Genomic DNA, 1,153,433 nt, shown 5'->3' with positions numbered 1-1,153,433 from the left:
AGAGAGTATCATTGATCAGCTGCCTCCTGCATGCCCCACACTGGGGATCAAGCCCACAACCTGGGCATGTGCCCTGACCAGGAATTGAACCGTGACCTTCTGGTTCATAGGTCAGCACTCAACCACTGAGGCATGCCGGCGGGGCTCATAAGTTGTTTTTTTTTTAATGTAAAAAGGAACAGGGGAAACAGGAAAACAAAACTAAAAAAAAGTAATAAACAATACAAATTTTAAGTAATTTAAAGTGATAGAAACTGTGGTTGATTCTTCAAAAAGAATAAACAACAAAAAAAGGGGAAACCACCGTACAACTTTTTTCCTTTAAAGGGCAAAATTGGAAACTTGAAAGGTGTCACATCAGCTAATAGGAAGATTAGTAAATTGTTATTGAGATTATATACAACTTTGCTTTTATAGCTTGGAAACCCTAAATTAAATAGATGGTTTTAACAAAAACACAAAGAGGCAAAACTGGCACAATCAAAACTTGAAAACAAAAAGCTTTTATCGAAGAGCTCCCATAAAAGAAAAGGACATAGTTCTGACTTTTACTGGACAGTTTTTGGACAGTCAAAATCATCTAGCAGATGTTTGTAATCTTTTAAATATAGAAGAAAATATGTTTTATTTTCCTAATTTTATGAAGCAAATAATTTGGATTATAAAGCCTGGCAGACAGCACAAGAAAGAAAATTCTAGATTAATCCTACCTGTGGCAATAAATACTAAATTCATTGGCTCTTAAGAAGCAAAATATAGCAAATAATATCAAATTAAGGAAACTGTCAATAGAAGTCATTATTTGAATTTCGAATAGCAGAAAAGTCATGACACTATAAATGCATTTGAGAGATTTTGTAGCTCTTGGTAGACACTCACAAAATATAGAATAATTTTCCTTTAGCACAGTAAAGAACAATTACTCCAAATCAGAGACATTATTTAAATAAAGAAATTTTGCAACTGTTCTTAAATTATGTTCCCATTAACATTTCTATAAAATATAATTTAAGAGGAAGTATAGTAGGGCAAAGAAATCAAAGAATAAATATAAGATTTTAAAAATCACTCTTTGCAAATGGAAATTCACATTTAGAAAATTTGAGATTCATTAAAAATATTAGTTTGTAAAAAAAGTTTAAGAATGTCATAGGTATAAAATAAACTTACAAAAATAATTCTGTTAATGTCTTATTTAAAAAAAAATTAAAAAATGCTTTGAAAAAACAGAATGTATTTTTTATAAACAATGATAAAAATCAAATATTTAGTGTAAGTGAGAAGAGATCTATATATCTGGAATTACAAAACTTTTAATGGCAGAACTAAACAACAACTTGAATAAGGAAAACTCAGATCTCTTTCTGGGCTGGTAGAGTTAAGACAGCAAATATTACAGGGCCTCCTAGATTGATTTATAGATTTAATACAATACCAATTTATCTCAATAAGATATCTCATAGAAATTATACAAAGTATGTGGAAAAGATAGGGGTAAGATTATCAAGTAAACTTTTGGGGATGGAAAGTGTCTAGAGGGAGCCGGTTCTATACAATCTTAAGCCACATTATAATTAAACAAAATTCGTGCAGGGGTGGGGGGTGTCCCTCAGCCTAGCCTGCACCTTCTCCAATCTGGGACCCCTCGGGTGATATCCAACTGCTGGTTTAACCAGAAGTCAGACATCCCTTTTGCAATCCAGGACCGCTGGCTCCTAACCACTCACCTGCCTGCCTGCCTGATCGCCCCTAACCACTCTGCTTGCCAGCCTGATCGCCCCCAACTCTCCCCCCTCCCCCCGCCAGTCTAATCACCCCCTACTGCTCCCCCTGCCGTCCTGATCACCCCTAACTGCCCCCCTGCCAGCCTGCTCACCCTCAACTGCCCCCGCCCACCAGCCTGATGGCCTCTAACCTCCTCTGCCTCGGCCCCGCCACCATGGCTTTGTCCAGAAGGACATCTGGAAGGCCTCCTGGAAAGTCTCCCGGTCTAATTAGCATGTTACCCTTTTATTAGTATAGATAGCCACTAGAAACACTAGTGCCAAGTTTAGAATATATAAATAAAGTTTGAAAAATAAATGTAAACTAATATGGGTTCAAAAGAAGCACAAAAGAGAAAAATTCTAGAGATTTACATCATTCCACACAAAAATTTCAAATGGAAAGAGTGAAATATTGTAAAACTAAAATAAACTAGAAGAAAATGGAATAGTAGCATTGCCTTAGTCTCAGAGGAAAGTTCATTTCTTGGCCACTGAAGCAACAGAAGAAACTTTCAGTGGCAAATTTCATTCATTCAATAATATTTACTGAGCACCGTCTATGTGCTAGGCCCTAGGAACACAGCAGTGAAAATAATCAAGTCCCTATCTCATGGAGTGTTTTATTCCAGTGGAGGATAATAGATAATAAAATGTATCATGAGATCTGAAATGGGCTGTGATTAAAAAAAATAAAGTAACAGAATAGAGAGTGATTTAAAAAAAAAAAAGAATAGAGAGTGATTTGAGGAGGGAAGAGAGATTTTTTTATTATTATTTTATTGATTTTTTACAGAGAGGAAGGGAGAGAGACAGAGAGTTAGAAACATCAATGAGAGAGAAACATCGATCAGCTGCCTCCTGCACATCTCCCACTGGGGATATGCCCGCAACCCAGGTACATGCCCTTGACCGGAATCGAACCTGGGACCCTTCAGTCTGCAGGCCGACGCTCTATCCACTGAGCCAAACCGGTTTCGGCAGGAAAAGAGAGATTTTTATACAAGTGGTCAGGATGGCTTCTCTGATATGAGCAGGGATGGAGCTCTGAGGAAATAGAGTTCCAAGCTGACTGACTGTATAACAGTTATAAATACCTGCCAAATAAATAATTTTAAATAAATAAATACATAACACAATGGGAAAATAATCACAACAGGTAATCTATAAAGGTTGTTCCTACCATATATATAGCTAATGAGAATTTGTAAAGAATCTAATGAATAAATGTTATGAATGAAATATTGACTCTAGAAGACAAAAGTAAATCAATACTTGAAGAGGGATCAATCTCACTAATAATTTTTAAAAATACAAGTTAAGCAATTACTGGGTTTTTATTAGATGTTTCTAACACTGATGATGTCATCGTAAATGGTGGGACCTGTCTACAAGTGATTTGGCAACTCACACTAGAGACAGTTACAGCCCTTGACATAGAGGAACATGTGTCAAAGAAATAATTTTTTTAAATAACCTATTTGAACATAGTGTCTTGTAGTTAAAACTTATAAGTAATCCAAAGAACTGCAGGTATAAAAATGGCTACATAGGAAATAATATGTTAATTTAGTGAAACAGCAGGTCCCCATTAGGAAAAGCAATGGGGAAATTTCAATGAAAAGCACTGTATGACTAAAAAGAACTTACAAGCTAGAAAAGTAAAATTCCAAAAAATGTATATATAATGGTATTTTATTTTTACAATAAGGATGGTAAGAAACCAAAGAGTTTAGGCAGAGTTGGTGATTAAATAAATTGATATTTGTTGTAGTTATTAACACGTTTCTATTATACTTTTATTAGACAATGAATTATATATATAATGTAAAAATCAAACTGATGCTAGGATGCATTAATTGGAAGACATAGCAGTTAGAGACTGAATTTTGCAGTCAGACAACCCTGGTTCCCATCCTGGCTCTTCTAGTCTTACCTGCTTGCGATGTTTCCGGTCACAGTTTCTTTACTTGTAAAATGAGAATTACGCTGACCATGCTGAGTTGCTGTGGGGATTTAAAAAACTAATATTAAAAAGTCCACAATGCCAGTCACTGTGAGCAATGGTAATTGCTTCAAAAAAAAAATAGACACATTAAAATGGGGAAAGGAATGGGAGGAGGAAGTAACATAGTAAGGGAGGGGAGGGAGAAAGGGTTCAGATTGTACATTAGACTAAACAAATCTAATACAGATTTGACTTGCATTGAATATAATGCAAAGATGATTTTATACCACAGAGTACCTTCAAAGTAATGTTCCCACTACACTAGCTAATACACTGAACCTAGAGAAGAACTGGAGAAAAACACAAAATTTATGCAGTAAAAAAAAAAAAAAAAAAAAAAAAAGTTATTTAAACAGAGGAGGAAAATGCCAATAGGTGACAATTACCATCTTCAATGTATGAGAAGTCCACAGAAGGCTAAATTTAAAAAGTAAATTTAAAATGAAAATCATTTTAACTAATCACTAAGGAAAAATTTATCATACAGCAAAGTAATATAGCAGACAGCCAACCAATCAATAAAGAACAATACATTAGTACGTATCACTGATTAGATATTAATAAACAACAGAACTGGTTTTGGAGGTTGTGGTGTCTTTGTCCTTGGAAATTTGTCAAAAATAAACACTAAGACCTTTGTCCTGGCTAGACTTTAGACATTATTCTCCTGCCAGGGATCAAGACCTACTCATAATTCTTATGTAATTTTAATCTACTGCTAAATAAACAAGAGACCGCATGGTGAAGGCAAATGAATGTAGCTCTGCTCTGGGGAGTCCTTAAAGGGCAGTGCTGGAGCAGAAACAGTAAACACACCCAGTGGCTTGCAGGGCTCTAGAAGCAGAGCACTAAAAGCACGTAAAGAGCGTGGGACACAGTAGGTGCTCAGTAAATGATCGCTGTTGTCACTGATCATTCATTTCCAATAGTTTACGTAGAAGAAAGTTGGGTATTCTGTCAAAAAAAAAAACCTTACTCAACAATATCTTAACCAACTGAGAATTAAGTACTTTGTACTCAAATCTGGCTTTTTCTTGCACCTTTCTCAGCTAAGTACAGGTCAAGGGAATCAAAGGATTATGGGAATCAGAGTCATGTGCATTTAGCCCCTGGACTGTGCATTTCTAGCAACTCGAGAGCCTCTAGGTCCAAGTGCCAAGGTATTCGGGCGTCAGGGGGTGATGATTTCTGTACTTTGGGCTGTCTGCTCAAGCAAGGCACCGCTAAATACCCGGGGTTCCTACACCAGTGGCTCTCAGTGTGGGTCAGCACCATCTCCTGGGAACTTGTGAGAGATGTACATTCTCAGCCCCCCCCCCCCCCCCCTTCCTACTGGAGGAAAGACTCTGGAGTGGGCTCGGCATTCTGTGCTGCACTAGGCCTCCAAGTGGTTGCAGTGCAGGCTCACATTTGAGAACCATTGCTTTATGAAAAGCAGTTCTACATACAAAGTACAGTTTAGCAAGGGCTCCTTTCTCCTGAGGGCTTGTTCTCAGTCCCGATATCCACAACAAGGATCCCCTTTAGAGCCACAGGACAAACTATTGGCTTGAACTCTAGGGAGACTTCTTCAGGAATTGTTTCTAAATGACCAGGCGCTCTGAAGTTTGGATTCAAAAGATAAATATGTAAGTTAACTATTTAAATCATTTCAACTTCTTTCCTTGCCCTTAGATTAGCTTTTAGTGCCTTTTAATAAAGTGAATAATTAATAAACTTTATTTTTTTAAAATATATATTTTATTGATTTTTTACAGAGAGGAAGGGAGAGGGAAAGAGAGTTAGAGACATCGATGAGAGAGAAGCATCGATCAGCTGCCTCCTGCACACCCCCAACCGGGGATGTGCCTGCAACCAAGGTATATGACCTTGACTGGAATCGAACCCCGGACCCTTAAGTCCGCAGGCCGACGCTCTACCCACTGGGCCAAACCAGTCAGGGCTAAACTTTATTTTTAAGTACAGTTTTAGATTTACAGAAAAATGGATAGATGCTAGGGTCCAACCCCAGCAGGTCCAGGGGTCCCCAAAGGTGTGGACGGAGTTGGCGAAGAAGGAATGACACAGAGACAGCGTTCAGTTGATCAGCAGCCTAGCTAGGATCTCTAGCCAAGTTCTGGTCAGGATCTCCAGCGAAGTTCTGGTTAGGATCTCCAGCCAGGTTCTGCGTCCATGTTCTCTTGCTAGGTTCTCCAGCCAGGTTCTGTCCAGGTTCTCCAGCCAGGTTCAGTCACCAGGTTCTAGTCAGGTTCTCTTGCCAATTTCTGTAGTCAGGTTCAGTCCAGGATCTTTTGCCGTGTTCTCTCGCTAGGTTCTGTCTCTAGGTTCTGTCTCTAGGTTCTGAGGCCAATTTCTGTCCAGGATCTTTTGCCATGTTCTCTCCAGCGAAGTTCTTCTGTCTCTAGGTTCTGTGTAGGTTCTGTGTCTAGGTTCTGTGTCCTGTTGTCTTGTTACATCTGTATTTATACCAGTTGATTCCAATCCTATCAATCTCTATTCCAAAGGTTAGGGCGTTTCTTATCTCCATTCCAGGGAGTAAAGATTATGTAGCTTAAGCATGATTGTCCGTAGTTAAAGTGATTAATTACCCGCCTGGCACTTAGTTAAGGGGTTTTATTCCCTCCCTAACTTCAGGGGAAAATCCCTACCTGGGGAAACAACCTTTCTCAGAGAGGTGACCTTGGTTAAAACACATAGTGCCAAGAAGGTGAGCAAATATATTAAGAACAGTATGCCATATATGCCAGGTCCCTTGAAACAGCAAGGATGGACTGACTCCGGGCAGATAGAGAGCTCCATACACCCACCCCATGCCATTCTGTCACCCTCCCCCCCCCCCACCCCAGATTTCCCTATTGACACTTTGCATAGTGTGGTACATTTGTTGGAATTAAAAAATAATATTGATATGTTATCATTAACTATAGTCCCTAGCTTAGGGCTCACTCTTTGTATTGTAGAGTTCAATGGGTTTTGACACATGCATAGTGACATGTACCCACCATGACATACAGAATAGTCTCACTGCCCAAAAAATCCTTTGAGCATTAGATTGGCTCTTATTGGCTTTTTAAAGTATTAAACTTGTGAGATAAAAAATATGATGAAAAATGCTCTGCAAATCGTTGTTAGTCTCACTATTATGATCCCTATTAGAAATAGGAAACAAAATCCCTATATAAATAGTAAAAATTTATGGAATTTTAGCGATGAAAGGACTCTTGAAGGTTAGCACATCTGAAATTCTTCAAGGCCTGCCCTCCAGTCTCTTAGCTTCCTGAGTCATTTATCTGATGACTCTACAAGGGAGAAAAGTAAATACATAAAGTTTAAAACACAAAGCAAAAACAAATTTTGGTTCTAAGTAATCCTCTTAATCCCAGTTTAATCAAGCCTGGGTTCTTTTTTATTGCCAGTTTGCATCAGGAACATAATTACTTGCTGGAGCCTAATTTGAAAATGTTCATTATGAATGATAGGTGTAATATCTAAGAATAGAGTGGAATTGGCTGGTGCTTTGTTCCTGGGACATCTGTAGGATATTGCAGGATTTGTGGGATTGCATCAGGACATTGTGAGAGTGATAAATAAGAGCTACATATTTTTCATCTTCCAGACCATGGATTTCAGTGATACTTTATAACCATGCACTTTGGAACATGAAAAAAAAAAATTAAACAATGACCTTGTTCGATATTTTGTCCTCAAATTCATTACTCTTTAAAATGTAAATTTAGCAATTTCAATCTAGATGAGTGAAAGAGTATGGAGCCGTCTATAATGTCACTTTAGGTCCTTCCAAAGTGAAGGATTTACTTTATAAAGCATCTATATTCCTTTTCATACCTTGATAAAAGCGATACTGTGACTCTTCCCTTTGCTGTATGGAGGATAATGGCAGGCTTTATTTTAATTTACACCTATTTAAAGTACATTTACCTGATATTTCTCAGTCTCTTGAAAACTTTTGTCATTAAGCTTAACCTTCATTTAAAGCACCAGACCTATTTAGTTCAGGCTCTGTGAACATTTATTTGCAAACTCCTCAGAAAATTACTAGCTTAACCTTTACTTTGGAAAGATCCATTAGAATTTAAACTGGACGCATTTGCCAGAACCCTTGAAATGGATCATAATTATGTCTTTCTACTTATCTGTGAATATATTACCTAAGGGCAGTTATTTTTCTGAAACACTTTCTTTTGCTCAAACAGCAACAGTTCCAAAATATTATTGAAAATGTGACGAAGAAACAGATTTAGTGAAAATTAAGTCACATAGGTTTATGTTTTAGCATGCCAATGAGGTTAAGAAAATAAGTATTTTCATTATTGTTATTAATTTTTAAAATTAGGAGTGCAGAAAACAAACTTCTAAATCCAAAGACATTTCTGAAAGTGAAATAGTCTGAAAAACTGACAGCTTCTCTCCTATTTTATCCACTACACCATAAGAAAAATAATAACTTGTCTATGTTATTCACCTGTATTGGGGAGGAAAAAGAATTTTCCTTCTACCCTTCAAGTTCATCTGGCTAATCTAATAATCAAATGAACATGAAACAGATTAACAAGAGGAAATAATCAAATTTACTACATAGGTACATGTGGGGGTTCCCTAAGAATAGAGAACTCTAGGACAGACTGGGCAGTTCAGGTTCACATGCCATTCTAGACCAAAAGAAGGAGGGCAGGCGTCTGGGACATCAGAAGGAAAGTGGGCAATCCAGGGATGGATGAGAAAGAGCACACATCTGGTAAACAAATCTTGCCAGGACACCCAGACACAATGGGACCCAGGGGCGAGTCTAAAACCTGACTCTGCTTGGCTGCTTCCTTCCTACCACGCTTAGATCACATGCCACTAAGGTGAGCGGATTTTCCTTTGAGTAGGTTTTTCTGTCTGAATTCCTTTAGGCAGGTAAGGGGGGCGGGGCGGGGTGGTTCAAAGGTTCTTTCTGAGTCTTTTGTTTCTTAAAAATAGCCAGCTTAGAATAATCAACATATCAAAAAAGCCTATCTTGGGGGCTGGCAAGTTTCCCAGACTCTGTGGCCCCCATCAGGGCCATAGAGACTGTGCCGAAGAAGCGAGCCGAGTTGGACAACTTCTAACCCTAGGCACCCATCCTTTCTAGAATCTATCCCTAGGTCTCTATGAAAGTCTACAATTCCCAACACACCCGGCTCTTTTTGGGTGAGCCCTGAGCTTCTCTCCGTCTAAACCCCAAGTAAGTTTTCAGGGGCTGGAGAGCAAGCAGGGAAAGGATGGCCCAGCCTCACTGAGTGGCAGGTAATAAAACTAGATTCTATGTTATTAATATGGCTTTTGCAGGTGGGATAGCTTGCCTGTTAGAGAAATTTAGGTAATTTTACTTTAATATGCTTTATAATCAACAATGCCATAGATGTACCAAACACGTTTCGTTACTACCTACAAAGCATTTCAGGAATGGGCAGCTACCTCACACCCAGCAATGCTTTTCTAGATATTTGTGGTTACACTAGCAAATGTTTTGAAATGTGTTGTTTATTTTTACAGGAGCATGAGGACTGATTCAAACACTTCAGGTAAGGAACAGATTCCACTACATTTCTTTGTGATCCCTGGTATCTGGTAGTCCCCTCCGGGTCCTGGAGCAGAGTAGTTAAGAGCGAAGGAATCCAGCGAGATGTGTTGATGCATTCCCTCCTCTGCCTCTGCTCCCTTCTGAGTCCTGCGCTCAGAAACTCTTGCCCAGAGCCTTTCACGTAGGGGGCCTGGCTTCACAGTCTTCTGTGCTGGTAGGGTTCGGTTTCCCAGTTCCCCGTATCTAACTCCCTGGGCAGGAACCACTCCCAGCCTAGCTCTGCAGGCAGAACCCAAACAATAGGGCCTCTTGTCCTTGCTGATTTGAAAGGGGAGTGGTCCACAAGTACATGTCTCGGTAAATCTGAAGTCATCGCCCCCTTTTCTTCCTGCTTTCAGCTTGGGCCTCTGCTTGGCTGTCAGGTGATTCCATTTAGTGTTTTGTTTGGCAGTTTTTTCTTCACAAATTCTCATGTCTCGGGATTTTAAAATTGTAACACAAGCTTTGGACGTGGAGGTCGTCCTATAGGCACCGGTGGAGAGCTCCTCCCCGGCTTGGCTTGCTGCTGACCCACTTCTAAGTTACCGTGGGGGTGGAGCAGACCTCAGCTCCAGTCATGCGCAGAAAAGAATGTCATGGAAGGAACATAGAGGCACATTTCGCTGGACTTAAGTGGGGAGTGGGGGGTGGGGTGGGGGGAGGAATACTTCTGCTTTAAAAACCAACACTTAAAAGATATTTGTAGTCACATTTGCAAGAATCCTCCTCAAAAAAAGCAAATAATTAGAGGATAGGTGTTTATACAGGGGAATTTGTCTCTGGGCCTTCCCACCGGGCTTTGGTGTCCAAGTTCCAGATCAGCTTCACCTAATGTGGCTTCACCTATGTTACAATCCACTGTGCTGAACCTGACACCATCGCAGGGAAATGTTATCGTCGTTTATAATAAAAATGCAAAATCTCCTTTGCAGCGTCTAGAACGTTCATCTATCAATTCCTACCCCAGATTGTATTTCAAAAAGAAATCAAAGTGAATTTGTAGAAATTCCAGAGATGTCCAATCAGCAAATATTTCCTCTCATTCTCTAGGGAAGGGTCAATCTAGCAGCAGCCTTATCACTAACGCATAGTACATTAGCACATAATTAGTACATTCTCCATGTACTCTGAAGTGCTCCTTATTTAAGCCAAGGGCAGTTTAAATTAATGTAGGAAATCAATATTTTTATCTTCACCCTACATGTGACTGATTCCTTCACCTGTCTTTTGGCACAAACTCAATTTTGTTCAACTGAACAAGCATCCAGGACCTAGCTATTATATATGAAGTACTGGCAGGCTCTGGGAGAGATCAAAACGAAATAAATAACAATACGTACACATATTGATGCACAAATAACATAAATTTGTGATAGTATAGCTTTCGGAGAAAAGTGGAAGACCTACTTTTAGCTCAAGAAGGAGAGAGAGAAAATCATGAAAGACTCTATGAAGGAGGCAGTCTTTGAGTTAGAAAGGGGGAAGCAAGAATATCCTGGATATAGGGAATGGTGTGAACAAAATCAAAAGGGTGGGGTAGTGCTGGGCATGGTCAATACAGGAACAAAGAGAGGTGCAGCCAGAATGCAAGGCAGGAGCCAGCCTGTGGAGGTCCTGCACCATGCTAGGGGGTGTGGACATCACTGTTTGGTCGGAAAGGAGGAGCCATGGAAAGGCAGAAAGGACAAAATTAGTGTTATGTTTTAGGACAATTGCAACTTCTAAGAGAAGCTGGAGCCGAGTAGAGATAGGAGATCATAATAGTCCAGGTGAAGGGTGCCAAGGTTTGAACCAGGTAAGAAGCCGTGAGATAAAAAGGACATGAGTATGTAGTCAGCAAGATTTATGGACTGACTACCTGTGGGGGCAAGAGAAAAAAAAAAAACAACAAACTGAAGACAACAGCTTGGGAGGCAACACGACTAGAAAGGAGTGAGTCCGTGATACAAGCTGGGAAAGGAATTGGAAGAGTTTGGGAAAGTGAAGAAGTCAACTATCAAACCCTGAACTTAGAATCAAAAGCCCTAGCTTTGACCTCTAACTGCACTTCCTCTGTTTCATATTCAACCCCTCTGCGCCTCAGTTTTCTCAACTGTCAAATGTGTGTGCATATGGGTGGGGGAAGGAGGGGCCCTTCCCACTGTTAGGACTTTATAAGCTGATATGTTTGTGGTCCGGGTGGCCCATCTTTGTAAATATAGAGGCAGCTTAGAACAGGGCTCTGGGAATGAGGAGCAAAGCAAAGAACAGCCCCGGGCAGCAAAATTCCACTCTGAGCTTGGTAAGTCCCAAGGACAGTATAGGATGCAAGTCTGGCATGCAGGTTTCTCAAAAGTATTAATTTTTTCCCCTTTTGTTTTCTTTCATGTACTTTCTCATTCTTTCCATTTTTCTTTCCTCGATCTTCCCATTTTTCATTACTTAGGATTGTATAGTTTTTCAATTTTCCCTCTGATTAGCATTTCTTTCCCCTTTTTCACACTGCTCTGAATCACTTCCTTTCCCCCTTTCATCCCCTCTTACGCACGCTGAGCACTCTTTCCCCCAAGAAAAGCAAAGATTAGTGGAATCATAATGCCTCGTTGAATTTAGACTGAGTGTAGACTAAAATTGAGTCTGTAAATCTGACTTCTACCCTATTTCTACTCTATGTAGAAACCCGAATAATGAGTGCTCCCACTGCAGTTAAACGAACCCCTGGTCCTCTTAACCTCTCAGATTCTCACTCACCCCACTGCTGGGCAATGGCCAGCTGCAGGCATGGTTTCTAATTCATCTCTCTCAAATCTCTCAGGAGTTTGAAAGAATCACACTTTTTCTCCTTTCTCAGTAAGATTTTGGGTAAAGGGGCACTTCAAATGCATTTTTACAAAAAGGCTATGAGGCAGGGCCTAGGGCCTAGGCTAAGCTTGTCTCTCTGGATCTGGGTCCATCTCTCTTCCTTATTGACTTTCAATGTCTTATCTTCCTAGGCTTTCTTCTCCTTAACTTTGCAGAAAAAAAAAAAAAATCAGTTTATCTGTGAACCTATGGTATTTTCCAAATGTGTAAAGGAATGAGACAAAGAATAGAGATTCAAGGAAAGAAGAGAGGGGAAAATTCTTATGAAATACTGGGAGCATCCTCCCCATCCCCACTAGCCTTTCTTTTCCAATTACGAATCAAATTCCTCAGAATCCTAAATGGGCAGGGTCATTTTGTGTTGATAAAACCGAGGCTAAAGAGAGAAAGGGTGGGAGGACCCTAAAGGAAGCCTGTTTGTGAAACTTAACAACGGGCTCCACTGGAAAGAATAAAGACATTTTTGATGAGATGGCTGGCACATCATTTGAATTTAAGACCCAGAATACGTTCCCTCTCTTTCTGTGCTTTTTCTCTCTCCTGCTTGTGACTTTTTTCTTTCTTCTTCACTTCCCCTCTCTCTTCCCATCCCCACTATTTTCCTTTTTGCCCTTTGTCTCTCTCCCCTCATGTCAAAGCCTCTTCTAATTTCCTCGAACTTGTGCCTCATCTGTCTCCCCTTTTCTCAGGGGAACGGATGTGAGGAGAGGAAAGTAAAACAGAAAAAGCAAAGACCAAAGGATAAAAGACATGGAAGACAACCTAAAGGTAATTTTTTACAATTATAAATCCTTATAGATATAAAGGACAGACATGACACTTTCACAAAAAGTTGTCAAAAAATCGAATCTTTTAACATTGAACCTTATTGCTAATATTGTAGTGACAATAGAGGGGGACTGGAATGTTGAGGGTTGGTTGTGGTTTCTGCTCTAAGTCCACAGGAAAAGAGGGAGCCTCGGATAAGGCACTGGAAGGGAATTACTTGAAGCTGCTTTTATGTGATTTCTTTCATTCTCATTCTTCCTCTTCCTCTTTGCCTCCCTCATCACACTCTTTCCCAACCTGCTTTCTTAGGTTAGCCAACACAGCCAAACCCTCTCTCTCTCATAACACAGTTATACCAATATTTATAGAGCACCTAGTAGGCTGTTACATACAGTTGTGTAAACTGTACACTGCACGGTTTAGTCACATTGTGGCCTATGTGCAGTGCATCCCCTGCAGGTGGCCCAGGCTTACTATTCTAAAGTTCTCTGGGACGCTAGCTTGACAGTGAGTGAGTTACTTACGAATGAAACTTCTTCCAGCAGCCTCCCACAACATAGCTACTGTGTGTGTGTGTGTGTGTGTGTGTGTGTGTGTGTGTGTGTACCCATGCATACATGTGTACACTTAGGGGCTGAGTTTGTAGAATTGAAGAGAAGGTTGGAGAACCAGGACTGGCCTTGGCAGGAACCTCATGCGCATCTCATCAGGGCTCTGATGATAATGGAGGTGCCCACCCTTCTTTTACCCATTCTGTCATGCTGCCACTAAAGTCAGCTAGGTTAGCGCTGAGTACTTAGTTTATTCACAGAGCCCCACCCAGATGCACACCATAGGCCAGAGGTTATACACCAGAGGAAAACATTGTGGCCAAAAAATAACAAATGCCCACACACAGTAATCTCCTGGCCTTCACATACACTGCTTAGTCTGTGCCTATGCTTTTGTGGTTTTTCTGCCCAATGCATGGAATTTGTGCAAGAATAGGCTTTCCTTCCCCTGGCTGCCGGCACTGGCTTCCCTTGCGCAGCTCTGGCTTCATCCAGAAGGTCGTCCAAAAGGTCGTCCGGGAGAATGTCTGGTCTAATTAGCATATTACCCTTTTATTATTATAGATGGTAGTGGTGGACAGTGAAAGGGTGTCACTCAGGATGACATGTGCTGGTTACTACAGCCACTTAGAGAAAATCCCAAGTCCTGCTAGCTCTCAAAACAGGGTGGGACAAAAATAGGCTCACAGTTGTTCGTATGGAAAATAATACAATAATTAATAAAAATAATATAAGAATAAACTTTCTGTTTCATGTACTCACAACTGTAAACCTACTTTTGCTCCACCCTATATAGTGTACAATTTAGAGAAAGAAAATCCTTTAAAGATAACCCAATATTCTGTGATTTCATCCTTTGATTGATATATTTTATAGCAATGATATTTCAAATATTGGGGTCTTATTAAGAACTACAAATACAAAAAAGGGCAAAAAAAGATATACATACCACATTTAAATCTTGACTTCTGATTTTTAAAAAATGGCTCTCAAATATTTAAATTGTGAATTGCTTATGTATGGGCAAAGATAGACAATTTTTTAAATGGTGAAAAAAGACTTCATATTACAACTGAAGTAATGTGAAAGTTATTTGGCCCCTTATTTCAATGAGCTTGTAATACCTATGACTTATTTTAGGACTCAGTTTAGATACAAAATAATTCCATGATATATCTATAATTCTTACAGAATAAAAGCCCATACTCTTTTAATCTTGATATCTTGATTTAATAGATTCTTACATGGGTAGAAATAGCTTCAAACAAAAATTTTAAGAAATGTAGAGGTTCCTTTAACATTGCTTCAACCTATAAAAAACAAAAACTTATCAGTCCAAAGGATGTTTATTCTTATATTAAGAAGAAAAGCTGGATTATAAGCGTAATTTTACTTATTATAATCACTTACTTCATGCATATTTAGTTTTTATAAGTTTTTTATTTAACAGAAATAACTTTGTCTATTTTAGACTTTTGAATTAATTGAATTGACTCCTCTATCTTTTTTATTTCCCAGATAAATACAAACTACTAAACTAAAAAACAAGCACAGCCCAAGAAATAACAGCCAACACAAGGAAAAAAACAAAGCGGTGTCTTCCATGTGGCAGAAATAAAGGCTACCACTAACCATTAAGCACTTAAATCTATGTCAACCTCATTTCTTAAACCTTAATTACTGTGCATTATCAATTTTAAAGGAAGATAGAGGCATATACATAACTGTAAGATTTTTTATTCATAAACTCAATTTTTACCTATAGGGCTTCTTTGGGGTTATTGGAAAAGTTTGTTATTCTCTTTGGTTTTACCTTTCTCATTTGGACATTAACCCAACACTACGTTGCTGCTAACATTGGGCCTGTGGCATCCTTGAAGGAGGGGCCGTGTTCTTTCCATCTTTGTGTTCTAGCTGCGCACCTGGCCTGAGAGACAGTATTTATGGAATCGAACGCCATTTCAGAGTTTTTTATTTTTTTTAATCCCAATACTTTTAAAAATAAAGAAACTACAGGCAGTCTCCATCCAAAAATATAGTTTGAATTTTTAATAGCCACCACTTATCATTTTCAAAAAGCTGCCAGTAATCTATACTATGTTTTGCAAGCATTCTCCATCTTCACAGTAATCTGAGGATATTGCTACTTCCTTGTTTCACAGACAGATGGCCAAAGTGAAGCTTAGCAAGGTTAAGTTGCTTGTCCAAAGTCATATAGCTAAAATATATACATTCAGGAGCACGGTGGCTGCAGTATTGAGAAGATATCAGTGCAAAAGAGCCTATTAGCGTGGTAGCAGTGGGGTGGGTGAGAAGTGGTTAGATTCTGGATACGAAGGTAGAAATGAGAGGATTTCCCACTGGATTGCGTCTACAGTAGAAAGAAAGCCTCACCAATTGGAATAGTGAGGTTACCATATATTGAAATGAAGAAATCTAGATAAACATAAAAAGTTATGGCATGTTCAATTTGTAATAATCATTAGAAAATCAAATGGAGGTGTTGAGCCTAATAGTTGAATATATGATTCTGGAGTTATGACAGAGGTTTAGGCTCGAGACAAATTTAGAGTTGACAGTGTATAAACAGAATTTAAAGCAACCGAGACCAGATGCAATCACATAGGTAGTGAGTGATAAAGAACATGATGAGAACAAGTACAAAGAATTAATGTATATAGTGCCTGGCATGTTTTAAGCGCTTTACATAAATAGATTCATTTGGTCTTCACAACCACTAAAAGAGGTAGCTACTTATATTATCATCAATGTATAGGTAAGAAAATTGAACCTTGGAGAAATTAAATTAATTTCTTCTGATCAAACAGCTAGCAAGTGATAGAACTAGGATTCAAACCCTGGCAGAGAGAGGTAAAATATTAAGTGTAGCCTGAGAGACTCCAACTTTTAGCAATCAGGGAGATCAGGAAGAACCAGCAAAGACTGAGAAGGAGGGTCCAGTGTGTAGGCAGAGAAGCGAGCGTGGTCAGGAGCCCAGAGGACAAAATGGAGGAAATGCTCAACGGCATCAAATGCTCGCTGGCAGGCCAAGGAAGACAAGGACTGAACACTGACCTTTGCGTCTAACAAAGTGGCTCTAGCAGGTGACCTTGATAGAGGCTGTTTTGAAGCTGCAATGGAATTAAATCTCAATCAGAGTGAATCCAAGACTGGATAGAAGAAGCATTGGAGTTCAACTCTCTGAGCCCAGCACAGACCCAGTGAGAGGTATTCACGTGCGGATATGAATTAAAAGTGGTAGCTGAGATTTATTGCATAAACAAAAATAGAGAGTTGATTGGGCACTTAGTGAGGGAAAGATATGGGTAATTTTATTGCTCTATTTAGGAGAAAAAACCTGATATCCTTTCTCTTGGATTCAGTCTTGGTCTTTCTCTTATTAGAAAAAATTTCCAAGCTCCAAATATACCTGCCCCCTCTCTCCAAAATAGAATGTCTCCTGGACCATATTTCATTTGTCTACACATCCCCCGTCTAGCACCGGACCACCCAAGGGCACACAAACAAGTGGGATAAATGACTAACACTCTCAATAGTGAATATGCTACTCTGAAGTTATTGTTGACTACTTGCTGTTCCCACAATAAGCCCATGCTTTTCTCTGTGTTCTTCACTCATTCAAATTGATAAAAAGTGTTATCTTTGTAAAGGCATGTATGAGATCTTGGTTTTCCTATTACTATGGGTCTTTCAATAGTGGTGTCTTTTCTTTCCCTGTCCTTCTCCCTCCTCATTAGATAGCAAAGCTTCTCCTAGTATAAGACTTTACCATTTTTTGAGCCTTATTTTCATTTATTATAGTGTATTTTACGTTTATGGACTTGTCTTATCTTGTCCCTTTCCCCACCTTACTTAATTCCTCCAGGACAGGGACTGTCCCATGTTTCAGTACTTAGACATAAGAATTATTCTATATATATCTATATATCTCTATATATATATTTTATATTAATGAGTGAATATTTAAGTCAACTGAGTTGAATGATACACACCTGTATTGAATGACACTGATGCTAAACAAACCAAAGACAGTAGGACTTCCCATTCCACATGGCAACAACTATGTAATGTCCTTAGCTTAGGGACATAATCATTTTAGCTAGATTTATGAAAGGTTAAGAAGTACTCTAAAACATCAAAACGATAATAACTAAACCCACTTAAGTTAGAAAAATTCATGGTTTATTGGTTTGCTTTCTGTTTTTATGGTATTTAAAATTTTTAGATACTTGTGTAATAACGACTTGTTTCATAACTTCTCTTATATCTCAATCAGTGAGCATTCTTTTAATTTACATCATTTCTCATCATCTGTTTCATACAGTCAGAAGTAATTAGGCTACTAATTCAGTTATGAAAACTTTGGCTTTCACTAGTACATAGAGATGATAAAACCAAAGGGATAAATAGCCTTAGTTAAGGATTTCACATATAATAGGGAATGGTAGAATCTTGAAAACTGAGATTTCAGACTTGTTGCAAATGGCTGAAATGCAATATTAATATATTTTCCCTAAGCCTTTAGCATAATAAAATGGAACAACATTTTATTACATAAACGTGTAACAGAGGCTGTTGGCAAATGATGGGCTAAGCAGACGCCAAGATGAGGAAGGAGGAAAGGTATTTCCTATGGTTACTCTCCACCATACACTTGTTTTTACAGTTTGGCTTTCACTACTCACCCGAAAAACTCAGTTACAAATTTGTCAGGGTGACTCTGTGGGTGAATCTGCCTTGTGCCAAAGACGAACAGCTCTTCTGGTGGGGTTTTAAAGCACAGATTACCCATTTCATTCTATTTTGGGATGAAATTATATTTTGTTAACTCCTTATGCTATCCATGTTAGATTCCATATGCAGAGGCTACCAGAATCTTAAAGCTAGAAAAAATATCTAGTTAACCTGTTATATTATGGATGAGAACATTTAGGGAAGTAAACTTAGGAATAGTTTAGGAAATTTTCACACTCTGAAATCACAGAACTTGTTAGCATCAAAGTTAAAACTCAAATCCAATTACCTTCAATTTCACTTTTTCCTCCTCCTCCCCCGCCCTCCTCCTCCTCTTTTATTTTCTTTTTCTTTTTTTTTCACAAGGCCAAGAAATTTGGGATTCTGGGCATGGCTTTATTCACCAGAAAATAAACTTTTTATTTGCCATAGGGTCTACCCTCTTTTAAAAGGAAATACGTTGGGAAGTAAAAATAATAGCTAACGTTTGTATAGCACTTGACAAAGGAATTTCCACATATTTGGAGAACATTAGCTGCTATCTCGCACAGATAGCGATCATCTTTTTACTAGGGTGCGGCCCTGTGACCGAGGAGGCCAAGCAGCTGGGGAAGCAAGCCCAGGGAGCCGGAGAGTTCGGGTGGGTAGGGTGCTATGCACAGTTGCTTGGAGCCAGGCAATTGGAATGCACCGGCGGCGAGAGACTCCTTTTTAAAGAATTCTTTAAACAGCAGGATCCGTGGTTCTCTACTGGGGATGATTTTGGGCGCCCAGGGGATCTTGGGCAATGTCTAGTAACATATTCGATGGTCATAATGGGGTAGTGGTCTACTGGCATCGGGCAGGGAGCAGGGATGCTGCTGAACATCCTACAATGCACAGGCGCCCCCCACCCCAAAACACACACACACACACACACACACACACACACACACACACACACACAACCCCATAAAAACAAAACACACACAGAATGATGTGGCCCTAATGTCAACAGCCCTCAGGTGAGAAATCCTGAGCTAGAGAAGTGAAATTCATTGAGGAGCTAGAGGAGGCTTCTTGAATTGTTATTTCATGCATTTTAGAACTTAGAAAATAGGTCACACACACACACACACACACACACACACACACACACACACACACACACACCCGTCCCCCTCGCCCAACAGTTTCTGGGAAATTCCGGAGACCGTTTATCTGGATTTCCTTGCTCTGGATGTGAGTTGTCCCAGGTAACTCTAAACCCATTTACTCGGGTTCTGTGGAGCAGCTGTGGCCCTTGGCATTCTTCCTTTCTGGTTTGCTGAACTCGATCCCAGCTGATAGTGTTTTGGATTCGGCGGCGGCGGAGAGTTCTTCTATGGGACACTACCTGTAAGTGTGTCCTGGTTTTTGTTTTGTTGTTGGTGCTGTTTTAAACAAATGCTATATTGTGTGACGTGCTCCATAGGACAGGACGAGTGGCCTCATGGGGAATCACATTTTCTTCAGAGGCGGACAGACATCCACCTGCTCCCGACAGCGCCTCAGGGAAACCTCGCGTCCGCACACAACGTAGCCCACGGGCTCCACGCCAAAGCCATTGCCTACGCCTGCGAGCCCGGAGCTGCTCGCCTTTTATACTGCGAGGCGCGCAAATGCGCGCGACCCGCCGCTCGGAGCTGCAGAGCCGACCAATGAGCGGGCCCTCTCTCCGCGCCGGCTCGCGATTGGGCGGAGAGCGCCAGCCTCTCTGCTTAGCGGCGGGCGGGGCGCGCCCAGGAGGGACTGGGATAGGCGCGCCCGCTACGCCGGGTCCGGGAGCGCGTGCGCGGTCTCGCGGCGGCCGCGGGGGCCGGTCTCGCGCGGTCTTGAGGCGGAGTCGCTGGCGGCGGAGACGGCGGCGGCTGGCGGCGGGGCGGAGGCGGGGACTAGGAATTGTGAGGTGGGGAATCGGGAGTTTCTGGATTCTTTATCCGGTATCTTAAGTGCCGCTGGGGAGCTGTGGTTTCTGCAGGATTGAGGGGCGGCTGCGGCAGCAGGACCGGCGGCCGCAGTGGCGCAGAGGTAAGAGACGGACGGCGGCGGCTCGGTGGGGAGGTCTTCATCAACAGGTCCCCCCGGCGCGCGGCGGGGAAGGGGCGCCGGGCTCGTCCCCTCCCCCACCGCTGGGTGCTGGGTCCTGGGGGGACCCTCGGCTGCTCGGCGGGCTGCCCCACGCAGCGGGATCCGCAGCCCGTCGCCGAGGGCGTGAGCCCAACCTTTGTCCCTTGGAGGAACGCTGCCTTGCTGTACCCAGTCCCTCGGTCCAGACGGCCCGGACGAGGGACCCACCTTGGCGGGGCTGCCGCCCGGCCGGCCCGACTTGCCGGGGGCGCGGCTGGGAGTCGCCGGTCCTCTGCACCCCCGGCCCCGGCCGGGACTCCCTGTGGGCCGGGTCGGGAAATCAGCCGGGCGAACACTTTCCTTTAGAAGACGGAATGCAGTCAGCGTTCCTCCGCCTGACTCAGCTCCTGGTATTCGGCTGCTCGTTACGTTCTTCCAACAAATAAACAAACAGTTCCTTCCTTGTGACCACTTTGAAAGAAAATGCTGCTCTCGTAAATAGTTCCCGATCATTTACTAGGTGAACTTTGAAGCCTGTAAGTTGTAAGCTGCTGCATTTAATGAAAGGCGTTTTAAACAATCTTTAGCGCAAATTATATAACTTCCTAATAATAACGCACCTTGTGTTTAGTTGATTGGCATACAGTCATGTGTACGGAATTTAGGCTTCGGTCGAAAGGTGTGTTGTTTTTTGGCAGTTAGCGCTAAAATTAAAATCTGATAGCTAGGAGGATTTTACAAGTGTGCAGTGTATGTTTTGTCTCCGTACGCGTTTAGAATTGTAAGAATTTAGATATGGAAACTCTGTAGAACAAGAATTTTAAAATTTTGGTTTTACTGACAAGGTGAAAGACGTTAATATTTCAGCTTTTTTTTAAAAAAAAGTTATATCATGTCTTAATGATTGTATTCTAATTATGCTTTTGGATTATGCCAGAAGTTAATAACCTATTAAATTCTGCAATAGTAACAAATGACATGTTGGTTATTGGTGTCTTTGAAGAGTAAGTATTGGTGGTAATGAAATTGTTAAATAACATTTTTTTTGGATTACGAAGTACTGATTTTTTTTTTTTTTTACTAGATCCCTGTGGACATGGCATAAGACAAGTTTTTAAAGGCTCTTTAAACTATTGTAGCAGGCTGACACTATAAAATTATAATGTAAGGTCTTTATAGGTGAACCAGGCAAAAATACAAAAAGCAGTTCATGTTATCTTTATGTTTTTGTGTGTGTCTTTTATCCTCACCTGAGGATATTTTTTGCATTGCCTTTTTTAAAAAAAAATTTTTTTTATTAACTTCAGAAAGACAGGAAGAGGAAGAGAGAAACATCAATGATGAGAGTCATTGATTGACTGCCACCTGCCCGCCCCCTACTGGGGATCGAGCCCGCAACCTGGGCATGTGCCCTGACCAGGAATCAAACCCTGACCTCCTGGTTCATAGGTCGACACTCAACCATTGAGACACACCAGCTGGGCTCCATTGCTTTTCAGAGAGAGTGAAAGGGAGGTAGGCAGGGAAGGAGAGAGAGAGAAACATCATGTGAGAGAGACACATGCAAGTGCCCAGATGGGGAGGCGGGGGAGTGGCAGGGAGCAAACCCAAAACCCAGGTAGTGCCTTTGACTGGGAATGGAGGAATCGAACCCTCAACCCTCCCTTCAGTGCGAGGCCGCAGCTCTAACCTGCGGCCCACACCGGCGAGGGCTATCTTTATGTTTTAAAAGCAAGTGAATCTTCCCATGTGCTTGAATGATTTTTGGCTAGACAGACCTGAACTTGACAAGGTGGGCTCACTCATATTAACTTGTTTTAGAATGTTGAAATGAGAGAGAATATATGTTTTACATGAGGGTGAGCTGTTTATATGTTCTTTCTGAATTTGTGATCTTGATTAAAAAGTGCATCAAAAATATACCAAGAAATTTGGTCCATTTTATGTATCAGTATACAAAGATGTCCTATTTCTCTGATAGTTTCTGATTTCATGACGTCTGGGAAAAATAGTTTCTCTACGTAGGGGATTTAGATTATAATTTTTTATTATGTACTTAATCATAGAATTATTGAGTTGGAAATACTCTTAGTGGTTATATAGCCTTGCTTTTAATTTTCCAGGAAAAGTGAGGTTATGTAGTAAGTAGCCCATAGTCTGACTGCTAGTTAGTGACAAAGTTGGAAATAAATGCTAATTGCTTATCTCCAGATTCCAAGTATGGTGCTCTTTTCAATATAAACTATTGTTAAATAAACAAACCAATAAGTTACCCTTCTCAAAATCACATTTGTAGCCATCAGGATTGATTCTTTTCCTTATGCATTTTTCCCTTTTTTAAATAACCACTAGCCACAATTAATGCATTCCCCTACTGGAGGGTTGTTTTCAGTTTTTTAGTACTTCAAACAGTGTTCAATGAATATTATCTTTCTGCATGTCAGCTTGAGCACATGTGTGAAGATTTTCCTAGAATGTATACATATTTGTAAGTGGAATTGCTAGGCCATCGGTTGATGTGCATTTTCAATTTAACTGCAGCCAGATTATCCTCTTAAATTGCAGTAACTGCCCACACTTGGAATTGTTAGATTGGCATTGCCAGATTTTTAAAAATTTCTGCCACTCTTATTCGTGGAAAATGATGTATTTGTATCTTTCTTTCAGAAAGATTTTAACTTTGTTTTTAATTTACATGAAATGAAATTAACTCTTTTCTTTCTTTTTTTTTAAATATATATTTTATTGATCTTTTACAGAGAGGAAGGGAGAGAGATAGAGAGTTAGAAAAATCGATGAGAGAGAAACATCGATCAGCTGCCTCCTGCACATCTCCTACTGGGGATGTGCCCGCAACCCAGGTACATGCCCTTGACCGGAATCGAACCTGGGACCTCTCAGTCCACAGGCCAACGCTCTATCCACTGAGCCAAACCGGTTTTGGCTTTTCTTTCTTTTTTTAAAAAAATATATTTTATTGATTTTTTTACAGAGAGGAAGGGAGAGGAATAGAGAGTTAGAAACATCGATGAGAGAGAAACAGCGATCAGCTGCCTCCTGCACACCTCCTACTGGGGCTGTGCCCGCAACCAAGGTACATGCCCTTGACCAGAATCGAACCTGGGACCTTTCAGTCTGCAGGCCGATGCTCTATCCACTGAGCCAAACCGGTTAGGACTGAAATTAACTCTTTTCATTGTACAGTTGTTTGGGCAATTGCATAAAGCTATGCAACAACCAAAATCAAGATACAGAATAGTTTCAGCACCCCAAATTCCTTTGAGCTTCTCTTTTATAATGAGCCCTTCGTCCACCCTAAACCCCTGGTAACTAATGATGTTTGTGTTTTCTAAAATATCATATAAGTGAAATAGTTTGATTCTGGTTTCTTTTATTTAGCATAATACATTTGTGTTCACTCATGCTGTTGAGTGTATCAGCAGTTTTTCTTCGGCTTCATTGCTGAAAATAGTATTACATTTTATGAATGTACCACACTTTGTTTACCCATCCACCAGTTGAAGCACATTTGAGTTATTTTCAGGGTTTTTCTTATGTGTGTTTTTTACTGTGAACAAAACTTCTGTGAATCTTTACAAATAGATTTTTGTGTGAACATGTCTTCATTTCTCTTGGATAAGCACCTGGAAGTGGAATTGCTGGGTCAGATGATAAGTGTATGTTTAACTTTACTAAAACTGTCTGTTGTAGGCAGAATTAATGTCCCACAAGTATATCCTAATCTCTGGAACCTGTGAAAAAAATTAGGTTGCAGGTGGAATTAAAATTGCTAATCAACTGACTTTAAAATATTGAGATTATCTTGGATTATCCAGGTGGGCCTAAAGTATCACAACGGAACTTAAAGGGGAAAGAGAGAAGCAGTAGAGTCAGATAACAAGATGCAACAAGGAAAACAGAGCCAGGGAGATAGTGTTCTTGGTTTTGAGGATGGAGGAGGGGGGCCATAAGCTAAGGAATGTAGAGATCTGTAGAAACTGGAAAAAGCTAGGAAATGGATTACCTGTAGAACCCCCAGAAAAGAATGCAGCTGGTTTTATTTGTCCAGGGAGTCCTGAGTCAGACTTTTAACCTACAGAAATGTAAAATAATAAATTTGTGTTGTGTTAAGCCATTCAGTTTCTGGTAATTTATTACAGCAGCAAAGCAAACTATATGCTGTAAAACTTTTCCAAAGAGGCTGAACCAGTTTGTGTTTTCCTCAGCAATGTATGAGTGTTTGTTACTTTACATCAGGGGCCCTCAAACTACGGCCCGCGGGCAACATGCAAATACAAATATTGTATTTGTTTCCGTTTTGTTTTTTGACTTCAAAATAAGATATGTGCAGTGTGCATAGGAATTTGTTCATAGTTTTTTTTTTTAAACTATAGTCTGGCCCTCCAACGGTCTGAGGGACGGTAAACTGGCCCCTGTTTAAAAAGTTTGAGGACCCCTGCTTTACATCCTCAACAGCACTTGGTATGGTAAATCTTTTTAACTTCAGTCATTCTAGTATGTATGTATCCAGTATCTCATTGTGGTTTTTACTTGCGTTTTTTCTCATGACTAATGACAATGAGCATCTTTTCATGTATATGGTGCCCTCTGTATACAGTGGAACTTGGTTCTTGAACTTAATTCATTCTAAAAGGCTGTCAGTGATTTGTTCAAAATTTGAATCATTTTTCCCATTAGAAATAATGTAAATTGAATTAATCTGTTCCAGACCCCCAGATGATTTCCTGTTTTAGCCTTTCTCAGTTGCCTGTGATGGTTGTTTCAAGAGCACTTTCACACCCTTCCCAACATCAGCACTCTTGATGACCTCTTCATGTTTTAAAATGGTGCTAATTGTGGATTTCACCCAGCCATACTCAGTAGCCAAATCAGACATGTGAACACCTCTGTCATACTTTGCAGTTATTTCTTTTTTAAGCTCTACATTGTTCTCTCAACTTTCCTTTTCACTTTGCTGCTATCACTAACCTTAGGACCCATAGTGATTTACTGTATGTATCTATATATCTATATATCTACATATCTGTATATCTATATATAAAAACAGGTAATATGCAAATTAGCCAGGTGTCACAACCAGCTCAGGAGGAGGCTGCATCACCACCACTCAGGAGGAGCTGTACACACAGAAGGGCGGGAGGGGACTGCGTGCCGCCCCCAGCCGCAGTGGACACACACCAGGGGTGGGGGCGTGCTCCCTGTGGCTGTGGCACGGCTCAGAGCACGCCCCGGGTAGGTGACGGCAGTGGCCGGAGCGAAGCAGCCCAGGTTCTGGGTGCCGGAGGGAAGCCGGTGCTGGCAGCCAGGGGAAGGAAGGCCTATCCTTGCATGAATCTTTGTGCGCCGGGCCTCTAGTTTAATAGTAATATGCAGCAAAAACAAAATCCTGCAAAAGTATTCACAGCACAATTTCCTCAGATGTTAACAATGTGAGATTTAGTAGTAAACTGACTCATGCTTTCACATTCTCTCCTTTGCTGCCTGAGATGCGCCACTGATCATACGGGTATCAGCCTGAAAGGGTTGTCCGGTCGAGAACCAAAGTTTTGTTTGACAACCGAGCCATTTTTTCCATGAACAACTTGGTTGCAAATCAGATTGTTTGAGATGGGAGACATTTGAGAACCCAAGGTTTGACTGTATTTTCTTTGTTGAAGTGTTCAAATATTTCACTCATTTTAAAATTTGATTTTCTTACTGTCACGTTTTGAGAGTTCTGTATATTCCTTTGTTAGCTATGTGATTTGCAAGGATTTTCTCCCAGTGTGTGTCTTGTCTTTTCCATTCTCTTAACAATGTCTTTTGAATTACAGAAGTTTTAAATTTTGGTGAAGTCCAAAGTATCATTATTATTATTATTTTTTATGGATCTCACTTTTGGTGTTGTATCTACGAACTCTGCCTAACCCAGCCGTGGGCAAACTACGGCCCGCGGGCTGGATCCGGCCCGTTTGAAATGAATAAAACTAAAAAAAAAAAAGACCGTACCCTTTTATGTAATGATGTTTACTTTGAATTTATATTAGTTCACACAAACACTCCATCCATGCTTTTGTTCTGGCCCTCCGGTCCAGTTTAAGAACCCATTGTGGCCCTCGAGTCAAAAAGTTTGCCCACCCCTGGCCTAACCCAAGGTTACGAAGATTTTCTCCTATGTTTTCCTCTATAAGGTTTATATGTTACATTTAGATCTATGTTTATTTCCTGTTTTGAGTAAATTTTGTATGGAGAGAGGTTTGGGTTGACCATTTGTTGAAACGACTGTCCTGTCTCCATTGAATTGCCTTTGTCTTTTGGTAAAAAATCATTTGACTACATTTGTGTCGGTCTGTTTCTAGAGGCTTATTTTCCATTGGTCTATTTGTTTATCCTTTGACAATATCACAATGTCTTGATTATTAGAGCTTTAAAATCTTGAAATCAGGTCATGTGAATTCTCTAACTTTATTCTTTTTCAAATAAATTTTAACATTATTTTACCTTTCCATATAAATTTTAGAATCTGCTTGTCAATATCCACAAAAAAAATCTGTTAGGATTTCATTGGGTTTGTGTTTAATCTGTAGTTCAATTTGAGGACAATTGACATCTTAACAAAATTGAGATTTCCAATCTGTAAACATGGTGTTTGCTCCATTTACTTAGGTCTTTGATTTCTTTTTAAGTGCCTTTTAGTTTTCAATGTATAAATCCTGCAAATATTTTGTTAGATCTATACTTAAGTTTTCTATTTTTTGGTCCTGTTGTAAATGGTCAACATTTAAAAAGACTTAGGCCCTGACCAGTTTGGCTCAGTGGATAGAGCATCGGCCTGTGGACTGAAGGGTCCCAGGTTCGATTCCAGTCAAGGGCATGTACCTTGGTTGCGGGCACGTCCCCAGTGGGGAGTGTGCAAGAGGCAGCTGAATCGATGTTTCTCTCTCATTGATGTTTCTAACTCTCTATTACTCTCCTTCTCCCTTCCCCTCTGTAAAAAAATCAATAAAATATATTTTAAAAAAATAAAAATAAAAAGACTTAGGCTTCCAATTGATCATGACAAGATATAGAAATACAATTGTGTGTGTTTTATATTGGTTTTGTATCCTGAGTTTTTACTAAACTCATCTATTCTGTGAGGTGTTTTTGTTTTTTTAGGTTTCTTGGGATTTTCTTAGAGAGTCATGTAATCATTAGAGACATGTTTATTCTAGTCTGTATGCCTTTTCTTTTTTAAAAAAAATTCTTTATTGTTTGAAGTATTATGTAAGTCTCCCTTTTCTGCCATTGACCTCTCCCCCACCCTCCAGCACATGCCCTCACCCTGCCCTGCCTGTGTCCATTGGTTATGCTCATATGCATGCATACAAGACCTTTTGTTGATCTCTTACCCCCTCACCCCCACCTTTCCTCATATGTTACAGTCTGTTCAATGCTTCTATGACTCTGGTTCCATTTTTTGTTCATTATTTTATGTTGTTCATTATATTCCACAAATGAGGGAGATCATATGATATTTATCTTTCTCTGACTGGCTTATTTCATTTAGCATAATGCTCCCCAGTTCCATCCATGCTGTTGCAAATGGTAAGAATTCCTTCTTTTTTACAGCAGTGTAATATTCCATTGTGTAGATGTACCACAGTTTTCTAATCCTCTCATCTGATGGGCACTTAGGCTGTTTCCAAATCTTAGCTATTGTAAATTGTGCTGCTATGAACATAGCGGTGCCTGTATCCTTTCTGATTGGTGTTTCTGTTTTCTTGGGATATATTCCTAGAAGTGGTATTACTGGGTCAAATGACAGTTCCATTTTTAAATTTTTGTGGAAACTCCATACTGTTCTCCACAGTGGCTGCACCAGTCTGCATTCCCACCAGCAGTGCAAAAGGGCTCCTTTTTCTCCACAACCTCTTCAGCAATTGCCTTTTGTGGATTTGTTGTTGATAGCCATTCTGACAGGTGTGAGATGGTACCTCATTGTTGTTTTGATTTGCATCTCTCGGATGATTAGTGACTTTGAGCATGTTTTCATATGTCTCTTGGCCTTAGAAGGCCTTTTCTTTTTCTTGACAATGCACTGGCTAGGACTTCAAGTGAGATATTGAATAGGAATGGTGAAAGGTAACATTCTTGCCTTAGTCGCAGTTTTAAAGGGAAAGCATTCAGTCTTTCATCTTTAAAATGTTAGCTGTAGGTTATTTTGTAGATTCTCTAAATCAGGTTAAGGAAGTTTCCTTCTATTCTGAGGTTGCTGAATGGATGTTGAATTTTTGTCAAATGCCTTTTTTGCATCTGTTGAGGTGATCATGTAGATTTTTTGTTTAATCTGTTAATATGGTGAGTTACATTAAGTAATTTTCAAATATTGAACCAGCCTAACATGATTCTGGGAATAACTCCAGAGTTGTTTCAAACACAAATCACTTTGGATTATTTTCCTTTGACTAATATATTAAAATTTATTCTTTTTTTTTTTAATATATTTTATTGATTTTTTACAGAGAGGAAGGGAGAGAGATAGAGAGTTAGAAACATCGATGAGAGAGAAACATCGATCAGCTGCCTCCTGCACATCTCCCACTGGGGATATGCCCGCAACCCAGGTACATGCCCCTGACCGGAATCGAACCTGGGACCCTTCAGTCCGCAGGCCGACGCTCCATCCACTGAGCCAAACCGGTCTCGGCTAAAATTTATTCTTAAAAACAAAGAAGGAAACCAAATATAAGATTTTGTGAGCTAAAGTGTTCATAAAGTCAAAGGAATCAAGATATTTATTAACACTTGTATAAATTTTACATGTTGGTAGGAGTTAAGTGTTCTTGATCTGTGCTGGAGTTTGTGGACTATGCTTTTACCACCGGAGGACTCTTGTTTAAAATTAGTAATTTTAAATACTAAGTGAAGAAAGAAAATGTCATTTGTATCACTATAATCATGCAGTCCTTTTGTTGGGTTAATTTAGACAAGTTGTTTAAATGTATTTGGATAGTGAAGTATAATTTGAATGAAGGATATTTTACTTGGGATAATAATGGGAATTTAAAAAGCAACAACAACAAAAACATGCTGCTTCCTCCCATCAGAAAATCTACTATAGACCCTGAGTAATCAGATAAACGTTTGGCTCAGTAAGAGTAGAATGAATTCAGTGAATGTATTAAATTAAAAACGTGAGAAACCAAGATGGCGGCATAGGTTAACGCCGGAGATTGCTGCCCTCGAACAACCACTTCAGAGATATAACTAAAGGACAGAACAGACATCCTCCAAAACCACAGGAAGGCTGGCTGAGTGGAAATTCTACAACTAGGAGGAAAGAGAATATCATACCCAGACTCAGAGGAGGCGCAGTGCTGAAGTGAAATACTCAGATGCGGAGTGTGCGTGCGGAGCGGGCTGGCGGCGGAGGGCGCGGTTGTTGTTTTCAATCCGGAGGGAGTTTCAGAATCTGAGCTCCAGATCCGGGCGAGTCTCTGGGGACCAAGACTCAAACGGGAGAAGTGGGACTGTCTGGCTTCGGTCAGAACTCGAAGGCAGCTTTCTCTCCGAGGTTTGCAGCCATTGCTGGGACTCTGAGAGCCAGAGCCCCTGGGGAAGGAACTGAGAGCAGCCATAACTGCTCGCTCCGCTCGCCCTGTAGATCCCCGGGGACTCGCCCCGCCCAAGCCCTGCGCTGAGCCATTTGCTGGATAGCCTCAGGCAAATGCTAGATTAGCACCGCCCTAGAGATCCAGCACCGAAGCTCTCCCACTGCAGACACAGCAGACTCTCATAGCCAGTTAGCCTGGAGGTCAAATCACCCCCGGTATTGCCGACATCAATCAAGGCTTAACTACAACAAGACTGCGCACAAAGACCACTAGGGGGTGTACCAAGAAAGCATAAAAAATGCGGAGACAAAACTGTCAATGGAGGATATTGAATTCAGAACCACACTTTTAAGGTCTCTTAAGAACTGTCTAGAAGCCGCCGATAAATGTGAGATCCTCAAGAAAACTAATGAGACCCTCGATGTTATGATAAAGAACCAACTAGAAATTAAGCATACATGGACTGAAATAACGAATACTATACAGACTCCCAACAGCAGACCAGAGGAGCGCAAGAATCAAGTCAAAGATTCGAAATGCGAAGAAGCAAAAAACACCCAACCGGAAAAGCAAAATGAAAAAAGAATCCGAAAATATAAAGACAGTGTAAGGAGCCTCTGGGACAGCTTCAAGCTTACCAACATCCGAATTATAGGGGTGCCAGAAGATGAGAGAGAGCAAGATATTGAAAACCTATTTAAAGAAATAATGACAGAAAACTTCCCCCACCTGGTGAAAGAAATAGACTTACAGGTCCAGGAAGCACAGAGAACCCCAAACAAAAGGAATCCAAAGAGGACCACACCAAGACTCATCATAATTAAAATGCCAAGAGCAAAAGACAAAGAGAGAATCTTAAAAGCAGCAAGAGAAAGAAAGTCAGTTACCTACAAGGGAGTACCCATACAACTGTCAGCTGATTTCTCAACAGAAACCATGCAGGCCAGAAGGGAGTGGCAAGAAATATTCAAAGTGATGAATACCAAGAACCTACAACCAAGATTACTTTATCCAGCAAAGCTATCATTCATAGTTGAAGGTCAGATAAAGAGCTTCACAGATAAGGAAAAGCTAAAGGAGTTCATCACCACCAAACCAGTATTATATGAAATGCTGAAAGGAATCCTTTAAGAAGAGGAAGAAGAAGAAAAAGGTAAAGATACAAATTATGAACAACAAATATGCATCTATCAACAAGTGAATCTAAGAATCAAGTGAATAAATAATCTGGTGATCATAATAGGATCAGGGACATAGAAAGGGAATGGACTGACTATTTTGGGGGGGGGGGGAAAGGGGTGTGGGAGATGCGGAAAGAGACTGGACAAAAATCGTGCACCTATGGATGAGGACAGTGGGTGGGGAGTGAGGGCGGAGGGTGGGGCGGGAGCTGGGAGGAGGGGAGTTATGGGGGGGGGGGGGGAAGAGGATCAAATGTAATAATCGGAACAATAAAGATTTAATTAAAAAAAATTAAAAACGTGTGATATGAAATACAGTATGTGTAAGGAAAAGCCAGGGTCTGTTTTGTTATGAGCTGTTCCTTCATGAAAAATGTGGATGCAGCCCTAGCTGGCATGGTTCAGTGATTGGAGTGTCGGTTCCAGCACCAAAGGGTCTCAGGTTCGATTCCCACTCAAGGGCACATCCCTTGCTTGCAGGTTTGAACCCTGGCCCCAGTCAGGATGTGTGCTGGATGTTTCTCTCTCTCTCTCTTTCTCTCTCTCCCCTCCCTCATCCCTTCATCTCTCTAAAAAAATGGAAAAAATAGCCTCAGGTGAGGATTAACAGCAAGAAAAATGTGAATGCATGGTAAAAAGATGCATGCTAACTATATTTAATATTTTTGGATTGTGAGGTTTTTCCTACATTGATTCAGACTACAGAAAACAGATTAATTAAAAAGAATCTGGGTTTATTGCCCTGGCCAGATAGCTCAGTTGGTTGGAGTGTCATCCAGATATGCCGAAGTTGCAGGTTCAATCACCCGTTTTGGCACATACAAGAATCAAACAATCCATCAATAAGTGGAACAACAAATTGATGTTTTTCTCTTTCCTCTCTCTCTCAAATCAGTAAATAAAAATTTTAAAAAGAAGAAGGATTCATAATCAAGCTGATTAATTTTATCATTTTTATAAATTTGAACTTATGTGATTTAGCCATTATAAATTCAAGTAATTTGGCCTTTTGTCTCATGTAATTTTAGGTTAATATTATCCTCAAATACCCTAACCATTGAAGTTTTGAGGCCTATGAGGTTGTTGGCATTTTTGATCCTTTAAGGCAGAAGGTTTACAGCTGTTAATAAAGGGCCAGATAGTAAATATTTTAAGCTTTTCAGGCCATATCATTTATGTTGCAAGTGCTGCACTCTGCAGTTATAGTGCAAAGTGCAAACAAATGAATGTGACTATGTTCAATAAAACTTTATTTATAGTAACAGGGTGTGCTTGATTTGCTCTGTGGGCTTAGGTTGCCTAATTTTGTTTTAGGCAAAAAGTCAGCAGGAGAAATGAAGATAATTGTAGTAATGTGGTTGAAAGAGCCTTAGGTTCAGCTGAGTTGGGAAGTTACTTCTTTAGCCAAGCCTTCACTTTAGGTCAACTATAACATGTAGCCACCTCGGAAAATGATTGAAAAGGTTAAAATAAAGTAAGAAAGGCACTGAGCAAATTAGTCTGACACATAGGAGATACTTAATAAGTACTGGTATTTGCTTTCTCCCCCAACCCCTTGTGTTTTATGGCATATTGACAAATTGACTGTGAAATAATTAAGGAGATTCATTCAGATTTTTGATAATTTTTAGTATATCTAATTAGTTATTCCAAATATTCGAAATTAGAACTGTTTATATTTATAGCTGAATTGTCTTGAATTATGGTTATCTTAACAGTTTCCTTTACAATAGTCAAATTTTACATAAAAAACTGAGGGCCCTGACCAGGTAGCTCAGTTTGCTGGAGCATTGTGCAGATACACCAAGGTTGCAGGTTCAGTCCCCAGTCAGAGTATATACAAGAATGAGCCAGTGGATGTATATATAAGTGGAACAGCAAATCGATCTCTCACTCCCTTCTCTTTCTCTCTCTAAAAAAAAAAAAAAAAAAATCAATAATTTTTTTTTAAAAAAAAACCTGAGAATTTGTTTCATATATTGAATGTTTTCATTTGTCATAGAAAATATTTGATGATGACACTTAAAATGTATTAACAATACTTTGATGTGACCTAACAAGTAGGCTTTCTATATTTTGCTTGTGTGCTTCACAAGTGCGTTTAAGACTTCATTCATTTAAAATAGTAGACTGCCTTCTATGAATACACCAAAGTTAAGTGCTGTGCTAGGATTTGGTTTGCACTTAAAGAATACCCATATATGTGTAATCATTTTTGAGTAATGTTTGGGATATAAGTGAGGCTTCAGAAAGTTGTTTTTCTTTCTTTCCGAATTTCTCTTAAGCTAGAACTTGATTTGAGATTTTTTTATTTTTTTGTTACTATTTTTAAAATACATTTTTTATTGATTTCAGAGAAGAAGGGAGAGGGAGAGAGAGATAGAAACATCAGTGATGAGAGGAGACCATTCATTGGCTGCCTCCCACACACCCCGCACTGGGTCCACAACCCAGGCATTTGCCCTGAAAGGGAATCGACCATGGCCTCCTAGTTCATAGGTTGATGTTCAGCCACTGAGCCACACCAGCCTGGCTGATTTGAGATTTTTAACTCTTCTCTCCAAAAACAATCTGTACTCTTGCACAGATCAGAGGCAGGGGTTGCAATAAACTGCATTACGTTTTAATAAATATATTTTAGTAGATTATGTGATTATCAACACTTTGATTAAGCAATTTTACAGAAATTGTGTGAATCAGTTATCAGACTGAGTCAGTAATGAATAACTGTAATTGTTTGCTGAGGTAAAGTTTTTTTCATCTCTGAAATAATAGTGAAAATCAGTGGGGGGAAACAATTTTTGTTGCCCTACTTATAAACAGCTTACATATGTAGTGAGATCAAGTTCTCAGTGTTACCAGTTTCTCTCACTGACTTCTCAAACATTACTCTAAGGTGTTTTTTCACTACGTTGCCTTTAGTATACATTTTTAATTAGGCTTAAAAAGTGACATAATTTGAGCCCTAACTGGTTTGGATCAGTGGATAGAGCATCCGCCTATGGCCTGAAGGGTCCCGGGTTTGATTCCAGTCAAGGACATATGCCTGGGTTGCTGGCTCAGTCCCCAGTGGAGGGTGTTCAGGAGGCAGCCAATCAATGATTCTCTCTCATATTGATGTTTCTACCTGTCTTTTCCTTTTCCCTTTCTCTCTGAAATAAAAAATATACTTTAAAAAAAGTGACATAGTTGCAGAGTTGAGTTGCATTGCAGGTGATTTAAAATCTTATGTTCAGATAAACCATTTGTTTAATTTTACCCATGTCAATGTGCTTGTATTAATATTTTGGTTACTTTTTTCCCTTTTGTGTAATCTGTTTTGGGTCTTATATTCTTGCCCATTTATGCAAGTTTTCTTAGGATGTTCTTTCTCTACAGGTACTGTAGCATTTTCTGTAGTTGTGGTACAGCACTTATCAAATAGCATTGCAGTTGTATAGGGGTTTTGTTTGCTTGTTTACTCATCTAATTTCCATACTAAATTTTAAGTTTCTTTTTCTTGCCAGTGACTATCTAGGTTTCTGTACCAAGTGGATACTTACACTGTTGAATGAAAGTATCGTTTAGTAACCTTTTTAACTGGAGGATTTGTAATACAGTAGTTCCCTCTTATCCGCAGTTTCACTTTACATGGTTTCAGTTACCTGTGGTCAACTGTGGTTTGAAAATATTAAATGGAAAATTTCAGAAATAAACAATTCACAAGTTTTAAATCATACATCGCTCTGAGTAGTGTGATTCTCTCCCTCTCCTGCCCCCCCCATGTGAATTATTCCTTTGTCCAGTGTATTCACACTGTATATGCTACCTGCCCATTGGTCACTTAATAGTTGTATCAGATCAACTGTGCTTGTGTTCAAGCAACCCTTATTTTACTTAATAACAGCCCTAACGTGCAAGAATAATGATGCTGGCAATTCAGATATGCCAAAGAGAAGCCGTAAAGTGCTTCCTTTAAGTGAAAAGGTGAATATAGTACAGTAAGATATTTTGAAATAGACCACATTCACATAATTTTATTACAGTACTAGAGGCCCAATGCACAAAATTTGTGCAAGAGTAGGCCTTTCTTCCCCTGGCTAATGGCACCGGCTTCCCTCTGGCACCTGGGACCCGGACTTTCCTCTGGCACCCGGTACCCAGGCTTCCCTCGCAGCCCCGGCTTCGTCCGGAAAGACATCCGATCTAATTAGCATGTTACGCTTTTATTATGATATTGTTATAACTATTTTTTTTTATTATTGGTTGTCATTAATCTCTTACAATACCTAATTACTAAATTAACCTTTATCATAGGTATGTATGTATAGGGTAAAAAACCAGAATTTATAGAGTTGGGTGCTATCTGCATTTTCAGGCATCCCATCCACTGGGGATCTTAGAACATATTCCCCATGGATAAGGGGGATGTGCTGTTCAGTAATCTTTAAGATTGATCTTTTGTTCCTATATCTTGTTGCATAGTAACCCGCTTGTTCTTCTGCCTTCTAAGACTACCTGGTCAAAATCAGAATATGGCTCATACCCTCAGTCAGCACTACTACAGTACTAAAAGTTCAATGGATTCTAAACTTAGCGACATTTGTAACCTTATCAGTCTTCTTCCTTCTCAGTTTCTTGTTTCCTGTTCTGATGACACAACCCTACTTCTATTCCTGAAAATACTCTGTTAGTCTAATTTATAGATAACAATAGATATGAATATTTATTAATTTTGTTTAATGTTCTTGTTCTAATAACTATGAAATTGTTAGTTGGTATTTCTTCAACGATGAGACAAACTATTCTTTTTTATGGCCAGTTGTTGAATTGCATACCAGTGAGGTAATCATCTACTAATTTGCTGACCTTTGAAGCATAGTTTTTTCTCTAGTAAGCTATAAATCACTTAAGGTCAAAAGTTAGAATCTCTTACACGTTTTTAGAGACCTGAAACTTGTGACAAGTGGTTGACTAAAGGATTGACACCTAAGATTAAAGGGGATAGAGAAAATGTATGTGGAATAGGCATCTATAAAGCAAAGCAATAGCTATGTGAGTTTGTAATTAGGATTCTGTGAGGTTTGTCATTGTGAGTTATTAATGATGAAAAAACAGATGCAGCCAAAATTATGACAAGGCTCTGGAACTTCTATCACAGGAAGTTCTCAAAGGCAGCAGTTTTGTTACTATATTTTAAAGTGTAGGTGGTCCCTTTTGGAATTTTTCTTAAAATTAATGCCCTTATTCCTTTAGTAAACTGCTTTCCTCTTATTTTTAAATTAAAGATGCAACATAATTATATTTGTGTGGTAGAGGAAGTCCTGACTATTGAAAAATCATGATTCTAATGATAGTTTAAGTGTTTTATTTAGAAATTCTTAGTTGCATTGCTTATGAAATCGTTTAGGGTCTTAGGGATTATATACTATATATTGTTGTTAATCCTCACCTTAGGATATTTTCCCCATTGATTTTTAGAGAGTAAAGGGAGGGGGAGAAACACAGAGAAAAACAACAATGTGAGAGAGACACATCAGTTGGTTGCCTCCAGCATGTGCCCCAACAGGCCTGGGGATCAAGCCACAACCAGGTATGTGCCCTTGAACAGAATTGAACCTGAGACCCATCAGTCCATGGGCCAGACGCTCTAATCACTGAGCAAATGACTACGACAGGGCATAATATTTTGACTACTTAACTTTGTCTAAAGGTTCCAGAACTTTCTTTTTAATATTTTTTATTGATTTTAGAGAGGAAGGAAGAGGGAGAGAGAGATAGAAACATCAATGATGAGAGAGAATCATGGTTCAGCTGCCTCCTGCATGCCCCACAAAGTTTCTGTGTGTGTTTTTAAAAAATATGTTTTTATTGCACTAGCCAATTTGGCTCAGTGGATAGAGTGTCAGCCTGCGGACCAAAGGGTCGTGGGTTCGATTCCGGTCAAGGGTACTACCTTGGTTGCAGCCAATCTGGGCCCTGGTCAGGGCTCCTGCAGGAGGCAACCAGTCAATGTGTTTCTCTCACATAGATGTTTCTCTCTTTTTCTCTCTCTTCCACTCTCCCTAAAAATCAATGGAGAAATATCCTCAAGTGAGGGTTAACACACACAGAAAAATATATGTATACATATATATCTTTTTACTGATTACACAGAGAGAAAGGGGAATAGAAGTATCAATGATAGAATTGGCTGCCTCCTGCACACACCCCCTACTGGGGATCGAGCGCAACCTGGGCATGTTCCCTGACTGGGAATTGAACCATGATCCCCTGGTTCAAAGGTTGACGTTCAGCCATTGAGCCTCACAGGCTGGGCTCTGTGTTTTTATTTCTTTCCAAAGAGTAATATAATGGGGGTGGAGGGTGCGGCAATATTTTGTGAGATATCCAAATAATACAGAAGTATAAATAGAAAATAAGACCTGAGAGGTCTGTTATCCTTACTTTTCATAGATATTAAATGAAAACGTATTTTTTGTTAGTAACTTTAAACATATCTTTTATGTGTGCTGCTAAAAACATGATGATATATAAACATGATTTTGAAGCTTGCTTTTTTCACTTGCCTTAGTTCAATGTCAGTTCACACAGAGCTTCATCCTCTGTTAGCCACATTAAAAATTTTTTAATAAATAGATGAGATTCATTTTATTTTATTTTTTTTATTAAATCTGTATTGTTCAGATTATTACGGTTGTTCCTCTTTTACCCCCCCATAGCTTTCCTCCACTCGGTTCCCACCCCACCCTCTGCCCTTATCCCCCAACCCCCCCACTGTCCTCATCCATAGGTGCACGATTTTTGTCCAGTCTCTTCCCGCACCCCCACACCCCTTCCCCCCCCCCAGAATAGTCAGTCCACTCCCTTTCTATGCCCCTGATTCTATTATATTCACCAGTTTATTCTGTTCATTCGATTATTTATTCACTTGATTTTTAGATTCACTTGTTGATAGATGTGTATTTGTTGTTCATAATTTGTATCTTTACCTTTTTCTTTTTCTTCCTCTTCTTAAAGGATTCCTTTCAGCATTTCATATAATACTGGTTTGGTGGTGATGAACTCCTTTAGCTTTTCCTTATCTGTGAAGCTCTTTATCTGACCTTCAACTATGAATGATAGCTTTGCTGGATAAAGTAATCTTGGTTGTAGGTTCTTGGTATTCATCACTTTGAATATTTCTTGCCACTCCCTTCTGGCCTGCATGGTTTCTGTTGAGAAATCAGCTGACAGTCGTATGGGTACTCCCTTGTAGGTAACTGACTTTCTTTCTCTTGCTGCTTTTAAGATTCTCTCTTTGTCTTTTGCTCTTGGCATTTTAATTATGATGTGTCTTGGTGTGGTCCTCTTTGGATTCCTTTTGTTTGGGGTTCTCTGTGCTTCCTGGACTTGTAAGTCTATTTCTTTCACCATGTAGGAGAAGTTTTCTGTCATTATTTCTTCAAATAGGTTTTCAATATCTTGCCCTCTCTCTTCTTTTGGCACCCCTATAATTCGGATGTTGGTATGCTTGAAGTTGTCCCAGAGGCTCCTTACACTGTCTTTATATTTTTGGATTCTTTTTTATTTTTGCTTTTCTGGTTGAGTGTTTTTTGCTTCTTTGTATTTCAAATCTTTGACTTGATTCTTGCGATCCTCTAGTCTGCTGTTGGAACTCTGTATAATATTCTTTATTTCAATCGGTGTATGCTTAATTTCTAGTTGGTCCTTTTTCATAACCTTGAGGGTCTCACTAAATTTATCGGCGGTTTCTAGAAAATTCTTGAAAAACCTTATAACTGTGGTTTTGAACTCTATATCCAGTAGTCTGCTTTCCTCCATTTCTGTCATTTGTGAACTGTTTCTTTGTCTCTGCATTTTTAATGCTTCCCTGTGTTGGTAGAGTGGCTTTGTGTGCTAGGTGTCCTATAGGGCCCAATGGCTCAGCCCCCCCCAATTACCTGAGGTGGACACTCTTGGTGCACCCCTTTGTGGGCTTTGTGCACATTCTTGTTGTCGTTTAGCCTTGATTGTTGTAGGTATCACTGAGAGGAATTGACCTGCAGGCCAATTGGCTGTGAGAATCAGCTATGTCTACAGTGGGAGAACTTCTGTGCTGCAGAGACCCTTCTGGGGCAAGACTTGCTTTAGTGGGGCTTTGGTGCTCACTGAGTCTGCCCCCTGAGTGTGTCCCTTATGGATCTGAGGAGTTGTAATCTGGATGGTCCCACTCTGACCACTGGGTACACTGGCTCTTGGATCTCGAAGGAGGTGCTAATTTAGCCTCTGCCTGAGGCTACCCAGCAGGAGCTATGGAAAGATCTTCAGATTCCTCTTTGTTTGGGATTTGGAGGTGCCCAAATGAGGCCCAGCTGTGAAGCAATGCAAGTTGCTGTGGGGCCTTGGGCCTTCTTTTGGTTGTTCTGGGTCTCTCTGACCCAGCTGCAGTTTGTTAGGTAATTTTAGATTGCAAAGGGCCAGGCCATTCATATGCAAAAGCCTCTGTGCACAGCTTGGGTGGGGAAGGGTCTCAGGGAATCAACAGGGTGGAGCAAGCAGCTATGGCTGATCCTCAGTCCTGCCCTAAGAGGCCCCGGGTCTCAGTGTCTTGGTAATCGCTGCAAGCACCTCTGAGAGAAAGCCGACCTCGAGTTCCGACTGATGCCAGACAGTCCAGTTTCTCCCCATATGTCCCCAGAGACTCGCCTGGAACTGGAGTTCAGATCAGTCAGGAGCTTGTGTCTCCCTCCCGATTAAAAAAGACAACCGTGTCCTCAGTTGCCAGCCATTTCCACATGTGCCTCCGTACTTCTGCATTTTACTTCCGCACCTCCTCTGAGTCTCAGTGTGCTTTTCTCTGTCCTTCTAGTTGTAGAATTTCCACTCAGCCAGCCTTCCTGTGGTTCTGGGTGATGTCCGTTTTGTTTTTTAGTTATATTTTTGAAGTGGTTGTGCGAGGCAGCAATTTCTGGTATTTACCTGTGCCACCATCTTGGTTTCCTAGATGAGATTCATTTTAATAGCATGTGTTATTTAACACAGTGTATAACAGATATTATGTTCGCATGTACTAGATACAAAAAGTAGTCAATGAGATGTTTTACGTCCATTTTTTTTCATACTGAGTCTTCAAAATTCAGTGTTTTACACTGATGACACATCTCAATTAGAATGATAATTTTTCATTGGAAATATTTGATCTATATTTAGATTTTATTAAATCTACAGTGGAAAAAGTAGATAAACATACCCAAATTATTCCAAACACTGTATGGGATAAGTTTCTAAAAAAGGAATTGATAGATCAAGGTTTATTTTACATTTTTGGTAGCTATTGAAAAATTATGCTTCATAATATTGTGCTGATTTATGTAGTCAACAGTACATAATGTCTGTTTTTCTACATTGTTTCAAGCACTGGACCTGATTGATCACTCACACAGATACACAGACACCTTATTCCAAAGTAAATATTTTTATATACTTATGCTACTTTTTCTTTCTACTCTAATTGGAAGAAAAGTTTCGCTCTCACTATATTTTCTTGGAGAGTACCACAAAATGGCAGAGCCCGAAGTCAGGAGATCCTATGAGGAATTAAGACTGTGGGTAAGGATGCAAAAGAAAAACTCAAAGACTCAAAGAGGATGTGCTCTGCTCTATTACCAAGTAAATCAAGGTCTTAAAAAACAGACTTCATTTTGAGGTGCAGTGATACCATTTAGGTTTTTTTTTTTTAATATATATATTTTTTATTGATTTTTCACAGAGAGGAAGGGAGAGGGATAGAGAGTTAGAAACACTGATGAGAGAGAAACATTGATCAGCTGCCTCCTGCACACTCCCTACTGGGGATGTGCCCGCAACCAAGGTACATGCCGTTGACCGGAATAGAACCTGGGACCCTTCAGTCTGCAGGCTGACGCTCTATCCATTGAGCCAAACCGGTTAGGGTACCATTTAGTTTTTTACATTGGAGAAGTTACTTATCTTTACTAAGCTAAGTCACAAAATTGAATAAGGAGATGGTTGTGAGGATTAATGAGCTAATGCATGCCAGGTACAGTGAATGAATGAGTACATATTAATCCCTTATTAAGCAGTTGCTTAACAGAGGGGGAAAGGCAACAAAAACTTTTGGAAAAAGGAACACTGTCAATATAAATGTGTGCTTCAGGAAAGATAATTTGGCGGTATTGTGTAAAATTATTGGCTACTAGAAAGACTGTCAAGTTCATAGAAAAATCCATGAAAGAATGTGTATATGATTTAAGGTAGTGGTATGAAAAGAGAGGAAGAATCAGGGGTGTATGTATGTGAGATATTAAGGAGGGAGAGTTGATGGGAGTTGATATAATTATCAATATATTTAGGAATAATATAATTATGACTTTCAATACTTAAATTTGACCCCAGGGGATAGCTGATTTATCTGACAGGTTTTAACCCTTTGCGGTCCAATTTTATTTTTGGAATTCAAACAGTCTGGTCCAAATTAATTGACAGGATTGAATGTTGAACTATTTAATGTTCTTTTATTTTAATATATTTTTTATTGATTAAGATATTACATATGTGTCCTTCCCCTCGTTGCCCCCTACCCCCCCACCCCCCCACCCCCGCTCATGCCCTCACCCCCCCACCCCCGTTGTCCATGTCCATTGGTTAGGCCTACATGCTTGCATATAAGTCCTTTGGTTGATCTTTCCCCCTTACCCCCACCCTCCCCTACCTTCCCTCCAAGGCCCGACAGTCCAATCAATGCCTCTCCGTCTCTGGATCAGCCCTTGTTCATCAGTTTATGTTGTTCATTATATTCCACAAATGAGTGAGATCCTGTGGTATTTATCCGCTCTCCAGTTCCATCCGTGCTGTGGCAAATGGTAAGAGTTCCTTTTTCTTCTTCCTCTTCTTAAAGAATACCTTTCAGCATTTCATATAATGCTGGTTTCGTGGTGATGAACTCCTTTAGCTTTTTCTTATCTGTGAAGCTCTTTATCTGACCTTCTATTCTGAATGATAGCTTTGCTGGATAAAGTAATCTTGGTTGTAGGTTCTTGGCATTCATCACTTTGAATATTTCTTGCCAATCTCTTCTGGCCTTCATGGTTTCTGTTGAGAAATCAGCTGACAGTCGTATGGGTACTCCCTTGTAGGTAACTGACTTTCTTTCTCTTGCTGCTTTTAAGATTCTCTCTTTGTCTTTTGCTCTTGGCATTTTAATTATGATGTGTCTTGGTGTGGTCCTCTTTGGATTCCTTTTGTTTGGGGTTCTCTGCGCTTCCTGGACTTGTAAGTCTATTTCTTTCACCATGTAGGAGAAGTTTTCTGTCATTATTTCTTCAAATAGGTTTTCAATATCTTGCTCTCTCTCTTCTTCTGGCACCCCCATAATTCGGATGTTGGTATGCTTGAAGTTGTCCCAGAGGCTCCTTACACTATCTTCATATTTTTGGATTCTTTTTTCATTTTGCTTTTCCGGTTGGGTGTTTTTTGTTTCTTCGTATTTCAAATCTTTGACTTGATTGTTGGGATCCTCTTGTCTGCTGTTGGATCTCTGTATATTATTCTTTATTTTAGTCAGTGTATGCTTAATTTCTAGTTGGTTTTTTTTCATATCCTCCAGGGTCTCACTAAATTTATCGGTGGTTTCTAGAAAATTCTTGAAAAACCTTATAACCGTGGTTTTGAACTCTATATCCAGTCGTTTGCTTTCCTCCATTTCTGTCATTTGTGAACTGTTTCTTTGTCTCCGCATTTTATATGCTTCCCTGTGTTGGTAGAGTGGTTTTGTGTGCTAGGTGTCCTGTAGGGCCCAGTGGCTCAGCCTCCCCAGTTACCTGAGGTGGACACTCTTGGTGCCCGCCCTTTGTGGGCTTTGTGCACAGTCTTGTTGTAGTTATGCCTTGATTGTTGTAGGATCACTGGGAGGAATTGACCTGCAGGCCAATTGGCTGTGAGAATTAGCTGTGTCTGCAGTAGGAGAACTTCTGTGCTGCAGAGACCCTTCTGGGGCAAGACTTGCTTCAGTGGGGCTTTGGTGCTCACTGAGTCTGTGCCCTGAGTGTGTCCCTTATGGATCTGAGGAGTTGTAATCTGGATGGTCCCCCTCTGACCACTGGGTACACTGGCTCTTGGATCTAAGGTGCTAATTTAGCCTCTGCCTGAGGTTACCCAGCAGGAGGTACGAAGAGAACTGCAGATTCCCCTTCCTTTTTTGAAGTTTGGAAGTGCCCTGATGAGGCCCAGCTGTGAAGCAATGCAAGCTGTTGTGGGGCCTTGGGCCTTCTCTTGGAAGTTCTGGGTCTTTCTGGCCCAGCTGCAATTTGTTAGGTAATTTTCAGGTTGCAAAGGGCCAGGGTGGGGCGGGGTCTCAGGGAATCAAAGGGTGGAACAAGCAGCTATGGCTGATCCTCAGCCCTTCCCTAAGGGGCCGGGCGTCTCAGTGTCCCGATTGTTGCTGCAAGCACCTCTGAGGGAAAGCCGCCCTCAAGTTCAGAGTTCTGCCTGCTGCCAGACAGTCCAGTTTCTCCCCGTATGAGTCCTGGGTCCCCAGAGACTTCCCAGAACCGGAGTTCAGAGCAGTCAGGAGCTTGTGACTCCCTCCTGATTCAAAAAGACAGCCGCGTCCTCAGGTACCAGCCCCTTTCCGCACGCGCTCGAGCCTCCGTACCTTTGCACTTTACTTCCGCAGCTCCTCTGAGTCTCAGTGTGCTTTTCTCTTTTCTTCTAGTTGTAGAATTTACACTCAGCCAGCCTTCCTGTAGTTCTGGGTGATGTCTGTTTTGTCTTTTCGTTGTATTTTTGAAGTTGTTGTGGGAGGCAGCAATTTTGGTGTTTACCTATGCCGCCATCTTAGTTTCTCCCTTAATGTTCTTATTTTAAAGTTTAAACCAAAATTTCACTGGTTATATTAAGTATGTTCAATCAAAGAGTTTATTCTTTAAAACATTTCATAGTGTGGTATCTTTTGAAACTGGTCTGCCTCGACGTTGGACCGAAAAGGGTTAAGATATAAATTAATATTTTATTAAACTGTTTGTCAAGGTAGGACATGTGGCTCACTTTGGCAGCACATACCAAATATTAGAGCAATACAGAGTGGAGAATAACATTTTTAAAATGTTACCAGGAACCTGGAATGTTGGTAACTTAATTTCACTTTCCTAATGAGTAGGTAAATTCACATGCATTCTAGCATTCCTCCACAGGAGTACCTCTGCTGCTTTGCTAACTTTAGTAGTATTTAGACACCTTCAGCAATAGATGTCATGTTACCACAGTCTGGTGTTATAGTAAACTTGTAGTCTGTTAACATATAACAGTGAAATACCGTATTAACGTTCACTTTATGAAGCAAGAAGTTGAGAAAAGATGAATTCTCTCTAGTTATATTTTGAAGGTAACAGAATGATATACAGTTGACCCTTGAACATTTCGGGAGTTAGGGGTGCCGAGCCCTACCCCAGTCAAAATTCCTTGTATGACTTTTGACTCCTTATAAACTTAAGTTGTCCCTTAGTATCTACAGAAGATTGGTTCCAGGACCCCTGTGGATACCCAAATTCTCTGATGCTCACGTCCCTTACATAAAACTAGTGGCCCTGTGCAACGAAATTTGTGCACGGGGAGGGGGGCCCCTCAGCCCAGCATGCACCCTCTCCAGTTGGGGACCCCTTGGGGGATGTCCGACGGCTGGTTTAAGCCGCCAGTCAAACATCCCTCTTGCAATCTGGGACCGCTGGCTTCTAACTGCTCACCTGCCTCCCTGCCTGCCTGCTTGCCCCTAATTGCCTCTGCCTGCCTGCCTGATTGACCCTAACCCCTCTGCCTGCCTGCCTGATTATCCCTAATGACCTCTACCTGCCTGATCACCCCTAACTGCCCTCCCCTGCCAGCCTGATCTTGCCCCCAACTGCCTCTGCCTGCCTGATCACCCCTAACTGCCCTCCCTTGCCGGCCTGATCTTGCCCCCAACTGCCCTCCCCTGCCGGCCTGATCTTGCCCCCAACTGCCCTCCCCTGCCAGCCTGATCTCGCCCCCAACTGCTCTTCCCTGCCGACCTGATCTCACCCCCAACTGCCCTCCCCTGCCGTCCTGATCTCACCCTCAACTGCCCTCCCCTGCTGGCTTTATCTTGCTCCCAACTGCCCTCCCCTCTTGGCCTGGTTGGCTCCAGCTGCCCTCCCCTGCTGGCCTGATCTCGCCCCTAACTGCTCTTCCCTGCCGGCCTGATTGCCCCTAACCTTCCGCCCCCGCCAGCCTGATCTTGCCTCCAACTGCCCTCCCCTGCCGGCCTGATCATCCCTAACTGCCTCGGCCCCTACCACCATGGCTTTGTCTAGAAGGAAATTGGACGTCCAGAAGATGGCCAGTCAACCCAGTCTAATTAGCATATTACCCTTTTATTAGTATAGATAGATTATATCAGATAGGATTGCTTAAATTGGGGGGAGGAAAGCCTTTTTCAGCAGGAGGAGATGCTCTTAGCAGACAAAAATACAAAATCCCTATATCTCGACTGATAGCCAGCCATATGCACTATACTGCCAAACCGGTCATTAAAAAATTGAGCCACTTTCTTACACCTTAAACCCAACAGCTGTTGCTCTTAAAACCCCTCCTCAGCCCCCACCTTAGGTTCTGCCTTCGCAGTTCACCCAGATTAGGTTATGACTAATCAGTTTCTATGCCAGTCAGCATCCAAAGCTCCGCCTCCTAGGCAGCCATTGGCTCCTCACAGTTCACCCAGACTTGGTTCTGATTGGTCGGTTTCTATGCCAGTCAGCATCAAAAGCTCCGCCTCCTAGCCAGCCATTGGCTCCTCACAGTTCACCCAGATTTGGTTCTGATTGGTTGGTTTCTATGCTAGTCAGCATCTCCGGGCCTGATCAGAGAGGCGGGATTGATCAGCAGCCCTGACGGAGGCCCCAAAAGAAAGAGAGGCACAGCTGCTGGCCAAGCCCAGAGAGAAAGAGTGCTGATCAACAGCTGCCACAGAGGCTATGGATCAGACCCTGCTTCTCTCTCTCAGCCTGATCTGCAGCCCCCGGTGGCAGTCAATGCTGGGTCGCCATCGCAACCCAGCGCTGACTTCAGGACTGACTTCCGGTTGGTCGTTTTGGACTTTACGGATCCTGAGTTTTTATATATTAGGATAGTGTAGCTCAACACATGCAATCTGTCCTCTGCCTCCAAGGACTCCCAACTGCAGATTGAAAGCAGTACAGGTGTTTATTGAATACAATCTGCATATAATTAGAGCTTCTAAGTTCAGACTCTTATTGTTAAAGGGTCAACTATAATTATGTGATTTTTGAAAAGAGGTCTGTAGTCAGGATGGTATCATCTTACAGAGATGTAACTAACATAGCACTGTGGATCCACACAAGGGTTCACTGATCTGGGCTTTAGTTCCTGTTCTATTAACATCTAGCTCTGTGACTTAACTTGCAATACATACAATATCTTATGGAAAATGGGAATGTCTGACCTGCTTACCTTTAAGAGCAATTGTGAAGATAAACTGAGATGTGTTTTAATTTATTATTATTTATTAATTATTTAATTTATTATTTATTACAGAAAAGCTTTACAAAATATAACTTATGAATATGTAAATTACACATTTTCATTTCTAGCCTGTTCTCTTTCGTTTTTCTGTCTAGCAATTAACCTATTAATGTCCTCACTTTAAATGCAATACTTCTAAAATGGAATTTATTATCTTTCCAGTTCTTCCCATCCTCCTCCTCTCCCTCCCAGGGAAAAAACCTTATTCTCTGAATTACTATATTTTAAGGTCTATAATATCTCCAAGGTTCAATTGTCATGCTCAACATTTTAGAATTATATTTGTCTCTGGTCTCTAAATCTTGTCAAATCATTCTTTGTAGTGGCCATTGTTTGAAATTATCTTTACTGCTACTTCCTTTATCTTCCCATGCACAAAATATTAAAACATTATCTCTCTTGGCTATTCTACTTATATTTCCCTAGTCAACTCTGGATACAGTGTATAGTAAATTTAAATTTCTAAAAAGCCATTATTTGTTTTGTTTTTTTAACTCAAACCCATAGTCTCCCATTGCTTGCATGAGAAATTCAAGCAATTTAGCTTAGCATTCAGAGTCAACTGTGGTTTTATCTTCTATCTCTTACACTGGCTCTGTTCCTTAGCAAGACTATTCTTGTTCTCCAACTAGGCCATATATATTCTTCATTGTTAGCAATATACTAAAAAGCCATATTGGAAGTAATTTGATTCCATATTTAAAAATCCATATTTTAAATGTTATAGGCAGTTTGAAATGTTATAAATTACCTTTGTCCAACTGCCTTTTTAAAAACTTTACTAACCTTTTGGATTCATTTAATCTTTCATTACGAAGTTGTTGAAGGTGATAATGGGGCAGTTCAAGTAACCAACCATTTGATACTCTTTGGCTTTTAACCAATTCCTACTTTGAGTGTGTGGTCTTGAATATCTCCAAAGACCTTCAATTCTGTGTTTGATACAAGCAAATGGAGAATTTTCCCACTAAATTAAAAAACACACACACACACAATACTTTTCACTTCAGAGAATATTACTATGTGATAAATAGGGGGCTTAATTATCTTGTTTTTAAAAATGATTTCTTGTTCTCCCTATTCTTCTTTATTTTTGCAAGGTACTACTATAGCAGAGTAATATTCAGATTTGTAAAGGAAAACAGTGAGTGATGATTGATTATGCAGTCCCATTGGTTCCTAGGAATACTTACTGCCAAAGCTAAATTTTAAGCATAAAAAAGCAAGAAGAGACTATTAGATATTTGGATTTGCAAATGTGTTTTTCCTAGAATTTCATTGTTTACAAGAGAGAATGTCTATGGACAAGTGAAGGAAAATCTTAGTCAGGTACTCTTCAAAACAGCAGTTGCCAACTGGTGGTCCCTGGACCACTGGTGGTCCATGAGGTCCGAAAGGTTGGCGACGGCTGCTTCAAAACACTGAACCGAGAATCATTATAATCCATAGTTTTTCTTTCTTTTCACTTGTATTGGATAAGACTAAATAAAAATAATGGCAAGAGTGAAGAGCTTCTTTTCTGAGGTCATATAAACTTGGTATTATTCTTGGCTCTGCCGTTTATATTCATGATCTTGGGAAGCAACTTAACCTCTCCATACTTGTTTTCCACATCTGTAAACTGAGGATAACTTTGAGCAGTTGGAAGGATTGAATTTGATGATATATGTGAAATTCTTGGCCCTCTGACTGGCAAGTGTATTGCTTTTACTTCTACTACTACTAACCACTATCATCATCACTGCTTACTCAAACCAATAAGTTCAATTAAAAAATAAAATAAGAAAACAAACCATTTAAATAATCATTCTACTTTTGTTCTCTGATGAATACCTTATAAGGATGTTGAAAGAATCATTTGATATAATGGATGTAAACCCGTATACACAGGAGTGCCTATTACAACTGTTGAATGTTTATTTTGAGGTGCTCTTTGGGCAAAATCTTTGTTTCTTTAAACCTGTCTTCTCATTTGTCATTGGGAATAACAATAGTACTTAAACTTGCAGGATTGTTTGAGGATTAATTACAGTAAGTAAGGTAGCATGATGTTTAGCACACAGCATCAGTAAATATTATGACCATTAAGTATGTTTTGTCTATACATTTTTTTAGTCTTGTTTAGGCCACTCTTAATGGAACTACTACTTAATTTATCATTTTATGTGCGTGTTTTGTCTCTTGGCTAGATTGTAAGCAGTTGATGGTGGGGAATATATCATGTTCTGGAAAATATTACTAAAATTGGGCTTGCTTTCTCACTCAGGTTTCAGTATACAGTGTAAGGCAATTTATTTGCCAATAGCTTTTATTCCATTTATTCTGTTACTATTCTGTTGGTGATCAATACCTTGTTGAATTTCTGGGTTTATTGATTTCTGCCACTAAGTATTTGTGTAACCTTGGCAAGTGACTTAAATTTTCTGGATCTTCCTTTTTCATTTGTAAAATAAAAGGAATTCATTAAATCAAGATTTGTTTTGTTATTTAAACATTTAAGTTAGCAGAATATTTTTCCCCCTTAAACCTTAAAAAGAAAGCTAAAACTGTGCTTCTGCACTTATCTTTCCATCTATTGCCAACGTGATCTTGAAGTTCCTTTCTGAACATTTTGAAAACACTGGATTAGAAAATATTTAAGGATCTTTCCGCTCAGTATTTATTAATTATTTGGAAATCAATTTGAAAAAGTTGAAGCACAATAAGCAAAAATAATATTCGATTGGTTTATAAGGAAGCTTGGCTACTTGAAGTTTTGTCTTGAACATGTGAGAAAATTATTGATTATTATTAAATGAGTGAATGCCTCAATTTTGGATTAGTTGATACTCTGATGTTTGCCTTGCTTAACTCAGGGTTTCTCAATTTTGGCATTAATAACATTTTTTAATGGATACTTCTTTGTTATGGGAGGCTGTCCTGTACATGTTTAGCAGTTTCCCTGGCCTCTCCTAACTAGATGCCAGTAGCACCCCTCAACCCAGTCCTGACAATAAAAAATATGTCCAGCCCTAACAGTTTGGCTCAGTGGATAAAGCGTCGGCTTGCAGACTGAAGAGTCCCAGGTTCGATTCTGGTCAAGGGCATGTACCTTGGTTGCGGGCACATCCCCAGTAGGGGGTGTATGCAGGAAGCAGCTGATCAATGTTTCTCTCTCATAGATGTTTTTAACTCTCTATCCCTCTCCCTTCCTCTCTGTAAAAAAATCAATAAAATACATTTTTTAAAAATATGTCCAGATGTTGTCAAATTCTTCTGATGGAGTTGGGTGGAAGGAAAAGTCACCCTTGGTTGGTAACCAATGAATCCAAATGTTTAAGAAGAGTCAAGGTGATTTTGTAAATTAACCCTGTGCTAAACTTTGGTTAAATTATTATTTTAGGATATAGCTGTTTAATAAATTATAAACACAGCAGTATTTTTCCAGCTGTTTTTTCCATGTTGCCTTTTTGTTTGTTTTTATTGTTGTTTCAAGGTAGTTTTATGGCCTAGAATCATGGGGTGAGAATAGGAACTTGTGAACTAAACCTTTCCATTGCAAGTATGTTTTATATATATCCAATTTTTACCAGGAATGTTCGAAGCTCCTTAGTCTCTGAAAGTTTACATCTGAGAAAGGTGTGTTTTCTCAGCTATCCAATTGAATTGAGCATCAGGAATTATATTTTCTTTTGCTGTCTGTGAGGGCAGATAATTTATATGGCGTCGCGTAAGTTATAATGTTTGTTACCCCTATTTCCCTTTGAGATCTTTACATATTTGATTTGATTTTTTTTTTAAAGTTTTTGTCAATTAAGGAAATTTTGCTTCCATTCTTTACAAATTTATCTGGCATGGTACATTTTAAGTATAGTCAATTTTAAAGTTAATGAAGATATAAAAAATGTTTTTACATTGCACTTATTGAGTGAAACAATTTTAATTTACTTCAAATATATAATGAAGTTGCGTTGGTGGTATAGTGGTGAGCATAGCTGCCTTCCAAATATATAATGATTTTTTTATTTTAAAATCTTTAGTTCTCGCCCTAACCGGTTTGGCTCAGTGGATAGAGCGTCGGCCTGCGGACTGAAAGGTCCCAGGTTCGATTCGGTCAAGGGCATGTACCTTGGTTGCAGGCACATCCCCAGTAGGGGGTGTGCAGGAGGCAGCTGATCAATGTTTCTCTGTCATCAATGTTTCTAACTTTCTATCCCTCTCCTTTCCTCTCTGTAAAAAATCAATAAAATATATTTTTTTTAAAAAAATTTTTAGTTCTCTAATGTAAAGAGTAATTGAAAAAAATTAGTTTTTCAATCAAATCTGCACTGAGCCTACATATTTTTGTTTATATTGTTGTCACTAATAATTTCTGAGCTACTAAGTAATACTTTGCCCAACTAGCCCAAATATATTTCAGTTTTGACTTGTATTTACTTTTAGGTATAGCTAAGTTTGTTCTCTGTGAAGATGTGTATGCCATTCATTGTTGGAAACTGAAATTTATGCATTGAGTTAAGCATTTATTGAGTAAATAGGGTGATCTTATGTGATGTCATTATATGATTTCTTTTGGGAATTTTTTAAAAATTGGTTTTATTGAGATATGATTTACATGTAATAAGGTGCAATTTTAAGTGTATATCTATAATAATAAAAGTGTAATATGCTAATTAGACTGGACGACCTTCCAGGGGAAGCCAGGGTTGCAAGGGAAGCCCAGGTCCCAGGTGCCAGAGGGAAGCTGGTGCCAGCAGCTGGGGGAAGGAAGGCCTACTCTTGCACGAATTTTGTGCATCAGGCCTCTAGTTTAAAATAAACTCAGTAAGTATACTTACATTAAAATTCACTAATTTTAAGTGTTCAAGTTGATGAATTTTAAAAACAACTTTGTTGAGATATTTATATTTTGTGAAATTCACATGTTTTATGGGTGCAGTTTGTTTTAGTAATTTTATATCATTATGCAGATATCACTGAAATCTATTTTTTATTATATTACCATCACCTATAAAAAAGTCCCTCATGCTTTTATAGCCAGTTTCTGCTCCGACTCCCAGCTCCAGGAAACCACCAAACTGCTTTCTCTGACATTGCTAGTTTTGCCTTTCCTAGAAATGTCATATGAATGGAATCATGCAGTATGTACTATAGTGTCTGGCATTATGTTTTTCAGGCCATCCATGTTGTTGCATATCATCACTAGTTCATTCTTTTTTATTATTGGACTAGAGGCCCGGTGCACAAAAATTTGTGCACTCGGGGAGGAGGAGGGGTCCCTCAGCCTGGCCTGTGCCCTCTCGCAGTCTGGGACCCCTCGGGAGATAACGACCTGCTGGCTTAGGCCTGCTCCCAGGTGGCAGAGGGCAGGCCCAATCCCTAGGTGCAGCCCCTGGTCAGGCTCAGAGCAGGGCCGATTGGGGAGTTGGGGCGCTGCCCCCTGTCATGCACAGAGCAGGGCGGATTGGGAGGTTGCGATGCCACCCTCAGTTACGCTCAGGGTAGGGCCGATTGGGGGGGTGGGGCACCGCCCCCTGTCACACTCACGGCAGGGTCGATGGGGAGTTTGCAGCGCCACCCCCTGTCACGCACAGAGCAGGGCCAATCAGGGGGTTGGGGCGCTGCCCCCTGTCACACACACAGCAGGGCCGATCAGGGGGTTGAGGAGCTCCCCCCTGTCACTCACAGAGTAGGGCCAATAGGGGAGTTGGGGCACCGCCCCGTCACAGAGCAAGGCGGATCAGGGGGTTGGGGCGCCGCCTTCTATCACCCACAGAGCAGGGCCGATCAGGGGGTTGGGGCGCCGCCACTCTCACACGCAGGGCAGGGCCGATGGGGAGGTTATGGCTCTACCCTGTCACACACAGAGCAGGGCTGATCAGGGGGTTGAGGAGCTCCCCCTATCAGGCACAGAGCAGGGCTGATCAGGGGGTTGGGGCGCCTTCCCCTGACACGAACAGAGCAGGGTGGATAGGGAGGTTGTGGCCCCGCCCCCTGTCACACACACAGCCGCAGGGCGATCAGGGGGTTTGGGCGCTGCCCCCTGTCACACTGATCCCGGTGCCGGGAGGCCTCTCGGCTCCACTGATCCTGGTGCTGGGAGGCATATTACCCTTTTACTATATAGGATAGAGGCCTGGTGCACGGGTTGGGGCCAGCTGGTTTGCCCTGAAGGGTGTCCTGGATCAGGGTGGGGGTCCCCACTGGGGTGCCTGGCCAGCCTGGGTGAGGTGATGATGGCTGTTTGCAGCTGGTCACACACCCTTCAGGGTCGGGGTCCCCACTTGGGTGCCTGGCCAGCCTGGGTGAGGGGCTGAGGGCTGTTTTCAGGCTGGCAGGTGACTGAAGCTCCCAACCGCTCCTTTTCTTCTTTTTTTTTTTTCTTTTTTATTCTGGGCCAGCTTTAGCTTTGAGGCTTGGCTCCAGCTCTTAGGCCTCCACTGCTGAAAGCAGGTTTCTGGCCTTTGTTTACCTTCTGTATTTGAAACAATGTTGCGATCCTGCTGGCTGAAGCCAGATGGACTAAAGCAGGTTTCTGGGGTTTTGTTTAGCTTCTATATTTGTAACATAGTTGCTTATAGTTGCAGCTCAGAGGCCTGCAGTGGCAGGCGGGGAACGTTGGAGTCCTCCGTCATTGAAGCAAGCAAGCCTCTTGTTCACTTTAAGCTGCCTGGCTGCCGGCCGCCATCTTGGCTGGCAGTTAATTTGCATATCGCCCTGATTAGCCAATGGGAAGGGTAGCGGTCGTAAGCTAATTACCATGTTCCTCTTTTATTAGATAGGATAGTATTCTGTGTTATTAATCTGTTTACCAACTGACAGACATTTGGATTGTGCCCAATTTTAAGTTATTAATAATACTGCTTTGACTATTCCATACAAATCTTTGCGATTTTTATAAATAAAATTATGCTTTTGTTTTTCTTTTGTAGAATCTCTGGGTTATATCATGTTTTAAGAAACTGCCAAACTGACTACCATTTTACACTCTCATCAGTATTGTTTGAGCATTTTGATTTCTCTACATCCCCTCCAATGCTTAGAATTGTCAGTCTTTTTTAATTTTAGGTATTTTATTGTGTTTGTAATGGTATTTTATTCTGTTTTTTTTAAAAACAGCTTTATACAATTCATACCATACAATTCATCCATTTCAAGTGTACAGTGGCTTTAAGTATATTCAGTTACTCAGCACTCAACACAATTAAACATTTTCATCAGTCCCTTCCCCTAAAAGAACCCTGCACTCCCTAACCATAATTCCTCCACCCACAGCTTTAGGCAACTACTAATCTACTATCTGTTGCTATACATTTGCCTATTCTGGACATGTTATAAACAGAATCATACAGTATGTATGAGGTCCTTTGTGACTGGCCTCTTTCATTTCTGTTTACAAGATTCATTGATGTTGTATCATGTCTTGGTACTTTATTTCTTTTTATTGCCCAATAATATTTCATTATGGATATACAACATTTTATTCATTCACCAATCAGTTAATGAACATTTGAATTTGGATTTTTTTTCTTCACTTTGGGGCTATTATGAATTAGGCTGCTATGCACATTTTGTACAAGTTTTTTGTATGTAATTAATGTTTTCATTTATCTTAGATGTACACCTAGGAGCGGAATTTCTGGAGCATATGATTATTCTGTGTTTAGCCTTTTAAGGAATTATCATACTATTTTCCAGTGTAGCTATGCTGTTTGACATTCCCACCAGCAGTGTATGAGGGTTCCAGTTTCTCCACATCCTCATCAGCCTTATCTGTCTTTTTGTATTTAGTCATCCTAGTGGGTGTTAAGTGATTCTCTTACTTTTTAATTGAGGTATAATTGGCATGCAATATTATATTAGTTTCACGTGTACAGCGTAATGATTTACACATTGCAAAATGATCACAATAAGTCTAATTAGCATCTGTTCCAATACAATTAGAACATTTGTGTGTGCTGAGAACTTTTAAGATTTACTTTCTTACCAACTTTCAAATTTGCAATATATTATTGATTATAGTAACCATGCTATACATTATATCCCCATGACTTCTTTTGTATCTGAAAGTTTGTACCTCTTGATCCCCTTTACCCTATTTTCCTATTCCCAACACCCACTCCCCTCTGGCAACCACCAGTGTGTTATCTGTATTAGTATATGAGTGTTTGTGTTTGTGTTTGTTTGTTTGTTTTTTAAAGAGATAGAGCGAAACATCCATCAGTTGCCTCCTGTATGCCCCTTACCTGGAAACAAGCCTGTAACCCAGCCATGTGCCTGACCTTGAATCAAACTGGCATCCTTGAAGTGCATGAGACAACACACAACTAGTTGAGCCACACTGTCCATGGCTGAATATGAATTTTGTCTTATTTGTTCGTTGTTGGTGTTTTTTTCTTCTTATTGTTTTAAGATTCCACATAATAGTGAAATCATACAGTATTTGTCTTTCTCTGTCTATAAATGTGAGAGTTTATTTCTGGGCTCTTAATCTACTTCATTGATTTATATTTATCCTTATGTCACTATCTTGTTTTAATTTGCATATTTTTAAAAATTAATGATGTTGAATATCTTTCCAAATGACTATTTTTGCCACTTGTCTATCTTCTTTATTGAAGTAGTCAAATCTCGTGCCTTATTTTAAAAAATAGATTTTTAACTTACTGAGTCATAAGAGTAGTTATAGCAGACACACATACTTTTCTTTCTTTTTTTAGCTTTACCTTTCCATTTTCTTAACAGTTTCTTTAGTGGCATATTTGGGGGTGACATATTCTATTACCATTCAGTGGGTTCTAAAAGCCTGGTGGAGCCGAGGCCGGTTTGGCTCAGTGGATGGAGCGTCGGCCTGGGGACTGGGGGGGTCCCAGGTTCGATTCCGGTCAGGGGCATGTGCCTGGGTTGCGGGCGCGTCCCCAGTGGGAGATGTGCAGGAGGCAGCTGATCGATGTTTCTGACTCTCTATCTCTCTCCCTTCTTCTCTGTGGAGAATCAATAAAATATATTTAAAAAAAAAAATAAAAGCCTGGTGGAATTAATTTGGCAACTGATTGGATAATAGAGCTTAAAAAAGATAAAGATTTTGGAGACAGTGGTGTAATTAATAGTAGTAAAGAGTTTGTCAGTTTGGGATACACAAACTGACAGGATGGTTCGAGTTATGATTTGTCAACTTTATGATGATGATGCAAAAGCAATGTGCATTTAGAGGAAACCATACTTCAAATTTTAAATTTTTATTCCCCCCCGCCCCACCCCCCGGTCAGTAATATATGGGGTACTATACTCCCTCATGTTGTTGGGCAGTCCCAGTGAGCCACATGAGGGTAAATATCTGATACTCTATAATGTAGTATTAAGTGCATTTTTAACTTATCTTTTCAATTTACTGTATGTTTATCATGATGTGACTCCATTGTAAGTCGAGAAATCTGTGTATTGAAATTGAGATTCCTGTTGACATCCATATAAAAATGTACTTTCTAGTCCCTCAACCTGGACACTTATTTCTGGATCTTCTCAGAGCTCACTCACTTTGTTGGCGTTCAGGTCTCAAATATCACCGCCTGAAATAGGGCTTCCCTGGCCATCTTATCTAATGTTGCACCTTCTAAAATCACTACGTGTGTGTGTGTGTGTGTGTGTGTGTGTGTGTGTGTGTGTATAAACTAGAGGCTCGGTGCACGAATTCGTGCACTGGTAGGGTCCCTCAGCCTGGCCTGTGCCCTCTCCCAATCCGGGACCCCCTCGGGGGATATCAGAGAGCCGGTTTTGGCCCAATCCCTGCAAGCCAGGCTGAGGGACCCCACCGGTGTATGAATCCATGCGCTGGGTCTCTAGTATGCATATAAGATCTTTGGTTAATCTCTTTTCGCCCTCCCTCCTCCTCCCTTCCCTCTAAGATTCATCAGTCTGTTCCATGTTTCCATGCCTGTGGCTTCCACTCCTGTGTTGAGTGTCTGCCCCCTGGTGGTCAGTGTGTGTCATAGCTACCAGCCAGTCGGCCAGTCGCTTAGGCTTTTATATAGAGAGATATTGATGTAGGTGTTCTGGGGGTCCTGGGACTCAAGGATTCTCCACCCACTGTGGGTTCTTGGCTTTGGGCAGGAACGAATTCAAACCCAAGCCAACATAGAGTTTAAAGTGAAAGTGAGTTTATTAGTGAAGTAGTGAGAAAGAGAATGGGCTACTCTGCCAAGCAGTTCCCCCTTTAGCAAAATTTGCTTCTTTTATTGAGGTTCATTTAATAGCAGGTTAGGGTATTCAGTGAGGGGGAGGAATATTCAGGATCTTTCTGGGAAGGGGGTGGAGATTTCTCAGAAGAGTTCTATTGGCCATTTTGTGTACTTATGTGGGCTTTCTGTTTCTCATCATGGCATGGTAAGGTGTGTCGTTTAGCACATTAATGTATTACAATAGTGTATAATGAGGCTAGGGGTTATCATTAGTTGAAATTAGTCGCCATGCTGTATTGATCTGGTCTCTGCTGCTTTTACGCCATAAATCAGTAGGGGGTTTGACAGTTTCTGTAGCTTTTATCAATATCAGCTGTTCTGCCACACACCCTATCTCAATATTACCTTGTTTTACTTTCTAGCCATTTATCTGAAGTCATCTTATTGTATGTTTGCTTTTTATTATATACTAGTGGCTGAAAGGGCGAGGACTACGCCCTCCACCTTGCCCCAGGGTAAGGGCTACGCCCTCCACCTTGCCCCAGGGTAAGGGCTACGCCCTCCACCTTGCCCCAGGGTAAGGGCTACGCCCTCCACCTTGCCCCAGGGTAAGGGCTACACCCTCCACCTTGCCCCAGGGTAAGGGCTACGCCCTCCATCTTACCTTGGCCATGTGCTCAGCAAGGCTTCTTCCCGGAAGCCAGGCCTCTGCTAGCCACACCCAGGACTTCTTTAAACTAACCAATGACAATCAAGGGCCTGTGTAACAAGACACCGACTTGCGCCTGGCCAATCGGCAGGGCCCACAGTCCTTTCTCCTCCCCTTACCCCAACCCCCTATAAAACCTCTCTCCACACAGAGTTTTCCCTCTCTCAGCCACTGGGCTTACCGTTGCATTGGTGAGTGTGGTCAGGGAGCCGAACTAGTTCGAAATGAAGGACTCTTTGCTTTTGCATCGGACTGGCTGGCTCCCTGGTGGGCCCTTGGGAATCTTGAAATCTGGGCACAACAGTGGCCTGGTGCATGAAATTCGTGCAAGGAGTGGTGGGGGGGGGGGAGGTTGGGGGTTTCCCTCATCCCAGCCTGAACCCTCTCCAATCGGGGATATCCCTCTCACAATCTGGGACCGCTGGCTCCTAACCGCCCACCTGCCTGCCTGCCTAATCGCCCCTAACTGCCTCTGCCTGCCTGCCTGATCGCCCCCAACTGCTCTCCCCTGTTGGCATGATCTCACCCCCAACTGCCTCTGCCTGCCTGATCACCCCTAACTGCCCTCCCCTGCCAGCCTGAACTCACCCCCAACTGCCCTCCCCTGCCAGCCTGATCACGCCCCTAACTGCTCTCCCCTGCCGGCCTGGTTGCCCCTAACTGCCTCTGTCTGCCTGATCACCCCTAACTGCCCTCTCTTGTCGGCCTGATTTCACCTCCAACTGCCCCCCCCCCCCCACGCCAACTTGATCTCATCCCCACCTGGAGAGAAAGAGAGGCAACAGCTGTTCAACAGCTGCCATGGAGACTGCGGATCAGACCCTGCCTCTCTAAACTTATTTTACTGGTATCATAAATTATTCACAATGTGTAAAATTGATCCAGAAATTAAAACAAAGAACAAAACAAAAAACTGCATTTTTGTTTGAGCTTTAACCTAGAGGTCAAAGGTGTCATGAAAAATAATCTGCAAGCCCTATAGTTGGTGTGGCTCAGTTGGTGGGAGCACCGTTCTGTACACCAAAAGGTGTCAGGTATTTCTCTCTCACATTGATGTTTCTCTCTCTCTCTTTCTTCCTTCTTTCCTCCCTCTGCTCCTCTCTCTAAGATCAATAAAAAAAGTATGTTATTCTTTTAAATAATAATAATCTGCAAAAGGTTCTTACCCCTTTTTAAAACCTTTTAAAACAGTTATGTTTACCTCTTTCTCATCACTTATTTCAGGTAATTTACATTTATTTTAATGTATGTATAGTGGAGATTGGGAGGGGGTGCATTTTTACTAAGAAATCCTAACCATTTGCAAACAGACTTGGATATCACATTGAATTAACCTTTCCCTCCCCACCCTCTCTCTAAAAAGCACTGCAGACTTTTATACTTCATTGTCTCTTTTCTGTTTTTCAGAGTAAGAAATCTGGAGTTTTGTGAAAAACCAGAGAAGAGAAATTAAGAGAATAGTAGACAAGGCCTTTCCAATTTACATAATGTAAGTTCTTTTCACTATTCTTGGCCTGAATCTTGTGTTAGCTGAAAAAGTTGTTTCTATGGGAACTAATAGTCCAGTTCCTCAGAATCAGAGGAATGCTGATCACTTAAAATGAGAATTCCCAGCTGCAGGTCAAAGGGCATTACTTGTGGGAGAAAGGGAGGAAGGATGAATTGAAAAAAAATCTAGAATTCTGGACACTAACGTGGACGAACCATGTTTATGCATATGAAGTGCATGTTTTACATTTTTCTCTGTCTATAAATTAGAATACTGATTATATAGGAAATTGTGTTCCTGCTAACCTGTCATGTTTCCTAGCTCTCACACAAATGGTTCTGTTTCTTGTGTAGAGTTTTCAGTAGGACAATATTCCTCACTCTGTTTCACGCCCCCAATTTCAATCATTTGTATTTATTGAAGCTTATTTAGCATCTTTTAACCCCCTTTTCTTATAGCCGATTCACATAAGCAAAGCCCTTGCCCACTAGTTAAAAGCTAGCATTGAAACTGCTTTGGCCTGCCAACCTGAAAATTCATTTTCTTGCTTTTGTAAACTATGTGAAAAGTTTTGATCGATTTTTTTCTTTATTTTTCCACCACAAAGGAGTATGAGCTGGGACTCTGATGAGGATTTGAAACGTGGGCTTCTGAGACATTTAAAAAAACAATTTATTTATAATTAGAGGGTTGACAGGAGAGAAATACTCTTAGGGCCAGCAACTTGTTAACTGTATTATCTGTATAAGATGGTCTCTTATTTATATAAGGTGGTAATTCTCTAGTTCAGTCATTTACCAGCTTCTGAAATGTCAAACAAAATGTTTTTCTTCTTTCTTTTTTGGAGAAGGAAAATATAATTCCTTTGGCCTAGGACTCTTTCACTGTTTATTGATATGTATTAACTACATATATAAGCTAGGACACATCATAATGTTTTTAATTATTCTGAAAGAACTTGCTGAATCTTTCATGACCTTTGTGAGTTAACTTGTGAACATTATATTTGAAGTATTGTATGGTGAGATTATTTAACCGAGTTGGTCTGAAGAAAAACTTATTAAAGGAATAGGGATTTGTGGTAGATCTTGAAGGTAGAAGAGGAAAGGAGAAACAGTTCATATTTCTTAGTTCACAAGGTATTTAGGCAGAAAGAAAAAGATATGGGATAGGCACAAATAGAAAGCCAACTTAGAAGGCTTGTATAAGAAAGTAGTAAAAGATACAGTTAGAAAGTTTGAGTTTACCTTGTGAGTTCAAATTCTATTCTGTAGGCAATATGGAAGCTATCAGAAGTTTTGAACCAGAGTGATTTGCTCATATTCTTAAGTATTTATCTTTTACTAGATATCAGAGCTATAGAGATGAATAAGACAGATCCCTGCTGATTAGATAATTTACCTATATGATCTACAGTCATCTTGCAGTTAATGTGTCCAAAACTAAATCCATATTAACTAAGTCCATATTACCCTTTAATTGCTCACCCCTTCTATCTCGTTCTCCCTCTCTTTATTCTCAGTCTTAATGACATTGCCATTCACCTAATGATCCAAGGATAGAGGCCCTGGAGTCCCACTGTCTGGGTTCATATCCTGCAGCCTTCTGTTTGGCTCTGTGCTGGATAGTATCACAGATTCAGAGACTAGTCAGCCTGGTTTCTGACCTCCCAAGTTTGATGAGCAGACAGACAGACACTTAAAAGGAGAGCAGATAAGGATTAGATCCTAGGGCCTAGGCAGTCTGATTCTGGAGCCTGATCTTTTCAGCATTTTGTTGTCTTGGGTAACTGGGTAGATATAGTGGCATTAATTAGAATTGAGAATGGAGGAAGAGGATCAAGGAGACTTTGAGAAGATTAAAGGTAAATATGTGTTTAATCTTGGAGACATTAATTTCTAGAACCCTGTAGGATATTTTGTTAAGTAAACTAATCGGCAGGGATCTTGTCTCTCTATAAACCTAGTACCTAGCCAGAGGTAAATGCTCAATTATGTACAAATCACCCCCTCTTTTCTAAATCTTTGATGGCTTTTCTACTGCCTTGAAAATTAAGAACTTACATTTAAGACCTTTCATAAGTTGAACCCAGTCAAACTTTCTAGTCACTATCCTGCTGTACAAGCTGACTGCTTTAGTTCAGCTAGCTTTATTTGTACTTTCCCCAAACCTTTTATTTTCTTGCCTTTGGCTGATCATGGCCTCTTTCTTATTCCTCCATCCTATATCTTCAGGGCCTAGTTTAATCCTCATTCCCCATCTTCAAAACAGGCATATTTGGACTTACTTTTACAATTGTAATAAAAATTAAAATGAATGAATACTGTATAGTGGTATAGTGCTTGCAATATTATGTGGCACATAAGTGCTAAGTAAATGTTATAGTTATTGTTACTTCCTTTTTCTTCTTCTTGCCCTACTATATGAAATAGACATCAAGTTCTAATACTTCTATAACTTAAGTATTTCTTTAATATAACTTCTTCATTTCACTGTCTAAGTTCAGTACCACATTCTTATTGCCTTCAAACTGGTCTCATTGCCGCCCCCCCCCCCCCCCCAATCAATCCTCTACACTCCTACCAGAGTGATATTTCTCTAAAAGTGAATGTGATCATGCCATCCCCTGCTTTAATTCTTGTAAAATCTAATGGGGAGAAACCAATTGGGGAAGAATAATCATTCATTTTCTTTGCTGTCCATCCCAGTAGACTATGAACACTCCAAGAGAGATAACCAAAACGGAATTTTAAGTGGATTAATAACAGGTTGCAGAAATTTTTCTGAGAGTCAAAGGCTAGATCCAGGTAGATAATCATAATAATAGTGCAAGCATGAGAACTCTTACCCAGATCACCTGGCCCAGTCTTTTCTTACATGATCTAGTATAGTGAATATGGACATAGCTTACAGTTTTTAAGCTGACAGTTTTAATTTCAGATCATAATTTTTATAGACTAGCATATAAAGTAAAAAATACAGTATTATTTTGATTTTTAATATTCAGTAAATATTGTAAATCAAGAAAGAGTTTTAATTTTCTGGAGATACGTACACACCTAGGTTTTTAAAATTAAGCATGGTACTACCGCAACTCCTACACAAATTTCTGCTTGCTTGTAAATGAAAACATCAAATAAGCTGAACTTGCATTTGCATAAATTAAAATATAATAACTTAAGAATTGCCTATTGTAATTCTTACAGCTGTTATTTTAATGAAAAAGAAGGCAATCTAATGATAAATAAGGTATTTATGTGTAGACCACATGGCTATATATAAAGAAAGAAGCTAAGATTTGGATAGAAGACAGAAAAGCCTCTCGAAATTCTTGTGAAATGTAATTCTAGTGGCTCATGTGGTTTGCCTCTATTTTCCTGATTGTTGGTCTAGTGGTTTTTCCTGGTAGTTTAGGTGGGTTTATGTTAAGCAGCCTGTGACAAGATGTTTGAGAGAAGATTGACTGGCATTAGGAATGTTGTCTGAAAACAGCTTTTGCTTAGTAGGCATGTGCTCTAACAAACCTATTTACTGAAATGATGCTCAACTCCAGGAGGTAGTAGGTTTATTATTGTAAATATTTTTAAAGTCTTGAGCAAAAGAAAACTAATTAATTTGATGTGTGGGTTTTCACATATATAAACAATCTGCCTTTTTATGCCCAAGAAATGGCTTGATAAAAAGCCAGTGTCATCCAGTAAAATATTTTTCTTGTCTAAAATATGTTGAAGGAGTTTTAAAATATAAGAATCAAATTAATACTAAAAATTAATATAATTATATCTTTTTTAGTTTTAAAACTTGCTATAGTATCTCATTTAAAACTCAGAACAGTCCTGTGAATAAATATTCCAAAGGACTCTGAGGTTCTGGAGAAACTGAGTAGTCTTAGATAATATAGCTAGAGGAAGTGTCAGAGCCAGAATTAAAATTCAATTTTTTGGCCTCTGAGTCCAACGTGTTCTTATTTTCTGTATAATATGGCTTTAAATTTTTTTTTTGAATGGTAACAGGTACCATTTTCTCTGAATGAATTTTCATAAAGTACCCTAATTCTTGTGTTAATGTGACCAGTTATAAACACTGATACCCACTAGTCTTTTTCTCACTCATTGTGGTTTTATTCTATAGATGCCTTAGCTGCTCATTAAAGTTTCTTTTTCATTGGGTATCTTCATCTTATAAACTCCTAAAAGTGAATTGCCCCCCAGAATACTACCTTTACCTCAAGTGGACCACCAATATGACATGCTATATTCCAGTTTCTTTAGCAATTAACTAGGAAGTTTTTTAAATCTCGTGTATGTTAATTGAGTGTAAAGTATTGTGTTGAGACAACTTTACAAAGATGATTAAAACATCCTTATACCTTAAGCAACTTATTCTCTACTAAACTAGTACCCCAAATTTTCTTACTTTCTCATTTTGTTAAACCTTCCAATACATCATTTTTCTCAGCTGTAAAATAAACAGTATGCTTCAAATTCTTGGGAAGGAACCTTTTTGGGGGTAGCAGGGGGAACACCTTGACTTTCTCAGCAGCATCTACAAAATGAAAGGAAAGTATTTAATCTAATATGGACTTGTGGGGTATTTTCTATATTGCAAGGGATTAGAAGTGGTCTATTTAAAGTCTTTTATATTGTAATTCTTATACTTTTTTCCCTTCATCTTTCCTCTTAGATTTCCTTCATGGATACATTTTCATAGCATTATTATGTGATGTGAGAAGTCTTTTGTGGTGTGTTTTTTTGAAGTAACATGGATTTTATACTACAGAATCAAGAGATTGGCTTTATAGGAAAAAATTGATTTATAAAAAGTGGTACAGGTTTTTATAGATAACCATGACAACATCCCATATGAATGGGCATGTTACTGAGGAATCAGACGGCGAAGTAAAAAATGTTGATCTTGCATCACCAGAGGAACATCAGAAGCACCGAGAGATGGCTGTTGACTGCCCTGGAGATTTGGGCACCAGGATGATGCCTATACGTCGAAGTGCACAGTTGGAGCGTATTCGGCAACAACAGGAGGACATGAGGCGTAGGCGAGAGGAAGAAGGGAAAAAACAAGAACTTGACCTTAATTCTTCCATGAGACTTAAGAAACTAGCCCAAATGCCTCCAAAGACTGGAATAGATAACCCTATATTTGATACAGAGGAAGGAATTGTCTTAGAAAGTCCTCATTATGCTGTGAAAATATTAGGTAAGTAAAAACAGAATAATAGATGTTTTGCATTTATTTCTCTTACCTTAACATAAATGTGTATAGAAAGGAAGGAGGATATAAGAGGATGTAAATAATAGCATTTTGAAATAATCCAAGATGCTTCTTTTCTTGGTAAGGTCCTATAACCATTATTGTTTATTATTAGCCAAGTAGAGTTAAAGCATATGGCTTAAATATTTCAGTTTCTACAACATGGTTTTTAGATATAATCTTTAAATTAAAAAATTTTACATGTGGCCTAACAGTTAAAAATGCCTTAAAATTCACCTTTTGACTTTTATATCAAAATTACTCAAAAGCAATTTTCAGATTTTGAATTTCTGATTTCGTTAAGGTTTATAAAATACTAATAAAATTAATATCTGTAACTTAAAATCTATTTGATTTTAATTAATATCATATATATATAAAATGGCTCAAAATTCCCTATACTATCTATTCCCAATTTCATTCTGTGGTGTGGGGGGGAACATAACAAAAAACCAGTGCTGTGATATTTTAATAGATATAAACCAAAAACTGCTCTGTAATCAAATAAACTTGAGAACAGTTAAATAAGTTAAACACCTTATTACAGGACTTCTTAGAGTCTTTAGAATGCTAATGGGCATTATGAATCTACAGTAGAGATGTCAAATGTAAATTTCCAAACTTAGAATATTTGATTATTGAACTTTTACTGCCTTTTCTTTCTGCTCGCTCATGCACACACAAGAATGATCACCAAATTAGTGTTAGGAGTATACGTTAATTTGTGTTCTCTTAGATGCTACAGCAAACACCATTCTATGTAATATCTATAATAATCCTGTTAACAGGGCTCTGTAATTCCCATTTTAGAGATAAAGAAATTGAACCCCTGTTAAATCACCTGTTTAAGACCCCAAGCTAATAAGGGATAGAGCCAAATTTGAATTTTCCTGATCTGGATATGTAGTTGGAATATTGCCAGAGCAAAGGTTATGCGTGAAGACTGACACCATACCTGTTCTTCACTCACTGAACCAGAGATCTGGCTACCAAGAGTGGAATACCTTCCTCTAGTTTGGGCAGAGATACCTTGTGTACTAGATTTGCGCCTCACCGAGTCTCTCTATTCTCAGTCGCAAGCAGTTTCTATTACATCACATTGTCTGCTTCATTTCTTTGATGTAAATTCATTAAGGATCTACATTTCTTGACAGAAAGTAATATGCATGCTTTTCTAGTTTTTGAAGAAATCACTGGCATGTTCAGTGATAGTGAAATCTGCTAAATGCCTTCAGATGTTATAGTGAAAGCAAAAAGATTACAGATTTTTATGCTCTTTTTTTCTGAGAGTTTTGTTAACAGTTTCATTCCCAATTGCCTTTTACTGGCTCTCACCTCCCACCACCCTTTTTAAAAAAAAATTAAAATATTTTGTCTATATTCTCTATGACTTTGAAAAAGTTTACATTTTAGTATATCCAACCTAAGCCTGGAAGATTCTTTTGTTTTTCTGTTTAAATTGCTTTAAGATTAATGTTTTTGTTCATTTTGCTTTACTTAGATCAGGCATAAATGTCACATCTAATAATATTCATGTAATCTCAGTAAAGAAACAAATATAGCTTAAGCCAGATTCACACAGGGAATTTATTTATTTATTTACTAAGGGCCCAGTGCACAAATTCATGCACCTTGAAAGGAACTGTGGGCCGCAAGACTGCAGTGAGCACAAGGGTGAGCACAAGCGGCAGCTGCTGCCCTGATTGCCCCTCAGGAGCAGGGGGAGGTGGAGAAGCCCGCAGGGGTGATCAGGGCCAGCAGCCGCCACTTGCACCCACTGACGGTGCTGAATGATCAGGACAGGCACTGGGCACAGGCAGCGGGTGCGAGCAGCGACTCTGGTGCCAGCTGCGGGTGCGAGCAGGGTCGGCACTGGCAGCAGGTGCGAGCGCTGGGCAGGACCGTGGTGCATGAGAGCAAAGAATTTTCAGTAACCACCAGAGGTTTGCCCCAATGACAGCGACTGGTGCCCCACATTGGTCTGGTGCCCCCGCTCACCTGCTCCACCATCCCACTGCAGCTGATGCCCATCATGTTCCGTGCTCTGCTACCTGCTGCCAATGCCTGCCATGTTCCACGCATGCACACTCGTGGCCAGCGCACGTCATAGCGACCGGTTGTTCGGTTGCTCAGCCATTCGGTCTATGCATATTAGGATTTTATATATATAGATTTGCCCAAGCATAGAGAACTGGAGACCATTTCTCTTAAATTTTTTGCCTTTTCCTCTTTCTGTTTGTATGTTGCATTGCTAATTTATCTACAAGTATAGATTAAAGGACAGCTAGCCCAGCCAGTGTGCCAGTGTCAACCTATGAACCAGAAGGTCAAGGTTCAATTCCCAGTCAGATTCACATGCCTGGGTTGTGGGCTCGATCCCTAGTTGGGGGCGTGTAGGAGGCAGGTATATTTACTTCCAACTTGCTATCCGCATTAGTTTGTAAAAATACCTTTGTGCAGTTTTTGTACTTTAAGGATATTTTATATACTTTATTTTAAAGTAATTTGAAATGTAGCACCAGGTATCTGTAATTCCTTTTTTGAATAGGAGAATATTTAATGTGTTGAGAAATAAGTGATAGATTTAATGTTAATACACTCAACACAAATGTGTTAATTGTAGGAAACATGAAAGGTTAGCATAAGTTATCAAGTTGTTATTGTCAATCAAAGCTTCAGTGTTTGGATAGATTCAATTTTAAGTTTTCTTTTTAAAATGAAGTTTAATAGCTTTGTACCAAACATTTTTCTTCCTGTTCATAATTTGCTAACACATCATATGACAACAGAAGTACTCCCTTAAAGTTGTATGTGTCTCCCTGCCAGTATTTTGATTAATACACACATGCCAGGAGACAACTTCTCAGCCTTTTTCACAGCCAGAAACAGCAACAGCAATCTTGTTTTAAATGAGGCAAGGATGGGGCAGCTGATTTATTTCTTTCAGAGGGAGCCTTCAGTTTCTAGGTGATACATCGTCATTTATCTGTAAGTAGAGAAAATAATTCTTTTAAGAACTGAAAATGTGATTGGAAAGGTTAGGTACTTTAATTGTCTGGGTGGTGTTTTTTAATGAAAGTTTTTATAAATTTGGTACTGTGTAGTAATAAAAGTACAGGGATAGAGGAATCACTTTATTGTTTTACAAAGCAGATGCACCAGTTTACATTCCCACCAATAATTCACTTATCATAGCCATCCTAATGAGTGTAAGCTTGCCTTGAATTTTCAGACTGAGTGGGAATAATTTGCTAACAGTCTTAGGATAGTATCTGTTACAGAGTAAATTCTATGTTAAATTTGTTAAATAACTGTACAAATCACCAACGTGGTGTGTTTTTTTTTAAGTTCAGGAATGGAATTGATAGAAAATACTCAGAAAAATGAACTGAATTTTCTTGTTTAAAAAAGTACTCAGAACCTTATTGAAAATTATTGATGTGGGAACTTAACTTCAAATGAGTAATTAATATTAGTATTATCAAGTATAAAAAATTTTGATATATTTGAGAAATTTTGAACTAATTCCAAATAAATAATTAATATTATAAATTGTAAAAAATTTGATATATTAGGGAGGCTTTCCTTAAAATGGGCATGAGTTACTAAAACTTGCTTTGCCATAAATAAAATACCATTGTCTAACTCTCTTTTATAAGCAAAGTACCTTGTGAGAGAAATCCTGAGAAAAAAATAGAATGTAGGTTAGAGTGGGATGAGCTAGAGTAGGATCATTTCCACATGTCTAGATTGTGATTTCACTGTTTCGGTTTTTGTAGTCACAAATAAGTAATTTTGGACCACAGTTGTGGACAAGTAGACATAATATTTAAAGAGAATAAACTCAGAAACTGTAGACTATATGATTGTTGCATCTTTGAAAAAAGCTTGGGAAAGGCACACTCAGCTGCCCACACAGACCCATAAGCTGTTTGTTTTGTGGCTAATAAAGTGACTCCTGAAATTGGTGATTAGGGGCTTTCTAATTTATACCAAGAGAACATGCTATTAATGTGAAGAAACATTTTAAAAAGACACACCAAGGGCAAGAAAATTATGAATAAAATATTTTATAATAATAATAATAGCATGTTTCACTATTGATTAAGTGTCCACATATTATTTTTGCCAGATAGCTCTGAATATTCAAATTGTTAAGTCAAGAGTACTTCTGGCTTTGGCTGGGTGGCACAGTTGGTTGGAACGTTGTCCCGTTCATTGAAAGGTTGTGGGTTTAATCCTTGATTGGGGTGCATATAGGAAGTAACGGATCGATGTTTCTCATTCTCTCTCTCCTTTGCTCTCTCTAAAATCAATAAACATATCCTCGGGTGAGGATTTTTTTTTTTTTAAGAGAATACTCTGTATTTGACATTGTAAAATGAAATATCTTTCATGTTTCTTTCTGACAATATTTGACTTTTGATTGCCCATGGTGTATTCTGGAATATTGCTGGATTATAATGAACTTTGTAAGAGAATGGCTTTTAGCCTTAGCCGGTTTGGCTCACTAGATAGAGCATCAACCTGGGGACCAAAGGGTCCCAGGTTCAATTCCAGTCAAGGGCATGTACCTTGGTTGCACGCACATCCCCAGTAGCGGGTGTGCAGGAGGCAGCTGATCAATGCTTCTCTCTCGATGTTTCTAACACTCTATCCCTCTTCCTACCTCTCCATAAAAAATCAATAAAATATATTTTTTTTAAAAAAGAGAGAGAGAGAATGGCTTTTAAAATAAACTTTATTTAAAGCCAGCAAACAAAATTCCAGTGCCAATAAACCTTGAAATCAGCCTACTTCTGAGAATTTAATTATTCTTGCCATTAAGTGTATGCTCAACTGCTGTAGATATTTCTACACTTTATTAGTCATTCTTTGAGGGAGTTTTTTATGGAAGTGAAATAATTACACCTATTGGTATTAGGTTTAATGTTTAAAATGCTAGGACCATTTGAAAATTTTCTGATTTATTAGGATTGCTATAATTAGAGCTAACCTAAAATAAAATTTTTTAAAAATTCACTAGAATATGGATATAGTCATGTAATGTTTGTTAAATATGCATAATTTGCATAATTTCTACTGAAAAATGATTAATTGTTACACCATTGAGCCATTGACACAATACATAAAGACTTCATTCTGCCAGTGCTAGCTGATTTGGCTCAGTGGATTGAACATCGGCCTGCCGACTGAAGGGTCCTGAGTTCAGTTCCAGTCAAGGGCACATGCCCAGGTTGTGGGCTCAATTCTCAGTCGGGGGCATGGTGTGCAGGAGGCAGCCAATCAATGATTCTCTCTCATCATTGATGTTTCTCTTTCTCTCCCTTCCTCTCTGAAATCAATAAAAATATATTTTTTAAAAATATAACAAAATTAAATAAATAGTCCTACCCAGTTTGGTTCAGTGGATAGAGTGTCAGCCTGCAGATCAAAGGGTCCTGGGTTCGATTCCAGTCAAGCGCATGTACCTCGGTTGCAGGCTCCTCCCTGGCCCCGGCTCTGGTTGGGGCACGCAGGAGGCAACCAGTCAATGTGTTTCTCTCACATTGATGTTTCTCTCTGTCTTTCCCTCTCTCTTCTACTCACTCTAAAAATCAATGGAAAAATATCCTCAGGTGAGGATTACAAAAAATAAAATTAAAAAATACTTTTAAAAAATAATAAAATGTAAAATTCATCATGAGTTTTTAGTATATTCATAAGATTTTACACCTATTATCACTGTATAATTCCAGAGTGATTTCATTACCCCCAAAAGCAAATTATATCCACTAGCAATTACTTTATATTCTCCCCTCCCTAACCCTTATAACCCTAATCTACCTTCTGTCTATAGATTTCTTTATTTGAGACATTTCATATAACTGAATCACACTGTATGTGACCTTTTGTGACTGGCTTTTTTTCACGTAGCATAATGTTTTCAAGGTTCATCTGAGTGTAGCATGAACCAGTACTGCATTCCTTCTTATAGCGAGGTAATAGTCCATTGTTATGGGTAAACCACTTTTTGTTTGTTTATTCTTCTATTGATGGAACATTTGGGTTGTTTCCACCTTTTGGTTCTTGTGAATAGTACTGTTATGAATACTCGTGTATAAACTTTTGTTTGAACACCTGTTTTTAATTCTTTTGGACATATACTTAGGAGTGGAATTGCTGGATCATAGAGTAATTCTGTGTTTAACTTACTGAGGAACTGCCATATCTTCCATAGTATCTGCACTGTTTTACATTCTCACCAGCAATGTGTGAAGGTTCCATTTCTCTACATCCTTGCTATTGTTATTAGATGTCTTTTGATTTTAGCCACTAGTAATTTTTTAAAAACTAGAATAAAATAGGAAATATTAAAGCATATCATATTGCACATAAGTATTCATAAATCTTTTATTTCAAATTGGTATTTATATACTGGATTAAAAAATCAAAAATATTTTTTTAATGGATCACCAACTAAAGTTTGAGAAATATTATCCTAGTCAGACCCACTCGTTTAGTAAAAAAGCTTGGATTGGAGACTTGAAATGGGTTATCCAGTGATATATAATGAATCTAATAAGTGGTCACACCATAACTAGGACTCACGTATTCTGGCTACAAATTTGGAGCTGGTTTTTTTCCTCTCATCAAATTGGTTTCAGTTTCATCCAGAGAAAAATCATGAAGCTTTTATACCTGATTGAATTGTAGTCACGTGAATGACAGTTTTCCATTTTCATATCATATTTGGGGTAAGATTTTGCTTAACTGTTTTTGCTTATATACTTCTATTTGTTTGTAATTTGTAACCCAATTTGTTAATGAGTAATTATTGTTTAGGGTCTTTCATGAGCTTCTGCTTATTTTTAGTAAATTCATTTTTTAACCTAGTATACTAAAAATAAAAGTTCAGATATTTAATTTTATGTTCTTAAATTTAAAAAAGAAAAAAAGAAAGGCTACCCCTATTTAAGCAAATATTTCCTGAATGAAAGTTCTAATTTTGATTCTGCTATTAGATAGTGTTGGTAACTGATATAATTTCCTCATATTCAGTAATATTAATTTCTTTATCTCAATGCTCAGTTTGACTCTAAAGTTTAGATAAAAAGAAGAAATCTTAAAACTTTTTCAGAAAAAAGTCATGAAATTCGTTGAAATATAGAAATTTCTGAGCATAGGTTTAAAAGAACTTGTATTATTTAAACAACGAAATGGAAGAATCTTAATGTTAGAATAGTTCTCTAGATTGTTTTCCTGTGGGGTAAATGATGGCAATAAGTAAAACTAAGCAAAGCTAATCCAGGGTAGATGGTTATCTCCATTGTTTTGAAAAGTCTCAAGAGATGGAGATTCCTCAGCTTCTTGGGTAATTTTTTTGTTTCCCTTATAGCCAAAAATTCTCCCATATGACTTCCCAAAGTCTTAGGTGTTTGAAGGTAATATTTTCAGATAGAGCAACTCTTGGTGATTAATTTCTGTTGCCTATTTTAGTCTTCTTTCTTTTTTATTTTAGCCTGCCAGGAGGTGGCCAAAGGGAGGTGAGATAGTACAGGGGGTAGATTCATGGACTTAATGTGTATGTTTGTAGTTATCTGATTGATTAATTGTATCCCTAAGACAAATATAAGTGATTTTTCTTTAGATAATCTGTCTTCTCTTTTAACATAAATTATCAAGATTTAAGTATTGTATGAAATGTTAGAGAAGATGATGGAAACTTAAAACAATTTTTATCAATATCTAGAGCTCTAGAGCAGTGGTTCTCAACCTTTCTAATGCTGCGACCCTTTAATACAGTTCCTCATGTTGCGGTGACCCCCAACCATAAAATTATTTTCATTGCAACTTCATAACAGTAATTTTGCTACTGTTATGAATCATAATGTAAATATCTGATATACAGGATGTATTTTCATTGTTACAAATTGAACATAATTAAAGCATAGTGATTAATCACTAAAACAATATGTAATTATATATGTGTTTTCCGATGGTCTTAGGCGACCCCTGTGAAAGGGTTGTTCGACCCCAAAGGGGTCGCGACCCACAGGTTGAGAACCACTGCTCTAGGGAGTCTCTGTTCTCTTTATATCCTGTCCTTTCTTTGTTGTCTGTCTTATCTTCATTATCACTGAAGAGGTACATATTTGACAGACTGTTTTAGCTGCATCTGATTGGATTTTTTAAAATTCCCTCTGAAATTGCACAGAATATTGAAGAACTTAGGTGGCTTTTTGTTTAAGTAACATACAACCTAATTGCTGCATCAGAGTGAGACATTTCTTAAAGTATGTAGAAAATTAACTGTTACTGAATAATAGATATTTGTAAAGTGCTTTTCAAGATGTACCATATGGGAAGAAAGGTTTTTTTTAACCTACAACTAAATATTCTGACCTTTAAAATTAAGGATTTTTATATGAAACTAAAATATGAATGAGAATGTCCATATGAGAATCCTCGAGTTGATGTTGCCAACAGTTATTTTTTATGACATCATAACTAATATCAAAGAAAAGACCCTTTGTCAGAATTTCATTCAGAATTTTCAAAGAACTGAGTCAAGACAGTGAACTCATTTTATCATGATCAGTATTTTAAGACTAATGCTGTAGTTACTTGTTGCTTTCTTTGTGATCTTAAGACTTATTGGACAGAGGAGCATCATTTTTAATGTCCTTTAAATTGATAAACGCACTCATAAATTTATACTAATCTCATCTAAGGGTTTGTATTACTTGGTATTTCCTATTTTTTTCTTAAATATTCATTTGTTTAAGCTGTATATGGTTTAATCCATATCTTTTGTCAAGTTACCTATACTTAATAATTAAGTATTAAAAACTCTTCTGAATGTCTGTCTGGTAACTTACGCTATTCTGCTTATTCATTAGACTTTTTCAATGGAAACGTATTTGAATTTGAGGGATGAGAGAACTTTGGGCAGCTTTTCAGCCTAAAAATGCTATCTGGAAACCTTCCCAGTTAAATTGGTCATGAAAGCAGATATGGAATTTATCTGAAAATTGTCTGTGTAAATCATAGTTATCAAATTTTGCTGTACTACTTTGCTCCTCAGGCTAGTGCAATACTGTCAAAGGTGCTTTACAACATTTCTCAAAAAAAATACATCACCTCTATATTCACAGAAATTGCAGTTTTGGTTTCTTTTGCTGAACTTTTCTCAATATGCTACCTAGCATACCATTGTAATATTGAAGTTAAAATAAAATACTGTGAGAAAATACTTAAAGCATAAGACAGTTCCTTAAAATAGCAGAAGTAAACTGCAACAATATTATAAAAGTAGCTAATAATATTATAAAAATATATAAAATAATTAAGATATGCCTTATGTATGGAAACATGCACAAGCATAGTTAACTAGAGGAAATTTCTCCTAGTTTCACGGTAATATAACTAGAATGTGTAAGCTTTTCTAAATACTTGTTAGTGTCCATTACATGCTGCTGTATTGGGTGAAAAGACATCTCAGGACAGCTTTTCTAAAACAGATAAACCGATCACAATCAAGCCCTAGAACCTGCAAAAAATGTTTGTCTTCTATTATTCCCTTAGCATGGCAGAAAAAGCACTCCCTTAGAAATTGAAGATATGAATTCTTGATCCAAGTAACATTTTTATATATGACATCATTTTCTTCATCTGTAGAGAATTGATCTGAAGCTGAATTACCTTATGTCTCAGGTTCTGATGTCTTTCGTTTTTATGTTTTTATTTTTTTATATTTTATTGATATTTTACAGAGAGGAAGGGAGAGGGATAGAGAGTTAGAAACATTGATGAGAGAGAAACATCGATCAGCTGCCTCCTGCACACCTCCCAACTGGGGATGTGCCCGCAACCAAGGCACATGCCCCTGACCGGAATCGAACCTGGGACCCTTGAGTCCGCAGGCCGATGCTCCATCCACTGAACCAAACTGGCTAGGGCTTTATTTTTATTGGTAAAAGTTTTTGAGGATTGTATGAGGATTACATAAAATGTGTATGCATATAATATTATATTCTACATCTATGTGATTCGGGACAAATAGACATTTGTAGTTTTTCAGCAATGGTTGGTGATACTTGTAAAACTGAACTTCAGTTTCAAGTGTTTTTAACTTAGTCTGTCAACATTGATTGACATAAGTCTAGAAGCAACTCCTAAGAAAAGAGAATTTCAGTGAAAACAGTTTTTACTAATTAAAGAACAAAAACGTGAATAGAACTTAATACAGGTGAGTGAACTTCTAAAGAATAGTTAACAAGTTTAAATTGGTTTTAATGCTAACATAAAAATCTTGAACCTTAAGCCCAGTTAAATTTGTTGATATTTCTAGCATTGGCATGGTCCTTATGTTCTCCTAGACCCCATTAATATGTACTAGGCCATCAGCCTTTTTGGGATTCAGTTGTTGTCTTCTGCTTTATAGCTTTCCTATTCCTATCTTATCTTAGTCCCTGACCTGAGTGGAAAACATTTCCAGTTTGACCCTGAGATTTTTTTCTGGCTTTTAAACTATCCTAGGTGGTCTTTATGGCTTTAGTACTATTCAGTATGAAGACAATATGAAGAAATTGATGAGATTTCATCTGTTTCTGGAAACTATATTTTTTACCTCAGTTCCTATCAACATGAAAAGCCTGCTAATTTCTTAGAACTTTAAAGCTGTCATTTCTTTGGGACTAACCACAAAATGTCCCATTTTCCAATTGAGTAGTGTCTCAACTATTAACCGATCACCTGAAGTAAGATCACTGATCTCAAGTTGTATCTCCCATTAAACCATTTCTAGTTTGGTTACCCTACCTTACTTTCCCTAGTTTTTCTTGCTGGCTAATGACTACAGTATATTATTTATACTTAAAATATTCTAAATATGAATATCATATGCTATGTTTATAAGAGAAGCAAGAAGAGGGTAACAAAAGGAAGCAGTTATCAAGAAAAAATAGAGTAATTATTAAAAGCAGACACAAAAACTCAATATAGCAGTCAAAGTTATTTAGTATAGAAGAAAACAGTTTTGAATACTTTATTGAATCCCAAGTATATCATGTCTTAAAATTCTACAATAACTGATGTTAATAAAGCCTTTAAAGCAATGGTTCTTAACCAGAAAGGTATGTTTGTGCGTGTGTGCATGTGTGTGTGTGTGTCTGTGTGTGTATGATTATGTTTGAGGTAGAACTCAGGACCAACATCTCTGTAAATTTCCTTACTAATTCTCAATATCCTTGATTAAATACATTGTTCTAACATAGCAAAAATGATAAAATTATATTCAGTATGTGCTGCTTAAGACTGCAGGCATTTTATAAAATCAGTGTAATTTCAGTCATTAAGGGAAAAAAGAAACAAAGCTCTAGTAGAAAAATGGGCAAAAGCAGAAAAAGAATGCAAGAAGAAATATAGATGACTATTAACTTTGTGAAAATATATTCACCCTAATTTTTAGGCAAATAAGTATATATATTTTTCCTAACCAGATCATCAAAACTGAAAAGATTGATAATCCTGAATTTGGTTTTTATTTGTAGAAACAAACTCAAGTATAGTGCTGATAGGACTATAAATACAAATTTGGAGGGTAGATTGGCAATATGTATCAAAGTTATAAATGTTTTTATTATCTGATCAGTAATTTTATCCTAGGAATTTATTCTAAAGAATTTGGAAAACTCATTTTGCAGAACATTCATAATCTGACCTGTATGGTTAGGTCAGCATTTTTTTAAAAAGTCCGAAAGGTTACATAGTATAATTAAATGATACCAGTAGTTATAGCTGAAAAGCAGAACTGCAGATAATCCTACATAGTAAAAGGTTAATATGCAAATTGACTGAAAGGCAGAACAACTGGTTGCTATGATGAACACTAACCACCATGGGGCAGATGCTCAACACATGAGGAGTGCCGCTCAGCCAGAAGCCGAGCTCACGGCTGGCAGGCACAGCGGCAGTGGCAGGAGCCTCTCCCGCCTCTGCGGCAGCGCTAAAGATGTCCAACTGCGGGCCTAAGCCATAAGTTAGACATCCCCTGAGGGCGCCGGGACTGCAAGAGGGCACAGGCCAGACTGAGGGACCCCCATGAATGCACGATTTTCATGCACCGGGCCTCTGGTTATTTTATAATGTCAGTATGTTAGTGTCTAAGTCAGCCGTGGGCAAACTACCGCCTGCGGGCCGGATGCGGCCCGTTTGAAATGAATAAAACTAAAAAAAAAAAGACCGTACCCTTTTATGTAATGATGTTTACTTTGAATTTATATTAGTTCACACAAACACTCCATCCATGCTTTTGTTCCGGCCCTCCGGTCCAGTTCAAGAACCCATTGTGGCCCTCGAGTCAAAAAGTTTGCCCACCCCTGGTCTAAGTGGATGGCTTTAGTACACAGGAGAGATTCACAAGTTCTTTTGCCTTTAAAAATTTAAATATCCGGAGAGTTGAAGAGACACAATAAGGAGATGGTTACTTTCTGGACTGACTAAAGTTGCTTATTGATTTCAGTCAATGCTGAGATCTGAAGCTCCTGATTTTTTTCATTGCCCTGACAACCAGGCTGAGCCCCTTTAAAGATTTACTAAAAATTTAAACAGGAATCCCATTATCCACTCAGGGAAGTTGTTAGTACTCATAAGATTGTAGCCTATTTTGTTGGTTTGTAATTTTTTTTCTTTTAAGATATTTAAATATTTTACTATTTTGATCTAAACATACTTTAAGGCTATTGAATTCTTTGTACTCTGAGGAAATTCTCTATACTCTTAGGCAATTCTGTATTAAACTCTTTGAATTTCATGGAATCTGACATTCCACATTCTTTCTCCCACTCCTCCCTCCAGCTTTTTTGAAGTACTAAAGGCCTGGTGCACAAAATTTGTGCACGGGGTGGGGGGTCCCTTAGTCCGGCCTGCATGCTCTCGCAATCCGGGATCCCTCAGGGGATGTCCAACTGCCAGTTTAAAATGGCAGTCAGACATCCCTCTCGCAATCCAGGACCGCTGGCTCCTAACTGCTCACCTGCCTGCCTGCTTTATTGCCCCTAACCACTCTGCCTGCCTGCCTGATCTCCCCTAACTGCTTGCTTGCCTGCCTGATCACCCCTAACCGCCTCTGCCTGCCTTCCTGATCACCCATAACCACTTGCCTGCCTCCCTGATCGCCCCTCATCGCCTTTGTCTGACTGCCTGATCGCCCCTAACCACTCTGCCTGCCTGCCTGATTGCCCCTAACTGCTCGCCTGCCTTCCTGATCACCCCTAACCGCCTCTGCCTCGGCCCCTGCCACCGAGGCTTCATCTGGAATGACGTCCAGAAGGTCATTCAGCTGTCCAGTCGAATTAGCATATTATACTTTTATTATTATAGTCAACAAAATTTTGTATATCTAAAGTGTATAGTGTGAGAATTTGCTGTATACATTGTGAAATATTTACAGTTAATTGACACTTCTATCACCTCACAGTTTCCTTTTGTGTATGCGTGTGAAAATGCTTAAGAGCTACTCAGTAAATTTTAAGTATGCAATACAATATTGACTGTAGGCACCATGCCGTACATTAGATCTTGGAACTTATTATCATAAAGCTGATAGTTTGTACTCTTTGACCAAAATATACCAATTTCCACTATCCATATTCTGTCTACTCTTATAGATAACAAGTTATAGTTAAATTCTGATTATTTAACAAGTTTTATTTAGCACTGAGTCACAACTTCGTAGATTATTCTAATGGCAATTTGACTTTCTAATTTTCCCCCCTTTTTTGCTGCATTAAGTTAATAAAGAACATGTATTTTCTTTTATAAGGGGGAGTAAACCTGTTTTCATTGGAGAGAGGGAATATCAAGAATCAACTGGAGAATTATTCAAATCTATAAAAAATTTAACTACTTTCAGTAGTGGTATACAAGATAAATGTACAAGATTCAATGATTTTTGAAAGTCTTACATATAAAGAAAACTAACAAAAAGACTTAAAAAGATTGCGCATAAGACAAATAGTATCTACTGTGAGTTTTTCTCAGATTCATTTACAGTTTTAGTATCAGTCAAAATCGCAATAGGATTTTTCTTTTGGAACGAATAGGAAAGAGACAGTGGGAGATACCTTGAAAAAATTATTCTGTAAATTAAATAGTCAAGATATTTTGAAAAAAATAATGAGCAAGTACTTGTCCTACCAATATGAGCAAAGACTGCAGTGCTACTTTAATAAGACATTGTGGTTCTGATAGACCAGTGGACTAAAACAGACCCTAATATATGTAAGAATTTGGTAGCAACTTAAATTAGAAAAGGAAGGATTATTTAAAAAATAATAATAATAATGGTATTAGAATAAGTGTTAACCAGAAAAAAAGAAATGAAGTTAAAATTTCCCCTCAAAGCTCTATCAAAAAAATTTCAGATGGATTAAAGTTTATTATGAAATAGAAGCCACAAGAAGCTAGAAGAAATGTAGGTAAATATTGGATGACCTAGGGCAGTGGTAGGCAAACTCATTAGTCAACAGAGCCAAATATCAACAGTACGACGATTGAAATTTCTTTTGAGAGCCAAATTTTTTAAACTTAAACTATATAGGTAGGTACATTGTTATTAACCTACCTATATAGTTTAAGTACTATTGGTAGTTGGCGCCTCCCCCGTGCTGCGTCTCCCATCGCCCAACTGACCGAAACCCCCCACTTCTTCTAATGCCACTTCAAAATAGACTCGCCCAGGCCAAAAACTGACTTCTGCGCATGAGCCACGAAGTTTCAGTCGCACTATACATGCACGTCCACACGTGGTATTTTGTGGAAGAGCCACACTCAAGGGGCCAAAGAGCCACATGTGGCTTACGAGCTGTGGTTTGCCGGCCACTGACCTAGGGAAAGCAGTTTGTTTATAAGCACAGAAACAGTGAAAGAAATCATGCTGGAAAAGGTAGATCATTCTTAATACATAAGAGTTGAAAACTTCTACAGTGAAAGCAGGCAAGTGGAAAAATTAGAAAACCATTTCCAGTGAATGTGACAAAGTGTACACACAAGTGTACACATCTGCCTGTTGAGGGGCAGGGAAGAGATGACCTCTGGTTCTAAACATTTTGGGATAACTCCCAGAAAAATGCATGTACTACATATGCCCAGTAACAGGTTTGCACACACACACGTATGCCATAACTTTCAGTATAATTTTCAGAGATTCGTGGTCATAAGAGTTTTATGGATCACAAAAGAAGTACCTGGTAAATATGAATAAACTTTAACTTTCTTATTAAAGAAATTGAAGATTTTTTAAAATGGTATATTGTTGAATATTGGCAAAAATATTTCTAGTGGGATATAAATTAGTAAAATCTCCCTGAAAAGCCGTTTGGTTTTTAAAATGTCAATCTTATTTTAAAATTCTATTTCTAGAAATTATTTTAAGTAAACTTCAGAATCTCAGACAAATTTTTATGCAACAGTGATCATTATGTACTGAAGTGCTTATTTTTACTTATAGTAGCAAAAAATTGGAAGCGACCTGAATGATCAACTTTAGTATAATGGTTATTATAAATCATGATTTAGCCATGTAATAAAATATCACACAGCCATTATATATAATGTTTTTAAAGACTGGTGATTTGAAAAAACAAAATGTACTCTTAAATGAAAAAAGGAAATGTTGTAAGATGGTTAAAATAAAGGTTGTTTCTAGGTGATAGGACTATTGGTGATTTTTAATTAATTTTTCATTTCTGTATTCCTCCCCTCATTTATTTATGTAGTATGTATTAGTTTTATATTTAAAACACTTTCACAAACTTTTATTCTAATCTGTTATATAATTTTCAAGAGTATTACTTAAAATCAGTAAAATGGCAGTGATTTGACTCTCAAATATATATGCAAGTTTTCTTCTTTTTGAAAATGCAAATTGTTATGGTTCAAGAAATTTTATTTTAAATGTTGAATTAAGACAGAAAATTAATTTTTCGATTCCTTTTCCTCCTAGAAGTGGAAGACTTATTTTCTTCACTTAAACATATCCAACATACTTTGGTAGATTCTCAGAGCCAGGAGGATATTTCACTACTTTTACAACTTGTACAAAATAAAGATTTCCAGAATGCATTTAAAATACACAACGCTGTCACAGTACACATGAGCAAGGCCAGTCCTCCGTTTCCTCTTATCTCTAATGCACAAGATCTTGCACAAGAGGTATGTATTTTAAAGATATTATTGACATATATATAACAAAGTAATTGTTAGTGATAATAAGGTAGTATTATTAGAAAATACTGGTGGGAATATAAGGCTTGTTTGAATTAATTACTACTGATCACATAATAATTTATTGTGTTAGGAAATATTTTCTAAGTACATTTTATCCTGGAAAATATATATGCTTATTTCTATATTTATTGTTGTTAATTCTCACCCGAGGATATTTTCCATTAATTTTTTTAGAAAGAGTGGAATGGAGGAGGAGAGACAGAGAAACATTAATGTGAGAGGGACACATAGACTGGTTGCTTCCCATACACACCCCTGACCAGGGCCAGGGATCAAGCCTGCAACCAAGGTATATGCCTTTGACTAGAATCAAACCCAGGACCCTTCTGTCCGTGGGCTGCCACTCTATTCACTGAGCAAGTCCAGCTAGGGCTATACTTATTTCAGAGTCAGAACTCTGTTTCACTAAAGAAGAGAGTTTGTTTTGTATACAAAATTATATATTTGCATGGTAAGAGAAGTATTTTTCTATGTTACTAAAAGGGAAAGTTTTTTAATGCTTTTTGTATAATTTTTTAAAAAATATATTTTTATTGATTTCAGAGAGGAAGGGAGAGGGAGAGAGATAGAAACATTGATGATAATAGAGAATCATGATTGGCTGCCTGCTGCATGCCTCCTACTGGGGATCGAGCCCGCAACCCAGGCATGTGCCCTTGACTGGAATCGAACCCCAGACCCTTCAGTCCACAGGCAGATGCTCTATCCACTGAGCCAGACTGGCTAGGGCTTAGTATAGTTTTATTTTAAGCATTATACATCATAAACTGAGGTAAATGAATACCAATGAGATAAAAATTATATCTGATAAGCTGGTATTACAAATATTCTAGAGGCCCAGTACACGAAAATTTGTGCACTTGGGGGGTTCCTGAGCCCTCTTGCAGTCAAGGACCCCTCGGGGGATGTCCACCTGCCGGCTTACGCCCGCTCCCTGGGGGGGGGGTGGGGGGGATTAAGCCATCAGGTGGACATCCTTAGCGCTGCCGAGGAGGCAGGAGAGACTCCCGCCACTGCTGCTGCATTCGTAGCTCTCAGCTCGGCTTGTGACTGAGCAGAGCTCCCCCTGTGGAAGCGCACTAACCACCTGTGTTGAGCATCTGCACTCTGGTGGTCAGTGCGCATCATAACGACCGTTCGTTCCACTGTTAGGGTCCATTTGCATTTTACCCTTTTATTACATAGGACTAGAGGCCCATGAATTTGTGCACAGTTGGGGTCCGGCTGGCCTTGCCTCCAATCAGGGGTGGGGGGTGTTCAGGGATGGGGCCAGCTAGGGGGAGGGGCCGCGGGCCGTTGGCCGGCCAGCCCCGCACCCTGGTCAAACTCAAGGTTGAGGGGACAATTTGCATATTAGCCTTTTATGATATAGGATAACTTCTAAGATTTGTTACTTGTGCTGCATAATGACATTTCAGTCAATAACAAACCACTCATATGATAGTGGTTCCATAAGATTATAATAGAGTTGCAGCCATCCTAACACAACACATTACTCGCATGTTTGTGATGATGCTGGTGTAAATAAACCTGCACTGCCCGTCCTATAAAAGAATACCGCTGTGTTATAGTTGCCTATAGTGTTTAGTACAGTAACATGCTGTACACATTTGTAGTCTACGAGCAATTGGCTACCCCATAGCCTAGATGTGTAGTAGGCTATACCATCTAGATTTGTGTGAGTACATTCTATGATGATAGCATGATGAAATTGCCTAATGACTCACTTCTCAGAAGTTATCAAGTGGTGAATGACTGTATTTTGAAGTTGTTCCTCTATAAAACCTGTGTAGAAGTTTGAAAATAATTCAATTTTAATGTATAGTGAGAGGTCTAGTTTCCACTGCTTGTTGTGTTCAGTGTTTAATCGGTTCTGCAAACAGCTTTTAATTGAAGGTTTTACAAAGATATAAATAAGCCATCTCCAGTCTCGGTGGGGGGTGGACATTTTGACATAAAAACTAATAATTGTGGCCCAACTGGTGTGGCTCAGTGGTTGAATGTCGACCTATGAACCAGGAGGTCATGGTTAGATTCCTGGTCAGGGCACATGCCTGGGTTGTATTCCTGGGTTGCAGGCTTGATCCCCAGTAAGGGGTGTGCAGTGATTCTCATCATTGATGTTTCTAGCTCTCCCTCTTCCTTCCTTTCTCTGAAATCAATAAAATACAATTCAAATAAAAAAAAAAACACTAATAATTCTGGAAGCCCATCAAGTAAATTTATTTCATGGAATCCAGACACAAGACAGAAAAAGGAGTAGGGGAAAGGGTAGGACCTCCAGAGCTACAGACTTATAAAATAGGTTAGAAGGCACTTTGCATTATTGCAAACTAGAGGCCCGGTGCACAAAAATTTGTGCACTCGGGGGGGGGGAGGGGGGGGCACTCAGCCTGGCCTGTGCCCTCTCGCAGCCTGGGACCCCTCGGGAGATAATGCCCTGCTGGCTGAGGCCTGCTCCCAGGTGGCAGAGGGCAGGCCCAATCCCTAGGTGCAGCCCCTGGTAGGTCTCAGAGCAGGGCCGATTGGGGGGTTGGGGCACCGCCCCCTGTCACACTCAAGGCAGGGTCGATGGGGAGGTTGCGGCGCCACCCCCTGTCACGCACAGAGCAGGGCCAATCCGGGGGTTGAGGAGCTCCCCCATGTCACTCAAGAGAGTAGGGCCGATAGGGGAGTTGGGGCACCGCCCCCTGTCACACACAGAGCAGGGTGGATCAGGGGGTTGGGATGCCACCACTCTCACACTCAGGGCAAGGCCGATGGGGAGGTTATGGCTCTACCCCATCACACACAGAGCAGGGCCCGTGGGAGGGGTGGGGGTTGTGGCGCCGCCCTCTATCACCCACAGAGCAGGGCCGATCAGGGGGTTGGGGCGCCGCCACTCTCACACTCAGGGCAGGGCCGATGGGGAGGTTATGGCTCTACCCTGTCACACACAGAGCAGGGCCCGTGGCAGGGAGGGGGGATGGGGTTGGGGCGCCGCACCCTGTCACACACAGAGCAGGGCCGATCGGGGTTGGGGCGCCACACCCTGTCACACACAGAGCCGCAGGGCGATCAGAGGTTGGGGAGCTCCCCCGTATCAGGCACAGAGCAGGGCTGATCAGGAGGTTGGGGCGCCTTCCCCTGTCATGAACAGAGCAGGGCTGATAGGGAGGTTGTGGCCCCACCCCCTGTCACACACAGAGCCGCAGGGCGATCACGGGGTTTGGGCGCTGCCCCCTGTCACGCTGATCCCAGTGCCGGGAGGCCTCTGGGCTCCGCTGATCCCGGTGCTGGGAGGCATACTACCTTTTTACTATATAGGATAGAGGCCTGGTGCATGGGTGGGGCTGGCTGGTTTGCCCTGAAGGGTGTTCTGGATCAGGGTGGGGGTCCCCACTGGGGGGCCTGGCCAGCCTGGATGAGGGGATGATGGCTGTTTGCAGCTGGTCACACACCCTTCAGGGTGGGGGTCCCCACTGGGGTGCTTCGCCAGCCTGGGTGAGGGAATGATGGCTGTTTGCAGCTGGTCACACACCCTTCAGGGTTGGGGTCCCCACTGGGGTGCCTGGCCAGCCTGGGTAAGGGGCTGAGGGCTGTTTGCAGCTGGTCACACACCCTTCATGGTTGGGCTCCCCACTGGGGTGCCTGGACAGTCTGGGTGAGGGGCTGAGAGCTGTTTTCAGGCTGGCGGGTGACGGAAGCTCCCAACCGCTCCTTTTTTTCTTTCTTTTTTAAAATTCTGGGCCAGCTTTAGCTCTGATGCTCCAGCTCTTAGGCCTCCGCTGCTGAAAGTAGGTAATCGAAACAATGTATAACTCCAGCTCTGACTCCAGCTCTGAGATCCCAGCTCGCTGAAAGCTGGTTTCTGGGGTTTTTTTTTTAGCTTCTATATTTGTTAGAATGTTTCAAACTGCAGGCTCAGAGGCCGGCAAGGCAGGTGGGGAACGTTGGAGTCCTCCATCACTGAAGCAAGCAAGCCTCATGTTAGTTTCAAGCTGCCTGGCTGCCGGCCGCCATCTTGGCTGACAGTTAATTTGCATATCTCCCTGATTAGCCAATGGGAAGGTTAGCGGTCATACGCCAATTACCATGTTTCTCTTTTTATTAGATTAGATTACTTTTTTATGTGTGATAGAGATTTGGAAAAGGAATGAAAGAGGCATTGAGAATGAGAATATACATAGTATAATCTTTGGGGGAAAGTAATCCACAGAGCAAAGTTTGTACCTATATATATTTATTATAGAAGAAAAAATGGAAATAAATGAACTGAACATAACAGCTTAAGTGATTAAAGATTAAAAAATAAACTAAAGCAGAAGAAAGAAATTGAATTATTTCAGTGGAAAGAACAATAGATTGAACATTAGAAGCTGGTTTTTTGAAAATTACAAAAAAATGGAGAAACCTTTGATAAGTTAGATGAAGAAAAATATATCAGTAACATTAGGAATGAAAAAAGGAGCATGAATACAGACACAGAAGATTAAAAACTATAGCATAATACAGTTTTCTTACTAAATGTGGAAGAGCTATCAGATGGGTGGTTTTCTGAAAAAATAAAAATTGTCAAAAGTGATGTAAGGAAAGATAGCCAAAAAAAGTAGACCAGTAGCTATAGATAAAATTGAAAATCAGAAATCCACCCCCAAAAATATCTACCAGGCCCGAATGGTTTTATGTACAAGGTCTAGCAAAACATTCAGGAGCATATAATTCTAATGTTAAATAAATTTTTTTGACACATAAACATAGACTATTTTCCAATTCATTATATGTACTAGGATATAATGACCCTAGATCAGAGGTCCTCAAACTTTTTAAACAGGGGTCCAGTTCACTGTCCCTCAGACATTCCACACATGCGCACTGTGGGCCCAGGACGAGTCGGCTGCTAAGCAGGATAGGCAGCGATGGCAAAAACACCCGGCGGGCCGGATAAATGTTTTCGGCGGGCCGCAGTTTGAGGACCCCTTCCCTAGATAGTAATGACCTAGACAGTTTTATAAATCACTGTACATTGACCACACTCAACAAGTAGAGGCCAGTCCAGTTTATGAATATTAATGTAGAAACCTTAAAATATCAATAACTCATATATCAAAATACATTAAATAATACTTTAGTATGTGCTTAGTTTATATGGATTATCTCCATCTTTTGAGAACCTTTAAATGGTAGCTGTCATTCTACAGATGAGGAAACAAAGACTAAAAATTCATCATAGTCAAATGGAGTTACCCTAGGAATTTAAGAACTGCTTCACAGTGGGAAATTTTTAAATGTAATTTACCAGCATATGGTGATTGCTGCATTACTCTTACATAAATTGATCTTGTTAGTCTGTAACTCTTGAAAGTGTCATCTGTGATTTAAAATATAGTTGCATAAACATGATTAAAAACTATAAAATATCAAGATAACTTAGTTTTTCTTCCGCTGTGTAATTATTAATCTGTTTTATAGTATGTTAGGAGAAACAAGAAGAAAATAGTTCATTTGTATGCATAAATACCAAAATCCTATCTAGTGTTGTCTTTTTAAATAAAGAATGTTATTGTTAACCATGATAACAAGATTGAAAACTGCGAGAAAAAATACTTTTTTTCTAATAACTCTTTTAAGTGCCTTTCTTATAAGTAATTTTTTACGACTTTAAATTGTATCTTTTTAAAAATACATGTATAGGTGCTGGTGATATTTTCTGTACCCTAGGAAGAATTCATCTTTCTTTTTGTTCCTTAGGTACAAATTGTTTTGAAGTCAATCCACCAGAAGGAAGGACAAGAATTAACTGCTTTGCTGAATGCTCCACATATTCAGGTAGAAAATGTACAGAGCATTATGTATATGTGGTTTTTCCAACTTCCAAGTCTCTCTGAATCAGTCCCTTAGGGCTAGAAGAGACTTCAAATATTATCGATAGGCTGTTTAGTTATTTACAACTCCCACTATGAAATAATTATTGTTGGATTATATATTTTCATATTTAAAATTAACATTAGTTTTGAAACAACTTATTATTCTTTAAAAAAAATTCTTCCCTATTTTGTTTTTCCCCTCTCATAAATTTAAATTATCTATTGTTTTGGGCCTTTGAATTGACTTTGTTTTTTTGCAGTATAATAAGCACTTCAGACTTTCAGAACCTATCCCAGAGTATGCCTGTTACACCTAACATATCTTTTTATTATTACTTTTGTTGTTGTTGTTAAACCTCACCCGAGGATATTTTTCCATTGATTTTCAGGGAGAGTGGAAGAGAGAGGGAAAGACAGAAACATCGATGTGAGAGAAACACATCGATTGGTTGCCTCCTGCAGGAGCCCTGACCAGGGCCCAGGCCGGGAAGCAGCCTGCACCCAAGTTATTTGCCCTTGACCAGAATTGAACCTGGGACCTTTGGTCCACAGGCTTAGGCTCTATCCACTGAGCCAAACCGACCAGGACCCTAACACATCTTTAATTGTTATTAGCTTGAAAGATACAGGGTTGCATTTGTACCTCATTGGAAGGTTTGGAAACAAATCTGAATATATCATTAATTATAGTATTTATTTTAAAGGTTTAATAATCAGAATACTATGGATTTTTTAATGCTATGGATTTTTTTTTTGAAACAGGCACTTTTACTGGCCCATGATAAGGTTGCTGAGCAGGAAATGCAGCTAGAGCCCATTACAGTTGAGAGAGTTTATGAAAGCGTTGGCCAGTACGGAGGAGAAACTGTAAAAATAGTTCGTATAGAAAAGGCTCGAGATATTCCATTGGTAAGTATTCCATGTATCTGATCTGAGATCCTTTCTACCCAGGGATCTTTTGTATAGCAGACAGTTAAAGACCCCTTTATGTTTCTGGTAGTTTTTCTCTTTTGAGATAAAATTGTTGACATTATTTTATGTTCTTTCTCATACTCCTTTTTCAGAGAAAAATGTGTTCATCTTTCTCACCCCTAATTTGATGAAAATAGTAGCTTGTGAAATAATTGTTGAGGAACAAAGGGATAAGTAACCTGCTTTATTATTCTCCTAATTTTAAAAAAAATCTGATCTTTTAATTCAATTAAAATCTGTTGACACATAATTACTTATATATACTTCACATATACTTAGAAGTCTGTATTTATTAATGTTAATATTTGTTTTATAGTTTTTTCGGGTAAAACTTTTTTTAATCTCTTCTTTTTTTTATATATATATATATTTTATTGATTTTTTACAGAGAGGAAGGGAGAGAGATAGAGAGCTAGAAACATCGATGAGAGAGAAACATCGATCAGCTGCCTCCTGCACATCTCCCACTGGGGATGTGCCCGCAACCCAGGTACATGCCCTTGACCGGAATCGAACCTGGGACCTTTCAGTCCTCAGGCCGACGCTCTATCCACTGAGCCAAACCGGTCTCGGCATAATCTCTTCTTAGTCTGCTATTATTGCCTTAATTTTCTTTCCTTTATTTTCAAGCATTTTCTTGAATCCTGATCTCAAATTGTGTTTTGAATAGTGGGATACATAAATACAGACTGTATTTTATGGTCAGTTTATGTAACTTAGTTTTTTTTCCCCACTAGAAAAAAAAAATTTGGGGAAAATTTAGGGTAAAAATCTTAAAACTCTGTCTATTTTGAAGCTTTTTTCTGTATTTTCTATTTCCATTTTTGAATGTGTATGTTTAATTGTGTTCCTCATTTGTGTAATATTAATGTTTAATATATTTTAATGTGAATTGGATATAACTATAATATTTAACATTTGTATAGTCAACCAGAATAGTTTTAATTCCCCATCATATTTTAAATTTTAAAGAAGAACTTTTATAGATATGTCATGTTCTCGAATTACACCTAAATATAGTATAACCATTTTGAATAGCATCCAACATATAGAGAACAAGTCTTCAGGTAGTTTTTAAGCAAGTGCATTTTTCTGTTGTATGCTTCAAAAGCCTGCTTGATTTTTAAAATTTTAATGAATGCAATGTTTCTGCAGCAGAAAATGTAAGGAAAATGGTCACCTAAATAGTAACCCAATTATCTTGATTACTCTAGCTGTGTAAGTCAATTTCTTCTTCAAGATAACTGAAGGGTAGTATTATTGAATAGAAAAAAATAAGAATTAAAAAATGAAGAAATCTTTAACCAAAAAGTTGCATTTTTATTTTAAAATTGGATGTTGAATTTTTTAGGGTGCTACAGTTCGTAACGAAATGGATTCTGTCATCATTAGTCGGATAGTAAAAGGGGGTGCTGCAGAGAAAAGTGGTCTTTTACATGAAGGAGATGAAGTTCTGGAGATTAATGGCATTGAAATTCGGGGAAAAGATGTAAATGAGGTTTTTGACTTGTTGGTAAGTTGACACAGGTAGACGAATATTTGGTAGGTTCCTGAAAGTTGGATTTTTTGTTATTAGACTTCAGAATAAAACATTTTAAAGTATTTTAAAAATAATTGCTAAGAGGACTAGATAATTTCTAGCCTAATTTTCACATGATATTTTTACAATATTTATTAGTAGAGTTTTATTTTGGCATTGGTACTACTGATATTTTCTTTATTTTGAGCTTTGTTAATATCAGGTATATTTTATTTACCTCTGAAGTCACTAATATATCTCATTAATTCATTCAACATATATTTATTTAAGTGCCTACTATATAGGCCAGCTGCTAGAGAAACAGTAACAAAACAAAGCCTATGCCTTCATATTTATATTCATTTTGTTTATGATCTACAATTAATTGTTATTTTCTTAGTAATGTTAGGTAATAGCAGTGGTATACATTTACATTGTCCAATAGTTACATGTGCTAGCTATTTTAATTTAAATTAAGTAACAATTAAAATTGAGTTTCTCATTCCTAACAACTGTATTCTAGATAAGAACAGTATGTAGCTAATGGCTCTAATATTATGGTATAGATATATAATATTTATATGATCATAAAAAGTTCTATTAGAGAGTGCTTGTATAATCAAGAAGCCGTTTATAAACAGCTTTTGAGAGCAATTTCTGATCACTCATATATCCCCACAAATCAGATTTATATTCTTATTGACTTAACATCAATTCTTACAATAGAATCTCTCCTATCTGCTGATGTCTGTTGACAAATCTAGAAAACATCCTTATGTCCTTATTTTCACTGAACCCCATTTATTGCTTTGGGAGAGCAAAGTGCAAGTAATCATTGTTTTTAGCCTTTGTTTTATTGGCTGCTATCTCTGGTTTGAGCACTGCTTCCTGCTATCTCAGGACCAGAAAGTATTATTATTGTTCTATTGTCTAAACTGGAAGTATCTGAACAATAGTTAGTGGTGTACTGGGAAATAATAGTGAACCTAGCAATAAGACTATAAAATTAAAAATAGAATGGATGACAGAGACAAAGCATCTGGGAAGTGAGAATATTTGTATCACTTTTCTTATCCTAGTCACAATTACTATTTCTATTTCTACTGTATTAAAATTTATGTATATCAGAGTAGGTAACCCAGAATTATTATAGCACTTTGGTATGTCCAACCCTTCACTGGGGAATCTTCCTAAACTTACACTAAGTAGAAGATCAAAACCCAAGACTTAAACTCTAAATGCCTTTGCCCAGTGTGCCAGAATTACAGAATGCCTTATTACTGGCTAGCTCTACTATAGTGGAGTCTATGAAAGGCATAATTTGTGCTTCCTGACAAAATGGAATTCATCTTTACTGATTTTTTTTTAAGTCTCCTAGGGGTTCCAGAATAGTCCACTGTAGGGAATATTGATCATAAGATCATGAAATGATTTTCATAAATATGGATTTTAAGAATTACCTAATCTCTCTATTACAGTCTGATATGCATGGTACTTTGACATTTGTTCTGATCCCCAGTCAACAGATCAAGCCTCCTCCTGCCAAGGAAACTGTAGTAAGTGATTTTTGTTGTTCATTATTTATTGTCTGATGGCTACTGTTTACTTTTTTCTAGATTAATAAAGTTTATTTTTTAGAGTAGTTTTAGGTTCATAGCAAAATGCAGCAAAAAGTTCAGTTTCACATACTCCTTATCCACACATATGCATAATCTCCCTCACTAATATCGTCCTGTACCAGAATGATACATTTGTTACATCAATGATTTAATGGTTCCATTATTACTCAGAGTTCATCATTACACACACACACACACACATATATAGATATAGATATATAAATAAATAAATATAAAAGCCTAAGTGACCTGTCGACTGGTTGCTATGGCCGCACTGACCACCAAGGGGCAGACGCTTATTACAGGAGCTACCCCCCCCCCCCCCCCCCCCCCGTCAGTGTACTCTCACTGCCAACCTCCAGAGGCCTTCCCCGCCCTATCGGCCCCGATGTGGGGCCGGTCGGCCAACCTCCCAGGGTCTCTCCCCCTGGCCAGCCGGCCCCCCAATAGGCCTCCATCTCCAGCCAGGCCAAGAGACCCCACCTGTGCATAAATTCGTACACTGGGCCTCTAGTAGTTTATAATGATTCGCTTTGGGTGGTGTACATTCTGTGGGTTTTGACAAATGTGTAATTCCATGGATTCACTCACCATTGTATTGTATAGAAGTTTCCCTGACCTAAAAATCCTCTGCTCTGTCTATTCATCAATTCCTCTGTCCAACCATGGCAACCACTGGTCTCTATAGTTTTGCCTTTTCCAGAATGTCTTATAGTTGGAATGTTTATAGTTGGCCATTTCAGGTTGGTATTTTCATTAGTGATAAACATTAAAGTTTCCTTCATGTCTTCTTATAGCTTAACAGCTCATTTCTTTTTAGCACTGAATACTATTCTGTTGTCTAAGATATACAACAGTTTATCCATTCGCCAACTGAAAGACATCTTGGTTGCTTCCAAGTTTTTGGTTGTTATAAATATCATTGCTATAAACATCCTTGTGCAGGTTTTTCTGTAGACTTAAGTTTTCAGTTCATTAAAACTTACGCCCACACAAACACTTATGCCATAGGTGTGATTGTTTTGGATATCAGAAGTGTTACCTTAAATATTTCTTGCACTCAAATAAAAACAAGGAAATTCACTAGGTTTTATTTAGATAAATATGAAATATAATATTTTAAATGAGTAAACATAAAATGTCTTTTAGAATTTTTGTGACTTGTAACATTGAACTTTGTCTTTTTCTGTTATTATAGGTGGGTTCATTTAACTTAAATATATCAGTGTAGGGGGAAGAAGTGCTTGTACACTTGTATTTTAGAATGAGCATTGTTTAACATTTACTCAACTAGCTATATTAAAAGACAGACTTTCTTACTGTGTGATCCAACAGTTCCATTCCTAGGTATATATCCAAGAGAATTGAAAACATATATCTAACACCAACTTGTACTTGAGTGATCACAGTAGCATTATTTATAACTAGAGGCCCGGTGCACGAGATTTTCATGCACTGGGGCGTTGAGGGAGTCCCTCAGCCCAGCCTGCACCCTCTCGCAGTCCGGGAGCCATTGGGGGATGTCTGACTGACGGCTTAGGCCCGCTACTCGGGGCAGTCGGACATCCTTAGTATTGCCGCAGAGGCGGGAGAGACTCCCGCAACCGCCGCTGTGCTTGCCGGCCTTGAGCCTGGCTTCTGGCTGAGGGGCACTCCCCCTGTGGGAGCATACCCCTGGTGGTCAGTGCACATCATAGCCAGCAGTTGAGAGGTCTTAGCATATCATTAATATTATTACACTTTGATTGGTTGAACGGACGACCGGACACTTAGCATATTAGGCTTTTATTATTATACTAGAGGCCTGGTGCACAAAAATTTGTGCACTTGAGGGGGGTCCCTCAGCCCAGCCTGTGCCCTCTCGCAGTCTGGGACCCCTCAGGGGATGACCACCTGCTGGCTTAGGCCCGCTCCCCGGGGGATTGGGCCTAAGATGGCAATCAGACATCCCTCTGGCAACCCGGCAGCCCTTGGGGGAGGTCCACTTGCCAGCGGGGAGCAGGCCTAAACTGCAGTCAGACATCCGTAGTGCTGCTCAGGAGGCAGGAGAGGCTCCCACCACCACCGCTGTACTGGCAGCCATCAGCCTGGCTTGTGGCTGAGCAGAGCTCCTCCCATGTGAGAGCGTCCTGACCACCAAAGGGCAGCTCCTGCATTGAGTGTCTGCCCCCTGGTGGTCAGTGTGTGTCATAGTGACCAGTCATTCCCAGTCCTTCTGCTGTTAGGGTCAGTTTGCATATTACCCTTTTACTATATAGGATAGAGGCCTGGTGCACAGGTGGGGGCCGGCTGGTTTGCCCTGAAGGGTGTCCCAGATCAGGGTGGGGGTCCCGCTTGGGTGCCTGGCCAGCCTGGATGACGGGATGATGGCTGTTTGCAGCTGGTCACACCCCCTTCAGGGTGGGGGTCCCCACTGGGATGCCTGGCCAGTCTGGGTGAGGAGCTGAGGGCCATTTTCAGGCTGGCGGGTGACTGAAGCTCCCAAGCTCTCCTTTTTTTTTTTTTTTTTATCCTGGGATTTATTTACCTTCTATGGCTATCACTGGAGCTGAGAGCCGGCTTTAGCCCTGAGGCTCGGCTCCAACTTTGAGACCTCGGCTGCTGAAAGCAGGTATCTGGGCTTTGTTTAGCTTCTATAATTGAGACACTGTTGCAACTCCAGCTCTGAGGCCCGGCTGGCTGAAAGCAGGTTTCTGGGGATTGTCTAGCTTCTATAATTGCAACATAGTTGCTTAGAGTACAGCTCAGAGCTGGGCGGCGGCAGGCGGGGAACCTTGGCTTCCTCCATCACTGGAGCAAGCAAGCCTCCTGTTCGCTTCAGCTGCCTGGCTGTCGGCCACCATCTTGGTTGGCAGTTAATTTGCATATCGCCCTGATTAGTCAATGGGAAGCGTGTCGGAGGTACAGTTAATTACCATATTTGTCTATTATTAGATAGGATAGGATAGACAGGTAGTGGAAACAACCCAAATGTCTGCCAGTAATGAATGGAAAATGAAATGTGGGATATTATTTGGCAATTAAAAGGAATAAAATATGCTTCAACATGGATTAACCTTGATAAAATTATGGTGAGGGAATGATGCCAGTCACAAGTGCCATGTGTTGGTTCATTTATATGAATTGTCCAGAAAGGTAAATCCACAGAGACAGAAAATAGATTAATAGCTTCTTAGGTGTAGGCGTGGTGAGTTAGGAGGGAATGGGAGGTATTCTTAATCTATATGGTGTTTCTTTTGGGGCTGATAAAAATGTTCTAAAATTTTTGGTGGTTGCCCTGACTGGTTTAGCTCAGTGGATAGAGCATCGGCCTGCAGACTCAAGGGTCCCAGGTTCGATTCCGGTCAAGGGCATGTACCTTGGTTGCAGGCACATCCCCAATGGGGAGTGTGCAAGAGGCAGCTGATCGATGTTTCTAACTCTCAATCCCTCTCCCTTCCTCTCTGTAAAAAAATCAATAAAATATATTTATAAAATAAAATAAAATTTTTGGTGGTTGTACAACTCTGAATTAAACCATCCAGTTGTGTACATGGTGCCTTGTATAGTATATGAGTTATCTCAATAAAGCTATTAAAAAATTACAAACTTCAAAGTGCTGGGTTAACAAGGAAGACTGATCTATTATATCTCTTGTTACTCTTAACTTTTATAAAAGCATAGTAGTTTGAAACAGAACAAAGTTTCATTTCTTTATCAATATATCATCATCCATGTTTTTCCTTTATTTATGGAACATATTAACACATTGCGTACTGCATAGAAATCTCTAAGACATACTCCAGGGACCGCACGTTTTTGGGCAAACTGCACGTTATTTAAATCATCATAATGCACTTTAGGTGTTGTTTTTCAATAATTATAACATTTTTATTTACAAAAACAATTAAACAATTAAAGTTCCTAGTACTTTTTTAACGTATGGTACTGCGTAAAACATTTTCCTCTATGAAGAGGGACCAAACAAAATTTACATAAGTATCTAGATTCGCTCCTTTTTCCATGGGGGTGAAAAACGAGAACACTCGTGAGCAGTCCTTAACAGATGGCGTGCGAAACACGAGAAAACTCCTGAGTGGTACGAAATGTGTTAAAATTGGCATTGCATTTGCAACCTTCCTTCTGTATAAAGTTCTTTTGTAGGAGGAGAACTGAGGAAACAGTTTGTATCTGGATTCCAGTAGCCTGATTCCTTGTGCACTGTGCCTTTCCACATACCTCCTTCGAACAAGCCTTAAACTTCAAAAGTAGCTCTTCTCTTAGAGAAGACACATAGAGGAGGGTTGGAATATGACCCTACGTATATGGCTTTAAAAGGAAGGGGAGAGCCCTCGCCATTTTAGTTCAATGAATAGAGCGTCAGCTTGCAGACTGAAGGATCCTGGGTTCAATCCTGGTCAAGGGCAGCAGGTACCTCAGTTGCAAGATTGATCCTCGGCCCTGATCAGGGTACATGCAGGAGGCAACTGGTCAATGCGTCTCTCTCACACGTTGATGTTTCTCTCTCTGTCTCTCCCCCTCCCTTCCACTCTCTAAAAATCAATGGCAAAATATCCTCAGGTGAGGATTAACACACAAAAAATAATTAAAAGAAAGGAAGAGAAAGGAAAAGAAACGATGCTCTTTTAAAATATAGCATTTGAGCCTAGCCAGGTGGCTCAGTTGGTTGGAGCATTATCCTGTACACAAAAATGGTTGCGGGTTGATCCCCAGTTGGGGTGCATACAGGAGGCAACCTGTATGTTTCTCACATCAGTGTTTCTCTCTCTCCCCCTTCTCTCTCTAAAAGTCATAAACATATCCTAGAGTGAGGATTTTTAAAAAATAAATAATACAGTATTTGATATGTAGAGATCTTTTCAAAATAGAAACAATGTTGTGCAATATTTTTTCCTTCATTTCCTTCTTTTATTGTGAAGAATTCTTAATTGCAATATCTCTTGTAAAGTTTTTATAAAACATACTGGCTTAAAATGAACTATTATTAAAGCTTGCACTGAAGATTTCAAAAAAAGAAAACGGTGATAAGAAATCATTATTTGTTGTTGCTGATAATCCTCACCTAAGGATATTTTTTCCATTACTTTTCAGAAAAAGTGGGAGGGAAGGGGAAAGAGAGAAAAACTTCGATGTGAGTTGAACACATCGACCAGTTGCCTCCTGCGTGTGCCCGACCGAGGGTGAGGAATGAACCCTTTGGTGCACGAGCCGATGCTCCAACCACTGAACAGCATTGGCCAGGGCAGGAAATCATAAGTTTTGTTGGCATATGCAGAATAATTATCTATGAGATTAAGAAATTACAACCAGTTTTTGAGCATCATTATGGTACAGGTCAAGATGTAGTAAGAGCAAAGGTATCTTTCTGTAGATAAGGTACTGTAGGTGTAAAATTGTAATATGTTCACTGGCTCAACTATAATGTCACGAATGACAAAAGCAAAGTGTCAGGAGAGGTACCCCCTTATGCATCACACACAGCAGCAAGTGGCTACTTTATCATTTGCAGAGGGCACGAGTTTTGGCACTTTTGTAGTTTGTTTCCTGGGTGACTGACACATTTATCCCAGGACTCATGAATTGCTTAAGCTGTGCTGTTTCTCTCTCTCAACATTGACTTAGAAACAAGTTAGAATTCCCAGACAGGTATATAAAACTTTAGATTATATTTCACAATATAATTGAAAAAATATGGAGAGAGGAAATAGAATATTTGAGCTGAAGGCACATTTTTCATATAGTAATGCTCTAATCCAGCGATTTTCAGTGTGCCCCAAGAATTTTTAAAACCTGCAGTACCTGACTATTTAGTCAGGAACACTGACCTCTTTTCCCTTACACTGTCAAATTAGAAAATGACAACAGCCAACACAATAATAGCCTTCCAGTGTGAATGAATTAAAATTATACCTATTATTTTGTCAGATCGGCAAAAAATATATATTTTAGTGTGCCATAGATTTTAGTAATTAGTTTATGTGTGCCATGAGATGAACATAGGAGTAAATTGAAATGTAGTGGGATCACACTGCTTATTAGTGATGGAATATGCACTAGAAAATTCAGAGTACTGATTATCCAATAAATGTTAGCTATTACGATATTTACTCTGTGCCAGGCACAGTACTGATTGTTTTATATATTTTATCTCATTTAATTCTCACAGCATCCCCATGAAATATAGATATCTTTATTATTCCCATTCAACAGGCATTGAAACTAGAACTAGAACGGTCAGGTTAATTGCCCAAGCCCACTATTGGTAAGTGACTGAGTCAGGACTAGAACCCATGCCTATTCCAGAACCTATGCTCTTAACTGCTGTGTAGTGTAACAGGTAATGTCCCACAAAGCCACTAAATACTAGGTTTCTACATCACTGTTTATTTTCCATCCAACGAACTCTTAATAAAACTGGGAGCATGCCTTCATGAAGTCTTTTGATTTGTGGGGTAACGGTTGGGAGGATAGAGAAAAGTGGTTTAAGGGAAACTTAAAGGCTCAGGATAGGAGGATGCTAAAGTTACAGTGAAGGGATACAAACCATAGAATTAACCACTAGCCCAGTGGCGTTAATTTTAATTATTGAAATATATTCTTAGGAGTCCCAAATAATTATTTCCCTCACAATGAACATCTGTTGGATCTCATTTGTGTACTAGGCACTGTGCTAAGCACTGGGTATATAATAATGAACATGACAAAATAATTATAGTTTGCAGTAAGTGATAAGGTAGGAATAAGCACAGTGTGAACATTGAGAGTAAAAATAAGTGGAATCAATTACATAAGATGGTCAGGAAAGGCCTCTTGGAGAAGGCAGCGTGAAGCCAAGACCGTAGAATGAGATGAAGCCAGGCCTGTTAATTGCCAGAAGAGCTTTCAGGTAAAATATCTCAAGAACTTTGTTTTTGGAAAGCCTGTGGGCATGGAGCAAAGGAGAGTAAAAAGGCGAGGAGGGGATTCTATGAGATGAAGCTAGAGAGGTTGATAGGGCCAGATCAAGCAGGTTTCCTTGGCCATGGCAGGGAGTTTGGATTTTAAATATAGTAAATGATTTGATTTTTATTTTAAAAACAAAAAACAAAACATTTCTGGCTTCTGTGTATAAATTGGATCAGTAAAGCCAATAAGGAAGCAAGGAAACTGTTGCTGAAGTCATTATGAAGTATGATGGCGGCTTAAACTTAGATAATAGCTGTGGCAGTGGAAAAAATTAATCAGGCTGTGTTCTGGAAGTAGAAATAACAGGACCTTGTAATGAATGTGGAGGGTAAAGGAAAGAGGAGGCAAGGATGCTTGAACAACTGGGTGGATAGTGGTGCTGCTTATTGAAGGGAACTCTGGAGGGAAAACAGATTTGGGGAGAAAAATCAAGAGGTCTGTTTTATAGATTGGAGATACCTGAGGGGCACCACAGAGTTCTTGTTTTTTACAGATCAGGAAGGGAGACAAGCGGGGCGAGGGGGGCTTTATTATATTCCTTCTGCTTCTCTTAAGCCTTGAAGCCCCTTAGTACCTCAGCTTGTTAGTAACTAATGATAATGTTTTGCATACCCTTGTACATGTATGCAGTCAACAGAGAGATGAACTTTAACTGAAGAAAACAGATGAGCCTAAGAAAATACTGCCCCCAAAATACTGTTATTTAACTAAACTTCCCTCTTTCAGCTCATAATTTCTTTGCACTAATGAAAAACCATAACATTTTAATTATATTTATGCTAAGTATTTTGTGTTGCCATTTCAGCATTATTTTTTTTTACCCTTTTTATCTTTTAGATCCATGTAAAAGCTCATTTTGACTATGACCCTTCAGATGACCCATATGTCCCATGTCGAGAGTTAGGTCTCTCTTTTCAAAAAGGGGATATACTTCATGTCATCAGTCAGGAAGATCCAAACTGGTGGCAGGCCTACAGGGATGGGGATGAAGATAATCAACCTCTAGCTGGGCTTGTTCCAGGTAAGGACAATATAGTAGAAAGTACATATATAGTTAAAAGAACATTTAAAAAAACAGACCTTCACGGAGGAAACTCTTTTTCATGCCTTTTAAAAATGATGTAATTGCTTTTTCATGCAGTTGAGTTTTTATGTTGCAACTGTAGCATAAATATCTTGAATATAATTGTGACCAATTTGTTGGGCTTTAGATGAAATTATGATGTAATATAATATTTACATTTATTCTTTATGTGTGTGGATTACAGAAAGTCAAAAGTCATCTGCTTTTAAATGCAAAAGCTGGAAACAAATTTGTCTATATTTGGTCATAATTCAGGAAAGGAGGAATGAATGAGCTTCTCATACTAAGTTGAGTGGCTGGTGCTTTACCCTTGATTCTTCACAATATCAGCTGCAGGACATTCCTCAAAAATCCTGGAGTATTGGGCAGCCATCATGGTTCTCTACTCAGTGCTTCTGCCAAATATCAATTTGATATCTTCTTACCATGCCAGGCGTAGCCTATAAATATTTAGAACTGGTGTTTATTGACAGATTGATTACATTGAGTTTCTGAAAGTATATACATGAGTCAAGGAGATTTCAGTGATATCATTTGCAGGTCTTTTATAGGACAAATAAATGGACCCACCTTAGTTTGAGTTTGATAATGGTTTTCTGTTAGAAGGATTTTTTATAGGTCATAGTGTCCATCTCCTATAAATGTCTGATTCTATCTCAAAAATAGTTACGTGTGCATACTATAAAAATGTGCCATAGAAGTATCACACTGTAATGTTTTTAAACATCTTACTATGTAAATTATTAAAATTACTAGAGGCCCGGTGCACGAAATTAGTGCACGGGGAGGGGGGGGGGATGTCCTCAGCCCAGCCTGCACCCTCTCCAATCTGGGACCCCCTGTGGGATCAGGCCTAAACCGGCAGTCAGACATCCCTCTTGCAATCCAGGACCGCTGGCTCCTAACCGCTCGCCTGCCTGATTCCCCCTAACCCCTCCACCTGCCTGCCTGATCGCCCCTAACCCCTTTGCCTGTCGGCCTGATCGCCCCTACCTTGCCCCCCTGCCAGCCTAATTGCCCCTACCTTGCCCTGCCGCCCCTAACTGCCTCTGCCTTGGCCCCCAGCCTGGCCTCCCTCTGTGGGAGGCGACCTGGCCGATCAAGGGAAGGCACCGCCCCCATTACACTGCTGCTGCTGCCGCCACTGCTGGCCTGACCCTTAGCCCTTACAGCCACTGTGGCTTTGTCAGGAAGGATGTCCAGAAGACATCCACTCTAATTAGCGTATTACCCTTTATTAGTATAGATTTGGGGACCATTACAACCACGCAGAACTTAAAGAAAACACATGGCCCTGGCCGGTTTGGCTTAATGGAGAGAGCATCGGCCTGTGGACTGAAGGGTCCCACGTTTGATTCTGGTCAGGGGCACATGCCTGGGTTGCGGGCTCGATCCCCAGTAGGGGGCCTGTGGGAGGCAGCTGATCAGTGATTCTTATCATTGATGTTTCTATCTCTCTCTCCCTCTCCCTTTCTCTCTGAAATCAATAAAAAAATACTTAAAAAAAAAAAAAAAAAGAAAACACATAATCTTCACTTTGGGCTTTGTCATTTTACAATATCCTTTGTGCAGTATTTTAACTTCCCTCAACTTTCCTTTACCCTCCCTTAAAATGCAATCTATTTTGGGGAAGATGATCAGGAAAGTGATTCTAGTGGGTAGAAGTTCTTTTTGAAGGGGATGGGGTCATGAAAATATTTAAAAATTGAGCATGGTGATGGTTCTACCTCTCTGAATTTACATTAAAAAACTAGTTCATTGTACACTTTAGGTGACATGTACAGTATATGAATTATATCTCAACAAAGCTGTTCTTTTATTTCTTTTTGAATAAAGACCAGTCTTATAATCAATTACAGATGTTTTCAGAGGCCCCCAAGGATTTGCTTACCACGTCCCAAACCACAGCTGCGACTCCCAGTTGCCTCCAGTCCTGGTGGCTCTGGATGGTGTGGTTTGCAAAGGAGAAGGTGGCATGAGGCTTGTGGAATTTCTACAACTCCATTCCCGTGGTCTCATAGGGCACCAGGGCCATTTCCACTGTGCCAGCTCTCTACTTCCTTTAACATATTGGGCAAAAGAATCCTGCATGCTCTGGCCAGAAAGTGCATTCTCTCTTAGGTGGCCTGAATGCTTTTTTTTAAGGTCGTTTTATGCATTTAAAAGAATAAACAGATGTGGAAAGCTATTGTCGAATTCCTTTTACATGGTTCTTCCAGTCTCATGAGAAGTGAGATACGGCTCTAAATTCATCCCAAAGGGTATCTTTGGGCAAAAGCAACCCAGAATGGCACAACTCCTGCAGGATGACCTACACACTTTGCTGTCAGGACTCGGAGGCTTGAGGGTGAGAGAGGCGGTAGTGCCAGCACAGGACCCGGGAGAAGGTAGCACTTTCTACACTGCCCAGGCCCATGTGGACTGCAGCTGCACCCACCAAGGTGGGCAGGGTGTTTCTGCTGTTTTGTTTTGGTTTGGCCTCCATCCCATCAGCCACGGACCCATGCATGCACTGAGACTGTGAACGGTTCAGTGGTCCTACTTTTTGGTGGACAATGGATGCACTCCCACCTCCTGAAGACTTGCAGTTAGACACTGGGGGTTCCAAATCGCTCACGGGGAGAGCGCAGCCCTAGGTCCAGAACAGACTCAGGCGTCCTCGGCTAGGAGGCCTCCCCGGGCTAGGGGCCACCCGCGTTTTGAAGGCTGGCCATGCCCCCGATCATAGCGGGGATCCCCTCTGGGGCACTGCCTAGCCTGGGCTAGGGGCCACCTGCCGTTTGAAGGCTAGCCACGCCCCTGATCCAGGCGGGGGTCCCCTCATGGTGACCTTTCCTCCTGCTCCCTCAGCTCCCTAGCTTGCTGTTCGGTCATCCGTCCAGTTGTTTTGGATGTTACGGCCCCTGGCTTTTTATATATTAGGATTTTGTTCCTTATTTTTTTACTCTCTTAAAGACAAATATTCATTTTTAAATATTAATGCTCTTAAAATTTTCCTTCTAGCCATAGTTATTTGTTTCACTAGAAATGCAATCTGTGTAGCTCTGGAGATAACCTGGTTTCCTTCAATGGTTCTTATGTGTGTCAGATTCAATATTTTCACTTGTGCTTTTATGAAACACACTAGAGACCGGTGCACAAAAATTTGTGCACTTGGGAGTGGAGGGGGTCCCTCAGCCCGGCCTGTGCCCTCTCCCAGTCTGGCAGTCTGGGACCCCTCGGGAGATAACGACCTGCTGGCTTAGGCCTGCTCCCGGGTCGCAGAGGGCAGGCCCAATCCCTAGGTGCAGCCCCTGGTAGGGCTCAGAGCAGGGCCGATTGGGGAGTTGGGGCGCTGCCCCCTGTCATGCACAGAGCAGGGCGGATTGGGAGGTTGCAATGCCACCCTCAGTCACGCTCAGGGTAGGGCCGATTGGGGGGTTGGGGCACCGCCCTCTGTCACACTCAAGGCAGGGTCGATGGGGAGGTTGCAGCGCCACCCCCTGTCACGCACAGAGCAGGGCCAATCAGGGGGTTGGGGCGCTGCCCCCTGTCACGCACAGAGCAGGGCCCATCAGGGGGGTTTGGGCTCCGTACCCTGTCATGCACAGAGCAGGGCCCATCAGGGGGTTCGGGAGCTCCCCCCTGTCATGCACAGAGCAGGGCCCATCAGGGGGTTGGGGGGCTCCCCCCTGTCACGCACAGAGCAGGGCCCATCAGGGGGTTGAGGAGCTCCCCCCTGTCACTCACAGAGTAGGGCCGATAGGGGAGTTGGGGCACCGTCCCCTGTCACACACAGAGCAGGGCGGATCAGCGGTTTGGGGCGCCGCCCTCTATCACCCACAGAAGAGGGCCAATCAGGGGGTTGGGGCGCCGCCACTGTCACACTCAGGGCAGAGCTGATGGGGCGGTTATGGCTCTACCCCGTCACACACAGAGCAGGGCCCGTGGGGGGGCGGGGGGGAGTTGGGGCACCGCCACTCTATCACCCACAGAGCAGGGTCGATCAGGGGGTTGGGACTCCGCCACTCTCACACTCAGGGCAGGGCCCATGGGGAGGTTATGGCTCTACCCCGTCACACACAGAGCAGGGCCTGTGGGGGGGGGGGGGTTGGGGAGCTCCCCCCTATCAGGCACAGAGCAGGGCTGATCAGGGGGTTGGGGCGCCTTCCCCTGTCACGAACAGAGCAGGGTGGATAGGGAGGTTGTGGCCCCACCCCGTCACACACACAGCCGCAGGGCGATCAGGGGGTTTGGGCGCTGCCCCCTGTCACGCTTGTCCTGGTGCTGGGAGGCCTCATGGCTCCACTGATCCCGGTGCTGGGAGGCATATTACCCTTTTACTATATAGGGTAGAGGCCTGGTGCATGGGTGGGGCTGGCTGGTTTGCCCTGAAGGGTGTCCTGGATCAGGGTGGGGGTCCCCACTGGGGTGCCTGGCCAGCCTGGGTGAGGGGATGATGGCTGTTTGCAGCTGGTCACACACCCTTCAGGGTCGGGGTCCCCACTGGGGTGCCTGGCCAGTCTGGGTGAGGGGCTGAGGGCTGTTTTCAGGCTGGGGGTGACTGAAGCTCCCAACTGCTCCTTTTTTTCTTTTTTTATTCTGGGCCAGCTTTAGCTTGAGGCTTGGCTCCAGCTCTTAGGCCTCCGCTGCTGAAAGTAGGTTTCTGGCCTTTGCTTACAATGTTGTGAATCTGCTGGCTGAAGTCCTGTGGTATTTGTTACAGAGTTTCTTATACTGCCCGCTCAGAGGCCTGCAGCCGCAGGCGGGGAACGTTGGTTTCCTCCGTCACTGAGGCAACCAAGCCTCATGTTAGTTTCAAGCTGCCTGGCTGCCAGCCGCCATCTTGGCTGAAAGTTAATTTGCATATCTCGCTGATTAGCCAATGAAAAGGGTAGTGGTTGTACGCCAATTACCATGTTTCTCTTTTATTGGTGTAGATTGCATTCTACAGGTTGTTCCTGTAGACAGATGGGAATTGCCTATCGATGTTTAAGAATCCCTGGCATGAAATGGGAAGAATTAGATATAAAAATAAAATGTAAAAGTAGACTTCTAATACAGAATTTTTGAAGTAAAATTACTTTCAGACTTCAGAAAAAAATTCATTTGGTTTTAAAGTAGATGTCTTAAAAGAAAATGAAGGTCAAAAACCTTGAAAGCTTCCTATATTAAAAACATAATCCTTAGAGGAAAAACAATGTTTTCATTTATTTGTATCATTAGTAAAGGTAGAAATTTTAAAAATCATTAAAACGTATACATACATATATATACATAAAAAGAAAAAGAGGGAAAGAAAAGGATAAATGAAAGGGAATATGTTGGGTAGTGTCTTGGAATTAAAAAGTGATGAATGTTCACATATTATTTTGTAAAGTTCTAGAATGAATTTGCTTGATTTCCTGTAATTCTGAATGATCAGAAGTGTTGTAAGATTCAGCGTAGTACTTTCCATTTAGTAACTACTCAATGAAAGCTTTGTAAAAATTGAACTTAAATTTTCTAACACTAGTTTATGATTATCTTTTCTAATAGGTGAGATAGTCTAGTAATAAATGTCTTAGAATTGGTTGAGAGTGAGGTTGAAACGTAATACGTTAAACATTTGGAGGCTTATTTATAATCATAGCTGATATACTCTCATAGGTGGCGGAAGGAATTAGGAGGGAATATAAATGAGTAGTTACTCCTGGTGTTTTCCCTTGATTTTTTAAAAAAATACTTCTGTTCTTCTGTCTTAAATATTTTACTCTTTTTCCTTTCTGCTATTAAGGGAAAAGCTTTCAACAGCAAAGGGAAGCCATGAAGCAAACCATAGAGGAAGACAAGGAGCCAGAAAAATCAGGTTGGACATTTTTATTTGGCATTAATGAGAGATTTCTTGGGTCTTCATCTGTAAGTATGTTTAAATGTACATATCAGTTAGAACTGGCATGAAAGATATATTATGGCAAGAGTGATGTGAAAGGCAAAACTGGTTATCTTAGAACTGTAAAGAAAGGACAGGATTTAAATATTAATGATTGCTGGTCTGTAATGTGAGATTAATAGAGAATTGTAAATACTTCCCTGGAAAGTAGTTTTTCTATGAAAAATGTAATGTTTATAAATTTAAATTAACTATTTGAGTGCTTCTATTTGAAATAGGTACCTTTTTTTTGAGGAAACAAATACTACATTTATAGTTATGTTTATCATTATTCAACAGGAAAATTATGGTGTGCAAAGAAGAATAAAAAGAAAAGGAAAAAGGTTTTATATAATGCCAATAAAAATGATGGTAAGTTCCACTCTCAGAGATAGCTGAATTTATATCTGAAAAAGGCCCAATATTTAGCACTTGAAAGAAATTAAATTGATATTTTCACGTAGTTTTGTTTCTGGTCCTATTTTGCCTCTTAATGTGACACAACGGCTTAAGAAACTCATTTAACAAAAATTATTTTCTTTTAGAATCCTAGGAATAATGCAGTGTTTTGAATTTGGAGAAAAATTGATATAAAAATTAAAGTACAATGAATATATATATAGTGTTATATTGATATTTCTCTAATTTTGAGGAAATAGAATTGAAATTTCTCTAATTTTTTTCTACTCAAACTCTTTATTTGTGAAATTGATACATGCTTCTAACAAATTCTGACAATATAGCTATATTTTAAGTAAACAATATTTTGTCTATAATAACTCCTGTTACTAAGACAACTCATTCCACAGAGCCTGCTACCTACTGGCAGAGTCAGGTACATGGAGTTTTTTTGTTCTATTTTAAAGTTGATACTTCTCTTAAAATCAAAAGCTCTAATAACATGTGACTCATATTCCCAGGTGACAACACTCTGCTGTACCTGATGATGGCTGTTGCCTTTATATTGGGCACCTACTACTGTCTTAGTTTAACAGTTTCCACAACATCCAATTTTTATAAACCAAACCTGATTTCCTGCTCTCATTAACTTCTTGGTTGGTCCGTATGGGCATTAGATATTCTACCTCTGCTTTGGTTCATGTTAGAAACAAGCCAAATAATAAAGTCAAGTCAATCCTTAACTTCTTAAACAATTTGTAAGACTTATTCTCTCAGTACCTTGAAGTTTTTTTAGGCAGCATAAGTTAAATCAATGAAAAAACTGTTACAGATTGTTGAAAAACTCCATATAAAACTATATCAGAGATTCTATTTACTTTAATAAAATTTTTTTCCAAAATAAACAACCTTAACGCTTTGTTATATTTATGTAACTAAGAAGATTTATTGAATTTTTAATCGTTTACTCTATATTTGGGTAGGTGATTAAATCTGTTTTTCATGTTTTGAAGTGCACTAAAATTAATTAATTCAGCTCTAATGAAGCTATTATACTCTAGAAATTTTGCAAATCTGAAATCTACAGATTATAAACTAAGTCTGTAGATCACAGTGCTGCCACAGTCTGATTATACATGTTAGAAGAAGGAACTCTGGTTTTTCAGAGTGAAAAGTATTTTGGGAAGGGAAGGTGTCATAATTAATATTTTTATTAATAACTCATTTATAATAACTTTTATTCTAGGGAGGCTAACTATATACACTTTCAATACCTTCATCCATTTAGTTCTCACAATAAATTCCTTGAGCATACAGATTAATAAATTCAAATTCAGATATTAAAGTAACCTGCTTAAGTTCTTACAACTAAGATATGGTTGAGCTGAAATTTAAGCAAATGTAGTTCCTACTCTGTACTCTGTGCTAAGCACTGGCACAGCTAAGATGGTCCCCTGCCCCCATGGAACTTGCAGCTGGGAGGGTCTGACTACACATCTGACCTTCTTTCCCAGTCAGATGAACTGGTATGCGTGAGAAGATGGCAGGCTGCTATTGTCTACCTTTGTTCTTACCGCTTAATAGCTCTGATTTCATCTGAATTATGGGCTTTAGGAATGTTACCCCACCTATCGTAATTTATACCTCTTCTTGAATCATGACCTCAAGTATTCCAGAACAAAGTAAATATAAAAGCAGGAAGTGTGATGGCAAGTTATATAATCTCAGAAAAGTATTCCAGCTTTCTCTGATATCTCTGGTTGTAGCCACTGTTTTGAATGTTCATGCCACGTATTGTGCTCAGCATGCACATTAGGTCTGATCCTTAAACCAACCCTCTAAATAATGTGCTAGTAACATCATTTTACAAAAATGGTAGATGTTATTCTCATTAGTTTATCACCTGGTGCACTCTCCCTCCCCCATAAAAGTACTGGCTGCAAACTAGCTATTTTACATAAGCGTCAGTATTATGATATTATATTAAACATTCAGTCTGAAATAAGAGAAGCAATAAAAATTTCTAGAATGATTCATATATTGTCTGATTTATTTTCATAGTATCCTGGAAAGGCTATAATGACAGGGGAAAATACTCATGATATAATACTATCTTGATCCAAAAAGTTAAGTGTTTTTAGTAATAAATTGTGCTCTTTTCAGTTTTTTCGGAAGATCTATGAGTGTATATTAATTACATAGCAATAATTCTGTCTAAAGAGCTTAACTTTTTCTTTTTCTAAAGACTATGACAATGAAGAAATCTTAACTTATGAGGAAATGTCACTTTATCATCAGCCAGCAAATAGGAAAAGACCTATCATTTTGATTGGTCCACAGAACTGTGGCCAGAATGAATTACGTCAGAGGCTCATGAACAAAGAGAAAGATCGCTTTGCAGCTGCAGTTCCTCGTAAGTTTGGATGCATTCCCATTTTCCTGTGCTTTTCAGTTCACCTGTGCTTTAGAATCTAACTTACACAGGCAATTTTTCATTCATTTTATCAAAACATTGTTGTCCAGGAAAGAAAAATTGTTTTAACCAGATCTTCTTGAGAAATTTCAGTTTTCCTAAGAATATGGTACTGATCACTTTCTAAATGAATTTCATTTTGCATTTCTTATAATTCCTTGTTCAATATGGAATCATCTGGTTTCAACAACTGATGGAGAAGATAGAAATTTAGACAAATCTCTGAACACAGAAGTTCTGTTTTAAAATTATATGGTACCTTATATAGCACCTAAATAAACTTCAGAAAAGGTGAATAGTAGTGTTTTAAATGCAAGATGAAGTAATTTAAAGTGTAAACATAAAATATATTGTTATTAATATAACTATTAATAGCATACGAAAAACAAATTTTTGTTCATTTCTCAATCTAGAAATAAAACCAGTGTTAAATTAAACACATGGGTTCTTAACATTTCCTCAGTTCATTATTTTATAATCTGTATTATGAAATAAAACTTTTTTCTGATTAGCAAAATTACCCTACATCCTTACCATGATCAATGCCAATTATTTTTACCTGATTTTGTCTGTCTAGATACAACTCGCAATAGGCGAGACCACGAAGTAGCTGGTAGAGATTACCACTTTGTTTCTCGGCAAGCATTCGAAGCAGACATAGCAGCTGGAAAGTTCATTGAGCATGGTGAATTTGAGAAAAATCTGTATGGAACCAGCATAGATTCTGTACGGCAAGTGATCAACTCTGGGAAAATATGTCTTTTAAGTCTGCGTACACAGGTAAAGCTGTTTTGGTTTACGGTGTTGAACTTGAGGGCATTTTTTGCAAAGTAATTTAGTGGAAACTATATTTTGGTCCAAGAACCACGGGACATAATTAAGTTCTTATACAGCTTTTCTCCACTGACTCCCTATCTGAAATCAGACAGATTGCTAAATCTCGATTTCCTCAGAGTCAAATACATACATACCTACACATATACATGTACATATTTTCTAAAATTTAGTACAGTAACTTAGAGATTTGGGATTTTTAAGATTGTTCGTTGTGGAAAAGTTTTTCTAGACTAGACAGCTTCAGGCTAAAACTTAATGAATCTACTGAGTATGTCAACTCAGGAAATATAAGCAGTGGTTAATAAATAGATGTATAGGAAAGGAAATTGACTCTAAAATGGTTTCCTTGGAGTATTGTCCCATACACCAAAAGGTTATGAGTTCAGTTCCCATTCAGGGTACATACCTAGGTTGCAGGTTTGATACCTGGTCAGGGCACATACAGGAAGCAACCACTCGATGTTTAGCTCTTTCTCTCCCTTTCTCTCTTTCTCTCCCTTTCTATCTCTCTAAAAAAATCAATAAAAACATATCCTCTAATGAGGATTACAAAATAATAATAATGAAAATAAATAAAATGACTCTCTTGAAATAATAGATTTTCTTTGTTTTTTGGGGTTTTTTTAGTAGATAAAAGAGTTTAGTCTACTATTTCAATTGTAAACATTTGAGAGAAGTATAGGTGTTTTTACTAAACTCCTTCAGAATTCTTATATTGTGCCAACAGATGTACCAAAGAACATTGAGAAGTTAAACATATTGTCTTAATGTTTTTAGGTTAATAAAAGGGGGGTATGTCCCTGTAATTCCCATTTTGATGGAGTGCTTCAGTTGATGGCACACTGTCATGTGGTGGCAAAGGCGAGGTGAAAGCCACACCTCCCGCCATAGCTGGTTTGGCTCAGTGGATAGAGTTTCCGCCGTGGACCAAAGAGTTCCAGGTTTGATTCCTGTCAAGGGCACATACCTTGGTTGCAGGCTCATCCCCGGCCCAGACCCTGTTCGGGGCTTGTGAGGAAGCAACCAATCGATGTGTCTCTCTCACATGGATATTTCTCTTTCTTTCCCTCTCTCTTACACTCTCGCTAAAAATCAATGGAAAAATATCCTCAGGTGAGGATTTTTAAAAAATTTTAAAAAAAGAAAGAAAGCCACACCTCCCAATTCAGATAGTCTCCTTTTCTTGGATGTGCTTTTCCAAAGTTGTGTGTGTGCGTGTGTGCGTGCGTGCGTGTGTGTGTGTGTGTGTGAAGTTTTTCTCTCGATTTGGGCTTCCTTTAGACCCTGGCACGTTGTAAAGTGACTGCTCATTTCTACTTTCTCTAAAATGGATTTTTAATATGGTTGTTATAATCTGCATGTGATCTTAAAGCAGGGTGTTTTAACATTACATAGTTGTAATCGTTTAGTCATTCATTTTTATTTCATTATATAAAAAGAGTGAGCCAGTAGTGTGTGTTTGTGTGTGTGATTTTATAGGTACACAATATATTTTTACAGTGAATGGTAGGATCTTAAAATATTGTGAATTTTTTGTTACAAAGATGTTTGGAAACACTCATAGGTTATGTTGTTATTGCTGTTTAATGACATTATTATATTCCAAGTATATTATTGGGAAGTGGTTAAATCATGACAATTATTTTAAAGATCCAAAATATCTTTTCTTTTCAGTCATTGAAGACTCTCCGGAATTCAGACTTGAAACCATATATTATTTTTATTGCCCCCCCTTCACAAGAAAGACTTCGGGCATTGTTGGCCAAAGAGGGCAAGAATCCAAAGGTAGAGTTTTATATTGTTGTACTATTCCACTAAAAGTAAACATGAAACACTCATGGCCTATTATGTCACAGTACTTAAAAACTACATCAGCTTGAGCTTTCAAAGTGATTATTCTTTCTGCCATATCACTTTCCCCCATATTGCCATGGTTGCCTCTGGTTAGACTGTGCAGCTCTCCAAAGAAGGTGGCTTCTCTTGTTGTTCCCCACACATTCCCTATTGTACCCCAAATGTATGGTCAGATTTGGCTTTCCTTAACACTTCCTTGATCTTCACATGGATGTGTGTATTTCCAGCAGGGATTATGTGATACCTCTAACACACACAAAAAGGGATCATCATATTCTTAGGGATTGCCCACTGTTCTCCGTAGATATTCTGCATGTGTGGGGAGCCAACATTGAGTGCCTTGTTTTTCTCTTTTTTCTCATTGAAACTTTATATTCTGTTTGGCTCCTCCCTTTGATCTTCTTACATGATCTGAAATGGAAAATTTTTAAAATTATTTTAGATGCTGGACATGTTTGAGGTAGTCTATTATATACTAAATAATTCAGTGATAGTATACTGGTAATCAGAAAGCATTGGCTTTTTATTTAAATGTGTGAACTAAAAACTATCATGTGGATTACTTTGTCAAAGTAACAAATATTTACTCTTCCTTGTTTTTTTTCTGATTTTTATAATATTTGTATTTAATAGTGGAGTCACTTACTTCATTTGCTATGCCCCTAACTCTCCTTAAAAGCCATAAAAACATGTAATAATGCTCTTCCTTGAAAGTTATTCAAAGCATATAACAACACGCTTTTCCTTCAATTCTTGACTTTACTGCAGCCAGCAACCCTCCTACCTCAAGATACACTTTTTCACTCTAGGTCTACTTACACTAGTCTGTATATATGTGAAGCTAGTATTTTTCAATGTCTTAGGCCCGTGGTCAGCAAACTGCGGCTCGCGAGCCACATGCGGCTCTTTGGCCCCTTGAGTGTGGCTCTTCCTAAGCCTTAGGAGTACCCTAACTAAGTTAATAACAATGTACCTACCTATATAGTTTAAGTTTAAAAAATTTGGTGCTCAAAAGAAATTTCAATTGTTGTACTGTTGATATTTGGCTCTGTTGACTGAGTTTGCCGACCACAGTTTAGGCTATAGACATCAGGGATTTCCCCATCCTATATGAAGTAAGTGGGATCAGAGTGTCCTTAGCACTTGGGATGATACACAAGAAATATGAAACATGGTCACTTGCTATTTTTGAGGAGGATCACAACATAAAATAAGAAAAATAAGATTAATCCTCTATGAAACTTAGTGCCCAGTAACTACTTTGGTAAACAAGAAAAGGAAAGGGACGCACCTTAAGGACCAGTGAACTCCACTCTGCTTGTTCAGCCTTATTCTCTGTTTCGAGCATGCACGCTCTTTTTTAGTTAGGTTATTCTTCTTCAGCAAGGATTCAGTGTTTTACCAAAGGCCATATACCAGTCCAAAACATGGTAAGCAACTTTCTTTTGGTTAGTGTTCTCTGGCAGTGCTCTCACTGCCTACTTTATTTTGAATTAGCCATCCTAATTTGAGTGAGGTCTAGAAAGATACCAATTATACCTATTTTTAAAGCATGGACTTAATCAGTACCAACATGTTTTAATGGTATACAATATTCTTGATTTTCTAATTAGAATTTTCTAATTTTTAAAAATCAACTCTATTGAAGTTACTGTACATAAATAAAATGCATACATTTTACTTGTATAATTCAGTGAGTTTTGGCAAAACACATACCTGTGCTATTACCATGCCAATCAAGATTTAGAACATTTTCATCACTCCAAAAAATTCTCTCATGCTCCTTTTAAGTTAATACCCCTGTAATCTTCCCAAGGCAACCACTAATCTGCTTTATGTCACTATAGATTTGTTTTGTCTGTTCTTGAAGTTAATATAAATGGGACCACACAGTATGTTTAAGTTTGCATCTGGCTCTAAATCAGCATAATGTTTTGATATTGATCTATATTGCATCTAACAGTAGTTCATATCTTCTATTGCTAAGTGCTATATATACCACTAGAGGTCCGGTGCACGAAATTTGTGCAGTGTGGGGGTTGTCCCTCAGCCCAGTCTGCACCCTCGGGGGATGTCTGACTGCTCGCCTGCCTGCCTGCCTGCCTGGCCCTAACTGCTTCTGCCTGCCAGCCTGATCACCCCCTAACCAATACCCTGTCAGCCTGATCGATGCCTAACTGCTCCCCTGCCGGCCCAATGGCCCCCAACTGCCCTCCCCTGCCAGCCTGGTTGCCCCTAACTGCCCTCCCCTGCTGACCCGGTTGCCCCCAACTGCCCTCCCCTGCTGACCCGGTTGCCCCCAACTGCCCTCCCCTGCCAGCCAACATGTGGCTGTGGGCGCCGCTAACTTTGATGGTGTGGCAGTCAATTACCATATTCCCACCTTATTGGCTGTGGGTGCTGCCAACTTTGAGGGCATGGCAGTCAATTAGCATATTCCCTCCTTATTGGCTGTGGGCACCACCATCTTTGCAGCCTGCTGCTCAGTCATTTGGTCGTCCCTCACTAATGCACCTGCCGGCCTGGTCGCCCCACATAGCCTGTTCGGTCGTCCGTTCATTTGTGATGGTTGCTTAGGCTTTTATATATATAGATGATCTAAATATATTACAATTTGTCCGTTTACCAGTTAAAAATATTTGGGTGGTTTCCAATTTTTAGCTAGTGTGACCAAAGCTGCCCTAAACATTCATAGTCGTTTGGTAGACATGTTTTCATCCTCTTGAATTGCATCAGATGCTACATGCCTGTTTAACCGTATAAAAACTACCAAACTGTTTTAAAAACATTTTGCCATTTTATGCTCTCACTTTGGTTCCATTGGCTCCACCTTTTTACCAACTTTTACTATTGTATGTAGCAGTTTTTTAGTTCTAGTAGGTGTGAAGTGTTATTATACATTTTCCTGTTGACTGATGATATCATCTTTTCACATAATCGTTTAGGCATGTTCTTTTGTGAAATGCCTCAAGTCTTGTTTTTTTAATTGTTATTTTTCTTATTCTCTATATCTGTATATAAATATTTTCTCAGTCTTTGTATCTTTTTAATTTTTTTGAAGATCAGAAATGTTTAATCTTAATGAAGTACTCTTTTTTCATTTTTCTTATAGTTAACGATTTTCTTATGCTAAAAAAATTTGTCTACTCCAGGATTATGAAGATTTTATCCTTCGGTTTCTTCTAAAAACTTTCTTGTGTTAGCTTTTACTTTTAGTTCTGTGATCTATCGCAGGTTCATCTCTGTTTCAGTGTGAGGCAAGAGTGGAGATTGGCTTTTTGTTTTGTTTCTTAAATCACATGTGGCTATCCAGTTGCTGTAGAATCATTTCTTGAAGAAAAAAAAACAAACTATCCTTTTTCCCATTGAATTACATTGGCACTTTTGTAAGAAGAAAATGACCACAAATATTGGCAGGGGGGTAGGGGGGAGGATCAGGGAGGAGGGTGTCAGGGGAGATTATAAATTATTTCTGAACTCGATTCACATATTTGTGCTAATATTGCACTGAATACTGTAGCTTTATTTTAAGTCTTGGGAAACAGTCATAAAAAGGAATGAAATGATAGTATAACATAGACCATATAGTGTATGATTTCACTTTATGGAATGCCCAGAATAGACAACTCTATAGAGACCGAAAGTAGATTAGTGGTTGCCTAGGGCTGGGGGTGGTAGAAAATGGGGAGTGGCTGCTAATGGGTATAGTTTTTTGGGGGGTGGGGATGGGGAGTGATGAAAATCTTCTGAAATTGAATTGTGGTGTTGATTGCACAACTCTGTGACTATATATATCAAGAAATCTGTTACCATTTCAAAAAATCTCAGCAGGCTTTATTGTAGAAATTGAAAAGATTTTAAATTTATATGGAGCCCTGACCGGTTTGGCTCAGTGGATGGAGTGTTGGCCTGTGGACTGAGGGGTCCCAGGTTTGATCCTGGTTGGGGGAGTGTGGCTTGGTTGAGGGCACGTCCCCAGTGGGGGGTGTGCAGGAGGCAGCTGATCGATGTTTCTCTCTCATTGATGTTTCTGACTATCTCTCTCCCTTCCTCTCTGTAAAAATTCAATAAAATATGTATTTTTAAAATTATATGGAAATTAAAAGGAATGAGCGAAACCCTTTAGAAAAAGAACTAAATCAGAGTACTTTTGTCTGTTAATTTTCTTTATTTTTTGTCTGTTTTCTATTTAATTGACATGTCTTATTTTCATTATTTTGTTGTAATTTGCATTAATTTGTACTTGCTCTACTGTCTTCAGTAGATGAGTTTTAAATCTTTTCTAATATGAAGCTACAAATTTCTCTCAGCAGTTCTTTAGTGTTGTGTCCTATAGAATTTGAGGTTATATTTTTCATTATTATTTTGTTAAAATACTTTCTAATTCTCTATGTCATTTTCTTCTTTAGCCCATAGGTTGTTAGAAGTATATAATTTCCACCTGTTTGGAGATTTCAAAAAATATTTTATTGATTTATAATTCCATTGTGGTCAAAGAACATACTCTGTAAGATATCAGTCTTTCAAATTTGTTGAACCTTATTTTATGGTCCAACTTGTGTTCTGTATTGGTGTATGTTCCATGCACACTAATAAGAATATATATTCTGTATTTGTTGGATAGAGGGTGATGTATTTGTTGCCTTTTAATTTCATTTATGTTTTATTTTTATCTCCTTTGGTATTTCCAATAGTGCTTTATCACTCACAGAATAGAAGTGTTGAATAAAAACAAATCCTTACTTTTAAGTGAATGAAATTGTGCTAGCTAGGAAAGTGATGGTGTTTCTCTGGGTACAGAATGTAAAAAATCAATTGATCGTACTTTGAATCTCAGAATCTGTTCTGTTAAAAGGGGTCTTGAGAGTGGCAAACTGATAGTCTGAACTTAGTCACTTTCCCTATAGGCTAATTTTGAGGAAAAACATTTTGTTTCATTTTAGTCATGAATTATAATTTGAATAATAAGAGGAAATTAAAACAAAATAAGTGATATAAAAGCCATTTTTGGGAAAAGATTAAATAATGCCTTAATTTTGATAAAAACTAGGTAGATTGGATATTCATATGAATCTGTGTAAGATTTTAGGTTTAACATTTACATTTCAACTCCAGCACCACAAAGTTTATATTCTGTTTTGAGTTCTGGAATGTTCTTTCAATAATCTTAAGCTTTGAGTAGACATAAGTTTCAGCAAGAATGTCAGTGTGTTTGGTTACAATAGTGTAGCAGAGTCCTTGTTAGGGAACAAAGGATTCTGTGTACCACAACCAGATGCACAACATTCCAGAATGAAAATGAGAGAGCTAGCTACACAAGCCACTGCCTCAGGACAAGCCAGAGCTGTCAGACTTTTAATATGTTTTCCTGCTGTTACAGAAGTTCAACCAGCTAAATGATATAACTAGTTTTGTATTATGGGTCCAATATAGTGGGTAACTTTTATATCACACATTTGGACTTGAGTTTAGTTTTCTTTATTGACAGGGGTGGTTTGGAGGCAGTTTTCACTTTCTTGAACAATTGTGCCTGATAATCAGAGGCACACAGGCTTGCCACCTGCTTGTCTATGTGAAATAGTTGTTTCCCTTACCCAATATTTGAAAGTAGCCTGCTCTGTGTTGTTTCCCAAACTCTTCTTAGTATAGTTTTTGCATCTTAAAGACCTTTGTGTATTGAAAACAAAGTAGAAATTTAACATATTAAGCTGAGTATGTACTTAGCTACATGTGGGGGATTGGCTTCAGGGCCCCTAGTGGATACCAAAATCCGAAGATGCTCAAGTCCCCTGTATAAAATGGTGTAGAGCAATTGGCCCTCCACATACGCAGACTCCCAACCTTGGATTGAAAAGTTATACAGATACTTATTGAAAAAAATCTGCCTATAAGTAGACCTGTGCAGTTGAAACCTGTGTTGTTCAAGGGTCAGCTGTATTCAATTATTAAATCTTGGGTTGACCAGCAATATTTTCATTAAAAAAGATACCCATTCTATTGATTCTTTGCTTTTCCAATAAGATGTTTAACTTGCCTAACTCTGCAATAAGGAACAGGGGCTCTGTAAGAGCCAAGAATAGATGGTGCTGTGGGTCCTGCCACTCTTGCTCCACCCATAAGGGTTCACTCGATGTTACAGAAGATGTTCGTTTTAGGAAGAAGTTGGGATGCCCTAAAACATTTAAAAATGAATGTCTGTGGGGAACTCAAAGTAACCCGTCTTTGCTCTTGAGGTCTTGTGGGTGAGATAAGACAGCAACATATGAAAACCTAAATCACAGTATAAATAGATTATATTGCATCCCAAACGACTCACAGTGTGAGTCCTGAAGATGCCAGAAGAGCAAAGGAAGTCACTGTGGACACAAGGCTGGGAAGGAGCTCCTGAGGTGGAGTCCTGTGAGAGCAGGAAAGCAGTTTACTTGTTCCTTGGCCACCTTTGGTAAGGCGTTAACTTTACACTTTTTATCTACTCTTTACAGCCAGAAGAGTTGAGAGAAATCATTGAGAAAACTAGAGAAATGGAGCAGAACAATGGTCACTACTTTGACACGGCAATTGTGAATTCAGATCTTGATAAAGCCTATCAGGAATTACTTAGGTTAATTAACAAACTTGATACTGAACCTCAGTGGGTGCCGTCCACTTGGCTGAGGTGAAGGAAACATCCATCTGTGGCATGATTGGACTTGATCTGGCACTGTCAGTACGAAGGTAAACCTGATACTTCAGCAAGACTGTGAGGGTAAGGTGGCACGCAATGTAGCCTGTTGCTAGATCTCAAACTAGTGAGAAGAAAATCCCCATAGCTAATTTGTGCACAGCAGTGTTTATTCCCTATGGCTTTTGGTTCTTGCCTCATTTGGGGATTCTAAATGTAAGCTTTCAAAGGTTTTATCCATGTAAAAACCTTTCATTTTCACTTAAATCTTTTCTGCCTAGGCATAGTTCCATGAAAAACGTGTGTGTATATACTCAGCAGCCCATGTCTCACATAGTTACAAATATTAATGTTATTTAACAGTTAACTTAAATGACTTCATGGGAATTGGGGGGTGGGTAGGGACTGTGCTGCTGTGTACTGGGCAAGATTTTATTTAGTTAGATAACTGACTTAGTCATCAGAAATACTATCCTTAAAAATTTTTTGTGCTGAAAGTATATACGCACCAGATTTCAAGAACTCACTACAAAAAATACATTAAATAGTTTAGAGTGATTAAAATATTTTTTAAGGTGCCACTTTGGTCTGGAGCTATTCGTAGGCTTGAATTCACTTGTTTTAATTCTTGAAAAGCATTCCGTTAGAAGCACCAATTTTTAGCTCAAGCTTTGTGAATTGGACTTTACTACAGACTCTGATCTAGTTAAGCGCATGATGATCTTTTTAAAGATATGATTTTTTGAATTTTCCTTAAATTGTCACAACTGATTTGATAACCTTGCTTCCTTTCTCTGATCTGCATAGTACAACAGAATGTTTAAGTTACATTTTTATGAATGGCAGATGTTCATATAAACTGTGTTGATTATTAAAGTTTCTCATAATGAAGTTTTTTATATACATGAAAGGACATAGCACCTTTGACAGTTTTTGCATTTTTTATATAGGAGCACAGTATAATTTGATGACTGTGCTATATACAGGTAATAAACTGGAATTCTGTGATGAATATAGCTGCTGTACTGTATACTAATATTTAATAGATTGACAAATGGTTGTTAACACAACACTTGTTCAGATTGGACTAAAATTATATCTGAGGGAAATACTATGACAATTGACTTTGAGATCAGAAGGAAAGAATGACCTGAGAGTCATTTGACATTTTAAGGAAAGGAACATGGGTGGGGGTGGGGGAAGTTAAACATATATAGAGGCCTTTGTCCTAACAACATCTGTCTCTTAGGACCATAATGCAATAGCTTGTTAAATCATAAATGTTTAAACTAAGGGGATTTTCACACTGGCATGGAAAGTTGATTTGTAGTCTTTTCAAGCCTTTAGGGATGGTGTGATGTGTGACAACCAACCTCAAATGTGAATGTTGTTTTATTTTTGTGATGACTTTAGCTACATTTCCTGTTCTCAAAGCTAAACACTGGAATAATATTGAATTGTCACTTAATTTAATGTAAGCAGTTTTTAATGGGTAGTTTGTGTCATATGTATATTTGATTTTTTGTCTACATACTTTTATTTGAACAAATGTACAGTTTATACGTTGCCTTTTTCTGTTCAAATTTGCATGGTGTTGAAGTGGCTGCAGTGTGTGTCTTATGTGGAAATTCAAGATGTTCATTAGGAAGAAACATCCTGGGTTAAGAGAAGGAATTCCATACACACCATCTCTTCAGGTCTGAAACACTCCAAGTTTATAGCAGGAAATGCAAAGCTCACACTGATGTTTAGCATTGGAAGCCAAGGAATATAAGCACTTCATCTTCTCAGTCTCAGTTTTTCTCCTCGGAAATGAAAGGCAGTCAGTGGTAGACAGTGGAGTTTTGTGAGGTGCTTATCATAACTGACAACTGTTTTTAACCCTAAGAATTAAAATGTTGGCAGCTTGAATTGCGTTAGAATGAGATTTCAGGTAGTGTCCGTCAGTGGCTGTTCCATTCCCTGAGTTAATCTGCAGACCATTGATCCACATATGCCATGTGCTAGCAAGACTCAGATATGGCTTTAACAAGCAAATCCCAAACCAGAATACATGCCATCCCATAGTATGCTTTAGGAAGTCTAAAGTGACGAGATATTTTGGGGGTCAATGAAGTCTTACAGTTCTTTCCTTATCAGCAATGGTAGAGGTATAGAAACGCTTCTCCCAGTGATATGGATGTGCTGATAGTTAACACAGTCCCTAAGCAAAGTGAACACTGAGTTGTTGCTAACTTCCTTGAAGGAAAATGGAAACAACCCTTGCTGTACACCTAGCCACTGTGGCCAGTTCCATTTCCTGCCCCCTGTGGTTCTGATTGGAGACCCCAGACTGGGGGAGGTCTTAACCACTTATAGGAATGATACCAATAGCTAATAAAATGCACGTGCTAGTTCAAATAAGGAAATATCTCCCTTTAGTAAATCTTAAGTCAGAACAAACGAAAAGGAGAACAGTATTTAGACTAATCCAGATTTGCTATCAATGAAAATCTAATGTCTGGATTTTTTTCCCTTTTCTCATGGCATAAGGAATAAGTATCAATAAGGAATAATTTGAATGTAATTTTATGAATGTGTGAAAATATGAACCAGGGATTTAGCCTTAATAAGGTGACCTTTCTGACATTGTTAATCCTCCTTTGTACTCTTGTCCTGTATCTGCACTCTATTATTTTGAGATGTTATACTGCACACTGTATTGTAAAAATAAAAAGTAAAATTATATTTCAAATAAAAAAAGCCACCAAGTACTTTTTTTTTTTTGCTTTATTTATATCCTCTGCCATTTAAGGTTTCAGCATATGTAACGACCATCCTGTCTTTACATTTGTGCCAGAAGTCAGTCCATTGGAACCTCTGGGTGAAACACACACATCTTTTAACTTATTCTTCACCATAGAGGAATACTCCCTACCAGCACAGATATTAAGTTCTGTTTCCTTAATTTCTTTTTTAAAAATGAGCAACTCATTTTTAATCATTTTACTGTTTATACCACAGTCACATGCAAATTGGCACAACTGTTCCATGACAGAGAGAACAAACAGAGACCTGTCATGCAAGGTAAATTTAGGGAAGGATTTCATAGAGCTGGAGAATTACCACAGAAACACAGGATGGCTGCAGCTATGTCAGCAGCGCCAGGGGTGTGGGTGGGTAGGAATGGAGGGTGCTCCTACAGTAGCTGGCCTCCTTGTATTGGCCTGAGACCACTGGTTCCTAAGGGGAATTTCCTAATATGCTTGGTAAGCCGATCACTTGTAACCATTTATAATTGGGGTAGGGTGACACTTCTGCAGAATAAATTCTACAAGTTCCTAGGCAGGTTCTCTAAATCTCATTTGTGATCAATGGTTGGTAAATTAGGATTCTGCAAAAGTAACCCATAAATGGACATCCAGGTAAGTTTTACAACCAGTGAAATTAGACCAAAAAATAAACAACCACACGAACCAAACCTACACACTGAACTAAAATGATGTCACGTCAGGACTTCTGAAAGAACCAGAGCAGGCAAGAAGAACCAGAGCAGGCAAGATTACTCAAACAGAAGATCCTCATCCTTCTCTTCAGCCAGAAGATTGGCAGGCTCCGTCACCTCCCCAGCTACCTTCCGTTTCTCCAATTCCCTCTCAGTTTTTTCCTTGAGAATCTTTTTCTTCTCCTGTATTTTCTTTAACCTGTAAAGTAAAGGGTTTTTCTGAATGCTATTTCAGTACTAAGTAGATTTGCTTCTAGTTTTGTAACAAGGATAATAAGCACAAACTAGAACAAAACTTTATTTTAATTTCAATTTTAGTAATTTATAGCCCATTAAAAGAAGATTTGAGGTAGGATACACATATTTTAAGCTAATAACTGATTTCAAAAACTATCCCCAAGGTGAATAAACTTTGAAATCTATTTCCTGATATTGGAACAGATTTTGAGCATTTAGGCATTTATTAAAATTCTGTATCATTCCATTTGGCTCACCACAACCCTAAACATCACTGAAGGACAGAACTAAATAAACTTTGATAAGATTATAAATCCTACTCACACGCTGCTCAGAGTTAAGAGGGCCGTGTCTTCCCTGAATATGCCTGCCTTCATCTGGCTCCCACTTCGGAACCTGGAACACTGACCCTATACCCCACCTACTTAGTATTTATTGACCCTACTAGCTCTGGATGTTCATAACCAATTATACACGTGCATTTCTCTCCAAGTACTGCACCAGTTCTCTAATGGTATGGTTTACACTATTATGTGATGTCCCCTTCTGGAACATAGTCAACATGTAATACATACTGATTGATTAATCCAGTTTCTTTTTATGTGGGAGACAGACACCCCCATAAATCAGTTTCACTTTTTAAAATAACCAAGTCTATTAATAGCTCCTCTGACCAAAGCTTTTGGAGATTGCTGTTTTAGGTATGTGCAAAACTTGGCATAGATCTGTCTCACAGCCTTTGGCAATATTATTTCTTGCTTCTTACAAATCAGAGTAAAATGCAAGCTATGCTAATTCTAAAGAACAGAAGCCATCAAATTTCTCAGCAAATAGAGACACTGGAATATGGAAAACAGAAAATGATCAATAACTGCCAATTCCAACAAACCTATAGAATTCTTCTCGCTCTCTCTCATCCAGCTCTGCAATGATATAAGCAAGGGTGCGTTCAATCCTGGGAATGATGACTAGGGTTTAAAAACAATATACACGTGAGAACTTTAAACCTTTTTCTTATAATTGCCAGTGCTCATTTGTATACCAGTTATTTTTTCTAATTATAAAATCAATGTACATTTAATGCAGAAAATTTAGAAAACAAGAACATAAAAAGGAAATGCAGTATAATCCAACCACCCTAAAGTAACTATTATAAACATTTTGGTATATGCCCTTCTAGGTCTTTTCTATAGACAGATAACATTGGACCACAATATATATTTCACTGAATTTATATCCTATCTAATAATAGACAAACATGGTAATTGACCACACCTTCGCTAAGCCTCCCATTGGCTAATCAGCACGATATGCAAATTAACTGCCAACAAAGATGACGGCTAATTTGCATACCACAGGCAGGGCGGAACAGCATGAGCTGCCAGCGCGCCACCATCCAGGGCAGGCCAGCCCGCCTTGCCTTGCCGCCTGGGACCCGATCAGCGGGTCCTGGGCAGCAAGGCAGCCCCGCCCCAGAAGCCCCCAGGAGCCGGCCCCGCCTTGCCCCAGAAGCCGCCTGATATGGCAGTAACTCTGTCAGTAAGCACTCTGAAAGTCAGTGGCATAAATGCACCAATTAAAAGACAGATTAGAGGGTGAATCAAAAACAAAACCCACTTTAAATATAAAGACACATATAGATTAAAAGTAAATGAATTAAGCTGCTGCCTGTTTTGCTCAGTGGACAGAGCATTAGCCGGTGGATTGAAGGGTCCCAGGTTCGATTCCAGTCAAGGGCATGTACCTCAGTTGCTGGCTTGATCCCCAGTCCCTATCAGAGCATGTGCAGGAGGCAACCAATCAATGTGTCTCTCCCTTTCCCTTCACACTCTCTAAAATTCAATGGAAAAATATCCTTGGGTGAAGATTAACAAAAACAAAGTAAATGGATTAAGTAACATTAAAGAGATAAGAAAAATATATTCCAAATTTTGTTAGTTGTATAATGGTTATGTTTAAATTATTAACACCTAAGAAATTAGGTGAAGGGTATATATAATATGCTGTAGTATTTTATAATTTTTTTTACATGTATGAGATTATTTCAAATTAAAATATTAAAAAATTAAAAATTAATATTAATTGAAATGTATCTGCATTACATGAAAAATCTCCTAGTTGCTTCTAGCATAATTTATTAAATTGTGCTAAAATTTACAAGGGCTCAATTAAAAAATATCTTAATTCTAAATGATATAATAGAAAATATATAATAGTGCAGTTATAAGCACTTATCTGAAAATAAAAATGTAAAGAAGTGAATTTAAAGAAGGGATTAGCCAAAGAAAATATATGCACAACCCATGGACACAGACAACAGTATGGTGATGGCCAGAGTGAAGTGGGGGGCAAGAGCTGGGTAGAGGGGGCTAAAGGGGGGAAATAGGGGCATCCTATATAATAATAATAAAAGGCTAATATGCACATTGACTGAACGGTAGAATGACCGGTTGCTATGATGCGCACTGGCCACCAGGGGGCAGATGCTCAATGCAGGAGCTGCCCCCTGGTGGTCAGTGCACTTCCATATGGGGAGTGCCACTCAGCCAGAAGCTGGCTCATGGCTGGCCAGCGCAGTAGTGGTGGCAGGAGCCTCTCCCACGTCCATGGAAGCACTAAGAATGTCCAACTAACGGTTTAGACCCGATCCCTTGGGGGCCTAAGCCTTTAGTCGGACATCCCCTGAGGGCTCCCTGGCTGCCAGAGGATGTCTGACTGCAAGCTTAGGCCTGATCCCCCGGGGAGTGGGCCTAAATTGACATGTGGACATCCCCCAAGGGGTCCTGGACTGTGAATGGGCGCAGGCTGGGCTGAGGGATCCCCCCACCCCCCGTGAGTGCACAAATTTTTGTGCACTGGGCCTCTAGTCTACACTAATAGAATGTAAATTGACCATACCTTCGTGACGCCCCACAGCCAATCAGGAGTGAGTATGCAAATTAGCCCGCAAAGATGGCAGGTTAATTTGCAAACACAGGCGCCGAGCAACTGGGGGTGAGGTGGCCACTTGCACGCGCGCTGGCACCAAGCAGCCTGTGTCCCGGGGACAGGCGTCCTCGGGAGCCTTGCTGCTCTGAACCTGTAGGCCCGGAGCGGCCGGGGTCCCGGAATGCCCCCAGCCACTCCGGGGCTACACACACAGGCACGGAACGGCTGGGGATGGGGCAGGAACATCCCCGGGACCCAGGTGCTCCAAGCTGGCGTGCGCACAAGCGGCCAGGGGCAGGGTGGGAACATCCCCCAAAGCGAGCGAGCAGACAGCAGGGCCCTGCTTGCCCCTAGCCGTGGCAGTGAGGGGAAGCAGTCCCCCACAGGGCCCCCACGGAGAGCCAACACCAGGGCCTTGCTTGCCCCTGCAGCGGCAAACCAGAGAGCAGACAGCAGGGCCCTGCTTGCCCCTGGCCATGGCAGTGAGGGGAAGCAGTCCACTGCAGGGCCCCCACAGAGAGCAGACACCAGGGCTCTGCTTGCCCCTGGCCCCAGCAGCAAAGGGCAAGCAGGCCCCCACAGAGAGCAGACACCAGGGCCTCAAGCAGGCAGGTCCGCAGAGAGCAGAGAACCAGGGGGAGCAGGCCTAAGCCATCAGTAGGACATTCCCTGAGGGTTCCCAGGTTGGAGAGGGTGCAGGTTGGGCTGAGGGACCAACCCCCCCCCCCCATGCACGAATTTCATGCACCGGGCCCCTAAGGAATATATAACATTGAACAAGATTTGACTCTCCCGCACTCAAATATACAGCAATCTGTGGAAAAGTGGAGCATCCAGGCACAGAGAATGCAGTAAGCTGTGTTTTGTGTCAGTCATAAGGTTCTGTTTTACATGTAATTTGCCTGTTCTAGAATGTCAACTTGAGAGTTGGAACTATTATCTTATCCATTCTGTTTTGCTTGTAACTCCATGTACAAGGGCTGGCACTAGCAAGCAGTCAGGAAATGTGTTTTCAGTTTTTTAAAAACGAGGTAACTTTCTCTTTAACACTAATAAAGCAAAATAACTTCTTTGCTATTCAAATTTTTCTCCTTACCTTAAAATGAAAAAATGTTCCTTTAATGAAAACTGAGTTTCTTAAGCAAAAAGTATTACATTAATACTTAGCAGTCACAGTTTTGAAATAATAAAGATGGGAAATAATGCATCAAATGGGAAAATTTATTTTCAGAAATCAAGAGAATATAGGACATTGTTTCTGTAGGACACAGGCCTAAGGGAGAGGGATTTAACGTTAAATATTTGACGTGTTCAAATAATGCATCATTCACTCAGTCATTGGGAAGCACTAAAAACACTATAGCTCTTGAGAAATAGTTTCTACTCTTTATTCTAAATGTATAACCAGCAGTGAATAAAATATTCCATAATTTTGAACTCACCACTCTCGTCTAACACCCAAATTATACACCTCCTATCAAAGCACTTAATAATATTTTACAGCACCACTGACTCACTGCACTACCCACTGTGGGCGCTGTGTACCACCTGGCGGTCAGGGCCTGATCCTCGCAGTTATGCAACAACTGTAGAGGCATGCACAGCAGATGAACCGAGAGCCCCAGAGGCTTGCACTCACCATGTTCAATGGCATTTACACGCCTGTTGGTTATCTTAATAGCTTCATCCAAAGTAACAAAGGAAGTCTAAAATCAGAGGACAAATAAAATGTAAGTACAAAGTCTTCCTAATCCTGCCCTGTTCCTTTGGGGATCCACTCAGACGGCACCTGTCGAGGACATTTGGAAACCAAGACTAGTACTTTCAACAAGTTAAAACTGTGAGATTTCCACAGAGCTAACACTATCTCCATGCTATTATAACTTACTTCAGACTTACCTAAAGTTGTAAAAATGGCAAGAAGAGAGAATCAGGCACAAATGACTAGATACACATTAACTGGCCACAAAGGAAAACCTGGCTTTTCACTCATACACCGTGTTAAATCTGCATTGAAAGCTGCAGTCCTCATCTAGCAGAGTGAAACCACCACTGCACATTTTGTTAATAACACAAGATGGGACAATGGTGCAGGAGTCACTATTTCAGAAATCAAAACATCTTTGACTTGTTTCACAGAGGGCCATGAAAACAGTTTGAAGTACTGAGTTCAGGACACTCTGAGCCAAGATCTGAAACTCCCGCACTCAAATATTAGAAGCCAAACAGCGGGAGTTCTCTGCCTACCTGCAGCGAGGCGAGTTCCACCAGTAGCTCCACTGCTTTGGCATAGTTCCTCTTTAATTTAGCCAGTTGTTCCCCACCTCTGGCTAAACCAGTGAGTTCATAACCTGAAAGAACCAGTTAGACAACATTTGTAATTGTAGAATCATAATCTTCCCCTTCAAATTCCCCAAAAGAAGATGTCAGAACAGTGCCAAAATGGAAAAACAAATATACTATCTCTATTAAATGCAAACATGAAGTCCCCATCTGCCTCCCCAGACACTATCGGACATGACAGTATCCACAGGGATACTATTCTAACTACAGGAGGTGTTTAACCAACCCCCACTTCACCAGATTGCTAGAGTAACCAACGTGCTCCATTCCCTAGTAGAACACACTGCCTGATGCCCCAGTACAATGATACTCTGTTAATAGGTGACTCTCCAGAATGCTCTACTTTATCCGAACTATACTAAATATTTTATGTGGACCAATGAAAGATGAGTGCTAAAGGAAGAACACTTTTATATTTCTAAAAAAAATCTGATTACTTTGGACAGACTCAACAAAGATGTTTTAATACAAAAAAGCTGTCAAATTAGGAAATGGTGAGACAGTTATAAAAAAGAAAAATGAAAGTGGGCTATAAAATTCTAGGGAGATTCAGCATTCAGATTGCATCAGTGTCTAAGATCTTTTTCTACTTTAAAGAGACCCAAACTGGAAATTATAAACAATGTATTATGGGTATGGTTTATGCAGAAAGACAACCTAGAAGTCTAAACAGTGAATTCATATGCAAAGAAAGGCCATGGGCTTATATTTTTAAAATGTTACATGACTGTACACTTATATGTCTCGAGGTTAAAATAAAGTATTTTCAGACATGTACAATGTTTAATGACTCCCTGCCATAACACCTTTTTGATGAACTGATTACCTACTGTCCTAATCAGATAAGGCTCTAACATGGGAACCACCAAACTCAATCTAGCACCATTTTCCAGAACAAGGTTCATTTAAAGAGGAATCAGAGAACCCAGAGACACTTACTGTCAGTTCCTTCATGGTAATGTTCAAATATTGGCAAGGTAACACCTGTTAAACACAGAAAAAGTCAACAGATTGTCTGGAATTGTAACTGGTTTCAAGGAATAAAATTAGGAACCTGCCTTCCTAATGGTTCAATCCTATTCAAAAATTAAATTAGCCTGAGTAATAAGGGATCTGGTTGTTTTTTTTTCTTCAGCTCTGAGATATACTTAATATACAAAAAAAATTGCACATATTTAATATATGCATTTTGATGAGTTTAGACATATGCATACAACCATGATACCATTACAATAATCAAGGAAATAAACACCATCATCTCCAAAAGATTTTATGTGTCCTTTTCCTGTGTGTGTGTGTGTGTGTGTGTGTGTGTGTAAAACTCTTAACATCAGATCTATTCTCCTAACAAGTTTTTAAGTGCACACCACCATGTTATTCTATTGGCACTATACAGTACAGCATATCTCTGGAATGTGTTCATCTTGTATAACCCTAACTTTATATACATTAAACAACTTCCCATTTTCCCTACCCTAATTCCCTAGAAATCATCAGTTAAAATGGATTTAACATGTAAAGCCAATCAACTTGCTCTAAGTAGAAAAGATTAACTGGGATATCCAGACATCCTATATAATAAAAGCCTAATATGCTAAGTGTCCAATCGGCTGTTCAACTAATCAAAGCGTAATATGCTAATGATATGCTAAGGCCACTCAACCGCTCGCTATGACATGCACTGACCACCAGGGGGCAGACAGTCGACCAGTCGCTGTGACATGTACTGACCAACAGGGGGAGATGCTCCGACCAGTAGGTTAGCTTGCTGCTGGGGACTGAGCAAGAGAGGCCAGTAAAGCCCTGGAGCCCTCCCGCGGTCCCTCCCCTGCTGGCCAACCTCCTGCATCCCTCCCCAGCCCTGATCGTGCACCAGTGGGGTAGCCTCGGCCTGGCCTATGCCCTCTTGCAATCTGGGACCCCTCAGGGGATGTGAGAGAGCTGGTTTCAGCTCCATCCCACAGGCCAGGCCAAGGGACACCCCTTGTACATGAATTTGTGCACCAGGCCTCTAATTGCTATATAAACAGATTAATTTTAAAATGTCACCTTTTCTCCCGCATGGAATCTTAACAGTTGAAAAATTACCTGCTACATTATCTTTCTTTGCTCGAATCTTCACTTGGGCTTTATTCACATTTTGGATAACTGTGGTGCTGCAGGGGGGAAAAAGGGAGCCTTGGTTTAGTTGATTTTTTAGAGTGAAAAATAAACCTACCATTGGATACTTTCACAATTAAGTATGTTCTGATAATAGTCTTTTTCCAGAAAAGGACAAAAATCACTACTTCCACAGGAGGGCCTCAGAGAGCAAAGAATAAAAATTAGTCATAAAAAAACAACAACAAAGAATGGTTTTATAGTATTTGGATCGCTTGAGTTTTTTTAGTCAGACATGAGATTTTCATTCCGTTAATGTAATTTAGAGAAAGCTTTCTTTCCTTTTAGGTTTGCTGTTCAAAACTTGTAAGTTTGGCAAAACAAGTACAATTCCTTTTCTAGAACTTACCTAACTTCCATCTGGCTTTGTCTGACTCCTCATTTTTATTGTAAAGTGTTTTCCCTATAACCACCCTAAGGTATTCACATACCACTTACACACTATTGATTCCCTCCCTCTGCTTGGAAAAGCCAGTGCCAAGGTGTTGTCCTACCAACACCGGCAACACTTAGTCTACTGCTTCAAAGGCCTCGTGGCCCTCAGGCTGTAAGACGTGGCCCACTGGTAATGCTCCTAGACGGGTAAGAAACACTAAGAATAAGGCAGTGTGTCACTGAGTAAAGGAGACTAAAATCAGCCCTGGCCTGTCTGACTCTGATTCGAGCGTTGGCCCAAGCACCGAAGGGTCACAGGTTCTATTCCCAGTCAAGGGCACATGCCTGGGTTGCAGGTTAGATCCCCGCCCTAGTCAAGGCTTGTGCAGGAGGCAAGCATTTGATGTCTCTCTCTCACATCAATCTCTCTCTCTCTCATCGTTGTTTCTTTCTCAGTCTCTCTCGCTCTCTCACCCCCTTCTCCCTCCCTTCCTCTCTCTCCCTTCCTCACACTCTCTCTAAAGATCAATGGGAAAAATATCCTCAGTTAAGGATTAACAACAAAAATTAAGAAAAAAAACAGACTAAAATCAAAGCCCCTGAAAATAACTTCCACCTCTGCCCCTAAATAGCCATTTGACTCAGGAAGGCACTGATCTTAACTGGGAATAACTGCTTACCTGGTCTACTTCACAGGTTTATTTGGGGAATTACATAACAAGTAAATTGGCAAAACCCCTTTGTAAAGGAATACTAAACTATTTTGAATGCTTTGTAAAGCATATATTGATATGACAAAAGCCATGAAAGTCATGCCACACACACCCCTCCCCCGCCCCCCGTTTTTTTAAATATATTTTTATTGACTTCAGAGAGGAAGGGAGAGGGAGAGAGGGTCACTGATCGGCTGCCTCCTGCACACACCACACCGGGGACCGAGCACCTTTTCTAATACCAAAAAACATCAGCAAATCAACCCAAAGGCCTTCCATTAGGAGAAAAGGTTAATAGCTATGGTACATCTAGAGAAAGATTATGCAGCTAAGTGAAAAGAAGGGAAAAAATGTTTATGATACAATGTTAAATAGAAATGGACCATAAATATTAAGTATCTTGTGCCTACAACTATGTAACAGATACATGTGGGTAGTAATGAAGACAGTGATGTTAAGGGGATGGGGTTAAAAGTGTCCTTCCTTATTATTAATATAGCAATTGTCTTTAATGCTAATATTTTTAAATTTAAAATGGTATGAACATAGAGCACTGATTTTTCAAAACACCCAATTTAGTCTTCTTACCTGAAGTCCCCTGCTGTGAATTTGGCCTCAGCAAGTGAAAAGGCAGCTTCTCTCATCACTTCACCCATCAGCATTTTAGTCTGGAAAAGTATAAACCAACAGCCGATTCAACCAAGTTATTTCACCAGGAAAAATCATAATCATGTTGCTTCAATATCATCAGTATTTCATGTCAGGTATGCATGTAAATATAAACATTGATTTGATAACGATAAAAAAATAAAAATTTCCAATTTTGCTTTAACAGGTTTAGTTACAGTCACCAATCATGTTGCAAAACCATGAGTTTTTATAAATAAAACATCAAAATAAAGACATTAAGAAAGAGAAAACTGAATCTTTACTGCAGGAGTATGTTTTTGTTGAATGGGTCCATAATGATTTGCTCAAATTAATCTCTAAATTCACTACAGTGCGGTCAAATCCTAATGGCATAGTGATTCTAAAATAAATCTGGAATATTTAATGTTTGAGAATATCCAATAATTTTTTTTAATATATATTTTATTGATTTTTTCACAGAGAGGGAGAGGGATAGAGTTAGAAACATCAATGAGAGAGAAACATCTATCAGCTGCCTCCTGCACACCCCCCACCCCCCCCCCACTGGGGACGTGCCCACAACCAAGGTACATGCCCTTGCCTGGAATCGAACCCGGGACCCTTCAGTCTGCAGGCCAACGCTCCATCCACTGAGCCAAACCGCTTAGGGCTATCCAATAATTTTTAAGGGAAGTATAACTGGGACAGTGGGTACAGAGTTACTTTACCAAGTATTAAAAATGTATAACTATAAAGAAATATATCTGGTACTGGGACACTAAGTCAATGAAATGGAATAGAGTTCAGAAACAGCCCCAGGACTATAGTGGAATTTAGCAATGTAAAGAGACCACTCAACCGGTCATGCATTTACAAAATGATGAAGCTAAATCCCTACCTCCTCACATCACCCCCACACACACCAAAAGATAAAAAATAAAAAATAAATGATTCAAGGTAAAGGTTTATTTTCAAAATTATAAAATAGCCCAGCCGTTCAATTCCCAGTCAGGGCACGTGCCCAGGCTTTGGGCTCAATCCCCAGTAGGAAAAGTGCAGGAGGCAGCTGGTCAATGATTCTCATCATTGCTGTTCTATCTCCTCCTTTCCCTTCCTCTCTGAAATAAAAAAATATACTAAAATAAGATAGCAATTTTAGCACAATAGATTGGCAACAACAAAAAAATTAATACCCAACTAAGAAGAATTTAAGAAAATAGATCCTCTCACTAATCATTTAGCAGAAATGTAAATTAGTATAACAATTTGGAGAGCAATTTGAGTTATCTATCAAACAATTAAATGATTCTTGAGATTTTAGGACTTTTCCAAAAAAGTGCTAGCATACATACACATAAGGACTGAAGAGTACCCTCCCCCACAAAATGGTAAAACTACACATCCATCAATAGAGAAATGGTAAACTCTATCATCCATGCAAAGGAGTACCATTCAGCTTTTATAAAGAATGAGACCGGCCCTGGCCGGTTTGGCTCAGTGGATAGAGTGTCAGCCTGCAGACTGAAAGGTCCCAGGTTCGAATCTGGTCAAGGGCACATGCCCGGGTTGCGGGCTCAATCCCCAGTAGGGGGCGTGCAGGAGGCAGCCAATCAATGATTCTCTCTCATCATTGATGTTTCTATCTCTCTCTCCCTCTCCCTTCCTCTCTGAAATTAATAAAAATGTTTAAAAAAAAAAAAAAAAAGAATGAGACCGAACTATATGATGTAGAAAGCTGTTCATCATATTCTGCCATGGAGCGAAGGGAGGGGGAGTGGGGCAGAAAATGTTATATAAATATGTATGTATGTATGTATGTGTGTGTGTGTATACTTGCATGCGTGTTTGTTACCAAAAAATCTGTGTGTGGACATATACCCACACATGATACCATACTCTTGGTATATGCTTTACAAAAGCAATACTTTCAATATGTGCTACCAAAGAAAGAGATTGAGATATTCAGTGAGAAAGAGATTGAGAGAGAGAAGATGGAAAGGATATAAAACAGAGTCTCACAAAGAACTGGGAAATGAAAGGATATAAAACAGAGTCTCACAAAGAACTGGGAAATGAAAGAAGGATAGTTGGGGGTAGGAGAGGGGAAATGGGAAAGAACCTTCACTTTTTTATATACCATTGTATTCATACATCATTTATCCAAAAAACATTGAGTCAAATGTACTAGCTGCCAACACTGTTCTAGATATTGAAAATATATTGCTGAAAAGACAGAGTCCCCTTCTCATGGAACTTACATTCTCTAGTGGGGGTAAACTATCAAACAAATACCATGCAGTAGTACAGGGATGGCGAACCTTTTGAGCTTGGTGTGTCATCATTTTGAAAAACCCTAACTTAACTCTGGTGCGTGTCACATATAGAAATTTTTTGATATTTGCAACCATAGTAAAACAAAGATGTATATTTTTGATATGTATTTTATATATTTAAATGCCATTTAACAAAGAAAAATCAACCAAAAAAATGAGTTCGCGTGTCATCTCTGACATGCGTGTCATAGGTTCGCCATCACTGCAGTAGTATGTGCTATGATAAAAACAAGGAAACATGACAGAAGTAAATACAGTGGTCACTTCAGATTGGGTGGTCAGCGATGGCCTCTCTGGAGAGACCAGAATGCACAGAGGAGTCAGTCATAAGTAGTTCTGAGGAAAGAGCATTTCCAGCAGGAAAAAAAACAGCTAATGCAAAGACCCTAGAGGAGGATGTTCGGAAGAACAGAGCAAATGAGGTCAAAGAGGCAGGTAGGAACCAGATTAGATCAAGTGAGGCTAGAGAACAAGAGTGAGGAATTTGGATTTTATTAAATGAACCATTAAAACTAATTACTTTATAATGGTATTTTTACTTTTGAAAGAAAAATTAATTAAAATAACAAAGAAAAATTAAAATGTCAACAGCCATGCTGGATTTTCCTTAGATATTTCCAAAATAAATACTGTTCTAAGCAAAGTTCATTCTACCTCTATGATCTTCTTTAGGATCTGTCGAAATCGAAGAGTTAGGGCATCAGATTTTTTCTTCAGGAGGTTTCGACCTGTCTGTGCTCCTTTTAATCGAGCCTTCATGATGGTCTGCGCCCTATATAAACAAAGTTAAAGACACTTATTCCCATTATTTAAAAGAAAGAAAAATACCTCCCCAATACAATGTTAAAATTATGCTTTATTCTTTGATGTCAACAGAATAATATATACAACATTTGTAGCTGACAAGTTTAGTTGGTTTCTCAATACCACAGATTTCTACCCTCAAGTGCTCCATAAATGAGAAGTTTGCTTAAAACTAGAACAAGGTTTTAATCTATATCTGGCATAAATATTGTCATAATAAAGTTTATCAGGAGTGCTATTTTATGATTCCAACATAGTTTAAATACTTACTTGATTTATAAATTAAAACAGTATCTGTTTCCATTAGAAGTGCTCTATCACTAGCCAGTTAAGTGGATAGAGCATTGGCCCGCTGACTAACGTGTTATGAGTTTGATTCCGGTCAAGGGTATGTACCTCGGTTGCAGGCTCTATCCCCAGCCCTGGTTGGGGCACATGTGGAGGCAACCAATTGATGTGTCTCTCTCACATCAATGTTTCTCTCTCTCTCTCTCTCTCTGCCTCTCCTCCTCCCTTCCTAAAAATCAATGGAAAAAAAATATCCTCGAATGAGGATTAACAACAACAAAAGAGAAGTGTATTAAGGATTTTTTTTTAAATTTGTCCACTAATTTATGCACTTACCTTCAGGACCAACAATTCCACTTTGAGGAATTTATCCTACAGGTTTACTCCCACAGGTATACAATAATATGTACAAGGTTATGGATGAGTATTCCAACATTATTTGTAAGAGCAAATGGGTAGAAACAAGTTAAATGTTCCATAAATTATGGTTCATTATATAATGGAATGATATGTAGTTATAAAAAAAAAAAAAGAGGGAAATAGGTCTGCATGTGCTTCCTATATGATATTGTTTTAAATATGCAATGCAAGGAGGGATAAATATGCTTATACAGATACAGAGAATAGAAAGGATTCACAGAAACTGTAACCATTTCCTTTGGGAAATGGGGTTGACTAAAAAAAAAAAAAAAAAAAAAAAAAAATAGACTGTTCTGGCCAGTTTGGCTCAGTGGATAGAGCATCAGCCTGCAGACCGAAGGGTCCCAGGTTCCATTCCAGTCAAGGGCACATGCCTGGGTCGCAGGCTCAATCCCCACTTAGGGGGCATGAAGGAGGCAGCCGATCCATGATTCTCTCTCATCAATGATGTTTCTATCTCTCTCCCTCCCTCTCCCTTCCTCTCTGAAATCAATAAAAATATATTTTTAAAAAGTAGATTTACTTTTTATTACTATACTAGAGGCCTGGTGCACAAAATTCGTGCACGGGGGCAGGGGTCCCTCAGCCCAGCCTGCACCCTCTCAAATCCGGGACCCCTCAGGGGATGTCTGACTGCCGGTTTAGGCCCAATCATGCAGGGATCCCTGCAGATCTGGCCCAAACCAGCAGTCGGACATCCCTCTCGCTATCCAGGACCGCTGGCCCCTAACTGCTCGCCTGCCTGCCTGATCACCCCTAACCGCCTCTGCCTGCCTGGTCACCCCTAAGCACTCTGCCTGCCTGCCTGATTGCCCCTAAGCACTCTACCTGCCTGGTCGCCCTTAAGCACTCTGCCTGCCTGCCTGATCATCCCTACCCACCTCTGCCTACCTGATTGCCCCAAAGCACTCTGCCTGCCTGCCTGATTGCACACGTGTAGGGTCCCTAGGCCTGGCCGGCGATCAGGGCTGATTAGGGCCTTCCAGCTACCAGCCGGGGCATCCCTTCCCCGGCTGCGGGCCAGGACCTTCCTTAGCTCCACGCCACCCCCTGGTGGTCAGTGCATGTCATAGCGAGCGATCGAATTCCCGGTCTCCCAGTTGAATTCCCAAGGGGACATTTTGCATATTAGGTTTTTATATAGATAGATTAAATGACATATATAAGAATAGACTCCTGAGAAGTGACAAGCTACTGAAGTCTCCTTACTGCCTATTTCAATCTTTTCCCATCAGAAACCACAATACCAAAGTCAAAAAACCAACTGCAGAAACTGACATTTCTGTTCTTGCTCCCATATGCCTGATAAAATTTAATAATGGGCCGTAACTGGTTTGGCTCAGTGGATAGAGCGTCAGCCTGTGGACTGAAAGGTCCCAGGTTCGATTCCAGTCAAGGACATGTACCTTGTTTGTGGGCACATACCCAGTAGGGCGTGTGCAGGAGGCAGCTGATTGATGTTTCTCTCTCATTGATGTTTCTAACTCTCTATCCCTCTCCCTTCCTCTCTGTAAAAAATCAATAAAATATATATTTTTTTAAAATTTAATAATGGGGGGAAATGGGTAATAAGATCCAATAATAGATTATCTTAGATACTTAAAGTGATTTGTTTAAGGAGATATAATTTCATATGAATGGTGTTATAACCCAATGCAAAGTAGTATTAATGGACCTTTTGGCTAAGTTTTTAGATTGTTGAAGTCCTTTACCATAGGGCAAAGGTTATTGAGACAATTCTGCAGCTGGAAGGAACTTTAGACGTTATCCTGAAATTTAAGAAAATGAGACTTAGAAAAATGAAACAACTTGCCCACAGTCGCTCACTGAAGAAAAGGCAGAGCAGGACAAGAACCAGATTTCTGACTCCAGGGACTTGTCCGAGGCTCAACCGTAGGTCCACTGTACCCCCATTACATGGGACACTTCCTCCCCTACAGATGATCAACAGCTCTCTCTAGCTATCCGGGCTGCCTTCGCACTAGCTGAAGATTAACCAAGTCAGGCAGGTTCAGTTTCCTGCCTGAGCAGCATCTAGCTGCCCCACTGTGTATATTAAACATACTGTATTGTTTATACTAACCATCAGAATTTGGAAAGAGTTGAATCAAATGTAAGTCAAATCCTAGTACTGCAGATTCCAGCAAGTTTGATAGCAAAAAGTTGAACTGGTTGATAAAATTGAACTGACCAGGCTAACTTTAATTTCCTTCTAGGTAATGGCATCTCTGTAAAATAGACAAATTTTTACTCTTGACACTCAAAGAGTGACCTGCCCAAAGGCTTACAGCCTTGTAGGTATAACCTGGATTTGACTGATTTCTTTAGACTCCATACCTTATGCCTCTTTCAATTCCACTCTAAACTTGTTTTTCTCTCTCTGGTGCCTAAGTGGGTGTCAGCCCCATTTCATAGGGTAACATTATAAGAAGTATCTCAAAAAGAAGTCACTAGTGTATTTCCTAACCTGACTCTTTAAAAAACTTATTCTTTTACAAGTTTCAAGCTGCTCAGCCCTACTTAAAAGTGTTTGACCTTCAGATAGGATGATAACTTATTTCCAGATGAATCAAAGACATCTGACTACATGACAAAGTACCTGTGCTAAGCCTTGGGGAAAATATTTAGAGAAGCTGCTACTTCCTGCACCTGATTTTCCCCTTAAACAGCAAGCTGGATGCTCTAAAATAGCAATTTCCACCTTCACAAACCTATCATTCTTCTTCTCTAAGCTTCTTCTAAAGCTTATTTTCACCTCTTAGTATTAAATTAAGACCCCCAAAAATGTTAACATTCTGACTACTAATGTTAACACAGTCAAACATTAATTGAAGCAGTGAAAACTGATTTTACTCAGTAACCACTGACAAGAGGGGAAGGAGCTGAGGTGTGCAAAGGTGACTGCATTTTAAAAGAAGAATGAGGGAACGAGGGGAGAGGGGATTCAAGCAGAATCAGAGAAGTGAAAAATTACCAAAGGCTGGTCAGTGGAAATCCGATTGGGCCACCTGTGTCTGCTAGCTGGCAATTATGGAAGTTAGGATTCCATCCTCACAGACAGAAGCCTTATCCTTCCTGATTACATTTCAAAGAAATGATTTTCAGGTCTTTGAGAAAGACACTTCTAATTTATAGGGAGAGACATATACAGGGTGTCCCAACAAAATGTATCCATATACTTTGAACAATTATAAAGGCAGTGTTTATTAAAATACATTTCATTTTCAAAATTGAGTTATCAGTTGTTAAAATGTGTATACATTTTTTGGGACACCCTATACATCTCAATGGGAAAATGAAGGATTCATCATTGTAAGCCCTTTTCAGTAAATGCCCTAAGAAAGGGAGGTCAGGGATTACCAGCAGGTGTTGGCTAGATTAAACAGTAAATTCTTCTGGTGGCTCTGAGCTTTCCCAGGCAGACATTTTAATAGGGGCTGCTGTCATTTAGGAAACACAACCGTAGGCTGCTGGAAGCTATGCTAGAGTTTGGCCCTCTTCCCCACAACTCACTTGATTCCAAACAGCTACTAGAAAGCCAGTAGGTGAAAGTAAAAAAGTAAACAAAAAGCCAATAATTCCTTCATTTCATTAAGAGCTGTAGCCACCCAAGCAGAGACAGAAATCTAGGTTTAGGGTTTGAAAATAGCTTTTATTTAGGAGAAAAAGGTCAGGATGAAGAAAAGCAACAGAATACTTCCAAAGAGATAGGACCACAATAAAAAAAATTTTAAAAAAGACCTAAATGTCAAAGCCAAAACTGATTTTCTGCTCCTCACTGAAAAAAGAAAAGGAGGAAAAGGAAAAGGAGAAGAAGGCAAATAAAAACAATCTTTTCTTTCCACACATTGTTAGGTACATATGAGAAAACCTCAACATTTTCTTTACAGACTGGCCACTTAGGGCCATATGCTATTTCTCTTGCCAAAGACATCAGACCAAAAGAGAAAGGCTGCCCCCAACTGAGCAAATTACAAGGCATGGGTTCATTCGAGGAACATTTTTTGTAGACTATCTATCCTATAATAAAAGGGTAATTAATATGCAAATAACAGAACTACTGAATGACTGGTTGCTATGACGTGCACTGACCACCAGAGGGCAGACGCTCAGCGCAGGAGCTGCCCCCTGGTGGTCAGTGCGCTCCCACAGGGGGAGCTCCGCTCAGCCACAAACCCGGCTGAAGGCTGGTGAGAGCCTCTTCCGCCTCTGCCACAGCACAGGCCGGGCTGAGAGGACCCCCACTCACCACCCACCAGTGCACGAATGTCGTGCACCGGGCCTCTAGTGGATTAATACTTGAGAGCACAGGGTCCAGTGGGAACGTTATGCAAACAATTATTGTCCACTTTACAATGTGATGGGTATTATTACCATAAGTCTGAACAAGTTGCAATGGTCATTGGGCAAGAGGAGTGCCTCAGAAAATCGGGGCTACCTTCCCAGAGCAGGTGACATTTCATGGGATCCTGGAAAATGACTAAGGGGATACGATCTGGCGTCCATGCTGGGGCATTTCAATTCAACACCCAATTTGGCATAGAAGTCTCTTCTATATGCTTCCCACAGCAGTAAACCTCCCTTCTCAATCCATTTATCAACCCTCGTTAGCTTGCCCACCTCCCGGCTAAACCGAGCATCGATTCACAGTTACGTAATCAAGTGCAGGTTCGATAGGGAGGGTGGAATGAATGGCTCGATTAATGAATGGGGTTAGCGGACCTTCACAAAAGCCAGCAGGCCGGGCGCCTGTTCCTATGGGCAGGGATCGCTCTAACCAGCCAGGTTCACCCGGAGGAATGTGTGAGGGGGCCGGCAGGGAGCCTCGCCCTGCACCCACGAAGAAAGACCGGGAGAGCTCAGGATCCGCCCAGAAAATCAGGAACCTCGCTGCGGAGGAAACAAGAATCCCGCCAGGCGGTCCTGAACCTAATGACGGTCATTCTTTTACTTACATTCGCGAGGGAAAGATTTCAATTCGATCTTTGCCCGACATTCTGACGATGATTGTTCGGCTTCGGTTCCCGGTCGGGCAGTCGTGGTTGCCACAGACCCACCCACAGCGTCTTCTTCTACCGCAGTCAGGTGGTTGTGTCACTTGACCACCCCCTCGCGTTGCTAGGAGACCGCCGGGATTCGCATTCTTCACTTCCGCTTCCTGTTGGCACCCGGGGTGGAGTGGTGGGGGCGGGAGGACGTGAAGAAGACAAGGCCCGGATGTGGAGTCGCGCGCACCGCGAGATTGCCCCTCACTTCCGGCTCGCTTTCCAGCCCCTCCCGCTCCAGTGCCTAGGCGGCTGTGCTGGGCTCTCCAAGCTTGAAGCGAAAGAACAGGAGAGAAGAGTACACTCCTTTTCCGCTTGTCATCGGTGGTCACAGCGCCACCTCATGACTGACCGGAAGCCTTAAGAAAGGATTTATTTATTAGGGACAAGGAACCGGAGTCCTACCTCTTCCCTGCGCCTTGAAGTCTACTTATCGAAAATTAAAACTATGAGAAAGCGTAATTCTCAGGTCCTCCTGTGATCTCCGTTCGTCCCTGTTCCCGGAGGACCTGGACTCTATGGTCAGTGAGGAAGAGGGGCCTCGATTCTGTTGGCGCTTGCGCGCTGCGAGGTGCGTGCCGCATGCGCGGTGGGACTGAGCGAGGCGCACGCTGAGGGGATCGGCGGCGGCGGCTGAGGCGGAGCGAGTCTGATCTCTGCACTTACGGAGCGCGGCACCGGAGCCCACAATAGGCTTCACACGCATATCTCAGGTGACTGGCGCCCTGGGTCGGTTTCTCCACGACCTCACTCTGGTTGTGGCCAGTGCCTGGGTGGTCGAGGGAAGGAGGGTAGGCCCGGGCTAGCGCGTCCTGTCCGGGCGCGGGAAGTGTCTGGGCGCCGCCGCCGGCTCCGCTCGGTCTTCCCGTGTTCCCGAGGCGCCTCTGGGAGCGCAGGAACCTCGCGAAGGAGAGTGGGTTCGGTGCCCTTAAAGTGAGGGTGCCTTGAGGTGGGGCGCCTCGGGAGGACGCAGCGACACCCCAGCCCCAGGACGGCGAGCACTCGGCTCTTTCCGGGCTGGAGAATTCCGACCTTTTTGTTTTTCTCCTTTCGGTCCCAGGAAATACCACCTCTCGGTGGGAACCGGGCTGGACACCTCGAGGGCCCGGTGGGGTGGGTCACAGTGTTGACAAGAGCTGGGTTCTGAAAGGTCCATGAGACGGTTATTCATTCGATGGTTTATTTTTAAAAATTGCAGCTCGTGCTGCCTCAAAGCTCGAGATGAACATTTCTGTAGAAGGAATCCCTCGAAACTACAAGCTTCCTGTCGGTTTGCCGTATTTCGGCACCGATGGGAACAGAATTATGGAATTAGACGCTGTGGTCTTACAGTTAAATAGAAAGGAAAATGTAAAATAAGGGAGCATTAGGGTTAGATGCGTATTCAGCCTCAGAGGTCCCTTTTTATTATTCCCCAAACGTAAGGTACTTTAATTTTCATTAAACAAGACACGTTGTTTCCTGGGCGGGTAGGTGTGACAGAGAAATCTTAGTTTTTCTCCTGGTTGAAGTTGTTCTTTAGGGGGGAAACTTGGACGCGGTGGCTTTGAACAGTTTGGGAATGACTTCCGCCTAAATGTCCTGCCAGTTCGTCTGATGCCAAAAGATCTCAGAGATGCACAGCCATGTGTGTAGATCTGGTGCTTCCTTTTTCAGCTACAGGGAGGCCATTCAGAAGCTTTCTTTCCTGTAACACTCGAGCCTAATTAAAGTTACACAAGCGTTGCTTCTAACGCGCACCACACGTCCCCTCGGAAAGGAGTGTGGGCCTCCGTATGCATAGTTTAAGAAAGAAGCCCTTCCTACCCTTGACCAGGCAGAATTCCGGGCAATGCAGAGTATTTGAAATTAGCTGTTAGTGTGTTCTGAAAGATGGATGCTCTTTAACAAAGAACACATATGGTATTGTAGTCCTGTGACATACTGAGGTTCTGTGGGTTAAAGACACTCTATTTAATGTCCTAAGCCTTAGGACCCCCTAAGCAGGGGCCCTCAAATTTTTTAAACAGGGGACCAGTTCACTGTCCCTCAGACCGTTGGAGGGCCGGACTATAGTTTAAAAAAAAACTATGAACAAATTCCTATGCATACAGCGGTGGCAAAAACACCTGGCGGGCCGGATGTGGCCCGCGGGCTGTAGTTTGAGGACCTAAGGGTTGGTTTTAGCTTGTGCTTGTACATAGTAGGTACGACAAAATGGAAATAGTATGTTCTTTGCCTTTAGTGTCTTATATTTGTACTAGAGGCCTGGTGCACGAAATTTCATGCACTGGGGGTTGGGGGGTGTCCCTCAGCCCGGCCTGCGCCCTCGCCCTCCTTACCGCCCGCCTGCAGCGGAGGGGGAGCACACTGACCACCAGGGGGCAGCTCCTGCACTGAGCGTCTGCCCCCTGATGGTCAGTGCGCATCATAGTGGGTGTCATTCTGCTGTTCCGTCGATTTGCATATTAGGGTTTTATTATATAGGATAGCACATTACACTTTCAAATGTATTTTATCTCACTTGATAACTCTCCACAAATCTGTGAGGTACATGGCCCAGACTAGAAACTACAGTTCAGTGGGAATACATTTTCCAAGCAACCGCAGCTAGTAAGATAACAAGGATTGACACCCACATCTACAACTGTTCCCAAAGTTCACTGTGCTACTTGCCTGACTTGAGGACTTATTTGAAGTTAGTGTAATAAGGAGATATGTTCAAAATCTGCCAACCGGTATGCAGGTTCTCTGTGAATCTGAGAATCTCATGAAGAAAAGTGGGCCGAGTGACTATATAGCCTCTTCAATATACTTAAAGTAAGGATGCCTTGAGTTGGGGTGCCTCAGGAGTACACAATGACACACACCACCACCCCCTACCCCCACCCCCGACACTGAGTTTTTGCTGTTTCCAGGCTTGAGAATTCGGGCCTTTTTTTTCTTTTTTTACTGTGAATGACGTATCATTAGCAGTATTCCTTTATTTACGCTATATATTGCAGAGACTTGAACCTCCTAAAGCTGTGGAATTTATATCTTTCTTCAGGATTCTTTTACACTATTGCCTTTGTTCTTTAACCATCAAAAGCCTTGCTTTCCCAAAATTACCAGCTTTACTATTTGAAGAAACTTGATAAGTAAATGTGGTCAGCACATGTTAAAGTTCTTAAAACTATTTCACAGATCTTCATGACATTTTATTTTGATACCCAGATTAAAACTTTTTTAGCTCTCAAATTTTATTTGACAACAGTCCTGTTGTTATCGCCGCTACCCCGCGCCAAAAAAAAAAGAGCCCTGGTTAAAAATAAAATGACCCGCTCAGCTGTTTTGGTGGGTAATTCTGGCCATTGAATGTCTACTTCCCTTTATTTGCTAAATTCCTATTTTGTCACACTACAGGAGAATACATCTCTACCACTATTGTAAATGTGCTACTTTATTTTTTTGTTGTTGTTAAATGAGATAGGTTAGTACTAAAAGTTTTCACTAATCTGTAGTATGTGCTTCAGCATTGAAAATGTATATTAATGTTGCTCATAATGTTGAGAGAAAATATTGCCTGATGAATAAGCACAGACTGTGGATCCAAACCTCATAGGTTCAAATTCTGACACTATCACTTGTTAGTAGTATATGACAGAACAAGTTGCTTAACCTGTGCTTCAGTTTCTTCATCTATAAAATGAAGAGAAAGTGGTACCTCAGGGAGATGGGCAGCGGCCAGATCACATAGGACCATGTAGGTAGTGGGAAGATGTATGTAAATGGGAAGGTACATGTGGGTGCAGTTAGCACTGCAGCAGAACTCTTGGTGGCCTGTGAGCTGGATGTGAATGCCCTGTCTTTAAGATCAAGTAATGGAAGCCTTATTTCCCAATTAATAAGAAAAACAGCCCTAGCCGGTTTGGCTCAATGGATAGAGCATCGGGCTGGGGACCGAAGGGTCCTGAGTTCCATTCCGGTCAAGGGCACATGCTGAGGTTGTGGACTCGATTCCCAATGGGAGGCATACAGGAGGCAGCCAATCAATGATTCTCTTTCATCATTGGTGTTCCTCTCTCTCTCTCTCTCTCTCTCTCTCTCTCTCTCTCTCTCTCTCTTCCCCCCCCCCTTCCTCTCTGACATAAATAAAAGTATATTTTAGAAAGAAGAGAAACTATGTTAGTAAATTTTTCATAGGCATTTAGGTCCTATTATTGCCTGTCTTCTGAGCTTTCACAAGAGTAAACTGGTTAAGGTTAGCAGAAAAATATGAAAAATCATCAACTGATTAGTTTGAGAGCTTCTGTTTAAAAATATATTTCTACTCATGGTGTGATTTCAGGCTTGTGGGTCATAAAAGGAATGGTGCTGGAAGTAGGTTGGGTGGATCAAAGAGAATAGTTTTAAATACATTTAATGCTTGGAGGTTAAGAGAAACTTGAATTGTATAGTAATGAAGGTCTATAAAGCTATTCTCAAGGTTGGGTATACCTATTCAACAAAAGAGAAGAATATTTGGGAGTGATGAAAAAATTAGAAACTAGAAATTATGGTAATTGTGAATTAAATTCATTGTGTTAAGAGGAAAAAATTTGGATAGGAGGGTACATGTTAGTTAAATGTAATATATTTTGTGATTAATAAACCTAATTTTTTTCTGACATGATATTGTGATTTGGGCTATAATAAATTATAGGGAATATAATTTGACATATGGTTAGGGTTTAAGAAGATACTGCCCCTTTTATGTAGTGGGTACAGTCTTAGCAGATTTGGAGAATGAATAGGTTTAGAATTTGCTGGTAGGTTTATTGATGCTTCCCATCATTTGTTTTTCTTGAAGTGGTGGTAGTAAAATAGTATCTAACTCTTGAGGTACCTTTATCCTTAGATCTCCGAGTACTTTATAGATGGTCATTAATTTTTATGAATCCTCTGAAACTGATGGCAGAGAATCACCCAAGCCTTACAAAAATGTGGAGCAGCATAAAAATTAAAGCTTGGTTCTCAGACATCATCTGTTTTCTGATACCATTTAAGAAGTTTAAAGAAGTGAGCAGACTGACAACTTCTTGCATTGGCAAATGTGGAAAATTGACTCACATTTCTTTATTTTGACCTTAACTGAGCACTTACTTGATTCTTTTGTTTAAATTGCAGAATGCCGGGTCTGAGTTGTAGATTTTATCAACACAAATTTCCTGAAGTGGAAGATGTAGTGATGGTGAATGTAAGGTCCATTGCTGAAATGGGGGCTTACGTCAGCCTGCTGGAATATAACAATATTGAAGGCATGATTCTTCTTAGTGAGTTGTCCAGAAGGCGTATTCGTTCTATAAACAAACTCATCCGAATTGGCAGGAATGAATGTGTGGTTGTCATTAGAGTGGACAAAGAAAAAGGTAAGTGAAAAGAATATCTAAAATACAGGGTGGGGTAAAAGTAGGTTTATGGTTGTGACTATGCAACAGAATTTATACTTGTATTAACTATTGTATTATTTGCCATACAAACAACTACCCCTACATTTGCCCCACTCTGTATAACTTTCAGATTTAAAATGGTTTATTATAAAATATATTTTTTTTGTAAATTGCCTACTGCAGTGAAAAAACAAAATACCTCCTTTTATAAATTCTTGTACATACAAAGTTGTTAGAGAAGGATGCCAGTTAACCATCTAAGCAAGATCTCTTAAGTTAGTGGTTTAATTAGTACATCCCAAGGCTCATTTTTATGGGTCAAATAACTTGAATTTTATTCCCAGAGGAATTTTCCATTTAACATTTTTGGACCATGGTACATAAACAATTTATAAGTTTTAAATTGCACACCATTCTAAATAGCCTGGTGAAATCTCTAGCCATCCTGCCCAGGTATGAATCACCCCTTTGTCCAGCGTGTCCACGCTGTGTACACTACCTGCCTATTAATTACTTAGTAGCCATCTTAGTTATCAGATTGACTGTCAAGGTATTGCAGTGCTTGTATTGAAGTAACCATTATTTTACTTAATAATGGGCCCAAAATACATATAACTTTCTTTGGATATGCCAAAGAAAAGCCATTAAACGCATCCTTTAACCCCTAGAGTACCGGGGAGCGCGATTGTGCTCCTCCTATCTTTCGCCAAAAGTGTCGGGAGCGCTATCGCACTCCTCCTGCAGTGTCACTATTAGATGCTAGTAGTTCACTCTTTATGTGGGAAAAAAAATTTAAAAACCTTAACTCAAAATGCCTTGGCAATTTTAGCATAGTTCCTAGGATATTGGTTGGCACTCAAAGGGTTTTAAATAAGAAGCTATATATGTGTAGGGGGGAAATAGTATATATATATAAATACTAGGGGCCTGGTGCACGAAATTCGTGCACTGGGTGTGTGTGTGGGGGGGGGGAGTGTCCCTCAGCCCAGCCTGCCCCCTCTCACATACTGGGAGCCCTCAGGCGTTGACCCCCATCACCCTCCAATCGCAGGATCGGCCCCTTGCCTGGGCAGGGGACCCTCATTTCCCCCATCACTGGTTCTGCCCCCAGACCAGGCCTGATGCCTCGGCCAGAGGCGTAGACCCCCATCACCCTCCAATCGCCTGATCGGCCCCTTGCCCAGGCCTGATGCCTCCGCCAGAGGTGTCAGGCTTGGACAGGGAACCCCCATCTCCCCCCAATCACTGGCTCTGGCCCCCGCCCAGGCCTGAGGCCTCTGGCCCAGGAATCATGCCTGGGCAGGGGACCCCCATCTCCCTCTGATCGCTTGCTCCACCCCCCACCCAGGCCTGATGCCTCGGCCAGAGGAGTTGACCCTCATCACCCTCCGATCACCAATCACCGGATCGGCCCCTTGACCAGGCCTGAGGCCTCCGGCAGAGGTGTCAGGCCTGAGCAGGGGACCCCCAGCTCCCTGCGGTTGCAGGCTCCACCCCTGCCCAGACCTAACGCCTCTGGCTGAGGCGTCCGGCCCGGGCAGCAGGGACCCACAGCTGCAGCGGCCCCGCGATCGTGGGCTCCGCTTTAGGCCCAGGCAAGGGACCCCTAGCTCCCGGGACTGCCAGCTTCGACCGTGCCCAGCTCCCATCGCTGGCTCCACCCCTACTTCCTGCTATCACTGGCCAGGGCGGAAAAGGCACCTGATTCTCCGATCATGGCCTCAGGGCCGCCTTTGCCCTGCCCCCCAGCTCTTAGCTCCCCCCTGGGTTTCCGATCACTGTCAGTGGCAGGGGGCTTCTTCCTGCTTTCCCTTTCGCCTCCCTGCATTGTGCCTACATATGCAAATTAACCGCCATCTTGTTGGCAGTTAACTGCCAATCTTAGTTGGCAGTTAATTTGCATATAGCCCTGATTAGCCAATGAAAAGGGTATCGTCGTACGCCAATTACCATTTTTCTTTTTTATTAGATAGGATATATATATATATATATGGTTTGATATCTGCAATTTCAGGCATCCACTGGGGGTCTTGAAATGTATCCCCTGTGGATAACAGGGGACTGTTATATTCCTTAAACTTTAATAAGTCTTCATAGCACTGCCACAGAATGACCTAGAATGGTGTCTTATCTTGTATTTTGTTTTTATTATATAAAATATAACAAGATGGAATCAAATTCCCACCTGCCATCAGAAATATATTTTATTTTCATATACAGTAGACATGTAAAAATAATTTCCATAGCTGCATTGCTTGTACAGTATTCATTAAAAACAGGAAATAATAAAAATCATAGTGAAATAAATCATGGCACTTCTGATATGGAAAGATGACCAAGGTAAGATAAAAAAAAAAAAAAAGCAACGCGCAGATGATCCTATGGAGGGGATCCATTAAGGATACTGGAAGATTAGTTCCTATTGGGCAAACCAGTAAAAATAACAGCTATAAACCCTGAATAAATATTAAAAACAACTACCTAAAGACAATGGTAACAAAAGCAGACTGGAACTGAAGGAAGAAAGGAATTGCACTGGATAAGTTTTGCAGCTTTTTGTCTGAACGCATCACAGATAGCGTCAAGCGGGACCGCTAAAATTCTAGTGGAAACCTACAGTCTTAATGGCTTGAGAGCCAGAAGTGACAGTTCTGGAAAACCACGGCAGATGGGAAATAGTTATAGAGATCAGAGAAAGGAGAGATACAGGGAGAACCCCTAAATTTATATATAAGTTCTGCTCAAATCCTGGCTGACCTCTGAACTACAGGGTGGATTGCAAGCAATCTAATAGGGCATACTCTAAACAGATGTCAATTGCTTTCCACCTGGGGAGACAGCTTATAGTTCTGAATACAAACAAATTAACTGCCTACTAAAACAAAATCAGTATCCTTAAGGGGAACATAAAGGAATTCAGAGTCTGTCGCATCATTCACAATATTTAGGATACAGTTCAAAGTTGCCAAAGAGGAAAATATGACCCATATAGAAGAGAAAGCAATCAGTGGAGACTGACCTAAAAATGACCCTTATGTTGGAATTAGCAGATAAGGATTTTAAAGCAGATATTATAACTGCTCAAGGATAGTAGGAAAATATGCTTCTAATGAAGAAAATGCAGTCTCTAGAGAAATTAGAAACCCTCACACAAAAAACTAAACAAATCCTACAAATCAAAAGTGTAATATTTAAAAAATTAACTGGATAGGCTAACAGATTAAAGATGGCAGAAGGCTCTTGAAGATAGTAAAACTTGAAGAGAGTTCATTTAAAAAGAACCAGTATGACAAGCTAAGGCCTTGCAACGTACAGTCTGAGACAACCTGGAATTTCAGAACCCCTCCCGTATGGTGGACTTTAGATTCCTCTGGTCAAAGTACTAATGCCAGATTGTATAGGGGGAGTGGAGGGAAGCATACAGAAAATAGACAAATAGAGAATCTTTTGACTAGCTTTAATTTGATCATTGAAAATTATTGGTTCCTTCCAATGAGGTAATAGAGAATATACAATTACATGATAATCTAAATGCATTTCTGAAAACAAAATTTATCAGGATTTTAGTGGGGAGTAAGTCTAGGTATACAAACCAAACAACTGGCTGTGGTATGATGGCATCTGGACAGAGATAATCATTTTCAAATTTTTTTCATGCAGGTTACATTGATTTGTCAAAAAGAAGAGTTTCTCCAGAAGAAGCAATCAAATGTGAAGATAAATTCACCAAATCTAAAACTGTAAGTAGATTTTTTTAGTCAAAGTAATCCACTATTTGTGCTTAATAATCAGCAAGTCATGTTCCTGGCACAAAAACAAAACCTACATTTTCTGTAACTATATTTTCATTTCCAGTTGTGGGTTACATAGAAAAATGATATAAGATTTAATTTCAAAAGAGTATGACTGCAGTGTTTTTATCTCATGGTGTTACTATCTCAAAATATGATCTAATATTCTCAAAACTACTGAATGTTTTTAAGCTACTTTAGGAATAAATTAACTATGGGTGATCTCTTTTTATTTGGCTTGTCATAACATGTAGTTGACTTTGGTCCCTATTCTGGAATAAGGGTCACAGAGACAACTGTTCTATGTTAAGAATGAGCAAGGGTTTGTAAAATGTTTGTGAATCTAAGAAACAATGTTTTTCATTTATAGTATTGCATTTGTATTTGTTTGATCTATGTAAGAGCTCTGTGCAGTAAAAAGAAGAGATACTATCTCCCTTTTCCAGAGGAGGAAACAAACTCAGAGAGGTTAATTTCTCAGAGTCAAGATGTAATCTGAGTGTTACGGTGCTAAATTCTATTTCTACTTGTTATACCCAGTTGAGTTTATTATTATGGGAAAGCAAATATTTCTCTATGGAAAAGAATTTGTTGTATGGTGATCCTTTGTTGTTAAGCAATTATTGTAGTCACATTAACCAAAGGTTTGTTTTTATATGCTATCTAGTAAAGTATAAAAATACCTATTTTTTTAATAGATCTCTTACTCTGAATTGTTGAGCCCTTCATTTTGTTTCTAGGTTTACAGCATTCTTCGTCATGTTGCTGAGGTGTTAGAGTATACCAAGGATGAGCAACTGGAAAGCCTGTTCCAGAGGACTGCTTGGGTCTTTGATGACAAGTACAAGAGACCCGGATATGGTGCCTATGATGCATTTAAGCATGCAGTCTCGTAAGAACATCTTTTTGACTCTCCTCCTACCTTCATATCACAGCTGCAGGGTCTAGCATGCAAGTTGAGAGCTTGACATGTAATAGTAGAAATTTACATTAAAATGTTTCAGTATAAAAGGCCCATCATATGAGCCAATCCTGTATAGCCAAGCCTATGTAATTTCTTTTTTTATCGATTTGAGAGAGAGACATCGATTTGTTGTTCCACTTACATAAGCATTCATTGGTTGCTTTTTGTATATGCCCTGACTGAGGATCGAATCTACAACCTTGGCATATTGGGATGACACTCTAACCAACTGAGCTACCAGGCCAGGACTTATAATTTCTTATATTAGTTATATAGTTTCATAAACCATATGCTTTCATCTCATGCTACTCCCTTACCTATTTCCTTCTCTTGTTTTTTTATTGTCCTAGGTAACTTCAGGGCCAATGTAGATGTCTCATCTAAAACTAAAACCTCTTGTTTTTTTTCCTCACAACTCTTTAGACCTTCAGCCCATGCCACTTTAGCCAGTCTTCCATATGGCTTCACTCTGTATCTGCTATCACCAGGATTTGCTCTGCCTCTAGAACCTTTAATTCACACATTCTATATTTTTCCACAGCCCCTGTCTTTCCAGCTCCCACCTAGTCCTAGTCTGTGTCCTCTTAATTCTTATGTCAGGCTCTGATTCCAAACCTTTTTTTTCTCTCTGTCTTTTCACTCCTTGCCTTCTCTTTCTTATTCAGCATAGCTACACCATGGTCCATCATTTCAAGAACTTTCTTGCCAATATCATGAGCTTTTGCCCTGTTTTTCCTTCTTGTTACATCCAGTCTTGAATCGATGTTCCTGCCTTCTCTGCACTGTAGACCACTAGGTGCTGATAGGAAAAACCTGCAGCAGTCTTGCAGGTTGGTCCCTGCATGTTCATGGTATCAACCTCAGCTGGGCCTACACTGCTGCCCCACATTCTCCGTGCTCCTGGGTAGTTCTTCCTCTCGTTCTTCGCGTGGCTATTTTAGAGCTTCCTCGGGCACCCACTCCTTCCTTCTTCCCTCACTCTCACCTGGTGCACTCACTACCTATTTTATAAAGAAAATAGAAGCCATTGCACAGCTTCTCCTCTGTTTCTTTACACTACCTCAGCAAACTTATCTTCATCCCACCTGTCATTACTCCTTCCTGAGCTCCTGTCACACTGGAATTCCTATCCTTCCTGCTCTCAAACTAATCTTACCACCGATGCCCAGCTACTGCTCAGGGACCTTTTTCCACCTGTTATTCCGTCTCTTGTCCTCAGTCTTTCCCTTGATTGTTTTTGCTCCAGCAGCATAAAAATATGTTCTGATTTCTCCCATTTACACCAAAAAAAAACAAATTCTGTCTACTTTCTCCTGAGCAAGCACTATGTCCTCTCCTTTTAACAGCCAGACTCCAGTTCTGTCAAAATCTGCATTTCCCACTCTTTCCTAAATGTTAATGCTCCACAAGCTGAGGTTACTTTCCTAACCTTTGTGCTGCCAAGAGGCAGTGGTTCTCTCAGCCCTCAGAATGGCTGCGCGGGGCCTGGGACTGTTCGAGCCTGTGGCAAGCTGACTCATTGGTTCTCTAAATCCTTTCCGGTTTACCCCCACATGTGACTTTTTTTCCATGTCATGTTGTTGGGGAGGTGAGAATAGTAATAATTATAATCGCTAATATTTATATAATTCACACAACAACCTATGGTATAAGTTCTTTTAATCCTTATCTTGTAGATGAGGAAATGGAAGCAGAGAGTCAATAGTTTGTCCAAGTTCACACAGCATATGGTCGAGCCAGGATTTAAACCCAAGCATTCTGGCTCCATCCAGAGTTTATGCTGTTACCATTAAAGCACTGCTTTATATTTTTGTCCTTGCTGGCTTCAGTCCTGCATTCCTCAGTCATTACATTTCTTAACTTGGCTTGCTGTCATCATCTGGCCCCAGCATTCTCTCCATTACTGCTCACCTGTGGCATATATTATTCCCTTTCCCTTAACAGTCTTCTCTTGTGTCATCAGTCATGTAGTGACTACTTAGATTTAATACCAATTCTTTGCCACATGTGCTTCATATTTAAAAAAATAAAAAATAAAATGTCTTGAGATAATTGGAAATAATGGTTTACCCTTCCCAATCCATTCCTCTCACTCATCAGTGGCAACCACTATCTGAAATTAGATATTTTAAAATTTATTCAGAAAGTACACTTTTAAATTTTATTCTATCACTTTATCTTTCTGTACCTTGAATTTTTACTTATAAGGCTGCTTTTGAACAGGATTTCTCCAAATTGATAGATGTATGCCTGCTTCAAGTTAATTTCTTTTTAAAACAATACAGATTTATTTTCTTAAATTTATGGAGGTCAGAATTCTGAAGTGGGTCTCACTGTGTTAAAACCATGGTGTTGACAGGGCTGTGTTCCTTCTGGCAGCCTTAGGGGAAAATTCATTTCCACACCGTTTCCAAAATCAATATCTCTCTCTTTTTCTCTTTCATTGTCACGTCACCTCCCTCTTATACGGAACTTTGTGATTACATTGGGCCCATTCATATCATTCAGAATAATCTCTATCTCAAAATTCTTAATATACTAGTAATCATGTCTGTCAAGTCTCTTTTATTATGTAAGATAACGTATCTTTACGTTTTGGGGATTAAGACATGGATATTTTTTGGGGACTGTTAATCTGCCTACCACAGCCATAACTGATTTCTTCTGTAGCCATTGGAAACATTCTTCCTACTTTGTACCATAAAAGGGCTTTTTTTAACTTTATTTTTATTATTGACACTATTATAGATGCCCCATTTCCCTCCTTTTGCCCACCCCCACCAGTCATGTTCTATGGCTGATCCCTTCACTTCCTTTCATTTTAATTTCTCTGTAGTATTTTATTATGAGAATGTTTTGTCTGTTCTTCTATTAAGAGATACTTAGGTAAACCCACTCCTCTCCCCCCCCCTCCCTTTTTTTCAAACAATGTGTTAAAACCAAGGTGTTGACAAGGCTGTGTTCCTTCTGGCAGCCTTAGGGGCTGTGATGAGTACTGATGTATGTCTCTGTGTGTACACGTTTGGGAATTCTAAGATATATACCTAGGATAGGAATAGAGTTGTTTGCATCTTTAAATTTACTTATTTTTGCCAAAATACTCTCTAAATTGGTTCTTTATTTATATTCCCTCTAGCAATTGTATGAGCATCCCTGTTTCTCTTTATCCTCACCAACATTTGGTGTGTGTCTCAGATTTTTTTTTTTCCTTTTGCCAAACTGATGGATGTACAATAATATCTTGTCATGATTTGCATTCTCTTGGTTGTTGGTGAACTTAACACTTTTTCATGTTTATTGACCGTTTATGTTTCTTCTATGAAACATCTGTTTATCTCATTTGTCCATTTTCTGTTGCTTTGTCTTTTTTTGCTCTGTAGGCAGTATTAGTTGAATGAAAGTTTCCTCCACCCAGATTCCTTTGCCTTTCATTCCTTAACCTATGCTTTTTAAGCCTGGTGCTTGCTCATGCCATTTCTTTTTTAATATACCTTTCTTAAAATAGTTCGGCCTTTGCTTATTCGAATCCTATCATTCTTTTAGTTGTTTTATTTTTTTCATTTGTCATTTGTTCAGCAACCATATTATTAACTTAAGATCCTGGTTCCTGTCTTGTGGAACTTAGGAAGGTCAGGAAAAATTTTACTTTATCCATGAAGGCCCTTGCTGACCCACTTACTGGAAATAATTCCTAGGGGTATAGTTTTATTTTTTTAAATGTTTCCATGTTTTCTTTTCTAGTTAGATTGTAAGCTTTTTGAAGCAGGGAATGCTAATTACATAGAAGTGCTTAAGTATAGTGGGATACCAGGGAGACATTTTAAATTGCTTGCTTTAGCCCGATCTCTACAATTTTTCCTTTAATAATGTTCAATTGGATGTTTCCTATTTTTCATATATTGCTAAATGCTGCATTGTTTCATTTAATACCACAATCCAGTGAGGGGCACTGTTTTTGTCCTCATTTTACACATTTGGAAACTGAGGTATGGAAGGGCCAAAGAAACATAGTTATCAAACAGTAAAGCTAAGATTTGAACTCTAATTCTAACACTAAAGTCTATGCTCTTACACATTAATCTGCGGTATTGTGTGGTATTGCAAGTATCAGTAAAGTAACCTTGACCTTTTGTTGGTTTTTTTGTTTTGTTTTTTTAATCAGAGACCCATCTATTTTGGATAGTTTAGATTTGAATGAAGATGAACGGGAAGTACTCATTAACAATATTAATAGGCGTTTGACCCCACAGGCTGTCAAAATTCGAGCAGGTAAATGATTTTTTAAATGATGTTAAAAGGTTTATCATGTATCAAAAAGTTGTCAATGAGCCTTCCAAAGAATATGTTACTATATCAACATCTATAAATTTTTCTAAATGTGTTTTTCATGTGAAAATTTAAGAACTTAAATATTTTGCTGAAGGTACAAGTTAAACCCCCCCTTTTTTAAGGGGGTGGTTATTTTATTTTAGTGTATACTTTAAAATAGTCTTTAAAATAGTCTAACAGTACAAATATCTTCCAACGTCTCTGGATTACCACTGTTAATAGTTTGGAATATATTCTTTCATTTTTCCTGTACTCATATGCTATATAGGAATATATGCTGTTTACATTCAGATAGGACTTACTTTTGTTATTACAAAGATGAGGTCATACCATGCAAAGTTTTCTCCAACTAATTGTTCCCACTTGGTGTATCATGGTTGCCCTTCCATGTAGAGCATAGGAATCTTTTTCATTCTTTTCCATGGCTAGGTAATAGTCTATAGAGTGGTTAACTTAACCAGTCCCCTCTTAAAGAACATTTAGGTTGTGCCAATTTTTTTATTAGATAAAACACTATAAATTTAACATTCTTACACATATACACTTACCCATTCCTGTAAGCGTTCTGTAAGGCAGATTCCTAAAAGTAGAATTGCTGAGTCAAAGTATATACAATTTCTAAACTGTTCTCAACAATTTGCAATTACTGTTTCATTCAGTATTAAAACACTTCTCTCTATTCTACAAATAAGAAACTGAGGTACAGAAAAGTTGGAATTGTGATTTTTAACCCAGGCATAGCCAGAATTCAAGGTGTTTGTTAAATGTGCCTATCTTATAGTTTCATCATTCAAGAGCTTGATGTGAATGAAAGGAGATAATTTCAGATAGTTTTAATTATGAAAGTTAGTAGCTGGGATTGGTTTCTAATTGAAAGGATGATGAAAGCTTTCACAAGTGTTTGAATACTTATATATCTTCACATCTCTGATTTCTTTTATGCCTCTAAATATTTTTTTCATTGTTTTGGTATAAGCTTCTGAATTTTATAATTTTAGATATCGAAGTGGCTTGTTATGGTTATGAAGGCATCGATGCCGTAAAAGAAGCCCTGCGAGCAGGTTTGAATTGTTCTACAGAAACCATGCCCATCAAGGTGAGCAGTCAGTTTTCTCCCTCCCTGCTGAAATATCCACCTAGGCCAGTGGTCGGAAAACTCATTAGTCAACAGAGCCAAATTTTTTAAACTTAAACTATACAGGTAGGTACATTATTATTAACTTAATTAGGGTACTCCTAAGCTGGCCTTTGCTAAAAAACGTCCTCAATCTGGCTGAGGTCGACCCCTTCCAACTCTCCCATCCACACTCGTCTTGTATACTTGTTTCGCCCAGGCCGAAAACCAACTTCTGTGCATGGACCACGAAGTTTCACTCGCACTATATGTGCGCGCCCGCACGTAGTATTTTGTGGAAGAGCCACACTCAAGGGGCCAAAGAGCCGCATGTGGCTCGCGAGCCGAGGTTTGCCAACCACTGACCTAAGCCAAATCAGATTTTTTATGATCATGTTTCATAACAAGTGTTTGCTCTGAATCTTTTGTTAGCAATAAAATTAACTGAATCGTTGTTATTTAGAATCTCTTAGAAGAATTTCTTCTATTTAATTTGGAACCAAATTAGAATTTCTGTTTGTTTTAGAGACAAATTATCCATTATGCTGGCAATGGCTATAGTTAGTTTAACCTCCAAAGACACCCAGAAATCGTCATTTTTTGTATTCAGTATTGCAGATTTAATTAGATCACTGTATCAGCTTTTGCTACTTTAACAGCCTACCCCAAATTGCTAACTATAAAATTGGTAGTTAAGTTTTGAGAATTAAGATTTGTTAAGGCAGCAGATTAGTAAAACAACGTCCTGATAGTTGTGTGTTCTAGAGGTATACTCACAGGTGAATTTTTATCTTCTTCCTTAGATTAATCTCATAGCTCCTCCTCGGTATGTCATGACTACAACTACCCTGGAGAGGACAGAAGGCCTCTCTGTCCTCAATCAGGCTATGGCTGTTATAAAAGAAAAGATTGAGGAAAAGAGGGGTGTCTTCAATGTTCAAATGGAGGTAAGAGTAAGAGTGATTTTGCCTTGTTCTTAAAGGTTTTAATAAATTTAAAACTTCTAAATGACTTGCATTCTAAAATCTTAAAAAAAATAAGTACATTTACGATTACAACTCTGCTAAGCATAAAATAATTATTGACTCAGAGGATTACTAAAAGGGCTTTTTATAAGTAAATAACTATCATGGGATATTTATTGAGAACTATGGTCACCGGTGTTGTTAGGTGTCCTGTTGTCACCCGCCCAGCCAAGGGGAAAAAATAGATGATGAAAATTAGTGGTTGATTATTGTCAGAATTTAATGTAAAACACTGAAATTTGATCTCAGAATTAGAAATTAGTATAATTGCCTTTATTTCCCTCATCTCAACAGGAATAAAACCTAATTTTCTTATGTGTATATAAAAATATTTAACACATATATATACACACACGATAATAAGTCTTCTCTGCAACAGAACAGTAAATTTATTTTGAACCTAGAAGGTGCATTTTTATAGGACGTCTTTTGGGTTTGAAAGATATAGCCACTGAGATTATTTTCATATATTTTCAGTTTTAGCTTGTAAAAATAACAGAAAATAGTACTTTGTTTTAATACACACATATTTCTTGTTTCTGTACTGTTTTATACTCATAAGTTTCTTCCATTATTGAGCTAATGGAATTTATTAGTGATATGTCAGCACTCAGAAATGAATAGATATGGCATCAGGGTTGTTAAGAAAAGTGTCTTTAAGAGTTAATACGAGGCAGTGATAGTATTGAAATTCATTTTCTGTACTATTTGACTACTTCATTTTGAAATTATGCCTCTGGTTCCACAGCCCAAAGTGGTCACAGATACAGATGAAACCGAACTTGCAAGGCAGCTGGAGAGGCTTGAGAGAGAAAATGCAGAAGTGGATGGAGATGATGATGCAGAAGAAATGGAAGCCAAAGCTGAAGATTAACTTTTGGGAAACAAAGTCCAATTTAAGGAACACAAAACAGCCCTTCCTGGCTATAAACCCTAGACTTAAAAGTTTTCCAGTATTGAAAACTTCACAGCTGAATATTTTTTATTTCCAAGTATTTAAATGTTCTAACAGACCAAAACGTGAAATGTCCTAAAATGCCGGCTGTTTTCACACAGTAGTTCCATCACATTGAGCATTTTTTAAGGGAGTGACCCAATTTCACTAGAGACAGATCTCTAAGCTAAGAACAGTCAAAATTGGGCTTTCCATTTCTGATGTCCCTAGATTGACACCTGTTTGTAGTTCAGTGCCTCTGTGTAATTTAACAGGGGTACCCAAAGCAAATGGTCCCAACCTTTCTATATAAATGTATCAAGCAAACATTAAATAAATTTCTGGGATATTTAACTATAGGCTTCTTCCTTCTTGTCACCAGTTAAAACCATTATGATTACTAAGACCCTAATTCTATTCATTTTAGTCTAGACGTAGAAATATAGGGGCAGGTGTTCAAAGAATCTATACAACAAGGAGGGCTTAGGGAAAATAATTTGAACCACAGTGAAAGTTAATTCTTAAGGGGGAAAGCCTTAAAATGCAATTAAAGGATTACATTGGTTGTGTGCCTTTTACGTCTTTGAGACTGATGAAATATATGTGGGAGAATTTCACACTGGTCCTGGTTGGTGTACTAAGCTGTGTGCCTGTTTGTAATTCAAAGTGGTGTGGTTGGTTTTATTTTGTTTGTTTTTTAAGATGCTGCTGCTTTAGTTATTTTGAGTCTCATTGCCCAACTTGAGATTTTTTCCCCTCATTAAAATTTTCACTAGGTGTCATCTAGAGAGCTTCAGTTTTCTTTATAACAGAATAGGGATCTATTTGAACACAATTACCATGTTTTTCTACGTTTCCATCATTTTTATCTTTAAGAACTAGTTATTTTAAAGGTATATAAATTTAAAGGTAAATAAATTCATTCATAGAAAACACATGGTTTGAAGTTAGACCTACAATAACCAGGGTTTAGAAAGTCTTGAGTTACTTAGATCTTTGTAGATTTAATCTCCGTGTAGTTGAGGTACTAGATATATTAATTTTATTAAATTATTCTGACGAATAGCCATTTAAATACTTAGAAAATGAAACTGTATCCACCTTCGTCAATCCAGGACTAGATTCAATATTAAAGGGACTGGAAAATAGTGTTGATGAGACAGTTTGTGCCACATGTGAAGGTTGTCCCAATCCAGAGGCGGACTTCATACAGCCATCTCCGCAAGGGAGCCATGGCTGCTAGCCTGCATACCATACTGGGAATATTTAGAGGAAAATCAGGATATACTCAAAATTAGCACATAATTTTCACCTTGGTCTTTTTGAGGAGTCAATAAAGTCTGTAAAGCTCACAGCAGATGTCATCAAAATATAGCAGGTGCTCCTTAAATGTCTGCTATCGACAGGGAATTGGGTTTTTGTTTACTGGATATTTTTATACTTCAAAAACTAATGAGAAATGCTGGTAGCCTTCATGGTGAGTGAATTTATCCATGCAGGCCTTTTGTTCAGTTCCACAATAGTTGCAAATTCATGATCCTTGCCAGAGAAAAGATTGATACCTCAGTGATAGAACTAACTAAACTTAAAGCATACTTATACCTTGCTGACCTAAAAGTATCACTTTTAAAGGACACGATAACACACCCAGCTCCAGATAACTGAAACAACAGATTTTCAAAGGCAAGTGACCAGTTTATCCAAATCTTGGATCTCCACCTAAAAAACCTCTTCATTAAAATTGGACAACTTCATCTACTTCCTGTTCTGCTTTGGACTGAGGTCAAGTGGTTATCAACTCAAGATTGAACCTTAGCAATAGCTTGGTTCTTAATGCATAATTAATTGAGAATGGCTGACAACATTCAAACCATTTTTTATCTTTTAAACCAAAACAAGACAAACCAATACTTTGGATAATTCTAAGTGGGAACCTACAGAGACATGCTAAGCACTACATTGTGCTTAGCAATACAGTTATTTCTCAGCTGGTAGACTTTCAAACATTCTCGATTTAGTACTTAGACATCAAAAACATTTGAATTCAAATGGTTCGGGATTTTAAAAATTAAAATTAACATGCTAGTACCTTGATAAGAGTTGTTCCCTGATTTGCCTCAAGGTGATGGTCATCTATTTTAAATGCGTGAGGACTCTGTCCTGCGCAGTGCGGTGCAGTTGTACCAGTTTAGAGAAGAAGCCATCAAACCAAATACAGTCAAATTCAGATAAACTGTTGATATCCCAAAAGCAATAAACTAACTCCGGGGACATTAGACCTGGTAAGATGCCCAACGGGAAATGGTGCTCTAAAAGGCAATCTCTCTACAATCTAAGGAATGAAGTCAAACCTCATTCGCTTGGAATTCTGATCATCAGGTGAAGTATTATAGTTGAAATTAAGAGAACAGTTCAAACCAAGGACAAATGTTTACTTCGGGAGTATCTAGTCCCCTTAAGTGTCAGTTACAGATCTTAACCTATTCATTAAAGGAAGTCTAAGTACTTGTACTGAGCAAGAATGCTGGCAGTATCTTGTGCCAGTTTACTGTATGAACTTGAAAGCAATAAAAAAAATTTTTTAAATAATTGTATGATACAGACTTTTCACTACTGCAGGTTAACCTTCCAACAATATTTGTCTCAATGTTCACTTTAAAACCAAATATTTCATGCCTTGATTTAACTCTTTTCCTGTTTACATCTTTCTCTGTCCTTTAGAGAGCTCTGCTCTGCTTCTTTCTATATGGTATTTTCCAAGGAAAGCTATAATTTTACCCTTTTTTTTAGTATGTGTGACTAATCTCAACTGAGTCCATGCTTTTTCTGTGATGTGTAATACTTAATGCAAGCTTATTTTTCAAAGGAAAACAATATTCTATGAATGTTCAAGCAAAATTTTGCCACCATTCCACTTTGCGATGAAGCATGTCTTAGTCACAGAGATCACTTGAGGTGTCTTCATAATCACCTCGCTTACTTCCTATAGTCTCAAGCATGGAAAACATTTGAAAACTGAAACTTTGGAAGGGAATTCTAATAGCCAGAAACAAATGCCAATTTTTATTAATCCTAAAGAAGGAGTTAATAGCTATTGACAGCATTTCAGAGGCAGTGCCATGAGACTAGCTTTATTTAGTAATAAATGTGGCCAGTTAGTGTTATAAGGCAAACCTACTTTGGTGCCCAAGGAATGGCCGGCTGTGATGATTGGCGGAAGTCAACATGCTGACGCCTAATGGCTGTTCTAGCGTTTCCAGGTTGTTAACATGAAGGTGGGGAAGGAAATAGCACCGTTGCCCATTGTAATCTAGGAAACTCTTCAGTAGACTCACTCCAAAACAGTACAAAATAAAGTTACATTAACACTCATTTTCTGGGAACCCCTGTCGGTGTCATCGGGTAGGTGGGAGGAATCCTGGTCCTGGTCTCTCAGGTCCCCGTCACGTTAGCTTTTTGATAGCTTCGATCCACTCGGCCCGCTCAGCCTTGCTGCTGGCCTGGATGTAATAGTGTGTGTCGTCCTTAGTAATCACTTTGAAGAGATTTCCCTGGACGTTCCCTTTAACGCCTGGGCAGAAAAAAATCAGTGAGTAAATATCCATGTCTGCTTTCAGCTGGAAGCAGCGGAAAATCAACTGAGATACAGACAAAAACAAATAATGAAGTGTTTGTTAAGTACAAATGCACATGGTTAGGGAATCCCACCAGATGCGTGGTGCTTTCTTCTTTTCCTCCCTCCCATTCTCCTTTGCCTGTGCCTTAAGGCCTGCCAGTGGTCTGTCTGGACAATTTTTTAAACTATTTTTAATTATTTCAGAGACGGAGAGAGAGAAACATCAATGACGAGAGAGAATCATTGGTTGTCTGCCTCCTGCATGCACCCCACTGGGCCCAAAACTGGGGCACAGTTTGATGCTCAACCACTGAGCCACTCCGGCCAAGCTGTCTGGACATTCTTGGAAGCCTTCGTGGCCTCCTACCTATGCTAACCCTAGATCTACAATTTCGTTCACATCAAAGAATCTAGTATCTATACTAATAAGAGCCTAGGTGGCGTCACGCCCTCACTCGCGACATCGTAAGATGGCCACCACAAAGCTGGCTGCCACAAGATGGCCACGTGCACAGCAGAGGCGGGGCCCTGCGGCCACTCTGCGTGGTGAGGCCTGGGGGTCTCCAGCTCCGCACAGTGCAGAGGAGGCCAGTCCCAGCGTCACCGCCGCCTCACGAAGGAGGCGAGTCCCAGCGGAGGAGGCAGGTTGCGGCAGGGGAGGGCAGTTGGGGGTGATCAGGCCAGCAGGGGAGCAGTTAGGTGCTGATTTGGCCAGCAGGGGAGCGGTTAGGGTGCGATCAGGCTGGAGGCAGAAGTGGTTAGGGACAATCAGGCAGGCAGTCAAGCAAGCGGTTAGGAGCCAGCAGTCCCAGATTGTGAGACATCCCCCAAGGGTTCCCAGATTGGAGAGGGTGCAGGCCAGGCTGAGGGACCACCCCCGCCCGCTGCACAAATTTCGTGCACTGGGCCTCTAGTGTTTATATAAAGAGAAGGCACAGATTTAGGATTTGACTTTAAACTGTTTAACTTCTTTGAACCTCAATTTCCACATCCATAAAATGGGAATGATACTATCTTCCTACCCTAGCTGGTTAGTGTGACAATAGATATGAAAGTGTGTCCCACCCTAACTAGTTTGGCTCAGTGGATAGAGCGTCGGCCTGCAGACTCAAAGGTCCCAGGTTTGAGTCTGGTCAAGGGCATGTACCTTGGTTGTGGGCACATCCCCAGTGGGGAGTGTGCAGGAGACAGCTGATCGGTTTCTCTCTCATCGATGTTTCTAACTCTCTATCCCCTCCCTTCCTCTCTGTAAAAAATCAATAATATATATATATATATATATTTTAAAAGTTTAAAATAAATAAAGTGTGTCCCTCACCCTTAAACACTGTGTAAGCTAATATTATTCTTAGGTGGAAGCTTATGGACCAGTAAACAGAGAAACTGAGGGGAAAGTATTAAAGACAAGGATTATACAGCTGTATGGTTAAAACACTAAGAACACAGGCCCTTTTCTCTAATTCTGAAACTGGCTTCAAGACTCACACCATTCATGGTCTCATTGAGAAAGCCCTACTCAGCTCCCACACTCAGTCCTTCGTCGGCAGAGCATTATTGAGAGTGCAGGAGGGAGGCCCGAGATCTCAGGCCGGGGCCAACGCTGGACCTTACCGGTGGGAACGCCATTGTCCTCCAGAGCGGACACGAGTGAACCACGAAGGGAAAACCCACCCACTGGCCGGTTCTCTTCCTGCAGAGGGAAGGAGACCTATTAGGAATTGTGAATGGACAGAAGGGGAGAGCCCCGCTCTCGCCTATAACCACCCGCAGCTGTGCCGGCCAAAGAAGTCGGCGAGTCATGTATAACGGACTTGGCCTTCTTGCAGCCAACCTACAAGCACCGGTGAGGGAGTTTGGACCCTGTTTCTCACCAGCTACAGCAGGCCACAGCCCTCCCTGACCCTCGGCTCCCGCTGTGGTCTGTCAGGCCCCAGGGCCTCCTTCACATCCTGACAAGCTCAGTGAGGAGGGAACGGCCCAGGCTCCACTCTTTCAAAAAATGAATGAAATTCCTACATCTTCCAAAGTCAAGGTTGAACAGGCCGTCTGAAAAGCCATTTTTCTTCACTTTTGACTGAAATTAGATAAACTCAGCATGCAATACTAGTATTATCTGAAACTCAGAATAGCAATTCTTCAATCATTTAGAAAAAAAATAAAATTAGTAAATTATGGCTTAAATATTAAATAGTAAAAGAAAGTTTGCAAAACATTGGTGGAGACTAGAGGTTGAGGGAACAGAATCCCTGGGATCTGTGGAGAGAAAGGGGTGAAGAGCTGGGAAGCACCAGGTTGGCGTCGGCCAGCCCCTCTCCTCCCCAGCCACATGGCAAGCTTTGGGGAGACTAAAAGATGCTTTTCCTCACAAAATAATGAAGGTCCGCGGAGCAGGCAATGACGTGATGAAATCAAAGAGCAACCCTCCCTTTTTAGAGTAGCTGGGTTGTGGGAGGACAGGCATAGTGCGGCGGAAGTCATGGTGGGGATGCTGAGTTAAGGAAGGATGTGGAGCCAGCTGCCTGGGATGCTCGGGAGAGAAGAATCTGGAAGCCTCACCCGGGTACCAAGTGAGCGCACGGTACTCACTTTGGAAGGGTCGTAGTAATGCAGGAAAGCCGGCTCCTTCCTCAGAACAAAGCGCCGCACCTTCCAGTTCTTCCTCTTGTGGCCCTGCGGTCAAGAAAGGGCCAAGGCCGCTGGTGACAGCTCTGAGTCCCTCCCTCCCACTTCTTGTATCGAATGCCAAACCTCCAAGCCCGCTGGCTCCATGAGACCACTTTCTAAGAAGAGCCTGCCGGAGCCCAAGGATGACGGTGATGTGCCATGGAGGTCCCTGCTCAGGGACACTTAGCAAAAACACTGTCCCCTGTAGTTGAGTTGACAGAGCCAAACAGGGAGGGTCAGTGCTGAAGGAAAGGAGGACATTCCCCGACACCCCTTAGGACACAAGGAGGACAGGGAGGCAGCAGGTGCCACTGGACTGAGCGCTCACGAGCGAAGTTGAACCCAAGGGCACCAAGTCAAGCGTCAACTTGTTCCCCAAACAAACCTACAGCTGCATGCTCACGCATGCACACATTTACAGTAAAAACCACTTTACTGTTCTGCAGCAGAAAAGTAAGGGAGATCAATTAGGTGCTACAATCTAAATGTGTAAGATATAGACGAGCCCTAGCCAGCTTGGCTCAGTGGCTAGAGCATCGGCCTGCGGACTGAAGGGTCGCAGGTTTGATTCCAGTCAAGGGCATATGCCTGAGTTGCAGGCTCGGTTCCCAGTGGGGGGCGTGCAGGAGGCAGCCAATCAATGATTCTCTCTTATCATTCATGTTTCTCTCTCTCTCCCCCCCTCTCCTTTCCTCTCTGGTATCAATAAAAATAAAAAATAAATAAAAAAAGATATAGACGAGTGTATGACTCCCTTTGGCATCACCCCCTAGATCACAAAGCTTCCTCCAGTCTGGAACACCGAGTCCCTCCCACGCCCTCCTCGTGGCCTCCCGTCGGGCAGTTTCATAAAGTAAATAATCTGAGAGCAGATGGGGATCCTCGTGTACAAGAAACAGGTGACAGCCACAGGTGCTCTGGGTAACAACGGGAATGGTGCTGCGCAGCACACATGTCTGTGGCACAGACAGGCACGTGCACACGTGTGTGAGGTGCACACCAACACAGGGGTCGTGCAGAGGCCCGCGGACACTGCCTGCGCCGTCACACAGTCCTTCTGTTCCCGGACAGCCTTTCTGTCAGGCACAGGTAGAAATGCAGTGACATGCTGTCTCCTGCTTGACAGGGCTGCCCTCCCAAACATGGCGAGGGGTGGTGGCCATGGTCAGTTTTCAGACACTGAGATGACCCTGTAAAATTCCATCTTCAACCTCCTGAGGTGGGTTGTCCGGAAAGTGTATCAAGGGGGCGTGCAGAGTCCCACAAAAGAAGGCAGAGACCCCAGAAAGCCTCGGAGAGCAGAAGGCAGCAGATGCAACCACCAACCCAGGAGGCAATGCCCTCTGGACACATATGAACGAAGGCATTTTTTAATGTTGCCGTCATTACTGTGAGTACCTTTTCCCTGAACACCCCGGTGTCTGGGACTCATGGGGGGGCGGGGTTGGGAGAGTGTGGGGGGGGGGGCGGTCGGGGGATGAGGGAGGGGTGAGGGTGGGCACATGCATCCCCTTGTCCTGCTCCCGGTGGCAGCTGCTGGACCCTGCTTTAGCTCATCCTGCTGATAATTAGTGCCTCCAGCAGCCTCAGCCCTTCCCACCCTTTGGGAAATTCCCGCCTCCCCTGAGGTTGAGACTGTCCATGCCCGCTCCAAGGCAGCCATACCTGCTTGGCCAGATAGCCTTGCTTTATCACCGTGCCACTCAACTCCATGGTGCTCGGATTAATGTCTTCCCTGAGACTTATCTTCGTCTTGTAGCTCTCAGCCTCGTGGGAAGAAAACAAGGATTCTGTCACAAAAAGTCCCAGTTACAGGCTGTGGGGGCTACCATGGGAAAAAGGAAAATCCTTCACAGAGAAACCCATTCCACCTGGGGGTGAAGCTGTCCCCGCAACCCGAGGCCTCACCCCTGACTGTGGCTCCCTTGCCCCCACTCTGTGGCCGCCCCCTTCCCTCTGCCCTGGTGGCCAGAGGAACCCTCTCCATAACTTACAAAGGTGTACAGGGCCGTGGAGTCATCCAGGAACTGCTCGGCCAGGTCCCCAGAGCGCACGGCTCCCATGCTCCGGGCGCCGACTGGATTCAGGAAGTTCTCCTCCAGGAGCATGGAGGCCAGGGTCACGGCCTCCAGACGGTTGGCTGCAAAGCCGTTGGAGATGAGCCAGTCCACCAGGGAGGAGCCTGCATCAGAGCAAGGGCAGCGCCCGTCAGACCACAGCCTACCGACCAGCGTCCTGGGGTGGGGGGCCTGGCTGTGTCCTCACTGACGTGGACCTCCTGGACAGCCTTGGGGCTCTGCACAAGAGCAGACCAATGGCCACGCCTGCTACGTGGAGCTGTGGCCACACCCACACGTGGCCGTCTCAGGCCAGCCTGTTGGCCAGCAGGCAGCTCTGGCCTCAACACAAGCTGGTCAAGCACAGCTACGTCCCAGTTCACCACGCCCCAGGTTTCCACTCCCCCCCGAGAAGGAAGGCTCACCATTGAAGGTCTTTTTGTAGGTGCTTCCCTGCTCCAGGTTGGGGCTTGGCCGGATTCCACTCCCGCTGTCGTGCATCTTGTCCACGATGCGACTACACAGGAGGAAGGCAAGGACAGGGGCCCCTCATCACACTGACAGATAGGAGAAAGGGCCTAGGGTAGTGAGCAAGTGGCAAACGGTGCGATGCGCAACACAAAGAAAGAGGGGGCAGAATGTGAGAGGTAGGTAGGATTTTAGATTTTTTTTTTTCATGCTCATCTAAATGTTCTAATATTTCTATCCTAGACAGTTATTGCTTTTGTAGTAAAACTAAAGAGCTGTGACTTCTGCTGCTTGGGGGTTAGGAGTTTTTCCTGTAAACGGGTTGTTGTAAGTTTCCATGATGGGAACTCTTTTCATAAACCCCTACTTTACACTCTCGCCTCTACCGCCGACCTGCTTTCCTTCTGTTCTGTGGGATGATTCCTGCCACCAATGGAAGGTCTTTTCTCATTTGCTGGTTATGTACGTGGGCTGGGAAGCCCCTGAGACGGGACCTTGTTTATCCCCATTTGCATCTGAGGATCTAGTGCAGTAGGCGCTCAAGAACTACGTCTTGAGTGAATGAACGAGTAGATGAGGAACACTAGAGGGCAAGAATGCAACTGCTTCCAGAACACATCATTCTTGCCACCAGGGGGCGAACATGCCCACGATTGGTGAGTGGAGGTTCCTGGAGCTGTGCGGTAGCCCTGAGCACCTGGCTGAAACTGGAGGGAGGCTCTCAAGACGCCAAGCCCCAACGGGCAAGGGTTACGTAGGAGCAGGGCCGTTCCCAGGCAGAGAAAATAATACAAACAGGGCAGTGACAGCAAAAGGCCCTGAAGCACGTTGGCGGAAGCAGCCAGGCCCATTAGCAACAACAGAGCCCCCTCCCCAGCGCACACAGAGGGAGAGGCCGCAGCAGAGGCAGGCAGAGCGCGGCCAGGGGCCGGGCACTCACTGCAGGCTGATGTGAGGGGGCAGCTTGAAGGAGTTTCTCTGTATGTGGAGCTGCTGGACCTTCCCCGGCTGCCCAGCGTGAATCGCCCCTGTGATCTCAAAGGCCCAGGCGTCCCTGTCCTCCCGGGAGCAGGCCTCCAGGAAGTATTCTGTGGACGTGCGAGTCTTCAGCTTAATGAGGAGCTGTGGGGAGAGACAGCCAGCCGGACCGGCACTCAGACGTAAGGTACCTTCTTTATGGATCTAGCAGTCTTACTAGGAACCGAGCTTCCTTCCTCCTGTTAGTCTTCCTAACAGTTTTCGCCAGTCCATTCTCTCACTCAAAACCTTCAGTGGCTCCCCATTCCCTCCACGTGGCCCCCGCCACTCTCCACGGCTCCCTCAGGGAGCGTTTTCCTTGGCCACAGGGGCCATCCTCATCTCCAAATCCACTCCTCCCTCTCCCCGCACTTCTACCCAAGACTGGAACGTCCACCTGCCTGGAACGTCTGCCTCTCTCCTCTTCCAGATCTTTGACCCCATCTCCGTTCCTCCCAAAGCCGCACCTGACCCAGCGGGCTCCCTCCTCTGCGGATACAGTGCTCTGGACGGCTAGTAATGTTGGAACCACCCTTTGAAACGCTGAATGTTTTTCAATTAACCACTTGCTTTCCTAATAAGATTATTAACTGGAGAAGAAGCGATCTTACTATTTTCTTCCTCGACTCCTCCAAGCCTAGCTAATTTCTTGGCACATACTGGGCCTTCGAGAAATGATTGAGTCAGACGCTTTTTTGATGGTAGGGTGGATGCTGCCCCGGCTTTCGGAACATGCGCCCGTGGGGACGAAAGCCCTCATATTGCTTTGATGACGCATATTTTTCAGTGCCTCCCAGCCTACAGGGTCCCCTCGCATCCATGGGACAGGGGCATCGTTTTTTATCCCGTTTTATAGACGAGGAGCTAAGGCTCGGAGAGGTTCATTACTTGCCCAAGGCCCGGCATGCGGTGCGGCCAGGACTGGAACCAGGTTTTTCGATAACTCAGCTCTTCCCGTTACCCACACCCCCTTCATCAGAGGCCGGGAGGGAGGGGTCCGGGGCAAGGAGGAGCTGGGAAGCCGGCCTTCACTTACCGGTCGATTTTCATACTCCAGGCAGGGGCAGGTGATGGTGCAGCCATCCAGGAGGATCTGACCCTTGGGAGGGTTCACCTTCCGACCCCCCTCGAGCTTATAGTACAGCAGCGTGTTCTGCCGAAGGACGAACCATCGCGCCTTCCAGTTGTGGACAATGTGACCCTGAGGACAGACAGCAGAGCCCTGCGGTGAGGTGGCTGGGGGACAGCACTGTGTCCAGGGAGAGGGGCCCCGTGGTGCAGGTGGCCAGCCATTCTCCAGGCATTGGCCTTCTCATTCCTACTTGGCCTTTTTTTCTGGCTATAAACCTTGAAAGACACTGCTAAGTATTATCAGGAGACAGACATTGCTAACATGCAGTATTTCCTTCTAGTCTTTTTTCCTTTTAGTATTTACTTTCTAGTTGTTTTTTAAATCAGGACTATATTGTATATACTTTTATTTTCTAGGTTTTTGTTTTGTTGAGCTTTGCTGAGTATCATCTCACACCATTAAATTTCTCTAAAATATTTTTAAAATATATTTTTATTGATTTCAGAGAGAAGAAAGGAGGAGAGAGGGAGAGAAATATCAATGAGAGCGAAACATCCATCAGCTGTTTCCTGCACGTCCCCTAATGGGGAACCAGGAGAGGACACTCAACCAACTGAGCCACACCGGACAGGCTAAAACGTATTTTTAAATGGCCACTAGGTGGATGCATCATTTACTTGTCAAGCTCCTGCCTTTGTCACAGATTGTTTTGTTTTTCACTATTATAAACAATTCTGCAATGAATGTCCTTGCATATAAATTTTGATCTGCACCTGATTTTTTCCCTTAGGATATATTCCTAGAAAGACTATTGCTAGTCAAAGGACGTGGGCAATTTGTAAAACCGAAGCCACACATGGTCCAGCAGCGCTAGGATGCCAAGTCTTACCTGCCGCGCCAGGCCTACAAGGCAGGGTAGTTTGGGAGCTCTCAGAAGGACCATAGAGCCCATGGACAGCACAGTCCAATGAAGGCAGAGAGCCTGTTTCTAGAACAGACCAGAGGATGGGGGGATGTCTGCTGAGGAATCAGAAAGGAATGGATTTAGAACACACTCATGAATCTACTTTCTTGGCATGTTTTCCGGAGCAGAGCCCGATACGGGCTAGATTCTAACCAAGAGATGCACTTCACCTGAATCAGAGACCATTTCCCTATTCGCTCATTTCCTCACCGAGAGCCTATTCCCTGCCGCCCTCACACCTGCCTGCTGTGACTCTATGCCGTGCTCGGTGTGTGCTGAGTGCTGTTGGGGAGACCAAGGTTGTGAAAAAGAGTTGACCTCAGGAGCACTGGCCTGCACCCAAACAGAATTGACTGTGGCAACGAAATCAGACTTCTAACAGAGTTCACCTGACAGGAGCTCCTTACTGCGCCCAAGTGTTCCCACGCTGCCTGCTGACCAAGCTGTTCACACGAGAGCACTCAGGCAGTCAGGCTGAACTTGACACTTTTGCTCTCTCCACTCTGTCCCACACTTAGAGCCCATGTGTGAGATGACAGCTAACAGCTTTCCTTGACATGTCAGACAGTTTAAAGAAACAAAAAAGATCAGCAGTTGGGGTTCTCTACTGCCCTGCCCCTGGCCTGTCCCGCTGATGCTGGGGGGGCCCTGCAGGAGGGTCAGCAGCAAATTGCTGGCACACAGATTACGGCTGGTGCAGTGAGAGAAGGCGATCTAAGTTGATGATATGGGTGCTGATGTGAGGTAGAGAAGGGGCAAGGATGAAATAATCTTCAACTTAAAACACAGGTGTTATGAGCTGAATTATGTGTCTCCCCCCAAAAAAGATCATACATTGAAGCCCTAACCCCCACTACCTCAGAATGTGACTATTCAGAGATAAGGCCTTGAAAGAGGTGATTAGGTTAAAAGAAGGCCTTGGGTGGGCCCTAATCTAACCTGTTCTGGGTCCTCAGAGCAAAAAGAAATTTGGACACACAGAGAGGCATCAGGGAGACGTGTGCGCAGAGGAAAGACCGTGTGGACGCACAGCAAGAAGGTGGCCACGTGCAAGCCGAGGAGAGAGGCCTCAGAGGAAACCAATCCTGCTGACACCTTGATCGTGGACTCTAGCCTCCAGAACTGGGAGAAAGTAAATCCCTCTTGTCTAAGCCGTCCTGTCTGTGGTATTTTGTTACAGCGGCCTGAGCAAATTAAATCACCAGGGAAAGCCCTGGCCGGTTTGATAGAGTGGATAGAGTGTCAGCCTGCGGACTGAAGGGTCCTGGGTTCAATTCCAGTCAAGGGTACATGCCTGGGTTGTGGGCTCAACCCCCAGTGGGGGGGGGGGGGTAGGAGGCAGCTGATCAGTGATTCTCTCTCATCATTGATGTTTCTATTTCTCTCTCCCGCTCCCTTCCTCTCTGAAATCAATAAAATATGTATTTTTAAAATAAATCACCAGGGAAAGAAAAAAGGAGGCAGGAGATGTTACAGAGAAAAGTGTGACCAGCAGAGGTTGAGCAGAACAAGCCAATAAGGAGATAGTGTTCCTTCCTGGACAACATGCTACATTTCCCAGAATCCCTGGCACAAAGGGAGCAGGTAGCTGACCAAGTTGCTGCCAGTCACATGCATTGAAGCCTGTTTGGCAGCAACCAAACATGGGAAACAGGAAGTTGTGGCAAGGACGTCTGGAAGAACAGATGCGGTTCTGCCACCAGCCCCAGGGTTATCGTCACAAGTGGCAGTGGCAGCCGTGGTTCCCACCTCTCGGGGGCTGTTGGGCATTTTTGTCTGGCTGCAGCATCCCTGGCTGTATGGCATCCCAGCCAGGTTCTTGGGCCCTCCCAAATACTCCTGAGTTCCTTAATATTTATTATTCTCCGTGAAACCCCTACTGTTCAAACTCGCCAGTGGTGTGTGTTATAAGCAGCTGAGAGTGCTGACTGCTGGCAAAGGAGAGAGGGCGGAGGAGAAAGGCCGGTGAGAGGGATTTACTATGTAAGTAGAAAACTCAGAGCAGCTGGTGGTCCTTGTAAAAAATGTTCAGATTCTGTGACCCAATAATCCCACGTACGGGGTCCTGTGCTAAGTAAACGTTAGGTTTTATGTACTGAGACCATCAAAGGATCATGACTTATCAGCGTAAAAACATGCAAAATATTCTGATGTGTAACAATACTGTGTGGCTGCCGTGGAGGGATTCCAGCCTCACAGATGGCAGGAGAGGCCACCGGGGAGGGGGTCCCCAGGTCAGACCCAGCGCAGCCATGGCCTCTGTCATGAGCAAAGCACTCTTACTTGCATTACTTCATAGGAGACCCCAAAACAACTCTACTGTTATTTTAGAAAAGTTCTGGAAGGATACCCCCAAAATGTTAGTGCCCATCCTCTCTAGGCACTAAGACTGGATGCGGGGACTTAAAATGGAAACTTATTTTTCATTCCCCACCCTTATGTTTCTAGTTTTTTAAAAATAATATGCACGTGTTATTTTTATAATGGAAAATGAATTTAAATTCAAATAAACAAAAATCCTGACAAGATGATTAGGGAAAGCATTCACTCATTTATCTTTTCATTCAACAACCAGTGACTAAATGCTACTGCACCAAGCACCGTGCTGGTAGCAGGGGCACCGAGATGAACATCTGACCCAAGACAGTGGGGGAGACGGATGACAACCCCACTCAGTGTGGTGAGTTCCGGGACAGATGACTGATGCCCGCCATGATCCCTACTTCCTGGTATTCACACCCTGTGCAGTCTCTTCCCACACGGTTCAGGGGTTGGTCTGCGTGACCAAGAGAATATGGCAGAGTGATGGTTTGTCACTGCTGACATCAGGTTATAAGAATGTAGCTATAGACTTGGGCTCTCTCTCTCTCTCTCTCTCTCTCTCCTGGCCCCCTCCCCCCCACTCTGGGAAAAGTTAGCTGCCACATTGTGAGCAGCCCCTATGCAGAGTGAAGTAGAAACTGAGGCTCCAGCCACTACCCATGTGAGTGAGCTTGGACAGGGGTCCTCCAGCCAGCCAAGCCTCGGGCAACATTTTGGCTACAACCTCATGAGCGTCTCTGAGCCAGAATCTTGCCGCTGAGCTGGTCCGGATTACCTGACCCTTAGAGACTGTGTGGGGTGATAAATGTTTGTTGTCTAAGACGTTAAGCTTTGGAGTAATTGTTACACAATAACAGATAATCAATGTAGGGCGTGATGCAAACCCCAGGTGGAGGAGGAGCGGATCCTGGGCTGAGCGCTGAAGGTTGTGAGGAGTGGGCCAGGTTAGGAGGGCAGGAGGGGAGAGCAGAAAACTGCTGCGAATCTGGAAAACTCCAAATAGTTTGGGGGGAGGGGGGCTGGGCCTCAGGGGCTGTGAGGAAGGGATGAGGGACCTGTCGGCTTCAGGTCCTGTGCTGCAGAGTTTGATCTTTATAGCGCAGCCTGAGGGGAGGTTTTGAAGACTTCCACGCGGAAGGACGACAAGCGTAAGTCCTCCTGTTAAAAAGGTCACGGGACGGGGACCACGCTGTGGCAGTGCGGGAATGAAGCAGCCACACGCGGGCAGCTCCGCCGGAGCTGCGGCAACGATCCACAGGACGGGATGAGAGCAGCTGCTCTACAGAGACGCCTGGCTGTGCTCACAGGGCCCAGCGGCCTGGTCCCAAGCCCCAGGCAAAGGAGGTCAGAGGCTGGCAACACAGTGGGAGAAGCTGAACAAGGCCCTCCACCTGGGCAGTTTCCCGTCTCCCGCTCCGTGTCTGCAAGTGGCTGGCTGGGGCCAGAAGCCGGCTAACTCATGAGCCCCTACAGCCTCTTCAGGGGAAGGAGGGAGTCTATAAGCTGGATGGGGACCCTCGGACAGAAAGTCACAGCTGGAGGGACCCCTTGAAAAAGCCTATACTCCGAACTGTCATGATGAGGAAACTGAGCCTCAGAAAGGTCTTGCCCAAGACCCTACAACCGCAAAGAAGCAGATATGCTACTTGCTATGGGTTGAATTATGTCCCCGCAAAAGGCATTGAAGTCTTAACAGCTGGTACCTCTGAGTGGTATCTCATCTGGCAACAGGGTCTTTGCAGATGTAATCAGGTTGAGATAAAGTTACACGGGGTTAGGGTGGCCCCAGTGCCGCTAATAGGACTGGTGTCCTCATAGAAAGAGGACAATTTACACACTGAGAGGCACGCGGGGAGAAGGTGGTCATGTGACGATGGAGGCAGAGATTGGGGAGCTGCACCTCCAAGCCAACGGACACCGAGGATTGCCTGCGTGAGATCACAGAAAATGCATATATTGGTCTCTGCCCCGCGGCCTGGCACAGAGCTCCGGAAACCCTTGTAATTTCCCCGGTGATGTCAGTGTCTTTATTCTAATGAGGCAGCTCTGGGTGGGCTCCTGGTGGCTCCTGGATAGGGGCTGATCACCTGAAAGACCAAGCCAGGAGGAGCAGCTTGGAATTTCCAGCCTGGCACACCCATTCTCTCGGGACAGGGAAGGGGCTGAGATGGAGTTAATGATCAATCGTGCCTGTGAGATGAAGCCTCCATAAAAATCCCCACAGGCTGGGTTCGGAGAGCTGCTGGGTGGTGAGCACTGGGAGAGTGGTGTGCTCGGAGAGGGCTTAGAAGTGCACACCCCTTCCCATATACCCTGCCCTGTGCGTCTCGTCCATCTGGCTATCGTATCCTTTAGCATATACTTTAATAAACTGCTGGCCTAGCCGGTTTGGCTCGGTGGATAGAGCATTGGCCTGTGGACTGGAGGGTCCTGGGTTTGATTCCGGTCAAGGGCACATGCCCAGGTTGTGGGCTCAATCCCCAGTGGGGGGCATGCAGGAGGCAGCCAGTCGATGATTCTCTCTCATCATTGATGTTTCTATCTCTCTCTCTCTCCCTGCCTCTCTGAAATCAATAAAAATATATTTTAAAAAATAAAATAAAATAAACTGGTGGACATAAGTGTTTCCCTGAGTTCTGGGAGCCACTCTAGCAAATTAATCAAATCCAAGGAGGGGGACATTGGGACTTCCCACTAGGCCTGAAGTGTGTGTGATGGAGGGGACGGGCAGTCTTGTGGGACTGAGCTCTCAGCCTGTGGAACCTCACACTATCTCTGTGTCGACTATGTCAGAATTGAGTTAAATTGTAAGATACCCAGTGGCTGTCACAGAGAATTGCTTGGAGGGGGAAAACATTTGGTGACCAGAAGTGTCAGCAGTGGAGTGTTCTGTGCAAAAGTAAAGGAGACTCACAGGATAAACAAGAGAGAGAGAGAGAGAGAGAGAGAGAGAGAGAGAGAGAGAGAGAGAGAACCTGGTTTCTCCCTACATTGGAAGGGAAAAAATCTAGGAGTTTCCTTGACAGCCTGCAAATGCCAGAAGCAGAAAAGGCAAGGACACATTCTCCCCTACTAGTTTCAGGGGGAAACCCTTGATTTCAGACTTCTAGCCTCCAGAACTCCTTCTAGACTTTTCTCTGCTATGTACATTTCCCCTTACTTATACCTTTAGCATTTTTACTCTTTAAGTTATAATATTATGAACATTTTAAACACCATTTACTTAATCATTTGTCTATTTTGGGGGAGGAGGTATATAGGTAGTTTCCAGTTTTTCACTACATACCCAACACTTTGTTCATAAGCCTTTTATGGTGTTTCCTGGGGATAGAGCCCGACTAATGAAATTTCTAGGCCAAAGCATGTTAACCTTGCCATTTTCTAAGCGTGCTATTCAAGGAATGAAGGGGGCAGCAATGTCTGAAGTGCTCCCGCCTCTTCTGAAAGGAAAAGCGGTCCTACCCACGCTGAACCTGGCTTCCTCCCCCCACCCCACCCCTCCTTCAAAGCCAGGCCTAGTGAGCAGCCTGTGTTTTGCCTGGAGTTCTGCTTCTTTCTTGTCTGGGCAGAATTAGGAGCCAAACCCTTCATGCCCCTGCCTGCCCCTGCTTCACCCTCAGCGTGATGACTGTTCTGTGCTCTGGGCTTCCAGCTACGACGGCCCTGCCCACCTCTGAACCCAAACCCTCCTACAGCTGGAATGAGCTTTATGTGTTTCAGCCAAGCCCCCACGGGGTGTTTTGGGGGTCAGACCTGTGGACTGTCCTCACTTCTCTGCACCCTGGACTCTGTGAGCCGGACACGCAGGACTGGCAGCCTGTGCAGAAGAGAACTCACACCCTCCCCTCTTGTCCCCTGACTCTGTCTGGCCGCAGGGGGGGAATCCCGTAAGCTAACCCCTGGGAATGTGGGGGGCGGGGGAGCGGGGGAGGAGACCCACAAGGGGCATTCTGAGGGAGTCTGTCCTCCACAGGCCCCTACCAGGGCCCAGCTTCCCAACAATCAGTGATGCCCAGCAAACCCCCTGCCCAGCTCAACACCTTCCCTCAAACTTCAGAAGCTGAGGTGCATCTGCCTCCACAAACCACAAGGCACCAGCCTATGGCTTTAATGGCAGTGGCATGAAGCAGGAGTGGAATTTTGTACCTGCTTGAATGCAATCTGACCCTTGATCCGGCATTAGCACTCCTACTTATAGTTTTGAGCAAACAACACGCCCACCCTCCTCTATCAAACAAGGTGTAAATGACAGGCTGCATCACCTACGGACACGAGGACTCCAGGGCCGATCTGCCCACCCGAGGAGGCAATGGGAAGGAGAGCACAGCCATCCCGCTCTGTCAGCCCCTCCCAACGCTGTAAACTCAACAGAGGGCCAGAGGCTCGCCCCCAGCTTTTATGGTCTGCTGCTATGTTAGCAAAAATGCCCAGCATGAACACCAGTGCTAGAAGGACTTTGTCGTTTTCTACCGTGACCCTGTGCCCCGTTTCTGTCTGGACTCCTGCCTGCTGTGGGAAAGGCCACGTGGGCCGATGGGGAAGCGCTGGGGATGGAGGGGCCAGTCCTCTCTGCGGTTGGCCCTGGGGTTCTGGGTGGAGGATTTCGTCTTTCTAACCCTCGGTCTCCTCGTCTGTGATAGAGCGATTTCCTGCGGGGGGCGGGAAAGGGTTTGGCGTAGACCTGGGTGGGTGTAATCCTCTCCATCACGCACTAGCACCCAGATCCTGAGCAGTTACCCCGCCTCTGTGCGTTGTGTGTTCCCCTTGGAGAAGGGGGATCATGTGGTACCACCTGTGGGAGGACTGAAGGAGACAGTGTCGTCCCCCACCCCCTACACACACACACACACACACACACACACACACACACACACACACACACACGGTACACGCTTAAGAAGCACAGGCTCCCTCCCTGCTCCCGGGTTACTGTGAAGCCTATAGGCGGGAATTACATGGATGGGCACTGTGAACTACAGGCACGTTTACGTTGTTGCTTCAATCCATCAGATTGAAATACTACCTACTTTAATAAGTTGTAATTACGATAGCCGCTTCGGTGGCCACCACCCGCACCCCATCCACGCTAATCCGGACTGGCCTGGCCTGTGCCCCGGCCTTTTTCCGTAGAAAGCTGTCCGCCGGCTCTCCCCGCAGACACAGCTCTGCCCGCAGAGCCCCAGGCGCCCGGTCCGCCCTGGAGCCGAGCTGGGGACGCCGCTCAGGTGCGCGGGGGCCCGCCCATCAGCCGCCCTGGGCAAAGTCCGGTCCGGAGAGGCTCCGGGCGCTCACCCTCTTGACGAGGAAGCCCTCCTTGAGCACGCCGCCGTCCTCCATGTCGCCACCTGCGAGCCCTCCCGGTGCGCTGTCCCCGCGCCGCATGCTCCTCCGCGCTCCTCCTCCGCGTCCCCCGCGCGCAGGAAGCGCCAAGGACCCGCGCGGTGCCGCCTCCCTGGCCGGCGTCCAGAACCTGGGCGCCCGGTCGCCCAGGGAGGAAGTCAGACCTGGTTGGGATCCCTGACGTCCCCCTCCGCGCCCTCACCAGGTGCCCAGGTTAGTCCTGAGGGTACAGAGTCTGCCGCCTGGAGCCGCCCCCTGGAGCCTTCCCGCCTCAGCTCTCTCCACTGGGCAGGGCGCCCCGTCCAGGCGCCCCAGGGCGGGCGCACTGTGCCTCCTACTTTTTCTGTCTCTGCCCATCTTCCTCCTCCCCCAGCCTTAACCAGGTGCTTGCCTGGCACTTAGGATACTGCCCTTGAGTAATAGTTTTGGAATTAAACGGAACTGAAAAGATTTCAAGGGTTTTGAATAGCGATTCCCAACCTTTTTCATCTCATGACACATATAAACTAATCACACCAAAAAATATATTTTTTGCCGATCTGCCAAAAAAAAGTAGGCATAATTTTGATTGATTTACAAAAAAAAAATAAGAGTAATTACCGACCTACCCTATTTGCTCCAAAGTGACTTTAAAAAAAAAACAACAGGTGCCTATAAGAGTATATAGGGGTTTCTGGCACCAAGAATTAACCAATCAGATGCAACCTTATTATGTGACATGACCAGTAAGATGTGCTCTATTGTATGATCTATATACTAGTAATTACAGCTCAAGACTCCACAGCTATTGTGTTGGCTGTTGTCATTTTTTTACTTGACAATCTAAGAGAAAAGGGCTCAGTGCCCTTGACTAAACAGTCAGTTTTTTGCACGTTTTAAAAGTTCTTATGGCACACTGGCTGAAAATCACTGATCTAGAGTCATCCCTGAGTTCAATTGAAATGGGGGTGCGAGAGTGGATGGGGTGGCACCAGGCTAGGAACTTATCCTGGCCTCTGGTGGGGGCAGAGAAAAGCTCCCATTAGCAAGGTCACAGGTTTAAGGAAGCAGGCACAGTCTGCGGGGGCCCTCTGCCCCCCAAATACATCCCTCCCCAAAGGGCTACAGCTGAAGATTTAATCCTTAGGTGCAAAATTTAAGGGAGTGCCAAGGAACTCCGTACTCTAAATAAATAACATTTTAATGCAAAAATTCATGAAGAAAATATCAAATTTGTAAATGACGACTGAATCAATAGCAGACCATATAGGCACCTGAAACAAAAGGAAACCTCAGTAATACCGATTCTGTCTAGTAATCCTTAGGACGCCGTCGTTGCGCTCATTATTTCCACCGCCCGCTGAAGCACACTGTTAGGATGGCTCACCGGGAAGGGAAAGGCCCCAAATGCCTAAAAGGGAAGAGAAGGCTCTAGATTGGGAGAAGGTGCCTCAAGCTGTGGAAAACCAGCTGTGCCTGTCAAAACCAGCCTGGAGCTGACACCTAAACCACATGAGATGCGGGGGGGGGGGGGGGGGGGGGGACGGCATGTCAGCCTTCTGCACAGACTGACTTTAGATCTTGCAGCCAGTCCCAAAGCAATGGTGCTTCCACTGGGTTTCTGCGTGGAGATTGGCTCAGCACCTTCTGAAGCCAGGCCTGTGGTGGGTGCCGGGTTTTAGTTAATGCACAGCAACCATGAGGTGAGTTTATTATCCCATCCTTTCCAGCCAAGGAAGCGGAAACTTGGAGCAGTTAAATAACTTGCCCAAGGCCCCAGTTTTAACTCCAGGGCAGCGTGAATGCGCTTGCTCCTCAGTTCCTGAGCAGGGAAGAGGAAGAAGGAATACTCCAGCTCTGAAACATTGTGAGCTGAACCCTAGGACATGAGGAGTCGGAATGGGGAATTCTTATCTCCTTTGGCTCTAACTAAGCTGTTATTCTCCTTCTTCCTCCCAGATGCCAGGGGAGCAGGCAGTTGGCATACAGGTTGTTTTAGTCTTACCCAAACACAACCTTCTGAGGCTCAGAAGGGGTGGCATTTTCTTTGGCAAGAAGAGTTCCCGAGTGAGTTCACAGAAAGATTGGTTCTCTCTGCTGGCGGTGCCCCTCCGGAAGGAGCCAGGCTTCTGTATACTTAGAACCTGCTTTCCGTCCTAGGACAGCCCCTGGGCCAGCCCACCCTACGTCTGACTCACTGACCCCAGGGCATGAGTCATCCCCACCTCCCCTGGCTGCGGTGGCTGAGCCATCAGCCCACCAGGGAACCACACTGACATAAGCCCAACTCCACCACAGGGAAGAGGATGGAGACAGAGGAAGCAGACAGAAAGTTATGAACAGCTGACGCGGGGAAGGGAGCAGGGAAGGGAAGGCAGCTCAGGACCCAGGAACTTGTCTCCTCTCCTCTCCTCTCCTCTCCTCTCCTCTCCTCTCCTCTCCTCTCCTCTCCTCTCCTCTCCTCTCCTCTCCTCTCCTCTCCTCTCCTCTCCTCTCCTCTCCTCTCCTCTCCTCTCCTCTCCTCTCTTCTCCCTCTCTGGGTCAGACACTGGTGGGGAAGGGACCCTGACTCTCTCACAAGGGCCAGATAATGTCTAGAACATGTGAACTGCAGAGAGCAATAAGGCCAGTTTTTGGGTGTAGGGGATTCGCAATCTGATGTTACTAGTAAATTCCACCATCATTAGAGAGCCACTCCTTTAACTGTAGACAAGAATCTCCGTGGAGAAGAGGAAATCACGGAGTCCTATTCATGAGTACCTTGACTCAGTATGTTTATCAGAATCTAACCCTTCTATCATCAAATCAAGGCACTTCATGTTATACAGGAGCACCCCTCCACCCAAACCCAGATGAATAAAATGGCTTGTCTACAGTCCCGCAGCCAGTTAATGGCAAAGCCAGGATAGTATAAATGGTATAGGCTCGAAGTGTAAGTGCCTGGAGGCCTGCTCGGGGCAATGCAGGGGCCTTCCCCCTGCCCCCAGCAGCAGCCTGCATCGGAGCAGGGCTGCAGTGAGGGGGGACTGCAGGCCAGGAGAGCTCTGTCTACAATATCGGAAAAGACTTTAAACAATGTGTTGTTTTTCCCAACCGTAAAAATAATCTGTGCTCATTATAAAAAATGCCTAAAAGGATAAAACCAAATCCCATCACCTAGACCAGCGATTTTCAGCCTTTTTCATCTCCTGGCACACATAAACTAATTACTAAAATTCTGTGGCACATTGAAAAATGTATCATATTTTTTGCCGATATAACAAAATAGGCATAATTTTGATTCATTCATGCCGGACGGCTATTGTTGAATTGGTTGTTGTCATTTTTTTTATTTGACAATCTAAGGGAAAAGAGGTCAGTGCCCTTGACTAAATAGTTAGGTATTGCATGTGTTTAACGTTCTTGTGGGATATAAAACTGAAACTGGTGAACACAAACAGCTGTGCGGTGGTTCCCAGAGGGAAGGGGGTGGGGGCCCTAATATAAAGTGGCGGGAGAAGATTGGACTTTGGGTGGTGGCCACACGGTGCAATATACATAGAAACCCACACCTGAAACCTATATGTTCATGTTGACCAATCTCGCCCCAATAAACTTAAAAAAAAACACTGGGGGAAAAAAGGAAGCATTGAAATTTCATGCAATACATCTTTTAAAATTTAAGCACATAAATAAACACACACATACATAAAATAAAAATTCTTGCATCACACCATTTGAAAATTGCTGACCTAGACAGAAGGTATTTTTACATGCACATATATTTTATTAAATTTCATTTTAAAAGTCTGAGCCCTCCCTTTTCCATTTAGAATAGCTAACAAGCACCTTAACAAATCATTAAAAACAACTCAAAAATAGAACTTTAATGGCTGTATAATATTTCATCATGCCTGTATCCTCATGTCTTTAATCATTTCCGTTTAGGTTGACTTTCCTGTTTCACTGTATAAATGCTACGATGATAAATATCTCTGTGCATAAGCATTTTGCCACATCTTTATTTCATGCAAATATTTGGAGCATGATTTTATGTTAAAGGGCATACATTTTTAAAATTCTTGACACACATCTCCAAACTACTTCCTAGAAATGCACCACCTGATGCCCTCACCAGCTGTGCATGATAAGACCAGCCTCGGATGTCTACACCAGCACGGAGTGCAGTATTTCTAGAAACTTTTGCTGACTTTATCGGAATCAATGGAGACCGTCCAGTTTCGTAGGCCCTGTGTAATCCCTGTCAGGTGGACCCCTTGGGACTCCCAGGAGTCAGCCAGCTGCAGGAGGTCCCCCTGGAAGAGACTCGGAACAGACAGCTTGCTGGGGAAGAGGGGAATATTCTGTCAGGGAAGCAAGGCCTCAGTCACGCACTGGAACGCCATGGCTGCCTCCCTGCTTCCCCACCAGCACCATCAACCCTGCTCGCCCCCCAGAGCCCAGCCCTGACGGAGAGATGGCCCCTGGCAGCTGTGTCATGGCCAGGAGGGGTGGAGCAGGATGCATAGCATGACTCAGCTGTGCAAGCAGGCAGAGCTGGGCCTGTTTAATATAGATAAGGGCCCTCCCTCCTCTTCCCTCTCCCCTCCCTTCCTCACCCCTCCCCTCCCCTTCCCTTCTTCCCTCCATTCCCTAATTGTTACCCCTGGAGGTTAGGCTTTCCTTTGCTTATTTTGTGTGGGTAAAAAAGAAGGGGCTTAATGTTGGGCTGAGAATGTCTGAGGAACCCCAGCAGGAAGGTGGTGGCCACGGTGCCAGGTGCTGGCCACAGCTGCTCTCCAGCCTCAGAGGCTCCCACCCGGCTGGTCATCAGACTCGCCTGCAGGGCTTTTACCAGCCCCACCAGGGCCGCTGCTCCCAGCAGGGCAGGTTGTGTGCTGTACAGAGAGGCACGTGGCAGTCCACGCTCCGCAGCCCGCAGCACGCTCCCCCTCCTCCTCCCCCGCCCAGGGCTGCGTTCCCCAAAGGGAGGAAAGGTTTTTCTTTACCTAAAGCCTCTGTCTACTTGCCAAGCCACATCCCAGCGGGACTGCGTCTGCCCCGAGTGGGGCTCCTTTTTCTACTTCCCACAAAAGTAGCAGGGACCACGTCCATCCCCAGGAGACTCTGCTTCATGGGTTGGGGATCCTTGTTTTAGAAATCTCGCCAAGTGAGAAAAGACTCTCGGAGGCTGAGCTGGCTCTGGGAACCCCGGCCCTGGAAAATCCCCGCCTCTGGGAAGGGCCCTCTCAGCTCCAACAACGTGGGTGTCAGCTGCAAATCACCCCCTTGCTGAGGGGAGCCCCAACTACAGACCTGCAGCTCCGGAGTGATGAATGCTTGGAGCTATATCAGGTGAGCAGCCAGTGTCCAGCCTGGCCTCCATCTCACCCTGAGGCTGGCCTGAATGCACCCCAGGCCCCTGCACCAGCTCCGCTCACAGAGCAGTTTGCCGGGGAGGTGAGAAGAGGGTGAAGCCAGCCAGCCCCAGCAAGCTCCCACGCAGAATTTAGAGGTTGGTGAGAGGTAACGGGCAGCTGCGAGCTTCCTGGGGTTAGAACTGGTAAGGGAAGGCGGGGGATTGGATTCTGGTGCTGAGCAATCAGCCCCTTTGGGAGTTGCCCCAGACCTGAAATGCCCAGGACTTGGGGCCTGCGCTTCCAAGCGTCCCAGACGCACAACAGCGAAGGCTGCCAAAGAGCGGGTGGTCCCAAGCTCCCGTTTTGTGTGACGTCCCCAGAGCACACAAAAAACGGGAGCTTGGGACTAGTGTGTGCGGTGTGTGGGCTGTGGGGAGGGGGGGAGGGGGGTGAAAGCAGGAGCCTAGGGCGCAACGTTTAAGGAAGCCCGTGCTCTTAGTAGTGCAGGTGCAGCCTGGAAGTGCGAGCTTCCTTAAATGTTGCTCCTGGGGCGTCCGCTTGCCCGCCCTAGTGCTGGCAAAGTCCCCATCCAGTGTAGGTGCAACCTCTGAATTAGCGGGCGCTTCTTACAGCCCGTGGGGTGCGCGCCCGCCCACGCTGCCATTCAAAGACTTGAAGCCCAGCTCCCATAGGCGGGTGGATCTCCGGTCTCACTTGCAGATCAGACTTTGAGGTCTTAACTATGCAATTAGAGATACTTTCCAGTAAATGCAGACCTGGAAGAAAATAGCAAACAGTGATGGGATTGCAGCTCTGAATGTGATCTCGTTAAAGTGCAGATCTGACGGGGCGAGGTGGGGGCAGGGTGGTGAGGGATGAGCGGAAGCTATGGGTCTGGGACTCTGCATTTGTAACTAACTCTCAGATGACGCCATTGGACAGGGACCACAGGAGTAAGTATTTTGCTCTTCTAACGGGGAGACTTGGAACCAGGCCTGGCTGCATCATTTGCAGGGCCCCATACAGATGGAAAGGTAGGATCTCGGTCCAAAAACGAAGAATTTCAGCAGAGTATGAAAACCATCACTGGGCCCTGTGCCACTATCCGATGGGATTAAAGTTCGCTTTGCAAAGCGCCCCAACCTGCGTGCGGCAAATCCTGGGTAATGTTAGTGGTCATTACTGTCCAGCCCCAGACAGCCTCTCCCTGAGCACAGGCTGCGAGCTGATGTAGTTCAACCTGCATTTTACAGAAGAGGAAGTGGAGCCCCATAACAGGATAACAGGAGCTCAAAGAATTAATGCCGGGTGAGTGGGGCGACTTGTCGAGGGTCCCACTCAGGCCTCCAGTCAGCAGGGCTCTTCTTTTCAATGGGGAAAAATAAAATAAAATTAAATAATAAAAATAAAATAAATGTTAAACGTTGATGACAGCTGGGGGCCATGGCCTCTCTCCGAAATGCTGAGGAGAGCTTGCGACTGGATGAGTGAGAGCTGGCCCCATACGAACCCAATCCTAACCACTGGCTCATTCACCGGTGGGACTCCTAGAGGAGTGTGTTCTGAGCCCATTGGCAAGAGCATGGAGCTCTGAGGGGCTGCGGGGCCCTCACACACTGCCTCTGAGGCAGAGCCGGGCTGCTGTGTGCTGTGGGGGCTGGGTCTGTTCTTCATAGTTTCTCCGTCTCCTCCCTTATTGCCAGTTGCCACTGCTCACCTCTGTCAGGCAGCTACGCTCTAAATCGCTTACCATCTGATAAGACTCAGGCGAGTAGCCCAGGCTGTTAGAATGGTGCTTAAAATACGGAGACACTGCATCAGAAAGCATTAGTGCTTTCATCATGTCTATTTCAGCTTCTCCAGCTTTTTTTTTCCACCTGACCTCTGATTCTGTGCTATGTTTTGCACGGGTGAGGTGGCCAGATACTGAATTCTGGGTGAAGGAGTTGTCACTGATGAAGTAGAAAACTGATAACAGAAAAATTGCAGGTTTTAAAAATGATTGCCATTTTTCTTCACTTCTTATTACAAGTCAGGGAAATCCATGCTACGGAGGCAGGGAAGCTCCTCTTCCTCGAGGCCACCACCAGGCAGCTTCTATTGAGGACAGCATTTTGCTCTTGACCCCCACTTGCACTTTCCCAGGGCTGTGCAGAGATGTGAAGACGGGGTGGAGAGCTATCCAGCCTCAGATTTGTGTCCACACCAGGGCACAGATTATGGCAACTTCTTCCCTCCCTCCCTCTTACCCCTCAAGGTGTCTCATGATTGGCCTATGAAGGGAGGAATGGGTGAGACTCTGGGTCTCAGCCCAGTTAGGTAGCCCCAAGGGCTGAGCAAACCAACTGTCCTCCTCCCACAATGGTCCCCCTCACTTCCCTCTCCAGCATGACCCCGCGTGTCTCTCAGACCCACCTCAGTGGCCCCCACCAGCTACCCTCAGAGTTGTGGCTCAGTCCTGTGTGTCACCACAGCTATAATAATAATGAAATAATAATAATAATAATAATAGTGATGATAATAGTTATAGCTACCATATTTGGGGCACCACGCTGTGGTGCATTAAGCCCAACAGCCCTATGAGGGTAGCTTCTGTTGTTCTTTGCATTTGCAGTTGAAGAAACAGAAGTGACTTGCCCGGGTTGCACAGAGCTAACTCCGAAATCTGGGCTCCTAACCTCAGAAGTGCCCTGACCGTGTATCATATTCCATGGAGATGATCTCCCAAGGAGCAGACCAGCATGGAGGCCTGGAGCTCCCATGACTTCTGAATGGAATGAATGCATGCATGCATGAATGAATGAATGAATGCAGGCATGGATGAAGGAGATGGTGGCATCTCAGAGCGCAGGTATCTCTGCAGACAATTCCAGGGAGTTGCCTGGGCCTCCAGGCTGAAATGCTCTGCTTCTCCTTGTGGCCTTGGCCTGCTCAGGGTATTGCTGGTTCCTGGAAGTGGACTTGGGTAGGAAGCTTGTCCCCCATGATGACAAGGTCTCTGGGAAGTGGGCCTGATGGAGAGGAATAGTCATATTTCCCTCACGGCCAGGAACAACTTGAGAGAATGCACTTTGTGAGTGAGAGACCCAGAGGTGCTCAGGGAGGGAAGACCTGGCCCCGGGTCAGCCCAGTCCCCTCTTACGTGACTTTATAGGACGGATTCCTGGGAAGCCCATCTGTTTACCCACCGAGGCCTTGTCTCAGAATCAAGGTAGCGGTTGGGGCTGTACACTTGCCTCTTGTGGCTTCACATGAACTGTCTTCCCCTTCTGCCTCGGAAGCAACACAGGGGGCTCTTTCTTCCTGGGGCTGTGGGCTGCCCCCAGCCTTGCTGTCTCACCCATAGGGCAGGTTGGGGCCTGTTGGTGGGCTTTCATTCTGTGACTTTACCCCCATTCAGTCCTGCAAACGATGAGTGTCGATGAGCTCATCTGGGAGGCCTGAAGGCTGGGCCCCTGGCCTGTCTACCACGCATACACATATGCCCGTGCACACACACGTGTGCACACACAGGTACACACACACATGCCAACCTCCCAATGAGTCTCTAACAGCCAGTTCATTCTGATCACTGACTTGGTCCAGGAGTGAGGTGACCATTAAAATGGACAGACCTCCCGTGTTGTCCAATAAAACTTGCTTTGCTGGTGGAAATGTTCTGAATCTACTCTGTCCGATGCGATGAATGACTACCGGGCACTTAAACTGTGGCTAGTGTGAGGGGCTGAAGCTTAAATTGTATTTCATTTTCATTAGAATTTATACAGCCACCAATAAGGATCATCATGCTTTCGAAATAAAAACTCAGAACCTGAGCCTGAGAAGTGGAACTGGACGTCTCGGGCAAACTGTTTGAAATTGGGATTAGACTGCTAATTCCTGACGCTAGATCTGTGTTTGAGCCCTAGCTCAGATTTTAAAACCTCATCTTTGTCTCTCTTTTATACCATTTTATTTCTAATCCTCACAGCAATTCTGTAAAGATCATTTTATACCCTCTCTGCAGGTGAGGCAACTGAGGCTCAGAGAGCTAAGTGACAGCCCCAGGTCACGCAGAAAGCGAGGGTTCGGCCTCACCCCCAGAGCTGTCTGGTTGCAAAGCCGGGCTCCTCCCACTGGCCCACAGTGCTTCTCCTTAGGCCTTTGGAAGGCAGTTCCTCTGGAAGGTGGCCCAGCCCTCCCTCAAAGCCCAGGCACTGCTTGGGTGAGAGACTGGGAGGAAGGGAGTGGCTGGCCCACCCACAGAGCCCAGCCTGAACCCCAGACTCTCCCAAGCAGAGCCCACAGGTGTCTTGAGGAGGAGGGCAGGAGACTGCTTTATGGGAGGTGGGCCCTCCTCCTGTCTAAAATTCTTTGCTTGCTGTACGAATTCCACCAATGACTGTCTCTCTCTCTCTCTCTCTCTCTCTCTCTCTCTCTCTCTCTCTCTCTCTCTCCATATATATATATATATATCCCCACCTCAGAAGAAAATATAGGAGAAAATATCTTGGTTTATGAGGAAGAAAAGGGGGTTTTGATAGTGGGAGAGCCATTTGAAAGGCGGGGTAGAAGGAAGAGCAGGTCTGGGTAGAACCCCAGAGCGGGCAAACTTTAGTCAAAGTCTTGACACGGGGTTCCTGGGGGACAGGGTGGGATGAGCAAAGAAGCAGGTGGCAGGGACACCTGGTAGGCAAATTTTGAGGAGGCACTGAAGGTAAAATTTTCAGCCCATTTAAATTCAGTCTGCTCCTCTCAGGGGTCTCCGGCCAGTCCCGGGCCTCTGCATGCACTGTTCCCTGCACCCCGAGCCCTCCCTCGCTTCTGCCTGGTTCACCCCTTCTCCTCCTTCAGCTCCCAGCTTGGAGATCACTTTCTCGGGGGTTCTTTCTGGCGCCCAGACATTATACTGGGTGTATTGTCTCACGTGTTCTCCCAGCGTCTGCTCCTGTCGCCCGCGTGCTTAGCTCAGCTTCTAGTTACTCACTGGTTAGGACGGCCATTTGGCTAATGTCTTACTCCCTCATGCTTCGGGAGGACTGGGACCATGTGTGGTTTTTCTTGATTTTAGCTACAGCAACTCACTGTGATCCCTGGCACATGGGTGCCACTCCATCAGTATCGCCTGAATAAGTTCAATACATGGGCGAAGTGGGTCCACCCACCATGGGAATGTCTGCCCCTTTCCACAAAGAACTTGGGTGTGCCCATGCCCAAGGCCCCCTGAACTTCCTTCTCTCAGACACAGAAGAAAATCAGTTATCGTGCTTTAGGTTGCAAGTAGCCAAAACGTCAACCACCAGTGGCTTAAACCCCAGGGAGATGTTTTTGTTTAATTAACAAGGAGTCTGGAGGTAGGCGATTCCCTTGGAGCCAAAGGCTTGATGCCGCCTCCAACACGCAGGCTTTCCCCATGTTTGTGCCTTGTCATCAGCTGTGCATTTGTTGCCATAGCAACAGACATTATTCTCACAAAATAGTATCCCAGGCAGGGAGGAAAAGAACAGAGAGAGATTGGGAGAGCATTTGTTTGTAAGACTGGATTTAAAAATTAAAGCAGCCCCCTGTATGGACCTTCAGGATAGTACTTATGACGTGGTTCTGTAATTATTTCTTCAACTACCAGTACGTATGCCCACCCCTCCCCATCTCCCCCAGCCAGCTGCTTTATAACAGAGACTGTATTGGGGGAATCTCCCTCAGCAGCCCCTAGCTCAGCCCAGGCACCCGTGGTGCTTTCAGAAGGGGGAGGCTTGCAGGGGGGCACGAGTGAAGGGTGGGAGGGGCCACAGAGGGACAGAGGCCGGGCCTGGGGAACTCCGAGGGAAAGTGGGCTTCGGATGCTGTAGCCCAGCAAGGAGGAAGTGGTAAGTCTGAGGAAAGACGGGCGAGAGTTGTGGCAAATACTGGCACAGTCGGCAGGGAGATGAAAAGAGGGAAGGGCGTAGACCCCGAGGTTTGTGCCAATTCAACGGCCTCTAGACCCCAGGTGTTTCTTCCATGTCAATGGGCGTGTTTTCCTCCCAGAGAGGGCGAATGGGTGGCTGTCACCCTACTCAAGCATCCAAGTGCAAGCAAGCCCGTGTGTGTGTGGGGGGGGGGGGTGGGGGGGTACTTCTGATGACTCCTACAATAGTTGCAGGAATTAAAGGATTTTAGATCCACCTCCCTCTTTGCACATCTTACGGTCCAATGGAATTGAATGCTCAACACCAGGCTCTTAAAAAAAAGTAGAGGGGGAGGAGCTAAAATGTTGGGGGTAGTTAAGAGAGAAAGAAGTGGAACCAATCCCCTGCCCCACCCCCATCTTCCCTCTCCTGTCCATTCTCAGCATCTGGCATTCTCCCTGGTCGTGGGTCATGACCTGTCCCTGCTGAGGCTTCCGTGGGTGAGGGGGGTAAAGCTGACGGGGTCGGGCTGGCTCCCAAGGTGCCATCAGATTAGGAAGGACATGCCCACAGCTGTGAGCTACCTTGTGCTTGGAATTGGTTCCCCCATGACCACCCCTAGCCCCTCTCTGTCCCTCAGAGCAGGCCCTGCTCCCCTGCCTTGCATCCTCCCCTCTCATGACCTATTCGGAAAGGAAGGACATCACCCCCACTGGCTCCACTGCTGTCTCGCCTGGGGAAACAAAGTTAAGTTCTAGGGATGAAATCATCTTAATGGCTCGCTTACGCTGCCCAAAACAAAACATCTCTAAGTGGTTTCTCAAAATAACACAGCAAAACCCAAAACACAACATCCAACATTTAAAATATTCAATGTGACTCTCAGATGACCTTTTCCTGCAGGAGGAAAATCAGAGCCACAGTGTCGAGGACAGTGATGGCGATCCTTTCGAGCTCGGCGTGTCAGCATTTTGAAAAACCCTAACTTAACTCTGGTGCCGTGTCACATATAGAAATTTTTTGATATTTGCAACCATAGTAAAACAAAGACTTCTATTTTTGATATTTATTTTATATATTTAAATGCCATTTAACAAAGAAAAATCAACCAAAATAATGAGTTCGTGTGTCATAGGTTCGCCATCACTGGTCTAGGACATTCTCCACGAATGATCACCTTCAGCAGTGGCACAGAAGGGGCAGGCTCTGTGTCCGGTTTTAAGAGGGACTGCAAGTCTGAAGATGCCTGGGGCTTGAGCTCGACAGCAAAGACAACTCTGAGCAGTTCTGGCCCGAGGCATGTCCAGGGCGCCAGGACCCCTGTGTGAAGGGGACAGTGCGGCTCAGTGCGGGGGGCTGTCACATCCTCCAGCCCACGTTTGGGTCCAGTGGGCGGAGCGAGGACCCAAGGCCCCGGAGGAGTCGGAACTCACCCAGTCCTTCCCAGGCTGCGCCAGGCTCCAGGCTCCTTTCCTCCACCCCTGAGGAGAAACCAGAGACGCTCAGGTGGCTGGAGACTGTGGGCAGTGGGACGCACACTCAAGCCGTAAAGCTGATACTTGTGACAGTGCCTTATAACTAACTGTAAAGCACGAACCAGATGCTATCTTATTTTTTATACTAATTACATAATATAGACTTTATTTTTACATATATTAGTATATTCCGATTTTAAGAGAAGAACTTCTACATAGTAGCCACTAGGGGGCAGACACGCCCCATATGGTGGATTCGGTCCCTGGTCCTGTAAGGTCCCTGGTCCACCAAGGGCAGGAAGGAGGGGGCAGGCCTGGCGGGCTGTGGCCCCTGGAAATTCTGCCAGCAGTGGACCCGGTGGCCCTGAGGCAAGGCTGAAGCAGGCCACCTTTGTCGGGTGCTTCCTTCCTTGCACGCTACGCCCAAAACACTCCGAGCTTCCTGCCTGCTGCCCAGGGCCCCACCCCACTGTGGTCCCACGCAGAGCTGAGCCCACCGACCTGCCACATCCACTTTTAGTTCTTATTCCCTCCGGTTCTACTAAAATAGTGGCTAGTCTGAGAAACTCATTTGCACTGAGGAGCTAATAGCAGATGACAATTCCCTTTTTGGTCCATCCAAGGGATTTGATCCCTAATAGTGGTGGTGTAAACTTAGCTTCCTCGGGCCCCTGCATTGAGGGCTTACAGGACTGTAAGACACCACTTCCTGGCATGTTCTGCCACTGTAATGGGACTGTTCAACAAGTTGTTTGCACACATTTCTGAGGTTTGCCAGAGGGTGTTGTAGGGAGTCCCACCTCCACCCCAGAACTCCACAGTCAGCAAGGAGATGCCTCTGACTGTTTCTGCCGCAACATTATAGGGACTCCGCACCCCCTACACAAAGCCCAAAGCAGTACCTGGTCTCCTATTATCTATAATAATAAAAGCATGATATGCTAATTAGACCAGACAGCCAAACGACCTTCCGGATGACCTTCTGGACAAAGCCACGGCTTCGAGGGCTGAGCCCCTTGCACGAATTTTGTGCCTCGGGCCTCTAGTTATAATAATATTCATTTCACACCAAGCACTCACATAGCACTTACCACATGCCAGCGCTTTCCTAAGTCCTCATGTACATTTAGTCTTCATAACAACCAGCAGGGGAGACTATTGTTACTCCCCTATTTCACAGTGAGAAATCTGAGAAAGCCAGAGAGGTTCAGTACTCTGACCAAGGTCCACAGCTGGTAAAGGGAAGAGCCAAGATTCAAACCCAGGCCTTCAGGCTCTGCAGCCGGGTGTGTCACCAGTGCGCACACTGCCTCTTCCGCCTCTCCTCACAGCCTCCTTCCTCATTAGGACTCGGTGTGAGGCAGATTCCTGACATACTGCGCACTACCCCTCCCTTAGGATCTCAGAACCTGTTCTCTCAGGTAGGACTGGGCCTGGCATTTCTTCCTTTAGAATTAGCTCTCTACCAGGCTTCCCCCACAGACAAGCGCCCCACAGCCCCTCCCCACCACTGCCCTGGGATGCACACAGAGCCGGCTTGGGTTTGGAGAAGCCCCGAGGACTTTGGCAGCCTCTCTTCTCTCACCCTGTAGGAAGGCACCTCATCCGATGATACTAATGGCAGGAATTACCCCATTAGGGTCAACGGGAACTCCGACTTTACCCATAAAGTCGGAAGGAATATCAAGGCTCAAGACCTATCCTCTCATTTTGCATCAAAAAAGAGCCAGCAGAGGTAAAACACTCAAGGTCACAAAGCTCTATATTGGGCTGAAGCCGTGACTAGAAACAAGACCATTCTGTTAGGACCCACAGCTAACATGGATTACCCACTTGCCGCCTGCCAGGGACCCACACTAAGCCCTCTGTATGCATTATCTCACTTAAGTCCTTCAACAGTCCTGGAGCCCAGCTGACCTTCATTTTACAAATGAAAACAAAAACAAAACAAACAAACAAAAAACAACACCAAGATTCCAAGAGATGAAGTAACTTGCTCAAGCTCGCATGGCTTGTGAACTGGGGAGCTGGGATTGAACCCGGGTTTGTCCATGTCTCCAACGCTGCTGCTCCGAACCATGTCAGTGTCAAGCAGTGGTTCTCAACCTTGGCTGCGCATTAGAACCACCTGGGAATCTTTTTAAAATCCTGGTTTCTGGGCCTCATCCTCCGGAAATTCTGTTTCTTTGTTACTCATGTTGTGGCCCCACCCCATAACAAAGAAACAGAATTTCTGGAGGATGAGGCCCAGAAACCAGGATTTTAAAAAGATTCCCAGGTGGTTCTAATGTGCAGCCAAGGTTGAGAACCACGGGTGTAAAGGGAGTCACAGCGTCCCTATTAAACTCCCCCAGGGGACAGCGAGCCTGCTTATGTCTCCGTTCGAGCCCAGGCTTAGGCCCAACAGCACATGGAGACAGGCAAACCGGCACACGTTCCGGTCCCCTCTTACGCTCGACAAAACCACACACCTGACCCAGGGCTGCCTGGGGCAGATCCTGAATCCTGGGCACAATTTGTGTTCATCGGTATACAGTCAGGGCTGGGGAGAGGAGGTTTGGGAACTGACACCAGGGCACCGAGAGGGGACATTGCTGTGCGGGAGGAAGGATCCTGGCCTGGTGGCTCTGACTCAAAAGCAAAGTACCCAGCTGAAAGGGCCTTCCTGTTGGGGGCTCAAGGGACTTTGCTATAAGCCCCCCCCCCCAAAAAAAAAAAATAAGGAAGAAAGGGGGCCTCTCTCTGGGGATAGAGAGGCAACCATGTGGAGTGCCATATTGACCAGCCAGTGTTGATGGTCAAGGGGACAGAGCTGGGGGGGGGGGGGCAGTGGTGACATGTGGAGAAGTGGAGTCTTGGCAGGGAGGGGCTGGTCACATGTGTCAGACGTGGCCCCAGGACATGGGGCCAAGGGGGAGGACAGATGAGACCTCAGGACCCTGGAGGGCCCCTCAGCACCTGGCAGGGGTGGGGCAAAGAGCTTCCTTAAGTGGAGTGGACCTCAGGGCTCGGCTTCCCTTTCCCTTTCCCTGGGGATTCCCAGCAAAGCAGTCATCCTCTATGCCTTGGGGATGTGCATAAGACCTCAGCACGCTCTGGGCACGCGTCTTCCGAATATGCCTCGTCTTTACACACAGTCCTGGAAGCTGCCCCAACCACTTGGCAGCAAAGAGAAATCAGACCATGTGAAACCCACGGGCACCCAATTCCAGTTCCCACACTCCGAGTTGACAGGAGAAGGAAACGATGGTTCAGGAGGTGTGACCTGGGTTGTATCCCAGAAGCCTCCACACCAGGAGCCAGGGTGGGGGTGGAGGGGGGAGGGGGATGGAGGCTCCCACTCGAGGCCATGGGTGCTCACGCCTCCAGATGTCATCTTTGGGTGACATTGGAAGCCACGCAGGTTTTTTTACTTCCCCCCCTTCATTGCACATTAAAATGGTTTTTGAACAAATGGTTTCCAATATACACAAGGAACAAAAAGAGGTGCAGTGAGAAGCCAGTGTCCCTCCCACACTTCCACCCTGTCCCTCCTGCCCCGCAGGCAACCACTATTGACGGTAACACCTGCCCAACTCCTTACCGTTTAAACAATGGTTTCCCATAAATTCTCTCATCGGCTCCCAGGGACAACTCCCTAAAATATGTTAGGGATAAAATTTTATTGTCTCCTTTTACAGATGGGGAGTCTAGCTCCAAGAGATTACTAGTAAGTGAGCTGCTTGGAGTTAACGCCTCTGGGAACAGGCAGGGCCAAGATTTAGACCCTTGGCCTGAGCCCCGCTCCTGAGCCCTTCGGGTTATGCCACGCTGCCTCCCTGGAGAAAGGGTCCTGGGTTCTCAGAACCTGGGCTATGCTATAAATAGTTCGCCTTCTACAAAGAGAGACTTGTGGTTGGTGAGGAAACAGGAAAACTCTCATCATTTCTTGAGTATTTACATTCCAGAGGGGACTGTTCATTCTCTGCGTTGGGGCAGGTTTACAAGGATGCTTCTGCCCTGCCTGCTAGACCAGCCCACAGCTAAGTCAGGGCTGGGATGCTTAAACAATGGTTTCCCATAAATTCTCTCATCAGCTCCCAGGGACAACCTCCAGGCGAGACCGAGGATCCTGCGTGGGCCAGCCTCCAGGGGCTGCCAAACACAATACCACAGGCGGGGTGGCTTCCATCAACACACACGTATTCTCTCACAGCTCCGCAGGCCAGAAGTCTGAAATCAAGGTATTGGCAAGTCTGGTTCCTGTGGAGGCTCTGAGGGAACGTCTGTTCCAGGCCTCTCCCCCAGTTTCTGAGTTTCTGGTGGCTGCTAGCAATTCTTGGCATTTGGCATTCCGTGGTTGGTAGACGCATCACTCCCATGTCTGCCGTTGTTGTCACATGGCATTCTTCCTCTGTGTGTGTGTGTGTGTGTGTGTGTGTGTGTGTTCTCTCTCTCTCTCTCTCTCTCTCTCTCTCTCTCTCTCTCTCTCTCTGTTAATCCTTACCTAAGGATATTTTCCCCATTAATTTTTAGAGAGATTGGAGGTGGAGAGAGAGAAAGAGAGAGAAACATCGATGTGAGACATATCAATTGGTTGCCTCCTGCATGTGCCCAACCCAGGGCCAGGGATTGAGCCTGCAACCAAGGTACATGCCCTTGATTGGAAATCAAACCCAAGACCCTTTAGCCCACGGGTTGACACTCTAATCACTGAGCCAAACCAGCCAGGGCTGTTTTCTCTTTTGTAAAGACACCAGTCCTTGGATTTAGGGCCCACTGGAATCCAGGTACAACCTCATTTTCACTAGTTACATCTGCAAAGACCTTATTCCTGAATATGGTCACACGCTGAGGTTCTGTGGGAACATGAGTTTTGAGGGGATACTTATTCAAGTACAGGACAGCTTCCCGTTTTTTGTTTTTTTAATAAGTAGGGCTGGCACTTCTAGAACTCTCTGCGCCTCCCTTGACCGGCTGTGTCCTAACCCAGGAAGGGGGTGCTGGGACAACTCTGCCATCTTACAGGGAGGGGAAGGAGGAGGAGGGAGACAAATGGGGTCTCCACAGAGCAGCTCACAGGCTGCTGGCCGAGGCCAAGGAGCAACCTATGCTGGGGTGGTGGGGGTGGGGGGATAGAGGGGGGATAAGGGGAAGTGTATCACTTGATCTTCGTGGCTTTTGGGTCAAAACGCCTGTGTTTTAGTGAGCATGAGAATAAGAGTAAGAGTGAGGGAAGGAAAAAAGAGAGCTCCCCCCCACCCCCCGTAACTAGTTGGAAATTAATTTAACTTGGAATAGATGATATTTTTTCAAAGAAAATGTTAAAGAAAAACATGAGTGAATGAAGTGCTACACCCTGATTCTGATTATGAAATCTAACTAAAGTTAAAATTACAATGGAATATAAATTAAAGACACAATGAGATGCACGGTAGGGTTTAAAAAATAAAAAGTAAGCCCTAACTGGTTTGGCTCAGTGGATGGAGCGTCAGCCTGTGGACTGAAGGGTCCCAGGTTCGATTCCAGTCAAGGGCATGTACCTTGGTGGCGGGCACATCTCCAGTAGGAGGTGTGCAGGAGGCAGCTGATCGATGTTTCTCTCTCATCGATGTTTCTGACTCTCTATTCCTCTCCCTTCCTCTCTGTAAAAAAATCAATAAAATATCATTTTTAAAAAATAAAAAGTAAGCCCTGTTCAGGTGGCTCAGTTGGTTGGAGCATTGTCCTATATACCAAAAAGGTTGCGGGTTCAATTCCCAGCCAGGCCACATACCTAGGTTGCAGGTTCGATTCCCACTTGGGGTGTGTATGGGAGGCAACCGATCGATGTTTCTCTCTCACATAGATGTTCCCCCCCCCCCTCACCCTTCCTCTCTCTCTCAAATTAATAAAGACATATTCTTGGGGGAGGATTAAAAATAATAAACAGTGAAACTCATTTGGAGTATGAGTGGGCTAAAAATGTTTTGGGGAAACTTAAACTGACTAGACACCCATCACTATATTTTATTGGAGTAAAGACAAGAAAAATTTACCAGGGGAATAGAATAGAATAGAATATATAGAGACAGATTCAACTTCTTTAAGGACTTGATGTAAGATGAATAGCATCAACACAATGCTCGAAGAAAGAATCACTATTTAAAAAACATCATCTAAGTGGTAGGACATCAGCATGGATCAGAATTAGCTTCTATCCATATTTTTCACACCATGCACTACAATGCATTTCAAATGGGTCATAAAAAGCCAGAGAAGGAAATGGAAAAGGAGATGTATTTTGACTGTGATGAGGAGAAAACATTTTGTCTATTGAAGAAATAGATTCCGGGGACAGAATAGATGGGACCAAATGTGTTTTAAAAAGCCTTTTGTGCCACGGACCGTAATAAAGCAAATACAAAAATGAAAGCCACAGAAGGGGGAGAAATGCATGCGGCAAATAAAGCTTTTTATCCAAAATAGCCGAGGAATTGATATAACTATAAAAGGCCAGCATCCTCTCCTGTCCTGATAAGTACTGAGAGGAAATGAGCGGATCGTGCGTACACAAAGCTTTGCATAGGAAAATGAGCAGCCCCACCATAAATCTCCAACTTGCCATTTGAGCAACTCTGATATTGTTATGAAAACCCATTTAAATGCTAAAAGTTAATGTTCAATTATTCAAATTCCCTGGAGACTAGCTTGGCAAGAACTACAAAGCAATTGCTATCCTTTGATTCCATAATCCTGCTTTTAAGGAGATGTGTAAAGAAAATAGTGCAAAAGAAAACATGATTTCTACAAAGTCTTCATTGCAGTATCGTTTTAAAAGCGAAACATCAACCACTTGTACAATGATGTCTAAGTCCGTGTTTCTCCAAGGGCGGCCTGAGGCCCCTCTGCCTGGGAGTCACCCGGGAAGCGTGTAGAAATGCAGATTCCAGGGCCGTGCTTCAGACCTGGAAGATCAGAACCTTATCAAGCGGCTCCTGATCTCATCAGGATGGCTGGGGATTTCACCGGAGTTTGAGAGCCACTAAACGCTAAGCAAACTGTGGACGGTGGGGACGTTTGGAGGACTACACGGTGTTTCAAGCGACAGACCCTGGGCGTGCACGGGGCTTAGGAGGGAATAATGATGACTGCAGAGCCATGGCCAGGGCCACAGCAGGAGAGAGTAAAGCCGTGGGTGTTCGTCACGTTGCATCTGGTTCCACAGATTGTTTTAGAAATTCATCATAGTCATACAGGTTTTCATATATTTGTCAAACTCCCAGGAAGTTCACTCGAAGGGTTAACAAGAACACTTACAAGAACACAGACAGGATTCCTGTCTCAAGCCATACCTGCCTGGATGTCACCCCCTCCCTTTTCTCAACTGGACCCCCAGCTCCCAGGTGATAACTGCTATCATCCTTTCTCGTGTTAGAGCCGCAGTGCGGGGTGTATTCCTTTCATCTGGATATTTTACTGACCAGGCATTTTTGCACTGAATTGGGGGTAGAGGGAGAGTTTAGCAGGCAGTACGCTGAACACTGTTGAGTGTTTTTTTCAGGATGAGGACAGGAGGAAAAGAGCTTGTGTTCTAGAACTGCAAGTTCATTGGGGTTGGGGTTCAGTGGATGAGGGCAAGGTCCTATGGGCTGAGATGATTGGAGGGGTGGGCAGGGGCCAAGCCAGTCAGGCCAAGTTTAGGAATTTTGGTTTTTTACTGAATAGAATAGGAAATCACTGAAGGGTTTTAAGCAAGGGACATGATCTGATTTAAATGTTCAAGCATCACTGTGGCTGTAGGTGAGGGAGGACACAGGCTTGGACTCGTGGATGGAGTGGAGAGAGAGGTGGGGGTCTGATACATATTTGGAGGTTGGACCTAAAGGACTTGCTGATGGACTGCAGTGAGGAAGAGGGAAGAATTGAAGCTGAATCTCCGACTTCAGCTTGAGCAGCCTGACCATGGGTGGTGCCATTTATGTCGGTGGGGAAGACTGGTGGGAGGGAGGGGTACCAGGAGTGGGTGATGGGAACTGGACAAGGTCTTCAAGATGTTCTGACTCCAAAGTCAAGGAAGTCATTGTCTCGTATTCCTTCCCAGCCTCTCCCGTTAGGCCTGTTAATGCCATTTTGTGGGCTGGGAAAACTAGGTTGAGCACAGTGAGTTAAGAGCTCAGTTGGGTAGAGCATCTGCCTGATTCACCAAAGTTGTGTGTTTGATCCCAGGAGAGGGCACATACAAGAATCAGCCAATGAAACCATAGGTAGGTGGAACAACAAATCAATGTTTCTCTCTCTCTCCCTCCCTCCCTTCCTCTCTCTTTAAAATCAATAAATTTTAAAAATTAAAAAATAAAAAGAGTTGTGGCTGAGAGATAACACCAAGGAGCCAGTTTGCACTTGGGACCTTCTGCACCCAACCTAGTACCCTCCTTCCCAACCCATCTATGAACTCCCTCCCCGCAAATATCTCACCAAGGCCTCGCTGAGCCATCTTGGCAAGAGCTCTCAGGATAGGATGCTCTGGTGCCAAGAGATCTTGTCCCATCCCTAATCTCCCCCGGGCTCCCCTCCTTTTCTCAGAATGCCTTATCCAGTGTCCTCTCCTGGACCAGCATCTGGAAGGTGGGGTGCTCCTGGACTAGGACAGGAACCTCGGAAGCACAGAGACCTGGGCCTGATGCTGTTTTCGGCTCCTGCCTGGCTTGGGCCTATGACTTCCCTTCTCTGAGAACTTTCTATTTCTGACTGCAAAGTGGGACATAATCCCTCCTTTCTTTATGAGATTAAAAGTAGGAGCTTTGGAGTTAGGAAGACCTCAGCTCAAATCTCAGTCAGCTGTGTGACCTTGGGCAGGTCACCTCTCTAAGCTGCAATCACCCCAGAAAGAGAAATGACACCTTTCCTATGGGAGTCTTGTAAGGATAAAGCGAGAGGATGGAGGCCAAGTGCCTCACACACAGACCATCAAGATAGATGGTGACGAATGCTATTGTGTTGTTGGACACTTAAGGAGACCATCCATCAGAGGACAGTGGACAAGCAGCAGGTCCTGAAGTAGGTGGGATTACAGGATCCAGGACAGTGAGCCTCACTCAACATGCCTTAGACACACACACATACATTTTAGTGTGACCTCTGCAGAGTTAGGAAAGTTCAAGATCAACTCAATGCTATGCGGCTTCATTATGTTGTCTCCATGCCTCAGTGTCCTCCCAGGCAATCTGTGAATAATAATTGTGCCTTTCTCATGGGGGTGCTGTGAAACTTGAATTAGCTTTTTAAATACTGAACATGTAAAGTGTTTAGAACAATGTCAGAAATGGGCTCTTGTTGGATTTTAGTAGTAACCGTAGCAATAGCAGTAGTAGCAGCAGTAGGTGTTCGTCAGTGTGTGTCCTTTAGGGGGAAATGTCCCTTTACTGTGGTAGACACTTCCTTCTCCCAGCTGCAGAGGAGGGAAGGATGGAGAAGGGCTGGGCTACCGACAATGCACAGATGACAATTTTGGGGAAAGGCGCAGAGCTGAAAGATTGATCCTACCACATTAGAGCCAAAGACGGACCCGGGAGTGCATGAAATTCAATAGTCACCAAGCTCCGGGCATCAGAGCAGTGCCAGTCTGTGATGATGTTTCCTTTCCGTCTAGAGCAATATGGGGGGAAATTACAATCAATCTAGTGGATTTTTCTTAAATCTAAATTTGTTCCATTTTCAATTTTGTCCCTTACACTTTTGGTGTTAAAACATTCTTTCTTTTATAAAATGTTGGAGATAGTTGTTAATGATGTGGTTCTTTACGATTATTTAAACTGGTTCATAAAATCCAAAATCTGAAAACCACTTCTCTTTTTACAAATGAGGAAATTGAGTCCAGGAGAAAGAATGACTTGCCCACGGTCACAGCCTGACTTGTGCCAGAGCCAGGACTAGAACCTGACGTTCGGGCTAATGTTCTTTCACTGGACTCTTCCATAGCCTGTTTAGGGATCTTTTACTTACCATGATTGAAACCCAACTCAAACTGGCTTAAGCAAGAAAGAAATTCAAGAAGAATTTCAACCTGAAAAAGGAGAAATCGATTTTTTAAAAATATTTTTTTAATTGATTTCAGAGAGGAAGGGAGAGGGAGAGAGAAATAGGAACATCAATGATGAAAGAGAATCATTGATTGGCTGCCTCCTGCATGCCCCCTATTGGGGATTGAGCCTGCAATATGGGCATGTGCCCTGACCAGGAATCCCACCGTAACTCCTTCAAACACACACATCACACAAATACACACACACCACACACACAAACACACACCACACCCCTCATTCTGAGAAGTCCATTCTTTGACTCATTCCACCCGACTCGAGCCTTTTCTCAGGGTGCACTGTCCCCCTCCACATCCAACCATCTCACTTGTTCCTCAGCAACAGCTACCTCCCCAGCAAGGTCAGAGCACACACTGTCCCCAGCAGCCCTTCAGCCATGATTTATTAGCCAGGTAATTATGGGGAGCATCTGCATTTTCTTCACTGCACTGGTGGCGATCTGCACACATCCAAAGAACTAAAAATAAATAGCAGGAAGGCGGACGTTTTGGAAGCTGGGTCAGTGTTTATTTTCCCAAAGTTCAAACCTCCTTGATATGGATGTAAAGTCACATGAAATGGGCCTCAGCTGCTCGGACTGTGATCTGTGGTTTGCATACACAGGTGGGAAGGATTTAACTGAAAATCTTAGCTGTGAAATCTCTGTTTCTCTCACCTTGCCCTGCGCCCACACCCTGCCTAGAGTGTGGAAGACACACCTGGCAGATCTCCAGTTTGCCCTGGTGCTGCCTTAATTCTATCTCACCTCCTGCCTTGACACATTGAGCAAATGGGCACCCTTCCCAGGCCCTTCTCCACCTTGCAAATGGGCAGATGGAAGAGAGGGTGGGAAAGACGGCAGAATATTGATCTTAACTGTCGGAGTGTCATTAGTCTCTGACAAAAAGCCTCGGAGCTGGCTCTTCTCTCTAATCCACTTTTTTCCCAGTAAGAGGGCCAATATTCCAGGAATAATGAAGCCACGGGATAAACACGGAGCATCAGCTTTTACTCAGCTATTTGGGAAAAAAATAAATATGAATATAATATGGTACAGAATGCAAAATTTAGATGACATTTTAAAAATAAAAGATCAAATTGCAAAGAAAGCAAGCCAACCTGCGGTCCAAGTTCATGCCCCTCTGACTTAGAGGAAGCTCTGCTCCACCCGGTCCTGCCCGGCAGAGTTCATCTCCTGGGGGCTCTGCCCCCTGTTTGACAAGGGGTAGAGACGGTTTGTGACAGATAGATGAAAAGTCAAACCTCCAAGGCCCTATTCACACACACACACACGCACACACACTTCTCCCAACTACAGATTAAAATGCATGGGCACCAGCCCCCAAGCTCAGGACCCCTGGCAGCAAGCCCAGGTAACCACTGTGTGTGCAGACCCATCTCTCCTGTGCGCCGCATTCATGAAGTGGTAACGCCAAGAAAAGGCCCAGGCACTCGGGGCAGCCTTCTCCAGCGGGCTCACAAGACAGAGTGCCTAAGGCCCTGCAGGGTTAATTTTTATGTGCCAGCTTGACCTGGCCAGGAGGTGCCCAGGTATTTGGTTAAGCATTACTCCGGCTGTGTCTGTGTTTCTGGACAAGATTGACATTGGAAGTGGTAGGCCAGCAGAACAGATGGCCCTCCTCAATGCTGGCGGGCCGTGTTGAATCTGTTGGAAACCTCAATAAAACACATCAGGGAAGTCCTCCCTCCCTGGCTGTCTTCAAACAGGTACATTGATCTTGTCCTGCCTTCAGTCTCAGACTGGAACTCACACATTGCCTCCCCTGGGCTCAGTCCTCTAGATTCTAACTAGAACTATACACTGGCTCTCCCGGCTCTTCAGCTTGCTGACTGTGGACTGCGGGACTTCTTAGCCTCCAATACTGCTTGAGCCAATCCCTTATAATAAATCTCTTTATATGTTTATATATCTACTAGAGGCCCATTGCACGAAGAGATTCATGCAATAAGCCTTCCCTTCTCCTGGCTGCCGGCACCGGTTTTCCTCCGGCACCCGGGACCCAGGCCTTCGTTCCGGCCGAAGTCGCCTTCCATCTTCCATCTTCACTGCTCCGGCTAGCCTTTAGTCTTTGCTCTGCCGCTTGGAGCCTACATATGCAAATTAACCACCATCTTTGTTGGGTTAATTTGCATACTCTTCTGATTGACTGGTTAGCATAGCAAAGGTATGGTCACTTTACATGTTTGTCTATTATTAGGTAAAGATATCTACGTGTCTCCTATTGGTTCTGTTTCTCTGGAAAACCCAGACTAATACAGATCCACAAAATTTTAGAGGCCCATAAAATGTTTTAATTTTAATTTCTTTTAAAAACAGGAGACTATAATAATAATAATAATATATATATATATATATATATATATATATATATATATATATCCTATCTAATAAAAGAGAAACATGGTAATTGGCATACGACCGCTACCCTTCCCATTGGCTAATCAGCGAGATATGCAAATTAACTGCCAGCCAAGATGGCGGCCGGCAGTCAGGCAGCTTGAAACTAACATGAGGCTTGTTTGCTTCAGTGACGGAGGAAACCAACATTCCCCACCTGCCTTGCCGGCCTCTGAGCTGGCAGTTTAAAAAACATTGTAACAAATATAGAAGCTAAACAAAACCCCAGAAACCTGCTTTAAGCGAGCCGGGATCTCAGAGCTGGAGTTGATACAGAGTTTCGATTATAGAACCCAAACAAACCAGATACCTGCTTTCAGCAGCAGATGCCTAAGAGCTGGAGCCTCAGAGCTAAAGCTGGTCTAAAATGAAAAAAAGAAAAAAAGAAGCAGTTGGGAGCTTCAGTCACCTGCCAGCCTGAAAACAGCCCTCAGCCCCTCAACCAGACTGGCCAGGCACCCCAGTGGGGACCCCCACCCTGAAGGGTGTGTGACCAGCTGCAAACAGCCATCATCCCCTCACCCAGGCTGGCCAGGCACCCCAGGGGGGACCCCCACCCTGAAGGGTGTGTGACCAGCTGCAAACAGCCATCATCCCCTCACCCAGGCTGGCCAGGCACCCCAGTGGGGACCCCCACCCTGATCCAGGACACCCTTCAGGGCAAACCAGCCAGCCCCCACCCATGCACCAGCCCTCTATTCTATATAGTAAAAGGGTAATATGCCTCCCAGCACCGGGATCAGCAGAGCCGTGAGGTCTCCCGGCACAGGGATCAGTGTGACAAGGGGCAGCGCCCAAACCCCCTGATCGCCCTGCGGCTCTGTGTGTGACAGGGTGCGGCACCCCCCCCCCCACGGGCCCTGCTCTGTGTGTGATGGGGTAGAGCCATAACCTCCCCATCGGCCCTGCCCCGAGTGTGACAGTGGTGGCGCCCCAACCCCCTGATCGGCCCTGCTCTGTGGGTGACAGGGGGCAGTGCGCCAACTCCTCTATCAGCCCTACTCTGTGAGTGACAGGGGGGAGCTCCCCAACCCCCTGATGGGCCCTGCTCTGTGCGTGACAGGGGGGAGCTACCCAACCCCCTGATGGGCCCTGCTCTGTGAGTGACAGGGGGCAGTGCCCCAACCCCCTGATTGGCCCTGCTCTGTGCGTGACAGGGGATGGCGCCGCAACCTCCCCATCGACCCTGCCTTGAGTGTGACAGGGGGCGGTGCCCCAACCCCCCAATAGGCCCTACCCTGAGCGTGACTGAGGGTGGCATCGCAACCTCCCAATCTGCCTGCTCTGTGCATGACAGGGGGCGGCGCCCCAACTCCCCAATCAGCCCTGCTCTGAGCTCGACCAGGGGCTGCACCTAGGGATTGGGCCTGCCCTCTGCCACCTGGGAGCAGGCCTAAGCCAGCAGGTCGTTATCTCCCAAGGGGTGCCAGACTGTGAGAGGGCACAGGCCGGGCTGAGGGACCCCCCCTCCCCCCCGAGTGCACAAATTTTTGTGCACTGGGCCTCTAGTATATATATAAAAGCCTAAGCAACCTTTAAGACTGGATGACTGGCCAGTAGCTATGACACGCACTGACCACCAGAGGACAGATGCTCAATGCAGGAGCTGCCCCCTGGTTGTCAGTGCACTCCCACAGCCAACCTCACGTGGTACCTCCCCCAAGCCGGCTGGCCCTGATCGGCCCAGATGGGGCTGGCCGGTCAACTCCTGCAGTCCCTCCCCCCAGCCAGCCAACCTCCCAGCCTGATCAGGACTGGGCAAGATGGGCCCTTATCGACCCTGATCACCGGCCAGGCCAAGGGATCCCACCCATGCACAAATTCGTACACTGGGCCTCTAGTGAATATATAAAAATGAGTCAGGGCTGGATGAAATTTGTCTTTATACCAATGTAGTCTTTTTTTTTTTTTTTTAGCCAACGTTTAAAAAAAAATTCTTTTAGGGAGAGAAACATCAATGTGTGAGAGAAAGAGCAATCAGTTGCCTTCTGCACTCACACTGACCAGGGATTGAACCTACAACCCTTTGGTACACAGGAGGATACCCAACTAACTGAGCCACACTGGCCAGGGCCAATGTAGTCTTAAAATATAATTTTAAGACTATATTTATAAAAAATGTATTTTTTATAAAGTAATGGGCCCATGAGGACACAACTGCCTAAGGTCTATGAAAATCATAACATGACCCTGCCAATACTCCCGGTGCCCCATCTTTGAGGATTGAGGGTCTTTTTACCTGGGAGCCAACGTCCACCCATTGGCTCAGTGGGTTGACCAGCATGGTGTCTGTATGGCCTTGCACTGACCTTGAAAAAGAGGTAGGTTATTTCTGGAGCTGTCAGTCTTGAGTTGTATCTATTAATAGAACGATGTGTGTTTCTAATGGGGGATGGGTCTAGCAGGGCAGAAGGTAGAGTAAACCAGAACCAGGCACAGGATAGCAACAGCTTCTCCTTTGAAAGAGGGTGACTAGCAAGGAGCAGCCCTCCTTGGTTTCCTTACCCGTTCTCCTGTGGCCTGTCCCGGCTCTTGTCTAAGTGGTGGACCTCTCTCTCTTACTCACCAAGACGAGATATGCAGCGAACCTACATGGTTTGTCCAATACTGCTCGGGGCAAAGATAAACAACGAGATGCGTACAGCCTTCGCCCAAACAGCCTTTGCAGGCAAACAAGCAGCTGGAGCCCAGAGTCCGCAGGGCTGTGGGATGAACCGCAAAGCCTTCACTGAGGAGGGAGCGCTGGATCCGGGCTTGGAAAACGGATATGATTTTTGACCACAAATGTAGCCTCAGGGAAAAGGGGAGGCTGGGCATGTGTTTTCCAACCTCCCATGGGGGAGAATTTGTTGGTGATGGTCAGAAATGTGACAGAACCAACAAAAATTAGGTTAAGTGAGTTCTGTAAGTTGTAAAACAAAAAGCACAGCTCTGTCTGTTCTGTGACCGTGTAGAATGATTTCTTCCAGCCCCCGCCCCCTGAATACACCACCCAATGTAAATTAAGAGCACCATGTTTTCGCAGAGCTACCACCATCATAAAGGATTCTGTGCCCCAGAACCTTTTTATACACCTGCAATTTGACGGGAAAATGAAGGGCATTCCAAACAGAAGGCGTGGCACAGGCAAGGGGAGGAGGGCGGGGTTCTGGGCATGGCAGGAAGTCCTGTCTGGTCAGAAATGGGAGTGTGAGAATGGTGTGTCCTTGATCAAGCTCCTTACCCTAAGGGAGGAAACGGGTACTAAGAAAAGAAGTACCCTGCCCTGGTCGGTGTTTCTCTGTGGTTAGAGCATCGGCCAGCACACCAATGGTTCTCGGGTTCAATTCCCAGCCAAGGGCACCTCCCTGGATTGCAGGTTCAATCCCTGGCCCTGCTCAGGGCATGTGTGGGAGGCAACCAATCCATGTGTCTCTTTTACATCAATGTTTCTCTCTCTCTCTCTCTCTCTCTCTCTCTCTCTCTCTCTCTCTCTCCCTTTCTCTCTCTGTCTCCCCCCCTCCACCCCTGCCTCCTTCCCTTCCACTCTCTCTAAAAAGTCAATGGAAAAAATATCCTCGGATCAGCATTAACAAAAAGAAAAAAAAAAAGCCTGAGATGTGGCTTAGTGGATTGCATATTACCCTGTGCACCAAGAGGCGTTTTGATTGCTGGTACAGACTCCTAAAACCCTTGGGCTTTCCTTGATAAGAGCATCTTCCATTTATTTATTCATTTTTAAATGTATTGGGGTGACATTGTCAATAACATTATATAATTTTCAGGTGCACAAGATTATAATTTGACACCTGTGTACTTTGCTATTCATAACAAGCCCCTTTGAACACACTGGAGTTATGCTAATGAGGTGACCCTGGGGGACCATAGCTTCAGGATGGGGGCTGATCTCCAGAAAGACCAAGCACACTACCAGAGGGTGGGAAATTCAGGCCCACCTCCCACCCTCTTCGGGAGGGGAGGCGACTGGAAATTGAACTACAAAAACTCTAGGAAAGGAGATTTGGGGAATTTCCAGGGTGGTGAACCCATCAAGGTGCTAGGTGGGTGACACACCCAGAGAGGGCATGGAAGCTCCTCCCTCTCCCACCCCCACCCCCACCCAGTTCTCCCCTAGCCGTCTTTTCCATCTTTTCCGTTGGGCTGTTCCCTGAGCTGCCTCCTTTATAATAAAACGATATCATAGCAGAGCACTCCCCTGAGTTCAGTGAACCATTCCAGCGAATTCTCGGTGGGGAGTTGTGGGAACCCCGTGTTTGTAATTGGTCAGGCAGAAGTAAGGGTCACCTGGGACCCCGACCTGCGGTTGGCATCCAAAGAGAGGTCAGTCTTGTAGGACTGAGTCCTTCAGCCTGTGGGGCCTGGTGCTGACCCCCAGGTAGCTAGTGTCAGAATTGAATTGAATTGAACTGGATTGTTGGACACCTAGTTGGTGAAGGGGTCAAGGTGCAGGCAAGGGGAGGAGGACCTCTCTCTCCCCTTGGAGGGCTGATGTGGGGCAACAACACATCTTCGCTGTGGGGAAGAACCCGCACTTTATGTCCGGAAGAAAATGCATGTAGGAATGCAACTCACAAGGAAACGCCACCAACGGGCTTAAGAGAGACACATTACAAAGCAGCTCATGCACTTCACAGTTGGCGTTGGTGGTGGCGTTGGCAAAGTCCTTTTGGCTTTAAAGCCAAGCCTATGAGAAACAGTCCACACACCAAAAAGGGGCTTCCCAGGAAAACCCAGATCTCCTGTTCATTTCATTGGCGGGCGAGGAGGCCAGATACACAAGCTCCCCCAGCCCTGTCCTCTCCGTCCCTCACGGGGCGGGTGTAGCGGGGCTCCAGGGGCTTCATGGCCTGGGATCCCACGGGAGGCAGGTCCCTCTGGAAAGACACGGAGAGAAGCAGCAGGACCCCGGGCTCCAGGCTGGCTCGCCCACAGACGCCCTCGGGCCTTTGGGCAAGCTGCTCCCACCTCGGCTTCAGTTTTCTCCCCTGAAATGAGAGGCGCTGGGTTGGATGGATGATGCTAAGGTCCACTCAGCCCTCAGGGGGGGATTCCATGGCTCTGACTCAGGAGGGGGCCCAGGTTGCCGGGGACACAGGAAAAGAGTGGGTGGTAATTATTCGATGATCACATTGAATAATGAGTGTTGAGAAAAGAGTTCTTCAGAGAAGCAAACAGCCTTCAGATGACACCTTCTCCGCCAGATGCCCTCCATGGAGAGAGAGAGAGAGAGAGAGAGAGAGAGAGAGAGAGAGAGAAGGCCCTGGGTCAGCAGAGGCTGAGCTCCATGTGGTCGGAAGGGTGCTCTGTCAAGCATCCCACCCTTTGCGGCCCTGGCTTCTCCCTGACCGTGTCCTCTCCCAGGAGGGGCAGCACAGTCACCGGTCACTGCAGTTTCCAGGCCCTGCGAGTCTGATGGACCATTATGACGTTGAAAGCTCATGCGATGTGCCAGGACCCAGAGCTGCTCCAATGAATGGTAGAATCAGGGTTCAAAAATATGCCTGCTGCCCTAGCCGATTTGGCTCAGTGGATAGAGCAGTGGTTGGCAAACCGCGGCTCGCGAGCCACATGCGGCTCTTTGGCCCCTTGAGTGTGGCTCTTCCACAAAATACCACGTGCGGGCGCGCACGTACAGGGCGATTGAAACTTCGTGGCCCATGCGCAGAAGTCGGTTTTTGGCCTGGGCAAGTCTATTTTCAAGAAGTGGCGTTAGAAGAAGTGGGGGGTGTTGGTTGGTCGGACCACAGGATACGCAGCGCAGGTGAGGCGCGGGTGAGAGTTGAGTGAGCCAGCCAGTCAGCAGTCTCGTTGTGCAGTGGTTAGTGCTAGTCGCGTCCGCAAATCGCGCGCAGGTGACAAAAGATAGACAAAACTAGTATACAAGACGAGTGTGGATGGGAGAGTTGGAAGGGGTCGACCTCAGCAAACGTACCTCAATCAGATTGAGGACATTTTTAGCAAAGGCCAGCTTAGGAGTACCCTAATTAAGTTAATAACAATGTACCTACCTAGATAGTTTAAGTTAAAAAAATTTGGCTCTCAAAAGAAATTTCAATCGTTATACTGTTGATATTTGGCTCTATTGACTAATGAGTTTGCCGACCACTGGGATAGAGCATTGGCCTGCGGACTAAAGGGTCCCAGGTTCAATTCAGGACAAGGGCGCATGCCCAGATTATGGGCTTGATCTCCACCCCCAGTAGGGGGTGTGCAGGAGGCAGCCAATCCATGATTCTCTCATCATTGATGTTTCTCTCTCTCTCTCTCTCCCTCTCTCTCTCTCTCTCCCTTCCTCTTTGAAATCAATAAAAATGTATATATAAAAAATACGCCTGCTGACTGGAAAGATGGGTTGACGCTAACAAGATTCTGTTTAATAGGGAGACTTGAAAATCCCAAGCTCGGATCAAAAAAGACCAACTAGATCAGGAGTTTGCAAACCAAGGCCTGCGTGCTAGGTCCAGCCTGCAGTGCAACTGGTTTTCCCTGGAGCAGCCACGCTCCCTTGTTTATGGACTCTCTGTGTCGGCTTTCATGCTACAGCGGACAGGGACTGTGTGGTCCACAGAGTCTTAAATCTTTGCCATCTGCCTGATCCCTGAACTAGACAAGGAAGTCCAGATGGGAAGATTTGAAGTGAAAGGTTTTTTGGTTTGTTTTTTTGTTTTTTTAAATTTGTGATTATTTAGTCTGTTAATAAAATTATAATGTTAAGAAAATGATTGTATTATACGGGTCTCCTTTGGATGTCAGTGACCAAAACCAATGCAAAATTAGCTCATCTCAGCAGGAACATACGCTGTGGTATCTCACAGATAGCCAAGTCCCAGGGAAGGCGGGTGAGCCTCAGATACAGTCTCATCAGGAACTTTCTTTCCACCTCTCACCTCTTCTGCCTGTATTTGCTCCCCTCAATTAGACCTGCTTTCTGTACATGGCAAAAACCATGGCAGCTACAAGTTTTCCGTTGCTAGTTTGCTACTTTTCACCAGTCTTTGTTTTTCTCTTCTTCCTCAGCACATAGGAAGATGACATCTCCATCCCCCAGCCTCCCCTGCAGGTTGTTACGTGAAGATATAGACTGAAATCTGACTGGGGGTGTGGGTGGAAGGAATGTGCAGCACTTCAGGCAGAAGCCATTCAGAGCGAGCGGCCTTCTCCACGCCCTCCCCCAGCCCTCCCTCCCCTCCCCCCTTCCTCACAGCTCCAAGTGAAATGCATCTTTGAGGACGGAGCCTCAGGATAGAAAGTTCTTAGATCCCTGAGTCACCCGTTGGAGGAGAGCTTCCTAGAAGTACCCAGTGCCATTAAACCTTGCATGAGAAGGAAATACATTTTTATTTGATTAAGCCACTAACACTTCAGGGTTGGTTCCATCCTGACTAATAAGCTGCCAACAGCCACTGAGGCTTATATCTCACAGTTTCAATCACCAGAGAAACACTCAAGCCCCCAAATCCCAGAAAATGAATTGATTGGAGTGGCTCATGTGTCGTGCCAACGTCTTGGCCAATCGACTCTCCTTGAGGGCAGAATCATAGGTGGATGCGGCAGCTCCTACAAGGGTCACACGGGTGACGTTTTTGGGGTGCAGCTTCCAGAAGAAAGCCTGGATAGCTGGAAGGCGGGGAGTCGAGCACAACACAGGGAGACAATAAGCAATAGTGCTGGCCTACTGAGCGCTGGGTCATTGTATTTTGAAAGGGGCCCTGAGTCAGGATTCCTGACAAATCCATTAGAACAAATTGGGAAGAGAGGGAGTGCGGAGGTGAGGAAGAAGCCTCGAAGGACTCTTGCCTAAGAGGCAAAACTGAAAGAAGTGGGGGATATTTAATCTAGAAAATAGAAGACTTGGCAGGGACTCTCTTCAACTTGGCAGAGGACTGTCCCAGGAGAGGGACCCTGCGCTCCTGCAAACAGCCACACTCAGCCCAGGAGGTGGACTGACAGGAAAGTCAGGTTGCAGCCCAACTCCAGAAAGAACTCCTAACTGTTCTGGCCTGGCCGGCCAGGGAGGGCTCAGACTCCCTTGGAGGGGCTGAGCTGACCGACGGAGGGCACACCAGCCATCTTGGCTAGAGCTGCTGAAGGTGAGATTCTGGTGTCCTGGTTATCCACACCTGCCCCTCCAATACCAAGTCTCAGAATTACTTTAAACTGGTCCCAGTGCAACCAAGAGGCCAAGGAAACTCTAATGTGGGGAAGGATACGACCCACCAGCCTGGTCCGCATTGTCCAGAAGGCAAACACTGCCCTCCTGGCGCCCTGGAGCTTCAGAGGAGGATGCGTGGGAAACCCTGGGACAAGCATGTCAAACTTGCAGCCCACGGGTGCATGCAGCCCACAATGAATATTTTTGTGGTCCAGCCAATATAACGGTATGTAAGAAACGTTTTAATAACAATTTTGTAACTTAATTTTTACAATATCCTATTATACATAATCCTATATAATGAAATCGCAGTATGCAAATTGTCCCCTCAACAGGGAGTTATCCAGGAGTTCAACCAGGGGGTGGGTCGGCCGGTGGTGGGGGGCGGGGGAGGGGGGGGGAGGGGGGAAGGGAGGGTGGACCCAGCTGGCAGGTAACCAGGGGAAGGAATGGAGTACCCAGTCAGCAGCCAGCAGCCGCTAGGGATTCTACCAGTGCACGAATTTCATGCACTGGGCCTCTAGTTATTAATAACAAACTACAACATTCGCTAATGACTGATTACTCTAATTGTGTTGCATTCATTTCCCTTACGCTCCTTATGCACAGGCGCACCATTTCTCTCCACTAATATTAGCAGCGAATATTTTAGCAGTTGATGGCCACGTCATTAGTCCTGGACTGACTTGTTTGGTGTGCACAACAGGAAATATTTCCCTTTTGGAGAACAAGAAAAATAGGTTGATTTGCGTTATGCTTATTAATTTGTGCAGTGATTCAGTGTCTGGTAAGTTAATGTTCAGGAAAAAATATTTTTTCTTAAAATGTTCTATTATTTTATGTTAACGATTACTCATTTATTTCAGCCCTTTGTATTCAGCATGTCTCTATTGAAATAAACCTACGTTTCTATGAAAATTGAAACTTCTGTTTTTTTGCGGCCCACATACACTTAAACCTTGTTTATTTGGCCTGTTAGCCTTTGAGTTTGACATGCTTGCCCTGGGAAACACGCTCTCACTGCCCCTCACTGCTTACCCTTGAAGCCAAGGCTAGGAGGCAAGGTATGGCCATGTGGGGCCAAGGGGGAGGGTCTCCTGATAACCATCCCTGCACTTTGTGGGCCAATGGGCAGAGACAACACTCTCGGAAACATCTTAGAAGCTAAAACAGTGCTACATGGTGTAGAGTCAGGAGTCTTCCCCCCTCGTTTTAGACATGAGGCTCAAGCGACGTTGTGACTTAAGTTACTGTCAGGTGTAGGATCAGAATTCTGCTCTTCAAGGTGTCACAGGAAGCAGGGCAGTGTAGGGTGGTGATTAGGAGCATAGGCCAGAGTATGGGGGTGTACTGAACCCCTCTGCTCCTAAGTCTCCACACCTGACTCTGCTACTTCCAAGCTGTGTGAGCTTGGGCAAGTTAATTTACCTTTCTGCGCCCCAGTTTCTCAAGTAGAAGATGTGGCTAGAGATAGCACCTGCCTCAGAGGGTTTTTTTGAGGATTGGATTGGTCATTATTTCCAAGGCCCAGATCTGAACCCAGATCTGCCTGATCCCCAAAACCACGCTCCTCCTGGCCCCTACCCTCACCATGCTGCCTTCCTCAGCCCACAAATGGAAATTTTTCCTGTTATTGTCTCAGGGAGGACTCCCTTGGTTAAGCCTGTGTGTGTTGGAAGCTTGCAAAACTTCTGTTCTCACACATGGGGAAACTGAGGCACGGGCTGCCACGGTGGCATGTCACCTGCAGGAAGGGGAAAAGAGTAGTGAAGCCTGCGTCCGATGTCTCTTGAGTCGGGTTCTTGAGGTGAAAGTCACCTGTGTTCGCAAGCTGTTCAGATGACCCCGACAGGCCTGGGTATGTGCTTGGCCCTGGGGCTCTGTGTCGGGTCCAGTTCCCCTTTCCCTGATCTCAGGTGCATCCTGAGCCTGTCAGCCCTCGAGCAAAGGCAGCCCCTGAGGAATGGAGCAGGAGAGCAGGGCTGAGCAGCACCAGGAAAACCATCCTGGCATCCAAGTGGTGAGGCAGAGGGTCTGCCTGAGGCTCCAAGCCTTGCCTGGGAGGCCTCCCATCGGCCTGCAGGTCCCTGGGATGCTGACTCACTGAATCCTTAATCACCTTCCCCGAGGTCAGGCTGTCGCCTTCCTGTCCATCAGGAGCGTATAAATAATTTTAGCTGCACCTATTTTCCCCCCAAAAGTTGCTGATTGAATTAGTTGTTCCTAATCCTGTGCCAGGTTGAGATGGTATCCCTGCCGCGGTCACTGTGGGTTAGCAGCTCAGAGCTGGGATGGCGAGATGGGGAGTAGAGAAGGGGCTGCCGTGTCGGAAATGTACACGCCATCTGCCAGGCCTTGGCCAGGTTCCTGAGCTGCAGAGGGAGTGGCATAGAAAATACCAGGTTCAGAGCTCAGCCGAGAGCATCCGGGGGACACAGGAGGCAGTGAGGGCCGCTATTATCATAGATCCTGGCTCTGCCACTTACCAGCTGGCTGATCTTTGGCAAGTTAAGCTCTTGGAGCCTCAGTTTTCTCATCTGCAAAATGGGGAAGAATCATTCCTTTCTCTGAGGAAGATCTTTTAAAAGCTAGCTGGAGGGCAGCACAGGGTAGTGGGTAAGAGACTGGCTTCCAGAGCCTGGCTCTGTCACTTCCTGGCTGCTCGGTCCTGGCGGGTGTACTTAACCTCCCTGCTCCTCAGTTTCCTCACCTGTAAAATAGGCACAGCCATAGTTAAATGCTTCGTGCAATTGTTATGAGGATTTAAATGGTTTAATACGTGCAAAGCATTTAGAACAGGGCTTGATGCATACTGCACAAGAGGCTGCTGCATACCTAGCCGACATTATTCATCCTTATGAGCTCATGTAATTTCACCTGTGGAAATTCGTTCTAAGCGTCTGGTAAACAAATCCTCCTTGAAACTGTCATCCCTCCTTCCTGTCAATCCCGTCTTCCTTCATGTGGCACTACCTGCACAGCATCCCCTGACCGTCCTTTTCCCCAGCCTTCTGGATCCCTTCTCCTCCAAAAGGCAGCGGGGACCCCGGCCACACTCTCCTGTTTGCAGCAGAGCTCAGCGGGGGCTTCCTGACTAGAGAGCCAAACACTGTCCAATGCATTCTTGGTCTGAGGGGACTTCATTCATTCATTCATTCATTCATTCATAAAGCACTAATGGGGCACCTCTCATGTCCCAGGAGCGCTGTGAGGCACTGCTGGCACAGGAGGAAGAGTCAAGGTCCCTTCCCTCAAGCAGCTCACAAATGGAGAGACAGGGAGACAAACAAGTAAGAAAACAGAACATTAAATAGACTGTTGTAAGTGAAGTGATAAGGGGCAGCTGGCTTCCCTGGGAGCACAGAGGAGGGGCCCTAACCTCGGCTGAGGGGCTGGGAACAGGCTCCTGGAGGAGGTGACATCTCTCCTGGCCCACGGCGTCGACCGAGCACATCTGGATGCTGCCGGCATCCGCTGCTGCCCTGGCCTCACCAAGGGGCTGACCCGTCTCAGCGGCCCTCTCACCTCCTGGCTGCCCCTCGCTTTCTCCTCCATGCACACTCCCCCCATCACCAAGCCTTTCACATGCCACCCCCTCTTCCTGAAGCATTCTTCCGTGCCCACGTTGGCTTCAGTAAATGTGACTTTCTTCTTTCGGATCTTGGCTCACACGTTACTAGTACTTCCCCAGGTAGCTTCCGCTGACCTCTCTGACTGGGTCAAATGCCCCCATCACAGATGCTTGTAGAACTTCGTGCTCCTATTTTGTAGCTCTGACATGCACATCATGTGACTACAGGTCAGACACAAGGTTGAATGAAAAAAAATGAATGAACAGTCAATGAATAAGGCAGGACACTGTATATGGCATTACTTCTCATGGACTATGGAAATCACTACCTCCTTTTAAAGTCACTTATAAATCACTTATTTATAATAACTATCACTTGTATATAATAAACATTGCAAAAGAGTTCATTTGTGCGTTCGTTTATTCATTCACTCATTCACAAATACTAATTAAGCACTGCTTTGCTTAAGGCACAGTTCTCAGCACTGGGATGAGTTAGACACGTTCCCTGCCCTCTGCACCTTACAGTTCGGTAGTGAAGACAGAGAATAAATAGACAAATGCATGACAGCAAAGAAATCAGACTTTGGAAAATGACCAGTTTTCATGACCCCAGGGCTGCAGACCTCACAGCTTGTCTTGTCCTCTAAGATATCACAACGAGAAGGGACGACATTGACCGAAGAAATACAGGAAAGCTCCCTGGGAGAGTCCAGCCGGGGGGCCAGGCGTGAGCCCTTCTGCACTGGCCCCTCAGCACAGGCTGGCCAGGCTGGCCAGGAGCAACAAGCTGGCTGCACCAGGACGTCTGAGACTCCGGCTGGTGGTGGGTAAGGGCACGGCTGCTCTCCGGTGCCAGGCGTCCTCAGCCGGCCAGGGCGCTGCTGTTGGCTGCTGACCCCTGCGGCCTGACATTTCCCTGCTCAGCGGCCAGGAGCGGGAGCTGAGAGCAGAACTGGTCAGGCTCCTGTGACAGTGAGTCCTGCGGCCCTTGAAACCCGAGGAGATGGGCTGAGGGCAGTGCCTGCCTCTGCTCCCTTAGCGGGGGGTGAACTTCAGGCGTGGGTCCTTGCTGCCCTGAATGAGGGGCTCCTTAGAGTGGGTTCGGGGGTGGCAGGATCGGGGTGGGGACTGCTCTCAGGATGACAGGTGTGGGGTCGGGTTGGAGAGGTGTCAGCCTCCTCCTCGGGCTCAGAGTTGACAGGATGATGTGAGGTTCTCCGCCCTTGATGGACGCACAGTAACACCTGCGGATTCTCTCCTGGTCCACTCAACAAACGCTTATGACGCCAGACCCACACGGTGCTGGGTGCTGGGTGCTGGGGTGAGGCGGTGGATGAGATGTGGGCCCCAGGCCCCCTCAGATCATTTGAGCGGTGTGTTGTTCTTTCTGAAGCACCTGTCAGGATTCCAAGTGATCTTCCTTCCATCCTGCGTCCTGTGAGAGCGGCCTGGCATTCCTAGTTGATGGGTGGGCAGGAGGAGGCAGAGCGGGTTAAGTCATTTGCTTCAAGGAAAGTTAAACAGGACCAGCAACCAGGTGTTGTCTAGTCCTGCGCCAACTGCCCCCCTCCCACCCACCCACCTTCCCAACAAGGGGATTCAGGGAAGTGGTGTTTTATATTGATTCTTAAATGGATTTTGAGAGAGAGGGGAAGAGAGAGAGAGAAAAAGAAACATTGATGTGGAAGAGAAACATCCACCGGCTGCCTCCTTCGTGCCCCACACTGGGGATCGAGCCCCAACCCCAGCCTCTGCCCTGCCTGGGTATTGAACCGGCAACCTTTCCATGCACAGGACAACGCCCATAGGCTGACTTTTATGGTTCACCCTGACTGTGAACCAAGTATACGTTGATGAGTTAGGAAGGGCTTCCTGGAACCTCTGACCTTGTTTTCCTTTTGCACCGTGTCATATTTAGCACCTTCCTCCTGAGCATAACAGGCCCTTGGCAGGCGGGGGACGCAGCAGGGACCTATTTAAAGTTCTTGCTTTCACCACTCTGGCCACACCCTTAATGTAACCCAGTTACCTTAACTATTCCCCCATTGCATCTGCCCGCCCTCTTAGAAAGCCTCGCTGGCGGGGTGCACGCCCGGCTTGGTGAGACGTTGAAAGGCCTCTCGGGTGACCCACAAGCTTCCGAAGGGTAAGTGACACGGCTTATGCTTCTGTGCCTCCTCCAAGCACCAAAGAGCACCCTGTTCCCCACGGAGGCACTCAACAAACCCTAATTGATTCGTTGATTGGGAACAAGGAATATATAGTCAACGTGCCTGGAAATACAATCTCCCAAAGGCTGCCAGCCAGCCGGGAGCTCAAGGGACAGGTGTTTTCGGATCAATGTGCTTGCTCATCCCCAAAGCGGAGTTTAAAGTGCGTGACTGAGCGTTATTTTAGAGCAATGCAAAATTGGAAACATGCAAATGCCCAGCAATAGGGGAGTAGGTAAGCTAACTGGGTTATACTAAGATTCTGGAAGACTATAGTTTTTAACAACGACAATACACTACACTGCATTACATTACAATACAATACAGAGAAATATGTACCACCTACCAAAGTGGGAAATGCAGAATATGAAAAGAATGTAGAAATATACCTATATAGCCCTAACCAGATTGGATCAGTGGATAGAGTGTCGGCCTGCAGATCAAAGGGTCCCAGGTTCAATTCCGATCAAGGGTACGTACCTTGGTTGCAGGTTCCTCCCTGGCCTGGGCCCTGGTCGGGCTTGTGCAGGAGGCAATCAATCGATGTGTTTCTCTCACATTGATGTTTCTCTCTGTCTTTCCCTCTTTCTTCCACTCTCTCTAAAATCAATGGAGACATATCCTTGGATGAGGATTAAAAATAAAAAAAGAAAGAAACATATATACACTTATGAAGATGAGAAGAAGCTACTAAACTTCACTATTTAGTACAGCGGTTCTCAACCTGTGGGTCGCGACCCCTTTGGCGGTCGAACAACCCTTTTACAGGGGTCGCCTAAGACCATCCTGCATATCAGATGTTTACATTACGACTCATAACAGTAGCAACATTACAGTTATGAAGTAGCAACGAAAATAATTTTATGGTTGGGTCACAACATGAGGAACTGTATTTAAAGGGCCAGAAGGTTGAGAACCACTGATTTAGTAGCTTCTTTTTTTCCTAAGTTCATTAAGCAAAGGGAATGGTTGTAACAGAGTCATGTCCATTGCACTGTGTGGTATGATGGGAAGAGTCCCTGAGACAGATGGCCTGGACACCCAGGGATCCTGGTGCTGCCAATCATGGACCATGTGATCTTGACCAGACCATGACCCTGATCCTTGTTTGTTATCTGTCAAGTGGGAATTTTATTACGTGCCCTGCCTGTCTCACAAGGTAAGGATGTAAAGCCACTTAAAGTCTTTATTTACCTCACTTAGTATGCTATTCAAAGGTTATATTATAGAAATAATAATGCGTTTGACTATGGGGTGCTGACTCACACCTAGCTCAGGAGTTACAAAATACAGCATATATGCCCTAGCTGGTTGGCTCAGTGGATTGAGCATCGGCCTTCAGACTGAAGGGTCCCAGGTTTGATTCTGGTCAAAGGCACATGCCTGGGTTGTGGGCTCAATCCCCAGTAGAGGATGTGCAGGAGGCAGCTGATCAATGATTCTCTCTCATCATTGATATTTCTATTTCTCTCTCCCTCTCTCTTCCTCTCTGAAATCAATAAAAATATATTTATTTCAAATAAAAGTATATATACATATATAAAATATACATATATATAGCATATAAATGTGTTTTTTTTTCTTAAATCCAAAAATTCTTGCAAAACCCTGTGGGTTTGGAGTAAGAAATCATGGACCTGTACCAAGCACATTAGACATATAATATTTTTTAACTTAACCTTTATAATAATCCTATAGACTAGGTTCTATCATTCACATTTAATAGATGAAAAAACTTGTATGTATAGAAGTTAATTTGTTTTTCTATCCTATATAATAAAAGGCTAATATGCAAATCAACCAAACGGTCAAACAACCAGTCGCTATGATGTGCACTGACCACTAGGGGGCAGACACTCAATGCAGGAGCTGCCCCGTGATGGTCAGTGTGCTCTCACAGGGAGAGTGCTGCTCAGCCAGAAGCTGGGCTCATGGCTGGTGAGCATGAGCCTCACCTCCACCACAGCAACGCTAAGGATGTCTGACTGCCAGCTTAGGCCCACTCTCCACAGGGAGCGGGCCTAAGACATTAGTCAGACATCCCCCAAGGGCTCCCAGACTGCAAGAGGGCACCAGCTGGCTGAGGGACCCCCCACCCACCCACTCACAGTGCACAAATTTCATGCACTGGGCCTCTAGTTAACAATAAGTGGCCAAGTCCAGGAATCTTTGCTAGAGCTTTGACTTCTGAGGCTTACAAAGGAGAACACATCTTCTAGTGTCTGGCTTTGATTGCATGCTAAGCTGTTGATAAGCATCATCCCATCTGATCTCCACAGCACTGGAAGGTATGGACTATTATTAGCCCCATTTTAGATGAAGAAACCGAGGCTTAGCTAAGTAAGGTAACACACCCAAGTGAGTCCGGGACCTTGGATTCAAAGTCAGGCCCAATGAATGACCTTAACGCCGTTTGCATCTTTTATTGGGCAATCAGGAAGTTCCCAGGGGAACGGGCAGGGCAGAGGGCCATATTCTGGAACGACTGAGAAAGGGGATGGTTGTGAACAGTCATAAATGTGGAGCAGTCTGGTTCCTTCCATTTCCTGGACTTGCCCGTCCCGCGCCCCCACTCTCCCTCCTTCTGGACAAGGTCAGCTGTCATCCAGGATGTGAAATGTAAGCCGGGATTGGGTGTCAAGTAATTCGGCAGAGTCACAGGAAGGAAAAAATACATGTGAATACCGAGAAGGGCTGCACAAACATGTCCATCGGAAGGAGAGAAAAGCTGTTTTCAGGAAGCTCGGAGCCGCCACGAAGGCAGAGAGATGAGATATTCCTGCAAAGGTGCCATCTGGTCCTGCTGGTCAGCAGCCCCGAGGTCCTGGGGGAACAGATTGAGGGAAAGTCAGCAAAATAACACCGAACGCCCTTTGGTTTTCACCTCTAAAGGGATCCAAGGAGGGAGCTTGCCCTTTGGTGTGGAAGAGGTGCAGACAAGGTTCTGCCTCCCGCCTTGACCTTGGGCTTTGGTGCAGCAGGAGAGACCGGGCAAGCCAGGGAGTCAGCGGGCACTCGCTCTCCTTGGCTGTGTCCCCAGGGAGGCTCGGGAAACTGTGTGCCTCTGAAGGACTCCTGGGGACCCCATGCAGGAGAGCAGCGCCCCTAAATCAGATGTCTCCCGGTTTCAGCAGGAAAGGCCCAGGTTCTGGGAAACCCTTTAATTCCAGCACAGCTGGTCACCCGGCACCGGCAGGGTGGTGGGCAGACTCAGCAGGTGAAAATTCCCCCAGGGCAGTTCCCACAAGACTTTTACTAACAGAAATGTCCACTTTCAGATGTGTACTGTGCTCCCCTGGGACCTCATGCCCCCTCTGGCTGCCCCAAACCTTCCACATAGTTCCTTTTACATTCAGCCTTGGAGGCGGGGAGGTTAGAAAGTGCTCCCAGGAAATAAACCAAACTGACTCAATTCGCACGAAATCCACAGAGCTAAATCCCAGAGGGGCTCAGTGTCTTGTCAAAAGTCAGACAGAAAGTAAGTGGCAGAGGCAGGGTTCGAATGAAAGTCTGTCTGATTCAATACCTGTGCTGTTGCCCCCTCTTCTCCCCTGCCCTGGGATGTCCTAATTCGGCTGGGAGTCCACGGGTCTGTGAGTGGGATGAGGGCTTGAGTTTCCAGATAGATTCAGGGGCACCTCTGCAGGCCTAGCTTACAAAGATTAGAGTGTACACAGTGCAGTGTGTGTGTGTGTGTGTGTGTGTGTGTGTGTGTGTGTGTGTGTGAGAGAGAGAGAGAGAGAGAGAGAGAGAGAGAGAGAGAGAGAGAGAGAGACTTTCTGTAGGACCCAGCCTGGTGCAAGCTGCCCCGGAGGGCAGGAGTGCTTATGTAACAGAAAGAGAGAAAGGTTTGCAGAAACCAAACAGATCCAAGTTTTAGTTATGCTGACCCCAATCCATGACCCAGCCCCTAGGAGGACAGGACAGATGCCAGGGGCACAAGGGACCCCAGGCTCTGCCTACCAACTCCCCCTGCCTGGCCCTGCCCCTCAGGAGGGGTTCCCTGGAAGGGGCTGGCCTAGGCCCCCCAGTTATCCTTTTGGAAATCTCTCATACCCATCTATCCACCCAGTCCCCTCCCCAAACCCAGGCCTACAGAGCCCTACACACTCTGACCCCTGCCCGCCTCTCCCACCCGCATGCTGCATTCCTCACCTCCTTTCTCACCAAGCTCCAGCCATACCAACCTTTTATCTATTCCTCAAACTACCCAAACTCCATCCATCTTTGGGCTTTTGCCCTAGCAGTCCCTTCTACATGGAATAGTCTTTCCCCATCTTCACATGGCCGATCCTCCTCATTTCCAGGATTCAGCCCAACTATCTTCTCTTGCCAAAGACCTTTAAAAATAAATAAATAAAACTGCATTTCTCAGGTTCTCTTTCAGCTAGACCAGCGGTTCTCAACCTTCCTAATGCCGAGACCCTTTAATACAGTTCCTCATGCTGTGGTGACCCCCAACCATAAAATTATTTTCGTTGCTACTTCATAACTAATTTTGCTACTGTTATTAATCATAATGTAAATATCTGATATGCAGGATGTATTTAGGTGACCCCTGTGAAAGGGTCGTTTGACCCCCAAAGGGGTCACAACCCATAGGTTGAGAACCACTAAGCTAGACACTGTGATTTTTTAATATATATATGTTTTTATTGATTTCAAAGAGGAAGGGAGAAGGAAAGAGAGATAAAAACATCAATGATGAGAGAGAATTTGGGTGCCTCCTACACGCCCACACTGGGGATCAAGCCCGCAACCCAGGCAGGTACCCTGACTGGATATCGAACCGTGACCTCCTGGTTCATAGGTTGATGCTCAACCACTGAGCCGAAGACCTTTTAAGGGCTACCCAGTCTAATGAGCTCCCTGTTCACTTACATAGCACTCTGCTCTAAGGCAATACAGCCTGTTATTTTCTGTTTGTTTATCAACTGTCTCTCCCTGCCTGGCTCCCCGTGGACTCCATCACTCACCCCTGGCTGCTTCTGCAGACCCACGGGCGCCCTGCTCTCTCTGGGTTCCCCGCCTTTGTATGTGTTGTCTTTTCTACCTGGAGGTCTGCTCTTCACCTCTCCTCCCACTTCCCCCCTCCCCTGGCTATACCAGACATAGAAATATTTCCTGACTCTCTAAATCAAGTTAATTCTTCTTTCTCTAACTCATCTCATCACAGTTCTTGGCACCCTGTAATTCAGGGGAAGGGAGGGCAGAGACTGGGTCTGCCTTGTTCACCGTAGTCCCACAAGCCTAGCACAGGTCCTGGTGCATGGCAGGTGCACGGGCAAATGAAGGTCTGCTGCATCGACTGCACTGGAAGAACTTAGCTCCTGCTGCTAGCGGGCTGTCACATGGAGAGTTTCCAGGGAGACAGCTCCCATCCTGAGTTTGCTGAACTAAATCGAGAGCTGGGGCCAGGGAGAGCTCGAAGTAAACAGACAACCAGTGCTGCTGGCTGTGAGCGAGCTCCTCGGTCTCTAGTTGGGCTGAGAGGAGGAGTCAGAGTGTTCCAGGGACAGGAACACAGGGGCTGCTGGCCCAGCGGCAGTGAGCAGGGAGCTGGTGGGGAAACAAGTCATTTTCCCTGGATCGCGTGGGACTGAGGGGGAGGCGAGACATGAGGCCAAGCCGCAAAGGGCTGTGTAAGCCTCGCTAAGGTGGTGAGCTTGATCCTAAAGGTAATGGGAAATCATTAAAGCATCTGGAGGAGGGGGTGAAATGGTCAGATCTACATCTAAACAGAAAAATCACAGCAGCCACAGGAGGCATCTCGGACTGGAAAGCTCCATCCTCAACCTAAGGCCTTGAGTTCTCTCTCGAGTCTCTCCACACGATACGTCCAGTTCTCACTCTTAATGAATTCCTAAATGGGTACAGGATGCAAGGGCTTCTGCAGAAATTCCCCCCTTAGCCCCCATGGAGGGTTGAATGGTGGCCCCTCAAAAGGTATGTCCACCATAAAATCCCTGGAAAATACTTTATTTGGAAAAAAAGGTCTTTGCAGGTGTAATTAAATTAAGGATCTTGAGATGAGATCATCCTGGATTATGTAGGTGAGCCTTAAATCCAATGATAATGGATTGGATTAGGAAGAGGCAGAAGAGAAGACAGAGACAGAAGAGGAGGAGGCCATGGAGGCAGAACTTGGAGCGATGCTGCCACAAGCCTAGGAAACCAGGAAGTGTCCCAGCCACCAGATGCTGGAAGAGGCAAAGACCGGTTCTCCCTAGCGCCTCCAGAGCCGCCCGCTGACACCTTGGTCTCAGACTTCTGACTTCCAGAACCGAGAGAGAACACGTTCCTGTGGTTTTCAGCCGCCCCATTTGTGGTACTTCATTATAGTAGCCCTAGAAAACTAATACAGCCCTACATTCAAACGAAGACACTTCATTCTCAGGAACCTTCCTCATGGGTGGGCCTTTATAAACCAGAGAACTTCCTTTCTGTTTGGAAGGTGTGATTGTAACAGAGGCAAGGAGCCAGACCAGACTACCGGCGGACCCTTCTTCTCTGCGCTGCTTGGCACTCCAAGGGCAGCTTTTCCCACACCAAGAAATGGTATCACCAGAGTGAAGCTATGGACAAGTCCGTGGGGCTGGGTCTTTGGCCAAGGTCCAAAGACTCTAAGAGTGAAGCGGGGTGCTGGCAGGGCTCTGCAGAGACGAGTGGTTTGGAAAGAGAAAGGAGGACAGTGAGTTGCTCAACAGTGGTGAGCAAAGATATGGTAGGGAGGTTGTTCAAACAGGATTCCTAGCTTCAGGTGCCAAAGGAGGCTTGGCGCTCTGGAACATTCTGCCTAGCCTTTAGGGTAAGCTTACTGAGGTTGACCCTTGACAGGACTTCATTGATCAAGAGTTCCTTAGGGTACCCACTATGTGTTGGCTGTGCTTTGCACTATACCTGTTTAGGCACCTCCTAGGGTAGAGTCAACGTCTGCATTTCCAGACAGTGAGAAGCCAGTCTACCTCTGAAAACATTGGTACTTGACCTTCAGGTCTATGGTGTCTCTTACCTGGGGAACCCTTACCTATCCCTATAGACCAGTCCGTTTCCTCTGTTGGAGGTTTCTCCTTCGGGGGACTATTAACACTGTAGTGATGCAACGTCTTTCTCCCTGACTAGCTGTACACACCCAGTAACTAGCCTGGTCCCTGGCTCACTGTGGTGTCCAATAAGAAGTTGAAGAACTAACCAGGTCAATTCTCAGATCCATCAGAAAGCTTTCAGAAGGAGAAAGGTTTCATTTGGTACTTTCAAACCCTGTGAGAATACCTACAGTAAGGGGCCCAGCCTTAACCTCAAGTAATAGAAATAGGATCAAAGGGGAAAAGCCCAGGGAGAAGTTTCAACACTAAGCCCAGGGTTTCAAGAGGCCAAAATTTCACAACCCTCCCTCCACAGAGATGGAGCCTGTGGCAATTGTTTAAAGTCCTGGCTAAGATGGCCTCCTATACCTTCTTCCTTATAACCCCAACTCTCCCCCTCTCAAACATTAATTTTCCTCTGCGAATAGCATTTGGTCTCTAACGACATTCATAATCTCATCAAAGCACAGCAGAGTACCCTGACTCATCACAAATCCTCCCAGAAGTGTCTGCTGCTTACGCTGAAACAGAGTGGCGTGGTAAATCAGGGTTGCAGACTGGTTACCACCAGACCTCCTCTGTGACACAGGGAACCAACAGTGCCCACCTCTGATGGGAGACAATGTGCAAATGCCTTTGACCACTCATTGCAGAGCCTGGCCACTGCGGCAGCACGAGGCATCATGGCAGGAAGCGCAGCTGTTGTTAAAACTAAGCCCGGCTCCCTCTAACCTGCAGTACGACGAGTTGGTCACTTTTGCTGGACCGGTTTCCCTGCCCACAAAACAGCCGTCCCTGGGTTGCACCCTTCTGAGATAGGCACCCCCAGCAGGCAAGGCAAGGTTGTGGTCATTCACTCACTGTTATTAATTAGGCATCAGGCTTTTGCAAAGCTTGGGCAGATTCCATAAGATGCAGCCAAGGGCCTTGACCTTAGCTTTCCTAGAGAACTTCTCTCAATGTAGTGTTGTCAGAAGGTGCCCCTGGATTGGGTGAAGGGAGTAAGGAAGGAAAGTATCAAGAAAGGAAGGCACCAGCTGAGTAGAGGACAGAAGGAGGGTCTTGAGCCCAGCCGGTGTGGCTCAGTGGTTGAGCGTCGGCCCAGGAACCAGAAGTTAATGGTTCGATTCCTGGTCAGGGCACATGCCTGGGTTGTGGGCTTGGTCTCCAGTGAGGGGCGTGCAGGAGGCAGCCGATTGATGATTCTCTCTCATTATTGATGTTTCTCTCTCTCTCCCTCTCCCTTTCTCTCTGAAATCAATAAAAAAAAATTTTTTTTAAAGAAGGGTTTTGAGTGCCCTCAGCCTTCTTGTTCTGAGCCCCACCGCATGCCTCTTCTCTGAAGTTCCATACGTGGACCATTTCATTATACTTGCCAGTTTATTTCTACAGAAACCTGCTCTAAGGAATGGCCTTATATGTTTAATTACACTAACATGTAAAGGACTGTGGGGGCTTTATACTTGCTCATTTTTATAAGGGGGGAAGCTTTCAGTCAAAGAAATAAATAGCTTCAGGTGAGTGGGGGAGGCCGAGAGCTGTCCCAGTGATTCAGAAAGCACACTACACTGCCTACTCCATCCAGACGGCCAGCCAGGGTGCCACAGCCGAGCTGCGGCAGGGGTCGGGGCTGGAGTGGGAGCGGTCAAGCCATGGGTATTTAGTTGAACTGACTGAGCAAAACTGAACCCTCCATCCTCTTTCTGGAAGTAGGAAAGTGGCCAGGAGAATCCTGGGAGGAAGGGACAAAGGCTGCTAGATTGAGCAGAGGTACATGAAGGAGGGAGGGACCGCTCCCTGCAAAGGCACGTCTCTGGGAAGGCAGCGCTGCCAGGAGAGTTCTGTGTCTTCAAAGTGTGACTGTTAGACAATGGAAAGTAGGGAGGCTAGCTTCCGGCTCTCTGAGGCATCCTCAGCCTCCTCCTGGTGCCTTCCCACCCCCTGAGACATCCCAGGTCATGGCTGGCATGTTCGAGAGGAGCTCATCTCATGGGCAGATACAGCCAACCTGTAGCCACCCTGGATACACCCGGGTCTCCCCATCTGCCCTGTATCCTGGGACCAACGTAAGGCCTGGACCAGATTATGCTCCTGGTGGGCAGTCAGGGGTTGGGTGGAGAATTCAGGTTTCCAGAGAGGGTCAGAGCAAAGATAGAGAAAAGGACTGGCTGGTAGTGCCACCTGCCTTCTCCCCCCAGGGCGGCCCCACCCAGCAGCCCTCTGGGTTCAGGATAGGGTGGTGCCCGGGTGTGAAGGGGCTGGTTCCTGGCAGCCCTGGGGAAGGGGCTCCAAAATAGAAGACGACAGACATGGGTCAGAGCCAGTCCTGGAACACAAACACCAGTATATTTTATGTGCACGGATGTGAAAAGAAAGACAGAGAGACTAACGGAGACAGAGCAGGCAGTGGGTGCACAAACCAGTCGTGTGTCCTGCTGAGGAGCTGGGAGACAGTCCCACCTGCCTCAGAGACAGGACCTGCAGCTCCTCCAGGTCTGGATGGCCTCAGGGGGGCAAGGGGGCAGGGGAGCTCTCTGCCTTACCGTAGCTCCTCCAGCGCAGGGCCCCTGCATCCCCTGCAGACGTCTGCACAGCCCAGAGCTCCATAGATACAGGTTCTCACGAACTGACCCACTCAGCGGCCGCCTCTCCAGGAGACCCAAGCAGAGGGCAAGGGACCAGGACAGAAGGACTCATGGCCACTCCCTAGGCATTATTGCTGAGAATAAGCATAGGCCATTGCGATGCCATCACGACTCACTGGCATCCGCGGGAACAGGGCACGAGGGACAGGTCACCTAGCAGACACGGAAGCGGTCCAACCATGCGGGGCAGCACATGGCGATCTGTAACTCGGAGATGCTGCGATGTCCAGCGGAGAGGCCCAGGACACCAGCGGCTCATGCACAGCAAGCCGACTCTCTCCGCCAGCACCCCCACTGCTCGGCAGGGCTGGGCTTCCTCTAAACCTTGAGGCCCTGGGCACTAAGGAACTGGGGCCCTGAAGATACCGAATAAAAGAGGAGTTGAGGTCTGGGCTCTGACTGAGCCTGCCGATCCTGTGGCCAAGCCCTGGCTCGTTGCCTCCCTTTGCAGGGGGCGTCATGAAGCAGAAACACAATGCTCTGCACACTGCCAGGGAGGCAGGCTTGCTCCAGAACCTCCTGCACAGGGAAAAGCTGGTGCCAAGGCATGTCCACAGGGCAACACCTGCAAAGGCCAGATCCAGTGGGCCATCCAAGGGCTTGGCAGGCCGAGAACTGTGGAGGCCTTACGCTGGGAGACATCAACAAGCTGACCACCAGATGCCATTGTGGAAGGGGAGAGCGAAGGTGGGTGGTGGGGTCTAGGAGCCCACATGGGGGCCTGCGAGGGTGTTGGGGTCCGAGAGACTGAAATAGCATGGAGTTGGAGGGGAGGACCAAGGAAAGGATTCCCGAGGGAACAGGGAAGCCAGGCAATGTTCTTCCCCTGGACTCCCCTGCAGCTGTAGACGGAGCACCATCTACCCCCACTGGCAGCCTGAAGCCCCTAGGAGCCCCAACGCCCCAGAATTGGGGCCACAGGTAAACCAAAGCCAGGGCTGGCCCCAGCAGAATGTCGTTCATGCCTGGATGTGACGAGCCTACCCAGGACACGGAGGCTGGAAAACGCCCTTCATCCCGTCCTGGACAAGGTCAAGTGCAGAGAGCAACCCTGCCAGAGAGTCTCCCCGCCCTTCTCCCAATCCTGGACACCACTCCTGCCCACACCCGCCCGCGTGCCCTGACCCGGTGCTGTCTGCATGATCTGGGTGGAGCAACACAGCAAGGAAGAGGAGATTCTCTCCACAGGTGGCATGATCACTTTTTAATGTTCTATAAAAAGGGAAAGGCTAATTTCTACCTAAGAGTTCTAGTGTGGTCAAGTAGAGACCACGTACCATGGGAAAGGCTGTGTTCTGATGGACCCTCCCCTTGGCAAGTGGGGGCAGAGCCGGAAGTGGGCTGGAGGGAGGTTTTTACCTGTCCACTGCCAGCAACGGATCTGTCATGGGCACCCAAGATGACAACGCCCATGAGCGTGGCAGGGTTAATACTGTTTGAGGAACAAGCTCGAAGTGTCGGTCTTGCTGGGGAGGGTGGGGAGGGGGGGCCCTGAGGAGGTTTTGCTGCAGGGATGGGGCTATGGCAGATCCAGAACTGATCCCTTCCCACCAAGGATGGGAGGGTCTCCCTCACTCCTTCTTCATGATCTGCATGTAGCACTGGATCCTGCTCCCCCATCCCCTAGAATGCTAGACTGCCCCTGACTGGACTGAAAATGAGCCGTCAGGCGTGCCTTTACCGCCCTCCCCACGGCACCCCCCACGCACACTGATCTGTCTCTGGGTCCCCACTGTGGATCTGTGGGGCCCATCTTGGCCCGACTGTGTGTTGTGCGTGTCATTCACTGTTAGCTGGGCCACGAGGGGCATGGATGGAGAAGAGCACCAGGGCACTGCCACAGCCCACCGGATTGGGGTAACAGTGGCGGAAAGGCTGCGGAGGGCCGGTGGGGTGTCTCAGGGTTCTATCTCTGGCAGCTGCTGTGTTGGCCGGGGAGTGGGAGTTGGTGGGTGATTGACATGGATAAAGGGCTGATAGTGGTAAAGGCCTTAAAAAATAAGCGAGAAAGGGGGGAAACGCCACCAAAAGCACAGGGACTGAAACCTCCAAAAGCCCAAGGTTGGTGGGAATCCAGCACCAGGGGGCCCCCAGGAGGCCAAGAGAGCAGCGTGGGGCCCTGGGGGAAGGGAGAGGAGCCAAGGGAAGGCCTCCCAGCCCTGCAGCCTAGCACGGCTCCAAGCAGCTTCCTGGCTGCCCAGTCTCTCAGCAGGCCCCCGGGGAGGTATTGGTTGCAAGCAAGCACCTGAATATTGCCTAACGGAACCAGCCAAAGCCCAACTAAACCAGGTGAGAAGGAACCAGGTGGCCGAGGCAGCAGCCCTAAGCCTCCTCAGACCTGCCTCTCGCCTTTTGCCCATTTCTCAGAGTCCCTTAGCCAGGGCAGAGGCCCTTAGCCAGGGCAGAGTCCCTTAGCCAGGGCAGAGTCCCTTAGCCAGGGCAGAGTCCCTTAGCCAGGGCAGGGCCTGCTGCTTCCAAAGTCACCCGCGCAGTCTAGTCCCTGTGAAGCCTCTGAGCTGGGGTGAGATCCACGGACCAACCCCCAAGTCCCTTTGCTGCCTCGATAGCCCGCCCCCAACACCAGCCCACAGTGGAGGGCTGGAGGCTGTGTGCACCCCACAGGGCTGAGGCTGGGCTGGGGTTGTATGCGCCCTCTAGGGCTGAGGCCGGGCTGAGGCTGGGGCTGTGTGCACCCCGCAGGGCTGAGGCTGGGGTGAGGCAGGGCTTGTGCTGTACAGAAGGGGCAACTCCACCAGCTTCGTGCTTTTCTCCACAGGGTCCATGAGAGACCCCAGCCCCTCCCCGACGAGTCCCCCACTCAGTCAGTTTTGATGTGGCCGTTGGCCAGGGCGCGGGGGCCTCCGGGCTCCCCCGGCTCGGCGTCCTTGTCGAAGCGCAGGCGGAGGGTGTTCCGGATGATGAACTGCTCCATGATGAGGGCCCCGCAGAACCAGGGCACGGCGTACTCCAGGGTGATGAGGCCCATGAAGTCAAAGTCGAACTGGGAGTAGTCCCAGGGGCAGGCGTTGAACTGGCGCAGGATGAAGCCGGTGGTGAACTCCCACAGGTAGGTCCAGAGCGTGTAGATGAGGCAGCGCACCAGCAGGGGGCAGCGGGCCCGCAGGCGCAGGTACATGCGCTCCACGATCAGGATGGAGGTGCCGTAGATGAAGAGCGCCCACACGCTCGTGACCCCGGGGAACTTCCAGTTAAAGTTCACCACGAACTCCCAGGCCGCCGTGAACATCACCTCGCAGAAGTAGCCGTGGATGGCGTACAGGTACCAGCGGGACAGCGCCGTCAGGGGCTCCACGGAAGCCATGGCGCCCACGGGAGCCAGCTGCCGGGACACAGAGGAGACAGGTGAGAGGGGGAAGGAGGGCGGGAGGCAGGGAGGGCTGAGCCGCTCCTGCTGCCTTCCCACCATCCAGTCCAGGTCTCTGATGCAACCAAGGCCGAGTGGCTGTCAAACCTGCCTCTGCCTTTCTCTTTGGTAAACAACCATGATCTCGACCTAATTCCATGGTCATTACTTTACCCATATTCCTTACCTGAGCCGTGGGCATGAGAAATGAAGAAAGCAAACTACCCCACTGGCTTCCTCTGAGTAACTCTACTCAAATGCTTCTTGGAGGAAGGTGTCTGCGACCCTTCCTAGACTAGCTTTTTTGGATGTGGTCAGTGAGAGAGTCAGCTGGCCTGGCCCGTCAATCACCCCCATTTCCAGGCTACTCGCTGTTTCTCACCAGGCCCTCCTAGGGTCCCCATCTCTTCCCTCACTTTTCCTCATGTTTCTGAGATCTTTCTAAGCAAGCCATCATATTCGTCTTTCATGCATGTGTGCTAACGTGTATATAACATTTACCATTTTAGTAATTTTTAAGTGTACAATTAAGTACACTGTTGTGCAACCACCACTGCCATCTTTCTCCAGAACCTTCTCATCATCCCCAACTGAAACTCCATATTCATTAAACACGAATTCTCATCCCCTCCCCAGTCCATGGCAACCACCAGTCCACTCTCTGTCTCTATAAATTAGACTACTCTAGGCACCTCATTTAAATGGAATCATGTAATATCTGTCCTTTCGTGTCTGACTTATTTCACTTAGCAGAGTGTCTTCAAGGTTTATCCATTATGATAGCATGTGTCAGAATTTCTTTCCCTTTTTAAGGCTGCATTGTGATCCATCTATCTAGATATACCACATTTTGTTTATTCATTTACCCATTAACGGGTTGCTCCTACCTTTTGGCCATTGTGAATAATGCTGCTCGAGTCCCTGCTTCCAGCTCATTTGGGGACATACTCAGAAGTGGAATGGCTGATCACCTGGTAATTCTATTTTTATTTTTTTGAAGATGGCCTTGCTGTTTTCCATAGTGGCTGTACCGATTTTACATTCTCACCAGCCACGCACAAGGGTTCCAGTTTCTCTACATCCTTGCCAGCACTTGTTATTTCTGGTTTTCTGAGGATGGCCATCCTAATGGGTAAGAAGTGGTAGCTCCTTGTGGTCACATTTGTCCTTAACTGCTCCCTTAAGCAGGGTTTTGGTGTTTAGTCTCGATAGTGAAAGGAAACCAGTGAGCTGACAGAGGAGAGAATCTTCCCTCCACTTCTCTTCCCCTCCCCCTCCTTTCTCGTAAGGCCCAGTCCTCAAGGCCCAGCCCTCAGGCCTCTCTGCTTTCTCCTCACCCTTGCCCAGCAGCTGTCTAGACCACTCATTGGCCCTTTATCAAATGCCACCCTATTTACTATTTTAGGCACAGGCCCTTTTGATCCAAGTAGGCTGTGTACTCCTTGAGGGCAGCAAATGTTTCCGGTCTTCTCTTCTGCAGCCATGGCAGAGGCCTCTCCCAAACAGGCATTCTCTAAATGACTCGTGCTGTTTATGGGGATGGTGGGATGGGGGAGTCCAGGGCTGCATCGAGAACAGGAAGACAGAGTATGAGATCATGAATCCCAGCAGGGCCAGCTGCCAGTGGACACCAGGCTTGGCATCGCTGTCAATCCCCTCTCCAAGGTGGGAGAAGGGTCAGAGGTTAACAAGATGACATCTGCAGTCTGCCCACCTGTCTAGGAACTCCAGTCTCATCTTTCAGCAGCCTAGTCACAAAACACACACCTTTATGCATTGCTTTATGGTCTTCCAAGCACTTTCGCTCACATTGTGTCATTGGTTTTTACACAATTAAGATTAATGTGGCCCTTCCCGGTTTGGCTCAGTGGATAGAGCCATGGACTGACGGGTCTCGGGTTGGATTCTGGTCAAAGGCACATACCTTGGTTGCAGGCTTGATCCCTGGCCCTGGTTGGGGCACATGCAGGAGGCAACCAATGGATGTTCCTGTCTCTCTCTGTCGCTTCCACTCTCTAAAAATCAATGGGGGAAAAATATCCTCGGGTGAGGATTATCAACAACCAAAGAAGATTCATGTGAAGGGCAGGTAGTTTTACTCCCACTTTTTTTTTTTTTTTTAATCCTCACTGGAGGATATATGCTTTTCATTGATTTTAGAGATAGGGAGATAGGGAGAGAGGGAGAGAGAGAGAAACGTTGATGTGAGAGAGAAACATCAATCAGTTGCCTCCTATACGTACCTGGACCAGGGCTAGAACCCACAACCTGAGTATGTGCCCTGACCAGGAATGGAACCCACCACCTTTTGGTGTACAGGATGACGCTCCAACCAACTGAGCCACACCAGCCAGGGCTTTACTCCTGTTTTTTAAGAGAGATAGTTGGGGCTCAGAGAGAAGTCATTTGCCCATATCCCAGGGCCAGTGAATGCAAGAGCTGTGATTGGAATCTGTATCTCTTGACTTTAAAACTCACCCCACTACAAACTACTCTCCATCTCCCAGACATGAGTGCCTAGTGTCACTCCCTGTTCAAAAACATTAAATGGCTCCCTATTTCCTAATGAAACCCTACACCAAGCATGTCAAACACGCAGCCCACGGGCTGCACGCGGCCCACACGAATATTTTTGTGGCCCAGCCCATACAGTGGTATGCACGAAACATTTTAATAACAATTTCATAACTTAATTTTTACAATATCCTGTTATATATAATCCTATATAATAAAGAGGGAATATGCTAATTGACCCTCACACTGCCACAAAGATGTCGGCACCCACAGCCAATAAGGAAGGAATATGCTAACTGACTGCCACACCCTCAAAGGTGGTGGCACCCACAGCCAATAAGGAGGGAATATGCTAATTGACTGCTACGCCCTCAAAGATGGCAGCGCCCAATCCCCTCAGCCCCACTGGGGCAGCAGTCGTGAGGCAAGGCCGGGCCTGCCCCCAAGTGGGCCCGGCCACTCCGCACGCCTGCCACTGGAGTCCCCCAGTCCCCTCAGCCCCCCAGCCTCCCAGGGCCAGCCTGAGGCACAGGTAAGCCTCGATGTTGGCTGCCCAGGGCACAGGTAACCAGGGCCGCCCGAGGCTTGCGCTGCTGGCAGTGGCAGCAGCAGAGGTGTAATGGGGGTGTTGCCTTCCCCTGATTTCCGGGTCTCCTCCTGCCCCTGAGGGCTCCTGGACTGTGAGAGGGGGCAGGCCAGGCTGAGGGACGCCCCCTCCAATGCATGAATTTTCATGCACCAGGCCTCTAGTTATTAATAATGAACTACAACATTTGCTAATGACTGATTACTATAATCGTGTTGCATTCATTTCCCTTTATGTGCCTTACACGCAGGTGCACTATTTCTCTCCACTAACACTAGCAGCAAATATTTTAGCAGCTGATTGCCAAGTCATTAGTCTTGTACTGACTTGTTTGGTGTGCGCAACAGGAAATATTTCACTTTCGGAGAAGAAGAAAAATAGGTTTATTTGTGTTATGCTTATTAATTTGTGCAGTTATTCAGTGTCTGGTAAGTTAATGTTCAAGAAAAAATATTAATTTTTCTTAAAATGTTCTATTATTTTATATTAATGATCACTCATTTATTCCAGCCCTTTGTATTCGGCATGTCTTATCAAAATAAACCTACATTTCTATGAAAATTGAAGCTTTTGCTTTTTTGCAGCCCACATATACTTAAACCTTGTTTAGTTGGCCCATGTTAGCCTTTGAATTTGACATGCTTACCCTACACCATCCTTGGCCTGGCATTCAAGGCTCTCCATGATCTCACTTTAAGCTACTTTTTCACCCTTACTCTCACAGTCCAGCTCTCTCTGTTTTACCTCCATGCCTCCGCAAATCCTGTCCACTGTGCTGGTGTGCCTTTCTCCTCTCACCTGCACAAGCACAAACCCAGCTTACAGGTTACCTTTAGAACAAAATCTTTTTCATCCCCCCAGACACAAGTCCTCTCTTTTTCCTCTGAATATACACAACACTTAATTCTGTCTCTCTTTGGTACATCTGATTTTCAGTTTGTTTTTAATATGTTTTTATTTATTTTAGAGAGAGAGGAAGGGAGAGGGGTAGAGAGATAGAAACATCACTGATCGGCTGCCTCCTGCACACCCCCTACTGGGGATTGAGCCCACAACCCAGGCATGTGCCCTGAGCGGGAATCGAATGGGGGACCTCTTGGTTCATGGGTCCATGTTCAACCACTGACCCACACTGGCTGAGCTGATTTTTTGTTTTATCATGTTGATAACTTGCAGTGCCGAGCCAGACATCTTTCCTGTGTATTGCACCTACATATCCCACTCGTCCCTGGATACGTCATCCACTTAAATGTCCCATAGGCACCTCCAGTTCCTTTCCTAAACCAAACTCATTATCTTTTCCCCAAAACCTGTTATCCTCCTACGACCCATCCTGATTCCTGGTACCACCATGCACCCAGTTAGCAGCCGGAAGCCCTGGCGTCATTCTAGCTTCCTTTGCCACATCCCCACTCTCACATGAGCTCCCTGCGAGTAAGGACCTTGTCCAGCACTGTATCTCCCGTGCCTGGCACACAGTCAGCATTCCACACAAGAACAAAGACATTTCTTATCAGTTAGCAACCATCACATAACAAGTCATCCCAAAACTCAGAGGCTTAAATCTACTCTCACGTAAATCTGCAGCTCACGTGTCCATGGGTTGGCAGATCTTGGGACTCAAGACTTCCATCATAAGACTGCGAGTCCTCTGGAGGCTCGGTCCTCTTTGGCTGGGGTGACTCTCTTACACTTGTTTCTCACCCTCCTCCTGGGCCCAGGGGACTACCCCCAGCATGTTCTTCTCAGGACAAGGGCAAAGGCACAGGAGCGACAAGGCCAATGGCACCAGCGCTTTTCAAGACTTTGGTTAAGCCCAGCCCATATAGCTCAGTGGTTGAGCGTCAACCCAAGAACCAGGAATGTAAAGATCCAAGATAGAATCAATTGAGCCCACAATCCAGTTGATTCTTGGTCAGGGCACATGGCTGGGTTGCAGGCTCAATCCCCAGTAGGGGGTGTGCAGGAGATAGCCAATCAATGATTCTCTCTCATCATTGATGACTCTCTCTCTCTCCTCTCCCTTAATTTTAAAAAGTCTATTGAAAAAAGATACTAATTAAAAAACAAAAGGTTGGCCCTAGCCAATTTGGCTCAATGGATAGAGTGCCTGCCTGCGGACTTAAGGGTCCCAGGTTCCATTCCGGTCAAGGGCACATGCCCAGGTTTCGGGCTCGATCCCCAGTGGGGGGCGTGCAGGAGGCAGCCAATCGATGATTCTCTCTCATCATTGATGTTTCTACCTATCTTTCCCTCACCCTTCCCCTCTGAAATCAATAAAAATATATTAAATAAATAAATAAATAAATAAATACTGGTTAAGTCACGCCCACTAACATCTTGTTGGCCGACACAAGTCACATGGCAAAGCACCGAGTCAGCTATTAACACCTGTCCTTTCTACCTCTTAAATATTTCTGAAACCCATCTTCTTCTCTTCATTCCGCTTTCTCATTGCTGCTGCTCTGGTTTAGGCCTTTGTCATCTCTCACCTGGATGACTCCAATCATCTCCTCGCCTCCTTTCCAATTCACTCATCACACAATGAAAGAGTGTGTACAAACAGCAATCTTTCCAAAATGCAAATCCAATGTTTATCCCCATTTAACAGCGGTTCTCAACCTGTGGGTGGCGACCCCTTTGGGGGTCGAATGACCCTTTCACAGGGGTCGCCTAAGACCATCGGGAAACACATATATAATTACATATTGTTTTTGTGATTAATCACTATGCTTTAATTATGTTCAATTTGTAACAATGAAATTGGGGGTCACCACAACGTGAGGAACTGTATTAAAGGGTTGCGGCATTAGGAAGGTTGAGAACCACTGCCATTTAACCACTAGTGGATCTTTAACGTAAGGCCCAAACCCCTGGGGATGGCTGGCAAAGTCTTTAGTGACCCCCCCGCCCTGCCTCAGATTCTGTCTCAGGTCTTTACATTGCTGTTTTTGCTACCTGGGGTGCCCTTCCCACCTGCAACCTCTACCCCCATTCCCACCACAGCCTTCAAGATCCAGCTCCTCCGGGAAGACTTCCCTAAGTGCCTCCAACACCAGAGCTGCCCACTGCCCTGCTGTCCCCTCTGCAGCAGGTCGCGTCTGTGACGACACTTCACACTCAGTGTTGCCAGGACGCGCCTGGAGCCGGCACTAGTAGCCGCTTGATGAATGTTTCCTACAATGTTAAGAGAAAAAGCCGGATTCAAAACTGAATAGTTAATATAATTTTGATTTGGCAAAGGCACACACACGTGTAAATATACAAAGAATTTCGCCACAATCACCTCTGGATGGTGAGTGATATAAGTGACCTTTGCTTCCTTCTTTGTAGTTTTCTGTATAGACTAAAAAATATTTCCAACAAAAATGCATAACTTTTATAAAAATACATGTTATCTTAAAAATTGTTACATGAGCCCTAACCGCTTTGGCTCAGTGGATAGAGCGTTGGCCTGCAGACTGCAGGGTCCCAGGTTCGATTCCAGTCAAGGGCATGTACCTTGGTTGCGGGCACATCCCCAGTAGAGGGTGTGCAGGAGGCAGCTGATCGATGTTTCTCTTTCATCGATGTTTCTAACTCTCTATCCCTCTCCCTTTCTCTCTGTAAAAAAATCAATAAACTGTATTTTTAAAAAATACTGAGAACTCTAATTTAAAAAAAAAATTGTTACATGAATATGTATTACTCATCTTTGTGCCTTGTATGGAGAAAATGCTCAATAAATCTGCCAGGCAAATGAACCTAGGAAACCTGAACGCATGTGAAATTAACACGGGTTCTTCCCTCCTGAGCCATCCCCGACAACAAACCGTGACTCACAGGTTTGAACCAGGTGTGGTGGTTAAGCGCAGGACTTCTGCATCCTCCCCGCCTGGGTTTGCTCCTGGCTGACACCCTCCACCTGCAGGATCTTACATGACTTCCCCCCGCCTCAGTTTCCCTAAGAGGAACTATCCCTGAGGGTTACTGAGTGGATAAATGAGCGAACACACTACTAAGAATACAGCCAACACTCAAGAAAGAAAGGGTGGCTATCGTTTCTGGCACAGAGCCAGGCTTGCTGGTCAGCTTCTCCTTTGAGTGCCCCCGTCCCCCTGAGACAGGGTCATCCGGCCCCGGCCCTCACTAGGGCCGGGCAGCCTCCTTTGCCAAGCAGGTCAGGCCTTTATCTCCACCCAGAGCACCAACCTGGCAGTCAAATACCCCTGTGAAAACAACCGCACAAACAGCCGCAGGGAGAGCACACTCCGCCTGGCGGGGGACGGGGGGGGGGGGGGGGGGGGTAACAGGACCAGCGCTCGGAAGGCCAGGCTGGAGAAAGGGGCACAGCTTCTCACACCCTCGTTTTATCCTGAGCTCCCAACAGACCACTGTCTCCCGCCCGCCTCCCGCCTCTGAACTCGGGTCTGTCCACCGACCTGCACTTGAACCCCAGGCTCCTCCATCCCACAGGATCCGGGAAGGGGCTTCCTACTCAGCCAAGCACACGGCTACGGTCATCGCTCAAGCCGGCTCCCACCTGGTGCTGATTTTTAAGTCCTGCTCGCTTTGCCGGTTGGCCTCACCTTTTGGGAGCCAAGAATGCGCTCCCGGCCGGTAACAAATCAGAGGCTCCAGTGGCCCCGGAGCAGGCGGCTTGGAAGCCTTACGAGCAGAAGCAAGAATAAAGAGAGAGAGAGCTGTCACAGGGAGAGAGAGGGCAAGCCGCTGAACGGAAGAGAGGACGAGGGAGAGAACGGGGTGCCAGAGGCCTGGGTTCTGTTTCTGGGATCTTCTGTGCCTGAAAGAACGGGGGTAGGTGGAGGGGAAGCATATCTAAGCAAGGCCAGACCGCATCTGAGGTGTCGTGCCAGAGAACTCGCCTGGTTCATGCAAGATAAATGGGAGAACCCGGAAGTCCTGGCTGGGGCCAGGAGATGGGGGTGAAGACGGGGAACCTCGAGGTAAGACAGTGTCGTCAGCTGGGATGGGACAGACACTGTGGTAGGACAGACACTAAGGTTAGAGGCAGGCAGTGTCTCGGGTGGACTTTCAGAACTCCACTCCCCAAACCCATGTCTAATAACCACAGGTGCCGTTGCTTCCCCTGAGCTCGCCCACCCTCGGCTAGGTCCACCAGGTGCCTATCCCTGCCTGGCCTCCTCCCACCTGAGCCCTCTGCCCCGGCCCCTTCCCGTACCTCCTCGCTGGGCCCTGGGATCGGAGCCCCGGGGAGAAACGGATCTGGAAGAGCCCGCAGCGCACTGAGCACGCTGGATGCTGGCCGCTTTCTCCTGGTGACAAACACACCGTCCTGAGAACCAGGACACAAAGATGGAACAGCCCGGGCCAGAACGTTTAGGATGCAGTGAAGAGGAGAGTGTGGGCCAGACTGAAGGCAGGAAAAAAGTGTGGACAGTCTCACAAGAGGGGTTTGGGGGAACAGCACTCGAGTAAGTACAAGTGTCGATGAAACTCCTCAAACCTGTTGGTCAATGGGGCTGGGAACACTGAGTTCCAGCAAAGGGCCAGGGCTCACGGACTTTCCCCGGCAGCACACGGCTCCTCCAAGGACGGGTGACGGGAGGGGGGAGGGCTGCCTCCAGAGCCCTGCTCCCGAGGACGGTCTCCCCGCTGCTCTCAGGGCCTGCTGAGCCATTCCTCAGGGCGCCGGAGAGCAGAGCCAGCAGTTGAGAGGAGCGAAGAGAATGCACAAAAGCCCAAGGCAGGCTGGAAGCAAAACCAGATGAGATGACTGTCCTCGGTTTTGCCAAAAACTCCCATCTTGTTCCAGGAAGCTGAGGTGCCACACACAATGACTCAAGGTCCAAAGGAGCACCTTGTTAGAAAACTGGGCTTCCCCTCCATGTAGCCAGGCCAAGTAAGCCTTCCTCTTTCACCCCATCTACTTCCCGAATTTCACTCCCCATCCCCAGGTACACAGATCACTACAGTTTTATGCTCTGGGGAGATGCAGCGGGGCTCAGCCCTGAGGGCAAGACAGTGGGGGTGGGGCGTGAGTGACCGTGAGCCCAGGCCCCTGACAGATCCTGTACTGCAGGTGAATGGGATCCATGAGCTGCCCTTGCATCTGGGCACCTGGGTGCATCTTGAGCTTCCCCTGTGGTGATCAAGTTGGGGGGGAGGGGACAACATGAGCTTGCTTCCGGACCAGAAGGGAAGCAAGTGGGGAAAAACACCTGTGGTCACTGGCTGGCCCAGATGGCAGAGTTCCACCTCTCTTGCTATGGGCATCCCCTAGGAAAGTCCCCAAGGATGGTCCTCCCTCCACCACTCAGTCACAATCTTCTATGTACATAAAAGGCTAATATGCAAAGTGTCCCCATGGGAGTTCGACCGGAGTTCTATCACTCGCTATGACATGCGCTGAGCACCAGAGGCCGGTGCGGAATGAAGAAAGGCCCCAGCCGGTGGCCAGCAGCTGGCAGCCAGGGAAGGGAGGCCCCAGCTGGCAGCTGGAAGGAAGGCCCTGGCCAGCAGCTGGAAGGCCCCAATCGACCCTGATCGCCAGCCAGGCCTAGGGACCCTACCCGTGCATGAATTTCATGCACCAGGCCTCTAGTAATACTAATAATCAGGCATTCTTCTCAGCACTTTCCATGTATTAACTCATATATTCTTCAAGCCCATTTTACAGATGGGGAAATTGAGGCAGAGAAACACTATATAATTAGCCTAAGTTCTTATAGCTGTAGAAGGCAGAGGTGGGACTCGAGCCCAGCTCCAGAGCCTTTAGTCCCCTCAGCATACTGCACTGCTTGAAGCTGACTACAGGCTCCTCTGCCATTTTCCGAGTTTCTGCTTCCGGAAAGCTGGACGGTATATGGAGAGACACCAGGAAACAAGAAGGATATGAGATTTAAGGTAGATCATCAGTGAAGCTCAGAACGGGTGTCAGAGCTACCAAGGCTTTCAGGCTGTTGTGGGAGGCCATGTTCTGTTCTGAGGCAGGACCTGCACAAAGGTCCTCCAGGGTCACAAGCTCACCCTCTCAGGACCAGGGCGGCCACCTCTCAGGGCCTCAAGGCATGTGCCATTCAAAGATTCCCCTACCAGGACACGCATTACCTGCAGCCTCCCCAACTCCCAGCTGCTGGGAATCTCAGATGGCCCAGCCCTGCCCGCCAAGAGCAGTGGCCAATGCGCAGGCTGGCCACGGAAGCCCTGTGCCTGGACCAACAGCAGCCAGAGTGTCAGGGGCCACCGTTCCACACAGGCCAGCAAGCAGGGGAGGGTCTCAGATGCTAAGCAAATCCCAGCAGGCAGGCGCAGGGGGGAAGTGGGCTTGAGGGACCGTCAGCCCGGACACAGAGGTTCTACAGGGCTCAAGCAACAAAGGGCACTTGTGGATGGGCCTGTAGGCTGGGCACCCTGTGCATGGCTGGCAAGGCTCTCCCAGACCTCATGTGGCTGCCTCCCTGTTGTCATTTAGGTCTCAGGTCAATAGTCACCCCTCAGACCTCTGATCTCCGATCCAAAACCGCCTCCCTGTCACTCACATCACCCCATTTCATTTTCTTCACAGCACTCTCACAGTCTGATATTTTGCTACTTGTTCATTGTCTTACCCCCGCCCCCGACACACACACACACACACACACACACACACACACGCTTAGAGAAAAAGCTCCATCAGGATAGGGGCTCTGTCCAGTGCCTAGGACAGTGCCTGGCAACAAGACCCACTACTGCCTATAGAATGAATGAATGAGCCCAAGCAGGCACAGCCCCTTAAACATTGATTAGGGCAGATATAAACAGCTAGCCAGCTTAACCTTTCTATTCTCCTCTTTCTCCTGTTTTTAAAATTTCAATTCTATCATTTTAAAATATCTTTTTTATTTTTTCTGATTACAAATATAACATGCGCACAGTTGAAATTTAAACATTACAGAAAGGAACGACTTAGAAAGCAAAGTCCCCCATCAACCCACATCGTAGAGAAAGTCACCATTAATGGTGGGTTGTGTATTCATCCAGATTAAATTTTGTTTTAAGAGAAAATCCAGGCATCTTAGGAGGAAAAGTCACTCATAATTCCACCAAACTAGCAGCCATTATCATTTCCTCTTTGCAATCTTTTCTCACAAGTTTATTTTACAAGTTACCCTAATGTACTTGTTCTGTAACCTGATATTAGCACTTCTTATATCATAAACTGTTTTTCCAAATTGGTGTGTTGCCTAGGTGCTCATTATTATAATGGCTGTGTAATATTCCACAAGTAGAAAACTATAATTTTCTTAACACAGATGTTCAACAAAGGGAGAACAATGTTTCCCATTTCCACTGTTACAGCAACACCAAAGAAATATCTTCTTTTATGCCTGTAACAAAATAATTCAGCCCTTTTCTTCTCTGGAACGATCCGTTAATGAGTAATTCCAGGAGTGGGCTCACTGGACAGAGGGCACCACAGTTTTAAGGCCGGTGATGGGGACTGCTCTGGGGAGGTCTGTGTTATGTGGGTAAGAGGTCTCCTGACTGAGTCACCGCATTCCCACAGTGGCCTCCACGGGCCTCTCTCCACCCCCCACGCCACTCCCACGGTCCAGGCACACTCACAACACGCAGGCACACTCACAACCCAATAGCATGCTTCCTGAAAGACCCTCCTAGCACAAACTGACTTTGCAAGCCCCAGCTCAGTGAAAACAGATTTTGGCCCTGAGTATACTCTCAGCTGGCAGTAGAGTCAAGCTCCACCTAAAGCTGAGAAATACCTGGTTACTCTCTTCCCTCCTGCAAGCTCCTCCGTGGAACCGAAGGCTCCGGCTCCCATGGACCAGCCCAGCTGCTCCTGAACGCTTGTCCAGTCAGGTGTGCAAAAGCACCCCGTCTCCCTGCCCTGCCTTCCAGGGGGGCTCTCTGCCTGCTGGTCCCTGGTCCCACACACAGAACAGCCTTCAGGCCTCTGGGGCTTGGAAATGCTGACAATGGTCATATTTAAAAGTATCACCCAGGAAAAGCCAGAGGCCAAGGCTGGGAAGAAAAGGCCACGTGAGGACAGGAGATGCTCCATAGTTGGGGGCCCCTCGCCCTACACGAAGCTTATGTGGACCGACGAGGAGACACAGGGTAATAGGACAATAGCAGCAGACACCCCAATGGCCAGTTTTATGGCAGCTCAGGTGCCACAAATCCCTCACCTCCCAGTGCCCCAGATGCTCTACCCGAGTCACAGAAACTGACTGTGGCATCTGGGCAGAGTCCAAGTCCCAGGGGAGGCACAGTTCCTATTGACAGAAGTGGAGCCCAAGGCTCAAAGCATCCGTGAGCCTACAGACAAGGAGGGTTTGGGAAGATGCGTCTCCCGGGTGCTGGGTGTCTCATGCCACTCACGTCGCCTCTGAGTCTGGCCTCGTTTTTAGAGGCATGACTCCAGCAAGGGACATGGCCTGACACTGCTGGACCCTGCCCGCCCATTCCCACCCTATTCTCCTCTGGGACTACTTCTTAATGCACAATTCCAGAAGGGGGCCCTGGACAGGGGTTACGGGGGCCCTGGCAGGCCCTGGGACGGAACGCAGGCTCAGGCCAGGACTTCCTGACCTGGTTCCACCCTGCCGAGGCCGCGAGGGCTGGCTCTCCCCGGGGAGCCTGTAACGCACTCACTTATCACACCCTTCAGTGCGCAGCTCAGCACAGACATCAGGATCGCTGTCCAGGAGTGTCCTGGGTTCACCTTTGTCCTGGTGCCTGGTTGGGCGACCGTGCCATTCTCAGCAGCGTGGGCAAGCATTAGTCCCAGGGCTTAGCCGATCCTCGGCTAGTGGGCAGGTGGCTTCCATGTGTCCCTGGGAATAAAAGAGAAGATGTTCTTCAGCTTAAACTCTCCCCAGCTCCGAGCCACCGGGCCGGCCAGCCGAAGCAGCCCCAAGGCAAACACCCCAGGGCCCAGCTCCAGGCTCAGCACTAGACACTGTCCTGCCCACACTGCCTGGTCCCTTTCCTGGAACCGGCCACCTCCTCCAGGCTGGCCTGTCTGCTCGGGTCTGGTTAATCCAGCAACAAGAGCCCTGGATCCATCCCAAGTCACATCCCAAGTGGGGCCAGGACTCAGGGCTTCCTTTACCACGAGGGAATGCGTGCTCCCTCGTAAATCAGAGCGCGGATAGAATCTCACAATCCAGCTCCATTCCGGCTTAGCTTCAGCTTCTTACCTTCACCCTGTAGTGGGTACATCTGTGCCCAAAGGGGGGTCAAGAGCCCCATGGAGGGTAGGCAATGTCAGATGCTGGTTTTAGCATTTAGGGAGTTACAACAACAAGCACACCATCAAAATAGGTGCTAACCCCTCTACCCACAATCCCACCACCCTAATGCTTAGTTCATTCTATTATTATTATTATTATTTTTAAATATACTCTATTGATTTTCCACAGAGAGGAAGGGAGAGAGACAGAGAGTCAGAAACATCGATGAGAGAGAAACATCGATCAGCTGCCTCCTGCACATCTCCTACTGGGGATATGCCCGCAACCCAGGCACATGCCCTTGACCGGAATCGAACCTGGGACCCTTCAGTCCGCAGGCTGACGCTCTATCCACTGAGCCAAACCGGCTTCGGCCATTCTATTATTTTGTCATTATTGTTGTGGAGGCCTTCATATTAACATCTGCAACTGACAACAGCTGCTGTAACTCTAACTTGACAACGTCCCTGGCCATCTACGTTTCCAATAGATCCCTAGGACTTGACCGTTTGATAGAGATTCCCAGGTTTTTTGTTTTAATATGAAGGTGCTGAAGCTTCCCTGAGAACCCCTTAAACCAGGGGTCCTCAAACTTTTTAAACAGGGGGCCAGGTCACTCTCCCTCAGACCGTTGGAGGGCCGGACTATAGTTTAAAAAAAAAAAAAAACTATGAACAAATTCCTATGCACACTGCACATATCTTATTTTGAAGTAAAAAAACAAAACGGGAACAAATACAATATTTGTATTTGCATGTGGCCCGCGGGCCATAGTTTGAGGACCCCTGACTTAAACGACAGCACCATTGGCACAAGTCCACGGACAGGTGCGGCACGGCCTATGGAAGGAGGCACTAGCCACTCGGAAGCGGACAAGAATAATATGACTGGGGAGGGGGAGAGCAGAGGGCAGCTAGCGTCATCCCCCCTGGATGGCCAAACAGGGTGGGCCACAGTGGGGCTACCCCCTGCTGATACCTACGGTCACCTTCCCCCTGCCCCACCCCAGGCCCTATGAGCAGAGGTGTCTCAGGCCTTTGCTCCCTACACTGACAACTTGCAAGAAGTGACAGGGCAGGAGTTGGGGACCTGAAATCCATTGTGTGCACCTGTGCTGGTGGGTGGAGATGGTGTGCACCCCTGGGTCTCTCCCCTGCACTGAGAAATGAAGGGCAGAGGCTGTGCTGGGCACTGGGCTCCTGGGCTCTGCCTCTGTCCCTCCCAGCTCCTCCACACACAGGAGCCTCCAACCCTGTCCCACCCCTCAGCCTCCTACCCGCTCCCTGACTGCCTGATGGTGGGCAAGAGGTCACCAAGGCACATACCTATCCCCTCGAGGAAGGGCTTTAATGGGGCATGTTCGACACCCCAGCACCACCATGACCCTGTGCCTGGGGAGTTCGATGCCACCCCTGAGTATGGGCACTTCCCCTTCCCTGGGCCCTAAGCAGGCCACATCCACCGCACAAGTCGAAACCAAAACAGAAACAGGAACCAAAGCCCACATCCTGGCAGCAGAGCCTGCTGGTCGCTGCAGTCAGCCCTGGGAGCCCAGCCCACTGCGGGCTGAGGTTATACCCTGGCAGTCAGAGCAGGACACCTCCTGCTCCCTAGTCTCCCCAGGGAGCTGGTGGGGGCTGGATGAGGAGGTGATGGTATAGTGTGTGTGTGGGGGGGGGGGGGGTCCCAGCCCCCTCCAGCACTTCCTGCCCCTTCGAGTAGGTCCCAGGTGCACAGGGCATTAGGGTCCTCTGTGGGTGCATGGCCTGAACCCGTTGATAGAGTACATGAATGTGTGAGGAGCTCTGAAAACAACGCACATGTGTGTAGAACTTAGACTTTTTGGAGTATATCATTTCTCATGATTTCGCTGAGACTCCTGCAGGGAGGGCAGGAATTATCACCCCTCACTCCCATTTTAGAGATGGAAACACTGAGTCTCAGGATATTAAGAAATTGGGCCAAATCCACACATTTGAGTCAAACCTTGGTCCTCGGGCTCTAGACCAGGGGTGGGCAAACTTTTTGACTCGAGGGCCACAATCGGTTCTTAAACTGGACCGGAGGGCCGGAACAAAAGCATGGACGGAGTGTTTGTGTGACCTAATATAAATTCAAAGTAAACATCATTACATAAAAGGGTACGGTCTTTTTTTTTTTTTTTTTTTTTAGTTTTATTCATTTCAAACGGGCCGGATCTGGCCCGCGGGCCGTAGTTTGCCCACGGCTGGTCTAGACAATCCAGAAGACATGTCACATGAGAAAGCTAGGGCAGGATTGGAGCGTCCCAGGCATCCCCAGGGACAGTGCAGGCTCCAAGCCCAGGGTCCGGCCAGAGACGGACAATGCCTGTTCTGTTATTTCTACACGGTGCTGGCCCTCTCAAAAGGCACATCCAGTTTTCACGCAAGTGGGATTCATTTCCCAGAGATTTACCCAGCGGCTGCCGGCAGGAAATGCCCTCTGCACCATTCTCTCTCCTCCCCGTAACTATGCAGGGTAAGCTGGGTTTGCAGGATTCAATCTCTGCTTCTCTGACGGGAACCTAAAAAATCAAATCTAGCCCTGGCTGGTTTGGTTCGGTGGTTAGAGTGTCGGCCCTCTGACTGAAGGGTGGAGGGTTCGATTTCTGGTCAAGGGCATGTACCTCGGTGGCGGGCTCGATCCCCAGGGCCCGGTTGGGGCAAATGCAGGAGGCAACCAATCGATGTGTCTCTCTCACACCCTCTCATCCACTCCCTCTAAAAAAAAAATCAATGGGAAAATATCGTCGGGTGAGGATGAAACAAACAAAAGCAAGAAACAAACAAAAAAACAACAACAAATCTACCCCAACTCACCGCCCACATCTAAATGGCCCAGAACCTGAGACTGGAGCCAGGAAGCACACTACCCCTCTGTCTCTCCCACTCTCCTCTTCCTTAACTCTCCCCCAGTCTACTTCACCCCAGGTTCCCACGAAGGAAAGAGAAGCTGCCCCAAAGCGCCGTTGCAAGCCCTCGGGTCACTCAGAGTCCTCCCCGCTCTTCCCCTGTGACACAGAGCGAACGCTTGTACTCGTCCTGCAGGAAGACCGGCCCTGAACACAGTGGATTTGGCAACTCCCCAAACCAAGGAGTGACCACACTCAGCTACAAATGTAACTGGAGCTCCAATCCCCCTGGGGAGCGAGGAGGCCCAGGCCCTGGGGCCTGACTGGCATAGGCAAGGGGGGTGAAGACGGGATGGACTCCACCTGACCTTGCCTTCTACTCTGGGCCCGCTCCCGGATTGGCCGGACATCTCGCCACCCTGCCTTCTGTCTCACCTGGAGGCCTCCTGTCCTCTCTTCCTCCCCGCCTCCCCTCCAGGTCACTCTAACTTACATGGCCCTCCCATGTTCCCCCTGCATGAACCCTGACAGCCCAGTCCCTATACCTCAGAGGGTGGTCTCTGGCCCCAGGTCCCTCTCCTGTCCCCCCGCACTACCCCCCGCCCGACTCCTGGCACTGGGTAACTGCTGCTTGCTGCCTGAAAGGCTGGACAGCTGCTGGGCTCTCTAATTAGCTGCCTGGCCGCCGTCCCAGGGCGAGGCATGTGTTACTGTAAAGAGCTGCCTCGCCTCCCCTTCATCAGTAATCCTCTATGCAGCTCCCATCAGGTGGCAGCTGAAGGGCCCTGGAAATCCTTGTCACATGAGACCAGCAAGCCTCCTCCTGCCAGCCGTGGTCTCAGAGACACGCTGACAAAGTGACCAGACATCTATTTATCTGGTTCTCCCTATTACTGCCGTGTCCCCCACAGGTTACCCTACCACACCATGCCTTTGGGGCAATGGGGAACCACTCCCTCAATCGCCTCACCAGTGGAGGCAGAAAGAAGCCCAGTGGGTCTTTCGGAGGACATGCCAGGACCGCCTCAATAGCACGACACCAGTGCCCTACTTTCCACAGCTTTCTACAGCCAAGTCACCCCAGAGACCTCCCCACAACCAGGAGCCCGGGTCCCAGAAGTCCTGTGGAGGCTGGTTATTTACTCGAGGTATTGTATCCCCGTGGTCAACAACATTTATTGAGACCCCATGAAGGCCAGGCCTGCACCCGGTGTGAACAGGACAACGTTCCTGCCCGCTGGAGCGCAGGCTGGCGGGGAGACAGACAGTAGGTACGCAGCCCATGCTTACCGTAATTTCTTTTTTTTTAAACCCTCACTTGAGAGAGAAATATCGATGTGATAGAAACACATCCATTGGTTGCCTCCTGCATGTGCTCTGACCAGGGCCCAGGCCAGGGGAGGAGCCTGCAACCAAGGTACGTGCCCTTGACCGGAATCAAACCTGGGACCCTTCAGTCCGCAGGCTGGCACTCTGTCCACTGAATTGGCTAGAGCCATACTGTAATTTTCGATGTTGGCGCACAAAGAAGGGGAGAGGCCTGACAGGGGACAGAAAGAAACCGGATGTTAGACAGTGCATCTTAGACTTCGGTAAGGCAGTAGATGAAAAGAGCTTTGGGAAAAGCATTCCAGGCAGAGGGGGAATAGTCAGTGAAAAGACCGAGGTAGGAGCAAGCTAAACAAGTATGAGAAACAGCAAGGCCAGAGTAGCTAGAATAGGTATAATTAAGCGGACAGACATGTCCTACCCCTTATCGCAAAAGTCTTCTCGCGGTTCCTGCAATGCCAGCTGGGCCAGGGCAAGACCCCAGGTGCCAAGTGAACATGGCCAGTCAACGAAGATTCCCCCTGCAGGCAGGGGCTGGAAACTGTGGGTCCTAGTCAGCGATGCACCGTGTTTATCAACAAATGAAAGGAACATTGAGATCATATGACTGATGGCCTGTAATTTCTATCTGCTTCTGAACAAAAGAATTTAAGTAACTTTACCAGGCCCTCTCTGGCCTGGGTGTTTCACTTTAACAAGAAAGTGAATGTTCCTTTTTACTCCAGCCAGTTTGTTGGGCTTTCTGTCACTTGCAATCAAGAAAATCTGGACCAACACAAGTGATTCCCCTTTCTGGAACACACCTAGTTGGCACGAGGATCACGTATCTGAGCACCACCTGCCTACCTCCGCTGCTGTGAAAACCAGACGGTAAGGTGCAGAACGAGAAGACACGTCAGACAAGGCGGGTCAATCTCAGCAGGTGGTCATAGCTTTGGGGGCTTCCCTTCTGGCTACTACCCCAACTTTGTCATGTCCTCTTGACTGGTAGAGAGGATAACTCACCTGACTCTTGCTAGGAACCCAGCACACCCTGACTATCTTCTGTAAACAGGATACATGAAAACTAGCAGCCTGGAGATAAGGCACAAGCCAAGAACAGGTAGTGCACAAATATATTATTTTTCTACAAACTCCAGAACTGCACTATTCCATGTGATAACCACTGCCTACAACTGGATATTTAAATTTTAATTAACTAAAAGTGGATAATATAAAAAATTCCTTCCTCAGCTGCACTAGCCACATTCAAGTGCTCAGCAGCTAAGTGTGGTTGGTGTCTGCCATACTGGACGGTGCAGAGATAGAGCATGTCCATGACCACTGGACTGCACTGCTCTAGGACTAACCAAGGGTGAGCAGAAGGCTGCCCAACACACAGACCTAAGGCTGAGCTCCATTTCCTTGCTCTTGGAAATCCTTCCCTTTTGAACAGACATCCCTGCCCTGCCTCTTCCTCAAGCTCAGGCCACGTTAACCAAGGCTGCCACTGTGAGATGGAGGGAGGGTCAACCCTTGTTCCATGAAAGTCACTGTCCACTGTCTGAGGAGTGACTTACTTCCAAGAGCCCAGGAGAGGGCCCTGCCTACTGGTGAATGGGGCCAGCCACTAGGTCTCTGGCTGTAACTCAGACTAGGGATGCTGCTTGGAGTGTTAAGAACTCCACACCATTTATTGGGCATCTTCCATGTGCCAGGTCATCTCATTAGTCCCCTCCACACACAGGTCACCTCAGCACTCCCCTCCACAAGGCTATGAGGCAGACATTAACTCTGACTTTATTCAGGAGGCAAGAGAAGCTCAAAGAAGTCAATGGGAGGGCCAGCACTTCCCCCCCTACATCACTCTTGAGATGGGGGCGTGTGGATGGAAACTAAGAGACTTAATTTACCTATGGCAACAGGCCATCCACAGTTGGCAATAGGTTCTCACGGCAGACAGTCATGTGAGCTGCGCCTTCCAGCCTCCTCCAGTCCACCCAGGGGCTTGGGAGAGCCTCCTTCCAAGGGTCTGCTCACGAAGGCCCAGGTACTGCAGACATCCCATCAGAACCCCAGGAAGGCCCAGCACAGATCAGCCTGGGACGGCGGTAGAGGGTCAGAACACAGACATTTATCCTGGGCAAAGCGGGGAGGGGCATGATCAAACTTCTGTCTTAGAAGGCAATCTGTTCCTCATCTCCGCACCCGTGCTCTGGATAGCACGTGACATACAGTAGAGACTCAGTATCCATGGGTCAGAGGGCCTGGCCAAGAGGAGCCGAAGGGCAAGTACATTGGATGAAGGACTGAGGAATGAGCGTTTTTCTGGGGGAGCTGCGACGGACGCTGTTTGCTCTACACTTGACCCCAATCCAACGGTCCCTTTCGCTAATGCCCTGCCAAGGCATTAGGGGTAAGTTAATTAACTGACAGGCTAATTTTTAAGTTGATAATTTTGTATGGCCGGCGAATGATGTTATAAATACCAAATGGCCCTTGGCAGAAAAACAGTTCCCCACCCCTGCGTTCCTTTAAGGAATGGCACAGAGGAAACGGCAGCATCCACTGGGCTGGGCACTGGCTGCAGCCAGGCCCTTGCACCATGGGCCTTAGCCAGAAAGCCTGGCTCCTCACTCCATCTCTCACCGGACAGCTCCATCTACCTCTAAAGAAGTGAGCCTCGCAACATGCTCAAAATATGGCTCCAAACAGCACTTAGGCAAGAGTAATTAAAGGGAATGCTATCTCACTCAGTCTCTCATTAGCCACGTAATTAGACTGCTGAAAATAATTAACATTCCTTTTGACAAAGGAAACAGAGGACCCGTTACATTCATCAGGACAGCCTCAGAGCAGCCTCAGCGAGGAGGCCCAGGCCAAGGAGAGAACTCCACCTCCCAGACCCCTGCAGGACAGAGTCAGCATCCAGTAACGGCCCAGAGGCAAGACGCGAGACCCGGCCTGGGCTGGGCTCTAGGGCGAGCTGGTGCACACGTGCCCTGATGTACGCACTACAGATAACAATAACACTTGTACACAATCAGAGGAAAAGGACTTGAAGGAAACGCATGGCTGTTTCTGGACTGGAGGCCAGGGCATATGCCTGCCTCCCCTAAGGCCCTAGAAAATGACAAAAAAGGCCTTTTCTAGGAAGAATAAATCCATTACCGTTCTAGAAAACAGGAAGGAATTATATTGATTTCCTGACGACGGATGGTAGATGGGAATAAACATGGAGAAACCACAACCCCCCCCCCCAAGTAAAATCATGATAGAATAATAATAATAATAATAGATACTCCTATAGCACATATGTATGCCAGACATTGCTCTAAGAACTTTGGCACATATTATCTCATTTTACCCCCACAAAAAACCTTTGAGATAGAGAAGATTATCCCTACTTTATAAAGAAGCTCCTGCGTCACACGGCTTTCTCCAGGCACAGAGCCAGTAAGTGTCAGGGCCGGGATGTGAACGCAGGCAGTGTAGCTGAGGGCTCTACGCTCAGCCAGGTGAGCAGCTCCGGGGGCTCCAACTCTGGAGCCTGCAGATCAGAGGCCCAGGCAGAGTCCTGAGTGGGTGGACTCTCATTAGCCACGTAAATGGGCTTTTGTCCACAAGCCGCTGACCACCTCTCCACCCAGGCTTGTGCCCTGGACACTGGGCTGGGGACAAAAAACAAACCTCGAAAGAAGCACCCCATTTAAGAACAGAAGTTCTAGCCAGAAAACAAAATGAACAAAGTCAACAGAATAAATTATTTTTAAAGGAATGATTAATAGCCTCGGAGGGGCAAGAAGGGCTACTGAACCCATGAAACAAAACAAAGCCATTTGCAGGAAAAGCAGGAAAGATATTAGAAATGAAGGGACTACACAGCGGTTAACTGGTTATCGCTGCATCAAAAATAGAGGGACTTCCTTAACATTTCTCTTTACATATTTCTATCTTTCTAAACTCCCTATACTGAACATATATTACTTTTAGAATTGGAAAAAGTGTTTTTAAAAGCCCGATGTAGGTGCTCAGTAAGTTTTGGATGCAAAGTAGTTGTTCTGCAAAGCAAAAGAGGGTGGATTCTAACCCCTCCAACGGCCCTTGGCCCTATCCAGGCCGGTCCCTAACTCACACCATCCGTGCTCCATCTCTGGGTCTCTGTGCACATAGTTCCCCTCCTGGAATGTCCTTGTCTCTCCTCCCTGTCTGCCGTACTTGCCTGTTCTTCAATGCCACTCAGATTAGCCTCATTAAGGAAAGGTCTCCCCATCCTGCCAAACCCACCCCACCCCTCCTGCCCCAAACTCCGAAAGGCACCTAATTCTCCAGGGACCTCTGGCGGAGCTGTCCTGTGGGGTCACAGTACTGAGGACTTTCACACCTTTTACCTTCCAGGGAGTCCAAGCCTGGTCTCCTCAACTCTGTGGTTGGCTCCTTAAAGACACCAAGAGGGCACTAGCCCTCTCTTTATGCCCCACTGGGCTCCAATAAACCTGAGGCGCTTTCACAAGAACACCCTCATATGTCAGTTGAGTGAATGACGAACGGGCTTGTTCCTGGTGGGAGTAGGAAGAGAAAAACTACTGTCGAAATGCCAGTATTCAATAGGGCTGTGCCCACCATCGCACACGGGCGAGGCCCTCGTGAACGATCCACCTGGTCCCAGACAGTTTTGCACTCCCACACCCGTGTGGGATCCAGAAATACCTGCAGACCCGGGGCGGGAGGTTGGAAAATCTAGGGGTGAAATGCTGATGAAGAGCAGCATATTTACATGGTCTTACGGCATCTCCCATAGAATATTAGTAACGAGGGAAACCAGTAAATGCAGTGAAGGAACCGGACAACCCCTTGACCGAGTGATCGAACTTCACACATACAGGGCAGATGGGCATCCAGTGTCTCTGGATGTAACGTTCTGAAAAGGCCGCACATCACCCTGTGTATCCCAGCCGGGAATGCATAACCCACGGTCTACAGATGAGGCAACATCAGACAGCTCCAAAGAGAAGGACATTCTTTAAAAAAAAAAAAAAAGGGGTGGGGGGAGGCTACATTCTTCAAAAATGTCAATGTCATGAAAGACAAAGGAAGGCTGAGGACCTTTATAGATGAAAGGAGACAAGAGACATGACAACAGGATGTACTCTGGGCGCCCAGACTGGATCCTGTGCTGGGGAGGAAGCATGCTGTAAAGGACGTGACTGGGTCAACTGACAAAACCGAAATCCAAGCAGCAGGTTGAAGCATCACACAATGTGCAATTCACTGCAGGTTAGATAGAACAACATCCTCTTCTGAGGAAAGCCACGCTAAAATATTTAGAGTTAAAGGGCTATGATGTAGGCAGCTTACTCTTAAATGGTTCAAAAGAGAGAATGAGAGAGAGCGAGAGCAAGAGAGAGAGAGAGAGAGAGAGAGCAAGGAAACACAAATGATAAAGCAAATGAGGCAGAATATTAAAAAGAGTGAATCTGGATAAAGAATATATGGGTGTTTTGTACTATTCTGGCAACTTTTCTGTAAGTCTGAAATTAATTTCCAAATAAAAAGTTTGGGGGAATAACAACAAGCGAGCCCCTTCCCTTAGACAGGGGTGGGGTGAGGGTGGAGCAGACATGGGGTGAATCCAGGGAGGACACTGGTCATCACGTGTCTGCACTGGACACAGAAGACCCAGTGCTGCCAAAGTGTCCGTCACGGACACATTTCTCTTCCAACTTGGCCTCCTCCTCGTACTTCTTCATCAGGTCGCTCCTTCCTCTCCCAAGACCAGCAATCTTCCGGGAGTCCTCCCTACGAATACCAGGATTGATTGACCTTTGGGTCTATTCTTAGTTATAGTTAATATTTTCTGGAAATGTTTCAACACCTCTTTTGTCTACAAGCCCATCCTAATGAGGCAGGTTCTATTTATTAAGCCTTCTAGGTTTTATAAGGACTCTCTCTCTCTCTCTCTCTCTCTCTCTCTCTCTCTCTCTCTCTCACACACACACACACACACACACACACACACACACACCCCATTCTGTGGCTAATACTGCTCACACTGCCCGACTCTAGGCATTTAGGCCACACTCCTCCCTTCTGAGATCTCACAAAGGCTTCTAGTTGGATGCCCCGTTTCCCACACCACCATCGCCATCACCAGTGTAACCCCCAATCCACACACAGGCACGCCTCCCTCCCCCAGTTCACTGTCTGTCACAGCTGGGTGTGGTCACTTTTAACTCACAGGCAGCCAGAGCCTCTTTAAGCAGCCTCACAGCGGGCTAAAGGGAATCACCTACTTATTAATTCAGAAGTGCTTATCTGCATCTTTCGTGTGCAGACGACGCAATGTTAGGTAGGCTCGAGTACGGAAGCTGAAGCACCACAGTGGGGCCGGCTGCTTTTAACACAGCGGAAACACAAAATCTTGGAGATTAGACTGTACTCTCAAACCCCAGAAAGCTAATGATAATAACAACTTACATTCTGACAGTGCCTTTTACTTGAGTCCTTTCAAGTTCATCTCCTTATTCATGCATGTTCATTCACATGTTCGTTACACAATTAGAGTCTATGTCATGTTACCAGGTACATGCAAAGACCCCAGCCCTGGCCCCAGGAGGCTGACGTTCTAAGTGGCCCTGGATGGCCCAACTGACACATGCTCAGGGTACCACCCATGATGGGGCACCCAAGAAAACTATTTCAAAGAAGAGAAGGTGAGAGAGCATCAAAAAGAGGCTCTGTGGCTTCACTGCGCAAGTACATTCTGTGGTGTCTAAAACCGTGATTTTCTGTTATAACTTAGGGCTCTATTGATATAGTTTTAATTACTTATGGGGCCCTGACCTGGTCAGCGCAGAGGGCCTCTAAGGTGTTCATCCAGCCCACGGAGCAGAGGCTGCAATCCCAAATGCCAGCACGGGTCAAGCAGGCAAGTCAAACGAGTGAAGACTGCGAGCTACTAAGAAAGCAGGACTGACGCACTGGGTGAGGGATGCATTGGAGGGGGCGAGAGGTAGGCGTGGTGGATGACACCTGACTTCTGACTTGGGCAATGGCAGTGTCATCCCCTGAGAGCAGGATACAGGAAGAGGGCGCGTTGGAGGTGACTCACGGTGAGCCGCTGCATTTCAGATGCTCTAAGTCTGAGGTGCCCATGGGCCTCTAGGGGGGGCAGGTCTGGGACCCCCGCAGCATGGAGCAGCACAGAGGAGCGTGCTGGGGAGAAGCGGGGAGAGGCACCAGCCAGGGCTGGCAGAGGACGCGGTGCTGTGAAGGGGCCTGAGGAAGGGCAGGGAGGCAGGAGGACACCCTGGAAAGGACCCTGTCAGGGAAGAGGGGGCAGGAGAGTTTGGGGTGGTGGTCAATGCAGAAGAAGGCAGACAGGGCGTGAAGAGATTTAGCAGCCTACCATTGGGGACGATGTAGGGGAGAGCAGTGACTGCAAAGGAAGGTGACTGAGACTCTTGAGACATTTGCTTATGAAGGAAAGGAGACAGAAAGCTGCTGAAGGAGAGATGCCAGGGCTGTCCTTCCCCTCCCTCCCTCCACCCCTTCCTTCTCTCCCAGGTAAGAGACCTCAGGATGTTCAAATGCTAAGAAAAACCACAGCGAGGGAGCGCTTGTGGGTGGGACATGGACTGTGGGGTGCACGTGGATGCTCTGGCCGTCCTGAGGCACTGGAGGAGAGCACAGTGAGCCACAACCCCGAAGGCCAGCAGGACATGTGTGTCACTAACTCCGCCTTACAGATAGGAGACCCTAACCTGCAGTGTTAAGGTCACATAAATATCGGGGCACTAGAGCCAGACCTAGGACACAGGCCTCCCAGTTCCTGGTCCTGGTCCTTCTTCCAGATCAGCAGTTCTCAGCAGGGGGACCCTCCCTCAGCGCCCCAGTAGGGAGGGAGTGCTCAGGTACTGCCGGACGTCCTCCAGTTCACACGAGCCCACAAATGGACTCTCTCGCGTGACTTCAGGGCGGTCCACTGGACAGTCAGAGGTGAAAAGCCCTTTGTAATTATCTGCATTTAGAGCCAAGCACCCTTTCTAAAGGAAGCACAGAGGACTTTTGCTGGTTTTCACATATACTGAATTGCCCAGGAATGCCACTAGAGTACAAATCGAGGGGGTACCGTACTTTATGTTCTTCGGAACTTTACCAAGAGTGGCTCCCTAGTTTGGAAAATCACACTGACGTCAACAGCACCTCCCTTGGAATTTGAGTCACCCACACAACACACCTGTATCTTGTGGGTATTGAGGCCGCTACATTCCTAGTGGTTCCACGCACAGGTTCAAGCATCTGACTCCTTCCTTCTGGCTTCCATGCAGTCACGCTCCAGCAAGTATATATTAAGACACGAGACATTGTATAACTAACTTGTCCTGTATTTCTCTCTTATATTACCATTGAAGCACTTTATTGATATTTTTAAATTTATATACGTAGGTAGGTCATGGAATCTAGGAGTTCTATTCAGGGTAATTAGGAGGCATGGCAAACATTTGCTAAATAAAAAGGGGACACCATTCCACACCATGTACCCCTAGAAGCAAGAGAAACTGTGGTGTGAGGGAAACGCAGGGCTGAGCAGAATCGGAGTGTCTTCATGGGGTCAATCCCACAGAATAAACTCAGCGGTCTCGTACAGATGCCTACACGAAGCTCCTGGATGATGGGTCTACTGGCCACAGGGCAACCGCATGGGGCTTAAGAAAACTATTCAATTGGGCACCTTTGGGAAAGTCCATTTCTATGGTTAATTTAAATCATACCTGCCGAAACCGGTTTGGCTCAGTGGATAGAGCGTCGGCCTGCGGACTGAAAGGTCCCAGGTTCGATTCCGGTCAAGGGCATGTACGTTGGTTGCGGGCACATCCCCAGTGGGAGATGTGCAGGAGGCAGCTGATCGATGTTTCTCTCTCATCGATGTTTCTAACTCTCTATCTCTCTCTCTTCCTCTCTGTAAAAAATCAATAAAAATATATATTAAAAAATAAATAAATAAATAAATAAATAAATAAATAAATAAATCATACCCTATCTCAGCATGTTCCAGCCTAAGGACACTGGGTAAAAGGCCACACGTCCATCTGTAGGGGCCAGGGCAATGGTAAATGGTTCAACGTCCAGAGGCGAAGACGTGCTTACCAGAAGTCAAAGCAATAGGAGCCAGGCCTGGGCTGGGGAATGTCTCCTTAATGGACGAGAAGATGAGCACACAGTTTGTAAGAGGATGCTTAAGGAAGTGTATTTATGGAAAATGCTCTATCGTGAGGAACTGTGGACAGGCGTAGGGATAGAGACATGATCTCAGAGGACCTCCAACAGGCTAAAAAGGCAGGCCAGATATACTCAGGGCTCAGATTCTGAGACGGGCTGGTTATTTAATGGTGGGGATAAGGAGGCATAAATTCCCATGGGCATGCCCATCACTGCCAAAGAGGGACGAAGGGGAAATAAATGTGCCCTTCAATAGCTGACTCGTGTCTTCTCCATACGGAGAACATAGGGGCCTGGGGAGAGAGGAAGGGGCAGCCTGCTGGCTTGGAGTGCACATGGGCGGGCTAGAGCGGCCTCTTCCACTAACACTCACCTCTCCTCTCCTCTCCTCTCCTCTCCTCTCCTCTCCTCTCCTCTCCTCTCCTCTCCTCTCCTCTCCTCTTCCTCTCGCTTTCCTCATCAGAAAGTAAAGAAAACACTTTAGATTCCCCCATTATACATTTTTCTATTGTCTCATATTTTTCCAGGAGCAACTGTATATTTAAAAAATGTTTTTAAACATCAGGTCAAAGCAGCTGTAGGAATTAACAAGCAGACAGACTCTCAGATGAGTAGCTGCATCGCTTCCCAGAAGACAGTAGAGGAACCAGGATCACTGGGGCTCCGGAGGCACACCCACAAGGAGGAAGTGCATCCAGGAATCTGTTTAAAAGTCCTTCTGGGGAGCTGATGAGGCCAAGGGGCCAAGGGGGCTCACACCCATGAAATAGGGACACCAAGCAGGTGCCTCCCTCCTGAGGGCACACCAGTTCATCTCAGAGACGAGGCCATGGGAACAGGAAAAGCCTTCCAGGATGAAGAGTCATGCAGGGCCAGGACTGACTAGGGTGAAGCAAGAGAGCCATTTGCTTCAGGCACAAAATTTAAATTTAAGGTGTGCCAAGAAAAGCTTAGTAATCAAGATATATGATACTGTAATGCAATATTTTACAAAATCAAATTGGTCAGCAAAGGTGCAGGCTGTAGGTGTACTGGAACCAGGGCCAGGATTAGGGCCAGGCCGATGAGGCAGGTCAGGCAAGGTCCTATGATGTTGAAAGAGTGGAACATCACGAAGCCCTGCCCCACCCCTGGTGCCAATCACACCTCTGTGAGAGGCAAGGCACAGCAGCCTGTCCGAAACTCCTGCAAGTCAGGATTTTGTTGTTGTTGATCCTCACCCGAGGGTATGTTTCCATTGAGTTTTAGAGAGAGTGGAAGGGAGGGAGAGAGACAGAGAGAGAGAAGCATGGATGTGAGAGAGACACTTTGACTGGTTCACTGGTTGCCTTTCACATGAGTCCCGACCAGGGCCAGGGATCAGGGATCGAGCCTGCAACCAAGGTACTTGCCCTTGACCCAAATCAAACCTGAGACTCTTCAGTCTTTGGGCCAACGTTTTATCCACTTAGCCAAACCAGCTAGCGCTATAATTCAGGATTTTTTTTTAAAGGTAATGTAGAGTACATCTCATAGATTCCATAGTCCGATAGCAGGGTGTGGGCAGGAAACCCCTCCGAGGCCCCATCAAACCAGTGAATATTCACGCTCCACAGCACAGACGACCAGGGGCCTCACATTAGTCCAGGCCAGGTTTTGCCATCACACGAGTTAAAGAAAAGCTTTCCGTTTTAGACCACCGTGGATTTTGAAAATATAGATAAAGGAGTGTGAGTCTTCACAGCATCACATCAGTTTTCTTATAGAAAAAAGGCAGCAGATTGGACCCAAATCTTTTGTTATAAACTTATGCAGACAAGACAACTGCAAAGTCCTCCCCAGTGATCCTCCAGAAGAAGGCAATTTCTAAAAGTTGGTCAAGCCCAGAGCAGACTTACAGCCGCATTTCCCACCAGCCAACCAACGGCTATTATTAAACACCGTCTGTGTGTCAAACCTTGTGCAGAGTCCTGGGCGGTACTAAGACGCACAAGACACAGTTCCAGCCCTCAAGAACTTAAAGGCAGTAGGGACAAGAAGGAAAACACAAACCGTAGAATTCTGACAACTGAAAGGAACTAATCCACACCCATTCTTTAGAAATGATGAAGCCAGGCAGTTAATGGCAGAAGGAGAACAGAATCTGGGTTAGCTAACCACTATATATATATATAATTTTTTTTCTCTATTGATTGGAGAGGAAGATAGAGAGAAACACCAACTTGTTGCTCCACTTATTTATGCATTTATTGGTTGCTTCTTGTATGTGCCCTGACCGAAGATCGAACCTGCAACCTTGGCATATCGGGGCAACGCTCTAACCAAGTGAGCTACCGGGCCAGGGCCTTCACTGCTCCTTCCATGTGCTTCTTGCATAATCATTGCCAAGGTCGGGATGAAATTACGAGAGGAGTAGAAGATCCCAGCTCAAGTAGTTTGGGTCAAATGTACCTTTGAAGCAAAAATGGCCTCTGACTTTAAAAAGAACTTGTGTTTGGGGAGCCAGCAAAGCAGATGAGGGCCGTCCGGGCAGGAAAATGATGAGATACAGGGCGGGCATGTGTGTGGCAGCTCAGCCAGGCATGTGGATTAGTCTCTAGTGAAGGGCACAGAAGGCGTTGGGAAAGCAGGGAAAACCTATGCAGGGAGAGCTTCAATGCCAGGATGGAGAACTGATGATTATGTCTTAAGCAGCATTTCCCAGTCATCTGCCTCTCCCCCATGAGTGGTCATGGCTGCCCACCACCCTTGTGGGAAGAGTTGGAGTGTAGTGGTTTCAAACCATACACTCTGAGGTCAGAGTCTTTCCATCTGAACCCAGGCTCTGTGGCCAAGTGTGACTTGGGACAAGCTGCTTAACCTCTCTCTGCCTCAGTTTACTGGTTTGTAAAATCAAGACCATAGAGGTGCCTCTCTCATGAGGATTGAATGAAAGAGCATGTTGATTGTACTGAAAATAGTACCTAGTTTTGTAAGTACTCAATAAAGGTTAAATGTCGTTAGACTTTTTATTTAAGTTAAAATTTTAGTTAGGTATATACTGTAGGCTTATCCTAAGCAATAATATCCAAGAAATCGTGGGCTTCTCATGACAGTTATGGCTTTGATGATACACATATAACAAGAGGTTAAATCAAAAGTGTTCACTAAGGGACCAAGTACAATAGGTCTGAAGTTCCCAAGCTGGCAAGAGAGGCTCCCACAGGACCAAGAAACTTGATGCCTGACCCTGCAACGGGGAGGATGGGGTGGACTGGCATCTGACCACCACCTGAAACACCCAAGGTATGAGACACAGCCTCACCACCCGCTATTGGAGGAGCTGAGGGAGATGGCTGAGCTGGGGGGTTAGCCTGCATGCCCAAGTTCACTGTGCCAACAAATGTGTGATTTTTTCCTTGAGCTTACATGGGCCACCTGCAAGAGAGGCCCCCTGTCCAAAAGGGCCCCTCAGACAGACTGAAGGACCTTAGCCGAAACAGGCCGAAGGTGAATCTCTAAATTTTAGAGCAGGAGTCCTCAAACTTTTTAAACGGGGCCAGGTCACTCTCCCTCAGACCGTTGGAGGGCCGGACTTTAGTTTTAAAAAAAACTATGAACAAATTCCTATGCACACTGCACATATCTTATTTTGAAGTAAAAAAACAAAATGGGAACAAATACAATATTTGTATTTGCATGTGGCCAGCGGGCCGTAGTTTGAGGACCCCTGTTTTAGAGGCTAAGGAAAGAAGAATGATTTAGAATAAAGGATAATTTGTTCTTTTCAAGACAAATGGAAGTGAATGATCCCAGCAACTTGTGGTGGGGAGATATGTCTGAGAAACTATGAACTTGGCCAGAAGAGAAAGAATCGGGGGAAGCATGAAACAGACTGACATACCTCGAGGTGGAGTTGGGGGGGGACAAGAAGAGATTAAACCAACGAACTTATATACTTACTAGAGGCCCAGTGCACGGATTCGTGCACTGGTGGGGTCCCTCAGCCTGGCCTGCGGGAATGGGCCAAAACCCGACATCCCCCAAGGGGTCCCAGATTGTGAGAGGGCATTCTCGGGTGACGCACCCTGGAATCGGGCTCCCTCTTCTCTGGTTCTGGGTGCATCACCTGAGAACCTCAGCTGCCAAGTCACCGCAGCTCAGCAGCTCCTGCATTGAGCGTCTTCCCCCTGGTGGTCAGTGCATATCATAGCTACCGGTCAGACGGTTGGCTGGTTGCTTGGGTTTTTATATATATAGATACGCATTGCCCATGGACACAGGCAATAGGGTAGTGAAGACCTGGGGGGGAGGGGGTGTAGAAGCTGGGAGGAGGGGAAAAAGATGGGGCGGGGGGGAATATCTGCAATACTATCAACAATAAAAGATGTATTTTAAAAAAACACACCTCTGTTGTATTTTTTATATGGGCAACAAATAAACACACAAACAAACAAAAAATAAATAAATGCCTCCAGGCCCAGGAGGTGAGAAGCTGGCAGACAGCAGCGCTAAGCCAAGTGAATCCTTTTCTGTCCCTTCCAGCCCCCTGACAAAGGACTGGACACATGAAATACTGAATTGTGACTTAAAGTGACCACAGGGCCTTCTACTGCCTGAGAATGTCCATAAAGGTATGGAGACTGATTGAGTTTTCATCCCAGGACAGGGAAAGGACTAATCCTGCTGAAAAAACATAAAGGGACAGTAGAAGACAAAATTAAGTCACTTTATGAACACATCCCAATGAGTCATGTTTCTTTACACTAATTAGAAACATAGTTATTAAAATGGAATGTTTGTCCCTGTACCAACTAAAATCATCTCTCACATTCCCACTGGTATAGTAAGCACCATTAGAAATAACTGGTGCAGGGAAATAAGGAACTAAGGAAAAAAGCAAGGCAGGCAGGGGCAGAAAAGATTAGTTTGGTGGGTTCAGTGGGAACACATTTGCTCCTCAACTCTGAATATGATGAAATAAAAATAGGAATGTATCCATGGATAGCAGAACCCAAGAGTCCTTGGACAAATGGCTTTGTTCACAGGGAAATCCAGGGGCCCAATGGCATGTACGGAGAAGCTGTGACTCCCTGGGTTCCTAAAATGAGTTTACGATATGATCTTGCTCTTTTAGGCCAGAGCGAAGGCAGCAGAGAAGAGGCACGCTCTCAGGACACTGAGTCACCTGGGGAGCATCAGCCAATGTCCCCGAATCCTGGAGCCCTGGAGGGATCTGGAGCCAAACCAGTCCCTGGAGTCTGCCAAGTCCAGGTGCAGAATGTAAAACACACCATTGCACAACTTCCCTGCTGCCTTCACTGGGGCAGTCAGAACGTGCAGGGGGACAGCGGGGGTGAAGTTTAAGTTTAACACAAGATACAACGGGTGCTTGCTCCCCATGGTTTAGGAGATGGAGAGTACACATCTCACAGCTGCCCTGTTTAAACAGTCAGGGGAGGAATTTCCTGACCCAGAGCCCTTTTGCAAGAAAGTACTTACTCCAGCTCTAACTTTGCCCCTTAACTTCCAATTTGGCTTCTTTCTTCTGGGGTTTCTCCTTCAACCCAACCTCTGTTTCCCTAGCTCTGTCTTCTGAGTTATTCCCTGAGTTGGGACCAAATTAATCAGATTCTACTGCATCATCCAGCATCATTGTGCCAACATTCTTCTCTTACTAATAAAGAAACTAAAGGACTCATGTCACGTGCCCAGAGTCACTGAGCTGAGACAGGAGCCCAAGTCCCCTAACCCCTAGCACAATGCTCCATAACACACCATCACGCTAACATTCCAAGGGGGCCAGCTTACCTCCGCCAGGCCACCACCTCACCCTTCACTCTTCTTCCACAAACACCTCAAAACAGTAGAAGAGCCTCAGAGTTAACTTGCCTGAAACAAACAGGGATGAAAGAGATGAGAATCATCTCAACGAGCTAGCTGGTCACCCTTGAATAGACTAACCAGGGACCACAAATCCTTTCTCAGAAGAACAGGATAGTCCGCTGTACTCTGCAGAGTGTACCTGGGACCCAGAGTCATGATAGGTCTCCATAGCTGAACTGTAATAATGGGCAGGGGGAGGCTCAGCAATTAGGTTGGAGGATGAGGACTGGAGTCAAGAATTTGAAAAGATAAGCTGCGATGACTAGTGACTGAAGAGTGACAGAAAGAAAAATGCTGCCCAGAGAGCCTGTTAAGCAAGAGCAAAAAAATTGGCATCAAAATGAAACAGGGTTTATGAGATACATTCTATTCTCCTTACAGTAACTCCCAGGCCATCTGGTCTACTTCCTCTTGCAAAGTACTGACCTCTCTTCTTCCCGGACATTCACTGGGGTGTTCAAATAAGAATCTGGAATTCCAACTCCTTTTAACTAGCTGTGTTTAATCCACATAAGCCCTCCTTCTTATCGTTTAACTAACACTACTTCCACTTTTGCCGTCTTCCCAACATGCAATTCATAGAACACAATGGAATCAGGCAGATGCCAGTTCAAATCCCAGTTTAGACACTTGCTGCTGTGTGACATGTGCAATCATTTTAACTTTCAGAGAGCCTCAGTTTTTCTAGCTGTAAAATGGGGACAAATATGTAGCTATCTCATTGCTATGAAAGAAGAACAACATATATCAAGTGCTCAGCCCAGTGCCTGGGGTATAGGAAGTATGTGATAAGTATCTGCTACTGCTGTTATTGCTAAGAGCACTGAAACCTGCTGAAGCTTCGTTTGTGGAATTAAGTCTTAGAAGGCTGAAATGGGTTGTCCAAGGTTACACAAGTGAGACAGGAAGGAATCCCAGATGTCCTCATTCCAGAAGCCTTTGCCACCTATCAGCTCCTACACAAACAACATCATTGCCCAATGACCTAGAAATCTGGGTATCTGATCACATCCTAGTACCACAGCTGATTAACAGGCCCTCACCATGTTCTAGAAACCATGCAGGCTAAATGAAAGCATTCAGGCTTCTACAAATCAAGGTAGGAAAGTCATCTCCTGTTATGGCAGGCAAAAACACACTTAAAATACAAAAATCTGGCCCGGCCAGTGTGGCTCAGTGGTTGAACATTGACCTATGAACCAGGAGATCACGGTTCAATTCCTGGTCCCGGCATATGCCTCAGTTGCAGTCTCAATTCCCAGTATGGGGCGTGTAGGAGGCAGCCAATCAATGATTCTCTCTTGTCATTGATGTTTCTCTCACTCTCTCCCTTCCTTTCTGAAATCAATAAAAAAAAATATTTTTTTTTAAAAAGAGAGAAGTGTGTGTGTGTGTGTGTGTGTGTGTGTGTGTGTGTATAAAATCTGGAGCTGTTGCCCTGGCCGGTGTGGGTCAGTTGGTTAAGTGATGCCCCACTGAAAGGTTTACGGCTGGATTCCTGGTCAGGGCACATGCCCAGGTTGTGAGTTCGATCCCTGGTCGGGATTCATATGGGAGGCCACTTCGATGTTTCTCTCCTACATCAATGTTGCTCTCTCTCTCCCTTCCTCTCTCTCTCAAATCAATAAAACATTTTTTTAAAAGCTAGAGCTGCTGCTTGCTTGTGTAACAATACTGGTACTTCTTGTCCATATTTAAGAAGGTAGATGGAAGTAAGACCAATGCCCTGGCTGCCTTATTCCTAGCTTTGGAAAGGCACTTTGGATTGGGAATAAGAGGGAGGGAGATCCGAGGGACCAAAAACTAAAATGGGGTTTGGCTAAGGACGGCAGTAAAAACGAAGATGCGGACAGCAGTGGGCTAAATACAGGCCCCTGCCATGGCTCCAAAGAATGGCAGTCATTGTCTACAAGGTGGGCTTCTTGCTGCAGCAGGGCCTGTCCCTCCATGGATGGTACAAGCCACGAAACCATGAAGCGCAGGAAGCACATTTATCTTGAAGCATGAATCACCCTCAGAAGCCCAGAAAAGAATCCTCTCTTTGTGGCCCTTCCATCTCCTTTTTGGCTGGCATCCCTCTCTCCCCGGGCTGGTGTCAAGGCCTTATGAAAACTCAGGCTGAGTGACCTTTCTGATAGAAATGAAACACTCCAGAAACTCATGTGACGGGGTCTCTTAAAAACGGAAAGGAAACAATGAATGAATGAACCAGCATTTGTCATTCACGTCCAACCACGGAAGCAGTCAGAAATGGCTAGTGCGTCCTGACTGCAGGGCTTCTGGAGTGGAAAGGAACCGCAGAAAGTGCACTTTCTGATGACGCCCCCCCACCCCCCCGCCTCAATCTATTACATTTCCCTACATTAAGTTAGTATTTGACCACGAACTCTTTTTTTTTAACCCACCATGCTTCTAGAGCAGTGGTTCTCAACCTTCCTAATGCCGCGACCCTTTAATACAGTTCCTCACGTTGTGGTGACCCCCAATTTCATTGTTACAAATTGAACATAATGAAAGCATAGTGATTAATCACAAAAACAATATGTAATTATATATGTTTTTTCCGATGGTCTTAGGCGACCCCTGTGAAAGGGTCGTTCGACCCCCAAAGGGGTCGCGACCCACAGGTTGAGAACCGCTGTTCTAGAGGATGGAGCAGCAGGAAAGCGCAATCTGAGAGCATGCCCACGCAGACCGTGTGCTCGGACGTCAAGGATGCTGTCCCTTCTACACATACCAGGCACATTGAGAGCCAAGAGCCCTGCAAAGATATCAAAGTCCCTGCTGGGGAGCCAGCAGAGTAAAGGAGAATGGGGAGCTCCATGTTCAGAAACAGCACTGGGCAACGACTTTGGTTACTCCTCAAATTGTCACACTGGACTGTGACCGACCCCAAGGTAGAAGCACCAACATCAGCGGAGGGTGGGAAGTTACCTTTCGGAACCATCCTTCACAGGAGCAGAGGGCCACGCCCACTCTGTGACCTCGACCCCACTGAATTATACAGAGGGGAGCTGATGTTAAAATGAACCTCGAGGACAGCCTCAGGGGGGAAGAGAGCGGGAGTCCAACCTGCAGGATGGAGGAGAGCAGAGGGGAGGGAGCAGGCCTCCTTCCGCCTGGGAATGTGACAGATCCCTTATTCTGCCTCAGCTCTATCCATGGACGTGAGTTGCAGGGGTGAAAACCACACCGTTTCCTTCTATCACAGCAGCACGGAGCTCCCCACAGCTCAAAGTCCCAGGCCAACATCTATCCGAAACCAAGCACCTGGGTGCCTAAATTCTATCAGCCCGTAGAATGAATGAAAAAGTATAACCCTGGGTCTCTTCCGGTGCTTGAGTCCAAACATTCTGAAATCCCAGGAGAGGAAAACTTCCCCAACACAGACATTCAGTCAAACCACAGCCAGTGAGCTAACTCTCAGCGTGGCTCAGTTTCCCTCCAAGGAAATCGTAAACAAAAGTGCCAGCTCCTAGCCCTTCCCCAGAAGTCAGCTTACACTTGCCTTTTCAAACATAGAGCCTCTGATTCCTGAGAGGTGGCGGTGGAGAAAGCAGGAGACCTGACCAGAAGGGCGGACTTGCTTCCTGCTCGGAATCCCTTCCAACATTCCCTCCTCGGCCAGGTGTCGCCACAAAAAGCGCGGAGAGTTTGCCAAGTAAGAAATTACCCACCCCTTAAAAGGAATGTTCCTGCAATGAAAAAAATAAAACCCCAGCAGTCTTGTCTGTAAACTGGGGGGGGGGGGCGGGGGGGGTGAGGGGAGGAGGGAGGAGAACAGTAAAGAGATACAAATTTGAAAACAGCCTGGCTGCTGTTGGAGGGTTAGATTTCCCTTCCCTCAAGGACAGCCAGATCTTCTATGGTTGCTGATAACACCAAGCAGCTTCACTTTCCTGCCCTCACCCAGGTCTCAGCTTCTAACATCAGTGTCCCCCACGTCCTCAGAGACCCTGCTCAGAGCTTGGAGGGTGACTGTCCCTGCTGTCCAGACTGGACACCGTCTGGGGAAACCCTACTGGAGAGGAGCTCTAAGACGGCTGAGAGCAGAGGCAGACACAAAAACACTTGCTGCCCATGTGCCACTCCAGCGCCTTTCTGATGAAAAACTATACTTTTAAAAACCAACACGGAGCCTTCCCTGTCACAAAAGCTGTAATTTCGCCCTTTCCCCCCAAAATGACACCTTTCCCTTTAGAGACAAGATGTAATTCCGATACAAGTGAAATAAAGACAGCGTAAGGCTCCCTAACTCATTTGACATCTCTCATTCAATGACCTGAGGCTCTTAAATCACTTTAGAAATGTAAAAATTCACACCTCATCGCTTTAAAGGAGGGAGTCAGAGGAAGTATCATTTTCCCATGTTACAGTCCGTACATTTGAGGAACAAGCCACGGAAAACCCCCTTCTCTTACCTTTGGGGGTAGAGGGGCCAGGACTCCATATCATTATTCTCACGTTACAGTCAGTACATTTTGAGGAACAACCCTCAGCTCTAAATAAGTAGCTTGGGACAAAGCCAATGGGGGGAGGGGGGTGCTGAGCAATACCCACCCTGCCCATTTATAGGGGAAAGGGCCCTAGAGGTGGGACTGGTGGTGCTCTCTGGTCTAGAACCTGCATCTGACTTTAGCCACGGTTCCAGGACCACAGAGCTATAGCTCAGGGGGCTTCTTTCTCTCCTGCTGCTCCTCAGTGGTCCTGAAACTCCCGGACCTTTCAGCGACCAGTTATTTCGCTCCAAGGATCAGATGAAATACATGGGTCCAGCCTCCGCTGTCTCCCACTTACCCATCTCTGTCCCCAAATACAAAACCTTGTAGAGGGGGCCAAGCCTCATCTCCGCCCACCCCTCCATGCTTCTCTAGACCAAGATGTCCTGCAGGCCCCCCACCTCCCCCCGGCCCACTGGCTTGTATCATTAGCTCATTCACAGGAGCAGGCAGGAGAGATGCCCAGCAGACCAGCTACCCCTCCTACCCCTGCCCCAATACCTTCTGTCTCCACAGGCAAGCAGATGAGCTCCGCCTTGCAACCAGGGGGAAAGCCCAACTCTCAGAGGGCTATCCTGAGAGAAAGAAAGGCAGTGGGCAGTCCTGCCACAGCATAGAAGCCCGTGGTCACCTGCAAGCGGCTTGGAGCTGGAGGTGCCTCATTCCTGAAGACACAGATCAGGGACCTGGACCTGGGACCTGGGACCTGGCCCATTGTTTTTCTAGAGAGAGAGAGACACTGTACCACCCCCAGGGCAGGCCATTCAGCCCTCCCCTTGATCCCTCTTCCTGGTTACACAAAGACAAAACCCAGGCCTCCTGATGACCCAAGTCTGAAGGCCAGAGTAACAGCTCATTTGTTACTAAGTGCTGTGAACACAATAGAATTGATGAGCAGAGCTCCCAAGGTTACACTGGCCCGGATCTCCCAGGGTCCCGCTCTTTACCTCCTGGGGAGGAGGGGGGGCCATGAAGCAGCATGGGAACCACCTGCCACCCTCAGCTCTGTACCTGAGGCAACTAGACTCCCCCCCCAAGGAAACTGGAGCCAGAGGGAGACATAGTTTGAGAAGGAAGGGAAGGGGCCAGTTTGGCCTGGCACACACAGAAAGAGGGGAAGACAGACACCTGGGAAAGAGGCCAGCGTCTCTCTGCCCTTGCCATGAGCAGGGATGAGCGGTCTTCATCTCAGCCCTGCACCTCCCACCGATGACTAGAGATCAGAGAGGGCAGAGAGAGAGCTGGCAGCCAGGGGGCTGGGCCGGGCCGCAGGGGGTGCAGTCCACCATCACCGAGCTTTTCCAAGCCCCCCCAGAGAGAAGGCAACAGGGTCATTTTGGACGGTTCCCTTCCCTTCTGGAAGTCCTCAGCCTCAAACTAAGGAGGGTCTGTGGTTTCCACTCCCAAGCACTGGCTCCCTAACTTCCACCAGACTGGCGCCCTCCTTTGCCCTCGAGAGGTGGCCTCGTGGGGTGTTCTCCGCCCGGAGGAAGGGGGTGTCAACCTTCTGCAGCCAGAGCTCCCCGTCCGGCCCCTTCCCCTAGCATCTCCTCCATGCCCCTTTGTTTTCCGGCGGGGAAAGTTGCCAGCGTGCACCCCTTCCCCAACACGCCCCCCTGTGCGCCCATCCCCCTCCGGGAATCCAAGCCCGGGCGCACCAGCTAATCCGCCGCTCGCTCTCCGGCCGGGGCAGCCGCTTCGAAACCGAAAGCAAAGAGAAAGCGGGACGGGGCAGAGCCCCCAGCCCGGTCGCCCGGTCTTCCCATCCCCGCCCCGCGCCCGCACCTCCTCACTCGCGCCGGCCGCCCCGCGCGGCCACCTCTGCGGGCGGCGGAAAGGCCTCTCTGCGGGCATCGGGGGCACCTACCAGTGCGGGGCCGGGGCCGGGGCCGCGGGCAGGGCAAGGCTGGGCCGGCCGCGTGCGGGCAGGTGCGGCCAGGAGCGCCGTTTCGCCGGCTGGCTCCCGCTCCTCCTCCCGCGCCCGGACTGGGGCGCTCTCCTGCGCCGCCCGCTCCCCGCCCCCACGCCGGGCGTGGGGCTCCCCCCGCGCCGAGTGGCCGGCCGTGCCTCCCCCACGCCGCCGGCCTCCGGCGCCGCGCCTAGTCCCGCATTGTGTGCCGGCGCCCGCCGCGGGGGCCGGGAGGCTGCAGCCGCCGCTGCCCGGGCCGCACGGAGCCCCGGCGGCGGCGGCGGCGGCACTCACCCATAGCACGGATGCGAGGCGGACTGCACATGCTCGCGTCTGACAGGCGCCCGGCCTCCGGCCCCGCTTAACTCCTTGCTCGCCTGCCGGCCGCCGGGTGCGCTACCTCGCCGGCCCCGCCGCCTTTCGCAGGCGGGAGTCGGCCGCGCCCCGGGCGCCAGGAAGCGCGCCCTCCGCCGGGCCGCGGCGCAGGTGGCCGCAGCGCAGAGCTCCTTGGCCCTGCAGGCCCCCTGCCGCACGTATTGGAGGTGTTGCAGGAACCCGGAGGAGAGGACTGCCTCCCAGCTCACAGCAGTTGTGGGGACTGCATGCACAAAATCCACGGTAGGTATCCTGCAGGCCCTCCTACCCGAAGGCCATGACCCACATTGCGTTCTGTGCAGTTTATCCATGGTAACAGCCCCATTTTCAAGGTGGAAAAACTGAGGTCTGTGGAAGCTAAGGAATTCACCTAAGGCACATTCTGAACTTCCAACGTCCACAGTGTGATTTGCAGCAAAGATTAAACAAGATATTTCTGAAGCCAATCTGGATTCTTGTGTTGGAAGGTAGAAAATACTCGTTGTCATCTGGAAAGCCTGGAGATTCTGGAATGTGGACGGTGGGGAATCCTGACAGAGGGCCCTGACTTGAGACAGGCCCCTCTGATGGGTCCTAGGTCAGGTCCTAGGTCAGGTCCTGCAAAAAAGCCGAGCAGGAGTGGGAATGCAACCCAACCCATGTCCCCACGCCAAGCCTGAGTCCTGGTACTGGGTGCTGCAGCCAAGAGAAAGGGACATTTTTAAAAACGTATAAGTCTTTGTGGGTGTCCTTTTGTAAATAAGCCATGCAGAGGGGTGCCCTTTTCCAATTCTCACACAAACCCTATGTGTGCCAAGGGCCTGCTCTGAGAGGTCTGACTGCCGCTTCTCTCCTAGCTGTCTCCCCTTTTTATTGCGTGCCACAGTGACAACGAGTTCTCAGAGGTCTAAGGCAGCGTGGAGTCTTCCAAGAAAAGGAACCTGAGGTTCATCCAGCTGGTCTTACCCTGCTCTGGGTGAGAAGCTGGGCTGCTTTCCTACTGTCTGAACCTAATCCGCTCCTATGTCTTCCTCTAATTGCCTGATGGGGCCCTGGGTCTTCCATCAACCTCCTGTCCCTGGTCGGGATATTCAAAAGTGCACCCCAAACCAGAGATGAGCGATGCGGACAAGGAGCTCTAAGCCCATCCCATACACGCCCTGTTCTAGAGCCGGCTTAGTCACTCTTTCAATGGGGGCAGAAGGACTTATGTCGAGTTTCTCAAACCGATGTAGGAAGTGCATAGCAGCCATGTGGTGTCAGTGTCAAGAGCTCTTGGCTTCCCTGAGTTAGTTCCTCCTCTGTAAAATGGAGACAGTATCGCCTGTTTCATAAGTGTATTTTCGCGACTCAATAACGTAATGCATACAAGGTTCTCAGCACTGGCCTTTGGTGACAGAAATGTGTTTTCTGCTCGGATAACTCTGCAGGGAGAAGGAGAAAGGGTCAGGCTACAGGGAGGCAGGTGAGCTGTCCCTAGAACACTGTCAACGAGGCAGGAGACTGCCCTCTCTCTCGGGAAAACCTTGGCAAGAAGTGGCTTTAGTTGACCTGGCAGCAAAGTCTGCCTGCTAAAGAGGGACCTCCCTGCGGCCCCTGGCCTTGGAGGCCCAGTTCTCCGGCTCTGGTTCTCTCTCAGTCTGTGACTGGCAGCTGGTGTGGCTCCCTCCCAGACTCTGGGAGGCAGCATTGCATAGAGGAAAGCATAAAGGGCTGAAAAGGCAAAAGATCTGAATCCAGGGTGACTTATCCACGAGGCACGAGGTGCAATGCCTAGTAACTATCATATTGGAGGACCCGTAAAATGTTTGACTTTCTTTTAAAATCAGAGATAAAAATTAAACTTTGAAGTCTAGGAAAATATTTTCATATATAATATTCGTATTTTCATCCTTAGGATAGAAGCCATAGCATACATTAGCCAAGGTGCCAGTTACAGAATCAAAACGAAGGAAGAGTTAGGAGCTGAGGCAGAAGACTTGGCATCAGCCAGCCTCTACCTTGTCCAGCTCTCCCCTGGATGTAACTCTGTGATCTGAGTTTTCTTCATTCCTAAATTAGGAATCACTTCTTCCTAAAAAAAAAAAAAAAAGAAAGAAAGAAAATGTATGTAATGCCTTACAATTGACATATCTTCTCTCTTTGGGTAAGGTAGCTATTTTACCCCCATTTTATACATGAGGAAATCAAGATAGATTGTATGTTTTTGTCAAGGTTATACTAGTAAAGGCAAAATGCAGTTCAAACTCAAGTCTTCTGGCACCCCATCCACAGTCCTTTCTATCTTCACCTAGAACAGTGGCCAGCAAACCGCGGCTCGCAAGCCACATGCGGCTCTTTGGCCCCTTGAGTGTGGCTCTTCCACAAAATACCACGTGCGGGCGCGCACGTACAGTGCGATGGAAACTTGGTGGCCCATGCGCAGAAGTCGGTTTTTGGCCTGGGCGAGTCTGTTTTGAATAAGTGGCGTTAGAAGAAGTGGGGGTACGTTCGCTGAGTTCGGCCCCTCCAATTGAGGATGTTTTTAGCAAAGGAGGACCCTAATTAAGTTAATAACAATGTACCTACCTATATAGTTTAAGTTTAAAAAATTTGGCTCTCAAAAGAAATTGCAATCATTGTCCTGTTGATATTTGGCTCTGTTGACTAATGAGTTTGCCGACCACTGACCTAGAAGATTTCAAGTAAGATCAAGGCAGAGCAGTCTGCTGCAGAATCAGACCGAAAAATGCACTGAGTGGTCCCCTGGCTTTTCACCCAGCGAAGGCTGAGACATGCATTCAGTGTTGTGTGAATGGGTGAGGAGGGTGACGGGGTGCAGGTAGGCACAGTAATGGCGGATAGTGGTTCCAATACAGACTCAGGTTGGAGGGCCCTGGGACACACTAAGCCCCAAAAGATGCCAGCCCTTCCTTTGCCTTCTTGTCTTGTCAAAGCGGCTTGGATCTGATTCAGCCTCCACATCCTAGGCAGATAGCTTAAGGCAGTCTGTTTAACCTTTCTGCGCCTACGTCCTCATCTGGAAAATGGAAATAGCAATAATAACCAAGCCCATGACCGTTGCAAGCATAAATGCGATGATTCATGTTAGGTAGTTAGCATGGTGCCAGGCACATGGACATGCTTAAGTCCCTGCCACAGGAGGCAGTTGATGATAGTTCCCTTCACCAAGCAGGGAAAAGGGTCTTTCAGATGTCCTCATCGTCTCCCAAGCGCCCTCAATGTGTTAGAATCTCAGCCATATTTTCTGAAAGACAAGAACTTTCCTACCCTTCTATAAAGTAAACCATTCGCGAAGGGGTAGCTCTTCTATAGGTAATTTTCTTGATGACTTTCTGTATTCTTGTGAGTGAGGATTGGTTCCCTGCGGGGTTGCCCTCTGACCGTAAGCCAGGAGAGATGTGGATCGTGAGGGTGATTTCAGTGGAGGGACTGGTCCGCAGCCAAATGGGGAAGAACCTGGTAGGGAGCATGGAAATGGGGGGCCAAGGGAGGCTATGTATAGCCTGTCCCAGATGCTAGAAAAGAGAGAAGGGAGGTAGGAGCAGGGAGGCACTGGAGTCACAAACAGTCTTGAGTGTGAAATCATTTGCACCAGCTTTACGGGAGGATGAGCTGGTGAGAGAGAAAGGGGGTGGGGGGTGGGGGGGGCGGTTTCCCTGAGGGAACCCATGCTCTCTGACAAGCATACAGAAATCTTTCTGTTTCCCCTGAAAGTCATCAAGAAATTTACTAAATGGCGGATAAGAGTAACTCCTTTATGGATGGTTTACCTTTTAAAAGGACAGAAAAGTTCTCTTTCAAAAACTAGAGACATGGTCTTGGCAGTAAGAGTGGAAGTCAATGCCAAACCGGTTTGGCTCAGTGGATAGAGCATCGGCCTGCGGACTGAAAGGTCCCAGGTTCTATTCCGGTCAAGGGCATGTACCTTGGTTGTGGGCACATCCCCAGTAGGGGGTGTGCAGGAGGCAGCTGGTCAATGTTTCTCTCTCATCGATGTTTCTAACTCTCTATCCCTCTCCCTTCCTCTCTGTAAAAAATCAATAAAATATATTTTTTTTAAAAAAGAGTGGAAGTCAAGGTAATTTGCGGGAGTGGGAAAATGGAGGAGTATCTTTGTAAGAGTGCCCTTTTGTCATTTTTATTGAATTTATTGGGGTGACACTGGTTCACAAAGCAGGTTTCAGGTGCACAGTTCCACAACACATCATTGTGTGTTCACCACTCCACATCAGGTCTCCTTCCATCACCATTCATCCCCTCCATACTTTCCTCCACTCCCCACTAACCCCCCTCCCCCAGCAATCACCACTGTTGTCCGTGTCCGTGAGTTTTTTTCTCTTTTTTTTCTTTCTTGCTCAACCCCTCCACCACCACTTCATCCAGCCCGGTACTCCACCCTGACAGCTGTCAGCCTGCTCACTTCCTAGGAATCTGTCTCTGTGTTGCTTGTTAGTTCATTTTGTTCATTAGATTTCACATAGGAGTGAAACCATATGGTACTTGTCTTTCTCTGACTGGCTTATTTCACTTAGTATAATGCTCTCCAGGTCCGCCCATGCTGTCACAGAGGGTAACGTTTCCTTCTTATTTATGGCTGAGTAGTATTCCACTGTATAAATGTACCATAGTTGTTGTTTTGTTTATCCACTCATCTACTGATGGACACTTGGTAATAGCCCCTTCTTGAAATAGGAAGGAGAGAGGCTAAGGAGTGTGAACTAGTATCATTTAGAATTCTTTGATTGCGAGCAACAGAAGCCAGCTTTAGCTATCTTAAGTCTGAAAGGAATTTATTGGACGGATATGATCAAGTGGCTCATGGATCTCAAGAGAACGCTGGCAAAATACACTTGAAAAGGCTAGGACCTGGACAGCTTTGGGAGCCCAGATAACAGGAAGTATTTGAAAGTCTCCTCAGGGCTCTTCTGCCAGAACAACTTCAATCTTTTTATCACTTCTGCTCAAGTGTGAAAGAGTCAAATTTGCCTTAGTTGAGCCATGCAGCCACCAGGAAGCTCTGAAAAGTCCCAGGGCGGGAAAGCATGGATGGCTGAATAAAATCACTGCTTGTTCCGGGGTTGGTCTGGCACAGGAGACAGGCAGGCCAGGAATGCGTGAACTGTGAGAAGGGAAGCAAGAGGTTCTTAAGGATGTCCTTGAATGCTCATAATTGCCTCCGGGGGTTTGAAAGGGGCACCAGTGGAGGGAGGAAAGAGGAACTGGACCTGGGAGAGATGGTCACGTTGACTAAAGCTCTATCAGGAAGGTTTGCTGTCCATCTGTCCGTGTGGGAAAGGGGTATGTACTTGCACAGAGCTCTCAGAGAATGTGTGTTCCTGCATTGGAGATATTTAAAGTCATGTCCTCCCTCTTTTTGTAGTCATCAAAAGAAAATGCAGTGGACAGGACTATGCCGTATTCATGAACACCTTGAGCCTGAAAACGAAGACCTCGCCATTCTGTGATCATGTGAATTCATCCATAAAGCGTTAAGACACTGATGTGTGTGCACTAAGACGGCCCTGAAAATTAATGCAGTGAGGGTGGGGCAGGCCAATGCTAAAAGAAATTAAAGTGAAAATATGAACATACATGGAAACTACACTACTCCTTACTTCTAAGTGTGTGTTTGACTGTGAAGGTTGTAAATTTTTTTTGGTGGTGGTGGGGGGGGGGGAATAGAATAGATTATGAAACTTGGGAATCATGGGGAGAGCCACCCCCACTCCCCAGCTGCTCTCATTTCCAACTCAGCAGTCAGCCCAAGTGCTGGGCAAATTTGAAAGAATTTCTGCCCTAGAGATTAGAAACCAAACTCCAGGCTGGACACCTCCCCTGCATGCCTCCCTTTGCCAGGATACAAGGGGCTTAGTCGTCTGAGGAGGGACAAAGGGGTATTGTTGAGGGGAGCCTGGTTATGAGAAGGCTTTGCAACTAATAGCTTTCATGCTGCTATCTAAGCCATTCTGCCCGGGGGACACTGCGTGCCTGTCCCAACTCCACTATATCAGCTCAAAGGGAAATTTCAGCCAGACGCAGTGATTGCAGAAGGCTATCCGGGGATTTGGCAACATTAATAGGTTAAGACTTTCTATCACGACATCTCATCTAAGTCTCAATGCCTGGCCCCACTGGGTCCTGGGATGGGTTCGAGTGGAATAATCTTTATCTTTGTAAATCTGAGTCAAAACGTTTCTCCCACAGGAGCTGGCTGAGAAGCAGCCCAACTTGGGGGTGGGGGTAGGTGTGTAGGTTGCATCACCGAGGGTAGGATAAAACCTGTTTCAATTCTTTTCACCCTCCTCTTCTAGGCCGTTCTAGGAGAACTCTGCCACCTTCAGGAAAGGCTGCAGAAGCCTGACGGGTTAATGATCCCAGAGACTCTATCTTGTCTGGGGAATTAGTTCACTCGAGTTGCCCTGTTAGTCTCAGACGCTAATTGATTAATAAGTATGTATTTAGTGTCTTCTCTTCCCTAGTGCTGCGCCATTGCAAAGAACTTGCTATTCAACTCAGCAACCGTTAATGTGTCATGTACTGCACTAAGGATTAGGGTCAGACAGGTAAGAAGATTGAGAACTGCCATATGGAGACGGGAACAACACACAATGGTCTTACCCCACACGCCCAGTGACGGCTTCCAGTTCTGCACCTCCCATGCCGTGGAAGGTGTGTGATTGCTTGTGATCTGTGATGGGGCTATTTCTATGTCTGGCTTTATATCGACCACACTCTATTTGTAAAGTAAACTTGCAGGCTTTGGCTCAAAATTGACCAGTATTTGCAAATTTACACACCTCTTTCTGTCAAAAGAATCTTCGCCCCTCTTTCTTGCCCACAGCTTAGGTCAAAGTTTGCTTCCTCTTATGTCCTTCAGCAAGACACGGACCTTGGAAGGGAGCAATGCCATCTTTGGTGGATTTTTCCAAATCTGTGGGCAGTCATGTCAGGCACATAGGGCTGTAACCTCCCAGGGAATAAATACAGTAGATGGGTCTAGGGACAGGAAGGGCAGAATGGTGGGGTTTCTACTAACACGGAAGAAGGACACGGAAGTGCTCAGTGCTCTGCTCTGGAGCTGCGTGTCTGTGCTTAGATGCACAGCCTATGAAGGAAACCTGTGGCTCAGGGCCTCGTCTCCATCCAGTACGTGTCCTTATGGGCGTTTGTGTGATGGAGATAAATGCTATAGCATATCCTTGAGCTTTTACTATTTAAATCCCAGATGGTGTTCTAGGAAGACACAGGGCCCAGTGGGTCCCACTCCCTGTCCTAACTGCCGCTTGCCCACTAAATAGAGCTGAATGATGCTCCAGACACTAAGAATGTCAAAGGAAGGGTCAGGAGGCCTCAGGTGCTGCAGTGATGGAGTGTGGAGGGCGTGGGAGGGCGCGGGAGATGAGAAGGGGTGCAGGGAAGGAAGTCGGGCTCCAGACCTTCTCCTTGAACTCACTTACTGCATTGCTCCCTCTCAGAACCTCACAGAGTCAGGCCGCTGGACTACACCCAACCAGCTTCACGTTCCTTCTTTCCTCAAAAGGAGAACACGGCTGAATACGGCGTTTCCCTTGAAGGATGTAAAATGGGTTTGGATTAGAACTAGGCCCAACTTAACTCTGTTTCCAGACTTGTGTCTGCTCCTTCAAGACCTGGACAACTGCCAGACCACAAGAACATGGTGTATAATAGGAATCCAGTAATGCTCTTGTGGTCAGAGCTTAATTGCTCTGAAGAGGTGACAGAGATCCAGCAATGTGAGTCCCTCTGATCAGAACACTGATCCGCCACTCCCCCAGGTCTCCACTGGCCATATCCCTCCCCAAGATTTTAACCAGTTAGAGGCAGTTACTCCGAGGGGATGGCATTAAACGTGAGGGACAGAAAGTTCTGAGGGCAAATTCTGACTCTGACGGCCAGATTGTGGCTTCATTGAGTTATTTCTCAACTTCCCTGAATCTCAGTTTTCTACTTTACTGATGAGATCAATACTTTTAAAACATTTTAATAGCTTTCTTAGAAAAATGATTCATACTCCTTATAAAACATTTATATAATATAGAAAAGAACAAAGCAGAAACTAAAAACACTCAACCAAATTTCTATACCCAAAGATAATTGCTGTTAATGTTTGAAAAAAAATACTCTACCCATATTTATATACATAACTATACATATAGTTATGTATATACATATATACAATTTTACATAAAATAAGGCATGTTATACATACTTTTCTAGAAATTGTTTCACTTGAAATTAACTAATGAATATCTTCCCATGTCACTAAATATAATTCTTCAACATAAATTTTAATGGCTGCAAAGTATTCTATTTTCTAGATGAATCATAATTTACTTAGTAGGATGAAATAGATGGATATTTAGGTTGTGTCTTTTTCTCTATTTTGTTATTATTGCTGCTAATAAATATTGGGGAAAATATAGTCCTGTCAACCATCCTTCTGCTAACACAAACTGTGAGAAATATTGAATGATGTAGCTCAAGAAAGGACACAAGAATCATAAAACCATGTCATTGAAAGCAGGGATTTAAAGTGGAGAGCCCTAGCTGGTTTGGCTCAGTGGACCGGCCTATGGACTGAAGGGTCCCAGGTTTGATTACGGTCAGGGACACATGCCTGGGTTGCGGGTTTGATCCAGTAGGGGGCGTGCAGGAGGCAGCCTATTGATGAATCTCTCTCATCATTGATGCTTCTATCTCTCTCTCCCTCTCCCTTCCTCTCTGAAATCAATAAAAATATATTAAATAATAATAATAAAATTAAGTGGAGGGCAAGGTCTTAGAAAAATTTTAGTGATCCTCACCTCTATAAATGACTCCCCATCTCAGGACCATGATGGCACCTGCACAGTACTACCTCACTGGCTTTGAGTGGCGAGTGTATTTAGAGAAATTTCTTACTCTGAATATTCTAGTGGATTTATTTCAACACTAATATTTTGTTTAAAAACAAACAAACAACCTCTTCCCAAGAGTATGTTTTGTTCCAGAGAACCTGGGTCTACATAGGAATGATCCTAATGCCCCGCAGGGAAGTTCCTGCTTTCAGGATCAGACCATTCTAGAAGACAACAGGGAGTCTCGCCAATGGCCACTGGGACAATGTGTAGTGTTTGGAAAGAGCGCGGCATTGTGTCACCCCCAGAACCATGCCTGTCAGTTTCCTACCCCAGGAAGCTATGCTCTGCTCCATCCCGGCCTCCCTTCTTATGTACGAGGCCTGTCTTTAGGTGGGTTCCATTCCGTAAAGGGAAAAGGGCTAGTAGGCCCTCCCCTGGGTGTGGCTCACAAACTTCAGAAGTTGGATATGCGGAAACTCCTTTCTGGAAAGGTACACTGTGCGCCCCACTTCTCTGTACACTCCACGGCTCACTCCCACAAGAATAAAGCTCCCAGTATGTGGATGCCCTCACTCTCCCGCCTGAGCAGTTTGGTTCCAGCTCTATGTCCTATCACTTAACCTGTGGCAGAGCAAAGGTGATCCTTCATCCACAGCTTGGACTTCGCCCGGAAGAGATTCTTCCAGTCCCTTGCCCTCTCGGCATGACTGGGTGGCATGGAATAAGTGCCCAGCTGGTGGTGTGCACTGCTGGAGCCAGGCATCCAGACCTGGGAAGGGGGAGGATGTTCTCTCCATCTTCCTTACTTCACCCCAGTTTTAATACCGTGAAATTTCCCAATCCCCTTTCCTGAAATTATGCAAAATTGAACAGGAACGAAGTATGCAGAGTTTTAAGTCCCCACTTTAGGCAGAGATTAAAGGTCCATTAACCATCTTCTGACGTGACTAAAGCATGCTGTGGTCAGATCAGAAGGGAACGGATCTGGCCCTAGGTGTGGATGGGAGTAGAAATGCTGGGGCTCAGGGCCCTTTAAGAAAACAAGCCATCCTAGGTGTCAGATGGGGGGGCGGGGGGGGGTCTTAGACTTATCAGGGAGATCACTTAATATACACTTAATATAAATGTCTAATCCAGCGATTCTCAGCCTGTGGGTCGCGACCCCTTTGGGGGTCGAACGACCCTTTCACAGGGGTCGCCTAAGACCATCAGAAAACACATATATAATTACATATTGTTTTTGTGATTAATCACTATGCTATAATTATGTTCAATTTGTAACAATGAAATTGGGGGTAACCACAACATGAGGAACTATATTAAAGGGTCACGAAATTAGGAAGGTTGAGAACCACTGGACTCTAATCACTATGTTGTACGCCTGAAACTCATATAATATTGTGTGCCAACTGTAATTGAAAAAAATTTTCAAAGAAAAGCCACCCTGACCACTAGATGGCGATGAGAGATAGCCTGCGATGTCCCAGCAGGTCAATGGTCACGACCAGGCCTTTGATAGGGAAGACAGGTTATGTCACCTGCACCAACCCCCTTCACAAAAAGGGTCTCGCAAAGAGAGCTTCCAATAGGCTATGAGCCCTGACACTTCCAGTAAAAAGCCTTGAACCTGAGCATGATGGTCAGAAGCACAAGACGAAGGCCTGATTGGTCAAAGGAGATAACAGACCTATTGGCTTCACACCAAGCCGCTGAGGAAAAGAAGGGGAAGAGCCCTGACTGGTTTGGCTCAGTGGATAGAGAATCAGCCTGCGGGCTCAAGGGTCCTGGGTTCGATTCCTGTCAAGGGCTTGTACTTTGGTTGCTGGCACATCCCCAGTAGGGAGTGTGCAGGAGGCAGCTGATTGATGTCTCTAACTCTCTATCCCTCTCCCTTCCTCTCTGTAAAAAATCAATAAAATATATCTTTTAAAAAAATTTATTTAAAAATTTAAAAAAAAAAGAAGGGGAAGAGCTGCGATGGCTGTGTCTTCTGAATCTATGCATGCATTTCCCGTCTTCCCTTCCCTGTGAATCCTGGAGTGCGTGTTGGCTCACTCTTGTAGCAACCACTCAGCCTGGAAGGCACCCTGTGGAGGAAGGCGTGCATCCCTGAAGCAGAGGAAACAGTCTCAAGCCCTACGTGCAGGTCCCCACCCCAGACAGTAGGCCGCTTCCTGTCAGGTGAAGCAGCTGCTTCCAGGAGGGGAGGCAGAGAGGCCCTCCAAGGTCCGATTCGCCCTGGGGTGAGCCACCGACTCCCACACTCTCCCCCCCCTCCATCCTGGCCCACAGTGGACACTTCCCAAACACGTATTACATGTATGAAAGCAGAACCCTGGCTCACCAGCCCTCTCACACTGCTCGACTCTGGGACGAGCTGGTGGGAAACTCGGGCAGAATTGAGTGTGGGGGTAAAGTAGGGGTGGGAGGAAGACTTTTCTTTCTCTCAGCTTAGGTCTGTCGTCAGCGGAAGAGATAATAATGGCCGGCCTCTACTGAGTACTAACTAAATGCCAGTACTGAGCTACGTGCCAGAGCTGGGATTTGAACTCTAGAAGCAGGACCCCAGGGGCCACACACGGTCACCTTGAGAATTCAAGTGTCTGGAACCGCTACACACATGACACAGAAAAGGAGCCGAGGTGCCAAAACCAGCTCCCTGGTTGGCCTGAGTTTCCTTGGCTTCTCAGAACCTGGAATCTCTTCCCACACGGACTCTCCCAGCTGCTTTAGAACCAGCCTGCTACTTGGATCTGGGCCCTGCCCAGCCCTCCTGTGAGCAGCCATTGTTTATGATGGAGATAAGACAGCTGGCTGAAAACCATGATGCTATCATTTGTGAAATGATCTAGAATCCCAGTCCAAAGGCTGGATTTACCCAGTCCTCATTCCCTGAGTTCCGTCAGCTCCCAACTTAGCTCCCATTTCTCCCTCCCTGACATCTCCTCTGCCCCTTTTCACCTCCCCCTACTGAGCCCCCCCCCCCCCCCTCCTGGCTCTCTCCTGCTTGGGGAGCCCACAGCTGCACTGGACAGATCATTTTACACTGACATATGTTGCAATTACATCAGTTCTACCCTGTGTTCCTCCACTGTTGTTGCTCTCTGAGAAGATCATGGAGTATAGATATGATGTATGACAAACCAGTCATGCCAGGCACCCGACTGGTCCTAAAGACCGTGAAAATACAGGCCCCTGGGCCTGCTGATCCCAATGCCTGGGATATGAATCCATATTCTAATCAGTGCCCCCAGGATTTTATGACATGAGGTTAGGTGGAGAATCACTGCCTACCTTCTCATTGGAGTCCTTCTCCACCAGACCTTCCTTCCACCCATGCCTCTTTTGTTAATTTCCAAGCCCCTAGTTTTGGGGCATCTTGCTAGTTCTTTACCCCTTTAACACTTTCATTTAGTAACACTTACTAGGTGCCTATAATATGCCAACCACTAGGGCAGACCCTTTATCTCCACCTTTAAACCACCCTGCAAGGAAAGAATTCGGTTTCCTGCTTTACACATGAAGAAACAGCCCCCACCCCCCCATCATCCACCTGGCTCTCTGGCTCCAGAGCCTACAGCTGCCCGGAACAGATCATTTGCAGTGATATGTGTGGTCATTACATCTGTTCTTCCCCACGATCCCTGCTGGGAACAGCCAGGATTCAACGGCAGGCATGCCTGGTTCGGAAGCCTGTGCCCTGAGTTTATTGGTCACACTGTTTCTTCACACAGTGTCTGGGAAATAGTAAATATTTGTTAATGAGCAACTGAAGGAATAAGTGAAAGAAGAGTCCATGCTCAAAGTTAGGACATCTCTCCCTCCCCCAACATACACACACACACTCACAGAATTCTGCCTCTGGGCCACCTCGCGTTCTTCCTACCCTGTACCCAGCACTTTGCATGTCTGACCCCTGCCCTCCCAGTCCCACTTGGATGACGACTCTGAGCCTCTCTGAGTGGTTGCCCTGGCTGCTTGCAGAGAATCAGCGGAACTAGCCTCCTGACTTCTCTGAAACCCAAGAGCTCCCAAGCTTTGCCCCTAGCTCTGGGCAGAGGGCTGGACCAGGACTGACCAGGGCTCCTGGAAATCTAGGGCCCCTCCCCCTTCCCCTCTTTCCTTCCCCCCTTTCCCTTTACTCTCTTTCCAACAGCAACAGAACCAGGCCCTGAAGACAGCAGAATGGGTGCTTAATTTAGGAGGGCTTGGTGAGTCAGGAGGGGTCTCTTTGGAGCCCAGAGCCCAGTTCAGAGAAAACAAATGGGGTTGGGAAGTGGGGTCTCTGGGGGAAATGGATTGTCAAACAAACGTCTCACCAGTTCTCCTAGTTCTTTTTATCTCTCAGGCCATCTTGCTTATCGATGGCAATCTCATAACAAAGAGAATGCCCTGGGAACAGATTCCACCTCTGACGCACAGTAGAGCAGGTATCTGGAAACCTAGTAGAGAAGCTGGTAAACATTAATCCTCCAGCAAATATTTGTTCAAGGAGTAACAAAAGCTACCCTTTATACAGAACTTGCTACTGTACCAGACATTATTGCCAGAAGCCGGTCCACCCTTGCTGCTTGACACAGTTGCTGCAGGGAAGAAACATCTGCACAGCTTATGTTTCAAGGGACCTGGCGTATATGGCATATGTTTGTTCCCCCTCTTAGCGCTATGTGTTTTAAACAGGACCACCTCCCCGAGAAAGGTTGTTTCCCCAGGTGAGGATTTTTCCCTGGAGTTAGGGATTAACAGGACTAAGGAAGGGAATCAGTAAAACCCCTTAACTAAGTGCCAGGCGAGTAGTTAATCACTTTAACTACGAACAACCTTGGAATGGAGATAACAAACGCCCTAACCTTTGGAATAGAATGGATAGGATTAAAATCAACTGGTATAAATACAGATGTAACAGGACAAAAAAAAAGAACCTCGCTATGATGATCAACTGAACGCTGCCTCCGTGTCATTCCTTCTTCGCCGACTCCGTCCATACCTTTGGGAACCCCTGGACCTGCTGGGGCTGGACCCCAGCACATTATATTATCTCACTGAATCCTTTCAACAACCCTAACAGTTAAGAATTATTGCGACCATTTTACAAATGAGAAATGAAGCAGAAAGCATTTATGCAAGCCCGCCCTCCCCCCCCCGCGCCCCCCCCCCCCCAGGATTACATCAGCACAGAAATGGTAAAGCTGTAAAGCTGGGATTGAACTGAGGTCTGGTCAGTTTCAAGGTCCCCATTCTTTCCCACAGTGCTGCCTAGGGAACCAGGCACAGATTCTGTAGGAATGTATTCAGTCTAAACCATGTGGTGTGTGTATATACCCTGACTCTCCTCTCAGCCCTAGAGTGGTTAGTTAGTGTCTGAAGCACTCTAATCAGGCATCCACACACAAGAGGGTGGTTACATAAACACTTCAACCGTCATCCAACTCTACACAGTGGGCTGAATGTGCTTGAGGGACACTAGAAACAATCCTCTGTTGGTGAAATAAGTGCTTTTCAAAATATGGAGATAGCCAGAAAGATGATTTGGGCCAGTGGTCGGCAAACTCATTAGTCAACAGAGCCAAATATCAACAGTACAACGACTGAAATTTCTTTTGAGAGCCAAATTTTTTAAACTTAAACTATATAGGTAGGTACATTGTTATTAACTTAATTAGGGTACTCCTAAGGCTTAGGAAGAGTCACACTCAAGGGGCCAAAGAGCCGCATGTGGCTCGTGAGCTGCAGTTTGCCGACCACGAACTTGGGCCCTTGCACGAAGGATGTGCACAAAGCAGACAGGCCAGCGCCCTTGAAGACTGTGGGGCTAATAAATGTTTGTATATTTGCCAGATTTTGGCCTCGGCCATTTTTAATATCCCACCTGTAGGAAGGGACAAATGGCCTCCACTCACCTCTCATCTCCAGTGGCGGCAAATATATGAACCTGACTTTCGGGTTCAATCAATCCCAGGTCGGGGCACGTACGGGAAGCAACTAATCGATGTTTTTCTCTCACATCCATGTTTCTCTCTCTTCTCTCTCTAAAATCTGTAACATCAGCCCTAGCTGGTTTGACTCAATGGACAGAGCGTCGGCCTGTGGACTGAAGGGTCCCAGGTCCAATTCCAGTCAAAGGCACATGCCCAGGTTGCGGGCTCAATCCCCAGTAGGGGGCATACAGGAGGTAAATGATCAATGATTCTCACACATCATTGATGTTTCTCTCTCTCTCTCTCCTTCTCCCTTCCTCTCTGAAATCAATAAAAATATATTAAAAGGGAAAAAAAGAGAATGTTTCATTCGCTAGCCAATAAAAGGATTTTTTAAAAATCCTATTCTTGGGTGAGGACTAAAAAAGGAAAAGAACTTGACGATTGCCAAAGGGCCACATTGGCCCAGACCTGTTCACAATGAGGGCCCATCCAGGCCTCATCCTCCCCGCAGGAGAGAGAAGGAGGCCCCCAGTTTCAATGACCCAAGTGACCCCTGGGCTCTGGGCACATGGTGGCTTTCTTCCTCTCTCTCTGCTGTAGGCCACTTATAAGAAGCTACCACCAAGCGGAACGAGCTGTAGGTGTGGTGGGTACCATTTCTCCAAGGGTCCTTACAGGGGCCTGGGGGTCAGAGCCTTCCCAGCAGGCTTCCCAGGCCCCCGGCTCCCCCGCCTTTCCTGCTCTCCTCCCTCTCCCACTACAGCACCAGCCCAAGATGGGGCCCAAGATGGCTTTTTCTTTACTTCAGTTTTACAAAGTCCCCCTCAGCTGTGGTAACTCTTTCATAATCCTGCCTTTTTCTCCTGCACTCAAATTCTCTGACCTGAAGGTAGCTAGGCTGAAGAAATCATTTCTCCCGTTACAACAGGACATACTGAGCCAGGAAGCAAGGAGATGGTTCATTCAAGCTTAGAGTTGGGCACTGAGGGGCGCACTTGGGACAACTTAAAAGTCAGCTACCATAACTGAGGTGGGGAGGAGAGAGGGATGTAGATGTCAGCTGATGTCATTGTCTGGATTTGGCCAGAGGCCACAATTTGACCCTCAGCCTCAGTTCCAGGAAGGGCCATATAGAAAGTGCCATAGGACAGAGAGATCACAGGAAAAAGACACTGACTCAGTCATCCCAACCCTTAATCTCAGGTTTAAGTTGGATACACCAGCCTAAAGGTCATAGGGATTCATTCCTGAGGTGGGGTGGGGTGGTTCAGGGTGATATAGGAGCCAGGTCTCATTGGAGTCAGAACAGCTGCCTCTGCTGACTGGGGACCAGTGGGGTTGTAGAGAGGACACCAGAAACCCAACCAGAGTTGCAAGAGGTGGGGGAGTTGCTGGCGGCCAGCACGGGGTGGCTGGGGTCAGGCAGAGGAGTCAACATCAGCAAGGGTGGCTGGTGGGACAATCCTGGTTATTAGATGGGAAGCTGCTCTGCCTGTGAGCAGCCCTCACGCCTGGTTATTGCTTACCTGCAACCCCCAAAGAATGCCAGCGTCTAGGGCTGTGGGAGTCACTCTCTCGCTGGAGCAGAGGCGGGGACGAACCCATTTTCTTCTAACCATCCATTCACTCTGGTGAGTATTAGGTAGGAACTAATAAAAATAAATAGAAGAGCTATAAAACTCAGCTATAAAGAACATTATTGGGAAACTGGGGAAATTAGAATATGTCCTGCATCGAACATGATAGTATTGCATCAGTGTTAAATATTCTAAGTGGGATATTAGGGTGTTCACCCTTGTTCTTAAAAAGGTACATGCTAAATATTCAGGAGTAAACGGTCGAAAAATTGTGTAAAAAAGGGGGATAAAAAAGTTGCATGAAAAAAGGAGATAAAGTTGTGTACAACTATCAAATGGGTGAGAGACAGAGAGGGAAAGAGAGAGAGAGAGAAAGTGGTAATAAATTAATAGTTGGTAAATCTAGGTGAAGAGTATATGGGTAATTTTTTGGTAACTTCTGTAGGTTTGAAATTTTCAAAACAAAAAGTTGGGAGGAAAGTTTGAGGGAAAAAGAATAGCTATCACTTATTGGACAATAATTGGATCCCAAAATGTATGTAACTCTTTTATCTGATTTAATTCAGAGAGAGACATTACCATTCTCATATTAAAGGTAAGGAACCTGGGTCCGAAAGAGGCTAAGGACCTTGCCCAAGTTTACAGAGCTGGGACTGAAGCAGACCCAAAGCAGGGGTTATCACACAGAGGAGTGTGGTTAGGGGAACTAACCTCTAACACTTTCCTGAGCCTTTCTCTCTGTGTTAGCAACGTTCTAAAATTGTCTGTGCACATAACGCATTTAATGTTCTTTGTGAAAAATCACTCCCCTGGGGGAGGGGTGGTGGCGGCCGGGAATGAGGGCCAATCGCACACATTGATAGAAGTACAGGTTGGTGCAGTCTCTTCTGAGGGTAATTTGGCAGCATCTGCTGGAATTTAAAATTCCCATTGTGTTTAGAGCCAGTTATTCCACTTCTAAGTATTAAACCATAGTCATATATGTGGACCAAGAAGTATGTACAAAGACAGCCATTGCAGCAAGATATATGGTAGCCAGAGATTGAAAACATCATAAATATCCATCATTAAAAATATTCGGAGGCCATTAAAAATAAGGCATCTTTAATTGTGCTGATATGTCACACTCAGAGTCAACAATGGTAATGTCAAAGGAAAAAAAGCAAGGGATAATTCCTTAGTGTTGAAAGAAGGATATGAATACATATGCATCTATGAATACATGAATACTTTTGCATGCATAAATATCTTGAAAGAATACACACAAAAACTTATGACAGCCCTGGCCGGTGTAGTTCAGTGATTAGAGTCAGCCTGCATACCAAAGGGTCTCAGGTTCAGTTCTGGTCAAGGGCTCGAGCCTGGGTTGTTGCAGGTTCCATCCCTACCCCAGACGCAATCAATGTGTCTCTCTCACATCAGTTTTTTTCTCTCCCTCTCTCTTTCCCTCTCCTCCCACTCTTTCTAAAGATCAATGGAAAAAATATCCTCGGGTGAAGATTAATAAAAAAAAGATACCAAATTTACAACAGTAGTTCTGTTTGGGGAGGATGGGACAGGATGGAAGACTTTTCATTGTTAGCCCTTCTGCATTATTTGAAATTTATACTATGTACATGGTTACCAATTCAAAGTGAATGAACGTATGAATGAATGGATCTCCCTTACAAACTGCAGACAACTTGCTTTTGGGCTTCCTTAGGCAATTTCCAGAGTGTTGAAGGGGACAGGAGAGGCCAGCGTCCCAGACTGGAGTGACCTATATCCCAATCTCCAGGAGCTGTGAATCTATTTGCAGGTTCAGCCCCAGGGGTCCAATTGGCCCAGTTGAACTTTCACCGTTGGCCACCTGAACTACTGGGACCATCTTTTCATAATGTCTGGGCTCTTAAAACTGTGCGTGAGAATCACCTGGGGAACTTGTTAGCTGGGCAATTTCCCAGCTCACCTCCAGAGGTTCAGATTCAAACCTGGGGTGGAGCCAGGGGATCCGTCACCACCATCTGGATTGAGTCTTCTTACAGCCCCTTTGGAGAATCCGGTCCTGGTGGTGTCTGCCTCTGTTCATTCCTTTGGGGAGGAAAGCTTTTACCCCATTCCCACCTACCCTGAAATTGAGTGATCCAAAGCTCCCCCCACCCCCACACCCCGGTGTAGGATTATACTGGTGAGCTGAGGGACTGTACGCCCTGGAAGAACAAGGGTGCATGAAGAAACTGCCATAGGCAGTGTCCGGTTTGCCTTTCTGCCTTCTGGGCCGGCTCCTTCAAATAAGTAAATACATACATACATACATACATACATACATACATACATACATACGCAGGCAAGTTACCCTGGGCTGCGGTGACTTTCTTTTCTTTCCTTTCCAGCTTACAAGTCAGAACATCGGTCCCCCAGTGGGACAGATTGTTTGCAATGAGACCTTCTGCTTAAACATCCGGGCGATAAAGTTTTTACAGGTCGCCAGACACAGACTGGAGCCTCCTTCGGCGGCGGCGGCGGTGCTCGGGGTCTGGTCTTGCGCCCTTCCTGCGAGGGTCCCACGCTCGCTGGGAGCAGGACATATCCAGGCGCCCTCGCCGCCCCGCGCGGCAGCTGGTGGCGGCCTCCGCGGAGAGCTGGGGAACCGAGATCGGGGAGCCCCCCGCGCACGGGCCCCTCCGCCGGGACGAGCGGAGCGGAGCGGAGAGGTGGGAGCGGGAGCTGCTGAGGTCATTTCCTGTGCTGGCCGCGGGCCCGAGCCCGGCCGGCGCTCTGCCTTTAAGCCGCGGGCGGGGCGGAGGGAGCGCGGCGGAGCGTTGAATGGGGCGCGGGGAGGTGCGGCTCGCCTCGCCTGCCTCGCCTCGCCTTTGTGCGGCCAGCCTGCGGGCGCCCCTCCAGGCCCCAGCCTCGCCCCGCCCCGCCCACCCCGACCCCTGCTGCCGAGGAACGGAGACCCGGCGGCCGCGGTGGACGAAAACGACGCAAGGTCAGCGGCGGACGCGCGCGGAGGGCGCCCGGGTGCCGGGTGCGCGGCGGGGTTACCCGCGAGCTCGCGGGAGGTGAGTGGCACCGTGCGCCCCGCGGGCAGGGCTGGGCTGGGGGTGTGCGCCCGCCCGGTGGGGGTTTGGCTGGGCGGGGAGGACCGGCTGCCTGCGGCCGGAGGGCGACTCTGGAGCAGGTGCCTCTCCACCTGGAACCGAGCGCCCAGCCGCCGGGAGCGCCGGGAGCCGCGCGGGTCAGGCTGGGGAGCCCGCACGGGGAGGCGAGGAGAAGACCTTCTGGGGGAACCGGGATTTGGGACCGGCTGGATCCAGTTGCTCCCGGGAGGGGCCCGCGGAGCGCACTTGCAGGCTCTCCGCAGCGTTGCCTGTGCTCTCCCTCGGTTTCAGCCCTCCCTCTGCCCTCCCCACCTCATCTCAGCTTTTTCTCTTCTGTGATTTCTCGGTGGTTCTCTTAGGGCTCCCAGAGGCAGGTCAGCCGTGCAGGAAAGAAAACAAGTTGGGCGTCAAGTGACACCAGGAGCTTTGTGTCCTACGAGCCTCAGGGAGGAACCGGTCACTAGGGACCTGGGGGCCTCCGTGGGGGGTGGCAGGGGCTTGGGAGTAGAGTCCGCTCCCTGTTGGATCTCTCCCCACCAGGACACCTCCATGAGCTTTTGCTATGAATCCACCTTGTAAAACTCCTCCAGACAGAGCCGCAGTTCCAGCCGAAACTTCTGCCTGAAAGATCATTTTAATAACAATTTCAGTGGAAAAGTCACTGGTTCCTTCGTCAGACTTTTCGGGATATAGGCGCCAGACACTGTATAGGGTAACATCACTTAACACTTTATAAAACACCAATCCCAGTGTTTCTACAGGTTATTATCTCCACTTTACAAAAGAGGAAACACCCAGCAAAAATTATTTGCCCAAGTTCACGTAACTAAAAAGTGGAAGAGGCCAGACCCAAACCCAAGCCTCCTAAATTCCAAGGGGTTTGGTCCACTGTCCAGCCACCCTCCCTCCCGTAGGCTGCTGAGGGGGCGGGGGCCTGCTCAGAGCTGGGTTACGGTGGGGTACACCCTGTGCTCCCCAACTCATTAACACTAACAGCCGAGAAAATGTGATGCACCTTCTGCCCTCTCCAGGAATCACCAGCTAAGAGGGGGAAGTTTGTACCTTCCCCTCTCCTCCCCTCCTCCCCCTGCGCTCCTCCTCCTGGCCCCTTCTTGTCTCTGTGAGGCTGGCATCGGTGTGCAGAGTCTGTGCTCCTTGTGGGTTGCAGAGCGCCTCATACATGCTGCTGGTAGGGTGCCTACACTCCTGATCCAGGTGACTTCCCAGCAGGCTGGCTGCTGAGCCCTCTCTCCCTTCTGTCAAAAACTAATTCAAAACTGCCCCCCTCCCCTCCTCTGGGGAGAAATGGGCACTTTTTGTTGGCTGGAGTATGAATTAGAATAGCCTCAAAGGAGGGCAATTTGAACGATTTGGCCATTTAAAAATGTAAATTACTTAACCCCGCAATTCCATTTCAGGACTTTATCCTTGAGATATAGTCTGATGTGTATACTCATTGAATATTCATTGCAGCATTGTTTATTTTAACAAAAGGTTTCAAACAACCAAATATCAGTCAATAAAGAGACTCATAAATACAGTCAAGCACCACTTAATGATGGGGGTATGTTTTGATAAATGCAGCAGTTGGCGAGTTTGACGATTTTCCGATTTCATCGTGTGCGAACATCACGGAGTGCACTTAAACCTAGGTGGTAAGCTTACTGCACACTAGACTATTGCTCCTAGGGTATAAGCCTGGGCAGCATGTGACTATACAAAACATGAGATTAAATCAATCACAAGACAAAGTGAGGCCATTAAGAGATTTTAATAAGTAGAAAGAGTACAGTCTAAACAATAAGACATATTGTGTAGTAAATACATAAACCGGTAACATAGTTGTTATCGTCCAGTATTGTGTGCTGTACATGATTGTATGTGCTGTACTTCTCTACGACGGGCAGCGCATACGTTTGTTTACATCAGCATCACCACAAACATGTGAGTCACGTGCGTTATGACGACAATGACGTACCTAAGCGAAAGGAATTTTTCAGCTCCATTATCTTTTGGGAACCGTTGTATATGCACTTCATCACTGACTGAAGCATTATTTTGTGGCACATAACTGTAAATTCATGTAGTAGCCACACGATACAATAAAACTGTTAAAAAGCATGGAGGGGAAACGGGGCAGAGAGATGTGTATTGATACAGGAAGGTCTCTAGGTTATATTAAATTCAGTGTGCCACCATTGTGTGTGTGTGTGTGTGTGTATGCAACATATACATGAATGCTTGTTTATACACTGAATATCTCTGAAAGACACAGAAACCCATAACAGTGGTTGCCTCGGAGTAGATCTATGGATGAAGCACAGGGGTAGGAAGAAATCTTTTCATCATTTACCTTTTGGTTCAGCTTTCAGAAATAAAGAGATAAAGTCATTTTTTTTAAAAAAATCCCCTGACCTTCTCTTCGAGATGGATCTGGTGATAACACATCCACGGGCCCCACCTCATATGCCCAGGGCACGGTGGGCTTGCCTTTGTTTGTTGATGGTAGCCATCATTTATTGAGTGCTTACTGTGTGCCAGGCTTTAGTAATATTTCCTTTAGTTCTCAAAAAAAAAAAAAAAAAAAACCGGCAGAGTGTGGTCTGTGAAATTGCCAACTTCGTATGGTTCAACCTAATATTATTACCTTCTTTTGCAAATATTATTGCCCTCGATTTCAAAATGGAACTGAGGCTCAGTGAAGTTGAGCACATGACTTAAGGTCACAGGATTAATTGGTGCTGAGCCAGTATTCAGACCAAGGCCTGTTTGACGCCAGAACACTGGATCTTAATTACGATACTTTGTTGTTTCTCCTTACCAGTTTTGTTCTCAAGAGATGCTACTCCTGGTTGTGCTCGCCCCTTCTTTGGGTATTTAGATCCCAACACTGTAAATGTGATGTAAGCTCAGAGGAAGCTGTACCCTGTGTCCACTCACCCTCCCCCCAGCTCCATCCTCAGAAAGGGGGCACAGAGCTCTTCCTCTCTCATAGTTGGGCAGGTGATCAGTCTGATTTAGTGGAGCATTTTCAGAAGGTGGTAGTAGCCCATCACTAGCAAGTGGAAATCACAAAAGGTGCTCACACTCAGGGAGTGCACCATAGTGAGGTGACAGGGGAGAGCCCAGTGGGAATTCAGAACAGAGTCCCTGTTACCCTCTGATGCATCGACCTCTGGCCTCTTTCTTCCAGGCTCTTGTATTGATTGTCCCCCTTTGCAGAGAAGTTCCAGGTTATTCAGTCTGTAGACCCGAGCCTCGCAAGCCACCAATCTGTATTTATCTTTATAAATTGCATGTAGGAATCACTTAACAAAAGTGGGTTGAGCCCTGGCTGGTTTTTCTCAGTGGTTAGAGCACCCACCCACGGACTAAATGGTCTTGGGTTCGATTCCCAGCCAAGGGCACCAACCTCCATTGCAGACTCAATCCTCCCCGTCCCCCCCCCCCCCCAGTCCTGGTTGGGACATGTGGAGTCAGCCAGTTGATGTGTTGATGTTTATCTCTCTCCCCCCTCCTCTCTCCCTTCCACTCTTTCTCTACATCTCTAAAGATCAATGGAAAAAAATATCCTCAGGTGAGGATTTTTTTAAAAAGTTGGTTGAATTAACTTTAATCTCAGCATTTTGTCAATTTCTGATCAAACTCCTAGACTTGCCAGAGTCATCCCAGGTCAAATTTGTTTTCTCTGATGCAGGCCCCAGAGTCTAGAGTCACCTGATAACTAACTCTGTGACCTCTTATCACCATCCAGTCTACCCAAAGCCCCTTCCTCTGAGGCATCTCTCTGTGCCGCCTCTGTGGCTGTGTCAGCCCCGGGTGCTGGAGGACTTAGGGAGTTCCAAGCAGGCGCCAAGCCATGGCAGTCATTTGCCTCTCACCTGTGAAGCAGTTTGGCATGCTGGGCGCTAGTGGGAATCGAGAGAACTGGTTTCACAGGAGTGGCCGTGAGTTGATCATGGTAGCTGGGTGGAGGGTACCTGTGGATTTATTGTACTGTTCTCCCTACCGATGTGTGTTTGAAACTTTCCAGAATAAAAAGGGGGAAAAGTGTTGGGCTTGGTTTTGTCCTGATCGCATGTCCCTTCTCTCCCGCATCTACTTTTGCCATCGATGCTGTATGTGTGTTAGGCCAGCCTGGTAGCATGAGCCTCCGCAGCCACTGCGGCAGCATCTTCATGGAGAGAGGACGCTCTGTCTGTTGGGAGATCAGGATTCTTGGCCCAGCTCTGATACTGCGTAGCTCTGCGTCTCCGAGCAAGTCACAGCAGTGATGAGTTTTCTCATCTGTTCTCGGAGATATTGAGAGGGTAAGGAGAGAAAGATCGCCGGTGGCAATGCTTTGAGAAGTTAAGGACCGTTCTCTAAATGCATTGCCGCTCATCCTTGTGCATCTTCATGGGACGTACAAGTGCAAGGTGACTTAGCAGGTGAGATTCAACTTACTGGTATCTTCCCTTCGCATCTCAGGTTTTATAGCTGCTGCTCTGACCACCTGCTGCTGTGGAAGGAGCCTCCGGGCCTTGTGCTAGTCAGCAGGGACCTTGTTCCAGATCTGTTTCGAAATTTCTTAGCTCTCCTCCCTGGTGGAGACAAGTCTGGCAGGATGCCAGCCCTCTGGCCGGTACCCCCGAGGCAGGGAGAGGATTAGCAGGCACCTGACTGGTTCAAAACCATGATGTCATGAAGATGCTTGACTGGGGAAAGCACTCCCTTCAGTCTAGTTGTGATCTCGCATGTCAGGGCTGGGCAGAGGCCAATGACGTGTTTCTTTTATTTCCAAAGGCCCTGGAGATTGTGATCATTTGGGTTTCTACTCTCCCCCATGGAATCGGAGCCACAGCTTTGACAATTAATAAGAGGCAATTAAAATCCACCAACCTCTTTCAGCACCACAAAACAGTTAAGTTTCCCCTGCCCCTTGGTTTTACTTGGGTGCTGATTTCTTTAGCCCTGGGCTAGGTGTAAGACTTTCAGATCCTAGTTTCAGATCTATCAATTTTTTTTTTTTAATCTAAGGAAAAGCAAAAACTCCCTTAAAGGACAAAGCAAAGCAAAGCAACGCCTCAGGGCTTCTCTGGAGGCCCCACAAGTTCTGTTTTGTCTTTTGGGCAGTGATCTTAGCCCAGAAGGTCATGTTTTGTTTCTGTCCTTTGTCTTCCTGCCCGTCCCTGTTGGTCCAGTCCTTTGAGGTGGGGATTGCTGGGAGGTCACAATGTCGGGATTGTTTGGGATGACAGTTCCGGCAGAGCAGGGCTGAGATCATACGTCCACAGAGTTCTGAGCAACCCAGAACCAACAGCCTTAAGACACCAGACCTGTCAGTGGTTTCATTGTTGGGCCTTTCTCTGCGGATCTATCGACCCTGTTTTCTAAATGAGTAGTCGGGACACATGGTAAATGCCTGTGCTTAGGGAGTTTATGGTGTCAGAATAGTTGAGACCATAAACTGGAAAATCTGGGATATAGGCTCACCTTCGTGCCAACGATCCCGAAAGATCTTATAGAATATTTCTTTTATCCTTAATAATCCACTCCACTCTTTGTGAGATCAGAGTCTCTCCCGTTTCCAGGTGGGTAAAGAGCACAGTGGCTAAGGACAGGGGCTTTGGAATGAGGATCCAGCTGTGGAACTCTCTGTGTAAGCCAGCCAGGCTCTCGGTTCCTCAGTGTCCTCAGGTGAGACCGTGGACTGGTGCCTACCCCTTAACTCATGGGCTGTGAGGACTGAAGAGTACACGTGCCTGGCATACAGCAAGAACTCAATAAATGATCGCTATTTGTGGTATGTAAGGGGAGAAAATATAAAAGTCAAATGTGAGGTGGGAATCAGTATTGGTGGTTAACCCATCGAGGACAGGCTCTCTGGGGCACCAGGGTCATATTTGGCGACAGTACAGGAGGTGGCTGGGTTTTCTGAGGCCATATGGCTCCTATAGAAAGGGAAAGGGGGGGTTAACAAAATAGTAAATTTGCATTAGGGAAAATTCCAGGCATACATTCAAGTAGAGAGACCAGTATAAAGAACCCTCATATACCCATCACTCAACTTCAGAAATTAACATTTTGATGCCCCTGTCTAGTGTGGCTCAGTTGGTTGAGTGTAGTCCTGGGCACTGAGACGTCACCGGTTCGATTTGCAGTCCGGGAACTTGCCTGGGCTGCAGGCTCAATCCCCAAATGGAGGGCATGCAAGAGGCAGCTAATTGATGTCTCTTCTCTCCCCGCCCCCCCCTCCCCCTCTCCTTCCCCTCTCTTCTTCCCTCTCCCTGTCCCTGTCCCTCTCCCTTCTCTTTCTAAAATAAAAAAAAAAAAACATTTTTAAAAAAATTAACATTTTGATAAATCTTATTTCATGTATCTCCCTCCCCACCACTCTTCACCTCCTCCATGAAGTGTTTTAAAGCAAATCACAGACATTATCATTGTATCTATAAATCATACGTATTTCTAACAGATGACATTTTAAAAATACCAACTTAAAAAAATGAACAATCATTCTTTAAAATGACCTAATACTTGAGTTATCATATGTCGGTTTGGGACAGACCCAATTTATGCTTGTTGCCAAACATAACTATTAGTAGCGCTTTAGAGGGTTCTGTGTGTGTGTTTTTAAGTCCTGTGGTGGCTGTGTCTTCCAGCCTTTCTCTCCTCTGTGCTCACCTGTGCCTGTGTCTCCTCTCGTGTGCACACATACATCCTTCATTTTCTCATTCCAGCTCAGTTTATCTTCTCTAAAAGGTGTCCAGGAGACCTCTGGGTAAATTCCCCTGACTGGAGAAATTATAGGTGTCTACTTGATTTGTTCTGAATTCGTGTTTTCCAAAGATTTGTGGCTTTCTCCAGCAGCTGCAGCAAAAATATCTACCATTTTCTGGTCTTCATTTCATAACTTCAAGGAAAGAATGAGAATCTGTTCCAGAGCAGGACATTCAATGACAACAACTGACAAAATCCCAACTAAATAGAAGACTGTCAGGGAAATTCAAAGCATTACATTTTCTTTCCATGTGTCCCCGTCCGACATCTACATAGCTGTGGTAGAACCAGGACTAACCTGGAAACCAGAGCTTTCCCTTCAGTTAGCTGCGTGAACTCAACCCCGCCCCCCCATACGCCCCCAGCACAGCCGGCCCCATCTCCATGCTCCTGTTTATCTGTATACTGATGAGCTATGTGACTGCCTTGTAATTTTGCAGTTAGACTTTCTTGGAAAATGCAAATGCGAGAGACCTCTGTTATTTATCTTTGCATCTTCAGTGCTTAGAACAGTGTCAGCACGTACATGTTTGTTGAGTGGCTAAAATCTTGTTACATGGAATTGTTGAGTGAAAAACCAACGAGCCCCATGTTTCACTTTGGTAAAAATGACACTAGGTTCTCGTTGTGGTTTCTCAGGTTGGTTTTGTGATCCCCTGAAGTTGCTCAACTGACTTACGTTGAGACGTGACGCGCTGAGCCAGCGACAGGGGCCATGGGACAGAGGGACAGGGGCTGGCTTACCTTCCCAGCTCTGTTTTCTCCGTCCTCCTCTGGTCTCCTCTCCTCCTTTCCCCACGTAACCCTTCCTCCCACACTTACTTGTCGTTTCCTCTCTCTTCGTGCTGGTTCTCAGGGGTCCCTGAATATCCAGAAGTTGATTCCATCATGGCTGAGCCCAAGGTGGAGACCCGGACCAGCATGGACTGGCAGAAACGCTACCTGGCCCTAGAAACTCAGCTTGTGCGGTTCCGCCTGCAGGCCAGCAAGATAAGGGAGCTGCTTTCTGACAAGGTGAGTTCTGGAGAGCAGGGAGCTGCCTACCCTCACTGCAGAGGCCCGTGTCAGAGAGGGCCAGCATTAGAGAGCGAGAGTTGGGGAGGGTGATCTTCCTTTTTGGGGGGTTTATTTTATTTTTAATCAAAATATATTTGATATGACATTGTGTAATTTAAGGTGTTCAGCATGTTAATTCGACACATCTATTGTAATATGACTGCCATCATAGTGCTAATTAGAAGCTCTATCACATTATACAACTATCATTTCTTTTCAGAGGTTGAAATAATTAAATTCTAGTCTCGTAGCAAGTTTGATGATTATAATACAACTAGAGGCTCGGTGCACAAAATTCAGGCACTGGTAGGGTCCCTAGCAGCTGCTTGCTGCTGGCTGCTGGCCAGGTATTCCCTCCCTTCCCCCGGGCTGCCTGCCACCACTGCCAGGGCCTCCCTCCCTTCCCCTGGCCAGCCCCGCCCCCTGGTCGAACTCCCAGACAACTCCCAGTCGAGGGGACAGTTTGCTTACTATGATTTTATTATATAGGATACTGTGGTCTGTATTCACTATTCTGTGCATTTGATCCTTAGGGCTTAGTTACTACTCATTGCAGGAAGGGGAGCTTTGAATAAGATGTTTTTCACACATGCAAAGTGAAACCCACCCAAGGTCGTTATTGTTTTTAAGACCAAAACCAAAGCAGTGTAGTCAGCTGTCACCTGGCATTCTTCCCTGCTCTGCTGCTTCGCAGGGCACACCAGTGAAGTGACACTAATCTGGGTTCTCCCTCACCCTCCGAGTCTCATGTGGCTGCAGTGCAGGTTCTAATATTCCCTTAACGTCTCTTCAATGCTGGGGAGAAGGACGTTTTAGGAGAAAAGACTGGAAATCTCCATCCTACTGCTCACCCTCCAGTAAGCATAGGAACCGAGGAAGGCAGCTCGCTTTCCTGGTGACAAGGACACAGGCTGTAGGGCCAGACTCACCTGGCTCAGCCACTTACTAGCCCTGTGACCCTGAGCAAGTCCCTTCACCTCTAAGGCAGGGACACAGACGCCTACCTGTTGGAGTTCTTTGAGAATTTTATCAGATCACATGTACAAAGGTTCTGGCATAGAATAGGTCTAAATGGGCACAATTATTATCTCTTACAGACTTGGGTGGGCTGGTCTGGGAAAGTGACAACCATTTCTAATGTTTCTATGGGAAGATACATTCTAAATGGCGGAGGGTTGTTGTTTTTAATGTTTTTATTGATTTTAGAGAGAGAGGGAGGGGAAAGGAGAGGGAGAGAAACATCTATGAGAGAGAATCATGTATTGACTGCCTCTGGCATGCCCCTTACTGGGGATCAAGCTGGCAACCCAAGCATGTATGGGAATCAAACCGGGGACCTCTTGGTACATGGGCCAACACTCAACCAGCTGAGTCACACTGGCCGGGCTAACTGGCTGTTTCTTTGGAGCATAACCCATCTAGAGAATAGACACCTGCACTTAAAAATGTATATATATAATCTTAATTGAATCAACCATTCTCTATAGTTTTGTTTATACTCTCCATCTGCTTAGCAAACCCTTCTTTCAAAGCACAAAAGTACAATTCATCCACTCCTCTCCAAGTAATGTCAAAGTCTCGATGAGTAAAGCCTCAGTAAGTGACCTGTGTTCAGAATAGGCCTACAACCTGGAGTCCAGGAAGATAAGTGTCAAACACGACCTTTTCGCTGCTGAGGGGAGTGGCCCTGGACTAGCCAGGACTAGAACTCATGAACCTTGGGCCTGTTGGCACTGTCATCTCGTTCAGGCTTTGCCGAACAGATTGGCAGGGTTCCTACGGATATGGTTCCGGCGCTGCAAATATAAAGGGTAGAATCCGCCCCCTCAGGGACCGGGAAGCAGGCCTTAGACAGGTGGTTCTCTGGACCACCTGTGCCAGAAACCTGGCGTGTTTGTGAAGCAGATGCATTCCTGGGCCCCACCCCAACCCTCCTGATCCAAGTCTCCTTGTTAATTTGCATCTTTAACAAGCTTCCAGAAATTGGTTTCAACACTGTAAAGCTAGAAAACCTTGCCTTCGGTCACGGTATTGAGAAAGGTGCGTGAGGGAAGGCAAGGATTAGTGGGGATCAGCCCTCGGGTCTAAGCACATCTCAAAGGGAGGAGACTTCCTTTTGGTTATATGGACAATAAAAAACCTAAAAAGTGGCCGTTATGAAACACCTAGGCATACTGCATTAAACATTTAAACTACCCTTCTCAGTTTGAAGTCGTCCACTGGAAAAAGAGGAATCCTCAGCGGGCAGAATGAAGAGGAAAAAACCAACTCTGGCAGCTGAGTGGGATGGGGTGTGTGACTGGGCTCCCTTGAGTCATGAAAGGCTTGAGGCTTGGGTGTTAACATCTGTAAAGATAGAAATGAGGTCTGGCCATTTGGAAGCTGGGGCTGACACTGAACCTTCCCTGTAAAGTCAGGACTATTAAAGGGCTTTACCCTAAATGAAAAGGTGGCAGAGAAGACACCCACCAGCGCAGGGAGATGGCGATGGCGGAACAGCTGCTCATACTCAGCCAAGGCTCTGGGCAAAAAAAAAAAAGTTCCCTGAGAACCTGATGATACTGGTTTAACATTAGAATTTATACTATCAGTGTGAATTAGGAACCCTAAGTCCTGGGCCAGAGATACCCCTGGGAGACCTTGTAGGAACAGACACAGAATCCCCGGGGCAGGGGGGGTAGGGGGGGAGCCTCAGTAAAGATGAATATATGATCTAAAATAACTAAGTATTGAGAGACTAATGTACAGTGAGTGAGAGTCCAAATATACAATAAACAACTGGACTAGACACCCCCACCCCAAGAACTAATAATAATAGAACTGTTGATAAGATACTGTAAATAAATGAGTTCAAAATATTGAAGACATAATGAAGTAATTGAAAACATGAGACAAGAATAAGACACTATCCAGAAAGATCAGGTAGACTTTACAAAGAATCCAGTGGAACTGCTAGAAGTAAAAACATTTTTCATTGAAATTAAATGTTCAGTAGGTAGCCCTCACTGGGCATCTCGTTGGTTCGAGGGTCGTCCTGACACACCAAATTTGTGGGTTCGATCCCCGGTCGGGTACATACAGGAATCAACCAATGAGAGAGCGTGGATAAGTGGAGCAGCAGATCGATGTTTCTCTCTCTCTACCTCCTTTCCTCTCTCTCTAAAATTGATGAAAAGAATTTTAAATAAATAAATAAATGTTCAGTGGGTGGATTAGACACCAGATTAGACACCACTGAAGACAGACTTGATGAATGGAAATAGGGGTCTGAGGAAATCTTGCGGAATGCAGCACAGAGAGGTAAAGAAGCAGAGGCTGAGACATGGGTGCTAGAATGGCAGGATCCTATATAAGATTTCAGAAGTGGGGAAGGGAGTGAAGGAGAGCCAGTACTCAAAGAAATAATGGCTTAAAATTCTCCAAACTTGATTCAGGAAACAGAGTGAGTGTAAGTGAGATAAATTTTATTTTAATCCATGCCTGTTGTATTAGCTAGATTGTAGTTTGGCTGTTGTAAGAAAGAACCCAAAATAGCAGTGGCTTAAACCAGACAGATCCTTATTTCCTTCTCATGTAGTATCTCAGACAAAAGCAGCCTAATTCTAGGGTGGTACCTGCTGCATGTTTGAAGGTGGTTTATCCTGATGTCCACCCAACCCCTTCCTTTTAAGTGCATGACCTGGAGGTTGCATTCCTTCCTTCCTTCCATAGGCAAAAAATCGGTTACCCAGCTGCAGGGAGATTGGACAGTATAGAGTTTTTCTGGATAACCGTGTGCTCTGCTAAGTTGGAAGTTATATAAGAGAAAAGAGAACAGATGGGGAGCAGAACTGGGGAACAGTTAGCAGTCTGTAAGTCTAGAATTTGAGTATAGAATAATAGTAATAACAAATAGATTATATAACTTTCAAATCAATTGAGCAGGGAAATGGAGTAAAGGAAGTCTATTAAATATAGGCAGGGAGAGGAAAAAAAGAGTACCAAAAAAAGAGGAGTAAATAGCACAAAATGGAAAAGTAGAAATAAATCCAAATATATTGGTCACAAAGAGACATATGCAAGATGTGTATTACATCACTGATGTATGAAAAATTGGAAATATTATAAATGTCTACCAAAAGGGGATGGTTAAACATATTGAGTGTATTTGTACAATGGAATATAATATTGCAGTTCAAAATAAAACAAGTAGAGCTACATGTGTAAGGTCAATAAATCTCAAAAACCAACATTGAACAAAAAAGTCCAAAGGAACCGTAGACGGTTTGACTCAGTGACTAGAGCGTTGGCCTGCAGACTGAAAGGTTCCGGGTTTGATTCCTGTCAAGGGCATATGCCCAGGTTGCAGGCTCAATCCCCAGTAGGGGGCGTGCAGAAGGCAGCCGATCAATGATTCTCTCTCATCATTGATGTTTCTATCTCCCTCTCTCCCTCTCCCTCCTCTCTGAAATCAATAAAAATATATATTTTTAAAAGTCCAAAGGATACATATACACATATGTATATACATATACATATACATATACATATACATATACATATACATATACATATGTACATACTAGAGGCCAGGTGCACGAAAGTCATGCATGCGTAGGGTTCCTAGGTCTGGCTGGCGATCAGGTCCAATTGGGGCCTTCTGGCTGCCAGCTGGGGCCTTCCTTTGTTCCACAACACCCCCTGGTGGTCAGCACACATCATAGCGAGTGGTCAAACTGGTTGGTTTAATTCCTGAGGGGCCAATTTGCATATTAGCTTTTTATTATATAGGAGATATGGATATATATATATATATATATAAAACAATACAGTTTATGTAAAGTTTCAAAACATGCAGAATGGCAGTGCCTGTTGTTTAGGGGTATATTCAAACGGTAAATGCCAGAGGAGAGGGCAGCACTGGGAGAAGCACACAGGAGGCCTCAGCTATCTGTAGTGGTCCATTTCTTAAAACCATTTCTGACAAAAATTAAAATTTGACAAAGCTAAATGGTGGATACAGGTTCTTTTTTAAAAAAAACTGATCCACTACATGTTTCTGTTGGCCTGAAATATTTCATAATAAGACATCTTTTTTTGAGAAAGTATAGACAACTCATCCCTAAGTGCATAAAATTATTGTACATCTGTGTTTACTAAATAATTAGCCTCCATTCTGAAAACCAAAGAAAGCACAGCTATCAGATCATTATATCAGAAGAACAGGAACACTTGTTAAATGTTTGTCGTGTGTATTTTAAAAAATGGTCACACAATGGGTTTGTCATGCTTTATTTAGACTATGTGTGAACTTAATATTTTCATTAATAAAGCTGAGTTGAATTTGAAAAAGGAGAGATGCTTGAAGTACCTCCCTCCCCTACTCCCCAGGGGCCTTATGCACATTTTTCATAAGTACCGACTTTCTCCACAGCTCCTTGGGTCTGGGTAGGTTGAACTTTCATATCAACCTCTTTTTCTATTCCTGGCTGTTTTTGATCATCATGTAACTATAATGCCTTCCCATAAAAATGCTGGGGGCTCAGAGTGTGACTTTGGTAAAGAAAGGGGAAGCATGCAGACACAGGACAGAAGAGACCGGGGTTGTGGGATGGGAGAGGGGAGAAAGATACCTTGAGTAGGGATCATGGGCTTGAGAGACGTAAGGAAGGAAGAGGGCTGAGACTTAAGGAAGAGGTGTTGAACCTCTTGGCAGGAATTCTTTCTTTCTTTCTTTTTAAACTTTATTTCAGAGGGAAAGGGGAGAGAGAGAGAGAAAGAAACATCGACGATGAGAGAGAATCATTGATCAGCCGCCTCCTGCATGTCCCCTACTGGGGATCGAGCCCCCAACCCAGGCATGAGCCCTTGACTGGAATCAAACCCGGGACCCTTCAGTCCGCAGGCCAATGTTCTGTCCACTGAGCCAAACTGGTTAGGGCTTGGCAGTAATTCTTAAGGCCATAAACACCATGTTGCTCAGTGTCAGGTCTGTGCCCGTCACCTACAGTCATCCCCAAACCAATAGGACAGGTTCAACAGTTCCCTAGAGATTTTCCACGCTACATCAAGGTACGTTTCAAATCCCAGGAAGAGATGATTGGGCTTACCCCGGGAGTTCTGCTGTGTGTCACTCCTCCCAGAATTGCTTGTCAATCATCATCAATACCTACCTGCACCTGCTGAGCCAGGTCAACGGGTTCCTCTGGCCAGCCTTCTCACTAGTCTGCCCCACCACCCCTCCACACAGCTTACTCACCTGTGTGGACAAGAAGCAGAGCCTGGATGACTGGTGGCCGCTCACTCCTTGCTGGCTGTCCTGCAGGGCTAGCCAAGCCTGGGTGTCTCCCAGGGGACACGCCCTGCCTGGGATCAGGTGCCACCCATTGGCCGCTAAGGCTTGGAAACATGCCCTTCCTCCTTCCCCACACAGCCTACTCGTACCTGACTTCCTCTTGCAGAACTGCCATTCCACACATGGGATATCTGTGCTAAATAATACATGTTTTTAAAGAAAAAATGTCAAGGCTACCAGATAATCCCTCACCCAAGGGTGAGAGGAGAGGAAGGGTGAGAGAGGAGGCATTACTAAACTTTGTTTCTGCTATTATGCCTCTCAGGGTCTGGTGTGCTGCTGTCATGAACACCCAGGCTGCCAGGGCCACCCCTCTGGAGCCAGGTGAATTGGGGGTTCTCTTTCCATCCAGGACAGGAGTCAAGGGAGTGGCTAATGTCTAAGGTTCGCATCTGCACTGCTCCCTGGGCGGCCTTGCCCCAGCCCTCTTCCCCGTGTGCTGAAAAGTCACAGAGGCGTGTCAGACCCATTTAAAACTGGGAGGCCGTCCTAAGAGATGGGTATTGAACGCCCCTTGGACTTCTTTTATTTATACGAAACCTGTGCCTCCGTCATCCCATCAGAAAACTGGGCATGTATCATCCACAAAAGGGTTTTGTAGGAAGTGTCACGATGGGCATGGCCGTCAGTGTTAGAACTGCTGGAGGTTTTACATTTTTTACTTATTTACTCCCTCCCTACTGCCAAAGGGGATTTGAGTGGGTTTATTAAAAAGAAGAAATAAGTAATAAGATAATTTTCATTTTTTAGTATATTTTTAACTGGAGCAGCTTTTCCCCATGTCCCGTTCCAGTGGGACCGTGTGCACTTCCTGTTCTCTAGAATCACTTACTAATTTCGTCAACCAAGATTTGGAAATACAGCCACTCAGCTTTATATTTACACATCAACAATTTGTAATTCGGGGCTTTTTAAAAAATGTATAAGTGGTTCAGTTTCCTTAAACAAAAGAACAATGAACGTTGCTCCTCCCCCCTCAGACTGTGGATTACACAGAAGCAGCGGTTCAGTTCAGGCACGCACTTCACAGTGTATGGCGAGAACACGGGGCCAGTAAAACACCCTTCACTGCCTCAGAATTTGTGGAAGGGCCAGGTACTAGGAAAGGGGAGCACCAGGACGGTGAGGACCGGTTGGAAATGTGTTGAAGTCTGCAGAAAGCCGTCTCAGCCAGCCTTAGCAGCTCTCTGTGCTGACAAATCTGATTGGCTTGGGGAGCAGGTGCCTTCTAGGATGTTTATTCACTGTGTGTGTGTGTGTGTGTGTGTGTGAGCGTGTGCGTGTGCGTGTGCGTGTGTATGTGTGTGTGTCGGTGTGGAGAGAGTACGTTTTTATTGTTTTCCTTGCCCCTCATTATTTGTAAGGTCCACAATAATTAGTATTTCTCAGAACCACAGCATCGATAGAGCTCTGTACTCCTGTGAAGCCTTCCAGAAGCCGGTGCTGAAGGGACTTGGCCCGGGGATGCATCCCCAAAGGAATCAGTTAGCTTTGCTTTGCATTCTGTGGCCAGTTGCGTGTTTTTCAGGAGGTGGTCTGTGGACCACCCGCATCAGGATCGCTGGGATTTTCTTTTCAGGAACATTCCTGGGCCTGTCCTCAGACTTCCTAAATAATAACCTCTGTGGGGAGAGCCCAGGAATCTGCCTGGAACAGCCCACGTGCATCTTTCCACCCCTGAAAATCTGAGATCTACCATCACGAACTCCTGCCAGGAGTTCTTGGCTCAGGCCACTGCCCAGGGCCCCGTTCTGCTGTCCTCCTAGTGCAGTGATGGCAAACCTATGACACGCGTGTCAGAGGTGACACGCAAACTCATTTTTTTGGTTGATTTTTTCTTTGTTAAATGGCATTTAAATATATAAAATAAATATCAAAAATATAAATCTTTGTTTTACTATGGTTGCAAACATCAAAAAATTTCTATATGTGACACGGCACCAGAGTTAAGTTAGGGTTTTTCAAAATGCTGACACGCCGAGCTCAAAAGGTTCGCCATCACTGCCCTAGTGGATGCCTCGAGCACCATGTGCCCAGAGGAGGTTCTGGGGGGCAGTGTGGGACCTACAGACAAGACTTAGAGCCCTTTCTCTCCTTCCTCATCTATAGTAAGATACCAGGGCAGCCCCACAGTTGTGTATCTCTATATATAAAAGCCTAAGTGACTGTTCAACTGGTCGCTGTGATGCACACTGACCACCAGGGGGAAAATGCTCAATGCAGGAGCTGCCCCCCGGTGATCAGTGCACTCCCACAGCGGGAGCGCCGCTCAGCTAACCAAGGGGCACAGCTGCGGGGGCACAGCCTCTCCTGCGGAGACCGTGGCGGAGCGGCAGCGGCAGGCGCAGCGGGGCTGGGATGAGCGGGAGTGGCGGGGTGCCAAGCCAGGCTTGGGCTCCTCCCTGGCCCCCTGCCACTTCACGCACTACTCCATCCCTCGGGGGCATGTCGGACTGCTGGTTCCGGCCTGATCCCCACAGGCCACGCCAAGGGACCCCACCAGTGCATGAGTCCATGCACTGGGCCTCTAGTTTTATATATTTGGGAATAAGCATATCTACTTAAAAAATAAAGTTGAAAACCATTATCTTTGATTAAAGCAGATTTAACAGCTAAAACTGGGGTTTGCAAACTCAAATGCTTGCAGGTATCTTAGATAAGTGACACGGTGGCTTCCGGGGAGGATTCCGGAGAACCTGCTGTAGCTAGAGGAGGGAGTGGTTATTACCACAAGAAAATATAACCCTAGTGCAGCGGTTCTCAACCTGTGGGTCGCGACCCCTTTGGCGTCGAACGACTCTTTCACAGGGGTTGCCTAAGACCATCCTGCATATCAGATATTTACATTACGATTCATAACAGTAGCCACATGACAGTGATGAAGTAGCAACGAAAATAATTTTATGGTTGGGTCACAACATGAGGAACTGTATTTAAAGGGCCAGAAGGTTGAGAACCACTGCCCTAGTGCGCCCAGACCTCCTGGGTTTTCAGGAGAAGCTGAAGTCGTGCCTTGTTTGCGGAATGCGGCTTTTTCTGGGACACATGAGAGGCACAGTGGCTGACGGTACAGTAGACTCTGGAGCCAGTCCTCCTGGGTTTGAGTCCTGGCTCTGTCTCTTAGCTGTGTGACCTTAGGCAAGTTACCTAAATGCTGTAGTCAGTTTCCTTATCTGTACAACAGGGATAACAGGACCCGTCTCCTCGGATCGGGATGAAAGCTAAACAAGTTAATACAGGGAAAGCACGTAAGCCAGTGCCAGGCACGTGGAAGTGCCTGACTTTTCTATATCTGTGCCGGCTGAATGCCCACAGGATTGTTGGTCTTACAAGACACTCTGTAGGCTGATGGTCGGCAACCTCTGGCTTAAAGCCATTCTTTCTGTAAATGGATCAATGGTTCCTAACTAGGATAGTCATATAAGTTATCATCTAAACCAGGACACTTTTGAGAGAGGAAGGAGGCCCTATTACGAATTATTTCAGATGACAGATGAACAGCCTGTCCCAGCCAAACTGTGCTTGGTCCTAAGTGCCATCTTTGTATATGAAAAACCAGCAAGTAGCTTCTCTCTGTGTCCTGCTGGGTAAGTACCAGGTTGTACACATGAGTTTATAGGAGGCGCCCTGTGCAGTCTTCAACAGCAACAACCCTGGTGGTGGTAGAGGGGGGGTGGTAAAGACTCGTTAACTCTTTTTTACTTGTGGGGAAACTGAGGCACGGAGAGGCTAAGGGACTTATCTAAAACCACACCATGGCAGAGCCAGTCGGGTTCCGGAGCCTTCGTGCGTACCTGTACCGTTTTCTCCAGTGGGTGCACGGCAGTGGTAAGGACATCGAACCTCCTTTCAAAGGGAAGCTAAGACCCAGGATGGCATGGTTCTTGGCTCAGGCCACTGCTCAGCACGCTGGGCTGTGCCGGGAGCGCAGGGCAGCACGGGTGCTCCCGCCACCGCGGGGCTGGTATTTCACAGCATCGCCGAGTGTGACGAGGAGCCGTGGACACGGGGATTAAGTACCAGACCAGTGCCAAGTGCATTTCATCAGGTCCCTGCAGCCAGTTCCCAGGCAGCTCGTGAGTCTCATGTGAGCGTCGCAGCTGGTGAAACTGGATCCTGCCTAAGAGTCAGCCGCCTAAACCTGACACCTCTGTGGCTGGCAGGTCACCCCAGGCCCACAGACTAAAGGACAGCTGAGGACACGGTCCTAAGGAACCCTGAGAGGAGAAACAGGACTCATGAGGGTTGGCCCACCCACTGCAGCATCGCAGAGCTCCAGGTGTGGCCCTGTGACAGGTGCAAAGAATGATCTGCCCTCGTGAAAGGGGTTGGTGCTGGCATTGAGGGAGGGTACCCGGCGTGGACACTCGGAGGGCTGTTTCAGCGGCAATGGGGAAAATGTGTTTTCATAAAAAACGGAGGGAAACGTGTTAAACATTCTCGTCAGACGGGGACAGCAGGGTTTTGGTCGTAGTTGGAGGGCGGTGATGGATACATAGATGGTTCTTAGACTCTTTTTAAAACGTTTCGGATGTTCAAAAGGTCTTCCACATTCAGAAACTAGTTTTAGAGGGAAAAGAATACGCCAGCATGAAGGTGGATACAAAATGCTTTGAGTCTCAAGTGTCCTTGCTGAGAAGATAAGAGCAGCTGGGAGGATCCGCAGCCATGAGGGCCCATGGCAGCCGGCCCAGGGCTGGGAGGAGCCCTTCCTTTCTGTCTGCTTTGGTGGTAGCACACTTTAAAGAGATATTAAATCTTGATAAGTCTTGAGGGGAAAAATGCTCACTGTGTTGTCAATAATGGAGCGATGGCTGGCTCTGACCAGTGTCCTTGGCCACTCTTGACCCAAATGGAAAGGTCTAGCTGGGAAGTAGGACTCAGTACATTCTATTCTTCACTGTACCTTGGTTCTCCATTTGTAAAATAGGAAGACGAAGTGAGGATATATCAAACAGGCATTGCAGGAGGTCACACTATGAATGCCCACTCCCTATGGAAAACCTGTGTCTTCTGAGCTGCAGAGCAGATGTTAGATCTAAATGGTCCAGCTGCCGGTCAATCTAGGAGACTTGTCAATACAAAGCCTTTCACATACAAAGCCTTCCCATTCAGTATGGCACTGTATTCTGACATGCTCCCGGTCATTGCATTATTTAGACTTGTTTCTGATGAGGGCAAACTCCAACTCTGGCTGGCTTAAGCCAGCAGGGCTGTATGAGGAGGATCTGGGACAGCTCACAGAACTGAAGGATCTACCTAGTGATCACAATGTGGTGAAGTTGGTGTATGTTCCCAGATGCAGTCCCCTGGCTCTTGTCTCTGGTCTTTCCATCGCAGGTTTCAGATCCCTGGGAGAGAGAACCCGATTGGCCCAGTCAGATCTGGTGTCAGAGTGGGGAGGGTTATTTGGTACCAGCCTGGTCACTATGGGCCACCACACCCCACCAAGTAGAATTCTCTTGTGTCGGGCAGCCACCCTGAAACCATCATGTTGTTTCGTGCTGTGCTCTTATCTTCCTTGTAGCTGCAAGCATATGTTTGAAGGTCAAGGGACTCCTGTAAGACAGGCCCAAGGACTGTTTGGTTTTAGAAAGATCATCTGGCTCTGATGCCTGTGTCTGGCCAGAGCTAACCCTCCAAATCAGGTTTGAATTGAGAGGTTTGATCATGATTATTAAACCCAGAGAGGAAAGAAGAGGTGTAGGTAGGCATCCATGGCCTGAGCACATGAACACCTGTCACAGGTGGTCCTGTCCATTGGGAGCCCGAGGAGCATTTTGTTTTACATCTTGAGTTTTACTTGGGAACATCAGATCCTTTCCAAGGGAATGTGCACTGAAAACATCTGTGTCTCCCCCATCCCCCAAAAGAGGGGGAAAATGGATGAGGCAGGGCTGCCATGAGGAAAGAGGTGCCCCAGGTTCTTAAGTGTGAGCTACTTTGAGGTGACTTTCCGCGCCTCCTCTTTCATCCTTTAATCAGGGAGAGAAAGCAGAATTTCAGCCGAGAAGGTGAGAGATTGGGAAAGAAAAGGGATCGCTCAGTTCACGGGTGAATATCAAGTCGTGGTCCAGGCCAAAAGGAGAAGGTTGAGGAGCTGGAGCAAAGGCCATATCTATAGAGATGGGTGGGCGAGCGCTGGGCTAGAGCTTGGAACGCAGGGCCTGCCCAGCCGCAGGGCGGATGAGGCTGGGATATGGTGCCTCTGATGTATGTTTAATGAATATGTGTTGCTCTGGGGCAGGGCAGGGCCGTTGACGGAGTAGGGTTAGGGTTAGGGCGTGGGACTAGGCCTTGGCATGTGGCGTGGCGTTTGACGGGAGAATGGGGTGTGACTCAGCTCTGCTTCTGCAGGGCCTTTGTGTGATGGTGTGTAGTTTGGGCAGCGCACAGCCGAGCCCTGACCAGGGGCAAGGTGGGAGCTGAAATCCAGCCACACTCCACTCGCCAGCCCATGAACTGGCAAAGCTGCAGAGATGCCATGTGGGTCGGGCTGCTGAGCAGCTCCTGAGACTCAACTGGTCCCTGACAGGCATCTGTGTATAAGGACATTGGTCTCTGTGCATGGGCCAGCTGGCTTAAGATTCCAGAATTACCAGCTTCCTCAGGCCTGAATGACATGCCTCTCCTGATAGCAAGATAGAAATTTTAAAATGTGTCATGAGCCCGTCTATTTCTTTAAGATTCAAGAAACCCAACAGGATGATATCTATGAATGCCATTACAGTCAGGGTGGGGAAGTCTTTGTCCCCAGCCAGTGAGCTGTTCCAAGGTGGGAAGGAACATTCTCACTGATGACACGGTGGCAGCTCCATGCCAGGCACATGGGTGAGCAGCGGTAGGGCACTGTCTGTGACCCAGGGTTGAGGGAGGGAGGCCTCAGGGAGAGGAGACCGGAGGAGGACTGAGACTGGGGTGGGGGTGCCTCCAGAAGAGTGACGACCCTACTGCTGACCCTCCCTGAGAACCTTACACAAGGAAGGGGAAGAAGGCTTTTACTCCCCCGGCAGGAGGACAGCTCCATGGGCTCTTCCCCTCCCATGAATTCAGGGTATGAGAGCCAAGTGTTACCCAGACACCCTTGAGCCCACTTGAGATGGGCGGTTCCAGCCTGGCCTTGGGGAGTGTCTGCACAATTCACTTGTGTTGCCCTGATGTCATGTGCACAGTAGGGACACCTCACCTACATGTCCTCTTTGTCTCCGGTTGAGCAGATGCAGGAGCTGGAGCAGAGGCTGCAGGAGGCCGAGCAGAGAGCAGAGAACGCGGAGACCCAGGTAACGGGGGGAGGGGATTGAGAAGAGTGTGCAGGGGAGGTGACCATTGGCTTTTCCTGCCCCTTCCCACGAACTCACGTGGACCTACGCATCACACTGATGAGCTTACAGGGACAAGGAAAACCAGCAGTCATGCGTCAGAACTGCTAACAGACGAAGGTGCATGGAGCTTTCTGTGGGGGCGAATGAGTCTTTGGTTAATGGTCAGTGCAGGGAGTGGGTGAGTGGACTAGTCCATACAGACTAGGTTTTATGCTGAGATAACAAGTTAAGTCTGACATCTCAGCGGTTTATCACATTTAGTTCTCACTCATGGTACCTCTCCAGGGAGGGTGCGCCAGGGATTCTGCTCCACACAGGGATTCAGGGATCCAGGCTAACGGAGCTCCCCATCCTCTAGCTGGGCCATCTGGAACATGCAGCCTCCTTGGTTGCCAGGCAAGGAAAGGGAGCTGGGTGCTTGTGCACCAGCTCTTAAATAGCTTGAGCCCAGAAATACGTGTCCTTCCTCTCAGGCCCACTGACTGGACAGAATTCCATGCCCCTCTCACTAGTGGGGCCGGAAATATCGGGAAGCCCTGGACATGCAGTGAGCAGCAAATGTCTGCCAGTGAGGCGGGAGCAGTTCCTCTCCAGGGCTGTCTGTACTGCCTGGCTCATCCCCACCTGGGCTCCAGAATTAGGGGACCCAACACCCACCTGTTTCTCCCTGTCATTTCCTTTTTTTTTTTTTTTTTTGCCCAGATGAGGCTTAAAAAATGGTCATTGAATTAATTGGCCCAACTGCTCTGGGTAAGGGCTCTGCCTGGGAGTCACGGGCTGGGGTATCAGGAAGTGTCCCTTCCCATTTAGTGGCCATTTCATATAATACATCCCAACCCTCTGAGATGCTTGGTCCTTTTCAGGTGAGTGTGATGGAAGAGAAGGTGAAACTCTCCAATCTGAAGAGTGTGGGCTCCGCAGGCAGCCTGCACCGGAAGTACCAAGACTTACTGAAAGCTGTGCAGGGCAAAGATGAGCGCATCGGCCAGCTGGAGGCACAGCTGGAGAAGCAGGTAAGGGCACCGGGCAGCCGGGCGGAGCGCCAGTGCCCTCTGCAGCACCTGCGCCCATTGGCCCCGGCTTCTTGAGCAGAGCCTCTCTGCTCCATCCTCCCGTGGTGGGGAGCTCACTCCCTCTTGAGCCTGTTGTCTCGTGTGGCGACTTCATTACTGGGAGGTTCACTAGGAGCCAGGCAGGGGATACAGAGGGAAAAGGACCTTGGAGGCGGACTGATCTGGGTTTCAGCCCCACCCCTGGCTCCTGCTGCTCTCTAGCTGTGGGAGGTCACCCAAGTCGCTGCTTCTCATTTGCACATCAGTAATATAGGGGCTGTCATACGTCAGAGGCTGTCAGGCGAGTGCAGGAGTGATGCGTGTGTTGTATCAGGCCGGAGGTTGGTATCTGGTAAGGAGAGCTGTCCTTCCCCTCCCTGGTATGTGCCCTGCCAGCATGAGGGACATAACCTTTGGCTGGAGGATCGGAGCAGCAGAGCTGGCCCAGCAGCCTTGGTTGGCCAGAGTTTCTCAGTGGCCCTGAGTCCATACATTGCTGCTGCTGAAAAGCGGCCTCCTGTCCTGAGCCCATGGGGGCCCAGGAGCGGCCACTGCCCTGCGTCCCAGCTACAATCGCACCTTCGCTCCAGAGAGGACGCCTGGGACATCCCCCACCAGCTCCCCCTGCCCAGCCTCCTCCCCTTCGCAGTCTCATTAACTTCATCCTAATTCTGTCCCGTCCCCCCGCCTTTGGCCTTACCTACCAACTTTTACTGGTGCCCGAGCTCCATCCTTTCCAAGAAATGACCCCATAGCGTGGCCAGATGACTTAATTTTCCACATGTGCCCTCTCCATAAAGGTCCCGGCTAATCCTGGCAGCACCTTCCCACCATCATGGACAAACACAGCATTTCGCCAGCATTCGCTGGCATTTCCTTTGTGGTTGTGGCTTTGTAACCTGTGGGGCACCAGGAGTTCCTGGAAAATCACGGGAAAATAGAATTCTGACGCGTGGAATCTAATCAGTCCCCATGGATTTCAGAGATTCCTTCTCTTGAGTGGTTCCTAGAAGTGGCAGATCGGGCGATTGTTGGGCAACAGATTCCTGCTGGAGCTTAGGTCAGAAAAAAAATCGTTTTCCAGCAATAATAGGTCAAGATCAGACTAGAAAGAATGCTGCTCTGTAAGTCAATAGACCTGGTTTTAGTCCCAGCTGTGCCAGGAACGGACCGGGGCAAGGCATTTCACCCCTCAGGCCTCCGTGTCAAAGTACGTCAGGGGTCGGTCCGCAGACTTTTTCCATAAAGGGCCAGATCGCAAATGTGATTGGCTTGTGGGCCACATGACCTCTGTTGCAACTGCTCAACTCTGCCGTGGTAGTGTGAACGCCGCCCTTGGCCACGTATAAGTGAATGGGCATAGCTGGGTTTCAGTACACTTCGTTTCCAAAAATAGGCAGGCAAAGGGGGTCCGGGGAGGGGTAGTGGGGGCCGGGACAAGCAGAAGGCTGGGTTTGGCCTGTGGGCCCGTTTGCAAGCCCCTCACCCAGATGACCTTAACGTAAGGTCCTTCCAGCTCTGCAGTTGTGAGTCGAGTGGGACATTTCCATATCCCCATCTCATTTGCGCAGACACCCTTGTTTGGAGCTTATGTCCATCATACCTTCATGAGGTAGTTTTTCCCCAGCAGTGTAACCAAAGTCGTTACTGCTGGTCTCTAGCTACTCCAGAACAGCCCGCATCTCCGTGCATTTAGGTCAGGGCACTGTGCTCGCTGTAGAGCTGGTTGAGCACCTGGGCCTCAGGCATCGTGCTGGGCCCTTGTGACTTCATGCCACAGTGCTCCAGGAGGGAGCTGGGCCATCCCCGGCCTGGAGGTGACATGCAGGCCCGAGGGTCGGGTGCCCACAGCAGATGAGCCTCCGAGGCAGAATCAAGGCCCCCAAGCCTGCCTTCCCTTCTAGCCTGGGCTGCTGTGCTTTCGAGACAAACCTCACTTTTCTGTCACCTTCTGTACTCTCTTGATTATTTTGAGGGAATGGTGGTTCTCATGTGCTAATTCGGCTTTATTTTCTGTTTTTAACTGCAAAGATAATACACGAGTCTAGTAAAAAATGTAGAAAGCCCAGAAGAGGATAAAAAGACATTTTTCCTCTGTCCCCAATCCTTCCTTCCCACTCCTCCCTGTTAGCCGCTGTTCATTGTGAACGTGTCTTGTGCAGCGAAGCACAGCATCCTGTCTTCATGTTTATTTCTCCCTTATTTGTGGAAATTTGGTGATTTTCAGTGTTGCGTTTTTTGCCTTTGGTGCTTTATCAAATGGCAACGGACGATTCCTGAGCAGGGGGTGTATTAGTTCAGTAGTATGTACATTTAAAACGTTGACAGATATTCTCAAATTGCTCCCCAAAAGACTTAGCTGGTTCGTGTCAGAAGGATCATTTTCCAACATTTTTGATAATTTGGGATAATATTAAACGTTTAAATTGTGTTAGTCTGATAGAGGAAAATGCTGTCTCACTTTTGTCAGATTTCTTAAAATGATGATGGAGACTGAACAGCTTTTTCATGGGTTTTGTTGCCTCCTTTTTCTGTTGATTTCCTGTTCATATCCTTTGGGTTGTTTATTCCAAATTAGACCTTTGTATGTGTTGCAAATCATCCTCCAGTTGGTTTTTTGATTTTGTCTAAAGGGATTCTTTTCGTTTTTGGCCAGATAGTAATTTATCGTGATGGTATAGATTTATTAGCCCTTTCCTTCATGACTTTTTGGGATTTCTCTATGCTTTGGAAGGCTTTTCCCGCTTTAAGAATATTAAACATATTCATAAGTGAATTTATTTTTTTCTATTAGGGCACCCTGTACAGTCGCCTGATATTTCTTCGCAGGGTTTCCCGCCTTGAATTATTCACTAAAACAGTGACTTGTCATTAACTGAAGGTCCTCTCTTTCTTGTAGAAGCAGATGAGAGCTGAGGAAGCAAAGATTGTTCAAGAAAAAGCTGCAAAGATCAAGGAATGGGTGACCCTAAAGTTAGCAGAGGTGAGCCACACACTCTTCCCCAGAGCCTGGAATGGACATGAGTTGCCCGCGCCCCTCAGCCTTTTCCTGCCTCCTGTGTGAGGGGCCTTGACCGATCTTCATTTTGTTAACCATGTGCCCTTCATTCAGCCCCAATGCTGACACCCTCCACTTCACTTTCCCCTTCCTCTGTGCGGCTGGCTTCCCAGAGCTGCCGAGTCGCTTTGTGCTGTAAGTTTGGGGGAAAGGAATGAGCCTCACTTCTGTAGTCACATCTGTTCCCACTGAGGAGCACACGCGGTCCTCACCGTCCGCTCTCTCCACTTTCTCCTCTGTCCTCTCCAGTCCTTTTCATGTTTAAAAATATACTAAGTTGTACCATTGCAGCTGGGTTTCCAGCGTAAATTGTAGTGGCATTAAGTACTTTCACAACCATCTCCACAGTCTGTTTCCAAAACGTTTCAGCGCCCCAAATAGAAACTCAGTACCCATTCAACACTAACTCCATTCTCTCTTCCCTCCGCCTCCCAGCCCCTGACAGGCCCGGTTCTACTTTCCACTACTTCGTAGTTCACCACTTGCTATAGCTTTGTTTAGGAAACTCGGGACTAGAAGCTACATTGCTGCTAACAGAACAAACAAACAACAGAACAGAAACAATAAAAAAACCTCTTTCTAAACACAAGGAAAAGGAATTAAGGTTTGGAAAAAGATGGAAGCTCATTTGTTCCCCTCTGTCCTGACACATGTGGCCACACCTGTAGCAGGTCATCTGTCCCCTTCTGTGGACACACATCTCAGGTCGCCTGCTAGGCTATAAGTTCTTGGGGACAGACCTGATGATTGCACAGCCCTGACCTCTTGCTAAAAGGCATGCTGGATTTCATTTAAAAGAAATGCATCCTTAGCCATTTGGCTCAGTGGATAGAGCGTTGGCCTGTGGACCGAAGAGTCCCTGGTTCAATTCTGTTCAAGGGCACAAACTCAGTGGCAGGCTCCTCCCTGGCCCAGGCCCTGGTGAGGGCTCGTGCAGGAGGCAACCAGTGGATGTGTTTCTCGCACATCAATATTTCCTTCTCACTTCCACTCTCTCTAAAATCAATGGAAAAATATCCTAGGATGAGAATTAAAAAAGAAAAAAAATTTTTTTTAAGAAATGCAGCAACCACGAAGGTGGATCTCATAGACATCGTGTTGTTCAAAAGAAGCCTGACACAGAAGTACATGCTGTATAATTCCATTTGTATAAAGTTCAAAAACGGGTCCAACAAATCCATATGGCCTTAGCTGTTCGGCTCAGTGGGATGGAGCTTTGGCCTGCAGACTGAAGGGCCCTGGTCACGGGCACGTACCTCGGTTGCAGGCTCGATCAGTCCCTGGCCCTGGTTGGGGCATGTGAGGGAGGTGACCAATCTGTGTGTCTCTCTCACATTGATGTTTCTCTCTCTCTATCTCTCCCTCTCCCTTCTACTCTCTCTAAAAATCAATGGAAAAATACTCTCGGATGCAGATTAACAACATTTTTAAGAATCAATATGTGTAAGGATTCATACTTCGATGGTAAAACCCAGAAAGCAGGGCAGTGAGTCTCTTCAACTTAGAAGAATGGTTGTCTCTGGGGAGGGAGGGACGTGTGATTAGAAAAGGCAAGCCCAGGGCTGTTGGAAGTGCTGGAAAATTCCTTAACCTGGATGGTGGTCACATGCGTGTTCGTTTCAGCATCGTTTACGCTGTTCATTGACGTGCTATGCAGTTTTCTCTGTGTGTGTGTTTCACAATTTTAAAAAGCTTAAAAATGAAACTAGGAAGAAAAGGTCAGGGATTGCCAAATGGAATTCTATCCCAAATGAGACTGGTTAGCCCAGAGGGAGGGAGGAGCTCAGGGCAGCACTGTTCTTTTTCAAAGATTTGATCTTTAAAAAGGATTTTAAGCTTATTTTGAATGATATGTCTAAAGCTGTAAGCTGAGTATTCTAAACCTTCCGTTTTCCTTGTGCCCAGCTTGAGATGGAGAACCAGCACTTGAAAAGCTGTAATCAGCGCCTTGTGGAGCAGGTGGCAGCCCTTCAAGAAGCCCTAGAAGGTAAGTGGGCCAGTGTGTGTGTGTGTGTGCACACGTGCCTGCCTCTGTGTGCGTGTTTGTATGTTAGGGTGTGTGCCAGTGTGTGTGCGTGCACCAGGGTATATGTGTGTGCCTGTATGTGTGTGTGTGTGTGTGTGTGCGCGCGCACGCGCGCGTGCTGGTGTGTGTGTGAGTGTGTCGGGGTGTGGGGCTGAATTAAGATTGCTCTTGACATGCCTTCTTTTGCCCCAACGATAGCTCTTCAGATGGCGCTTTCAGAGAATCTGCTGGTGGCCCCCCAGGGAATCCCAGAGCAGGATTCTGTCCCTGCAGGGCCAGGAGCCCAGCTGATGGGGCCGGACAGCGGTGCTCAGGCCCAGGATGCTTTGAAGGCCGCTCTGCCGAGTGAGGACTCTGTCCCTGAAGTGAGAAGCGCCACGGGGGAGTTCGGTTCCATCGTGGTCCGTCCCGGGGGACTGTCAGAGGCCAAGACCCTTCCATCTCGTCTGGGAAGAGAGGGCTCTCCTGGCCAGCTGTGCGCAAAGACCTGCACCCCCGGACATGCCTTGTCTTCCTGGGATGAGGGCCTGGCCACTGCTCAGGGAGGGTCACTCCCTGGGACAAAGACCTCTGCCAGGGAAGGTGGCCCCGGCTGCAGCCTGACCCTCCCGAAGGTGCGGGCTCCCAGCGCCCCCTACGACAGTGTCCAGCTGGCCAAGCGGCACCACAGCCAGCCCCCGGTGGGCCCTGAGCGCTCCAACCACGTAGGGAGCGTGGAGATTGGGACCCTCGCAGCCCTCCCCCACTCCGGCCTTCCCAGGGTGGCGACCCCCTCTGAGCTCGAGGAGGAACCAGAGAAGATGGAGATGGAGGAGCCACCCCCAGCCGGGAGGAAGGAGGAAAGAGAGAGCCAGAAGGTCTCCACAGCTGAGCTGGTGGGAGTGGATTTGGGAGGCAAGCCCCCCACGCCCCCCTTGCACCGGTTTCCATCCTGGGTAAGAGGCCACCTGGGGGCTGGGCGGGGCTGACGATGTGACCAGTGTCCTCACGCACAGCCACACACTGAGCAGGGACGGGGCGGTCCTCCTCGTGGTGCCTCCAGGAGCAGGTTCCACGGGGCCTGCCCAGAGCTCCCAGCCAGCCAGGGGCAGAGCCGGGATCTGGAGTGATTGGGCGGAGGCCAGCTCTCTGTCCGAAGCAAGCGCCTGCCGCCGTGTGCCACTCGCCACGTTGGTGCTGGGTGGGGCTGTGTGCGCGTCTTCTTGTTTGGCCTCTGACTCTTAGAGGTGGTGCAGTGTGGGCGCTAAGGGCAGGGCTTCCGACATCCATCACTCGGGTTGCATCGCTCCCTCTGTGACCGGGGCAAGTGACTAATCCTCGGTGCCTCGGTTTCCCTGTATGTAAAATGGGGATAATGGTACCTGCTTTATCGGGTTCATAGTAATCAGTACTTGCAGTGGTGGGTCATGGGAAGTGGCACCGAAGTGTTGGCCGTTGTTATTTCTGAGCCTCGGCTTCCTTCCTTGTACCACAGGGTAAAACGCTGTGCTGTCGGGGGGGGGGGGGGGGGGGGGCGTGGGGGGGCGCGGGAGACGGCTTCAGAGTCAGGGCTCTGGGTGGGGATACCGATGAGGCAAGACCGCCACGCGCTAATCTTTGTAGAGCTGGGCGATGGGTCCGTGAAGTAGTACTTGATTCTGTTCTCTCCACTTTCGTGTCTCAAGTTTTCCATGAAATGGAAAGGGGGTGGGGATGGACCTCGCTGAGGTGGCACAGGTCCGTGGTGAGGGTGAGATGAGATCGCGGATGTTGAAGGCTGAGCACAGAGCCCGCCACAGGCCAGGACTCCTTGCCTGTCTGTGCAAGGAGTTAGATGCTGTTTTTCTTCACAGATGGGGGAACTGCTCTCCCTGCAGACTGAGTCAGGTGCCCAAGATCACGTAGTAGTTAGCGAGGGCCAGGCTTTAAGTAAGACACGTGGGGCAGTGAGGGTGTCCCAGGAAGGGCCCTGGAGTGGGGCAGATAAATTGGCACCGAGTAGTAAGATTAGGCACAAAAAGGTGCTTCCTCCCAGTGGTGGTGGGCAGGCCCCCAGAGCCCGGCAGCTTCCTGCCTCTTGGGGGACATCGGAGAGTAGCTGTCAGCCTCTCCCTCAGGGTCTGACCCCTGGATGCTGCTGTGATGTGAGGCAGCACCGCAGGGGACGTCTGTCAGGCTCCTGGCAGCACAGGGAATTGTGTGCTGGGGGTGCCCCCCCCCATCACTGCCTGGGAGGCCCACCTCTCAGCACCATCCAGGGTCTCCTTTTGAAATGCTGTTAGTTGGGGCCTCATCCCCCCAGGCTTGTGGGCTGCGTGCATGCATGTGTAGCAGTGATTGCCACAGGGGGGCCTGGATGACTGACACACCTGCTGGGGGAGGGCTAGGAGGTCCACAGGCCGAGGATTGCGGAGCTGTCCCTGAAGCCCCAGGTCCTGGCAGGGCCACAGGAAGGGTGAGGCAGGGACGCAGCAGGTGGACCGGGAGCAAAGGGGCAGGTGGGACAAGGTGGAGAGGCTTTGAAACGGGGGAAGGATCAGGCCAGGCTGGACTGCCATTAGAACCACCCTCCTCTTGGTCACTGTGGTCTTGTAAATACAAATGCTCTTGGAGCCCGAAAGCCCAGGTGGGCAGCGAGGGAGCACTCAGCAAGGGACCAGCGGGCGGGCTTAGCTCCACCCGGCCCTGAGACAGGCTCTCTCCCATCGGCTTCGGAAGCCACAGTGGCCAGGGAGCCCAGCCTTTCTTCTCAGGGGAGACCAACTGGGCAGTGACCATGTGGGGGGGATGGTGGGGGCGGGGGGCGGGCAGGAACCAAGACTGAGGATTACAAGGCCATCCCATCCGAGGGAGTCGGATAATCTTATTTGCCAACTTAGGGTTTGCAGAGCCCTTTTTCTGTGGACCTCCAAAATAACCTTCGTTAGACATGAGACGACCTTCTGTGAAAGACTCCCATTTGCTCAGTGATAGTTGCCTAAATCCCTAAATCATGGCGAACCTGAATTCCTCAAGCTTCGCTTTTTCATCGTCCGCCACCACTGAGAGGAATCATCTTGATGCCTCATTTTACCACTTGGTCCCAATTTATCTGCCCCTCCCCAGTGCCCCTGGTGGGGCACCCTCACTGCCTCACGGTGTCTTCCCTTCCCTTCCCACGCCCTTATCCGGGGATCTCATCCCAGCCGGCCCTCCCCCCCAGGTGCCTCAACCCCTACGGCCCTGCCCCCTGAGCTGACCTTCTCTGGTCCTTGTGACTCACCGGTCACCTGAGGGGGCCTTTGTTGTCTGTTTATCTTGAGTGGAGAAAAGAGATATGCAAAAGAAGGTGGGGCCATGCAGGGGAGAGGCTAGAATTGAGGGTGGGCGTTCCCCATCCACACCCTTGTGCGCCTTGTACGTGGGGTTTTCAGTTGAGTGAGGTACACAGGCTTTGTGGGTGGGACCAAAGCCTGGCCATGATGTGACACTATTACAGTAGAGGAAATATGTCCCAGCTTCCAAACTGACTTACACAAGGTCATGCCCTCGCCTCAGGCTGACTTCCTCGTGGTCAGCACCCCACTTCTGGGGGTGAGAGCCTGAGACCCAAGAGCTGTGAAATGGGTCAGGCCACGGACCCCTCCCCTGGGAGTCTTCCCCCCCCCCACCCCCGCCCCCGGAAGGGAGGGGTCAGAGAGGTGAGAAGCTGTTGGGCACTGGTTATAGTCCAGGCGTTAGATGTTCACATTAATAACTCCATTGGATTCTCACAACAGCCGAGTCTGTTACCCCCATTTCAGGGCTGAGGCCCAGAAATGCCGTAACTCGCCCCATTCTCCCGCCTGTGAGCGGCTGAGCCTGGGTGTGGACGCAGGTCTGGCTGCCCGCAAAGCCATGCTCTTCTCCACACCCAGGAGGGGCTGGGGCGGGTAGCCGTGGGCTCTGACCCTCCTGGGCCCTCTCATTCCAGGAGAGCCGCATCTATGCCGTGGCCACGTCAGGCATGTGTCTCTCGGACATACCTCCCCGAAGTAGTGCCACCTGCTTCGGTGAGTGCCAAGTGGGGTGCCCGTGGTGGGCAGGGTGGGCGTGCGGGGAGGAGAGGCTTCTGGGCAACACCCAGGGCTCTTGTCACCGGGCACCCCATTTCCACTCCCCCCCACCCCCCAACAGGTGAGTTTCAGGTGAAATCACACAGCTGGGGCTGCCTTGGAGAGAAAAGGAAACGGCAGATTCAGCCCATTACCTGCTGGTGGGCATGGCCTTGAACAGTGTTGTAGCCAATCAGAGAGCTGGAGGGGACTTCAGAGGAGGGGTCCCCCAGCCCCGCCTCCTACCTGCACTGCAGTGAAGGCTGTGGGTGGAAGGAGCCCCAGTACCTTGATTTATGTGAGCCCCTGAGAGAGGCCCATCCCCACCACTGTCCCCTGAGTCCCGGGCCAGCCACGGCGTCCCCAGGCTGTGAGCGCCCCGTAGCGCGTGACTGGAACTCGCCTTGGCCAGAGTGGGACTGAAGGCCGTGGCCCTGTCCTGAGATCTGTCCCCAGAGTGCTGTTTCCAGCAACTCCGTCCGCAGCTTTCCTCCTCCTCCCTCTGCCGTCTGTCCCCACACCCCGTCCTGGGCCAGGGCACCGGAGCTCATCTCGTCCCTCTTCCCCACCTCCCCAGGTTCGAGGCCTCCCTCCCTTTCGTCCCCTGGGCCTTTCTCGGGCCTTGTCTACAAGAACTGCACGGTGCCTGTCTACACAGTCCTGAAGGGGGTAAGAAGCTGCTCTCCGAGGACGGGCCCGCCCCCCCCAGGCTCCTTGTCCAGTCAGCGGCTGGAGTGGGGCCCCAGGGTCAGGTTTCTGCACACACACAACTGGGCAAGAAGCGCAGCCCACACCATATGTCATTTTAGTTTTATTATCTCTATCAGACTTTTAGTAGAAAAATTCCACATTTACAAAAATTTGAATAAATATGATTGTGGGCAAAGGAAGAAGTAAAAGGTTAAACTATGCCTGCTCCACCTGCCCGTCCCCCCCCCCCATCTTGTCACACGCGTGTCCTGGAGGGTGGGGCTCCTTTAGAACTTTTTATGTGTTCAAACATACACTCCCATATAAACTCGGTACATCCCCAGACTTTTTAAAACAAAAATCAGATAAAAGTGCAACATGTTTTATATGCATTTTTGTCTCTTTTTATGGTTAGTTTTTGAAATCATAACAATTATACTTCGTAAAGCTTTTTATAGAAGAATAAAAAGCCAAAAGTGGAGCTTCCCCCACATTGCTTTTCCCGAACTCCCAGCCCAGAGGCGGCTGTCATACATGGTCTGGTGTTTACTCTGTCAGGCCCTCCGCTGTGTTCACAGATGCGTTCGCAAATAGGCACTACCTCTCACTTGCACACACATGTGCATGAACACGGGGTCACACTACATGCATTCTACCCCTTGCTTGTTCACCCAGCCGGGTGCCAGGCCTTCCCGCCGTACCTCCCCTTGTAGGGCTGTCCAGTACCCTCGCGCAGGTGCCCACAGCTACCTTAACCTGTCCTCCACTGATGGACAGTTTAGGACACACCTCTGTTTTTCTCTAAAGTAAGTGGTGTGATGAACATCATTGTGCAAATAGCTCTCTGTGCACTTCTATATACGTATCTCCGGAGGACAGAGTGCTAGAGGTGGGCTTTCAGTTTTGACAGGCAGTGCCAAATTGTCTTCTACAAAAACTTCATCCCACCACAGAGAGCCTTTTCCCCCGTTTCACCAGCATCGAGACCAGCAATCTTGGTAAATGTCTGTCAGTGGAGATGGTTTCCTCGTCCCCACACATTGGTGAAGCTCCCGTCCTCACCCTCGGGCTGTGGTGTGGCTCTCTGGCCCCCTAGTGGCAGGGAGTAGGGGTCACAGTGGTTAGGTGTTCAGCTGGGATGGGGCAGCTCTTTTAGGGACCACAGAGGAGGGTGTGCCCCCCTCCCCCACCATCAGCCCAAGGGGAAAGGTCAGGGAGGGACAGTTGTCTGGTGGGTGGCCTGGCTGGGTGGTGGTGTCCTTGTGCCCAGACAGGCTGTGCTGGCCCCCCCTGAGCACCCGGAGCCGAGTGCAGGTCAGGGGGTGGGGATTGTCTTGCAGCCTGAGTGGCATGGGAAGGGCCTGTCTTGCAGAGAGTCACGCAGATCAGCACCGTGCCCTTTGTGGACGAGTCCTCTGGGTCCGATGACGACTGCAGCTCTCAGGCGAGTTTCCAGAGCTCGGTCCCCTGCTCTGAGCCCAGGAAGACCAGTGGACTAGGCAGCCCCCGGGCTATCAAGAGAGGTACGGAGCAGGGGAGCTGAGGGGTGTGGACCACAAGGGGCCCCTCACCTCCTCCCATGGGCAGTCATGCATGGCGTCCCTGCTTGAGCTCTGCCCGTGACCCTCAGCCCCAGACGCGGGGGTCCCGGGTGGGTGAGGCGCTGGGGCTGGCCGGCATGGGACACAGGCCTCGAATCCTCGCCCTGGGCCAGGTGTCTCCATGTCCTCTCTGAGCTCGGAGGGCGACTACGCCATCCCCCCAGATGCCTGCTCCCTGGACAGCGACTACTCAGAGCCTGAACACAAACTACAGCGCACCTCATCCTACTCCACCGAGGGGCTGAGCCTGGGCAGGGTGAGCGGAGGGCGGCCCCACCGCATGGGGCTGAGGAGGGGCAGGGTGAGCGGAGGGCGGCCCCACCGCATGGGGCTGAGGAGGGGCAGGGTGAGCGGAGGGCGGCCCCACCGCATGGGGCTGAGGAGGGGCAGGGTGAGCGGAGGGCGGCCCCACCGCATGGGGCTGAGGAGGGGCAGGGTGAGCGGAGGGCGGCCCCACCGCATGGGGCTGAGGAGGGGCAGGGTGAGCGGAGGGCGGCCCCACCGCATGGGGCTGAGGAGGGGCAGGTGGGAGCTGCCTGCCCGGGACCCTGGCACACTGTGGCCGGCCGAGCCCCAGGGGCTACACATAGTCCCTCGTTTTAGCTCCACGCTGACGCTGGGATGCTGGGAGCTAACGTTTCCTGAGTCCTTACAGTGTGCCAGGCACCGTGCTCCGTGCTTTTCATGTTCTGTCTCAGTGGTCCTCACATCCTCTCAGGATTGTTACCCCATTTTCTGGATGAGAAGCCTGAGGCTCAGAGCCATGCTACTCCGGAGCCAGCAGTAAAGCCAGAGCCGGTCCCCAGCCCTTGCTCCACACCACCGAGCTGCCCTGTCTGCATCTCCCCCGCCCCGAACCCTCCGCCCCAGCCTGATGGATGTGCCCACTGTCCCCCAAACCTCTCCCTTCCCTGCTGCCTCAATGGCCGTCCTCCTCCTCCTGGCTCATCTGTGAGGGAAAGGCTGACCTCAAAGGCCAGTTCAGCCCTTTCCTGAAGGCCCCTCCCCCGGCCAGCCTCTCCCTTGTGCAGCCCCTGACCTGCCACCTGCTCATGGTCAGGTGTGCTCCCCAGCCAGCAGGACTCTCCCCCAGCAGGCCCACCCATGTTTGATGTAGTCCTCTCTGAACCCTTAGCAGGACACAGTGCCCTGAAAATACACACAGTAGGCACTCAGTCTTCTTTTTCTAACTGGTGACAGAGCAGTGACTCACTGGGCCACGTGGGCCTGTGTGACGTCCACACCTCAGTGAGTCCCCCTCTGCACCCTTCCACCCGGCAGGAGTCGCTGGAGAAGTCAGGCTACCTGCTGAAAATGGGCAGCCGGGTGAAGACGTGGAAGAGGCGCTGGTTTGTCCTGCGACAGGGACAGATCCTGTACTACAAGTCCCCGGTGAGACCCTCCTCCCCAGGACTGTCGTCTGAGGGACCCCACCCAGCCCCAGGACTGTGAGGAGAGCTGGAAGAGGGGCAGGTGGCCCATGCCAGAGGGCAGAGGTCTGGCAGGTGGGAGAGGCTTTGAGCCACACACGGACCATGAGGCTGGTCATTGGTTCTCCCAGTGAAGCACTGAGAAGACAGAGGCAATGCTAGATGAGGTGGCTGGACATGCCTTCCTTCAGAAGCCGATTTCTTTTACCCGGTTCTGTAAAAGAACTGTTCTAAAAGGCGAGCCAGCCTGGCCAGTGTGGCTCAGTGGTTGAGCATTGACCCCTGAATCAGGAGGTCACGGTTCTATTCCCGGTGAGGGCACGTGCCCGGTTGCGGGCTTGATCCCCAGTAGGGGGCGTGTAGGAGGCAGCGATCAATGATTCTCATCATTGATGTTTCTATCTCTCCCTCTCCCTTCCTCTCTAAAAAAAATAAAAACATTTTTAATAAAGGAGAGCCCATTGCCTCCTCCCCATCCTTCCTAACACTGTTCGGAATTAGGGAGCTTTGGACATGGGGACTTATTTTGACAGGCCCTCCCTGATTAATAACCAATGTTAATGTTTTAAGGAGGGCAAAAAGGCCTTGTCTCTCGTGCAAATCTCGTTGATTGGCCATGGCTGTCTCGAACACCTTGTTAAGGATTCCGGGCCTGGATTGCTCAATAGGCAGGCATGCTTTGATCGATTAGTAATGTCTGCAGTGGCACTGGCAATGGGAATGGTGACATATGAGCCACTTATTTGCCACACTAGATATAAAGGATGTAGTAGAAAAAATTTAAGGGCTTTATAGCTTAGTAATAACTTGGTGGCTTTGGACCCAATTTTCAAGGCTTGGTCTAAAAAGAGCAAAATCTTATCATTTGTGGCAGCATGGATAGACCTAGAGGGTATTATGCTAAGTCTGTCAGAAAAAGGCAAATACCACATGTTTTCACTTAAATTTGGAATCTAAAGTACAATATAAACGAACAAACAAAGCAGAAACAGACTTAAAGATCCAGAGCACAGACTGATGGTTGCCTGAGTGGAGGGAGTTAGGGGGCCGGGCAAGAAAGGTGAAGGGATTGAGAAGTACAGATTAGTCATTACAAAACAGTCACAGGGTCTACAGCCATACCACCCTGAACGCGCCCGATCTCGTCTGATCTCGGAAGTGAAGCAGGTTCGGGCCTGGTTAGTACTTGGATGGGAGACAAAACAGTCACAGGGATGTAAAGTACAGCCTAGGGCCGTGGTCGGCAAACCGCGGCTCGCGAGCCACACGCGGCTCTTTGGCCCCTTGAGTGCGGCTCTTCCACAAAATACCAGGTGTGGGCGAGCACGTACAGTGCGACGGAAACTTTGTGGCCCGTGCACAGAGGTCGGTATTTTGTGGAAGAGCCACACTCAAGGGGCCAGAGAGCCGCATGTGGCTCGCGAGCCGCGGTTTGCCGAGCCGCAGTTTGCCGACCACTGGCCTGGGGAGAACAGTGATACTGTAATAGCGGTGTGTGGTGCCAGGCGGGGCTGGAAATGTCAGCAGGGCACCTTGTGAGCTCTGTGATTGTCTAACCACTGTGCTGTACACCTGAAACTAACACAAAGTTCTATTGACTGCACAGACAGGCCGCGGTCACGTCGGACTTGACGTACATCGTTACGTCACCATCTCCCATTTATGTATAAAAAAAAAGTTCGGTCATTTCGACATATGTACATAGGTGCTTTATGGTTTTTATTATTTATTTACCACAAGTAAAGGCCAGGAATTGTTATCTTTTTTTTACATTTTTTTTACTGTTTCACTTCATTACTGCTGTGTCTATGCTCCATGTGAGTGACGTAGGTGCTTATGTAGGTGGGTTCCGACGTACGGCTAAATCGTTGAGTCACGCCGTAGGAACGGATCTCCGACGTAGCCCGAGGACCTACTGTATACTGTAATTTAAAGTATTTTTAAAATTTAAAGAAAAAAAAGGAAAGAAATAAAGGCTTAATCTACACTTTTTGAGCTGGGTCCGAGGGACCCATGTCTGACATTGCTCCATTTGGCTAGAACCAGGACGCAGAACACGTTACCCGCCATGCATAGCCCAGGAAAGCGTGGAATCACTTTCTCCTTAGCCATGACCTAGAGCAGCGGTTCTCAACCTGTGGGTCGCGACCCCTTTGGCGGTCGAACGACCCTTTCACAGGGGTCGCCTAAGACCATCCTGCATATCAGATATTTACATTATGATTCATAACAGTAGCAACATTACAGTGATGAAGTAGCAACGAAAATAATGTTATGGTTGGGTCACAACATAAGGAACTGTATTTAAAGGGCCAGAAGGTTGAGAACCACCACTCTAGAGTGAGATCATGCCTTTCTTTACAGAGTGATATCATCCGGAAACCTCAAGGCCAAGTGGAACTGAACTCCCGTTGCCAGATTGTTCGAGAGGAGGGTGCACAGACCTTCCAGGTGAGCAGGGTCCTAACAGCTAGAATCGCAGGCAGAGAGGTGCTGGTTTGGATGTGGCTGTGATGGTTACAGAGGTGGGGCCACACGGGCGTGAGTGAAAGACACTTGGGTGTGACCCTAATTGGTGAGTCCGAGGAAGGACGAGGACACAGAATGTGAGCGTGAAGGAAGGAGAGACAGGGAGAGCGAGACGAGGAGGAAAAGGAGGGGCGAGTACCAGGGTGGGGAGCAGGAAGGCCAGTGGGCGCTGGGGTTTGTGCCACCCAGAGCCAGTTTCTGTTATCCTACCCTCCTGTCTCCCGGCCCCGCCCCGGCCCCCTCCTGGACAGCTCGTCTCGGAGAAGAAAACCTATTACCTGACGGCGGACTCGCCCTGCCTGCTGGAGGAGTGGATCCGGGTGCTGCAGCGGCTGCTGAAGGTCCAGGCCCTTGGGCCGCCAGCCCTGCCTCAGGGGGGCACCAAGCCCACCGTGAAGGGCTGGCTGACTAAGGTATGGCTGCGGCGGGTGGGGGAGGAAGGTGGGCCTTCTGAGAGCCGGGATTCAGGAGCGGGAGTGCCAAGGGCACTGGGTCCCCTCCTGATCCACAGCTCCTCCAGGGATTTCCTCACAGGGATTAGCTGGTTGGCCTCAAACACGGTCTGACCACACAGGGGTGGGGAATGGTTCCCTGGAAACACGGTCGGCTGTTAGAACAACAGCTCTTCTCAAGACTGAGGAATGTGCCCAGCCCTGACTGGTTTGGCTCAGTGGATAGAGTGTTGGCCTGTGGACTGAAGGGTCCCAGGTTCGATTCTGGTCAGGGGCATGTACCTGGGTTGCGGGCACATCCCCAGGAGAAGGTGTGCAGGAGGCGGCTGATCGATGTTTCTCTCTCATCGATGTTTCTAACTCTCTATCTCTCTCCCTTCCTCTCTGTAAAAAAATCAACAAAATATATATTTTTAAAAAACATATAATAGTCCAGGCCTGCCCTGAAGACTTTTTAGTTAGGGCTCTTCTGGTTGCAAAGAGTAGAGAAGCACATTAACCCCAAGTAAGAGGGGACATTAACAAGGAAGCAGGTGAACTGGACCCAAAGCCGCCAGAAGGCAGGGCGGAGTGCGCTCAGTGGGTGCTCGCAGCTCTCTCTGCCTCTGCGTCCCGTTCAGTCCCCTCTGTGTGCGCCTGCTGTCACCACACCGTTTCTACTGGCCTCCCTGCCCTTCCCTTCCTCTCAGCTTCCCTACCCCTCTAGCCTCTGCTAACGCAGGCTCTTCCCCGTCACATTCCTGGGACAGGGCCCCCATTGGCGGGGGCTCACTGGGATGGACAGGGCGTGCCCTGGGGCCCACTGCGGCCCCTCCTGTGAAAGGGCTGGTTCCCTCGGGGAGTCTGGGCGTCCCCACTGAGGACCTGAGCTTGACCAGGGGCTTTGACGTCTGCCTCCCTGTGGCTTCCCTTTGCCAGGCCCGGATTTACTTCGGGGCCCCCAGCTTCTGGTGATGCGGCTCGTTTCTGCCTCACAGGTAAAGCATGGCCACTCCAAGCTGGTCTGGTGCGCTCTCGTCGGGAGAACCTTCTACTACTATCGGAGCCACGAGGACAAGGTACTCCCGGCCTCCGACAGCACCGCCCTCTCTGCCCCCAGACCCCATTCCTGGGGCTCCACTTTCCCTTCTACCCCGTAACCCCACAGCCAGTGCAAAGCCAGCTGACGGGCTCCCTCCGCAGAGCACGGCCCCGGCACCGTGGGGTCAGGCCACAGTTCCCCAAGCAGGCAGCCAGTGAGCTCTCGTCCCCCTGCCTCCTGTATCTGTCCTCATGCACAATTCCCAGCCCTGCAGGGCCGAGGGTTCCGAGGGAGGAGTCCCCTGTTACCCCCCCCCTCCCCCTGGCTCTCCCATTCACGGAAGCCTCTTGTCCGCAGCGACCCCTGGGCCACCTGCCCGTGCAGGACGCACACGTAGAGGAAGTTGACCGATCCTGCGACTCAGATGAGGACTACGAGGCCGGAGGAACCGGGCGGCTGCTCTCCTCCCACTGCACCCTGGTGATCCACCCCCCGGAGCACAGCCCCACCTACCTCCTCATTGGCACCAAGCAGGAGAAGGCAAGGGCGGCCGGGCCCGAGGCCACGCTGGGACCTGTGCTTCTCGTCTCCCCTTCTCTCTTCCCCACATTCACGTTTATTTCCTTCCTGGACATCTTGGCAGCTAGCAGTCCCTGGTTGGGAATATTCCTTATATTGAATTGTTCCCCGTGACCATCTCTTCCCTGAGGTAGAACCACAACCTTAGAAACCTGGGTTCGTGTTCACTCGATCCCAGGTCTTTCCTCTCAGACACGGGTGGCCCGGACTTCTGCTCACCAAGCCAGCTGAGCCCCCCTGGGTGTGGCCCCTTCAAGGAAGCCCCTGGGAGCTCTTGCCCCATCTCCCCACCCAGCCCCAGCAGATGGCCTTCCGTCCTCTTCCAGGACACGTGGCTGTATCATCTCACCGTGGCCGCGGGGGGCAGCAGCGCCAAGGTGGGGACCGCCTATGAGCAGCTCATTGGCAAGCTGATGGATGCTGAGGGAGACCCAGGTAAGGCAGCAGGGCCGTCCGCCTGGGTTGCAGGGCGGTGGCTGGGGAATTGGTCAGGAACCCAAAGAAAGCACTGCTGGACCCTGACGCTGTTTTAAAACCGCCGGAGCCGCCGAAGGGCATCCCCGTCCCAAGCTCCAGGGCCCGTCTCCGATGAAGGCCCTGAGGTGACCCCTCAGGCTGCCCACTGACCTGGGCCAGTGTTGTACTTTGTTCCCTGCAGCTCTGCTGGCGGGGAGAGGACTGATGAAGGAGGTCGCTGGCGAATCTATAGTGAGAGTTGTAATAAGCCAAGCCTCACCTAAGCCTGGGTCCCTGGGTCTTTATTTTGCTACTGATTCTGAGGAGCCGGAGGCACTGACAGCACACACCACACCCCCTCCACTCAGTGCCACAGCTTGTTTATTCCAGGCTGACACACACCCCTCCGTCCGGGCCTGACCCTGCGGGCCGGGCCTCCCTGCACACACAGGCTTGCACTCAGATGCCCACGCCTCGCACACTCGCCCTGTGACAGCCCCACGAGCTGAGCAGTAGCCGCCTTCCTGTGAGCGGTGCTTGTGAGCCCCACACTCTAGGTGTAAGCCCAGCACCACCGTGGGCCCCAGACAGTTAGACCCTCGTCTTCCCCCAGATCAGAGGGGTGGGTTGGGAGGAGAGTTCCCGCCCAGGGGTAACGGCTGCTGCTCTCCGCTGCTGTGCCTTGGCAGACTCGCCCCTCTGGAGGGACCCCATGCTGTGCTACAGCAAAGACGGGCTGCACACGTCCCTCACCACCCTGCCCTCCGACGCCCTGCAGACCGAGGCCCTCAAGCTCTTCAAGGTAAAGTGGGAGCGGAGCCCAGGCCCACCCCCGGGCGGGGCGCCCTCGCCATGTGCCCAGGCTCTGCCCCACGCAGCTCTGCCCGCCATGGTGATCCTCGGGTGAGAACATGCAGTTAGGGGGTGGCCCACAGAAGGATCTCAGAGGAGGGGCGGAGTCTCACAGGGTCCCCTCCACGTCCTGTAGGACAGGGAGGCGGAAGCTCTGGGCCTTGGTTCCCGAGCCTGGGGGAGCCTGTGAAGCTGGACAGGAAAAGGCAGGCCTGTGCTGTTTCTGAACCTGAGGGATTCTGGCCTCTTTTAGAATGCTCTTTGTGCCTGTCTCGAATATTCTCTTTTTAGAAAAGGACTATGTCTTGCTTATGTAATAGAAACATTTAAAGAAGGAAAGATTCTAGCCCGAGGTAGCCTTCCCCACAAGCACAGTGCTCCCAGGCAGTGCTCCCTCTTAGAAACATTCTCCCTGTGAACAAGCCCCCCCCCCACCCCGAGCCCTGGGCGGCCCAGGCTGTTCATTGTCTCCACACCTGCCAGTGCCCTCTGTCATGTCCCTGCCAGTGCTGCCAGCTCTTCATCAACGTGCCCGTGGAAGCCGCCTCTGTGGACTACCACGTGTCCCTGGCCCAGAGGGCCCTGCAGGTCTGCCTGGTTCACCCTGAGCTGCAGAGCGAGATCTACTGCCAACTCATGAAGCAGACCAGCTGCCGCCCGCCTCAGAAGTACTCCCTCACGCAGGTAGGGCTCCCCGGTGCAGAGCGGACAGGAGCCATTGGCCAGGGCTGCCCAGGAGCGGGAAACGGGAGGAGGTGACGACGCAGGTATCCTGAGCCTGGTAGCCAGTGGGCATGCTCAGAGCCGCCTCGGCACAGCTGCCCTCCCTGTGCCCCTTTGGATGAGTCTGTGTGCCGTCAGCTTGTGCGACTGCTGTTCTGGTCAAAGCCTGACCAAGTTGGCTTTGGTACCCAGAGAAGGTGGGGGCCCCGGTTTGGGTTTGGAGGGAGTGCCGAAGGCTCTGCAGCTCAGGGCCCTGAGGCGGGGCCTGCGGGCCCAGCATTCACCCCACGCTGCCTGTGCCCTGCAGTGCTGGCAGCTCCTGGCTCTGTGCGCCCCCCTCTTCCTGCCCCAGCACCACTTCCTCTGGTACATCCAACAGCAGCTCCAGCGCCACGCAGACCCCAGGTGAGAGAGCGCCATTTCCCCGCCGCCCCTTCACTCCCGCTGTGGCATGATTCAGTGTCACAGGGAAGCCGGGTCAGAGCCCCCCACCCTCTGAGACTTGCTCGGTGGCCATTGGGGGCTTCACCGGTGGCTGTAAACACAAACAGACACGTGGAGGTCTGGGCGGGCCTGGGCTTCTGCACATCCGTTCACGTGTGCATGGATGTTTTGTGGGGGCTGTTGCCTCCGGATTATTCCCAAAGTGTCATTCTCTGTGGCCATGTTCATATAGGCCCTAAATGGCAAGTTAATACCCCAGGCCCGTCTTCAGGGCTTGGCTCACAGCCTGCCTCAGCGGCTGACATGGTCCTGGCCGGGTCTGGGCGGGGAACCGAGGCGGCAGGGAGCTGTGGGTTCCGTGGCATCCCTTCCTCACCTGTCTTTTTAGAAATGAGACTGGCCAGTATGCCACGTACTGCCAGCGGGCCGTGGAGCGGACCCTGCAGACGGGGGAGCGGGAAGCCCGGCCGTCGCGCATGGAAGTGCTGTCCATCCTGCAGCGGAACCCCTTCCACCACTCCTTGCCCTTCAGCATCCCCGTGCACTTCGCCAACGGGACCTACCAGGTGAGGGCGGGCGTGTGCCCTGTCCTGAGTCTCTTCCAGAGGGGAGCACCTTAGGGCCAGGCGGGTGCTAAGCCTCCGAGGATTGGCAGATTCTTGGCAAGCAAACCAGCAAAAGAATGGGCCTGGGACTTTGGGGTGGGAGTGGGGTTAGTGCCAGTGTGGCGGGAGGGAGGAGCTTGAATCGCAAAAGCGCTCCACTATTTGATGTCCTGGAAGTACAGCTTCGAACCCATGTGTGAACAAGAAACTGAGACACGTGACCAAGAAGATGGCGTGAAAGGGCCTCCAAAAAAGCGAGAGTAAAGGGCACACAGAGCTTATGCCGGGTTCGTCTCCAGTGGGCGGGCTCATCCCTGAGGCACGCACCCTCGCGTGTGAATACAGAACGGACGTCTCCTGGGCCCTTGCACCCGCCCTTGCTCCTTCTAGGCAAGCCTTCCCACCTCTGGACGCAGACCCCTCCGCGGGCCCTAGTGGGCGTCCCTCAGCAAGCCCCCCTGGGGCTGTCCTCTCCCCTGCAGGTGGTGGGCTTCGACGGCTCCTCCACAGTTGACGAGTTCCTCCAGCGGCTGAACCAGGAGACAGGCATGAGAAATCCGTCCCACTCCGGCTTTGCCCTCTTCACAGATGATCCGTCTGGCCGGACCCTGGAACACTGCCTGCAGGGGAGAGTCAAGGTGGCCGCCTCCCCGCTGAGCCCTGAGCCCCGCTGTCCCACCGCCTGGCTTCGGGGTTTTGGTGGGGAAAAGCCTGCTCTGCTGGGTGTCTGGCTGTGTCACAGCCTGTTTGGTGCTGAGCCAAAGGTGCCCCCCCTTCTATGCCATCCTAAAACGTGCCCGTGTGGGCAAAGATGTTTGTGCTCTTGTCTCTGGAGAGAAGAGCCCTTACCCCTCTCTCCCTGGGGTGGCTGTGCAGCATCCAGGGGAAGCTGCTGCTCAGCTGGGGTGGGAGGGACAGGAGGAGCTTCTCAGCAGCAGCCTGACTGAGCCTGCCGGTTGCAGGCACACGCGTGCACACACGCACACAGGGACACGGGTGGGCACCTGCATGCCCAGAGTCCCTGGATGTTGTGTCTGCCAGGCCTATGCTGTGCCTACAGGTTCAGCCACAGTTTTAGGAAGTAGGTCCTTATGGTACTTGGGTATGAAAGGCTCTTGAATGGGACTGAGGACCTGTCTTGTATTGTGGTCTGAGATTAGAGCCGTGGTGCGTGTTAAGTGTTTGAGGGAATGTGCTGTAGCACTTATGAGCTGCTGTGAGGGTTTGGGTCCGTCTGCTTTCTTTATGGCAGCAGGACAGAGGCCTCTAGTCCTGTACCATTGCTGGGAACACTGTGCTACATGCCTTCTCTGTAAATGTCGGGCATCTGCAAGGCTTTGCTACACAGCAGGCCTTTGCTGAAGAGGAGAGTGGGGTGGGATGGAATGGGAGCTGGTGATGTGAGGCCATGGTTTTTGACTGGGGCCTGCCTTGCCTCGGGGTGGGGGGCGCTCAGATGTTAAGGCCAGTAGGGGAAGCTTTGCTTTGCTGCGCACGCCAAGTCTGTGAGGAAGCGCAGGCACCTGGGGTCCTGGCCCCGTAGGTCATCCTCTCCATGGAGGACAGTCACTCCACTCTGCCCTGCTGCTCTGCCCGAGGCCAGCCCTGCCTGGACCTCATGCCCCTCACCAGGTGCTTTTCTGACTTTTGTCTTTGCCTCTTCAAGCTCTGCGATGCCATTTCCAAGTGGGAACAAGCCCTGAAGGAGCTGCACTCCAGGAAGTCTGAGGGTGGCACGCGTGTCGTGAGGCTGATGTACAAGAGCAGGTCCTGAGCACGCCCAAGGGGGGGGCCAGGCGTGAGGGCTGCGCCTGGGGTGCACAGGCAGGAGGCCCACAGATACAGCACCGCATGGTGCTTATTAGCTGGGGAGCCAGGCCGACTGGGCAGCTCAGCTCTCAGTCCCTATACTGCATGTACACACACATGCATGCTTACACACACACACACATACCAAGAAAACAGACCAACCTCATGAGATGGCTGCATGTGTTACCTTAGGAGAGGGAGATTTTGTATGAGCACTAAATTTAAGGCTAGAAACAAATTGCTCCTATACCAATTCCAGGGAATACAGAAGTAGGCATCCTGACTTTTTACCAATTTGAGTAAGAAAATTCCATCCCAGTTATGTCTCCAGGCAAATAGTTTCCATTAGTCTCTTGGCTTCTTAACTCATCCAGTTCCCTAATAAGTTGTGATTCCTGGTACCAGATCCCTTCATCAAATCCCGTAAGTCTAATGGTGTATCCAGAATTAACCACATGCTACTGTTGCCATGAGAACTATGGGCTCTGTGGCATGCTTGCTTAAATATTTTGGAGGCAATAGAAAATAGGCTTAGAAATGGTATAAAAAGAGTCATTTCTTTCTTTGGAAGTCAAGATAAAACAGATGCCAAGATGACCTCGTCCTTTTGGGATCCCAGCTGACCTGGCTTCTCGCCCTCTTCCCTGTAGGCTGTACTTTCGGGGTCAAGTCAAAGGGGAGACGGAACGCGAGCGTCTGCTGCTTGCCTTCCAGACCAGTGGCGAGATCGTGGCCGGGAGGTTTCCCGTCAACAAGGAGCTGGCTCTGGAGATGGCTGCCCTGATGGCCCAGGTACGGGTCTGTTTGGGAATCAGGAGGGTCAGGCACCACCTTTGGACTCGCAGGCGGAATGCGCCACACAGCCTGGAGCAGGAGATTCTGCAGGAGGGCGGTGCCAGAGGAGAGGGTGGCCTTGCCCCTGGCTCCTTACCCAGCGGAGCTCCTCATTGCACACACAGGCTGCGTGCAGATCTGTGGGCGGGAATCCAGAGGCCTGGGTTTGAGTCCTGGCCACTTCAAGCTCTGAGATGTTGGCCACGTTACTTTACTTGTCTGTGCTTTAGTTTCAATTTCTGTGGACTGAAAACAGATACCTCCATACCTACCCCCACAGGGTTGTTGTACTAAGTATGTTCTTAAATAATGCAATAACAGAATGTATGCCGTAACATTGGTATTTAAAGCTGTCAAACATTTTAACTAGAATTAGAAAAGGAACACACATTCAGACTTTGACTCTTCTCCCTGTTACCTTTAGGAGGCCATCTTGCCAAAGGTATCTGGGATACCTGTATGGTTCCCATAGATCTACTTGCTGAAAAAGAAGGGGAAATAATAATAGCTGATCTTTAGCTCTGCCCTGTCCGGCTCAGTTGGTTGGGCATCATCCCATGTATCAAAAGGTTGTTGGTTCAATTCCCTGACAGACCACATACTTGGGTTGTAGGCTCCATCCCTGGAAGGTACGTGCAGGAGGCAGCCGATCGATGTTTCCCTCTCACATCAATGTCTGTCTTCCTCTTTCTCTCCCTCTTTCCCTCTCTCTTTCCCTCCCTCTCCTCCTCTCCCTCTCTCTCTCTGATAACTGATCTTTAATATAATAAACACGTATTAAATACTCTATAGAGGACCCTGTGCTAAATATTTTATACTAGAGGCCCAGTGCACAAGATTCGTGCGCTTAGGGGGGGTCCCTTAGTCCAGCCTGCACCCTCTTGCAGTCCAGGAGCACTCAGGGGATGTCTGACTGCTGGTTTAGGCCCTCTTATATTCAGGCCTGGTGCATGAGATTTGTGCACTTGGGGTGGGTCCCTCAGCCCGGCCTGCACCCTCTCACAGTCTAGGAGCCTTCGGGGGATGTCTGACTGATGGCTTAAGCAGGGAGTAGGCCTAAGCTGGCAGTTGGACATACTTAGTGCTGCCGCGGAGGCAGGAGAGGCTCCCACCACCACTGCTGCACTCGCCAGCCATGAGCCCGGCTTCTGGCTGAGCGGTACTCCCCCTGTGGGAGTGCACTGACCACCCGGGGGCAGCTCCTGTGTTGAGCATCTGCCCCCTGGTGGTCAGTGCATGTCATAGCGACCGGTTGTTCTGCCATTCGATTTGCATATTAGCCTTTTATTATATAGGATATATTATCTCATTTAGTTCTCATCCCCACATTGAAGCTCAGAGAGTTTAAGTAACCTGACCAGCATTACAAAGCTGGTAAGTGGCAGAGTTGGGATTTGAGCCAGGTCTGACTCCAAAGGCCACATTTGGAACTCTCTGATACACAGTTAAGTCGGTCCTCAGCATCATCAACTTGTTCTACAGCTTTAAGCAAAACATCTCATCAACATCATAATGAAGTGACATTGAGCAAAACTGTTCTTCAAGGACCTGCTGTACTCTAGGATCTGTAGCATCTTCAATCCTATGTCCCATATTTTTGGATTGGAAGCCAGAATTTCTACATTGTTTTCCCTGTTTGCCTCTAATTAACTGTGTCTTTGGTTAAGGCACTTAACCTCAGCTGGAAAATGAAAGTTGGACTAGATAATCTCTAATATTCCAGGACCCTAAGGTTGTTTATCTCTAGTGTCTGTGAAACTGGATATAAAAGGCCAGTTCACAAGAAGTGTTTTTTCACATCCATTTACACCTCCCCAGTAAAGTTATGAAAAAAAGGGTTTATTACACCCTTCTCAACAGCCCACCCTCACCACTATGCCCATACCACCCGCACCATGTCCATATTCTTGACTTGTAAGCTTCCATGTGTTTCTATCACAGGTAGAGTTTGGGGACTTGGAGAGGCATCTCTCGCCAAGCCCTGGGGGCACACCCCCTTCCAAGGCTCAGCACCACCTACAGCAGGTGCTAGACAGGTTCTACCCAAGGCGCTACCGATACGGGACACCCACTGAACAGCTGAGGTAGGCTACCAGGTCTTACAGCAGCGGTTCTCAACCTGTGGGTTGTGACCCCTTTGGGGGTCGAACGACCCTTTCACAGGGGTCACCTAAGACCATCGGAAAACACATATATAATTACATATTGTTTTGTGATTAATCACTATGCTTTTATTATGTTCAATTTGTAACAATAAAATTGGGGGTCACCACAACATGAGGAACTGTGTATTAAAGGGTCGTGGCATTAGGAAGGTTGAGAACCATTGTCTTATGGGGTCTTGTGGGAGATGCGGGCTGCGGACTTGGGGAGGTCTCAGAGCTGCCATGGGAACATGTTGGCACTTCCCCAGTACCATTTCTCTCCATCTGTCCAATCCAGGTACCTAGTAGATCAGCTGACCACAAAGTGGGCAGCACTGCAAGGCTGCTCTCCTCCTGAGTGCATCCGCATCTACCTGACCGTGGCCCGGAAATGGCCCTTCTTTGGTGCTAAGCTCTTTGCTGCTCAGGTAAGTGCAAGTGGTTTCTAGTGGAAGGAGTGGTGACCACGCCCTCAGGAATGCCCTAAGTATCTCTTGGAGTTATAGTCCCTAATCATGTTTGAGTCTAGTCTGCAATGCCTGCCTGCAAACTAGCAACCACCAGAGGTCGCTATCTTTCCACCCATTTCTGACCTACTCCCCATATTCCATGGTCCAGAGCAGTTGTGATTCATTGCTTAGGGTCCAGGATTCTTTCTGGGTGTCCCACATCTTTCCTTTATTGACTTCTTTCTCAATGCTACCCTGGGGGGAAAAAGATAGGATCAGCTAGTTATAAGGGCATATAACACGGGATCCCACTTGGTATGGGAAGTTGGGGAAAGCTACTGAAAAAGGTGACATGCCTACCTCCCCAGCCTTTTGGGGATTGCCCTACTGCAGCGCTGGCAGCGAAAAGTCGTTCCAGGAATTGTCCACTAAATAGCCACTTTTCTTACTTGTAGGGTCTGTCGCCCATAAGATTGTATTTTGCTTTCCTGTTTCTTTTACAGTCCCTGTGAAAATTGATTGAAGCAAGATGCATTCCAGCTGGGAAAGACTGGGTTGAGGGCTGTCAGTGTCAGAGCTGGGAGAAAACAGTCTGTTCCCCACACCCATGACAGAGCAGCCAGGGATGCTCTATTCTGCGCACAGAGCTTCCCAGTGGATGGCCTGTAGCAGGATAGGCTGTGATCTCCTCCTGCTCGCGATTGTTAGTAGGTAGCCAGAGCCCCAAGGCCAGATGCCTCCTGTGCTCTCCAGCATGCTGCACAAATGCCATCTTTTGTTTTCCAAGATAAGGAAAAGGTTGGAAATCACTGCCTAGCAGATCCCTGCGTGTGCCTTCCTAAGAAAGCTCTCATGGTTCAGAATCCATCGCTGTGGATGTGTCTGATGGGGTTTTCCTGTTTCCCCAGCCTGTACAGCTGTCTTCCAAGGAGAACCCTCTGGTATGGATTGCTGTGAATGAGGATGGTGTCAGCATCCTGGACCACAACACGATGGTAAGGAAGGAGGAGAGCTGGCTCCCTGATCCCCTCCTTCTCCTGAATAGTCTTTTCTTCTCTCTGGACTCAAAAGCCTGAGTGAAGTGACCATGCCCCCCTCTCCCTACCCCCTGCCCAAGCACAGCTGTTCTCTAGTCTAGACACAGCATGTAGACATCGGAGATGTGTATCTCCAGATTATGACCACTGAGGAGTTCTTTCCTGGTTAAGCTCCCTGTGCTCAGAAGAGACGGGATGCTGGTTCCTAGCTCGGAGTCAGGGGGAAAGTTTCCCCAGGACTAACCAGCTCTTTCCCACAGCAAGTGCGTGTCACCTACCCCTACTCTTCAGTGACGACCTTTGGTGGCTTCCGGGACGACTTCATGCTTGTGATTAGATCCATTCCAGACCAGAGCTCTGGAAAAGGCCACATTGAAAAGCTGACCTTCCGGATGGCCGCTCCCAAGGTGGGTCTGAGAGTTCCTGAAACATTTTACTCTGACCTGTAATGTAGGAAGAGGTGGACTTGGAGCTGAGAAAGGAAGCTGGGTTGTGACCATCTCCTGGAAGAGCCCTGCCCCAAAGGAAACTCGGCCTTGCCTATGATCATGGCTCCAAAGGGCTCCGGTGGAGTTGCTCGGCAGTCACTGCTGGGCAGACAGTGAGGGCTGGCTAGGAAGGGCACTCACTCAGGCCCAGCTACTCTGTGCCCTTCACATGATCTTTCCTGCTCTCAATCCTCCGCGCCATGCAGGCTGGAGTTGGGTGCGGTGCTCACTCACTGTTCTCCTTGCAGCAGGACCAGGGCAGCTGCCCCCTCAAGATGTTCTCACCTTGTCCTGGGCTCTGCTGTCCCAACACTAGTCCTCAAGTGGGACAGTCTGCACATGCTCCCCTGTCCTCCAGGTCTTAATTCCGCCCAAAGACCTCTTTTGCCTTAAGGGCTTTATTCCCACTCAGTACAGGAAATGTTGACTAGTGAACGTAAGAATTACAAAGACTCAGAAACCTAAGTCCTCATTTTAGGTTCCTGACTCTGAGAGTTCCTTGGAAACCTTGTTGCTTTGATCCTAAAGCTGGAGATTGCCAGATTTCCTCCTCCTTTTAACACACCCCTACCAAAGGAGAAGATATGCGGGCCCTTTGCTCCAGGGAGGCCCCCTGCCCCAGCTTGGAGCCAGAGAGGAAGTGCCGCCTGTTCTCAGGGTACTGTGCGTCTCACAGGACCTCCAGACCAATAGGCGCCCATTTCACTGGGCCTCTGAACCGCACAGTAATGACCCCCTTTGGACGATTTCTCCCAGGTGTGCATTTTAAGAGAGAAAGGAACTGAAGCCCAGGAAGGTTATGTGCCCTGTATAACAGCGAGTGAGAGAGAAAGCCAGTATTCGAGCCAAGGCTAGCTCATGTCCTTCATTTCCCTGTTGTCTCCTTAGATTGCAGAGGCTACCCTCCTCATGGCCAGCTACATGAGCCACTGCTCCATAACTGTGAACGCACCCACCAGGCTACCTGCTGCCCACCAGCCATGGGAACTGGCTGGACAACAGCTCTTTGCTTCTCTTCCACGGGCTGCCAAGGGGCCAACGTTGCTGTGAATATTTCTCCTGCCCCTTTCCCCGCCACCTGGTGCCTCTGGGGTCGGAGATACGAATGCTGGGGCATGGCACTACTGTGATGGGTCCAGCACCCTCCCCAGCCCGCCCTGGTTTGTTCTGTGAAGTGTGTACTTCAGTGTCCACGAAGCCTCTATTCTCTAGGTGCCTTATGTTTCAGGGCCCAACTTTTAAAAAGCCAGGCCCAGTATAAAAACCACTGTTTTTTTCCCCCCACCAGAGTATGAGTGCTGGATTCTGCCTGCTTCTAGACAGACAGGGAGGTCTGGTTCCTGAGGGCATCAGTGCCGTACGTCAGAGCTTTCCCCACTGGCACCCTGGGGGAGGCGAATCTGTTGTATACTGTATACGGTCCTTATGTGGGGATTTATACTTGAAGTTTTCCCAACATCCTCAAATCCTAAGGACCAAAATTTCCCGTTCACCCCAACTCTGACAGAAGCCTAGAACTCACTAAAACTAGGTTTCCTTTTGCAGGTGGGAAAGGGGTTGGCAGGGCTGGAGGGAAAGAGCGGAGGCCTTCCCTCCCCTACTGCCCGTGAGTAGGCGCCCTGCAGTGCCCTGCCCTCGGGGCAGCAGCTCCTCTTTGTAGGACAGGAGCGCTCCCTGCCGAGATCGAAGCTGCTCTTCCTCACACTGGACTGTAAGCCCAACTGGGTACAAGCTAAGGCAGATGCAGGTCTAACTTGGCCCCTCGTTCTCCTTTTAACTACTGGACAGGGCTCAGTGAAGGCTGTGCTCACTGCTGTAGGACGAGGTGGCCATCGCTCGTTTCCCTGCTCTTCAAAAGACCAAGCAGATGCACTCTGCTTTTTGCTACTCTGGGAGCCACCAGAATGAGTCAGAAACAGGTGACCCCTTGGGGCTTGCGGGCCTGGATCTGCTCCTCAGGACTTCTGGCGAGCTTCTGCTGGGAATTAGTTTGAGGACAGAGGACAGGTGATGTCTGTCCCAGAAACCGAATGTTGCTTCCACCTTTTGCCTTCCTAACGATGCCAGTGTCCCCCTATCCCACTGAGACCTTATGTTAAGTGCAGAGGAGAGGCTCTTTGTTTCCACCCTCCCCTAACAAAGAAAGACGAAAGAGTTCACTGGTACTCTGATTTGCCAACATTGGAAACGGAGTTTATTTCATAGCTCTAAGACAGTCTTATCATATGTCAATAAAGTGCTGAAAACTGTATGGTCTTAGCATTTACCCTGACAAAGTGTGGGTATTTTACCCTGACAATGTACACGTGTGTGTGTGTGTGTGTGTGCGTGTGTGTTGCACACTGCAGAAGCAAGCACTCGGCTGGAACTAGTTTATGTGAGCACTTCAGCTCCTGCAGCTTCCCCTCTCATCCTTTACACCAGGGGTGGAGAACCTTTTTTCTGCCAACAGCCATTTGGATATTTATTACATCCTTCTCGGCCCATACAAAATTATCAACTTAAAAATTAGCCTGTTGTATTTGGTCAAACATTTCTGTTCCTGCCTTTCACCCAGCATTTGGGTTCTAATTGGGACATTCCTACCTGGAACACATCAACACATCACACGTACCACAGACTTCTGAAGAACCCCTCCAGGGCTGGTGTAAAAGGCAGAAATGACATCTCTGGTTTTGTGATACTTGAGTGTCTCTAAGGCCCATGAGGATATTACCCACCTGGGAGTTTTAAAAACATTAGGATCTGCCCTGGTGTGTGTTGCTCAATGGTTAGAGTGGCAGCCCACATACCAAAGGGTCTTGGGTTCAATTCCCGGTCAAGGGCGCATAGTTGGGTTGCAGGTTCAATTCTTGGCCCCAGTCAGGGCATGTGCTGGAGGCAACCAATCAGTGTGTCTCTTTCACATCGACAATTCTCTCTCATTTTCTCTCTCCCCCCTTCTCTATCCCTTCCACACTCTCTAAAAACCAATGGGAAAAAATATCCTCAGGTGAAGATTAACAAACTAAAAATAAAATAAAAATTAGGATCCCAAAGAAAAAGTACAGGAGAACAGAGCTGTGTTCATACTGAATTTGGGGGTCAAGCTATTTCCCCCACCTTCTCTCCTTCCCAATCCTTCAGGAATCCTTCCTTAGTTTATGAATTTTATACAGAAGAAACTGTCTTACCAACAAAGGCTTCTACAGTTTGCATGTTTATCCTTCTTTAACATGTTCCTAGAAACCAAAGTCAAATTTCTGTCTGGACTTTTGTCTCATTCCTCTCGGCAAAAGAAGTTTTTGAGTAACAAGAGTATTAATGTGCTTCATACCCTGACTCAAATGCCACATTCATGTTTGTCAGTCAAAAGCAGGTGTCTGTGAACCAGGCAATTACTGTACATGTTTAGGAAGGAGACCTGTTTATTAAGAGATTCATCATATTTAACCCTATACAGACAAAGGAGCTAGGGGGACAGAGTCTAGTCTTCTGGGACATTTCTTCCCACTAACCCAGTGCCTGAAGAGCTGGACTATTTACTTAACTTTTATATAGCTGGAAATTGTCTTTCTCAAGAGATCTGATATCCATTTCCCATTGTCTTGCTCCACAAAATTCAACAAAAAGTCAACTTGAATGTGCTTAGAAAATTCGCAAAGTGCTCTTTGTCAACATGGCCTTTGACAGACCGTTTCTTACGGTCTCCTCTCAGTTGGTAACATACACATACCTTACGAGAGGAGCACTGAAATACCAGGAACACTTTGCTCAACATCACACAATGAGCCGAGTTCCAGTCACCTGCTCTGTGGCTCTCAGATCCACTGCATCCATCCTGGCTCCTAGGGCCGTGTCCACATGATGGTTTGAATACAGCAAAAAACACCAGCGCACGGGCTTAGGAGTCCTTTCCCACGGAAGACAGCCTGGCCTTCTGAGTGCTGGGGCTCATGGGCTTGTGGATGTGGCTTTCCCGTGTGCCAGGATCTCCTGGCAGCTCCTGTACACTTCAATCAAGCAGTCCAGCCGGGGCTTGGCACTCTGAAGGCCAAAGGGAAGAAAGGCACAGTCAGGTGAACAAGAGAGCTTAGGAGTGCGCATCCCTGTGCAACCTCACTCTCACCCACACCCAGGGGTCTATAGGCACAGGTGGGAGCTCAGAGGCGGAGTGCAGGCCTCACAGCACCTTGTTGGAAGAGTCCCTTACTAGGCCCTCAGCACAGCCTGTGAATTCTGCAAAGCCAGATCTCAAAGACAGTTTATAATCTGTATAAGTTTCATGATCTCCATCTAAGAGCAAGCAAGAGGGTTAACAAGGAGACCCTCCTCGGGAGTGTCACAAGCTGTGGGACAGTCCTCAGAGACAAGGAGGGCAGCTTCACATGTCAACATTGACAAATACTGTGTATAAGGAAATGTAATACAACTGAGTTAAAAGAAAGCCACAGAATGGGAAAAAGGTGAGGATGGCATATGCAATAAAAGTTTGCTACCCAAATACATAAATTGTTACAAATGCATAATCAATATCTACATTCTACTTAACTAAGAGAGGAGGTACGGATAGTTTAAAACAAGAAGAAATATTAGTAGGTAGATACAAAGAAATATGAAAAGTTTTTGTCATTTAAAGTACAAATTTAAAATTTTTAATTCCTTTACCGACATACTAAACAAGCTATACCCACTGTTAGCCAAGACTAGAAAAACACAAATCCCCCCAAAGTATATGAAGTTGTCCAATCTCTATAGCCAAATCTCAAATACTATAAAAATCCATGAAGCTATTCATAAACTTTAATAAAATAATTTTGAACTATGATGCAAAAGAATTTTAGCTTAGCTGCCTTAAATCCTTTGAGAAACAGGGCAGTGAGGCAGTAAACTGCAGATGTGAATTATACACCTATAAAGGAATTTATTACAATTATGTTTATATAAGTGGTTTTTTAGAAGAGCAAAAAATACCCTAGGATGTGATTTCAAAAGTTAGCAATAGAGTGGCTAAATAAACTGATACTTGACATGATGGTATAATTATTTAGTAAGTACAGTGGCCTTTGCAGATGCATGAAAATATGCATGTCAAATTTAAAAAGCAAGATACAAAACCGTGTATATTGTAACAGTATGTGTAGATCAGTAACATCTACATAAAATTATATTGGTAGACTGACAGAGCCCAAGGACATGAATAGTGATTTACAGGCAGAAGTTGCTATCTATTTTTTCCCTAAAATCTGTGTAAATTCGTAATATTTCTGAAAGCCTGTATTTGCCTCAAAAGGAGCTCCTGAGCCCTAGCTGGTTTGGCTCAATGGATAGAGCGCCGGCCTATGGACTGAAGGGTCCCAGGTTCGATTCTGGCCAAGGGCACATGCCTGGGTTGTGGGCTCGATCCCCAGTAGGGAATGTGCAGGAGGCAGCCAATCAATGATTGTCTCTCATCATTGATGTTTCTCTCTCTCTCTCTCCCTTTCCCTTCCTCTCTAAAATCAATAAAATATATTTTTTTTAAAAAAGGAGCTCCTGAAAGAACTAAAATCCCAATTCTCACTAAAAATAGCCATCAGGTATCCTCATATGTTCCTGACAACAAGAGTTTACATTGCTACTGTACAGAAGTAGCTGTGGATACGTGCCGGAGGGGGGCGGGGGAGGTAGAGGATTTCTTTGGAGAAGAAAGTTAAGCCAAGTGTTCTGTACTCACCTGGAAGACAGGTACTACTTGGGATATCCCATTTGGTTCCATTGGGTCGTTCAATAAAATGCAAAGGTAGTAAATCACCTTCTGCTGTAAGAAAATACACCAAATAGCAGAGATCTAAGTGAAACTCATTTTGTCTCTTTTTCTTCAAGGGATGATTAAAACTTTTTCATAAATAGATATCTCTAAGTAGAACACTTGATAGCTTTTGAAGTGAGGGAGAAGTGTATTCTCATGCAACAATCACCACCAGAGATGATTCTGAAACTGAGCCAAAAATAAAATTGAAATGCTGACACCCTATCCATGAGCACCTGCTGTGTCTCTTTAAAAAGGGACACCCTGGTCGGGTAGCTCCATTGGTTAGGGCGTCATCCCCATATGCCAAGGTGTGATTCAATCCCTGGTCAGGGCACATGCAAGAATCTACCAATGAATGCCTAAATAAGTGGAAAAACAAATCAATCTCTCTCTCTCTCTTCTCTAAAAATAAATAAATAGATAATATAAAAGGACATACCTTTTTTCAATAGAAGTCACTTTTATGGTTTTGGACATAACCAAAAGGAAACATTGCAAGTACTGGAGCAGAGAGTCCTCAATTTTAATTTTGTGACATCTAATACTCCAGGTACTAAAACAGTTCAACTTCAGGCACACTCCATGGGCTACCCCTCCAGAGGGGCCTGATACCACTTACATACTTACCATATAAATAGCCTCATTAATGATAACATCCTTCACCTTGCCCATCTCAATGAAGGTGGTGCTTTCTTTGCCAGAGGCATAGGATGAAGTCATCTGGATGCCCAGGGAATCAATGATTAACAGACTCTCCTGATCAATCTTCACAAAATGGAGGTAACCAAGCAGGCCTATGAGGGTGATGAAGATGGCAGCAGAGAGGATCATGCTGTTCTGGAGAGAGAGCCAGACACCGGCAGTAAGATTACCAGCTGGTCGTCTGCATACGCCACTGTTTAATAAGTCAACTCTAGGCAATGCAGGAGGAAGCCTTGTTCTGCTGTGAGTTGAACAGGTAAGAGGAACATGCATGGAGGAAGAGGAAATCACTTTCATTTGTGCTCTGAAGAACTATGAAAGCATATGACGAAATACAGACAACAAACAGATCCTGGAAGAGAACCTCTATCAGCAAAATATCCATCAGAGATTTTTCTTCCAAAACTGCAACTTAAGGACTCAGACCTTTCCTCTCACACTCCCTCAGAATAATATGTAGTGCAAAATCACAGACTCAACAATAATAAAATGCTTCACACAGTGTAAGAGATACAACCCAACCACTCCTTCCTAATAGAACTTCGAGTGAATCATGATTGGTTCCCACTCCTGCCAATGACTGGTTTAGAAAGGGACACATGACACAACTCTGACCAATGAGATGTGAGGGAAGATCTCCTGGAGGGGTTTCTGGAAAACCAAGTCCATCTAAAAAGAGATATAAGGAAGATAAGGTCCCTACATCCTGAGGGTTTTGTTTTTTTAAAATATGTTTTTATTTATTTCAGAAAGAGGAAGGAAGAGCGAGAGAGAGAAAGAGAGAGAGAGAGAGATTGAAACATCAATGATGAGAGAGAATCATCGATTGGCTGCCTCCTGCACAACCCCTACTGGGGAGCAAGCCTGCAAGTAGGCATGTGCCCTGACTGGGAATCCAACTGTGACCTCCTGTTCATAGGTCAATGCTCAACCACTGAGCCACACTGGCCAGGTAATCCTGAGGTTTTGATTCTGCAACTACTATGGCATCTGTTAGACCATGTGGAAAGCTAGGCTGAGGACAAGTAGAGTACACCAAGATGAAAACAAAACAAAACAATCTACTGAGTCTTTTATGCCCTCCTACCTTCTGACATCTTGTTTTGTTAACAGAAAATAACAGAGAGATTCTCATGTAGAACTCTTTTAGTTGTTTTGGGTTGTGACTAACTGATGTATTAAGGCTGACTGATGAACTGATATGACTACCCGATGTGTTAAGCGCTCAAGATGACATTTATTCCTTTGATTCTAAGACACATTGACAACCTTTTATCATTTCTGATGTTGAAATGTGTTTTTCTATTGATGTGTGTTTCTCTCATGAGGCACTGTTTTCTTTTTTCCATAAAGCTATTATATAGAAGGATGGCACCAGAAAAAAATCACTGGCCTGGAATAAAAAGAGATTCAGTAATTTGTGACTGGCATTCCTTGAAGGCAGGAAGTGTCTCATTATTCTTTGTGACTGACTGACAAGGTGCACTCCTTGACCTAACTCTAGTCAAGCTCTTCTAAGCCCCTGACCCTGCTGTCCATCCTTGTTGGGCCTGCATTGCCCAGTTGTAGCAAGAATCTTGCTAAGTCAGTTTAGAGAGAACTCCCACCTGACTGGTCTTCAGCACGAATCCTGTCAAGTCAGTTTAGCCCCTGATGTTTCCTTTTAGTAATTTCCCATCCACTGACCCCCACCCTGCTCCTCGACTATAAATTCCCATTTGTCTATGCTGTATTCAGAACTGAGTCCAATTATATACTGAGGTCTTTTTTCTCCTATCGCCATGGTTTCTGAATAAGATCTGTTTTTACCACTTTAACTATTAACCAGCTCTGATTTTCTTTGAAACTACCTTCCTTTACATTTTTAAAATTTATTTTTATAGAGATACAGAAGGAGGGAGGAAGGAATAGAGAGAGAGAAAGAGAAACTTCCATTTGTTGTTCCACTGGGCATTTAATAAGTATCTGTTCCCTCCTCACATGACCATATATATAAATTAAATATTTTTTTTGGGGGGAAGGAGCAGGACTGTCCTGGCAACTTAACTGAGTTATGAAGAAACTTTTAGATATAACTTGACACAAATTAAGGCAGTCCTAATTATGCATATATCTATGCTTGAATGGCAAAAACAGCTAATGGGTGCTGTAAAGGATGCGGTAATGGAAGCAATATCCAAATTAAAGAATAAATAGTCCTGCTGTACTTACTCTGACCAGATCACTCCTGAAATAAACTATTCAACTCAGGGCACTCCATATGAAACTGAAAAAGGCCATGAGGGTGATTCCTTCCATTTGAGGGCTGTCACAGAACCACTGTACGTGACCCTCACAATGCTGAGGAGCTGGCGTGGCAGGAATCGATTCCATTTTAGGGATGTGGAAGCATCTGGGACAATAGGAATGGGTCTGGAAATGGAGCTTAAAAAACCTACCCATCTCTGAAATGTCCTAATTCTTTAGAAAGTCCTTGAAGCTGGGGGAGCGGTTGGGAGGAGGAGGAGTTAGATTGCCTTGAAAAACAGATTAGGAAGAACTGTCCATGTGAAGCTCTTAACCTGTGTGTGTGTCTACACCCCCTGCACAAGCCCACACACCAGGCGCCAGCGACAGCCTCTGCGCGACTACAGAGGAGGTATGGGGAGCAGCGGTTCCGAGGCGGGGAGGGGAGGGGAGGGGACGGGAGGACGATCCGCGAACAGTTCTCCCGCACCTCGGAGCTGAGTCCCTGGGAGCGTGCACTACATAAGGCGCATGGAAGTTGACCTTTCAGGCCAGTGGTTCTCAACCTTCCTAATGCCGCGGCCCTTTAATACAGTTCCTCATGTTGTGGTGACCCCCCAACTTCATTGTGACAAATTGAACATCATTAAAGCATAATGATTAATCACAAAAACAGTATGTAATGATATATGTGTTTTCCGATGGGTCTTAGGCGACCCCTGTGAAAGGGTCGTTCGACCCCCAAAGGGGTCGCGACCCACAGGTTGAGAACCGCTGTTTGAGGCTGTCGTGCAAGGACCCGGTGTGCACGGGCTGGAACCAGAGCACAGCAGCGACCCGAGGGAGGGAGGGAGGGAGGACCGGGCACACCCTGCACAGGCCGTAATGCAAAGAGCTGTCCAGCAGCGGACGGCGTCCCCAGCGCCAGCGAGCTCCCGCCCGCCGGCCCACGACTGTAGGAGGGTCCGCCGCCGCGAGGTCCGGGCTCGACCCCACGACCCCACAAACCCTTCCAACATCGCGTCCGGGCACCGACCGCGGGGAGGGGCGGCCCGGCCCTTACCTCGCAGAGGGTGAAGAGTCCGTAGGCCGCCAGCCACACGGAGCAGGTGACGGCGGTGAGCGAGCGCAGCGAGAGCCGCGGGCAGCTCAGGCAGAACTCGCGGCAGGACGGCGAGTAGCAGCGGCGCTGCAGGGCCAGGCGGCCGCCGTAGATGTCCGAGAAGCTCAGCTCGTCCTCCATGGCCGGAGGGCACGCACCCCGCGGGCCAGCCCCAGCCTCCAGCCCGCGGCCTCTCGCGGTCTCATCCACTTCCGGGAAGCGGGTGGCCACGCCCCCCCGCTCCGCGCAGCCTCAGTTCCGCGCGGCGGTCTTGCGGTTCAGCGTTCCGCGCTCCCGCTCGGCTGAGGTCCCAGGATTGTCTACTCCGAAGCCTCCTAGGGGGCCCGCAGCTCGGAGGACCGCTGAAAGCCGCTACTAACGTGCTTTTTCTGATGAACTGGTGTCCGTTTCTAAGCAAAGCACACCCCCAGGAGACAGTCCACAGGTATTCATCCATTCCTGTTCATTCATTCAGGAGCGGAGGGGCCTGCGGTGAGCAATGTTGTCCAGGCCCCTGCCTTCAAGAAGCTTCCTTTCTGGTGAGAGAAACAACATGGAAGTAACTTCAGACTCGCAGGGATGACTTTCAACAGTGCGGCCAGGAGAGCCTCTCTGCGGGCAGACGCTGGAGCCACAAGGGTGCAGAGCAGGCTGCTGGTGGATCTCTGGAGGAGGAACTTGCCCAGAAAGAAGAACAGGAAAAGCAAAGCCTAAGAGGCCGACACAGGGGGGGCTTATTGGAGGAATAAAGGTCCGAGCTGCCGATGGGAATTGGGGGGGTAGATAAGGGTCAGATCCAGGAGGGTCTTGCAGGGCCTGGTAAGGATTTGGGATTTCACGGCCCAGGACTTCTCTCTCCCAAACCACTGCGTGCAGCGGGGAGTAGGCAGACGGAGCTGGGAGGTAAGCAAAAGCGGAAGATGCAGAAGGTATGGATAATCCTATCTAATAAAAGAGAAACATGGTAATTAGCGTACGACCGCTACCCGTCCCATTGGCTAATCAGGGCAATATGCAAATTAACTGCCAGCCAAGATGCTGGCCGGCAGCCAGGCAGCTTGAAGCGAACATGAGGCTTGCTTGCGTCAGTGACGGAGGACTCCAACATTCCCCGCCTGCCACTGCCGGCCTCTGAGCTTGCAGTTTGAAACATTGTTACAATATAGAAGCTAAACAAAACCCCAGAAACCTGCTTTCAGCCAGCCGGGATCTCAGAGCTAGAGTTGAAACAGTGTTTCAATTATAGAACCCAAAGAAACCAGATACCTGCTTCCAGCAGCCGAGGCCTAAGAGCTGGAGCCAAGCCTCAGAGCTAAAGCTGGCCCAGAATACAAAAAGAGTAAAAGAAAAAAAGGAGCGGTTGGGAGCTTCAGTCACTGGCCATCCTGAAAACAGCCCTCAGCCCCTCACCCAGACTGGCCAGGCACCCCAGTGGGGACCCCCACCCTGAAGGGTGTGTGACCAGCTGCAAACAGCCATCATCCCCTCACCCAGGCTGGCCAGGCACCCCAGTGGGGACCCCCACCCTGAAGGGTGTGTGACCAGCTGCAAACAGCCATCATCCCCTCACCCAGGCTGGCCAGGCAACCCAGTGGGGACCCCCACCCTGATCCAGGACACCCTTCAGGGCAAACCAGCCAGCCCCACCCATGCACCAGGCCTCTATCCTATATAGTAAAAGGGTAATATGCCTCCCAGCACCGGGATCAGCGTGACAGGGGACAGCGCCCAAACCCCCTGATCGCCCTGCAGCTCTGTGTGTGACAGAGGGCAGGGCCACAACCTCCCTATCTGCCCTGCTCTGTGCGTGACAGGGGAAGGCGCCCCAACCCCCTGATCAGCCCTGCTCTGTGCCTGATAGGGGGGAGCTCCCCAACCCCCTGATTGCCCTGTGGCTCTGTGTGTGACAGGGTGCGGTGCCCCAACCTCCTGATCGGCCCTGCCTTGTGGGTGATAGAAGGCGGCACCCCAACCCCCTTCCCCCCCCCCCCCACCGTCCCTGTTCTGTGTGTGATGGGGTAGAGCCATAACCTCCCCATCGGCCCTGCCCTGAGTGTGACAGTGGCGGCGCCCCAACCCCCTGATCAGTCCTGTTCTGTGTGTGACAGGGGGCGGTGCCCCAACTCCCCTATCGGCCCTACTCTGTGAGTGACAGGGGGGAGCTCCCCAACCCCCCTAATGGGCCCTGCTCTGTGCGTGACGGGGGGAGCTCCCCAATCCCCTGATCGACCCTGCTCTGTTCGTGACAGGGTAAGGAGCCCCAACCCCCCTGATGGGCCCTGCTCTGTGAGTGACAGGGGGCGGTGCCCCAACTCCCCTATCGGCCCTACCCTGAGCATGACTGAGGGTGGCATCGCAACCTCCCGATCCGCCCTGCTCTGTGCATGACAGGGGGCGGCACCCCAACTCCCCAATCGGCCCTGCTCTGAGCCCGACCAGGGGCTGCACCTAGGGATTGGGCCTGCCCTCTGCCACCCGGGTGCAGGCGTAAGCCAGCAGGGCGTTATCTCCCGAGGGGTCCCAGACTGCGAGAAGGGACAGGCCAGGCTGAGGGGCCCCCCCCTTCCCCCCCAAGTGCACAAATTTTTGTGCACCGGGCCTCTAGTCCATATTATAAAAGCCTAAGTGACTGTTACAGTGAAACAACCAAATGACCGGTTGCTATGATGCACATTGACCACCAGGGGGCAAATACTCAATGCAGGAGCTGCGCCCTGGTGGTCAGTGCGCTCCCAGAGGGGGAGCACTGCTCAGCCAGAAACCGTGCTCATGGCTGGCGAGCACAGCTGCCACAGCGCGAGCCTCTCGCGACTCCGTGGCAGCACTACCAAGCAGCAGGTGCAGCTGGCCGGCCAGGGTGAGCACAAACAGCGCAGCGCCTGGCCCTGATTCGAGCACCTCCCTGGCTGCCTGCCACTTGGCGCACTGCTACATCCCCTGAGGTAGGGATGCGAGAGGGATGCCTGACTGCTGGCTTGGGCCCATCCCGGTGCTGTTCTCTATAGAAGGCCGTCAGTCTGAACAGCTCAGTGACTCAGGGAAGCATAGGGAACTCAGGGTGAGGCTGCCTCCACGCTTCACTCACCCACTTGATGGTGTTCACAGGACAGGCTGTTGTAGCCCAGCTTGTGCAAATGCAGCAGCTGCTGAAGCTCAAGCAGCAGGCCGTGCAGCAGCAGCAGGACATCCAACCACAAGCCGGCAGTCAGACATCCCCAAGGGGCCCTGGACTGCGAGAGGGTGCAGGCCAGACTGAGGAACCACCCCGCCCCCCGCCAAGTACACAAATTTCGTGCATCGGGACCCTAGTAAAAATATAATTAAAGAATTCAATTAACTTAATTTTTATGGCTCATGCTGGATTCTTGTTTTTTAAATATATTTTTATTGATTTCAGAGAGGAAGGGAGAGGGAGAGAGAGATAGAAACATCGATGATGAGAGAAAATCATTGATCCGCTGCCTCCTGCAAGTCCCACACTGGGGATAAAGCCGGTAACCCATGCATGTGCCCTGATCCTGACTGGGAATTGAACTGTGATGATGCTCAACCACTGAGCACACTGGCCAGGCCATGCTGGATTCTTAAAATTGTTTTAGTATTTGCTTACACTTATGGATTGAAAGGTTGTTCTAAGACTACGGTCTTATACTGTAGTTTTTAATTCTATTTACTTTTTTAAAATTAACTGAGAATAGGTCTCCTTCTCTTTCGGGCCACTTATTCATAGGGGAGGAAAAATTAAGGCCCTTATAAATATAAAGAAATCCAAAATAGGCTTATAAAAAGGTAAGTATCGCTAATTATACCTCAATTTTACAAAAGCAAATGAAAAATTATAAAACTTGTTGCAATTTAGTGAAACTGATCAGTAAATTAATTTACTTTGCATAAAAAGATGAGTATAACATATTTTATCTTTCCTTGTTTAGAATTCCATTTTGATTTATCTATAGAGTGTTTGGGAGTATCTCTTTATGTAGCTTTTAGAGTGGTTGCTCTAGGTATTACATTTTATACACAAATAATTTAGGAAAAACTCAGTCTTCCTCTTGTGTTTCTCCTTTACTCTCACACTGCTATCCCACTCACAACACTTCTGACACCAAATGTGTGGGGTTTTCCCCCATATCTAGAGCAATTCTCTGTGACCAGGTTGTGGGTATCCTACAGTTTAGTTCAGTTCTGACACTATTTACCTGGAGATAGCATCAGATCCCACAATTGCTTACATTTTAGACTTTAAGGCTTGAAATTCCATTATATGTATTAAAACTACTAGGAATAAAGGAAACAACTTTGCAATGAAGTAACATGTTCTCAGTAAAAGAAGGTTGAGGTATGGAAATACATTTTTGAAGGACTTAAAAGAAAGTGATATGTCCTAAAATCTTTTATTGTCACTTTGGTTAAATGGATTTTTAGTATTATTTCATAACTAGGGGCCCGGTGCATGAAATTCGTGCACTGGGTGTGGGGGGGGGGGGGGGAGAGTGTCCCTCAGCCCAGCCTGCCCCCTCTCACATACTGGGAGCCCTCAGGCGTTGACCCCCATCACCCTCCAATCACAGGATCGGCCCCTTGCCCAGGCCTGACGCCTCTGGCCGAGAGTCCGGCCCGGGCAGCGGGGACCTGCAGTGGCAGCAGGGGTGGGGGGGGGAGCGCGATCGCGCGGGCTCCGCCCCTGCAGGATGCCTCTGGCTGAGGCATCAGGCCCGGGCAGCAGGGACCCACAGCTGCAGTGGCCCCGCGATCGTGGGCTTCGCTTTAGGCCCAGGCAAGGGGCCCCTAGCTCCCGGGACTGCCAGCTTCGACCGTGCCCAGCTCCCATCTCTGGCTCCACCCCTACTTCCTGCTATCACTGGCCAGGGCGGCAAAGGCGCCTGATTCTCTGATCATGGCTGGGGGGCAGGGCAAAGGCGGCCCCAGGGCCTCCTTTGCCCTGCCCCCCAGCTCTTAGCTCCCCCCTGGGTTTCTGATCACTGTCAGTGGCAGGGGGCTTCTTCCTGCTTTCCCTTTCGCCTCCCTGCATTGTGCCTACATATGCAAATTAACCGCCATCTTTTTGGCAGTTAACTGCCACTCTTAGTTGGCAGTTAATTTGCATATAGCCCTGATTAGCCAATGAAAAGGGTATCGTCGTACGCCAATTACCATTTTTCTCTTTTATTAGATAGGATGGCTTATGATCCTATTTAGTCAAATGTCCAAACCTTCTGCTATATTTTGATGAACTTCCCCAAATTCAAATTATAAAGTCTTGACCTGGGAATAACTTTGAGGTATTTCAGAATGGTCCCTGGAACAACTCAAAAGATTTATTTTCTCTTCTTACAAAAAAAGAAATTTAAGCCCTAGCCCGTTTGGCTTAGTGGATAGAGCATCTGCCTGCGGACTGAAGGGTCCCGGGTTTGGTTCCAGTCAAGGGCACATGCCCTGGTTGTGGGCTCAATCCTCAGTGGAGGGTGTGCAGGAGGCAGCCGATCAATGATTCTCTCTCATCATTGATGTTTCTATCTTTCTCTCCCTCTCTGAATCAATACAAATAAATAAAAAATAAGTTTAAAACTAATTAGGCTTATTTGGTATTCATGGAAAGCACTGTAAAATAAGTGATAATAAACTTTTAGAGTATATTAGATAGGTAACCAATGGCTGGAAATTAAATGAATAGTCAGGACTATAGGAAACCCCCCCCCTTTTTTTTGCTTCTTTCAACCACCATAGTGCATTTGAGTTGAACTTTATTCAACTGCCCCTTAGTACGGGTTATCAATATGTTCTTGTTGTATGTTTTCCAGGTGGGTTGAAGCCTTCCCCTGCCTGGAGGCTGATGCCCTCACGGCGGCAAAGAAACTTGTTTCCTACTCAGGGTGTACCTTCCACAGTCTCTAGCGATTGAGGCACCCACTTCACCGAGCATGTCACACAAGCCCTGACAGACAGACTTGCACACTTCTGGGAATGATCACTGACCGCGTCACCCTCCATTATCAGGCAAGGTCAAGAGAACCAATGGGAGAACTGGATTCAGACAGAATACGTTTTAACCACATGGGACTGAATAAACTGATGAGAATAGTTGCAATTTTTATGACTTTTTGTTTGAAACATTGCTGGCTCTTTCATTTTCATTGTTGTTTTCCAGATATAAGGAAAAATTTTTTCTCTAAAGCTAGCTGTGACTCAGAGCAATTTGGTGTATTATACTTTTGTAAGCAGAATTGAAATATTTGTCTTTTTCTTCCTACTTGATCCCTCAAGAATTAGGAAACTCGAAATGAGTGTTCTCATATTCATGGTGATATTGTGAAGTTCAATAAGAATCTGTTCTCCTTAGCCCTGGCCGGTTTGGTTCAGTGGATAGAGCATCGGCCTGCGTACCGAAGGGTCCCAGGTTCCATCCCGGTCAAGGGCACATGCCTGGGTCACAGGCTCGATCCCCACTGCAGGGCATGCAGGAGGCAGTTGATCCATGATTCTCATAAATGATGTTTCTATCTCCCTCCCTCTCCCTTCCTCTCTGAAATCAATAAAAATATATTTTTTTAAAAAGAATCTGTTCTCCTTATAATGGGATACAACTGGAAACTAGAGCCAGTATCATATTTGAGAGAAACATACATAGACTCAGAAATGACCAGATATTTTTAAGGAATTAAGACTGATTTATAAAAGCTAATTAAAAACAAACAAACAAACAAAAAACAACCTTGGAAATGGTGGCCTGGTACCCTTGCTTACAAGGTTCCCAGCAGCCTTACCAGGTGAGAAAGGAATCTCACTTCTTGGCAGGTGTAAGAATCTCAGGATATTTGGGGGACCTCAAGAAGAGAGGCCCCTGGCCAGTATGGCTTAGTTGGTTGAGCGTCATTCCATACATTGAGAGGTTGCTGGTTCAATTCCCTGTCAGGACACATGCCTGGGTTGCAGGCTCCATCCCCAGTAGCGGTTATGCAGCAGGCATTTGGTAGATGTTTCTTCCCTCCTCTCTCTCTAAAATCAATTTAAAAAAAGAAGAGCCCTAGCTGGTTTGGCTCAGTGGATAGAGGGTTGGCCTGTGGACCCAAGGGTCCTGGGTTCGATTCCAGTCCAGGGCACATGCTCGGGTTGCAGGCTTGATCCCCAGTAGGGGGCATCAGGAAGCAACCAATCAATGATTCTCATCATTGATGTTTCTATTTCTCCCTCTTCCTCTCTGAAATCAATATATATATATATATATATATATATATATATATATATATATATATATAATTTAAATAAATAAATAACCTTGGATTAACTTAACCATTCTTTCCTAGGCATTTGCCCCAAAAATTTCTGTTTTGTTCTTAAACATTTCCATATTATAATTATAGAAGAATATGTTATTTGTTGAGATGTTAATTAAAGGCAACAACTGAAAAAAAAACTTACTAGGGTGGCATTGGTTAATAACATACAAGTTTCAAAGGTATAGTTCTATAATGCATCATCTGTATATTGCATTGTGTGCCTGCCACCCAAAGTCTACTCCTCCCATTACCATATATTTGTATTGTCTTTTGAGGTTTTATTCCTACTTGTAAACCGGACTAGATTCTGAATTCTTTTAGTCTCCTCCAATATCTGGCTATGAATTTCCAAACTAACGTTTCCAGTTTTGAGTTGGAATCTTTGAGAACTAAAACTGCCCTTTTCCCAAAGCCATGCAAACTAAAGTGGGATGACTTGATATTAACTTGAGAGAAGTCACCATAATAGCTAATATATGGACAATCTTTGTGCCTGTTGCAGAAAAATCACCAGACATCCAAACTGCAGACCAAAATAATCTGTCAGACTGATTGCCTGCCTTCTCTCCACCTGAAAATAATTCAAGACAGACATCCAGAAATCTTGACTGCCTGCTTTCAGAACTCAGAAACCAAGGTTATAGTCTGCTCCATTCATTAACCTTTGTTTTTCTTTTGTTTCCATAGAGATACCTCTTATTGAATACCTGATTGCTTATGGCATAGGATTAACTTTCGAGCCGGCATTCCAGCCTCCTGAAATGAGAAACAACTATTTAACTGAATTGAACTTCTCTTAAGACTGAGACTGGCTTAATGAGATATAGAACAATTAATTGATCAACCCAACGTTCTGGAATGTGAAAGTCTGGGGAGGACTGTAAGGGTTCAGAGTGAGGCCACCCAAGATCTGCCTCTGTGGTATGCAGATGATTTTGAGCTAATGGCAACTGTTTCCCTGTGGGCTCAAGAGAAACTTCTGTCCCCCACATATAAACTTACAAGTAAACTATATTAAAAATTAAGATAATATGCATACACTTAAAGCCTATCATTGCCTAATTATTTTACTATATCTTATTATTTATTTACTAGAGGGCCAGGGCTCGGATTCGTGCACATTGAAAGGAAATCAATTAGAAGGTAGCCCGCGGGGCAGGACTGGGCGAGATGGGCCGGACACGCCCTGGAGCCAACCTCCGGCGGTCCCTCCCCGGTCACACCTGGGGAGGCGCCGGGGCTCGAAGAGCGTCCCGGGAGTGAGCAGGGTCCCTCCGGCAGGTGGGGTCCCTCGGCCTGGCCTGAGGGGATTGGGTTGAAACCGGGGGTCCCGAAGTACAAGAGGGCCCGCTGCAAAGTTGCTGTCGCTCAGCAGCTCCTGTGTTGAGCATCTGCCCCCTGGTGGTCAGTGCAGGTCATACCTACCAGCCGATCAGTTGGTGGCTTATAGCCTGTTATATATATAGATAGATGCTCATGGGGGTTATTTATGTTGTTTACATCTATATGGTTGAAATACAATGCCATGTTCAGTGATATCACAGCTGGGGGTGGGGCATTTACACTATGGAAATTGGCAAATACCATAATCAGATCTCACCTACTCACAACCTCACACCCCCGCCACACACACACCCACACGCACACGCACACACACACGCACACACACACTCCCAACAGCCTCTCAAGGGATAGAGTGTGGCAACCACTGAATTAAAGAGACAGATCTCTAGGCTATCCTACAAATGAAGAGGAAAAGTAGAACAAGCTGGGTTAGACCCAAGGAAGGGTCCTAGAGCTATGTGATAACCCAGTACAAGTTTAAAATAAATTTATAAAACTTAGCTCATTCTTTTATGACTTTTATAACCTTAGAATGTTATCTTTAATAACTTATTTTGAAATAAATGTCCATTTTGAAAATCAAAGCAGACCAGGGCCCTGGACAGGGAGCTCAGCTGGGTAGATCGTCATCTCAATATGCCCAGGTTGCAGGTTCAATCTCTGGTCAGGGCACATAAAAGTAGCAACCAACAAATGCATAATTAAGTGTAACAATAAATCAACATCTCTCTCTCCCTTTCTCTATCTGAAATAAAATTAAAAGAAAAGCAGACCTGTTATTTGAACTTTGGATTTTTTAAAAAATGATTTATAAGATATTTTTGGGTGGTCACTTCAGGCCGAAAACATATAGAATAAATTTAATTTTAAAGTATAATAGTAATATAACAATTTACTATTCATTCCCCTGATGCATAATAATGAGGAATTAGTAATTTACCTCTGACTAAACCACGGGCAGTGGAAAGCCACTGAAAGTGACATGCAGGATTGATTTAGAATGGTCAATCTGGTGACTCCCAGTAAGTGCTCAAAAAGAGGTTTTCGCAATAGTCCAGGAGATACTGAGGTAGCCTGTGCCAGTACTAACTTCAGAAAACATAGGAAAGGGGAGAAATTGGATGTGGTGATGGGCAAGAGAAAGGTACCAAAATAATTCCAAGGATCTGAGCAAGTGTGGCAGTAACAGTGACTGAATCCCTGACGGCATCTCTACTGTTCCCTACATCTCCCCACCCTGGAGAACTTCTTAAAATTTAGGTTGCTGGTTCCCCATCCCCAGAGTAGCTAAGTAAGCTTGGAGTAAATCCAATAATTTGCATTTCTGACAAGTGTGCAAATGTTGACGCTACTGGTCTGGGACCGTACTTTCAACAACATTGCCTAACAGTAACACCCGCTTTATTTTGCTAAGGCTTCAAAGACATTTCTTTGTTAAACCAGCAGGGGGAGAGAGGAATAAAATGTATCCTCTAAAACTAAATATACTGCCTTACTAGTACATTACTACAGCTGCTTGGAGTTATGATGTTGCCATGGAGACCTCTGACATAATATGGAAAGCAGCATGTAACTTGGCATCAGGAAATATTTTTCAGGTATTTACATTAACACCCCTGTCTCTAAAAATCAATTAAAAATTATTTTGGTAGGACTAACGTCCAGAATCATACAAGCTGTGGTGACATAGTTAAGAATTTAGAATCTGGAGTCACAGAGCGCTGCCACTTCCAAGCTATGTGACTTTCGGAAAGTTACTTATCTTCTCTGATCCCGATTCCTTGAATTTAAAATAATCCCTATAGTAGTCCCCCTTTTATCCCCAGGGACATGTTTCAAGACCCCCTCTACATACCTAACTGTCACTTAAAGGAAGCACTCTACGGCTTATCTTTAGCATATTTGAATTGCCAGCATCATTACTCTTGCACTTGAGGCCATTATTGAGTAAAACAAGTGTAACTCCAACTCAAGCACTGTGATGATGCAATAAGGACCCGTTGATCTGATAGTCAAGAGGGCTACTAGGTGACTAATGAATGGGTATCATGCATCTGTGGATATGCTGGACAAAGGGGTGATTCACAGCCCAGCCAGGATGGAGCAGGATGGTGGAGATTTCATCAGTAACTCAGAATAACATGCAATTTAAAACTCAGTAAATTTTCCATTTAATCTTTGTGTACCGTGGTTAACTGAAACCTGGGAAAGCAAAACCAAGGATGAGGGGGGCTACCGTACTTTATGGAACTGTTAGAGGGCTAAAAGTTCCAAGAAACTTTGTTGGTACTGCCCTAACCGGTTTGGTTTGGCTCAGTGGATGGAGCCTCAGCCCGAGGACTAAAGGGTCCTGGGTTCGATTCCAGTCAAGGGCATGTACCTTAGTTGCAGGCTTGATCGATGTTTCTCTCTTATTTATGTTTCTAACTATCCCTCTCCCTTCCTCTGTAAAAATCAATAAAAATATACTTAAAGAAAAGAAAAAAGAAACTGTTGGTTATTATTAAAATACTAGAGGCCGGAGGCACGAAATTCATACAAGAGAGGCCTTTCTTCCCCCCACCCCCCCCACCCCCCACCCCCACCCGGCACTGGCTTCCCTCTGGCACCCAGGACCTGGGCTTCCTCCAGAAGGAAGTCCGGTCTAATTTATTATTATCGATTACTAATACTCTAGTTAATTGTTACTTTCAGCTGGTTCAGATATGTTGCTGTGTTTGGTTTTTAATAACCAGTGTCCTCATTATTCAGGTAAAGAATTGAAAACATCTGGAAAGTAATTGTAAATCCTAAGCTCCCCATCCGAAACACCGAAACTAGGTGGCATTTTATTAATACGCCTGGCCCAGAGAGCGCTGATCTAGATTTGATCTCCTAGCCTTCAATTCCCAAAGGTAAGCGCGTTTTTTGGACCTTGAGCTCTGAGATGGACCGGAGCAGGTGGATGCAGGCTTGGTCTTGGCAGGGCACTCCCTGAGGGTCGGGTGAGACCAGTCTCAGCCTAGCCATCCCTTTTCCTTGATCCGCGAGGACTGGCCGCTGCCCACGGAGGGACACACCTGTTGTAACCATCTCTTAATGACCAGACCCTGATCATTGGTTTCATGGTGTCAGCTGCTGGGGCTCCCTGGGTGGAGAGCCGGCTGGTGGTGGGGTGACATCAGGGAGCAGTGGGCGGGGCCTGCCGGAAGGTGTGCGGGAGGCTGGTTGGGGGCCCCACCGGCGGGGTCGGGGCGGGGCCGTGACGTCTCGGGGCTGCGCGGTGCGGCTCGCGCACCAGGAGGTAAGCGCAGCTGCCGGCGGCGGCGCTCACTTCAGGCGGCGAAGCGCACGGAGCAGCCGGTCGCTTGGCAACGTTCCGCGCTGCCCATCATGTCCTTAAGCTGCAGCCTCTCGCGTCTCCGGACGCAAGTGCATTTCGTTCTGAAAAAGTCTGTCCACTCGGTGGCTGTGATCGGAGCCCCGTTCTCACGGGGACAGGTGAGAACTAGGACCTGGCACCCGGGAACGGGATCTCCGCCCGCTAGAACCAGAGAAAGCGGAGCGGGTGGGGGGTAGGGGTTCGAAGAATCGAGGAGAGGATGGGGAAAACCTGGTGGTTCTGGCGATTGGGCACCGGGAGAGCACGTGGGACTTTCCCCCCTAAAAAACAGGGAAAGAGGGAGGGGATGGAGGAACCCTGTGTGCGATTCGGCGGGGGGCTCCGAGCTGGCGGGTTTCCGCGGCCTCCCTGGGCGGAGCGAGGAAGTGGTGGGTCCCGCGGAGGGTGATGGAGGAGCGGAAAGGAGGGAGAGGAGTCCGTGGAGGGGCCGGAGGAGGAGAAACCGGCAGGAATCCACTGCGTAAAATAGAGAGTGGAGGCGAAAGGGAGCGATTTCTAAGAATTCAGGATTCGTTCTCAGAGCGTTAACTGGGAAGGAAATTGGCGCTGGCCGCTCCAGCGTCGGCAGGACGGGAGGGGCTGTTTGTTCTCTCTTCGTGAAAGAAACCCGCAGCCCTGGGAGCTCACTGGTAGAGAAGCCAGGGACCTGGCCCCTGCCAGCCACGTACACCAACCACCAGATCCTCACCTGGCTCAGCCTGTCTTGGCTCCCGCTCGCCCTTCACACATGGGGCTTGGAAGGTTAATTTGATTCCAGTGATTGTTGTTTTCCCCTTCTTCCCTGCAAGTGTGTGAAATAGCCAGACCTCGGGTGAAAATATTGAGAATGTCAGGTTTGGGGAGGCTTCTATTGGGAACTAAGATCATTCGTCCTCCCTTGGTTTCCCTTTCCAATATTTCAGTGACCCACTATCAACTGCGGTCCGAAAATGTCAAATTGAAATTCTAGAAATAAGCAATTCACAAGTTTCCAATTGCACCCTATTGCGAGCAGCTGTGATGAACCTCAAGCAGTCCTGCTCTGTCCTGTCCAGGATCCTTTGTCGGGTGCGTTCATGCTGTAGGCACCACCCGCGGCTTAGTCACTTAGCCTTCTCAGTTATCAGGTTGAGATACAGCACTGCGTGCTCAGCTAACCCTTATTTTATTGTTATAATTATTTTATTATTAGTTATTGTTGTTAACCTGTTATTGTGCCTAATTTATAAATTAAACTTTATCATAGGGTCCGGTACTGTCTGCGGTTTCAGGCATCCACGGGGGTCTCTTGGAATACATCCCTTGCGGATACATCCCGTGTAGCATAGCAGATGTCTGTATTTTTGTGAACTATAGTTGTCTTCTTTTCAGTCATCTCCCTCGCATCTCATTGTGTAATTTGTGTGACAGAAAAGAAAAGGAGTGGAACATGGTCCTGCTGCTATCAGAGAAGCTGGCTTGATGAAAAGGCTCTCCAATTTGGGTAAGTGGGGGATCTGAGATGTCTGTGCAGGGAGGTAACAGACGGTTCAGTCTTCTCTCTCACATGCAGGGACTTGGGAAGTGTCTCTCGTCTGCTACTGGATTCCACCTGCAGTTTAAGATCTATCAGAGTCTTTAGGCAAAGCCTTGTTGCAATGAAAAGTGTGTGTGGAAGGCAAGGAGGTAGAGAGGCAGGGCGTGGAACAAGCCACTAATGACTGCAAAGTGGTGCTAAGAATGCTAGCTCCAACTCTAACTGTACAGTCAACCTTTCCCCCTAAAATTCTGACTTTCCTAACTCACTCATGAGGTGCTTATGACTCATCTGTCTAGCCAGTTTCCCTCTTTGAATCATTCATTTCTTCCCAAGGATTAATAGCTTTATATTACTATAAGCAGAGCCTGAGATTAGTGTTTTCCAAACTTTCCTGATTATGAAAATCACTTGGGCTATTTGTTAAAAATACTGATTCCTAGGCTCCTCCATGGAAGAGTCCGGTTTATTGGCACTGAGGTAGGACCCAAACAAGTGCTTTTCACAAACACCCCAGGTAATCAGAAGTAAAGTTGCATTCTTAGACGGCACTCAAAATTTACAGGAGCAGAAGTCAATGGAACTCAGCGATAAATGCCATTTATGTAGTAATGGAGAACCCTTTTTTTAGTAATAGGACATCAAATTCCATTACCTTTATGGTAGGAAGATTCTCCCTTATAGCCAACCCAAGTGTTTCCAGTGGATGTTAGGGGCCATTTTCTCCATTCACATTAGGACCATTCATATATCTTTTCCAGAGCTGTGAGTGTAAAAGGCATGGCAGCAGGAAGCTATAGATCCTGGAGATGGTAATACAGAATCTAGGTGAGCATGTGCCCCGACCAGGAATCGAACCGTGACCTCCTGGTTCATAGGTCAACTCTCAACCACTGAGCCATGCTGGCTGGGCAATAGGGTCTCTTTCTTTTCTTTTAAATATATTTTATTGATTTCAGAGAGGAAGGGAGGGGGAGAGACAGAAACATCAATGATGAGAGAAAATCATCCATCGGCTGCCTCCTGCACACTCCACACTGGGGATGGAGCCCGCAACCCAGCACCCTTCAGTCCGCAGCCAACACTCTATCCAGTGGTTCTCAACCTTCTGGCCCTTTAAATACAGTCCCTCATGTTGTGGTGACCCCCAACCATAAAATTATTTTCGTTGCTACTTCATAACTGTAATGTTGTTACTGTTATGAATCGTAATGTAAATATCTGATATCCAGGATGGTCTTAGGCGACCCCTGTGAAAAGGTCGTTTGACCGCCAAAGGGGTCGCGACCCACAGGTTGAGAACTGCTGGGCTAGGGCAATAGGGTTTCTTTCCTAATCATTTTATTTACTCTTCAAGTTCACCACCAAAGATGAAAGATAAATTGGTAAGATTTAGTGTTAATGTGTCACACATTACCTAATGGAGGAGGTTTTTATTCTCGCTTATAAATGAGGATACTGTCCCTTTATATCAGCTATACACATTCTGCCTTTTAAAAAAGCAATCTCTGGCAATCACTGTTTTTTAATACTGGATAGACCTGTGCAGCCCATCTGATAAACTGGGCCTGGCCTTGCTCGAATTGCCTGCTCACTGCTGGATTCTGCCTCGCGACTCTTGACAAGAATCCTTTTTCAGCCTCTCACACAGGAGACAGTATTCAGTTGAGGCTGCTGAACGAGGGGGAGGGGCCCATTTGTAGCAGCCTCTCCTCCTCAGCCTTACAGACCTCCTTTCCTGTCCCAGCTCATGGTATTTTTCCACTCCACCCTGGGGCAGCTGTTCTCCCTTAAATACAATAATGCTTCCTCTGTAAACTCTCAACCTAAAGTGATGGTGAAGCTTCGATTTATTTGGTTTTCCCTTTCATTAAAAAAATATATTTTTAGTTTTATCATTTATACTCTTACCTTGTAGCTGATTGGTAGCCCAATTGGTAGCCAGACTGCTGGTGAGTGGTCAGAAATAGAATCTCACTGCATATTAATAAGATTGTGGCACTCAGCAGATTTCCAGCCTGGGGTTGGGCTAATCTCCAGGAACATGTTAGAGTTAAGTACAGAGAAGTTCCAAAGCTCTATTCAGAAATAGTACCAAAAAAACTCAAGCTTTTCGAGCACTTTCAAATAAGCAGAATGGGTGAGTTTCAAGGGAGAGAAGACCCACAGAGAGGTTAACATTCACAAATCCCTTTGTTCTTTGCCTTCTGCTCTGATGTCGCTGGGCTATCAATGTTGCCATGGCAATGGTTAAACTTCCTGTTTTCTGGAATGAATGTATTTGACCTGGTGTGAGGCTTGGGAGGCACACTCAGTGGTCCTCTCTCAAGTAACCACTTAATTTGAATATATAAAGAGAACCTGAGAGGAGAAATGAAAGAGGCCATGGCAGAGGGTAGTGCCTCTGCTCCTGATTCTGGTTACCGCTGCCAGCCATGGTCATTTGCCCCTTTTTCTTCAGAAGTAGAATGAGGGTGGGGGAAAATAGCTGTAAACTAAGGATAATAGTTTAAGGTTTCCCTCATTATAGTTATGGTAATTTGACCTCCCTGTGGTACTTAAAAGAGGTGACAGCCTCTGGCACAATTATCTAATGTGCCACTGTGACCAGGCCAAGAGTCCTGGAGTTCAGGAAGTCATTTGGGAGCTATCCTGACCTATTTGGGACATCTATTCCCATTTATTTGTCCCAATTTAGGACATTTGTTCTTCTGTTCCATTTTAACTATGTTAATTCTTCCAATTCATGAACAGGAGATATATTTACACTAGAGGCCCAGTGCACAAAATTTGTGCACAGGTAGGGTCCCTAATGCCTGGCCGACAATCAGGGCCCTGGCACCACCCGTGTCCACTGCCACCCACCCCTGGTTCCCCATTCCCTATCGGGTGATCAGCCTGCCAGCCGGGGGGAGGGATTAAGATGTTGGCCTGGTCGTAACCGGTTTGGCTCAGTGGATAGAGTGTCGGCCTGCGGACTGAAAGGTCCTAGGTTCGATTCCGGTCAAGGGCATGTACCTTGGTTGCGGGCACATCCCCAGAAGGGGGTGTGCAGGAGGCAGCTGATTGATGTTTCTCTCTCATCGATGTTTCTAACTCTCTATCCCTCTCCCTTCCTCTCTGTAAAAAACAACAAAAATTAATAAAATATATATATATAAAAAAAGATGTTGGCCTGTAGGCCCCAATCAGGCGATTGGATCCTGAGGGCTGGGGGCAGCTCCTATGTTGAGTGTATGCCCCCTGGTGGTCAGTGTGTGTCATAGCCGACCAGTCGTTCCACTGTCTGGTCAATCTGCATATTATACTTTTATATATATAGATTTTTTTGTGTCAATTGCTTTCAACAGTGTCTTACCGTTTTTAGTGACTAGGTCCTTCACTTCCTTCCTTTATTCCTAGATAGTTTACCCTTTTTGTTGCTATTGCAAATAGGATTGTTTTTTTCATTTCTTTTTCCAATATTTCATTGTTAGTATATAGGAACCCAGAAGATTTTTGTATATTGATTTTGTATCTTGCAACTTTATTGTATTTGTTTATTGCTTCTAATCATCTTTTGGGTGGAGTCTTTAGGATTTTCTCTGTATAGAATCATGTCATCTGAAAATAGTGACAGTTTTACTTCTTCATTCCCAATTTGGACGCCCTTTATTTGTTTCTCTTGCCTAATTGCTCTGGCTGGGACTTCCCAGTACTATGTTGAATAACAGTGGCACAAGTGGGCATTCTTATCTTCTTCCTGAGCTTAGAGGAAAAGCTTTCAGCTTTTCACTATTGAGCATATTAGCTGAGGGTTTGTCATATATGGCCTTTATTATGCTCAGGTACTTTCCTTCTATACCCATTGTATTGAGTGTTTTAATTATAAGTGGGTGTTGTATCTTGTCAAATGCTTTTCCTACATCTATTGATGAGACCATGTGACTTTTATCTTTTATTTTGTTAATGTGTGTATTACATTAAGTGATTTGCCTATGTTGAATCATCCTTGCACCCCTGGAATGAACCCCACTTAATCATGATGCATTATCTTTTTAATGTATTGTTGTATTTGATTTGCTAGTATTTTGTTGAAGATTTCTGCATCTATGTTCATCAGATATTGGCCTCTAATTTTCTTTTTTATGTGTTATCCTTGCCTGGTTTTGGTATCAGCATAATGTTGGCCTCACAAAATTAGGAAGTATCCCTCTTCTTCAATTTTTTTGAAGGAGTATATGACCAAAAGAACCTTGAGGGTAGAGGAAGTTTATGCTGCCCCCACAGTTGGCATCATGAATAGGATACCTCACCAGCTGGGCACTGCTTATGCTGAAGTGCCTGCAGTAGAAAGATCCTGGGACCTCTAGAATGAGCAGGCAAAGGTAAGAATTCTTGCTGAGGCACACTCCCAGTTCGCTATCTGCAGAATCTGGTCATGCAGTCCTCCAAAATATTTATATTAGAAGAAGAAAATTTAGAGTCATATACCATCTAATTTGTCATATTTACTTTGGCTTTTATTTTTTTAATTGAGTCTAAAGCTTCCTACTTTAAAATATAACTTGTCCCTCCAATAAACAATGACATCGCAGGCTGTGCTAGATACATCTTTCTAATATATTTTCCTTTTAATAGTTTTACATTTTGGTATCTGTCCTTTAATCACTAATGGTATGTGCTCCACACTTAACCAATAGGATAGGTCCTCCATAATTTGACCTTCATCTACCTCTTAGACTTATTTCCACCTACATTCCACCTTGTTTTCATTGCAGCTAGGGTTGGGGGCACTTGACTGAGGTTCCACCACCAGAAGCACCTATCCTAAACTTTGGTTCAAATTTCAAGGCAGCAAATAACTCATTTTGTGATGGGTAATGATGGCAGCAATTGGTCAGTAGCCTCTGTCCATGCAAGCTGCCTTTCCCTAGTAGTGGAGGCATCAGCAGCATCTTCTCTGTGCCATCCTGCAATGTGACTGATGGGGCCAATATTTCTGGGCAGTGTGCCTTTAAACCAGATTAAAGATTCTAGGAATTACAATAATAAAACAGATTGCTTTTCTGCTGGACTTAGCCAGAACAGGTTTCTGTTGCCTGAAGCTTAAAGATCCTGATTGCTGATAAAACAGTTTACAAATACCAATGAGAAACAAAATTTTGAGCCTTGCCTGGTTGATCAGTTGGTTAGAGCACTGTCCCGATTCACCAAGGTTTCAGGTTCTATCCCCACTTAGGGCACATACAAGAAGCAACCAATGAATGCATAAATAAGTGGAACAACAAATTGATCTCTCACTTTCTGTAAACACAAAAATAAAAACATCAATTAAAAAAATTTTTGGACTGGAATCCTCAAAGGTCTTTGTTAATAAATTCTTGTTCCTTTGCTTGCTTTTTTCCTACTACTTTACACAATGTTCTCGAAAGTTAATGTAACTCATTAGGTTACAGTTTCTTTGTCCTTTGATTTAGGACTATATTTTAGTCCCTGTGGATTTTAACAACTCTCTGTTCTCTTGGTGCTTTGATTTTTGAACCATCATGTTCCTTACTATGACTTTTGAAGACAGCAGCCTAAAGTTTTAAGTAAAGATATCTCCAAGTTCCAGGCCTACTTGTAGCAAACAGACCTACCATAATGTGTTACTGTGAATTATTTTAAATGTGTTATATCTTAAGTGGTGGTGATTACAGGACTGCATATATGCCGAAACTACTTGAACTAAAAATGTGAATTAATATAAAGTATGTGTCAAAACTGTTTAAACATCCTTTCCAGGTTTAGTTTTCTTAGGAGCTGCTTTTAGTCACTATAACATGTTCATTCATTCACTAATTTGTATATTCAACAACTTGAGCCTACCAAGTTCTAGGTGCTGAGAATACAACAGTGAACAACACAGAAATTCCTGTTCTAGAGCTCTGTGGGGGTGGTTTGAAAGAGACAGAAGTAAAATATATAGTATCTCAGATAATGATGAGTGCTAATGAGTAAATGAAAGCGAGGGACAGGAGGATAGCAAGTATGGGGACAGGGAAGCACTGTATGTGCAGATAGGGAGGCCATACTGAGAAGGTGTCAGTGAACAGATCCCTGAGGTGAGGAAAGGAGCCATGTGCACATTTGGGAGAAAAGCATTTCAGGCAGAGGAAACAGTAAGGGCGAAGACCTGGGGTAGAAAGGTGCCTGGAGTGTCCAAGGAAGAAGCTGTTGCTGGGCTCTAGCCAGTGGATCCCATGTGGGCAGGGGAGGGCCTTCTATTGTTTTATTTTTGGTTTTCCAAGAAAAGCCTGAAGTCTGGATTTTTGTGGGAGATTTGAGTTGTTTTAAAAAAAATTGTGATATAGCCATACAATGGGTGAACCTTAAAAAAGCATTATACTAAGTGAAAGAAGGCAGACACAAAGGGCACGTAGAGCCTGCTGGTGTGGCTCAGTGGTTGAGTATTGACCAATGAACCAGAAGGTCATGATTCAATTCTCTGTCAGGGCACAGGCCTTGGTTGTGGGCTCGATCCCCAGTAGGGGGCGTGCAAGAGGCAGCCGATTGATTTTTCCCTTTCCCCTCTCTCTAAAATCAATAAAAAACATTTTTTAAAGAAAAGTATTGTGTATTTAAAGATACCTCATATTGCCCTGACTGGTTTGGCTCAGTGGATAGAGAGTCGGCCTGCGGACTGAAGGGTCCCAGGTTCGATTCCAGTCAAGGGCATGTACCTTGGTTGCGGGCACATCCCCAGTAGAGGGTGTGCAAGAGGCAGCTGATCAATGTTTCTCTCTCATCGATGTTTCTAACTCTCTATCCCTCTCCCTTCCTCTCTGCAAAAAATCAATAAAATATATTTTAAAAATAAAAAAATAAAGATACTTCATATTATATGATTCTATTATATGAAATGTCCAAAAATAGGCAAATCCATAGAAACAAAGTAGATTCGTGGTTCCCAAGTGCTGGGGGTGGGGGTGGGATGGGGGAGGAAGTGGGGAGTGCTCATGGGAACTGGTTTCTGTTGGAGTGTGATGAAGCTCTTCTGGAATTGGTAATTTGCTCATGCCTTTAGCAAAGGCCTCCATCACCGATGATGTGCCTGAATATAGGCAAATCTGTTATTAAATTTCAATATAACTATGTACTTCCTGCTTATATGAGCAGCAAATGGTTTAACTTACATCTTTTTATTTCAAAGTTGTTCCATATCTAACATTTACCATGTTCTAGACAATGTACTAGGCTCTTGCTATTATGTCATTCTTAATCGGTTAAAAGCAAGTTAATGATACCCATTAGGATAGCTAGTGTAAAAAAAACAAACATGTGTTGGAAAGAATATGGAGATATTGGAACCTCTCTGTCCTATGTAAAATGATATAGGCACTATGGAAAACAGTATGGTGGTTCCTCAAAAAATGAAAAGTAGGATCCAGCAGTTTCACTCCGAGCATATATCCAAACGTTGAAAGTAACGTCTTGAAGTGATATTTGTACACCCATGTTCATAACAGCTTATCCATAATAGCCAAAGGGTGGATGCAACCCACGTGATGATGAATGGATGAGCAAAATGTGGTTAACACATACAGTGGAATATTATTCAATCTTAAAAGGGAAGGAATAGAATAGGTGAACTTTGAAAACATTGTGCTAAATTAAATACACCACTCTCAAAAGGACAAATACATGTTGGATGAGTCCACTTATGAGGTACCTAGAATAGTCAAATTCATAGAGACAGAAAGTAGAATGGTGGTTGCCAGGACTAGCGAGAGAGGGAATGGAGAGATATTGTTTAATGGGTACAAAATTTCAGTTTGCAAGATGAAAAGAGTTCTGGAAATAGATGGTGTTATACTCACAGAACAATGATGAATGTGCTTAATACCGCTTAAAAATAGTGTAAGATGGTTATTTTATGTGTATTTTACCACAACTTAGAATACATATAAGAAGGAACATTTAAAAGTAAATTAGAATAGAAATGTATGAAGAACAAGGAAGGTACCTGAGGTTGTAGCTTCTTCTCATAGGGACATGACAGTGTGGTAGTTGCACTTGCACATGATAATCGGAGCCCAAAATAGAGGTTTAAGAAAAATGGTCCATTTCACTCTCCAGTGAACAGAGTTTAGAGAGAAGTCCGGAGCTGGTTTAGCAGCTCTGTTCCTGGAAGTTCAGACCTCGATTCTTACCATGCTGCGCTAGCAGCGGGCCTGGATCTAATGGTCCAAGATGGCTATGGCCTCAGTTCTGGCAGCAGGATGGAAGAATGAACAAAGAAGCAAGCAAAGGGAGAACTTGTGCTTTCCCTTAGGAATGTTCCCAAGAGTTGCTGCAGGACACTTCTGCTTATCCTGTTGACCCCAATGGGTCACATGGCCACACCCAGTTACAGAAGATGGTGGTGAGCCCTAGCCGGCGTGGCTCAGTGGATAGAGTGTTGGCCTGCGGACTGAAGGGTCGTAGGTTTGATTCCGGTCATTATGAACACTCTTCAGGTTCATAATGAATCGTGCCTGGGTTGCGGGCTCGATCCCCAGTTGGGGGTGAGCAGGAGGCAGCCAATCAATGATTCTCTCTCATCATTGATGTTTCTATCTCTCTCCCTCTCCCTTCCTCTCTGAAATAAATAATATATTTTTTTAGAAAGACTGTGGTGGTGAATTTAGTCTCTCTTCTAAAAAGTCATGCTCCCAAGTAAAACTCCTGTCTCTGCAGAAGGGAAGAATAGATATTGTACAAGCATCGCTTAGCCACATCATCTCCCTGTGCTCTGGATCCCTTACCTTCCTGTGTTCTGAGGGTCCTTGTTCCTGCTGTTATCCCTTCTCTCCCCTTGTTTCTCAACTTCTCTCCATTCACCTGTCCCTGCGGTAATTAATCTTATCTACCCCCCCCCCCCGCCCCCAAACCCCCGCCCTTGACCATATGTAGCCTTCTAGCTGTTGTGCTCTTCAGAGCCACCATCCTGGCTTCCCCAATGCCCTTTCACACTGGCTATAATCTGGTGTCCCGGGCCATCATTGCAATGAAACTGGTTTTGCTGAGGTTGGAGGCCAGCTACATTCCACTCACCTTATTTGAAACTGACACCACTCTTCAGGTTCCTTTGCCAGATCTGCTTCCTATCCCTTACATGTTGCTGTTCCTCAGAGTTCTGTCCTTGATCCTCTTGCTTTATGCAATGCCGGTTAACACTGTCCATTTCCATGGCTTTTTCCTATCACCTGAATGCTGACGTCCAAAACTTTGTCTCCAACACTTGTTTCCCCTCCCAGCTCCATACCTGCATGCCAGCTGGCTTCCATGGATCTTCTCTTTTTATTATGGAAGTGTTCCAACAACAATAGTAGAGACGGTAGCATAATGAATTTAATACATATGTCACCCAGCATCAATCATCAGTACACAGGAATGTTTTTCACTCTACCTCCATACCTTTTGAAGCAAATCACAAACATCATATTGTTTCATCTGCAAATATTTCATTATCTCCAAAATACAAGAATTCTTTAAAACTTACCCACAATACCTTTACCTTACCTAAAATAAGTTAATATCAAATACCCAGTGTTGGGGAAATAAAAGTTTTTAAAAACCTCCCCAACTGAGAAAACCCCTCCAAGCAGTAGAGAAAGAAAACAGGTAATATTGAATAAGCAGTAAATCAGGCAATCTGCTAAAAGATTACAAAGATAAAAAAAACCTCACTCATTTATATAGCCAAGAAGGTGCAAGACATTAGATGTTTTCAAGATAAATGATAACTAGTCCTCCAGTAAGAGAACTTGATAATACCTTTTGTCACATATAGTGCATTCTAACTTAAAGAAATTGGAGTGGCCACCTGTGTTAGTTGATTCCATTTATCTGAAGGGTAAACAGACTTTTCATCTTAACAGGGGAGGCAGTTTTGCATATTGGAGCAAGGCACCCTCCACCTTTTAGGTGTGGTAAAGGTATTGTGGATAACTTTTAAAGAATTCTTATATTTTGTGCCCACAGAAGTTAGCCTATTATTCTCCCATAGGAACTGGGAAAAGAGTGCTAGATGTTTGCATTTCAAAAAGATGGTTCCCAGATCCTTGAGGAAACATTCTTGGGTTGTGAGACTGGCACAGGCTCCTTTAGTCATTATAAAGATTTATATACATTTGAAAAGGACAGAAAGAGAAATTTTGAAACAAAGTGGGGAGGGGGGAGGTCTATTCCCTTATTTTCAACAGGGACAAGTAAGTCTTACACCTTTTAACAGTCACCCTACCTCATTAACTTATATTTTTAATGTTTATTTTTACAGTTTGAGTAGGGATGCAAATAACTTCTATATTGATTGCTATCTCTCAAGTCCTTTATAGGTCCCTCCTCTGTTATTTCCTTCTTCCTTGCAGCTTATTTGTAGAAGAAACTAGGTCATGTGTCTGCAGAATCTCTCAGTTTGGATTTTGCAGATCACATCCTCATGTCAACCTATGACTTGTTCTTTTGTCCTCTGTATTTCCTGTAAATTGTATTTGGATCTAGATCCTTGGTCAGATTTAGGTTTAATTCCCTCCCCCCTCCCCCCCGGCAATTCTGCTTCATGGATAGCAATATACACTTCCACCAGAAATGATGTTATCAGCCATTAAATATTGCCTAGAATAGAAAGATTGAAGCATTAAGTACTGCCTAGGATAGAGACATAGAAACATTTCAATGAGAGAGGAACATCAATCGGCTGCCTGCTGCACGCACCCCTACTGGTGATCAAGCCCACAACCCAGGCATGTGCCCCATCCGACAGGGCCTGGTTCACGGGTCCATGCTCAACCAGGCTACAGTTTCTTATTACAGGACTAGAGGCCCCGTGCACGATCAGGGCCAGGGAGGGACTGCAGGAAGGCTCCAGGGCTTGTCCAGCCCATCTTGCCCAGTCCCAATCAGCTGGACCCCAGCAGCAAGCTAACCTACCGGTCAGAGCGTCTGCCCCTTGGTGGTCAGTGTGCATCATAGCAGCTGGTCAAACAGTTGAACGAATGGTCAGACACTTAGCATATTAGGCTTTTATTATTACAGGATAGTTCAGGTTATGTGCTTTCTTGAGGGTGGTCATGCCTGCAAGGGGTCTAAAAAAAAGGATTACTCTGGCATTTAAGGTGTGTTAACCTAGAAGCACAGAAACAGTGGACAGAGTTTGCTTAAGGAATAGATATACTGAAGAAGTTATATGTTTCAGACGTGGCTACCCACCATGACATGCCCAGAGAGTAATGTATGCTCAGATCACCCCGTGAGGTTATTTTCAGTCACTAGACCTGTCAGATTTATTAGAGTCTCGATTTCATTCACATTTCATTCACAAGAACAATGGACAGGACTTGCTTAAAGCGAAGATAAAAATTTTATAGGCTTGGGGTGTGACTACCCACCATGATCTTCCCAGCTAAGAATTTATGATCAGGTTACCCTAGCAACTGATCATACTTACTACAGAATCCCTTTTTCATCCACAATTCCTCCTTTTGGTCATAAATCAATCCAAAGGATGCATCGATGACCAACCTTTTAGAGAGTGTGGTTTCACAGTGGTAGGAAGGCTCATTCCTAGGAAGTCTCAATTTTGAAATCATCTTGTCAAATTTTCCCAAAAAAGGAGGGCATGTATATGGAAGACAGTCATGTCTTATGGCCATCATTGCACAGACACTCTAGATCAGGGGTGGGCAAACTTTTTGACTCGAGGGCCACAATGGGTTCTTAAACTGGACTCAGAAGAAGGAGCTGTGGCCGTGTTTCCCAACGTTGCCATGTTAACACTGCTGCTGGTGAAGGAGCGGAGGGGAGAGCAAGAGAACCCTCCGCTCTTTGGGCTCCGTGGGCCGGATAGAACAAACAGCCAAACGGGCCGGATCCGGCCCACGGGCCGTAGTTTGCCCACGGCTACTCTAGATCATTTCTATCCTGTGAACTATTATGATCTGGATTTTGTCACCCTTCTCATTTTTCTGTATTTTGCATCTAGTTCTAGTACAACGGTTCTCAACCTGTGGGTCGCGACCCCTTTGGGGGTCAAACGACCCTTTCACAGGGGTCGCCTAAGACCATCGGAAAACACATATATAATTACATATTGTTTTTGTGATTAACTACTATGCTTTAATTATGTTCAGTTTGTAACAATGAAATTGGGGGTCACCACAACATGAGGAACTGTATTAAAGGGTCGCGGCATTAGGAAGGTTGAGAACTACTGATCCAGTATAATATTTACATAAGCCATAAAAGGAGAATTAAAAGTTATTAATCATTAACAATTGGAATATAAAGAAAAGCTCTCAAAGAACAAGTAGTGTATAACTATTATTATGACTAATATTATTAGCAGACCGGTAAGATAATCAAATAATTGGTTATTCCTACATATATTGATATTTTAACCTTTAAAACCTCAATTTCTAATGAAAACTAAGAAGCAATTAGCATTCTTTAACTTGGCCACTTTATGAAGACACTTTATAACCCCTGGAAACATATTTCATAGATGTCAACACATGAATTATTATTTTTTTAATTAAATCTTTATTGTTCAGATTATTACATTTGTTCCTCTTTCCCCCCCCCCCCATAAATCCCCTCCTCCCAGTTCCCGCCTCACCCTCCGCCCTCACTCCCCACCCACTGTCCTCATCCATAGGTGCACGATTTTTGTCCAGTCTCTTCCCGAATCTCCCACACCCCTTTCCCCCCCAAGAATAGTCAGTCCATTCCCTTTCTATGTCCCTGATTCTATTATAATCACCAGTTCATTCTGTTCATCAGATTATTTATTCACTTGATTCTTAGATTCACTTGTTGATAGATGCATATTTGTTGTTCATAATTTGTATCTTTACCTTTTTCTTCCTCTTCCTCTTCTTAAAGGATACCTTTCAGCATTTCATATAATCCTGGTTTGGTGGTGATGAACTCCTTTAGCTTTTCCTTATCTGTGAAGCTGTTTATCTGACCTTCAATTCTGAATGATAGCTTTGCTGGATAAAGTAATCTTGGTTGTAGGTTCTTGGTATTCATCACTTTGAATATTTCTTGCCACTCCCTTCTGGCCTGCAAAGTTTCTGTTGAGAAATCAGCTGACAGTCGTATGGGTATTCCCTTGTAGGTAACTGAGTTTCTTTCTCTTGCTATTTTTAAGATTCTCTCTTTGTCTTTTGCTCTTGGCATTTTAATTATGATGTGTCTTGGTGTGGTCCTCTTTGGATTCCTTTTGTTTGGGGTTCTCCGCGCTTCTTGGACCTGTAAGTCCATTTCTTTCACCAGGTGGGGGAAGTTTTCTGTCATTATTTCTTCAAATAGGTTTTCAATATCTTGCTCTCTCTCATCTTCTGGCACCCCTATAATTCTGATGTTGGTACGCTTGAAGCTGTCCCAGAGGCTCCTTACACTATCCTCGCATTTTTGGATTCTTTTTTCATTCCGCCCCTCCGGTTGGGTGTTTTTTGCTTCCTCGCATTTCAAATCATTGACTTGATTCTTGCGCTCCTCTGGTCTGCTGTCGGGAGTCTGTATAATATTCGTTGTTTCAGTCCGTGTATGCTTAATTTCTAGTTGGTTCCCCAACATAACATCGAGGGTCTCATTAGTTTTAAGTTTATCGGCGGCTTCTAAACAGTTCTTGAGAGACCTTAAAAGTGTGGTTCTGAACTCTATATCTTCCTTTGACAATTTTGTCTTGTTTCTTTGTCTCCGCATTTTGTTATGCTTCCTTGGTGCACCCCCTAGTGGTCTTTGTTCGCAGTCTTATAGTTAAACCTTGATTGTTGTAGTTAATCCCAGGGAGGGTTTGACCTCCAGGCCAAGTGGCTATGAGAATCAGCTGTGTCAGCAGTGAGAGAACTTCTGTCCTCTAGGGAGGTGCTAATTTAGCCTTTGCCTGAGGCTATCCAGCAAATGCCTCTGTGCAGGGCTTGGGTAGGGCAGGTTGCACAGGATCAACAGGGTGGGCCGGAGAGAGCAGTTATGGCGGCTCTCAGTCCTGTCCCCAGGGGCTCTGCCTCTCTGAGTCCCAGCACCAGCTGCAAAGCTGGGAGAGAAAGCTGCACTCGCTCTGACCGAAGCCAGACAGTCCCGTTTGAGTCTGGATCCCTAAAGACTCGCCTGTATCTGGAGCTCAGAGTCTGCAACTCCCTCCCGATTGAAAACAACAAACGCGCCCTCCGCCGCCAGCCCGCTCCGCGCACTCTGCACCTCAGAATTTGACTTCAGCACTGCGCCTCCTCTGAGTGTCCGTATGTGTTTCTCTTTCCTCCTAGTTGTAGGACTTCCACTCAGCCAGCGTTCCTGCGGTTCTGGGTGATGTCCCTTCCGTCTTTTAGTTTTACTTTTGAAGTAGTTGTTCAAAGCAGCAAACTCTGGCGTTAACCTATGCCGCCATCTTGGTTCCTTCAACACATGAATTATTAACATGGACTTATTTTTTTAAAACTTGGTTAAAAATATTTAATATCAATAACTCAAAAGATATGTCTGTTCTCCTTAAACCAACAAATTTAAACTAACTTTTAAAGGATTAACTTTAGATTACATGAACTTGAAAAGCATTTGAGTTTTTATATTTCTGAGAATTTTAGAATACCTAATCCTTACAACCACTTGCCTTCAAACCAGTTAATTTTAATTTATTAAATTAATTTTAACAATACCACCCAGAGGTAGAAAAATTATCTCACATTTACAACATACATACATAGACATACATAGACATAAATAGAGACCTTAGCCTTAAGGAAAAACACACTAGTTTATAAAAATTTGGATCCAAATTTTGTTTTGGCAGTTGGGATAAGAAGAAACTTACAAAAAACAAAAAGAAAACAACAGACACAGTTTGTATCTGTCCTTGACAAGTTAAGCACGTTTCAAATGTTCTTTCCCTTTTAAAGTAAGAACAGCTATTTTTAATACCTTAAAAGAATTGGTTTGCCCCCTAAACAACATCATAGGTTGATCCATTTATTTAAATTCTCTTTTTCAGTCTTTGAGAGACCAATTAAATATGCTTTCCATTTATTTTGCCGAATTTTATAGCTGGCTTTTTCTAATTGTGCATGCAAAGATTAGTTGAGAAGTATCAAAGGATCCTCATTTCGGCAATCTTCCTGCAGGAGTATTAATGGGAGGCTGACTGGGTTAGGCTTGCCGATTTCCCACATTAATTTTCATTTCCTTTGAGATCTCTAGAGTCTGAACAAACTTCAGGGAAAACCAGCCTTTACATGCAAGGTCTCTAGATGATATGGTAGATATCCCGATAAGACTGTTTCACACTCTAGAGCCGCGGTCGCCAACTGGTGGTCCGTGAGGTCTGAAAGTTTGGCAACCGCTGCCCTAGAGGACATTTTTCCTCAGGCAACCTCACAAAGATCCTTAGTCATCTAAGAATCCCCAAGATTGGGTTGGGGAAGCAAGTGTCTTTTCTCCTTCAGAGCTAAAGAGAGTTCAGTCTCTCATGTAACCAGCAAAGATTTCATTCAGACTTTCAGTAAGCAAAGCCCAAATTAAAAGCAGTCACCCACTTTTTCTTTTCCTTTCCCTGGGTTATCTCAACCCATATCCACCTCGAGGATTTTATAAGAACAGCTCAAATGAAGTTAGGGCCAGCCATTTAAAGTTAGAATTCCAAGAGAAAACTCACCCAAGTTCACCCATGCAAAGCAGGGGCTGGTGGGGCACAAGGGGCCTGTGTGGTACCTAGCACCAGGTTTGGGTCCACAGGTGATCCTGTGCCGGCTTCTTCAGAATCCTGCTCACCACTCCAAGTAAATTTCAAAGTCAGAGATGTCCAAGCCTGTAGCAATTGTTTGTAAGGGTTTATTTGAGTCAAACTGGTGACATGCTAGAGCTCAGATGCTCTGGAGAATGACAGTTTGGCAATTTCTTTTATACTTTGGGGATTAAGGAGGGAGTAAGGAAGATTACATGAAGTGGGAGAAACGGAGGTACACAATAGTTAAGATTATATACGCTCCCTCAAGGGTGGTTACAGGGAAGGTCTGGGAAAGACGATTATTGTCATTTCAAAAGTATGTAAACCTAGTTGCACAAGAACAGTGGACAAGGCTTGCATAAGGCAAAGATAAACCTTTCATAGTCCTGTGCCTGACTACCCACCATGATCTGCCCAGTTAGAATTTATGGTCATGTGTATAATGTTACTTTTAAAAATATATATATTTTTATTGATTTCAGAGAGGAAGGGAGAGGGAGAGATAGAAACATCAATGATGAGAGAGACTCATTGATCACCTGCCTCCTGCATGCTCCACACTGGGAATCTAGCCTTCAACCCAGGCCATGTGCCCTGACCGGGAATCGAACCATGACCTCCTGGTTCATAGGTTGATGCTCAACCACTGAGCCCATTGGGCTGTAATGTGACTTTCGGTCAGACTTATTACTAAGCCCCTTTTTCGGCCTTGCCTTTAAAGGGAATGTAGAAAATCAAGTTGTGTGTGAGAGCTGGACTCTTTAGGATCCATTTCCATGAGAAATCAGTGGGCCTGTATTTTTCTAATTCTTACCCAAAAGTCTGTCTTTAAAAATGACAGTCATATTACAAACATGTTTTGGGAAGTCTCAGGTTACACCATCAGTTTCAAGGGAAAGAAAAAGGGGCGGGTGAGAGTGCAGGGGTTCGGAATAAGCCTCCCCCAAACTGCCTCTTGGCATGTGGGTTACTTTCAGCTGAAGTCAGTCGAGGCCCAGAAGACGCAGCAAGAGCTTTTCACTTCCCCTTTAACTACCCAAATGAATTTAGATAGAAGGCCTGGTCCAGGAAGAGAGTTATCGCCAGAGATAACTGCAAAGAGTATGGGCCAGGTGTGGCAAGCTGGAGGGAGGTCCTGTTTGTTCAAAGTCCAAGGTCCTCTACTTCTGCCTAGTATGGCAAACATTTGTTTACCAAAAGTTGGGTCTTCCCATCTTCCTGTGAATTGTCTTCTTTCCCTTTAAAACCCCAGTCACCTACCCCCTTCTCCAATCGTCTAGGGCCGTGGTCAGCAAACTGCGGCTCGCGAGCCACATGCGGCTCTTTGGCCCCTTGCGTGTGGCTCTTCCTAAGCCTTAGGAGTACCCTAATTAAGTTAATAACAATGTACCTACCTATATAGTTTAAGTTTAAAAAATTTGGCTCTCAAAAGAAATTTCAACCGTTGTACTGTTAATATTTGGCTCTGCTGACTAATGAGTTTGCCGACCACTGGTCTAGAGGAGTTGATTTAACCAGACAGACCCTGGAAGGGAAGAAACCTTTTCTTCCCCTGCAGGAGGAGACCACAAAGATGCCTCATCCAGTTAAACTGAACGTAATTCTTGGCATGTATGGGCTTCTTCTTATTTAATCCTCGTAACAACTATAACAAGGTTTATTTTTGCCCTAAGCACGCCTTGTCCTTGAGGTAGGACAAGCTTAGAAACTGTACTTGGTTGGCCATCTTGACTCTTCTAAGAGGTTAGGGGCCAGGAATTTTTCCTGTGCATCTCGTGTGGCACTGGACCCACTGTGGTGAGATGGGCAAGAGGTGATGTTGCAGCACTCTGCGCTCAGCCCAGAGTAGTATGGAATGTGTTCCAATCTGAGGTTCTTGGAGAACTCACATCAGGATGCTAGCCCAGGGTCTGAGGCATGGAGCTACACATCTGGACTGTTAACTGGCAGAGCCATAGTCACTAGCCTGATGCATCTCCCTTTAAATCCTTTCTGGAACAAGGTGAAGTATCAATTTAAAAAGGATCACATTCTCAAGAGCAGTACTTTATCCCCAGGATTCTTGCTACTTCTCCCTTTGGTTATTAGATATTGGAATAGCTTGAAGTTTGTCAGCAGATCATTTGGCAGTGACGTTCAACAGTCTTGTCCTGAATGAGGGAAACTGGTTTTGTTGTAGTGACTTAGGAAGCGAAAGGAACCCTCCTCTTACCCCATCCTGCCTGCGCTGGAACCAGGCTGCTAGGGTGCCGTCAGCTGACAGTCTGCAGAAGACCGAGAGGATTCACTAGGCGTTCAGAGGGTTGACATGAGTTTGGTTCATAGCAGCATACATTATTAAGCCTACCTTCAGACAGCGATACTCTGTTCTCCTCAGGAAAGAAGGACAGATGTAGCTGGGCAAGCAATTATCAGGAAGCCTAAATGGTGTTGCAGGTCATCTCAGTTTCATGTCTGGAGCCAAGTTTTCAAGTTTATTTTTTTTTTACTCAAGAATCACATTTATGCAAAGGCATTTATTAACACCATGTTTGTATCAGTTGATCTTAACTGTGGTATATGTTAGATGGACATGTCCGAAATCACTGGCCAGGATGCCCGGGGTCACCTTCTTATCAGGGCCAAAGGTGACATCTGGGTCTAAAAGGTCTTAATAGTATTCAGTGTATTTTCATTGCCAGCACTAGGAGAGAAGCAATGAGGCTGTCATCTGTACAGAGCTTTGCTTTTTTTGCAAGGCAAACATGAGAGCTCTTTCACGTTGGTTCCAAATCATTGTCATTGGAGCTCTCAGTACCTCTCTCCCTGCCACGGTGGTCCTCTCTGTGTCTGATAGCACCTATTTGTTGCAGAGACAACAGGAGAGCAGAGTGGGGTGGAAGGAGATGTTGAGAGTGCTGGCTGGAGTCTTGCCAGGAATGGTGAAGGAGTGAACTAGAACAAATATGTGTACTTGCATGATATGACCTCTTTCCTAAACTTAACAAACATTTTGGAGTCTGGGCCTGAGGAAGCAAAGAGTTGATATCCAATTAAAAAAAAATATATATATATATAAAATATATTTTTTATTGATTTTAGAGAGGAAGAGAGAGAGAGAGAGAGAGAGAGAGAGAGAGAGAAGAAAGAAAGAAAAAAGGAAGGAAAGAAAGAAAGAAAGAAAGAAAGAAAGAAAGAAAGAAAGAAAGATCATTGATGAGAATCATTGACTGGCTGCCTCCTGCACATTCCCCAATGGGAATTGAGCCCGAAACCCAGGCATGTGCCCTGACCGGGGAATTAAACTGTGACCTCCTCATTCATAGGTCAGTGCTCAACTACTGAGCCACACGGGCTGGGCAACGAACTGATTTTTAGATACCCCAGCACATACTTCATGACTGTACAGCCTTAGGGAGTTAAATGAACCAAATAAAATTCAGACGTCTTCATTTTATTGGTGGAAACCAAATGAGTTTACCTTAAATAACAGTCTCTTCAAAAGTTATTACCCAGATCACATTTTAGGGACAAGAGCCATTTTGCTTACTTCAAATGGACTGGAGGACCTGTGGCACTCCCTTCCCAGACGGCCTCCAGTAACACGGCAGCTTTGTTTTCCATGAACTGGTTTTCCAGGCACAGCTTTGGGGTTCTAAGAATTAGCAGGAGCAGTCCTTTAAAATGCTAGAATTCCCTTAGCATGGAGCTAGATCTGTCTTACAGAGTGTTTGTCTGTAATTGTAAAAGCCACTAGGATTAGTGCTCTCTCAGCACCAAGTGAGATCTCAGCATCTTTGTTTTTCTCCAAGTTGTACTGACTTGTTACTCCTGACCAGTCATAAACACTCTATTCTATTTCAGGCACAGCCTGAAAAAAAACAACAAAAAAACAACTGCACACTGATGGGCCCTGAGCTTTCCTCCAAATCCACTATTCTGCCCATGGGGCTCGGTGGATCATCCCGTGTCAGCCCATCTCTCTCCACTTGCTGGGAGCCTTGGGAGCAGCTGGAGCTCCCCATGAGTGGAAGTCAGCAGGAGGGAAATGAGTTACCTTGATGCTGTTGACAAGTGCCTGCTCACTTGTAACACTGCCTTCTGTGAGTCTCCATCCAAAGGGTGACTCAGGCTGGCTCTAAACAGTAGGAGCTGTTTAACTGCTGAATTTCTCCCTCTCAAGTATGTGAAACCCACGAGGGTGTGAAGATTAGCAGCTACCTGTAAAGCAGCTAGCGGAGTGTGGTGTGCGAGGCAGATTCTTATACTCCTTTTTCTTCTTTCCTATCTCTGGCTTCTTGCAGGGATTCCCTAGTGATCAGGACCCTAAATAGAAGTGCTGTCTGCAGACACTGCTAAGGTCAGGTAGGGCTGTTTTGATTTCTTGCTAGCAGATGGTTGCATCATTCTGTTGATGCACTTGTGTTCTCGTTTCACTCCAGTGGAGCCTGGAGATGTTTATCAGGGCCAAAGGTGACACCTGGGCCTAAAAGATCTTAATAGTATTCGGTGTATGTTTTATTACCAGCACTGGGAGAGGAGCACTGAGGCTGTCAGTCTGTGCAGAGCTTTGCTTGTCACTGCATGTCAAACAGCAGAGCCCGTTCAAGTGGGTTCCAAATCTGTTTGTCATACGAGCTTCCTTGCTGTTTCAGGTTCATTCTGTCCTACAGTGCCTTCTTATAAGAGAGGAAAGAGCAATAATAAAACATTATGTCTTAAAAAAAGCAACAACACACATTGTCTTGCCATGGTGGGTTTTGTCCAGTGATTACAGTGTTGGCCCACACATCAAAGGTTCATGGGTTCAGTCCCCAGCCCTAGTCAAGGCACATTCGGGAGGCACCCAATTGATGTCTCTCTCACATCGATGTCTGTCTGTCTGTCTATCCTCTGGTGAGGGTTAACAACAAAACATTATGTCTCATCTGATCTTAGATCTGCAGATGAGTTGACCTGAAGCACAAAAATAGTTTAAGAAAGGGACAGCTCCCTCAAGCATGACAGGCAGACATTCCTTCCATATTTATAATATTTGCTCTTTTCACTATTACTCTAAGATTCTTTAAAAATTAATGAGAAGAGCCCTGGCTTCAGTGGATAAGGCGTCAGCCTGCAGACTTAAGGGTCCCTGGTTCAATTCCCATCAAGGGCACACACCTCAGTTGCAGGCTCCCAGCCCTGGTCAGGGGCATGTGAGAGGCAACCAATCAATGTGTCTTTCTCACATCAGTGTTTCTCTCTATCTCTCCCTCTCCCTCCCACTCTCTCTAAAAATCAATGGGAAAAATATCCTTGTGTGAGGATTTAAAAAAAAAATTAGTGAGACCATTTCTTGTGCCTTTTGAACTAGATTTGCCACAGCACCCTGATAAAGTCATAGCTTCATTATTACTCAGTTCACCGGGCTCTTACAAAAAAATAACTTCCCATCAACCTCCCCACTTCTCAGAAACTCTGGCCTGTGGTTTGCAAATCATGTTCTCTACAACCTCATACTGCATTGCTCCAATATGTAAACTTCTCATTTCTATTAAATTGCTTAACTGTTTTCCAAACATGGAATGTACAGTTCTTCTTTCAGGCCCTTGTTCATCTTTAGAAACCAATGCTGTGCTCTACTCCACTAGTCCTTTGGGTGCTACAATGCTAGGGGAACAGTAGGTGTTAGAGGAGAAAGCTCCTAAGAGGCTATAGCAGGATGGCATAGTATATTCACTGATTCAGCTCTGCAATGATTAGAATAGTTAGGATTACCATAGTTAGTATCTACAACATAAGCTTTAGTATTTGAGTTCTTAATTATTAAAGACTATGGCAGCTGCTCAAGCAGGTGTGGCTCAGTTGGTTGAGTATCATCCCATGCACTGAAAGGTTGCTGGTTCAATTCCCTGTCAAGGCATATGTCTAGGTTACGGGCTTTAGCCCCAGGAGGAGGTATTGGGAGGGGTGTGCAGGAGGCAGCCGATTGATGTTTCTCTCTCACATCAATGTCTCTCTGTCTCCTCCCTTCCTCTCTCTCTAAAAAAATAAATAAAAATATTTAAAATACAAAAAGGTATGGCAATAGAATTTAAAAGAACTCATTTTGCTATCTGCCCAAATCCATTCTCATCATCTTCTGGACCTGTACTTGCTGGCTAATGCCATGTGAGCAGGAGTGATGTGTCACTTCTAGACCAGGGCCTTTAAACATAGAGGTGTGCCTTCTCAATGTTTTCTTCCTCTCCCACTGCCTTGAACCTGGGACCCTAGGCGTGGCAGAGCCATAAGCGAAAGAAGCCTGGTCTCTGAATCACTGTGTGAAGGAAAGCCTCCTGCTGACCTAGAATGTCTACCTGGATGTTAAATGAGCAAGAAACCAATTTACTGTGTTTGAGCCATTATTTTGGGGAGGGTTCATTACAGCAGTTTAGCCTACTCTAACAACTTGATTTAAAAGAATAGTACACAAAATAAAATAAAGAATGGTACAGATTATGTTTATGCATAATGGTCTGCCAGGATAGAGTAGTCAAGCCTAGAGAGTGGGATAGGGGACTGTCACCCATAGGCACTTCCTTAACAAATTTACAAAAAATTTCTATTGCCAGTAAGGAAAGAAAACAACGGAAGTTAGCAAAACAGTGCTGGTACTAACTTTACTTGTTGTAGGAGTCATTCCTTGACCACCCCGATTGTCACTGAATTTCCTTTCACTCCTCTAGCACTCATTTTCCCTAGTTCTTACCTGGAACTTACTGTGGAAATGAAAGAGCAGAGTTGGGAGTCATATAGGGTAGGCCACTCAGGTAGGGCCTCTCAAGACATTAATCCCTTCGGGGGGTCTGACCATCCATGAACAGAACTCTTGTAGAGCTTAGCAGGCTCTCAGACCCGGAGATTCATGCTAACCATGATGTATAACCCCAAATGCGTATGCGTAATTGTGGTGAGCAGCAGCCTTTCGGGATCCACTGTCAGGAAGCCCTCTTGCTTATATGAGGGCAACTGGGGAACTAAGTAAATAACCAGAGGGCTGTTCCCTGAACAAGCAGTCAGAGAACATGGGGTGGCATACTCATGAAGAACTGACCATCCAGCCTGTGAGTTAATCTAGGGATCAACTCCACAGAGTTACACACTTAATGGCCAAAATCCTTTTAGGAAATTCAGTCTCTCTTCCTTGGAGTGTTGTTATAAGACCACCAAATTCTCTTTAGGCTCCTTTGTAAGCTTTCCACAGTTCTTTCTAAGTTCTTCTGATAAGTAAGTAATAGTCAAGTACTGTTTGCTGTCACACTTCTCTGAGTCTACATCCTAGATTCCATGGTTGGACTTGAATGTTCCCAAGTTCTGACACTTATCCACCAGGTTGATCGCTTTAATGTCCATGTACTACTTCTTGGTCATGTGAGGATTAATTGAGTTAAAAGTTTTCAAAAGTTATTTCATATGAACATTATTAATTAGATTATACACCTCATATAAAACACCAGACATGCCCTGGTATCTTAAACCTACTACGAACCTGAATGCTTGATGCGGTTTAAGGAGGTGCTGAGATAAACAAGGATGTGGAAGTAGAAGCATCCAAGTGTAGGTACTGCCATTCAAAATCTGCCCGTCCCACGACTGTGTTGTCAACAATGGCAAGACCTGATATTGATTTGAAAGTTAGTTAAAACTTCATTTCTCTTAAATCTGAAGTGTCCTGCATATTTTGAGATTTAGTGCATAATGACTTTATGCATGGCTTTTCCCCCTTGATTCTAAAGATTTTTATAGATGTTTTATTTGGTCTTTTTTTTCTCAAGATTTCCAATGTCTTTGACCTGTTATCATATTTTTCTCCTCCTACTTCAACACCTTCCCCCTTTCTTCTATTTAGTTGTACAGATCATCTCTAGTTCTAGGCCTTTTAAATAATTATTTTTTTAAAATTCAGTGACCAAAGACACAGAATTCTAGCTGAAGGTGCATCTTACCTTTAATTGAAAATAGGGTAATGTTTTCTGTTTTGCTTCCCGTATCCCTTTTAGTGGTGAACCCTTGGTTGATCTTATATTTCAGGTCACTGTTAAGCTGGAGTTACAGGCCACTGCTTCTCAAATTTTTACATTTATCAGTAGTTTGGCTTTGGATTCAAGCAATATCCAAAACTGTACAAATTAAAAATGGATCCATGCTGGTCTCGATCCAAATCTTTAACACAAATTTCTGCAAATATTAAGAGTCTATCCTGCCAAGCCAGTGTAGCTCGTGGTTGAGCATCAACCTATGTGAACCAGGAGATCATGGTTCAATTCCCAATCAGGGCACATGCCCGGGTTGTGGGCTTGATCCGCAGTAGGGGATGTGCAGGAAGCAGCTGATCAATGATTCTCTCTCATCTGATGTTTCTATCTCTCTCTGCCTCTCCCTTCCTCTCTGAAATCAATAAAAATATATTTTAAAAAAGAAAAAAGATGTCTATCCTGTGACCACTTCCCCTCCCCCAACATACGTGTACTTCAGTTTAAGAAGCAGGACCTAAAGGATACAATCTATGGTAACGTGCTGTTCTCTGGTGATTCAGATTTCTTCCTGATAGAGTTGGATTATTTAGTCCTCATCCTAAACATGGCTAAGACGGAAAGACTAGTATTTACACCAAAGATAAAAATTAATGTGTAGTGACCAGTATCCCAGTTCTTTGAAATATGTGAAACCTTAGGGGGGAAATGTTACAGCTTATTGTCAAAATATATCACTAGTTCTTTTTTTGTTTATTTTTTTAAAGAGAAGTCAGTGCCTTCATTGGCTGAACAAGCTACTTGAGGTGGATGAAGCAGGAGTGGGTGTCTCCAATGCCAGGCCAGCCTTGCTTCATGGCTTTGTAGGCAATGCAGAACTCGCCCAGGTAGTGCCAATCATCTTGGGCTGGATTCCCACCTGGGTGAAGGTCTTGCCATTGGAGACACCCACCGTGTCGTCCACTGTCTCCTGCAGGATGATCTGTCCCGCAGGTGTCTTCACCTTGGCTTCTCTCCCCTGGTTGGCTTTGTACAGGGGCTTCAAATGCTGCTTCGGCCTCTGCTGCCAGGCGCTGTGCAGCTGTGTCACGGTGACAGCTGCTAGGAGGCCATGTCCAGCAGCTGGTCAAGGTGCACACCGTGGAAGGTTTGCTTCTGCTCCAGCTCCATGTCCACTATCTTGTTGGTTCTTCAGAGAGGACTGTCTAGTTCTTAAAGTGGTGCAATCAAGAGGGACTCTTTGGGCCCTAGCTGGTTTGGCTCAGTGGATAGAGCATCGGCCTACCGACCGAAGGGTCCCAGGTTCGATTCCGGTCAAGGACACATATCCAGGTTGTGGGCTTGATCCCCAGTAGGGGGCATGCAGGAGACAGCCGATCCATGATTCTCATCATTGATGTTTGTCTCTCTCTCCCTCTCCCTTCCTCTTTGAAATCAATATATATACGAGAGGCCCAGTGCATGAAATTCATGCGCTGGGGGTGGAGGGTCCCTCAGCCAGGCCTATCCCCTCTCACAGTTCAGGAACCCTCGCTCCTTACCACCTGCCTGCTCTCTGCTCCTTACCGCTCAGCTCGCTGCTCCTTAGCACTGCCTCGGAGGCAGGAGAGGCTCCTGCCACCGCCGCTGCGCTCACCAGCCCTGAGCCCAGCTTCTGGCTGAGCGGTGCTCCCCCTGTGGGAGCACACTGACCACCAGGGGGCAGCTCCTGCATTGAGTGTCTGCCCCCTGTTGGTCAGTGCACATCATAGCAACTGGTCGTTCTGGTCGTTGCGCCGTAAGGGTTGCTTAGGCTTATATAGATTAAAGGGGGACTCTTTGGGATACAACTGCATACTCAAGAATACAAACTTTGGGAGCAGATGGCCTGGATTTGTTCCTGAGTCTGGCACTTAGCAGCTGTGTGACCTTGAGACCTAGTTTATGACATTCACTTTCTTTAAATCCTGTTGGCATTTTACTTCCATGCTGTAACTCTGGAATAGAGGTTTAATTGCTCCAAATTTCATGATTGTTAATGTCAGTTAACATTTCTGGGCTTCACTTTCCAAAACCTCTTCTTCATCTGCAAAACGGTGTTCCTGACGGAATCTACCCCACAGGATTGCTAGGAGGTCATCCTGACAGTCATGTTACATTTTGAATTTTACTGAGACAAAATGAGGTTGTGTACTTTGTCACAAGTTATTATTTGTGGCCCAGGCCAGTAAGAGTTGGAATCTCCAACTAATCTTATTAACCAATTCCAATTAATCTTATCATCCTCCACTTGTTTCTAGGCTGCCACCTGAAGGACTTTGGAGATTTGAGTTTCACTCCAGTCCCCAAAGATGATCTGTACAACAACCTGATAGCAAATCCTCGCTCGGTGGGCCTCGCCAACCAGGAACTGGCTGAGGTGGTTAGTAGAGCAGTATCAGGTGGCTACAGCTGTGTCACAGTGGGAGGAGACCACAGGTAAGTTGGGAGCCAGTGGTGGTGGTGGGGCTACATTGCATGGTGCTTTGGGCTAATCAATTAGCTTGTCTCAGTTTCCTGAGTAAACTACCCTTCAGAATTTTTAAGTTATGATGGAAAAAAAATAAGCAGAAACTCATATGAAATAGAGAGGCCAGAAGTAAAAGCTGTCATGCCCTGTCAGTTGATCTTGAAGCACAGCAGGAGGAACTCTTTGTAACAGCCCTCCCAGCTTCTTTCCCCCTCTATAAAAGAATTCCCTCTCCTTTGTTTTAGTAAACTTGCATGTGGCCAGCCACGGTTACATGTTCGGGGTTACAATTCTGTTGTTCCTGAAGAAACCCGTTTTCCTGGGGGAAAATCTGGCTGACTTTTAAAGTTAACAATGCATAACAGCATTTTTTTAAATAAGCATTTATTTATTTTTATTTATTTTTTGTGTGAATCCTCATCCAAGGATATTTTTTTCCATTTATTTTTAGAGAGAGTGAAGAGAGGAGGAGACACACACAGAGAGAAATATCAATGTGAGAGAGACCCATTGATTGGTTGCCTCCCACGCGTGCCCTGACCAGGCCACATGCCCTGACCAGGGCTGGGGATCAAGCACGCAACCAAGGTACCTGCCCTTGACCGGAATCAAACCCGGAATCAAGTCCTCAGGCTGACGCTCTATCCACTGAGCAAAACCAGCTAGGGTCATAATAGCATTTTGATGTCGAAGATTATGAGCTGCTGGAGGCACATGTAGTTTTTTTATATAGTAGGACAAGTTCAGAAGTAAACTAAGCAAAGCTTTTAGACACAGTCCAGTGTTTCATGCTTATCTCTTAGAAAGCTTTCTTAAGAAACTGTCTTACAACTTTCATTTGGCTATTGGGAGGATTGGAAGGATAGGCTGGACTTTTTGGGTCTTTTTTTTAAAGCATTTCTACTCATAGGTTTGTTCCAAATTCCCCACTTGTCATATGAATGCATTCTCTATCTCCACAGTAACTGACCCTAGGTGACTGACACAATAGATTCTTCCTCTCTTAGTGAATCAGCATGTACTGTGTTGAACACTGTTCTGATGTGTTCTCAAGGGATTGTGGGAAACTTGTGACTTATTGGGCCTAGATGAAAAAAGTAGGCATGGAATGAAAGAAATTAAATTCTACAGAATTTCAGAGATCAGTCTGGACTAGAGTAGTCAGACTTCACAGGGGAGCTAAGAAATGAAAGTTTTTGTTAGAAAGAAAAAAAATGTTGGTATTAAAGTACTAGGAGTATTAAGCACTGCATATATATTCTCAGTTAATCATTTGTTATTCCCCAGGATATTTTATATTTTTCCACTGACTTTTAGGGAGGGAGGGAGGAACAGGGGGGAGGGGGGGGGAGGGCATGAATGTGAGAGAGACTCATCAATTGGTAGCCTCCTGCATGCATCCTGATGGGGGGGCAGGGTGGGCGGGGGGGGGGGGGGGATCGAACCTGCAACCCAGGTATGTGCCCTTGACCAGGAGTGGAACCTGAGACCCTTTGGTGCACAAGGCCAATGCTCTGACCCTCTAACAACTGAGCAACACAGGCCAGGGCGAGGACTAGGAATTTTTAGGGTCACTCTGCTCCTTTTATATACAACATACAGTATGGACTTAATCATTAAACCAACTCTGACTTAAACAAACTGAGATTAGTATCCCTGCCTTTTATTTTTATTTTTTAATATATTTTTATTTTTTACAGAGAGGAAGGGAAAGGGATAGAGAGTTAGAAACATCGATGAGAGAGAAACATCGATCAGCTGCCTCCTGCACACCCCCTACTGGGGATGTGCCCGCAACCAAGGTACATGCCCTTGACCAGACTCGAACCTGGGACCCTTCAGTCTGCAGGCCGAAACTCTATCCACTGAGCCAAACCGGTTAGGGCAGTATCCCTGCCTTTTAGAAAAGGAAAGTGAAGTCTAGAGAAATTAGATGACTTATCCTAGATCATACACCTCTTCCTGGGGGGTGGAGGAGGGGAACAACACAGCATTCTGACTTAATCCACTGCTTTTAGCACTAGACCATGCTATTCCTCAAAAAGGCCCTACGTGGGGCATGCAGGTTAAAATGCTGTCACATGCTATCCTGACCAAGAAGGATGACTGCAGTTAGTTCCTAAAATGCTTAAGATGCATTTCCCATCTATGTCAAATTCTTTGGTTACAGAAGATCGGAAGCTTTCCAACCACTATTTCATCCGCTGTGTTTTTACAGCTGAGACAGGACAGTGGGCTAATGTAAGAAGATACCAAGGATAAGGAAAGGCAAAAACAGAAACAATATTTGAATGTCATACTAATGTATATAACAGGCAAATACACTTGTATTTTATTCAGTGCTCTAAAAGAGGTCTTTAATTGGATTGCTCTGTTACTTTAAAGACTTAACTTTGATTTTTCATTTTAGAAAGTATCACTCATTTTTAAAAGCTGTAAGGCTGACTTTTACCCTTAAAAAGTTAATGTAACTAATTCTTTGAAAGTGATTAGATCTCCCTGGTTTCCCTTAAAGAGGCATTTATGAATTGTCACATATAGACCACATCCTTTAACTGGATTTCCTTCTTGAACAAATTAAGGTCCCTTTCTGGGTCAAGGCTAATGGATCAAATTTTAGGGATGTGGGGCAGTCTGTCACACTGCAGGGGATAACCAGTGGTCAGCTTTGAACGTTTAGAGTCTTCCATTTCTCCCTATCTATCTAACTCACTTAACCTCAGCCCTGTAGATTCTGTCTCATCCAAATCCTGCTTTAGTCTGGGGCCCTGACTTTGCCCCGAGGACAAAGTATGAGCTGCATTGGCTGAGGATATTTGTTATTGGTGATGTTTGCCAAGCAGAGGGCCTTGAAAATTATTGGAGACTAGTGACCCTTGAACGACTCAGGGGTTAAGGGCACCAACCCCCCTGCACAGTTGAAAATCCAAATACAACGTTTGACTCACCAAAAACTTAAGTTGTCCCTTGGTATCTGCAAAGGATTGGCTCCAAGTCCGTCCCGCCAATACCAAAATCAGTGGATACTCAAGTCCCTTATCTAAAATGGTATAGATAAATGCATATAGTTGACCTCTGCACCCAGATTTCCAATCGTGGATTGAAAATAGTTATGGTATTTATTTGCCCTGGCCTGTTTGTTTCAGTGGTTAGAGCGTCGACCCGTGGACTGAAGGGTCTTGGGTTTGATTCTGGTCAAGGGCACATACCTTGGTTGCAGACTTGATCCCTGGCCCCGGTTGGGGTACATGCGGAAGGCAACCAATCCATGTGTCTCCCCCCCCCCCCCCCCCCCCCGCCTTCTACTCTCTGGAAAATCAATGGAAAAAAGACCCTGAGGTAAGGATGTTTAACAAAACAAACAAATAGTTACAGGTATTTATTGAAAGAAATCCATGTAGTTCAAACCTGTTGTTCAAGGGTCATCTATATTTGTTCTTTACAGCTTGGCAATTGGTACCATCAGTGGCCACGCACGGCACTGCCCAGACCTTTGTGTGATCTGGGTTGATGCCCACGCTGACATCAATACACCCCTCACCACTTCATCTGGATGTCTCCATGGACAGCCGGTTTCATTTCTCCTCCGAGAACTACAGGACAAGGTCAGTAGGCCAAGATGAAAAGAAAGTCGAATGGCTTGCAGGGGCTTTGAGGGTCCAGTTCAGTAAGATTTCTGTGAAGGATGGGTTGCCAGTGGTAGAAATGCTTACAACTCCTTCATTTGTTTATCAAACATTATTATGGGCCAGGCAGTCTATTAGATGCTAGGAATATAAACATGACTAGGGATATAAAGATGGTCCCTGCTCTTGGGGGGTTCTTAATCATCTAAGAAAGGAAGGTGGTACTGGGTAACTCTAGTGATTGATACACCCACAGCTTGAGGACTTCTTGGTTACAGGCTCCCAGCCTCACTTTCAGATGCATTGGTACAGAATCCAAGTAAAACCATGATTACCTCTAGGTAATATTTTTCTAGGCTGTGCAAAAGACACTGGAGTCTAGGCATAGACTAGAATCTGTTTATCCCTCCCCTCAGTGAGGGGCCAAGTTAAACCAGGAATAACAACGGTTATTCATTAGGCAGAATTCATGTTTTGGCTGTTGGCAACTTGAGATGACAACTGGGTTATGTTCCAAGAACCAATCTGTAAATAATTCAGTAATATGAAAAGGGCTAATCAGCAGTATTCCTGCTATTTAGGTAAGTTAATGAGAAACCAAGACCACCTTAGGAGAAAAGATTTTTATTCTGCTTGAGAATGCTATACTGTGTTCTTCAGTTGCCTTTCTGAATCATTTCCACTTGTATCAATTTTCTTTCCCAGATCAAGTGTGTCTTGTGTTGCTTAAGCATATCTTGTAGATGGATGACAAAGCAAACTGCATATAATGGGAAGCACATGGTGACTTTCTTGGCGAGACCAAAAATCCTTAATGAATCCTGTTTATTCCTCTCTACATAGGTGCCACAGCTCCCAGGATTTTCCTGGATCAAACCTTGTATCTCTTCCCCAAGTATTGTGTATATTGGTCTAAGAGATGTGGACCCTCCTGAACAGTAAGTTGAGATATAGGGTTATAAACTTTGGGCCCATCCTGGCCACTTATTTGATACTAGAGGCCCGGTGCACAAAAATTTGTGCACTGGGGGGGTTGGGGGGGAGGGGGGGAGAGAGTCCTTCAGCCCGGCCTGTGCCCTCTCGTGGTCTGAGACCACTCGGGGGATGACCACCTGCTGGCTTAGGCCCGCTCCCTGAGGGAATGGGCATAAGCTGGCAGTCAGACATCCCTCTGGCAGCCCAGCAGCCCTCAGGGGATGTCCACTTGCCAGTGGGGAGCAGGCCTAAGCTGCAGTCGGACATCTTTAGCGCTGCTGAGGAGGCGGGAGAGGATCCCACCACCACTACTGTACTGGCAGCCGTCAGCCTGGCTTGTGGCTGAGCAGAGCTCCCCCTGTGGGAGCGCACTGACCACCAGAGGGCAGCTCCTGCATTGAGCATCTGCCCCCCTGTGGTCAGTGTGTGTCATAGTGACCAGTCATTCCCAGTCGTTCTGCTGTTAGGGTCAATTTGCATATTACCCTTTTATTATATAGGAGTGCCTGGCCAGCCTGGGTGAGGGGCTGATGGCTGTTTGCAGGCTGGCCACACCCCCTTCAGGGTGGGGGTCCCCCCTGGGGTGCCTGGCCAGCCTGGGTGAGGAGCTGAGGGCCGTTTTCAGGCTGGCTAAGCCCCCCAGTGGGGACCCTCACCCCATGAGGGTGTGGCCAGCCTGGGTGAGGGGCTGATGGCTGTTTGCAGGCTGGCCACAACCCCCAGCCACCCAAGTTCCCAGTGGAGGCTGGCTGGAAGCAGGTATCTGGGATTTATTTGTCTTCTGTAATTGAAACTTTGTTGCCATGAGCGGAGGTTTGGCTTCCTCCATCGCCCAGGCAACCAAGCCTCCTGCTAGCTCCAGTTCCATGGCTGCCGTCCGCCATCTTGGTTGGGTTAATTTGCATATAGTCGCTCTGATTGGCTGGTGGGCGTGGCTTGGGGCATAGCAAAGGTACAGTCAATTAGCATCTTTGTCTTTTATTAGTGTAGATGTTGTTCCTTGCCTTAACTTGTTGTAGACCACTGTAAAGACAAAACCCCATCTAAATGTGCATTTAACTTGCTATTTAAACTAACGATTCCTTCCTTTATATCTCATTACAGTTTTATTTTAAAGAATTATGATATCCAGTATTTTTCCATGAGAGACATAGATAGACTTGGTATCCAGAAGGTCATGGAACAGACATTCGATCTGCTGATTGGAAAGTAAGTAACTACAACAGATGTCTACTCTAGGTTCCCAGGGTAATACAGCAGCTCCCAGGGGGCAGCATACTTTAGCTTTTCTCTTGAGGATAGTAGCTTTTCTTTCAAATAAAAGCAAAACATGTACGTTTAAAAATTTCAAATAATTTAGAAAGGGAGAATATGAAACATAGGTCATATTCTTCCTCTGGGGTTGCGAGGGGGTTTCCTTGAAATCATTGCCCAGATTCTCTTTCTCATGGGTTTATCTTTAGCTCCATTTAAATGCTTATCTTTTGAGATGAGAAGCATTCATTGTTCTAATTATCCCATTTTTCTTAGCCTCGCTATTTCTTCATCTGAATGGAGTTTTTTGTTTTGTTTTAATCCTCATCTGAGGATATGCTCTTTCGATTTATTTTAGAGAGAGGAAGGGAGGAGGGAAAGGAAGAGAGAGAAACAGAAACAGAAACATTGATGTGAGAAACGTCGATCAGTTGCCTCCTGTACATACCCCAACTGGTGATCAAACCCAAAACCTGGGTATGTACCCTGACTGGGAATCAAACCTGTGACCTTTCAGTGTACAGGATGATGCTCCAACCAAGCCACACTGGCCAGGGCCAACTGAAAGAAGTTTTATAATAAGCAAAACTTGGTAGTGAATAAAGATGGCAGGTGAATGCTAACCCAAATGCTAGTTTTAAGAGCATTTTCTCAGTGCTGAGTCTTTATAACTGCCATCTACTAAGAAATTTAGTTGTTTAGCATATAGATGTTATATGTTAGTTTCAGTCATTGGACACCTGGGATAAATTAAAGTTAGAATTGGGAGATGATAAGATTGCAGATCTAGCCTGGCCATTGTGGCTCAGTTGGTTGAGCATTGTCCCATATGCCAAGAGGTCACCAATTCGACTCCCAGTCAGGACACATGCCCAGGTTGTGGGCTTGATCCCCAGTAGGGGGAGCACAAGGGGCAGCTGATTGATGTTTCTCTTTCTCTCCCTTCCCCTATCCTTCCTCTCTTTAAAATTAATAAAAATGTATTTTAAAAAAAGATTTCAAATCTAAAGTCAGTTAAGTTCAGCTGCTGTTACACTCTGAGAGAATAAAAGCAAATGTAATACAAATGAAATTAGAATCTATCAGGGCCCAAGGTCATATGAAAGTGAAGAATTCCCTCTACTGACAATTGTTAATTTAAGAGGCTTTAATTTAATGCTCAGGGTAAGTCAGAAATATAAACTGGATTTAGTCTGAGGCACACAGAACATGGAAAAATTATGAAATGGAGTATAAACACTAATAGGCAAATACTCTAGTAACTTCTAAAATAGAAAACCTGGAAATCTGATGCATTAACAAAATACCAGGACTAACAGCAACAAAATCAGGAAGTTGCATCTGCAGGAAGCATGAATGTTCAGGCACAAATGACTATTCTCTTATCCTTCTCCTTTCAAGAAGACAAAGGCCAATCCATCTGAGCTTTGATATTGATGCATTTGACCCTACACTGGCTCCAGCCACAGGAACTCCTGTTGTAGGGGGACTGACCTATCGAGAAGGCATGTATATTACTGAGGAAATACACAACACAGGTAAGTAGTGATTAACCTGTTCACTACATAGGTAATTATGGTGAAGCCTCTTGTCTGCCAGGGGAATCTTTTCTATTATTCATGTCATTGTAGACATTGTTTTTGCCTAACCTGGTTATTGCTAAAAGTCATGTGGTCAGGCTAATAAGGGATAGTCATTTAGAGGCATGTTTGCATCTGGCTCATACCAAAATATGGTAATACTGAATAAAAAGTTGTCGTCTTAAACATTTATTAGACACAAGAATAACCTGCCAAACTAATGCAGTTCTTTGCATCTGAACTGTCCAAAGGCAGATTAAGATTAAAACTCAACACCAGCTATAATTTTTACCTTAAATTAAGAAGTTGGTTCGCCTGGAGTTGGGAATGTGGAGTTAAAGCTTCTCTTGGAGATATTTCAAAGCTACATGTAGGGCAAGTCTTATACTGGAGCTTATTTAATAGGAGCTTTAATACAGGAGTAGTGGAAAATGAATGGCTGACAGAAAGATTAATAAAATGAATGCTAGGTTATTGAGAGTGGCTACCAAGGAGTTGCTGTCCCAAAACTCCTATTTGTCTACAAACAGTTTCTTTCTTTGAAAAATAAAATTTTTTTGTTTTGTTAATCCTCACCTGAGAATATTTTTTCCCATTGCTTTTCAGAGTAGAAGGGAGGGAGGGAGAGGAAGAGAGAAAGAGAAACATGGATGTGAGAGACACATCGATTAGTTGCCTCCTATACGCATCCCAAAGGGGGGTTGAGGGACTCAAACCTGCAACCCAGGTACATGCCCTTGACTAGGAATTGAACCCGAGACCCTTTGGTGCGCAGGCTAATGCCCTAACCACTGAGCAACGTCAGTCAGGGTAGCTGTTTCCATTTGTCTGAAAGCTTCTTAGTTTTAAGGCTACTTTAAATGACCTTTAATTGCAAAATTTAAACTTCCGCAGGATACTTCAATATCATCTCATGAAATTAGGGTCTAAACAGCATAAAAACCCCAGACTGAAAGGTCCAGCCAGGGCTATAGGAAACCCTTGACCAGCTGGGATAGATGTGGGAATTGAGAAATGGTCTCCCTGGCTCTGGAGCCAACTAGACTCTTAGGCACTACAGAAAGGAAAACAATGCTTATCTATCAGATCTGACAGAAGCAAGGTAGTCTCATTCTCAGGCCCACAATCTTAGACGTTAATCGTCCTTGGGTTGGTGGCAAGTGAACCTGGGAGTTCAATCCTCCATTTTGGTTCCCAGTGACACCACCAGAGCCAGGGCTTGGTAACAGCTAGTACTTAGAAGGAGTGGTGGTCATACCTTGACCCTCTCTCTCCTGTTGCAGGGTTACTCTATTCTAAACGACTGTCTATCATGACACTGTCAATTAGACACATAAAAGAGTTTGCTTAAATAATTTACAGGGTGGCAATAATATAAAACCATAGGTAATATATATATATTTTTAAGAGCTCAAACCCTCTTGATTACTTCTGGGCTCTGCTGAAGGCCCAGCTTTAGTCGGTGGAATTCAGACACACAAATTATCAGAGATGCAGATGCATGTGCAGGAATTAGTAGAAGTGGTACAGAAGTTTTGCACAGTGCACTGAACTATGCATTATTAACAAGGGACGGCACACTGAACAAATGTCCTGGCAATGAGCATATCATCCTATACAATAAAAGTCTAATATGCTAAGTGTCCAGTTGTCTGGTCAGCTGTTCAACCAACCAAAGTGTAGTATGTTAATGATATGCTAAGGCCGCTCAACTGCTTGCTATGATGTGCACTGACCATGAGGGGGCAGACGCTCTGACTGGTGGATCAGCTTGCTGCTGGAGTCTGGCTGATCCAGACTGAGCGATAAAGGGCCGAACACGCCCTGGAGCCCTCCCGCTGTCCCTCCCTGGCTGGCCAACCTCCCGCGTCCCTCCCTGGCCTCAGTTGTGCACCAGTGGGGTCCCTCAGCCTGGCCTGTGCCCTCTCACAATCCAGGACCCCTTGGGGGATGTCAGAGAGCTGGTTTTGGCCCAATCCCGCAGGCCAGGCTGAGGGACCCCATTGGTACATGAATTCGTGCACCTGGCCTCTAGTGTACTATAATGTAATACCAATAACCCATTAGCAATATTCACTCATGTTTCCAGGCTTTATGGCCACTCTAAATATTCTCAGATACTTGTATTCTCGAATACTAGTGTGTTCAGATAAATCTTGAAAAGGTAGATTAACTTCACTCAGAATACCCAACTAAAAAGTTAACTACCCCAGAGAAGTAGGGGTGAGGGAGTTGGGGAGGAGATAAATGTGGAATCTGCCCTTAGAGCTCAGACCTGCAGAAGCGAGAATAAGATCTGCAGTAGTAACTATACTTCAGGGGACGGGGTGCCTTAAGTATGTGGATACAGCATCAGAGTCAAAAGTGGGAATAGAATTTTGGCTACATGCAGGCAGGCATCTGGAAAGTTCCTTAATATTGGAAATGGCACATATTTTCTCAACAAGTAGGTTGGGAACTCCTTTACCCACAGCCCCCCAAGCTCTTTATTCTCCTCACAAAGCCTGACATCTATGCCTTGTATGTCAGTTAAAGAGGGATGATTGCTTTTATTACCTTAAAGGTTTCTTTCAATTCTACTCTAATACAGCAGTGGTTGGGTGCTTTGTTGTTTTGTGTGTTTTTTGTTAATCCTCACTAGAGGATATTTTTTCCCCATTGATTTTAGAGAGAATGGGAAGGCAGAAGAGGGAGAGAGAAACTCAATGTGAGAGAGTCACATCAATTGGTTGCCTCCCCTACCAGCCAGGGTAGGGAACCTGCAACCCAGATAGATGCTCTTGATCAGAACTGAACCTGTGACACTTTGGTTCACAGGCCGATCGATGCTCTAACCACCAAGCACGCTGGTCAGGGCTGGTGTTGTGTGCGTGTGTGTGCGCGCGCGTGTGTGCTCGTGTTTTTATTGATTTGAGAAAGGAAGAAACCGATCAGCTGCCTCCTGCATGCCCCCTATTGGGGATTGAGCCTGCAACGTGGGCATGTGCCCTGATGGGGAATTGAACTGGTGAACTCTTGGTGCATGGGACAATGCACAACCACACTGGCCAGGGCAATATAACAGTGTTTTAAAAATAAATTCAGGCCCTGACCGGTTTGGCTCAGTGGATAGAGTGTCGGCCTGTGGACTCAAGGGTCCCGGGTTCAATTCTGGTCAAGGGCATGTTACCTTGGTTGTGGGCACATCCCCAGTGGTGAGTGTGCAGGAGGCAGCTGATCAATGTTTCTCTCTCATCCATGTTTCTACTCTCTATTCCTCTTTCTTCCTCTCTGTAAAAAAATCAATATATTTAAAAAATAAAATAAAATAAAATAAATTCAGGCCCAAGAGAATGAGGTATAAGGGGCTTCCTGACAGTGGATATTATAGTAGAAAATGGTTGGTTTTTTACCTTGGTTTATTCTGTCCAGGTGGTACGACCCTCACTGAAACAGCAGCTAAGAGATTTTCTGAGGTTTTGTCAAACTTTGTTCTTTTAGGGTTGCTGTCAGCACTGGATCTTGTTGAAGTTAATCCTCAGTTGGCTGCTTCAGACGAAGAAGCCAAGGCTACAGCTGGCCTGGCAGTGGATGTGATTGCGTCAAGTTTTGGTCAGACAAGGGAAGGAGGGCACAATGTCTATGACCAACTTCCTACTCCCAGTTCACCACATGAATCAGAAAGTGAAGAACGTGTGAGAATTTAGGAAATACTGTATGCTGACACGTTCGTCACAATGGGCATTCCAGAGTTGTGAAGTTTTTGAGGGGGCAGACACTACATGGTCATCTGGGTCAATACTGCCTTAATGAGAACATTTGCGTATTCTCACAATTGTAAAATTTCCTTTCCCTCTCCATTTTGGTGACCAATGATACTACTGTAAATGTATTTGTGGGTTTTTTTTTTGCAACTCACAGGGTATAAATATGTTGGAGTACCATGTAAATTTAAAGAAGTCATAAACAGCATTTATTACCTTGGTATATCACACTGGTCTTGTTGCTGTTTCTTCACATTAACTGGTTTTCCATCTTCCCTCCCTCTTCCCACAGTCTGGCTACACAGTGCATCCTTGAACCGTTAGCTCACAGCAGCAATACTTATTCCACATCTGTAACACTATTCATTCTCAGGGTCAAAGTTCTGGTCCACAAACCCTTCCGTGCAGGAAGTTCAATGCTTGCGAAAGAATTTGTAATAAACCAGGCCTCCCAGGATGGCTAACTCCAGTAAGATGACAATGGAAAGTAGCAGCTTGTTGGTTGTCACTCTACAAACACAAACAAGTGAGCAGTCAGAAGTCTGGATAACCTTATTTCTTTCCATTCTTTTTTTTTAAATATATTTTTTATTTCAGAGAGGAAGGGATAGGGAGAGAGAAATAGAAACATCAATGACGAGAGAGAATCATTTATCAGCTGCCTCCTGCACGCCCCACACTGGGGATCTAAGCCCACAACCCAGGCATGTGCTCTGACCGGGAATCGAACCATGACCTCCTGGTTCATAGATCAGTGCTCAACCACTGAGCCATGCCAGCTGGGCCCTTTCCATTCTCAATACATTAAGGTTTGACTTGGGACCAAGGCTAGACACTGTGAGGTAGACTGAATTTTTGTTTGATCTCATAGCCACTTAGCAATAAGTATACACAGGCTTACCACAAAAATATTGCGGGTTTGATTCCAGACCACTGCAATAAAGCGAATACAGTAACAAAGCAAGTCACATAAATTTTTTTTGTTTCCTGATGCATATAAGTTATGTTTACATTAGACTATAGGCTAGTAAGTGTGCAATAGCATTATGTCTAAAAAAAAAACACAACACATGCATACCTTAATTTTAAAATGAGCTTATTGGAAAATGGCACCGATAAATTGCTTGACACAAACCTTCAATTTGTAAAAAACAAAACAAAAAAACAACACAGTATCTGCAAAGCACAATAACTCAAGGTATGCCAGTATAAGGTTCTTTAGCTGGTTAAGTGACAACTCGGAAGCTTCTTTAGCTATCACAGAGAAAAAACACTATCTACCTCCCAGAAATGTTGAAAACTGGGACAATATATATCAAAGGTATAAATGGTTTTTTATTCTAAAATGTCTTCAAATAGTAGTTACTTCCTCACTTTATTTTTTTAAAACCTCACCTGAGGACATGTTTTTATTGACTTGAGAGAGGAAGGGGGAGAGAGAAACATCAATGTGAGAGGTTGCCTCCCATAACGCAACCCAACAGGGATCAAACCATGTAACCTTTTGGTGTACAGGATGATGCTCCAACCAACCGAGCCACTCGACCAGGGCTGCTACTTCACTTTAGAACTAGCTTTTCTAGGAGGGTCTAGTTAGGAAAATAGTATTAAATATAATATGAAAAAAATATCTATTCTGAAATCCAGTTGGATCATATTACAAAATTAGCAGTAACACAGTATCATCTAATCATATAGAGCCGTATCGGTTACATACTACAGTTGTGAGCATATGTTAGAAAAGTATTTGTGGCAGACTCGCCAGGGCTGACATGCAGCTCGGGGACAGGTGCTAAGTAACCAGAAGCTGGGTAGTACCTCTCTTACTTTCTCTTTCTCCCAGGATTTCTCTACAAAGGCAATATAGGAGCTTCAAAGAAAAATCCACTGTCTTTTGTTAATACAAAGAATCCAATCTCTGGTTCTCATGTTCACTCTAAACTAAAGATTTCCCCCTATTCCATAAGGAATTTACAACTGTTTAGGAAAATCTCACTCTCCTGATAATTCCATGACTCAGTTGTGATTTTGATCCATGCATACTACCACTTACCCCAAATTCATTTTGTTGTCAGCACGTACATCAAGGATTTTTAAACAACTTTTTGCTAACAAGACAGAATTCCCAGGTAAGGGATTGACTCTGACGAAGAGCAAGCAGAGCCAAAAGCAAGTATTGAGCAGGAGCAGTGAAAATAGTTTTTTAATCAAGTTTTTACGAATATGAAGCTGTATTACTCCCATGTGCTGTTTTCTCTAAGGAATGTAAGCTGGGAATAAAAGTACTTTCAGTGGCCCAGCCAGTGTGGCTCAGTGGTTGTGTGTCAACCTATGAACCAGGAGGTCACAGTTTGATGCCTGGTTGCCGGCTACAGGGCATGCAGGAGGCAGCGGATCAATGACTCTCATCATTTATGTTTCTCTCTCCCTTTCATATATATATATGCTTTCAGTGGACAAATTTTACACGGTTCCAAATCAGAGCAGCATATACTTTTAACAAAAGATTTTGTCTTGGGATATTTAACTACAGAAGACAATATTCTTTATTTCTTCAGCTTTATTAGAACCTTTGCAAGTCACAGTTTAAAGCTTTTACACTCTTGGTTGAAAGGCATGAGAGTTAAGAGAAATTAATTTTGTGACTATTTCTAAAACTTACTTTCTGGACATTGACCGGAGAATCTTTCGACTTTTGCTCAAGTTTTCATTTGTGTTTACCAGCTGAGAAGAGAAAACAGCAATTATTTTCCCCTTCTTTCAAAAGTATACACTCTAGAATTTGAACATTCCTAAACTGACAGTGGGCAATAAGAAGGATATGTTGAAATCAAACCAATTTAAAAGATGGCCTCTGAGTATAATTAGAAGAAACTGGAGAGGACAAGATACTTTAGTACTTGTCAAGTAGGTTTAGGAATTATATCCCAAGGCCGTGTGAGGGACTTCTGGGACAAGAGCTCATGCCTGGCTACTCAAAACAGAAAGGCTTCAAGTGTACACCTTGCCAGTAACTGAAGCAATTTAAGATTTGAATTTCACCAGTCTAACTCCAGGAGAGCCTCTTGAGTTCCAGTTTGTTTTCATAGGCTGGTGGATTACCATTCTTGGGGTATGGTTATTTTTTCTTTATCCCTTTAAGAGATACTTACATTAAACTGTGAAAGGAATTAAGCCTTTTTTTAAAAACAAAACAAAACAAAAACAAACCCTTCCCCTCTTGCTTGCCTGGTACTAATCTAACAGCTGGAGGATATTTCAACAGATGCCACCTGCCATCTGTCTCCAATCCCCAGTGGCCTTGGTAAGTTGATCTCCCGGGCCATTCCTTGGCTTTTGAATTCAGCCAATTCACCTGGTATGTACAAAAGTAAAAAATCAAAACAGTCTGTAAGCAAGCTACCTTTTCTAGAGTTTACCTTAAATTAGGTCTTTATTGTGAATTTTCACAGAGGGAAGGGCATCATTCTGACTCATTTTAAGAATGGAGAATTACAGCTATTAAGATATATGAGAAAATTATCTCAAACCCCCACATTGAACCACATTTTCCCATTTAAGTCTTGCCCACAGTATCTGTTTTTTAGTCTGGATTTGCCTCATGCTATTAAGGGCACAGCATTCCATTGGCAAGTCGTACTATTTTCAAAATTTCCATGCAGATGTATGGAAAGGAATGTTAGTTTTCAGAGCCTTTTAGAGTGATAGATTAGAGGCCCCAATACAGCCATCATTGGCCTATTTCCATTTGCTTCCCACAAGTATCCAGCTTACCTCAGGTAACAGTACAGATTTACAGTCCAGGATTGAACCTCTATAAATTGTCAGTGGTACTATTTTATGACATGTGGAAAATAGCCTTGGTTCTAAATGACAGGAAAGCTAGGATCTTGTCAGATGATACTTTCATAAGAATAGCAGAATATCCCACTAGATGTAAGAGATATCAAAACCTCAGAGTGGTAATACAGGAATAAAAGGATGGAGTGGCTGCAATCTTATGTTTATTTGACAATCTTCAATAAATGCAGAAATCCAAGTTTCTTCAGTCTTTCTTTTTTCCCCTCCAATGATCTCTAAATCTTAGAGTTAAAATTACTTCCAAGGGAGATCTCTCAGCCATGCAAACTAGAAACTGAGAAAAGCATAAGGCCCTAAAAGGCCATTTACTCTGAATTCAGAATTGCTGAAGCTCTGGGGAGGAGCATGCCATCAGGGTTTAATGGGCCCACCTACTTTACTCACTCTTGCCCCTTTCCTCATTTGTCCACACTTACTCTATTTTTGGTACGTTCCAACTGGTCACGTTGCTCCCCCAGCTCTTCTATAATTTCCGAGCCAATCTGGTCAGTTTCTGTGGCAATCCGATGAGAACGCTCAATACTCTGGGTGGCCCGGTTCAGGCTGTCAGTGCCTTGCAAAAGCAATACCCTCTGAGACTGTAGCTGATTCTGACAGGATTATGAAAGAGAAATGTTAAAGTTCTTCCACTATAAAGTAATTGCCAACACAATCCTTATGAACACTCTTATGTAAGAAGGGATATAGTGTGCAATAATTTTCATTATTTTTTAAAATAAATTTTTATTGATTTTAGAGAGAGGGAGGGAGGGAGAGAAACACCGATGAGAGAAAAACAACAATTGACTCTCTCCTGCATGCCCCCTACTGGGGCTAGAGCTGAAACCTGGGCATGTGCCCTGACCAGGAATCGAACCAGTGACCTCTTGGTGTAGAGGACACTCAACCAACCAAGTCACACTGGCCAGGACTAATTTTCATTACTATTATTTTTTAAATGTATTTTTATTGTTTAGCTACCTCCATGCCACCTACTGGGGATTGAGCACAAAACCCGGCATGTGCCCTGACTAGGAATCAAACAGTGACTTCCTGGTTCATAGGTTGACACTCAACCCTTGAGCCATGCTGGCTAGGCTAATTTTCTTTAAGACATACAAGGATGGTAATGAACTCTAAGATCCTATTCAAGGTCAGACTAAAGCAGAACTTGGAATCCAATCAGGATCACAATACCTCTCACTGCACTGCTTGTTACACTTAAGTGAGGCAAGGTAAGGAGGATTAAAAACATCAGAGCATTTTCCCTTGTTTGTAATGAATTTGAACTGATTCATGTGCTTCCTGAACTAGCAACTTCTGAGAAGCAGTGGCCCAGATTTGGGGTGCAGGAGCTACCTGAAAATGATAGCTTATAACTGATGGGCAGCAACCAAGCCAACTAAACTCTACAGCCCTAGAACATATTAATTCACCGAAGATTCCTACCTGATTGATACTGAGGATTAAGGGACCATGCATAAGCTAATCATTTTCAGTTCATATAGAAATCAATTAGAAGTCTGGGTGGGACACTGCCACATTCTGGAAGAAAAAACTTAAGTGGCCACACTCTTGGTAAGCCTCCAAAGAATTTCACTTCAAGACAAACAGAAAACAAAAACTCTGAAAAAACTTAAGTGGCCACACTGGTGATTTGCTCTCAGGGAAGAAGGTATTTCGGGCCGAGTAAGATGGCCTAGCTGCCCTAATTTCCCAAGTGCCCTAATTTTCTAAATCCCCACCAAAGTTTTACTCCACCTATAATCCTAAGCACAGAAGACATGAGGAAATAAGTAAGTAGCCTTTGTCAGGCCAGAATTAACCACTGACAGAAATGGATGTAGCTCTAGTTCTTAGCTATGGCCAGGTAGCTCAGTTGGTTAGAGCATCGTCCCAATACGCCAAGGTTTTGGGTTTAATCCTGGTCAGGGCACATACAGGGTCAACCAATGAATGCATAAATAAGTGGAACAATGGATAGATCTCTCTCTCTCAAAACTATAAATACAATATTAAATTATTAAACATATTAAAATTAAAAATATTATTTTAAAGTAATTAAACATATTTTTAAAAGCATACATGTACACACACACACACACACACACAATTAAAAAAGGGGCCAGTTCACAGGGCATATTACTGAGCACTAGACACCACCATCAAGAAGTCAAAAATGGGCCCTGGTTGGTGTGGCTCAGTTGGAGCATCGTCCCATAAACCAAAAGGTCATGGGTTCAATTCCCAGTCAGGGCACATACCTAGCTTGCAGACTCAATCCACAGGAGGCAATCAGTTGATGTCTCTCTCTCACATCGATGTCCTTCCTCCCACCCTCTCTAATCTATAAACATTAAAAAAAAGGGGGGGGGGCAGCCAAAAACATGTTAAATGGACCAGTGGATGAGGAAACTACTGAATGAGGTTGAACTAAACCCCACCTACTTTAGCTTAAACGAAGCAGGAATAACACTTTTTAAAAATAAAAGATGGGGGTTTTCAACTGATTAGGTTGAGAAAGAACAGGAAAAGATAGTAAGATTACATAAATCAATCTCAGATTTGGAATAATAATTCTACTGAAAGTGGTATATATCTAAATTGTGTTTCTAATTTCTGAAACTGATCATTTTAAAGCAAAATTATTCTCTAGACTGATCTCCCCGTTTTTGTTTTGTGTGTGTGTGTGTGTGTGTGTGTGTGTGTAATAAATGACCAAAGTCACTTTCACCTCTCATCTCTAACAGTGGTTCTCAACCTTGGCTGCACATTAGAATCACCTGGGAATCTTTTTAAAATCCTGATTTCTGGGCCTCATCCTCTGAGGCGTTTAAAAAGATTCCCAGGTGATTCTAATGTGCAGCCAAGGTTGAGAACCACTGCTCTAACAAGCTCCACCTGCCTTGTCTGCCTTTTCCCAGTCCCTCCCTTCACAAGTAAACTTTGAAATTTTATACCATTCTAGAGAGAACCAAGATGGCGGCATAGGTTAACGCCGGAGTTTGCTGCTTTGAACAACTACTTCAAAAGTGAAACTAAAAGACGGAACGGACATCACCCAGAACCACAGGAACGCTGGCTGAGTGGAAGTCCTACAACTAGGAGGAAAGAGAAACGCATACGGACACTCAGAGGAGGCGCAGTGCTGAAGTCACATTCTGAGGTGCGGAGTGCACGGAGCGGGCTGGCGGCGGAGGGCGCGGTTGTTGTTTTCAATCGGGAGGGAGTTGCAGACTCTGAGCTCCAGATACAGGCGAGTCTTTAGGGACCCAGACTCAAACGGGACTGTCTGGCTTCGGTCAGAGCGAGTGCAGCTTTCTCTCCCAGCTTTGCAGCGGGTGCTGGGACTCAGAGAGGCAGAGCCCCTGGGGACAGGACTGAGAGCCACCATAACTGCTCTCTCCGGCCCACCCTGTTGATCCTGTGCGACCCGCCCGGCCCAAGCCCTGCACAGAGGCATTTGCCGGATAGCCTCAGGCAAAGGCTAGATTAGCACCTCCCTAGAGCACAGAAGTTCTCTCACTGCTGACACAGCTGATTCTCATAGCCACTTGGCCTGGAGGTCAAACCCTCCCTGGAATTAGCTACAACAATCAAGATTTATCTATAAGACTGCGAACAAAGACCACTAGGGGGTGCACCAAGGAAGCATAACAAAATGTGGAGACAAAGAAACAAGACAAAATTGTCAAAGGAAGACATAGAGTTCAGAACCACACTTTTAAGGTCTCTCAAGAACTGTTTAGAAGCCGCTGATAAACTTAATGAGATCTACAACAAAACTAATGAGACCCTCGATGTTATGTTGGGGAACCAACTAGAAATTAAGCATACACGGACTGAAACAACGAATATTATACAGACTCCCGACAGCAGACCAGAGGAGCGCAAGAATCAAGTCAATGATTTGAAATTCGAGGAAGCAAAAAACACCCAACCGGAAAAGCAAAATGAAAAAAGAATCCAAAAATGCGAGGATAGTGTAAGGAGCCTCTGGGACAGCTTCAAGCGTACCAACATCAGAATTATAGGGGTGCCAGAAGATGAGAGAGAGCAAGATATTGAAAACCTATTTGAAGAAATAATGACAGAAAACTTCCCCCACCTGGTGAAAGAAATGGACTTACAGGTCCAATAAGTGCAGAGAACCCCAAACAAAAGGAATCCAAAGAGGACCACACCAAGACACATCATAATTAAAATGCCAAGAGCAAAAGATAAAGAGAGAATCTTAAAAACAGCAAGAGAAAGAAACTCAGTTACCTACAAGGGAATACCCATACGACTGTCAGCTGATTTCTCAACAGAAACTTTGCAGGCCAGAAGGGAGTGGCAAGAAATATTCAAAGTGATGAATACCAAGAACCTACAACCAAGATTACTTTATCCAGCAAAGCTATCATTCAGAATTGAAGGTCAGATAAACAGCTTCACAGATAAGGAAAAGCTAAAGGAGTTCATCACCACCAAACCAGGATTATATGAAATGCTGAAAGGTATCCTTTAAGAAGAAGAAGAGGAAGAAAAAGGTAAAGATACAAATTATGAACAACAAATATGCATCTATCAACAAGTGAATCTAAGAATCAAGTGAATAAATAATCTGATGAACAGAATGAACTGGTGATCATAATAGAATCAGGGACATAGAAAGGGAATGGACTGACTATTCTTGGGGGGGAAAGGGGTGTGGGAGATTCGGGAAGAGACTGGACAAAAATCGTGCACCTATGGATGAGGACAGTGGGTGGGGAGTGAGGGTGGAGGGTGAGGCGGGAACTGGGAGGAGGGGAGGTATGGGGGGGAAAAAAGAGGAACAAATGTAATAATCTGAACAATAAAGATTTAATTAAAAAAATAAAAATAAAAAAATAAAAAAAAAGAAATTTTACACCATTCTCAAATACTCTAGTTTTGACATCAGCAATGTCAGGCTAGCAGCATCTGAACGTCTCTTCAACTATAATAAGGATGCATCATGAAATGGGATTTGTTTAAAATGGTATTATCAGCTTTTCTACATATGTGCAATCTGCACTTCCATTTCTTTCCTGTGCTACTTGCCAGGCCATTTCAACTTTGCATTATGGAATACAACCCCAAAAGCAACCCATTAAGTTTAAGCTTTGTGAAGTTTTATTCCTTTAACTCTCTAGCTTCTCTAGAGTTTCAGAATATAGATTTTTCTACCCAGTCAGTCTAACTTTATAAATCAGAATATTGAGGCAAGAGGCAACCTGGCTCACTTTCTATTACAAGACAGCAAGGCATTAGCCCCTTCTTAAGCATCCTGCCTTCTCTACTGTATCTGGGCTACTGGGTCATCATATAAATGTAAAAGAAAGCTTGTGTTAATTTTGTAACAATACTCTGATAAATTAAAAATCTAACTGAATTTTTGGCATATGTGAGAAAGAAACTGGATCAATGGGTCAGAATACAGAGTTCAGATATAATAAGATTAGATAACACTTGCCTACCACCACTACATACCAAGCACTGTTTTACATATAAAGGATACAAATAAAAGTAAGTAAGTATGTGGTTTGGAAAGATATGCATTAAACACAGTAGGGTAAATACCCAAGAAAAGGGGAGCTGGATGCAGGAAAGAGGACGGTGGGGGAACAAGTGTCGTGTAGTATACACTGTAACATGAACTGCACTCCACAATATGGTTAATTCTTGTACACAGGCCCAAAGGGGGAAAAAACAGCTGAAGCTTACCAAATGCTCATTCTCTACAGTGTATGTGCCATATTTCATGTCTCCTCGGCCCCCGGCTGTGACTGTCAAAGGCGTGCTTCTCACTTCCCTGTGGAGTTTGGCAAGGTCCTTCCGGTAGTTTCGAAGCTTAGACATCATAGGGTTACGAAAAGACAGGGGTGCATAACGTAGTTCCTCTTCCATCTCTGCCAGCTAGGAAGGCAGAAAATAGTGAGTGGACAGCCTGGTTCTTTTCTGTTTCATCTTGACATTCCCTAGTTTGGACTAATCCAACTCCAGACAACCCAAAATAATCACTCAGTGATATGCTCCACAGGGGCAGGGACCACATGACATACTCACTCCGCTGCTCCGATGTCTGCCCAGTGCCTATCAAGCACAGAACAGGTATTCAAAAAGTATGTGATGAATGAGTGAAAAAATGAACAAGTACCTTATAGCTTATTAAACATTTTTATATGCATTCATTTAATCCTCACAGCAAATCAACAAGGCAGGAAATATTATTTCTATTTCATATATAAGACTTGAAAAAACTGCCCTGGCCAATTTGCTCTGTGGTTAGAGCGTCAGCCTGCAGACTGAAGGGTCGAGAGTTCGATTCCCAGTCAAGGGCGTCCACGTACCTCGGTTGCATGTTCAATCCCCTGCCCTGGTTGGGGCACATGCAGGAGGCAACCAATCAATGTCTCTCTCATGTTGATGTCTTTCTCTCTTTCTCCCCCTCCACCCTCCCTTCCATGCTCTCTAAAAATCAATGGAAAAAATATCCTCGGGTGAGAAAAAAAAAGACCTGGAAAAACCTCAAGATTACACAAAAAGAGAAGTCAGAATTCAAAATCTTCAAGTTCTCTTTTTAGAATAATGAGTTCTTAGCCTGTTTTGGTTCAGGTGCCATCATGAAGCACTTTGAGGTCTACTGTACAAAAATGATACGGATCTGGCATCAAGGTTCTTCCCTTCCTCCTCCTCTTTCTGAAAATCAATGGTCTCCATGTCAGAGATTTCCATCTGTTTGGGATAAGTAAAATATAAAGCCTGAATATGTTCTCAAGAGGACATAAATTATTTTCATCTACCTAGGATGGGTTACTTTTGCTAACCTCAAAGAAAGAAAGCACCAAAAAATAAATCGGTGTAAGCTAAAAGATTTTTTAAATGCTACCAAGATGTTAACCAAAACAGAAGACTGGCTCTGTAACAGGTGCCATGAATATGCCCATCTATACTGAGGTATTAAGAAAAGTTTCTAGCTCAGCCAGCGTGGCTCAGTGGTTGAACGTTGACCTATGAACAGGGAGGTCATGGTTCGATTCCCGGTCAGGGTATATGCCTGGGTTGTGGGCTCAATCCCCAATGTGGGGTGTGCAGGAGGCAGCCGATTAATGATTATCTTCATTGATGTTTCTTTTTCTCTTTCCGTCTCCCTTCCTCTCTGAAATCAGTAAAAATATGTTTGGAAAAGAAAAGTTTCTAGTAGTCCCATTATGAAGGAGATAGGTTCCACAGTCTGATCCTTCTATTAAAATAGATGTACAACAGAGAAAAGGATGCAGATAAACTTAACTTCTCAGAACTTCCCTGGAATAGGGAAGTTGTTCTTCAAGCAAGAAGGAAGTTCTCTGGTTTAAAAACTTCTGACAGCTTTGGGTTATGCTTGAGAACTCATCCCGTCCTTGCATGTCTTACCCAAGATGCCAAATCCAGTCACAATGTTATCTTTTAAAACAGAAGGGAAAGTGACTTAGAACCACCTGTGAGCTACATTTTGTGACAATAAATTTAACAAAGAAAATGAATGATCCCGGTGGACATCTTTTTTTTAATGTATTATCAAAGCCTCACTTTGGGACAGTCTTCTAGCTTTACCCATTTGTGTTTGTTAACACCTACCCCCAACACCCATCCCCTCAATTGGTCTCATTTAGTAAAAAATAATCAAAATCAGGATCAATAAGCAGGAACAATTAATCGGTGATCAGGTCATAAGCATTCGTTTTGAAAAAGATGAACCCCAGATAAAAGAAACAAGACCTGTTCTCTGTTCTCACCGTTTCATTTGCTTCTTGCTGCTTTTCATCAAAATCTCTGATCAATTTCTTCTTCTCTTCTGGAAAAGATAAGACCAGTTTCAAATGCTCAGTCCTGCTTCCATACATTTGTAGATCCCATTCCCTCTGAGTAGAATAAACTCCCCATTCCTTCCTTGTTGGGGGTAATAGTTCTTAATCACTTCTAAAAGGCATTTAGAAAAGTATGGGAACTTGTTATGACAATGACTAGGGGGAAGGGAAAGGGAGAGCATCAGGGCTGGCATTTAGTTAGTGCCTAGGGAACAAGAATATCCATGCTTGGGACAGTCCTGCATAGCAATGACCTGGCCCCAAAGGCTAATAGTGTCCCTATTAAGAAGCATTATAGGTCTAAGTTAATCACTGTTACCCCACCTCCCCCAATCCTGAGAGAGAGACCAGACACACTATCATCAATGAGAATGCTTAACCATACTGGTTCTGAAATCCGGGTTCCCACCTTCACGCACACCCTAAAGCACTTCTCTATTTAACCCTCATCCACTCCTTTTCTGCAAAACAAATTAAAAGCCCACCTATTCTGCTCACTGGGGAAGCTGCATGCTGTAGCACTTGTTTCTCTGCCATACCCACTGGTGGTGGCATGGAACTGACTCAGTGAGAAAGTCACCCCTTCTGTTTCTCTTTCAATCCTTCATATCATGTCTTTTTGGTGCTAGTATGTCTTTAATTAGAGGCTTCAACTTCAGAGCAATTGACATCAAACTAAAACAGCATTGTTTTGCCTTCCTTGTATTTTTCTGACCATTTAGATAGGTTCTACAGATTTCCCATTTAAAATAGTGATATAAAATTTCATTTTAAATAACTTCATGTATTAAAAAATGTATTTTACATGAAATAAGTTGATATAAAGAAAGCAATTATGCCCTGACTGGTTTGGCTCAGTGGATAGAGCATTGGCCTACGGACTCAAGGGTCCCAGGTTCAATTCTGGTCAAGAGCATGTACCTTGGTTGCGGGCACATCCCCAGTAGGGGGTGTGCAGGAGGCAGCTGATCAATGTTTCTCTCTCATCAATGTTTCTAACTCTCTATCCTTCTCCCTTCCTCTCTGTAAAAAAATCAATAAAATAAAATATATTTTTAAAAAAAGAAAGCAATTAAGTAATAGTAAAATTGGTACTTGGACATGGCAGAAAGGCTGAAGGGAGTGCTGGCATGCTGTCACCTGGTAAACACAACAGGAGAACTGCAATAAAATGAGGTATGCCTGTGTTGCTCTTAACAGGGTCTCTTCAGCCTATCCTAGCCTATCTAATAAAAGGCTAATATGCAAATCGACCTAACGGCAGAAAGACTGAGCTATGACGCTATGACACGCACTGACCACCAGGGGCAACTGCTCAACACAGGAGCTGCCCTCTGGTGGTCAGTGGGCTCCCACAGGGGGAGCAGCTCAGCCAGAAGCCGGGCTCACAGCTGGCGAGTGCAGGGGCAGTGGCAGGAGCTTGCCTTCGCAGCAAACCTATGGATGTCCCACTGCCCACGGGGAGCCCCAGACTGCGAGAGGGCGCAGGCCCAGCTGAGGGACCTCTCCCCGCCCCCCCCACCCCGCCCCCCTGCCCCACAGTGCACAAATCTTGTGCACCAGGCCTCTAGTATTTACATATTATCATCAGCCCACTAAAACAGGGATTGTAAATCTTCTCACTGCAATTTGCATTATTAACAGCATCTGTAGCAGAACTGGGCACCCAATAAATACAAGTTAAACAAATGTATGAATTTCACTCTCACCATTCAATTCATATGACTTTGGATAACTCACATAGCTAACACAAACTCTGAGCCCTGAACTTATCCACCAGACAAAGAACTATGCTTCCTAAGGATTTAACAGAACAACTCTAGCGCCTCCAGGCAAGCTTGCAGCAGCCTGAATTTTGAAATAATGGGGCAGGACACAGTCTAGCAGAAAGTTCCTAAGAGGACCACACACCTACATGCCACAATCCTGATTTTAAAGACCAACCCCCAAAACTGTGATTCCTTTGGGTGTTCTCAGCCCTTTTGGTGCTACGGATTCTTTGCCAGTCTGCTGAAAACTGTGGACCTCTTTTGAGAATAACCACTTAAATATATAAAACAAAATACAGAAGCCAATCAATTCTACCGAAATACAGAACCGAATCTTTGAAGTTTCCTATACTTTTCTTGCCGCAGTGAAAGTGAGATGAGAAAAATTTGGAGGATGAAGAATCCCAAGGAAACGACACTCCGAGGTCCACCACTGAGCACCCTACTTCGACGGGGAGGTCCTGGGCGCCAGTCCTGGGCGCGCCCCTCCAGCTGCCAGCTCTAGAGGGGGCGTTGGGAGACCAGGAGGGCAGCCAGGGCTCGGATCTGGGAAGAGGGTGGGGGCTTCTCCTCCCAGTGCAGCGGGCCGAGTTCCCAGGGCCCCGCCTCACCTGTCCGTCCCGCCCCCCCACCCCCCCTCCCCGCTCACCTGTCCCCCAGTCCCCGGCCCACCCCGCTCACCTGTCCCCCGGCCCGCCCCGCCTCACCTGTGCCCCCGGTCCCCAGGAGCCGCTCCGGCACCCCCCGGAGGTCTTCATGGAGGCCGCGGAAGATCTCGTGCAGCTTCTCGAAATGCTCCGAGGAGGCGGCGGAGGTGGCCATGGCGCAGGCCGCGCTCGAGCAGCGGCCGCCGAGATTCGGGATCCGGGCCTGCTGCACCCACGGGGGTCAGCCACCCAGCCCCGCAGACATCACGGCGACCACCATCACGGCCGCCCAGGAAGAGGCGCTTCCGGGGCCGCGGCGGGGGCCTCCCGGACCGGAACGCCCACCCTCTTCACGCCATCACTGCGGGGGCGCCGGGCGCGAAAGCCTGACGGAAAGGCGGGCGGGCTGCGCTGCCCGGAGGCTCCTGTGAAGCCGGCGGCGCGCCCGGGCTGGCGGGAGTCTCACACCTCCGGAAACACCCAGTGCGGGCTCGGGGAACGCGCCACAGCGAGGGGACTGTGCAGGCCGCGGGTCGGGCAGCGCGGCCACCCCGCTCAGGGCCCCGCCTCCGCCCCGTTCAGGCCCCGCCTCCGGGCGAAGGGCGGACGCCGCGGTGCATGCCGGGGGCTGTAGTTCGGCGGGAAGGGCGGGCCTACCCGGAGGTCACGAGTTGAGGGGCGCGGTGGACCCCAGCGCCGCGGCTGCCGAGGGCTGACGCTGAGCGTATTGGTTGGGTGTCGGCGTGCGACTGGACATTACCTGTCCTCGCACTTTTCGGCCCCCTGACTAACTTAGTTCGCGTCCTGACCGAATGGTCGTTTTCAGCCCTTGAAAGGTATTCGGGCCAGGTTCCGGCCTGCCCTCCAGGGGGGGACACCTGCTTTCAGAAGTGGTCACCGGGCGTTGTGACCCCCGAAACATGAACTCAGCGATGTTTAATGTCAGCAGTCACTGTGCAGGGGTCGGGCCATGCGCTGGCGATGAAGAGTCACTCTGCGCTTGGCGATGTATAACGGGGTGAGCCGGGGGACCCGCCTCCACTCTCGTTCCCGTGAGTGTAAGGTGTTCAAGTCCTTCCTGCGCTCCACGGGTTTTCGTGGTTCAGCGGAAGGGAATTCCTGTTTTCACCGATTTCATGGTTTGCCTATGGAGCCCGTTATGAAATGTTTGTTTGGCAGTCCAATATTTAAAACTGCCCACACACATTAAAAGATACCTGTCTGTTCAGGAGGACGATTTGGTGATTTTAATCTCCTGGGCCCTTATTTTTATTAGACTGAGTTCATTAACCATTGATTCAAGAAACTTGTTGACCTCCTAAAATTAAGCACATAGAGCAAAGCCTGAGATTGTCCGGCAGTTTACTGTAAAATCCCAGTTATCGAAGGGGCAGGCACAAAAGGAGAGCTAACCTGGGGTGGAAAAAGTAATCTTTGAGTAGCATCACCAAAGGAAAGTAGAAAATGGGTGAATGAATGGTCAAATTATCACACAACTGAAGTTAATGGCATTTCAATTGAGACTGTAGTGTAGAAAGACTGGGACAGATTATTCTTAGAATGAGAAATGATTGCATACCCGTAATAATGAAGTGTTTCTTCTTTCAACTATAATTAAACGTCAATTATTTTCTTCTGTTGACTCTATTTAAACTTTCTTTTAATTCTTATAGTTTTTATTCTGGTAAAGTAAAACACAATAAATAATCAAAATTTTTTATTTGTCATTGACAGATATAAATTAAGTAAAATATTAATTCAGTTATTCCACTGCACTATTACAAAGTTTTCCATAAACTGGCCACTTCTAAATATAGTCAAAACAAGTTCAACAAAAGATTATTTATTTACAAATATGAGAAGACTTGGTCCTGTAACTCTTTTCCCCACCAAAGTATATATATAATTGTTGGTCCAAGAAAATCTCAAACTCTTACTAGAATAACATACTGTAAACAAGTGATGAAAACAGTAGCAATTCTTCAGATTTCCTTTGGCAACATTACTTTTTAAAAAATATATATTTTTATTGATTTCAGAGAGGGAAAGATAGAAACATCAGCGATGAGAGAGAATCATTGATCAGCTGCCTCCTGCACCACCCCCCCCCCCCCCGAACCGGGGATCGATCTGGCAACCAGGGCATGTGTCCTTGACGGGAATTGAACCGGAAACCCTTCAGTCCACAGGCTGACGCTCTATCTACTGAGCCAAACCAGCTAGGGCTGGCAACATTACTTTTGATAAAAAGTTCTCCAAATAAGCCCTGGCAAGTGTGGCTCAGTTGGTTGAGCATCATCCCGTGCACTGAAAGGAAGGTAACGGATCAATGTTTCTCTCTCACATTGATGTCTCTACCTCTCTCTCTAAAAAAATCAAAAACACATTTTAAAAAGTTCTCCAAATATAATGTAGCTTTTTTTTGTTTGTTTTTTTTTAGCAAATAGTCATTGTATGCTTGTCAAGATATGTAAGGAGATAACCCTAAAAAATTATTAAATTGACTAACTACCAGTATCAGTCCTTAAGATAATTTTGCTAAATAAGGAATTGGGTTTTTGTTTTTGTTTTTCTGCCACATTGGTTGACTGGTGTTTAAGATAGTGCTCTATCAGCCTTGCTAACTCGGGTGCTCACCCTTAATTCTATAGCTGGATATTACCATCTTCAGCTTAAAAAAATCCTTTAGTCCCTTCATTACCTTCCAGGCCTATTATCTTTGAATTCCTGCTACCCATGTGCTTCTTGGTGGGTAGTTATCAACATAAACAGAATCTGCTTCCCCTTGCAGCTCTAGCCATTTGTATCAAAGACTGGATGGCAATGGCTTGCTCCATCTCTGATCATTTACCTGCATCAGGGTCCAGTTTAATACTGTTCCTTTGTGGCTACTTCAAATTTTGTGAAAATACTCCCAACTGCAAAAGTACATAGGAACACATATATTCAATAACAATCACCAAAGAGAAACTACAGCACGAAGAGGAGGCCTCCATGGGTCTGGGGTCAGTAACTGAGGTCAGGAGGCCTGCCTTCTCAAACGGATCCTTTCATTACCTCCTTGCTGGTCAGAGAAATAGCAGGGAAATGAGAGTTTAAACTTCATTTTTATTCCTGCCTTTCCCCATATTTCTGCCATCCTCCCAAACCCCCAAACTTCTTAGAAAAGGAAGCTCTTCCATGGTCTAGGCATGGGAACGTGTCTGAGCAGTGGCTTTAGGTTGTCAGAGAGCGAGCCATCCCACAATCCAGATTCAGTTACATTTCCTGAAAGAATCCAGATGTTGGCCCTACGCCGGTTTTCTTAAGAGGTGAGGGGCAAGCCCTGCTCTTGAGCCAAGCGAGCCAGCGTCACTCCTGGATTCAGCTCAGGCTGTAGCGTGGCCCTCTCCAAGTGAAGGTTGTTTGGCTGGGAGACAATACACGGTGAACAGAGAGGGTAGAAACGAGTCCAAACTGCCACAAATCAACCCTGCCAGAGCTTAGGTTCTCCTAGGTGGTGCGTCTCAGAGGGAACAGGTGAGCTGGCGGTCCCGAGGGGGCACTGGTCCTGTGATATCTCTAGTAACTGGCAAGGAGGGGAGCAAAGTCGATCTGGACAGATGCAAGGCATGGCGATGCCTGGCAGTGCGCACGGGGCTTCTCTCAGAGAGCTGCCAAGGCCGGAGGTTTGCTCCCTTTGTGCTCAAGGTTTGGCCACCCTGAAGGAGAGTCATTTTGGCAGGGAGCACTGAGTAGTCTGCTGCACACTTCTCTTGGGTCCAACGGCCACCACCCGTCAATCCAGAGGGATGCCCAGCAGGTCACAGCTGACGTCCCATAGCCGCCTTGCTATTGTCATATTCCGAGCCTGGGCAGAGACCCACGTCACCCGGCAGTCACTGGAAGGGAAAGAGAGGGGTTGAGAATGGAGTCTGTTCTCTGCCTGGGATGAGGAATACGACAGAAAAACAACCCAGGGGTGGCATGTCCTCTAGGAACTTCACAGATCCAGTGTTTGTCCTAGCTCTTCATCCTCCAATCTTTACCCCAGAGAAAATGTAATTACCGTTTTATTTTATTTTTTATAAACTGCCATTCTCTGGAGTATTATCTCAATCCATTGAGATTTTTTAATTGATTTCAGAGAGGAAGGGAGAGGGAGAGATAGGAACATCAATGATGAGAGAATCATTGATCAGCTGCCTCCTGCACACCTCGAGCCCACAACCCGGCCAAGTGCCCTGACCGAGAATCAAACAGAATTGAACTGTGACCTCCTGGTTCACAGGTCTAGACTCAACCACTGAGCCACATCAGCTGGGCTGTAATTACCATTTTAGAGCTCACTAGACCACCTCTGATCAGAATGCTTTGTTTGATATAAATGCATATCATTTAGTCTTAACATTCTCCTTTGTATGTATATATTTAATTGTAATATCAGTGCCTGCTTAATACCTATGTCCATTTTGTTCAACTACATCTCTGAGGTCCATTCTATAGGACCTTGTACAGTGTCATGGACCTGAGATCCTGCAATTTACATTGGTCACAGATGCTTAGAATGGTAAATAAAACAACACAAAACATTTATTTCTGGTCCACCTGTTTTTAAACTAAAAACAAAAACAAACAAAAAACAAGTAAAGTCAGCTTCATAAATAATGAAAGAAGGAAGAGATGATAGCAGAAAAGAAATGGTAACAGGGTACCCAGTGTTTCATATACCTTCTCTTCATTGCTGTAATTCTAATTATTTTAAGTCTCCATTAAATGCAACGTGGATATCTCAACTTTGCACCACCCAGAAATTTTTTTCAAGGATAATACTTTTACTCAGTTCTGTATTTTCTGCATCTAGTACACAGCTGGTATTCAATGGAGGTTTTTATTTTTTTTTAAATGATTGAGTAAACAGATCACAATCTTTGAAATAATATAAAAAGCAAATTTTAAAACTTTTCTGAAGAAAACTGCTTTCTGGACATACTAAGCAAATTCCAAAGGTGAAAAGCTGAGTTGATAAGTCTGAAGTAATGACATGAAGCAAACTCCTGACCCTGTGTCCACTGAGACCGTGCTACTCCAAGTGTGGGCTGGGGACCAGCAGCAGGAGCGTCGCCTGGAAACCTGTGAGACATGCCAGGCCTCCTCAATCAGAATCTCTGGGGAAAGGCCCAGACTCTGTTCTTAGCCAGTTCTCCAGATGGTTCTTAAATGCACGAGAGTTGGAGAAAAATGATTTAAATGAGTCTTTGCGTTTAAAAACAAGCCTTACAAATAAAGCACTTCGGTTTAAGGGAACTTGCCGGCACGGCCTGCCATTTCCGAGTGAAAAGTTCATCACTGAGAAGCAAAGGCTGTGTGCCTCTGGGAATGACTTGGCCTCTGCGGCCTCCACTGCGCTGAGCCTCACACTCTTCATAGTTTAGGGTGAAGAGCAAAAGACACAACAGGCAGGAAGGTGCCTTGGGAGCTACGATGTGCTGTAAAAATTATTCAAATACTACAGCCTGGCTCTTCAGTCTTCTCTTTGGACCGGGGAGTATCCTCATATTTTAGTAAATTCCCTTCTTGCTTATGCTAGCTAGAATCCAATTCCACTGCTTTGGAATCAGAGAGCCCTGAGTTATACACATTATTTTTCATGTATGCTGTCTCAGTTAATGTCACCATCAATCTCCTCACAACTCAGGCTTGAACCCAAGTCACCAAATCTTCCCCTACTCTCTCACTCAGTTAGTCAACAAGTGGCAAAAATTCTGCCTTTCTCACTTAACCGCTCTTTTCATTCCAATTGTCATTACCCTAAATCAGGAACTCATTATCTCTCACTTGGGATACATATTAATTCATTAAACAAAGTCACCAGGGATGTTTTTCTAAAGCACAGACCAGATTATGTCTCTCTCTACTGAAAACTGTGGCTCCTCTCAGTCTGGCCTTATAGGCCTTTCATGATCTGACTTCCTACCTCCCAATCCAACCTTAATTTATGTATAGTCCATCCTCTAAAATTTCAGGTCATTTCCATAAAATCTTGAAGGTAGAGGTAAAAACACCCTAAGAATTTGATCTTATGTAATATCTGGGATTTTCTTCCAAATAATATGGATGAGAAAAATATGGGAAGGATAGTGGTTTCGTGAGAGGTTGTAGATTGGGATGGGGCAGGACTGGCCATGGGTAATGGTTGTTGAGGCTGGATTATAGGTATATGGGGATTTGAGATGCTATTCTGTCTACTACTGTGTATATTCAAAATTCTCTAATAAAAAGTTTAAAAAGCCTTCACTTATTCAAGAAATGAGTCCATTGATACTATTTCAGTCCTGAAGACAATAAAGAAATATAGGTTCAAATTCTTTTTAAAAAATAAAAATAAATAAAACTAGGATTCTAACAAGGAACAAAGAAAATTGGATTGACAGAACAAAATATAGGAATAAAAGAAACAACCAGAAAACATAAAATAAAAGATGACATGAATAAAATCAAACCTAGCAATTACCACAAAAAAAGTGTGAATGGGTCCAATTCCCCTATTAAAAGGTAAAAACCCTAGAATTAAAGGACAAAAACTATGTTAGACAATGTGCTTTTTAAAAAGGGTATAGAACACCAAACCCAAATTATTTCCTTTAGTCAATAGAATTTCATCTTCAAAAACAGATATATTCATACCTGAAATGATTCCCACTTAGGATCTCAAGACCTTCTGCTAAGGCACAGTGCAGGCTGGTCTGGGCTCCCTGCTGAGGGGTCTTGATGAAGAAGGAGAAAAGCCGCCACATACATCTCATGGAAAATGAGTGCCGAACCAATTCAGAGTGGACTGTGCCAGGGTGTACAGAATACACTGAAACGCCAGAGCCTGAGGAGGGTGTGCCATAAAGAGAGGGGAAGACAGGATTTAATGCTGCTGAAGGGCCAAAGAGAGAAGATGACATGAATACACACTGCCCCGTTTCAAATCCTAGCTCTACCACTCATTAGCTGTGTGACCTTGGCAAGCTCTGGATGTTGTGACTCAGTTTCCTCATCTATAAAATGGGGATAATCATAAGACCTGCACCTCACTGGATTGTTCTGAGGTCTAAATGAGTTCATATGTACAAGAGCTTAGAATAGTGTCTAGTGTTGTCCTGGGGGTGGGAGTGGCCGGGGAGGGGTCAATCGGGGGGAAAAGGAGACATATGTAATACTTTAAACAATTTTAAAAAAAAGAATAAACTGTTTTGAATACTAAAAAAAACAAAAAAGAATAGTGTCTGGTACAGTTATACATTTACCAGTACAAATGGCATTTATACATACACTATTTTTGGTCCCAAATTCTTCACTGGAATCCTTGGGGCCAGAAATGTTTCCGATTTTTTTCTGTATCATAAAGCGAATATGATACACATACATATTCTGTCTATTACCTGCTCTCCCTAGTACAGATGAAGTTTTGCTGCCTAATGTGCTCTGGTGTCAACTTTACAAAAACTGAATTTTTAGTCCTTTGTAGATTTCACAAGTGACAGATAAAGGACTGTGGATTATTATTTATTTTCAACTCAAGATCTACTCTAAATGACCCATATTTTATATTCTATGTTCAAACCATACCGCCCTTCTCTCTGTTTCTCAAACTGAGCCCAGAACTTCATTCATTCTCCCCTTCTACCTGGAACGTTCCTCAGCCCCCTCAACCCGCCCACACTGTAACCCATTTAATTTCTAATCAGAATGTCATGTCCTGGGCATAGACAGGACATGTGAACTGAGCTGACCAATGGGGGCTCCTGTGTCTGATTCCTTCGGCCTGAACTCTGCCCAACTCAACTCCTAAGCAACTCCAACTGTCCACCCTGGATTTCCTTTGTCTTTCCTGGAAATCCAGAGTGGATGATGCTAAGGTCCCCTCCTCAAGCATACATTTCCCTCTTATTTGACCCTTTGCTATTAGGAGTCACCCCCCACTCCCCTCCCACCCTTGCACTTGCTTTATCCTAATGGCTGTATCTGGTGCCAGTTCAGGTCCCTGGCTTGTACTTAGTTTCACTATGAGTAAAAAACCTTGACTTGCTCATGAAGCCTGAATTAATTGACAACAACCTGTGAAGTGGTCCCATTTTACATGACTCGAAAAGTTAACTTGCTGCAGGTCACACAGCTAGGAAGTGGTGAAACCAAGCCTTCAGCCTCACAGTCAGAACGTCTCCATCCCCTGTCGGCCATCTCCAATATTCACTGGTGGGCGGTTTACTGAACCTAGACCCCGCTAGTCATGGAAGCAGGCCCTGGCCAGAGGACAGGCTGCAGAAAACAGTTCCTGTTCCTGTGGCTTTGAACTCCTTCCCCGACTCATGTCTCCACACTCATTTCTTCTAAGCCTACCTTCTAGCCTCCGGGCCAGTTCCTTGGTGAAGAGAATGTTGGCTAACTTGCTATGGCAGTAGGCCAGACCTGCACTGTAGAATTTCTCGCCCTGAAGATTATGGAAATGGATCCTTCCCAGGGCATGTGCTAAGGAAGACACGTTCACTACCCTTGATGGGGCTGATTCCTTCAGCTTCTCTAGCAGCAGATGGGTCAAGAGGAAGTGACCTGTAAGAAAAACTAGAATTAACAGAGTTCAGGGCCAGTGCAGGGGTGAAGGGAGCAGCGGTGAGTAGGGCTCAGCTATGGGGAGCAAGAGGACTCAGGAATAAGGCTTTTTGCCTCATTAATTCATTGTCAACTACAGAACAAGTTCAGTGAGGGTTTGGGGAAACAGAAACAAAGATTTTTAGCTGGTGTGCCGCAAGAATTTTTAAAACATGCAATACCTAACTATTTAGTCAGATGCACTGACCTTTTTTCACTTAGACTGGCAAACAAAAAAATGACAGCAGCTGGTGTGCTCAGTGGTGAGAGTGTTGGCTTGTGCACCAAAGGGTTGCAGTGTGTGCAGAAGGCAACCAGTCGATGTTTCTCTCTCTCCCTCTCTCACCCCTCTCTTCCATTCTCTCCTAAAAGCAATGAAAAAAAATCCTCAGGTGAGGATTAACAAAAATGAATGAATGAATGAATGAATGAAATGACAACAGCCTACACAGACAATAGCCCTCTGGTATGTAAGCCCCTGTCTTGAACCAAAAATATAATAGAGTTTCATCTTTTTGTTCACATTGTATAATAAGGTTGTATCTGCTTGGTTAATTGTTGGCACCAGAAATCCTTATATAGAAGTATAGGCACCTGATTTTTTATTTTAATCTTTATTGTTAAAGTATTACATATGTCCCCATTCCCCCCCCCCCCCCATAGCTCCCCTCCAGCCCTCCTTGGCATCCTGCCCCAGGCCTTCACCACCCTATTGTCTGTGTCCATGTGTTATGTACATATGCATACAAGTTCTTTGGTTGATCACCTTCCACCCACCTGCCCTCACCCAAGATTCTGCACTCTGTTCCATGCCTCCACGTCTCTGGATCCATTCCACTCATCAGTGTATTTTGCTAACCAGATTCCACAAGAGTGGGATCATGTGATACTTGTCTTTCTCTAACTGGCTTATTTTGTTCAGCATAACACTCTCTAGGGGCACCTGATTTTTTTAAAGTTACTTTGGAATAAAAAGTTAATTACTATTATTATTATTTGTAAATCAATCAAAATTATACCTTTTTTGGGTCAGATTGGCAAAAAAATATATTTTTTGGTGTGCCACAGAATTTTAGTAATTAGTTTATATGTGTCATGAGATGAAAAAAGTTGAAAATCACTGTTGGATGAGGTAGGTCTGGATTATGTGAATATGAACATGAAGTCCCATCTCATTCCAACTTTGAGTAACATCACTCTTTAAGAGCAGGCAGCCTCTATCTGATGCTGGCCACAAGGGTCACTACAAGGAATGCAACACAACCCTCGATACAATTATGCTGTTCAAAAATGCCCCACGGTAAACGGAATCTGAATCACAGATTAAAACGTGGTGGAATTGAGTGAGCCTCAAGTTTATCCCTGAGCTTTCAGGCAGGACCATGATATATTAGTGCACGAAATTCGTGCACTCATGGGGAAAGGGCCCTTAGCCAGGCCCAAGTCCTCTCGCAGTCCGGGAGCCCTTGAGGAATGTCCGACTGATGGCTTAGGCCCAGGGGGAGCGGGCCTAAGCTGGCAGTCGGACATCCTTAGTGCTGTCGTGGAGGCAGGAGAGGCTACCCCTGTGGGAGTGCACTGACCACCAGGGGGCAGCTCCTGTGTTGAGTGGTCAGTGTACGTCATAGCAACCAGTCATTCTGCCATTAGGTTGATTTGCATATTAGCCTTTTATTATATAGGACTAGAGCCCCGGTGCACGAAATTTGTGCATGGGTGAGGGTGTCCCTCAGCCCAGCCTGCACCCTCTCCAATCTGGGACTCCTCAGCATCAGGCCAAAACTGGCAGTGGGACATCCCTCTTACAATCCGGACCGCTGGCTCCTAACTGCTCGCCTGCCTGCCTGCCTGATTGCACAACCACCTCTGTCTGCTGACCTGATGCCCCTAACGGCTCCCCTGCCAGCTTGATTGCCCCCTAACTGCCCTCCCCTGCCAGCCTGATCACCCCCTAACTGCCCTCCCTGCCAGCCTGATTGCCCCTAACTACTCTCCCCTGCCAGCCTGATCGCCCCTAACTGCCTCTGCCTCAGCCCCTGCCACCGTGACTTTGTCCAGAAGGACATTCGGAAGACATCCAGTCTAATTAGCCTATTATCCTTTTATTAGTATAGACGGTCTATTACGGCTGAGAGGTCTAAACACACTATAGAGAAGGCTCAATCTCATCCCTAAGTTTTTCAAGGGGAACTTCAGGCTCCTTCTAGCTTTTGTGATGAGACCAGATTTCTTACCCAAGTGGTTGACTCCTATATGCATCTCAAAGCCATCTGCAGTCTTGGAGTAGGGACACATCATCACTCCTGCGTTGTTGATCAAAATGTGGAGATGCTTTTCGTCTGTAGGGAAGAGGGGATGAAGCCATAGCTATTACATCTTAGAAATCTGCCTCACACCTAGGCTCTGAAAATGGAGATGCAGGACTTCAATCTTTCCTCCACGTTCCCTTCATACTTATTTTTTATTGTTTTTATTCTAAGACTGTAGCTGAATCTTGCATATTTTTACTATGCAGGACAAAATTCCAACTTACACTATCAAACGGCCTTTCCAAGCTTTCCAATTCAGGAAAACTTACTCTCTGCTTCTGGGAAGTGTTCCATCCACCGCTCCCAACAGAAAGACTTCCCAGCTGGATGGGAAGATTCCAAAGCAAGAGAAGAAAGGACATTCTGTATGCACCCCCACCACTGGGATTCAGGCACCAAAAGAAATACTGGCTTCACTTCTTTGTTGCATCTGCCAACTTTCTCTCAGGTTTCCCTCTCTCATGTGGTTAGTAATTTCTGACTAAAAGCTCATTATGCTGGAAGTTCCTTTCCTTGGGAGTCCTAGCCTCCTGGCTTATGAGGGGCTATGCCTACAGAATGCTCTTGGATGTGCTTTTCATGTGATACTACAGGGTTTTACATTAACTTCTCAGCTTAAGATTCTTAACACTATTCTGAGGTGCAGATCCCCCCTGCCCCATAGATGCCAGCTGGGGGGTTCTAATTTCCTGAAGATAATTCTTTACCCATCTGTGTCCTGAAGAGATGATAAGCTTCTTTGTCATGTTCCTCAGCTGGTAGCCTGGGCTTTTTTAAGCTCCTGTACCATGGATCCGATGGCCTTTTGCGAATCCCAACCTTCCGTATGTGGAGCCTCAGATACAGCTCCCCAGCTCTCAAGGGCCCAAGGCCTCATCTCTAGACCCTAAAACCCATGTTGAGTTCTGACACTCCTGTGAGATTTTTGGTTTTAGTTCTTACTCACTGCCATGACTTTTCAGAATTCACTTTATATGTCTGCCTCTTGAGGATTTCCTGTTGTTACCACTGAGTTCTGCTGTGAATCAAAAGGTGTTTTTGTTTTGTTTTGTTATATTTTATCTAGCGTTTCTATATATCAGACAGAAAGAGGGATCTTTTCCTTTTAGCTAAGTCGCAAGACCCACAACATAGTCTCAGGTTATGCACTCACCTGCTAAGAAGCCCTCAGCGAAGGCTCGAATAGATTTAGTATCAGCCAAGTCCAGTTTCCGCACGAATACCTGTTGGTTCCCTGTCATGGTCTGGATCTCTTTTGCCACCAATTCCCCCTTTTGCACATCCCGGCAAGCTATATAGACACGCGCTCCTGCCAACCAATGCATAAGAGACAAACTGTCAGCTCTGTTGTTGACTGGGTATTATAGACTTAACTAGAGGCCTGGTGCACAGATTTGTGCACCGGTGGGGTCCCTTGGCCTGGCCTGCACCCTCTTGCAATCCAGGACCCCTTGAGGGATGTCGGAGAGCCAGTTTTGGCCCGATCTCCGCAGGTCAGGCCGAGGGACCCCACTGGTGCATGAATCCATCTGAGATTCATCAGTCTTGTCCATGTTTCCATGCCTGTGTGTTGAGCGTCTGCCCCCTAGTGGTCAATGCACGTCATAGCTACCGGTCAAAAGGTCTGCCGGTCGCTTAGGTTTTTATATATATAGATACTGGTGCTGGATGTTATTTCTACTGTTTTATTTATTTTATCCCTACTTCACAACAGAGGCATCTGGGGAGTAAATGAGGAAAGAAGATTAATCAACAATACTCATTAAGTGCTCATTATATAGAGAGCATTGCACTAGGCTCACACCAGCAAGTCAGTGGGGCACTTGGAATGTTCTTGAATTCCAGGATTTGGAGGAAATAAATGAGAATGGCCATCATTGCAAGGTAAAATGGCAGCAGAGAATTAGAAGTAGATAAACTTGCCTCTTTGAGCCAGCTCTTTGGCTGTCTCCTTCCCGATGCCTGTGTTGGCACCAGTAACCACTGCCACCTTCCCTGGAAGCTGGGCAGTCGATGTACACACCCCGTTGGATAGCATTTTCCTGTAGACACAGAAGGAAAGCCCATCAGTTCTTCATTTTCCTTGTTTCAACCAGAGGATCCTACAAACCCCTGTGTCTTCAGATCTCAAGGATAAGACTCGCTTTGGTTCCTTCTATGGCTATCCTTTTATAGGTTTAAGGAAGGTCGGAGGAAAGAAAACAAACGTTTTCTGTCCTCATTCAAGAATAAAAGTGAGTCTATTACAAGGCAATAATAATTAGAGCGACTCCCTACAGTACAAGAACTGAATGAATATTTGATTAGCCAGGCAACTGGTTTCAGTTTGAGCTCTTCTATGACTTAGGCCCTAAATTTTCCTAAAAATTCCCTAAATTTTAGGGAATCACAAGACTCAGCCTGGAAGAAGAAAGAACTGGTCCACTTATATCAATATGTTTATAATTAGCACTTAATGGCTTTGAAAAACAGCTAATCCAACACAAAAGTTAAAATTATGAAAGCTTGTCAACCTGGGACAAAACAAACAGAAAAACACACACACACAATTAAAAATAAGACAAAAGGAAACAGAAGTACAAAAGGGAGCAGAGATTCAAGTTCTGGTTTAATTCACTAGAGTCCTTGTCCTTAAGCACTGCACTATTCTTCATTTCTACAGAAATGAATATACAAACAGTAATTAGCAGGCCTCAGATTGTTCTTTTCTCTTCTCTGCAAATCTTGAAGCTCAAATTGAAAGAATCCATTCACTAGGAGATGCATTTTAAAAAGGCATTTCAGCCTTTTACATTGAACTTGGAATTGCAAGGTACATACTCTTAGCCACTAAAGTTCCCCTGCTTAGTGCAAAGAAGGCAGATAAGATGTCAGCCTCCCCCACTCCGTTTCCCACATCTCTTCAGCGTTAGCTCTAGGAGGGACAATGTATTAGGACCTCTACTCAGGCCTTTCTTCTCCCGAACCAGCAGGAATGAAAGCCAGCTCCGGCCTAGGTCCCATGACCTAACTAGGCAGCTGGGAACATGACTCTTGGAGTATAATCTTCCTCAGAAGCATCTCGCTGAGGTCTGAGCACTATTTTCTTTCTTTCTTTCTTTCTTTTTTATTGCTTAAAGTATTACAAAGAGTATTACATATGTCTCCTTTTTTTTTCCCACCGCCCTTGACAGTCCCCTGGCCTCCCCTACCCCCCAATGTCTTATGTCCATTGGTTGTGCTTATATGCATGCATACAAGTCCTTCGGTTGATCTCTTACCCACCCCCCTCCTGCCCTCCCAATTTTCATTTCAGGTTCAACTTTCCATTGGGATTCTATGTAGATACGAGGTTCTGGTGTTGGAGAGAGAAAAAGCAGCCCAGCGGAGTGGCTCAGTGGTTGAGCGTGGTGCTCACACAGTTCAATTCCCAGTCAGGGCTCCATCCCCAGTGGGCATGCAGGAGGCAGCCAATCAGCGATTCTCTCTCATCATTGATGTTTCTATCTCTCTCTCTCTCCCTTCCTCTTTTTTTAAAAAAAGCAGCCGTTGTCTTCTGAGTTTGGGCACCCAAGGGTGCCTAAAGGTAGGAGCACTGAGTGTTCAGAGGGGAGGAAAAATACAACTGGATGAGGGGCCAGAGGAAGGTGGGGAGGAGGGGAAAGAAGAGGTGAATTCAAGAAGAAATGAGTGAAATTTTGCGCGCCTTCACGTTCCAACGGGCAGCGACTGCATCCCAGCTTCCGCCCCTGCACCACCCGCCCTCAGGAGGCTGTGTCCTTGCAGGCACTGGTTCATCGTCACTACTGGTGATTTACTCAGACCAATCAGCAGGCGGCCTGCTCGGCAGCTCGCTGCTGAGTCTCTGCAGACACAGCCAGCTATTGCCTGATGCATCACCAGGTTAATGGAGCGCTACCCGCGTCCTCGCCGCCCCACCCTGAAACCCCAGGGACTGACTCCGACCCCGATAATCCTGCTCTGAGGACAGGGTTGGGTGCAGGATATCACTTTTTCTCCTTTACAACATCGCCCAGAGAAAGAGCATCTAACAGTAACAAGAGAGCAGGCATGGGCGGCAGATGTCACGATTCCCATCAAAGGCCGGTTTCGGAAAGCAGAAAGTTGAATGGCTCCATTGTGCTTTACAGGCTGGAAGCAAGAGGCTAGAAAGGGCCGGTTCAAGGCGTGGGGGCTACGGGGAATAGAGTCTTGGGGTGCACACCTTATTTTGGGGTCTGAAACCCCCAACGCTGTAAACTTAAGTGTCTGAGGTAGCCCTGCACTCGGGGTTTGCTGGAGCCGGAAGCAAAGGCTGCTTAGAGGAAAAAGGGGGGCAGGAGAAACAAAGCAGGGTGAGCCGGTATGCAATCCCTTCCCTCGGCTTGGGGTCTGATGGTGTCGCCCTCCCCGCATCCAGGGCAGCCGGACCCCCTCGGACCAACCGAACCGGCCTAGGCCCACATGGAGCCCACCGGGGAGTTCTCCTTTTCCTTCTTTTGAAGAACGGAGCTTCCGTGAGGATTGATGCTCGCCCCCCCGCCCCCGAAGATTCGCAAGAAAAGACATTACATTTGCACAGACCTGATTTGGGGTGCAGCGATGAACAGGAGAAGGGGGAGAAGGAGGAGCAGGAGCAGGACCCCAATCATCTTGCAGCAGCACAACGAGGTGCCCCAGCGGTGCTCACCAACCGTGGTTTCCCCTCCCTGGCGCGCCCTAGTACTTTACATCAAAACCCGGGAGCAAAGCCCTCTGGGAAATGTAGTCCAAGCCCTGGCGTGGGCTAGCAGGCGGGGAGCTTGCTGTTCCCAGTCACGGAGAAAAGTTGAACCGTCCGCCAGGTACACTGCAGATCCCCAACCATCTAGGGTCCAAGCCCTTTGGGACCATCCAACCAGCTCTCCCACAACCCTTCTGGCCACCGCGGTTTTTGGGAAATCTCCCCAAACCTCTATCTCCAGGTGCCTAAGTCTAGTCTAGAGTCTGGTTCACTTTTCCCCAAGCATTGGTAGGCAGTTACCACATCGTTTGTCCTGGACATCAAACATTGGCATCTGGGATATGTTTTAGGCCGATTACACAGAAGAGGAGCGGTTGGAGGCTGACAGTTGGCAAGGCAGGGAGAAGTGAGAATTCTTCCTCCTTAGGGATTCCAATGGAGCTGAAGCAATTGGTTCCTGAACCCGTTCCCAGGAGAACCACTTGATTGTGTCTATTTTGAATTATAACGGTAACTATGATAATTTTCCTGGTGTTTGGCGATTAATTGATAGTAGAATATAGTTTTCTTGATGACTTCAGTTAGTTAGGTTAACTCCCAAGGTAGCAATGAACTTCTCAGGTGGGCAAACTACGGATCCGGCCCGTTTGAAATGAATAAAACTAAAAAAAAAAAAAGACCGTACCCTTTTATGTAATGATGTTTACTTTGAATTTATATTAGTTCACACAAACACTCCATCCATGCTTTTGTTCCGGCCCTCCGGTCCAGTTTAAGAACCCATTGTGGCCCTCGAGTCAAAAAGTTTGCCCACCGCCGCAGCACAGTTGGTTTTGCCAATTCGTGAAACTGTTTAATCCTGTCTTCAAGTCATGATTATGACCTGAGAACAAGCAGGTTCCCTGTTCAGTCATTTATTTAAGCTTTGCCATCTGAGGCTTATATCTGGTTTCCAGGGGGTGAAGGTGGGGGATGTTTAAGTAGTCAATATCTGGCTGTGATTCCTGATTGCACCACCCTAATGTATTCTGGATCTTTCTTCCAGATAATTCATTTCCATTTTTTTGAAAGACATATGCTCCAAGATCAATTTGAGTGATGAGAATGTGAAGCAACTGGCTTTCTCATACAACTTGGCAATTTCTCAAACTGTTAAATATGTTAAGCATACATTTATTATTGTGACTCCTAGGTAATTTTCCAGGAGAAATAAAAGTTATTCATAAAGATGTGTATATGAATGATCATAGAAGCTTTATTTGTTATAATCAAAAACAAGAAACAAGTAAATGTTCATCAATAGGTGAATGGATAAACAAATTGTGATATATCCACATAATGAAATACTACTCATCAATAAGAAGGAATAGAGTTTTGATGCGCTTAACAGCTTGAATGAGTCTCCAAGTAGTTATGTTGAATGAAAGAAGCCAGGACTGCCCCCCTCGGCCCCCCCAAAAAAGAAGTACATACTTATGATTCCATCCTATATAATAAAAGCCTAATATGCTAAATGTCTGGTCACCTGGTCATCCATTCAATCAATCAAAGCATAATATGCTAATGATATGCTAAGGCCGCTCAACCGCTCACTATGACGTGCACTGACCACCAGGGGGCAGATGCTCCCACCAGTAGGTTAGCTTGCTGCTGGGGTGCCAGAAGCTAATTCCAGTTTGTCATAAATGTAAGAAGTTTCATCAAAAGGTTGATGGATTGCCTGCTGGAAATGGCTAAGGGCATTTCCCCATCCCTAAAGATTTGCATAGATGATTGCTTGCTACCAGACACCTGCACAGCTGTAGGCAGTTTCCCCAATCAGACAATGGATTCTGTATACAGTGGGGCCTTGATTTACTGCGCGTTAAGGAGCTCGTTAACTCAAATTATTCTATCAACTCAATGCAAAAAATCAGCAGAGAGACAGCTGGTACCTCAAAAAACTCATTAGTAGGGACACTCGTAAGTCAAGGCCCCACTGTACTAAACCTTGCCTTTGATCTGTATATCTACTTTGCCTTAGGACAATTTGTGTTAATAAAAAGCAAGGGGTCCAGAGAGACAAGAGAACTTGGTTCCTTTAGCTAAGTCTTCTCTGGCTCCCCAAAATGCCTTCCAGAATTATGTTTCATCTCTAGACTCTTTAATAATTTACAGCAGCCCCTTCTCCAGATTCCTGAACCCTTCTAGATGCACTGGGGTCAGGCCGATGAGGACTGAGTGAGACAGGCTGGATAGTCCCTCCCCAGCAGGCCAACCTCCTATGTCCCTCCCCGGCCCCGAGTGCACTAGTGGGGTCCCTTGGCCTGGCCTGTGCCGTCTTGCAATCCAGGACCCCTCAGGGGATATTGGAGAGCCAGTTTTGGCCCGATCCCTCAGGCCAGGCCAAGGGACCCCACTGGTGTACAAATTCGGACCCCAGGCATCTAGTTTATATAGAATTCTAGAAAATTCACACTGCAGATTTTAGAATTTGGTGATAAAAAGCACACCACTGGTTTCCCAGGGATTGAAGGAAGTGAAGAGGGATGGGAGGGTTTTACCAAAGGAAATGAAGAAACTTTTTGGGGTGATGGATATGTTCATTGTCTTGACTGTGGTGATAGTTTCAAGACTGTATGCAAATGACAAGACCCATCAAATTGTGTACTTTTAACATGTGCACAATATTACCTGTCAGTTATACCTCAATAAAGCTGTTAAAATCAGAGAAGTAGGAACTGATCAAGTACCATACTACTGAGAAGTTAAGAAACATAAGAACTGAAACTTGTCCTCTAGAATTAGCATCATATAAGTCACATGAGTGACATTGTGGAGAACAGCTTCAGATAAATGGTGGGTGGAAGCCTGATTGGAATAGGCTGAGGAGTGAGTAAAAAGAAAGTGTAGCCAACTCTTTCAAGCCGGAAAGAGAGAAGTTAGTATCAGGCGGTCTAGGTGGGATGGTAGGAGCATTTTTAAAGAGGAAAACATTTAAGATAAAGGGGAATTAGGAGATAATTAATTGAGTCAAGCCCTGAGAAGAGGATGGGCTAGAGAGAAATTAATCTTAGGAAGAAAGGAAGATACGATGAGCACAAATTCCAAAGACCAAAGACTTACAAACTTGTTACCAGGATAATAAAGAATTGTCATTCTGATGGTGTGTGTGTGTGTGTGTGTGTGTGTGTGTGTGTGCCCATGTGTGCATATGTGCACCAGAAAACTTGCTGAAATTGAGGGGGGTAGGCAAGAAGTTTAAGAAGGGTAGCAAATGTTTGAAATAATTATTGTGGAGATTAAGGAAATAAAAACAGATTGACAGTTTTATTGGAGGCCCTGGGTGATGTTGGTGGCTATGTACAGGGTGGGACAAAAGTAGCTACACAGTTGTTCATATGGAAAATAATACAGTAATTAATAAATAACAATACAAGAATAAACTCTGTGTTTCACATACTAACAGCTGTAAACCTACTTTTGCCCCACCCTGTGTTTATAATGGCATCAACATGCAAGGGATGTAATTTTTCTTTAGCAGTTCTCTTCAGCCAGCTGCACAGAAAAGACAGGCAGGGTTTACCAGCCTCTGGGGCAGAAAGGCAAAAGGGCCAGGAGGCTGAGGATATTGGTAAGAGAATGACTGAAATGATGAAATCTCAGTTGGATAATTCAAGTAATTGATGACAGTAGGGACTTATAGTTGTCTGTAGGTCCTCCTGGGGTTAAAGAACTGCTATGCTGGGATTCATGCCACACGAGAGCTAGGTGAGCAGGGCAGTAGCAGGTCTGAATGTAGGACTTCAGAGGTGGATGGTTCCAGGTACTGTCAGACTGAGGGGCAGGGATGAGGTAGAGGAGAAAGTTCCTGGAGTTGAGGAGGTCAAGGGCCTGAGGGTCTAGGGATTTGCTGGCACATCTGTAAAGGTAATGACGCCACTATAAACATGCGTGTACAAGTCTCTGTGTAGACATATGTTTTCAGTTATTTTGAAGCTATATCTAGGAATGGAATTGTTAGGTCTTATGTTAACACTGTGTTTAATTGTTTGAGGACCTATCAGACTGTTTTCCAAAGATGCTATACTCTTTTACATTCCTACCAGCACTGTATAGGGTTTCAATTTCTCCACCTCCTCGTCAACACTTGTTTCTGTCTGCCTATTGATTTTAGTCATCCTGGTGGGTGTGATTTACATTTCCTTGATGACTAATGATGCTTGAGAGTCTTTTTTTGTGTACTTATAAGCCAATTTATTATTGGAAGCATTTCCCTGGATATATGTCTATTCTGATCCTTTGCCCATTTTTAATTGGGTTATTTATAATTTCATTGCTGAGTAAAGTCAAGTCAAGATTTTGAACCCAGGAAGTCTGTCCCCACATCTGTAGGCTTAAATCTCCTGCTCTCCTGCTTCTTGCTATGCATCGTGGTTACAAAGTGGTACAAATTTTGTTACTATTTATGCTACGTAAGAAGTTGAGTGAAAAGCCATTTAAAAGCTGGAAAACAGTTCCTTTTTGAGGTGAAAACATCTTGGTTTGGGAAAATATGCTTATAGCACCTTCAGGGAGGAAGGGTAAGGGGAGACAGTTGAATAATTAGACATATCTAAATTTAGACATAGTTAAATTGCCTCATATGAGAAAATAAAGGAATTTGGCAGGGCGGGGGTGGTGGTGGTCACCTGAACAATCAAAAAGGATAGAAGACTTAAGAAAAGAGTTAACATGGAACAGACTGTTGAATCTCAGAGGGAAGGTGGGGATGGGTGCGTGGATGGGAAGAGATCAACCAAAGAACTTGTACTCATATATGCATAACCCTTGGACACAGACAATGGTTTGAATGCTGGGGTGGGGGTGAGGTGCGGGGGGTGCTAAAAGGGATCAATGGGGGGGGAAGGGGACATATGTCATACTTTCAACAATAAAGATTTTTTAAAAAAGAGTTAATAAATCGTCATGTTGTAAGCTTTAAATATCTTACAATTTTATTTGTTAATTAGACCTCATCAAAGCTAAAACAAGAGAGGGGGGAGGGAGAGAGAAAGAGAGAGGGAGGGAGGGAGAGAGAGAGAGAGAGAGAGAGAGAGAGAGAGAGAGAGAGAGAGAGAAGAAATATGTCAGGAACTAGAGCTCATAGATAAAAGTGACAGGTGAAAAACGTTCAGTGACTAGGTCACTAAAGGACTTTAACAACGGGGCTGTTTAAAGTTTAGTATTGTTATTTATGTTGCTAAACTCTTCACATTCCAAGCCTTTTCGGAAAGTCTACTATACATACAATGCAAGCCCCAGGGATTCACAGAAATCCGTTATTTTAAAACGAGGGAAGGGGAGGGAGAAAAGGAGAGGCTTATAGCTCTTCCTCCTGCTCGAATTTGTAAGAGGTTACTTTTGAGAGTAAGGAGGACAGGGATGACCAGGCGGCCAGTGCCTTATGACCCCATTTGAATTCAAACCAAAGGTCAAGTCATGGAGCAGCTTTCCAGCTTCACAACATGCCCTCCCCTCCGAGGATGGCGGTACCTCCTGACCTGTGATTCATGTAGCAGGGAGAGCGCTTCTCAATTCTTTGCAAGCCCTAAGTGAGTTCTTCCTCGGTGAATTTCAGGTCCATTCCTGCACTGGTTCCTCTGGTGTTTTCATCATCCTCTCTACTGAACCCCCGGGTCCAGCACGGCCAGGGGTGAACATGCGGAGGAGCGGTGAAGGATTAAAGAAGACAGAGGAGAGAATACAGTTGGGGTTAGGTAGGATCACTGTGCCTGGATGAGTGACACAGCCTGTAAGCCGAAGCTTTATTTTATAGTCAGATCACGAAAAGCAAAATAAGGGGAGTGGTCGTTACTCAAGCTTTGTTTTGGCAGCACTTGCTGTACTTCCCACAGTCCATTAGCTATCTAGGAACAAGGGAGAACTATAAGGTCAAGCTTAATTGTGCTAGGAGGGCTCTGCCCTCCCAGCGGGGATTTGTATGTGGCTCTGCCACAGATCTTTCTGAGGCTTGACCCTATAGCCGCTCCCTACACTCTACTACATATTTCTATTCTATTTTGGATTGAATGTCCCTAAAAAAGCAGGTATTGGGTTGGCCCGTGATCCTTTTGGTCTCAATTACAGTGATAAAGTAGGTCATGATGATGGCTTTGCTTATGTCTCAACACCAGTTTGAGAAATAGCTTTGTTTGGTGATTAATTAATCACCATGATTAATTTACCAAAATGAACAGGTTGTTTCAGAGTTGCCTGGTTATTTTTGTTATAAATTTTAATATTTAATAAGCCATAGGTTATGAATTCACAAGGTGTGAAAGGGTACTTTCAGTGAAAAGCCATCTAACCCTGTTCCCCTGTTCTCCTAGAGGCAGCCATTGTTATCCCTTTCTTTTATCTTGTTTCTTGTCATCTTGTTATACAAATACTAGAGGCCCGGTACACAAAAATTTGTGCACTGGCGGGGGGTGTGGGGTGGTGGTGTCCCTCAGCCCCACTTGTGCCCTTTTACAGTCTGGGACCCCTCGGGAGATAATGACCTGCTGGCTTAGGCCCGCTCCTGGGTGGCAGAAGGCAGGCCCAATTCCTAGGTGCCTGCCCCGCAGCTCCTGGTCAGGCTCAGAGCAGGGCTGATTGGGAAGTTGGGGCGCCGCCCCCTGTCATACACAAAGCAGGGTGGATCAGGAGGTTGCGATGCCACCCTCAGTCACGCTCAGGGTAGGGTCGATTGGGGGGTTGGGGCGCCACCCCCTGTCACACTCAAGGCAGGGTCGATGGGGAGGTTGCGGCGCCACCCCTTGTTACGCACAGAGCAGGGCAGATCAGGGGGTTGTGGTGCCACCCCTGTCACATACAGAGCCGGCCGATCAGGGGGTTGGGGCGCTGCCCCTTGTCATGCACAGAGCAGGGCCCATCAGGGAGGTTGGGGCTCCATACGCTGTCACACATAGAGCAGTGCCGATCAGGGGGTTTGGGCGCTGCCCCGTGTCACGCTGCTCCAGGGGCCAGGAGGCCTCGCTGCTCCGCTGATCCCAGTGCTGGGAGGCATATTACCCTTTTACTATATAGGATAGAGGCCTGGTGCACGGGTGGGGGCCGGCTGGTTTGCCCTGAAGGGTGTCTTGGATCAGGGTGGGGGGTCCTGCTTGGGTGCCTGGCCAGCCTGGGTGAGGGGATGATGGCTGTTTGCAGCTGGTCACACCCCGTTCAGGGTGGGGGTCCCCACTGGGATGCCTGGACAGCCTGGGTGAGGGGCTGAGGGCTGTTTTCAGGCTGGCAGGTGACTGAAGCTCCCAGCCTCTCCTTTTTTCCTTTTTTTTTTTTTTTTATTCTTGGATTTATTTACCTTCTATGGCTGTCACTGGAGCTGAGAGCCGGCTTTAGCTGTGAGACCTCAGCTGCTGAAAGCAGGTTTCTGGCTTTGTTTACCTTCGGTATTTGAAACTTTGTTGCAACTCCAGCTCTGAGATCCCGGCTGACTGAAAGCAGGTTTCTGGGGTTTTGTTTAGCTTCTATATTTGTAACAATGTTTCTTAGAGAGCAGCTCAGAGCCCAGCAGCGGCAGGTGGGGAACCTTGGCTTCCCCCGTCACTGGAGCAAGCAAGCCTCCTGTTCGCATCAGTTGCCTGGCTGCCGGCCGCCATCTTGGTTGGCAGTTAATTTGCATATCGCCCTGATTAGCCAATGGGAAGGGTAGCGAAGTTATGGCTAATTACCATGTTTCTCTTTTATTAGCTAGGATGTCCATCTATCCCCTCCATTTTTTTTATCCTAACCCGAGGATATGTTTAGTGATGAGAGAGAGAGAGAGGTGAGAGAGGAATATTAATTGGTTGCCTCCCGTACGCACCCCAACCGGGACCAAACTCACAACCTACGTATGTGCCCTGACCAAGAATCGAACCCAAGACCTTTCGGTGTATGGGATGATGATCCAACCAACTGAGCCACACTGGCCAGAGCTATTCCCTCCATTTTTAAACTAATGGTTTAAAGCATATTATAAACCCTGTTCTGCTCCTTGTTTTTTCACCAAATATGTATCAAAGATTCTTCCATATCAATATGTTAAAAATAGTATTTCATAACTATATAGTAGTCATTGTGTGGCTGTACTATTGACAGGCATTTAGAAGGTTTCCAAACTTTTGCTATTACACACAATGGTGCAATGACATATGTGGAAGTGGAAAGTTCAGGTCAATGAGTACGTGCATAGCCTTATTAGATGTTACCATACTTCTCTCTGGAGGCTGTAACAATCAACTCTCATACTAGCAGTGCATCATTATTTCTTCACACTCTTGTGAATGGACTGTGTGAAAGTCTTTTTTTTTTTTTTAATCCTCATCGAGGGCATGCTTAGAGAGAGGAAGGGGAGAGAGACAGAGGAGAGAGAAACATCTATATGCTGCTCTCCCCACATGTCCTGACTGGGAATCGAATCAGGAACCTTTTGGTGCACAGCATGATGCTCAACCAAATGAGCCACTCCAGCAGGGTTATGTGATGGACTTTTTGACCTTTGTCAATCTGATAAGTGACTCCCAGTATAATTTTAATTTGCATCTCTTTTAATCTGAGTTAGGTTGAAGAGCCACTTATATTTCCTTTTCTGTAAACTGTTATTTCCATTGGGCTGCTTATTCTTTTCCTTAGTGATTTGTAAGAGTTCTTTATATACTAAATAAATTAAACTCTTGTCAACAATACAGGTTGTGAATATTCCCCACCCATTTCCCCAGTTTCTCTTTTGTTTTGCCTTGTGTATGGTGGTTTTTGTCATGAAATTTTTATTTCCTTCTCTCATTTTCTGGGTTTCCTATCTTATTAGAAAGATCTTACTACTCAAAAATTATTTAAAAATTGGCCCAGCTGGCATGGCTCAGTGGTTGAGCATCGGCCTTTGAATCTGGAGGTCACTGTTTGATTCCCAGTCAGGGCACATGCCCGGGTTGTGGGCTCGACCCCCATTTGAGCCCATAGTGTAGGGCATGCAGGAGGCAGCCCAACAATGATTCTCCCTTGTCATTGATGTTTCTATCTCTTTCTCCCTCTCCCTTCCTCTCTGAAATCAATAAAAATATTTTTAAAAATTATTTAAAATTTTACCCCATGGGTCTTCTTAATATTTAAATGGTTTCATTTTCCATGTTTATATTGTTGATATATTTAAAATTTTTGTGTAAATAGTAAGGTAAGGATCAAGTTCATCTTTTCCTAAATGGATAGCAAGGTATTATAATAGTTGATTAAATAATTCATGTTTTTAAAATTATATCTAAATTTCCATATCTATTTGGGTCTATTTCTTGGTTTTACCTTCTGTTCTAGTGATTTGTCTGACTATTCACCTGCATGTACCACATAAATTATTATAGCTTTGTAATATAGTTTAACATTTGGTAAAACTAATCAATCACCTAATGGTAATCTTTGGGTAATAATATTTAACATGTCTTTAATAAAACTATTTGTATATGTCCATAATTCTAGATGTCTCATATGCCTTCTATTTCTTCTCTATGTTGCTCTAGAGCACTCCATGCTGTCTCTTAGGGTTCTTTGCTTTGCAGACAAACTCAAGATAAATTGAGCATCATCTCTACAAATTCAGGGGATCTTGGATTTGATTCAGAAGAAATTCAGAGCCCAGAAGACATTTTTACAAAGGTACCCTTATTTGAGCTATTAGATGTATGTCCCTTGCATGGCATAGCATTGTGTCTGTCCCATTGGTTGACTATAGCCCTGACTACATGGGAAAGGGAGAACTCTAAGCAGAAAGCACCAACAGATCTTGTTTTTACCCATAATCTACGAGGTGTGGCAGGCCCAATGTGTTGGGAGAAAAGGACTCTGTCCAATCAGCAGGGCCACGTTGGCCCAGTGGACATCGACTTCTAGGAGGCTCCAGCAACACAATCACGGGAGCTCCTGGAACGTTGAGGTCACTGGAGTTGACACTAGATTTCTGCAGGGAGCTGGAGCCAGAGTGGGAGAAGTGGGAAGAGATGGGAGAGGCCCCTGGGAATCAAGAGAGATTCCACCTGTAGATGATCTGATTACTCCTTGTTCTATTTATCAGGTCCTTGGGATTCCCAAGAGGCAAGAGTACTTGGAGTACTTGGCACGATGCCTGGCACCAAGAAATATGCAGTAAGTATATTTTAAATGGATGGATGAATTGATGAGTGAGGGTGTGGGTACCTGCATGCCACAGGAGCCTTCTTTCATCGCATGTGTCTTCCTGGAGCCTCTAGTAACTTCACAGGAAAGAGCAGAACTGGGACATGACTAGTAGGGTCTTGTCCTGATTCCTTTGTCCTGTCCTGTTGTCCTGTGCAGGAGAGAAATGCTGAGTGAGCAAGTGCTGTGAGCCCTGCTCATCCACCTCCAGAGGGCTCGGAGAGTTTCTGCTAACTTTTTTCCCCTTGTGTTTCCTCTCTTCTTCAATAGCATGCAATATTGAAATGTCACCCTCATTCATTACCTCCCCCTTTTCTACACCAAAACCTTGGGTAATGCGAGTGAGACAGCTAATTTTAACAGCCAACTCTTATACTGTGTTTACTATGTGCTAGTCTCTGACTCAAATTATCTACCTATTTAATTATCTTTTTAATACTGAAACCAGGTAGGTATATTAAGCCCTTTGTACAAGTGAGGAAACTGAGTTAACACAGTTTAGTAACTTGCCTGGGACCATGGAACTTGTAAGAAGATCAGTTGCGATTTGAACCAGGAAGTCCATGCACTGAAACACTATACCTTTCCTTGGCATGTACATGGATGTGTTCACTGAAGTGTCACATAAAGCACAGAAAAGTGCACAAATCAAGCGTGTGACTCAATGAATGTTCACAAAGTGAGCACACCTGGGAAACCAGCACCCAACTCAACGAACAGAACACTCCTGGAGTTCCCAACATATATCTTCCCAATCTCTACCCCGTCCCCACCAAGAGATACCACTGTCCTGACTTCTCTCACCATTCTCCTGGGGGTTTCTTCCTTGTCTTCCTATTTTAATCACATTTCTATTTCAAGTATCATGGGGTCTGTTGCTTAAGCTAAAAATATTCTGTCTTTCAGGAGTGGAGGTGGGGGTGGTTGGAGAGAAAACATTCCCTAGATAAGAGAAATAATGGAGGGTAGGAAAGTTAGGGGGCAGTTGCTGCATTTCCCCTCATTCTCTTTGCTGGTTCATGTGAGGTTCCACTCCTTCCTCCGTCCTCCTCTCTCAGGACTACATCTCCCAGCAGGCTGTGCTCTGACAGCTCTCGGATTTAAATAGGATTCTGGGCTAGGCTTAGAGCCAGGCTGTTGCTGAGAGCTCTGAGAGGAGCTAGAAGAGGGAGAAGCAGCCAGAAGCAGACAAGAGTTGGAGGCAGACCAGGAGCCCGAACCCGAGTTAGAGTCGAAGGTGTTTTTACTAAGGAGCAGAAACTAAAGAAGTTGAAAAGATGATGGTTATCTTGGGACTGCTCACCTCCTTCCTTTCCTTCCTGTGTGTGATAGCTCCATCCATCAGGTTTGTCTTAATTTCAGTGACTCATACAGTATTTTATAAATCCCTAAATTGGGAGCCATGGAACTCGTAAGTAGATGAATTCTCTCTCGGCTGCTGAAAGAAGAGGAAGGGATAGAGGTTAAGGGAGAGTCAGGGCAGAAGAAACAGAAAGGAAAGAGGTAATTATGGAAGCCATGAAGGAAAGTAAGGAGGAAGCACCTGGGCTGGGAGTAGAGGGGCTGATGTGAATGCTGATGCTAGTGGAAGGCTGAGTGGATGAGTGTTAAGTTGCTTGACAGACAATTCAGGGGAAAGTCCTTCTCTTTCACTCTGTTCCCCTGGGTTCCTTGGAAGGTCTTCCTTTCTTCACTGTTTCAAGTTAAGGTGGCCCTGCTGGCTTACTATGGGTGGTCATTGCTGAGGGACTCATTAAGTACCAGGCATTTGGGAAAGGAAACAAACTCTCTTTCCTCAACTAAAGATGTTTTGGGATGGCTCTTTTGCTGTGGGATTTCTGGAAGTGTCAAAGAAACGTGTGTCTGAGTAGAGAATTTTCAAATTGCTGATGGTAAAGAAGGTTACAATGGACATATGAGGGACAGAGTGTTGCTCTGGGTCCTGGCATAGAAACCTGGGTTCACATTATACTTTTGCCACTATTAACAAGTGACTTGAACTTCTTTGAGCCTCATTTCCCGCCCCCACTGTAATATGGGGTTAATAAGAGAGCGGTTGGTTGAGAGGATTAAAATAAATTCCCTCCGGAAAGTGCCGGACAGTTAAATGGTGCTCAGAAAATCATCTGTCCCCACCTCTCATCCTCTTTTTGGAACTTGTCAAGTTAACTTTATGTAAAAAGATGCTCTCTGCACAGAGGTCTGAAAAGAGAGGGTTTCTCAGTGTGCTGATAGCTAGAATGGAATCTCTGAAGATGGCAAAAATAACCCACACCAAAAACATGTGAAGATGCTGGCTCTCTAAAACTGGAGAGGGAGCCCAAGAGCCACATTTGTATGTGGGACCCTCTGACGTGCCATTCCTCAGCTATTCACTGTTGGTGCTTTTTGAAGACGGAGGGCTCAGGACCAGCGAATCCTTTAATGCTCTTTGCATGTTTTAATGCAGGTTAGAGGCGGCAGCTGACCTCCAGGAACCTCTAGAGATAAGAGCTTTGTTATCTTTATCTAATAAGGAAGGTCTCCCTGGGCTCCAGCTCAAGAGCACTTCCACTGTTTGCCTAGATGGCCATTTGTAGCTTCTGGACACATGACCTTCCGACCTGAGCTGACGATCAGGGGACCCCCTCCCTCACTGGGAACACGTCCCCTGGAGATTAGCTTGTTTAGGTCTCCCGATGACAACTGTAAGAAATTCTTCTTTGAGGCTGGACGGGTGTTATGTATCTCAGTCTGGGGTTGGGAAGGATGGCGCATGAGTGCTTTTGCTTCCCTCGCCTATAGGAAGTTCTTCGCTGGTGGGGTTTGTAGCACAGACGTGCAGCTTCCTGGGAAGATAGTGGTGATCACTGGCGCCAACACTGGCATCGGCAAGGAGACGGCCAGAGAGCTCGCTCGCAGAGGCAAGTCCCTCCACTTCCATGTCCACAGGGCAGCACCTCCTGCCTTTCTCACCCGGGCTCTGCCCACATTTCCTTGTCTTTTCTCTCTGGGCTTGGAGGCTCTGGTCAGGACTTCAAGGAACATGGGATTCAGGCCCAGCTGTGACGCCAACTCAATCTGTGGCCTTAAACAAACTTCCCTTCCTCCCTGCTCCGTGACTGTTTGTCTTATCGAAAGTAAGACAAACAATGATGTCCGTGTACAGTGTTGGTCAAGTCCCTTATTCTAAAAGGAGATTCTAAGCAACATTAAATATCAGAGTGTAAAAACCTGGGTTCCCAGCCGAAGTTAAGCTAGTAGCAAGGAGAACGAGCAGGGCTGCAGTGAGACTCCTGAAGAGTGGCACTACAACACTCACTGCTTTAGGGGTGGCTGGAGAACGCTCTGTGTGCCAGCCCCAAGCTCACTTACTCTACTCTCTCAGCCTACGGTCTGAGCACATTGCCCTCTTTTTTTGCCCCAGGAGCCAGAGTATACATTGCCTGCCGAGATGTACTCAAGGGGGAGTCTGCTGCCAGTGAAATCCGAGCTGATACAAAGAACTCCCAGGTGCTGGTGCGGAAACTGGACCTATCGGATACCAAATCCATCAGAGCCTTTGCTGAGGGCTTTCTGGCAGGTAAGGCCCTGGTGGGTAGCCAGAAAAGCAAGAAGCCGGGTGTGGGAGGGGTTGCCCCACCCAGACCTGTCTCTGACCCTTACATCAGAACCATCATGGATTCCACTGGACGGGTTCTGCCACATGAACCAGCAGGGCAGGGAATGGGCAAGGGGATGGCAGGTGGACCAGCTGGGCAGGATCCTTATCATCCTTTTGCCTTTGCAATGGGAATGTTGGAGGTATCAGCTCCCTGTCTGGGCTTGTACCTTGGCATCAAGGTGTGGCCCTGATGCCACTCTCTTCTTTCATTCTGAGAAGCAGCCTTCTGTGGCCACAGGCACCAAATGAGGTTGTGTTGCTGCCAAAATTCTTGTGTATCTTGGAAAATATCCAGTTTTTACTAATGACTATGAAATCCATGAGGTTTAGGGACCATGCCTGTCCTGTTTTACCACTGTATGCCCAGCAGAGTGGGCCTGGCCCAGAGTCAGTACTCAGTACATATTTGCTGAATGAATGAATGAATGAATGGTGTCCAGGGAGATATCAATTACTAAAGTTAGAAACCCAAATAACAGTGGTTACTGAATATCACTAAAATAGGTCCAAAGGCAAGAAGTACATACTCAGGACTGTGCTGGGCAGCTAGCAGACTTCTTGCTAACTACAGGGTCTCCTTGATTGTGTTACAGAGGAAAAGCAGCTCCATATTCTGATCAACAATGCAGGAGTGATGATGTGTCCATATTCCAAGACAGCTGATGGCTTTGAAACCCACCTGGGAGTCAACCACCTGGGTAAGTATTTCTGAGTGACTGAAAAGCAAGGCTGACCCCATCTTGTTCTCTGTAGGTATAGATGACCGTACACTAGTGCTGGTCCTACTGGAGGCCAGGGTTCCAATAGACTGGACATACTGGATTTTTGTCCACTATCCCTCTCCTGACTAGTCCAAAAAAGTGAGGTCCTCCTACACATACCATTAAAAAAACCCCAATTATCAGAGGGAAAGGAGGGTGGGGGGAGGTAGGAAAGGGTATGAGGGGATAAATGATGATGGAAGGAAACTTGACTTGTGTTGAACGCACAATACAATAACAGATGATGTATTATAGAATTGTATACATGAAACCTATATAATTTTATTAACCAATGTCACCCCAATCTATAATAATAAAAGTGTAATATGCTAATTAGACCAGACGTCCTTCCTTTCTTCCGGACAAAGCCGCAGTGGGCAGGGGGTGAGGGGTGGGGGGTGGGAACCCACAGCAGAGACCCTGCAGCCCGCAGAGGCCCTGTGGCCGCAGCGGCGGCAGGCTGGGGGCTGGGGCCAAGGCCCTTGCACGAATTTCGTGCATCGGGCCTCTAGTAAATTCAATAATAAATTAAAAAGAAAAAGAAAAAAAGAAACCCCATAACTTTGAAGATACCAGGAAGAAAAATGCCATTCTTGGATGAGGCTGTGGTAGCACGAGGCTTGCCAAGCAGAGCCAGGCATGGGGGCTGCAGGAGCCTGTGTTTGGCTGGAGGGAGTCACATCTATAACTGAGGGTTCAGAAAGCCAAGGGTTGGTCGATGGAGGAGGCAAACCCTGAAGACTTGAGGTATGAGAGAGGCTGGGGTTCAGAGTTCAAGGTGATGGCTCTAGAGAGGAGATCATGGAATATGTTCTCTGATCCTAGACAAATGTAATTTTCCCTAACTCTTCCACTCTTCCCTCTGTACACGGGTGTACCTGGACCCACAGTTGTGTGAGCATGGCCATAGTGGGGTCAGAAGCCAGCAGGTAGCCTTTCTCCTAACTGGGGCAGGGGCAGAGGTTCAAACAAGTACAGATTAAGTCTATATTGCCTCACCTATAGTCTAGCTCTGGCCCTTGCCTTAAAGAATTCACTAACTCAGACTGCCTGACCATTAGCACTGAGTTACATAAAAATTTGTTCGCACCCAGAAGATAGGGAGCTAATGCTGAAGTCCTGTCCTCAGCTCCCACATCCTGAGCCTTGGCAGCCACTCCACTCTTTAAAAACAAAAAAAATTAAAAAATATATATATTTTTTAATTGATTTCAGAGAGGAAGGGAGAGGGAGAGAGAGCTAGAAACATCAATGACGAGAGAAAATCATTGATTGGCTTCCTCCTGTGTGCCCCTTACTGGGGATCGAGCCTGCAACCTGGGCATGTGCCCTTGACCGGAATCGAATGGAACCCTTCAGTCCGCAGGCCGACACTCTACCCACTGAGCCAAACCAGCCAGGGCAGCCACTCCACTCTTCAATCTTCCCTGCTGGCTCTCCTTGCAGGCCACTTCCTTCTCACCCACTTGCTCCTGGAGCGGCTGAAGGAGTCTGCTCCTGCCCGGGTGGTGAACCTGTCATCAGTGGTCCACATTGCTGGCAAGATTCGCTTCCACGACCTCCAGGGTGAGAAGCGCTACAGCCGCGGTTTTGCTTATTGTCACAGCAAGCTGGCCAATGTGCTTTTTACTCGTGAGCTGGCCAAAAAGCTCCAAGGTAAGTCGGGAGAAAGGGCCAGGGTTCAGGTAGTGAGAGCGGGGTTTTCAGTCCGGATTAGAGGTTCACAGAAATTTCTGAACACCTCAGACATGGACACTACAGTGGTAGGTAGCTCTATGCCCTGAGGAGGATGCCCTTGGGAAACTTAAAACTGAGTAACAGTTAGGAACCTAGGAAGTTACCTTACATTTATGTCAAATCTTATATCTATTATCTGATATTATTTTTCACAACAACCTCTTGCAACAGGCAGAGCCGGTATTATTATTATATGGGTCCAAACCGAGGTCCAAAGAAGCAGCCAGCCCAGGTTTATACAGCTTTCAATCCAGGGTACTTCCTTCTGAGTGCTATTTGCTGAGATTCACGTGGTTAGCTGAGCAAGAGAGGTGCCACTGCCCGGAGTCAGGGAGCTAGGGCTGGACGTCACCCCCTGGGTCTGAGTTCTTGCTCTAACACATGGTAGCCACGTGTGTATAAGGACATGTCCCTTTATCTTCTCCTGACTTCATCCCCTCAACTTTAAAATGAGGTGAGGCCTCTCTTAATCCTATGATCCTTTCCCTTCCTGGAGTTTTACTTGAGTTGCTGGCTTTGGGATCTGGAAATCATGGGGACTATTTGCTACGCTGAATAAGCCAGAGTTCAGGAACAATGGTATTTGATATCAGAACACAGAAGGTAGAAGAATAGGGCAACCATTAAAAGAAATAATAATAATGACAATAATAATTGAGAGCTTTGTGTGTGCCATGGACTATACATGTCTTAACTCATTTAATACAACATTCCTATGAGGTAGGTGGTACTGTTTTCCCCTGCTCTACAAGCAAACAAACAAGATAGGCACAGATATATATATGAAACTTGAAAAAACGAACAGAAGAGACCAGCACAGATATATATGCAGCTTGACCAAGCAAGTTTCCTAGCTGAGCCAGGATTTAAATCCAGACAGTCCAGCTCTGGAGTCCATGCTCTTTACATCAGAGTTCAGACCTTGACCTTGCAACCTGCTAAGGTATGACCTTGGGCAATCTTAACTTAACCTCACTGTGATGAGACTTCAGCTTTTTCCACAGTAAATGGGCATCTTAATAGAACTTACCTCATAAGCCTCTTGGAGAAGCAAATGAGATAATGCAGGTAAAGCACGTAGTAGTCTCTTGCACATACTAAGTACTAAAAATAGTGGAGGCACCAGGGGTGTCTGGGGGGCATGTTAACCCCCATCATCTTCATCAACACCCCTCAATCTACACCTCATAAAATGTGCTTGCCCGGCAAATGCGGCTCAAGCCACTAACTTCCTTTCTTTCAACCACATTGCTTCCCTTAAGTCAGGGGTGGGAAACCTTCTTTCTGCCAAGGGCCATTTGGATATTTATAACATCATTCGCCGGCCATGCAAAAATATCACTTTAAAAATTAGCCTGCTATATTTGGTCATATATTTAATTAACTCACCCCTAATGCCTTGGCAGGGCCAGACCAAATGATTTCACGGGCCTTATACAGCCCACAGGTCAGATGTTCCCTACCTCTGCATGCCCTTCCTATAGAAATTCCAAAGATGCCACTGTCAGTAGTTGATACTACTACTACTGCTACGAGTAGTAGTATTAGTAGTGCAACTAGTACATGTTGTTGTTTCTATTATTAACTAGAGGCCCGGTGCACGAAATTCATGAATGGGGGGGGCGGGTGTCCCTCATCCTGGCCTGCACCCTCTCCAATCTGGGACATCCGTCTCATAATCTGGGACCGCTGGCTCCTAACCGCTTGCCTGCCTGCCTTCCTGATCGCCCCTAACTGCCTCTGCCTGCCTGCCTGATCACCCCTAACTGCCTCTGTCTGCCTGCCTGATCCCCCCTAACCGCTCCCCTGCCAGCCTGATCGCCCCTAACTGCCCTTCTCTGCCGGCCTGATCACCCCCTAACTGCTCTCCCCTGCTGGACTGATCGCCCCTAACTGCTTGCTCCCCTGCTGGCCTGATCGCCCTTAACTGCCTCTGCCTCGGCCCCTGCCACTGTGGCTTTGTTCGAAAGGAGGTCAGACATCCAGAAGATGTCCAGTTGACCTGGTCTAATTAGCATATTACCCTTTTATTAGTATAGATACTTAAATCACAGAGAAAGATGACATCGACATAGAAGCACCTTTAACCAAGCATTCATTTTGGAGCACAGAAGGCTGAGAAGGCTATAGATCTTTCTGGAAGAGATCAATTAATTACTAGCCAGATTTTACCTGGCTAGGGGTGGCACCTTCTAAATCTCGGGGTTCTGTTTTTCGAGTCCCTTTTTCTCACTTAAGCATTTTGCAGCAGGAGGTGAGCTGTTTCGGGGGCTCAGAGTATGTCCCTGCTTTAACTGTGCTCTCTTTGCCCTAGGCACAGGGGTCACCACCTACTCGGTGCACCCGGGCATCGTCCGCTCCGAGCTGGTCCGCCACTCCTTCCTGATGTGCCTGCTCTGGCGGCTCTTCTCCCCGTTCCTCAAGTCAGCACGGGAGGGGGCGCAAACCAGCCTGCACTGTGCCCTGGCTGAGGGTCTGGAGCCCCTGAGCGGCAAGTACTTCAGGTGCGTGGAGGCAGTGCAGGCTCTCGCCCCACCTGTGTACGGTGACACTCACCGTTCCCTGGGCTTTGCACCCCAGGTGGCCGAGTTTGCACCTCATAGCAGAATCCAAGTTTGGTTTGGGCCTGCAAACCAAATGCTGTAACTTTTCCAAGGGAACTTACATTAGAAACTTGGCAAGAGTTGCTTTCCTGGCTCTATTTTATATCTGTGTGCCATGTTTCCAGGAAAGAAAGCTTTGTAGCTTTCTGAGAGCTGTAAGAGAAGGCTGTCCCCGTTGACTGTGCCTTGGGAAGGATGTTAGCAGGCTCCCTCGTTGAACCTTTGGCTGACTTTTCCATGCATTCCTTAATACCAGGGCAAGGCCACACTCCCCAGGGTGGACTCTGTCTCCCCAGGCTGCCAAGATCGGCACTATCTGTTTCAATATAGAAATAGACATTTCAGTGTTGAGTCTTATCACAAATTCAGTTTGGGAATAAAGGGGAGCCTGGGATTAAAAGAGGGAAACACTATATATCTACTTCTATACAAACAGAGCAGAGAAGAGTGTAAAGAAAAGTAATTAACGCATAGGCATTTCTTCTTTATCAGAACCGCATTTTCCATGAATGCAGGCAATGAACTGCAGGATTGGTGGTAATACCTATGACTGTGTCACCCATGAAACTGTAGTATTTTCATGCCCCATTGCAGTTGCAGATTTCTCAAAATGTCACTTCTGCTCGCCACTACTTGGAAATCCGGTGGTTAGTAGACCCAGTGCTAGCTCTTGTTATGGATTATATTAGTAAAGAAGCTTATGTGTTACTATGCCATAGATTTTTTACAATATTTAAAGACTGCATTCCAATACAGTTGGTTTCTTTTCCTGCAACCTATTTTATACATTTAGAAATGTATTCTGAGAAAGAGGCCATAAACTTTTCCGGACTGTCAATTTCCACTCCTGGATGTTTACATTCTTTCTTTGCCCTCCAGTGACTGCAAGAAGGCCTGGGTGTCTCCAAGGGCCCGAAATAACAAAACTGCTGAGCGTCTGTGGGCCGTCAGCTGTGAGCTTCTAGGAATTCAATGGAAGTAGAGCTGGTAGAAGAGCCATGGCTTTATCAGGTCTGGTCCGTGCCATCATGAAGGGGGACCAAGAAGGCCAACCCTGAGGATGGTCCTCCCGGCTGGCTGCTGCTGTGAATCCTGTCCTCTGATTCTCCTGACCCTTCTGGAAACCTCTGTATACCCAACCCTCTTGTGAGGCTGGCTCGTGGCACAGATGTTCACATCTACAGAGCATTCTTCTCCAAGACTTGCAGTCGGCCTCCCTCTCGGGGCAGGAGGAGGAGGCAGATGCCAGGCTGAGCACAGGGATGGCAAAAGAGCCTGGGAAACTGGGTCAGTTTCCTCACCGGTACTAGAAATGCCAGTCAGCTGAGGTGGCAGGAGCACCAGCGTTACGTATTTCCAGGGACTATAGACTCAAACTTTTGACTAATCTCTCCTCTTTAAATTCTGGTCACAACTCTGGAGTCTGGACCAACTCAGGAAAATCTTGGCTTAACCTTGGCCAACTTTGGTTCCTTCCTCTGAGCACCCTGGAGTCCCTGCATGAAGCTGGGCCTTCCCATTCTCTTTTTCCACTTTTTTAAAAATTGAAAAAAAAATTTCTAGCTTTATTGAGATATAATTTTTAATCATGTAGATGGTTTCATTTTCCAAAGCATTCCCTTCACCTCATATTTTTAATAGTTTGTTGATTTTTTTTTTTTAAAAAAGACAGGAAGGAAGAGGGAGAGAGAGATATAAACATCAATGATGAGAGAGAATCATTGATTGGCTGCCTCCTGTACACCGCATACTGGGGATCAGGCCCACAACCCAGGCATATGTCTTTGCCCGGGGAATTGAACCGGCTACCTCCTGGTGCACCGGACAATACCCAACCAACTGAGCCACACTAGCCAGGGCTTTACCTCAATTTTTAGAGGAAATAGACTACACATCCCATTGCCTTACTTATTTTCTCAGGGTAGCAAGAGAGAAATGGAACAAAATGGGAAGCCAGCCTTCTATTTTAGTGAGTAGTATCTCACCCTACTCACAACCCATAACCTTGTTATAATGTCACATCTTATAATGCATTATTAGGATGGTGTAAAATAAGATGTTTCAATTGGATATTTCCTCAAGTTTTATTCCAGCTCTCTCATTTATTATCTAAGAAGTAATGGAAGTGACTTCAATTATACATATGCTACATTTCACTATAGATTAAGGCACGAGGGAATGTGGGAATTGATTGAATTTGATACATAGATGCAGAAAAACCACGCTCTGATAAACCCTCTACCTGAAATTATAGGTCTCTCTCTGGCCTCCCTGCTCTCCTGTGCTGCAGCCCTGGGTGACCTGCTGCTTGCCTCAAGTGCTGAAGTCACCAAGAAGAGGTAGAGAGATGACCTAATCTGTGAGCCAATTGACCCACGAAGTCAGGTTATTGGTTTCTGTTCTAAAGCATCCACAGGGCATCTGGTGACAAAAATGCCCTTTTCATCCATAGCAAGTAGACTTTTTTTAAAAAAAATCCTTTTTATTAAGGAAATTTTTAAATAGAAAAAAATAGAGCAAATGGTATTATGAATCCCCATGTACCTGCCTGTCATCCAGCTTCAGCATTAATGTTCTGTCAGTCTTGTTTCATCTATATTTCCTCCAGGACATTTTTTGGGGGTGGGGTGGGATATTTGAAAGCACATTCTAAACATCACACATTCATTCATAAATACTTTAATGTGTGTATCTAAATAAGGACATTTGTTTGTTCATTTGTTTGTTACTAAATCACAACGCTCTATATGAATGAAAAAGGGCCTATGCAATAACCCTGACAAGCACAGGGTGTTCTGATCTCAAAGTCCTAACTGAACAGGTTATAGCAGGCAGTCACATCGCAGGTCTATAGCTTCCTTAGCAAAGGTGTGTTTTTTTTTAATCCTCACCTGAGGATATGCTTATTGATTTGAGAGAGAGAGAGAGAGAGAGAGAGAGAGAGAGAGAGATTGATGTGAGAGAGAAACATCGATCGGATCGGTTGCCTCCTGTATGCTCTCCAACCAGGAACCAAACCTGCAACCTGGGCATGTGCCCTGACCGGGAATCAAACCTGCGACCTTTGGTGTATTGTACCAACTGAGCAACACCAGCCAGGCTAGCAAAGCTCAATCTTTACCTTAAGTGAGCGCTGTCCATTGCTCTTATGCGTCTAGGATAATATGTCTTTGAAATGTCAGAGTAATTTTATTTTCTGGACCTCTCTTAGGCACAACTACCGGCACCAGAGCACAAGACCACAGAATCCCTCTTGTTATCTTGTTCCCCGTATACCATTTCTATGTGCTGTGAATGTTTACTAACTATTCCCTACCCACCAATGTAAAAGTGTTTCTCCATTTGCCTTTTATTCAATCCTATGTTTCTCTCCCCACCCCCTAGCCTAGCCCATGTTTTCTCCCACCTCCTTAATCTACCACCAGTGGATTTCATGTAACCCTCTTATGACTCCTCCTTTGATTTTAGTGTATAAAATAAGCTGCAAAACTGCCATTCTCTGGAGCATTTTCTCAAGCTGTTAAGATTTTGCTTCCTGTTATATGTCATCAGTTTGGCTCAAATAAACTCATAACAACTCTCTATAGTTTTGAACTTTTCTTATGCTGACATGTAACTGCTAACAACATGAATAATTCCTGGGTATCATTTACTACTTGAAGTTCAAGTTTCCTTGGTTGTCTCACAGAAGTCTTTTTACCACTGGTTTGTTTAAATCAGGGAAAGAGAGATGATTCTCCTGGGAAAAAAAAGAAGAAGAAGTGGAAGTTTCCCCCCCAGAAGCCCAGCAAATCTTCTTGTGCCTCATTGGCCTGAATAAGTACTGGGCCCTCTCCTGAACCGATCCCTATGGCTAAGGATGGGCTATGTTAATTGGCTTAAGCCAATCACATCCCACACCTGAAGCTGGGGTCCATCTCACCCACTCCACCCAGTGGGGAAGAATAGTAGCTGATACAAAGCACTTAGGTTACTTAGGATTAGCAGTCCCCACAGGTACCCTCTAGGGCAGCTACCATTGCTATCCCCGCTTTACTGACTGGCACTGAGAAGGTAAGTAGCTTGCCCAAGTTCACAAGGTTGATACATGGTAGAGTGGACCCTGGTAGTCTGACTCTAGAACCAACGTTTTTAACAGCCATGCTCTGTGGCTTCCCAAGGTGGAGGAAGCAACACATTCCCTCAAGGAAAACTCAGGGAACATGAATGAGCGGAGGGGTGAGGGGAGCGCTGGGGAAGCAACCAATATGTGCTCCCTCCTGAGACCCGGGGCCTCCTAGGCTGTTGGGTCCACTGGGAACCTGGTGAAGAAGGAAGGGGGGAAAAAGGAGGAGGGTGGAAACAGGAAAAGGCCATGCAAGGGTGGGAGACAGGGCTGGTGAGGAGCATGCATGGCATTGATGATCCTGGATTTCTCCCCTGGGCTGGAAGAATAAGCCAACATCGAAAACCGGGGGCACGCAGGGCTGCTGTCATGCAGGAGGAGAGCAAGCAGACCGTGAGTGTGAGAGCAAAGATTCACACCTGGGTAAGTGTTTAAGAGATAAGCAATGCAAACACTGAGGCAAGAGGCATGGGCTTGGGGTGAGGGCTTTGATGCATGTCAGAGATGGCTGGTTGTAGGTGGAAGAAACAAAGCCATGCCTGGGCGGCAAGGAGTTGGCTCCAGCTGCCACTTCCAGGCAGTACACTGGCATTGCTGTCGGTAGCAGAGGGTTTTTGAGTAAACCTGCTCACAGGCTGGGTTCTTCCACTTCCACACATTCAACTACAGTCCTTTTTATTAAATTGGATGCTTCTCTCTATAGACCTTTTTTTTTTTTTTTCAGAGAGAACAGAATGCTAACACATTCAAAAGATTGTTCCTTAACATATATGGGATCCTTATATTATGTGTGCTTAGAACCCTTTGGACTATTACATTTTATAATTTTTCATGTTTGTCAAACTACTTGTTAGTAGGATTGGCTTAATAAAGGCCATCCTATTCTTGATTTGTGGCAAATATCTGAAATCTGAAAGACCTTTTTGTATTTTCTCTAAGATACACAGAGACCTGGGGGCCGAGTGCTGGGGACAGAGGGCTCATAGCCTCAACCTGAAGCAGAGGGGCGGGGCGATAGTAAGACAGCAGGGCCTGGAACTCAGGGCCAAGCCAGGAGTCTACACGTAGGATCCGCAGGGTCTATAAATGCTAGGAGGAAAGCAATTTGAGTGAGACCCCAGCACCCAAGAGGGAAGAACTTTGCTTTCCCACAGCTTAATGGCCTTAGAAACTTTGGGGGGCTGAGGGCTGACGTTAAGGTCACAGTGTTTGGTGGAGAAATCCTTCCCTTTGAGTTTCAGGGCAGGGGAGCATTGCCTGCATTATCATCTAACCATGGTCTCTGGAAAACACAAAAATCGCCCCAATTCTACTTTCCTCATCACAACGTCCATACTGTACATACTCTTCCTTCCTAAAGAATGGCTCTACTTGAAGTATGCGTCATTTCCTGCCCTCCTGGCAGGTGGCACAGCTCAGCCGGATCAAAGTAGTACAGGAGTGGGGTGCTTACTTCTAACCTCATTGAAAGAAGTCTGTGGCCCTGGCTGGTTTGGCTCAATGGATAGAGCGTTGGCCTGCGGATTGAAGGGACATGGATTTGATTCCAGTCAAGGGCACATGCCCAGGTTGCCGGGTCGATCCCCAGTAGGGGGCGTGCAAGAGGCAGCAGATCAGTGATTCTCTTTCCTCATTGATGTTTCGATCTCCCTCTCCCTACCTCTCTGAAATCAACAAAATGTATTTTAAAAATAATAAAAAATAAAAAAGTCTGTGCAATATTAGCTGGCCAGGGAAAGTATTTTAAATCTGAAGTTTTCTATTTTATTTCGAATTGTTGGGTGCACTTATACTTAACAGTAGTGACACCAAATATGCAAGAGTTAAGCAGCAAAGAATGCCAAAAAGAAAAAAATGTGAGTATTGGTTTTACATGTTGTTGGCATTTTCAAAATGTTGAACAATAGTTGTTCCCCTTGCTTAGAGTCTAGGCTCTGCCACTTCTCATCGTGGTCAGGTGCTCCCACAAGACTCAGCCTCCCACAGCACTGCTCCCTGGGAACCATCTCACAATCCGGCTTCATCTTGTCTCTGTGTAGCTGACTGTCCAACACCGAAAGTGTTGTCTAGTCAGCTCAGCCTGGGCAAGGAACAGGTGCCAGCCTTGGCCTCCTGTCATGTTTCCAGAAGAGACTTGCCTCACATTAACTACCCAGCAAGGGAAAGAAAGGCCTTAGCTCAGCATAAATGACACTGGGAATCCCGTGGCTGAGTCACCATTCAACCTTCCCATCTCTGCTCCTTAGATTTTCCCATGACCACAGAGGCCATTTCTCTTGAAATCTGTTTGTGCTATGGATGTGGCTTCCTGCCTGGTAGAGTGCCCTTAGGATACAGGAGGCAAGATCTGGATGAGAAGGGCTCAGGGATTACAGTCATCCTAGACTTCTCTGCTACAAGGTGCTTCTCTAGCTGCCCCAGGCCCGCTGCCTTCGCTATTCCTGGCTTCTGTTAAGCTCTGAAACCATTGGCTAGGCTAGTCCAGGTGGGAAAAAACTTTCCCTCTGGCTTGACAGACACTGGCCTAAATTTCTTCAACATAAAACTTGTCTGGGACCCTAATGGAAAAGGAAACAAAAGAGACGTTTGAAAATCAAGAGGCAAATAGTTCCAGAGCATAGATTGCCTATGTGATGTCTAACCGCACAGATGACCGTGGCTAGCACCTGGCCCTTGTCTGATTCAACTCTGTATTCATCATGGAGAATCTAGCTTACATCTTCGCCTCTTTTAGTTACAAGACAGACACCCACTTTGAACAACCTTAGGCCAAACACCATAAAACATTTTGCTCATAATTTCAAGGAAGGGTTGAAACTAAAAAGTGGGAAAGGGCTCTTTCTCTTTTGGTCCCAGATACTTCGAGAACTGGGTGCTTCGGTATAAACATGGCCAAGTCCAAGAACCACACCATGCACAACCAGTCCTGAAAATGGCATCAAGAAATCCCAATCACAAAGATATAAATCTCTTAGGAGGGTGGACCCCAAATTCCTGAGGAACATGTGCTCTGCCAAGAAGGACAACTAGAAAGGCCTGAAGAAGATGCAGGTCAACAATGCCAAGGCCACGAGCGCACATTCCAAGGCTATCAAGGCCCTCACAAAGCCCCAGGAGGCCAAGCCCAAGGTCCCAAAGGGTGACAGCTGCAACCTCAATCAGCTTGGCTCACCTCAAACTTGAGAAATGTGCTGTGCCCGCATCGCCAAGGATCTCAGGCTCTGTCGGCCAAAAGTCCACGACCAAGGCTCAAATCAAGCCCCAGGCTGCTGCAGCTCCAGCTCCAGCTCCAGCTTCGGCTCCCAAAGGCTCCCAGGCTCCCATGAAGGCTCTACAGTAGAGGCCTCTGTCTGCTGATGTGTGGGCAAGAAGGGCTAGTGTGATCCCCTGGGCTGCTGTCGCGTGGAGCTGATGTCCTCCTGTGCTATTTGTACAAATAAACCTGAGGCAGGATCTGTAAAAAAAGAAAAGAAAAAAAGGAGTCTATGTAGCTCAAAAATAACTGGAATTCAAGCATCAAACACCACCATGCTCCCCTCCCTATCTTTTCTCTGATTGTAGACTTCACTTCAGAGTAAGTGGCAAGAAACTTGGCTGTTGAAAACTCAAGCTCCTCACCTTTTGGTTTCTACTATTTGTGCGTGCGTGCGTGCGTGCGTGCGTGTGTGTGTGTGTGTGTGTGTGTGTGTGGTTTCTACTATTGAAGAGACAGTGCGGGTGTGTTTTATTTGTAGTATTTAAAGAACCTCAGGTTTGGCTTGGGTCAGATGCTCACTGTGAAGCATTCCGCTATAGTACGGGAGGGAGAGTCATGTAAGAATGCGACAGCTGTAGGAGTGGCATTTCAAATCAGTGAGAATAATAACTGTTCAGTAAATGGTGTGGGGCAAATAGCTATCCAAATGAAAACATAGGTTAGATTCCCCATCTTGCACTGTTCATAAAAAAAGTACCAGATGGATTTAAAAAAAAAAACAAAAAATTGTAGAGGTTGCCTCTGGAAAGGATTGATGGGAGATAATATTTCAATTTTTAAAAAAGCAGAATATTTTCACTTTTAACTTGGAAATAAAAAGTTAATTTTAATAGACATTGTTGGTTGCCACTGTCACTGTCTATGACTGATTAAACTATTGTGGTGCTCTCAATCCTAGCTGTATTTTAAAACATATAAAGTGCCAATGCGTAGGTCTTACCTCAGAGAATCATATTTCATTGTCCTATTTTTGGGAGCTGAGCTGGCCCAGAGGCCAAGCTCACACGCTGAGGGCGGTAGAGGGAAAGATGAAAGGAACCTGGGTTGCTGATGATAAAGCAGTGAGTCACTGAATTAACTAAGACTGGAGCTGCCCTCCCTTGTTACATGACACAATAAATTGTTGAAGTCGATGTCCTGATGCAATAGTATTATGTTGAGCCATATAGAATTACTGATATTCTATCATTTCTGTGTGTTTTCCTTTAAAAATTTTTTATTAAATTTATTGGGGTGACATTGGTTAATAAAATTATATAGGTTTTAAGTGTACAATTCTATGCTACATCACCTGTGTATTATTGCATTGTGTGTTTACCATCCAAAGTCAAATCTTCTGTCACCAAATATTTGATCTCCTTGACCCCTTACTAACTCCCCTCCGCCTCCCCCCTTTCCCTCTGGTAACCATCATACTGTTATCTGTGTCCATCAGCTTTTGTTTGTTTGCCCTGTGTTTATTTGCTGCTTTCAGTTTTATATCCCATATAAGAGTGAAATCATATGGTTTCTTGACTTTTTCCATCTGACTTATTTCACTTAGCATGATATTCTCAAGATCCATCCATGTTGTTACAAATGGCAGTATTTCATCTATTCTACCATTTTAAAACCTACTTTGCCCCACCAGTACTGCTGATCCAAGGCAGATGTCTTTCTGACCTACTTTCATCACCTTCAATTTCCTCACCTGTAAAGTGAAACTTTGACACCTGTTTATTATATTTTTCCCCACTGCAAAGATTTGTCATCTTCTGTTAATTTCAACATTCACAGGCATAACTGAACTAACATCTCAATACAGAGTCTTAAATAGCTTTGGCATACTTTCACAGGTGTTCATCCAAATTTTAATCTATGTGTACAATCTATTTTTTCTACAGGTAGATTATGCTATCTCTTAACCAAGACAATCAGCTAAGAAGATCATAGAACATGAGGTACAATTTGTTCTATAGGAGTAGATTAACTGCTAAAACAAACAATGCTAAATTTTAGTGGCTTAATACAATAAAAATTGATTTCTTGTTCATACCACAGCCTAATACAGGAATGGGAGTGGGTGGGAGCTCTGCTCCACATAGCTTTCAACTCAGTAAAATTATTAATATTGCTATCATCATCCAATATTTTGTGTGCTAATGGTACTAGTTAGTTAATTAAAGGATTAAAAAATACAAAAATGTAGTTATATTCGAAGTATATGCAATTTAAACATAGTTTCATAAAAATGTAAATTACCCCTGGCTGGTGTAGGTCAGTGGGTGGTGTGGGCCTACACACCTAAGGGTCTCAGGTTTGACTCCTGGTCAAAGGCACATACCTCAATTGCAGGTTTGCTCCCAGCCCTGGTTAGGACGAGTGGGGGAGGCAAGCAATTGATGTGTCTCTCTCACATCGATGTTTCTCTCTCTCCCTCTCCACTCCCTCCCTTCTTCCCTTCTACTCTCTCTGAAAAAAGCAATGGAAAAAATATCCTCAGGTGAGGATTAACAACAACAAAAAAGTAAATTAACGAAAGGCAAAAATAAAAATTATTTTTAAATGTCTTAGGTTATTTTTCTTCTAAAATATTTAAATTATCTATCAAAAATTAAAAGGCAAAATACACTATTGCTATGAATATCAACATTTTAAATCAAAGCTATTTCAATAAAGCTGAATTTTTTAATTTTCTAAATTTAATTAATTCTATGAACTTTTATAAAAATAGAACTATTCATGATCCTAATGCTCAAGGTCCATTTAGTTGCCAATGTAAACGTGGATATCATGCCTCATGCATGTTTCCTCTACACCTACACGGCATGTCTATCAATTTTAAAGCAATGTGAATTGTTTATTAATTAACCTCCATTAAAAGTGTTGCAGCCCTAGCCAGTTTGACTCAGTGGATAGAGCATCGACCTGCAGATTGAAGGGTACCAGGTTTGATTCTGGTCAAGGGCATATGCCCGGCTTGCTCCCCAGTTGGGGGCATGCAGGAGGCAGCCGATCAATGATTCTCTCTCCTCATTGATGTTTCTATTTCTCTCTCCCTCTCCCTTCTTCTCTGAAATTAATAAAAAGAATATTTTTAAGAAAGTGTTGCAAACACACATTAGTATATGCAGAGACAAGAAAATAGACGTAGCACTACTGAAAACAAACCTGTTTCAATACAAGCATCTACTAAACTCACACTGAGAAAGAATTTGACAAGTTCATTAATTTGTCTTTTCTCCTCCCCAATTGCTCCCTCTGTTCAAATCCTTCCTGCACTCAGAAGTAGCAGCATGATCTACACAGCTTCAAAGCATTTGGAAACAGTTACGACGTGTTTACCTGGAGTTTACTGTTAGTCGTGAGAGCAGATGTTCAGGCTATTTGATTATGATATGTCAGAACTTACACCAGAGCCTCAGTAACAGAGAAGTCCACTTAAATACATTTACAGACTGACATACTCGATGTGGGGTTGGGGGGATGAGAAGAGATAAACCAAAAATGTGTATATTTATATGCATAGCCCATGAACATGGGCAATAGGGTAGTGAAGACCTGGGGGGGGGGGGGCTTCGTAGAGACTGGGAGGAGGGGAGGGAAATGGGAGGTATCTGTAATACTATCAAAAAATACATTTACTATATTCTTGTGTAATCTTAAATAAATTTATTATATTCTTATGTATTTTTGGTGAAATGTAGGGCTTTCAAAGGTGCATGACCAAGGGAAGGAGCCCTTCTTGCCTGGGTGTAAGGGCACTACTGTTTATAGAGTCCTGGAATGGGTACTGGGAGTCCAGCCCCGGGAATTCCCAGAAAAGGCCCTTTTCATGTGCCTGGACCCATGTCTACCATAGAGGTTTACCGTCAACCTGGGATGTAAGAAAGTGTTTACTGAATATATGATAATTTTGCCTCATACAGCATCTGAGAGTGTATGAGGCAGTAGTAAATAACTCAGATAACAACATGGTACCGTAGGGAGATGAAGTGAATGGTATGTAACTGTGGGTGTGTATGGGTTGCCCAAACCACTAGTATTTGAAAGCGTGCCACATGCCCACTCAGATTTGACTTCCTGATTTCCTCAGCACTGAACTTATTCACTCCTTTCAGTCTCCCATTCCCACGGCAAGGACTACACCTAGACACCTTGTTATCACACGAGCTTGCTGCTCTTCAGATATCTTAACTTCCAACATCCTACTCCAACCAAACCTCCAGCTTTTTCCTTTGCCAGTCCTCCTGCCACACTACCCATGTCTAGCAATGGCCAAGCATGGAAGGATCCAACTCTCTGATTTCTACACGCCAAGAGTGCTGCAGGAGAAAGTCACTCCACCCGGCAGACTGGGGCCACTATCAATCACCAATCACTGGTTATCGATGTCAACTGGGCTTTCAACACTGCCTGATCCTCTGTTCTCCCACAGCTAGGATGGATGCAGGGAAGCTTATACAATTTGTGCGGCCATCTTTAAGAAGAGAATACAAAATTAACGGACACAAAATTAGTTACAATTCTTAGCAACTCACAGGGGCCAGGTAAATTTCAAAAGCTTCACAGTGAACCTGCCCCTGAGTTTCCAACCCCTAATTCATGTCCTCTCCTATTCTCAAGCCATTCAACCCACCAGCTCCCTTGAACCATTAACAGGTGATTTTCCCCTCTGACTTCATAGATGATATTGAAGCCATCAGCCATCAACTCCCTCAACTTTCTGCTCCCAAACCAGCAAACTTACCTGTATCCTACTCATATTTTCTTCCTTTTCACCTTCTACATTAGAAGAGGTGTTCCTCCATCCATTTTTAATCTTCATCTTGTGAATTTCTCTTACAGTGGTCTTTTAGTTTCATCGAAGAGTTTGCTTCTGTTTGTTGCCCTCCTTGCCTCTTTCCTGCCCATGTAAGAGGTGCCCACCTTAGTCTGGAATAGGGGGGAGAGATCACAGAAGACTTCCTGAACCAAGTGGCCTGTGTTTAAGCAAGACCTGAACGATGAGTCACCAGGTGAAGAGGAGGGAAAAGGTGGTCTAGGCCGCTGGCTCAGAAGGGCGAAGAGTATGCCTCCTCTGGGACCTGACAGAAGGGTGTGGGGTGGAAGGTGAAAAATGAGCCATTCGACCTTGAGAAGCTTAGTTTGGAAAAAGGCTCTTAAACAGATACTGCAAAATGTTCACTTTATCAATGATTTCTGATTCAGTATATGCTACAGTCTATACAACTCAATTCAACAAACCTTTATTTACTGGTAAATAATGCATAAATAATTTGTAGGTAACTCAAGGTGAGCAAGAGGTGGTCCTTGCCCTCAGGAGCTTATGGTCTATCAGGTAATCAGATAAAAAATACAATTGACTCTCAAGTGGGCAGAATAGGAGAGCTTGAAGTGACACAGAAGGGTTAAAGGAGTATATTTAATGTCATTTATATTTTAACCATAATAAAAACGATTAAATGTTCCATGGATTCTGGGGTTTGTATCTACTTAAGAAGACATTTCATACCTCAAGATTATAGAGAGGTCTGTTTATTCTTCTAGAAGTATTATTTAATCTGGAGTTGCTTGGAGGTGCACCTTTTGGATGGGTGTTTGAGGTGAAGAAAGAGGCGTCTGTGACAGTCAGGGGAGGAGGTGACAAGGATCTGAAGTGAGGTGATGAAGCAGAAGGACCAGGTTCGTCCGACTGGGAAGGTAGGATAGGAATTGGCTTTCAACTGGATATGTGCTTAATGCATGGTAGGTATTTGAATGTTTGTTGAATGAGGAGGGGGAAGAGTTAGTCAATACAGAGAACTCCTGAAGTTTCTAACCCAAACAGCATGCATAATAGTAATAATAACATTAATACTAATAGCCGCTGAAGGAGGGAGATAAAGTTTATGGGTGGATTAGGATGTGTTACATTTTGGATGTGCTAATGTTTTTAGGTTCAAGTGGGTGAGTTCCAGAAAGCAGTCAAGAGTCAGGTCTGATGTGGAGAAGAATTTAGGCAGACAAATTTGGTTTAGAACTCATGATGATTGCTGAAACTATGAGGCTGTATGGGAGAGGATTAGAGTGTCAAGAGAGAATAGAACCTCAAAGAATTTCAGCCTTTAAGTGGAATGAAGGGAAAGTATAGCAGAGAAGTATAATTTATAGAGATGGCACTTGAAATGGGCTTGAAGAAACGGTTTTGACAACAGAAGACTGGAGGGTGAGGTAGTGGAGGTGGTGAAGGAAGGGTTCCAAGCAGAAATAACATGAAGCACAGAAAGACTCCACCAGAGATGCCATTCAGAAATCAGAGGCCATTCAGTAATCAGTTGAATGACGTGTAGAAGAAGAATTGAAAGTTTCAAGGATGGATTAGCCAAACATTATTACTGTGAATGAAAGGATGATGACCAAGATAAGGCCATTTTCCTCAGGAACACTGTGACTATTGCTATTTGGTTGCTTGGATATGAAGAGAGTCTAATAGCATTTGATCTACTTTGTTAAGCTCAAGCCAGCAGTATCTGGTAACTTTGGAGTGTCTCAGGTTTCTAAACATAGTCAGTGGTCCTGTATCCTAGACTTAGATTGGGGGTTCCAATTTGCTTTGTTATGACACATCTCCTTTTGTTTTTTAAAAAAATCTTTATTGTTGAAAGTATTACATATGCCCCTTTATATCTCCCATTGACACCCTCCAGCCCCCACCCCAGGCCTTCACCTCCCTATTGTCTGTGTCCCTGGTTGATTACCTCCTGCCCACCCACCTTCCCCTGCTTGCCCTCTGAGATTCCACACTCTGTTGTGACACATCAGGTGGTTTTCAGGTGTACTTTTATCATTACTTTTGTTTGTGTGTTTTTTTAAATGAGGAATTGGAAGAGATCATGTTTCTGGGGAAGGGAGATAATGGTAGCAATGTCCACGGCTCAGATATTATGCTGCAAACACGTGCTCCGAGAAGGTGGCAAGAAAACAAATTAAGCCAAGTTCTGTTTTCCCCAAAGACCTTATACTTGGTTTCAAAGAGTCACAATTGGGTTGATATTTAAGACATAGAATTTAAAAAATGACAAACAGCATTACAAAATATTTCAGAGTGCAATTTTTCATTCACCACACAGGCAAAGACCTGTAAAGTCTGGTAACTGTTGAGGTAAGGGTGTGGGCACGCAGGCACTGTCCCACACAGCTGGTGGGACATTTATTTGCTTGACCTCTTTGAAAGGCAACTGGCAAAACTTACTAAGGGCACATCCCCTCTGACCCAGGGTATTCTGGGCAAGATAATTAATTGCAGTATAATTTGCTGTGGCAAACGATGGCAATGACCTAAAAGGTCCATGAATAGCCCTAACCGGTTTGGCTCAGTGGATAGAGCGTCGGCCTGTGGACTGAAGAGTCCCAGGTTTGATTCCTGTCAAAGGCATGTACCTTGGTTGCATGCACATCCCCAGTTGGGGGTGTGCAGGAGGCAGTTGATTGATGTTTCTTTCTCCTCGATGTTTCTAACTCCACCCCTCTCCCTTCCTCTCTGTAAAAAATCAATAAAATATATTTAAAAAATATAAAAGGTCCATGAATAGAGGCTGGTTAAATAATTAGGGCATATCTTTTGGTTGCAGACCATGGGATACTTTAGTTGTTACTGTTTATATATGAAATAGCTCTGGAACTAGAGACAAGAAACTGTTGACACTGGTAGTGTCTGAGAGGGGGCTGGGCTGAGGGGACAAGGATGGGAGGGGCTTTTCACTTACCTTCTGTACCTGATGAATGTGTGATCTCCATCTACTACCCAATTAAAGCAAAAAAAAAAAAAAAGTCTCGTAGTAGAGTGTACACTAATAGTCTTTAACACATAGGAAACTTGAGATAAAGTCATTAGTTATAATGGGACTCCTTTAGAGAAGTTTAAGAGCTGAAGGCCACCTGATCTTTCCCACCCACTTTCTCCCCACAGACCATGAGGCAGGAAGGAAGGGAAGGGTAAGAGCAAGACAGCACAAAGAAGTCATGAGGCCAAGCTGGTAGGACAGAGACTTTATTCTGGCTGCTTGTAGTAAAACATTCAACCCTTCCACATGTTGTTTGTTTTGCTGGAGACCACAGTGTGATGCTCAAAGGCCTTTAACCTCATCTTATGTCAGTCTAGCCAATGGTTGCCTATGTTATGGCTCAACTAGTTGGAGGAAAAAAGTCAGGAAAATCTGGTTTAACATCCCAAGTTAAGGGCCGCGAAATCTGCAGACCATTCATATAAAGTGCTTATGTTCAGTGCAAAAAGGGCAGGCTCAGAGGGGCAAGCAGATACCAGGGAATGACGTTTCCCGGGAGACAGGTGCATTCTATGACTCAAAGGAAAAGCCACTTGTCCAACTTCCCCCAAAAGGGATCAATTATTTTGTTTGCAGACTTCCTGCCATCAGGATGAAAACTCTGAACCTGGTAGATGCGTAATACTTGTTTATTTTACTATCAAAACACCTGGCTCAGAGGGAAATGCACAGGGTTCTAAGCACCAGAGATGCTGACTTCGCTTCTGGTTCCTGTTTGTCTCAGCAGCAAATGTGAGCTCAACAGGCTGAGCTCTGGCCGGTGGGAAGCTCAGAGCTGTGAGCTGCTCTTGGGCCTCTCCTTTGCAAATCCACGTCACAGAGCACGACAGACCCTGTCTAAAACACTGTCACATCTCGGGTGGGAATACAAGCCCATATGAAAGGAGCACATCACCTCGTTTCGCCAGCCGGATGGGACCTATTCATTGTCCCCTGGTCTGACTCTTGTCTGCAGGCCACCTCCAAAGCAAACCCTTGACCCCCCTTCTCTGTTGAGACAGAGAAAGCACTGCCCTGTCCTGACCCTGGGTCTCTGCATATCGCCCTGAGGCCCTGAAGAGATTGCAGAGAAGAAGGAGAGGAGAGGAAGTAGTTTCCTAACCAGTTGAAGGGGCACGAATAGGACTGTCACTCAAATAGGCAAAGTCTAGCCATTCATTCTAGGATTCCGGCTACCATTTCTCGCCCCAGACTCTCAAAGAGGGAGCCACATCCTCTCACTGTGCAGCAGGGATAGTCACAGAAGCTGGCTCTGTGCTTGTAAGCAACCCCTGCATTCCTGTTTGGAGAGGCTGGCCTTTCTCTCCCTGTTGGATGAAGTCAGTGGTGCTCCTCCTGTCCTGTCTGAGGTTCCAGACCCGATCACTTGTATGTGCACCCACAGCATTCAGATGCCAGCACCTGAGGGAGGACCCTTCTGTTCAGACTACCATCCAAAGACTCAGGGTAACTCCTTGTGCTTTGAGAAGAGACACTTGGAGCAGTGTTATTCCACAGGTAGCCTTTGCTCCAAAACCATCTCTGAGTGCTGGGAAGGCAAGGGAGGGGAAAGAGGCAATCCTTTCGGTGCTGCTCTGTAATTCATGATAAAACCCTTTTAGTCACGAGGAGCTACTGGAATGTCTCTGCAGAGGGGACTGTGTACACAAACAGGATGACCCGGGTTAAGAACCAAAACGCAGGGAAGGTTTCCAGACAGGCAGAAGTCTAAATAAAGTGCCTCTTTCCAGTGGGGAAGTTTCATTTGTTCAGGAATGCTTGCGCGTAAACATGAGTGTGCAGGAACGTGCACGCCATGCATGCACTCTGAGGTAGGAAGGCTGGCCATCTCCAGACAAGCAGAGTCCACAATCCTAGAGAAGCCTGGCACTTGTGTGAAAGGCCCGGTCTTTGCCCAAGACGGCAAGGAGGGTCCAATCCAGCTCCTTCCGACCTGGGCAGAGCCAGAGAAGTCTCTCTGCACAGGAGGAAAGAGGTGGAGAGCATCCCCATCATTCCTGTCCCAGTTCCCAGGGCCCACTGCCCATGGTCACTTCCGGGAGCCGGAGCCAAGAGCACCCCGGGCCTGGCTTGTCAGTAGCCACTGGGCACAGATGTCTTGCACTACAGCATCCCCGCTGCTCTTGGCGGCCTGCTGCACCTGCTGGACGAGGGCTGTGGCCCGTGAGTGTTCCTGCTTCACGGCAATCAGATAGGCAGAGCGCAACTTGCAACATGTCAGGTAGGCCTGAACCTGGCAATGGGTATGAGAAGTGGAAAGAAACGTCACTGACGGATCAACGAGAAACACACAGCACTGCACCGGAGCTCAGGCACACAAGCTGCCCCTTCTCGCCCACCGGATCCATCACTGGGTTCCTATATTATAGCAACTCCTTAAACATTCTGGACGCTAGGCTATTACAAACAAGATATGAATTTCAAAGAGAAGGAGGCAAGCAGGAAGGCAGAGTCTAGCCTCTGCCTTTCCCTCCTCACCGTCTTGGGCTCTCCAGCTTCCTCCTGGCTTTACCGTCCACAAGCTGTGACTTTAGTTACTTGGATGATTATTTGATTGATGACTGTCTCCTTGACTAGAGTTTCAGATCCCTGAGCGCAGGAATAGTGTCTGCTTTTTCTACTGTGAGTTCCTGGTGCCTAGCACAGGGCCTGCCATGCAGTGGGTGTTTAATAAGTATGCATCAAGTGAATGAATGAATGAACAATTATCCCTGTCCCCTACAATGGGCACACAGATCCCACTCCTTGCTTTTTGTTTTTAACCTGCTGGATTTAAAATCTTTTAGCAGGAAATTTGGGAATAAAACTTATAAGCGTAATTAGAAAAGGTCTAACTTTTGTTGTTTGGATCAGAGCAAGCTCCGTTTTGGGTACAGGTGGTGTTCCTCCTGTTCTCTGGACACCCTCGATCTCACGAATCCCCAGCTTGGTGAAGATGAAAACCCCTTCTCCCCTGGCCCCGATCTCACCAGCACCTCCCAGATTGGCCAGCGTGCCAGGCCAGCCAACAGTGAGGCCCTCACAAGCGCCCCGAGCTCTCATTAGAAGCTTCCTTTCTGCTGTGACAGTCCCTCCCGACGGTTGGAGGGGACACTGCTCTCTTCGTGTTTCAATGCTCCAGATTCTTTTTTGCCTTGGTCACTAAAGTCTTTCTTTCCTAAGCTCAATTACAGTTCATCTCCTACAGCCTGATGCCTGGCATGTTCTGAGCTCACTAAAGTGGTCAGGTCCTGCTGTTCGGATATCCACCTGCTGCCCCATGATACTGTCCTCACGCAGGCACCTATGTGTTACACAAGTTGGCAGGCAAAATTCCTACCAAGAGAAGGAGGACATTGTGCCAGAAAGGCTGGAATAGGAGCGAAATGAACCTATTTTGGGGCAAGATTTTGTAGCCTGAGATTACTCAAGTGCATTAAAAAAGCTGCTGAGCCCTGGCCGGGTGCTCAGAGGTTAGAGCATCAGTCCAAGCACTGAAGGGTCGTGGTTTGATTCCAGTCAAGGGCAGGATGCAAGTTCGACCCCCAACCCCAGTTGGGGCACATGTGGAAGGCAATCAGTAGATGTGTCTCTCTCACATTGATGTTTCCCTCTCTCTCTTTCCTCTCCCCTTCGTCCTTTTCTCTCTCTTTCTCCCCAGCTCCACCCGCCCTTCCATTCTCTCTAAAAAAAAAAAAAATCAATGGAAAAAATATCCTCAGGTGAGGATTAACAAAAAAACAAAACAAAACAAAACAACAAAAAACAACCGCTGAAAAACAACACTCTGAAAGCAATGACTCTCTGGATGTTAGTGCACGTCTGTCCCGGGGTCAGAGCCCCTGTCCTGTTGAGTGGGAGGCGGACTGAAGGCTTGGAAAGGGACCGCAGTCTGGGAGTCAGGGAACCTGGGTGTCTGGCCTGGCTGCCGGCTTCTCATTTTGATTCTAGAAAAGTAATCTTCCACATTTCAGAATGTCAATTCCATCCTTTCCATAGGATCTCATCAGGGTGTTGCAGAAATAAAGAAATGTTAAGAACATATCTGCCTTAAGCCCTCACATGAAACATGCCCTGAAAATGCACTCCAGGGATTCGCACTGCTGCCACTGGACCGGCTCTGTGGTTGCGTAAGAATTTGTTTGCCTGACACCAGTTTTCTTCACACTCAGCTGCTGGATCATTCCCCTGCTAGTGGCTGCGGAGGGCTGGGTTTTCCAGGGCCTGTCCGGTCCTCTGGATGGCAGGTGGATCGGGCCTGCGTGAGCCACAAACGGGCAGCTGGGGATGCTTTGACTCTGGCTGGCCCTCCTGGCAAAGGCAAGGCGAAGCAGAGGTTCCCTGATTTCTTACTGAACAGGGAAGAGCTCAGAGGCTGCAGGGGAAAGGCCTCTTCCAGAGAATGTGACACCAGTGGGTATTTGTTGGTCAAGGATTGGGTGTGTTTTTTCCTGACGTAGAGGGTACCGTTTTCCTTCCAGAATAAAGAAATGCCTGCCCACTCTGACAACCTCATCCAGTCGATCACCTGGTGATGAAAGTGGGGGACTTCAGAGGGCTGTCTGAGAGGAGACCTCCACAGAAAATGAAGACTCAGGGGCAGCCTAGGGCATGCTTGTCTCGGGGATAAAGACATGGAAAGGCAAAGGCTCATGTGGCCAATGGTCACGCATCCCTATCTATTACCTCCCATCACACCCTATCTGGGTCCCGGCGTCCCCTCTGGAGAACAAGGAAGGCGAGATGCAGGTTGAACAGAACTGCCAAGGAGAGCAAGGGCAAGCCTGGTGATGTGCATGAGCATCACAGGGTAGGAGGCAGTGCTGCTCACCTTGTTGTCATCGTTGTGTATTGCCTGGATCAGGCCCTCCAGCTCCTGTGAGGACAGAAACACAGCCGATGTGAGAGCAAGGAGCGTCCCCGGGAAAGCTGGGGCCCAATCCAGTTTTAGCCCAGCTGGTCTGACTCCAGGATGGTGACACCTGCCCAACTTTTTAATAAACTCAGCTCCTGCCATAAGAGCAACAAAGGGAATCTAATGCTAACACTAAGCTTAGGAATTTGAGAAGGATCGGCTCTCAAGAGGCATGTCCTTGGCCTTCACAAACGAGGTGGCTCTGCCACAGGGCAACACTCTCACAGGCAACAGGCCTCAAAGGCCATCTGCAGACCTAGCTTTGAGGCATAAAGTGTTATATCACTTGATGAAATTGTGGACCATCTGCACAGTCACAGACACTCAACTCCAACAATCTATAGAATCACTTCTAAGTGCAAACAACATTAGAAACGGAGTTGAGGGCCACTCATCACCATGACTTTTCTTCCCAGAGAAGGGCTGGTTAGAGCGAGGCCATTATTACAGCGGGTTAGAAAGATAAAGGAGTCCTGTAGAGTTTCAGGTGCATTGTGGGGAACAGAAATCTAAAGAGGGGATGTGAAGATGCTGAAATGGAGGGAGGAACCAGAGGCTGGGAGTGAGCGCACCTGGGGTGGAATTCTCTTGAAGGCTTCCAAGCAATTGAGGAGGATGGTGTCCCCGTCACTCTTGGCTGCCATGCCCGACTCGCTGACACATTTGAGCAGCTGTCGGATCTCACTGTATTTCTCCCTCTCCACCAACTGCCGGGCAGCTCTGCAGTAGGTTGCGGCAGCATCCAGCTGGAAGTCCTAGAATAGAAGGTGGATGATGGGCTGAGGGTGGCATGGGCATTACCAGAGGAAAGAAGGCAACCTTTAAAAAGCTCCTGCTATGCTTGGTGTAAGTAAGCCATATTGATTGTAGTCACAACAGAAAACACACATAAACAAACAAAACCAGCCAAAAGTTCCTCTTTTGGAGTCAAGCAAACATTTAGGAAGCAACCATAAAAATCATAACCTCAACATTTAAACTGGTACATCTTACTTGCTGTTGTATCACTTTATGAAAATATTCTAATCAGAGTCACAACAGTGTTCATTCTCTCTCTAATGAGACCTTTTCTTGGGAAGACAGATGTTGGGGCTGGTATTTGCTGTCCGGGACACTTGGTGCTGTGAAGAGGTGCCTTTGTGTACGGAAACAGACCAATTCATCAAAAGACTGACTTGCTGGAAACATCATATAACCTTGAACTTTAAGCCTGGTCTAGGACAATCCTCCCTGGGGTCTGGGAGCAGCTGTCACTCTGCCTGCCACCAGGGGTGTCTGTGTGCGGAGAGCTTTGTCCAACACTGAAAACGGTGGGAAGAAATAAATCTGCCGGTTGTTCATGAAGTCGTTGATCCTTGAGACACGCATAAAGCTTACGTTTAAGACCCTGCCTGCCCAGGATGATGGTCCTCAGGGTGTCTGCGTGTAGCTGTGCAGTGGGGGCTGGTCTGGAGAAACCGCTCAGCTCCCTGTGGTGTCAGTGCCCTGCTCTAGCGCGGCTCCAGTGACACAGCGGTACCTGCGTCCTTTACTCACAGGCAACAGAAAATGTGCTCATCAAGCCAGCTCCTGGGCAGATGGAGGATGGAGGGCCAGCCCTTGTTGCCAGGATGGGGGGTGGGATTCTCCCGCTGAAGAGGAAACCCCCCAGCCACCTCCTCTGGCCATGCTCCCCTGCAAGGGTGAGCGAGGCTCTGCAGGGAACCAGTGTGGGCAAGTGTCCTAGACTTGTTTCAGGAATTTATTTGATAGCTTTTGATGAATTTGTCATTGGTTACTTGGCTTTTGACAAAGTGGCCTAGAGTCTTGAATTTGACCCAGTTCTGTAACAACCACCTCCTTGATTTCATCCTGATATACATGTGAATCTACTATTCTGGGGGTAAAATTTTTCTGAAGACTAATCTCTCACAGAGCTGGTCAGGTGCTGATCGCCCTCAGCATAATCTCGAGTAATCCAGGTCATACCTGCAGAACACGGAATGCCATTCCAAAACCATCTTCGACATTTTTCCCTCCTAGCATGACCTGAAAAGGAGAGGGAAGCAATAGAAGCAATAATCACAGAGTAGCCCCTCAATCAAGAGAGAGGGCCGCATTTATTCAACAAATATTTGTTGAGATCTACTAGGAGCCAGGCACTAGGGATACAAGAGCAATCTGAATAGACTTGCTCCCCCACCTTCTATGGCCCACAGTCTGGTGGATGGTGGCCATCAAACAAACAACTGAAATAATATTATAAATGTGATACATGTTCTGAAGGAGAATAGACTCTGCAGGTCTGAAACACTGTGCGTACCTTGCAGGCAACATCCATTTTCATGTGGTTATTTCCAAACAGGGTTGGCAGAGGCAAGGTGGTGATCTGAGAGGTCCCGGCGCTTTCACACCGGTGTAAAAACCTGGTCACTTCCATCTGCAGCTGGAGTGTGTTCATGTGCCTATGGTGACAGGAGATGTACAGGCTAGCCTCCTGAGGGGCTCCAGGAATCCAATGACTAGGGCTAGGTGACTGAGAAATCGTAATGAGATGGCAATGGAAAAGGCCAAAGAAATGATAGGGAAGGAGAAGAGATCAAAACACCCTCTGAGCAGTTATAACAGCACAGAAACGATGGCCTAGTGCCCTGTAAGACTCACAACAGCTAAGGTGCTTTGCGGAACTGGGTGAGGTCCAGACCTTGAATCAGTGAGTATTTACAGAGCACCGATGTGCTGCTAACAACAGAGGTTAAGAGAGACATGAGTCCTACCCTCACAGAATCCATCAGCTGAGGAGAGATGTATAATGAAAAAACACATAAAGCAACTAGCAACTGAGTCTATGAGGCAGTAAATGGTAGTGGTGGAGCATTTACTTTAAAAAAAAAAGTTTTTATTGATTTTAGAGAGAGAAGAAGGGAGAGGGAGAGAGAGATAGAAACATTAATGATGAGAGAGAATCACTGATCGGCTGCCTCCCGCATACCTCCTACTGGGGACTGAGCCTGCAACCCGGGCATGTGCCCTAACCGTGATCTCCTGGTTCATAGGTTGACACTCAACCACTGAACTATGCCAGCCAGGCAAGGAGCATTTATTTTAGGTGTTGTGCTCGAAGCAGCAAGATCAGTAGGAATAATTCCTTTTAGGTGAGTATTCTCTCCCACCCCCAACCCCCGCCCTGGGCTTAGGGATGGGCAAGAGCAGCTTCATTCCCAACAGACACTCAACTCTAGCCTTTCTGGCCCCGACTGTCCCCTGACCCCGGAGCTACCTGGACACATCGGCTGCAGTCATCTTCTTTCGGAAGAAGTTGGTTTTCTTCCTCTTGGAGCTGCGGGAGGTTTCTTGGAGGTAGATCTTCAGGTGGTCCTTGGCCTTAAGCAGCCACGAGAGCTTCTCTCCCAGTTCTGTGTATGTCTTTGCTTTGTGACTGAAGAACCGAATACAGGTCATGGCAGCCCGGACATGGTCCTAGAAGAGAAAAACAAAAGTTTAGGTCAGAGGAGGTCAGGGATCTGAGAGGGTGGGGTGTGGGGGAATTCTGATCTGACTCCCACCCATGACGCTTGCGTGCCAGCACCCATTCCCATCTCCAGCAGCACTGCTCTTTGGCATCAGTCCCTCCTAGGCCCAAGAGACCCCACAGTGAAGTGACTGGCTGAGATCTTGGGTAGGATATTATTCCACCACAGAAGAGATCTTAAAAAGGGTACTTTTGATTTTCCATTCAACTTGGCTTCGCTCTAACTGTGGCATTGAATAACTCAATGTCGTGTGATTTAGGTGGCAAACCTCAGACAGATTGGGAGAAACTTGTTTCCTCTCCCTTCATGCATCTTCTCTGAAAACACTCCATCATTCCTTATAAATTCTCATTCATGCATGTTTATCTTGAAACTACTATCTCTTACATTCCTTGACTTCTGAAGAATGCCTTTACTGACAAGATTCAGGTTTCCCTCTTTAGAACGGGGAGAGAGATCCTCTTACTTAGCAATGCTAGACGGCAACATGGATTGCTCTAGCATGAGCCGATTAGCAAGGCCAGGGACCGAACGACAGTCTTGTTCCCTCTCCTTGCGCAGTCTCCCCTTGCGCATGGCAGGGCCTCGGCGACAGAGACAACAGGCAGGCTGGGCCACCCTTACCTTCATAAACTGCTGCAGCTCGTACAGAATGTGGTAGTAGTTCTTCTTCTGCAGATGCTGGCAGGCGGCGAGCAAGTACTCTCCCCAGCACTCCAAGGTTGGATCAATGGATTCTAGCAAGTTTTCCAAAACGTGTAGCTTTCCACTTTTATAGCTTGGCTGGAAAATGCCTTCTATGAAGACTTCTGGAGGACTCTCCTGGAGCAGGAGAAGCAGAAGGTCAGAAGTCTCGAGCCTGGGTCTGGCACTGCCTGGGACCCGTTCTGAATTTCCTCAGCATCTTCTGAGGGCAGTGCTTCTTAATGACTGAGGGTCACAGACCCCTTTGAGGATCCCACTCTCGTGGCTGTCCTACTCTCTCCTTCCCTTTGCTGACAGATCCTCCACAGAGTTATCTACGCTCACCGCCTCCTGTTTATCTCCTGTGGTTTTCTCTTCAGCCCACTCCTACCTACCTTTGCACTCACAGCTCTGAAACTGCCCCTTCGGCCACCAGTGACCTCTATAGTATTAAATCTAAAAGTTAATCTTTGGTCCTTGTTTTCTGTTTGATCTATCAACAGCTTTTGATACAGCTGATGGCTTCTTCATCCTTGAATAATTTTCTTTATTTGGCTGCCAGGACGCCACCCTCTCCAGGTTTTCTTTCTACTTTTCTGGCTACTCCTTTTCAATCTCTTTTGGTGATTCTCCCATTCTCCCCAGAGCTTAAGACTGTTCATTTTTCTACCTATCGCCGTTCTTTTGGTGATTTCTTAAAGCCTCACTGTTTTAATTACTCTTGACTTGATAACTATGCCTAAATTCCTATTTCTAGCCTGTTCATTCCTTCTGAGCTCCAGCACTGCATAACCAACTAATACTCAACTGTCTATTCAACATGCCCTCTCAGGTGCCTAGCAAACCTACTACACCTAAAACTCTGGTGGTGATTGTTTCTTCCAAATTTGCTCTTTTTGCAGTTTTCTCTTTCTTAGATGATTTCCTTCTAGTTGTGCAGGTCAAACACCTTAGTCATCTCTCCCCCATATCCCAACGTCAAATTAATTAGCAAATCCTATCAAAACACATACAGAATATGCAGGAATCTGACCACTTCTCACCACCTCCACTGTACCCCCTGGCCCAAGTTATCATCTCCATTTGCCTGGATTTTTGCAATACTTTCCTCCCTGGTTTCCCATCTTGCACTTCTGCCTCTCTTTTGTCTAAAGTCAACCTGAGTGATTCTGTAAAACGTAAGTCAGATCACCTTATTCCTCTGCTCAAAATCCTCCTATGGTTTTCCCAGGCATCAGCGCAAAGTCCACGTCCTCACAATGTCTAGCAGGCCCTATGTGGTCTGGTCTCTGCAACCTTTCTGACCTTTTCTGCTCCTACTTGTCCCCAGCTCACTGCTCCAGCCACACTGGGCTGGGCTCCCTCCACAACCTGCACGGCTCCCTCCGACCTCCCCGAGGCCTTTGTTTAGATGTCATCTTCCCTTGGCATCCTATCTAAAATGGCACTCCGTCCCGTTTTATTTTTCTTATTATGACTCATTACCTACACTATATATTTTATTTACCTGGCTTACTGTCTCTTTCTACTAAAATGTAAGTTTTATGAGGACAGATATTTGTTTCTGTATCCCCCCACCCCACTGCTGTATCTTTAGTGTCCAGAAGAGTTGTTGGCTATTTAATACATCTTTCTTGGATGAATGAATAAATGACAAACAGTATGAGACTCCTCACGCAAGTAGACACATTTACTAATCCCCTTGCTTCTGAAACTCATCTGTGGTTCAGAGACCCTGAGTCATAAACCCCTATTCCACAGTCACAGGAAAGAAAAGCACTTTGGCATTTAGATCAGGAGAAACTAATGGAGAGTAAAGGATGGCTATCCACTCCCGGAGTGTAACCGTCCGGCCCAGTAGTGCTGGGCATGAGCTGTTTACACGTGGGTAAGACTGGGCTTTGAGAACGTCCACAGTGGGTGAGGCCCCTTTCCTGACTCTGGCTGTTCCTGAGAAACCCAGACCTAACCTCAATGCTGCAGGACAGACTCTCAGGAGCAGAGGCCTCAGCTCCATAGGAAAGATGGAATTCCTCAGAAGAGCAAAATCTTCTGAACCTCCATTTCATCCATTCATCTATCCATTCATTCACTCATTCATTCATTCACTCATAACTAGGCCAGGTGCTGAAGACACAGATTAGTAAAATACAGGCCTTCTCAGTCCAGATGGGAAGATACAACTGTAACAAACAGTTGCAATTCAGGGGGATAAATGCAATAACAGAGCTATAGCCTAGGTATCATGGTGGTGAAAAGGAAGAAATTATTAACATCGCCTGCATGTTCTGTGAATGCACAGAGAGGGTCTGCAAAGATAAATAAGCGTTCTCAGAGAACGTAAGGAGGGCAGGGCATTCTAGGCAGAGGGAACAGACTTGTGGAGGTAAGAAAGTCCACGGAACAGCCAGAAAAATTTAGGTCACTGGGTAAATCTGGAATGTAGGTTCTAGGTAGCATTTGTATGAAAATAAACTGGAGAAATAAGGGGGCTTGATCCTGGTGGGCCCTGCAGCTAAGGCATTTGGACTCCATCCTGTGGCCGTGGGTCCCACTGAAGGCCTTTCAGAGAGGGAATAGCAAGAATCATGAATAACAGAAACAGCAGGTAATTATGTTTTAGAAAGCTCACTCTGGGCGGTGTGGCAGGTGAAGGGGTGAAAAGGACAGGGAATAGGTTAGAAACATAGCGTCTTCCACGGTCTCTCTAGGCATTCAGTTGTTGTCACAGTGTGTGTGTGTGTGTGTGTGTGTGTGTGTGTGTGTGTGTGTTTCTGTTGTTCTCAGCCTGCTTGAGATGAAGGTAAGATATTTCAGTTCCAGGGTGCTTGAGATCACAGGAGATAAAAAGAAAGCTTCCATGCAGCTCTCGCAAATGTAAAGCAGGGGCGACGCTTTCGTCAGCTTTTGCCAAGATGAAGTAAGCAAGCAGCTTAGCTCTCTGGACTAGCCGTTAGTTAGAAGACACGGAACTGGGTGATTTCCACTGTCTACCTGTGCTTGGGAAAAGCAGATTTACCTCAAAACTCATTTGGAAACTGAGGAAAAGGTTAGCAATTAAACTCTAACTGATACAGCTTTCCAATTATTCTCGAGACCTGGTTAGTAGCTAAGGCACAGTTAGGAGCGAAGGCAGCAGTGAAAACATTCCCCTCTCACCGTCCTGTAGGGGCATGGTTACGAAGACTCTGAACTGCTGACTTCACTTGGAGCGCCCTACACGATCTATTTGCAAACCTTCATCGGCTGCCATTCTGAATTAGAATGGCAAATTGAAGTGCAAGTATCCCTTGAGGTCTTTCCTTTTATATGAAATTTGGTATGAGTCAGCCAATTCCCCATAAGGTTTTCATGGAACGTTCAGATAAAAAAAGGACTGCCACAGGGTCGTGGTGAAACCGAATCCTGACTTGGCTTCACCATAGCTCCAAATAAATGATGCACTTCGTGGTGCCTGTGCCTCCGTGGGAGGAGGGCGGCGCATGCCAGGGGGGAAAAAGAGCACACTCTCCCTCCACAAGACACTGCAGCCCAAACGTAAGATGTATGCTAGGGGTGACTCCGGGCCCTGTGGCAACAACTCTGAGCGATGAGCAGCTGGTTAGCAGCGGGACACAGTCCCAGGGCAGGTGGTTTGTGGAAACAGAGGTTAAGCAGTTTGCTCAAGGCCACACCACTTACACCAACCATCTTATTCCACAGAGCATGCTCTCAACCACTATTTGATTCTGCTGTGGGCTTTGGGAGAAGGGGTGGGGTTTGTCACTGCCAGTGGAGGGCAATCTGGGATCCAGGTTAAGACTTGCTGCACACTCATCAAATCATGATCTGTGTAGACAGAATTTTCCACCGGGCCTCCCTCTGGCAGAGGTGGTCTCATAGCTCACCGCCAGGTTTAGCTTAAGGGGGTTATTGCCGCCCCCCCACCCTAAAGCTAGGTGGCCCACCTAGGAGGGCAGAGCAGGCACTGCCGCTTGAGAGCTGCATCTGTGGCTCACCTTGTTGAGCAGGTGCAGCAGGGCTTCCCGCAGACAGCTGTGCCTCACGTAGAAGCTGATGATGGCCAGGTTGGTGCTATAGTTATGCAGGTAGAAGAGGCATTCTTGGTAGTAGGTGTTGTTCATGATCTTCCCTTCAGGGATCACCTCCAGAGAGAGGCTCTGGGTCCGAAGGGTAGCTTCCAGTTCTTTCAAGGTGGCCAAGTAATCATCATCTTGCTGACAGGGAAGGAGAGAGTGAGGGAAAATGGAATTCAGTATGTTCTCTGCAGTCCCTGAAGTTATCATTAAAGAATATTTAACAATGTGGAAAAATGCTCACGATACAGTTTTAAGGGTAGAAAAATAGGCAGGATACAAAATTCTAAATATTACTAGGGGCCTGGTGCACGAAATTCGTGCACTGGGTGTGTGTGTGGGGGGAGTGTCCCTCAGACCAGCCTGCCCCCTCTCACATACTGGGAGCCCTCAGGCGTTGACCCCCATCACCCTCCAATCGCAGGATCAGCCCCTTGCCCAGGCCTGACTCCTCTGACAGAGGTGTCAGGCCTGGGCAGGGGACCCTCATTTCCCCCCATCACTGGTTCTGCCCCCAGCCCAGGCCTGATGCCTCTGGCCCAGGCATCAGGCCTGGGCAGGGGACCCCCAGACCCCTCCGATTGCTGGCTCTGCCCCTTGCCCAGGCCTGATGCCTCAGCCAGAGGCGTAGACCCCCATCACCCTCTGATCACCTGATTGGCCCCTTGCCCAGGCCTGACGCCTCTGCCAGAGGCGTCAGGCTTGGACAGGGGACCCCCATCTCCCCCCGATCACTGGCTCTGGCCCCCACCCAGGCCTGAGGCCTCTGGCCCAGGAATCATGCCTGGGCAGGGGACCCCCATCTCCCTCTGATCGCTTGCTCCACCCCCCGCCCAAGCCTGACGCCTCTGACCCAGGCTTCAGGCCTGGGCAAGGGGACCATCATATCCCCCCAATCCCTGGCTCAGCCCCCCACCCAGGCCTGATGCCTCGGCCAGAGGAGTTGACCCTCATCACCCTCCGATCACCAATCACCGGATCGGCCCCTTGACCAGGCCTGAGGCCTCCGGCAGAGGTGTCAGGCCTGGGCAGGGGACCCCCAGCTCCCCGAGGTTGCAGGCTCAGCCCCTGCCCAGGCCTAACGCCTCTGGCTGAGGCGTCCAGCCCGGGCAGCGGGGACCCACAGCTGCAGCGGCCCCGCGATCGTGGGCTCCGCTTTAGGCCCAGGCAAGGGACCCCTAGCTCCTGGGACTGCCAGCTTCGACCGTGCCCAGCTCCCATCGCTGGCTCCACCCCTACTTCCTGCTATCACTGGCCAGGGCGGAAAAGGCGCCTGATTCTCCGATCATGGCTGGGGGGCAGGGCAAAGGCGGCCCCAGGGCCGCCTTTGCCCTGCCCCCCAGCTCTTAGCTCCCCCCTGGGTTTCCGATCACTGTCAGTGGCAGGGGGCTTCTTCCTGCTTTCCCTTTCGCCTCCCTGCATTGTGCCTACATATGCAAATTAACCGCCATCTTGTTGGCAGTTAACTGCCAATCTTAGTTGGCAGTTAACTGCCAATCATAGTTGGCAGTTAATTTGCATATAGCCCTGATTAGCCAATGAAAAGGGTATCGTCGTACGCCAATTACCATTTTTCTCTTTTATTAGATAGGATAATACTGCATAACATCAATTTCATTCAAAAACACAACATAGAAGGTTCACCAAAATCTAAATACTATTTAAATCTGGGTATGAGATTATATGTGATTTTTATCATTTAAAAGTAGTTTTCTGTAGCTTGCTTTAAAAAAAATTTTGTGATAAGTAATACAGTGATTCTGTATTACTTATCTAACCATATATAGTTACTTATCAAACTATAATAGAACGAACAAAACCCAAGCCTGCCACCGTCAGCCGAGTGGAACTTGATCGTGTCCCCAGGTCATTACTGCTCCTGGGCCTCCCTCCCTGAGCGGACCCTCCGTCCACAGTGCTCTTACCAAGGATAGGAGTGGCCTCGCTGTGGACTCCAAGTACTCAACCACATCCTGTACAAGTCTTGAGCCATGACTCAGCTGATTGAGGTCAAACGGGGGCTTCAGACAGCGACTGAACTTCTCCCGTGCAGCAGTGAGGTTCCCAGCTTTGAGGCAGGCCATTCCCCAAGCATGCCATGCCCCAGTGGGATCCAGCCCAGTCTTTGTGGAGACCTGGAGGAAAAATAGCTTCTGTAGTTAGAGGTACTTACATCAAGGCCTGAGAGTCCCGAAGGCCTGTTCTATCCCCTTGTTGCCAATCATTTCTCCCCCCCCGCCCCCGCCACCACCACCCCAGGCAAACTGGTCATGCCCTAGATACTTGCTCATGGCCAAGAACTACTGAGATGCAATACCTGTTTGCAAGGCCAGGCGAGGCATTTTATTACAGTGGGGTAGAAGTAAGCTTTGTCTTTGTCTCACCTCAACGCCTAGTTGGTAGTACTCAGCTTCCAAAAGCTGGTTCCTTAGCCTGGTTACTGCAGCCGGCTGCAAGATCTGATCCAGAGATGGCACGTGGCGATAGGCAGCAGCAACTAAAATATTCAGTACGTCTACTTTGCTGATATAGCTGTGGGGAGGAAAAGGACAAGGCAATGAGGCTCCACAGAGTCTTACTAAGAATAGTTGCTGCTTAAAGGTGTTCTATTTATTTCCAATTGAACTGTGATAGTGGGAATTGAGAGATACAGAGACACTACGAGAGAAGGCTAGAGCCGGACTCTGAATCTCAACTCCATCATTTAGCTGCTCTATGATCTTGGGCAAACTAGTTAACCTTTCTCTGTCTCAATTTACTTATCTGTAAAATGAATATAAAAATGAAATAGCCCAAGTGAAAGGGCTGAGGACAGTGTCAGGAACTTCGCAGGCGCTCATTACATGTTAGGTCTTAACATGTGGAGCAGGGTCGCTCGGGTCTTCTACTTGAGGCAAGGCCTTTACACTGAATGCTGGAGGCTCTCAAGTTTCCTGTTTGCTTGTTGGTCCTTTTGAACCCTGCTTGCACAGAGACTGTATGGACGGCCTGCACTCCTGCTCAGCACAGGGCTCACATCACTGCCATCCCTGGAGGTCTGCTGGGCAGACCTTCCTGTCCTTTTCCTCGGATTCCAGTCTCCTGGACTTGACATCCTTTCTCTGGGCTAAGGATGGGCCCTCATCACAGCCTACTCGGACTGCCACCTTTCAGTGTTCCCGACACCTGGTGATTGCAAAACCTTATAACAGAAAGCCCAGAGAGCTGGATCATTCTGACTAGTGCTCAAGGTTCTTAAATCTTGTAACCTAACTCTAGCAAAAGACCTTGTGGATCCTGACTTGATTTCCTTGAACAGGGATTCGGTTCGGTACTGATTCTCAAGCTTGTGGGAATGGAGTAGGAAAGTACAGCGTGTAAAAGCAAATTTGTTATCACTACATTTTGTTCATTTGTAACAGGGGGTGTGAGTTTTTTTATGAATTAAAGACAGTAGAAAAATACTCTGCAAACCAAGAATTCTAAACACACATGGGAGATGTATCCACTCCCCTCAGCAAATGGGCACAAAGACAGTGATTCTCCAGAGTGGGTGTCTCTGAATCCGGGGGGAGCGGGAAAGAATGTGCAATCTGAAACCACTGCTGAAGCCCCAGCCCCCTGGGGGTGGGTGAGAATCCCACTGAACTAAGGACTTCCTTAACTTCTGCTGCCCTCAGCCTAAAGCGGATATTTCCTCCATCCTATATAATAAAAGCGTAGTATGCAAATTGTCCCCTCGACCGGGAGTTTGTCCAGGGGGTGTGGCCAGCTGCGGGAAGAGAGGGAGTACCTGGCTGGCAGCCAGCAGCCACTAGGGACCCTACCAGTGCACAAATTTCGTGCACTGGGCCTCTAGTCTATAATAGATTTTGAAGGAAGCATAGGAATTAATGTTAAATCTGTTCTCCCCTCCCAATCTGAGTATCCTTTTTTTAAAATAAAACCTTAATATCATTTACATTATTGATATTCAAGATATTCAGGGTGGGGCAAAAGTTGGTTTATAGTTGTTCATATGGAAAATAACACAATAATTAATAAATACAAGAATAAACTGTGCTTCACATACTTACAACTGTAAACCTACTTTTGCCCCATGCTGTATTTAGATATATTTTAATTTTTGCCTTAAGTTTACCTTTTTGTTATATGAAGGGGTTTCTGTCTCCATGTCACCCTCTTTTCCATTTCTGATAAATTGGTAGTTTTTTGGTTCTTTTCATGGTTATTTATAAACTTTATTTAACATGGTACATCTATTTATTAATTTATGAACTTGAAAGATGATGTAGAATCTAGTACCTCTTGATATGAGTGAAATTAACTTCTTCAAACTTCCTTCCATTTTTTGTTCCACCTCCTTTTATCTTTCTCAACCTTTTGTTTTTTGTTAATAAAAATAATAAAGCTGCCTGGCTGGTGTGACTCAGTGGTTGAGGGTTGACCTATAAACCAGGAGGTCATGGTTCCATTCCAGATCATGGCACATGACCAGGTCGTGGGCTCGATACCCAGTAGGGGGCATGCAGAAGGCAGCCGATCAATGATTCTTTCTCACTGATGTTTCTCTCTCTCTTTCCCTCTTTGAAATCAATGAAAATATTTTTTAAAAATAATATTTTTTGGAGTAGTAGGCCCAGTTCTTAGCCCTTTACATGGATATTCTCACTTTGTCCTCATAACAGCCATATGAGATAAGTATTATTGTCATACTCATTTTATAGAAGAGGAAACTGAGGCCCACAGTGGTGAACAGACTTGTCCAAGGTGACAGAGCTTGGAAGTGGGGAAGCTGAGATTCACTGCACTCTATGCCAGCTGCTGAGTTTGCAGGCAAGTGTCTGAGGTACTTACACTTCAAAGAAAATTATGCTCTCTGCTCCCAAATCTGGCTAGGCCTGAGTGCTGGGAACACACAACGTGAGTCACACAACTGGGTGGATAAGCTGGGAACTGGGAGTTTTCATTGTCATGTTAATAAAAGGAGGCAGGGCAGGTTGTGCAGGAACCTGAGGCTTACTCATACCTTTTTCAAAGATATTTCTACTTTATGACTCAGACTCCTGCCTGTGACACAGGGATACATCAGTCCCCAGTGTGCTTTATAGAGCTCTCGTCAGAACTCCCTGAGGCCACAGTCTGAATCTGGGCAAGGTTGGGGTAGAGTTTTGGTCAAGGGTAAGCACTGGACACTCAGGGAGGACACATCTTTAAAAGCCAGAAAGTTCCACAGAGATGAAAGGCGCTCCCCTAAACTGACTTTTTAAAAAAATATATTTTATTGATTTTTCACAGAGAGGAAGGGAGAGAGATAGAGAGTTAGAAACATCGATGAGAGAGAAACATCGACCAGCTGCCTCCTGCACATCTTCCACCGGGGATGTGCCCACAACCCAGGTACATGCCCTTGACCGGAATTGAACCCGGGACCCCTCAGTCCGCAGGCCGACGCTCTATCCACTGAGCCAAACCGGTTTCAGCTAAACTGACTTTAATTACAAATCAACCAGAGTCTTTGAGTTCTTTCTGACTGGGTATAGCTAGAGAATCCTTGCTTTGAGGATGCACTCAGGGACAGAGAAGGAAGGACACAGGCTGCTCAGGGAGGGTGATCTGGTAGCAGCACGACATTAACATCAAATTGCGATGCAAACATTTCAGTATGTCCTGTCAGAGAGGATGGTGAGGTGAAAACTCACAGTGGGGCCAGAAGAGAAGCTGGATAGAATTGACTGCCAGGCTTACTCCCATTACCTGTCACAAAGAGCCAGGTCCTGGCTGCGGCCGGCCTTGACAAACATCACCTTGGCGCTGAAGAGCAGCTGCTTCATGATGTCTGTGAGCAGCCCTGCGTCCACCTCTGGGTTGGCGAGGCCCTGGGACAGCCTGCAGCAGTGCTCAATCAGCTGGTGGCCACAGGCAACGCTGTCCCGGTGCAGATTCAGGATGGCGATGCACAAGGAGGCGCTGGGGGCCTGGCCAGTGTGGAGGAAGAGAGAAGCACACAGTGAGTTCAGGGACCCACGCGTTCTCCATAGGTAGTTAGATTGTGGGAATTATTCTTCCTGCTTCACAAAGCTCGGAAAACACTGAAGGAGGAGCCAACATTCCACAGCAAAGCGGAAGTGGAAATAAACAAATTCCAGGTGTTCTAAGTAGCATCTCTGAAGCACTGGCTGCTAGGTTTCACCACCTTACTGGGAGGAAAGCAGCTGTGCTCAGGTGTTACCTACTTCCTGGGAATGTTCACAGGCCCCTCCTCTTTCCAGGCTGTGTCCCACTAACACAGGTTTTCTTTATTTCCGGCTTAGAGTATGATGGTCACCTTGCTTGTCTGAGCACCTGGAGAAGCCTCTGCTTAAGGTCACTGAACACACTGATGATAATTCATATTCCAAAAGCACATTCCAAAACCTTCCACTGTCCCTGATGCCTACTAAGGACATATTCCTTACTGCAGAATTCAAGTCCCTAAACATAAATAGCCTGTTTTAATCCTATCTTTTACTACCTCTTTACCTATACCCTCTCCCTCAAAATTAAACCATCTCCAATTCCCCATATGACCTGCAATTTAAAACAGTGAACCTTTGCTCAGATGTTTTAGTTTTGCACTCTTTGCCCTTTCCCTATCTTCACTCCCCTCCTAACCCCCACATTTCTGCTTGTCAAACTTCTATGCTCTTCCGAGGCTCATCTTAAATGCTACCTCTTCCAGGAAGCCTTTCCTGATCTCCTCATGCATTTCCCATGATGCTCCTCATTTTCTGCCTTAACTGGTATACTTGTCTTAGCTCCCATATTGTTACACTAAGCAAGTGAAGGCCAGGCTGTGTTCACCTATCTCTGCATTTCCCTCTATACTACTAAACATCATAAAGAAACTCAAATGGCCATTGTATTTTATTGCAATTACCTGCTCATAGTAAAATTCATTCCGCACCAGCTCATTTTCCTCCTCATTCAAGTCCAAAATCCATTCTACCTCAGGTGCTTTGGGGACTCTGACCACAGCTGAGTATGGTGGGCTTTCATTCTTGGCGCTGTCCGGGGCTGGGAAGAGAATGCCATCTGTGTGTCAGCCACTGGCCAGCAGGCCATTCTAGCCCAGCCCCATGAGCTGGTGTGAATTGCAGGCAGATTCTTGCCTGCTGAGTGCCCTTTCTCTTTGCTTGGTCCTTTTTATTTCCTCTAGGAGACCTCCTTAAGGAACCTCAAACTTCCTTCCACAGGGGAGGCCTGGGATGAGTATTACAGTGTTTGTCACACAAGCCTGAAAGGTTCATGCCTCTCAAATGGAGGGCTGAGCCACTGGCTACTCAAAAATTAACCTGCTGTGGAAGGGTATAGGCCAAGCTACTAATAGTGGTTAATTAGGGGGGAAAGAGGGAGCCTTGGGAGGTAGTATGATGGTGAATAGGAACCTAGGGGTTAAAAAACACCAAAAAAACACCCTGGCCGGTGTTGCTCAGTTGGATGAGCATCATCCCATATACCAAAAGGATTCCTGGTCAGGGCACAGCATGGGTTGTGGGCTCGATCCCCCAGTACGGGGTGTGCAGGAGATAGCCAATATATGTTTCTTGCTCATATAGATGTTTCTCTCTCTCCTTGTCCATTTCCCTCTCTCTAAAATCAATAAACATATATATTTAAAAAATTTTTTTTAAAACCAACTAAAAGTTAAGGACCAAATTATTTGGTTACTGGCCTTCTCAATGCTCGAAAGTAATGGGCCAGGATGATAGACTAATATGATGAGAAACTTTAAGGGAGAGCTTGATTGAAATGCGAAGAATTTTCTTGGGCCAACCAGTTGGACTGAGGTGCCATTAAGGGTGCCAGTTATAGAAACAAAGAGTCCCAGGCAATGTGGTTCAGCCTTACCTTCTGGTTGTCCTGGATTCTCCTCTGGCCCACTGGAAACAGAGAAAGAAAAAATGAAATGCCTGAATCTCTCCTCCTTCTCTTTGATTTGAGCTTGGTATAGCATTGACCTTTACTCCGTGACCTGAGTGAGATAGGAAATTATCTAAAACTCTTTCCTCTCCCTCACTTGTCATAACCAATCACTCACCCATTCCTGTCCATTCCATCCCCTAACTGCCCCTTTAAATGTCCCCATCTCTCTCTCTATCCTTGCCTCAGAGAGGGTCCTCATCATTTATTGGTAGAGCCCTTTCAATAGCTTCCCAATTGGTCTCCTTCATTCTGTCAGCCCATCCTGTACTTTACAGCTACAGCAAGCTTTCAAAAATGCATATCTGGTCAAATGATGCTTGTGCTTAAAATTCTTCAGTAGCTCCTCAGGGTAAAACTATTTCACATTGAGGTTCAGCAGACAATGCCCCCTTGTAATCTGACCTGGCTACCTCCTGAGACTATCTCCTGCCACTCACAACCTGTGCTCAACCCATAAAATTCCAAAAGAGTCAACTCTACCATTGATTCTGATCAACTTCAGGTGACACTACAAGCCAGAACTCAGGTCTTGAGTCATAAATCGTGACCTGCACGAGCAGCCTGCTGGTCAACCCCAACCCATGTTGTCAAAGGGCATGCTCCAAGCCTTGCGCCACTGCCCAAGTCCTGGCTCAGCTGCCAGCCTCTAAGTCCAAGGTACACTGGCCAGAATCTTAGCCCATCTCCTAGCTACTTACACTTACTCAATGACCCACACTTTCTAATACCCTTACCCTTACCTTTACAGTTGTTCCTCCCATTTCTGGGCATGCTCTGTTTTTGCTTCTTTTCCTACTAACTTCTCATCCTCTAAGACTCAGCTCAGGTGCCACACTTCAGAAACCCACCTGACCACTGTGGTTAGTCAATGACTGTGTGGTCTGTCTGTTGGCTGCCTCCCCGCTAATTGGGGGCTCCTTGAGAACAAAGTGATTACTGCTGAGCGACTGATGAGTGAAAGAATCCCCATCAATACTAACTGCTCATTTCAAATCTCAGCAGTATGGTAGACAGATAATTCTCCCGTCCCCACACTGAGGGAGGCAGTGATATGCCAGGGTCACAGAAACTGTAGTATAAGCATGGCATGTCTTCCTTCCTATAAGGTCAGTAATCATCATGGTAAATAATGACAAAAAATGTTCATTTTAAAACAAACACAAAAATGCTGTTACACCTCTGAACAAAATGTAAAACCTATTTAAAGTCTGTAAGTAAAACGTGAAGAATTCAAAGTAATTTTGCTTTCGGATAGTTGCTTTGGCTCATATGCCCTGGGAGTCTTAGTTTCAGCCTCCTCTGCTGCTAGAAGTTGTGGGAATAATTGAGCAACACTGAGCCAGCCAACACAGCCCTGATCTGTCTTGCCAGAGGGATGAGCAGTTTCTGAAATTTGTCACCAAGAGAACTGTGTGTAGGACCACATAGGGTTACTGGAAAGGCTCTTCTAATTATGGATAACAAACCAGGATGACTAGATAGATTAGAGCTGATGAAAGTGATGCCCAAACATTCAGCAGGTAGGAACATGTCCCTTGGAGTCCAGCTGAGACCAACTGGAGCAAGAGCGGCTGTAACACAGCTGAGGAGGTTGGTGAACTGAGATCAGTGACCTGAGTCAGGGCACGGGCTGTAGAACCAAATGTCCTAATCTCAGAGAAAACATCACGTCAGAGCCTTAAAATTGGCTTCCTCTCACCCTTATCTCCTTCCTTAGAAGTTTCTCTGGCCAAGGGCAAACATATCATTGTAGAGTTCATGGCGTTTCAGTGTGAATGTTAAGTTAAAACATTTTGTAACCAGATTTGAGATGCTCTCCACAATGAGCCTCCTAGGAGTGCAAGGACTTGAGGGAGGGGGTAGTGGTCAGTAACAGTAGCAGCCCCACTGCAGAACACTCACTCTTTGTTGTAGTAACCGTAGCACTGGTCACACACGCGAGTGGGGTTCTCTCTGTAGCCTTCCACAACCATTTTCTTAGTGGAGCAGGAACTGCACACTAGCCGGCCACAGCGGCGACAATGATGACGTCTGTTAAACTGAGGGGTGTCGGAGGGAAGAGAAGGACGGGGAGGAAGAGTAGGTAAGACTGTGGAAACTGTGAGGAGAAGTGTTAATCCACTTATCCTTGGTGTCAGCCCCGTGACTTATTAAGAACACCAGGTGCCTGGCCTCCGTTGAGAAAGAACACAATAGTGCTTGCCTTTGAGAAGCTGAGATTTAAAGATTCTCTCTCAGCTGATGAGCAAAGATGCCCAAGTTATGAGCAGTTTAGCAATGGCTCCTGATAAGATCTCCCTGTCTGTGGAGGCAACAGGTAAATGTATAGCAAAAAACAGTGGAGAAGGAGGGACTTTCTCAGCCAAGGCAGATGAGATTTCTCCAGGGTATTCACGATGATGAAAAAGTGTTCTTTTTTTCAAAATATCTCACAAGCACTACCTCATTTCATTATAAGAGATTGGTAAACATATTACACCTCTTTTATAAATGAGGAGGAAACAGACACAGAGAATTCACATCATCCTCGTTTTCATCAGGACTGAGTAATACACCAGTCAGGCACTGTGTTAAGTGTGGTGACATCTGTTATGTAATTAGCCCTTACAATGACATGAGCCAAATAACCTATCATCCTGAGTTTACACGTGAGCAGCTGGCCCTGAAAAGTTAATGGTCACATTGCTAATAAGAGGCAGAGCTGAGATGAGAGCCCAGGTCTTCTGCTGCCAGAGACAGCACATATAACCATTACCAGGTCACCCGTCTTATTGTGAAAGACAGGGGAGCTCAGAACAAGGGCTTCTGATGTGTAGAGTCCTGTGATATCAGTCCGCCTCTTTTATGTTTTTTCATGAGAATGGCAAAGATTTTAGAATTTAAGGCTCTTTCAGGACATCTACCACCTGCTTGAATCTAAAAAATACACTCTGGTCAGATCAAAGATAAATCCAAAGTCTTAGATTTGGTAATTTTTCTGAAAATACCAATAATCTTCTTGCGGACACGAGGTGACTACAAACTCGAGTTTTTCTTTAGTTTCTCCTTCAGATAGAGCCAGAGACGAATGCTGCTCACCATGGTGAAGTGCTCCCTGCAGCAGACCATGCAGAGGCTCTCGCTCTCATCCGGTACCCACTGGTGCCTGCCCGGGGGTGTCGCTGGGGGCACAAACTCCAGCGGGGGCTGGCTCTGTGGGACACTCCTCTCCTTCGGACTGGGGGAACGTACAAGGGCGACACCTGGGAGTCAGAGCCAGAAGTCAGAGACAAGGTGATGAATAGTTCAGCTCATAAATGAGGAAGGAGTGAGAGAATTAGAATTTCACCACTTTATCAATCCCTAGTGCCGTGGTCGGCAAACTGCGGCTCACGAGCCACATGTGGCTCTTTGGCCCCTTGAGTGTGGCTCTTCCTAAGCCTTAGGAGTACCCTAATTAAGTTAATAACAATGTACCTACCTATATAGTTTAAGTTTAAAAAATTTGCTCTCTAAAGAAATTTCAATCGTTGTACTATTGATATTTGGCTCTGTTGACTAATGAGTTTGCCGACCACTGCCCTAGTGAAATAACAAGGCAGTTAATGATCATTACTGGGTGATTGCATCACAAAAAGAGAGACCACTGGACACTGTGTATCTCCTCATGGGGGGCACATAAACACCCATCAAACATACTTACCCCCAAATATTAGGCCTGAATCAAATCAAGTTTCTAAGATATCTCTACCGGTACATTACAAACACAGGGATAAAGACCCAGATTGCTACAGGGCAGCAGCCAGCAAAGTCCAGCATGTGGGATGCGCTTCAGGACAAATGACCTAGTTTCCTCCACAAATAAAAAATAGGGGGGAGGGAAGATATAGGGAACCTATTGATTAAAAGAGATTTAAGAGCCCTACTGGTTTGGCTCAGTGGATAGAGCGTCGGCCTGTGGACTGAAAGGTCCCAGGTTCGATTCCGGTCAAGGGCATGTACCTTGGTTGTGGGCACATCCCCAGTAGGGAGTGTGCAGGAGGCAGCTGATCAATGTTTCTCTCTCATTGATGTTTCTAATTCTCTAACCCTTTCCCTCTCCCTTTCTCTCTGTAAAAAAATCAATAAAATATATTTCTAAAAAAAGAGCTTTAAGAGATATTTTAGCCAAATGCCATGTGTGAACAGTATTAGATCTTGATTCTGGAAAAAGTAATTCTAAAAAAACCTTTACGAGATAACTGGGGAAATTTGAATAGTGACTGGGTAGTTGATAATAACAAGGAATCATTAACTTGTTTTAGGTATGATAATAATGTTATGGTTTTGTTTTATAAATGTCCTTACTTTTAGCAATATATACTGATATATTTATAAATGAAATTTTATCTAGGGTTTGCTTCAACATAATCCAGTAGAACAACAGGGGTGTAGATGAAACAAGAGTGGTCATCATGAGACAATAATTATTATAGCTGGGTAATAAGACTTCATTGTACTATTCTGTCTACTTTTGTGTTTTGAAACATAATAAAAAGCTAAAAATAAAAACCCAAAAACATAAACCAAAGTTGCTCAGGCCGCCTTGCGGATACGTGTGAAGCTGCTCATACGCCTGTAAGTCTGAGCCCTCCCCTCAGGTCTGAGGGTTACCATGAAGCATGACTAATTCTCAAAGCATGGCCTTAAAATGCCACAGTCTTTCTTTATGGCATCTAAGGAGATTTCTTGTCACCTTGCAGAGCAATGTTGGTAGGTCACAGAAAAAGAAAACTGAAAAACATAGCGACTCTCAGCAGCACACAAAAGAACAGAGGCTATAGATCTCTCCCCAGAATCCTGCTCTAACCGCTGGCAAAACAAACACTTGCTGAGCTTCTTTTGAGTGTAGGCCATTGTGCAAGGGGCTGGAGTGTAGGCCATTGTGCGGGAGAGTGGGAGGGATGGTAAAAAGGGCCGACCAACACATGGCCAAGCCTTCAAGGAGCTTGCCCCCGTGTGGGTGACGGACATAAGTAATTAAGTGCAGCACAGCAGCAGAATAAACATGAGGACTAAACGCCATCAATTCTCCTGATGAACAGATTCCATATTTGTGAATTTGCCTACTGGCTAAAATTTATTTGTAACCTTAAAATCAATATTTATAGTGCTTTCACAGACATGCAGAGTGGTGAGTAATTTAAGCCTCCTGACAGCAGGCTCTCAGCTGAGGTTGAAAGGGTGACATTCTGCTTTCTTGTTTTAGTTCAGAGGACGGAAGACAGAGATGGTAGGAGACAGGGTAGTGCATGCAAGAGGCTCAGCTCTGGGGCTGGCTGGACAGGGCTTGAATTCCAACTCTGGCACCAATAGTGGGGGCCTCAGGCATATCACTTAACATGGCTGAACCTCTTTTTCTCTTTTGTAAAATAAGTAAAATAGAATCCACTGGTACAAACTGTTTTCAATTTAAGATTATAATCTGTGATATATATATCTAATCTGTATATATGATATATATCTAAATCATATGTGAATATATATGTGATATATTATGTGACTGCCCGTCTGGTGTGGCTCAGTGGTTGAGTGTTGACCTATGAACCAGGAGGTCACTGTTTGATTCCCATTCAGGGCACGTGCCCAGGTTGCGGGCTCAATCCCCAGTGTGGGGTGTGCAGGAGGCAGCTGATCAATCATTCTCTCTCATCATTGATGTTTTTCTCTCTCTCTCTTCTCTTCCTTCCTTTCTCTGAAATCAATAAAAAATGTATTTAAAAAAAGATATTATGTGATATGTATCTATATACACCCGTGTACATAGTTTTCCTAGCAGCAATGGTTCAGTATTCACTAAGTCAGTGTTAGTAGAAACTAAAGATATACCACTACAAATAATGAGAATCAACTATATGCTGAATTTTCTGGGTTATACAAAGTGGAACAAACCAAGAAAAACAGTAAGAATGTTGTAATGGGTAATTTTAAAAAAGGGTAAAAGGATCGGAAAGTCAGAATAGGCAAGATTGAACTAAAAGTTGGGAAACTCTCAGAACCTGTTCTTACCCTGCCCAGGAGCCGTAGCGGGAGAGAACTCTGATGATGGTGACCTAGTCAAGGTCTCGAGGTCGGAAGCCTGACCCACAGTTTCTTGGAGGTGAATCTCAGAATCTGTAGAGAGGAAAATGCCGTCAGAATATCGTTCCACCATAAGCCTCTTCACTGTGCGAGGTATTTAGTTCAAAGCCCTGTTGCTTTCACTGGCTGTCACTCCATGATCCTACTAGGTATAAAAGGAATGGAAGAGCACTTCTAAGCCTACTTCTGAAAGTCCTCAACAAAGTATGATTATAAAGGCACACGAGAAAATAAAGTAGATGCTAAGACTTTACAAAAGAAATCGAAGTATGTCCAGAGGGAAGTAAAGATGATGCCCTGGAGGGTACGGAGTAAGAAAAAGAGCTGCTGGAAGCATCAGCCCATACTGACTTCATTTTCTTTATTCTTGAAGAGGCCGAGTCAGCTCACATGCCAGTGGTAGCTGAGACCCTGGGGATAGAGCACTCTCTCTATACAAAATTCCGGCACTTCAAGGCCTACTGCACCAAGGCCACTCAGAGACCACTTCCAATACGTTCATTTCCCAAACCTTTATGCTATCAAGCACACAGTGATGAGCTACCATTTAAAAATTCTGGTTAGCTTGCTACTTCCTTCGAGACCAAGATCTCCCCTACTCTCTTTCAATCCCCATCAACTCAAAATAATAAAAGAGGAGAAATTAAAACTAAGAAATTAAAACTAAGGATGTAGCATAGTACTTTCTTACTCCATATAGACCCCCCCACCCCCGAGGGTATGGGCAGTTACCTGATCGTTTCTCCCTCAGAGAGTATGGGAAGTCCAGGGCTTTCCCCGCGTATCTGGAGAGCAGTGAGTCAACGTCGTCCACAGTGAAGCCGATCTCCTGCCTGGCTAGCAGTGGGTGCAGAGTCTGCACAGCCACGGTGGCCCAGTCCACTTTCATGTTCATGAGCAGCTGCTCTAGCATGAGCAGGGGCTTAGAGGACAAGTGGGAATAGCTGGCCCGGTGCTGCTCAGGCAGGGTCAGCAGAACCTGTTGGTGGGGTACATCACAGAGTAAAGAAAACTGTACCCAAACCTCAGAAGAAAGCCGAGATTCTTACTGGGAAAGGGAAGGTGCTAGGGACCAAGGGTACATGGCTAACTACTGAAACTGGCTAGTAGTCTTGTAGGAAGCAAGGCTGGACTATCTAAATCCTCCAGGAAGCAATCAAGAAGCACATTCCAGCCCGGCCAGTGTGATTCAGTGGTTGAGTGTCGTTCCATGCACCAAGAGATCACTGGTTCTATTCCCGGTCAGGGTACATGCCTGGGTAGCACACACCATCCCCAGTGTATGCAGGAAGCAACCAATCCATGTTTCTCTCTCATTGATGTTTCTATCTGTCCCTTTCCTTTTCTCTCTCTCTCTCAAAAAAAAAAAATCAATTAAAACATATTAAAAAACTAGAGGCCCAGTGCATGGATTCGTGTAATGGTGGGGTCCCTCGGCCTGGCCTGTAGGAATCAGGCCAAAACCGGCTGACAGCCCCTAAAGGGTGCCAGGATGTGAGAGGGTGCACGCCAGGCTGAGGGACCCCACCAGGGCATGATCGGGGCCAAGTTTATTTATAAAAACCAGTATGAAAATTATCAATTTTTTTTTCAGGTGATAACTTACAGATCTGATATACTATGACTGATTTGTTGAATTAAATTTTAGTCCAGCCTGGCTGGATAGTTCAGTTGGTTAGAGCAGTGGTCGGCAAACTGCAGCTCGCGAGCCACATGCAGCTCTTTGGCCCCTTGAGTGCAGCCACGAAGTTTCAATCGCACTGTACATGCGCGCCCACACATGGTATTTTGTGGAAGAGCCACACTCAAGGGGCCGCAGTTTGCTGACCATGGGGTTAGAACATTGTCCCGATACGCCAACATTGTGGGTTTGATCCCCAGTGAGGGCACATACAAGAATCAACCAATGAATGCATAAATAAGGGGAACAACAAATTGATGTTTCTTTTTTCTCTTTCAACTGAATAAATAAAAAAATTTTCAAAAAATTTAGTCCAGTATACTAGTTTGCAAGGGAGTGTATAAAACTAAATGTGGTTGAATAGGTGGAAATTTTAATTACTTAACATAATTAATATGTATAATATGTTTTATGGCATTTAGCAGCCCAATATTTGATATGTATTGAACCAAATTTAGTTTTAGGGTTAGAGATGATACTTAAAATTCAGCAGATAAGGTTAACCAAGTGGTAATAAATACTTTAGAAATATTTTAGAAATGCTATAGTTGTTTCATATATAGATGCTGTTATTTATGTTTACATATTTTACTAAAGGCCTGGTGCAAGGATTTGTGCACTGGTAGGGTCCCTCAGCCTGGCCTGTGCCCTCTTGCAATCCAGTCCGGGGGGACCGTGGGAGGGCTCAAGGGCGTGTACAGCCCCTCTCATCCAGTCCCGATCGGCTGGACCCCAGCAGCAAGCTAACCTACTGGTCAGAGCATCTGCCCCCTGGTGGTCAGTGTGCATCATAGCGACTGGTCGAACAGTCAGATACTTGGCATATTAAGCTTTTATTATATAGGATATGACTCAGTTGAAGCATTGTCCCATACACCAAAAGGTTGTGGGTTTTATTTCTGGTCAGGACATATACTCAGGTTGTGGGTTTGATCCCCAGCTAATCGATGTTTCTTTCTCACATTGATGTCCCCCTGCTTCTCCCCTCCTCTCTCTCTCAAATCAATAAAAAAAAAAGTACACTCCAACTACCTTCACCTAGAGGAGGGGTCAGCAAACTTTTACTGTAAAGAGTCAGACAGTAAATATCTTAGACTTTGTGGGCCATATGTTAGTGTAGTGGGGAAAAAGCCACAGATAATACGCAAGTAATGCATGCACTTGTGTTCCAATAAATCTTGATTTCAAAAGTAGGCTCAGGAGTGCATTTAGCCCACAGCTGGTAGACTAATGACCTCTGGCCTAGACCCTCTAGAAATGGCTGAGCTCTGTCTCACTTTAAAGCCACAATTCTGTCCACTTGAGGCTTTATTAGAATGAGCAGTTTAAGATGATATCAATGGATTGCCTAACCTGGCATCTCCAATACCCTACAGGTGAATGATTATTCTAAACTTCTGGAGGTTGTTATCATTAGCCTTGAAATATGTTCATTGGTTCTGCTCATTGCCAGTTTTCAAGGAGTCCCCCATTTTGGTACAATGCATCAAAAGAAAAAAAAAGATGTATTTTCTTCAGGTACTTTTATGTAGTTGAACTCCTAGCAAGTGGGCCAGAGGTCCTATCATATTCCTGGCTGTCCCAGTGCTCATTCTGTTTGTGGGCAGTCTATCTGACTGCCAATCAGAAATGTTAGAAGAGTGTCAGAGGCCCCATCTCACCCCAAACACTCCTTCATTGTTTACTTTTTCTAGTTTATAATTTTTTTCTACTAGTGTCTCCAAGGTTATGTATCAAAGGTAAGGGCCTATTTCCTCATCATATTAACCCTTTATCAAGCAGTAGTTTTAAATCCTCACACCAGAATCCCTTTAGAAGATAGCCAGGCCCTGTTGAAAGAGATTCAGTTTTAATTGATCTGGGGGTGGAGGTCAACTGCTGGTATTTTTAAAAAGACCAGGTGGTTCCCTGGACAGTGGCTCAGTGGACAGAGCGTTGGCCCAGGTCACGGGTTCAATTCCTGGTCAAGTTCATGTACCTGGATTGCAGGTTTGATACCTGGCCCCTGTTGAGGTGCATGCAGGAGGCAATCAATCCATGTTTCTTCTTCTCTCTCTCCCTTCCTCTCCCTCTCCCTCTCCCCAGCCCTTCCTTCCATTCTCACTAAAAATCAATGGGAAAAATATCCTTGGGTGAGGATTAACAAGCAACAACAACAAAAAGTCCAGGTGATTCTAATACATGCTCAGAATTGATATAGCCGATGCCAGGGATAGCATAAAGAGAACTTAAAAGGACCAGATAAAATTCACTTTGGAGGTGGGGCAGTAAGAGAATGACAAGTCCTAAGGGACTCAGCTAGGATATGGTGGGCTGCTAGGGTAAAGATTTTATGTAGCACAGGCCAAAGATGGCAGGTGAAGAACCACTGATGGGCCAATTCTGACAAGGGAGCTGGGCCAACAGTCTCCCCTTGGGCATGCTTTCCCAATACCCGCTTGTCCTCTTTACCTTGGATCCCATGTACAGTGCCTGGATTTCACAGTGTCGAACAGCAGTCAGTTTTCCATAGAAGTGGGTGGTGAGGTAGTTGGCCAAGAAGTGAGATGTGGCCAAGCTAGGGTGTTGGTCGAGGGATTGCTCTGTGACCTCAAGGCACATGGAGGGGTCAGGAATTCTTCGCAGAAGCTGTTGGAGAAGGGCAGAGGAGAAAGGCGAAGCTTGTAGAACACGTAGTCCAGCCTTGCTTTGTTTGAGAACAAAATACTTATGCATTGTAGACTAACCCCTTCTCTGCACTCATTTTTTCCCACCATACCCCCCAGCTCCACACATGATGGCTTTGACAGGATCCAGCAGAATCCGGGACCCAGTTGTACCTAATGCAGAGCTAGTCACATTCTGTTCAAGAATTAGACTATAACCACCTCCTGAAGGACAAGAAGGGGCAGACCTGAGATTGCAAATATTTGCACAAAATTAAGCAGGAACAAAGCCATCTGATTTCACTAACCTTCCTGTACCCTCCTACCCCCGCCCAAATGGGAGAAGTTGGAGGCTTACCTGCAGAGCCTTTTCATGATCTCCTCCTTCTAGAAGATAAAGAAGATGCCTTTGATGTAGGCTGATTAAGTGTTCTCTTGGAATGGGGTAGAGGCAGCCCCACTCCTCACATAGTCCATACTCCTGGAAGGAAACACACACACACACACACCTTCAATACCTTTGAATGACTGGCCTTGGCATTCATGCAGCTTTTGCCTGATTTTTCTCAGCATTCTGAGTCTGCTAAAGCCCCAGAAAGTTTGGTAATTGCTGAATGGAATTTCACTAAAGGATTAAAGTGGGATCATAAACTCAAAGGACTAGAGGGGCAGGTAAGTTATGAAAATGATGGAAGCAGGCTGACTGTTAACGATATGATTTTCATCTCAGCTGTATTATAACAAAGAAAAGCAGACATACAGTGACGGACACTTGGTGTCAGCCCTGAGAGATACAATGGAACTGGGGAAGACTGAGAAGGCCGTCCAAAGGAGACAATGCCTACTCAGCATTGACTATGGCCATAGGAATGTGCCGGTCCAGAGGTACTAGTCTTAAAAAAAATTAAAACAATTTTTAAATAAAAAAGGTCCCTATTTTAAAATGTTAGCAATGAAATCAATATAAAAAATAAAAATTCTGCAGACCAATACTGCATAGGCCAAACAAACATGTTTGGGGTTGGATTCCACCCATGTCCCTCCTTGCTACTTCTCACCCCCAGTTTGTGAACTCTGGATAACCATTTCAGAGAACAGAATCTCCCGGGCATTGTCCAAGTTTTCTAACATGGCGGCATTGGGGATGCCCTCCCACAACTCTGCCTGGTGTTGTCTTCTTCAGGATGCTTCCTTGTTTCTCAGGCTACGCAGATGCCCCGCGGATGCTCCTACTACAATCTGGGCTTACTTCTGTCACTTGATAAATAATAATTTCCTAGGAATACTGTCTCTCATCGGCCCACTTCCCAAAATGTGAGCTGCTCAAGCATAAAGCCCAAGCTTAATTCTCTTTGTTTCACCACCATCTAGCACAGAGCCTAGCAAATAACAGGTATTCAGTAATGTTTCCTGGATGGCTGAACAGCTAGCTGAATGAGCAGATCTACATTTTGAACTATGGTATATCAGCTCCTGAAAAGGTAGACAAATTCTATATAGCTTTCAAATGTCCAATAAACACATGAAAACATATTCAAAGTCATTACTAATTATGGAAATGAAAATTAAAACAATGAGATACCGTCCTATTGGCAAAAAGTGAAAAGTGGGGTAATACCAAAAGTAATGATATGGAGCAACAGGAACTGGGAATGGAAGTATAACCAGGGCAACTGATTGGAAGAGCAGTTGGTAACATCTTAGTGAAGGTGAGATGCTCCTGCCCAATGACACAGCAATTCCACTGCTACATATACATCTTGTACCCAATGTATACAGTGCAGAAAAGGAATGCAAGGTGATAGCAGAAAAGCATCAACTGTTACTATTTTTATACTTCTCTGTATATTGGTAATTCACACACACACCCCCCAGAAAAAGAATGTGATGTAGTTATAAAAAAAGTTGGACATTGATAAGGGGGGAAGGATCTACAGAACTAGCCAGAGAGTTGTAACTCTGAAAAGAGAAGGGGAATATCACTCAGGAAAATGGTACCTTTGCTTCTAGAATCACGTTCATAACAGTTGATGGGTCGTCAACACAACAGTTCCTCAAGGTCTGCCAGTCACACCACACTGGGGTAGCCTGCAAACCTAGAATCTAAGACAGGAAAAGCTATCAAACCACAATGCAGCTTCTTCCTCCATGAACGAGTCGTTGGAGTTTCCAGGGATGAGCCAACCCTCGGTCTCTGTGCCAAAGTCAGGTGTCATAACTTTCCAGGAAAGGAGGAATGGAGCAAATAGGGCAAAGACTGTTTAGAAGAGAATGAACCTACCAGGGAAGCACAATCAGGGAGCAAAGACTGAGTGGTGAGGGCAGGATGGGGGACTTTCACTTGTGAGGGCAGTTCTCAGAGCTTCTGTAACAGCTTGCTCTAGGGTCACTTGCCCTATGCTCCTCCATCTCAAAACTCTACCCAAGAAATTCTGCTGGCCTGAATGTTCTGTGGGCTAACCCTGCATGCAGCATTTAGCTCCTAATGAAAACTGCTGAGCAAGAGCAGAAAGAACATCTTTTTCACCTGCCTTTCTCTGGCAGGGCTCTGTTCAGTTCCAAGTACATATGGAAAATTAGCATATCCCATATAATAAAAGTATAATATGCAAATTGACCAGACGGCAGAACGACCAGTCAGCTATGATGTGCACTGACCACCAGGGGGTAGACACTCAATGCAGGATCTGCCCCTAGCCCGCAGGCTCCAATCACCCCATCAGGGCCTGCAGGCCAACCTCTTGGTCTCTCTCCCCAGCCAGCAGGCTCTGATCGCCCGATGGGGAACGGAGAACTGGGGGTGGGTGGCAGTGGTCGCAGGCAGTGCAGGGGACCCAACTGCCCCACCAGTAGCTCCACACACAGAGGGCAACCAGTTGTGGCAGTGGGGGGTGGGGCTGGCTGCTGGCAGCCAGGGAAGATCGGCCCTGATCCCAGGCCAGGCCTAGGGAACCTACCTGTGCATGAATTTCGTGTGCCGGGCCTCTAGTCTACACTAATAAACAAGAAAAATGGTAATTGGCGTACGACGATACCCTTTTCATTGGCTAATCAGGGCTATATGCAAATTAACTGCCAACTATGATTGGCAGTTAACTGCCAACTATGATTGGCAGTTAACTGCCAACTAAGATTGGCAGTTAACTGCCAACTAAGATTGGCAGTTAACTGCCAACTAAGATTGGCAGTTAACTGCCAACAAGATGGCGGTTAATTTGCATATGTAGGCACAATGCAGGGAGGCGAAAGGGAAAGCAGGAAGAAGCCCCCTGCCACTGACAGTGATCGGAAACCCAGGGGGGGAGCTAAGAGCTGGGGGGGCAGGGCAAAGGCGGCCCTGGGGCCGCCTTTGCCCTGCCCCCCCACCCATGATCGGAGAATCAGGCACCTTTGCCGCCCTGGCCAGTGATAGCAGGAAGTAGGGGTGGAGCCAGCGATGGGAGCTGGGCACGGTCGAAGCTGGCAGTCCCAGGAGCTAGGGGTCCCTTGCCTGGGCCTAAAGCGGAGCCCACGATCACGGGGCCGCTGCAGCTGCGGGTCCCCGCTGCCCGGGCCCGACACCTCAACCAGAGGCGTTAGGCCTGGGCAGGGGCGGAGCCTGCAACCGCGGGGAGCTGGGGGTCCCCTGCTCAGGCCTGACACCTCTGCTGGAGGCCTCAGGCCTGGTCAAGGGGCCAATCCCGGTGATTGGTGATCGGAGGGTGATGAGGGTCAACTTCTCTGGCCGAGGCATCAGGCCTGGGCGGGGGGCTGAGCCGGGGATTGGGGGGATATGATGGTCCCCTTGCCCAGGCCTGAAGCCTGGGTCAGAGGCGTCAGGCTTGGGCGGGGGGGTGGAGCAAGCGATCAGAGGGAGATGGGGGTCCCCTGCCCAGGCATGATTCCTGGGCCAGAGGCCTCAGGCCTGGGCGGGGGCCAGAGCCAGTGATCGGGGGGAGATGGGGGTCCCCTGTCCAAGCCTGACACCTCTGGCGGAGGTGTCAGGCCTGGGCAAGGGGCCGATCAGGTGATCAGAGGGTGATGGGGGTCTACGCCTCTGGCCGAGGCATCAGGCCTGGGCAAGGGGCAGAGCCAGCAATCGGAGGGGTCTGGGGGTCCCCTGCCCAGGCCTGACGCCTGGGCCAGAGGCATCAGGCCTGGGCTGGGGGCAGAACCAGTGATGGGGGGAAATGAGGGTCCCCTGCCCAGGCCTGACACCTCTGTCAGAGGCATCAGGCCTGGGCAAGGGGCCGATCCTGTGATTGGAGGGTGATGGGGGTCAACGCCTGAGGGCTCCCAGTATGTGAGAGGGGGCAGGCTGGGCTGAGGGACACCCCCCCCCCACACACACACCCAGTGCACGAATTTCGTGCACTGGGCCCCTAGTTAATAAATAATAATACAAAAATAAACCCTGTGTTTCATGTGCTCACAACTGTAATCCTACTTTTGCCCCACCCTGTATATGTGAAAAGGCTTTGTAGACTATAAAGCATCATCCAATGTTAAAATTATAGGAGTAATTAAAATAAGACCCAGACAGGAGGCCTCCTTGTTGTTCACTTAAGAACAGAAGCCAGATGCAAAGCAAAAGCCAGGCCTAGATTTTCTGTTTCTTAGAATCCACCATCACATGAGAATAGACTAGGTACAGTTGGTAACAGAGAAATGCAGTTCCTTTCTCTTGATGCCAGGGTATGTACCTTCTGATACATCTGCAGCTCCGCCAGCTTTCTCTGTAGTTCACACCTTAGTTCCGCTCGGACAGTTGTGTCTGAAATGCAGTAGGCCAGGATCTCCAGGCATGACTCCAAGGGCCACCTGTCCACAAACTTTAGGGCTAGCTGACTTCTCAGAGATGCATCCTTCACAGGAAACAGGTACTGCCAACCTTCTTCGTCTACAAGAAAAAAAGATGCCCAGAGGCAGTAAGCCTGGCACCAGAAGAGCTCCAGAGTCCAGGTTACTTTTTAATTTATTTATATTTTTATTGACTTCTAGAGAGAGAGGAAGGGAGAGGGAGAGAATCATCAATGTGAAAGCAAAACACTGATCAGCTGCCTCTGCAGCCCCCCACTGGGGACTGAGACCACAACCCGGGCATGTGCCCTGACCAGGAATCAAACCAGCAACCTTTCGGTGCAGGGATGACACCTATCCAACTGACCCACACCGACCATGCTAGGCTACTTCTTAAGAGAAGGGCCTGTTCACTTTCATGAAACAGGAGTTTGGAGGATCTTTAAGATCCAAATGACCTTAACTAGTTTAGACACTTGGAAGCACTACTACATGGCAAGGAGAAACGTTATACCCTCTGTTTCTCTTTATGCAAACTTAGTCATGAGACTTTTTGAAGAGAGAGGAAGAGAAGGAGAAAAGAGAGGAAGAATAGGAAGAAAGAAGGGGAGCAGGAAGAAAGGAAAGACAGAACAGATGAAGCTCTCCATGTTCTGGAGTGCTGCACATATAGCAATATTTCAGACTCAACGAGTCAGTGCAACTTTTAGTTTTCCCTACAATTTCCACTCTATGCCATACGTAACTACTTGAATGTTACTTCAGGTAAACTAGTTTCACTCCCTCAGTATCCTCTGTCATTATTAGTAGATCTCTCTCTCTCCCCACCCATTTCAGAGCTGAAAAACAGACTCCAAACAGAGAAAACTGCATAACCATCCAGTCAGGGGACTCCTTCCCCTTCTCAGGATGGATTTTCTTCTTTCCACAGGGAAGCCAGGCCCTCTACCCAGAAACCATTCACTACACTACACGATCTTACTCCCCCAAGTGGAGTGTTGTAGGTCACTGGCTCTCAACTCTGGTCACACATCAAAATCTCCTGGGGAGCTTTTCAAGTAGGGGTGGTCAAGCAGGCCCATGGGCTGTTTTTATAAATTGTCTTACTAAAATATAGCCATGCTCATTTGTTTCTATATCCTCTATGGCTGCTTTCATTCATGTAACAATGGAAGAGTTGAGTAGTTTCAAATGAGACTCTACGGATTTCAAAGTCCTTAAAAGAAAAAATTTGCCTGGCCAGTGTGGCTCAGTGGTTGAGCTTTGAACTATGAACCAGGAGGTCATGGTTCCATTCCTGATCAGGGCACATGCCTGGGGTTTCAAGCTCGATCCTCAGTTGGGGACATGTAGGAGGCAGCTAATCAATGATTCTCTCTCATCATTGATGTTTCAATCTCTCTCTCCCTCTCTGATATCAGTAAGAATATATTAAAAAATAAAATAAATTTGCTGATCCCCATTTTAAAGTAAACATTTACCTAATTCCATCCCAGGCTCCTGGGGATGGAGCTCAGACCTTTGTGGTTTATTGAATCTTCCAATGGTTCTGATATGCAGGGTCGAGAATATTGGTTATGAATACGTATTCTAAGGTTAGACCTAGGTTTTAAGCGCTGCTCCATCACTTACTCTCCTGGGCAAGTTTCCTACCCTTATGGTGGCATCTTCCTCTAGAGCAGTGGTTCTCAACCTTCTGGCCCTTTAAATACAGTTCCTCATGTTGTGACCCAACCATAAAATTATTTTCATTGCTACTTCATAACTGTAATGTGGCTACTGTTATGAATCGTCATGTAAATATCTGATATGCAGGATGGTCTTAGGCGACCCCTGTGAAAGGGTCGTTCGACCGCCAAAGGGGTCGCGACCCACAGGTTGAGAACCACTGCTCTAGAGTTACTGTGAGGATCAAATGTGATGATACACTCAGTTAGTGCTAAATCCTATGAGCAGTAGTGAAGGAGAGAGATGTAGTATTCTGCTCACCACTTGCCACAGCACAGCTCAGGACTGCATCCCGTATGCTGCTCAAGTCGTCCATGTCTCGACCGTACACTTCAGTGAGCTGAAGGGCCCGGGGCCAATCTCTGGCCACCAGGGCTTCCTTGAAGGCCTCAGTGAGCACATCCAGGGCAACAGGAGAATGCAGGCCCAGGAGGACAGTAGAGAGACTAGCCTGGCCACAGAGACTCGCTGCCAGACTTTGCTCCTGCTTGGAGGACCCTCGGAGGGGCTCCCAGGCGGCCAGGAGCGAGGCCTCCAGCATAGGGAACTGTTCCAGAAGGCGAACACACTCCCGGGCTACCTGTTCTGCAGTGAGAGGTACCTCCCTGCGGCCACGAAGCTCCTTCCATGACAAGCTGGGCTTGGTGACCTTTGATCCCCGGGAAGCCCCCAGACAGGCCACTGTAGCCAGCAGCTTAGAGCGGGATTTAAGGAAGGCCAAGGCAGAGGAGGTGAGGGCTGAGGGTGATGAATCCTTTGAGGAGGAGCTGGGCTTTTTCTCTGATGTGGGGTTCTCAGTCGGCTTTGGGGAGCTCTGTGCAGAAAGGGGGAGGTCCTCCAGACAGTGGGAGGTGTGCAGCTGGGCCAGGATGCCCAGGTGGGTCAGGAGAGATGACACCTGCTGGCTCTGCAGGGAAGGGGAAAGGGCAAGGGGCTCACAGCAGCAGTTGACGATGACCTGAGGCACACTCAGGCTGAGTCCCTCTCGGGCCAGAAGGGCTGCTATCCTGGAAGGAGAGAAGCATAGGCACCATCAGCTAATCTCTGACTTTCCTTATGTTCACATGAGCAAATGTACATGCAGGCTCTTTAATTGTCTCCCCTCTTCTTTTAAACACAAAAGGTTGCCTATTAGACATACTGCCCTATCCTTTGCTTTTTTACTGAATAACGTATCTTGGAGATCTGTTCATATCCCTCTACACTACAGAGAGGCCCCTCAGTTCTTTTGACAGGACATATTATTCCATTATGGGACGAACTATAATTTAACTAGTCTCCTGTTAGGGACTATGGATTTTTCTGATCTGCTGCTATCTATGATAATAAAAGCGCAATATGCAAATCGATCAAACAACTGACGAGCAGAACTACCGTCCAGACAACCACACTATGACACACACTGGCGCCAGGCCAGGCAAGGCAAGGCGAGTGCTATGCGATTGGTCAGGGAGCCCCGCCATCATCCCACGATCGCCCTGCAGAGGGAGGCCCAGGCCACCCGGCCAGTGGCCACAGAGGGAGGCTGCAGCGGGTGGGCGGGGCCTCCTTCTGCAGGGCGATCTGGGGGCCCCGCAATCAACTGCCCCACAGAGGGAGGCCCACACCACTGGCCAGTGACACTGTGGCAGGTATAAGGGGCCGGCCAACGATCGCCCCGCAGAGGGAGGCCCAGGCCAGCCAAGCGATCGCACCCCACGCCTGTTGCCCACAGAGGGAGGCGACCAGTGGCGGGGGTGGGGGTGGGGGGGAGTGCTGCACAGATGGCAAGCAGTGGCAGCAGGAGGGGCAGGGCTAACTGCCGGCAGCCAGGGGAAGGAAAGCCCCAATAGGCCCTGATCGCCGGCCAGGCCTAGGGACCCTACCCGAGGAGTCCTGGATTGCAAGAGGGCGCAGGCTGGGCTGAGGGGACCCCCACCCCCCCTGCACAAATTTTGTGCACCGGGCCTCTAGTTATATACAAGGCTGTAACAGACATCATTTCCCATATGTATAATAAAACCACAGGATAAATTCCCCAACATGAATTTTTAGGTCAAAGGATAAATGAATTTGTAATTTTAGTAGATATGGACAAACTGCCTTCACATAGGGGCTTGTGGAAATTTATATCCCACCAACCCATGAGAATGCTTGTTTTTCTATAGCGTAGCCAACTAATGTGTTATCAAAATTTTTAGATTTTTTTCCTATTCCTAAGTGAAGATTCTTCCCTTAATTTTATATTTGCGATGTAAATTTTAGTGGTGGCAAGAGAGAAAGAAAGGAATTTCAATGTAGCTGTATAAGAGTAAATGCAAATCAAGGGCAAAGTCTAGAAATAACTTTACTCCCTATACAACCCCACAAAGCCCTCACTTGCCGGGGTCCAACCCCAGCAGGTCCAGGGGTCCCCAAAGGCGTGGACGGAGTCGGCGAAGAAGGAATGACACAGGGACTTCTCCAGCCAGGTTTGGTCACCAGGTTCTAGTCAGGTTCTCTTGCCAAGTTCTATAGTCAGGTTCAGTCCAGGATCCCCTGCCATGCTCTCTCGCCAGGCTTTGCCTCAAAACTCCGAGGCCAGTCCCTGTCCAGGATCCTCTGGCATGCTCTCTCCAGTGAAGTTCTTCTGTCTCTAGAGAACGTTCTGTGTAGGTTCTGTGCCTAGGCTCTCTCTCTTGGTCCTGTCTTCCAAGCCCTGTGTTCTCAGTTCTGTGTCTGAAGTTCTGTCTTCTGAATTCTGTCTCATGAGTTCTGTCTTGTTGATTCTGTTCTAAGTTCTGTGTCTTTCTGTCTTGTTACATCTGTATTTATACCAGTTGATTCAATCCTATCAATCTCTATTACAAAGGTTAGGGCGTTTCTTATCTCCATTCCAGGGAGAAAAGATTATGTAGTTTAAGCATGATTGTTCGTAGTTAAAGGGATTAATTACCCGCCTGGCACTTAGTTGAGGGGTTTTATTCCCTCCCTAACTTCAGGGAAAAATCCCTACCTGGGGATTCAACCTTTCTCGGAGAGGTGACCTTGGTTAAAACACAGCGCCAAGAAGGTGAGCAAACATATTAAGAACCGTATGCCATATATGCCAGGTCCCTTGAAACAGCAAGGATGGACCGGCTCCTGGCACTCACTGTCATTGATGAAACAGTTAGGCAGGCCCATGCTTGACTCCCATAGGGTAGCTCCTACCTGTCTGGTGGAACTTGTCGCTCAAGCAGGAGGTGTGACACCAGCTGGGAAGAGCTTTGTTGCAGGAGAACAAAGGGATTTCCAACTCTGACCTCCACGTGATCTGCAAAGGTAAAGAAAGTGACCACTGGCTGCACAGTTCATAGCCCGGTTTTCCAGAACCAATAACAAAGTAGTGAGCTCCTCCTGCTCATCCAACGTGACTGGGGTGCAGGCGACACTCAGTCTGCGATGCAAGTAGGAATCTGGCACTCAGATCAGAGACTTGGCTCCTCCTCTGGGTCCTCATGCCCATGACGGGCTGAAGGTCTAAGGTTTTTTTGAGTCATTAAAGCCGTCACAGTTTATTGAGCGCTTCATGTGCTGTACAACCATACTAGGTACTGGGGAGACAAAGGTGAATAAAACACCGAAGACTAACAGAAGACCTTATGAATCGAGTGTCCTTGGCTACTGCTGTGTCCAGAACCTGTTAATTGAATCTTTCCTCTTCCTCGCTCTAAACACCCACGAATCTTGTTTCCTCTTCCTTGCTACTTACCAGGCTCAGAGCGCAGACTCTGAACAAGAACTGCAGCCAAGGTGCTGCAGTAACTGGAGAAGGTGCCCATGTAGTCCGTCTGCCCGCTGCCCACGGGGGCCTGTCTGCCCAGAGTCTTCTGGAGGAGCTCAGTCTGGACGTGCACAGGGTGGGCCTCTACCTCTGGAGCTTTCTGGGCTGCCTGTTCCACCAGGGACGAGAGCGGAGAACTCCTTGGCTCTGAGAGCAGCAATGGTGGAAAGGATGGAGGCTTTAGTCTGTGTGTCCAGCTTTGGGTCAATTTCCAACACAATTATGTGAACTGGGCTTCCGTCCCCTGCATGGGGCCTTCCATAGCTCGGGACTACACTTACAAGGCAGCTACAAACTCCCAAGTTGATTCCCAGCCAGGAAGAGCTTTGAGTTGGGAGAAATCAGGGTGAATGGTTCTGTGCTCACCCCTGTGACTCTGGGGTTGGAATGGCTTTTGGGGAAAGGTTAATCAATATTTACTGAGTAACTTTGGGGTATATTGCTCCTTAGGGATAAGAAAAATGTATCGGCTAATGAATGCTAACCATCCCTTCACTTGAGAGGCAGGGGAACAGTGGAGTTAGTTATGAGACGTGCACTGGCGAACTGGAGGGCTAGTAGGGCTCAGTGCTGAAGTCCTAAGCCTCTGCTCCAGCTTCCTCTCCCGAGTTCAGTCCTCATCTGCTCCCACACTTGGACCTGTACCTGGCAGCTCCAGTGCCTCCCTCAGCGACTGAAGGATCTGGTCCAGCTGCTGGGAGAGGGTGGCATGGCTGGCGGCGCAGTCCTCAGTGAGGCTGGGCCAGCACGTCTGAAGCAGCTCAGCAATGCTGCACCGGGGAAGGCCTCCTCCTTTTTCTTCTACGCTCTCTATGGAAAGCAAACGAGAAAGAAAAAGTAAGGTTGATGTTGACCTAGTGTTCTGAGTCTGGGAGAAAAAAAAAAAAGGGAGAAAAGCAACTCACCTGATTTAGTTTGTCCGGCTGATGTAAGTAAATAATTGAGAATCTTACTGATTTGCTGAAGAACAACTGGAAAACCTCGAATGCCATCAGCACCGGGGAGGACATGGTCTAGCTGCCGACCTGGGACCAGATGAAGAAAGAGGGAATGCAGAAAAAATAAGGTACTTTCAGAGACTGCTTCTCAGTCCTGTGCTTGCTTGTGCAATTTTATGTTCTCCAATATTAAGGAGGAAATAGATGCTGTGCCATTTTGGGTGACAGCCAGCACAGCTGGCTTCTCTGCCTGAGGTGCCAGGGCCATCTCCTGAAAGATGCCTCAGCTGTCAGCGCAGCAGGCCGAGAATCTCTGGCACTGCCATGCAATCGCCGTCCTAGGCCAATCAGGCACTTCCTGTGGGTTTGCCTTGGTACTGCCCTCAGCTGAGGACTTGACCTGAGATCGTATCTGTCTTCTCTAACTGCTTTAAGTAGGATCTTGAACCCTCACTATGAACAATTTTATGAAGAGATGACTCATTATACCTCCCCAATACACCTATACTTGGGATAATCTGGAGACACAGTAGGTACTAAATTAATTCCTAACTGACTGGCCTGAAACTGCTCCAGCTACTAACAGTTTGAGTAATATCTCCTTTTATTTTAGAACTAGAGACCCGGTGCACAAAATTTTTGTACTGGGGGGTGAGGGTGGGGAGACTCTCAGCCCAGCCTGCACCCTCTCGCAGTCTGGGAGCCCTTGGGGAATGTCCGACTGCGGACATCCTTAGCACTGCTGCGGAGGTGGGAGGCTCCCGCCACCACCGCTGTGCTCGTCAGCCATGAGCCTGGCTTCTGGCTGAGTGGAACTCCCCCTGTGGGAGTGCACTGACCACCAGGGGGCAGCTCCTGTGTTGAGTATCTGCCCCCTGGTATTCAATGTGCCTCATAGCGACTGGTCGTTCTGCCGTTTGGTTGATTTGCATGTTAGCCTTTTATTATATAGGATAAAAGTGCTAGATGAGGGGGAGAATTGTTCCCCAAAAAAGAATCACAAGTGCCACAGTATACTTTCTTAAAAGGACCATGTGGGCATTAAAGGACATATTAACTGGCAGCTCAGAAGTGATTTGGAGAGGTGTGCAGAAGAGAGTTAACACAGCAGGCCTGAGACATCTGTCCTCAGAAAGGCCTGCTCTCAAGGTTGGCCCTTGGCAGTATCTGTGGCCTTTACTGGCAAACGGTTTCCTATACTGCATAAAAGTTTCCCTAAATGATGAGAGTGGCTCACTGTGCCTACGCTCTCTGTACACCGTGGTTCAGTCTGAACACCTGCTTTCCTTCTGAGAGTCTGGAATTCTGGAACACAATGGGCAGAGGGTGCCTTTGTTACCAGCACCCGGTAACAACCTTGGGCTTGTGTCTCTAATGAGCTTCCCTATAGGCAACACTTCAGCCTTGTCACAACTCACTGCTGGGGGAATTAAGCCTGTCCTCTATGCCTCCACAGGGAGAGGACTCTTAGAAGTCTTTTGCTTAATTTCTGTGGATTATCCTGAGCCTTTTCCCTCTGCTGGTTTTGCTTTGTATCCTTTTGCTGAAATAAATCTTAGTCATGAGTGCGACTACATGCCGGGTCCTGTGAGTTCTCAAGGAATCACTGAGCCCAGGAGTGGCTGCTCACAGTGCAGCCTATTCACTGTTCCTTGTGCCCATCACTGAGAGAACAGGCTCCTTCCTCCCTCCCGGGTCAGTCCTTCCAATGTTTGCTGTGTGTGAACTTTACCCAAATCGATCTTCACATTCTTCTGCCTTCATTCCTTCAAGAATTCCGTGTACACATTTTGATGTCATTTACCTCAAGGTACAATCTTCCCTCCACATTTTCCCTTATACGTGGTTTACAAACTCAAGACTATCATAGGTTAAGTGGGGTTCACTCAGAAGGGGAATGTAGTCTAAAGACAAATTCCATTTACACCATTTTTGAATGTCTATTTATTCTTTAAATTTATCTGTAAATCAGAAAACAATTTCTTAATTATTGCAGAATGCTATGTCTAGTAAGATGGTGAGGTTCTCAGCAGACTATACTTATGCCATCAGGCTGCACATGAGGACATTAACTAATCTGCTCTCCCTGCCCCTCCTTCCCCAGTAAGTACTTTTTTCTTGCACATTTTCTCAAGTATCTCAGAAATCCATTTGAGAAGGAAGGACTAAAGCAGAAGCACTCACCCCGGCTCTCAAGGCTGCTGTTCAGACGTCGCTCAGCCGTTTCCAAGAGCTGCTTGCAGGTTTTCCACAGCTGGCACTGAGAGCAAGCGAGGTCAAACGCAGCCATGGCGGGGGGACTGAGCTCTTCCAGAACCTCTCTCAGGGGGTCAGTGGGCTCCAGCAGGGTGCTGCTTATCCAGAAGTCCTCCTGGAGTATGGGGATGGGGTCTCCAGAGGGGCTGAGCAGCTTGTCGGTCACGTCCGAGATGGAATAAAATACCATCCCTGGATGCCAGCAGTGGAGCAGAAAGTAAGGTTAAAATGATTCTATATGCCACTTTTATTTTATTTTATTTAGGTCCTTCTGCACAGGATATCTTCTATGCATATTAGTACCATCATTGCAACCCATTCTTATGGCATCAAAACAACGGCATGGAAAGGAAGACCAAGAGAAACCAAAATGGAGGAGATGAGTGAGGGCTTCTTCCAAATGGGATCTAAAAGCAGGTTGAGCCCTAACTGGTTTGGCTCAGTGGATAGAGCGTCGGCCTGCAGACTCAAGGGTCCCGGGTTCAATTCCGGTCAAGGGCATGTACCTTGATTGTGGGCACATCCCCAGTAGGGTGTGTGCAGGAGGCAGCTGAATTGATGTTTCTAACTTTCTATCCCTCTCCCTTCCTCTCTGTAAAAAATCAATAAAATATATTTTTTTAAAAAAAGCAGGTTGAGAAAGAATGAGGTGGATCTGTGTGCTCATCAGAAAAGAGCTCTAAAATATGCTGTGAAAAAGCAAGGCAGACAACAGTACTTGCTGTAAGAGCCCATTTATATTAAAAGCAAAAAGCGCATATATATTTTTGAATAGCTATTGAAAATTCTGGGAGAACAGAGAAGGGGCAGTGTGGGATGCTACCTGTTCTGGGATGGTACAGAGCCTAGACTAGTAAGATAATTTGAAAACGTGGGACATAATTCCACTTTTAAGAAAATGCATAGGTTTTCAAGAAAATGGCAGTCCTGTCCCCCTGGCTCTCTCATAGTGTCCCATGCAGAGCAAATTGTGGCCTTGAACCATTGCCTGATCTCTGCCTGTGGGCTGGCTACAGGCACTGAAGCAGGTTGCACAGTGGGAAATAAAGAAATAATGAAAGGATCAGTTTTTTCAGTGCAGCCATGGCTGAGAATTGAGACCCGTGAATTGCAGGCCATGAGTTAAACACAACTTTTTCACTTTACGGAAAAGTGAAGTAATATGCTTTATCCTGAATAGTTACATGGAAGGAAATAAACTCCTAACCATTTCCCAAAGCACAAGATAGTGGCCATGAAAACACATGGTGACAAGAGCATTCACACTCTTCAGTGTTAGTCACACAGGACAAGCTTAATGGAGTAGCTCGAGGGGTAGTATGTGACCGCCATGGTCAGGGAAGTTGGGCACAGCTAGAAACCAACCCTCAATCTGCTGTTCTTCAAATCCAAGTGTCCTGCCCTGGATTTCTGCTCACCTTCATGATGATGAGCCTATTGTTTGGGTGGCTTTTCCCCTGACACCCTCCTTCCCCAGACACCTCCCCACCTGTGGTGGCAACGGGGAAGCCTGACCTGCCGCCGCAGCGCTGCCAATGGCCTGTAGAGTTGAGCGGCCACTGCCAGTTCTTCGAATGGTGCTGCTACCCCCGTCTGAGTTCTGGTTCTCAATCTTGTGCTCGACGCGGGCCAGCTCCTGGATCACCTCCTGGTAGCGCTCCACGAACATCAGTTCCCCTGAGCTGGGCGAGGACTTCAGGTCGAACATGAACACCACCTGGTACAAGACAGGCGGGAGTGTGGCTGTGGTGGGCCCATGTCTAGAGATACGGGATCTTGCCTATCATTAGACTATGGCCCTAAAACATCTGCTTTGTAGGATGGGAAGAGCACTGCATGTTAGAAGAGTAGATCAAATATAGAAATTACTTATCCAAGCCAGCATGAAAGCCACCACAGCCCCAGTAGAAAATTGGCAGAAGGTGTGGACAATTTCAGAGAAAATGAATGACTAATACATAGATGAAAAATGTTATCCCTTTCAGTAATCTAGGGAATTTCAGTCACATTAATACCATTTTGCATCTATCACAATGACAAAGTATAAAAATAAGCCCTCAGGGGGGAGTGGTAAAAGGAACTGTCGCAACCTTTTTTGAAAAGCAATTTGGCAATCCATAAAGCTTTAAAAACATTTATATTCTTTGACATAGAAATTTTCATGAGAAACTTTCTTACAGAAACAATTCAAAAGGCCTAATGCCTAAAGGTGATAATCTTGGCACTATTTATTACAAGGTTGAAAATAATCTAAATGTTGAGTAACAGGAGAATGGTCAAATGCAGCTACCTGATCAGACTACTCTAAGGTCATTAAATCAGGTACAAGGCAAATGTTAAGAAGGCATTATATAAGGTTTTAAATTCAAAATAATCTTGGCTATATAAAAGTCACATGGATCTTGGAAAAATAATGGCAAAGAGTATTCGTTACCTTAATTGGTTCTGGACAATAGGGTTACAAGTAATATTATTTTCTTGTTAATACCTTTGGTATTTACTTGTAATATGCATGGCTTATTCTGTAACCAGGTTAACAAAATAAAGCTTTTATTAAAAAAAAATTCAAGCCCTAGCCAGTTTGGCTCAGTGGATAGAGCACTGGCCTGTGGACTGAAGGGTCCCAGGTTCGATTCTGGTTAAAGGCACATGCCCAGGTTGTGGGCTCGATACCCAGGAGGAGGTGTGCAGCAGGCAGCCAATCAATGATTCTCTCCCATCATTTATGTTTTTATCTCTCTCTCCCTCTCTGAAATCAATAAAAATATATATATTTTAAAAAGGTGACTTTCATTAAAAAAAAAAAAAAAAAATCAAGGGTCCAGGAAAGGAAGCGGAAGTGAGGACATTTAGGGGTAAAGGATCAGGGGCTCACAGTTGACTTAACTCTGGATTTGGGTGTAACAAAGGCTGGTGAGGGTCCTATCCTCCCTAGAGGGTCAGAGTTACCACTGTCATTAAAGTATGGAACCTAAAATGACCAGAGGAAGCTACTCAAAAATTCTCCTATCGCCTAGATTTTATCCTTGATTTATTCTTCAACAACTGAACTAAAATGAAAGAAAAATTCTGACCTACATGTGAAGGGATGAGCACAGTGTGATAAATATATCAATGAAGTTTTAAAAATTAGAAAGGTGGGTTTTCATGCTATTAAATTTAAACAATAGCAGAGGATTCTTATATTTCTCACAGCTTGTACAGCATCCTCTTAACAACCCCACGAGGTAGGACAAGCAGGTATTATATTTAACTCTCATTTTTAAGTGAGGATACAGAAGCTCAGGGAGGGCAGGTGTTTCTGATTTCTTCTTGCGCTCATCCCTCAACAACACAAACATTTTAATTCGGTAGCCCCTACACTTGTATATTGAACTGGCATTCTATTTCTTATTAAACATTGTCTGCGTCATGACTTCTAACTATTAAAAACATGTATGTGTTCAGAGAAAGCTTATAAGGAAAGAAACAAAAATATTTCCATGTTTTGAAATGGTGAGCTTGTAGCTAAATATTTTATCTTGTTAAATACTATTTATGTTAAAACAAACCAATGATTCAACAGCTTAAACCTCCTGCAATCTGGGTCTTGAAATCTGCAATGCTGGGGACTGGGCCTTGTACATGGAAACTCTGGATGTGGCCCCTCTAATGTTCCCAAGCGGCTCTGGTCACACAGGTATCCAGCTCTGCCTGAGGCCCGGCAGGTTCCAGATGGCTAGAGGTGGACTTCACATTCTTTTCTATGACAAGGTGAGGCCCAGGCTACTGACACCAGCTGCCCAGCCCCTTACCTGATGGGCTTCTGCAAAGTTCCCCCGGAGGATGCAGGATGCCAGCAGCGACTCCGGTGGGGAGAACATCATGGGGATGAATGAACTTTGAGTTTGGGGCTGCAACTCATTCCTTGCAGACACGATGTTCAGACTTCCCTCTGTTGGGACACAGAAGGTGGGGGCCAAGGAAGCAACAGAAATTGAGGAAAAACTACACTGCTGTAACCTCCCACCAAACTCTTTATCTTCAAAAAGTTTATTTTTTAAAAGGTGTGTAAGTGGGTATTGATTTTCCCTCAATTGAAGGGCAAACCTATGCTATCATGTTTGAATATAATACTTAAGTACATTCTTAGGTATTCACCTGTTTCTCTCTGCTAATGGGTAACTTGACTGATAGTGACACAGCCCTTTCCCTACTGAAATCTGTTTGGCCATGGGCAGAACCAAACTTCTTTTTAAAGAAATTGATATATAATTGACATATAACATTGTATTAGTTTCAGGTATACTAGTACAACATAATGATCTGATATATTGTGAAATGATCACCAAAGTTTAGTTTTCATCATCACACATGGTTGCAAATTTTTTTGAGACTTTTAAAATCTACTCTTAGCAACTTTTAAATACACAATACAGTAGTGTTAACTATAGTCACCATGCTGTATGTTACACCCCCAGGACTTCTTTATCTTACAAATAAGACTGTGCCCTAGCCGGCTTGGCTCAGTGGCTAGAGCGTGGGCCTGCAGATAGCAGGGTCCTGGTTCAATTCCAATCAAGGGCATGTTCCTTGGTTACAGGCTTCTCCCCAGATCGGGCCCTGGTCGGAGCTAGTGTAGGAGGCACCCAATCAATGTGTTTCTCTCACATTGAAGTTTCTCTCTCTCTTTCCCTCTCTCTTGTGTTCTCTCTAAAAAATCAATGGAAAAATACCCTTGGATGAGGATTAAAAACACAAGAACTGCTCAGTCCAGGTTTCTACAGCAGGGTGTGTGGCAACTCCGTATCAGGGCAAAGCTGCTTGAAGTGGGCAGCCGGTTGGGACCCCCATACCTGAAGTACTTGTGCTTAGCTCACTACTTGTACTTTCCAGGGAGGGATTGGAACCTCTGTCCCGGCCATCTAGAGGTGATAGGAAGAAGAGAGAAAATCAACCATCAACTCTTTAAAATGTAGAAAGTGAGAAGTTGGCTTGAAAATCAAGATCTGGGTAGAGTGAAAGGATAATGGTTAAGTACTATATCCACTGCTTCTTCTACAGCAAAATGCAAGTTCCTACAGACTAAAGGTGAAGGGCTGGCTTAATATGGCGCCAATGCTCATTGGGTAGCAGCTTATACCAATGGTTCCAACATGTGGGTCTCAGAGCCCCCGGGCTTTCAAGTTACTTCTAGGGGTCCTTACTAAGCACTGTCAATGTGACTAGAAAGTAGGAGGGTACAAAGGAGGGCACAAGTTTTTCTGACACAGCAAAAGCTGTTCTCATGCTAAGGACCCCGTTATTTAGTGCCCTTGTGGAAAAGCTCCTTCTCAACATGGCTCTTCATAGCGAATGGAGGCTCACTCTTCCTAGGGTGGTCACCCAAGGGTAATGCCAGCCCTACGCAAGGGCGTCTGCTTGGCTCACCATTTGGAAAGGACACACAGCTGTAGGAAAGATGGCGTGTGCATTCTTGGGGTGGATGCGTCAAGTGGATGCAAGCCTTTGACTCAAACCAATTAACTGAGCAGCTTAAGGGCCTTAGCAACTCAGCCTTGACGTCTTCCAGGTTTCTCTCATACTATCCTCCATTCTATCCACTATGTTAACTTTTCTCATTGCCACTGCTGGAGCCTTCTCATTCTGAGCTTAGTTCAGGAGCCACGTTTTCCATAAAACGTGTTTCCCTGACTTCTGCAGGCGATGCTGCTCTCTTCTAGAGACAGCTTCTGTTTCCAGGCAGTGCCTCCGTGCAGTTTAAGTGTTTCATGTATACCGTCTGTGTAGGTACATTATCAATCCTTCGAAGGCAAAGTCCTGATGTAAGCCTCATTCACTTCCCTCAAGATACTTCGTGTTATTTAGCACATAGGAAACTCTTATGAATTCCCTGTTAATTATTTAAAAACCAGCACCAAAAATCATAATGGAAATTTTATTATCTAAAAATTTAACACACCTGTATAATGGTCCTGTATAAAATTCTGTAAGAAAAATTCAAATTCAAAAGACAAAATGAAGGGGAAGAAAGTTAGCACATAATGACAGAATGTTACCCATAATGTATAAAAAGCTTCTTACAAGTCAATAAGAAAGATGAACTCAACAGAAAATATGGACCTCAGACATGAATAGGCAGCTCACAGAAATAATGTAAATTGCCAATAAATATGTAAAAGACATTCAACCTTAAACTAAAAGCTAATATTAAAACAATGATAAACATTGCTGTATTAATCATATTGAACCAGATTTGAAAAAATCTGATAATACTCATTTTTAATGAATGTGTGTGCAAACAGGCACTCATATACAATGGTGGGAATGTGAACTGGTTCATCTTTTTTTCTTTTTAAAGGCAATTTGGTAAATCTTTATTTCCACATAACTTTGACCTTGCTATTCTACTGCTAGGGTCTTATCCTATAGCTATACTCACACAAGTATGCACAGACATATGTACAGGGTTGTTTACTGTAGCATTGTTTATAATAGTAAAAAAACTGGAAACAACTTAAGTGCCCACAAAAGGGTACATATAACAATGGAATATTAAGCAGCTTTTAAAATAAGAGAAAAAAGTCAATTGTCAATACACAGTATGAGACATATAAAAGGACATCAGTGAAAAAAGTTAGTTCTCAATGACACATCTGAATACATGAAACGATATATATACTTGCACTGTGTGGAAAATTTCTAGAAGGAAACCATTAGCAAGGGTTACCTTGGTGGAGTGGGACTAGGATAAGCTTAGATCACTTTTGTTTGTGTGTGTGTACCATGGGCTTTATCTTACGGAATATTAGACAAGAGGCAGTATGCCACTTGCCTGTGCACGGAATAAGGCATGAGGAGAGCCCGTCCATTACCTGCCCGGCTCCTTCGTGTCCGACGACCCCGGCGGAGACTAGGGTGCCATGTGGCGATGGGCCGGTATCTTCGGAAAGGTTGCTCCTCTGAAACAGCAAACCCAATGGGTAAGGCAGTAGAGAGATCAATTTTGCTTTGACCCACCTTATGGGGTAACAGGTAGGGGAAGATTTGGACTGGGCTCTGAGGCGTGGTTCTGACACCAGTTGCTATGTTTATGCCTTGAGTTATGGAGTGACTCCCATGCACTCGTCCTCGCTCTCTCCCACATTCCTCGGGGGTTTTCTCCCGCCTCACTTTCTGGACCCACTGGTTCTGCTGCCCCCTCTCACCTGAGCTCTGGTTGCTTGTTACCACCTTGTATCTCCACTGGGCCTCAGAGAGAACCTTAGAAAACCGGTGCAGGCGGCTCTGTGGTCCATGTCTGCTCTCCGGGCAGTTCTGGCCTTCCGGCAGCGTTGGGTCCTCAGGGGGACTGTGGCTGCTGAGCTCCTCCAGCTGGTCCTGGAGGAGCCTGAGGAAGGCCCCCATTGCAAACTCATCAGCCAGGAACCCGCTGACACCACTGGTAAGGTGCTCCAGGTCCAAAAAGCTGTGCCCGTGAGGCTCTGGGGAACTGTCTTTCGGCTCTGTCTTCAGACAGCTTGGAAGTGTATCAGCAAGGCTCCTGGGGACTCCCAGGGAACCCCGTTCTGACTTCCTTTCAGGCTGTGCTATGTGCTGAGGGCTCTCTGGTGGAGACCTCAAACCTAATGGGTCCTTCCCCTCAATGTCATCCTCCTCAGCATAGTCCTCGGGCAGGTGAGGCTCTGGGTGAAGATCGGCAGAGGTGATGAGGAGCAATGAGAAGATGTTTTCTAGAAGTTCCAGGCGCAAAGAGTCAGGAACACCGCACAGATACTGCTGACACCTGGCCAGGTATGTTGAGAAGAGATTTGAAGCACCTAAAGTAGCATGTATCAGAGAAGAGGGCAGAGAAAATGTAGACCTTAGAAACATTACTTGCCAGACTCAAACATTCACACAACTTTAACTCATTTATGTTTTAATGACTAAAGAAATTGCAGTTACAGTCAGAAGAATAAGAGACTCCTCATCAACGTCTTTTCATGATTTGCAGAGTTTGTACGTTAATTAGAAGTACAGCTCACTGAACACTTGTTATTTTGTTTCTGCTTTTTAAATATTACATTATTCTGCATCTCTCACAAGCACTCCATAATAGGCTCCTTACTCCTCAATTCCATTTTCACTCATTGTTACACTAAAGAAGATCAAGGGCTACCTAGATCTCTTAAGAAATACTCACTGGTCAAAAATGACCATGCTCAGAGGAGAAGGTCCATCCCAAAGCTACAAAAGAGAGAGAATTGACCAGCAGTCACACAAGGCAAGTTAAACGTTGTAAGTTATTAAGAAAAATGAGAGAGGATAGGAAATAGGTTCTTTCACACTGTAGCTGTGATCCATGACATTGACTTAGAGCAGGGGCGGGGAACCTTTTTTCTGCCAAGGGCCATTTGGATATTTATAACATCATTTGAGGGCCACACAAAATTATCAACTTAAAAACCAGCCCGCTAAATTCGGGCAAACATTTAATTAACTCACCCCTCATGCCCTGGCAGGGCCAGACAAATGATTTTGTGGGCCTTATACAGCCCGTGGGCTGGATGTTCCCCACCCCTGACTTAGAGGCTGCGTTCAAAAAAAAAAAAAAAAAAAGAGAGAGATATCATACAACAGAAAAATAATCAAGAGTGCGCTCTGTTTGGAAGGGTGAATATATCGTTTCTCAAAAGTTTAGCTTGTGAGAACTTAGAAGACAGAACCAAGAGAGACAGAACCTAGGCACAGAACCTACACAGAACGTTCTCTAGAGACAGAAGAACTTCGCTGGAGAGAACATGGCAAAAGATCCTGGACAGAAACTGGCCTCAGAACCTAGAGACAGAACCTAGCGAGAGAACATGGCAAAAGATCCTGGACTGAACCTGACTACAGAAATTGGCAAGAGAACCTGACCAGAACCTGGTGACTGAACCTGGCTGGAGAACCTGGACAGAACCTAGCGAGGGAACATGGCTATAGAACCTGGCTGGAGAACCTGGAGAACCTGGCTGGAGAACCTAGCAAGAGAACATGGACACAGAACCTGGCTGGAGATCCAGACCAGAACTTGGCTGGAGATCCTGGCTAGGCTGCTGATCAACTGAATGCTGTCTCCGTGTCATTCCTTCTTCGCCGACTCCGCCCACACCTTTGGGGACCCCTGGACCTGCTGGGGTTGGACCCCGGCAATCAATCGGTTGCCTCCTGGATGTGCCCCCAGGTGGGAGCAAACCCACAACCTAGGTACATATGTGCCCTGATGGGGAATCAAACTTTTGGTATATGGGATGACACTCCAACTGAGTCACCCAGCCAGGGCCATTTGTTAATAATTAAATGAGGGGGGAAAAACTGAAATAAAAAAATGGGAGGGCAAATCTAAATATCATTTGCTGTTTTCTAAGAGTATTGGAAAGATACTATTATTAAAACAGTGCCATTCTTACTTCTAAAGCACCTCCCTTATTAAGACATTGCATTGTTTCCTGGGACCCAGTCACAACTTTTGGTCTCTTGCCTAGAATTATCTGATGTCCAAAATGGCTACTCATTCTGATTTATGGACAAAAAACATCCTCCAGCCACAAACTATTTAACCTCACCAAAGTTTTTTATACATCCCAAATACTCATGCTTTAGGCCAGTGGTCAGCAAACTCATTAGTCAACAGAGCCAAATATCAACAGTATAACGATTGAAATTTCTTTTGAGAGCCAAATTTTTTCCACTTAAACTATATAGGTAGGTACATTGTTATAACTTAATTAGGGTACTCCTAAGACTTAGGAAGAGCCACACTCAAGGGGGCAAAGAGCCGCATGTGGCTCGCGAGCCGCAGTTTGCTGACCATAGCTTTAGGTTAATCCATCAGAGCCCAATAACAAAATGCAAATATGTTAAAAAGAGAAGTAACCATCTAGAAAAGTAGCATACTTGACCCTTGCCAATCAATAAAGATTTTTTTCTAAAAAATTCACCTAACTAAATTCTGAGTCTCTGCCAAACCAATAAGTTGACAATTGTTAATTTTGTGTTCTGTAAGTGGTGAGTAACTTTGCCACTAAAGCTATAGAACCTCGTTTTCAAATTGTGCAATCCTCTCATCTTGAATCTAGTAATTCATTTACATCTATAAACCTCCAGGATTGAGAAGTTATCTTTGTGGTTAATCTAAATTGGTAGTAATTTATTTATGACCTATCTTCATATTCAAAAAAGTACACTTCTATAAATTTATCAGTAGCTTTGTTTATGCAAGTACATAATTCTTTTATAGGAGATTTTTTTAAAAAGAAATTAAAAAAAAAATTAGAAACACAAAACCATTCAGTATGCTCCACTGGCTGTGAATAGGAATTTTAAAATAGGCGACAATGCACCCTTCAATGTCACAATCATTTGTTTATAAGTTTTGTCTCTGAGGGACCTTTGATCTGAACCCTACTTCCCATCTTGCAACTTCAATATATATAATATTGATTCATTATTTTCTGACATTTTGCTTCCTAGCGAGCAGATGAAACTCTAAACTGCTATATAAAAGCAATTTCTAATGGTGCTTCCAATACCTAAGAGGCAGTCTATTTTTCAATGGTTCGTTTGGATTCCAAATCTCAGGTTTTGAGGTTCTGAATTGGTGATTTCAGAAAAATGTACACTTTTTTTTTTTTAACCGTACTAGTCTAAGGGGTTTTGATGATTTAAAAAAATCTTCTCTGAGTGTGTGCATGTAAATTTTTATTATGGGAATTGTAAAGTATTCAGAATGAACCCCATTGGCTGACCCACCGTTTGGGAAGCCATTACTATTGCCCTAAGCATGTTTATTACTGTATAGTGAATAATCATGAGTTTATTCTATAACCTTGTCCAGATTTCATTGATTGTAGATAAATGACACATAAGGCAAATCACATTTGATTAAATATCAAAATAAAAATAGGTGATGCCGTTAAAAAAAAAAGTTTAGCTTGTATATCACTTACCTATACATATACACATACATATATAAACACACAAATTACATACCTAGGTGCAAACTGAAGTGTGATGTGAAATGCTATTTTATTGCAGGTTATGGGGGCGGGGGGAGCATTTGGAAAACAATGCACCAGGTGATCAGACTCCATTAAAACTTAGGCACATCACTTGCTTTCTCCATGTCTCTTTGATTAACGAAGGCTGATTAATGGATGAAATTATTCCTGGGCATAATAAAACCAAGGGCCACCTCCTCAATCCTGGTGGAACAGGTTGCAGCAGGGACTCGGGGGGAGGGGTTTCTGTACCTGAGGGGGAGACAGAATCATTCACTGGCTCTGCAGCCACAGCCAGGTCCTCTGAGAGACTGTCTTTGCATTCCTGGCACTGGGTGTGCTGGTGTGAGTTCACACAGAGGGCATAGATGGCATACTTCATGGCACAGAAGCAGTGGTAGAGTGTCAGGTTCTGGCACTGGCTCAGGTGCTCAGGGCCCGGAGCACCCGCTGAGTCTGAATGGGAGAGAGGAACAGGCAGCACTTCAGAGCTGGTTCTTTCAGGACGGCAGCAAGCACGCCAGACCAGAGACGCTGCACTGCTCTCTCCTTTCCGCCAGTTTGATCCGCGTCCCTCCCAGGCCTTTTCCTCCACCGCATCAACGTTCCGTCCCCTCCATTTCCTTTTTCCCGCCGGCCTCCCTCTACATGTCTCTCTAATGCAGCCCTCATGGCTATTTAACAAATCTTTTCCTTATATTTCTTAACATTTTGTTCTTTCTTTTCTTTTTTTAAAATTAAAACTTAAAGTAAATGTTTAGAGGAGGTATGGGGGGGGGGGTTTAAAAGGAAAATATGTTTAGTCTACCTAGTACCACATTATCCAAGAGGCAGGCTTAAAGTGTGTATAGGTTGAGTAATGAGAGCAAAGGCAACAAAATTTCTTTGGAAAAAAAAGTTCATATAACATTTAAAATATATATATTTTATTGATTTCAGAGAGGAAGGGAGAGGGAGAGAGAGATAGAAACATCAATGATGAGAGAGAATCATTGACTGGCTGCCTCCTGCATGCCACCTACTAGGAATCAAGCCTGCAACCAGGAATTGAACTGTGAACTCCTGAGGCATGCCGGCCAGGCAAAAAATGATATTTTTAAGAAAGCACTGAAGTAGACATCATGGGGAAAAACACAAATGCTGTTGAAATATCTTGTACTTGTCTAATAATTTATAATTTCTCATTTAAAAAAATTGAGGAGAAAGAGAAGGCATCATAATATTTTAGGGTCTCTAAACATCTTAATCTGGCTTGAATCCTTTTCATCGTAAAAGTGCAACCTTCTCAAAGAAAAGGCATTAAATGTAGCAAAGCGAAAAAGAAGAAAATATAACCCATGATATTACCAGCTAAACACAACCATTAACAATCTGTTTTAACCCCTTTGATAATTTAGCATATATGTGTGTATGTTGAGAATAATGACATTTTCTATACTATTCAATTTTCCTACTTCTTAAAAATAAATGATAGTATAAACATTTGATTATGCTTCTTCATATACTACATTTCTGATGGCTGCATACAGTTCTGCTGCGGCAGGGCACTGCAGTAGTTAGGAATGCTTTGCTACTAGGATGGTGCAATAAATCCCCATGTGTATAGGCTTCCTAGTAATTACTTCTTATAGGAAGCTCAGATTTACCAAAGTCAGGGTAGAAACAGAATGAGGTCAATATTGTTCCCCGCCCCTGGCCTCTACATGGCATTATTGTCCCGGGCCAGGACTTGCAAGCACTGCACAACCCTGAGAGTGAGCGGCTCCTTAAATTTTGTACCTCAGATGCCTCTCTTGCCTCACCCTAGTCCCAGACCTATTATTGCTCCTCTTTCACCTTTTATCAGTTCTAAGTGTGTCCTGGTGGGTCACCAGGGATCGAATTTAAACCACTTCTTTGGAAGCCTTCTGCACTTGTCTGTAAAACAGAAACTTCCAGTTCCTTTAGGAAATCTGTTAAACAAGTTGCCTACCTTCCTGGGATAAAATATAGAATGCAGTGACACGGGTTTTCCAGTTAATGGTAGATCCTTTCTCAAGGTCAATCTAAGTAATATCTAGGCTGAGCAACATCTACTGCCATCTGGGAAGGTTTGTTTCTCTCAAAGCAAAATGTCCCAGGACCTGTGTGGCAGTTTGTGACTACATTATGATACCATTTTTGAGAGTAAAAGAGCTTGTTAATGGGGGCTTTAATTTTAAGCCAAGATCTAAGATTAAAGCAAGACTTTACTATTGTTTCACGCAAGTCTTCTTCTAAACTGCTTTATGTGTTCAATAGAGTATGAGGGAGCTATGGGAGAGAGAGGGTAGACCCAAAGTGTGCTGTGAGAAAGCGTATGAAGAATGGAGAGACTCGCCAAGAGTTGCATAAATATTGCCAGAGATAATGCTGCGAATTCCGAGGTAAGTTCCTAATTCTGTTCCTTGGCTTGAGGGTATCCTAGTGGTTCTTGAGATGGTTCCACGAGGACAAAGGTTCCTATGGAGCTGTTCTCATAGGGTTCCCTGTACCTCATCCAGAGAGGGGAGGCACGTTCCCACACCCCATGATCTCACTGGGGCAAACAGCACTAATTTAGAGGCACCTGCTAGCCCACCCGCTTCGACAGATTACACCTAGGTAAGTCTTTGCTGAAAGGAACCTCGGCAAGATTGTCCTAAGAGGAAACTGTGCCCGAGTGACTCCATCGGCAACTTACTGTGCACTTGCTGGGGCTCCTTGGCTGGCACCTTCTGTAAGAGCTTGAGAACTTCTTCCTCCCTGAGGGCTGGAAGGTTTGTGAGGTGATGGAGAGAGTAGAGCACTGAGTGGCTGTCTCCACCGTGTAAATGACACAAGAGATCCCTCTTTGGTATGGGGCTGCTGGGAGGGAAAGATGGGAGGATGGGAGGAGAGGCAGTTTATAAAACTGCTCTGAGAAAGACCATTCTGATTCCCTCTTTCTCTTGCTGTCTGGCCCCTAACACCATGAGTTTCACTTACCCAAAGACTACATTTTAGTTGGTCTGGGATACAGCAGAGCATTTATTTACCCTCTGGAAAGTACATCCATCAAGTCAGCCCTACTCATCTAGGAAGGATCTAGAAAGGGCCTTTTTGGTCAAGGGGGTCCAGAAAAAGCCTGCAGAGTAAGCTTCCCAATTTCTGTGCTCTTCCCAGCTCAGAAGCGGCACAGCTTCTCTGCCTTCCTGAGTAATGGCCTCTCGCTACTTCCCACTCTGCCTACTCTACTTCAGAAAGTGCTGGGGGAGCAGTGAAGAACAGAACAGGAACCCAGTCCTGGGGAGCCCTGAGGCTAATATATCAGGAAACAGGGCTTAACCAGTTCAACAGGTTACTGAATAAAAGTGTGACCGGGGTAACACATGCAAGAATGTGGACCACAGTACTGTCACTTTGGGCATGTCACTCAACATCTCTGGACTTCAGTTGCCCACCTTTAAAATTAGGATAATATTGGTAACTACTTCATAGGATTACTGTGAGGCTTAAGTGAAATCATCCACATAAAGGGCTTGGAGCTATGCCTTGCATATAGTAAGTGCCCAGGAAATGTGAGCTATTGTTCTTTATCATTGTCATCCTAAATTATCCTCTCGTTATAACCTTATGGCTATAGTGAAAATAATTATTACTTATGTTTCTTTCCTGGGTTAATAGTTGGAATAATTATGAGTTGCTGGTCAACATTGTCAACTCAAAACAGTTGTGTGGACGATGTCTTGAAATGGTCACATGCACAGAACACAGGATCAAGTGTGCCCAATGGTGGGAAGACTACACAGGGCTGTACCTGCTCTGCTGTACACACCACTCCAGGACCTCCAGGTGAGCCCACAGCCCATCGCAGGCATCCCTGAGGAGCTTATCACCACCTTGGTCCTGTACGGACATAGAAGAAAGAGATGGCATATCTGGGGTCAGAGGCTGTAATGAACTTCAGGACCTCGCATTCTGCCTCAGCCGGAAGTCCCACAGCACTCACTTCTGAGCAGCCCAGGCTGCAGAATCAGTTACCTGGGTCCTGTGGAGTGTCTGCAGCAACCTCCTGGCTGATGCGAGGCTCTGGCAGTGTGTCCAGCCCAGGAGCACAAGCAGTCGACGGAGAGGCCTGAATTCTCTATCCAGGAGGCAGCCAAGGCTTGGGAAGTCTTCCTCTTTCAACAGCGTTAGTGCTGTCACCTGTAAGTCAAAGGAGGCTGCTACAGGCAGTTACGTGGACTTGCAGCTCATTAGGGGAAGAAGCTTTTGGCCACAGCAGGGAGATTTCCGACAATGACAGAAGAGGCCACTTGAATGAAAAAGGTCCAAAAAACTCTAGACCATAAGCTCTTTGAAGGCAGGCACTGACTTCCACAGTACAGGGCACACAGGATGAGGTTAACAAATATCTATTGAAATACACTGAAGCTCAGTAGCAATCTGGGAGAAATTTAGAGTAATTAAATTCCTGTCAGCTAGACAATACACTGTTACCACTGTCTTTTCTTCCCTGCACCCCCCAGAAAGCTTACAAGAATCCAACATTGTAGTTCCTGCCAAAGGACTGATGTCAAATGACGGCAGCTCTAACTATGAATGACGCTGGTTCTCGAAGACTTCTTCCCCCGGGACTATGGGATGGACAGAACCCAATGCCTCACCACGGATTAGACTGCTGTGTTGGGTAAATGAGTGGGAGAGAAATGAGGAATGGAAAAGCCTGTGGAGTCCCTGGGTATCTCTGCGATGGAAACCATTTATGTCTGACCTACCAGGATCTGCTCGAGGAAGTGCTTGCTGTTGCTCAGGCAGTAGAAATAGGCCAGTTTCCAAGCCTCGGCTGAGTCGGGATTGGAGAACAAGGCGAGCATTGCCCGCTCGGGATCTAGATGATCCGGTGAGACTGAAAATCAAACCAGACAGGGTGACTGGGGAACCAGAGCTCTTCTTTCCTAAGCTAAAGCCCATTGAAAACACCAACTGTTAGAGTTCACTCTTTTAAAAACTTAAACCAGGCTTCCTATACTTCTATATTAAAGGCCCTTTCCTTCTCTCAGTAGCTTCTGAAAAGCTCTTTGCTGCTATTGTTATTACTTTGTGTGTTTTTTTCCCATCACCTGCTCCATCCTAGACTATAAAATCTGTGCTTTTAGGAAAATGCCTCCCCCTTTTGTGCGTAGCCTCTTCTATTGGACCCTCTGAGCAACGTGTAAGGCCCGGCCGGCCGAGGGGAACTCGAGAGAGGCCGGGCACAGTGGGATTTCCAGCACACAGGAGGGCAGCAAAGGGAACACACCTTCTCCCGACGAGGAGGCCTTCAGTGGCTTCCCTGCGGCCTTCTCTGCATAGGCATGGCCGTACAGGGAGAGCAGGCCCCGGCCGGCCTTGTGCAGCAGGCAGCTGAGCAGCCGCTCCTCCTGCAGGGGGCTCCCTTCAGTCCTGCAGGCCTCCAGCAGCTCCTCACACAGGAGACGCAGCTCAGCCCCCAGCGGCTCTGCAGGGCAACGCAGAGTCCGCAGGGCTCCGTAGATGGCCTCCACGCTCCCGGGGGACCCAGGGGCAGCGTCCTGCAAAGCTCGCAGTGCCTTTCGAATGAGGTCCACCAGTGCCTTCTGCAGAAGCCAGTCACCAGGGCCGGGGCCATCGTCCTCCCTAAGCAGCAGCTCCAGCAGGGCCTGCGCGGGCTGGGGAGCCTGGCTCAGAAGATCCAGGAGCACAGAGACAGCTTCCGAGCTGAGCCGAAGGGTCCGGCTCTCCGGCCTTCGATTTTCGTCAAGCACAGGGTCTGCGGTGTCTTGTGATAAAGCCTCATACAGTTCCTAAATAGAGGATGAAGAGAGGGATGCATGCTGAGATGTCTAGAATGTTATCACCTGTATGCCTTTATGTTTTCTCTTTTCAGTACATATGCGTATGTGTGTGTGTGTGTGTGTCTAAAACAGTAGCAGTAGCAAACGCTTCTGTAGTAGTTACTACGTGCCAGGCCCTTTACACAGAAAAATAAACCTTAAGAGGAAGACACTACTATTGTCCCCATTTTACAAATGAGGAGATTGAGGCAAAGCGATGAAGTCAATTGCCCAAGTCCTCCATGCTCACGCTTGCCCCTCTTACTGCCTCCAAAATGTGCACTGCCAAGCAAGTAACAAATGCATATGACACTAGGTCGAACTCAAGGCATTTAAATTCAATTTTTAAAAAAACATTACACACCCTGCACTGTGTGGCTCAGTTGGTTGGAGCTTCGTTCTGTGAACCAAAAGGTAGCAGTTTGGATTCCCGGTCAGGGTGCATATTAGAGGCAAACGATCAATGTTTCTCTCGCATTGATATTTCTCTCTCTCCCTCTCTGTCTCTCTCTCTCTCTCCCTCTCCCTGCTTTCTCTCTAAAATCAATTAAAAAATAAGTAAATATAATAAAAAAGAACATTATGTATCAGTTTTTAATCTTTGATCTAAATCCTAGTCCTAATACGTCCATCCCACACAACTCTCCCTTCTTACTGGGCCTTCAACGTACTCACAATTAGTACCATATGGTTTATAATTGTCTCAAGTGTCTATTAGTCTCTCCTCCCTGACTAGACTAAGCCCTTAAAGGCAAGAACCTCTATAGCAAGCATGTCAAACTCGTGGCCTGCAGGCCGCATGTTCGACATGCTTGTTATATAGCCTATAATTTGTTTGTAGAGTGGGTGCAGAGGGAGAAGAGGGGGTGCTTTAATACCGTGCCTATGTATGGTGCTCAGGGATGCTTCTTCATGAACTGCCTCCAAGATGGGAACAGAACCATGAGTCCTTGACTTAATATAAGTGAAAGCATGTACTTTAAATCCTACAGCTAATATGCCTGTATTAGCTCATGGTAGAGTGATGAAGAAAATAAGTACTGAGCCTCAGAGCATACCTCAGGCACGTAAGTATAGATCTAGGTAAGACTTATAGTTTAGCCTTGGCCTGGTGGCTCAGTTGGTTAGAGTGTCATCTTGATACGCCAAGGTAGTAGGTTCAATCTCCGGTCAGGACACATACAAAAATCAACCAATGAATGCCTAAATAAGTGGAACAACAAATAGATGTTCCTTTCTCTCTCTCACCCTTCTTCTCTCTTTCTAAAATCAATAAACAAAACAAAACAAAAAGACTTCGTTTGAATCTAGCCCCAGAAGATTGCTGTTAACTCTAACACATTCAGTGTAGCTCTTACAGAACCACGTATTCAACAAATACTAGTTCCTGTTTCCCTTCACATTTCCTGCCATATACTGGTGGAAAATTCAAATACCTAGTTTAAATCCAAGTTATGTATTCCTTTTACATGAAATGAAAAAAACTTTAATCTATAGTTGTACTTAGTACTTCTGGATAATACACCTCTGAGAATTCTAAAATCAGTTAAGTTTATCGTAATTTTAAACTCCCCTCAGAGGGGCCTCTATCTAACCCGGTCTTGCGTGAGATCAGAGTACACAGCCAGCATCTAGGGCAGGGGTCCTCAAACTATGGCCCGCGGGCCACATGCAAATACAAATATTGTATTTGTTCCCATTTTGTTTTTTTACTTCAAAATAAGATATGTGCAGTGTGCATAGGAATTTGTTCATAGTTTTTTTTTTAAACTATAGTCCGGCCCTCCAACGGTCTGAGGGACAGTGAACTGGCCCCCTGTTTAAAAAGTTTGAGGACCCTTGATCTAGGGGACCTATCTCCGCTGGATCCCTGGAAGCTGAACTGGTTGGTAACTGTGACTCTGGGCAGACGGCTCCCAACCCCTCTCTCACCTTGAGGATGTCCTCTGGAATGTTACCTTGAAGGTCTTCCGATAATAAAAGAAATTCTAGCTTTCTCCGGAAAACAGCTGGGAGTAACTTCTAGAAAAATCATAAGAAGAAAGCACAGTGATTAGGCATATGCTTTAGTTAATAAATTATAAATACTTCTCTCCAGTGACTTTTTTTTTTTTTACTGAAAGAAAATTTTATTTTATATATCACTAGCCATGCACTTTTGTCACTAGTTATTACATAAAGACTACGTGATGCCATTGTCCAAGTGGCATGATCATTTTCTGTCCAAAATTCACTTTGTCTTTACAGAATTTTCATGATTTACATATATACATATATCAGTGAAGGTTTAACATGGAACTGCAATCTAGCATCCATAAAATCTGATGTTTTGCAGGTACTAATGTAGAAGAGATATGCTTTTAGTCACCTTTTTATTTGAGTCACCTTATGTAAAAAAATAAATCAATAACTTAGAGGTTCTAAATCTCTAATGGAGATTCTCCAATGTGCTCATAGAAATGGTTAAACAGTAAGCTGTCAGAAACAACTCCCATGTCCACATCCTCTTGCAGTTTCTGTACCACTGTGCTGCCAGCTGCTTTCCTTTGTATGCAAAAGGAGCCTGGATGAGATACACGTTTTGCTTGACTTCTTTGATGTCCTGAGCTTTCTGTAGTTCTTTATTTTTCTTCAACCTATGCATTATAAATGTTGCGTGATGTCTCTATTTGATCTCTTCGACTCCCTTCAGGGCAGCGATCATTTCATTCCACAGCTCTCGTGGCTATTGACAGGTTCATTTCCACATTTCTCAAATTCAAATGGATTATCCACTGTAAGCTCTTTACCTGCTGCTTTACGGAATGCTTTAGCCCACCTGACCTTGTAAAGATTGAGCTTCTTTTTAAAGTTTTTATGACACTTGGATTTAGAGAACCTGAACACCTTGCAATTGTTTTGGATGAACATCATACGTGGCCAGGGTATATGAGCCCGAAACAGAAATAACACTTCTTGATCTCCCCAGTTACTCTTATTTCTGCTGTTTCTCTAAGATAATCATTAAACTCCTAGAAATATGTTGAGATACTTTTCTTTATAAACAAAACAGCTAAACTTGGATGCGTACCCCTCTTAAATACTATCACTTAAATCTCACACTGGTCAGCCTCAAACTCCAAGGTTTGCTCATTTCATAGGACTTTTTCTGTCATTTGAAGTCCTTCTCCAAGAACCTCCCTTGGGGACCTGGAGGGTATTATGCTAAGCAAAACAAGCCAGTTGGAAAAAGACAAGCATCACATGAGCTCCCTCATATGTGGAATCTAATGAACAAAATAGATCCAGAGACATAGAAGCATGGAACAGACTATGGAATCTCAGAGGGAAGGTGAGGGTGGGTGGGTGGGAAGAGATCAACCTAAGAACTTGTATGCATATACGCATAACCCATGGACACAGACAATAGGGAGGTGAAGGCCTGGGGAGGGGGACGAGGGTGGGCTAGAAGAGGTCAATGAGGGGAAATAGGGGAATAGGGGACAAATGCAATACTTTCAACAATAAAGATTAAAAAAAAACAAACCTCCCTTGCAGTGACCAAAATACCCAGTTATGAGTAAGCCTGCGAAGGTGTGAACCACATCATCCTCTTTGGTCCAAATCCTTGATGTGGTATTATTATAAGTTGGAAAACAAAAGTAAACAGAAAGGATCTAATGTTTATTAAACGCTTATTATGTGCCAGGTACTGTGTGCTATGTTTTAAAAAATCTCATGTAATGTCTAAATCAAACAAACCTGTGGGATAAGTAGATATTTTTTAAAATAATCTTTACTAAAGACGAAGTGGTTAGGAAGTACTTTCCAATTGCTTCAAGCATGAAAAGGAAAAAGTGACCCCAGTGTTTGCTAACGACACTCGCCATGTATAAAGGAAGAGAAAGCCTCTGCCTCTTTCGGGACCAACTTGTTTCACAATTACTTCCCTTCACCAGGTTCTTAACACTAAAACTACAGTCACCTTTTCTCCAGACACAAATACAAATAGATCAAGCGCAGGAATAATCTTGACAAACACAACTTTATATCAGAGACACCTGTAAATCATGCAGCTGGTTAAAGCTTCCAGAAGCTGGGTTTTATTGAAAGGTCCCCTATCTCAAGGCAAGAAGTACTTGCAGGATTGTGTGGGAGGGGAGTTTACAACACAAGGTCACACTTATTCTATTCATGCCATTCATAAATCACATCAGAGGCTAACATGATCTGGCATGTTCTTGGTTAAAAATTCCTATTTCTTCTTACCACACCCTTCTCTAACGCACCTACGCCATCTGAATGCTTGTATAACACAGTGATTGGAAGTTGGAGAAAATTCATGCCGGAAGCAAAGATTAGCTTCTATTGAGGACTAAAGGGAAGGAACAGGTAAGATGTCTAGACAGAAGCCCTTAATAAAAGTACAAAGCCTGGTTAAGATTTTAGAACTTTAATCTAGAATTCTAATTAGTTTATATTTTATTTCACTGGTGACATTATATTATGCATATGCATGGCCAAAAATGACTAACATTCCTAAAACAAGCAAGGATTTGTTCCATGTTTCTAAGCACAGATTTTCTTACTATAAAAGCAAAGAATGTTCAGTGTAGAAAAATTAGAATATACAAATAGGCAAATGAAACCACCCCTCACCCAGAATCTTTCCATTTAAAAGAACGATTAATACTGTGGTGTAAGGGCATTCAGACCATGCATCAATGCATGCATACCAAATCTACTGTTTCCTAAACTTTTTTTTCACATGGCAGAACATGAACATTTTTCCCATGTCACTGAAATTCATTTACCACCCAATTTTCATAATGGCATTTTACAAATAGACGAGTCCATGCTGCATTGTGGACATGGGAGTTGTTTTCAGCTTTCCCCTATTAGGAGCAGCATGGCGGTGAACATTTCTGCAGTTACTCATGTAGAGATAAATCACTACATGATATAAAGGAAAGGGAAAATGGAATCATCGTTTCCACTAACAATTACAAAGGAAGCTTTCAGCAGAAGGTGGGAGACTGCAAAAGGATAGGCAGCCAGCTAGTGCCCGAAAGATGAACGCCACTCCAGGATAATGAATGGCCTTGGAGAACTACTCCAAGAATTCACTTGAAATCTTAGTCCTTGTATAAAGTTTTAAAATTCTCTGAGGTCCTTGTTTGAAGTTTAGAAATCCTACAACTTCTTAAATAACTGAAGCATTGGAGCCTTATAGAATGAAGGAACTTCGGTGCTGGCAAAAGCAAGAACAACCCCTAGTCTGGGCTAACGAGTCAGGCAAGTTAAATCCATCACCTGACCTGGTTGAGCCAAGTGCCCATAAAATAAGCAACCAATCAGCCATAAAGTAAGCAAATGCCCTTCAGTGAGAGTAAAATTCATCTGGTTGATAAATTCCATGTTTGTACTGGAAATATCCTTAGTAACAATAAAACATTTTTTCTTCTCTCTTTGAAGCTACTATTAAATATTTTAGCTCAAGTTTTTCTCTTTTAAATCTGAAGCTATAGTCAACTCTTAATTATCCTGGGGTTACTTTTCAATTTTGGTTCTTTCTTTCCTCCTAGTTTTTTCATCATTTCTTTTTGCAGACAATTGGCAAATGCCTGAATAAGAAATATATTTAGACTAGTGACCCGGTGCACAGATTCGTGCACATTGAAAGGAAATTAATTAGAAGGTGGCTGGTGGGGCAGGACTGGGTGAGACGAGCTGGACATGCCCTGGAGCCAACCTCTCATGGTCCCTCCCCGGCCCCTGCGGAGTGAGCGGGGTCCCTCCAGAAGGTGGGGTCCCTCGGCCTGGCCTACAGGGATCGGGCTGAAACAGGCTCTCTGACATCCCCTGAGGGGTCCCGGAGTGAGAGAGGGCACTCTGCAAAGTTGCTGTTGTACAGGGTGTGGAACACAAATGCAAGTGTGCAGTAAACCAGATTTGGGGCCGACAGTGCCCCAGCAACAACATAACCCACAGCTAAAGGTAGAACTGCACGGCCCCACGAGGAATCGGGCTCCTTCCTCTCTGGTTTCAGGGTGCATCACTTGAGAACCGCAGCTGCCAAGTCACTGCAGCTCGGCAGCTCCTGTGTTGAGCGTCTGCCTCCTGGTGGTGAGTACGCATCATAGTGACCAGTCAGATAGGTGGAGGGATACTTAGCATATTAGCCTTTTATATATATTGACTAGGGGCCCAGTGCATGAAATTCGTGCACTGGGTGTGTGTGTGTGTGGGGGGGGGGAGTGTCCCTCAGCCCAGTCTGCCCCCTCTCACATACTGGGAGCCCTCAGGCGTTGACCCCCATCACCCTCCAATCGCAGGATCGGCCCCTTGCCCAGGCCTGACGCCTCAGACAGAGGCGTCAGGCCTGGGCAGGGGACCCTCATTTCCCCCCATCACTGGTTCTGCCCCCAGCCCAGGCCTGATGCCTCTGGCCCAGGCGTCAGGCCTGGGCAGGGGAGCCCCAGACCCCTCCAATTGCTGGCTCTGCCCCTTGCCCAGGCCTGATGCCTCGGCCAGAGGCATAGACCCCCATCACCCTCCGATTGCCTGATCGGCCCCTTGCCCAGGCCTGACGCCTCTGCCAGAGGTGTCAGGCTTGGACAGGGGACCCCCATCTCCCCCTGCTCACTGGCTCTGGCCCCCACCCAGGCCTGAGGCCTCTGGCCCAGGAATCATGCCTGGGCAGGGGACCCCCATCTTCCTCTGATCGCTTGCTCCACCCCCCACCCAAGCCTGACACCTCTGACCCAGGCTTCAGGCCTGGGCAAGGGGACCATCATATCCCCCTAATCCCTGGCTCCGCCCCCCACCCAGGCCTGATGCCTCGGCCAGAGGAGTTGACCCTCATCACCCTCCGATCACCAATCACCGGATCGGCCCCTTGACCAGGCCTGAGGCCTCCGGCAGAGGTGTCAGGCCTGAGCAGGGGACCCCCAGCTCCCCGCGGTTGCAGGCTCCGCCCCTGCCCAGGCCTAACGCCTCTGGCTGAGGCGTCCGGCCCGGGCAGCGGGGACCCACAGCTGCAGCGGCCCCGCGATCGTGGGCTTCGCCTTAGGCCCAGGCAAGGGACCCCTAGCTCCTGGGACTGCCAGCTTTGACCGTGCCCAGCTCCCATCGCTGGCTCCACCCCTACTTCCTGCTATCACTGGCCAGGGCGGAAAATGCACCTGATTCTCCGATCATGGCTGGGGGGCAGGGCAAAGGTGGCCCCAGGGCCGCCTTTGCCCTGCCCCCCAGCTCTTAGCTCCCCCCTGGGTTTCCAATCACTGTCAGTGGCAGGGGGCTTCTTCCTGCTTTCCCTTTCGCCTCCCTGCATTGTGCCTACATATGCAAATTAGCCGCCATCTTGTTGGCAGTTAACTGCCAATCTTAGTTGGCAGTTAATTTACATATAGCCCTGATTAGCCAATGAAAAGGGTATCATCGTACGCCAATTACCATTTTTCTCTTTTATTAGATAGGATTAGTAATTTCTGTTACTTTTGACAGCTCTGTGGAGAGAAGGGTAGGGGCCAAGCACAACTGGAACTAAAGACAAAATTCTGATGACTGTGGGAGTAAAGAAGAAAATTAGGTTAAAGTATAGATATTTATAAAATAGAACTTATAGTTTCCTACTTTTAAGTCCATGAAGGCTAAAACTAATCTTGAGGTGGAAAAAGCAGAGGAATGGGAATTCAAAATCAGAAGATCTTGGTTCCACCTCTAATTTTGCCAGCTTATTGGTATGACCTTGGGCCAGTCATTTCTCTTCTGAATCAGAGGTTCCTCACTTAAATCTTAAAGTCTGAGGTTTAATAAAAATTGCCTCAGAGAAATACCTTTAATGGATATAACTTTCTTTCTTTTTTTGAATCATATATGGACGTTTATTCCCATACTGCCAGCAGTATGGGAGAGCAGCAGGTCATCCACAAAATCTGCTTTGCAGCCCCCCATAAGCCATCTGCTTATATATAGTAGGACAACGATTACACAGGAAAATATGGGTTATAGGTATGGGGAAGTAGGAATTAAAGGCATGGGAAAGTAGAAGGTTGGGGTGGGACTCCATTGTTTGGGCAGCAAGGTTGTTAATCTTTCCATGAGAATGGACCAAATTCCAAGGTTGATTGCTAGGTCCAAGGTTGACTCTCATGGATATCAATTTCTGATAACTATCACATACTTCTAAAAAGTCTTTTCACTCTGGCCAGAGTGGCTCAGTTGGTTAGAGTGTAGTATGGTACACCAGAAGGTGGCGGGTTCGATTCCTGGTCAGGGAATATACTCAGGTTGCAGTTCCCATCACCAGTCAGGGTGTACTGGAGGCAACCAATTGATATCTCTCCTCTCTCTCTCTCTCTCTCTCTCTCTCTCTCTCTCCCTCTCCCTCTCCCTCTCCCTCTCCCTCTCTCTTCCTCTAAAACCAATAAAGTTAAAGTTAAAAAAATAAAAAGGCTTTTCATGGCAATTTTTCTTTTGGGGGAAAAAAAAAGCACTTCCTCACAATTTCTTCAGGATTAATTTGCTCACTTTGTTTTTATATTTGGTAAGTTATCATTCAATTCATGTTCATTACTAACTTATTAATTAATGAGGTTTAAATCTACAAGATTTCACTGCACTGAACTAGTGAAAATGAGATTTTTGGAAGAACAAACAAGTTTCAGCCCAGCCCATTCTCCATTACTTGGGTATTACGAGAGTCATATGTCACTCCCTACTCCCTACCTTGTCGCTCTCACTAAGATCTGCAAAGCTCTGTTCAGGCACAGCTCTCATGATGGTATTTAGCAGAATGGTATCACTTCAAACGGTATTACATACTAATGTTATGTTAGTGAATTAATGAATGAATTTGGGTAAAAAGACATCAATAAAAATGTGAGCCAGTCTCACTATCAGTACCGAGAGAGGATGTTACAAACCTCATAATAAAGGAAGTAACAGTCAGAGGGGAAATCTCATAACTACTGCCAAACTGTTCCCTGTCTCGGCCTCAGGAGAAAATTTGAAATAGAAACCTACTTACTTTTTCTTGGGCAAACCACTTCTCCAGTACAAGAAGCCAGACCCAGGCTAATCTTTGAGGGTTGATGTCTGGTCCACATCTGAAAAATGTAGAGAGAAAGAATTCCTAAACAAAGAATTTCTACTGACGTTTTCCTCTTTTGCCATCCAAGATTTAGATTTCAATGCTCAGTCTATTTTCAACCTGAACAGGCAAGATGTTCTAATGAGAAAAGTTTCAAATGTACATGATAGATCAATAAAACTAGAATCAGAATAGAGCTAGCAGCTTTCATAAAAAAGAAAAAAAAGGTCTTAATTCTACCTCCATCTCCCTATCTAGTCTTTATTATTTTTAAACAAAATATTACATAGAAAACCATAAAAGCAAAGCCATCTAAAGTATATTCTTGAAAATAGAAACTGAATCAAGTAGTCTTAAAGAAAAAAGGAACTTGACAAAAATTTATTTTTAACTCTATGCCAAAAAGAGGGTTATAGGAATTCATAAGCCTTTCTTTGAAGTTAGTAATATAAATTAGTAACAGGCTGGAACACAAATTTAAGGGGGAAAAAATAAAGGAAGAAAAGTCACCTAAGTCTCCACTCTATATAGGGTGGGACAAAGGTAGGCTTACAGTTGTTCATATGGAAAATAATACAATAATTAATAAATAATATGGGAATAGACTCTGTTTCACATACTTACAACTATAAACCTACTTTTGCGCCACCCTGTATGTATGTTAATACAGTACTTAAACAACATAACGTAATTGCCAAAGTAATGAAAATTGAGGGAGAAACTGAATAGTACATTTAATTCCTCTACCATTAGTTATTAGCACTGTCAGAAAGAATTTCATTAAATATTTAGATAGATAACAGTGGTTGTCAGGGGGCAAGGAGAGATCAAAATACAGAGAGGTATGATGAAACAGTTGTGTATTTTGACTACAGGAAGTAAGGGAATTCTTTTGTCGTGATGAAATAGTTGTGTATCTTGACATGAATATACACATGAATAAAGTTGCATAGAACTACACACAGAAAAATGAACCCAGATTAAATGCTGGTGAAAACGGAATAATCTAGTTAACAGTAATTACCTGTATTAATTTCCTGGTTTTGCTATTGTACTATTAAGAGATGTCACAACTGGGGGAAGCTATTGAAAGGGTACTTTTTGTATTTTTTTTGCACTTCTTGGGAGTATAATTATTAAAAAAAAAAAGCTTTAAGTGAATTCACTTCCAGTAGTTCTGAAGTGAATTCACTTCAATTTCATAAGTCAGAAGAGAGTAGCGTTTGTTTGTTTTTGGAGGCAGAGAAAATGCTTTTCAACGCAGCCCCACCATCTGCTTTAATGATAATAAACAAGAAATGGTGGTTCCATAGATAATTTGCTGACCAGGCTTAAACACAGTTCCAAGTGCTAATTCAAAGCCAATATTAATTAGGTGATAGGTAAGTATTACAGAGGTAAAATTTCAGAGCATGTGAAATACACTCCCCCTCTGCTAATTCTTCAGGGAGTAGCGGAGTGAGGCTCATGGACCCGAGCCCAAACCCTGACTCTTGTGTCCCGTGCCCCGTGACTGCCTGCCAGGGCTCGGATCCCTTACCTCAGCTGATGGGGACACGCCACCAGCGCCCGTAGAATGTCCTCCACCTGCTTGGGAATGTCCCCTTGCGCCGCGTGTAGCTGAGGCACACAGGCCTGTGCCAGCTCCCACTCTCCTCGCTGCAGGCACTCACAGAAAAACCCAAACAGCTCCCTCTGGGAAGCGGTTTCCTCTTTTCCAAACGGATGATGCATTTTCCCAGCACAGAGTGCAGGGAGACAGGAAGGGATGAATTACGCAGAACACATGGTCAATTTTCTCCTCCGTGGATCACCTCCTACGGACAGTACACACCAGAGTGAGAGGAAACGGACGGCGTTGTATTTAGACAATTAGTAACTACCAGCCCGACGGGGAAGGCGGGGTTGACTTTCCTCATCTTCATGGTAAGATGGCTTTGACATGTTCCTGCCGTCTTTGAGAAGTTACACCTTTCCCCAAGGGTCGGATCTCATCTCTCTACGAGCATCTGACATTCACTTAATATGAACGATCGTATCAGCCGGAGGCGCAGCCCCTGAACTCCACGTTCGCAGCCCCTCCGGAACTTTATTCGCAGTCCGGCTCCCAAGCCCCAGGTGGTCACTCCCTAAGGATGGGAAATTCAGCAGGACCCTCCCTCGTTGGAGCCCTCCCGTGAGGCAGCGGATTGAGGGTCCAGAGGTGACTCGGTGCCCGACCTGGAGGGCGGTGGGGTTGGGGCGCAGGGACGCCCCCTGCAGGGGTGTTGGAGAGCGCTCCTGCCTTCTCTGGGGCGCCTCACACTCACCTGCTCCCGGTGCCCACAGCGACAGTGCCCCCCGCGCAGCCATGTTTCAGTCGAGTCAGGTGACAGGTCCCATGTGGGGCTCGCAAGGCGGGTGGCGGGGCTGACGGTGGACGGCGGCCACTCCTATTGGCCAATGGAGGGAAGATGCAAATAAAGCGCCATACTTGTTTGGGTCACGTGACGCCACCTCTAGGAACTAGGAAGCTCGGAGGCTGGGGGAGAGTCCCTCGGCCACCTGGCTAAGGAACATTCCTTTTAGTTTTGACCATTCCTCTGCGCGACGCCTTCCGTTCTGCGTTCGGCGAAGCGGGCGGCAGAAACAGCTCTCTTCCTTGATTTTGTTCCGCCGCCCTCTTTTCTCCCTAGCGGTTGAAGTCAGCGGTTACTGAGCTCCAATCAGTGCTTTGCCAAACCTTGGGGGGTTACCCAGAGCGAGACCAGAATCAATCCCCCTCCAATTTTATTCTGTATACTTGGGCTCATTTATAATCCCAGAACCCTGCGTTCCGAAGTCCCATTTTCTTCTGTTTAACTCTATTCATTTATTTGCTCATTTACCCGACAACCGTTAACTGAGCGGTGTGCTAGCCTTTCGAAGCGGAACAAGTTGTGGTCCCGGTCCTCAAGGAGCTCAGTTTAGTGAGGGGCGCAGGGCAATAATTAGGGTGAAATGGGCTACATTATAAAATAGAGGCATGCAAAGCATGAGCAAAAGTTCTTCGTAGATGAAATAATCGGAACCTGAGGAAGTAACGGCTGGAGCAATTTTATTCAGCATTGCCCAATCTATAATCACTACCAAAGGGTGATGAAAAAAGCAAGCCAAAACAAACCGAAAGCTTCTTCCAAAACCTCTCCTATGATAGAGGGATTTCCCGAAAACTAACCTAGTCTCGGATCCATTAAGGAATTTTTCAATGTAGTGACAAAATAAAGAACACATCTAGCAAGGTTTATCCTGGTTTCATACACTCTTTGCTTATGTTCCTCCACCGCATTTTGATAATTACTACTAGACTGAGAAACTGGCAAATTTATTTCCGAGTGTGAACTACAACTCCCAGCAAGCCGCGGAGCCGACCGGGCTCTGTCTGCCTCTGATTGGATAGTTCCCAGGACGACGCTCCAACCAGCGCTTAGCTTGTTGCTTTGCAGCATTTTCCGCGGGGAACTGAGTGATGGGTGGGGGAAACTTTGAAAGTTGGATGCTGCAGACCCGGTACTGAAAAGTTTCATCTTGGGGGCCGTTGTGGGGAAGTGGGGTGCTCTCCTTCTCTGGGCCTGTGGTATTCATATTGGAGAATCTTTCTTGGGTGCAGGGCACGCCCCCTTCAGTCGGTAGGGATCCTAACGTGAACCCTGTCGCGGATCTGGGAGCTTCTTTTGTAGGTTTGCAAGGAAGCTGGGCCTTGTTGAAACAGTTCTTTTTAGAGGATTCTGCGGTGTTGTTTTTGCCTCTTGATGTCCACCCCTCACTTTTCCTTCCGGGAATTTTGGGGGTCTAGACAGGGGAGCCCGTGTTTGGGGGAAGTTGAGGGCCTGCCCGTCTTCAGGTAGATAATAGCGTGGAATCTGGAGTCAGATCCCTGGATTCGAATGCGGACGTTTTCAACTCGGGGCCTCCGTGTCTTTCATCTGTAAACTGGGGTAAAACATCCGAAGCGCTTGGAACAGTGTAGTGGTTGTAATAAGGGCTCAATAAATATTAGCTATTGTTATTTCACAGTTTTCATTGAATATCTAACAGGGGGAGTGTTCTTTCAATGAGGAGAGGATTGAATCTCCAGGCTTGAATATCTTCCATTTCCCATTCACTTGGGCGTATGTACACACAGACAGAGCAGGAACTTACAGTCTCTGGAGGAAGAATCAAACATGCAAGCCATAATAAAACTTTAATTATCGGGCAAATAGATGTACAATGATGAGAACATTGGAGAAGAAGAGGCTGAGTTGGGTTAAAGCTTTGTGGAGGCAAGTCAGGGAGGCAGGATGGCTATGATTGCCTAACCTACCAATATACTGTTGTAGCTGGAGAGCTGGTCATGTGAGGGAGCAAATGATGTTTTCCTGAACAAACGGGTAGTGATGGTTAACCTTGAGCATTATGTGCAATCCTTTAACCTTCATTACATTCCTATGGAGTAGATACTTGAATTACCCTCGTTTTACAGATGGATAAACTAAGACAGTGGGAGGTGAAGTAACTTTGCAAGGAAGGTCAGGATTTGGGCCGTGCAGTCTGATGTAGGAATGAGAGGGAAAGGAGGAATCAGTTGATGAAGGGTCTTAATCCTGTGGAATTTACCTTGTAGGCGAATGGTTCCATGGGCAGTTTTACAGGATTAGAGCAACTTTTTAGGAAGCTACCTTGCAGGCCAGTTTGGTGTGCCTCCTTGTCCACAACACATTTAAATTCCAGTGGCAATACTTATTGCATGACTAGTTATTTTTGCATACATTTCTTTTCATTTTTTACTGTGAGTTGCCAAAGGGGAGGGAATATGCTTAAATGATTCCTGTATCCCAGAACTTAGCAGAGCGTGTGCTTAAAAAGTGCCTGTGGCCCTGGTGTGTGGCTTAGTTGGTTGGAGCATGGTCACATGCACCTAAAGGGCTTCGGGTTCAAATCCTGGTGTGTGTGTGTGTGTGTGTGTTTGTATGCTTTGGAGCGGGGATGGATGTTTCTCTCTGCACCTCTCTATAGAAATCAGTAGACATATCCTTGGGTGAGGATTAAAAAAATGAAGTAAAATAAAATAAAGAGTGCCTGTAAAAGGAGCAAATGAATGGATTTTGCTTGTGTGTGTGTGAGGCAGTGAGTGACCAGAAGCAACATGCAATAGTCCAGGCAACTGATGGGAGTGGCCCTAATAAAGGCAGAGATAATAGAGTTGGTCATTGTTTTTTCTTGTGTGTGTGTGTGTGTGTGTTTAAGTATTTTTATTGATTTCAGAGAGGAAGGGAGAGGAAGAGAGATAGGAACATCAATGATGAGAGAGAATCATTGATTGGCTGCCTCCTGCAAGGCCCCTATTGGGGATTGAGCCCGCAACCCAGGCATGTGCCCTTGACAGGAATCGAACCCGGGGCCCTTCGGTCCAGAGGTCGATGCTCTATCCACTGAGCCAAACCGGCTAGGGCTGTGTGTGTTTTTTAAGATTTTAAACTGATTTTTATTTTATTTTATTTTATTTTTAATATATTTTATTGATTTTTTTACAGAGAGGAAGGTAGAGAGATAGAGAGAGTTAGAAACATCGATGTGAGAGAAACATCGATCAGCTGCCTCCTGCACATCTCTTATTGGGGATGTGCTCGCAACCCAGGTCCATGCCCTTGACCGGAATCGAACCTGGGACCCTTCAGTCCGCAGGCCGACGCTCTATCCACTGAGCCAAACCGGTTTCAGCTAAACTGATTTTTAGAGAGCAAGGGAGAGGAAGAGAGAGAGAAAAAACCATTGATGAGATAGTAAAACATTGATGGATTGCTTCCTGCACACCCTCCACCAGGGACCGAGCCTGAAACCCAGGCATGTGCCATGACCAGAAATTGAACCAGCAACCCTTCAGTACAACACAGGATCCCCAATAGAGCCACACTGGCCAGGGCTGGAGCTGGTCATTGTTAAAGTCCAGGTAGTTTGGGGTTTACTGTCCTCCTTTTTTATTGAATTTATCGGTCTAAATGGGGTCCTTCCCCAAAACTACCTGATCTGTAAAGACACTAGGCAATGACATAGCACATGTCACTTAGTAAAATTCCTACTGGGGAAACAGAAATGAGTACTGACAAGTTACCATTAAGAGAATCGAGAGGGATGTATTCTGTTAGTGGGAAGGGTACGTGTGTGTGTGTGTGTGTGTGTGTGTGTGTGTGTGTGAGAGAGAGAGAGAGAGAGAGAGAGAGAGAGAGAGAGAGAGAGAAAGAGAAAGAGAGAGAGATTTAATCTGATACACAGAGACAGTCTGATTCAGAGAATTTAGATAGAAATGTGGGTCATGGTATTGAAAAGAAATACCCACATTCTCAGTATATATTTTTGTTTCAAAATTTTATTTTTATGATAATTACACTGCTTTGTCCCCTGGAACAATGAAGATTTCCTGTTTCTATTCTAACCCGAGACTATTTTGCCATCTCAGTGAGATACACAGCCTTTCCTTTGCATACATTATTAAGGGAATCACAGTGATTCTATTCTAGCACCTAATATATGGGAGTGTGGTCAGCTAGTACAGTGTGTGGGAATGTGGGAAGCTAGTATACTAAACAACAATTCAGCTTGTAAATAACACCTGGAATAATAAAATCTCCTTTGGTTCAGAAGATTTGCTTAGACTCATAGAAAAAGAAGTTAAATATGATCATGGACTTGCAGTAGAGTACAAAGATTAGGAGGATAGACCTCAGAGTCAGACTTCCTGGGTTTGAAATCTGGAACCATCATTTACTTTTTCTGGTGATAATAGAATAGCTAAACTGTCTAGGCTTTTGCTTTCTCATATGCAAAAATGGGGCCTATAACCTTTCTTATAGGGCTGTTGAGAAGATTAAATGTGATAATTTATGTATAGCAACCGTGCCTGGCATAGTAGATGCTCAATTAATTTATTATTGTTACAATCCAATGAAAGTAAAGACTTTCTAGGAGTGGTTTTGAAATATGCCTTGAAGGTTATTTATACATCCAAATTTATAAATGCATTGAAAATCTCAAGATGCTTTACAAATGTCAAGTGGTATTATTATATTCATGTAATAACTATCAAAGAATGGTGTGAACTGTATATTTTTATCTTGCCTTGTTTCTCTGTGTACTAGTATATGCTTCTCTGTGTGTGTGTATGTATGCCTTCCTTTATTTTATCAGTAATATTTTAAATACTCTATATTTCACTATGCACATGGAAAAATTTGAATATTTTTTTTTTATTGCGCAGTGTTTTAGAAAGTAGCCATCTAGCCATAATAGCTTATGCTATTTTCTAATTTTTTTAAAGGTGTGTTTCCCCTACCCCCCCACATCTGGAGTCATGGGTAGCAAGAAACTAAGACGAGTGGGTTTATCACAAGAGCTATGTGACCGTCTGAACAGACACCAGATTGTTACCTGTCAGGTAAAATTTATTTAATTTTTTTTCAATGAGAAATATTAAGTACAAATTAATTTTAAGTATACCATAATAACTCTTAAGTAAACCTGAAATGTAAAAACTTAGGTTTATAGAATAAAAAGGATAAGTGATGGTGTTTCTCTGTAGACTAATTTTAAATGGTGAGCCATTTAGGTTATGCTTCCAAGTATGATTTCATTTATCCAGGTTTAATATTTTTACATTTTGGGGAGAAGGATGCTCATGGCATAAGGTGAAGTACACCTGTGCCTTTATTTGGGGTTTTAGAGAAGTTTCACCTACTTAAAAGAAATTTTTGTAATTACACAAGAAATATGACTCGAATGAGGAAATGGTATTCAAAATGGATAATTCCTCTTGAAAGCAAGAGAAATGAATAGTTAGGATCATTTTCCTATTGATGGAATGAGAAAATGTATAGAGAAGATGTTGCATTTTTAAGCTCTAAATAGTGAAGCAAATCTCTTTGGGGTTAAATGAGATTTAAGGCTTTAGATTAGGATTTAATCCTTAATAAGACAGCCTTTCAGAATATGTTGTAATTGTAAGATATTGCTCCGTGTGTTAAAGATCTTTTTGGTTCTTCTGTTATACATTTAGTAGTCCCCATGTTCATGTTTTGAAACACCCTTAAAAGTATGAAATTTAACATTTCATTTCATAGTCAGTTTTGTTCTCTGTCAATTATCAAATACTTCCTCTGAATGATCTCACGTAGCTTAGGAAGAAACACATTTCCACCTGACACTTTCTGGATATTTGTGCCCAAACTTTTCAGGTACTCGTGCAGTGTTCATACACACATGGGTTGGATGCTGCTGCTATGTGATGTTACTCAGTGAGTCCTTTGGCATATGCCAAATAAATAGAATAATTACAAGTTAAGACTATCATATGTTTTAGTTAAGGCATATTTTGAAGGGAAAGTACTATAAGGAGCACATAAATCTTTGATCTGCAACAAATTCCACTTTTATCTACACATGGACAGTATCAGTTGAAATTTTCTTTTTAATTCCATTATCTTTGTTACATATATGTTTAAAATGTTTTCTTTATGTCTCATTAGGACTTTTTATAAAAAAAAATCTTTATTGTTGAAAGTATTACATATGTCTACCTTTTTCTTTAGGACTTTTTGTGTCTTTCCCCGTTGGAGCTAATGAAGATCACTGGCCTTAGTTATCGAGGTGTCCATGAACTTCTGTGTGTGGTCAGCAGGGCCTGTGCCCCACGGATGCAAACGGTATATTATATTTTTAAATTATGATTTGGTTATTATTTTTATTTTTATATTATTCTTCATCTCATTTAAAATCTTATTTGGGGGGAGGCAAAAACAAAAATAGAGATGAGTACCTCAAAAATACTGACTCTTACACCAGAGTTAGTCTTCTAATGAGAACATATGTGAAAATTTATGTAGTTTATAAGCTCATGGGAGATAGTTCCTAATTACCGGAATGAGGGGACAACAAAGTTTTTTTCTTTGTATCTAAAAGTGGTATTTCAAAAGGTCATCTTTCTCTTGTTTGTTTGGGTAGGATTTTTGGACCTCATGGTTAAATTTTAATATACTTTTAATTATAGATTTCCCTATCTCTATTAATACTTGTACCATCATCACTTACTATACATATTAGACTTGCACTTGCTTCTTAATTAAATAAATAATACTTAAAAACTTATCCTCTCTCTTGAGAAGAGTAAAAGTCTTTTATAACATCAGGTTGTACTATTTTTTTTCATATTTTCTGTCACATGACTAGCTTTTCAAATTGTAAGTTTATGCATGGTAGAGACGATATTGTTTTCCAAGAATAAGAGTTGCCTAAAAGACTGTTCAGTGATTTCCAAATGTATTTATTTATGTGGATTGTAAATTACTTATTTTACTCTCTCATATTGAAATTTGGTAACCACTGAGCAATAGAAGTGCAATTCTACAAAGTAGGAAGTGTCATTTGAGACTTGTGAAACAATGGACGGAAAGACTACTTTCTTTTGTTCAACTTTAGCTTGTGATCTGAGGAAAATACCTTAAAGGCAGAGCAGGTAGAAGGAGAATTAGAATCGCAGTTGGGGTTTGGCACTACTATTAGCTTTGCCAGTGATCTCTAGCTTTGGACAGCTCACTTTGTTTTAGCAGAGAAGTTAGAGTTAAAATAGTGAGATGATTTTACGACTAGATTCAAAATAACCTGTTACTATTTCAAATGTTGTAAAACACCAACCTTTTAATTTGATAATTTTCATTGTGTTCAGTCAATATCTATGGTCTATTTCTAGTTAAGTAATAAGAGAGCATGAGCAAGAAATTCACTTTAGCCTCCACTTACATCATAACTTCAGTTGCAATCTCGATACCATCCAAATGCCAGTTCAGGAATTCATCTTTCTCTTTTGCTATACATGCACTCTTGTAGCATTCTTTAGATTTGAGTCCTGGCTTAGCCTTAGTTCATTCCTTCAATAAATATTTTTTGCCTATTTGTTTATTCAGTCATTTATTCTTTCCACAAATCTTTATTGAGTCCAGCCATGTGTCAGGTACTTTGTCAGGTACTGGGGCTATTGTAGTGAACGAGATTGATAAAGTTCCTGCCTTCCCGTAGCTTATAGTCTAGTGGGAGAAGTCAGACATTAACAAATAATTACATAAATATTTAGTTAATTGTAGTGAGTCCTGTGAAGGAAAAGTTAAAGGAGTCTTGAAACTTAATAACAGGAGACATTACTTAATTTAGGAGAGGGCTCCAGCAACACTAAGGCTAAAACCTGAAGGATGAATAGGAGAGAGATAATCAAAGGAGTTGGGAAGGGAGGTGAGGGGGGAAGATTTCCCAGGCAGTGGGGCCAGTCTGTGAAGGGAAGCAGAATGGTGCTTGCATGGGGGGAAGAAGGGGTGAGGGGGGAAGACTTCCCAGGCAGTGAAGGGAAGCAGAATGGTGCTTGCATGGTCATCAAGTCAAGCTGGTGTGACTGGAACACAGCAGTGAGGAAGAGAATGGCAGGAGATGAAGTCAAAGAGTAAGCAGGAGTCAGATCATTAGGACCTGCAGAAAATGTTAAGGATTTTGGACCTTATTCTGGGAGCAATGAGAAGCCATAAAAGGGTGTAATCTAATATGTTTTTAGAGACTCAGTTTTGAACATAGGTGATTGAAAGGGAGCAAGAACTATTTGTGAATAATAGTTAGGTATCTATTAACATACTAGGGGCCTGGTGCACGAAATTCGTGCACTGGATGTGTGTGCGGGGGAGTGTCCCTCAGCCCAGCCTGCCCCCTCTCACATACTGGGAGCCCTCAGGCGTTGACCCCCATCACCCTCCAATCGCAGGATCGGCCCCTTGCCCAGACCTGATGCCTCTGGCTGAGGCGTTCGGCCCGGGCAGCGGGGACCCGCAGCTGCAGCGGCCCCACGATCATGGGCTTCGCTTTAGGCCCAGGCAAGGGACCCCTAGCTCCTGGGACTGCCAGCTTCGACCGTGCCCAGCTCCCATCGCTGGCTCCACCCCTACTTCCTGCTATCACTGGCCAGGGTGGAAAAGGCACCTGATTCTCCGATCATGGCTGGGGGGCAGGGCAAAGGCGGCCCCAGGGCCGCCTTTGCCCTGCCCCCCAGCTCTTAGCTCCCCCCTGGGTTTCCGATCACTGTCAGTGGCAGGGGGCTTCTTCCTGCTTTCCCTTTCGCCTCCCTGCACTGTGCCTACATATGCAAATTAACCGCCATCTTGTTGGCAGTTAACTACCAATCTTAGTTGGCAGTTAATTTGCATATAGCCCTGATTAGCCAATGAAAAGGGTATCATCGTACGCCAATTACCATTTTTCTCTTTTATTAGTGTTGATTCTAGACAGAAAGTGACTGTGGCCTGGATTACTAGTGTGGTATTAATGCCCATGGTCTACTGTCAATTAACATGAGAGAGACTGAGGAGGTAGAACGTGTAGGATTTGGTGATTGTCTTTGGTGATGCTGAGTACAGGAGTGTCAGATGACTCCTTGAGTTTTGCTTTGAGAAACTGAGCTAAGGAACACTGGAAGAGGGCCAGGTTTGAGGAAGGCAGATCATGGATTCAGTTTAGTTCCTGTGGAAATTAAGGTGCCTGTGAAACTTGGAGTGGAGATGTGAAGTAGGCAGTTAAATGGAGAGTGGGGCAAAAATAGGTTTACAGTTGTTCGTATAGAAAATAACAATAATTAATAAATCATATAAGAATAAGCTCCGTTTTTAATGTACTCACAACTGTAAAGCTACTTTTGCCCCAGCCTTTATATGGACATGGAGCTTGGAGGAGAGGTCTGCACTAGAAAGATGCGTTTGGGAGTCATCAGTGTAAGTATGGTAGTCAAAGCCAAGGGAATGCATGAGCAATTCCCTGGGAAGTTTTTATAGTTAGAAGGTAAGTATACCCAAGACCAAGTCCTGAGTGAAGCCAACATTTATTTATTTATTTATTTATTATTTTTTAAACGTGTTTTTATTGATTTCAGAGAGGAAGGGAGAGGAAGAGAGAGATAGGAACATAAATGATGAGAGAGAATCATTGATCGGCTGCCTCCTACAACACCCCACACTGGGGATTGAGCCCGCAAACCAGGCATGTGCCCTGACTGGGAATCGAACCGTGACCTCCTGGTTCATAGGTCGACGCTCAACCACTGAGCCATGCTGGCCGGGCGAGTGGAGCCAACATTTAAAGATGAGCTTAGATGCTGAGTCTGAGAGGAAGCAAGCACCAAAGTAGAAGAAAAGCTGGCGGGATGTCATATCACCGCATTACTCTGTCTCATTTATGTACGTACTGTTATTTCTGGAGTCTTTTTCTTTTAGTTTATTTTGTTCTCTTTTTTTAGAAAAAGAGAGTCACAAATCTATTATTCTAAAAATTACACTTGTAGTTGCAAGTGAAGCACTTTAATGCTGACAGATGGGGCTGCCTTTACATATTGGACAAAGTATTCCCACCCATGTCCACCCAAGTTGCCTGATTATGGATTATGGATAATATTCATGTATGTTTAAATCAGATGCAAGCCATACAACTTTGACTGTTGTTTTTCTAATTATTTTATGTGCCTGAATATAGCCTTAAAAAAAAAATCCGTGGTAATCCATGGTTTAACTAAAATAAGAATTCAATAGGTAAAGTTAGAGAAGAGTGGGCACATATATGGCTCATAAATATTAATATGTTGGTCTTCCTACATCCTCCCAGGGGCAGAAGAGCCTTGGATTTGAGATATTGATTATTAAATGGTAAACTTTAAGTGGGTAGACTTTGTCTATTTGGTTTACTATGTATTTCCAGAGTTAATCATAGTATATCGCATCAGTAGGCCCTTTAGTTTATTGAATGAATGCATTTTTATGATTTCATTTCATTCATAAAATTTCATTCATAAAAATGAACTCTTTAATGGTAGAGATTGCAAGAGGCAAGCATACTCATACGTTACTAGTGGGCAGGTAATCACATCAAGCATACTCATACGTTACTAGTGGGCAGGTAATCACATTAATCACATCTGCAAAGGTCCTTTTTCCAAATAAGGTAGCATTCCCAGGTTCCAAGGGTTGGACGTGGATATTTCTCAGCCTACCACACCTGCCTTTTAGCCGTTCCTCACAAAGCAACCTCGGTTTGAAATGACAACTTGATCATGTCATTCTGTTGCTCTCACCATAAACTCTAAACTTCAACAAGGCTCTTTATGATTTGGCCCCTGCTTATTTCTCCAGACTCATTGCTTTTCACACCTCAACCACACACCATCTTTCAGCTGTTCTTAATGAAGTCTTTATTTTTTGTAGTTTTCGTTAGTTTCCATTTCCTCCTTTTATTGCTTCTTGACCTTTCTTTGTACATTTTCTCTTTGGCAGGAACATGAACACTTTCTTTGCTTGTCCAACAGCTATTTCAGATTTTAGCTTAGTCTAGCTCTTCTAGGAAGTCTTCCTGGATTATACAGTCCAGGTCAGGTGTACTGTCTTTATGTCTCCACTTTCCCTTTCACAGTATCTTTTATTAATTGTATAGAAATTGCCCAGTTTCTATTCCTGATGGTTGACTATAAGTACTGTGAGGGCAGGGGCTCTGTCTGTTGAATCATATCCCTATAATCTAGTTCAGTCCCTGGCAAAGATAAATATTTGTCGAACAAACAAATTATAGAGGATGGAAAGATGGAACTGGCGTTCTAACTGCTACAATTTGAGGTTTGGAGTTGGTTTATGTTTTTGAATAGAGATGGAGGTTGAAAAGAAATTAATCTTTTTCTCGTTCAGGCTTATGAGATAAAGGCACAGAAGTCTGCTGCCCTCTCGCCAGCATTCTTACCTACAACCCTCTCTGCTTTGGATGGAGCTCTGCATGGTGGTGTAGCTTGCGGATCCCTCACAGAGGTAAAGGAGACACTTTCCGAACCTTTCATTAACCTATTACTTTCAGAGCAGGGGAAAAACTTCAGTTAAAAAAACATGTTCTTCCTTGAATATTAATCTGAATTAAATTATAAAAACCTAGGACATGGTTTTCTACTCAGTGTCTAGTATAGTTACTCTGCAAAAAGATATTAAAAAAAATCCTTGTTGACTGACTGGTCTGCTTTGGTTGCTGTTTGTTTGAATTAACTTGGAAAGAGATGAATATTATGAAATAATATTAAACAATTTGGAGGAATTAAAAAAGAATCACTGACTTAGTGTATTAGGAAAGAAAATTTGAAATTTTATTGACACGTGGGAAAATTACAGAGTTAAACTGAAATGGGCTATATTTATTTCCTGTTGAGGATAGAATTTGGTTCCAGGAAGTGATAGATCTTAGTTATATACTGTTGCATAACAAATTACCTCAAAACTAAGCGGCTCAAACAACAAAGAGCACATACTGGCTTTATTTCTTTGGGAATGGCCTAGCTTGGTGACCTTGGCGAGGAATGCGGTGTCTGGAGGCTTGGTGGGGCTGGCGGCTGTTTCCAGGGGGACCCGCTCAGGACTGGGAAGTTGGTGCTGGTGTTGACAGGATGTCGCAGTTCCTTCCCAGGCTGCTTTGAGCCTTCTCATGACATGAGGGCTGACTTGCAACAGGATGGATGATCCAAAAGAAGGCAAGATGTAAGTGGCCATGCCTTTGATGATTTGACTGTGGAAGTTACACATCATTACTTCTGCCACATTGCCTTCATTAGAAGTGAGTCAGTAAGTCCAGCCCAAGTTCAAGGAAAGGGAAATTAGGCTCTACCTTTGGAGGAAGAAGTATCAAGAAAGGATTTGAAGACATTTAAAAATCAGTTCTTTTCCTTGAAAACTGCATTGGTTTGCTCACTGGTCCTGATGTGGTGAATTGATAGACTACATTTACCAATACACTCCGGAGGGACTTCTTACCTGAGAGTTACAGGGGTGTGGATACTTTAAGCAGACTTCTAAACAGGAGCACTCTTACATGCCAATAGTAATAAATTTAACTGTAAATTTTTTTCCTTAAAGACCTAAAACCCTGTTTTAGATATGGAACTATATCTTATTTCCTGTCTTCCAAGAAGGATTAAAAAAGGTGTGTATACTGTGCCCAGTATTTGCCTATTAGATAGTTGGTAAATGAATGAGTGAAGTAACTTAAAAAAAATAAAATGAAATTAGAACCTGCTGTTGCAGAGTACCGCCACCAGATGGTGCCAGAATTCTATTTTATATAATTTTTTTGTGATTTAGTTGGACTTTTGCTTGAATAAGTTTAGAACAATAGTGACTTACAGTTATAAACTTATTTAAATAACAAAAAATTGATGTAAGGAAGATTAACCAATAACTACTTTTTATTTCTTAAGTTTTAGAATAATTTTCAATACTTTTCACTCAGTTTTTATCAATTCTTTCTGAATCTAAGCTGTAGTTACAAGCTATTTTTTAAAAAAATATATTTTATTGATTTTTTTTTTTTTTTTTTTTTTTTTTTACAGAGAGGAAGGGAGAGGGATAGAGAGTTAGAAACATCGATGAGAGAGACATCAATCAGCTGCCCCCTGCACACCCCCCACTGGGGATATGCCCGCAACTAAGGTACATGCCCTTGACCGGAATTGAACCTGGGACCCTTCAGTCCACAGGCCGATGCTCTATCCACTGAGCAAAACCGGTCAGGGCTTACAAGCTATTTTTAAGTGTTTTTTTTCATGAGCTGCTGGGCTGAATTGGAATAGAAATCTCTGACTATTTATTAGTGGCAAATTCTCTAATTTTTGTTTCAGCCAAAGGCAGCCCCTTCCATCTTCTTGGGAGTTTGCAGCTGAATATAGGAGTATTTCTGTTTACTTTTTATTAAAAAAAGCAAAATATTTTATGTATACAGATTTAAGTATATCCTGCATGTGTAAGTAGTGAACTCCTGGAGCCCATGAGCTAATATAAGAAGCAGAACAATACCCGAACCATTGACACTAGCTGTGGACTCCTCCCTGATCTTTGTCCTTCTACTGGGAGGTAACCTCCGTCCTGAATTTCTGCCGTTCTCTATTCCCCCTGTAGTTTCCTGTACCTTTACCACCTATGTACACTAGAGGCATAACATTTTACTTAGTTTTGCTTATTTTTGAGCTCTATTAAATCATATATCCGTGGTTAAATCATACCATATCTCTTCTGTCTGCTTCTTTAGCTTAGTATTGTTTTCTAGGATTTATGCATGTTGTTGCAGGTAGCAAGAGTATAATTCACTGCTGTATCAGATTCCATTTTGAAAACATGCTACAGTTCATTTATTCCTTCTCTTGTGAATGAACATTGGGGTTGCTTCCCGTTTGCCGCTAATGTAAATAAGTTCTGTGAACCTTGCACACGTATCCTGGATCACATGTACAGATATTTCTGTCGGGCAGGGATTGGCAAACTACTTACTGCCCGTGGTCAGACCTGGCTCACTGCCTGTTTTTGTAAATAAAGTTTTATTGTAACACAGCTGTGCTCATTTATTTACATTTTGTCTGTGACTATAAGGCAGAGTTGAGTTAGTTGTGATAGAGACCTCATGGTCTACAAAGCCTAAAATGTTCCCATCTGGCCCCTATCTAGGGTATCTACTGTGGAGCGATCTGCTGCGTATAGGGTATGTACATGTGTAACTTTGCAGAATAAGGCAAATTGCATTTCAGAGTGGCTGTGCCTATTTACGTTCCTGCGAGCGGATGTGCACGAATTCCTCTTGCTCCATGTTTCCTTGTCTTGGTATTATCAGACTTACTAATTTCTGCCCATCTTTGTGACCTTAGTTTTAATTTTCCTGATTTCTAGTGAGCTTAAATATCTTTTCATAAGTCATTTGGCTGTTTAAAAACATAATTTTATTAAGGTATAATTTTTTGTGTGTGTGTTATTCTTTCCACTTTATATATTTTTTTAATTTTTTAAATTATTATTAGTTAAGGTATTACAAATGTGTCCTCATCCCCCCATTAACCCCCAACCCCCCCCCCCCCCCCGCCCCCGCCCCGCACACTCATGCTCCCATCCCCCTGTTGTCCATGTCCATTGGTTTGGCTTATATACATGTATACAAGTCCTTCGGTTGATCTCTTCCCCTTACCCCCGCCCTCCCCTACTTTCCTTCTGGGGATTGATAGCCTGATCTCTGTTTCTCAGTCTTTGGATCTGTCCCTTTTCATCAGTCTATGTTGTTCTCTATAATCCACAAATGAGTGAGATCATGTGGTATTTATCTTTCTCTGACTGGCTTATTTCACTTAGCATAATGCTCTCCAGGTCCATCCATGCTGTTGCAAAAGGCAAGAGTTCCTTTTTTTTTTTTTTTACCGCAGCATAGTATTCCATTGTGTATATGTACCACAGTTTTCTAATCCATTCATCTGCTGATGGGTACTTAGGCTGTTTCCAAATCTTAGCTATGGTGAATTGTGCTGCTATGAACATAGGGGTGCATATATCCTTTCTGATTGGCGTTTCTGGTTTTTTGGGATATATTCCTAGTAGTGGGATCACTGGGTCAAATGGGAGTTCCATTTTTAGTTTTTTGAGGTAGCTCCATACTGTTCTCCACAGTGGCTGCACCAGTCTGCATTCCCACCAGCAGTGCAGAAGGGTTCTTAAGGTATAATTTAAATACTATAAAATTCAACCATTGTAACTGTCTAATTCAATTAGTAAATTTATATTAACTCATCACCACAATCCAGTTTTGTTTATCCACTCACTAGTTGATGGACACTAGGATTGTTTCCAGTTGTGGTCTATCAGGAATAATATTACTCTGAACATTCACAGACATGTCTTTTTGTGAACATAGGTTTTTGTTTTTCTTGGGTGGATTCCTAGGAATAGAATGGCTAGATCACATGATAGGTGTGTCTTTAATATTTAGAAACTGTCAGACTGCTTTACAAGTGGCTGAACCATTTTACACTTTCACCAGCAATGCATGATGGTTTGATTCTCCACATTCTCACCAAGACTTAGCATAATATTTTTTATTTTAGCTATTCTAATAGGTTTGCAGTTGTATTTCATTGTGGTTTTAATTTGCATTTTCCTGGCCATGTGTATATTTTCTTTAGTGAAATGTCTATACAAATCTTTTGACTATTTTTTGATTGGCTGTTAGTTTTGTTGTTGTTGAGTTATAAAAATTCTTTATATATTCTGGACATGTAAAGTTCTTTATCAGATATATGATTTGCAATTATTTTCTTCCAATTTGTGGCTTGTTTCTTTATTTCCTTAGTGGTAGCTTTCAAACTTTAAAGTTTTGGAATCCTCCAATCTATCAGGTCAGACTCTTAAATTAGTATGTTATATTGTCAAGTTGACAAGTTTACTTATAGTTATGTTATTTTATACTTTTGATATTTTGAGCCTATTTTATTATGTTAAATTAACACATGTGGAAATATCACATATTCCTGCTGAACTGAACCGTGTACTATAGTTCTTCTATGTAGCCCTTGTCACCATTACAGTTTTGCTGATTGTGAAATTAGTTAATATATGTCTTCCTCATTGGAGAATAAATTCTAAGTGAGCAGGGATTACATCTTTTCAAATCATCAAAATAGCACATATAAAGAATATGATTTCTCTACTTAATTTATTTTTTAATGAATGCCAGTAATTCTTTTACTTTAGGAGTGTTTTTATTATATGTTTTTAAAGTTGTATATCTCTAATGTCTATCTATTTATCTCTATATTATTTTTGTTATATTGCTGTTTAACAAATCATTTCAAAGCTTAGTGCCTAAAAACAACAATAAATACTTCTCTCAGTGTCTGTGAGTCCGGAATGCAGGAGCAGCTTTGTTAGGTGTTTCCTGTTACAGTCTCCTGAGGTTACAGTGAAGATACTGGCTGAAGCCGCCCGTCCTCTGGAAATGTGACTGGCGCTGGGGGAGATGCTTCGGAGATGGCCTCCTTACTGCTGGGAGTCGGTGCTGATTGTCGGCAGGGGCCTCGTCATTGGCCACATGAACCTCTCCACGGGGCTGCTTGAGTGTCTTCCTGACGTGGCATCTGACTTTCCCTAGAGTAGGTGGCCTATGAGCACAAACCAGAAACGGCACTGGCTTTTATGGCTTAGCCTTGAAGTTGTAGACCATCACTTCTGCTGTGTTCTGTTGCTCACACAGGCACACCCCATACAGTGTGGGAGGGCGTGACTACCAAAGTGAGGATCACAGGGTCCTTCTTAGAGGCTGGCTATCACTATACCTCTGTACATGTGTTTGTGTGTTTATATATGTACTAGAGGCCCGATGCACAAAGTTCGTGCAAGGGCAGGCCTTCCTTCCCCTGACTGTCGGCACTGGCTTCCCTCCGGACCTGGGACCTGGGCTTCCCTCGCAGCGGGAGGCCCTGCCCACCTGCCACAGCCCACAGGTTGGTCGCAGCTTGCCTTGGCCCTTGCAGCTCCAGCTTTGTTCAGAAAGAGGTCCGGTCTAATGAGCATATTACACTTATATTATTATAGTTGTATGCATGCATGTGTATATGTGTGTGTGTGTTTAATTTATTGCCTCTCTCTTCCTTGAGATTTTGTGGTAAGCAGAATTTCGAAAATGTCCTTCTACAGACGTTCTGCTGTAATCCCTGTAACCTGTGAATGTGATGAGATAGTGCTCCCACATTTATGGTCTATTATATGGCACAGTTGACTTCAAGATAGGGAGATTATCCCAGTCTAAGCCCATGAGCCCTTAGGAGCAGTGAGCGTTCTCTGGCTAAAGAAGAGGGGAAAGCCAGAAGGATTCAAAACATGAGGATCCAAAACATGAAGGTGGAAGGGGCCATGTGAGAAGGGGCCTCTAGGCGCAATGAGCAGCCTTCAGAAGACAGCCAAAACGGAAACAGGATGCTCAGACCCACAATTGTAGAGAAGTGGCTTTTGCCAATGACCTGGATGAGCTTGGAAGGTGATTCTACACCCTCCCCTCCCCCAACCTCCACATGGAATCCTAGCTCAGCTGACATTTTGATTTTGGCCTTGGGAGACTGAGCTGAGAAGCCAGGCCAGCCCATCAGGACTGCTAACCTACAGAGCTGTGAGATAATAAATGGGTGTTGTTTTAAGCTGTTAAGGTTGTGGTAATTTGTTACAGAGCAGTGGAGAAGGAATACAGATATCAATGGAGATGTCTAATGAATTGCATTGCACACTCTTTGTTTCTGGTTAAGAGGTCAAGCCTAGAGTCCCAAACATCAGGCAGAAGGTAGGTCCGGTGGAGGGGAGGGATAAGGCAACTGGTTGAGTCAACTTAGGCTGGGCCTGGAGATGACTGAGGGAGGAAGAAAAATCTGGAAATATTCTGCTGTCATTTGTATGGCTGCTCCTTCCTGACTCTAACGTCAAAATTCCCTGATTTATTTATCATTGGTTTTGATTTATGAGAACTTCACCGAATCTGTGTATATTCAGTTACAGACCAAGATTAAAAGTGGAGCTAGAGAAGCGCTGCTCCTGCCAAAAGCAGAAGCAGTAGAGGAATATATAAGCAGATAATTCTTCATCTGTTATAACTGAATATTGGTAGCAAGATATGTTTCAAGCTTAAACTTTAAAAGTTTACATTATGTGGAGATCACACCAGGTGGTGGTGGCTTTGCCATATGAGAATAATAGAGATCAGACCAGTGTTTCTCAGTCCTTTTTTCATTATTGCCCCCTAAGGAGTTTATAGACTTTTCCCCCTTAATCCCCCCGCCATGCCATGAGATTTGAATACTACACATATACCGTATGTTAGTTTATGTACTGTATGTATATCAAAACCAAGCTTCATCCTTGGGTTGGTATCACCCCTCCCGAGAATGCCTAACAAAGATGCTAATGTGATTAGGTAAATTTAAGATGGTGTTTAAAGGATCATCAAAAAAGGTATTTTCGTATTGTAATCCAGAGATTACAGGACTAGAGAACTGGCCCAAACTCAAGTTAGCAAAAAGAGATGTAACATCTACGTATCTTAGTTCAAGAGTCCCTCTGGGAAAGTAAACCCAGGAAGCACTGCCAAATCTTTATAGCATTTGAGTCATGATTAGATCCTTGCTCTAAGTAATAAGAATCACTGTAGCACATTTCTACATTATTCGCTTTGTTCATGATTGCCGGAGACCTGGAGTCCTTGAGTGAGGCAGTTTTGCTTTGGAAATGACTATCCTGTCCCAAAAAGGTAGAGGCAAGGTGCCAGAGTCCTATTTTGGCATCGTCATCTTTCCCCCAAACGGTTAAATATGACAGTTTTTTTTCTTTCTCTTCGACAGAGTAAGCTGTAGCCTATAGGATCACAGGGGTTGTAAACTCAAATGCCTACAAGGGCCAGACGCGTAATAGAAAAGCGTAAATAGTGAAGTGTAAGACATAATTGTTTTGTTGGTCAATTTTGGTTGCTTACACTCTTACAGCAACAGCAAAGTTTGCTTTTCTTGCTCATGGGTCTGCAGGCGGTCAAGGTGGCCTCCCTCAGCTGCAGAAGGGTCAGGTCAACTCCGTGTACAACAGTAGCAGCAGCAGGAACACTAGGGAGAGATTTCCTTGACTGTAGTGTTTTGAACGGCAGGATAATCATGCGTCTGCAGGAATTTAGCATATGTGGTTGATTGGATTATAGTTCCCAATTTTTCACTTACTCACTGATTTGACATCTTTCTCAGTAAAGGTTTTGTAGAGTCTTTCATATGGCACATGTACATTTATTAGCCAAAATTCAACAAATGAATGATTATAACTGTTGATACTGTTCAATTTTTTTTTTAGATGTGAAACTTGGGGCCCTTGTCATTTCCATGTCCTCTTCCCTTTTTTTTCGGATTTGTTCCCCTGCCTTCTCTTTTTCCCTCCTTTCCCATTTACTTCAAAAACAGCAGTTGTCAATATGAAATAAGAGGAACTGGTGGAGAGAACCCAAGATATAAAACCTTCCACATGTTGGTGTAAAGTAATTTAAGATCGATGTTTCTTTTACAAGACAAAATGCTACCTGGCCTTTCTGAGCTTTTTGTTGGTTTTAGGATTTAGAGGGTTCATTATTTTTAAAATGAATTCTGTATGTCTGAAGACCTAATCATATTTCTACAAAATTGTAGAGCAAATGGAGACAAATAGTTAGACGCTGGAGATTTGGGGGTGGTCATTAAAAAGAAAGTTTCCATTTGCTTTTTTCTCAGATCAGAAGCAGGCAGTCCTTAAATTGTCTTCTGTAAAGTATTGGGCTTTCAGCTGCCCCCGTCTTGAATGTGGGAAGCACGAACATGGTTAAGAGTTTAGATCCTAACAGGTCTGGGTTTCACGTTCATCTCAACCATTTAATCTCAGTTAAGATTAAAATGACTAGGCTTCATTTTTACTTTAGTACAGTGAGACTTCTTTACTGGGGAATAATTCTCTTTCCTCTTTAAATCAATGAATAAGTCAATTACTAAACCACTTGTTAATCCTTTGTATTTGGTGTTTGAGTGGTCTTCACAACCGGTTATTTCCTCTCAGTTCTTTTGCATTTCTCAGGCAGGTTGGAAACGCAGACTCTAACTATCTGAAGCTAATTGTGCTTTACTGGTGTCTTCTGTGTGTAAACGTTGTATTCATTCTGAGTTTCCAAGAAGCAAATAACTTAGACTATTCTGGTTTGGCATGTTCTCTCTCTCTAACCACATTGGAGCTGAACCTGGGAACAGAACACAACTTGAAATTTTGTGGTTTGGCTGCTAGAATTTGGAGCTGAACTATCTGAAGCTAAAAATTATTAATGTTGAAATGTTTTAACCTACTAAGTAAACCTGAAAAATAATGAAATTTAACTTTTATCTGGATGTCAGATGTGTGACAGTGCTTGGAAATGATATCAGTATTGTTAATTTTATATAAAGCTGACTGGTAACGCACGGAATTTCTATAGTACTCTATAATGAGATGGGGAGTGACCATGAAGTTCATTTGAATTATGAGAGCTTCTTTGGTTATCTCCCAGCAAAGATTGTAAAAGAGCTGTTGAATTTAAAGATGGGCAAATTTTTTTTTTTTTAATGAAAAGATGATATGTCAAATTTGCCCGCTTTTTCTTATGACCAGTGGCTACGTTACATGCTTCATAGCAGATTAAAAACCAACCAGCCAACCAACGGAACACTCTTACTCCATCCCTTCAAAGTAAAAGTGATGTTTCAACAATTAGTGAGATAGTTATAGCCTTTTTAAAGATAGAGATTGAAATGCAGAGAGACTGTTTTTTGTCATTGCTTGGAAATGTTTCTTTTGCAATGTGATTTTTGTTGTCAGAGATATGCGTGTCTAATGAAAACTTTGCCATCTGCACACTGTAAAAAACTTATAACAATATTTTTATACTGTTGAAAATCTTCCAAATAGTTTCAGTTGATTTCTAAACCAATTGTTAAAAATGCAATATCTTTTGATTAGTTTTAAAGAACATTGATAGGAGGGAAGACAGACATTTATTAGCCAAAATTCAACAAGAACTAACTGATGGAATTTATTGAAAAATAAAAATACTGACTTAGTAAGTACAACAATGACATACTACTTTAATTTCAGTCCTGGCATATTTGCAATCACTCCCTTCCCTACTATACAGCCATTACAATTAAGTACTGAAATAAGCAGAACTTAGGTCCTGACATTTCAATCACTAAATTACAAAATATTTAAGTCAATATTTAAAAAAGTAGAGGCCTGATGCACGAAATTCGTGCAAGAGTAGGCCTTCCTTCCCCCAGCAGCTGGCACTGGCTTCCCTCTGGTACCCGGGACCTGGGCTTCCCTCCGGCTACTGGTAGGCACCTGGGACCCGGGCTTCCCTTGCAGTCCTGGCTTTGTCCAGAAGGTCGTCTGGAAGGACATCTGGTCTAGTTGGCATATTACCCTTTTATTATTATCTACACTAATAAAAGAGAAAAATGGTAATTGGCGTATGACGATACCCTTTTCATTGGCTAATCAGGGCTATATGCAAATTAACTGCCAACTATGATTGGCAGTTAACTGCCAATGTTGGCAGTTAACTGCCAACAAGATGGTGGTTAATTTGCATATGTAGGCACAGTGCAGGGAGGCGAAAGGGAAAGCAGGAAGAAGCCCCCTGCCACTGACAGTGATCGGAAACCCAGGGGGGAGCTAAGAGCTGGGGGGCAGGGCAAAGGCGGCCCTGGGGCCGCCTTTGCCCTGCCCCCCAGCCATGATCGGAGAATCAGGCGCCTTTGCCGCCCTGGCCAGTGATAGCAGGAAGTAGGGGTGGAGCCAGCGATGGGAGCTGGGCACGGTCGAAGCTGGCAGTCCAGGGAGCTAGGGGTCCCTTGCCTGGGCCTAAAGTGGAGCCCACAATCGCGGGGCCGCTGCAGCTGCGGGTCCCCGCTGCCCGAGCCGGACGCCTCAGCCAGAGGCGTTAGGCCTGGGCAGGGGCGGAGCCTGCAACCGCGGGGAGCTGGGGGTCCCCTGCCCAGGCCTGACACCTCTGCCGGAGGCCTCAGGCCTGGTCAAGGGGCCGATCCGGTGATTGGTGATCGGAGGGTGATGAGGCTCAACTCCTCTGGCCGAGGCATCAGGCCTGGGCGGGGGGCTGAGCCGGGGATTGGGGGGATATGATGGTCCCCTTGCCCAGGCCTGAAGCCTGGGTCAGAGGCGTCAGGCTTGGGCGGGGGGTGGAGCAAGCGATCAGAGGGAGATGGGGGTCCCCTGCCCAGGCATGATCCCTGGGCCAGAGGCCTCAGGCCCGGGCGGGTTCAGAGCCAGTGATCGGGGGGAGATGGGGGCCCCCTGTCCAAGCCTGACACCTCTGGCGGAGGCGTCAGGCCTGGGCAAGGGCCGATCAGGTGATCAGAGGGTGATGGGGGTCTACGTCTCTGGCTGAGGCATCAGGCCTGGGCAAGGGGCAGAGCCAGCAATCGGAGGGGTCTGGGGGTCCCCTGCCCAGGCCTGACACCTCTGTCAGAGGCGTCAGGCCTGGGCAAGGGGCCAATCCTGCGATTGGAGGGTGATGGGGGTCAACGCCTGAGGGCTCCCAGTATGTGAGAGGGCGCAGGCTGGGCTGAGGGACACCCCCCCCCCCCACACACACACCCAGTGCACGAATTTCGTGCACCGGGCCCCTAGTAGATAATATAATTTCATTATTATCATTCCTCCACGGAAAGTATTAATTTTTTTATGAGAGTGAAAAGACCTAAGCAACTGTTGGCAGCAAGACAGCGCCAGGTGTTAGACCGATGGAGTCAGACCAGATCTTGGTACTTGAGTTCTGGCTAAGAAAGAATTCAGAGTCAAGACTCAAACTACAAGAGAACCAATCCAGATGCATTGGGGAGAAGTTAATTCATTATATACAGTGGACATCTCTGGCAATCCAGATTAGTTGTACTATGTTTGTGGCAAGTTCTTAAAGAAGTTTGCTCGTGATTACAGATTATTTTTTTTAGATTACAGGTCCACCAGGTTGTGGGAAAACTCAATTTTGTATAATGATGAGTGTTTTGGCCACATTACCCACCGACATGGGAGGATTAGAAGGAGCGGTTGTGTACATTGACACAGAATCAGCATTTAGTGCTGAAAGGTAGGAGATTTTATTATCTTCCATTATAATACTTCAGTTTTGTAACATATTAGCATATAACATTTGTAAACAGGTTGACATTTACTTCTTTTTTTTTGAGAACACAGAATTTAGAAACTGTTTTAAAGGAATTGTCCTTTTACCATTGATGGAGCAGTTTCCTTTTACCTTTTCTATCCCTTTATTGGTTTAAGTGGGGTTCTGGGATAAGGTGTGTTTCGCAGAAAGCCAGGAAGAAAGAAGTTCAGAAAGAGGGAGAAATGTAAGTGGAAAATGGGGATGAGGGAAAATTAATAGGAAAGACAGAGGTAAGCTTCTTTGTAACTAATTTCTAGTTGGAAGTAAAATATTAGTGAATAGAAAAATTGCAAATTTCAAAACATTTTTTTGATTGCTAAGTATTTCACGTTAGCCTTTGAAATAGTATGGCATTCACTGTAAGAAACACACTGATAGTAAGTGCATCTTTGCTTGGAAAGAAAAGATTTACTTAGTTTGGAAAGGACCTTTAACATTCCATGAGAGAGGCACTTAGTCATGTGTGTATTTCTACACACTTGAAAATAAGTCTGGTCCTCATCTTTCCGTGCTCTAGTTGATAGTCATGAGCAGGAGTTCTTGTCCATCTAGAGCAGTGATGGCGAACATTTTGAGCTCGGCATGTCAGCATTTTGAAAAACCCTAACTTAACTCTGGTGCCGTGTCACATATAGAAATATTTTGATATTTGCAACCATAATAAAAAAGATTTATATTTTTGGTATTTATTTTATATATTTAAATGCCATTTAACAAAGAAAAATCAACAACAAAAAAATGAGTTCATAGGTTCGCCATCACTGCTCTAGAGACTGATTCTATTCTGTTCTCTTGGTCAAGTTATATTATAGGTATAGTGAGTCTTTCTCTCACTATGTTATTGTGAATCAGATCTCTTCCTTATTTCTCTCAAGGAATGCTATTTAAATCAAAACATATTCCCTGACCAGATATGTTCCAAATGGTTTATTTTGATTAGAGTTTATTTGCTTTTTTTTACATCTCTTGGGTATCTATTCTTTGTACTAGTAAGTATATACCACAGGTTTGTCAGCAATTTGTTTTGTTCCTGAAGTATCAGCGTGAAAGGGTTGTCAGGTTGAAAACTGAAATTTTGGTTGACAACCAAGAAGTTTTGGTGAACAATTTGGTTGAGAACCGAATTGTTCAAGATGGGAGATGTTCGAGAAATGAGGTTTCACTGTATATTTTAGCCAGGTCTGTGTGGATTCTGGCCTGAGTTGCGGGCTTGAACATCAGTAAAGAGCATGCAGGAAACAGCCCATAGATTTTTCTATCTCTCTCTCCCCCTCCCTTCCTCTCTCTAAAGTCAATTTAACATATTTTTAAAAGCTGAGTCTTAGTACTACAAATAGACATGTGAGGAACACTGAGGGAAGCGGGGAAGGAAGAGATGGGACCCAGGACCCTGGAAGGGGACACAGGGAGGTAGGATATAGAATCGGAATATTATGAAGTAGAAGTAGACATTCTTGAGTTGTCATGAAATCAGAAAAGCTTTGAAAAATAGGAAGAAGATGTAGTCCAAAACGGGAAGAAGCCAATCAAATAATCACAAAAATGTAAAATTGTAAGTTATAACTAAGTATACACAGGAGAGGTATGTGTTGTATTGGTGCTGTGTGGAAGCCATGGCCAGGCTTAGGTCTGAAGGAGTTGCTGTATTTAGCATGCATGTCACTTCTGAGGGTGTCAGGTACCCCAAAGCCAGTGCCCTTTATTATTTATTTATTTAAAAATATATTTTCATTGATTTCAGAGAGGAGGGGAGAAGGAAAGAGAGAGAGAAACACCAGTGAGAGAGAATTATTGATTGGCTGCCTCCTGCCCACCCCCCACAGGGGATTGAGCCCATAACCCGAGCATGTGCCCTGACCAGGAATCGAACTGTGACCTTCTGGTTCATAGGCTGATGCTCAACCACTAAGCCACACCGGTTGGGCAAGCCAGCCCCTTTAATTCCTGCCAGACTATGTAAAGTGTCACTCTTTCTGAATCAGTGTATCAAGAGGGAGGCATAGAGGGGTAGTGGCCAGCCATGACTTTGGCTGATTTTGAAGGCAGTACTAGTGTGGTCTTAGTCACCTATTTGCTAGTTGGTACAAATCCAGGATCTTTGAGTAGGAGGTCAATAGGGGAGATAAATTCCCTTGCTATTTTTTTTTTTTTTTTTTTGGTGGTTTCATGAATCTGGCTAGGTTCTCCTTAGTCCAACTTCAGCTGCCTTATTATTTGTGAATCTAGGTGAATTAGTAGGAAGGGAGATCATGAAGAGTTTCTAGGGTAGAAGATGGAAATTAGTTTTATGTACTTATTATTACTAAAACAGAACTTCGGAATTTGCTGGAATCTGTAAGGTACTAATAGATTCACATGATTATGTTTAGTAATCTCACAATGCTGAACAAGTACATATTAAATAATGAACAGGAAAATATTACATATGTACAAGAAGCTTTGAAAAACCATGAACTTATATTTCAGCACAATAAAAGGACTTTTTTTTTCCATCAAGAATATGTTTTATTTCAAGTTGGCATGTGGTCACTAATATAAAACTTAAAAAAATTATTTTTATTATTTTCTTAAATCCTCACCCGAGGATATTTTCCCATTGATTTTTAGAAGATGTGGAAGAATGAGAAAAAGACAGAGAGAAATATCAATGTGAGAGAAACACATCTATTGGTTTGTACCCCGACCAGGGCCTAGGCTAGGGAGGAGCCTGTAACAGGCATGTGCCCTTGACCGGAATCAAGCGTGGGACCCTTTAGTCCACAGGCCAATGCTCTATCCACTGAGCCAAACTGGCTAGGGCTAAAGCTTTTAACTTTCCATTTATACAAGAGCTGTGAAGTAACAAGGAAATAATGACAAAAACCTTGATTCGAATCCATTGTTCTCCACTTCAGTGAGTGGTTAATTCCATTCTTCCAGATGCTGAACAGTTAGTCCAGAAATCCACTCAGCTTCTCTTTTGAACTGTATCTTGGGTTCAGTTACTTCTAATCACGTGAGCTATTCTCTAGTTCAAGACCCCATCTGGACTACTGCACTGGCCGATCTTACTTGCACCCTTGCCCATCTACAGCCTCTTCTTCATTTGGGATTTAGAATGCTTCTTTATAAAGAAAAGTCCGGCTGTGTCTGTCTTGCTCCTAGGCTTTTACTAAATAAAATCCAAATAAAACCCACAGACCCAAGGATCTTGTGTGTTTTGCTCCCTGGCTAGCCCTCTGACCTTATTTCCTTTTATTCTCCCTCTTGCTTTCTGTGTTTCAGCTACATTAGCCTCCTTGTTATTTTCAAATCCCCAGGCATCTTCTTACACTGGGCTTTTGCACTTATCGTTCTCTCTTCCTATGCATTGTTCCACTGGACAGCCACATGGTTCATTTTTTTTTGTCTCCCTTAAACCTTTGCTCAAATGTCACCTTATTAAAGAGGTTTCCCCAGACCACTTTACATAAAATGTCACCTGCTTCCATCTGTCACAGCCTGTTCTCTTAAAACTGGTTCCCTTTTCTTTAGAGCGTTTATTATCTGATGTATTTTATACTATATTTCTTTGTTTCTCTCAGTAGAATGTAAGTTCCACAAGGGAAGGATTTTTTGTTTTGTTTTTGTTCATTGCCATATCCTTAGCACTAGAACAGTGCCTGGCATACAATATAGTAAGTCCTCAATAAATGTTTGTTGAATGAATGAATCTAAGTGCATTCTTTGAAAGATGTCCACTAGATGGCATTGTTTTCAAACTTTATGTAATTAATGTCTGGAGCAAAAGATGGGTTCTTTTCTGTTGTTTGCTCCAAACAAAACAGATCTTTGTTATGAAGATTGTCATGACAAATTGCTATGATTAATGTGAGGCGTATATATTTTTGCATTTATATTATTGATTTATATATTTTAAAAATCTTTTCTAAAATTAAAAAAATCACTTACAGAAACTTAAAGACAATCACAGCATACTGGTATGTAAATAACCATTTGATACAATTGTTTAGTCTGATAACTATGGTTATTATTTTTATCTCTGCACAATTCCTAAGTTTTTCAGGTTTATTGACCCTAAGTTAGTCTCTAAGCTCATTAAGCTTGACCTTAAAGGCACCACCGCTATCCCACTTACACCTTCTGGCTAAAACCCTGTATGATTTATTTCCCTCCTGCCATCTCCAGTGGTTATTAAAGTCAGTAAGGCTCTTTTAGTTTATTTCCTACTAAACCAGATAAATTGTGCATTTTCAGGATGGAAAGAAAGAAAATGCTCCTATTGCCTAGTAATGGAGTTCCTGATATATTTAATGTCCAGAAGTAAATTTTATCATTAGCAAGAACTGTGGCTTATAAATTTCATGGTGTTAGTGACATTGCCCCTAACTCCACTCTCCACCAAAGTATCAGGGAAAGAAGAGAGCAAAACTATGAATAAAGTTAGCTCATGTCCATGCCATGGCCACTTTCCTTCTGAGGGACGTTAATGGAATGAACGAGCAGTAAGGAGTTCCAGAGCCACTAGTTGAAATCCAGTCTAATGTTGGAGGCAGAGAATTACTGTCTGTCAGCTGTTCACTTGTTGCCAATGAGTTAGGCACTCTCAGTCTGGTTTCTAATCAACTGGGCATTCAAATTTTGAAAAACTTCTATGTTTCAGATGGATGTTGTCATTTCTATCCTGTTAAAATTAAGTGGGTTCCAAGTACCAGAGCTTTTTAGCTGATTTCTCTGACTAGCACTAAATTCAATAAATAATTGTCCTAATAAAAATATTTATGCATTTCCCAAACCCTCAAAACATTTTCTAATGCCATCTTATTTCTTCTTACTTTTATCATTTACCTTATTTAAAAAAATATTTTCAAATTCCTATGCTTTTCTTAGGAACTTCTCTTGAATGGTCATTTGATCCATTTTGTTCTCACTCTTTACAAATCTTTTAGTACTATTCCTTACTCCTAAAATAATTTTTCCTCTTCCTGTTCAACCTAATGTTTTTTTTCTTTTCAAATTGTTCAAAGTATGCTTTAAAAATGTTATTGACTAGATTTCTTTAATGTTTCTTCCTGTTTTAGATTTTTCTCTTTCATTTCTGATTATAGCATATGTGAGGAACTTATTTTGTTTATCTATTTAAAGTTCTCAGCTTCTTCTTGGAACTCATTAACTGTCTAATAATGAAAAAATACTGTTCTTTTGTACTTTGTGTCTTTAAATGGAACATAAAATATAGGATCGTTTTTGTGTTTCTAGGCCTTCTTCCCAGTCACCCTTGAGTTAAGTATGGGGCTAATAAAGATTCATTTAAAATAGGAGACAGTTATACTCTAAGGTTTATATTTTTAATCAGAAATTTCTAGTGCTGCTCTCCATGTTTTGTACTATTAATGGAAGTAGTTGCATCTGTTTCAATTGCCACTCTCCTATGCTTGGCCTACCCCATGGGGCATTAGCACTAGCTTTGAGGTCAGAATTCAGTGTTTAGAAAATCATTTTTTATTTACAACATTTATTTGTGAAGAAAGTAATTTTCTGTTTAACAAAGACTTACTGGATAGCAATTTTGGTTTGTTTGTTTTTGTAATCCTCACCCGAGGATATATTTCCCCCCCATTGATTTTGGAGAGAGTGGAAGGGCGGGAGGTGAGGGAGAGACAAAGAGAGAGAGAGAAATACTGATGTGAGAGAGACACATCAATTGGTTCCTCCAGCGTGAGCCCCACTTGGACCCAGGGATCAAACCCGCGTTGGAGGTACATGCCCTTGACCGGAAATTGAATCTGTGACCCTCTGGTCCACAGGCCCATGCTCCAACCACTGAGCAAAACTGACTAGGGCACATTTATTTTGTATGTATTAAGTTTCAATGGACAAAAATATCTTTTAGGTCTCAGACATGGAGACCTATTGATATTTGATTATTTGAATGATAATATATTTGTTCAAATATATTTCATTCATTTAAATGCATTTTTCTTTTTTATTAAATATGTATTATAGCTACTAGTCAAAATATCATTTATAAAAAAACATATTTATCCCCAGAAAGATAAACCTGAGAGGCATCAGATGCAAATTAAAAGCCCTTGCTGGTCTCATGCTCTATCTGCTAACCTCTCTTAGTGCTTATAAAGCAGGGCTTACATTCCAGACTTGTATATTAGGTCGTTTTACTTACACCTGCTCTATTGATGAGGCTTTCATTATAGTGTTCCTTGTGGCTTATGAGTTTCCTAAGTAAAATTCATTAGAGGTTCAGCAATGTGGCCTTAAGTATCATTGACTATTTTCATTATTCTGCTTTTCCCCCCATAGACTGATTGAGATAGCAGAATCTCGTTTTCCAAGATATTTTGATACTGAAGAAAAATTACTTTTGACAAGCAGTAAAGTTCATCTTTATCGGGAACTCAGCTGTGATGAGGTTCAACAAAGGTATGCCGGTTTAGATTTCAGTATTTTAGTAACAGTTTGAAGATTTTTTTTTTTTAGTTCCTCAGCGAAAAAATTCCCTACATATTAGGTTTATGAGCGATAAAATGATTTCCATATTCTTTATTCACTATGGCCTATTAATTGAAGTATTTCTTTAAAAATGAAAAAAACACAATAAAATGTTTTATATTTAATTAAGTGGTGTATTAATTATGTATTGTTTTATTAATAAATTACCCCAAAGTTTAGCAGCTTAAGGCTCACTTGGGATTGGAGAACCTTGAAGAATTCCAAGGTCACTCATGTAGATGCTGGAAGGCCTCCCTTCCTTCCTTGATGTTAGCTAGAGGTCTCTGTTCCTCACCCCATGGGCCTCTCCATAGGGCTGTTCACAACACAGCAACTCGCCTCCCCCAGAGTGAGTGATCTGAGAGAGCGGATAGGTGAGAGAGAGCCCAAGGTGAAAGCTCTAGTCTTTTATAACTGCTCTCAGAAATGCCAGGCCATCATTTTATCATATGCTATTGGTCACACAGACCAACCCTAGTACAAGGTGGGAGAGACTCTGTAGGGCAGTGATGGCGAACCTATGACACACGTGTCAGGTGACATGCGAACTCATTTTTTTTGGGTTGATTTTTCTTTGTTAAATGGCATTTAAGTATATAAAATAAATATCAAAAATATAAATCTTTGTTTTTCTATGGTTGCAAATATCAAAAAATTTCTATATGTGACACGGCACCAGAGTTAAGTTAGGGTTTTTCAAAATGCTGACACGCCGAGCTCAAAAGGTTTGGCATCACTGCTGTAGGGTATGAATTCTGGGCTATTTTGGAAACTGGCTACCACAAGTAGTTTCACCCTAAAATTGGAGATTTAGCACTATCAAAGGCTAAGGAATGAGACCATTTTGGTTTATTTCCAAAAGCATGCCATATGTATAGAAGAGATGTATATGAAAATAAGTTATGTTTATTGAATACTTGCAATCATAGCTATAACTTAGGAAAGAACAATTTGTTTTTAAGTTGGCTAACCTTTGCAATGCCCTATTTTTAAAAATTATGTCTTAAACTTTTCTACTATTTTACAAATTCTACTTTTACAGGATTGAATCCTTAGAAGAAGAAATTATTTCAAAAGGAGTTAAACTTGTGATTATTGACTCCGTTGCTTCTGTGGTAAGAAAGGAGTTTGATACACAACTTCAGGACAACATGAGAGAAAGGAACAAGTTCTTGGCAAGAGAAGCAGCCTCCTTGAAATATCTGGCTGAGGAATTTTCAATCCCAGTAAGTTTTTCTTTCTCTCTTTTTCTTTACCATTCTTTTATTATTATTATTATTATTATTATTATTATTATTATTATTATTAAAGTTCACTGATATAATATCAAGGAATATAATTAGAAGGAAATGTAAAACAAAGGTACATAGTGTAATAGCAGAGCAAATGTCACCATCTTATTAAATTTATTCTTCTATTGAGGTTATTTCATCCTTTTTACAGTTTGAGCCTGGAACAGGTTTATTTATTTATTGACATACAATATTATACTAGTTTCAAGTGTACAACATAGTGATTAGACACTTAACAAAAGTTACAAAGTGATCAGCCCATTACTGTTGGCATGACTTTCAGTGGTAGGAGTTGTGATGAGGAAATCTGAAGATGAGGATATGTTGCAAGGGTTTGCGGTAGTTGAGCTACAAGATGCAAGTGTTCGCTGAGTTACATTCCCGTTACCCGTGTGTGGGAGAGTCCTGCTTCTTCAGCCTCGCTAACATTTAGTATTGTCAGGCTTTTCAGTCTTAGCCATGCAATATCTCAACAGAAGATAAGAAATTCCTTAAACTGAGATAACAGTTAGTTATGATTTTATCATTTTTAGATTTGTGTTTAGAAAATTAAAATCTTGGATCTTTTTAACATAAAGAATATGTACCAAGAGTGTTTATGACTTGTGAGATAGAGGGAAGAGAATGTATGTACCAAATTTTGACATTTGTTCTTATCACAAACAAAAATTCAGGGCTTGCATTTCTATGAAAGTCTAATGAACTTTCTCTGATTGTACAATAGGAATCCTAGACTCTAGATATATGTAAATAACCCATCAAAACTCTAGACTTATTTTTTGCTATTGTGTAATGCTATTGTGTGATTTCCATGAAATCGTGTAATTTTTGGTTTACTGTCATAATTTTCATATTAATTACTGACAGCAAATACTATAGGAGGTAAGAAAAGTCCTTCAAGTTTTTTTCTTCAGTGCATTTTATTTATTCACTCACATGTAAACTCAGATTATTTTTAAAGCTACCCTTTATTCATTCAGGTGGCTGAAACTCACACAGTAGACTAAACCTTTAATTCATTTTTCAGTGATAATACTTCTAGAAAAATTACATCTTTATTTTTTGTAGCTCTTTATAATTTATAAAAGTTTGCTTTTTTGTTGACTAGAGCAAAAAGGTAGAAATAATTTAAAAATTAATGAGTAGGAGATTGGCTAAATTAGTGGTGGTACATCCATATAACAGAATATTGTACCGATATTAAAATGAAGGAGGTAGCCCAGAAATGCATTCACAGTTTTTATAGGAAAGGACTAGCTCAGCTGGCTTGGGGTGCTGAAACCAGCATATTCCGAAGAAAGGCCTGTCTTCAGGACTGCTCCTCTACTGGCTCCCGGGAGATGATCTCAGCCACTGGGATATTCTGCCCACTAAGTATGTTTTTGTGTGCCTGAGGCCCTGGACCACATAGAACCAGCTGTATTAGATAGTTTATGCAAAACATGTGATTTATGGTGAGCACCTATGTTACTCTGGGGACTGGAATCTGAATAGCCGAGGTCAGTCATGCAGGCCCTGTGTGCCTTCTGAATGCCCCCCAGTAAAAACCATGGACACCAGGGCTCAGGCAAGCTTCCCTGGTTGACATCACTTCACTTTGTTGTCACATCATTGCTGGGAGGATTAAGTACGTCCATGCAACTCCACTGGGGGGTGACACCTGGAAGGTTGTGCCTGGTTTTACCTGGACTTTGCTTATTCTTTTCTCCGCTATGTCAGTTTGTATCCTTCTGCTATAATAAGCCACACACGTGAGTGTACAGCTTTTCTGAGTCCTGTGGGTCCTTCCACAGTGAATCATTGAGCCAGAGAATTGTCTTGGGGACCCCTGCCACACAGAAGCATCAATAGACATGTGCAAGAATATTTATGGCAGCTCTATTTGTAATTGCTTGAAACAGGCAAAATTTTGTTACTAGTTGTGCCTCAGTCTTAATGTATTGCTTTTGATAGTTGTACTATGGCTATGTCAGATGTTAACATTAAGAGAAGCTGGGTAAAGGGCATATAGGAACTCTCTGTGCTCTTTTTGCAACTGTTTGTTGAGTCTCAAATTATTTTAAAATAAAAATTGAAAAAAAATGTGAGAGTGAGTTTGGGTGCTTTTATGTGCATAAGTTGGTTCTGGAAGCTCATAAAGAAACTCCGTTGGTTGCATCTGGGGAAGGAAAACAGGGGCTAGAAGGAGAGTTACATTTGATGCATTGGATCGCACCCATTTAGTCATCCGGTTTATAGATGTTATAATACCCCTTTAATTTAAACACTGCTCTTCATCTTTCAGCAAATCTAGCTCCATTTCTATATATGGTCTATCCTGGATTACTTCCTACTCCGTCAGTGCTGTTACCCTGGTTCCTGGTGGTACTGACTTTGGAATTGAATGTTGGTTTGAACCACAGCCTCTCTGTTTGCTAATTTTATTACCTTGAGTAAGTTATTTATCCTTGCTCCAACTCCTAGTTTCCTATTAGAAAAATGGGGATAATAATATCTGACTCATGGGGTGTGAGGATTAAATGAGATAATGTCTGTAATGTTCTTTGCACAATGTTTGACACATTCAGTAAAAGGTAGCCATTAATGATTAATTTTAGTAGTTACCTCATTCCAGATGGTGTATTTTATCTCTCTTCTCCTAATATATTTTTTCACAAGGCCTCAAGCTCCTCAAAAAGGAAAATCCTGTCTCACTCACTATTATGTCCCTGTTAGCTGTTTTGTTGATGGGTATTGTTACTGTCTGGACCCTCCTCTACCTGGTTAACTCATTCTTTTGGATCTCAGACTCTCTTTTTCTTTTTAACACCACTCTCAGCAATTGTGTACAAAACTCTGTACTAGGCACTGTGAGATCATAAAGATGAATAAAACATAGTCTTTGCCCTTAAGGCTCTACAAATAATAAGTTTAGGAGACAAATAGCTTTCTGTGGCATAATGGAGAATGAAATAACTATCTTGTCTACTGTTCTTTTTCTGTTTCCAACAATTATAAGTAGCTTGGTATCCACTTCTCTGTCCTTTCTTGGGACTGTAGATTACACACAGAGAAATAAAGGCAGGTAGCATAGATCTTCATAGCTCTAGTTAAACTCTTTATTATAATGTCTAACCTTGCTGTCTATTCTTATTCAGAGAGTGCTTGTTTAGAGATACAGTGGTTAAACTGATCAAGCACAAGCATAATTCCAATGTTGTTGCTAAAAAAAAAAAATGAAAGTAAGTTGCTCTTAGTCTTTCGATTTACTTTACATATAGTACACAGTGCCTAGATGTGTCTGTAAAATTTTCCAATTGAAGGTTGTTGCTGATGGCAAATTTCAATTCTCAAGTGAGAAGAGGGATGCAGAGAAATGCAGTGATTTATCTAAGATTGTTCCAGAAGCAATTGCATAATTGAGTATTATCAATTGCTACTTCTCTCCTGGATTATTATTACAATGTCTTAATTGGCCTGGTTATCTCTTTTTCACCCCATAGAGACATACTATTGACCTTAAACAAACAGACAGATATGGTTTTTATTCTGGATCAACGAAGAATTGTGCTTCAAGATATGCTGTTTAATCGCAAACAGCAAACATTCTTTTTTTTTAATTTTTTTTATTCCAAGTTACAAGAACAGTCTGACCTCAATTTAGCTGCTCTCATTCACCACAAACTTTGCCTTTTCATGTACCACAATATCCTTGAAAGGTAAAGGGTCCAGGCTTTTCTTTCCGTTCACAAGTTTGGAGCTCTTTTAGCAAACATTCTTTTATAGAGAAGAGCGGATTTCAGGGGGCTGCTATAAACAAGTAGTCCATGGGAGGAAACTGGGTCTTTGAAGTGTAGTGGCTTTTCATTGGCTGAGTGGTTGCTGGTTGAAGAGATTGTCCTTCTTCCTGTTGGGGTAGTAGAGCAGAAAGACATCTTCCTGCCGTAACCGGTTTGGCTCAGTGGATGGAGGACTGAAGGGTCCCAGGTTCGATTCCGGTCAAGGGCATGTACCTTGGTTGCGGGCACATCCCCAGTAGGAGGTGTGCAGGAGGCAGCTGATCGATGCTTCTCTCTATCTCTCTCCCTTCCTCTCTGTAAAAGATCAATAAAATATATTTAAAAAAAAAAAGAGAGACATCTTCCTGTTGAAATGGCAAGTGTGTCTCTTCCTGTTTGGGGTAGTTGATGACAAGTGGTAGAGTGTGCAGAGTAGAGCCCCACAGGCCCTCTGAACTCCAATTTAAATAAGGTTTCTTTTTATTAATCTTCACAATATTACTGCTACATAATAATTTTCCCAGAGTCTATCTCTCAACACATCCTCCTCTGCTCAGAAGCAATGCATGGCACATTCTTACAGAATATATCTACTAGACTTTAATCACTATGAGGGCAGAGAACTTATCTGTTTGTTCACACTTGTATCCTTTGCATCTAGGAGAGTTCATGGCACATAATAGTTACTTCAGTTAAAATTCATTAAATGATTAAGACTAAATTCCTGATATGGTGTTCATGGTTTGCTTCCATCTTGCTCCAACCTACTCTTCCTATCATTTTTTTCCTCTTCTGTGCAGGCTGCTGGTCCGTCTGTTCCTTTTTATGTTTATTCTAGCTGTGGATGTCCTTTCCTTTCATATATCCCTTTCTAAATTTTACCCTTCTTTCATGTCTGACTGCTCAAGTTTTGTCTCTTTCCTGAGATTTTGGGTCTGCTCTATTTTACCTTTCTTTGTAGTACACACATGTTTTAGCCCCCACCAATTCTGTCTTCTTTTGTTGTATATATGGTCTTGACTTTTTAAAAAAAATTAATTTTATTGGGGTGACACTGGCTAATAGGATCACATAGGTTTCAAGTACACATTTCTATGATACAAGATCTGCGTGTACTGTATGCCCATCACCCAGAGTCAGACCATCTTCCCTCATATGTTACGCCCCCTTTGCCCCCTACTTCCCCTCCAACCCTTTCCCTCTGGTAACCACCACACTGCTGTCTGTATCCACGAATTTCAGTTTTATATCCCACAATATGAGTGAAATCATCTGGTTCTTAGCATTTTCTGAGAGACTTAGTTGGTCTTCTAAATTAGAACTTTAATCATTTATTGCCTTGCAGTGTCATTTTATTTTATTATTTTTTAAAATGTATTTTTATTGATTTCAGAGAGGAGGGGAGAGGGAGTGAGAGATAGACACATCAATGATGAGAGAGAATCATTGATCGGCTGCTTCCTGTACACCCCCTACTGGGGCTTGAGCCTGTAACCCGGGCATGTGCCCTTAGCTAGAATCAAACCCGGACCCTTCAGTCCACAGGTGGACGCTCTCTCCACTGAGCCAAACCAGCTAGGGCTGCAGTGTCAGTTTAAATTTTGATCTCCTTAGTTTATTAGAAAGCTCCCTCAAAACAGAACTGTCTTTTATGCCTCCTCCATAGCTGCCTACATTGAATAGTGTCCATGTTGAATAGTGTCCTGTATTGAATAAATGTCTAGTACATATTTGCAGAATGATTGCATCACTTTTTCTAGTTATACAATGTCTGAAATGCATACTTAACTAAGTGCCTACTTCAATTCTAATACTTCTTAAAGGGAAAACATTCTAACATTCATTCTAAAAAGTGAAAAGATATTTAGAAGCTAAACTTTGGTGTCTCTCTCCCTTCTCTTTCCTTCTTCTTTAATACACTGATCTTCCAAGTATATGTTTTTTATTTTACTTTTTTTCCTTTTAAATATATTTTTTATTGTTGATAGTATTACAGATATCTCCCATTCCCCTGCTTTACCCCCCTCTTCCCAGCCACAACCCCCCCCGCCCCAAGTCTTCACTACCCTATTGCCCATGTCCATAGGCTATGCATATCTATAATAATAAAAGTGCAATATGCTAATTAGACTGGACGGCCTTTTGGATGTCCTTCTGGACGACCTGGACGAAGCCGGGCTGCGAGGGCAGCCCTGGCCCCTGGCCCCGGTGCCAGAGGGAAGCCGGTGCCGGGGGTGGGGGATTGGGGGGGGGGGAGGGAGGAAGGCCTGCTCTTGCATAAATTTCGTGCATCGGGCCTCTACTAAGTATATAAGTTCTTTGTGTTTTTTATTTTATACTTTAAAAAGCTTGATCTTTAAAAAAGAATATTTTATTTTGTTTTGAGCTTAATTTTTGAGGAGCTTAATTCTTTGACATCCTAAATCTTGACTTCTTTTTGAAAGCTTCCAGTCTTATTATTTTTGTTTTTTTATCATTTTATTCAGTCAATAAATTTATTTCTCAGATAAATTTATAATTTTAATAGAGTTTAAAGCCCTGGGCAATGTTTTAGTCTTAAAACAGAAATAACTTCACTGCAGTTAGAATATTTTCCTTTATTGAGTATAAGAATTGAAGTAGGTACTTAACTTTGTAAGAGTTGAAAATATTTTCCAAACATTTAAGAGTCTAGGGAAATAAAAAGAGTCTAGGAAAACCCATAACAGGAATGTTTTAAAGGTTTTATCTGCCTTCCAATACAACTAAGATAATTTATAATAGAGGATATTAAAAGTTAGCTATTTCGTCCTGTGTGGCTCAGTTGGTTGGGCATTGTCACATGCACTAAAAAGTCACTGGTTCCATCCTGGTCAGAGCACATGCTGGGGTTGTGAACTTGATCCCCAGTAGAGGGCATGCAGGAGGCAACCTATCATTGTTTCTCACATCATTGTTTCTCTCTTTCCCTCTCCCTCTTCCTGTCTAAAATCAACAAAAAAATATTGAAAATAAAAGTTAGATATTTATCACTTGAACATTTTGTTCCCTCTCCATTTTTGCCTTCTGATTATCCTTGATATTGAAAAATATATAATCATCAATTTTATATTTTCCTATTTTTTTTTATTTCCTTACTGTTGATTCAGTCCCTACTGGGCAATGTCTTGTTAAAACATTCAAATAAAATGATAGCTCTTTAATCCCAAGACTATTTTGATGGTTATAGGAGAGAAAAGTGTTGTGGTTAGAAAGAGAGCAAGGACTCTTGTTCTTATCATTAATAGTTCGCAAAACTGGCCTCCTTGTAAAATTACCATTTTGGTCATTAATGATTTTTTAAAAATTGAGAGAGGAAGGCAGAGAGAGACAAACATCCATGTGAGAGAGAAACATCAATCAGTTGTCTCCTGATGGGGCCCACAACCCGGCCATGTGCCCTGACTGGAATGGAGCCGGCAACCCTTCCTGCCTGGGACAATGCTCAACCAACAGCCACACGGACCAGGACTAATGATTGTTTGTTTTTAAATTTTTTTAAAAATGTATTGATTTGATAGAGAAAGAGGGAGGGAAAGAGAAAGAGAAACATCGATTTGTTGTTCACTTATTTATGCACTCATTGGTTGCCTCTTGTATGTGCCCAGACTGAAGATCAAACCCAAAACCTTGGCATATGCTCTAACCATCCGGCCAGGGCTAATGATTGGGTTTCGAAGGCCCTTTTAAGATCAGGGACCTTCGTAGCTCAAAGTTCGTGTTGTTTTACTGACAACTGTAAGTAGTTGTTGAAATTGTTCTAGTTTATTTAAATAACTTAGAGTCTTAAAAGGCTATTAATAAATAGCTGAATCTTATTGAATACTTACTTAAAAGAAAACTTTTATTTCAGAGAGGAAAGGAGAAGGAGAGAAAGACAGAAACATTAGGGATGAGAGAATCATTGATAGGCTGCCTCCCACATGCCCCACACTGGGGATTGAGCCTGCAACCCAGGCGTGTGCCCTTGACCGGAATTGAACCTGGGACCCTTCAGTCTGTAGGCCGACGCTCTTTCCACCGAGCCAAACTGGCTAGGGCTTGAATACTTACTTTTGTCCCAGGTATTGCAGTGGGTACATTTCAAACATTTTTAAATACTTGAAAAACTTTGTGAGGTAGGTAATATTATTCCTGTTTTATAGATGAAGAAATTGAGGCCTATTAGGGTTAAATAACTTCCCCAGAATCACATGGCTAGTAAGTGGAAGGGGTAGGATTTGAACTCAGAGCTGTTTGATTCCAGTGTACATGTTCATATTCACACTGGGACACTGCTTCCCAGTGCAGAAGTCAGTACTGTTCTGCTCCTTTGCTTCTTATTGACTAAAGTTACTCAGTACTCAGAAGTCTGTCTTCTAATCCCTTTTCAATGAAAAGTTTCACACCTTGCCTTATGCATTTTTTTTTTTTTTTTTTTTTTTTTTGCTGTTGCTTCTGTGGTGGTATCAGTATTTCAAGTAAAAGAAATACTTGAATACTTGCAGCTTCGATTGCATTTTCACTTGCATAGAAATCCTATGTGTATGTTAAGATTATAATTAATGCCTTTTATCTGCCAGTCAACATGCTGAAGATTTTGTTGGGTGTCTGTCTTCTTATGCTGAAATTGGCAAACTTGTAGCTTAAGCCCTGTGATAAGTATGCTGTTTTAGGAAAATAATTACTAAATACTTGTACTTTGGACCTGTTCTGGGGAACATCTGAAGTATAGACAACCTCCTAGAATTCTGCTTTGAGGTTTAATTAAGACTCAGTCTATGCTGTGACTGGATAAGAGACTTTTAGTTTCTTGGCACTGCTAGATGTGTCCATAAAATTGGCTGTTTGTGAGTTTAATTAAAAGTCCCTAGGAACTTATAACCTAAGGTAGTTTTTATAAGCATCATGTTCAAAGGATCTTAGGCATATATATTTGAGGGAGGGACAGTTCTGACATGAACTGAAAAGTGATGCTTGCAGTTAGGTGGACCATAGTGCAGTATTTTAAAGAAATACTGGAAATGTTACAGCGTGAAAAGGTGTGCTTTTTTTTTTTTATGTGATTTGGTTAAAGTTACTAAAATTGGTTTCATTTCTTAGCTTATATTGTAATGGATCTTTTTCGTTTTCTTTGTGATCTTTAGTTTACTGGGTTGTCCAATAACATGAGATGACCTTCCCTACAGCCTTAGACATGATAGTTCTATGCCCATCAATAGACCTCTCCCTTCACTTTCTCTTGCAATCTTTGGGAATCATGTTTTTAAAAGTGAACATTATACAGAAGCAGCATGATCCACTAGAAAGTACCCAGAATTTTACGTCAGAAGGTGAGTTTCAGTACCGAGTGTATTTCAGTTGGCTATGTGATCATGGACCAGTCACTTCTTTCTCAGCTTCAGTATCCTTATCTGTAGAAAGGGGATAAAAGGTCCTACCTCATTAAGACATTATTATTACTAATAATAATAGTAGATGAATAATAGTAAACACATATTGCTAGATTACTAACCTTTATAGATGTTTTTACAGTTTGCAATATAATAATTTTATATAATAATTTTATAGGAAAATAAATATATCTAGATATATACATGTATATACAGGGGATCCAAAAAAAACGTATACACACTTTAATAGCTGATAGCTCAATTTTGAAAATGAAATGTATTTTAATAAACACTGCCTTTATAATTATTCAAAGTGAGTATATACATTTTTTGGGGGATACTTTATATATACAGTTGGCCCTCCATATCCACAGGTCCTGCATCTGTGGATTTAACCAACCTGGGATTAAAAATATTTGGAAAAAACCAACAATGTTATGTTGTTGTTGTTATGTACTGTGTACTTAGGCCTACCATGGTTGCATCTGTACTGAACATGTACAGACTTTTTTTTTCTTGTCATTATTCCCTAAACAATACAATATAACAACTATTTACATAGCATTTACATTGTAATAGGTATTATAAGTAACCTTGAGATGATATAAAGTATACGGGAGGATGTGCATAGGTTAACTGCAAACATTATGCCATTTTATATAAAGGATTTGAACATCCTTAGATTTTGGTATCTGCAAGGGGTCCTGGACCAATCCCCCATAGATACTGAGGACGACTATACCTATACCTTTACCTATACCTATACCTATATCGATACCTATACCTATACCTATACCTATACCTATACCTATACCTATACCTATACCTATACCTATACCTACTAGTATACCTATACCTATCTATCTATATCTATAATGTGATATATATGTATGAGAGCACTTAATAAAGTCTGAAAAATATTAATTAATATTTTTATAATCAACTGAACCTGAATTAGTGGCTAATTTCAGCTTTAGTTATTTAAATGATGAATGAGGTTTTTTTTTTTTTTCTAAATTCAGATAATGAACTTTTATTTTGCTAAAATAAAAGTTTTGGAATGTTTTCTGTTAAGATTTATTTTTAAATTAAATTCAGTAACATCTATATTATTCTTATTGTTTAAAGAAATAGATATATTGGCTCAGTATAAATCATGAGTGGTCAGGAGTACTTGGGAGCTAGTATCATTTTGGAGAGCTACAGTGAGGTTCCTGCTCCATTAAGAGTAAGTTTATCATTTAGTAATAAAACAACATGATTATTTCAGAATAAATATTTAGGAACTTTATGTTTACAAAGTGCCCTGCTGTTGTTAATTAGCCTTCACCAGTGTTTATCTCTTTATGTTGTGCAGGATTTCCAGACACTGTTGCAATGACTTATTCTAACTCTGGAGTTAGTTGATATTTGTCTGTGTAGTATAAGGGATCTTCAGAGATTATTTGATTGTTCAATTGCACCAGCATTTTCCCAGAGAAATTATTCTGGGAAATTCCAGAAAAAATTATAAAACCTTTTCTCTTTATTTGTTTCAGAATCTCACAGTTGCTAGGATCTTGAAGTTCTAAAGTGAAACCTAAATATTTCCATTCAGAAGTTAAATAGCTAATATTTGTAGAGTAACCACTATTTAAGGCATTTTGTAATAAAATAGTCTTTGCCTTGAAGATTCTATTATGTCCTATTAGTGGAGAAAGACATATATTTAGGAAAAGATCAACATGATACAAGGTAGTACATAAGAGTTAAGTAAGTGGTTGTGGCAGGTACTGCTCATAGCCTCCCCAGTACTCATTTCCATCTTCCCCTCGCTAATAGAACCCTGATTGTGTGTTAGTGACAGTGTGCCCACCTTAATCAAAAGTTTGTGGCAATCATGCCCACCTATTTCCTAGGTTGTTCTGCAGTGGCAGGTGGGCCATGAGACACAGTGCTGGCTAATGATACCTGTTTTAGTTCTGTATCACTGTTTAATAAATCATTCTAAAATGTCATGACTTAAAACAATTACCACTTATTATTTCCCATATATTATTTCTCATCTGGGCCTGGAATTCAGATAATGCCAGGGGGAACAGATTGTTTCTACTCCATGATATCTGAGGCCTCAAAGACTTAAAGCCTGGGGCCTGGAATTGTATGAAGGCTGGCAGTTAATGCTTGTGTCTACTGGAGTCTTGTTAGAACAGTCACTCATGGTTTCAACATGGTCTTTTGGGTTTAAAGGGTTTCTTGAGATTCCCAGATGGAAGCTGCCTTAGAAGTCCCATGGCATTACTTCAGGGGAACTCTGTACACCCTCCCAGATTCAAAGGAAGAGAATGTGACTTCTCAGTTGGAGTATCTATCACATTGTAAAAGGAACATGTGGGATGGGATAAATATATTGGTGTGATCATCTTTTAAAAATGCAGCTTGCCACACATTTACAGGAAGACTTATTAGTAGGGAGGGGAAAGCTAGTAAGAAAGCTTTTATTTCCCAGGTGAAAGGGAAGTGGTATTTCTGGCATGGTCCTTTGTTGTTTATTCTGTCGTTCTGGCTTGGAGGAGCATCAACCACCTTGTGCCCATGATGTGACAGACCAATATGCTAAGGGTGTTGACATCATTGGATGTCAACCCTGGGCTCTTTGCTTGCAAACTTTCTCTTCTATGAGGCAAATAAATACCTGTTTGTTTAAATTACTATTGTAAGGTGTTTTTTGTTTTTTTTAAAATAACCAATCATAATGACCAAATCTCATGGTTTTCAACCTTGAGCATGCATAGGAATCACCTGGATGGCCTCCTAGGGCTGACTTAAAGGGAGAAAAGGAACGTGGGGTAGATAAGATTTGGACAGATAGGATGAGGGAAGCAATTTAAATATCACAAATGGTTTGAGCTAATATATGCAGGCAGAAAAAAATGTAAAGACTTTTTTTATAACTCTGAGGCTTTACTCTTTGACCAACATTTCCCCATTTTGCCTACCCCACCCCTGCTAACCACCATTCTACTCTTTCTATGAGTTTGACTTTTTTTTTTTTTTAAAGATTCCACATATACCAGTAAGTGGATAATTGTCTTTCTCTGTTTGACTTATTTCATTCAACATAATGTCCTCCACGTTCACCCATTTTGTCCCAAATGACAGAATTTCCCCCTTTCTAAAGACTGAATAATACTCGCGCGCGCGCGTGTGTGTGTGTGTGTGTGTGTGACATCTTTATCCATTCATCATTTGATAGACACTTTGATTGTTTCTATAGCTTGGCTATTGTGAATAATAATACTCTTAAATTTTTACATTTCACTAGATTTGTGTAGTGGCATATTTGTGCAGTGACTTGAATTAGGTACCAATTAGAATTCAGGTTGAAAAGCAAAGATCTACATCTGAAGATAGCCTTGTGTAGTAATTTATATTGTGCATTGCAGACCTGGAAATAGTGAGCCCAATCTGTGAAATGATCACATTCCTTTAGGATTACTAGTTTAAACAAAAAATGTCTCATCTGTTAGTGAATTATGACTGAGTTATTTGCCAAGTTTTTCCTAGCAGCAACTGTTGCGCAAGCTATGAGCCCACATAGTTGACTCCAGCCTTTGCTTTCTGTCGACTATAACAGAGTGCTTCTTACAGAGTAATTGCATTTCCTGGGTCTCAGAGCACCGTGAGGTAGAGCAGCATTAAGCATAAGATCACATGGCCCACGTTTTTGGTCTTGCTTTCAGGGATCTCTGCTACAAGTTTATGCGACCCTGATTTTTGTTTAAGCTAAGTAGTACATGTTTGGCATTTGTGACATATGTGGCTAAGTCTTTTTTAGACATTTTTCTCCACAAGTTGTTGTTCTATATTATTAGAGGGAAGTGTTATTTTTAAAGCAGCCTTATCCACACTAATAAAAGAGAAACATGGTAATTGGCATACGACCGCTACCCTTTTCATTGGCTAATCAGCGAGATATGCAAATTAACTGTCAGCCAAGATGGCGGCCGGCAGCCAGGCAGCTTGAAACTAACATGAGGCTTGTTTGCTTCAGTGACGGAGGAAACCAACGTTCCCCGCCTGCGGCTGCAGGCCTCTGAGCAGACAGTATTTTTTATTCTGGGCCAGCTTTAGCTCGAGGCTTGGCTCCAGCTCTTAGGCCTCCGCGGCTGAAAGCAGGTTTCTGGCCTTTGCTTACAATGTTGCGAATCTGCTGGATGAAGTCTGGCAGTATTTGTTACATCCAGCAGATTCGCAACATTGTAAGCAAAGGCCAGAAACCTGCTTTCAGCCGCGGAGGCCTAAGAGCTGGAGCCAAGCCTCAAGCTAAAGCTGGCCCAGAATAAAAAAAAAAAAAAAAAAAGGAAAAAAGGAGCGGTTGGGAGCTTCAGTCACCCCCAGCCTGAAAACAGCCCTCAGCCCCTCACCCAGGCTGGCCAGGCACCCCAGTGGGGACCCCCACCCTGAATGGTGTGTGACCAGCTGCTAACAGCCATCATCCCCTCACCCAGGCTGGCCAAGCACCCCAGTGGGGACCCCCACCCTGATCCAGGACACCCTTCAGGGCAAAACAGCCAGCCCCACCCATGCACCAGGCCTCTACCCTATATAGTAAAAGGGTAATATGCCTCCCAGCACCGGGATCAGCGGAGCCGAGAGGCCTCCCGGCACCGGGATCAGCGTGACAGGGGGCAGCGCCCAAACCCCCTGATCGCCCTGCGGCTCTGTGTGTGACAGGGGGCGGGGCCACAACCTCCCTATCCGCCCTGCTCTGTTCGTGACAGGGGAAGGAGCCCCAACCCCTTGATCAGCGCTGCTCTGTGCCTGATAGGGGGGAGCTCCCCAACCCCCCCCCCCCACGGGCCCTGCTCTGTGTGTGACAGGGTAGAGCCATAACCTCCCCATCGGCCCTGCCCTGAGTGTGAGAGTGGTGGCGCCCCAACCCCCTGATCGGCCCTGCTCTGTGGGTGATAGAGGGCGGTGCCCCAACCCCCTGATGGGCCCTGCTCTGTGTGTGACGGGGGCAGCGACCCAAACCCCTGATTGGCTCTGCTCTGTGTGTGACAGGGTACAGAGCCCCAACCCCCCTGATGGGCCCTGCTCTGTGAGTGACAGGGGGCAGTGCCCCAACCCCCTGATTGCCCCTGCTTTGTGCGTGACCGAGGGTGGTGCCGCAACCTCCCCATCGACCCTGCCTTGAGTGTGACAAGGGGCGGTGCCCCAACCCCCCAATCGGCCCTACCCTGATCGTGACTGAGGGTGGCATCACAACCTCCCAATCTCCCTGCTCTGTGCATGACAGGGGGTGGCGCCCCAACTCCCCAATCAGCCCTGCTCTGAGCCTGACCAGGGGCTGCACCTAGGGATTGGGCCTGCCCTCTGCCACCCGGGAGCAGGCCTAAGCCAGCAGGTCATTATCTTCCGAGGGGTCCCAGACTGCGAGAGGACACAGGCCAGGCTGAGGGGCCCCCCCCTACCCCCCCCCCAAGTGCACAAATTTTTGTGCACCAGGCCTCTAGTCTAATCTAATAAAAGAGAAACATGGTAATTGGCGTACTACCGCTACCCTTCCCATTGGCTAATCAGGGCAATATGCAAATTAACTGTCAGCCAAGATGGCGGCCGGCAGCCAGGCAGCTTGAAAGTAACATGAGGCTTGCTTGCTTCAGTGACGGAGGAAACCAACGTTCCCCGCCTGCCTTCCCGGCCTCTGAGCCTGCAGTTTAAAAAACATTGTAACGAATATAGAAGGTAAACAAAACCCCAGAAACCAGCTTTCAGCGCTGGAGTCAGAGCTGGAGTTATACATTGTTTCGATTACCTACTTTCAGCAGCGGAGGCCTAAGAGCTGGAGCCTCAGAGCTAAAGCTGGCCCAGAATTAAAAAAAAGAAAAGAAAAAAAGGAGCGGTTGGGAGCTTCTGTCACCCGCCAGCCTGAAAACAGCCCTCAGCCCCTCACCCAGACTGGCCAGGCACCCCAGTGGGGACCCCCACCCTGAAGGGTGTGTGACCAGCTGCAAACAGCCCTGAGCCCTTCACCAAGGCTGGCCAGGCACCCCAGTGGGGACCCTAGCCCTGAAGGGTGTGTGACCAGCTGCAAACAGCCATCATCCCCTCACCCAGGCTGGCCAAGCACCCCAGTGGGGACCCCCACCCTGATCCAGGACACCCTTCAGGGCAAACCAGCCAGCCCCACCCATGCACCAAGCCTCTACCCTATATAGTAAAAGGGTAATATGCCTCCCAGCACCGGGATCAGCGTGACAGGGGGCAGCGCCCAAACCCCCTGATCGCCCTGCGACTCTGTGTGTGACAGGGGCGGGGCCACAACCTCCCTATCGGCCCTGCTCTGTTCGTGACAGGGGAAGGTGCCGCAACCTCCTGATCAGCCCTGCTCTGTGCCTGATACGGGGGAGCTCCCCAACCTCTGATTGCCCTGTGGCTCTGTGTGTGACAGGGTGCGGCGCCCCAACCCGCGCCCCCCCCCCCGGGCCCTGCTCTGTGTGTGACAGGGTAGAGCCATAACCTCCCCATTGGCCCTGCCCTGAGTGTGAGAGTGGTGGCATCCCAACCCCCTGATCCGCCCTGCTCTGTGTGTGACAGGGGGCGGCGCCCCAACTCCCCTATCGGCCCTACTCTCTGAGTGACAGGGGGGAGCTCCTCAACCCCCTGATGGGCCCTGCTCCGTGCGTGACAGGGTAAGGAGCCCCAACCCCCCTGATGGCCCTGCTCTGTGTGTGACGGGGCAGCGCCCCAACCCCCGGATTGGCCCTGCTCTGTGCGTGACAGGTTGTGGCACCGCAACCTCCCCATCGACCCTGCCTTGAGTGTGACAAGGGGCGGTGCCCCAACCCCCCAATCGGCCCTACCCTGAGCGTGACTGGCGGTGGCATCGCAACCTCCCTATCTGCCCTGCTCTGTGCATGACAGGGGATGGTGCCCCAACACCCCAATTGGCCCTGCTCTGACCCCGACCAGGGGCTGCACCTAGGGATTGGGCCTGCCCTCTGCCAACCGGGAGCAGGCCTAAGCCAGCAGGTCGTTATCTTCCGAGGGGTCCCAGACTGCGAGAGGGCACAGGCCAGGCTGAGGGACCCCCCCCTCTTCCCCCCGAGTGCACAAATTTTTTGTGCACCAGGCCTCTAGTCCTGTTAATAAAAACCTATGTGGTCATTACGCCCTCACACCATGATGCCCTCACGCAGCAACGGGTGATCACCAGGAGCTGCGTGCGCAGGGGGTGTGCGCAGGTGGGTGGGGCTGCATGCATGCGCGGGTAGGCGGGGGCTTGATTCTGTGTGCACAGTGTGGAGCCGGGGCTGTGGCTCTGCACGGTGAGGCTTGGAGGTCCCGTGGCTCTGCGCAGTGCAGAGGTGGGACCCCCAGCTCCAGCCTACCTCTTTGGGGCAATCCATTGAGGAGCCCTAGATGGGTGGGCGGGGCCTACCTCTTTGGGGTGATTGATTGCAGGGCTCCAGCACTGTGAGAGGGCACAGGCCAGGCTGGGAGAACCCGCCCCCCCCACCCCCCAGTGCATGAATTTTGTGCACCGGGCCTCTAGTCTATAATAATAAAAGCGTAATATGCAAATTGACCAAACGGCTGAACAGTGGAGTGACCGTCTGGATGACCTTCTGACAAAGCTGGGGCTGCAAAGGCCTACTCTTGCATGAATTTTGTGCATCAGGCCCCTAGTTGAGGTATAATTTATATAACATAAAGTTCACCCTGAGAGGAAGTTTTGCTTCCATGCAAAGATTGATAGATTCATGACCAAAGCCCACACTTCTTCATTGATTCACTTATTCATTTATTTATCCTACAGTATGAATTTATTTCTTACTTTACTGCTAGGCTACCATGTATCCTGTTGTCATTATTATTCTTATTATGCTATAACTTTATAGATTTGAAATTATTAACTTCTCATTTTGGATTGACAGAAGTATTTTGAAATTATTTTTATAGTTATACTCAAATATGAATAAATGCTAATAGATGAAGGAGCTTAGAAAGCCATCGTATAGAATGAGTTTTAAATACTATAAGCCATCTTATAGTAAAGATTTTAAATATGTGCCAATATAGTAGAATTTCTAAAATAGGAAAAGTTGCTACAGTAGATTCTGAACAAAATGATAGCTTTGATGGGAGGAAAACATTTACCTATATTGGATAGTGTTTACTGCCTGCTAAGCAACTGTTTCTCTTTCTTTCACCCTAATGACCCATGGTATTTTTTTTCTGTAACCAGTAAGAATCAGGAAACCTGAGCTCCCCCTCAGTTCAGAGATAGGCCTTTTTGGCCCAAGGGTTATCTATTCTCCTTTGCCAGTCAGTGGTTCAGGCCTGAGCACATGGCCTAATTCTGGCAACTAGGATATAAGAAAAGTCTTTTAAGCTTCTGGGGATGTTCTTCCTTGAGCTTAGAAGAGATCCATAGGAAGACACTTTGTATCTTCTGCAGGACATGATCAAGGAAGCATGTAGGCCTGGTTATTGTCAGCCATACTGTTTCCAAGAAGGTGGAGCCAAGGTTAGGATGAAGCTGACATTTTAAAAATTTAACTATTTCTTAAAACTTTTATTTACTGATTTTAGTGAGGGAGAGGGGAAGAGAGAGAGAGAGAGAGAGAGAGAGAGAGAGAGAGAGAGAGAGAGAGAGAGAGAGAAGTTTGTTGTTCCACTTATTTATGCATTCATTGGCTGATTCTTTTATGTGCCCTGACCTGGATCGAACTTGATCAGTTGTGAAGCTGACATTTTGGATGGTAGAGCAGAGAGATAGAAAAGCTATGGGCCCTTGATGACATTTTTGAACAGTCTTTTCTCTAAGTTTCAGATATGTTAATCTGTGTACTTCCTTGTGGTTTAAGTACTTGGTACTGAAACTGTGGTTCATTTACTGGCACATCAGCATCACTGTGAGCCCATTGGAAAGGATTTTTGTCTCAATCTGGGTCCTACAGAATCAGAATCTCCATTATAATAAGATTCCCAGATGATGTACATGCACAAAAAAGCTGGAGAAGTGTTATTTTAAGCCACTTTGAATTGAGTTTTTATTTACTTAAAAATGAAAGCATTTTGATATGACATCCTAGAGTTTTTTCTCCGAGTTAAACTTCCTTCAACCCTGCCTTATAGAAATAATGGGGGGAGGCACCATTTCTGATTATAATGGAAACAGCATAGATTAGATCATGGTAGAGTTTTAAAAATTCTCATCACGCTTTGACTGATGTATGGTTTTTTATTTTTTGTTTTGTTTTGTGTTCTCTCTCTCTCTTTTTTTTTGGTTGTTTTCTATAGTTATTTTAAGATGAAACCTAAAGCTATAGTCCTTACTACTTGTGGTCACAAAGATTCTGAGGTTATTTTTGGCAAGTCAGGAGATGTGAGCTTAGCAGTGCTGGCTGAAAGCCAGCTTTCAGAGTTGCATTTTATCTCCCTTGGGATTACTCCTTCTCATTCTCTTCTCAGCTCCATTCTCTTTCAAGTAAGTCTGTACTGTATTTCTCTTCCAGAACCATTAATCTCTGGGGAGGGACTCTTGTAAACTGCTGACTTTTAGACCAGATGTGTGTTTTGGTCACATGAATAGAGAAGAGAATTTTGTTCCCCTATTGTACATTGTAAATTATCTGAGTATATGAGGGTTAAAGATAGCATGGATAAATTAAATCCTATAGCAATCTAGGAATTTCATTTGTGAACTGCCCCCCCCCCAAGTTTTTATAGTTAGATGCAACATTCCAAAACAGCAAAACATATCATAAAATCCTTGATTTCCCAAGGTCTTCCTGAGCCTGTGGCAGGATACACTGAATGATTTGATTCACACATTAGATTATCATCTCTATAACTAATTGAGAAGGAACTGTGTCCATGGTATGCTCTAAAGTGAGGATTACCAAAGGTCTGTATCACTCAGAAAGACTTCGCTCTAAAAGGAGTGCTCTTAAGGGAAATGCAACTATGCTGGTTGATTTTTATCATTGTTATTTGTTGAGTTTTTAGTATGTGCTAGGCATTATGCTAATTACTCTGAAAATTTATCTCTGATCCTAAAAAGTAAATAACTTTATCCCCATTTTCGACACGATAAAATTGAGGCTAGGGAGGTTAAATAATACTCCCAAGACCATGTAGTCGGACCCAGGAGTGGTGCTCCTGAGCCCACACAGGCCCTTACGGAGCGTCCTCTCTACAGAATGGGAGACTGGCATGTAAACAGCTCCTGCACCACGTGAGATGAAGTAAAATTTAAAACTAGAGATACAGATGGCATTTAGCGAACATAGAGGAAGAGGGAATTAATTCTGACCAGGAAGATCAGTAAACAATAATTTATCTCCCTTCTTATTTCTATAGTTTCTTAATAGACTCCTTCTAATTTCTCTCATTCTGTTAATGGTATCACCATTTTTTTTCAGTAATCAAAGCTCAAAACCTTTGATGTTTTAATTTTCTTTATATTCTCACGTTTCAGCAATCTGTAAAGCCTTTTAGTTCTTAATCGAGTTTCTGATTCTCTCCTCCTGTCCCATTATCACTATTAATCCTAGTTTTATCCATCACTAGGTCAGTAGTTATTAATCCGTGGTGCACCTAAGATTCATCTAATGGTGCTTTGTCAATATAGAGATTTGATTCATTAGTTCAAGATCACAGGTGATTCTGCTGCACATCAGAGCTGAGAACTGCTTACCTAGGGAAGTGGTCTTCAAAATTTGATCTGGGGACTCCTGGTGGGACTGGGAGTACAAAGTGATAACTATTTTTATAGTTTTATTAAGTTGTTATTTGCCTTTTTCACTGTGTTGACATTTGTACTGATGGTGAAAAGCCAATGATGGTTAAATTTGTAGTGCCTTACACAAATTAAGGCAGTGGTACCAAGTTATATTGTAATGAATGCCTTCTTCGTGGCCATACACTTGTGGAGTTTTGCTAAGGATGTTCTTAATGACTTGGTAATAATTATTAATGCCATTGAATCTTGCCCCTTGAGTACTTGTTTTGTTATTACTCTGTTTGATGAGGGAAATACTCATAAAGCCTTGTGTGCTCTGAAACGGGGGTTGTCTCGAGGAGACGCACTTTGCAGTTGTTTGTGAACTCAACTAGCTGTGTTTTGTTTGTTTTTTCTTCATGGGACACCATTTTTATTTGGGAAAAAAAAGACTGGTAGACAAACTATGGTTATTCAGACTTTGATATTTGACAAAAATTTTCCGCAAAATGAACAAGAAGACTTTTATCATTGCTAATCATAAAATTTAAGTTTTCAAACAAAAATGAAAATGTGGAAAACTTCCCAATACTTAGTGACTTTTCCGATGAGATTGGTGGTGTTTGGAATGTGTTAACATTGGGAAGATCTTCACAACAAACAGATTCTACGTGGTCCGTGCATGGGATTGTAAAATCATTCAAAGTGCAGGTAGAACCATGGATTTCAATGTAATAGGAAGTTTGTTGGTCCCAGTTGCAGTTTACCTCTAAAAAATGACCACTTGAGTTTCTCAAGGACGAATAGCCATAATTATCTGAAAAAGCCATTGAAGCACTTCTTTGTCCACCCATGTATCTGTGTGAGGCCAGATTATCTTCAGATACTTCAACCAAAACTATACATTGCAACAGATTGCAGAGGTAGGTATAAAAATCTAATTGTCTTGTATTGTGATTTGTAGACATATAAAACAGTGCCATTCTTTTCATGATTTTTTTTGAAAATACAGTTATTTTTCACAACAATGTGTTGTTTAAATTAAAATACAAAGAGTTTATTATTGTTACCTTAAAATAAATGAATAGGTAAGTATTTAAGCACTTAATTCATTTTAATTTCTAATGTGGCACATATGGATGGAAAAGGGGCTGTGCAATAAATCTAACCAAAAGTAACCTCACAGAGTGATCTGATCATACATTCCTTACTGGGCAGGTCATGGTGGGTTGTCACTCCCCAGGTATATAAAAAGTTTATCTTGCCTTAAGCAAGCCATGTCCATTGTTCTAGTGCATTTAGACCAGCAATTTTTAACTGGTGTGTCGCAGGAAATTTTAAAACACGCAATGCCTGACTATTTAGTCAGAGGCACTGACCTCTTTTCCCTTCGATTGTCAAACGAAAAAATGAGAACAGCCAACACAACAATAGCCATTCAGTGTGAATGAATAAAAATTATACCTATATTTTCAGTAGATCAGCAGAAATATATATTTTTTTGCAGAACTTTGGTACTTAGTGTATGTGTGCCATAAGATGAAAAAGGTTGCAAATCGCTGACTAGGTTAACACACATTTGAAATGCTTCTTTTTTAGACCCCTTGGAAGCTAGCCATCTTCAAGAGAGTACATAATCTTGTGAACCACCCGTAATTCAATCATAGAGATTTCCCTGCGTTGCTTTCCCTCAGGTTCACATAATCGTCCTCACGTCCCTCCCTAATTCCAGATGTGTAAAAGAAACTAAAATTGTCATTCTCTGGAGCATTTGATCTTGCTTCCTGGCATGTCATCGGTTTGGCTCAAATAAACTCTTACAAAAATTCTCTACAGGTTGGGATGTTTCTTACGTCGACACAGATATCAATGAGTATAACCCTCATATAGAAACGCTCTTTGGGGCCTGGCCGGTGTGGCTCAGTTGGTTGGGTGTCATTCTGTGCACTGGAAGGTTGCAGGCTCGATTCCTGGTCAGGGCACATACCCGGCTTTTGGGCTCAATACCCAGTAGGGGGCATACAGGAAGCAACTGAACGATGTTTTGCGTTCACATTGATGTTTCTCTCTCTCTTCCTTCCTCTCTCTCTTAAAAAAAAATAAATCAATAAAAACATCTTTTAAAACAGCTCTTTGGGAACCTCAATAATTTTTAAGAGTGTAAAGGGGTCTGTAGTGGGCTGAGTGTCCCCCAAAATATATGTTCAAGTTTTAATCCCTGCTCCCTGTGAATGTGACTTTATTTGGAGATAGCATCTTGGCAGATATATTTAAGTTAAAATGAGGTTATAGTGCCAAGGGTTGGCCAGGCGCCACTGAAGCTGGGAAGAGGCAAAGAAGGATTCTCCTTAGAAGCTTCAGAAGAAGTGTGGCCCTGCCAATACCTTGATTTCAAACTTCTGACCTCCAGAACTGTGAGATGATACATTTCTGTTGTGTTAAGCCACCCCATTTATGGTACTTTGTTCTGGTAGCCTTAGGAAGCTAATACACGGTCTTGAGACCAAAAGGTTTGAGAATCTTTAAACTAGGCTATGATAATTAGTTACCCATCTCTCTTTTCTTTCAGATTTTGTCCTGTCAGTATATGCTGCTCACTTCTGCTAGATTACTTATCCTAAAACTCTTATGCTTTTGCTATTAAGAAAATATCAGGTTCTTTATTACCTGAAGTTCAAAATGAAGCTCAGACTCTAAGTTTGCATTCAAAGCCATCTATAATCTGGCCCTAATATACTTTCCCACTGTATTTTCCACATTCCCTAAGATATATCCTTTAGAATACTTAGTTGAGTATGTCTTCATTATGCATTCATTTACTTATTCACTCACCAGACAAAAATACCTGTCCTCATTAAGTTTTAACTCTAATACTGTGTTATCTAATATGGTAAACACTAACCAGAGATGGCTATTCACTTTAAATTAAATACACTTAAAGCTAAAATTTAGTTCTTTAGTTTCAATAGCTAATTTCAAGTGTTTAATTGCCACCTGGGAGTAGTGGCTACTGTATTGGACAGCACACATACCGATCATGTCCACATTGTAAAAAGTTTGTTTAGATAGTGCTTTTCTTGTAAATAGTCCACTATCTTCACCTTGTCCCCCAATCACCTTGCATTTTCCTCCCTCTTCGGCACCCCTAATATGCCCTTTCCTGCACTGGCTCTCCCCGCCCCACCCTCTACCCCTTTTCTCCAATTCCCTGGCATGCTTTTCTTCATGTTAATTACCAAAAATCAACCTTTACTTCTGACTCAAATACTACTTCTTTTAAGATCACTCTAGCTCAGTGGTTCTCAACCTTCCTAATGCCGTGACCCTTTAATACAGTTCCTCATGTTGTGGTAACCCCCGACCATACAATTATTTTTGTTGCTACTTCATAACTGTAATTTTGCTACTGTTATGAATCATAATGTAAATATCTGATATGTATTTTCATTGTTACAAATTGAACACAATTAAAGCATAGTGATTAATCACAAAACCAATATGTAATTATATATTCAATATGTGTTTTCTGATGGTCTTAGGCGACCCCTGTGAAAGGGTCGTTCGACCCCCAAAGGGGTCGCGACCCACAGGTTGAGAACTGCTGCTCTAGCTGGATATAATTCCTTAGTTCTATTTCTGTAACACTAATTTTGTTCTATGATATGTTTGCACTGAGCTGTATTCATCACCTGACATGTAGGATGGACAGGTATAGAGATGACCAAATGGACAGCTCCTACTAGCTGATTGAGAGTAGGAACCTTGTCTAATAGACTGTGGCAGACTTACCATCATCTTGTAGTAGTCTAACTTCAAGTGAGATTTAATCCAGAGGGTTCACATGATTCCATAAGGACTCGGTCTTTTCTCTCTTGATCTTTCTGTCCTACCTTCCTCAATGTTACCCTCATTCTCGGGGTCTACTTTTGGAAAATTGCTTTAGACCTACGTTGTCTCTTCTTTTTAGATCCTGCACACGTCCTGGAGGTTCATTCACATTGGACTAGCCTGGTCACCTGCCCACTGTGGGTGGGGAATTCGTTGCTCCTGGTGGACCTGGTTGGCAGGCTTTCCCCCTATTGTTAGGGATGCAGCCCCTCCCCAAACACATGGGGCGTCTGGAGGGGTAGTTTTCCAGAAGAAATGGTATATTTATCAGAAGAAGGTGGGATTAGACACCAGGCAGACACAACTAGCAGATGTTTGCTGCAACACCTGAGTAAGGTTTACTGGAGAGACTTGAGTTTAATAGTGAATAAAAAACATGGTGGTACTTTGGAGAAAGGAAAGGGCTGGGATGAATTCTTTGGGAATAGACTCCTGACGGCTTGCTTCCTCCTTTGCTTTGGCAGTAGCTTACTGTTTCTTCCAGAACTGATTCCTCTAGCTTTGTGGGCTCTATCATCCTTGCTGGAGGGAAATGATGTCAGGTAAGTGGGGAGTGTGAAGGAAAATAAGCATAATGGTCTATTTTCCTGCAGCTTTAGTCCTTCCTACCAGACCTACTGCCAAAGACACATAAAAGGCCTTATCCCAGCTTTCGTCTTGACTTTAGGGGGTGAAATTTGTCATTCTTACATAACACATAGAATATTTATCAAATTACATACTTGTACCACAGGAGTTTGATTTTCTTTGTTAGTATTGTCTAAAGTTGCAACATGTAATACGTCTTTATCCTTGCTTTCTATGCTTGCCAATGCAAAAAAAGTAATATTTCCTTTTGGAGCCTGAAGCTTTTTCTCTCTCTAGCTCTTATTTAAGGAGAATATGTAATTTAGATGTTTGAATAGGAATAGAGTAAGTAGCCAAAAACTTTTCAATAGTGCAGTTAAAATACATAATAGCATGTGTTTAAAGTAAATCTTTGGAGGAAAGATTGGAAAATCCTGGATAAAGTCATATATTATGTACCTCAAAGGCATGCCTTGCTAAGTAAAAGTGGGAGGAAGCAGTATGTATCCTAACAAGGGGTCAGGGGTTCTTACTTAGAAGTTTCTGTGGCAACATTGTTACCATCTTGGTAGTTGAAGATAGTTTCCAACTGCTTAATCTTTGGGATTTTGTGTTAAGTTAAATGCCATCACATTCTATACCTCACAGATTTGCATAAACACTTTCCTCTGAATTTATACAAAGAATATTTTTTCTGTATTAGAAATATGAACCCCCCCCCCTGAAAATAACCTCCCCACCCTGCCAAAACAACTTGGAAGTCTGTGGAGAATTCATCTCATTTTAATCAGACATGGATGAGGGGCAGTCTAACTTAAACATGTGGACTTTGGCCCCAGGCCAACATAGGTTCTAACCAGGTTTTTTAATGTTTTGGGTATGTGTCCTTACACAAGCTAATCTCTGTAGACCTCACTTCTCTCATATATAAAATAGTTATTCATTTATTCATTCCACAAATATTTAATATTAACCACCTTGTAGGTGTTGGGGATACTGATATAGAAAAACAATGATGATTTCTTTCTTGGTGCAGCTTATGTTATAGTGGGGGGAGAAGCAATAAACAGAAATTGTGTGTTAAAGATAGTAATTACTGTAACAAAAGAGCAGGATCGGGGAGATATGGAATAAGGAAGAGCAGATTTAGGGTAGTCAGGGTTGGCATCATTGAGCAAAGACTTGACAGGTCTTCAAAGGCTCACTCTGGTTGCAGCCTTGAGGAGACTGTAGGGGGTGACAGACACCAGCAGAGAGAATTGTTAGGAGGCTCTGATAGTAACCTAGGTGAGAGGATGGTGACTTGAAGCTACTGCGACTGAAGTAGCTCCTAACAATCTCAGCTACTGAAGATGGTGAGAAATGGTTGAATTCTGTATTCATTTGGGAGGTTCAGCCAGTAGGATTTGTTGACGGTTTGGATATGTTATGTGAAACTAGAAGAGGAGCCTGGACTTTTGTCCTGAGGAACTGGATGGAAGGAATTGTTATTTACAGACAAGAGAAAGACTGTAGAGCAAGTTTTAGGAGGAAAAATCAGGAGTTCAGTCCTGTGTATATATTGAGTTTCATATGTGTGTTAGGCATCTATCTAGGGATAATGACATTTACCTATAGCTTGGTGGATAATAAAATATGGTGGATGTAAATCACTTAGCATAGTACTTGACAGAATTATTGCTGTGACACCAGAGAATATATTGTGACATGAAACAAGAATAGTGGGTTGTTAAAGGGGTATTCAGAGCAAAAGAGCTCATATAATAGAACTTAAAAAATAATAGATTGAAATTTTGAGGAAATCTTCCAGAAAATAAAAGAGAGATGCAAAAATATTAGAGACATATTAGAAATGATAATCTGTGAAGGAGGTCTAACTCTTTGCTAATAGGGCTTTCAGAGAGACGGACCAAAGAAAATGGAAGGAAAGAAATTATCAATGAAACAATACAAGAAAAATTTCCAGAACCGAAGGATACGAGTTTCTAAATTGGAGGTGCTAACCACTATGAGTGGGGGGAGAGGGGGCAGATACATTACCAGGACATTTCAGAGCAGTAGAGTAAAAACAAGTCACACAGAAACAGGGCTTGGCAGGGTGTCAGCCTTTAAAAGTGACCCTGGAAGCTAGCAGACGATTGAGATGTGCCTCGAAAGTTCTGAGGGAAAATGATCACAAACATAGATTTCTATGTCTCTGAGGACAGAATAAAGGTATTTTTAACATGCAGGTTCTCAAAAAATTGATTTCCTATACATCCTTCCTCAGGAAGTATTGAGGGATCAAAAAGAGAGGTGCAACATGAAAGAGACATGAAAAAGAAGACACGAAACCCAGACAAATTAGGGAGAGCACTGGGGAGAGATGAAGGAAATTCCTACAATGATGGTGAAAGAAAGCCCAGGATGACAGCTGGAAGCAGGTCTAGAGGTGACCAGCACGGGCTGGAGCAGGAGGATGTAAGATCCAGGGAAGGGGTCTCTAAGAAGGAAATTGAACTGAGACATGATGTATTTGACCATTCTGAGTTTCATAGTTTGTTTGTTTTTTGAGAATTGGGGCATAAACTGTTTCCAACTTAAAGGAGTTTACACTGCAGTGAGGGGTACACAAGTAAATAGGCAATTATGGTATCCTGTCAAGATTTGTAAAGTTTAGCACCCTGTTCCTAGACCCATCCATAGTTGGAATAAAGGCTTACAAACTTAATATTTAGCTCGCTGAGCATCTGTAATTGAACTGGCAAACCAACAGCTTGGGGCTGACTGTTGGATTAGCTGAGAAATAGTCCTGCCACACTTTAGAAAAGAAAGGTTTTTGTTTTTATTATTAGTTTTAAAAAATATTTTTATTGATTTCAGAGATGAAGGGAGAGGGAAAGAGAGATGGAAACAGCAATGATAAGAAAGAATCAATGATTGGCTGCCTCCTACATGTCCCTTGCTGGGGATCGAGCCCACAACCCAAGCATGTGCCCGGAGTTTTGCCTCACAGATAGCTTCCCTCGCTGGTCCCTGTTAGTGGTCCATTCTTCATAGGGTGGGTGCACTCCTAGGCACCCCCTTTCTCCATCTTTCTTTTATTTCATGCTTCTGCCCTTGGATCGTTGGAACTGATAAGGCCTTCTCATGTGCCCTCCAAGGGCTGCAGTCCTTTTCTTGTCAGGCAAGCTGCATACTCTACAGCAGCAGTCGCCAACCTTTGGACCTCGCGGACCACTGCTTGGCGACCACTGCTCTACAGTCCTTTTTTGGGGTTTGGGCTTGTACTACTCTAGCTATTCCTCTTCTTTCAGAGATCTCCAGACAATTATTTACATACTAGTGGCCCAGTGCACAGATTTGTGCACATTGAAAGGAAATTAATTAGAAGAAATATTTTAATATTACTATTTGCCCTTTCTCTAGAATAGAAGTGCCAGGTTGTGCCAATAGTTGGTCTTCAGAAATATTCTGTTGATGCCGCTGCTCTTTCAGCTTCTGAATGTCAGCAAAAACAACCAAATTCACGATTGACAATGACCGGTCGAAACACACGCGTGCGATTGGCACCAGCGAGAGCTTTGTATGTATCACACATGCATGAGTCAACGTTTATTTTTATAGCCAGTGTGCGTTGGACATATGGCCAGTCACTTAGCCATATATATATATATATATATATATATATATATATATATATATATCACAACACTAATAAAAGAGAAAAATGGTAATTGGCGTACGAGCTACCCTTTTCATTGGCTAATCAGGGCTATATGCAAATTAACTGCCAACTAAGATTGGCAGTTAACTGCCAACAAGATGGCGGTTAATTTGCATATGTAGGCACAATGCAGGGAGGCGAAAGGGAAAGCAGGAAGAAGCCCCCTGCCACTGACAGTGATCAGAAACCCAGGGGGGAGCTAAGAGCTGGGGGTCAGGGCAAAGGCGGCCCTGGGGCCGCCTTTGCCCTGCCCCCCAGCCATGATCGGAGAATCAGGTGCCTTTTCCGCCCTGGCCAGTGATAGCAGGAAGGAGGGGTGGAGCCAGCGATGGGAGCTGGGCACGGTCGAAGCTGGCAGTCCCAGGAGCTAGGGGTCCCTTGCCTGGGCCTAAAGCGGAGCCCACGATTGCAGGGCCGCTGCAGCTGCGGGTCCCCGCTGCCCGGGCCGGACGCCTAGGCCAGAGACGTCAGGCCTGGGCAAGGGGCCGATCCTACGATTGGAGGGTGATGGGGGTCAACTCCTGAGGGCTCCCAGTATGTGAGAGGGGGCAGGCTGGGCTGAGGGACACTCCCCCCCCCCCCACACACACCCAGTGCACGAATTTCGTGCACCGGGCCCCTAGTATATATATATATATATATATAATATATAAGAGAGAGAGATAGATAGATATAGATATAGATATAGATATAGATATAGATATAGATATAGATATAGATATAGATATCTCTTTGTTCAGGTGCTTATAGGTGCTCATTAAGCAGCCAACTTGGGACCAAGCTGCCAGCCTCTCCTTGCAAACATCTTCGCCTCCAGTCTGTATGAGCAGCTCTTCTTGAAGTGCTCACTTAGTTAATGATGCCACCCCCAGGAATCTAGATTCCAGGCTCTCCCTTCCCTTGCCTTAGTCTGTCCATAGGAGGGTTGGTTGAATGCACCACCAGTTTTGTTACTTCTTAAACTTTGGGGGAGATATCTGGACATAATTTTTGGTGCTTTCTCTCAGATTTGGGCAGTTTGCCACTTCTTCCTCTCAGCTGTGGGCTCTTATCATTGATTCTGGGACAACAGGACAAGTGCCACTTAACATCTTATTAGGTTATGACCAAGTAAGTTTAAGAAACATTATTACAGGTAGTAGAAAATATAATCAGATTTGTATTTTATAGTGTTTAAAGTGTAATGAAAATAAAAGATCTCAATTCAATTGTACCTTTGCTAATTCTTTCAGACTCAACACAATTTGTGTGCTTTAGGGTAAGAAACTAAGTAAATATAGGTATATGACTATGAATCTTCGTAAGTGTCAACATTAGTAACTCCTGACAGCTTGGTTGTATATATGAAAATACATGGGTTCATGGTGTCGAATGCTGCCAAACTGGCACAACAGAAGAGCTGAAATTCATATAATACTGATTTCAGGGAGGAAGGGAGGAGAGAAAGATAAAAACATCAGTGATGATAGAGAATCATTGATTGGCTGCCTCCTGCACACCCTCTATTGGGGATTGAGCCTGCAACCCGGACATGTGCCCTGCCCAGGAATAGAACCATGTCCTCCTGGTTCATAGGTTGACACTCAACCACTGAGCCACACGGGTTGGGCTCATCGATGTTAGTTAACTTTCAGGTTTTCTAGTTTTATTATCTGGTACCTTTTGACTAAAGGGAGATTAATCCACTAGGTGGCGCTTTATAATTAGAAAATGGAAGTGCTTTATTGCTACCTATGGCCAGTGACAACATCTGGTGGCAGTCCTAAAGCATAGGTTTAAAAGTAAGAGAGACAGATAAACGGAGAGAAAAGAAGTAGGAGGGAAAGAAAAGAAGAAAGGAAACATATTTTGTGAAGGAAGTTGTAAAATGCCATCAATTACCTCAGGAAAGTGGTTCCAATGGCATTTGTTGCAGGCTCATTTCTTTGGTTATTCATTTATTTGACATGTATTTAATGAGAGTCAGGGAATCTGGCTGAGGATACCATAGTGAAAAGATGTTCTCTCTACCCTCTGAGTTTATTGGTTATGGGAGCTTAAAACATTTGAACTTAAAACCTTAACACCTTCTTTGTAGAGTATATAAAATAATATGGAAAATAATATTTTTTTATTTTTGTTTTATACCCTCTATGTCCTTTTTCTATCAGATAAAACCCCCCACCACTCCCTGGCAACTACTGTTTTCTGTCTCTATGGGTTTGCCTATGCTGGAAATTTCATAAAAATGGAATATGTGGTCTTTGTGACTGGCTTCTTTCACTTAGCATATTATTTTCAAAGTTTGTCCATGTTGTAGCACGTAATCAGTACTTCATTTCTTTTTATTGCCAAATAATGTGCCATTGTAAGGATATCCTCATTTTGTTTATCCATTTATCAGTTGATGGACATTGGTTTGTTTTCATTTTTTGGCTATTATGAATAATGCAGTTATGAGTATCCATGTACACGTTTTTGTCTGCACATATGTTTTCATTTCTCTTGTTTATATACCTAGGAGTAGAGTTGCTGGGTCACATAGTAACTGTGTTTAATATTTTGAGGAGCTGCCAAACTATTTTCCAAAGTGGCTTCACTATTTTACAATCCCATCAGCAGTAAATGAGGATTCCAGTTTCTCCACTTCCTTGCCAATACTTGTCTTTTTTGTTGTTGCTTGTTTGTTTAATTATAACCATCATAGTAGTGGGTATGAAGTGGTACCTCATTGTGGTTTTGATTTGCATTTCCCTGATGGCTAATGAGGTTGAGAATCTTTTGTGGTACTCATCGCTCATTGACTATTTGTGCATCTTCTTTGGAGAAAGGTCTATTGAAATTCTTTGCACATTTTAAGTTGAATTGCTTATCTTTTTATTATTGATTTGCAAAAGCTCCTTATATGTTCTAGATATGCCTTTTACAAATATTTGATTTTCAAATGCTTTCTTTCATTCTGTCTTTTCACTGCTTACTTCTTTGAAGCATAAAATGTTTATATGCATATAGATGCAGTATTTACAACCTAATGAAATAAAGTAGTTTAGACTTATTGCAGTGAGTGTGCTTGGCTGTGTCATGTAGGTTGCCATGAAGTGGAATGAGCAGGGTGTTGACAGTTGTCTTTTATTGATACTCAAAGCTGTTCCTAAATCAATAGGGAATGCAATTATAGGAGGTCAAAGAAGAGCTAGCCTACTAAGAGTGAAATACAATGTTCTCTAGCCTATGACACCTCTTCTTCATACTGTTATCCTAGTTACACATTGGTAGAGAAACACTAGAGCAGCGGTTCTCAACCTGTGGGTCGCGACCCCTTGGGAGTCGAACGACCCTGTCACAGGGGTCACCTAAGACCATTGGAAAACACATGTATAATTACATATTGTTTTTGTGATTAATCATTATGCTTTAATTATGTTCAATTTGAAACAATGAAATTGGGGGTCACCACAACATGAGGAACTGTATTAAAGGGTCACGGCATTAGGAAGGTTGGGAATCACTGCACTAGAGGCTGGGATAGTGAGAAAAGAATAGTTGTTTCCTTCTTTCCCAACCCACACAAGATATACTTTTAGAGATATAGCTAAAAATGAAATAAAAACAATGAAGGTTCCAGAAGGGATTATAGTAATTCTACTTTTGTTAAGTCACCATCGGAGAAATAAATGCCTTCACAATTGATCTACTTCATACTGCTGCAAGCTCTTGTCTCTCTTTGAATTTAGGTTTAGTAAGAGTGACTCTTTGGATACAAGCTCATATTTAGGTGGTGGAAGGGAGGAAGGTGGAGAAAATGGAGTATGTCTTTGTCATAGCCTGATTGGAGGTGCTTCCCTGTTATTAATTGAGTAGGTAGACTGCTTTGATGCTCATGGAGTGACATACTAAGGCGGTGGTGATTGCTTGTCCATCTTTTTTGGCCAGTATCTCTGAGTAGCACAGTTGAGGAAATTCCTTGTCTCCTTACCCCACTTTCAGCCTGATACCAAAGTGCAGTGGTAGTAATGCAGATGTTTTTAAAGTTGACTTGGATAAACTAAGAAATGGTCATATCTGACAAACGATAGGGATGGATGAGTGGTCTTTTTTATTTTTTATTTTTTTTTGCACTAAGAGTTTGAAGTAGAACACTAAAAGCCTTCTGAGAAAGATGTTTATCTTTTCAAGGTTTTTCCCTGGAATGATCTATCAAATTCAATGTGGATTCTTGACCAAGACTTCTCAACTGTATTATTGAAGAGATGTGGGTTTTGTAAAGTAGCCTGTTATGTGCTGTAGTGCTTGTAAATTTTTTAAATGTTCTTTTCTTTTTCTTTCTTTCTTTTTTTACAATATGAGAACTAATTCCAGATTATAGTCAAAATTTTTGTGAACAGTTCTTTAAACTTTGCTCCCTAAAGTGTAACAAACCCTTTAGGAATTAAAATGCAGTTGTCTCTTAAAACAACAACAACTTTAGGTTGAAATCTTATAACTGGTTTACGTTCCTCAGGCACATTTTTTCTTGACTCCACTCCACACCCAGAAAGATATTTTGGATCCTTTTCATCTTAATCTTGTGCTTTGATCAGAATGAAGAGATGAGTCACAGGAGTTTGCTAACACTAATACTTCTAGGGGAGATCACACAAAATAATTTTGAATCTGAAGCGGCATTAACTGTCAGTTTTGCTCTTTCGGGCTGATGGACAAATTTGTAATCATGAGCATGTTGCATAATGGTGACATAATTGAGGGTGTAGGCTCATCCTTTAGAACATAGCCCCCAAGAGACTTGTGTTCAGTACATAATGTAAAGCTATTTTAAGGTGGTTGCGAAAGTCTCTACTGTCAAATGGCAGGGACTTCTCAGTCAATTTGTGTATAGTTTTCTTTGTAGATGATGTTGCCCTTGATTAGAGAACAGTCGACCCCTCCATGTCTTACTGGCCTCTGTGGTTAAGTATGGCTCCAATCAGACTTTTGTGTGATTGTGTGCTCTCGCAGACTTGGGAGTCAGCACTCTCTGAGTCCTGAGGAAATTGTCTCATTTGACAATTTTACTGCCACTTAAGATTTTATCTAGCGTGTGATGAGGTGATGCAGTGACTGTTATATTGGTTCATGGTCTGGGGAGATAATTGGTAAATGTGGGCCTGGGGCTAGGAGACCTGTCACAGAAGAAAGGCAGTGATGGAAAGAGGAATCTTTGTCGTTGACCAGCTCTCCTGTGAAACATTTAAGGCATTTGGGCTCTTATTTGAAAGACTAGTTAAAAATAATTATTTGATACTTATTCTGTGCCTATCACTCTGCTTGGTGCTGGGAAGTTAGAGCAAATCTATAATAATAAAAAGGTAATATGCTAATTTGACCGGATGTCTTTGGTGAGGGAAGCCAGCCCGGGTCCTGGGTGCCGGCTGGCAGCTGGACGAGGGAAGCCTGGGTCCTGGGTACGAGAGGGAAGCTGGTGCCGGCAGCCTGGGTCCCAGGTGCTGGAGGGAAGCCAGTGCTGGCAGCCAGGGGAAGGAAGGCATACTCTGGCATGAATTTTTGTGCATTGGGCCTCTAGTAAAACATAATTCCTGATCTTGAGATGCTTACATTTGGAGGAAGGCAGAGACATACAGGTAGATGCTATTTTTCATGTATTTGGATAAGGACCTTTTTCTCCCCAATGTGAAAGCATACACAAAGGGGGATTTACCAAATACATTTGAATACTCCATCAGCTGCGGTGAAAACGATTTTTATGAAATGTAGGGATAAAATAAATGCACAATTCAGAATAGTGCTGGCCAATGGGAGGGAGGCTGAAGGATGGGCTTCAGGCGGGGATCCTGTGTAACTTCATTGGGATGGGGAATATTCTGATTAATGAATTGGGTGATGAGTTCTGAGGTATATAGTTTATCATTATACTCCTGCCTAACCTACATTATATATATAGGGTGGGGCAAAAGTAGGCTTACAGTTGTGAGTATGTGAGACAGAGTTTATTCTTATATTATTGTTGATTAATTATTGTACTATATTCCATACGAACAACTGTAAGCCTACTTTTACCCCACCCTCTATATATTCTTTTGTATCTATCAAATGTATAGAATTTCAAAAACCAAGATATTTCTATAAACATTTCCCAATCTTAATTTATGAAAAACTTTCATTCACCTAGGATAAGTTGTGGGAAAAGAGCTCACTCAGCCAAACTATTTCTCTTTCTGTCTACTGTCTATTCATCTATCCCTCTATTTTTTACTTTGATTTTTGAAACAATGAAAATAATGTAGAAGTCTTTTCTTATGACCCGAATGTCTTGTTTCCCTGTTCCTTAAGGTTCCATGTACTCTGTCCAGACTCACTTTATAGGTCAAAAGGATTCTGTCTGGGCTGGCCAGCCAGACATCTAAGTATTTAGTGTGTATGTGTGTGTGTGTGTGTGTGTGTGTGTGTGTGTGTGTGTGTGTGTGTGTTTAATGTTTGTGCATGGCTTAGCTCGGGATTTTGAAATCTTTGTAGGGTTTTCCTATTTGCTGGGTGGTTTTAGAATTGAGAGCCATGAGTAGAAAAAAACGACAAAGAAAAATACTGTTTCCTCTTCATCTGTGTCCCACATTATACACGTGTTCTGAAATAGCACCAGTTTTCTGGGAAAGGTCACGACTGAGGCTTTCTCACCCTTTACCCTTCTCTCTAATTCATGTTTCCTTCTTACAACGTGGTCATGTGTTCGCCCAAGTCTGGCTTGTGAACCGTGTAGAATATTCGTGCAGTTTTGTTTTTCAAGCCCTCCGCTGTGCACATGATGCAGTGTTTAATTTGGAATGAGCTCCGAGTTTAGTCACACGTGCTTCTTGTGGTGTTTATCTTGGAATGCAGAAGTAGGAGGGAAGTATTTTTGCATTTTATACATCTGGACATTGTTCATGGTCCTCCTGTGACTTGGGAATTCTGTGTGGGGCAAAATCCAAAGAACAGTATTAAAAATAACATAGATTTACAATGGCATCTGAGTAAAAACCCCCAAGAATATGCTCCTAATCCCAGCAGAGTTTGATTTTGGTGGTGAACTTTTTCAATTGTGCGGTTCACTGTTGGCCTGAATAGATTGCTGGGATTATAAAGTTACCTGATACCCTGGCATGTAGGCTAATGGGTTGCCAGACTTTCTGAAAGTCTACAGCAGATTTGGCTTGTTGGGGGGAAGATTTTTGCCTTGATTTTGTATGGGTTAAGACAGTAAATTCTGCTTACTGCTGCTGTGCCTCTGCTGCTTTCTTGTTCTACAAGCATCTGAAGAAAGACATGTGAGGTCACTCCCTAATTCTGCCTCATTGCACCTCGCTTAGAGCTAAAGGTTGGCCCTGAAAACACCTCGGGCACTGTGTCAGGATGGGAGTGGGTGGGTGGGAGGGACAGCATATAGTATAGTAACCTTATCTTTCCCCGATTCCATTTGATGGGATAGTACATACAATACCTCCTCCTTTGCTGGAATGGAAAAGTGGGAAGGGATGTAAGGAAGCCTGCTGCTCTGTGAATGAGTTTGCATATGGACCGCATTGCTTTTTGGTCCGAAGGGAGTTTTCATTCATTCCACATCTCATCATTGATGCAGCTATAGGAGCAGACTGGGAAAGCAGAGGAAAGGCTTCCAGCAGATTTGCACTTGAATAAAAATGATTTCTCTTGTGCAGAGTACAGACCAGTTTGGGGAGAAAGTTGTTTGCTTTTTTATTTCTGGTTAAGGACTGTTTGCTTTTCCCCCTTCAAAGGTAATAAAGAGGGGGGGAGGGAAAAGCTAATAAAGTGGTTGGACCTCCTAGTTATAATTCATATAGAATTTTCAAATGTGTTCAGTAAGTTTACTCATATGATTATAGAAGAAGTAAATGATTGGAGGGCAAAGGTCACAGTTCTGTTGAAGTTTCAGAATCAGTTGACTCTGAGGTGGTTTGAGTGCTTCGATAAAACCACTTGAGTAGAAGCTGTTTCTCTTTGGTTATTTTGGCCTTCCCTTTGGGAATTCTCCCTCCCCCCTTTACTTTTATAATGCATTTTGCAACTTTCTGTTAAAAAAAATCCATCAAAGTTTAAACTTTAAGTGAATAAACACATCCTGGGAATCACCACATTGTAGGGGACGGGGTGACTTCAGCTGGAGGGAGGTTAATAGTAGGAGCTCCGCAGGCTGATACCAAGATCATGCTTGTTTAATGTTTTAATGACTCCAAAAGGAAATGGTGAAATCTGCTGATGACTCCAAATTGATTTTGCTGATCCAAACAGGGATTTCTGGGAAGCTTCTTCAGAGTATTTGGAATAGAGGAAGAATTGGGCAATGCGGTGGCAGACACACTGAACGTGAACTGAAGGTTTGTGTGAAGTAGCAGCAGTAACATCAGTGTACTGACATTACAAAGCCTGCCGAGTCTCTCAAAGACAGACTGTGCAGTCCCTATAGAGGGCTGAGCTTTGATGCCGCTGTGAAAGGAACACTCAGGACAATGAACATTTTGATGATAGCAAATGAAAACTGCTTGGTGATAATTGTAATTATAAAGTGTAGTGATTGAAAAGTGCTGTGTCTGAATTTCCTTATTAATGCCAGCAGCAGTACATCCAAATGAAAGCCGTTTCCCTTGAAGTGGTCACAGAAGATTATATGCCCACTTATGCATGTTCCTTCTCCGGGGAGAACAGCTCCTTGGACATTCTTTTGACTATTTTCTGTGGCAGCAGGTCTTCATTTTTTAGGTTACTTTCTTTTCTCTGCTTCTGTGAGCTTGACTTTTTAGATTCCACATATAAGTGAGATCATGTAGTAGTTTTCTTTCTCTCTCTGGATAATTTCACTCAGCATAATGTCCTCCAGTGTCATCCATGTTGTCACAAATGGCAGGACTTCCTTCAGGATAAGTTCCCGGTTGATTTATTTCACAAAGATCACTCATTCAGGTATGTAAGTCATAGAGGCTTGTTAAAACACTTGTTTCATTGCCCTGTAGATACAGCATGTTTATAAGTGACCTTCTTTTTAAAAAATTGTTACAGTCCTATGTCCCCAAGTATACTCTTAGGGAGGAAGCAGGAGGTTGTGTTGTAGGGCAGCGATATTTTCTTGCTGGAGCCTACATCTATGTAATGAAAAAGACCCTGTAGGTTAATAAATAAGATAGCCACTGCACAGGAGCCGTGGGCTGGCCATCTATATCCATCCATCCATCCATCCATCCATCCATCCATCCATCCATTTACTTCCAAAGAACATGAGTCACAACCCTTTACCTCAAGATGCTTGGTTTTGTTTACATGGTGGCATTTCCACCAGTGTCCAGGGAGTCCTTGCTTTGGTTAAGTGATGGGGAGATAGGAATGGTGCTGAATCATTGCCTTCTCCTTTTTCTCTCAATGAAAATCCTGGAATAACTTTTGAAAACCACTCGTTCAGAGAATAAGTTATCTGTAGGGTCAGAAAAGAGTTTGTGTTCAGAAGCGCCCAGGGAGGCTTCATTTCTCCCTTCCTCGTCTGAGATTATTAAAACAAAATTAAAAAATGTCTATTTACCAATCCTGTCTCTCTACTTAGAAAGTCAGTATAAACACAAAACCCCCCACATATTTATTTATTATTACTTTTATTTCAGAGAGGCAGGAAGAAAGAGAGATAGAAAACATCAATGATGAGAGAGAATCATTGATTGGCTTCCTTCTGCATGGCCCAAAATTGAGCCCGCAACCCGGGCATGTGCCTTGACTGGGAATCGAACCACAACCTCCTGGTTCATAAGTCGATGCTCAGCCACTGAGCCACGCCAGCTGGGCCCCCACTTATTTACATTTATGACTGAGTTTTGCCTTCACAGTTCTCTATATTTAAACTCTTAAAATAAGAGAAAAGCGAGGAGGACTTTAGCCCAAGATTAAAATATGTCATGAAGCTCCGTGTGCTAAATGCAGGGCCCATACAGGCTGTTTCAGAGTCATGAGGAGAACTTGTTAAAAACGAGGCTTTCAAATTCCAGCTCAGACATCAAATCAGAACCCCAGAGTAAGTCCCAGGTATTTCAACAAGGTTTTCTCTGCATAAAATAATACCTCCTAAATACAGATGTACACAAAATAGTCCAAAGGTGGAATGATGCTAGAATGGATTGAAATACGCTGGATGTCAAGTTGGTCTTATGCACTTCAGATGACAGTGATGAATAATTTGAACCACTGATAGTAATGGGAAGTTTGGTATCATGGTTAACAGATGGATTCTGGAGCCAGAATATCTGGGTTCAGCCATAGTTTGGTCACTTAATAGCAGTTTAACCTTGAGCAGAACTTTAATAATTTCTCTGTGCCTCAATTTCCTTATCTGTAAAATGGAGATAATATTAATGACATCTGTTCCAAAGGGTTTTTGTGAAGATTATAGGAGACACGGGTGAAAAGCACTTAAAACTCTATTAGGCACAGTACGCCCTCAATAAAAATTGCTATTATCATTACTTGCACCTCTAATTTATAAAAGTAAGTATTTTGCTTCCTATTGTGAAATTTTTAAATAATGAGCTCAGGCCTACTTAAGAAGGAAGTGGAAAAGAAAGGAACAATGATTGCTCAGATGTGTGTGTGTGTGTGTGTGTGTGTGTGTGTGTGTGTGTGTGTAAGAGAGAGAGAGAGAGAGAGAGAGAGAGAGAGAGAGAGAGAGAGAGAGGTGAGAGGAGAGGAGAGAGAGGAGATATGCATTTATATCTAAATTCATTGTAGTAAAGTATGTAATGGGGGGAAAGTGTGCCTTCTTTAATTTTTTTGGAGTAGGATTTTAAAATAACAGATTCTAAATTTGCTACATTTTGCTTTTCTGCAGCACTCTGTGATAAAACCAACAAAAGTGATATAATCCAGACAGACACGGTAGATGGCGCTTTAGACTTAGTTTTAAAAGCAATCAGTACAAGACAGGAAAAGAAAACTGAAGCACATTTTAATTGGGCTTTTTTTTTTTCTTTACCACTAAGACAATTTCATCTTAGAGTACGTGTCTCTAAGAAGTAAGGACTTTTTGGAAAGAACTGGATAATAATTTTAGCAAAAATAAATCTCCCAGTTGCTTTGTTTGGGCCAGGTTTGTCACTTGGAAAAAGTATTGTGTTTTCAGTCACAAATATATATGGAAGTTATTTTGTTTCAAAATACTGCTTTATTTATGAGAGTTTCCCCCACATCTTTGTCTTGGTATTAGATATTTTTGCTCCTAGGTTTTTTGTGGGGTTTTTTTTGCCCATTATTATTAGTATTATTTATTTTATAAAAATGTAGTCATATTTAATAATTCAGTTATAGTTATTCTAATAGGTCTTCAAATACAGGTCTACATTAAAGAATGATTATAAGACTTTTGTTACCACTGTACTGTGCTTTACGTACTTGATCTTAATCTTAGTAATAACTCTATGAGGATTATTATTTCCTTTTTCAAATGATAAACAAATTGTCTCAAAGATGTTTAGTAACTTGCCAAGCTCACATACTTAGTAGCTGCTTTAAGAGTTACATTCATGCATTAAAGTTGTATTTTTTGAGAACTACTTTGTGCCGGGCATGCTGAGCAAAGGGCATACTATAGTGGCCAACACTGACAGGGGCCCTGCCCTTGTGGACCTTGTAGATTATTAGATACTTGATAGAGTCTTTGAAATGTATAGGATTGGAAGTAGGTCATGGAGATGCAAAGATATATTCAGTCACATGCTTGCTGGATAGACCAGGGAGCACTTTCAGCAAAGAGAAAGACTTATACCTACCTTGAATGTATTACTGTTTTAAAGTATTTACTTAGGTGCATTCATTGTAGCCAAGGAAAAGCAAGACCTCCTTTCTCTCTCCAACTCTTGACAGTTAAATAATTGAGTCAACAGTAAAAAACAACATGAGCTAAACTATCTTCTAGATAAGAATCAGGAAGAGTAAGAAAATATGGGTATACCAGAATGTCAACATTTTCCATTGGTCAAATAGTATTGAAATATCTAAAGCAAGGCAGTGCCAGCCAGTAGTGGGCATCTGAGAGACTAATGTAGTTTGTGCACAGTAAGAACATGGTAACTTCTAGATGGCTTGTGCCATTTGATGTTTTATGTACAACCAGGCTAGTGATACCCTGAATTGCTAAGAACCCCTTTCATCTTGGGACATTTACATTTTTCTTTTAATTACTTTTTCTTCAAAAAGCTGTACTCTATTGTTTTCATATATGATCCCAAGCTCCTATGGTATAGAAAGGTGTGTAATTGATGGGGAAAAATAGACTAAGAGTTTTAAATCGATTTTAGAACTCCTGACATGGTGTGAAATTTTATATATATGTACTTAGGAGCATTGCTTTTTTTTGGATACAGGTTTAAGGGGCAAAGGATGCATTTATGGCTCCTTTTCCTATTACTTGTTTTGTCTTAACCTTTGCATATACTCTGCTGAAGAGCAGGCAGTTATAACTTAAACTTACAATTAGATATTTCTGATAAGCTGTTACCTGTGGTTCTAGGTAGAAAAATCAAGAAGTAAAAGTAGTTTCTTAATTTGGTGTATTTAGGTCCCTTGTTTCGATGTAATATTTTTGGAATTAATGGTGATCTTTTAATACTAGCTCTGTCACACATAATAGTAATATCTATCAAATAGTGTAATGGAGGATTCAACTAAATAATAAATGTAATGTTTAGTGCAGGATATGGAATGTAATAAAGCTTAATGTGTTAGCTCTTATCATTATCATCATGAGTAACATACAGTATATATCCTCATGACTGTATGTGCAGCATAAAGCATAAATAATAAAATCACCTAAAGACAAAGAAGAATGGGAAGGTCAAGTTGATTAGCCTCTTGTTTCTAGGAGCAGATTATTCTAGGAGAGATTTTGCAAGACATGGTTAGCTTTTATGCATGGATTGATGAGAATATGGATAGCTCTCTTGATGTAAGAAAAATATAATAATGTTATCAAATTGATTTTAGGCCTCATCGGGGGCAGGAGCTGTATTTTATTCACCTTGTATTGTTAGCTCCCATTTTAGTGTCTGGCCCATGGTTGATACTCCATTAAATATTTGGAATCATCTGTCTATGTTTTCTTCTTTGTTTTTTATTTAGTTTCCAAAATAGTTGCTATTTCCCTATTCAGAACTTCTTATGAGTCACATGAGTAATGTGACTCTTTTAAAATTATTGATTAAAATACAGATATTTTAGGGATGAGGCTATTTTGTTTGAAGCAAATTACTTGGGAGACAAGAGTTAATTCAACTTAAGGATATTCAGGTTTAACATGTTTTCTACAGAAAGGCAAATATTTGGTCTTAAGAAACAAAAAACTTTATCTTCATTCTGTACACAGGATGGGGCAAAAGTAGGTTTACAGTTGTTCATATGGAAAATAATACAATAATTAATAAATAATAACACAAGAGTAAACTGTGTTTCACATACTCAACATTGAAAACCCACTTTTGCTCCACCCTGTATATCAGACAGTCACTAATGTTTAACACTTAAGTTACCTTGTGCACTGGTATATATATGGTAATGGAAAAACTGGCTGCCTAAAAAGCTGTATCTTCAATAAGATATGTAAAATATCTCCTATTTTAGAGAATTTTACATAGTCCAGCAAAACATTCACAACTATAGGATACATGGTATTTTTCAGAAATGAATACTGATTGTAGAGAATTATGTCTATAATGACTAAGATAGGCAAATACTTTAAGGAAAAGATCTCTGTCTTTTGGAGTTGTATTCAGGGTAAATACGAAATTGGACATATGGGTTAGTTAGTATTCCTATTGCATACACAGGCCCAGAGTGATTCATCATGGCCTACAGGAACATTGTAGATATGAATCTTTGGAACAATGGACTCTCAGGCTTGGTTGTTCTAGAATCCCCCAAGGTCGAATTCAGATTGGGGGACATTTTGTACTTCTTTAGTCATAGAATTGCTGTGTCCTTATTTCCTACAAATAGACAGTGAACACTGGGATGTCATCTGGGACAAAGTAGAAATAGTATGGAACTCTTGCAGTAGGAATTGGGGTCTGGAGGTAAATGCTACTCAATATGCAGTGTTACAATGTTTTTGTTTTGGTGGTAAATTTGCTTACAGTATATGCAGTTTGTAGCTGTGGTTTTGTATCCATTGAAATGTACTATCGTTCATTGGTCTGGAGTTGGGTGAGGTTTGGAATATCATCTAGTTGACAAAGGGCTTTGGTCTTTTTTCTTCTATGGTAGTGTGCTATAGTCAAGGGAAATTTTTATGAACATTTTCCAAAGAATAGGACATGAAAATTAAATTATTTATTAACCAAATAAGGCAACTGCCTCTAGCCTTTAATGTAGCATTCATTTTTTCCTAAAACTTATTGTCATCTTTGTTTAAAATACTTGGACAGAGAGGAGTAAGAATGGTTAAAAATTTTGAAATTGGAAAGTTGAAATCTGTCTCCTCTTGATCACAAGAGGCACAAACAGTGGACCTTTTTATTAGCAGATGAGAGTTCAAGTTTATCTGAATTTAGAATATTATTTATATTTTAACTATAGTAGCATGTTTTTAAAACTTCTGTAAAACATAATTGACTCGATACTACCCAGTATTCTGTTGTTTTGTAAGGTGATCTTATGTGGCTACAAAGTTGTTTTTTAGTTAACCCCAAAGTTACCTCAGTTTAAAAAGGGCACCTTCTCCATTTTAGTGTTTATTTGCAGAATAAACCACATTTTCCCTGTCTTATTAAAATGATGGAACTGTTTTCTAGCATATGGGAACATTTCTGCTTCTGCTTCTTTTGAGCACACAACTCCATGTAATTTACAAATGTTGGTAAAAGTAATCGATAGTTCCAAATGCTATTAGAATGTTCAAACTAATATGTAGCTATTAAAATTTTTTTAATTGGGATAAACAAATGAATGATTATTAATCATTTTTTCCACTGTTTTAATTTCAGAATTTCTTTAGTTTTTATTGCTAATGTAGTATCAGTATCATCACTAAAGATACAATAGTCATCTCCTCACGTTACTGAATACTGCCCAAACCAAAGGTAGAAAATTCTCCCAGCTTCATTATAGAGAAAAGCATAACTAGGAATTTTAAAAGTTGTCCAAAGTTTTGAAAGTATCATTTGAAAGTATCATTGTCAATAACAAAGTGCATACCATTGTTCAATTTTAAGCAGATAAAATCTATGTGTAGAGGAAGAATGAAGTATTTCAGCAATATTAATGAACTAGAGGCCTGATGCATGAAATTCGTGCAAGGGCCTTGGCCCCTGCTGCTCCGGCAGCTGGGGGCCTCTGCCTTGGCCCCCGCCCGCCATGTCCGGAAGGATATCTGGAAGGACATCTGGTCTAATTAGCATGTTATGCTTTTATTATTATAGATTACCAGCTATGCAGGGAGAAGTGATATTAAACCATGTCATGCATTCTGACAGTGTATGAACACAGTCACAATCTGGGACCGCTAGCTCCTAACTGCTCACCTGCCTGATCACCCCTAACTGCCCCTCCTGCCAGCCTGATCACCCCTAACCGCCTCTGTCTGCTGGCCTGATCACCCCTAATTCCCCCCCCCCCTGCTGGCTTGGTCACCCCCAACTGCTCCCCCTGCCAACCTGGTTGCCCCAACTGCCCCCCTCTGCTGGCCTGGTCACCCCCCTGCCGGCCTGGTCACCCCATGCAGCCTGCTGTTCAGTTGTTTGGTCTTCCCTCACTAACCCCCCTTCTGTTGTTGCTGTGATGGAGTTCTAGACAATTTGCATATCCCTCTATTATTAGTATAGACAGAACATGTTGCTGCAGCAAGATGTGTGCCTCTGTGGTCTAAACCTGTTTCTAAGTGACAGCTTGAAGTTTGGCCTGGTCTAAAAACATATTTTGAGGAAGGACAGATGGTATAGCTGCTATCTTCAAGTAAAAAAAGAAAAGCGAGATTATAACCTTATATTAAATGTAATGAGGTGAAGTAAAGATGTCCTCTGAAAGGCTGGTGAGAAGGAGATAGAGCAGGAAATAGAGCAGGAAATAGCTGAGGATTAGGAAAAGATCTTTAGTTGCGGTTTGATACATGGTCTATCTCCGGTCAGGGTGAGTATGGAAGGCAACCGATGGATGTTTCTCTCTCTATCTCCCTTTCCCTTACTCTCTCTCTCTCTCTCTCAAATCAATAAAAGCATATCATTGTGTGAGGATTAAAAGAAAAGGAAGGTTTGGTGGTTTTGAAGTCACTGCTGGTCTCTTTTAGTACAATGATAGGGGTGAAAGGATCCAGGAAGGTAAAGATGAAGTAAATTATAAAGAAAATGAATGAGAGAGATGAAATATTATCTATAGGAGTACCAGGGTTGATTAAGGCTATTTTTCCCCTTGTCTTTTTTTTTTTTTTAAATTGGAAAATGAGCACATCTGCAGGCAGAGGTAGAGAAGCCTTTGGAGAAGGAGGGAGAGAAGGCACTGGAGAGTAGAGGGTTGATTACTGACTGACAGATCTGGGAGGAGTCTGGAAAGAACAAGATAAAGTATATGGGTTGAGGTATAGACATTGGGAGGGAATATTTAGAGGTCAGAGGGGAAGGAGGACAAAAGATGGGGGAGGTACAGAGGAGTTTCCTAGTGGCGGACAGATGCTATGGGAGGATATGCCACATGACCTCAGACATCTTATTAAAGAAAGGCAAGGTCATCATCTGGGAATGAGGAGAAAGGAGAGAGGAGGAAAGATGTGGTGTAGTTGCAGTGATAAATAGTTAAAATGAGATAAGTTGCTGAGTTTTAGTGAGGACACAATTGAGGATAAACAGTTAATTTTATTTCTTGCCTTTCTTTAGTAAAATTCTTCTTCTTTTTTTGCTTGAAACAACAAGAGAAAATTTCATGAAAGTCTGCTCTCAGATTGTAACAACTTTTTTTTTTTCCTCATAACCATTTTCAGGGACCTTAATGACTTCAGTGTCTTTAAGGCTCAAAACATGGCTTTACTATTGCCAAGAATTGTGAAGACTTCTGTTGTCAGATACTTTATGCTAATGCATGTCTTGGATTCAGAAATACAAATGATGCCCTGGCCGGTGTGGCTCAGTTGATTGAGCATGGTCCATGCACTGAAAGGTCGCCAGTTCAGTTCCTGGTCAGGCACATGCCCAGGTTGTGGGTTTGATCCCTGGTTAGGGTGCGGGCAGGAGACAGCCGATCTGTTTCTCTCTCACATCGATGTTTCTCTCTCTATAAAATAAATTAAAAAATTAAAATAAAGGAAATATAAATGATGATGGTATTGTTATTACTTATAGCTGGATCACAAAAAAGCAACACACACACACACACACACACACACTTAGGACCTGAAGGTATTTTCAAATGTTACAAGAAAACAGAATCTCCCCAGGGACTTGTTCTAGGGAATGTAGGTTGGGATTATGCCAAGCGTATTGCTTCTATCACTTAGTGGCATAGTTTTGCATGACACAATGTCTGACTCCTCTTGTTTCTGATTTCCTCTGCTTCATATGAAAGATATGCTCTAGGTTTGGAAAAACACCAAATCAAGAAATAGGCTGATGTGTAAAAGTTGTTTGACTCAATCCAAGAAGACTTTTAATTTTTAGAATTTGTGGTGATAATAAAAATGAAACATTACATATAGATATTGGTGACAGTTCAGGAAAGTGAGACATTAAATTCTATGTGGCTAACATTAATTGTATTTCATAAACTTGATGAACATGTATAGAACAAAGCAGAGGACTCTGTAGCTAAGACAGATCCCATTCTTTTACCAAGGTGAATGCTTCATGAAGGAGGGGTTTGAGAACCAGACATTGTAGTAGATGTAGAATTGAGGCTGAATAGGATGGTATTGGGCTAAGAGTGAGACTTTTGGTAAATAAAATGGCATGAACAGAGATGGAACAGAGGTGGAGATGTGGGACATATTTAAGAACATTCTTTCCTTGGTTCCTTTTTTGAAAGTAAAGCCTGTAGGTAGTTGCTCATTGATACTATGGAGGACATAGTCCAGGCAACATAGCATCTTTTTTTGTTTTGTTTTACTTTAATGGGAGTTGTCTGGTTTTACCTGCTACTCTTAAACTGGAAAGAAACTACAAGAGACACAAAAGTCTTTACATTTGAACAGTTGGTATCTTAGTTCAGTTTAACTGTACAGTGTTTTCAAATAGCTGTTATATTTAAGACGATGACGAGATAAAAAATCCTGCTCTCAAAAATTTTATATTCTGTTGAGAGAAATTTTACTATAGAAATTTTAATTATTAGAGAAAACTGTATTAATGTTCAGTATATTAAACTGTATAAGCAAAACAAGTTATGTATATTTTATATTCCCATTGTGATTCTAGAGCTGCATTGTCCATTATGTCTACTGGCCACATGTGGCTGTTAAAGTGAATGAAAATTTTTAAAAAATTAAAAATTCAGCCGCACTGTCATATTTTGGTGCTCAGTAGCTGCACATGACTAGCGGATACTGTACTGGACAGCACAGATACTGAACATTTTCATTATTGCAGAAAGCTCTGTTGGGAAGTGCTCCCAAGAGTTTTAGAACGGCCCTGACTGGTTTACTCACTGGTTAGAGTGTTGGCCTGCAGGGTCTCAGGTATGATTTCTGGTCAGGGGCACGTACCTCAGTTGCAGGTTCCCCAGCCCAGGTAGGGGCACATGCGGGAGGCAATCAATGTGTCTCTCTCACTTGGATGTTTCTCTCTCTCTCCCCCTCCTCCCTCCTTTCCACTCTCTAGAAATCAACAGAAAAAATAGCCTTGAGTGAGGATTACAAAGAAAAAAAATGTTTGGGACATATTTTAATTGTTTGGGTCACATGATTGGCTAGTCATTCATCTCTTCAACCTTCTTTTTTAAAAATATATTTTATTGATTTTTTACAGAGAGGAAGGGAGAGGGATAGAGAGTTAGAGACATTGATGAAAGAGAAACATCGATCAGCTGCCTCCTGCACACCCCTTACTGGGGATGTGCCTGCAATGAAGGTACATGCCCTTGACCGGAATCGAACCTGGGACCTTTGGCTCTATCCACTGAGCCAAACCAGTTAGAGCTCTTCAACCTTCTTTAAATGCCTCCCATGTGCCTGGTGTTGTGCTAGAGCCAGGAGATAAAGAACAGTCCTACTTCCTGCCCATGTGACCTTTCAGTCTTGTGGATGATAGAGATGATAGATGCATAAAATAGGATGTGACACATGCCACTGTCGGAGGAGAAGTCCAGGAGGCTGTGAACATAGTTAAGAAAAGGAAAGAAGCAAAACGCAAGACTTCCCTCGGGAAAAGTGAGTGGGTATTGGCTTGGTTAAGCTGGAGAGAGTGAGTGAAAGGACGATCCAAACAGTGAAACACCTGGACAGAAAAGAAGATGGCACAGCTTAGGTGCTGAAAGATGGTTCCTGTGACTGGATAATCTCTTAGGTCTCTAAATTCAGTGTCATTTTATGATGTATTTAAGATATTTTAAAAACAGGCTCCTTCCTTTTTTGAAACTGGAGGGAGAAAGGTCCCTCTGTTTGGGGAGCCTCATATAGGCACCTTATCTGAGTAGATCCCACAGTTAGAGGAGAACAACAACAACAAAAAAAGGTGAAAAGAAAAGAAATTGGGAAAAAGAAGGAACAAAGAGATGAAAATGGCCAGAGGAAGTTTCAGAGAAATAAAACAGGTAACATTTGATGGGGAATGACAGTACCGTTTATAACACTCAGATTCCCGGTCTCTAATCAAAAGTTCAGGTCAACCATTTCAAAAGTTCATGTCCCCAGATGGTTAACTGGTATCACAAAGTATATCATGGGAGAGTATTTTTGATGGGAGATTTAAAAATTGGATTTCTATCTTGATTCACTTCATTAGAAATCATAATAGAATTTTCTATGCTATATTCTCAGGAGACTATGCATTTATAGTTTATACAACCTGGAAGAAATTTGAATGCTATTATTTCATTTTTATAGGGCAACAAATAGTCACTATTAAAACCCAAGGTTACACGAGGAGTCAGAGACAGAGCAGGATCAGGACACAAAAGAACTGCATCTTTACCCCACCCCCACCAATTCCAGAGACCATTCCACGTATTACACAAAATCCACTGCACATCATAAATCTCTCACATTTTGTAAATATTTAGCTGTTGTTGATTTATTTCTGCCCACTGGCAGCCATCATGTCTCTGCTCTACACTGTGAAAGTCTGTTTATATGTCTGTGTCGACACCATCTGCTTTTGCATGGAGGCCTCTGGAAGGCAGGAATCATGTCTGTTTACTTTGCATAATGCTGAGCATAGAGCTGTGTACACGAAGCTTTCTTTTTATTTGATGACAGTGTTTTCCTTTATGCATTTCTTTCCTTTCCTGTCTTCAGATTGACCAGATCTGCTGATAACTATTAATCCAGTAGAATTACAGAGAGGTGGAATTCACTGCCGACTGCCTGGTCAGGCCGGGCAGCAGAAGGTCTCACACAGCTCTCTGCGGTTTCATGCCACTGCAAAGAGGTACCCTCTTATAAAAAAGATGAAAAATACAAAGACACCACCCACGTTGGTTTTTATGAAGGAAAAATCTGGTGTCTAGTTTTACCACCAAGAGCTTGTCAAATAAACTTGGTATGAAATCAAGACTGAATATAGTAAACAAAAAATTCAGATAAAAGCTGTAGTGAAGAAATACTCCTCTTTATTCTCTCCCCTATTCTTATTTGGGGAAGGCTTCTGGAATAGTGTTGGAGGGGGAATGTAAATTCGGTGGAAAGAAGCTGGATCCAAGTGAATAGTCTCAATATATTTTTGAAGATGCTCCAACTCTTGTTTTAGTAAAAACAAATTTTACTACTTTATCCTCCTTCACAGTGTCATCTATTTAACTCACTAAATTGTAAAACAGGGCATCCACACTGTGGACAAGATTATTAAGTTTAGTTTTCTTTGTTAGAATGTTCCAGACACTAAAAAGAAACTTCCTAAACTGATATGGTAGCTTTTAAATAATTCCTTTAAATCCTTTCTTTTCCTCCTTATCTTGCCTTGTCTGCCCTTTATCTAGATTTAGTATGAAATTTTTAATTATATTTCAAGGAACCTTCAGGGGTTACTAGCTACCTTTTTTTTGCTATATCTTTTATTGTTAGTTTTTCACGTTCCTCATTTTTACTTTAACCCATTATAAGGGACATTTCTTGTATTATTTGATTTCTAGATTCTTCAGTTTTATGTTTATTCTGTAACCTATTGAGGTTTATGTGTGTACAATAGGAACCAACGGCCACTTACAACCACTCTTGGAATTTAGGTTATGATTTTTGTTATCTCACAATGCTTGTTTGATTCTCCTGGCTTCCTTTGGTCAATACATTAGCATTGAAAAATAAAGATAGCCTTTATCAATTATATATTTGTCTGTTCCTGCCAAGAATCATCAATCATATATTTGCTTGTTTTTGCCAAGAATAAGACCTTCTTTGTAAAATCACTTTATAAACTTTATAGAAATACATAAAGTTAATATTCTATATTAAACATTTAAATGGACTACTTGGCAGAAATAATACTGTTCACCTACTGAGCAAGTGAAGGATCAAGTTCAGAGGAGCTAAATGGCTTATCCAGAATTCACACAGCTTGCAAGGCGCTGAGACTCAAATCCAGGAATGGTTTGACCCCACTTCACTGGATCTTTCTATGACATCATTTTTCTTCTTCCTAAAAAAATGTTTTTTCAAAACTTTTATGATTGTTTTCTATAAATCACATTTGTTTTCTTAACCATCAATGAAGGCTCTGTTGTTTTTTTAGTTCAATATTTCAGACAAACAACATTTCAGAGCCTGTAGTTTTTATCTTTCACTTTGAAAAAATAGGTTTTTTGTTCCAGGACCCTGTCCCAAGGTTTTAGGAATGTGCTAGCATCAGAGTATACGTATATTAATATACCCACAGTATATCTAAGAGGAAATACATTTAAGAGAGCTATCTTTTCAAGAGTACTGAGTGGAGCCTACACATATTAAGCAATAATTTGCCAGACTGAGAGGAATTTCCTTCTCTATATGCAGTTATGATGGAGAAAATGTATGAGGTCTGTAATTGCTGAACCCCTGAAATAGAAGAACGAAATCAGTCAGGAAGAAAGCAGGAGAGGTTTTCCCTCACATTCACTATGTGTCTGAAACGCAGACTGTGTGCTGGTGATCAGATTGCCGACACTTCCTGTTGTTCAAAGAGTACAACTACATGTAGCTTGAGGAAAAATATTATTCTTGGAAAATTATACATTTTGGGTCATTGACATAAAGATGTTTAGTCCTTGGCTGGATACTTCACTTCTCTTAAAACAGTAGCTATCATTTCAAGCAAATATCTTAGAAACGGCATAATGTAGTTGAAGGATACCATCCCACCAACTTTTTTTAGACAAATTATTTCCCTTCTTTGGTATCAGTATTTTTATGTAACATGTGATTGACACATACTTCTTACATTTACAAATAATAAAACTTTAAAAATAGTATTGTATTGATGAAAAAGAGATTTCACAGGACTGAGGAAACAAATTGAAGACTAGCACAACACCACTGAAGGACTAAGTGATAGGGACCCAGTAAGGAAGAGAATAGAGGTAGCTTAAAGGTTAATGCTTTGGAGCAAGAGCCTGAAATAATCACAGTAAACGCAGGTACAAAATACTAAAGCAGTTTAGTTAACAATGATAGGACACAAAGATGAATCAAGAGGATTACTGGTGTCTGTGAGGAAGAGGACCCAACAGATTGAACTAAAAGTTTTTAGAGAAGTGATACAGCAAAACTTCATTGAAATTGAAAACTAAATCTGCATTGAATACAGAAATTGGTAAAAAAGAATCAGTATCAACTAGAATCCTGGTTGTTACTGAGAAAACACTTCTTCAGTCTTTCTGGCAAATAATAATAATAATACCAAAACTCTTGTATAAGGGAGAGAATTAGACTGGTCTCAGACATCACAACAAAGTGAAATACTAGAGGAGCAGTGTCAACAAAGTTTTGATGAAAGCAAGTATTGCCCAAGAACATTGTTCCTAGTCAGGATGTCATCCTATATAATAATCCTATATAATAAAAGGCTAATATGCAAATTGTCCCCTCGACTGGGAGTTCGACCAGGAGGTGGGGCCGGCCCACCAACCACCTGTGGCCCCTCCCCCTGGTCGGCCCCACCCCCGATTGGCCCTCCTACCCCGATCAGGGGCGGGGCTGGCCTGCCAACTGCCCGTGGCCCCTCCCCCTGGCTGGCCCTACCTCCACTTGGCCACCCCGATTGGGGTGGACCAGCCGGACCCCACCCATGTACGAATTCATGCACCAGGCTTCTAGTTGAGGAATGAAGGTGACAAGCACATAATCCTCAAATGTGAAAGAATTCAGAGAATATAGCACCTCTGAGATCTCACTGGAAAATCTACCTATTAAATTTAGCCAACCAAGAGATGAATCAAAATAAAAGCTGATTGTGAATATTAAGTAGATTGACATATAAACCTAAGATTTAGAAACACTAGACGCTGTGGTAACAGAACAGAATGGAAATGTTATACATCATGGCAAGTAAAACAAAAATTGAGAGATAGGTGGAAAGGAAGAGGAAATTATTAATCTACGTATCTTTCATACCAACAATTTAGTCAATACTGTCTAAAATTTTAAATAGTTTTAGCCCTAACTGGTTTGGTTCAATGGATAGAGTGTCAGCCTGTGGACCCAAGGGTTCCAGGTTCGATTCCAGTCAAGGGTACCAGCTCGATATACAGCTTTTTAAATCATGTTTTTTCCTCAAAGTTAGAGGGATTTTAACAATTAATATTCTTGGAGTGAAGAATTTATCTAAGGCTTAATTTTTCCTAAGTTTCATTTTAGCTTCTATTAATTTTAAGTTAAAAATATATATGTAATTTTTAAAAGCAAGTAACACTCTTATCCCAGAAATAATAAATTTATTTTTGTTCATTCATCTACCCTCTGTATAGGTGAAATAGCTGTCTGGAGTGATTCTCACTAAATGTTAATACTGAATATTTCTCAATGGTGAGATGTAGGATCATTTGTTTCATTTTTCATTTGTTATTATTTTATATTATTTGAATATTAATAGTGACAATGTTTTAGTGACAGTGATACAATGAATTTATTAGCCTGAAAAATAGATGTATACCTACATGTTTTTTATACACAGTTTTATATCCTCATTTCTTCTAAAGCGTTTCGTGACCCTTTTTCTCTTGCCATCATGTTTAAGAGTTGCACCATATTTTATTGATGTGTTATATTTCTTCTTCCAATCTTGATCTCAGTTTCTTCATTTGGAATGACAGAGTTGGATTAGATGAGTAGTTTGCAATGTTTTTCTTTAAACTGTAGAACATTCCAATAAATAAAACAATTTATAACTCTTGGAGTATAGTTTCAAAGCTGTACAAATTAGGTAATTTCTGAGGTTTATTCCAATACCATAAAAACTAGTTGTTTTCTTCGGAATATTTTTTTGAGTGACTGCTTTCCATGGTTAAAAAAAATCAGGTAATAGCCATAATCTTGAGTCAAACTTTTAAAGTGAAAGGGAGGGGCATATAAAAACCATCCAGTCAACTTTCCTAACTTTTAGATACAAGGAAACCAATTTAAGTTGCTTGACTAAAACGAATGAGACTTGAGCCCAGATCTCCTGATTTCCTGTGCTGTTCTTTCTCCAATAGTACATGTAAATACACACACACACACACACACACACACACACACGCACACACACACTTAAATGATGGCCAAGAAAGATACAATTTTATCTTAACCTATTTCACATGTAGACTAACTTGTAAATGTCAGGAACTATACCTAATTTATAGTGTATGTATTTTCTTCCTCATGAAAAGGGATCAGCAGTGCAGGCATTTTTGAACTCTGAAGTTCCAGGAGTTAGAAAGGAAAGTGAGTGGGATTCAAAAGCATTTACTTGTCAAAGATTCGGAATTTACTGTGGTTACTGAGATTAAAATAAAACTAAAACTTGACTTGGCAGAGGATTAAAAACCAAGCAGCTCCAAAGTGTGTGTACATCATGGAGAAGATGCCATTTTCCCTTCTGGCGTCCACGGGGGAAGGGAGTATTGTTTCTTTGTGTAGCTGGAGCTGATTTATTTAGTTATGATTTCAACATGCCTACAAGGCAAACCCCAGAAAACAATGCATAACAACACTAACCGGAACAAATGGTGCTTTTTCCCCCTATATCTCCTCAACCCCTCTAAGGTTTTTCAAATAAAACAGCAGTGTTTCTTCTTTATTTCAAATTGTTTAAGTGTCTTTGATATGTTTGACTATTGGGTGTGGCAGGTTTTAGAATCTTAAGTTGTAGTACAGGTTCCTGAACAAGAAAGAGAATGAAAGGTGATGTGGCTTGATTAATGGAATGTGTAGAATGTAAAGTTGTGACAGGTATTAGAGTCTGCCTGAGGCTGCTTTTAGCAATAGACCTTCTTGTTAAAAGCCCTATTATTATTGAAAATTTATTTTGGAAACAACGAAAGAAGAAATTTGACAGAAAAGTAGAATAAACCACTTCGTCTCATATTTCCTTTCTACATAGGCACTTTGAAGAGATACCTTAAATATTGTGAAGTCTTAATTATCCTGGGAGAGAACACCATTATCACTATCCTCACAAACTTGAGTAAATGCACATGGCATGGCACTAGGTATAGCACAGAGAAAATTAGCAAACAAGATCCTTATCTTTTTGGAGTTTACAAAGAGTTGATATCCTAGCATGCAGTTCCACAAACCCAAAACTCATTTTTCCACACACTCTGTAAACAGCCCCTCCTTTCCTGTATTCTCTATCTTCAATGGCCTCCCGGTCCACTCAGCTGGCAGCCTCTTATTCATCTTGAGTCCTTATGTTCCCTTAGTCTCCACAACCAGTCTATCGACAAGTGCTGTCTCTTCTGTCTCCAAAATTGCTGTTGAATATGTTTGTTTCCTTTTTTCCGTTCTCATAACCATTGCCCTGTTAAGGCCCTTTTATCTTTCAGTCCCATTCTTGGGAGAGCCGCTTTTCCCCTTTCAGGCTTTCCATTTCCCAGTCCATCCTCCCTACTTCTCTCAAATCTCTTTCTTTAAAGACAGATCGGATCATATCATTCTCTGGCTTAAAAACCTTTGATGGGCCCACATTATGTTAAGTGATAAAGCCTAACTCCTTAGCTTATCACGCACGGGTTTCATAGTCTGGCTCCATCTACTTCTCCACTCATTTTCCACCACAATTTCTCCCTCCCCAACTCTGTTGCTAAGCACAGAAGTACGTCTACTCTTGTCTCACCAACTCCCTCATAGTTCCTTGAGCTTGCTTTTTCTCTTTGTGCTTTGATTACACTGTTCTTTGCTGGAGCTAATGTGGAGGAACTGAAGAAACCAAGATTTTGCAAAGAACACTCTTGGCAGAATAGGACAGAAGAAACAAGCCATTTCCCCAGAACCAGGCAATAGGTGCAACCATTAGGAAAGAGTTTGGGCAAGTAACTGCAGACTACTTCTTTCCAAGGCCAACCAGGAGGAAGGACTTGGCTCTGTAAGGCACTGGGGCCAGAGCAGTGATGAAACTGGTTTGTAACGACGTTCAACGGAGGCCTTCTTCCTATTGATAAACATAGTCAGGAGCCCACTCTTATATCATAGCTGGAGGACAGAGGAAAAGAGCCATAGTAGATTCCTAGTGGAGCAGTTAAGCTCAAGAAAACCCATTACCCTCATCTACCTACGACTCCTACCTTATTTCACTTTCCAAGGAGCAAAGAATGGATCAGAGCCCACAAGATTAAGTCTTCACATTGATGCGTTGTTAAAGAGTCTAGAGCAGTGGTTCTCAACCTTCTGGCCCTTTAAATACAGTTCCTCATGTTGTGACCCAACCATAACATTATTTTCGTTGCTACTGCATAACTGTAATGTTGTTACTGTTATGAATCGTAATGTAAATATCTGATATTCAGGATGGTCTTAGGTGACCCCTGTGAAAGGGTCGTTCGACCGCCAAAGGGGTCGAGACCCACAGGTTGAGAACCGCTGGTCTAGAGCATAGGGCCAGAGAAGGCGAGTCTAAGGAGTAAACTGACTGAAGGAAAACAGCAGCTCTTTACTTCGAGTTCCCGAGGAAACCGAGGCTTCCCCATGCTTGTGCCCAGGCATGCTTCTACCTAACCCTTGCACATTCTTGATTAACTTTTGTCCATTTTGTACATGTTTGATTCTTTAAAAAATTTTATTATGTAAGTAATATATTAATATATTCAAAATATTCAGAATATCTATGGAGAGTACTTTAAATTCCCCTCACAACCATCCTTTTCAATCCCAGTAACCTCTCCACCAAGAGCAGAAAATGATGCCTATTTTCAGTTTGGCATCTATTCCTCAGACCTTTTTCTGTGCATTGACTTAGAAATAGAGGTGTTGGCAGATGAATAGGCTTATGAAAGAAAGACATATAGTATTGCTTTATTTGTGTTTGTGTGTACTTTTCCCACAAAAACTGTATCATACTGCCTCTCATTTGGCAAAATTGCTTTTTAGATTTTACAGTGTATCTTGGAGATCTTTTCATATTGGTAGATATAGATGATTTATCACATTTTTTCCAACTTCTATCTGGTATCATCTTTAATGCTAGCCTGACTTTTTCCTCTTCTCTTGGTGGTCTCACATGGACAATTAGAAGGTAAAAGGGGGAAAAATTACAGCAACCACATATTGATTCTGATGCCAATTACATAAGGAATAAGCTTGCAATTGTTGGCTGGGGGAGGAATGTTTTCCTTAAAAATTAGAATGTTGGACACAGTTCAAAGGACATCACTGACATTAACACCCTCTCCCCTCTGTTTACTCCCCCCAGCCCCCCTCCCAATTACTGGCATCGCTGGAAATTAAATGGAACCAGGGATCTTTGTGGTATATATACATCTGGTTTTTCCTTTTCCATATGTCTAAGTCCTCCCTTCTCAATTGCTTCTGTTTAGCAATTAATTTAAATTCCCAAATTAATTCTAGAAGCAAATTTGAAATCTGTAAAATGAGGGGATGAGATGCTCCTTTAGGGCTTTTACACCTCTAGGATTCTTTTATGTTATAGACAAAAAGAAGTATAGGACTGAGTCAAAGTGAATGGGAGGTTCTGAGACATTTGCACTTATTATATGCTTTGATTTTAAAGATTTAAGAGGTACCATCATATACCAGGAGCAAAAGGTGAGGAGTCAGGGATTGAGGGAATCAGCCCCAGCCCATCACTGACTCTCTGTGATTGCAGGTCACTCCTTGCTCTTAAATTTTCCATCTGTAACATGTAATAGATTATTTCTGGCTCTTAACTTACCCAGGGATGTTTTGTAAAAAAAAAATAAAGATAATCACTGCCTGTTATACTGTGCTTCTTGGTACAGATTCTACATAAATTAATGGCAACAGTGGGGTGGTTATTTAAGACATTTCTTGAGAAGTGCCCAGAATAGGTCACCTAAAGTTTTTATTATTTCTCTTAGGCCAGTGAAGAGTGTTCTATGTTAGGTAGAACAATGCTGAAGACGGATAGAAAAGTGAAAGGCTTGTAACACTGCAGGAGCCCATGGATGCTGGATGTGGCTCTTTCCAACTGTAATGTTCTCAGTCATTTGGTGCCTTTTTTAATAATTAGCAACCTATCTTTTAGTTTAGGGTTTTTTTTGGTATATTTGTATTTTCTGTTGTTCAAATATTCTCTGTGAGTAGTCATTTAGATAATCTTGGAATAGAAAGTCATATGTAAAATTTGCCACTTTGCTTGAATTCTAACCCTTCTTGTGGACTTATTGTGTCAGATTCTCATTCTAAATTCCCCTTTTCACCTTCTTGTGATTGGTTGCTTTTTGTTATAAGAAACATGTAAGAAACTCCTTGAAAAATACCTGTTGTTCTTTCAGTTGATACAAAACACCAGTAAACTTTCTCTTTAAAGAAAAAAACAATTGTAGAAAGGAGCTATTTCTCTGAGGGGAGACTTTATTTTTATTTTTATTTATTTATTTATTTATTTATTTATTTATTTATTTATTTATTTTATTGCTTAAAGTATTACAAAGGGTATTACATATGTATCCATTTTATCCCCCCGCCCTAGACAGTCCCCTAGCCTCCCCTATCCCCCAGTGTCTTATGTCCATTGGTTATGCTTATATGCATGCATACAAGACCTTTAGTTGATCTCTTACCCCCCTACCTCCTGCCCCCCAACCCTCCCCGGCCTTCCCGCTGCAGTTTGACAATCTGTTTGAGGCAGCTCTGCCTCTGTATCTATTATTGTTCAAAAGTTTATAATGGTCTCTATTGTCCATGAATGAGTGAGATCATGTGGTATTTTTCCTTTATTGACTGGCTTATTTCACTTAGCATAATGCTCTCCAGTTCCATCCATGCCATTGCAAATGGTAAGAGTTCCTTCCTTTTTAGAGCAGCATAGTATTCCATCGTGTAGATGTACCACAGTTTTCTAATCCATTCATCTACTGATGGGCACTTAGGCTGTTTCCAGATCTTAGCTATGGTGAATTGTGCTGCTATGAACATAGGGGTGCATATATCCTTTCTGATTGGTGTTTCTGGTTTCTTGGGATATATTCCTAGAAGTGGGATCACAGGGTCAAATGGGAGTTCCATTTTCAGTTTTTTAAGGAAACTACTCTGAGGGGAGACTTTAAAGAAATGCATTCTTTTCTCAGTGCACTGCTTTCCAAATTGACATCAGCCCAGGGGGTGTGAAAATTCTTCCAGAGCTTCCTGTCCCTCGGTGAACAATACTGACACACGATGGCATGAAGGCAGTCGTGTTTGCTGTGTCTTTTCTGCATCTGGAGGCCATTCTGTTGTGATGTAAAAAATTAAGATTATAATTTTTAAAGTATATATTTCACAATCAAAGTATTTATAAATACACATGAAACTTGTTCTATGTATAACCTATGAGAAGTGGAATGGCCATGTTTATAACTCAGCAGGTAAACTGCTCTGGAATGCTTCTGACAATCTCAACTGAGGCGAGACATTATGAACTGATTTGGTGAGGAAGGGTCTGTTTCCTTATCCAGCAGTTTCATATGCATTTAAAAAGATGGCTGGTGTTTGCTTTAGTTTCCAACTTAAGTTTGTTATGTCCATAGAACATGTTTTCTTCCTATCTGTAGATTTAGTGGAATTGGCCTTGGAATATGGCTTTGCAGATAAAAAATAAAGGTTACTTATTTGATTCCTCTTAAACTTTAGAATTCAGATCAGTCAAGTGATCAAGAAGGGCAATGGGGAAGATACGCTGTTGTTTTTCCTTTCTTTACTCGAAAACATAAGCAGAATTTTTTACTTTAAAAATTACTATTGAAATAACAGAAGTTTAATAGCATCATAGAAAATTTGGAAAATGGTGAGGGGAATGAACTGTAAGGGATAGAGGGATAGGATTTGCCCTGGGCTTGAGGAATACAAAGTTCTTGATGTATTCCAGACTTCCCGGAGCACTTTTTTTTTTTTTTTTTTTTCCTGTGTGAATGTTGTATGTTATGTTGTATGCCTGCATGGGTCATCCTGCCTTGGGGGAAAGAGTTGTATATTTATTTTCTAATTGCAATATAATTTTTACATGTGGACGTGGATGAGTCACATCATTCTGCCTTGCCTTCATTTCTTCATCTGTAAAATGATAATGGTTATATAATTGGAGATTTATTTAATTCAGTGGAGGCAAACCTTTTAAGTTAAAGAGATTACTTTCACTGTGAATGAATCTAAGACAGGAAGATAGCATTGCCACATTTGTGCATTCTTCTACCTTTAAGAATGGAACCACTTTTTTTTCCCTTTGGCATAAAAATAGTGATTAGGCTCCCAAGATAGTTTGAGTGCCTCATGCATGTTCTAGCTGGCAACAATCTGAACCATCTTGCAATTCAGCATCTGGTTTATACATGAGACCCCTATAATTAGCCAGTAGTATTTCTCAGCCTTGTCTTTCAGGAAGATTTATGGCATACCTCAGGTGGTGTCAGATAGCAGGCAGAAGACTAAATAGCGAGCTCTCTTAATTTAGAAAAATTCCGTCCCCCTGATACCAATATTGCTAAATAAAATATTATTCTTTATAAAAAAATCGGTTTCCCTCTTTATTTGAAATGATTGATAACTTTACTATCTGAGCCACCTAAGAGGTTTAAGCTCCTTGGGTGTGGTTTTAGAGTTTTAGGAAATCTCGGAAGAGCTGGCCTTTGGAGGGGCTAGGCTGATGGTGTGTTCTGGAGTGCTATGCAAGGAAGACTTATTAGGCCAGGTGCTTTTCATGTCTGCATCTGTCGGAGTGAAAAACTGTGGAGGCAAGAGTTTGTCTCAGTAAAAGTTTTCATGTGTTCTCTTCCCAGGACAAAATGACTTTTTAATGCATGCAAGAATCCAAATAATTTATAGGTAATCAATATCAACAAAAGGTGTGCTTATTTCTGATTAGTTACAAGTTGATACACACTCCTATGGCTGTGTTCTGCTTAAGCTATAATTATCAGAGAAATCTTGTTAAACAGGATTTTCTGAAATGAAGCCCGTTAATTATATCAGACCCTTTGGTTTTATGTGGAACTATTAGCATGGCGTGAATTGAAAGCTGGTTGTGCACCCTACTTACTTGGAAAGTTCTTCACCTCAAATTTTGCTTCAAATCCATGAATTCTATCAGAAAGGGCACAGTGAGAGGCAACAGATTTCTAAGCCGAACTCTTTTCCTTAAATATCCCTCAGTGATCAAATTGCCTTGTATGAGTGGATTCCCATCAAGGGTTTGGGTTTGGTCAATTTCAGGACATCTTATCTAAACATTCTTTTAGGGATAGGTCTATGCTGGTTAGACCCATAGAAATCAAAATTATCAACACAGTGATGACAGTGTAATTAGCCATATCTATCAGCAGTGCTTAATCAACTATATCTGAGGCTGCTGAAAAGTCCGCTGTGGTAAAATTCTGGTGTTACCCTTGACTCATATTAATGACCCTAAAGATTTTGAACTGAGCTCTGTAAATGGCATTGACTCTAACCTGGAATTTACACTTTACCTGTAGGTAAAAAGTGTACAAAGTTAGGAAACTAGCTCAAAACCAAACTCACCTTACAGCTAGGATAAATGATGGTAGAGTGAAAAATGGACAGTAAGAAGTTTTAGTGAGTAGGACCCTCAAAGGAAGCTTAAATAAGTGCTTTTTGTATTCAGGTTTTAAAAAAAAATCAACGTCTAAACTGTTACAGTAGATTTTATGTAAATTGTTCGTGCTAAATATTTGCAATGTATATTCCAATTTCTTTATACTTCCCATTTGATGAGGTTTTTAAACCGTGGTTTGCTGGAGGGGAAAAATAAACCCAAACCTAAACCGCATAGAACAAATTGAATTACAAACCTGGTGTGGTCCTTTAACTCAATTACATCTAATTTGTGTTATTTTAGCCATCCTGGGTGGCAGCTGTTCTGTGTGAATGCCCACAAACATTCTCAATGTAAGAATTTGTCCTGATTATAACTCCTTAAGGTTAGTAGTAGTCTATTTCTATTTTAATGGGCAAAGTTATAGATTAATTTGGTGTATCAGGACCTTTTTAAAAGCTAAAAATTTAGTTGGTTTGTTCTTTAAATAGGCTTTTAAAAAATTAAACATCTAATGTGTACTTTAAATGTTAATTTAAAAATATTTTTATAACTTTACCTTATTTTCTTATTTCTTCTGTTTCTACTTAAGTTTTTCCTAGAAAATAACCTCTTAACTACTTTATTCAGGCAATTATAAATTTGAGGGCAAGGAAATACCAAATTTTAGATTTTGATATACTCAAATATTTTGACATCCTAAACCAAAACTTGGAATGATCTGGGAAGAAAGACATGAAAAAAATATTGTTCAGTTCAATATAATTCAGTTAGAATTGAGTTAGGGTTGAGTCTGAACTTGCAGAAATGAAGAAATTGAAACCCAAGGGATTCATGCAAAAGCAGAAACAGGAATCACTTACATGATTGATGTCTAACAATTGATAGTACATCCTTCACTCATCTCCCATTTGTCTTTAGTTATTACTTTTATTTTTTTCTGGAGATTCATCTTTTGAGCAAATACTTAGTTTAATTCATTGCATATTACTAATGAATAGGAAAAGGACATTTAAGTGTCTATAATATTAGAAGTGAAATATGCAGAATATCAATGCAGAAGAGAACATGTGATAGAAGGACCTCAACTAATTTTCTAATGTGGACAGTTGCTAAGTAGAGAATATAGTGAAGCAATACTATGTAACAAAGAGAAATGGAAGAAAAACCTTAATTCCTCAAAAATGACCTATGAATATGTTTGGAAAGACATTGTTTTTCTACTACATTCAGTAATTTTTTATTAGCAACTGAACAGCTGCTGTGGGTTAGGTATTGTTCTAGGTACTGAGCCTTCAAAGATGAGTAAGTTACAGGTCCCTACTTTGGAGGAACTTACCTGTAATAGGGATGGCAAGCATGTAAATAATAATTTCTAGCACCATTTGGTGAGTGATAGAGGTTTGAGTAAATTCAAAGATTCATATTTTGTTATGGGGAGAATATAGGATTAAAGTTAGGATATTAGATCAAAACAAGTGCATTATTTTATTAAATCTTTATTGTTCAGATAATTACATTTGTTCCTCTTCCCCCCCCCCCATAATTCCCCTCCTTCCAGTTCCCACCCCACCCTCCGCCCTCACTCCCCACCCACTGTCCTCATCCATAGGTGCACGATTTTTGTCCAGTCTCTTCCCGCATCTCCCACACCCCTTTCCTCCTGAAGAATAGTCAGTCCATTCCCTTTCTATGTCCCTGATTCTATTATAATCAATAGTTCATTCTGTTCATCAGATTATTTATTCACTAAAACAAGTGCATTTTTTAAAAAAATACATACTACTGTACATGTGACATACTTTTCACTAGCCATTTAATCGGTTGCTTGTTGATCCATAGACTTAGGAATATAAATTATTTAAATTTTTGGTATCTGTTGCTGTCTACACTACTTCCCTACCATTCTCTACTTAAGGAGGAAAGTAACAACATGATCATTCGAAGCACTTTCTTTTACATTATTTCATTTTAATTAATTTTGAACTATACCAAGTTCAATAACATTTTTTCAAGTTTACATCATCCTGTATTTCTCTTTTATATCTGACCTTGACTGCTACCTTTCTACTACTTGAAACTTCTCCTGGGTTTTCAATGGCAGTGTGTTTTTTGATTCCTCTCTTGCTTTTCTAACCTTACTTGGTGTTCCCTTTGCTGGCTTCACCTCTGTGTTAGTTATCCACTGCTATAACAAATTACTTTAAAATTTAGAGTCTTATAATAATGAATATTTATTATCTCACAGTTTCTGTGGGCCAGTAATACGCTATCTTTTTTTAGGGGTTTTAAAAATTTAAATTATTTTTTAAAAAATTCATTATTGTTTAAAGCATTACATATGTCTCCTTTCTTCCCCCATTGACCTCTACCCATCCACTCCCACCCCTCAGCACAGGCCCTCACCCCTCTACTGTCTGGTTTCATTGGTTATGCTTATATGCATGCATAGAAGTCTTTTGATTACCCTATCTGTCTTATTCACGTTCATGTGATAAACACTTCAGCATTCAGTAGATAGTGTTGAATGCTTCATAAATGGATGCTATTATTCTAGTTGCGGTTCTCATCACTTCACTCCTAAATGGCTCCAACAACTTCTTTGTGGCTTCCAATCTTTACCCTATGCTGCTGTTAAACCACTCTCTCTAAAGAAATTCATGCTGCTGCTTCCCTAAACAATGACCAACTGTGACTCTCACTGGCCTAATCTTTAAGTTTATATTGGTCTTCTTGGCATTCAAAGCATTCCATATACCTATTTATTCAACCATGTTTCTTAACAAACACATGCTTTACTTAAACTGATTCCTTATACCTTATACCAATCCCTGTCCCCATCCCTAATACTATGTTCAGTCTTACTTCTTGACTTTATTATTAATTTTGTCCCTCACCTATAATGCTTACTCTCCTTGGTTGTTTTTGTTGTTGTTTTTTTATCTTAGCTCATATCTTGTTATGTTCCTTTCAACTTTTTTAAAAAATATGTTTTTATTGATTTGAGAGCAAGGGAGAGGGAGAGAGAGAGATAGAAACATCAATGATCAGAGGGAATCATTGATCGACTACCCCCTTTACGCCCCCCACTGGGGATTGAGCCTGAAACTCAGGCATGTGCCCTGACCTAGAATCTAACCATGACCTCTTGGTTCATAGGTCGACACTTAACCACTGAACCACGCCAGCCAGGCCCTTTCAAAGCCATTTTGAACTTTCCTGGCTCAGTCTAATTTTTATTCTTTGAATTTCTTTTATATTAATGCTCAATATCAAACAGTGTATTTCTTTATCTTTAGTTTGAGTTAATTTCCATCTTAACCAGAATTTCAATTATCTCAGAGCAAAATCCTTTCACTTATGTGTCTATTATACTGAGCCCTTTAAGTACATGTTGGTTGATTGATTGAAAATTAGAAAACTTGACTCAGCTGTAAAAAATGCTCTTTGTGGTGCTGCTGGATGAATTTTAACTCCCAGAGCCATAAATGAGGATAAACTTGGACTTAGGATAGTTTGGAACTACACTTCATCTTCATGAAGAAGTATTGCTGTATAAAGAGATTAATTTTTAAAAATGTTCCCTCTGGCCAACTATCAAAACTGGCTTTTAGCCTTGAACTATCAAAGCTAAACCTTCAGTGTAGCCTGGAGCAGAACAGGTATTAAGTAGCAAGCAATTCAAGGTCTCTGATCCCTAGCCTGCCTCAGCTCTGGGTCTGGCCAAGCCCTTTGGCACAGATAAGTGGAACAAGGAATGTACTTTTATCTTCTCTCTCTTGAAACGTTCATGGATTCAATTCACAAAGAAAGGGCAGTAATTAAAATTTTGTGTCAGCATCATCTCATTCATCTAGAAAAGTTAAAGGCAGGTAATAATCAAAATGCAAGTACACATATAGTCTGAAAATAATGTTGGGGTTAATTGTGTTCTATAATATTCTCGGTGTATTCTGTACCAGCTCTGGAGAATGAGGCCCAAGAGCCAGTGGGAGCTAAAGCTAGGTTCTCTTGGTAACGTTAACTTTAGTTCAGTGCTTTTGCTGAGATGGAACACCATTCACATTATTAGTTTCTATTAATATTAATATTACTTTGTATCTGCTTAAAACTTCTCTGTATTCTCTCTTTCTCTACCTTTCTCTCTTCATTATCCCCCTCCTAAAGCCACAGGTAGGGTATTTGGTCATAGTTAGAAAGAGGAACATTCAATTTTTCATTACAGCCATCTGTAATTCTTATTAGGTTTGTATTTTAGGGTTATTTATAATATCAGGTGTTTCAGTCAAGAGTCCCAACTTTAGCACTGGAATATTAGAAGTAGAGAAATTAAGGGAAATTGAAAAGGCTAAAGCTCTTGATTCTTGCCTTTTATCCTTACAGTAATGACTTCTGGACATGTAGCTTGGAGAAGATAATAGAATATCAGTTGTGAATTTACGTGGTTACTGCCCAGATCACTTCAATTCATACATCCTGCCTCTGCAGTTCCTTCCTCTAGAACCCCTGCACTTGGGGGCCTCCTCATAATAGCCAATCTGGTGATAATAACTCTATTACATCTGAGTCTTCTTTCTCCTCCTCCTCCTCCTCCTCCTCCTCCCCCTCCTCCTCCTCCTCCTCCTCCTCCTCCTCCTCCTCCTCCTCCTCCTTCTCCTCCTCCTCCTCCTCCTCCTCCTCCTCCTCCTCCTCCTCCTCCTCTTCTTCTTCTTCTTCTCTTAAACATATTTTTATTGATTTCAGAGAGGAAGGAAGAGGGAGAGGGAGAGGTAGAGAATGAAACATCAATGATGAAAGAGAATCATTAATCAGCTGCCTACTGCATGCCCCACACTGGGGATTGAGCCTGCAACCTGGGCATGTGCCCTGACCGGGAATTGAACCGTGACCTCCTGGTTCATAGGCTGATGCTCAACCACTGAGCCATGCCGGCCGGGTTTAATTTTCTTCTTTATTCATCCTGTACTTCTCCACGTATGCTCCACTTATCTACCCAGTGAGCAATCTCCAGCTATATTTAAAGGTAAAAGTGGTTAAGAAGTTGGAGGAGAGAGTGAGGCAGGGAGGGACAGAGACAAACATGAAAAAGTGTCAGGGAGCAGCAGTGTGATGTCAACCTCAAAGCATTCTAGTCCATCTTGGTCTTGTTGCCACCCTTTAAAATTTCTAAAATGAGTTTAAAATAAAAACTAAATACTTTGTGCTAGAGCAATGTCTGTTCTTTTCCTCTGCATTGAAAGGACTGTTTATCCTTTTAAATGTATTCATAAAGTCAGCACATTATAAAAAAAAAAACACACAACTAAATAAATGTGTTTGTATTTCAGTCCTCAACACACAAATAAGATACTTTTCTGAAAATCTTCAATGATATTCTTAAAACCAAATCTCCTGGGTTTTGCTTAGTTCCATCTTCCTTGATCACTCCGCTGCATTTGATGCAGATTTGAATATTCCCTTCTTGAATAAAGGAAGTAACTTATTGCACACAGCTTTTGCCACATGAAATCTTGTCTAATCAGCCTCATTTGAAAGTACATATTTTGTTTAATGGCATTTGCAAATTATCCCACCCCCACCAGGACTTGCCATATGAAAATGCTTCCATATGCTAAACGTTAGCTTACTCATTTTACTGAAGGAGAAAAAAAAGAAAGAAAAATGTACTTTACCAACACGCTGTCATATAAACATGAAGCTGCAGCGTGGGCAGGGTTGGCAGTGGCAGCCCCTCCGAGCTCACTGTAAACAGCGCTGCAGCCTTGGGACCTCCCAGTTCAACATGAGTGTGCAGTATTGTTTTTGCCCCACAGAAGCAAATTGTTAAAAATGCAACTGACTCATATATGATTGGAAAATACTTAAATACAGTTAGCATATAGCATTTAACTCTGATTTCTAACAGATCTGAACATTTCAAATACTAACTGCTTTTGCTTTCAGATTCTTTGGGCATCTCAAGGCATTTGTTTCAACAGCCACGACTCTGGTCTGGGCCCCCAACACCTCATGCCTAGATTACAGCAATAGTCTTCTCCTTGATCTCCCTAACATCAGTCATTCTCCTTTTTAACCTGTCCTGCTGCTGCTATAAGATAATCTTTCTTAAAAAACATTATGCCTTCTCCCATCAACTGATCTCTTTTATCGTAATCTCACTAATATTTCTCTCAAAACCTGATTTATAATTTCCTGTAAGGAGTCTTTGTGATAATCTCATTTGGCCCCGTTTTTCCACAGTATTTTTCAACCACACTCCTACTCTATTACATTTATGTTGATTTATTGAAGATTTTAAAAAATTGTTGTAGGTGTGTTCTTTTCTTTTCAAGTGTATGTTAGTATGATGGAAGCACTGTCTTCTATTTCTTTTGAATGGAGTCTAATATATATATCTGGTATAATGAACTCCCATTTGACAGTCACATAGTTTTATCTACTGTTAACATTGAGTTATATTTCCTCTTTCTTTCTCAAACATACATATATATATACATCTCATTATACATTTGTTCAGAACCATTTGCTAGTAAATTACAGAGGTTGTGACCATTCACCCTAAATAATTTAGCAAAGTGTCCATTAAGAATAATGACACTGTTTTACATAACCACAGTATATTGATCAATTTCCGTACTGTATTATTATCTAGTATATGGCTCAGATTAAAATTTTAGCTATTATCCCAGTATGACCTTTATGGGTAATTGGGGATATATGATTTTTTTTTTTTTTAGTCATGTTTCTAGTTTTCTTTACTAGAGAAGCCTCTTAGCTTATCTTGTATGACATTGACATTTTTGAAGAGTACAGGTCCTTAATTTTGTGGAATGCCTCATTTGGGTTTGCCTAACTATTTCCACTATACTTGATCTCCCCTGCTTTGTTGTAGTTTAAATCTCTGTATGTGTGCATACATATGCTATGTGCTTATGTGTAAGTCTCTTTTCCAAACTAGACTATAAGTTCCTTGGAGACAGAAATGATTCCTCTTGTTCATTTTTGTTCTTCATGCTTTCAAGCACATATAAACTTTGCCTTTAACAAAAATTAGATATATTCATAAGCCAAAAGTTCTTACCTATTCTAGGTTAAAAGGATGCTTTAAAACATACAGAGAAAAATGTATCAGATTAATTAAGTCTCAGTAATTAAGGATGTCAAAAAATGCTATGGTAACAATAGAAGCATTATGTTTTTCTTCAGAGACTTGAAGGAAATTGGCTACTGCAGAGTGTAATGTAATATGGGGCATGCACAGAACACTATGAATCCTGTACTAATTGACCTGTGTTGTTTTCATCATTCCCCTAAAAAAACCCTTAGCAATAATATTAGAATTCTTTTCCGTAAACAGAATTCCAAATAGCATTTGCATCTGACCTGGTATTTCAGTGGGCACTGAAGTTAGCATGAAATATCTTAGACTTCAAAAATATGTCTCACAAGACTGGAAATATCTAAGGTTGTCAAGAAAAGGTCTTTTATTATCCATGATTATTCTTTCATTATCATCTAAGCAAAGTTATAAGAAAGTGACTTATCCAAAGTTTTAGGGACAAGCACAAGTCAGAAGTTTGTAATTTTGAAGTCAGCATCTGAAAAGAGCATTTTAGAGGCTCTGAAACCCATGACTTATTTGTAAAGGTCCAGAGTAAGCTTGAATTTGTTATTTAGGATTAGGATTTCAGGAACTTTTATTACATCATTTTCTCTTGTTTTGATGAAGAGCATTTAATATACTGGTTTTCTTAGTATTGACTTTCAGAGCTCATTTGGAGGCAGTTATTATCCCAGGTGATTACTTATCTCTGAAGGCCTAGTCTAACTACATTTATCTGAGCTTACTGAATAGCTCCGCATTGCTCAGCACACACTGCCGTGAGGATACTCTTAGGAGTAGCGGCTGACAGTCTCCATACTGTGGTTTGTCTCTGTGTATGTGCCTGTGGATAACTTGGCAATCGCTTCCTCAGTGAAATAACAGTCAGTGTGGTTCAGCCAAAGTTTAAAGGAATAAAATAACCGAAGTGGGAGTTTTTTATACAATGCCAAATGATACTATCCTTGCTTCTTTCTTATTGAATTGTTCAGGTAATAGGTAGTGTTTCATTGCCTTGGAAGGTCTTAAAAACAAAACAATACAAAGCAAACAAAGAAAAAACAATAAACAGGAAATACCAGGTTATTAAATGATTTATTTCCTTGCCCAGTATTAAGCCAAGAACACTTCCTGTAACTCAAAAATGTATGCTTAGATCAGAATCTGATTTTGAGAATGAAAAACATCTATTTTTTCCAGGATCAAGTTTAATAGAAAAGTGGTGATGCACTAATCTTTTCACAGACATGATTTGAGCATATTTCATATGTTTGTCAATAAAAAAGAAGTTTTTTGAGGTTTGTTTCTACTGCAGCAGGCAGAGGGACTGTGATTCACTGAATTGTGTGAATTACAGGCGTGATCAAGGAACGGGCCATGGAACGTGATGGCCCCTGCAGTGTTAAAAGTGCTTTGATCTTCTGTTTTGACATGTTGAGTTTATCTTTAATTTTATGTGATGACACTTGATTACTATACACTTAGATTATTATACTGTGGTTTGTAAAATGCAGTTTGTACCATATAACTTCAGCACCCGTTCTTCTGTAGTTTGCAGAGAGAGGTTTTCATTTTGTTTATGTGGAAATGATTTGATTTCCTAATTAGTAGACACTTCAAATGTGAAGTAGTTGTTTGCCAGGAAAAGCATGCTTCGTGTATAGTAGAGATCATCAGTGTGTTCTGTTGGACCTAGTGTCTTATTTTACAGAGGTGACAGAATTATATGTCCTCATTAATTCTGGTAACTGGCTGCTTGACTTCAGGTAAATCTCTTATGTTCTCAGGAGCTTTGAAAAATGAAAGCTTTAGACTAAATGTTATCACAGGTTTCAACTCTGAAATTCTATGATTCTACTCTTCTTTAAAAGTCATGACAAACATAATTCAGAATACAATAGAAATTCCTGACACATTTTTTTTTTTTAAAAGAAAGAGGTTTTAAAAAAGATTACATGAGTTACTGGCTTTTGACCTTGCATTTTGATATGAAATGAGGTACTTTTTATAAAAGCACAATGACTTTTTCATTGCTGGGAAGAGGCAGTGGGGTTGGTGGCAACCCCACTATAAGGCTACAACTGTAGAGAGAACCTTCATTTGGAATTTTCTGTATTATGCCATCACCTTAGCCTTGGGGATATGATGCCTTTCCTTGAAATTACCTGCTTTGCTTGCAGTTACATGCCAAGCTCTGGATTCTTCTCAAATATATGCCCCACCTATGAAATGTCCTTGAGAATTTGAACTGATTGTAATTCTCAGAGGAAATTACAAAAATAATTCTTTCTTTTTGAATGGTAGCCAGATATAGTGATTTGACTTTTAACACCATTTAAATCAATTTTGCCAGTGTTCCTAATGGGACAATTAGGCAAAAAACAAAAGCAAAAATGAATAAACAAACAAAATCCTTTAAGTTCAGCAGCTATTTTATTTGTTTATTGATGAGAGAGAGAGAAACATTGATTTGTTGTTCCACTTATTTATGCATTCATTGGTTGCTGCTTGTATGTGCCCTGACCAGAGATTAAACCCACAGCCCACAACCTTGGTGTATCAGACGATGCTCTAATCAACGAGCCTCGAGTGTCTTACTTAGAACATATCATTAGAGAGTATAATATTCCATGTATTTTTATTCTGGATTTTGTTTATTTTGTCAGATAACCAGTTCTTTACTTGATAAGATGGCTTCTATTGCAAGACACCACTTCCTAACTAAGGGTAGGACCTTCTAGGAACATGTATAGTGATAGACCCATTGTAGAAACTTAAATATTTAAGTGAATTGCAATATCAGAAGCATTTTTCATCCATAAACCTGAAAAACTGAAAAGACTGAATTAATATTTGAAGTTATGAAGCTTCTTAACCAACGCTAGAGTTATCTTTGTAGCATAAATTAGTTGTATTTTTTTTCCTTCTATTGGCTCTAAGATTCATTACTTTAAATTCTCATCTGTCACACACAATTATATTCTTTTTAAAAATAATTCTTTATTGTTTAAAGTATTACATATGTCCCCCTTTTCCCCCATTGATCCCCTCCCCCCATTCCTTCACCACCCCACTGTCTGTGTCCATGGGTTATGCATAAATGCATAAAGGTCTTTGGTTGATTACCTCCCACCCATACACCCTCCCCCGCCTTCCCTCTGAGATTCTGCACTCTGTTCCATGCTTCCATGTCTCTGGATCCACTCTGTTCATCAGTTTATTTTGTCACTTAGATTCCATATTATGAGTTCGATCATGCGATGCTTGTCTTTCTCTGACTGACTTATTTCACTTAGCATGATATTCTCCAGGTCCCTCCATGCTGTCTCAAAGGGTAAGAGATTTTTCTTTTTCATTGCTGCATAGTATTTCATGGTATAAATGTACCACAGCTTTTTTATCCACTCATCTACTGATGGGTACTTGGGCTGTTTCCAGATCTTAGCTATTGTAAATTGTGCTGCTATGAACATAGGGGTGCATACATTCTTTCTGAATGGTGTTTCAGGTTTCTTAGGATATATTCCTAGAAGTGGGATTATTGGGTCAAATGGCAGTCCATATTTAATTTTTTGAGGAAACTTCATACTGTTTTCCATAATGGTTGTACCAGTCTGCATTCCCACCAGCAGTGTACTAGGGTTCCCTTTTCTCCACATTCTTGCCAGCCCTTATCATTTGTTGATTTGTTGGTGGTAGCCATTCTGATAGGTGTGAGGTGATATACCTCAATGTCATTCTAATTTGCATTTCTCTGATGATCAGTGACTTTGAGCATTTTTTCATATGTCTCTTGGCCATCTATATGTCCTCTTTGGAGAAGTGTCTATTTAGGTCTTTTGCCCATATTTTAATTGGATTGTTTGTCTTCCTTTTGTTAAGTTGTATGAGTTCCTTATATATTTTGGATATTAACCCTTTATCAGATGTGTCATTGCCAAATATGTTCTCCAATACAGTGAGCTTCCTTTTTGTTTTGTTGATGGTTTCTTTTGCTGCACAGAAGCTTTTTATTTTGATGTAGTCCCATTTGTTTATTTTCTGTGCCTAAGGAGATGTATCTGTAAACATATTGCTTGCTATGAGAGATGTCTGAGATTTTGCTGCCTATGGTTTCTTCTAGGATTTTTATGGTTTCACAACTTACATTTAAGTCTTTTATCCATTTTGTGTTTATTCTTGTGTATGGTGTAAGTTGGAAGTGTAGTTTCATTTTTTTTTTTTGCATATATCTTTCCAATTTTTCCAACACCATTTATTGGAGAGACTCTCTTGACTCCATTATATGCTCTTGCCTCCTTTGACAAATATTAATTGAGCATAATAGCTTGGGTTGATTTCTGGGGTCTCTGTTCTGTTCCATTGATCTATATGCCTGTTCTTGTGCCAATACCAGGCTGTTTTGATTACAGTGGCTTTGTAGTATAACCTGAAATCTGGTATTGTGTTTCCTCCAACTTGGTTTTTCTTTCGCAAGATTGCTGCAGCTATTTGGGATCTTTTTTGATTCCATATAAGTTTTTGGAGTATTCTGTGAAATATGCTGTTGGTTTTTTAATAGAGATTGCATTGAATCTGTAGATTGCCTTGGGTAGTATGGACATTTTAATGATGTTGATTCTACCAATCCATGAACACGGTATATTCCACTTGTTTATATCTTTTTCTATCTCTTTTTTCAATGGCCTGTAGTTTTCCGAGTACAGGTGTTTTGCCTCCCTGGTTAAGTTTATTCCTAAATTTTTTACTTTTTTTTGTTGCAATGGTAAATGGGATTGTTTGTTTAGTTTCTCTTTCTGAGAATTTATTATTGGTGTACAAAAAAGCCACTGATGTTTGGGTATTGATTTTGTATCCTGCTACATTGCCAAATTCATTAATTAAATCTGGTAGTTTTTTGGTGGAGTCTTTAGGGTTTTATTAGTATAATATCATGTCATCTGCGAACAATGAGAGTTTTACTTCCTCCTTTCTAATTTGGATGCCTTTTATTTCTTCTTATCTGATTGCTGTGGCTAGGACTTCCAGTATTATGTTGAATAAGAGTGGTGAAAGTGGACATCACTGTCTTGTTCCTGTTCTTAGGGGAAATGCTTTTAGTTTTTGCCCATTGAGTCTGATGTTCGTTGTAGGTTTGTCATAAATGGTTTATAGATTAACCTAATTTAATTCTTCTTTGGAGGGTTATTAGACTATTAATCACACAATATAAGTGTCTTAATTTTATGCAGCTTTTTGGCATGGTCTGCCATGATATAATTGAGGGTAAAATGAACAAGAATGATGTGATATGATAATATAGTTATGTTGATATGTAACTGGTTTAACAACCATCTAAAAGAGTGTTTAAGAGAAAAAGTGTTAACCTGGAGGGAAGATTCTGGGATGCCACAGGAATTAGGAATCAGTCTTCAGCTTTATGTTATGTAAACAAAGAGTTAAAAGAAAATATAGCTGGCACACTGATCAAATTTGTAGATAATACACAATTGGGGAAGGATGGCTAAAATTATTAGGTGATGGACACAGGAATCAAAAAAGGTTTAAACATACTAGAATGATGGACTTGACCAAGAGGATAAAATTTATTGAGAACAAGTTTATATATTACTAGAGGCCCGGTGCATGTATTTGTGCACCGGTAGGGTCCCTCTGCCTGGCCTGAGGACATCCCCCGAGGGGTCCTGGATTGCAAGAGGGTGCAGGCCAGGCCAAGGGACCCCACCCATGCATGATTGGGGCCAGGGAGGGATTGCACGGGAGGGCTCCAGGCGTGGCTGGCCCATCTCACCCAGTCCCAGTTGGGGCCAATTGGGGCTGGCCGGCTGGGGAGGGACCACAGGAGGTTGGCCGGCCGGGGAGGGACTGTGGGAGGGTTCCAGGGTGTGTCCAGCCTGTCTCGCCCAGTCCGTTTAACCTGGACCCCAGCAGCAAGCTAACCTACCGGTCGGAGTATCTGCCCTCTGGTGGTCAGTGCACGTCATAGCGACTGGTTGAACGTTTGAACGAACGGTTGGACACTTAGCATATTAGGCTTGTATTATATAGGATTATATATAATACTATGTATTACAGAATAGTGGAGAAATGGCTTAGATGTAGGGGTAGGAAAAAAAGAGACAACATCCTTAAGTTAACTTAAAATTTAATATGAACAACTTTGTTATATTCCTTTCCAAAAAAACACAGTATGATCTTAGGCTACATTAACAGAATGTCTAGAGTAGGGTTGGTAAGAGTCCTGCTTTATTCTAAGTGACTACTTTGCATGAGATTATTACACTTTGAGGAACAAGCTTCAAGCACATCCAGAAGAAAATGGCTAAACTAACGAGGGGATTTTAAAAAATATAAGCAAGTTAAAGAAAGACAGGATGTTAGCCTATAGGGGGTCATAGTAGCCATCACCTGATATTTGCTGGGCAACCCTATTGAAGAGAGGTTAGAATGAGATGGTGAGGCTCCAGAATGCAAAATGACAACCAGTGGTTAGATGTTATATGGAGATAGATTTTGGCTCCATATAAAGAAGAGTTCTGTGATCCTTAGAAGTGTATCTGAAGGTAGAATGGACTGCATTTGGAATTAACTAGTGAATTTTCCAGGGTGCTGCTGAATATCTTTCTGGGCCCGTGGTAGTAGAAGAAATTTATTCATCAGATTGAGACTAAAACTAGTTGATTTTTAAGATGCAGTGTGACCTTTTTTGGTTGTGTGTTCTCTATTTATTTATAACCAATCTTTCTGTCACTTGGCTAAGAAGCAGAGAATCTCTTTGACCAGAAATTGAGAAGTAGGAATCATCTGTTATTATCAAAACACTAGAGGCCCGGTGCACAAAATTCATGCACTCAGCAGGGATGGGGGTGGGTCCCTCAGCCTGGCCTGTGCCCTCTCGCTGTCTGGGAGCCCTCGGGGGATGCCCAACTGCCGCCACCGCTGCTGCACTCAGCAGCTGTGAGCCTGGCTTCTGGCTGAGCGGTGCTCCCCCTATGGGAGCACACTGATCACCAGGGGGCAGCTCCTGCGTTGAGCGTCTGCCCCCTGGTGGTCAGTGCACATCATAGCAACCAGTTGTTCCACTGTTGGGTTGATTTGCATATTAGCCTTTTATCATATAGGATGCCTGTTGTTTTTGCAAGGAGCTTATTCTTATCTACTCACTCCTGCAATATCTTTCTGAAATTCAAAGTACTTAATATAGGAGTTTAGAAAGGTTAGTAGTGTTGTTTCCAGAAAACATTATTTACATATTTGGCACATTTTGCTTAGCACCAAAACCAAAGTGATCATATGGCAGCTATTATAAGATAGTACTATGAAATGAATATACACAGACACATCAGAATAACCAAATTCATTGATTTGTTCACTCATTTGTTCTTTTACACATTCATTCATTGATATTTTTTTCTACCTGATAGGTGCTGGACATTTTGCTAGGTGCTGGAAAGTTGATAAATACTACAGTATCTGATAAAAAAAAATCTGTTAATAGTTATTGTTTCTTATAATGTGCCAAAAAATACTTTTATTAAAAAAATAAACAAGTACTCCTCTTTTTTAAATTTTTATTTTTTTTTATTTTTTCATGATATAAACTAAAAAGGAAAGTATAAAAGAAACTGTGGGAAATCCTCAGTTTACTCTATATGTCAACTCTTGTATGTAGTCATACACAAATCACACCTTTGTGCACATCGTCAGTGTGAACATAGCTTTGAAAGTGAATTCTGAGGTGGAATGTTGTTTTTCAGGGTTCTCTTCATTTAGTACCAGAGTTTTTCTTTTCTTTTTCTTTTTTAGACTGTTAACTTCCATGTTGCTCTTTGAAAGGAAAAATAAAATGTCATATAAAGGATTTAAAAATACATACCAACCACTATTTTTTGAAGGAAAAACGCCTTTCTAGCTCTCTTGGCTAAATGTTTTCAGCTAGTTTTAATTTCAGTGTGTATTACTGCTAGGCAGACAAGAATGATCTTGAAAAAAGAAAGCTTTTGAAATATTAAGCCAACAAAGGAATTGCCTGCAGGATAAGTTTATAGTTGAACATATTCACTGGTTACACTGCCAAGTTTTATCTTTAATTTATTTTAATATAAGATGGTTTGCTCTTTGTCTTTCATCTTAAAAATACACCTATTAACACTAGCTTATAAATCATTATCACACTCAGGTAGTGGGTAGATTAATAGTACCTAGTTTTACAGTTAGAAATATAAAATGAGAAGCCAGTGCTTCTCTGTGCGACTGTAGCCAAGCAGGGTGTAAGGCCAAGAAGGGTCCCCACTGGTCGATCTTTCATCTATACATGTCCAAGACTGCTGTTCCTGCCATGCCGTCTTCCTCTGAAGTTCACCAGGATTCTTTGGCAGAACGTTAGCTCCTGCCCATCAGTCTTCCCATTTGCTACTTATAGCCTTCTCTGACATTTTTCATAATCATTTCAAGATTGCAGAGAAATGGAAGAGGTAATTGTACATTCGTGTTTCATGGCAGCATTATTCACGATAGCCAGATCAACCCCCATGTCTATGAGTGGATGAATGGTTAAACAAAATGTGGTGTATACATGCAGTGGGGTATTATTCAGCCTGAATGACACATGCTACAACAAGGATGAACCTTGAAGACATTATGGTGAATGAGCCAGTTGCAAAAACACAGGTGCACAGGACAACACTCAACCAACTGAGCCACACTGGCCAGGGCTGGTATACTCTAACTTTTAAGAATTACTACTATTGAGCTTGTTTAGCTTTGCTACTAGGGTGTGACTCTTCTGGAGTGTCCATGCAATGCTCTAGATCAGTGGTTCTCAACCTTGGCTGCACATTAGAATCACCTGGGAATCTTTCTAAAATCCTGATTTCTGGGCCTCATCCTCCGGAAATTCTGTTTCTTTATTACTAATGTTGTGGTCCCACCCCATAACAAAGAAACAGAATTTCCGGAGGATGAGGCCCAGAAATCAGGATTTTTAAAAAGATTCCCAGGTGATTCTAATGTGCAGCCAAGGTTGAGAACCACTGCTCTAGATAATCTTTGAGGTCTCTATTTCAGCTGGTCAAAATGTCTCACAATCTTGTATGAGTTCTGGATATTATTCAGATTACCACTCATGGTACTTTGCTTGACTTTGTGGCATTTACTCTATGCATATGCAGTTTAGTTTTCACCCATAGTCTCAAGAGGACACCTGTGCAGATGTCTCACGCCCTTCTCTGCATAACCTCCCTCTCATTAGTACGTTAGTACTCTCTCCTGTAGATTCTCTTTCCTCCTCGTTAAACTCTGAGCTCTGTTCACCTGAAGTCAACAAGACGTTTGTACTCTGCTTGAGTTACCACTTCCTGTGTTGCATTCCAGAAAGTGATTTCAGACAGGCATCAGGGGCCATTTGGGAGATTACCTTTTTCATTTTCTTTTGTGTAGGGATCATAGTCCGACACTGACTTTTGTCCAATGTGTGACAATAAATTTTTTTGTATATTTTTTCCAATTTTCTCACTGTTTATAAGAGGACAGCTGTGGTCTCAGTTACTCTGTTATGTCTGGAAGCCATGGCCTTATTTTTTAAGGTCTTGAGGTCACATGAGAGCTAATTATATGAGAAAAATGAACATTGTATTAATTACTTCACATTATTTCTCCCGCGACTAAAGTGTTGTATGTTCTACATACTAGACACTGTGCTAGGACCGGAGGATTCAAACTTACAAAGTCTTTAAAGCTTTTGCCTTCAAAGATCTTGTAACTGCAAAAGTAGACCAATATATATAAACAACTCATTGTATGTCAGTGTATGATAAAGGCTATAACAGAGGCAGCATGAAATGATGTAAAACCCATGGACTACGAAATCAGGTAGGCTCCATTTAAATCTCAACTCCATGACTTATTATTGTGCTTTGTAGCCTCTCATAGCCTTAGTTTCCCATTCTGCAGAATGGAGGAAACAGTGCTTTTAGGATGTGGAGAAGGTTAAAATAATTTTTTTTTTTTTTTTTTATAGAGCACTTGACATGCAGTAGAGGCTCATTAAGTGCTGGTTTCTTTCTCCTTAGAATTAGCATAGGACAGAAGAGCAGTTAATATTACTGTAGAATTCTTCAGGGAGGAAATAATATTTAAATTTTGCATGGAAAATCGAGTAGGATTTTGATATATGTTAGACAGGTTCCAAGGACATTCTACTTTAAAAGGAACTGAGGGAGCCATGGCTCTAAGGTGTAAAAGGTGGGAAGCCTGCAAATATACTTAGAGCCTTAAGTTTGGATCTTAAAGACAAATAAAAAAAACAACCCACCACCACCACCAAGAACAAAAAGCCAATAGTAGGAAAGTAAAAATGAAGAAAAACAAAACAAAATAAAATATAACCCATAGTGAAAGTATACTTCCTTAGGCCATTCCTATTTACTGCATGACTAATAAATTTGGGAAGGCCTGTGGAAAATTCCTTTGGGCTGATATTTTTCTAACCACTATTCAAAACTACTTTAAGGTGATATTCTAAGCTGATCATTTCATTTACATTAAACTCCAGAACGTGTCCCCAGGTTTCCTAAATTGTTTTTTTCTGTTATCTATTTCCTTGGGTTACTTCCATTTTTTTCTTTCTCATCCTGTAAAAATTGATTTCCTAGGTTTTCTAAGAGATTGATAATATGAAAATACTAAAAAGACTTTTCTTAGACTCTGGTATGTCTTTCTGTGTTCATATTTGGTAGGAATACTGTAAAATATATAATGCACTTTCGGCATTTCTTTGGGTGGGGGTTTCTAAACTTAAGTGCCTGCGGCAGTCGGGGCGAAGTCTCCCGGGGTCCTGGGTGCCTGTGGCTGGCCCAGGTGAAGCCGGGCTGGGTCCCAGGTGCCTGTGGCCGACCAGAGGGAGGGAAGCCTGGGTCCCGGGTGAGGGGGCTGAGGCAGAGACGGTTAGGGGCGATCAGGCAGGCAGGCGAGCGGTTAGGGGCTATCAAGCAGGCAGGCAGAGGCGGTTAGGGGCGATCAGGCAGGCAGGCGAACAGTTAGGCGCAATCAGGCAGGCAAGCAAGTGATTAGGGGTGATCAGCCAGTCAGGCAGGCAGGCAGGCAAGTGGTTAGGAGCCAGCGGTCCCGGATTGCAAGAGGGATCGAACCTAAACTGGCAGTCGGACATCCCCCAAGGGATCCCAGATTGGGAGAAGGTGCAGGGCTGAGGGACCCCTCCCCCCATGCACGAATTTTGTGAACCGGGCCTCTAGCATGCATATAAGTTTCCCGTTTAATCTCTCTCCACCACACCTTCCCACCCCCACCTTCCCTCTGAGATTTTTCAGCCTGTTCCATGGTTCTATGTCTTCCAATCTATTTTATTCAATTTTTTAAAAATTTCAATTCTTTATTGTTTAAAGTATTACATGTTTCTTTTCCCCCCCATTGACCTCTCCCCAGCCGCCCCCAACCCCCAGCACATGCCTTCACCCGCCCCCCCCAACCCCTGTCTATGTCCCTTGGTCATGCTCATATGCATGCATACAAGTCCTTTGATTGATCTATTGCACCCTCACCCTCCGCCTTCCCTCATAGGTTGGACAGTCTGTTCAATGCTTCTATGACTCTGGTTCTATTTTTGTTCATCAGTTTATTTTGTTCATTAGGTTTCACATATGAGTGAGATCATGTGATACTTGTCTTTCTCTGACTGGTTTATTTCCCTTAGCATAATACTCTCCAGGTCCCTCCAAGTTGTCTCAAAGGGTAAGAGACCCTTCTTTTTTACTGCTGCATAGTATTCCATGGTATAAATGTACCACAACTTTTTTATCCACTCATCTACTGATGGGCACTTGGGCTGCTTCCAGATCTTAGTTGTAAATTGTGCTTCTATAAACATAGGGGAGCATACATTCTTTCTGATTGTTATTTTAGATTTCTTAGGATATATTCCTAGAAGTGGGATCCCTGGGTTAAATGGCAGCTCTTTTCACTCTGCTATGTTGCTTAAAAAAAAAAAAAAATCAAAGGAGACTCCTGGGGAAGGTAACATTTGAACTGACTTTGAAAGAAGAATGAGAGTTTGCTTGGGGTACAGTTGGGGGAAGGGCATTCTAAGCAGGGGAACACCATGAATGATGCTATGAATCATGGTTGTACAGGTATATTTGTGTAAAGGACTATGTCCTAGCTTCCAACTCTGAAGGACATAAGCAGAATTTTATAACTGGGGTGTTGTAGACACTCTGGTTGCCAACCTTGTCAGCTGATTTAAAAATATTTAATTTTGTCTGCCTCTGGCCCACATACAATAGACCGAAACTGTCCAACACGGTAGCCAGTAGACACCTGTGGTTACTTAAATTTAAATTAATTAAGATTAAAGTAAAAAATTCTGTCGATGTATTAGTTGCATTATAGGTACGCAGTAGCCACAGGTGCTCAGTGGTTACCATACTGGACAGCACAGACATGGAACATGTCCATGTTTGCAGAATGTTCTACTGGACAGCATTGTTATAGTTAACAAATGACTAGATAGAGGACTCTAGCAAAACATTTACATACAAGAAGAGAATAGAGAGGGGGAAAAAAAGTTTCCCAAACTAATAATGCTTTAGAAAACAGAGTGGGGAGCAGTTATTGGAAATTCTAATCTAATCAAACTTTAAGAGGCCAGTTAGGCTTTTGTTTTTCTTTATAGATGAAAACTTCAGTTTATTTGACTTGGATAGGGAAACAAAGCCAAAAGCTTCATAGTCTTGGCAAATCACTTTATGGATATAGATTAAAAATCATCTAATACACCACCTCCCTCCTACCTTTAGCCTGGCTTGCCAAAACAAATGGCAGCAGCAACTCGGGATAGCCAATCCTTGATCTAGGCTCTGAACCATTTAGGCTGATCATTCATTAAGTAAAGAACTGATTTTACCTAATATGGATCTACAGTCATCTTCATAGTTATAGAAGTTTATGTCCTGGCTCTTCTCACTTTATAAAAACTTCACATAAATCCTCAAATATTCCCATGGAGGTTGGCTTTATTTCCTCAGACACAGAAATAAGAGTGCAGACTAACTTGTCCAATATCGTCTAACCAGGAGGTGGCAGAGCCAATATGCAGTCTCTGATTTTCTGATTCGGAAGTCAGGTGCTCCTCAAATTCTCTTTAAAGATATATCTCTTTAACTAGGATAAAAAGTAATGTAAAGCTTTTATGACCAAAAATGAGAAGAGCTTAGATGAATGCTTGAATGAGTCCTTAGAGAGGTGACTGTTTTGGGGAGCAACAGGTTGACCCTCAAAGTCATTGGAAGTCACCAAAGTCCTCTCCTTAGAGAAGAAAGAGAAGCGTGATGGAAGTAGTCTTGACATTTTGGTAATTTATTTGCTCTCCTGAGGAGCAACTGGGTGAGAGATTATGTTTGATGTTGGGAGTCATGAAGTATTACAAACAAAAGATGGCCTATGTTTGGACTTTGTTAATAGAAAGAGATTTAAGGAGGGTAGATTAAGATACATTTTGAAGAAAGAATATACATTATTTGGCAAAAATACCATTATTCCAACTGCCATTCAGATTTAAAATGAAAATGTTGGTCTTCCCAGTTCTACTCAGGATTGTGTCATCCTCTGGACTATAATATCCTGTTGTTTACACATTATTATATTTATTATGGGCAAATTTCGTTTTTTAAATGGATATTATGTCTCTCCTAATAGATTCTGAGCATCTTGAGAGTTGAGCTATATTTATATTTTTATAATATAAAGTAGGTTCTCCATAAATGTTTGCTGAACTGAAATTAATCATCTTTAATAATCCTTTCTATCTTATTCTCATACTTAATGTTACCAGTTTGCTACTATTTTCAGGCTTCCTCAATCTGTTTACTTGTTTCTATACTCATTTTCTGCTTACCCTCCCACCATTCTATTCAGCCACCAGGCACCTAATTTGTGGATAATTGAATAGTTTCTCTTTTCATTTTAAACAATTTTTTAAAATAATGTTTTTAAAATTTATTTTTTAGAGACGGGGAGGGAGAAGGAGAGAGAGAGAGAGAGAGAGAGAGAGAGAGAGAGAGAGAGAGAGAGAAAGAAACATCGATGTGAGAGAGAACCATCCATTGGTTACCTCTTGTACACATCCTGACCAGGGATTGAACTCACAAACTGAGTATGTGCCCCTGACCCGGAATCGAACCAGTGAGTTTTTGGTTCATGGGACAATGCTCAACCAACTGAATCACTCCTGCCAGGGTGATAATTGAATAGGTTCTTAATTTTGTTTTATTATTTCCTCCAGTCCTTCAAACCTCTCCAACCTGCACAAATCATCTAGAATCTTCTTCTTCAAATAATTGTTATTATCATTTTCCTCTTTAAATAATTTTATTTATTGATTTTTGAGAGAGAGAGGAAAGAAGAGAGAGAGAAAAAAACATTGATTTGTTGTTCCACTTATTTATGCATATTTATTGGTTGATTCTTGTATGTGCCCTGACCAAGCATCAAACCCACAACCTTGGTGTGTCGGGACAGTGCTCTAACCAACTGAGCTACCCGGCCAGGGCTATCATTTTTCTTTTTTTCATTGGCTTGCCATGATCAACTGAATTAAGTGCAAATCCTTAAATTGGTGTTCAAAGCTCTGTGTATCCTTAGTTGATACCTACCTTTCCACAGCACCAAAGAAGAGTTTTTTTTTTTTAAGCTTTATTGTTGAGATTATTACAGATGTCTCTCTTTTTCCCCTCATTATTCCCCTCCTCCCTGATCCTGCCCTATCCCAGGCCTTCGCCACCCTATTGTCTGTGTCCATAGATAATGCATATATGCATATAAGATTCGTTTAATCTCTTCTTGCCCCTTCCGTTCCCTCTGAAAATTGTCAGTCTGTTTTATTTCTATGCCTCTGATTCTATTTTATTCACCAGTCCATTCTATTCATTAGATTTCGTATTAATTTATTTTGACTTTTAGATTCTTTCATTTCTTTCATTTGTGACATGTTTCTTTGTCTCCTCATTTTGGTTGCTTCCCTGTGTTTGTTTCTATGTATTGGGAATAGCTGCTATGTCTCCTTGAGTTGGTAGAGTGGCCTTGTGTAGCAGGTGTACTATAGGGCCCAGTGGCTCAGCCTCCCCAGTCACCTGAACTGGGCACTGTAAATGCACCCCTTTGTGGGCTGTGAGCACAGTCTTATCTTATATAATACAAGAGAAACATGCAAATTAACCATTCCTCTGCTACGCTCAAGCCATGACCTCCAGCCAATCAGGAGCAAGTATGCAAATTAACCCAACTAAGATGGCGGCGGCCATGGAGCTGGAGTGAGCAGGGGGCTTGGGTTTTCCCCGGCGATGGAGGAAGCCAAGCTTTCCACCTGCCCTGGTTGGTCCTGGGCTCCGCTCAAGGCTACAAAGTTTCAATTATAGAAGATAAATAAATCCCAGGAAAAAAGAAAAGAAAAAAAGGAGAGGCTGGGATCTTGGGTCGCTGGGGGGTGTGGATAGCCTGAAAATGCCACTCAGCCCCTCACCCAAGCTGGCCACACCCCCATGGGTTGAGGGTGCCCACTGAGGGGCTTGACCAGCCTGCAAACAGCCCTCAGCCCCTTACCCAGGCTGGCCAGGCACCCCAGTGGGGACCCTCACCCTGAAGGGGCTGTGGCCAGCCTGCAAATAGCCCTCAGCCCCTCACCCAGGCTGGCCACACCCCCATGGGGTGAGGGTCCCTGCTGGGGGGCTTGGCCAGACTGCAAACTGCCATCAGCCCCTCACCCGGGCTGGCCAGGCACCTCAGCAGGGACTTCCACCCTGAAGGGGGTGTGCCCAGCCTGAAAACAGCCCTCATCCCCTCACCCAGGCTGGCCAGGCACCCCAGCGGGACCTCCACCCTGATCTGGGACACCCTTCAGGGCAAACCAGCCGGCCCCCACCCGTGCACCAGTCCTCTATCCTATATAATAAAAGGGTAATATGCAAATTGACCCTAACAGCAGAATGACTGGGAATGACTGGTCACTATGACACACACTGACCACCAGGGGGCATATGCTCAATGCAGGAGCTGCCCTCTGGTGGTCAGTGCGCTCCCACAGGGGGAGCTCTGCTCAGCCACAAGCCAGGCTGATGGCTGCCAATACAGTGGTGGCGGCGGGAGCCTCTCCTGCCTCCTCAGCAGCTCTAAGGCTGTCCGACTGCAGCTTAGGCCTGCTCCCTACTGGCAAGTGGACATCCCCCAAGGGCTCCTGGGCTGCCAGAGGGATGTCTGACTGCAAGCTTAGGCCCAATCCCCCGGGGAGCGGGCCTAAGCCAGCAGGTGGACATCCCCTGAGGGGTCCCAGACTGCGAGAGGGCACAGGCCAGGCTGAGGGACACCCCCCCCCCCCAGTACACAAATTTTTGTGCACCGGGCCTCTAGTTTAAAATTATGTTTTTATTAGTTGAGACTTGACTGCTGTTGGTGTTACTGGGAGGAATTGACCTCCAGGTCAATTGGCTGTGAGGACCAGCTGCGACTACACTGGGAGAGATGCTGTGCAGGAGACACCCCTAATGGAGCAGGACTTGAGTCTACTGAGTGCTCACTGAGTCTACCCCTTGAGTGTGTCGCTTATAGAGCTTTATTCTGGGTGGTGTGACAATGATCACTGGGTACACTGGCTCTTGGGTCTCCAGGGAGGAATACAGTCAGCCACTGCCTGGGGCCACCCAGCAGGAGCTACAGAGAGATCTGAAGATTCTTCCTCTTTGTATTCTCTTTGTATTGGGTTTGGAAGTGCCCAGATGAGGTCCAACTATGAAGCAAGGCAGGCTGATGCTGGGTCTTGGACCTTTTATTGATAGATTTAGGGCTCCCTGACACAGTTGCAGCTTGTTTGAGAGCGTTTAGCCTGAGCAAGGACAGGCCATTCATATGCATATGCAAAAGCTGCTGCAGGCACCAAGTGGAAGCTGCTGTGAGAGGCTGGGAGCGGTGGCCAAGAGCCAGGCAAAGGGGGTGGGGGACTCACACCATGGTGAGGGCGGAGTCTGAGCTATGGAGCCGGTGGGCTAGGGAGCCGGTGTCCCGGGCCACAGTGATGTTGAGCTATGCCTCCTCCCACCCTTCCAACCTGGCAGCATTTTCTGAGTGCTGGGCTTGTCTTCCCAAGCTAAACTGTGAGTGCCCCGTGGCAGGGACCCATTTCTTTGACATTCACCGACATTTATGTGCTATGTGCCCAGCTTCCGTGGGAGACACAGATTTTATCTACGGAAAGGGGAAGTACACTAAGCAACGTCCACCAGGAGCCCAGGAGATATATTTTGGAGATGAGAAACTTGTGGATCTGGAAGAGGCAAATCCATTCTTCTTTAAAGAGTTTCTGAAAACCAAGAACCTCAGCCTGTTGAAGAGGACATGGACAACAGCAGGCTTCATTCGAAGGAAGCCACGAGGCACTTCCTGGGCCTCGACTGCAGCCCCCCACCCTCCCAGCCTGCGGGCTTCAGCCTGGAGTTCCAGCAGCCGTTTTTCATAGACCCAATTGGGGCTAGTGACCTCCTGGACGAGGATGAGGATGAGGACGGATGGAACGGCGCCTACCTGCCATCCACAGTGGAGCAGACCCACTTGAGGGTCTGCACCAGCACTTCTCCCTGCAGCACACATATACCCTTCTTCTCTAGCCCATCGGAGCTGGCAGGGCCCACGCCTCTGTCCCTGTGGGCACTGAGTGACTCCGACTCCAGAGTCTCTCCTGTGGCAAGTCCCAGTGCAGACTTTGCCACCCATGGAGAGTGTCTGGGGGACAGGCACCTTCGGACGCTGCAGATCAGTTAGGAATCACTGAAAGATGAGAACTCGAAGCTCAGGAGGAAGCTGACAGAGGTACAGAGCTTCTTTGAGATGCAAACCGAGATGGTGAGGACACTGGAGCAGAAATTAGAAGCAAAGATGATCAAGGATGAGAGTGACTACCACGACCTGGAATCCGTGGTCCAGCAGGTGGAGCAGAACCTGGAGCTGATGACCAAACATGCAGTAGAGGCAGAAATTCACGTCATGAAACTGAAACAAGTCATAAACTGGCTCCAGGCGCAGGTCTCCCAACTTCAAGAGGGAGAATGAGGCCCTGCGCTCGGGTCAGGGCGCCAGCCTGATGGTGGTGAAGCAGAACAAGGACGTGGCCCTGCAGAACCTGTGCATGGTCACGAGCAACGCGCACACCTCCATCAAGCAGCTGGTTTCTGGAGCCGAAACACTGAACCTTGTTGCTGAAATCCTTAAATCCATAGACAGAATCTCTGAAATCAATGAGGTCGGGGAGGAGGAGTCTTGAGAAACTTCTAGCTCGCAGCTCTGTTTACATCCTGCAGTCACCGCTCACTGGATTTGAAATGCCATTGTGTCTTTAAACATGCAGTCTTCCCAGTAAAGCTGTTTATCACGAGATGCTAATTTCATGACTGAGAACAGTATTATTAGCTCACCTCAGCCAGGAGCAGCGGAACTAGTGAGCGTCACCGAGGTTTCTGTCTTGGTGAATCCTTCCTCCTTGGTGAATCCCTGCATTAAGACCACGATCCACTGGAAGAGGTGTTTATAAAAGCCACCGATGGTTTTAAGTACTGAACATGGAAACAGCAGTTCTGTGATATGAGTCTTCCATTCTTATTCCAGAACATTCATTCTAAGATAAGTTTGATCGATTGTCCTTGATTTCACAAGTAAAGGAAAACAGTAAATGAGCTGAAATTCAAATGATTGCATTGGAAAGGGCCTCGTGCCTTTTTGCCTTTGCTCAGTGCCCCTCTGGCTCAGTCTACCCCTTGCAGCCTTCACAGGGGTGGCCCCTGCGATTGGTGGCCTGCGTGTGGGCACCCCATGTGGTTGGATGCTGCTATCCTCCTGCAGGGACCAAGGTTGGCTTGGATTCTACACTGTGAAACCGTCAAAACGCATCTCTTTAGGGGGCCTCAGGTTTGAAAAAATGTTTTTGATGGAGTGTTTTGATACATGTTCTAAGCGGCCCTTTGTATAATAAAGTTGAATCCAGAGGACGTGCAGAGCCTCCTGGTAGCACAAGTCTCCCGCTGCCTTTCCAGCCACTTCTGACGGAGGGAGGCATGACATGCACTCAGTGCCTTGTGGCTGTTTTCCTGCAGATGTTATTTTTTAAAATTAATGTTCCCTCCTGTTCAGATTGACAGCTTTCTTAATAAATTTTAAAATGCAAAAAAAAAAAAAAAAAAAAAAAAAAAGCTGCTGCAGGCAGCGTGGGTGGGGTTGTAAATTGGATGAGGCAGGTCTTAGGGAATCACCAGGGTGGAGCAAACATAAATGGCTGCCAGTCAGCCCTGCAACCAGGGAGGTCCCAGCATAGAAACAGCCCTGTGAGCACCTCCATCTGGGAGAAAGCTGCCCCCCCCAGTTCCTGCCCTGATGCAGACAATCCAGTTCCTCCTGGTATGTGCCTATGTCCCCTGGAACCTCGCCCGGCACTGGAGCTCAGAGGAAGCAGGACCTTGTGAGTTCAGTTCGTGGTGCCGGCCGTTTAAAGGAACAGCTGGGTCTCCAGCAGCCTCTGTGCCCCTGAGCCCCAGTCCGCACTGGTTTTTACAGCCCATAGTTCTTACTGCCCTGTAGGGATTTCTTTTTCCAGCTCTGGGACCCTGGGCTGGGGGTCTGGTGTGGGGCTGGGACCCCTTGCTCCTCCAGCGGCCTCCACAGAGACGATCTCCCGCCCAATTAAAAAAGCAGCCCATGTGGGTGCCAGACCAGCCTGTTCTGCGCCTCTGCACCTTCAGCCAATCTCAGTGTGCTTCCAACTTCTCTAGTTGTAGGACTTCCATTCAGCCAGCTTTCCAGTGGTTCTGGATGATGGTTGCTCTGTATTTAATTGTAATTTTGATGTAGTTATGGGAGGCGGCGAGTACAGCTGCCATCTTCCATAGGACCAAAGAAGAGTTTTAAGAAAGTCTGTAGTTCATAAGATTTGCTTATTGATATGTTTAGATGGCTATGAGGTTCAAAAGATTTTAAAGACATATAATAACACGAGATTACTTGAAAACAATACAAACCAATATAGTGTTATCAGGTGCTTGACGATGTAACTAGTCCACAGAGTCTGTAGAACAGCGGTTCTCAACCTGTGGGTTGCGACCCCTTTGGGGCTCGAACTACCCTTTCACAGGGGTTGCCTAAGACCATTGGAAAACACATATGTAATTACATATTGTTTTTGTGATTAATCACTATGCTTTAATTATGTTCAATTTGTAACAATGAAAATACATCCTGCATATCAGATATTTACATTACGATTCCTAACAGTAGCAAAATTACAGTTATGAAATAGCAACAAAAATAATTGTATGGTTGGGGGTCACCACAACATGAGGAACTGTATTAAAGGGTCACGGCATTAGGAAGGTTGAGAACCACTGCTATAGAAGGTCATTGAAAGCTTATGTCATCAGACATGCAGCTTCATTGGAGAAACTGATAGTTGTTTGGGATCCTGTAACACATCCATGTTATTTACTCAAACCCAGTCTCCCTTATTTTTCTAATACAAATATGTAAGGTTTTAGAGTAACGGGATCTGTTTTGTCAGTATAAAAATATTTCCTGTGTCAGAATTCAGGTATTTATAAATAGATACTCCTGCTTAAATGTCATTCTTTTAAATTTTATTGGATCTCTTCCCAGTACTTGGAAAAAATATATACCTGAGCTGTTTATTCTGATCAGCTTCTACTGTGGACACTTAGTTTGAAGTCATATTGGAGTAATTTGAGGAAAAGTAGAATTTGGCAGATATTATTGCATTTGAGTAGCCATGGTAAAATTTAGGTTTTAAACAGGGTATGGCATTGTTTAAGCTCAACTTATGATAAATAGAGTTTGTCAATTATGTAGTAATATAAGTAATATAAGTTCAAAAGTGCTATTTTTATAGGTGATAGATTGTTCTCTATAGTTAACTGCTCTGTTTTGTTTGTACTTAATACAAAGAAATTTATATTGTTTTGTCTTTGGAAGTAAGAAATTTAGAGAGTCATACACAATATTAAAAATGTCAGATGCCTTGAAATAATACTTATAAATTTTCAGGGATTTCCAAAAACAGAGGATGTAAGGTGGCTAGCTGTGCCTTTTTAGTGATTGGGTTGGTTACTTTTCTCGATGACTGTTCTAGCTAATTAATTTAGCAAGGCAACTCATTTCATTAACATGATATGGCTAATACCTTAGCTACTAGTAATCAATTCAAATCTATTCTCAGTCCATAAAGAGGGCTGTCTATAAACCTATACTTATTCCTTACTTAAGCTTTATTTACTTTTGTATTCCTAAGAAAAATGAATAAAACACTTTATATATGAGTTCATTTCCTCACTCCAACACTCATTCCAATTTCTAAGGGCCTTCTGATTTATAGGCTCTCAAAAATCTTTCCTCTTCCAATTTGAATTTAAGTAATTAGCTTCTTCCTAATTTGGAACCTCAATTTGAAAACTTGTGTGTTTGATTTGGCATTAGGGTGGGCATCTTATTCTTAAATAAGATCATGTAACTTTAGTTTTCAGTGATCACAGACATGTTTGCCAAGCAGCAACTTTATAGCTTTGAGGAAACTGGAAAATAAAATGTCTCTACTAAGATTGTGATTCTCCTCGACAGTCACTTTAACTAGTTAGGTATGGCTGTACCAATTTCAGTTTAAACAACTGGACTCTGAACCTGCTTTTGTTCTGATTAAGAAGCTTATTTATATATTCGGGAATACAGAGGCACAACCTGTTAACAGCTGTAAATTTGGTTGATTAAGCTGTGTGTGAACAAATTTATAGACAAAGAAGAATATGTGATAAAGACTATATATAGCCTTCAAAGACTAAAATATATATTATCTGGGCCTTTAAGAAAAAGTTTGCCAACTCCTGGTTTATATTAGCAATAGTCATAATGATGATCCATTACAAGGATTCAAAGAGTGCCATCTGAATCAACAAAGCAAGATGAAAGTATGTTTTTTATAGCTTTAGTCTTGGGATATTTTATTTCTGATTTGCATAGGAGGTATAAATTAGAGATGATACAGTATCCTTATAGGATTTTTAGGAGTGCTAAGTCATGGCTCTTTACAGTACTTTACACATGGAGGACAGTAACAATTATTGCTGCTGTTATAAAAATATGTGTATTCTTGACAGTTGTTTCTACTTTGTTTTATGAGTCTCTGTTTTATCTCTGCTCTTTTTGAATAACATTTAATTTTATAATAGATAAAAATGCTTCTCAGAATGATAGTTTGCAGCCTCTTTACTGCATTTGGAATTAAAGAGAGAATGAAGGAAAAATTATATAAAAGTGGAAGACAACAAGCTGGGGATTGGATTACAAAATAATTAACAGGGTTATGTGCTCTCGAGGGTGGTTTCTCTTCTGAGGGATTTGAAAAGAGGCATTTTAAAAGTGTGTTAACCTAAGTGCACAGAAACAATGAACAGGGCTTGCTTAAGGCAAAGGTCAACCTTTTACTAAAAAAGTTAATTTGTCTGGAGCGTGACAACCCACCAAGGAATTTATGAACAGATCACCCTGTGAAGTTACTTTCCATAAAACCCCTTTTCTGTCCACATCACTTTAAAATCTTTTTTTATTTTAGCTGAAAGGCAAATCTTAAGTGTAGCAGTTTTATACTGTAGGATATCAATAGCAGTGTAACAAATTATCCCAAAATTTAGTGGCATAAAACAATCAATTATTATGTTTACAGATCCTGTGGATCAGGAATTTGGACAGGGCACAGACAGGATGGCTTCTCTTTGTTCCACAGTGTCTGAAGCTGGAAAGCTAACAGGCTGGGAGCTGGACTATCGGAAGGCTCATTCATTCATATGTTTGGCAGTTGTTGTTGGTTGTTGTCTAGTTTCTCTCCACATGTGTCTGTCCTTGTGATCTCTCCAAATGGACTAATTTGGGCTTCTTTAGGTGGTGTCTGGGCTCTTCAGAGTATGCATGCCAAAAAGAGAGCCAGGCAGAGCTGTATTCTTCCTATGACATAGCCTTGGAAACCCCAGAGCAACATTTCTATCCTTCTCTGTTGATCAAGGACAGGAAGTCACATGTCCATCTAGGTTCAGGGGAGAAAAATGGACTCTATCTTTTGATGGGGAGGAGCAAGGTTCTGGAAGAGCATGTGGAATCAGAAATATGCCTGAGGACATTTTGGAAATTCAATTTACCACAATTATATCACTTAATTTAATTAATAATTATACATATATGCACTTAATCTATATGTCAGTTATTCCAAGTACTTTACAAATATTGATTTATTTAGTCCATAGCAGTTTTACTTAACAGATGAACAAACAGAATCAGGATATGGAATTAACTGGAATACAATTTTCTCTGACCTTGAAGGATAACAAATAAGTTGTGATTTTTTTTAAACCTTGCATAGTATTTATTTAAACATTTAAAAATATTTCAAATGCATATTTATTTATTTTTGTATTAGTTTGATGTGAGAGGTGTGGCTTCTAATAAGTAGTTTTTGAAAAAGTCTTTATTGTTGAGATTATTACAGATGTCCCTCTTTCCCCCCATTACCGTCTTCACCTGGTTCCCACTCCTCCCCAGGCCTTCGCCACCCTATTGTCTGTCCATAGGTAATGCATATCTACATATATAAAAGCCTAAGCGACCATTGCAAATGAACGACTAGAATGACCAGTCGTTATGGCACGCACTGACCACCAGGGGGCAAATGCTCAATGCAGGAGCTGCCTCCTGGTGCTAGGTGCACTCCCACAGCGGGAGCGCCGCTCAGCTGACTGACATGTTCTGGCAGCCCACCAGCCCAGCAGCAGCCACTCACTCCCGCAATAGCCCTACAGGTCCAATCTCTGGAAAATGGACCAGGCACCAACGGACTAGCGCTGCCTGCAAAATCCCAACAGCACTGCCAGCCTCCTGGAAGTCGGCCTTGGGCACCACGGCCACTTCCCTTCCCTACACAGTTTGCAAGGAAGAAACAATAGAAAAGCAGCTGTCAGGTGGCTCCTGGCAACCTGCACTAACATCAGCAGGAGGGATCTGGATCCCAGGCAGGCAAGGGCACCCAACCACCCATCTGGAAGGCTGATCACATCTCGACTCCCCACCCCAACTGGGGACCCCACCCAGGCATGAATTCGTGCACCGGGCCTCTAGTATGCATATAAGATCTTTGTTTAATCTCTTCCCATCCCCCAACCTCCCTTCCTCTGAGAATCGTCAGTCTGTTCTATTTCCATGCCTCTGATTCTATTTTATTTATCAGTTTATTCTGTTCATCAGATTCCTTATTTGTTTATTTTAACTTTTAGATTCAATTATTGATAGATATGTATTTGTTGACATTTTGTTATTCATATTTTTTATCTTTTTTTCTTCTTTCTCTTCTTAAAGAATACCCTTTAACATTTCATATAATACTGGTTTGGTGGTGATGAACTCCTTTAGCTTTTTCTTGTCTGTGAAGCTCTTTATCTGACCTTCAATTCTAAAAGATAGCTTTGCTGGGTAGAGTAATCTTGGTTGTAGGTCCTTGCTATTCATCACTTTGAATATTTCTTGCCACTGCCATGTGGCCTGCATAGTTTCTGTTGAGAAATCAGCTGACAGTTGTATGGGCATTCCCTTGTAGGTAACTAACTTCTTTTCTCTTGCTGCTTTTAAGATTCTCTCTTTGCTTTAGCCCTAGGCATTTTGGTTATGATGTGTCTTGGTGTGGTCCTCTTTGGGTTCCTCTTATTTGGGACTCTCTATGCTTCCTGGACTTGTAAGTCTATTTCTTTCACCAGGCAGGGTAAGTTTTTTGTCAATATTTATTCAAATACGTTTTCAATATCTTGCTCTCTCTCTTCTTCTGGCACCCCCATAATTCAGATGTTGGTACGCTTGAAGTTGTCCCAGAGGCTCCATACACTATCTTCATATTTTTGGATTCTTTTTTCTTTTTGCTCTTCTGTTTGGGTGTTTTTTTCTTCCTCATATTTCAAATCGTTGATTTGATTCTCAGAATCCCCTACTCTACTGTTAAATCTTGTTATATTATTCTTTATTTCAGTCAGTGTATGCTTAATTTCTGATTGGTCTTTTTCCATATTTTTTGGAGTTTTCTAAAAGATTTGTGAGTAACCTTATAACAGTGATTTTGAACTCTATATCCAGTAGTTTGTTTTCTTGCCATTTCTTTCATTTGTGACATGCCTCTCTGTCTCTGCATTTTGGCTGCTTCCCTGTGTTTGTTTCTATGTATTGGGTAGAGGTGCTATGTCTCCTTGAGTTGGTAGAGTGGCCTTGTGTAGTAGGTATTCTATAGAGCCCAGTGGCTTAGCCTCCCCAGTCATCTGAGCTGAGCAATCTAGGTGTGTTCCTTTGTGGGCTGTAAGCACAGTCTTGTTATAGTTGAGACTTGATTGCTGTTGGTGTGTCACTGTGGGGAATTGACCTCCAGGCCAATTGGCTGTGAGGACCAGCTGCGACTACAGTGGGAGAGCTGCTGTGCAGGAGACACCTCTATGGGGCAGGACTTGCTTCTGTGGGGCTTTGGTGCTGAGTCTTCCCCTTGAGTGTATCACTTATGGATGTGTAGAGTTGTAATCTGGTATGGTCTGACACTGACCACTGGGTACACTGGCTCTTGGGTCTCCAGGGAGGAATACAGTCAGCCACTGCCTGATCCAGCAGCAGTTACAGAGAGATCTGGAGATTCCTCCTCTTTGTATTGGCTTTAGAAGTGCCCAGATGAGGCCCAGCTGTGAAGCAAAGCAGGCTGGTGCTAGTGCTAGGTCTTGGGCCTTTTATTGATCCGTTTGGGGCTCCCTGACCCAGTTGCAGCTTGTTTCAAAGCTTTTACCCTGAGCAAGGACAGGCCTTTCATATGCAAAAGCTGTTGCAGGCAGTGTGGGTGGGGTTGTAAATTGGAGGAGGTGGGGTCATAGGGAATCACCAGGGTGGAGCAAACATAAATGGCTGCCAGTCAGCCCTGAAACCAGGGAGGTCCCAGCATAGAAACAATGATCCCTGTGAGCATGATGGTCTGGGAGAAGGCTGCCCCGGAGTTCCTGCCCTGATGCCAGACAATCCAGCTCTTCCTCGTATGTGTCTGTGTTTTCCAGAGCCTTTCGCTGGTTCTGAAGCTCAGAGAAAGCAGGATCTTGTAAGTTTAGTTTGTGGTGTTGGCCTTTTAAAGGAACAGCTGGGTCTCCAGCAACCTCTGTGTCCTTGAGCCCCAATCCACACTGGTTTTTACAGCCCATAGTTCTTACTGCCCATAGGGACTTCTTTTCTTAGCTCTGGAACCCTGGGCTAGGGGGTTTGATGTGGGGCTGGGACCCCTTTCTCCTCCGAGCGGCCTCTGCAGAGATGATCTCCCTTCTAATTAAAAAAGTGGCACACATGGTTGTCGGACCACCCCATTCCGTGCCTCTGCACCTCCTACCAATCTCAGTGTGCTTTCTTCTTTATTTCTCTAGTTGTAGGACTTCCATTCAGCCAGATTTTCAGTGCTTCTGGATGATGGTTGTTCTATATTTTAGCTGTAATTTTGATGCAGTTGTGGGAGGCGGCAAATACAGGTATTTACCTTCGCCGCCATCTTCAAATCTCTCTAATAAGTAGTTTTTTAAATGAGTGCAGCAGTCAGGCCTCCAAGATCCCATCCCTTATGTACCCTTAGAGCTGGGTTATGGTGAATGAGTTGGAATTTGTTCATGAAGCAGTGCTCAAATGAATCAAAAAGTTACGAATACTGTTCTGTTTGACAACAATCTTGTACTAACTTACTAAATTTAATTGATAAATTTATTCTATGTCCTTTTAGGAAAACAAATACAGTATCTTGGCCTTGCTGTGATAATCTTACCTAATGGCTACCTTTTCCTTCGTTGATATTGAAATGAACAGTGTGAATCCTTGTTGTACATATTTCAAGCCCTGTTTTGTTTTGTTTTTTACATCCATTGATTCTACCTTGGAGATCTAGCAGTCTCTGATTAAGTTGCTTAGAGGCTTTTCACTCTTGTTTGTCCCTCAGAACATAGTGGCGCTATTTTAAGGTTGGGCCAAAGTGACTTTCACCCTGGTACATTTGTGACACAAGTACTATATCTCCTAGTCTCTACTGCATATATAAATATATAACAAGCATAAAGTACACAGATAAGAAGAGGGTATCCTTATTAGATGATCAAAACTCAATGGAGTGTCTAACATTCTTTTGGAATATTTACATATTTTTCTTTCTAATTGGAAAATAGGGATAGTCTTTTAAAACAGATACTTGATTAGGAGTACATGTAGAAATTTGCATAATCAAAACCATATCTGAACTTATTTTATATTTTTAGATTTAGAGATCTAAGAGAGAGACCTACACTATACTGAATATGAATGAATTGATTATATTGATTGAAATTAAACTTTGAAGGCTTTATAATAATGTGGGAAAATGCCATATGTTTAAGTGGGGAACAAAAGGAAAAGATAGAATATCTAATTCATATGAAATGATAAAAAATTTAAAAATATATAGAAATATGCTAATTAGAGGGGAAACGTTAGGGTTTGGAGAAGGTGAAGGTATAGCTGTGTTCTTTTCTTTGTCCTCTTTATCATTTTCCAAGTTTCCAGTAATGAATGTATTTTATATTTATAATGAAAAAATAAAATTTTTGTCACAAAATCAAAGTATAATTAATAGTTCTAATTTTTTTGTTGAATTAAAGGGTATTATTAAACTAGATCTTTTCCGTTTAGAAGTTATATGTTTTCTTCTAACAACCAATACAATATACAAATTGAATTTGCTTTTCATAGGATAATATTGGATTTATTCCCCCCATAGGCTATCATAGATTTCCATGGAAGAGTTTGAATTTTTATAAAAGCATCCTACATTAAAATTTTTATATGTTTTTATTGATTTCAGAGTGAGGAAGGGAGAGGGAGAGAGAGATAGAAACATCTATGAGAGAGAAACATTGATCATGCTCCTGCATGCCTCCTGCATGCTCCCTCCTGGGGATTGATCCCACAACCTGGGCATGTGCCCTTACCAGGAATGGACCTGGGGACCTTCTGGTGCATGGGATGACGCTCACCCAACTGAGCCACCCTAGCCAGGCCTACATTAAAGTTTTTTGAGCTCCAGAATTATCCATTTAAAAAACTGCTTAGTAACCCTACCAGTGTGTGTACTATACGAACAAGTTCACTGCCTCTAGCCTCCAGCATACTTCACACACACGTCAGGCAGCACTCCCGGGAGAAGCCCTTCAAATGCAAACACTGTGGCAAATCATTTGCGTACCACGCAGCCCAGGACAGCCATGTCCGCTGCTCACACAAGGAGGGCCAGGGCCACTCTTGTGGCAGCTGCAGGAAAACCTTCCCAGATAAAGACGCCCTGTGCTCCCACATCAAACTTCATGAAGACTCTTAGCCCCTCAGAGAGGTTGGGGACAAGGAGGAAACTAAGGACTTGGGTTCTGTCTTTATTTTTCTTATGTATGTGTGTGTCGTGTGAACAAATGATGGTTCTACTGAGAGAAGAAACAGAAAAATGGAACTGACCGATAAGCTGCAATGATCAGATTTATCAACTGTGGTTTTAACAGATTTTGAAGAAATGTTTTTCGTCATTTCCAATAAGAATGAAATTTTGCTGAATTTACTGATAAATAGTGAAAGCTGTCTGTTAATAGTTCTTGAGCATCCCGGAAAATCAAAAACCCTGAGGGGGGGCATATTGAATTTCTGGGGTGAAAGAGAAGCCTTTTCTTGCGCCCCCAATTGTAATATGGCTGTGGACATCACCTGTTAAGTTTCTTCACTGAATAAATTCTTTGAAAATTCACAAAAAAATAAAAATAAAAAAACTGCTTAGTAGTTCAGTACCTATCATTTTAAGAAAATCAAAGATATATTGTTCCAAAATAGAGGCTGGGTCCTCTGTGTCCCACAGTCCTGTCTAATCCATTCATTGTTAAAATTTTATTTGACCATTTATAGCTCTTCTTACTTTTGTGAAGAGATTTTTCAGACAGTTTCAAATTATCTTCAAATTCAAGCAGATTATCTAATTTCACACACTGCCAGAAGAGTTTTAAATTTTTTCTGTACTTTTTAAGTCAGTAACTGGTTAACTTTAGTAGACAATTTAGGAAAGCTAAGCTTCTGTGTAATTTTCCCTCCTCCCCGCTAAAGATGTGATGAGACAAAACACCTGTGGCACACCTTATAGAAGGAAATGCTTTCTTGGTGACTTTTAGAAGGTACTAATTTAAATGTCAAAGTAAGTTCTTTTAAGGTTTTTATCTTTAATTCAAGGTTGTAATGTCTCTTACCACTTCATTTACTTAATTTGGATGGGTTTCAACAAGGATTTGGTTTAAAAGTAATTTTCTATATGTTTACACAGGAGAAATGGAAGCATTTCATAATCTCTTGAACTCAGCAATCTCTCCCCCCAATTACTTCTTATTATTTCTGTGGTTTTCTCATGTACTATTATTAACTGTTTGAATTATTCACTTGTTTATTTGTCCGGATCTTCTCTCTAAAATACCATAAACTCCTTGTAGCAGAGACTGTGTGTGCTATGAGGTATATAATGTGTAGTAAATTTTAAGTAAGACCGGGTTCAGAGTCTGACTTTCACTTACCAGCTATGGGACCTTGGGTAATTCTTCTTCTGGTCTCAGGCCTCTTATCTATGAAATGAATATAGTAATCTCTAACTTGTGGGGTTACTGAGAAGATTAGTGATAAAATACATAACATTCTTGCCTATAGTAGGCCTTCAATACATAATTAGTTATGTATTCAGCAATAATTGAGTGAATGATGTATATCAGTATGCTTGGGCTGCTAGCAAAAGTATCATAAGCTGGGTACTTAAGCAACAGAAATTTATTTTCTCACAGTTCAGGAGGCTTAGAAGTCCAAAATCAAGATGCTAGCTAATTTATTTCCCCTTCCTGGATTGCATATGGCCAGCTTCTCACTGTGTCCTCCTCACATGGTGGGAGGAGGGAGAGAAGAAGTAGCATCAAGCTTTTTGGTGTCTCTTCTTCTTTTTTATTTTTTTTATTCCATGTGGTACTTCAGGGCCACTCTATCAGTACAAAGCCATGTTCATTTAAACTTGCACACTTATTTGCTATTTTTAGATCAAAGCTCCCATTCTTGTCCCCTCTTGGACTTTTGTTTGATTTGATCTTCCCGTTGAGGTGATGAATTTGAGCTAATGATTTTACTGCCTCACTCATGGACTTTCCTTTTTTATCTATCTTCAATCTCTGTGGTCCATCCAGTCTCATATATGTCTACATGCTGACAATTTCCACTTTTTTTTAAATTAAATCTTATTGTTCAGATTATTACATTTGTTCCTCTTTTTTCCCCCCATAACTCCCCTCCTCCCAGTTCCCACCCCACCCTCTGCCCTCACTCCCCACCCACTGTCCTCATCCATAGGTGCACGATATTTGTCCAGTCTCTTCCCGCATCTCCCACACCCCTTTCCCCCCCAAGAATAGTCAGTCCATTCCCTTTCTATGTCCCTGATTCTATTATGATCACCAGATTATTTATTCACTTGATTCTTAGATTCACTTGTTGATAGATGCATGTTTGTTGTTCATAATTTGTATCTTTACCTTTTTCTTCTTCTTCCTCTTCTTAAAGGATACCTTTCAGCATTTCATATAATACTGGTTTAGTGGTGATGAACTCCTTTAGCTTTTCCTTATCTGTGAAGCTCTTTATCTGACCTTCAGTTCTGAATGATAGCTTTGCTGGATAAAGTAATCTTGGTTGTAGGTTCTTGGTATTCATCACTTTGAATATTTCTTGCCATTCCCTTCTGGCCTGCATAGTTTCTGTTGAGAAATCAGCTGACAGTCGTATGGGTACTCCCTTGTAGGTAACTGACTGTCTTTCTCTTGCTGCTTTTAAGATTCTCTGTTTGTCTTTTGTTCTTGGCATTTTAATTATGATGTGTCTTGGTGTGGTCCTCTTTGGATTCCTTTTGTTTGGGGTTCTCTGCGCTTCCTGGACCTGTAAGTCTATTTCTTTCACCAGGTGGGGGAAGTTTTCTGTCATTATTTCTTCAAATAGGTTTTCAATATCTTGCTCTCTCTCATCTTCTGGTACGCCTATAATTCTGATGTTGGTACGCTTGAAGCTGTCCCAGAGGCTCCTTACACTATCTTCGTATTTTCGGATTCTTTTTTCATTTTTCTTTTCCGGTTGGGTGTTTTTAGCTTCTTCGCATTTCAAATCTTTGCCTTGATTCTTGCGCTCCTCTGGTCTGCTGTTGGGAGTCTGTATAGTATTCATTATTTCAGTCCGTGTATGTTTAATTTCTAGTTGGTTCTTTATCATAACATCGAGGGTCTCATTAGATTTCTTGAGGATCTCACTACATTTATCGGCGGCTTCTAGACAGTTCTTAAGAGACCTTAAAAGTGTGGTTCTGAACTCAATATCTTCCATTGACAGTTTTGTCCTGTTTCTTTGTCTCCACATTTTTTATGCTTTCTTGGTGCACCCCCTAGTGGTCTTTGTGTGCATTCTTGTTTTAGTTAAGCCTTGATTGTTGTCGGCAATACCGGGGGTGATTTGACCACCAGGCTAACTGGCTATGAGAGTCCGCTGTGTCTGCAGTGGGAGAGCTTCTGGTGTCTCTTCTTATGGGCACTAATTCTATCATGAGGGCCCCACCCTCATAGCCTAATTTAAACTTAATTACCTCTCAAAGGCCTTATCTTTAAATACTATCACCTTGGGGGTTAGGATGTCAACACATACATTTTGAAGAGACATGTTTAAGTCTATAGAAGACTGCTTCAGGGAAATCTTGATTACTAAAACAGCTATTAAAAACACACACAATATTTAATCATAATCAAAATAGTTTAGAGAAATTGACCATCAGATTATAAAGAAGCCTTGTAAGGAAACTGAAAAATAGCAAGTAAAGAGATGGACGCAAACTCTATAAAGTATTGATTCAGTGGAGAAAAGAGTGTCAGAAAATTGGCATGGTTGGCAGTGGCAGATTCTATAGGGAATTCAAGTGAAAGATGGTTGAGAATTGGTCATCTTTGAATTTGGTCATGATTATTATTTACCAGTTTCTCTGGGTATTTTTTATTTCACTTTTAAAATTGATTTGAGAGAGAGAGGAAGGAGAAAAAGAGAGAGAAAGAGAGAGAGAGAGAGAGATTTGTTGTTCCACTTACTGGTATTTATGCATTCATTGGTTACGTTTTGTATGTGCCTTGACCGGAGATTGAACCTGCAACCTTGGTATATCAGGACAGTGCACTAACCAACTGGCCAGGATCTCTATTGGTATTTCTTAATGATCATTGTTGATAAAGGTATAGGGCTGAATATAAGACATGCTGGAAGGAAAACTGTTTAAAAGGTAATTGCATCAGTTAACATATAACAAAAAAAGAGAGATCTATCTTACTGCTTGCTCCCTGCTTCCTCATTCCTGGCATTTTGCCTCCTGGTTCTAGCCACGGAGATCATAGCTGGACAGAAGGAGAGAACAAGAAGAGTATGCCCCTCCCCTTTCAGAGCACCTCCAGGAAGTGGCACATAGCACTTCCTCTTTGGTTAAAATTTAGTTACATGGCCACAACTAACTGCAAGAGTAGCAATCAGGAAATACTGTCTTTTGGTTGGTATTATCATGTATCCAGCTAAGAATTGGGGTTGTTATTACTAGGAAGACGAGGACAATGGGCAATGGAGTCAGTTAGCTATTGTGCTGCAGTAATCATTTTTATTTTGAAGTATTGCAATGTTTATTAGGCAGTTGATAATTGTTGGCTTTTTCTGTTTTTCATTCTAAACAACAGAAAATTTTAGTTGCTTCAGATCACTCATGGAATACATTTTAGTTACTAGTCTGGATCAACAGAAGGTGACGAGTGTGGCCCCTACCCCTGTTTTGCTTTTCTTTCTCAATATTTAAACTTTCAATGTCCTTTCAAAATCATTTAAAATTATTATTTTACAATTACACTAGAATGCAGTTTCTTTTAGAAAAAAAATCAGAAAACATAGAGGGCTAAAAAGTAGAAAAGTAAAACTACCTATAATTTTACTATCCACTATTAGCATTTCTGGTATATGCCTGTTGAGACTTTCTCTCCTTTCATGTCAGAATTCATTGTTTTCATGTAGTGGATACAGAGATTACTTTTGGGAAGATGAAAAAGTTTGGAGATAGATGGCACGATGGTTGCACATCAATGTGAATGTTTCATGCTACTGAACCATATACTTGAAAATGGTTAAATGGTAAATTTTACATTATGCATATTTTACTGTGATAAAAAAATTTATTGTTTGCAGAAATGAGATCTTATTCAACATCTTATTTTATAACCTGCATTTTATACTCAACAATGAAAGAGAACCCCTTTCCCCATAAATAAATATGTTTTGCACTGTGATTTTTGTGGCCAAATATTTATTTTATCCTTTGGATGTGCCACCTTTTATTGAGGGCAGTGTTAAAGCAAATAAAAAGGAGTATTAGCCCTTTCCTTTCTAAGTGGATTCACAGAGAGCTTTGTGATGCATGGCAGAGGACTGGGGAAATAACCAGATGGTGGAAACTGAAAACCCCCCTGGGTCCTTAAACTGTGTCTGCCTTGTTCGAATGACTCTCTAAATAAACTGCTTTACTGTTCTGATGTCAACATGGCAGCTTTGCTTTTTTTTTTTTTTTTTTAGCCAAGTATAATTTTTTTTATTTGTCTAAAAGGATATTTATTCCAGACCACTGGTTTTCTTGGATTTCTTCCCTACTAAGTTAATGTCATATTAGAGGAATCACGGCAAAAGAGAAGCATAGATGGAGAACGTCCCACCTTGAGAAATGGTTCCTTCACACAAGGATCAGATGCCAGTGATGGCAGGCTCGTCTGAAATTTCACCATCGGTAATACACTCTTAGGAGGAGAGTTTCCTCCCGACTTGAGGCTTGGCTCTCCCGGGAAGCCATTGCCCCTGTAGCCTTTCTGAGGGGATGCTCATCATTTTCCTCACCTGCACTGTCACAGGTCCCCTACCACTTACAGACCACCGTCTCTCTGCCTGCTGTGAAACATTCTGCTTCTTTGAGTATACTTTTGTTACTTAGCTAAACCAACTGTTATTTCTTTTCTGTGCTATCATGCCCCCTACTTCATTCTTTGTCTTCTTATACAGTAGTCCCTCCTTATCCATGGAGGATATATCCCAAGATCCCCAATAGATTCCGAAAACTGCAGATAGATCCAAACCCTATATATACACTATGTTTTCGTGCTATATGTATATATATCTATGATAAAGTTTAATTTATAAATTAGGCACAGTAAGAGATTAACAAAAATAACTAATCATAAAAGTAGAACAATCATAACAATGTGCTGTGATAAAAGTTGTATAAATGCGGTCTCTCTCTTAAAATAACTTACTGTACTGTACTTACTCTTCTTCTTGTGATGATGTAATCAACCAGATGAGATGAAGTTAAATAAATGACATAGGCATTGTGACTCCGCAGTAGGTTACTATAAGGGTTACTTAACACAAGCACCGTGATATCATGACAGTTGGCCTGATAATTGAGGTGGCTATTAACTGACTAAGGGGCAGATAGCATATACAGCATGGCTATGATGGACAAAGGGATGATTCATACCCCAGGTAGATGGAGCGGAGCGGAATGGCTTGAGATGTCATCATACTACTCAGAATGGTGCACAATTTAAAACTTAAACTTATGAATTGCTTATTTCTGAAAATTTCCATTTAATATTTTCAGGCCATAGTTAACTGGGGGATAACTAAAGCCCCAGAAACCAAACAGTGGATAGGGGAGGGACTACTATACTTGTACCGCCATTTCTCTCATTCTTCTTTTTTTACTACCCTGGTCTTTCCATTAAAAAAAAAAAAATCACATCTTTGAAACCCTTTTCTTCCATGCCACTTCCTTACCCTCTTTTTACCTCTCTTCTGAAATTCAGATGTTTTCCTCTTTGGCCCAAATTTCTTTATCTTTCCAGTATTATCTTCAGCCTTATACCATAATCCCAATTGCCTAAAATAGGACCCAATAGGTAGTGGGTACTCAGAAAATTTTGTTCAGTGAATGAATGATAACTTCAGTATTTTCTACTCTTCTCAAATGTCTTACTCATTAATTCTGTCTTGATACTTGGCAAATGACTAGTTTTAGGTCAATAGAAAGATAGAAATATTTAGATGGAAAACTCCTTCCTCATCTGCCATCAAAAGTGTTAATCTCCCCATGTGGTTATTTGTCCTCTGTCCCTTCTATTATGAAAATAGATTTTCCTTCATTTCTTAAAGTCCCATCCTTTTCCACCATTGAGGGATCTTGATTTCTCTCTAATCCATCTCCCAAATCCTGTATGTAGTCTAGTGATTATGAGCATTGGGCTTTGTAATCAGAGACATTTAGATTCAAATTTGAGGTCTGTCTCTGTGAAATCTTGGGTATGTTATATAATCTCTCTCAGTCTCTGTTTCCTTGTGAGTTTGTTTGGAATAAACATGCCAATGTCATAAGGTTGTTGTAAAGATTAAAAGAGATAATATCTTTTCCCTGGCTGGAGTGCCTCAGTTGGTTGAGCATGGTTGAGCGTTGTCCGATGCACCAAAAGGTCACCAGTTGCATTTCTGGTCAGGGCACATGCCTAGGTTTTGGGTTAGGTCCTTAGTTGGGTTCTGTACAGGAGGCAACTGATCAATATTTCTCTCTCTCAACAAGGTTTCTCTCTCTCTCCCTCTCTCTCTCCCTCTCTCTCTCTCCCCCCCCCCCCCCTTTTCTCTTTCAAAAACCAATGAAAACATAGTAAAAGGGCAGGAGCAGGGTGGAGTGAGGCAAAGGGGGGTGGGAATTAGGGAGCATCTATAATAGAGTCAACAATAAAAACTTTTTTTAAAATTAAAAAAAAAAGGTAATATCTTTAAAGTGCTAAGCTCTGCCCTAACCGGTTTGGCTCCGTGGATAGAGCATAGGCCTGCGGACTGAAGGGTACTAGGTTCGATTCTGGTCAAGGGCACATGCCTGGGTTGTGGGCTCAATCCCCAGTGGGGGCGTGCAGGAGGCAACCAATCAGTGATTCTCTCTCATCATTGATATTTCTCTCTCTCCCTCTTCCTTCATCTCTGAAATCAATAAAAATATATTTTAAAAAATAATGTGCTAAGCTCTGTGGCCAGTACAAAGCACTCAGAAATAAAGGCCCTTGTATTATTATTATTATTGTTATTATTATTATTACTACTACTTCCCTTTCTACTGGCTCCTAAGCTTATTACGTTTATCTTTAAAAATGGTTCTAGTTCGCCCTGCTGGTGTGGCACAGAGATTGAGTGTTGACCTATGAACCAGGAGGTCATGGTTCGATTCCCAGTCAGGGCACATGCCTGGGTTGGGGGCCTGATCCTCAATGGGGGACATGCAGGAGGCAACCAATCAATGATTCTCTCTTATCATTGATATCTCTCTCTCTCTCTCTCTCTCTCTCTCTCTCTCTCTCTCTCTCTCTCTCTCTCCCTTCATCTCTGAAATCAGTAAAAAAATATTTTTTAAAAATTGTTAGACTTCAACTGCATATTTAGCACTCAATCTTTTTCTTCCCCATCACATCTATTCTCTACTTTTTACCTCCTGCTCACTTTGGAAGCCACTTCAGTCTGGCTTCCCAAGCATTTCGAATTTTATTCCCAATTGTGATCTCACTACTTCCCTTCCCTCCCTCTCCAAGCTTCTGCCTGCAGTGACTTCATCTCCCAGGGGCTCCAGTCAGAAACCTGGAAGATACCCTTGTCTCCTTCTCCTTCCTTCCCTCTATTCCATTACAAAGCAGAATTCTGATAATTTTGCCTCCTAAATATTTCTTGAATTTTTCTATATCTCTTTTACTATAGAAGCCACCATTCCAGTCCAAGGAGCTATCATTTCTCACCGAGTGGTGACAGTAGCCTGCTGCCATTTACTCCTGCACCGCACTATTCCATATCCTACACTGTACAGATCTTCTAAAAACTGCAAAGCTGGTGGTGTTATTCCCCTTTCTGAACATCGCAGGGGCTTCTTATTGTCCTTCTTTTGATCAGGTCCTGCTTATCTCTTCAGCTCTGTCTTGCACCACTGTTCCCCTTGCCCATGCCCTCACCTTGTTGAAGTTAATTTTTTTTGCATTTTGTTCAACTGTCTCTTAACTCTGAGCTATCTCACATACATGTTCCTCTGCCTCTTTTATCATCTCTTTAAAAATGTAAAAAAAATGATTTCAGAGAGGAAGAGAGAGGGAGAGAGTTAGAAACATCAATGACGAGAGAATCATCGATTAGCTCCCTCCTGCACCTTCCACCCCCACCAGGGATCGAGCCCGCAACCCCAGCATGTGCCGTGACAGGGAATCAAACTATGAGCTCCTGGTTCATGGGTTGATTCTCAACCACTGAGCAACACTGTCCAGTCTCATCATCTCTCTCTCTCTTTTTTAATTAAATCTTTATTGTTCAGATTATTACAGTTGTTCCTCTTTTTCCCCCCCATAGCTCCCCTCCACCCAGTTCCCACCCCACCTTCTGCCCTTACCCCTGCCACTGTCCTCATCCATAGGTGTATGATTTTTGTCCAGTCGCTTCCCTCACCCCCCACACCCCTTCCCCACTGAGAATTGTCAGTCCACTCCCTTTCTATGTCCCTGATTCTATTATATTTACCAGTTTATTCTGTTCATCAAATTATTTTACTTCTTAAAGGATACCTATCAGCATTTTATATAATACTGGTTTGGTGGTGATGAACTCCTTTAGCTTTTTCTTATCTGTGAAGCTCTTTATCTGACCTTCAATTCTGAATGATAGCTTTGCTGGATAAAGTAATTTTGGTTGTAGGTTCTTGATATTCATCATTTTGAATATTTCTTGCCACTCCCTTCTGGCCTGCAAAGTTTCTGTTGAGAAATCAGCTGACAGTCGTATGGGTACTCCCTTGTAGGTAACTGACTGTCTTTCTCTTGCTGCTTTTAAGATTCTCTGTTTGTCTTTTGTTCTTGGCATTTTAATTATGATGTGTCTTGGTGTGGTCCTCTTTGGATTCCTTTTGTTTGGGGTTCTCTGCGCTTCCTGGACTTGTATGTCTATTTCTTTCACCAGGTAGGGGAAGTTTTCTGTCATTATTTCTTCAAATAGGTTTTCAATATCTTGCTCTCTCTCATCTTCTGGCACCCCTATAATTCGGATGTTGGTATGCTTGAAGTTGTCCCAGAGGCTCCTTACACTATCTTCATATTTTTGGATTCTTTTTTCTTTTTGTTTTTCCGGTTGGGTGTGTTTTGCTTCTTCGCATTCCAAATCTTTGACTTGATTCTTGGGATCCTCTAGTCTGCTGTTGGGTCTCTGTATAATATTTTTTATTTCAGTCAGTGTATGCTTAATTTCTAGTTGGTCCTTTTTCATATCCTCGAGGGTCTCACTAAATTTATCGGCGGTTTCTAGAAAATTCTTGAAAAACCTTATAACCATGATTTTGAACTCTATATCCAGTAGTTTGCTTTCCTCCATTTCTGTCATTTGTGACCTGTTTCTTTGTCTCCACATTTTGGCTGCTTCCCTGTGTTGGTAGAGTGGCTTTGTGTGCTAGGTGTCCTATAGGGCCCAGTGGCTCAGCCTTCCCAATTATATGAGGTGGACACTCTTGGTACACCCCTTTGTGGGCTTTGTGTACAGTCTTGTTGTAGTTAAGCCTTGATTGTTGTAGGTATCACTGGGAGGAATTGACCTCCAGGCCAGTTGGCTGTGAGAATCAGCTGTGGTTATGGTAGGAGAACTTCTGAACTGGAGACATCCTTATGGGGAAAGACTTGCTTCAGTGGGGCTTTGGTACTCACTGAGTCTGCCCCCTGAGTGTGTCCCTTATGGATCTTGGGAGTTGTAATCTGGATGGTCCACTCTGACCACTGGGTATACTGGCTCTTGGATCTCTAAGGAGGTGCTAATTTAGCCTCTGCCTAAGGCTACCCAGCAGGAGCTATGGAGAGATCTGCAGATTCCTTTTCTTTGTTTGGAGTTTAGAGGTGCCTAGATGAGACCCAGCTGTGAAGCAATGCAAGCTGCTGTGGGGCCTTGGGCCTGCTTTTTAGATGTTCTGGGTCTCTGACCCAGCTGCAGTTTGTTAGGTAATTTTAGTTTGCAAAGGGCCAGGGCATTCATATGCAAAAGCCTTTGTGCACAGCTTGGGTGGGGCGGGGTCTCAGGGAATCAACAGGGAGGAGCAAACAGCTATGGCTGATCCTCAGCCCTGCCCTAAGAGGACCTGGGTCTCACTGTTCTGCAGAATTGGCTGCAGGCACCTCTGAGAGAAGGCTGCCCTCGAGTTCTGCCCGATGCCAGACAGTCCAGTTTCCCCCTATATGAGTCTGGGTCCCCAGAGACTCGCCCAGATCTGGCGTTCAGATCAGTCGGGAGCTTGTGTCTCCCTCCCGATTGAAAAAGACAGCCACGTCCTCAGTTGCCAGCTCTTTCCGCGTGCGACTCCGTACCTCTGCACTTTACTTCCGCACCTCCTCTGAGCCTCAGTGTGCTTTTCTCTTTCCTTCTAGTTGTAGAATTTCCATTCGGCCAGCCTTCCTGTGGTTCTGGATGATGTCCGTTTTGTGTTTTAGTTGTTTTTTGAAGTGGTTGTGCGATGCAGCAATTTCCGGTGTTTACCTATGCCGCCATCTTGGTTTTCCTCATCATCTCTTTTTGTCTAATTCCTGCATAGCCTTCTGGTCTCAACCTAAACTTTACTTTCTCAAATAGGTCTTCCTGCCGGCTCAGCATCCTCGTGGTCTGTTCCATGTGACCCATCATCTTAGTGTTTGTTACATGTTATGGTTTTTTGTCTCCTGGCAAGATCCCTGATGGCAGAGCCATGCTCTTTTGTTCATCAATGTATTTTGTAGTAGACACTCAGGAACATTTTGTTAAATATTGTTGTTAAATAATTAATTCAGCGAAGAGAAAAGCCATCCTATATCACATTTGTTAGGGTTTAGAGCTACATATGGTATTCCTGTGTTTAGCTTTGAATATTTCTTTAAACATAAGTAAATGTGGAAAATAATAAGCCTGCTTCAACACATGCTCTTATTTTTCTGTCCTCGCACATTCTTACTTTAAAGTCTTTTAATACTTGTTTTTATTCTGTACTACAAATACCACCCCTTCACCCCCCCTCCCCCCCCCCCCCCACACACACACACATCCCCACTTGGATGCCTTTGAGTGTAAAATGCCACTTAATATCAGCTCTTCTGCCAACATTTATTCAGTCTTCCAGTTACATTTGGGTGATATTTCCATGATAATTTTGTGAAGTTTTTCAACTAGAAGTTGAGTTTAAATTATGCAGCTTTCAATTCTGTGCATCCTAAAAGATAACGAATTCTACTGAGCTGTCTTGTTCCCCAACAAGCTAAGTAGAAAGCACTAGGAGGGCAGAGGGCTCAGGCCCTTTCATAGCCAGTGGGACCGGCTGCTGCACACCCAGAGACTGGTCAGGGGACCCTGTTGGTGGATTGCTGGTCCTCTCCGTCCCAGTCACCATTGGGCTGAAGTAGGCAGTGGAGCTGAATCATCTCTGACATGGAAACATGAATACCCGGGAAAGACCTGGGCAAATAAACCTGCTTTATTATGAAAGCTTTATTGTGGAAGGCAGTTGATACTTAATGTGTTTGACTGTGTTGTTCCTAGGACAGATTTCTTTTTTTAAAAAATCGGAGATATAAATGGGTCATTATACATTAGTTTTCTTTGCCTTACAAATATGACCACTAGCTGTTTGACTATTTGATAATATATTCTGGGGGATCTTTTGTTCCCTTTTTAGTGCATCTTGGATAAAAAAATATAAATACAAAAATTTTACAGGGAAATATTGCTAATCTCACCATTACTGGGCCTTTCATGCCATTGGAAGCCCGGGTTTGTTGGAACTCTTTTCTGCCCCAGCACAGTTTATAACTTTTGTTTTTCGATCAGTAACTATTATTTGCCTTTAAGTTTAGTCTATAACAGCAATGTTAGGAAGATAGTTTATTTCTATAACCCTGTTTGATACAAAATTATCATCACCTAGAGTTAATTAAATAATGGTTGTTCCTTGTGCAGTTTCAGGCAGACTGAGCTACCACTCTTAGCATAACAGGTAAATCTGTTGTTTTAAAGTCCCCTGGAGGAAGGGCATGCACAGTTATGAAAAAGTCCTTTAGTGAGACAGACGGAGCCATTCCATTTTCGTCAAATTCTTCTCTGACAATTGTCTACACCCAGAGAACTGGACGGCTCACTGGAAGAGGCAGGAAGGGATTCCTAATATTGCAAATTAGATGAACTTACCCCCATGCACCTTGGATTTCAAGCTGAGGCGGTAAGGGGATATGACTGAAAGGACTGACTTTGGGTCTCCAAAGTTAAATAAATTCATGCTGGGATAGGCATGCTTTCTGTTTGCAACAAGATCTCTGCTTCTTATGGACTCTGAGAATTTAATGTAGCCAGTTTTTCCCCTTATATAGATTAAACTGTGGAGAGTTGTATTCATGAATTTCATCATTTTATCTTTTATTTCCAGAGGTTGACTCTTTTTTCTTTTTTTATCTGTTAAAAAATAAGAAGGTGTTTGTATATTAGGAAGGTTGGCAGGATGTCAGTTTTAAAGTGTTCAATAATGAACGGTTTTTTGTTTTCTGTACATGCTCAGATACTCAGTGAAAACATCAATAAACAAATTAAATTAATTCAGGTCTTTAAAAAGTGAAGAATTACTTTCTTGCAGGTTAATAGAGTCTGACTTACATTCTTGGGTTGGATACGGAAATAAGCAAATATCATGTTGATCTCCCGTTTTTGAGTATTAATATGCAAGGGAAGCGTACCCCGTTACTCATTTACAGCTGCAACACTGCAGAAGGTGGAATCTGGCTGCCATTTGTAAAGTTAACTCTATTTGTATGGAAAAAACGCTATCCCGAGTTACGTAGGGAGCAGCAATCAGAACAGTTTCCGCATCTCACCACTTCCCTTTGCTTGATCGTGTTAGGAAGGCCGGGGCAGCAGAAGCTGCCACTGATATGCTGGACACTGCGAGGGCCGTGCCTCCCTCTGGTAATACAGGAGACACTGCACACTGGTGGCAGGCGCCATGGCAGAGCGAAGACACACACACGTTGGAAGCTCAAATCCCTAGTCTGCAATTTACTGCCTTTTCTGATGCTCAGAGAGATGAAATGACTTTGAAATTAAGAGTGAGAAAAATTATGACATTTTATTTTTATGATCTGATTCATTAGGTAGAGCCGTGCTTCCTGTTACAGAGCATTTTAGACACGATCTTCAGAGGCCTGTTACTATCATTACCTATTATTGACCTTGATACCAATTAATTAATGACATACACTAAGATTTATAGGAAAACATAACATTCAGGTATCCTGGTAGCACAAAGAAAACATCAGAATCGGTTAAAGCTGGAAGAGTTTATAAGTGATCTATCACTCTTTCCTAGTAGATGGTAACGATTAAAGGTTGATTATATGGTATATTTCAAACCCTAAGGATTAAGGTTGTCAATGGAACAAACATATATTAAGTCAAAATATAGATGTTTTGCTAAGATTGTTTAATACTCAGTTATTTTCCTTTTTTATGCTGTGTGGTTTCATGTCACATTATAAATCTCTAAATGCTGTTTTGTTGTCGTATAGTATGTTAGTAAAAATCTGGCATTTGAAATGTGTGGCTATTGTGAATCAAATGTCTAGGGAAAGAAAAAAGAAACTGTTGCTATCATTATATGTCTAATAGTTAACAAATAGAAATTATGTATATTACAGACACAAGAGACTTTGGAGAGAAGGTTCCATTGAAACCATTGTATCCAGTAACTTAAATGCTAATACTGGCATATATCCAGGAATTAAGGTCAATGAAGTGCAATTGTTTCATCTTGCAAAATCGTTTTTCCACCAAGAAATCTTGGCAGCCATGTTGATGACTTCTCATGAGAGAGTCAGATGGGACTGTAAAGAGACTTGAAATCTACTTTTTAAACTAACTTTCTAATTCCTCATTTTTTTTTAAATGTCAAAGAGGAGCTAGGCATAGGGATCCAGCACCCTGGTTATTCCTCTGGTTTTCCAATCACGAGTCTAGATACTCTTACCTGCTCAGATGTTATAATTTGTAGTGATGGCATAAGTGGATGTAAAAGAAGTGAAAATTGGATATGATCTAGATGGCAGATTATGGGCTTAGTTTCAAAGGCCATTTTTACCTGGAGAAGAAATAAGAAGCGTGAACAGGCATTTTCCAGTGATCAGTGGTTTATCTGTTCCTTGTGTTCCACCTTGACTTCACAGTGCAGTCTCCAGACCCTCTCAAACCCCTCCTGCCTATGTTAGCACTCATTTTTTCCCTCCTGAAGAGATCAAAGCTTTTATGGGCATTATTTATCGTAGCCTCGCAATTCTAAGGAGCTAAGGAGAGGCTATGTGGCTCCATCTTGACTTTTAAAGCCAAGTAAGGGACAGATAAATCTCTTCTTTGAGGTTACAAAGTAAGGCCTTGCTAGAGGCAGAAATAGCCTCCTTAGTCAGAAGCATAACCTAATTCTGGCCTTGTGTTGCAGATGCAGTAGATTGTTTGGCCTTTCTCTAAACAGGCCTTGACGCTTAGAGTGTGTGGAAAGTATGCGCTTCCGTCAAAGAGTTTTGCTTGTTTGGTTTTTCTTTGCCTGTTAAAGTAATGACCAGAGGACTGAAGAAAATAGAAAGAACATCCAAGCCTTATTTCAGCCTCTGCACTCGGTACATGTGAGCTTTGGACAGAGTGCCTTTATTTTCTTGGGATTACTTTTCTGTCTTTATACTGGACTTAGACCTTTTTTTCATGGCCTTTGATATTCAGAAATTTGGGGGACATTATTTTTTATTAAAACTTTATGTGTAAAAATTAGACTTTTGAAATAATGTATATTTCAATACCAAACCACCGTGAAAAGAGGATTTGGAAAGATTACTGCAAAATTCTGTACTTCTAAAATGTAGGTTTAGTGCCTTTTTTACTTTTTTAACCTAAAAGTCATTGCAAAATGGATTTTATTTTAAAATCGCCTTAATTTAGCAATTTATATTGCTATGCATTAACATTTTTAACAAACCAAATTATTTGCTTTATAAAAAATATTTGGTTAAAATAACTTTCACTTGTATTTTTCATTTGAGTGCTTATCCCTCAGCAGCTATTTAATTTATGATTTTAATTGTTTTACTTCATTTTTTAATTTTGAGAATCCATAATGCTTATTTGGAATTTTTAACTCAAGACAGGAATTGTTTTTCTTCTTTCCTTTTCTTTAAGAGCTAGTTCTCAAATTAGCCTGCATGCCTAAACCTGTGTTATAGTTCAGAAACAACAGTGGAGTCTTTTGCATGTAATCTTTTTGTAAATCCAGGTTAGCACCACTGTCCCCCTGATCTCTTCAACATTATAAACTTTGTAAACTCTTCCATGGGCCTCCAGCACCCCCAGCTTGTGAACGCATCTCACTATATTTATCCCTATTGTGTACGTCCACATGTTTGTTCTGCAGTGTGATAACACTTGACAGTTATAAGTTTTTCCATATGCTCCATCTTGTAGAGATAAACAGTGTGTGTGCTATACATTTCCCTCAGCTTTGAAGACTTGCTTTGGACATAAACAATTCCATAGGATATTCCAGTTGGTTTGGAAAGTCATTCATGCAAACATATTCTCCGTGAAAGGGAAGGTAGTGGATTTTCACCCTTTTAATAGTAACTGGTTAATTGAACTTTTTAAAGGGATTGAGAGCAACTTAACTGCTTTTAGTTTTTCAAAGATTTACCAGGGCAGTGCAGACCTGTGTTTGAAAGTCTCTAAAAGTGCTACTTAATATTATAAGTGACCATTTTGTGGAATAAATTCTTTCATTCTCTCAGTGGTTTACTTTTGCTAGAGGGATTAGTGAAATAGCTTTGGATTTCCTCATAATTTCCCTTTTATATTTTACAAATTAAAATGGCATTGAAATGTAATGACATCTAAAGCATTTATATTGTGGTGCTTGTTTGTCTATAGGAAGAATCTTTATGATTCATTATAAGAGTTATTCCTTTCTAAAAATTTTATTGATTGATTGATATTTAGAGGTACAGAAAGGAAGGGGGAGGGGGAGAGAGAGAGAGAGAGAGAGAGAGAGAGAACACAAAACAGACATATCAATTTGTTATTCCACTTATTTATGCATTCATTGGATGCTCCTTGTATGTGCCCTGACTGGAGGTTAAACCCGCAACCTTCTCATATCTGGAAGATGCCAACTGAGCTACTCAGGCCAGGGCCTAAGCAGCTATTTCTTTTATTTTTAGTTCTCTTTCTGACCAGTTTTATTTGTGAAAATTGATATAGATATCTTTATTCTTAGTTTGATGTCACTTTTTACCCAAGCAAATATCTATTGCCTGCATTTCTTTCCCCCAAGATGCCATGCTGCTTTTATTAGTTGATTTCCTAAAGGCTTTGTTAAGTAGATGTTCATAAGTTTTCTATTGTTAACTACACACTTGGATGCATACAAAATGCATATTACAATATCTGAGGTTTTTTGCTATTGTTGTTTTCTCTTTGGCACATAAAGTTTACTGCATTTCTCCAAGAGATTTTCACATTAGAAAACTCAAGTAATATACAAGGCTGACGGTGTTAGCAACAATATGTGAGATGTGTGTGTGGCCAGTGGTGTGCTGAAGCCAGCCCCCGCAAGCTCCCAAGAACTAACCATTCAATTTTCAGAAATTTTGTGAGACGGTTATATTAAAAATTAAACTATATGCAATTATAATTAAATAAAAATTATGCAAAACTCATCACTTCATAATTATTTTTGCTATGTTTTATTGTTATCTCTGCTCTGGAAATAATTTGTGTGTATTGTATCTGTGTTTGCAATACCATGTAATGATGAATAGTATTGCACATCTCTTCCAGCTCTGTGTTCACTATTGCTTGCTGGTAACTTGAAAGCAGTCATAGAAGTATTAACAGCATGGAAATTGGCAAATGCAGCAAATCAAGGCTTGATTTATTGTTTTGTTAATTGTCTAGACTTAAGAAAGTGATGGAAAAAATGTCTATAATGCAGATTTAAAGGAGTGTATCACGTGTATAGCCATTATGAATTGCACACACACACAAACCTTGAGAACATATTCTTCCAGCATTTGAACCTGTTACGGTGTTTCACATCATGGATGAATGAATGCGTGAAGTTCTGACATGTATCTATGTTCACTTCTTTTGCTCACTAACTTGAACAAAACCAACTAACTACAGCAGAATTGGATGTATCCCAGACATCGGATGCTAAATACATCAGTAAGCCTTTTATGGTTCTCTTTTGAAAACCATGCTACTCACAAATATGCTGCCCCTTTTCCAACTCATGACTCCAGACTTCCTCTCTTTGCTCTATAGGTTGTTGTTAAAGGGTATGACAAATTCGTTTGTAGAGCAATCAGTCACTCACATCCATTCCTTTGACCACAAATTACGTTAGGGTGGTTTTACAAAGTGTTGGTGGGAAAAGAGAAACATCATAATACTGGATTTATGAAATCATAGCTGTCCTTCCTTGGAGGCATAATTCTATTAGCCCACTGTTGGGAAGTAGTTTATATTGGTTAATTTGTGTGTAAAAAGGGGAAATGGCTTTATTCTGTCGAATTTTTTTTTAGCATTATGGATAGTTTGATGATCTGTGGTTGTATAGTTATGCAATCTGCAGAAGTATGGGTAAGAATATAATTTGGTTAATGTGTGGTCAGTTGGAAATACATTCAGAACTCTCTTACATACCTGTTCCTTATAATGGGCTAATTATAAGGAACATCTGGTCAAGCTCCTGCCTTTAGAAATTTAGTAATCTTATGTTAATTGATGTTTCTCAAAGTTTAGTCAGTTGAGTATCACTTCCATCATTTTTGTCATATCTATGTACCTCTTGTACCTTTATTTAGTAACTAGAGGCCTGGTGCATGAAATTCGTGCACTGGGGGGTGGGGTGGCGCGGGGTGGCGGCTGAGTTTAAGGAAGTTAGGCCCATGGGGAGCGGGCCTAAACCATCAGTCGGACATCCTTAATGCTGCCACGAAGGCAGGAGAGGCTCCTGCCACTGTCGCTTCGCTCACTAGCCGTGGGCCCGGTTTCTGGCTGAGCAGTGCTCCCCCTATGGGAGTGCACTGACCACCAGAGGGCAGCTCCTGTGTTGAGCATCTGCCCCTGGGTGGTCAGTGCACATCATAGCAACCAGTTGAGTGGCCTTAGCATATCATTGGCATACTGTGCTTTGATTGGTTGAATGGCCAACTGTACAACCAGACACTTAGCATATTAGGCTTTTATTATATAGCATTTTTAAAATTGACTTTTTCTTTTAACCTTAGCTTTATGTTAAGTGATAACACATATGAAACCTTGAGTTTAAGGTAATGGTTACTTTTTTCTAATGGTTACTAATACCAATTAAAATATTGCTTAACGATTATAAAGTCTAGAAGTTTATTCTTGTACCACCAATGGAATGTGTACCACACTGAGGGCAGTATTGTGCGGGTGATGATAATAACTAGGTATTAGGCTAACTAGTTTTATTTCTCATGTCAACTTTATGAGGTAGGCATTACTACATCCATTTAACAAATGAGGAAACTGAGAAGTTAGAGCAGGTAAGTTACTTGCTCAGGGTCATGAGACAAGCCAGAATTTACCTGACCAAGATTTGTGCTAACCCTTGCTACTCAGACTATAATGTTTGGAGTGGCAGTCTTAGCATCACCTGGGAGTTTATTGGAAGTGTAAAAACTCTGGCTTTACTCCAGATCTGATTAATCAGAATCTGCATTTTAACAAGATTCCCAGGTGATTCTCATGCACAGTAAAGTTTGAGAAGCTTTGATCTAGACCCCATAGCCGTCAGCCTCCCAGAAGAGAAGGTGGATGACTTGGCTATTGGTTTGGCTGGGCTCCTTGTCTCTGCAGTGTAATTTCCTACATGCCTTGCTACTCTGAGCCACAAGTATTTTAAAGAAATTTGGTGTTGATGGGAAGGTGATAATGTTCTCAATCATTTTGGTTATTTTTCTCTCTTAAAGTTATCTTTTGTCTGCTTTCCTTAATTGGTATAACAAGATTAAGTTGAGAGGTCGTCATTTCTACTCTTTTCTCTCTTTGTTTGCTTTCCCAGCATACACAGATCAATTTCTTGCCCTTTGCAGTGGCCTTGTGCTGCTGCTCCTCCTCCTCCTTCTCTTTCTCCTCCTTCTCTTTCTCCTCCTCCTCTTCCTTCCACTTCCTCTTCCCCTTCCCCTTCCCCTTCCCCTTCTCCCCCCCCACCCCCCCCAAACCTACATAGGCCCTGAGAAATGTCAGTAGAGCTACAACTAATTTTCAATTATTCTTGGATGGTTTTAATGGTATGTATACCATCCTGAGTCTTGGCTTCTTAACTTCTTCCTCCTGCTCTCTGCCACTCAGATATTTTGCTGCTTGCTTTCTTTTTACAAAGGTGTGCCTTGGCACTCCCGAGGCCTCAGTTTCCGTTCTACCACGGGTCTCACTCTTGCTGTTCCACAGTTGTAAGTTTCATACTGGCAGAAGCCTCAGGAGATCCCATAAAGACAATTTTCTGGAAATGGTCAAAGTGTTGGGAATTTGATGGTTGGGTCTGGGAATATCAGGATTGGTAGTGACTGGCGAGTGTAGCTGGCTGTAAGTTCTGAAGTATTCCAGTGTGTCATCAGTATTTCATCAGTGTTATTGTCTTTGTGGTTTCTTCATAGAGTTTCCCTGTGAATCCTATGCCTGGAGCAGGGTTTCTAGACACCTCGCCCAGTTTGTACATTTACGGCCTCTTTCTTAGTATTTATATAGTTGTTTATTCTATCTCAAAATGACTAGTTACTTGAGATGAATAGAAGTTGGACCTATTCATGAGGCCAGAGCTTGCCTTCCTGCTCACTGGCGGCTCCACACAGGTTATAATAGTATTTTATTTTCTTAACTTTGAATAGTGTTAAAGAAAAGTTGACTCATTTGAATTATACAAGGTACTGAAAGAAAACTACATTATTCATTATATTTTCTAAAGTGATAAACAAAGAGAAATAGTTGCTTCTTACCACAGTAATTCCAGACTCTGAAAGATTTATCAGCCAACTGTAGACACACCTATCCCAACCCAGATTTTTTTTATACGTCTTCAGCTTTGCAGTCATTTAGAACTGAGGGTCTTTCCTTCTTTCTGCCACATTTTTTTTGTACACACCCTTCTCCCCTCCCTTTTGCCTTACTTTTGTTTCTTTGAGAAAAGGAGAGTCCCTCTTAGCGTGCAGAATAAACATTTCTTTGTGAAGTGTGACTTATTTATGCTCCAGGGGTTGTCAGTGTCTACACAATAGAGAAGGTGATGGAGGCTCCTAGACATGCCAAGTCAGCACTCTGTGCGTGTTAAAGCCAGAGAGCACGTTAAGCAGGCTGAAAAATTTTTTAACAAGTCAGAACATTTTACCATTTCCATATTTATCAAGCTTGTCAGGGGATGGGATCACAAAGCCTTCCAGGGATTAACTGCCTGGAGGACGTGAACTGTTTTATTAAGATGGAGGAACCCAAGTTCTCAACACCCCATGATTTGCTCTAATAACCACAGGAGTTAGAATGTAGGTGATCTTTGCTGAATGAAAGGTAATCCTGGGGCTAAAACACTCTTTGAATGGGGGGAAAAAAAGAGTCTTCTCTCAACAGATGAACTGTATGTGAATCTACTTGACAGAGCTTTGGAGTTTAAAGTTTATTTACTAGAGCTTCAGCTTGATTAATTCTTTCGTTGGTGGTTCTTGACCTTTGACATTCAAGGACTTAGAAGATGAAGCCTAAGTAGGTGTTCAGAAACACACTTTCTCAAAGAGGGGTGGCCAGTGGCTTTTTGGAGCTTGGCAAAGCCTCCTGCAGTCATTATTTGTTTTCAAATGTTTGGGGTTTGGCAGATACTAATATGCATTTTGCCAAGCACTTTCCTTTGAATTTTAGTACAGGATTATCTTGGATGGAATTTAATTGCTTTATTGGTGATTCATTTGCGTTATATCGATCAGAGTGCTGTTTTGCAAAAGGTATTTGATGACAGAAATATTAGGAACTTTACAAACAGTGTTTTAGTACCAACTTTTTCTTAGATGGGGATCAAATTGGAATTCAAGCCCCAAATAGTTTCAGTAAGATCTGGAACTTGGAATCTTTAAGTAGTGCTTTCCACATTTGTCTGTATCACTTTTTCCACAAAAGCAAACCAGACTCTACTTCTCTGGCTTGGTCTGCAAATCTTTAGAAAAGTTGCAGAGCTGATCTGCAACCCTGGACCAACACTTAAATGGAAAATTAATGTTAAAAAAATGTTTTCAATAAGTAGTAAGAGAGCAACCCTCAAATAAGTTGGAATTGGAACAACAACCCTGGGAGACTAAGCATAGGGTAGATTTTTGGTTTTAAAGCCAAATTACCAGGGATGACAAAACCCCTGAGAGGACTAAAGTTATATAAGGTGCCACGGAGTAGCTTTTCCATTACAGTTTGTAGGAAAGGTTGTAAAAGAAGGTAGCATGCTGAGACTTTACAAATGAGGACTAAGCCATAAACGTTTTAAAGAACTGGGAAAGGACCAGACTAAGTATGGCACTGAACTTCTTATTGCCCAGCAGGTCACAATGAAGCATGATGATAAAAACAGGTTTCTGACTGTCCGGCAGCTTCCTATCTTTTGTAACAGGCCCAGAAAAAACATTGCCAGCAACTTGAATGACTACTCACCACGTTTTCGAGAAAACAGTGCTGATAAGCATCCAGCAGGAGAAGGAAGAAGCATGGAAACAAATTGACTTGGATGTTTCACGTTCAAATTATTTTGAAGCCAACTGGTAGGAAGTGTTGGGAAATTCTAGTTCTGAATTGTGCAAACCAATGTAAGGAAAAGGACACAGTGATGCAGGCTCGTATTTGCTTCAAATAGTGGAGTACAGGAGGTTAGAGGCATATCATCGGGTTAGTGTTCAGGGCTTTCACTTCTCCCTTAATACACATGTTCTGTAAACTGTTTACAATGTCACAGAAGCAAGGCCATCTGTTTTGAGTGCGTGTCTTTATCCTGGCATTGGTGTAGCTGGTGAGAGTATTAGGTGGTCTGCCGAGGTCCACACTGGTGTAGCTCTAAAATGTTTCATTTGGGCCAACTTTCCATGTATTTCTTTAAGTAATTCTAAGTGTTCCTCACAGTGTAAGAAAGAATTTACGCTTTTTTTCTTAAGCTTTGGTCCTGGTTACTTTAAAACAGACAAGTTATTAGTAAAGATAACATTTTCTTTCTTATTTTTCTTCATTCTCATTCTCTACCCTTCTTTTCGTGTCCCTCCCTCCTTCCCTTTCTCCCTGGTTATACTCTAATTAGTAAGTGTTTATGATGACCAGTGGGAACATTGTGACATTTTACTCTTTGCCCCACTAGGGTCTGTTCTAGCAGGCAGGATTTGTGTGAAGTAGGGAGGAAAAGATGGATCCCATGAGTCTGATGCTATTTCTTGTTAGAAAATTGAAATGATTTGTCACATTGTTGAGAGCCTAACTTAGGTTTGGGTAACAGAGAATATAAGGAAACATTTTAAGGGCAGCTCTTGTTTTATACTTCTTATCTCCCACAGTGCCTTTTAAATAGAAGCTGAATTTTAAAAATTATTACTGATTTTAATTCAGTAATAATTTTTAATATGATATTTTAATATGAGGGAAGATTACTTAATTCTGTATCGTAATATGTTCAGGAGTGGTGAACAGTTTTCTGCCCAAAATGCATTTATCTTACATGAAACAAAAACCAATGAGGATTATATAATGAAAAAATAACCTAATTTAGTTTTTATAAGTTGCTTTTTTTTAATATTCTGCACATCTGCATTTGAAATTAAAATCAAGGAGCAAAGCATTCTCATGAGTAAGTATATCCTATATAATAAAAGCGTAGTATGCAAATTGTCCCCTCGACTGGAAGGTCCTCTGGGAGTTGGACCAGGGGGTGGAGCTGACTGGGGGAAGGGAGGGAGTACCTGGCTGGCAGCTGGCAGCCACTAGGGACCCTACCAGTGCATGAATTTTGTGCACTGGGCCTCTAATGAAACAATAATGTGAAACAATAATGTTCTGTATTTATTGCTGTTCTACAGTCAGTATTGGTGACTGGGGGACAATATGTGGTAGGAGAAAAGAGTGTCTTATCTCAGGTTGTTATACAAAACCCCTTAGACTGGATGGCTTAAGCAACATATCTTTATTTCTCCTATTTCTGGAGACTGGGAATTCCAAGATCATGGTGCCTACAGATTCAGGTCTTGGGGAGGGCTCTCTTCCCTGGCTGCAGAAGCTTCCTTCTTGCTCTGTACTCACATGGCCTTGCTTTGTGCATGTGTATGGAGAGAGAGAGCAGGATCTCTGTGTTCCTCTTCTTATAAGGGCACCCTACCTTCATCACCTAATCTAAACCCAATTACCTTTATAAGGCCCCATTTTCAAATGCCATCACATTGGGAGTTTGGACTTCAATATAGGAATTGGGATGGGGGCACATTCAGCCTACACTAGAGAGCATGCTACGTCAGCCCTCATGGATGATCACTTAAACTGCTTAAAAAGAAAAGCCTTGCAGTTTTCATAAGGGTTTTACATTATTATGTTTAAAAAATATAAATATTTTAATTTTACTTCAAAAAATCTGGAAGTGGAGGCCTTCCTCAAATTTTCTCAGTTTTTCTTTTTTTAGATTTAGCAGCAGCAGCACAAGAAACCCTGGCTTCCTCCTATGGAAATTGCAGAGTACCATATCTCATGTGGAGAAAAGGTTCTGTGGAATAGCTTGTTTCCCATGTAGCCATTTGGAACTTCTAAAAAAACAACAACAAAAAAACAAAACTTAAAAAATACCAACAAAACTTTTAAAGGCATCTACAAACTTTGTGATTTTCAGGATAAAATGGGATTGTTGACACTTCTCTACAAATCAGAATTATGCTTTGCTCCAGCTCATTGGATGAAAGATCTTCCATTCTAGTATAGTGTTTATAATATGTGTATGTTTTTAAAAGTTTAAAAAAATAGGATAATAGGAATCTGGGAATTTTTTTTATTCTAACATTTCTTATATTTCTACCACATAAAGAGGCCATGTCACATCATATACTCACTACTGGAGACTTTTATTAAAATATGTCATGTTCCTACATAAATAAGATTTCTATGTAGAAGTAAGCTTCTTTAGAATTAATTTTTGTTCATTCAAAACTTTATTCTTTGAGATCAGAAAGCAAAAGAAAGAATAGTAGGTAAACAACTTTCAAAGAAGTAAAAGGAACAGTGGAAGGAAAATAAAGTTATGAGAAGAGGTTGGTCTTGCCATTAAGGGAGTCAAGATGTCCAGCAGGGGGAGATGACAAAATTCTACCAGTCTCTGCTTGCCAAGAGCAGTAAATTCCTCTCATGGCTCCTTTTCTGTATAAACTCCTGTTACTATTAGATATTTTCACATTATGATTATAAAAGTGTGTAGAACTTGAAAAGAATGAGTAAAATAAAGAAGAAACAGCAACCAACCATTAAACATTACCACCTAGAGATAATGACTTTTTTTATAGTTGCACAACTTCATTAATATAATTTATTTATTCACCTTTCAACTTTATTGAACTGTAATTGACATATAACATTGTGTAAGCTAAGATGTACAGTGTAATTATTTGATACTAGAGGCCCGGTGCATGAAATTTGTGCACTGGTCGGGTCCCTAGGCCTGGCTGGCGATCACGGCCAATTTGGGCCTTCTGGCTACCAGCTGCTGGCCTGGGCCTCCCTTCCCCAGCTGCTGGCTGCTGGCTGGGGCCTTCCTTCATTCCACACCGCCCCTGGTGGCCAGGGCACATCATAGCGAGCCATTGAACTCCTGGTCTCCCTGTTGAACTCCCAAGGTGACAATTTGCATATTAGGCTTTTATATATATATATAGATGTGTACATGTTGAGAAATGATGACTAGAATAAGTTGTTAACACATGCATCACGTCACATATAAGTTCTTTTTCAAGATTTATTTTTAAGATCTATTTTCTTAGCAACTTTCAAATATACACTATATTATTGTTAACTATAGTTGCTGTGCTATGTATTAGATCTCCAGAAATTAATCATCTTAAAACTGGAAATTGATATCCTTTAATTTCCTTCACACCCCTATCCCCAAGCTCCTGGCAACCACCAATTAGCTCTCTGTTTCTAGGAAAACATTTTAAAATATATTTTTAGTACTTTTTAGTGTTGATAATATTACAGATAGCTCCTATTTCTACCCCCCCCCCCCTTAACCCCTCTCTTCCCAGCCCCCACCCATCCTCCTATGTCTTCACTAGGATTTTTTTTTTTTTAGATTCCACATATAAGTGAGTTCATACTTTGTCTGCCTGACTTATTTTACTTATTAACATAATGTCCTCAAAGTCCAACATTTTTGTCACAAATGGTAGGATTTTGAGATATATATATCTCAGTACCACATTTTCTTATCCATTGGTGGACACTTAGGTTTTTTCCATGTCTTGGCTGTTGTACACAATGTGGCAGTGAACATGGGGTGCAGTTATATATTTGAGATAATGATTTCATCCTTTGGACATATACCCAGCAGTAGAATTGCTGAATTATCCGGTAGTTCTATTTTGATTTTTTTTTTTGAGGACCCTCAATACTGTTTTCATAGCGGCTGTATCAATTTACAAACTCACCATAGTATACAGGGTTCCTTGTTTTCCACATTCTTGCCTGTACTTGTTATCTCTTGTCCTTTTGATAAGAGCCATTTTAACAGGTGTGAGGTGATAGCTCATTATAGTTTTGATTTGCGTTTCTTTCCCTGATGACTAATGATGTTGAGCATATTTCCTGTTGCTCATGTGTATGTCTTCTTTGTAAAGTGTCTATTTAGGTCCTTGGCTCACTTTTAATTGGACTATTTTTTTTTTCTATTGAGTTGTATGAGTTCATTATAGATTTTGGATATTAGCCCCTTATATGATATGTGATTTGCAAATATTTTCTCCTGTTCGGTGGGTTTTTATTTATTTATTTATTTGCTGTGGACTCTTTTTAGCGTATTTCTTTCTGATCTTTTTCCATGTAATATAATATAATTGAAATCAAGCTGAATAAAGCTATTTTGGGCTGCTTTGTTTTTGTTGACCACTTTTTTGTGTTTTCATTCTGAGTAATTACAGTGTGCCAGGCACTGTGTTGAGCATCTTATAATGATCTCCTCTTATCAACACTATGAGGATAGGTATTATTATGCCTTTAGCTTGTGTATCAGGGAAGGTCTGTAAATAAGTTGGCTTCTTTAAGTAGGCCTCACTGTCTGAAGAGAATGTAGACAAAAGGAAAGAAAGCTAGACATTTTTCATGTATGCTTTCTCTTTCTCTCTGAGGTTTTATTTTGGAGGGAAGGAAAAGGAACCTGACTTATTTAAATTTTTTAAATTGTTTTGAGAGAGAGAGAGAGGAAGCGAGAGCAAGAGCGAGAGCGAGAGAGAGAGAGAGAGAGAGAGAGAGGATATCAATTTGTTGATCCACTTATTTATGCATTCATTGGTTGCTTCTTGAATATGCCCTAACTGGAGATTGAACCAGCAACCTTGGCGTATCAGGACTCTTACCAGCTGAGCTACCTGGCCAGGATGGAACCTGCCCTCTCTTTAAAAAATAAGATATTTTTAACTGAAACCGTATCTGCTTCTGTCAGCAAGTTGTAAATTGTGAAGATGTCTTATCAGAAGAAAGGCTGCTTTGAATTTGATAAGGGCATATTTATTGAGTGTTCACTTCTCCAATGCCGAGATGAAGTATACAATGGAGCAACTGTGAATTTTACAATATTTAGATAGCTATATAGTGAGTAATCAAAACATTCCTTACACATTTAATAGGTTAAGATCAGCCTATGTAGAGCTTACATAATAAACTGAATCAAGGACTCAGTAACATGGAAACTTTGTTAGCTGTCAGAGATGCTACACAGACCCTGGGCCAGGCCAGCAATTCCCTGTAAAGTTCCAGGACACGTCAGAGTGCATAGAGACTGACTGATACTTACCTCAGAAAACCTATCCAACAAAGTGCCCTGCTCCTCCACCAACACCCAAGGCCTCTCCATCTTTCCTTCTCAGAGTCACTCCTTGCCCTAGCCTTCCTAATAAATTGGTCCATACTCCCAAGGTTCCAAAATAAACTTCAAGAGCCCATTTTTTTCATACATAACTCAACCTTGCAGAACCATTCATGAGAAAATACCCCCCCTCCCCAAACTACATCTAAAGATGTAAATTAAAAGCAATCCTCCAGCTTCCTAATTCTGAAAGGACTATTCTATTAGAAAACTAATCAGTATTTAAATGACAGCACCCACAGCTCAATTAAACATGAAGGTAAATAAACATTCTTTCCAACTGAATGGGCAGTAGAATTGCTGACGTGAATCCCTTTTTCTATGGATGATCAAGTTTAGGTAGGTTAAATATAAATATGGTTACCTGTACTAGTAAAACTAATGGGTGCTAAGACACAGAACAAAAAGAGGCAGAAAAGGCACAGTTTGTGTCCATATGACAGGGAGGCATGGAAGTGAGAGATAAAAGGAAGACACTAAGGCAGAAAAAGGAATAAGGGTAGAAAAGGAATGCCTAGGCCCTAGGCAAAACTTTGACAAGAATAAGGTGTCTTTGTGGTTATCCAGTTTCCCCAACACCTTTTATTCAAGAGACTGTTCTTTTCCCATTGTATATTCTTGGCTTCTTTGTTGTAAATTAATTGACTGTATATGCACGGGCTAATTTCTGAGTTCTCTATTCTGTTTCACTGACCTATGTGTCTGTTTTTATGCCAATACCACACTGTTTTGATTACTATAGCTTTGTAATATTGAAATTAAAAATCATGATGCCTCTAACTTTATTTTTTCTCAAGATTGCTTTAGCTATTTGGGACCTTTTGTTATTATACACAAATTTTAGGATTATGTGTTCTATTTCTGTAAAAAATCTGTTTGGAATTTTTATAGGGATTGCATTAAATCTGTAGCTTGCTTTGGGTGGTATGGGATTTTTTAATGATATTAATTCCAATCCATGAGGACAGAATATCTTTCCATTTATTTGTGTCATTTTCAACTTCTTTCATAAGTGTCTTATAGTTTTTAGTGTACAGGCCTTTTACCTGCTAGGTTAAATTTATTCCTAGGGTACGGCTGGCATGGCTCAATGGTTGAGCATTGACCTAAAAACCAGGAGGTCTTGGTTCGATTCCTGGTCAGGGCACATTCCTGTGTTGCAGGCTGGATCCCCAGTATGGGATATATGGGAAGCAGCTAATCAATGATTCTTCCTCATCATTGCTGTTTCCATCTCTCTTTCCCTCTCCCTTCCTCTCTGAAATCAATAAAAATATATTTTAAAATTTTATTCCTAGGTATTTTATTATTTTTGATGCAATTATAAGTGGAATTGTGTTCTTCATTTCTCTGTCCCATAGTTCATTAATAGTATAATAGAAACACAACTAATTTTTGTATACTGCAAGTTTACTAAATTTGCTGATTAGTTCTGACAGTTTTTTTTGGTGGAGTCTTTAGGTGTTTCTATAAATTAATATGATGTCATCTTCAAATAGAGACAGTTTACACATTCCTTTCTGATGTGAATGCCTTTTATTTCTTGCCTAATAGCTCTGGCTAGGACTTCCAATACTATGTTGAGTAAAAGAGGTGAGAGGGCATTTTTGTCTTGTTCCTAAAAAGCTTTCAGTATGATATTAGCTATGGACTTGTCATATACGACCTTTACTGTGTTTAGGTACTTTCTCTATATCCACTTTGTTTAGAGTTTTTATCTGAATGGATGTTGAATTTTGATAAGGTTTTTTTCTGCATTTATTGAAATTGTCATATGATTCTTATCCTTAGTTTTGTTAATGTGGTGTATCATACTTACTGATTTGCAGATGTTGAACCATCCTTGCATTTCTGGAATAAATCTCACTTGATCATGGTGTATAATCCTTTTAATATATTGTTAAATTCAGTTTGCTAATATTTTGGTGAGGATTTTTGCATTTAGTTAATTAGGGACATTGGCCTGCAATTTTTTTTCTTGTAGTATTCTTGTCTTATGTTGGTATCAGGTTAATGCTGGCCTTGTAAGATGATTTTGAAAGTGCTTTCTCCTTAATATATCCATCAGGGATGAGTGAGTGTTGATTTAGTTATGTATTTATGTACAGCATGATTATCCAAGAACTCTAGTGATATTTCTCATCTACAGATAAACAGTATTAGTTTATATCCTTTACTACCTACATTAAGAGAGAATAATTTTTATCATGAAAGGCAATAATCCTCCCCTAAAATTTGTTCTGAAAAGAGGTTAAAATGCCAACAAATTGGACAACCTAGAAGAAATGGATAAATTCCTAGAAACAAATAAGGTCTAACCAAGACTGAATCATGAAGAAATGGAAAATCTAAACGGAAAATCGAAATGGAAAATCAATTGCTAGTAAGGAGATTGAATTTGTAATCAAAACCTCCCAATGAACAAAGTCCAGGAGCAGATGGCTTCATTGGTGAATCTTATCATGTGAGATGGAGAGCAATCATGTGATAACAGCAGCAAAAGATAAATAATGCTAGACATAGAATTCTTATTGAACATTAAAAAATATAAGATAATATCTTATATCTTTATAAAATATAGAATAAACACACACACACTCTCTGGATATTTATAATGCCTATTAGAATTGGGTTACAGTATTGTTATTTGCCAGTAGATGCCACTGTCTGATATGATATTCTCTTAACTATCAGAATGTTATATTTCTTACATTCCAGGACTCAAATACTCTTAGAAAGTTGGTTTCCTCCATAATCTATTTTATAGAATTGAAAGTCTATATTTCAAGTTTATGGAAAATGAAGGTTATTCCAATTATCTTAAATATTTAGTATGTACTTCTGCCTAAACTCTGATATGTTTGAGAAAACAGAGAGTATCATAGTAGTATTTTTCCCTTCATTATTAGTTGTAGTATACAGGGTGAGGCAAAAGTAAGTTTACAGCTGTTTGTATGGAAAGTAATACAATAATTAATAAATAATACTACAAGAATAAACTGTTTCACATACTCAAAACTGTAAACCTACTTTTGCCCCACCCTGTATATTACTAACAGTGTAAATAAATAATTTAAAATTAGAATGAGCCAGCCTATCTCAATGAAATCTAAACCTTTAGTTGATTTTTATTTTATTGCTGCTGCATCCATGTTATATGAATAGTTAGTCAAAATGCATTGAAAGTATGAAAGGTAAAAAACAAAAATTTCTTAAAGTGTATATTTTTTCTCACTGTATATTATATTAGACTACACCTATATCATCTATTTTAAAATGAATTTTACCCATTTCGATTTGTTTCCCAAAAGATTGCAGCTCGTTCCCTCTCTCTCCATTTCCTTCCCCCTGTCCTTCCTCTTCCCCTTCCCCTTCCCCTCCCCCTCTCCCTCTCCCTCTCCTTCTTTTTCTCTGTCTCTCATGCATGTGCGTACACACACACCTTCCCAAAAATCAAGGATCATGTATTTTTCTCCTTTCTCCTTCACTTCTTTTACACCTGGCTAAAATTATACTCTGTATGCATGGAGGTGATACTTACATATTATCTGGTAGTTATTAAGTAATTCACAAATTTCCTGAAGAACAGGTAGGAACGACAAAAGGGGATCTTTTAGGATAAACAACGATTAGAACAGTAGAATATGACATTGGGAAACTTGGTGTTCTTAATCATTACTTTTATAACCTGCAAATTTTTTTCCATTTTGTTACATTTCTGCTTCATGCCTTGATTTTTCTATTTGCAAAATAAAGAGGGAAAGAGTTGCTTCCCATTTACTTCATAGATAATTTAAGGTTAAATAGGCTATTGTTTTTACCCCCAGATGTATCAACTTAATCTTATTTGTATATTTTCTGTCCATACTTCTGATTCCATAATGCCCACTTGTGTATATATTTTCCATTCTTTATTTACATTCTTTTCCTTCTCTGGGATTTTTCAAAATCAAAGCGTGTTAATCATATTCCATAATGCACTTGAGTATTCAAGATACTTTTCAAATATGGGCAAATGTTTGAGTAGCTGCATTTGTTCTTTGAGTGTCTGTCAAAACCCAGGCCCCAGACCTTTGAAGGGTATACCAAGGGGGTGGCCCCGACTTGGAGTGCAGATAGTTTCAAGGCGAGTGTTTCAGCCTTCTCTGAGAGCCTTTCTCTGGGCTACTCAGACATCTGCTAGATGGTCGTTTATGAAACAATGCTGTGCCTGAGGTTTGAGGTTTGAGTTTGATGGTCTCTTCAAGAGCATTAACTGAAAAGTCTAATTTCTCATCTGAAGGACAGATGTTTTCCCACAATCCTGAATATGTAAATGCCTGGTCTGTCTGATACCGATTGAAAAAAAGAATAGGTTAGTGGTCAATGTATGGTGTCACCATCAATTACTTATAAACTATTAACAGTTAAATTTCAACATAAGTAAAAAAAATAAAGAGGGCATTGAAACTTACACATAAACTATTCTTTGATAGAATTTCACTGAAGGTCAGAGCCAAAGTAATGCCTTACCATTTATTAGGCTGTCCAAAAACCAGGCCGAATCTGATTTATGAAGTCCAGTGAAAGTAAGTACTTAGGTGAAGAGCCAACGTTCTTTAGCACTAACATGACCTGGAAATATTTATCTTGTTCTGGTAGCTTTTGAAGTCAGAAGTTCACAGATATAAGTCTCTATCACTTTAATAGAGAATTCAAAAAATTTTGTCCTATAATGAGATGCTTTAAAAAGTGTGGTACCTGCTCTGGCCCACGTGGCTCACTCAGATGATTGGGCATCATCCCATGTACCCAAAGGTTGCTGGTTTGATTCTTGGTCAGGGCACATGCCTGGTTTCAGGCTCCATCCCTGATAGTGGGGTATGCACATCAATGTTTCTTTCTTTCTCTCCATAAAAAAAAAATCAATAAAAATATTTTTTAAAAATGTATGTAGGAAAGACAGTTAATAGGGGGAAAAAAGCCATTAGAATGGTTATATATTGCATTGGCTTGATGGTTACTTGATTAGAATAGAAATGGAGAGTACTATATTTCTTATTCTCAATTGTCAAAAGATCAGTTTTTATTCATACAAGAAGCACTTTGATTTAGGTTTTTTGTTTTCATCTTTCTTTTCTGAGAGAAATAGAATGAATTCATTTATTTATTTTTTATCTTAGGAATAGGAAGCATCAACAGGTACTACAGACAATAAAACATATTTATCAACTATGTTATGATTGGTTAAATAAGAGTGGAGAAGATAGAGAGAGGATGTGAGGGAGAAACAATCTTTTTGTTTTCCAAAGCCATTAAAAAGCAAAGATAAAACATTGTGTATGTGCATATACATGTTGGGGTATTTTGTTATTGTGTTTATTTTTGTTGTCAGTGCATAGAGTAAGAAAACCTTCAATAAAGAAATGAATAAATCATATTGGAAATATATATATATATATATATATATATATATATATATATATATATGAATTTATCTCCAGAGCTGGAATGTTAAGCCATTATTTAAATTTTATCTCCATTTTTTTAAATTGGAGAAACCCATTGACTTTTACTCTAGCAAGTGGAATGTGTCATATTTCATTTTACAGAGTAAATAAGTAGGTTTATTATCTTATTTTGACATCCTGGTGCAATTTGGAACTAGTGTTACTATGGTAGTGCCTTGTTTTTGTAACTGGAGGCTTGGGCATTTTTGACATTTAGGGCTGGATAATTCCTTTTTGTGGGGGATTGTTCTGTACATTGTAGGGTATTTGGCAGCGTCCCTGGCTTCTATCTTCTGGATGCCGATAGCAACACCCTCTGTGGGACAAAATCATTTCCAATTGAGAACCGCTACTGTAGACATACCTACTAGTTCTACACAGCCAATTTAATGTGGATCCCATACACTATTCAATAGTCTCCAGTATTCAAACACCTTCCTAGTGTCTGTGATCAGGAATGGCAAAGCAACACAAAGACACAAATTCGGAGGCATTGTTTTTTTCCTAAAACCACTACTCAATTTTTAGTAAATTTTCCAAGAAACATTAAAACTAACCCTGGGGCTCTGAATTGATTGGTTGATTGATCAACTGATAGATTCATTTATTCAGCAAAAATATATTGAGCCCCTGCTGTAGGCCAGTCTCAATATTGGTGAGTTGTGTGGTGCTGTGTGGCTCTTGGGGCTGTATGTGATGAATTGGTGGGTAGTGAGCCTGTAGGTAGGTAGACCAGTTAAAAGCTGTTGGGTGTAATATAAATAAAAAATGATGTTTGCCTGGATTTGGGTAGTGACAGGGAGATGATGATAATAGATTTTATGTAGAGACCAGAGGCCCGGTGCACGAAATTCATGAACTCGGGGTGGTCGTTCAGCCCAGCCTGCGCCCTCCCGCAGTCCGGGAGCCATCAGTCGAACATCCTTAATGCTGCTGCGGAGGGAGGAGAGGCTCCTGTCACCACTGCTGTGCTTGCCATTTGTATGCCCGGCTTATGGCTGAGCGGCGCTCCCTCTGTGGGAGCACACTGACCACCAGGGAGCAGCTCCTGAATTGAGCATCTGCCCCCCTAGTGGTCAGTGCGTGTCACAGCGACCGGTTGTTCAGCTGTCAGGCTGAAATCAGCTCTCCGACATCCCCGAGGGGTTCCGGATTGTGAAAGGATGCAGGCCAGGCAGAGGGACCCCACCAGTGCACAATTGGGACCTGCAGGGGGAGGGACACAGGAGGTTGGCCAGGTGGGGAGGGGCTGAAGGAGGGCTCCAGGGCGTGTCTGGCCCGTCTTGTTTAGTCCTGATTGGCAGGACCCCAGCAGCAAGCTAACCTACTGGTCGGAGCGTCTGCCTCCTGGTGGTCAGTACACATCATAGCGACTGGCTGACTGGTCAACTCTCTGTCCCCTGGTGGTCAGTGCACATCATAGCGAGAGGTTGAGCAGCCTTAGCATATCATTAGCATATTACATTTTGATTGGTTGAATGGCTGACTGGACGACTGGACACTTAGCACATTAGGCTTTTATTATAGGACTAGAGGCCCATTGCACAAAGAGATTCATGCAATAGGGCTTCCTTCCCCTGGCTGCCGGCACCGGTTTTCCTCTGGCACCTGGAACCCAGGCCTTTGTTCCGGCTGCAGCGGAGAAGCCAAGCCTCTTCAGTCTTCAGTCTTCGCTCTGCGCCTGTGTATGCAAATTAACCACCGTCTTTGTTGGGTTAATTTGCATAGTCACTCTGATAAGCTGGTGGGTGTAATGGAGTGACACCAATTTGCATGTTTCTCTTTTATTAGTGTAGATATTTAGGAGGTAAAAACATTAGAATTTGGTGATTCATTGGAGAAAGGGAGGAGTCAGAATAATTCCCAGGTTTCTGGCTTATTTAAAATGATAAAGAGTGGTGGCATTCATTAAAATGTGGAATAGAGTGGGAAGAATGTTTTTTTTTAGGTGTGGGGGACAGATAATGATTTCAGCTTTGACACTTTTCAGTTGGAGATGCCTTGAGGACCTCCAGAGGATGAGCTAGACAATGAACTTGGGAATTGCAGGAATCATGTCTGTTTTGTTCCTTGCTGAATCCTTCATTCTTTGGATGGAGTCTACATTTCCAGTGATGGAGACAGATTTAGATTTGGTATTCTTTGGAGTATAGCTAGTTTGATTAAAATCAAGGTAGCAGCTGAAATTGTCCAAAGAGAATGCCAATAGGGAAAAGAGGGCCTAGCATTGCAACATTCTGGGAGGTATGTTTGTTCAAGGAACTCAAGAGGAAGGGCTGGAAAGTGTGAGGAATATCAGGAGCGTGTGGGTCTGGAAGCCAAGGGAAGAGAGCATTTCTAAATGAAGGGAGTGTTTAATGGCTTTGAATTCAACTAAGAGGTCAAGTAAAATGAAGACTGAGAAGACCATTGACTTTTGTAACCAAACAGTATTAAATTCTTAGAGCCTTTTTGGTAGACCAGTGGTTGCAGGAATTCAGTGTATTTGTTTAAAGTGGAAGTGGAAGGAAAGTGGATAGAATCAGCAGGTGCAGGTCATGCTTCCATTGTTTTGGTTATAAAGAAGAGACTTAAGACAGTTTATGAAGGAAGTCTGGGCTGGGGGAGGTATGTTCTGGGCTTACATATGTTTAAATATTGATAGGAAGGAAACAACGGAGACAGAGGTTGATATAGGGATGGATGAGTGCAGAGCTCAGGGAGAAGTACTATTCTTAGATAGGGATACCAGGAATCTTGTTAGTGATGGAGAAGGTCCATGTTCTTCTGGAATTAGCTTCTAGTCTTGTGTCCTTTCTAGGGAAATCTACTTCTGAGGCTTCCTGAAGGTTCAGAGTTACAGAGGCGTACAGAGACTCCTGACAGAGTCCATACAACTTACAAATTCCCTAAGGTCTTTTGGTCCTCCGAGGCACCATTCATTTAGTGGCTCTCTTTATTTTGAGTAGCAGGCATATACTAGAGTTGGATTCTGAACCTATGGATTAGGTGAGGGCTTGGGGTCCAATCTAGTCTAAATAATCTGAGATGCTATGGAAACCACCCAGCTGTTGAAGTACAACCTGGAAGTCACCTATAACCAGTCTACTTTGATTAGCAAACTTGTCATTCTCATTAGGACTTTTGATTATTACTGATCTATATGATTGATTATTAATTGTAGAAAACTCTGGGTTATTGTAGTATTAAGCTTAAAAATCTATACTGTTCAAATGTGAAAGGGTTTTATTACAGCTCAGTTTCTTCTGTGGTTTAATAGAGGTAGGCTTTGGAATAAGAAAAAATTGGGTTAAAGTCCTGGCTTCATCATTGACTAAGCTTAAGTGGCCTTGAGCAAGTTGTTTACTGTATAATATCCTCATTGTGATACCTGGTAATGTCTAACTTGCCTCCTGTTTGCAAAGATTAGAGATCATGGATATATGCCAGCACATTGTTGATATTAAATAAATAGGAGCTGGCATTATTTTTTAATTACTTAAAAATAATGTATTATTTGCTATTATAAGGCCCTTAGCGAACATACTCTGAATTTGTTGAATCAAAATCAAGAATCTTATTTCTCTGTGAGTCTAAGAGAGATTAGTGGTGATGTTCTTGGTCTAAGTTTTGGGAGAGGCAGAAAATTACATAAGTAATCCTGGGCCAGCTGAAAACATCTTTTATTGGCCTACATGTCATTACCGTAAATAAAGAGAAAATAATTAAAATTCTATTTTCTTAAGGTATATGGAAGTAAATAATTTTTTTTTATTGGATCCCTGTAATTTTTCATTAATGTATCTCAGATGTTTTTTCTTTTTTTACAGAGTTAGCTTCTTCAACCGTCTTTTCCTCTAATAACTCCTTTTCCCTTCTTGTCCCTCTTCCTCCTTTTCTTCAGATTATTGGGAACTTTCTCATGTTGCAGCATTTGCTGCAGTCAGTCATGCCAGGAAAGCTCCCTGTGCCCAGAAATGCTGTGGGATGTGTGCATGGAAGAAAGAGGGGTGGGGGCAGGGAGAGGAGCGGGGAAGTTGGAGGGAAGAAGGGAGAGAAATGGTGTCTGGGGTACTTGTGCTGGTGTCTCTTCCTCCCTGAGAGAAGCTTCAGATGCCTGCTTTGCTCTGGCTCCATTGCTCTGTGGGTGCAACCGGAGAAGGGTGCTGAAGCGGGGAGGAGGCAATTAAAGCCTTGAACACTGTAAAGGCTCTTAATTAAGCGGTGAGGATGGAAAAATAAAATACCTTAGGCTTTATTTCTGTTCTCCTTTTAAAAGTCTGCTGAGGGATTGGAGTTCCCATCCCTTAGAAAACATAAAGTTCAAAGTGACAACACTGGGAAAAATATTTATGTGCTTTTCAGATAAAGTCATCTTTATTTGATTTCTCTGTATCCTCCTCCCCGCCTACACCATCTCCAACACTGAAGCACGGCTTCTCCGGAGTAGCAGTGGAGACACCTCCAGTCTAACTGCTCCTTTGTTCAGCTTGCCTTTGGTCCTTGCTGGGAAATGCTCTGAAAACCGAACCGGCTACTGCACACAAAGCCCGACCTGTGCTGTCCCTCCCTGCAATGCACCGTGTGACTTGTTCCCACCTCCTGTTCATGACTCATTAGTCCCTAAGTACAGAAAAGGTTGCTCCTCTGGAATAAAAGGAAGGGACCCGGCTCGGAGCCCTTTTTCGCCTTTTCCTGTGTTTTATTTGGGTGCACTCACAGTTCTCCACTTTCATTAGTGACCTGCCAGGGGGCTGGCACGGTGCTGAGACCAGCTTTTGCTGGTTCCCTGGGGTGTATCAAGATCTCAGAACTCAATACCCTGCTACAAAAATGAAATACTGTGCTTCAAACGACCTTTTGATGGAACAAAGCCATGCGTCCCAATCTGCCTGGGCCTCTCAAGTTGCCATCCTGGCCAAGAGTCGCTCTTGCATTTGCACAGGCCTCCACCCCCAGATTCCCCCGCCTCTGAATGTAGTTCTTTTTTGGTAGCCCCTGTGTCAGGTAAATGTTCGTGTGTGTGTGAAAGTGCAGGCTTGGGGACCCTTTGTACTGGAAGCATACTGCAGGTTAGTAGTTTCTTATGAGCAATGTGGGAAGCAGATATTTGTGGGCTTATATGCCCCAAGTATTATTCATTTCAGATTTATATGTAAAGTTTAGGAAAGAACTTGAAAACTAGAGATGCTATAGAAAAATGAGTTACATATTTATAATTCAAGTTTTATTCCCTACTTTCCCAGAGTGACCAAAGAGTTGTTTTATTTAAAATCAGTAGCCCTGGTGGTGTGACTCAGTGGTTGAGTATCAACCAATGAATTAGGAGGTCACAGTTGGATTCTCAGTCAGGGCACATGCCCGAGTTTTGGGCTGGATCCTCAGTTGGGGGCATGCAGGATGCAGCCGATAAATGATTCTCTCTCATCATTGATGTTTCTATCTCTCTCCCTCTCCCTTCCTCTCTGAAATCAATACAAATATATTAAAAAAACAAACAAACAAAAAAATCTGGCACCTGGAGAACTTTCTCTAACTCCACAGCCATATGTGTGTGTGAACTCCATAATGGAGCAGGACACAAACAACAGTGCCCACCAAATCTTTCTTTAAAGCATATGGGGTATGCAGAGCATTGCGCCTTGGTATGCTTCCAGCAGTTGTGTGTTTAATTCCTGGGAACTGGTTAATATGCTTATTTTTAAGGTAGCATGGGGTAATAAAAATAGGAACATTTGCTGTTAAAAGACCAGTTTAACCTTAGAGAACTCAACTTACTTATCATTTGATTGTTACCACATCATAGCTGTAATACTAGGGTAAGATTTGCAGTTTTAATAAATTGTTCTAAATTCCTTAGATACAGTCTCAAAAGTAGATTGCTATTACATTTAAATGATATTATTCATGCCTGGCTGGTGTGGCACAGTTGGTTGAGCATCGTCCCATACAACAAAAGATAGCAGGTTTGATTCCCGGTCAGGGCACATACCTGGGTTGCAGATTTGATCCTGGTCCAGGTGCATTCAGGAGGTGGCCGATTGATGTGTCTGTTTGTCTGTCTGTCTATCTCTTTCTCCCTTCCTCTCTCTCAAATCAATTAAAAAAAAAAACTTTAAAAAGTATTATTCAGACTGAATGAAATATTTAGGGCCTTTATAGAGAGTACTCAGTTAATTTAAGAAAAAGTCCCTTGACTCTATAGGAATACAATAAACATTTGCAAGTGTGAGATGTTATTTTTGTTTTGTGCTTCAGGTGTGCAGGCATGCTCTAATTTTCTACAGAAAGTTTGTGATAGACTTTTTTTTCAAAGAAGTTTATAGAGATAGATATATATTGTCCTAGTCCGGGTCTACACAACTGTATATGTCATAAAAGAAGCAGCTTGTCTCTTCTTTTCCACTGTCACAGTGGTGTGAGCAGCATCTCTCTACTGTCAGGCATGTGCTCAGGAGTGGGACTGCAGGGTCGCCAGGAACATACATTCTGAGTCACTGGCTGCTTCCTGGGAGGGCTGCACCAGTCATCCCACCAACAGCACGTGGATGCTCCTTGCCAAGATTTCATATATATAGACTTTCTCATATTTCCAAACTGAGGGATGTAAAGTGATATTTCATTTTAATTTGCATTTCTCTGATTACTAATGAAGTTGAGCATGTCTCTATAGGCTAGTTATTTGGCTTTTACTATCGTGACTTGATTGAAGGCTTTATGTTGACGGAGACCATTTTGGTTTTTCAAATATGTCATTTTTTCTGTTTCTTTTCTTTAATCGTACAGTTTATGCTTTTAGGATTCAGGGCTATAGGATTCCCCTCTGATCTGACAGCTCTTTTCTGTTTCACGCCTTACACTTAAACTCTAATCATGTCAAGGCCACTTTTGGATGTAGCAAGGTTGTTTGAGGTCGCAGATTCATGCTCTGGAACACAATGCAACAGTCTGATCTGACCTAAAGGGCATACTGCCTCATGGTTACAGTTTGGAAAGATGATTTAGTGGGGGGAAAAAAGGGCTGTGCATAGTACATTACCAAGTTATGAAAAATTTAAAACGTGTAAATTCACAAAACAAAACTTTATATATTTCAAATAAACGATCCTTTTCCAAAGACAGATGCTAGACAATTAAGTGTTTGCTCATGTAGGAGGAGAGGATGAGGATTGGAGACAAAGGCGAGGGGAGGAGGGTTAAAATAAAATAATAAAATCCCCAGTCTATGCAAGAGGAATAATAATAGTATACTCTGGACTGAGAATTGTGACTAACCCCGAAGTCTGGGGATGGGGTGAATATAATTTAGGAGAGATGACCAGAAAATAGGTTAGGTGACCAGCCAAAAAAGGCTAATTGAAGGAGGAGAAAAATACAATATTTTAATGTTATGATTTATAAGTAAGATGCCTGTAAGGGGGAAAAATGCTCCTAAATAACTACATCTGGTTGTGCTTTTTTTTTTTTTTTTTTTTTTTTTTTTTGCTTTTGAAGCTTTTTGGAAGAAACAGGAATTTCTCTTTTCTTCCTTAGGAGAAGATATCTGTAAGAAGGAGAGCAGATGTTACTTTTCAAGTGCATGTGTGCACCTGCCGTAGGACAAAACGGGTAGTTACTATTGAGAACAGGCTCTGGTTATATTTTTAAAATGTTGCTTGTTAAATTAAAATTCTTTTCCTGGCAGGTATAGGTTTATAATTAAGTCATTTATCATAAGTGTTCTCTTGGCTGCATCTTACATTTGATGACATACAGAAGTGATATGTGGGTGGTTACTTAGAAATTAGATGAATCAGTTATTTTATTGACCTTTATCACTTGATATATAGGTTCTTCCTATTTATAACAAACATTGAACACTGATGAATTATATGTAAGGGAAGCAAAAAAGATAATGGTCTAGGACTGTGTTCTCAACTGATTTTCAACCCACCAACATGCTTGAGCAATATGATACAGTCCCAGTAATAGAAGTTTGCTCTCTAGGCTTCGTACTCGGTTATGTTACAGTATACACGTTCTTCTCAGCCAGATGTGGATTCCAAATTTCCCTCTCCTGACTGTCATGTATACTATCGGTAGTCTGCCCTGCACCTTCTCATTTATTTTATGTTCACATACTCAGTGCTATTTTTTATCTCATTTATTCCTTATTACAACCTGCATACTATACACAGAGGAAACAGATTCACAAAGGTTAGGTGATTTTTCTAGGGTCATATAGCAATCAGTAACAAAACCAGGATTTGAAGCCAAGTGTCACCTTATTTCTACCTAACTACACTATATTTTTCATGGGGTGTCTTCTACAAATCCATATTTGTGTAGAGTGCAATGTCTTCATTAGGCCTCTTACTTTTTAAATATATTTTTATTGATTTCAGAGAGGAAGAGAGAGATAGAAACGTCAATGATGAGAGGGAATCATTGATTGGCTGCCTCCTGCACACCCCCCACCAGGGATTGAGCTCACAACCTGGGCATATGCCCTGACTGGGAATTCAACCATGACCTCTTCATTCATAGGTTGACGCTCAACCACTGAGCCATGCCGGATTGGCAGGCCCCTTACTTTATAAAAGAGGACTTGAATCCTATTCTGTTCCAGCTATTTATCACTGAAGGATATGGGCACCTTAAAGTTACACTACAGACAAATCTATGTTCTGGTTTCTTTGAGAAAGATTTGAACTGGGAACTCTCTGCTAACTGCTCAGAAACCTGTCTGTAGAAGATGTTATATCCTGGTCTTCAGTGATGGATGTTCAGCAAACAGCTGGATGAAGCTTACTATTTGGTCTGGGGTAGAGTTTCTGAGAAGGCCATGGAGGACAACGCACCTCGTCATCTTTGAGAGACCTGGAGATGGAGTGTCCCTCAGTTCTCAGGGTCAGGAAACACTAACCTAACCATAGCTTTACTGGAGAACTTTACTGACTCTGCTGGTCTGATTTAGATGCCTTTTCTCCTTGCTCTCATATCCCTTTATGCACAGTGTCACAACATGTCCATATTAAACTCCTAAATTATATTCACCCCATCCTCAGACCACTGGGTTAACTTCCTTAACCAGAGGCCTGTTCTTAACATAGGTTCTTTAGTCCTAGACAGTGTCCAACATTTAGTGAATAACCAAAAGTTATTAATTGATTTATTCTATGAACTAGAATAAGTCTGTAGATTATAATCATTCTAATCAGGTATTCATTCAATGCCAGATATTGCTCGAAAGGCTGGGCTTACTGCAATGAACAAAAATAGTATGTACCCAGACAATTAAAAAGTAAGCAGGAGGATATACAGTGTTCGGAAGTGTTGAGTGTTGTAAGGAAAATGAAGAGGGATAAGGAGATTCTAAAGCATACAGTCAAGTAAGGCACGTCCGAAGCATACAGTCAAGTAAGGCATGTCCGAAGAGGAAGCCTTTGAGCAGAGACCTGTATGAAGTGAGAGAGGAGCCATGTGCCCATGGTGTTGGGGAGGGGTGTTCTGGGCAGAGAGAATAACATTCCTGAGCGCCTATTATATCCCAGGCCCAATTCTAGGGGCTCTGGAAACGACAATGAGCAAGACTTGAACATCAGCATTGTTTATTGTTTGTGCAGTCTGTTCTTTTTCAATATTATATATCAGACCTTTCTTTAAGTTCTTGATTTTCTGAAATTGAAAAAAGTCCCTTTTTTTCTCTCCCTAACTGCTTATCGCTTTCTTTCTGTTCTTAGAGGAAAGCATAGCTATTTATTTATTTATTTATTTATTTATTTATTTATTTATTTATTTATTTATTATATTTTTATTTATTTCAGAGAGGAAGGGGAGAAGGAGAGAGAGAAACATTAATGATGAGAGAGAATCATTGATCGGCTGCTTCTGGCATGTCCCCCACTGCTTCTGGCATATCCCCCACTGGGGATCAAGGCATGTGCTCTGATCTGGAATCAAACCAGACCTCCTAGTTCATAGGTTGATGCTCAACCACTGAACCTCCCTGACTGGGTAAGCTTATACTTTTTATGCTTTAGAGGCTCCTAACACAGTAGGATACTGATTAAGGTGACAGACTCCAACCTGTCCATATTTAATCATGGTGTTCAGGGTTGTGTGAAAGTGTCTTTGAGTTGATCTGAATTGTAGATGTATGTGAAATTCCGTTACCTACGGTTTCCTTTTTTTCTAGGTTCCCAATCCAGCCCACAATTCTGGATAAAACCTTCTTAGACCCTTTGACCTCAGTGAGACAAGAAACCATAATTTTTGGATGCTATTCCTCATTCTGTCTCCTGCTTACTGCCCAAGTGAAGTCCGTTCTGTGGCAGTTTTCCATTTGTAAGAAGGGTACCCTTTCAGTTAGGTTGTAAAAATCTATGTTTAAATAAGCCCCCATGCCCTCAAAGAGTAGGAGCTACAAAGTCCAAAGAGGGGGAAAAAAGAAAGAACATTCCTAAGAAAACTGTGTAAATTTGCAAATTTGTTGGTCTCTGGTGGCAGTGACAGGTGGAGTGACAACCCAACCAAGTAACAGTGGGGCCATTGTGATAGGAGGGCACTTAATATTGTTATTGTTCCGCTTAGATGATGCTGGTCGGGGCTCTGCCAGCTCTCGTATTGAGAAAGCCCAATCAGGCGGAAGACCTTTCTGTTTCTGTAGTCAGAGCGGCCACAACTGAGGAACACCGATGAAATCTGGAAGGTGGCTAGCTCACTTGACAGGCTTCTCCAGGCGCCTTTGAGGAGAATCAAAGATAAATAAATACCACGTTTTACGAGAGGAGTATGGGGTGAGAGGGAGTGCCTGGACAGGAGTTAAAATTTCAAAGGGCAGGGGACGATCTCACTGACTTTCTTCCTGATCAGACTTGTCTCATGACCTCGTTCACGCTCGGATTAGAGCCGGGCCTTGTAAACATGTGTGAGCTCGATAGGAGAGGAAGGAGGTGGAAGTGCATTTCCAACAACCCCAACTGTAGAGGGCGATGATCAAATGCAAATTTCTTTATTAGGAAAAGATGGCTTTTAAAACTTTTATAAATCACATTGAATGCTCATTTGCCTACGGAACATATAAAAACTCTGGCCTGTTACACAGACGTTTCATTTTGAAAGTCTGTCCTTTCCTTAGGAAAAGTTTATGGACTTTCATATGGTCCTTGTTCCAAGTTCAGTGAGCTACCTCAAGGTCAGAGGGTCCTTAACTCCTCTCTTTACCAAGTATGGACCCTGTGTTCTTGTCCTGCCATTGTGCCTTATTTTTGAAACTTCTTTATGAATAATTTTTACTTGAACTTGACCTACCCAGAGGGGCCATGGATATTTAATTGTCTAAAAAGAGTTCATTTTCTTTTCATATATTTATAGAGCTTTGACTCCCCTCCGCCACGTTGCAAAGAATAAACTGAAGCCCAGAGAGCTTAAGTGGCTTGCTTGGGGACATCCAGCCAGCAAATAGATAAATGCAGGTGATGGGGCAGAAATAGAATATTGGGGACGAGCTATAATTGTATGAAATATTAATCATACTCTGATAACCATGATTGTTTTGTTCTGATTTTAAAAAGCGCGTTCTAACTTGGCTGGGAGTTGCATGTGGGACTTGGGGGAGTTCACCTGAAAATGCAGCCCCTCCTCCCCATTAAGGAGCTGCCTATTAGCATGGACAGATTAACAGCCTTGTGGCAGAAGCCAGAGCTGCCAGCTCTTTGAAGACCAGCCCTTGGCATATCACTAGCCCTTTGAAGACCACCCCCCACCCCCCCCCCCCCCCCCCCGCCTTTGCATACCCACAGGCCTTTGCAAATCTCCAGCCTGCATTACCTGTTAACTGCCCATTTGGCATACCCTTTTGCCTAGTTCCCCATGTAATCTTGGTCCTTCTACCCAATATAAGCAGCTGGCTTATGGTGGGGTGGAGAGCAGGTTTTTGGGGATGACCTGCTGCTCTCCCACGCTGCCGGTAGTATTGGAATACACGCTCATATAGCTGTCTCTGCTTAATTGGCTCAAGTAGTGACAGGCAGCACGGACCCAGTGACTGTCCGGTTACACAGGGGGCTCTGATCGGGTCCTGACCCCGGTGTGCTTCCTGTCCTGTACCAGTGCATGTCTTTTTAGCTGCTTAGGCTTCAATATTACATGCAGTGGAGAGAGCTACTTTCCTGACTTATAAAGGATAATTAATAAAATAATTAAAGGCGTTTCTTGTATAATTCAAAACTTCAGATGAGTCACCAAAATAGTTTCAATCTTTTTTCCATCAAACCTTTTATGAGAGCAACTAGGAAATAAATTACCACGTTGGGTTTCAATTTGTTGTGTTTTTCTTCCTGTTGCGGAGAATATTGTGATTCAAAGTAATAAAACGAAGTAGCCCAAAGTTAGGCAACTGGGAGGTAAAGAATGAAACCAAAGGTTTTAGGTTATTAGGTGCCAGTAATAGAGATTCTAAACTGTTACTCCTATAAATATAGCGTGGGTTGCTGTGACTACTGTTACAGTGTTTTGTATCTGTCTCCACAACCTGCAGTAATTTCTCACTCTCTTTTCTCCAGTGTGCAAAGTTAATTTAAGATGTTAGTATAAACCGAGGAAGCCTGTCTAGATTTTATTAGTGGGTAGCTGAGTAAGGACGGGTCCTTGCCCCAGCTAGGATAAAGAAGAAGCTACATTATCGATTACTTCTGACATCACTTCAGACAGGGAGCAAACGGATTTTTTAAAGAATCAATGAGAAAAAAGCATTAGTATAAAATAAGTCCTCAAAGAAAGGTGCTTTATGAATAAAAAATATAGCTAATTATGCCCATAAAATGCAGGAAATTGTTCGGGTTCAATATATTTTGTTCCCTATTAGAAGTGATAGTCAGCATTTATCGGTATTAGTTGTGGTTCGCCTGGCCCATCGCCCTCCTGTCTTTATTGTAGGGAATAGAACTCCCCAGTCCCAATGTTCAGAGGACTGATGTGGCCTCCTTCAGTGAGACAATCTTGTTGTTTTTGTTGGAGACAAATCCCAGAAACTCAATGTAACAACATACACAGAGTGAGAGAGTATATGAGGAGGTTTTTATTTGGCATTTTTACTGCTAACAATCTACAGAAGCTTTAGTATTTAGTGCCAGGTCAGGCTGAAGGGGCAGTTTCTATAGCTGTGTGATTTTGAAAGGTTTAAAGAATCAGCAGCAGATTACATAACAGATAACAGAGAATGGAGAGCCTGACTTCCATAGCACCTTGCAAACAGGAGGGAAGGCAAACTGCTTCTTGTTCTTGGCCTTCTTGTTTTTAATTAAAAGAACTCAAAAAGAACAGTAAGTGTTGTGGCTCTTTGAGCAAGGCCTTTGTCAAAAGTCTCTGAAACCCATCCCCTCTCCAAACTAATAAATACTTTTGTGATCAATGTAAAAAACAGGTAAACTGAGAAACAAAGCCTAGGAGATAGGCCTGGGTTTCTTGCTGTGATCAAAACAATTCCGTGTCTTAAAGCTCCGTTATCTAATCTGCCCCCTCCATTGCTTCTTCCGCTAGCATTTTGAATCAAGAGTCCTTTCATCACTTTAGAGTTTTGCTGTGAACACGGAACAGGGTTATCTCTAGACTCTGTTGACATCATGTCTCTGCTCACATACCAATTGGGTGAATATAGCCCACATGATTCTTGTAAGCAGATTACAAGGAATGCACGGTAGATTTCATTCACTTCTGATGAAACCAAGAACTTTCTTTGGTGTGCTTCCTAACGAGATGTCCTCATTCATTTATTACTCGAGGTACATGTTGGGGCTTGTTAGCTCTCTGAATTCTTAGGCTCTCAACCGAGAAAGTCAGATCCATCATTTTACTGTCCTTGCACAGGAGTTAGCTAAATTCATAAGGTTTCCACTTTATTTTCACTTGTTTCCATAGGACTTCAGATGTGTATAGGGCTGTTGAGCCTGCCCGGGAGGCAGAACTGTTTTGGATGAAACAGAATGAAATCTCCCCTGACGGAATGAGAGGAGTGAAACAGTGGGAGAGACTTTAACAGTTCGTATCTTCTTCAATTTAAACTAACCTTCATAATGTTTATTTTTCGGTTTGAGAAAGATGTTCTAAGGCCCATTAGGAGATAACAATGCTTTTAAAATCATGCAAGGAAGAAAACACTACAGCGGTGAGTTAGGAAAACTCAGGGAGTTAACTAACTTTGAACAAGTTGGCTAATTAACCGAGTTTCAGTTTCCTGAGCTATAAAACAAGGAGATTGGCACATGTTCTCCAAAGTTGCTTCAAGCACCTGGGTTCTCTAATTACTGTATTGTAGTCATATACAGATAATTATAAAAAAATAGGTATATGCATAATTTTATGTTTTAATAAAGGGGATTGTTTATATTTGTCAGTAGTAGAATTGCACTTTCTTTTGTGTATGTATGATTGCTCATACTTGCTAATGCATGGAAAATTTCAGGTTGTTAATAAGGTATAGTTAACAGTGGTTTCTTTGGGGGAGTAGGGATACGGGTCTGTGGGTAAGAGCAGGAGAACTTTACATTTATTTTATACTATTTGTTAGCTAATATATATATGTTATATATTATATGTTATAACATGTATATAGTATGTCCATGCATTATTTAAAAGTTAAAAAAATTAATTGGTCTTGTTATTTTTAAAAAGATAAAAAGAAAACTCAAATCATCACAGAGCATACCAGGATAAAAATATTTGGAATTTAATTTCAGACTCCAAATATTTTATCTAACCTTAAAGTATTATTTGAAATTGTCAGTGGATTTTTGCTTTTATCATATTAATAAGGGTCCTTTAAATCATGTCATCAAAGAGAGGAGCTCCTTTTGTTTGATGAGACAAGTAGCTTTAAAATCACAGCAGCAAGCTTTAGCATGTTAATGACAGGATTACAGAGCTTCTATTTATTGGTCCTCTGACAATCTTATTATTTCTTTATCCTATTTGTGACAGTCTAGAATCATCTTTCTTGGATTTGCAGCAATGGGAATGAAAGAGGTGGGAAAATATTGGTTTTCAAACCAATTAGTAATGAGGAGTGTCAAATTTAGAGTGCCTCAGTCTTATTGCCAGTCTTAAATGTAAAGCAGTAGCTCCCTCATAATCTTTTCAGAAGATAAAACTACAGGAAATGAAAACGCAGCCTGTTGAAACATCAGAAGGCATTTTTAGAGGCTGCACATGGCAGCTGGATTTGAATTTTGGTTTCAGCATTAGTTTTTGTCCTTTTCCCCTATGTTTATAAATGCTTCCATGAAGTTTTAAGAAACTGTAAGAACTCAGAAACTATATGTTTTTAGCCTGACATATTAGTGGATTTCTTTTTCTTTTTATCTTTTTTACTTATCTTTCTTTCTTTTTGAAAAAATAAACTTTACAGGGAACCTCAGGAACATTCCATCCTATTTTTTTAAAAATTAGAGTACTTCTTAGCACTGTTAATGTATTTATCTTATAATTAGTATAATATAGACATGGTATGTTTTTAATTTTCAGTTGTTCTATCAAAACTTTAACATTTCCCCATATCTGACACAATCTTTTTTAGAGTTTCCCGTATTCAACAATAGCAAGTAAGCAAAAGCTAAAAATGAACTGCCACATTGGTGTTAAACTTTTCTTTTGTTCGTATCAGATTTGCATCATCTCTGGCTACATTTATTTGTACTTTCACTTCATTCAAGTTATGGTATCACTATAATTTGGTTTACTTATTACTTCTTTGGAACATTAGGTTATTTATGCTAATGTTGATAATCTCATGAAATGATGATTATAACTATTGCTGTCATCTATTAAGCCCGTAATTTTGCTAGGTACTATATCAGACGTTTTGTTAATTAATTTAGCAAGTATTTATTGAGTACTTTCTATGCCCAGGCATTGATGTAGGGCTAATGATATAGCAGTGAATAAGACAAGACCCTTAAGAAGCTATGTTTCATATGTTGTTTCTAATTTAAAAATTGTACAAGGTAGATTCTGTCTTAATTTTTAAATGAAACAGACGAGGCTTGAGAAAGAGAACATTTTCCAGCATTCTGCAGTCTGTAAGTGATCACGTTTTAGTTTGAACCCGTCTCATTTGATTCTCGTCTGCATTCTGCTCCATTCTACTGCCTCATGATAATCAGTACTATTTCCTTCTTCATTAAAGATGTTTATAAACATCAGTGTTGGTCTATACATGCTTGACTATGAATGTAATTATTCCTTTTTAACCTTGGTGCTTCAACAAAGCTAGAAGAGACGATAAAACCTAATATGTTGAGCATAAAACACACACACACAAAAATACACCTAGGAATAAATTTAAACTAAAAAAATTTGTAAGATTTATACACTGAAAACTATAAAATATTGTTGAAACAATTAAAGATGCTTAAATAAATGGAAAGAAATGTCATGTTCATGATCAGGAGACTCAATGTTGTTAAAGTGGAAATATTCCCTAAATTGATTTATAGATTCAACACAATCCTTATCAAAATTGCAGCTGACCCTAAAATTCATTGAAACCCAGAATAGCCAAAACAATCTTAAAAAAAACAACAATGTTGGAGGACTCACACCTTCCAATTTCAAGGCTTACTACAAAGCTACAGTAATCCTGTATAGTGCTGGTATAGGCTAGAATTATAGATCTTAGATTAGCCACTATTTTTTTTTTTTTAGGTAAAACAGCAAAAGCATAAGCAACCTAGGTAAAAAAAATTGAACTTCATAAAATGAAAAATGTTGTGGTTCAAAGTACATTATCAAGAAAGTGGAAAGACAGCCCACAGAATGGGAAAAAATAATTGCAAATCTTATATCTGATAAGGATCTACTATACAGAAAACATAAAGAACTCTTAGAACACAACAGTAAAAAGAAAAAACCTAAATAAAAACAAATAAAACATTTGAATAGACATTTTTCTAAAGAAGACATACAGATGATCAATAAGCAGATGAAAAGATGCTCAACAGAATTAGTAATTGGTGAAATACAAATCAAAACCATGATATCACTTTACACCATTTTACAGTCTATAATTAGTGATGATGAGTGTGGGAACATGGAAATTCTCATACACTGCTAGTGGGGGTGTAAAATGGTGCAGCCACTTTGGAAAACTCAAAAAGTTAAACATAGAATTAGCCTATGACCCAGCAGTTCCACACCTTGGTCTTTGCCTAAGAGAATTGAAAACATGTCCACAAAAAAGTTTAAATGAATATTCAAAGCAGAATTATTCATAATAGCCCAAAAGTGGGAACAACCCAAATGTCTGTCAGCTCGTGAGTGCATAAACAAATGAGGTGGTATATCTATACGGTGGAATAGTATTAGGCAACGAAAAGGAATACAGTATCGAAACATGCTGCAACATTATGTTAAATGAAAGAGGCTGGTCACACACAGCTACATATTGTATGATTCCATTTGTATGAAATGTCCAGAATAGGCAAATCTATAGAGACAGTAAGTAGATTAGTGGTTGCCAGGATCTAGATAGAAATATGGGCAGGGTCTACTAATGAGTTTCTTTTGGGGGTAATGAAAATGTCCTGCACTGAGGTATTGATGATGCTCACAAAACTGTGAGTATATGAAAAAATACTGAATTGTATACTTTGAAAAGTGAATTTTATGGTATGTGGATTACTTCTCAATAAAACAGTTATATGTATTTTTAAAAAGCTATTACTTTGGTTTTGGGGGTTTGGATTCAAATGAATTATCTGTTTCTGTTTGAGTTATTTCAATTTGAGTACAATGGAAAATAGACTTTTAATCTTTATTTTTTTCTGTTGGCTTACTTTATACCAACTGGCCTTATTACACAGGCAAAATCTGCTAAAGAACAATATGATGTCATTTTGTTTATACTTCCTTCTTGATCCTTTCAGAGACAGGAAGGGAAAAGGAGAGATGGGTAGAAACATCAATGATGAGAGAGAATCTTTGATTAGCTGCCTCCTGCACGCCCCCTACTGGGGATGGAGCCCACAAACTGGGCATGTGCCCTGACCTGAAGTTAAACTGTGACCTCCTCATTCATGGGTCAATACTCAACCACTGAGCCACACCAGCCGGGCTTGATCCCTTTTTTAGAAACCTTAATGTTATATTAATTTTCAAACCAAGAGTGGCATATTGTTTCAACTTTGTCACTTTGAAATGTGTTTATTTTTAAGAGTATGAATTTGATTTAGACATTGCTTTTATTTTTTTTTTAATTGTCTGGCCAGTGTGGCTCAGTGATTGAGCATTGACCCATGAACCACAAGATCACCAGTTCAATTCCCGGTCAGGGCATATGTCTAGATTGTGGGCTCAAAACCCAGTAGTGGGTGTGCAGGAGGTAGTCAATCGATGTTTCTTTCTCATCGATGTTTCTATCCCTCTCCCTTCCTCTCTTTCTAAAATAAATGAAAACATAAAAAAAGAAAAAAAGAAACTGCTTTTTTTGTGGCCATGGCACTTGATAGTCACACACTTGAAATGCTCCCTGGCCAGACCAGAAGAGTGTTTTGGCAGTGGGGTGTGGGTGTGGGTGCAGTGTAAAAATGCTCATGGTTTGATAAAGTGCAGGCAGGTTGAATATGACTTTTATAATGTGGCTGTGATCCCAGCTCATGGGGTGGATTCAGACATGTCTCTTTTATTTGTAAACGTGGAATTGAAGGAGGTTTTATTTCTTGAATGTCCTGGCATGGTGCTACTGAGAAGTGTGTGTCCAACTCAAAGTATTGTGTGACAGGAAACAGAGTTTTCTGAGAGAAATAAGGAACTTGGTAGGAAGAGAAGATAATCTTTGCTGGGGGATAGTTCTTTTCCATTGATAGTCCCAGGGCATTTTCCCAGGGTGTGCCTGGGATCTTCTGCTGAATTGCTAGACAGCGTTCCCTGGTACCCAGATGACTGGATAAAGGAACTAGTTATTTGGGGCTTGGAGCGTGGACAGCAAGGAGCCATGGTTCTGAATGTGGTATCTGGCCCAGGCCTCCTTGCCAGGGATGGCCGCATGTGCTGGGCAGGACAGAGTGGGTGGCAGTACTTGACAACACCAGGCATTGGCATCACCAATTTCATTTCTGGTCTTCCCTTTCAAAATAGGCCATGTGTTAGTCTCTTGTCAAATTGAATGCCGAGTATCCCTGTTGCCATTTCCTGGCAAGTCCTTGATATATTTGGAGAGGATTCTCTAAAGCAGTGCCATTTCCATCATATTTGGATTGTTCATTGTAATCGATTCCTTCTGCCCAATTCAAGTGATAGCAAACTCCAAATTTACCTCCCAATCCCTGACTGACCCTATAGTTGTTGCTTTCAGTGGCCCCATGGGGCGGTTGGCCTATTTTAAAAAATGTTTATTTTCTATTCTTCAAAGCCGTTTTGAACTTAGATTGGTATGTGATCCATCTTACTTAAACTAGCATAGATTATTCAACTTTTCTAGGTGGCTGTTTGTTCACCTGAGTTTCTAAACGGAGAGATTTCATGCTAGAAACACTTTTTAATTATTACACCATCCTGGAATTGAATGGGATCTTGAGCTATCATTCACCCTCTTCTTCCTAACAGAATGCTTTAGCTAAAATCATCGTAGGAAATGAACAGTCTTAAGTAATTTTAAAAACCTCTTAGATAACGCATTCCAAAGTTTACCAGTTTCCACTATCAGGAAAATTGTGCTCTAAATTTTTGTTGTTGTTGTTAATCCTCATCTGAGGAAATTTTTAGGGAGAGTGAAAGAGAGAGGAAAAGACAGAGAGAAACATCAATGTGAGAAAAACACATCTATTGGTTGCCTCCTGCACAGGCCCAGTCCAGGGCCCAGGCCGGGGAGGAACCTGCAACCAAGGTATGTGCCCTTGACTGGAATCAAACCCAGGACCCTTCAGTCCTCAGGCTGACACTCGATCCGCTGAGTCAAACCAGCTAGGGCTGTGCTTTAAATTTTTTAAAATTAATTTCCTTTGGAAGTTTAATTTTGTTTTCTCATTAATTTTTCCCTATTATCTGAGATAGATGTTGTATATATTCAACCTGAAGCAAATCATTCTTCTCTACTTTATACTCAATATTTCTTCCCCAAATAGGGAAAAATCCTTTGGACAAGCAGCTTTGCAGTCATCCTTGGGTTCACATTGTGTTTAAACTATACATAGAAGTCTGGTTTTATAACCTGGAGAGATGCTGAGCCTGAAGTATGAGAGTCTTTAACACCAGATTTTGCTGAAGTCCATAACTAGATGCCTGCTGTTCCCAAGGACTGTTATGTTCAGGAGCTACTAAGAAATGGAAGAAGTAAGTTTAGTGTGTCTTCTGTGGAAGGTGGAAGTTTAAGGGCAGAGGGGTGTACAAGGGACAGCTGGCCTGTTCTTTGAGGCACCGTTTGGCATTTGAGATGGGTTAGAACAGCGGTTCTCAACCTGTGGGTCGCGACCCCTTTGGAGGTCGAACGACCCTTTCACAGGGGTCACCTAAGACCATCCTGCATATCAGATATTTACATTACGATTCATAACAGTAGCAACATTACAGTTATGAAGTAGCAACGAAAATAATTTTATGGTTGGGTCACAACATGAGGAACTGTATTTAAAGGGCCAGAAGGTTAAGAACCACTGGGTTAGAAACTGAGAGAGGTACGAGCATCAGGGGCTTGAAAAAAGAAGTGGAGAATGAGGAGATTCTTAACTGTGCTGTAAGAAATCAGAAAGTATACACACTATTCCACAGTCCTCTCTTCTTACCACCTTACTTAGGTGAAAGGACAAAATGGAATTTACTCCTTTTTCATGTTTATCTCAAGATCGTTTCCTACATTAGATGGAAAGGAAGTGGGAAGGGAACAAAGTGGCATAACTTACTTCAGTTTCCTGTTTTTAGGTCTTTGGGTGCCAAAGTCTTATTGATAGTCAAGTAAGGTTTTCATGAGCAAAAGTAGGAATAATAATTATTACCATTTATTGAACACTAGAGGCCCGGCGCACAAAATTTGTGCACAGGTAGGTCCCTACGCCTGGACTACAATCAGGGCCATCTTCCCCGGCTGCCAGCAGCCAGCTCCTCTCCCTGCCGCCAGTTGCCCTCTGTGTGTGGGGCGACTGGTGGGATGGGGGCCTTGGCCTAGTACTGCCTGCATCTGCTGCCACTCACCCTGGTTCCCTGTTTGCCATCAAGCGATCGGAGCCTGCCAGCTCGGGGAAGAAACCAAGAGGTTAGCCGGCAGGCAATCGGGGCCTGCGGGCTGGGAGCAGCTCCTACGTTGAGCGACTGTCCCTGGTGGTCGTTCTACTATTTGGTCAATTTGCATATTACTCTTTTATTACATAGGACTAGAGGTCCAAAGCATGAAAATTCATGCAAGAGTAGGCATTCCTTCCCCTGGCTGCTGGCACTGGCTTCCCTCTGGCACCTGGGACACGGGCTGCTTTCCTCCTCCGCTGCCTGCAGGCACCCAGGACCCGAGCTGGCTTTCCTCGGGCTGCCTGCAGGCACCTGGGACATGGGCTGGCTTCCCTCTGGCACCGGCTTCATCAGGAAGGACGTTCGGAATGACATCCGGTCAAATTAGCATATCACCCTTTTATTATTATAGATAAGGATTGTGCTAAGCATGTTAGGTACATTCTTTTATTTATCTATACAGCTCTAAAATATAAGCATTTCTCTAAGTTAATACATGTAAAACATTTAGAATAGTGCCTGCAATATAGTAAGAGCTCAATAAATGTTAATACCCATTTTGGAGATAAGAGAAATGTATCTTAGAATAGCATTGGTAGAATTTGAATCCATGGCTTTTAAACTCCTTCAAGAATATAGCCTCCTTTACAAAAGTCTTTCCTGATATTCTCCTCTGTGTACATACTAGGATCATACATGTTTTTAATTCTATGTTCTGACTTGTTCCAATTCGTGAGTTCTATCTCCTCCCCCCACCCCTGCATTTATCCCCAGGGAAGTTCATTTTTCAAATTATCAAGGTCTGGACCAAATTTATTTAGTGAGAATGTAGAATTTTTCTTACAAGATTTTAAAAGGACAAGTCAGATCATTACATGAAAGGGTCTGTTTAGGCTCTTTTTGCATGGCAGGGGGTGGACCAAATAACCTTTGGATCACTTCCACTCGTATAATTCACCGTTCCAGCAGGACGGCAACATCTCAGGCCAAAGTTCAACTTTTTTTTCATTATTAAATTCTTTTATCGTCGCCAGGAAACTAGAGAAAATGAATTCTTCACAGTGTGCTTGTGCGTGCAACATGAAACGGTTTGCACACTAAATGAAATTAAATGAAAGACAGCTGTTTGGGAAAGAGCCGTCAGAAACTGATTGGGTTCTATTAGAGGACCATAGAGGCTGGGAACACATTTTCAGAAACAGGATATCAGTGGCTTAAAAAGCAAGCAAATTTACATGCACCAAAGCTCTCCTGCGGTTGTGCTGTTGCCTGTCTCTTCAGTTCATCTACCTGAAATTATTATTTGCTCTTGGCGAGTGGGTGTCTGCTTTCAAGGCCTCTTTGCATATATCAAATGTGTGGCAGTTCTTTCCTTTCGTAGAGGTAAATACAGCACAATCCCACCACAATGCCTTTTTTAAGTACTTTGGTTTTGGCTTAATTGCAAACCAAACCACTTCCTTTACCCAGACCTTTTTGTTCCTGTCAAAATACTAAAGGTTGCCAGAGGTGCCACCAGGGTCCCCTGAAATGGCTACCAGCAAGAGGGGAGCAGTTGCACCCCAAAACAGACTCAAAGCAGATGGTCACCTGTAGTGATACGTATCACAACGTTAAGCCTTGATTTGTGACTGCTTGTACTTTCCAGGTACTCAAGGTGTGTTACTGTGTGATGCTCCTCCCCACCCCACAAGACCTCATTGCTCATTGTTTGGGCATGTGCTCTTATATCTTACCCTAAAGCTCTGCTATGCTGACCTTCCCACCTTCCTGCTAAATGGTAGCTCATAGTAGGATTTCAGCTGTACAGTGTTACACATGGAACTGCCTTTAAAGGAATTTTGTTATTGTTTTGTTTTGTTAGTCCTCACCTGAGGATATTTTTTCCATTGAATTTTTAGAGAGAGTGGAAGGGAGGGAGGAGTTGGGTGGGGGGAGACACATCAATTGGAGACACATCAATTGGTTGCCTCCTGACCAGGGCTGGGGATTGAACCTGAAACCCTGGTACCTGCTCTTGACCGGGAATTAGATCTGGGACCCTTTGGTCTGTGGGCTGACGCTCTAACCATTGAGAAAACCAGCCAGGGCTAAAGGAATTTTTTTAAAACTCCAGAAGGGTTTACTATTGAAGCATAACCTATGCACAGCATAACCTCATACAGGAAATTCAGTTAGCATTCAGAGTTAGGAATCCTCGTATAACAGTGCACTCACACAGCCTTAGTCTCTGGAGACGCTGCTTACATTCAGTATTTACATTTTGACCCTTTTTAACAATGGTCTTCCATAATTCATTGAGGCCCAATCTCAACTGCCTTCCTTCGAGATCTCGCTTGCTTATCCCCTCAGTATCTTCTTTATTTCTTGTCATTCAAAATACAGCCTCTTCCTTGGCTGAGATTAAGGAATCACGCCATCATAGTGGGACCATCGACAGTACTCCCTTAACACAGTGTTTATCGGGTTACTGCTCCTGGGGCACTTGGACCCAGGTCTCCAGGAGACGTTGTACTAAACGTCCCAGGACCTGCTGTATATGAATAGGCTCCCACTGATCACAGCTCCTACACCCCACAAAGTAAACGGGCCCACGCCCGCTCAGAGGCATCCGTAAGGTTCCCCATCTTTAAAATGATGTTCACTTCCTTTTCCTTCTGGTTACGATCCAGTGTAGATACTGAAAATATTCCTCTGAATAAGTAGGAAGTTCTCGAGCGCTCATTCTGTGAGAGGATGGTTGGAAGAGACAGTCTGTAAATTAGGAATATTCTACTTACTGTTTCTGCAGCACATGAAGATTCATATCGTCAGACTTGTCCCAGAGTCACCTAGTTTGAGACTTAACTATTGTATAACTTTTCTCATTCATTCAGAAAGCATTTATTGAGTCCCTGTTTGTATGCTAGGCACTGTGGAAGGACTGATGTCAGGAAAATGGGTAAGCTGCGTTCCCTGCTCTTGGGAGCTTATGGTCTGGTGAGTTCTGACGAGAAAGTATTTTTCTGAGTGTTGATATGATTACTTGCTCTTAATGGCATTTATGTCAATAAAAGGCCTTAATAATATATTTTTCTTCTTTATCTGGACAATATATTTATTCCCTTTACAAAAATATAATCAGCCCCTTTGTCTATTTGACCTCGAATGAGGTGACAAAATGTACATAAGGATATGTGATGACACAGCCACAAACATAATTCTTTATGCAGATAGTCTTTCTGAATTCTTGGTGAATTGAAAATTTTTATTGTTGTGAGTCTTAGCCATAGCCATTCAGATTTCATCATCACGTGATCAAGCTGGGGTGATTGGTTTTAGTGCAGCCATAGGAAATCAAAGCTGACAGCTGGGCTGCAGCTGTGTCCCAGCTGGTTCTGTTGAGCTGTATTCAGAGGGAACAGTGGTGGCAGCTCCCCAGGCTCCCCAGCGCCAGGAGATGGTCTCTTTGGTTACTCAAGGCAATACCTGCCAGATGCGTTTGAAGCCAGTGCAATTAACACTCAGGAAGTGAGACTGTAGTGAAATGGTATGAAGAATATAGTGCTTGTTTAGTGGCATGTCATCATTGCTTTCTTCTTTACAAATTCAATAAACTCACTACATAGAAAGAATATTTACCTTATATAATTAATGAGGCACTATTTCCCCTAAATTACAAGGATATGCTTTTAAGATTGGCTGTCTTAAAGTTCTCTGCACTGTCATAAGATTTTTGCCTGGAAAATCTTTTATAGATTCTTGTGGGTAGAATAGCACACTTATGTTTAAAATATACTCAGTTGGTTTACTGATTTTATTAAATCTCACCAGAAATTGCATTAGCTGCTTTTAGTTTTCTCGGAGGGAAGATATTATTTGTAACTCAAATTAATCAATGTTGTACCTATTATAAATGATACTGTAATGAGAGCTGGAATAAAAATTTTGCAATACATAACAAATGACTGGTCTATTTAAGCAGAGAACTTGAGAGTCATGAGATTATATTGTGAGCCTCTAATTTTTTTGTACCTAACTCTGTAAGTCATTCATGGCTGGTACAGACCCTAACTAGAAATGCTGAGTGAATGTGCTTAACTGTTACTAAGGTGCATTTAGAACATGCACAGGCTGCAAGCATTTGTGAATACCGCTTGGTTTTCGGTTAGTTGTGTTTGTTCCTGGTTCTGCGTCCTGTTGAATTGGAATTTGCTTATATAAAGAAGTGTCTATAAAGCCACAGGCAAGTAAAGCTGGAATTTCTTCCTTGGGGAAATCTGAAGTGTAGAGTTATAAGCAAATATTAAGGTTCAAAGTAGGCAATATAATGAGCACATTCAAGGAATTAGTAAGTATTTATGTAACACTTCATGTGTGCAAAATGTTTTATAGCCATATTCATTAATTTACATAAGTCCCCTGGAAGGTAACAATGTTATTACATCTGTTTTATAAGCAAGACGGGCAAAATATAGGCAAATTAAGTGGCTGAAAGGAAAATAAATTAAGACATTGATTCTAAGGCGTGGTCCTATATTGTATGCCATGTTGCTTCATTAGGGAAATAAAGAAATAAAGTGCTTCCGTTTTGGGGTGTGTGCGTGTGTATGTGCGTGTGTGATCTTTATTGTTGAGATTATTACAGAAGTCCCTCTTTTTTTCCCCTCATTGCCCCCCTCCACTCGGTTCCCGCCCCACCCCAGGCCTTCACCAACTTATTGTCTGTGTCCATAGGTAATGCATATATGCATATAAGAACTTTCTTTAATCTCTTCCTGTCCACCCCCCCCCTTCTCTCTGAGAATCGTCAGTCTGTTCTATTTCCGTGCCTCTGATTCTATTTTACTCACCAGTTTAGTCTATTCATTAGATTTCTTATTCGTTTATTTTGATTTTTAGATTCAATTATTGATAGGTATGTATTTGTTGTTCATATTTTTTATATTTTCTTTTTCTTCCTCTTCTTAAAGAATACCCTTAACATTTCATATAATACTGGTTTGGTGGTGATAAACTCCTTTAGATTTTTCTTGTCTGTGAAGCTCTTTATCTGACCTTCAATTCTAAATGATAGCTTTGTTGGGCAGAGTAATCTTGGTTGTAGATCCTTGCTATTCATCACTTTGAATATTTCTTGCCACTCCCTTCTGGCCTGCATAGTTTCTGTTGAGAAATCAGCTGACAGCCATATAGGCATTGCCTCGTAGGTAACTAACTGCTTTTCTCTTGCTGCTTTTAAGATTCTTTCTTTGTCTTTAGCCCTTGGCATTTTGGTTATGATGTGTCTTGGTGTGATCCTCTTTGGGTTCCTCTTGTTTGGGACTCTTCGTGGTCCCTGGACTTGTAAGTCTATTTCTTTCACCAGGTAGGGGAAGTTTTCTGTCATTATTTCTTCAAATAGGTTTTCAATGTTTTGCTCTCTCTTCTTCTGGCACAATGAGAATGTTGGTATGCTTGAAGTTGTCCCAGAGGCTCCTTACACCATCCTCACATTTTTGGATTCTTTTTGCTCTTCTGGTTGGGTGTTTTTTGCTTCCTCATATTTCAAGTCAGTGTATGCTTAATTTATAACTGGTCCTTTTTCATTTTTTTTGGAGATTTCTAGAAGATTCTTGAGTAACCTTATAATCATGGTTTTGAACTCTATATCCAGTAGTCTGCTGTCTCCCATTTCTTTTATTTGAGACATGCCTCCATGTCTCTGCATTTTGGCTGCTTCCCTGTGTTTGTTTCTATGTATTAGGTAGAGCTGCTATGTCTCCTTGAGTTGGTAGAGTGGCCTTGTGTAGTATATGTTCTATAGGGCCCATTCGCTCTAGGTGCACCCCTTTGTGGGCTGTGAGCACAGTCTTGTAGTTGAGACTTGATTGTTGTTGGTGTCACTGGGAGGAATTGACCTCCAGGCAAGTTGGCTGTGAGACCAGCTGTGACTACATTGGGAAAGCTGCTGTTCAGGAGATACCCCTATGGAGCAGGACTTGCTTCATTGGGGCTTTCATGCTCACTGAGTCTGCCCCTTGAGTGTGTCACTTATGGATGTGTAGAGTTGTAATCTGGTATAGTCTGACACTGACCACTGGGTATACTGGCTCTTGGTTTTCCAAGGAGGTGAAAAGTCAGCCACTGCCTGAGGCCACCCAGCAGGAGCTAAAGAGAGATATGGACATTCTTCCTCTTTGTATCAGGTTTGGAAGTGCCCAGATGAGGCCCAGCTGTGAAGCAAGGCAGGCTGGTGCTGGTGCTGGGTCTTGAGCCTTTTATTGATAGGTTTGGGGCTTCCTCACCCAGTTGCAGCTTGTTTAAGAGATTTTAGCCTGATTAAGAAAGGGCATTCATATGCAAAAGCCACTACATACAGGTTGGATGGGGTTGTAAATTGGAGGAGGTGGGGCCTTAGGGAATCACCAGGGTGGAGCAAACAAAAATGTCTGCCAGTCAGCCCTGGGACCCAGGAGGTCCCAGCATAGGAACAATGATCCCTGTAAGCATGTTGGTCTAGGAGAAAGTTCCTGCCCGAGTTCCTGCCCTGATGCCAGACAATCCAGTTCCTCCTCATATGTGTCTGTGTTCCCCAGAGCCTCGCCCTGGTGCTGAAGCTCAGAGGAAGCAGGACCCGGTAACTATAGTTCATGGTGCTGGCCTTTTAAAGGAACAGCTTGGTTTCCAGCAGCCTCTGTATAACTAAGCCCCAATCTGCACTGGTTTTTATAGCTCGTTGTTCTTACTGCCCTGAAGGGACTTCTTTTCTCAGCTCTGGGACCCTGGACTGGGGGTCTGGTGTGGGACTCGGACTCCTTGCTCCTCCAGGCGGCCTCTGCAGAGATGATCTCCCTCCCGATTAAAAAAGCGGGTGCCAGACCAGCCAGTTCCGTGCCTCCACACCTCCTACTGGTCTCAGTGTGCTTTCTTCTTTACTTCTGTAGTTGTAGGTCTTCCATTCAGCCAGCTTTCCAGCTGTTCTGGATGATGATTGTTCTGTTTTTTTTTTTAATTAAAAATTTGTTGTGGTCATGGGAGGCGGCAAGTACAGGTGTTTTACCTATGCCACCATCTTCTGAAATCTGTGTGCTTCCATTTTGTTTAGACTTCGGCATAGTGCCTATTTGGGTAATTGTTTATCTATATTTATATTATGTTATATATTTTCTTTTCCTTTTTCGTCATGTAGTACAAAGGCCTTCCAACGCAAATCCCAGTAAAAGGATATCTGAGGTTATTATCTGATGGATAAGATTCTAGGTTAAACATTCTCAGTAAAATGTTGTAGCTGTGATGCTCAGCAGATTGGTGAATATGTCCAGTGGATGCTTAGTATTGATTTTGGTAGAATACGCTGTAAGGCCAACAGAGGTATGAGCTTGTTGACTACACGCTGCCTGTAGGCAGCTCTCTCTCAGTCACTCTCTGTTCTTTTTACTTTCCTTTTCTCCCCCACCACCCCCAAAATAGCAAATTTATGACAAAGAGTAATAAGTTTGCTTATTCCCTCAGAAAGGTAAAAACGAGAAAATCTTCCATAACAGAAGAGATTAAAAAATCACCCAGACTCTTGCATTAGAAAGCAGGAAACATGGTAAATTATTGCATTCAATTAACTTCTCATTTGCTTACTGAGTGCACAGCAACTGCTTTAACACTCTGAGGTGTGACCATAAGGTAATGAAGAGTGATTTTTTAAAATAAATATACCTTCAGGTACACTGTTTAAATGAGTGCTGTTCTTCCACATAGCCACTCTACACTAATCCAACAATGCTGTCACTGCAAAAAAAGTATTTTTAGAACTTGTCCTTTTGAATTGCCTTTAGAAGGCATTTATGAACTTTAAAAGAAAACAGTCTCCTATTTACTTAAAGTCACACCATGTTTTCTTAATCAACCCTTCCCCTGCAAAGAAATTTGTTACCCAGATAGATTATTGACCTCATAAAAATATTAACATTTTTATTTTGAAATAATTTAGACTTACAAAAAAGTTATAAAAGTATATCCTTCACCCACCTTCCCCTAATGTTAACATCTAACTTAAGCCTAGTGCAGGTATCAAAATCAGGAAACTAGCATCAATAAAACAATATTTGTTAATTTATAGACATTATTTAATTTCTCCAGTTTTCCCCACTAATATCCCTTTTCCACTTCTGGACATGGTCCTGGATACCACACTACATTTAGTTGTCATGTCTTCTTAGTCTCTTCTGATCTGTGACAGTTCCCAATGAGAACATTTAAAAGAAGTACCCACTACCACCACCACCTAAAAAAGAAGAGCCGTAGAATCTGAATGTCATTCCAAAAACATTTCTGTCCCTGTCTTGTCAATCCTTTCTCTCACATATGTGAATTGTGAGCCTATCATGTGCCAAATTTGTGCTGATTGCTGCAATAAAAAGAAAAGTAAGATATGCTTGGGCACAAAGGAGCTCCCGGTATATGAAGGCAACAAGCCAGGTGTATATCAAGCTCTGTGGATTTTTTCATGATGCTCAGCATCTCTGCCCTTCTTTGCACTTCTTCTGCCATCACCTTATTTCAGATTATCACTCCCTCATGCCTTATCTATTGCAATTGTTTTCTAACTGGTGTCTTTAGCTATAATTCCCCTCCCCTCACCAATTCATCAAAAATACCTCTTTATATCTATTCTCCCTCTATTCAGTACCTCTTTGTATCTCTCCCCAATTTTAATTTCTTAATAATGATCCATTTTCTTGACTTAGCAGCTCTAATGTTTCTGATAATCACTGGGAATACTCTAATAGCTTCCTAATTGGTTGACCCACATCTGCTCTTGTACCCTCATATAGGCAGTGTGATCTCAAAATACAGATCTGATCACATCATGTTTCTGTTTAACTCCTTCAGTGGCTTCCCTTTGTTCTTAGGATGCCATCCAAAATCTTTGGCAAGACCTATATGCCTGTATGATATATATAATATGATTGCCTCATCGGGCTTTTGGAAGTGTTAGAGCCGTTAGAACTAATAACATGCTTAGAAAAGAGCCTAGGATGATTTCACTTATATGTGGAATCTAAAAAACAAAATAGATAAACAAGAGGAAAGAACCAGACTCATAGATACAGAGAACATTTGGATGGTTGCCAGATGGGAGGGGGTTTGGAGGATGGATGAAAAAGGTAAAGAGATTAAGAAGTACAAAATTTGTAGTTACAGAATAGTCATGAGGATGTAAAGTTCAGCATAGGGAATATAGTCAATAATCCTATGTAATAAAAGGGTAATATGCAAAAAGACAAAACGGCAGAACAATTGGAATGCCTGTGGCCCCTTTCCCTGGTTGGCCTTGCCCCCACAGCGGGCCTGCCCACCCCGATGGGGGTGGGGCCAGCTGGCAAACCACCTGTGGCCCCTCGCCCTGGCCGGCCCCACCCCCTGGTCAGCCCTCCCGCCCCAGCCAGCCCATCCCCGATAGCCCCCATCAGGGGCAGGCCAGCTGGACCCCACCAGCATAAAAAGTCATGCACCGGACCTCTAGTATTGTAATAACTATGTATGGTGTCAGATGGATATTGGAATGATGACTTAGTTATATAATGTCTGATCACTTGAAACTAATATATTATACTAGAGGCCCGTTGCATGAAGAGATTCATGCAATAGGCCTTCCTTCTCCTGGCTGCTGGCACCAGTTTTCCTCCGGCACCCGGGACCCAGGTCTTTGGTCTGGCCGCAACGGAGAAGCCAAGCCTCTTCAGTCTTCAGTCTTCAGTCATCTTCAGTCTTCACTCCGTGCCTGCATGTGCAAATTACCCGCCATCTTTGTTGGGTTAATTTGCATACTCATCCTGATTGGCTGGTTGGCGTAGTGGAGTGACGACCAATTTACATGTTTCTCTTTTATTAGTGTAGATGTCAACTATAATTGTACAGGAGGCAACTGATCAATATTTTTCTCTCACATCAATGTTTCTCTCTCTCCCTCCCTTCCTCTCTCTAAGATTAGTAAAGAACCCCCCAAAACAAAAGCCACTCATTGTGAAAAAAACTATTTAAAGTAAAAGAATCTGAAGATAAAAAATATGAATAATAAAACAATAGCAAATACATATCTATGAACAATTACTTTAAATGCAAATGGATTAAATGCTCCAATCAAAAGACATGGTGGCTGAATGGATAACAAAACAAGACCCTTACCTATGCTGTCTACAAAAGACTCACTTTAGATCAGAAGACACACACAGACTGAAAGTAAAGAGATGGGAAAAGATATTTCATGAAAATGAAAACAAAAACACAAAAAACTGGGATAGCAATTCTTATACCAGACAAAATAGACTTTTAAAACGAAGGCAGAGGCCACTATTCCTTTGTTTCAGAGACAGTGAAGGACCCAGCAATTCCACTTCTGGGTATTTATCAGAAGAAACCCAAAACACTAAATCGAGAAGACATATACATCCATATGTTCATTACGGCATTATTTACAATGCCAAGATATGGAAGTAACCTACATATCCATCAGTAGATGAAAGGATAAAGAGGAGGTGGTGCATACATGGAATGAGATATGACTCAGCCATAAATAAAGAATGAAATCTTGCCATCTGCAACAATTGGATGGACCTAGGTGGCATTGTACTGAGTGACAGAGAAAGACAAATGCCATATGATTTCACGTATATGTGGATTCTAATAAACAAATGAATTAGCAGACCAGAAACGGACTCATAGATACAGAGAACTTGAAGGTTGCCAGATGGAAAGGGTTATGGGAGATGGATGGAAAAAGTGAAGGGATTAAGAAATATAAATTGTTAGTTACAGGATGATTGCAGGGATGTAAAGTGTAGCATAGGGAATATAGTCAATAATATTGTAATAACCATGAATGGTGTCAGATAGGTACCAGATTTATTGGGGTAATCACTTATTAAGTTATATAATGACTAATCACTGGGTTGTACACTTGAAACTAATATAGTATTGTCCATGAGCTGTCATTGAAAAATAAAACATTATTTAAAAATAAAATAAGGCTCATAATAAGTCATAGTTGAAAAGTTACTATAATGATTAAAGATAATATATGTAAAATGCCTGGTATATAGTAATAATAAGTTATAGCTAGTGTTATTAATCTATGAGATAATAATAAAAAGTGTTCTAATTTGTAATACTAAAGAGATAAGTATAACTTCCATGAGGTAAAGAGATAATGTCATGAATTCAGAGACACTAACTTTCTTATAACACATTCAACCACATCAATTTTTACATGATACCATTTTTAAAGAAATGGTTATTAGAGTTCTAATTCTAACAATATGTTAGAAGATGAGTACACTACACCTAAAAGTTCTGGTTAAAATATAAAATCTATCTTTTTAAAGCATGGTTCAGTTGGAGATAAAATAAGAGAAGTAACTATAGGCCAGAAACAACATTTCTCAGAAGGAAAAAACTCGAGGATTTTCCCCTGAGAGCAGCTGCACATCCTTGGTGAACTAGAGCCTGGTTTCTACTGGGCACATGACATAATTGTAGCTGGGGGAACAGGACACAGAGCTGGGGCTCAAGCAAGATAAGAAGGTAAGTGAGAGACCTCTACTTATAGCTGAGACTCCCAAAGGGTGACACCCTCAATGGTGACACCCTTCTCAGCCATGGTTGTGGATGGATCAGGGAAAAGAGGTATGTGTGTGAGGCTCTCATTAAAAAGCAATGCATGAACTCCTTTGGACTCTAACTAGTGGTCCACAGGTCAGAGATCCAAGATGTGCTATTCAAATCATCTAGCAAATAGATGTTTAGAAGTGGAATTCTTCCCCCATTACAAAACTTAATTTTGTAATGGTGACTAATTTTGTGATAAGCACGTATGAAGATTGGAGCCATCATTTTGGAACTGTCCTTAAATAGAAGGAAGGAATGTAAATTCAATCCCATCCTGTAGTGCAAGTCAAGCCGTATTTTTTCATCCCTACTACTGACCTACTGGGTAACTCTGAGTAAGCAGTTTCATTCAATTTTGACCTCAAGCCTTTGTATTCCTAATGAAGGAGCAATCCTGTTGGTACTTTCCTTATGCAGAGAGTGGCAGATTAGTGAGACTGTGGGCAGTTTCATCATTCTAACTAGACAAAAAGGACTTTTGTATACAAGATGGTGTGATTTTGCACCTATATATTCATGTGACCATCTTTGAGGCTATATAAGACATTCTTTCCTAAGGTAAAACGGCGAACTAGCTCCTTGATGTTTCTGAGTTTGCAAACTGTTTTGAAGAGTAAATATGCCTCACAAATGAATAATAATAAAAAGAAGACAGGTTTTCTTACTGTCATTTTAATGATGAGATAACGGTACAGTTGAAAGAGATTAGGTAACTTTCTCAAGGTCTCATGACAAACAGGTGACAAAGCTAAATTTTCCCACATAATGTCATACTGGGTGAGAAATGTGTCCTTATTTAAAATATTACATCAGCGAGTCATCGACTTTAGGGAGCTCTTAACGCCAGCAGTAACATTTCTGAGCCCCTACTGGTCACATGGCAAAGTGGTCTGAAAATTGGATAGGGTGCTAGCATTCACTTATATGGCATTCAAAACAAAATTAATTTAGAGTCAAGCAAGTGGAACTGCAGAATTTAAGGGGGCGAATTGTCTGTGTCCACTTCTTTTTTTATCCTCTCATTTTCTTCAGTTGATGTTCTTCTCAGATGCCAGAGACCAGTCATGGTTGCCAGATGCTGGGCTCAGCTGGCTCGTCAAGGGGCTGCGCAGTGCCTGTTTCCATGAGCGCTGGAAGAAAGATGCAATGGAAAAAGCACATGCAGCCGTTTTTAAGGAGCTGGCTGGGTAGTTCTCTGCCCCGTGCTCCTCTAAATGGGAACTCAGTCTGATCACTCTGAGAATTGTGGCTTCCTGAATACCAGTTTCAGTGCATGTGGGCTGAGCTTCAGTGTGAGCAGGGGCAGAGCGCTGTGGTTAACCATGTCCACACCCAGGATTGTGGGGATAATCTGTGCAATTTGACTTTGGTCAGTTTGATTGCCAAGAGGATTGGATATGCCTGGGAAAAGACATCATTGTCCCATGGCTGGAGATATTGTAGCCATGTAGGTATTTAAGAGATGTATATTTTAAAGGTAAATCTCTTTTTGGGTGATCAGACAGTTGGTCTGCAATGTCATGCCACCTGCCATGAAATTTGATGGTAGGCTCTGTTCTTAGAACTGTAGCTCCGTCAAAGCGCATTCTCATGGTGACATTTAGAAGTGTAATAAATAAAATAAGGTCCCATAGTATCATATAAAAATGGTGTCTATAACGTAGTTTCTGAAATGATACTGATGAAGTCAAAGCAAGATGTCTCGTCCCCCAATCTGCATAACGACAGTCAGTATTTATGTGGTTGGGAGCGTGAACTCAACATTTTCCCGTGGCTTCTCGTGCTAGATCTGACATGAACAATGCAGCTGTAGTAATCGTACTGAAGTGGAGACTGAATTATATACATCTCTGTCTTATAGCCATTCAGTTTCTTTGGACTGATAATAATGTGTGCTTTTTTTTCACATAGTAACAAAAAAATCAGTTTTTAAAATCAGTGTTTAACTACTCATTCTTAGCTCTCAGTGTGTTTGGCCTAATCTTCTGATCACTTTCATGATGTTGGTTCTATTGTTTATATTATTTTTCGGGGGGAGCCATGTATTTCTTGTGTATGCCAAAACACATTGCACATGCAGCGGTTGCATAACTCCCTTCTTTATGGATTATTCTATATTCAGGTCCTCTAGTCCTAAATCACTGTCAGCCAAGATTAGAAGCAGCAGTGAGAAGTGGCCTAACTCCTTTGAACAATTACATAAAACCATACCCTCTCGCCTCCACGATGTGTTTTATGTTGAGACACCCCGGGTTGGGATGAGACTGCTGCTGGGCTGGAGAGCAGAGGCGCTTTTCACTTCCTTCTTCCAAACGGCAGCATCTGTGCCGGACTCAGAAGCGAACAGCTTGTTTTCCAATCAAAATGCATTCTTCTGCAATTCGACCTTTTTTGGAAATTAGGTATACTTTCCAATGTATATGTTTTGAGGCCCTTGGGTATTTGAACCATTTCCTGGTCTACTTTCCCAGACATAAAAGATACCATGTGTGAAATATGTGGAACGAGAATGTCAAGGTGTTTGGGCGGATTCTTTCTACAGAAAATATATTTGCTTATTGCAGTTTCTCTGTAAAGACTTTAAAGTCAGTGAGGGAAAGTCTAAAAGCACCTCTTCAGAACTGAAATCATTTACGTCTGCTGTATAAATAGAACCTTCCAGAATATAAGCCAATGAGCCACCTCTAATACCACCTCCTTTATGAAGCCCTCTTCAGTGCCCTTGTGAAAAGAAAGCAGACCTGCCCTGCCCTGCTTTTCCAAAGCACTTTCCACTTCCTTAAAAGCACTTATCTCATATCTCAATCTGCCTTGAATTTTATTTTTATTTTTCCCCCCATCTACCATTTGAATCAGAGTGGAGATTTTTTCTAACTTTTGTATCCCCTCTATTGCTGCCCCCAGCCCCCTGAATGTAGTCATGGATCAAGCACCCGCCCCAACCCACCTGGTTTCCTCCACTAAGAAGGTCTGTTCACTCCTGGGTCTCTGCTAGGATTATGTGCTCTTAAAGCACTATTCACACAGTATTCCAACAATTTGTTTGCATAGCTGTTTCTTCTATTAGACTGTAAATTTCATGGGGACACGGCTATGCCCTCCATGTGTATTTCCCCAGGGCCTAGCATAGTGCTGGGACACAGAGAGTACTCATTAAATTTCTATTGAATGAATGTTGGACTTATTCAGTATACAGTGACCTTGAGTTATACACATGGAAAAGGTAGGGGCCCATTTTCCAAAGTTAGCTTGACGCATAATAATAAGGCATACATAACAAGTGCACATTTTAATACATATACATGCCATAGTGGGTTTTGTCCCTGAAAAGCTATAAGTACCAAAGAAGTATTCTGCTTCATTATGTTCATATCATCATGACAGGAAGAATATGTTGCTTTTAACTCTAAAGCCCAGAGGTGGTAATGTACCATCTCTTAGAAGGTTAAATAGATTTGATGCTTATGATATTTTTCGTCTGTAATCTGATTTAGACTTGGATTTTTGAGTTTTCATTGTATCTATTGATAGAATTGTCTGTTGATCAGTCTGTGCCCCTGGGAATGTAAGCACCCTGAGTGCGGGCACCATGCCTCTTATCCCTAGGTTGCTGACATGATACCTGGGAAGTATAGATGATCAATACATATCTATGAATATAAAATGGAATGTGATCCACTTAGAAAAATCTATACAAACTCTTTATCTTAACTTTAGAGTGAAAGTTCATTTTACTGTTTGGAAAGAATTGCTGGGACCACATGCCTTTAAAGAGAAATGTTGGCTCCTTGCAAAGGTGCTGGTATTTACAAGTTAGAACGTGGGTCTGGTGTTGGTTGCTCCCAGATTTTTCCTTTAGCAGATTAAGCTTCCATTATTTAGAAACTTAATCCTATCTGTTTACCTCTCTCTCTCTCTCTCTTGGATTCTCACCCAGAGAAATAGACTTTCAGAAAAGGTGATGTGAGGAGACATCAATTAGATTACAAGAATAACGTTACCAGCAATCAGATTTTCTGTAATTTGCAGATCTAACCTGACAGAAGTGCAGGTTTTATGAACAGGGAGTTTATAGATCTGTTCTGTATCTCTATTCTCACATGAAATGTACTTTCTATTAAATATAAAGCTCTTAATAAGTTAGTCCCTTACTCTTAAAGTGGCATTAAATTTTAACTCTCAAACTCTCTCTTTAAAAATTAACATGTAGTTTGTCACTGAAATTAACCTCTCTTTACTCCAAGAGATAACTTCCTTGAGATGGAGAGGTAACTAGTCTTTTTTTTTTTAAATACGTTTTTTATTGATTTCAGAGAGAGGAAAAAAGGGGGAGAGAGAGATAGAAACATCAATGATGAGAGAGAATCATTGATCCGCTGCCTCCTGCATGCCCCACCCTAGGAATTGAACCCACAACCCGGGCATGTGCCCTGACTGGGAATTGAACCATGACCTCCTGGTTCCCAGGTCAGTGCTCAACCACTGAGCTACCCTGGCTGGGCTCTAGTCTTTTTTCATTTCTTGTGAGATAGTGAATTAACTTAAGTCATGTGCAATGGCACACAACAGGAGACCTCAGGCAGCATCTGAGGACACAGAGGCTCTGAGGTGTTAATTGATTTGCTTAAGGCTGCACAGCTAGTCCATGGGAGAGCTGAAACTGGAACCTAAGTCTCTTGATAGCTCATTCAAGACCTTTTATTCTGTGCCTTATGGATTTTCTTTATTTAGTGAAGCAAGATGCTCACTTCCAGGCCAACACCTACTGCTGAAAGATATCAGAGTTGTATGCGTTGAGAGCTTTAGGTGGCAACACACAGCTAAAATGTAGACTTAAATACATTACATTATTCTTTAATTAGAGACACTAGGCACCACAGGGGAACAATAGTGAGGTGCTTCTCACTTAATGAGGGAAAGGTTTTTCCTGAGGAGTTAAAGGGGGAATCAGTAAGTACTGGGTCACAGTGGATAGCTACACAATTGTCTTGAAGAGTTCAATCCCAAAGCAAAGAAAGACTTCATTGCAAAACTAAATACCAAGTATTAACACAGCCCACATACCCAAGGGTGTGTCAGTCAGAAAATATGTCGGTCAGCTGTTGAAACATAGATAAGGTGGAGTCACAAGGCGAAGAGTGCTGTGCTTACTTAAGCATCATGTAGTGGTCCTCAAACTTCACTGTGCTTCAGAATTACCTGGAGGGCTTGTTGAAATAAGATTGCTGAGCCCTACCCCCAAATTCCTGTGGCCCAAGAATTTGCATTTCTATCAGTTCCTAGATGACCCTGATGCTGGTTGGGGGGCAATACATATTCTGAGAATTACTAGTCTATAGGTATATTAGTTTTTTATTGCTGGGTAACAAATTACTAAGCTGTAACCAATTTACAGTTTAAAACAACCCCTATTTATTAGCTCACAGATCCATAGGCTACAGATCTGGGACAGCACGGCTGAGCTCTCTGCTCAGGCTGAAATCAAGGTGTTGGCTGTCAACGTCCTCATCTGGAGCTCGGGGTCTTCTTCCAGGTCCACGTCTGTTATTGGCAGGATTCACCCCCTTGCAGCTGTAGGACCGAGTCCTGTTTTCTTACTGTCACCTGGGGACAGCTCTCAACTCCTGTAGGTCACTCTCAGGCCCAGAGAGGCTGCATTCAAGGGAGCAAATACGCTAGTCTGGCTGACTCAAGTGTTCCTGGTCGAGGCAGTATTGACTTTCTCTCCAGAGGTTAATAAATCCGTGTTCTGATCATGTGCATCAGCCTCTGTGAACTTACTTAATGTAAGGTCCCACTCCTGCTGTGTTGAACAGATTGGGGTTTGAGACTGATGAGCTGAGATTCAGATTCTGGATGAAAATAAATTCACCAGATGAAAACCAGTGTTGGAGAGCAGACTGGGCAGCCCTCCTGGGCATCCCCCCTCTCTATTGCTTCACAATGGTACTTGGTCTTCAAACTTCTCATTATAGAGCATATCCTAGATTAAAGCCACGATTGAACGTAAAACGGGTAATTGTTCTGCCTCTAATTTAGTATTAATGTTATTTTTATTGCTAATTTTGTAATAAAAGAGGTTCTATGCTATTTTTTACTAAGCCACATAATGATAAGATGGCCTGCTACATATTAATATACTTTGGTTCTAAAAAATAAAAAAAAGTAAAACGGAAAAGTGCGCAGAAATTCAAACAAAATACCTAATGATTTTTCTTTAGCCAGCTCCCCCAAACTTTTTTTACTGAAGCCTTGAGATCTCTGAGCAGTATTAAGGCAGGCATTATATATTCATCAGAACAGTCCTTCCCTGCTTACAATACTGCTAAACAAACTGGCTTCCTAATGGAGAAGAGCAACTCAGTTTCTCTGAGTACTGGCCTCTTTTCTCTCTCGGCACACTCTCTCGTGTACATCATGTGAAACAGTGCCTGAGTTTCACATCTCACACCATTGTAGAGAAATTTTCACTATCACATTTAGCGAGAAAAATCTTGGGAAAAGAGTTGGTCACCAGCTGTTCAACTTTAAGCAGACCAAACAAGGCCATGGCGGGGTACGCTCAGTTTGGTTCGAGTGCCTTTTCTGCACTGCACCGGGGTATGTGGAACATTGGCTCCTGGTAGAACCACAGTTGAGAAAAGCAGCTCGCAGAAGGAAGCGGGATGCTTCTGTCAGGAGGGAATGTGGTGGGCAGGCAAAACATCAGCGTGCAGTGCTCTGCCACTGTGTGTTCAGATGAAGGTTGGATCAGTCAGAGATGTTAGAGAGAGGATTCTTATGTTGGTGGGGATCTGAATGGAAGACTTCTGAGTTCTTTCCAACTTGGAGATACAAAGATTCCCACTTTCTAGATGAGGCAGGCACATACTGGTTTGGGGTTATGTCTGAAATTGTATTTTTCTGTGTGTTTTTAACTCAAGGATTACCCTGGTTGGAAGCCAAAGAATGTTTATTCAACTATTGTTTTGAGTTTGGAAATGGAGGAAAGTATTTTATTGTTTAAAAATGAATGTCCAATGGAGGAGGAGTCATCATATTAAAAAAAAAGGTAAAGATACCTAGGGACTTAAAATCAAATAGATTACCTTTGAAGGGACAAAACACTCTTAAATCTGCATGATTTATTTAAAGATAATCTGTTTGTTTGTTTTTAAATTAACTTTTTAATATTGAAACAAGTATAGATTCACAGGAAGGTACAAAGAAATGTCCAGGGAGGTCTTATGTACTCTTCACCCAGCCTCCCTTAATGTAACAACTTTCATGGTTCTAGTACAAGATCAAAACCAGGAAACTGACATTGGTAGAACCCATAGAACTTATTTAGTTTTCACCAGCATTATGTACTCATTTGTGTGTGTGTGTGTGTGTGTGTGTGTGTGTGTGTGTGTAACTCTTTGCAGTTTAATCACATGTAACCACCAACATCATCAAAATACTTAACTGTACCATTACTGCAAGATTCTCTGTAGCCACATCCACATCATCCCCCAGTCCCTAACCTCTGGCAACCACTGATTTGTTCTCCATCTCTATAATTACGTTACTTCACAAATGTTATATACATTGAATTATGAACTATGCATTTTTAATTGACTTTTTTCACTCAGCATAATTTCCTTAAGGTTCATTCAAGTTGTTGCATGGATATAAAATCCATTCCTTTTTATGGCTGAACATTATTCTGTGATATGGATGTACCATCATTGGCTTAACCATTCACCCTTTTAAGGATATTTGGATAGTTTCCAGCTCTGGGACGTTATGACTAAAGCTGCTAGGAACATTCATGTACAAGTTCCTAAATGAAAATGAGTTTTCATTTCTCTGGGATATGTGCCTAAAAGTACAATCCTGAGTTGTGGAGTAAATCCATTTTTAGTTTTAAAGGGAACTGTCCAATTATTTCCAGAGTGGCTATTCCATCTTATGTTCTCACCAGCAATGTGTGAGTCATCTAGTTTCTTTGCATCCTCTTCAGCATTGGTGCTGCCACTGATTTTTATTTTAGCCGTTTTCATAGGTATGTAGTGACGTATCATTGTGATTTTAATTTGCATTTTTCTAATGGCTAATGTTACTGAACATCTTTTTATGTGCTTACTTGCCATCTGTGTATCTTCTTTGGTGGAATGTCTGTGGATATCTTTTTGCTCATTTTCCAAATGGAATGTTTGTTTTCGAAATGTTGAGTTTTGAGAGTTCTCTTCATAGTCTAGACAAACCTACTTAGTTGGCTATGTGGTTTGCAGGTATTTTCTCCCAGGCTGTAAGTTGTCTTTCGCCCTCTTAATAGGCAGGGTCTTTTTCAGGGCTCACGTTTTAAATTTTGATGAAGCTAATTCCATTTGAAGTAATGACGGAATAGCTTTTGCATATTTGTGATTGACCTAAAGAGTTGTAGATTGCCAATTGACCTGCTCCATCTTATCCTTTTTCAGGTTGGACATGGTTACATTTAAGATGAATAAAAGCATTCACTATACAGTGTTCAAGTATAATGGGATGCCTGTGTTTTCCAACACCTGTTTTTCTCGTCAGTGGTCTTTTAATTAATAAAGAAAAAGAAAATTTAGCTGCTTTAAGGAGGTAGTTCCATTTTGAGTTTCAGTAAGATTTCATTACAGACTGGAAAGAAGACATGTAATTCTACTTGTACCACTGACTTCGCAAATGAAGACACCCCATATTACTAATATTTCCCTCTCCACATACCCCAAACATGACAGTGCCTTGTGTGTACACATTTAGCCTATGGCCTCTCCCTTTGTTAGTGCATTTGTTCATTCTACAAATACTGCGCACCTACCAGGTGTCGTGGTTGTGCCCAGTTCAGGGCTATAAAGAGGAGCAGGGGAGAAGATAGGTGCTGCCCTCAGGGAGCTTATATTTTCATTCTTATTTCTTACTATTTTTGGTTTGAGTTGTATGTCAGTGTTCCACTGATTCAATTAAAGATTCTTATTCCCCATCTCTATTTGCAGAATCATTCTCACTCATCTGAAATACAGTGTGTCTAAATCTCAGTGAATGGTTTAATGCTTTGGGAGTGGTTGCATTCCATTAAGATGAAAACCAAGCTAGGCAAGTAATACTTACAAGCATACACATGAGAATATGTTATGAAGAGGAACATCCTCATATTTAGTCACTTCCTTGCCAATAGGGAAGTTTTTGGCAGAGACTTACGTTACCTTGAGCCTGATTGAAGAGTTCAAATACGGTATCTCAAAGGCTACAATTCACCTTATTCTATTAAATGAGGACCAGCCATTTGAATGACCCAGTTAATTGAATACCTTTTGGATAGTCCATGATTTTAAAATCCTGCTCTTGTATTATTTATAAAAACTGTGATTCCATGTTGGTTTTAGTTTATAAATGAGATACTTTTCCTATCTGTAAATTGGCTGATTTATTTGTAGTGTGGCTTAAATGTAATGTGTCCAAACACAAATGTGCCTAAAATAGGATCTAAACTGTGTTAGTTAAAAACATAAAAAATAAAATAAAAATTAGTTAAACATTCTGAGTCGCAGATTTAATTTTGAATTAAATTTCTTTTGTTACCCAATAGTCTTTAATATTTTATTTGTTGTGAGTAGGTCCACATATGATAGGTTGTAGATAGATCAGCCATATTTTAAGAAGTTTAGTAGAACACTTACATACTGCTTACTCTGCACTGGGCATGTTTTACCTTCTTCGCAAATACTTTACTAATTAAGTCATCATCATATAATTAGGTAATATTATTAGCCCCATTTTACAGATGGTGGAACTGAGGAGTAGAATAGCTAGATTATCTGCCCAAAGCCATACACTTAATAGGCAGTAGAGTCAGGATTCAAAACCAGTCCATCTGCCACCGGAGGCTGTGCTGTTAGCCACTACATGGTTTCATATTGTAGCTAATCAATTACTCTTCCTTATAACACAATAAAGGCATTGAACTGAGATTTTCCTATCTTTGAGATAGTAGTACAGAAAAGGAAGTAACACAGAAGTTTTGGTAGGAGAAACACTGGGCCTAGAGTCAGAAGATTTGAATTCTAGCATTACCAACACAAGCTGGGTAACTCAGGGGAAGGCAACTATGTATATTAGTTTCCTATTGTTACCATAACAAATTACCACACATTGAGTGGCATAAAACAACACAAATTTAGTTCTGGAGGGGAGAAGTTTAAAGTCCAAGTGTTGGCAGGGCCGTATTCCTTCTGGAAACTGTGGGGAGAAATCAGTTATTTGCCTTTTCCAGCCTCTAGAGGCCCTGCATTCCTGGGCTCATGGTCCCTTCTTCCATCTTCAAAGGGCATCACTCCAACCTCTGGTTCTGCTGTTACACCTCCTTTTACTGTCTTCTACTCTCTACCCTCCCTCTTATAAGGTCCCTTATAACTACATTCAGCTCGCCTAGATAATCAAAGATAATCTTCCCATTTCAAAATCCTCAATTTAAAAACATTTAAAAAAATCCTTTTTGCCATATTTACAGATTCTGGGGGTAGAACATGGTCATCTCTGGAAGGCCTTTGTTCTGTCTACCACAGTTATTTTATTTCTATGGGCCTCAGTTTTCTCACTTGTACATGAAGGAGCTGAACTCCGTGACCTTTGAGGATACTCCTAGTTCTGAGAACACTGATCTTTCTAATCCTACCCGGAATTCTTATTGCCTTCATCAGAAGCAGAGCTTTCACTATGGAAATCTTGTTTGCAAATGCAAAATATTTTTCTATTACATTTTAATTTTAATATTAAATTAAGGAGGAAAGGGTGACAGGATAAATGGAAATGAGTAACACAGGGAGAAAGACACTAAGGTGCCCAGATCTGTGAGAGCCAATATTCTTTCGCATTATTGTAGCCAAACTTTGGGACCTCACATTGAGGTGGAGAGTTCTTGGTAGATTTTAGCAGTGCATTGACTGCTTAGAACCTTTTTAAAAGAGAGTAAAAAATATAAACGAAGCTCTATGATTAGGTTGCATCTGTCTATAAGTTACAAAAGCTTCAGCTACAAATGACTTAATCAGGACATTTATAATTTTGTTATTTCACAAAATAAGCATACAGAGTTGACAACCATTAAGCAGCTCTGTGATTTCATTAGGGACTCCTATTCCTGCCACTGCTCTGCCGTCTTTAGTTGTTAGGCTTTGCCCCAGACTGGCTCTCCTCATGCTCACAAAGTGGCTGCAGAATTTCCATCACCTTCTAAACCAACATTTCCCAAGATAGAAGAGAGACCGTCTCTTGTGTAACTTTTTTAGGAATGAGGAAATCTTTTCCAAGAGCCATTTGACAGACTTTTTTGTTTGTTTTATTGGCCGGAATTCTCTTACATGCCCGTTTAAAAACCAGTTTTGGGCCAGGAGAGTAGGATTACTATGTTCGACTAGATCCCACGCTGTCCAGTAGAACTTTTCGAGTTATGGGAATGTTTGGTATCTGTGCGGACTAATATAGTAGGCACTAGCCACGCCTGGCAGTTAATTGAGCACTTGAAATGTGGCTAGTGCAACTGAGGAAATGAGGTTTTAAAATTAATTTAAATGTAAGTAACTGTGTGGGGCTGGTGGATAGCATATTGGACCACATTGGACCAGATCAGTCATTTGGGACGGAATGGACATTGGGTAGTACACGAACTCCCATATCCATTACATCTTTAAATGAAACCACTGTGTATTTGACTTTAAAACTTATATCTAAGGACTGATCCACCTGGGGAGCTTTTTTGGAGAACCACCGATCAACCAAATACTTAAAATCAGTGCGTATGTTTACAAGGGCTGACAGTGGCAGAATCTCCCGGGATAGCCTGGTATATTAGCATGTGTGAGCATGTGACATAGTTCAACAAATAGTGGAGGTTTGCTTGGGATAGAATTGGCTGGGAACTTGGCTGGTGAGTGCCGGGCTACACTTCTCCGTTAGGAAGCTGGTTTGTTTTGCAGTATTGTAAGCAGGGAGTGAAAATCGGATGAATATATAATGTGAAAGCCTGCCTGCCTTGGAGATTGTACAGGTGGGGAAATACATAGTTAGTATCTGGCAGGATTCATTCAGAAAGTAAATATTTAAAACTCACTTGTTTTGTGTCCAGAACTGTTCTAGGTCCTGAAAGACAGTAAAGGAGACTGAATCCTTATCCTCATGGGACTTGGTTGTTACAAACAAAAAAGTAATACATTTTAAATGGTGATAAGTGTTAAGAAGAAAATAATGCAAGATAATAGGAGAGAGTGAATGAAGTAAATCTTAACACATGCTTAGATCTGTGACTTTCTGGCCAAATGCTCAGGGTTTTTAAATTCTTCCTCTGGGAAGAGGGCATTTGGTGTATAGGGTTGTTTAGTTTTACACAAAGATAAAAGGGCTTTGTTTGGATTAGCTCGTTGTCAAAAGAAAGAAAAATTAAATTTGTCTCCTAGAAAGTAGTATAGTTCTGTTTAAAAATTAACTTTTGCCTGCTAGGGTGAGCCTTGCAAGGCCCAATAATAGGATGAAGTTTATTTCCAGTTTGATCATAGTCTACATCCTTTCCATTATCGGGAGAACTTTGGCTATTTTAAGTAAACTTCTGGGCACCAGCTTTCTCAACCACAAAATGGGATTATTATTGATAATTACACATAACACATTTTCATTAAGATTGAGCAAGTCATTTAACCTCTCCTGGTCTTAGACTTTTTAGTGTTAAAACATAGTATTCGTAATGTTGTTAAGAATGTTAGTAAACAGATCCTCTCTTTCAGTGCTGGTACAGATGGAAGTTGGTAACCTTTCTGGGCAGCCAGTTGGCAGAATAATTACAAATTCTTTTAAAAATGTGCATAACCTTTTGCTCCAAGGAACAGAACTGAACAAGTGTTCAAAGGTGCGTGTTTAAGGATGTTCATTATACCTTTGTTTATAATGGCAAAGGACAGTAAACAAATGTTGAGCTATAGGAATCTGGTTCAATTATGGTGCATTCCATGTGGAATTCTATGCAACTACTAAAGATGATGATAGTGTTAATACGTATTAATGGAATTGGAAAGAAGTTCACAGTGAACTAGCATTTGTGGCGATTTATGCCTCTTCACTTTGGGGTACTATAATCAGGGGTAGGAATTATGGTCACTTTAAAAAGAATCTAGCAATAACGGTAGATAATAATTGAGCACTATAGCACTCCAGGCACTACGCTAAGCTTTGTCTGTTATCTGGAAGTTTCATATTAACCCTATTGAATAAGAACAATTTGGAACCTCATTTTGCAGATGAAGAAACCAAGGAACAGAGAAATAAACTAACTTGTCTAAGGCCTTAAATTCAGAGGTGGCAAAGTAAGAATTTGTATCCAGGCATTTGATCCAGAGCCTACATTCTGAAACCCTCAACCTGACTGTAAAAACTGTCGTCAGGTTTTACATGGGATAACCATCACAGGTATATTGTGCAAACTCATTCACATCCTTTCCTGTTGCAACTGCACTATTATTTGAGAGTACATTGGCCCAGGTGTGTGGCAGAGGAAGGGGTGGTCCACTCTTTAATACTAGCACAGAGGCCAGCTAACTATGGTCCATGGGCCAAAGCCAGATGCTGCCTGTTTTTGTAAATCAAGTGTTACTGCCTACAGCAGTGATGGTGAACCTATGACACGCGTGTCAGAGGTAACACACGAACTCATTTTTTTGGGTTGATTTTTCTTTGTTAAATGGCATTTAAATATATAAAATAAATATCAAAAGTATAAGTCTTTGTTTTACTATGGTTGCAAATATCAAAAAATTTCTATATGTGACACAGCACCAGAGTTAAGTTAGGGTTTTTCAAAATGCTGACACGCCGAGCTCAAAAGGTTCGCCATCACTGGCCTACAGCCATGCTTATTTGGTTAGGTATTGTCTATGGCTGCTTTTGTACTACAAGGGCAGAAATGAGTAGTTTCAACAGAGACCATATGGCCTGCAAAGCCTTAAATTTGTATTATCTTGTCCTTTATAGAAGTTTGCTGAGCCCTGCCTTAATACATTAGAATTCTGGAAGTTATGTTTGCCCTATTACAGTGACCACTTTTCTTCTTTAAAGAGAGTACTTTACTAGTAAAAAACAAAATGAACCCATTTTAGGGTTCCTATCCTGCCCAAGTCCAGGCCACAGGCGTACAGGCAGTTGCTTATGGGTTTCAGAGCCGAACAAGAGCAGCCTATTGCAGGACTACTGAAGGCCCTCTGTGTAGGGCAGACTGGCATTCTCTCACTGGGCTTCTTGGCCTTGAAGCTCTGCCTGTTGCTGCCCCTCTGAGATGGAATGTGTATTCACAGAAAATGAGGCACTCCATTAGTCATGGTGCATTTCCTGGGCCCTGGAGACATGGGCATGACATCACCAAGGGCCAATGAGAAAGGATCCTCTGGCCTGCAAGTCCTCCGACCTCTTTAGAGGACTGTAGACTGTGTGTTCTGTTCCCGAGCCCTCAGGGTGTGATTTGAGACTGCCTTCCTCATCCAGCCATATTCTGGGCACAAAAGTCTCACTTCCAGACCCAAGGGGCCAGGGCAAGCTCGAAAATCTGCAGAGCTGGAGGCAGATTCCCATTTAGTATTTTTTTCCAGGGCTCAGGTTCTTATTCCCACAGTTTTCCACTCCTAATGACGTTGTTACTTCATGTGGTGAATGGTGGGTGGTGAAAGATGAAGTCTGCATGAGATAAAAGACACTTGGCAGTTAGAATTTCTGGATAAGTATAGGTTGGTAGCATAACGAAATCAGAAGCATATTTTGCCTTTTTGTTACATTGCTTTTGTGTAGAGTTTAACATAATAAAACAACATCTTTTAGCAGAAAAGGCTGCTAGCAAAATTAGTGTGGCTTAGCATAGGGCAATTACCAAAGGAACTTTACTGAGGGGATTAGTCGCTCATTAAATCTTTTATCTTCAAGAAGAAAAGAAACTTTTTTTTTTCAATTCTCTTTTCTTAAGATTTAAGAATGCATTTTGAATAAAAACCTCTCCTTTTCTATCTATTTATGAAAATGATTTGTGGAATTTAGTCTCAGGAATAATAACTTTGTTAATTCTAGGTACCAGAAAGTTTATTCAAAGACTTGTTTTCTAATTGGTACTAGCTCGGTCTCTTGTTAACAAGCCATAATTGTAAAATGCCCCTTTTAAAAATTATTTAAACAAACTGAGGCTCAAGACCCGATGTGAGATTACACTGGACAGATTTTCATAGTTTAATTCAAGTGGTGCGTTTTCCCATCCCATTGGCAATATGTGGTTGAATGAAAATGACCCCTCTAGTACTGGTTCATGTTTGCATCCTGTTTTGGTGAAGCCTGAGAGAAATTGGGAAAACAGCCGTTTTTGTTAGTACATTGTCTGTGGCTGCCCTACACCCCAGAGGATGCCACCCCTACCGCTTTAAAAGAAGAAATTCCTTGTTGTTTCTGCAAGATGAAGATGAATTTGTAATTATAGAGGCTTTTTATTTTTAAAAAAATCACCTGAAGGCATATTAATTTATTCCTAATTCTTAAGAACAAATATACCAGTAATTAAAGAGAATTTTTCTAGGACTGTGCAATGTACTAAAAAGAGGGCACGTTGGAGCACTTTGGAGATCCTCCTCAAAGACTTGTGCAGTTCAAAACATTGGTTATAACAATTTCCAAGTGTCTCTTGGAGATCCTCTAAATGGCATTTTTCAAGCTTGTATAGATGGGGAGACTGAGGTACAGATGGATGCTCTGCTGGGTGTTGTTCAGAGAAGCGGATATGGATACATAAGTCACTCTCATCAAAACCCTGAAGAGGACATTCCTCTGTGCCTTAAAAAAAGTTTTTATTTATTTATTTTTAAGAGAGAGAGAGAGAGAGAGAGAGAGAGAGAAACATTGGTAAGAGAGACATCATTGATTGGCTACCTCCTGCACTCCCCACACTGGGGATGGAGCCCACATCCTGGGTATGTGCCCTGATCAGGAATCGAAAAAGTGACCTCTTGGTTCCTGGGTTGACGCTCAAACACTGAGCCATACCAGCTGGACTCCTCTCTGTCTTTACATAAAATTGTCCTGTTTTCCTTTGACTGCTTCAGGCTTTGCCTCATTAACAGCAATGCTTGTTTTTCACAGCCCTTAGGTTGGGACAAAAGGTTGGTAGCCTCCCAGAACCGAGGGAGCCCTGAAAGGGGTCAGTTGTCTCGGGGGTAAAAGTAGGCTCTGAGGGCTGGCCTACTGCCTCACTCTTGGCAGAGGACTTCATTCTCCGCAACCCTACCCCCTGTTTTTCCCACCTGAACTAATATTTGCCACCTCTCGGAGGGTTGTCACGAACAGTGATGAATTTAATGTTGATAAAATGTGTGAACCTTGGGGAGGAAAGGTCTTGTATAAGCACACCATTAGCATTGGCCCCACGACCCGTCGCAAGTTTCTTGAGTGGGCTGTGGGCACCCTGGGAGTAGGTCGACCAGACCCCCATTTTGGTGGGGACAGTGTCTGGAATAGGACCTGCTGCTGCTCTGAGAATACACCACTGGTTTGAAATGTTGAAATCCAGGTAGATCCTTAAAGCAGCTACGCAGTATCGTCTCCTCCCTGCTTCTGTTGCTTGCGAATTTGGGGAGCAGCAGATGCCTCCCCCAGAAACCCTTCTGGAGTGTCAGCATACCATGTTCATCATCTCACAGAGCCCCCAACTTTTCCTGCAGAAAAGGCTAGTCCAGACTATGACAGCGAGAGGTCACGACAGGACTGGTTTATGTAAAGTTAAGGATGAGTCACGTCACTCCTAAAGGGATTGGCATCAATTTATTACACAAAATCAAACACTGCAAGAAGAAAGCCTTTAGCCTCATTAAGGAACCCAGACAAAAATCCCACTTAATCCATCTTACTTTTCCTTTTCCTCTAACTCAGCTGGTGCGCAGGTGTAGGGCAGCTTGGCAGGGGCTTTGAACGTTTGGAAAAGGGAGTCATTACTGAAAGTCACTGACACACACTTCCCTTGGAATGCTGCTGATGTCATGGAAAGCTGGGACCTTCGCAGTAACCCCTGACAACCAGAGCTACAGTAAACAGTAACTGTTACCTCCACCAAGGCATTGGTTTTTGAAGAGTTTTAACAGGCGAGGGCTTGCCAGCCACAACTCGTAAAAATGTTCTTATAATTTTGCCCTACTCTCCAACAGCACTGGTGACTGCTGAGGTTTCTCTGCCACTTGGGGATGCAAAGCCAAATTCATGTCAGCCCCAAGGTTCACTCATCAGAATTTACAGCACTTCTTTTCCAGTCCTTTTCATACCCCCTGCCATGCTCACCGGGTTCGGCCTGGTAGGCTTAAGACTTTTTCAAAGAAGTCTCTTGTCCTACTGAATTGCCTCAATTTCTGGTGATTGGCTGAATCTATGTGTTAGGTTTTGCCTAGTGTTTTACTAGCCTCGTGGTTAACCCAGTCTGGTGAATGTGTAGCCCTCAATCTATAGGTTATAGTCTAACCAATTTGAAACAGTTGGGCAAAGTGACACCCTATGCTTCAGATTCTGAGCTAGGTCATCGCGAGAACACAAGCAGCGCATGCTGTCTGTCAGATGGGACTGTCAGGGGTGATTGTTGTCAACAGTTCAGGAAAGCAAATGAAGGCACAGAAACCAAGGGATCAGGAGGAGTTTCTCCCATGATTGGCTGCCTTTTAGGAGAAGTTGGTGCAGTATCACCGTGTAAACCAAATGCAGCATGGCTGCCTCCAGGCCTGCCCACAACAGGGGAAGAAGCAGCATCTCGCACTGCTCTTGCAAGGCATTGTCAGGTGACCATATAATTTATCACCCAAACGAGGATACTTTTGAGAGGGAAGGGGCTCTACTAATAATTACTCTGGGACAACAGGAACAAACCAGGAATGTCCCAGGCCAGGGAGCCATATGGTCACCCTCCTCATTGTGCCAAGACCCACCCGGCCTTTCGAGGTGACAGAGAGGGTCCACCGACCCATTCATGCAACCTGGGTTGTCTCAGTTACAAGAAGAGTCCACTCTTAGAATTAGCAAGGCTAAGTAATGAAAGATGTTACTGCAACATATCCCTAGGTCAAAATCTCAAAGTAAGCTTGAATTCACACTCTTTATTAACCAAGTTTTGAACATTACTTTTATTTCGATCGATGAGTGATTATTAAAATGTGGTCTGAGATCTCTGGGGGTCCCAGGAAATCCTTGCAAGGGTGTGTGTGAGGTCATACTATTTTCTTCATAACATGAAGACATCACTTGCCTTTTGTGTTCTCATTTCCTCGTGAATGTGTAGTGGAGTTTTAAGGGGACATGTGAAGTATGATATTATAACACCTTGAATGAAAAACCAGCTACCAGGTTCTAACTCTCAGCTAGTAAGCCAGGCGTTAAAGGGATTTACAAGAATGTGAAACAATACCACTCTTCCACTAAGCTTCTTTATTTTAGAAAATATAGTTCTCTTTATAAAAATACATCATTTTTTAAAGATGTTATGTGTTTATTAGCTTCCTTTTACATGAATGAATAAATGCTTCAAAAATTCATCAGTTTTAATTTAAATATGGTGAACACATGCCTCATAAGTAAAAGCTCTTTGAATCCTTAATAGTTTTAAGAGTATGCATGGGCCCCAAGACCAAAAATTTTGAGAACTGCTGCTCTAGACCTTTCTTTCTCCCTGAGAAGGAACAGACAGGTAAAGTGAGATGATAAATTCCCTGACGAGAGAGTCCAGCTTTATTCATTATATTCACTGTATTCATTGCATCTGCTGCCGCACCCAGCACGATGCCGGCATCCAGCTAGTGCTCTGTGTGCATGTGGGAGACAAAGCTTCCGGGTCACTCTGAGGAGTGACCATGCTCTCTCATGTCTGGGCGTCACTTTAACATCCATGTCTACTTGGTTTTAAGTCTTTATCGTCTGATATTTAATATGTTCTAGTACTTTGTTAAAAATCTTATTTTGACATAACAGTAATAATGTCATTTTTTTTCTTCAAAAGTTTTATGGACTAGATCAAATCCTCTTATGAAACAAGTACTAGTATGTTAGGTAAGAAGACATAAAGAATATTAGAAGAGGGAGTTGCCTTTTTTTTTTTTTTTAAGCCTGGTTAATTCTTGCTTTCCTCCATCTCAGCACCTTCTTCAGTTGGCCTTCCTGACCTTTCCAGGCTGGCCTTGTACCCCCACCCCTCCAGGAGCTTCCAAAGTATCCTTTATCACTGATGTGCTAGTCTGGGGCAGTCCATGCATATTTTGGTTTCCCCCAGTTAACTTTCAGTTCCTTTATGTTGGAAGTAGTGTCTTTAATCTCCATATTCCCAGAATTGAATAGTGGTTTTTGTTGTTGTTGTTGTTAATCCTTACCAGAGCATATTTTTCCATTGATTTTTTTTTTTTTTTTTTTTTTTTAGAGAGAGAGAAAGGAAGGGAGGGGGAGAGACACACAGAGAGAAACATCGATGTGAGAGAGACACATTGATTTGGTTGCCTCCCACACTCACCCAGACCAAGGTCGGGGATTGAATCTGCAACCTAGGTATGTGTCCTTGACCGGAGTCGAACCCAGGGCCCTTAGGTACCCAGGCTAATGTTCTGTCCATTGAGCCAAACTGGCAAGGGTAAACACTTAAAAAATATCTGTTAGATGAAAATGTACAGAAGGAAGGAAAAGTTAGCTAATTTCCCTAGTCAAGTGCCTCCTCCATCCCACCCCAATCAATAAAGGGCATTTATTACATCTTTAAAATAGCTTTGGAGCCATTCAGCATCTTGTTTCCATAGCTGGACAACTTTTAGATCTTATTTATCAGCCTGCTGAACTGTTGTTTTTTTTTTAAAGACATAGTACCATCCCAAAACTTCGATATTCTTGTTTATAACTATCGTGGCTTGCCGAATTAAAGCAGCAGAATTTGACACAGGTTCAATGTTGTTTCCTTCAAGAATTAACTCATCTTTCTGGGCTTGAGATACATTTTGTATGTTTTTCTCCCCAAGAAATTTTGGATTTCAACAGAGCTCTGTTCTGAATAACGATGCTGCTGGGGAAGCGGGCATTCACAGGCTTCATCTGGTAACAGAAGCCCAGCAGCAGGCCCTTGGTCATGGTCAGCACGTGACTGCAGAAGTGTGAACCATAGCCAGTCATTTCTACTCCCCACCACTTGCCAGCCTGGAGCCTCCTTCAAGGAGACTGAGTTCTACGTTGATGTGACTAAAGCCCCTCCTCAGGGCTCCTCTGGGACCCTTCACAACTGTGGTCGCTTCAGTGATGTCAGCATTTTCTGAGATTCCACAGCCTGATTGTTGAGAATGGTATCTTCACAGTAGATGCAGCAAAAAGAGGTGACGTTTTTGTTCTCTTAATATTATATAACATGGTTTCCATCGCACTGAAAACTTTAGTTGAAGAAACGCATTTGAGGAAAGTAGATTGCTTTGTTATGATGTTCCCTGTAAACTGACATATGTCCACCTACCCCTCCGCACTCACACACTCCCTTTCAGAGTCAGACTCTTCTAAGCCTTTAGAGGTTACCTATTTCTGAGAATGTAAATCTTTCTTAGTATCAGAAGTTATTTCCATTGGCAAAAAGGGAAAAATTGTGAAATAATTTTTGTAATCCAGGTTCAGTTTTATCATAAATAACATTTCATTGTTTTTGTGGGTTTTTTTATTTACTTTCAAGTGAAGATATTCTCTTCTGATTTTTAAATTTGTTTCTTGAGCTAGAAACACTATTTTTTCCAAAAAGTACCTGCTTAATTTAATTTAAAAAATGTCTCCAAGACCTGAAATTAACCTGCTACTTTGTAAATCAATGTGGCAAGATAAACTGAGGTCACGATTGTTTTGGATAGCAACATTACCTCATGATTTAATAATCGTGGCAATCTATAATAATAAAAGGGTAATATGCTAATTAGACTGGATATCTTCTGGACATCATTCCAGATGTCCTTCCTGACGAAGCCGGGGCCGGAGGGAAGCCGATGCCGGCAGCTGGGGTAAGGAAGGCCTACTCTTGCATGAATTTTCGTGTATCGGGCCTCTAGTTATATATAAGTGAAAGTCAAACTCTGAGTTTATGTAGCTAGTATTTTTAAAAATATAAGTTTTTATTGATTTTTTTAGAGAGAGAGGAAGGGAGAGGGATAGAGAGATAGAAATATCAACGAGAGAGAAACACCATTGATTGGCTGCCTCCTGCACACCCTCTACTGGGGGTTGAGCCCACAACCTGGGCATGTGCCCTGACGGAATCAAACCAGTGACCTTCTGTTTCCTGGGTTGAAGCTCAACCACTGAACCACACCGGCTGAGCTATGTAGCTAGTTTTTAATGGCATGCATTCTGTGAATGCTATTTTCTCTGAATGCTATTAGTAATATAAGTTTCCAACTTCCTTTTTCTCAAGATCTAACATTTTGAATAATTGCTTAAACTTACATGTGAATTTTTTATCAGAAAACAGAGGGAGAGAGAATGCATTACAATTCTCATCAAGTCCTCCTAAAGAAAGGGTGTGTTGGGGGGGAAATTAGCATGTCAGCTGAGACAGAGCCGAAAGGAGCACTGATTTTTGCAGGCAGGACACTGGCTGGATGGGAACGGGACAGCTGGACACTTGCCCTGACTTTGCTGCTCTCGAAACATTTGTGTGATTTTGCAGATCACCTTACTTCTTTCTCCTATGACTCCTCGCTCCCCCGTCTGTAAGAGGAGGCTGCCTTAGATGGTCTCTGAGGTCCCTTGCAGATCATCTCATTCTGCAGTTTGTTTTGTACCCTTGTCAGGATTTCATGTTCTTGAAGTCCCCAGTGGGTAAATACGGCGTGGGAGGAAATGACACAGTCTTGAATAACCAGAATGGATTTTGTCCACACTTACGTGCTAATCCCCAAAGAAGAAGAAAACAGATGAGCCAGGGGCTGAACATGAACACGGTGACAGTGAGGCAAACACTGCAGCAGACAGCTGAGAGCTTCGTTTCCTGGCCTGCCTGCCATGAGAAAGGCCGGCCTGCCAAGGCCTCCCAGCAGTCAAGGCCAGAACTTTGGCTCACTCTTATTGTGAGCTCCCCTTGTACCACACACACAAGCCACACAGGAAAATGATCGCTGCCTTCAGATTTGTGCCTTTTGGTACACGTCTGTTCATGCCAAGTCTTCGCCTAAGCCCCGTCCTTGCAGCTGGCACTGTCTTCCTTCTGTTGCTTCCAGGGGCTTTGAGAAGCAGCTGCAGTCGTCAGTGGGAACTCAGGGGTGGCAGCCTTGGTGGTGGGTGTTGTTAGGGTGTGTGGACTCTGGCAGAATCCACAGTCACTTTTACCTGGTTTATAGGCCGTTTGAACAGTGTTCTTACTCTCCCTGCTTGGCAAATGTCAGAGCTGATGGCTTTAATTTTTCCCCTCCCTTTCTCCTTGGGGAGTTTCCCTCCCCCTCCACATTCCTCAGCCTTTTTGTCTGCAAACATCCTGTGGAAGATTTGATTTGTCTTAGGTTCTTTTGCCAGGCTGCTCATCTTTTTCTTTTTCCACATAAAACATATTTCTCTATCTAGAGAGCTGAAGATGGAGAAGCAGAGCCTGTGTGCTCTCTCACAGCCTAGACATTTGGCCCCTTCTCATGTCTGACAGATGAGTATGGCCCAGTAGGTCTCCCCAGGCCCAGGGAGCTCTCGCTGCTGGTTGTCTGTCCGCCCCAGCCGGTGTCGTGCCCTTTCACCTCCCCGCCTGTGAAGTTTTCCCATGAGCGTGTCTGCATGCATCTCCTATTGCCTCTTAGCAATGGGAACTAAACCAAGAGGCACTTGGTTCTTCTCATCGTTTTAGAAAACAGAGGAAGAATCAGGAAATCTGATTGAAGAACCTTGGCTGAATAAGGAGGAGCCATGTATTCTGAAGGTTTTAAATCACTGTATTATGCACAGACTGATCTTGCTGGCCTGAATATTGAAAGCAAAACAAAAGAAACCCTCCCAGTCATTGTCTTTTCTAGGAGAGCTGTGTTGGATACAAACTATTCTTCTCTGCCACTCTTTCCAGGGACTCCATCAGTTCTCTTGCACCACACCTGGCAGTGCCAACCCCCCACTTCTGTGTATATGAGAGGAACCGCTATAACTCTCCAGAACCTTGTGAAAAAAACAAGACTCAAAGCATGTCTGTATTTGGATTTGTCTGATGGTTTCTCATGTCTGTATGTATTTTGTATTTTATTTCAAATAATGTTAAATTTAAATAGGTGAGTCTACTTGATAAAATTCATTTTCTTTAAAATATATTTTATTGATTTTTTACAGAGAGGAAGGGAGAGGGATAGAGAGTTAGAAACATCTATGAGAGAGAAACATCAATCAGCTGCCTCCTGCACAACCCCTACTGGGGATGTGCCCACAACCAAGGTACATGCCCTTGACCAGAATCAAACCTGGGACCCTTCAGTCCGCAGGCCGACGCTCTATCCACTGAGCCAAACCGGTTAGGGCTGATAAAAAATTCTTTTATTTAACTTTATATGTACTATATAAAGGCTTTTTATTCATATTGGGAATATAATACTATAAAGCCATTTTTATTTCATTTCTTTCTGTCTTCCTCAATCCCAGACTTGTGTAGCTATATTGTTGCTACTGCCCAATTAACCCTTCTGTCTCTCATCCTTCCCCCTTCTTTCATGTTTTTGCATCATCTATAATATAAACTCATACTGTGGTAGAACATTGGTGCTGGAAGGGCCCATAGATGTTAACTACCCAAACTCTTCATTTTATAGATGAGAAATAGAAAGCAAACAAAAGGAACATGATAAGGCCAAGGTCACACACCAGCTAGCGTGTAGGCTCCCAAGTGTTTTTCCAGTGTATTAGTCCAGGCCCCATGTGTGAGGAATTTTCCAAAGTACTAGACTAGTAATAAAGACTCAAATGGAAAGGGAGTGCATCCTACTGGAAAGGGCACAGATTTGGGAGCTGGACAGATTTCGGTTTGAATATATTGCTCTGCCACCTATTGGCAGAGTAACCGGGGTAAGTCACTAAAGCTTTGGGGGACTCTGTTTTTTCCTCTGTAATATGGGAATGATTACAGTAATACTTTGGGATTATTGTGAGTATTGAATTAAATAACCTGCATAAAGTGGCTCTTATGTATTATGTTCAATAAATTATTATTATTATAACTAGAGACGTGGTGCACGAAATTCGTGCACGGCCGGGGGGGGGGGGGGTTAGGTCCCTCAGCCCGGCCTGCACCCTCTCGCAATCTGGGACTCTTTGGGGAATGTCTGACTGCTGGTTTAGGCCCTATCCCAGCAGTCGGACATCCCTCTCGCAATCTGGGACCACTGGCTCCTAACTGCTCGCCTGCCTGCCTGATTGCCCCTAACAACTGCCTGATCACCCCTAACTGCTCACTCGTCTGCCTGATCGCCCCTAACTGCTTGCCTGCCTGCCTGATCAACCCTAACCGCCTCTGCCTTGGTGCCTGTACCCGGGACCCAGGCTTTCCTCCCTCGGGCCAGCTGCAGGTACCCAGGAATTGGGCTGGCTTTGCCCAGGCCAGCTGCAGGCACCCGGAAACTAGGCTGGCTTCGCCCAGGCCAGCCGCAGGCACCCGGGACCCAGGCTGCACTGCTCTGGCCCTGGTTTTGTCAGGAAGGATGTCCAGAAGATGTCCAGTCTAATTAGCATATTACCCTTTTATTAGTATAGATAATAAAATATTTTGACCATAGGGATATGTTATATCGTATGTATAAAATAGGCATTTTATAATTGCCTATTCTTAGTCTCTCTTATTTAATAGTATTCTCCTAAACTCAGCATTAAGATATGAATGGAGTGAGTTGTCGGGAAATGAATTCCTGAAGGTTATTTATGCTATGACTGTGATTCAAGCATTTCCTGTTTCTTTATGGCTTTCATCTGTGCTAAGCTGCAGTGTATCTTGTCCAAAAATTTTTGTACAAGTTGAACTCATTCAAAGAAGACATCTGGAGTGTCTTTTGGTTTGGTCCCTGCTTTTCATTTAGCTAAACACGAGGATATAAATCTAGAATATAATCTGTAAGGAATGCTACACTCATATTTTTGAGACTTTTGAGATGTTTAGTGTTATTCTGAAACTCATTGAACTGTGTGAAGAACAACCTCCATGTGAAATTGTATATATCTGTTTGAAGTACAAGTAGATGTTATCTTATGTTCAATGTAAAGGGGCCTAAGATTATTCTGTTAAAAGGAAGCAAAACTACATTGTTGAACCCCATAATATGGGGAAAAGGAATGAGTTAGAAACAAAAGCTAAGATTGAATTAACAAAGGCCAGAAGCAACAAAAGAAAGTTTGGAAGCTTTAGAAGAGGTGATTCAGGGGGAATTTCAGTTGAAGGCTTTTCAGATTGCATGGATGTCGTTGGCTGACTGGAATGTACTTTAAGCCTGAAGTGGATGTAAGGACCTTGAGAAACTCGACAGAAAGAATTTTGCTTCTCTAATGAAGAGAGGGCTCAGGAGAAAGAGCTTTGGCATAGATTGTAGACAGAAGTGCAAGTAGAAAGAGGTGCTGTGTACTTTTCTCCTTGTGGAACCCTTAATTGTGGAGGAACTTTCAAGCTCATGTAATTTGATCCATAACTGTGATTAGATACGTAAAAGCTGTAAATACTCTAAGGGTTTCTTTATGATTTTTTCAGTGAAAGTGGGTGCAGCAGTGATGGAGAGTAGAAAGGGTCTTCCTCGTGCCTGTTTGTACCTAATATCACATATTAGCTGAAGAACTGGAGGCCAGAAGTTTCTAAAACATAAAAGTAGGCATCCATCCTTTTGGAGGAATATTGGACAATCAAATATAGCCAGGAAGTAGAGGTGCTATTTTGCTATATTTTGGGTTCACTCAGATGAGATCAAACCAGAGAATTTGGCAACTATTGGGACTCACCGCTTAGAACCACACTGAAATAGTTGTGGTAGCAAAATAATTTCTCCAGGAGTCTTATTCCATTTGAGGCGTAACAGCCAGAGATTCCTGGTCCTTGAGTGGAGTGTGCCAAAGTTGATGAATTTTAGAATAATCCAGTGAAGTCTATAAACTCAGGAGAAATAGTTCAATTAGGTGATACTGGGACGGTGTGTTTCCATATTTGTCATACGGAAGTCATACGCTGAGTAAATGTGTCTTGGAATCCACTGTTTAAAATGAGCTCTTCCCTAATCTCATATTCTCCCATTGAGATTTAATATATTGCATTCTATTAAATGAGAAGATTATAAAGAATTTAACTTTAAGAACTGGTATTTGGCTTATTCTGTTTGAAATTCTGACATATTAACCTTGCTATTTTTTTTAAAAAGCTTTCTGGCAAGAGCTCTCCATGACCTAAAATTTGCCTTCCTGTTTAATCTTCCTCTAAGCCTTTTTATACTCTAGCAAAGTAAACTACACCTGCCAATACACTTCATCATTATCAAGGGTATTACTTGACATCTACCCTGTATCATCCAATTATCCCCTTTGAGTACCCAGTGCACTGACTTATATAGAGTCATCAAATGTTTTTTATTTAATGATGAAGTAGTTCTTTAAATTTTAAACAACTGACTATTATGGAAAGAGACATAAGTATATTTATATGAGTCTATTTCTGGGCTCTCTATTTTGTTCCTGATCTAGTTATCTATTCTTTGATTGATATCACACTTTATAGATTATTGTAGTGTTGATAGTAAGTCTTGAAGTTGGGTAGTTTCAGTCTTCCAACTTGGTGTTTTTGTTTGTTTTGGTGTGTGTTTTTTTCAATATTGTGTTGACTATTATGGGTTTTTGTTTTTCTGCCTGTCTATATAAACTTTAGAATCAGTTTGTCCATATCTATAACCTGATTGGAATTTTGATTGGGATTGCATTGAAGCTATATATCAAGTTGAGAAGAACCAACATCTTGACAATGTGGAGTCTTCCTGTTCATGAACATGGAATGTCTCTCCATTTATTTAGATTTTCTTTGATTTCTTTAATCAGCGTTTGGTGGTTTCCTAGTATAGATCTTGTACATACTTTGTTAGGTTTATGCCTCAGTATTTCTCTCTCTTTTTTTTGTGGTGCTAGTGTAAATGTAGTTATGTTTTTAGTTTGAAATTTCAATTCATTGCTAGCATGTAAGGAAGTTATTGGCTTTTGTAAATTAATCTTGTATCCTATCTTCTTTTGGATTAAATTTTTTAAAATCCCACTTTACTTCCTTTTTTGTCTTATTAGCTGTAATTCTTTGGTTTAGTTATTTTTGTGGTAGCCTTAGTATTTAAAGTATACATCTTTAACTTACCACAGCCTATTTTTAAGTGAAATTGTGTCACTTCACATGTAGTATAAGAACCTTACAGTAGTTGTCATATATTTTACTTATATAAGTTTTACATGTCATAAAACCTAAAGTACAGTTTTGTTTAAGCAGCCAGCTATCTAAAATATATTTAAATAATAAGAAAAAATATTTACCCAGTAGTTACCATTTTCAGTGTTTTTCATTCTTTTGTATAGATCCAGATGTTATTTTCCTTCTGCCTGAGTGCCTTACTTTATCATTTATTACAGTGCAGGTCAGCTGGTGATGAATTATTTCAGCTTGTACACTTTTGAGGAGGTTTTTATTTTACTTTTGTATTTGGAAAATAGTTTTGCTTAGAGTAGAATTCTAGGTTAACACTTTTTTCTTTCAGTTTTATAAAGTTGTTGCTTCACTGTATTTTCACTTTCATTGTTTCCACCTAGAAACTGCACTCATCCTTATCCTTATTTCTCTGTATATCACATATTTTTCCCTTCATTTTTTGTTTTTTGTTTTTCTCTTCTTAATGGTTTTGAATAATTATGGTGGATCTTTATGTAATTTTCTTCATGTTTTCAATGCTTGGGATTTGTTGAGGCTGTTTATTGTTTTTAGCTTTTTTTGATATGTGTTTTATAGTTTTTATCAAGTTTATAAAAATCTTGGCCATTATATTTGAAAATAGTTTTACTTCTATCTTTATCTTCTCTTTCTCTTCCATTGCACTTACATTATATAAGCCACCTGTAGTTGTCCCATGGCTCACTGATGCTCTTCATTTTTGTTCTTTTTTTCTTCGTATTTCATTTTGGATAGTTTCTATTATTATATATTCAAGTTCTCCAATGTGTAATTTACCATTAATCCCATTCAGTGTATTTGTCATTTCATACATTGTAGTTTTTATCTTGATTTGAGTCTTTTTAGTATTTCTAACTAACTTTTCCGACATATGAAGTATAGTTATAGTCACTATCTTACATCTTTGTCTGCTCATTCTATCATCTGTGTTAGTGCTAGTCCATTTCAGTGGTTGAATTTTCTCCTCATTACTTTCCTGCTTCTTTGCATGTTTATCTTTGATTAGATACCACCCATTGCCATTTTATCTTCTTGGGTACAGTGTATTTTGTATTCCTGTAAGACTTGAGTGAGCTTTGTTTTTGGATGCAGTTAAATTACTTGGAAATAGTTCGATCTTTTTGGATCTTGCTTTTAAGATTTGTTTTGGCAGGACCAGAACCATTTAGTTTAAAGAAATTATTATGCACTTTCTGAGTACTCTTCCCAGTGCTCCAAGAATTATGAAGTTGTCCAGTCTGGTTGGTAGGAGTAGGCATTATTCCTGGCCCAGTGTGAGTGCGAGACACTCTTCTCTCTACTCCTCTTAGATCATTCTTTCTCAGGCCTCAAGTAGTTTCCTCACATGCATGCACTAATCAGTCTGAATGTTTGAAGGACACTCCCCTAGATCCCTCTTGTGAATTAGAGCTGCCTTGTTTTTTCTGGATGTTAAAATGCATCTCCTCAAATCAGGGAGTTTGCTGGCCTCCACCTGGGTTCCCTCTCCCTACACCATAGCTTTCCAGTAAGCTGGGGCAATGAGAGAGCTCCCTAATTTGTTTCTTAATATTTAAGGGATCACTGTCATTCATTGCCTACAGTCCAGTGTCTTAGGAAAAAAAGTTGTTTCATGTTTTGTCTTAAAAATATATGTGTGGGAACTGGCTGGCATGGCTCAGTGGTTGAGTGTTGACCTGTGAACCAGGAGGTCATGGTTCGATTCCAGTCAGGGTACATGCCCAGGTTAAGGCTCAATCCCCTGGTGGGAGGCAAGCAGGAGGCAGCCAATCAATGATTCTCTTTCATCATTGATGTTTCTATCTCTTTCCCCCTCTCCCTTCCTCTCTGAAATCAATAATTTTTTTTTTTTTTAAAACGTGTGTGTTTTGCTGGGAGGATTGTCATCGGTGGTAGGGTAAATTTGGTTCCTGTTACTCCATCTTGGTCAGAAGCAAAAGAGCTTCTTTTAAGTTTTCAGTGATGGTTATAGAAATGACCAATAGCAGAACAGGGAATCTCTAAATGAAATAGCTGTGATGTTTCATCATAAATTGAGAGTTTGGAAAGAGAATTAATCTCAGAATTACATTATCTATTCTTCCTCCCACTTACATCCTTCACAAACATTTGCGTAACAAAATTCCTTGTACACATTGTTGACCACATCAATGGGTAGATAATTGAATTTAGGGGGAATAGATAGATGAGCCAATAGATTTGTAAGTTTCATGAAACACATAATATAAAAAGGAAATGATGCAAAGGGAATTGAGTTGGTGTTATTTTAATTTATTTATATCAGTAAATAGCTGTGAGATTTTTGTTTTGTTATTTGTGCTTCACTGGGAAGCCAAGTGATTTTTTGGCAAGAAAAGAAGCAGAAAAAAAAATACCAAAAAACTAGAGAAAAGTAGATTATTTCTTTCCCTATAATGTCAGCCAAGTCAATAAATGCTTGCAAAAATCCAACCAGAATGTGATAAGATAGTTCCTGCAACTGCTTTCTCCTTTTATAGACAGTTTGAAAAGTAGAAAAGTTCATGGAAAAACAGAAGTGATTAGAATGTAATTGTGAATTTAGGGTGCAGTTTGCTAGTGTAAATTTCATATTGACTGGGCATACAGCATAGAAAAAGACTCTTCTAAGTTTTACTAGTAACACACAAGATTTGGAGTTCATCTGCCGAGTTTTGTGCGGCTAATTAGCACTTAGAGTTTCTTCCATAGAGGCTAGTGAAGTAAGAGCGAGATAATATCTTGTAAGATCTTTTTTCTCCGCCTTTCTTCTGCTTTGTACTTCTTAAAAGAGGCACTTGGACTGTTGAACTGGAAGGGAACAATTAAACAGACTTAAAAATGATGCTTTGACATGCTGGCTGCTTGCCTGCTCTGTCAGGGCAGCTCTGGCTCCAGGGAGAGAGAATGCTTTTTTTGTTTATTTGTTTGTTTTCAGACAATTTCCTGCGTCATCACATTTTTTTGTGTGAGCCAAGTGTTGGAAGTTGGTGATGTTGACAAAGTCCTTGAAATGGAAGGAGTTCATCTCCACAGAGAAAGGCTTTTATGTTTCAAGGTTTAACATTTCAGAATATTTTTCTATTACTTTGTTATTCCCAGTTTTTTTATGCCGCTTTGTGGTGGTCTCCCATTTACCTACTTATCAGGTGGATCCCTCTTTTAAGTTGAGAAAGCACTTTAGAAAAGCTATTTCTTTTGGCATTTATGAAACTCACAACAGCATATTTTGCTCTGCATGGGTCATAGTTTGGCAAGTTGTGCGCGCACTGTATCCCCAAGGATATAAATTCTATGTTAATTCATATTTAATTTTACTCTAATGGGGACATTTATTCATGATGCATTTGGGAAAATAGAAAATATGCTTGAGTTGTGGTGATTTTCATTTATTTACAAATTTCCCTTTACTAATAATGTACCCAAGGTCATTCTTGACAATTTGAGAACAAATTTTGATACTTCCGTTTTTCTGATAAGATGTTGAATTTTTTTACTTATAGTTTTAAACTCTTACTCATAATTGAGTCAGTCCTCAGTCTGGTTCCATGCCTTTGATCTAAAGAGGGTATAAAAGGCTTACTTTGGGTAGCGGGGGCAGTAGTGTTGGGAAGGTGGGGGTCAAGGAGGAGGGGTTAGGTATGCAGATATTTACCTAGCATCTAGTAGGTGCCAGGTGCTGGGCCAGACAGCTATATATTATCATTTTATAAACTGCCATTTGTGAGGCTCAGAAAATGGCCTGATTGATAAGGTGGGACTTGGAGGAAAACTAGAAAAGATTCTTCTAATTTTTAAAAGACTATTCCTATAAAAGAGTGCTATTAAAAAGGCACTTGATAAGAATGCCTCTTTTTCTCGGCTTCAAATTTAAACTGTTTTCCTGTAAGCTTATCAGTGAAGAGATGAGTCACATCTTTAAGCATGGATATGAAAGGGGTGGCATTCTGAAAAAACGGAGGCACTACATAGAAGTAAGTAATAGAATAAAAGGCATGGAATTATGTAGGTAGTCTAAGAATTTTAGGACTGAAAATAATCTTAGAACTCACTTGGACCATGTATGTCACCTGATGGAAGAGAACACTGCTGTCCTCAAGGACACTAGCCTTGCCCAACGGAGACAGTTGGGAACCTAGGTTGCTTAACTACCAGTTCACTATTCTTTTTACTATATTTTAATCTATTTTCTGCCTTATTTTAGAAGCAGCAATCCACATGAGCGCAACATCCTGAATAAAAACAATAGTACAGCAATACCAAACTATGATGCTAAAAACATAATTTAACCCGATTTATTTGTTGATTGGTTTATTTATTTTTATTTGATTTATCAAAAAGCCTTAGGGAGCCAGTTGTCGGGCAGGTCATGGCCTCTAAAATTATTTCCAAAGTTGGAGAGAAATAATTGAAGAAGACTCCCCTTCTTCCGTAAGCATTTGAACGATTCTTTTGAATGTTCAGGGAGTTGTGACTGCTGCTGTGATGGTCCTAAAGACATTACTCAGGTTGCAGCTCGGGTTGAGGCCATAGGAGAGAAAGAGCCTTTGCTCTGATGTGGTCCCTGAAATGAATAATAGGCAACCTTTAGGGAAACGCGGCTCACGGCAGCCTATCATTACTATGTCCTTCCCTCGGCTTTTTTCCCCTTTCCCCATCCAACCTCATCCCATCCCATCCCATCCCATCCCATCCCATCCCATCCCATCCCATCCCATCCCATCCCATCCCATCCCATCCCATCCCATCCCATCTCAACCTGCCTTGACTAGATTCAATGAACAGGAACCATGGCATGAATCAGAAGGAAAATGTTTTAAATATATGAAGTTATAATGACCTGGTAAGTGCTATAAAAAAAAAACTCCGTAACTGAGTTGGAAGTTGCATCATCCACGCCTGTGGCACTGTGGACTGGGCCCAAATGGTATAATTCTCAAGTGTAATACTGAAGTCATTTTTCATCTGCCAAGTAAATATTTTAGGTTTCAAACCTATGAAATGGCAAGCTATAATTAGTCAATGCCAGTGAGCCACAGGTGCATTTAATTTTCTTCCTTTACTTTTTGCTCTCTTCTTTAGTTAGGCTGAAGCAACCAACTAAAGATTGTGTTCCTCTGTGAATCCACAAAGTGGGCATGACAATCAGTCAATATATTTAAATGCCTACATATTATATAGCATTACTTCTTTAAATATAAAAACTCCTTAATAGAGTCTAAGTCCATTTGATTGAGAGAAAACGACCATTTTCATCCACATATGTTACAATAAGGATAGAAGTGGCATACTTAATGACAGAACAAAAATAAATAGATTTATTTTTGTCCCAACTATTGATCTGATTTGAATCATTTCCTTTTTTTAATTTCAGTATCTCCTAAAGATGAATAATAATACTTTTATTTGCCACACAGAGGTGCTGAGAGAATGAAAGATAATTCTCACAAAGCACTTACAGCTGCTTCAAAGAAAGACTTATTTAAACAAAAGTTTATTGCATGGTCTATTTTTTTTTCTTCTTCTTAGGTTCAGAAACCACATAAGTGTTAGAAAGGGCTCAGAAATTTTGGTTATTTTTCATAACTGTATTGTAGGTATGGAGGTGAGTGTAATTGCCTGCATTTTACAAACAAGGAAACTAAAGCCCCAAAAGATTTGTTCATTTTGAGGCTTAAACTGAATAGCCCTTTATGAGAATTGGGGGAAGTTAGTGGGACTATAGATGCAGTAATATTGGCCATGAGTTGATGATTATTGAAGCTGTTAATGGGTATATGAGACATCATTATACTGTCCTGTATACCTTATCTGTGCTTGAAATTTTGCATAATAAAAAGTTAAAAAATAATACTGATTAAAAAATAGACCCTGTTTTTATTTACAAACTCCTTTTAAAAATCTACAGGAGTTCCTTTATCCTGGATGCATGGGGAACTCTTTATTTCTTAGGGTTCAGCAAAAAAATTTTGAAAAATTTATATGCATGGACCTGAGCACAGACATTTTTTTCATATTTAGTTTTTATATTTCCAGTGTTTTCTAAATCACTTGCTACTTTTAGCAGTTTTAACTTAACATGCTATTTTTAAGAGCTTACTTTTTGTTTTAAAATCCTGTTCCAGATGCGTGTCACCTTCTCTTTGTCATTGTTGATTTTAGAAGTTCATTTTCCTATTTCTGTAAATCGTTGGGAATTATGAGCAATCACTTATTAACCCGATTACTTTATGCTTCAGTGGACTTGTCAGTGGATTGCCATGGGAATTATTTCAGCTTTTACAGACACAGATCAGCCATGATATGCTAAGCCCACAGCAGAAAGCCACCGGCCACCCCATTGTAGGATCTTCTAATCGAATGGCACTTGGAACATGTAAGAACACTCATATTAAACAACCAAAAAAAATCACCCTCCACCTGGGTTATTTTCACTGGTAGAATTTAATCATAGAACTTCAGAGTTAAGAAAGATCTTAATAATCATCAGGGATAGCTCAGTGTATATATGAAAAAAACTAAAGATTAGAAAGGCCAGCCTGGCCAGTGTACTCAGTGGTTGAACATCAACCCATGAACCAGAAAGTCACTGTGTGATTCCAGGTCAGGGCATATGCCCGGGTTGTGGGCTTGATCCCCAGTAGGGGGAGTGCAAGAGGCAGCTGATCAATGATTCTCATCACTGGTGTTTCTATCCCCCTCTCCCTCTCCCTTCCTCTCTCTGAAATCAATAAAAACATTAAAAAAAAAAAAAGGCAAAGTAATTTGCTCAGTAATAGATCTTAGTTCTGGCTTACTTTCTATTCAGAGTTCTTCACTGGGTTGTCCTTCAGGTGCATCTAGGTCCATGATGTTTGTGAGCACTGAATGTGTCTCTGCTTCTTACAGCTTAGAAATTCACTCCACTTGCAGTGCCATGCTGCGCCATCTTAGAGTCTGAGGCAAAATGAAAAATCAGTGACACTGATCCTGTCGTTATTTAAAACATTCTGTTATTTTCTTCATCCTGGATTTTTGGCATATTTGAATGTTAAAAATATTGCATTAAAATATAATTTATCTTGATTACTGAGTTTTGGGCAGCCTCTAAAATTTTGCATTTGAGGCAGGTGCTGCCGGGGTCCTACCCCAGCAGGTCCAGGGGTCCCCAAAGGTGTAGACGGAGTCGGCGAAGAAGGAATGACACGGAGACAGTGTTCAGTTGATCAGCAGCCTAGCCAGGATCTCTAGCCAGGATCTCCAGCCAAGTTCTGGTCTGGATCTCCAGCGAAGTTTATTGTCTTTGTTACATCCGTATTTATACCAGTTGATTTTAATCCTGTCAATTTCTATTGCAAAGTTTAGGGTGTTTCTTATCTCCATTCCAGGGAGTAAAGATTATGTAGCTTAAGCGTGATTGTTTGTAGTTAAAGTGATTAACTACCCGCCTGGTACTTAGTTAAGGAGTTTATCCCCTCCCTGACTTCAGGGAAAAATCCCTACCTGGGGAAACAACCTTTCTCGGAGAGGTGACCTTGGTTAAAACACACAGCGCTAAGGGGAGCAAACATATTAAGAACAGTATGCTATATATGCCAGGTCCCTTGAAACATATGCTGTGCAGATGTTTCTTTCCTGCAGCGACTGTGTCAAGCAGCAAGGATGGACCGGCTTCCGGCAAGGTGCCTCACTTGGTTCATCCTAGTCCCAGCCCTGCTATTTTGATTTAATCCACAAACTCTTTAAAAGTCCCTTTTTCATCCTTCTGGCAATAAAATAAAATCAAGTTGTGGAACCTTTCTACTCAAAGCAAACCATTACTGTTGGCCACCTATAAATGATGGTAACAAAGAAAACAAACCAGAATTTGTATGTGCTATTAATTGTCTTGATTGTAGGGAACTTACTGTACAGCAGTGTTTGGCTCCATGAATTTGGACTCTGTTAGAATGTATACCAGTTTACTGAAAAGAATTCAAAGCTAAGTCATGGGTCCTGTTGTCTGATCCCTCACTGTATTGTTTTTTGAACTCTTACATAATTATGTTTGTTTTGATTTCTATAAATTGGAAGTCAATGGAAGGAAGTGCTTTATAGGCCTATTGTGTTCATTATTTTACTTGGTTCTCTCAACAGTTGTTTGAGATGGTTAATTTATATGATAGGACTCTTTTGGTTCTAAGTGATAAAATCCAACTCATATAGATATAAGTTAAAATGGAATTCCTTAGCTGACATAACTGAAAAATATGACAGGTAGATCTGACTTTAGGTATTACCTACTCATCATTTCATCAGGCCTCTGCATCTCCTGAATGTATTTTCCATTGGTTTGGCTTTTCTTACGCAGAACCTCTAGGCTTATACTCTACTAGATTGGGGCTGATGGGGCGGCTGGGGGTGGGGACAAGGAAAGTTGGCTGGCTGGCCGGCCCCGCCCTTGATCGGGGTGTGGGGGGCCAATTGGGGGCAGGGCTGGCAGGGGGGAGGGCCCCCTGGTCGAACTCCAGTCAAACTCCTGGTCCAGGAAACAGTTTGCATATTACCCTTTACCCTTTTATTATATAGGATTAGCTTAGCCACCTCAGTAGAAAGGGGATGAATCTTTCCTGATTGCTCCAGCCTTCACATTGAGTACAATAGGCCCAGCATGGTTCACATGCCCATGCCCATCACAGGCCTGGGGGATACAATTATTTTGTTGGCTATATCTGGTTCACACACTCAACCCTGGAGCAGGGACTACCAGGGGTCCTCAAACTATGGCCTGCGGGCCACATGCAAATACAGATATTGTATTTGTTCCCATTTTGTTTTTTTACTTCAAAATAAGATATGTGCAGTGTGCATAGGAATTTGTTCATAGTGTTTTTTTTTAAACTATAGTCCGGCCCTCCAACGGTCTGAGGGACAGTGAACTGGCCCCCTGTTTAAAAAGTTTGAGGACCCCTGGAGAGTGCTGAGAGTGGAAGAACTTAAAAGGAGATAAGGACTTAACTCCTTCCCCCCAAAAGGGATGCTGGATGATACATGTCTACTAGAGTGTTATTTCCATTTCATTACTGAGGAAGGCAAGACTTAATTAAGTTATTTTCACAAGGCTCCACAGCTAATGAGTGAGAGTCCTATATTTGGACCCAAATCTGCCTGACTCTAAACCTCATCCTCTTTTCTCCATTCCTTGTGTCTCTTATGATACCATGCTCTCCTAAATGAAACTGTGGTGGTCACCATTCCTTATAGTAACAGTGTTCAGCTGGGGGTGATTTTGCTTCCAGAGGAAACTTGGCAATGTCTAGAGACATTTTTTGGTGGTTAGAACAGTGAAGGGAGGGTGGAGGGGTGCTACTGGGTAGAAACCAGGATGTTGTTAAACTCTTACAGTGCACAAAACAGCACCTCACAACAAGGAATTACCCAACCTGACATGTCCATAGCACCGAGGTTAAGACACCCTGCTTTATCAGTCCCATTTCCAGGCTGTTACTATTAACATAAATTTCGAAAGAAAGATGTGATACAGAGCAAGATTGAAAGAATTCAAATATCTAGGTACAATTAAGTAACCTCAATTCAGAGGAACTTTTGTTTTATTTTCATAGCAGCCAATTTTAGAATACTGAATGCTTTTTTGTTTAAGGGGTAAATTGGAATAGCCCCTATGTTCCTTTTTTTTAAAAAAAAATACTGTTGTATACAGGCTTTAGCTAATTCCCAGGTGTAATTGTTTTTATTCCAAAGTCATATAAATTATTCTCAAAATATAAATCTAGGGATATTATAAATCAAACACTGATTACTTTTAAAACAAATACATGTTTTTCCTGGAAGCCTTTTAAACATTTCAAGTAGAAGATCCTATACCAGGGGAAATAATTGTTTTTAAAACTGTCAGCCAAAGCATTTTTTAAAATTCTGATGATAAAAAGATTTAATGTGCAAGAAAATACACAAAAATTTTCTTTCTCGAAGCAAGTGCTTTGTGAACAAATGATGAGCACAGAAAAGTACCTTTAATGTGCTAAAGCTGCGAGCTTGGGGTTTGACACTCCAGAGAAATCAACCTTCTCGCTTAATGACAGGAAAATAGCCTGAACTGCCGACCTCCTTGAGGCTGCACATGGTTTCTGAATTGTGCAAATCTGAGTAATCCTCGGAAAGTTGCGCCGATAGTCAAACCGCAGATAGTGCTCCAGTAGAATAATTGAATGATTAGAGGGATACTACAGATGGCATTCGCATAAGAAACCTTCCCCAATTCAGCAAATCAAATGTATTATTGCAGTTGGAAGATTTGGGACTTAGCATTTTCTAATTTTTCCAACTCACACAAATAATTTTTCAGTATTATGTTCCAGAGGCCTCCTTGACTCTGCACGCATGGGATTCCAAATCCATCCTTCACCCTGGTTCTTTTCAGTCTCATCAGACCCAACCCAGATCAACAACATCTTCTCTGATTTCAACCAAATAATTCCTCCTTGCCTTGAAATCTCACATGGAAGACCCTGCCATCTCTCTTAACCACTTGAGGTCCCCTCCGAGTCACGCCTGTCATCCCCACAAGGTTGGCTTCTCTTCTTCATCTGATCATACTACCGAGTTCAGGAAATACTCATGGCCTTTTCCATTTCTCCTGTTTTTCTTCTTTGTTATATTTCCTCCTTTCCTGTTCCACCTACTCCCTTCAGTTTCCCAAGCCTTATTTCCCAGCTGCATGTCCTTAGACTTGGCCCATTTCTTAGCTCATGTCTACACTAAGGTGTCTGATGTCTACCCACCTAGCATATTGTGGCAAGGTGTTGTGTACAGGCAAGCCCTCTATTCATTACTTAATCCAGTTTGCAGTTTCCTTGGAAGTGAGGCAGCTGCTGGTCTTCAAACCACCCAAGGTCTTACCAGTGGTTCTCAACCTTCCTAATGCTGCGACCCTTTAATACAGTTCCTCATGTTGTGGTGACCCCCAATTTCATTGTTACAAATTGAACATAATTAAAGCATAGTGATTAATCACAAAAACAATATGTAATTATATATGTGTTTTCTGATGGTCTTAGGTGACCCCTGTGAAAGGGTCGTTCGACCCCCAACGGGGTGGCGACCCACAGGTTGAGAACCGCTGTCTTAGTCACTAGAATGTAAATCCCTTTGTCATGTTAAGGGGACAATGACATTTGTCTACAAAAAGATGTTGGAAAAACACCTTGCTAAATGGTACCGGGTAAAAGGTTATAATTTACAATTAGCAAAGTTCTATTTTTCTCAAGAAATTATCTTGGAGCCTTGGAATTTATCTATTTATAAGCATTTTCCTGGTGCTGTCTGAAGTTTATGTCTCTCTGTGTGATGTAGGTTGGTATTCCCAGTTTTATAGAGCAGAGAGATGAGAGGGCACTTTTCCAATAAACAAGTCATCTGACTTGTTTAGAATTTCACAGCAAGCTAATTGCAGAGCCCTTGAGTTTCCTGTCTCTTAGCTCCCTGGACATAAATAAAACATGATTTATTTTGCATTGCGTATTCATATTGAGTGCCTTAGAGCATTTGCTTTCCTTTAATAAAGCTGTGAAAACTATTACCTGGTAAATAAATTGTTAGGATGGAAAAGAAATGAACTAGGCACAATGTACCTGAATTTGGTTGCTGCCTTTTCAACTGGCTTGTTTTTTCCTTAAAAAAATTTTTTTTTCTGTTTTATCTCCATATTTTTTCTTTGTTGGTCTCCTTTTGAATTGAGAAAACCGTACTCATTTTATCCTTCCTTGGTGATGTTCCTTGAAGTCCTTTGAAGGGGAAAAAATAGAGCAAACTGTTGTTACTGATTAACTTGAAATGACCCTGTTTGTTTTGCAAAGCTCCCAGTGCTGGCTGGGGCAGGTGATCCCACTAGTGAGTTTTGTGGAGTTTGGTGGGAACCAACCATGTCTTGGTCATGTTTTTGGATTTCTAGAACTGTTTTTCTGTCGAATGGAAGTGGGAAAATAGTTTGTGGAACTGTTTTTGGTGCTGCCATGAGTGTGTGGGAAGAAGGAGTACATTCCGATGGTATGTTAGGGGGGTATTAACTGTTCAGGAAAAATAACCCTTACCCAAGTTAATGGCTCCCACCAGCATTTTCAGTAACATGTACCAGATGTGGATAGTTAATTATTCTCAGATCTGATAAGTACCTGCCAGCCAAGGCTAATTTTATTTTCAGTAAACAGTGGCCAAAGGTCCTTAGCTGTTCATTTGATAGGATAGGGCCTGTTTGCACTTATCTATTAATAAAAGCACAACACTCCTTTAGTTTTCCTTTCCCAGGGCCAGATAAAACATTTCAGACACTCAACGTATTTGTCTTAGTAAATCAGACAAAGTAAACAAATCTGGTAGATTAACTTGGTAAACAGAGAGTGGTTAAGTGTTACCTCTCAAGTTTAGCTCAGTGCCATTTAAATAGCATTAATTGCATGATATTTTCAAACCCTTATGTAGCGAGAGTCATTCTTTCTTTCTTTCAACCACTAGGGATATAGCATGTTTCTTAAGTACTTTCAGATGTCCTTCTGTAGGGGAATTTGAAAATCACTCTAAAATGAAATTTATTATTTTGTCTCATTAGTAACACATTGGGAGCTTTGCACCAGTTAGTATATAAACCTGGAAACTCCGTGGTTCATCTCAGGAGAGAAAGACTGCACAGTGGTGTGCAAGCTATGGCAGACAGAGATAATGACCACCTAGAGGTTATTGATTTGGATGGAGCAGTGAGAAGGGGGTTAGCTTTCATGATGGAGAGATGGGGTAGGTAGGCAGAAATTCAGACTTCATTCATCCAGATCTTTTTTCTCTTGGGAAGAGTCCTGTCAAGGTCAGAAGTGCTATTTATTCTGTGATGTAGATGCTTGTCTTGTGAGAACTGGTGTGAAACAGACCAGTTATTTCACCCTAGCCAACAAAGCACTGTTCTATCAAAATAATTTCTAGCCTCACTAAGTCTGGGCGAGATTGGTGCTGGTGGCCTGGTGGTACAGGCTTCAAGGTGCACGCCAGCTCTGTATTGTCTGGTCTCCCTCATTAAACTTTCTTTTCTGGTAGTGATCGAAAACAACTCTCATATGTTATCTTTTGCATTGAGGTTGCTAGTACTTTATAAAAAAATTTGTAGTTTTCTATGCTATGTAATAATCCACTTCTTTTTTTTTAATGTTTAACTGAGGGGTATGTTTTTATTGATTTTTAGAGAGAGAGGAAGGTGGGGGAGGGGGAGAGAAAGAAACATTGATCAGTTGCTTCTTATACACTCTACGACTGGGGATTGAATCCACAACCCTTTGGTGTATGGGATGATGCTCCAACCAAGCGACCCAGCCAGGGGCTTGTTCTACTCTTTATGTTTTAGTTTTTCCAGCTCTAACATGAAGATTAAAGTTCTAGTTCATTTGCCTACCTGACAGGCATGTTGTTAAAATTAATGAGAGAAAATACAATGGTCTTATAGTTTGAAGGAAAAAAGATGCTTAAACCAATGATAGAAAATATTATTTATACAGTTCAGAAGAGTAAAGCCTTTGGAGTAAACTTTTTGTGTGTGATTTTTACCAGTCTTGTATTTAACAATCATTTGCCATATTTAATGGTTTTTCTCTTTTAATTAGACCCAGAGCATAGTAAAATCCATAGCATGACTTTAAGAAGCAGTTATGTTATCTGTACTAACACTTCAACTAAATATTTTTAGCTATAAATCAGGTTGCATCTTCAAAGTGTTTTTTATTTTAAACGGTCTGAGAATACTTATCTGGTGACATACACGAAGTCAAGTAGGAGTAAAGAGAGTGTTAGAAAAGTGTTGCTGAATTCATAATTCCAAATAGTCCCAATTTGTTAATTATTCTCAAATCTATATTTCTACTCCAGATCCTGTTCCTGAATTCTAGACCCATAAACCTAAGTGAGTAGACAGCTTCTTTACCTGGATGGCGTATAGTAAGTTTCTAGCTCAACATGTACAAACCTTAAGTTAATATACCAGTTCTGAATTTCCTCTCTGTGAATGGAATCACCTACCTCTCAAACCAGAAAACTCTCCCCCTTTACCCTCAAATTATGTCAATTCGACTACTTATTATTTTATGCCCCTTTTCTCTATTCCCCTGTTATTTTGGTAATTAGACTTGCTTTTCTTTCATTGAACAACTGCAGTTGTCTTCCTGCCACCAGACTTATTCAATCGCAGTCTACTCTCATCCATTTCCATATTAACCTTCCCCAAATGCAAATCATAAAGTGTTACTTTCTCACGTAAAAAGTCCGTAGTGGTCTCTTATGTCCGACAGGACATGATTTAAGCTCCTTATGTTCATTATTGCAGTCTCATGATTTTCACTTTGTTTCTGACTTTGAACCCTGTTGTGACCTGTGTTCCAGCTGAACATGGAGTTTGTGGGTCCTAACAACATGTTGTTGAACATGCTACACATTCTCCATCCACTTCTTTGATTGGCAAACACCTATCTATTTTTCAAAACCCAGTGCCAGCATGAAATCTCTTGTGACTCACATGGAGTTAGCTGTTCCCTCCTCGTTTCCCATCATACCCTGGGCATACTTCTTACATTGCTCCTATGAAAACTATGACACTTATTTTGTGTATGGCCTTCTCTTCATACTTGATGACTTGAGGGATTGTATCATGTTCAACTTTGATTTTCCTGTCCTGCTCAGTGGCTGGCACAGAGGGAGGACTTGGTTCATTGATGGATGAATTAAGTAAAGTCTTAGGACCATATCTCCTTGCTCAAAGTCCACTCCCTTGTCAGTGTTGCATGGAAGTGACCTTAAAAAGTACTCCAAGTAAGAATCGCTCTTCTTTGAGCATGGCCACACCATCTTTCTTTGGGTGCTTCTTCTATCCTAAGCTCTAAGGGTCCCCATGAGACTTGCACCAAGGGAAGCAATGGGGAACAGCTCATCCCAGGCTTATCCCCTGATCCTGTCTCTGGGGGCTCTTCCTTTGTCTCACTGTCCCAAGCTTTAATAAACATACTCTCACCTGGCCGGTGTTGCTCAGTGGTTAAGCACTCACCTATGAACCAGGAGGTCACAATTTAAGTCCAGTCAGGGCACATGCCCAGGTTGCAGGCTCCATCCCCAGTAGGGGGCGTGCAGGAGGCAGCCAATCGATGATTCTCTCTCATTGATGTTTCTAGCTCTCCATCTCCCTTCCTCTCTCTGAAATCAATTAAAAAACATTAAAAATATATAATATACTTACTCCCACTTAAAAAAAAAAAGTACCCAGATTAAGATTTGATAGTTAGGCTAGGTCTTTACTTTATTGGTCTGATTGAAGGGCCAGCCTCTGCATAATCATTTATTAGTTAATTAAGATAGTTTTCCAGTGCCTGGTAGAGCACTAGTGTGAGTTTAAAAGTGAAGTCGATTGGGCTGCTGCTCTGTGACTTTGACACAATTCACAATTTTTCCGCTGAGCGCTCCACACGGGACAGACGCCACATGTGTAAGGTCGGAGCTCACAGAGCCTGAGGGCTGTTATGCCTGGGAGGCGTGGTGATCTTTCTGTGGTCTGCACCCCTCTGAAGTGAGACTGTTCTGTAAGAGCTTGGAGATGTCCCGTCGTCTTGGCAGTAGAGGTTCTTAGTTAGAGCGCAGACACCTCCCCTCGGGGAGGGCTGCATGCTCATGCAACCAGAGACATCAGACAAAAGGACATTCTCACTTTGTAAGTGAGATTTTATTAAATATAATAGAAATGGACTTCTAGGGTTTCATGCCACCCAATTAGGACCAAAATACAAGACCCAACTTTGTATATTGCCTAGTGTAGTGCTTAGCTCCGCAGAGCCCTTTCATGCTTTTCACGATGGTGGTGGTGATAACTTAGAAGCAGTTTTCGCCCACTTGTGTATGCCATGGAAGGTAATTTTCTTCCTTGGCAGTCGAGGAAGAACATTATTTTTATGGAACTCAGATACAAATTCTGTCTGCCAGACTATTTGCCCGAACCCTAAAAATATGGCACGATTACACAAGCACTCCGGAATTTAGATTAAACAGCATTCAATTTGAAAAATCTAATCACATCATCTAAATATCATTAAGTTATAATAGGCTGATTGATAGGGACCAAAGCTGTTTTTGCCTGGTGCTGCATGCCTTTCACTCAGCCAGCCTTTTCAAACCAAGATGGTGATAAAGGCGTCTATAAATCTTAATAGTTGGAGACAGTTAAAAAGCATAGTTCACTGAGTAAGGTCACACCCACTTAAGTGACCTATTTTGTATACTTTTCAAAAATAGGTTAATTAACTTAATAGAAATAATAGGACTCTCGTATTGATGTGCAATTACTACTAAAACAAGTTTTTTTTTTTTTTTCCCTTTCCAAGTGAACATGATGTTCATGAAATTGAGGGCATAATAGCCATGACAAGAACCAGGCTTAGCGAGGCAGGTCATGTTCAGCGAGTCCATTTCAGATGTCTTTTAAAACCCTCTTTTATTCCGGTCCTGGGATGTGGGCATCCCTCCACCGAAGCATTTTGCTCCTGGCGCTCTTCTATTCCAGTTTCCAGGAGGGGTTAGTCTAGCTGTTGTCCTGATCACTGCAACAGCACTTTGCACGGCCCCTGCTCCCTGAAGAATTCGTCATGCGCAGGAAGCTCCGCGAATTTGGGGCTCTGTTCCTTTTAATCTGAGGCTGTTTTCTTCATTCTCCTCACGATGGCTCCTCTGGTACCCTGGGAGAAGCATGGTTTCAGAGGAGGCTGCAGTGTTGGGGGGCAAAGGAGTGCCCAGGCCAGAGTCATATTTGGGAGAAGTTTTATTATCCTAAAGTACCCTGGTTTCATTTATTTGTGTAATGCCTGATTAATATGTTTTACTCCCCAGTCATTTTACCCTACTCCCCACCCTGTTGTTGATGGTTATAACCATCTTAGTCTACCATTAGCTACTTAACTTTCGATAAGTTGATTTTTCTATTTGTCTGTTTCTTAAACTATACCTCATTAATATCTTATATTTTAAGTTGAGTACATGGTTGTTTATTATAGTATTTTTCAGAACTTTTGAATATATTTCAAGGAGCATATTACATTTTAAGAAGTTACTCCCCTCCCTCGATGTGATACCTTGTGTCGCAAACACCACTCTCTGTGGATATTGCTGCATCCTCTTGGCTTGAATTCCCCTGGGGCCCAGGTGGTCTGAGAGGCAGTCATTGACATCCATCCACACAAGGGGAGGTTCCTGCAAGTTAGTCATGATGGACACATTTTGAACTGGTGAGCGAGAGACCTAGCTGGACTCCTAGTTCGCCTTACAGCAATGCCATTCCCCACTTGCTTGCACTGTCCTTCCAGCACAGCCTTTTTAAAATAGAAACGTCTTGTTTGTATGTATGTGCCCATGTATGCAGAAACTAGAAGGTAATATTATTCCAAGGAATCTTAGCTTTGGCAGAAAGAACCTTGTAACCATCTCTCTGCCCTAGGTCCTTCATAAGGAAAATATTTTTTTTACAGAGAGTTGTAATGACTGTGAAGTTCTGTTTTCTGACTGCTTGGTTAGAGTGCAGGCACATGAGAGAACTCTTTGGCGTTATGTTGAGCGATGGAGCGGTTCATCCTCCAGTGCAGGAGGAATGTGAATATGCTATATTCCTCTAGTTCCCAGGTGGATGTTGGTGGTTTTCTCTCGCAAACATTATCTCTACAGTTTAGTAGCATCCCTTTCTTGAAAGCAAAGACCTCATTTCCTGTTTCTTTCATATCCTCTAACTTGCCTAGTACAGGGTCCAATTCTGAGCAAGCATTCATTAAAAACTTTTTAGTAAATTAACTACAAAACTTCTGGATTGGCTTTAGGAGAGAATGAGAGATTGGGTAAGATAAGTCCTGGCATACAGGAAAATTAAAATCAAAAGATTTTTGTTTTGTTTTGTTACTCTTTTTCTTTGATAACAAAAGTATTATGTGTACCTTGTGGAAAATTTGAGAGCATAGCAATGTTTTAAAAATCACCTATCTGCCCAGCTAGTGTTGCCCAGTGGTTGAGTGTTGACCTATGAACCAGAAGGTCACGGTTCGATTCCTGGTCAGGGCACATGCCCAGGTTGCAGGCTCAATCCCTGTGTGGGGCATGCAGGAGGCAGCTGATCGATGAATCTCTATCATCATTGAGATTCATCATCCTCTCTTTCTCTCTCTCCATTTATATCTGAAATCAATAAAAATATATTTTTAAAATAATAAAAAATAAAAATCACCCATCTGCTCCTAGGTGTATGCCTGAGATAACTTCAAATAAATTGTACAGAAATGTTCACAACATCATTATTTTTGTATAAATACAAAAAGTAGAAACAACTTAAATATCTATTAATGGATGAATGAATAAATAAGTGTTGCATGTCCGTGCAATGGAGTATTACTTGACAATAAAAAGAAGTGAAGTACTGGAGAAACCTTGAAAACGTGATGCTAAGTGAAAGAAGTCAGTCACTAAAGACCGCACATTGTATGGTTCCATTTATAGGAAATCTTCAGGACAGGGAAATCTAAAGAGGCAGAAATTCGGTTAGTGTCTGCTTAGGGATGGGAAGAGGGGGCACTTGTAGGTAAAAGCTAAAGGATACAGCATTTCTTTCTGAAGTGATAAAAATGGTATAAAATTGATTGTGGTGATATGCACAACTTGGTAAATATATTAAAAACCACTGAGATTTTTTCAGTGGGTGAATTGTTTGGAATCTGAATTATCTCTCTATATAAAAGGCTAAGTGACTGACTGTCCGACCGACCAACCGACTGGCTGGCCGGTACATATGACATGCACTGGCAATTTAAAAATGAACGTTGACTCGTGCATGTGCGAGACATATAAAGCTCTCACTGGTGCCAATCACATGCATATGTTTCGATCTAGCATTGTCAGTCATGAATTTGGTTGTTTTTGTTGACATTCTGAAGATGAAAGAAAGCAGTGTCATAGACAGAATATGTCTGAAGACCAGCTATTGGCACAATTGTCCCCGTCTGACACTGGCCTCCCATTTAAATTAATTTGAAGACAGTTTCCCGTGATGCCAGCATTTGTGATGACTATGAATAAATCACAAGGACAAACTCTAGACCAGGGGTGGGCAAACTTTTTGACTCGAGGGCCACAATGGGTTCTTAAACTGGACCGGAGGGCCGGAACCAAAGCATGGATGGAGTGTTTGTGTGAACTAATATAAATTCAAAGTAAACATCATTACATAAAAGGGTACGGTCTTTTTTTTTTTTTTTTTTTTAGTTTTATTCATTTCAAATGGGCCGGATCCGGCCCGCAGGCCATAGTTTGCCCACGGCTGCTCTAGACAGAGTAGGAATATTCCTACCTGAACCCATTTTTGGACATGGTCAGTTATATGTTGCTTTCTCTCGAGTTCAAAGAGCATGTGACGTTAAAGTTAAAGTTGTAAATACTTCATCATGAGGGAAATTAGTCAAGCACTCTGAAAGTGTTTTTACTCTTAATGTGGTATACAGAGAGATATTAGAATTAAGTTTAATCAATTTATCAGTCATTGTTTTTATCAATGTTTTTTAAATCATGTTTTTGTTTTTATATCACTTTTTTGTTGTTTTTATATCATGTCTTTGTTGTTATATCATGTTGTTATTGTTTATTTATTAATCAATTTACATATTTTCATATACATTTTATTAATTTTCATCTCTGACACTTATAGAGAAAGAGTGAATAGCAATATTAAAATATTTCTTCTACTTAATTTCCTTTCGATGTGCACTAATCTGTGCACTGGGCCACTAGTATCTTCATGAAGATGTTATAAAAATAACATTACCTAAAATCACACCCTGAAATGTCTACTGTTAGTAACTTTGCCATGAGCCCGGCTTCTGGCTGAGCAGTGCTCCCCCTGTGGAAGCGCACTGACCACCAGGGGGCAGCTCCTGCATTGAGCATCTGCCCCCTGGTGGTCAGTGCATGTCATAGCGACCGGTCATTCTGCTGTTTGGTTGGTTTGCATATTAGCCTTTTATAATATAGGATTTTCACTTATTTTATCAAACATTTTATTACGCCAAAACCGGTTTGGCTCAGTGGATAGAGCGTCGGCCTGCAGACTGAAAAGTCCCGGGTTCGATTCCGGTTGGGGGCATGTACCTGGGTTGCGGGCACATCCTCAGTAGGAGATGTGCAGGAGGCAGCTGATCGATGTTTCTCTCTCATCGATGTTTCTAGCTCTCTATCTCTCTCCCTTCCTCTCTGTAAAAAATCAATAAAATATATTTAAAAAAACCATTTTATTTACATATTAAAAACTTTTCATAAACTGACTTCTAATGTCAGCATAATTATCTCATGATTGTAACAATTTCCACAACTATTCTATATTTTGGACATTTAGATTGTGTCTGTTTTTCACAATTGTAAATAGCAAGTTGCATTTTGGAAAGGCTATGAAACCTTCATTATGCTCATTTCTAAGCATAAAAGGTTTTACGTGAAAGAAAAAAAAATGTGTAAAGAGTAATGCCTTCAATTTGAGTTTCAGACCAATGTTTCCAAAAATGAAAGCTTTGTGTTTTGGTTTTAGCCTTTGGGTGGCACAAAGTGAATTTTTATGAGGAGTCACTGAACGGGCAAGCCCCACCTGTGCAGGGAGTTCTAGGTCAGCACATAGATGAGCTCCTCTCCACACCCCAGCAAGTAGCAGAAGTCTCTTGCCTTTCTGTGTGCACAGGTGGGCAGGTTCTCAGCCTGACAGAGTTCATGTGTTTATATAAGAGGTTCTCTTTTTTCTTGAGGAAGTTTGGAGTTATTTGATCCTTCATCATTTTCTTTATTTGTAACTCTAGAACCTGACAGAATGAAAAAGAAATAAGACATTCTGCAGTAGAATCCTCTCTGGAGAAAAGGATTAAAGACTATAGTCTCCTTTACTAGAAATTTTTATTTCATTATATTCTAAATAAAAAATTAGATACAATGTTTTGGGTGGTGATTGCCTTTCATTGTATTCATCTTATTTCATATTCCTATTTTGGCTGATGGAAATATTTAAAACTTTAATTCCTGTGTATCATTTAAATTTGTATATCCACCAGCCAGTGTTAATGAACTTCTTTCCATTACATTCTGTTTGGTCTTCATTTGGGCAGTACCTCCCGCAGTTCACTTGGACCTTTCCTTCTCCCTTTTATTGTCTAGTTCTCCTTAGAAGGGGTAAGGAAGTGCTTTGTCAGTTATTGAGGGGAGGATGTGGTTCCTGTGTGTTATTCTGTCATTACATTCTTCACCTATTACATGTATATTTGTTCTGTCTTTACTGACTTGACCTCTGACCACATTGCCAAGTGCAAACATTACTTAAAGAAAAGAGAGCCAGGCACCCATGGACTTGTCCCTTCATTAGCCAGGACCCAGGTTACAATTTCTCTTTTCTAACTTGGGGGAACAGAAGCTTAGCTAGATGAGGAGACTTTTCTATGTCACAAAGCTGGAAGCTTGATTAAGAACTCTTGCCAGCTCATCTGGCGTGGCTCAGTGGTTGAGCGTCAACCTATGAACCAGAAGGTCGTGATTCAATTCCTGGTCAGGGAACATCCCTGGATTGTGGGCTCAGTCCCCAGTGTGGGGCATACAGGAGGCAGCCAGTTGGTGATTCTCCCTCATCATTGATATTTCTATCTCTTTCTCCCTCTCCCTCCCTCTCTGAAATCAATAAAAATATAAAGAATAATAATAAAAAAAAGAACTCTTGCCAAACTCTTCCACAAGATTTCATGAGCTTATTGGGCTTATTTGTGTTATAATAGGAAGAGGTGATATAGGTAAGAAAATTGAAGATCTATGTATTTGGGTTGAACTAATATCTCCCCAATTTTAAGTGAAGACCGAGCCTTAAAAGAACTTAAGAGAATGAAAACAATGTGCCCTGAACCATGGTTCCTTTCCCAGTTGCTTTTTTCCTTGTAACCACCCAGAGCTGTTTGTGCTTGGCTGGGTATGTTTCCAGCTAGTCAAGCCCTTGTTATGAAAGAGAAATAAGACACTTAATCCTGTGAATGATTAACCTGCACTGGCCTCCCTCCCCAGTAGCTTGCCCTTCCTGTAGCTGGTCTGTTTACTCATTTCTGAGCCAAATCTCCAAGGTCTTTCATTATTCAGTGTAGAGACACCCAGATCGCAGGGAGTTGGGCCTTCGTTTTATTCTGAAGATGATGTGACTGATTATACAGCTCTAGCATTTGCATTTTTCAAAGGCACTTTCAGGTTTATTAGTTGTGAAAACCCAGTTAGTGAAATATCATTTTAAAAAATGTTACAGATGAGGAAGTTGAGCTCAGGGGAGTTTTGACTTGCCGAAAGTTCCACAACAAGTCAGTGGCAGAATTCAAGTGGGTGTCCACTCTTATATGCTTAGCTCAGTGTCTAACTCATGGAGGCACATTTTTGTTTCTTATTTATATGGGCAAGGAGGGCTGGCTTGAGTCATTTGTGGTTAATCAATTTTGGTGTTTGATCTGTTGCCGCTGAAGCCTAGGTGAGCCTTACAGAGAGTATTCTATTCTCTGCATCCTTTGCAAAGAGCTGATTGCCATTTGGCCACACTGTTTGCGGGAGAAACCTGACCTTAAAACCAAGACTTGATTCTCTGAGACAGCAGCCAGTGGGTGCAGTGAGACCTCACTGGAGAGTAACCTTTGGGCTGCAGGTTCTCCTTTTGTGGACAGGAAGTCCCAATCAGGATCTCAGAGGTGACAGGAATAGAGTGAGTGATTACTCCTGGGTTTAGATTCCAGGGTCCAGGCACCTTCTGTGGGGTAAGAACCACGTGGAATGTGAGTAATGTTGTGTAAGGCCTCTAGAACGTGGTCCAGGGGCACAGATGGTCTCAGTTCCTCAGCCAAGGGGACTTAGAGAGGAGAGGACTTCTACATGGTCATAATGAAAAATAGTAGCAGAATATGAGGCAGTATCCTTGTTCTTTGGCTTCTTTCCTTGGGCTGTAACCACTGGACGGCATAGATAAATATTTACTCCAGGAAGAATGCATAGCACTGAAAGAGTGAAGTCTGAAGACGGGTAAAATATACAAAATACTCCGACATGGGTCATTATATTGACATTTGTGGCCACATATTGGTCCATGAAGGGGAAAGTTGTAGCCACTGAAACCTCAGTGGCTAGAAACTGACTCTGCAGGGTGTCTTTGTAATTATGGTGCTGACTAGCCTCAGCTTTGGGTGATTTCATCACGATGTTTCCAGTGTAGCATTGACTGTGATTAGCGGCTGCCTATTACTCCTCTCCCTTCTCCCCTTATTTTCCTAAATTTTTTCTGTCTGTTCTCACTTTGCACATACTACTAGTTGTTATTCTGCATGTTTAGACTTAAGTGGAGGTGCTGTTAAGTTCTCCTTTCTGGCAGATTCCACAGTCCAGGATAATCAAGGAATAAAGAACAACAGTAGAAAAGAGGAAAAATATCATTTTGACTAAGACAAGGATATAATTTTGATGGGCTTCAGTGACCCCAGGCTAGGATAACAGCAACTTAGATTTAGTATTTTGAGACTTAATGAGAGATATTTAAAAACAAATAAGATGGGCACAGGACAGGATACATTGGAAACAGAACAGTGCTGGAGTAGCCAAGGGCATGTGCTGAGACTCTATTTAGTGAGGCCAAGGCCAAGGGCATTGTGTTGGATTAAGGTTAGTGACTAAAATGCTCATCTCCTTGCCCAGCTGCGTGTGGCTCAGTGGTTGAGCGTCGACCCAGGAACCAAGAGGTCACCGGTTCGATTCCCGGTCAGGGCATATGCCCGGTTGCGGGCTCGATCCCCAGTGTGGGGTGTGCAGGAGGCAGCCGATCAATGATTCTCTCTCATCATTGATGTTTCTATCTCTCTCTCTCCCTCTCCCTTCCTCTCTGAAATCAATAAAATATATATATAAAATGCTCATCTCCTTGATACACACATAACTAACTCCCTCACCCTCTGCACGTCTTTGCTTGAAGGTCACCTTCTCAATGAGATCTAAAAATGTATTCTGACCTACATATTTGAACTGGCAATTAATTGAATGAATTAACTGAAAACTCATGTTAATGATTAATCCTGCATTACACAAGAAAAGTTACTTCTATATATGGTGAACTCAGTGGTATAATCCATGTCTTGGTTTTTAGTTTAATGCTCTTTGCAAATACTGGCATTTAGTTAGTGTAAATAGTAATAATATTAGCCCCTCAGAAAGGAACAGGATGTTCTCTCCTTTTCTCCAGCTGTACTTTGGATCCTGGCGATAAAAATGAAATAAAGCAATAGATCAATTTAGTTGAAATATGTGGTCTTTGTATATACTGATACCCCACATTTTGTCACTTCATTTGTTTCTTTCCTGTATTTTTTTCCTTCTCACTGAACATTTGCAACTTCAAACTTTTTCTATCCTTTTACTGTCCGTGATGAGGGAAAGAATTCAAGGTGTATTTGTTGAACTTAAAGATACCTGGTGTGTTTACAGTGGAAATAAAGCATAACAAAGAGGAACAGTTTTTGAGTTTCATCAGTCATATGGGGCAATTTAAGTATTAAATGCGTCAGACTGATTATTTCCACTCTATTCATTGTAGGCATGGCTTACTAAGAGTTGGTAGGTGCACTTGACCATGGTCTCCCCACCTGTATTTGGGCTGAACTCCTCATACCTCATAAACCTAGCTGACGGCAGAGTCTTTACATAGAAAATAACTAAGAAACACCTGTTTGGGTTGCACAGGATGAGCTATTACTGACTCATTCCGCAATGCTTTTCTGTCCGAATCAGTGCTGGGGCATGACATGAAGTGAGCCAGCGCCGCACCAGCAGGACCAGGGCTCTCTTTGGTTCCCAAGCCAAATTCAAGTTCTGGAGTCCTGCTGTCTCTTTAAATTTCAGGTGGCTGAGATAAGTTCTCAGTTAGCAGTTTACACTTTGGATTTGTACCTCCTTGTAAATTCAGAGTATTGGTGGAAAATGCAGACCAGTCTGACCTGGTTTCAAATCCTTCTACTACCTCATTGTATGAATTCTGTGGAGTAAACCTCTCTGGGCCTCTACTCCCTCCTCTGTAAAATCTGACAGTCCCAAGACAATGGCTTCACAATTTCTCAACTACTCATTTTTTAGAGCAGTTTCGAAGAATTTGTGGTATCTGTCTTCCAAGGAGTTGCCTGGTCTTCCTCCCCTTGCTGGGTGTCATGATAGCTGACCCAGCAGCTTGCCCACTGCAGTCATGCTAATGGGCTGGCTCCTCCACTGACCTGGGCTTCCATTTGATGCTGTGTTTTGTTAGCTGGGCTCTCAGACTGTCTGCCAACTTGCCAATTAATCTAATCCTTAAACCACCTCTAGGAGATGAGGAGGCAGATCTTATCTCTTAGGTCTGCATTTTGGCAAACAGACCAACTCACACCTATCTGCTTTAATGGGGCTTTGCTTGGATGGGTGGAAAGGGAGACACAAGAGGTTAAGCCACATGTCCAAGATCCACAACAGGCGTAGTGGTGTTCCAGAAAACCGGAGAAGAGCCAAGCAACACCTAGCTAGATGGAGTTACATTTATTATTATTATTATTATCACTACGCACGGGCTCCGAGAAAAATGTCTCTAGAATTCTGGGCGAAGTCACATAGTAAGTTTCCTGTATTTATACCATTTTACCCTCTTTGTCTCCCAAATATGGGATTTTCCGGTCCCCTTTGCAAGTTCTTTAAGAGCCCCTATGTGCTGGGGCTTTGAGACCTCAATGAAAGGCTTGGCCTGGTGCCAACACTGATAACTTCGTCTGGGGAAGGTTTAATGGCCTCTCTGAAATGGGAGTAGTCTTATTTTCCTTAGTATTTAAGCCAGCAAGCATTTATAGAAGCCAAAATGCAGGGTTAAAATTTCAAACAGCAGTTTTTATATAAGATGGATCCTTCAATGGAACTGGGATTCACACCAAGGTCCAACTGATTCCGAAACCTGTATTCTCCAGAGTTAGCTCTCAAATCCTTCATCATTTCTGAAATTAAGATACAATCTAGTGCTGCAGTAGTGGGTCAGGAAATTCAGACCCAACTTCTCAGCTTCATCAGCGACTCCACCTCAGGCTGCTCAGTCGTCCTTGGAAATGAGGGTCATGCTGTCTGTCCCTCGGGTAGAATAAGCATAAGAAACTGCAACGAAATAGCATTAGGAAAGTCGTATGGTCTACCTGAAAGGATGAACATGGCATGAATTTACAGTGTTAACATTTCATATTGAAGACTTCTTAGCATGTCCATTTTAAATACAAAAAGGTGCACTTTGGACCGTGACTATCCTGATTCTGGGAATTAAGTGGTACCCAACCTTGAAATAGTTATAGCAGTGTCCAAAGAGGGTAGGACCATGGCTCAGTATCACCCAGGTAACTAGCAGAGAAGCCTTCTGGATTGTTTCAATTAGCAGTGGAGATGAATTTCATGGGCCCAGGGCATATTAATCAACTGCACTATGCCAAGATGGGGTTCTGTTTTTTTACTAGAGATCTGTTCTAAATCAGTTTGTTCATAATATTGTCATCAGGTTTGCCATCCACAAATGAGGCATGTTGCAGAATGAGCAAAGGAGATTTTATCCCTCCCAGAGTACTACCAGAATGAGAGCCAAGAGAGATAACATTGAGGATTCAGATATGTTTCTGTGAGAGGTCTTCTTCCAGGCTCTAGAATGCGACTGAATGTACATTGCCACATCCACTCACAGGGGCAAACATCACAAGCATCCCCTGGGAAACTGTGAAAAGTACCACCATTTCCTGGGTGCCAAGAAGGCACTCAGCCCACTGGAGGCCGCCTCTGCTTTTGCAGGGGTGTGGGCAGATGCATATGAAAGCACCTGGGTGTTTTGTTCTTATTTCTTAGAATGATCCTTGTTGCTGGCCAGTGCCCGAGTGATCTAATTATACTTATGCTTTACTGATCCCCATTTACCAATATCCATTTTTCAAGCTTAACTAGGATTCCTCAATGAACTTTTCCTTAAAAATAGGCAATCAATCACATGTGGTTAACTCTTCTCTCACTAGGATAGAACAGAAGTCCATTCATAAGGAGAAAATATACAAAACTGTTTAAAGTTTTGTATTATCGTTGAAGCTTCTCCAAGCAACACTAAATTTATGAGAAAGCGGCGGGGGGGGGGGGGGGGGAGAGGGGGGAGAGCGGGGAAGAAGAAAAAGGAGGAGGAGGAGAAGGAGAGGAGGCTGAGGGAGGTGGAGTGGGGGAGGTGGAGGAGAGGACAAAGGGAACAAATGGAAATGAAAAGCAATTAAACTTTACAAAGTCAGCTGAAACTCCTGGCAACATATATAAATAAATTTGCTTCAAGAAAGTCTTTCAAGGGTTTACAGAAGTTAAGTCTCCTGCCAAGGGGTTCAGACCTTCTGAGCTTTGAGTCACCTTTCACCCTGTCCTGTCTATTGATCATTGAACCACTGTTGAGATGAACAGATGACCAGGTGCTGAGCTCACTTTTTAAAGTTTCTTTGCTGAGAAACATTTCCCTCCTCAAGTATCTGTCTAACAGCTCAGTGCACATGACCTTGGCTTTACCTCAAAGGAGGCAGCTCATCCAAGCAGGTAGAATACGAGGCTATCTTGGCACTGCTTTTATTCATAATGCTCTTCCTCTAATGTGGAGCTGGTGACTATGCTGCCTTCTCCATTTTGCAATAATTACAGTCTTCTTTTTCCTTTCTTACCTTCCTTCCCTGCCCTGAGGCTATTTTGACACCAGCAAGCATAAACTGAAACCCGTATCTCTTTGCAGAACAAAGGCTTAGAATGAATTCATTAACAAGTAGCTTTTTTTAGTACTTAACCTTTGGACCCACTTATCAAAAATTCTCTATAAAAATTGTTGCCTGTTGACCCAGTAAATTGATCTATTCTCTCTGAAGTGGTGGGAGAAAGACTGTTATTATTTTAGATGCTTTTATCATTAGTTTATATTTTGCAAAGTGCCATGCATACTGTGTTCTTTCTGTTGTTGCCCTCCGTGCCTCTACTCTCCGGTCTCCTGAATAAAGAGTGTTAGCTGCTTCGCCTTTACCACGCGAGGAGCGTCCATTAGCACTCCAGTCATCCACACACTGGGCAAGGCACAGCCCATTCAGGCCCTTTCCTTCTAAATCCTTCTTTGTTCACAGTTTGAAGGCCAGGAATTTTGATTTTCTCTTATTCCTTTAAGTCAACAAAGGAATGTTTAGGCTGTGTTCGGGGGTTTTGACTTCTTCCCAGTTCTGGTTCATAGCTAGCGTATTGGAAATTGTCAGAAGGTAGGATCAAGAGAGTAGGGAGTTCTCAGTAAAGCACCACAAAAATCCCCCTGCACCACCACATCCCTTCCCTTCCCTTGTTTGGTAGGACTGGCAACCTTTGTTGTTTGGGTTGTTAAGAACACAACAACCACACTCAGCCCGTGTGGCTCAGTGGTTGAACGTCAACCTGTAAACCAAGAGGTAACGATTCAATTCCTGGTCAGGGCACATGCCTGGGTTGCCAGTAGGGGGCATGCAGGAGGCCGCCAATCAGTGATTCTCATCATTGTTGTTTCACTCTCTCACTCTTCCTTCCTCTCTGAAATCAACAAGATATATATATTAAAACACACACAAAACAACACCACATCTTGCCCCATTTTTTTAAGGCAGACTCAAGACAGGATTTGTTGAGATCTGAACTAGAGGAAAGTATTTGATTTTGTCGAAGAAGCTGAAATAAGAAACATTTGAGGAGGTGTGTAGATATAAGTGTTGCTTTGGTCTGTAGCACAGAGAATGTCAAATGTTTGGTTGTAGAGGAATTGTGGGTGTGCTTCTGTAGTGGCATTTTAACCTAGAAGTCGGTGAGATCAATGCCCCTTCCTGCAAAGCACTCTAAAACCCCTTCTTCCTTCATTAACATTTTCCCTTTGAAGATAAAGGAGCTGCTCCCAGTGTTATCATTCCTTTTTACAGTCAAATTACTGTTTATTGTCATGTGATTTCCTTATTATAGTAGAATGTGGTAGATATTCTTCGGGTATAATCCCAGGATTTGGTTTTGTTTTTAGCATGAGGCTCTGTTATCTTTTTTTTTTTTTTTTTGAAAGAATCTGTTTGGGGATAAGACACATTTCATCATTTCATGTAGCAAATTAAAAATAAATATTTAAATTCATCTTTTGCTTTACTAAAAAAGTTCAAAGCACTTATATCCTCAGGTCAATTCTCTGAGACAAGTGTATTTATTTTATCATTGATTTACAGATAAAAAATCCAAGTACAGAATATTAAAGGCGTAGTATCACATGACTTATACTTATTAGGTTCTTAGTAAATGTTTGGAACTTACTGAATAGTAGCTTTCCTTCTGATAGCAGTCTAGGGCAGTGTTTTAAACCTTTCTTATGTCTTGGTACACATAGAAATTAGTATGGAATACATTTTTCAAAGAACATCTCTAGTAACAACAATTTGAGAGACATACAACTTGAAAAATGTTATGCTACGTTATTATTGCATCTGTTGGGGGGGGGGGGGGTGGTGTTGCCAGAGAGCCCTGTGTGAGACAGCCTGTCTGTGACGTGGGTAAACAGACAGTACAGCCTCCCACGGTGGGAGGGCTATGCCTCGCACCTGCTGGAGATGCAGATGGCTTATAAGGGACCGCAAGCGCTGGGACTCCAGCCAGTTCAGGTCTTACTTCAAGACAGTGGGTTCTTGTGCAAAGGGTAAAAACGGGCGTACTCCACATTCTACCCTGTATTGCGATCTGGAATTTTGTGTCTGGAGCTGGGCCTATGGCACCAACCCTTTCTCAGTCCTAAAGAACATGAATAGGTGAGAGCATTGCCTAACTCAAGTGGCCATCCGAAGGGTCAAGGAAAAACGTTTTGTCACCTGTCACCCTCAAATACCCCAACTTCCGGGAGATTCTAAACCATTGCCTAGGTGTTCAGAGCATTTAGTTTACTGGAGTACAGCGTTTTGGCAGCTTCATCTCCTTCAGCATTATTTTGCCCTGTGTAGTATTTTGCCCAAACTTGTTTATCCTGTAGCGTGGTTACAGATGCCTCTGTTGGCCCCAGCTACTTGTGGTTTGGGAGTAGGAAGTCATCCTGCCCATTGATAGACAAGGGAGTTACCCTGTTAGAGGGGGCCAGCTAGAGTAGTACCTTTTAAAAGAAAATAGTTGACCTTGATAATGAAGGTATTATCACAGTCATCATCATGCTAATTGAGTGCTTTAGGACATTTTAGTCACTGTTCTAGGATTCTAGATTTAATCCTTACAATACCCTAAGTAGCATCATTACCCCCATTTTACAAATAAGGAAACTGCAGCAAAGACAGGCCAAAGAACTTTTCCGGAGTCATACAGGTAGTGACTTACAGAGCCAGAATGCAAAACCAGAATGGCTAATTCCAGAGCCTGTGGCTTTTTGCTCTCCTTCCCTAATGACGGGGATGGGGAGAGGCACCTTAGGGAGCAGATGCACAGAATACAGTAATCACAGTGGCTGGGCAAGCCCTATGCTGAGTTTCAGAGGTACAGAAAGAGGTTGGGAATTGTCGGAAGACATAGGGTGTTTCTGAGCGTGAGCAGCCATACAGCACCGGATGCCATGGATTGGTTGGAGCCGGCCTGGCAATATGGCAGGACTTTTTCTCCATCCAGGTGGGGGCACTAAAGTGGAAAACTGGCAAGGCAGGTGATGCAGGGGAAGCAAACAATAGAGCATCGGTGTTTTGTACTTAGATGAGCACATAACCTAATGCGAAAACTCACTCATTTATAGTGTTACAACAGGGGATGCACTTTAAAAGGTTTCTCAGAAGAGGCATGAGAATGATTTGAAGGTGGGTTCTGGTCTGGACCCTGTACCACAGCAAACAGAATGAAACTTTCCTTGAGCTGAAGGTAATTGAGATGAAAGTGTGTTTACAGAGATGAGCAGTGGGATTTATCCAATGACTCTGGAAGGTAATCCCAGGGTTCAGCACTCCATGAATACCAGGCCGTGTTCCTAAGCTGGTAAATTACTGTGGGCTTTTACGACAATGGATTGTGGGAAGCATCTAGATGAAATTCAGCCCGCTTCCCCTCGAGTCCAGGGCCCACTAATGCAGTCCAGGTGTGCAGGCTGCCGAGGCTTTCTGCCTGGGAAGCCTCAAAGAGGGACTTTCATCCCCAAAGGGAAGCTTTGAAGAATACCAAGGGCCTTTCTATCTCTCCTTGTTTTTTTGTGTTTTTCTGCCCACATTTGGTAATTGGAGATATTTGTGGTGTTAAAGCCAGACTTGTTCCTTCTCAGCCTGCCCCTTCAGCAGTGAAATTTTAAGCCTGATTTCTCTGCAGTGTCCCTCAGATGTAAAAGGAGAACAGCTGAAATCCTAGAAAGGAGGGATATAGGAAATCACCAAACAACAATTTTCCACGTCTATAGATCCTTTCATCTGAGGGCAAAGAAGCTGGAGTGGGTGCCTCCAAAAGGATGGGGGGCACAATTTAAAACTCTGGTTATGGGCTAAGGAACTAAAGATCAAAGGGCTGTGTCCTCAGAATTGCACAGCGAGTCACTGGAAAAACTCTGACTAAGCTCAGGCATCCTGTTCTCCAATCTTATATGGCTAATAAATACAATTGGCTTTAAGCAATACATTTATTTTTTTCCAGTTAAACCCAACACTGTCCTAAAGAATATAATTACAAGATCAACCAAAGGACTTGTATGTATGCATATAAGCTTAACCAATGGACACAGACAACAGGGGGGTGAGGGCATGAGTGGGGGAGTCGGGGGGGGGGGAAATGGGGGGATAAGGACACATATGTAATACCTTAATCAATAAAGAAATTTTAAAAAAGTATATAATTACATGTGCCTTATAGATGAACGTTTTGAAGCCCTAGAGTATTATGAGCTATTTTGCTGTGATGGTAATAGTGGGTGAAGTGAAAAGGTACTTGAGATGCCCTCACATGTATTGTGTAGTCTCTGTGCTCCACTGGGATATTAGCCCCTTTACAAACCACTGCCATTAGTCAGGCCATCTTATGGCTTCCATGTAGAAGTTCCCCTTTAAGAGAGACTTTCCCAAAGCTAAATTAACAGCTATAAGGTGTACTGGGTATGTTCGTGATTGACTTTTTCCAATTTTGACTGCTTTATGCATTTCAGTCTGTTGCCAACCAGTTCAAATGAGCATATTTGTTTTAACTTTATCTCCTAATGTGATCTAACATATTATAGACAAATGTGTTTGCAGAGTTGAGGGCAGAAGCTGGAGTGGGTGCCTATAAATTGTAAGTCCTATAAATTACGTTTTGATATTCCATTCTATTTAGATTCTATTTCATATGTCCTTTTAATACAGGGGTGGGAAAAAGTAGGTTTACAGTTGTTCATATGGAAAAATATATAATACAAGAATAAATAATAATGCAAGAATAAACTCTGTGTTTCACGTAATCACAATCGTAAACCTACTTTTTGCCCATTCCTGTATTTGTCGGTTTCTGATTGTGGGTGATGTGATTGAAGATTAGGTGACTTGAAGTGCAAATGGATAAATTGCATGTGTGTGTGTGTGTGTACTCATACATGTGCATGTGTGTTCATATGGTAAAAGAGAGCCAGAAAGATGTTAATCTTCTTACCAGAAGCTGGAAGAAACATCCACTGCAGGGATGGGTTTCAAGGCACCTTCCACAAGCATGTTCTAAGAGGGCACCTCCCAGGGTAAATTTTGAGTTATTTGCCTCTTTGTTTCTTAGAGATTTAAGAGGCATTCACTCTCTATGACTGCATATGGAGCTGGGGCAGTCACCTTTGGGGTCATCCAAGAAGTGCATCAGAGTCAGGGAAATTTTTGCAAATCTCTTAAGAGGTGTGCAAATACCAGGACAGCAAGAGTATGGTGAAAAGGACATGAGCTTTGCAGTCAGACAAACTAGGGCTAATGTTGGCCCCACCACTTCCTAAATGTGTGACTTTAGGTTGATTACTTTGCTGCTATGATTCTTGATTTTCTCTTTTGTAAAAATGAAGACAGTAATAACTACACAGACTTGTTGTGATGGTTGACTAAGAATATATACGTGAGAGCTCCTAAGATATAGTAGACTTTCAGTAAATATTCATTTTACTTTCCCTCTGTCTTAGCCACCTTCTCTCTCTAGCCTCAAATGGCCAACAGCAGAGAGAGAGAATAACATTATCTTGGGTCTCTTCTTATAAGGGCACTAATCCCATCAAGACCTAATGGCCTCCCAAAGGCCCCACCTTCAAGTACCACCACAATGGAGATTGGGGGTTCAACATATAAATATGGGGGCGGGGGAACAAAACCAATTTATAACACTTTCCCTTCCTTTTGCATATTGATTTGGAAGGTCTGTATGCTCCAATTTGTTTTAATTATGTTTTTCTCCCCCCAAAAAACTATCAAGTCTTCTCAAAGCTTGAGTGGACATTAGGATTTTGTTGAAGCCTTTCATGATTTTCTTATAACACATGTATGATTCCATCTGTCACTTGATTTTCCTAACCCATGTGAAGTTTAGAGTAAGAGTTCACAGACAGAAAGCAATGCAGCATGCTGTTGGGCTCTGTCTATCAAAGCCTGGCCGGCAGGTGTGGCCCTGGACTGAGGAACACGGGCTGATGCAGGACTGTGTCAGAGCCTGGCCTTGCCCCCATGACCACCTGTCAGGGAGCCTGTCACACTAGTTGTTGTTATCCATAAACCCCCAGATCTCAACGGCTTAATAAATAGACATTTATTTCTTGCTCACATCAAGTTTAATGAGATGTTCTTGATTGGTGGGAGGCTGTTCTCCAAGCAGAATTTTCTTCCATCTTATGGCTCCTGTTATATTATGGCTCCACCATTTGCAACAAATGGCTTCTCAGGTCACCCCGGAAAAAGAAAGAGCATGAAAGACTGCAGATGGAGGTCTTTAGGGGCCAAGCCTCTCCTTCCATTGCCTAGGACTTACGTGGCCATACTGAACTACAAGGACAACTAGAAAATGTGGTGAAGCTCTGTGTGCAGGAAGGAGAGGAACCAGTGTTGTGATCAGCCGGCAGTCTCTGACAATGTGTTTGTTGGTTCAGCCTGATCCTTCTAGACTTGCACTTCTTTCCTCTCCCTGACTGACCCTTGTTCCAATATATGACAGTGGTTTGTGAATTTGATTCTAGTTTGGTTAACTCCTTATTTATGGGAGTCTGACTCACTTAGCTTGCCCTCATATGCTATCCCTTTTGAATCAGATTCCCGACCCAGCCCTTTGGCCATTTTTAACTCAGAGATTTGAGTGGTTTTGGAGTTAAAGAGAATTTTAGAGATAATTGACTTTGACAACTGTTTTAATACTAGAGATGCATTTTCCCAAAGACCATTGGTAAGTTTACTTAGAAGATGGAAACAAAGCATGGGCATATCAAAATCTGTGTATGAAGTTTCTCCTTCATAATGCTTGGGCATTCTGAACGAGAGACAGGTTAGTAAGAGGAAAGGGATTTATTGGTATGATGGAAAGTGTTCATGGGTTTTAGCCTTAGCTTTGACTCTCATTAACCATGTGAGAATTTTCTCATCTTTAAAGGGGCTTAATGGAATACAGAGAAGAAATATTGGAAACCAATACAATCAAGTATGAGTAATGTTACATCTGGTGGTGACACTAGGGATGATTCTTGGGTTTGGTTCTTTTTTGTTTTTGAATTTTCCCTCCTCCAATTTTTATGCACTGGAAATGCCTTCCTTTTGTATTCATTGCCCCTTCTGAGCCAAATAGCCCTTAAAACGTAAAAATCATAAAGAACAAAAAGGATGGAGATAATTTCCAGCTTGAACTACCTCACAGAAAGAGTGTGAGAACACACGAAACGGTGTGTAAGAGTGCACTTTGAAAAATGAAGAATAACCATATAGTAAGGTGTAGCTCGCAGGTCAGATTTAGCCGGAGCATCTGTGCAGGGGAATGGGGTACATGCAGGAACCTTGACTCTTGAATTCACCATTTGTCTTTGTTCTTTCAAGAGGAGAAATTCTCTGGGCTCCAAATGCATATTTGTTCTCACAAAGACAAAACTGAAGATAATTTGCTGCCCTTACAAACTGACAGTAAATTCATCAGCATTAAAATCATCATTTTATTTTTCTTTAATACATTTTACTGATTTTCCACAGAGAGGAAGGGAGAGAGATAGAGAGTCAGAAACATCGATGAGAGAGAAACATCGATCAGCTGCCTCCTGCACATCTCCCACTGGAGATGTGCCCGCAACCCAGGCACATGCCCCCGACCGGAATTGAACCTGGGACCCCTCAGTCCGCAAGCCGACGCTCCATCCACTGAGCCAAACCGGCCTTGGCTAAAATCATCATTTTAAAGTCCACATGAAAAAAGTGATGTGAGCCAGGACTCATACTATGTCCTTGGCTCAATTAGGGAGGGAGAATAGAAGGCAGGTAGATGAGGATTGCCTGATAACCTGCAAACTCTCTCTTTGGTTTGATGTGTTGACCACATAGAAATGTGTCGACTATGCTTGTTAGTGTGCATATCATGTGGATTCTCTCTAGCAATGGGCTGGTGAAAATGAATTAAACTTAAAGGTGATGTTGTTCTGCTCTGGAAAGATGGAATGAGTTATCCACCTAGACACAAATGGGATCCAGTCACTCTCCTATTAAAAAACCTTTCTCGAATTCTCCTCTGCAGGATAGAATCCAAATGTATTAACTTGGTATGCCAGATTTTCTTGGCTCACCTTTCTAGCCTCAACTCCTAGCTCCCCCTTCCATGCACATATGCTTCAGACGCACTGCTTTTCTCTTCCTGTGTCTTTGTGCATTGACTTACTCACTGCCGGGACGCTTTTCTAGCTCGTTTGCTTGGCGAAGGTCCTATGTTGATTGGTTCTTTGGTGAGGCCTTGCTAGATTCTCTTTTCTCTCTTCTCCCTTTCTATTGTGGCGGTTCTGATGCTACAGTATAACTTACCTACCTGTCGTAATCCTTTCTTTTAACTTTTCATTGTGGTTCAAATCTTAACTATATAGCTGATGATGAGTTGTCATGTATGAATTTGTACCTGGACTGTGAGCCTTCAGAATTTAGAAACCATATTTTTGAGATACTCATTAAGTGCTGAAATGAGTGATTGCTATGATTTCCACAGTTCATCTGGTATAGATTTCTATAGGAAAAGGACAGTAAAGGGTGTTTTTTGTAGGACTGTGAAACCAAGTAATATTTGCTCACTTCCTTGCCATTAGCCTAAAAAGTTAAGAGATAAAACCTAAAATATTATTGATTTTTTTCGGTCTCAGTTATGGATCCAGGAATAGAAACAAATTTCATGCATTTTTCTACCCATATGATAAAGTTTATTAGAAACTATAAATCTTAAGACTTGAGATATTAGACAGCAAAGAGATATGGTTAGGATCCAACTGCCTTTCCCTTATTATTTATGCTTTGTAGAAAAAAGCCACTAACCCCTGCCTTAAATTCCTGAATCTAGGTTTAGATTGCTTAAGAAATGGAATGACATTTAATTTCAAAATTGCTTCCCCCCCTAAAAGTTGCAGACATATTAAAGGAAATTGTATTAATGCCTGTTTTTTTTTTTTTTAAAGTTAGATAACAGAAAACTTGCTCAGAGTAATTTGATTTAACAAAAGGGTTTAGTAGTCTTCCTTGAAAGACGATCCTGAAATCAATCTCTTTAACTTCATTAGACCCTCTAAGGAAATAAACACATTTCTCTATTTAAAATGAGGCTGGCCCAGTTACCTCTCCTGTGCTAGGAAATCCACGCTGAAATATCATTACTTTGCACTAACTCAAATTTTCAACTCTTCTTTGAAAAAAATATAGACACCGGTCAATAATAGCACCAAACGGACATTTTTTCCCTACTCTCCTTAGTGACTTAGATGGCCCTTCTCCTCAGCTTTTCTTAGTTTTATTATACTGCCCGTCTTCCATTAATTAATTAACCAATCAATCATCTCATTCATTCACATAATCAGCTGTTAGTGATGCCTAGTATGAACTAGATACTCTGTACTCTGGAGATACCAAGATGACAAGTCCAGATTAAAATTTATTTCAACTCTCTATTTTTAAAAATTAGATTTTGACTCCCTGTGGTTAATTGGCTTAATTTAATGAGTGTCCACTTAGGATCTAGTGCTCAGTTCTGTTCAAGATCATTAAGTTCTTCATGTGGTTAATGTTACATATTTCATTAGTAATAATGAAATTCAAGCAAACTCCTCTTTCCTGGGAAATATGTATCTCTTTGGTTCCCATCCCATTACTAATTGTCTAAATACTATATCGCTGTAGGCTTTTAAAAAAATACACACCAATATCCTTTTTAGAAAGGGTATTGTAAATTCACCAAGACTGTGTGTTAGATAAATGTTATGATTCATTTTTAGAGGAATGGAGTGATTTGTTGGCAGAGTTGGGAGCAGAAATGTGACTGTGTAAATCCTAAGTTGTGCTAAGATATAAAGCAGTGACATACAAAAACCAGTCGCATGTGTCTCAATCATCATTTTATAGAGGCCGAGATCTGCTTTATGGAAACATGAGTTTCTGTGTAACAGAATTTAAAACTATTACTGATCAGCCCACTCAGTAGAACAACCCAATGAAAGGTAATTTGAGGTCCTCCGATAAGAAACTGTCCAGGTACTAAGTGATTTGATTACTTACCAATTGAAATGAGAAAAGTCAAGCTCTCCCTTTAGTTTTCATCTGTTTTGGGCCTGGGGAAGGTAGTTCTTAGAATCGGGCCCTGAGCTCATCTAACTAAGACTTGAGGGGCTCTGGTAACTTTCAGGGAATACTTTCTAGGGAGGGAGATAATGGAAGCCACTCTTTGCTGTCTTCTCTGATCTCCAGTTGAGAGCCCAGGTCTTACACAACAATAGCTTCTGATACAGAAAACAGATTGCTTTGGTCCTAGCCTATAAATCAAGAGGCAACGCCTTTTTCTATTCTCTTAAGAGAGTCCTGCCTTCAGTAGAGGGCAGCGGCGTGTATGCCGTTAATCACCCGAGACTTGTTTACCAGGTTAATCTAGAGGGCACTTGCCCATGGCAGGCAGTAAAGCTACCTTGGTTGTTTAAGAATAACCTGAGTGGTTTACTCAGACTCAGACTATTTGCAAATGTTTGGACATTATTCAAGGGCTGTCCTAGACTGACCAATTAGCTTTATTTTTCACAGCTTTTCTCAGATTCACCTTTACACCATCCAATCACGTTGAGAGGAGCAGGGGTTCCCCGAAATTGCAACATTACTGACTTTCCAGCCATGTGACATAGCTTTTCAGACACCGAGTTAAATTTCAACCCAGACATAGCTCTTCAATTCAGGTCACCCACAGGCCAGACAAAACCAAGGTCATGTGTTGAACCAACAGTATAAGGAGTTGTGTTGGTAGCAGTAACTAGAATGTTATTCACTGTGTGAAATGCTATACCAGGGTTAATCATAAGTTGCAGCTAGGGTGTCCTTGTACTTAGGAGCCCTTGATCAGGACACAGCCAGGGCCACTGTTTGAAAGGGGCCTTTCATGGGGCCTTCCTTTTGGGTGCTCCCTTCCTTTCCTTGTGAAAAGAAGCAGCCCTGCAAATAGTTATTGAATATGATCTACTGGCTTCTCTGAAAACAGATTTTTCTCTTCCAGATTTAAAGGATCAAACTGTAATCTTTATGTTTCAGCTCATGACAGCAGCAACACTAAACCAGTGCTCTCCAGACCACTCCTTTCAGTTGGCCCCAAACTTGTTTAATTCTTAAATGTCAGCCAGACATTGGCTCTCTGGAAACAGATCTTGTGATCCAGAATTCAAATTGTCTGTTTCTAACCATATGTTTCCACTGATGTTAATGTAAACAGAACAGATCTCTCCAGGTATCTCTCTTCACTGCTCTCAACCTGATGGATGGGACCTTAAATCTCTCTCTCTCTCTCTCTCTCTCTCTCTCTCTCTCTCTCTCTCTCTCTCTCTCTCAATTTTATATCCTACCTTACTTTATGAGAATTCATTTGTGAGTTACCCTTGGGTGGGGGGGTCATATTCAGGAATCTTAAAAGGATCACAAAAGGTTTATTTTGTAATAAACCACTTAAATGAATGGATTTTTAAATCTAAGAATTCAGTAACAGTTTGTGTCTTCTAATTTGTTGGTTTGTCAGCTTTGTCCCAAGTTGCATCTGTAACACTGATGCTGGTGCAGCTGCTTTTCCTTGAGGCACTCAAGATATTTCCGAACTTTAAAATCAGGTTGACTTTTACTGATAGCGTTTTTGTGGATTTCACTCATGTGGACTTTTACTCTTCCTTTGATAATCCCTAATGAGCCCTCTCCTCAGACACGCAGTTTTCATGTGGTTCCCCTGAATAGAGTGTATGCCTACACACCTTTATGGCTTGGATTATGCTGTTACTTTAGGCTGATACTGTTTTCTCATCTCCTTCTACAATACTTATTCTTCAAGACAAGGCTCAAATATGTCTTCCATCATTACATTCTGCCCCCTGCTCTCCAGTTGGACTTAAATGCTGCTCTTTGCATCACTGTGACCTGTTACTGTAGCACTTGGCTCACTTGGCCTTGTGTTTTAATTAATTTTGCATACATTTCCTCCTCTATGAGAGACTAACTTATTGAGGATGAGGACCATATCTTCAAGCCCCATCCAAATGATTGGCTTGACACAAAGTTGCATGCATCTCTTATTTTATCATAAATATACTAGAGGCGCAGTGCATGAAATTTGTGCACTGGGGTGGGGGGGGTCTCCCTGCCTGGCTTGTGCCCTCTCACAGTGTGGAAGCTCCGTGATTGATTGCCCCAAAGATGTAGGCCCCACCTACTCATCCGGGGCTGCTCGATGGATTGCCCCAAAGAGGTAGGCCAGAGCCGGGTGCCCTGACTCCGTGCTGCACAGGGCCAGGGACCCCCAGGCCTTGGCTGTGCAGAGCGGCCATTGGGCCCTGCCTCTGCACACGCAATGTCAAGTTCCCACCCACCTGTGTGTGCCCCGCTGTGCACACAGCCTCCTGGTGATGGATTGTGGGATTGTGACAGCGTGAGGGTGTGATGACCACCTAGGCTATTATTAGTATAGATGGAAACAATTATATTTAGATTTCTCCGAACTGCTGTGAGGAAGGGCTATGAGACTGTCAGTAAAACACTGGTCAAATTCAAATTTCTCTTAAAATTTGTTTCTTTTTTTCCCCTTTCAAAATGAATAAATATCTCAAGTTTTCAGGGACAGATATGTGACATATTAATTTGTGTTTTTCTAAGATACCTAAAAATCAAGATGGCTAGTTGGGCATCATAAAAGGTGATAACTGCCTTCAGTCCCCATTTTGACCACCTCAGGTTGAGGCAATGAGTGTCTCTGACCTAGCATGTTTGTTTAGACCCCTTCAAGCTTCTTAACCTGGCTTCCTCTCTGCTGTATCCACCTTTTCAATGCCTTTTTGGGGGAGATGGCACGTTAGCTCTAAGAGATGATAGGGATGATACTCATTGCACCAGCCATAGTCTGTCTCCTGTGATCACATTCAGTGGGCAATTGACTACCAGGGACTCCAGGGGAAACAGCAGGGGACATTAATCAAACAAACAAGCTTCCAGGGCTGCCTGCACCAAAGGAACAGTTACTGGATTTGTTTAAAGAATTAAGCTTATGAGTTACACTTTCCCCATTTTCAGCACAGATAAAAATCTTCGCTTCAGGAATATTTCATCATCACGGCTGCAAGGATAACTTATAATGGAAAATGTTTTTCATTCTGAAAAGAGGCCGTTGCTATCTGGTAAATGGAAGACCCGGATGTCTAGAGATAAAGCTTGCGTGCAAAGACCAGCACAGCTCAGTGAAGGGAGCAGTCTGGTATAACAGCCTCTAAATCAGGAGATCTCCACTGGGATCTCACTGGTAGCTCAGTCAAGAAATATTAAGTGTCTGCTGGGTTCAGGACTGCTGAGCATCATGGGGAGTAGAGTGAAAGAAGACGACATAGTGTCTGCCCCTGAGGGGGTGGAAATTCAACAGACAGCTCATATGTACCAGGGTCAACAAAGAATGGTGTTAGACAGGGTGTCATCAAGTGCCACATGGCTGACTACAGACCAGAAGGCAAGGAATGAATTACTGCAGGCTCCGGTGCTCCATGGCTTTAGATTTCTTGGATATTCTCCATGACTCGTTTACTTTCTTTTGAATCGAGGATTATACCTGCCCTCGATCTCTATACCAAGTACATGGGAATCCTCTGGGCAATGTTTAGACGGTGCATTTAGAACCTTGAGTCTCTTGCAAACCTGTAAACATAAGTGAGAATGAGAGATGACGGTGTGGTAGAAGAGGACTCTTGAAGATTTATTAGTCCTCTCTGCAGGAAAAGGAGTAAGAGTGCTTTTATAGTATGGTTATACTGAAAGATATTTTTCTTTTCGTTTTATAAAATGTGGGAGGAAAAGAAATATCTCTCCCAAGTTCATGTACTCTTTCTTGACTACGAAATATAGGACATTTTATTTTCCCGTAGGCTGATTACTATTTCATTTTTAATTTATTCTCTGCATTAACTCATTCAGTGGGTAATTACTGAGCATGTGCTATGTGTCAGGTCCTATGGAGGGCCTGGGGTATAAAGTTGAAGAAAACATGGGCGCGCACTCTAAAAGGTTTGTGAGGAGACTGAGAAACCACGTGAAAACAAAAACTACGTGTTTACTGTTTTAAACAGGTAGGGTAGATTGCCCCCCCCCCCGCCCCCCGACAGTTAAATTTAAAGAGAACCATAATTTTAGCTAGATTTACTGTGCCATCTTCATTAACTTGTGTGTTCAGTCACCCGTTCATTCATTTTTCAAGTTAATGGATGCTAGAAACCTGAGTCATCCTTGACTTCTCCCTTTTCTCCGCCCTGGAAATACAATCGCAGGTCCTTCTGAATGTCTGTCCCCAGGACCGGTTGAATCTGTCTGCTTGGCAATATACTTACCATCTTGACTACTTCATTCTTGACTTCTTCATGTGCCTCCTAACTGGTCTCCCTGCTTGGTTCCCTCTAGCGGCTTTCAAACTTTTTTGAATGCGTCCCCCACACACAATGCATTTATGATACCCCAGTACATAGACATATGTGTAGATATTGGGTATCTATAAGTAAATCTAAAACAAAATATTGATAAAGTAATACCTTTATTCTGTGTGATGCAGTTTGATATTTTTTAAAAAAATTCTACTCCTTTTTCATTCTGGGCTTGATCAACTAAATTCATTTCATGACCCATGAATGGATTAAAACATGCTGTTTCAACACAGCAGCCAGGGTGATAGTTTTCTATCGTTTCCCTGCTTAAAATATACATGTATTTGTTTGGCTTCCATTTGCACTTAGGATTAAACCCAGAAATAACAGTGTGGTGTACAAGGTCCTGCATGGCCCCGCCTCTGCTCCCCTTCACTCTTTCCCACCTCCCAACACCTTTATACATGTTCTTTCTTCTCTGTGAAAGGTCTTCCTTCCCTTGATCTTCACCTGGCCACCTGCTGTGCTGTTTCATGACTCTGTGAAGATCATTCCCTTAAGAACAGTAGATTTCCCTTTTACTTCCTCATTCTTCTCTTTATATTTTGTTCATTGTATTTATGGTGATATTATGTGTTTATCTGTATGGCTTTTTGTTTAATATTGGTGGCTCCCAACTGGACTGTAAGTTCCATGATAGCCAAGGCTGTTTGGCTTTTTGCTGTATCCATCGCATCTGGCACAGTCAGCGAACAGTGTTGAGCATCTACTCCCTGTCAAACTCTGTGCTTGGCCCTGGGAGTGCAAAGGTGAAGAAGATGTAGACGCTGCTCTCAAGGAGTTTGGCCTTTTTTGGCATTTGGTGTGTCTGAAGATAAGATATCTGAAAGGCACAGTAGGCTAATAAGTATATTAGAAAGGGTGTTAGGATGTTGGAATTCCTACAAGTAATGCTTTCTTCAGTTTAAGACCCTACCTGGAGGAAGGTCTTCCTTATTTACTCATAATACAAACCCAAGGAACTGAAGTGGAATGATTGAAAGACTGTACACTGATAAGTAGGATTTAAGCAAAAAATTTAAAAAATTAATTTTAGAGAGGGAAGTGGGGGGGGGGGAGAAAGAAAAATAGAGGTGAGAAAGATGCATTGATGTGAGAGAGACACATTGATGGATTGCCTCCTGCATGCACCCGGAGCCCTCAACCTTGCAGTGCATGGGAGGCCGCTCCAACCAACTGAACCACACCCGCCAGGGCTGGTGGGTTTTATTTTTAATGTTACCTCTGTCTCATCCTGTAGTTTGCAGACCTAGAATTTTTAAGTCTGAAAGAATGTAAGGAGGCATGGAGCCCTGTCTCCCACTTGATGCTGGAATATTCAGTTATAACATCCCTGACATTAGGTGGTCATTAGACTTGACTCCTCCTAATACCGGCGAAGTAAATGTTACCCAAGACAGCCTACTCCATTTTGTAACAGTTTGAATTGTTAGAACGTTATTTTGTTACATAATTTCTGCCCATCTGTCTGCCCTTTGAAGTCAGGGAGACTAAGTTTGCTCTCTCTTCCATAGAGCAGCTCTCTGGATCTTAACAGATAGCTAACCTGCCCAGGAAGTTCTTTCCCAGGGAACAATCTTCATTTCCCCAGTTATTCCTCATATGACATGATTTCTACCTTTTCCCTTCCTGGGACACTCTAGACATGCTCCAGTTTTCTTGGGTATTCCTTAAGGCTTGGCACCCGGACTGCAGCCACACTCCAGCCCTGTCTAGACCAGTGCGGAGCCCGGGAACTGTGTTTTTCCATACTCTGAACACTATACTTCTGCTGACCTGGCCTTAAATTGTATTGGGTTTTCCAGCAGCCAAGTCACACTGTTGGCGAATGTAATGTCCACAGTCATCTAAAACCCCCGAGATCTCTTTCACACGAACTCTTGCTCAGCCTGGTCATTCTCATCCTGCACGTAGTCATGGAATAGTTTTCGCTCTTGTATCCAAGCCATAGATTTTTTCATTTATGCCCCTTCAGACTTATTAACTTCAGACCAACCTCCTCTTCAGTCCTTTGTGGAGTCCACAGGCTTGGCCAAAGAAAAAAACTCCAACTCCAGTAAATCCCACAAACAGTTATTTGCTTTAAGTTCAGGAAATGAAAAGTTATGCTGGTTTTAAGTTTCTCAAGTTGCCTCCCTCCTCCTTTCCTCCCCCTCCAGTGTTTTGGTCTGAGGCCCAGGGGAGGATGTCTGCAGCTAGACTCCGAATTCAGGGAGGGCCCAGCTCGCATCCTCCACACACCATTCCTGGGTAAGAGCTGGGGTCCGTCCCCGGCTAAGCCGGGGGAGCATCCAGCTTCCTGAGAAAGCCTTGCTGCCTAGTGATAGGAAACATGCCCCTGGCTCTGTTGGCCAGGTTTGGCCCATTGTCTCCCAGAGAACACAGAAAGCAGCTCCCCCTTCCCTTCCCACAGCCTCCTTTGTCCCCACAACCCAGCTCTGGAAAGTATCTGAAGGCCACAGAAGTGGGAGTACCCTTTGATGTTTATATTGGCTGGCTCCTTTTCCTTTTTGCTCCTTTTTTTTTTTTTTAATAATCAGGGTAGTAGAAAATGTGGAGAATTAACCGCATGACAGCAGCGGAGGAATTCATTAGAGAAACCGAGATGAATTCTGCTCAGATTTCAGGCTCTCCGGCGGGAGTCACAAAGGAGTAATCGTCTTCGTGTTTTTAATCATTTCTTTTGTGGCACCTTCCTTGTCCATGAAACCAATCTCAGTGTCCGGCCTGAGAACACGGCCGTGGGACGGAGGGAGGCTTTGATTCGGGGATTACTGCCGCGATATTAACTACTTCCTCCTAACCCCTTTGAGAGACGGAACTTGTCCATCCTGGAGAAGGCTGCTCTGTGTCACTGCTTTTCAGTGTTACCCGTTGCAGATTCGTTTTAAAATGGTAAACAATGTGCATAAGCTATCACTGCAGAAGATTCTCCAACAGCCTCCAAAATTCCGAGGAACCAAATTTCTCAAGTGTGTTCTCTAACTTAATCCTCAGAAACCTTGCCTTTCATGAGTCTCAAAGGCAGCTTCACTGATGGCTTTGCCCAGGACTTAATTTATGCTCAAAAGTTCCCTGGGAGGAACTCTGTAAAGTAAAACAGTGATTTTCTCTGTAGCTGTGTAAGGGCAACTAACTGCTTTGCTAAGTAGCGCAGCTTCACTGCTATTCTCATGCCTCCCGAATCCATTTTCAACATGAAATCCCATAGGAAGTTCCCTGTTGGAACTATTTAAGAGAAAAACCTTTTCTCAAGCATTTTCCCACACTTCAGGAGTCTCTATCAATATATAATGTATTGATCTTATAAATGTCAATCATTCGTACCTATTTACGGAAGCAGGCTGTGAAGCCCTGCTCAGTTAGACATTGTAGCACCGTCCTAATAAACACATCTACAGAAAGCAAGGAAAAGGACAGTTCTTGAATCTTGGTGATATTTTTGGAAAGAGGATTTGTTAGCCTGAGGTACTCATGCATATAATGAATTTTAAGCCATCTGGTTTTGACTGTGAGCTGGCCTGGTCAGCTTGTGCTTTCATCAGACATTTAGGCCTAACAAGGACCGGTCTAGTATCACAAAACAATTCCCAGGCAACTCTTTTCTCGTGGCTCATCTTAGGACACAGGCCGTAGAACCTACTCAGAGACTCAGCGTAAGACCGTTGGTGAGCTAGCCACCTTTTCATATCATGTTTCTCCTACTGGCCAAGTGGAGACACAGGTACTTGTCACCTGCTTGTCAATGAGAGAAAATATATGTCTTTTTTGTCTCCGTGCTAAGCAGGAAGGAGTGACAGCTATGGCCTGTGGAGGTTATAGGGAGGCTCTGTGGAGGAGGGAGACTTTTTGAGGCCTGGAAGAATACATAGGATGTCAGTCATTCAGTTATCAAAATGATCAATGATTTAAAAAAATACACAACATTTAAGATATGCTTCCTGCTTCTGATTTGGATTGGCATAAAGGAGGCCTGCAGGCAACATGAGAAAGGGAATAAGAGCATATGAGTGAAAAAACTCATAGTGTGTTTGTATACAGTACGTAGTAGAAGATGTGATCCAATTTAAGTTTTAAAAATCCAGCCATTTATCCTAAGGAAATCATTGAGTTGAGTACAAATATGTATGTAAAATATTTTTATTTATGCTATTTATTCAAATGAAAAATTGGGAAATAAAACCCCACAGAGAACCAATTAAGTAAGTTAGATTACAAGGGTATAATAATAACTCTATAGCTGTTAAAAATCATGTGGTATAGACATATGTATTGAAATGGGGAAATATTCGTGGTATAGAGCGGAGTGAAAAATCTAGTTTATAAAACAGAATGTACAGTATGATCTCAATTTTATAAAATAGATTTATTATGAGGAAAAAGTCGGGAAGGACACACAACAAGCTATTAGTGGTTATGCTCCTGTTCTGAGAGTGAGTTATTTTGATTTTCTTCTTTGCGCTCTTTGGTATTTTCAACAACGAAAACACACTATTTTGCAACTAATTTTTTTAAGTTAGGCTAAGAAGTTAGGCACTTATTTGTTGTTTGATTTATTCATTTATGTTGAACAATATAAAGTCCACTGTGGGAAATTTGAGTAGGTGAGTGACAGAATAGAAATCATATTGTTGGGGACAAATGTGTTACATAAATGTAAGATGTTTTGGAGAGAGCCTAGTGCCGGAGTGATGAATCTGTGGGTGGAAGCAATGCTATATTATAAAATGATAAACATATGAAATAGGATGATGGTGGTGGGGATTCAAAAGATGGGACAGATGTGAAGCATTGTGGAGGCTATTTGCAATGTATGGTGCAATAGCTTTGAAGGGTGAGAGTCTTGAGAACAAGTATAATGTTTTCAAGCTTGCTTGGCAGAATAAAGTCAATGGGAGATAGAGGCGCCTTGCTTGGAAGCTTGTTGGGGTCCAGCCCCAGGAGGTCCAGGGGTTCCCAAAGGTGTGGACAGAGTCGGCAAAGAAGGAATACACGGAGGCAGTGTTCAGTTGATCATCATAGCTAGGTTCTCTTTTTATTCTCCTGTTACATCTGTATTTATACCAGTTGATTTTAATCCTATCCATTCTATTCCAAAGGTTAGGGCATTTGTTATCTCCATTCCAAGGTCAGTACTCTATTGTTCTGTTAAGTTACAAGGAAGTAACTGAAGGAGATTATGTAGTTTAAGCATGATTGTTCGCAGTTAAAGTGATTAACTACCCGCCTGGCACTTAGTTAAGGGGTTTTACTGATTCCCTTAGTCCTGTTAATCCCTAACTCCAGGGGAAAATCCTCACCTGGGGAAACAACCTTTCTCGGCGAGGTAACCTTGGTTAAAACACGTAGTGCTAAGAAGGGGAACAAACATATTAAGAACAGTATGCCATATACCCCAGGTCCCTTGAAACATATGCTGTGCAGATGTTTCTTCCCTGCAGCGACTGTGTCAAGCAGCAAGGATGGACCAGCTTCCAGAAGAAGCTGGGATAAACAGTTTCAATCTAGGCTCACTTGTGTGGTTGTTTTTTTTTACTTTCAATTTGGAAGTACAGAAGAATTACAGGAATAAAAATAGCACTCCAGTAACTTTACCCAGATTCATCTATTGCAAATATTTTACCACACTTGCTGTATAATTTATTCTACTTACCTACCTACCTACCTACCTACCTATCAATCATCTATCTACATGTGATATACATATACATAATATATTTCTGATCTATTTGAGGATAAATTACATTCATCTTTGTTCTTCACTCCCAAATACATCAGTGTGTTTTTCCAAAAAAGGTGATATTCTCTTATATAATCGTTTCAGAGTTCTCAACTTCAGTAAATTTGATTTAATCTACCATTTGCATTCCAGTTTTGTCAATTGACCTAGTTACCCAATAGTGTCCTTTATAGCATTTTTTCCCTTTAGCACAGGATTCAATCTAGGTTAGGTATTGCAAGTAGTTGTCATGTCTCTTTAGTCTCCTTTAATCAGAAACATATCCATAGGCTTTCTTTAACATTTATGACTTTGACATTTTTGAAGAATATGGATCTCCCCTCCCCCATGCCTTTTAAAACTTGGTTGTGTCCTTATGATTAGATTCAGGTTATGACTTGAAGCCAGGTGATGTTTTGTTCTTCTCAAGTTATCATATCCATAGGCACACAATGTCCATCTACCTCTCATTGGTGATGGAAATTTTGACCACTGGGTCAGGTATTATCTAATTTTTTCTCTACATAGTTAACTATCTTTCCTTTGCAAGCACCAAGCAGTCAGTGGAAAGCAAATATTTTGCTCCTCCTCATCCACCCAGATGATTCTTGCATAGACCAAGCTTTAAAAATAGCTGCAAAATCATGATTTTCCAACTCTGACATTCCCTCCACATTTGCCAGTTATCACTAGACATTTTCCTTTAAACAAGAGAGAGCTCTCTCTTCTCCTCATCTCTCCATCCATCCATTCATTGATCTGTTCATCGATTCATTCCTTACCAGTCTGGACTCATGGATTCCTATTCTTTTCAGTGGTAACACTGCACTGAATTATTTTGGTGCTCAAATTGTCCCAGATTTAGCCCATGTGTTCTTATATTATATCCCCACCATTCTTTTTATTTATATATTTATTTTTAGAACTTTCTTACTTCTTAGCACAATAGGTTATCCTAAGCTCATCTTGTACCTATCCTTTCTCAGCTCTCAAATCACCAATTTCTCCAAGAATCCTAAGGGTTTTTTTTTTAGTGGAAATGTTATTAGAGATCAACTTTTGGGGAGTAAGTGTACTTGTTACTGTTGAGATGTCTTTGCTTCTTGGCCCTTCCAGTAGACAGAGCTGGGAAGCACACACGCACGCACACACACACACACACACACACACACACACTCTCACACTCACACTCACACTCATATTTTAGAAATCATGAATTCATTCTGATACCTCAAATTTCAGTCCATTCCACTAGGGTTTTTTCCTCGCTTGATTCAGTTTTGTATAGCTTCCAACTTTGAAATAATGATGAGGCAAAATGGTCAAGTTGTCTCCCATGCAGTGGAGGAGAAAGAAAACTGAAACTCACACGAGAGGGTCAATTTTAGTGGTTATGGTTAGGATGTTATTCATACTGAGTTAGGGGTAAACACAGCCAGAGTTTGCCAAGTCCAAAGATGAGACTGTAAAAGAAAGATATTGAAAGAGAAAGGCGCAGAGCGTGGCCACTGAATTTTGAGATCCATGAAGAAGTGGTGGTAGGAGGAGAAAGAGACAAGTAAGAATATCCCAGAGAGGAAGATGTAGAAAATGAAGTACTGTGTAGAGACATGGTCGAGATTGGGAAGATGTTCAGCAAATACTGCAAGTGGTCAGAGGAAACTGAAGACTGAAACCGGACCTCTGGATTTGATTTTTGGTTACCACAGATTTTTAAAACTGGATTTAAGACCTCATTTTGAGTTTACAACTTTAAAGTAGCAATGGCAGCTCACACTAATTAATATTTGATTAATGTTTGGGGGACATTTACATTTAGTTTTTAGCTGTGTTCACCAAATACTATTTTGTTTCTAATTACATGCTAGGCAACTTACGCTCTGTGTATGAAGTGCCAAATATAAGAGGCATTGTAGACAGGCTATTTTTAGGGAACTCGTGTTTTTCTTTAAAAGCTCGGTTAACATTTGGAATTGATATACAGTATAATATTTAAAAGAAAAACAACATATTTCCTCATCCCCCAAGAGATTTCTTTAAATAGCATGTACTCTTACCTACGGTGGGAAAAGTCTCAAATGTTGTAAATTGGGCCGAATCTAACCCAGATTACCTGACCAGGAGAGTCCCCAAGAAAAACAAGGGTGGTGAAGGTCATAGCAATGGTAATTAAGAAATTTGTGTCCTGCGTTTTGGGCCTTCCTCACGAAATGCAATGACCTGGCTTGTGGCTACTGGCATCATTTCGACTGTGGAGACATGCTGCTTTTTAGAGAGAAGTCCAAACCAAACCTTTTCCCAATTTGAAAACCAAAATATTCTTCTCATTCCTTTCAGCCACAGAAAGGGCAGAGCTTTTGCTAATAGGATCCATGTCTTTGTGACCTGTCGATGCATCAACCTGCTTTCTCTGTAGCATGTAAGCAATAAAAGGTTTAATTTCAGTTGCTTTTCTTCACAGAGCCATGGAGTGTTAGAAGTTAGAAAGGATCTTCGAGGTCAACCACTTTAAGCCTCTCAGTTTCCAGATGAAAACACCAAGGCTCAGGGAGGTGAAATAATGCATCCATGGCCACGCAGCTAGAAAAGGATGGAGCTCAAATTCGGGCCAACTGACCCTCCTAGGTCTGTGCCATACATTCTAGCTGCTAGCATCTCCATTCAAACCCCTTCGGCATTATGCTTTATGCTCTAGTTGTGTGTCCAGTCTGTGTTGACAGACTGTGCTGTATTAGGTACTATGTGTAGGCGCAGTTTGGTAGCCAGCACCCCACAAGCAAACCCTAAGGGCAGTTTCAAGGTAAACATTTTTCTGAGTTGAATGGAATTTGAAGACGCTTTTGATGGGCTTGTCTTGAGGTGAAGCCTGAAGTGGTCGAGTGGTTGACGCTGTTCTCTAGGCTATAGCACTTGGGGGAAACCCTTTCCTCTTTTACGATGGATGACTCAGTTCAGGGACTCTGATATATGAGGGGGGTTTTCTCATCCTTACATTGCAAGACTTAAGGATATTAGATTCCAAAGAGTATTTCTTTCTCCTTGATTCCAGTAGAGAATAGTTCTACTCTCGTACATCAGTGTCTACCACTTTGGGACAAAGGGGAGCTTGTTCCCATTTCATCTGATTTCAGTGGGCAAATACTTACAGAAGCTGTGTGAACCAGGCGCCGTGTTAGGCACCATGACACTAATGATGGTGTCAGAAAACCACAGGGCAATGACCCGGTGCCCAGTGACCACTGCTGACCGGCCCTGCTGTGGCCTTGGATGGGTGCGGTCTCTGGCCCTCAGGGCCTCCTATTCACCAGCTTCACTGGTGCTCCCTCAGGGAAATTGTCCCTCCCACCAAGTTTCCCTTAAAAAAGATGAGGTTTTCCAGAAGAACTTTAAAATTTTCTTTGTTGTCTTATTCACTTCATTTTTCTTTAGCATTTGGAAGATCCAAAGTGAGGACAAGGAGAAAGGAAAATATTTAGCTTGACTACATTGAAAAATGTAAAAGTCCCCTTTAAATCTACAAAATATTCTATACCCTCTGGGTTCTACTGCCCTTTGGATATATATGGGGTTATTTGAGAGGATATAACTCCTCTCAAGTTAGAAGATGCTGTGTTTAGGCTTCAAAGACAGGAATTATACCGGGAACTTTTGGTGGTAATTCTTTTATTGTAACCTTGGTTTTCTTCCTCCTGCTAATCTTTTTAAATGGGTGTTGCAGGAAGCAGCTTGCCGGGCTGTAATGTACCTCCAAGGAATGCAGCACATGATCTCTTTCCTGATTTGGCCTGAATTTCATCGGGCTATACTAATTTGAGTGAAACACACTCTAGGAATATCTTCAAAATAGCTCTAGAATTAGAGAAGTTGAGGCCTGGTAACAATGGCACCAAAGTTCCCATATGCCACACCCAAATATAAAGGTGATCAGTACTGGTGTTGCCATATTCAAATACAGCCGAGGCAGATTCGTAGGCTGCCCTGGACAGCACTCATGCCCATGTGTGTTTTATTGCAAAGATGTTAGGGATGATAGCACAGCCTTGTGTGTGTAGACATGAGTCATTGCAGAAACTGGCCTTGCTGGTCTGGATGACTAGGCCTCAGCTAATGAAGGGTAGTGGAGTGATCACGTGTGTGCCCTGGTTGCCATCAGTGAAGTCTAGGTGAGTGTCGTAGCAGCCCTAGCAGCTGTGGTATCATGGTGGGAGGGGGAGCTTGAATTTACAGCAGTTTCTTTATCTGTAAAAAGCACACAGAATCTCCACCTCCCAGAGTATGTGTGAGGGCTCAGTGGGAACATACTTGGGAAAGTGCCCCATAATGTCCACAGCCTCTGCAAAAGCGAGGAGACGTGCTTGTGGTCATTATCACTGTGACCCGAGTGCGCTATTCCCCAGGTATTCATGATAAGGTTGTCAAAAGGGAATAGGTGGGTCCCTCTACCAAACAGAGTTCTGTATGTGCCACAGAGACTCCCAGCTTGCGTCCTGAGTCACCCGGGGCAACGAGAAGTGTGCTTCATTGAAAATGCTCATTTCATTTTCACATTCCATCCTTCCCCGGCACGCGGTTTCACTTCATTTCCAGTAGCTTTCACTTTCCAGCTCTCAAGCTTTGGGTTAGCATCAGTGATATTCCCACACTTAAATCTTTGCATCTTTCTTCCCTGGTCTTCTCTGTGGAAAGTCTATTTATCTGACTAATGGTGCACTGTGGTCAGAATGAGAGCTTCGCTCACGGTGCGTGTCCTAGGTAGGAATGTCAAAAATCAACAAGTGACTGAGCCCTTCCTCTCCCCTCCGCACCCAGTGCCTGGGGACTCTGATTTGTTTGTGCTCAGGGCTGTTCCATTTTAGTTCCAAGACCCGATTCCCTGTGCTCAGGGCCCTTTTCGTGTCCTGTGGTTTGGAGCCCTTCTTAGTGTCTGGCTACCTGCTTCTTTCATAAGTGAGAGTATTGTAACAGGCAGAGAACCTTTCTGTGACTGACCCTTGAAGACCCATGGTGGTCTGGCTCAGCCTCAGGAGTCACGGTCTAGAAAAGATGCATAACATATATCTTTCTGTATTCTTTCAGTGTCCTTCTCATAAACCCTAGACGATATTTAGCCTACAAGACAAGCTGGGCACGTAGGATTATGCTTCGTTTACTCTCTATGCTGGTGTGGGGCCTCTGAGTGTCTAAGGGGAGTAGGATGAGATGCGTCCTTTGGGACCCCAAGTGATAGGACTAAGGCCATGGGTGGAAGCTACACAGAGGCAAATTTTGACTTAATAATATGAAGATTGTCCTAATAGAGTTATCCAGAGATGAAATGAACTGCTTCAGAGTCTGAGTTTCTATTACTGGAGGAGTGTAAGAGTAAACTAGACAACCAGTGAAATATATTGTGGAGGCGACTTATATATTATTGAGCTAGGTAACTTCTGTTTATTTTGTAAGCTGTATTGGAATTCTAACTATGAAAGTAACACATGCATTTTATAACAGATAAAAAAACATGGGCTAAGAATAAGTTAATAATCATTTTTCTTTTGCTTCTCTCTGTGCATATTACCCTCCCTATGCCTCACTTTCCCACTGAAACCAATGTTTGGAGGAGATAAAATAATGTTAACAGAAAACAGAGAAAAGAACACCTTAAATTCTATTTTTGTACTACTTTCACCAACTGAACATGGTAGATATGTCTTTAAGAGGTAAAAAAGAAAAGTAAGAATGATAGTAGGAGAGCTCCTAGCTGTCTAACATGGACTAATATGTGGGGGTTACTCAAGGGAAATAATAAATATGCCAGAGGATGGATCAGAGCAGAGGTGGCCAAGGTCACCTAAAGGGAGTGATTGTCTCCAGGCCACAGACTGGCCTAAACATAAGTAAAACACAAATGTGTCAGAAAGGGAACTGGTCATCATCAGAAGCACCCAAAGATGAACACTGGCTCCGCCCCGACCCCCTTACCCCCCACCCCCATACCTGCAGAAAGGAATGGGGCTGTTGCCAGCCTTCAAGTTTCAGCTCCATTAGCAAGAACTCTCCTTTGTGGGAAATTCAAGTTAACATCAAGTCCTATAGTAGATGCCTCTTAGTTTTATACCTTGTGACTATAATTTGCTTTTTTAGATAGAACTGTCTAAAGGGGAAGATGCTTTGGCCACTCTGTTGAGAGTATCTGGTCTGTAGAATAGATACATCACTAACTGTAAATTGTCATCTGGGCTTGCTGCCCCAGTTCATTGTGAATGTTGTAGGGCGAGGCACCATGTCTAAGTCTAGTCAATTCTGGGATCCTGGCAGTGTCAAGTTTCTGGGCCTGCGAGGCTGGGTCCTGGACCCTCGTTGTACAGTTCATGTAGCCATAAGGTGCCATTGAGCACCACAGGGAGATACTATAGCACTTGGAATGAAGCTTGGGCCCTAGAATCTGGATGACTTGGGTTTGAATGTGAGATCAGCTATTTACAAGCTATATGACATAAGCCTGTTTCCTTCTCTATAAAAAAGAGAGAGATAGCTCTAACCAGTTTGGCTCAGTGGATAGAGCATCGGCCTGAGGACTGAAGGGTCCCAGGTTTGATTCTGGTCAAGGGCATGTACCTTGGTTGCGGGCACATCACCAGTGGGGGATGGGCAGGAGGCAGCTAATCGATGTCATCGATGTTTCTAACTCTCTATCCCTCTCCCTTCCTCTCTGTAAAAAAATCAATAAAATATATTATTTTTAAAAAAGGAGAGATGATCATAAGAGCAACCTCAAAGGGTTATTTGGAGAATTAAATTAGATAATCCATGTAGAATGCTTGGCTCAGAGCTTTACATAGAGCTGCTATCATCACCACCCCCCCACCCACTTGGAACATCAACTCGTTGTTTCACTTATTTATGTGGCCTGGCTGGGGATCAAACCCTCAACCTGGTGTATCGGGACAATGAGCTAGGCAACTGAGCTACCCAGCCATGGCTACGATGAATATTAAAAGCCAATATAACCTCTAAGAACAAAGCATTCCTATTTCTAACATCCTTTCATACTTTCACAGTTCATCTGATTGGTTATGGGAATGCCATTAAGTGGATTTTTATTTCTGGGAGAAATATGGCAGAGACTTTTTATGATATTCTTGTTGTCTAGTTGGGGTTAATTAAGTAGATTCACATCTGGTTGACCAAGTGGTTTTGAGCTGATTGGTGTCCACCATGAAGGAGGTCGTCATGGTAAGCCTCAGGAATCTGTTTGCTGAATGCTATTCTGTCTAATTTTCTCATTTAAAAATGTTAATGAAAGCACAAAGGATGTGCTTTATAACATGGTTGGCTCAGAGTTGGCAGAAATGGCTAACACATCCTGTAAAAGAGAGACAGGATTTGAAAAAAGATCTGTGTAGGTTGACAGGAAAGATTTTAAAATAATAACCACAGGTAACATTTATTGGGCACTTACTATGTGCCAGGCCGAATGCTAAACCTGTTACGTAGATTCCCTCATTTAACCCTTACAGTAACCCTCTGAGGCTATACTGTTAATATTCCATGTGATAGGTAGATGGACAGGCACAGGAATGTTCAATTATTTACTCAAGTCCCACAGCCAATGACAGGCACAGTGGGGCAGGAAGCAGTTATCCAACACCAAGCCTGCGCTCTTAACCACAATAATGTACTAGAGCCGGTAAGCCAAAATTTTACAGAGGTCAGTGTAAAGTCCTACACTTAAGTTGACAAATGCAAGTGACAGGAAAAAGTTTTAAGGATGTTCAATGATGAGAAACTCAAAGGGAGTCAGCACTGTCATGTACTTGCTTAAAAAAAAAAAAAAAAAGGAACAATGACTTTGGTCCTCTGAATGAGAGAGAAGGAAATGAAATTCATATCTGCACAAAAATCCTTCCTGGAATCCTTGGAGAGGGCTGCAAAAAAGGCTGTGATGTTACTGTAGCAGGAGGCCCCTGGTGGAAGCCTTAGGTCAGGGGACATGTGTACCCGTGGTACTTGTCAACTATGATTCCAGGGGGCGGCCAAGCCGGTGGGAGACGTGTCCTGAAATGTCCAGGGTCTGTGTGGAAAAGACTCTTTCAGCACTGGGGGCTTCGGGGTCTAGATGAGTTTTAGAGCCCCCCTCCCTAAGATTCTCTGACATCAGTTAAGACATGCATTTAACAATAACAACTCGGAGTTAAGCAAGTCGGTGGTTTAAGAGCTGAGTTTGTTTGAGCCATGAGAGATGGTCAGTGATCTGAGTAATGCTGCTCATGTTCTGGAGGTGGCTTTGCTCCAGCTGTTTGTTCACCAGTGTTTTGAGTTAAAGGGAATGACAGTCTACAAATTTATGTACATGGCACTTCCCCAAACAGAAAAGGCCAACTTCTGGTCTCTGTCCACATGTAACAAATATAGCTATGTCCTCCCCCCAGGACTCAATTTGTAAGCCTCTGTTGCATTGTGCTGTGTAACAAGTTCCCGGTTTTGTGGGCATCTGGGAAACTATCTTTCCCTTCATTTCAACTTTGTTGTTGTTGTTTTGCATTTACACTATGAATTCAATGAACCCTTAGGGGTTCCAATTATATTATGGAAAAAAGAACTTGGATTTCTGAGAACCTGAAGAACATTTTGTTTTTCTCACTAGATGTTCAGGACTTTTAGGATTTGGTTATCATTTTCCAAAAATTTTGAGACGATTAATCATCCCTGTCAATTCAGATGGCAGAGATAGTATATTCAGTTCGCTCCTGAGTTATAATCGTTATAACCCTATTCTTATATGGTCTTTTTACATTTTACAAAATGCTATTTGACACATGACCGTCATCACAAATAATCTTATTTGGAAGACAGAACAAAAGAGACAAGACAGGTACTTTGCCCCATTTTAGAAACCGAGAACATGAAACTCAGAGAGTGCTGGTGGTAACAATTATAGTAAATGTTTTCTGAACACCAACTCATTGCCAACTTCCTGCAATAGTTCATTTAATCTTTATAATAATAGGTTTGCGAATTAGGTATTATTATCTCCACTGTGATATGGGGAAGCTATGGCTCAGACAGTAACTTGTCCAAGGTCACACAGTAGTAAATAGAAGAACTGAAATCAAACCTGGGACTTTTGGATTCTGAAATCCACGCTCTCAGTCAATAGATTATCACCACCAGAGAGGCTGTGACCCTGCCCAGGGCCATCTGGCTGCCCAGCAACCTAGGCAGGGTCAGAATCTCTGTCTGCAGACTGTTGCGTGTGTCTTCTACTATATATTGCAGCTGCCTCACTGGTTTTCATTAACAGTTGGTTCTTTTCAGTACATAAAGAGGAAACAAATGCAAGCTGAGCCAGATTTTACTTTTATAACATAGAGAACCCACTCAGAACTGAAAAGAATTCCAGGCACTTACAGCATTTTTTTTTTTTTTTTTGGCATCACTAAACATATTCTTATTTCTTTTTTCAAAAAATCTTTATTGTTCAGATTATTACATTTGTTCCTCTTTTTTCCCCCCATAACTCCCCTCCTCCCAGTTCCCACCCCACCCTCCGCCCTCACTCCCCATCCACTGTCCTCATCCATAGGTGCACGATTTTTGTCCAGTCTCGTTCCGCATCTCCCACACCCCTATCCCCCCCAAGAATAATCAGTCCATTCCCTTTCTATGTCCCTGATTCTATTATAATCACCAGTTCATTCTGTTCATCAGATTATTTATTCACTTGATTCTTAGATTCACTTGTTGATAGATGCGTATTTGTTGATCATAATTTGTATCTTTACCTTTTTCTTCTTCTTCCTCTTCTTAAAGAATACCTTTCAGCATTTCATATAATACTGGTTTGGTGGTGATGAACTCCTTTAGCTTTTCCTTATCTGTGAAGCTCTTTATCTGACCTTCCGTTCTGAATGATAGCTTTGCTGGATAAAGTAATCTTGGTTGTAGGTTCTTGGTATTCATCACTTTGAATATTTCTTGCCATTCCCTTCTGGCCTGCAAAGTTTCTGTTGAGAAATCAGCTGACAGTCGTATGGGTATTCCCTAGTAGGTAACTGAGTTTCTTTCTCTTGCTGCTTTTAAGATTCTCTCTTTGTCTTTTGTTCTTGGCATTTTAATTATGATGTGTCTTGGTGTGGTCCTCTTTGGATTCCTTTTGTTTGGGGTTCTCTGTGCTTCCTGGACCTGTAAGTCCATTTCTTTCACCAGGTGGGGGAAGTTTTCTGTCATTATTTCTTCAAATAGGTTTTCAATATCTTGCTCTCTCTCATCTTCTGGCACCCCTATAATTCGGATGTTGGTACGCTTGAAGCTGTCCCAGAGGCTCCTTACACTATCTTCGTATTTTCGGATTCTTTTTTCATTTTGCTTTCTGGTTGGGTGTTTTTAGCTTCTTCGCCTTGATTCTTGTGCTCCTCTGGTCTGCTGTTGGGAGTCTGTATAGTATTCGTTATTTCAGTCCGTGCATGCTTAATTTCTAGTTGGTTCTTTATCACAACATTGAGGGTCTCATTAGATTTCTTGAGGATCTCACTACATTTATCGACGGCTTCTAGACAGTTCTTAAGAGACCTTAAAAGTGTGGTTCTGAATTCAATATCCTCCATTGACAGTTTTGTCCTGTTTCTTCGTCTCCTCATTTTTTATGCTTTCTTGGTGCACCCCCTAGTGGTCTTTGTGCGCAGTCTTGTTGTAGTTAAGCCTTGATTGCTGTCGGCAATACCGGGGGTGATTTGACCTCCAGGCTAACTGGCTATGAGAGTCCGCTGTGTCTGCAGTGGGAGGGCTTCTGTGCTGGATCTCTAGGGCGGTGCTAATCTAGCGTTTGTCTGAGGCTATCTGGCAAATGGCTCTGCACAGGGCTTGGGCGGGGCGGGTCCCTGGGGATCTACAGGGCGGGCCGGAGCGAGCAGTTATGGTTGCTCTCAGTTCCGTCCCTAGGGGCTCTGCCTCACAAAGTCCCAGCAACTGCTGCAAACCTTGGAGAGAAAGCTGCCTTCGAGTTCCGACCAAAGCCAGACTGTCCCGCTTCTCCCGTTTGAGTCTGGGTCCCTAGAGACTCGCCCGGATCTGGAGCTCAGAGTCTGAAACTCCCTCCCGTTTGAAAACAACAACCACTGCGCCCTCTGCCGCCAGCCCACTCCGCGCACACTCCGCACCTCAGTATTTCACTTCAGCACTGCGCCTCCTCTGAGTCTGGGTATAATATTCTCTTTCCTCCTAGTTGTAGAATTTCCACTCAGCCAGCCTTCCCATGGTTCTGGATAATGTCCGTTCCGTCGTTTAGTTGTTTTTTGAAGTGGTTGTTCGAGGCAGCAATCTCCGGCGTTAACCTATGCCGCCATCTTGGTTTCTCCCCACTTACAGCATTTTTAAATGCCTGATGTTCTCTTCAGATTTTGTTTGTTCTTCACCACTACCACCACTACCTTCAGTTAATGCAGGTGGTTCTTGTCTGATAGAGATTCGCCTGCGGTCTTATGTCAGGTACACCTATTTTACTATGTTTGACATTTGTAGAAGCAGTAAGTTTCCAAATTAATTTTTAAGAAATAAGTTCTGATATTAACTGTAGCAGAAAAATAAATAGGAGAGGCAGTGAGGTTCAGCAGAAAGCTCAGGCCAAACTTTGGTATCAATCCAAGCAGAGTTAAAAATCCTAGCTCAGGCCCAGCTGGCATGGCTCGGTGGTTGAATGTCAACCTATGAACCAGGAGGTCACAGTTCGATTCCCGAACAGGGTACATGCCCAAGTTGCTGGCTTTATCCCCAGTGTGGGTGTGCAGGAGACAGCCAATCAATGATTCTCTCTTATCATTGATGTTTTTCTTCTCTCTCTCTTTCTCTCTCTCTCTCTCTCTCTCTCTCTCTCTCTCTCTCCCTCCCTCCCTCCCTCCCTCCCTCTCTGTCATTCTCTCCCTTCCTTCTTCTCTGAAATAAATACAAATATATATTTTTAAAATTCCCAGCTCAGCCTCTTCCAAAAGGAGGCCTTAAATAAATTACTGAATTTCACTAAAAATCTTTATGCACCTTAACATGGGGATAACACTTGACTCATGGGTTTGTTATAAAGAACGAATGAAAAAGGTAATTAAATGTTTATTGGGCATGTAGCATGTGGCAGGTGCTGGTGTCACATTTAACCTCAATCACCACTGCTGGGGTCCAACCCCAGCAGGTCCAGGGGTCCCCAAAGGTGTGGATGGAGTCGGCGAAGAAGGAATGACACGGAGACAGCGTTCAGTTGATCAGCAGCCTAGCAAGGATCTCTAGCCAAGTTCTGGTCAGGATCTCCAGCGAAGTTCTGGTTAGGATCTCCAGCCAGGTTCTGTGTCCATGTTCTCTTGCTAGGTTCTCCAGGTTCTCCAGCCAGGTTCTGTAGCCATGTTCCCTCACTAGGTTCTCCAGCCAGGTTCAGTCACCAGGTTGTAGTCAGGTTCTCTTGCCATGTTCTATCCAGGTTCTGTAGCCATGTTCTGTCTCTAGGTTCTTCACCCAGGTTCTCTCACTAGGTTCTGTCTCTAGGTTCTGTGGCCAGTTTCTGTCCAGGATCTTTTGCCATGTTCTCTCGCTAGGTTCTGTCTCCAGTTTCCGTCCAGGATCTTTTGCCATGTTCTCTCCAGCGAAGTTCTTCTGTCTCTAGGTTCTGTGTAGGTTCTGTGTCTAGGTTCTGTCTCCAGTTTCTGTCCAGGATCTTTTGCCATGTTCTCTCTGTCTCTAGGTTCTGTGTCTAGGTTCTGTGTCTAGGTTCTGTGTTCTAAGTTCTGTGTCCTGTTGTCTTGTTACATCTGTATTTATACCAGTTGATTCCAATCCTATCAACCTCTATTCCAAAGGTTAGGGCGTTTCTTATCTCCATTCCAGGGAGTAAAGATTATGTAGCTTAAGCATGATTGTTTGTAGTTAAAGTGATTAATTACCCGCCTGGCACTTAGTTAAGAGGTTTTATTCCCTCCCTAACTTCAGGGGAAAATCCCTACCTGGGGAAACAACCTTTCTCAGAGACCTTGGTTAAAACACATAGTGCCAAGAAGGTGAGCAAACATATTAAGAACAGTATGCCATATATGCCAGGTCCCTTGAAACAGCAAGGATGGACCGGCTCCCGGCACACCACGACAGCCCTTAGAGTAGGTATTAGGAATTATCCCACTTCTAACAGATAAGGGAACTGAATCTCAAGGAGATTTTATAACTTTCCCAAGGGGAACTCTAGTGTCTTATAAAAGTTTAAGAGGGCATCAAATCAAACATACCTATTTCAGTTTCCTCAAAGCCATCAACTATCCCTACGTCTCCCCAAAAGAGTTCATGAACAAGGCTGTCAAAGTTTTTTTAAAGAATCTCATCTAAGTTCTAGTATCCTGGCTACCAGCATTTCTTCACCTTTTTATTTGTTGTCACAAAATTAAATCTAGAATTACTTGGCAATATTTTAAATGTATATGATATTCCTCTGTTGTATGGATTTATATAATACCTCCATCATTGTTGGGGATCAAGAGAAGTATATATACTTGAATAGGATCCCATTTCTTGTATTTCCTCTTCTCTATCAACAGAGGTCAAGGGGATCTCAGACAGTCACCCCTCTCTGAGAGCACACTCTCATCTCAGCTGCGTCACCCGTCTCCACCTCCAATCATGCAGATCTAGTCTCATTATGCTTGGAGCATGATTCACATGCCATCATAAGAGGCCCAACATGTAGAAAACCCTTTATCTCCCAAACTCTAATTCCTCTCTTCTACCCCTTATTCCCTTCTCCCCAAGTCCTGTGTCCCCTAGAAGTCAGAATCTGACACCATCAGAATCACCTGTGTCCCCAGTCTCCGCATGGAACATCCCTTTCACCTTCTGACTCTGACAGAAGTGTCTGTCTCCTGAGCACTCTGCCCTCTTAAGTGGTGACAGTTTCATTTTCCACACTCTCCTACCTCTAGGCCAGCGGTTCTCAACCTGTGGGTCGTGACCCCTTTGGCGGTCAAACGACCCTTTCACAGGGATCGCCTAAGACCGTCCTGCATATCAGATATTTACATTACGATTCATAAGAGTAGCAACATTACAGTTATGAAGTAGCAACAAAAATAATTTTATGGTTGGGTCACAACACGAGGAACTGTATTTAAAGGGCCAGAAGGTTGAGAACCACTGCCTTGGCCTTTTCCTCGTTGCTGCCCCAATCTTCATCCCTTCTTCCTGAAACCCCCTGGCTTTGAGTCTCAGGTTATCACCAATGTAGAGATCAGAGAGCTGAATCCTGTGGAGTGTAAAGGCAAATCTTTATGGTTGATTAATATAGATGTGGTGTCTCTTTTACCAAGGATGCTCCTTTGTAGAAGGCCCCTGATCAAGAACATAGCTGCTGTTTCAGTCACTTAGGGTTGTGTGATGGGTATGCAGGCAGGGGAAGTGGGTTCGGTTTCCATCAGGCAGACTGGGAGGTGGGATCTTACCCCACGAAGAGTGCAAGGGCTGCTGTAGTCACAGTTGGACTCATGTCTAAAGCATGCTATGAGCTTCTGTGCTAAACATTGAAAATATACAATTCCTCCCTGGCTGGATGGCTTAGTTGGTTGGAGTGTCATCCTGTACACCAAAAGGTGGCAGGTTCAATCCCCGGTCAGGGCACATATCCAGGCTTCCGGTTTGATTCTTGGTCGGGGCACATGCGGAAGGCAATCGATGGATGTTCCTCTTTCACATCAATGTTTTGCTCTCTCTCTCCCTCTTTCTAAAATTAGTAAAAAAATAAAAGAAAATATACAATCCCAGGCCTAGAGAGATATTTACAAGGTATTGTATTTAGTGAGACTATGTGGCTGTGAGCCAAATTCCATTTGACATAACCTCATTTTCATGGTCTTTGTGGAGGAACAGGACCTGAAAGAATGTGGTGTAGAGAGTTGGGACTCCTGTAGAAGAATATTTTTCTAAAACAGAGGAAATCATGGGAGCATCAGGTTCTGGAGTATAAAGTGCTTGTCTACCCAGTTTTGAAAGGACAACTCTGCATAAACAAGCAAGGCCTTCTTGTTTAAGGTGAGTCTCAAACAAGGAAGAGAGCCTTGTTGGATTTCTCCACACTTCGTCGTTCCCAGAGGTGAGAGTGGCTCCTTATCTGTACACAGCAGGTCTTAGATTATAGACCTACTGGGGGTATAACTTCAATGTCGTTCAGTTAAGCCAACTCCACACTATTTACAAGACGTGTCATACAACACCAAAAACAAGAAATTAGACTATGTGGAAACTATGCTGCTAAAATGAAGCAGCATAAGGAAAATTAATATAAGCCTATAAGTCACAGCTTGACTTCAGTTTCAGGAGCTGACCCAGAGGCAATGGAGCCAACAACAGTTTTAAGACCTGTTCTGTTCTGACTTGTGAAGGTTATTTGATGTCTCCCCACCCCCCTCTCACTTCCAAGGTAGTACTATGGGTTGGGAAAGGGTTTGGAATCCAGCCTGATTTCATTTCTGCCCTAACGTTGGTTCTGGCTTTAGTAAGGTGAGATGTCTCCTTCTTGTTAAGTATCGCTGGAAGTTGGTAGTACATTTTCTAACAGTTTATGCGCTGCCAGTAGAATCTGTGATACTCTGTGGGTGAGCACTGGAGAGATACGTGCTTATCGGAACGCACGCAGTTTGTCCGTGAAGACGGAATTTTGCTATTGCCTGCTCATGAGTGCTAATGATGTGGCATTAACATCGACGTTATAGCTACTTAATCAAGGGACAGACGTTTCAAATGTACAATTATGACTTCAGTATATTGGTCTTTCTTTAGATATCAAAAACACGTTGTTAAGAATTATGAAAAATTGCCCTAATCATATATAAAAAAGTTCATGTTGAAGAAGTAGGCAGCGCACATGGTTTACAACATAATCCAAAAGCTTGGATTTGTGGAATTTTCAGTATGAAGAGATGATGTGTTAGGTGGTGGTGTGTATATATGTTGTCAAGGCACAGTATTCCAGTCTGGCACTACTGGACGTGGTAGGTTGTGCAGTTGATGGAGAGTGGCCGGGAGCAGGCACGGTTCAGCCAAGCACCAAGTCTGCTGGGCGCTGAGAACATTCCCACAGGCTGACACACTGGTGGCTGTCAGGGTGACAGTAGAAGCACTTTCAGAATTCGAGAAACTACAAAATTCTACAAAGATTAAGAAAGAGAAAGGAACTTCTAAGTAGGTAAAACTCCCAGCATGTGAGTGTGGCTGACAAAGCACCAGAGCCTTGTATATCAAAGCTCCTAAGTTCATTTGGAACAGAGCCTGATAATTTATTTTTCTTCTTCCAAGAGGATGCTTTATGAAGGAACACAGTCAGAAATGGTAGTTATTCTGAAGAAATGTACTTTAACATAAACCTGTTTGGACTTCATTATATCGTCCCCTTTATCCCACTCAGTTACCTTAACATAAAAAGGGTACCCCCTAGAGAGCCCTGAGGACAGATTCCCAAATGTGGCTTTGGAACCGTTCTCAAAAAATCCTGAAGCCCCCGCCTTTGTAAAGAGATTTGCAGAGGCGGGGCAGCCACAGCCTTCGTTAGTGGCGTTGCTGTAAGTCTGGTCCCTCTGCGTCTGTCTTGAGTCCCTTCTGTGATCCTTGAGCCTCTTTCTGCTCTATCTTCAGAGGAGATGGGAAGCAGCTGGTTACTATTCTTGGCTTAAGACCCCCTGTATACTTGAAGAAACCGTTATTAACTCCCCCCCTTTGACTTTGGATTTTTAGATAGACTCTTTCCCGTCTCTGAAGTCTTCCATATAAGTCTTATTTTCCAAGTCTCATCATCTTCCCGGCTGTCCCGTAACCATCTGGATCCCAGAACTTGATGCGGTAGTGCTAGTGCCTGACCAGTTCTTTAATAAAAAGAAGATTGTTTGGGGATCCCTACATTCTCCTTTTTGATGACTCTCATTGTCTTGCTTGATTTTTTTTTTTTTACTTATAATGTTTAATTGAGCTAAAATCCACATACCATAAAATTCATCCATTTAAAGTCACAATTCATTGCTTTTTCAGTATATTCACTGGATTGTACAGCCATCACTGCCCTAAGTCTAGAACATTTTTATCAGCCCTAGAAAGAAACCCCGGTGCCAGTTAGCAGCCACTCTCCTCTGACTTGCCGGAAACCACTCTTCTATTTTCCGTGTGTATAGATTTGGAAGAGTCGCACATTTCATATACATGGAATTATTTATTTTTACAGCTGAACTTTATTCCTTTTATTCCTTTTTATGGCTGAATAGTATTCTGTTGTGTGAACACATCGTAATTTGCTTATTCTTGCTTGATTGTTCAATTCAGAGTTACATGAATACCGAATAATGTATTCTGTTCCTCCCCCAGGAGGCTCTATCCAATTTGAGTTTTTGAATATTATTTAGCTTTTTAATTCTTTATTCTTCAATTTAATAAGATCCCTTTGAATCCCTAATTTTACTGCCCGACACAGTATTATTTACAAACTGAAGAAAAGACCCAGGGCCAACCTGCAGACTGCACAGAAATTACTTGTTCTATTTTTCAGATAGACATGTTCATTATGTGATGGTAATGGATACAATAGCCCCCTTTCATTCATCCAGTTTTCACTCCTCAAAAGTTTGGACATTCACTAAATGGTCTTAGAGGAGACCATTCTCAAAGTGTGCCAACTAGTTTCCTGAGGTGGTCCTGGGAGTGGGTGGGGGTGGGCGAGAGGGTTTGATGGCAGATCCTCAGATATTACAAAATGTCCCTCTTGGTCATTTGTTTCCTCTTCAGGAAGAATAGATACAGCATGAGGACATTTTTAAGAGCATTTGCTCTGTGAACATGAGACAAATGTGGGTGTCTTGGCTATGCCATTGGCGGTTTTGTTCCCTGTTATCTATGAAATGGAGTAGTAGTGCCAGCCTTGTAGGGTTGTCGTGTTGTTGAAATGGATAACTTCTCCAGAGCAGTTAGAAACAATGCCTGGCACATGTATGTGATCAGCAAGTAATAGTGATCATTCACAAAGAGCTAAATGGTATAGTGGCCCCTGATCTCAAGGGGTATAGAATTCTAATGGCAGAGACAAATTTGACAATTGATAATTCTCAATTTAAGAACAAAACAAACTTAGAAAAGTATACTGAGAAGGTATAGAAGGCTTAAAATAATATTTTCTTATGTCACTTTAGTAAATTTGGGGGGCTAGTGTAGGAGAAGTACCACTGATATCAAGAAAGAAATTGCTGTCTTGCCCTGGCCAGTATGGCTGCATGGTTAGAGACCAGCCAGAGGACTGAAAGGTGATGGGTTCAATTCCTGATCAAGGGCACTTACCTGGGTTGCAGGTTTGATCCCTGGTCCTGGTTGGGGCTCAGGCAGGAGGCAACCAATGGATGTGTCTCCCTCATATGGATGTCTCTCTCCCTCTCTCTTCCCACCCTTCCTCCCTCCCTTCCACTCTCTCTAAAAAATCAATAGAAAAAAATATCCTCGGGTGCGAATTAACAAAAAAGCAAAAAGAAATGTTGTCTTACTCAAATACTCATAAGAATAGTAATCTCCTTAAGGGCGGGACCTCCATTTTCTTTTAAATATGTGTTTATTAATGTAAGAGAAAGAAAGGCACAGGGAGGGAGAGATAGAAACATCAATGATGAGAGAGAATTACTGGGGATTGAGGCTGAAACCCACACATGTGCCCTGACCAGGAATTGAACCATGACCTCCTCCTAGTTTATGGGTCTAGGCTCAGCCACTGAGCCACACTAGCCAGGCATGGAACTTATTTTCTTTATTGCTCTATTCCTGAAGGTGTTTACTGAATTTATGTCTATTATAGCATTCTAGATACCATCCTGGGTTCTCTTTTCACTGCACATTCTCCCTTGGCGATCTCTCATTTATGTCTAGGGAGTCCACCCAGACCCAGACCCAGACCCGTCTTCTGTGGTCTCTACCTCTAGCCCAGACTTCTCTCCTAAGCTCCAAGACCATGTATCCAAATGTTTGCTGGAAATCTCCTAGATGTGGTATAGCTACCTGCAACTCAGAATGCCCAAGTCTCAACTGTCAGTCTTTCTTTCCAAAATGACCATCTCACATTTTTCCTGTTCTGGTTAGTGGGAAATCATTATCTACATAGTTTCCTAAGTCACAATTTGGGGGCATAGGACTCTCCCTCCCCCTCACCACCCACATCTACTTGAATATGTTTACATTCCTCTCTCCTTCTGGTTTAGGATCCCCTCCAAGACAGGGTCTCTTTCTCATTACTTACTATTATGCCTGCCTAGCCCAAGGCCTACTCCAGGATATGCATGTTTTTAATAAATGTCTAATGAATAGGCACTTCTTTTCTATAGCTTTTCATTTTTTTATTGGAAGGACATACACCCACAAACACATGTGTATGCCTGTGAGCACATACATGTAGTATTCACATAAGTCCTCCAGGTCCGCCACCTCCTGTCAGTCCTCAGCTTATGGGTGGCATTCTTATATAGCGCAAGCCTACAGGCGTGTGTAATTGTAAAGGGGCTGCGGGCTGAGAATCTGCCATGATAAACTCAGAATTCCTTCTGGCTAGTTAAGCCACATACTCCATTCTGCCAAACCATTCTCAGACGTTTCTCAACCATTTTCCTTCTCCTCTGTTAAACAATTTTCAAAAATTAAAAAAAAGTGTGTGTGTGGGGGGGGAGGGGACGGGTAGGAAGAGAGAAAAGAAAATTGTACCCTAAGAAATGATCTTGGCCACGATGAGAATATAGTTTGGATTCCCAGCGGGCCGTTTTCCATTCTGTCATTAAGATGTATTTGGAGAACAACAATAAATAACCCCCAGCCCGGCCATTGTTTCTTCATGGTTTACGTTTCCTGCTCTGCTGCTTAGCCCGCAGGGAGGGAGGCGTAACTGACAAACCCAATTTCTGTAGCTGTGCTGATCTCATCCATGATTCAAAGCCGCAGTGAACAATCACAAATCAACCTCAGCCACATTTTTTGTTGTTGTTCTTCTTGCTGAGAAACACACATGCACAGACAAAGGAGTCCCACGCTTGCCAAGTGGGACCAAACAGTCTTGGTGTGGAATGAAGAAAAATTGTGAAACCGTAGCGGGTGAAATTACTAAAACCATAAAAAGCAAATGACTTTGTTTCCCTGGATTGCCTGGCCTTTGAAGCCGCCTCCTTTCATGCCGTCTCCATCCTGCACGAAGCCTGTTGCGTTAATTAGTTGTTTTCTTGTCCCGAGATTGCCCTGAAATGGCGTGACTCTGTTAACAGCACTTGGATGCCTTCGCAGGAACAGCTTTTAGTTGGAAAAGTTATTGTAAAAATAGCATCTCTCCAAAACCCAATTTTGTTCTGTCCGGTCACTCCTTTGGCCGATGTCTCATTAGCCACGTGTGTGAGTGGTTCCGTCCTGCCTTCCCTCATTCACTGTTAGTTCTGCGTGGCATATGTTTCTTCAGCTTGACTGTCAGCCGAAATCCTACTCCTTCCTAATGTTCAACTTAAATGTCATCTCCTCTGGAAAGCCTTTCGGGTTTATATTATGCTTTGTTCCTGTCGTCCCACTCTCTGCGTACCTTGTGTGTGTTCATCAGGCATCTGATAAATGTTCTTTAAGTTGATCTTCATAGATGGCTCAGGGGATTGCTACATTCATACCACCATGATCTTAGCTTTTTATGTAAACCACAAAAGACATCTTAAAAAGATACTTTCTTTTCAAGCCTCAATAGCATGTATAGAAAATATAGGAGAAAAGTATCTTTGTTAAAGAAAAATTTAGACGTGCTATTGTGGAATTTAGGGGAAAAAAACCTTTTTATAAAATATTGGACATTTAGAGAAATTGTGCAAATAAACAGAAAACACTGTAGGAATGATACATGTTAAATAAATCGTGCTTCAGCAGCTCATTCCTTCTTAGATACTACTGAATTATCTGTCTATATACTAACATAAGAACAGTGACACACAAAACCCAAACCTACTTACACTGATATCCATACACAGTTTAGGATTCTTGTCCGGCTAGTTTACTGTCTTCATCTTACCTGGGTTCTTACTGAAGTTCGCCTCCCTAGCTGCTTGGAGGGGAGTAGTTGGAAGTATGCTGAGAGTTGGGAGATTGCCAGTTCAAGTTTAAGTTTGCTGGGGAGGGGATGCAAATAATCTCCTTTTAGCCTAAATTAGGATGGCCTATAGTTTTACAAACCAAAGCCCAGCCTTGGAATGCTAATTTAGGGAGCCGTCCTGTAGGAGCCCTGGCACAATCAGCCTGCTAGTAGACATTCAAGTCATGGTCGGAAATTGTGCCCAGTGCTGTGATTACTAAGTCATGGGGAGGGGTTGAGTCGAGAGGTGCCTGAGAGTTCAGCCACAAAGGTGATTAAAGGATTGGGAAAGAAGAATTATGAGGGAATTTAAAGAAACTGGGATTAGTCAGTTTGGAAGGAAAGGAGGACAAAGGGCAGTTTATAGCAGTCTTTGTGTGCTTAAAAACATTTAGAAGAACATAGTGACCCGTGTTTTCCGTCTCACCTGAGAATAACGCAAGCGGCTTAAATTGCAGGATGAAGGATTTGGGATAGATACAAGGAAATATCTACTAACAAGCAAAACTGGAGTAGACTATTGAGAAATACGGTACAATTTTCATCTCTGAGGATTAAACTTTATATACGCTATTTTCTTTTGGTGTTTTATGATGAATCTTGCTCAAGACAATCATGCGTGTTGTTATTTTTAAAGGCTTCTTCCTGGACAGCAGGAGAGAAGCAAGTACCCCTAACAGGCCAGGAAGCAGTGTGTGGAGAAGAAAGGCAGCGGGCTGAGGTCGAGGGGACTGCCTGCTGTCTTAGGTGTACTGTAACTTTGGGTGAACTTGGACTTGTCTCATACTTCTCTGTGCTTTAGTTTCCTCATCTGTAAAATGAGGGAGCCAAGCTAAACAAGAATGGAGTTTATAAGATGGAAAGCAGTACACTCCGTAAACACAGGCTTTTTAAAAAGCCTCTTCTGGGACATTGAGCAAGACTTGTTTACATATTATCTCACTTATAGATCATTTCATCTATAAGTGAGATAATATGAGCCAACTGAGGGCCCGAGAGAATAAGAGACTTGCCAGTTTTATTCAGCTGGATTCAGAGCTGGATAGAACCCAAATCTCCTACCTCCTAGGCCAGCACTACTAATGAGCCAGGCCTCTGATAATCGTGCTGTGATATAGTATTTGAGCATCCTTTCTAGTTTTTCTTAACCTTCACTTTCCTCTTCTTCCCTCCAGAAATGTTTACTGTGTCTTTTTCTTCTTTGTTTCTAGCTGCTATTTATTTATTTATTTTTTAATTTCTTTATTGATTAAGTTATTACATATGTGTCCTTATCCCCACATTACTCCCCCTCCCCCCACTCATGCCCTCACCCCCCTGTTGTCTGTGTCCATTGGTTAGGCCCATATGCTTACATATAAGCCCTTTGGTTGATCTCTCCCCCTTTCCCCCACCCTCCCCTACCTTTCCTCTGAGGTTTGACAGTCTGATCAATGCTTCTCTGTCTCTGGATCTGGTTGTGTTTTTTTTAAAAAAATTAAATCTTTATTGTTCAGATTATTACAGTTGTTCCTCTTTTTTCCCCCCACATAGCTCTCCTCTACCCAGTACCCACCCCACCCTCTGCCCTTACCCCTCCCACTGTCCTCATCCATAGGTGTACAATTTTTGTCCAGTCTCTTCCTGCACCCCCACACCCCTTTCCCCCCAAGAATTGTCAGTCCACTCCCTTTCCATGCCCCTGGTTCTATTACATTCACCAGTTTACTCTGTTCATCAGATTTTTTATTCACTTGATTTTTATATTCACTTGTTGATAGATATGTATTTGCTGTTCATAATTTTTATCTTTACCTTTTTCTTCTTCCTCTTCTTAAAGAATACCTTTCAGCATTTCATATAATACTGGTTTGGTGGTGATGAACTCCTTTAGCTTTTCCTTATCTGTGAAGCTCTTTATCTGACCTTCAATTCTGAATGATAGCTTTGCTGGATAAAGTAATCTTGGTTGTAGGTTCTTGCTATTCATCACTTTGAATATTTCTTGCCACTCCCTTCTGGCCTGCATAGTTTCTGTTGAGAAATCAGCTGACAGTCATATGGGCATTCCCTTGTGGGTAACTGACTGTTTTTCTCTTGCTGCTTTTAAGATTCTCTCTTTGTCTTTTGCCCTTGGCATTTTAATTATGATGTGTCTTGGTGTGGTCCTCTTTGGATTCCTTTTGTTTGGGGTTCTCTGTGCTTCCTGGACCTGTAAGTCTATTTCTTTCACCAGGTAGGGGAAGTTTTCTGTCATTATTTCTTCAAATAGGTTTTCAATATCTTGCTCTCTCTCTTCTTCTGGCACCCCTATAATTTGGATGTTGGTGCGCTTGAAGTTGTCCCAGAAGCTCCTTACACTATCTTCATATTTTTGGATTCTTTTTTCATTTTGCTTTTCTGGTTGGGTATTTTTTTGCTTCTTCGTATTTCAAATCTTTGACTTGATTCTTGGGATCCTCTTGTCTGCTGTTGGATTTCTGTATATTATTCTTTATTTCAGTCAGTGTATGCTTAATTTCTAGTTGGTCTTTTTTCATATCCTCCAGGGTCTCACTAAATTTATCAGCGGTTTCTAGAAAATTTTTGAAAAAACCTTATAACCGTGGTTTTGAACTCTATATCCAGTAGTTTGCTTTCCTCCATTTCTGTCATTTGTGACCTGTTTCTTTGTCTCTGCATTTTTTAATGCTTCCCTGTGTTGGTAGAGTGTCTTTGTGTGCTAGGTGTCCTATAGGGCCCAGTGGTTCAGCCTCCCCAATTACCTGAGGCGGACACTCTTGGTGCACCCCTTTGTGGGCTTAGTGTACAGTCTTGTTGTAGTTAAGCCTTGATTGTTGTAGGTATCACTGGGAGGAATTGACCTCCAGGCCAATTGGCTGTGAGAATCAGCTGTGTCTGCAATGGGAGAACTTCTGTGCTGAAGACACCCTTCTGGGGCAAGACTTGCTTCAGTGGGGCTTTGGTGCTCACTGAGTCTGCCCCCTGAGTGTGTCCCTTATGGATCTGAGTAGTTGTAATCTGGATGGTCCCACTCTGACCACTGGGTACACTGGCTCTTGGATCTAAGGAGGTGCTAATTTAGCCTGTGCCTGAGGCTACCCAGCAGGAGCTATGAAGAGATCTGCAGATTCCCCTTCCTTGTTTGGGGTTTCGAGGTGTCCAGATGAGGCCCAGCTGTGAAGCAATGTAAGCTACTGTGGGGCCTTGGGCCTTCTCTTGGAAGTTCTGGGTCTGTCTGGCCCAGCTGCAGTTTGTTAGGTAATTTTCAGATTGCAGAGGGCCACGGCATTCACATGCAAAAGCCTCTGTGCACAGCTTGGGTGGGGTGGGGTCTCAGGGAATCAACAAGGCTGAGCAAGCAGCTATGGCTGATCCTCAGCCCTGCCCTAAGAGGCCCCGCATCTCAGTGTCCCAGTAATCGCTGCAAGCACCTCTGAGAGAAAGCCGCCCTTGAGTTCCGAGTTCTGTCCGCTGCCGGACAGTCCAGTTTCTCCCCGTATGAGTCTGGGTCCCCAGAGACTTCCCGGAACTGGAGTTCAGAGCAGTCGGGGGCTTGTGACTCCCTCCCGATTCAAAACGACAGCCGTGTCCTCAGTTGCCAACCCTTGCCGCGTGCGCCTCCGTACCTCTGCACTTTACTTCCACACCTCCTCTGAGTCTCAGTGTGCTTATCTCTTTCCTTCTAGTTGTAGAATTTCCACTCAGCCAGCCTTCCTGTAGTTCTAGATGATGTCCATTTTGTCTTTTAGTTGTATTTTTGAAGTTGTTGTGGGAGCCTGCAATTTCTGGTTTACCTATGCAGCCATCTTGGTTTCTCTACTGTCTCTTATTAATATGGTAGGCACTGTGCTAGGTGCTGGTCATACAGAATAGAATTTTGATGGAATAAGCCTTCAAGGATATTTTAATTCAAAGAAAAAGTGTTGCAGGTAGTGAACAAGGCTTTTGGATTTTTCTAGGGATGGAGATACCTTTAATGATCCAGTGATAGCTCTTTGTCCCAAGATTGTGGTCAGAGGCAGAGTTACAAGAGGTAGAGATATAGGTCCTCCAAGGCTCTGGCTCTGTCTGAGAAGGCAGTGGGGCCCTCCTGCTTTTCTCCAGACAGTCCCTCCCAGATTTTCTTGCCATGCCCTCTGGTATGGACCACTGTATGTCTGAGACACAGGTAGAACTCTTCCAACTCTCAGGACCAGGTTCTGGAGCCTCAGGATCACACCCTTGGGGCTCAGGCTGGAGCCAATCATTCAGTCTAAAGACTCCCAGGATTTAAATCTCTACTCAACCACCCAACAACAGCTGCTTCTTCTTCTTCTTCTTCTTCTTCTTCTTCTTCTTCTTCTTCTTCTTCTTCTTCTTCTTCTTCTTCTTCTCCTCCTCCTCCTCCTCCTCTTCCTCCTCCTCCTCCTCCTCCTCCTCCTCCTCCTCCTCCTCCTCCTCCTCCTCCTCCTCCTCCTCCTCTTCCTCCTCTTCCTCCTCCTCTTCTTCTTCCTCCTTCTCCTCCTTCAATATTTCATATAATACTGGTTTGGTGCTGATGAACTCCTTTAGCTTTTTCTTGTCTGTGAAGCTCTCTATCTGACCTTCAGTTCTAAATGATAGCTTTGCTGGGTAGAGTAATCTTGGTTGTAGGTCCTTGCTATTCATCATTTTGAATATTTCTTGCCACTCCCTTCTGGCCTGCAAAGTTTCTGTTGAGAAATCAGCTGACAGTCGTATGGGTACTCCCTTGTAGGTAACTGAGTTTCTTTCTCTTGCTGCTTTTAAGATTCTCTCTTTGTCTTTTGCCCTTGGCATTTTAATTATGATGTATCTTGGTGTGGTCCTCTTTGGGTCCCTCTTGTTTGGGACTCTCTGTGCTTTCTGGACTTGTAAGTCTATTTCTTTCACCAGATAGGGGGAGTTTTCTGTCATTATTTCTTCAACTAGGTTTTCAATGTCTTGTTTTCTTCTTCTGGCACCCTCATAAATGCGGATATTTGTACACTTGAAGTTGTCCCAGAGGCTCCGTACACTATCTTCATATTTTTGGATTCTTTTTTTCTTTTTGCTCTTCTGGTTGTGTGTTTTTTGCTTCCTCCTATTTCAAATCACTGACTTGATTCTTGGGATCCTCTAGTCTACTGTTGAATCCCTGTATATTATTCTTTATTTCAGTCAGTTTATGCTTAATTTATGACCGGTCCTTTTCCATTTCTTGACATTCTCACTCAGATACTTCAAAGTCTCATTCAGTCCCTTGGCGGTTTCTAGAAGATTCTTGAATAACCTTATAACCGTAGTTTTGAACTCTGTATCTAATAGTTTGCTGTCTTCCATTTCTTTCATTTGTGACATGCTTCTTTGTCTTCACATTTTTGGCTGCTTCCCTGTGTTTGTTTCTATATATTGGGTAGAGCTTCTATGTCTCCTTGAGTTGATAGAGTGGTCTTATATAGTAGGTGTCCTATAGGGCCCAGTGGCTCAGCATCCTCAATCACCTAAGGTGGACACTCTAGGTCAGTGGTTCCCAACCTTCCTAATGCCACGACCCTTTAATACAGTTCCTCATGTTGTGGTGACTCCCAACCATAAAATTATTTTCGTTGATACTTCATAACTGTAACTTTGCTACTGTTATTAATCGTAATGTAAATATCTGATATGCAGGATGTATTTTCATTGTTACAAATTGAACATAATTAAAGCATAGTGATTAATCACAAAAACAATATGTAATTATATATGTGTTTTCTGATGGTCAAGGCGACCCCTGTGAAAGGATCGTTCGACCCCCAAAGGGGCCGCGACCCACAGGTTGAGAACCTCTGCTCTAGGTGCACCCCTTTGTGGGCTGGGTGCACAGTCTTGTTGTATTTGATACTAGATTGCTATTGGTGTCAATGGGAGGAATTGACCTGTAGGCCAATTGACTGTGAGGACCAGCTGTGACTACAGTGGGAGAGCTGCTGTGCAAGAGACACCCCTATAGAGCAGGACTGCTTCAGTGAGGCTTTGGTGCTGAGTCTGCCACTTGAGTGTGTTGCTTATGGATATGTAGAGTTGTAATCTGGTATGATCTGACACTGACCACTGGGTATACTGGCTCTTGGGTCTCCAGGGTGGAATATAGTCAGCCACTGCCTGGGGCCACCCAGCAGCAGTTACAGAGAGATCTGGAGATTCCTCCTTTTTGGGTTTGGAAGTACCCAGATGAGGCCCAGCTGTGAAGCAAGGCAGGCTGGTGCTGGTGCCAAGTCTTGGGCCTTTTATTGATAGACTAGAGGCCTGGTGCACAAAATTCATGCAAGGGGCTTGGCCCTCGTAGCTGCAGCAGGTTGCCTCAGCTCTGACAGCCCCAGCTTCATCTGGAAGGTCATCTGGAAGACCATCTGGTTTAATTAGCATATTATGCTTTTATTATTATAGATTTGAGGCTTCCTGACCCAGCTGCAGCTTGTTTGAGAGATTTTACCCTGATCAAGAACAGGCCATTCATATGCAAAATCTGCTGCTCACAGCTTGAGTGGGGCTGCAAATTGGATGGGGCAGGGTCTCAGGGAATCACAGAAATGGCTGCCATTCAGCCCTGCAACCTGGGAGGTCCCAGCATATGATCCCTGTGAGCACCTCGGTCTGGGAGAAAGCCACCCCTGAGTTCCTGCCCTGATGCCAGACAATCCAGTTCCTCCTCATATGTGTCTGTGCCCTCCCAAAGCCTCGCCCTGGTGCTGGAGCTCAGAGAAAGCAAGACCTTGTAAGTTCAGTTTGTGTGACTGCCTTTTAAGAGGAGCAGCTGGTTCTCCAGCATCCTCTGTGTCACTGAGCCTCAATCCACACTGGTTTTTACAGCCTGCAGTTATGGGAACTCCTTTTCCCAGCTCTGGGACCCTGGGCTGGACGTCTGGTGTGGGGCTGGGACCCCTGCTCCTCTGGGCAGACCTCTGCAGAGACGATCTTTTTCCCAATTAAAAAAGCGGCCCATGGTGCTGGACCTGCCCGTTCTTGGCCTCGGCACCTCCTACCAGTCTCAGTGTGCTTTCTTCTTTAAATCTCTAGTTGTAGGACCTCCATTCAGTCAGTTTTCCAGAGGTTCTGGATGATGGTTGTTCTGTATTTTAGTTGTTATTTTGATGTGGTTGTGAGGGGGCGGAGAGTACAGGTGTTTGCTTACTCTGCCATCTTGTTCTCTCCCATGTATTTGTTTTCATTCCTATAGAATTGTTCTACAGGTCATATTATTATGCCATTAATTATTATTACTAGTGGTGATAATGATAGGTAATATGTTGAAGACTGAGGTAAATTATACACACACACACACACACACACACACACACACACATTGTGTCTATTTTTTACAGTAATCATCCAGGGTGAGTGGTTTCATCCCCATTTCAGAGATGAAAAAAGATGAGAGTAAGGGAGGGTTAATAACTTGTCCAAGGTCACACAAACTATTAGTGGCAGAGCCAGAATTTAACCCAGGTTTCTCTAGCTCCAAAACCCATTTTATTTTTCACCATAGCTCCCTTTTAACCATCTTAGGCAAGACTAGAGGTCTCATGTCTAGGCCAGGGCTGGAGGTCATAATGGTTTCTTGGCCTTAATAGGAATACTTTCTAGAGGCCTTAGTTTCCTAAATTAGTCAAAATGTTCTCTATTGCTAGCAAAACAATTCACACCCTGCATAATTGATATTGAATCATTATTTTTAGGATTGTACATTATTTCATCTTTTGTCTCAATTCTCTTGCCTTTATCCTAGTGTGAAAATCTACTAAAACATTGAGAGCTATCACTTTTAGAAACCATCTTTGATTTTTTTTTTTTAAGGAATTTAGTTCTATTCATCATTTTGTGCATACCTATAACAGTTCCTGGGCTATCAGATGTGTTTCATAAATTTGTATTGAATAAATAAATGAATGAATGAAAGAGAATTAATAGCTGTGTTTTAAAGCACTTGATATAGTGGCACAAGCTCTGGACATAAGTCAGATAACCTGTTTGTGAGATTTATCCTGGCCACTGACCAGCTGTGTGACTTATATCACGTAACTACTTCTTTTTGGGGGAAGGTGAGAAGGATCAAGGTCATTACTTCTGGGTTGGCCCTCACATGCAGTTAGACCTTTGCAAAATGATGGAATTTAATCTAAGTGATTGCTAAGGTTCATTCTAGGTCTCAGCTTTTGTAGCTTTTTGTAGACTGTGTGGGAATCAAGTCTCATTTTCTCAGTGACCTACCTGGAACCCTAGAAACTAGCAGATTTGGGGAGAAAACTGAATGTGTTTGAAAAATTCTACAGAAGTTCTTCACTTACAAACATATAGGTTCCAAAAGTTTACTTGTTCCTAAGCCCCCAAAGCTACTATTTATGCAGTAGCTAATCTCTTTTGCTGATGGGCAAAGTGGACTGGCACATTTTGAGACATAGCTTTTTGTTTTTGAAAATTCATAAATTGAAAGCTCACTTGTAAATAAATGTCTATAGCCAGCTGAGAAGTAATTATTTTCTCTTACATTAACTTATATATATTTAAATCTTTTACATTGATTTACAGTTGTCCTGCTGATCAAGCTAACATTTTTAATGGCCAGGAACTGGAGAACCTAGTCACCATTAGCCTAATTGTGTTCTTTGCCCACCTGTGGAATTCTTGGCAGTTAGGGTTTCTTATAAAACTTTTTCCTCGCCGAAACCGGTTTGGCTCAGTAGATAGAGCGTCGGCCTGCTGACTGAAGGGTCCCGGGTTCGATTCCGGTCAGGGGCATGTACCTGGGTTGCGGGCATATCCCCAGTAGGGGATGTGCAGGAGGCAGCTGATCGATGTTTCTCTCTCATCGATGTTTCTAACTCTCTATCTCTCTCCCTTCCTCTCTGTGAAAAATCAATAAAATATATTAAAAAACAAAAACAAAAACTTTTTCCTGTCCTGGTGGGGTGACTCATTTGGTTGGAGCGTCATCCCATGCACCAAAAGGTTGCAGATTCGATTCCCAGTCAGGGCATGCCTAGGTTGTGGGTTCGATCTCTGGTCAGGGCCCATACACAAACTATCGAGGTTTCTCTGTCACATCAATGTTTCTCTCTCTCTCCCCCTTCCTCGCGCTCTAAAAATCAATAGAAACATATTCTCGGGTGAGGATTTAAAAAACAAAAAAAAACAAACCACCCTTTTTCCTAGAGGAGCCTTTGTAGATAAGATGAGCAACATATTGCATTTTAGATTTGTACGTGATCAGAATCAAGATGATGAAACTTCTGGGCAATTTTCAGTGTAGGTAAGAGTCAGATGCCTCTGGCTTACTCTTCACTGTGACAGGAATTAACCACTTTCACAGTCTGATTTGTTGCAAGGTTGAGAAAGAAATAACTTCATGGAGTAGATCTCTGCAATGAAATCTGCGCACAGCCAGTTTCAGAGTAGAACAATCTCCAGGATGTTGGGAGTAACAACCCCAGTCTCCACGCCTCGGCTCAACTACCTTCCTACAAGGCCCTTGGCATATGCTGGACAGTGCCCCCTCTTCAGTCGGTCAGTCACCCTGTGTCCAGACAGAGGCTGGCCCTGAAAACTGTAACCAACAGGGAAGTATCAGCTCCAGTGTGGGGCTTGCCATATCTTTTTGGTTACACAAGCCTCCCATCTAGGGCCAGGATCAGAGCTGTGTTGTGAATCAGTTGCATCTTTGTATCCCACCCTGCTCTATAGATTGCCACCTCTCCAAATTAATGGCTTAGGATCTGACAGAATGTTTTGGACCAGTGTCTGGTACCAATACAGGCCAGGCTGCGGCATCCTCATATCATACTAAAATTTCAACTTGGACGTGGTTGAAGTATCTCATATTATTTATAGCATGTCACTGCATTCTGCCCCTGCTCTTCAGAATCTGTTAAAAATGTTCAACTGTGTTTCCAGGGCTGAGAAGGTACAGAGAACAGGCTGGTAGCTAGTTGAGAGGTTATAAAGGCATCAAACTGTAGGATAGTCTTACACAGATGGCTTTTTGATTCAACATAATGTGGATTGTATTGGTTGAGACTTTTTGGTTACAAGCAAAAGAAACTAACTCTGGCTAACTTAAAAAAAAAAAACACAGCAAGTTTTAGTGGCTATGGAAATAGGTCATATAATTGAAGAAAAAGTAATAGCTCTAGGAAAAGGAAACAGAAACTAGTAGTTACATCATGGTTCCATTTCCGGGATGAACACACTCCAGACATTTCCTGATCTTTATTGTTCAGCTGATTATTTAGATTTCCAGGAGAGGATCTGATTGGCTGATTAGCTTGGGATATAAGCCAGCCCCTTGCCTGGGAAAGTCCCTGACCTGGATTGACAGTCCCAACAGCGCCAGCTATAATGAGGGTCAGGCTAGTTCCTCAAACCAAATCAGGGGAGGTTTAAAGACAACCAGTGTCCACTTCTGTTTCACAGGATTCTACAGGGTAGGAATCCATTAATTCTTAAAGCCAAAGAAATGGGCAGCTATGCAGGGATTTCTTTTTCTTAGGAGTTGCCATGAAGATACTTATTCAGTTTAGGAATGCATGGCTATACTTTTCATGTCCTTTTGTCTCCACTACACTTCTAGAATTTACATCAGTAATTAGCAGGAGGCATCATTGGTTACTGAAGTTGCCTGTAGCAAAATGAATTTTAAGAATTCTTTGAATGTGATAAAAATCACCACCACCATCACGATCACACGTGGAGGGCCAAAATAAGGGCCAGTCATTAGAGGTAAACTATAGGAACGTCCCAGTGAGTTGCTTTCTAACTTGTGAGTTGTGTAGATTGACAGGATTTGAGTCTTTGAGGGCTTTGATGAGAGTGACTGACTTCAAGTGAATCAGCAAGGCAGCAATTTCTGGTTCTGTAGGCGGAGGGATTTATAACAAGAAGCCATATTGTGGAGAGTCGATTACAATAACAAAGGGGACTTTAAAATGAGGATGACACATTGATTTGGAATGTTTTCTCATCTGTATTTACTTATTCCTAAATATTTTCCTTCATGCTTCTTTTTCAAGTGGATGCATAGCCAGCTGTGTGCCACCTTTTCCTCTCCTCTTTGCCTCTGTTCCTGATTTCTGTCTTTTCCTTAACCTCTTCTCTTTCCTCTCTCTAATCTTGTTTTCTCTCTAAAGCTTCTTTTCTCCAACCCTATTTCATCTCTCCCTTTCTTTTCCTTATTTGGTCTGACAGTCCATAACTTCTGTTCCTTTTCCTGAAATTCCCTCCATTTTTCCTTCTCCTGGTCAGCACTCTAGTCTCTTTCTCCCAAGCTTCTTACCTCTTCACTGTTAATCCCCAATGCGTTTACTGACCTGGGGCTGAAAGGCAAAATCCCTAGGCCCTCTCTTCATGCCAGTGCAGTGAAAGCAGCAGCCATCCTTGCTTCACAAGTGCCCCAGGAGACATGAATCAATGGATTGGAACCCCATCAGTGAAAGTTTACATAGATATGTTTCTAGGCGTCTTTGAGACATATGACAATGTTCAAGCAACTAGTTTGCAGGAGAGGTTCTTAGATTTTTTTTTTTTTCTTGGCAGAGAAGAGACTTTAGCAGAAAGCTTTACCTAAATTTATTTAAGTTAATGGATGAGATCCTAAGAAACTATGTAAGGAAAATAGATGATATGAAAGAGAAAAACAGGGACAAGAGCCCAATAAACAATCAGGCATTCGGATGTCCTCTGACAGGTTAGTGATAGTGGACATGAAGAATGCATCGTGATGCAGTGACAGAACAGAAAACAGAACCAGGAAAGAGAGGGCAATAAATGGCAGTAAAATCCAAGTGATTCCTATGTTTAAGTAAAAGAGAAGGGGGCAGCGTGCATCTTGTGAAAGGGCAAGGAAATGGAAGTGGAGACATACCGATGGAGACAGATAGATCAGAAATTTGAGAAGCTCTCCTCACATCATCATACATTGCATGTTAAATAACAAACAGGGAACGTGCAGTTATACTGCTCAGATGTAGTGTTGGAGGCGCTCCATGGGGAATAAAAGCTAGATATTATTGGAGTAATGTCTTTTAAAAAATGCAGCCCGGCTTCTGTGGCTCAGTGGTTGAGTGTTGACCTATCCACAAAGAGGTCTTGGGTCCGATTCCCGGTCAGGGCACATGCCCTGGTTGTGGACTCGATCTTGGTGGGGGGGTTTGCAAGAGGCAGCATATCAATGTTTCTCTCTCATTATTGATGTTTCTCTCTCATCACTGATGTTTCTCTCTCTCTCGCTTCTCCCTCTCTCTAAAAGGCAATAAAAACATATTTTTAAAAATGCAGCCCTGGCCACTTTTTCTCATTGGTTAGAACATTGGTCCTTGGACCAAAGGGTTGAGGGTTCGATCCCCAGTTAAGGGCATATACCTGGGTTGCAGGTTTCATCCCCGGCCCTGGTTGGGCTTGTGTGGGAGGCAGACTATCAATGTGTCTCTCACATGTTGATGATGTTTGTTTTTTTCTCTCTCTCTCTCCCTCCCTCCCTCTCTCTAAAAATCAATGGAAAAAAAAATATTCTTAGGTGAGGATTTAAAAAAAAAAAAAGCTTCAGAAATCAAGTCCCCAGTTAAAGGAATGGAAGAATTCTGATAGATAAAATGAGGAACAGTGGCAAGTGGCACCAATCTTAAGCAGGAAAAACGACCTTAAATGGTACTGTTAGGTTCTAACAGTTGTCAGAAAAGACAAGTAAGGTGTTGCTATATAGTTGGGAGACCAACCTGGACTAAAAAAGAGCAGACCCCACCTACTGTTTGCCAAGTACTGTGCTAGTTGTGCTGTACATACACTCATAATTTAAGTCTCACGCTACAATAAAAGTGAAGCCAAGGCCTGAGAATGACATCCATCGGGAGGAAAAAGCAGAGGGAATTTTCTGAGCCAGTTCCAAAGTCATAAGCCTCAGGGGGAATAACTTTGGTTTTGTCAGTCAGAGTGAACAGCCAGAGGCAGCAGACCTAGGATATTGTCAGAGGTAAATCACCGGGTTAGGTCTGTCCTGTCTTTATTGCAAGGTCAGAGGACCATAGCACACCAGCCAAATGTGTTCAGCTATGGAAATCCCCGAACTTTCCAATGGCTGTGGTCCCGCAGGGCTGAAAGGTTTTACTCACACAGTGGCCCTCTGCCAGCTTTCAAATCTCTCCAAGTTGATTAATCATTTTCTTCTTTTGACTCATTCAGGCCTCTAGAAAATAACTGTAGGTGCTGGTTGGCTGTGCAGATCAAGGAGGTCAGCTAAGTTGACGAGGTTGGTTTATAGAAAATCCTAGAAGCTACTGCCCATTGTCCTCAGACTGGCGGGGGTGGGGGGTGGGGGAGGGGAGAGGTAGTCTATGGCCAAAGGCCACTGGCTTACTCCTGTTGGAAGCAGGATATTTTCAGGTGCATTAAGAAACTTGGGTATGTGTAGGTGTTTTCATTTTTAATATAGCATCAGGTATTATAGGCTGCTTACTTTGACAGTAGAATTCCATTGTGACAACTTATTTTTTATATTTATTTAGATGGGCTAGGGGTCAGATGATAACCCTTTAATATAGTGACAACAACAAACATACATACCGGGCTTATTATTGTCAGGTACTATACTAATTGTTTTCCCTAAGAGACCATATTCATAGGACTGAAAAGTCCATTCTGGCTGGCTAAGCCAAGGACATATATATTGTGATTACATTATTTTGTCTGGCTAATATTCCTCACCAAGGAGTTTATTTTAGAAGAAATGTTCATTGTTAGATTCATGATTATCGTTTTAAGTTATAATGGTCCACTTCTCTTGCTTTTATAATGTTTTAATCTCCTGGTTTATTCACTCAGCTCATAGATATTTATTACGCACCTTTGCGGTACTAGTGACTACACTGGAGATACAGTTGTGACTAAGACATCAACCTGGACCTGAGGTTATACATTGTATTAGTGCTTTGCAATTAGTTTGAGCAGAATAGTTGGGAAAGCACAGAAGAGGCAGCAAATACTTCTGCAAAAGAAATATTTGAGTTGAAACTTTAAGAATATCTAGAAATTCTGCAGATTGACAAAGGTGGGAGGAACATAATAGATAGAGGGAACGGCATCTACAGATGCAAAGAGATGTGAAGAGCATAGCATAGGGTGGCATAAGACATTTTAAAAAACGGGGTTGTGGCAAAAAAAATGAGCCTAAGAAGGTTACTTTGGGGTAAGATTATGATGAGCCTTGTATAGCATACTAAGGCACCATCCGGTAAGCACTGATGTTTTTAAGAAAGAGTAACTGGATTTGACTATGTTTTCAGAAGAGACTTCTGATGATAGTGTGGGGTGGGTGAAAAGAGACTGGTCAGAAAGCTGTTGCATAGGCCATAGTGGTAGTCCCAGGGGCAAAGGTGCGGGGATAGATTAGATATGCATCTGAGAAGTCAAATGGGCAAACTGCAGTGACTGGTTGGATACAGGAGTTGATGCTTGAATGATGTCCAGGTTAGGGGCTCAGGTCAGCCTTGGGGAATGATGAGGGCACTTTGTGACATGCTGAGTTGAAATTAAGGTTCTAATGAGACAAGCTATTCAGGTGGAGAAGTCCAGTAGGCGATCATAGTATGGGTCAAGAAAGAGGTCAGTTGAGAAGCACTTGAAGTATTTGAAGCGGGTTAGATCAATTCAGCAGAGAGAAAGGGGGCCAAGGACAGTAGAGAGTGTATTTTGTTTAGATTGTGGATCAGGAATCTACTCGTGCTGTGGAGAGAGATTTTTAGGAATCACTAACTGGGTATTTCGCAACCATGTTTGTTGTTTCTGTGGCAGAACATATTTTAGATTCTGTTATAGTCCTACACATGACTAATACATTTTTAAAATGAGGGTGGGAGCTTCAGTCAAAGGCTAGCAGGACACTGACCCTTTCTAGGCCATTATCTGTGCGTGCTGCTCTGGGGAGTCAAGTCGATCTTGGAGACACAGAAGTACATGTTCCCACTCTGCTTTCCCGGGCTGACCTGGACTCTAAATGACTGCTGGCTCTGTAGAGATTTGCAGATGTCCACACAGAAGGAGTGTCATTTGTATGCAGTCCTTAATGAACTGTAACAATCTGTTCCTTATGTCTCTGAGAAATCACACAAATCGATTCTCCAGTACTTGCTTATTTCCAAGGACACCTGTATGACCCTTCATCAAGTCAGCTGACCCCTCCCTCTTTATTCACCTGCTATTTCAATTATGTGAGCAGTGATATATTTGCCTCCAAACTCCCTGTCCTGGGAAATTTCTTGAGAAGAGAATTATTGGAAAAATATTGCTTGTTTCTGAGCCAGCTCAGGGATTTACATCTCTTCCGGCCCACGGAGCACCTGGATTCTAGTGTCTGTCCCCTCTTGACTCTGGAAGAATGAGCTGCATCTTGAATTGATGCTCACAAGCACATTGGGAGAATATGAGTCTGTTTCTTCCTGCTGTTCAATGGAGCAGTGAAAAATGAACCACATAGTCCAGAGCCAGCTTAAGTATCACAAGATGGGCCAGCAGTGTCCTAGAGCTCAGGAGCCTGGTTTCAATGCCAATCACTTCATGGCCTTGTGCAGGCTGTTGGAGCCCCCTCCCTCACAAATGCTAGACTTTCTGCCTGCGACTTACACTCTTGTTTCACACTGCCTCTGCCTTCTAGTGCCTTACCTAAGAGGTCTCTGATAAGTTTGCCAACTGGTTGGATTTTCCAAGTTGTGGGGGTTACTTAATATATAAAAGCCTCTCAGGTCCTTAAATGCAATCAACTCTCCTAATGGCCAAGAAAAGGTGGTCCAAGGTCACAAGTTGGCAATCACAGGATCCTCAATCATGTCTTTAAGAAAATTTGAATTCAGTGTCAGTATTAAAAAACTGAGAGACAGCCTGGCTGGTGTGGCTCAGTGGTTGAGCATTGACCAATGAACCAGGAGATCACAGTTCAATTCCTGGTCAGGGCACATGCCTGGATTGTGGACTCAATCCCCAGTGGGGGCACATGCAAGAGGCAGCCAGTCGATGATGCTCTCTCATCATTGATGTTTCTCTCTCTCTCTCTCTCTCTCTCTCTCTCTCTCTCTCTCTCTCTCCCCCCCTCCCTCCCTCCCTCTCCCTCTCTCTCTCCTTCTCCCTCTCCCTCTCCCTTCCTCTCTGAAATCAATAAAAATGTATTTTTAAAAAGCACAACAACAACAAAAACTGAGAGACATAAAAATCCAGGTTTCTGAATTCTTGAAAAGTGGAAGATCTGGCAACAGTGGGCTGCGTTGTTGCAGGTTGATGACTGATTGCACCTGCATAGCTGCTGCCTCCTTTAGAGTAGGCATGCTCTTCCCACTGCCCAAGTCCCCACCGTTCCCTATTTTCATTCCATTTGACTCACCTCACTCATCTATGCTTCATCCTTGCTTCGGTAGGCCCTTCTTTATAGGCTCTACTAGCAGAATTATATAGAACACTTACAAATTAGCATGGTGTTTCAAAAACACTTCTGGCAGTTTTATTGAAATGTAAAAATTCAGTAGTTTTTGGTATATTCAGTGTTGTGCAACTATTGCCATTATTAAATTTTAGAACATTTTCACCCCAAAAAGAAATCCTGGACTCATTAGCAGTCACTTCCTCCTCCCTCCCCTCACACCGACCCCCAGCCCTAGGCGACCACTCATCTACTTCCTGTCTCTATGGATTTGGGCTGTTTCTACTTTTTAGGTATCTAATTAAATCATGCTGCTGTGAACATTTGTGCACAAGTTTTTGCAAGGACATGTTTTCACTTCTCTTGGGAATACACCTAGGAGTGGAAATGTTGGGTCTTGTGTTAATTCTGCGCTTTAACATTTTGAAGAACTGCCAAAATGTTTTCCAAAATGAGTGCACCATTTAACTCTCCCCCCCCCCCCCCCCACTTCAAGGTATGAGTTTCTCCATGTCCTCACCAGCACTTTTTACTGTCAGTCATGCAGCCATCCTAGTTGTTGGGAAGTGGTTATTTCATTATGATTTTGATAGAAACAAAACAAAACATTTTTTACAAAATAGAATTCATGAGTTTTTACAAGGAAATGTATCTGATAGATTATGCCAACCCCCACTGGAACTCTCAGCTTGGTCTCAACTCTTACAGCCAGGCCATGTCATGCCATGCAGTGTATTCTGGGTGGTGGAGCCCTCGTGGGTGGGATTAGTGCCTTAAAATGGAGGCCCTTAGTCCTCAGCTCAGATAAGGGTGCTCACCAGAGCCCCACCACACTAGCATCCTGACCTTGGACTTCCTAGCCTCCAGAGCTGTGAGACATTTCTGTTGCTGACAAGCCACCCAGCCTATGGTCCCTGGTTACAGCAGCTTACACAGACCAAGGGTGACCTTCCAGGGGACGGAGCAGTTGTCCTGCTCCAGACTCAGGTTCTGCGTCTCCTCAAGAGGCTGTACTTCTCCCCACTCATTTCCCTCCCCTGAGCCCAGGGACTCCACTCTAGTGCCTGCCTTGGATATGTTTTCTTTAACTTAGAACTCTCTTCTTTTGTTCACTGCCCCTCTTCTTTCACTCTTTCTCGCCTGCACCCATCAGCCTCCAGTGGAGTCGGATATAATTATCCGAGGTTCCACCAATCTCATTTCCAATAGTGTCTTCCATTGTCCCTCAAATATACTTTACTGACAAGGGTTTTCGTTGAGAGAATTTGGCCACCCTAAGTGTTATTCAGCATCTAAATTTAAAAAATGAAAGCTCTTCGTTGGATGTGAAAAAGCTGCGTTAGCCACATTGTTCTGGCCCACAACAGCTCCTTATTTTTGCTTAGTCTACCCCAGTGGTCGGCAAACTCATCAGTCAACAGAGCCAAATATCAACAGTACAACAATTGAAATTTCTTTTGAGAGCCAAATTTTTTAAACTTAAACTATATAGGTAGGTACATTGTTATTAACTTAATTAGGGTACTTCTAAGGCTTAGGAAGAGCCACACTCAAGGGGCCAAAGAGCCTCATGTGACTCGCGAGCTGCAGTTTGCCGACCACGGGTCTACCCAGTCGGCCACCGTCTGACCTCGAGGACATCCACCAAGGCATCTGGAGCCGAGAGACCTTTCACTGAGTGTGACGCGGACACTGTCCAGGGATCCCAGCCCCTCTCTATCAGCAGCAGCGGTTTTTACAGGTCACCCTTATTACCCCGGGTGTCACATCTGCAATAATAAAGACGGCCTCCGATCCTCCGTTTCCTTCATCTCAGAACAGACCTCGTGGTGTAGATTAGAGCCATGGCCCATGCCTGTTGCTCTGTAATGAGGGGATGACTTAAAACAGCACCTCTCCCCCAGGATCTGGAAGCCTTTAACAGCCTCAACTCCACACTTCCATACACAGCAGGGAAGGGCAGACGGTAAACAGGACCTCCTGGGGGCTGTGTGGTCAGAATGGAGAGAAAAGAAGATGGTGTGCATAGCCAAGGAGGCCCTTTTCCCTGCGGCATTATGACGTGGCGCTCACGTGGTGGTTCTTTTTCTGCAGCAAACATATAATCGATGCTTTCTACTTACCTAATCTTTCGTTACAAGTGCTGTACTCAGCAGCTGCCGGGAGGCAAACGGTGATAAAGGCTGACTGTTTCTGTAACTAACGAAGTCGGAGGTTTCAGCTGGCACGGGGACTTGCTCTCTGTGGTGAGTCGCTGGTAGGACGAGATAACGTGTCCCGAGTACAAAAGGCCACTTGTTTTCCTGCAGCCTGATGTTTGCTCATAGCCCTGCCTTCACCCACCTCTCAGGAAACAGGTCCTGTTCCCACACCCATCCCAGCTCACTCACAGGTGACACAGGAACTTAGGGACTTCCACCCATGGAGACTTGCCTCGTCTTTTCTTTCTGAAGATCGTGGAACTATTCTGTATTTCTCCAGAGAAAGAAAGGTGGTCTCGCCTTTTTGTGGGATGGGTGGAACCTCGCCTAAGAAGGAAAAGGAAAAGAACTAGTATTTGCTTTGCCTCAGGCGCTGTACCGGTCCTTTCACATCTGTTATTTCATTAAACGAAAATAAAACCCAGTGCACCTATGGCAGGTCTGCTGAGAAAAGCAGTTCCGGGGAGCGCGCCATCGTTGCACGGTCATCATTTGTTTTGTTCGCCAGTAGCCGTTTGTATGTTATCAGGGCTTTAACCCCAGACGCCCACCAGGGCCTGTTCTGTGACACCTTCCTGTTTCTCTCTTTAACATGTGGCTCTGGGACAGTGACAAACCCAGACTGCACGTCCTTCCCTCTTGTAAGCTGCTATTCAGGGTCACACAAGGCTAGCATCAAACAACCTTCCTTTTCTCTCCATTTTTCTCTCTTTTCCTTCTTCCTTTGTTGTGAGAAAAACCTATTTATGCTCTTTTTAAATTGTCGGTCACAATGGCATGATTAAAATATTCGGGTCGTTATTTTTGCCAAGTCTAATAAATATAGGTTCCATTTAAATTGAAATTCTTTTGGTTCTCAGACTTTACTATTTTAAACTTGTAATTTCTGCCTGCCTGCCTTCCCCAGCCCCACCCCAGGCAGTCAGTGCCAGTGCCTCCCCTGCCTTCAAAAGGCATCACATGGTCCCCTGCCCAAGCGTGTGTCTCTTCACGGATTCTGCACAGACTGACTGAGTCTGTACCCACCTGCCTCACGTTCGAGTGTGTGACCTTGAGCACACACTGCCTCAGGCTCCCTGTCTGACAATACTCTCGGGGTTATCATCATGACTAAATGACTGGTGGTGTCCGCCCTGTGTTCAGGCTCCCCTACTTGGGTCTGAGAGGAGCTTCAGTCTGTCTGGATCAGTCTGTCTCAGCCTGGCCATGCCTTGCCATGGCATCTGGGGTCCTGGCAAGCTAGGCCACACTACACCTCCCCATGAACTCCCGTCCTCCAGCTGGCCTGGACTCAGCATTCCCTAAAGATGCATTGGCTTTATTTTATTTAAAAAAATATTTTTATTGATTTCAGAGAGGAAGGGAGAGAGAAAAAGAGATTGAAACATCAATGATGAGAGGGAATCATTGATTGGCTGCCTTCTGCACACCCCCTACTGAGGATTGAGCCCGCAACCGAGGCATGTGCCCTTGACTGGGAATCAAACCTGGGACCCTTCCATCCACAGGCTGACGCTCTGTCCACCGAGCCAAACCGGGTAGGGCGCATTGGCTTTCTTCTTCTTACACTTGGCTTCCAGTGGTCGGCAAACTGCAGCCCCTTGAGTGTGGCTCTTCCACAAAATACCACGTGCGGGTGCGCACGTACAGTGCGATTGAAACTTCGTGGCCACACTGAAGGGGCCAAAGAGTCGCATGTGGCTTGCGAGCCGCGGTTTGCTGACCACGGGCTTAGCCCATCCTGTTTGCCCAGGATGAGTTCCTTTTCTCATCTTTACTCATCAGAAATCCTATCCCCCTTCCAGGGACCCTCCATAGCCATCCTAACTAGGGAGCAGTTGGAGGTGACCTTCACCTCTGAACTCTTGGGCAGCCTGGACTTGGATGGCTTGTTTAGCACATCTGGTTTCCCATGTAGGTTGTAAGCCCCATGGAGGGAGGAAGTCCACTTTTTCTTACCTGCCACCACTGAATAAATATTTGTTGAACAAATGAATAATAAAAGCTCCTTTGTCACCTCCTTGTCCCCTCATTTTGCATTTGATAGTTTCCTCTAATGTACAAACAGGAGAGTATTTGTGCAATCAGGAGTTTGCCTTACTTCATCAACATGTACTTTCTGAGTACCTGCTAAATGTTGGGAACTGTGCTAATTGCTGGGGATAAAGTAATAATTATAGCTTCAATTTACTGAGCCCTTCTTAGGTGCTAGATATCAGCTGGGTAAATACTTTTCACATGACCTCACTAAATACCCATGACAACCTCATGTAAGATATTATCATGTCAGCCCCAGGTCAGAGAAGTCAGTAACTTGCTCAGGGTTTCCCAGCTAATCAGTCACAGAGCCAAGACTTGAACCCAGGTTGTCAACCCCCAAACCTGTGCTCTTCAGCAGATACATAAGGTGTAGTTCTGTCTTTGAATTGCTAAGTGTCCAGTAGTGGACATATGTGAGCAGGTCTAGACCTTCTCTGACTTACCTCATCACACGGCACTTCCACCACACTGGTCTTCCTGTGCCCCTGCAGCACGCCAGCTCGTTCCTGCCGCAGGAACCTTGCACCTGTAACAGTCCAAGCACCTGTCTGGAATGCTGTCACCCCTGAGCTTCGCATAGCTGGCCTGTCTCATTTTTCAAGTCTTGGTTAAATAATCATCTAGAGCAGCGGTTCTCAACCTGTGGGTCGCGACCCCTTTGGCGGTTGAATGATCCTTTCACAGGGGTCACCTAAGACCATCCTGCATATCAGATATTTACATTACAGTTATGAAGTAGCAACGAAAATAATTTTATGGTTGGGTCACAACATGAGGAACTGTATTTAAAGGGCCAGAAGGTTGAGAACCACTGATCTAGAGAGACTTCTCTGAACTACCCAGCTAAAGTAGCACTCCATTTGCCTGGCCAGTGTGGTTCAGTGGTTGGTGTCAACCTATGAACCAGGAGGTCATAGTTCGATTCCTGGTCAGGGCAAATGCCCAGGTTGCAGGCTTGATCCCCAGTTGGGGGCGTGGAGGAGGCAGCCAATCAATGATTCTCTCTCATCATTGATGTTTCTATCTCTCCCTCTCCCTCTCCCTCTCCCTCCCCCTCTCCCTCTCCCTCTCCCTCTCCCTCTACGAAATCAATAAAAATATATAAAGTAGCACTCCACTTACCGCCCCTCCCCACCCCCACACACACTCTCTACCCCAATTGCCCTGTTTTATTTTCTTCCGGGCATTTATTCCTGTCTGAATTGGTCTCATTTACTTGTTTATGCATTTATTATCCTTTCCCCTGCCATGATTGAAGCCCAGCAAGAGAAAGATTTACTCATCACTGAATTCCCAGTGTCTAGAACAGGCCCTGGCACATAGTAGGTGCTCAGTAAATATGTGTTGCATGTTAAAGGAATGGACGAATTTTTGAGCAGCTGTTTCAGGTTGGCTTCAACAAAAGCAGATACTGAGGTGGACTTAGGGGTGCAAGATGTTGTAGGGATCAACACCATGAAAGGAGGGGTAAAGGGGTAGGATCGAGCAGAGGGGGGATTGAATTGTGTTACAGACCCAACAGGGCTTCAGCCAGCCCTGTGCCAAGTTAGTTCTAGTGTAAATAAAAATTGAAAATCCAGCCCTGACCGGTTTGGCTCAGTGGACAGAGCATCGGAGAGGTCCCAGGTTCGATTCCAGTCAAGGGCATGTACCTTGGTTGCGTGCACAGTAGGGAGTGTGCAGGAGGCAAGCTGATCGATGTTTCTCTCTCATCGGTGTTTCTAACTCTCTATCCCTTTCCCTTCCTCTCTGTAAAAAATCAACAAAGTATATTTAAAAAAAAAAAACACACACCCACCCACTGGACTAATAGAGAACTAGCATTATACTAATAGTTTATAACCAGGTTCACCCCCTTCTGGAAGGGCATGACCTTGGACCGGGAGGTCCTCTAAAGCTGAGGCTGACCCCTAAGGGGCTGATGCTGGAGGCTCTGTGCTAACCATGCTCCCCATAGCCGGACAGTTCTTCCTTCAAGGAGCCTTTAGATAGAATGTTTTAGTGTCTTCTAACTAATGGTAATGCAATAAGTTGTGTGCCTTATGCATTCTTGTCACTGTTATTAATTTAAGATGTGGTTTTCAGAATTAATTTACATTTAAAAGCTGGGACTATTTATACCAGAAATTTTAAAGCAAATCAGTACTTGTAGCTTACAAATCACTCATTGCTGTGGTTCACATATAATGATCACTGTCATTTCCTTTTTCTTTTTTGTAGCCACAGTATTTGGTATTATAATTTCTGGAAGGGCACCACGCACTTGCTTGGAGTTATTGCTCCCGTTTTCTAGTTAGGATGATCACATTTTAACCTTTGCAAGTTTCAGTAAACTGAAGATTCTTCCCCCCTCTCCTCATAAAACATTGTTCAGATTTTTTCCTTATATTTTGCAAACCTTTAGGCAAAAAACCCCCAAAACATTCTTATATATTATTTTGTATTTTTAGTACTTTATCTGGTTAGGTCACTGGCAGTAAGAATCACTGAGTAACATCACTTTCAAATGGTCACGGTTGGTGGTGTACGCGCTTTCAAAGGTCCCGAGCTCGTTCCAGCCTTTTCCTTCCTTGGGGAACTCAGTTTCCCTTATAGCTCTGCTGTGTGCATGGTTTGGAACCTCGGCTTTTATTGCTTCAATTCCTCTGTAGTGATTGACAGACTACACATTCCCGGTCCCGTGTTCCGTTTACATGTGGGTGCACACCACGTGATGACTCAGACTATAATGAATCCCTTTTATCCTGGGATGTCTATTCTAGCTTGCTGTGTCGGTCTGCTCTCCTTAAACATGGAAGGACAGCATGACTATTGGAAACAACTGACCTTTCATTTCTGCTGGCATCTCATCACCATGGGTGCATCCCAAGGCAATTCTATGATGATCTGTAATGAACAGAGGCATCCTCTCATTTAGCTTTCTGCTGACTTTATTTTCTCTCTTTTTGGAAACCCCCAGGATTATTATACCAATTTCAGTTTCTTAAAACAGGTTTCCTTTCATGAAGGCCTGCTTCCAATTTATTTCTTCTCTATTCAGGTACTTAGTCCACCCATGTTATCTGTCTGAAAACAAACAAAACAAAAATGCTGATATGTTGGTGGGCTCCATGCTGCCGCCTCAAATGTTATGGGAGGAGTTATTTATGTTATTATTGTTGCGATGAAAGAGTTCAATGGCCCACATCTCTCTGCTAGGTAAGATAGACTTAACCTTAAAAGAAAACAAATCTTCATCAGAATCCTCATTGAGGTCTGCTTTGGCTAAGAAGTCATCAGCCTGGCCGGCATGGCTCCGTGGTTGAGCATCGACCTATGAACCAGGAGGTCATGATTGGATTCCCTGTCAGGGCACATGCCTGGGTTGTGGGCTCAATCCTCAGTGTGGGGCAGGCAGGAGGCAGCCGATCAATGATTCTCTCTCATCATTGATGTTTCTATCTCTCTCTCCCAATCCCTTCCTCTCTGAAATCAATAAAAAACATGTTTGTTTATTTTAAAAGAAGTCATCAAAATCCCAGAAGCTGCATTTCCCAGGAAGTTGGGGCTCTCTCCCGTCTGTGGGAGTGGTAAAGGACCCACTGAGACCGTGGAACAGGTACAGCCTTGTAGGCAGGCAGGGCTCTGCAGAGCAGGACTTCCTCTTGATTCCCCAAGCTCTCTCTCCCGTTGTCTCGGAGAAGATGGGGGGAGTATCAGACAGAAGCCGCTTCAGGATCATCTTTTATTGATGGGCCGCTTGTGTGCAGCGATTCCTCTGGCCCCAGTGTCTGTTGGAGGCTTTTTGAAGCCATTGTATTGTTAGAGAATAATTAGGGTGAATGAAGCAGGGGGTAGGGGTTAACAACAATTCTTTGTTGCGAGCAATTGCTAGTCTTGGCATCAGTATTGGTAACAAGGCCAATCTACTGGAAGGAATCTAAACAAAAGATGGAAAGGTTGCGGTTGGTTTGTCTAATCCATCCAGCAAATCCACCCATGCGTGGCCATTGTGCCCTGGGAGCTCCCTGGAAATGCCTTTGGTCACACTGCATTCCATGCTGCGGGGTGGGGGATCTCTGGGCAGCCTTGTGCATGGATTTCCTAGAGTACTTCCCAGAGCAAAAAAAAAAAAGGGGGGGGGTGCGGGGGGAGGGATGCACAGGTGTTGCCTGGGAAATTAATCAGCATACTTTATAAAGAAAATAATCTCCTAACATTGGGGTAGATGAATGAGGGCTGTCTGAAAGGCTCATGGTCGTTCCCTTTGAAGGAGTTAGAGAATGCCCTGACACAAAAGGGCTGAGGTGTATGGATTGACACCACGTGAAAACACCTAGGCAGAACCGTGACCTGTGTCCTCACTGTCTCCTCCATCCTCTCCGGGCCAGTCCGTCCCTGTCCTGGTCCGAGGGGATCTTAATTCCACTTCCGTGGTGATCTTGAGGATCCCCAGCCAGGGTGGGTTCCAGCAAACGGATGTGGCTGTACATTTAATACTTTATGAAAGCGATTCTTACTGGAAGGCTTAAACCTGGATGCCTGACTCCCCTTACGAATTTGGGGAGCTGGAGCTGCTGCTAATTCCCGAGTAAGTGGACGTCCAGCTGATCAGATTCTTGACGTGTTAGTAATATATGGGATAGTGCCTTCCACGGGGCCCCAAGGTCCTGCTTAGTGTGTGATGCTTCTTACATCCTCCTAAATCAGCCTTCCGGCATGGAGGCACCTGCCTCAGATAAAAGTGACCCCATGTACCTCTTTCCCATGGCTCATCAAAAAGCACAGAGAGACAGAGGCAATTTGGAAGTGGAGGTAGGCATGTCTCCAAGGAGATTTTTGACCTCAGACACACATCCCCAACGGGTGAATTCCTCTCTCACCTATTGAACAGGGCTCTAATTCCACAGTCTGATTTAGACCCATGATGACTTAACATTTGAAATCTCAGACCAGGAACATTCAAGATCGATATTAAACTCTGCCGTGAAGCACAGGTGGGGTCACCCACATCTCACTTTGAGAGTCTGCCTGGGTCTTTGAGCAGCAGGGGTTATCCGTGGTTGTCCGGGAATCGGGGGGGGGGGGACCTGGGGAATGGGGGGTGAGGAAGATGGTATGTGGAGGGAGGGGGACAGCAGTATGCTTATTCTCAGTTTGTCAGCTGCTCTGGAAAACTGCCAAAATGAATGAGATACAACAAGCCTTCGGGGTTGTTGTGAGCCAAGGAGAGGCAAGGCTTTTAAAAGGCTCTGTGGAATTCAGACTTAAAGTTTCATCTGTATTTGGTTTGGGGCAAGCCCTGAACTTTCCCCAAGAAAATGTTAGCTCCCCGGAACACGCAGCAGCAGACCCTGAACTCTCTGGACACAAGTGTGTCTTGAGGAAGAGAAAAGAATTCTGTGCCTTTTCGTTTAGCCTTCTGGCTCCGTTTGGCCAGTGGAAGAAGATTGATGAGAACCCTGATTAGATCTGTCTCCATGGCCTCCAGCAGATTATTGGAAAGGCCTGACAAAATCCTTTTGATACCGGGGTGGAAATTTCAGTAGATGGGGGAAGGGAATGGACTGAATTTTCCTGGCCAAATGTGCCAGGATGTATATACACAGCAGCCAGGGAGACGGAGCAAAGTTGAGCATTTTTACAAGACCAGGGACTGGCATCATCCTAAGGAGAGGGAGTCTGGGGCATTTAAAAGAAGGAGCTTTGTATGGGAAGAGCTTGTAAAGCCAATGTGGTCGTGATTTCCGAGAGAGAAATCTGGGCCGGGTTTTTCGAGGCATGAGTTGTAGCCTTTACTGGCAATCACGTGCCAAAGCTGATTCCTCTGCAGTGTGACTTGGGTCATGAAAACTCCAGGCTGTGTTTGCTGCACTCCCAAGTACTATTGACATTTGTCGGGAGAGAGGAAATCTGGATAAATAGGACTCTTTTCTTGGCGTTGTTAAAAATATTACTAAAAAGAGCAAAGGGTGTTTTCAGAGCTCACGTCAAGTCTTTCTTTGGAATTTTGAAAGCTCAGGTAGGTGGCTGGGTAAGCATTTTCTTGCTGCCTGGTTTTTATTTAGCTCGCAGTGGTTTCTGAGCAGCTCGAGGAGATTGTGATGGAGAGCACAGACATGCCCACACTCCAGTGGCCGTCTCTCTGCGCTGTCCCTTCAGACTTGTGACTGAAAATGTATGACTTTTAGGACTTTTCTGAAGAATTACACTAAAGCTAATTTGCCACGATCCTCAGTATATTTTTATTGATTTCAGAGAGGAAGGGAGAGGGAGAGAGAGATAGAAACATCAATGATGAGAGAGAACCATTTGCCTCCTACATGCCCTACACTGGGGCTTGAGCCTGCAACTCAGGCATGTGCCCTGGCCAGGAATTGAACCGTGACCTCCTGGTTCATAGGTCAGCACTCAACCACTGAGCCATACCAGCTGGGGAATGTTGCTGTCAGAAGCAGAAGAACAACTTTTCATCATCATAGAACTTGAAGGAGCACATTCAAAAACTGAAATCGAGAGAGTTAGGTGCCTGGCTTGAAGTCACACAACATCATGAGTGTGGGAACAGTTTCCCGCTGGCTAATGTCTGGGTTATTATCACCATGTAGGCTCTGCCCACAAGAAGACAGCTCAGTTCGGGTCTTCTGTAACTTTAAGAACTTGGACAAATATATCAATTTTAGTAGAAACAGCTTATCAAGATAGCCTTATCATTTTTCAACAGTATGTAATTTTAAGGAGAAACATTTGGAATAAACTGCTTTTAAACTGTAATGCTAATTTTTTATTAGCCTAGTGGGGAGATTTTTGCATATATTGCATGAGATACAGAACCTTTTCTCATTTAATACTTCTTTGACCATAAAAGCACTTATTTGGGAATGAACACTGGCACTCCAGGACAAGTTCATCACACAGCCCTTTACACAGAGGCCCACATACATATGAGTGACAGCCACAAACCGGAGAAGGGAATAGCAGAGTCGGGGAGATGGCCTTCACAGCAATTCATAGTTGACAGAATCCCTTCACGTATACTATCTGATTGATCCTCAGGTCACTTTTGTGGATGTAGGAAGATTAGATAAAAGTACAGCTGTTTTCCAGAAAATAAAAGTGAAGCCCAGACATACTGAGCAGCCCACCCAGCGCAGTGAGGAAGCTGCATTCATTCTAAGCCCACAACCAATTTCCTTACCTCCTCCCGGTGCATTAGCTAGAGAAGGGATAAGGCCTCGTACAGTAATCTCTGCTCTCTCTCTTCACTTTTCTCTCTCCTCCAGGTAGAAACGGCAGTGGCTACACTTTCTCTGTCCAGTTCCAGGTGGTTTCGCCTCCTGGACTCTATTATTCTATTACTGAATTGGTGGTATTTACCCTACATGGAGGGACCAGGCCTCTGAAAAGTCGTTAAGATGTGTTTTAGTGCTCATTTCTCCTTCACATCCTAAACTTCAGACCCTATGCCGCCTGGCTTTCCGTGCAGATGGGAAGGACTGTGGTGACGGTTGGCGAGGTCTCCCTGGACTGCCAGCATAAATGAAGGGTGCTCTTTTTCAGAAAGAAAAAATATACACTTTAGCAATGTTCTTGGTTCCTTTTACTTTTGTAGCAGTCTGTATTTTTGAAGATGTTATTGGTTTATTTTCATGCATACCACTAGGTGGCAGAAAAACTACACCACAAAGACGTATCCTTTGTTTCTTGCTGCTCAGAGCAGGGACCTGAGGAGTGAGGCAGAAACCATCTGTGGCTGCATGAGATCCGACCAGCCAACCTGGCCAATATTTTTTTGACAGGGAACTGGCTGCAGTGATTCTAAAACATATGCTTCCAAGATACTGTCTTTAAGATTTCCCTCTTTCTTTGCTCTCTCTCTCCCCACAGCTCCACAGCCTTTTAATTTTTCTGCGCCATTGCATTCATGCAGCAGCGGGCAGACAGAGCCTGCAAGGCAGCTGCTTTGAAATGGCACTTTGGGGCGGATGCACCCACTGGCGCTGGCACTCCTGCCCTTTGTGCCAGCGGGTCGTGGAGAGTTTGGGGGAGAGGCCTGAACCCTTGCCCTGAGCCGTGCCAGGTGCTCTAGGCTGAGGGGTATGGGGGCTGAGCTGGGTCAGCTGGAAGGTGCTGCCCTCCCTGGCTCAGATAGACATAACAGGATCTGGTTTTTAAAGAGCGGCCTGATCATGGTTGGGTGCTAGCTAGTTCAGAAACCCTGCTGCACAGGCGGTGGGACTCGGCCTCCAGTTTTCTTTCCCCGTGACTTGCTGTTGTCTCAGCGCTCCCGACGTGTCTGTTACCCTGGATGCCTCGTGTGCCGCAGGACGCACTGACGCTAAATAAAGCTGCAGCTCCGGCTTTGTCCTTTCATGTTGTGAAGAGTGTGAACTCGGGCTACAGAAATACTGCTTTGAATTTTCGCTAAAAAAGAAAAGAATAGCATTAAATCAAAACAATGCACACATAAGAATAGTGGTAATACTCCAAGTGTAGTCTCGCTCAGGAGCTCCAGTAAAACCAAGTCGGAATTAATAAAGTTGATCAAACAAGAAGAGTTTATTTTAATTACAAAAGCATTCTTTACAACTGGAACCACAATCAGATTTCATTAAATAGCAAGTTCCTGATGTGAATTGTAAAAGGAGAAGGAGAAGTATTTAAACCTTGACTTTTCAGGAACCCACTTGTTGCATAAATAAAGACAGACTGGACTGTAGTTTTACACACATACACCACACCCTCCACTATTTTCCACCTGGGAACCTCAGTTGTTGTTGTTTTTTCCAGTTTGTGGGGTGCTGGTAATATCCTAATTTTGCAGACAAGGCACTGAGGATGTGATGGGGCCTTGTTCACGTGACCCAGAGTCACGGTAATCAGCCTGGATGCCAGGGGCATGGGCGTTTGTTTATTTGTTTGCCTGCCAGAGCTGCTATTTTTTCATAAGGAACACATTTGGGGGAATACCCGCAACAGCATACATGCATCAGACCAAATATATCCATCACAGGCCGCCACCACAGGCCTTCTTTGAAGCCAGAAGAAGGTTGTGAGACCTTGTTTGTTAAGAATGAAATGTCATAAAAATTCCAAAGCAGGGCTCAAATTTCCAGGGGGAGGGGACCTTTTTATTGTTTCCTCTAATAGCTGCTTTGGTGCTTTAGTGAATAAATGTGTTGCACAAAATAACTCTAGATTTAGTCTCTGAACTATAGCCTGGCTTTGCTCCCACTTTTGTATTTAACATCCATTCTGAATTATTGATTTATGATATTTTTACCGTTGTTTGTCATTCCTCTCTCCTCCCTCCCTACCCCGCCCCCCCAACATTTGTTCCCATTTTATTTTTACACCCTCCAATTAATTGCTGTCTTCTGCTCTCAGGACTTCAGCAATGTGTGTGCATTTTATGTGGATCCTCACCACGCAGGCCACGCTTTTAAGTTTCTGGCCTAGAACAATGGTAAAAATGAGTCACGGCTTGCTTCTATGTTTGTTTCCAAGTCAAGAAGCTTAATTTTCTCATTAGAATGCTCAAGGTATAGAGCTATATACTTGGGTTCTTTTTAAGGGAAACAACCAAAACTCGGTTTCTTTAATTAGGTGTTTTTCAAATATTACAGAATTCCTTGCATTTGTATGTCCAAAATGAACCACATAGTGGTAGCGGTTGTCTTATTTGTATCCATAGGTAGAAAAAGCATGCCCCAAGGAGCCAAGATCCCCTGGGAATTCTCTGGGAACAGAGCTTGTGGGTGTTGCCCAGGGCTGCGCGTAGCCCCAGAACACCAGCATTAATTCACTGAAGGGCTTGTACCTACATCTGAATGACAGCTCAGAGCCAGCGGCCTGAGGGGCTGGGCTCTACCAGTAAGAAGATAGGAGAGTAGAGGAGTAGAGGGCACTCACAGGAGGGGAGAGAATTTTGGTAAAACAGGATGGCAGGTGAGCAGGCTTCTAGTAGGGGGTGATCAGAAGTGTGGCACCTCCACACTCATGGACACAAGCTGTAGGTATCAGTTTACCACAGTTTTCAGCACAAAAACCAGCTAATGTCCTTGAATGTCAGTTTATGTAGCCTCATAACTTACATTAATTGGGAGGAAAATGCTTCCAGAGCAAAGGGAGATGCTGGCAAAAGAACTTTGTCTTTGACGAGTTGTCAGGGCCCTGCTGTTGGAGTCACTGACAAGCCCTTGGTTCTTATATGATTGATCCAGAGAAGGAGAGCGATTCATCTTCTTCCATTGCACCTTTCAAAGAGGAATTTTTTTTAAAGACAGAGTTTGTTTATGGACTTAACATTGCTGGCCCTGGGCAGTGGGCTCAGACGCCTTTGTAAGGTATAATTTACTCTTGTGCTCCTCTCCTGAGTTTGCGCACCTCCAAGAGCTTCATCCCATTAAAATTCCTTCTTAAAAGCATAAGGTGAAAGAGCCAAGCATGTGTTGTTGTTTTTTTAGAAGGGAGTGGAACTATAGGAGGGAAGAGGTCCTCGTCCTTTTCTCTTTTAAATGCTGGTAAATACTGTAGCTTAAAGCCTGTTAAAGCCTTTGAAGGAATGTGGAGGAGTGGTCTCTTGATTCTAAGATTCAGGAAAACAATATAAAGGAAATCATTTCAAGAAAGGAGACTTCCTGCCCTAGCCGGTTTGGCTCAGTGGTTAGAGTGTCTGCCTGTGGACCAAGGGTCCTTGGTTCGATTTTTGTCAAGGGCACGTTCCTCGGTTGCAGACTCCTCCCCAGTCTGGACCCTGGTCGGGGCATGTGCAGGAGGCAGCCAATCAATGTGTTTCCCTCACATCAATATTTCTCTCCGTCTTTTCCTCTTCAACTGTCTCTAAAAATCAGTGGGAAAACATCCTCAGGTGAGGATTTAAAAAAAGAAAGAAACTTTCCCATGTGGGGTGTATTCTCTGCAGTGTCCTGCGATGTCATGTCTCTTTCTCTGTGCACACAAACTAACTTCTGCTCCTCCATGTCTGCTGGGCCCAACATCTTTGCTCATTGCCCTGCTGAAGTTTTTCAGACTTTAGTGTCGTACTTTTTCAGCACAGCCCTTAGAAGTGTGAAATACTGGTTTTTTTCTCTCTCTTTTTTAAAATATCTTTTTATTGATTTCAGAGAGGGAGAGAGGGAGAGAGGGAGAGAGGGAGAGAGAGAGAGAGAGAGAGAGAGAGAGAGAGAGAGAGAGAGAGATAAACATCAATGATGAGAGAGAATCATTGATCAGCTGTCTCCTGCACACCCCACACTGGGGATTGAGCCCGCAACCCAGGCATGTGCCCTGACCCGGAATCAAACTATGACCTCCTGGTTCATACATTGAAACTCAACCATTGAGCCATACCAACTAGACATAAAGAATAGAATTGTTTGAAGATAATATACTAATTCATTTATATAAAAGTCTCTATTTTCTAATGTGATAGGAAAAATACCAGTATCTGTTATGACTTAATATAGCTGTCAGCTATATTATCTCAGTCATGCACATAAAGTTGACCTGCTGCCATTTGGGGAAGCCTTCATAACCTGAAAGGTACAGGAAAGAACTGGTTTTTATTGAGAATTTAAAAGAGTGTGTTCACAGCCTTTTTCTTGAGTCCTGTGTTTCTAAAGGGTCTTTTGCAACTTCCACAAAAAAAAGTGCTCAAATTCCTCTTTTAATCCTACAGCCTGAAGGGATTGAGTGCACCGATAGCCAGGCAGCTAAAATGTGAAAACAGCAAAATACAATGTTAATAAACATTTTTTATTGCATTTTAGTTGTGGAAATTTTGAGCTTTAGAGCATGATTAGTTCCCGGTTTCCTTGGAAATAGTCTGTGTAGAGACTCAAAAATAGGTCTTGAGAAATTATATGAATGGGGGATGGAGAAATAGGAGCCATCTGAAGTAATGTAAATCTAGCTTGGGTATGTATTTTTGAACTTACATTTTAAAATGGTCCTATCTTAGATTCTGGAAATTCAATATACTCCTCCAGGCCTTAATCTGTTTTTCACTTTTCCTTCACAACTGGTTTCTCTCTCTCTCTCTCTCTCTCTCTCTCTCTCTCTCTCTCTCTCTCTCACCTTTCACCACATAATGGAGAAATATGCACAGTATTTTTAATGGGCTTAGACTCAAATAAACTGGTTTGCAACTTGTTTCTTTTTATGTAAAAAATGCAAAAAAATACTTTATTCTTTTTAAACAGCTGCCTATGAAGTCATAAAATATGTATATATATATGTTTTAACTCATTTGTATGATCATTTAGATAGCTCCTAATTTTTCACTATTTTAAGCAATGCTTCAATGTTATATATATTTAACATTAAAAGGTCATGTCTTCATTGTAAGTTCAAATTCTCCATTCACAAAGGCAGAAAAATATAAAAAAGAAAATAAAAATCACTTATTCATTATCCTCTATCCAGAGATAATTTTAACTTTCTGGTATGTTTCCTTTCATGCTTTTTTCACAATCTGTGTGAGTATTCATAAAATTGGTATATATAGTTTGGTCCTATTTTTTTCTACTTCATATTTTACTTTAGGTATTTTCTCACATCCTTAAATCTTCTTTTGAACAAGTTTTCTTTATGCTGTATTTTGTCTTTTTTGAGTTGTCTGCTTATGTCTTTTGTTTATTTACTATGTGCTTTTATATTGATTTGTAAGAATTCTTTATATAGTGAGGCTATTAACTTTTTGTCTCTCATATTTGTTTGGTATTTTTCTTGGTTATTCATTTGCCTTTTAATTTTGTATATGGAACCATTGATATACAAAAGTCTGAAATTTTTTTTGTAATAAAATACATCAATATTTTTCTTTATAATTTCTCAGGTTTAAAGAGACCTTAAAAGAAGTTATAACAATAATAATGGTCACATATACATTATTTTTAGCAGTTAACTACCATATCATCTGTTTTATATGTATTTACTCTTTACAACAAACCTACGAGGTAGGTAATGCTATCTCTGTTTCACTGATGAGGATATTAAGGTACAGAGAGTCATATGGATTTAGTGGCACAAACCCAGGCAGTCTGGCCCATGAACCCACATCCTTCCCCACTTCATTATATTGCTGTGTGTTTTATTGGTATTTGGTTAGTCTAATGTACTTTACTAAATCCCGCTCTGTCTCAATAATCACTAAAAACAAAGAAGAAAGATCTCTGTATTTCCTCCTAGCATTTTGAATTGTTTTAATTATATTTATGTCTAATTTGTCCAGATCATATCTTGATGTGTGGTATGAAGTAGGACTTATATTTACTTTTTTCAATTAGTCATGTCCCCAATATATTAGCACTTCTTTAGGAATTCGGAAAGCACTTTCCTTTTCCAAGAAGCCTTTATAATTGGTACCACTTTATGGTAGTTGTTTCTTAAAATACGTTTTTTAGAATTGTTGATTTCCTCAGCAACTATTTTTGTGGAATCTCATGTTGCTCCTAGTGTCAAAGGTCCATAAAAGAAGAGAGGCTAGCTCTTCAAGTTGTTTGTATTCATTATATAAGAATAGGATGAGATTCTTCTCCTAGGTCAGTGGTCGGCAAACTGCAGCTGGCGAGCCACATGAGGCTCTGTGGCCCCTTGAGTGTGGCTCTTCCACAAAATACCACATGTGGGCACGCACGTACAGTGCGATTGAAACTTCGTGGCCCATGTGCAGAAGTCGGTATTATGTGGAAGAGCCACACTCAAGGGGCCAAAGAGCCGCAGTTTGCCGACCTCTGTCCTAGGTCAATGGACCCCCCCAGCCCCAAATTCAGAATATCCATGAACTTGGATAAGAAAAAAATTACCTCTACATTCACTCGCCTTTAACCAAAATTTAGCATTTTCTTCTATGTTGAAAATAGGCAACAAACCACAGTAGTATTAGCAATACCTCTGGTTTTAAACTGCAGATACTTAATATTACATTTCAGTTGTTCTGGGCACTTTGAGCTATTCTTTACATTCATCACTACTTTGGCATGACAGTAGTTATGTTAGTCCCAGCACTAGATTTGGCTGTTTCGTGGAAGCACGTTTATTAAACTTCATATATTCAGAAATTATTTTGAAAACCGGATTTCTATAAAATTGGTTTCCTTTGTAATCCTGTGTATTTTCTGAGAAGGGGTTCATAGGTATAAACACGTGAAGAGTGCCAATTTGAATGCAAGGCATATCGTTGGGCTTTATAAATACTCAGTAGGTCCTGAGTCGCTGAGAGGTGATTTTGGAGAAACTGGAAAATAGTCCAATGTATCCTCTCTATTGCCTTAATTCTTTCACTTCTGGAATAATTCTCTTTATCATCTTAAATAGAACTGCTTGTTCTCTTCTCTTCCCTTTCATCCGCCTGACCTCCCCTTCACTTAGACCTCTCTCTCTTTGCACTCTTTCATTTTTTCTCATTCTTCACTTTTCTCTTCCTCCCTTTCTTTTGCTTTCTTTTCCTCTCTCTTTCCTCTCTAAAAACATTAATATCTTAAGGAGTTTGAGTTTCAGCTATTTTTTAAAAATACTTCCTCAAATGAATCTAAGAATGAATTCAAGGACAGGCATAAACAAAGGGTTGATAGGAAGAGTTGATAATATCAACAAGAAGTTGAAAGCAAGATTTGCCACAGATAAGCATAAGGTAATTACCTTGAGATGATTAAGAACTGACCTCACATGGCACCTACCTATTGTTTGGCCCCGGGAAAGACCTCCTGTATCTTGGTTCTGGCCCCATAGTTCTAAGTTCTGCTTTCATATCTGACTTACTCAACTTCTTTTATAAGTTGTTTGCCTCATAAGACAATTTTTTACTCTAATTTTTAAAGTGCCCACAGGAAAGAACCTGTTAGGAAAGAATGAGACAATTAGACTGTGTTATTGAGTTGCAGTCATTACTTTGGGATTAGTTCAAAAGCATACATACTTACGGGCAAAAGTTATCACGCAATTTGCTCACCTAAAGTGGAACTTTTCTGATGCCTGGAATAAGTTAGTATTTAGTTTCTGAGATGTTTGTGCCATAGTCTCACCTACCTGCCAAAATATAATAGTGATTCATCTTAGTCATTGGTCATGGATGCCTATTGATACAATCAGTACGGCTATAGAATTTTTCCTCTTTTTCTTAAAGTAAGTTCTATGTCTGGGATAATGCCATTTTTCTACACTAAAAACATTAGCTCGTCTTACAGCTAACATAAGCTGAAAATTAGAGGTGCCTTGGGGAGGGAAATGAGGCCGATGGATTGTTTACATGAGTGCTATAGTTTCACTTTTTATGCACCAGTCACCTTGGAAGAATTAATGCCCTGTAAGTTTGCCAATCAGATTGCTTCAGTCATCTCTAAACATTCCATTTGGTTTATTAGAATAATAAATACTGTGCAAAGAAAGTTCATCTGGATCCAGGACATTATACTGTGGTCAACCAAAGAAATATATGCTGCACCTTGCCTCTGACTTGATTTGGTCAGGTGACACACTGAGTTTGATAAGTGGATAGATTTACCCTATTTGGCATTGAATTTGAGGGCTGGTTGCTGGAGTCATAGCCCTTATAACCTGCATTAGAGAATCGTCATTACCTGTCATGGCCAGTGTTGGTGGCCATTTCACTGGCCATTTCTGTCCTGCCTCTCATCCCCTGATGCCTGCTGAGTGGGAAAGGAGGGGAAGGTCTCTCTTCATCCTGCTGCGTAGATTGAAATGTTCATTTAAGTGTTTCATCTGATTTGATGACTAGGGTTCTGACTTAATATCAGCTGGAATAGCCCCAGTGTTTATGCCTGCTTCCAGGCCCCTCCTGAGATGGCCTGCTCTGCCTATGGCGGCTTGTGGCAGCTGTTCCCAGAAATATCTCTGCTTCTGTCAGGGAACCGGCCCTGGAATTCACCCTGCTCAGTCATTGTACCTTGGTATTTCCCCTTAAGCTGTTTTCTTTACCTGTAACATCCCTTTTCTCTGAGGTCTCCAAAACCTGGAGACCCAACTCCTTCTGTCTTTCCCGTTTCCTGAATCCTTCACCAATCTATCTTGCTGCTGAGCTTCTACAGGTCCGACATTAGGTACAAAAAGATAAACTTTTGGTACAGGAAGCAGTGGAGTAGAATCAGATACATACTAATATCATCAACATAAAATCTAGTTTTATTCATGTAAGGTATATTAAAGAGATAAATAATATTTCTAAGAACAAACTTCATATTTTAACATTTTATTGCTGGGGATGTAGGTCCTAGGAAAAAATAATAAAGTCTGAAATTTAAAAAACATTGCAAGTGATCAATGCATGATCAAATTATATGCGTATATGCATAACCCATGACACAAACAATAGTGTGGTAGGCCTTGGGGGTAAGGCAGGTGTGGGGGAGGGGGAGAAGGGGTCAAAGGAGGGGAAAAGGGGACATATGTAATACTTTGAATAAAGATAAATTTAAAATTTAAAAAGTATATTACTTGTTAAAGAAAAATATCTAGAAAAAAAAAAACACCCACCAAAAAGAAATCAATTGCAGCAGCATTTAGAAAGGGAAAATGCTTTCAATGTCTAACAATAGAAGAATAACTAGTTAAACTATACTATGCATACATAGTACACTGTATTTATTTTAACTGATAACAATTTAAATTATGACTTTGAAAACTATGCATTGATAATGATTTTTGTATAATGACAAGCAATAAAAGCAGAATACAAAATTATAAAAATGTGTATATAATAGATCAAGATGAGAAGAGGACATGGATAAATAAAAACAATTGATTTTTTAAAATAGTGGGATTGGTAATTTTTTATGAAACCCTGAAGTTCATTATATGAATATACTGGAGTTTTAAGGTATTGTTGTTGTTTTTTCTGATGTATTTTGGTGTGCTAACTCAATTGTAAGTGCTGAAAAAGTGGAGTCCATTATGTCTTTTTTGTTTTTATTTACTTTTTAAAAATCCTCATCTGAAGACATGCCTTTCTTTGATTCTAGAGGGAAAGAAAGGGAGGGGGAGAGAGAGAGAGAGAGAGACAGACAGACAGACATCCACCTCCTGTAAGTGCCAGGAATGGGGATCCACCAGAACCCAAGTATGTGCCCTGAACACATGACCCTTTTGTGCAAGGGACCACACTCCAATCAACTGAGCCATGCAGGCCAGGGCCATTACGTCTTTTATTTCTTCCATATCCTGTGCTTTACAATGGTGTCGTATCAGCCCTGGTTGATTCTATTCTTCACATATGCCCAGGTTGTGAATTATATCCTGGGAATCGTGCAGGTGGCAACCAATCAATGTTTCTCTCTCACATCCATGTTTCTCTCTCCATATCCCTTCCACTCTCTCTAAAAACTCAAAAATCTTTTTTAAAAAACAGCAGAGAATCACACAGTAGATAGTTAATACTTTGGATTAATGAATAGATTTATTAATTATGAGGAAAGTAAGGACATTCAAACTAAAGAGTAGATCATTATCTTTTGAATACTTACTGTGTGCTAGACACGATGCTGAGTGTTAATACAGTTTCTTTCATTTAAATATTAATAAAACCCTAAGAGAAAGTTATTACTACTCACCTTTTGATGATGAGGTGAGATTCAGAAATATGAGTTGTATGAGAGGACATGGTTAGTAAGATTTGAAAGCTGTTGTTGATTTTAATTCTTTGTTTTTGTTGTTGTTCAGAAACATCTCTTTAGCCAGTAATAAATTATTGTGATCCTGGAGAGTTTCCATGGGCTTTGAGTCGTAATAAAATTTAAACGTTCTGGGTTCACTGACTAATAAAACTGTGTGTGTGTGTGTGTGTGTGTGTGTGCGCGCATGTGCACACATATATATCCTATCTAATAAAAGAGAAACATGGTAATTGGCGTACGACCGATACCCTTTTCATTGGCTAATCAGCGAGATATGCAAATTAACTGTCAGCCAAGATGGCGGCCGGCAGCCAGGCAGCTTGAAACTAACATGAGGCTTGGTTGCCTCAGTGACGGAGGAAACCAACGTTCCCCGCCTGCCGCTGCAGGCCTCTGAGCTGGCAGTTTAAGAAACATTCTAACAAATACGCCCAACTTCAGCCAGCAGATTGGCAACATTGTAAGCAAAGGCCAGAAACCTACTTTCAGCCGGAGGCCTAAGAGCTGGAGCCAAGCCTCAAGCTAAAGCTGGCCCAGAATTAAAAAAAAAAAAAAAAAAAGGAAAAAAGGAGCGTTTGGGAGTTCAGTCACCCCCAGCCTGAAAACAGCCCTCAGCCCCTCACCCAGACTAGCCAGGCACCCCAGTGGGGACCCCCACCCTGATCCAGGACACCCTTCAGGGAAAACCAGCCGGCCCCACCCGTGCACCAGGCCTCTACCCTATATAGTACAAGGGTAATATGCCTCCCAGCACCGGGATCAGCGGAGTCACGAGGCCTCCTGGCACCGAGATCAGCGTGACAGGGGGCAGCGCCCAAACCCCCTGATCGCCCTGCGGCTCTGTGTGTGACAGGGGGCGGGGCCACAACCTCCCTATCCACCCTGCTCTGTGCCTGATAGGGGGGAGCTCCCCCCCCCACGGGCCCTGCTCTGTGTGTGACAGGGTGCGGCGCCCCAACCCCCCCCCCGCCCCCGGCCCTGCTCTGTGTGTGACGGGGTAGAGCCATAACCTCCCCATCAGCCCTGCCCTGAGTGTGAGAGTGGCGGCGCCCCAACCCCCTGATCCGCCCTGCTCTGTGGGTGATAGAGGGCAGCACCCCAACCCCCTGATGGGCCCTGCTCTGTGGGTGATAGAGGGCAGCACCCCAACCCCCTGATGGGCCCTGCTCTGTGCGTGACAGGGTACAGAGCCCCAACCCCCCTGATGGGCCCTGCTCTGTGTGTGACAGGGGGTTGCTCCACAACCTCCCCATCAACCCTGCCTTGAGTGTGACAGGGGGCGGCACCCCAACTCCCCAATCGGCCCTGCTCTGAGCCCGACAAGGGGCTGCACCTAGGGATTGGGCCTGCCCTCTGCCACCCGGGAGCAGGCCTAAGCCAGCAGGTCGTTATCTCCCGAGGGGTCCCAGACTGTGAGAGGGCACAGGCCGGGCTGAGGGACCCCCCTCCCCCCCCCCCGAGTGCACAAATTTTTGTGCACCGGGCCTCTAGTTACTAATAATGATTTCTATAGTTTCTTAAAAATACAGTTATTTTATAAAACTATGTCATCTCAAGGATAGAATTCACAATGCAGACCATGATGGCAGATTGTGTGTGTGTGTGTGTGTGTGTGTGGGAGAGAGAGAGAGAGAGAGAGAGAGAGAGAGAGAGAGAGAGAGAGAGAGAGAAACTGTGGATGCACCTTTCCCACCATAGTCTCACTCAAAGCTTTCCCTCAGTTTTTCATGGTATCCCATCTTCTGATCAGATTTCCTCTTGGAATACAGCTGCACTTGCCTACTTGTCAGTCCTCCAACCAGCACACCAACATAATCTTCCCTACTGCCATGCAGGCTCCACTCCTAGAAATTACATGATTACAGTGCCCTACTAAAATTCTTGATTTTCTTGAAGGCATCTACATGCTGCTTCTAGATGTCTTCGAATGAATTTTAAATGTTGAAAATCACATTTAGATTGAAGCATCTAGAGTTTAGGAAGTTGTGGAGGACAGGACCATCAGCATACTGGTCTTTTCCCACTTAACCTTTACCCCACTGAACCTACGTCTTCTCTTGCTATTCTGAAAAACAAAACAAAACACTGAATAAAATGTAAAGAAAAGGAGGATGCCTGGATAAGTGGCTCAGTTGGTCGGAGCATTGTCCCGTACACCAAAAGGCTGTGGGTTCAATTCCTGGTCAGGGCACATACCTAGGTTGTGGGATTGATCCCCTGTTGGGATGTGTAAGGGAGGCAACTAATTGATGTTTCTCTCTCACATTCATGTTTCTCTCTCTCTTCCTTTCTCTCTAAAATCAATAAAACATATCCTCGGGTGAGGATAGATTTAAAAAAAAGGAGGATAATTTTAAAACTTTCAGAACACATGTAATTTAACAAGAAGGCACTTGTCTGTTTTTAAAGACTAAAGAACAATTGGATAAGGTTAAGTATGCAATGCCAGTCATACTCTGTCAATCCTATATAATAAAAGCCTAAAATGTAAATTGTCCCCTCGACCGGGAGTTCCACCAGGAGTTCGACCAGGGGCCCGGTGCCAGCTGGCCAACCACGGGAAGGGAGGCCCCGGCCAGCAGCCGGCAACTGGCAGCCGCTAGAGACCCTACCCATACATGAATTTCGTGCACTGGACCTCAAGTGTGGTTATAAATGACCATAGTTTCATACAATTCCAAAGCATTATGGGTAGTAGGCCAGGGATGCTGGGGTCCGAACCCAGCAGGTCCAGGGGTTCCCAAAGGCGTAGACGGAGTCGGCGAAGAAGGAATGACACAGAGACAGCGTTCAGTTGATCAGCAGCCTAGCCAGGATCTCCAGCCAAGTTCTGGTCTCGATCTCCAGAGAGGTTCTGCTCAGGTTCTCCAGGGAAGTTCTGTGGCCATGTTCCCTCGCTAGGCTCTCCAGCCAGGCTCAGTCCAGGTTCTCCAGCCAGGTTCAGTAGCCAGGCTCCAGTCAGGCTTTCTTGCCAACCTCTGCAGTCAGGTTCAGTCCAGGATCCCCCGCCATGTTCTCTCCAGTGAAGTTCCTCTGTCTGCAGGTTCTGTGTAGGTTCTGTCTTCTTGATTCTCTTCTAAATTCTGTGTTCTGCTGTCTTGTTACATCTGTATTTATACCAGTTGATTCAATCCTATCAATCTCTATTACAAAGGTTAGGGCCTTTCTTATCTCCATTCCAGGGAGTAAAGATTATGTAGCTTAAGCATGATTGTTCGTAGTTAAAGTGATTAATTACCCACCTGGCACTTAGTTAAAGGGTTTTATTCCCTCCCTAACTTCAGGGGAAAATCCCTACCTGGTGAAACAACCTTTCTCAGAGGTGACCTTGGTTAAAACACATAGTGCCAAGAAGGTGAGCAAACATATTAAGAAAAGTATGCCATATATGCCAGGTCCCTTGAAACAGCAAGGGTGGACCGGCTCCCGGCACAGGGATAGTATGCACTGGACATATGCACTGAGCACCACCAGAATATTTTTACATTAGCTCAGGTCCATTCAAAAAAGCTGGTAACACATTTTATGAAATAAATTCTCTTAGTCATCCTAGGAAACTTTGGTGAGCAGCCAGTGATTACATTTACTTAGTCTTTTTAAAAATTTTAGTTAGATATTTTCCAGGGGATATTTGTACCAAAAATTCCTGCAAAATAGATGATAAAGCTCAAAATTAGTCTCATTATTTCTGTGCCATCTGGAAAAGAAATTGCCTTCTGGGATCTATAGGTTTCCTGAATTACCTCCTTTTAAAAATTTGTTTTTAATTTGCAAGTTCAAGTAGTTTTCACCAAAAAAGCTGGATTTGGAAAACACGTTTGATGTGTGGTTTTCTGTCTCACAAAGATGGGTTATGTGATATCTTGATTAAGGAAATTGTTGTGGGCAAGTGAAAGGAGGTCTGGATGCAGAGTCTGAAGATTTGGGTTCCAATCCTGATGTGTCCTCATCATTACCTTTATCGCATCTCTCCGAGCTTCAGTTTTCTTGTGTAAAAACCAGGGTAAAAATTGTGTATCTACCTTACATCATTGTGATAAGAATGAAATTACCCATGTATAAGGATCTAGGATGATGCCTGACTCATTTGAAGGAACTTGGGGCAATCATCGTTTACTCATTCATCATGATTTGTTACTATTGTGCTACTTTCTCCTTGACTCTCCAGTTAGCTAGTTCGTGTTTTTCACAGCTCAGATTATAGGGACACATAAATTTGTTTTTATTGATTCACTCAGCCTTCTGAATATTTTCTTCTGATTGGATTGCTGATTATAGTAATTAGTGATTCTTGAAGCAAGCACTTTTAGGCTTCTTCTGGTATGTCCAGTCATCCTCATCATGTGTGTATGTTTGTCTTAATGACTCCCACCATTCAATTGTTGGTGCTGAGCCCACCGATTCATTCTCATCTCAGTAGCCTCTGTAGCACTGTGTGCAAGGTCTGCTCCACAGTGTGCTCAGCAAAGTTCTGTTGAATCAAATTTCAGCAAGTGCGATAAAAGGAAGTAGGCATATTCTTTAGGTCAAGGAGGAAAGCATTACAATTCTAAAGGTTATGTTATAACCATACTTGCTTCCCCCATAAGACCCTAGATTAGAACCCTATGTTCTTACTGAGTCTGGCTGAGCCGGTAGAAGAAGACTGGGTGTTAGTTAATGGCAAAGGAACTTGGTTCTGTTGGAGGTCTCGGGCAGGGATATAGACCTGATATTCATGACAGGCAGTGGTTCTGCATCTCTGATCTTTCTCCCTCTTTTTAGTATGTATATAGGGAAATCTGAAACTAATCAATTCTATGATAATTCTTTTTTTTAATTAAATCTTTATTGTTCAGATTATTACATTTGTTCCTCTTTTTTCCCCCCATAACTCCCCTCCTCCCAGTTCCCACCCCACCCTCTGCCCTCACTCCCCACCCACTGTCCTCATCCATAGGTGCACGATTTTTGTCCAATCTCTTCCCGCATCCCCCACACCCTTTTCCCCCCCAAGAATAGTCAGTCCATTCCCTTTCTATGTCCCTGATTCTATTATAATCACCAGTTCATTCTGTTCATCAGATTATTTATTCACTTGATTTTTAGATTCACTTGTTGATAGATGTGTATTTGTTGTTCATAATTTGTATCTTTACCTTTTTCTTCTTCCTCCTCTTCTTAAAGGATACCTTTCAGCATTTCATATAATACTAGTTTGGTGGTGATGAACTCCTTTAGCTTTTTCTTATCTGTGAAGCTCTTTATCTGACCTTCAATTCTGAATGATAGCGTTGCTGGATAAAGTAATCTTGGTTGTAGGTTCTTGGTATTCATCACTTTGAATATTTCTTGCCACTCCCTTCTGGCCTGCAAAGTTTCTGTTGAGAAATCAGCTGACAGTCATATGGGTACTCCCTTGTAGATAATTGACTTTCTTTCTCTTGCTGCTTTTAAGATTCTCTCTTTGTCTTTTGCTCTTGGCATTTTAATTATGATGTGTCTTGGTGTGGTCCTCTTTGGATTCCTTTTGTTTGGGGTTCTCTGTGCTTCCTGGACTTGTAAGTCTATTTCTTTCACCAGGTAGGGGAAGTTTTCTGTCATTATTTCTTCAAATAGGTTTTCAATATCTTGCTCTCTCTCATCTTCTGGCACCCCTATAATTCGGATGTTGGTATGCTTGAAGCTGTCCCAGAGGCGCCTTACACTATCTTCATATTTTCGGATTCTTTTTTCATTTTGCTTTTCTGGTTGGGTGTTTTTTGCTTCTTCCTATTTCAAATCTTTGACTTGATTCTTGCGATCCTCTGGTCTGCTGTTGGGAGTCTGTATAATATTCTTTATTTCAGTCAGTGTATGCTTAATTTCTAGTTGGTCCTTTATCATAACATCGAGGGTCTCACTAGATTTCTTGAGGGTCTCATCAAGTTTATCAGCGGTTTCTAGAAAATTCTTGAAAAACCTCAAAAGTGTGGTTTTGAACTCTATATCCAGTAGTTTGCTTTCCTCCATTTCTGTCATTTGTGTCCTGTTTCTTTGTCTCGGCATTTTTTATGCTTCGCTGTGTCGATAGAGTGGCTTTCTGTGCTAAGTGTCCTATAGGGCCCAGTGGCTCAGCCTCTCCAATTACCTGAGGTAGACACTCTTGGTGCACCCCCTTGTGGGCTTTGTGCACAGTCTTGTTGTAGTTAAGCCTTGATTGTTGTAGGTAACACTGGGAGGAATTGACCTCCAGGCCAATTGGCTGTGAGAATCAGCTGTGTCTGCAATGGGAGAACTTCTGTGCTGGAGACACCCTTATGGGGCAAGTCTTGCTTCAGTGGGGCTTTGGTGCTCACTGAGTCTGCCCCCTGAGTGTGTCCCTTATGGATCTGCGGAGTTGTAATTGGATGGTCCCACTCTGACCACTGGGTACACTGGCTCTTGGATCTAAGGAGGTGCTAATCTAGCCTCTTCCTGAGGCTACCCAGCAGAAGCAAGCTGTAAAACAATGCAAGTTGCCCTGGGGCAGCTGCAGTTTGTTAAGTAATTTTCAGATTACAAAGGGCCGGGCCATTCATATGCAAAAACCTCCGTGCAAGACTTGGGCAGGGCGGGGTCCCAGGAGGTCAACACAGTGGGCGGATCGAGCAGTATGGCTGCTCTCAGCCCTGCCTTCAGAGGCCCAGGCAATCACTGCGAGTGCCTCTGAGAGAAAGCTGCCCTCGAGTTCCGACCGATGCCATACAGTCCCGTTTCTCCAGTATGAGTCTGGGTCCCCAGAGACTCGCCCGGAACTGGAGCTCAGAGCCTGAGACTCCCTCCCGATTAAAAAAGACAATCGTAAAAAAAAAAAAAAAAAAAAGACAATCGTGACCTCAGCCACCAGCCCTCTCCGCATGCACCTCCGCACCTTTGTATTTTACTTCCGCACCGCACTTCCTCTGAGTCTCGGCATGCTTTTCTCTTTCCTTCTAGTTGTATAATTTCCACTCAGCCAGCCTTCCTGTGGTTCTGGATGATGTCTGTTCCGTCTTTTAGTTGTATTTTTGAAGTGGTTGTGCGAGGCAGCAATCTCCAGTGTTTACCTATGCCGCCATCTTGGTTTCTCCTTGATAATTCTTGACTGTCTATAATTTTAGGCTCTTAAAGCTCTCTTTTCTCTCTTATCCTCTCCTAGTATTTTGAGGTAGTGATTTTCAACAGGTGTGTCACAAGAATTTTTTTATTTTTATTTTATTTATTTTTGTTAATCCTCACCCAAGGATATTTTCCCATTGATTTTCAGGGAGAGTGGAAAAGAGAGGGAAAGACAGAGAGAAACATCGATGTGGGAGAAACACATTGATTGGTTGCCTCCTGCATGAGGCCTGATCAGGGCTCGGGTCGGGGAGGAGCCTGCAACCAAGATACATGCCCTTGACAAGAATTGAACCCGGGACTCTTTGGTCTGCAGGCCGACGCTCTAGCCACTGAGCCAAACCAGCTAGGACACAAGAATTATTTTAAAATGCAATACCGGACTCTTTATCCTGGTTCAGGGCTGGTGCATTTTCCTTTAAGGCTGGTTTGCTGACATCTTTTATCTTTGATTGTCAAATCAAAACATGACAACAGCCAACACAACAATAGCTGTCTGGTGTGAATGAATCAAAATTACACTATTTTTTTGGGGGGGGGGGAGGGGTCAGATTGGCAAAAAATATATTTGTTTGTGTGCCACAGAATTTTAGTAATTAGTTTATGTGTGTCATGAGATAAAAAAAAAAAAAGGTTGAAAATCCCTGCTTGAAGGTATCAAGACACCAGCCCGGCCGGCTAGTTCAGTTGATTAGAACATGGTCCTGATACACCAAGGTTACTGATACTATATTTAAAGATATACTCGGAGAATGAATTCTTAAAAACAATAGGCACATTCACAAAAACTTTTAATCTTCCAATAATTTTAAGTGCTTGATGTAACTTTTGTTTTACCCCACACTTCAGCTGGAATGCATCTTTCCTGTTTATCCCACATGATTTCTTAGGATTGATGTTCTCTTAAGGCTGGTGCATCACCCTCAGAGCCCTTAGGCCCGTTGGTGGGAAGACCCTGGGCTCCTCAAGGCTGTGTCTGTGGATGGTGCCCTTTAAGGACCCATCTTTCACAGCTTAGAGAAGTTATTGCCTGCATTTTTGAGTGGCTTTCTCGTTCAGAAATCTTTTGTTCCTGCCACAAGGCAAAAACAGGAAAGAGATCTGTGTGAAAGAATGCTCTCCCTTTTCCTTTTGTGGTGATTGTGTATCTTAAGATGTGGCCTCTGAAGTTCCCGGAGCTGCCTGTCTTTTAATGTAAAGGGAGCCCTTAAGCCTGTTTAGAAGTTTGCGGAAAGCCTGTGGGTGTTGGGGTGGAAGATCCGGAGGGTAGCATCAGCGTCCCATTTAATGTATTCAAGTTCCACTATGCTCTCTCTTTCTCGTATAGAATTAAAAATTCTGCAGAATTGTATTTTGCACTTGTAATCTTGGTTATGCGCTATGTAGTTTACTGTATACACATATTACTGTGCATATTACTGTAGCTATATAGTTGGTACTGGGAGGTTGAAGGGATTTTCCAGGGTAGTTTTGACTATGTAAATTTTGCCTTACTTTAGACTGCAAATAACAGTGTACAGTGCAATCCTCTGTATAAGATATTTCAAAATCCCTACTTCTTCCAAAATAAAGGAGTGGGTATAACTGGGACTCATATTCACCTATCACCCCCAAACCCGTAACAGGTGTAGGGTTGGTAGTGGGCTTTGTGAGTAGCAAAAGGATGAGGCAGAAGGAACTCGTGATATTCAAACAGAAAAGGGGGTCGGGCAAGGACATCTGAGGCAGGAGATGGTGGGTCAGGGTTCCAAGGTCAGGCCGGGAGGGACTGAGAGTGGTTCCTGGCTGAGACTGTTGCCTCTGGTCACACTAGCCAGGAGACCAGCCCCTGCTAGATGGATGCTGCTCCTGTGCCTAGAACCCCTTCACTTGGTAATAATGCTGCTTGTGCCTTGTTCCATGTGAAGGACACTGTGTGTGTATTTGTGTTGTATACAGAGTAGGAGGGGAAAGCAACAGGGCAGGAAAGAAGAGACAGGGAGGCATGAGTATTGATAGTCGAAGGTTTTAGGAGCAGGTTCTGCCTTTATGGTTCTGGGGCTGGAGCAGTATTAGATGGGGAACCTGAGATACTGGGGGCCTAAGGGGTAGAAGTGTGTGAACCTTGCATCCGGTATCCCAAGCTGCCCCTCAGTGCCATTCCCTCTCCCGTCCCACCCGCCCTCCACCCCCAAGGCAGTCTGTTTAATCAGAAGTGGAAAGCATTTGGATTTGGTAGTGAAGAAAGATAAACAATCTATCCCAATACACAATGTAAACTTTTTAATAAGTGCAGTTGACATATATATTCATGTCCCCCGCTGTGGGATTTTCATCTGCTCCCTCACCCAGCTCCTTTAGGAGGCTGGTAGTATTCTGACTTGCATCCCCCTGGGTTGGCATCCTCTCCTGGACTCTTAGCCCTTAGTTTATGAGCCAGTCTTTGAGCCTTAGTTTCCTCATCTGCATGGAGGAGAGGACACTTACTATACTTGGCTGCTGCCTTGTGAGAGTGAAGGTAGCAAGCACTTTCCCTCAAATTTTGCAGGTTGCCTATAAAACAAACGGCCCTGGCAAGAAAGCTTGAACACAAGCAATTCTCATGCATCGTCATTTCAGTCAAAACTCTTTCTTGCAGGTGATAAATACCCTAATGTAACTAACTAGCTTGCACAAAAAGCGAATGTCGTGTTTCATGGAAACCAGGGAAGACCTCGGAGTGCAAGGAAGCCACGGATGTGACCGCCACAGAGAAGGGATGGGATGGGATGGGATGGGATGGGCGCACAGGGTGGACAGTCCAGTGATGTCAACGACATATTTTCAATCAAAATTTAAATAAGGCTTTTGAACTTCAACCTTATTTTATAATAATATTCATGATGAATAATTAATGCTAACTTTACATTTTATATTTATTTAATGTCGGCTACATATATGGTAAAGATCAGCACATTTCACAATGCTTTTTTCCCCTGACACTAGTTCTTGTTTGAACCCGTAAAACTACATTTTACTTTAAGCAAAAAAGAATAGGTCAGGCTTTCGATTCGGAAACCTGAGTCAAATCTACAAAGTCTCCTGGCGAGGAAAGCTGTAAGACCGATGTTCTTTCATGATGGGCCTAGCCCTTCCCCCTCATCTGACATTTTCTTGTGGAAAACATCTGGTTTAAATGAGCACTAATGGCAGCCTTGGTCACCAGAAACCAGAATGGGAAAATCATAAACAATGTATAGTAGGTAACAGGGATGCCAAAAGGCAATGCGCAGAGAAAGTCAGCAGCAAGTTTATTTAATACATACATTTCGCCTTTTGGGTGCTTGTCTTCTGACTGCCTTATACTTCCCTTCCAGGCTCCCAAAACACAGGGGTGGGCGATCATTCCACTCTGCCAAACCCCTGAGATGGCTTTACCAACATCCCCTCTGAGCCCCGCTCTTCGTTGCCTCTTCATCTGGAGTCAATGAAAACACAGGAGAGAGCTCTAGGGACCAGGCTGCGTTGCTAGAACTAGGATTGTATTGATGCAGAACGATGGCTCACAAATTAGTAGGACTGTTTGACTTGCTCTCTTCTCCAGGGTTAGAGATGTCCTGCTGCTGCACATGCCCAGTCCATTGGGACCACCCTAAAGGAAATCGGGATGCCTAAGAAGTTCCTAGTTTTGATTTATAGGCAGGTATGGAAGCAGACTCCTAACAGAAGCTTAGCAATAGAATGGATCAGAGTGGAAAAGAAGAGAAAGTTCTCTGAGCAGGTGGCATTTTGGATGGCCAGGGGTTTGGGAGAAGATTTTGGATGAGCTAGTGAGAGATACTGTGGAATATCCCTACCAGCCTGTGGGGATGCCAGAGATGTGGGAGGTATCTCATAGGGAAGAGAGAACAGGGAGAGCAGATATAAGTTGTTATTGGAACTTTTACGGAGCCTTGAGATAGTTATCAGGGGCAGGAGGTTGAGCAGGGATTAGTTCCATTCAAGAAGAGGACTCTTGGGGGGTGGGGTGCAGAATGCTGAATGAGATGCCATAAGACTTCAGGATCCAAGAAAAGTAGATGGCATGAGTGAGAGAGAGGAGTTAGCACTGCATTTTAACCCTCTTTACCATTTCCCATCTGCCTTGTGCCGATATTACCTATCTCAGACTGCAGGTATGCGTATGGTGACTGCATAGTTTAGTGGAAAAACATGGAGTATGAAGGCCTTTATCTCTTGGAAGGGTATCTCCACAGTAGCATATAATACTTAACCACAGGGTCTGGTGTGAAATAAATGGGATGATAATCTAGGCCAAGTGATTATTAGATGGGACACTGGCCAGGTGGCCAGATGTCTTAGGATGAGTAGGATAGTCTCCAATTTCAACTGCCTATCCTGTATCCAGTTCACTTTACTAACAGGGCTTCCTATTACCCTGGTGTCTGGAGTGAGTAGACCCTTATGAGCCAGAGACCTACAGCAACTTTTATCAATGGTTAAAATAGAATTCTTAAACTGGATTTGGAGATAGGGTTATAATGGCAGGGTTACTGTGTCTTTGGGACAGGGGTTTGGCCTCAGTAAAGTTTGATCTTGTAAACTTTACCACTCATTTATGGCCAAGAATATCACAAATAACTGGTAGGTCCCATAGTTTTCAGCAGTCATTTCCCTTGAGATCTGCTGTGTGTCGGGTACTGTGCCCTGGCACAGAGGTGACTGAGACACGGTCCTTGCTTTTAAGGTGCTTCCAGACACATGGGACAGACTGGTGTGAAGATAACTACACAGGGTAAGGTAGTCAATGCTAGCCTATTGGTCTGAATCAGGTAGCACAGAGGAAGCAAACAAGTCACTCTAGAGCAGTGGTTCTCAACCTTCCTAGTGCCGCGACCCTTTAATACAGTTCCTCATGTGTGGTGACCCCCAATTTCATTGTTACAAATTGAACATAATTAAAGCATAGAGATTAATCACAAAAACAATATGTAATTATATATGTGTTTTCCGATGGTCTTAGGCGACCCCTGTGAAAGGGTCGTTCGACCCCCAAAGGGGTTGCGACCCACAGGTTGAGAACCACTGCTCTAGAAGATGAGTGAAGCATTCACAGAGGAGGGAGTGGATTGCTGGTGTTTGAGGGATGAATATTATGCTTAGCAAAATAAGCATTATAAATATAGCGATGCTGGAAAAGCAGTTACTGAGATGCCGTGCTTCCAGGCGGGGTAGAGTGTGCGTACTGGATTTATATACAGTAGATGGGAGATCCCTCCTGTTCTTTCTTTCTCTTCCTTATCTAGCACAGTGATCAGTGTTTGCACTATTGGAAATAGGCTCTAGATGCTTCCTTCTCTGGACAGGGATGGCCTTCTGATCCAAGTGTAGTTATCAGAGGCGGTTATAAATGAGTAGAGGACAGGCTATGGGGCCAAATTGTGACTCCGCCACTTACGAACTGGGTGTCTCTGACAAGTTACATAGTTTTCTGGTGCCTTTGATATCTCTATGAAACAGGATTGATAATGGCACCGACCTCACAGGGCTGTTGCCTCAAGTGCATTAATAAATGTGAAAACACTTTGTGAAGTGCTGTGAAAATATGTAAATGTTGTTCTTTTATCAAAAACATCAGCAAACCATTCATTTATGTAGTTCCATGTACTATGCAGAGCTGCCGAGACAGAGGGCCCATGTTCCCGGAGAACAGAATCAGAATTCTGAATCGGCTTCACAATAGGAAACCAGGCCTTGCGTTCTCAGGGCGCTTGCCCGATGAGCAGACGTGTGAGTGTACCTTAGTGCATTGCCCCGGTGACCTGTGTGCTCCTTACCAGGTGGAAGGCAGCTTGAAAAGGGGAAGAGTATGTGCTCTTGGGGTTTGCCCTTTAGACATTTTTGCTCTTTTGGTTTTGAGCTCTGAATGTGAGCGATCTAGCTAATTCATATCTACAGAGTAGCCCTAATAATAGGACAACTGTAAGAACTACAGATATTAACAACATACCTCAATTTAGGCAACCAAGGGAAGGCAAATACATATGGCATTATATGAAAAAAAAAATCCCCTATGCAAACCTGGAAGCATAATTTAATGTCATAGCATTTAACAGCAAAAGAATGATGACAGAGAGAACATGTTTGCCACTAGAAGATTCAAATGAAATATTAGTCTTCTGGACAAAGGCAGTAGAAAGAGAATAAGGAAGATCAATAACGTTTATGGAAAGCAAAATTGGGAGATTACTTTAACATCAAAATTTTAAAAACTTAATTTACATACAGTAAAGTGTATAGCTTGATGAGTTTTGGTAAATGTGTCCACTTACCACATTTTCTTCACCCCAAAATTCCCTTATGTTCCCTGGCAATCAGCCTCCCTCCCTGGCCTAGGCAAACGCTGCTTTGCTTTCTGATCCTATAGTTTTGCTAAAGTTTAATCTATATTTTGCTGGTTAACAGAAATGATGATAGTTGGACATCATCAAAACTTAGGATTCCAATCCTACCTCCTTAGAAAATGCAATTCCAATAACTTCTCTGAGCCTTGGTTTTATTAAATGAGGATAACAACTTTTCTATTCACTTCGGAAGGTTGCTATAAAGAATCCAAAAAGATAACGAATGAGAATTGGGTACTTCGGATTTGATGGATTCTTTTTTTTTAAAAATTTTTATTTATTTATTTATTTATTTATTTATTTATTTATTCATTTATTTATTTTTTATTAAATCTTTATTGTTCAGATTATTACATTTGTTCCTCTTTTCCCCCCCCATAACTCCGCTCCTCCCAGTTCCCACCCCACCATCCGCCCTCACTCCCCACCCACTGTCCTCATCCATAGGTGCACGATTTTTGTCCAGTCTCTTCCCGCATCTCCTACACCCCTTTCCCCCCCAAGAATAGTCAGTCCATTCCCTTTCTATGTCCCTGATTCTATTATGATCACCAGTTCATTCTGTTCATCAGATTATTTATTCACTTGATTTTTAGATTCACTTGTTGATAGATGCATGTTTGTTGTTCATAATTTGTATCTTTACCTTTTTCTTCTTCTTCCTCTTCTTAAAGGATACCTTTCAGCATTTCATATAATACTGGTTTGGTGGTGATGAACTCCTTTAGCTTTTCCTTATCTGTGAAGCTCTTTATCTGACCTTCAGTTTTGAATGTTAGCTTTGCTGGATAAAGTAATCTTGGTTGTAGGTTCTTGGTATTCATCACTTTGAATATTTCTTGCCACTCCCTTCTGGCCTGCATAGTTTCTGTTGAGAAATCAGCTGACAGTCATATGGGTACTCCCTTGTAGGTAACTGAGTTTCTTTCTCTTGCTGCTCTTAAGAGTCTCTCTTTGTCTTTTGCTCTTGGCATTTTAATTATGATGTGTCTTGGTGTGGTCCTCTTTGGATTCCTTTTGTTTGGGGTTCTCCATGCTTCCTGGACTTGTAAGTCTATTTCTTTCACCAGGTAGGGGAAGTTTTCTGTCATTATTTCTTCAAATAGGTTTTCAATATCTTGCTCTCTCTCATCTTCTGGCACCCCTATAATTCTGATGTTGGTACGCTTGAAGCTGTCCCAGAGGCTCCTTACACTATCTTCGTATTTTCGGATTCTTTTTTCATTTTTCTTTTCCGGTTGGGTGTTTTTAGCTTCTTCGCATTTCAAATCTTTGCCTTGATTCTTGCGGTCCTCAGGTCTGCTGTTGGGAGTCTGTATAATATTCGTTATTTCAGTCCGTGTATGTTTAATTTCTAGTTGGCTCTTTATCATAACATCGAGGGTCTCATTAGATTTGTTGAGGATCTCAATAACTTTATCGGCGGCTTCTAGACAGTTCTGAGAGACCTTAAAAGTGTGGTTCTGAACTGAATATCCTCCGTTGACAGTTTTGTCCTGTTTCTTTGTCTCCGCATTTTTTATGCTTTCTTGGTGCACCCCCTAGTGGTCTTTGTGTGCAGTCCTCCTGTAGTTAAGCCTTGATTGTTGTAGTTAATACTAGGGGGATTTGACCTCCAGGCCAGCTGGCTGTGAGAATCAGCTGTGTCTGCAGTGGGAAAACTTCTGTCCTCTAGGGAGGTGCTAATCTAGCCTTTGCCTGAGGCTATCTGGCAAATGGCTCTATGCAGGGCTTGGGCAGGGTGGGTGGGTCGCTCGGGCTCGGGATCAACAGGGTGGGCCGGAGAGAGCAGTTATGGCGGCTCTCAGTTCCATCCCTAGGGGCTCTGCCTCACAGAGTCCCAGCAACCGCTGCAAACCTCGGAGAGAAAGCTGCCTTCGAGTTCTGACTGAAGCCAGACAGTCCCGCTTCTCCCGTTTGAGTCTGGGTCCCTAGAGACTCGCCCGGATCTGGAGCTCAGAATCTGAGTCTCCCTCCCGATTGAAAGCACCAACCGCGCCCTCCGCTGCCAGCCCACTCCGCTCGCACTCCGCACCTGAGTATTTCACTTCAGCACTGCGCCTCCTCTGAGTCTGGGTATGATATTCTCTTTCCTCCTAGTTGTAGAATTTCCACTCAGCCAGCCTTCCTGTGGTTCTGGATGATATCCGTTCCATCTTTAGGTGTATTTTGATTTGGTTGTTCAAGGCAGGAATCTCCCGCGTTAACCTATGCCGCCATCTTGGTTCACCATATCTGAGGGATTCTTTAGCAAGTACTAATATTAATAAAAAGTATAGCATTCTAGATATGAGCTATTTTTAGAGGAATTTCCATGCCAGAGCTGCTGAGGTGCCTACACAGACTCCTGAGGGAGAGCGCCCCCTGGTTAAGGAGCAAGTTCTCTGTGAAATAGTTGGCTCATGTCTCTAGCTGACAACAGAGGATATAACCTATTCAGCTGAAAGTCTGAGTTAACATCAGTTTTAGCATATATATCACTTGAGGTGTGAATGTAACATAAAAATGTTCACAGTGGCTACTGCTTTCCTAATGCTTTATCATAATAAACTAAACACTTTATTTCATGCTCAAGTTCCCAGTGCCCCGATTCTGAGGCCTGTCCGTTTTAAAGCTCCCACTTATTTTTGAGTGGCCACTGAGTTATTTATTTACCCTTTTTGTTATTGAGGTGAAAATCACATCATCTAAGAAATTAACCATTTTGAAGTGTATAATTCAGTGGCATTTAGTATATTCACACTTGTAAGGTCCCCTTTTTACACAGATAAAATAGAATTTTTTGGATGTCAAGTCATCAGGCTTCCACATTATGTGTATCAGCTGCTGTTATAAATCGCCATTCTTTCAAACAACTGACCTAAATGCCATTTTTATTGAAAATTGTTGAGTGGAGAGTAGAATTTAACATATGTAGGATTGAGTTCTAACTTTCTTTGGGCAGCAGGAAGACAGTGGACATGCCTGCTAACCAGAGAAACCAGGCCAGTGTTACCTTCCCTCTCACTGTAGATACACCTCACAGATGCGGGTCTTGATAGTTTTTCTGGGGTGAGCTGTTAGAATGCGTGTGTGTGTGTGGCACATCGTGCTGCCATTCGCCCGTGTGTGTACACAGATCACGTGTAGATTGTGCCTTTTCAAAAAAGACAAATGATCACCAGCTGGTCACTCTCACTTCCTCCTGTGGACATTTTGTAGCTTCCCCATCGGGAAGTGAAACTGATGGTGGGTTGGAAGAGATTGAAATTTGCTGAAGTGGATTTAGCCAAGTGGCTGTTTATGGATGACCTTTGCCTCCTTGGGGGTGAAAGCAGGAGGAATTACAGAACCTTGGCAGAAAGGTCACATCTCATTACGATTAGCATCATAAACCATGGGCTTTGTGGGTTCTCTCACCTGAGTCTGTGATGAACCAGACTCCGAAGGCCTGGGCGTGAGCTCTGCATCTAACATCTATATATATGTGAAGACTGTTTTGTGTAGCACTGTGGACTTTTGCTCTTTTATCTTCCCTCTGAGATTTTCAAATCCTCAAAGGCACCCTGCCTCTCTGTACTTTACACAACATTACTTTTTCATCCTCTGTTTCTGCACTACATTTGGTAGAGATATTATAGGCACCTGCTGACCAACAAGAGTGGGACCCATCTCACCTTGGATGAACTGGAATTCTATTTGAAGGTGTTTTCAGCTGGAAATACTCTGTTTTGGTGTTATTGCTGCTGATAAGATTCAGCGGGAGCAGTGTGATCAGGCACCTTCTCTGCCCAGGTGTCACCCTCCGTCTACCCTGAGAGGATGGGCTGTGAGAACACACCCCAAGCTCCAGGCTAGACTCCAATGCGGGGTCTTCTGTGCTGTATTTTTGAGACTTTGTGTTTTGGTTTCTCATCTCTTAGCAGCCTGAAGAAGAGATTTAGTGGACCCCTCCCTCCCTCCCTCCCTCCCTCCCTCCCCCTGCTTCTTTCACCAAGAGAGACTATATTCTCATGAATTTTTTAAGTGGGTTTCACAGAACACAAAATCTGCACCTTCACAAAGGGGATTAAAATGTTGGAGTTTCAATTCCTCAGAATCAGCACATTTTAAAACATAAAACAAATCATGTCAGTCTCCTACTTGAAACCTGCCAGTGGCCTGTATCACCCTTAAAACCAAACCCAGAGCCACTGTGCTGGCCTCCAAGACGCTGCCTGCCAACCTTGCCCACCTCCCGGACCCCTCTCTTCACTCACTAGTCCAGCCTCTGGCTTTGGGTTCTTAGAGCCCCCAGCCTGTTTCTGCCTCAGGACCTTGCTGCTTCTCTCTTCTGCCTGGGGCACTGCCTTGAACTCTGTGCACCTTAGAGTTGTCCTCAAATCTCAGCCCAAATGTCCTCTCTCAAGCCTTTTCTGGCCATTATACCAGGAGCCCTGCACCCAATATCTTATTTTCTTATGTCACTTATCATATCCAAGATTGCCAGGCTCATCTCCCGGTTTCCTTGTTTCCTGGTAATGGTGCGCACTCATGTCCAGGGCAGGCAGCGGCTTCCTTAGTCGTGTCTCTGTTGCAGTTCTAGATCTTGGAGCAATACCTGCCCCCCAGTTCCAGCTCAGTAATCACGTGACATGGACTCAGGGAAAGCTGGAATCTGAAGTTATTTACCTCTCTCTCGGTGGGCTTTTCCTTTTCTGTCTCTCTCTGTTTCTCTGTCATGTATTTTGCAGGAACTGCGTCCTGAAAAGCGGTGTGATGTAATGTTGGAGCTTGGGCCCTGGATCAGGGCCCTGGGTTCACCTGTCACTTGATCTGAAGCTCTGGTCACACACAGCAGCCAACTGGAAGCAGCTACTGTAGAGCCACTCCTTCTCCATCGGCAGCAAGTCATGTGCAGTACTTACTAATATCAACTCTGGTGGTAGCTTTCCACCTTTACCTTCCATCACCAGACTGCTTCCTCAGTTCCCTTACTTGTGAGACGCCCTGTGAGCTAGCCCAATACAGGAGTGGCCCTATAGGATACATATTGCTCTGTCCTCAGATGTGGCCCAAGAAATGTGCTGTGGACTGGAAGGGGACGATGGTCAACTAGGAGTCACTCATAGAGAAGGCCAAGTACCAAAATTTAGGGCTTAGCTTTAACTCTTCATTATTAGAAAGTTGGGGCTTGAAGGATGCGTTCTCTGGATTTTCCTAATAAAGGAATTCTTTATTTGGATTAAGAAATTATGCCTGTGGCTTCCCACGGTCGTAGCTGAACTCCCAGATGACCTTGCAGTGTAATGAGCTCTGACAGCAGGATGGCCCGGGCTTCGAGCATCATGGACGGTGACGTGCAGCTTGCCTTGTTCGTTTTGCTGGCAATGTCACGTTTGGGTCGCAGGAGTTCAGCCAGTCTGACAGTTATGCAGAGCAGTGTGATGGGAATAGTTCTATAATGCTGACATCTGTAGGCAGAGCTTCATGAAGACGTCACCCAGATCGCCTGGGAAGGCCGCTTTGTTTGGGAGCTAATTCTTGATAGGAAAAGTATTTGGCCTTTTTCTTCCTTGCCTCCTCATAGCCTCCCATTCGTACCATTTCCACCTGTAATGGGGGACGGGCTGTATGTGTATACTTCTGGTCGCCTTGCAGTATACATTCTTGGCATATAGATGGCAACACCAAGACCCTTGGCTTTTTAACTTTTCTGCTTCTTTGGTATTTCTACATGAGATAAGATGTGAAAGAGTTAGAGGATTTCTCTTTAAAGATTTCTGGTGAGGTGATATAGAACTTACTGATATCGCCATGCCCGCTGCCCTCAGCTCCCTAAGTCTGTTTTCTCCTTTCATATTTCTCCACTTCTATGACGCTTCTCTTTCCACTCGGATTAAAATTGCAACCTGTTTCCATACCTTTATACCAGCGATTTTCTTCCGGTGTGCCCAAGAATGTTTCAAACATGCAATATCTGATCTTTTTCTTAGATTGTCAAATTTAAAAAAAAATGACAACAACAAACTTTGGCTGACAAACTTCTCCACTTCCTTCTGATGTGTTTTTTATTTAAATTCTATTTTTCATTGAAGTAAAACATGTATATTGTTTTCAAATCTAATAATCATGTGTCCTTAAACTGAAAACCAGCGGTTCCCCGCCCCAAGTCTCCTTCTCCCTTTGATTCTTACTCTCAGGAAGCAGCTTCTTTCAAATCACTGAGGTGCTGGTTCCAGCTAGTTACCTCCATATTTCTAAATCATGTGCTTGACTTGCTATTTCTTGGTTTTTCTATTGGAGATGACGTCTGTGGAAGATGGCCATGTGCAGTTCCACCACTTTCTCTTTCAGTTTCACTCTCCCCTTCTTTCCAGTATGGTCATATCTTGATATTTAGTGAAAACCATATTTAGCATTTATTTTATTGTGCCAGTGTAAGCACTCATGGTGACCTACTAAATACAACATGATTATTACCTTCCTCCCTCAGCCCCTCCCTCCCTCTACTTCTTTGTTTTTAAATTTCTCTCTAAAATATATATTTCTCCACCTGTCTTCCATCTGTAAATTGATAAGGGCAGCCCTGGCCAGGTGGCTCAGTTGGTTGGAGCATCAGCCCATACACCAAAAGGTTGCAGGTTCAATTCCCAGTCAGGGCACATACCTATGTTGCCAGTTTGAGCCCCTGTCAGGGCATGAATGGAAGGCAACTTATTGATGTTTCTCCCTCACATTGATGTTTCTCTCTCTAAAATCAATGAATGTTCTCAGGTAAGGATTAAATAAATAAATTTATAAGGGCATTTAAAATCATAACTGCTATGTCTTCACCATACCTAGCAAAATTAACAATTCATTAATATCATCTAATACATAGCCCATATTCACATTTTCCTGATTGGCTCAAAGATGTCCTTTTACAGTTGGTTAGTTTGAATAAGGATGTAAATAAGGGAGACCAATGGCATTTAGTTGTTATATTTCCAAAATTTCTTTTATTCTAGAACAGTCAACCCCTCCTTTATTTGTGACATTGATTTGTTGCAGAGATTGTATGTAGAATACTGCACATACTAGAATAGCTTCCTTGTGATGTTGTTTACCTTGTTCTTCTTTATCCTATGAACTAGTAGTTATTTGATTAGATTTATTTTTAAGCAAAAAATATTCTATAGGTGATGCTTGTACTTCCTATTTTATCATGCCATGAGGCAGTACTATCTGGGTAATCACCTTTAATGGTATTAGTTTGATAAGTGGATTCAGAAGATGGTAAACAGATCATTCCATTGCCAAAGTCCCTATCAGCTTTCCACCTAATGATGACCCTTACCTAGATCCATTATTTTATGGGGCACGGAATGTGTCCTTTCATTGTGTGGTTCTGTTCTAAGCCAATAAAGTGCTGATTATCTAGTTCAACTCCAGAAGGTCACCTTATTTTCCTTCCTTTACAAGTCTTGGTTGGGGTCAGGGGACTTCTCTGTGACCTGCATATACTACCAAACAACTGGCTGAATTTACATGAAAGTAAGATGCTTATCCTATATAATAAAAGCCTAATATGCTAAGTGTCTGGTCAGCCATGCAACCAATCAAAGCATAATATGCTAATGATTTGCTAAGGCCACTCAACCATTCACTATGAAGTGCACTGACCACCAGGGGGCAGAGACTCCAACCAGTAGGTTAGCTTGCTGCTGGGGTCTGGCTGATTGGGACTGAGCGAGATGGGCTGGACATGCCCTGGAGCCCACCCACGGTCCCTTCCCAGCTGGCCAATCTCTCTGGTCCCAATTGTGCACTGGTGGGGTCCCTCAGCCTGGCCTGTGCCCTCTCACAATCTGGGACCCTTCGGGGGCCGGTTTTGGCCCAATCCCGCAGGCCAGGCCGAGGGACCCCACTGGTGCATGAATTCATGCACTGGGCCTCTAGTATATTATATTGATTAACATTTTATTTGGACATGTAGTTAGCTTTGCTGTTGGCTTTGAAAACATAAATAGGAAAATGGAAAGCTTGTCAGTCATGTTGAAAAGTAACTGGCAGGGGAACAAAAAGGATGTTTGTGAAGTAGTGGAACAAATCAGGGGACTGTGCTTTGCCTTATAATACCTTCCTTCTCCAGGGTGGAAAGACTCTGGGGTCTTTGTGCCTGTGAGGGAGGTGGAGGGAAGCTTCCAGAATGGACACTGATGACACAGTCTTTGAGGACTTTTTGGTTGTTTTGTTTTAGTTTTTACTCCCCTAGTTTGCTGAGAAGTCTTTCATGAAGATTTTTCCTAAACCCTGTTGCATATGATCTAGGGCTTTTTCTTCCCTCTGTAATGGGCCTGGGGACTCTTTGATGTGTTTTAGCAGAATTTAGCTTCTAAATACAATTTGAAACTTAGCTCTACAGTTTGAAACACACACACACACACACACACACACACACACACACACACACACACACTGGCTTTCTCAACTGACTTTTTTTTTTAACTTCAAGAACCTTTCCTGTAGGAACCAACTTCAGGGGCAGGACAGACCTACAGGCCATAAACGTGGATCTCCTTCCCAAAAGGCTGGGATGTGCAGATGTGAGAAACTGCATGAGGAGGGAGTCCTCTCCACGTCTCTCAGCAGATGGGCCTATCTCCATCCTTATCAAAGTCCTCCCTTTAGAGGCAGATGAGTTCCTGGTATAAATGCCTGTCTGTTATCTTGGAAAGATAAAAATTGGTTACCTTTTTAGTAACTTCCATCATTCCCGAGTTTAAGTCCTCCTCTGAAATACTCTGCAGATCCAAGTGTTTATAATATTGAGGCCTCTTCTGCCATTTGAAATGACCTTCCATGTGCCTCTCAATGACCAAATTGTGCCCTTTCAAGGCCGAGATCAGATGACACTTTCCCTCAGCCTCCCAGAGAGATGCCATCACTTCCCATCCTCTAGACGCCCCAGCTCTCTCTCTCTCCTGTGATAAAATGATTTGTCCCTTCCATTGTGGTTCGTTCACATACTCATGTTACTTCTCCTTTTTATCAGAAAAATATCAGTCTTTGCTTTGTATTGACCATAATTCATATTTAATAAATATTTTATCATTTTACATTTTAATAATTTAATTACTTGGGCAACTTTATTTTATCTGATGTTCCGCTCATATTTCAGCTATGCTTCAGATATCTGTAGGGGAATCCGTTGGTCAGAGGGAGAGCCAGATTTTCTGTTTCCAAAGAGGGAAGAAAGCATGTGGAGAGGAATTAACATGGATTTGGGAGTCAGAAGACCAGTTTCGAGACTCACCTCAGCTCTTCAGAGTCAAGGAATGGGCGTGTCACTAGGAACCCCTTCTGATAACATGGAGACCTGAGCAGGAGTCCCCCAAGATGTAGTTAAGGTTAAGTTCATTGGAAAGAGGGAAGGGAAAAAGGACTATGTAGATGTAGGAACAGTCATGGGTGGTGCAGAGATGGAGTGTTGGGCTCTCAAAGCCCTTCTGGTTAGTGCTGGCCGGGGACAGGAGGTCTCCCAGGAGTTGCACTCTAGTTGTGCTGGGAATGATGAGTGCTCAAGGCCCAGGGAATACTTGGGACAGAGAGAAGATGGTGGGGCTTGGGGAGGGAAGCCTAAATATGCACTTTACTCTTTAACCTCCTCTCGGTCTTGCCATGAACCTATCTAGCCCCAGCTATGCTTTCTCTCACTTCTGGTTTCTGTTATTCTCTCTTGGGAACTTCTTGGCTAAACTAATGAAGGGGGCCACTTCTAATAAACCATAACCAACACTTACACTGAGCCTCACATTAGGAAGGGAGGGCCACCTCAGAGAGCGATAGAGGTTCTAGCACTATCAATAGCCGCCTCTGCAGAGAACAGAAGTGAATCCAAGTTCCCCAGGCACTGGGCACCTCCACTGCACAGGCAGCTGGTCCTTGTCTCAGAAAGACATTGGGAAACGCTTCTTGGAGGTAAATCCTTTACCATCCGTCTGCCTCTCTCTGGGAGGTACACACCCCTTCAGCATCAAGCGGGGTATAAAGAGCATGGGATCTGGCATCAGTGGACTTGGGTTTGGGTCTGTTTATATGCTGTAAACTTTAGGCTAGTTACTTCCCTCTCGGATGTGGAAAGAGATGTAATACCTGCATTATTGCTAGATGGTAAAGAGGTTCAGATGAGATCTTATATTTATATTTAATAGCACCTTCATTATTCTAAAGCACCATAAGGAATTTTCCCCCGTTACCAAGTTATCTCAAAGGCTACATCGTGCACAGGTGAGACTCAGAGCCCATGTTGTGGTCTAATGGCTGGCTCTTCTCTTACAAGTGTGAGCAGTTCCCTACACTTCCCGGCACCTTGCCTTCCTCTCCTGTGACACGGGCATGGATACTAGTTGTCTAGAGAAGATACTTATCTGGAGTGGAAAATATACCAAGGAGACCAAGGACTGGTGATGATGCTATTTCCAGCACTACCTATTTAATTTTTTCCAGCAAGATTTAGAATGCCACAATAGTTTTCTGGTGTCATGCTTGAACATGGCCTATCTTGTTGAAAGAAGTGATTTTGGAGTCCCATAGATGTTGCTGCTCTTTGCAAGTTAGGCAAGTAACCGAATGCACGTATCCTTAAAGTAGAACAATCATGTCACCTCCCTGTAGGTCGCAATGAGGACTAAAGGAGGTGATGTAAATAAGCCATCAAGCCATGGCATCTGGTGGGTACTCCGCGTTAGTTTTCTTCCTCTAGACCAGGGGTGAGGGACGTCTGGCCCACTGGCTGTATAAGGCCTGCGAAATCATTTGGTCTGGCCCTGCCAAGGCATTAGGGATGAGTTAATTAAATGTTTGACCAAATATAGCAGGCTGGGTTTTAACTTGATAATTTTGCATGGCCCTCAAATGATGTTATAAATATCCAAATGGCCCTTGGCAGAAAAAAGTCCCCCACCCCTGCTCCAGACTACCTAATGCTCTTCAATGTTAACCCTCATCAAATAGCATTGACTAAAAGTTCCAATAAGGCCCAGTATAGGTGCTTTTACTTTAACAGGGTCCTAAGGGAAGGTCAGGTTGAGGTAAAGGGCGGAGCGAGCCAGTTCTGTTTGTTTATTTTATAATAAACAATAGTGGTATCTCATCTCCTTCCCCTGCTCCTGAGCCTGCTGAGTCACTGTCCTGGCCCCTGGGCCCCATGATCTCTGGCTCTGTCTATGGAATACAGCAAAACCCACCAGAAGCCAGCACTAATAAGTGGCAGGGCATTTTGAGGGATTTTTGTTTGCGTTCCTGTGCTTGCTCTCCTGGCACGAGAGGAAACCTTTAATGAGACTTTTCCTAAATGATGCTGCGTGTGCCATGCGGATTGTTTCCCCTCTGTTCTCCTAATAAATGACCATTTCATGAGGTCTCTTTTCATTTTTTTCTTCTTCTTTTCTGCTTCTCAGTACATTCCACAAAGAGCTTATTCCTCTGCTGGTTACTGATTGATGGTTCTACTCTGTGTGCCCTTTAATTTTGCAATAAACCAACAAGGAGTTGAGACCACAAACTTAAAGAGAATTGACTTATTTATTTGACTGGATTCACTGGAGCGACAGGCAGTCTTAGTCATTTCAGTGTGGTCCTGGGGAGGGCAGGACGAGTCCATGGGAAGGAACACTGGGCTAAGTTAGACAGGAGAGAGCTTACTTGTCCTCCCGTCCCAGGGCAGTGGGGCATCCGTTCTCAGCCTCTCAGCGGCCCTTTCCAGGCCCAATGGAAGCAGGAAGTCTTCCACAAGACTTGCCATAGCTCTAGGACTCTGAATTCACGGGGGCTTCAGTTGTTGGAAATGGATAGCCACTGCCTTGGGTCCTATGCCCCTTTTTTTCAAAGGGATCATAAAGGACTGCAGGAACCTGCCTAGGTCCTGTCAGGCCTGGCCTCTTGGCTGGGTGACCACAAAGACCAAGAACAAACCTCTGCCTCCACTACCACCTCCATCCCAGCTGTGTTTTCACCACAAGGCCAGGGGCTCTATCAGATGTCAGAGGCACTAGCACACTTCATGAATTGACTATCAAATACACTAAGAATCAATGAACTCTTTTCTTATTTAGCATCACCATTGTATGGAGTGACCAGTCTGAAAATAACAAGCATCATTTCAAGTAGAAAAACAAGAACAAACTTCTTGAATGGTTCAAGTGGATGCTACATAAACTAAAGATAGCCCCTGTTTGGAAACATAAATGCTATTATCATTTCTGTGTCAGTCTTACTCCATGCCCAGGGCTACTCCCGATGAGTTGAAGTGAAGCTGGAAAGACAAACTTGCACATGGAATGTGTCCCAGCTACAAATTCCTAGTCCAGAGCCTAGTGTTGGTTGTGGCTCTACCACATTTAACCGGCTAACTGCCTGTTCTTACTCTGCTCTTATGTGGTGACCTTTCTTCTGAAACTCTTGTCATCACATTTTAGCAGAAGTGAAAATGTTAGCAGAGTGGTTCGTGGCGAAGACCGAAATAGAACCCAGGAGTTTGCGCCCTTTCTCTCGCCATACCTGCTGGAGCATGCTTCCGTCCCGGCCTGCAGACTGTTTCCACCTCTGCCAGGCAGCCTGCTGAGAGTTCACCAGCTTCTTCTTGCTGCTGAAACTCTGCCTGGTTCTTCAACATTCTGTTCAGTTTTCCTTGACATGAGATGTTGCTTTAAACAGCGTGAGACTTGGTCAGTCTGAAATCAGCAAATGCCCTGTTCTGAAGACATGAATCATCAGATACCCACGAGGCGATGAGTGTTCATGTTGAGAATCTGTTACGTGGTAGAGCCAGCGAAGGCCAGAGAGCCAGACAGGCTGGGTGTGAATCGGACCCTCCCACATGCTATCTATTTGGTTTCAAAAAATGGCTCAAGTTCTCTGAACTTTAGTTTCCTCATCTTCAAAACTAGGATAATGGTGTTTACCTCACGGAGGTGTTAAGATGAAATGAGTTAATGTATGTTAATCACTTGATACAGGGTCTGATACATTAATTTTCTCCCAGCTCCCTTCTCTCCTTTAGAGTGGGGACAGGGATCTGGAAGTACACAGACTCTCATAACATGTACACTAGAGGGAGAGAGAAGAATAACATACATGACATAATGAGAGAAAACTCATACGAAATTACTTGGTGCTGATTCTAAAGTGGAAGTATTAAGAGCTGAGAGGTCAGTTGGGCCTAGTGTCGTTAGGAAAGATTTCATGGAAGAGGTGGTATTTGAACTGCCCCCAGGAAGGTGGATAAAGCAGGACATTTCTGACTGAGGCACTTGGGCTGGGGCGGAAGCCAGGGGGAGCTATAAGAAATACAGATAGAATGACAATGTCACAGCCTCAGTTTTCCCACTGAAGAGAATAATAAGTAAAAAGCTCATATTTGTTAGGCACCTGCTAGGTATTAGGCACTGTCTTAAGTGCTTTATATCCAATCATTTATCCTTACCACAGGTACAACTGTTACCTTAATTATGCAGTTGCAGAAAGTGAGGCACAGAGAGATGGAGTAATTTACCTGAAATTATACAGGTAGTAGGTGGTGGAGCTGAGATGGAAACCCGGGAGGTCTGACTCCAGAGCCCACCCTCCTAACACACAAAGGCTGCTTCATTAGTTCCCAGCTCCCCTCACAAGGTCGTGAGGGGCAACTAAGACCACTTGTGAGCATGCTCTGAAAACGAAAGCACCAGAGCTCTCTGTGCACTAAGTGGGGCGGGGTTTGCTGCACATGAGCCTCACCATCCCCTCTAGCAGCTCAGAGGCCTGCTAAGAGCTTCGCTTTCCTTTAGGACAGTACTCCAGGGGCCTATTCCCAAGCACCAGAGTGGGCGTTTGTCATCTGGCATTAGGGCTTGTGCCTTGCATGTGAGCTGTCCTTGGCCAGGACATCGCTTTATGGGCCTGTAGCACGTGATTGGGAGTTGGCTTGTCGGTGACCATGATGGGATAGCTCCACTCCAGGGCATTGCCATGGAAGGAAGCTGCCCCTACTCACCATGTAAATATTTAGTCATTTTAATGTATTTGTTCTGGACCTATTCTTGCATCTCTCCTATGTTGACTCTGTTTAATTGTAGGTTATTATTGTTTGTCTGTTATTGTTTATTTGCCATTTATTTAAGTATGGACATAGCATTGATTCTACTCCCACACCCACCTCACCCCAACTCCTTTAAAAAACAAAATATCTTACACAATATCCCTTCCTTGAGGATATCAAATACATAGTTTTTGTTCAAAAAGCATTTCTGGTGAGGCTGCTGCCTTGAGAATTTGTTCCTAGGCAGATGGTTGACCTCCTTTGGGACAGATAGCGAGTGACCTTTGCTCCCATTTGACGCCAGAACTGGCTGCACACCTCAGTTCCAGAGTCTGGAGATCCTCGGTAGCATAGAGATATGAGGCACAGACCAGTGTCACCAGCCTCCTGTGGATGTTTCCCGCCAAGGGGGGTGAGACCAGAGGCCTCTCCAGGCTTCAGCTTCTCCCCACTGTAAGCCATGGTCTGTGCAGCTGGGCTGGGGCTGGAGAACAGCAAAGCGCTGTCTTATCAGGCTGGACTCCCCCAAGAGCAGTATTTTCACACAACCCCTCACCACCCAGGGAGCAAGTGACTCAACAGAACTGTTTTCTTGGTTTCAAATGAGTCTGAGGAGGGGAAATCAGTTAATAGCAGCCGTCTGTGATGGACTGATCACAAAGCTGTGTCTTTCTAATCCTCCATACAAATCAAAAGGAGGGGAATCCCCAGGGCCCAGGCGTGCACATGAATAGAAAGCACCATCAAATGACAAAAACACCTAAAAAGGTCAGCAGAAACTCAGGGGGCTGCTGGAAATTCACCTCGCCTGCCTGTCTGTGGGGCTCAGTGGGCAGCCAGTGAGTGGGCTGAGACAAACAAACCACGTAAAAGCCGACTGGGCCACTGGAAACGCACGGGGCCATGGCAGGGCGGTTTCTTCCACGTCCCTGAACCTCAGAGTCATCCGACAGCTGGCCTTGTTCCTCTCCAAGTCCCGGCTGCCAGAGACCTTTCCGGTCCGCGCCGACCGAGCCATTGCACGCAGTTGCTGAGGCCATTGAAGCTGCTGTGAGCGCACAGCGCAGCTCCCCAGTGTGCGAGCCATTTCCTGCCCCGACAGGATGCCGCGGGGTTGGGTGAAGGTGGAAACAGCACCCCAGCCCGCTGTCTGTGGCCTCCTTACGACTGTCGTTCCACCTGAGCCCCGGAACCAACACGTGCTAACCTCAGCCCCATGGGCTGGAACAGCCTACCCGCAGTGGAAGGAGCACTTCTCGCCTACGTCCGGCTCAGTAGTTGCTGGCCCAGGGTTTCCACTCCGTCCCCTGCGTGTGCACCGCGGAGAAGTAGGCCGGGGTGAAAGCTGCTCTGCCGCGCCACAGCGTTCTGCTGTTTGTGTTAGCCAAATGGCAGGTGCAGTCCTACCTCCGTGCATTGCCTCTGAACTCAGCGGCCTGGGCAATGGCTAACACGAGGTGGGAGGGGTGTTATTATCCATCCCTTTGTGACTGAGTCTGTGCAAAGCTGTGGGGATTCTCTTCCTCCATCTGCATTGCCTGGTGCTGGGTCAGTGTCTTCTTGAGGGACCTGTACTGGGCAGAGGGTTTCTCTAGCTGTGCCTGTGAATTGCACAGTGGAACCTACCAAAGGGGTGTTTTTCCTCCAGGTCCATAAGAGGAGGTGTGAATTTTATGAAGATTTCTCCCTCATTCTTTCTCTTTCCCCCCCCCCCTCTAACTGTGCCACTGCCAGTTAGTTCTGTGTAGCATTTCTTAAGGCCTGAGATGATTAGAATCAAAGATAATGGATAAGCACAGCACCAGGACCAATTGAAATGGGTAACATTTTTTTTCATAGCAGCCTGCCACATTGATAATCATCGCACATTCACTTTCTTCACGTTTTCTGTGGACTTAACACTTTTAGGCACAGAGAGGCTAGGGGCATTTCGCAGCATTGCACAGCAGGTGAGTGACAGAGCCAGGAATAAAAGGCAGCTCCCAACTCCCACGGCAGTGCCTTCTTCAAGCCAAAATGAAGTTTGATCCTTTTACCACAAATATTTCAAAAGGAAAATCCCCCACAGCCTTTCAGACTTTCCCAGAAAACAGTCGTCACGCAGACCTTCGCGATGGAAATAGCAGGCTGCAATCCTAGAACCTTATCAGGTCCTTATTCTCCAGCTGACAGTTGATATTCTCTGGGCTGAAGCTAATGAAGAATTACTTTCCCCATAATGAAATGATTTCTAATTTCCCAGAGCTTGGCAAAACTAAGCCCGTGAATAGTAAAACCAGATTTCTGATGCTCAAACCCCAAAATATTTGGTCTGATTTCTCACAACCAGTATTGGAGATCACTTTTCAAAGCTGCAAGTGACGGGAAGGGAGTTGTCAGGGGAGTTGCAAGGGTGACTCTCTAGATCCACTTTTGGGGGGGACATACCCTGGTTTCCTTCCACTCTTCTTGTCCTCCTCCCTCTGCCTCTCACCCTTCCTCACCCCCACCCCCTTCCCTCTTTCTCCAGCTCCTACCACAGCAGACGGGTTGGGGATGACACCGTCATGGTTGGAAAGCAAGAGGAGAGTTTGGTGAAAACCACTCCAGGGCCTTTCTCTCAGGCCTTGGTGATGAAAGGACTCAATGAACCTCAACAGTTTCTCACAGGAAAATTCCGGCCTCTGTCTCCTTACAAGCAAGACATTGAGCAACCCTTAATGGAGCAGGATTAAAATTCAGGATTTCTGACTTATCCGTGGCCTCTGCTTGGATAGAAAGACTAGGTCACGGTCATAGCTGTCGATCAGAATCATTTTAGATACCCAAGGTCACATTGTTCAAAAGTGAACTTTAAGCGGATAGACTATTAATGCAAAAAGAGAGAAAATGAACGATGCCTCCGGAGTCCGGGAACTGCAGAGCCCTGTCACTTAGGGAGCGCGAGGGTTAGCGGCAGGTGGCTGTTTGTGGGCAGTCAGCCCCCGAGGTCCCTGTCTGTCCTTCAGATGCTGCCTCTGGCTGCCCAGGTTGTGCAGCGGGCGGCCTGTTTACTTGGGAGCTGTATCAGGACAATCACTGCATCTAGCCCCACATGCCCAGTCAAACTGATTTTGAAACTTCTCTGATTCTCTGTGTTAGATTGTGGCAGATTTCTGGCAAGGAGTGGGCGGGAGGAGGAAACGGGTGTTTTTATGGGCAGAGAAATGTCCCTGAGATGCCTGAGGTTGCCTTGTGATTCCTCTAGCCTAGCCCTAAAACTGGGCTGCACATAGACAAGAGTTCATGAAAAGTTTTCGTTTTCAAGCCTCCGGTGGGCCTGGAGAGTGACAAGCCACATGCATCCGAGGGCACTGAAAATCCACCAAAAAGATGGGCAGAATTCGACTAGGATTGCCTCCAATGCTTGGCACTTTTGTAGAGGCTGAAGCTGTTTCCCGGTTTGACTCACGGGCATTTATGAGTGTCAGAGTCCAGAAGGACTCTTGTCCTAAGATTGGGCTTGTTACCGTGTAGCATTTTGATGATCTTTTCGTGTGTTCTTGGACCTTGTTTTCGAGACGTGGACATCAAGGCCTGGAGAGCTCACCTGTCCATGGGTCTGGGCTGGGAGTTCTCCCCCCTCTCTGCCCAGTGCTGCCTGAGGAGGGAGAGTGGGCAGGGAGGCCTGCACATCCCTATTCTGAGCGATTATTAATTATTGATCTCAGACAAGTGATTCTAGTTCATGCTATGGAAGGTGTGGATTACACAGAAAGGGGAATGAGGACACATGTTCGTGGGTCCTTAAAAAAATCTTCCTTGTCAACATTGAGTTGTCTTGCTTACCATAAATATCTCTTCTGTGGAGCAAACAGGGCCAGGTGGCCCATTCCAACCTATTCTGCCCCCAGCTGAGCACAAACTCCCTCTTCTCTGTCACCTTCCAAAAGTCGAATAAAAGGAGCTTCCTCCCTTAGAGGCTGGGCCTTTGGGCCTGGCCGTCCCCCACTCTGATTGCTCCAGGGCTGTCCCATTTTCTCTCCTGTCCACAGAGGGTTAAATATGCCAAATAGCTATTCATGGAGGCCCCAGCAAAGATACTCCCAAATACTTCAGTGTAGGATGGATCAGACTAGACACATAAGTGGCCCCATAAGGCAGAATGTATGCTGGACCAGGAGCAGGAAGTGTGAGTAGGTTGTGGATATAGCCTAGATATAGTCTGGCTATAGCATAGCTGAGGAAAGATGGGTCCCCATTAGACACAGAGATTAGTGGAGAATCAGGCTCCATCGGTTAGTAGACTCTAGCTCACCAGCCCCTGACCCTCAGGGCTGATGGTTCTGCTGACCAGTGTACTCTGCTCCTACCCTCTTCTCTCCACGTACTTGCTCTCTTAAGCTATCTTTTTGATAGTTAGCAGAAATGAGTCACATATTTTTGTCTGCTTGTGTGTTGGTTGGTTTTTCATCCCTCTTCCTTCTGACCAAAATGTCATTCATTCCCACCCACCCATCTGCCTTACTAGGTCATTTGGTCTTTAACTGGTTCCTGTCTCTTCATTCCTTTTCTCTAGCTGATGATACATATATTGGTTATTTATGAATCTATACTCTGAAATTTCTTCTTTAGAGAGCTTCATGGTTCTAAACTGAATATAGATGTTATACTGCTCAATACAGAAGGGTGGAGTAGGATGCATTTAGAGAACCTAGGAGATGGAAGGGAAAACTTGGAATCCAGGGGCATGGTCTTGGAAAGGAGAAGTCCCCCCTCATCCCCCATTCGCCTTTGGAGGGGAATTCTGAAAATGAGATTCAAGGGCTCTGTGGCACGATATGGGGGGCTCTTTGCTATTGAAGTGTACCTGCAGCATCCTACAGCCAAGAGAGCAGTGCAAGGAGGCCCTGGGGTGAATGGTCCCTCACACAGAAAGCTGAGTGGAGACAATTGTTACTCTACTTACCAGGCTTCTTACTGACCCCAGTAGGTGGATGTACTCTTCTTCCTGAGGAGTAAACTAAGTTGGATCCCATCTCTTCTTGGATTCAGACATAATCATAACTATTTAAAATAATATTTTTTCCCCTTAGTCCAAGAGTCCACTCTAGCCTTTCGATTTGTCGTAGGTGGTAGTGTGTGTGAGGTAGGGGTGGAGGAGGGTGTTGTATGTTTCCAATAAGCCATACTTTTAGAGAAATGGAAAAAATGGCAGGTGCAATTTCAATTAAATTTTTGTTGCTTTTGGAATATATCAATAGCAAATATTTGTCCTTTGTCAGCAGTGGGCTGTATGCTGTACAATAAGGGGGTCAGGCAAGGTACAGATCGGCAAAGAATAATTAAAGCCACAATGGGGCTGACTTTTAGTAAGCATTTTCCATTGGCCAGGCCCCATGCAAAGGACATTATACACATTACCCAGTTTAATCCTAGAAACCCCGTGAGTTAAGTATCATCATGCCCAGAGAGGCTATGAACTTGCCCAATGTCACACAGCTAGTAATTGGTAGAACCCTGGATCTGAACTCAGGTCTGTCTGACTCCAAAGCCCTCACCCTAATCACTGTGCAAACTCCTCTTGCACAAACTTGGTACCAAGCAAGAGAGGTTCTGGTATTTCCAAGGGTGTCAAAGCAGCAGGAAAGCCCCTTAAAGTGTCAGTCAGAACTCGTTGCCAGAAACCAGAGAGTGTTAAGACTGTTGATAGTTTGCAGTAGTATTTTGTAAGTTAAAGACTGTAGTTTTCAAGTGTCCAGGTTGCCTCAGAGGCCAGCACATCTATTGGCTTCTGCCCAAGTCGTGATTATTTGCCATCGATACTATTTGGAGATGTTTCCATTCTGTCGTTTTGCTGTACTCAGATTTAGAAAAACACAAGTCAGTAAGATGGTGTGATTAGCAACTCCCCGAGTTCAGTTGCTTGTACCTTCAGTGATATGGATTTCGGAGGCATAATGAAATGGAGAGGATTATTAGCAAAACCACTTAGGAGCTTATTCTCTTGCCGTTGTGGAGTGAAAATGTTTTCTTTTCCATCTACTTTTCCACTGGGAGTGGAACTGAGAGTGGTTATCTTTTGAGGTGCATGTGTAGAGTAGTATGGTTTTAGACTGTGAAGGGAATCATTTTAGTAGTTATGTGCAATAAAACCATATCTCAGTACAAGTTTCCACTATAGGACCCATGAAATAATAAAAGTGAGAAACAGTGGTCTGAATATTTTAGCAAATGCCTTATCTTTTAACATACAAGTTTCTAAAGAAGACATACAGTGCCTTTACATCTTTATTTTTTCCTCTGTATATGATGACATGCTTTGCAAGGTAGGTATTCAATAAATTTTTATCTTATTACACTTAGTATATCATTAGAGCACTATTTATTATCACCAAGCCATCTTTTGGAAGAACCCCTTTAAAAATAGAACTTACATATTTAGATCTCTCAGAAGTTCCTCATTGTTCTTTTTACTGGGACAGACAGATTTCACTGGTAGGTAAAGCACATGGTATTTTCAGACCAATGTCAGGATCTTATTGGTCTTGCTTAAATGATTACCATCTTTTCTTACTGAGAATTTTACACAAATTATTTTAATTACATAAAACTTAGAACCCATATTGGTAGAAATGATCAAGTACTGAAGTGTATCCTGTTGTAGAAAATTGTGATGGAGTGTTTTAGGCAATATACTAACTCACTCATCTATACAGCATCATTTCATTCTGAAGGAAATAATGACAACAGTGGCTTGTATTTATTGAAAATTACTCTGTGACAGACACTATATTAAGTACCTTACATGGATTATCTCATTTAATTCTCAATACAATTCTATAAGATGGATGTTTTTTTACCTATGAACAAACATAGCTCCAAGGTTTAAGTACCTTTTCCAAGATTCACAGGGCCAGAGTCGGCATTTGAACCCAGTTTTAATGAACTCCAAAGCCCATATCCTATATTATAAAGATACAAATGATCACAATCCCTAATTCATACTCCCGAATATGAATATTTGTTTCTTATAAGAGCAGACTGTTATTTGACCATTTCCAGCCATTTTAATCGAAGACATATCATATGTGGCTCTTACCGGTCCAAATGAAAAGTAGCAACATAAAAGAGTATGAGCGATAGGATTAGCAAGTTCTCAGTGGGATGCTGCAATAGCTGAGCTTCGCTGTAAAGCAGTGGAGACCCATGAGCCTAGCTGACACACAAAGACCTTGGGGAGCTTGTCTTTGCTAATAGAGGCCTTCGTTTCTTCACTTGACCTTGCCATCATGCTCCCGTCTCAGCCCTCAATTAAGCTGCCATTGGCATAGGATTTATAACGTGTCACTGGCCATTCAAGAGACAGCAGCAGAGGTGTGGCTGAAAAGCTGAACAATAAAGAATGGAATTGATTTTCATTTCTGTTCAAATCAGGAAGATAACAAAACCATAACTGACCCCGGGACAGAACAAGACAGCCCAGCTAGGTGCAAATTTCAGGGACTAAATGCCTAGTAACCTTTGCAGAAGGCCCATTTTCTCTGACAGACCAAGACGCTCATGGTTCCTTTCTGTCCAAACCTTGGGAAACGATCAGTTATTGGTGATGTCGAACTTTTCCAGGAGAGAATCTGTATCTCATTTTTCCTGTTCGTTTCTAAACAATAGAGTAAATTTTATAAGTGAGAATTTTTAAGGAAAACAACAGGTTTTCTTTCTTTCTTTTTTTTTTAACTGAACCAAGTGTAAAAATATAGTATGGCCATGGACCACATGAATGAGGTAATTTTAGAGTCTTTTCTAGGAATTTTGAATGTTATGAACTATATTTTGCATGGGTAGGATGATATTAGTCTGTGTTTTAAATAAATAGTGAGACTGGACGTCTTTTGTTAGACTATAATTAATTCAAAAGAATAGTGTTCTTCCTTTAGGGATGAGTCTTATTTTAATTTCATAAATTTGGAAATAAAACTCTGACTTTTGATTTAACAAGGGAAGAAGCCACAGGTCCCCTAATTTTAAATTATTGCTTTTATTCAGCACTAGTAACTAGGGTTGTGGATATAATCTTAAAAATGAAAGTTTAATAAAATGTGTACACTGGTGTATTAATCTTCTGGTTAGCCTTCTGTCATTCAGTCCCAACTTCCTCAGCATTGAGGAAGAATTGATTATGGGTTATGCTCTGAAAGACAGCCTGTTTCCTGTGTTGTGAATGACCTGTGGCTTTGCCAGACACACTGGCCTGCAGATAAAACTGATGAAAGTCAGCAAGGGGGTTTTCCTACCTGTGTACTTATCAGTCTCCCCCCAAGCCACAGTCTGCCTTTTGAGAGCTCTAATAATTAATTTGGTCTTCTCTCTTCTCCCTTTTCCCCCACCTTCTCCCTGTCTGTTCACAGGTTATCTTGACGAATCAAATTACAACCCATCTGAGTGGAGCCCTAGCTTCTCAGGCAGACCTGGTGTCTCCAGCTGATGACTTGTCCCTGTCTGAAGGTAAGGGATCTGTCCTAGAGGGGCTGAAACTTGACACTGACCTCCAGCCCCACAACCTCTCTGCTCCTGGGAGAGCCCAGAGATCAGCTCGCAGGCCCTGGCCAGTGAACCCAGCCAGAGCCCGGCGATGTAGGCTTGGCCACTTCTCCTGGCATCTGATCCCTTGTATTTGGAGAGTCTCTTGCTCTGTTACTGTAAGTGAGCTTCCATTTCCACCCGAGTGAGTCATCTTAATGGATGGACCTCCATCACCTCCACCTTGAGGCTGGTCACTCCTCTGCCGTTGCTTTGGGCCCTTGGTGTGAGGGCTGGTGACCTGCTAACTGACTGTTTTCTGAGACTGATGCTGAAAGGTTGCTTTACCAGTCAGTGGTCCCGCAGCAGTTTAGCCTTTTCTCATGCCGGGTGCTTTTAGTCCTGGTAAAAGCAAACACCAATGTGCTGTGCCGGGGATGTGGCGTTCCCTGTCAGCTTTACAGAAAGATTAAGAGAAATGCTCCGTGCTGGTAAATCTGCAAAATTTTCTCCACCTTCCCATGCTAGCAAAGGTCAGGCCAGCTCCAGTTTACATAGCCAGGGGAATCACACCTCTGAGCCAGTGGGTGGTTTCTAGTTTTAGTCAAAGCTCTTACTTGACATTTCTGAGTTCTGCTAGTTGTACTCTTTCAGGGCAGAATGCTGTGGGCCTGTGTGTATGTGCGTAGCTGTCCCAGGTCCCTCTGCACTTTCCTTTTTCTGAGAATTATTCGGGATGGACTATGTGGGACTTCCAGGCCTCACAAGGCTCCCGACTGCCCAGGTGATCTTCCATGGATTGGCCTCAGGTTATGGTCCCCCAAATACAAGGACTATACCCCTGCTTCTCAGTGGTGTTTCTTAGAGTGAAAACTAATTATTTATTTAAAGCAGTAGTAAAATGCACTCGGTACCCTACTTCCACATCAGTGATGCATTATCGCACCCCCATCACCTGGACTTAGAAGCCTGAATCATTTTATAACCTTCCCCCCTTATATTCTTTTCACCATCAAGTCCATGTAGTTCTTCCTTCCAAATATATCTCTCCCATTCCTTCTTTTTTTACAATTTGAATTGTGATCAGCTGACTCATTCAACTTATAATTGGATTATTTTAATAAAATTCCAATATGCCTTGCCAGCTGCAAACTGTCATTTCCATTCTGCCGCTATCAAGTGGAACTTACTGCTTGGGCTGTGTTTTCTTTGTCACTTTCCCACTGAGAAATCTGTGTTTTGAGAATGGGCTAAAATCAATATGCTGATTTTGAAATATTCAGGACTTTGTGATTTGTCATCTGAAAGTCAGCCAGAGTGGAAGTATTTACACCATGGAAATCAGCAACTGCTAAAAATCAGGTTATTTTTCTTTTCTTTTGCATGAAACTGTTTCCAAAACACCACGAGATAAAGTCAGTACTTCTTAACACTTCGCAGTCTGGTCTCTCCTTCCTGTTCAGCCTGCACTGACATTTCCTTGGCTCCTATGCCAAGCCTGTGGACTTACTGCTCACCGTTCCCTCCCTCCCTCCCACCCCCACCCCCCACACTCCTCCCCTGGGGCCTCTGCTGGGACATCCCACCCGATCTTGAACAGCATTTCCCTTTTTCACTTCTACCTCTGCTTCTCTTCCCAGATCCTCCCACTCCTTCGAGGGTTACAGACCACCTCTTCCACAAAACCTCCTCGTCTGTCCCAGTAGGCATGGCTCTCACTCTCTGTTCCTCCTCTGTGGTCACTCTACCTGCTCAGCTGTACAAAGAAAAGGTCTAGAAAATTTAATTAAACTTTTCATGGTTTCCCGACTAGATTGGCAGATATTTTAAGGACACAGACTATCTTGTATTCTTTTTGTCTCCATGCTGTACCTGAGCGACTAGCAAAGTTCTAGGCACATTTAGGCAGTAAGTAAATTCTGAATGAATACCCCAGTTAATACTTTGTAAAAATAGTAACCATGAGAATCACATAAGGCACCTATGAGTATCTTGAAAAATTGTTGTAATATTTCACACGCCACAGACACACACTGCACACATTTATTCAACTCTGAGGAAAAGAAAGTATCTTGTTTCTTTATTTGAAAACCAGTAAGTAAGAGTACTTTGCTTTGTATTGGCTTCCTGGTTTATCTTAAACAAAGAAGAGTCCGTGAAACAGATAACAAAGGAAATTGCTTTGGGGCGCCAGTATAACCGCTTCAAGAAAACAGTAACGTGGTATTTGTGGCAAAGGAAGGGTTACCAGCTCATTCTTAGACAACTTTTTCTTATTGTGGAATCCGAGGGAGGATGGAAACAATTCATTTTTTTAGGTCTTTTTAGGTCATTTTTTAGGTCTTTTACTTGCATAGCTGAGCAGGTGAAGAGGCTATGGAAATATTTTTTCCTTAAGTCTATACAGAAATTCCTTACCAGTGAATTAAAATGAATAGGTTTCTTACAATATTTATACCTATTTAAATGCATTACTGTGTTCCTTAATGTTACTGTGATTCGTATGGATAAATGGCTTTGTTGTTGTTTCAGGCATTCATGGTTTCATTAGCTTGGTGATCTTGAGCAGGTCTTTTAATCACTTTGGCCTCGGTTTTTTTCTGTTAAATGACAAGTGAGATGAGTATAAGGTTGCCAGAAGTCTTTTCTAGCTCTAACATTGGACGATCATACTGTGGGTCTAAAGATCAGGAGCATTCACTAGGTGATGGGTATTGAAAAGCCTGATTTTTCAGACTAGGAAGAATGACTTGTTGTCCTAGATTAGGCATCATAGGAAAGATCTTCAGAAATCTTAGCATTGATACCTTTGGCATGCCTTCAGTAGTCTCCTTTCCTTATTGCTCTCTCTTTCTCTGTAAACTCTCTGGTCTTATTTGTCCGTCGCTTGCTCTCTCTGCCTTTCTTCCACACAAACGTGTGCACAAGAGGTGTGTGCAAACCAGTGCAAGTGGAAAACACCCTGATTAGGGAGCTCAAGGTCCCCCCTGACCTGTAATGGATTTCAGCTGCAGAACAGAGGGAACTGCTTAAAAGGCACTCCCTTGCAAATAGTTGGTGAGAACCAGCGGCCACTGGGCAGCCAGCGATAAAATGATCCTAGGTGACCTGAGAGAAGTACCCAGCAGGGGCTGGTTCGGGAAATGAAGTCCCTTCTGCTCTGACACAAAACAGGGAATGCAAGTGACCTGGCCCAACTGAGAGATCTCTTCTATCCCAGTGATCCCTACTATTAATATCTGCCAGCTGCAGGCCCAGAGCATCCCCCTGCTGAGATCAAAAGGACCCCTATCTTGGCTGGAACAAGGTCATCTGCACAGGGCTGTAAACAGGCCGGCTGGCTCAGGGACCTCTGTAGGGGAGGAGAAGTCAGGAGAGGGGAGGTGCTCTCTCACGCTCCTTTAATCTCCCCGGACCAGCTGTTGCCTCCCAGTCTTTGTGAAGTTGAGAGTTCTTTGTTTTTGTGTTGCTTTTTCTCCCTTATTAAATGTGTGGCTAGGTTGTTGCTTGGATTATGTAGACCCATGTCCACTGCTTGGGCCCACTGTATGATTCTCTTCATTGAGGTTTCATTCCCCTGTTGAGTTATCCAGCTCCCAGGTGGGAGAGCTGCAGAGGGAGACGTGGACCCCGAAGGCCAAGGACTTTTCCCAATGTCACTCCTGTGCCTGGAGAAGGATGAGGACAAGTTGAATTTTCTCTATTTAGTTAAATAACTTCTATACGTACCGTGTGCTTATCAATTTTTAGCCTGCCTTTCACAAATGTTATTTCATTCAGTTGTGAGAATGGAACTTTCAAGACTTATGCAAATCGATCAAAATTATACTGTGAACCTAAGGGCAGATATCAGGATTTTTGTTCTTATAATCTACTTTGTTCTCAAGCTGGCACTGTGAGTGAAAGTATTTTCTTTCCAGTGTTTCGTTTCATTGACAGAAACTCAGGCATCTAGGTTGTTACAGAGGTCAGTGGCTGGCTATTAACTAGGTTATCATGATGGCTATTGATTAGGTTATTATGTTGGTAACTGACTAGGTTATCGTGACTGTTCTGGCCAAGGACATGTTTCTAAGATGCCCTTGCCAGTTCTTCCTGGTGGTCAGCGAAGATACTAAGAGTGATTGGATCTTGGCCACAGGGAATGTCCCTTTGTGATTAGTAAAGAAAGGATCTAGCAGTCCAGCTGCCCTAAGACACCACATTTTATTCTGAAGTCACCTGAGATTGGACCAGAAGGACTGGCTGGACCCCTGTTCAACAAGCACAGTTGGTAGGTGAGATGGACATGCAGTGACAGCAGGGCCTGTGTAAGACTAAAGCTCTGCTCAGCATAGGCTGCTAGCTTTACCCCCTGATGATTTAATGAGATAGCATTACTTCAGTGTGGCGACACAGCCCACTTCAGCAACCCCAGAGGCTTCGTTGAAAGGAAGCATCATCAGGCTGCCATCCTGGCATTCCCAGCATCTGGCATGTTAGTATTCTTCTATCTTCAGTCATAGTTTTTGATAGATAATAGCACTTAAAAACTAAAAATGGCCCAGCTGGCATGGCTCAGTGGTTGAGCATCGACCTATAAACCAGGAGGTCATGGTTTAATTCCTGGTCAGGGCACATGCCTGGGTTTCAGGCTCGATCCCCAGTGTGGGGCGTGCAGGAGGCAGCTGATCAATGATTTTCTCATCGTTGATGTTTCTATCTCTCTCTTCCTCTCCCTTCCTCTCTGAAATCAATAAAAATATATTTAAAACAAAACAAAACCTAAAAATGAAAAGTGCATGGATGGGTTGAGGAAAAAACACAAGAGAAAAGGCAGCACTTAATAGAACCAAGAGTGGTTTCTAATTTTTGTACAGGAAGCCTTTTTATTTCACTTGAATTGATGACTTATTTCATGTGCAAGAGGAAGTATTTTAGGATTCATTCTCCCCAAGAAACCATCCTTGCAAAAAGCTGGAGTCCACTTGAAAGAGTATATGCAAGTACGTGGCTTGTGTCTCTTCTAAAATAAATTCACCAAGGAGGAACAGCCCAGAACAGTTGGGGCGAACCAGGGACTCATGGTTGTGAGAGAAGCCGACTTCAAAGCATGGTATGAATTTTCAAGTTTTATTTCCACTCTTGCTTTCCAGCTGGATCTGCTCTGGATTTACTGCAGGATGTTTGAAAATGTGGCTCCCTGCTAATCTCAGACAGTTGCTATGATCAATGGTTTCTTTCATTTCCGATAAAAAACACTGGTGTTTCTGCTTAAATTGTGTGTACTTTCAGCTTTATTATTGTAGTCGTAATTTATTGTCCAGCATTACCCAAATTTGTAATCCATTAACCACAGACTTTGGGGTGGGTTGGTCAAGTTAGCAGAACTCTCTCCACACTTGGGCTCCAAGGCCCTCCACAGCCCAGTCCCAAACTAAACATTCACTGGTGTGGGCAGACCAGGTACAAATGGGTATGGGTGGAGCCGCCTGAAAAGTCCACCTCTCAGGGCTCTGGTGCAGGGTGGCTATAATTAGTGCTTTGAAAACATAAAGTGTCACCATGTGACTGCAAGGTTAATATTAACAACTGTGATCAACATTGTTAACATTCGCATTTCTATAGCATTTTAAAATGTCCTAAAATGATGAATCACTTAGTCCACCTCAAACCACCAAAGCATGAAGGAGACTTGCTCAAAAGCCACACAGTGAGTGAGAGGTGGTGGTGCCTGGAGCAGAAGTCAGAGCCCCTCCCATGAAAGCCTAGATTTGGACACTGCTGCCCCTTAGGAGTGAGTTTTAGATAAAAATGTCCAAGTATCCTGGTGACCTTTCCATTTTTGATTCCAAAGCCACAGACATATATCAATACAAACAACTTACTTCCAGCAACTGTTCAGATGCCATGAAAGGCCTAATTTATAGAAAAAGATTAGAAGCACCCAAAACCTTTGGTGTTTAGCTAAAGAAAGCCTAAATATTATGTGAGTCGGGTGGTAGTGGCTAGAGTTGAGAGGGATTGGGCCCAGTCTACAAATGTCTATAATTCTCAAGAGGGAGAGGAACTCGGGGGTTTTCAGCAGGGACCAAGGGGTAATAGCACTACGGCCTTGGGGTCAAATGAGAGAGGGAACACTGAAGTCAACCACCAGGAAGTACTTCCTGGTCAGGAGCCCTGTTTTGCTAGTGACAGTTTGCCAAAGAGAGACATGTGTGAAGCAGGATCAAATGAAATGGGAGCCAGAGTGTTCTTCGGGAAAGTCTTTGAAATGGTTCATGGGAGGCTGGGCTAGATTTTTTTGAAAGTATTTTCCCCTTAACCCTCTTCACTCTTTAGAATTTAGAGGTTAATTTCTCCGGTGTTAATTTCTCAGATGCAAATGTTCATGTTACTCTCAGGGTCATGAAGGCAGAAAGGATGAGAACACCAAAGCCAATTTTGTTAATTGCTTCAACCACAGAGATGATGGGGCCAAAATCCCAGAGATTGGGATGCCAAGAGGTGGTGTGATCCCAACGAGCTTCAAGGTGGAAGGATTCTCTTGTTTACCATCATTAAAGAGACTTCTGTACCAGATACGAGAGAGCAGAGATCATAAAGAGAGGCTGGTTTCTAGGAGTGTGCCCAGCCGGTAACATAGTTTGTGCTGTCATGTAGCATGCATTTTTGATGTTTACTAGCATTTGGGGAGGATTGTAGCAAGGTCTGCCAAGGTGGTCTGTCCAAGGACAGTCCAGCTGAGTTCTGACCTAGGTTTGGATCTCTCTGACGGCATTTCTTTTCTTCATGTTTCTGATAAGCTACTCAATAAATATCAGTTGGATTAAACTGTATTTCATTTTGTCATACTGACATGTCCTGTTTATTAGCTGCATTCCTGCATATATTAGCATAGTTTTAGAGTTATGGTTCCTCAGAATCTTTTTTGGCTGGATGAAGAAACCTTCAAGTGCCTTTCATGTGTTGTGGACCTGTACCCTATGCACTATGTTAATGTGACAGGAAATCCAGAAATTGACAAGATGTGGGCCCTGCCCTCACGATGTTTACAGTGGAATTTGAGAATAATTCTAAAGGAGAACAATATTAAGGAGAATGTGTGTACTGCCTTCAGACAGTATGGCATGAACCAGAGGCTCAGGAGTTAGGAAGAGGGGATCTTCCAGCTGAGGCAAATCTGAAGGGTTCAGGGAGGAAGATGTAAGAGTAGGCCTGGGGGAGGGATATGGTTTCAATAGGCAGAGAAGAGTGAAGATCAGGGAATGTTATCAATAAAGACTTAAGTTCAAAATGGGCCCCTCATCTCTCCCGTCATTCTCCCCCTCTCAAAATCTGTTCCAGCCACAGAGCCTTCCTCTCTTGTTCCTCAAACTCACCCAAGTGTTTCTGCCTCCGGCTTTTTGCATTTGCTATTCCCACTGACCAGAGCACTTGTGATCTTCCTGTGTCCTGCTCCCTTACTCGTCGGTCTCACTCTAGTCTCCTCTCCGCAGAGAAGTCTTCCTTCATCCCTTTAAGGCACAACCCCTATCCCTATCCCATCCTCCTCTACCTCCTAACCCAGCTTTATTTTTCTTGATTGCCCTTATCACTTTCTGCCCTGTATTAGAAATTTATTTGTTTGTGGGCTTATTGTCTGCCTCTTTTGTTTTCACATAATCTCCTAAAGGGCAGACACTTTGTCTTGATCACTTTTGTAGCCCCTAGTTCCTGGAGGGTATTCAATAAATATGGGATCTAAGTTGCAGGGAAATGCAGGGTACGTTGGGAAGGGAGCAACAAATGGCAAACATAGGGCGGTCATGAGCAATAAATCTAGGAGTAGATTGGGCCAGACTTTTGACTATCAGACCGAATTTAGACTTTATGCTAAAGTGATCCTAACTATGCACTCTGAAGGGTGTCTGGATGAGATGTGTGCAACAGCTTAGGGGTGGGGGTCTGAGGCAAGGAGACAATGAACTCATCAAGTATTTAGGAAAATGGGCCACCCATTATGCACCAGGAACTGTACATGGTGCTGAGGATACAGAGATGACATTCTAGATAGATCTATCATTACCAAAGACATGGTGGCAAAACCATAGTCCTTTGAAGCACTGCCAATCATTCCCTGTGACTGGGCGTGCAGGGGCCACCTAGGAGAATGGCATATAGGGTTAGGCTTGGGAAGTAGGCAGTGTGGAGCATGGACATCTGGCATGCCATGTTAGGGAGCTTACGGTTTTTTCTGAAGCCCCTGTGAGAAGAATATGAGGATAATCCATTGGCAGCACATCATTTCCTTGATCAACATGATTGATGAGGCTTATTCGACTGGCGAGGAATGTTTCTCTTTCCTCCCTTATAGTTCCATGTGCATCCCTTCCAAATCCACATGCTCAATCAAAGAAGATGGATGGCTCCCCAGAGAGAGTAGGCTGTTCTTCACTCAAGAATATGGAGTGATTGTGTTTCCCCACCAGAACCTTTATTCCCGGGGTTCTCAAGCCTTTGCGTGCAGCTGAGTCACCTGGAGGGGTTATTAACACACACACGGCTGGACTCCCACTCCCAAGGTTCAGTCAGCTGAGCAGGTATTATTGTACGTTTGCTAAGAGCGTCTGTATACCTCTGTGAATCCCTCCAGTCATGTCCATTCTCAACATTCTCCCTTTTTTCCAGATCAAATTTTCAACATTATCTACCTATTCCTGGTCCATGCCTTCAAGCCAATATACTGGATTTAAGGGAAAATTTTGAAAACATTTTCTTTCCAGTCCCAGAGAACTATCTGGCTACTTTTTGATCTGATTTTCTTTATACCCACAGTCAGCCCCAGAGTTTCTCTTCAGGGGAGAGTTTTCTTCTGTTAATCTGGAATCCACTACCTACTCTAAACAATTATTATCTGATGAGACATGAGGCCTAAACTTACCTGTGCATGTCACCTCCTATCCGGAGACATACGACAGGCAAACTAGCACAGATTATACCCCAGGATCAGCCTTTATTCACCACTGCTCAGGACAAGATAAGCCAGAGAAGCTAAGAAGGTGCTGGATAACTGAAATACTTGCATTGGAGAGCTCTAGATTTGAAGTGACATCTTCTCCAGAATGTATGATATTCTTGCAAAATTACTTCCTACCATCAGCAGAAAGTCTGACTTTTATGGATGAAATGCAAGTGTGTGTGTGTGTGATGTTGATTCTCTTAAACATGCTTCTATGCCATGGCCCATAAGAAAACCTGTTTCCTGGGAGAGTTACTTCCAGCCACAGAGGATGGGTGATTCTTTGTGGACCAGGGACTTGTTTTGTTTTTAAATACAGTATAGAGATGAAGGAAGCTACAAAAGTACCAAAATAAATTGCTCCTGAGTTGAATAATAAGGAGAACACACCCCCAAGAGAGCTGTAGACCAGAAATAGATTAAATAATTGAAATCTTTAAGGTATAGCCCAGGAAACAAACATCAGTGACTAAGGGCTGCCAGAGCCCAAGGGTGGATCCAAGGTTCTGGGCAGGAAGAACCCCCTTGTTCCTTCAGGGACCAAACTGGAACCAAGAGAAATAGCTTATACTTTGATGTTAGTACAGAATTAAGGTAAATTAACAAAAAAGGGAATCCTGTCTTATAGTCATTAGAATATAAGTTCCTTGAGGACAAGAATCTTTGTCTCCTTTGTTCACTGTTGGATCCCCAGAGCCTAAAATAATGTCTGGTAATTGTAGTTACTCAATGAATTAGGCACCTATAGCTACAAGGTAGGGCAATCAAAGAGTTATTTAAAGTTTTAGACCTATATTCACCTAAGAGAAGCATGAAACTGATGTATCATGTATGCCCCAAAGTTCCTTCAAGGTGCAGTCGGCCTTAACTATGCACCTGCACTGACTGTGATGAACAACAGTGGGCAGCTCAGGGAAAGTGTCAGAACAAAGAGACCAGGAGCCCAAATGCTGAGCTTCGGAAGGAGAAATCTCCTACGTTCGCACAAGAGTGGTGACTGAAGTAGTTTAGTCTGATTTACAGTGAGGAGATTTATTAGGTGCCGACTCTCTATGAGTCCGGTGCGAGGGCAGATGCTCAGGATGCAGAGACAAATGCTACATCCCCTGCTCTTTGGGAAACTCAGTCAGATGGTGGTGGGAATCACTATGGACAAGAATACAATGTGTGTAGTGATGGCTCTAGGTTCAGATATTGCTGGGGAAGCACAGAGGAGTCTTGTTGGGGGATGGGAGCTCTCTAAGAAGACTTTTTAAAAGGAAGGAGACACTTGAGCTGGATGTTGAAGGATCAGTAGCAGTTCCCCAGTGGAGAAAGAGGAGGGAAAGGTGCTCCTGGTGAAAGGAAAAGGCCATGTCATGGACTAGAGGTGGGTGTGATGGAGACCTTTGGGAGGTCCACTGTAGCTGACATGGAAGGGAGTGCCGCGAGGATGGTCTGCAGAGATAGGCAGGGGCCAGACTGAAAGGTCTTACCCAGCAAGCTAGTCAGTGTGAATTCTCCCCTGAGGAAGATGGGGAGCCCCTGGAGCGGGAAGGTGATAGGATCGTTTTGTCCTTCCAGGTGAATTCTCAGGCAGCAGTGAACAGGATAGAGGGGATGGAGACGGAACTAGGGAACTTGGATGTGGATCTCTTTGGGGGGAGTCACTTTTGCGTGGGGCTTTCCCTAGATTTCTTAAGGCAGTGGGAACTTTCCAATCAGCTTTTCCCATTCTAAAATCGGGTAGCCAGGTCTGGCTTGGATTTCTGCCTCATCAACCTGGGAGGGAGCTCTTTGGTACCCTAGGCCTCTGAGTAGCATTGGATGAGCCGTTGATGTATCAAGGTGCCTCCCAGTTAGAAAGGGCTCTCTGTACTTCTTTGCTGGGTGGTGAGAGAAAATATCAAGTGATTTAAAGTACTAAGCAGCACTATGGAAATAAGTACATTTTTATGTTCCTTTTGCTAGTGATTATAATAACATTAAGTGCCCATTATGTGTCAGGCACTATACTACGCATGAAAAATTCCAACAACCTTTGTGGGGTTCAGTCATTACCTCCATTCTACAAACAAAGAAACTGAAGCACAGAGTGTTCACGTAACTTACTGATGATCCTCTAATTACTGATTAGCTGGGATTTAAACCTGGAGGGTCTGGCTCAGAGTCCACCACGCTCTTGACCAGCACGCTACACTCAGCTCTACAAGACAGTAATGCAATGACTCTATTTGTGTCCTTGCCAGGCTGAGAGGGTGCCATGCTTCAATGTGATAATTGTGGTCATTTCTTTGTATTCACCCTGAAATCTCTTTACAGACAGACATTAAGGAAACTGTGTTTGAACAGCAGACAAGGCTCTGCATTTGGAATTAGGAGACCTGTGTTCAAGCGCTGGCCCTGCCACGGGGTAGCTGTTATTTTGAACAAGTCCCTTAACTTCTCTGGCCTCAGTCCCTCAACCCACAGACATAGGGGGCACATCAGCTGATGCTCCTTAAACGGCAGATTGAAAAGTTGTAAGCTTCAGACAGACTTCTCGGTTTTTCTTTTAAAGATGAACAAAGCAAACCCCAGGCTAGACCAGCCCCTCTCTGAGCATTCAGGTGCACCCCTTTGTCACTGTTATTACTTTGGTTATCTAGAGCAGCAGTCTGCACATTTTTTGAATCTAAGACCCATTGTTTTTGGGGCATGGAAAAGTAAACCTGCTATCTGTAAAATATAGTGCTCCTACACTGTTCAGTTATATAAGACACAGCAGAAGTAGAGGTTTTTTGTGTTTTTTTTTAATGAGATGGGCTCTGAGATTTTTTCCCCACATCCCAGTGAGTCATCACACGTATGCCTGTCAGTGATGTCAGGGGGAAGTTAAAGTTTCTCCCTGCCTTGTGTTCATTGCAGAGCTCTTTACCACCCCAAGAATAATGAGGCTGGACCCCACACTTAAGCCTTGGCCTCAGTCTTGCAATTTTTCATACACCCAGTCGTGGAGCATCTAGAACAGTGATGGCAAACCTATGACATGCGTGTCACAGGTGACATGTGAACTCATTTTTTTGGTTGATTTTTCTTTATTAAATGGCATTTAAATATATAAAATAAATATCAAAAATATAAGTCTTTGTTTTACTATGGTTGCAAATATAAAAAAATTTCTATATGTGACACGGCACCAGAGTTAAGTGAGGGTTTTTCAAAATGCTGACACGCCGAGCTCAAAAGGTTCGCCATCACTGATCTATAATGTGAAATGCTGGGTGTTCACGGGGAACAAGAATGGCATCGTGCTTGGCCTCTGCTCTTTAGAGCATAAAGGCTGATTCTGATTTGTGTCATCCACACCTGGCTGGAACCCTCGATTCCCTGCATACTGTCCTGCAGCTAAACCTTCCATCCCAACTGGCTGCGTCTCACTCCAGTGGATTGGACAGGAAAAGAGAGAGAAATAAGGGAAGGCTGGAATAGGAGGCCCCACACATGAAACAGTTAAAGTCACTCTGTAGCACACTCATGTGAATTCCCAGAACGAGGGGCCCATTTTTAACATCAGAGGCTCTCCAGGAAAGAAGAGAACGTGTGATCTTTTGGTGGCTTGAGCTACTATTTTAGGATATCAGAGCCAAGCGACGGTGGGCTCCCTGATCAGCCTGTCCTGAATCACGGGGTATGGCGAGCTCTGGATATCCGCCAACAGACACCCTCTATCGCTGGTTAGACCCACTCGTAAAGTGGCAGGCAATAAATCAGCCCACGTTTCACGGAGAACTGGCCAGGCTGGCCCGGGGAGCTCGCTGTAGTTCAGCACCTGCGGTGGGCAACTGTTTTTCTTGGCCAGCTGTTTAATGAGCACCGAGTCAGATAAACTGCGCTTGGCTTCTATGCTCTCTCCAGACACAAACAATTAAGCACATCCTGCTGGAATGGTTGTGTTGGGGAACCTGGCTTTCCTGGGCTGATCATCTGGTTTTCCTGCCCCTCGGGGGCTAGAGTTTGGAGAAGTTATTGAAGCAACCTTGAGAAAGCTGTTAACCCTTCAAAGTTAGATTTTTTATCACCAAATATATTCACAAATGGTTTGCAGCCGAAGCCTTACTAACTATGGCAGTTTTAAAGATCAAAATCATGATTTTATTAATTTCACCCTCTACTCAGGGTTGGCTTAGAGAAGTAGGAGATTGTAATGTATGGATCCTTTTCTGGTTTTGTAACCAACTTGCACTCCCAAGTTGGGGTAAAAACATTGCCTTCTTAGTCTATTCATCTATGACCCGGGGTAAAGTTGCCCCTGTCTCTGGTGAAATTCATGAATAAAACCTCACCTAGCTGGGTTTCAGATTCTGTAGGAGATCACTTTTCTTCAATGCACACATCAGCTGAGACTAGCATGACTGATTGTATGCATAGATTGCAACAAGCCCATGCTGAACAGTTCTCCCAGAACAAGTCATCCAAAAGTGGTAGGGGTGACCCAGGATGGCCTTTGACCAGCTGGCATCGGAACCACGATGGGCAAGGAGGAACTATAACCTTGATCTCTCGGCCTACTGATCAACGTTCTTGCAATTCTAAGAGTACCTGGAGTTTGCGATACGTGTGTATTTGGGAAACCTTTGAAAACACGCACCTTAGCAATGCTGTTTATTTGGGAGGACGCACTTACATGTCCTTGGTGACTGAAGGGAGATCCAGTGGGAAGGGCCTGGTGGAGAAAGAGCGAGCGAGCAAGCGCGTGTGTTACTTACTGGAGGACAGATTGTGGTGTGCCTGGTAGTGAATTGCCTCATCAGGAAAGGCATCTAGAAAGGCGAGGAGACCCATGAGAAAGGAGGTGACTTCTGTTGACAAGTCACCATTGTTCAGACCCACTGGGGCTGAGAAAGGAAACCCAGAAACCTACATGACAGCCTCTCTTGGACTGGCCGAAAATATGGATTTTTTTTTTCCCCCTAGCTGGAATTTGACAGGGTCAGTTCACGTCTGGGTTTTCAGCACTTAATACAGGGCCCTTTTGTCCTGGGAGGCGGCTGGACTGGTTTCTCCTCCAGGCAGGTGCACAGAGGGCGTTTATTGTAGCCTGAAACACAAACACCAAGCCCCTAGGCCCCGATCCCCACACTCTCCAACGTGGCTCAAGGAAATAAAGTGAACAATGTCTCTTGCAACAGGCGAGCACTGTAAATGCCACTCCTGAATGAAATATTTCTTAAAACTTTGTATCCGTAACTCGATCACCTCTTAAAACTTAATTATATGTCAGGGAAAAGGAAGCCATTGGCTCCTCCAGCTGTCCAGGTTGAACAAGAGCGCACAATGGAGCATATCCGATTCGCGGCCTTACTTAGGTAATCAGATTAATATCTCCTGAATTGAATTCACCCTTTTGATACGGAGTCTTTCAGCTGCCTTGTTTCACATCTCAAATTCTGACAAAGCTGTGCGGCCTTTGAGTAATTTCCCCGAAATCTATATGCGGGGAAGCCTGGGCTCTTTCGAGCACTTTTTGGGACTTGTACCAATTAAATCTGTTTCTGGCACACTTTTAATGGCATACTTTCCCCTGAGTCAACAACTGCTCCAAAACCTGAGGTCATTTGTTTAATTTAAAAGCAAAGGTTATGAAACAAGCATCTCAGGCTTCACCAGCCAAGGCCCTGTGGCTTTGAAAGTGGTGATGAGACAGGGGAAAGGCTCATAAAGTGGATTTCTTACACACAAAATAAATTAATTACTGTGTTTCTGTTCAATCAGTGCGAAGCCAGGTCTGTCCACACCCTCCCTGCCAACCTCGCTGTCCCTCGCTCTTCAAACACATCCTCCTCTCCTGGGGCTGTCACCCTCCTGGTTGAAGTTCACCCTTTTGCTGTTGTTTTAGCAAAACAAACATCTGGACTGGATTTTTGTCAGCTGGAGTTGAGAGAGAACTGTAAATGATGCCTTTTTTTTTTTTTTTATCCTTATTAAATGTATTTATAGCCAGTCTAAAGCCAGGAAACATATTTTCAAATGGCTAGAGCCCTTGATTGGAGGTTCTAGACGAACATACAGGGGATGGTATCCCTCCCCCGCTGCTATTTGTAAATAATATCAAGGGTAGAGTTACATAATTCCTCATTTTGGTGTTGTTTTTTTTTCTTTCTTTCCTGAAGGACCCTTCATTAGGGCATTTTGTGCGTCAGAATTCTTTCATTGTAAAGGCTTATCTGATATGCTTTGTTTTCTGTCAGTGAGAGAAAGGGGAATGTCACTGCTATTTCTGAAAAGCTGCAAGGATGACAGTGAGTTTCTGGTTGTCTGAGACGTGAACCAGTGGCTCGGGCATTTCCTTTTGCCAAAGCACACAGCTTGGATCCTGTTCCTACCTTTCCCACTTAACAGCCTCTAAAATCTGAAAGCTGCCAAGTCTTAAAGAATCTCATTCATTTTCTCATTATTTAAGATAATAAAAAGCTCCACAAGGGGCTGACTAAAATAATTTATAAAATTCTTTGCCGTGCCCTTAGACCTTATTAAATAACAATGCCTTAGGGTTTATATAATCAGTTAAGAAACAAAACCTTCTGGAGGAGGCTGTGTCCGGCGATGATTTTTTGAGGGCCCTTCCAGTTCTATGATTTGAGATGATTCTTTCATTTTTTTCCCCACTGTCATTTAAAAAGAGAGAAAGAGAAAAAGAAAGAAGAAAAGGAAGAGAGAGGGGGAAATAAATAAATGGGGGTGTGGAGGGGGAGGCTGCTTGGGAATGAGGTTTGCTACGCACACGCATTTTCTTCTCCAGAGAAGATACTGTTCTACTTCCTGCCACCCAGGTCTGTCTTCCTCAGTCTGAACAATGGAGCTTCATGTTCTCCATCTTGCTAAGGGTTAGGCTCCAGTTGTCATGAAAGTGAATTGAAACCAAATGCACTTTCTATTGGAAAAGCTGCCATTGATCTCAGCTCATAGACAATACTAAGAGGGAAGGCGCTTATAAGCAGAAGGAAGGAATCCTTGATGCTGTATCATAACACCAGTCACTTCACTGTTAGACCCGGGAACACATCTTTGACGCTGCATCACTGCACTTCACGATGTGCCTGTGTCACTTGAAGACTGGTGTTCCATTCTTAGAAATGTTAACAGATTATTTAGTGAATGATCGCGGTAATGGACGGGGAAAGCTATTCTTACAGCCAGACCCTTCAGTAACTAAGAGGGCATAGAAGATAGGTCTCATGTTCTCCACCGAGAAAGGCAGCGGTTTCCCCTTTCTGATAGTAAGGCAGCGTTTGAGGCATCATGGCCTCACCAAATGTGGGTGTATGCTGCCCATTTTCCAGTTATTACAGTTAAAGCCAAGTCCATGGCACGGATACTGGCAGTGAAGTGAGCCACAGTGAGGTCATTCCTCATCACTAGCATCATGATTGTGAGCTCTGGCTCAGAAAATGGCAGACCCAGGTAAAGAACATTTATTTTAAAGCTGGGAGAAAGGAGGGAGGGAGGGAGGGAGAGAGAGAGAGAGAGAGAGAGAGAGAGAGAGAGAGAGAGAGAGAGAGAGAAGGAGAGAGGAGAGAGGGGAGAGGGGAGAGGGGAGAGAGAGGAGAGAGAGAAAGAAAGAGAAAGAGAGAGAGAGAGAAAAGATGATTCCAGCTGGACATTAAGCAACACTGTATTTTCCAAGACCCTGAAGCCAAATAATTCCTGCTTTATTATGCTTGCAGATGAGAAAGAACCAGGGTGGATGGCAGTGCCTGGAGAGTAGCTGCCATGGGCACCCACTCGAGGGGCACAGCGTTCTCAGTCTTCACTTAGAACCTGAACCTTCCACGGGATTTTCCTAATGACAACACCACCAATAATCACAATAATGAAGCTCGTGGTCACTTTCACTAAATCCGCCTAAGGACGCACCCTTAAGTGCAGTATCATTTGCTGTAAAGTATCCTAACTCATGGCGGAGTCAGGATCTCTGCCTGAGAAGCGGTGAGGGATCTGACAGACACCAGCAGGGTTAGTTCCTCCAACCACAAGCAGCGAGTGATCATGGGAGCTGGTCATTCTAGCTGGGAGGCTTAGGGAATTTCAATCCAGTGTGATGGTATTATATAAGGAATATTCTTAGACGGACCAGGATGTTGCATGTAAATCAACATGACTGGCTAGCATGGGGGAATGTAATTTGATTAATATGAAGATTTTTCGTAAGGCCTTATTTGATTCTGCTCTATCTTATGTTAGTTTGGAGCCATTGGTAGGCATGGACATTCTTTCAGTTATATTCCTGTTTTCCATACTAGTAACTCCAGGCCTTAGAAATTACTTTGTTTTTAATCAGGCAGTTGCCTCATTGAGGCCCCTCATGAGGACGGCCACATCTCTCCCTTGCCAACAGATGTGATCTCAACATGTCAGGGGAGAACTGCACGCCTTTGTCAGGACTGTTGCAGGTCTGAGTGCTCGAGGTGGGACCAGTCAGGCATGTGAGGGGAAGAGGACAGTCTTTAAAAAGCAGATCACGTTTCTCCTTTCTAAAGAGAGCTAATTTGTCTAAACAGAAATAACCCCTGCAGAGTGGTGAGCAGCAGTGCTCTTGGAATCAGGTTCCATTCTTCTCTCCTGCTTTTTCTCACTAAACACCTTAGCAAGCCATTTCCCTTCCTTCTCATCACCATTTCCCTTCCTTCTCATCACTAAGGGTTAGGCTCCAGTTGTTATGAAAGTGAATTGAAACCAAATGCACTTTCTATTGGAAAAGCTGCCATTGATCTCAGCTCATAGACAATACTAAGGGGGAAGGCGCTTATAAGCAGAAGGAAGGAATCCTTGCTGTTGGTAGGAATCCTTATCATTGTCATAAGACTGATGCACGTTCCCAAGACATTGCAGGCCCAGTGTGGCCTCCCCTGTGGAGAAAGGCTCAGCGTTGTACTCCCAGCGGGGAGCTCCTGTCTGTCATCAGACAGTGCACATTGAAGATGGACCGTTTTGATGGTGGCCTTGTCCCTCCTCCTCTCCCATTTCCCGGCCCCGTACACCTACCTCATCTTTGTGTGGATGAAACTCAGGAAGTTTCTGAGTGGAGGAATGTAGAGAAAGTGTCAGTACCATCGCCACTTTAACTGCAGCCCAACATGCAATCTAGTAAAAAAAGAAAATCCAACAAAATCAATTTTAACAGACTACCCTTAGGCAGCTTTGTCTGAAGAGGAAATAATTGCAAAAAAATGAGACTTAAGTAGGCCATTTGGGAACCAGGCAATGACTGATTTTAAAGGCTTGAAGTTCTAACATATGTGTTTGCTTTTTGCCCCCCTCATCTCTTGCAAATAGATAATGGTTTACGTCAAGAGAAAATTCAGGAAAAGAGCCTTTTTTAATTTCCAGGAAATCTGGCCGCTGTGCTCTGCAGCCAGTGATAAATGGCAGTGCCACCAGCAGTGACCCAGGACATCCTGAATTCCTGCTCTTGTGAAGCGCTTGCATTCTCTTTTCAAAGGGCATCCTGTTCCTATTGCAGTCTTCATGCTATCTCAGCGTAAGATCACCTGCCCCCCACCCCCCGTTACCATCCTTAAAATAGCAGGAGTGCTGGTCCAGGTCTGTGCACATAGTTGTTGATGTTGTCTGGGGGGCGCGGGCAGGATGAAAAAAGAAGGTCATCGGATATTGGCCCCAAACATATTCCCATTCAGCAAATTGACCGAAACTCAAATGTTATTTCACCTCATGTTGTATGAACGTGTTATTTTGTCCGTTTGTGCTGTTCACCCGCGCAAGCCCAGGTCCGTACAGGATGGTAGGCCCATGGAGGAGAGATGTGGTGTTTACAACAAAAGTTCCCGTGAAAAGTGTTGCACTCAGGGGTGAGTTATGAACAGGGCAGCTGTTCCTGATTATGAGGATTCACTTAGTCTTCACCGCTGGGGCCCAAGTAAGTGGGCGGAGCAACAGGAGGTTTCCGGGAGCCTCTGTTGCGTTGTCTCCCCGCACACTGAAGGCAGAATGTAGACCCATCCAGGATCCCATCTCCCCCTAGCCTTCCAGTCTAAAACATGTTGAAAACTAAAGTCCCGCAGGAGAAGACTCTGTTGCTTTACTTCTGTCCCATCCAGCCATCGGAAAAGGTTGTAGGGAGGTGGTCTTCACAGACCATGCCGATCCCTCAGTCTTAAACCTGGTGTCATCTGAGGTTGGCTGGGTCAACAGGTACCACCCTACCCCCTACCCCCCAACCAAGGCAGCTGGAACTGGGGGAGGGGGCTGGAGGGAGGCCAACCCTAGAAACCACTTAAGGAGTTTTCAAAGCCCAATTAAACTTGAATGTCTTGTTAGCAGTTCTTTCTGGCTTATGGGTTTTTGCCATCATTATCATTGTCATCATCGTCATCAAGCTTTTTCTATTCCTCTTTCCCACTGTCTTGTTCTGTTTGATTCTGTCATATAGATAGCCTTTCTATCTGAAGAATTAGTGGTAGATAAAATAGTGGAGCAATTTGGATAATACTGAAAATAGTAGGAAAGAAATGGAGGGAGGAACCATTGTTAACAAAATAGCCTAGTTTTAAGTATTAGGCTTGGAAGAGAAGAATTAAGGTGACTTGGGCTATCTATGCAAAATACTTTTGTTTTATCAACCACAGAAAAAGCCCTTGCTTGGCGTGTCTTGAGGAGTCAGAACCTGGGGTGGTTTCCAAACCAGTGGCTGCTGCTTTCAGCCCCGTGCATCAACCACCAGATGTTTATAACTCCCAAAGTGTAGACGGAAGGGGAATAATATGAGTTTTGAGATCTTTGCTGGTTTCTTATCAAAAACATTATTTCAGTTCCCAGTAGGAGATTACAACTGTGGTTGCTTGTACCTGGTGAATTCTAATCTTTTGTGTGGGAATGGCCCTGCATGCGTGTGGGGGGCCTTCCCATCTGCCTCCTTTGTGAATCTCTTCTCCTTTCAGTGCCTCCAAACTTGGGCCCCAAAGAGGGGTACAGCAGCTGAATGTCATGCTCTTGGGCCCTGGCCAGACATGCATCTTTCTGGAAGGATGACTGAATCCTGTTCTTAAGTCTAAAGTTCCCCTTGATTAGCAGCCCCTTTTGTTTGTTGTTTTTAACGGCATCTTTGTCTTTCACGGGTAGCGTACAGGGATGTGTTTGAGAGCCCCTTCCAGCTGGGATGCTGCCCAGCTCCTACCAGCTGAGTTGGGGGATGGCTTCCCTTTAGTTCCGCTGCTGCCTGTGGACAAGGACTCCACTTCCATCCCTGGCCACAGTGGCCCTTGTCTGCCGAGCAAACTTGGCTCTGTCCTCCGGGTTTTCATTCTCCAGCCATCTGGGCATTTTGAGCACCCCTCTTATCTTGGTGCCTTGGCACTCAGGACCGCATGCCATCCTATCATAGAGATGGAAACAAAGCAATCCTTCACGTTTGGCCTGCAATTCCCCAGGAACCATCATAGGTTGAGTGACAGTCAAAGAGATTATAGGGGTCTGGGATAGGTCTAGAGTGATGTAAATGGTTTTGCTGATAGAAGAAAAACTGAGTGGTGTGACAATAGCTAGGATTGTTCAGTCCCAGGGTTCCTAGTGACTGGTTTCCTCCTTTTTCCCTTGGCCAATCGAGGAGCAAGGAGATAAAGACCCCCATGGCCTCTGATTGCTGTGGCCTCTCCAGGCCTGGCCGCCTAAGCTTAGGAGCCAGCAAGGGCTGTGTGCCAGAGGCGTGGGTCCAGCTCCCTACTAAGAAGTCTGTGTACATCACCAGCTTTTAACATTCCTTCTTCCACCTCTTCAGTTTCTGATTTGGGGAGGGTTTGGTCAGAGGCATTCACTCTTCAGAGAAGTGTCTGGAAAGATGAGTCCAAGAGTGCTGACAGCAAGTTTCCTGTAAGCACTCTGCCCAGAGAAAAAGAAGCATTTGATCAAAGGACAGTTCCACTGCCCAGGGAGCTCCCACGCCACGGTGTCCTCTCCCCAGCCCACAGAGCCCCGTGCGCTCATTCACATCTCTGTGCAGAGCTCTCTCAGAGGTGATCAGCGAGGCATCGCCAGCCAAAGGCAAGGCGGCCAAATAGTGTTAAGTCACTTCCATTTAGACCTTGGTAGCTGGGTGGGGCTTCAGCTTCTTGAAAGGCAGACCTAACATGCTTGCCGTTCTCAGAGAATCTGATTTCACATTTGGCTGCTGATCATTTGGTCACTGGCATTCACTCATATAGTGAAGCCCAAAGCTTTCACACACTTGATTCTACAGAACAGTAGAATATTAACAAGACATGTCTTGATTGTGGAGCCAGAAAGGTGATGCAACCTCCTTTCACACCAAAGTGGGTGGGTATATTTATTTATGTTTTAATAGTTGAGGGCAGCGGAGACACAGGGAGGGTCAGAAATTCCTTCAGGATCATCCAGTGAGTCCAAGTTTTGATCCTCTGGCCCGTATGACAAGCGATGGTGATCACTTTCCTGTAGAGCATGTGACCAGTGTAACCAGACCTGTGGCTCTAAATATGACTCCCTCTCCCCACTGCTGCCACCACCCTCCAGTTGCCAGAAACTGTTGGCTTTCTGGGAGCAACAGCTGACACTTTGCATGGGTTCCACCAGAAGGCCTTTCAGTCTTTGTCTCATTTAGGTGAACATCTCACCCAAGAAGTTAAGTCTTCACATGTAAAATCAACTCCCTCTAGTTTCCATCTTCTTTCCAAGAATCACCCACGGTCAGTCACTAGTCCTCTGTTTGGCAAACTTAGAAGAAACAATGTGGTACAGACGGATCATTGCTGCCCACGCGCTTGAACGATGCCCTTAACTTTATGAATCTGTAGAAGGGATGCATAGTCTCTGGCACAAGATGGCTCGACCACATGCTTTAACGTAAATGGTCATTTCACATTAAGAAGAGATACTTAGAGCAGTTTGGCAACAGATCTGTAGCCACGTAATTAATCTAAGAAATATAGCTTTCCTCTACATAGGATATTAAATAGCAGTCTTTAGTCAGATCAAAGTGGGCCTCTTGGACTATCAGATGTTTGCAAAAGGCTCCACGTTGGGCCAGCACAACAGTCTTTGCATGTATTATTCTCTATGTTGTTGGTTTTTTTTTAAAGATCATTTTAATGTGTTTAAGTAATGTCTGCCAGCATTTTTAGTGCTTTAGACCCAAAGAAAAGCTTTAGTTTTACTTGCACTGACTTTATATAAATTTCTACTACCAAAACAAGTCACTGTCTCTCAGAGTTTGAAGAAATGTGGGGCTTTTATGAATGAGATTAGCAGCATTGCTCTTTGGTAGCATTATAATTAATAACACCTTAGAGTAAGATGGCATTTTCTTCAGGGCATCAACAAATAAAGTTTATGTCATTTTCTTGACATATCATTGAGACAGTTTGGGTACTGATGCTATAGTCCCCATCTATGAAATGGAAAGAACCAAAGTATTAAGTTCAAATGTAATGGCTTTTAAGAAAGAGCGTAGCCATTTGTATGATCTGTGTTGCCAAGATGCTGCCTAGAGCTTTTAAGTGTTGTAAATTATGCATTTCACCTACCCACAGGGATCTGAGCAGTATATACTTTGGGCCAGAATGCAGCAGGCCATGGCCGGGTTGAACTGGACAAATGAATGGAACTGGTTCCAGTTTACCAATCTGGCACTAATTATGTGCTGGTCAAAGAAGTGTTTTTCAAATCATGGGGAACCGCTAGTGGAAATCCATTGGTGCTTTGATGGTGGCCTTTGGAGATACTTTTATAATTTGAAACCATTCTCATGGCAGGCCCAGGGAGAGGTCTACTTCAGCCAACATGCAACATGAGGCAGAAGAAATGGACCCTTTCTAAAGGCGGAGTTGACCCGTGGGTGGGCCTTCTTCCACATGTTTCTAATTAGGGATACGAGAGAGTAGATATTCCACGGTGACTCTCCTTTCCTTCTCGGCTGGGAGATAGAACAACGGCGCCTTTGTGGTGACCTCTGCAGAGTTGTTTACACTGCGTGACCTGCCGAGCACGGCTGCCAGCGTGGATGCTCCTCCTGGCTAACAAGGAACAGCCATGCTATCTGTTACCATGATAGACCCTGGAGGTCACAATGAAAAGTAAGATGTTTTCCTTGTTGTAGAACCATCTAAATCAGTGTTTGTCAACCTTTTTCATCTCATGGCACACATAAACTAACTACTAATATTCTGAGGTACACCAAAAAGTGTATTTTTTGCCAATCTGACCAAAAAAAAAAGTGTAATTTTGATCCATTCACACAAGATGGCTCTTGTCATTTTTTTATTTGACAATCTAAGGGAAAAGAGGTCACTGGCCCTGACTAAATAGTCAAGTATTGCATGTTTTTTATCTTAATAGTTTATTCATTTTAGAGGGAGAGAGGGAGAGAAACATTGATGTGAGACAGAAATATCAATAGGCTGCCTCCTGCACATCCACTACTGGGGATCGAGCTTGAAACCCAGCAACCTCCTGGTGTACAGGACGATGCTCAACCAACTGAGCCACACTGGCCAGGGCAAGTATTGCATGTCTTTTGTTGTTGTTGTTAATCCTCATCCAAGGAGGATTATCATGAGAAAGAGTGGGAGGGGGAGAGATAGAGAGAGAGAAACATCGATGCGAGAGACACACATAAATTAGTTGATTCTTACACATCCCAACCAGGGCCCGGGATCAATCCTGCAACCAAAGTACATGCCCTTGAGTAGAATCGAACCTGGGACCCTTCAGTCCTTGGGCCGACACTCTCTCCACTGAGCCAAACCTGCTAGGGCAAGTATTGCATGTTTAAAAAATTCTTGTGGCACATGGTTGAACACTGATCTGAGTTCATTTTTTACAGATTTTTTTGAGGTATAATTTACATACCATAAATTCATCCATTGTACGTATAACAATTCAATGATATTTAGTAAATTTGGAGAGTTATATTATTATTAACACAATCTAGTTTTCGAACTTTAGTTGAAGTTATTTTGAAAATAATTATTGTAATTGGAAGGCAGGTCATGCTGACATGCAAAATAGAGTTTTGAGGCTATCATGGGCTAGGGAAAAGGACTACTCAGAAGTAATTTAAAACAACTAAGTTTCAAAGAAGCCCATAGCTTAGTATTTATATTTAAGAAGATTTTCTACTAGTGTATTTTTTGCGCATCTAATGCTATGACCTATTTGAAAGAACTGAGAAACGATTTGCTACAGAACCTACCTCACATATCAACATCAATTAATGTTTCTTGATTATAAAGAGAAGGCACAGAAGATGAGAATGCGTGGACCCTCCCCTCAAAAAGCTTATAATCCACTTTTAATATTTCATTCAATATTTATTGACATACCTGCTCATTTTCCACTATTATGTTAGGCACTGCAGACACATAGATGAGTGAAACAAGGTCCCTCCCTTAAGAGCGTGTAGTCCAGCAGCTTATGTGTAACAGATAATTTCAATATGATGTCATAAATTCTGTGGTAGAGATAAGCACTGTGTGGTATCAGAAAGGTCATCAGCAAAGATTTGCTAACGGTGATATTGCTAAGAAATCAAAGATGCGGTTAATCATTGCATCAACCCTGCTGACATGGTACCTGCCCTCTGCTCCATTTGGCCGAGGCTCAGTAGCATCTGGTCCCTGCCTTCAGGAGGCTTAATAATTGGTGAGGGAGATAAGTCCATCACTACATAATTCCAATAGATGTAAAAACTGTATAAAAGTGGAAAAAGCAAAAGATGTTAGGAATTCAGAGGCAAAAGAGAGACCATTGCAGGTACACTGTTCCAGAAGAAGTAGCTTAAAGTCTACTTCAGAAGCTTAAAAGCTCAAAAGCTGAATTTTGATAAGTAGGTAGAATTTCAGCATGGGAAAGAGCGTCAAAGAAAGAAGGCTCAGGAGCAGGAGAGCATGGGATTTGTGCTGAGACCAGTGAGGAATCCACGATGGATTGATACATATGTCAGGTAGTACCAACTACGGGTATTTCTATGTCTCTATGTCAGACTCAGGGAAGTCAGTGAATCACAAACTCAAGACTTCTCCTGACTGTATCAGGGAAGGCTTCCCAGAGAAGCACTCATCTCACTCCATCCTCTTGTACGCTCTACGCCAAGGTGACCAGATGATTTATGTTCTTCTGCTGTGTTTTTCACGATTCATCATGCAGCTACCACCTCTTGAGCCAAAACAAAGCACCTGTGGATTTTCACTAGTGGTTCCTCCTGGTTTGGAAACCACTTCTTTGACCAGCACATTTCTGTGCCAGGTTGGTGAGCTGGAACCACTTCCATTTGTTTGTCCAGCGCAAGCTGGCCCTAGGGCCTAGGGCACTGCACCCTGGCCCAAAAGTATACTGTAGTACTTTCAAGGAGATTAAAAAAACACACAACTTCTTGAAACATTGGCCATAATCTTTGAAGGGATAATTTCTGTCCCTGACTAGAATTGGGAAGTGGATGGGAGGGCTGAGAAGAAAGAAAAAGAAGGAGAAAAAGAAGAAGAATGGTACCATTTGCTAAATTCCCAGGTTTCCACGGGGTAAACCTATTTCTAAATTTAAGTTGCTGAGGACCTTGACCCTGGGGTTGTTTGGGAATATTTTGGGAAGTAAGGAATATTGTTGGCTTTCAATCAGGAAAGAAAAAACTTAGTTGGTTTTGATACAAGGAAGGAAGAGGGAGTTTTGCATTTGCTTGTTTGCATGGACCGTTCACTACTGTGTGGCCTTGTTCACGACATGGCCTACCTACCTCTCCCTCTGGGGTCAGTGTCAACAGCTAGGCTGCAGCTGTAGCTAGAAACAATGACCAGCACCACTGGGCACTGCCCTTCAGGCCCTCAAGGTTAATTTCAGAGTCTTTTGTGTCTTTGAACCTGCCAAAGAAAATGCTGCTTCATTTGGGAAATATAATGTCTGTATGTGTACTTTTTTCATGAAGAATAAAGTAGAGAGATTTTTTGGAAGAACATATGTATCCTATTGGCCTTGCTAGACAAGCTAAAAAAAAACAAGAGGTCATTACTCTTACAAGCATCATGTCTTAAACGTCAGTCTACCAATAATTATTCACATGCCACCAGAGGGGAAATCCCCTCCATTGTTATTTTTTTTTTCTAAACTGAGATACTTAAAAAAAAATCCCCGAGTGGGGAAATGATACATTTTTTGAAAGCCTGTGAATTTAGTACTGTATTTGCTGAGAAGAACAGCCCTAGAAACCGTGGGGGTTTAGGGGAGGGGGTATTATCCAATGCAGTCCTAACTATGGGTGGGAGGTGACTTTGCTCTGCCACTCTGCAGGTTAGAAAAGGCAACTTCTTCTTCTTTTTTTTTTTTTTAAATATATTTTATTGATTTTTTACAGAGAGGAAGGGAGATAGAGAGTTAGAAACATCGATGAGAGAGAGAAACATCGATCAGCTGCCTCCTGCACATCTCCTACTGGGGATGTGCCCGCAACCAAGGTACATGCCCTTGACCGGAATCGAACCTGGGACCTTTCAGTCCGCAGGCTGACGCTCTATCCACTGAGCCAAACTGGTTTCGGCAAAAGGCAACTTCTTGGCCACTGTTTAGGGTTGCCAGAAAAAATACAGAATGCCCAGTTAAATTTGCATTTTTAGATAAACAACAAATAATTTTTAAGTATAACTACATTCCAAATATTGCACTGGGACATACACTAAAAAACATTCATTGTTTATCTGAAATTTTAACTGGGTGTCCTTATTTTTACTTGCAAAGTCTGGTAACCCTATGTGACTTCTGGAATAAAAAGGCTTCCCAAGGAGACTGGGAGTTTTTATGATTACTGAAAGTCATTATCTGTTTTGAACCCAAACAAAATAATATATGAGATAAAACTGAAAATAGAATCAGGTCAGTCATACAAATGTGAAAGCAGCCCTTTTTCATTTCTTTATCTCTGTGTAGTGAGCTCTGAGGATTTATTTCTATGGGGAGTGGCACTTCTAGGTCCACTCTAGCTCTGAGTCAGACTTTGTAGATCACGGGGATGGCTTCTTGTTTCATCTTGATGATCAGGTCAAAACAGGGCTCCCTATAAATCCAAAGTACTTGACCTTAGGGTAGCTTTGGACCCGCTGGAATCCTCTCTTCCATAAAATTCCTGTTTGGTCTAATGAAGTGGGGACTGGCTAGACATATCACTGGGTGTCTGATATGTGCCAATGCTTTACTACATTACCTACATCAACCTACATGAGTTCACATTACTCCTGACAGCCCAATGAGACAGGCACAATTACTTTCATTTTACAAATGAGGAAATGAAGGCCCCAAAGGATTAACTAACTTGATGTAGGTCACAGAGCCACTGAAATGCAGAGCTGGGACTAGTACTCAGGTCAACTGACTCCAAAACCCCTTTGCTTAACCACTGCACACACAGTGCCCTTGCAGATGGGCTCTTCCCCGTGCTCCCCAGCCCCCAGGGGGCCTGAGAGCATACAATCCTTTTTAAAAATATATATATTTTATTGATTTTTTACAGAGAAGAAGGGAGAGGAATAGAGAGTTAGAAACATTGATGAGAGAGAAACATCAATCAGCTGCCTCCTGCACACCCCCACTGGGGATGTGCCGTAACCAAGGTACATGCCCTTGACTGGAATCGAACCCAGGACCTTTCAGTCCCGTACAATCCTTTTTATCCTTGTTTCTGACTAGCTGGAATCGCGGAGGACTTTCCATCTGACGTTGGCCCTCAGTGGTCTTTGTCTGTGTGTGTTGTGTTGCAATGCAACAGACTCAGAGCTCTGGGCACTGTAAGATGTGAACTTTGGATACTTTATGTTTTATAGGAAAATGGTTAAACCAATGGGGACAGAAAGCCCAGGAACTTTATTACAACATGTTTAAATGTGTCATCATTTTAATATCTTTAAAGAGCCTGAAGAGACTTTCAAGCATTAGACCGTAAATAGCTAATAGCTCCAAGATGAGCTTACATGGGAATCACATGATGTTTCCAGAATGGCCATTTGTCTAAACTCTGCAGAGCTGCTGCAGTGCTCAGCCAACGGTCCTGCCAGAGGCAGAGGCCCTCTCCCCCACCCACTCCCTCCTCCAGGTAAAGAAGTGGCAGGAATCTGTGGCCCCGCACCATTTTCTTTTGGAGCCAACACGTGGTCCTCCCGGTTCGCTCCTTATATAACGTGATTTGTCAGCATTTTGAGCTCATGAAGTAAAATGTTTTACTTGCCCCAGCTGGGAAAGTTCATGAAGTTAGCCATTCCACTCCCATCATCTGCTGTGGCCACAGTTGTTAAGTGTAAAATATCTCAATGGGTGTGGTCTACCAAGCGTCCCAGTGGCATTTCTCAAACTGCGGGTTATGGACCCAGGGTCTGGGAGAATTTCTTTCATAGGGTCACGCTGGGACGTTGGCTCTTTCTGTGAGAGGCCGTCTCAGCCTCTCTCCTCTGACTCCCGACACGCCTCTCATCGTTCTTCCCCCATGGAATGGATCTGCTCTTTCCCTCTGCACCCTCTTCATCTGTCTCCTTGCCCCCAGTCTGCTCCATTTCTTCTCTTCCTGTTCCTTTTAGCTACCAACTCCCCACAGTTCTAAAAACTAAGTCCATCTAATTTTAAAAGGGAAATTTTTTTAAAAAAAGGAAATTAGGGAAAAGAGCAGAGGTGGGGGCATGGGGTTACAATCGTCTTCTTTAGTCCTGGACATCTGAGAAAAGTAATCTTTTCCTATTCTCCCAGACTAGGGCAGCCGGCCACTCCCCACTGCTTTATGCTCCGTGCTCACATTCCTCTGTCCTTCGTAACCCTTCTCCCCACTTCCGCTCTAACTTAGTCAACTTATGCACTTGGTAAACTTGCACAGTGTGTCTTTCCCTCCTTTGGGATGACGAGTGCTGGTGCCACGGGGGCTTTCAGGAGCAATTCAGGGAGGGAGCGTCTTAGAAGATTTCAAAAGAAGCCCTGGGAAGACACTCTTGAGTGGTCCGTCTCTGCCCTTGGTGTTTCCTGGCCTCTGAGAGGCTCCGCAGACAGAAGCATTTGGTCCACAGTTGTCCTTCCTCCGGCGCAGGCCGGCAGCGCAGGTGGAGACTGTGAACAAGTTCCATAAACTCAGTCCTTTTGTTTCCTCGCCTGTAAAAGAGGCAAGATAATCATTCTGGCTCTGTAACACTGCTGTGCGGATTCAATAGTTCATGTTATAAATGACTTACAACAGTGCTTAGCACACAGTAAGCACTATATTAAAGAAGTAAATGTAATGAAGCTAATAATACTAACAATGTCCTTCCTTTGATCCATACCTGAGTACCCATATTCAACTTCTGTATGTCACCTTAAAGGTCCAAAATAAATCCAAGTGGCAGTTTGCAAGGACTGCAAAATAACATATTCCATAATTTCACAAGGACTTTGGTAATCACACCTGTATTTTTGCCAGGCCAATTAGCTGATTATTTTTCATTCTAGCTCCCCATTCAAATCTCCTACCCCATCCCCTCCACATGTATCCAATTGCCTTTGCTTCCTGCACTTCATATTGGCCATCAGCCTGTGTGACCAGTATCATTGGGAATCTATGTAAATGCTAAGCCTTCTCTTCTAGATCATAAGCTTCTTCTTTTTTTAAAAAAATATTTTATTGAATTTTTACAGAGAAGAAGGGAGAGGGATAGAGAGCCAAAACCATCGATGAGAGACATCCATCAGCTGCCTCCTGCACGCCCCCCACTGGGGATGTGCCCGCAACCAAGGTACATGCCCTTGACCGGAATCGAACCTGGGACCCTTCAGTCCGCAGGCCGACGCTCTATCCACTGAGCCAAACCGGTTTGGCCATAAGCTTCTTTTGAGGGGTGAAGGCTGCATTTCTGAAGTGCTACTCTACAAATGTGTTTTGATTGGCTAATTGGAGCTTTTGGAGACTAGGAAACAGTTGGCCTAGAGCTAAGTGGAACCTAATTGAAGCTTGCCTCTAGGGCAGTGGTTCTCAACCTTGGCTGCACATTAGAATCACCTGGGAATCTTTTTAAAATCCTGATTTCTGGGCCTCATCCTCCGGAAATTCTTTCTTTGTTACTAATGATGAGGCCCAGAAATCAGGATTTTAAAAAGATTCCCAGGTGATTCTAATGTGCAGCCAAGGTTGAGAACCACTGCTCTAGGCCTTGAAGATGTATTCTGCTGAAAGGCCGCCTCCTGATTTGTGTTAGGACGATAGAGCCCCTGGAGCTGACCAAGCCACTGTGCAGTAAGGGCTGCAGTTAGGGCTGTGGTTAGGGCTGCAGTTAGGGGTGCCAGGATTCGAATGAGGGGTAAAAGGAGGAGTGCCTGCAAGACAAAGGCTAAAAGGTGTTGGCTTTGCACAGTCACCCAGAATGTTGGTGTGTTTTCTAATCCTCACCCGAGGATGTGCTGAGAGAGAGAGAGAAACGTCAATGTGAGAAAGAAACATCGATCAGTTGCCTCCACTACTCGCTCTGACGAGCTTGAGCCCACAACCTACGTATGTGCCTTGACCGGGAATCGAACCTGTAACCTTCAGTGCACAAGGTGACGCTCCAACCATCTGAGCCACCCAGCCAGGGCACCAGGCATGCTTTTAATTAGCACCTTGAAAAAGTTTGGTTAAAAGGAAGTAATTAAAGTATACATTTTAAAATGCAAAGAGCTGCCTTTGAAAATCTTCCAACTTTGCAGGCCTAGTGGAAAAAGGACTAAATCACAGCTCCTCTGCTAACAGGTGTACAGGTTGGAGCAAAGGAGAAATTGGCATATTCCATTAGTGCACTCTCTAATAAAAATAAACCAGTAGTGTGGGATTATTTGTATCCTGTGCATTTTGGGTGCATGGATAAAATTATATGGGAAAAACTGTTTTCTGAAAATAAATTCTGCTACCCTAGCCGGTTTGGCTCAGTGGCTAGAGTGTTGGCTTGCAGACTGAGGGGTCCCAGGTTCGATTCTGGCCAAGGGCACATGCCTGGTTTGTGGGCTCAATCCTCAGTAGGGGGTGTGCAGGAGGCAGCCGGCCAATGATTCTCTCTCGTCATTGATTTTTCTATTTCTCTCTCCCTCTCCCTTCCTCTCTGAAATCAATTATGTAAGTAAGTAAGTAAATAAATAAATAAAAGTAAATTCTGCCACTCCAGCACACTTTTACAAATGTATATGCACAAACCCACATGGCCATGTAGCTCTCACATGTTAGAGATGTGTTTGGCAAAGACAGAAGAATGTAAAGGTACTGTGTGTTTCCCCCCCATTTGTGGGTAGCATTTAATGTTCTCAGATGCTTCAAGGTTTTAATAACCTTCACCAGTAGATATGACAACTGTGAGAATTTCCAAAGGGGAAGCAAGAACCCAGAGAGCAAGACCATTATTGTTTCTAGGGGCAGTCTCCCTGCAGCACTCAGCCCAGGGACCGGAGGAATAGGCCTTCCTGACCCAATACAGGAACACCAGGGTCACCACAGCATCTGGGAGTGGGAGTGGGTGGGAGGGGTGAGATGTTCAGGGTGAGACTGGCACTAGCTGAGGGGCTGGACAATCCATCCGTTTCGGGCAACTGAGCATTGCTGCCTCTGCAGCCAGGGGCAGGGTCCCTCAGAGGCTGGAAGATGTGAGCATTCATTTGCTTGTTTCCTTCACTCATCAGCAAACCTTTACCAAGTGCTTATCATGTGCCAGGCACTGCGCTGAGCTCCCTTGTGACACTGAGTCCCAGGCCTTGGCTAAGGGTGGTGTCCTATGGGGAACTGAGAGGTCTGCCAGAGGAGGCACAGTGCAAGCAGGAAAGCCCTGGGCAGCCCGGCCCTGCCTCCGAGGGAGTGGTGCACACATGCTCTATGCCCGGCAGCAGGAGCAGAGACATTTTTCTGAGGGTTCGAGCTTGACCTTGGACTGTGATATTTACACACTGAGGGAGCTTGTAGTAGGGGTTCAGGATGCCGTTGACCAGGGCGTGCCACTGTGAGTTCATAGTTTAGAAGCTACAGTGCCAGCCAGGGCGGCAGGAAAAGAAGCTGAGAAAAGGAGCCAGGACAGGCACCTCCAGTCACTAGTGGATCATAAATAAAACCACAACCACCATTGCACATACTGCAATTGACTTTTAAATGCCCAACATATCAGCAGGTTATATGTAGTTTACCTACACTACTGCTTTGGTGGGTTTTCAAATAATCTCTCGTTTTATGTTTACAAGCCCACTCAGCTAGTGTTAGGATGGCCCGCCTGAACCCAAGCAGGTTGGACAAGTCATCTCCCAGTCTGCAAAGCTGGGCGAGGTTGGCTCTTGATGAGCCTTCCGGCTTCACCCTGTAAACTCTTCGTTCATCTCTGTTATCATGGGCATCACAAAGTTTTGTAGTAAATTGTGAAGCAGTTTGTCATTTCCAATAAACTGTGCTTCCTGGGGTGAGGAACAGTGCTCCTGCTCCTCTCTCCGGTGCCTGGCACACAGGGGACCCAGAACCAGGCTGGTAGGTGGATGTGCTGGCCTCTGACATCCTCAGTTTGTATATGTTCCACTCAGAACTTTCCTGCTTTTCTTTTTCTTATTATTATTGTTAAAAATAATTCTTTATTGTTGAAAGTATTATACATATCTCCCTCTTTCCCCCATGGGCCCCCTCCAGCCCACCCACACCCCCCGCCCATAGCACAATTCAAAATCACTTGAATAAAAATTTTAAATCTCAAGAAAAAAAACAAAGAACTTTTCAATGACATCTTCTAATGATGTCAAAGACCTGACTTCCATAACATTCTTCCTTTTATATCAAGTGAACAGTAAGAAATAAACCTGTGTTTCATGTTATAGATTAGTGTTGAATATACAGTACTTTTTCCTTCTAGAGTATGACTATTTATTCTGCCAACCACTTCACATTCTCATCTGGGTTTCTGTCCAGGTTTCCTTTCCCTTGAAGTTTGTGTCAGCTCTCAGGCCACTTTTGACCATCCACTCAGTGCTCTACCTCACAGCCCTTAGGCTTTGCCCCAGTTATTCCTCACCCGTGCCCCGTGGTATTGTTAATGCCAGTGAGATGTTCACCCTGACTACCCTGGGCCCTAGCGTGTGTGCTTCCTCCAGGGAAAACTCATACATCTCTGCCTCTCCCGCAGCAACAAACACAGCGCCTCACACTCAGGTAGATGCTCCGCAAATATGAGCTCATCTCGTGCACCAGCGGTAAGGTAGTTGGAGCAGGTGTTAGCTCACTGGTGAGGGAGCAGCAGCAGACGAGTTCAGAGCTCACTGATTTGAGTGGAACTACCCGAGTTCTAACCTTAGCCCCTTCAGAAAGTCCTTTCATGACAGAAGTCTGCTAGACTTCCCTGTGTCTTAACGTATTCACTTTAAAACGAGGACAACAATAGTACCTACAGAATAAAGCTGTGGTGGGGCTGAGTTAAGATGTGTGCAAATCCTCACAGTGCCCGGCCCTTAGTGAGAGCCGTCAGCGACAGTCATGGGTATTCATGATCAGAAGTCGGGGCTGGAGTAAAGGAAGTTCCTCTGGGTTCATTCTTGCCAAGACTGGACTGGAACGTGCCGCCTCAGATTCCTCCCGTGGCCTGCCCTTTTCTACCCAGGGAACAGGCCTGCTTCAGGATTATGCAGACCACCGTGACTAAGAATATCTTCTTACCCTTAGTCCTTGACCTATTTTCGTCTGCTGGTGTGCGGCAGGTATCTTGCTTTTATCAGATTCTCAGAGGGGGAAGTCCATGACCCAAAATAGATGAAAACCACGGAGGGAGCCCTTGATGATGTTCTGTTAAGAAGAATGATAGGGAACCCAAGCACACGGCAGAAATGTACACTCGAGACACGTAAGTGTGGCTACCCATGACACTTACCATCCTTCTATCCCTTAGAATGTAGCACTCTAACTAATCAATAAGTTCCCACGGGCCCCTACAGAGTGTCAGGCACTGTGCTAGGTGTGGGGACGAGTAGCATGACTGAGACGTGCTTCCTGTTGTTAGAGGCATAGGGTTATAGCAGTTTCCTCTTGTATTTTATTAAATACTAATTGAATCAATCATTCTGTTACTTACTAATAAGTAAGATGTCTCCCCAATTGAACTTCCTGTGTGCTTTGCACTGTCCCTGACACTATTACAGGCAGCGCTGTTGGCCCACCACCACCCAATGGAAGGGGAGGGTCAGAGGTGGTGGGGAGAGGTAGGGATTTTGAGGTCAGTGAGGAGGAGGCCCCGGGGATGTGTCCATGTGTTGAAAGCCAAGCAGTCCCTGTTCCAGCCCACTCTGTCTTTATGTCTCAGTTGTGAGTAGAGGACTGAAGGCTTTTTTGGTCATAAATCTCCTTAGGCCTAGGGTTGGCCTGTATTCAACTCTAATAAAAAATAATAGTAAATGTCAGGACTAGAAGTAAAAGGAGGCACAAGTTACCATTAGTACTTTTTCTAGAACCCAGTTATTTTTTCTCCAACCAAATACATTACATGTTGTATCAGCCGGGAACCCATCACAAAGAGATGACACACTCTGATTAGGAGCGTTGAGGAGACTGAAATAATAGCAGGGGTATTTTTAGTGGAGTGGACAGGGTGCAGGGAAGCCACGAGGGCTTGTGCGACATTCCAGGGCTGGTAATAGTGGGGCTCCATGAGCTCCCCTAGACCAGAGAGGGCCAGGGAATGGGCCGGGATCTGGAAAAAGGAGATTGGGAGTGATGCAGGCAGATCTGAGACCTTCTGTCAAGAGGCTCAGGCAACCCCTGGCCCAAGGCTATTCTACCATCTCTAGTCTCCTGCTGGTGCTGCTTAGTGGTCGAACCCAGGAAAAGGTCTTGTTGATGTCTACACGGGCCAGGCTCCTGAGCAGAGAGCAGGTGGAGAGGGGTGAAGAATACGCCTGGAGGACATGCTGTAACATACCCAGCACACTTGCGCTCATGTTTGATTTTAGAGATAAGGGTGTGTGTTTCCATTTTTTTTCTGTTTTGGCAGGCTAAATTTTTAATAGGTAATAAAATATTTTCCCCATAATTATTACTCCATCAATTTGATTATCTCAGTTATTTTTCTCTTGTCTTGTTAGTTTAGCCCTTTTTAAAAAGGGGAGGTTGTATATAAATGAGCCTGTTTTCCCCCACAGCACGCAGAGAATAAAAATGCTATTCTTTAGAGATCTTTCTTTTTACAAAGAGAGTTGTTCCATTTCCCCTCTCTTTTTCTCTCCACTGCTTTCTCCTTCTGTGCTTAGGCCAAGAGTATATTACGTTTGGAGGCATCTAGCATGGTGCTTCCCAAACCTTTCTCAACCAAAGACTCCTTTGGGAATTCAACTAAATTTCCTGGTTCTCTTTTGCTTTGAAAACCAATGCCCATATTAACCAACGAGGTTATTTTTATTACTTACAAATATTTTTATAATTAACTTAAGACTCAACAAGGAACCAAAGATAAACAGACTGTAATTATTTCAAGTTCTAACCGCTATGAGTGGATATTAATCTTTGCGAAGGTATTATTAAAACACAGTATAAAATAGTCATAAATTAAATATCAAGTCATAATTGCAAAGGAATCACTATGATCATAAAAGGCAAAATAAACTAGAATTTAAAAGTTAATCACTATGCCATAGTAAACATGAGTGTAGCACATTTCAGTACAGCATTTGTGAGTCTTAGAATTTTGTAATTATTCACAGAAATGCATTCATTTTACTATGATATTCAGCAAGAAACCCTTTAAATCAATTTCAAAAGGCAGATAATTTTTTAGAACAGCTGTCCTCCCTATGCTGAGAGCCCCCAACACTCACTTCTGTAAGTTCTTCCTCCTTTCCCATAAGCTACCTCATGCATCTTTATCCAGCTTTCTTTCTGTGGCCACCCTGACTATTTTACTGAGCCGCCCTAAAGTCACTTCAAAATTTTGATCCAAACTTCACTGAACCAGGGATCAAAGAAATGACTAAGGGAATTCTCATTAAAGGTTTTAAATATATGCTTCTTCTTAGATCCATGCGAGTGATTTCTCTAATTCTTGGGTTGCCCTCCCTGAAATTACACAGAAAGAGCTGTGTCTTCTCAACTCTTTCCCCTTTACCCCCCCCCCCCCCCCCCACCTCAACAAGCATCTTCTCTTGTGCACGGCTGGGCAGCGCTCTGTTGTCCTGAAGGGTCTCAGGTCTTGTGCTGATAAAGGGCCAGTGGTCCCAGCGGGGCCAGGCTGCTGGCCAGCGGGTTCATTCTTCAAGCCTTTGCTGATTCCACACTGAGTGTCACACACAGAGCCTTTCGTGGCTCCTGAAAGCCTTGAGGAGACGCTGAAGGGCTATGAATGGAGAAGTCCCGTGTTCTCCCCTGCCACGCTCCCCTTCCCCCTTCTTTTGGTAGGAAGATGCTCCTTTGGTGAATTACTCCTCCTGAGTCTCCATCTGTGTGGTTCACACGGGGCTGGTGCCACTCTCAGCTCTAGAGGTTGACTCTGAACCTGGAGTAGACCAAGCAGAGCTTTGGTGATCGGTTTAGAGATACATACGTGACCCCGGCTGAGGACGTGGGACTTCAACACGAGAGTTTGGCTGAACTCCCCGGAAAGGGAGCCCCCTCTGTCTGCTAGACTCACTAAACTGGTAGAATGTAGGCCTCCAGGCAGCACTTCGGGGGAGCTTGCCTACAAATGCCAACACACCGGACACAGAGCCAAACACGGAGAAAGGCAGATTCTCATCACCATTTGAGCACTTGGGTCCACCCCCCTTGGCAATGTGACCCAGTAGATCCTGCCTGCTGTTGCCCATGGTGACCATTTGAGTTGGCACTCTGTCACTTTCAACCTGGGCCCCCAAATATAAAACATCCACACATCTGAGAAGCCAACACTTTCCTACTAAAAAGTTGCTATGGTCAGCTTGAGATGTGAGTCCCAGAGAACTGCATAGAGGATTTTCCCTTCTCTTTGACTTCAGAGAGCATGTTGGTACACATCTGGAATTAGGGCATTCCAGGAGGAGTCGTGGGACTGATAACAAGGCATATGATCAGCTGTGTGTGGCATCTGTGATTAAATATGTTAGAACGCTGCGAGGTCTGGATTTTACCTTAGAAAGAATCCATTCTAAATGATTTGAGGATTTTTCACTTTGTTTAAAGTCAATGTTTAAAGTATTTTTTGATAATGTAGTTAAAGCGATCAAAGTAAAGAATCCATTTTACATATGTGTCTATATGTAGATGTATATTTTAAGCACACCGTAAAATATAACATGATGCTAGGCTATGTTGGTAGGAGCCTGGCATGAGAAGCGGAGTCACCATACTCAGCACTAATGAGACCGTGAGAGGCCAAGCCCTCACTCAGCTCCCATGCCCCGCTCGGGCTTCTGCATTTGGGAGGATGTGGAAAGCAATTGCAATGATTAAAAGCATGGAAAATCAGATCTCTGCAGAATGATGAAAGTGGACTATTTAACCTAAAGAAAAGAAGATTGAAGGGAGAAAATAAATGTTATTTAAGTGTAGAAAGAGTTCTTAGGGAAAAAAAGGTGGCGGTTGTTTTTCTCCTCCACTCAAGTATAGGAAGAGAAAATTGCCTTAGAAATGCCATTTGTTCTAAAGAAGGATTTTTCCAGCAGGTAGGATTCTTGTACTGGTTGAGAGATGGGACTAGGTGTCCTTTAAGATGCCTCTTTACTATGATTCTGTGATGACTAGATTGAGAATTTGCTCATCAAAAGAATTGTGAAACCATTTGCTGCATATCTTAAAAGGTAGGATAAACAAACACTGGCTGGTTTGGTTTAGGAGCCGTTCTGTCTGGGAGTTATGTCAGCACCCATGACATGCCTGTGAGTAAACAAATATTGTGTATCGACAAACAGCACATCAGAAAAGACAGCAACCTAGTGGTGAAATAATGATAAACCCCAGGATTTCTATTCTCTACCCCTTCATTTTCGCTGTTAGGCATCAAATCATAATTAATTTCTGCATTAACTGCATAAATGAGGCAAACCGTGGGATAGAATAGCATTGGTGCTAATATTTGAGAGGGGTAGAATTCAATATGGGTCCTGTATTGAGTCAGGAGCATTTCATGTTGGCTCTGGTAGGTATCTGGCTTATTTCCTACTGTAACTTGACTAGGCTAACTTGGGATCCAGAGACTTCAAATCAAGACTCAGGAAGATGGATTTAACTCAGAGAAACAGTTCTACTTTTGCATATGGAAAAGCTATTCTAAAGAACAATGGCTTTGGCATTATTGCTGCCCTGATGGATCTAGATTTATTTAAAAGTTAGGATTAAAAAGTAATTAAAAGCCACATGTTGCCCCACTTTCTTCTCTACTACTAGGGCCATTCCATTAAGTCCTGCTATGTGACGGCTCATGGTGCTTCGTGCAAGTACGAGCCCCTCTGACTGTAGTTTTCATGCATCCACATTTCTGCTAATTAGCTCCACAACTGTGTTCTGCAATTTCCTTGGCCACATTGCTCAGCCACTGCAGTTTCCGCATATTACACGCCAGCAGTCATTTCCCCTTCGTGGAACCCACATGGTCACTTAAAAGTAATTTACCCAGGAGGCTTTCCAGCTCTAAATGAATCTGCTAATAAGCAGAGGTTGACTGACTTCACAGTCAGCTTTCGAAATAAGTTCAGATGATAATTTCTAGATCTGTATTTTACAAGTGACAGGAAATATCTGGGAAGAGGGAAGAATAGCAAGTCCACAAACCTGTTGCTGAAACTATTGGAGGAAGAATTTGCTGGAGATGGTGATTTTGGTGGAAAGGGACCTTACAATAGCCCTTCCTCGTTTGCCAACTGAATTATGCAAGAAAAATCAACTGAGAAACAAAACCAAAAAGCAAACAATCACGATACCTCCAAATAACAACAGCAGCAAAAACCTAACTTCTAAAAAGAGTTCACATTATATGTTTATTTTTTAAAAACTGACTTAGCAACAGGAAGCTAGTTTCTGAGTTTATTTCCACACTTGCCCTCTGAACCCTGTCTTGTTGAATGATTCAGGGTATCAGATTCTCTCCCATAATTTCCTTTCAACAGAACTTACTGTATTACCCACCCATCCCCCAGACGTAAATGGCTAAAACAGCTGGCTCTTTCACTCTCGGTATATACACACAAACACAAATGAGGTACACACACACATACCTATAATATACATCTCTGCATATATAAACACACACTTTGGTCATTTATTTTTTTAACAGCACAAAGATCATTAATCAAAATATAATTCATTTGAACAGTCAAGGCTTGACATGAGATCATTATTTCAAGAAAACCCAAAGAGACTAAGCTCCCTTTCATAGCATTGTTTTCTTTCTAAGCCTCTGTAGGGTGCATGGCTCTTCTCCACTGAGAACGTCAGGGACAGCACCACAAAGCAGCCTCATGGCCCCGAGTTAAAAGACCTACATTCTCTTGGGGAAGGATTTGATTCCCCATATTCACTCGCCTCACAGAAGAGGACATTTTACATCTGCTGTATTTCTACCTGGAGTCTGTCTCTAGGGAGCCCCAAGGCAAAGACAACAAAAATATGTCCCCTGTTTCTCAAGAAAAAAACTGGGGTGCAGAGAAATTAAGCTAAATATCTTTTTCTGATTTCATTTCAGTTTAGTTTCATCTGCACTTTTCTTAAACATTTTGTAAGCTGAGAAGAAAGGTATTGAAATCATCTCATCTATGGGAAACCTTTCTTTAGAAAGCTCTGGAAAGCCCCAACTTTTCTCCTTCATCTTGTGACTCCAGGCAAGAGAATGAAAAGGCTGGTACCTATTTCTCCTTCCTACTGATTAGGAAGTAGAGGGGTCAAGGAGCAGAATGACCAGGACAATGGCAAGCAAATGAAAGAGAACCTGCGAGTTCTATCTAACACTTACACACCAAGCAGAGTAACCAGGTGGCTGGTTTCTGAGTGGAATGATCTCACTCTTCCTGTGGGTGAATTAGGCTCTGCTGCGGAGCCTGTCCACAGATTGGGCGGCCCATTGGCCCAATCAAGACCAAGCAGGGGCTCCCAAACGAACCTTTAGCCAACTCTCTAGCCTTAAGAAGTCTAGCATATTCGTATTCTACCAATAGGTAAGAAAAAGACACTGACCCAATTGAAAAATGGGCAAAGGCTGTCAACTGGAAATTTTTAGAAGAAGAATCCAGTATATTAAATTTTACAAGTCATTATAGAAATAAAAGTTAATGCAAAAATGGGATAGCACTCTTTCCACACCTCCCCCCAAATCCCCACCGAAATAAAAACAAACTTTAAAAGCCCTACATGTTGGTGATCTTGGGAGGAAACGAGAACTCACACTGCTGATGGGAGAGTGAACTGGAAGCCTCGCTGCAAAGAATCATCTGGCAGCATCTACTTAGCCATGAAAGGGCACCAACACCGCAGCCAAGTAAATACAATTCTGGGCTTTATTCTATGCTCCACAGATAAGGTTATGTATAAAAAAGGCTACATTTATATCTATTAAAAAAAAAAAAAAGACTGGAAGGATGAATACCAAATTCTTGATAATTGCTTTCACCTGGAGAAGGTAATGCGCTCGTAGTACTTCAACTTGATGTACAGTGGGGCCTTGACTTACGAGTTTAATTCGTTCCGTGACGGAGCTCGTAACTCAAATTACTCGTATGTCAAATCAACAGTGAACGAGTGAGACACGTGATGCTGGGCTGATGTTGTGGCATTCACTGTGACGTTTGCTGCGCCAACTAGCGGTGGGGTATCTGAAGCTGGCTCGTAACCCGAATTTTAGCTCACAACTCAAAGCAAAAAATCGGCCGAGAGACGGCTCGTATATCGAAAAACTCGTTAGTCGGGACACTCGTAAGTCAAGGCCCCACTGTATTTCTTAATACACAAGATACAAACTGAAGAAAATATAGAAACAATGTTCTATTTTCCTCTATACTTTTCCATATTTAACATTTTTTTTCAAAGTTATAAAAGCAGGTAGCTATCCATGCATTTGACTAGTATAATCAGCCTCCTTTATTTAGTCCTCAGTAATTTTCTGGCTTGTGTCCGTCAGTCCCGAAGCAGTTGGCTTTTCTTTATGATGCTAACAGTTGTCACCACAACTCATTTGTCTGCCTGGAGCTGTTACTAGCTCTGTGAAGGTGGTGCTGATAAGGCCCAACATTTCAGGGAGCTGTGGAAGAGGCCAGGGATTTTCATAGCACTTCAGAAAGTTGGAAAATAGCCTCAGGAGTCAGCTAATATAATTATTTTATTTAGATGAGGAAATTGAGGCCTTAAGAGGCTTGTTCGAATTAACCTGGCTAATTAAAGGTGGAGTAGGGACCAGAATTTGTGGCTACTGATTTTCCTGTAACAAAACATTGACATATGACCTGCAAGCTCTGCAGGTCCTTCCTAAAGAGCCTCCCCTGTGGACAACAGGCCCCGCCCGGGTTTGGCATTGTAGGAATGGCCATTGGGCCAGCAATACTTTAAGAGACGAGAGGAGAGAAGTGGAAAGTCCGTATGGTCAGGACAGTCTACGAAGCAGTATAGCATCAGGTGTAGATGCCCTGGCTCGGCCATTCCCAGCTGTTTCACCATGGCTGTTTCCTCTCCGTGCCACGGTAAGCTGAGAATAATAACAGAACCTATTTCAGGAAGTATAATGAGCGTTAAAAGAATTAATCATGTAATATGTGAAAATGGTGTCTGCTGTATGTGTTCAACAAATGTTAGCTATTATTACATCATACGTATAACAAACTATTGAGGAAACTGAATATTTAATGATAGCTCTGCCATCTTTTGCCTTAAATCACATACCAATCTCCCAAAGTTGTCGTTAGTATCTTTGCATTTGACTTGGATGAGTCTCAGTTTTGCAGTTAAGAAAGCAGAACTCAAAAAGGTAAGATAATGTGTTTGTCTAGAACGATGTCATAAATGTATGACAGTGATTATATTTTCTTACTGTATTTCATTCAACACTCATTCTTCCCTGGTGCACTTGGGCCTACACAAGGGGGATACCAAGCAGTGAAACTGACAACTGAAGTAGAGGATTCAGTCCTCTGCGATCACCGTCCAATCCCCACGTCGCTATCACGATGCTCGGCAACCAGTTACCAGCAAGGTCCTGGAGCTTTTCGAGAAAGAAATACCACCCCCGCCCAATTCCTGTATCACTTTGACGGAAGGGCCTTAAACCTTAACATAAGATGATGACAGAGTTCTACCCGCTGCCAACTTTGAGTCTGTTATGTTTCCAAGAGGAGGTTTCCAGACCCCAGATCAGCTCCTCTTTCTCTGCATCAGTTTATTGAAACTCCTGCTGCTGTGCATTAATCCTGATGTGCCTGTCAGACACCAACCTATGCACTGGTGGAGAATTCATTCCCAGGGTTCGCAAGACAGCTAACCCTGCTTCAGTTTGTTCCCAGTGCCTCTTAACCTGATAGTGTAGTTCTTACAAGATGCATTTCTCTAGAGCAGTGATCGGCAAACTGCGGCTCGCAAGCCACATGGGGCTCTTTGGCCCCTTGAGTGTGGCTCTTCCACAAAATACCACGTGCGGGCACGCACGTACAGTGCGATTGAAACTTCGTGGCCTATGCGCAGGAGTAGGTATTTTGTGGAAGAGCCACACTCAAGGGGCCAAAGAGCCGCATGTGGCTCGCGAGCCGCAGTTTGCCGACCACTGCTCTAGAGTATATTATGCTCTAGAGTATATTGGCTTTTTGTGGTGGTTGACAAACATTTTTTAATGAATGTTTTAGTAACCTTTCTCATCTACCTCAGAAATGATGCCCTCTCTAAAGCTGATAAATTCCTTTGTCAAAGTAATAAGAGGGTGATTCCATTTGGAGTTTTACTTACTAATTTATTCCATAATTTGGGTATTAATCTTGCTGTCAGATGAATACAATCAACTTTTGGACTCAATTTCTTCCTGCGCAGGGGAGAATTTCTATACCAAATTTCCACTTAATGGCCTCTTTTGCACACACCCACATCTTATTTTCATTTGTGCTTAACCTATCGCCACAACTTATAATTGTCCAACCAAGAATGTGGTTTTGTGTGTGTGTGATTTGATGCTTGCAGGTATCAAAATGATTTAGATTCAGAGCTGCAGGGGGTAGTTTATTGATATGTGCATGAAACCTGAAATAAATTGAACCCTTGGAGCTTTAAGTCTCTCGCATGATAGGTGACTGAAGTTGACCGCAGTGTGGTCAGTGTGGAGGTAGACGCCAAGATTAGTCATTCACAGCAGGCAGCTTTGTGGCAGTGGCGGGGAACTCTGGCATCCTCCTCTGATTTCTTCCCTTTTTGCCATTGTTATCTAGGTCCGAAATGCCCTTTTCCCTTGGGTCCTAGTTTTCTGCTTCAGCCTGGTTGTCATTCCATGAGCAATAGTTCTCAGGTTGAATTTAAAATTCCTCCTACCTGGGCTCTGTTCCAGACCTGCTGAATCAGAAGCCAGGGCAGGGAGATGTGTGTTTTTAACAACCTCTTCCCAGCATCCTTATGCCCAACCAGTACTGAGGACCACTGTCATCTTGCCTAGGTCAGACCTCTTAAGTTTGTAAATATTAGAATTGAAACCCACTCGAATGACCTTAACAGAAAAGAGGAATTTGCCACATGGGAGCAGGGAAATCTTGCAGAACTCAAGGGTATAAGATCCATCCGGGCTTCGCGAGAGACCAGAGCTTGGACCTGTAGCACCAACAAGGACCGGCAGCTAGTCCCACTCCCCGGCGGGTCCCTCTGGCTGCCTAGCTCCCATCAGAACCTTGTGGACTCAGAGCCTGCTTCTCTCCGAACATCTGCTTCCTTCTTTTCCCCTGTTCAGCTGGCCACTTGCACTGCTTCGTGAGCACATGGCCAACCATGGTGCCCAGTGTATATGTTCTCCCTTCGAGCTGACTAGCATCTCTCAATCCAAATTCCTGTAGGAAGGTCTGATTGGCCTAGGAGAGAGGCGGTGTCTACTCATCAGACAACATGGTTCACAGTGGCTGCCACGGGCACACCCACATGTGAGTTCAGATCAGAGGCTGTTTGGATATTTCCATTGATTCTCTACATTTGCCTTATTCTTATGCATTTATCCCAAATAGCTTTATTTCTGATTTCAGCTTTATGGTAATACTTTTCACCTTTAAGGAAAGTGAGAAGCAACAATCTCTACACATCAGGGGCGACTTAATCATGCAGATACCACTGAAACATTGCATATTCTCTCTCTCTCTCTCTCTCTCTCTCTCTCTCTCTCTCTCTCTCTCTCTCCCTCCCCCCCCCTTATAAATATGACTCCGTTAGGATGCTGAAAAAATAGAGCCTCAGGGAAGCTGCCTCTGTGGTAGAGTAAGATAGCAATCGAATGGCACAGTCATTGTCTATACTGCATATACTCCTAATCATAAAGCAATGCTTAAAGGGTTTGAGGTAGTTTATCACAGACCATGCTGATATGTGACCTTACAAGAATCTTCCACAGAAAAGGCTCCTGCATTTTCTTTGTCGGCATAGGGTTCAAAAAAGGAAGGGATGGTTTCAGGAGGAATAAACACAGTGCCTGGTGCAGGGTTCGTATTCAATAGTATGTTGCTAATTGTGCTTGCTTAGAAATATTTATTCGCAATAACTTTCAGGTGGTTTGGAAACACTGGAATGAGTTGCCGAGGAAAGTGAATAAGCTTCTATTCTTTCTATGTGTCATCCCAACCACCATCTTGCATATGTGGGATATCCATGATACTGGCCCTCGAAGAGATAAAAATTTGGTCGGGAAAGTAAAATACAAAAGACATACATCAGCCTCCCGCCCTTGCTCTTCAGAGATCTCTACGTGCTCTCACCTGTCCTATCTCGTTCTTAGGGGGTGAGAAGAGGAAACCAGGGTTTACTGTCTCTGCTTTACGCTGAGTAGATGCGGGGGTGGGGGGTCAGTCATTCCTACCGATATATTCACCTTCAGGGAATGTGAAAAGCGACAACCCCCACCTATCAATGGTGACTTAACCTTGCAGATGCCACTAGGTGAACTGGGCAGAGAGAACGTTAAGATAAGGCACAATGCTAACAACTAAGTTAGAACTGAAAATGAATTTGGTCTCTAAAGGACAGCAAGAGCAAACATGAATGTCTTTCAGCAAATTGTAATGCCAAAAAAAAAATGCAGGAGGAATAAATCAGAGAAACATGCACTAGTGGGAGCTGAGCTATAAGAATGACATAACAGGAACAATTAAAACTAAAAGTGGTAGTTGATAAGTGATACTGTATCAGAGTGGCTTTATCATTAAATAACACTGTGACTTGTAGAATAATTGGCAATTCCTAGAACATATAGTACAGAAGCAGTGAGGGTCTTTATAAAGTTTTGTGATATCAACTTTATATCACATCAAGGATACAATAGGAACAATCTGTAATAAGTGTTTCCAAGTAATTTGTAAACTTAGGACACATTCTGTACCAGGGGTCCTCAAACTCTTTAAACAGGGGGCCAGTTCACTGTCCCTCAGACCGTTGGACTATAGTTTTAAAAAAAACTATGAACAAATTCCTATGCACACAGCGGCAGCAAAAACACCCGGTGGGCCGGATAAATGTTTTCGGCAGGCCGCATGTGGCCCGCGGGCCGTAGTTTGAGGACCCCTGTTCTATACTATCCAGAGCTGTGGTTATAAGTAACAGGTTTGATGGAATTTCTTGGCTAATGGCATTGGGAAGTCTGAAGTAGGGGGGTTGTCTACTGGCTGTCCCAAGTGTCATCATTGTTTCTGCCACTGTTTTCATCTATCTGATCTGTTTTCCTCCTGTTGGTTTTATTCTCAGTAGATTTTGCCACATGGTGGCAAAATGATTTCCCTGGTTCTCATCACTTAGGATCCGAAAAGGCATGAGGTTCTTTTTCTTCCTGCCTTTAAGTCAGTACTCCCCAAAAGAGTCCAGTTGGGCCGCTGGATTGCTTGCCTACCCCTCTGGCGGGAAGACAAGGGCCCCAGAGATGAGGCTGGGGCAGTTCTCCAAAGGAAAGGGAGGCTTCTGTGGCCAGAAAAGGGGGAAGAGGTGTTGAGTAGGCAGAAGAGCAGATGTCCAGCCATACATTATGCAACTGCATGCCAGGCACTTCCACATCCTGCGGCAAACGAAAACCCTTCACTAATGAAAAAGAAACGACAGCTTGAAATATTGTAAGTAGTGAGAGGAAGAAGTCAAGGTGCTTTTGAATATTCTCTCCCATCCCCAGGGTTACAGCTGGTTACTACCTCCTCTTTAAATATATATATATATATATATATATATATATATATATATATATATATATATATATATATATTTTATTGATTTTTACAGAGAGGAAGGGAGAGGGATAGAGAGTTAGAAACATCGATCAGCTGCCTCCTACACGCCCCCCACTGGGGATGTGCCCGCAACCAAGGTACATGCCCTTGACCGGAATCGAACCTGGGACCCTTCAGTCCGCAGGCCGATGCTCTATCCACTGAAGCCAAACCAGTCAGGGCTACTACCTCCTCTTTGCTCCCAAGTATTTTGCTTAGCCCTCTGCTCTGCCACTTGGTTATCTTCCCTCTACAGATCTGTCCTCCTGCAATAGGGTGTGAACATTTGAAGCTAGAATCCTGCCTTTTACCTCTATTTCCAGTGCCTCGTCCATTGCCTGGAACACAGAGCCACTTGATGCTTATTGAACGGAATTGGGTTCTACTCTATGTACTGCTAAGCCAGGAAAATAATAATAAGCAGGTTGTTAGACAAGGGCGTTAGGGGACAGGCCTCACTCTCCAGGAGGAAGGAAGGGTTTCCCCTCACCTCTTCGCCACTCCTCCTCAGGGAAAGTGGAATGGCTCGTCTGATTGGTGAGTTTAGGATGAGGGAGGAACGTAGCACATTCGGGCCTGGGCCTGCACCAGCCACAGGCAGGGCCACTGCCTCGTCCAGTCTGGGGGAAGCCCACTCGCTGTTGCTATGCACCCAAGCAGTATCTTCTGCCTCCTCTGTTGTTGTTTTTTGTTTTTTCTCTCTTTTTGTTTTTTATGGGTTCAGAATAAAGTGTATAATTTACTGGTCCCCTCAAAGCTCACCAAAGAGTTTAGAAAGATCCTGTATTTGTCCTTGGATATGTGCAGAGAATGGATTTAAAAGGTAAACATTGTGGCATTTTATATATTACTTACTTATATCCCATCTTTTTCCAAAATAGATTGAAGGTGACTTCATGGTACACGGTAGTGTAGTTCATGACACTCAAAAGCCTCCAGGACAGGAAAAGGATTTTGGAGACACCCTGAGCACAGCTCCATTTGATATGGCTTCCTCGCCTGGACTACAATCAGGGAGGCAGATTCCCTTTACTGTTGTTTTGTGAACAAAAAAGATGCCGTTCCTCCCCCTCTGTCCCTTCTCATGGTGACTAGTCCACCCCTTACCCTGTCACTGAACCCCAAACCTGGGGTCCACTCAGACTCCCTTTCCTCGCTGCTGTCCTTTCCCCGACATCCACTCCACAGACTCCACAGTCGCATCCAGGCTTCCTTCCCTCACGTCCAGTTCCAGGCCCTGTGTCTGAGCCCAGGCCCCGTGTCTGAGCCCACGCCCCGTGTCTGAGCCCCGCCCGCGTGTCTGAGCCCCGCCCCCGTGTCTGAGCCCCGCCCCCGTGTCTGAGCCCCGCCCCCGTGTCTGAGCCCCGCCCCCATGTCTGAGCCCACGCCCCGTGTCTGAGCCCCGCCCGTGTGTCTGAGCCCCGCCCCCGTGTCTGAGCCCAGGCCCGTGTCTGAGCCCCGCCCCCGTGTCTGAGCCCCGCCCCCGTGTCTGAGCCCACGCCCCCGTGTCTGAGCCCCGCCCCCGTGTCTGAGCCCACGCCCCTGTGTCTGAGCCCCGCCCCTGTGTCTGAGCCCCGCCCCTGTGTCTGAGCCCACACCCCATGTCTGAGCCCCGCCCCCGTGTCTGAGCCCCGCCCCTGTGTCTGAGCCCACGCCATGGAAGTTCTCGCGCCTGCCCTCTCTGGCAGCCCTCTATAGGCCTCTTTCCCTGTCTGTGCGGGAGCCAGTGTTCCCACTAATGCGGTAGTGTGATTGTGCTGCTCAGGCATTTGAAACCCCCGTGTCCTTTTACTGCCGCTAGGATTCAGTCCGAATGCCTCCGCGTACACACGGGACCTCCGGGCCTGGCATCTGCAGGATCCCGGCCATACCTCTCTGAATGCTTCTTTCTCGGCCTCGTTGCTCCATCACCCCATCCTCTCCCAAAACACACACACTGGAGCCCCTGTGAGGTCCTCAGTACCTCTTACAGTCTAGGCTGTTTCACGATTTGGGGTTCATTTGCTGCTCTTTGGCCTGTAATTAACCTCTTCCCGCCTCCAAAAGCGGCTCAGCTTTGAAGACCAAGTGCCACCACCTCTCCGAAGCCTCAAGAAGAGTCGGGCGCTCTCTTCCCTGTAACCTCTGTCCTGTATCCTCAATGCATTTTATTTTTCATGAATTGTTTGCAATACTGTTCGCCTCCAGGGGACTGAGCGATGCTGGGGCCTGGGCAAGTCGTGCTGGTCTTACTGTTTGGCACTTCCGCGATGTTCCCGAGTTTGTCCACCAAGCCATGTTTATCTGCGTGAATTTGCAGTTTAAGGATTTTCATTAACGGTGTTCCTTTACTCCCTACGACTCTGAGGATATAACATTAGCTGCTCCCACAGAACGGTTGGGATAGGGGGTGTGGGGGCGGGGAGCTGTGTTGCAAAGATTTGGCTTTAAGAAGCAGGCTTGTGACTGCAGCGGCCCTGCCCACAGCCATCTCAGCTACTGCTCTTAGCAGCCTTTGTTTCTTCAGGGGTCAGAGAGCTGTGGGCCACTTTGGTCTTCATCTTATAAACGCCCACACCCAGAGAGCATGCGTGGGATCCAAGCAGACGATATTTGTTTGGACCGACTGAGGCCTTTAAATCTTTAGAGCCTCATTTTTCTGGAGTGGTTTAAATATGCATCTCTCCGGGCAGGGGTGAAGTCAATGAGTTTGCTCAATATTGCATCCAGGCTCTGAAAACCAAGTCCAGCCATGAAGAATAGTGGTAAAGTCAGCAAGTACCTACCAGGTGACCACTGTCCGGCTTGTGCTGTGGGGCACAGACAAAGTTTAAGTGAAGAGGGCAATACTCAAAGAGTTTACAGTCCAAAGTTATTAATGTCTTAAACATGAACACACCTTCTGTGACAGGTTCTGAGCATAAATGTAGACTGCTCTTTAAAAGTCATTTAAAAATATGAAATACTCAGCAAAGCACAGGCAGGTTGGTAGTGGTTGAAAGGGGAACAGTCCAGGGGATGCTCAGGGTCTAAATAAAATTGCAAGCTGGTGCCTGTTGGGCCAGAGTCGTACCATATTTTCAAATTCAGGAAATTTCTAATAAAATTAAGATTTCTTACTTACTTTTGGTTTCTGCCTGGCTCTTAAGTTCATTTGGCTTTGTGATCTCAGGTCTAAATGGTTCATGCATACCTTAGTGTTTTGGGGGGAAACTGTATAAAGGCTTTGGACTTTAGATATAGGTGGATTCTCATATAAACACAAGGAATATTTAACTTCCTGGTGAGTTTCTAGGCATAATACATAGGTTTGTTTTTAAAAAATGGCAATTAAAGATTAACATTGCCTTTGTTTTATAGTTTAGACCTGAGATCAGCCAACCTTTTCCATAAAGGGCCACATAATAAATACAGGGTGCCCCCCAAAATGTCTACACACTTTGAATAATTATGAATTCCAATGGATTTAATCTGAAAAGAAAGAAACACCAATTGAACTCTCAGCTGTTAGAGTGTGTATTGTACTTTTTTGGGGACACCCTGTCTTTTAGTTTTTGTATTGCAGGTCACGTGGTCTTTGCTGCAGCCATTTACCTCTACCATTGCAGTATGAGAACAGCCATAGACAACACATGAGCCATGAGCATGGCTGTGTTCCAATAAAACTTTATTTATGAACACTGAATTTGAATTTCGCATAATTTTTATGCCACAAAATATTCATTTTCTTTTGTCTTTTTCCCAACTACTTTAAAATCTAAAAACTATTCTTATCTCATGAATCATACAAAAGCAGGAGGCAGAGCTGATTTGGCCCATAGGCCTAAAGGACATTGGATGATTGTGCATTGCAAAATCTTTTATTTATTTGTTTATTTATTTTAATATTTTTATTGATTTCAGAGAGGAAGGGAGAGGGAGAGAGAGAAAGCCAATCAATGATGAGAGAGAATCATTGATTGGCTGCCTCCTGCACATCACACCCCCTACTGGGGTTGGAGCCTGACCAGGAATCAAACCATGACCTCCTGATTCATAGGTCCATGCTCAGTCACTGAGCTACACCGGCCGGGCAAATTCCTCTTTTTTTAATCCTCACTTGAGAATATGTTTATTGATTTGAGAGAGAGAGAGAGAGAGAGAGAGAGAGAGAGAGAGAAATCGGGATCTGGGATCCAGCTCGTGCAACCTTTAGTGTATGGGATGAACCTCCAACCAACTGAGACACCTGGCCAGGGCACAAAATCTTGGTCTTAGGCTTTTTAGACCTGGCTAACCGCCCCCCCACCCAAAAAAAAGCTAGGACGTCTGTTTTTATTTTGTACAAGGGAATTCTCCTTTCCTCATATTTTTCATATTCCGAGGGAGCCGGGTTGATGTCCTTCTTGAACGTGGAAGAGCTAACTTGTTCGCCTTGCATTTCCCAGAGCTCAGAGGCTGGTCTGCATTTCAGACAGCTCAGGTGATGAGTGAGCCTGTGTTTTCCATGAGGAACTTTATCCCATAAGCATCTGTATCCCAGTCATATTTAGGCATGGGACAGGCTAAGTAAAATCTATTAATATCCTAGCTAGAAAGAAAACTATAAAATTACACATATATGCAAGCTTGTGTGTATTCTGCGGTTCAAAGTGTAGTCAGCAAAAAAAGCCTGCATGCTATTGCACTGGGAGGAAATCGGTGTCTTTGAAATCAAATACCCTGCCATTGGCATATCCAGGCTTGAAACCCGGCTGCAGCTTTTAGCTTCCACCACATGTTTACATTGGAAATCTCTCTGTGCGCATATAGAGTTTGTTCTCTTATGAAATCATGTCTCTAGGGGAGGATAATTTAAAGCCATTTCCGTTTGTTATGTCTGAGCTGAACTAGACTATTAGGGCTTGTTAACGCGGGATAAACTTGAGCCCTATAACTGCCTTCATCTGCAGATTATAGAATCTGTCCAACAAATTGCATTCTGATGTTTTCAGATGAAGGCTAAGCAAGCACGGGCCTTTTAATTTATATTCTATCACCATGGTTGTCTTAGGAATCACAGTTTTGACTTTCATGCCTGCTTGGGAGAGCAGAGATTATATGACTCTGGAACAGACCAAATCCAGAGGTAACTGAGACACTAGACTCCATCAGTGGCTGCTGCAGCGGAGCTGGCAGAGGCTGCCCGTCAGAAAACTGCTGGCTCAGCATCTTTCTCCAGGGTCCCTCCCTCCCCCCAGCCTCAGCATAAATCAATGTTAGGCCCACTGAAATATCGTGTGTGGTCTGCATTCAGAAATTTCATTCGAAAATTATATTGTGGCAACCATGAGACAGATGGATAAAGTAAAACAAGTTTTCTTTGGGCTCGTGTTAAGTAAATAGAATTAAGTGAAGATAGACGTTTCCCTGATTTAGTGGAGGGGAGGTGATGGCTGCCCCGGGGTATCCTACGCCCTCCACCTCCATCCATCAAACCCACTGGCCACACTCCCTGTAATGCTTCCATTTAAATATTTGGCTGATCATCATTCTCCATTTTAGATAGTGGGGTATTGGAAGGAAGGAGTTATATTTGTTTGACTTCTTTAAAAAAAAAAAGTCTAGCAGAACTGCCAGGTTAGCGTCAGTGTGACTAGACAATGGTGTAACTAGACAACATGGCGTCCCCTAATTCTAGAAAAGGAATTCTTCTTTTATGGTTCCAACCTTATTAACAGTATCGCCACTGAGTCTAATTCTTTTCAGTCTAATTCTTTCCAAACTCATGGAAGGCATTGTCCTAAGCCGGGAGGTTGGTGACAGGGTGATGGTGGAACATAGAAACAAATAAGACCTGGGTCCTCTCAAAAGGTGACTCTGCATAAATCACTCTAATCAAGACCAGATTCACAGAATAAAGGGCAGACACCGGCCACTGACATTTAAACTGGGCTCTGCATGAGAAACCGGGTTTTAGCTAGCAGGAGGGAGAAGAATCTGCTAGACTAAGGGAACACCATGAACAAAATTCCAGAAGTAGAAAAAGTACAGAACTCGAGGGAGTGTGAGAATAAGGCCTCCCTCCCCCTGCTTCCTCCCTTCTCTCTTTCCCTTATTCAAGACTGAATGATGCCTGTGCTTCACCAGACAGACCTGGCCCCTGTCCGCACACAGTGTGCAGTCTAGAGGAGGAGCCAGGCTGAATTAAACAGGCCTGAAGTCAGTGACACACTACAGCTGTGGTCCTACCTCAGAGAAGAGGGGTGCATTGGCTGAGAGAGAGCATCGCAGGAGAATCCAGCGTACTTTTCAGGGCTTTGCTGGAGAAGCATCCGCGGCATGAGGAGCGTAGACATGGGTTAGCAGAGACACACAGCACACAGCAAGTGTGAGACACCACAAAGTGAGGGAGGTGTGGTGGGAGGTGCAGCTGACCACAGCCAGGAGCAGACCAAGGTGGAAGTTTTGTCTTTATTCCAAGAGTAAAGGGAAGCCATTGACTTTGTTTCCAGCAAAGAGTGGAAGGAGGTGATGAGGTTTGCTTTCTGGAGCGATCACTCTGGCTACGATGTGGAGAATGAATCAGAAGTACAGAGAGGGGGCAGGGAGTCTGCTGGGAGGCAGATGTGGTTGTCCAGGTAGGATATGCTGGTGGTTTGGTGGGTAATGGTGGGGGGGATGAGGAGAATGGAATGAATTCAAGGTCTAATTATGAGCTTGGTCTTGGCGATACTGAATTTGAATTACCTTTGAGACATGGAAAAGATATACTGGGAAGATACAAAGAGTCTGGAGCTCAGTGAAAAGATCTGGGCTAGAGATAAACATTTGAGAGTCATCTTTCATGGACTGAACCATGAGTGTGGCTATATGTTAGTGAGTGAATGAATGAAAGAACGAGTTAATGGATGAGATTGGTGAGGAGAGAGCAGAGTAAGAAGAGGTCTGAACAATGTGGTGCTGTAGTTCTGTAACTGTCAGTTGTGGCAACTGACGGTCTTGTCCTAGGACTAGCTCTCGTGCCTTACGTGGACATATTCTGGACGCTAACAAGAACCTGGGAAGTGAGCGGCCGCTCCCCTTGTCCACCTGGGACACCTCTCCTTACTCTTCCAGCTGACGAGTGGATGGGCTCTAGGAGTTCACATCAAAGATGGTCGTTTGGGTTGTAAAACACTCTTCCCCAAATAAAGACCTAGGTTCCTCGGCTGATGCCACCAGGGACCCAGATTGATCAGGGTTCTTTCTGAGAGACATTATGTTCAATAGGACAGATTTCCCTCTCGCTGCTTGTGCACTGGCCTGTGTACTCTCCTCCACTCTCCTCCCATCCCACTGGCCAGGCACTGGGAGACAGGACTGTCCACATTGCTGTCATTGGGAGGGGCTTAGTGACATCAGAGAGGAAACTCCGGGGTTTCTGGGGCTCCGAGGCAAGCCCCTGAGGCTCTTCTAGGTCTGCACTTGAACCCCTTCACTCCCTTTCTATCTTTCCTGAGGACCCCAAGAATTGGCCAGCCCGTGTCCCTTGTTTTTACTACCAGCAGGTAGGTATCCGGTGGATTGGGGGTAAGGAAGGCTGTAAGGCGCTGCTTCTGTCCCCATGTTTAGATATAAATATGGTCATAAAGCTTTTCCTCATGTTTCTACTTCCTGAAGCAAGCACGTGGCTCGGTGGGAGTTTCTGAGGGCTGTTACTGCTAACAGTGGCAGAAAGCAGGCCGAGAGCAAAAGCGGCCCTCTCTGGGCCTCGTCCCCCCCGTCCTCATGTTGTGCTGTTCCCCTCAGATCTGGGAGGGCCAGAGAGCCCGTTTCCCAGGCCGGTCTTTCTTTGCGCCTCGTGTCTTGGCATAATTGCTATTAGCACCCACTTTCCTTTCTAAAAGTTTAGAGCACAAATTATGGCCCCCACAGGGGAATAAAAAGTGGTGCATTGATGGTAATGGTGGATTCACAAAGGAGTGAATCACCTTTATCTGCATTTTAGTGAGACCAGACGAGACAGCAGAGTACCTTCCTTGGTATTTTGTCCCAGGAGCTGGACTGGGCCTGTGCTTGTGTAGGTGAGAGGATGAGGAGGCAGAGGGGAGGGCTGTGAGGTCCTGGAATTACTGGAACTGGGACTAGAGTGCCCCTCGGAGTGCCTCCCCTCTCTCCTGCCCCTTCCTCCCTCCACAGCCAGGTTGGCCACAGGAAACTCACCTGCTCTGGGCAAGAGGATGTCGAAGACCAGGGCTGAGGACAGCGGGTTTCCAGGCAGCATGGGGTGAACAACAGAGAGGATGCAAATTTGGGAGCAGAGGTAGAGCCAGGTGATGGCAGACAGAGTGGGGTGTCGGGGGGAGGGGTCCGGATCTTTGTCTGATGGTTGCAGCAGCGATAGAAGAGCACAGGATTGTCAACATAGCCCTTACAACTGTTCTGAAGAGGTGCCCCTTTGGGGGGACAGTTCAGGAAGACTTTCCCTATCTACAATAATAAAAGCACAATATGCTAATTAGACCTGACAGCCGAACGACCTTCTGGACAAAGGTGGGGCAAGGTGGGGCTGCGAGGGCCAAGCCCCTTGTGCATCAGGCCTCTAGTACTTCTATAAGAGGCTCCTGAGCCGCTCGGACCACCCAACTGCTGAAACCACATGGGCACCCCAAGCTCCTAGGTCTATAAGAAATGTACTTAAATCACATGCACACAATGTAATGAAGTTAGTCACTCCTGGGTGCTCAGGAGTTCAAAAGCCCAAAGATCTTATGCTGTCTGCTGGGGAGAGGGGGTCAGGCCAGTCCTCTGGGGGGGGTGCCTCCCAGCCTCAGGCTCACTCCTGGTTTGAGAATGAAAAAGGAAACTATGTTGGACAGAGAACTGGATCTGGAACTGGGAGCTCCATTCAGGCTGAGGTCTGAAATGCCTGTGCAAGCCTCCTGGTCTCGCTGTGACTCAGTTTCCCTTTCTGTAAAACGAGAAGATGGCCCCAGTATTAGGGCGGTAGCTGGTACCCTGAAGCATTGAGGAAGCCTCCCAGTGAAGCGCTCTGTCTGAGTGAAGGGGCACAGTGAGGGGACCCCGCCTCGTCACTGGAGGGCTCGGGAGCAGTAGGGGTGGCGCCCCGGCTCTGGTAAGACGAGTGCAGGTGTATTTTTTATCCCAGGTTTAAATTGCCCATTTTTGGAGACCCAGCTTTTTTTTTTTTTTTTAACTCTTATCGTACATAAAAAACAACAACATTAATACAAATCTCATTGAATGGTAGGCCAAGTCCAATAATTCCCGTCAGTTGAGCATTTTAAAATTCGCCTTAATGTTATCTGAAATCCAGTTTGCCTGGAAAGTGTCGCTCTCTGTTTTATTACCAGCTTCATAGCCACCTGATTCTGGGAACAACCGAAAATAAGTAGAACTTGGACTTGGCAGTTCGCTGGATTCTCCAGCTAAACCCACCCACATGTCTCCGGGGATTTTCATCCGCCCCCGCCTGTTCCAGATGCTAATAAACTCTTTCTAATATCACCTGGGTCGTAGTTGCCTTTCTGGTCAATACCACCCCCTCACCCCCGAGCTGCACTGAGTAAAATCCAGGGGCTTTACAGCAGCGTTTGAAGGCCCAGGTTAGTCTGGGGGTTCGGGGTTATTTCCCCCCAAGATGAAAAGAGACATCGTTATTGTTGTTTCCTGAATTTTTAAAAAATGGAAATAGAAAGGAAACAGCCCGTTTAAATCATACGGCTGAGAGACTCTCCGACCGTGCATCCTCCTGTTCACATGAGCGATTCTTAGAAAACAAGATCACACTGTCCTAGCCCCTGCATGCCCCGCACCGGGGACCAAGGCCGTAACCCGGCCATGCACCCCACCGGGAACCTAATGAGCAGCCCCTGGGTGTACGGGACGACCTCCAACCAACTGAGCCACACTGGCCAGGGCTGCCATTTAGGTTTCTTTCTGTGTGTGTGTGTGTATGTATGTGTGTGTATGTGTGTGTATGTGTGTATGTGTGTGTGTGTATGTGTGTGTATGTGTGTGTGTTTACTATCAGGAAAAACTCAACATTGTCATGCACATTATTTTACATGCACATTTCCAAACTTGTCTAATTATCTCTTTAGGATACATTCCTGAGGTGATATTGGTTAGTGATATGAATGTTTCTATTTTTATATGTGCTGCACTGCCAAACTATCCATCAGGAAGGTATCAGTTTGCATGCCCATCATTTGTGTTTGTAAATTCTTGATCCTCCATACTGTTGCCTGCACTGGGGATTATTGTTTTTCAATCTTTGTGACTCCCTGAAGTGAAAATGATATCTCATTGTTGTTTATATTTGCTTTCCATTGCTTGCTAGAGAGATTGAGCATCTTTTTGTGTGTTTATTGCCGGTTTATATTTTCCCTGTTGGGACTTGCTTGTTTAGTCCAGCTTGAAAACTCAGGGAGGGCTACGGTCTGGTTGGCCCATGGAATGCAGGGCTTGGGCTAGGAATTACTCTTCATTTAGACTGCATGGTATCAAAGCCTGTCGTAAAGAAACTTTTCAAAACCATTTGAGAGTTTCATATTCTGTTTTATGAATAACTATACCGTGATGTTTGAGTATCCCTAACAAAAGAAGAAACTCACAATGCTATTTGGAGGTGCCAGTCCCAGAGAGGGTGGGGCTGCGCTGGGCCCTCTGCTGTGGTCCTTGCAAGCAGTGGTCGAATTCCTGGGAACCTCTCCACACTCACACCCCCCGCAGAGGAGCCAGGGCATCAGCCCAGCACACCCCACCTGCGTGAAGCTGCCATAGGCCAGCCTCTCCAGGTTTTATGATGCATCTGAAATGAACTTTTACTGCCTCCTCCCTTCAACTCAGGAAAAACCACGGGGAGGAAAGAAAAACAGAACCCACCAAGAGGAACAAGCAGACCTGTCCAAGGCCAGGGAATTGGCCACTCCATAGGGCAGCGGGAATAAACTACAAAAGACATAAAGCACACCTCGCCTTAATCCTTTCCATCCGCCCAGAGCCCCCAGAAAGCTCATAAAGTCTCCCTTTCTGGGTGATTGGATTCCATTAGCTCAGGGGCAGGCAGTGCTGTTTTGTTGTTTGGGGAGGGGGCTGAAGGAGGAGAGGGGACTGAGAATGGCGATCGCTGGGGGAGAACGAAAACCTAGTCCCTCTCCTTCTGCTTCCGGCGGTGAGTGGTAAACACAAACAGCTGCTGCCCGGACACACAGACACGCAGACACGCAGACACGCAGACACACGCGGGGCTGGGCAGCCAGGCCGGTCAGCTGTGAGCAGGCCCAGCCGCTCTGAGTGGCACTGCCTCCTCAGAAGCCACGCATAGCTGCAAGTTTTTTCACCTTTTGAGGGCTGCTGTTGGCTCACTCAGAGGAATCGTTCTGAATGCTGCTGGCAAAAATGTGGCTGAAGGTTGTGTGTGGTGGGCGGTGTTTTTTTTTTCTCTCTCTAAAAAGAGTGGCTGTTCTCTGCCAGCATTTAGAAGCTGGGACTGTCTGTTCTTTTTGTTTGAAATAGAGACTTTAGAGACCAGTCTTTTCAGAGCCTGGAAGGAGGAGAAAGAAAAAAAATCCCCTGGTTTGCCTTTGGCCTGGGGACTTTGGGCTTGTTTATTCTTTGACCTTTCACTGTGTTTGCAGGCTGCACGGGAACCCTGGGCAGCCTGGGCTGGGCTCCTGGGTCTCCAACAACAAACACTCAATCCAAAAAGGAAAAACGATGCTTTGGCAGTTAGAAAAAGCTCCTAAAATGTGTCTAGTCTTCCTTGTTTATGAACTCCTGGTGAGGGCAGAGGAGGAAATGCACTTGCTCCCTCTTCTCCATCCTGGGGCCCAGCCGCCCTTCCAGACCCTCTCACTTCTTCCTACTTCCTCCCCCCAAACACCCTGAGGGTGAGCCGCTTCCCAGCTCAGAGACCCCCTTTGGGGCTCCTCTGCCTTAGTAGGTGGGGAAGCTTCCCCCCCTCCCTCTCTGGGTGCCCCAAATGCAACAGGCTTTTCCGCCTTTGACTGATATCCTTGAAGGCAGGCCCAGCCTTAGGTGTCCAGCACATGCCTGAGGTACTGGTGGCAGCAGTGGTGTTAGTGTTAGCAGCAGGAGTAATCGCAGTAATACTCTTTATGGGACTCTGCTGGGTGTTTCTCACATGTCCTCCCACAACCCTACATCACAGGAGGGATCATCTCCATTTTATAGATGAGGAAATTGAGGCTTAGCAGTTAAGAAGTCAGCGAGCATCACGTTACTAACAAATGGCTGGAACAAAGTGGGAAGGCAGGTTCTCATTCCCCCTCTTATTCAGGGCCTCTTATTAGATGCTCAACAAATACCTACTGGTTGAAGGCACGGCCCTAACATTGTTTTCTCGGCCTGGGGAAATCAGTCCAGGAATTTCAAATGCTGTTATACTTGGTCCCTTCACAAGTTCCCTGTCTTCTGTACCTGAAATCATCTTGTCTCCTGTTTTCCCCCTAAAAACCATACGCTCTCATCATATTTTAGCTGGGGGGAGGGTGAGGATGGAGCAAAGGTCAGACTCGTTTTGTGTTTCCTCTTTTCTTAAACTAATCTTAGTTTCCCTGAAGTCACTATAGTCACCCCAATGAAATTAGGCTAAATTAAATGAAGTCACTGTTTTTACAGATCAAAGGCAGTTGAAGATCAGCCATATTATATGGTTCAAATTAATACAAGGTCTCTGTCAGAGGCCTTAAGATGCCTGCGAACTTCCCTCGTGGAATTGTAAGAATATAATACATACTAGAGGCCTGGTGCACAGGATTCGTGCACTGGTGGAGGGTGTGGCCTGTGGGAGTGCTGTTCATCCTGGTCAGCAGAGCAGCTGTGGACCCGCCCTCTGACTGGCTGCTCCCTGGTCTGGCATCTTGTGTGGAGTCACCTCTCCAGGGGACCCAGTCAGGGCTGGGCCCAGGGACAATAGCACTGAGAGGTGGCGGAGTAGGCCTCAGTCCCGCAGTGGCCACTACCCGCCTCCCAGCCTACGGCATCAGCTCTGCGAGCCCGGTGGTGGGGGTGCTGCACAGCCTGGGGGTGTCTGGAGGAGGCAGCAGGGAGCGAGGAGGAGGAGCCTGGGTTCCTGCCTGTCGGTCCAGGGTTTGCAGCGGGAGCAGCCACTTATCCTGGTCAGCCGAAGGGCAGCTCCTGTGTTGAGAGTCTTCCCCCAGTGGTCAATGCACGTCATAGCAACTAGCTGTCCAGTCGTTCTGGTCGTTCCAACATTTGGTCACTGGGCTTCCATTATATAGGATCATACATGTGAATGCCCCCTAGTGCCTAGTACATAGTGAGTTCTCAAAAAATGTACAAGTTAACTCCTGTCATTATTTTTGTTCATCTTTGGCTGGGGTACTAAAATTCCTAGAAGAGAGCATGATGAAGGAAATACACTAATTAATATTAATAATTACTATAATAACTAATATTAATTACTATGCAACATGCACTATTTTAAGGATTTTTAGTGTATTAACTCACTTAATTCTCATAAGAATCTGAGGATGTGGGTACAATCACCGACCCCATTTTATAGGTAAGGGGGTGGAGACAATGAGAGGTTAAGTTGGGGAGCTCAGGTTCAAGTTTCTGATTCTGGAACCTATACTCACTACTCTGATAAAACAGTAGCCTGGCCAGTGTGTTTCAGTGGTTAGAGCACCACCCCCTGCACTGAAGGGTCGTGGTTCGATTACTGGTCAGAGCACATATCCAGGTTGCGGTTTGATCCTCTGTCAGTGTACATGGGTGAGGCAACTAATCAATGTTTCTCTCTCTCCCTCTCCCTCTCCCTTCCTCTCTCTGTAGAATCAGTGAAAAACATATCCTCAGGTGAGAATTTTTTAAAAAGGGTCAGGCCTAAAAGAAGCATAATAGAAAAGTAATATATTAATTCCTCCCCATTCTTATCTCTGTGTGTATTTTTTCGGGAATGAGTGTATTTTTGCACAGTCCCAGGCCCCACCAGGAGGAGGGAGGGCGACCTAGAGATGTCTGTGTTCCTGGGAAACAACTCAAAATGAGCAGAACCAACTTCTCCAGACCCTTACTTACCCGGTGCCAGCTTGGCACCAAAAACTGCATTTCCAAGTTGAGGCTGTCTTGTGGGGAAAGATTTTTGGTACAAAATTATTTTTCGTATTCTGCTACCTTACCACTCTCATTACCCTTGAGACTGCAAAACACCATGGCTCCATTTACAGAGGCCAAAACAAATTCTAGGAAAAACACAGTTTTTGCAACCCTTTTTCAAAAATTGGTACTATGCATAGAGTAAATATTTGGTGAATGAATGGAGGCGATTAAACAGTCAGTAAAAAGAAGTGTATACAGCCATACACTACACATTTGCATAGGTACTGCACACATACATAAAAGGAATTTCATACATAAACGATGTGATATAGTTATGTGTATATAAAGGTTAATAATATTGAATGCTTTCTGCTTCTCTGTTTTCTGAGTTTTCCCCAGAGTGACAGAACATCTCCACGTGTGCAGGCTTCGAGGCAGGCAGGCCTCCCCCCTCCTGAGCCTGCTTGCAGCCTCCTTCCCCACTTTTTCTTGTCACCCCATGGTTAACATCGCGGTGGTTCAAGCAGGAGGGCAGCGGCAGAGGGCTCTGAATGTTAACTGTGATGCTCTCTTCTGGCAGCGTTGTAACCTGCCAGAGAGAGTGGGAACAGACTGGCAGTGGGGATGGTGTGTGTTGTCTGTGTCTCTGTGTGTTGTGTGTGTGTTTTCTGTGTCTGCTTGTGTGTTTTCTGTATGTGTGTGTGTTTTCTGTGTCTGTGTGAGTGTTTTCTATGTCTCTGTGTGTTTTCTGTGTGTGTGTGTTTTGTGTCTCTCTGTGTGTGTTTTCTGTGTGTGTGTGTGTGTGTGTTTTCTGTGTCTGCTTGTGTGTTTTCTGTATGTGTGTGTGTTTTCTGTGTCTGTGTGGGTGTTTTCTATGTCTCTGTGTGTTTTCTGTGTGTGTGTGTGTTTTGTGTCTCTCTGTGTGTGTTTTCTGTGTGTGTGTGTGTTTTGTGTCTCTCTGTGTTTGTTTTCTGTGTTGTGTGTGTGTTTTCTGTGTCTGCTTGTGTGTTTTCTGTATGTGTGTGTGTTTTCTGTGTCTGTGTGAGTGTTTTCTATGTCTCTGTGTGTTTTCTGTGTGTGTGTTTTGTGTCTCTCTGTGTGTGTTTTCTGTGTGTGTGTGTGTTTTGTGTCTGTGTGTGTGTGTTTTCTGTGTGTGTGTGTTTTGTGTCTGTGTGTGTGAGTGTTTTGTGTCTGTGTGTGTGAGTGTTTGTGTCTCTGTGTGTGTGTGTGTGTTGTGTCTCTGTGTATGTGTTTTCTGTGTCTCTGTGTGTGTGTGTGTTTTGTGTCTCTGTGTATGTGTTTTCTGTGTCTCTGTGTGTGTGAGTGTTTGTGTCTCTGTGTGTGAGTGTGTCTCTGTGTGTGTGTGTGTGTTTGTGTCTCTGTGTGTGAGTGTTTTCTGTGTGTGTGTGTGTTTTGTGTCTCTGTGTATGTGTTTTCTGTGTCTCTGTGTGTGAGTGTTTGTGTCTCTGTGTGTGTGAGTGTTTTCTGTGTGTGTGTGTGTTTTGTGTCTCTGTGTATGTGTTTTCTGTGTCTCTGTGTGTGTGAGTGTTTGTGTCTCTGTGTATGTGTTTTCTGTGTCTCTGTGTGTGTGAGTGTTTGTGTCTCTGTGTGTGTGTCTCTGTGTGTGTGTGAGTGTTTGTGTCTCTGTGTGTGTGAGTGTTTTCTGTGTGTGTGTGTTTTGTGTCTCTGTGTATGTGTTTTCTGTGTCTGTGTGTGTGTGTTTTGTGTCTCTGTGTATGTGTTTTCTGTGTCTCTGTGTGTGTGTGTGTGTGTTTTGTGTCTCTGTGTATGTGTTTTTTGTGTCTCTGTGTGTGCTTTTTCTGTGTTTGTGTGTGTTTTGTGTCTCTGTGTATGTGTTTTCTGTGTCTCTGTGTGTGAGTGTTTGTGTCTCTGTGTGTGTGAGTGTTTGTGTCTCTGTGTGTGTGTTGAAGGTGGGGTGCCAACTCAGTAAGCTCAGAGCCTACACCTCACTGATGTGTCCCTGTGTGCCCACATGGAAGATGGACACGGTGCCAACTGCTCTAGCGGACGTAAAATCGGTGCCGTGGAAAGGCAGCTCTGGTTGGGCCGCCTGCTGGATTTGCGCGGGCGCCCTGAGTGAGATCCGGGACCCAGTGGGCTTCCTTCTGCAGCACCCACAGTTTGTGGCAGGACACACGTCTGTGCGGTAGTTACTTCAGCTTTGCTCACCACCGAGCTCACCCTGACCCTGTCTGCTCCCCTGCCTCCAGCTCCCTCTCTCTGATGGCCCTCGTTGTGGTCCCTTCCCCCTCATCCCACTCACCCACATTGCTCCCCCCGCCCCTCCACCACTGCCCCCTCACAGGCTCAGAGCAGCCTCTCTTGACTCGGACACCCACCAGAGAGACGCTAGCAGTCACGGGCACTTTGTGAGGAGGCCAGTTAGAGGCCAGCTGACGGCGAGCAGCGGGGCCTCCAGAAAGACGCTCTGCTTCTGGGGAGTGGGAGCCTGATCCCGTCACTGCTGGCCGGAGGCTGGGCCTCCACCTCGGCCCTGCTGGGCCTGGAGGGAGAGCATTGAGGCCGCTGGGCCACGGAGGGCCCGCCAGCTCGCCCGGCCCCCTGCGCCCAGCCCCCTGCGCCTCTTTTCTTTGCAGTGACACACTCGGCAGTGCTCTGAGGTCATTTGTTTCCCACAGCCTCACAGGGCGCTGTGGCAGCACGGGGACAATGATCTCTCTCAGGAATGATGGGAGGCCTTGTTTGGCCTTAAATAAGCTCCTTCAAGGCAGCAGCGAGGTCTGTTGTGTGTGTGGTTTGTTTTTTCAGAAAATCCTTTGCACGTAGTTCCAATGTGAAGTGCTCGGGCAACTTCAATGGAAGACATAAAGCATCTTATGTGTCTGTGTGCGAGAGGGTTTAATTTTGCTTTTATTGCTGCTTTGAGACCAGGATCGTGTTTTCCCTGCGGCCAGTTACCCTTTTCCCACTCACGCCCTCTAGACCCCCGCGTTCTTCGGATGGTTTTAGGCCAGAATGGGCAGGTATCCGGGCCAAGAGACGCCCCTGTCTCCGAGCCGGCATCCGACTGCCCTCAGCGGGCTGAGCCTGCTGGGGTGAACACATCGGGATTCAGAACTCAGCGAGTTTCCTGTCTCATCCTGGGCCCGGAAAGTGTGTGGCACTGGACGTCTAGGGCTGGAGTCCGCAGCGAAATGAAAGTGCAGTGGGAGGAAAGAGAACTTTGTGGGCCACCTCAGAACAGAACGTCGGCTGCGGTAACCAGAGGTTCAGGGAAATGTGTGGAAAGAAAAAGTCCTGCTTGTAAAACGGGAATAAAGAGAAGTCAGGTCCTATGCTCGGTTACGCTGTTTAATGAGGAAAGATACGAGGCTGTTTCTACGCAGTCTCGCTAGGAAACACAGAGCTGACTGTCCTCTGCCGCCTCCCCCCCCCCCCCCCGCCCCGCCTCCGTGCTCAGGTGGCTTAGACTGAGAGCGTTGAGGTGTAAGCAGTATTACTTGTAAAGGCTTTTTGTTGGGCGAGTCATGCTGTATCGTGTAATCTAGATATTCTGTGTGGAGAAACTGAGGTCAGGCAGATTAAAGTCTTTCCACATGATGAATTCATTTCAAGGTCTGAGATTAAAACTCAGGTCCTTTCGTTTCCAGATCATTAACTAATCAGTGTGATCTATGAATTCTTTCTCCTTGTTCCAAAAAAGAGGCAATCAAGACATTCTCTCGTATGAGCAGTATGTCTCAGAAGTTGTATGGCTCTCTGAATGATATTTTAAAACTATCTTTTCTTTCTTTATAAATATATCTTCCTTTTTTGGTAAATCATAACTTCAACTCTTTACAAAATTATGTTTCCTCTTTAACATATCAGATGCAAAAACTGGTAGCTTTATAATTGGGCCCTTGGAAGAATATAATATTTTTCCCTTACCTTTTTATTTCCTGACTTCTTTCCAGCAATAATTTTAATACATCTGTGAAATACTTAGGCAAGAAGAGTTCTCCAGATGTTTCTGTCGATTGCCCTATTGCAAACACAGAATAATTCAAAGACTAGTATCACTTTTTTGGTAAATTGGAAAACATTTATTTGATAGCCAGTTATCCTTGAGTTTTATAAACATTCCTAAGATTAGCTCTTAACAAACTTCATGTCATTTTAATTGTTCACAAATTCTGGAGTGGGAGTCCTAGAGGTTTTGATAAATGGATTGACTTACTTGCCTTATTTCTCTGGACCGCCTGGTAAATGCTTATTCTCAGCTGTTCATTAGCTTCACATAACAAACCCACCACAGTCAGTTCCCACAGACAGCCCAGGTTCATAGGACACTGATAGGACACTGGCCAGCCCATCTTCTCTCTGGCCCCGATGGACGCGTCCCAGGCAAAGCTAAAGCTAGACTGATTGTGCTTTCATATTCACCAAAAACGAATAAATGAAAGTCACTAATATAAGGATTGTGGCAGGTGACCAATGGCAAAAGAAATCCCCTGAACTGCATTAGCAAGCTACCTCTGGGAATGTTGGACTTTGGAAGTTCAGGTTGCGCCTGGCCTGCCTGGGCTCAAGCAGCCTTCCCTTGGGGCCCCTCTGAACACCTCCAGGGGCTCCTCGCCTGCTGGCTAATTCCACAGCGTCTTCCCGATGCTGGGAAGATGAGTTTGATGAAGTCCAAAATGGTCACCAAAACTGTTGAATAGCAAGAAACGGGCAGTGGTGGCTTTGGGAGCTGGTAAACAAATAGCAGGCTGTTGTCCCACACCCCAGTTTAATGCTCTCAAGAGGTTCTTATGTTGCTCGCATTAGTGGGCATGTAAATGAAACCCCTGTTGGCCTTGGCAGATATTGGCCTCTTCTGTGACCTTGTTTGACTGAAACAAAAAGTCATTGGTGGAACAAAATTTCAGAGCTCTGCACTTGGTTGAAAGAAAAGGGCAATTCTCTGAATTGGGTAATTGGATCACTCTCCCAAGTGCCCTCGGGCTTATATCAAACATATAAGAAGGGGATTAATAACTTCAGTGGATAAATGAGCTCCAGGCGGCCTCCAACTGTAAGATTTCACTCTCAGGAGCTTTCGGACATAAAAACAGACTTTTCCAGAGCATTTTGAAGTGCTCTTTATAAAATGTAGGAAGGGGCTTCCGACGGCTGCAGAATCCTTGTGATTGTGTCTGATCCAGGCTGGTGGGCGAGCCACCTGAAAGCTCGACAAATAGCCACTTCATAAAACTGATCATGAGATGTGTTATTGGAACTAAAAGACAATGACAATAATAGTTTTACAAATTATGCTTGTTATGCACTTCCTGGGTCATCATTTTATTACCTAGGCTACATTAGATGTGTCTGTCAGGCTCACCATCTTTCTACTTCTTAGAGTTGGGTCAGAGGACTCCAGTCTTACCACAGACCTTTTACTTATGTGTGAGTTGTAAGGGGCCATTTGAGAAGCTGAGGACTTAAAAATTTTTATTTATTTATCTATTTATTTATTTGTTTGTTTACCCACTATTTATTTAATGCCTAATATATACCAGTCTTGAGAGAATAAAAGAGTATTTATTGGGGTGATCACTTTGTAAGTAAGTATAGGAATGTTTAATCACTATGTTGTGCACCTGAAACTAATATGATATTACTAGAGGCCCAGTGCATGAAATTTATGCACTCAGAAGGGTCCCTCAGCCCGGACTGCACCCTCTCGCAATCTGGGAGAAGCCCTTGGGGGATGTCCGACTAAGCCGTCAGTTGGACATCCTTAGCACTGCCGCGGAGCCAGGAGAAGCTCTCACCACCACCCCTGCGCTCGCCAGCCATGAACCCAACTTCTGGCTGACCAGTGCTCCCCCTGTGGGAGCACATTGATCACCAGGGGTCAGCTCCTGCATTGAGTGTCTGCCCCCTGGTGGTCAGTTCTCGTCATAGCGACCAGTGGTTCTGCCGTTCAGTTAATTTTCATATTAGCCTTTTATTATATAGGATATGTCAGCTGTAATTGAAAAAAATTTTTAATCTTTATTGTTGAAAGTATTACATATGTCCCCTCTTTTCTCCCACTGACCCTTATAGCCTGCCTCCACCCTCCACCCCATGCCTTCACCACCCTATTGTCTGGGTCCATGGGTTATGCATATATGCATACGAGTTCTTTGGTTGATCTCTTCCCACCCACCCCATCTTCACTCTGAGATTTGACAATCTGTTCCATGCGTCTATGTCTCTGGATCTATTTTGTTCATCAGTTTATTTTGTTCATTAGATTCTGCATATGAGTGAGATCATATAATACTTGTCATATATTTACTGGTATATACATGAAAAACCCATGAGCAGATATTTGAAATACGGGTTCATAAGCATTGAAGGGAAGGGAGCCATTACTTCTTAGGAATGGGGAGGGGTCAGAGAGGCTAAAGGAGTAACAAGAAGTGAGTCCATGAGGCAGGAAAATGGAGAAGAGCATTCAGGCAGAGGGTTCACAAGGCTAAGCTGGTGGTGAATCTGGTCAGAAGATGTGGCGAAAGTCATCATTTTCTCCAGGAGGAGAAGGGTCAAAGGCAGTTCTGCTGAGTCCTGAGGAAGTGGGGTTATTAGTGATAGAGGCAACTATTGGGGTCACAACTTGGGTAGAAAGGGGGAAACAAGGGAAAACTTCTGAAAAATACATTGCTTTGAAATCTATCTTTAAGGGTGTAGACATTCTGAGAATTCTGGCAACCACATAGAAAAGAAGAGCTCATGGGGAACATTCTAGAACTGATTCTTATCTGAATGGCTGTAGATCTGCCTGGATGCCAAAAAGTTAGCAAAATCCTGCTACTTATTTACTGCTGATTCAATTCAAAGGTGGTAACTTTTACTGAGAAATATTGCTAAAGGCTGAATAGCGTTGCTGTTAAGAACCAGAATACCAGAAAGCTAATCAGAAAAGGAACTAACTAACTTTAATCATGAGCTAAGTATTTATTTTCACTTTTACCCTATAATTTTTATAGAAACCTATGTTTTACCTGCATAGTCACATGGGAAAACAGCCTCAGAGAAGTTCAGTATATTCCTCCAAATCCTACAGCCAGTACAGGCCAAGCCCATGCCCTCCTCGTTATCCGTCCTCCCACCTGGCATAGCTGACCCTTCAGCCTCCTGTCCACCTATAACAGTGAAGGCAGACTGTTTCGATTCTCTCACATTTGTTTTGGCTTTGTCATTGACCATGTTTTTTTTTTTTTTTCTTTCTTTCTTTCTATAAAGTGGATGTGTTTTTTATTGTTATTGTTAGTTTTCTGTAATACCCGGGTGCTTCTAGCCAGACGTGGCAAATAGGTCCCATCTTCTTTCCACTCCAGATGGTCAGCAGCGGCTGCTTGGACTGCTGCATTGTACGTGCTTAGCAGCAGCTCCCGTAGGTAGGTTCAACACTGGGGCGTAGGCTACCTGTCTGTTGTCAAGGCTGTTGCTTTAGAGTCTCTACTTCACCCCTAAAGTTGAGTGAGATAAACCAGCTAAAGCCCTAACACAAGAAAACTGTGCTTACTACCAAACTAGGAAATATTCTGCTTCTGCGTAAAGAAATAGAAAAGATCAGTGAATTTGTACGAGAGATTTTCAGTCTAAGAATTAGAAGGGAACGCCTGAAGGGGGCTAAATGAAATTAACAGATCACAAACATCTGACATGTGACTACAAAATCAAGTTGGGATTTTTGTGGTTCATTTCAGGGTAGCCGCTCAAATCTGTATATTGTTTTCTTTTCTTTTTTTAGGGTTATTGTATTTTCCCCCGCTGCGTAGGGTAAGATGGCAAACCACAAAAAGCAACCGCCTCCTGTGTCCCTCGGCTGCCCAATTCAGCGGGGACCAGCTCTGCCCCTGCAGTCAGCACTGGCCTGTCCTGGGCAGGCGGTGACTCATCCCTCTGGGGAGATGAGATGTGGCTCCATGTTGATATCACCCAGTGGGCTCATCGCTTGAATCCCCAGATTGTTCATGTGTTTGTTGACTTTTCATCTAAAAATAAGAGTCACTCAAGGCAAATAGCTTAGTGCCAGTGGGTTTGGCTATTTGTAAAATTTAGAAACCCATTTAGGAAACCACCCTCAGGATTTTCTTGGCGTTGTATCAGGTTTGGCCTATCGCACGTCAGCACCCAAGAGCTTGTATGGATCGGGGCCACAAGCTGAGTATGGAAAACCTTCCTAAGAGAATTAAAACACTGGGGAAGGCAGAAGATATCACTGTGCCCTCTCAGGTCCTCTCCTGGGCACACCATTGTTCCTTCTCCCAGGAAAGAGTGTTACCTGTGTGGCTTGGAATTTTGGTATAATTCAACCAGGGACTTTCCTCTTCCATAAACTACTCCTGTTCTTTAAAATGGTGCCACACCCTTCATCTTCCTCCCAAAGTCATTAGACATTATTTCTGGCTGCTAGATTCCATTCTAAAGCCTACTGCACCCAAGTCATGGAGGGGGCATCATTATGAAGGCGAGCGCGTTGCACGCTGCAGAATTGAAGACCGTGGCCTAGACATCTCTCTGGGTCATGTAGAAGTCATCTCTGGACAAAAAGTGCTGTGTACAATGTATATTTTTAAAAATGATCTTTTCTTTGTGCTGCAAAAACAAACTTTGAGGGGATAGTTCTCTCACAGGATATGGAAATGGCCTTGGACCATGTCCAGGGTTAGTGACACAGCTGCTGTTTCCTGCAAGGGACATCTCACATCCACCAGGGGGAAAAGACAAAGTTAAATATATAGCAGGAGGGCAATGACTGAATGTATTAACAAGGACGAGAGGATTTGCCTGTTCCACAGGCTGTAATAACATATGGCCATTGGCAGGAATTACAGTTTATGTTTAGCAGACATATTTAAAACTCTTTGCCAGAGGTCAGCTGATCCAATAATAGCCATAGCACAACAACATCATTTACTTTGGGCACCTAATAACTTTAAAGTTTCTTTGTATGTCTAGTTTTATATTCACAACAACCTGATCGGGCTGGTGAGTTGGTTGGCGTGGTAAGCACGGGCTAGGGGATGTAGAGCAAGGTAAGGAGTTTGTATTTTATTCTAAGTGTGATGCAGAGTTTTAGCCAGGGATGGACAGGACCTGATTTACATTTTAGCAAGATCATTCAGCCTGCTGTATGGAATACAGACTGTAAGGGGTCAGAGTGAAGCCAGGAGACCAGTCAGGAAACAATGTTAATTCAGGTAGGAGATGATGATGGTTGGGCTGGGTGATGGTGGTGGAGGGGGTGAGAAGTGCTTAGATTAAGATGAATTTTGATGAAACTGCTTACAAGGACTGCAAATAGATTGGATGTGAATATTTTTTAAAAATTACCTTTAGATTTTGGAGCCTAGATAACTCTGAGAATGGTTTTATTTTTTTCTATGGAGTTCCATGGAGTTATTTAGATTATAAAAATCAAGGAATGCTGGCGCGAAGAGCAGATTGGGGTGGAGGGAGCAGGGTAGGGATAGGAGGTCTGTCCTGGAAGAGCTGAGGTTGAAGTGTCTGTTAAACACGCAAGTGGAGATGCCAAGCAGGAGTTGGATGTATGAGTCTGGAGCTCAGGGGAGTGGGTTGAACTGGGGATGGGAAGAGGGCTAAGGGCTGGTCTTGGGGATACAGCAACACTTACAAATGGGAAAGAAATCTATAAAGGAGACTGGGAGGGTGCGAAGAAATCCATGAGAGTGTGATTTCCTCAAAGCCAAGTGAAGCAAGTATTTCAAGAAGGAAGGAGCTAGATTCAATGCTACTGAGAGAGCAGGTAAGATGAGGACTGAGAACTAACCTTGGATTTGGCAGGATACAGTCAGTGGTGACCCTGACAAGACTGGTTTCAGTGGATTGTCGGGAACATTAGTTTGACTAAGCAGGTTAAAGAGAGAATGGGAGGGGAAGACGTAAAAAGAGAGGGCATGGACATCTTTTAAAAGGTGTCTTGCTACAAATAGGAACAAGGAAATGGAGGGGTAGGTAGCTAGAGAAGTCAAAGGTGTTAGTTTGTATTTTTTATGTTGTACATGATTAGTAGAAAGGGAAAATGTGATACTGCTGGAGAGAAAAAAGAATGAACCACTGGTTCAAAAACCTGGAGGATGTAGGAAGGGATGGGATACAGGTCTAAGTAGATGGTGAGGGCAGGGCGGGGGGCGGGGGCTTAGGTTGACGCACGACTGTTTATCTGTTGGAACAGAAAAGACTACAGGAATATAAATGCAAGTGGTTTAGTAGATTTGGTGATGTGAGGATGAGGTAGTTCTTATGGCTTCACTTTTCCCAGTGAAATAAGACATGAGATGGTCAGCGGAAGGTAAAAAGATGGAAGGGAATGTTGGAGACTGGGGGAGAGATGAAATAGTCTTTATACTTTGCCACCACTGCCTTTAGCTCCTTAATGATTTCATGAGAAAATAGTTCCCAAGTCTAGACTTGGTAATTTACTCTCAAGAGCGAGTCCAGAAAAAAAAAGATAGGACTCCATAAGTGGCCGACAGTTCTGTGAGCTCGGGGAAGTGGGATCTATAAAGAAAGAATGAATGGTGGTGTCTGTGTGGATTGAACCGCCTCTGAGGACTCCCCTGCCCCTGTTTACATCCCCCAGGAGGGTGTGGAGTGAGGAGCTACCACAGCCCCACAGCCTTTGCCTCCTTCCAAGATGCCCCACTTAGCTGAAGACCGGGGGGGGGGGGGGGGTTGAGGCAATGCTTCCCAGGGGCAACCTCGACCCAACTCATTCAGTCCCTTACCAGGTTGCTTAGAGACACACCAAACAAACAAAGTCCCTCCGCATCCACACTCTGCCTCTTCCCTATTTGTGAAAGGAACTTGGCTCCCAGGGCTGCATGTACTACAGACCAAACAGCAGTGCTGAGGGAAGGGAGAATGTTGACGAGAGGACTTCCCAGATGGTATCTGTCCATTGTGTCCCTTGGCAGATAGTTGGGTTCTGCTCAAAAGCTGTCAGTTTGCTGGGGTTCATCAGAATTCTGACATTCTAACACTTTGCTTGGTGTTCTGATAACTAGAAAGTCAAGCAGCTGGGCGTGGGGATGATGAAGAAGAAACAGTGAAATTAAAGGAGGTGCGTCCTTTTTCTTCTGAAGCCCCCGGAAGAGTGGCCACGCAAGAGCCAAACAGGACTTTCTTCCCTCCTCAAGGTGGTCCCATGGCCCCAGGGATCCTGCCGTGAGGGTCTCTGCTCTTAGGGTAATGGTATTTGCTTTGATACATGTTTTTGTATCTCCGTAAATAAATGAAGTAAATGGGAAAGAGTACATACAAATGGTATTATGGTAATTGAATCAAAGCAGTTCTGAGGAAGGCTCTGTGTGTACCTGCCCGCATCACTTACTAATCCCCCCGTTAGTTGGCACTGCTTGTTGATCACCCGAGGTATGTTGAACTTACCAACTTATTTAATCCTCAAAACTGCTCTCTCGTTGCCATTTTGAGGAGAGGACATGGAGGCCCAGAGAGGTGGAAGTAGCCTGTTCAAGAATCTTGCTCTGGTGTCACTATTTCCAAAGCCAGCTCTCTGTCCCCTGCACCACACTGCCTTTTATATATGATCAAGATGAGAATGGCTTATCATTTCTATTTGTGAAATATCTGTTATGGAAACTCTGTAAATATGATTATCTTTGTGCTTTGGAGAAGGGGGTGCAGAACAAACATTTGTTGGGCACCTTATGGGTCAGGCACTTTCACATACCAGGTAGGTTATGACATCTTACAGGTGAGGAAAATGCATTTCCCAGAGCCACAGCCCACAAACAAAGGAGTAAAGTGTCAACCTTAGATTTTCCTTGGCAAAATCCAAGCTCCATTGGAGCAGCGAGTGGATCTTTTTTTTTTTTTTAAATGTATTTTGTTGATTTTTCAGAGAGAGGAAGGGAGAGGGATAGAGAGTTAGAAACATCGATGAGAGAAAACATCGATTCAGCTGCCTCCTGCACACCCCCCACTGGGGATGTGACCACAACCAAGGCACATGCCCCTGACCGGAATCGAACCTGGGGCCCTTCAGTCTGCAGGCCGATGCTCTATCCACTGAGCCAAACCAGTAGGGGCATGAGTGGATCTTTCTTTGATCACTATTAAATCCCTAGTGTCTAGTACAGGGTCTGACTCTGGCACATAGTAGGTGCTCAGGAAAAGTTTACCGAAGGAGTAATGATTGAGCACATGATAAGCTAAAATTTGAGTGCATCAAGCCTTGTGTATACTTTCTGGAGTCTTCCCACAGATATCGCCGTGATACACGAGAAGGTTCTGAAAATGGATCAGTGAGTGTCTGTGTGTTTTTGGTTGCAACTCCATCGCTCTTCTCATAGCCATGCAATCTAGGTGATGGAATTGCCTCTCTATTGGGAAAACCAAAGTATGGAGTTACCTTGGAAAAGACTGCAAGTCAGTGGACAATTTGTGGCACCACTGAAATCCTGAGATTCTCACCTCTACAGCCCTAACCACTTAACAATCCTGTGGTCCTAGTCGGGTTATAACTCTCCATAAATCTGGTTCTTAATCATTGAAAGAGATGGCAATTTATCTTAACTACGCACCTTCTTATGGGTGTGACACACTTAGCACAGATGGTCTCGGAGTTTTTCCTGGCTTCCCTTACCCTAACAGTATCTAGTATGCTAATGTCAATATTAGCTTTACTGTTTTAGGTAACTTTGGTATGCTTCTCATTAGCTGGAACGAAAAGAGCTCGGTTTTACCTGCGCTGAGGGATCGCTAAAGTCCTATTGGCATCTGAGTGCACAGTCCCATGTCCAAAGTGAGGTCATGTTTCTCCTGGATTGTGCCTGTATCTGATGAGCCTACGCTGGCGTGCATCCGAGACAATGAAATAATCACACCCATTAGCTCACCAGGGCCCTGTTAAGATGTGGCCTGGCTTTCCATCTATTTCTCCTGCTTGGAAAAACTGACACAGTCATGGTTTGTAAAGGTTAGTGGAGATGGAATGGCTTCGACAGCCGAAACTTAGCACTCTCCTGTTCGCACTTGGGCCGGTCTGCTGTTTGATCCTGGGAAATAGCCTTCAGGAGCCGGGGTACAGGGATCTTCTTTAATCATCTTGTTTGTGGTGATTTACTTTTCCTAACTCTCCATGTCCCCCATCGCAGCTTCTGTGGCTAGTGGGTCACTCTGGAACAGTCGTTTCCAAACTCTTCGCTGTTTCTTTTTCTTTTTTTAAAATTTCTATTTCAGAGAGGAAGGGAGAGGGAGAGAAAGATAGAAACATCAATGATGAGAGAGAATCATTGATCGGCTGCCCACACTGGGGATGGAGCCCGAAACCTGGGCATGTGGCCTGACCAGGAATCAAACCGTGACCTCCTGGTTCATAGGTCGACACTCAGCCACTGAGCCACGCTGGCAGGGCTCTTCACTGTTTCTTATGATTCTCTTTACAGACCCTGCCTCCTGAAGATCCAGGTCTGGTAAGCACACCGTTACAGTTAAATCACAGCTCAGTTTTCTTGTGGGTACTAGTGTCCTTACGCTGGATCTTCCTCTGCCTCCCATGGTACTTTCTCAGGAGCACCTTCCAACTCCTGGGTTGTGGCCTCCGGTTATACCTCAGGTTACCCTTGACCTCACCCACAGAACTCTTTTCACAATTGTCACTAATTATTTGTGTAACTACAGGGTGTCCCAAAAATGTATATACACTTTAACAGCGGATAGCTCAATTTTGAAAATGAAATGCATTTTAATAAACACTGCCTTTATAGTTATTTAAAGCATGTGTATACACTTTTGGGGGACATCTATATTTGCTTGTCCATTCTGTAAGCTCCATGAGGACAGGGACTTTGCCGTCATGTTCACACCTACATGCCCAGGGCCTAAGTCTTTGCTTGACACAAAGAGGGCACTCAAGCAGCATTTGTTGAATGACTTAGTTGAATTAATTTCAGTGAAAAATAAAAGAAACCTGTCCCTTATGTAAATTTGATAGAATTTTTGAAATACCAACTATAGCTTGAGTGAAAATCAGCAAGTTTGGGCCTGACCGGGTAGCCCTCTTGGTTAGAGCATCGTTCCAATACACCAAGGTTGCAGATTCGATCCTTAGTCAGGATGCATACAAGACTCAACCAATGAATGCATCAATAAGTTGAACAACAGCCCTGGTCCCTGTAGCTCAGTTGATTTGGCATCATCTTGTGCACCAAGAGATTGCCGGTTCTATTCCCAGTCAAGGACACATGCCCGGGTTGGGGGTTGGATCCCCAGTAGGAGGTGTTCAGGGGGCGGTCTGTCAATGTTGCACTCTCATATTGATGTTTCTCCCTTTCCCTTCCCCCCTCTCTAAAAATCAATAAACTATTCTTTTTTAAAAAGTGCAGCAACAAATTCTCTCTCTCTTTCTCTCTCTCTCATCAGTTTTTAAAAATCACTAAGATTAGAATAAAAGGTTAACTCTGGGTGGGGGAGAAGATGGTGCTGTTGGGGAGGGATTATAGAATATTGGTAATGTTCTGTTTCTGAGCTAGGGGGCTCCTAGGGACCCAAGAGCCTCAGACTTACTTCTGAACTAAGGGATCAAGCCAAATAAGCCACCTGTAATTTATTTCCTCCATACCCCAGGCAAAGCTGCCAGGGCCACCTAAGGATTTTGTAAAAAGTGAGGGTATTCTTAAAGTAGCCTCTGTTACTGTAAAGATCTTATGATTGTTCAGCTAACTGCCTTGAAAAATGCCTTTTTCTCTGCTCACATCTTTGGAGACATTGAGAGCCACTGCAAACAAGCTATCCTGTCTCTCTTTGTATCTTCTACCTCTTGACCCCATCTCACTTTCCTAAACTACTCATTTAAACGAACTCAAATTGAAAATTAAAAAACAACCAGCCACCCAACAACGGTTAGTTGAACACCTATTGTGTGCTTATATTATAAACTATAATTAGAATGCCTGGAGTCTGGTCCTGAGCTTCTTGGGGTCTTCTAGTGGATATCATCACACAAGAATGGGAAAGTTATTGGAGAATGGTCTGATATTAGGGCAATTGTTTAGCCTTTCCTCAAAATCTGATGCCCTCCTGTTGTGGGTCACAATTTTTGAATGCATCCGAGATATGTTGGAAAAGTCACAGCACGTGCCAACACAGTTGGGCAGGGACCCAGGTGGGATGAGCTGTGCTGCTTTGCTCCCCGGTATTCTTGCTAGGCCCCGCTCCTGGGGCATGTCAAGGGAGCAGGCCCCGCCAGTCCTCTCTCATCAGAGAGCAATCACACTTCTCTTGTAAATCAGTAAGGCTGAAAATATTCGTGGCAGTTTAAACAGGCAGTGGTAAGAACATGCTTTCTGTAGTTACAATGAGTTCATTATCCAAGGGCCGGAAGTGAGCAAAATCATTGATTGGCTAATTATACGTAACTCAAGGGTCATAATGCATTAGTCATTATGTGGGACTATTCATGAAGCACTTGAGTTCAGCTCCAGTAAGGAGGGGAAGTACATCCAGGGAAATTGCAGGGTAAAAGTCTGGGAATGTAGATGGTATAGGATATGACTGGTCTGAAATGGAAGGTTTTATATAGAGAGTCTTTCAAACAGATTTCTTGGAAAACAGATTCCCTGAATCTTGCCCTGTTCTCAGATGGGATGTAAAACTAGAGGCTCTAACCTTTACTTGTGGTTGTCTAAAAATCCACCCTATTTTTCTTAGGAAGGGAAGCAGTTGCCTTAACACTTGGCCAGAGTCCCAACATGTACAGGGTGGCCTGTTTAAAACAGGCCTGTGGGTGCTTCAGCGTGGGGAAAGGGGGTTGTTGTAAAGCACCGTGTGTTTGTGGGTGTTTAATGAATATGAGCTGATTAAATTGGCCACCCTGAATTATAACCTCATACCTTTTGCAATTTCTCTTTGGTTTTTAGCTCAAGACGATCGTCTCCCCACTTTTCTGCCCAAACTTGTTAGCTCTTAAAATGGCTTGCGCTTTCTATCCCAAGTATTTTTATTTCAATGGTGAGCAAAAGAATCCAGCCTTGGAAATACCTCTCTTCCAAATCGCCGGCCAGCTGCAGTGATGTTCTGTATCCGCCACACCCACATCACCTCCCCTGCAAACCCCTCCATCTGCTTCCCCGTCTCTGAGCTAACACAATACCACTATCTGTCTGGAGCAGAGAGCAAGCTCGGCCACAAACAGAGGAGCCTTGTCTAAAGGGGGAGTGAGCTCTGCTCTAGAAACCAGGCAGCCTGAGCTCAGGGCTCGCTTTTGCGAATAGCCATCTGTGTGGCTTAGGGGCTCACTTTGTCTCCATGGCCCAAGTTTCTTCGAGGGGTAAGACAAAAATCAAAGTGACTCTGATTAGGGGCTGTGGATACTTGAGGTCTGCAAGTTCTATGAGATTTTAAATTGTTTTTTTTTTATTTTGATGATTTTTAAATCCTATCTAATAAAGAGGGAATATGCTAATTGATCCTCACACCATCACAAAGATGGCGGCGCCCACAGCCAATAAGGAGGGAATATGCTAATTGACTGCCACGCCCTCAAAGATGGCAGTGCCCACAGCCACATGATGGCGGTGCCCAGTCCCCTCAGCCTCCCAGCCACCCAGGGCCGGCCCAAGGTGCAGGCAAGCCTCATATGGCAGCTGCCCAGCCGCCCAAGGGCGCCCAAGGCTCAGATAACCAGGGCCGCCGAGGCTTGCGCTGCCGGCAGTGGCAGCAACAGAAGTGTGACAGGGCGTCGCCTTCCCTTGATCACAGGGTCGCCTCCCGCCCCTGAGGGCTCCCGGACTGTGAGAGGGTGCAGGCAGGGCTGAGGGAACCCCCCTTCAGTGTATGAATTTTCATGCACCAGGCCTCTAGTTATAAATATAACTAGAGGCCCGGTGCACAAAAATTTGTGCACTTGGGGGGAAGGGGGGTCCCTCAGCCCGGCCTGTGCCCTCTCACAGTCTGGGACCCCTTGGGAGATAACGACCTGCTGGCTTAGGCCCGCTCCCGGGTGGCAGAGGGCAGGCCCAATCCCTAGGTGCAGCCCCTGGTCGGGCTCAGAGCAGGGCTGATTGGGGAGTTGGGGTGCTGCCCCATCATGCACAGAGCAGGGTGGATCGGGAAGTTGCGATGCCACCCTCAGTCACGCTCAGGGTAGGGCCGATTGGGGGTTGGGGCACCGCCCCCTGTCACACTCAAGGCAGGGTCGATGGGCAGGTTGCGGCGCCACCCCCTGTCACACACAGAGCAGGGCCAATCAGGGGGTTGGGGAGCTCCCCCCTGTCACTCACAGAGCAGGGCCCATCAGGGGGGTTGGGGCTCTGTACCCTGTCACGCACAGAGCAGGGCCCATCAGGGGGTTGGGGAGTTCCCCCCTGTCACGCACAGAGCAGGGCCGATCAGGGGGTTGGGGAGCCCCCCCCTGTCACTCACAGAGTAGGGCCAATAGGGGAGTTGAGGCACTGCCCCCTGTCACACACAGAGCAGGATCGATCAGGGGGTTGGGGCGCCGCATCCTGTCACACTCAGGGCAGGGCCAATGGGGAGGTTATGGCTCTACCCCGTCACACACAGAGCAGGGCCGATCTGGGGGTTGGGACACCACCACTGTCACACTCAGGGCAGGGCCGATGGGGAGGTTATGACTGTACCCCGTCACACACAGAGCAGGGCCCGTGGGGAGGGGGGGGTTGGGGCGCCGCACCCTGTCACACACAGAGCAGGGCCGATCAGGGGGTTGGGGCACCGCAGCCTGTCAAACACAGAGCCGCAGGGCAATCAGGGGGTTGGGGAGCTCCCCCCTATCAGGCACAGAGCAGGGCTGATCAGGGGGTTCGGGCGCCTTCCCCTGTCACGAACAGAGCAGGGCCAATAAGGAGGTTGTGGCCCCGCCCCCTGTCACACACAGAGCCGCAGGGTGATCAGGGGGTTTGGGCACTGCCCCCTGTCACGCTGATCCCGGTGCTGGGGGGCATGTTACCCTTTTACTATATAGGATAGAAGCCTGGTGCACGGGTGGGGGCCGGCTGGTTTGCCCTGAAGGGTGTCCTGGATCAGGGTGGGGGTCCCCACTGGGGTGCCTGGCCAGCCTGGGTGAGGGGATAATGGCTGTTTGCAGCTGGTCACACACCCTTCAGGGTGGGGGTCCCCACTGGGGTGCCTGGCCAGTCTGGGTGAAGGGCTGAGGGCTGTTTTCAGGCTGGCAGGTGACGGAAGCTCCCAACCGCTCCTTTTTTCCTTTTTTTTTTAATTCTGGGCCAGCTTTAGCTCTGAAGCTTGGCTCCAGCTCTTCGGCCTCCGCTGCTGAAAGCAGGTTTCTGGCCTTTGTTTACCTTCTGTATTTGAAACAATGTTGCGATCCTGCTGGCTGAAGCCTGGCGACTAAAGCAGGTTTCTGGGGTTTTGTTTAGCTTCTATATTTGTAACATAGTTGCTTAGAATTGCCGCTCAGAGGCTGGCAAGGCCGGCGGGGAACGTTGGAGTCCTCTGTCACTGAAGCAAGCAAGCCTCATGTTCGCTTTAAGCTGCCTGGCTGCCGGCCGCCATCTTGGCTGACAGTTAATTTGCATTTTGCCCTGATTAGCCAATGGGAAGGGTAGCGGTCATATGCTAATTACCATGTCTCTCTTTTATTAGATAGGATACTTCGCAATCAAAGATGTTTTTTTAAAAAAATCTTAAGTTTCCTAAGTTGGTGATTGTGAATCTGGTCTAAGGTTACCTAGACTCAGTCTAAGGCCTCCTAAAGGTGTCCAAGTGTGTTTTGGATAGTGTGTCTCAAATAGTTCTTCCCCTTTAGGAGGAGTCTGCTTATCACTTCGGTTTGAGGAATGCTGGGTTGTTTCCCTGTACATATTCATAGGCTGGATGTAGAGGTGGGACAAAATATTAGCTTCAACTTTCTTATCCTCATCCTGTTCAACTTCATTGTTTTTGGACCATCCCAATATATTGAAGTCTTTTAGCATATGGGCTACTTTTGTTTTATAACTGAAATATTTCTCTTTTCAATCACTATATATTAATTTATAAAGAGCATGTATCTCCCTATAGCTACTTTTCTTTCCCTTTAAAACTCAGATGATTAATTTATTGGTGACTGAGCTGACCAAGACCGCCTTTTTCTAGAAAGGCTTCTGTGTCAGTTCCAGCGAAGAGATGAGCTCCCATATCATTTAGCTCAAGATTAAGTAATTGCAGCAGCAGCTTGTGTGTGCATTCCACATTTGTAGTGTACAGCGTGCTTGCTTTCGTATACATTCTCTGATTCTCTGCAGTCTCTCTGGCAAGTGAAGCAAGTAGTGTGATCACTGCTTTACAGGTGAAGACACTCAGGCCCAGAGGGCTTGCTTCATATCTCTTGACTCAGTTTACTTGTTCTTCCCCTCAATGCTGCTCACCCAGTAACAGCAACAAGTATGTAATGTGTAGCTTTATGACACACTGAGCTGTCGTTTGTTCAGGAAACCGTAACTCTCATTCAAGGGTGGACTGCCATTAGTCACATGCCGTTATTTATTAAAAGACCCGTCTGGTCTCCCTAGCCCATTTCCTGCTACACAGAAGTCACTCGATAAATAGTTACTAGATAATAAGTGAATGAATGAGTAAAGCCCCTCAAATCATCCCTCTGATTACAATTTTTACATTGGAGATCATTTTTGCTGCCCAGATTTATGCTGACATTTTTTTCAAGTTCCAAGTGTTGATTTGCTCAAAGACTACCGAGTGCTTTAAGGAGAAAAGAATAAGGAACTACAGAGAGAGGAAGATAGATAGATAGATAGATAGATAGATAGATAGATAGATAGATAGAGAGAGAGATAGAGAGAGAGACGCACTGGGCCAAGGAGGAAACCCCCTCGCTGGCTTTATCTACCTTCCTGTCTATGATGGTTTCCTAGGCTTCCCAGGGAACATGGGAAATGGGGTCACTCTGTGTGCCCCTAGTTCGCTGGCTTATTCACTCCCACGCTAGGGAGAGGACAGGGACGATGGAGGTGTGTGAGAGCAGCTGCAAAGGCAGATAATTGTCACAGTTAGAAGGCTGGGATGGAGAGCAGGAAAGTGGGGGGAAGACAGTTTCTGTGGTCAGGGGATGTCTGAAAGAAAAGGGGAGAGACGTTTGTTCTGCTCCTTCCATGGCTGCTCTCCCTTCCTTCCCAAGAGAACTGTTAGTGACCAGGACATCACATTTCAATCCAGGCAGCTCTTGCTGGGCCGGGGAGCTCGGCGCTCCGTGTCACACAGTCACAGCAGGGTGAGAGGGAAGCTTCTTGTCTGAAAGGGTTCCCCTCACCCCGCCGCCATTGGTGGCCGTGGTGTCTCTAAACATAGTTTGCTTACTCACACACTCAGAATGCTAGGTATTGTCATTTGACTGCATTATCTATGAAAGTGGACGGCCTGGAAAAAGTAATTCCAGTTTATTTTTATATACTCGCCGTCCCTGGAACCACTTTCTGAGATTCCAGGCTTTTATGTCACTGTCATCCTTGTAAATTGTCTCTTTCTCAAAGCCCAGGGTTCTGGAGATGCTCTTGCACTTCAAGGGGCTTCTCAGGAACTGCTGGGGACTGCGCTTCTGGCTCCGCTTGGCCAACAAGGAGGCCACTTACCCTCCCAGTGGCTCCTCCCCGATGGGTTTTGGTCACCTTCAAAGCTGAGAATGTGAGGGGACCCAAGTGAAATCGCGGAGCATATTCACCCAGGCAAACCGAAACACACATGATTAGCTGACCACACCCGTGGCCTCCACACGCCTTCTCACGTGGAGAGTAAACCCCAAGGTGGCGGTGAGTCCCAGCAGGCCCCAGTGGTTAGAGCAGATACACACCCATGCTTTCTGCCCGTAGTTCTCATCGGTTTCCTCAGAATGCCTGCGTGTGTGTATAATTAAGGGTATGTAATTGCATTAGAATTCCCCACAGAGAGATGGGTGGGGGCGGAGGGGGATAACTGGCCTGTGCAGTCTCAGGGAGAGTCAGCAGCTGAAAGAGAAACAGAAAAGCCATGTCTCGGGCTGCATCTGTGCCCCAGCTCCCACGGCTGTGCGCTGGCACCACCGTCATTTTCGTGAAAACGGAATCCCAGATCCTCCGTTGCATCTCAGGATTCTCGGGTTTGGTTACAACAATGGGGTGCAAGGAGAAAACTGGAGTCCAATTCTCTCCCCATAAGCCCACCTAAGGCAGCCTTCAGTTTGAAGTAGTGACCCCAGTCTTATAACAACAAATGGAGATGGGCACTTCATTCATTTTAAGTTAGATTTGATCAGTAGGGTGAGGTTAATCGTTCCCTATCGGTAGACTTCTAAATTAAAAGAGCATAATCTAAGCCAGGGGTCCTCAAATTACGGCCCGCGGGCCACATGCGGCCTGCCGAAAACATTTATCCGGCCCGCCGGGTGTTTTTGCCGCCTCTGTGTGCGTAGGAATTTGTTCATAGTTTTTTTTAAACTATAGTCCGGCCCTCCAACGGTCTGAGGGACAGTGAACTGGCCCCCTGTTTAAAAAGTTTGAGGACCCCTGATCTAAGCTGTGAAGCCATTTTCATTTATTCTAAATCCCTCACTTTTTCTAATTTCCCTATACATTCTCTTGTCTTTATCCTATCAACCACCAAATTTAGCTCTTATTTTGGACAACAAAACCAAGTCTCATTGACAATACCCGAATTTTCAGAATCACTCAACTTATTAACTCATTAGCATCTGGCTCACCAGAATTCTAGTCTGTCCACTTCACCGAGTAGGCATCTCTGGGAAATGTATTTTTACCTGTTTCCTAGAATGATTTTCCTAATGTGAGCCTCACTTAAAGAAATACTGGTGTATTTTCTAATCCTCCTGAATTTCTGTTTAAAATAATAGTTTCCCTATAAGCTGACTCTAAAACCATTTCTCCATTCATTCATTGAAAGAAAAGCTATTGCAGATGACTCTGTAATCAGGCATTCAGCTAAACCTAGATGAGAGGACAGAACACAAGGACTCAGAACTTAAGGCTCTATTCAGTACAGTCGATTTGCTCACCGATGCTAATAAAGTTACAATTATGGGGTTGTATTCCCTTATCTGGCATTAACTTGGACCAGCCATCTTACCCACTGGACCAGCAGGAAAGCGTCCTATTCACTCCAGAATATCACTTTAAAGACATATCCCACTGCTAGAACGTTGGTCGCTTCCTGGGATATGAAGGTGGCGTGGTTTAAGCTGAAAGGGACAAGTGAAAACAACAACAACACACCATCCTCTGTTAAGTCACTAGCAGGTGCCTCTTTCTGGCCCAACTGCTCTTTAGACTCTGCCCACGGTACTTCCTGCTGTCTGTGGCCTTGTTTATGTACATCCTAGATTTCAGTTTACTCTGATCCCTCTTTCTAGACAGGAAACCACAACTGGAAAAAAATCATTCCTTCTTCACGTGCCCTTAATTTTTTCCCCATTGGAAGAAACCAGTCAATGCCTCTTGTCACTTGGTGCTAAGTCCTCTTCAGTGTTTTAATGTCTTTGGATACTTATGAGTTGGAGTCTAGTTAAACAAGATACCAATATATTTCATAAGTAATTAGTTAACTTTTCCAAGTAGCAACCATGAGATTATGAAGTCTTTCACTTTCTCTCTTTCAGAATCTTTAGCTAATACTATACCCGTGGTTCTCATCCCTGGCGATGTGGCCCTCCAGGGGACATTGAGCAATGTCTGAAGTCATTTTGGTTGTCATACCTGGAGGGAAATGCTACAGGCATCTCCCCAGGGATGCTGCTAAACAGCCTGCAATGCAGACGAAGCCCCACCGGCAAGGCTTGTCCAGCCCCAAACATCAGCACTGCTGAGGTTGGGAAACCCTGTGGTGTAAGATGCAGACATCACGCTGGGGGAGACTTAACTGGACTAGATGTTGCTCGTTTGTCAGTTTTGCTTTTTCGGGCTGCCCTCCTCTTCTAACAAGGAGGCCGGGCAGGTTCCTTCCCATGAAAGGCGGCTGACCCTTCGGGGTTGGAAAGTGTGTTCCACGTGAAGTTCCACTTCCAAGAATGTTATTTTGGTTCCCTCACAGTGTTACAGTCTCTGTTCAAGTTTCCCACCAACAAATTTTGCTGCCCCTTACTATCAGGCATATGATGGAGGGAGAATATAAATACTTCCCCAGATACCTTGTGGTCTAACGTTGGCCTTGTCAGCTGATAAGCTGCAAGTTCTTACAGCGGATCATTGTGCTCTGTGTCAGCCCAAGGCTCTGTTCTAAGAAGATAGGGGTGAGCAGGTAGCCCCCGAGAGGGTCGCTGGGTAGGAAAGTTGAAGAGTACACTACTTACAAGTTTCTTCCTCAATATTCCTAGTTAGGTACATGTTCTATTGAATAATTCAGTGATCACTTAAGTTTCTTCTGATGAGTCAGCTTTTCACTTTGCAAAAGCAAAACCTTTTTGCACCAATGGAGTTTAACTTAATTTTTTAAGTTTCTTATTATTTTATTGAATGAAATAACTAGGTAGAATACGAGGGAAAAATAAACCATTTACCAAAATGCATAAATCAGGGATCTTTTAAACCTCCGTCTCCTCCTAAAAGTCTTTTGTTGTTTGCATGGTCAGAACTTTATTATCAAAGAGATTTTTACTATAAAAAGGAACCAATTTCCAAAAGTATCAGAGAGGATTTTCCCAGATAGCTGTGTGCTGGCTGACCTTGATGCTGGGCGAGTCTGTCAGCAGCTGGCACAGTAATGCCACCTGGAAACAGTGGCCATAGGAAAAGCAGCAGAAACAGACCCTAAGAGGCACAGGGTGGTAGAGAACTTGTCAAGCAGTTGTTTGCCTCCCAAAGTGGCGAGATTGGCATGCCTGGTCTAAGCATGAACTGAATCACTTACCGCGTGGTAAATGTGCTAAATGCCCGTGAAGGAAACTATTCCACAGCCTATAGTTCTGACTTCAGACAACTTGTTTGGGGATCAGAATAAATGTTCCCTTTTCATGTTTTCGTCCCCAAGTTGCAACTTAGCCCCCCTTTTAGCATTCTCATATACAACTGTCTACCTTTTCAGCAATTGCTATGAGACATATCTCAAGTATAAAATAGAAATTCCATAAAAATTTGCTTTTCACCTAGATCCAGAGGTCAGTATCTCTCCAAAGCACCCGGAAGACCTCGTCCCCACCCGGTACCCCACTGGGGCTCGACAGTGGTGTTTGAAAAGCGGTACTGTAGCTCCTTTTCATGCAGGATACGTTCTCCGTGACCAGGATCTTCTGGGTGGATGGCGAGGGCTGGGCAGAGCTAGACAGCACGAGGACAGAGGAGACGCTCGTGGGAGTGCTCTGCAAACAGAGACGGGCGAGTTAAGTTACTGCAGTTGCCATCTGTCTCTGTTTTGCTAACTCATTAGCTCGGACACCACATTGTGTTAATCCCCACTTCCCCTGGCCATGAGCTTGATCCAAGTCTCCAGGGAGTCGCTGGCCGGCTCAGACTGCCTCTCCCGTCAGCTGGGCCGCAGCCTTTCTGCAGCGGGCAGCTTGCCAGGCCTGCCACCCTTTCCTGCGGCATCACAGCGGGCGAAGGCTTCCCCCAGCCCTCCCCCCAGAAATGCAAGCCTCTGGACTCAGCTCTTTCTTCCAGAAGTCTCTCTATCAGGGTGATCGATTTCGGTCTTTCATCTTCCAGTGCCCCCTCCCTCCCTTCCTCTCAGCACCCCTTCAAGGCAACTGGCAATTTCAGGCTGACCACCTTGAAAGCTTACCAGCCAAATGCTATCCCTGGCTTTCTGTGTCTCTCGGAAGGGCCCACGGGGCAGCTAAGAACGACTAAGGCCTAATTTGTCTCTGAGGACTATACACAGAAGGACGTCTGTGTTCTGGTCCTAGTCTAGCATTGAGATCATCCAATGATGACACTTATGTCACTTCCTAAGCACAGTTGTTCAGCAATATCATTGTCTCTCTGATACGCAAATCATTTCTATGATTTGTCTCTGGCCCTTGGTTTTCTCATCTGTGAAAAGGGTGTTTTCTGAGAAGGACTAGATATTTTGTAAAGTCTTTTCTAACTCAAAAGTTGAAAGTAGCCTGGCCGGTGTGGCTCAGTGGTTGAGCTTCGTGGACCTATGGACCAGTAGGTCACAGTTCAATTCCTGGTTAGAGCACATGCCCAGGTTTCAGGCACGATCCCCAGTAGAGGGCGTGCAGGAGGCAGCCAGTGAATGATTCTCATCATTGATGTTTCTATATCTCTCTCCCTCTCCCTTCCTCTTTGAAATCAATAAAAATATATATATTTTTAAAAAGCCGAAAGTATACAGTTCTCATTAATAGCAAAGTTTCTGATATTTATATATGTGGCACACTGCTTAGGCATTTAACATATAAGAACTCATAAATGTACTATTATGAATGAACTTATGGTAGTACTGTTACTCTCTCTGATTTCCAGGTGGGGAAACTGAAGCACTGAGAGGTTAAGTCATTTGTTCAAAGGCATGCAGCTAACAAGTGGCAGGGCCAGAACTGAAACCCCAGGCGGGGGGGGGGGGCAGAATCTATGCGTTTAGCCGCTTACTGTGGTCACTTAAGGGGGTCCCTTAGTCACTCCATCTGCTCTGTTTCCTCGGCACTCCTTCCAAAGGTTGCAGGATCCTCAGAGGCGCTCTCATCAGCATTTAGGGCCATTTCCTTTGGAAGCTGGTTATTGTGGCCCCCGTTTTACAAATGGAAACTCTGAGGTAAAAGCAGGCACTTACATCAGGCCACACACAGCTGTTGGCAGAACCCAGGAGTCCTGCTTTCCTGCCGGGGGGCTCTGCTGCTCTGCTCCTCTCCCACTCACAATGACAGGGAGCAGAAATCCGAGGCTTACAGTCTAAGGATCTTCTGACCTCCTTAACCCTTTCAACCAGGGCAGGGCAGGCACAGCTCCATAGACAACTGGGTTAAATTCCCAACTCACATGCTGAATGATCTATGCAGGATATGAAGCATTTACAAGCCTGTGACTCAGACAGATGGAGCAATAACATACCATTCCCCATTCCTCTCGTTGCTGCTAGGCACCCACTAACTGGCTTACACCTCTCTGGATGGCTGGATTTACAGCGAATCCTGCAAATTTCCTCCCACCTTCAGTGCATGCAGGGCTCGTCCAGGAATTTTAACAGCAGGAGATGATGGAGAGCTCGCCCTCTGGCCCTTTCTTACTATCTCCCTGACACTGCCCAGTACCCCACTGGTCTTTCCTGTCTCCTCCAGGCTCCCTGGATTGCTTGTGCCTTTAACACTGGAGGTTTTGAGGGCCAATCCAGAGCTCTCCTTCATGGAATTCAGTGTCTCCCTCTTCCCAGGCAGGAGTGGCTTCCCATCAACCAGTGGAAAGGTGATTGTCTCTGCCTCTCATTTAGTCCTGCCTTCCCAACTTACTGGCACGAAACTGCCTGCAAAGAAATCTCCGGAGCTGTGGCTGCATAAGCAGTCCAGGATGCCCAGGGACTGGTCTGTGACGTGGAAAAATTGGAATCAAGATGAAACTGCATGTTTATTGATATCACTTCTTCCGGGCCTGTCTGGACCTCATAGAGTGGAATGAAAGACAGTCCCAAAGACCGAACCTTACGTATGGCATTTAAGTCACAAAGGGATTTAGGCAGTGGTGTCAGAGATGGCGGCTGCTTTTTCCTCAGCAAAGTCCAACCACTGACCCATTCCCTCAAACTCCAGTTCCATGTTTAACTGAAGACACACAGAAGTAAATGTGTGTCAACCCTGCGATGGAGCAGGAGGTGTGCTGGCTGATAGAAAAGCTGTTGTTTTCACTTCTTTTACATTGCCGCGGTCTCGGGTGGATAGTGTCCAGGTAACTCGTCTCAGAGGAATAGCATCCAGCGCCTGCACCTTGTTAAACTCCCGTTTGATTCAGAATTTACAGCCAAAATGCACCTGGAATACTTCAAGTTGGAGCTCAACTTTGGTTCATTTGTTCTCAGAAGGGATGAACAAATTGATTGCAACCTACAGCAAGTGCCAGGAAAACCTTCAGACTAGGGCTTTTGTTAATGACTTGGTTTCTTGATGGATGAGTTCAGCGATGCTGGTTTAGTGTCAGCTCCTTGACAGGCACTGGCCTGTGAAACAGGTGCACCCCTGGCCATGCTTCCTCTCTATGCATCTCTATGTGTTTGGGTTATTTGTATTGCACGGGGCAGACACCACGCTCCGAGTAGCTTCAGCAGAAGGTGGGAGTTATCATCAGGATACTGGCATACCTATAGAGACGAAGGATTTGGACACGGCTGACAAATACGCTCAAGTCCCTCGCTCCCTCCCTCTCAAGCTCTCTCGTACACAACCATGCCCCATTCATCTCTCTGAAAGGAATTCCAACAAATAGGCATCCTCCTAGACCCGCAGTGTTAATCCAATAGCCCCTATCAGGGGTGGGCAAACTTTTTGACTCAAGGGCCACAATGGGTTCTTAAACTGGACCGGAGGGCCGGAACAAAAGCATGGATGGAGTGTTTGTGTGAACTAATATAAATTCAAAGTAAACATCATTACATAAAAGGGTACGGTCTTTTTTTTTTTTTTTTTAGTTTTATTCATTTCAAAGAGGCCAGATCCGGCCCGCGGGCCGTAGTTTGCCCACGGCTGCCCTAGATGCATGGCTGCGAAGCGCTTGAAACGCGCTCTAAGTATAAAATGCACGCTGGATTCCAAAGACTTCGTATTGGGAAAACAATGTAAAATGTCTGAATTTCATATTCATTACATGTTGAAATGATGATGCTTTGGAAGTGTTGTGCTAAGTAAAATATATTAAAGTTTATTTCGCCTCTTTATTTTTGTCATGTGGCTAGAAATGTTTAATTACATTTGTGGGCTACGTTATATTTGTATTGGACAGTGCTGTTCTAAATGGCTTTACCAAATACTTACAGCAACACAGACCTCCCCATGCCTTAGTCAGCCTGCCTTAACTTGAGAAACACTGACGGGACCATCAGCGGCACGTCACCCATCAAATACATACGATTGTGCACGATCCTCTTCCCTTCCCTCTACTGTCTGTGGTAACTTCTACTAGAAAGTTAAACAGTTTCTTCTTTTTGACAGTGAATGTGTACACTCACTCACTTCAAAAATATTTATCGAGCCCCTCCCCGTTCTGTGCCAGGTCTTGCATTAGGCACTGGGTTACAAGGTCCAGCCTTGACCTCTCCTCGCAGGTTTAGCCACTGCCAGTGTGTTTTTATGAATGTAAGCTCAGCGCAGAAGGGCACCTCCCCGTATGGCTGCACCTGGTCCAGGCTGATTCATCCACCCACACAGTGAGCCTGAGTCTTAGAAAAACTCGGATTCCCAGAGTCACCGTTAGTACAGCGTCGTCAAGGGCGTGTGGAGGACGGCGACAGCCACAGATCAGGGCGCTTCAGTGGCATAAGGTGGTGTTTCTCTTCCTGCTTGATGGAGCCAGGTTTCACAGATGGAGTTGGGGGGATATTGTTGTCTCATCCTTGGAATCACCACCCAAAGGAGATAATTATACAGTGGAAGCACAATTTGAAATATCTCTCCCCCCAACACCAAGGGGTCGCTTTTCTAGATTTCCTGACAGTGTGTGTGCGGCAGCCTTTGGATTCAGGCTTTATTTCGTTTTAATTTAAGTAATGTTTAAAATGAAGTAATACACAAACAAAAATTGTATACATCATGCATGCACAACTCCATGAGCTTTCTCAGTGAGCACACGTGTGAAACCAGCCCAGATTAGAAACAGAACATGACTAGTACCCCAGAAACTCCCCTGCCCACCCTCCCTCCCCTCCCCCAAAGGTAGCGAAGGTCTGGGTTTCTACAACCATAGATTAGTTTTGCCCGTTTTTGAACGTCATATAAAGGGAATCAGATGGTAGGTTTTCTTTGGTACTTGTTTCTTTTGCTTCACATTATGTTTATAAAATGTATCCATGTTGTTGTATATACCAATAGGAAATATGATAACCAAAACAGAGAATAAATATTACAATGCTGTCATGGCAAGATCATGTAAAATGTCAGTGTTTGTAATTCTGGCCACTTTTCTATGCATATAAATACACAGGTAAATTGTTTTTTAAAAATGAGACCATAGTGTATGTACTATTTTGTGATTTGCTTTTTTGTTTACTATATCAGATCTACCAAAGTATTCTAAAGTTAGTGTATCTTAAGGAGGCTGCATTCTGAAATGACCAGAAAGGTAATATAGAAAAGTGGAAACGTACTTTTTTAAAAAAAAATCAGGAACACACATCAGTATCTATGTTAGTAATTTTAATAGGTTTGGCACACCCTGGTCAGGCTTCCAGAAGGTTCTGAATGAAGGCCGTATGCAAATGACCAGGGAGAGCTGATACTCAAGCCTGAGACTGGGCTCTGTTCCTCCATGAATCTGCTGATTTTCTTCTCTGCTGTTTCAAACCCAGGTGTTTGTGTTGCGTGGAACCCATTAGGAATCCAGGTAACCTGTGCGGGGCTTGCTGGAGTCTGCTCTGGTCCTCGCTGACTCTATAACCTGAGACAAGTCTGTAAAAATAAATGTTCCTTATTTCTCCAATGGAGAGCCTCATTTCCACATCTGTTTGGTATCATAAGAAATAATACTTACATAACATTTCAGAGCCCTTGAATGAAAGCTTCCTTGGAGTTGCTCACTGTTCTTACAATTTCCTCACCTAACATTGTGGAAATCTATTGTCGTGGATATAGTTGCTGAGCTGAGTCATAGCTACACTGCAGATCTTGGGCAGTGGACTCATCTAAGCCTTGGAGGTCCTAGTTATTTACTTCAAAAGCTACCCGTTTACTTCCTAGATGTTCGCCCTGCGCGCCTCCCCTGTTGTAGTTTTGGTTTACAATACACATCTTCCACTTGGGCCGTTATCCTTACCCAGTTTGAATTGTATCCATTGGCACACGCTGTTGGGTTTTCCTGAGGGAGGTCACCTGGAACACTAGTACCCTGATGTTCCCTTTCCTCCGCAGGAGGGCAGAGGAGTAAATATGCCTGCTGGCCAGTGCAGCTTGAACTCATGGCCTGAGACGCAGGCACTGTCAGGGACCCCTGGGGACCAGCACTGGATGGAACCTAAAAGGCAGAAAAGATACCATGGGAAAATGCTGGGCCAGTCTAAGCCGAGACTCAGTAGCAGCAGGGCATTAAGAGATGGAAGGATGTCCTCCTCCCTCGTGTTTCAAATGAGGAAACTGAGGCTTAAGGAGGTCACAGAATGGGATTGGATGTTTGATTTGAGGTTCCATCAGCTACCCCATGTCTGTGCTGTGTAGGAGACCCAGGGAAAGACAGTGTCTGAGGGATGATGAGGAGACTTCTGGACTACATTAAACAGTGCCATCCCTGCCGGATCGCAAGCCGTACTCTTCCCCAGACAATAAGCTGAGGGTATTGACTCCCTCCTCTTCCAACCCCGTGGGATTGTGATGGTGAGAGGAACTTGGCATTTTACCTCATCAGTTTTGGAAACGTGGCCTTCTGCCAGAGAATTCAGAAGTTCAGTTTCAGAGATGCCTTCCTCCAGAATCAAGTGGTGCGATCCATTATTATTAAATTTATGAGTTTTTCTTTCTCTCTCTTTCTCCCTCCCTCCCTTCCTTTTCCTCTCCTCCTCACCTACCTTCCTTCCTTCCTTCCTTCCTTCCTTCCTTCCTTCCTTCCTTCCTTCCTTCCAGTATTATTTTTTAAACTTGTTTCTGATGACCTCTTAATCTTCAATGACATTTCTGATGTCACAGATAATATCAGTCTTTGAGTCCTTCAGTATACAGAGGCGCTGAGCTTGTCCTTCTGAAATTCTTCCGGGGTCAATTTGCCTTGTGGTCAAGGTCCAGGAAATGAGAATATTTCCAACTCATTAGGGACTATCTTGGCCTTCAGCAGAAGTGGCGTCTGAATCATTACCTAAGAGAGCTTTGTAGATTGTCACAGTTGGCAGCCTTGGGACTTGAGCTAATCCTGGAAATTCTTTCACTTCCCAGAAAGAAGGTTCCACAAGGTCAGGCTGAGGTCCTCCGGGAGAGCAGATGGAATAGAGCTTGCAACTAGTCGCTTTTACAGCTGGACTTGAGGATAAATAAAATTACACACACACCCCTTTTTTTTGGATCATCAAGCTTTGGTTTTCAGGAGATATCTGTTCTTTACTCTCTCTTTTTTTTCTATATGTGGAGGAGGAAAAAGGAATACGCTGTAATCACTGAAATAAAAGCAAGTAAACTTGTTGACTCAGTTCCCATGGTGAGTGCAAGGAGGGCCAGGCCAATAGAAACACCCGAGATATTACAAAAATGTGTTTCTTTCTGGCAGCTGCACAGTCGGTCCTTTATATCCAGGCACTGTAATCGGCCCATCACCCAGAGCTCTTTCCAAGGCCATTATTCTGGTTGTGGGGGCTGCTGCTTCTACAAACAAATGTTGATTTTGCTAAATGTGCTCTCTCTCCAGCTCTCTTTGTGGCAACAAAGAGTATCAAAGCATCATTTAGGAAAAGAACGTGTAAAATATCAGAAAGATAAAATACTCAAGGCTTTCTAAAGGCTCGGGGGTGTCTGGCTCAAGCAACACATTATAAACAAGCCACCTGTAAAATCAATTTTAATTAACTTGAAAGCACATCAATGTTAGTTCGTTAAAATGAAGTTCCGTTTAAATGGAAAACCACCACTACAGGGTACATTACAGTATTATTTGCATGGGTTTGGGGTTTGGCAAGTGAATTCTGTATTTAGAAAAACCAAAGCAAATCCTGTTTCTTTGGGGTCTCCTTAAGTGTTGAGACACTTACCCTGGGTCCCTTGGAATGCGGGGAGTGCCCCTGGGTAGGGCCCAGGCCCAGCTCAATGTTGTTGGCCAATTCTTCTTTCCATGACTCTTCCAGTCTACTCCCTTCCTGCTCCCTGCTCCTTGCCTGTCTCCATCTCTCCTTAGTCCTTGGCCCTCATGCCCTCGGACTACATCTTCCATTTTCCACCCAACACCGACGGACTTGATCCCCATGATCATTGGGCTACGCTAGACCATGGATGACAGAGAACACAAAGAGATAAGGATGCTATTTCAGGTTTACCAAGAGAAATGAAGCCCAGGTCATCACACGGAGCTGGTGAAAAATACAGCCCCTCTTTGGAACTCTCACTTCACTGATTATCTGAGAGCTGGAAGGGACTTTAAAGATCCTCTCATCAAACCCCCTCCTTTTCCTGGGCCCTGGGACTCAGGGGTGAAGTGACTTGTCCGAACCAGTTAAGGCCGTCAAGTGGGGCTTCTCTATCTCGACTCCTGCCCTTCCCCCTCCGGCCAGGGCCCGGCGCTGGGGACCTGTTGATTACCACACAGCCCGCAGCCAGAAAAGCCGCCCTGTCAGCAGAGCGGCTCTACGAGCTGACACAGGACATGTGCACATTGGGAGTGGAGTTTCGTTCCAGTTCCGCCTCTGCTGTGCTGGCCGCCGAGTCCCTTCTGCCTTTGTCTCGTTCCCCCGGTGGTTGGTAATGAGGAGATAATGAACCTTTCCACCTATCAGGCTCACTTGAGTGTTATAAAGAATAATGAGGTGATATTTGTAAAGTGCTCTGAGCGCCGGGAAGGAGGAGGGGTGGGCTCAGTAAAAGCGCTATTCGCTGCAAGCACTTATCCAGGGAGCCTGCAAACAATAGTGGAGAGAAGAACACTCAGAAATGAATCCCAGGGACCAGCCCTGCTTTGAATTTCGGAGGAGGATTAGTGGGGACCGGATAGGTGTTCCACGGCTCCGGTTTCTTTAGTGTACGTCAGAGTAGGAAAGGTAATTACATTCCTCCGGCGGATTCAGCGGGGTTTCAGTTGGGATGTCAGAGTGTCCTTGTCCTCTCTTCTGAGGCCCAGGCTGTGTTCAGTTGTGATTGTTCAAGCCTGGGGCGTCTTCTGTCCCGCGAGGACTCTCCCGTAGGAGCAGAGTGATTTCTCGGCAGTGGCTGGGCCGCAGTTTATAAGGTTGATCAGGGGGAATGCTGCGTCTAAAGCGGCCGGGGAGCAATTTGGATGCAGCAGGGAAATGAAAGGCGAGGTCTTCATTGTGGCTGATCTTTTTTCCTGTGCTGCTCCTGGGAATTTCCTCCGTCACTCAGATGCACATGCAGCACAAAGTGTGGGGCTTGGCGGCCATTGCGACAGCCTCTGTCACGGGGAGATGGAGACTTAGCCCAGGTGCTGGTAAACCTGCCAGGTCACTAGCTGTGTTTAGAGCCACCTTTGAACTTCCGTCCCTCCCACTGAGGGTCAGGTGGGGGCCTGAGAAATGGCATGTGGGAAGGTTTCCAATGACTGTCCTGAGGAAGGATCTGTTTCCCCAAACACACCTCCCCACGCCCCCTGTTTCTAGACCCTCAGCCCCAAGTTCAGTCCAGTCTCTGTCATTTTCGGGGTCGGGGAAGCAGAGAGGAAAATCGGAACCGGAGACATGTTCTGGGCTGTGCAGCGCTCTGAGGGCCACGGGGCAGTGAGCCGGGGAGAGTGTGGCTCCCTCCTCAGTGGGCAGGAGCAGGGCAATGTTACCATCATCCTTCCCAGGGTGTAGGGAGAAGCCAAGAGGTCATCTGGAACCAAAATTTTCGAGATCAAAGTTATAGTAAGGAAATGACACTGATTTCATCTCTGCCCCCTGAAGTTTATGGGCCTCTTGGTAATCACTGCTTCCTCAAGCCTTCCCCCTCCGCTGCGTCCTTAGGCCTCCCGTGCAGGGCCTGAGGGGCTTCCCCCCCTAGGAGGCCAGAGGTCACTCTGTGTGACTTGTGGGTCTCCAGGAACATCCTCCAGGTGGCGCGGCTACAGACGGTGAGCCCGAAAGCAGTGCACCCAGATGCCCGGCCTGAGCACACGCGTGCCCGCGGCCTGGGCGCCGGAGGCCCCTCTGCCCCGCCTGCCATCCTGCGTGTCGGGCGAAGCCCCACGTTGAACTCAGCACCTCTTTGGGGCTGACTCAGGCCTCTGGATTCCTTCCTGAGTCTCTACAACTCACTTTGTGTGTCCTCAGCAAATCTCTTCTCTGCCCTGGGACTCCGTGAAGTGACATGGGATTTACTTGGCAGGATGATGTGACCTCTTTCTAGCCCCCAAGTTTTTGTTTACTGTAGTTCGAAAGTCTCAGTCCTCCCAAAGCATTTGGTATGTTTTCTTCATGTTCCTCTCCCAAGGTATCTCTTTTGCCCCAGACGTGCCCCCCCTTCCCCCCCAGTGTATTTTCAGGGGAGGATGCGGACACCCCGGGCCCCAGCGCCTGTCCCCGTCACCTCTGCCGGGGCAAAGACCAGCGCTGGGCTGACCTCCGGGCGGCCGGGAGAGAAGGCTTGGGAGCCCCCGCGCCCCACTGCCCTTCCCTTGTGGCCTCAGCTGCTCGCCCTGCCCGCCCCTCGCCTGCTCCTTTTCTCAGGGAGCCTCCACGCCAGTGCCCAGCGAGCCTCTGGGAGCGAGGTCCGTCCCCTGCTCGGCCTCGGCTCCCCACACTAGAACACTCAGGCGTCAGTGGGAAACAGCTAGATCTGTCAGCACCGGCCCTTTCTTCCAGGCTTTGAGGGCCACATTCTCCACGGCCATCTGTTCCCTTTCACCTCTCGGACAATGTTGCTTTTTAAAGCCAGCGATTCTTCCTCCTTTATCCCCTTCTCTCCCGCCCCCCACCCCTTCTGCGCTCCCAGCCTTTCCCCCTCATTGCTCGGTCTTCCCAACCCCCTGACATCAGCCTCTCCTAAGAGAAAACATGCCCCCTTCTACACAAAACCGTTTTGTGACCGCTATAGGGTTTTGAGTTTTTATTTTTAAACGTTTTGAAGTCAGAGTTTGTTGCTTTTAAAGTTTGTGATTGTCGCGGGGGTATTCTTTTGGTAGGGAGGGGGAGGGGAGGATGGAAACCTTGTCAGTCAAGCACAATGAAAATACAGAATGCTAATGCTTTAGGTCCTGCTGGCCGGCACTTACTGGCCTCTTTCATGAAGGAGCCCTCCCTTCCTTCCCTGATGATCAGAGCAAGGAAATTCTGAAACCCGGAGGTTTTTCCGCCATTTCTTTTCTGATTATTTTGTTGTTGCTGCTGTGCTGTTTTCCACTAGGGGCTGGGCCGCAGCGAAGCAGGCACAGCGGTCCCTCGGTCTCACACACAGCTGCGTGCAGAGGTGCAGAGCAGGCGGGAGGGCCCGCTGTCTCCGAGCAAAGCAGTAGGTCCCGAGGCTCGAGGAGTGTCTGTGAAAGACCTTTGGTACCAGTGCCGACCCATGACCAATGTGTGACCCGAGCCATGTCACTTTCCTTAACAACAGTGATGATAAAATCTTCCCCTTAAAAAAACGCGTAATACATGACTCTTCCGTTTGTACCATTGCTGTTTCATAAACAAGATGAGTCTATGGTAATATCTTGAAAACTTTATGGGCCATACTTGGCTAAGGACATTACAACAATCCACTCAGATGTACGTACAGTGCAAAACATCAGGCTCAGCTGTTGACATGGGAAGTCCGCTAGAACAAGGACTCCCAGCCTTGGCTGCTTGTCAGAATCACGGGGAAGCTGGAGCACGGGCTCCGGGGCCCGGCGGCCAGGGTTTGAGTCCCGTCTCCATCACTTACTCGCTGTACAAATGGGGATAAGGTTTCATCATCTGTAAAATAAGGGCAATAATAGCGTCCGACTTCATATCGTTGTTGAGATGATTAAGAGGTTTTTAGCACGGAAAGCACCTGGAACCGTTTCGGGCCACACTGTCGTCGGGGCATGTAAATGTTCACTGTGATTATTGTCCCCCCTCCCCGTCCCCCAGACACATTATGGATGAGGAGAGGGCCCCGCTGGCTTCTCGTGGGGCCCCGCTGGCTCGATCCCCTGTACCCTCTGCTCATTTTTCATTGCAGAGCTCACATCGATACATGGAAGAATGTAATGTTCAGGGGGGTTGTAATGATGATTAACATAGCAATTCTACTTAGAAATGTCATAAAATACAGAAACACCCTAAATACAAAAAGGGTAAGTAACCATGCGCTTCTGGCGAAGAAGGTGAACCAGATGGGGGATTAGAGTCAGAGGAGGAAAGCCAGTCGTGGTTTTGGCAGCGAAGGTTCTCTTGCGTGTTTTCAGTTGGAAATCCACAGAACCTGATTTATTTTTCTTTGGTATCAATTTCGAGAAGCCTATATCACATGACGAAGAGTTTCCCAACAACAGGGAGAGAACATCATTCACGTCCGCTTTCCTAGACAGGCACAGATGGCTCTGAATGAGAAACTGAATATGACGATTTAACGAGGAAAAGAAATGAGCATCTAGAGGGGTCAGTGAGGGGGGCTCCCAGAGTTTTCCCTCCCAGAGGAAGAAAGAGACGGACGGTCATTCTTGTCACACTTTCTAAATGGCTGAAAGAAACAATGAAAGAAGCAAGTAGGCAGACGGCTGGGTTCAAATTCTGGCTCTGCCACTTGCCGGGCGACCTTTGCAGTCACTTCCTTTCTCTGCAGCTCAGCTTCCTTCCCTGGAAAATTGGGAGGATAATGGTGCCTCCCTCGAAGAGATAATGTATGTAGTAAGGTATTGAGCCTAGTGCCTGGAACCTACTAATTATCCCAAAACGTTACCCCATAATTGTTTGCTGTGATGTCCCATATCATCTGACGTCTGAGATGTGGGACAAGTCACACCAAGTCAGTGGTCTTGATCGCTTTTCGGAATCTAATCATTTGCAGTAAACCCGTAGTTCTTTCCCATTTCTACATAAGCAGTGGCCTTCAAGGAAGAAGGAAATTGCTTTGCTCAAGAACTCATATTTCACAGATGTGTACTGACCGCCTGCTGCCACCAAACCAGTTCCCCCAATTAAAATAGCCCTGTTAGCATCAGCATATTTTGTTCATCATTTCCCTCTCCCTTCATGAGGCTGCTGCCTGAAGTGCGTGGCTGTCCGGCTGGGGATTGGGACACTCAGCAAAGGAATACTTGAGGAAGTGAAAGTTATCTCCACGCCCCGGCAATCTGCATCGCTCACCCCCAGCAGCTGGTGATCCGGGGGCCACTGGGAACTCCAGTCACACACAGAGTTTTCCCTCCTCAGTGCCTCCAGTTTGTTGTGAGCCTTTTGTCGGTGTGATGGCCATGGGATATCCCTCATGCTATATGCCCACACGTGTGTGCACACCCCAGAAAGGGAGAAAGAAGGGCAGCCGTTTCTCTTAGCCTTGACTCAGTTTCTCTCAGCTCCAGAGTTTCAGGGAAACACACACTGAACTGAAGAAACTCGGCAGCCAAGCCGAGTTCACCAGTTTGGGAAAAGAAACCCCAAGAAACTTTGGCAACTTAGGTGCTGAGGACACTGGGATTGCCTCACTGAACTATCAACAGTCTGCTTCTTACCCCCATCCCCGCCCCCTGCTCAGAGCCTTCAGGGGCAACAAACATATGTGATGCCAGCATTCCACTCCCTCCCACGCCTGCGCGCATCCTGATTGCTATCGTGATCATTCCACTTCCCAAAGGGGTGCTTGATTTGGGGCCGGAGGAAAGCACAGCCATAAATCTTCCACGCTGTGCAAGGTGATAATTAAAAGCATTCTCCCCGTGATGTGCTCTGTGACGCCAAGAGGGAGGCAGCTGGGACAGCAGAGAGCTGTAGAATGCCTGGGCCCAGGCCCCACCCAGCTCTGCCTCTGACCAGGTGGGTTCCGGGTGTCAGGCCACCGCTTTGTCGTGGCCGGGAATGGAGGTTATACCACTGTTGTGGATGGAGGGAAGCAGTATGTGCCAATGCACTTAAAGTTGCATTTATCAGGTGCACGTGAGTACTCTGGAGTTTTCCAAGCCCCTGGGGGCTTCTAGCTGCTGTCCCCCTTTATTCTCTTCTCTCCTTCACTACACTCTGTTCCTGTTGTCACTAAAGAAACGAAGGGAAGCTTGAACTCCGAAAGCTGAGCTATGTTTGGCGTCTAGAAGAAATGCAGGTCACGGATGCTGATTGAGGAGCCTCAATGAGGGTCTGTGCCTGAGAGGGGGCCTGGGCCCCATCACTAGTCCTGTCCTGTTTCATGGCACCGGCTGTCAGCTGCCCCTCCTCCACTTTGTGAATTAGGGTTTGGGGCGGCTCCTCTAAGAAAACTCCAACCAGATGAGTGATCGCATTTCTGAAGGGCGTTTATCTCTCTCCCCCGTCCCCTTGGGAAGTGGGGTGGGGGATAACGTCAGCAGATAGGAGCCAACAGCTGGGCCAAAGGGCAGTCACCAGCGCGGTGTCTTCCCCGATGACCAGGGTGCGGAGCCACATCCCAAGGTGAAGGTGGAGCTTTCCTAGCACAGATGTGCCCAGGACAGTACACGGACCTTCCGTGGGGGCTGAGAAGCCTGCACTTGTAAGCAAAACAGCAAATGCCTAATGCATGAGGTGTTTTTTTTTTTTCCAAACTTTGGGGTGTGTAGGAATCACCTGGGAGAGCAGATTCCTGGGCCTCATCCCTCAGAGATTCTGATTCATTAGTGGGATTGGGGACAAGGATTTTGCATTTTTTTAAAGTAAACCAGGTGACTCTGATGCATAAAGACACGTATGAAAAACTGCCCCAGGAATTTCTCCAGAGAGCCCATGCCCTGTCCTGTTTTCATATGGGGACCCAGGTCATCTCCTAGGGTTGGCCAGCCTACTTAACAAAAAATAGTTTAAACACGCACAAAAGTTCCAAGGGAAGTTAATGAACTCCCATATACCTTTCACCTAGATTGTTAACATTTTGCCACATTTTTTCGCTCATATTATTGTTATCCATTTTATAATATTAATTTATTATTATTATCTTGGCTGAATCATTTGAGTCCATTGTAGACATCATAACCCTTCATCCCCAAATATTTTAGCATTTATCTCCTAAGAACAAGAACTTCTTTTACATAACCACAATACAATGATCTCACCCAGGAAATTCATGCTGATATAATACTGTTACTAATATATCAGCCTTAATCAAACTTTGCCAGGTGCCCCAGTAATGTCCTTTTAGCAATTTTGCGGTTGTTGTTGTTGTGTGTGAGCGTGCGTGCGTATCCAGGATTCATTCTAGGATTAGACATTGCATTTAGTTGCAATGTCTTTTTGTGTTAATGATATATTAAGCCACTGATGTTTTCACAGAAGTGTTTTTCTTCAGGAACAGCTTTCCTGATAAACAAGAGCATTTCGACCTGGCGGGGTGGCTCAGTTGGTTGCAGCATCCACCAAAAGGTTACAGGTTAGATTCCTGGTTAGGAAGGCACATATCTAGGTTGTGGGTTCGATACCCAGTTGGGGTGCATACGGGAGGCAGCCAATCAATATTTCTCACATTGATGTTTCTCTCCCTTTTTCTCCTTTCCTCTCTCTCTAAAATGAATAAAACAAACAAACAAGCAAAAAACCCACAGCAGTTCTTTTTCCTTTCTATCCCTATTACTTGCAAAGAGCCAGCGATCTAGGGCCAGCCCGAAGCCTGGCAGATGTGCCTGGGCCCAGCTCTGCACAGCCAAGGCCGTGGCAAGGACCCTGTGTGCCCGGGTTTGCCTGGCGCTGATTTTCCAAAGGCAACCCCATGACTGCTAGTGTCCCCTTGCTCTTCAGACAACAGGCTATCACCTGCCACTCACTGTACAGGCCAGTTCCTTGCACGTGTAAAGCTACTTCACTGTAGTTTAACACCGAGAAAGGATGTGCCACTTTTTGCTCTTCCCAGCTTTTTCCAAAGGCAGTTGGCTGAATGCACACATCTGAGCGGGAGTTTTCTCCACAGCCAAAACAATAAACAATCTGAAATCAGAATAAGATACTTATCAGAATAAGTATTTCTTCTGCTTCTGCCAGAAAGAAAGAAAAAAAGTTACTTGAAAAAAATCTAATGGTCAAAACATGAGATGATGACCATATGGGAACCCAGCTGCCTCTGAGTCTGAAAGGGAGCAGAAAAGCACAGCTCCTACCTCGCTACCTCGATGGCCGACTGGCACAATTGGAGGAGTCCGCTTGCCCACGGTGAGCAGATGGAACACACGGTTGTGGGGGAAACCCTGTTTCACATAAGCATCTTCTTAGCTTATATTCAGTGAAGCCTACGTTCAAAAAGAAAGTGCCACAGATTCCCTGAAATGGTTGGGTTTTTGTTTTCTTTATTTTATTTTCTAGTATTTACCTAAGGATAGTTTGTGTTTTCTCTAGTGAGTGAATTTATGTTTAATTAAAGAGTTCTTTTCAAAGGTCAGGAGACCTAGCTACTGGTCACCATTCGGGGTTCTCCCCTCTGCTCAAATAGAAGGTAGCGAGCAGGAGGAAAGCTGTCTTATTGGAGAAAGGATTCAGAGGCATGGCTTCCTGGGAGTGTTGGAAGTTGAGCCAGGTGGGGAGGAAATTGCTTCCTTCTATTCAGGTAACCTAGTTCAAGCCTATTGTTTTCCTAACTATCTTTGAAGACATCCATGGTTGCCACTGCAAACGGAGTGGAGAAGTCCTATGCAGTATCCCCTGTAGGGCTTTGGGTTGATAAATGAGACGAAGGCTAGTCTGACCGTTTATTGTAGGGTGAGCACCCTCATGCTGATTTGGGACATTTGCTACGTGGTGTCTCTGTAGGGCTACCATACGTCTTCGTTTGCCCAGAACAGTCCTGACGTATCTGTTACCCCAATATAATTATTAAAATGCCCCCGTTCCATTTTCAAAAGTGGCCTTATTGGATGATAACTTGCATAATCACTGTAAGACTCGGGGAAAGTTAAAGTATTTTCTTCCCCCCACAAAAGCCAACCAAGTTGCTTCAGTGGTTTGTGCTGGTGCATTCCAGTCTTGATCCTAGTGATTAGCTCACTGTTTCTACCTTTGGCTGTGGGGGAATAATCCATCTCTGACTCTTGCATTCCAAAACCTCTGATTGCCCCACCTTTCCACGTCTTCTCACATTTTTTACCTTCCTCAGTAACGAGTTTTATTGAGACTTGGATCGCCCTAGGTGTGTTGTGTAAGTAAAGACTCTGAACTGCATTCACCTCTTTCACCTCTAGCCACGAGACACTGGGAATGAAACTTCCCACTTTACCAAAGTGAAGGAGCCTTATTCTTCACCCGGCAAATGCCTTGCTCAGTGGGCAGCTGATATTGAGGCAGTTATTACGTGGTTTTATGCCTCGGATCCTTTATTTGTAAATCCAAAAGAAGACTAATAGCTTTAAAGTATTTTGAGAATCTCAAAGCTCTGAAGATTATAAATAACGAAAGATTTTTTTTTTTCTCATCTAAAATGGCAGCACTGAGTCTGCGGTTACTTGCTTAATAGATAGCGTGTGGTCCCTGGGCCATTTGCAGCTGATGGGTTTTTCCAGTGCTCTATTTTTAGAGCTAGGTCAGAAATATCACTTCCGTTGGAACTTGACCTACAGACCATTGTCAATTTTAGAGGCCCAAGGAAGTACAGTGCACTAAATACAGCTGGTTCACGGGTTCAGTTAGTGAACCACAAGCCCCCAAGGAAATTAATTTTGCTGGAGGGTAGATGGGTGAGCCTATGTGATGTGATACCTTTGCCCTGTGGCCTCATGGAGTTTGTAGGTCGTCTTGAATGTTTCTTCTAGAAATAGCCTTTGCTAGGCAGTCTTCCTCTCTCTTTTATTCCCCACTTACCCTTTTTAGCTTTGGTTGCTGAAATTCTGTCTTTCTGCATCACATAGAACAAGAGCTAATGACCCACTAACGGAGGTAGTCCAGGATACTCTGGGAAATTTGGAGGAAAGCAGATCTAAATATTTCCCCCCGTCATCTTTCTATTGGGGCTCACCGAGGTTCTCAGTCCCCTCCCCAGTTCAAATGAATGACCCAACAAAAAGCATATGCTGAAGCTCAGCAACTTCCATGGGCCTGGGTTTAAACAGGAGAAACTGAATTTAGTGGATGATAATCCCCTTTTAATCTCTGCTCTCTCACTCAGACTCTCATCTTTAAGCTTTGTCATTATGAAGTTGTGTTTGCTGGAACTTGGCCACAACTTATGATTTACCCATCAGAAGGTTTTAGTGGGTAGGACAGACTAAGAAACAGCCTCATCTGGAGAGAAATCTGCTCCCAGGCAAAGAACCACACATCCTTACTCTTCAGGCTAAATGGGCCCTGGGTAGGTCATAGCCATTCCAAGTTAGCACATAGAGTAGAGCAGCAATTTGCAACCAGAGTGCTGCAAGAATTTTTAAAACATGCAGTAACTGACTACTTAGCCAGGGGCACTGACCTCTTTTCCCTTAGATTGTCAAATAAAAAAGTGACAACAGCCAACTCCACAATAGCCGTCCGGTGTGAATGCCCTGTCTTAAACCATAAATACATAGGTCCTATAATAGAGTTGCATCTTAATGGTCATGTCACATAAGAAGGTTGCATATGATTGGTTAATTCTTGGTACCAAAAATCCTTCTATACAAGTATAGGCACCTAATTTTTCAAAAAGCCACTTTGGAGCAAAAAGGTAGATAATTACTATTATTTAAAATTTTATTTGTAAATCAATCAAAATTACACCTATTTTTTTTGTCAGATTAGCATATATATATTGGTGTGCCACAGAATTTTAGTAATAAGGCTATGTGTGCCATGAGATAGAAAGGGTTGAAAATCACTGGCGTAGAGCATTCTCAAACTTCCTGGAAAAAGGTGGTCCAGAATGAGGAGCTGATTTCTTGTCATGAAAATACCATAGATTCAAAGTTCTGAGGACAGGCAGGAACTTTTGAGAACATTTTGAACAACCATTTCTTGTTATGGATGAGGAGGAAACTGAGGCTCAGAGAAGTAAAAAAAAAAACAAAAAAAACTGGTCATTACCAAGGCCTCGTCTAATGTTCATTGTTACCTCCTCTCCTTCCTCCACCTGGTCTCACTAAAAGCCCGCATCTAAGTCAGAAGTAGAACTCCAGGGTCCCGCCTCCTAGCCAGCAGCTGACCATATGCTATGGTGCGCTTTGTAGAACATGCTGTACAGCGGTTCTCAACCTGTGGGTCGCGAATGACCCTTTCACAGGGGTCGCCTAAGACCATCGGAAAACACATATATAATTACATATTGTTTTTTCACTATGCTTTAATTATGTTCAGTTTGTAACAATGAAATTGGGGGTCACCACAACATGAGGAACTGTATTAAAGGGTCGCGGCATTAGGAAGGTTGAGAACCACTGCTTTAGAACGTGAAGACAAGAGGTAAGAAAGAGAATGTCAGTTCCAATGGCAACATACCATCTCCTTCCCTTTAGTCCTCAAAATATTTTTCTTTTTTTTTTTTATTTTCCTTTTTCTAGTCTCAATAAGGTGCCTTTCATCTGAAGGGATAGGAGGGACCCAATGTCCAGAATATCCAGTCTCTTAGGCCATGAACTTTCCTTCCCCCGTGTTCCTATTCTGGGAGTAACTGCTTTGTTTACACTTTAATTTATTTCAACATGGAAAAGCCTATTCTTTTAAAGTTGACCTTTTGCTGCGCAGCAGACACTTTTATGTTATGTATTGGAGATTCAGTTTGACCTCCTAGAAATGCTAAGCCACAGAAGTCATAAATTGGAATGTTTTCATAGAAGCTTTTTTTCATTGAAGGCTCCCCATGCTGACACGGGTTGGTACCAGAGGCCCATTCCCTTGTTGGAAATCAAGGCTACATAGCAGCCTGATTATACTCCTCCAGTCTGATTGCACAAGACTCCACACCCTGTGTGTACAGTGCAGAGAAAGCTCCTTGCCTTGTGAGAAATGCTTCTTCATAACCTACGCCCACTCCTAAGGAGTGGGGAATTGGATCCAAAAGATAGTGTGTAGTTATGAAAGAGATTCCAGAATCCAAGTCCTGTTGTTTTAACCAGTTCATTACTGAGCTTTACAAGCTTGCCTCATTATTAGCAGAATAAACAATGTAGAAGATGATGATTAAACTTATTTTCTTCCCAGATTCCATCTATAGTGTTTGATCATCATTGTTTCTGTCATTCATGTATACCAAGTATCTTCATCTAAGGGTCACCAGGAACCTTTGGCTGCCTGGGGGCAAGAATTATTATTCGCATTTCACAGATGGGTAAGCAAACACAGAAGGAGAACATGCTTTGACTTACCTAAAAGAGTCTCTGAGAGAGTAGGGAATGAATGTTCCCACAGTCTTTTTTACAGAGACCTGACTTCACAGTAAATCAATTACATTTCTCTACATAGTGCATTCAGATACTTCTGCAGGCTCAACCTGTGACAGTGAAAAATCCCCAATAATGAAAATACTTTTAAAACCCCGTTCGTTTATTTGATTTTTTAATTTGTGTTGAAATCAACCTGATTCCAGTACGGTGAAGTCATGTTGCCTTGGCAGGTCTAAATATCAGTCATCAAAAAGGAGAGAGGGAGAGAGTGCCCCAATTTTCGGGACTTCCGCTTAAAATGAGCGTAGAGAAGACTCGCTTATCTATTTCCTGACCAATTAGGTCATTGGGCAGGAAATCACCTTTTCTGAAAAGCCAGTAAGCAGATTCCTTCTACCTTAAATTCCCCATGAACAGCAATAACAATCATTTAAACCAGCGCTCACATGGGAATGCTTGAAAGTTAGCAGACATGAGACCACTGAGTTTTCCATTTGAAAAAAAAAAAAAGTTACCAATTGATAGTAACTGACAGCTACCTCACTTCCCTTTCTCCCAATTCTCTCTCAAGTGATTCCACCACCTAAAACCACCCTTCAATTGTTTTCTCATATTTGAGACTTTGTTAAGTAACTTTCTAATCCCAGTCAGATTGTTAAGTCTTCAACCAGAGAGGGTCAGGTGTAGGCCAGCTGGTGGGCATGAATCCGGCTGTGGGCCAGTTGAGCCACCGGAAGCACCTTGCCCAGCCAGGCCTGCTTATCATCTGGAACCCCTTGCCCTGGTTATCACTGTGCATCAGGAAAGAGGGAGCTGAGTGTGGAGTCCAAGGAGCATGCAGAGTTGAGAAGAGTGATAAAATGCTCCCAGCACCCCCATGAGTGTCTTCAGGCCCTTCCCAGGGGCCCTCCTGGCTGGCAGAGGGGCAGGCTCTTCGAATCAGGAGCCTGGAGAAAGCTAATTGGAGAAGAGGTTACAATTCTGTCAGCTTGGTTTCCAACGCCGACTCTGCCATTCACCAACCATGTGACCTTGGGAGAGTTACTTAATCTCTCATAGATTTACTCTGTCAATAGGAACCTTATTACCTATCTCATAGAGTGGTTGTGAGGATGTAAAAAGATGGAACTAAGATATGAAACTCAAACAAGACATGAAGGGCTCCCTATATAAAGGGCTTACCTAGTGCTTAGCATATGGTACCTTAAAAATATTGTCTTTTATTATTAACTTTCAAGGCCTTGCTGTTATTGCACTTGCATGTGGCTCAATGCCTGTAGCACCCTGAAAATGTATCTCCTCCAGCTAGCTCACCCAGGGTTTCCTCTGGAAACTTTTCCGTGGGCATTTGCAGTCATGGCCCTGAGGACCTGAACTTGCCTGTCTGAAAAACAGCAAAGCATATGGTACTTTTAAATGCTGTTGAAGAACATGGAAGTCTTTCAATAGTGACTACTGGCCCAATGCGGTTCTGATTTCTGAAAACATCTTCTAGACCTGGGCCACTTACAGTTTTATTACCAAGAACATGGTTGAGTGCTTCCCTCATTAGCATCTTCTAGTGATTCACATGTAGCCTTTCCCTGGCAAACTCGAAAACTCAGCCTCTCCTATCACTTAGCAGGCATCTAAGCAACAAGCTTCTAGAGTTTGCTTGAAAAAGGTAAACCATTAATTTTAGCTTAAGCAAGATAGAATTAAGAATATAGATCTGCTAAAACCAACACATCACATGGTTCAATGTTTAGGAAGAATAACTTATTAACTATCTAACCAGTATTTATTAAGCATCCTGTATCTCAGACCTTGTGATAAGTGATTCAGGTGTACTAGCATGGATCAGACATGGATGTGGTCCTCTTGAAATATACACTCGGGGAGAGAAGTAAAGCACACAAGTAGCAGACCACAGAACAGAAAATGGCAGTCACACGAGAGAGTGAAAGTATTACAGGGGTTTAGAGATGAGGATCAGGGAAGCGGTATGGAGGATAATGTGTGGGCATAGAGCCATTCCAGGTGTAGAGGGGCCATGGAGAAGAAGTGATAAATTGGAGCAGAATCTACATGGAGTGGAGAGGTGTGGAAAGACAGAGTGGGTATAGGCTGAAGAGCCTTGAATGCCAATCTTGGGAATTAGAACTCTTTGAAGGCACATGGGGGCGTACAAAGTCTTTGAGCATGCGGATCGTGAATGCAAGGTGGCATACTTAGCTGTGCGCTTAGGGAGGCCAATCGGGCCGGAGAACAGAGGATGGGCTTTTAGTAGGGAAGGACTGACAGTAGCGTGGAGAAAGCTATGGCACTTGTCCTAGGTGGAGGCTTATGTGCGTCTGATCTAAGGTTGGAGTTAGGAGAGAATGGAGGGTCGGGAAGGATGCAGGTGAGTGTATACAGTCAAACCAATAGGGCTTTACAATTTATTGGACGTGAGGAGCATGAGAGAAGAAACCTAAAAATGGAACTCAGGTTTCAAACCAGATTAAGTGGGAGGCCAAAGACAGGGACAACAAAAGAGGAGTGTGTCTCTATGGGAAGATGTGAGCTTTATTGGAAGATAAGGAATTTATGGTGTTAAAATTCATTACGTCAGGCTTACACTTATTGTGGTTCAAAACAGAGGACAGGTGCTGAGGCAAGTCAGGGGCTGAGACAAGGGCTGAGGAATCATCGGTGTAGAGCAGACATTGCCAGCTTGGTGGGAGTGAGTCATACCTGGTGCACACGCATGCTTATTGTGTGTTTAAAACAAATAACTACACCAACACTTAAAAATCAGGAGATTGTACTTAAAATATTGATTTCTGGCTTCTCTTTACATCAAAAGATGTGGCTAACTATGAACTCAAATTGGCACAAGATATCAGCAGTCAGAGCTGAACAGGGGCTCCCCCCTTGAGGTCCTGGATGAATTTCCTAATTCACCACAGTTGCCTGGGGCTGGGGCTAGGGCAGGAAAGAGGGGCTGGAGGCTCATGGTTAAGGGTCTGGGGCTTGCATTTGGGGTGATGAAGTGTCCTAGAGTTTGATTGTGGCGATGGTTGAACAATTCTGCATGTAGTAAAAACCATTGCACTTTCAGTGGGTGGTTTGTATGATGTGTGAATTATCTCAATAGAGCTGTTTGAAAAAAAAATGCAAAAAAAGAAAAACCAGTTGCTCAAGCCCTGGCTGTGTTGGTGTACTTACAGCAGAAAACATTTCTCTGTTAATGTGTCTCTATCAAGAAAGGAAAGACAGACTGAGATTTTTAAAAGGAAAATGGAAAAGCGTACATCTATTTTGTGGTAGTAAAGAATTTCTATGTGTTACAATGCAAACACCTGGCCTCTGTATTAATTTATTTCCTAGTCACTGACGGCACTTGGGTATTAGGAAGAATTTTGGTCGTGGCCAGCTCTCTGCAGTCCACCCACTAAGCAGAAGAGGCCAGACGATTGGATGTCAAAGGAGGGAGAAGCTTTATCAACCTCTGACAAGAAGTCAGGAAGGTTGAGGACAGAGAAGGCAGGAAATTGCAAAGCACCATCCAGGGAGAGAGCTTACAATGGTGGGGCCAGAGAGAGCTACAGGCGCAGATGACCAAGTATGCTCAGGAGGTAGTACTTTATCCTCAGGCACAGAGGGTGAAAGACCAGAATTCCTCCCCTGGCCCAGGCCAAACATGGGCACAGCAGTTCAAAGGCGACCTAGATATGACAGCAAAGGCTGGCTGCTAGAGGATGGAACCCGTTAGCCTGCCTGTGAGAAGGAAGAAGACGAGGCGAGCGGAGTAGATGTCAAGAGGCACCCATGAAGCTCTGGAGGTGGAAGACAGTAGCTGAAGTACAACTTGGGGGAAATTAGAACTCAGAGAGTTTGCTTCAGATCCTTCCCTTTTAGGAACGTTTTAGGTGGTAAAAGAATGTTTCTCTTGGGATAAGAATGTCTAATACAGAGATATGAAATGGTGAGGTCTTCCAGATTCCTCCTCCAGGTGTGTGTGTGTGTGTGTGTGTTGGAAGGGAAAAGGAATTTTATATGCATATGCCACCATTTCTATATTGATAAGGAACACTGAGTTAAAATTCTTATCAAGCTAAAAAAGTTTAACAACTCTATTGAACTAAGACTATTTCACAACCAGCTCTTACTCTGTATAGCAGCACTTTGCCTTTCTACCAGCGATGTTGAGTGGCTTGATTTAGTATTAGCAATGGTTCCAGATTCCCTTGCAGTGAGACCTCTTATTGCTGTGTAACTCTGTTGCCTTTAGCCTGTAGTGGTCACTTTCCCTGAGGCTGAAGGAAACGCATGCTGGCTTTTATTTTTTAGTCTCAAATTCTTTAACCCCTCTCCTTCTCTAATTCATCAGCTTCTGTGGTCATGAACTGAGCCTCCACGTGCTCTAAGCAATGAGCAATGACTGGACCTTTGTGAGACACCATCACAAGGAAGGGCATCAAGATCATAGCTATGTTCTGCTCCGTTTCAGGCCCTTCTGGATCCAGCTGTGTGACAGCTGCACTAGGCAACACCTGGAGCCACAGTGTGAACACACGGCTGATTTTCCAAAGCCTTGGTTCAGAGAGAAGACAGGTGAGTGCTTTGACATTGTTTTGTGATTGTCAAGGTCATGTTGTCTGTCCTGGCCTGACACAGGGCGTAGGGAAAAACAAAACAAAAAGCATCCCTGCCTGCCCCAACAGCAGTAAAATGAAGTGGGGAGACAAGTCACAGGAAAAGAACTGTAAGTATATACCCAAGAGAGTTCACATGGTGGCCAATAGCTTGTAAGTGACCTGATGGTAGCCAATAGCTTGTAAGTGACCAAGGTACACACCTCTAGGGACCTCAGGTTCTCCATCAGTAAAGGGTGAATGATCAACCCTATTGGTTGAGCACTAGGTCATTCATGTACAAATTAAAAAGTGATGGTGCTTTTTCTTGAGATGAATGTGCTTTGAAAACCTCAGGTCAGACAGACCTTTCCAAGAGAATAACTGTTCCCCAGGTCCTGGGTACTTTTGCATCGACTCATAGCCAGTAGTTTAAAGGATTGGGTGATGCTAGAGAGACCTCTGAAAGGATGCTGCCTCTAAGAGCTCCCTGTTGATGGCTTCTGTACTGGCCTCAAATGAGAATTTCCCCCTCTCACCCAGAAGGGTTCATTTCTACCCCTTCTTCATCTTTCCTCCACCCCCTAAGAAAGGACCACCACTGTCTGACCTTTTGGAAAGATGCCTCCTAATTAGGACATTTCTTCTTCCTGATGGCTAACTTCAGCTTCATCCTGTGTGAACCAGGTTCCACCACGACCTCCTCTGCACACAGGAGGAGAAGGAAGCCAGGGTGATTATTCTGATGTAATGGATGGGGCAGAATGCAGAACCCAGATTTGCCCATTTTGCTAAATATATAGCAAATCCAAGTCACTAATTAAAGAGGCATGAAATGTTACGCTCGCTGGTGGCCCTTTCCAGAGGGGGTGGTAGGGAGGGGGTGGTTGGAAGGGCGTGTAGCCCTTTACCTGCGTTGGGTGAACTGGCTCTTTTTCAGGGAGTCAGGAATCATCCAAAACAGACGGGAGCCCTTGCCTGTTCCAGACATAGCTCTCCGAGTGCTCTCGGTTACAGACCAGAGGACTCCTCTTGGTTCGCTCGGACTGTGTAAATAGCCTTCCAGCCGAGGACTGAGTCAGCTGTGTTCTGAGGCGATGGAGCTGCTTGTTTTCATTCCAGGGAACATTCTTGAGTTTTCAGGCCCTGGCGTGCTCGTTGCCTCCATGAGGCCTTCTCTCTGAAAATTCAAGTTTCCTGGGTTCTGCATCCATTTCTTTTCTTTTCAGTAGAACACATCCAAAAATGTTCCTGTAGAACCTAATGACCTTAGGTTTGTACCCCAGGTTGTAAATGTTGTTCAGTAAACCCTGCTTGCAGCTCTCAGGCATGTCGCTAAGGAGTGTCAAGCTCTGCTCCCTGGACTCCTTGAAGAAGCAGGGTCCTGTGGGTCAATGTTGATTCGGTCATTTTCATGGATCCTTAACCCCACTCCTTGAAAACTTTTGTACTTTATCTCTGTTTTAGATGTTAGATGACACACTGATTTTGTGATTCAGTCTATTATACATGGTAGTGTGGATTCCAGGCTCCCAGATTCTAGTTTTACTAATTCTAGTGTTTATTAGTAAATAAAGAAGTTAGAGCCACATTTTTTGTTCATTTGTTTTATTAAATTAAGCAGTCATCTCTGTTTTGTTAGTGTCAACAGGAAATAGCTAGTAGAACAAATGCTATTATTCTGTGTCTCTTTGGTGACTGGAACATTTTGGTGGCTGTTGGATCTTGGCTCATAAGGTCAATTGTAGGCCACTGGTTAGGAGAAGAACGCAGATCAAAGTGTAGATAGATCAGTGACAGCCTACCAGCTCATATCTCATTAGAGGGGTCCGTGGTGTTATCTTAATCTATAAAGGACAGCTTGTTCTATCATTGCTAATCAATTAAGAGCAGAGTTAAATGCTTTTGAATCATGTTTCAAACAATAATGAAAATTTAAAGAAAAATACAACCAGCATTAAAAATGGCCAGCACAGGCCAAAGAACGTATGCTTAATTAATCTACAGAAATGTGTGTGCCTTCAGGGACCGGTTGTTCTGTTTGTGGCCTGATAAGTACGATAAAATATAATATAGAAAACTTGCCTCAACCTGATGCCCTAATCTCAGCTCACCAGAGGGTGTGCTTAGTGATTCATTGAGCCTTTCCCGTGGTCCTACTTCATGACAAAGTAGAGGAGCCACGTGAAGACCCACCTTTTCTGGGATACGTGCTTTTAAGGTGATTGCTCCAAATAATACCTTTTATAACACCTCTTAGTAGGAGGACATGCCTAGATCATTCCATAGACACATATGAACACCAGCTCCAATGGGGAGTTACAGGTAGAGCTTTTGTTTTTCATTCTTTTTTTTTCTTTCTTTCTGTCAATGCACAAGCAGAGGCCACATGCCATGGGGCCAAGGTTACGGAATGAAAGTTACGTTTTATCCTATTTCTATGACATTGAGCTCTGCATCAGGGCTCGAATGTGAGGCTTAGTCTGAGCTCAGCGGCTGGAAGGGGTCAGGCCAAGCTGAGCAAACTGGCGAGCTGATGAGCCCAACTTGGATTGTATAGTCCGACAGACAGAGTCCTCCCCGGCAGATTATTTTCTTTACACCCTGGAAACGTAGAATTATACAACCGCGGAAGAAATCTCCTTATCAGGGCACAAGCCAAGTTAATTCTCTTGTTTATTCTGCTTCAGTGTTTGTAAAAACGCTCTTGTGAAGCTGGGAAGCATTTTCTTTTGGACTAATTTAGCCTTTTTTCCATTTGACTTTTATTTACTCTTTTCCTCCTTGGCTTCAATCCTGCCCCACCCTTTTTGCAACATTTTTATTCTTACTAAAGACATGTCCTTAGAATTGAATTAAAATGGCCACTGCTGGGGGTTTTGTGCTTGCGTTTTAGTGGATTTGGTTTTGTTACATAAATAAAAGGATGATTTGGTTCACCACGTGCATGGCTGGGGGATGCAAAGAAGTAGCAGACAGTTCCTGCCTTCAAGTTTCTTCTGTTCTAGTCCGAGAGATGACTGAGATATATAATACACACGCATGCCCACATACACACTCATGAATTATCGAAATGAAATGCAGGAGTTAAAGCACAAACTACCTAATACGTGGTTAGCACTGTTCTGCGTCCCAGGAAGGTAAACTCATCAGAGCAAGTTAGTTTTATCAGAAGGTGGGACTTGAGTATCACTTTAAATCTGTGTTTCTGGAGCCTGGGTGACGGTAGACCCCTCCCAGGAGTATTTACAAAATACCAGCACCAGGCCCCACCCTGACCAATGCAGTCAGCATTCCTGCTGGTGGGGCCAGGCCTCCGTGTGCGTTTTATTTGTAAAGCTCCCCCAGGTGACTTGACGGTCTAGCCCAGGTTGGAAACCTGATACAGATCAAACCGGGTTACTAGGGAAGGAAAGGGAAGATGTTGGGGTGAGGGTGGAGCAAAAGGAGAAAGACAGGAGGTCAAGTCATAGGTTCCGAAGACTTGGGTTGGTTTTTGCCTGAAAACATGAGCATAGGATGTGTGTACCCCTTTATTTGACAAACCTTTATTTAATCACCTCTTCTCTGCTAGTTACTGTGTAAGATGCTTGTAAGAGATTCAAAGTTTAAGTAAGTTGATGCCCTGTAGTTGTTCACAATCAACCTGGGGAAATAGATAAACATGTAAACAGTAGGTGCTGCATGCGTGCATCTTGAGCCAAGTGCGCCTTAGAGGAGAGGGAGGCCCTAGCACAACGGGAGGTCCTGTGCTGATGAATGGGGCAGCAGCATCCACACGGGATTGGCTGAGGCCCACCTTGGGAAGTTCTCACGGTAACTAGGCACCTTGTATTGAGGGACTAGAAAAGCTAGAGTGAGGGTGGTTATACTTGAAAAAAGGATGAAAACCTTGATGAAATATTCATAGTATTCCTCATCAAATCCACATGCAGTCTGCTCCTACAAACCACATATGGGATTATATAAAATTTTAAGTGCCCGAGAAGGAGTACTGAAGTAAATTAATCCCAACTAAGCTTCACACTCCCTTGATGAAATAAATATTATGACTCTCTTATTTCAACAAATTGGAAAGAGGTGACTTTTTCATCCAGAAGGTTTATTTAAATGGGCTTTAGAACAATATTTTCATCTTCCATGTAGAAGGCACCCTGATGTTCCAGACCACGGAGGGAAGAGACTTCTAGTAAGAGACGCACATTGTTGACAAGACCAATAACATCACTCCACTCCCGGTCCTTACTTCAATCCTTGGGCTTTTCTCACAGTCCCAGGTTGTTTTGCGTCTTGGAAGTATTCAGCATTTCCGTTCTGGTGACATCACTCTTCTTTCGGTGCCCATTTTGTATTTTGAAAGACAAACACCATCACTCTGAGGACCCCCCAGCAACCCCGCCCTAATCAGGCCCTCTTCCCTCAGTCTAGCCCTCAATTGCACCTCAAAATTTGTCTCTGTTTTTGCCTTGTGAGACCTGAAGGATGAGCCCCTTGAGGACTGTGACGGAATCTTTCCTGCGTCCCCTCAGAGGCAAAATCAATGCTTGACACTTACACATTCAATACATTTATTTAGAAAGAGAGAGAAAGAAGGAAGCAAACCCCTTGTAGCTGTGTGTGAACCCAGTCTTGGGGAAGAACACGCTGCTTATTTAGAATCTCTCTTCTCCATAGCAACTGAGTTTTCCAATTTAATAGCTCTCCCAAAGTATTAGTAATGTCCATTTTTAAAGTCAGCAGATACTTATTTAGAAACACTGTAAGAATACAGGAACCCTTTTTTTGTAGAACCAGCCAGCTGGGGGCTATGGGAGAGTGGGAACCAGGCTTCCCTTGAAATCCTGGTTGGATTCCTTTGTGTAAGCAAGCAAACCCTAAACACAGTTGCCCTCGTTCAAAGATGAGCCCTTCTCCCTTTGTAAAATGGTCCCAGATCACCAAGCTTGTTCTCTTTTTTTCTACCCCAGCTCCTCTGTGTTTTTAGGCAAGGAGACCTGCGCGCGCGCTTGTGTGTGTGTGTGTGTGTGCGTGCGTGTTTGAGTGTGTGTGTGTGTTTTGTGTGTGTGCATGTGTGTTTGTGTGTGTTTGTGTGTGCACGTGTGTGTGTGTGTGTGTGTGTGTGTGTGTGTGTGTGTGTGTGTGTTTGACTGGATCCAGCCAGAAGAGAAGTTTGGCTGTGCTGCAGGCCTGGGAGAAATTATTTTTTAAGTATAAATATCTGCAGAAATAGCAGAGGGAACAGAGAATCCTAGCCAAGCCCATTGCCTTGGGTATAAATGTTTACTCCCTTTTCAGAGCTGCTCGAGTGTGAAATCTAACCCCCTGCTCACATCCTTCCATCAGACGAGCTTGAACAGGTATTGAGCAGATTGGGAAAATGTGTAAAAGGGGAACCCAGAAGGGTGGCTCTTCAAAAGATTCTTTTTTTCAGGTCACCAGTCACATGGATTAAAAAGCTGAGGAAATATTACCTGCAAGTATGCAGGAACAGCACACGAGTACGTGAGCTGGGACTCACACAGTATAAAGACTGGCTCCAGCTGAGAAAGATCCATGCATACACCCACGGGCAAACTTCCCGTTGCTGTCTCCACATTGGAGAGAACAACATCAATAGCTTCCCACCACCTACACAAACAAACAAACAAACAAACAAACTCCATGGGACTCCCTTTGAAAAATGTCAGTGTGTGTGCTTAAAAAAAAATCACTATTTTGGAATGGGATCAAGTAGAAAAAACTTTCCCTGGAAGAGGTGCCGTTGGAAATAACCAGTTAAAAATGCATCCTACAGTTGCTCCTGTGGTTCTGGGTTCTGGCCGGGGTCTCCCTCTCAGATGCTTTGGCTGTGACAGACCATGCATCTCTGCTGAGGGTGAAAGTCTGTTTTTCCTAAGAGATTTTGAGCCACATGGGGGCAATGAAAGTTCAAATTGAAATCAAAACAAAACAAGGGTAGGGGAACCACCACAAGGTTTAGATACCATTTTTCATCAAGTAGAGTTGTATCTGTGACTAAAGAATACTACTATAGCCTGGCTGGCATGGCTCAGTGGTTGAATGTTTACCTATAAACCAGGAAGTCGCGTTTCGATTCCATGGTCAGGGCACATGCCTGGATTCTGGGTTCAATCCCTGATGTGGGGCATGCAGGAGGCAGCCAATCAATGGTTCTCTCTCATCATTGATGTTTCTCTCTCTTCCTCTCTGAAATCAATATATATATATAGAATGCTACTGTAAATTCAATGCATTTGTTTTCATGGGAGACAATACGTGTCCTTAGTTCTCTCTTTGAGGTTCATGAGCTCTGACCATCAAGACCTGAATGCCTAGTTCACTCTCAGAATATTTAGGTGACTTCCCCTTTAATGAGCCACTCATTTCACCAGTATTTTATCTCCTCTGTCATTCTCCGCCAGCTCTGACTAGTTTTATTTGTACACACTGTCTGGTACCAAATCTTATGCAGTGACCCCTCCAGCTCTAACTTGCTAAGTAAACCAGGGCAAATATGTGGATGAGAGATTTCTAGAGAAATCTCAGCTGCTGCGGGAAGTAGAAGAGACACCGGGCTTTGGAACCAAACTGAAGTCCTCATTGTCGCGCTAGGGAAGAGAAGTGCTTTTAGTTGGAAAACAGCATAGGAAACAGCTACAAGATCTCTTGGACAGGCAGTGACCGGAGAGTCAAGGACGTTGAAATTTATTTGGCTCCTTTGAGAGTGAAGGTTGGACAGGATGTTGTATTTTAGCCTTGGTTGGTTAGCTGTGAGTGAGAAGAAAATGGGTCAACATCTTTGGTTTGAAAAAACAAAGGGGAGAAAGGATTTAGGATCTACATAAACTAGGAACTGATTTACAACCGAAGCAGCACTCTCACTAGAAAGAACCCTCTAGAGATCATCTTATGCAGTGATTCTCAGCTGCCACGAGCTTAAGAATCACAGGTGTTTGTTAACAGTGAAGGTTCCCAGGCCCCGGTTCTCACAGGGGTGGTCCTCAAACCCACCCTCTGTGCTGGCCCCTCGTTTTAGATGGGGATAAGTAATGGAGGTGAAGTGACTTACTCAGGGTCACACAACTAGTAAGTAATAGAAGTGGAACTGGAATTCAATTCTCCTAACTCCTAATCTGTTGCTATTTTCACTGTACTGTGCTGACTTTCAGTAGGTAAACTGGACAAAAAAGTCCCCAAGCTCAATCAAATTACCGGGTTTGTGGGAAATGTGATATTTATATCCAATGGTTCCCAAAAGGGCTCTACAGAACTCTGCAGCAAAATATTTTTAAAAGGCACCTTCCCACCCCACATTGAATGAATTACCAGATAAAAGTCAGCATTTTAAATTCTTGGGTCCAGACATGTAAATAAGTAAGTTTTTCCAAGTTGAACTTCACAGGGAGCGTAGACTTCCCAGCCAGATGACGTTCCTTATAGACAACATCCTGCCAGCAGGGCTGACTTCCCTTCCCCTCTCCTGCAAACAGTCATTTGTGTCCATGGAGGGTCACCCTTGAATCTTCGGTTTCCTGTCACCTATCCTCATAGGATAAAGGTGTGCGGTGGTTTGGAAAACTGGAGTGTCCTGATCTTTGGTTTGTCTGGTCTCCTCAGCGTGGGAGAGGCTTTGTGGTCATCATATTTTTGAGTCTTTGGGTCAGAATGGGGACATAGAGGACAGGAGGCTGGAGGCAGCCGTTATGGGGACCCATTTCCAGCCACCTCAGGGTCCCGTCTTCGGTAGTGAGGAGCATCATTGCTCTGTTCTCGTGCTCTGGGTGATGCTCATTTAAGCCCTCTTTATTCTCTAGGGATGGCGGGGAGTTTGTTTTTTATTGAGTGCCTGGGGCTGCAGGCCTCATGTTCCAGCCTTTCACATCCATTATTTCCATGAACCCCGACAACAGCCCTTCAGCATGAATCTTATCATCTCTCTTTCTACACATAGAGATCCTGGGCTGGGAGGATAAGTAACTTGTATTCAGTCGTGGTGTCAAGATTTGAAACCAAGTTTGTGTAACTCCAGAACCCATGTTCTTTTTGTTGCATCATGTTCTGTTAGATGTAGGCTTTTTAAAAAAGAAAATATAGGAATAAAATGAGGCACTGGAACATGGAGCCTTGACGAAGTGATGATTCTTGGCCTGGCAATGAATGGTTCTTGCTAACTTTCTCTCTGAATTTTTCCCAAGGATGGCTAGCTCTACGATGCCATTTAGCATACCTCCAACGCATACTGCGTTACATATGAGAGCAGTGCCTTCCACTCTGAGACAGGGACATTAGGAAGGAGATGATGAGCCATTTCTTGCTTTTTCTCTTGCTCTTTCCATCATTTGCCTTAGGAATACATCTGACATGTGACCATGATTCAGAAATGCTCTTTGCCCTGTGTGTGTATGTGTGATTTGAAAAGCATAGCTTGTCACACATGTGGCCAAAGTAGACCCGGCTTGGGGATTGCAGAGCTGGTTGCTGTTGCTGGGGAGTTGGCTTGCCCGAGGTGGTGCATTGCCTAGGCCTGTGGTCGCTGCTTTGTCTCAGGAGTCCACTGTGGCCGTGAGGGTCACAGCACGGTACAGTGGGGTGTGCATGTCAGCCAGATCGGGTGGTGGGTGTGGTGGGGCGTCAGGCCCTTCCATAATCCTAATGGCTTCTGAAATTAGGTGCTGGGGGATGGGAAACAGCCAAAGGATTAACGTGGTAGAGGTGTGAGGGGAAACCTAGCAAATATATCTCCAGCATTTGACTTGAATTTATGTAAGTCTGATTATGTTACCATAGCATTTGAAGATTTTCTCAACACTATCCAATGCATGAGTGAGGGCGTGTCCGCTACAGTACGAGTCGCTGAACTCTCCTGGTTTTTGCTGCTCTACGTAACTTGGAGTTTTCAGTTGCCGTAGAGTTTACACTCACTCCTTCCTTACATTGTCACCCTCTCTCCACAGGCCATAACCTTGCCTAGATTTTTAAATCAGCCAGTGGCTCCTGGCAGTTGCCTTAGAGTTCAAATGCTAGAAGCAGAGATTTTTCCACAGAGGGTCCCTTTCTGAAAGTTTTCCTTCTGGGCTTGGCGGAGCTTAAGAGTTCTGGCATCTAGGACAAAGAGCATGTGTGCTTGCGCCTTGGACCCTGGTTTTATTGTTACCAAAGGGCCTATGACTGTGGGAACACCTTTGGAGAGCCAAGCTCCAGTGGCCATGCCCACGGCCTCCCTCTGAAGGCTTGACTCAGAATTGGCAAGGAGAGATTGAGCCGGGATGTTGATCCACGATTCAAAGTCACAGAATTATCTGGGTGTCAAGCCTCCAGAATGAGGTGCATCATTATAAACCTTAAAAAGGTGGCACTGAGGCACCAGGTAGAGCTGGGAGGGATTGGGCACGAAATCGCCCAAAGACCCCACAGCCCTGGCTTTCTGAGTGCTTTGCTCTGTCTACCCAGCCATTTATTAAGAGTTTCCTTTGTGCCAGGTGGCTTTATGGGTATTTTCTTGTTCAAATTTCACAACTACCCTGTGAGATAGGCATTACTAAGTATACTTTAAAGATGAGTACATTGGGCTTTATAGAGCTTTTAAAAATTGCTCTAAATCGCATGGCTTCTAAGGGAATCCCCCCATACCCCCCATACACATCTATATACCCTCGCCGCGCCCCCCCCCCATCCCTGGGTTTTTAACCATTTTCCCATACTGGTCCCATGTTAATGTAAGAGTGTTCATGCACGCTGCTTGGAAAACTTCTCCATTCCACCACTGGTGCAGCCACCTTCAGGGACTGTACCAGGTGGAATGATCCCTTCAAAGTGTGGAATGAGTCGTTGCTTTGAGAGAGCTTTTTCTATCTCTGGGAAATAAAAATTAGTTATTTCCTGTAACAGCGTGGCTCTGCATGGCAACAAAACGTTCTTGCGGAAGAATGAGCTCCACGGGACATGGTCCTCTGAACCTTGCCATTCAGTCGGCATATCTGGGCCCTTCCTCTCTCATCTTCCAAGTTCTGGCCTTTCCAGCCAGCGTCTTTGCCGTCTTTTCCATGTCTGGGCTCGCCTTTAGTGTTCTGCTATTTGCTGTCAAAACAAAAACAAAGAAATGAAAGAATAAAGGAAGGAAGAAATTAAGAAAGAGGAAGGAAGGAAAGAAGAGAGAAAAGGAGGGAGGGAGGGATGGGAGAAGGGAGGGGGAGAAAGAAAGAATCTCTGTGGAGTTGGGCCCACAGTGAGGACAGGCCTGTGCCCACCATCATGGCCACAGTGAGAGCCTGCAAGGCCAGGGGGTGCAGTGGTGTTCCAAGTAGGACAACCCTTTCCTCATAGATGACACAAGATGACATATAAGTAGTGACATCTCTCCCTTTACTCTTTCCTTGCAAAGTCACTTTCCTCATATTGTGACCAATTTTATGGTTTACCTTTAAAACCTTTCGGAATTGTCTGTTCTCTGAAAGTATGATCTGTACCCTGACGAAGAACCTGCCAGGCCAGTGACCTGGGAGGGCTCTAGCAGTCCCAAGTTTTCTCCCAGCGCCTCCTTAAAACACAGCTTCAGTAGACCCAGTGCAGCCCCTAGCCCTCACCAGCCGTGCTTACACCAAGCCGTTCTCTTATTTGTAGCTATTTATACAGTACTAGGGGCCCAGTGCACGAAATTCGTGCACTGGGTGTGTGTGGGGGGGGGGGAGTGTCCCTCAGCCCAGTCTGCCCCCTCTCACATACTGGGAGCCCTCAGGCGTTGACCCCCATCACCCTCCAATCGCAGGATCGGCCCCTTGCCCAGGCCTGACGCCTCAGACAGAGGTGTCAGGCCTGGGCAGGGGACCCTCATTTCCCCCCATCACTGGTTCTGCCCCCAGCCCAGGCCTGATGCCTCTGGCCCAGGCGTCAGGCCTGGACAGGGGACCCCCAGACCCCTCCGATTGCTGGCTCTGCCCCTTGCCCAGGCCTGATTCCTCGGCCAGAGGCGTAGACCCCCATCACCCTCCGATCGCCTGATCGGCCCCTTGCCCAGGCCTGACGCCTCCGCCAGAGGTGTCAGGCTTGGACAGGGGACCCCCATCTCCCTCCGATCACTGGCTCTGGCCCCCGCCCAGGCCTGAGGCCTCTGGCCCAGGAATCATGCCTGGGCAGGGGACCCCCATCTCCCTCTGATCGCTTGCTCCACCCTCCGCCCAAGCCTGACGCCTCTGACCCAGGCTTCAGGCCTGGGCAAGGGGACCATCATATCCCCCCAATCCCTGGCTCCGCCCCCACCCAGGCCTGATGCCTCGGCCAGAGGAGTTGACCCTCATCACCCTCCTATCACCAATCACCAGATCGGCCCCTTGACCAGGCCTGAGGCCTCCTGCAGAGGTGTCAGGCCTTGGCAGGGGACCCCCAGCTCCCCGCGGTTGCAGGCTCCGCCCCTGCCCAGGCCTAACGCCTCTGGCCTAGGCATCCAGCCCGGGCAGCGGGGACCCGCAGCTGCAGCCGCCCCGCGATCGTGGGCTTCGCTTTAGGCCCAGGCAAGGGACCCCTAGCTCCTGGGACTGCCAGCTTCGACCGTGCCCAGCTCCCATCGCTGGCTCCACCCCTACTTCCTGCTATCACTGGCCAGGGCGGAAAAGGCGCCTGATTCTCCGATCATGGCTGGGGGGCAGAGCAAAGGCGGCCCCAGGGCCGCCTTTGCCCTGCCCCCCAGCTCTTAGCTCCCCCCTGGGTTTCCGATCACTGTCAGTGGCAGGGGGCTTCTTCCTGCTTTCCCTTTCACCTCCCTGCATTGTGCCTACATATGCAAATTAGCCACCATCTTGTTGGCAGTTAATTTGCATATAGCCCTGATTAGCCAATGAAAAGGGTATCGTCGTACGCCAATTACCATTTTTCTCTTTTATTAGATAGGATTCTCTCCAGATATCCTCTTCTGTACTGACTGCCTGGAATGTGCAGCTCCTGTTATGACAGATCTCCATTTCCTGCCTCCGACTCCATCTGGCACCAGCCTTGCCTTTTTATCCCCTCTCCCCCTTTTCTCATTTACTCTTGCTCCAAGATCCCTGTGACTGGCTCAGCAAAGAGTATGTCAACAGTTGATCCCATTGACGCGACTAGGCGAGTTCTCAGGAACCAGCCTATAACCTCAGTTTAAATTAAACAGCAGGCATTTCTACCCAAAGCTTCATTCGTCTCTGGGACCCCTGTGCATAGGGGGTCTCGTTACATGTTTTGCTTGTCCAAAGGCCAAGTAGTTTCAAAGAAAACCCACTGAGACAAGTTGGCTGAGTGACTACCATCGCATCTGTGAAGTCTCGGCCACTTTTTTCATCTCCTAAAAATCTAATATTTTTCCTCAATTAAGAAACGGTGTACATTACAGCTTAAAATCTTTAGCAATAAATCTTCCAGAGACTGTAATTGTAATAATAGTCCTTTGTGTGTGCTCTAACCATAGGCAGGGATCCTCTTATAACTCTTCTATTTTTATCTAGACTAGACCATTAAGTATTCTTTGTGTGGGACACTCCCTTTTCATTCCACCCTCCCCTCCCTTTCTCCTCTTTCTCTGCTTTCAGATCTTTTCTGGGTAGATATGTGAGCCAAATGCTGGGAATATTCAGTCCAATACAGCCCAGTGTCCTGCCCTGAAAACCCATACCAGTAGAGGGAGAGCAGCCGGTAGCGGGAAACAGACATGTAAATATAAACAGGAAGGTACTGAGGGATTGTGACAGAGGAGTGTGGGCATCAATGTTGGAGGGTCAGAACTCTCAGAAGAGAAGGCACATCAGGGAAGGATTCAGAGGAGGTAAGACTTGAAGGGAGTGCCGGTATTTGCCAGGTAGGTGGGGAAGGAGGCTGAGGAAACGATATGAATAAAGGCTTCAAGGTGGGAACTGCAAAGAGTCTTTCTTTAGTGCTCAGGAAAGGGTATGTGCATGTCTGGACAGTGGTGGGCGAGGAAAATGGGGCCTGTATATAAAGATAAAGCAGAAAAGGAAAGATAGGGCAAATCAGACTCAATTCTAAAGGCTCTCGGATTTCCACTGCGAGACTCAGCGGAGCTGTGACATCAGAATTGTACTTCTCAGGCCTCTCTTAGGCAGGAGTGTTCCATGCTGGTTTGGAGGGGTTTGAAGTAGGATGCAGAAAGGTGAGGGCCTGAACCGAATCAGTGGCCATTGACGTAGAGGAGGAGGAAGAGGTATGAGATGGTGAGGAAGCAGGATCCACGGCATTTATGTACAGAGAGAGAGAGGACCTGCAAGGAGGTTGGAAGGAGCCATCGTTTCGATGTGAAGGCAGATGAGGTTATCACTCACCGAATGGGCTAGTACAGGAGGGCGAGCAGGCCTGGGCGGAGACAAGAGCTGGCTCTGCTCAGGACACACATAGCTCCCTGATTAGGTGGCAGAGTGGCTGTTTCCACTCTTGCGCCAGCCCCCAATGACTGCCATTAAGGATTGGCTTGGCGATCAAAAGGGATTGCTTATATTGTGCAGGATTTTGAATCAAAATCACTACCCCCTAAACCCCCATTGCTCTAGCCAATCATTCCCTATTCTCCACCTTCAGTGCTTTTTCCATCTGGTAGTACCCTGGCTCCTATAAAGAGACAATGGTCACCCTGGCCAGTGTGGCTCAGTTGGTTGGAGCCTCAACCCGTATACAAAAAGGTTGCAGGTTCGATTCCCGGTGGGGGCATGTCTGGAAGGTAACCATTCGGTGTCTCTCTCACATCAATGTTTCTCTCCCCTTCTCTCTAAAACCAATAAGCATATCCTCAGGTGAGGATTTAAAAAGAAAGAAAGAGACAATGTTCATCTGAATGTGTGAAAAATAAAGTTTGGAATCACCTGGTGAGAAAGTGAAAGATGCAAACTAGATTTGCAAAAGAGCTCTGGAGGAGAGGGCCCTGTGCATAGCTGTGTCTCCCTCCTCAGTGAATTCTGGCAAACGGAAAGTCCAGGGGTGTGGAGTCAGTAGCTAATTTGGAGAATCAGCAGTTTAGGCTTCAATGTTTTCTAAAAGATTTCCATCTACAAATTGGGAATCAGGAATCTCTGCCTTAGTGGGCCATGCCAGTCAAATGCTTCTTTGCTCGTAGATGCACTCTCGGCTTTCCCCTACTCTGCTTGGTATCACCAGGAACTGGCCCGGCCATCTGCACTCCTCAGGCTCCCTTTGCATTCATCCTGCTTGGTTTGGGGCCCTGGAGAGAGGGTGAAGGGCAGAAGTATGGGAGAAGCCATGCGTTTCGGCCTCCCTCTCTCTGCTTCCTTTGGGGGTCTCAGGCAGTTACATCGGTTCCTCCTTCACGATTCCTTTGTGGTTCCAGCTGCATTGAGAGCTGGAGCTGGTCATCCCTCCTCGGGGATCCAGGGACAGCACCTCTTCCATGGTTCCTCCAGCTCTAGGGAATGGGGTGGCTTTGGACTGTTACTAATCTTTGCTTTGCCTTACTGTCCTCTATTTTCCTTTCAACTCTTCTAACACGTTTGTAACTAGTTCTCAACATTAAATTCTCTCTCTCAAACTGCCCGGGGTGAGTCCTGTTTTTCTGGTGGGCCTTGACTGACAGGGTCTACACAAGCTCTCTGGTTGGCACATGGTTAGTAACACCCCCATGTTCTCCACCGGTGCTGTTCCCCACATGGCTCTTCTGTCTGCCATGGTTCTCCAGCCTTGAGTGTAGGGTTCCGGGGCTGGGCTGTCTTGGAGGGCAAGCATTTTGTGCTGTGCTTCCTGAATGGCATGAGAAAAGGAGCTCTTCTGGCCCAGTCTCCTTCCTGTGGGATTTTCCAAAACTTTCCAAATGTATCTAAGCTCAGGAAACATTTTAATGGCTGGAAATAATGCCCTGTGGGGGGTGGGGGTTTGAAACCAAAAGATCCTCCTCTAAGCAAAATGTGTTGCAATACACGGACCCAGACCCTGCCCCTCCCTGTTGGGAGCATGGCAGGCTCCCGTTCTGTGTTGGGTTTCCGTGGAAGAGGAGTTGGCATTCTCTGACGCACCGATGACCCAGAGCGGAGCAGCAGCTCCAAAGGCCAGACTTCCCTCCAGGAGGGAAGGATGCTTAAGTGGTTGGCTGTGTATTTAGACTCTAATTCAGATTCCACCTCAGATTCTATGGGAGGCTTCTATACTCCCCTTCTTTGGCCAATCGTTGTGGTTGTAAGATTGACCTAAATCATAATAAATATTTTCTAAGGCCATTGTTACTGACTTAGTGAATCAGAGCATTCCGCGATTCTGATGAGGATAAGCATCATCCAACTGGGGAATTTAGTTTCTGATTTCTTCGAACAGGCCAGGGCTTTCATGTTGCCTACATTTCATAGCAACTTTCAGAAGGGACTCTGTTGGAGGATGAAGGATAGTGATGTCCAAGAAAAGCAGAAGTGGAGGAGCTGTACTTGCGTACCTTCTTAGGCCCTTTGGTATTGGACCAAGAAGTAGGAAGTAATCACAGCATTGCTAAGAGACTCTTACATGCTCCATCACTACAGGGAACGGATGAAATGCCACCATTTGGAGAATGACTCTGAGCTGAAACCCATATTGATTTACTTGGGCTCTGTCTAAGAGGTTCCCAAATTCTTTAACACAGTAGCCACTAACTAGGATACTCCTGTGGTTATTTGATGACGCACAGAACATTATAGACCTCGGGGTCAGGTATATGTTTTCTATTAGGAGAGTAGGATTTTAATGAAAAGGAAGCAGGTGGTGTGCACCCATGTGAATACAGCTTCTGGTGTCTCTGAAATGTCCAGCATTACATGGCATTGTTACTTCTCCCTTCTAACCAATTTTCTTCCTGCCAGGGAGCTGATGGAATGAATCATAGCCCCAGAAATAATGTGGGAGGATTTTTCCATTTGGAAATGGATGTATGTGTTTTTATTCTTTCAGGGGTTAAAATTGATTCATAGATTCTGGCATATAATATGCATACATAAGCTCATTGTCTTCACCTGGAGGGACCTAGAAAAAAGATTCCCCATTGTGAAAATGTAATGATACTTTAGAATTATGTTCTAGCTTAGTCTCTAATTAGATATGTGAACTTGAGCAAATGACTCTGAGTCATAGGTTCCTCTTCTATAAAATAGTTAATGATCTGGAAGAAGCAGCGCCATGCTATACCTCATTTACTCTTCTGTACAATAGGAGTATTCTTCATTATTTATGCCACATTGCTTGTCTGTGCTAAACCATAGGCTATGCCATAGCACAAGGCTCAGTTATTTATTTGACTGATGACTTCCTCTTGTGTTTCTTGATCCGTGGTCAGAGGAATACCTCTTGGAATCCACTTGCTGAGCTTGTTCAAATTCGGATTCCTGGGCCTTTCCAGACTAACCCAGCAGCACTGGGATGGGCGTAGAAATCTGCCTTGTTACACATTCTCCAGATGATTGTTAGCTAGACTGAAGTCTGAGCTCCAATGCCAACTGGCAGCACATGGTATACTCTGTGGTAGGGATTAGTTTAACTCTCCTTACTCTTTACATCCAGTCTGCAGGGTCTTAGCTCCCTGGGCCTACTGGCTAGATGATTTGGTCACACCTTTTCATCTCTCTAGGACTGTTTTCCTATTTATAAAATGTGGGGGCTGGAGTATTTCTAAGGAATCATTAGGGTCTTAACAGTCTAGGAAAACAGTCACTAAAGACCTTTAGAAGTTCCTGAACTGCCCTGGCTGGTGTGACTCAGTTGTTTGGAGCTTCATCCATACACCAAAAGGTTGGGGGTTCGGTTCCCTGTCAGGGCACATACCTAGGGTGCATATGGGAGGCAACCAATCAATGTTTCTCTCTCTCCCTCCTTTTCTCTCTAAAGCCAATTTTAAGAAAATCCTCAGATGAAGATTTTTAATAAATAAATAAATAAATAAATAAATAAATAAATAAATAAATAAGAGTTACTGAACCTATCTTAACAAATCATGTTTCTTGAGTGCCTACTACGTGCTGGGCATTGTACAACTTTTACATTTGTCTCATTTGTTCTTTACAGTAATCTATGATGTCAATACTGTCATTATTCACACATGACACATGGGGAGCTGAGGCTTGGAAGAGTGAAGTAGCTTGTCCAAGTCTCCTTAGTTAATAAGTGGACCTGCAGTGGAGTGGGATTAAACTGGGGTCATAAACACGAAAGAATTGCTTGGTTGCTGTGCCCCCAACGCTTCCAAAGGCCCGGGCTGGTCCAGTGCATTGCTCATTCACCCTGCGTTCCACTCTCCCAGAAAAGGAGCCTGGTTTTGGTTTCCTTAGATGTTTATTTGGCCTCTTGCTTAAGCATTTGCCTTTCCTACTCAATAACAGTGAAAGGACCAAAAAAAAAAAAAAAATCCCAGGGCTGGAAACATTTTGTTTCCTACAAAAAGATTATTTTGCAGCCAGCTCTGTGGTCGAAAGTATTTTTCCTGTGGTCTAGGGATGGGTTGGATCCCATCTCTTCTTGGCCAGTGTCTGAGAACCAAGCCTGTGGCTTCCCAGCAAGTCAGCACACAGAATGCTATTTCTTAAACAAGTGGCTGGTGATGCTGAGTGTATGCACCGGTGGACGAGCAGGCCTGTTTGGGTGCCGAAGAATGTGTACATGTACCTCTGGCCTCTGCAGGGCAGAGAGAACCTGGGAGTGGTTTTCCACATGCTGTACATATCAACGTAGCTTTTAAGTTTTCATCACTCACCCGACAAGCAAACAAATTCAGATGCTGACAAATGAGAGGAGAGTGATATGTGAACCGTATGTGGATTTGCAAGTAATCAAAAAGCCAAGGGAATCTGAGATTTTGACCTGTCACATTTCTTTCCATTTTCAAATGTTCAAAACCAAGACATGGGGTTGGTTTTATTAGGTGGCAGGGTGGTCTGATGGTGATGCAGAAAACTGAGGAATTCTGAGGTCTGTCTCCAGCCTGGCCACTTGCAGAGTTCAAGATGCTGACCTTTGCCCAGCCTTGCACAAGTTACTTCTTTTCAGACTGCATTTTCCTGTCTAAAAACACAAATTTGTTTTAATAAACAAACAAACAGCTTTGTGCTTCAAATAATAAGAGCTCTTCTACGGAGAGATAAATTTTGAGCATTCACACAGAATTCACAGATAAGAATATTATTGGTGCAAGGAACCTTTTCTCATAATTTAGATGTTCCCAGTAAGACTTTGCAGTGTGTGGGAGAGCCTGGAACTTTCCAGCCTGGCTTCCTTTGCTCCGACTGAATTACCTGCCTAGAACACCCTTCCCTTGAAGAAATCCTACTTTTCCTTAATGGGCTGGCCTTGACGGTACCATTTCTTCATATTCTTCTCTACCACCATGCCAAGGTGGCTCTCTGCATTCCCATTGCACAGGGTTTTAAGTGCAGTTACCTGCTGCCTCTTCCCTGCCACCTTAGCAGGTCAGCTCACTTAGAAGGCAGGGCTGGCTCACTCCTAAAAGTCCCAGCCCTGTGCACAGAGCAGGTACCCAACATGTATCCATTGATGTAAATGAAATACACTTCTCCAAAGATGACAAGCTACTATTTGTAACTTCACAATTTTCGTGTGTGTCCTTCATGTAGCTTTCCCCTTGGGGATGTTTTCAGAGTTCAAAGCATCACATTGTCCCAGGAGAAAAGTGGTAGTCACTGGATTTGGGGGGGGGGGGCATTTGAAGAAATACGCAAATCCCAGGGGCAAAAGGAGTTATGAATCCTTCTGTGTATATATTGTAGGGGGATTGATGTCAGAGAAGATTTGAAACACAATTGGCATAGAATTAAACCATCAAGAGTGCTGCATTCTAAAGGAGCAGGGATGGAGATAGAGGTGGACCCCATGCCCGGATTCAGCACCTCCCCTGACATGCAGAAAGTGGCCCATCCAAGTCAGCCAGTGGGGAAATGGCCACAGACAGACCAGGGTTCACCAGTGGGGAGAGCTGGCATTTGCTCCGTTTCATCACACAGAGACAGTGGAGCTATTCTCACGGTCGGGTGGGGTTGGGGCAGTGGTGGTGATTTTAGTAAACCAGTTTTCCGATGACGGGGATGTTTCTGTTTTTATCCCTTCACAATGAGACAACAACCCAAATAACAGATCCCACAGTAGGTTGAAATGCCAAGGCTAAATGAACTGGTGGAACTCTGTGGCTTTGGCTCTTGGCTCACAGGCATATCCATGCATTGGGGGCATGGCTTGGCAGTAGACAAAGCGGCTGTGTGGGTCCTCGGGGAGGGCTCTGGCTCTGTGGCTTCTTTGATATGCAATTGAACTTCGGCAAATTTTCCCCCTCCAGTCTCTGTTTATGAGGGCCAGAGGTAAGCAGAGACCCTCATTATGGAGCCCAAAGCCAACAGTAAACTAGAACTACAGCATGTCTTCCCACGTTCACACTCCGCTCGCAGGCCCAAGAGCTGGCCCACACGGCTGACAACAAAGGGACAGCTCAGGGAAGAAACCGCCGAATTCTCTTCCCAGCTGTGCAGGCTCTAAGTCTGTAACCATGGCCAGATTTCATAAACTTTCCTTCTCTCTAAAGGAAAAGATCTATTTGTCAAAGGACCAGTAAGATCATTAACTTACTGGTCTCCAGTGCAGTCATAACAATAGCAATCGCAGCCAACACTTATCAAGTGCTTAGCCGTTTACCATTATACCTGTAATTATCCATTCAATGGTCATGTCTTTGTAGGCAGGTCTCATTATCTCCATTTTACAGATAAGGGAACTAAGGCACATGGAGGTTAAGTAATTGTTAGCTGTTGTTCTTAACTATTACTCATTAAGTTTAAGGTCTAACTCTGCAGGTATAACTTAAAATCGACTGGCTTTCTGGAAGGCCTATCTCCTCAAACTATGTCCCTGGGCCACAGATAATAAAATGGTTGGAATTAGTATACTCAACATTCTTAATTGCTGACTCACTTTAAAGTATAACTAGGCATTGGCCATTTTCAAGTTATATTATTCTTATGTTGGAAAACCTAGAACTTTTTCCAAGTCATGAACAGGTATATAGAAAGTGATCCATTTGGCAAATCAGTGGAATTGCCTGTCCTACTGAACTTGGACAGCAGAGGGAAAACAAGCGTGGTGTTGGACTGAGATGAATTTAAGGAATTGGATTCTGTTCAAGTGCCAAGATCAAGCCAGTGAACTCCAGACGGCTGAAAAGTAAGACTGTACACCCCAGTGTGCATCTAAGTTATCCCCTTCATTCCTACTCCTTTATATGGGAAAGAGCTTCCCGAGAACACGGATAACATAGCAGCTGCCATTTCTGTGGCAGGCACATGATAAGAGCCATTGTCTTTGTAATATATTGCGAGGTGGGTTCTTACAGTAACACTGTGAAGGGTAGTGTCACCCTGGTTTGACAGATGGGGGAATATGCTCAGAGGGGGTAAAAAGTGTTCTGGATCTAAAACAAGTAGTAAATGGTAGAAAAGGAGTCAAACTCAGGTATAACTGCGAAGTGACTTTCAGCCACTAGATTGTCTTGCTTCAGAAATGGCCTCGTAGACATGGTATTGCTGCTTGTCCTTATCTCTTACCCCTTCTTCTGTACCTAAGCCCTGACGTTCTAAAGAAACACCCCTCTTCAACTTCCAGCCTGTGTTACCTAGACAGTGCCGATTGTACCTGGGAGCTATTGGTCTGGCCAAGGGAAGAATCACATACCCTTTCTGTAGGGATTGGTTGGCGGTACTCAGTTAACACAAGCTGAGCCAATTAGAGGAAACGCAGGGCTTTGCTGGAGCAATTGGAGTTGCTGAGTTAGTGAAATGTATGCCTGGAACTCCTGGTGGTGTGTTTGCCCTGGTCCAGAGGGAACCCACCGGGGAATGACAGTGAAGTCAACCTAGAGAGAAACAGAACCAATAGAGTGAGAGAGGATAGTCCAAGTTCTGAGGTCATCATTCGAGGCCCTTGGTCCAGTTACCAGGCCTGAGGTGTTCAGTTGTGTGTGCCAGTAATTTTTGTTTATTTGTTTAGTCTCAGTTGCATGCCTGTACCTTGCAACAGAAAGAATACTGAACAATAAGCACATAAGATGCTCATAGTTATGCACAAATGTGAGGCCAGAAAAATTCTAACTATAAGGGCTTTTATTGATAAATTGATGTTTATATCCTCCCACTAGGTAGAGACCAGTTCTGATTATTCAGGTTCACCTTCGTTGTTTCTAGAAGATTCCATTCTTTTGTTCTCTTCTTTATATGTCTCCTTGGTTTTCTTTTGGCCTTTTCATTATTCACCTCCACTGCTGTAGAGAGAAAAGTGCATGAAACTTCCGTTAAACAACTTTTCTGGGTTCTAAGGCTCTTTGAAAAAGTTTGGATAAAGAGTAAGTTAAAACTAACGACTTAAAGGCAATTTAAAAAATCATTTGGGGTTTTAGTTACCATGACTTCTTTCCCACATAGTAAGCTTTATGAAAGTCTTGATGTCATTTCTTCCATGATAAAAATATAACATTTTCTAGTTTAATCATTAATGGTGGCCTGTAAAAATAGTCTTTCCAATTCAAAAGTGGCATCAAAAAGTAACAGATGAAATTAGTAATAATTTTGGACCTGCGGCCATTTTAGCAACCTGGCCTTTACTGAACATCTGTGTGTGCTAGACTAGGCTCTGGAAAAAGGAAGACAAATAAAACATAGTTTTCAAAATGCAGCCAGATCAGCAGGCCTAGGAACCACTGGCCATGGTGCAGTGTGATGGGCAAAAGGATGGTAGAATATCAACAACGGTCCCGCATAGGAAGGGACTGGAGGAAGGGGGTCGGAAGGTCCCTCTCCACTCAGCAGGCAGTAACCCCTTAGTTCCTGGATCAGGTAGGAGGGTCCTGGGGCTGGTGAAGCAATGGGCCCTGGGGGCCTTAGGACAGCAGCTATTTGCCAAGTGGCCTGGCAGGGTTTCAGTACTTGAACAACCAGAATGGGCCTAATAAGAGCCTGGGAGCTGTTCGATAATCAGTCTCCTAAAGGGAAGGGAAGGGGAGCCAGGAATCCTGCCCAAGGCGGAGAGAAGGGGTAAGGATAGCTTCCCAGCAGAGGTGGCCTTGGAGTAGTAGTTCATTCAGGGGAAAGGGACAGCCCAAGGAAAGTGCCTGACCCTGTCTAGTTATTCAGGTTTGAGAGTGATCAGGAGTGGGGGAGGGGGGAGGGGAGAGGGACAGGAGAGAGGGGAGGTGAGGGGACTGGAGCACCGCATTGGCCCACTGAAGGAGCTGCTAAAGACTTTGAAAAGCAGATACTAGAGGCCAAGAATGATGTGCAAGATCTTACAAATGTGGGAGGCCAGCGCTGGGGACTTCGGGTTTTTGTGCAGGGCTCTTGTCCAATGGAGAGAGAAAACTCGCTTTAAGATTATATAGATGTATGAGCAGCACACTCTACAAGAATACTTTTTATAAATCGATCACATGAATCTGGGAAGGCTGGGAATACAGGCATTTAAGCCATAAAAGCCTTGGATTGCTGTTCCCTTAGGCAAAGAGGGGGAAGCAAGTGTATTTCCAGCACATGTCATCTTCTGGATTCCCGAGGCCTCTGGGTTACTTCAAAGCTGACCATTTAGCTTCTTATGGGCAGGGACCTCATCATATTCATCTCTGTTTTCCCTACTATCTAGCTCAGTACCTGGGACATAGGAGGTATTCAGTAAATATTTGTTCAATTAGTATAACATGAAATAAGTCATTCAGTTCTAAGTAACCATTGCTTACACTTACTGTAAATATGGTTTTATATAATTGCAAAGATTGTCTGCCCTTTTTAGGTTCTGTATTTTCATCCTGGCATGGTCTGCTTTCCGTGGCATTCAGCTGGAGTCTATGCCTGCTCGACAGGAAATTTCTGGCAACAACCAAGTGCACATCCTCACCAGGTTAATGACTAGTGTGGCAGAGAATTCCCTCTCTTTCACTTCACTTTCCCTACCTGTGTGATAGAGAGGATGTTTTTGTTTATTCTGAAATGAAAAACATGAAAGTAATTCATGCTTGTCATAAAAAAAAAGCAATATGGGATAATACAGAGTTGGAGGAAAAATCCCCCAGAGGTATATAATCTTCTAGACGTTGTCCATGCATATTTGAAAATGTGTGTGTGCTTACATATATAATATTCTGTAACCTGCTTTTTAAATCATAGATAATCCTTCCATGTAAACATAGTTACTAATCTCTTTTCATAGCAGCATAGTATCTCATGTGTGGATATACAGAAATGTAGTAAAGAGGATAATGACATTAAATGAATGAAATATTGTATTGCTGAAACTCCTATCTGAAAGTCTTTAAGTATTCCCTTTTTAAATTATATTTACAAAATAACAAACAACTTGATCCAAACAGCTGGCTGTGTCTATTAATATTGTAGGCGTGCTTTGCCTCATCGTTAACCTTGTCCAACCTCTTCTACCTAGGAAATGCCAAAGAGCATAGTAAGCATACAAATACTCCATGAACGTTGTTCTGTACTGGTCTGGACTGAATGGATCTTTGAATATAGTTGTTATGTATCAATGTCTTTTAATAGAGCCCGCTCTCTTGATCCTAATTTTAAAAGAGAAAATGGCTCAGGAAATTGTTCCAAGTCATCAAACAAATCCAAGCGCAGAACAATGAGAGGGCTTTAGGCCTAGCCCCCAAGCTGTCCCCAAGATCACACTGTCATCATGTGACTTCTGATTGTCCGCGATTCCCTGGCTGTGGGCAGAGGTCTTCTGGCTCTTGTGTTGCTGAACCTGGCTTGTGCTTTTGTCTTTTGCTCCCATTCTCTTTTTTCTTGCCTTTCTCCCTCTTTTGGTATCTCGTTCCTCAGAGAGCTCTGGCTGGCCCCTCTGGGAATGAGCCTGCCTGTATATACGGGAATGGCAGTGCCATTAGGGTAGGAGACTCTCATTCGTTCCTGGCGCCATTAGAAGAACTCTGCCTGAGCATTGAGGAAAACACTGCAATGTGTGGGCTCTTGTCTTTGTGATAAAAGCTTTTGTCCCATAGTAATTAGGCTGAGCTCTAGTTTACTTCTAAAACATGATTAACTCCTTGGGAAGGAGGGGAAATGGAGCCCTGTTATTTAAGACGGGCACCCTGGGGAGACAAAGAAGAGGCTTTCACATTGCAGTGCCTCCTAATTGGGCCACGCCAAGCTGCCATGCTGCGTGAGTCCCAGAGGCAGCTCCCTACCCAGGAGAACCGCAAGGTGAGAGATTGGGACCAGAAAGAGTTTAGGACTTTTTAAGGCCAGATCTTCTGGTCTTGCCTCATATCCCAGCTCTGAAGGGCCCCAAGGGAGAAAGGGGAGCTCAGACCCCTACCCTCTGCTCTGTAGTTTCTGGCATCCAGGGTCTCCCTCGCCCAGAATCACTGAGAAGGGGCTGGTTGGCTTCATTCCTCATAACTCTCCACCCTGCTTGAATTGTTTAGAGTGAGCATGTGTTATTTATATAACCATAAAAACATAAGCTGCACTCACAGTGCGGGGCGGGAAAAGAGAGAGAAAGCCAACTAGTCCTAAGCAGTCAAGTCCGCTTAAGACTAAAAAGATCGTGATACTTGAAAAGAGCCCTGAAAAGTCTGATCAGGGCTAACCCTTAGCACAGTGACAGAATAGGAAGGCTTAACCCCGCCCCATCTCCTTCCTTCAGGCGCTCAGTGCCTGGCTGTGCTGGGCCCCCCACAAAGGCCCCCCGCCCAGGCGTCCCAGGCCTGGGAACATCTTATATTGGAGAGTTTTCTGACCCCCTGACGCTCACTGTGGGTCTGGATCCTCAGCTTCAGGGTCCTGTGTCTCAAGCAAGATTATCTACTGACTCATCCTGGAGAATGCACTCTGCCTGGTGGTACGTGTGTGTTAGCCAGGGAGACCGCCTGGGGACACAGACTTAGTCCAACTGTAGGTTCTGATGAAAATGTCAGACCCCCTTGCCCTGACTGGTTTGGCTCGGTGAATAGAGCGTCAGCCTGCGGACTGAAAGGTCCGAGGTTTGATTCCGGTCAAGGGCATGTACCTTGGTTGCGGGCACATCCCCAGTAGGAGGTGTGCAGGAGGCAGTTGATCAATGTTTCTCTCTCATCGATGTTTCTAACTCTCTATCTCTCTCCCTTCCTCTCTGTAAAAAATCAATAAAATATATTTAAAAAAAGAAAAAGAAAATGTCAGACCCCAACAATCAGGGCGAGGAGGAAGATGCTGACTAGGAACCTTCTGACACCCCTCAAATCGGATCCCATGCGTTGTCCTCTGGTGGGCTCACTTGTTCGTTGGTTTCTATAAATAACAGTTCTAGGCAGGAGCCACCAAGACACATCCCTATAGTAATCAGTAGACTTGCTTGACCTGTGCCTAAGTTGCCTCATTGATTAAATGGAGATAATAGTAGTCTTTGCTCATAAGGTTGATATGAGGCTTACCTGTCTTAGAGCACACAGCAAGAGCTGAAGTAATAAATGTTAGCTCTTATCACCAGGATTATCCCAAGTCTGCCAAGAGTCCTGATGTTTGAAATAGGCCCCAGATGGAAATTGGGTGGGTTCCCAAAGAGATGGGATAGTTTTTAACTCCTTAGAAATCTAATCTGGTCGCTATCCAGCTCTTCTTACCAAGTTCTTTATAAAGTCCTTCTGCAGATCCCCAGTTTTTGGAATGATGTTAGTCTGTGAGCCTATTTCTGTGGGATAAAGGTACCTTAATTCCCGAACAATACTTGATAAATGAGTCACTCTCTGTTCCTATACAGTGTAAGCTTTAGACACATTGAAAATATTAAGAAAACAAAAGCCTAAACTGGCAAGTCCCTGGTTATGTCCTGACAACACCCAAGGGAGCTATTGTATCAGGCTCTCCTCCACCCCTCCACCGTCCTGAGCTTGTTGCAAAGACGAGTTCAAACTGGATTTAGTTTAAGCCCCAAAGGAAAGGATGGGGAGGGTACTCTATTGTCTTTCCGTTACACCCGTAAACTCATCTGAAATCCTGTCTGTGTTTCCTTCTTGTCCTTTGCCCTTTTTTTCCACTGGCGAAGGCTTTAGGGAAATAAGAAGAATGCTGCGGTAACAGAGGGAATTAATTTGATCGTGCTCTGAAGACAGAGTGTTGCTTTCCCATTAAAATAGTTTCTCCACCCATCAGAGCAGGGCCAGGGATGTGGTCCATTACACACACCAGTCCCACTTGACCAGCTGTTTTTGGATCTCGCCAGCGCAGAGTTCGGCCTCTTTACATAGAAACATGTTGCCTTCCTCGAATCGATTCCCATGAGACTCAAGAAACTCCCGTGTGGCCCACGCATGATGTAACAGGGATGTGTGTTTCAGAATTCAAGACACACCCTCTGAGTTCCTGGCATCATTTTACCATAATAATTGCACCGCCGCAGCCTTCCTTCTGTGACCCTTGCAGGCGGAGCTGCCTCGCTGTGGCTGCGTTTTCCTGAGGGCCTGGGCCAGAGCTCTGGCTCCGCTTCCTGCGGGTCTGTGGGCTGCCTGCTGGATGCTCACAGAGCTTAGCGTTGCATCTGCACAGAGCACCCTGTGCATCTCGCTTTTCTGGGCTTTCTTGCTCCTGATTCAGGGTAGGGAAACGGGCTGCATCTCTGTCCCTTGAAATTGCCTGTGGTAGCATTTGGTTGCTTTGGTTGGAGCCAGATTGAAATTTCCAAATTCAGATGACAGTGAAACCACATACTTGTTCATAGGTATTTATTTGAAAGTTAAAATCGATATATTTATTCGAAAGTTACATTAGCTTTTGATTTAAAAAAAATTTAAATGTAGTTGTGAAGTTACAAATGATACAATCAGTTCTTACTTCTTCCTTTAGCAGCGCCCAATGATAATAGTAACAAATAGTAAGAAGGGGGAGGGGGAGGAGGGGAGAGGCGGGGTAAATGGTGATGGAAGGAGACTTGGGGTGGTGAACAGACAATACGGTGTGCAGGTGGCCTGTTGTGGACTTGTGCACCTCATGCCTGCATAATTTTGTTAACCAGTGTCACCCCAATACACTCAATAAAAAGAAAAAAAAGGACAGCAGTAGAATGGTGGTTGCCTCGGGCTGGGGGGAGGAGGGAAATGGGGAGTTAGTGTTTAATGGGTACAGTTTCTATTTTACAAGATGAAAAACGTTCTGGAGCTGGATGGTGGTGATGGTAGCACCACAGTGTGAATGCGCTTAATGCCACTGAGTTGTACACTTCAATATGGTTAAATGGTAACTTTTATGTTAGGTGTATTTTCCACAAGAGGAAAAGTTTGTTGTAAGCATTAAAGAACAGCAAGTAGGTAAAGTGCCTACCATTGTATCAGCATTCAGTCAGCAGTAACAGCTTTTCCTAGGTTGGGCATTGTATTTTAATGGTTATATGGTATTTCTTCCTGTGGCTATCCCATAATTTGTTTCTTTTGTTTGTTTGATTTTGGATTTATGATAATACCCCACCACTGTAATGAGGATGGAGTGAATTTTCTGTGTATGCATGTATCGTTTCCATTGTTTGGAGTTATATCTTTGAGACATATTTCCTGGATCACTTAGGTGAATTAATCTTAATCTTTGTGGCTTTTTCTGCATGTGCCAGTGGGTTTTCAAACGGGTGTAGTCATTTGCACGTCGCCAGCCAGGAAGGTGCCAGTTCTATAGCCTCCTCATCAGCACTAGGGACACTTCCAAGCAGTTTTGCAAAGTGTAATAAGTAAGAGACGCTATGTTAATGTTTCCATGTGCATTTACTTCCTTTTACCACTAAAAGCGTCAGGAATTTTTTAGTCTTCATTGACATTTATATCTTTCTTTGTGTATTTACATCTTTTGTCTATTCTTGTGTGGTTTCTATGCCTTTCTTACCAAATATATTTGTCATGTTGGTAAATATTGTTGCCATTTTTAATATTCAGAGGGTTTAAATTCTTATGTAGTGAAATAATTTCTTTAAACATTTCAAAATATAAAATAGTAATGTTTTAGAGTGGATCAAAAGTGGTTTACAGTAACATGATTATTATACTTAATGCATCTTCTTCCTAGAACTCCCTCATTATTCTTTTCATATCTGTTAGCATAAAATCTGCTTAGATGCTTAATTGACATGACTACACTATTTGAATTAAAATTATGTAGACTGACCACTTAATAATAAAACATTAATAACCCAATGTAAAAAGGACATTACAAAAATTAGAGCAAATCAGAAATTAAAATTATTAATAAACATGACTTTTAAAACTCACTAATAATTAAATTCATTGAAAATAAAAATGATAGGATACTATTCTAGCTATAAATTGGTTGAGATAAAAAACATTGTAATAGCAACTGAGACTCCAGTGGGGTGAGAAAATTGGCAGTTTGCTATTAGGTATCAAGAAACTTAAAAATGCTTATATACATTGATTAAGAAATTCCACTTATGTAACTATGGCTTGAGGCAGCCTCAGGGAATGTGAAAATATATTTACATTCATAGATAAAAATAGTATTTTATCTAAATGCCCAATGACAGGGAATGATCGAGTAAGTAATAATTCTGCAACCCTCTTCAGAATATTCTATAGTTACTATAAATAGTATTTTTTAAGAAGTTCAGTGATATGGGAAATACTCACAATATGCTGGTAAGTGGATAAAGCATGATGCAGTGATTACACTAAAACAAGTTGTATGTGGTGTGTGTGTGTGGTGGGGAGGGGGGTGGGGGGAGGCGGGTACATAACCAGAAAGAGATGAGTAAAAAATATTGATAGTACTTATCTTATATGGTGGAGTATAGGTGATTTTTACTGCCTTTTTTATACTTCCGCACATTTTCTAAACTTCATATCGCTTGCAAATTATTGTTTCTACAATAATAAATAAATGAATATATTTAAAAAATATTAAGAAAACAAATGAACAACAACAACAAAAAACCCACCCACAAATGGTAACATTAACATGTGAGTGATGGTTAGCAAACTCATTTAAAATCTAAATGTACAGTGTTACAGCCTGTGAAATTGTGCATTAGCTTGATACAGACACCCTCATGCAGGCAGCAAGGAGAGGCAATTAGATCTGAACTCTCTAGCCTTCAAGTTACTAACTTTCCTACATTGGCACTTCTCCCACCAGAGTGGAAAGAAACCAATATTTATTAGGTTCTTATGAAGTGCCCTATTTTTCATTAATGTCACTCATCTCTTAATTCTCACAATACGTCTATGGGGACTGTGCCCATTTTAAAGATGATGAAAGTGATGCTTACAGAGGTTGGAGTTTCTGAAATCATATAGCCAAGATCTGAAGCCATGATGGACTAAATGTGTCTTCCATTTTATAAGAAGGATTATTATACTTGGCCCTAAGCCACCTTTTCTTAGCCTCTTATAAGAATGATTTCATGATAGTTAAAATTATATTGTACACCCTTGAGAGGAGTTATTTGCCATATGTATATAGTACTCATATGTATGCGGGGGGAGGGGGAGAATGTAACTGACCCTGAAAGCTGGTATTACGATAATGGCACCAAGTCACTCACCGACTGTCGATAGAAGAACTAGAGCTCACAGAGGGCCTCCCTTTAATGTGGAGGCTCTGACCACGTGTGCTTATCTCCATCTTTTCTGATGATCTTTGTGAAATTATTTCAGTTTAATAACAAAAGTAATATTATTATCCCAAAAAGGCAAAGCAGTTGAGAAGCTCTTTGAGACATTAATAGGTTTCAACAAAATATTGGCGGGCAGAAAGTGATAGAAGATTGACAAGATAGAACAGAAGAAACTGTAAATCCAACGGCCTTCAATGTCGTGTAGCGGTAGAACACGTGGGAGATTTTCTCAGGACTTGGAAGTACCAGATACCACAGAAGGCAGAGAAGATGAAAACAGCAGGTTAGCTGAAAATTGTATATGCAGTATATGAAGTCGCCGGACCCTCTTTCTCACCCTGGACAGCCACGTAACCCAGGTTGAAAGCCACAATGTATCTCTGGAGAACATGAATTGGAGAAATTTCAGACTCAGGACTCCCAACAAAGCAGAGGACCGGCGAGGCGTTCTGCTAAAAGAGGGATCACCTCTGCCCGATGGGGAATCCGAGCCCCTTTTCAGCCCTCCTTCTGGAATGCAGCAACCAGACAAGGGGCTGGAGAACTCTCGCTTATAAATGTCAGTCCACCCCTGAGGAGGCATCTTTATGCATTGACATTGGACATCTTCAGTGGCACCACCCTTTGACAAATGCTGTCCACATACACAGTACCTCTGATTATATTTTTAGATAAAATATATTTTATCATTTCAATATGACTGAACAACCAAGGATCATCAGACTTTGTTCACTTCAAAGAGAAAACAAAATGAGCAGAAAAAAGAATCAGGAGGAATGAAAAGTAATGCAAGATTTAGAAAACAACTTAAACTATCATTAGTCTTCTCAGAGAGTTAAAGGTGATATAAAAACAACAATAGGTTGTGCTGAATTAGAAATAGTCAGAAGATAATAAAGAGCTCTGAGATATTAAAAATATGATAGCTGACATAAATTCAGTTAAAGTGGAGGAAGATAATACAAAGTGATGTTATTTGTTTACTATTTTAAATTATGTGTAAACATTAAGTTGACTAAAAACAAAAATAATCAATCTTCTAGAAGTGTGAAAATGTTTAAAATAGAGAAAAGGTGGCAGGGTTGAATGGGGACAGATAACAGAGGTGGATATTATTAATTTTATTCCATTGTGATTAGAGAAGTTTGCAGGGTTTCATTAAATTTATTGAAGTTTTTTTTGTGGCCTAGTATACAGGGTGGGGCAAAACTAGGTTTAAAGTTGTTTGTATGGAAAATAATACAATAGTTAATAAATAATAATATAAAAATGAACTGTTTAAACATTTGGCTTGGGATACTCAGCATAGAGAATGGTGGAGTAAGACACTCACAAAATCTGCCCCTCCACAAAAGCAACTAGAATATTGACAAAAACTGTCCAAATCAACTTTTTGAGGACTCTGAAAATTAACCAAAGGCTTACAGCAATCTGAGCCATGTTTATTCAGGTAGGTCAATCTCAGTAAGAACAAGACTTGTGGCATTTTAACTTTCCATAATCCCATTCTCTCCTCTGCAGCTCTGCAGTAACCTTGAAAGCCAACTGTCTTGCAACTATGGTAGTTTTATAAGCCAGCAGCATAGCAGCCACTGGAGTGGGCAGAACAGGTTTGGAGCTTCCCAAAAGCCTCATCCGAGAGAATTATCACTGTTTGACCCGTTGGACAGCTCACTGAAAGCTCCATTTTCAGGGCTTCTCTTTAACCTCAGAGCTTGGTCTGTGTGAACAGCCCTGCCCACAGGGCACTTAACAAAAATAGTCAGTGGCAACTGCTTATGATCATGGCTGCCTAAGGCCCCATTACCCGGTTGGGATAACAAGAGGCTGAAAGCGACAATGGCGGTCAGCATTTGTTCTGCAGTGAGCCATTACAGAAGCATTGAGAGTGGCACCACCAAGCTCTTTCCCTGGGAACTACACTCAGCATTTCAGCATCAAGCTGCCATGTTACTGAACTATGGCTGTGAGCATCTGAGCTTTATCTTGATTTATTTTGTGCAACTGTTAGCAAGATGTGTCCTGAGGTATTGGAAAAGCCTTGGAGAGCTCATGGGGATGATACACTTAGCATGAAACTGGATGTAATTAAGTATTTCAATCGTGGTGAATGAAAGACATTATGTGTGCATTAAATTTTTGGTCTGGGAATGCTCAGATTTTTTTCCATATAAATTAATGTTTCTTCAATATTTCAGTCTCTGAAGGGTTTCATGGGAATGCTCTACTTTTGGATAGCAGGGGGACCCTATATTCAAATTGTTGTAACAGAGACTGTCAGTTGAAAGTATAAGGATGGAAAAATATATAACATGCAAACAGTATCAACAAGAGAGCTTGAGTGGTGATACTAATATCAGGCAGAATAGACTTTAAGACAAAAATTATTACTAGAAGCAAAAAAAATTGCATTTTAATAATGATAAAAGGGTGAATTCATCAGGAAGACATAACAATTATAAACATATATGCACCTAACATTCTCCTGGATAGACTGATTATACAGGGTTTAGCAAAAGTAGGTTTACAGTTGTGAGTATGCAAAACACAGAGTTAATTTTGTATTATTATTTACTAGTGGCCTGGTGCACGAATTTGTGCACTGGTGGGGCCAGCTGGGGCAGGGGGCCGATTGGGGGCGGAGCCGGCTTGGGCAAGGAGCCCCAGGCAGTTTGCCAGCCAGCCCTGCCCCCCAATCAGGGTGAGGGTGCCCTCTGAGGGGCAGTGCTGGCCAGGGCGAGGGGCCACAAGTGTTCTGGTCCTTCTGCCATTCTGTCTATTTGCATATTACCCTTTTATTATATAGGATTAATTATTGTATTATTTTCCATACAAACAACTGTAAACCTAGTTTTGCTCCACCCTGTATATTAGGCCACAAAATGGGCCTCAATGAATTTATTGAAGCCATGAAAACTTCTCTAATCAAAATGAAATAAAATTAATAATTAATGACAGAAAGAAATTTGGTGAATTTACAAATGTTTGCAAATTAAATACTCCAAAATAAGCAATAGGTCAAAGAATAAATCACAAGGGAAATTAGAAAATATTTTGAGAAAAAAAGGACAAAACTACAACATACCAAAACTTATGTGATGCAGCTAAAGCAGTGCTCAGAGGGAAATTCATAGCCTATATTTAAAAAAAATTATTACATGTAAATTATGCCTCAATAAAGTTGGTATTTCATATAGAAATAATTAACGACCTATATTCTTTGAATGTATCAATTTGCATATTGTCATATATGTGTAGTCATTAAATTCTCTCTGATTTTAGTATCATTTGGGAAAAATCACTAACTCTCAAATCACTTGTAAAAATTACAGGAAAAAAACTCAACATGGTTTTAAAAATATATGAACATATATTAAACTTATAGTTCATTATATACCCGCTAAAGTGTTTAGAGGACAGTGCACTGACATTTTCAATTTACTTTGAAATGTGACAACAAAAATAATAAGATAGGTTGATATGATAAATTATTTCATAAATAATAAAAACACATTTAACAAAATGTTAATAGTAGAATCTACTTGGTAGGTTTATGGGTGGGTAGTCACTATAAAATTCTTTCAACTTTACTGTATGTTTAAATTTTTTCATAATAAAATGTTGGGGGTGGTGGAATAAACTGAAGATGCCACTCTGACCATGAACTATTACCATCCCATGAGTTACTGAGGTACTATCCTATCAATCCGAAGAAATGTTTGATTTCTTTCAGGACCTAGATCTTTCAGTTTATATACTTTGGGAATTTTATGTATTACAGAAAAACGTTTTTAAACAATCACCCAAGATATGTCATAAAAGATCAATCACAGTGGTACTCCATGGGGAAATAAGGTCTTGTAGCCTCAGAGTCAAACTTTCAAGGAGAATCTTCCCAGGGCCTAGAATTGTATTTCATTAGGGAATCAGATCAGCTTACTTTCTCTCCCCAAGTTGTGAAGTAGGCTCCATATAGATAAATGAATAAATTCATGCCACTCAATACAGTTTCTTTTTCCACCCTGTCATTTTCCAGCCCTATATTACATCTTCAACTGTTACTCCCCTGTTTGAGAAGGCAGTTTAGGTGCCATGAAACTCGTTCTCTACTCTCTCCTCCGAATCTTTTGCAAAGCTCTCCGTGCTGAGGCTTCGTTTTCTGTGGAGAGCGAGTTTCCAAGTGATGAAGCAGATTTTAATCAGTACAAGATCCAGATACGGACTGGGAGCTGGACCTCTGCCACTTTTCCCTCCAGCTCTTCTCAACACAATGACTAGGGAATGCCTTTGAGGATCACCGGGTACACTTCAAGCCCCCCTGATCCGTGGCCTCCTTCCAGCCACAGAGATCGATCTTCCTGTCTGGGGCATTTCCGGCCCTTCTGTCCCTTGGCTTGGCGAGTTCAGCTTAACCTGGGGAAGGGACAGAAGACTTGAGGTTATCAAAAGCCTGTTGAATTATCTGATGCAAGACTAACTGGCTTGTTTGCTTCCCTGGCTTTCTTCCTGGGCTTCAAAACAGCTGAAAAAACAACCTTTTTCTCGGTCTTGGACAAGGAGGAAAATCCCTGGCATGAAGGATTTCTGTCGCAGACACTTGGCACAGCTAGAGGAAAGATTTGTTTAGCTTAGCAATGGGTTTCATTAGCCCAGGCATTCGTTGAAGTGAGATAATAGGGTACCTGTTGCAGGACATTTCAGAGTCAATGGGTTTTCTCTCTTGCTTCGCAGCAGGACCCTTACACACAGATGGGTCAGCAGGGGCATCCCCACCAAATTTATCAACAACCACACAATCTTGCTGATCACAGGAGAGGCTGAGACGGGGTTAAAAAATCAGCAAGATGGGAAATTATCGATGGATGCTAAGTCATATTTCCAAACTATCTACCTCAATGGCTTCCTGGTATTTTTAGCTGAATTATTACATAGTCTTTGGGCTCCACATCTTGTAGCAGAGAGTAGGGATAGAAAGCCAGCTAGGCCTACCACCCGCCCCAACAGGAAACATGCTTCTGCTTACACTTGCCCTCTGCTAGCTCTTTTTCCTCTGCCCTTCACCCCACGACCAGTATAAGAGTTGGGGTGGTGGGTGGGAAGGGGAAGGACGTAGAAGAGAGGAAGGATCCATTGCCAGTCTGAAAGGAAGCTGATGACACAAGAATTGGAGGAGGGACAGTGGAAGAGCTGGGGCCAGCTTGCTGTCAGCCATGGCTGCCTAGTTGTGTCTGCCTTCCTGGGCCACAAAGGCGAAACTCACTTTTTCCTTAATTTGGGGCTCTGTTGCAAGAACTCGTGTGAGCTGCCAGAATGCTATAAAAAGAGCCTCCAGGATAGTCTGTGCCCAAGATCCCTGACATCTTTGTGCTTCCTGCTCCACACGGGCCTCCCTGGCCACCCGTGGAGGACAAGGGCTGAGCTGGCTTGGTCCAGATGAACGTGACACCTATACTTTAAAAGGAGGAGACAGGCTTTTTCCTTAGAAGGTATCACCATCCTGGAGGCCTGGGGTTCCTGTGCCCAGCACGTTCTGTCCTATGGCTCCTTTTCCACGTTCTTGGAAGTGGGATCGGGCCAGGAAAAACATCTGATGCTATAGCGAGCTGAAAGCAAAGACTTGACTTTGGGCCGGCCTAGGCTGAGAATGTTGGCAGCGATGGACTGGGAAGCCTGTCTTTTCTGTGGCATCTTCGAAGTCCCCAGCCTTGGGGAGGGAATGCCAGATAAGTCCTCAGAGTGGGTATGAGTTAGAGCTGCTGAAGTTGCGATTCGTAATTGAGGTTCTGTTATGTTTATAGCACCATAGTGGAGGTTGGTGGGACCAGAAGCAGCCACAATGATGATAATGGTCTCTGCCTTCAAATACATGGTAGTAAATTCAGTAGAGAAAGCACTAAGTTCAGGGGTAGCACAACTATTAGAGAGGTACAGGTGAAGTAAGATGGAACTAGAGAGAGATTACCTGAGACTGGAGAAATCGGCATAGGCTTCCTGGAAGAGGTACATTCGTATGGAGTTCAAAGAGTAGGTAGGATTGGGACATTTAGAAAGGAGAGACAGAGGAAGATTGCCAGGATGGAAGCTCATAAGCGATAGGGCAGCCAGCGCGAGGCCCTGTCCAGTTCTCTTCTTTGCCTTCAGTCATGCAGTGTCTGTGCTGTGGGAGAAATGCCCTGTTTGCTATTCTGTGTCCTGCCTCTTTGACTGATTACCTCAGGGGCATGGATTGATGTGTGCACAGGGCATTTGGGGTTGCCGCCATGCTGGTTTAAAGTACAGGCTATAGGACCAGGTGGCCTGGGTTGGAATCTTAGCTTCACTGCTTATGAGCTACTACCTCAAAGGGGTGTTGTGAGGAATAATGCGTGTTGGCTGTTGTTTTCATCATCGTCATCGGTTCTGTGGGAACCCGGAGGGGTGATCCCGCAGGACTTTCTACCACGTTGGATCCATGACTCTCCTTTGAGAATCTTACATTAAAATACAGACACACCTGAAAGGGTAACCCTGGAAGGTTTAAATCTGCTGTCACCTTAGAGTGAAGGAAATCACCTGACAACTTACCTGCTCAGAGCGGATCAGGGACTGAAGGCAGGGCCCTGAAAGGAGAAGAGGTCTGGGAGGGGAGCCCTTGAGCTCCAAAGGCCTTCTTCTCCTTGCACAGTTGGTGCAGAGCACCTAGCTAGGCCTCCGTGTTGTCACTTATAAACTGGGAGAAACTGTCACACATACAGCAGAAGGATAAAGTGAAGAACAGTGAGGAAAATGCCCATCGGTCATTGCAGGAGCCCACAGTCTGCAAAGCACTGGACTGGATCCTAGAACAGCAGTCGCCAACCTTTCGGACCTCGTCTGCGGACCACCGGTTGGCAACTGCTGCCCTAGAGAAAGGGAGGTGAAGGATCAAAAAAAACGCCCCCAATCTTTGCAATCCTGTCAGAAAGTCAGAGCATACATCTAAAAATAAATTGAGGTAGAAACAGATGGCACTCTTTGAAAAGTGCAAATTCACACAGTACAAATTGAATCTTCCTACCCATCGTAGGTACTCAATAAATGTTTGTGGACGGATGGGTTGAATGAATGAATGAGTGACTACTCAAGAATGAGGGGCTCATAGTAGAATGTTAAAGTGAAAAAAGCCCAAGGCCTAAAGGCTCCCCTGTACCGTCTGTCTTTGCCAACAGACGTCAGCTGCATGAGAGTGAGGACCTTGCCCCTAGAGCAGTGCCTAGCACAGAGGAATGTGCCCAGGGAAGATTCATGGATTAAATAAATACATGATGGATTGGTGGATGGTACAAATAATGAAAATTACTTCCAGATGGTAGTGGGATTTGGGACCCAGCATCTAGTTCATAATAAACACAATGTTTAAAAACACTGATGACCACTTTTCTTACAATCATAGCTGAAGAAAGGAGAAAATATATTCATTAGGGTGTACTTAGAGTCTTACTGGTCTGATATGAAGGAAACATTAAGACAACAACAATCTAGCTGTTTGCAGGAGGTGGAATTAACGGCTCACAATACCGCACACCTGCCTGGTGGGACTCTAAGCTCTCTGAGTCACACATCTGCACTCCTGCTTGCCTGACTACATATTTCCATGAATCCTCAGAGCGATCCAAAGCCAACTTCGCACGTTGCACACGGGGTTCAGTGTGATAAAATTGTTTCACTGGGGTCCTAGAGTTTAATTAAACAGCCAGGTCCTCCCTGCAGGACATTATCTATTGAAGAGGATAGAACGACATTTGACAACAGCCCAAGCCGGACAATGATTAGAACACCCCAAATTTATGGCACGACGGAACATCTGAAACAGAACAGCCCAAAATGTCTGCTAGGAAGGGTTGTTTGCCTTGGAAGGGGATAATTTGTAGTTTGAAAGGCATAGATGCACGGACCATGGGGTATTGATTCAAGTCTGAAACAGAAGAGTCTATCTGTAGTTGCAAAGATACATGGCAAGCATCACTCTTTCTGAAATCTGTTAGTCTTAAAGCTAATTCACACCTCCCTTCTCTGCCGGGTAGCACTACAGAGTATCCAGATCAGAACACTCATATTAAAAGCGATATGCACCTTCATGCTAGACCCCTTACCGTAGTGCTGGCATTGCGGTGTTCGTGGCCGTGGGTTGCTTTGGGTGACTGACCACCTTGATGGGCTGCCACTTGTTCTGTCTGTCAGTTTCCCTTTTGGAATTTGGGCTCCAATCCAGACACATCACACCCAGCACGCTTTGCTGAATGAGGAGCAGAGCCGGATCATCACTTCCTTGCTGTAGGTACTGTCTCCATTTATACAACCGGAGACCACACTAGTTTTTTGTGAACCATATCTCACAACCAACTTGTACTGCACTGTAGTTCACTAACACTCCCGTTCCATCTTCTGAAAGCTAGATCTCATCTCCCCATTCTGTGACAATAGCTGGTCCTTGTTCTCAAGGAAAAGGCCTTACATATATTTCAATAAAATTGCGTCCTAAAAGATTTGTAGGATTGGTTCCAATATTCTAACCAAATTAAGATGTGTTGTGATATTATGATTGTATAATATGTTTCTCTATATTTTTCATCTTCTGTTACCATATTCAGCATTCCATCAATGGGTTTTACATGACCCCAAGTTCAAATGTCACCTTTTCAGTGAATTCTTCTCTTACCACTCTATTTAAATGTGATCCAATGAGCTCTTTCTCTGCCTTTTTTCTGCATCATATTACCATATATGTGATTATATAATCATCTAACACATATAATCATCTAACATACCATATATTTTACTTACTCGTTTTGTTCATTATCTTTTTGCCTCCTTTAGAATAGAAGCTCTATTAGGGTAACAATTTTTGTCAGTTCTGTTCCCTGCTGGACCCATGTTTGTTGTATGGATGTGGTTGAGTACATCAGCGTCCTATGCAGATCAGTAAGAATGTGGAACATGACAAAACCAAGACTACAGTACAGCACATTCTACTAGAGGTTGCTGCCCCTCACCACATTTCTGTCAATCCATCCATCTGAGAGTTCTCTTCCCCCTTAAAAGAAAGGAAGTGGGGTTCATCTGACATAACTGATCACTTCCTTTTTCTAACTGCACACAAATCATTCTTTCAATGACCCATTTTAAACCCTGCTTGAGAAGGGCATGGCATTAATCAGTGGCCTGTCCAACCCCCCCGATTCCCTGGAAAGGGGGTCCTTCCAGATGTGCGGTCCCTCCAGGTGAGGTCCCGGTGGCCAGGGCACTGCGCTTGCTCAGAGTGGGCCTGGGCTCCCCGGAGAGTGCGCAGTCATGTTGGCAGCAGCACCGTGAGGCTCAGATGTCATTTGTTGTGTTGCATTAGAATATCACATCCTTTCCCACCCCATCCCCCCTCCCACCCACCAGGTTTTAATTTGCAGTTTATAAAATAAAAATGGTAATATAGTTTTCAAAAATATACTAGGGTACTTTACTGATTATTATTTATTTATACCCAGTTGCTTCATGTAGACAATAAAGATCCGAAGTGTTGTATATGTGTAGTTTATTTCTGTTGCCTTTGATCTGAAGGGTGTATGTATCTTCTATCCACCTCACATCTGGAAGGACCTCCTTTCCCACATTCTTGCTAACGCAGCGGTGGTTTAGGCCCTTGTCATCTCATCACTGAATGATCACAGTAGCCTCCTAACCGGCTTCAGGACTCCGACTCCTGCTTCTCCATCTTGGGCTCTTCCATCAGGCTAGTTTCCTGGAGCCCAGCTACTCAAAATGTGGTCCATGGACCACAGCAGCACCTCCTGGGAACGTGTTAGAAATGCGGCCTTTCAGACCCCACCCTGAGCCTATAATTCAGAATCTGTCAACAAGACCCGCGATGATTCAAACCCATGAAAGTTTGAGAGCACTGTCCTCTCTTCTCTCATGCCATCCCCCCACCAGGCGCCTCCGTCAGCTTCACATTGAACCATCCCCAACTGTCTCTGTCAGGAAGGCTCCACCTTAATTTAAAGGTGACATACTTTTGACATGAGATATTTTTGACACTGTCTATTACATTGATAGTGTCAAATTGGAGGGAGGAGCGGGGGTGAGTCTCAGACACTGGGGTAAGGACTCCGCACTGCCTTAGAGCCCTCTTGCTTAGCAGGCTGAGGGACCATGAGCAAGTTTATCTAGATAACTTTGGAACAATTGTAGAAATTATTGATATTCAACTTAAGTGGAATCCTTCTGGTAAAAGCAAAGAATATTGGGTGTTGATGAGTGAACGTTAAGGAGTGCTCAGGAAGTATCCATGATGAGTTGTTGGAAATCTTCTTGTTAATTGAACACAGTGACAGGCATTTTATAGACTTAATTTAATCCTCACAATAATCCCATTTAGGTGGGTGGTATTATCCCTATTTTACATGCGAGGAAACTGATACTCAAAAAAGTGAGGTTGTCCATAGCCAAAGTATTGGTTAGAATTCAGGCTGCGGCATGGTGGCAAAGACTCCAAAATGCAGTGGTTCGCGGTGGCTCTGTCCTGAGGTGGACAGGTGACCCCAGGTGGGAGGCATTGATGCTTTATGAGGTCACCCCGCTTCCTTCTCCTGGGTCGCTTTGTCATCCCCAAAGGTGTCCACATCCATGTGGTTGAATCTGTTCCTGCCCTTGGGAAGGGGGAAGGGAAAGTGAAGAGCACATATTTTCTTAGGAAAATATATGCCAGAAGTTCTACCTGCTATTTACACTCCTGTTCTGTTAGTCAAATGGCCTCCCTGGTTGCAAAAGAGGCAGAGGAATGTTGAAACCTGAGGAGTTATTTACTAAAAAGAAGATGGGTGGGGGGAGGGGGGGAGGTGGGTGGCTACTAGGGGGCAATCACAAGCCTTGCCACAGGCACAGAGATTCAAACTCCACAACTAAAACCTGTGATCTTTTCACCGCATTAATCCACCATTTCTCATAGTTGACAGTCAGTAAATATTTGTTGACTTGAGGTAGATTGAGATAGTACATGTGAGCCTTTTGGTTATTTGAAATTATTTCTTCCTTCTTCCTTGCCTCCCTGATTACCTAAGTGGCTCTGTGCCAAATTGTCACTATTTTTGATGATATCAATTTGTAGAACAGGTAGCTGATATTCATCTTCCTTTAGGAGAAATGTGATAATAACCCACCAGCCCTTAGACGTCCTATAGAACCATATGAGGTGTGATAAAGGGTTAGTGATAATGACCAAATGACCATCCCCTTTAAGGTAGGTATCTCCTTAGGAGAATGCCATTGCTCAAAATATTTTTGGTATTTTGTGTTGTCTGGTAGGTCAGTGAACTCTTGCTGCAGTAATGCTTCATGACAACACCCAAATCTCAGAGGCATGCAGTAATGAGCATTTCCCCAATGCGCCTGTGGGTCTCCTTGGGGTCACTATTTGGGATGGGCCCGCAGGCCAGCTCTGCTCCACGTGTCTCTCACTCTCCTTCGGAGACAGCAGGTTAGCTTGGATATATTCTTTTTCCAACAGTACCAGAGGCATCAGAGAATAAGTGGAGATATATTGGGCTTCTTGAGGCCTAGGCTGAGAACTGGCACAACCTAGTGGTCCAAACAAGTCATGTGGCCAAACCCACAGTCAAAGGCCATGAGAAATACTCAACACCAGTGGTTCCCAACATGGGGCACACACCCCACAGGGAGGCAATTTGATTTTTAAGTGTGGCAATTCAAGAATGAGTTATTACCCGTGAAATTTTGCATTTCTTGTGGTTCTAGGGGCCTCATCTACAGTATACAAATGTACTACATTGTGACATATTTATGCATTTCAGTTCTCTATTATATGTTTTGAAACTTTAGTTGCTATTTTTTCATATCACTTCATTTTATTATTATTTTTTAATAATTTCTTAGTAATTCCTTCCTCAGTACTTTAACTGTCCTTTCATTCTTTCTCTTTCATGGATGTCATGTTCTTTGGAAGCTTGTTTAGACCAAGTTAATGGCCTTTCAGGCTTCCTCCACATGAATAGGTATTCACTTTTTGAATAATAAGAAGTATATGTCATGGGCGGAGGGGGTTGTGCATCAGGATTTTAGAGATGCTTAGGTGGGGCATGGCCTAAAAAAGGTTGGGAACCACTGCTCTCCACCTTAACCAAGAGGAACTGTAGTCACATGGGAAAGGGGATGAATACAGGCTGGGTGAAGAGTTGGGGTCAAGAATGCAATCTAGCCGAAACCGGTTTGGCTCAGTGGATAGAGCGTCGGCCTGCGGACTGAAAGGTCCCAGGTTCGATTCCGGTCAAGGGCATGTACCTGGGTTGCAGGCACATCCCCAGTGGGGGGTGTGCAGGAGGCAGCTGATCAATGTTTCTCTCTCATCGATGTTTCTAACTCTCTATCTCTCTCCTTTCCTCTCTGTAAAAACTCAATAAAATATATTAAAAAAAAAAAAAAAAGAATGCAATCTACCATGGATTTGCCTTTTGTAAGTTATTTTGAATATCCACAGTTATGGTAAATCTTTATCTCTTAAGGGGGCTTTGAAAATTTTTTTAGTAGAATAGCTAAGTTTATGAATAAAATTAGGCTAGTTTTATCATTGGACAGAAAGATAACGGTTAAAGCACATGACATACAATAATGAAATTTATTTCTAGAAAAACTGGTTCAAGAATATGGCATTCAGGGGCAGAATAGTTGGAATAAATGTACAACCTTCCAAAGTAATCAATTGATTGACAGAATAACACTCATTTGATTCGAAAATAATTTTAAAAACATAAATAAACCTTATGACTTGTGGTCATAGGGTACCAGTTTGTCTCAAAGTGGGAAGGGGGATGTGAGGGCGATCTGGCTGCAACATCTGTCACCCCATTGGTCGCCAGGGTTGATTCGGCTGATCTGGCTGGCTAGGCGGGTGTCCCCCTCCTCCCTCACCGATCCATGTGCGTCCCTCCCAAAGCTGCGCGCTCGGTCGAAGAGGACGACCTTCCCCCCCAAGGAGAGGACCGGTCTTCGGTCAAGGGTATACGAGTAGCTGCGCTCCCCTGCTAGAACCTCCAAACAAGCTCAAAGTGGGAAGGGGACTGAACGGGGGCTCCCCTCTGATCTCTCCCTGGACTAACCCTGGGCAATGTGCTTGGTGTGCAGATTCTCATCGCCAAGTCCCCGCTGGCTCCCTTCGCCTCCTTTGTCTACACCATCGAGAAGGAAGGCCTGGTTCTTCAAGGTAAGATGCTTGGATGAAGCCATTTCTCTAAGCTGATTGTGCTCAGTGGTGCCCATTGCTGGTGATAATTACTGCTACGCTCCTGATCGGAACGACTTCAGAACAGAATCAAAGGTCAAGAGGAACTGGCCAGTGGTCTTTATCCTAGTGAGATGAAAGAGATTGGCAGTTGTGGCAAAAATTTGAAGAAGGCGGTTGTGGGGCTTAGAGAGAACTATAGAATTTTCTAACAGAATAAAGGTCAAACCAAGCAGGCTAGGAACTGCCACCTCCCAGTCCTCTCACAGATCCTGGAGTGAGGAGCAGGGGTGAGTCTCAGACCCTGGGGTGAGGACTCTGCACCACCTCAGAGCCTCTTGCCTAGCAGGCTGAGGGACCTGTGCTCAAGTCCCGACTGGGGGCCGGGCCTCACTGGCCTCCACCTTATGACATGGGCCTGGGGCTCAGAAGGCGCTGAGTCCTGGCTTGTGGGAAAGCACCCAGGAGCCACTGGTCTGCTCTGGTGGTTCACTCCCAGATGCTGGATCCTCTGGCAGGTAGGAAAGACGTCCAGTCACAGGCCTGCCCAGAAAACAGTGAACATGAGATCGGTTCAGACACTAATGAACTTAGCCCACAGGGTCCCGAACTGCTCGGTCCGTTGAGAAGCTTCCCCACAGAAATGCTCAGGATACTCATCTGTCCCCCACTGCCAGGCAGGAGGCCCTGCCCACAAAGATGCCCAGGTGGCCATGTAGCCTGACCCGCGGAGGACCACACTGTCATTGCTGTCCGTGGGAGCACTGTCCACCCCATAGGATTTATGAGTTGAGCATTTTTCCCAGGTTTGTGAAACGGTGAGCCTGTATAACATCCCAGGGAGACACAGGGCACTGCAGAGATCCAGCCGGAGTTGCGTGGGGCAGGCTGGAGTGTCCGTGCTTCTGTCCGCGCACAGGCTGCAGCCTTCCCTCTCCTCCCCTCTGAAAGCGCCGCTTCGTCATGGACCCGAGAGCAGTGTGTTTGTTTGGTGCAGCCGAGCTCCTCAGCAGGGACTCGGGGCCGGGGAAATTTGGGGTAAGAACTACTGACCTTTGGCTCTTAGCCTTTGACTTATGCTATCCAAGTTCCTTGGTAAATATTGTTTTTACAATTGCAAATATTGTTTTCTGACAAAGAAGCTGAGATTTTAAGACCAGATTAAGCAAAGCAAACAGCAGGCCCCTTTGTTACATAGTCTCTGAGGGTGTATAACTAATAAGCCATCAGAAGGCTGGAGTTTTATTTACTCAGGGCACCGTGTGGCTTCGGCTCTTCGTTTTTAGAGCCTTTCTTAAAAGATTAAAAGTCTACTAAACAGCAAATTTAGATGAAGATTTCAAGAAAATCTGTGGAAGATCAGAAGACAGTTTCGGGGGAAGCGGGGAGAGCCAGTTCTACCCAGATGCCTTGTGTTGAGAATCCTGACCCCTGGGCATTGTGGTAAAAGGCATGGCTATGCCGGGTCTAGTTTGGAGAACTTTTAGGGTAGTGTTTGTGGAAACAACATCCACAGGGTTGCCTCTTTGACACCCATTGCTAGGATTGTGACTTTGACGGGAAAGATGAAGTTGTTAGAGAAAGTAGAGGGTGGAATTGCAATCAATCGGTAGAGGTTTAAAAAACTACAAGGAAAGGATATTAGAAAAAGTTGGAAAACAGGGGAGGAAGTGAGTTGCTAAATGAGGCGGACCTGGAGTTGTGTGTCTGGGAAAGAAGAAGAAATCAGGAAGGTGTCCAATGATCCAAGAACCCCAGGGGATGAGGGAAAACATCTCAGGGGCTGCAGAGCCTCACCTGGTTGCTTTGAAAGCTGATTTATCCGTCCCACTCCCTCAAGCTGCACCTCCACCTCGGGTTTTCCCAGGAAGCAAAACCCTTCGGCCCCTGTCAGCAATGCCTCTGAGTACAAACCTCTGGGCAGGCCCTTTCCTCCAGCTGCGTGCTCCCAAGACTTTGAGAAAATCAAAAGCTGTGACCCTCAGGGAAATGGGGGCCCCTCCTTTATTGGAGAGACCCCCTTGGATATCTATTCCAGCTCTGGTGTGATCTTGAGAAACTATAGTTCTGTCAGCTTGAAAATGACAGTGTTGACCTGGATTCAGTGCGTGGCAAATTGTGTCACAACCCATTCCTGGGTGATAAACTGAAATGAATGAGTCACAGCCAGCATATTGTATTGTTTCATGAACTATTTGTTGTGTGATTGTGTGTGCGCACTTTCAATTTCTGCATGGAGGTTGCAATGCAAATGTTTTTCTTCCTTGGATTGTAGTCACTGGCCTGGACCATCTGTAAAGGCCTTCCCAACGTCAGCCGTATCTGATTCTCCCAGGAGATGGGTACTTATCGTTCACTCAGCCCAGGAGAGCTATCTCCTTCAGATCTCCACACACGGGAACATAAAAGCTGATTTCCCTCCCCCACTCTTACCAGATGACTGAGCTAGAAAACACCTGCACATTTCCCAGGATTAAAGCAAAGAAACCTTTGATCCCTGGGTGGTAACCTTGGAAAGGTACCAGCCGTCGAGGCCAGTAAGCGTTTTTTGTGTGAGGGGTTGCTCTGGCATGACAGCCCTCAGTTGGCATGGAGGTTGGTACCGAGAGCCGGGGGGGGGACAGTGTGGCATTCCTGCCTGGGTGGCAGAGAGGGCAAGGGCAGGAAGATGAGGGGGGTGCCAGCTAAAAGAGGAGCTGCCAGCCCTGCCACCTGTGGCTCCACTGTGGTGATGCAGCCTGGAAGGGTGGGAAGGAGGAACCCAAACAGCATGTGGGGAGGACCCCTCAGTGCCTTCCATCCCCTTAGGAAGCCCCACGATTCCTGCTGCCTGCCAGGCGGAGGTTGTATAATACCTGCTCCGGAGTGCATAGTAGAGGGAGGGAAGAAAAGGTGAGGCCAACATTCAATTTCCCTGCTCTGCAGGCCACTCCTCTCACCGGTTTTCAAGGATTAGGATGCTGGGAGCAGCGGGCCATGGGGCCTGATACCCTTCCCCCACCTTTGTTCACTGGGCCGGGAGGGACAATAAACCGGCAGGCAGGAGACACTGAGGGGCTTGCTTAGAGATTTCTTAGGCTGCTTTTTGAAACACTTGAAGGAGCTGGTCCATGCTATTGTTGTAGTAAAATGGAGAGCGGAACTATTCTCCTTTAGCGGGAAAAGAAGAAAAGGTAAAAGAAAGAAAACCCACCCTCCCAGCATCTTCAGAAGGCTCCCTGGCTCTGGCCATTGCCATGGTAACCCCTCTGTTTGCATCTCCTTTGTCTTTCTGCACTTGTTGGGCATCCTGGCCTCTCAGGGTTGGGCCCAAGATCTGGGAAATACTTAGACCCCAAAGGAGAAGGAGCTCACAGCCACCAGCTTCTGATGGTTTGACTCTGAGAGGGGCCAAGTCCCAGCAGAGGGAGAGTTCAGCTTATTTGTGCAACTGAAGTGGAGAGGTGAAGGGGTAGGTGCCGTTAATCCATTTTAACGTTGTCCCCAGAGCTCGCCATGAAACCCTCAGCACCCGAGAGTGGAAAAGCTTAGAGGCGTGGCCAGCCCCGAGGGAGGCCAACGGGTGCCAGGACCAAGTGCAGAGGGAAAAGCAGGGTGGGCCCACAGAACCGCACGGTTGCAGGAGGGAGGGAGAGTTTACGGGCTCCAACATGACTCACATCTGCTCTGGTTTTATCCATTATTTCCCCGGAAGCCCCAAGTGTTATGCCACCCAGAACACAGCTGGGACCCGTGGGCCTCTGCGTCAAGGCCAGGAATAAAGATTCTATCATTAAAAGCAGCCAGGCTGGCCCGGCCAGTGTGGTTCAGTGGTTGAGTGTTGACCTATGAACCAGGGGTCACAGTGTGATTCCCAGTCAGGGCACATGCCTGGGTTGCTGGCTCGATCCCCAGTAGGGGGCATGCAGGAGGCATCTGGCCAATGATTCTCTCTCATCATTGATGTTTCTACCTCTCTCTCCCTCTCCCTTCCTCTCTGAAATTAGGAAAAATATATTTTTTAAAAAATTAAAAAGCAGCCAGTCTGTGTGGCTGATGGTGCAGGAAGCCTGGGGAAACTGGGACCATCCAGGATTTGTGGGGCTCATAGCAATCAGGCCCATCGCCTGAGTAGACTAGCAGACCCTGAAGGAGGGCCTGCCAGGGAGCATGAAGAGGCCGGGGGGCTCCTCCGGGCTCACTCTGCCTTTGCTGAGCTCTTCTTTTCCTGGGGGCCTGAGCGGCATTTGAAACACAAAAGCCAGCTTGCTTTGAACAGGACAGAAGATAATGGCTTGCTTTCTCAGCAGGACAGAATTATTTTTTTACATTGTTTTTATTTTTTAATCAGGATCAGGTATCACAGGTTGAATTTGGATTCTGGGGCTGTCCTCTGCTAGTTTAGGTTCGAGTGAGCCGCATACACCTGGGGATGGAGATGGGGAGCCTAAGGAGAGCCCGGGGTACTTGAGATAGATCCAGAGAAGGTGCTGGAAGCAAAGCTAGTTTCCTGTTTTCCTAACCACCTCGTGTAGGGGCTTTGAAGAAAGCAGAAAACAAAGAGGTAAAACCATGATTTTTTTAAGAGCTGGAGAGCCATGGCTTCATCTTTCTTGTAAATGCAAGGGTGGATGTTTGATTGCCTTTTAAAGCATATTGGGAGGGACATTAATCTCCTCTGTTTGTTCCCTTGTCACAAAGTTGGGTTAGATTCTTCTGCTCCATTTTCTTAGTCACTGAGCCAACAGGATGATTTATGGAAAAATTCTTTCCCCCCAAATACCACCATCTGAGTTCATCAGATTTCAGTCTGAATCAGTAACCCATCTAAATGTTTTCTGCCTGGTGGACTCAGGGTGACCCAGAAGATTCTCAATCTGATTCCATCCAGGTATGAAGGTGTCTGCCTGGTAAATACCACCCACATACTTGGTACAGCCTGGCATTCTCGTGGGAGCCCGGGCAGAGAGCCCTGGGAGTCAGTGGAGCAGAGAGAGTGAACTTCTCGCCCAGGGGTCACAGAAAAGAGAACAGAGCAGGCCTGGTGCATCGTCGCCGGGCTGCTGGCGCCACTGCAGCCCAGAAAGCTCATGCAGGCCCAAGCATTTCCCTGCAGCTTCTGCCTGCTGCTCAGTGAGGCGCCTCCCAGAGGAAACAAGGAAGGACTCCCATCTTCCCAGTTCTCTTCTTCCCTTTAAACATTCATTTCACATCCCCTCCCTGTGTGACATCTTCCCACACTGGCCCTCTGCTATGTCCACTTTTTTTTACTCTGGCTGTTAGCCTCAAAGAGAGATATGTTTTGAGTGCATTTCAAATTTGCATAAATGGCTTATTGCACACATCATGCCATAACTTCTTTTTGTCCCTTAACGTCATGTTGTTGCAGTATATCCACCTTGATACACATAAATCATGTTCTTTCACTTTAATTGAAGTAGTCACATCCATTGTTGGAATATACCAGATGTTGGCCATTCCTTCCTGGATGGAAATTAGAATTATTTGTTAATTTAACGAATTCTGTTGCACATGTTTCTTGGTATGCAGGTGTGGGGGTTTCTCTGGGTCTACATCAAAAAGGAGAATGGCTGGTCAGAGGGTGGGTAGTTGTCAATCTGGAGGCCAGGAGCACGGCTAAATTTTGGGAGTTATATTTCTACGAGCGAGGGAGATGAGTGTGCAGTGACACATCCCTCTAGAGTCCAGATGTGGAGATGAGGTAGTACAGACCTTAGGGCTGGGCTTGTTGCATAATGTTGAAATGCAACATCAATATTTTGTGTTAAAAGTGCCGTCAGGGTCCTCTTTTTGTAGAGCCTAGAGCAGAGAAATGGGGTATCACAGTCAGTAATGACACCACAGATCAGCACCCCAAAATCTTGATCCCCTACCCAAAATGGAATCTATCTCAAGAGGAAACTGTAGTGTATGTTTTGCTCTTATGCACCAGCAAGAAAGATATTTGAGCAACAGATAGTAGTGCTTATAGCACAAAGCAGGGTCTGAATGTGGGCCCAAAATCACAGACTAAACACTTTTTTCTCCCCAAAATGTTTTTTCCTGTCTCCACAATGTTTTAAAACATGGAACAAAATGTTCGTTGGAATAAGGTTCCAGAGCAAAGCTCTGTTCCAAGGCCTGGACTATAGTTAGTCTGAACCCACACTCCTTCAGAAGCTGCAAGCCACTTGGCCATCTTTGCCCAGTCACAGTCTGCGTTTGTGAAAATGCCCGGGTAATAATACCGAGGGATGTTAAATCCGTCCGGGTTGTTGATGGTCTTTGAAAACCTCTTCCAAAAGGACACCGTGTTCTTTCTGGAGTACGACGTAAGCTTTATTTCAGTGAGTTCAGGTATTTGTTGAGTATCTATTGTTTCCAAACCATGGGGGATATGAGGCTGAAAAAAAAAAGTTTCTTCCTTTTAGTAGCTCAAAATCTAGTTATTTCAAACAAAAATAACTTTGATCAAAGCCACACTGTGACACATGACACATATTATCAAGGTTAAAAAGATGGAGCATGGAAGGACAGGGGAGACAGGCTCGTTCTCACTGGGATGGCTGAGGAAGCTCCCGAGAGCACGTGGGGCTGGAACTGGGCGCCAGCTCCCGGTGCTGATGGAATGGCCTGCAGTGCCTCTCCACCGAGACCAGGCTCTTTTGCCGGCTGAGGACAGATCTGGGGACCCTGGGGAGTGCTGATTAGCACCATGTGACTAATGAATCACGCTGACTAATGTGCTCTGAATGGATTGATTCAACAATAAAAGGAGCACTGAGAGTCAAGAGTTCAGATCCTGAATTTCACCGTGAAGTATAAATCACTTACGCTCAGGACTTCATTCTTTTTGGTCAATTAAAACGTGCTCATGATGAGAATCCAAGGCACCTTGACCAGAAAGTGCACCCGAACTGTAAGGAGACCAGCACACCCAGGACAGGCTTATGCAACCTCAGGTTATTCATAGGACGTGCAGAATCGACCCATCGCATGCTGCTCCCAGCCGTGCAGAACTTTTATTTCCTCGCACGGGCCATGAGAACCGACACAGTGCACGGCGCTCACACCAACTGACAGACAGAGGAGCCTTTGAACAATCTTCCTGTCTACCTACTGGGGCGTCTGTGTTTTTCTACAACAAATGTCGCCACAGAACTAAGAGCTTGCATTGCACACACAGCTCTTTCTCTCTTTTGACATCTCCCCAGCGAGGCTGCTTGAGAACCTGGCCTTCCGTGTCCAGATGTTTACTGAATTCCGCAGGCCCCCCAAAGGGCCCGAGTTCCTTTGTTGCTCTCCGAATCATTTCCCACAGAGGCTGACCGATGTCCTGAAGGAGCCCTTCAATAGGGAGGATAAATGGAGGCAGATGAAGACATGACCCCCTGAGGTTCACCCACGTCCACGCTAACAAAGGGGCTGAGGCACAACCTTGTAAGGAGCATTTTGGTCAGCAGCGTCCCTTCGAGAGGCCACGTCTCCCCCACGGGGCTGCTTTCAAAGCCTACGATCAGGGTGGAATTGCTGGGCGTTTGTGAAGGGCCGGGCTGTGCTAGGTGTAGCACAAAACATCTAAATCACGGTCCCCTGCCTTTGTGAGGACTTCCTGGCTGCAGATGGCAGCTGGCTTTCTCAGGGGAAACCTGGGGGGAGAGGAGGAAGCCGAAGAGGGGCTCCAGCTTCTCTGGGTGACCTCTTCCCGCCCAGCCCGGGAAGACTCCCCTTTCTCGACAGCCATCAAGCCTGGGCCGCAGGACCCTAACCCACACATGTGCTGCGGCACAGACAGGTGCGTGTGCGGAGTGGACCGCTGCTGGGAGGAACGCTGCCTCAGGCTGCGAGTGACAAGTTGGTGCATTTCACCACAACAACGTTTTTGTTTTGTTTTTTTCAAACTTTCTTCCTCTCCCTCTTTTTTTTCTTTTATTCCTTTAGGCCAGCAGAGGCCATAGGGACACTGTGACCTTTGTCTAGAGCTGATGGGGGCGTGATTTGTGAAATGAAACAGGACTGTGCTGCGTGGAAGAAGGAAGCAGAAGCCTGCCTAATGGGGATGAATTAGTTGATTGCTGCTGAGATGGTAACAGATTTGCCCTCACACCACCGCGCCAGCCATCGCAGACCTGGCAGGGAAGGTGAAGACGAAGGAGTCTTTGTTCTGGTCTCCAGATGCATGGGGCTGTGGGCCTTGCCGCCGTGGGATGTCAACAGCCATAATAATAATAATTTGCACTTATATAGCACCTTTCAACCAGGCACCTCAAAGCGGTTTAACCACATTAATTAATTAAAGCCCACAATCCCCCTGGGGAGAGGAGGAGGAGGACTAACAGGATTTGTAATTACAGGAGGGGACATTTCCGAATAAAGTATTGTCCACCAAATAAAAAGAGGAGGTGTATAAGATTGGGATCTCCAAAGAGTAACTGATTCAGAAATGAAATCATGGAAAGATGGGGGAAGGGGGCATGGGCTTGGGGGTCTGTTCTTGTGTCAGAGGGAGGTCGGCAGGCTCAGAATTCACTGACAGGTCTGGATCCCACTGAGAAGCGGAACATGTATGGTGTTAGCAGCCTTTGGAAGGTCATTAGTGGTGCAACTATTGTGGTGTAAATTCAAGTTTCACTAATAAATTGTGTACAGCCCTGCAGAACAAAGAGTGAGATTCTTGCAGTATTTAATAAAGGATGAAATGATTTCTTTAGATTGAAAGCCCAAAGCTGGGCCAGTCAATTAGCAAATAAATCAATTGGTGACCCATAGGATAATTTAGTCATTTCTAGCACAACACCAAGCCGACCCCCTCCTCCTGCCATAGGCTTCCCACCAAAGCTTCAAGACTGGTTCAGGCCAAGACCTGGGGCTCCGGCCCCTTCAAATCTCCCCAGCCTTTGGCATTGGGACCTCTCTCACCCACATGGGTAGTGACCCTGAGCTATCTTCTTTATGATCACTTTGTATCTGCTCCCCCTCCAGGGGTTTTTTCAAGTCTTATCCTGTCTCTTGTCTCCTAGGGGTGCCCAACAGGGTGCTGCGGGCAAAGCAGGTGGACTGGCCAGGAATGGCTGAACAACTAAGTCCTTACCAGCTCGTATCTATTGAGCCCATACCACGTGCTAAGGGGAAGCTCAGAGGCAATAGGCTATGAACCCCATCCCTGTAACTCTGTAACAAGGAATGGGAAAGACTCACACACTACTAGCAATAACGTAAAACAATAAAGTAAAATGACATGATGGATGCGCGTTCAAGCCTCATGCTGCAAGGGCAGAAGAGGGATCAGGGAAGGTATTCCTGGGGAGGAGCAAGGGGCACCCTGGGCTCTGGCTGGTGAGAGTGGTGTGGGCAGACCCGGCAGAAGAGGGCGAGGCTAACTTTCCGGACTGTGGCCCTTGGCCTTCCTCTGAGTGAGGTGCATTCTGAGAACTTGGGGTGTTCGATAGAACATTTGTGAAAACCAAGCTGAGTTTTTGCAGCCGATTAAATGTAAGTTTCCCACGAATTCTTATTACATGAATTGGCCTATTTCGAACATCAAGGGAGTATTTAAGAAATTCGGAAAGATGCTTTGTTCTCTGTAACTATTAGTTCAGTCTCTCTCCACTTTCACTGTTCACCAAGTAAGAAAAGCCAAACATTTCACACAGAAAAACACTCAAAAGTGTCTGAAAAAGGTACAAGGGAAACACTTCTCCATCACACGTGTCAGAGATTAAATGGCTTCCCCCGAGAGACTTTTTTTTTTTGACCCCTGTACACACTAAGACAGTGCTCTACACCCAGCAATTAACGAGCCAGTCCCCACACTCTCCCGCTCCAGGGCCCACCTGGGCAGCTCACCACGAACCACAGTGCCAGGACGACCTCAGCAGTCTTTGCCAGTATTTATGGAGTGCACTGCATGTCTGACACACACCATACGTGCCTAAGCGTACACTCTCTAACAGTCTGACAAGGTAGGACTTCTTTCATCCCTCTTTCCAGATGAGGAACAAGGCAAGAAGCGTTCGGTCTCTTACTAAAAAGTGATGGAACGTGGATTCGAACCCAGGCAGACTTGCTCCTTCCTCTCTCCCCCCTCACCAACCCCTGTCATATTTCTGTTCATATCTATTACAACCTCTCTTGGCCGTCTTCAATTCACTAAAGGGCTCAGCACAATATTATACACATAGCAGGAACTCGAATATTTTCCAGGTAAAAGAATCGCTAGAGTAGTGGCTGCAAAAAGCCTGGGCTGTGGTGCTGAGAATAAGGTAGAGGCCCCATCACCACCTCCTTCTCCTTTCTCCGTTATTAAAGATTAGGGGACCTGGGCAGGAAGGTTGCCCCAAGGAATGTTCACAAGAAAGAAGACACAGGCCGTATTCATGAGCTGGAAATCTGCCAAGCTGGTACCACCCATGAGATGCTAGTGAAGCATCTTGAGCTGTTAATTACTGTCATCGAACTCGGATGCGATGTGGAGCTTTTTTCTTGGGGGGAGTGTACATGCACATACCGGTATGTGGACAAAGTCCGGCTTTGTCTCCCTGTCTGTGCTGGCAGCCTAGCTGCTCCGTGGCTATGCCGTGGTCCTGGTGAAGCAGCAGGAGTGGATTTCTGGAAGCATCAGAGCGAGCGTTTCTGGATTAATCCAGAGGAGCTGAACTCCTCGCACAGTGTCGGCTATGTTGTATGTTGTGAGCAACATTACTGCTCTGAGACAAGTTCGTCTGGCAAAACCAGAGGAGATGGGGAATGAGGATTAGGTAATGGGGGAGAGGGAATGAAGACAAAAGGAGTGCAAAATATCAGATTCTGACCTAAAACCGTGGTCTTAAAACTACTTGGCAGTTTTTTCCCCACTTGGCAGTGTCTTCCCCACCCGCCCCCGCCCCCGTGCTTCGGTTTTAATGTCGCCACCATCACTTTTGTCCCATGGCTGTGGTGGGACGTTCTTTTTTTGGTTACAGAATTCAGCAGAGGCCTCTTTTGCTCAGACGGCAGGAAGAAGCCCATCCCACTTCTCAAACAAGCATTCTAAGTGTTAGGGAAGCACGTTGTCTACTTTTCTAACTGTCCTTGAGGGTGGTTTTCAGATGCAGCACAAGTTCCCCTGAACTCCAAACAGATCTGGGTGGAGAGAGGACCAATAGACAGCGGGCATGTGTCAGGGTGGACTTGTGCCTAAACAAACAGCCCCCCAAATCTCACAACTCTACGTCTCCTGGGCTGCTGTCCTCCATGTGGTGCCTCAGGTTTCATTTCAGAAAAAGCACTTCCACAACTGCCTCGGGGGGCGGGGGGGGGGGGGGGGTCGGGGGGGCGTGCACTTACAGAAACAACACACATCACGTCTCTCAGGGCCGAGCAGTCACACAGCCACTCCCAAACTCCACAGAGTAGAAGGCACAAGCCCACAGTCCCCCCCCCCCCCCCCCCGTATTCTGAAGGGAAGGAGAATTAGGTATGTGTGACCCCTTGTCAGTCTGCGAGACCCAGCGAGCTGGCAAAGGTCACCTTTCACATCCACTCCTTTCCCTGGACTAATGGGCATCTATCAGAGGCTCATGGGGTGATGTTGAGGAGGGAAGACCAGATCGTTCTGCAGCCCATTTTAGTCTGCGGGGACCGTGTGGAAAAAGAGTTGACAGGGAAGACTAGTTCACCCTGGGCTTTCCCTTGGGGCTCCCAGACGAGTCACGTTAGAAAAGGGTACCGGGTGGCGAGGGCCACCCTGATTTCAGCAGGACGTCTGAGACCGAGCGACACGTGCTTCGTGAGAAGAGGCTCTGGAAACAGCCCTCCGCCTCCATTCCTCCCTTATGACCAGACATGATTCAGATCCCCTCAGCCCTGTGACTTTCCAGAAAGCAGCTCTCCCCGCAGCAGAGAGGTGGGGGGGAAACTTTCCCTTATTATTCTTCTAATAATGAGTTCCTGCTCTGAGTGGGCGCTTCCATGTGTTTTCAGTCAGTGCTGATGGCAGCCTGGCCGGGGGGACATTTCCAAGAGGCTGTGGACATAATAGATGAGGGCTCGCATTGACAGAGCTGCTCTCAGCTTTCCTGCCAGCGCAGCCCTCCCGAGGCCTGAAACCAGAGACGAGGAATGATTCACGGGATCGTGTTGTGAACAAACATGGCGGCCCCACCTCGTCGTTCCTGTTCACTAAGTAAGAGGGGATGGTTTCAAAGCTTCCCTCTGAGAGATGTGCAGACCTGGATTTTAGTAACTTAAAAGGACATAACTTCCTCAGGCCAGACAGTTCTTTGCAGATGCCAAGACCTCCTGTGTGCAGGGCTCACACAGAGTCTGAGCCGACCTTGACCTCACAAGAACAAAGGGAGAAATGAGGCCGCGCCATTTCCTGCCTAAAACCTAATCGCAAGCACAGGAGAGGCTTCCAAGTGAGCGCTGGTGGTAGGCCCTGTGTGCTACGGCGTCCCACCGATTCGTTCCCCCCAAAGCGAATGTCTTCAGATAATACCTAGTTGCAGATGACCTACCGGGGACTTGTACAAACGATGAGTTATTGAACGGGCTCTTTTCCTGGAGAAGAATGTCAGTCACCCGGGTGGAAGGAGACAGCTGCTGTAGGACATAGGTGGCCTGGAATTGGAAAGCCTTTGAAAGCAGAGGCCGCCCTGGGGACTCACTACCTTGGAGTCTCTGCTCCTCTCTGCATTTCTACCCACGGCCACCCTCTTGCCCAGCAGACATGCTCTTCAGGCTGTCCTGCTCACTGGAAACTTTAGCTTGCATGTGGCTCACCCTCATCTCTTGAACTCCTCTCTCTACACTGCAGCCTTTCAACTTAAGTTCCCATTGGCTTTTTCCCTTGGTGTCCCCTAGTTAAAATCCCTAAGAGGGAACCTCATTGGCTTGGGCTGACCTTATTGTTTTGTCTCGGGTAACATCACTGGTCACTAGCCAGCCAGTCGGTTGTGGGCTGAGGGGGCGGCTGACAGCAGGCGGACTAGGCAGCCGCAGATGTGGGCAGGACAGCTGCCCTAGAGGGGCTGGTTTCATGTGTTTAGGGGACTGGCCGTGTGTGTGGTGTTTCCCTGTTTCAACGGAGTCGGAGGAGCTTAGTCTGAATTCATGCATCAATGGGAAGACGAGGGGAGAAACTGAATTATGACACTGGACTTTGCCTTGTATTCATTAGAGATCATTGCGTTCCTGCCGCAGCAGATGTTTAAAGGTCACCCCAACGCAGTCTAGATTTCAGCACTTCCACATTTGTTAGAGTAGACATGGGGCTGGAAGAGAATTAGAGGCAAATCTAAACAGACCTGTGCTTCTCTGCTCTTTCCTGAGCTCCATGTCCATATTGATTCAATCATTGGCCAGCCCTTATCCTGTGCCGGACCCTTGTACCTACTGCCTAAAGCCACAGGTTCTCTAGGAGCCTATGATGACACAAAAGGCGTTCTGATGGTGTTTCTAAACCTGCTGCTATGGGTTCAAGAGCCAGTGCCTCTGGACCACTTCCATCTGCTTATTCCTTGTAGAATCTGAAGTTGAAGTCTGTTGCCATCGGCTGTCCCTGGGATCTGAGAACCCATCTGGGGTTTGTCCAGCCTTTCTCTCCAACATCAGCATCCCAACTCTTGAGTCATTACCATGTCAACATCTTGAATGTGGATGCAGAGATGAAGCAGGAGCCAGCCTGGCTTTCTCCCCGTTCTCTAGGCCCCTCTGGGGCTAATCAGCAGCCACCCATCCCTGTGTTAATAACATAAGCTCTCTAATGAGAACACCTGGAGGAAACTCATAGGAAGGCTTGAGATGAAGCCAGTTTTGCAGTAATCATTCCTACCATCGTTCTGTTTTAAGCTGGACTCAGACTTTCCAGTCAAAACAGCTTGCTACACCCAACCAACTAGATGGACGGACCTGTACCTCTCCATGTTCCTTAAACCACCTCAGGTTTTACTAAAACTCTTCATGCTCACATCTCAGTTCCAAAGTCTCCTTACGCCTTGAACTTCAGGCAGCATATCCCTACCTCAGGAAGACAGGGTTTAGTGAAATGTCCTGAGTGCATCTCGTGGGTGGAATTCTTTAGTGGTCTTTTCCCAGCCCTTTTCCCACCTACCCAGCCCATCTTGACGGTGGTGTTCATACCACTGGAGAAATAATAGACCTTCTTAACTGGAATTGCCTAATCAGGGGAAAGAGGATAGTGGCTGGGGAAGTGGAAATGGTGGGCAGGGCAGGCGTGGAAAACAGGTCCCTGCTGTATTTATTAGTCTGCTAAGGCTGCCATAGCAGAATGCCTCCGAGAAGCCTAAACAACAGAAACTTATTTTCTCACAGTTGTAGAGGCTGGAAGTCCAAGGTCAAGGTGCCAGCAGGTTGGTTTCTCCTGAGGCCTCTCTCCTGGGTTTGCAGATGGACACCTTCTCACTGTGTCCTTGCATGGCCTTTCCTTTGTGTGCGTGCCTAGTGTCTCCTCCACTGTAAGAACACCAGTCTTATTGGGTTAGGGTCCCACTTTGATGACCCCATTCAATCATAATTACCCCCTTTTAAGGGCCTATCTCCAAGTACACTCATGTTGAGGGTTGGGGCTTTAACATACGAATATTTGGGGGGGGGGTCACAATTCAGTCCATAATACCTGCCATAACTCTGTTTTCCTCAACACATCATCTCTCATCCTCTGATCCTGCCCTTCTAGTTCTGAGAAAAGTAGATATTGGTCAAGAAATGGCAGGTGCGACTCTGTGCAGTGAGTTTGAGAATGGCTTAGCTAGGTAGGGAGGGCGCCTGAGATAAGCAGAGTGAACAGATGTATAGGTGGATGGATGGATGGTGGGCTGGCTGGCTGGCTGGATCCATAAATAGATGGTCGCATGAATATACAGATGGATAAATCTATGACTTGGGTAGTGCATCAGTGGCACCAGGAAGACATCACATTCTCTTTCTTTAGGGTTGTAGGTTTTTGCACTGGGGTTGCAAACTCAAATGCTACTGTTAGATAACAGAGTTGCAAAAAGAGGCTAGTGTGCAATAATAGGGAGTAGTGGGGACTGTGGCAAATTAGAAAGAGTATGACCTGCCTAAAGGGACAGCATGTGCTCATGTACTCAGTTCCAGCCAGTTGTTACTTTGTAGGATGCCAGCCCAATGCTGCCAGAACTTCTGATTTTTCAAGAGAAGCCAGAAATCTGAATTTTTTCAAACGAAATATTTCTTTAAATAAATATTTAAATTATGGCAACCAGCTCAAAATTGATAAAATATTGGGTGGGCCAAAGAAACACATTTACAGTCTGAATGAACCCTGGAGGCTGTGGGATCTCCACTCGTGGAACACTGGGAAGATCTGCGACGTCAGCGCACGCAGAGGTAGGTGTTTTAGAGCTTGGGCTCATGAGTATGCTGCACATAGCAGAACAATGCCTGCTGCTGGTGACAAAGCAATAACTGAGCCAGTATTATTAGGAAGCATCACCAAACCTCTGGGTTTTCTCGTCTGTAAAATGGGGACCACAGTTGCCTTACCTGTCCCCCAAAGGAAAAGAAGAATATGCAGGAAAAGGCTTGCAAAGCGTGCAGATCGCTAAGCAATGCACCATGCATTACTTTTGTTACCGTTCCCAGGAAGGAGGCTGAGCCTTGCCTGGGCAGGACAGGGGGTCCCTAGGAGGAGGAGGACAGCAGTAACTAGATCCATCCTCTTGGTTCCGAGGGACATGTGGCTGTTTTGCTGTCCCTAGAGGGGTTTTTTTATTCGTTATGAAAATGTGAAACGGTCAGAAGAGTAGAGGAAACAGTGTGATGAACACCCAAGCACTCTCATCCAGCTGTAGTCATGGCTGAAGTTTGCCACAGCATCTGGGCGAGTGCTGCTGGCAGAGCGTGGGGTGGATGTGGCAGAGATGCAGTAAGAGGTGGGACGGAGGGAGCCTAGTGGCACCGAACGGAGAGCCGAGAGCTTCCACTGCCTCGGTGGCTCCTTATTGCAGGAAAGCAGGCCCGGTGGGCCGTGGATGTTCCCTTTGGGATGGGACCCTGAGGAGGGCGTTTTGTGCAGGACCGGTTCTCATAAGTGATGCCTTGTTACCACCTTATGTGGTAGAAGCTGGGACACGGAAATTCTCTTTTTATTATTTATTGTTGTTTATTATTATTAAGCTTTTAATTTTTTGCAAAGAGAATATATAATTACGTCTGCCTCATGTGACTGAACAATGTCTAAAGAGACTTTGGCTGTGGAAATGTCACCGTCGTAAAGAATTCGGGAATGGAAACCATGCTGGGTCTGTGAGAAGCTCAGTAAAATCACGGCGATAAAAAGACATGTTGGTCCCTAAAAATGAAAGGTTTTAGGAGCAAAACACTCAGATTCAAAGAAAGTATAAAGGGCTCTTTTTGTTAAAGTATTTAAAAGAGTCTCTAAGACATATTGCCCCATTTCTCGGCGTTCGCTATGACTGCATTTAAATGTGAAGGCTTCCCCGTCTTAAAACGTGAAAGCAACTAGACTTCGCTTGAAGATTCCATTATGTGGCCCCTTCATTAATTTAAGCTGACATTCCTTCTCAATTGGGGCAAATCATCAAAGCTTTATTGTATTGAGAACCTTGAATTCAGCAACAAAGAGTGCGGGGTTTGGAGGGAAATGCTGGGAGGGGGTGGGGGGAGACCCTGAGGCCCAAAGAAAGGAAGGGAGGAAGGAGCTGAGAAGGTGGGTGGGAGGGGGGGACTGGAGCATTGAGAGGCGACAGGGGACACGGGGGCGGGGGGGGGGGAGTTAGAAAAGCAGAGAGAGACTATGGAGGGTTGTGGTAGAGGGAAGGGCTGAGAGGGGCTGTGCCGTAAAGCTGCCCCTCGGGCCTCTGCTAATCAAGACAGTAGAAGCTAAACCAGCCGCAACTTTGCCCTCACAAATTGGCTCCCAGAATAAGGCTGAAAAGGGAGAGAAGGCATAGAGGAAGAGAAAACATGTTCCTATCTTCCTTCACGCAGGTGCCTCTCGAAATTTTCAGCCAGTAGAGCCCTGCCCAGCAGCACTGCCTGGCAGGAAGCCCGCTGGGCGGGCCTGGGCCTGGCACCCCAGCCCCATCCCCAGTCCTGTCTGGCTCAGTGGCACCTCCATCCACCTGGACCCAGGCCCCCAGCTGGGCTCTCGCTTCCTTTCTGGTGTCATTTTACGTGGGATGGATGATGTGGGATGTCCCGGGGGCACTGTATTGGGTCCGTTGTTGAGGAATAAGGCAAAGAAGGATATTTAGAAATGTAAGTCATACACAAATGTTTATTGAGCATCTATGATGTATAACTAGAATGAAATAAGATTCGTAAGGTGAACGTTAAAGCCCCAGGGAAAACTGGGTTTTTCAAAGGTGTAACTTTAATAAGTAAAATACTGATTTCAAAAGCCAAAGCAATCCCCGTCAGTCTTTCCTCCTCACCGAAAAAGTCCACAGGACACAAGAATTTCACGTGGACACTGTGGAGCAAATAGCTCCTGGTGTCCAGCAGCCCATCTGAGACCAAGTCAGTCAGGGAGGCTGCTGGCCATCAGTCCCCAGCCCACCACCTTCCTACTCTGTGCCCTCAAAGAGCTTCTGGGACCGCTTTGAGTTACAATTTCCCACAGTGTGGAATGGGAATAGAAATAATCATCTTACCCTGGCTGGCAAGTTCAGTGTTTAGAGCGTCAGCCTGCATATCAAAGGGTCACAGGTTCAATTCTGGTCAAGGTCATGTACCCGGGTTGCAGGTTCCCCTCCCAGGTTGGGACCCATTGGGGAGGCAACCAATTGATGTGGCTCTCTCACAACGATGTTTCTCTCTCCTCTCCCCCCACCCTGCCATCCTTACCCATTCTCTCTAAAATCAATGGAAAAAATATCCTCCAGTGAGGATTAACCAAATAATAATAATAATAATAATAATAATAATAATAATGATAAAAATAATAATAATCGGCCGAATCTTCATCCCCGGGAGCCTGTAGGGATGACCACATAGATGAAGGATGATTTTCCCTCCTTCCCTGGCTGTCTAAACCTGGGTTACTGCAATGATCAAGTCTCCCGTTTAAGACATAAATCAGATGGAACTGTTCCTCCCCCCAGAGCTCTGAGACGACGCCCTTTTCACTCAGATGGAAGCAAAGGCCCTCCACGGTCCCACCTCTGGTTGCTCCGTCCTGGCCCACCTGCTGGGCCACCTCAGTCTCCAGGCAGCTGCTCTAGTCACCAGGCACCCTTCGGAGCCTCGCACTTCAGGACCCTTTGCTGGCAGGCTTACCCCAGATAGTCCCATAGCTGACACCTCACCTACTTCCCCAGGTACTGGCATGACTCCCTCACCGCTAAGGTTTTGCTAAATGTCACCTTCTCTGTGAGGACCTCCCCCCCCCCATTTAAATTGCAGCCGACTCTCCTCACCCCCATTATGCGCTGCTTTTGCTTTCCCCGAGCTGCAACACTACATGGGCTGGAGAGCAGACATCTCTCATTTGTTCACGGAGTGTCCTAGCACCTACAGCAGCGTCAGGCCCAGCAAGCACTCTCAGTAAGCAGGTTGGCTCTTTCTCAGAGGAAACGGATCAAAGACAGCCTGCTCTAGCTGAAGGGAATATGAGCTCAAAATCTCTCCCACCGTTGCTGCAGGCTCTCCACGGAATAACCTTCGCTCCAGGGAGCAAGTTTGAAAACCGATGTGTGTTCTCATACGTAAAACCCATGTTGAAACTATAAAGGGCTGTGTAATGTCAGGCCCAAGGGCCTGGCACAATGTATACAGCAAGAGCCCAATTGTTAGAGGGGTTGGGGAAGAAAAGTGGAGGAGGGAGGGGGTCAAAGATCCCAGGACCGGATTCTTGCTCTCATTCAGGCCTCAGCTCAACCATCAGCACTCAGCAAAGCCTTACCTGCTCCCTGTCTACGGTCCATACAGCATGACTGTAATGATTTTAGGTTGGAGAAAGTTTTATAAGGATGTTTGTTAAGCAGCTACTATATGCTAGACAGTATCTGTGCCCAGTTTCCTATGTAAGTGATCTCATGAAATGTCAGCCCTCTCACCATTGTCTGTCCAGTACCTCATGCCTGGCCTGGCACATGTAAGGTACTCAGTAAATGCTCACCTAGTTTCCTAACAGCCCTCTGAGGCAGGTACCATTAACTCTGTCTCACGGTGAGGGACCAAGGTTCAGGTTTAGGTAACTTGCTTAATGTTGTCATATGTGTGAGTGACAGAGCACAGAGTTCAATTCCACTCAGACAAGCTCCAGTCACTCTGGTTCTGAAAGAGAATTTGGGTTAGACCATCCCTCCTGACCACACCAGCGATGGGGGAGGGCTCTGTCTTTCCTTCCTGGAATTCTCTTCTCCACTTGGACTCACTTCCTCCCTTTGTCCAGTTAGCTCACCTGGAGGGGTCTCCTGCCACCTTCTGACTAATGGGCCTGCCTGCCTCACCCTCCCTCTCTGGATAGCCCTAGAGTTAGTGGTGGCTCATCTTGAATCATAAATCAAATTCTAAAAGACATTGCAACTTTGTGCTCAAAACCTCCTTAGAAGTTAAATTCTTTGTGAAGGTCACCTGCTTATGAGTAGAATGATGGATTGATCAAGTCTGTCCCTTTAAGAAAAATCTGGATAGTATTGGTTCCCCCCACCCCACCCCACCCCCCGTCCAAAAAACAACAGCCCTACTTAGTCCACTTAATATAGCTAATTCCCCAAGGATCCCACACTCAGTTTCCACTCTGGCCACACTGAGGAAAAGCGCCAATCATGCTGTCTCGTTACATAAACAGAAATCCTGTGTAACTAGCGTGTTCATTGTGCTTCTCATATGCCCGCTCTTCCGCGGGGCTTTCTCTCTTGGCCATTGCTGAAGCGCAGCATGCCAGCTGTTGACGCTGGAGAGGGACATCGCTACTCAGTGTACGCCCGGACCTCCTTTATGGAAGCCGAGAGGCAGCCTCTGACTCTAGTTCCCAGAACTCCAGTCCCAGGAGAAAGCATCTCCATAAATCTGAGGTTTTCTGCCAGATGAATAACCCCTTGGGTTGATTTCAGAGATACCAGGCAGGTTTTCATGTTCTGGGTGTGTATTTCCTCTAGAACCAGCAGTGGCCTGTGGAGACTCTTCCTGGAGGTTTCGCGTTCAGGGACTCAGGGTTGAGTGGAGTGTCAGGAAGGACCACTTCCAGCAGGACTGCCCCTCAGTTAAAGGCTGAGTAGCTGTTCGGTTGTGTGGGACTGTCCCGCCCTTCCTGCCTCACCCGCAGAATGCCAGGTGCATCCCCCAGTCCCTGTTAAGAATCAGAGGTGCCTGTAGGCCACGTCCAAGCACGGCTGGTTGAAAGCAGCAGCGGGGCAGATTCCATGCAGCCCTGCACGGGGGTCAGTCTGCAGCCAGAGGTCCCTCCCTCCCAGTGCAAGTTGCTTCCTTCCTACCCTTTTGCCTTCAATGACCTTTGTTTGCCTTCAGGTCTGGTCTTGATGAAAATTGTTTTCATATTCTCAAGAGGAAATGTCCTCCTGAGAAGAGTCCCCATGTAGTGATTGGGAGAGTGTATGAGGTGTAAGTTCCCCAGCCCAGAAGTCAGAGTCTAGGACAAAAGAGATCGAAGCCGGGACAGGAACAAATGGATTCACCGGGACCCAAACACGGGACTGCAACAATGGGTCTTCTCTACCGGCCCTGCCAGGCCCTGACTGCTGCTCTGCTGCCCCACAAGGCTGGACAGGTCCTCTCTAATATCTAGAAATATCAACATTCTCTGCAAAGTAAATGGCCGGAGTCGGGATCTTCTAGGATGTGGGTTCTGTAACCCGCGGACCCCGGATGAGCATGACTGTCTGTCAGGAACCATCCCGGGGCTGTCAGATGAGTCACTGTCTGCTCTTGTCCTGCTCCTCGTGTCTCTCGGGCGTGATTAAGCACATGCCAACGCCCCAGCTCAGGGCCATCTATTCAGCCTGCATCCCGTCCGCCGGTCTTGCCGGGGCAGTGCTCTGTGCAGCCCTCAGCACATCCTGTTTGTTCAGTCCCCTTTGTCTCCCGCTGGAGCAACAGGGAGCGAGGATTCCTCTGAGTCCTTTGGCTGGGGGCTTTGAAATCAGATCCTGGCACACCTGATTACACTCAATAGCTGGAAATGGTAAGGATGTCCGATGGGCAGAGGGCTCTTGTTTTAAGCTCTGCACACCAGGAAGGCAGGGGCTGGGTCTCCTCCTAGGGACTGCCCTGGAGAGGGCAGGATGCTCTGGCAGGAAAAGCCAACAGCGTAACTGAAGGGAAATTCACTTGAAAAAGAACTCACAGCACCTGTCCATCAAGCAGCATAGAGCCTTCCCTGAGGACACGAAGTGGGTGGGGCTCAGGCTCATTCCCCTCTCCCTGCACTTTCCTGAGGGCCAGGCTCAAACCTCTCTGTCCTGCATTTTCTGTAGAAGTATTGCCTTTGAGACCTTGGCAAAAGGATGAAAAAACTGAGGACTTACACACGGCCACAGGCGAAGCTCAGCAGGCAGAGGGCCGCTGAAGGGCAACTTCTTGCTCCCAAGGCCTCAGCCTCCACTCACTGCAAGCTTCCCAACAGAGGTGCTACCCTAGCGCACCGGTCCTGCGGAAAGGGGACTGGTCCATTGAAAAGCCATTAAGGCCGGGCCATTAAGGCCGGGCCAGTACGGCTCAGCTGGTTGAGTGTGCGAGAGGCAGCCCATCGATGTTTCTCTTTCATCAATGTTTCTGTCTCTCCCTCTCCCTTCCTCTCTCTCTAAAATCAATAAAAACATATTATTTTAAAAGAAAAGCTATGGAAACTTCACCCGGACAAAGGGCATAAAGAGCATCCTTGCACCCGCACCCTGCTTAGGAAATGAATTACAGATGCAGTGAAAGCCCCCAATGTCCTCCCTGAACCCATCCTCTTCCCAGCCTCTCCACGGACACCCTCTCAGTCATTCCCGGCATTTCCTATATGTCCCAATGGTGTGTGCGGCCCTCTTTGGGGTCATCACTTAACCTTTTTGAGCCTCCTGCCTTTTCTGTATACAGGGGTTATTGACAGGTTTAAAGGAAATGATTTATGATAAATATTTGACTGTTCTCATGAGAAGGAAAAAGTCAGCAGAAAGAATTGGGTCAAATGCAAGGCCCTTCCCAGCCTGGCTGACTCGCCCAGGCAGCCAGCCTTCCTCTCTGCAGCCCGCTCAGCCCTGCAGGTGCCGTGTTCCCAGATCCAGTGCATATGCTGTACTTACTTGCCTGTGAGGCTCGTGCCCTATCTCAGTCCTTCTTCAACTCTAGGCTCAGATGTCACCAAGCCTGGGAGGCCTTTCCGTCGCCCCAGGCGGTGACACCTGTTCCTCTCTCTGAGCACTTGTGGTGTGGCCAGGACACTCCATGGGCCTGCCCTGCTTTCACACGGAGCTGTACCTGCAGCAAGGATGGGGCCTGGGGCTTCCCTGGCTCTTGTAGCCGGTGGCCTAGCCCATTGCCTGTTGGCATGCGGCAGGCCCGTGTTCAGGTGGGAGGGAACGAGTGAGTGACAGCTCAGGCATCAGACTTACAACTTTCTGCCCTTCCCAGCCTGGCTGACTCGCCCGGGAAGGTCCCCATGTCCCAAGCTTAGAGGCATTTTTTTCTCCTTTAAGTCCCAAATCTTCTCTGTTCTAGAAGCATAAAATGAGCAGGTCTCTCCCTGTTCCTCAAATGCATTTGGAGCAAATGGGAGCATGCACATTCTTCTACCATAGGTTCAGTAGACAGGTTTGAAAGAGAATCCTGAGTGAGTGGGCTTCACCCAGGTCTTATGCATCTTTTTCTAGGTGTCTTGCCATTTATGTTCTTTTTCTTCTTGCAGACTGCACACATTCTTAAAGGCAGATAAGTGTACAGACCTATTCATCTTGCTTAGAAAATCCATGTCACCACCCCTGAAACAAACATTGGCAAACACCAGTCTGGCTATGAAGGTGTCCTCGCCCACACCCATTGTTCTCTGCTGAAGTGTGGTTGCTACTGTTGTAGACTCAGCTTTAGTCATGGAATTTTCGAGGATGTGTCTCAGAAGTGGGATCAAGAGGAAGCTTGACAATCATCTGCACCATAAGCCAATCTGGTGCCCTGGCACCGAAAATGGGCACACGGGTCTGCCCAGGAGGAAATGTGGACTGAGAGCGAGAGTGGGGGTGCGGAGGGGGTTGTGTGCATGACCAGATTTTTTTAACTTTTCATTTTACATTTTTTATTTTTATCGAGGTGAAATTCACATAATATACAATGAACCACTTAAAGTGGCAGTTAGTACATTCACACTGCTTTGCGACCTCCACCTCCATCTAATTCTAAAGCATTTTCATCGCCCCCAAGTTCTTGCCTCGACTTTTTAGCCATAAACCCACAGAGCATTTTCTAGGGTTCATGGCTGTGGGAGACTAAACGGTGGCCCAGGAAAAGCTATGTCCACATCCCAGTCTTTGGAAGCTGTGGATATGGCCTTCTTTGGGGAAAGGGTCTTTTCAGACACAGCAAGTGAAGGATCTTAGTTGAGCTCACCCTGGATTACCCAGGTGGGTTTCAAATTCAATGCACGTGTCCTTATAAGAGGCACACAGAAGAGAGACATAAAAAAGAGGATGCCCCTGAACACGGAGGCAGAGCCTGCCGCCAGGTAGCCCCAGCCCAGGACCCCCTGGAGCCCTGGAAGCAGGACGAGGCCAGCCAGGCTTCTCCCTGAGAGCTGTCAGGGAGCGTGGCCCCATCCACACCTTGATCTTGGGCTCTGGCCGCCAGAACTGAGATAAAGGTTTGTGATCATTGGCTGTGGCAGCCCTAGGAAGCGTGTCCAGTGGGTTGCTCAGAGAGATGGTGTGGCTGGAGGGCAAGAGAATCGGAAGGTCTGAAAATCGAGTTCGGTGCCTGGGTTTGCAGCTGTGCCTGAGGTGAATTTTGTGCTGTGGGTCTGTTCCCTCTTGTGTTCCTTGCGTGTTTGCTGTCGTGGCTGAGAGGATGGGAGGAGGTCAGATCAGCCCCTCATACCTATTTGAAATGGTGGGAATAATAATGACCATACTCCACAGAATGTTGGCCACTTGCTAGGAAATTTACATACGTGATCTCATTTGATCCTCAAAACAATCCTACAAGGTTAGTATTCTCAACCCCATCTTATGGATGAGTAATGGAAGCTCTGAGAAGTCATGTTGCCTGTTTGGGGTCATTCAGTGAATGATGGTAGAGCCAGACCTTGAGCCCCGGTCCACCTAGGCTCGGTCCACAGCACTAGAAAGACGGTTGGTCTGGTGCCTCACACGCCTCCACAGTACCCGCTGGCTGACGAGGAAGGATTTGTTTATTTTCTGAGTATTAGCACCGCTGGCACCACAGTTTGGGTGGTGAATGGATTGAGATTAAGGTTGCTGTGAGCACCTGTTTAGACCCTGCTAACAGCATGTGGTTGGCAAGACATATGCGTTCAGAACTGAGGGAGATCCTCTGGCCCCAAGGCACAAGCCTTTCTCCCTCAGCCTCGGTGGGGCAACCCTTCACCCACGGCTTCACCCTGTGAGAAGCTGCACAGTCCTTAAGCAGAGCACGTCCTGGCATCACCGCCTCCCTTAGCCAGGACCAGGGCGGAGAAGAGAGGAAGGTGGCTGGAGAGCAAGGCTCTGAAGGGCCTGTCCTGGGGGCCCTCAATTTATCTGTTTGGGGCTTGCCACTTGTTGGGGCGCTCACCTTATTATGATGGGCTCAAGCGGCTCCAAGTGTCAGGAGTCCTCTGCCTGTCCCGGAGGTCCTCTCAGTTTGGGGAGATGGAGGCGGAGGCTGGGGTGGGGCTGCCACGGCAGCTTCTTTGCTGTCTCTCCAGCATTTCACATGGGAGGGAGCACAAGAGCAGGGAGCCGGCCAGAGCGGCCAGATTTCCTCCCACACAGACCTCTGCTCAAGATAAAGTCAGACGAGGCTGTGCCCCAGGACAACAGCATAATAAATCCCCCTCCGCCTCCTCCGGCTCATTGTTCTGCGGCAGGAGTTGTTTTGAGTACGATCAAAGGAAGGAAGAGCCCTGTGCTATCAGGCTGGGGAAGGAGGATGCTCTCCTGACCGCTCCTGTTGCCCTTGGCCACCCTCGTTTTAAATATGAGGAAACCAGAGGGCAGCGTGCAGCCTAACCCCGTCCGCATGGCGAGGCACCGGGCGTGCGGGCCCTGCTGGACCTCCTGTGAGGCAGCAACCCCGGCTAAGCCCGCGGCAGCCTCCATGGTCACCCAGCCCTTGTCCTTTCACCCAGGCCAGGGGTCTGGGCAGCCCAAGCACGGGGTCAGCAGCAGGTGGGCAGGAGCCAGACGTGGACCGTGGACTGGATGCATTCGCTGTTGTTTATCCCATGGGCTGAGAACGGAGGCCAGAAGGCCACAACCGTTAGGAATAATAGGCAAGAAAGGAACTTCCCGCGTCCGGCTGGCCTGGTGCCCACCGCTCAAGACAGTGAACGGCCCGGGTTCTCGGTAATGCAGTGAGCGGCAGGGCTGGTGGCCTTTCCTGCCCTCAGCCTGGGTTCAGGCGTGGGCAGGGCCATGTGTGCCGTCGGCCCCGTGGCCGGATTCCTGCCGGGAATCAGAGCGGAGAGCGCGGGCTGCCTTTGGCCTGGACTTCAGAGGCGGGAAGGCGGAGCTGAAGGTTCCTCCTGAGGAGCTCTCAGGGGCAGGGAGCCCTTTGCTCCTCGGGGACGGCTACCCTGCCGACGCCCAGAGCCTGATTCACCGGGTGCCCGGCCGCAGCCGCCTGGCCACCTTTGTCTGGGCTGCAGGCCACGTCTGAGCCATCAAAGGAGCCTCCGTGGGAGCGGAGGTCAATGTGCTTCCTCAACCAGAAAGGTGGCTTGAGTTTGGCCGAGGCAGCCCAGGCAAACAAGCAGAAGCCTGTCAATGGAAAGATGGGGGCCGCTGGGAGATTACCCGACAGCAAAATGAGAACCGTGATCAGTCTCGCCCCAGCCCGAAGGAGGGAGAGCCTTTGAAGCCACAGGCACGCTGAGCAGAACTTTCCACCTGAGAGACGCTGGAGACGGGAGGTCAGGCTGTGCGCAGCCCCCACAGGAGCGGATCAAAGCTGCTGCAGAAGGGAGGTGCCCACAGCTGCAGACCCGCGCCCCGGGGGGCCGCCCAGGGCTTTCTGAAGCCGCAGGGCTGCCTTTGCCGGGGCCTGTGGGAAAACCCAGCCCAGATGCGCTGGGAGAGGGGAAATGAGCCCCTCAGTGGTCCTGAGGAGCAGAGGCAAGGAATCCAGGCCCTCAGAAATGCTAAGACCACCCACCTGAGGAGCGCCTACCTTGGAAACAAATAACTCCCAGCTTCCCAGGCACACTTCTAACGGAACAAACTGAGCACGCGGCCTCAGAGCTCCACACACGGGGGCTGTGGGAAACCTGGTCCCTTCTATGCATCAGCAGCTTAATTGACATTGCGTTGGCCTCTGCGGGGCCTGCTCCAGGCGTCCCTGCATCCGCTCTCCTCCTTGGCAACCTGGGGAGCAGCAAGGAGCCTCAGTCAGGGCGGGCCGGGTCCTGCGTGGACGCCTTCGGGTGCTTCTCTCAGACTGCACCAAGGACCCTGCCAGGGGGTGTTGTGGGGGCACCTTCCAGGCCGGGTCCCGGGGTGAGGGCACCTGGGAGCAGGTCCTGCTGGACGAGTCCCTCAGGGACAGCCTCAGCCCACCTGCCTGAAGCTCGCCTTTGGAGGTCTGGCCCCTCCTGGCGCCCACAGTTTGGTCTTTTCTGAAGTGGGTACAACAAAGAAAGCCATTTCCACTGTGCTCCTCAGGAATGGGTTTGGAGGGAGGGGGCAGCGGGATACTAATGTGGAAGCCGTGGAGGTATTGGGGCGCAGGAGGGAGTGTATGGAAGAAGCAGGCTGCCCAGGAGAATGGGGGTGGGGGAGGACTAGGTGAGAAAGTTCCAGAACCGGTGATTTAACCAGCATTCTTTCCAAAATGGATGAAGCAGACTGGACAGAGGGCCTCAGGGAGGAGAAACAGAAGTGAGGATGGAGGCCCTTTCTTTCCCCTTCTCCAGAGGCCAGAGCCTAAGGAGGGGAGACATCTGGAAATGACTGAACTCCCCAACACACTGCTCACTGGGAGATTTATATCCTGTTTTTGACTTTGCCCCGTGAGATGGATGGGATTATCTCCGTTTCATAGGTGACAAAACAGAGGCTCTGAGAGGTGACCAAGGCTCTCCGAGGACACACACGGGACTGTCGATCTAGAACTCAGCCCTCAGGTGGCCTGGCTCCAGCGTCCATACACCCGCTCCCCTCTCTCCAGTCCTGCCCTGCCTCTCCAGGCCAGGTGTATGTTAATAGGTATTCCAAAAATATTTGTGAAATTGATCTGAACTGAGCAGCTCAACACTCGCAAGCCTCTTCCACCCCAACCAAAATGAATCCTTTGAGGGTCTGGGTTATTCGAAGAAGTGAGTTCTCTGAGGCACCAAATAAACTCCCGCTCCGAGGTGCAAGGAGGCCTTTTTTGAAATTAATACCTAATAAAGTTTACACAGACCCCCAAAGGCAAAACAGAAGAAAACTGGGACAATAAAAAGGTGGAGTAGGTAGATAATAAAACTTCAGTGTTGTCTTTCATCCAAGAAGCACGGAGCGTTCACAGGCTCTCATTCCATCTTGGTTCCCACAGCCCTTTCTGAAGTTGGTAGGTGCGTATGAGTGAGAGTCCCCCCCATCTTAGGCATGGACAGATTTGGGTACCAGAATCTTTAGCGATTCTCCCAGAGGCAAACAGAGCACAGAGCTGGACCTGGGAGCACAGCCTCTTCCCCTAAACCTGGGCTGGAGGTCACCTCTTAGGGTGCTTCCTCAGCAAATAAAGCCAAGCTCTTCTCTGAGAGGTTGGGGGTCAGAAGGTCAAGACATGAGTGGGGGCAAAGCCAAGGAATTAGGCCTCACTTTTGCCTGCACACAGTGTAAGTCCCCCTTTGTTTGCATATAATTATACATGCATGTTCTTAAATTTAGGCATGTGTTCATTTGTATACATCAGTGGGTGCTCATAGTCACGAGGGCCCCAAGGCCTGGCCTGGGACACCCACGGTAGGTCCTCCCCTCCCCCAGGTAGTAAGCACCTCTGGTGCTGAAGCTGGAAAACAGTGTCTGGGCTAATGCCCACCCAGGAAGGTCTGGGGCAAACGGCTTCTAGTAGACACAGGGATGTGAGGCTCACACTGCTGGTGATGGGCAAGGGGGCTTGATTGCAAAGGAGTGATCCTTTTTTTGCTGGTTCATGTCCCATCATGTCACCTCTTGGGCTTTAATATTACAATAATAATAATTGTGCATGGCTTTTTAATGGCTCTCCGTTGCCAAATAGCATTAAGCAGTAGTTCCTTCACTGGACCCCAGAGCCCTCTCACAGTGTGACTCCATCTGGGACCCCAGTCTTGCTTCTTGCTCCTCTCCTAGTTCCTGTGCCGCGATTCTCAGTTGGTGGGCTGCAGCCATGCGGAGGACCATGGAGATTCAGCAAGGGGTCCCTAACTCTCTACACCAGCGGTCGCCAACTGGTGGTCCGTGAGGTCCGAAAGGTTGGCAGCTGCTGCTCTACACCACACTGAATACGGATGGGCTGCAGCATGAACTAATAGTATGTAAAATTAAGGCTTGTCACATTTCTAGCAGCTCTTTGTCATTGTGTGTCCTCGGGTACTAACGTCCAACAACTATTATGAGAAAGGGCCTGCATTCTAGCAGTGGTTTTTCAAATTGGGATCCAAGGAACCCTTCAGAGACTCTAGCTGGGATGGAGCCAGAGCAGATGGGACTCTCCACCACCAACACACACAACTAACCCATCCCCTCTCCTTGTAAGACTTTATTTGAAGAAAGGACTCTGCTGGGGAGCAGAATGGGGTTGAGTTTACAAGCAACGCCGAGGACAAAGTACACGGACTTCCAGCCAGCCTCTTGCCACTGTTCAGTGGCACACAGTGAGAAAGTCGTGCCCCCACAGCCACCCATAGATGCATTAAGTCCATCTGGCTCTTGGAAATAAGAGAGGAACTGGTATGTTAGCCAGTCCAATTGTCAGACAAAGACAGCGACCCCTTTGTATAGGCAGTGCAACCTTTACTGCCGCTTGGGGAGGGGGAGGGAATTCTCTCCAAGGCAGGTCCTTGTTTCACTCAACTTTGTCTCATTGTAACGTTGATGAACAGGGCGGGAGGGGGGGGGGGGGTCAGTTCCCAGCCAGAACCACTGTTCTCCCCATGTCTGCATGAGTTTTCTTCCTCATCCCAAAGACGTGCACATTGGCTAAACTGCCCTGTCTACATGGTCCCAGTCTGAGTGAGTGTGGACGTGGGTACACATGGGCGCTGCAATTTAATGGTGTCCTGTCAGGGGTGGGCTCCTGCCTGGAGCCCTGATCTTCCGGGAGAAGCTCTGGCCACCTGAGAACCTGAACTGGAATAATTGAGTTGGAAAATAATGAGATTACTTATTTTTATTCATCTTTCATAGATGTGTGTAGACCTCACATTTCAATGTTTAACATTAGGAGTATTTTGGTTCTTTATTCAGAAGCTTGGTGAAGGTTTTGTGACCAGAAATATGTGTAGAAACTTAATTCTTGTTTATGTCAATTAGCCTATGGTAAAGTTGGTTTCATTATATGCTGTTTTGCTTTAAGTCACAGTTTCCAAGAACCTATCCACCACGTTAAGCCATGTGCGATTTTTATTATTATCATTAAAGCCAAAGTTCCCAGAAGGGTATCGGTCCCTTGGGGCCCATTCTCATCTCCTTTAGGTTTTACCCAAATTAGCCTCTGCTCCTTTGGCTGGTGCCTCCCACCCAGGCACAGTTTGCCCTCAGGCATCCTGGGCCCAGAATAATGGGAGGATAAGAGGTGGCAGAGCAGGGCCCTGAGACAGAAATTCTTCAGCTGAATAAAGAAACACCCCCTCCCACCCTCCAACAATCCAGAGCAGTGCTCATGAGCGGGTGAAACCCCGGCAGGAGATCGGAAGGGAGGCTTTTGTCCTTGCTTTCCATGCTGCCATCCACATGTACTCTTAAAGAACCGTCTCACCAACACGCAGGCCGGGGATCGATGCTACAAACAGATGGCAAACCTCTCTGTTCCATGGATGCCCCTCAGAGGCAAATGAGAAACAATAACAAGCAGACCCAGGCCTGTCCCAGCGATGACTGAGCCAGTTGAAAAGTGGCTGTGTGTGTGTGTGTGTGTGCGCGCGCGCGCGTGTACACATGGAAACGTAAGCATGCTTGGCTCTGAGTTCCAGTGCCCACAAGGGCAGAAAGTTCTGTGTGAGTCTGAGCGGGTGACTGGAGTGCCCAGAAGCTTAGACCCTCACATTTATAGATTGGGGGGGGGGGGGCAAGGGGAAGTTTCGAGAGTGGGAGTGTGTCTGGACATGAGCACGTATCTCTGATCACGTGTTGGGGGAACTGAGGGGAAATTTTGCGTCTGGGTGTGGGCATGGTGCCCTGCTGCTGGAGTCCCTCTGTCACCCAGGCAGTCCACACCGGGGAGCGGGGGGAAAGTGGGGGCGTGCGCACTCAGGTGTGCAGAGGGGAAGCCGAGAGAACGTTTCGAGAGTCTGTGAAAATTCTCAGAGAAAAATCTGGCAACTCCCCATACCACAGGTTGATACACAGGCAATGCTTGTGAAGTTCATTTCCTGTCCTAGCAACCAGCCCTTGTTTATACAGGACACAAACCACGATTTAGAGCAAAAGCTCCCCGTATCAGAGGTGAGGGTTTCCAGAGGTGGGGAGGGAGCGTGGACGCGTGGGTCACTGCCCTGTGTCTTTTGAAGGACCAGGGAAACCGATTTTCAGTATGAATCCGCAATTCCCACACGTGTATGTTTGGGAAGGGAGAGTTCCAAGTTCAAAATCCTGGCCTCCTTCATTGCTCTGAGCCATTTTAGCACCCAGTCTGCTCAGCCAATAGCAGCTGGACGTTCTTGTGTTTATGTGTTTTTAAGCTTGTCTGGCTTGCTCCGCTCTTGGCTTTAGTTCATGAGCCCGGCCCAGGAAGTGCTTATGAGCTTTTTCACTCGGCTTGATTCTGGCGCGCCTTTGTCCGGTGGCACAGGTCGGGAGAGCTCACCTTAAGCCCTCTGTTCTTCGTGCGAGGGCCCCAGATCACTCCAGCAAAGGTAGAGTCAGCCCCACCCCGCCGTGGCATGCACACGGGCAGACGCTTCTGAACGCCTCGAGATGGGGAGAAATGGCGCTCCACAAACAACTCCTTGGCATGTACCTCCTCCGACGCTGTCTTACCAGTGTGTTCCCCCATGTGGCACCCAGCTCACAATAAATGCTCAGTGGCTGCTAATTCACCAGGGCGCGTTCCGATCTATTCAAGGGCCATGAAGCCATTACCAGTCAACAGAGCCAGCAGTGGCTCTTCAGCACAGCTCAGGACCTTGCAGAAGCAGGTGTCCAGGGCCCCGCGAGGGGTCCTGACACACCCATGTGAGAGGCACAAGCCTCTGCTCTTCCTCTAGTCTAGACACGAGGAAACAGCAGCAGAAATCTCCTGGCTGTTGGGTTCCATGGAGCAGAGAGCCTGATCCTATCAGGAAACCAAGTCTAGACAAAACAGAGCTGTGAGGATTACACCCACAATCCTTTGGGCTGGTGGAAGCCAAGAGTCCCCATCAGGGAATATGTTAGAGGCTCACTGGGGGTAGAAGTCAGAGAAACCATACCTTGTCCACACATATGTTCTTCCTTGGCTATCTGCCAAGGTCTAAGCCAGGGATGGGCAAACTTTTTGACTCGAGGGCCACAATGGGTTCTTAAACTGGACCGGAGGGCCGGAACAAAAGCATGGATGGAGTGTTTGTGTGAACTAATATAAATTCAAAGTAAACATCATTACATAAAAGGGTACGGTCTTTTTTTTTTTAGTTTTATTCATTTCAAACGGGCCGGATCCGGCCCGCGCGCCATAGTTTGCCCACGGCTGGTCTAAGCCCTGGTTAAAGCTATTTCTGGGCCCAGGGTCCCTATGAATGGTGGGGCCATTGATGGGGTCCCTATGTTGGGGTCATTTCTAGGCTTTGCCCTGGTCTAGTGCAGGGTTTCAGTTGTTTATGGTGGAAGAGTTTGCTTTATACTCCACCTCTACACAGTTGGGGTCCCTCCAGCACCCCCAGGCAATTCACAATCTTTAGTCACTTGGACATCTTTGAAAAATAGCAGGACTCTAGCCCAGCTGGGTGGTTCAGTTATTAGAGTGTCATCCCATGTGCCAGGAGGTCACTGGTTTGATTCCCGGTCGGGGCACATGCCTGGGTTTTAGGTTCGATCCCCAGTAAGGATTGTGCAGGAGGCAGCCAATCAGTTTCTCTCTCATTGATGATTCTCTCTCTCCCTCTCCCTTCCTCTCTCTGAAATCAATAAAAACATATTTTTAAAAATAGCAGGACTCTAAAGGTGGGGACCCATGACTCCTCAGTGAATTCTGAAACTCCTTCGAGGCCCTGCCTGAAGTCCAGGGACAAGCTTGTCAAGGAAAAAGGACCCGGGGGGGGGGGGGGCAGTGGACGCGGAGACAGTGAGGGATCGACCATCATCCTTTACAGAAACTCCCAGCTCCTGCTTGCTGGGGGCTTTGACACAGAGGTGCCACTCTGTCCATCTGTGATTCTGTTCAAGGCCCAACATAACCACCTCCAGAGTGTGGCAGGCCACTGTGATTGCAGCTGGGGAGACGTCCTTCTTGGCCAGAAGGGTCTCCACCTAGAAGCGGGGCCGGCCCTGGAGGAAATGGGTTCCCCCGGGAAGAGGCCTGCACTTCCCTTCCTGCTCCAGGGCAGTGCTTCTTGGTGTCATGCGTTTGCCTGCCAAGACCAGTCCCAGAGAGGATGCTGGTTTCTTGGGCTTCCCTGCCTGTCCCCACAGTGAGCCCCAGACCTTGGAAGGGGCCTGATTGCATTTCCAGCCACACGCATTTGCACTGGAGGCTCTTTACTCAGGCTTTCTCACAGAGGGGTTTGCTTCTAGGGAAGGGTTGGGTTCCCTTCCTCCGTTCTCCCCAAGCACCCCCCCCCCACCGTCCCCTCCATCACTGTGCCCGTCATGGAATCCTATTCTCCCCTCCTTGTGCCTTCCCCTGCTAGCCTGGAAGACCCTGAAGGCACAGGGCTGTCTTAGAAGCACCCTTAGGGAAGAGTGAGGGGCAGGCTGGGTCCTGATGGAGGGAGGGTCACCAAGGGTCCAGAAGGCCTGGGCCGAGTACCGCAGCGCTCACTAGCGTTTGGGCCTTGGCTAGAGGTTCTTTTCAAGGGGTGTTGCAATCTGGGCTGGTTCTCATCACCATCCACTCACACTCCTTTCTTTACCGACAACATGGAGCTATATTGCCCCAAGCCCCTCATTGGATTGTCTGTGGAATCAGATATGAAAAACTTTGTAAAGTGGCCAGTGCAACACCCTTAAGAGAGTGGTGTCATGTTCAAGTCCCCCAACTCCTCTCATTGAACAGAAGGTCTTTCTGTAATTCAGAGGCCCAGCTCTTCCTAACTGCTGCCTGTCTCCCATGTGACCCTCAGCGAGCTGCTTATCAGTGTGACTCTGTTCATCTGTGAAATGGGAGTGCGGGGTTGTCAGGGATCTGGCCCATGGGCCGTGGTTCGCCAACTCCTGCTTGATCTCATGACATGTTCCCAGCACAACTTGGGAAATTACCTTGTTGAAGATAGGTGAGTAGAGACTTTGTTCATCCAGATCCTTGATTTTAACTCTGTTTCTGCAGGACCAGGTTCTGTGTTCCTGCCAGGGGGTCACAGTGGCAGGACCCTCGACGCCTCTTCATCCCCCGCCCCCTCTTCATCCCCCGCCCCCAGCTTTGAGAGATCACAGGCTCATTCAAACCCACCCGATTCATGGACAGTGGAGTTTTTGTTCCTTCCAGGATCTGTCCGCCTCCCCTACCCCATCCAGAGCCTTTCCCTGGCCATCCCGTTTGCGGGACACACAATTTGTAATCTCCTTAAAACCAAAGAAGTGAGGTATCTGACTCATGTAGATTAGAATCAGCTGCGACCTATTAATGGCCCAGAGCCCAAGACAGATTTTAGGAAACAAAAACACTGGACCAAATTAGACTGAACTGGCCTCTGTCTCCAGGGGAGGGAGAGGGGGTAGGAGGCTGGGGGTGAGGGGAGTGGCCATGTGGTTTTAATTAATTTGGATTCTGGTCCTGAAGCTAATTCACCCACACAAAGCATGTGTAGCCTCATGGAAGCGGCCAGCCTTGGATCTGGGCTCTCCCCCGTGCAAGCCCCAGGTCATGTTGGGGGGCTGGGGCTGTTTGTGTGTCTGCAATTAACAGGTTTCAAAGTGGTTATTTTGGAAAAGAGAATTTCAGTGGCGCGTTAAAATCCTTTCATCAGGCATCAGCCAGCGTGCAAGGCCCTGGCCACTCACGGCTTCAGAGAGCTTTGGATTCCCAGGGTCTCGCTTGAGAATGTGGTGGCTTTTGCCATGGGTTTTATTAGGCTGATGGTTGCCGTGATTTTCATTCTGTGGTTTGGTTCCTGGGATCATCAAAATATTGCTGTCTTCCTAGAGTACTTGGGAATGTTACAAAGAAAAGGAGAGCCGTGCCTTTATGGGATTTACATAACCTACAAGCTGTGACGCCCCTCGTGGGAAAGGGCCGGCTCTGCCCCTGCGCCGGGGGGAATCACAAGGCTGGAAGAGGCAGGGCAACAAGCTAGCACCCCATCCTGACCTCACATCTGAGGGAACTGAGGCCGAGAGAGGTGCCCAGCTGAAGCTGGCCCAGACGCCTGCTCCTAGACTCCGATCGGTGTTCCTTTCGCTCATGTGCATCAAGGCTGTGAACAGTTGCAAAGGCGAGGAGTCCAGGGTCTCCTGGCTGGTGCTTGGGGGCACATCTAAGAGTGGGAGGAAGTGGTCCAAACTCACACACAGCTTAAAATAAAACGCTGCGGTGGAAGGGAGAGGATGGGGCCGTGCTGAGCACTTTGATGGCCTCCCCTCGGACCTCCGGTGGCCACAGTGAGGCACAGGCAGGAGTCGCTAGAGCCTTCACTTGGCCCCCACAGCCCTGAGCTGCGGAAAGGAGGGAAATAGGTACCAAATCCCACAAGCCACAGAGATGATTTCTTACTGACATGAATATAAAACCTCTGAAACCTGGTCAAGCTCCCAGAATCACCATGTGGGGTGACAGGAACTTTGGTTAAGCCTGTGTTATCTGATAAATGGAACACCAGCCTGGCTTACTTCCTGTTTTGATGATGGCTACCTTCCAGAACCTTCTTTCGTGAAAAATATTCTGGGAGAATTGCTATTAAATAACTTCTGGTGCTTAGAAACAGTGGACGGCCTCCAGAGCAGCAGGCCTCGCTCGCTTCCAGTAGGACGCAGGTGAGACCTGGTCCACGGCAAAGCTACAAAGGCACGTTCCGAGGATTAGTGTGTCATGACTGGGAGGGGAGTTTGAGTCCAGCTAGTCCAGGCCTTCGTCTTACAGGTAGGGAAACCGAGGTCCTGGAGCTGGAGTGGGGGGTCCAGCCCATGGTTTCTGACTCTCAGGGTTTGCTCAGCTCTGCCATTTCTTCACCAAATCCCCATTCCCCTTGGCCTGGATGTTTTCTTTCAATATTTATGGATTACCTCCTATTTGTCAGACACTTCTAGGCCCTGCTAATTTTGTTTCTTTGAAGTCTTTGGAGGTGGAACAAAAGGGATATACAGGCAGTCCTCAGATTATGTCGGACTCAACATACATCATTTCGTGGTTAAGTCACTATCTCCCATTTACAGTATTTATAAAAAAAAAAAAAAAAGTTCCGTCATTTTGACGTATGTACATATGTGCTTTATGTTTTTTATTATTTATTTACCACAAGTAAAGGTCAGGAATTGTTATCTTTCTTTTAAAATTTTTTTACTGTTTCACTTCATTACTGCTGTGCATGTCCTTCATGTGAGTGACGTAGGTGGGTTCCGACGTACAGCGAAAATCGAGTTACGTCGAATGGTAGGAATGGATCTCCGACGTAACCTGAGGAGCTACTGTATTTCTGTGGAATACATTAGAGAAGGAAAGAAAATCTTACCCCCATATCCAGGTTTTAGGAAAACTTTGTGAGCCTAACCATTCTTAGGAAACACTTGCCGTTCTGGGTGTGCCTTTTAGATGGCCAAATGATTTTATTGTTGTGTAGGGATGGGACTTACCTAGGCTGCCTCTGCTTAGAATCACTGTCTCACGCCCAACAGCCACCTGGGCACCCTGGCGCAAAGGATTCTGGGAGTGGAAATTGTCAGGGATTGTCTGGATCCAAGTTTGAGCAAATGCTGATAGGAATCCAGACCAGCTGAAGGCACGTGAATTGTATGGGTCCCTCGCTCTGTTTCCCATCATTCTCCTCCTACAGTTCACTTGTCAGTCCTTTGCCCATGTTTACCTCTATGTGAATAATTCCTCAATTATAAATCAGAGAACCTGGCACTGGGTTTTGGATTATCTGTGATCATTAATCTTTCCAGGGCAAAAGAAATTAAACCAACAAATCTCTTTGTTTCTCATGGCTCAGTATCCAAATCATGGACGCACTGATCTTTGTAGAGTGAGCCAAGCCTGAGTCTCCCTACCCCTCCCCACCCCTCACACTCATGGTAAGCAGTCATGCATGCATTCTTTCACTGATTCATTGATTCATTCAACAAATACTCAGTGAGCACCTGAGTATTTGTCACACTCTATTGGAGATACAGGGTAAAAAAAGACAGTGTCTCTCTCCATATCATTTATACCTTAGTGGTAGTCACATCAATAAGTAAACAAACCAACCAAGTAAATACATGCCTTGAAAAAAGTAAAGCAAGGTAAACAGATAGGAGTGAGGAGTACACTATTCTGCACAGAGTGGAGTCCAGGAGACTTCTCCAAAGAGGTGACTGGCAGAAATTGAATAAAGGGAGAGTAAATCATGGTCGAGCCTGGGAAAGAGTCTTCTGTAGAAGGAATCATTAGTGCAAAGACACTGGGACAGGGACCAGTTTGATGTGTTGGGGAACACCAAGGAGGTCTGGGACTGGAGCAGACTGAGCGACGGGGACAACAATGGGTCAGAGAAGTGGCCAGTGGCCAGCACAGGGACTGCAGACTTTAGCTTCTGTTCTGAGCATCCTGAGGTGTCTTTGGAGGCCTTGGACAGGGGAGTGATGTGGTTGAGATGTACACTGGAAGATTATGGAGAAGCTGATGAATGATGATGGCTCAGCTCAGGTTAAAGGTTGCACCCAGACACATGGTAGATGACAGCTGCACTCATGGGTGGTGCCTGAAGCAAAAACCTTTGAGGGCTACATGTTTCGACAGGGTGAGGCTGGGCCTGAGAGCTCACTACCTCTCTACCAATTAGTCTTAAGCCCCAAAAAAGGAAATGCTGCTGTTTAAATAGCAGGGTTGGGACCCATGAGTCATAGAACCCTTAATCAACCAGACCAGCACGGTAGGCTCTGGGAAGCTGCTGGAGCAGGGTCTCCAGCCCCCAGCTGTGGTGTTTGGCTGTCTGCTCGGGCCTCTGTTGGGACCTCCAGATATACTCAGAAGAAGCAGGCTCCGATACAGACCTGGCCTTTAGGGGCCTGGCTTTATTTTTTGCTCACTGTTTACTGTCTGGTCAGATTCCTTCCCAGGCCTTTCATTTCGCAAAATGCAGGCCACCTCACGGGGGAGCAGAGGGGAGAAGGGAACGCCATGGACTTTGAGTTCATCAGCCCCTGGGATGCAACCCTTGCCTTGGCACTTAACAAGCTTTTGGAAAAGCTATTGAACCTTCTAGAACTATGCTGTCCAATATAGTAGAACAGTAGACACTCGTTGCATGTGTCTATTTACATTTAAAATGAAGTGAAATTTAAAAAAAAATCAGTTCCTCAGTCCCACTCAGCACATTTCAAGCACTCAGTAGCCACGTGGGACCAGAGAGTGCAGATAAAGAACATTTTCATCACGGCAGAAAGTTCTAGTGGACAGTTTCACTTCTTTAAAACGGAAGTAACCCATGAGAAATGAACAAGTTAACACACAGAAAGCACAGGATACTTCGCCTGTCTTATTATAGGAGCTCACACATGGATAATCATCATGATTTATTATATGCATCTCTGTTCTGGCTCTGCTACTGGCTAGCTGTGGGGTCAGTCATTTAACCTCTCTGAGCCTCAGTTTTCTGATCTGTAAAATGGGAATAATAAGAAATGCTGCATGTATTCCTCATAGCATAACATGACTTTATTTTTTTCTCAGTTCTCTCTGGACCTGTGAGAACTTCTTTATCAACTCTCAGCTGACTCATCTAGACACGGCTTTGGAATCTCCAGTCCTGCTATACTTAGCAGGAAGCATGACTTACACTGTGGCTCAGTAAGGGATTCGGGAGATTTTAACCATTTTGAAGAGTCTTAACATGGTTGGTGGTATGAAGTTCTAATGAAACAAATGGGCAAGTTTGATCAAGAACAATAATCATTTTGACTCAAGTCAGATGCTGACCTGCTCTGACGCCCTGAAAGCAGCCGTGCCTTGGTCCCTGGCTCCCTCCCTGAATTTTCCTTCTGTGCGTGCAGCCCTGGGGGAGCTCCTGGTATCTGGGCCTACAATCAGTCTTCCTCTTTCCACTTTGGGATTTTGTTGTTGTTTAACATTTATTAACTGCAAGCATTTGGTGGGTGGAAGTTGGGACTTGCCTGGGGCTGGAAGGAAGTTATTTTCTAGGCCAGGATAAGGTGTGGTTTAAGAGTTGAAGCTGGAATCCCCTTCACCTGCTTAATGCATTTCAGGGGAGATTTGTTTTCACCTCCCAAATTACCTGCTAGGGTTTCTAGACCCGAGATCCTATCTCCCCTGGCTGTTTTCTTTCATTTCCGATAAGAAAGACAAAGAAAAAAGAGTGAGAGGCTGAAGAACAACATTCTTGCACTCTTTTAAACGAAATTGCATGCCGGAGTGACTTCCTTTACTGTCTCCTATAAAGCAGGTGGTAGAAGGACCCACACAAGCCGTCAGAACCCCATTCCTGGGGAAGTAGCGGAGCAAATGCAATGGGTTTAACAGAAAACTCAGAGACTACATGTGTCTAGTGAACTTTCTAACTCTCCCCACCCTGCAAACTGCTCCACCTGCAACTTTCTCTTCTCAAGTGATAGGCAACTCCAACCTTCAAGCCATTCAGGCCACAAACCTGAATGGAATCATCCTTGACCCGACTTTCTCTCACAGCCCACTTCCCAGGGGCTGGGGATCCTACTGGCTCCACTTTCACAATTGATCCAAAATCAAACCAATTCTCACCACCCTCACTGCCAGCATCCTGGTCCGGGCCACCGCCATCTCTTCCCTGGTCAGCCTCCTACAGTCTCCCTCGGTCCACTTTCCACTAACTGGTCTTCCTATTTCCAGTTGTCCTAGACAGCATATACCCAACAGAACAGCCAGATCAGAGCATATCCGCCTCTGCCTCAGACCCCCAGATGCCTTCAAAATGACTCCATCTCATTCAGAGTAAAAAGCCAAAGTCCTTACAGTGTCCACCGAGGCCCTAAAGGAACTGGCCCCTGTTAATGCTGACCGTCTCTCGCTCTCTAGTCGCCCTCACTCATTCCCCTTCAGTAGCACTGCCCTCCTCGCTTTCTTCAAGCACAAGGGACATGTCTACATCAGGGCCTTTGTTTCAGCTGTTCCTGCACCTCTTCAAGTCTTCACTGAAATTTCACCTTCTCACCAAGCTCACTCTAGCCAATCTCACCACCACCGTCGTTAATCTCACAAGCTCTCAGAATCCTCTTGTACTCCCACTGCTTCTACCTTTTTCCCCCATAGCACTTACCATTTTCTGACATACTACATAATTTGCGTGTTGGTATTGTTTATTGTTTCCCTCTCGTCTCACTTCTAGTATTTTAAGCTCCGTGAAGGCAAGGACCCTGGTCTGTTGAGTTCACTGCTCTCTCTCCAGCGCCTGCAGGCCCTGGACTCAGAGCTGCTCTTCTTTGCCCACCAGTGACCCATGTTTGTCTGCTGGTGATCCCCTCTTGGAGATATGGGCTGTTCTGGAGCCTGATCTGAAAATGGCTAGACTTGAAGTGACCCCAAGCATTGTCAGGCAAAAAACAACAACAATAAGCCAAGGTTATGGGAAGGTTAAATTCAAAAGGGAGCCCCAATAAATTCAAGTTCAGAAGAAACAGCTTGAAGGAATTCCCCCCAAACTCACGGAGGGTAAGTGTGCCAGAAGTTGCTAAACTATAAGCAACAAGACAAAAAAGAAGGGGAAGGATAAGGAGGGGAAAGACACTTTTAAGATCTCGATCAATTCCTTTAGGTTAGCAGCTCTCAATTTTCTGGTTTTAAGGATCCTTTTATACTCTTAAATTTTGCTGCAGACCCCATAAAGCCTTTTTTTTTTATGTGGGCTGTATCTATTGATAAATTCTGGAGTTACTGGCTTCTAGGATATCCCCCAATGATCCTGTCTTCTGGCATTCATGCCCCACTGTGTATTCTCCCTCTATTGAGTCAGGGCTGGTCTACGTGACCAATAGAAAATGGCAGAAGTGAGGGGTGTGATTTCAGAGGCTTGGTCATGAAAGGGACTCTGGGTTCTGTTCTATTGTTCGCCCTGGAGAAAGCCAGTGGCCATGTTTTTAGTACACTGGGAGAGGCCTACATGGAGAGACCTGCTGAGGTCCCCTCTCAACAGCCAGAAACAAGAGACCAGGCTTGTGAATGAGCCACCTCAAAAGCTGATCCTCCAGCCCCAGTCAAGCCATTAGATGACTACAACCTCATGAGAGACCCTGAGCCAGAACTACCCAGCCAAGTCACTCTTGAATTCCTCATCCACAGCAACTGCGAGGGGTTGATGATGATGATTGTTACTTTAAATCACTAGGGTTTGAAGTGTTTTGCTATTTGGTGATAGATAATGAAATCATTTACCATCTATAATAATAAAAGGGTAATATGCTAATTAGACCGGACAGCCAAACGACCTTCTGGATGTCCTTCTGGACGTCCTTCCGGACAACCTTCTGGATGAAGCCGGGGCTGCGAGGGCCCAGACCCTTGCACGAATTTCATGCATCAGGCCTCTAGTATTAAACACACACACACACACACACACACACACACAAATATGTAATGTTTTAATTTTCATATTCAATATTAACAAATATTAATAACTATAAATAAATATTGAAGATGTACTTGCCAATCCATTTATTTATTTACATGAATACATTTATATTAATTTAATCATAAATTTAATGATTCTTTAAAAATAACAATCTTATTATAAAAATGACTGGGTCTTCCTAAACACAACAGAACAAAATTTAGTGAGAAGAGTGGCAGTATTTTACATTTTTCCAAATCTCTTTAGTGTCTGGTTTAATAGAAGACAGCTGGATTCTCATATCTGCTTCTGCATTCAATCAGCTGTGATAATGTTGTTTTGGTTGAAGCATGTGAAGGAAACCCAGCCTTGCATAGATATACAGCTGGAAAGGCAGGACTATTTTAACAGCCTTTTCAGATAATTGTGGATATTCTTCTTTGACACTGTACCAAAACTCCACAAGCAGTTTATCAAAGGTCGCTTGCAACCTGGAATCTGAAACTATATCAATGAACTTTTTGTACTCGGCTACATGAAACTCCATTTGGTCTGCCTTGCACTTTGAATGGATCTTTTGCTCAGGCATGGTTTCATAATACTATGCATGGGTCATTTGGAAAATATTGCTTCACTAAATTATGCAGATCTTTCTAATTTGATATACTCGTTCATGCTGAAAACTAGAAATTTCCATTTGTTGTTATCGCCATTGATCTCATAGGAAACTTTCGTAAGTATTAGGAAGGTGTTACACTCACTGTGGCAGAGACAAGCTTTCAAAAATTCTACTTTTTGCTTGAAAGCTTTTATTTTGGCAACAAATACTGTCAATTATCTGTCTTGAAGTGACGAACGCAGTTTGTTCACTTCAGAGAAAATGTCTGTGGAATAAGCAAGGCTGAATGACCATGGTTGTTTGGTCCTTCCCAGTGACCCCGGGTTCGGAAAGTGGCTGGTTCGCCCACAGGACAGACACACGTTAGAGTCTTTCTTCCCAACATTGTTGTACTTCCGGCTACACCGGGAGTGCTGTGTGCTCGCCTTCCGATTCACCACATAGGGTAGTCAAAAGATGTGTTTTGGACAAGATTTCATAAAATTAAGCATTTTTTCTGCTTTATCTAGGACCTTCTGAAGTGAAACTGGTCTCTCTCTCTCTCTCTCTCTCTCTCTCTCTCTCTCTCTCTCTCTCCTGGAACCTCGTGGCAGTGAAGAATGTCCTGACTGCCAGTAGTGGTCTGGCGCCAGCAGTTTTCCCCATATGTCAACACAGTCAAGAAGGCAAATCACATTTTGGTACCATTATGAAAATAGTTTTGACTTTGCAGATATCCCGACAGGGTCTCAGGGACCCCGGGGCCATCGAGCTCGTTTTGAGGACCATCGCTGTAGGGAAACGGGCGCTGTTCATCACTTGTAGCATTTCTAGGTGAATGTGCTGCCAGGTCTTTGTGTAAAATGGTAACGGCCACCGTTGGTCACATAAGCTAGAAACCGTTTCATGAGACGTCAGCTTAGTCTGGTAGAGGGACTGGATATGAGGCAGGTTCTTTATTTACGGGAGGTTGGGGCTTTCTTATGCTTTTGTCTGCCCCTCTTGTAAAAGGTGCCTCCACAGTGATGGGAAGCTGGGCTGAGTGATGCCTCAGCCTGTCCACGTTGAATAATAAGGAAGCTCACGCCAGCACCCCTTCCTTTGTAAGCCTTGTCTTCTCTCCCTTTCATCCAATGAGCAGTGAAAAGATGTCCTTCAGAGTAACTGGGCCATTCCGGCTCCCGGCTCAGAATGGCAGAGATCTCGCTCACATGGGCAGTGCCCACAATATGGGCGAGAGAAGCCACAGGCCCAAGGCTGCATGCGTTCAGATGGTTGTGGCACCTAGAGGACTTGGTTGCTGTGCAGGAGTAAGGATCGCCTCTCTTGGGGTCCCCTGCACTCCTATCCAGTGGACTTCCAGCCTGAATGCAAGGGCAGCGGTCGTTTTTCCTCCTTGTTCAGTTTACCACATGCCCTTGTTGCTGGAGAAATGCAGAGTGGGTTTGAACCCTGCACCTGACTGGCCACAGCTACTCGGTGAGTGACTGGGTAGCTGCTGCGTCTGCGATCACAGGCCACATCTGCAGGCGGGGAAACAACAAATGCTTGTGTCCCCAGCCCTGGGAACCGGAGACCTTCCCACATCTGTTCCCTCATCGGGGGCTGGAGGAATTCACCAAAACCCTCCAACATGGGCCGGAGCAGGGCACAAAGGGGAAGCCTTAAGCCGCTGGTGACCCCGGGTCATATGACTGCCCCGTGGTCCTCCCCCGTCCCTTTCATCCCCTCAGGTCCCCAACACCCAGCCTTTTCATCATTCCCCAGGTCAGCAGGAGCAGGTCTATGCGAGTCACCAGAAAGCTTATCAAATGAAGGCAGAAGCAGGTGTGTGAAAACGTCCTCTCTGCCAAAAGCGGGTTGAAGAAGATTGTCGGTGTGGCTGAGGCCACCAACCCCGACTAATTGCATTTTCTTTCCTGGAGCTGTCTCCCCCTTTCCTCCTTATTTCTGGTTTGGAACCCCTAGAGGTCTCCGGGAACTAGTGACCAAAATGAACCGTTTAAAGAGCTAAGGATTTAGGGGGGATTTTTACATCATGGGCTGAACAGTGGCCCCTTTCGTGGCCACTGTCCCAGGGACCACCCTTCAGAGCACCCCCTGGTGTGCTGGACCCAGTTCCCACGAGCTTGTAAGGACTGAGTGCACACACCGTTTCCCAGCTGCAGAATGGTGGTGTCATGCGGTAGCTTGAATTGACTATGGTGGGAAATCAGCAGGCTGCAGACCAGGCTTTCTCCCCTCCGACGCCAGTTATTAAACATTTACCAGCATGCCAGTGCCTCCACTAGAGATTGCTGCTCCTAGTCTGATTCTCTGACTAATTATATCAGCATTTCCTATGGAAAAGAGAAGTGGGGGGTGCAGGATATTGTAATTACAATGCAGATTTCTTGCCCTGGCTGGGTGGCTCAGCTGTGTTGAGCATTGACCCGTAGGACACCAAAAGGTTGTGGGTTTGATTCCTGGTCAGGGCACACACCTAGGTTGCAGGTTCAATCCCTGGTCAGGATGCGTACATGAGGCAATGGACCAACGTTTCTATCTCACATTGATATCTCTCTCTCTTTCTCTCTCTCTCTCTAAAAATCAACTTAAAAATATATCCTCAGGTGAGGGGGGAAATGCAGATTTTCTGGCCAACCTGAACTAACTGAATCAGATTCTCTGGAGGGGAGAGTCTGGGGAAATGCATTTTTAGCCAGTTGAGACAGTTATTAATAAATTCAATAAAGTTTGAGACTTCAGGCTTAGGGAGTGGGAGAGAAGAGTGGGTGTACATCTGGCTCCTGGCATCTGGAAGGAACAGCTGGCTTCAGTCCCAGTTGGCCTGAGAATGGACAGCTGTTTTCCCTCGAGATATAAACTGCATGACAAGAAAAGGAGGTGGGAACTCTGGGGTCCCAGCCACCCACTGACAACACGATTGGGTCTGCCTTGGATCTCAGTTTGTCTCCACTTTCCAACCTTGAGATTTGGATTCAAGACAATCCGGGCGAGTGCCCAGACATAGGCATCAACATGAAGACAGTCCCTGTCGTTTGTGCTGTCGATGGCCCGTGGAGCCAGGGAGGGCCCTCCGTCAGTTTTCCACGTTAGCTTGCTCAGGACAGCATTCTCCTTTCAGATTTGTTCAGGCATTAGCAAGAGCTTTGACAATCAGATATGGTTTGTAAAGCAAGGACTTTGTTTACCTTAGCCCACTGAGCCTGGAAGCAGAAAGAACAAGAGGAGAAAAGAGAAATCTTTCTTTTCTCAGATGTGAAACAGAAAGTTTGGTGAGGGCCCCACTCTGCTTTGGACTTGTTTTGCATCTACCTGAGGAAGTGGTTCAGATTCATTTTTCCTGAGAACTTGCCTGTGTTTCATAACAGTCCTGAGAGGCGGTCCTGACAGTGATGAGAACACAAAGACCGGGACATGTACCTGTGGGAGACGGGTTCTTTATGAAAACAGAGCTAGTAAATGGGGGGTCTGGGATGTGGACCCCAATTCTTATGACCGAAAAAAACCAAGGCACTTTCCTACCCCAAAATGCAGCGACGCAGTATTTTTTCTGCACGTGGTTGAAGCCCAGGAGGAGTCCTTTGTAGGCATCTGGGAGAGTGGACATCGGACAGATGCGCTCAAAGTGCTGTGAATTCCTAAACCTCCAGAGCTCCTCCATATCCTGACACAAATTCAGAAACATAATCCAAGTCTTGTAAAACTTACAAGATTACAAAAGATTGAGTTACAAACTGTTAGATTATTGACTATTAGATTACCCACTGGGATGGATAATTGAGAGTTGATCATTGTCTGTGACTATAAATTGGAAACTCCCCATATCAGACATTTAGGCTTGCAGCAGATCCTCAAGTTCAACAGCCTACTATGCTTAAGGTGATGGCCTTGGGAGGGAAGACATTTTGAGGTGGGGTCTGTGACTCTACCTCCCCCACCTCCCTTATACTGTTCCTGCAGCAGCCTTTCTTCCTCCGCTGCTGAATCCAGAGAGTCTTGAAGACCCCAGCACTTTAGGAGTGGCTCCCTTGGCCCCATGGCCACGCCCTGCTGAGTGTGTTAGCCAACACAGCGGACACCTAGTGAGCACTCGCGCTGTGCAGGTGCGTGCCAAGCACTTTCCGGGGCTGACCTCGTTTAGATGTCACAGCAGCAACCCTCAGAGGTTGAGCCTGTCACAGTTCTTGATGTACAGGTGGAGCCCTGGAGGAGTAGCGATGTGCGTCAGCTGCCTGTGGACATAGCTAGTAGGATATTTGAAACGTGCTCCCCATCCACGCTCAGGGTGGTGGATGTGAGCCTGGGACTGTTTGAGTTGGGTTTGCTGTCCCGAGAGCACAGAAGTGAATCCTCAATCTGCTTCTCTAGCTTAATTGGGCCCCGTTCTGAGGTTTCACAGGGGGACAGCCCAGGCCAAGCCTATAGTGGGGTGTCAGCTTCTGTCTCTTGAGAGAGAAGTACCCCGCCAAAAACCACACACCTTCTGAGTCTTCTAGGATGAGGTCAAGGACACAGGTGTTCCGGGCAGACCGCTCAGGCAGAGCCTGACGTGACTGCAGAAGAACAGGGAAGCCGCCTTCCCGCCCTGAGATGTCCAGATTCTCTCTCTGGAACAGGAGTTTCCCTACTCCTTCCTCTCCTGGCACAGAGGCCCAGCTACCCTTGATAAAACAACAAGAGCCATCTGATGTGAAGCATGTACCGGCTTGTGTGTGCAAGACCATAATTACCTCCTATTCCAGTTAGGAAGCTGAAACCTGCCTTTTTCATGCCTCAAACAATTATGGAAGCGCCTTTTGAAGCTCAGGATAGAATAGAAAAGCAAAACAAACCAGAGCCCATGAGAGCCTGGGATGTGAGGCTGGCTTAGTTTCGTGCAGCGGGACTCCGGAGGAACTGTGAGGGAGGGTCAGGGGTCACCCCAAACCTCCAGCTGCCGAGGCCTGTGCCCAAGCCAAAAGAACCATTATTTTGTATTCAAAATCAAGACCCTTCTCCCTGGCTGGGAACTGCGTGCAGCAACAGCCTCTGCATCAGCTGTGAAGACGACTCCCTGATTAGATAAGCCTGGAATGCATTTGATGTTCAGCAAAACAGTTCTGACAGCTTTCCTTACATGCCTTAGAATGTTTCCCCCTCCGCTGCAACTTGGTGAGGTACACTGAATCCCCAGGGACTCATCTGCTTCGGGTGCGTACCTCAGGTATTTATGTGGCCTGTGTGCCATTGGGAGGTATGGTTCTCTGGCCCTGAAGCTCTTCTGGCCCTGGTGATGGAATCTGGCCATCTCGAGGCAGGCTGCTGACTGCTGCTATGAGAGCGGAAAATAGAGCACTGGGCATGAGGTCAGAGGTCGCTAAGCAGCCCTGGAGTGGGGCGTGGAGCCTGAGGACTCAGCTTCTTTACGGGACCCATTGGCTGTTCTGCGGTGTTCAACCCTGTACTGCAAAGCACAGAGATGGGGCGGAGCTGGGCATGGAAACTTGAAGCCAGGCAAGAATGGTCTGGGCCAAGATCGGTTCATGAGAAGGACTGCCCGATCACCTTTTGAATTAATAGGCTCGTGTTGACTATTAGGGCAACGTGACACTGTCCTAGGAGGCACCCTTTTGAATGTGGAGTAAGGTAAACTGTGAGCACGATGAGCTCCAAGAGAGCTCACGGTGCTGTCTCTGCCCCTCCCCCACTGAGGAGAGATGTCCTTGGCCCTGGCATGAGTATCAGCTCTCCATCTGCCTGTCACTCACCCACGTGACAGTGGGCCTTGATGTGCCCTTTCGACTCTAAGAAATGGCCTTTATGGGACTAGGACTCCTGTAGACCAAAACAAAAAGGGACTTTGCTTAAGAGTGTGTCTGCTGTGTCGAGATGGGGTGAGTATCACTGTTCTAGAGACATCAACATGGCCAGTTCTGTGACTGTAAGAGAATAAGTGCATGTCTTATTGGATCTTTCGATCATTATAACAGCCAAGATGTAGCATAGCTTTACCAAGTACTCTGGATTGTTCCAAGGGCTTCGGTGGTTTACTTGCTTACTCCTCACTCCAGCCCTGTAGGCAGGTGCTATCATCACCCTCACATTGCAGAGGATGAAACTGAGACGGGGAGCAGTCGGGCAGCCTGCCCATCACACATGGACTCAGTGCTGCAGGGGATAGACCAACAGAGCAGGTGATTATCATGGCCCCAGAGTGGCTTAGAAGCAGCAAATATTAAAATGATAATAATAATAACAAGATGCTTACATTTTAAAAATCCACTCTTTACAGGTTGGTCAGACTAAAGTATATGGATAGGGCAAATCCTGAGTGGGTAACCCCACAGAGTGCTGCAACTAGAGTCCTCACTTCTGCACACTCCTGAAGGAGCTATTTCAAGACCAAGAACTATAAGCTCATTGTAAGCGTTACACTTGCTCTCCTAGAGGTAAATGGGCTAAACATGCCCACAGGCTTGTGCTGGTTTGAAATACAGTGTGCCTAGCAGATCCAAAATGCATGATTAAGAAATGTCCTGGATACATGCTTCTGAGGTTTTTAGGGCTGAATTAATAGTGGAGAGTGTTCATGTTCTATAAACTGTCTCTGGTGGCCATTGCTCAGGAGCTTCCCAGCTGCCAGTGTCATTGACTGGACCCCTTGGCATGGTTCTTTCTTAAGGTTCTGATGGGGCACAGAAGCACTGAAGCTCTAGACCTCTAGTCGTTTGACTTTTCTCAAGAAGGTGGTTGCATCTGTAGCTCTTTAAACACCATGTATGTGATCTCCCAACCTTTTCTCTGAAGAGGTCCCCAATCAATCTTCTCCAGCAGGCTGCTTAGCAGGCCCTCAGCTGGGGCTTCTCAGCTTTCCCATTTGGGTTAGGCTGTAGTAGGCGGAACATTGGCCTCCCAAAGGTGCCCATGTCCTAATCCCTGGAACCTGAGAATGTTATTATGTGATGGGAGAATTAAAGTAGCAGATGGAATTAAGGTTGCTAATCAGTTGACTTTAAAATAGGAATATTATTTGGATTCTGCAGGTGAGCCCAGTGTAATCACAGTGTCCTTAACTGTGGAAGAGCGAGGCAGAAAAGGCAGTGCCAGAGTGATGCGATGCGAGAAAGACTTTATGGGCCATTGCTGCCTTGGAAGATGGAAGGGAACCATGAGCCAAGACATGTGGGCATCCTCTAGAACAGCTGTCACCAACCGGTGGTCCATGGGGTCCGAAAGGTTGGCGACCACTGGTTTAAGGAAACCTTTGGAGCAGCGGTCACCTACCGGTGGTCCGTGGACCACTGGTGGTCCGTGAGGTCTGAAAGGTTGACGACCGCTGCTCTAGAAGCTAGAAAAGGCAAGGAAATGAATTTTTCATTAGAGACTCTAGAAGGAACACAGCCCTTCCAATATCTTGATTTTAGCCCGGTGAGATTGGTGTCAGACTTTGGACCACCCAAGCTATACGGTAAATTTGCATTGCGTTAAGCCACTGCATTTGGGGCAGTTTGTTACAGCAACAATAGAAAACTAACCCAGGGCACGCTTGGCAGCTGCAACACACAAGACAACAACCTCCTCCGCATCCCATGACTAGGTTGAAACCCTGATGGCTACCTCAGCATTTTCCCAATGACTGAAACTCTCGCCACCCTCCTAGCCAAGCACCATCTACATGTGTGCACTCCAGCCATCACAGTTTTTTCCTGGATGGTTCCTCTTCTTGACTAGGGATGCTCCACTCTGGGCAGTGTTGTCCGGATCTCCCCCAGGGTAGTCCAGACACCCTATGGTATTACAGCAAGCTGCTCTTTATTCCCATCCAAAATGCCAGACACTTCTGGCCAGCACAAAGTTTGGGGAATTTTTCTCCCCTTCCAATAGCCAACTACAACTTCTCTGAGCTCTGGAATTAGCATGACAGAACATAGACAGGCTAGATGTGGGAGGACAACCTTGTTTGACAAGCTATCTTGGAAAATTTGAGATTTTCTCCAGTCTCCCGCCATTCCTCTGACATGAACATCCAAGTCAAACTTTTGAGCTGAGTTGAGAAGCTAGAATTCCCAGGATTCTGGCTCAGCCTCTTGCTTGCTCTGTGACAGTAGCCAGGTTACTTAAAGTCACTGTGCTTCAGTTTTCTCATCTGTAAAATGGGAGAAGTACAGGAGTTAATACATGTAATGTGCTTAGAGAACTGTCTGCCACACATTTAGTGATAATTAAGTGCTCTTTGTTGTCACTACTGATGATGTTCTGGTTGTTTTTATTATTAAACTAGAGTCCCGATGCACAAAATTCATGCAAGGGGCTTGGCCCTTGCAGCTGCAGCGACTTGCCTCGACCTTCGCAGCCCCTTCATCCAGAAAGTTGTCAGGAAGGACATCCAGTGTAATTAGCATATTACGCTTTTATTATTATAGATGGGTCCTGAACCTCAGGGGCAAGTCATTTGACACATCAAGAAAACCTGCTTCATGGTTTGCCATGTATTATACTTCTGGCAACAGAGATGAATTACTACCTCACAGAGTATTGAAGCTCAGGTGTGCAACATCCTCTTTTAGAACTTTTCCCCCACAAACAAGTCCTTCAGGAAGCAGGCTCTGGTTTTTCTCAGGGCCAGATGAGTGACAGGAAAGACAAAGCCCTGTGTTTAGAGTTATGCAAGTGTAGTTCAGAGAGGGCCTCTCAGTTGCTGATTCACAACCCCTGGCACCCCAGCCTGATTCATCCAGACTGCTCAGAGCTCTCTGCTCTGAGAATCTCAGCCCGCTGTGTGGCCAACCAGGAGCCCTGACATTTAGGCCTTTTGGTTTTTTGAGACTCAGCTCATAGGTCCCCAAAAGTGGTGACAGCAAGGGGAAGCACCCCGGGCCCAGAACACTGCTGTGCTGACCAGAGATCACTCCCAGTAGGCTGCCTCTTCTGGGTGTGGCAGCCCGCCTGCCCTGGCACCATGTGTCCTGGGTGTGCACAGAGGGAGCAGGCGCTTCATGACTACTTGGGGGCTGCTGCAAGACACTTTGGTCTGTGACTGGCTCAAGCAGTTTCTGGCCAGATAAGAAGGCTCAAGTGAAAAGAAAATGATATCTGCACAAAGCTCCAGTTATAAACGACAGTAATAATAACAACAAACAAAAATCCTCCATGCTCTGTAGTGTCATTGAGACTGAAAACAACAGAACTGGGATTCTTGACTTTCTCTTACCTTTATCCCCATAAAAGAGGTTTGAGGTACAATATTTTATCAAAGTAAATACCATCACAATAGCTTTCAGAGCCAACCGGGAAGCCTAGAAAATATAGCTTCTTAGCCTCTAGCACGAAGGGGGAGGAGAGAAAAGAAGAGAGTAGAGAAAGAATGAGCTCCTTCTGCTTTCTGTGTTGGCCATTTGGGGTCCTGAGCCCACTGAGCCAATATCAGGCCCCGACATCCCCATGCCCAGGAGTCCTAGGTGAACAGCTGGGGTCAGGGACATGCCTGTGTCTCCAAGAAGCAGCACCTGGCAGGAGAAAGAGATGATGCTGCACATTCAGACACACCCATATTTGTGGTTTTGCTCCTCCTTTCACGGTGCATGAACTAGACAAGTGACATAACCTCTCTGCAAATTGGAAAACTGTCTGGTACCTGTAGGTTTAGAATGACTGAAAATACTAATACAGTGTCTGGAACACATTAGGTGTTCAATAGGCGAGTAGGAGCTCTTCTTATTATCTATATATATAAAAGCCAAGCAACTGGAATGACTGGAATGACCAGTTGCTATGACGTGCACCATGGCGGCCAACTGGCCTGATCAGGGCCCCGATTGTCCCCCACCCAACCTCCCGCAGCCCCTCCCCATGGCTGGCCCCACCCTAATTGGTCCCCCTCAATTGGGGGTGGGGCTGGCCGGCCAACCACCCATGGCTTCTCTCCACTGCCCCCCCCCCAGCCCTGATCGGCCCCCATTGGGGCAGGCTGGCCAGACCCCACCCATGCACGAATTTGTGCACCAGACCTCTAGTTAAATATAACAACCACTTGGGCCAAAGACCACCAGATTTATAGTCACATAATTAGAAGGAAACTCAGCTAATATAAGTACGGATAGAAAAAAGTCTTAAAGAAGATGCATTAAAGTGTTAATAATGATTGTTTCTAAATGACAAGATTTTGAGGATATTATTTTCTTCTTTATACTCTTTATTTTCCAAATTTTCAGTCATAAGTGTTAGTTTTTATTATCTAAAATTTTAAAAAATATTGTTTAAAAAGTCATCAATCCCTGTTTCCTGGTTGCAGTCAGATTTGTACTAAGCCATCAAAACTAGAGTCGTCCAACCTGTTGCTGAAGCCATGAGGATAGACTCTACCATCCACCTGTAAAGATTTTCCTCTTCTTCTTAACCATGCAACTCGAATGGAGCTTAAACCCGAAATGGTTTCCAGCCCATCATAACCTTATTAAACTATTTAAGAGAAAACTTTAACCATTGCAAATTATGTCACCCAATCTCTTTTTTGCCTTTAGCTGCCAGAAGCCTTGAACAAATTTAATGCTCAATTATGGTAATGATTAGCTCAGGTTTTTGGCATAATTATTTTCCTCCCCTTCTCTATGGTTTATATTTCTCTTTTTCTTATTCATCCAATTTATAATACATGTGTCTTTTGTTGTAAGTTATCCCAAGGATCCTTTGAAAGTTGGCTAAAGTCATAAAGTATAAACAAAATAAATAAAATTTTACTTGATCTCTTTTAAAAAGAGATCAAGTAAAATTTATGTTATTAAACATCTTGACCAGTAAGTACCAGGAGGGAAGCATGAAGGAAAAAGTCTAGTTCTTATATTTAGTGTGTGTGTGTGTGTGTGTGTGTGTGTGTATGTGTGTTGGGGTGGGGAGGAGATTCTGACTGCAAATATGGAGTTGTACCTTTTAAAATGATTGTTTAATAGTCATTCTAATACATACTATGAATATCCACTGGGTGCTAGGCATTGTTACAAACTTTATCCCATCAATCTTATGAGGTATTATCATTTCTAATTGATGAATGAAAAAAACTGAGGCTCAAAGAAATTAGATAACTTTCTGACAATCTCCCAGCTAGTAAGTGATGAGTCTGTGTTTGCAACCCTGGTCTGTCCAACTCTAAATAATTCTCAATCCTATTCTGTTCTAGAAAATACAGCTGATTTTCTTTTTCTAAGTGGATTATGTTGAAATGATTAATAGGGCTGAAGCCACAATTGTATAAATTCCAAATTCAGGAGCAGGACCAGAGGCTCTCAAAGAATGACAGAGACTAAATTGCTCAAAGCATGGTAGATGACTGGAGTTAGGCTCACTGCTTGAAATGAAACACTGAGGTAGAACTTTCTCATTAGGAAAAGAAGTTGTAAAAGATGCTGATGACACTAGCTTGGACTACTTCTATGAAACTGTAGGCTTTAGGATGAAGGAAGAAATAATCACCGCAGCAGCCAGAAACCAGGATGCTTCCATTACTCAGGGAGAGATCACAATACTGTGGCTAGGCAGAATTTCAAAGTATCACTTGGTTCTGAACCAGACACCTCTACAAAACCTCTAGGATAGAAAAGATGAGGAGCAACAAAGAAAGAGAACCCCCTACTCAAGTTATCACCCAAGCAGAGATATCCAACACTAAGAAAAGGAGTCAACAAAACTAACATTTATTAGATGAATTTTCTCCAAGAGAAATGAATAAAACAATCTGACAAAGACTTTAAACTAAGTATGTTTAAATATTCAAAGAGGAATAACATCTATTTTAAAAAGGAAATTGTGAAATAAATCAGATATAAATGAAACAAGAATTATTAAATATGAATAAAAACCAAATAGAAATGTAAAATCTGTAGGTAAGATAAACTCTAGATAGGACATAGATGAAGAGGGGATTAGTGAGTAAGTATTGAAGAAGTCATCCAAGATGCAGCCAAAGTCAGAGTTAAGGGCATAGAAGATAGCTGAGAAGCTCCAGTTTATGTCTAGTAGGAGTTCTGGAAGAAAGGCATTGAGGGGATGGTGAAGAAGCAACATTTGAAAAAGTGCACTTTGAATACTGAGTAGGATAAATAAAAATTAAATCCACATCTACATATTTTGTTGTGAAACTACAGAACCTCAAGGATAAAAGAAAAAGAGAGATAATATTGAAAGTTACCAGAAAGGAAAGAAGCTATTTATAGTCATGCAAATTGCATTGATAATAGATGTCTCAATAGCAATAGCATGTTTCAAAAGACAGTGGACTGGTATCCTCATAGATCTGAGAGAGAAACTGTTAATCTAGAATTTTATACCTAATTAAACTAGCATTTAAAGTTAGTTTAAACTAAGGGAATTTTTAGAGATTAAAAAAAAGAAGTCTTGGATCTTCACTAAAAGTACCATTAAAGAGTATATTATAACAACAAGAAAATGAGTCTTGAATAAGGTATGTAAATCAAGAAACCATAGTGGGCACAAATAAATTGCTTAAAATCCACTTCAATTAATTATAAAAACATTTTTTTAAAGTCTGGAGTTTAAAATAAAGGTTAAATCAAAACAATCAACACAATATGATGGGAGAGGGAGTATTCATTAGATAGTTTAAAATGTACTAAGACCCTGCCTGTTCAAGAAGAGGATAAGATACTGAAAGTCTTTACACTTTGAAACATTTAGAGTTAAATGTGTATGGTAAAACTTTAGGATAATCATGAACTAAAAAGAACTTCAATTTATAGCTTTCACACCAACAAAGAAGAAAACATAGACTATAAAACACCCTATAAATTTAAGAGAAGTCCAGAGAGAAGAAAAAAATAAAGAAACAAGGAAGAAAGATAGATAGAAAACTCTAAATATAATGGGAGAAATGTCAAATATAATAGTAACCACAATAAGGGTAAATGAATTAAATGTATGTACTAAGCTCTAGCCTGTTTTTCTCAGTGGATAAAGCCTCAGCCTGTGGACTGAAGGGTCCTGGGTTTGATTCCGGTCAAGCAAGCAACCAATTGATGTGTGTCTCTCACATGTGTTTCTTTCTCTCTCTTCCTCTCTGTCTTTTCCACTTTCTCTAAAAATCAATGGAAAAATATCCTTGGGTAAGGATTAACAAAGATATCCTATCTAATAAAAGACAAAAAGGGTAATTGACCGTACCTTTGCTATGCTTCTCATTGGCTAATCAGGGCGATATGCAAATTAACTGCCAACCAAGATGGCGGCCGGCAGCCATGCAGCTGAAGCGAGCAGGAGGCTTGCTTGCTCCAGTGATGGAGGAAGCCAAGGTTTCCCGCCTGCCGCGGCCCGGCTCTGAGCTCCGTAAGCAACAAAGTTTCAACTATAAAAGCTAAACAAACCCCAGATACCTGCTTTCAGTTGGCCATGGCCTCAGAGTTGGAGCGAGTAGGAGCCAGCTCTCAGCTCCAGTGATGGCAACAAAGTTTCAATTATAGAAGGTAAACAAACCCCAGAATAAAAAAGAAAAAAAGGAGAGGCTGGGAGCTTCAGTCTCCGGCCAGCCTGAAAATGGCCCTCAGCCCCTCACCCAGACTGGCCAGGCACCCCAGTGGGGACCCCCACCCTAAAGGGGGTGTGGCCAGCCTGAAAACAGCCATCAGCCCCTCACCCAGGCTGGCCAGACACCCAAGCAGGACCCCCACCCTGATCTGGGACACCCTTCAGGGCAAACCAGTCGGCCCCCACCCGTGCACCAGGCCTCTATCCTATATAGTAAAAGGGTAATATGCAAACTGACCCTAACAGCAGAAAGACTGGGAATGACTGGTCACTATGACACACACTGACCACCTGGGGGCAGACGCTCAATGCAGGAGCTGCCCTCTGGTGGTCAGTGCGCTCCCACATGGGGGAGCTCTGCTCAGCCACAAGCCAGGCTGATGGCTGCCAGTTCAGTGGTGGTGGTGGGAACCTCTCCTACCTCCTCAGCAGCGCTAAGGGTGTCTGACTGCAGCTTAGGTCTGCTCCCTGCTGGCAAGTGGACATCCCCTGAGGGCTGCGGGCTGCCAGAGGGATGTCTGATTGCCATCTTAGGCCCAATCCCCCAGGGAGCAGGCCTAAGCCAGCAGGTGGTCATTCCCTGAGGGGTCCCAGACTGCGAGAGGGCACAGGCCAGGCTGAGGGACACCCACCCCCCCGAGTGCACAAATTTTTGTGCACCGGGCCTCATATATATATATAATATATGTTAAAAATCAGAGATTATCAGATTAGAATTTTCACATATATAGCTATAGCCTATTTTTCAAAGACACACCTAAGTCAAACCACACTGGAAGTAAGAAATAAAGAGATGGCAAAACCAGGAAATACTAACCGAAAGAAAGATGATGTCAGAGTACCAATAGCTGATATAAATAGTGATCTTGGAGCAATTCGAGTGAACTTTCCAGGGAAGCAATGTAGGATTTCTGGGCAATATTGAGTACTCATTTGAGAACTGCAACAGTCATGAATTTGAAGTGTGATCAGTCAACTCAGTCTATTATTTTCTCCATTAATATTATACTACCTCAGGGCCATTGCAATAGTTGGGTTAAAAACTAGCTTGGGGTTGTACCAGGCAGGTTCAGCATAAGGAGAGAGGGGTGAAGGAGTTGAGGCTATTTATTTGTAGGCCAGGTTTATAAAAATGGGCCATAGATTTGATGGTGGGTAAGAGAAAAATGAGGACATGTGAGAAGGTGATAAATAGAACAAAACAGAGTATACAAACAAAAGTAAATGAGGAAACAGGTGAGATCAATTGATTAGAGGAGAAATACTAGAAAAAGTTAGCTGGAAAGATGAAACTGGTTGTTGGATCATATGACAATTGAAATCGAGACTTGAAAATTGGTGATGACATTTTAAAGTAGCTGAGGAAGGTGGGAGAACAGGTCATTGGAAGTTAGGAGGTCAAGGAACTCAGAGGCCATGGATGTTAAAGTCACCAAGAATGATGACAGAGCCCTAACCGGTTTGGCTCAGTGGATAGAGCATCAGCCTGCGGACTCAAGGGTCCTGGATTCGATTCCGGTCAAGGGCATGTACCTTGGTTGCGGGCATATCCCCAGTGGGGAGTGTGCAGGAGGCAGCTGATCGATGTTTCTCTCTCATCGATGTTTCTAACTCTCTATCCCTCTCCCTTCCTCTCTGTAAAAAATCAATAAAATATATTTTTTTTAAAAAAAGAATGATGACAGAAATAGGGGTGAAAGGGAGGAGGGTGAGCTGAGTGCTCCAGTGTTCCGTAAATGAGTGATGGCGAGGTTGATGACAGCAACAAAATGAGAGAAGGATTATATAGTCTGAAGGGCTGAGCACCCAAAGAGCTGTAGTTTGTAAGGGATAAGGAGGAGGAAGGGTATGGAAGTAGCAGTGGGAAGCAAGGAAGCCAACTTCCCTATCTTTAGGCGCTGGGATATGTGGACAGTGAGAGAGAAAGCTGACCCCACTGTTGAGTGCAATGGAGGAAACCACATCCTCAGGGCCAAGTAGGTTTTAGTTAAGGAACCAAGATGTACTGAATATTCAATGGAGATAAAGATTTAAAGAAGTTCCAGAAAGGTTGGTGGAGAAAGCAGACATTAGGTCAGATATTAAGAATAGCACCAACAATTTTTATTGTCCCTCTCCCCCTAGCATATAAACTCCCTGAGGATTGGATCTTTGTCTATTTTGTTCATGGATATACCCCCAGGACTAGAACAGTAACTGGGCCATTATAGATGCTCCATAAGTATTCATTGAATGAATAATGGTAGCTAATAATCATTGAGCATTAATGTGCCAGTGTACTGCTAAGTGCTTTCTGTGTATTATTATTATTATCACCCCATTTTATAGACGAGGACATCTAAGCACAAAGAGGATAATTTGCCTAAGTGCATAGGGTTAGAAAATAGTAAAGCTGAAGTTCAAACACACTCTAGTAGTAGTTTGGCTCTAGAGCCACTACAATCTTAACCTCCAAATCACCCCCCCTCCCTGTGGGTGGTGGACATACAGAATAATATCAAGATGAGAGACCAGATGATGGTAAATGACCAAATAGCAACAAGGTTAAAAATTAAACAATAGCCCAGTTGGTGTGATTCAGTGGTTTAGCATCGACCTATGAATCAGGTCACGGTTGGATTCCCGATCAGGGCCCATGCCCAGGTTGCAGGCTCAATCCCTAGTAGGGGGCATGCAGGAGGCAGGAAATCAATGATTCTCTCTCATCAATGATGTTTCTATCTCTCCCTCTCCCTCTCTGAAATCAATAAAAATATGTATTAAAATTTTTTTAATTAAACAAATATTACTACTGATTTCAAAACTTGCTCTAAAAGGTAGTATAAGGCATTTGCTGTCTCTAATGTCATATAATTTTTCATCTCCCACTGTGACACAGGCACTCTCTGCTATCAGTTCCACGTGTTTTCATTTCCTTCCTCCACATCTTTACCCTCCCACTCCCATATCTCCCTTCTTCGTTATTTTTAGTTCCACCTGGCAAAACTTCAGCCTTTTCCACTAACTTTTTTCAAGGCAGTCAGGCGCATTGGAACCAAGTTTCTAAGCATGTGATATTGACACATCGATTTTACAGCAGGCCTTGGGATCACCAGGGTGACTCACTGTCATACTGATTCCAACTACATACTCATTCTGGGAGCGCCCTTTGAAGTGCTGAGATTCCACTGGCCATCTTGCGAACAGCTCATCTTACTATGAAATGAAAAATGAACTGAACATTCCCACATGCCAGAAAACCGAGAAAGAAAACGAGTATGTGTAACTGTGTAGAGGGAGCCTGGGACAGTGCCACTGTCCCTGTGGTAAGCCTCTGCATCATATCCCTCCGTGAGATATATTCTCCCCTGGGGTCAGATAAGCATGGAAGGTCTCCATAAGCATCTGGTAAACTGGACTGAAGGTCAGTACCCACAGTGCATTGGTGCTATTGTATCCGCCTAGGTTCTTTGGTTGCATGCAACAGAAACACTTCGGAGTAACATAAGCCGAAGGGAGTTTTGAAAAAGGATAGAGAGGGCCTACAGGATCAAGGGAAGACTGGTCTCCGAAAGAGGCAAGAAGCAATCAAGTTCCGAGAAGCAAGGAAATAAGCAGCACAACAAAGGTCACAAAGTCAAGTCAGGATACACCGCTTGGATGGGATGACGTCCCTAATGTTTCCATTCTCTCTGTCCCTCTGCTCAAAACTCACATTCTGTCGAGGGAGCATCTGATTGACCTCATTTGAGTCACAAATTTCCCGGTTAGCAGCTCTATCCATAGACTGTACCCCACAGGAAAGAGATTGTCCCCCAGAATGAAAATAGGGTGTTGTTAGGAAGGGGAAATGGAAGCGAGGCATTCTAACACAACAAACACCCACAATGCCCAACTCTTCCAGGGATATTTAAGACGACACAAAACCTTATCTCCTCTCTGCTGTACTTTCAAGAGTCAGTCCTGGCTTGGTCTAAATAGAAAGATATCTTTAGTGCCAGGCTAGGCGTGCTTTGGCATGATTGTTAATATCGAACAATATTTGTTTGGAAGGAACTCTTAAAATGACTCATATAAATGCTTCCTGATATACCAAGTGACCCTTTGTAAAATTTTGTCTCCCTCTGTGGTTTGACGTTATTTTCCCTTAAGTCTTTAAAAATAACATTCTTGACTTGTTATTGATTTAGATCCTTATGGAAATTTTTAGGTTTTTTGTTTTTTTGTTTGTTTTCATTGAGAGGGAAGACTCTCAATGAAAAGTACTATAATTTCAGTTCTAGACTTAACCTGTATCTTGGGGTAAAATATATTTTAATGAAATACTATGAGTGAGACCTTCATATATATGTTTTTCCCCTTGATAAAATGTGTGTCTGTGGCAGTTATAATTTCCTAATCATCCTTTTCACCCCCTCTATTTAAAGTATTTTTTACTGCATAATCTCATTTTATCTCTCAAATGAGTAGGTTAGAGAAGGTATTTTTGGCCCCATTTGATTCGTGTAGAAACTGATTCATCAAAAGATTGTGCCCTACCCAAGGTCACATAACTAGTTACTCATAAAACCAGGCCAAGAATCAAGATGTCTTCACTTCTGGGCATTTGATTATTTAAGTCAGAGATCTCAAATTGATGCCAGTACCACACTTAGATCGGGTGCAGGAGGGAAGGGGATGTGGGGGAGGTCTTGGACCCCATACTTTAGAGGGCCTAATTTTGGTCCTTGTCTGACCCCATGGGCCAAAGAGAAGTGACCACCCAGAGCTTATGCTGCTCCTTCTGGACCACAGTCTGGGTCCCAGGAGTTTTCTGTCAAATGTCTCCAAGCCCAGTTGGGTCTGTCCTCCCGAGGGCAGACTGTACCCTTGATGTGAGCACCAATAAGCCAGAGGGCAGCGAAGGGGTGGACATTTGGGGTGTATGGGGAGAGCCAAGCTGGGACTTGTGGGCTGGAGTGTCTACATGGGTGTCCAAAGCCCTGATGATGCAGGAGGGAGCTGGGGTGGGAAGAGAAGGTCTGGGCACCAGGAGTCAGCTTGCCCCCTGCTGCCCCATTTCTGTTAGGAACTCCAAGGTGCCCCAGAATTCACACCTGGCTTCCAGGTAGCTGAGAAGGCATACCTTTTCACGGTGGGCAGACAGAACCCATTTCCTTTAGCAGTTAGTGAGCTTGATTTGCACTTTTTCGATATTTAGGCCTATGGCATGTGGGCTTCCATTTGTGCTCTTGCCCCAGGTTCTGCACATGTGTGGGGTGGGCTTGCAGTACCCCAACATACTTTGTTTGGCTAGCATGCTGGGCGTTTTTTGTTTTTTTTTTTTTTAACATCTTGGAATAGTTTCCAACTTTAACAATGAGAAGATTTCATGTAAAAATAGAGAGTTCTGGCTTCTCTTTGGAACAAAACATAGAAAACCATGCCATTGAGGGCCCGCCTTCCCGGTATGGCAGGAAGGGCCTGGGCTGTGCAGTGACTGCCCGCTTTAGCTGGGACAGATGCTTTCTCATTGGCCACAGCTCCCACCTGTCTCCCTTCACTCATTTTGGTGACCTCGGTGGCCCCTGGGGGCATTTGGGTTTGTCACCCCCACTTTAAGTCCTTCCTTAGGTGTCCTCTCGATATCAAGCCACCACGCTGACACTTCCAATACATTTTTTTGGCCTCTTCTCTCCAATTTCCTCCAAGAAAACTGTCCTTTAAAAAAAAAAAATGTTCACTAGCGGACTGTAATTCCCTAAATTTCAGTTTGGATAAGTGCCTATAATTTTGGCATGCTAGTCCCTAACTTCTGAATCTTGGGGAATCATTAAAACAACAGCTAGGAATTTCAAGAGAGCAGTCTCCCAGCGGAGCTCGCCCCCTTTCACCAGGCCCTGCGAACTGGAAACCAAATGGAACGGATTTTCTCACTTTGACCCCGCGGAGGGAGGGAGATTTTTGATAACTGACAAAGAGCTTTTGTTCAGGTTTGCGTCAAGAGAAATCAGCTTGTCCCCCTGCGTGGCCCCTTGCTCTTCCAGGCTCATCTTCCCTCTCTGCCCCAGAAGAGCCCCTGCCCTTCCTCCCTTGTGCATGGGGGCCCCTGCCCTCCATGGCTTCAGGTCCCCAGCACTCTACGCACCCCCCTCCACCCCGCCTCTCAGTCTGGAAAACAGCTTTGCAAGTTAACCTCCTGAGACATTCATTGGGTTTCCAGCGGGGTCCCCAGCCCCACAGGCTGCCAAAATAGGCTCTTTACACTCCATAGATGGGAGAGAAAAATCTGCTTGTTCGGTTGCAACTATCAAGCAAAGGACGTGCTGAGCTCAGATAGAAATAGCAGCAGGGTCAGGGCAGGGCAAGGCCCCAGCATTTCATTAGCTCAGCCAGCTAAGGGTGATTAAATGCACACAGTGGCCCATGAATGGGGCCATGGAGGGCAGCCACAGCGCAGCACAGAAAAATCATTCTTTGGCCGCTGTCAGCCAGCTGAATGGGACTTAATTATCGGGATAATGAGAACTGATTTTCATTGTTTTAATTTTGGGGAAGGGTGAGAAAGGGAAGACTTTTTCCTCCTCATCTAGGTGAAAGGATGCTAAACTCTGGCCTCCACCAGGACCTCACATCCTCCAGGCTGCTGTGGGCTAAGCCACCCGTGTCTGCTCGTTTGCTTTTTTTCACTGATGGAATAAGAAAGGGTGTTAGGCTTGTCTTCTGTGTCAGTGTTCCTTTTAGGCCCTGTAATCCTGGCAGGAAGTGTCCTTGTAAGAGCACGTCTGTGCTGGCGTCCGCCCCAGCAGCTGTACCGAAGTAACAGACTGAGAGAATCTAGACGGATCTGTCTGTACTTAGCCCCTTCCAGGGGCTTCCAGGTCACGAGTGAATCCCATCTTGTTCCTTTGTTTTGTTTTAATGCAAGATCAAGAGGAGCCAAAAACGCTGCTCAGTCAAACATAGGAGGAGAATTCTGAGTTCCTTGTACTCGTTTTGAGTCTTAAGATCCTAGGGTTTCCCTGCAGACCACACGACAACAGTGTGGGAGTTATCGGAACTCTTTAAAAGCTGGACAGTTGAGCTAAGTTTTGACCCCATGCACCATGAGAGTCGTTGGTCCCTCACCCCCTATTCAGCTTGACTCACTTGCCACCCTCCCAGGATCTTGCTCTTCAAATAGAAATGAGAGGGTTTTTTTAATTCTCCACCCTGATCACTCATTGCTATGTCTGACACTATTAACTGGATGGTCAAACAATAAGTATTTGTAAATTTGGGTTTAGCATGGTTTAGGTTCCATGGAAATACATAATGACACCCCCCCCCCCCCCCCGAAAGAATCAGCTGGGTAGACCCGAAACAATTGGAGAAGCACACGAGGGACCGCGGGGAGTGTGAAACTCTAGCTGACCTGGAGAAGGAAGAGAGGCTGGGTTTAGGAGCAGTAAGGGAAGCTTTATGAAGCCGATGGAGACTTGCAAGTACTCCAAGGCTGAGTAGAATTCCAACCAGGAGCAAAGGATTAAATTGGATGGTGTGTTTGCGAGAAGGAAACGGACATTACTGGAACAAGAATCCGAATGAGCAATAAGAGTTAAGATTCAATTGCACAGTGAGGCCAAACGATGCAGGCTGTGACGGCCAGAGCATGCTTTTCTTCCCAGCTCCATCTCTGGCCATCAAACGTCGTGGTCGTTGCTTTTGTTTTGTTTTTATTTTCATTCCTCCCCCTTTCCCCTCTCCCCCCCATTCCCGCCCCCCTCCCGCCCCCCCCCCCCCCGCCCCCACGCCCAAGTGCTTCAAAGAGAAGGCTGAGAGGATGAAGACAGGCCTCCTTCAGGGGACACAGGGACAGAAACTCACTTCCATGTTCCAGGGTTTCTAGGTTTAGGCTCAAGAGCAGTGCTGGTTCTTCCTCAGGGACCAGCAGGCTGTATCCCTCAGGAAATTCCACACATTCTTACCCTGCCCAGTTCCGTTTAGCCTCTTCTTTTCTTGAAGTATAGGTTAAGTTCTTCAAATCTGGCAATTGGGTTCTTTGTGGCAAGGAATAGATGGCTTAGGAGAAAGGGCTATAATAGACTAATGGCCAACCAGGCCCCTCTCCAAGAAGAAAAACCATACTCCTTCCCAGAAGCCACATCCTATACGCACAGTCTTGATAGAACGCGTCTGCCTGTCAAAATGAATTAATCATGGCTGCCAGCAGCGGGAACGCTGGCTGAAACAGTGGCTACATCCCTCCCGATTAAAGAATCCTTTGCCTAGGAAACCCAGGTAGGTCAGAGGGGAAAGTTGAGTCTGGATGGCATGCAGTTTTCTTAGGGAATGTTTTCTCATCCCTGAAACCTGCTCTGTGCTTCCATGTCGCCCAACTGACTTGGCTCGTGGCAGAGCCATGTTGTCAGTGCAATCTTTGGTGGCCTCATTTGGACTTAATACCATTCATTGTGCAAAAAAGAGAGAGCTGGAAGAGTAGAATTTGTAATAACCGCTCTTAGTAGTTACACCTTTTTTTTAAATTTTGTTTTATTGCTTAAAGTATTACAAAGAGTATTACATATGTCTCCTTTCCGCCCCCCCCCCCCGACATTCCCCTGGCCTCCCCTACCCCCCAGTGTCTTATGTCCATTGGTTATGCTTATATGCATGCATACAAAGTAGTTACACCTTTTGTTTCAAGATCTCCAAGCACTTAACACGGTTGAGGTGGTTGGTCACTCCACAGCATGCTTCTCCTTCTCCACAGGACAACCTGGGGCATCTTCCTCAAAAATCAGCCTAAAACCCTCTCTCCCTTTCTTAAGACCTCCACTGCTTCTCTATTGTCTATGGAAATAGTCTCCAAACTTTTTTTGATTGAACCTTCAAAGAGTAAACCATTTTTGAATATGTACTTCCAACAATGTGTATTTACTTTTACATTATGCACATGTATTACTTTGCTAAGACATTATGTACATTCTAAAATATACACACAATTAAAAATGTTAAAGGCTGAAATAAAGATAAAGTAAGCAATTGCTTAAAATATCTTGCTAGTTATGATGGTTTCTTCATGCTATCATTAACTAATCACAGAACAACAAAGACATTGGGTGAAGTTCATCATAAGGGATGGTGGATGCAAGTCCATAGGTGTAATAGTTCTTTTGGAATTTTCTAATTGTTTTGGCTTGACTTCTTGTCACATGGGAAAGTATGGCTGAAGAGAACTTGTTCTAAGAGAAGTGCTACTAGTCTTACTGTTTGTCTATGCTTGTACTACTAATATGAACGTTGATCTGTTGTTTTTGTGCAGCCATATATTTAGTCCCCTGTCCACTTTTGTGTATATTAGGTTAAACTAGATAATATTCATAATCTAATGAACCAAGAAAATGTAAACTGTGGTGGCTCATATTTTGTTAAAAGCTTCGGAAGAGTGAGGACTGAGGACACCACTGCTGGCCCCTGTGCGCTGTGCACTTCCTGATCTTGCTGCAGGATGCTTCATTCATGAAACATCTGTGACGTGTGGCCATATGCCATGGATGGAGTAAGGAACCCATTGCCAATATCTATGTTAAATATTATAAAGCCAAATATCTTAGATAAAAGTAAAGTTAAAATTCTAATAATTTCTGCCTGAATCCTCATGGATCATCTTGCGTAACTCTGGGATGTGCATCCCATTTGGAGACCAAATGTCTACAGGATTCATTTCAAACACGTTAGCATTGACTTAAGGGACCTTCTCTATCCAACCTCAACCCATCTTCCCTGCCTCATTTCCCATTGTTCCCTGTGTTGCATTGTTGAGACTTCCCATTGCTTCCTAAGCATGAAATGTCCTTTAATAACCCCCTTTGACTTACTGGAATGCCTTTCTCCTCTTCTCTACTTGGCTAATTCCTACTCAATGTTGAGACTCAAGTTAAATCTTTGAAAGACCTGAATCCCTTAGACCAGAAATCAGCAAACTTTTTCTGTAAAAGGCCAGAGAGAAAAATATTTTCAGTGTTACAGCCATACTGTCTCTGTCCCAACTATTTCATCCTGCCATTGTAGTGCAAAAGCAGCCCTTGACAGTATGTACACAAACAAATGAGCATGGCTGTGTTCCAACAAAACTTTCTTTACAAAAGTAAGTGGTGCCTGGAGTCACTTCATTTTCTACCACACAGCCACTGGTAAGGCTAACACCTTCATATATTTATATGTTACTTTATCGTTTTCAAAGCAAGTAGATCAATTCCCATTTTGTAGATGAGGTAACTGAGGCAAATTAAGTGATTTGCCCAGATATAGCTGGGACTTAGACACTGGTTTTCGGATTCTCAAAGTAGGCTCTTTCATTAGACAGCCTTTCAGGTAATTAGACAAAAATGACACAGTGCAAAATTAACTCAGAGAAGAAATTAATCCCACTTGAAAATTCCAAAGAGACCTCAGGACAATGTATGTGAGAATTTCAATGGTATTTTGTGGAGTTGGCCCAGTGGAAGTATAAAGCCCTGCCAACTTTGTGTAAGATACATAAATCTCAAAATCAATTTAACTAACCTTCATTTATCTTGGAAACACAAAAATTTAAACTAGCACTTGGCTTGAATGAAGAGATTCGCACCAAGCCTGCATGCCCGCTACTCTTATAAAATGTTTCATGAACCCCAGGGTTGAAGACCTCACCGTCCTGTTGGACGGTTGCCGGAGCAGCACTAATCTTCACCTGGACCCACACTGCCAAAAGGGTGTGCCGGCAGCCCCATGGCTTCTCGGAAAGCCCTCTCCAGGTCGTTATGTTGCTTTGCCAACTGCACCAAGGTCTCGTCCAGCCGGATCCTCTGGTCTCGCTCATACTGCAGTGACTTCTGCCATTTTTTACTATGGGTCTGGGCGAACATAAGGACATCTCTGCAAGCATTGATCATGGTATTGGTTGTGATCCTGAAGAGTGTGGCCCGTTCGTTGACCTGCTTGATCTTCCCCTTGCTCTCAGCAGGCAGCCTCAGGGACTCCAGCTCACTGAGGGAGCGGTGCAGCGCGGTGCCGTGTTTGACTACCAGGTCATTGCATGTGCTCAGGTCCTCCACTTTGCTGGACAAGGTCCGAAGGGTATTCTGCAGCTCTGTCTTGTCAGTTTGTGAGACAGACTCTTCATCTCCTGACTCGTCTGAGTCTGCCAGCATCTTCACAGCCTTGTCCTGGGCCAGTTCCAGGGCTGTCACCCAGAGCTGCTGCTCCACTTCCGAGCTGGCCTTCAGGTGGTAGGTTGGAGCACCCAAACTGGAGATGATGAAGTTGCAGGAGTCCATCAAAGTGATGCTGGCTGTGGCCAGGTGGATGGTACCACGGCAGCTATGTCTCATGTCTGCCTTTGACCTGTAGTAGCTTAGTAGCCCGTTGCTCAGCACGAACCAACGCTGCTGGTAGCGTTTGGCATAATTGGTCCATTTGAAGAGCCAGCCTTCTAGAGCTGAGCCCGAACCCCCAGCGCCAGAGCTGCCCCAGCCCCTGGCTGGGCTCACCGCTGCCACTGCCCCGGCCCCAGGGCCCCGGCCGCTCGCAGATGCCATGGCAACAGTGCCCGACGCCGAGTCTCCACAGCCACCTCAGCTTCCCACCACTGGGGGACAGGTGCCGCCACCGACAGGAGCTGCAATGGCTGCCAGGCGGCCCCACCACTCCTCTCAGCTCCTTCGCCGCCTTGAGCTGCCACCGCCCGGAGACACAGAACCAGAACCGCCTATGAGAGCCTCCCTAGCCGCTGGAGCCCCGCACACAGCCAGCGCATCCTCCGCCCTATCGCATAGGGTCACCGCCCCACCAGGCCTGCCAGGGGAGGAGGGACTGGCTGCCTGGAAGGAGGAAAGGAAGTCAATTGGTGCCGCTGAGTGTCACTTGGGGAGTGTGGGGAGCCGATATAGGGTTAAGCCTCGGACTGACCTGTTGGCAAAGTCACAAACAAATCTTCTTCCAAGTCTCAAACAACCCAATCCAAGAGGTGGCCGCTGATTCACACGCGCTGTCATTTAAAAAATACAAATGGGGGAATTTGCTGGAAGCCTGTCCATCCTTCCTGCTTGACACAGTCACTGCAGGGAAGAAACATCTGCACAGCATATGTTTCAAGGGACCTGGCGTATATGGTATACTGTTCTTAATATGTTTGCTCCACTTCTTGGTGCTATGTGTTTTAACCAAGGTCACCTCTCCGAGAAAGGTTGTTTCCCCAGGTGGGGATTTTTCCCTGAAGTTAGGAATTAACAGGACTAGGGAAGGGAATAAATCAGTAAAACCCCTTAACTAAGTGCCAAGCGGGTAGTTAATCACCTTAACTACGAACAATCACGCTTAAGCTACATAATCTTTACTTAGGATAATCTCCTTCAGTTACTTCCTTGTAGCTTAACAGAACAGTAGAGTAGTGACCTTGGAATGGAGATAAGAAACGCCCTAACCTTGGGAATAGAATGGATAGGATTAAAATCAAATGGTATAAAGACAGATGTAACAGGAGAATAGAGAGAGAACCTGCCTGGAGATCCTGGCTAGAGAACTTGGCTTTGCTGATGATCTGAACGCTGCCTCCGTGTCATTCCTTCTTCGCCGGCTCTGCCCACACCTTTGGGAACCCCTGGACCTGCTGGGGCTGGACCCCAACAGACTGTGAAGGCTGCCCATGCACCCTTGCTGCCAGGGGAAGGTTAATACTGACTCAGAAGCAAGAGGGCCACTGACTGAATCACCACCACTTACTCCACTCCTCTGCTCTGTATTCCTTGGAAACCTCTTGCCTCAGTTTGGGCTTGAACCAACCCACTTAGAAGGAGAGAGAGCAATTTTACAGCCCCGCATGGAGTGACTCCAAGCCAGTTGTATCTATTTCCAAATGATCTGACGCAGCGAGTGGATCATATTTCCTTTGGAGGCTTGGCTGAGGACAGTTGGATTGGCACCATTGAACCAGAGTGAATAATAAAAAAAAAAGGCTGTCAAGAAAAATCTCAAATGGTTCCTACGGACCATTAGTCCTGGACCGAGAACTAATGAAATGCTCAGGTCAGGGGTGGAGTGCTTTCTGGGGAGACTGAAAAAAGGAAAGGACTGGGTAACCCTGTGTGAAATTTAAAGAAATCAAACATTGATTGGGGAAAGCCAGGCAGATTGGCACGTGCCCAGTACCTTTCTGAGTGCAGGCACCAAGTCTAAAAGCATTCACAAAATCTACCTCTGATTTTTATTCTTACCTTTAATCAGACTTTTTAATTTGATTTTTTTTTTTTTTTTAACGATTGGTTCCCTGTCCACTTTCCACCCCAACCCAACCGCTCCCCGCCAAAGGAGGCAGGGACTCTAAATCTATTTGCCAAAGAGTAACAGACCTCTGTGTTCAATTATTCTGGTCTTAGGGAATAAGAATTAGGGAGTTCCAAAAACGGGATGCGGGAAGAGCAGAGAAGCTAGGCTTCTTGTAAGGTCCTTGGACAGAAAGGGGCTGCGAGGATGGGAATGGAGCCGGTTCTTCACAGATCCTGTGAAGGAATAAGCCAGAGTCCTACTCCCAACCCTGCCGAGTTTCTGTTCCCATGGATACCGGCAGATCTTTGAGCACCAGTTTCTGTGAGCACGCATCTGCTCCGTTGTTCTCTGCTTTGGTTGTGTAAAAATATTTTCCAAGGCGAGGATAAAGTGACACAGTTAGGCTCTTTGAGGCTGTCCCTTGAGCAAGAGGAGGTGTGTGCCTCTGGCTGTGCACTTGGCAATGGATGTCTTCACACTGCTTCTTTCCACCCACATATTTTGGCCACTGGAGTTTTTGGTTTTTTAATGGAAAACAATTTAAAAGGACAACAATCACTTCCGTTTGCTTCGTGCTCTTTACAGTCAACTCCACTGGCATGTTCAGGCACCGCTGTGTGCCAGGCATGTTCCCCAGAATGGAACAAGACTGCCCTTGCCCGCGGTGCCTTCGCGGTCTAACAGGAGAGGCGGTCCAATACTATAAGCACCTGGGCAGAACCAGTGTGAGAACCACTGTGGAGACGAGGGGAAGGAGCCAAGGTGAGGAAGCGTCACCAAAGAGCAGATGTGAGAAAGGGGAGAGGACGCGACTGTAAAGGGGACCCCATCCATCATTCATTCATGCACATGCTGATTCCCCAAACATGTGTTATCTGCTTGTCATTTGCCAGAAACAAGGGGCTTGGGATTCAACGATGAATAGGACATGGAGCATAGGCTAGAGGGGAGGCAGGAAGCAGGAGGTGGTGGAAAAGGAACTGGAAGAAAATAGCATGGGCAAGATTGGCAAGGGCCTTATTTGCCAAGCTGAGGAGTGTGACTTGGTTGCATAGGCGATGAGGGGCCTTCAAAAGCCTTAGTGCAGGTGGTGGCACAGATATCCAACCCAACCCATTCTTTCCCACCACAGCCAGGACTTATTTCTCTGAGGGCACTTACTATAACTTAGAAGTATGTATTCAGTTCTCTGTTTTGTGCTTATTTCCTGTCTGCCTCCCCCAACTGGGATGGGAGTCCATGGGGACAGGGGCCCTAAGGTCATATTCCTTGTTATATGCCCAGTTCTGGGCACAATGTGGGCCCTCAGCAAATATTTACTGAATCAGATCTGTGTTTCGTGGTCTCCTGTTTGTGGCATGGAGGGAGATCCAAGCCTGGGAGATTCAGTAGGAGGGACTGGAGTAGCAGAGAGATGCTAAGAGCCTGATCTGGGACACTGGTGGCACTGACAGGAGGGAGGGGGGTTTAAAGGATTCATCGGAGTTAATGCTGACAGACTTTGATGAGGGATGGGGAGGGTCAGGGGTGACTCTAAGATTTCTATTGGGATGTCTAAGTGGCTGGTGATATCATTGACTGAGAGAAAGGCCAGGGGAGGAACCTGAGGAGGGCCTGCCGTGGGAAGCAGGAGAGCGTAGATAATGAGATCCGTTTTGGACATGTGTGATTGGAGACAACTGGAGAAGGTCCAAATGGAGATGTGCAGCAGACAGTGGGAAATATATGTGGGCAACTCAGGGGATGGCTGGGGCTGAGGTCACAGGTTTTCGGTGATAAACGAAGCCAACAGAAAGCCAGGTTGCTCCAGGAAAGCAGAGTTCGAAGAGAAAACAGCAGCTCAAACCTGGAGGAAATGCAACTTAATGGGAGAGTAGGAAAGAGGAGCCAGTGGAGAAAACAAGGCAAGGTCTGAGCGGTAGGAGGAGAGAATAGAGGGGGACTCCTGGCCACTGTTGAGAAATCAGTTGGTTGGACATCGTCCCATGAACCAGGAGGTTGCTGGCTCGATTCCTAGTCAAGGGCACATGCCTGACTTGTGGGCTCGATCCCTTGTAGGGGGCGGGGGGTGCAGGAGGCAGCCACTCAATATTTTGCTCTCACATTAATGTTTCTCTCTTTCCCTCTCCCTTCCTCTTTATAAAAAAAATATTTAAAAAGAAAAGAAAAGAGAAGAAAAGAAAAGAAAAGAAAAGAAATATGGGTCCCACCTAGGACAGAGCAATGGGAATAAGAGCTGTCATTTGGGGTGACTAATTCTGCCCATTTCTTACCATGTTAATGGTGTGGGGGAGGTCTTAGCAATTCTGGGCCACTGAGATCAGAAACACATCTGCTTATCAGGAATTTCTTCTTCTTATAGACCCTGAGGGTTGCGGGGGGCGGGGCGGAGGGGGCAGGTTTAGTCATGCACCAAATGACTTGCCTATTGGAGGATGTCCTCGGCTTGGAACCATCTTTTGGATGGGCAGCTACAATGCAAACAGCAGCAAATCCTCCTGCCAAGAACCCAGGAATGCTCATGTGCTTAACAAACGGTCCCCACGTTGGGGTCTGGGTTCAGGTCCCAGCAGGGTGATGGCAGACAGCGCCGGGCCCAGTTCTCTCAGGGAAGACAGCTTCCTCTGAGGGCTGGTTCACGTGAGTGCCGGTGTTGGCCTCCCCTCCTCTCTCCCAGCATCCCCTGCCGCATCCCGTCCTGTTCCTGCAGGCACCCCGTTATGCCTGCCTTCTGGCCACCTAGCCTATGACTACAGCCCAGGCTGGGACCAAGTATGGGACACCCTAACACAGAACATCTCCCCTCATTCCCATCCTGTCTCTTCCAGACTCCAGGCCCTTTTTATGCATGGGGTCACTCAGTCTGCCAAGGCTGCTTGGGAAAGGGGCTCACAGACATGGGTGTTCCATCCCCACGACACACACACACACACACACACACACACACACACACACATTGAATTTAAGGGATCCTGATAGTGAAGCCTCAGTAGTTTCCTCTTATGGTGGGAGACAGAAGGAGGAAAGGGAGAAGCTTTCTAAAGTTAGCATCACAGTCTCATATTCTCTCTCTCTTTCTCTCTGTGTGTGGTGTGTGTGTGTGTGGTGTGTGTGTGTGGTGTATGTGTGTGTGGTGTGTGTGTGTGTGTGTGTGTGTGTGTGTGTGTGTGTGTGTTGCTCCATCTCTTTCTGGAAGATGACATGCCAAGGTTCCCTCAGCCCTTCCCGCCTCCTTTAGTGCCGGATGAGTCCCTCCGCCACCCTGCCTGGGCCCGTCTGCTCTCCCCTGTGGCTCGCTCCCCCTGGTGCCCAGCCCAGCCCTCCCGCATACTTCTCCTCGCTCGTGCGTCACGGCTATTCATCTTGTTTAGTGCTGGCTTGGCTGCAGATGCTGTAAATATGGTAATTTTAGACTCCCTGATTGGAAAGGGTTGCAGGGCAGGGAGGAGAGCAGTTTGCTTTACTCTGTAGGAGCTGGTTCCAAGCTGGTTCTGCCACTCTCTGTGCACCCCTCTTCTCCAAGCTGTGGCCCCACCAGGGCCCCCCTCTCTTTGTGTTCAGTCCCGACTGCTGAGCCTGGGAGGAGTGAGAGAGACAGTGGAGATGTATCTGGGCTCGGGGCCTGGAAAATTGCAGGTCAGCAAGGAGCTCCATCGCCCAGTGACGCATGGGTGGGGGTCCGACTCTGCCTAGACAATGTGAGGTGGGGGCTGGGGATTAGCCCCCTACCCAGGGCTGTGTTCCGGGGCACACTGGGGACGAAGTGGGGGCCACCAGAGGCCTCTGACCCCTCCAGAGCTCTCTCCTTTTTTTGTTCTTTCCCTTCTGACCTTCCCCGTGGGGAGCTGTCACTCCCAAGGGCCTTAGGCGGGTGCTCCCAGGGTTGTCAGCTAATCCCTCCTCCCACCCCTTTGGTGCTTAAAAGCGTCATTTGCATTTGATTAAAATGCCCCTGAACAGTCCGTAGATTCAGATCTGCAGGGAGTGACTGCCAGGCTGACATGTCAGGGGCGAATCATGGTGGGAGCTGAGCTTTGAGCCCAGAGCCATGTCAGGCCTTCAACCCCACCCACCCCCCAACCCCCGATCTGCTGCCCGCCCCTCCTCCTCAGGGCAGTCCTGACTCCAGGCTCTGAGTGGGAGTGGAAGAATCCCAGCTTCTAGTCACTGTCTATAAGTCATAGAACGTCCCAGCCCGGGAGCCGACCCCTATTTCTTTGCACTTTAAACCCCCACTTGACCTATGAGAAGTGACTTGCAGCACGGCACAGGACCAGGGAACCACAGCATTGTTAGCCCATATCTGGTTGTCCGCCCCTTCCCTGGACACATCTTTATAGAAGGCTCTAGAAGAGGGAAGGAAGGGTCTGATGGATGTTTCTTTGTTACTGGTTCCTGGAGCACAAGCCCACTGCTGTCCCTGCTGATAGATGCTGAGCTGATGTTTGCTCGCCTCTGGTTATCAATGGAAACTCGCCATCCACGAGGCAGCCTATGAAAATGTTGGTTGGTGCTAACTATTGTCTAAGAACTCTTTGCTACTGCAAGCTGTCCTGCTGGCGGTCCACCAGGACCTGTCCCATGGGCGGGGTGGATGGGAGGAGGATTAGGGGGTGTTTGAAGGAGGCATAGAACTAGTGGGACTCGGATGGCAAGAGGGGCTCCTTTACAGCGGGTGTCGGGGCTGCACAGGGCTCCATGGAGGCATCCGGGCTCCATGGAGGCATCCAGCCTCCACACCCTGGGATTGTTCACTTTCCTCCTGGAAATATGGGCACGAGGGCATTGTACTCACTGTGAAACAACGGATTTTCCCGGAGGACTGTCAAGGTGTGTTTCCCACAGACAGCTGTTGTACAGCAACTACTGGGGTGATGATTTTTGGAGTCTTCCATGCCAACGATGATGCACTGTGGTGACCCTGCACTGGCGTGGACTAGTTCAGATTATGGTCTAAAGAACCTCCGGCATCAAACATCCCCAGCAAAACAGTCTTATCACTGTCTAGCCCAGTGGTCGGCAAACTGCGGCCCCTTGAGTGTGGCTCTTCCACAAAATACCATGTGCGGGCGCGCAAGTACAGCGTGATTGAAACTTCATGGCCACACTCAAGGGGCCAAAGAGCCGCATGTGGCTCACGAGCCGCAGTTTGCCAACCACTGGTCTAGCCCATCACCATGGCGAACAAGATCTTCCCTGGGAGAGGTGTGGCCAGTCCACTTTGGAGAAGAGATGGATGGGCCTTGTGTGTAAGCGGCATTTTGCCTGTTGGAACGTCCATGGTGCCGGGGTGCTGGGAAGCAGTTCGTCCTTTTAGTAGATTAACAATTTCCCCTGAAAACACTGTCCCGCAGACGTTGTTAAGCACCTTTCCAGCACAGGCGCTGTGGGATTCCGCAGCAGCCAGCCCGCGGGGCCGATCTCTGGACGCTTCACTGCAGCAACCCACCAGCAGCCCCAGCAGGGACCTGTGCCCTAGAGAGGCCGTAAGGGTTGGAGGGGGTGAAGTACAGAATGTCTGGAGAGATTTGAAAATAACAGCACATTCACAAGAGGAGTCGCTCCCAAAATTCTGCAAAATCGTGAAGGAGAAGCCTCTCAGAGTCTCATGCCTGTCCCTTGTAGGGATGAGGCCAGGGGGCACATTTCCCTCCTCCCCCTGGCGCATGAGACAGTGCCTGGCCAGCTGTTAGGGTTTATAACCCATCCTCTCTGCCTGGGCCGCTACTCTCCGTCCTTCCCTATCTGGACTCCATCCCCCACCCCTCGCCACCACCTTCCCAAGAAATGCCTGTCTCTGGTCTCCTTTAAGAGTCTGATGTAGGTCACATTCTCACAGCTGGCCGGCCATGATGTTTAGGTCCAAGGCTTATCTCTCTGCAGAAGGAAACACCTCCGGGTCAAGGGCTTTCTCTCACACGTATCTATCAGCCCTCAGCACCTAGTGCAAGGTGCTGTGCACAGTCACAGCTTATTTTAGACTGTGCTGTCCTTCGTCATCATAACAGCTCTGCCTCATTAGCATTTCCCATGTGCCAGGCACTGGCGACTCCTCCTGCCTGCCTGAATCTTTGGAACAAACCAACGAGTGTTCCTATGGAGTTCTGTTCCGTTATGAGGTGGGAAAGTGGGGTTCAGAGATGTTTGCTGGCCTGAAATTGTAGGTCCTGAATGACAGAGCTGTGCTTTGAGCCCAGAGGGGTCCACTCCAGAACTTGAACTTGAGCTCAGAAGGGCTGTTATACTCTTCTCCTGGAGACAGGACTGTGTCTTTCCCAAAGACAGGGTTGCAGATTGGCAACCCGAAAGTCCAGTCTGGCCCACAGATGTGTTTTGTTTGGCCCACACAGTGTTTTTAAAAATCAGGAAATTTTACATCATCATCTACATCTCTGGCTTCGCTGGAAAACCTGGGTGATCCAGTAACCCTGAATGTCAGCGTGGCGATGCCGGGCTCCTGCTGCCCCTCCGTCTCCTTGGTCCCTCCCAGACATTGTCTCCATCAGCTGTCCAGTGCAGTGTTTCTCCTCCACGGTGTTGGCCCTGGGCTAGGTCAATTCTTGGTTACCGAGGACTGTCCCACGTATTGTAGAATGTTTAGCAACCCTGCACTAAATGAGTAACACCCTTCCTTCACTCATTTTGACAACCAGAACCCCCCCCCCCAACACATTCCCAGAGCCCTTTGTGAGGGGTGTCACACTATCCTCTGTTGAGATGCATTGGCGTATAGCCCGGTGTATCCCCAGTGCTGGTGCACAGTAGGGCCTTAGGTCAACGGATTGAACTTAGAACGAATGTCCATAACTGCATGGTTCCGCATGGTAAAAGTTCCCATGAAAATGGAGGCAGAGAAATGAAGTAATCGTAGTGTTTTAAAAAATAAATTATCTGGAGCAAATTTAGCGCATTCCACTAAACACCTGTCCCAGAGTGAGGGGTGGGGGGATTAGTAATAACATGTTCCCGTGGAGGCATTTTCACTCTGCACGCCTCGGTCCCTGCTGTAATAATGTTCATTGGCTATGGTTTTCTTTGCTTCTAGCCCTACATGTAACGAGAGTTACTGTGCAGCTGTCAGCCACACACGGCCCAGGAAAGGCTGCATTTGAGGGTCAGCAAGAGCTGAATCACATGCAGCTTTTCCATGGAGAAACGTTGCTAATCATATTTTTGCCTTTTCTTCGAATTATAAAAATACTATGTGGTAACCGTAGGAATTTCAGAATATAGTAAGGTACTAAGAGTAAGCAAAAACCACTCATAATTTCATCACCTGAACATAATCACTGTTTATATTTTTGTATATTTCCTTCCACCTGTTTTTTTCCCTGTGCACATACTGGTATTTGTTTTTGTGGTTGCCAGTTTTGTTTGGCTTTTAGCAAAATTGGGATTGCACTGCTTATAACGTTTTCCTTGCCAATTCATGGCTGTTCCCACAATCAGGTTAACCAATGCCCTTACGTTGAACATGGAAGTGCTCCCCAGTTTTTGCTGTTATCAACAGTACAGCAATCATAAATCCTTTGAGTCACTCTGGTTACTTCTATAGAGAGTGTGGTATGGTTGCCGGTGCAGAAGAAACCATCCCCTCCGCAGGTGTGGGGGATGGTGTCGGCTCCGGATCATGGGTGGGTAAAGGGTAGACTGAGGTCTGGTAAGGAATGTCCAGGCAGGGAAGAGCCCACATTATTGAACTTGCACCTCTGGAAATATGGACCAAAGCCAGGTCACATGCCCAGAGCAAGGAGAGGGGACGTGGAGTGGGGACTTGGGTTTAGCTCTCACTGCAGGAAGCAAACAAGGACTTAACCAGAGGATGGGCATTGTTTGGCAACATTGAGAGCCCAGGGAGGCCACGCCATGGGATTTAGTAATAAAGGCCGTCGGCACAGACATGCAACCTTCCGCAGGGAGGCTGGGAGACAGCAGCCTCCGTGGGGTGGAGGTAAGGGTGGGGAGCGGAGGATGATCACAGGTTTGAGAAACGGCCTGACAGATCCAGCCAGAGCTCAGAGAGCCTCGTGAAATCCTGCCCCAAATAGTGAGGTTATTGTAACACCAAAGTAAAAACAGTCTTTGCAACCGAGCAAACAGATCTTAAAAATTTCCCTACCGAAATGGCTTTACAGACCCCACATGAGCTGGACATAGACCCCGAGTTGCTTTTCAGGTAAAATAATAACAATGAACAATTTCTACAGCACGTCCCAACTTACCAAGTGCTTTATACACTGGATCAGCCCAGTCTCTTGGTGCGGAAGAGGCCACCAGGGCTCAGAGAGCGAGCGCTAAGCGTGAGCAGGTGGCAGCGGTGGGCTCGGGCTTCAGGCCAGCCGAAGGACAGAGGCCTGAATCAGGAATCCATGCTCGGTGACCATCTCTTCTGTCCTTGAAAGATGACTTTTGTTGGAAAACAAATATATGCTACGCCTATGACCTTGACCGCCTTAGCAAGATGATTTACCCAGGTGAGCTACCAGGAAAAGCCGGTTCTCTCTGTGTTTAGAGAGCAGCTCAGTGTCCTCCTTACCAGGTCCTCTGTGCTTTGAACAGACCACGCATGTACCTGCCGCAGGAGTGTGACCTTTGCACCTAGAATCTTCTCTCCCAGACGTGTCCAAGGCTCACTCCCCAGCCTCTTCAAGTCTTTGCTTTAATGTCACCTTCTCAGCAGTATCTTCCCTGACCACCTCATGTTAAATTGCACCCTTCCCACTGCTGACCCCCACCGCGGACACTTTCTATCTGCCTTCCCTGCTTTATTTTTATCTGTAGCATTGATTACCTTCTAATAGATTATGCAGTCTATTCATTTTCTTGTTTACTATTCGTTGTGGGGTTTTTTTGCAAAAATGTGTGATGAGGGTAGGAGTTTTGTCTGCTGTTTCCTGTGCCTAGACCAGGGGTGGGCAAACTTTTTGACTTGAGGGCCACAATGGGTTCTTAAACTGGACCGGAGAGCCGGAACAAAAGCATGGATGGAGTGTTTGTGTGAACTAATATAAATTCAAAGTAAACATCATTACATAAAAGGGTACGGTCTTTTTTTTTTTTTTTTTAGTTTTATTCATTTCAAACGGGCCGGATTCGGCCCGCGGGCCGTAGTTTGCCCACCGCTGGCCTAGACCATAAGGTGCTCAAAAAGTAATTGAATGAGCCCTGGCCACCGTGGTTTGGTTGGTTGCGTGTGGGCCCATGAACTGAAAGATTGCCAGTTTGATTCCTGGTCGGGGCACATACCCAGGTTGCAGGTTCAATCCCTGGTTGGGGTGTGTACAGGAGGCAACTGGTTGATGTTTTGTTGTCATACCAATGTTTCTCCCTCTCCCTTCCTCTCTCTCTAAAATTAATAAAAACATATTTTTAAAAAGTAATTGAATGAACAGCATTTAGAGGTATTAAATAAGTAAAAAAAATCCTTAAATGTACTAGCACAGGGACTAGTTCATAATAGGGAATCCATTGTATTGGTTCCCTTTCTCTCCTTCCCTTCTCTTGTGTTAAATGTTATCTGCTCAGCACGGTCATCTTTTGTTTATTTTTTAAAATATATTTTATTGATTTTTTACGGAGAGGAAGGGAGAGGGATAGAGAGTTAGAAACATCGATGAGAGAGAAACATCGATCAGCTGCCTCCTGCACACTCCCTACTGGGGATGTGCCCGCAACCAAGGTACATGCCCTTGACTGGAATCAAACCTGGGACCCTTGAGTCCGCAGGCTGACGCTCTATCCACTGAGCCAAACCAGTTAGGGCAGCACGGTCATCTTTCAAAATTAAAATACTTCTGAGAGATAACACATCGAGCTTGCCATCCGGTCCATGTAGCAGGTATTGCAGGGAAAATAACCCAACTGGCCTTCACGCAAGGGAGTCACACCCTGAGCCAGCCTGCTCTCCTTGTCCATCTACCAAGGAGTGAGGGGAAGTGGGGGGGAGGGGGACAGTCAGTGCTGTCTCTGATCCCACCCAGGTGGGCATCAGTGTGGAGGTTTCCTCTCTGCCCCAACGGCTGCACAGGTGCATCCTGGCCTCCGCTCAGCGACTTGTGTAGGGAAGGTGGTTTTCCTAGACCCTCTCAGGGATCCTGGCTGGTTCTGAAAATTAAACTGGCAAAGACGGATTAGCCGCAGGAAAGCATACACATTTATTTCATGTAAGTTTTCTGGGACACGGGAGACTTCGCAAGGAGGTGAAGCCCCACAGAAACAGTCTGACCTGAGCGTGCTAGTGCTGGGCTTGATGCAGTGAGCTGTCGCGGAGGACATGAGAGTTTAAGGAGCAGGACGGGGGTGCAGTCAGCAGGGAACGTGGCAAGGCCTGTTGGTTAGGATTCTTCTTGGCGTCCCTGTGTCTTGGGAGATAAGCCATACCTGTGGGTGTAGCAGGGCCCCTCTCACCTGGGGGCTTTGTGACTCTCTCAGGGGAGAAGCCTGGGGGGAAGGTGAACGTGACCTTCCTGCTTCTGCTGTTTCCTCAGACTCCTCCAGCTTAAAATATTGGGTGCGGCCTAAACCTATCACCTGCCATGGGGCTGCAGATGGGGTCCTGTTCGGTGACTCACTGACACACTCATCCCTTTGGCCCGACATTCCTGTATTCAGTGGGTGTGCACCAAGTGGCTGCCGTGCGTCCCCCCGCCCCACCGTGCGTCCCCGCTCCTCCGTGCTGGGTCTGGAGAAGCCTTGGTGAACAGGACAGACACAGACTTGGCTCCCCATCAAGCAAGGGGAACAGACCTCAAACATGAAAACGCATCCAGACCCCCTCACCCTTCCACATCCTGAGTGCCTCACTGTCCCCTGAGTCCGCCACATGTTCTCCTCCTCTCTCACCCCCGTTCCTCGCTGTCCTCAGGAGTCCCCACATCTTCTGCAGCGCCATCCTCCTCCTCCCGTTCCCAAACCCTCCCTGGTCTTCAGGCCTCCGCCAAGAGCCCTCTCTGCCTTTTCCAAGAAGCCTTTGCTGACCATGAGCAAGCAAGCACCTTCTGTTCTTCCCCTCCAACCTCTTGAACATTCCCATAAACTCCCTGGTATGGAGGTCATTATCTTGACATACATGACTTAGCTGTTGCACCATCTAGACTGTAAACCCTTTAAAGACCAGAACTAGGCATTAAAATTCCTTTTATCCTGCACAAACTTACTACCATGCCTTGCACATGGAGCCCCTTAAATCATGGCCGATTGACTCAGCTTCCCAGAGCAGGCCGTGGAGAGGCCGCCCATGGCAGGGGCTGGTGGCAGAGGCCCTCAGCCTCCCGAAGGGGCCAGCCCGCTCTGGGTCTGGTCCCTAGAAGCAACGCCAGTGGCCTTGAAGAATTAATATTGCTGTCAGAGGGGCAGCCCTTCAAAGGGTCCTGATAGCTCTTGTTATATGCAAAGTGAAAAGGTAAGGGGACTGTTCTCTGCATTTCCTGCCTTTCAATTGAGTGAGGACAGACAGATGATTTATTGGGCATTTCCTAGCCTCTCCTTCACCATAGGAAACCAGCCTGAAAAAAAAAGGTGCAAATTTTAAAAAGATGTGTGGCTGTTTTAGAGGGTGACGGGGGAGAATTCCTGCGCACCATTAAAGTAAAAAAAGAAAACTCTCTAACAGCAGGAACTCTGATCTAGAGGCATAGGAACCATAAATTTCCACCACCCTCCGAGAGCTCAAAGCGCCGATGCAGGGAGCGCGGGGCAGGGAGAGTGCGGCTGTGGCGGGCCTCCTTCAGCTCCCACTTCCAGATGATCACGCTGAGGCTTAGGGTGGTGGCAGTGTGGCCTCAGCCGTCAGCCATCACCACAGAGGAGCGCGGGCGTAGGGGCCTTCAGAGCCTTTCAAGTGTTGATTTCAGTTGGAAACAGTTAAATAACTCCACCCCACCCCTTCCCCTGAGAGATAGAGAGAGAGAGCCATGGAAAGGGGCCAAGAGCCATGGAAAGGGGCCAAGAGCTGGGGGGGCTCAGCAGATGCAAAAGCCTGGCTGACACGCAGGCCTAGCTTCCCTGGCTCTGCCGTGGGGGTTGTGTTAGTTCCCTAGAGCTGTTCTAATGAGGTTCCACACACGGTGCTTCCCACAGAAACGGATTGTCTCACAGTTCTGAAGGCCAGAGGTCCGAAATCAAGACGTCAGCAGGGCCATGGACCCCGCAGGCTCTAAGAAAGGGTCCCTCCTTGCTCTTCCTGTCCCCTGGTGATGCCTGGCAATCCTGCACATTCCTTGGCTGGTGGCTGCATCACTCCTGTCTCTGCCTCCACCTTCACGTGGCCGTCTTCTCTGTGTGTCTGTGTCTTCTCCCTACGTGTGTCTATCTTGGTGACTCTTCACTTCCAGTCCTATTGGAATAAGGGCTTACCCTCCTCTTGTATGACCTCCTCTTAACGTACATCTGAGTTACATCTGCAAAGATTCTATTTCCATATCCACAGGTAAGGGTTTCAACATATCTTTTCAGGACACAATTCAACCCAAAGCAGGAGTCAAATGTTTACTGTCTATGGCCACATTGGGAAGACTTAGGTTACTTAACCAGTAGCTGTGTGTGTGTGTGTGTGTGTGTGTATTTGTGATTTGTATTTATATAATGTCATATATATACACACAAATACCTATACATGTATGTGTTGTGTATATAACACTATATAAATATGTATGACACTATATAGATGACATGTTCGTACAAATGACAGGTATTTGTGATTTGTAAATGTGATGAATGACAGCATATAAATACATATGACACTACTAAGTACATATGACACTGTATGAGGACAAATCATAAAAGCAATTCGAGTAATGCCCTAATTTTATTAATCTAAAGTGTAAGACCACAGAGCTGTTCTTAAGGCTTTTCCTGTGGTTTGCCCACTAAGGCGGCAGTGGGAAAGTCTGTCTGTGCCGCAGACACCAGCACTCACCCAGCTGGACTCTGAAGAGGACTCCAGTGTGTGGGATGGATGGAGGCAAGTGTCTGCCTAGACGTCCCCAGTGCCACAGGGCGGCCACACTGCTGGCCACACAGGGTTCTACTATACCTGGTTTCAGAGGAGAAAACCCAGCCCCAGAAACATGAAGTGGCTCATCCAAGTCATGGCACCAGCAGTCCTAGAGGTGGGAGTGAGCCTCTGTGCGCCCAAGGGTGCCGCCCACCCACAGCACTGCCTTCTGTATCTCCTCCTTGCCCCACTTTCTCACTAATAGGCAGAATTTTCACTTGAATTTCTTTCACTGAGCATGCCCACATGTGGTCACAAAAATAGCACTATTTTTCCTTCCAATGAGCTGAGAAATTATTTTCATGGAGGTCTTGCTACATGCCAAGTTTAAAGTACTTTGTGTTCAGTTATCCTGGAGTTGTTGGTAAGACGGGGGTTAGAGGGGCTTCCTTTTTCAATTTTATAAAGCTGTTTTTCCGTTTTCTTAACCCTTTGTATGCCACAAGCATCTATAAAGGCTTTATCTCATCCATGAGAAAATCAATGCGATCGTATAAGAAATTCTTTTTTCATTTATTAGACTTATCATTGCTGAATGTGCATAGGTTACATAAACTGAAAGGAAACAGCAGTATTACACTTGGCGATTTCCAGTTACAGGTAATCAGGCAATTATAATATTCATTACAAATTGATTTTTTAAATTAAATTCAAAATATCATGGCGTGTGGGGATGGTTTCCATTTTGGACGTGTGGCAGTTCACTGGTTAAAATCCAAACTGACTGACCACGCATTTCATCTCACTATCTGGACACAGTGGCCTGCCTGGGTGTCTTCTATTGATGAGTTGGAGGCTCGGGTCTCTCAAGGGCTGCCTCTCTCCTAAGCCTCTTTGGAAGTGACCTTCAGGAGCCTTGGCGTGGCTGCACCCTCACAAGCTCTCCTGTGCCCCCAGCAGCCAACCTGGGTCTCCACCTGCTCTCTCCACTTCCCTCTGCAAGCCCTCGGGCCTGATTCACTCTCCATCCCCTTGCTGGGGTCCCCCGGCAGGAGCCGGGCGGTATTCCGGAAAGCTCTCACATGGGGCTCTGGAGGCATTCTGCTTGGAACCTTCGCTGGGGAGTTTTGTGCCAGGGCTTTCGCCCATCCAGGACTTCTAAATGACTGGCAGAGATATTGTGCCGCTTCCTACCCCTGCCTCTGCCCTTCCCCACTTCCTTTCGCCCAGCCTCCCCACTTGAGAAAACCCTGCCTGAACCCAAATACAGCCTGAGCTCTTTGCACAGGCCCCCTCCACAGCCTCTGACGGATGCGAGGCAGAGCTCAGAGTGGCACCACCTGCTTCAATGCATCCTAATTCAGACAAAGCCTAGATCACAGGCTTCCCGCTTTAGGGACCCTTGGGGAGCTGGTTTAAAACGCAGGTTTCCAGTCCCACGGCTGAAAATCGTATTGAGAATCTGCATTCTTGAAGCACCGAGAGGATTCTGGTGCTCGTGGGCTCGGGGGCCACCGCTGGAGAAATACGGCTTAATTCCTGGTTCGGTGTGCCGACATGGGGTAGTGCCTAGAGGGAAGTAAAGACCAGAAGGGAGAGGGTCTAGTAGACTGAGGCAGGAAAATAAATCAGGTTGGCTTGGCCGTGGGCGTGGCTTGGGCCTGGGAGGTGGGTTGAGGAAGGGCAGGTACTGCCATGTGTGGCTGCTCGGGGACCAGCACTGTGGGGCTCCACGTGGAACCTGCGGGGACCGTTCCCTGCTGCAATGTGGGGGCCCAGGGCCTCAGAGCCTCGTCCTGGGTCTGGGCTGGGCCATCAGGCCACAGAGGAGCGTGTGATTCTGAGGGGGGAACTCCTGGAGCTGCTGTCGGAGGCGCACAGCGTGGTGAATAAAGACCCTGCCTGGGCGACTGTCGCTTGTCTGGTCCCTCTGGGTGGACAGAGAGCTAAATACTGTCTCTGTGCCTCTGTTTCCTCATTTGAAACAGAGGACATAGCACCCACCTCCGGGGTTCATGAGAGGATTAAGTGAGGGAATACTGCAAAGTCCTGAGCAGCCCTGGGAGCGGCGAGGGCTGGATGAGCAGGAACTGTGGCCTGGGCTCCCAGCTGCCCCCAGTGCCTCGCAGCCCAGCTTCAAAGCTGCCTTCTGCAGAACTGCACCCAGGAGTAAGTTGGACAGCCTGTGAATGTCCCCGTCTCGCTGATCCCAGAAAGCTCCTGGCTTTCCCTGTTGCTCCCTCTGAAAGCCCTCGGCACCTGCGCGTGCCGGTTCGGAATAGGCATCCCCGTGCTCTCCAAGTGACCCCCCCCCCCATGGGATACTCACAGGCTGAAGGACCCGCTCAACAGATGGGGGCCAGACCTCTGCAACGGGAAACTCCGGTTTAGAATTCCAGACCTCTGCCTGACGAAGGCTGCATGATCTACAAGGTGAGATCGGGAGTTCCAGGTTGGAATCAAAGGCTCCTGAGCAGATGGAGAAAGGAAGTGCACTCGCAGAGGCCTGGACGGCACCCAACCAATCCCCCATCTCAGCCCAGGGGGCTTTTGTGCTGGTTTCGGCCTTGAGTTGTGTCTGCCTGGGCTTCCTCCTGCAGGGGGAGCCAGCACCCACAGGCGTGTCGTGGCGCCTCCTACGTGCTGTGTGCTCCTAGGAGCAGCAGTGCTATTGGCTGTCTGTTCCAAGTGATCAGCTGCGAGGAGCTAAGCGAATAAGAGTTGCTATCGCTTTAGCCATAGAAGACCCTGACTTAGCAGAGGAAGCAAGCGTTCCCCCTGCCCACTTGTCATCCCCCTGGGCCAAGGCGAAAAGGTGTCCTCCCCGTGAAACCCAGACACCCCACGCTGCGTATTCCTGAGGCAGAGAAGGGAAGGAAGACCAAACAACACCTCTGCAAGGCAGAGAATCAAAAGCTCTGGGCAGTTTCTAGATGGAGATCATTGGCCCCGCATCTCAACACCTGCCATGTGTCTGTCGCCAGAGTGGAAGACCTCGCTCCTATGCTCCGTGGAGGGAGCTGGGTCCTGCCAGGGTTCACCACAGGGCACCGGCCAGCCAACCTCCTCCCCCTGGCGGCTCCCTGGCCAGTGGCAAGGCGGAGGCTGAGAGGAGCACCACAGTTCGCCATGTTGACTCTGTCAAGTTCAGAGAGGGCTTCCCATTTGCCGGGGCCCAGGAGAAAAGTTCTTTATTCCCCCAGCCTCCGGGCGTGCCAGACCCGAGGCTGAGGGAGCGGGTCTCCCTCCTTGCCTTGACCCCCACACTGTGACTTGCAGAGTTCAGTGAAAAGCGCCATGGACCGGGCCAGGCTGGGTGTGCGGCGAGCCTGCTTTATCCCCGGGGCATGCTCATTCCTCCCTCCAGATCAGCCAGGCCGGCCGGCCAGGGACACTCCTGAGCTGGCTCTTTTCTTTCTTTTTCTCCTAAGTCGAGAGCCCAGTTATTTACCCAAAGAAAACAAGGAAGTGACAAGGTAACAGAGTACACATGTTGTGAAAATATGCAGGCTGAGGCCGAGGAAAAGAAAACATTCTTCCATAAGTAGCTGCCTTGTTAATTCATTTTTTTCTCCAGATTAGAACCAGCCATTTCTTGTGCTCCTTCAAGCACCTTCTGTGGTTTCCTGACAGCTGCCTTCAAGGGTGAGATTTGGCTTGAAAAATGGGCCATCGGTCATGCTTCGGGGGGAGGGCAGAACCCAAAACTCCCAGATTGCTCAAATTCTCGGCTCCCTTTCTCGATGGGAACGAAGGAGGGGGAGGTGGTAGGGAGAGGACTGTATAAACTCCGAGGCGTCGCCTGATTTTCCATCAGAAATGACAGCTCGGGAATGAACGGTCCTTGGGACGCGCTTTCTTACCTCCCCTGAAAGTGTTTCCGATCCCTGGCAAGCCCCTGCGCTGTGGCCTTGAGCAACAGCCACAGGCCGATTCTCGGCAAATAAAAAATAATATTGGCCCAGATAGGAGCTCTGGGACACCCCCCCACATACACACCCTTTTCATTATGTGCCAAAGATCACTTTCCCAAACCTGTTTCGGAACAGCTGGCTGCGTCTGAGGAGCAGGCTCCAGCCCTGCATCCCCTGGGTGGATGGGGAGGGGCCCGGGTTATTAATAGCATTTGTTCCACCTGGTGTTTGGGGTAGAAGGTGGGTAACCTGTGTCTTTTGGGGAAGTTGGTCCATAATCAGTTTGAGGCTCCGTTTTTCTTCCTCGGGCCCTTTAAACCTCCTGACTGACAGAGGACGGCCGAAAAAGCCGGCGGAGAGGCTCACTGCGGCCAGCATCCCTCTGGTGCAAATCCTCATGCTTCTCATTTTTCCTTCCTCGGTCTTCCCAGCCTCCTTTGCGGCCTGTGGGTGTTGGCCCACAGCTCGGCCAGGCTCCCTTCAGGAGGGGTCACACCGCAGAGGCCTGGCCAGGCCGTGTTAGCATTGCTGTGGTCCTTTCTGTTAACAGGCGGCCTCTGGAGCTGGGCTGTCCGTCCCAGCATGGCACACGCCTGTGAGAGAGAGTGTGAAGGGTCCCCTTTCCCAGGGCGGAGGCTGGTTCCTGCGGGAGAGCTCAGGTTGAAGGAGCCCCCACATCCCTTGATTGCAGCCACAGAGTCCATCAGCGCCCCCCACCCCCAGCACCAGCACCCTTCACCTCAGGGTGGGTGAAAAGTCTGCTGCCTCCCACGTGCTTGCCGCACCAAGGCACCTTCCTGAGAGCCAGGAGAGGCTGGACTTCGGCCCTGGAATGATCTTGATTTGGTTGGGTTGAAGCTGATGTGGAAAACTAGAGCTGGAGGTGGAGTGTGGTTCTGGCCTCAGGTCGATGTCTCCCACTGAGAACTGTGGGGCAAAGGCGTTTCCAATCAGAGCCCGAGGCCCAGTGGTCAAGGGAACCTCGGAGTGCCAGTGTCAGGGGCCGGGGCTGGGGCAGCCCAGCCATGCCTCTGGGTGAGCACCCTTAATAGGGGCCACCAGGTTCCCACTGGGTGAACACAGCCTCTCCCCACCCTGGGCCAGGCTCCAGCCTCTGGCTGTAGGTGAAAGACTATTTCCGATGATTGTTTTCAGATATTCTACATCCAGGGCATGAAAACACAATAGTCACAGGAAAAATCCACTACCCCGGCTCCCCCCACACCCCCACACACACCACTACCACCACCACCACAATACAAAGGTGGTCCTATCTCTCCCTTTTGGAAGGTCAGAGGACCCTTTTCTCATTCCAGTCCTTGATGTGGGTCCAAGGGAAGCCGTGCCTTTGAACTCTGCGACATCCCAACAGGCCCAGCTGCGAGGGTGTGGATGGGGAGGCAGACAGGATGTGCGCCTTATCAGGGGCCAATCTCAGGCCCTCCTGTGAGGACCGAGCTTCCTCCAGCAAAAGGTGACTTAGAGCCATTTGGTCAACCATCTGAGGAGGGCCCAGGGGTAGCCGAGAGGAGTCTGTCAGAGCCAGGCCTTCCTGTGCGGATTTCTGCACAGAACCTTGAGAGTAAACCTCACTGTGTTCTAGTCCCAGGCAAGTCCCCCCTGGAACTAGGCCCTTCGCTTTCTCACCTCACCGCTCTGGCCATTTTTAAAATGCTTCTGTGCAGCAAATGATGGTGCAGCGAAATGACTGCTAAGCCCTGGTGAAGAGGGAATGAATGCGGGTGCTATTCAGTTTTAAGATCCAGCCTTTGGGCTTCTATGATTGTTGCTGACAGGTTTCCTCTGGGTCCTGGGTAAGGCTGGTCCTCAGATGCCTCCTCCTCTTCAGCCCTGGGCCTTCCTTTAGCAGAATCTGAGATTTGGAGCATTGTAGGGCTTTGATTGGTCATGGAACCCAACATCCCTTCTGTACAGGATGTTCCAACAGGCGGCCATCCTGGGGTCTGCATTTTCCAGGATGGGCTACACACTACTTTGTAAAGACAACTGAGCCAGTTTGAAAGTTTTCGTCCTCAGGAAGTTCTTTCTCACATGGAGGTAGAATTTGCCACCTGGTTTTATAATAATTCTGGAGAGCTGGGCAGCGGGGTGGCCTGCCTCCAAGATCAGGCAGAGCAGACACATGAAAAAGGCGAGCCCTTCCCCCTCCGCTTTGCTCTACATCTTACGCCTGATCATTAATATTTTGATTACGTATTGGACAGACTGACTCCTGGCTTCCCCCTCATGTATTTTCATGATGGGTTTTAACATCGTCGTGCCAATGTTATCTGTGAAGGTATTTCTGAAAGGATGCTGTTTTGGGAGAATGTGCTCAGAGGAAGCAACTGCTCCCCATGTGTCTCGCTCCATGGGGGTACCCCAGGGCAGCAGGGCGTGTACCTGGACCTCTTCTTACTCTGGTGTTTCGCCGCTCGTATCCTTCCCTAGCACCACTGTGGCCAAAGCCACTGTTGCTGAGGAAGGTGTATCTGTCTGCATCCCTTGGGTATGTTGCATGGAAAATTTGAGGACTACTTTTCTAGAACAAGATAAGCTTGTTCCTCCTTCTTGGTGCCAACCCCTCCTATTTCCTTGGTTTTTTGTCACCTATCTCACCTGGCTTCCCTAGGTTATGCAGAGGCAGGACTCACCTTGGTCTACAGCAGATGAGAAACTTTATTTGGCTTCTTACTAGAATGTTAGCTGTGGGAGGGCAGGGAGTTTGCCTGTTTTCTTTGCTGCTCTGACCTCAGAGTCTATAGCGATTGGTTGAATGACTGACAGGTGACTTAGAGTCCCAAGATACTGAAAACCACATCTATATCTCTTCCACTCTGTACTAAAAGTCCAGAGAATAAACAAGAACCTGGTCCATTGTCCACAGAACTATCTTATTTATCATCCTTGTTAGGTATTAGGAAAATAATATCAAGACCAAATTTCAAACAGCAAGTAAGCAGCAAAGCCAGGCCAGCCCACAGGCTTGAACATTCCTTGTTTCATGTGCCCTGGTATGCCAGTTTCACTCCCGCATGACCCGGGTCCACTTGTAGAAGCCTGGTGCTCGTGGAGCACAGTAGGGTCTCAACCACTGCTGCCAGATCAACCGTGCTCTTCCATAGCTCTATTCCCGATAGTCATAGGATCACAGCACACCTACAGAGCTGGGAGCAATGCCTGATACCCTGATCACTGGGAGAATGTTCTAGTCTCTCTTTTCCTTAACTTCTCATCAAACCCTACTACTGTAGCTACTATTTTTATTCTATTTATCAGCTCTAAAGCCTATCAGGCCTTCTTATATTCTCCAAAATCAAGCTCCAACTTCTCTGCATAGCCTCAAAGGTTCTTCATCACCTGGCGCACCTTACCTATCTACCTAATTTCTCATTCCCTTCAGAGGGTACTCCCTTCCACCGCCTATGGTCAGGCCCCATTGTTCATTGTCTCCCCCATGTCTTCCTTTTTCAATATGCTTGTTTTTGTTAATATCTCCCAATAAGCTCATACTTCTATGTTTTTTTTTAATTAAAGAGACTTCCTTTTTTTAGAGCAATTTTAGATTCATAGCAAAATTGAGCAGCAAGCACAGAAATTTCCTATATACTTCCTGTCCTCACTCAGTCCCCTATCACTCTCCCCTCCCACAGTGGGACATTTAGCTATAATCCATGAACCTGCATTGATTCATCGTTATCACCCAAAGTTCACAGTTTACATTAGGGTTTGCTCTTAGTATTATACATTCTGTGGGTTTTGACAAATGTATGATGACAGGTACCCAGCATTATCATATTATACAAAATAGTTTCACTGCCCCCACAATCCTCTGTGCTTTCCATACCTTCTTTTTATGATTGTACTAGAGGCCCGGCACACAAAAATTTGTGCACTGCAGGGGAGGGGGGATCCCTCAGCCCGGCCTGCACCCTCTCGCAGTACGAGACTGCTTGGGGGATGTCCACCTGCTGGCTTAGGCCTGCTCCCCCAGGGCCTAAGCTGGCAGTCAGACATCCCTCTGGCAGCCCAGGAGCCCTAAGCCACAGTAGGATATCCTTAGCACTGCCACGGAGGTGGGAGAGGCTCCTGCCACTGCTGCTGTGCTCACAGCCATCAGCCTGGCTTGTGGCTGAGTGGAGCTCCCCCTGTGGGATTGCACTGACCACCAGGGGGCAGCTCCTGCATTGAGCATCTGCCCCCTGGTGGTCAGTGTGCATCATAGTGACCGGTTGTTCCCAGTCATTCAGCCATTAGGGCCAATTTGCATATTACCCTTTTATTAAATAGGATTTTCTGCTCAATCATCATGGGTAGTGCAGGTTCTGCTTTCCCAGTGGCCATGGTGCACACAGCTCTCTCCTTCCCCAGGACTCCTGCTGCTCCCATCCCTGACTGTGCCATCCTGAATCAGCTCTGTCTCTGTAACTATGGTAAGAAGCTAGTACTTGGACTCGCCACTGTGCCTAGCCTACTGTAGGCGTTCCATAAGCACAGCCACCAGATTGCCAGCTCTGAGAGCCACATTCACATATGAGTGGGGACCCTGGAGTCATGCGATGCCATGTCCCTGTTCATAAGTCCTTGGTGATTGAATAAAAATCTAGGGCCTTAAAAAGAAATAATTATCCTTATCACAATTCAGTTCAATCTTCAGGTGGTTACTGAGTAGCTACTATGTGCTAACCAGCAACAATACCAACATGAATAACATGGTAATTCTACCCTCCAAGGAATTAGAATCTTGTAACAGAAAAGTGACTCAACTGATCACCATAACACAATGAGAACAGTGCTAAGATACACATACCTAAGGCTATATATAGCTAGCCCTTGCTATGTAGCGGCAAAATCAGCAGGAATTTGCCAGGTAGGTGAGGGGGTGGAGGGCGTTCCAGCAGGAAGGGACAGCATTGGAGAAGTGAAAGTACTTGGCATAGTCAGAGGCTTGCCAGTGGCACAGTTCCTATCCCGTGATAAAATTGGAAGCCCGGTGGTTAAATGATCGCCTGTGGTCCCCAAGTAAACCTGTACCGGGTCGTTGACACAGCGCGCTGTTCGCCCTGTCACTGCTTCCGGAATCAGAAACGAGAGACTAGAGCCCTCTGCGCTTAGCCCTGTCTGGCTCTTTGGAAGACGGGGTGGGGTGAGCCCCAGAGCCCCAGTGTATTCTTTTCATTTACAGGATGCTGTGCTGCCTTGTGCACAACAGGGTGTTCATTCCAGCTGTGGAGTGGGATGCTCCAGGGCCCTCAGGCAGCCCCGGGAATGGGCTGTTACCCACGGGCTTTCAGAAGCTTGCACTACTTTAGCCAACCTCAGAAATGTCTCCTTCCTCTTTCTAATTTTATGAGAATCTGGATATTAGAAATCTAGTTTAATCCGCTAGAAGCCAGTGTGGGCATACATAGAGCCGTTTCTGCCCCTTACCTGGCTCCCTCTCCCCAGCCCAGTTGCTCGGTGCTTGGCCTCGGCCGCCATGCTGGCGCTTGGCCGTGACTGGGCTTCCACTTGCACAGCCCAGTCCCTGGTGGGAAAGGAGTGCTGGGGTCTGGCCCGATGAAAGGGCCGAGGGCCAGTGTTGTGATTCTGGGCACCTCTAATTTCCCTTTTCTCTGTTCCCCTCTGCGTCATCAGCAGGAGTTTGTTTGAGGCTTCGAGGGCTTGGCTTTGTTTCACCTGGGAAAGTCCCTGCGCGGAGAGCGCGGATCTCCCCGGAGCGGGCTGGGGCCCTGACCTCTGTCACCCGAATTGTTTGGACTCAGAAGCCCCCATAGGGGTTAGGAGGGTGATCAATTGGCAACTTACGGAGTAAAGACCTCTCGCTCCCACCCCTCCCTCTGCGTATTGTGCTTGGAAGGGCAGCGGGGTCAGCGGCAGCAAACTGAAGGGCCGACCAGCGGAGCCTTGAAAGGGCTCGTTTTGTGTTTCAGTAATGAGCACTCTCCCCTTGGATGCACTCGGATTTCATGAGTTACAGGGAACCTGTCAACTGCTGTTTTCATTGTATGGGGCTCACGGGGAACTTGGATAGAGGGCAGGCTTGTTTCAAAGGAAGCAGGGGAAAGAAAGTGGTGAATAGATGCAATGTGCAGTCATATGCAGATCACGGCCCTGGTTGCCATGGGACACCTTTGCCCGCCCAGAGGGCAAAATGCCGAAGGCCCTGTATTGACGAGGCTGCCTCCTTGGAGATGGGAATGCCACTGCTTAAAGGGCACAGCCAGAGCCACACTGCCATGGGCTCTGGGGTTTGCCACCGGGCTGGCCTGGACCCGCAGCCTCTGCCCCCACTGGCGGCTCAGCGGGAGCCCTCACCCAGGAGCTGCAGGCACAGACCGAGTTACCCTGGAAAAGAGGTGGATAGAAAGGGCTTCTCTTTCAGAACCGCTCAGAGGGCCACCGGGCCTGGACTGGTCGGGAACTGGGCCCTGAGGCTAAAGACAGGTTTTCACCTTCTTTGTTTGCCGTGCCCTCTGAGAACACTTGGCAATAACATTCCTTTCCTGATGGTTGGTTTTGTAACTGACGGCATTGTTTTCTTTCCCCTGTTTACCTAAAGTGGCCCAGAGTAATAGGACAGGCCGTGCCAACAGAGGGAGGACTGAGCCTGCCCTGGTGGCCCCTTGCTCCCCAGGCCAGGTCTCTCCGCTCTGCAGCTCCTTGTCCTGCATCCTTCCCGCCACCTCTGGGCACAGAGTAGCCCGAGGCCGTCCTGCTGGAGCAGAGGCTGCACGGAGCCTGAGGTCAGGGAGGACCCAGAATTAAGACTCTCCTCCAGGGTCCTTGGGCTGTGGGATCAAACCCGGCTGTGGGAAGCTAGTCCTGCCACTTTGCATAGGACAGGCCGGGGGAGCCAGGACCAGAAGCATGCGGAGGAGTCCGTGGAAGGAGCAAAAAACCAGGGGAAGGCACTGAGAGAAATACATCTCCAACAGCTGTTTCCTGAACACCCTACTCTGTTTAAAGGCGCAGAAGCATGGCTCTGGCATCTGGGAGTTTGTGTCTGGGGGCTGCGGCTAAGCTGGAGGTGGGGCCAGTGCGCTTGGCAACCTATTGTGACCTTCTGACCCTCTTGTTTTCACCCCCGTGCCCACTTTTACCACAGCAAAGTTTCTCCCTGGGAGTGTTGCCAAGATAAAGAATTAAGTCCAAAACCCTGTCCTCAAAGGGACTTCAAATCTAGTGAGAGAGTAACTTTTGCATATTATGGACGTATCGTTTAAGACAGTAGTTCTCAACCTTGGCTGCACATTAGAGTCACCTGGGAATCTTTTTAAAATCCTGATTTCTGGGCCTCATCCTCCGGAAATTCTGTTTCTTTGTTACTAATGTTACAAATTTCCGGAGGATGAGGCCCAGAAATCAGGATTTTTAAAAAGATTCCCAGGTGATTCTAATGTGCAGCCAAGGTTGAGAACCACTGGTTTAAGACATTAGGGCCAGTGACTAAGGGGAGAAGCTCTGGGTGTTCAGAGGCCATGGGCTGATGGCTGGAGAGTCACACACACAAATTCTCCTGCTGCTTTCACCCTCCAGTTTGCACTCACATGTATGTCATTTCTTCTCCACTTCACACCACCCGCTGAGGTGCTCTGTAAGCCTGAAAACTGTGAGAATGGAAGACATAATGACTCTCCAAGGAGGAGTCTCCAACATTGGCCAAGGTGAGAGGAGGGACGGTCAGGGAGCAGCAAGTTGCCCTAACTGGCTGGGGCACAGGACAGGCAACCCCCTGAACTACTGCTAGAGAACCAGGCTGAGGGCCCCACATGCTCCAGCGCTGGGCTTGACCCCGTGGAACACAGAGAGAGTTTGGATAGTCAGTGGGTTTGTTTTCTGCTGCTGTAACACATTGCCACGAGTTCAGTGTCTTAAACACAAATGTATTATCTTTCAGTGCTGGGGGTCAGAAGTCTGACCTGGGTCTCGCTGGGCTAAGATCAGGGTATTATCTGGACACTCTAAGGGAGAATTCAGTTCCTTCCCTTTTCTTGCTTCCAGCATCTGTACACACCCCTTGGCTCGTGGCCCTTCCTGCACCTGCAAAGCCATCAATGGAGGTTGAGTCCTGGTCACATCTCATCACTTTGATCTCCTCTTCTGCCTCCGTCTTCCATTTTTAAGGACCTTTGTAATTACATTGCCCCCCCCCCCCCGCCCCGACAATCTAAGACAGTACATATGCCCATTTTAAGGCCAGCCAGCTAGCAGCCTTAATTCTCCTTTGCCTTGTAAGGTAACATAGTCATAGGTTACAGAGACAGGGGCTTTCTTGTGGGGCCATTATGCTGCCTATTAGATTTCGTTATTATGTTAGTTGTTGGTCAGTTATTAGTTGTTCAGTTGGTTATTTGTTGTTTGGCTGTTTTTTGGGACACACCGTGAAGTCCTCACCTAAGAGCCAGATGATAAAGTTTGTTAAAAGAAGGGAAAAGGAAGATTGAGCAGTCTCATGGGGACAAAGGAGTTGCTGGAGGCAGACAAAGGAAGTGAGCATTGCTTTTATCTCACTGCCTATCAGAATAAACCCATAAAGCACAATCCCAAGAAAGCAGGCCATTCTGGAGAAGTTTGTTAGCCCACACACCCTGAGACCCTGGTGCATAGCTGGTTCAAACTTCATACAAACACTTGGTCTCAGATCCTTGGTTTCTGTCCCGTGTCCTCTGGTTTAGAAGCAGGGATATTTGTAATTCATTTTTGAATGTCTGGTCAACCTTTTGGAATAGTATCTCTAATCCAAATACACTAGTGGGTTCTGCTAAGTGTCTAGTGGTCCCCTGGAGCCTCTCAACCCCACAGTGGGTTAAGTCCTTCTACCACATCAGTGCCAGCCCTGTCTATTGGGCCCTGCCCACTCCTCCCGGACTCCACATCTTGCAGGCTGGACTGCCAGCAGCTGCCCTGCCTCCTACCTTGTTGAAGTTGAAGCTTGCTCTTCAGGAAGTCCATCAAAACTCTTGAAATAAAATGTGGGCATTGGTCACTTGCACTTGAGCCGGCCCTGCAGCTGGGCGGCGCCTCCGTTGGGCTGCTTGAAGAAGCCCTTCTTGATGCTCTGCCTAGGACCCTGCTCCTTACCTTCCAGTTTCCTTGCCAGGAGCTCCTATTCCAGTCCATTCACCAGATAACGCCTGGGTGTTCCCCACCGCCCACTGCAGGCGGCCACCTGGCCTCGAGTTGAGCTGTCCATGCGTCCTTGACCCACTGCTTGTCCTGACCTCCCCGTGAGTACTGGCTTCCATGACAGACCTTTCATGACTGGCTTCCAAGACTCCAATCTTGATACCCCTTGGCACCTATAGACCTTGACTTCACATCTCCAAACTGCCTGTGTTACACTAGCAGCAACATCAGCAGAATAATAATAGCTAATGTTTGAGCTCTTACTATGTGCCAAGCACTGTGCATACATTACCTTGTTTAATCCTTATAACAACCCTAGGAAGAACCTAGGAAGAATGGGTACGAGTCCATTTTGCAGGTGAGGAAACAGAGCACGGAGACATTAAATAGCTTACTCAAGGTGACATAGGCTGTATGTGATGAGGTCAGTATTCAAACCCAAGGCCGAGGGATGCCATCAAACCTCTCCTGAGTTCTTAGTATCATCACCCCCTGCCCACTTCACCCCACTTTCCAGCAGTCTGTGTGATCTGTGTACAGCAGATCATGTCCCCTTTCGGCTTACAGCCCTCCAGTAGCTGCCATCTTACTTAGTAAAAGCCAGAGGCTGACAGTGGCCAGCAGACCAGATCTAGCCCTGTTCCTGCTCTGCCCATCACCTCCTCACTGCTCTCCTCCTTGCCAGCCACACTGAAGTCCTTGCTGTTCCTCAAGGAAGCCAGGTACCCGCCTGCCTCAGTGCCCTTGCACTTACTGGTCCTCCCTGATTGCTCTCCTCTCCCCATATCATGCAGCTGGTTCCCTTCTCAAGGAGGTCTTTGCAGACACTTTACCTTTGCTGGCCCCCCTACCCAACCCCCTTACCCAACTTATTTTCTCCATAAAATTGTCATCTAATAACACATGAGATATGTGTCTGTTGTTTATTCTGTCTCTCCCATGGGGAGCAAGGCTCCAGCATATTCCACCGGGAACAAAGCTTCAGCATGTACCTGTGGAATGAATGGATGAAGGCCAGGACTCCCCTCAGAACCTAATGTTCCTGTGAGGCTCCAGCCACCATCCAGATCCCCAGTCCCAACCTAAGCCTGGCCGTGGGCCACCAGGTGGAAGACCTTCCATTCAGCTCACAGGTGAAGATTTCACTTCACCCTAGTGCTCAGTTCCCTCCATGCAGCCTGGTAAACACCAACACGCAGCACATGTCTCTGGACTAAAATCAATTCTCCAATCTCATTGACTCCGTGTGTGTGTGTGTGTGTGTGTGTGTGTGTGTGTGTGTATGCGCGCGCGCTGACTCACCTGTTGAGGCTGAGGATGCGTGAAGCTTAAAACCCTTGCTCTAAGGCAGGTCTCTTGGTATCCTTTCCATGGCCCCTGGGGATCAGAATGAGTCTTTTTTTAAAAATATATTTTATTGATTTTTTACAGAGAAGAAGGGAGAGGGATAGAGAGTTAGAAACATTGATGAAAGAGAAGCATTGATCAGCTGCCTCCTGCACACCACACACTGGGGATGTGCCCGCAACCAAGGTACATGCCCTTGACTGGAATCGAACCTGGGACCCTTCAGTCCGCAGGCCTATGCTCTATCCACTGAGCCAAACCAGTCAGGGCGAGAATGAGTCTTACTTTGCAGGTAGAGACTCTACAGCAGTGGGCATGACTAGCCCTGAGGGATGCAGGGAAACATTCTCAGGGAGGGGCTAGGCCTTGGAACTTTAGAGCTTCTATGGTAAGAGACATCCTTGCCTCTTGACAATTAGATCAGTATTGCTCCTCAGGACTCTGTTGTTGGATTGGCTGTGTTGGAGGCAGGATCTGGTTTGGATCTTGATTTGAGGCAGGAGAACAATGTAAGCAAAGGGTCAAAGGTGGGCCTGGACTGGGTGCTGTTTTTCAACTCAGAATCCGTGCTCTTTGCTGAGCTCATCGCTGCCTCAGCCCAGCAGACCCCAGCGGGCATATTCTTCGAGAGCAAGAGAAAACATTTAACTTTCTTTTATTTAGAAACAAGCCTGGATAAAGGAGGAATAAACAGTGCCATTCTGCTTGCGGTTTGCTGAGATTCCCTGGAAAGCAAGTTTGGGAGGCCAGAGCCTGTGTTGGAACATGAGAGCCCAATGCCCTCTCCAACACTCGCAGAAACAGAAGAAGCTCAAAAGGAATTATGGAGAGGAAAGCAGAACTTCCAGATTGGTTCCAAGTCTTTTCAGGCCTTGACCTAAAGGCCAAAGAGCCAAATCGATCTCCATGATGACAGCAACTCAAGAGGTGATACCAGGGGGCAAGGAGGGGCGGGGAACAATGCTAGGTTAGCATGTTCCAGGTTCAAGGGGACCTGAGGAAGTGGCTGCCCCTCATGGGACAACTACAGCAAAGCCACTGGTCTCCCCTTGTCCTGTGGCCTTGTCCTCTGGAAATGGAGGCCCAGTCTCAAAAAGCAATAACCAAGGACGAATCCTCTCTCCTTTAGTCTAGAATGCTTTTACAGTGAAATGTAAAATTTTTATTCTTGTTATTTTACTCTTTGTTCCTTTGATCTTTACTTAAAAGAATAAAAAATTGAATCCAGGGCTGGTCATGGCCATGGGGTCCTAAATCACAGGTCATGAGCCTAACTTCCTGCCTATTACCCTTCACACCTTCCTGACACTCCAGCCTGAAGCTTCTGTGCAGCTTCTGTCTACCTGGGACCTGGCTTAGCCCTCTGCCACCAGCCATTCAACCTGTGGTGAGACCCTGCTCCAGACCCGTTTCCTCTCAAAATGAAAAGATGAGGCTGGTCCCAGGGTACACTCCTCGTCCCCCCTTAAAAGGCACATGTCTGGTGGCACCTCCTTAGCCTCCTGCAGCTGAGGGCAGCTCTTTGCTGGTACAGTGACCGGCTGAGGCATCTGCCCACCCTGCTGGCTCTGTGCTGTGGACTGTCTTGCTTTGCCTTCTTGTTGCACTTGGAGATGAGAATGTTCTTGCTGAGGTCAGGTTCTTCCAAGGTGTGTTTCTCTCAGCAAGGGAGCTGTCCCCACTTCATGACACTCAATCTCCTCCTTGTTTTACCTCCAATGTAGCCATTTCTGGAAGCTGGATTGTCTTAGCGGGACAATGTGTTGTCCTTGCTTTTTGTGAAATCCGTCCTCCCAATCTTGGTCTGAATAGGCATGGATGTAGACAGATGAGCCCACAGTCATGAGTGATAATTACTAACAGTTACCATTTATTCATCATTTACTGTTTGCAGGCACAGTGCTAGGCTCCTTATTGATAGCCTGGCTCAGTCACTTGCCCAATTGAATAGAGCCCACTCTAGGAGCCACTACATAAAGAGGTTCCTCTCTGTCTTCTCTCATTTTGTCTGCCTAGATTCTTCCCTACAGCACCCACCCACCCAAGCATAGCCAGCCTCTTAACTCTACTTCCTTAGACATTGCTGGGCCCACACCTCTGGTTCACAAGGCCCCAGAGCCCATTACCAGCCCATGATCATCTCCACCCAAGATCTACCTATATAGCCTGGCTTTCATGCCCTCGGAGGGTCTCCCATTGTATGTGCGTTATGTCTCACTGGCTGCTCTGCTAGGTGGAAACTTGGTTGTAGGTACACCAAGATCTGCCCATCTCCCTGAACTCCTCCAGGTTCGGTAGAACAGGTGTAAAATCCATCTTAGATGCATCACTCACTCCCAAGACTATTCTTGATTTAGAAAACCTATACCCAAAAAGACTCAGCCCTTGTTGTGGGTGACCTGACTGGCCATGGAGCGCTGAGCATGGCTCTGCAGTGTTGCTGCTGAGTGGCAGAGAAGGACCTCAGGGGCCTTTTTCTTCTCTATCTTTATTTACTCCCTACATGATCTCATGCTGTCTCATAGCTTTATATGACACCCGTCAGCTAGCAGCTCCCAAATTGAATCTCTGGCCTGGACCTCTCCCTTAAATTCCAGAACTACGTAGCTAACTGCCTACTTGACATCTCCACTGGGATATCTATTGGGCATGTTCAGATTAACATTTCCAGAATCAAACTCCTGGTTCTCCTCCCAACATGCTCCTCTCTCCATCTCCCAATATCTGTAAAGGGTAATTCCATCCTTCCAATTGTTCAGGCAAAAGATGTGGAGCCATCCTTGCCTCCTCTGGGAATTTCACACCACATATCTAAGCCATCAGAAAATTCTGTTGGCAGTTCCTTAAAAATAACCCCCAATAACCTCTTATCACCTTGATTTCTGCTTCACTGCTCAAAGCTGCCATCATCTCCTGCCTAGATAATTGCAAAAGCCATCACCTGGTCTCTAACACCCCCCCCCCCCATCCCCCTTCAATCTATTCTCAACACTGCAGCCAGAGTGAGTATTCAAAAACATAAACCAATCATGTCACACCTCTGCTCAAAGCTCTCCTGGGGCTTCCAGCCTCACTCAGAGTAAAGGTCAGAGTCTTTACAATGGCCTACAGGCCCTGCCTGACCTGGCCCTACCCCTCTTCCCCACTCTTCTCACTTTGCTCTCTTTGCTGTAGGCACACTGATCTCCACACTGTTCCTCCAACACAATGGGTATGGTCCCACCACAGGACCATGGTCTGTATTGATCCTTCTGCCTGGAAAGTTCTATCCCCTGAATCCGGGTGGTTAGCTCCTCACTTCAGGTCTCCAAAATATCACCTTACCAGAAAAGCCTTCCTTCATCTACCTGTATAAAAGGCAATTTTGTCTCCCCAAGAACTGTCTGTCCTCCTTCTCTGCTTTATTTTTCTCTATAGTATTTATTTTTACCTGACACATTTGTATTCGCTTTTTAATCATCTCCCCTTCAACATACACACACACGCACACACACACACACACACACACACGCAAATAAAGGCACAGGCTTTGTCTACTTTCTCCAACCCTGTATCCCCAACACTTAGAATACAGCCTTCCATGTAGCAGTTGCTCCATAAGTATTTATTGAATGAGTGAATGAATGACTGAAGTCAGACATGTCCTTAAGGGTAGGTTCAAATGAAAGGGAATGTTGGGTGTGCCTACTGCTTTGTAGGACTTCAAGTTGGCCCAACACTTGGGTCATTGCCATCAGGCAAAGTCCTGAAAAACAGACTGACCTTCCTGATTCTGTGGGATGGGTCCCTATGCAGTAGAATGTGGTTGGAACTCGTTGCTAATGGAAGTGAAAGCAAAGAAAGCAAAAAAAGCAAAAAAAAAAAAATTTACCCCTATGGATAATGTGACAAGGCAGCCTTCAGAGAGGTTTCAGAATGTTCCAGCCCTCCTCATGCATGACCTGCTACACAATTTGTTAAAAACAAACCAGCAAAGCTTCACATCTGAGCTCCAGATCCGGAATGTCTTTTGGTAACCTCTCTCCTTGAAGTATATATCAATTGGTGGAGAAAGGGCCTTGTTCATTAACTTCTGAGACCAAGTTGGAAGGAGTGGGTCATAGGATCATGAGGACCAAAATCCAAAAGAAAGTTCAAGGAAGGTGGTGTGGATTTAGACATCACGCCCCAACTCATGTACCTCCCAACGCATGCTGGTTGAGGAGCGACAAGAGGAAGGAGGGAAGGAGTGTGTTCGTGAGGGTTATCTAATAGACTTGTGTTTCATCCTAGTTACGTGTTGGGAAGTACTGGGGTATTCTGTGATCTGGGTTGTAGGTGTGGCTTCCCTCCAACAAGACCACCCATTTCCCTTTGCACACATGGACTCACTTACTTTAAAAATTCAAGAGTCTGAAAACAAGTCAGTTCAGAGCCTCCCATGTAAGGAGCCAGTCCCTGGTTTCCTGTTTCAAGACCTTTGTCCGACTGCTTCCAAACAGCCAAGCTCCGCCTCTGCCCCCATCCAGCTAATCCACAGAAATATAGGCCCCACCAGAGTGAGCAGGAGGAGGGACCCCTTAACTTGGCACTTGAGCTTCTCAGACAATGAACGAAGGCAGCTCAGAGATTTCTTTTATTCCTGCAGCACAAGGATTTAAGCAGGTCCCCTAGATCAAAGGCAGAGACCAAAGCCCTGGGCTCCTCTTTGTCCGAGCCCTGGGAGCCAGGCTGGGGCTTTGTGTTTGAGGGCAGCATTGCCAGATTTTGCAAATAAAAATAGAGAACGCCCATTTAAATCTGAATTTCAGATAAACAGTGAATAATTTTAGGGGGTTAAGTATGCTCCATAAAATACCTGGAGACATACTTATGCTGAAAAATTATTCTTTTTTTTGTCTGAAATCCCAATTGCATTAGGTGTTCTGTGTTTTATCGGATAACCCTATTTGCACAGCTCAAACACATCAGCAACTCCCAAGTCAGAGCAGCCTCTTGCTCTACCCTTCCTGAGGCCTCTGTTGGCCTCCCTCTCCCAGGATAAAAGAGGGCCTGGGCTCTCATTCCCCCTTTAGATTTATCTCCTTTTCTTCTTCAGTCCCCACAGTGTTCTGGAAGGTGATGGGCATGGACATCTTACGGACAATCCTGGACTTGGCCCCCTGTTCAGGAGACCCCCTACTCTGCCCCACATCCCCACCTCCTCACAGACCAGCTGGTCTCCCAGGTTTCAAACCCATCCCAGCCTTGTACTAGCCTGGTGACCTTGGAATACTTAGTGTCCTGCCCCTCAGTTTCTGTCTGCAAACGGGGTCCCTTGTCAGGATGAAATGAGTTGATACGTGGGAGGCACTTAGGACAGTGAGCGGCATGGGAAGACACTGTTGTATGATATGTGGCTGCTTTCCAGTTCTGCCGCTCCACGGAATGGCTCCCTTAGTCACCCCCACTGATTTTGTTTGGGGGTCCAGGCAAGAGCACAATGGAGGCCAGCTTCTATATGTCTAGATATTTGCAAGGTATAAGTCATGTTCTCCTGATTTACCTTGATGAATATGCCTTCAGGACATCCTGAAGGCCAAGTTTGAATTGAGAACTGGTAGACTCCTTGGAGTTCCACATTGGAACGTGGTGGGCTAAGGCGAGCCAGTCCTGGGCTGGCTTCATACCTGTCTCCATCCAGTGCTAGGCAGCGCTTGAGCACATGTGTGTGGACATTCAGCCCACATGTCCAAGCTCTACATCCACACCCCCCAAAAGTCACCTCTTGGTCACCCTGAAAGTCCAAGATACGACATTGTAACACAGTCCGCCCTTGTTGGCAGGATTGACTTAGGTTGGAGGTCCGCCTTTGGTTAAGGTCAGGGAATTGGGCAGGGAACTCCAGCACCTGAAGCAAGGTCCAGCAGCATAAGATGTGTGGGCTGTTGGTATCCATGGCCCTTTAATCCATGGAAACCTGGCCCAAGGCTGCTGGGCTGTGGCTGAAGGAGAGCCCTAGCATAAGGGCCAGTGCCCCAGGGGGGGTGAGGGCAGCTGGTGAAAACGGGAAGGGGGAGCTTTAGAGGTTTCCTAGAAGACATCTCAGAATGCCCAGGCTCCTCACTGTCAGGGCTGGGTGTCTGCCCGACACCTCATGCCTCGGGGTCATTCAGGTGTCACCCACCGTCTAGCTACTGACAGTGGGGAGCTTGTTTTCCTCCTCACACTCCCTAAATCTAATCTCCACCAACCTGTGCCACTTGGCTGGCCTCCTTGGCAGAAAGGTGACAAAGGAACCTGTCTGGAGAGTCAGATCCCTCAGCCAGAACCCAAAGCTTCCTTGGAACCCCGTGCAGCAATAGCCAAAGGTCCTGACCTCCCATCGCCAACCCGCTTTCCTCTCACCTCTCACTGCTGGCGTGTTGGTGGGAGCCACTCAAGGAAGGTTTGTTGGTCTCCAAAGAAGCAGGTGCTGTCACACTCCTTAGAGCAAGCCTCTTCTCTTCTCTTCTCTTCTCTTCTGTACACACACTCCGCCCCACTGCCTGCACCAGCCTTCTCCATTGAACCTTACCTTCCAGGGCCCCAGATGTCTTGACTCCAGCCAGCTCACCTCCTCCCCTGGGCTTCTCCCCTGCTCCTAACATCTGCTCATCTACTCCTGGCTCCGTTTTCTCCTTATTTCTGTCCAAATCCCTTTCATCTTTCAAGGTTCACCTCAAGTTTCACCTCTATGATATACTTACTCCCAGTACTTCCATTAACCCTTCTCCTGGTTTATCACCTGTGTTGCTTACCACCTGGACCCCACATTGGGCCCATGAATTATATTCATGGTAGTACTTTTACCATATGGCATTATTATTCTTTCCTTGTTACATAAAAATCGTAAGACCAGAAGACACCTAGTCCAACCCTCATGTTTTGAAGATGAAACTGAGGGAGCGAAAGTTTTCATAACTTAGCCAGACTGAATCTCCTGGAATTACACTCAATCCTCTTGACCCAATCCAGGAATTCCTCACAAACCCCTGAAGTCAGTGTGACCCACGGGATGCCGTGGTCACAAAAGGCAATCACATGATACACTCATTGACCAGAGCACAGGGCTGCAGCCGTCTCCATATACCCGACTTTTTTTCAAGTTCTTTGCTATCCATTTTTTTAACTATATTTTTATTGATTTCAGAGAAAAGGGGAGGGGGGGAGAGAGAGAGAGAGAGAAACATCAATGATGAGAGTGAATCATTGATCGGCTGCTTCCTGCATGCCCCCCACTGGGATCGAGCCTGCAACCCAGGCATGTGCTCTGACCGAGAATCGAACCCTGACCTCCTGGTTGATAGGTTGACGCTCAACCACTGAGCCACTCCGGTCGGGCTTTGCTACCCATTTTAATAACCATCTGGCAAAAACTGATTCCCAGAAGTCACCCAGATGTTCACAGGCCAGCCCAGTCCCCGCGGACTGCTCTTTTCCTCAGAGAAAATAACCCCAATTCCTGCCCCACCATGGCCGGCGCCAGCCCCTCCTCTGCCAATTCCCATAATCTCCTGCATTTTCACTTGGGAAGCCTAGATGCCATCTTAGCAAGCGTCCCCTCAAACTCTCCCAGGGGCTGAGCAGCCCCAGGCAGGGCGCTGGTGGCCATGGCGGGAGTATGTAAGCAGCCTAACGGCTGGAGGGTCAGGTTGGAGGCCGGCTTTAACAGACAGAGGGAGGAGGGGAAAACTGACAGGGGTCAGAGCAGAAGGGAGCGCTAGGGACAGGGTGCCCTGTCCCAAATAAGACCCCTAGACTCCAAGTAAACTCCCCGATTCAAACTCAGCCAGAAAGGGACAGA

The 1,153,433-nt window shown here is 44.3% G+C and overlaps 14 protein-coding genes, 3 long non-coding RNA genes, 3 other non-coding genes and 4 pseudogenes across 63 annotated transcripts in view; 12 read left to right on the top strand and 12 right to left on the bottom strand.

Moving 5' to 3' along the window:
* The window catches only part of GARIN2 (golgi associated RAB2 interactor family member 2), a 21,019-nt gene extending 9,153 nt beyond the window's left edge, over window positions 1-11,866 (top strand). The window contains exons 5-6 of the mRNA XM_059665962.1: window positions 9,310-9,338; window positions 11,802-11,866. Of these exons, the coding sequence (XP_059521945.1) occupies window positions 9,310-9,338; window positions 11,802-11,866 (94 nt within the window). The remainder of the gene's footprint in view (window positions 1-9,309; window positions 9,339-11,801) is intronic.
* An 8,338-nt stretch (window positions 11,867-20,204) lies between these two features.
* PALS1 (protein associated with LIN7 1, MAGUK p55 family member) lies at window positions 20,205-119,631 on the top strand. Of its 7 annotated transcripts, none has more exons than XM_059692975.1 (15): window positions 20,205-20,340; window positions 58,964-59,045; window positions 63,972-64,259; window positions 80,302-80,510; window positions 86,316-86,393; window positions 87,194-87,340; window positions 88,755-88,916; window positions 90,401-90,478; window positions 98,324-98,507; window positions 104,326-104,397; window positions 104,761-104,832; window positions 107,105-107,272; window positions 107,910-108,112; window positions 109,844-109,954; window positions 116,506-119,631. In XM_059692975.1, the coding sequence occupies exons 3-15, from the start codon at window positions 63,995-63,997 to the stop codon at window positions 116,680-116,682; spliced, it is 1,926 nt and encodes a 641-aa protein (XP_059548958.1). In that variant the 5' UTR covers window positions 20,205-20,340; window positions 58,964-59,045; window positions 63,972-63,994; the 3' UTR covers window positions 116,683-119,631. The 7 variants fall into 7 exon arrangements, with proteins under 7 accessions (XP_059548958.1, XP_059548938.1, XP_059548966.1 ...); XM_059692955.1 differs by having other exon boundaries at window positions 63,729-64,259; XM_059692983.1 differs by lacking the exon at window positions 87,194-87,340 and having other exon boundaries at window positions 63,729-64,259.
* On the bottom strand, window positions 108,407-108,711 carry LOC132233079 (uncharacterized). Its single transcript, XR_009452554.1, has 2 exons — window positions 108,613-108,711; window positions 108,407-108,575 (listed from the first exon to the last, which is right to left on the bottom strand). It is a non-coding gene; the product is annotated as an uncharacterized LOC132233079 (long non-coding RNA).
* ATP6V1D (ATPase H+ transporting V1 subunit D) lies at window positions 117,845-138,536 on the bottom strand. Of its 3 annotated transcripts, XR_009452546.1 has the most exons (10): window positions 138,355-138,536; window positions 132,542-132,659; window positions 129,513-129,592; window positions 127,765-127,832; window positions 126,616-126,660; window positions 125,581-125,684; window positions 124,973-125,039; window positions 121,295-121,373; window positions 119,655-120,367; window positions 117,845-119,619 (listed from the first exon to the last, which is right to left on the bottom strand). XR_009452546.1 is itself a non-coding variant. In XM_059693133.1 (9 exons), exons 1-9 carry the CDS (start codon window positions 138,393-138,395, stop codon window positions 120,226-120,228), a joined length of 744 nt encoding a protein of 247 aa, XP_059549116.1. In that variant the 5' UTR covers window positions 138,396-138,536; the 3' UTR covers window positions 117,845-120,225. The 3 variants fall into 3 exon arrangements, 2 of the variants coding, with proteins under 2 accessions (XP_059549116.1, XP_059549127.1); XM_059693133.1 differs by having other exon boundaries at window positions 117,845-120,367; XM_059693144.1 differs by having other exon boundaries at window positions 117,845-120,367; window positions 121,295-121,328.
* A 156-nt stretch (window positions 138,537-138,692) lies between these two features.
* On the top strand, window positions 138,693-156,345 carry EIF2S1 (eukaryotic translation initiation factor 2 subunit alpha). Its single transcript, XM_059693119.1, has 8 exons — window positions 138,693-139,157; window positions 143,572-143,813; window positions 147,495-147,574; window positions 148,366-148,517; window positions 152,752-152,858; window positions 153,917-154,014; window positions 154,836-154,979; window positions 155,806-156,345. Exons 2-8 carry the CDS (start codon window positions 143,573-143,575, stop codon window positions 155,929-155,931), a joined length of 948 nt encoding a protein of 315 aa, XP_059549102.1. The 5' UTR covers window positions 138,693-139,157; window position 143,572; the 3' UTR covers window positions 155,932-156,345.
* Window positions 156,346-159,094: 2,749 nt separating this feature from the next.
* On the bottom strand, window positions 159,095-175,817 carry PLEK2 (pleckstrin 2). 9 transcript variants are annotated; one of them, XM_059693092.1, is made up of 11 exons: window positions 175,464-175,811; window positions 168,257-168,400; window positions 167,775-167,873; window positions 166,850-167,014; window positions 165,737-165,918; window positions 164,754-164,845; window positions 164,266-164,453; window positions 163,937-164,038; window positions 162,194-162,277; window positions 161,219-161,297; window positions 159,095-159,562 (listed from the first exon to the last, which is right to left on the bottom strand). In XM_059693092.1, the coding sequence occupies exons 3-11, from the start codon at window positions 167,835-167,837 to the stop codon at window positions 159,435-159,437; spliced, it is 1,083 nt and encodes a 360-aa protein (XP_059549075.1). In that variant the 5' UTR covers window positions 167,838-167,873; window positions 168,257-168,400; window positions 175,464-175,811; the 3' UTR covers window positions 159,095-159,434. The 9 variants fall into 9 exon arrangements, with proteins under 9 accessions (XP_059549075.1, XP_059549057.1, XP_059549048.1 ...); XM_059693074.1 differs by having other exon boundaries at window positions 167,775-167,902; window positions 168,239-168,400; window positions 175,464-175,810; XM_059693065.1 differs by having other exon boundaries at window positions 167,775-167,905; window positions 175,464-175,810.
* A 48,158-nt stretch (window positions 175,818-223,975) lies between these two features.
* On the bottom strand, window positions 223,976-267,037 carry TMEM229B (transmembrane protein 229B). Of its 9 annotated transcripts, none has more exons than XM_059692908.1 (4): window positions 266,572-266,816; window positions 260,131-260,211; window positions 240,449-240,560; window positions 223,976-227,636 (listed from the first exon to the last, which is right to left on the bottom strand). In XM_059692908.1, the coding sequence occupies exons 3-4, from the start codon at window positions 240,503-240,505 to the stop codon at window positions 227,115-227,117; spliced, it is 579 nt and encodes a 192-aa protein (XP_059548891.1). In that variant the 5' UTR covers window positions 240,506-240,560; window positions 260,131-260,211; window positions 266,572-266,816; the 3' UTR covers window positions 223,976-227,114. The 9 variants fall into 9 exon arrangements, with proteins under 9 accessions (XP_059548891.1, XP_059548929.1, XP_059548865.1 ...); XM_059692946.1 differs by having other exon boundaries at window positions 240,379-240,560; window positions 266,572-266,753; XM_059692882.1 differs by lacking the exons at window positions 260,131-260,211; window positions 266,572-266,816 and adding an exon at window positions 266,908-267,037.
* Window positions 267,038-285,714: 18,677 nt separating this feature from the next.
* PLEKHH1 (pleckstrin homology, MyTH4 and FERM domain containing H1) lies at window positions 285,715-339,242 on the top strand. Its single transcript, XM_059692866.1, has 29 exons — window positions 285,715-286,300; window positions 294,031-294,188; window positions 307,782-307,844; window positions 308,750-308,899; window positions 311,838-311,921; window positions 313,902-313,983; window positions 314,221-314,957; window positions 317,954-318,032; window positions 318,652-318,743; window positions 320,137-320,287; window positions 320,479-320,621; window positions 321,647-321,757; window positions 324,160-324,246; window positions 324,576-324,737; window positions 325,754-325,834; window positions 326,155-326,337; window positions 326,703-326,811; window positions 327,522-327,634; window positions 328,192-328,368; window positions 328,715-328,812; window positions 329,240-329,417; window positions 329,939-330,094; window positions 331,123-331,223; window positions 331,916-332,057; window positions 334,041-334,183; window positions 334,542-334,671; window positions 335,601-335,687; window positions 335,990-336,136; window positions 337,106-339,242. The coding sequence occupies exons 1-29, from the start codon at window positions 286,135-286,137 to the stop codon at window positions 337,265-337,267; spliced, it is 4,272 nt and encodes a 1,423-aa protein (XP_059548849.1). The 5' UTR covers window positions 285,715-286,134; the 3' UTR covers window positions 337,268-339,242.
* Window positions 339,243-339,606: 364 nt separating this feature from the next.
* PIGH (phosphatidylinositol glycan anchor biosynthesis class H) lies at window positions 339,607-346,224 on the bottom strand. Of its 2 annotated transcripts, none has more exons than XM_059692842.1 (4): window positions 345,982-346,224; window positions 342,618-342,827; window positions 341,913-341,996; window positions 339,607-340,243 (listed from the first exon to the last, which is right to left on the bottom strand). In XM_059692842.1, exons 1-4 carry the CDS (start codon window positions 346,159-346,161, stop codon window positions 340,151-340,153), a joined length of 567 nt encoding a protein of 188 aa, XP_059548825.1. In that variant the 5' UTR covers window positions 346,162-346,224; the 3' UTR covers window positions 339,607-340,150. The 2 variants fall into 2 exon arrangements, with proteins under 2 accessions (XP_059548825.1, XP_059548835.1); XM_059692852.1 differs by having other exon boundaries at window positions 341,913-341,993.
* An 11,760-nt stretch (window positions 346,225-357,984) lies between these two features.
* Window positions 357,985-397,107, top strand: ARG2 (arginase 2). Its single transcript, XM_059692647.1, has 8 exons — window positions 357,985-358,121; window positions 359,413-359,485; window positions 385,498-385,675; window positions 389,152-389,311; window positions 390,176-390,270; window positions 391,412-391,516; window positions 392,963-393,099; window positions 396,622-397,107. Exons 1-8 carry the CDS (start codon window positions 358,014-358,016, stop codon window positions 396,825-396,827), a joined length of 1,062 nt encoding a protein of 353 aa, XP_059548630.1. The 5' UTR covers window positions 357,985-358,013; the 3' UTR covers window positions 396,828-397,107.
* On the bottom strand, window positions 358,115-371,193 carry LOC132232967 (uncharacterized). The gene is made up of 4 exons (XR_009452523.1): window positions 368,787-371,193; window positions 360,174-360,321; window positions 358,712-358,804; window positions 358,115-358,479 (listed from the first exon to the last, which is right to left on the bottom strand). It is a non-coding gene; the product is annotated as an uncharacterized LOC132232967 (long non-coding RNA).
* On the bottom strand, window positions 378,833-411,554 carry VTI1B (vesicle transport through interaction with t-SNAREs 1B). Of its 14 annotated transcripts, XM_059692705.1 has the most exons (9): window positions 411,054-411,549; window positions 408,506-408,564; window positions 406,455-406,646; window positions 401,162-401,335; window positions 399,547-399,608; window positions 397,101-397,394; window positions 396,534-396,774; window positions 382,735-382,862; window positions 378,833-379,903 (listed from the first exon to the last, which is right to left on the bottom strand). In XM_059692705.1, exons 1-6 carry the CDS (start codon window positions 411,166-411,168, stop codon window positions 397,298-397,300), a joined length of 699 nt encoding a protein of 232 aa, XP_059548688.1. In that variant the 5' UTR covers window positions 411,169-411,549; the 3' UTR covers window positions 378,833-379,903; window positions 382,735-382,862; window positions 396,534-396,774; window positions 397,101-397,297. The 14 variants fall into 14 exon arrangements, with proteins under 14 accessions (XP_059548688.1, XP_059548679.1, XP_059548734.1 ...); XM_059692696.1 differs by lacking the exon at window positions 382,735-382,862; XM_059692722.1 differs by lacking the exons at window positions 378,833-379,903; window positions 382,735-382,862 and adding an exon at window positions 385,022-389,473.
* Window positions 382,883-384,649, bottom strand: LOC132232962 (small ribosomal subunit protein uS19-like; annotated as a pseudogene).
* A 1,141-nt stretch (window positions 411,555-412,695) lies between the features above and the next one.
* Window positions 412,696-426,638, bottom strand: RDH11 (retinol dehydrogenase 11). Of its 2 annotated transcripts, XM_059692662.1 has the most exons (7): window positions 426,482-426,638; window positions 423,842-423,960; window positions 423,072-423,227; window positions 421,844-421,948; window positions 419,361-419,570; window positions 417,660-417,849; window positions 412,696-414,874 (listed from the first exon to the last, which is right to left on the bottom strand). In XM_059692662.1, exons 1-7 carry the CDS (start codon window positions 426,547-426,549, stop codon window positions 414,772-414,774), a joined length of 951 nt encoding a protein of 316 aa, XP_059548645.1. In that variant the 5' UTR covers window positions 426,550-426,638; the 3' UTR covers window positions 412,696-414,771. The 2 variants fall into 2 exon arrangements, with proteins under 2 accessions (XP_059548645.1, XP_059548655.1); XM_059692672.1 differs by lacking the exon at window positions 419,361-419,570.
* LOC132232973 (uncharacterized) lies at window positions 425,650-427,855 on the top strand. The gene is made up of 2 exons (XR_009452524.1): window positions 425,650-425,889; window positions 425,935-427,855. It is a non-coding gene; the product is annotated as an uncharacterized LOC132232973 (long non-coding RNA).
* Window positions 427,856-437,932: 10,077 nt separating this feature from the next.
* On the top strand, window positions 437,933-447,186 carry RDH12 (retinol dehydrogenase 12). The gene is made up of 7 exons (XM_059692633.1): window positions 437,933-438,135; window positions 439,575-439,693; window positions 440,197-440,352; window positions 441,027-441,131; window positions 442,641-442,850; window positions 445,246-445,435; window positions 446,414-447,186. The coding sequence occupies exons 1-7, from the start codon at window positions 438,068-438,070 to the stop codon at window positions 446,514-446,516; spliced, it is 951 nt and encodes a 316-aa protein (XP_059548616.1). The 5' UTR covers window positions 437,933-438,067; the 3' UTR covers window positions 446,517-447,186.
* Window positions 447,187-452,527: 5,341 nt separating this feature from the next.
* On the top strand, window positions 452,528-452,979 carry LOC132216536 (large ribosomal subunit protein eL29-like; annotated as a pseudogene).
* Window positions 452,980-460,890: 7,911 nt separating this feature from the next.
* On the bottom strand, window positions 460,891-534,060 carry ZFYVE26 (zinc finger FYVE-type containing 26). 2 transcript variants are annotated; one of them, XM_059692611.1, is made up of 42 exons: window positions 533,940-534,060; window positions 533,171-533,447; window positions 531,568-531,646; window positions 524,490-524,579; window positions 521,996-522,527; window positions 521,481-521,605; window positions 520,744-520,908; window positions 520,520-520,608; window positions 519,425-519,588; window positions 516,976-517,179; window positions 512,908-513,519; window positions 512,575-512,661; window positions 510,556-510,624; window positions 509,515-509,654; window positions 507,236-507,437; window positions 505,649-505,912; window positions 503,432-503,551; window positions 503,172-503,336; window positions 502,455-502,673; window positions 501,914-502,016; window positions 499,004-499,749; window positions 496,918-497,114; window positions 494,234-494,338; window positions 492,594-492,716; window positions 492,042-492,218; window positions 488,642-488,888; window positions 487,838-487,942; window positions 484,889-485,052; window positions 483,713-483,849; window positions 481,736-481,767; window positions 480,765-480,901; window positions 479,603-479,823; window positions 476,251-476,398; window positions 475,792-476,001; window positions 473,789-474,007; window positions 469,731-469,928; window positions 468,854-469,053; window positions 467,897-468,038; window positions 467,563-467,622; window positions 466,167-466,349; window positions 465,511-465,555; window positions 460,891-462,933 (listed from the first exon to the last, which is right to left on the bottom strand). In XM_059692611.1, the coding sequence occupies exons 2-42, from the start codon at window positions 533,362-533,364 to the stop codon at window positions 462,730-462,732; spliced, it is 7,623 nt and encodes a 2,540-aa protein (XP_059548594.1). In that variant the 5' UTR covers window positions 533,365-533,447; window positions 533,940-534,060; the 3' UTR covers window positions 460,891-462,729. The 2 variants fall into 2 exon arrangements, with proteins under 2 accessions (XP_059548594.1, XP_059548603.1); XM_059692620.1 differs by having other exon boundaries at window positions 521,481-521,611; window positions 522,005-522,527.
* Window positions 506,621-506,759, top strand: LOC132224818 (small nucleolar RNA SNORA42/SNORA80 family). Its single transcript, XR_009450737.1, has one exon. It is a non-coding gene; the product is annotated as a small nucleolar RNA SNORA42/SNORA80 family (small nucleolar RNA).
* Window positions 524,907-531,317, bottom strand: LOC132227702 (probable ribosome biogenesis protein RLP24; annotated as a pseudogene).
* A 1,004-nt stretch (window positions 534,061-535,064) lies between the features above and the next one.
* Window positions 535,065-1,146,827, top strand: RAD51B (RAD51 paralog B). Of its 4 annotated transcripts, none has more exons than XM_059692581.1 (11): window positions 535,065-535,158; window positions 538,946-539,062; window positions 540,213-540,326; window positions 545,376-545,492; window positions 557,021-557,157; window positions 563,536-563,655; window positions 564,767-564,950; window positions 897,755-897,851; window positions 1,006,828-1,006,931; window positions 1,049,681-1,049,759; window positions 1,146,293-1,146,827. In XM_059692581.1, exons 2-11 carry the CDS (start codon window positions 538,979-538,981, stop codon window positions 1,146,346-1,146,348), a joined length of 1,092 nt encoding a protein of 363 aa, XP_059548564.1. In that variant the 5' UTR covers window positions 535,065-535,158; window positions 538,946-538,978; the 3' UTR covers window positions 1,146,349-1,146,827. The 4 variants fall into 4 exon arrangements, with proteins under 4 accessions (XP_059548564.1, XP_059548554.1, XP_059548572.1 ...); XM_059692571.1 differs by lacking the exon at window positions 1,146,293-1,146,827 and adding an exon at window positions 1,071,182-1,071,505; XM_059692589.1 differs by lacking the exon at window positions 1,146,293-1,146,827 and adding an exon at window positions 1,057,698-1,058,561.
* Window positions 609,982-610,109, bottom strand: LOC132224982 (small nucleolar RNA SNORA33). Its single transcript, XR_009450780.1, has one exon. It is a non-coding gene; the product is annotated as a small nucleolar RNA SNORA33 (small nucleolar RNA).
* On the top strand, window positions 630,509-630,616 carry LOC132224852 (small nucleolar RNA SNORA22). The gene has a single exon (XR_009450745.1). It is a non-coding gene; the product is annotated as a small nucleolar RNA SNORA22 (small nucleolar RNA).
* LOC132232862 (endosome-associated-trafficking regulator 1-like) lies at window positions 649,578-651,153 on the top strand (annotated as a pseudogene).
* Window positions 1,146,828-1,153,433: the final 6,606 nt, after the last annotated feature.

Source organism: Myotis daubentonii, chromosome 1 (assembly GCF_963259705.1).
Source record: "Myotis daubentonii chromosome 1, mMyoDau2.1, whole genome shotgun sequence".
Taxonomy (NCBI): domain Eukaryota; kingdom Metazoa; phylum Chordata; class Mammalia; order Chiroptera; family Vespertilionidae; genus Myotis; species Myotis daubentonii.
The sequence above is the reverse complement of the archived record's forward strand: the minus strand, read 5'-3'. Positions and strand labels throughout refer to the sequence as shown.

Bases quoted from the DNA above. Each gene is read 5' to 3' on its own strand.
- PALS1 (XM_059692955.1), top strand. From the start codon at position 63,893: ATGACAACATCCCATATGAATGGGCATGTTACTGAGGAATCAGACGGC. The intron at 87,341-88,754 runs GTAAGTATTCCA...TGAATTTTTTAG, and splicing joins AGGCTCGAGATATTCCATTG to GGTGCTACAGTTCGTAACGA. The intron at 88,917-90,400 runs GTAAGTTGACAC...TCTCTATTACAG, and splicing joins ATGAGGTTTTTGACTTGTTG to TCTGATATGCATGGTACTTT.
- ATP6V1D (XM_059693133.1), bottom strand. From the start codon at position 138,395: ATGTCGGGCAAAGATCGAATTGAAATCTTTCCCTCGCGAAT. The intron at 126,661-127,764 runs GTAATTTTTCAA...TGTGTTTAACAG, and splicing joins AAAGAAAGATAATGTAGCAG to GTGTTACCTTGCCAATATTT. The intron at 120,368-121,294 runs GTTTGTTGGAAT...TTTACTTTACAG, and splicing joins GAGCGAGAAGAATTCTATAG to GTTAAAGAAAATACAGGAGA.
- EIF2S1 (XM_059693119.1), top strand. From the start codon at position 143,573: ATGCCGGGTCTGAGTTGTAGATTTTATCAACACAAATTTCCTGAAGTG. The intron at 147,575-148,365 runs GTAAGTAGATTT...TTTTGTTTCTAG, and splicing joins AATTCACCAAATCTAAAACT to GTTTACAGCATTCTTCGTCA. The intron at 152,859-153,916 runs GTAAATGATTTT...TTATAATTTTAG, and splicing joins GGCTGTCAAAATTCGAGCAG to ATATCGAAGTGGCTTGTTAT.
- PLEK2 (XM_059693029.1), bottom strand. From the start codon at position 175,553: ATGCGGCGCGGGGACAGCGCACCGGGAGGGCTCGCAGGTGGCGACATG. The intron at 161,298-162,193 runs GTGAGTACCGTG...TTCCCTCTGCAG, and splicing joins ATTACTACGACCCTTCCAAA to GAAGAGAACCGGCCAGTGGG. The intron at 159,563-161,218 runs GTAAGGTCCAGC...TTTTCTGCCCAG, and splicing joins GGACAATGGCGTTCCCACCG to GCGTTAAAGGGAACGTCCAG.
- TMEM229B (XM_059692882.1), bottom strand. From the start codon at position 240,505: ATGCTTGCCCACGCTGCTGAGAATGGCACGGTCGCCCAACCAGGCACC. The intron at 227,637-240,448 runs GTGAACCCAGGA...GTGTCCCGGCAG, and splicing joins AACCAGGCACCAGGACAAAG to CTGGCTCCCGTGGGCGCCAT.
- PLEKHH1 (XM_059692866.1), top strand. From the start codon at position 286,135: ATGGGGCGCGGGGAGGTGCGGCTCGCCTCGCCTGCCTCGCCTCGCCTT. The intron at 331,224-331,915 runs GTCCTGAGCACG...TCTTCCCTGTAG, and splicing joins AGGCTGATGTACAAGAGCAG to GCTGTACTTTCGGGGTCAAG. The intron at 334,672-335,600 runs GTAAGTGCAAGT...CTGTTTCCCCAG, and splicing joins CTAAGCTCTTTGCTGCTCAG to CCTGTACAGCTGTCTTCCAA.
- PIGH (XM_059692842.1), bottom strand. From the start codon at position 346,161: ATGGAGGACGAGCTGAGCTTCTCGGACATCTACGGCGGCCGCCTGGCC. The intron at 341,997-342,617 runs GTAAGTATGTAA...ATTTTCTTACAG, and splicing joins TTAATGAGGCTATTTATATG to CAGAAGGTGATTTACTACCT. The intron at 340,244-341,912 runs GTGAGTACAGAA...TTTGGCCTTCAG, and splicing joins AAGTAGTACCTGTCTTCCAG to AGTGCCAAGCCCCGGCTGGA.
- ARG2 (XM_059692647.1), top strand. From the start codon at position 358,014: ATGTCCTTAAGCTGCAGCCTCTCGCGTCTCCGGACGCAAGTGCATTTC. The intron at 390,271-391,411 runs GTAAGTTGAGAT...ATCTCATTACAG, and splicing joins GATGTGGACCCTCCTGAACA to TTTTATTTTAAAGAATTATG. The intron at 393,100-396,621 runs GTAAGTAGTGAT...TTGTTCTTTTAG, and splicing joins TGAGGAAATACACAACACAG to GGTTGCTGTCAGCACTGGAT.
- VTI1B (XM_059692705.1), bottom strand. From the start codon at position 411,168: ATGGCCACCTCCGCCGCCTCCTCGGAGCATTTCGAGAAGCTGCACGAG. The intron at 408,565-411,053 runs GTGAGGCGGGGC...TATCTTTTCCAG, and splicing joins CCTGGGGACCGGGGGCACAG to AAGAGAAGAAGAAATTGATC. The intron at 406,647-408,505 runs GTGAGAACAGAG...CTGCCTTCCTAG, and splicing joins AGCAAGAAGCAAATGAAACG to CTGGCAGAGATGGAAGAGGA.
- RDH11 (XM_059692662.1), bottom strand. From the start codon at position 426,549: ATGATTGGGGTCCTGCTCCTGCTCCTCCTTCTCCCCCTTCTCCTGTTC. The intron at 423,961-426,481 runs GTCTGTGCAAAT...CTGTGTCTACAG, and splicing joins ATCGCTGCACCCCAAATCAG to GAAAATGCTATCCAACGGGG. The intron at 419,571-421,843 runs GTAAGAAATCTG...TTTTTCTTACAG, and splicing joins TATAGGAGTCAACCACTTGG to GTCACTTCCTCTTGACCCAT.
- RDH12 (XM_059692633.1), top strand. From the start codon at position 438,068: ATGATGGTTATCTTGGGACTGCTCACCTCCTTCCTTTCCTTCCTGTGT. The intron at 442,851-445,245 runs GTAAGTCGGGAG...TCTTTGCCCTAG, and splicing joins GCTGGCCAAAAAGCTCCAAG to GCACAGGGGTCACCACCTAC. The intron at 445,436-446,413 runs GTGCGTGGAGGC...TTTGCCCTCCAG, and splicing joins CTGAGCGGCAAGTACTTCAG to TGACTGCAAGAAGGCCTGGG.
- ZFYVE26 (XM_059692611.1), bottom strand. From the start codon at position 533,364: ATGCATCATCCGTTTGGAAAAGAGGAAACCGCTTCCCAGAGGGAGCTG. The intron at 517,180-519,424 runs GTAAGTTGCCGA...TCTCCCATTCAG, and splicing joins GGAGCCCCAGCAAGTGCACA to ACTCAGCGGGTGCTCCGGGC. The intron at 512,662-512,907 runs GTGAGAGGGGGC...TTGCTGTTTCAG, and splicing joins AACAAGCAACCAGAGCTCAG to AGGAGCAACCTTTCCGAAGA.
- RAD51B (XM_059692571.1), top strand. From the start codon at position 538,979: ATGGGTAGCAAGAAACTAAGACGAGTGGGTTTATCACAAGAGCTATGT. The intron at 540,327-545,375 runs GTATATTATATT...TTTCTCGTTCAG, and splicing joins GTGCCCCACGGATGCAAACG to GCTTATGAGATAAAGGCACA. The intron at 1,006,932-1,049,680 runs GTGAGTGCTTTG...CTTGGTGTGCAG, and splicing joins TTGGTTCAGAGAGAAGACAG to ATTCTCATCGCCAAGTCCCC.